Raw genomic sequence first — 1,153,433 nt, 5'->3', positions numbered from 1 at the left:
TAACCTATATGCTATATGTGTGTGAGAATGAAGAAGATGGTTTAACAGTTCATATGAGCAATAAGAGAGCGTCCCAGGGCATGTTCTTCTTATCCAAGCCTGCACAGAACACTCAGTTCGCCTGCAGCCTTTGCGTGTGTGTGGGAGCCACGTATATGGACAGGCTGTTCCGGGGTCAGTAGGAATTTGCCTTGCAGCACTTGTGTGTAGGTTTGACTGTGCTGCGTATGCAGATGGGTCTGATTGGAGGTCAGCGGTTTCAGTCCTGGGTGAAGCGCATGGCAGGGATCAGGCAGACGGCTGTCCTCCCTGACACGCAGAGCAGAGCTGGTAATGCGCACTGGCAGCCTCTGTCAGATCAGCCTACACACCTCGCACAAATTAGGAGCTATTTATCTAAAGCACTCTGCACTCAATGGAAATGATTACCAAGACGGTCAAAACCCATTTAGCCCCGCTGAATGGCACGTCTTCATTAAAGCAGAAAAAAATGAAATGACATATTCTATTTCAAGGGCTGTATCAAAACACTGAGGCAGAAAGAACGCGTGCAACACTCGCACTTCTTCAGCCGTTTGTGTTATTTGTATCATAAAGTGTTATCCCCACACACACATTCAGTAAACATAACGCATAAAATGCCTTTCAAGACACGTACACAGAAATTGTGTTTCTATCAATATCAGTAGCTAAAGTCATAGCTAAAGAGTCCCGCTAACTTCACAGTAAGTAGTGAAGGGAAAAGAAAAGAAAAGAACACATTGTTATTGAACAAACTTCAAGGGTTTCTTGAAAGGATTCTTTTTTAAATTCTTTCTTCAAATGAGATCAAAGGGAGAGAAGAAACCATTTTAAACAATATTGGATCTGAAAAAAAAGGGGAAAAATCGTAATGAAATGAACAGATAAAGCAACAAACAAATAAATAATTAAATAAATAAGAGTACAGACGCAAGGAAGACTCAATGATCGTAGGAAACTTTCCCCTTGAGTTTTTTTCCCCTCTTTGCATTTCCTTTTCCTCTGCCTTTTAACTCAACAGGGCAGATTCAATTAAAGAGTTCTCAGCAGAAGCTGTTTCTCTCTAGCTCTGCTCTTCTGTTGGGTTTGGGTTTGGGGGGAGGGGCCTAATTAGCTGAGAGGGATGAATAATCATCTTATTTCAATTGCCCAGGCCGACGTGTGTTATGAGAGGCCTCCGTTTGCACTTAATCCCAGGAAGCCGAGCGCTTTTGTTTTCCTTCGCTGCGCCCTCAGCCCGTACATCACACACACACACACACACACACTGTAATGAAGCATGGAGGGCAGAGCTAGCCACCTGCTCTCTTCATTTCAGGGCTCCACTGACCCAAACACAACCAACATACACTTACTATACACTGTGCTGGGTTTCTGCACGTACATGAGTATCCAGAAGCATGTGTTAAATGTCTGGAACTACAAAAGAAGATAAGCACAAATCTCGAAGGTCTTGTCGTATCTACTTATACAAAGTGCTACATTTGAAAGACAGCGATCTGTGCAAGCCTTTTTAATGAAGTACTAAATCAATCTGCAACCTTCAGTAGACAAAAACACAAGAAGATGCTTCAGTTGATTGATACCTGTATATTTACATGAAAGAATTTTAAGACTGTGTTTCTGAGAAATGCTGTGCCCTGTACTGAAAGCTCAACTGCAGAGGCTAAGACAACTCAACCTTTCTCTCAGTGCTCTTTACTCTCTCTTTGTGCATCCCACATTTAGCAGAGCTCACCGAGATCCAAGGTAAAATTATACTCTCCTCAGGTGAAAAGATCCGTTATTCAAAACAGCCTCTGCATTCTTTTAATGAGCGAGAAACGGTTGAAGACAAATAATTAAAAAAAAAAAAATCTTAATCTCAAGAGAGGGAAGACAGGGTAGAGAGAGTGAGAGTGAGAGGGGAAAGAAAGGGAGGAAAAAAAATCAATGTTGGAGACTCGTCTTTCTTACATTCAGTTCGAGGGTTTGTGGCGAGCAAAGAGAGAGCACATTGAAGCCGAGGACATCTCAGGTCAATAAGAAATCAATAGTGGTGGGTGAATCTACACAGAGGAGATGAAAGGCTGTGGAGAGGGCCTTGGCCTGGGCCATTGTTTGCAGGCTCTCAATGCAGAGGAAGAGGGATGCTCAGGTTATTCTGTAACACTTCATGGCAAACTGTACATCATTTAACCCTTTCTTGCATGAATTATTGACGCAAAACCCAGAATAGTTTAGGATATTCCCCACCCCGTTTTAGACAATGCTGCTAACACATCTGAGCTTTAGCTTTGAATTAGATTCTGTTTGCATCCAAATGTACTATTTTTGCATAATTATGTTCATGATAATATAAGCACAAAGCTTTTCTGCCACATAGCCGGCTCCTTTTACAAGGACTAAACACTTTAGATAAAACAAGGAGACAAAAGCATCTATAACACTCTACATGAAGGTTTCATAGCACTTTCCTGAATGCTGCAGATCCTTTCTAAGTGCCTTCATTAACATGTGATATAACTACTGAACTTCACTGCTAGTCACCAGACAAAGGATGTCAAAGTAAAAGTCCCCTTTCAAAACTACAATAACAAGCTCTGTTTGCAGCAATAGATATACTAATACATATGGTCTCTGTCAGAATGAAACCTTATATCGCCAAAAAAGTAGCTTTTACAGGAAAAGCCTGTAAAAACATATAAGATTTTATTCAATTCGCCATAACATTTTGACATTGTGAAATCGGCAGTTGGGATTTTCAATTAATTAAAAAGAAAAAAGAACATATGACATTTACACAAATAAAGATGCTCTGTACTTTCACCACCTGTGGAGCTAATTTCCCAGAGGTAAAAATGTCTTTCTTAAAACTGTCTCAAAGAAATAAAGCAGATCTCAATATTGTACTAATGATCACTGATTTCTGAATTCTTTCTCCTAAACCCCCCTTAGGAGAGAAAAAGAGATTATCATCAGCATTTCATTGTGAGAAGTTCTGGTGAAGAAGGAGAAAAGCATGAGTTCTATTTACTGCACTGAGGGACTGCTGAAAGAGTTCTGTTCTACAGATTAGAGCTCTATAAGGAAGCAATGAGATCTTACATTTTTCTTAGGGAAATCTTATTGCACTAAGACTGGGCTGAGATGAGTCAGACACACAAGAGTTAAGCCATATGTGTGACAACATTTTGATCAAGGTGAGAAAATCTGAGGGTTATTTCTCAGGAGCCAAATTTCAGAAACAGGAGAAAATGGTTTAAGTCTCACTCTGATTTCAAACTGGACTTAACCATGTCTGAGAAACGTACCTGAGATCTCATGTAGAATATTTCTTTCCTCTGGCTTATGCTCTCTGTAGTCTGACCTTTAACCTCTTAGACTACTGAAGTCCATTATTCATGTTTTCATTTAATCAGTCTTTGAAAGTCAATCCAATCAGGGAAGATGACAATGATGATAATGTATTTAGTTTGAATAAATTTGTTGCCTTTCTTCAGGGGGTAAAACTGTTTGAGTCTTTCTGTTCATATTCTGTTAACATTCTTTACCAGACATATTATTAACCAGTAATAAAGCCTTCTGTCTAGGCTGTTAGAATTAAGACATTTAAAATATACCTGTTATTATGGTGACTTTTATTCGTATTTTATTTTACTCTTTTAGTTATTTTATTAAATGTTTTATGTGGACACTTACAAAGAATTCGTGGCCTTCAGGAAAGTGTTAAGTCTTCACAGAAAATGCTTTGGATTCTCCTGAAGTTTTACTATAAGTACTGTGTATTTATTACAATACCCCTCTCATTCATTCATTCATAAATAAATAAATAAATACAGCCTGTTTTGTCAATAAAACTGGCCATGGTATTAACTGTATTAATTAATGTTTATTTTTATTTGAAAATATATATATATATATATATATATATATATATATATATATATATATATATATAATTTTATTATATATAATAAAAATATTATATATATATATATATATATATATATATATATATAATTCTAATAATGTTATTGTTCTTTTTTGCAGTATCACTGATCTCCAAATCATATACTGCATGTTTTACCAGTGTGAAAAAGAAAGAACATTTCTTTTGTGACTGTATAGTTGATGTACATAAAAGCTCCATCTTTTTTTCAGTTCAGCTCAACCTACATCAGTAACTGTCCCATGTTTTGCATTTTGCAAGTGCCAAGTGCCATCTTCACTTCCCATATTAAAGTGAAATCACATTTGTATTTGCCACCCAATCACGTGCTCGGGGATTCCCCAAACCCTGGGTGTTCTCAGTCTCTTTATCGGCTATTCATAATGGGCTGCTATCGATCGGACCCTCTCCTATCTGCTGTAATTGCTTTGCTGATTGGTTTAATTTCACAGTCAGTCTGAAACTGAGTTGAAGAGAATGTATTTATTATCTTTTTCAATCTGTGCGAAAATAACCCTGCGAATACAGAACTGAGAGAACAGTTCTGTCAAAGTGCCATTGCAGAACTGTAGTGTATATGATAGTTCTTCACTCACAGACGCAGACATTCCTTTCATGAAGAAACAGAAAGGAAAAGAATTAAATTGAACAATTAAGCAAATAGGGATATCAATTAGACGTTGTAATTGAGATTTCTGATGTATTAAAAGCATGTCCCAGGGTGTATGTATAATGAGTTTGAGCATGAGTTATGGGGGTTTGAGCTCAGATTCATGCAGACCCCCAAGTGGGGCTCTGTACTGAACACTGAGGAGCGTCACTCACTTTCAACATGCCTGGCAATGGATGAGCTCAAACGACAGCATAGAACCTTATGACAAACTGACAGTTACTGTTGACAAGGTATACTTTTACCTGAAGCTACACGCCTCCATACATCACATCTATTATAAAAGATATGCCATGGAAACAGCAAAGCTCTTCAGTTGTTTGCTAATGCTAAAATGCAGGATTGTGGTGAGACCTGATAACACAGTTATAAACATATGACCAAAACAGAGCAACCGCTGATACAAACCCTGCTGTCTCTGCTTTCTCTTACTGGACAAACTTCATGAAAACAGGATGAGCACCGACCAATCAAAACAATAAGAGGAGCAGAACTGGCTGTGTCACGCTCATACTCAAGATATACTTGCATATTTAGTTAGGCGGTTGGGTGGGTGGTTGGGTGGATGGGTAGGTAGGAAGGTCACTTTATTAATCGCAGAGTGGAAAGTCATCTATTACAGCAGCACAAAGTACAGTAAAGAGCAAAAGTATTGTTGTACGCTATTAGAAATAGAAGAGCTAAAGATATACAATAAAAGATATTAAAAGAACTATAAAATATAATGTGCAGTACAAGAATAAGTAAAATCGCATAAATATTATTCAGGTGACAATGCAGTGGTGCATGTCACGTCCAGTGGATGAACCGAGTGACTATATACTGTAAATGATCAAATATTTTAATAGTTGTGAAGTATGTATGGGTGTATAAACTAGTGGCAGCGCAATATACAATATTTATGGATGTATAAACAAAGTGGCAGTGCAGTATGCCAAATATATAGCCAAACACTTGTTTGTGTTGTCGTGATACGCCCTCAAAGAGGCCAGAAGGTGAGGGAAGCGATTCACCTCACTATAAAGCATTAACCTAAACAGTGCATGGCTATTGCAGATTTTGAGCGTACATAAATGCAACAAAATAAAATTACAAACTCTCTGCTACGCTCAAAATATTTTAAAGCTCTGTTCTTTTATTATTTTTTCTGTTATTATTTTTAGCAGCTGCTGTTAAACAATCCTGATATCTGGGAATGCTGTGGCCCCCTCAGCACCCCTACTTCCCTCATCCCTGGCAACAACAGTTCAATCCAGTTTGGTAGTGTAGCGCTTTAAACTGGAAACTCAATGTTATGTAGAAAATCCAAACTCCAGCCTAAATTCATTAGGTTGAATAGTATTTTTACAGTGTTCTGTAAAGCCTGTCTAACCTCTCAAACAAAGCTAAGAAAGAACACATTTGTAGGAGAAGCATAGATAGAGCCATGTGTTATTTCATGGTTTTGATATCTTCACTATTATTTCCTAATATGCTAAATCATAACAAAAGAAAGACCAGACCAGGAAAGCATTTTTCCTACCATGTTATAATAGAACAGTAGCTAAACTTTCACAGGTAAAGGTGTCGCAGACACATTGAGGCTTGTGTTTTCACCATGTGTTGCTAGAGTGCAGATTGTGGAGCGTGTTTTGCCAGAGCACACCTGTGTGCTGGGCTGGGGGTGAGAGGGCACGGCGGGGGAGGTGGGCGTTATGGAGGCTCGCACGGCTTCAGCGGGGTGCCAACAGCTAACGTGGCTGACACCACCATGCAACAGCTCACTCTCGCACTCTCTCGCTCTCAATTATGTGTTATCTTTAGAAGCATTGTTTCATACGTGTGCTTAGTTAATGATGTCCTCTCATGTATTTCTCTTCACGGTAATTAAGCAGGCTGTTTGTGCAAAACCATGGCCTCATGTACACGTGTCATAACCTCACTCCCACACGCATGAACTGCTGCTCTCTCACACACATGTACACACACAGCATTTATTCCATAATGTGATATATGGAGCTGGTCATTGTGGAGGGTGGAAGAATAGCAGTAGGAGTGCGTAAAGACATGGCTCTGAACAGAAGCTCTAGGCCAGGCTGTAAATAAAACAACATTTTGACTTTAGGAACACACACAGGACCAAATGAGCTAAACATCATAACCTTCTGCTCTCTGTACACCCTCAGAGGCCAGCTGGAGAACTCTTCATATACGCTATTTATAGAAATGCTGTAGAATAATGCACATACACATTGTACAGTATGTACAAATACTGATACATAGTGCATAGCGATAATGGCCTGCATTGCTGTATTTGCCTGCAATATAGTGTCAACAAAGAAGGCCTGAAGGAAATGAAAGAAATGCATGTCTTTAGTCTTTAGTTAGTTTTCAGTTCAATTTGATCTAACAGATTTAATGGAGTGAATGATTTACAATGGACCAATTTTGTGAGAAAAAACACTCTAGGCTTTCTGGAAATCCAAGTTATGTCACTGACTTGAGTACAAGCGGTAGCCTGGCCAAGTTTTTTGTTAGCGATGGAAAACAGAAGCAGCAGTTCCTTAGTGAAAGAATCAATGTAAAACTGACACATACAAGGCAAAATAAGTGTTAATGTCTATTGCAAGCTTCAAATAAAATATATGGAATGTCTTTTACAAGCTTCAAATGTCCTTATTCAGTCTAGAATGGGCAAGAAAAAGTTGTGTACTAGCACTAGCTTAGTGCCAACATACCATTAGAAATCGCATGGTGCAAGCAGAAATTAGCAATATTATTATCGCTACGTGTTTATTTACGTTTTTTGACCAAGTTTTGAAATGTGCCTTGGAAAAGATCATTTTTTGTGTGTGAAAAGAATTTTAAAAAATATTTGTAAACACTCAGAAACACATTTAAAACCACTTCCCCAATACTGGTATATATATATATATATATGTGTGTGTGTGTATATATATATACACACACTGCAAATCAATAATACTCAAATAGACTGTGATGTTCAAGTGATGACCACTTGATATTAATAGACCCAAAGTGTGCCAAGAAAACATTCCCCACACCATTACACCACATCTTCCAGCCTGGACTGTTGACACAAGACAGGTTGGGCTGTTGGCGCTGAATTCTTACCCTTTCACCTGTGTGCCTCAGCAGAATTCGAAATTCATCAGACCATGTTATGTTTTTCCAGAGTTTTGGTGAGTGTTGGTGAGCTGTTTTACTTTCTATTCAACTGTTGCAGCCCATTCACCTCAAGGTTCCACATGTTGTGCATTTTGAGATGCTTTTCTGCTCACCACAACTGTACAGAGTGGTTATGTGAGTTACTGCAGCCTTTCTGTTAGGTCAAACCAGTCTGGCCATTCTCCACTGACCTCTCTTCAACAAGGCATTTCTGTCTGCAGAAGTGCTGCTCACTGGATGTTTACTCTTTATTACACCATTCTGAGTAAACTATTGATTTTCGCACATGAAAATCCCAGGAGATCAACAGTACTAGAAATGTTCAGATTACAATTTTTGCTCATTTTGATGGATGATGTGAACGTTACCTGAAGCTGCTGACCCACAGCTACATGATTTTATGCACTGCAATGCTGCCACACATTTGACTGATTAGATAATTGCATTAACGAGTTGGTGTATAGGTGTCTCTAATAAAGTGCCTAATAAATTATTTTATATAAGTCCTAATATTTTTTTTAATCTGTTGAAATTTTACCCCAATGAAATATTTTTAAGTACAGTGAGGCTTTATTAAGAAAAGTGGACACAGTATACTTCATACAAATTTAATTAACAAGTTTATGTAACTGGAACAAGAGAAAATTAAAACAAAAACCTCAGTTGTGAAGGAGTTTTATTCACTCACCAGTAAGCATGACTGCTGCTGTGAGCTCCAACTCTTTACCAAGTTTTGCCCTCTGTTTCAAACTGCTTGTGTATCCTGGTGGTGATGGTGGCTGTCGAGGGCAACTCATAAGTCTTTGGACATGATCTGAATTATGTTGTACCTTTGTCCTTGACTATGTAAATTGGCCTTTATGCTGTGACTATCTGTTTAGCAATTACTACCGTTAATTTGTTGACGTGTTCAGCGCTGTTTTTTGCTGAACACAGTTGAAGGGGGTCTGTTGCATATAAACAGGTCTGACTCTGTTGGTGTTATATGTGTGCTTGGCTTGCATGTGATATCGTAGGTGGGATGTACTCAGATGATAACTAAACTCAACCTGACAGTGACTACACACAGCCTTAGTTTTGTCAAACAAGTCGTCTGGCAAAGTTTTGAAATAGAACTTCCCATTCAAGGGGCCTTTCTTCATTCACTTATTCAGAGAGTGTAGAACGACTTCTAATACAATCCCATTCACTTAAAGGTGAGAGTGGCATGCATCCAATTTGCAGCTTGAACTACAGGTGACTCATAGGGTCAAAAAGAACCAGCGTTAACAGCACAATATTTTTTTAAGCGTGTTAAAATGAGATTGCGCTAATTCGTTATTATTGCATTAACTTCGACAACTCTTATATATACATATATATCCTGTGTGTGTGTGTGTGTGTGTGTGTGTGATAAAACTTTGCTTGCATTTCTTCTTTCATTTCTTTATTTTCTTAGCAATAGACAGTGAGAGAGAGCCAAAACAGTGAGCTGGAGAGAGAGAGGAAGAGAGAGCAGTAGGCGGGTGAACTCTGCTGCGTTTTAGGTCAGTGCCTCATATGACAAGCAGGAGAGTTTGTCAGCTAATGTACTGAGCTGGTGGACAGCGCTGTGACTCCAGAGGAAGCCCTCACATTCATAAACGTGTCACGCTTGGGACTGGACCCGAAGCCACTGAGCAGTGCCTAAAACACCCTCAGTTTCTGAACGCATGCACTCGGTACGCACTGCTGTCCTCTGTTATGAGGGATGGCTACGATAATGTTATTGGTACCAATAGCAATAAAAGCTATTCCATCCAGACACACAGAACATAAATCAGTCAAACTCACTCTAACGTAATTTACTGCATCCCCAACCTGGAGGGAAAATGTGCTGAAAGGCCAGCTAGTGGAGCAGTGGTTCCCAACCCTGGTCCTGGAGTAGCCCTGTCCTGAATATTTTTGTGTTTTAGATTAACTTTATTATCCACCACAGTGCACATAACCTTTTTTCACTGCTCTAACACACCTGACTCAACTAATCAGCTCATTAACAAGTGCTTCCTGGGTTGAAGTGGGTGTGTTATTGTGCAGGGCAGAGGTACTCCTGCACCAAGGGTGAAAAGAGTTCTGAAAATCCCTGCTTAAGAAAGCTGTAGCGCTGCTACTGTAGTGAATTTACTTAATTCAAGTAGAAGTATTGTAGCATTGGCAGCGAAAGAAATACAGGGGTAGCCATAATTCTGCTGCAATAGGTGCTCTTTATTGACAACACTGGCAGAAAGGGCCACATACATAAAAACAAACTCGAGGGGGTCACCCCTAGCTACCGGCTTCACCCTGACAGTGACCCCCCCTCACACACAAAACCCCAACTAAACCCACACCCCGACACATAATTACACAATAAACACATACACACAACCTAAACTAACAGCAAACAATATTAAACAACAACATTTAGTCCCTTTGTTGGAGGCCGCGCACTACCATGAGCCTTTGCTTGTGGCCATCTACCTAGCCACACCTCCAGAGTCTCAGGTGCCAGCGCCAGCCAGCCGTAGAACACTACAGTATTAATAAGAAAATTAGGAAATAATTAAGTAATAGGAAAAAAAACTTTATTAAAAACTTCTTGAGTAATTATTTTGTTCAAGTGACTTTAAGTTAATAGGTTAAGTTAATACTCAAGGTTTCACTGGGTTTAGTGACTAGCTAAACTAATTAGCTTATCTTAAACGTTAGCTTACATTTGCTAAACTAGCTAATAGAAAATAAAAAGCAACAGCTTTAGGTTTAATGAAGAGATGTTATGCTTGTTCTTAAAACAACATGCAGCCAAAATAACTCAAGAGGTGCATGGCTTAGCCAATCACCTGACTTTATTGTATTGAAAATGTATGGAAATACAGAAGAGGGACAGAAGAACCAACAGAGGGACCCTTGTAACCTCAGATTGAAGATGGTTTGGCAAGAGGAATGAGCAAAAATTGAACCACAATGCTGCTAAAAGCTAATTACTTCTTACCGAATGTTAGCTTACATTCACTAAACTAGCTAGTAGAAAATAATGAAGAGATGTTATGCTTGTTCTTAAAACAACATAATAAAAAGAAAATAAAAGAACACAGTATGTATTTGCTAAGTTTAGCTAAGCCAGCTAATTGCTTCTTTGAGTCGGACATTGAAAATTCATTTTTTAAGACTCTTTAGCTTTTTTAAGTACTTAATAGCTAATAAGGTAAATACTTTACTAGAAATTAAAGTAAAATGAAAGTAAAATTAAAATTAGTTTTAGTGTATTGGTGCACAAATTGGTATAAATCTGAAAGCAGGAGTTTGAGTGTATTCTGGAATGCTAAAATCATTTAAAATCAACTATAATAATATTGAATTTAATAAAATTACATTTTTAAAAATAAAAATTTTAGGTTGAAATGTGCTGAGAATGTAAAGCTTGGTGTATTGTTTTTATTGTCTGTATTTTACTACTGTATTTTACTAATAGCCCATCTAGCAACATTTGTGTGTTCTGTGTATTTTTTATTTAATTAAATTGCAGTTTCATGATGCACTAAATCAGTTATTTTAAAGCTGAAATCGATTGGAATTGAGAGACCTCTATTACAGTGATTTATTTATGCTTTAAAAAAGTACTGCTAAAGGCAAACGTGTACTCAGGTACTACAGCCAGAGTAGTTATAATTCATATTTTACACCTCTGTACAGGATCAGGATTAGGAGCCAGCAATGTAGTGCAATGGCCAATGGTGTGTAGTAGCCATTACAGGCTAGCGGAACGGCTGTGCTGTGTTGTAAAGTGCTGTGCCTGGGCCAGCGCAGCAGGAGAGCAGCCTGAGCCCTGATCCAGGCCTGTTCCATCAGCACTGCTCAATGCTCAGGCCCAGCAAAGGCTCAGCGTCTCCGCTGACAGTCGTCCAGACTTCACCCCGCCAATTAACATTTGGAAAGGATTAATCAGCTCCCGTTTGGAGCCCAGTTTTAATGAGACTGAGTGTGCTTTCAGCCAGATGTCCTCCTCTATAGGTATCTATGAGAGCCTGTTGGTTTAATTAATTATTGATGTCTTAATGCCTCCTGCTTTTGTGCGTCTCAGTCACTGGTGAGCCACGTGGCTCCAACCTGAGCTAAAGCACCAGCAACCAGTGTGCTGGTGGGAAGGGGAGGGCTACTGGCACTCTGACCTGCCTTGACTCCCTTTCATTCCTGCTTCAATCCAAATACACACACACACTCACACACACACACTCACACACACACACTCACACACGCGTGTGGCACTTAGCCTGACCTCCGCTCATGCACTTTAATTTGAACTGATTGCATGTCCACTTACATAAATTATACACTGCTCTGCTTGCATTATTTATATAGTGGAATTAAAAAGACATGCTATTTTTGCAAACTGAAGTCACAATATCAAAAACAGAACAACAAATTCTTTCTTTTTTCTCTCTTAAATCAGTCACTGTATGTCCTGGGATGTCATTATGTTATATATATATATATATATATATATATGCAAAGGGTCAAAACCTCGTATCTCCATTTTGTAGTTTTTCAGTTTTTGACAATTTTTTTTACATTGTGTGTAAATTTCATGATAAATGGACCACTGGTTCCACTGACTTTTCCATTGACCATTAAAAGTGAAGAAAGTGTATATAATGCATATATAGGGACTTCAGTGGAGCTAGGTTATAGAGGTGTGTGATAATACTTTGGGCCCGCTGGTGTGGCTTGTTAAGGGGTTAAAAATACACACATGTAAATCAAGGATGGGGAACCGTGGGCCAGAGTTTAGCACAATATGTAGTACTGCTACTGTAGTGAGTTCTGCATATTATTGCTGTAAAAATAGAAATAAAAAAGGTTCTTGTGCAAATTGCACTTGTTGTCATTATAAAAGTTATTGCTATTGTTTGAGAGGATTTCATGCAACAAATAGCAAATATGGTGAAAGTAAAGAAGCTTCCTAAAGTTCTCAGGGACAACATCATTAAACAACGCTCAAATGGAAAAAGCTACACATATAAAGACTGTAAGTAAAATTTACTCGATAATATGCAGTAGAAATTTCATTCAACCAAAACTAATCATCCCTGGATAAGAGCAAGATTTCTCTCAGACTAATGATAAGGAAGATAAGAGAGAAGCCAGCAGTCACTCAAGGAGATTGTAGGACGAGCTGAAAGCAACAGGAACAACAGTTAAAAAGAGACCAAGAAGCAATGAACTGCACCACAGTCATCTCAGTCATCTCCATTCCTACAGCACAAATCTCCTCTGCTAAAAAAGAAGCACAGAGATGCATGTCTACAGCATACATGTCTACATGAGCATTTAGACAAATTGGCACTATTTTGGGACAGCATACTCTGGTTAGATAAAAGAAAAATAGAAGTCTTTGGCAATAAGTCAGCTCATCAACTCTGGAGAAAGAAGGGTTGTGTGTATGTCCCTAGAACACCATGCTCACAGAGAAGTACGGAGGTGGGAGCATCAGGATATGGGGCTGTTTCTCTGCAAACGGTACAGGAATATCATCAAAGGATTCAATCTCAGGGGAGAATATGGACATTGTCAAGACGACAACCCCAACATACAGCCAAAGTAACTCAAGACTGGTTTCAGAAAAAGGTGAAGGTACATGCATGGCTTAGTCAATCACCTGACTTCTATTCTACTGAAAATGTATGGAGAATTATGAAATTATGAGAGGGACAGAGGGACCCTCGTAACCTCAAATTGAGGACGGTTTGCCAGGGGAATAAGCGAAAATTGAACCACAGTGCAAAAACTGTAATTCTCAATAACAACTTTGCATAAACTAATTTCTAATTAAAATGTTTTTGTTTATGCTTATGAATACATACTTTTTTGTTAATATTTAAGTACAAAGATAGTCAAAAGATAGTAAGTATGCAAATTTGAAGTAGATATATGCCCTGGAAGTAAAACAATAATCAAAACAATGTGTCTGAACATGTGTATATGCTATATAGTAATACTATATGCTGCATTACTGCAACAGTAATTTAGGTATCACATCGTTTTGTGGTTCATACCTTCCCTCTTGCACATATCTACTTCTTTCCTCTAGGGTTTCTCCTCTCTCTTCTACTCTCAGGTCAATCCAGTACCACTTAAGTCATGTTTAGTGCACACACACTTTGTGTGAGTGCATGCGTGAGTGTGCGCGTGTGTGTGAGCACACGTGTAAGTTTGTAGAGGTTGGGGATGAAAAACGACGGCACGCACCAGAAGCGTTTCCGTGTTGCGCAGGTTTCTGTGCATGTGTTTAATCACACTTAATAATGTATCTACAGCTTGGGCTCCCACTCAGATAAATGGGAACACATGCTGAGGTGCAGGAGATATTTATCAGTACGAGAGGAAAACGCAAACTCAAGCACTTCCCTCTCCCCCTGCCCCGCTATTTGGGAAGAATAAAACTCTAAGCAGCAGGTCAAATGGTCAGCTGGAGGTACTAAATGATTGAGTTGTGTTGCCATAAAGCAGGCCCCACGCCTTCCCTCATCCTTTTTGCAGAAGCCTTCCAGTTAATCCCTACTGAACATTCTGCATTTTTCATTAGAAGAGATGGAAGTTGACTTCAGGCCAGAAACAGTGGGGATATACTGGAACAATATTTTGACAAGCCAGAGTCATAGAATTGAAGAGAGAGAGAGAGAGAGAGAGAGAGAGAGAGAGAGAGAGAGAGAGTCAAAATAAGTGATGGAATGAATAGGTGTGTGTGTGTGTGTGGGTGTGTGTGTGTGTGTGTGTGTGTGTGTGAGAAGGGAAAGAGAGAGACAGAGAAAGAAATGGGAGGGAGGAAGAGAGACAGAAGGAGAGGAAGAGAGGGAGGAAGACAGAGAGACAGAGAGAGATAGGGAAGGCGGAAGAGAGACAGAGAGAAAGAGAAAGACAGATTGAAAGAAAAAGTCAAAATAAGTGTAAGTGATGGAATAAATAGATGGATGGATAGAGAGGAGGGAAGTGAAACAGAGAAAGAAAGACATAGATTGAGAGGGAGGAAAAGAGAAAGACAGGGAGGAAGAGAGAGAAAGAGAAAGATATAGAGGAACAATGGGACAGAGAGATGGAGGAAGAGAGAAAGCGATAGAAAGGGAGAAAGAGAGACAGAGAGAGAAGAAGGGAGGATGAGAGAGAGAAAGACAGTGGAAAAGAGACAGAAAGCAAGACAGAGAAGGCCGTAGAGAGACTCAGAGAAAGATAGAGAGATATAGAGGGAAGAAGAGAGAGACAGACACAAAGAAATAGAGAGGTAGGGAGATAGACAGAAAGACAGATAGGGAAGACAAGAGGAAGAGAGAGAAGGAGGAAGAAAAAGAAATACAGAGAGAGATAGAGAGGGAGGAAGAGGGGAGGAGAGACAGAGAAAGAGAAGGAAAAAGAGAGAAAGATAAAAAGGGAGGAAGAAAGAAAGAAATACAGAGAGAGATAGAGAGGGAGGAAGAGAGGGAGGACCGGCAGAGAAAGAGAAGGAAGAAGAGTGAGAGATAAAAAGGGAGGAAGAAAGACAGAAATACAGAGAAAGGTAGAGAAGAAGAGAGACAGAGAAAGAAGGAAGAAGAGAGAGATAAAGAGGGAGGAAGAAAGACAGAAATACAGAGAGATAGAGAGGGATGAAGAAATAAAGAGAGAAGAAGAGAGAGAGAGAGTGAGTGGTATTCTTCATGTTTTATCTGCTGTAACTGTCACTCTGACTCAGGCGCACGGTTAGCAGTTGAAAACTCACCACGGTCTGTTGTTTTTTGCTGCGCGTCAGCTATAAAGCTGAAAGCAACATGCAAAGTGTCACAGCGTGATATTCTTGCAGGATCCATCCACGGCCCTGCACAAGTTTTGGCCACAGCAGATGGTCAGAGTGCCAAGATCCAGAGAGGGAAAATGAATGTTTCCCCGGCCGCCTGTGTCTGAGGGCTCACACAGTCGACTTAACTCCTAAATATAGAGTGTGAGCTCCATTCATGTAGTGTTATTGCAACGCTAATGCGCACAAGCGTGGATTTGGTGTGGGAAGCCATATAGCCGCCCGGCTCCTGAATATGTATGCTCTGGAAAAAGAAAAGAGCATCAGCTGAGACACTGAGGATTTGATGTTCAATAAAAGAGTAAGCCTTTGACATGAAATATGAGAGGAGCTAGCCTCAATATAAAAGAACCAGGGAGGGAATTAGGAATATGGAGAATTCTCTCAGATGTTCAATGTAGAGGGAATTATGAGCGGGAGGGTGTTGTTATGAGTGCGTGTGTGTGTGTGTGTGTGTGTGTGTGTGTGTGCATGTGAGAGAGGGAGAGACATTCATAATAATGCATCTTATTTCTATAACTTTACAGAGGAGGAGTAAGATACAGAGAAGAATAAAAAATCATGAATGTGATGTATGAGCTCTTGCATATTTCCTGTGCATCATATCTTCTCAGTCTAAACTAACTGTTCCACAATATTTCCACACGAGCACTGAACACTACATGTAACACTGAAGGAAAAGATAAGTAACTTGGAAAAGTCAAGTAAAACTTTTTGTTCCACACTTTGAGCTCACTGTGCCTTACAAATTAAGCACCCAATAACAATACAGTGGCTACCAATTAGTTTAAATTACAGAGCACTAAGTGATACAGTGAAGTCCTTTGCAGCCTAAACTCAAGTAATTTTAAATAGACCTGCCTATGTAGTCTCTTATTATCTTTGACACATTGCTTCCTATGAAAAATGGACAATAGTATGGACAAAATTAAAATGGCTGATGACATACTGTTGCTCATTTTTATTGGCAACAGTGTATCATACAGTGTCAGAACCACATCAGTAATCAGATTACAGATACATTATAAAAAACATGTAATTACTAGCAGGATTACATTATAACCACCCTGAAACACCAGTCACAATTGTTCAGATTGTGAAAATGTAACTGTATTTTATTGGCCCCCTGTTCTAATTTAGTAAACTTTTAGCAAGCATAGCAATATCCCACATTACCTGATGGCTGTCCCAGTAACTTGTAACAAACATCAAAAGATTTACCACTTATTGGACATTTCCAAAATCAGCTCAAACTGGGTTTTGGGAACCCAGGCTACATACAAAAGCATTGAAAGTTTCAGTTCCTGAACTAGGGGTATTTCTAAATTTAAGGTAGTCCACCCAATGGTTCCCTTTTTTGTGAGGAGCAAATGATGTCTTCGTTACTTGAAGACATTTTGCTGTTTGTTAGTTTTTTTTTGTTTGTTTGTTTTTTTTTTATGGCTCAAAAAGCAAATGCAATCAATCAATCAATCAATCAGCAGTTGGCAGGTGATTGGCAATTAGTACCTGTAATGTATAATTTTCTTTGATAAAACAGTGAGGTTTTCTTGTTTGCCATGTTTAAAAGTTGATTTTCTAAGTGAAAATAAATTAACCCATCCTCTACAGGGAACCTAAATATGGCATTTTTCTATGTACTTTAGTGCACAATTTCTATTTATTTGGTGAGTTTAACATTTTGGAAAAAAATACAACATAAAAAAAATAAAAAAGTGCCATAAATTTCACACAGGCCACATTTTATTTTTTCCTAATATGTTAAATTCAGCAAATAAACACAGATTGTGCATTACATGTGCAGAGGTGTGTTTACTGTACAGGATGTGCAATTTTTTTTCATTTCATGACAGACATTTCTGTCAAAGTAAACCTCCCAGCCCTGTCTGTTTGAAATTAATTAACTCTGTATGGAGCACATTATCAGATTAGAAAATCAACGTCAAAATCAAAATTCTACTACTTCCACAAAACGGTTGAGTCTGCCCAGAGAATACATCAGGATTCTGCCTGTAAGAGATCCATGGACTGAGGAATAGACACAGAGACTGCACATTGCCTCACCCTGAGTCAGTGCATCCTCTGCTTCAGTTTAGTGGAGAGAGGGAAGCGTTAAAGACGAGCTGGATGGAGGCGGATTGAGTTCAACTCCAGCCCCCTGATGCTCCTCCGGCCTGCAGGAAGCATGAGGCTCTCTGCATGCTTTGGTTGGGGGCAAGTCCCATATTAAGTATGTTTTCCATTGCAATTAAGGTTTGGGCCTGATCCCTCCTGACACTGTAATTGTTATTTCAAATGTGAATTAATAAATCATGCTCAGTCTAGTTAAGAATTAAAATAGGTCTCCACCAAACCATGCTCGAGACCTCTGATGCTCCAGCACAAGGAGGGTATTTGCACAAACAGATTTCTGAAGATGCCTCTTCAGCGCTTGTTTGCTCCGGGGCCTTGAGACCATAAAGACAGTGAGGATGGTAAAGAACGTCTACATAAAATGTGAGGTTCAAGAGCCAGGTCACGGAGAGAGAGGCTTTTTGATTCTTTCTAAAGCCTTGATTAATACAGTATGCAAATGGTTTACCCTCATCTTACATGATTCGACTAAAGGGCTGCGCTGAATACAACATTTATGCTGAATAATGTGAACTGGCCACATCCTGGCCTCTGCCGGATCCTCCAGGGCCCGCTCTCTCCCGCGGCCTGTGCCGAGCACTTTAGCTATCACAGTGAATTAGTGTAAGACCTGTAATGCACCTTTAAGTATGTGAGCCCTTTTAAGCCACTTCGAGGTCACCTCCTTGGCTAAATATAAAGTACAACCTTTTGAACATTTATTTTCACTTGCCAGGCCAGTGGCTCAGATAGCACGCAACGGATGGCGTGCACTTTCCAGACCCTCTCCCTCTAATGGCCCTGGCTGGAGATGGAGCGAGAAGGAGGGAGAGAGGAAAAAAAAAACCCTGACCAAAAGAAATAAATGGATCAGAGTGATGCTGGTGACCACCACTGTACTGAAAGGCATTGTAACCTTTGTCATCGAACAATACCTGCTGAGGTCATAAAAATAATGCAACGGTCACAATTCCAAAGCTGACACAGGGCTAGAAAGAGATTTTTGACAGGGAGCATGGCGTTGTCCTTAAACTAAAGCAAGTGCATGAAAAGAACAGAGTGGATAGTTTGTGCAGGTGTATATGTGTGCCTGTATGTGTGTAAATGTCTCTTGCCAACTACAGGCAGGGGATGAATGGCCACTAATCTACTGTGCCTCTCCACCACTGGGCTCTTAACCTGGAAATGGACAGAAGAAAGAAGAGGAGAGGCCTCTGAGAAGAAAGGAAGGGGGGCACCTGTGACCTCACAGAGCAGCTGGGGAAAAAGAGCAGAATAGGGGGAAATGGAGAGAGAGGTATGTATGTTGGAGGGGGAGGGGGCAAAGTGGAAGGTGGAGAGAAATGCTGAGATAGCAAAACAAGTCTAAAAAATAGTACAGGGCAGAAAAGTAGAGAGAAACTGTTATGTGTATGTGAGTGCACGTTTGGGGGTAGAGAAAAGAGCCTCCTGCTAAAATGCCCATGTACCTCCACTGTGCCCAATGGAGCAGAGCATGGAAAAGGTCCACTGCATGATGGCCAGCTTTTACTGCACCTACAAGCCCACACTCCCCAAGCATAGCGGATATCATCAAACCTGATTTCACTTGTGCTGCGCAGATAAAGTGCGTTTGCAGAAATGAAGGAGTACATACAGAATGTAAAATAGAGTAAAATGCGCTAAACAGACCCTGGGTAGACCTGCACTAAGGCAAGTGAAGGAGTACATAGAGTGTAGAAGAGAGTATTAATCTCTAAACTGATCCAGGAAAGATTGTGCTTTGTAGGGAATGAGGGAGTACGTACAGAGTGTAGAAAAGAATAAAAAGTGCTAAACAGAGCCAGGAGAAAACTGCACTTTGGAGAAGTACATGTCTAGAAAGAGTATTGAAGAGAATATAAAGCGCTAAACTGTCATGGGATAGGCCTGTGCTTTGGGGAAATGAAGGAATACATACATACAGACTACTGAATTGAGTATAAAGTGCTAAACAGACCCAGTAGAAAGACTGCGCTTTGGAGAAATGAAGGAATAAATGCAGAATATTGTGATGTCCCACCACTGGCCACACTGCTGTAGGAGTGCGTGACATGTGGCCATGCAAAGGGGGCCATGTGAAGGGGCTCTCGGGAGGCACCGCGCTCATGGTAGGAGAGACTTTATTGTTCGTTGTTTATGTTGTTGATGCTTCTTTAGAATGTGTTAACATGTTGTTTGTGCTATTTTGTGCTAGGTTGTGGAGCAGTTAGGTGGGTTAAGGGTCTACCCTGAAGGAGTGTGATTCTCGGATGTGTCAGCTAGCGCTGACCAGAGGTTTTCCCTTGCTGCCTGTTCAATAAAAGAGCATTCGCCTTTTAAGAGCAATGTTTTATGCATTTTCTTCTTCTGTAGAAAGGTTTAATTCCCCCAGACTGCACTTTGAAGAAATGAGGGAGTACATGTTTAAAAAAGAGCATAAAGCAACAAACAGACCGAAGAAAGGACTGCGCTTTGGAGAAAGCAAGGAATATATGCAGAGTACAGGGGAGAGTATAAAGCACTAAACTGACAAAGAATAGGCCTGGACTTTGGAGAAATGAAGAAACACACTGTACATACAATATATAGAAAAGAGTCTATACTAAACAAACCCTAGAAACTACTACTCTCTTCTATACTGCACTTTTTGGCAAATAAAGGAGTACATGCCAAGCATAAAATTAGGAGGGATTAAGGAGGTACATTAAGAGTATAGAAGGGCGCATAAAGCCCTAAACAGACCCATGGTAGGCCTGCATTTGGGGAAGTGAAGGAATACATACAGAGTACAGAAGAGAATGTAAATCTCTAGACCCAAGAAAGGACTGAAGGAAGGAATACAAGCAGAATATAGAAGAGAGCATAAATCGCTAAAAAGACCCAGGAAAAGGACTGAACTTTAAAGACATGAAGAAGTGCATAAAGAGTATAGGAGATAGTGTAAAGCTCTAAACAGACCCAGGAAAACTGCACTTTAGAGATATGAAGGACTACATACAGAATATAAGAGAGAGTATATGTCGCTAAACAGACCTGGGAAAGGCCTCTATAGAGAATAGAGTATTAATTTCTACACTGATCCAGGAAAGGACTAAATGAGTACATACAGAGTATAGAAGAGAGTTACAGACCCAGGAAAGGACAGTACTTTGGAGAAATGCAGGAGTGCACAGAGAGTATAAAATTGGGTATTAAGCCCTGAACTTATCCAGGGAAGGACTGCACTGTAGAAAAAAATAAATGTGCATGCAGAGAATAGAAGAGGGTATAAAGTCCTAAAGAAACACAGAACAGACCTGCACTTTAGAGAAATCCAAGAGTACATGCAGAGTATAGAACTGAGTAAGGAGACTCATTTACATTTATTCATTTAGCAGATACATTGAGATTGATTTACAATGGCAGTTTAACCCAAGAGTATCCAGAGAATCTGCTAGGGTGTATGGCCTAAAATGCTAAAACCATATCTCAGCCTTTTGTAGTTAAATCAACACAAATGCAGGACAAATAATATGTGCAGCTTTTTTAAATAAGCAAAGCAATAAACAAAAATGTTTAAATGCATAGAATTCTTATGCTTAAAAAAAGTGTTACCCCAGGTATTGTCTTTAGAGGTAGGTCCTCAGACCATGGAGCAGAAGGTGGAAGAACAGTAGGACAGAGAGAAAAGCTGGAGTGGGAGCAAACAGCGTGGGCACGGAAAACCGAGCAGATGTGAGGAGGGGGGCTAAGGGCGGTGGGCAGGTTGGAGGGTCCATCCTGGTGGTCTCTGTGCTGAGAGCTCACCGCTGCCCTAGACAATGGCCACTAATTGGCCTGCCTGTTGGTGGTCCAGCTGGAGCTGCTGCCGCACCGTTGGATAGCTCCCCTTTGGACACAGTGTTCTCCCGCTGCGAGGCTAGCCAGAGGAGGAATAGCAGAGGTTCACTGAATTTTAGCAAGCATTTAGCTGCTACATAATGTTAGATCTCTGATGTTGGGGCACTAATGCAAAGTCTGCTTTAGTGCAGCCTGTTTTGCAAAGCTGTCAGTTAAATAGTTTTTCCACAATGTACAGCGTATTCTTAAAAGGAAGCCATACTAAGATGATGCTTGTGTTAATCAGTGTGGCCATTTACACTGACTGTGTGGCAAGCAGTGCAGCAGAGTATGCAGTCATGCTCAGAGTGTATTTTAGCATCATGTGTTTAATATCATATGTTCTGTGTTATGCATCAGATATACACTGTGCAGCCTAATGAGAAATAATGAAAGTTTTTTTTTTCATTATTTATTTCATACTTTAGATTTATACTGTAATGTGCAAAAGCTAGAGACCACCCTTTCCCATTCATTTCATTTCCAGTCAAAATGACCATCAATTTAGTCATTTTTAGGAGAAATTTCTGAGGAGATCTGATTCACTAATCCAGAAAGATTAAAAGCTATAGAGATAATGGGACTCCTAACAACTGTGCAAGATCTGGTAGACCACCAAAACTGTTGCCATCAGATAATCAGTACTTTCATTTCAGTTGATAAACAGCTTTAATTTCAGAACAACAAACTTGCCACCTCAGGGCCCAGACTTCGACATCATTGAATGTGTTTGGGATTACTTGGATTGTGAAAAGCAGAAAATGCAACTTCTAGGATTGAACTTTAGATGCAAAAATGTCCCTGCAGATTTCATTGAAAAACTGAAAAAAGTCTTGTGAAAAGAATGGAAGCCACAGTTATTCTCAGTATAGCATTTATGTTGTCATATCCAGAAGACAGTGATTCACAGCAACTTATACAAATATGGCTGTGCCCACAGATGGCTTGTTGTGTTATTTACAGCTTTAAAAAGTTATTTTAAAACACTTTAGATTTCCAATTTCCAGTAAATACAGAAATTATGAATTGTCACTATGCAAAAAAGGGCTAAGCGAAAAAAACAAAACAAAAAAAAGACCACAAGATTCCTGGTCTGATACGGTGTGCATGTAGCCTACTGATTCCCCATATTGTCTTGCAGATGATGTGTATCCTATGATCCATTACAATCATGTTCTGAAACTCACTGTGCCAGTACTGTTAGAAAAACATACACAACTTACTTGCAAAAGTGACAAGACAGTTTTTGCATTTGAATAGTATTGGAGACTTTGGAAAGGTTTTGCTGTTCATTTGTGGATCAGTAGCACCACTCTACAGGATTTTAGGTCTGTGGGTCAGTCAGGCAGAAGGCCTGAGCATGGGCTCCTAAAGCAAATGCAGGGTGTGGCTAGCATTGTACACAGCCAGGCCTCAAGCCCAGTAGAGCAACCCACTCTGGTGATGCATACACACGCATGCACTCACTAGCATGGCAACCCCACAGGGGAGACATCTGTGTGTTTGCTGGAGCAGTTGCAGGGAGTGTTAATTATGTATCAATGAGCCAAATGTACACCAGGACTGAGTGCAAGCAGCATCACACGACCACTTTCATGCGTCAATATGGAGATTAAGGAAGTGTTTAATGTACAAGGCAGTTAATCAGTCACATGGCAATAAAAAAGGCCATCACTCTGGACAAGGAGACAAAGGTAGAAAATGAAAGAGTACTGGGTTTAAGATCATGAGTCGACCTTAAACAATGCATAGGTCAGCTGAACTATGAAATATGACTTTGACTGCATACCTCTGAATCAATACAGACACAGGAGGCAGAGGCTTTAGCGCTATTCGAGCTGGATTAGTTACAAGGGGAGGTTCTGTAATGTAATTTGTAATGGATTTGTCTGGTCTATTCGTACGAGATAAAGTATCTGTGTAATTTCCCCAAATCCCACATGTAAACATCCAGTGGTGAAACATGACTAATAGAGCTAGGCCTTCGGTTCGAGCCGTAAATGTCAAAAAATGAGAAAGAAACACTTTGATGATGCTCATTTCTGATAGCGTCCCTATGGGATTTCTAATTGTATGTTGGAACAGATGCACATTGTGGCCATTCTATAGAAACCAGACATTTGGAGCTTGAAAAAGACAGTGACATACACTGCAGCCTTGTATGTCACGGCTGTAAGGTGACTCTTTCAGTAAAGAGCCAGGCATAGAGCTGCTGTTTTCCATTTCTAACAACTGACTAAAACCTGGTCGTATTCACATTCATTGACATATTTGCTATATGGCCAAAAGTATGGGGACACGCAATTATGGAATTCAGGTATTTCAGCCACATCAATTGAGTCTGTGTATCGCACCAATATCAAGTGTATAAAAACAAGCACATGGCCATGCAATCTCCATGTTCAAACATTGATGGTAGAATGGGTCATGCTGAAGAGCTTGGTGACTTTAAATGTGCCACTGTTATAGGATGTAATCTTTGCCACAAGTCGGTTTGTGAAATTTCTGCCCTGATAGATCTGCCTTGGTCAATTGTAAGTGCTACTATTGTGAACAGGAAGTGTCCATGAGCAACAACAGCTCAGCCACAAAGTGGTAGACAATGCAAACTCGTAAAGTGAGGCTGTGAAGTGCTGAACCGTGTAACACGTAAAAGAGCTCTAAACTGGAAATCTGGAAGTAACATCAGCACAAGAACTGTCCCATGAAATGGATTTCCATAGCCGAGCAGCTGCACACAAGCGTAAGATCTCTATGCGCAATGCCAAGCGTCAGCTAGAGTGGTGTAAAACACGCCGGCACTGGCCTCTGGAGCAGTAGAATCATGTTCTCTGGAGTGATGGATCACAATTAATTATCTGGCAGTCTGATGGATGAGTCTAGGCCAGGAGAACGCTGCCTACATGAATGCATAGTGTTAACAGTAAAGTTTGGTCTGGGACTGTCTTTCAGGGTTGAACGGTAAAGTTAATGCTACTGCATACAAAGACATTTTGGACATTTATATTGTGCCAATTTTTTAGCAACAGTTTGGGGAAGGGCCTTTCCTTTTCCAGCATGACTGTGCCCCTGTGCACAGAACAAGGTCCATATAGATATGGTTTGTTAAGTTTGGTGTTGAGGAACACAGCCACACTGCACACCTTTGAGATGAACTGAAACATCGATTGTATGTCAGGCCTTCTCATCCAACTTCAGGACCTGACATCATGCTATTTTGACTGAATGGGCACAAATTCCAAATTTTCAAACCAAAACTAATAATAAAAGAAAAGTACAACTTAAGCATTTAAAAATAATTCATCAAAACAACAAATTGTGATTCTATTAAATAAAAATGAACTAAAAATTACAGACAATTAGTTGACAGAAATGATTAGCTCTTTTCTAAAGGCCTAGAAAGACCTAAAGGTTACCCACTGTAAACATCATAGCCACATTAAGCAACAGATGCCACACTCAATGACAATAACAACACGGTGCATGGCCATGTCTGTAAGCAGGTTTTGTTATTACATTTTCTTAAGGTTGATTCAAATAAGACTACTTTTACTTTTGTCAGATTCACTCCTGAATTATTACTTTCAGACTTGTTAAAACTACAGGCACTTCAAATTCATATAGGATAAAAATCACAGATCTTGTTGATGATCATGTAAATTACAGTACCTTCCAGGTAAAACTAATCCAGCTCAAATAGAGCTTTTGTCTCTGTACCATGTATTATGTCTTGTGAAGTCAAAAGAACAGTAGCGTGCATTCTGTTGCTTACGGTACACATTTCTCTAGTTGAAAAACTTGCAGAGGTCACATTAAAACAGCTCTGGCCCAGCATAAGGCACACCAAAAATACATTTGTGATGATACAGAGGTGCTGCCTATCCAGGTAGATAAATAAGATAATCTTTTGGAAAATGTAGTTCACAGGATGAAATATTACAGTTGCTATTGTCACAGGGGCGCAGCTGACAGCGCCAGCGGCCACAGCTGAGAATGCCATGCTTCTGGGACCAGAGTGGAGAGGAAAGAGTCCCAATTAGCCAGCACAGGCAGGTCAGCTGGGCTCCTAACTCTCGCACCACTGTCTGAGATCAGCATATGCTGCATGTCTTAAAATAAAGCACCTAGCACACAGAGAAAGAGAGAGAGAGAGAGAGAGAGAGAGAGAGAGAGGTAATAAAGTGTCTTACACCTATGACATTACACAGGAGGAAGTAGAGCCAAAAAAGAAATCTGGACAGAAAAGCTAATCATGAGAGAGAGAGAGAGCGAGCAAGCAAGAATTATACATAACGCTGCACAATTACAAGTCCATTTCCTTAAATACTAACTGTCACAACAGACTAGTTTCAACATGCCCTTAAATCGGGCTAGTGCATTAGCGGGTCACGCAATAGCCAGAGACCTCTAGAGGAGGGGAAAGAGGGAAAGAAGACAGAAAAGAGGACAGGACCGGATGAGAGGAGAGTCTGAAGGAAAAAAAGTCTGAATTATTACAGGATAGTACAGTGCTGGTCAGAGAGAGTGGGATTTATATGCATTCATCCACAGGGGATACAGAAAGCATGTGGAGGGTATTATGCTTCTCAACCTCGTAGAGTTTTGTAGTTTTTGTAATACCAAATTCTGCCACCCTGCATTCTGCAGTATATAGTATAGCAATGCCATAGCTATAGTTAGCTCACTTCCCATTTACCAGTGCTTCAGTAGACTCCTGAATATCTGCACTGAAAACACAGGAGAAGCATCACAGAATCTGTTGAGAGAACACTGCCTCTAGTGGCCGTAGAGGAAACCCTTCATTCAGTGTCCACTGAAAGGGTGTCCATTCTGTCCCAAGTAAATATAATATATTTAAACCCACTGAATCACTGTCCCACAATAGCAAATACTACCACAGAGTGTGTACATACAAAGCCAGGCTCTTTTTTGTATCTCTCAAAGCTGGATTTTGGTCAAACTTAAACATTTTAACTTGTTCTAAAACAGTATGCAAAACCCTGAGATGTGGTTGTGCTGTGCTAAAGCTGCCACTCCAGATGTAGCAGCCTGCCAGACACAACAAAGGCCACCCTGACCTTTTGGCCTGACCCACATTTAAGAGTGACCGGTAAAGATCAGGTTCCGGACATTAATAGCTGGTCCTCCCCCATCACCTCCGCTCTAACCCCTCGCTACCTTTAATTTCTGGGCCCTGGACAGATGTGGTTCCAGCATGTCCATTTCACCTGGTAGGACAGCTGAGTGTGTGGTGAATGCTGTCAGTCAATTAGGTACATCAACGAAGTCCAGCTCAGTACCTTAGCACATTTTAGAGGAATTTAATATGTTATTTCTTGTGATATGCAGTATTCCTTCAGGTTGCCACCTGTCGAGGATTTCCAGATGTTTGGTTGTCTCTCCAGGAAAAAAAATCCCTTCCTGGACACAAAATGTCCAGAAATCCAAGCATTTTAATATGTCAGTATTTCTTATAGCACTGTCTAAATTTAAACCACTTCTTTTTGTCCAGTTAGACCACTTGTATACAAAGAATAAGTTTGATTGGTTCAGATTATTGCAGGCAATACGCAGCACTACAATGTGATAACTGAGACGATTAGGTTCTGTAACTGAACTGACATCTAATTACCTTAGATTGAATTGCCAGCTGTCCAAAAAATTAAAAAAAAACATCAAGCCACCGGTCCAGTGCCCAGGAATTTTATCGTAGGAATAAGAACATTCATCGGTTTGAGAGAACCCATTTTATCTTTGCTAATCAATGTTCTCTCACTTTAACAGCCAGCTTATATTACACAAATACATCTTTCAGTCATTAGGAATCCCTGTGATGTCAACCAACTGTGACTGCTGGCCAGGTCAGCCTAATCTGAAGGCCAATAAATAGAAAGGTTAGGTGTAACTCTGCTGTTGTGAAAGAAAACCATGAAGAAAGCAGTGATTCTGTCTTTATTCAGCACAAAATGATACTAGTGGCAAACTTTTACCCTTTCACACAGAGAAAATAAGCCAAACTTAGGTACATTTTTTAGATAGCCAAGATGCTATGTCGTCACCATCTGACAAGTCATTTCTGTTGTTTGAGCAATCCATTCTTTCCTTTGTAATAAAGATTTGAAGACAGTAACTACAGGTATACGGCATAGGTATACGATACGTTATCAGAAAGAGGTTTGCCTAGACTTTAAACCTGAAAATCTCACTAAAAAGACTGCTGTAGGATGCAAGAAAGCGTGTTTACAACAGATATAGTGCTGGTTACAAATGTCATTTAGGCCTGAGTGTCCCTTCAAAATGTATCATCTTTACTCAAAGATAGTTATTCCTTTAGTTGAATGGGAAATTTGCCAGCATTTTGTAGAGCTTGTCCACCTCGCAAATGTAGCTACAAAAGAATACATTTGTGGGTGGAGCATGAATAGATCAGTGAAGCTTTTCACCTCTCATTAACCTGCTTATTCACTCCTCTGTTTTTGTTTTCACTGTTTTATACTGTTTTATCTCTCTCTCTTACCCTCGTTCTCTCTTTCTGTTTTTTGGCTTTCCTGTGAGAGCCTCATTACTAGGCCTTGTTGCTCCTCTCAAGCAGAAACTCTGCTCTGATTGACTTTGTGTGATTATTCAGAAAGTCATGCTAGGGTCAAGGCAGTCTGGGAGAGAAACAGAAGAGCTATTTCATATAATATTTCCTTTTAGTCTCTTCTTTCTCCATCCTCCACCTGTGTCTCCTCTCTTGCTCTTCTACGCACTCTTCAGTTCTGAAAGAGTGGCTAAATAAAATTGTCTTGTCATGCTGCACTTGGTGTTATAGTGGTGTACAGCCTTCTCACATTGTGCATGAATCTAAAGATAAAAGCTGCTCTCCAAGTTACTATAGAGGCAGTGCAGTGGAACTTCAGCATACTTGTCCTTCAGGTTGAATGGCAGTGCTCTCTCCTTCTGTTCTCTGGAGCCGTGATACATCAATTAGCACACACCCGCACACATACAGCTCACACACACACACACATACGCACATGCACACACACACACACACACACACTCATACACACACTTCCTCTCAGCCACCCTTTCCCACAGGCCTGCATGATGAAAGCCAGTGCTGTATTTGATATGTACACCAGTGCCCCGCTCTCACTCATGACCTCTGAACCTGGCCATGACCTGGGTGGCCGGTGCCGGGTCAGGGTCAGCCATGTCTCCTTCCTCTTTCAAGTGCATCTGCTTAATTAGAGAACAAGAGGGGGTAGGGGTGGGAGGCAGAATGAAACGGTCTTGGTCTTTCCCTGTTTCTGTATGTATCACTCCTACTCTGTCTCTCTTACTATGTCACTCTTACACTCTCTCTCTCTGTATGTCTCACTCCGGCACTTTTAGTATATATCTCACGCTCACACTTTCTATCTTTATGTATCTCACTCTCACATTCTCTCTGTACATATCACTTTTGCTCTCTCTCTGTATATCTCACTCTCTGTCCACATGGGTATACACCAGGCCTCTCTCTGTCTGTCTCACTTGCTCTTGATCTCTCTCTTTCTGTGTATCACAACCTCTCTCTATATATCATTCTCACTCTTTCTGAGTATCTCTTTTTATCTCTACATATCTTTATCTCACTCGTTTACATCTCACTCTTGCTCTGTCTCTTTGTATATATATATCAGTTTCATACTCTATATATCTCACTCTGCTCTATCTGTATATATCATTCACACTCTCTTCTTTATATCTTTTTCTCTCTTTCTGTATATATCACTCCCACACTGTGTACATCTTACTCTTGCACTCTCTCTCCTTCTGTATATAACTTTCGATCCCTCCCTTTCTCTATATCTCACTTTCTCTCTTTTGGTTTATCTCACACTCTCTCTCTCTCTGTTTCTGTGTATCTCACTCTTGTGTCCTCTCTTTCTGTATATATCACCCTCACTCTCTCTCTCTCTGTTTCTGTATATATCACTCTTGTTTCGTCTCTTTCTGTATGTATCACTCACACTCTCTCTGTTTCTGTATATATCACTCTAACTCTCTATCTTTAAGAATATATCACTCTTGCTTTCTTTCTTTTTCCATATAGGCTATATCACTCTTACACCCTCTCTTTCTGCATACATCACTCTTGATCTCTTGCTCTTTCTGTATATATCACTCTCTCTCTGTTTCTGTATATATCACTCCTGTTTCCTCTCTTTCTGTATGTATCCTTCACACTCTCTCTGTTTCTGTATATATCACTCTCTCTCTCTGTTTGTGTATATATCACTCTTAATCTCTCTTGCTTTCTTTCTTTTTCCATATAGGCTATCACTCTCACACCCTCTCTTTCTGCATACATCTCTCTTGATCTCTTGTTCTGTATATCTCACTCTCACACTCTCTCTGTTTCTATATATATCACTCTTGCTTCTTCTCTTTCTGTATACATCACACTTGATCTCTCGTTTCTGTATATCTTACTCTCACACTCTCTCTTTCTGATGTCTTAGTGCTCTTAAACACAAGTCACTTGTTATTCCTTCTACAGAAGTGAAATACAGTATACAACTTCAGCCATTTGTTTCCTTGCTCTCTCTCTCCTCTCTCCTCTCTCTCTCTCTCTGTCCCTTTCTCTCTCCAACCCTTGCTGTCTCTCTCTTGTGATCTCTTTCTAGCTTACTTGCTGTTTCTCTCTCTTTTACTGTCTTCATCTCTCTCTCTCTTTCTGATGTAAAGCTCTCAAGCTTAGGTCACTTGTTATTCCTTCTACTGCAGTGAAGTACAGTATACTACTTATGCAGCCATTTGTTGTCTTATCTTTGCTCTCTCTTTCTGTCTCTCTTGCTTTTGCCATCTCTCTCTCGCTCACTTTCTCTCACTCTTGCCGTCTTTTTCATGCTGTTTCTCACTCTATCTTACTCCCTGTCTTTCTCTCTCTCTCTCTCTCTCTCTCTCTCTCTCTCTCTCTCTCTCTCTCTCTCTCCTTCTGATGTTGAATAGCCTTTGCTATTTCTCCTACATCGGTAAAGTAAAGCAGAACACCACACTGAAAAGTCATACAAATTCATACAAAGCAGGTCTTCACAAAAGCTTTGGACTTCATCCGTGCCCTCAGCTACCTAACCTTATCCATTTACAAGTCTTCATACAAAGAGGCTCCTCATTCTCATTCATATGAATCTGCATTTATGTGATTTTACTGGCCTCGCACTGTGCACTGGCATGTACACAGTAGCTTGATCTTCAGACTTCATGAAGAAGCTCATCATTTCAAGGTCCTCGTAACACATCTCAGGATAATTAAAAATGAGGCGCATGCTGTGTCGTCACTGTCACACCTGGGGGCTTCCACAGCATTTCTAACAAATCTATTTGAGGAATATTCATGTGAAAATCCACCAGAGTAATCCAGGTTAAATGGATCTCTCGGCGGTACGGCTGGAAGTGGTCCACCAGGGACTGCAGGCTTGAAGCCTGGGCTTCTTCTCCATTCTTGGTGTTTGATTTAGTGGCACACCAGACGGTGCCAGTCAGGAACTGTTCTGAGGAGATGGGTCCTCTGGAATGTGGGAGGACATTCTAGATCAGAGTGGATAGGGGAGAACATTTCAGGTATCTCAGCAGTCACACTCAGGTTTGGCACACCAACCAAACGTTTGGGTTTGTTGGTGTTTTGTTGGCTCAGTGTGCCTTTAGAGGCCATTACGACAACACTGAAAGGAAATCCTGGACCAAAAAAAAAGCAAGCATCTCTACATCTATTGTAAACATGAGGAGGACAACAAGCTAACAAGTTAGCAAGGTAGTTGGCTATTTAGATACCATACCTCAGTTTGGCTCTGTTTCTCTGGTTGAAAGGGTTAAACTCTGTGGTGTCCATTTTTTGCTAAACAAAGGTAAAACCAATAGCCACATTTACATGCAGCCTAATAATTCATTAATAATCCAACTAATAGCTCAATTGGAATAGAAAACGTCCATGTATACACCTTAATTGGAACAGACTAGTGCAATTGAGGCCATTCGGAATACAATTTCTATCCGATTGAATGAGGTAGGTTATCCTGTAAATATTGTGTTAAATAGACGAACAATAGCCATCTAAACGCCTGTATCTGATTACTTTCCCAATCGGAAAGTTTAAGACCATTCTGTGCGTCTGTGTGAGCATTGTGTTTGCGTCATGGCGAAAGTTTATAATGTTCAACATGGCGGGAGCCAGAAACTGGAGACTGGTGTCCAGCTTATGTGTCTCAGACCATGACGTCTTCTTCTCGCTCTTCTTTAATAAGTGCATGTGAAGTACATTCTCCTGAGTCTGCCATAATTTTAAAACTATCAAAAACACAAGTCCTGCTTAATGCTGCTTGTCTCACTCTGACTGAACTCACGTGATGCTCGTTGTCATGGTAACATCTACACTAAGTGGTACTCTACGCATGCCCATAACTTTGGATCGGAATTCTGAGATTTTTCCATCAGATTGTTGAGTAGAGTGAGCATAACATCTCAGTCTGAATCTATAATCGGAATGTATTCAATCGGGTTGGCAAAAATCTTTGCATGTAGGTAAGGTAAGAGTGACAGAAATGCTATAAATGGTTGTATTTATTACCCTATAGCTCAGCTAGTAGGAGATTAGTTGACACCACAGGGATGCAGTGGTTGTATGCCATAATTGCGTAATGCATGCTGGGTACTGCAGTGAGAGAACATTAATAAACAAAAACATGAAAATGATATCAAACCTGGATTCTGTCAAACTGTCGAGGCTCAGGTATATAATGCTGTGCTAGAGAATAGTGCAGAATTTGACTACATATTAAACTTTTGAGGTTGGAATGCTCCTTTGACTTTCAGTTCATTTAAATTCAGAGCATTATCAATATTCACCACCACACCAAAATTCTGAAATTTGGCATTTCTCACTGTTAATTTTCAGTAAAGGATCCTGCACAAAATTTACTAATAAAAAACTTATATAGTAATACTTTTCAATGCTTAGCTTTATGTTGATCAAACTGTCATCTGAAAGGTTTGAGTGCTGAGGTGCTGACAGCATGACAAGGGACAAAATGCATGGCAGGTAGTGCAGTCACAGGTATTTACACATGATATTGTTTTTCCTCAAAATAAGCAATAGACTACTATGTGGTATAGCATGTACATGAGACAAGACACAAGACAGCATCATTCAACCACAAATGAAGATGCAATAACAGAAGGTAGTAGAAAGACCACATCTGTACTCCTATAGAAAGGTAGTAGAAAAACTCCACATCTGTACCAATATCAAACTATATATGTACACACTGATCATTTCTTTTCTTTCACTCACACCAACTACCTGCCTGCCTCTTTGTTTTCTGTTTATTTTTAGGCCTCAAGGTTGTTTTTGCCATCAGGCTTCCTCTTCCTCTTTTGTTATTTCAATTTACTCTGTCAAATCTATTTCATTTCAGCCACAAAATGCTAGATAAACAATAAAGCTACTGCACAACAATGAACAGTACATAGCAAAGAATACTGAATCTGGAAATTGTATGATTGGTTAAAATTGGTATGTAGTATTTGGATATTGTATTCGTTCCATAGCAGGAGGTGGCCTGTGTGACCGGAGCTCAATAGCACTGTGATTTATGGAGAGTGGCCATATTTCAGTCAGTCCACTGTTGCTGCCACTGAGAACTGTGTGTGTCAGAGTGTGCGTATGTGTGTGTGAGAAAGCTCTAAATCACTCTTAAAGAAATGATATGAGGACAGGATATGGGGCCAGTGCTCTCTCAGTGGGTCAGAGGCCTAGGAAACGCCTGTTAGCACATTTTAGCACATTATCAACAACCTCTTTAACACCTGACTAAACTTCCTGCATGGAAAGGAAGTGAAAGTGACCACAAGGACCACAGTTAACAGTCAGCTAAGAGAGAGAGAGAGAGAGAGAAGAGAGAGAGAGAGAGAGAGAGAGAGAAAGGTTTATCTGCTATTTGACATCAGAAGATGTGCCCATTGCTCTATACGTTCAATATCACATTAGTCAGGTTATGTAATGTTTCTCGAGACGAGCCGGGAACAGACACACATACGTTCAGATGCAGGCACATACACACACACACACACACGCACATACATACACACACTTTTATTATAGGACATAATGCTAATGCCTTGCTTAAAATATTTCAGGGTTGAGTAAAGTCATGTATGAAATGCAAATTACAAATCTGGTGTAGGAAAAAAAAGAAGGAGAAAAAAAGGAAGACGAGCAGAAGCACGCACTCCTGAAGTGTTTAAACCACTAAGATCCCATGAATATTAATGTGCTGAAAAATGACAATAGCTGCACAAAGCTGTTTACAGCAGAGAGCAGCATGTTTTTGGGCCCTGAATCTGCTGTTTAGCATGCACCAATACCAACCCATATCAAATACAGCAGACTTTAAGACAACAGCGCCTGACTTGCTGCTCTGACACCGTGCCTCGCGACCCACTGGAGGAGAGAAGAAAAAACTCAGCAGGAGAGAGAGAGAGAGAGAGAGAGAGAGAGAGAGAGAGAGAGAGAGAGAGAGAGAGAGAGTCTGAGAGTCAGTGAAGAGAAAGAGAGAAAAAGAGAGAAAAAAATTGTCAGAGAGTCAGTGAAGGAGCTTGCAGAGAGAGAGAGAGGGAAGGAGGAGGGAGAAAGAGAGAGCTAAGCTTGCTTAGCTCAGTCAGGGAGAGAGAGAGAGAGAGAGAGAGAGAGAGAGCGACAGAGAGAGAGAGCTAAGCTTTCTTGGAGAGAGGGGGAAAGAGACAGAGAACTAAGCTCTTGCTTGAAAGAAAGAAAGAAACAGAGAGATAAAGAAGAGAGAGACAGAGAGAGACAAAGAGCTAAGCTTTCTTGGAGAGATGGAGCAACAGATAGAGAGCTAAGCATCCTCAGAGAGAGAGAGGAGAAGTAGAACGCTAAACTTTCTTGAAGAGATGGAATGAGAGAGAGAGCTAAGCTTCCTTAGAAAGAGAGAGAGGGAGACTTAAGTTTGCTTGGAGAGAGAGGGATGGACAGAGAAAGAGCTAAGGTCTAAGCTTGCTTCTAGAGGTTGAGTGAGTGAGTGAGTGAGAGAGACAGAGAGCTAAGCCCTTGCTTGTAAAGAGAGAGCTATGCTTGCTTAGAGAGAAAACAGTATCTAAAGAGAGAGAGAGCATGAGAGAGTGAGAGTGCGGTGCTTGCTTGAAAAGATGGAGAGAGAGAGCTAAGCTTGCTTGGAGAGAGGAAGAGAGCTAAGCCCTTGCTTGTAGAGAGAGAGATATGCTTGCTTGGAGAAAGAACTAAGCTTCCAGACAGGGAGAGAAAGAAAGAGAGAGTGTGCATACGTGAGAAAGAGAGAGACGCTGCTATGTTTTCTTAAAGAGAGGAGAGAGAGTGCTAAGCTTGCTTGGAGAGGGGGAGAGACAGAGAGGGAGAGAGAGTGCTATGTACTTGCGTGGAGAGAGGGACAGAGTGAGTGAGAGAATGGCTGCCTGTGTTGAGACTCTATACTAGCTTGGTGTCGAATCGCTGACCTCTTGCCTGTCACTGCGCTATGTTAGCCTGTTAGCGTGTCTCTGATGCTGCATGAGTGCTCAGGCATGCTACACGTTAGCAGTCACAGCTAGTCTGGCACACACAAACGATGACGATGAAATGATGGCAACACAGCATCTCTGCCTAACCCAGCCAAGTGGGCCCAGAGCACATTACACATTACTGCCTAACCCATCCATTTAACTTTACATTATCATTAGCGAGCGCTGTTGAGTTTAGCTCATAAATATCAGTGGGAGATACTGCTATACCAGAGTTATTACTTCCACAGCCGCCTGTTATAATTGCATCCACAGAAATTGGATATTCACAAGCTAATACGTATCATAGCATTTAATGACTTGCTGCGATGGTAACATCCAAATGAAAGTATTTATCGAGACACTTTTCAGAAGTTTACGACTTTGATAACTGAGGTGGGTTTTTTTACACCTCAAAAGCCAAACTCAGGTTTATTTGAGTGTTTTGCGAACTGTAAGAGTTTACTTTGGAGACCATCTGGCATCCCTGGGGAGCATGTTCCTTTGATTAAGAGAAGAAGTGCCACAGCACCGTCTGCAGCTAGATGACTTCCACTCACGAGCACTTTGTAGTTCCTCTCTGCTGGGCGGAGGAGACGAGGCTAACGTTTCCCTTCCTCCCTGCCTCCCTCTCTCTCTCCCTCTCTCTCTCTCCCTCTCTCTCTCTGTCTATCACTTGGTCTTTCAAGTATCTTACCTGCATCTTTCCTGCTTTTTCACACTTGCACACACAAATATACACACCACAATACATGCATCTTTCTGAAGACCAATAGTTTTTTTTTTCCTCATTTACTAACCGTACACAATCCACAGATAATAAGCACGGCCTAAAAAATGAGGCTGTCTATTGTTTAAGAAAAGTAAGGAGACATTTAGTTCTGAATGGTTTCTGCCGGCAGAACGGTGGTCATAGCTTTATTGGTTTGATAGTTAAGAAAGTAGGCCAGCATAAGCAGGACACAATAATAATTCCTTGAGTGGCTGGGCTGTGGCCTCGGAGAGCGTGGCGATGATGAATCTGTGTGCCACGGTACATTATAGCGGGATAAAAGAACAGAGGGGTGAAGGACAGTGCCTGCTCTGAACCTTAATCAGATGCAGATCAGACTAAAAGCATCAGAGCAGCAAATCCCCTGCTCCAGAGCACACAAGAGCTCCGCTCCGCTCCGGCCACCCTCGCCTCGCACACCCCCCTCTCTCTTTCTTCCATTTCAACCTTTTTTTCTCCTCTTTCTTTCTTTTTTTTTCTTTACGCACTCCCTCTCTCCCTGAGCCCTTCAGAAAAGGTTGGTAGATAGATTCAAGTCTTTATTGAAAGATCATATGGGATGACTGCAAAATCCCATTACTTGTTGATTAAGTATTGATCCCACCCCGAAGTATTAACAAGTAAGCTAATATGGAGTGACCCGTGAGACCAGTGGCTGAGGAGCAGAGAGATCAGGAGAGAGAGAGAGAGAGAGAGGGAGAGAGAGAGGGAGAGAGGGGACAAAACAAAAAAGAAGGGCATGGCATGGAGTCCATAGAAAAAGCTAGAAGAGATAGATGTTCTGAAGAGACAGAGAGAGAGAAAGAGAGAGAGAGTGAAATGTGCTGCATTAGACATGTGAGTGAGCTCCTGGCTCTTGGCTCTGGTTAAAATGTCACACTTCACAGTGTGGATCAATGGGTACTTTATTTCTCTGACGCTCGCTTATTACCATTATCAGACGACTCCCCTCTCCTACCTCCTAATGACCCCAATGAACCACACGCCTTGTTCACAGTGAGGGCTTAAAAAGAGTCCTCTACACCCCTTCACTCTAATACTAACCCCACATGTAGCCATGCCTGTATTGTCTCTCATGTGACATCACTATGTGACCTTCCTGAGGGCTTCTATGTGCTGTACAGTTTGATGCAACAACAGCCACAAATGAAAAACAATTAAGGTTTTGCCATATTTGTATGTAAGCTAACTGAAACAGTAATGTTTCTTTTTTTTCTGGATTTTTCCCCAATTTTCTTCCCAATTTAGTCATATCCAATTCAACCCACTAGTTAGGACTCCCCCCATCACATAATACCAACAGCGCTAGGAGGGCGAAGGCTAGCACAGCCTCCGAGTCGTATAGAGTCAGCCACTGCATCTTTTTGAACTGCCATTCACACAACGTCATTGGACAGCCAAATGTGCTTGGAGGAAAGCACCAAACGCCACATTTGTTTTGCCAGCTAACAGATGCCTGCGCTGACTAGCATTGCACTGAGTGATGGTGGGAGAGGAGGCCAACCTACCCACCCAGAGAGTGAGGCCAGTTGTGCTCTCTTGGACTCTCAGCCACGGATGGCAGTAGAATCACCAGGGACCGAACTTGCGATTTCCTGATGATAGGGCCGTTTCATTATTTCATGTACCATGCAAAACAAATGATGAACACTATTAATGCACATCCATAAAGTTCACTGGCTAACCTACCAAACATTAGCAAACTAGCACAACACCGATTTTTATGTTACCTACAGATAACATCACATACTCCCTCTGCTGCTCCCTTCTGCACATACAGCTTTGTTCTGGCTTGTCTTGTCACTCTTACCCATCCAGCACTGTAGCAGCAGGCAGGAGACTGTATACTACATACACAAATCTGTCTGTAAACACTGCATTAACTCATTTAGCAGACAGTCTTACACACAGAGATTTACAGAGGCAAGCAAGTCTAGCATGAGTTGTGCTCACCTTACAGCAGTGGTGTTCCGGGCCTGAAGAGGGAAACAGATCCCTCTCTCCTGTGTGTTGTGTGCTGTGTTGTCCTCTATGCTGATGAAGATTTAAGTAACTGGCTAAGAATTAAAAACAATAGTTTTGTTTTATATCAGATGTGACTGAAATAGACAAATACACCAGAACAGTCACTCATGACCTTTAAAGGCTGTGGCACACTGACACAACACTCCTCTTTCTATTGCCTGCAGTTAACTAATGAATCTGTATGAATGGGACAGAATCCCAGATAGCAAGCATATATCGGTACACTGTCGGCACCCCCACACCGAACATTCTAGAACAGTGTGGTTGGGGAGAACATTCTAGAACATGTGAATGGGGAGAACATTCTAGAAAAATGCGATTTTGGAGAACATTCTAGAAGAGTGTGAATGGGGGAACATTCTAGAACATTGTGATTGGGGAAAACATTCTAGAAGAATGCGAATAGGAGAACACTCTAGAACTACGTGATTTAGGAGAACATTCTGGAAGAGTGTGAATAGGGGGAACTTTCTAGAACAGTCTGAATGGGGGGACTAATGTGAATGGGGAGAACGTTCTATAACAATGTGAATGAACATTCCAGAATAGTATGAATAGAGAGAGAACATTCCGGTGTCTCCCAACAATTACACAAGTACAAGTATAACACACCGAGCACAGAGCACTCCTTAATTTAGTCATGTCAATGTCCCACCCATTAGTTATGTTCCCCCTATCACACAAAGCTATCAAGCTGGGAGGGTGAAGGCCATCGCCACCAGCCATCGCATCTTTTGGAGTTGCCACTAATGCAACGTCATTGGACAGCTCAGCACGCTTGGAAGAGAATGCTAACTGCCAGTTATGTCAACTAATAGACACTTGTGTTACCTTAGCTACAAATATGCCTGTATATGTCCAGAACCATCCCTGGACGTCCATCCATGGACAGCGGCAACATCACTGGGGATTAAATTTACAATCTCTCGACAATAGGACAAACAACAGAGCCAAACATTTCATATGTTTGGCGTTTCTGTGCACTCTGGCCTAAATTCTTCTAAGCCCATCCTGTAGAGACAAAGTAATTCCCACTTCTACCACCCATTCAACACACATGCTGGACATCACACACACTTTCAGAGGGTAACATTCAGTGTGGGAAGGGCTCAGCCACATGGTTTAGTGCAAATAAGTTTCTCCCATGGGATGGAGGTATCTCAGACCATGTAGATGAACTGGCAGTCACAATGCTGCAGTTCAGCAAAAACATGCTCAGAGCTACAGTATGTTAGTCCCATGAGACTGTCTAGCCAGATATGGATGGGTTCTCTCTGCTTCCTACACTTCCTGTTGGTTTGTACAGAGGAGGTACCGGTCTGACTTTTTTTATTCTGATACCAATTCTGATATCTAAACTATCAGCTCATAATGAGTCTAGTGCTTTATTAAGGCACACGTTTCCTAGTAGCAAAGTACATAAACAGGTTAGTGTATCAAAGTGTACTCTTCTTAGGACTGTGAATTTATAAAATTGTATAGCACTAGAAAGTTTGTAAAAATTGCACTACAACAATTTTATGATTAAACGCGGATCAATCATGTTTGATTAATATCCAATTAATTCATTATTTTTAGTATCCATGCTGTTACCAACCCAGTATATGAGGTTGTTGCATCATTAGTTTCCTCAGTAAATTAGTACTTCTGCTATTAACTACTGATAATAATGACTAAAAAATAAGAATAATAATAAATTATTCCCACCCATTCTGTTCAGCTGTTTTGATTAAACAGTGCTTTCACTTTCCTCATGTCTTTTGAGATGCTAACCTACGTGCTTTAGCAGTGCGCTCATCCTGGTTAACTTTTAAGCCTTTTCAAGCCTGGCTTGAAGTGAACAAATTACTGAGCAAACACTGATAAGATACCCATTCACCATTAGCACGTCTTAAGCAAAACAACCCTGTGTCTGTCTGTCAGTGATGTAAAAACAGAATGAGCGAGGACAGCATAAACTGGCCTCCTCTATTCAAACTGTGGTAACTGTTAAGCCCACCCACCTGTGCCCACCTTTAAAAATTCATATTTCATTTAAAACTCATCAGCATGGAAATCCCCCTCCAGATAAAGCAGATGAGGAGGAGCTGGAGGCCGGACAATAAGCAGATTGGATGTCTTAATGTAATTGTCATCTGATGCTTTGGTTTTTATGTAAAGAGCAAGAAGGAAAATGATATGACAAGGGGAAGAAGCAAAGCATGACATTATGGGAATTTTCATATTTAAATAGGAGAGAGAGGAAAAAAAGAAGACGGGATCTGTTATTCCGCCGCACCGTTCGGCCAGTCGATACATCCACAGATTATTCAGATTAGTGAGAGGTTTAACTCCGCTCATTGACTTGATGAAGGTTTTGTCCGGTTAAAAAGCTGACACAGTCCATTACAACTAACATTCCGATATTGATTAAACCATTTCAGGGGCTGGCCTTCTCCGGAGAGCAACTTCAGTAGGCTTTTTCCCCTCTCTCGCGCTCTCTCTCTCTCTCTCATTATCATTCACACTCTCTCTGTCTTGCTCTTTTTGTCATCTTAGCTCTCTGAATAATGTGCAAGCCTTTAAGAGACCTTTAAGACTCCATGGCTGTTGTTGTCACCAAAGGTATTCGAGTAAACCCACCATCAATAACATGTTTACTCATCACTGTAACGTACACAATGACGGAGGCTGAGCTTTCTGTTCTGGGTGAGTGGATTCTGTTGGACTTCTGCAATTCACCACAGCTTGGACACACGACTCTGGATCAAAGTTGTCTGCCTCTCTCTGTCTAGCCGCTCTCTCAGAACACGTGCCATGCTGGAAGGACTGTCTCTAGCTGAGGTCTCCTAAAAGAAACATCGCTTGATTGCCTGGGCGCCTCTCGCCTGATTGCATTCTGAGTGAGAAATTACTGGTCTTTTGCCAGCTTGCTGCTCACTGGCTCGCTGATTACCTTTACGTACCTCATTGTTTGTATTAGAATGTAAATTCAAAGAAGCAAGGCCAAAGTTTTTTTTTCTTTCTTTAAAAAAATAAAAAAATACGCAGTCTATCGAGCAATCGCTAAGACATTCTCTGCTTGTCTTTGCCTCTACAGTGAAGTCCATGTTTATTGGCTAGCCCAGTTAATTTCCCTCTTTTTCTGTTTATTAGTGATTCAAAGTTCTAATAAGCATGGAGGCCAAAGTGGATGAGGCGCGATATTCTTCAGCCTAATGGCCAATTAAGCCAAGCTAAATGAGAAGGTAGGAGATTACTATCTACTCTAGCCTCCCCCGAGACAGGGGAAAAAATTGATTCAACCCTCAACCTTTTGCTCTGTTACTGGAAAGAACATCTCCTTCTAGGAGCTCCAGTGATGGAGTGAAAATAATTTGCTGGACAACATCTAAGAGGCTTCAGTGGTATATTTCATATTAGTTAGATCTTACTCTAGATTTCTATCCTTAAATGTCACTAAATAGGTTATTTTGTCTTTTGCTTAGTCATAGTTTCTGTATTCTTTTGTGGCGGTGGGCGATATGGCAAAAATATCATATCACATATCACATCTTGCAATATTCTGAAGGACACAAGGCACTAATAGTGCCGTATTTAAAAACATCCATTAAAAACTATGAATACAATGATTTTTACGAATGTTTTACAAACGGCACAGCACTTATTCTAGTTAATTGTGTTTGTTTTTTAATGCAGTGTGCAGTTGGCCAGTGTTCTTCACGCTCAGAATTAAATGTACAAAACTGTCACTGGGGCAGTACCCCTTTTGTCACTGCGGTGGTACCCTCATGGGTACATCTCAGTACCTTTAGTCAGGGAACAAAATTGTACCATAATCCATTGAAATGATATTTTCTAAGTTGTATTGACTCCACACACCCCGTCTCGTCTCCAGGCTTTTATTTTATTGTTCTGTTTTAAAACATTAGGTTATGAAAAGATACAAATACATACTTTTCACCTGCTTCAAAAGCGTATTTAGGGTACTTAATTTGACCTTAAAACCACTGTCATACTTTGAGGGTCCATTTACATTGTTTGTACCTTGATGAACGAAAAATGTACCTGCATGGGACCTTAATTTCTAACAGTGTTTAAGTACTGACGATGCTCGCAAAAGCATATTATCACGATGACAAACTTTATCACCATAACAATGCCAATAATATAACGTCATAATGCCCAGCTCTGCACTGTAGACAAGTATAGTGAAAGTCGCAAAATTAGAATAAAAAACAGTAGCCAAACAGTTGAGACAGAGAGAAAGAGATGGAGGGGGGGTGCAGCTTTGTACTCCATACTGTATCAATTTTACTCAGTCTAAATGACCTAAATAAAGAATTCAATACAGGGACCCAATAGGAGGCTTAGTCCACATATTTATTGAATCCAGGCCCTTTGTCTGCTGCCAAAATATTCTGTGGTTTTGTGAAGTTTAGACTACAGTCCTGTGATCCATGATGGATTGTAAATCGGATCCCCTCCTATAATAAGCAAGACTGGAGCGTGGTGGCATTCCACAGCCAGGGAATAGAGGCTCTAAAGGACCAGAGCACACTGGGTCACACAATGGGTTGATTGACTGCGTCAGATGTACGGGATGGGCCTGCAGAAATCAAAGCAGGCTCATTTAAACACACATCAGGAAGGAACGGACATGTCCGTGCTGGACTTCTAAAGAAGCAGTCATTCTCATTAGTCAGTATGGCCTACTCAAGGCCAGCGATAGGACGAACCTGAATAGGACAGAGAATATTCACACAATATTCATAACTACTCCGGATGGAGGGGCAGAGAGAGAGAGTGAGAGAGAGTGGAGGTATTGTTTGAGGGAAGACAGTGGGTACCGTCCCTCTCTCTTTATTATTCCCACGTGGTGAAAATTGCAGTGTCCCCTCCCCCCACCATGTTTAGAAGTGGAGGACATCAACATGCACAGCGTGTAATGATGTCAAAGAGCTATTTCATGGTGAATGTTTGGTTTGAATTAGAGGCCAGCGGGAGAGCGCACTCTCACACACTCTCAACCACCCTCGCAGGGTCCCTTTGTTCCTCCCTACTCTGTGCTGCAGATGGGACCTCCGCCTCTCTCTCTCCTGCTTTGACACACTGTCCCTTTTCCTCTCTCATTCCACCATTATGTATATGCTCTCTGCTGCAGTTCTCTGACTCCTTACAATCTGAGAGGGGGCACCTGCACAGACACATACACAGAAACACACACACAGAGGATTGTTTTTACACAGTGTCAGGGCCTGGGGTCATGCGCATGTCCCTTACGTGTTATATTGAGTCTGGCAAATCAAAACTCTAAACCTTAAAAGTCTATTTTTCAGATGTTTTTATCATTTGAAAGACACCAACTGACCTTTACATTGTGAACTTTTACATTGTGAAATTGTGAACATTTTATGACAAATGGACCAACAGAAGTGGACTATTACTTGGAATAAGGTATTGTTAGTTTTAAATGGGATTCTGCTGATTTATAATTAAAAGATGTAATTCAGGGTGGTTTAATAGTGCTTCAGGGGTTTCTTAGTAAAGAAAATGGTTCTATCTGGTACCCAAAAGGGTTCTTCTATTGTTACGATGTCAAGCTTGATCTACAGCACATTCATGGAAATTTTCCATCAGTCTGAGGAATCATTTTCCTTACTAAAGAACCCTTGAAGAACCATCTTTTTTAAAGAGTGTAGAGAAACTTACAGAGGCACAATTGTTCACAGTGGGAACCAGATGTCTGAAGTGGTTGATGCCCCTAAGAAGTTTCTCACAGAAATGATTACTAACAAGTTGTCTGTTGCTTGAGACATTGTTTTACAATAGTTTTGAGATAAAGTTTTTGCTTAAAATGTATTTTTCAAATTTCATTCAAGGAGGGGTACATGTCGGGCATTAAGAGTCAAAATAGCCCCGAAAGAAAACTTTTTTTCAGATTTAGAACTATTTTACCATCATAATATTACATATATAAACTCAGAAGATGTGTAGGTTCACTGCACCTTGCAATCCCTGGTTCTTTATCACCACCACTGTAAAGAAATCCAAGTAAGTTTTTCTAGAATAAACCATTTGACATCAAACCACTCTGAATGACTTTGTTTACATCTCAACAATTAGCAGTAAATAATCGTTTTCAGTACATTTCAGAGTTTTTGTTCTGACAGCGAAGATATATATATATATATACAATACCACTAAAAAGTTTGGAATTACTTGCCACCTGAAACTGAGGTTATTTTGTTAAAGAATAAGCATGTACAGTGTAGTTTGAAAAAATATGAGCTACAAACCAAGAGACATTTCAACCTTTTATTCAATATTTCAAGTCTTTGGAGAGCATCAAGAAGTAATTAAAAGATAAATAATATACTGTAATATATCTATTCACAGTATTATTAGAGTCTCAGTCTCATATGCCCCACCATGGAGTGTGTGATATCTATAATAAGCTAAGCTGGACACAACAACTGTCTGGATTTTGCCAGTTGCATTCACTGCTATCTGCACGTCTGTGTGTACACTTTCGTGCAGTGGGTGTTATCAGTCTGACGAGAAACATATTTTTGCATGTAACTGCCAACTCTTTGCACAGTTACAAAGCCCTTTGCAGAAGATAGTCGCTGGATAGAAAAAAAGTTTGTGAAGTTTACAGCATTTTTAAAAGTCATGGTCAGGTGCTTGACTACATGTCTTAACTCCATTTTTTCATGACTCATTTTGAAAATCAACTGCCTCCACATGTCATGCTAAAACAATGGTCTGTGATTGGTTATTTTGCATATCAGTCAAATGACCCATTCCTCTCAGAGTAGGCGGTTCTTGGCCACAGTAAGGGATAAAATGCACCAAACTATTCGACTGTAGGCAAAGGTCTGGCCTGCGAGACTTACTTCATTCTAAATGTAAACCAGCTTTCCGAGTCATTAAGGAATTGTCTACAGCTGTTTATCTAAAATTTCTTTATTTTTTACAGATTCCTACAAACATAACAAAACAAACAAACACACAAACAAAGTACTCACACACATGCCTGATTTAATGGATGTGTGAAAAACTTGTTCATCTTCTCATTAGAAATTGTACCACATATTTAAACTCCAGGTAACCCAATGCTGCGCTTCCGTGTACGTTGGTTCCTTACTCAGGATCAGAAAAAAACAGCTTTAAAAGTTCCTGTCATTTTTTTATTTCATCCAGAGGAAGGGAAGGAATGAAGGATTGTCTGTGAGCTGAATGTGGATGGCGCGGAGCTGACATGGCTGAATGAATAAATGTGGAAGTTAGAGAGAGGGAAAGGACAGGAGCGCCTAGCCCGGCCGTCTATGACCTTTTTAAGATCCCAGTCAAACGGATAAATAAGATCCCGAGGTGACTGTCATTTACAGGTCGGCTATTGATGTGGAGCTGGCCAGTCCTGAGAGAGCAGGCCACTCCGCCTGAGAGTGAGGAAACGGTACACATACTACCAACACCACAGCACACACACACACACACACACTGTCAGATGATACACCATAAATACAGGTGGAGAAGCATGGTGTTGTCAGAAAGCATAGAACAATTTTTATGGATACACTGTGCTTTCTATTTGAAACCACTCTTCACATGTTCTTCACATGTTCTCTAGAGTGAGATTTTCTTAAAGACTCCCTTCTGATTATGTATCTTGAAGGTGGGAGCAGATAGCTAGCCTTACTGCTAGGAAGCTGAATATCTCATTGCAGCCGTATAACTGTTTTCAAATGATTACAATGGAGAAGAAGGATTACTCAGATGACAGAAATGATTAATCAGATCAGGAGGACAACAAGTTAACAAAGTAACATGGCTATCTGGATACCTTACATTTAGTTAGGCTCCTTCTCTCTGGCTGGAAAGGTAAAAAATTTGCCTCTGATTGGCTGATTAAAGATAGAATCGTTGACTGAGGTAAGACTTACACTAATGCTAGCTTGGTTGTGTTTACTGGCCTACAGATCAATGGCTAGGCACCAGAGGGATTCCCAGTGGTTGTATGATATATTTTTGTAATTCACACTGGGTATTGTAGTGAGAGAACATTGATAAACAAAAACATGAAAACAACATAAAATCTGATTCTGTCAAACCAGTGAGACTGATGGAAACACTACTGAGCTACAGAATATTGCATAATATGGCAAATAAAATAGCTCAGAATAAAGTTACCATTTTTCAGATACAAGATTTTGTTCTAAAAGCCACAATATATTTAAAACTCTTTTTTTTGTTCTCCTAGAATGTTACCTTTTTGGAGATAGAAAGATCAGTTATCACAGCAACGATGTATATGATTTACATTGACACACATATATATGGTGTGCATTTTGTTTTCTCACACCTTCCTCTCCCGTTACTTGGCTCAGGGCAGAAACATAGCTCGTCCCTTCAAAACAATGGATAGTTCTGCTGTCATTTCTCTGTTTCTGGCCTCTTTCTGAGCCACAGCTAATAACGTAGCACGCTTTCTTAACTTATGGTCAAGGATGCCTCACTTTAACTTATCACATGGAGAAATGGCAGTGACAGGACTGCTGCAGGCTGATGTTCTGGGGAAAACTAGCATAAGCTCCTTATCGTAAAACATTAAGTTTACGCCCAAAGGTGAATGCTTGTGTCAGTTTCTGAGGCCTTCTGGAAATCCCTGCATCGATGTGACAGGTCAGTGCACAAAACTAGCCCGCAGCCGAAGGACGCCTCATACGCATGTGCGCGCACACACACACACACACACACACACACACAAGTACTGTACACTTTAATTGCTGTAATTTCTATTTCAGTAAGGCAGCTGTCAGAAAAAAGAAAGGAAAAAAAACGTGACAATGAGGCTTATTCAAACCCAAAAATAGACAGATTCCAAAACCTAGCATTTCTCGTTAATTCTAAGAAAGTCCCATGGCAGACATTTATTTCAGCATTTGAAAAAAAACCTTATTTCAGTCAAACCACTTATTGACTATAGATCTAGTTTGTTTGTTTACTTAGCACAAAGAATAATTTCCATGTTTGTTTGCTTGTTAGTTTAGACTCAGTGTTTTAAGAAAATCACATGCTTTCATCACTGCTATTCATTAAATTAAACCGTGCACAATTTATTCATGGTCAAAAGAAGGAAAACAACACCAAGGTGCGCTGTATATCTCTAACTCTGGAGAGTTAATTTGATAAGGCAGGTGTCTGGTCTTTTGTTCTTTTATTTATTTAAACGTGCTGCTTAACATCAAAAAACAGCCCATTTTTGCAAGGTTGAGCAGAACTTTTTAAAGTGAAACTGGATAATTCAGAGTTGCTGCATGTAAAGCACTGGACTGTTTAATGCAGACCACCCTGTTAAATCATTTAGGCGCTAAAATGTATATATGCACCGGGTTCCTGGATCGATTAAAAGGGTCTTCAAGGGGTCGTGGTGGATGCCTGGAGGAGAGCAGGAGTCAGGCGTAATGCTGGGTGTCAGACTGTTGACATTTCAGATGTACAGAAATGTTCTCTATTCAAAGACTAGGTGCTAGAGGCGGTGAGTGCGTGTGCATGTGAGTGTATGCATTGACTGTACTGGCATGGGTCCAAGAAAATATCGTCACTGTCATAACAAAACTTTTGATCTCTGAAATAGACAAAACCCATATCCTGCATATTTTATTGCATTTTATTATTTTCTCCCCTTATGATGTTCTAAAAGGACTCATAACCTCTCTTTACCCCTTAAAATTAAACAGGCTGTTTTTTGTTGCAGTGGTTGTAAGATGTATGTAAATGAGCTCTGCTCTGATTGGCTGCCCTATATTGTGTCTCATTCAAAAAGCAGTCCAGTGCTGAAACACTTCTTATAACTCCTATGTGAATGAGCAGGGCTAAACTGCTGTAGACTGAATAGGCAGATATATGTAAAGGAGTTGGTTTTTTGTGACATCACAAAAACAATGACTTTCAAACAGTTTCCATATACTATTTTCCAGTGGATTGGATAGTAAACAGTACATTTTGAACCTTTTAGAGTGTTTACTTGCAACATCAAAAAAAAAATGATGAAGAATTCTGGATGTTTCTATGGGTCTATTTGTCATGAAATGAAGTATATAATATTTTGGCAGTGATATCCAGTTTAACTGGCAATAATAACCAATAATGTCTTTTGGTGTATTATATATTTTTACCTCTGAAACATCAGGGTACTGCAAGCCATTTCAGACTTCAATATCTCACTCTCATAACACAAGAACCTATGTATTTGTTTCAGTAGTTTTAATCCTTAAGATTGATAACTGAAAAAAAGCCTGGAAAAAAGGCTGCAGTTTAAGGGGGTAATTTTAACAGTACTGGAGAAAAGTATTGCTTTAGCTGAATTTAAACATGAGCACAGACTTTCATCCCTACTGCCAAAACACATATAGGCTCAGCTAGAGGCTTCACCATATCAGCACTGTTATAGCTACTCATATCTCTAAAACTATAACAACTCTGAAATTTAATGTACAATACATATCAAAATTTTATTCCAGGTAGTTTGGGAATATTTCCATAGGTCTATTCAGCGTGAAAGGTTCACACATTGCAAAGAGCAGGTGGCACTGATGATTAAAAAAAGGATTTAGGAGTTTTGATATGGCCTACGTCATAGTTATTGCACTCCTAATAATGGATCGACTTTAAAGCAAGTGCACACACACTTGCACACATGCTTTAAAAGAACTAGATTAATCCTATTCTGACACACCAACAAAAACGGCCCGTGATTAGAAAGAGAGGGAATAGTAGGACTGGAGTGGCCCCTAATGTAATGTGGCCCACATTGTGTGGATGGAGTGACCCATATGTGCGGTGCGGTAGTGGGTCGGTGCCGGTCCCCACTGCTCTTCTCCTGCCTGCCCACCCTGGCTCCCACTTCTGGGCTTGGCCAGGCCCCTGACGAGGCCATCTTAAAAATGCTCTAAGATCCTCTGTCCTTTACTGTCTCATTCAAAGAGCTCCATCTTTAATATTCAGTGCCGCAAGATGGTGGGAGCATTTGTTCCCTTCGCCACATTAAAATAGCCCAGAATCATACTCCAAGCTTGAACTTGAGTATCCAAAGTGGGGCTGTAAATTTGCCGTGTCAAGGTCATGCTGTTTTTTTCTGCTCTTATGGAGAAGCGCAAGCAAACGGGAGGAATTTATGCATGTTGGGATTTACAGTAATTGATAGTGTAATGCTGTCAGTCTTACTCTTGAAGGTCAGTCTCATTCACAGCCCATGTACTTCTGTATAAACTCGCTACAAGCAGATTGGCGAGCACACATACTCATACACACCCACGGAATAAGGTGATGATGAGGTGCAGGTCTTGTCTGGAGAGACAGAGTGGCTGAATGGCCTCGGGCCTGCTGATCTCTGTCTAAATGATGGCCACACTCTGGGCTCCTCTGACACACTCTTCTGTGTGTTGGGGTGTGTGTGCGAGTGTATTCGCCCTGTGCATACTGCTATATGGATCCTGTTTCAAGAAACAGCTAAAAGGGGCAATTAAAGAATAACCTTGAAAAATAAAATACCCAAGGCCAGAAAACACTGTTTTTCAGAGCAGTACAAAGTCTTCTACCAATTAACATCATGTGCCAGGTGTAGCATTAAACATTCTTATTAATCTGCTTGAGAAAAGTGTGAACTTCTCAAGCTATTATTATTATTATTATTATTATTATTATCATTATTACTATTATTATTATTATCATCTAGGTGTGAAGCTCTTGAAGACGTCCCTCATTAAGTGAAAATATTGCAGGAAACGACTGATAAAAAGTGGGGGGGGGGGAAATGCTTGAGAATAACGATCTGTGTTTTCAAGATAAAAAGACCTTTGAATGGCTGCTTCTTTGAAACCCTCCTTCTTTTACTATTTTTACTTCATACTCAAGCTTAACCACCAGCAGTACAGCATAATCATGTTGTTACACCATATATATATATATATATATATATATATATATATATATATATATATATATCGCTGCTGTCAGAAGAAAACCTTATATCTCCATTTTTGTCGTTTTTCAGTTTTTGACATAATTTGAAAGTACCTATTGCCCTTTGTATTGTGTGTAAAATTCATCAAGAAACAGTCCAAAAAAAATTTGGAAAAAAGTCTGGTTCCTTTGACTTACATTAAAAGTAAAGTAGGTTTTTTCATTCTCCTGTAAAGTTACCATTTTGGAGATATAAGGTTTTCTTCCTTCACTTTCTAGTTCCACAATTACAGACTGTACTCCAACTGTTGCCCCCTTTCTCCTTGTTCTTCAGTAATCAGGACCCCCCACAGGACCTCCACAGAGCAGGTATTATTTGGGTGGTGGATCATTCTCAGCACTGCAGTGACACTGAAGTGTTAGTGTGTGTTGTGCTGGTACAAGTGGATCATACACAGCAGCGCTGTGACACACCTAACTTGTAGATGTAAAGTCAGAGACAGTAGCTCATCCTCTAGTCCTTCATCAGTGGTCACAGGCTGCTGACCACAGGATGCTGTTGGCTGGATGTTTTTGGTTGGTGGACTATTCTCAGTCCAGCAGTGACACTGAGGTGTTAAAAACTCCTGCTATGTCTGATCCACTCGTACATAAAATACAAGAAACATAAAATATGGGCCCTTTAAGTCTCTTCCTTAAGACTTTCAACAAGAATAAGAGGAGGACTAGGGTATGGGGTAAACAGCAGATCATATCCAGGCTCCCTGAAAGCCAAAACATGTTTAGAGTCCTGCATAGATTTAGGCCTTTCAAATCTCATCCCTTCTTTTTATCCCCATAACTCTTTTCTCTGTGTCCAGTTTCACTCCTTGATTTATTGAGTTTGCATGGCAGGTGGGGACTGAGACTTTTTTTCGCTTTTTTTCTAAGACTGCAGCAGCTGAAGTCAGTTTCATGGCCACTGCATAGTTATTGACAGTGAGTGCTTTTTTGACTAATTCTAAATTAAATCTTCAAGAAAGGCAGGCCTCAATACATTTCTCCTTGCTGATTCACCATACAGATTTCTCACACTGAGTTATCAGTGCATTCATTGTTGTGTAAGGCTTCACTTCCACTACAGTGGATGAGGGCAGAGAGCATACAGTGGATTTATTTTGAGGAAGGAGCTAGCTTACAATAGTAACATATTGTGGCAATGGATGAAAAAAAGACTACAGTTCTACTGAGATTGCAAAGAGTTCTGTGAAATAAGAGGAGGAAGTCTTCATCCATGAAGAGGACATTAAATAATGAACCTGGCACTGCTGACCAGCCCATTAAGCTGAGCCTTTATGGGCCATTATGCACTGGGTCAATGAACACACAAGTGCAAGCTCTCCATGGCTGGGTGGCAGCATACCCCAGACTGGCACACTGCTTTCTGGATTTTGTTTATGTGAGAGTGTGTGTGAGAGTGTGTGCGTGTGCATGTGTGTGTGTGGACAGGCACTCAGTAGGACATTTCATGATGTGGAGCTGCACCTGAACGTGGCTTTGGAGGAGTTACTACTGTGCTACTGTGATTTGGGGGAATAGGGGTTGAACAATGTGCTAATATGATCATATTACAACACATTACATCACGATAAGGTTTTCTGAGCAGATCCAAGTGAGTATCCTCAGTACTTAAAGAACACAACGCCATGTGTCATTACAAAGAGATTTAAACAGGGCTCTGAAGTGGTGTAGCTGTTGGGGGTCGGGCGCCGTCAGGCTGTCGATGAGTGTTGGTGGTCGACCGTCGCCCATAGTTTGTGTGGTCTGTCCCGCACTGTTGGCTCTAGTCGGCTCTCATCAGCGCTGAGCACTTTTGGCCGATTGAGCATGTTGAATTGGCGTCAGCAGTCGGCAATGTGAAAGCTGTGAATCAGTGCACAAGGAGAGAAATGAAAGATGGGAAAAAATGAATTTTGTTTTGAAGGGGCATGGACACGAGATCTCTGATGGACTCTGATAACATTAACATAAAGCATGGGACGCTCAGTCATTTCATTTCATGTTTAATGTACAAACATTCACAAAAATTCACATTACAAAATTAGCCTTTTTTATCCACCCACAGTAGTGGTTTCCTTTCACTTTCACACTCTAGGTTTAGCTTAAACACAATAAATAATATACTCTTACTTTATGTTACAGGTTTACAGGCTACTGTCAGCTCCTGTTATAGATACATATATCACACACATATCTAGATAGTAGATAGATAGATAGATAGATAGATATGAAATAAAACAAACAAACAAATGAATAAATAACACACCATACTCAGTTTTTGATAGCATTATTTAACATGGCACTACAGTTTTGATAGCGCATTGTGCTTGTCAAATTATCAAACCCCAAAAAACAAAATATCATGGTGTGATGTTATGAAGTATCATGATGTTATTATGGTTGCCATATCGCCCACCCCTGTTGTTAATCCTACGTCTTTACATCAGTGTTGTACTGTCTGTGTAATATCTAAGTCATGATTACAGCCGTGCTCCTGGGAGCGAGACTATGCAAGGGTATAACCCACTCTTACAAAGCAACCAGTGACTCTCCGCTCATAGGGTTACCAGTAAATAAAACACAGCTTTCAGGATAGCAAGGGAAGTGTGTGTTTTTGTAAGTGTGTATGTGTGTGTGTGTGTGCGCACTGTGGGGGGCGGCTGGGGTGCAGGGTGAGCCATGCAGCTCCATTCTCCTCCTCGCTGTCAGGAAATATAATTTGCGCCTTCAGTGATTCACCTGGTTCATATGCAGCATGCAAATTTATTTCCCTAATAATCAGAGCAGGAGATTGCCCAGGAGGATTAATGGCATCATTCCTTATGCACCCGCAGCCTCCTGGACCGCTAGGATATTACCCACCTCTGACATGGAAAAATTGTGTTAGTTCTACAGAGAAAACGCCTGGATATTTGTCCTGCTCGACAATATAATAGGCTGGTGCATCATCAGATTGCAATGTCATTTCAAAAACCTTGAATACAAATAATGTACAGTGGGAGAATAGATGGTGCATTCCTTAATACAGTGGGCTAGTTATCCTTCATGCAGGTATAAAGGAGGCTGTTTGACGCCAGCCCTTATTTAAATGAAGCTCACCGCATCCAACAGCTCTGGGCTCTATCCTAGGACAGATCCTTCTTGCCCCTCTTTTAATTAATCTTTCTCTCTCTCCCCCTTTTTTCCTCTTTCCTCTCCTCTCAGAAAATCTCTTTTCTCCCCTCCTTTGCCATTTTAAAGCAAACAGCATGAAATATGTATGGAACGGACATATTAATTATCCCGCTATGTGGGGAAAACAATGCGGCGGTGGCATGGCGGGTACGGGAGCTGATCTGTCACCGGGGCACGGGGGGGTGGGGGGTGGTGGGGGAGTGCCTGAGAAAGGAAAAACCTAATTAACAAGATAAGTGACCAACAGAAACCCTCTGTCAGGAGTCACACCCACCCCGGAGCTTAGCCAGCATGGCCGCCGCCGGGGCTGCAGCGTTATCACACTGCCGCCTGGGCCGCCATCTTGATGAAGCTGTCCCGTTTCTGCTGTGATCTAATGCTGCTCAGTGCTCTCCTCCCCACGAACACTTACTCCAACAAGACCCCAGATCTCTGAAAGCAGAGCGTTTGGCAGCAGCGCAATAAACCATGCAAGTCACGTTTTTAGACACAATATCAGCAAAAGGCTCACTGAGGCAGCTGAAATATACAGTAACTTCAGCCATCATGGTGTGAGGTACGGAAGGAAGCAGATTAGCTTGTAACGATTAGAGAAATAGAGAGCAAAAAAAAATATATATGAATCAATATTTCATCATAGGGAGGAATCCATAACTGCCCTTTGTTTAATTTATGCTTGACACGGTGGATCGCGTTTCCTTGGAGGTTGGTCATGGGGTTTCCGGAGGGCTGTGGAGCGCTCTTCATCAGTCCAAAGCAGACTAATCCTGTCTAACATCTGCTTAATACATCCAGCCCGGGCCACACGGCCCAGCACAAAGTGAACATCAGGGTGAATGGCTAAGAGGAGACCAGGCCAGGAACGGAAACGCTCTTCATGAAGTACTGTCCCTTCATTCTTTTTATTTTCTCTCTCTCTCCCTTTGTTCTTCCCTGAAACCATAGGGTGGCCTGAGGTGAGGCACAGTATTTTCTCCCTCTGTCACCCACTCATTATGGCCTTGACATCCCCGCTTTGGCTCTCCATCACCAAATTATAGGAAAGAATTCTTCTCAGTGAAAAACGACAGTGTTCTCACCCCACCATTGTCCAGTGGCTGGAGCCAAGAGCAACAATGTGGAGGACCAAGTCCTCAGAGTTCACAGACACTATGCAAACACTGCATCAAGCTATTACCCAGCACATCCAGCTGAGATAAAAGGCCACTCACTTTCTGGGCACACGCTATATATCAGCAAGATCATGAAGTCCCCCCCAAGTTTGGCCTTTTGCAATACAAAAATCCCAAGTTCTTCTTCTCTAAGCCTGTTTACCAAAGATTCCCTGCATACAAATAAAAAGGTCAGGGCTGAGGTCAAGGACAAGCCTCCCTGAGGAGAAAAAAATGGCCATCCATCCCTTTTTTTTTTTTTTGGAAATCCCACCAATCACCACAGATTCATAAGGGGGCATTGCATCCATGGTCATCAACTTTAGAGAAGAAGATACAGAGCCCACCAGTGACCAATTATAAGAAGGTTAGGCTGAGGAACAGTGTGAAAAATGCATCTGATTGGCCAGTTGGGTCTGTGTGGCCAGGACCTGCTATGATGCTCCAAAGCACAGAAGCCATGCACAAAGCCATCTTTACGGGCATTATTTTCACAGGTCTGCGTCTCTCTGGAGTTTAAGCAGTCCAAACACATTACAAAGCCTGCATCCACCTTAAAAGAGCCACTCACCTGGCAAATTTATGACTACAACCGAGACACTGGAGAGAGAGAGAGCACTGCCCTTGACGAGGCGAGTATGGGATGTAATCAAATGCCTACAGAGCTTTGCACAAGTGTTTGATGAATAATGGAACCTCTTATTTTTGCTTATCCATAATGTCTAAGCCATGAGTGATACAGGGACATGGAGAATGACATATGCATTACAGCTTAACAAGCAGAGTGCAAACAAGCAAAATAAGAATCTCAGGCACATGTAGAGTGAACATAGCAGAGATGAAGGTGCAAACCAAGAAATATACACTACCGATCAAATGTTTGGAATCACTTGTCAAATTAATAATAATACGTGAAGCTTATACACAAACTAGACCCCAGAAGACCTATTTTTTAGGTGTTTTGTTTAACATCTCAAGTATTATGCCAACAGGATGATGTTACTGAATTGTATTTTGGAACTTTCAATTAATGATCATGGATTGTGTTAATGGATCATGCATTGTTTTATATATACTGCAAAATGCAGATTGGTGTTATATGATTGAAACAGTGATTCCAGATATTAGTGAACTAATAGATTATTCACACCCTTTACAGATGTCAGTCGCTCTTCAGACATGCTGTGTCACAGGCTTCAAAACCTCCAAGCCACGTTGCTTATATGAGATGAGGTGGAATTGCTTTGAAATGACCTGTCGCTATCCAGCGTGGCTAATGATTAAGATGTGCGCACGTTTAGTGAAAGTTATTAACGACTCTTTTCATCTGAAATGGGATTTATTAAAATGAACGCATAATTAAATTTAGCGATGAGCCACGCTGAACAATGTCAGATAGCGGCTACTTTGATTTTGTTTTAAAGTAATTATGCAGAATTGACATGAGTGAGTGTGGTGCTGTGGCCCCTTTAATGAATTAAATAAGAAAAATAGCCCAAGTTTCAGAGTCTGGCAGGAGTTAATTGCACTGATATGATGGTTACTCCAAATGCTGTCATTTCATTTTTGTTCTCCACTTCTTCCACTATGTTTTTTTCCCTTCTTCTTGCGGTTTTATTTTCATTTCTTTTAATTACCAGGGATTTTCATACTTACTGTCATATATGAAAGAACAGATTAACCCCTTGTGATTAATTCGCATTGTTTGTCTCATTAAAAACACGATTTTCAAACAAGTCACACAGACAAAGGTATTTATAGTTCTGTTTATTACCTCTACGGCAGACATGTCATCTAGCCATGATGTATTTTTCTAGATAATAGAGATGTCAGGCTGATTCTTCACTTTATGACGAGCTTGATTAGGCTTTATTGCTGTTTAGAATTACAAGAGCTGAATGTGTTCTGTGTTAAAAACAGGTCTAACATTAAGGACATGACGTAGTACAGGAGCTGATGTATGGTTTAGGTTTTTTGGACCTGCCTCCATCCATTGTTCTGAAAAATGAATCTTACCTGGTTTAAAATGCAAAGCTAAGGACCACAAGAAACTCGCTTTTGTGTAAGCAGGGCTTTGTTAAAATGTAAATATTTCATTTACAGTTTCCCTTTTGCAATTTATTAACTTACATCTGGCAAATCGTGCTCAAACCTATTTTGTTTTACCCAGGTTGAATGTGTTTTTCAACCCAATTTGCAAATAAACCACTATATAAAAACAAAACAATACTGTAAATTAAAAAGATTGATATTTGGACTTTTTTCACAAGATGTGTTTAAATAAATAAATGAATAAAATATGTAAGATGCCAGACAGAGAAAACAGTCTGAATGTGTCGTGCAGGCACCACAGCGTTCTGACAGATGTCAGTCTAACATGTGTGTATATATATATATATATATATATATATATAGAGAGAGAGAGAGAGAGAGAGAGAGAGAGAGAGAGACAGAGAGAGACAGAGACAGAAAAAGGGACTCCCTGCAAGACCTAGTAGGCCACTAAAACTGTCGCCTTCAAAAAAGCTTTAAATTTTGAGAGAGAGGAGAAAATCAAGCTCAACTCTTGCTTCAGGTCTGAAAAAATCCACAGATCTTTCTGTCCATCTTTCCACTGTGAGAAGACAACTCAATGCTATGAGTCTGAAAGGATGTGTAGCTGTCAAGAAGCCCTTCAAAAAAAAAAAAAGGGGGAAAATTTGCAAATTGAACTAAGAAGCTGCTGTTGTCCTCACAAAAATGAACTGTCCACCCCAGATAAGCTCCACCTCCAAAATCAATGAATGTGATTGGGATTACTTGGGTTGTGAGAAACAGAAAATGCAACCAACTTCTAAGACTGAACTTTGAAGGTGTGGAAAAAATATCCCTGCAGATTTCTTTGAAAAACTGAAAAGTCTTGAAAAAAATGAAGTCTTTTGAAAAGAATGGAAGCTGTAATAAAGGCAAAGAGGGGACACAATAAATACTAAAAAATATATTTTACATTAATTTCTTTTGAATTCTGTGTAATTTTCTGTTAAATATATAATTCTTGCTTTTTCCCCTGACGCTGAAAAAATGAATAACTTGTATTCAATGGCTGATTTGACTGGAGATGACAAAAGTGAAGTGTGTTCTCTGATTTTTGCACAATTCTGTGTGTTATTAAAATGAGAAACCAGTGTAATTATTAAAACATATTACAAGCCAACTACATATACATGTTACCATAGAGTCTCTGTACGTGTGTGCATGTGTAGTGTGTCATGTGTGCGGCAAATAAACCGTTCGCTATTTGCACATTCTCCAGAACTGGAAAAGTGCTGATGATGCAACGGCTGCTCACCTCTCTTATGCTGTCAAAAACAGGGGAAAAAGGGGCTGTGTTTGCATTTCAAAACTGGACACTCCCTCTCCGTTCTTCACACAGCGGTCCACATGTCTTTTTTTTGCTCAAGTGTTTGCTGACTGGCCTACAGGGGAGGCTTTGAGGGACCTTTAGCTCTGAAACCTTCAGCCAGTTCAGCCTCCAAAACAACACAGCACACAAACACACAGAGAAGTCTAAGGGAAGACAAGTAAAGCTCAAGTGCTCTCCTGCAACAAACACGGCCTTCACACTCACAGACCCCCGAGTTTACCAAAACATCGCCATGGCGACAGATCGCACAAAAGCCTTAATTTGGCCCCTTGGCCACAAGAAGACGCAGGCTGAAACGAACTTTATCACTACTCCCGCGTGAATATAATAAACTCTCCCGCACCAAACAAGCAGTGAAAATAAGCCCTGGGTCTAGGTGCCCCGCGCATGGCACAGAGCTGCACTATAAACATAGGTGCAGCCGCAAATAGTGCTTTTCATATGAGGTGAGGAGAGGTTATCAACATCATAGCCCTGCATGCAGCTGGCCACGTATTAATTATCACACTCAGTATTCACGCCTGTTTCTCCGAGCCGAGGTGATATTTGGCTGGGGATGTGAGGTCTCATTATTACAGGGTCCACTCGCCGAGTCCTCTGCTCCTCCTGTCCGCCAAATAAATAAATAAATAAATAAAAAATAAAGAGCCACTCGCTGTCCTCTGGCTCCCTGTGGAAATCGACGAGCCCATCTCAGTGCTTAGCAACCAGCCCTGGGGCCTGTTTTGCACAGCTTAATTCAGATGTGAGTTAGCGGCAGTTGATTGGCTGTGCTGCCCACTCCTCCCTCTCTCTCTCTCTCTTTCCTTACTCTCTCTCTCTCTCACTCTCACTGAGAGAAATAGATGCAGAGGCTGCTGCGTGTGACAGTAATGAAGGATGGCTAGGACAAGAGGGGGGCTGCACTGGGACTATATTCGCAGGAGATAATGGTCAGTATGCTCTGTAAGAGCTGTGAACACCATTTAAAAAAAAAAAAAAAAGTTTAGCTCCTCCATATGAATCAGCCAACATTTCAGCATTTTAAGCAAGTTTGACTCTTTTCAGCTCTACATTTTCTACATGCTAGTATGTCTATGGGTCATTGGCAAGAGAAATCTAATAAAAGAAACAGCAATAATTATGTTTATAACAGTGAGAATCTTAGCGCCGTAAACTCGACAAGTAGTCTGTCAAAGCATCTAATCTCAATTAATATGAGTTAATATGAAAGTGATGAATAAAGATTCTAATGCTAAAGAAGAGAGAGACAACCTCGGCTAAACACCACAGACTCCATTATCATTCAGGCAAACTTTACATTTTATTCTGAAAGATTTAAAGACTGTTTCTACTGATTTAAAGACTAGTCTAGTTTCTCAGTTTTCAAACAGCATAAAAATTAATCAATTTAATCAAGAATAACTGGCTGTGTTTAGAGAAAAGGCAGGGATAGTGTCTAGTATGGAGCAGTATGGCAAAAAAAAAATGACAGTGCCATTAAAAATTCAGACGGTGTTGGTATATATCACATTATATATTTTTCAAATAAAACCATTTTACTTGCCTGTTTTTGTAGGTTAACAATGGCTTCTGCACCATTTAAGGTGGAATGGGAAATTCAAATGAGAAGCCATATTTAGCTTTGTCAAATTGGAATTTGGAATTTATTACAGTCATTCAATCTTAGGTAGCAGTTGCTCAATGGCTTGCTTTACACACAAGGCCCTGAGACCTCGGCCTGGTCTGATGCAGTTGACCAAGTCAGGCAGCTCCTTAGACAGTACAAACGGCTAGTTAGGCTAAGGCTAATCCTAGTCTGCTGCCTTGAAACAAAGTGGACTAAGTAGACAAAGTGGCCCAGACAGCGGGAGGTGACAGAGACCTTTCGTTTTCATTTGAAACACCAAAACAGGCCAAATGGACTAACGTTAGCAAGGTGTGTACTGCTTGTGTTCTGCTTTACCTGTGCTTATACTAGTGTTCCAGTTATGAGAAAACTTATACCTGAAGATGAATTTCAATAAGTATACCAGTGTACAGCGTTGGGCATATCATCAGGAGATCATGAGTTTGATACCCAGTGATGCTACAGCCATCCGCAGGCAGGAGTCCAAGAGAGCACAACTGGCCTCACTCTCTTTGGGTGAGTAGGATGGCCTTCCTCTCCCCGCATCACTCAGTGAGACGCTAGGCTGCACAGCTGTCTGTCTGCTGATGTAACAGAATTGGCAGTTAGTTTTCTCCTCCAAGTGCGTTTAAGCTATTAGATTACGTTGTGATGGCGGCAGTTCGAAAAGATGCGCTGGCTGGCTTCACATGACTCGGAGGGAGCTTGCATTTGCCTTCGCCCCCCTAGCATTAGTGGTATCATGTGATTAGGGGAGTCCTAACTAGTGAATGGAACTGAATACGACTAAATTGGAGAGAAAATTGAAAAAAAAATCCTAAAAAAGGGCTATTTCTTTCTAAATAAAGTTGTAATAGTGAAAAGGTGATGCTGGTGTGTAATGTTTTTTTCCAGACAACGTAGAAGTAATGAGTAATGAGATTACTTCTCCATCTCATTACAATTTGTGAGAAGTAATAAGCAATTTGTAAAGAATTACTCTGTTTTGAGTAACTACCCCAAAACTGTTAATCATCACTAAAAACACAGTAATTATACTAAACAGACAAAGCTCAAGACAGGAACATTTAGACGTCCTTCAGCTTGTCCAAACAGAAATCTATGGGAAGCCTTTCATAGAGGTTATGTAACCATGAAGAAATAATCCTTTGTGATACCAAAGGGTTCTTTAAACCATTACATAAATTTGAATGACAGTCTTTATTTTAACAACTACTGAATAATATGCCAATGAATACTGAAGATGAGGTGATATGGTATGTTGCAGCAATGAAACTGTCCAAAAAGAAACAAAAACAGGTTTTATATTTGGAACTTTTTTGAAAAAGACTGAATACATAGCTTGCTGACATTCTCCTTATTCCTCATTATTCTACTTTATAAAAACAGCAGTGTGCTAAATGCTCTAAATTCTTTCAGGTAAGGTGTTGATGTAAAATTGTGCATACCAGTACAATTTCACTAGAATAAACATCCACATTTTCAATTATATTATTGTTAATGTAGCATATAAGCAAGTAGGCTTATGTGGAGACTCTTAGCTGCCATCACTGAAGACAAAAAAGACATTACTTTCCACATAATTTGAATTACAGTGGTATTATATTGGTGTACACAGTACACGAATGGATGTAATAACTCCACTGCCTCCCACTGCTGCTGAGAGCTGAAGTTGCTAGTCACAAGCAATGAGAGAGAGAGAGAGAGAGAGAGAGAGAGAGAGAGAGAGAGAGAGAGGGAAAGTGGAATGAAATGAGCTCAACATGGACTCACACCACTGAGGCACAGTTTAACATCTTCACTGATAGCGGGTCAATTACCTGTGTGTAATTGCAATAATTCCAATAACGCTGCAGTCATGCTTGACAGTTTCCAGACCAGGTCCAGTAATTGCGGGGTGATGTATATGACTGGAATCAAAGGAGCGCCACTGGATCTAGGCTTTGCCTTGCGCAGTGGAACCGACAATACTTAATGCAATAAAACCTGGGCTTATTAGCACTGCTCTAAATGGCAAATTGGTGTGAATACCAAATTGTTCAGGTTATGATTGAGGGGAGAAAAGTTGAAGAGGAGAGACTCAAGTGAGAAAAAGAGTGATATTTTAGCAAAGGCCTTGCAGAACTCTGGAATTAACTTAATTTGCCAAACTTAATGCTGGCTGAACAGAAATTGTTTTGTCAGTAGAGCCGTTCACCTTGAAGTAATTAAAGTGTGTTGGGAGCTTATGTTTAACCTGGTAAACATACATGCTACTGTGATAATGACACCCTTTACATCTAACACATTCTTCCTTATCTGTATGCTGTAAAGGATACTCCTCAGTAGCTGCCATTTACTAGTGTAATGATCTACTGTACTCAGCATCTCTGTAAATAAGAGTCTGCCTTGACATCATTTCACCAGAAAAAGAAGTACTTGCACACGCTCGGGCACACAGTAACATGGAGCAACAAGAGGGTAATGTGACCAGCACGCGTTTACTGAAGTAATTAAACCCCAAAGCAGAGAGGAGATGGTGGAGAGAACTGCAGGAACAGAGAAATATTGCCCAATAGTGGGGCCATTCTGTTAATAGGCCCTGCATGATGATGGATCTCGCGAAGTGGCCTCTCCACATTAGCAGGAAGGCATTAATAAACAGGAATGGGTTAATAGTGCAGAAAAAGCCAGCAGTCAGACCGTGGGGGTGTGGAATATTCCTTTCTTAAGTCAGCTGTAAGTAATTACACCATGGTGCGCTTCTGACGATTACCATAACAGAGCAATTGGACGTGAAAAATGGATAATAGTATGGACATGGAAGTGTGTTTAGAGAGCATCTGGGAGACTTGGTTAATACTATGCATTCTGCTCCTCTCCCAGGAAACGTGAGGGGGGCACGCTGGCCATTTCAGCACGTGGGGCTCCACGCCGCTCTTTAGGGTGACCCTCTGAAACTTTTCAGATTTATACATTGTGACAAGGCCTCTCCCTCTGTTAACCTCGAGTTTTCTCCTCCGTATTTGGCAGCTGTCCATTCCATACATACACACCGCAAGACATTTCGCAGCCGCACCACACGCAAATGAAAGACGAGAACCTTGAAAGCCTATATGGTCTTGGCTTTGGACCATTAGATTGCAGCGTGTCGTGGAGAAACATGAAACGTTCCTGCTTGTGTTTAATGTTCATGTCTTGGCATTAGGCTGCTCAAATTATTCTCCCTTCATATAGATCCCTGAATAGCCTTTAATCAAACCTACAACTCAAGCAGAAAAAGTAGCTCTCCTATTGGCAGGTTAGTTGCTCCTTAATCTCGCATTAATAACGTTCATATGGAGTAATGAAAATATAATAAGAGCGGACCTCCATCACGAGCAGATGGCCGAGATATGCATTACACATTCCTGAGCTCCATCATATACTTGCACTGGAGTTGCGCTTTTCTCCCTGGACCGGGCCTATGTCTGAGTCCATCAAAGGCACGATAGCCAGCTCTGACATTAAAATGACTCTGACACACACACAGACACAGACGCACACATCAAGAGGAGTTCACAATGTGGACATTCAGATCTCAGCTGTGACACCCAGGACAGGGGCTGACTTTGTTCTTGACTGTAAAGGATGGAATAAGAAGGAGGCTGGAGACTAAAGCTCAGACATCTCAATCCAAACAATCCCAGTAGCCTCCAGTTGACGGGTCCCACAGCTGGGCTAACACTCCGCTCTGGACCATGGGGCTCCAGGGTCAGGGGTCATTCAGCTCGGCGGGACTTCCTTTGGGAGTCTCAAAACATTCTTTTGGTAACAAAGCCGTTCTCACTCACAGGTGTATAAGTATGTGAAGTTGAGAGGGAAAGAGAACGAGAGAGAGCGGGAGAGAGACCATCCAAAAGAAAAACAGAGTGACCTTGAACACGCAAGATATAAGACTGCAGCGTTAAAGGGCCAATATGCTACATTTTTCTTGTAGTTTATTGTCTTTTCCTGATGTCCACTTGTGATGTTTGCCTTCAAAACTGATAAATGTAAATGAGCTCTGCTCTGATACGCTGCCCTGCATTGTGCCTCATTCAGAAAGCAGCCCAGACTAAAACACTCCTTATAACCTCAATTCGAATGGATGGGGCTACACTGCTGTAGGCGCAATAGGCAGATATTAGTTGACACACAAAAAAATGAATTCAAAACAGACTGTTTTTGCTGATTTGTTCCCACTTATAGACTGTATGGACTTGAAGTGAATTGTATGTTTTGAAACTTTAACCACATGAACCTGGCAGGCCTGGTACCAGGCCCCCCAAAAAGAGCTGCTTGTTTAAATCTGCCACCACAGGAGTTACGCCATATGCACATCCCCACTGACAACAGTGATTTTCAATGATTTAATTATTTCAGTATGTAAAGCCAGCACTTTCGATGCTGCTGTGTTTTCTATTACTAAAGAAAGCCCATGTATCAAATTATTTTAATTTTCTATTAAAATTAGCTTGTTTCACAATGCGCTGCACTACAAATCCCAGCATGCACTGCAGCATAGTGCGCACTGCAACCCTCCTCCCCAAGCAATGTATGGGAGAGGGGGTACACCACAAAAAGATGTAGTTCAAACGAGTAGGCGAGCAGGATAGCTTAGATTTTGCTCTTGCAGTTTTTGGACATTTTGAATAAACAGTTGCTAGTTAGGGTCACGGCAAAATGTAGTTGTTCTCTGGCTCACAGATTTGTTGAGATTTTTTTAATATGGCCCTTTTAGTGGTTGAGTTTGACACCCTGATAAACACAACAAAGAATAGATAAAATTGACACTTTTTTAGTCAATTTTTGTATTTTCATGGTATTGGCTCTTTAAGGCACCAAAGTTTGAACACATTTTCACTTTCTCTAAAGCCACAGTGCTTTTCCAAGCTTTGAGAGATTTACAGATAGTTAGGATACACACACAGGGCAGGTCTTCATCTAGTTCTGAAACAAAGGTGTAGAAAAAAAAGACCAAGATACTAATCTTTTCATCATCCTGCTAGGTGCTGTTACAGAAGCTTCCTCTGACTGACTCCTCCAAAAAACAGAGCCAGAAACAATAGCTCATGTGCAGTGGAAAAGAGCGTACTCTGGCAAAAGTTTACCCACCCCATCCAAAGAGGCCAAAGCAGGAGCCACGTTCGCTTGGCCTCCATCCAGTGCATTTGCTCAGATATATTTATGTGCATTGCATTAAGAGTGAGAGCTGCATGCACTTGGATGGAGCCACGAGCTGACGGCTCAATCTGTTGTGTGACACGCGGCCGGCTGTCTGGTTCCTGCATGTGTGTGTGTGTGCGTGCGCGCATGTCTGGCCCCGGTTCTTGCTCTGCTCTAGCAGAGACGGACCTCTCTACAGGCCCGCCACCTCATACCAGCCTCCGCTCACACTGCTACACTTAAAAGATTTACAGCAGACAGGGACATTTTTCAATACAGCGTGTGCATGTGTGTCCGTGTTTGTATGCCGGGCTGATGCAGTCAGTTAGGAAGGCCTGAGCAAGGTCAGAACCTAGCAGGCTGTCTCTCCCTACCAATCTTTCCACACAGACCCCAGAAAGTTCCACTTTAAAAGCTCAGGATAAATATTTGTTGACAGTGTGCCATGCGACTTGCTGTGCCCAGCCATACTGGGTCTAAAATAAGACACTCAGCTCTGCTTAGGGTCCTTCCAAGGTTCCTCACAGAAAAACAAGGCTGGATTTCTCTTGGAAAGCATACATAAATGAGTCAGTGGCCATTGCCTCCCACACAGGACTACTGCAGAGGAACACACACACATACACTGACTGGAGCAGGTGGCACACAGCTCCAACTATAGGGCATATCTGTAACGGAAAAAATAATATACATCTCAGAAATAAAGTCTATCTGTGAATGTGTGCCTTTTGTATGCATTCAAATATCGCTCTATTACTCAGGGTTGCTGCACAGTTTCAAGGGTGCAGAATTGGTCTTGGGAGTGTTTCAGTGTGTTTGACTTTTTCAGTTCTGCAGTGGTCACTTCAGCAAGGCCAGTTTCTGACTACTGGATCACTGTTGGCTGGATATGTATGGTTGGGGTGGTCTATTCTAGATATGTTTGATATGTCCAATCTTTTCAACCTCATCTTTAGGCAAATCTTTTAGCCTTCCATTTTTTAAAACAACTTTTGTAAACAATGGCTGCTCTTTACATTGTGGTAAAACTTCATGGTGAAGAAACCAAGAGAAATGCTCAAAACTTCCTTGAAAAAAAGGTTTTTACATACCTTTTTCCCTCATCCTTAAAAGTTATGATTTTAGAAATACAAGGTTTTGTTCTGACAACAATATGTATGTGCCTCACCAAAACTAAAACCAAAAAAAAATCACACAAAACTAACTCTACAACATTTCCGCCAAACCAGCATATTTCACCGCTGACCACTTATTTGCTTGTCTGCTGTCCAGGGCAGAGAAAGAGAGTCAAATAGGATTTAAACACAGTCTTGAGTGTTAGCGGTCAGCGTAAAGACCTGATGCTGAAGACGCTGTTCTGGGGAGTCAGCGGTCTTATGCAGAATTCTATATGCCTATGTGATGTCATGAGCCTCTCAAGCAAAGCCTAAGATGTATATGGTTAACCACCTATTAAAATACACACCACAAACTGGCCACAAACAGCACTCCACTGTGAACAGTTAACACTAGAAATGCCAATCCAAAACTGAGCAATGGTATAGGCCCTGCTGTGTACTAGCAGAAAATGGTGGACCACTTTCTGTAACAAATCTAGCCTGAAATATCACAGAAATGCTTGCAGTACATTACGCAAAGCAAACTAGGTTGCATGATAACAAAAGCAGCCACAACATATAGCCTAATGTTAACAAAGGATGTTACACTTACTTTATTTCAAACAGTGTAATTTTAGTAAATATAGTTATATATTTATACGCACACGGACATAGTTAACATGGTCAATGTCACAAATGTACAAATTTCCTTATATTTAAATAGTGACCTAGAAATAGTGTAGAATCCTGAATTCTGATAAGTTTTCTTGTTGTACTTTTTTTGAAATTTTCTGGTGTTAATTTCCAGATTCAGTTGAAAAAAATCCCAGATTCTCAATGTTGTCTTAGCCTTTTGGACCCCACTGTGTGTGTGTGTGCACACGCTTGTGTGTGTGTGAATGTATAATATAAAATTATTACTCCATGTGGTAACAAACAATTAAACTAATTTTATTCCACACAAATAAATAATGAATGAAATGCAAAGCAAAATTTCATATAAAAGGCAGTTTTTTGCATTAGTACCTCAAAAACAGTTAAAATCAACTAATTATATATATATTTATTATATACAAGTCATATTGTTGGCTTTGCATTTCTTTCTTCTTCTGTACTGCTTCCTGTAGAGTGTGTGTTTGAGCAGTGTGAGCATGGTACTTTTAAGTGGCCATTATAAATAAAGTATTCCATTGTATTCCAAGTATTCCAAGTGCAGAGATCGGTACCAGTCAATACTACAGGTTTCAGTGTCAGTATCAGTCGAAGAAAAACAAACGCAGTATCGTGCCATCTCTACTCCAAAGTTATTCTTCAGTACAACAGCGCATGATGTAAAGTTGTGTTCTCTGTTGAGAGAGAGAGAGAGAGTTTGGGCCAGAGAGGCCTCCCCACTGGCAGTGTGTCCAGGGCGTGTGTATGTGTGTGTGTGGTTGCCTGGGTAGAGAGGGGCCGGGTGTCAGAGCCTGGGGCCCCCCAGCCTCCAAAAGCCTGGCAGGAGGCATGCAGTCCCTCACCCACGGAGCCTGGCCAGAGATGGCCGACGGGGACGGGCCCGGTCCTACAGGACAAGCGGGCAGATGGTGCCTCCACCGCTCTGAGGAGAGGACACACACACACACACACACACACAAACATGCATGCCTGGCATTTGTCCCAGCCTTTGCTTGTGTTAATGCTATCTCTAACTCTAAACTCTAAATCTACAGAGGCTGAAGATGAGCTCCAGTCAGCCAGTCCTCTTCATCCAGTCAATTACCCCCAGCCACACACACACAGCGCTGCTGGGTCCGAGCCTTGCCAGCAACAGGCAACTTCACACACCAGCACGCTGTCTCTCGGCCCCTCCATCAGAGCAGGCCGGCACTGGCACTGCGGCACAACACACCACCGAGGACAGTGTTAAAAGTAGAAAAGAGTGAGAGTTTGTAATTAAACAGATGTGGGAGACCCAGCGGTCCCTTCGCTCTGTGTGTGAGAGGCTCTGTGTGCGTGTGTGTGTGGTGAACTGGGCTGCTGCTTATGTTACCTGGGGCTGGTGTGCAGATGTCCTGGGCTGATCCTTTCTCTATATGCCTGCAGCCAAGAAACAGGACAGGGAAGATCTCTCGTTTTCTCTCTTCCTCTCTCCTTCTCCCTCTCTCTCTCAGACACACAGAGCTAGCTGATTCTAAAATTTACTCTCCATCACTGACATACCCACACACAGACAAACTCGCTTGCTCCCAACTGAAGCAGTGCAAAATGACCTCTCACAAAGTAGAAAAAAGACTGCATTGCATATTGAATATCTCAAGCAAATAAGTGTCTGCTGACTTGTGCTTTTAAAACGATATTTTGGCAAAAATATAAAATAAAATAGAGAATAATAAAAAGCTTTTTAACCTTTGCACTGGAGCTACAAGGCTAAAGTAGTTCATAAATAACGGACACTTATACCTCCAACTGACCCTTAGCAAAGTAATGCCTGACTGGCGTGTCAGTCAATCACAATTGTCTCTAAATGGTACTTCCTCCGTCAAGCGAAGGGAAATCTAAGACAAAACTCCATAGAACAAACCCGCAATGACAATGTGGCAGTAAATAAGTCAGAATTATTAGTTGACACAGTGAAGAAATGGTGAGAAAGTGTTATGCTATCCTGATCATCTGAAGAGTGATGTGATATTTATTTTAACAGGCTCAAAGTGTTAACAGGTTCAAAGGTAGGCTAGATTTTGTCAAGGTAAGTGTATTTGTTAATACTCATTTTTAATATGATGTGATAATGTTAAGATCAGTTAGCTAGCTAAGATAGCTTACATCAACTTGATAGATTAAACAGGACTGTACAGTGCTCAAATCTGCAGTTCAAACATTCTGTATAAAGATAAATATGATAAAATGATAAAAATATTCTTGCACTTGTGCAGTCATTACTGTTGCTTCATTAAAGTCTGATAACAGACCTAGTGTGCGAGATAATGAGTCCTCCTCAGTATCAACTACCTCTAATGTAAACTTTAGTGCTAGATAATCTAAAGGGCTCCTTTACTCAAACCTCCTCTTTATTAGGCATGTAAACCTCTGTGCGATGTCCAGTGACTAAACGATTTCCTGGGTTTGATTAATGTAATACACTCTCCAGAATCCTTTTTGTTTTGTTGGTCCTACATTCATATTTTGTTCTCAAACATGTCGCTGCTGTCGGAATCTTGTATCTCCACGTTTGTCATTTTTCAGTTTTTGACATAATTTGAAAATGTTGCTCTTTACGTTGTGTTTAAATTTCATGATGAGTGGATGAAAACAAATAGCTCAGAATTACTTGGAAAGAAATCTGGTTCCATTGACTTACAATAAAGTAAAATATGTTTTTTCCTTCTCCTGTAAAGTTGTCATTTTGCAATATAAGCAAGTCTGTTTGACATTAACAAAGTTTGAGGCTAGTGTGTGATGGATCAGGTATGCAGTCTGCATGACTATGATTGGTGGGTATAAGCTTCTATTAGTTGTTACCTACATTAACCTTGTAACACTGCGAAATAGAAGATGCAAATACTGGACACCAAGCATGTCATGGCTTGACTACGTTGAGGAAAGCAGAAAATTGTGTAAACTTGAACTATCACTTTAAATTTCCCAATGTACATATCAGTTCTATGTTCTGTGATCCCACAGTGAGGTCTGCCAGCTTCCATCCCTGCATACCAGTGTGGGAAACCCAGCGGCCCCTTCTTTTGGCTATGTGTTTGGGCATGTGTGCGTGTATATGTGCCTCTGCCCCTGCACACCCACCACTGCCAAGCCTGGTTCATCCAGTGGGTTTAAATGGGCGCGTGCCCAGGGGCCCAAGCCACCAGGGGGCCCCTGCGAGCAATTATGAGAAAATCTTAACAGTTGTTTTGACTCACTGTGGGAACTTTAGTAGCAGCACAGTGTAAAAAATGAACTAATGTGTCATTGTATTACCGCAGAACATAATCCTGATCCTCTCCACGTCTTTCCTAAACATCCTAAATTTTCTCCTCCAGTCACTGCTTAGCAACTGTTACACTATCCGCCATTACTTTGGTCAAGCTTTCAGGTTTTTTAGCAGTGAGCTAACGTTAGTTCCTTTGAATGTACTTTGAATTTGAAGCTTCAGAAATTCAAAAGATGTGCCTGGGGGATCTGTAAAAATGAGACTTGATACTTCGACAGAGTAGAGGAAGCCCATTTCCAAGGCCACATTATATGTGCATATAGTGGTGACATGCTCAGCACAGCGGCTAGTGTGCTGCCATCATGATGTGGCATGGGCCTTGTAACCTGCTGTGACATCAAAAAAATTCAGTGAGCACCCAAAAAAGGTAGCCAGGTAGGGGCCCACCAAATAATTGTGCCCAGAAGCTGATAACTTGATGATCCCACGGACACAGTCCTGACACGAGCCCACTCACTGCCCTGCATCTTCACACCAAGCCTGCACAAGAACGTACCCTATCTCTCAGCAGAGGAGAGCAGATTGGGAGGTGGGGGCTCTTCTTCAGCAAGGACTGGAGATAAAAAGCAGAGGGAGGGGAACAAAAAAGAAAAAAAAAAAAAGGAGTAGTGCTGTGGATTTCGAGTCCGACTATCAGTCGCCACAACCACTTGCTTAAGACAACATGACAGGTGTAAGTTTCACCAACTTAAATGTCCGGATTAGCCACTAGTGGTTCTCTTCATATGCATTCCTTATGGGAATTAATTCCATTTGAAATGCAAGGCCAAAGGCAAGATTACAGAGGCAGAGCCCCATGGCGAGGTGTATGCTGCAACTAAAAGCCAGGATTTGAATAATTGTACAGGCTTAGACCCAGAATCAGCACAGAACAGAACGAATGGATTATTACAGGGAACTTTGTACATTTTTGACTGCTTCGCTCACTGAAATACCTTTTGCTGTGAGAGTGTGCGCGCGGGTGTGCGTGATACTACTTGAAAGACAAAAAAATGTGTTTATTTCAGGCTATTTGCATTTGCATGCATGTGTGAGTGAGGAAGACTAAAGACAGACAGAACGGAATGAGAGAGAGCGAGTCTGTGAGAGAGAGAGAAAGACAGCGAGAGAGCGAGAGAGAGAGAGTGGCAGCCTGAGGAAGAGAGAGGTAAAGGGCAAGGAAGGGAGAAAGAAAAGCAAAGAAACAGAGAAAGCAGGAAGAGAGAGAAAGAGAGAGAGAGGCATACTCAGCAAGAGAGGGAACGAGCAAGAAAGGCTGAGAGAGAGAGATCGAGAAAGTGAGTAAGAGAATGGGTAAAAAGAGATTAACACTGAGAGAAAGTAAGACGGGGTGCCAATACAGTATAGTGTGTGTGTGTGTGTGTGTGTGTGTGTGTGTGTGTGTGAGTGTGTGTGTGTGTACACACACATACACACATATTTGGCCAAAAAGTGCACATGTCAGTAATAGCGGTGGTGGAGACTTCACAGTGGCGCTGTAGTCAGAGCAGAGGAAGGGTAGAGAGCTGTTAAAAGGAGGTGAGGAGAGAAAAGGAATAGCTAATGAGGAGGGGGATAAGGAGCGTGTCCTGACTGATTCGTCAGAGGAATCGCTCAAGAGCCCAGTTCAACGGATTGAGCCTGAGTAAAGCGCAGCACAGGGAGAGAGTCTTTAGCATGAAAGGCCGGCCTCACCCTCAGGAGACAGACGGGGGGGTGGGGGGACCGGGGAGGAGGTGGATGCGCTCACAGCCTGCCGAATTATCACTCGGTTACCCGCCAACCTCTCAGGTACGGCGCCCCCGCTGACGCCATGTTTATTTCATGTGGCCAATCACTGTAATCTGATCATTAGCCTCCTGCTCCATGCCTGAGCAGGGCTCCAGACGGCCCAAGCCAAGTGGCTCTACACACTCACACTTTAATCACTACCTGCTCCCGTTCGTCCTGTACACAAAGCACGTTTAAGCGCCGCTGCTCACACATGCCGATGAAGTGGGGAGGAAAAGCATTGGTTGAGGTGAGCCTACTTGCATTGATGTGGGCTAGAGTTCATTTGCGCTAGGCCACCATTGTTTGTTGCCCTTGCATTAGCATACGAGGTGATAATTACAAGAAGCATTAATATTAAAGCTTCAATAAAGGGTTCAGCAAAACATCTCAGGAGTTTACTAACAGAGAATGGCAAATGTGTATCGTTGCTGTTGTAAGAAAACAGCAACTTTACAGGTGAAGAAAAAACATTCTTAATTTTAAAGAACAAAGGTGTTCAAAAGTTTGGAATCACTTGCTATATTAACAGTTTTAGTTATTTTCCACACAATAACTTGTATAATATGGATTTAAATATTGAGCAGAAGGTATTTTTACATGTTTTGTTCAGTATTTAAAAAAATCTGTAAACAGGGTTATTTGGAGTTTGATTCTGGGTGTTAATTTTAACATAATTCCTGACATTAAGCCACTTTCTCAGTCATTTAAGAACCTTCTAGAGCTCTGTTCATCATTGTGGATGCATCTTAAATCTAAAAAGTACTAATTCTTTGAAACCTGCACAGGGCCAGTATATAAGACTCATTTTATGCACCTGTTTGCAACCAGATTGGTTTAATATTAAGGATTCCAAATATTTGACCAGTAGTGTAGATTAATGTAACAAGGTTTTATTCCAAGCCATTTTGGAATCCTTTCTAGGTGCATTTGTGGTAATGCGGCATACAACTTAGCCTGTCTTTTGCATCTATTGCTGTCTGAGACATGTAAAAGCCACATTCAGTAAAGTCTGAAAACCTTCACACTATGCACAAATAAAATCCAAACAAGGCTGAGCTGTAATGTATCGCAACCAACTGGTTCAGATGGGTCAACAGCTTCCTCAACTTTGAATGGGTTTTATGGAGAATATATCAGTTCAGTTCATTTTAAATATGCAAGCGTTTTTCAGCAAGTGTCATCATAAAGCCACTCCACAACAATGGGTACAGTCTGGAAACTTCTGTACTGTTGGACAAAGTCAGGCTAGTGAAGCTTGGATCAGACTGCTATTTCTTTTTATGTAAGCGTGTAAAGGCACTTGACACTTTGACACCAACCGATTGTAAAACCAAAAAACTGCGTTTAATGATCTACAGACAGACTGTTGAGACATATATAGCAGCAAATATTCACACAGGGCCTGCACTAAAACAGAGCGTTCTAGTGACTATACTCTCAAATAAAAAGACATGAAACTGTCTCTGGGGCAGTACCCTTCTTGTCATTGGGGTGGTACCCTCATGGGTACATCTCAGTACCTTTAGTCAGGGAACATAATTGTACTATAATCCATTGAAATTATATTTTCTAAGTGGGATTGACTCCACACACCCCGTCCCATCTCCAGGCTTTTTATTATATTGTTCTGTTTTAAAACATTAGGTTATAAAAAAGATACAAATATGTACTTGTCACCTGGAAAAACTTATTTAAGGGACACAACTGGACCCTAAAACCACTGATTTACATTGTTTGTACCTTATTTGTACCTACACTTTTACAGGAGAAAGCAAAAACTTACTTAACTTTAGATATAAGTTAATGCAACAAAGTTTTATTTGAAGTAATTTTGGACCATTTCTAGCTGTCTGTTCATCATGAACTGTTCACAGATTTTAAAAGGCAGTTAGGCTCAAATTATGTAGAAAAATAAAAATGGACATGATTTTAATGACCACAATATTCTGATGTTCATCTGTTTGCAAGCCACAATCTGAATTATAGATCAAACATGATTATTGATGTTGTCATTTTAAGAGGATATTTCTGAACATATATAGAGGAAGTTTAGCTACATGCTAGCTTAATAGCATATCCATCAATAAAAATGAGACCAAACAATGGCTTATACTGTAACCCATTTACATAGTCCAACCCAAGTAGGAGCCTAATTCAAAAGAAGAAAATGATTCAGGCTTATAAAATGATGCCTTAACATGCCTTCAGAATGAAAGTCTAAATGGGAAAAAGCTATTTCTTGGCATTCCTCTGTGTGTTTTTGTTGCACTGAGCATGAGTGAAAATGATAAAACGGAGGATATGATATAGTAGATAGCAGAGAGAGAGAGAATGACAGAAAGAGAGCGAGAAGAGACAGAGGCAGAGAGGAGGGAGAACTCCAAAGGTAATTTCAGAAGTGTCAATGACCAAATCTCACACAGATCGGGCTACATCAGAGACTAAGCATAGCATATGCAAAGCAGAGGTCAGAGTCATCACTCTGTAAATGGTGTGACCAACACTTCAGTTCAGCGCAGTAAAAACAGCTGATGAGAAGAGGGACACGAGAGGCCATCACATAACAGAGTAACACACAAACATACACACACACACACACACACACACACACATTCATGCTCATGCACAGACACATACATGGAAGCAGAGCTGGGCATAACCTGGTACAAAGTAACATGTTCCTATAATGAAGTAGTGTAACACATTACAGTTTAAATACTTATACCCACATTACAGTCAATGTACATACATTTCCTCTATATAGATTATCCATGCCTGTCCTTGTACATAACGTGCACATGTGCTACCTGCAACAACTGACTGTGTGACTTTGTGACTGTGTGACTTTTATGATCAGTGCATTGCTAGTGCGGTAAGCTTTATAAACTCAGAGAGCAATCTGCAGAAGCATCTGATCACACTGATATCAAACTGATGGATAAAAATGCCTGTATTGAAGAAGAGAAAGACGCAAAGTCACCTAACCAGCGCAGACTCAATTTTCATTCAGAAACAGCTCTGTAAACTTTACGTTTTTACAACTTTACAAACATATCAACGCAGCTTTTTTTTTTACTTTTGCAGGTGTTTCTACTGTCTAGTTACTCAGTTTTCAAAGAGCATTTGCTGTTCATAATTTTAATCAAGCATAACTGCCACATCTTATTCAAAGGCAGTGACACTGACTCGATATTTAAATGATGTTTATTGCAAACTTCTATTTCTTTCTAAATAAATTACTGAAAGGACTACTGAGTTTGCCCTTGTACTTTCCAGTGGGTAAAAATTTATGTGGGTTTTAGAGAGCAACACAACAGTAAAGCAATGAGTAGTGAGATTACTTTTTGTAGGAAATCATAAGTAAAGTGATCTTGTTACAGTTTAAGAGAAGCTATTAATGATTTGTAATGGATTTCTTCTTAACACTTGGCAGAAAGGCCTTTACAGTGCATTTTTGATTTACACAATGCATTTGTGAAAACACACCCATAATGCATTTGTGCATATATATACACATGAAGATCTGTAAGGCCGCTGCACATTAGACGTTGGAAACCAAAATTGGGAACCATTGTTTTTAATGAAGGTGCACAGCGCTAATATTTGACATCGGCACACTGCTCTGTTTTTACAGCTCCACTCTGCATTTTGCCATCACTGCATCTAATTAAAACCAGAATGAGACTGCAAAACAGACATATACTAATCGTCTTGTTACCTCAGGTAACATTAGAAGCCTGGTTGTGTCATTTTTCATGTAGTATCTTATAGCTTGAAAACAGCAAGCTTTTGAAGAGGTAGCTTTTCTAATACTAAGTGTGATAAATTCACTAGAACTAGAACACTACATTATGTCAAAAGTTTTATTCTATTAAATCTATATGAGTGTAAAACCATGACCTACACTGTATATGGGGATACGTACATATGTGCACACACATGCACTATATGGTCACCCCTCCTATTTTGACACCCCTACTAATTATTGAGTTTGGTGTTGCAGCCACATCCATTGTTAACAGGTGTATAGAATAAAGCATATAGCCATGTGATCTCCATAGACATACAATGGCAGCAAAGCCTAACATCACTATGTACAATGCCAAGTGTTGGCTGTGTGTAAAGCACTCCGCCACTGGACTCTTTGGACATATTCCAAAATCTCATGGAAATCCTTACAGGTAAGAAGAGGCTGCTACAGGCATAAAATGGGGCCTAATTCCATTTTAATGCCCATGGTTTTGGAATAGTCCTACAAGGTCATATAGGTGAGACGGTCAGGTGTCCACATACTTTTGGCCATATAGTGTACACATACACAGTGAATATGTGTACATAAAGATGTTTACAATGCCCGTACACACCCACAACTACATGCATTCAACGTGGTACAGCTCTGTTGTTTTGACAATTCATCTTTAAGTGACAACCCACAAGGTGACAAGAGCCCTTCAGATGTGGCACAGGACAAGAGCAGGGACCATTCATCTGACGGATGAGCTTCAGCCATGTGTCAATCACACACTAACACTCGAGCAGAGAGCAGCAGGCCCGTTTTCCCTGTCTGCTGCCAGAGAGGACACGCAAGCTAGGCTCCAGTGTCCTGCTCAGCCATGCCCCATCCAAGCCCCCTCCGCTCCAGCCTCATCGTTAAGAAATTATGCTGATTAAATCTTTATGAGGCCGTGCCAGTGAGTTTGGCCATATTTGAGTCTTTTCTAAATGTGTAAATAATTTAATCTTTTGGATAAGTTGAGTGGATTTATCCAGCGGCCGGGCATAATACCCTGCGTGCACGTCACTGAGGTCTGACGTGACTGAGCTTGGTGGCTTAACCCTTTCCCCCCTGCACCTCTGGATCCTCTGAGGAGAGAGAGAGATCAGTCAACACACAATCAAGCAGACTTCTATATGAGTCTGCACTTTGGCCGACTACATGCTGTTCTCAGACGAAGCACTAACATCATTGTTTCATCTAGTATTAAACACTGTGTGGTTACAAAAATCAAAAATTTAATTCAAGCCCCTTAAATTAGGCCATTTGCCTTATCCAGACTCTAGGCCTGAGCTCAGATCCTCTGCAGTATGCAAAAGCTGAACATTGCAGCTGACACTACATACACCAAGAGGTCGTATGTTTGAGATTGAGGCAATTGTAAGCCTACTGCAAAGCTCTTTTGCGCACATACATGCCCACAGAGGCAGAATGAGAGACATGGGAAAAAAGCGAGGGAGAAAAAGAGAGAAAAAGAGAGAGATTAAAGGAGAAAGACGCAAAAAAGGAGTGCTGTGTCTCTCGGTTCTCCTCAGTATGGTGCCCTGGCGGAATGCTGCCTAGATTAATGTCACCTCTCCCCATCAGTTGGTGATACATCTATTTCTTTTTTTTTTCCTGGTTTTTCAGCAATCACCAGTTACATTTAAATATATCAAGTCATCTGAAAGTGACAAGTCATGGTGGAGCGATAATGACTTAGGCTGAAGCAGCTCTGCAGGCCAGCTGGGCAGCATTTGGGAATAGGGAAAGTAATACAGGCAGATAAAAGATTCCTCTCTCTATTTAAAAGTGGGAGGGCGCAGGCCCCCCCCCCAGCGCTAGCTCCAGCTGAAGATTGCGATGGCAGGACCCCAATCTCATCCCTCTGCCAGGCCTGTTGGAGCAGCCAGTCCCGGCTGAAATACCTGGCCCTCCCGCACCTCCCAGGCCTCCAGCTCCACGCCACCACTAATCAAATAAATAAATCAAATGAAGAGACGTGCGAATTACTTTTCGGTACCATCCTGTTCTTCGGTGGGACCTGCGGAGAGGGGCTCAGTCGGGAGCCTGGCAGGGAGTCTGGGGGGCTTTTTTAACACAGGTACAGAACAGTGTGTGGCTAAGAGACAGTGCCTAGCATAGGCAAGCCTAGGCATACCTCTCTCTCTCTCTCTCACACACACACACACAGATACATGCATGGGCACCAAGCTGCAGCCAGACAAGGTCACTCACTCACACGATCAGCCTGTGTCCTCCTACCACAGTCCAGTGTAGCCAAAACAGATAATGCATAATAGACAGAGGAGGTGCACTACTGAAGCCATGGAAGGAAGAGTCTCTCATACACATTGATTTCCACCATATTTTTAAAAGACATTCATGGAAGAGAGGTACATGCAAGGTGTTGTAAGGCAAAATAGTCTCCAAAGACAACTTATATTTTTGGATTCATTAATTTTTACCCATCATCGACATTGACATATAAACACTCAAAATCACATGTAGGTTCACTGGTCGTTGTGGACAGTAGATAAAATACTTGTGTTGTAGACATTGCGACTTCTGGTTGGTAAGTGTTTCTTTAATGAAGTATTTCACATCAAAACACTCTGTATACTTTGCTTGCATCTCAACCACTTAACCACCAAAAAGAAAAAAAATTGGTGAAATTTCCCTTCAACACATCATCTACAGGGACGAAACTTAAATAAGGCATTTTTTCTGCAAATTTTAGTGTACATTTGAATATATCATATTGAAAAAATAAAACAATTTTACTGCCATCCGTGACTGGGGGTCCAAAAAGGCACAATTGGCCTCACTCTCTCTGTGTGGGTAGGATGGCCCTCTCTCTCCCCCATCACCCAGCTCGATGCTAGCCAGCACTGCTGTCTGTTAGCTGGAGTAACAGAATTGGCGGTTAGTGTTCTCCTCCAAACGTGTTCAGCTAGCCAATTTTGTTGCTTTAGTGGAAGTTCAAAAAGATGTGGTGACTGGCTTCATATGTCTCAGATGAAGCTTGTGTTTGCCTTCACCCTCTTAGGGCTGGTGGTAGCACTGGTCAAATCAAAAGATTTTGTCCCCCCCCCAAATATGTCTGCATTGTGTCCATAGTCCATCATTCAAATCAATGCGGAGCCCATGTGTCCTCAAATTGCTATGTATAAAATAATGTTACCAGCTATTCAGTTCACTAATTTATATACCTATAAGCCCCAAAACATACTATGTATATCTCCTGGTCTTCGCTTTAGCTTGTGTGATGCTGCAAGTGTGATATCATCAGCCCCACCAAAAATCAACTTGAGTAAGTGCTTGCTTTTCTGTTATCTTTTTCTCTTTTCCTTTTTTGTTTTGTTTGTTTTGAAACTAATTCCATCGCCTGCTCTTGAAAGCCAATAGAGGAAAAAAGGATAAACATAGGCCAAACAATAGCTGTTCAAATCCAGAGACAATCCAGAGACAAACGCTTTCATAGTAAGAGGTTGTACTACAGTGTGTGGTGATGTGAGGAATTCTTCGACAACACCAGCCAATCTAGACAGACCAGCGGTGCCTCTCCTATTGCACTGCTCTTAAGAGCCTATACGGTGTAGTGACTGCAACCCACTGCTCTGATTGAAAGCACTTCAAAAAATAAGCTAGAATCCCCAGCTTCAAAGGAGAAGAGAGAGAGAGGCTATTAATGCAAGGGGGAAAAAATATGTGAATACATTTCACTCATTAACTGACCTGAAACCAGGTTACATGGCTATTTCCATTCGAAGGCAGGACTTTTATTCAGTGTCAACGCACACACCCACTGGCTGGTGAACAAAGGCAGCGCTGACAGTCCCTTGGAGACAGAAGACTTTGCTTATCATTTCAAAGGGACAACTCCTGACAAAAAAAAAAGGGGGGGAATATATCCTGGACATGGTTTCAGCACTTGCAAAACAAACAACAACAGCAAAAAAAAGTTTCCCCGACACTGCAAATACCAACACTGTAAACAGGATTTTATTTCCAGTGGATGTGTAGGTGTGTGTGTTTGGGTTGGAGGTAGTGGCAGAAGTATTGTGTATTAGAGTTTATGATCTTGTCCTGACCTTCTGCCTCATCCATAATGCATCATCAGTATAAACCTTTATGAAAGTTTAATAAAGAAAAACTATCTTCCTTGTCTCCAGCCACAGCGTTATGACAGTGTAATCTTTAATCAGTGGGATTGGGCTGGGACGAGATGTCAGCACACAGCACCTTCTCGCCTCTCCAAACACTGCTGTGATCTCCCCAAAACGCCTACCTGGACACCTCTCACAACTCACACCCCCCTCTTTTTCTCTCTGTCGCTCTCTCTCTCTCCACCCTCTCCCTTTCCCTGTCAGATCTGCACGGATTCAAAAGAAGATGTGGAACAATGCTTTCTTCTCTCCCTCAGAAACGTTGTTCTATCTTTCTGCCATCGCTGCAGAAAGTCCCACACTACTGCCCTCCATTCACTCTCCGGAGCAACACGTACATAAAGCAAACAGGAAAAAGGGATTTGGGCGCAGCGGCACATCCACAAGAGAGATAGCTAAAGAACTGGGCTTCATCCATTTCCCCTTTTCCCTTTCCTCACGCTCTTTATTTTAAAGGAGGGGTGGGGGGCGGGTGGGCATTGCTGCAAGTTTAAGAATGTTAGATGCACCTCAGCGGCCAAGCCTGCGCTTTCTGAACACTTAATCCCTGTCTTTGTTTGATGGGATTTGGGCTTGAATCTACAATAAGACACATCCCATGCAGTTTCATCCAGGAGATATGAGCTTCCAAACTTGCCTGATGATAGTCTGGAGGCTGCCGTTCCCTGCTGAATACAGATGCTCTCACCTTTAGATGTCACATAGATCTGCTTCCTGACACAGGGGTGGAGAGGTGTGCCTCCAACTCCTGCATTATAATTCAGAATTAGAATTCACATGTGACCGGGGTGGAATATTCACCTCCAACTTTTTAGACAATAGTTATGCATGCATTTCGTCCCCCCCTTTTCTCTCAGCCCATAATTCAGTTTCGTCTCCACACTACAGCCACAGCCAGCACACAGTATGACTGTTTTTTGCTGCCATGACCAAATTACTAATACTGGAGCAGTATGGAGCAAAATAAATCACATAGTAAGATAGTCAGCCCAGTTTATTTCTGTCATTCCTACATCTTTGGGAAGACAGTTCACTTAATATGTAGCTCAGAACGTCATGTAAAACTTGCTTAAAAACATCAGTTAATAACTTAGCTCAATACTAAGAACAGTTACAGTGTAGAGGAATGCAGGATACAATCATAAAACAAAGGCTCAGGTATCAGGCAGCAATATTTCTAATTAAACAGTCATCAGTCTTTAAACTTTTCTTTTTACCACTGTTACCAACTCTGACTTTGAATGTCTGAAAGGGTCTTAAGCATATAATTGTGTAGAAATTTTGAAATATGGGTGGCATTCCCCTTTAAGCTGCTTAAAGTAAACAGATCAGTCAATATTTGCTATTAAAAGTTTGTTTTTGAAATATTTTATTCACACATTCATCAAAAGTGTAAATCTATGTAATGCTGTAATGCTATCATGCATATATATATATATATATATATATATATATATATATATATATATATATATATATATATATATATTACTTTGCCAGTGTTTGGCATGGGTTCTTTCACTAATCATATTTATGTGATGCATGTACAAGCATATAGGAAATTTAATAACTAGCCCTAAGTGTTTATTATATAATATCAATTAATTATAATAGCTTTTAAAGGTGCTTGAATCATTCTTATTACACAAAAATATTTTGGAATTGCATCAAAAACACTGAATCATGGAACAAATCAATTCACTGTCAGCTCAAAGATTCACCCCTCTAACAAATATTGTTAACATTATTTAGCAAGAAACAAGTGTTAAGATGTGTCCTGCTCTCCCTGACAAATCAGTCAGGAAAAGCAAAACCTACTAGAAAGTTCAACAGACAAAAAAGCAAACAGTCCACATTACAGTTAAAAAATGTCTTACACAGGATTCCCTTTTTTCACTTTTTCTACTCTCAGTATTTTCTTTCCCCCGCTGTTCTAAATGTTTATTCTTCTTTTGGAGCTTCCAATTCACATCAGGAGAAATTACAGTTGTCTGGCTTTATGTCTGTACATGTCACTTTTGCTTTTGCCACTCCACCTCGGTCCAATGTTTTGGTTAATGTTGATTGAAATATGGGCACTGTCTTTCTGGAAAACCACTTTGTGTCAGCATGTCAATACGGCAGAGGGAGAAAGAAGTCAAATGACCAGATTGTCAAATCATATGCTACGTGGAGCCAAGCAGTGTGGATATGCCGGCTAGGCCGGAATCAGCAAGGTTTTGACAAGGATTTCATGCTACATGTCTTATGTTTCGGAATTAATCCTACTGCAAAATTATGGGTTCTTTTCATCCTAAACTGCCATTGCCATGGTTACAATGTTTAAGCCTAAGAGATGAGCAGAAGAATGAGGCGTAAAAGAGAAAGGAGAGAGTGCGGAGCTGTGATTCTCTTACCGTTTCAACTGCCATGAAACAGCAGAATCTAATCTTAACAAAGAGCAAATTACATTTTACCAGGGCTTATTGTTCTATGAAAGGGAGGAGGGAGAAAAGCAAAGTGACAAAGCGGGTGCATGCCTGCTGCTTAATTAAGGCACAACTTAACTCCTTCTAATTAAATGTGTTTCTGCGGGGTGAGGAGGAGCCGGGGCTGTTAGGGTAAACAGTATGGAAGGATGCTATCGGCAGGAGCAGAGCCTTTGCGGGGGTCTGAAGTGAAGAGTGCTAAGGGGTGAGGGCACAAAGGAAAAAGTTCACTTTCAATACAATTAGCCTTCGTTGTTCTGAATATGCAGATGTAATTACAGCAGCGCATGGATATACTATACATGCTGGAAATGTGTGTATTACACTGCTGTTCAAAACAGTGATGCGCAATGATATCAGAATTATAAAAGTATCAGCATATCATTTTTTTAAATCATCAGCATTGGACAGATATTGAGATACTGATATTTTCTGACACATTTATTGTATTCTGGAGGAGCAGACAAACAAGCTAACCCAGGTGGATTTAGTCCCAATTTCTACATTGTATAAATGCATATACATGCATTAACAGATATGTATGTAAAAATATCAGCCCAGCATCAGGTCAGAATTACTATATGGGTGCATCTTAATTCAAAATGTCATCTGCGTTTGCAATAATTATTTTTAATATTACTGGTCACAGATAAATGTAGAAAATGATTCTAATAAGAGGGTCTGGTGAAACTTTGCAGCTTTCAGATAATTAATAGGAAGGTGATTTTATAATTTTAAAATGACTGAAAATGCCATATAATGTATAATGAATGGAGCTATAATAAAATGAATATCGAGAATGCCTCATATTTCAAAAGCGATGATCAAATCTCAAGGCAGATGCCCTGAGAAAACATCACTGTAACTAGATCATTTCAATGTATTGTTTTGCATTTAATATTTATAAATCATTATTTCATCATTCACTGTTTAATCGCTCATTAAATCATTTATTATTTAATTTCTTGTTATTCAACAGATGCTTGAAATATTAAATAGAACATCCTAAAATATATTTTGCTTTATATGTACATCTACGTTGTATGAGATCTAAAATAAAAACGAATAAAAAAGACTTAGTTTACTGTATGTCAATGTTGGAAGAGAACTTTAGATTAGTGGAGCTTGACCTCTTCACTGACCCCTGCCTGCATGGGTGATGTGAACACCAGGCCAGCGGTGGCACATAAGTGCTGGGCTCGGGTCAGGGAGCAGCACCTGACCTGGGATTCACCCCACAGGCTTAGGGGCCCTCAGGATTGACCACCACTACAGCGCCCCACTGTCTATGTGGGTTAAATCATCCGTCTAAGCAAAACAGCATGAAAGTCCTCTGCCAATGCCTGTGTACCCTTACTGTGGAGAATCTGTATGAGCTTACAACCAAGCCACGAATATCCTGCTTTTTCCAGTTCCTGCAGTACCTTAATGACTAACAACAGTGATGGCTGCAGTTGGATGGAAACTTTAGCCTCCAGGGATTAGCCTTGTGAAAAATTCAACATTCAATTTGATAAACACTGTAAAAAGTGATTAGTCAGACATGAAACGTATATTTCTTCTGAGTGCACTGTTAAAAGAGAAAAAACTGAATGCTGTTCAAAGTATATTGTCTTTGACAGACACCTTGGTCATTGCAAGCCATGCTGGGCTGCATCTACATCTAAAACAAACCTTTGTGGTTACTGCTCTGCTTCTAGCTTTCCAAACTCGTTTTATGGACAGTGTTAGTCAATGTTAGTGATAAACAGACAGTCATACTGTTTACAAACACATTTACTGTTCAGGTTTAGAACTGTTTTTGAGTATTTCAGTGCACTCTATAAAGTGATACTGGACTTTTAAAAATGATGGTTCCTAAATGGTTCTTAGCTGGTCTTATGGTTCTGGGAAAATCTTTTTAATTGACTTAGTTTGATTTGAGAACTTTTACACCAGTGGTTCTCAAACTCATTATCAGGGACCTCCAGCTACAAAATGGGCCATTTTTGCTCGATTCCTATGTGTTGGGAATTAGGTTGGAGCAAAAATGTGGACCATCTGGGGTCCCTGAAGACCAGTTTGAGAACCTCTGCTTTACACTGTGGGTTTTTTTTTAACTTTAAAATAAATCCATTTGAATCCATCCATTGAAAGGTTTTTAGGGGAACGAAAAAAAGGTTCTTTTGGCAAGGGTCATCAACTGGCAGCCCTAGCAAGTATTTCAGCAGACCAAACTGAGCACTTGAAATCAATTCTGTAGCAATGCCAATTAACGTATATAAAAATGGCCATGTTTCAGTAACATACATGAACGTGAACCAGCTTCTGCAGCGGTCCTGTGTTGCAGTATATCCAGCCGCATGCATTTATGTAACTTATGCATTAATGTTAACCAAAGACTAAAAATTTTGTGATTCTATTCAGCATCATTTTTAGGTGCAAAGCACAAGCAACTGGCTTGAGACTTACTCATACTCACATTTTGTAGCCTAAAACATCTCCACAAGGGGGCAGCATTAGCAATCAAAAACCAAATGATGTTTCATAAGAGCGGCGCTTCTCTGTAGGGGTGAAAAAATAAAAAAGACCTGCTGCTCATCGTACAGAAAACCACTGAATGGTAAATGTTTGTTACTGCAACCATTGACCAAGAATTAAATGTGTAGCTTAGTCATGTTTTGTACGTTTTTTACAAATGTCTACAACTACAAATAAGAAACAAAATTCAGCTTCATTTCAGCAAATAACGTTGGTTTGTTTATGTGACTTGTGAATACTGACGCAGGTTGATCACGAGAAAGTGTCCAAATTCATTTACTGATGAATGAGTTTTTTCCACTGTTTAATAATCAAAATAGTTGTTCCTCTATATAATGCAATACTTATGAGAGCGTAGGGATCCAATTCAGTCACAGCCATTGTGTTATTGTTACAAGCATACTAAGACAAAAAAACTGCATTAGATATTGTCAAGTCAGCAAACTCCAGGCCTGCTCCAAAAGATACCACCATACTAAATTTACACATGGGGAACTAATATAAACTAATATTAGTAAAGTAACAACATGGACAGCTGACAATGACACTGGCAGAGAACTTTGTTTACACATAAACAATGTGACAATCATATTAAGTTTACTGTTCTGTTTACTCACACAGCAAGAGCTGGCTTTGAAAAGCATACTGTTTCTGTACAAAATAAAAGCCTAATGAGACTACAGGTACATTCTGAGTGTGTAAATGCTGTCTCAGACAGACAGTGAGGGGTCTGTGTGGGTTTGCTCAGGAGCAGGCAGTATGATCTGAGCGCAGTGTGTGAGATATCAGCGTGTGTTTCACACCAGCCCAGACCAAGGCTTAACACTTAGCTTCCAGCATGACACCTTCCCCTTGGAAAACTTCACACTCAGCAATCGATGAATGTGGAAGCGGCCTCTCTGTCTCTCTTTCTCTCTCGTTCCCTTTCTCTCTCTCCCACACACATATACACACAAGGCTAGACGAAACACAGCGAGTAAACACGCGCTCGGAGTGTGTCCTGCAGGGAGCAGGACAGCGCCTCAGCGGTTTCGTGGCCTTCCTCACTGACCCATGGCTATCTCAGCAGACATTCTGCAGACATTCACTCTCACACACATAAGCACACACACACACAGTAAGCCAGAGCAATCTCTTCACCAGCACAAAAGTCTGTACTTAATCTCTGTCACATTCAAATAACACAAGAAACCTTTCTATACACTAGAATTGTCTGAATAATACATAATCTGTGAGGGGAGCTCATATGTCTTCAACTCATGGTAGAAGACACAGAAGCCTAGACAGAAGAGGGTTTACTTTAGTTTGTCAAGAAAGCAAGCTTACATCTCAGTATGTTTGTCACGGATAACACAGTAAATTCCCAGGCCTGTTTCCACTGAGGCCCTTGGTAGTGTTACATGTAACAGTAAAGTTAAATATTACATATTAGAGAGCATGAAACATATCATTAAACACATATACAAACATCAAAAAAACTTCAGAATATACTCTTAAAAATAAGGTTTCTAAAGGGTTCGTGACTTGAACATAATGTTCTTCGAAAAGCCTATAAGAGTCTTAAAGAACCTTTACATCACTAGTTCTCAAAATCGTCCTCTGGGACCCCTAAACGCTTTACATTTTTACTTGAACTCACCTCACAACACAAAGAAAAAATATGAACCATCTAGTGGGCCCTGAGGACTGGCTTGAGAACTGCTGCTTTATATTATTTGGAAGGTTCTTTATACTTTAAGAAGGCTCCTCACAAGTACACGTCCCATAAAAAATGGTACTTCAAAGAACTATCCATTGAACTGTTAGGACAGTACTTCTTAAACTGGTCAACAGGGACCCTCAGGATGGTCTACATGTTTGTGCCAACCCAATTAGTAATACATAAATAATAAGTAAACATGTGGACCATCTGGGGGTCGAGTCTGAGAACCTCCGCTTTAGGAAACCAAAAATCGTTCTTCTATGGCATGGTTTTAAATGGTTCCATTTAGCACCACTTACTGTAAGGTCACATTATCATCAGAGGTGAGTAGTAACTAGTTGCATTTACTCAGTTACACATACATTTGTGATGGATTTATGCCTCTCTGAGTATTTTCAATTTATAATTTTTTTACTTCAAGTATTCGAGGAATCTACTTTTTACTCGGTATCACTTTAGCCTTTCACATTTAGTTACTTCAGCTGATTCCACCTTTTATCAACATTAGTTGGTGACAGCATCTGTACTGTGATTGTGATTGGCCACACCTCTGACTTCAGAGGTTTGTCATTTTCATAGACCAAAGGATCCCAAAAAGAGAGGAACTACACCTAACAAACTTTAGTTCCTCTGCTGATAGAAGCTGGATGTACTAAGACGTTCCAGGAACACTTTATTTGAACCCTGCTATGTAATGCTTACATAACCATGTAGAGCTGGGCGATATGGCCAAAAATGTTATCACGATAAACAAAATTCATATCGTTCGATATCGATACATACTGCGATAAATGTCAAATCATTATTTCTTTCAAGTTTGAAGGCTGATTTTTGGTCCTGGGGGGTTAATTGCTGTAAGCTGGAAAAGCATGGCTGTTTTGTAATAGTCATAATTTAAGAAAGAAAACAGATTATTTTTAGCTGGTGACGAGCGCTCGGCTACCCCGTTACAAATGACATCACAGTATTCAGACACCAGCTAGCGACGACTGGATTCCTCTATACTATCGTAGTAGTTTAAGTGGTGAACTGCAAAATATCAACACCAGTCAAACAGAGTCCTCCTTTTAGGTACGTTTAAACTGAAAGCGTGCTTTTGTGTCATGTTTGATCTACAGTATCATCAATTCTCCGTGTTGTGGAGTGACGGAGCGCTGCTTTAAGTTAGCCAGCTGCTAAAAACAGCTAGCCTGGAAAAGCTAGCGCTCTCCCGCTCTCCAATGCCTCACAGCTTCCTCAGTTTACTTTCGTTTAAATAAGGGCTGTAATTTACATGAACCCACTTCTTTATTTCACTTTCGTTGCTTGGAAATGCACTAATACTTAAATATGACTGTCCGAGCGCTGTAACAGCGCTTTAGTTGTGAGGATTGTGATTGTGATTTAACGCTGCTAAAGCTGGTTAGGACATTAGGAAAGAGGTGAGTTCGCTGTAGGACAGTACAGTTACACCACTGACCTCATCACTCACACTTGGTCACAGGAGAGCAGATCGCCGGTTGCTCCACTCAGACAGGGAATGTATAACTCCGCGTTTCAGCCGTTGCTAAAGACTCATCTTACTCGTGGCCCCCTCCCTCTCTAATCATGTAGAAAAACTCGGAAGTGCGCCCTCTCCTGGCAACAGCGGAGTAGTGTTGCTTTCCTTGCAGTAGAAAACGCCACCAAGGCTTCGCTGAATGTGGAAGTGTGAGAATGGTCTGTTATATCGAACATTTATCAAACATGTCGTATCGCTCTATCGAGGAAAAGTTATATCGCGATAATTATCATTATCGTTTTATCACCCAGCCCTATAACCCTGCTATAAACATGTCATGACATATGTCATATGCTGTCATAATAGATTTTGTTCAGTAATATAAGTGTTACATTACCATTACTATTAATTGTCATGGCAGATGTCATAAAGTTTGATGTCATGTCAGCTTCTGTCATGTGCTATTTCTTTGCTAAGTGTACTGTAGGTGGCCATTATGGCATCAAATGTTATGACATTTGTCATGACAATTTCTAGTAAGATTAATATGATACTGTCATATAACTGGACATAATCTGTCATGACAACTCGTGACAACATATAACACTTGCCTTGACGGTTTAGGGCATGGTCAGTGTTGTCAGTGTTGTGTAGCAGGGTAAAAGTAAAGTGTTCCCAAAGCAAGCACTAAGTTACTCTGCACCCAGTGATGTTTTTTTATCTTGTTTTTCCATTGTTTTTTTGAAGGTTCTTCTACTTTTGCTTGAGTCACTATTGCACCAAAGTAATACCAGCTTTACTTGAGCATGGGTTTCGGCCTCAACGGGCCCACTAGTACATTCCCATCCTCCTGAATATCTAAATGACCTCTTAGCATCCATCATACTGAGTTGACAAAATTCAGCTATGCTTTATCTTGTTGTAATTGTGTCTCTCACTTACACAGGATAGTTTCCCAGGTGTAAAAAGAAAGAAAAAAGTGTCAGTATGTGACACTGGCTAGACCCTTGCAGCCAGAAGTGCTAGAAGAGTGTCCTAGCAAAAAGCTCTGGTGAGCCGAGACACACTGCAATGTCCTCCTTTTTCCTTTCTTTCTCCTTTTTTCAGCCCTGGCCTTTGCTAGCCCCCTGAAAGGCTAAGCCCTCAAAGGCTTAGTTCAAACAGGCTGAGCTCTGGAGGCCTAAGCCGCGGAAGACTTCCCTCTGAGGGCCTGGAACTCCAAAAGACGGATTTTTCAGAGAGAGGGCGGCTTCTGGAGAGATGATGTCTTAAGGCCAGTAAAGTTGCAGGTGTTCAGGCCACAGAGAGGTGTTAGATTAGTGTGTGGACTGGAGACAGATGGAGTCAGTGTGTCTGTGTGAATTGCGAGCGCTGGGGTCAGCGGAGGTCAGTGCTGAGTGTTGCAGGTTTGTCGTGGACGAGGCCACGGCTTCGGCGTGCCACCACGATGATGATCCACATGACCACACGTCCCCGGAGGCCTCTGACAGCAGGGGCTACTGCTGAATTTATGGGGCCTCCTCAATCATCCTGCTGCCAAGGCTATATAACAGAGCTAACCAGTTGACTTTGGCCAGTGTAGCCTGAGATTCATGGCTTTTTATCCGGGCACGGCTGAGAGCAGAAGATGCACTCCCCGCCACTCCGACTTGGACAGCGTCACATCCAGAGAGATGAGCAAATAAATCAAAATCGTCCATTTTCCCTCCAGAAACTCAGGAACGAAGTCAGAATGTTCCACAACCAGAAGGAGGACTGCATGTCTAATGGAAAATCTGACCATTGAGGGTGAAATTCAATGGAAACAATGGCACATTCCTGCGTTCATCTGTGTCAGTGTGTTTGTTGTTGTCATTAACTTACCAAAGCTATCGGACTGCTGAGTGTCCATCGACACTGCACAGCACCCTGGACTGCTGCAGAAATGCCTTTACCAGACCAACAGAAAGATGTGTCTAATTTGTTATCCATCTGGATCTGTTCTTACTTATATCAGAAGTACCCCTCTCACAATTTCCTCATGCTTGACTTTTGCTAATTCACGTTTATGAAAAAGTCTCGAAAGACTCTTCATATTGAAGTTTGAAGTCATGTTGGTTTTGTTTAATATCCAAGTAAGCAGTCTACTGATAAACTGAAGAGGGCCTCGAGTTACAGCATTGTGGTGAGCTACACTTACTCATAGTTTTGCAAGTGTGCTAAAAAAGTGCTAATTGATCTTTTTGAAAACTGCATCTTTTAAGCTGCTGCAGACTAGACTATGTTCTGAAATCGATGCCACCTTAGAATGTGACAAGAAGATTTTTGGAAACAATTTAAAAGATATTTCACTAACATGATCCCTCTAAAAGCTATCATCACTGAAGGTGTTTAGGTAAAGGAGGATCCTGCTGCAACTAAAATAATGTGAATTAATTGGCACTGGATTGAACTGAAGTCATTAATTATTACATTATTATTATTATTAGATTATCATGGTGAAATATTTGTGAAATAAATCTGAACATGTTGAAATTAGTAGATTTATTTTTACTTCCTAAAGTGGTCTTAATGTCAGCTCTATAAATAGTAGCACGCTTGGTAAAGATGGGTAAAAAGGGTCAAGAAAAAATGTCTTTGTGGTTAATTAGCTAAATATTATGCTGACAAAATGAAAAAAAAAGTCTAAAAAAAATCATGTGCCACAATGCATTTAATAATTTTTGAAATCTTCCTTTAAAGCAATGAGTTCTCATATAATGCTTGATGAGATTGGAGAACACAGAGCAAACAATCTGAGATGACTCCTCAATACAGAATCTTCCCATATCCTCCAAGGTCCTGGATTCTCTCTTCTGGACTGTTCTCTTCAGATCACCACAGGTTTTCAATGGGGTTTAGATCAGGGGACTGGCATTGCCATATAAACAGCTTGAGTCTGTAGTCACTGAACCATTTTTGTGTGGATTTGAACATAGGTTTTGTATAATTGTCCTGTTAGAAGATCCAACCACAGCCCAGTTTTAGTTTTTTTTGACAAAGTCAGACGGATTTTCATTTGAAATCACCTGGTACTTCATGGAGTCAATAATGCCATGTGGCCTAATAAGGTTCCCAGGAAGTACAGGAAGGCCTGGAAGTACCAGCCTCTTTTTAAAACAAACTCACTTTGAATCTTTCTTGCCAAAAAGCTTCATTTTTGACCAATCTGAGTTGAAGATTCAGTTGCTTCTAGTGAACTCCAGGTGCTTAGACGAAAGTCCCATTTAAGACAACGTTTGCGAAAAAAAAATACTTTCTTCTGGCAAGCCTTCCAAATCGTTCGTTGGAGTGGAGGTGAAGTTTAACTATAATTTTAGAGACCTCAAAATGCTACTATCTTCTGCAATTCTCCAACCTTGATCCTCAGAGAATTCTTTGCCTCTCTGACCATCCTCTGTGTCACTTCATATTTATAACCCAGTGAAACAGGAAATGAAGGATGACTGTTTAAGAGTTCCTAAACACTCAGTTGAGCTTAGAAAAGTGAAATATAAATAGAGACATATTTGTTACCTTTTATCATTTTGTTCTTAAGAATTTCTAGGGGTGCTAATAACGTGGTTTTGTTAAAAAATGTTTTTGATAAGGGTTTTGGCTTTCTTTTTCTAAACTGTCTTCAATTAAAGATTATTTATCTCTCATATTTTAGTGTGGGATTGAGCTAATTAACCACAAAGACATTTTTCCTGACCTTTTTTCCCTCAATTATCAAGGGTGTCAGTTTATAGTTTTTTTTTACATTGTGTTTTTCCAGCCTCTCTTTATTCCTTATTAAAGAGGCCAGTTTTTGTTACTGTGCCTTTAAGACTGATATATGTAAATAACCTCTGTTCTAGCTGGCCAACCCTTTCACAACTGCTCTTTTTTGTTCAAAATGCACAGGGCTGCAGTGTACAAAGCAAATTGTTAAGTTTAGAATGAATCCTCAGAGATGTCAGAAAAAAAATAAACTTCAGCTACTCCTGGATGTCTGAATTCTTTGGAAGACTGCAATAATACATTTGTTTCAGCCAGGAAAAGCATGTTTAATCGATCTGTTCCCTCCAATAACTATATAGACTCTCTACAGTAACAACACTCCTTATTACTTCAATGTGAACAGTCAATGTAAATGTTTTCATCATAAAAACAATAAATGCAAATGAGCTGGTGTTTTTGCAGCTTAGTTTCCATACTTGGCTGTCCGTTTTACGCCTATATTATTATTTGATATTTATATATTTATTTAGTTTTAACTGTTCTTTCAAAACAATCTGAAAGTAACTTGCAAATTACGAACACTGCAGTTAACTAGTTTTTTCTAGCAATACTTCAAAAACTGAAAATAAATATCTTGTATCACATGATATCAATTACACTGATAAATAATGCATTGTCCAGGACTAATGAATAAAAGTGATTAAGTCTGATCTTAAATAAATAGAGGTAAATATCTCTAGCACACATATGAAGCGTTTGTGTGTTTTCTGGTCTAAGTGTAGAAGTGCTGTGTTGTGAAGGAGAGAGGGTGTTTGTCACTGCCCCCCTCCGTGCCCTGCCCCCTTCCATATACACCAACATGCATATGCAAATGAACCTTAACCCCTCCTCCCAGCACTCTCCACCCCACCATTCTTCTACAGTCACCCCTTCATGGAAATGTGTGCTGCATGGAGCTAAAATGTTCCATCATACCATTTGATGTGCAAGCTAGGGGACCTTAATTGATGTATTTAGTATTTCCCTATTTCTAATACAATGTCTGTCTGCATGAGTGTCTGTTTGTCTGTCTGTTTCTCCCTCTCTCTGTGTACTGTCCAGCTGTAGTGGACTGAGGCTGACTCTTAATATGCTTGGCCCATTGTGGCCGTGCTTTGTTGTCCCGCGCAGCCGCTATCATCCTTTCGTGGTGCAGACAATGGGCAGCGTTGACGCTGGACACGGCGGTCATGTTCCATTTGCCGATGTGCATTATCTCCCAATCCTGTCCTTTCGCTGGCCGTGATCTCCGAGTGTCCCTGCTTTGAATAGAGTCTAAAGCCATTATTGGGGGAGAGGGGAGGGAAAAAAAGCACGGTGAGCGAAAGGGGGCTCGGACTGTTATAGGCTACATTTGGGCTCGGCTACATGCATACTAATAACATCATTACAGCGCTGCGCTTCTGGAGAGCATGTTTACTTTGTTATGGTTTCCATCACCTTCCCCCCTCTCTACTGAATCACTAATGTCCACCTATTTTTCTCCTTGCCTCCCTCCCTCAGTACCCCCCCCACCACCCCACCCCCCTTCCCTTACTCTTTTTTGAATGTAAATAGCACACAGGGCTAATTTTCTTGTATTTGCCCAAAAAATTAGGCTACATAGTTCACGTAATTCTCCCTCCGCTGGGTGCACAGTGTGTGGGTGGCGCTCCTCGCAGCGAACACTTCTTTTCCATGGCATTGAACTTGACCATGAATGACCTCTCTATAATGAGTGAATTGAAAACATCTCCCTTTGGAATGCGGCTTGTAGATACTGGCTACGCCTGTTTTTTTCTCACCTCCCTCCCACTCCACCCCTCTGCATTTGATGAATTAAAGGCCCAGTGTCCACATTCCTCTCACCTGCACACTAAAGCATGCCTCTCAAAGGAGGCAAGGTCACTAACACTGCCTTTATTTTTTGAACAATTTTTACCGCTTTTTTTCCCCCTAAACACAATGATCGTGCTAGGTATTACAGTGAGTCTCTCAAATCAGAGACTGCATTAGTCCACGCTCTGATAGTTTTGGCACTTGCTCCTTGTAACCCAACGGAAGAGTGTAATCTTGCATGAACAGCTACAATAAATAGGTTGGAAATCTGTGTGTTTATAAATGGTGGACCCGGCTGTAAATAGAAAAAAGGTGGGTGGACCGTGAGATGACGCCCAGACACAGTTGCAACATTTGACCAGAATCTATTGATATCCAAGCTCTCTAAAAACATATAAGCATGTACCAGCTGTCCCGGTATTGCCCGTGAGGCTGAATGTGTAGATAGTTACATATACATACAAATTTCAAGAAGGGAGGTATAGCTTCGTTATTACATTTAGCTCACACTCTTATACAGAGCAACTTACAAAAGTGCAGGCTGTCCACTGGCTAGTAAAACAGGTGAGACCCTTGAGCTAAGATACTGCCTGAAGCAGAATCAGTGCTGATAACTATATCCAAAGATACACAATAAAAGGTAAGACATTTCATAAGTACACTTACAATGCAGTTTTATATTTTTAAACACAATTAGTGTTTAATGTTCTTTAGTGTTTAGGGTTCTTTAAAATGCTTTTCGGAGGGATGGTCTTCAATCTACCAGGGGAAGTTTGCTCCACCACCTGGGCTTCAGGACAGAGAAGAGTCTTGATGCTTGTCTTCTATGCATCTTGAAGGATGAGGGACTTAACCACAGCATACTTGAAGTTTGAAGGGCTCAAGGACCATTTTGACCATCACGCAAGAATGGGCTGGTCCATTTTTGGCTTTGTAGGCAAGCATTAGGGTTTTAAATCTCATATGAGTAGCTACAGGAATTAATCTGTTGAATAATATGTGAATAAGATGGTGAACGTGGTTTCTGTCTGTGTATGTCCCAAGCTGAAGGACACTACAGCCAACTTTTCATCTGCTATCATAATGAAATAGTAAATGTTTATGTACTACCAGCCTATCCTCAGAGAGAGCTTAGTTAAGGGAAGCAGAGGAATATTGCAAGCATATATCACAGTTAAAAACAAACTGAATAAATAAGAATATTTACAAGAGAACAAAGATGCCATGGAAAGAGTGCAAACCAATTTCATTATACCATCCAGTGTATGAATACAGCATGTGTACAGCAAATAACCTTCTTTAATAGTTCTTTAATAACCAACAGAAACAGCAACAATGCAGGATTATGTGCTATGAGACATGATGAGGTGAACACAGGCAGTTTTGCATGGAGTGTAGGGGAGTGTTTCACAGAGCAGGATTTCTCCTTTAGCCTGCCAACTTAAAAAAACAAACATGTCCAACAAAAAAAGAGCTAAGAAACATTCGTATTGGACAATCCACAACTTTTGGCTTAAGCAATCCATTTTACTGAGAAATCCTGCTTGGTGAAATATCCCCCAGGTCTGCGCTTTTAAAATGAAAAGGTACCATAGAGTTTTTTTTTAAGCGATGCCACAGAAGAACCACTTTTGCTTCCCTAAAGAACCATGTTTGGTAAAGAGATTTGTGAGTGTGAAGAACCTTTTAAAGGTTTAAAGAACCAACACATAATGTAAAGATTCTACAGACGTATAGGTTCTTCTTATTATGTGGAGGTTCTTTAACTTTGAAAAGGTTCTTCAGACTCACACGCTTCATTAAGAATAACGGTTCTCCAAAGAACCATTCACTGCAAGGCAAATAAAAACCTGACAAAGAATTTTGAAACTGTGGAAGCCTTTTTGGAAGAGGCTTATGAATTGAGAACGTCATGAAAGAATATTAATTCTAATGATTGCTGTTCTTCCATACACAGAGGAGAAGATGACATGAAATTACCTTCTCCTGAAACATCCTGACTCAGTTCATTTTTACATGTACAAAAAGTTGATATTAACACCTAGATATTTGAATATTTTTGGTGAAGGTGATAGGAAGCCTTTTCTGTTTCACTTATTCAATGCATAGGCATAGATTTACACCCCAAAAAAAAATAAATGAAAATATTTTTAATTAATATTAAACATATTTTCATTTATTTGTTTGATGAATAGCTGTGCCAGTTCTTCTAAGGCCAAAATAAACCATAGTGTGGGCCAGAAGGGATATTATAGTGGCTGGACATTCATGTTAAACAATATGGCCAATATGTTCATTATGTTTGCAAAAAACTTGAGACAAATTCACAGATCCTAAGACAATACCCACATACAACTCTCATACATTTTGAATTGTTTTGCACACATTTTAGAAGTTTCATATAGAAATGCTCCTATAAATATGGCGTGCAAAAGTAAAATAAGTTTTATTTTTTTCCAATATGTTAAACTCAGCAAATACATAATTATTACATACATAATTATTATTACATCCTTACATAATTATTATGTCCAAACTTTTGCATAAGATTGTATAAAGACTGCAACTAAAGCATCAACTGTGTTTTCTGTACTGTGAGGAGGCGGCTTGTTCACTGTTTTGTCTGCTCCAGCTAATTGATTCATGAGCTTCATTGAAAGCACAGAAAGTTTGGTCATCTGCTCCAGGATCTCTGCCACACTTTCCTAGATGTGCTTCTAGACGGTGTCTTAAATTGCTCCAAGTGTTTCCGTCAGTGATTTTCATCTTTGTTTCTTGAACACTTGTTTTTGAAATTGATAGCAGTCTTATTTTCAGTTGGATAAAAATCGGACTACAAACTCAGTGAGACAAAGCAACAGGTGTCATCTTAGTTTGGCCTCGCATCAGAAGCCCATATTGCCATTAGGAAGCCAAATCTGCCAGTGAGAGAGAAAGAGAAAGAAATGTCTTTTCACACTGCTGCCTGCCCTTCAGGCTCTCAGGAAGCAGGGAGCAATAGCTGCACTTCTATTTACAGCATAAACAGAGCTGGAGAGAAGTGTGGTATTTGTACAGAGTGAATGAAGGCTCAATTCTCAATAACAACAGAGTGCATGTACAAACATGAAGACAGATACATCTGAAAAGCTGGGGTCTAACTAGTGAAATCCAAAGCTCAAGTGAGTGCGGATCTTTAAAAGAAAAAAAAAAAAGAAGAAGAAAAAAAAGCTTTTCACTGATGGACTTAGTACTGGGATCAAAGTCCATTGGTGCAATACAATTTTTTAAGCATGAGGTCAGTTTAGAGGGGAGTAATCCAGCCACTAATGCATGCATACTGGCATTTAACTGTTTTTGAAAACATTCTTTCAGCTATGTGGGGACAGAGACAGTGCATATTCAGCAACCCAGGTCAGCATATATACACCACGGAGCATTCATATTTAGCAGGAAGCGAAGAGGGGCGGAGTTAGCGAGATAGAATCGGCTTTGCTCGCAGAATCTCAGTCGAGTTGCCTAGGTCACATGAGATTGCCAGGGACTGCGGGCCTGAGATTAATGTTTTTGTGATGATACTGATGCTGCAGCAAATAAAAGCCGCTGTGTGGTCTTTTACAGTGTGTGTATGCTTGTGTGTGTGTTGGGTGCTCCGAGGTGTGGTGTAGAGCTGTATTTGATCTTAATCATGATATATTCTCCGTCACTGCTGTCACGATCCATCACTTAGCGCGGCCCTGGCGCGGCCGCCCAGCCAAGGTGTGGCTTATTACACCACCCCAAAAGCTCATGAATAATAAACAGGGTTGAAGAGCCATCCAGGCTGCGGCCCGCCGAAGCAATATCCCCGCGGCAACGTCACCTTACCCCCCCCCGGCCACCGCCACCACTACCACCTCCACCATCTCCCTCTGCCACCCCCCTGGACCCCATGTTTATGCATGACGCCTGTTTCATATGTATCAGCCACATCATTTCTGCTGTTGTCCCGGGGACTGATGACACGCTCTGCATTAAGAGTGATGACCCGCACACAAGGGCCCGCCACTTTCCCCCACTTTACTGCCATTGTCAAAACAGCAGTGCATTTTCCATACGCGCACAACACTAGGAGCTGTTGTTTCTCCTACCTTGGCGTCGTCAGGAAAGACGAAGAGGCAAACAAGAGAAAGAGAGCAGGAGTGAGCGTTTGCGTATTACAATGCGTGTGTATATTTTCACAGCTCTGGCTCTACTTGTGTCTTATTATCAGCAACATGAAACAGACAAGAGGAGAGAAAAAATCAAACAAAACAAAAGGAAAGGTGCTCTCCACCGCTCCGTGTCTCATAATTAAGTTTGCCTTCCTTTTGGTGTCAGAGAAGGAGATGGGATTTGATCCTACCTTTTTATGTTGTTTTTTTTTCACCCTTCCTTCCCTCATTCTCTTCTTTTTCAAAGATCTGAGTGGGAGAAGAAGAATACATAATGCATATGATGGACAAGTAATACATAGGACCTCATGAATATTTAATGACCGTGAACGCACATGCCTTAGTACTGTACATTTCCACTTCAAAATAAATATCATATTTAGTTCAGTGCTCATTTTTCAATTATATCCGTACACATGGTTACCAATTTGCACTATGATGTGTATCGTTTTCATTGTGCACCAGCAGCACTGGAAGTAAATTTCTTAAAGCAAGTTTGTGTGCATGTGTTTTATGACAGTTTTATCATACCTGCTAGATTCCTTCCATCTATCTGCTCCAGGGAGTTGGGATCCATCAGGATTAAGCCAGCCTTTCATGCAAAAAGAAAGAGAGGCAGAAAAATAAACAGGTGACGTGACTGAGCATGCTTAACTTATGCAGCATTTTTTCTCCCACTGCCATCCACTCCTCCGATTACAGGAAGAATTTAGGGTCAAGATGTGATTTTACTTTCAAATCAGGAGCATGAGATGCTTCAAAATAATTATGTCTGTCTCTTCTTTTTCTTTTACTTCACTGTCATCCTAAATGTTGAGTTACACCAGTGAGAAAGTGCTCTACTTGTGTAGAACTGCTTCTGTCGTTCTTCCCTTTTCAACTTTGACCTCCCTTTTTCTACTTTAAAGGGCCCACATCACAGGAAAAACACATTTCTTCACATTGTTAAAGCTTCAAAACATAGCACACCTGCAAAAACAACCCATTCTGAACACAATGTTTTAGTGATGTCACATATATCAACCTATTCAGCCTACAGCAGTTTAGCCCCGCCCATTCATGGTGAAGTTATAAGTATTGTTTCAGCTTGGACTGTTATTTGACTAAGGCATGATGCAGTGCAGCCAATCAGAACAGATGTCATTCACATATAACCAATCTACATATATCATACATATACCATAAAGGCACAATCACAAAACAGCCTATTTAATTCTAAGAGCTAAATAGAGGTTGGAATGACTTTTTGGCGCATTAAATCAGACAGATGTCACATGCGGACCTACCTAATACAACAAAAATGAAAGACATGGCACATTAATATATCCATTCTCTATCTCTACCTCACAATGAGCGTTTCACAAACGGCCTTCCTCTCTTACTCTCACTTTTTCTACCTTCCTCCTTGCAGTAGCTTTGTCCTCGAACATTCCTTTACAACCTCCCCTCTGTTTAAAATCTGCATGCCCCTCCACCAAACCCAACCCCCCAACCCCTACCTCCACCGGAGCCTTTGCTGGCCCTTTGCCCGTACACACATTTGTGTCTGCTTTTGAGTGTTTTCAGAGGCCCATTAAACAGCGCCTTGGCAGGACCAGGCGCACTCACCTCACCTCTAAGACCTGCAGAAAGAGGGAAGGTTATCATATTCCCTCATCTATGCCAGACACACACACACACACACACACACACACACAGAAAACACATGCACACACACAAAGACAAACAGAAGGCTGAAGGTAACCCATCCACATGAAGGAAGTCATGCTTCCTGTGACAAACTCAAATATTAGAACCTGTAAACATGCCACATTATACTGAATTTCTCCCAGAAGTCTTTAGGCAGCAGACAGTGGGTTGGTACTGGAAGCTCAGTGTCTTTTCACTTGTGCACTGGACGTAAGTGCTGTAAAGCTGAAGACAAGGCATACTAAAGGGGGGTTGGGGGGGTTGGCTGGGACCAGGGCACAGGGGTGCATTGCTTAATTCTGGGTATGCTGCAACTGTGCCTTCTGCTGGCCAGTGGGAGAAAATGTGCAAATGTGCAGGGACATGAGCTGCTTCTGGTGTAACTCAACACCCACTATCAAGTGCAAAGCCACGCACTTCCAAACATTGAAATATTTAGCATGCTATTAGTCAACAACATCAACATTTGCTTACACAGTGGCTTCGACGACTGAAGGGATTATACGAAGATAGACCTCCATGTCCTGAAGGTAATCAAAGACATAGTAAAAACCACAAGTAAGGAACTGTTACAAGTAAAGAATCATGTCTCTATGAAAGGTGTAGCACCTTTAACATGATACTCCAAGTTCCTTAACCCGTTATGTAGCCGAATACCAATGCACCGGTGCACTGAAATAATCTGTCTGAGTCCTTTTTTTTCTTTTTTGGTCGTATCAGGTGCAAGACACAAAATAATACTAATTACCATGGAAAGAAGGCTGAAGTGTAGATATAAGACTGGTGCTGCAGTAGCAAGATGCTTCGGTCATCAAGGACATAGCATGTAAGGTGTAGCACCTTTAAGTCTCTATTATGTCTCTATGTAAGGTGTAGCACCGTTATGTCTCTATTATGTCTCTATGTAAGGTGTAGCACCATTATGTCTCTATAATGTCTTTATGTAAGGTATAGCACCTTTAAGTCTCTATTATGTCCCTACGTAAGGTGTAGCACCGTTCTATCTCTATTATGTCTCTACGTAAGGTGTAGTACCATTATGTCTCTATTATGTCTCTATGTAAGGTGTAGCACCATTATGTCTCTATAGTGTCCCTATGTAAGGTGTAGCACCGTTATGTCTCTATTATGTCTGTACGTAAGGTGTAGAACCGTTATGTCTCTATAATGTCTCTATGTAAGGTGTAGCACCATCATATCTCTATAATGTCTTTATGTAAGGTGTAGTACCATTATGTCTCTATAATGTCTTTATGTAAGGTATAGCACCTTTAAGTCTCTATTATGTCTCTATGTAAGGTGTAGCACCGTTATGTCTCTATTATGTCTGTACGTAAGGTGTAGAACCGTTATGTCTCTATGTAAGGTGTAGCACCATAATGTCTCTATAATGTCTCTATGTAAGGTGTAGTACCATTGTCTCTGTAATGTCTTTATGTAAGGTCTAGCACCTTTAAGTCTCTATTATGTCTCCAAGTAAGGTGTAGCACCTTTATGTCTCTATGTAAGGTGTAGCACCATTATGTCTCTATGATGTCTCTATGTAAGGTGTAGTACCATTGTCTCTATAATGTCTTTATGTAAGGTATAGCACCTTTAAGTCTCTATTATGCCTCGATGTAAGGTGTAGCACCATTATGTCTCTATGATGTCTCTATGTAAGGTGTACTACCATTATGTCTCTATAATGTCTTTATGTAAGGTCTAGCACCTTTAAGTCTCTATTATGTCGCTATGTAGGGTGTAGCACCATTATGTCTCTATAATGTCTCCAAGTAAGGTGTAGCACCTTTATGTCTCTATGTAAGGTGTAGCACCTTTCACATTATATCCAAAGTTCTCTGGCCCATAATGTCATTCAATACTTTCTCTGGAAAATGATAAACCAATACATCAGTGCACTGAAATAATCCAGAGAAGTTACTGACAGAGTTTGTTGCTTTTGTCTTGGGTGCCAGAGATGAAATAATGCTAATTACCATAAAAAGAAGGCTGATGGGTAAATATAGAAGACTGGTGCTGCAGTAGCAGCCGTTTCATCAGACAATACTGAGATATGTCAGAGTTAATTATCATATTCTCTCACACCTGCAAACATCACGCCTGAACTCCAGGAAGAAAGTGAGAGAGAGAGAGAGGGAGAGAGAGAGAGAGAGAGAGAGAGACAGAGAGAGAGAGACAGACAGAGAGAGCTAGGCTGAAAGGAGACTTGATATTTTGACTTGTGAGCTTGATGACTGCCTCCCTCTGCCACCTGTGAAGGTCTCTGCTCCATCAAAGCACATTAGAGATATTAGGCCCATGCTTACTTATGAAGCAGATAAAAAGCTGTGGGGCCTCTGGCTTCTCAAGCTGTGACTGGAATAGCTATGCAATTTGCCAGCAGAAAAAAAAGAAAAAAAAACAGCATTTTGATCTTAATGAATATAAAATGGCTGCCATTAAAAGTAAAACAGATTATTTTGGGCTTTTCAGGGTGTGCGGCTCTCTTGACAGTCTTGGAGGGCCACTATGATCTTTCATTAAAACCTCACAGCAGGGTCCCCTCCACGGCCAGCCGGGCCTCAGTCCTCAAAGAGATTGGCTGCGTTTAAAAGTCATTTTCATAAATCTACACAGATTTCTGAAATTCGGTAATGAAAGCCATGAGAGAGGGGCCGGCACTGGGACGAGTTTTTTTTTTGCAGCTCTGCCATGCTGCCGGTCACGTTGGTTAGGCAGAGGGAGAGAGGGGCACAGGCCCATCAGCATCACCCCCATGGCAGCATGCCACGTGAGCCTCTGCCTAATCTGTGTTTGTTAATGACTAGCATGTGCTAATTACTGTCAGCATCCAGGCTCTGGCTCTCTCCCCGCGCCGCAGCACCACCGCCCAGGCTACCTGCCCAATCAAAGGCCTGGACGCCGCACACTTTTAATTGCATTAAACTTTGCCTGGTGATTTGTTGCTCTGGGAGCGAGGGGAGGAAAGCAGCGGCAAGGAGACGGACTGACAGCTGGCCAGCTCCACTAATGGACCTTCAGAAGTCAGGCAAGAAGGGAATTTATTGGTCTGCTTGTTTTTATTCATCTGTGTGATCTTGACACAGCATCAAGACATTTAAAAACATCTCTCTCACAGCTTTTTGGACTGGACTTTGCCAAAGACACAAGTGAATGAATAAACCGGTCATTTATTGGGCACGAGAGAAGGTGAAAGGAGGGCTACTGGAACTGATGTCTTTGTTAGAGAGTAGTCCTAAACATTATGGCTAATTTCTTCACTGAAACTCCAAAAACTGTTGGTTTCAATGAGACTTGCAAGGCAAAAATCTTGTCAAAAGAAAAGCTCATAAAAATAAGAACCATGAAATGAGTAAACAGTACAAGAGGCAGCTGGTGTTTTCAGATGGTGTAAAGAAATAAATCTGAAAAAACTGAGGGTTTCATTCAACAATGACACAATATCTGTAAGAATGTGACTTTTGTTAAAAAAAAAATGCAATTTTTCAGTCATATACTAGATACTCTTCGCACTCTTTCAGCGCAAAATGTCGAGAAGGTCAGGGGCACTATTTCTCCTTCTTTTTCTGCAGCAAAATTAACATGGATGGAGGGTGAACAATGAGCTGCACATACCCCGATGTATGCGGCGATCTGCGGCCTTCTGGGCCAGCCTTAAGGCCTTTCAAGCAAAACTGATTTTCTACACTCTTTCATCCTCAGAGTGCCACCACTTAGATCTCTCATGGACACGTTTGATAGCATCTCTACAAACAGAAAATGTAAGTAACATGTCATATCTGTAGGCAAACAAACAAGTAAATACATGAATAATAGATAAAGAAATAAACGAAGACTGTACAGGGGCATCTGAATGCATACATGTAATGATGTTCAAACAGAAGATACAGACAGCAGGGAGACACGGACGGCGTGGCTGAATTCCCCCACTGTGAGGGGGCTGAGGGACAAGCACAGATACACATCCGCACACACACCCCGAGACAGGCACTCCAACATCATGGTCTAAGATCCAAGGGGAAATTAGTGGGCACTTAGATCCACACATGTCGAGTGTTTCTGCTGGGATTCAGGCCACAAGATCCAAGCAGCAGCACATGAAAGAGACGCTGCTGCCCTACAGCCGCCAGCACCCCTCCACTGCACCGCAAACACCTCAAACACCAACGTTTGCTTTCACACATAGATTTCCTATCAGTGTCTGAAGTGTAAGTGTTCCAAAAAAATAGAAAAAAATCTAAGAGACAAACAGCTCACACTGTATATATCGATACTTACTCTGTGATGCTTCTATGCCTCAGCAAATGTGATTTGTGTTTATTTCCGTTTAACCCTTAAATGCCTACCATGGGTTGCTAGCGACAATTCAGTATCATATTTTTTTTTTCTAAATATATCACAATATCACTGTGTTTGATGATATTTAAGTTTGCATTAAATCAAGTTAATGAACCCATGCCTCCTGATCACTCCCCTATAAATCTGACATACATTTTGTTAGGTTTGATAAAGGGTTTGTTCTGTTGTCCTCTCTTGAAATTATACCTGCTAAAGTCAGAGGCCATCCTTCATTCATTTAACTTACGGTCAAAACAGCCATTAAGTACAAGCTATTCACTTTTCAGGAGATTAGACATTAGATTTGCATGAGGAAGGGAAAGTCAAAGTAAAACAAGTGAAAAGCATGATGTAAAACAAACTTGTAAAGAAAGCGGGACTGGGCAGACCACCAAAACAGTCACCATCAGATAAACAGCACTTAAAGCTTTCATCTTTGAGAGAGGAGAAAGTCAAGCTCCACTCTTGCTTCAGATCTGAAGAAATCCACGTTTCTGTCCATCCTTCCTCTGACAGAAAAGACAACTTAATGCAATGAGTCTGAAATGATGTGTAGCTGTCAAGAAGCCGTCACTGAGAAAAACAGACACAAGCAAGAACCAAACAAGTTGCTGGTGTTCTTAGAACAATGGACTGACCACTCCAGACAGCAGACCTCAACATCACTGAATCTGTTTGGGATCCCATGGATCATGAGAAGAAAATGTAACCAACTTTTAAGACTGAACTTTTGAGGTGTGGAAAGTATCACTGGATTTCTTTGAAAAATAGAAAAAAAGCAAGTCTTCTGAAAAGAACAGAAGCTATAATAATAAAGGCAAAGAGTGGAGTCAACCTGAAGCATTCAGCAAATTATATATTGTAGTACTGTAGTAACTGTTTTTAACCACTAAAACTAAATATCATTATTACTGTGTAAGACCTATCAGTATGAACTCTTTGTTCATTTATTTTTAGAACAAACTATCTAAAATAAAAAAAACGTATTTTATTATTTTGTTTTGTCAGTAAAATCTCTTTTAGATATACATGCTAGTTTGCTAATGTCCCAAGGTATGTACCAAATTGTTGGCAGAACACCTATGCATTTAAGGGCGAAATGCTACATTATAGGTGTTAATTCAATGCCATGATTGGAATTCATACATACATTGTGACACACTGCTTCCTAATGAGAACTCAGACACCTCCACATTTAAGAACAGCATGACGTTACACCACAACTGAAAATACCTCAAAACACCTTGGTAGGAATAATGAAGGTGTGTGAATTTCTTCAAGATTCTGCAAAATGCAGAGAATTCCAAAAGAAGGTTAGAACATAATAATGGCCAATAATGGCAAGATGAAAGCATTACTTGCTGCTGATGAGTAACCGTGCAGCCAAAAATGTTGACAGTGTCGGTACAAAACCCCAGCCAGACGTAATTTGAAATCCACTGCCATTCTCCTGGTTTAAGTGGCTGTGGAGTGTATGGAGCGGGGAGTGTTATTTGAGATGCATGCTGCACACTGTTCCAGGCCTGCCACAGGGCTCAGTGGGGCTTGGGGGCTGCCCTGAATGTTCCACGCATCTCTGCAGACCTCCGCACTGTTTAGCGCCCACCGCCCAGTAGTAATTCTGTGTTTATCAACTCTTTATTATGGGCGCATCATCATTTACAATGGTACCATCTGCTCATTACCTTCCCTGAGTATGGGGCAAATTGCTTTCACAGGGAGTTAACCAGGAGAGGGAAATTGTCAGCAATAGAGAGAGAATCAAGAAACCTGCTCTTGCCTATTTGCAGAGGCTGTTACCCACACAAGAGATTCAGAAAAACGTTTATTTTTTAAGGGGATCAAATAATTAGCCAGCTCTGGTTGTGCGAAGAGAAGCGGCGAGATTGGTAAATTAAAACGAGGGGCCTCGGTCGAAATCAAATAAATTTCAGAGCGTTTTATGGGTACCTGCAGCTGTGTAGCAAAAACAAATATCGCATATGACCACATGACTCTAATTTATCTGCTTCTCTCCTAAATTAACAGCCTGGGCCAGGCAATGGGAAAAACAGTAGGAAGCAGAAAATAGGAGAATTCCTATCTCCACTCTCGCATTTATTCCATTAACTCCTCTAACAACACGGGATGAGAAGAAGCACTCGCTCACAAAAAGCGCCCATCAGGGGAAAAAACAAACGCCTAACACCTAAACCTTTACTCAATATGGAGAATTAGACTGCCTCTCTCTTCCAACTGTGAATATCAATACTGCAGGCGGCACCATTTTCTCCCACGTACGCAGCGGAAGAGGAGAGGGGGAAGCAGGACCATCTGTTTCATCTCACTCTACAAATGATGTATGTAGAAGCAAACCAATGAATTAATCCACATTAAAACACAAAAAAGCTAAAATGGAAAAAAAGAAAGAAAGAAAAAAAAAACGACATTGTACATTAGCAGCCTACTAATAAAAAAATATGGAAGAAATGTTGCAAAAGGGCAGTCACTTTCAAACTGTACTTTGGATGTATTGACTACTGACATGTTGACGGATCGTTTCTGATTAATTTTCTTTACTGGTTTAGCAGTTTGACCTCACTAAAGTAACATTTTAACCCAAAAAGACTAAAAACATGCGCTTGTTCAGCATACGAACTCAATGCATGTTCCACAGGGCAGGTATGGAGAAAAACTATTTTATGATTATATTGCTACATATTACAACTGCAATCTGTCTTGTAATGTATGAACCTATTAAGCTATAAAGGCCTGTATGTGAAGCCACACTTCACCTCCTCACTCTCAGAACTACTCTCATAACTACAGGCTATACCTAGGAGCCCCTCCCCAAAGCATGATGGCGGCAACTCAGGTATCTTGGAGCCCATTTCAACAAAATATGATTTCCATTTCGTTCCATTTGAACAAATTCCAAAGAGTAAATATTTGATATTTTTATGAATAAAAAATGACACACAGCGGCACTAATGAAAATGACCTAAACCTTCACTTTAACCAAGTCCATGAGGTGCTTTTGCTCTAAAAACAAAAACAAACAAAAAAATGCCTTATTTGAATAAATAATAAATAAGTAAACAAATGAAGGGTTCAGATATCTATATCTTCAAATAACCCCCACATCCCCCCTACGGTGCTCCCCCTGGTTTGTTTCACTCCTGATTCATATATTAGTTTCGTAGCATCATATCCCATCATAGCAGTTGCCGAATAATATATAGTGCTTATTATAGTGATTAATTCTTAAGAACTAAATAATAAGCCTAAAATTTAGGCTGTTAAAAATTTAAGGTGTTAAATTTAAGGTGGTAAAAACACAATTAAGAACTCTTTTACACTTTACTTACAAAAGTTTACACTTGCTGGATCAAATGAATATCTTGACACATCAAAACACCCACAGAAACTTATTAAGGAAAAACTGATGCTTACAGCACAGAGTAAAAATTTTGATTGGTCACAGACTAATTTGCCTATCTCAGCCCTTCATGATATCAGTATTGCAAAAGACAATACTACAGTAATGATTAACAAACAATATATTGTGCAGCCAGACTGCACAAAGATTGAAACAAGTAAGACCTTAGTGTTCCCTTAACAAGTTGGACACTTGAGTGAATAGAAAAAGGTATGAATTAAATAGAGAACAAACCACAGAGATATTAACGTCACCAGGCAGAATGTGACAATACAGTATCAATGACAGAGCCCATGCCTGCTGTTTCCCTAGATAAGATTTATATAACACGTCATGTGGTGCCCTGTCTCTGATAGATTTGGAACTGTCAGAACGAATCGTGACACGTTTGGATATTTTTCAATGTGAAGGCTGACATTATTCATGATATTTCAGCGGGGATAGAGGCTAAAAGATCTTTGACATTCAAGCATGGTGACCTGCAGCTACGTTAAAGCGCGGGTGGGCACAGTGAGGGCAGATCCCATCATCTGCCCTCAATCAGTGGTCATCACCACTGTGCTATCAGAGTGGCAGGGCTGCAGGGCCCACACACACACACACACACACACACACACACACACACACACAAAACACACCCTATGACCTCATCTTACCAACATGTATCTGAGTGACTCACTCGCGCACACACACACACACACACACACACGCTAAGCCCCTAACTCTATAACCTTCTATATACACACACATATACAGCCTTTATAATGATTGATCTGCTCGTATAGCTAATCCAGACATATTCACCTCATATTTATCGCATCCTCACCACCTCAAACAACATTATTTTAGTCTCATGATACCACTTCTGATGAGGAAGCAGAAGCAAATAAAAACAAAGCTTCTGAAAAGGCATAAAAGATGGGGAACAAGGAGCCGTCTCGGAGTGCATTATATGCTCCACGTCGCAATATTCTCATATCTTTTGAGACTGATTTACAATCCTCCTTCAAAGGCGGCACGCCGCACTGGTAGAGATTTATGTAGTGAGGGTCATGTCTCACCTAGCTGCAGCCATATGCACGTCTCATTTCCATATGCTGTATTAGTGTCATGTCAGATAGTGCGCTGAGACTGGGGCCTTATTAGGCACGGGGGTCCCTGCTGTAGTACAAATCAACACCACCGGGACCTCTGTTCATTCTCTGTCACACCGACTCCGCCAAACGCATCTCCATATGCGCGGTCTCTGTTGGTGGCTGGCCGGTCCCGCTCGGCCATCGCCCGCTCCCTGTGCAAAAATCCCCCAGTGGCGGGAGCGGGGGGCCGCAGCCGTCACAAGCGTCTGGGGAGAGGAAAGCACAAAACCATGGAGAGCAATGGGGGGATGGGTTTGGGGGTGGGGGGGTTGAGTTTGGGGGTGCCGTAAAGTTGGCAGCACGCGATTGCGACAGCTTTGATTCCCAAGAAGAGAGTAAATAAACAAGATCCCCTGTGGTTCCTGCAGAAATGGAGTAGAAGCAGCGCAAGATGGAGGGACGAAGGAGGAGGAGGACTGATGGGGGAACACACAAAGAGTAGTATTATCAGTTCTCACACTGGCTCATGTGAAGCAAAAAAGAGTAGTCAGATGAGTGACTGGGGCAGAAGAATACAACAAATTCAAATGAACACAAGCCACCCTCATTTGAGCAATCTATTCAATCTGCCTCTATTTCCTACAGCATGTTTCAGAACCAAGTCACTGTGTTTCTTTCAACGAAGGAAGTATCTACAGAGGTGGACTGGAAAATACACTCCTACATTGATCTTCTCCAATATCTGGTTGTTTGTAAAATGCATACATATATACAGTTGTATGTACAAGTTTGGGCGCCGCTGGTTCAATGACATATTATACACATTCTCTACAGACAACACACTTCTCTATGTTTTAATGCACATGTAATTTAACACATTGGGGAAAAAAAATAATTTGTGGCACATTTTGTCACTTTGGATTTTATGTTTTTCAATATGTTTTGTATCTTTTGGCCCATTCATCATGAAATGTGAACACAATGTAAAGGGCAAAAAGCATTTCCAAATTATGTCAGAAACTAAAAAATGGCAAAAATGGAGATTATATATATATATATATATAATATGTATACCAATCAGGCATTATGACCACCTCCTTGTTTCTACGCTCATTGTCCATTTTATCAGCTCCACTTACTACATAGGTGTACTTTGTACTTCTACAATTACAGACTGTAGTCCATCTGTTTCTCTGCGTACTTAGCCCCCTTTTACCCTGTTCTTCAGTGGTCAGGACCCCCATGGACCCTCACAGAGCAGGTACTATTTGGGTGGTGGATCATTCTCAGCACTATAGTAAGTGGAGCTGATAAAATGGACAATGAGCATAGAAACAAGGAGGTATATATCGGTATATATAAGTGTAGGTATATATATTAGGGGTGCGGGAAAAAATCGATTCTTAGATGCATCGCGATGCGGACGTGCACGATTCTGAATCGATTCATTCAACGTAAAAAATCGATTTTCTAAATATTTAATTTCTAACGTAATGTTGACGGAACGCAAAGAGCGGAACTTGTAAGTGTGGAAGTGCAGCGCCCGGACAGTCTGTCATAGCACATAACAAAAACACAACTGGATGAGCGAGAAATCCGACCGGCTCCCTCTGCATTAAAAGCCAGGTTAGGTCAGGAGTCACAACACAAATGTTAAGAAGAGACATTTTGTCCTTTCAACAAAAATCAAACCACCTTGGGAGCCACAACATTTAATGTCCTAGTATAGACTAAACAATATAAACGAAAACGCGGACTCACTCTACTCTGCTTTAAGATTTAGCTATAGCCACTTTTCTTCCATCTCCGCCAGAAAACTTTTCCTCAAAAGTTGAATAGTTTCTTGTAAAATGTCTTTCAGCTTTCGGCTGTTTTACAAGGCTAAACTCGCTTCTCATTCGCCAGCATCTTGCTGAACTTTCCCGTTCCACCTTAAATTCTGACTGAGGCACCAAAGGTAAATGCGGCACCATTTAAGGTGGAACGGGAGAATTAGAAAGAGAAGCGACTTCATCTTCGCAACTTTTTAGTGTTTGACAGTCTCTCGTTGCAGATTTAACGTATCATGAAACCAACTACGTTGCTTATAAATGCTAATAAGTCCGTTCGTCTCCAAATGTTCGTCTGTCTTTCTCTTTCCCTTTTTCGTTTGCTACTAGCCAGGCGAAACCTCGTTGCTAGGTGACCTGCAGTCTGCACGCCAATTCTCAGTCGTTGAGAAACAGGGCTTTTGCGCTATGTTGCACACGCCCCCGTCTTGAAGGTTTACTGACACAGCGACCACAGCGACCATGTATATATATATATATATATATATATATATATATATATATATATATATACATGCAGCACAAGGTTTTAAAGCAGAAATGGACAATGTATTCCTTGTTAATCATTTAAATACTGGCAGTATTGCTATATTACAAGGCCACAAGGATTCACTGCTTTCAGTCAAGTGATATCCACTCCACTTGGTTCCACGGTGTGTAAAGTGTGCTGGATGCAGGCGTGTGTGCAGTTTGAGATGACCGGAGTATATTCTGCGCTACAGGGATTTACTAAAGGTTCTGGATACTGCAGCCATCTGCTTTGTGTAACCTGCTCCAGAGAGAAGGGCTGGAGAGAAAGAGAAAGAGAGAGAGAGAGAGAGAGAGAGAGAGAGAGAGAGAGAAAGAGAGAGAGAGAGAGAGAGAGAGAGAGAGAGAGAGAGAGACACTGCACATTTGACCCTTATGCTTTATTACCCGTGTCCTCCCTACTTATCTTCTCCTTGGAACATCCTCAACCATCCTCAAGGAGAGAGAAAGAGAGAGAGAGAGAGAGAGAGAAAGAGAGAGAGAGAGAGAGAAAGAGAGAAAGAGAGAAAGAGAGAGAGAGCGAGAGAGAGAGAGAGAGAGATTTTGCTGATGTTATGCACTAGGATAATGTTCATGTTATTTATTACAGTCAGCAGCAAAGCTCGTACTGTAAAATGACAAAAATGAGCTCGGAGAGGACGCTGCTTGCTGCGTTTTAACTCTTTAAATTGACCCAGATTAAATCAAATTTAGATTCACAAGCTCATCAGAAATTTGGCACTCTGAAAAGCAGCTAAAATGAGAGATCCATCTCAGCATTTGCATGATAAAAGGGAAATGGTGGAACAAGGAGGAGGAGAAAATGTTAGCCTCAGATGTAAATTAGGATGACTGGCCAAGTGAGAATAAACCCAGGATGAAGAGACCTACACAGAGCAAGCTGCCTGGTTAGTCACATGCACAAGGGTCATATTCTTCCTCACTTCTTTTGACCTTTTCACTCTGTCATCCAGCATTCAGGTCTCTTACAATGATGGGTTGGCCAAAAATCAAAGGTACACAATTTTCCACTCATCCTAATGTAGACAATCAGCCAAGACATGTTTGGTGTCAGAAGTTTACTTCTTTAAGTTCTGTACTGGAGCTACGAGGCTAATACAGCTAACAAGTAACGGAAGCTTATACTTATTAACATCATGCAAACTGTGTACCTAAATCATCACACAACTGCTTCAGACCATTCCAAGCTGTTAAGCAATCTCAAATAGACTTGTGTAATTTCTGACATTGTATGACATTCATTTTTACAAAAATGGACAAAAGTATGATCAAAGTGCAAGCTTCAATTTCTGTTTTTAGCAATGCATCATACTTTTATCCATTGCTATAGCTAACAGTGTATCATACAATGCCAGAAAACACATAAGCAACTTAACAAATAAATAAAGAAAGAAACAAACAAAGTGGCTTTAGGAAAGTGTGTGATTACTTAGCAATGCAGGTTGCACAGTGCTAAAGGCTGGATACAACCTCCCATTACATGTTAGCCTTGCAGTTTCAATGCAAACCTAAAGAAGTCAACTCGGACTCCCAACATGTCTTGGCTGATGGACTATATTTGGGGTGAGGGGAAAGTTGTGTAAATCTGATTTTTCACTTTGATGCTATGATGATCACTTAGGTCCAATAACCCATTCTTGTCCAATCACAAACATGGGCTGAACAACCTCTTTCATGTATGGACGTTCTTCTTCTTTACTAAGATAATGCTAATATAAAACAAATTCCTGCCCCTCCTCCACTTCTCTTTTCCTCTCACCCTCTCTCTCGTTCACTCTCTCTTTGAGACTTTTTCTTTCTCAGAGGCACTTGACTTTTGTCCAAAGCTCGGTGAAAAGTGGCCCTGTTATTTCTGAAGAGGCTGATACATGGACGCGACACAAATCCTCTTAGCCCCAACTGCAAACGGCTTTCGGGTGGCGGCTTAAAGGAGCCATTGTGGTGCTCCTGGTTTTAAAACTTCCTCTGATGCCTTTCTTCCAGGCTCTAATGTAAATAAATGAGTGGCCCCAGACGAGAGCACAGGAAGGGGCTGGGGAGGGGGAGAGGGGATAAAAGCCCAGGTCTCACATCAACACACAGTCATCCTGAGACAGCCTAATCTCCCTATCAGAGAGCGAGAGGAAGAGAGGGATGAGGACAAAAAGAAGGAGAGTGAGAAAGGTTAAAAAAAAAAGCCAGAGTGAGGAAGAAAGCAAAACACAGAGCAAAGGAACGAGAGAAATGTGAGGAAAATGTCACCGAAAAAAAAGAGAAAAGAAAAACGCACACTGAAACAAGAACAGATCTCAGCCTTTCTCTCTGGGATGCCAATTCCTGCTATGACCAGTCCTTTATCTATTCAATTTCCATGTGTGTAATTGGCTGCATGTAGTGTTAGTGATCTCGGTAATCCAGAGCAGAGCAGAAACCTGGGCTAAAGAGGCCCAGGCAGAGCAGGGCTGCATCATTAGGGGGGAGAGGCCGCACTGGGCCCAAGAGCGACCACAGGCCGACAACGGACGTACAGCAGTGTGGAACCACAGCGACAGAGCCTTCGGGAGCCAAGAGATTATTCATTATGGAAATCAGCATAACCCTCCATACGAGCCCATAAAGATTTAACACTGATCTCTTTGTGGCTGCGTGTCAAGTTTGGTTTTTATTGCTTTGGGAGCTTTTATTTAATTGTCCTTAAGCTTAACAATTGCTTATATTCTGCTTACATTACACAAAAAATATAGACACAATAACGTGCAGTGAGTAGATACCACATATTATTGTATCATCCATTATTCAATTAAATATTTTGACTGAAGCTGAAATGGAGCCCAGATTAAAAACGCTATTGCTTCTGCGCATTTGATTTGCTTAAATGCGGACCCGCTTATTAAGAACGTATAAAAAGACTCAAACAAAGGCTTAAGTTGATTTCCCCATAATTATGTCTCTACATTTCCTGGGTAACTGAAACTAATATTTCAACCCGGGACTTAGACAAATGTAAAGTGATATCAAAACAACAGAGCATTTTGAAATTGTCTGAAGAAGGAAAAAAAAAAAGAAATAAAAGATGCATTAGACTTGTTTTTGACTAAACTGATTATACTTACTTCTCTCCCTATTTTTAGACCTCTATTATGGACTAAAAGAGCTACAACAAAATCAGAAAGAAAAGAAGTCACCACTCAAAGTTTAAAGAAAAAAAGTTAAAAGGCAGACATTTATTTATCTATTTATTAGCCTGATAATAAAGAACTGAGAGCTACACCTAAATGACAGGAAGACACCATCAACCCATTTCTTCAAAGACCTCCTTGTCAATGGAGAAAACAAACGACTGTGAAGAAGAGCAGAGGCATTGATGTCTTGCCCTAATCTTCATAAAGGTAAACACGCATGCCAGCCTCTCCTTGGTGACGAGCTCATGCAATGAAATATATATGCAGTTTTTTTCGAAGCCTCTTCTCTAAGTGCACGCTGAAGAGATGCTCTGCTCTTTTAACTGCTTTCTAAATTGCTCCACATCAAAACGTTCCTCACTGATTCAAAGACGTGCAGTAAGAACTTCCAGAGGACAGAATAACAAATCTTTAAAGAAGATCTAGGCCAGGACACAAATGTCAACAAAACAGGAATGATGTAGAATGAATTGGACTGTACTGGTAAACTCTTCCCTCAGCGAGAGTCTGCCATATGACCATAAGGGTGTGTGGTCAGAACTAAACGCTCTAGCATGCGAGATCCATATCATAGCCATATTACAGCCATACTGTCCATGAGTGATGAAGAGCCTGAAGGCATGATCATAAAGGGGGCATGGATTTATAGAAGATGGCACCAAACCACTTCCAGATGGCTCGTCAGATTGGGCTGAGATTCCATAGCTTCCCAGAGAACGCACAGCCAGCGAGCTCAGACCATGTCATCTGCTGCACGGCCACATCAGCCTGGAACCACTGCAATCAGACACTCCTCTGAGCTCGGCCCTGTCTGCCCGGCCAAAGCCTCTCTAAAACAGCTGTCACATCTGAGCTTGCTGATGGTCTACATCAGAGTTTCCAAATACTACAGCTCCACACGGACTTACCAAACCATTTACGACTGCTATTGGCTTACAGATCCATGCGGGTCAGTGGACTTAGCAAAACAACCAACTCATGGGCCACATCCAGCCCATAAGACAGCTTCATACCATCCACATGTATTTTTTTTTTTCTATGGCTAAATATTTACATCTGATGACTAGATTTGCTTTATATCCAGGCACTGTAGGTGGTTACCCACCATAAGCTATAAAAAACATTAGGCCAATACTCAGAAACTTCAAAGCAAAATGAGTGCTATGTGCAAGAGGAACTATCTGAATGAACTACTAACACATCCTGAGCACTGCACATTGAGTATGCAGAGTTGTAATTTAGCTATGACTAACTTAGCTATTATTCTAATTTAGACCCGACAGTTAAATCTGCCTTCATGGATTCATGCATGAGACTACAGCATGTATATGTCGCAATAACTTCACTTGCGTTCAGCAGGAACACCAATGCTATCACAATAATAGTCACATGTAATTGTATAGTTAAATGTGGTGACCAAACCATTGCTAATAAATGTTTATTAAGATGCACTTTAATGTTATGTAGTTTAAATTTACATTTTTTAAAACTAGTTCATTTTAGTGAAGACTAACTGGCTTGTGGCTCCCAGATAATTTGAGCTTGAGACCCCTGCTCTACATCCACACACTGCAGGCCAGCGGACTAACCAAACCCTACACGCTTGCTGTTAGTGTCTACATTCAAACACTGCACATCAGTGGACTAAACAAACCCCACACGCTTTCTGTTAGCCTCTATGTCCAAATGCTGCACGTCAGTGGACTTACCAAACCCCACACATCTGCTGTTGGTCTCCAGATCCGCACACAGAAGGTCAGATGACTTACAGCCCCCTCAATCATACCTTTTATCAGCTAAAGTTATTATTGTGCTGTGAGGCATGAGGAAATAGAAACATAATTAAATGTTTAAGTGCAAATATTGGATTTCTCCTGCTTCCATAGTCAAACCAATGGCAAGATAAAATGCTTAAATGCAAAAAATATTTCATCTATATGAAACAAAATGACATGCAAAGTAACTGGCCAAATGATAAAGCCGAACATGGAAATTCACCTGGACTAGTATTTAAAACAGACAAAAATCCAACTCTTATTATCACCGCCACAGTGAGCATTCTCTTCACTGTCATTTCTCTCTCCCGTCATCATCCTTCCATCTTTTCTCAGTCTGCCAATGTCTGCAGCCTCAAATAGAGCTTGTTAGAGAGGTTCACACTCCGACTCTCTAACTCACAGATAATTATTCATTTAGCTGCTTTAGAGAGTCCTGAGAGTGATAAGCTCTCTATTCATTTACTCAGGGACAAACCATCACACGTCCCTTTCCTTCCTCTCTGCGTTTTTCTATTAGCTATTACACCGGACGGGAATATTTATTTTAACCTGATTGCTTGTTAATTAGAAATCATGGGGCCTCTTGTTAAATGATAGCTCCTCTACCCTTACACCTCACTGACATAAATCCAGGTAATGCTTGATTATGTTCTCTGTTCCCAGAGATCTTGACATGCCAAATGAGGTAATAAAATAAGACATGGTAAGGGTGATTACTAACACACAACAGTACAGTAGTTAATGTGTTTACTCTGGCTGTAATGGCTGTGCTGTAGGATGCACAGAGATGAATGATTAAATGAGTCTGACCCTCATGCCACGCCATGATTTTTCATGGGAGAAAATCAAGTGCAGGGTGGGAATATTTATTTTTTATTTACTTAACCTTGCTAGCCAGGGTAGCCAAAAAGAGATTTTTGTGTGGTTATGCAGGAAAAAAAAATTCATCCAGTCAAAACTTATTTTCTTCTCTTTTGTAACTGCGACCTCTAGTAGAAATAATAATAGTAATAGCGGACAGCAGAGCACAATAAGTATTTCAGGAAGATTATATTATTTCTTTTTATAAAAGCAACCTACATATCTCTGCTACCAAAACAGACTTTATTTCCAGCACCTACTGTTTATGAACAATTCAGCTAAATGTGCAAATGTTACTACATACCCCATACATATGTAACATTTGCTTTAAAGACTGAGGGGCCAGTTGTAACAGTCAGTCTGTTAAATCAATGCAAATAATGAATCCATTACAGTGCTATGTTGTTTGAACCAGGCAAGCATTCCAATCTAAATACATAAAAAACACTGATTAAAACAATTCTTAGTAAGAACAGTGTGTGTCAAATGCAAATTTATTTGCACCACAAAGCAGAAATATCAGCACTATAAACTTGAAATATATTTAATTTAAATGACATTTATGGTAGGTTTTTGATTCCACCGTAAAAACACTCACACACACACACACATACATTTCTAAGCTGCTTATCCTCCTGGGTCACAAGAGGTACTAGAGCCTATCCCAGCGATCACTGGGCGGAAGGCTGAACCATATTAAAAAAAAAAATTGTATATATGACTGTATATGGAGATACGGGTTCTCATTTTTTAGTTTGGAGGTTCTACTTGTAACAGCATTTTAAAACTAATCCCGCTGTGTGGGGCCAGGCTGGCTCTCACTGTAAGTTGTTTATATGCTTCAAAATGATGCTATAAGACAGCCACGAAGAAAGGAATGAAATTATATACAAGTGAATTCTGTGACATACACACATCTCAGTAATAAAAAAAAAGATGAAAAAAATGTATTTTATTGTACAAAAACTGAGTGTATCTAGAGCAGAGGTGTCAAACTCAACCACTAAAAGGGCCATTTTAAAAGATCTCAACAAATCCGAGGGCCAGAGAACATTTATATTTTAATGCACCAAAACGTCAACAGCAAAATATAGGCAATTGTAGGTAACCTACCTCAAATGTTACACGTGATTACTTGACATAATGGCTACATTAGCTCCACATAACTGTTAAATCTCCCCAGAAAAATGTCCCCAGAATGTAGGTCTTATAAACCTACCTGTGTGCTTGATAAACAGACCCGACATCTTTTCTTTGCCGCAAGTTCATTAATTTTTGGGATCAGTTTCTGAGCTTTATAGCGTTTATAATGTTAATAGTGCTTATGTCGGTTGAACTGCAGCTGAAATGTGTACAATTGGGTAAAAAATTGTTCCCATAGAGTGTTGTTGTGGCGGGGGGGGGAGTCAACGCAAATTACGTTGCATGTTGGTGATTGTAGTGCAACTTGTTGTAAAATGAGCTAATATTAATAGAAAATCAAAATAATTTCGAGGGCCGGACTGCATTTTGCCACCTGCCTGATCTGGCCCGCGGGCCTTGTGTTTGACACATGGGATCTAGAGAAATGTATTTTGCTGTGAAAATTCGCAAATGAAGTTGCTATAGAAATATGAAAACATGACTAAAAGCTTGTTCTACTTGTGACTACATAAAATATCCATGTTACATTTTTTGGATCTATGATCACTTTATGTACTACTAGTTATAATGCGCCTGAAGTGTGTGATTTTTTAAGTATCCAAAATTCCAAAATTCTACATTTACATCCCAGTTTATGATCAAAGCTATGTTTAACTAGTGCAACTGGCTACAAGCTACAAGCATTTAAAAAAAGAAATAACAGCTGTATTTCAGTTAACTTAATATGTATCACTCCTAATGACCAGTCAGGACCGTTCAGATATTAAATCTAGTTTCTTTCTGCATCAGTACTGATGGTATTGTAGTATTTAAATATGCACTTGTCCAATCTGGCCTCCAGTGAACTTTCATATGAAAAACAGTCTTTTTCTGCCCTAATTTCAGATAATATAAAAATTACCAGAAGATCTGGAAATAAAATAAAAAGCCTTCACTGCCAGTGGCAGGTTTATGCACAAAGCTGGCGTTTCATTTGTTGAGAGAAATGCTACACCCATTTGGCCCTGTGCTTTGCATCACCTCGTTTCAGAAGGAACGGCTACGTTACGTCTCAAAGCAGACGTGGCGTTTACCCAAATTGGGCAGGTCAGCGGAGGGCACTTCAGTAATGTGGCAAAGCACTTCAAAACCCACTTTCTTTCTTTCTCGCGCCTCTTTTCCCCCTTCTTCATCTCTCGTTTTATTTCTGAGGAATCTCTTTCAACTAGAGAGGGCTTAGGACAACTGCGGAGTTTGACATAATTATGTCTGGGCTAGCTTTAATCACTCTGGGCCCTCACTCCTCGAAGCACATTATCTGACTCCAAACATGTCAGATCCATGCCTGAAATAGGCCAATTTACCCTCCAAAGTCTGCGCTGAAACCAAGCTCTAAGTGAAAGCCACAGATACGTAACTGTCTTCCTTGTTTTTCATCCCTTTTTTGAACACTGCTAGTCTTCCAGGGGAAAAAAAGTTCAAATTTGTTACTTTACTGCACTTTTAATAGGATAGAAATGTGCCTGAATGGAGGTTAACAAGGCACTGATGCTGAGAGAACACCACTGTGCTGAGAAGAGATTTGATGTCAGATGCAGACAGACAGTGTATCTGCACATCCAAAGCCATTTAGTGTTAATTACAGACAGCTAATGTAGGTAAAATGAATACGGCTTTAAAGTAATCAAAAGCTCTTAGTAAGGACTATTCAAAATAGCTGTTCTACTTTAGAATGCATAGTCCTAATTTACATTGGGGTGTGTCCACAGTAAAACACACAATTCTTGAGAAAGCTATAGGCCTACACCATTCTAAAATCCTTTCACGTGCAGCTTTACCATGGTGAGCAGTGCAGTGCTCTTGTGGTGAGCCTACTCTGAGCTCAGAGGGCCATGGAGACACCCAGATCAGTTGCTGTTTGGTCAGCCCCATTTCGCAGGCACACCACGTGCCCACCAAGACTCAAATGGGTCAGAGAACAAAGCCACATCAAAGGCACACAGCCGGATCATGCACATACACACTAATGTGCTCCCAAGATGCAGCCATTCAACCTAAATCCTAGACCTTTGATGATGCGAGTCTGATGGACCATTGTTATAAAGAAGTCATCAGCAAATACGAGCAAATCTACTCTCAAATAATGCAGGCCGGAACTACACACACCCTCACACAAACACCATGTTCGGACCAGAGCTCAGCAGGACAGACATGGATCATGAAAAAAAATATAGTATATGTGCTAATGTAGATCATTGTAACAAAACCTTAAATGTCTAAAATGTACCACTGGCTCCAACAGCTTTTTACAGGCTTTGAATACTTGCTGATATTTCAAATGCATACTTATTCCCAAAATCACCCTTAAATATTATCACAATAATATCTGAAGTGTTTTCAGTTATTCTTCAAACAATACGCCTTAATTTTACAGTTTTGTACAACAAAAACACGTTTTCTTAAATCAGTTCTCATTTTTCCAAAACCTTAAACACAAATTCCAAAAATCTAACTAAATTCACCAAAGTATATCTCTTTCTGTTAAAAACAAACAATTGAGTCAAATATCATAACATGCTATACTATATCTACCCTGGCGGGACAGTGTGGGAGCAAGTCTGCAGTGAGTTTTTCCTGATCTCGAGAATAATAAAGATGATCTACTACCCTTAAAAGAGAATATGTGTGGCTTCTACAAAATGTTCAAATATTCTATTCCCACCTTCAAGCCTGCCATGCAGTGACATACTGGAATATACAAGAACAAAAAAGACAGGATTACAGTGATGTGAATTACCTGTTCAACTCTCTGATCATCCTGCTTATCAAAGCTGTTCAGATTTGACTGACTCTTTGTACAGATCCATGAACATCCATGAACAGATCCGTACATAAACAAGAACACAGCTGATGACTGCTGAACATATTCCATCTGTAATATGTGTCTTGACTGTGATAATCATCTTTTTTCCTTTTCTGGACCACCCCTTTAACTTGCTAACATCTTCTGATTCTTCTGATCTTTGCTTTCCATTTCACAAAAAAAAAAAAAACTGAAAAGTCACGTTTTCAAACAGCACTACCATGTTTTCATTTTTTGACTGCAACTTAGAAATATGTATTACCAGTTAAGCAATCAATCATTGTTTTGGTTCACATGGCTGTGCTAGACATGTGTCTTCTCTCTGTGAAAAAAACAGAGGCCCTTCCAAGCTGTTTTTTTTTTTTAACTTGCAGGCAATCTAATTGCAACCTCCAGTCAAACCACACAATTCCACTTTCTGTGGCACTCTAAACTATATTTAAAAGAATGGTTTAAGTTTTTGAAGTGGTTTAATTAGTAAAGAAATTGAGAAAAAGAGAACTAATAAAGCAGTTACGTGACAGAGCTGAGTTGGAGGCAGTGTAGACTGGACACATGGAGGTACCTGGATTATTACCTATAAGTATCACTATATTTAGTGATGATCCAGTTCTACACAGCGATCATCCGAGTCCATCCTCACATCATCCACAACCATCTGGTTTGCTTCCTCCACCTCACAAGAATGAGCCAAACTCCAGTGCATAGTCAGAACACTGGAGAGGATCACTGAATGGATTTTTTAGGACATCTACAACAGCAGGGTGAAGTACGCTGGCTAAATCATGGTATTATTATGCCACTTCTAGCCACTCCCCTCAGGTAGATGTTTCAAGGCCATCAAAGCCAGCACAACCACACATGCTAACCGCTTTTACCCCTGAGCTGTAGTGCACATTAACAACAATGGACACCTTGCACTTTAAGTTATAATATAATATATAAAAACCGCTCTTATTGTAGTACAGTATAATACAGTGTAATATTCTCTACATAATAGTTACATATACAATATTATATGTCTACTCAGACCTGCATATGTATTGATGTTCATATCTGTAAATGTAAAGATTTCGGCTCTTTGTTATTCTTTCTTATTCTGTATTCTACTTTTATTTCATCTCTTAATTAAATATTTGTCAATAGTCTGTGTGCTTGTCTGGTTTGTTGAGTATATATCAAGTCAAACATGTGTGCACACACCAAGACAAACTCCTTGAATGTATAACATGCTTAGGGAACTAAAGTGATTCTGATTCTGAAATGTTTGAGACAACCGTTCAAACTTATTATGCCTCTATGGTATACTAGCCTCTTCTTCCATTTTTTTCAGCAAGTGTTTTTTCTTATTTTCTGATAATTTAAAATGCTTCCACACACTATTTCTTTCTGAATCACAATTTTTGATAAACTTACATGCATGAAAAACATATGAGTACTAGTTTTAAATGCCTGCAGAACAACTTTGAATGTTTAGCGTGTAGCATTTGTCTGTAAGTTTTCTTTGTTCAATGCTAGGCTCACCACCCCCTCCTCCCTCCCATTTTAGGCCTCTGACTGAAGCCAGACACAATGGAGCAAGTGAGAATAGAGAGAGAGGGAGAGAAATAGAGATATGGCTGGACAGCACATATGAACCTCAGTAGAGCATTTAGCTGCTGCAGTGGGCTTCAGTTTGAGGGGGTCAGAGAGGGCTGAGCTGGCTGCTTCTCGCATGGCCTGAGCGCCACACAGAGCCACCAGCCAACTGTCCCAGTGGAAGAAGCCCACTCTCCACACACTTCATTCCTCTACGCAGAGCCAGGCTGAGAGCAGCTCTGCCCTGCTCTCCAGAGGCACTTCTGCTGAACCCCAGCCCACTGCAACTGTCAGCCAGAGAGAGCACAGCGCACATACATGACACTGTCTGAACAGTGGTCAAATGTGAACAGCACTGGGACCCATTTGTCCACCAGCGTAGAGAAGAGAAGAGATAAGAAGAGAAGAGAAGAGATGAGAAGAGAAAAGAAGAGACGAGACAAGCGAGAAGAGAAGAGAAGAGAAGAGAAGAGAAGAGAAGAGAAGAGAAGAATGTTTACAAGGCAAAATTCTCTTGTACACCCTTAGGGAAGTCGATACACTATGGGCTGGATTTGTGGACCTTGATTGAGCCTAGTCTTGGTCTAATCTGCAATGTCAAAGGTGTTTCACCATTAAAAGCTAGATTTAGTCTAGGCTTAGGCTTAATCTGGGTCTGGGAAACCAGCCTTACATGTACAAGCTTTTGAAGACATCCCTTCTAATTAAATATTTCAGCTACTTTAAGGTGCACCTATTGCAGACGCAGGAGTTCAAGTGCGCACAGCTTTTATAATCTCCTTAGAAAGGCACTGGCAGTAGAATGGGATGCTCAGGAGCAGCTCCACAAAAGTCTAAGGTCACCGTGCCCAATGCCAAGCGTTGGCTAGAGTGGTATAAAGCCCCCCCAGCACTGGGCTGTGGAGTGGAACTGTGTTCTCTGGAGTGATGGAGCACTATCCAATATATTTGGGATAAGTTGGAGTGGTGTTTGTAAGTCAGAACTAATAATCCAACATCCAGACCTGACCCCACTAAAGCTCTTGTGGCTGAATGCAATAAAATCCTCTAGTGTAAAGCCTTCCCTTAAGTGCAGAGGCTGTTACTGCAGCAAAGGGGGCGCAAACTTTTGATTTCAAGACAAGTTAGATAAGCAAGTATCCACAAAAGTTTGGACATTGTAGCATGTCTCATAACTTCAGTGGGAATGGGCTAAGCTAAACTGCTGTGTGTGGATACATGTAAATGCATTGTTTTTTTTGACATCAGAAAAACAATGAATTCAAAAAGGGACTGTAGGGACTGGGGAGTGAATATTATGTTTTGGAATTTTGACAGTGCTTACATATTAAATTAAAAAAAAAAAAAAAATTCCATGATATGGGCCCTTTAAGGAGTAATCAGTTTTGTACACTATTTGTATTTGTACATAACTGATATGGAGAGTTTGCAGCCCAATGCAGCTAATCATCTAAGAGGACCTACATCAGTGTGTGCATGTGTGTCTGTATATGTGCCATAACTACGGGAGACTGAACTGAACTAACCAGAAGCCATGAAGGTCTGCAACATTGCTATTATTGCTCTGTGGAAAGCTTGGAGAGCCTGATAAATTCTAATTCTCCATGTAATTGTCCCTCGCATCAGAATGCAAATCTCCAGTGCTTATGATTCATCATATTTGCTTCTTTTTTTTTCTTTTTTTATTTCCTCCAGCTACATCTTTTATTAGTTGTGCACTCAGCATCAGGGTTTAATTTCTGCAGGAAAGAACAACAGAGGCAGTTGATTATTATTATTGAGAATGTGATACTACAGCGGCTGAAATAAAATCTATAATGCATTAAAGTGACAGATTAGGGTAGGGGGGGTGTTCATTTACAAGTGTTAAGACATCATACTGTATCGCCCTGGCAACAGCAAATGAAAATCCAGTGTTTTGCGTGTTTGTGCGATGCAGAAGAGGCCTTAAAGGGAAAGCAGGGAAGGGCAATGTGTATGTGTGTTTTCTGTAAGGGTCAGAGGATTGGCACACACCCTGGATCTGTGTGCTCCCATTTGGTAAAGACACTCTTTCTGTTCCCAAGAGAAAATTATATATCCAATAGCAAACATCTTCATCCAGTGCAAAACAACAGTTATGATTATTAAACTGAAAAGACAGTTATGATTAATCCATCATAAGGATGTGGATGGTGTAAAATTATCTACAATATCAAAGAGAAAGATCCAGCAATTGATGTGAAGGCACTGCAAGCAAAACGACAGCGTAAAAGCTTGTAGAGGAAAAAGGCCTTGGCTAAAAACAAGGCCTTCCTCTCGCCTCTGCCTCAACCATGCTGAATTAATGATAACAGACAGTTATGAATCATTCAAATGCCCATCTTCTGAAATGAAAGACTAACAATGGAAACACAAGTATAAAAGATGAAATTAGCCATAATGATATAATGGCACATCACTCTGAAGCTGACATTATGACTCATTTTCCAACCAGGCTCATTGCATTGATTTTCATTAAGCCAGAAACTTGATCCTTTCTGTAGCCTTTTAACCCACTTATTTTCTACAATGCCCCCAGATATGTGCGTCTACTGTCTGATTTCAAAGTGGGTTGAGTTAATCAGAAACAGGGTCTGGCCAATCACTATTCATAAAGTCGCAGATACACAGAATGCCTGTGTGTGTGTAACTTTGACAGTTACAGTGGCTGTGATAACTGCGGTATGAATAAATGAAGCCAGGAAGTGAAGGCAGGTATTCTTGCTATTTGAACGGTTTGAACACTGAACATTTGGGCTAAAAAATAACTGAATAATGTTCATCAAAGAGCTCAATCTGATCCTAAATGCTTACCACGTGCAAAGTCTGTTCTTCACAACCACACTTTATCCAGACTAGCGTCAAGCCCTGTCCTGTAGGGCCACATGTTCGTGGTGCTCTAGCACACTTAATGTGACTGATAAAAGACTTGATAATTAGCTGATGAGAAGAAGCAGTGAAACACAGTTGTGAAGTGCCGGCGCCTCCAGCAATGTAGTCTGACACCCTTTCTGCAGGTTAAATCAGAAATCTATAAGAAAACATATAAACACGAAGACAGATTACACTTCTTATTTCAGAGGCTGAGGAATTCTACCTTGCCTTCCTTTGGTCTACTCTTTGCGTGTCAGCATCCAGGGGTTATTTTGACCAGTGTCCTATGAAGAGGAGTGGATAAAGTGGGCAGTTAGGTCCTCATTGTCCTCAACTTCTGTCTCTTCAACATCAAATCAAAGGATTCTGCAGGCAGATTCCACTGCTCCTGGGGAAAAAGGACAGCAATAAATAACATGAATTGCTGTTTTAAAATACTGCACAAAAGAGAAATGGTCACTATGGTGACTAATCTCTATGCTTTAGTTTGTTCCTTATGCAATTTACAATAGGGCTGCGCAATATATCGTTTGTTAATCACTAATGGGATACTGAGTTTAGCAATAATGATATCACAGAAGGCTGCAACATGTAAACATGGCCTCAAATGGATGTTTTGATAAAATGACGTATTCATGTAATCCAACAAAAATAAGTTATTTTGGTTAAAATAATGCAGGCTAAATTTAGCAGTGTTAATTCACTGATTCCCTATCTGGGCACTTACATTACCAATATTTAAAACAATATTATTATAATAAATATAAATAATTAATATACTAGGCAGTGATATTATGTAAGTCAATGTGTTCGTTTAACCATCTGCAAACCTCTCCAGAGGAAGCGCACTATATTTGTAGTTATTGTCCAATGCCTGGTTTGGCTAAGCAATAGCTCTTCATGGTAAATCAAGCATGCTGGTGATGGAATCTAACAAATACATGTGAAGGCTGAGGGTGTTGGGGAGATGTCAGATCAAACTTTGCTCTAGCTCAAAAAAACAAACTACTTTTTTTGAAAAAAAACATTTTTAATATATTTATATTCATTTGCATATATTCCAATCATATATGGTGTTTAATACATTAAGGTGATAATGATTAACATCAATACAATTTTTTAACATAAATGTTTTCATTCATTTTCCTAGTTTGACCCGTTGAACCATCCGCTCATGTGCTGTATGTTGCTATGATGGTCACGATCATAGTCTTCTTGTTCTAAAACAGTTTTTAAAAGGCAAGTTGAATTATTGGCTCTCTTGATACATTCAAGGTTACTTCCAGCTACTGCAATGCCATGAATCTGTTTATCACCGAAGTACACCAAGTGTACCCTAGTAAAACCTGTGATTATAAGAAAATCATGCTGCTGAATTATCTAAAGTTATAAATACATTGTGATAAAATGTATTTTGGTATTCACTCATATAGCTATAACAAAATGCACTGTTTTGAATGCAAAAAAATCTCTTTGAGATGCTCAAATTTGAACACATAAAAGAAATATGATTAATCACAGTAAACTACACAAAACAATGCACACACAGAATATACATGCACACACACTATAAAAACCTGACTTTGGGGGAGATATTCTGCAGATAAGAAGTCTTACAAAACTTATATAATTCTATACTTTTCTTCATTTGATTTCACACCAAGTGAAGTCACGTGTATCTATGGTCAACGACATTATACTTTCTTCAATGATCTAGAACATAATTGCGCAATCTGAGCTTATTTTTTCCTCAAGAGCATTCAGCTAGGACTCCACTGAACTGCACCATCCTGATCCAAATCACATCTTGGGGTCAGGCTGGCCTCAGGAGCACTTCTTAGATAAAGTCTTGTTCCACAAATCTGCTCCATATATTAGAGTTGATTCAGTTGGACAGTGTATAAGATATGATACATTAATCTCCTCTATTTCAATTTCTGAGGCTGAGAGTGTAAAATTGGTATGCTGCATATCTAATTTTCTTTCTTTTCTTTTTTTTTTTCTTCCTGAATAGCTGATATATGCCTCCCTCAGAAGCTGGAGTGTAGTCGCCATTGTGGACCCTATGGTGCATTTACAACCAGCAACATCAGCTCTCAAATCTTATCTTGTTAAATCAGCCAAACGCGAGTAGCTGCGAGGGAGGGAATTAATGGGCAGGATGCTGGAGGGGGAGAACAGGGCGTTTTAATCCAGCAAACAAGGGTGTGTGTATGTGCGTGCGCGTGTCTGGAGAGAGGATGCGACTGAGTGAAGATGCGTATCTGCTGTGAAGGTTGCACTGCGTTGTTTGCTCCTCAGGTTCGTTTTCCTCCCCTTTCCCCAGCCTGATCCTGCAGCCGAAAACTTATCTACTTTGTTTGGGAGACAGGCTGGTATGCGATATAGAGAAGAGAGAAAGAGAGCATCCTAAACCCCTCACTCTGAAACATCTCACAGAGAGAGAGAGAGAGAGAGACCAGACAGAAAGAGAGTGCTGTGAAGTTCTGGCTTCTCCATGATCTGGTTTCAGAATTTGAAGGGACTACACACTTAGCAAAAAAGGTTCTATGTAGTACTGAAAACGACCGATGACTTGTAACAATAGCAAATCCCTTTTTGATGTTATAAAGAACCATTTTCATAAGGTTGTTTAAAGAACTATAATACTGTGCAAAAGTCAGAGACCACCCTTCATTTATTTAATTTCCAGTCAAAACAGCTATTAAGTACAAGTTATCCATATTTCAGTGCCAAGAAAAAAAAAAGAGAAAACATGTCTAACAGAAAATTACACAGAAGCCTGAGCAACTAAATATACTATCAAAATCTTCAGTATTTAATGTGTTCAGCCTTTGCCTGTATATCAGCATCTATTCTTCTGGGTAGACTCGCTTTCAGTTCATCAAATAACTCAATATGCAGGGATATTTGTCCATACCTCCAAGGTTCAGTCTCAGAAGTTGGTTTGCATTTTCCACTTCTTATGATTCAAGTAGTCCCAAACACATTCAGTGACGTGGTCTGGACAGTCCATTGTTCTCAGAATACCAGCAGCTTCTTCGTTTGATTTGCAAATTTTCTTTTTTTCTTGTCAAAACAAGAATCTGTGATTTGTTAATTCTCTTGAATCTTTATTTAACTGACAAAGATACAAAGACTTTTGTTTCAACTGACCAACTTGATTGTATTTTGTAAATATAAACAAATTTTGAATTTGTTAATAAAACAGTTGTGAGTGAGATGGGGCAAAATAAGAGTGTAAAGTTTATATAATATTCAAGTTACACTGTTTCAAAACATTCCAAAATAAGCAGGTGATATGTTAACAGGTGAGGATATCAGGATTGGGTATAAAAGGAACAGCCACCAAAGGCTCAGTCTTTGCAAATTATGGCTCACCACTCAGTGCCAAACCTCATGAAAGAATTGTCAAACAGTTCAAAAGAACACAAGATTCCAAGGAATTTAGGTCTTTCACATCTACCATACATAATATTGTGAAAAGATTCAGGGAATCTAGAGAAATCTGTGTAAGGCAAGGCCAGAAACCACTGTTGAATGTGCGTGACTTTCAAGCCTTCTGTCGACCTACTGTGTTAAATATAGCTACATGGGCTCAAGAGTGCTTCAGAAAACCACTGTCACTGTCCGCCACTGCATCAAGAACTTCAAACTGCATGACGATGAAAATACAACTTGAAACTCTCAATCAATTCTGTGCAAAAACACCACTGAGTTCTCTGGGCCCGAGCTCATCTCAGATTGTCCAAAAGACAGTGAAAATTGTGCTATAGTCATATAAGTCCATGTTTCAGCTTGTTTCTATAAAAAAATGGACAGTGAGTTCTCTGTGCCCACGCTGATAGGGACCATCCACACTTTTATCAGCAAAAGATGCAAAAACCAACATCTGTCAAGGTACAGAGGTGAATAAGATCCCACAGCATGGGTGGCTTGCATACATGTGAAGGTACCATTAAAGCAGGGGTGCATATTGGGATTTTAGAGAGACATATGCTGGCATCAAGATGACATCTTCCCAAGATGTCCCTGCAAGACAATTCCAGGCCTCACTCTGCATGTGCTACAACAGCGTGAATTCACAGGCAGAGAATGGCTTTGCTTGGTTGGCCTGTCTGCAGTCCAGATCTCTTATGGAAAATATGTAATTTGTTTATATTAAAAAAATACAATTACGTTGGTCAGCGAAAACATTGGAAATCTTTTCTTTGTACTTTTATCAGTTACATAAAGGTTCAAGAGAATGAACAAATCACAGATTCTCGTTTTTATTGCATTTTATAAAATGTCCCAACTTTTCCAGAAAGGGGTTTGTAGATATATAACCATTTCCTTCTCTGAAGAACCATAAAAGAGCCCTCTTCCTAAAGGTGTACTGGTTATGGAATAACACTACTGATTATTAAAAATCACAGCCCTGTGGACGGCATATGAATAAATAAAAGTATTAATCTGAAATCTGGATATGAGCAGGAGACTCCCATTAAGCTGCCACACTACACACTCTTTTGTGTCATTGCTATTCTGTCACAAGAAAGCCATCTAACCACTGAGGTCACAAAGCTGAGCCCTCATTGGAGGGGCTAATTTGATTGTGGCAGAACAATGGCACTGTAGCCTTCCTCCACTGAAGAGCATACTAATTACACAGCCTGCCCTTGATCCTGACCTTGGTGGGTCACTTAGCAGTTGTGATCTGTCTCTGACTCCTAATAAAGTCCCGCTCACCCGGGTGAGCCAGAGTGGCAGCCCCTCTCTCTCTCTTGCTCTCTCTTGCACTCTCGTTCTGTCTGATCTGTCTATCTCTCTCTCTCTCTCTCTCTCTCTAATTACTGCCATGCAAAACTGGCAGAGACATAATGACTGGGGCCATCACTCTTACAGTTTCACAAAACCAATTGCAGAACCATTCATTTCAAATGAGCTGCAACACTCACTTGGGGTAGCAAAAGTAAAAATATAAAAGCATGTGTTGGTTATTGTTTTCTTTTTCTTTCTCTTTTTTTTTGACTAAATTCTTTCCTTACCCTAGTATTTTCCATAGTAACCATCTAATGTCATTATTATTCAAAAACATAAGTAAGTATATATCTTTGACAGATTTACTCAACCTGGCAAACCTGGTATTATTGGTAATACAGCCCTTTTGTTGAAACTGTGCTAATATTAGCATGGTTTAGGCAATTGACCATAACAGTCTGCACATCAAATGGACTGAACAGTCTCTGAATGTGCACCACGGTGCTGGACTTTGCCAAATGTCCACTACTGGCTTGCCAGCTCAAGGGTGTCTTGCTAAAAGCTGAAATGTGAATAGAAAAATAATTCTGTGGTTGCTTTCATTAAAATTTGTGGAAAACTATTATTATTATTATTATTATTATTATTATTATTGTATGGGGTATGTTCAGGTAAAATGAGACAATTTTAAATAGTAACATGGGACAGGTCAAAGGCCCTGATATGCAAAGGAAAAGGGTTTCCATGTATTTTTCGAAATATGTGTCAAGTTTTTAATATGTTTGATATATATATATATATATATATATGTATATATATATGTTATACGTGATTAAAAATTACCTTGCAAAAAAACTTTTTCCACTAATTTCAAGTTAAGAACATTTTCTCCTTCTCCTGTAAAGTTTGATTTTGGAGATACAAGGTTTTTTCTGACAGCGACAATATATGTTATGTTACAATATGGTAATAATAAATGACAAATCTGTAAGTAATATATCGCTGCTGTCGGAAGAAAACCTCGTATCTCCATTTTTGTCGTTTTTCAGTTTTTGCCATAATTTGAAAATGTGTGTTGGCCTTTACATTGTGTGTACATTTCATGATGAACGGCCCAAAACAAATGGCCCAAAATTTACTTGGAAAAAAGTCTGGTTCCATTGACTTACATTAAAAGTAAACTATGTTTTTCCTTCTCCTGTGAAGTTACCATTTTGGAGATATGAGGTTTTCTTCCGACAACAGCGATACGTACAAATCATCATATGCACCACTGCTGTGTTGTGGTGGCTGTTTTTGCAAAATCCATGCAGCATTCGCTAGACGTCCTCACAGCAGCCTCCATAACTCCACTGCCCCTCATCTTCTTTGAAACTCCTCCCTTTTGATTTACAGCACATCTTCACTAATGGGAACAAGCCAACCTAAACTGCTGAATTTGTCACGGTGCCCAATCCTGTGGAACACTGTGATTAATCAACAAATCTGCAATGCTTTTCAACTTCAAGAAGTATCCACGGGCCACTTTAAGCTTTCAAAAGGCGTCCGGGTCTGATACTGAGTCATTTCCATACTGGAGTAGTTGTATACATTGCAAACAACATGATACAAAAATATATTTTGAAGATTCACATCAATTCTGTGAAGAAGATAACCATAAATGAATAGCAGTGTTTTTCTCTTTAATGTGCTGCAGTCTGTTTTCCTCTGTTTTGCATAAAGCATCATGTATTATTGCTAGTGTTTCATCTAGCAGCATGCACACATTATGATGCATCCGAGAGAGAAAGCCAGGAGCTGCTGGAAAGAGAGCGGCAGTCCAGGTTTAAAATGCAACCCCAGGAGGCCAAACAATAAGGCAGTGACAGGGAGGGGGGAGAAGTCGAGACAGTCAAGAATAATGGCTGCATCTTTCAAGTTGGATCAGGTCCTTCTGTAATGAAGAGAAGAGTTTTTTTCCTCTTGTGTGGCAGGGACAATGAGAGAGAGAGACAGGGAGAGAGAGTGAGAGAGAGAGAGAGAGACAGGCTGCTTGTGTAGAATCTGTAGAAAGCAAAGGCAGTGGGGAGGCAGGGATAATTACTAAGAGTTTGTGCATATCCAGGAGTATGTGAGAGTGGTTGAATGTTGGTGCGATGGTGGAAAAGCACTTTTAATGATTTTTTTTCTTCTTCTTTGAGCTGAGAGGGAAAGATCTGACACCCCTCCACCCCTTCTCTTTTTTCCCAGACTCGGGCCAGGGCCAGAGGTGCACCGTTGCTGTCAAAAATAACCATTATTTGCTCGCCTTCTTTCCCCCTATTTACTGTTTTCGCAGGGCCCATTGTCCCGCCACAATCTCTTTGTGTTGGCATTAATTGCACAGGAGAATGCAGGGCTGTGTTTATATTTTTTGCCGGTTTTAGACTTGTCGGCTCTCCGGCTCCTTGCTTTCTCTCTCTCTCCCTCTCTCCCTCTCTCTCTCTCTCTCTTTCTGTCTCTCTCTCCTCCCTGGAGCTGAAGTGTGTTCACACTCAACACGCGACAGCTAGAGAACAAGCTGTGATTTTCAGCAGTAATCTACGCAGCAGCTCACTATGGCCCCTTTTAGAACACACACGCACACAGACACAAGCACATCTACACACACACACACCACACACACACACACACACACACACACACACACACACAATAGAAAGACAGAAAAAGAAATGCTTGCTACTCCTGGCTAATAAAGAGTGACTGAGGAGGTTGGTACTACACTGAATATACTGTAGAAAGCACTACCTCTGTGCCAGTAACAGAATCCTCTTCTTTTGCTGATTTTAACTAACACTGAAGCTGACACGGAAGCAAACACAGTGATAACATGTAAAAGAACATATTAAAGTGCTGTAAAAAGCTGTAATTGGCCGTGATTGGACTGTAGCATCATCTTCAGTAAAAATCACATCTATTGTCTTTACAATAAATGCAGTATTAATCCAGGATATCCACTCAGCATGTTTACAAGTTGAGATACCTTCAGGTATAAATCAATAAATGAACTTTTAGCCTTGCAGTAAAGGAGTTTTTATTGTCACTAGGGGTTTTTACCATGGTTAAAGGATAATTCTACCAATTTTTCTACATTTCTGTATAACTAAGTCAATCGAATGTAAACACTGCAGAGAAACTTATTGTTGTGGTGACAGAAACCACAGCTTGCAATGACTAAAATACAGATCTATCCATTTTATTTACTAACCAAAATGACCAGCAAATCTACACAGTGAAAATTTAAAAGCTGGGTCAACTTAAAATTTTTAGGCAGCTTAGTTTTGAGTTTTTTAATTAACTCAGCTTCAGGGCACCGGTGAACTCTTATTGCCTTTAGTTGAGTAACTGAGTTAAATGTTATATATGTGAAAGTTCTTCCAAACCTTTATCACATAATACATTTATTACATATTACAAATACAACACTTCATTAATAAGTGTGTGCTGTAGCTTTTAGAGGTGCTAATCTCTCAGTACGTCAGGATCCCTTCACCACAGTTGTGAGTTTCTCTTAGAATCAAGAACAGTGCGTTTGTCATCAAACCACTCTGAATTACGTTGTTTATATCTTCATCATTTAATTACACAGAAATTTTACAGTTCCATGTTGTACATATGTGTGTGTAATAGTGTTGTCCTCTGTGCTGTCTGTCCTATAGTGGCTGGATTCAGACCCCTGAAGCTCCACCTCTTTCTGACGAAGCAAGGCACTTTCTTGCAGAGTCACAGAGACCTCACACACACACACACGTATGCACTGCTACATTCAGAGAAACAGCTACTTAGAGAGGTGCACAGCACACTCTGATGCTGTTAAATGAATATGGAACATGACTTGGGCTCAATCTTTCAGCCTCCAGTAAACTCAATGCAATGAGTCATAATGAAGAGTTCCTTCATCCTCATATCATCGGGGTCCTCTCACAGTGAATACCGTGCTCAACGCATCATCTATCAACTCTGGCAGCCTTACCTTTACACATGCTTGCTCCTGCTTGTGTGTGTGTGCTCTCTGTGAGGCTACTGTGGGCTATAATGAGGCCCTTTGGTGGCTGTAAAGATTGGAGAGCAGAGGAGCAAGGAGTGCTGCACATATAGCTCTATTTGTCTTACAAATATCACACTAACTACCAATTACAGCACTATAAACCTCCTGGCTGCTGCCTACCTCCCTTGCCGTAACGCCGGACACACCAGACGCACTGCGCTAGGCCCTCTCCCTCTCTTTCTGCGCTATGGAGTGTGCGAGTGAGGAGCTGTGGTCGTTGATGCGGGGAGCATAGTCAATGAGGCCGGTAATGAGGTCTTTCTTAAAGAGTGGTGGGGCTGCTGGATTAATGTTGGCACAGAGAGAGAGAGAGAGAGGAGGGCACTGCTGGCATCGTTACTCCGCGCTTTACTGCTGCCCCCTGGCCAAGGGTGAAACTGCCATCAGCAGAAGGACAGAACATCACTCTAGAGTGTGCACACATACACACACACACACATAGACAGACTCCCCAAAACAGCTGTTCCTTTAAACTCTCCTTCATTTATCCTGAACATTCAGTGGTGTGTGTGTAGTTGGTGTCTGCAATATGATAGAGTGATCAGTAAATTTCACTGTGGTTAAAAGGCCCATATTTGATGTGGTGTGTATACATTGTTCAAGTTTAAAAATGTGCCATTCACTCCCCAGTTTCCCACAGAAACCAATGCAATGCAATTACATTTATCTACCCATTATGCCAATGGCAGTTTAGCTTCGCTCACTCACGTTGAAGTTATAAAGCATTTTTCAGTCTGGACTGCTTTTTGAATAAGGGTAGCCGAGGTCATTTACATACAGTGCAAAATTCAGATACCACCCTTCCATTTCTTTAATTTCCAGTGAAAACAGCCACTATGCGCAAGTTATTTATTTTTCAAGTCAGAAAAAAAGCAGAAAAAATGTATTTTAACAGATCATTATACCAAAACCTCAAGGACTAAATATAATATTTTTTCAGTACTGCCTTTATTACAGCTTCCTTTCTTTTCAGCAGACTTTCGGTTGTTCAAAGAAGTCTGCAGCAATATTTTTCACACCTCCAAAGCTCAGCCTTAGAAGTTGATCCAAGTAATCCCATTTATAAATTAAGACTCATCTGTCCACAAACCTTAATCCACATGTCAATGTCCAGTCTCTGTGTTTTAATGCAAATTGTCTGCCTTTTTGTCCTTTACTCAGTGAAAATGTCTTGACAGCTACACATCCTTTCAGACCCATAGAGTTGAGCTGTCATCTCACAAAGGAAACCACCTGTGGATTTTCTTCAGATCTGAAGCAAGAGTGGAGATTGATTTTTTCCTCAAAGTTCTCTCAAAGTTGAAGGCTCTACGTACTGTTTCTCTGATGATGGTCTACCAGGTCTGGCATGGCTGTTATGAATCTTTATATAGTTTTTGAACTTCAACTTCAGTTTTGGGAACTCAGCTTTGAAAATTATTTTCCTTTAACTTTCCCCTCCATTATGCAAGTAGATTATGTCATATAGAATCTCCTTAGAAATGTCTCTGTTACCATTTTAGATGCACATGCAATGCAGCTAAGGTGTGTTTTGGCAGTTGAATGTTAGCATCTTTTTGAAGGTGGACATGATGTCAGTGACACTTTTGGAAACAGCTTTTGTTGTGACACAGCTGTAACTCATATATTTGAAGATGAGGACGGAAGATTAAGGTGGCAGTAGGGTACACAAAAGTAAAGAGTGGATTAATTAAATACTGATAGATTTGATATTATACTTTGTGTTGCAGAATATATGTTTTGTGCTTTTTTCTGACACTGAACAATGAATAACTTGTAGTTGATGGCTGTTTAGACCAGGAAAAAAAGGCTGGGGGGGTATCTGACTTTTGCACAGTATTGTCTATCAGATATAAAGGCACAGTAACAAAAACAGCCTGTTTTATTTTAAGAGATAAAGAGAGGTTAGAAAATGGAGGTCCTGTAAAAATTAATTACAACTTCCATTGGTACATACACCTACAAAAACATGAAAAGTGAATATTAGGGAGAAAAACCCTTGAAAATGTAAGATATGGATCTTTTGGCTACTACTACTACTACTACTATTACTACTACTACTACTACTAATAATAATAATGATAATAATTCAAACAATTCACAGTGCCACAACTGTACTCTGGCACAGCTCTTGTGTACGCACGATTTCTTGACTATAATTTTGCCTTAAGCTTTGTCCATTTAAGAAGCCACACTTAGTGCTTCATAATATTGTGGGATGTTCAGCCTGAAAATGGGCTGGCTCGAAATGTTCTAATACCATACGAGGACATAATCATACTGATACATATTTCCATTTCTGCTGAAAATAGAGTGCTGATAGACTGGGTTTGCCAATAAACATGAGCTTATTATTAGCCAGCAAGAGAGTCATCAGTGAATTTAACAGCTTTCCACCACTCATCTGCTGGAGGTGTGGAGGGCAGCCCACTCTCTGAGCCCAGGCCAAAGCCTCCCGCTCTGGGGCCACATATCCAGCCGGCCAGCCGGCCTCTCCAGCACGGCCTCCAGCCCCGGCATTAATGGCTCAGCCTCAGCTGCTGGAAATGTTATTCTAATTAACAGGGGATTAAGTCATCATCTTCTCGTGTAATACAGTCTGGATGGGAATTTCAATATGGAACTGCAAAAAAAAAAAAAAAGAAAAAAAAGAAAAAAAGCATTTAGCGTTTCAGTAAATTACTCTTGACCCCCAGGACGGCAGTCTATCGGCGCGTCAATTGCCTGCCAATTAAAACAGCCCACCCTTGCCAAAACTTTATTGGGACGGACTGGGTTTTCAGCCGTGGTACACATTTCATGGGGGTGGAGAAGGGAGTGAGTGCCTGGCTGGCTGTTGACACTAGTCTGGTGGGAATTTTGTCAAGTTTGGAAAATGAGCATATGAAACGCTTTTCTCGAGCTATCGCGGGCCATAGCTGAGCTGACTGCCTCACAAACAGTTTCTCTGAAGTGCAGATCTTTGATAAGTGACCATATGTGGAGCATCATGGGCATGGGGCGCTGAAACACAAACAATAACCCCAGAGCAGACTTCTGAAAAGCTGGACTTAGAGCTCCAGCACTAACAAGCACAACAGGCCGAGCCTTTCATTGTTTTGATGTGTGCTCCCTTTTAAAAATGCATCAGTCATGTCTTGACATTTGACTAAGATTTATGGACTTAAAGCACATTGAGAGCAGAGAGTGTTTGGAGTGTGCAGACAGGGTCAGTGTATTCTCCTCGACAGTACACTGCTGAAAAAGGGGCAGAGAGAGCCATCTTCTAAAAGGATTTGGACCGACCCAAAAGGAACAGGCATGGCTCTTAGCATGGCCAACCCTGATGCAACCTGACGCAATTTACGTCCACATAAACAGAAAAACACTCACAAATCATCTCCACGTCAGCTGAGCTGCAGTGAAAACACTGCACTGAGATTCGAATGCCTTAATCAGCCTGGTTATTAATGACCTTTCTGAATAATATATTTTTCAGATCCATCTGGAGTACATGAATTATGTCATTATGGCAGTGTGCTACCAGCAAGCTTAATTAAACGAGGCAACACTCGATCCACAAAAGAACCGGTTTCACCAAACTGACCAGGGCCTTTCTTCTGTTCAAAACTCAGAATGTTTAATGACTTTTCTGCATTCACTGTTGCTAACTCAACTACTAGAAGAGAAGAATAGAAAAGAGAAGATAAGATAACAACAGAAAAAAGATTAACACAGAAGGAAAGAGAAGAATAAAAAAAGAATAAGAAAAGAAGAGAACAATAGAGAAGAGAAGAGAAGAGAAGAGAAGAGAAGAGAAGAGAAAATACAGAAGTATATAGATGAGGAGAGGAAAAGAGAAGACAAGAGAAGAAAACAGATGAAAAGAGAAGTGAGAAACAGACAAAAGGAGATGGGAGAAAAGGAAAATATGGAAAACAATACAGAACGGAAGAGAGGAATAGAAATGATAACAGCCACCACACCCCAAACCCACTGACCTGCTACCGAACATCTCACTGTGTACAATATATATTGCTTATTATTATTTATTATTAAATATGTTGTCTTATTTATTTATTTATTGTCTGTCTGTTTATTTTATTTCTTTCTTTATTATTTCACTATGATTATTCTCATTATTACCATTATTAATTCTGCATTTGCTTTTAATTCTACAAAGTATGTTCAGCTTTGACATTTATATGCATTGGCAAAATTATTCTTAAGCCAGTCATGCCAATAAAGCTTCTTTGAATTGAAACTGAGAAGAGAAGAGAAGAGAAGAGAAGAGAAGAGAAGAGAAGAGAGGAAAAATGACAGGTCATCTAGAGGCCTCTGTGCTAAAGCATTGTTTTCTACTCAACTAAGCAGCATTGAATTGATATGTTCACAATGAAGCACAATGACAATTAAATTGTAACTGACCTGCATGTAACCATCATTATGTTCTCTATCTTTACTGCCATCCCTATTATTTAATCTCACAGCATGTGGTCTTTTTTTTTTTCTCAGGCAGTAACGCTGAAGACTACGTCCGCCTGACTATAAACACTTGACTGGGATATCTATCAGTTCTCCCAGGAAACAGAAAACCTCCACTTTAAACAGAACATTTCCGACACTTTTTTTTCAGAGGGAACTACTACAGCTATAGGTAGTGATCTAACAGATCTGATACACATTCAGCTGGAATACTAAACAGCAAAAGAATACGTATACACAGTTTCCATTCTTGGTACCATCAGGCCTGCCAGAAATTATGGTTTTAATAATCGGGGTTTTTGACACTTAGATGCTAAACCAAAGCTTTCCTCCAATTCATATTAGGATATACATGCATAGGAGCACTGCATATGGCTCATATCTATTGAAGGAGGTGAAAAGAAAAGCCTCTGGAAAATTAATCAGGTCCTGCTTTGTGTTTTCTCTCTCACTCTCTCTCTGAATCATAAACACATGCGCGCGCACACACATACAAACACACACTCAAACACACACACAGAGTACACACATACACTAACAAACATCACAACCTTTCCGGACTGACCGCCGCATATTAATTTGCATAACAATTTCCACTTGTTTTTCTGGTTAGATGGAATTCACAGCATGGTGCCTGCATCGTGAGTGCCGGGTCATTGCTATGTATATGTGACAGAGAGGAAAAAAAGGGAAACCTCTCACTCTCTCCTGTCTCTTCTGACATACAGTAGGTACAATACCTCTCCCACACACAGAGAACAATGGTTTCTAACAGTTTATCAGCACTGTCAAAATATTAATTCAGAAGAAATGTTTGTGATTATTAGTGGTCCAAGCACCCCATGCTAGAACCATATTGTTCTTGTTGTTGTTGTTGATGATTATTGAATTCCCTCTGTCTATCTATCTATTCTATCTGTCTATCTGTCTTTGACAACTTACTACATGATTAGAACTATGCATTGTCCTTGCTTAAAAGCACAAATAATATGACAAGTGTATCAACTAAGAAGAGAGGAGATGAGAGAGATGAGAAAACCCTCTCTGTCTATAAAATTTTCATACAAACACAAACACTTTTAGGCATGTTACAGGCCGACTGATACATCTGTTGGCTGATAATATCGGTCAGTAATGCTCCACTGATTAGCAACATCAGCAGCATCATGGCATTATCCATAATCGATAACAGAGCTAAACCTTAGGTGGATGAACCACTGAAGAACCAATTTTTAAACATTCTCTAATATGTTTGAACTGGTTGCGTTTTTTTTTTTTAACAGTATGTCACCAGGCTGCCTTCAAGTCTTGAGTTAGAAATAGAATCTATGTCGTTTTTTGTTGATTTACTATTTCAAGTTCAATAAACTCAAAGTTAAGGCAGCCCAGTAACTAACTTTTTTGAGTTGAAACAGCTATTTATGCATTTTTAACAGTTTGGTTACAATAATAAAAACATGTTACATAAATGTACCATAACCTAAACTTTAGGTTAGGTTAAACATGTTATAATGCAAAATAGAGATAATGTTAAGAGGTAATAAACACAGAATGTATACTATTTATACTACAAATCACAATATTTATATAATTTAAGAATGTGAGTTTCTGTCTGTTTCAGATTTAAAAAAATTTGACCACTGAGAATTGACAATCATATTCCAAAATTTGTTTGTTCTATCTGGGTCTTGACATATCCTAAAGTAATATTCCACAAAGAGGTAGTGCTTTACTGTTATTTTCCCAAAACAAGAAGCAGAGGTGAATTACTGTAACACACAACTTTGAGCGTTTTACTGCATCTATACAACTTGGCACATTAATATATAATACAAGTGATGAGTGAGTTCCCTTATGTGTATGTGGTGTGTTTTATAGCAGCTTTGAATGCATCTCAGTCACATTTTAAAAGCATTTCGTAATTACCGATTCATAAAGAGACGATAAATTAAAACAGCGTCAGGAATGTGTCTGTTGCAGGTAACAAAGCAGGTATATAAAGCGAAGACTATAGTTCATTCTGTTTTTTTGTCTATATAGACTTTGTTACGCCAAATGAACTGCTCCGGGGGTCTTGGCCCACTTATTTGGTGTGCACCAGGGTTCAAATGGCAGCATTGTCACTTGTTCTAATGAACCACACTAATAGAACAAAGGCACCAAATCAAACCAAATCTGCCAATTGTGAAAATGCCCTAAAATTTAAGATATAAATGTAAAATTATATTTGCCTATATTAATAGTGACCATAATTTTTAAAAACAGGTATATGTATCATCCACACAATTTTCATGACAGTCAGGCCTAATGCACAAACAGGAAAATGCCTCCCTATACACACATTCTCAGAGAGAAGCAAAAAGAAAAAAAAAAGAAGAAGAAAAACACTCGGATTTGTGTGAAATCCAGAGAGTAAAAGCACAGCTTGTTTATGGGATATTATTTGGACCAAATAATTCACTGAAGCACTCAATCAGCACTCTGGGCAGCAGCACTGGGGCTGAGCTGAGGAGGTCATAAGTCAGAAGCGGTGAGTCTGGGGGAGTAGAGATCCTCCACTGTGGCTGTGCAAACGTCTGCAACACATTGTGCAAGAAAAGGTGAACTCACATCCAGCCAGTTAAACCTCACAACTGTATGATGTGTAGCTCCGCACAGAAGATCCTAACATCCCTATAACCACGCCTGGGAGGTCAGAATTCCAGTGGGCGAACAGATGTAGCGGACTTACCCAAAGTCAAAGTCACTGAAGAACGTTTCAGCAAATGATTTGGTGCAAAAAATATCCCATAAGGATCACATCACTGTCATAAGAAAACCTCATATCTCCCATACTTTACAGGAGAAGGAAGAACGTTCTTTCTATGGAAGAGGTTTTGTAGATGTCGAAACTACCAGAGAAAAACCAAGGTGCAAAAGTAGAACAATGAACCGTAAAAATGGCTGAAGCAATGTTTGCAACAATAGCCATTTAAGGGCTTTTGAGAGTGATTTCCATGCTACACCTGCATATCATCACTGTCACAACAAAACTTTGTATCTCTAAAATGGTAAGGAAAAAACTTTCTAAACTTTGAGCAAGTAATTATGGAACATTTCTATTGATTCATTCATGCACACTGTAAAAGGCAGCTGGTATTTTCAAACATCAATAAAATTCTGGAGAAAAAAAGAATACGTTTTTTTGCAACTAACATCAAAATGGTCGAAATGCAAAATGTGCAAGGAATTATGGACTTAAAAAAATAATAATTAATCATTCAATTCATGTTAAGGCTATGAGTAAATTCAGTAATCACAGTTTTTTCAGAACCTCACTCATATATAATCCAATCAAATATCTCTCTCATTCTGTACGATTACTACCAATTCTTTATGAGAACAGGTGGAACATACAATATGCAAGTCAAAATGGAAAATATAGAAACTTTACTTGGAGCTCAAAGGCATCTAGGAATCTGGAGCTTGAGTTTAAAACAAAGTCATACAAACAATTCACTCATTTCTAGGCTTATTGATGCACTGATGAGGCTCAAAAACAAGACAAAGGAACAGAAGCTGGTCTGAAGCAGCTAAGCCTTTTATGGTAGAGACCTTTCTGCTCAGTCAGCCACTGTTTCTTTAAGGTTTGACTCAAACAAACTCCAGCAAAATACCAAATTCTTGCAAATACCAAATTCTGCCTTCTGCCATTGAAAAAGCCCCCAGTGACTGAAGAACCTGTCTATTCCCCTTCCTTTCACTCTTATTTTTCTCATTTGTTCTCTTTCTGTGTCTGTCTTATCGTAGGTACCTATCTGTCAAATGTTCAAAGAGAAATCTGAATCAGTTTGGAAATTTAGACTGAATTTGACATTTTTCTTCTTTTTATTCACTGTAAAAAGTAATTCACACAGTAGTTGGATCTGCGAATGCATATTGGAAAACCACTGAACAATGCTAGAACTTAAATGCAAGAAAACAAAGAAATTATAAAATAAAAATAAAAGTTTATTAACATACTTTTTACTAGATGTTTATGTATTAATACGACTGTGCATCTGGTAAAAAAAGCGTCTTGTTAACAGAAAAACAAAACCAACAAAGACCTCTCAGAATGCAGAGTGCGGTTTCTCAAAAAAAGCAGGAATTGCATATTTTTGGCACATATGCGCACCCCAGGAGACATTCTGCCGAAAAAGTAGGTGACATAACAAAATATGTCTTGCTTCATAGTGTCCACAAACATTCTGTTAAAACAGAAGTTAAGGCACCTCTGGGGTTGCCTTAAAGTTAGGAGAGAATTTAGGAAATTTTGTCTGGTTAGGATGTTTCTGTAATACTGTTTTCTAATCTGGAGTTAGGATAAGATTATGAACATAAGAACTGTTGTTCTGTAATAGCTTCTGTCCTAAATTCAGTCCTAACTTAAGTTATCATAGTGAACAGATAAGAGAAGATTTCAGGGTTTAGGTGTTTCTGTAATACAGCCACAGCACCAAAGTTTGAACAAAGATAATCATGAGAAGTTGAATACAGATGATTGATAGGGGTGGGGAAAAGAACCAGTACAGCTTGCTGTACCAGAGGAAGTACTATAAAATAACACTGAACATCAAAAATAAAATCATGAAATCATGAAAAATACTGGTTGACGTTTACTCAGAAAGCTCTGACGTTATCAGTTGTCACACTGAACTATACTATAGATTAGTCAAGACTTGACTTAACCATATAACAGCCATAAAGAGAGAATTCAGAACACAGCAAATTTGCATTACAATGGCTGAACTGTATTATGTTAACAAAAATCCACTAAATATAAAATACAGAGCCTGTCAAAAGTTTCCTAGTCATCTAGCTTTCAAAGTATTTTTGACATTTTAGCATATTTTCTTTGTTGGTCTGCAATAAATAATATAATAACATATCTAATATAAAGCTGTTTAGATCTTGTACATTTTTTTTCCTGAGCAAATCTGCCAAACAAGTGAAAAAAAAAAATACTACCTTAGAAACAATATCATACCCCATGCAATTTATCTCCTTATTTTGATGGTGGCATTCTTCAGCACACAAACCTTTCTGGTGTTTAAATCACCTCTGGGCCCAAAAAATTTCAATATGTGCCTTTACTGCATTTAAATTTATTACATGCTTTATACTTTAAAAATATACATGAAGCATTAGTGAAGAGCTGTTTTACGTTAACAAACAAACAATTTTTAAAATAAGGCAAAGTGTCCTCAAGCTTTTGCTTGGCAGTGTAAATTCAAGACATTTTGATCCTTGGATAACACATTGTTTCATCAAAATATTTGTCCTGGGGGCCACAGCAACATCCCAACTCAGAATCTTTGGTGAAGCTGAGCAAAAATTGTTGCTGTTGTTGATATGCTTGACCTTACACTGAACATATGAGATACATTTTCACTCAGGCACAGATAAAATTATCCAAAGGAAAGAAAAATTATGAAAATTTAAAGAGAAGTGGTTTTGGAACTTCTTTTAAGGGCGTGAGAGGGGGCACTCTTGTTGAGAGGGGCACTCTTGAAATACTGCCATTCTCCTGCTCCACAGGTAGTCAAAGGCTGTGGCCTCCTACATTCTTATGCTTCTACATGACTTGTTCCTTAACACATTTTACATGGCTTTTTGCAAATAAAACATGTTATTTCCAAAAAGAGTTAACTTTTATTATTAATATCCCCCCCCCTTTTTTAGATGTAGGAACATAGACCTCTTAACTGTGAGATGACTGAAGCACACTGGCATCTTTCATAGAAAAAAAAGTGTCATTTTTTCCCTCTCTATTTACAATAGAATCTGAATGGATCCCATAAGGACTTCTAGAGCTATTGTAGGGAGAAAGCTAAAAGTCATCTACAGTTTAAAAAGTTCCTAGAAGCAATTATCCATTCACAAAGCATGCTGTGGAAATAAAGAACTGTGATTGGTCCCCTTCACGCATGGCAGCAGCAGAACAATGGACTGGTAAGGTTCTACACACTGAGGACTACGGCTGATTCTCTGCACATCCTGGCGGGCTGACTGACACACACACACACACACACACACACACACACACACACGCACACACACAAACACAGGCACACTTAGAAAACAGAGAGAACCGCCACTTGAGACCACTGTAATGACAAAAACTATAAGCCCATACTTGCACAGCAATGCCTCAAAATGAGCTCCCAACTCGCATTCTCCAAGCAAGACATTTCGTTCTCTTTTTCTTGCTCTCTTGTTCTTCTCTCCCTCTGTAATCCTGGACGGGGAGCTTGTTATATATCTATAGATCCATAATAAGCAGGGAAGAGACTACCTCCCGTGTGTTTTAATTTGACTTTAAAAGCATCCTCAGTGCTGCCAGGGCTTTTAATAGTTATTCACTTACAAATGATTGCAGGTCATTACACAGTCATTGGGAGGGCAGTAATGAGATGGGCTTAATGGCTCTTGTAGAACATTGCTGTAAACGATAGGGAAAAGTTCCCCTCAGTAAGTTTTTATGATTATTCCATATGAACTGCGTTTGTTTAAACCCCTATTAGTGTAAAGAAGGGTAGCAATCTTCTTAATCAAATCTGATTTATTATGACATCGGTTCACTCTCCTCTCTCCGAAGCAATCGTCACATCACACGGAAGGAGGGAGGGAGATAGAGAGAGGGGGAGAGAGAGAGAGAAAGAGAGAGAGAAATCTCATCGTCCTTCTAGACAAATATTGTGTTAATCTTTGGTCATGTTAATTCTGCTCTCAGCCCCTCTTTTCATCATAATTTAACTGTGGCCAGTGACAGCAGGCATAATCAGTTGAAGATGTGAACGAGCTGCTATTTATTAGGACCCTGCGCGGACGCTAGCGGAGACAGCTAAGTACCCACCCATCCTTATCCCTATTGATGTACAAGGCTGACAAGTAAATTAAATTTACCTTTGGAAATGGTTCTATTAGTATTTTTATTAGGTTAATTAAGCAAGCTCTGGGGACTCATTGAATTGGCGAGATTGGAGATTAATTCACTGTTCTCCTTGTGCTGGAGGACTGGGACGGTAATCCCCCGTACAGCCATCCTCCTCCAGAGTCGCACATCACCAGCGAGCCGCATTACTTCATTAGCACGCACTGTAAAGTCGCTCCGCAAACCGCACTGCTGCAATGCCAATTACCCCCGAGTCTCATACACCAGCCTTAGAGCTCATCAGATACTGGTGGGGGATCGCAAGTCATGGCTGTACGGACAGCGGCCTTAATGTAATAAGGGAAATGCATCTATTAAAGAATTAATGCAAATAGCACAGCATCTACAGCTGTAAAGCGTGCTAGCAATGGTTATACATTCTATATTGATTTAGCCTTAATTTCAAGATTTAATCAATAATAACACCACCTATTCTTGAGTGAAGTCGTAGCAAGCATGAGAGTGCTCTCCGCTCTGTGCTGTGTGCCATTCCAGCAGATGAACCGGTAACCACTCCACCTCCGAGTGCCTGAGCTAAATGCTATCAGTGCCGAGGGTCTGGTGGCCAGGCTCCCCCCAGCTGGGCAGCCATTAGCCTGTCCTGCATGTGGTCCCTGCCCAAGGGGGAAGCAGATACAGTGGTCCGGGGCAGCAGCAGCCTGGCCTACCCTGATGAAGGCACTATTGATTGAGAAAAAGGCCTTTTGATAAAGAAGATTGCTCATCGGAGTGGAACGTCATGCGCCTCTGATGCAACGCCTCTCAATCAGCCGGCAGCTGATCGACCAGGCTAGCTAAAGCCGCCGGTACCGGTCAGGAACGTCCTCGCCTCTCATCCACTCTGATCACACTTACGGCAGGCCCATCGATCGCCCACTCTAGCCTTTCTCCTCCTCTTCCTCTCTCAAAGGTAAAGGACGCCGTAGAGCGCAGCGACTGAACTCCACGCCTGGCTCTTGTGATCACACCTGGCTCCAGCAGTGAGACTCGTGCTTCATCAGGGACAGCTCTCATTTGGCTACAGTCAAAAAACAAATCACGGCTCATCCCTTGCTGCGCCTGCCTGCTTTTGGGCCTGGAGGAAATCAAATTTGTACTTTTAGATGGATGAAAACAAATCACCTTGAACAACTGAACTTGTTTGGCATCACCGATAAACTCCAAAGAGCTGCAGGATTGGAAAGCATGTGTTTGGTTTTCATTTGGCCCCACGTAGCGTGAATAGCCATGCGCGCCAATGCTATTTGTTCATTGAGTGTAATTGCATGCGTGTGGAGAGCACGGAGCAGAGGACAAAGTGAGGAGAGAGTTGCAGATGATAGTTGTTGAATTGTTTTGCCACTACGATGGGCCTCTTCATGTTTGTGCTAATGAGAGGAAGGACCGCTGGGTGCAAAAACACCCTGCCTCAAAATGGACAGCAGGACCCAGTGTCTCTCTCTCTCTCCCTCTCTCTCTCTCTCTAAGCTGTGCCGAGTTTGTAATTTTAATTAAATCATTTAAATGTACTCACTGAAGTGCTTTAGTAAAACTAGAAAACAATTTATCCTTTGGGCTTATGAAGTGTCGGTGCTTAATCTGATTGCTTTAGAAGCTTTGGAGTGAAGAATATACTGAGACATAATCAGATATAGAAATGTAATATCCACTATTCTGGTTAAAAACTTTCTGGATCTCTTGGGGTTTTTCTTCGTTTTGCTCCACAGATTTCGTCTGGCATTAACTCAATTGGGAGCCATTTCTCTGGGCATTTTTAGGTTGACCAATAAGTGTGTCCTAATGAGATGGGGGCAGTTTAGCTGATGATGACATCTAAATGTGCAAATACAGAGTGAAGAAATCAGAGAAGAAGCCATAACAAGGAAGCTCTTGAGATTAATGTTGATCCTATAATGGTTTGATGGTCGACTATTGGGGGAATTCCAGGCTAAATACAGCAGAACAAAGTGGAAAAGCACAGGAACTTGACACTTAAGAGTTATCATATCATTTCTGTCCAAAAAAACAAACAAACAAACAAAAAAACACAATAACAGCTTTACAGGAGCGGGCAAAAACATTCCTTAAAGTAAAGATATGTTATTCCAAGCAATTTGGGACCATTTTTATTGGTCCCTTCATCATGAAATTTTCACACAATGTAAAGGGAAGCTGTTGTGCTCAAACAACATAGAATAATAAAAACATATAAAATGGACTTTTTTTTTTGGACAGTGATGATATGAAGGTAAGCATTGCCAGACTTTCACAGTACTGTATATCTGAACCCAGTTCTCTTAGTACATTAACTTTGTTCAGCCAAAAAGTTCGCAGCAAACAGAAGCTACCTTCTAAATAAAAAAGAGAACATGAGGCAATGGGATATACTGCTATTTTGACTCTTTCTGTACTGAGAGAAATGTTTTCCTCAAAGTTTTCTCAGGATTAGCAATGCTATCTTGATCAAGATAAAGGGTAATGACATAAATAATGCTGGACCTCTATCTCAGTTTTGCCAAGTCTCCTCCAAGCTGCTCCTTGCCTCTGCCCCCACCAGATATACACAACTCTTAATAATTGATTATAATTGATTTTAACGCAGCCCTGACCTGGGCAAAGAGGCTCAGCCAATAGCATCCATGCATCAGGGAAATGGGAAAAACAGGACAGCACACATCTTTAAAAGCTCCAGACGTGTAGTACAGATAAAATATTTAGGCTGGAGAAGCCTTGACCTCCCCATCCTAGCCAGCTCCCAACTCGAATTGATTTCTGACAAGGCAACTGGGACATGATTACAACAAAATGCACTAAAGCTGACCAGCTGTATCTACCCAGCGTTTGTGCCAGCTCAACCCCTTCAGAGCGGCTGGAGACCCATGCAGGGCCAAGGTCTGGGTGAATGAAGCCCAGCCTGGGCCCAGTGCCATGGGCAGGCTCTCCAGAGTGAAGGGTATGCAAGCTATGAAGCTCCCTACACTTACATTTCATCAGATTCACTCAAAAGCCACTGACCAACACTCACCAGCCAAGAAACTGCGGTCACAGCGGGCAGAAACACTGTGGAAACAGAGCTTTTTTTTTTGCTTCTTCTCATGTTTCAAGGTAATCAGTGGAGGTTTCCTGACCTCTCATGACACTTAAGGCAGATCTGATGATGTTGAATACTGTTGTTTCCTCACGACTTGCCTCTGAGACTTAGGATAAGAAGGGTCTCCTTGGACAAAGGTTTGAGAAGACAGAAGCATAGCATGCATTGTCATTTCTCATCAACACTTTTGGGAATAGCGTGCAGTGCTGTTGGACAGTCCACTAGAGATGACCTGATAATGAAGGTTGGCTCCGTGCTTATGTAAGCCATAGAGACGTAACAAAGCAGCCTGCACACAGCTTCAACATGACAGAATCAGCAAAAAATCTAGATGGTACTCTGTCCAGTGATTAAAAATGCATAACTATTCTCTTCAGTGAAAAGCTGGAGGACTTTGTTGAAGGATATATCTAATGATGAAAAAACAGAAGAACTGAGGGCTGATGTACTAAGCCTTTAGGTGCAAATTGGACGCATTCTACCCATGTGTTATGTAGGACACCGCCATATGAGCCTAAACACTGTTTTTATGAGCCATGCGCATGGTAAAATGGAAAATGTGCTTCTCTTGCTCATGCATATTCTTTGGAGGGAAGGGCGCACAAAACATCTGAAGATTGTGCAAGAAGTAGGTGGAGATATTACAAATGCAATTCCAGAAAAGCAGGGACAGAAGGTAAGATGCACATAAAAACAGAAAGTCTAATTTGTAAACTGTATTTACAAGTATTTAATGGAAAACAGCTCAAATAACAGACATTTAATGTTTTCTCTTATCAAGTTTATTGATCTTTGTAAGTATTTGCAAAATTTCACTTTACAAAAAAGCTGGGACAGGGGAAATATAAGACTTGGAAGTTTGTGGAATGATCAAAAACACCTGTTTTGGAACTTTCCATAGGTAAACACGTGAACAGATAACAGGTGATGCTATCAGGATCGGGTATTAAAGAAGCATTCACGAAAGGTTCACTTTCAAAACACTGTGCGAGTGAACAGTCCAACCGCTTAAGAGCGATTTTCAGTGCACGATTGCAAGGAATTTGACCATCTACAGTCCATAACGTTATTTAAAGATTTGGAGAATCCATAGAAATACCTGTGTGTAAAAAGCAACACTAAAAACCAATATTAAATGCCTGTGACCTACGACACTCAGAAGACACAGTTTCAGTAATGAATGTAACCACAGTATGTGAATACTTTGGAAAACCCACGTCAGTATACACAGTTTGTCACTGCATCTACAAATGTAAGACTCTACTACACAAAGAAGAAGCCATATGTCAACAACATCCAGAAAAATCTCAGACACACTGACACAAAAAAGAAAAGTGTGTCGTGATCTGATGAGTCAACCTTTCAAATTGTTTTTGGAAATAATGGACTTCTTTGGGCCAAAGATGAAAAGGACTGTCCTGATTCTACAAACGCAAAGTTCAAAAGCCAGTGTCTGTCATGGTACAGAGGTGTTAGTGGCATAGGTATAGGTAACTTGCACATCTGTGAAGGCACCACTTCAGCTGAAGGGTACATACTCATGTTGAAGCAACATACGCTGCCATCTAGATGACGTCTTTTTCAGAAACTTGAGCAAGACAATGCCAAGCCTCATTCTGCACGTGTTACAACTGCATGGCTTCGTAGTAAGAGAGTGCAGGTGCTATACTGGCCTGCCTTCAGTCCAGACCTGTCTCTCACTGAAAATGTGTGGCACATTATGAACCGCAATATACAACAACGAAAACCCCGGACTGTTGAGCAGCTGAAGTGCCATATCAAACAATAATTGCAACAGCAATTGATGTCCTCAGATGTCCTTTCCAAATGATTACTGAACGTTGTTAAAAGGAAAGGTGATGTAACACAGTGGTAAATATGCTCCTGCCCCAACTTTTTCAGAACATGTTGCAGGAATCAAATTTAGAATAAGTGTATGTATACAAAACAATTAAGTTAATTCTTATTGGATATATTGCCTTTGTACTGTTTTCAATTGAATAGTTGATTTGCTAAAGTTTGAACAACTCGCTGAAGCCTGTTTTGGGTTGATTTTCTTTCACCTTCAATTCAGGTGCTAGAATCTCTGTTGTTTAGAGACTTCCTTTAACAAGAGTCTCCAACATGTGAAAACACTGTTAAAATCTTAGGACCTAAATGTGTATATAATAAAAGATGCAAAACAAAATGCAACTGCAATGTGCATGCACAGCCCACGTTACTGTTTCTGTTTTCTTATTACATTCTTGTAGAATGATTTGGTGGAAAAGAATCTCATTCATTAACAATACTATCTCTAACTGAACTTTTGTTTTCTACTTTGTCTCAAGCTTACAGCTCCATTATTTTGCCTCTTTTAAACCTGCACCTCATGAGTGAGCAGTGGGCGGGGCTACGCACCGTTTACATGATAAGTTGCAGTCTTGCTAGATTGAATGTTAAAATCAGGTGTATTGTGGTGCATGTTGTGGTCACATCAGGCACATTTTGCAATGTACCTGCTCTTGTACTTACATCTGGCATTAAAACTCAAAATATGATCTTTTCAATGATAGCACTTCTAAAGTGTAGGTCTTTATGCATATGCGTTATGTATTTTTGCCACATTATAAACATTATAGTGTTTTTATAATTTTTTAACAAACTTTTTCTAAAGGCCTCCTAGTTTATCTTTCCTAGTTAAGTATTTGTTTGAAAGGGTATGTATCATTTGCTACCGATCAATTAAGTCTATTTTTATTACCAAATCATTGGTAGATTACTTGATTTCTAATGTAATAAACAGTTTCAGGCACAATACATTTAGCAGGCCATTCTATGGAAAATGCAATAGACAGACAGATAGACAGAGGTGGCACATGGTAGTTTGTGATGTAACTGTGATGTAGTGTCTGTTGGCTTCACTATGTGCAGGTGACAGAGTGATGACAGGAGTACAGTGTGTTCTCTCCACACAGACTAAATAACAATAAGAGCATGATAATCCTCATGAAAAGCTGGCCTGTGCTGGCCCTTTATGATGAGGCCACCGGGTTTAACCTAACTTCATTCTGGTCAGTGTCCTGAGAAGCATGTGATGTGCTGCTTACAACACACCCACACACACCCACACACACACACACACACACACACACACACACAGACACAGACACACATACAAACATATGCGAACATAGACTCACACATTCAGAGCTCATTTGTTTATTGACTAGTGAACAGACAAGCTCACTCTTTAGGGAAATCAATCCACTTCAGATGGATATCTTACCCTTTTTCTCATGCTGTCCACACACACACACTCACACACACACACACACACACACACAACACACACACACAAACACACACACACACACACACACACACACACACACTGGGGTCGACACTACATACTGCCCAGTGTCCCTGGCCACAATATTTCACATTTTGGCCAGTAAAAATGAAAAGTTTGTGCCCAAAGAGGTCACTTTGCTTGGAACTTTTTTCCTTTTCACATATTTTTTGTAGCATGCCACGATGATGGGGCTGTTTAAATATGGAAGTGCTGATAATCAAAAGAAGATAATGTTAAAGACTATATCAAGAAATATCAAAAAATCCACAAAGTTTTGTGGAAGAGACAATTCATGAAACTGGAGTATTTGAAATGGATGTGATGTTCTGTTGAGCATGTCATCAGTTTTCACTAAACAGGAGTTAAACAGACACCAGAAGTTTATTCTTTACCAGGAGTAACTCATTCAGAAAACACATATACAAACACTGACTATATTGTGAAAAACAAGGAAATAGTAAGGGTGCTGAGGGGTTGAAGCACCCCCAGATTTGAGGACTGTTTAACTGCAACTGTTAAAACTACAAAAGAAAAATAACACAACAACAGAATTTTCAAATACTTTGAGCATAGTAAAGACCCATGTGTGTTTTCTGTAGAATAAAGTTTGTAATTTTATTTTGTTTTATTTATGTTACAAACCTGCAGTGGCCATGAACTGTTTAACTTAAAGCTGCATTTTAAAGCGAACAGGATCCCTGACCACCTGTTGGCATGTTGCTAAAACACAAGCAGGAGTTGTAGGCTAGTTCTGTGCCTTGTGTGGCCTAATATTTTTGAACACAATATTCTCACTACAATCAAACATGTAATGATGCCTTACATTTCTTATAAATTATCCAAACAATTAAAATGGAGAAAAATAAACAAAACACATAGTATTTAGCATTGTGGTATAGTGTACATCACCTACACACTGTACACACTGCAAAAAAAATCAGCACACCCAGCTCAAAACTCCTACCCTGGTTTGGCTGGTATAGTGTAAAAAAAATGGGGAGAAAAAAAGGGGGAAAAAGGAAAAAAATAGACATGGGGGCCTAACTGGTTATTGTTGCGGAAACATGCTTGTTTATTGTAAATACAATGTATATATGTTATGATGTTTCCGGCCACTAAATTTTATATATGTAGTTTGTTTTGTTTAACTATGTTTATTATAATTTTCATGTATTTTGTGGAAATAAATCTCTACATAGACATTTAAATACAAAAATACACACAGTTACTCCAGAGCAGTAGGGGCAGCATAAGCAGCTAGACCACTGTAGTGGTCCATGTATATGTGTTTGCACCGTGCGTGTGTGTGTGTGTGTGTGTGTGTCATGCAGCATGCCAGACGCAGCAAAACCAGGCCATTAATCACAGGCCCACGATGGAAGCTGTGTGTGTGGCGGGGCCGGGTCAAACTGGGGCTATTAAAGGAAGCCACGGGACCAGGGCCTCTGTTGTGTTAACCCCCGCGTCCCCGAGGGCCGTGGCTGGGCTGGGGCCACAGCTGTCCCCTTCCCGCCTGATCCCAGCTGGAGGAGGAGAGAGTCGGGCAGAGGCATCGCTCGCAGCTCACCGCTCCTCCAGCTTATGCCTAAATCTAAGCACAATAACATTCAGAATCTGCAGCCTCATGCCATAACGTAACTGCTCTAACTACATAGCCAGACTTGGGCCTCAGCCCACAGAGACTTCACACACACATCTCCAGTGCTTCAGTCATGCTGACACACAGCCCCACACACACACATACGCACATGCTCGAGACCACAAGCCATCGTCCTGCTGGCACAGTCACGAGTCTGGCCTTCCCTCTGAGGTTTTTGAATGCTTTACTCTTTTGACATTTTACGGTCGGTCAGCTCCAGCTCAGAAAATATCCATCTAAACTGTAATTTACAGTATGCAATCATATTATTCATTACCACATGAATGCTATGGGCTAACCAATAATTACAATTCAACTTACATAAATGCATGCATGAGTAGGTTACTGGTCGGTGGACATGACGTTATGCTCAGTGGTCAGTGGCATTGCTTTAAAGGGGAATTCCACCGATTTTTCTACATTTCTGCATAACTGAATTGTTGAGATATAAACAAAATCAGGTCAGCAGACTTTCAGCATCTTAGAATTACACGTTCATCAGCTGATTTTATTATTGGCTAAAGAAACTTTAATTAACACAAAGAAAAGTAATAATTACTCATTACAATGAATCCATAAGTGAATTAATTAGAGTATTAAAAGGAAATATTACTGATTTTTCAAAAAAATTGGCATAATTCACTCTGGGTCTGTTTACATCTTGCATTAACATGTAAAGACACGTAAGGCAATCTGTGATCAAATTACTATTGGAACACTCAAAACACATTCAAAGGTGGTCAGTGATGGATACTGAAAAAATGTATGTGCTGATATGTTTTTTATGCAAAAAAAGTACAGGTGGACCTCATCTGGCCCAGCTGGGTACACATTTTAGTGAAAAGTGTAAATGTAATCCAGCCAAAGTATAACAAGATACAATCTGGACACAAAACACATGTTAACGGAAGGTGTAAATAGGCTCTCTGATAATGTGAAATGCACCATTCTAGAGAAACTAAATGACTCACAACAGTGATAGGAACCAGATGCCCAAAGCATTTACTGCCTCTAAAAGCTACCTCACAGAGACGTATTGCATGAAATGGCAACAAATACACTGCCTGCTGCCCGAGACATTGTCTGTATCTCAGACAGCTCCCTACTCCCTAAATAGTGCACTATGTAGGTTTTAAAATAATGGGTTCTGCACCCAAACAGTGTTTAATATGCATTTGGGATTCAGCCACATGCACAATTACCTACTAGACATACAGTGCACTGTTTGGATGTAGAAGGCAAGATTTTATATTTCTCATAATGCACAATGTTAGGGAGCAGGGAGACATCTGAGATTCAGCCATTGTTTTCATGATCTAAAACTTTTTTTTTTAAGTCAATGCAGGTTGGAAGGGTAAAGGAATAATAGTACCTGTATTTACCACTGTTTTCAGCATGATCAAGATTACGTATAAAAACTCAGAAGACACGTGTCGGTTCAATGGTGGTTTTGGATAGTAAAACAAATGGTTATATTTGTTTTGCAAACATTGCAACCCCTGGTTCACATCACCACCACTGAAAAGAAATCTGAGTCAGCAAGTTTCTACAATGCACCACTGCACATCAAACCACTCAGAATGACTTTGTTTACTCTAAAATTGAATTATGCAGACACTTTGAAAAATTGGAAAAATTCCCCTTCAACTTCATTGTGATGGGATTTCTTTTCATTCTCTTGGTGTAAATACTTCTTTTTTTCCTTTCTTTCCCTCACCTCTCTCTCTATCTCTCTCTCTCTCTCTCTCTCTCTCTCTCTCTCTCTCTCGCTCTCTCCGCTCTCTCTCCTCCCTGCCATCACTCCCTCAACTAATCTCAAATGGTTCAATGTTGTTCAATTAGATTCCAGTTGACATGCATTCGGAGCAGGCGCTACTATCAGTAATTCAGCCCTCTTTATAGCCAATCTATTTTTTAATATAGGGTCTGAAGAAAACATTAAAGTATTGATCTTTATTTATTGATCTGTCAGAAAGCATAGTTAAGGCCAACACAAATCAATCAAAATAAATTTAAAATGATGATAGCGTATAGGAGGACCTGAGGTTGCACTCCAGGCTTAATTAGTGAAATGGTGAAGAGGGAACCCAAAGCAATATCAGACAGTAATACATTGCCTCGGCTGTGTTAGCGGGCCAGATTAAGCATTTGTATTGTATTAAAGCGAGCATTCTGGAGCCAAGGTTAATGAAAAGGGCAGCGTACTTTAGGCCAGTTTAATCCACAGAAAACCTCTCGGCACATCAAATGCTAATGCAGCCGGCTCCAAATGTGCTCGTATACATACAGAGAATACTGGCTCATACATGACCAGAGTCTGACCAGCTTCCACTCACACATAACAAATTAAAATTACCTTAATGCACAGAGAGAGAGCGAGAGAGAGTGAGAGAGAGCGAGAGAGAGAGAGAGAGTGAGAGTCTGACTATTACAACTGTTATTTTAATCAGAAATGTGAGCAGGTACTACTGGCCTTAATCCCCCCACAGTGCTCAGGCCAGTGCAATCCCCATGTTAAACACACACCGGAGTCCACATCCTCTCATTTACTCAGATGCCAGGACATGGACAGATGACAGCTTGTGTACCAGGTCGTGGCTTAAAAGATGCCACCATTACTCAAAACAAAATCAGCGAACAACTTCTGACCTGTGATTGTTATTACTGTAATCTTTTCACTGCCATCATATAATAATCTGTGGAGCATCTATTCAAGCTTGCTCCACCTCATGAGGGCAAACGTATTATATTCATTTAGAATTTTTTATGCTGTGAATGATTTGTCATTTTTAAACAACAAGGGAGCATTTCTGGGAAAATAAAAGTGTTTCAGTCATACAGCATGAGAGGAGAATGTATGTGTTGAAAATAATTTAAAGTTTACACAAATATTAATAACCAACTTTTAAGGCCAACAAAAGAAAAAAGCTATTTCTATCGTTTGTTAAATATTCTCAGTCAAAAACACTACGTCTCAACAGTGTTGTTGCATCTAAGAAAGAGGAACATTTGTCCTAGCCAATATTTTTGATCAAGCAAACTCATGGATGGTGATATAATTCACCTTTTATTGTTATTCTAATCAAACATATCAATAATAAGTGCTTAGAAGGGATACAGAATTTGGCCAATATAAGCCAATATGTGTAAAATCAAGGACATGAACTATCAAAATCTGAATTATAAAACAGAAACTTAGATCTGAAAGCTGATTGGCTGAGCTATTTAAAGCCATTATTTGATACTTAATGGACTCACACATATGAGCATGCATATAAACTGAATTCTGCATTAATGCACTGAGACATAAAAAACTGTGCCTTGTTTAGACTGAGGAAAGTAGAACTTGTATATGAAGTAAATGTTCCGAAACAGTAATAAACCTGCCCTTCATAAGAACCTGGTTTTGTTTGAACTGAGGGGCCGACAACTATGATTATATGACCAAAAACTAAAGTTATTGAACTGACAGGAATATTTAATGATGGGCTACAGAAAATTCTATATCCTAAAGTTATAAATTTATATATATCACCAAAGTTAAAACGTACATAAATGCCACGACTGAAGCTAGCTTTGGCTTAACCCACTACAGCAGCTCTCGAAAGCTGTTGCTGTTGACCTCGTCCTTTTCTATAATTGTGCACACTCATGTGATCCCCTCATTCTGCTGTGCATCACACTTTCTCTCAGTCTGTCTTATTGCTTGTGGATATTTGCTTTCGATATGGTACATCACTGTAGCTGCTATCGTCCACTCGAAATGTGGTCGTGAACACCAATGTGATCAATGGGCGCTTCATTGTTTTAATAGGCCTGTCTAGTGGATTGCCTATTGTGTCGTCATGTGTGCAATTCAAGAACATTTCTTTAACCTGAATGATAAACTCGCTTATTCTAATAAAAGACTCACTTAGAACCGATCACAGTGCATAAAGGCAGCACTGTGTTTCTGGCGACAGAAAACAAGGTCACACACAGAAAGCTCTAGTTCTACCTGTTGATTCACTGTCCAACATGCACATGCTTGGGGTCTGACTGCTCTAAGGGCAGATTTTACTCAGTTAAAATGAACTTTTACAGTAATCTTTTCAGTAAAAACATAAAAAATCTGTGGAACATTTATTTTAAAAGCCCATATTATGGTAAAGCATATTTTCCTAGCTCTTTTCATATAAAAGAGTTTGAAGTAATATGTAAATATGGTTAAAGCTTCAACATGTACCATTCATTACCCAGCACATACATGGAAACTTTGATGTAAAAACAGCTCATTTTAAATTCATTTTTGTGATGTCACAAGAACCAACTCATTTAAATATATCCTCTATCCAGCTTACAGCAGTTTAGCTTCCCCCATTCACAATGAAGTTGTAAGAAGTGTTTCAGCTTTGACTGCTTTTTAAATAAGACACAATTCAGAGCAGCCAATGAAAATAGAGCTCAATTAGCTTAGCTTAGTCTTAAAGGCACAGTAACAACTCTAAGGGATAAAGAGAAGTTGGAAAATGGCACATGTACAAATGAATGGTGACCATGTTTGGTACTTTAAACCACATGTTTTAAGTGGACCTCAAGGGGAAAAAAGAAATACAAGAAAAATGTAGGGCCCTTTAAAGTCAACCTTAACCCAAAATAGACTTTTTTGAACTTTAATTTAATTTTTTTTCAACGTCAATGATTTAAGCTGTGAATTTTTCACCTTTTAAAGGATAGGCGAACGCTTCCCGGAAAATGAAAGTATGTCAGTCATACAGCAGTGCGAGGGGAATGTACGTGTTGAAATGTGAAGCATTTTAAACTCACACAAATATTAATGAGCTTACAAGGACCTTCTCATTATAATTATGTAGAGCAACGGCAGCATCTTAGTGGGCCAGCGATCCCTGTGGGATACATAAATCTACCAGAGCAGCAAAACTCGCCTACTTTTGACAAAACACTTTACATGCAGATACAAATAATGCCAAGCATCCTTCATTATTAACAGCCAATGGCTTAGTGTGCCATCTGTAGTTTAACCTGAAACTCTGTACACAACTTCCAAACATAGCTAAGTGCCTAAGTTTCACACCAACACTGAAAAAACCTGCTAAGGATACACTCCCAAGACATTCTGAAGATCCATGCCTCTTAAACTAGGTAGAAAGTCACATTCAGCTAAAGACTCGTAACAGCGAGCGAGAGCGTCGCAAAACAAACAACTTTCTTAATTCAATGCTTAATTAAGAGAAGTTGAGTTCTAAGGGCAGTTTACAACCAAGATGCTAATGATTTTTTCAGAAGAAGCATGTCTGACAACCTCTGGATGAAAACATGACACGCTGTAAGTGTGTAAATGCTGTCCCAGCCCGAAGTTTTGCCCATTGCAGATGAGGATACGGGCCAGGAGGGGCTCTACTATCCCTCCTCTTCTCTGCTTTGGAAGAATAATTACAGGAAGGCCTGTTGTAATTAGCCAACCTCTCACTGCGTTTGAGTCTGTTTGCGATGCTGTAAGGATGAGGAAGGGGAAAAAAAAGAAAAAAAAAAAACAAAAAAAAACCACCACAACCTGGAATGTGACAAAGCCTCTCTCCACCTCGCCATATGGGAGCGGCTGGTGAGTGTGTCACACGCCGCGCGGGGTTACATGGAACTTAGTCAAACTTATGAGCTTAACAACAGGGAGCTCGAAAACAAAGACAACCTGCCCGATAATGCCACTCGCAAAAACAAAACCGCTGCTCTAAATGCAGCCTCTCTTCTGCTTCCGCAAGCTTTTAAGCACTTCTGTCTTGGTGAGAAGTAGCTTGCTTCTGCCCTGCTGACAAAAAAAAGCTGGCAAGATCAACATAAAAAAGCTGATCTGAGGTTTGAGAGTAATCGTTTTTAAAGAGCTTGTGGAGTGTTCGAGAGAGAAGAGGAAGATAGCTCGCTTTCTGTAGCGAGACAACCAAAAGTCATAAAAAAAAAGATTCAGAAAAGGGCAGCAGTACACATATGCTGCAAACTTTAGACAGCATAAAGGTTACACAGTAGAGGTGCTTTGTTGAAGTGAAAGATTATAGCAACTAGCTGTTCAGTGTGTGTGTGGAAGTGTGTGTGTGTGTGTGTGTGTCTCTGTTGGCTAAGCAGCAGGGTGACTGCTCCCCCTGTCTTCCCACCATCTGCCCATGAGGGAGGCTCTCCAGCACAGCCCCTCTGTTCCCCCTTGCTATCCCTCCTCTCCGCTCAGCACTCTCCCTCTCTCTGGAACTGTGAAGAAGAGGAGGGAAATCCAGCTAACTCTGCAGGAGCACAGCACGCCTCACCCACAGCCTGGTCTACACATCAGAGGCGGAATGTAACAAATTAAAACTACTCTCATTACACTACCTGTTAAATGTATACAGTACTGGGCCAAAGTCAAAGACCACTCTTCATTTCTTTAATTTAAAGTCAAAATGACAAGTATGATCACTCATTTTTCAGTATATATTATACAGATGCCTCATCAATTAAATACAATCCAATGTTTTTTTTCAGTATGTAACGCCCCAATCCTTTTCAAGAGACATTCTTTCAGTTTTCTAAAGAAATCTATAGGGATTTTTTTTTCTTTTTGTCTGTTTTCACTGTGTCAGATCTGAAGTGAAGGTGGAGCTTGATGTTCAGTAAAAGTACTGTTTATCTGATGGTGACAGTTTTGGTGGACTACCAGGTCTTCCATTCTCTCTGTAGTTTTTTCAATAATTATTTGAACTACAGATTTGGTAACTCTTGTTATATCTTATATATGATCTTCTCAGAAATATCCCCTGAAAAACTAATAACCTGTAAGTGGTGTAATTTAGCTGATGATGAACGTAAAGTTGTAGGTAGACTAATGGTTTAGCTTGGGTAGCCAATTAACCCAGTAAAACCTTGAGCACTGGAACTTCTCGGTATATCTGATTATATCTAGCAAGTTATTACACACTCACAAACCAAATGTAGTGTTGTAAATTATTATTACTATTAGCATTCTTAGTATGTTTGCTTATGAGTATATATTTTCTCTTTATAGGATATAGGACAGTTTCAGGCATTTGTTAAATATGTACTACCACTAATAAAAAAATAAACATATATATATCCTAATAACTAGCTTTTGGTAGTAACAACTGCAATCAAATGATTTGCGATAACTTGTGATGAGTCTTTCGCACTGTGGTGGAGCAATTTTGGCCCACTCTTCTTTGAAGAATTGTTTTGATTCGGCTACATTGGAGGGTTTTCGAACATGAACTGCCCGTCTTGCCACAGCATTAAGTCAGACCATCACACTACCGCCACCATTGACCTTAACTGAGTCAAGTAAGGGCTGCAGTTCTTTAGATGTTCATCTGGATTCTGAGTCATCTATTTTGAAATTTTGGTAGGCTGGCCACTCCTGGGAAGATTCACCACTCTACACTAGCAGGATGCATTCTTAAATAACGATTTTCAGTATTCTTTCCACCTCTACACACTCCACATTTAAAACCAGATTCCAGCTTCAGCTCAGATAAGGGAAGTGCTTCTCCATTCAAAGATAAATGGATGCAGTATGCGAAGCAACTTTCACTGAAATGATGGTCCTTGCTATGTCCATTCACAGTGGTCTTGCTAACATATCATTTGGACCTCCATTCGCCAATTCCAGGAAGACTCAACCCCTATCTGTGCTCTGGAAGACTAATATAAGCCGTGGGCTTGTTTGGAAAGACTTACCCTTTTCAGAGCTCAGAGCTCCATTAGACAAAGAGGAGAAGGGCAGGCTAATTAAAGAGTGACCGTTTGGCCAGTCTAGAGCAAAGACTCATTTACACTGGCCCCGCACTCTCTCTCTCTATCCCCTCTCCTCTCTTCTCCTCTCCTCTCTCCGCTAATAGAAAAATAAGCTACTTCACTCGGCATCACTCGCAGTGACACCTACGGTGGAGGGGGTAATGGTGTTTAATGGCCTTTTAAATTTTTATTCAGCCAGAGAATCATAAAAGAGGAGGCAGGCAGCCACTGGATCTCTTAATAACCCCAATGCTATGGCAACCAGAGGCTAGCTCAGCCCTCGGACTTCAGGTGGCTCCGCGACGCATGCTGTGGAGATGGAGGAAAAGAGGGACTAGGGATAGACTGAAGGATAGAGACAGCAGTTAGCGAAGCGGTTCAGTTTAACATTCCTGCAAGGTCAACACTGGCCAGTGCAATGTTTTCATGTTTTTTTTTTTCTTTCAAACTTAATAATAGATGTTTTAAAGTTTAAGTGCTGCCTGAGGGCCTTGTGCACATTCATTAGAAATCATGGCCTGCCCGCACCAACACAGAGACGAATAGCATTTACATATGGTAGAGAGGATAAATAAGACAGTAGAGGGGAAGAGACGGGAGAGGGAGAGAGAGAGAGAGAGAGAGAGAGAGAGAGGATGAATGCTGAGGCCGTGTTTAGTGTTCTCTCATGGGATACACAAATCCAGACCTGCCTGAAACAGAGCTGTATCTCCAACATGGTGATCTGAGAACAAGTGAACGTACCACAGAAACATACTGAAACTGAGAGAGAAAACATGGGAGTATTTTGCAAACATGTAAGTGGTGTTGTCAAAACATTCATATACTGATACATATCAATTCTGAAAATTTGAAAAACGATACCCATAATCATATTCCACACTATCCATTCTATCTATATCACATTATTTCAAAGAATTAAAAGATTTCTGCCTTAAACATATAGAGTACCGTGAGATCACCCTTCATTCATTTAATCTTTTGTTAAAATGGTCATTAAGGACAAGCTATTCATTTTCCAAAAGGTATTTTTGAGGACATTAAATATAAGATATTGCACTTGCATAAGGGAGGGGAACATCAAATGAAAATAAGTGAAAAAAAAGGAGTTTCCAAAACTAGACTGAGAGAAAGTGGGACTCCTAACAACCATGCAAGAACTGGTAGACCAAAACTGTCACCATAAGATAAACAGCACTTACAGCTTTCATCTTTGAGAGGAAAAACAAGCTCCACTCTTGCTTCAGATCTCAAAAATAAATCATGTTTCATGATCCTTTCACTGTGAGAAGACAACATTATGAGTCTGAAAATTTCCTTCAGGATCAATAAAGTATCTATCTTTCTGAAATGATTTGTCAAGAAGTAATTACTGAGAAAAGCAAACAGACAGAAAAGAACATTTGCAAATCAAACAAAGAAGCTGCTGGTGTTCTTAGAACAGTGGACTGTCCACTCCAAAGTTCAGACATTATTAAATGTTTGGGATTACTTGAATTTTGAGAAGCAGAAAATGCAACCAACTTCTAAGCCTGAACTTTGGAGAAGCGAAAAAACATTCCTGCAGATTTCTCTGAAAAACTGAAAGCAAGTCTGCCTAAAAGGATGAAAGCTGTAATAAAAGCAAAGGGAAAAGACACTGAATTTATACTCAAACTTGAGCCCATTTGATTGGAAATTATATGAAGGGTGTCCTTCAACTTTTGCGCAGTATTTATGTTCACTGCATTTTAAGTCCAATTTCCATTATAGAGACAAAAGGTCAGATATTGTAAAATAAAAAAAAGAAATCTATTCACAATTCAGTGAAGACACGCTAAAGACATGCTAAGGACCTACAGTTAATACTACTAATAATAACCAAATCAACTACTGCTACGCAATGACAGAACGCAATCACAATTCAAATTCTAAAAATGAATGAAAAATAATTACCCTGAATAAAGTGACTGAATAAAAGAAGAAAAGATGCACAAGAACACAGAAACTGTGTAGATGTAAGAGTTTTTTGGACTAAAGAGTCTAAATGTGAATTTGGGATAATATGGATCATGGGAAAAAACACTGCAGTTTTCTTTGAAAAACTGAAAGTAAGTCTACCAAACTGAAAAGAATGGAATCTGTTATAAAGGTAAGTGGGCGGACACATTACATACTAAACATTTTAGGTGTAATTTCCTGTTAGTTTATGTTTTTTTTTGTTTTTTTTGTTTTTTTTTTGTTTACAGACATCGAAAATGGAATGAACAAGAAACTTGTACTTCGCTGTTGTGACTGGATTTTAAATAAATGCAATGTGGTCGCTGCCTTTTGCACAGTACTGTACTTTGCACATGTTTATAACTTTATGATTGTCTCATTCTAAACAAAATTAAAAAGTTCATGCTGATGAGTCAACCGGCGTAGACCAAGCTAACCTGAACTTTAATTCACTTCTGAAACATCAGTCTATGTTTGGCTTCAAATAATTGCGTTTGGTATGGTCAGTCTTTTATTTATTTATTTATTTTTACCCCATATGACTCGCAATTGCGTGAAATCCCTCCTTCCCATGGTATTGAAAAGGCTATCAAATACTGATGCTTTCCAAAGTGATGAATTAAAGTTGAAAACTTCAGTATCTTGACAACACTGCATGGAAAAATGGCTGGTCTTAACCATGTTACCAACATTTTCCTATGTAATACTCACATTGCATAAGTGTGCAATTTGGAAATGAGCCTCTAATCAATCCGAAAATGTTTTATTGTATGCTTTTGATCATCCCAATCAATTGCATCAAGGGTTAACTAATGTGCTTTCAATATATTGGAAGGTATATCTCCATTGCATGTGTAGCAAAGTTCCTGCAACATGCAATATTTTGTGCATATCATGCAGCCCTAAACAGAACACTGAACTACTGCCTTGATTGCCCATTTAAATGCACCCTTTCCATTGCTACAGTGACAATTAGCCCCATTTGGGAATTGTTTATAGGCAATTTTTTTCCAAATGTCGCAAACTTCATTGCAGAAACTTAAAATGTTGCAGTGTGACTTTTCCCCCAATATTGCCCAGCCCTGCACAGAAGAAGGTGTAGCAAACATCCACAAGCATAACTGCCACATGCATTCCAATATGTTTTCCACTGTTGAGAGTGGCTGCACTATTGCTTTACTTAAAAAGCATCATTTCCTCTGAGCTCAGAATGGACTAGTCCATCTACACCTTATACGAGCTGCCGTCATTTTGAGCCGACAGCAATCACAGTTAAGGATGTAGAATGAAAGTTTTGTGGGAGAAGACAACACTTGACGGCTGAAGACGGACTCGGCGTCCGGCAGTCAAACGTGCGATTGGCCTTCGTCTTCACCCTGCGCTGTGTAAATGCAGTGTAGTGCTGTTTTAATGTCAGTGATGGACATCAAACCCTGTTCTTCCCAAACGCCCATCTGCTTCCTGCAGATGTCTCAATCAAGCCAGCAGCTGCCTGGTGTCTGGGCTGTCAGAGCGGGCCAGGACTACGCTTATACATGCTTCTGTTTAGGCACGCAAAACATGGACACATTCGCCACATGCTACCTGACCCAGCATTCTGCAGCCTGTCAGTCATCCTTCATCAGCCCGCCCCACTTTCTACACACACACACACACACACACACCCTATGAACACATCCACAGTACAGACACACACACCACCCACATACAGTACACATTCAACAGTCACAACAATATACCCTATTCACTAAGAAAGCGAAGCCTCCCTTGCTTTATCCTATATGTCCACAGGCAAGGCCAGAGGCAAAAGCCAATGCACCATAATCAATAAAATATAGGTAGCATTTAGGAAGAAAATGCAGGGCTTGTAGGAGCATGTTATGGTAGTCGATCTCCTGCTGCTTACTGGTTTGCTGAAAAGGAATGATAAAAGCACAAGACAAATTTTGGGATTTTCACTTAACTTTCAATATGAATTTCTATTTAGCATGAATACGTAATCAAGATGGAATGGTTCCTTATGACAAAAATCTTTGAACACAAATCTCAGAACACTTGGTAACACTTTACTATGGCAGGGCGGTGCCACACATTATGTATGTCACTGTGATGTACACTGAGCTACAAAGTCAATGTCATTTCACCCCAGGAAGTGTCATGACACAACCTAATATCAGAAAAAGTTCATCTTGTATAGTGATTAACTGCCCATATACAACAGTATAGTAAGGGTCTAACATGACCTGACTCAGCCCATGATTTGATTCTGTTCATGATACTGGGTTCTATTATTTTGAACGGAATTCAAATGAAGAAAAACGATGACCATCATCATGTTGCTGCACAGCTTACTAAAAACACGACTAAAGCTGGGAGACAGGAACGAGCTGTTGATTGGTGCTGACTGTTTGCAATGTTCACACAACAAAACAAAGGGTGTACAACCCATGCAGTTTTATTAGATGGGATAATTAACAATCTGCTCATTCTCCACAATGCATATCACAGTTTTGTATTGTGATATCACCATGTCAAGATGCATTGTTTCACCCCTACAACAAAGTATTATTTGTTGTAATTACACAGTCATTACAATTTTTTCAAACACGAAGCACATCCTTAGTATTTGCACACTTTTCTTTGCTCGTTATTTCTTGGTTTGAAGAACTCATGGCACATACAAGTAGGCCTGTCACAATTATTACATTATCACCAAATCGCAATCATTTGAGACATTCACAATTATTTAAGCAGAATGTTACAATTTTACCCGGTCGTTAGATTACACAGTCAGATTATGCTGCACCAAACAAAATGTGAACTGCGAGAGCTGGGCTGAGGCAAATTAATGCAAACAAAAGAAAGCAGTAAATGCAGTAAGGGCAGCGCTGAGTAATGATTGTTTATTTGTTAGCTGTGTAGCTAATTCTAACATTTTAGCACATATGCTGACAGAACAAGTGTTCTTTCCATATATTTACTAAGCTTTGCTTAAATCTACATATAATTCTCTGTAACTGGACATTTGTGTGAGTGTACTGATTCAACAGTACAACCAGTGTCAGCTACTAAGTAAACACAGCTAACAAGTCGGTGCCTAATCAGCCAATTTGGCCACTTTAGGCTCATTTTAATATTTTAATTGTTGCAAACAATGAACATGAAAAGACAATTTAATCATTAATTGCGGTTATTTATTGACAACATACCGTCAGCTAAAATTTCATTTCATCGTTTATTTTCTGAATTTATATTCATATTGAAAAGACTCTAAAAATAAAATGTGCTATAACTTTTGCACAGACCACATTTTGTTTTATCTTTGTCCATTAAGTTAAATCCTGCAAATACACAGCAATAGTGCATTAACATATACAGAAGTGTGTTCTGTGTAGAGGATGAACACACCCAAACTTTCGTATACGACTGTAGATGGAATTCAAATAACAATAATAGTCCTTTTGTGGTGTCACATAATGATTCTATTACAGTTACATCAAGATTTACCACATTAACCCAAAGAGGATGAAAAACTGAGATGATTTTTTGTCATTTTTGACTGTGGGAATAAAAACATCACCTTACATCTCTCCTCAAACTGAGCCTACAGCCTTATATCTGACATCCTATAATCTAGTGCTGTTTCCTCTGTTTCTTTGTTCTGAATATGAACATGAGTATGAAAAACAGAGAGAGAGAGAAAGAGAGCGAGAGAGAGCTCCTTGACCTCTGAGTGGCACTATTCCTCAGTCTCCTGGGGGAGGCTGGACACTGGCTGCTTCCACGGCTACACAGCAGGAGGGCTAAACAGCTTCTGCTGCAGCTCAGAGAGGCAGGAAGACACACACACACACAGAGACACACACATACTGCACAGCCACATAAGATGGGCAACACTATTAAAGCAAATGCAGACAGTACACAAATATAATGTAGTTGCACACATAAAAAAGCTAATCCATTTTTAACATGAGCAATGCCCTCATAAAGGATATGGAACCAGGCATGCATAATAAAGAAAATAGTACAGTGTGCCTTCAAAAAAGTAGATCAAATGCACCACACACACACACACACACACACACACACATATTTGCATCATTACTGCTATGAAGGTTTCTCATTGAACAATTTATTACAGTAGCTTAACCTTAAACTCAGCAACCAAAAAGAAATCTTTTAGTTTTGTTTGTTTTTTTTTTTGTTTTTCTTTTTTTCTCAAATAAAAACAAAACATCACCACAAAATGTTCTGCTATCATTCGGAGTACAAAAATGTCCCCTGAAATGCACACCAACAGATTAAAATGAAGCATACAAACACCCACTCAAAGCCCCACACCCACTCACACCCTGACATACTCATCTGTGTCACTTGTTGGTACTCTCTCTCTCTCTCTCTCTCTGACAGGTATCTGCTGGGCTGTGTTTTGTAGAGCTTATGGGCTTTTCTGTGATTGATTAAAGATCCTGTGTTGATTTCTTCCCGCGTCATGCTTAAAAGCCTATTTAAAGCAGCTCTGCAACCTCATTAAACGCGCCACACGACACACACATTAAAGGTAATGTCTCTCCCACTTTATCTCTCATTGTTTTATTTTGCTCTCCCGATCTAATGAAGGCAGCAGAATTATGTCGTTTTAAAACCGTCTGCTTTATTATTCTATTTGTTTATCTATTTCTTATTTCCGCGTCTCTCTCGCGCACTCTCGTCCGTCATTCTCTGGCGCTTTAATTTTATTGGGCGCTCGACAGCGGGACTGTTGATCGCTGCCCATTTTCAGATTAGGAGATTAAGTTATTCATCACTCAAGAAGCTCCCTGCTGCGACAACGCTATCAGCACACGGGCAAATCAAAACATCTCTGCCAGCCATTCCAAAATAATTGAATGCACAATAATTTCCCTATTAATACATTTCTCATATTACAGATTATGCATGAAACGTCCACATTATCTGTAGCAATTTTTTTTTTCCCCAGTTAATGTCTTGCTCCTCACCAGTAAATTTAATAGACAGAGTTGAATAGCCCATACAAAGATGAAGGGACAGGAAGGGATGGGTTACCGATAGCCTGTCCTTCTTTTTCTTCTCTCTCTCTCTCTTTCTCTCTCTCTCTCTCATGGAGGATGCAGCAGAAAATTAAAGAAAATCGATCATTGTACAGCAGGGTGGCAATGACTGGCTCTGACGGTTGCTAGGCCAACAGTAACTCAGCTGCTCACTGCTGTCTCTTTGAGAAGTTGTTTTGTCATTTTTCTCTGATAAGCCTCAGATTTATTTTATTTTCACCTGCTTATTTTATCGGAGTTAATTATACTGATCTGAATTCCTGCGACATTTGTTTTTTTCCTACTGATATTTACCCCGGTAGTGGAAGATGTGTCACATGTCCGCACGCACATGCGCGCTGCATCAGATGCAAGCCAAATTTGTCATGGGGTGTGCAATGCATTTTTCTGCTGAGCACATTTACATAACTGTGCATAGGCGATATTATACACATAGGTATATTTGCATGTATGTGTACACATGCACACAGGGAAAAGGAGCATTTCAACCCCCCCCCACAATCCTGCCAACCAAAGCTCTTCTGAATGCGATTAGCTGATGCGTCATCGTTGCCTTCCATGTTAGCGGTGCTGTGTGCTGTACTAAGAATAGTACACTCATCTGTAGCAGGGCAGGAAGGAACTCGCACTGATACTGCTACTGTAGCTGAAACTACCGTAGCAGCTACAGCACCAGTACAGAGCCCACTCAGCCCCTGCAGCTAATATTAAGGCCACGTTAAGTACGTTTAAAAGCAACGGCACAGTAAAGGCTCTGATTGTAGCCACTGACGCTCCAGGCCGAGTCCCTGGCAGGTGGAAACGCTGTGAAGGCCACAGCCTGCCTTAATGCCATACAGCGCACGAAAGAGGTAGAAATCAATAGAGAGAGCATGTCTCATGGTTATGAAGCTCCACACAGGCTAATTATCCACCGCTCAGGAGCGCCTTTCTGAAGAGAGATAAGTTTGACACCGGAACAAAGTGAACACACTCTCCAATAAAGTGAGGGGAATATGAATGTGGGTGACAATCACACAGACATGGAGCGCCCCTACACTCTCCCTTCACTGCACAGAGCACATCATTTAATGGTACATGAAACCTGGGATGAGGTTCTGGAATTTTATCTTTCCCTTCTTTTCTCTGTTGAATAAATGAGGTTTCATTAATACATAAAAAACATTTGTCTGTTAACCAGGTTTTTAATTTTTTGGTTTATTCAACAAACCATAATGGTCTTTTGCTCTAAGCAAATAAAAGTATACCAAATTATATCCAGCTGAGATAAGCTTTTTTAGAAAGCAAGTAAGCAGAAAAAACAAATAAAAAAATGTTAACCCCTTAAATGGCCAGTGCCCGCTGGCAGGCCCAAAGTTTTATTATACACTTCTATAAACCTAAGAATAGCTCAGCTAATTTGCATTGAAGTCCCTGTAGTTACTTAATAATTAACCTAAACGTGTAATAAGCCTGGGATTTTAAGGGGTTAAATAAAATCTGGTTATGATACATTGTATGCAAAAGTTTGGGCAAATTACGTTTTATAGATTTTGTAATCAACAAAAATAAGTATACATACTCTATAGAGCACACAGTCGCATTTTAATTAATTAATTAATGCATAATTACTGTTTATTTGCTGAGTTTAACATATTTGAGGGAAAATTAAAACAAAATGCGGCCTGTCTGTTCAAAAGTTATAGAACATTTTATATAGTCGTTTTTCAGATATGTTAAATTCAGCAAATAGCCTAAATAAAAATTGTGCATTAAAACATGCTGAAAAAATTTGCATATTTAAGGTCCCTGTAGAGGACAGGTTAACTTATTTTCACTTAGAAAATCAACAAATCCATTGATTGTTCAAACTTTTGCATACGTCTGTATATCTACAATGCTACAGTTTTGAACATGTTTAGAGGCTGTCTGGCAATTACTGACTCTGAATTTCTCAGTGGGCAGGGCACTGTGTATGCAGTGTATGAATGGCAGTGCCTACCATGTTCTCTGCTAAAAGGAACATGCGCTCTCCCTGCTCAGATGACACTCCAAATGCATTTTAAGCATTAATGAAAAAGTTAATGGGCCATTTTCTTACATATCAATTTACATTTTACAATTTGGGTAGACAAATGATGTCTGCTATTGTAGGCCCATAATGTTTTGCTCAAGGAAACAGTTCTAATGTGTTTTATGGACATCAAATGTTGTGAATAATGATGCGTCCATAGCATGCAAATCAGATGACAGTGGGCTGATCAGCAGCGCCTGCATAAAAAAGAGCTTTCAGATACTGTTGCACTGTATCCAGCTGCAGAACAACACTGCTGCACTGCTGCTGGACCACATGAGGGGCTACAGTGGGAATACAACAGAAACACATATACACAACAAAAACAAATAATTTGAAGTAGGGGTGGGCAACTGATGAAATCTGAAATACACTTTTCTGAGTATATCAGGCACTCTTAGTACTTCTTAGTACTTCTAGAACACTGAACGACCGCATGTAATATAAAAAGGACAAATTTAGACCAATTATAGACAGTCTGTAAACAACAAGTATAAAGTAACCGCATAAACTACACAGTAACTACACAGTAAGCAGTTGATAGGTCCAGCCTATTAAGTCATTATCTTATTTTATGATTTTTTCATAAAAAAAAATGAGTTTTTACTTAAAGGTCCCAAATCATGGAAAACTGAATTTTTCTCACTTTTTAAAAATAAAAGTACTGTTTAATCCACAAATTACTTGATTTTGTGATGTCATGAAAATCAGTGCATTTACATAAATATGTTCAGAACTTATATTCTAATCTATTTAAAATTCAACAGTTCATTCATACTGAAGTTATAAGGAGTGTTTCAGCCTGTTCTGCTCTCTGAACAAGGCACAGTACAGGGCAGCTAGTCAGAATAAAAGTCACGTACATATATCAGTCTTAAAGGCACAGTAACAGAAACATACTGTTTAATGCTAAACGATAAATGAGAGATTGGAAAATGGTCATGTAAATATGAATTATGACTGTTTTTGATACATAAATCCACATAAATATCATGAAAGATCCTGGCGGGGGGATACATTAGGAAAAAAAAAGCTAAGGGGCCTTAAAGTAATCTGGCAGCCTTAAATGTTTTAGTTCACTGAAGCTCTTATTGTAAGGTAACAAAACAATAATTCATGTGATTGCAAGTGATTATTTAAAGCTCAGTAAAATCAACATTTAAGTTAAAACAAATTATTATTATTATTATTATTATTATTATTATTAGTAGTAGTAGTAGTAGTAGTAGAAGTAGAATTGTTTTTTTATAGTATAGCTTTTAAACTGTTTTGCTGATGTGTTTTTGTTAGTTTCAGCTTATTTGCAAACCTCAGAAAAACTATGACACAAACGATCATGATTGTGATATGTGTTGTGTATTGTGATGATTGCGATTTTTTGCCTCACCCTTAATTTGAACTGGCCAATTAAGGTAGTATACCTTACAGTCAGCCTTATCTATATTGCTTCTCAAAAAGAATCTTTCGATTGTTTTCGGCACCACAGCTTATGGCAGAAAAACAGCATTAGGAGTCCCACTTGTACTCAGAAGTTCCCATTATCAAAGCTTGTAGACAGTTCATGTCAAATGTATACTCTGCTCCAACCCCAGGCAGTGCTGGAATAAGTTTGGAAAGCGTGTGGAAGCAGACTGCTCTGTGATTAGCGTGCGATGTCTTGTACATGTGTTAGTGCGCAGTCATTAAATGCAGCGTGGCAGTATGGGGACCTACAGCTCCCCGAGCGCCGGAGCTAGCCGCTAACCTGCCTGCTAGCCGCTAACCTGCCTGCGTCTCACCGCATTTCAGCACACTGGCTCTCCTCTCAACTTCATAGAAAATAATCATTTTCACCATGGGGCGTCTTTCTCCACGCGCGTCTCCTGCTCGCTGCCGGCGGCGTATCCGCGAGGACACAGCTGTCTCTGGAGCCCCTTTTTTTTTCCAAAAGCAGGGGGTTATGGGTGTGAATGTATGTTTCAGTGCCATCTGCATGTGAGGTGAGAACTCTTGGAGCACGGAGCCAATCACACACCCACGCACACCTGAGGAAGGCGTCGCCATCGCAGCCTATTGTTTCAGAACACACTTCTGTACGTGTGAGGCGCATGGGAATGAGCTCACACCTCAGAAACTTTTACACACGTATATGCACACATACAAACCGAGAGGGGGTACTTTAATGCTATGTATAAAGCTGTGCAATGAGAGGCTTCATGGGTCAGATAAAAAAAAAGCTTGCATGATCTGTCCTGCATATTGCATGCATATATATATTTATGTGTAGGGGTGTCTGTGTGTGTGTGTGCAAAATACTTGATATTCTTGCATGAAGATTGCGCTCAATTCCATCTCTAACTATTGCTATGATATTCTCCAGTGTAAGAGAGCGTCTGACCACAAGCACACATATATTCAGTATTTTATGTACACAAGTGCAAATGAAAAGTCACCCACAGTTTCACTCTCTCTCGCCTCCTCTCTCTCTCCTCTCTCATTATTCCACTCCCTCTCCCCATCTCTTCTCATCTCTCGCGCTCTAACAGCGGCAGTCCAAAGCAATGGCCAATAACGCAGCACGCTGTAACAGATACCTGCAATGCTAATATCATTAATCAATACCAATGGAATTGTGTGGAGGGACGTGGCAAAATGAAGGTCCCAGCGGTACCAATCTTGCTCCCTTTAAACCTCATTTGCAAGCCCAAGATGGCCGCTCTAATGACTGGCAGCAAAGTTTTTCCAACAAATTTCATGGGGCATGATCCAAAGATAATAGGTTTTCAGCCCAATGACAATCCAATTACAATGCCAATCAAAGCTGACTCCATGCAGGCTAATTATCAGCTTCAGCCGCAAGTTCAGATTCAAGCACACCACTTTTTTTTTTCTTTTTTGTTTGAATAAGAACTTGGTTTGGAAACAAGGCAGGTTTGCGTTCCCTGATCTGCTTCTGGGAAGGACTTGGCTAAAGCTCCATAGCTGGTTCTCTGGCATTGGTGGCTGAAATAAGATCAGATAAATGTCTTCAATCTCCACTGAATCCAATCAAACATGCACATACTGCACTGCTGTCGTTATTGTACTGTGTGTAAAATTCAGTATAATTCTATCACACTGTATACTTCAGGATATTTCTCCCATTGATTGCATGCTGTTGCTTGTCACTTTTTTCCAATTATTACATCCGGAAAGGTGCTGCTATAAAAATTTCAGAGTGAGGAATGTTTCTTCCTATTCTGGACTCATGACGACTGATACTAATGCACACATTTAAGCGAATGGGTGATCAAAATAAACAGCCTTGCTGTGAAAATAAGCATTGCATTAGGTTCGCTCTGCATTTCACTTGACTAGTGGTTTAAAAAAAATGCCACAAGTATAGCCACAAGCAATTGCACTCATCCGGAACATGAGCTTATTAATGAATCATCAAATCGCTTCTAAATATCGGTTAAATCCAAACATCAAACCGTTACCAATACGGTGGATTGCGGCAATTATTGGCTGAAAGAGCCATGGTGACGCTGATAACTCGACCTATATTAAGTCAGTAATCACAACAATGAGCCTCTGCACAAAGCTGGGATGGGGCAACATGACACACACAAACAAAATGTTTAAAGTTTCCTGATATTTCAGATAAACTTTCTGTATTTATATCATAATTTCCGCTTTGTTTAGCATTTCTCATTTCTACAGTTAAAATGCTTTACTCATATATTGATAAAACTGATCCAGAACATTGACATATAATTTCTGATTTACACTTACCAGTGTAAACACGCACACACACATACACATTTTCTAAACTGCTTATCCTTCTGGGTCTTGGTGGGGTGCTGGAGCCTATCCCAGTGCTCACGGGGCGGAAGGCAGGATACACCCTGGACAGGTCACCAGTCCATTGCAGGGCAGAGAGACAGACATATACATGCATACACACACACACACACTCCCAGTGTAAAAACTGCATTTAAAACAGATAAAATGGGGAATGTTCCAGAATCTGTTGCTTACGACATTCAACATTCATCTTAGCAATATTTCCCTTCACCACTACAAAGCTGAATAATGCCAATACAGACATCTACCAGTATTGAGAAAACTTTTCAAAGAGTTTACATTGTGTTAAACTGGTCCAAACTAATTTGAAAAAATCTTTTCACACAAATCAAGTCATTCAGAGTGGTTTGATCTGAAATGCTCCAGTAAAAGTCAGAATTGTTAAATGTAGTGGTGATGGGAACCAGACGTCCAGAGAATTTAATGGCTCTAAAAGCTTCCTCACAGAAAACTACTACATGTAACAGTTATGAATATGCTACCTGAGACATTGTTTTATGACATTCTGAATGACTCTGTTGTACATTGTTATATGACACTCTGAATGACTCTGTTTACATCTCAATAATTTAATTATGCAGCAATTTTTAAAAATCCGTAGAACTGTCCTTTAAGTTCCATTTTAAGTTAACAATGTTTTTGCTTCTTCAGTAATTTTATTAGTTTGAAGATACAAGGTTTTATTCTGACAGTAAAGATATAATGCTAATCTTGCTTTTGAGGGTACAAGGTCAACTCAAACAGCTTTGTAATGATAGTTTGTAAGTGTAAAATTCCTTACTACAGTACATATAACTAAAATACAAATCTGACAGAAACTACAATAAGCATTAAATGAAATAAGCAGAGATTTGACTCACACATGAAAAGTCTGTATCTTCAGATGTGCTGGTCGTTGTCATATAAATCATATTTTTTCATTTTTTAGGTACAGCAGTTCTGCATGTGCATCACACAGGGTGAAAATAAATTCAATGAATTCACAAAAGTGAATTCATATTGTTATGAACTGATTAAGTGTTTACTGTGAGTGTGACATATACCTCTACAGGGATGCAGAGATACAAACGCAATGGTTCACCGATATTAATCCTTGCCACTTTTATCTCCTTCAGAACAAAACCTGCAAACCACACAAACACACACACACACACACACACACACACACACACACATTCAAACAAACAAAAAACTGCATCAATAACACAAATGATTAAACATTCATGGCCTTTTGTAGAGAACATCTGCTCTATATAAGAGTGTAGCCTCGGGGATTGGGTGAAAGGAATCAGGAGGATTTCTCCCACAGAACCTCAAGAAAGCAATAAGATGGCACTGAAACTGTGGAAGACTTACACACGGGAGAAAATGCACGCATACACACTCTACAAAACAGGAATCTCATACGCTTGGCTCTCGTCCAAACAGACAATATGTGCCTGTAGGTTAGCACCTGTGCAACGTCCGTTTCATTCAGCTGTAGAACGATTCTCAAAGAGAACAAAAAAAAATATAAAAATATGTTATACTGTGATCAAGAATTTTTATTGCACAAAAAAATATATGTTATACTTTAGACAATGAAGTGCAGTCATATTTTTGCCAACAGCATGGCGAGCCAAAATATTAAAAGAACAGGACATTTTTATCATGAATATCTGGCAAAACACTCATAAAGTCACTGCTTTAGCATCCTTTAAAGCTTCCATTTGCTCCACTTTTAACCATAGTTTGCATAAGCATGTCCCATTGATTATTCCTACTGACTGTAGTGCCAGGGCCGGCTGAGAAATGATTATCTTTGATTATCTCGGAGTTTGCGGTTCGATAAATTCGTAGAGATGCGAGGCGAGTGGGGCTGGAGTGAGCGCCTCTCTGCCTCTCTTCAGACTCCGTTATCGCTGTGCTTTCTACACAAACTCCACACATCTGAAGAGATTAATGATACATTTTCCATGGAGATAACATCTGTCTCAACTGCTCCTGGAATATTAAGCTTAATAAATATATTTATGAGCCCCGCTCTCTATAGCTCTAATGCAATCAGCCGTGCCGCTCACGCTGGCCCAAGACACTGGAAACACACTGACTTATTTTGTAGCGAATTAGTCCGACCCCTAATCGCTGAACCCCGCTGCAGTTTTTGAATTATGACTCTATGACACCCATCCTCCGCACTGCAACAGTGATATGAATAAAATCAATTCATAAAACTACTGGTGTCTGGATTTCATTAACACCACATAAAACAGCGTTTAGTGTTTATTATTACACCGACATAATCTATAAATAACCTGTATAAGCATGCATTGATGCTGGGCATTGTCTCACAATGATAAAGGGATACATCATTAAAACCAACAATAGATCATAATAACGCCTGGTCAATTGCCACAATTTGCAGATATGTAGTCTCAGACAGCGTGTGAATGGAGAACAAATCCATTCAATACACCCCTCCCATACCTTATATACCTCCATACCAATGTGCCCTTTCATAACCTGATACAGAAACACATAGAGTGGTGTTCTTTGAATATAGGGCAGACAACTTCCTAACTCCGCCTTCTCTACCACCCACACATTCACACAGGTTTGTATATATAGCGTGACAGGGCACTGGGTCATACATGTCTCATATGTATTATATATATATATAAGTACCTACAGTACTGTGCAAAAGCCATGAGCCACACTTCATTTATTTAATTTCCAGTTATAAAGGTCATTAAGTATGAGTTATTCCTTTTTTTAGAAGATATTTTTGAGAAGATTCAATATAAGATAATCCACTCATATAAAGGAGGGGAAAGTCAAATTATGTAAGAGAAAAACACCAGCGTTTCCAAAACTGGAGTTTAAATAACTACTATAAATTATAAAGAAAACTCAACTGTGCAAGACTGGGCAGACCACTAAAACTGTCAGCATCAGATAAATAGTACTTAAGGCTTTCATCTTTGAGAGAGAGAGGAAAAAAATCAAGCTCCACTCTTGCTTCAGATCTAAAAAACTCCATAGGTGTTTCTGCCTATCCTTCCACTGTGAGAGGACAACTCAGTGCTATGGATCTGAAAGGACGTGTAGCTGTCAAGAAGCCATTACTGAGAAAAGGACAAAAAAGGTGAAAATCTGCATTAGAACACCGAAACTGGACGCTGAAATCTGAGAGGAAATCCGTGAAGTTAGGTTTTATATTGACTGAAGTCTAAATTTGTATTTGATAACTTGGATCGTCAGTATCAGAAATTGCAACCAACTTCTCAGACTGAACTTTGGAGGTGTTTACAGGAGGCATAGTCACTGCATGACTGAAAGCAAGTCTTCTGGAAAGAATTGAAGCTGCACACTAAACACTGAAAAATTGTCTAGTTTATGAGGTTTGTGTGTAATGTTCTGTTAAATATAAGCTTTCTCCTTTTTTTCTTTTTTCCTCAAAATTAGTAACTAGTAATCACTTAATTTTTCAGTATTTAGAGGCAGGAAATGAAATAAAGGAACAACGGTCTCTAACTTTTGCCCAGTATTGTATACGTAATAATAATGTGCCCATTACATGTTACAGGCCCCATATGTATTCTATATGTAAGTATCTATATGTAATAGGAAATGTTCCTAGCTTAACCCTAAAAATCTAACCCTAAGCTTAACCTCATTAGCAAAAAGAAACAGTTTTATCCTTTCAGTTAATCTAAAAAAGCTTTTCAAACTCAGGACTATTTTGTTGGTCCTGAAAAGGCTGATTAAAAAGATTTAAAAGGGTGAGGGTTAAAGTCAGGACATTTTTGTCCTGAAAATGTAGAAAAACACACACACACACACAAACACACACACACACACACCACTGCCAACACCGACCCAAACAATGCAGTAGCCAGGGGCCATGGAAAGCACAGGACACTACAAAAGGACAAATCATCACCCACAAGGACATGATGTGGAAGATGTGATCACCTCTGTATCAGCAAGCCTTTATTGCAGAAAGTACAGCACTGCAATGTGATCAGACAGCGTACTCCACACACTCTGTTTTCAAAATATTAGTCTAATCTGAAATCTGTGGTGTGGCTGCTGGTGGGGGGGAGTGGAGAGCTAGATAAGCCAGGGGGCTAAGCTAACAGAAATTAATAACCCTGATGGAGATCTGTCTTTTTAGCATAATTTCACAGGGAAACGTAGCCTGACCCTCCAATGATGCTCTTTATCTTGATTATTTTGAACAATGTGAAATAACGATTTTGTTTACTACTTAACCTTTAGCAGGCAGCTGCAGCGCCAGGCCTGCCACTGCACTCAGCTGTGTGTAAGTACCCAGGGTGCATGGTGCTAGTGGATTATTCTACACGTGGCCTCTCTCTCTGTGTCTCTGTGTGTCTCTCTCTCGCACCCTCTGTCTGCCATACACACAGCAGCACTGCTTATTTCACAGCTTCTTATTCTCCTAACATAAAATGGTCATGTGTAATGATTAAATCCATAACAATCATTCTGGGAGAAGGCATTCACACATTTTGATTTCTACATTCTATTTATTTTGTAATTTATTTATTTATTTATTTATTTATTTATGAAATCATTGCTACATTGCTTAATGCGATTATTTTTGAAATTCCATGTGACAATTATGTATCACAAATCCAAATAAATCCAGAAGGATTATTCACAAGGACAGAAATACAAGTATATAAATATACTCCATATATTACAGTCTTCACCTTAACCTTTTATTAATTATTATTATTATTATTATTATTATTATTTTGTTGTTATTACACTACATCAAAACCATAATTTTATGATGTTTAGAATATACAAAACAATAGATCAGAACGACCCTGAAACATGATGAATGCAGACAGAAAAGGTTTATACACACACACACACACACACACACACACACACACACACACGCAAAGCTGTAAAATGCTTCATCAGAGGCATTTGCACCTCGCTACTGGGCAAGTGAGACAGGCGAGGAATGCAGGGATGTTAACTGCTATGGTAACCAACCCCTGGGGACTCCGCATTCTGATCAGCTCACCTCGCAACATCTGCCTCTTAAATGTTCAAGCGCAAAAAGATGAATAAATAAAGAAAGAAATTAAAACAAGAGAGCTAATGATGCCTGCAGATTTCTACCCCTCTCCATCAGCGCAGTGCAGAGAGCAGACTCATACATGCACACATGCAAACACATATGCTCTCCCCACTAACAAACCTGCCTATATGAAAACTAGCTGAATCCTGATTGCTGATTAAGTGGCCTTTCTTTCAGCTGAATTCAGTGCCACTTCCTTCCTGCTCTGGCACACTGGGCTCAAATTGGCAGTAGGGGTGGCAGTGCAAGGGAGAGCTAGAGGTCGAGAAGAGGCCATTATCTGAAAGTTAATGACCACCATAAATAGGAGGGCATTACCTTTGCAGATTTCCACATTGAAAATAATGGCCCCCTTTTCCACGAACTACACTTAGCTTTGCATTTTATGCCGGGGCCATCATTATTGACTTTTAAGGTGCAATAGTCCCGGGTCCATTATGAATGTAGTGGATCCAGCCTCTTTATCCAACAGCTCTGTGGGCTAGAAACAGACTGAGCGGACTGCATCGCCTCAAGTTTAAAGTATTTAAAGTCTTGATGTATTATTTTTGTTGTAAAATAACTGTAGGAAGTTTTACACAAATTCCCCTAAACAATTACAGAACTATTTTATTTCATATCATATTTTAAATTTAACTAAAATATGTAAAGCTTTAAAAAGGAGGAAGAAAAACAAGACCAGTTAGTGATCGTCCCTGATCCCTCCACCCCAGCCCATGTTCACTTTGATTAAAGGCCTTTCTTTACTGTTGAGAAGAAGAGTAATATTCATATTGTATAGTTTATCCACTTAGCCTTGGTGATGGATGACGGCTCAAAGAAACTGTTGAATACCAACTCAAACAATTCTTAGTAAGCTTTTCAGCTTTTCAGAACTACTTCCAAAGCTTTGTCACATGACCTTCACATCATCCACTGCAGGATCCACTTTCATCCCGGACTGCGTTGCTTTATTTTCCAGCTCTCATCAGTGGTCTTATGTTTATCATTTACAAACTATACTTTAAGAGCTCTTGCTTTCCAAATTGACTCTAATTAACTGAGTGATAGTATGTTCATAAATTAGACCTTAATTAGCAAAACAACCCATTTTTTTTTCCACTGAAAGACACTTCTCTCTGATTAAGCGATCTCCTTTAGTAATTTAGATCAACTTCTGCATGGCAATCAACACCTCCTTCCCTCACATACTGAGCATCTAAATGTAACCATAAGACATCATTGTAAAATCATCACAATTTCAGTATTTGAAATTCAAATGCTATGCATTTCAAAAGAACCCGTAATATTGTGATGCAATTTTTATGTTTTTTTTTTTTTTTGACACTGAAAAGTCAGTCAGTCTTGTTAAGAACGATATCTTGACACACTGAGTAAAAAGAAAGGAAAAAAAAAACTTTCTTTACTGAAAGTTGGGGCAGAGCGCAGTGTACTTAAGTATGACCCAAGCTATTGTCTATTGTCCAGTAAAAACAATGCACATTCATCTGGAGTCTAAATGAGGCCAGCTTTTGCTGAGGAGAGCAGATGAACTAAGGAGGGAGGCATTCAGGTGGAAATGACCCAAAATGTCAATTAGCAAATTATCATTGCCTTTAAAGAGAATGGGATCTTTTCTTTTCTCTCTTTTTTTCTTCATTTTTTTTTTTGCTAAACTGTCTGACAGCTCTCTCCCCAAAGACCATTACAGAGTGATTTTTGAGGTATTATATTCATGTGGGGTTTCAGTAATTGGATTAAATTGGTTCCAGAATGTAGCAATTTATATTATAATATCCCATTACTTCTAATACTGTTCTTAATTAATTAGGCCTCTTTTTGCCTGATGTGTAAGTTAGCGGCCACAAGAAGCCTGGTTCAGTTTGTGCTGCTCTTTGTCTCTGTCCTGTCATTCTCTTACAGACCTCTCTCTCTCACTCTCTCTCTCTCTCTCTCTCTCTCTTGTCTATGTTTCAATGGAAGCTAACTTATTAAAGACACAATGAGCAGTGCATACAAATGTCCACTGGGATGTCCAGTAAAGCTGAAAAACTAGTGGCCCAATCACAAAACTAGTGACCCAATCACAAAACAGTAACGGCACCTGACATACCGCTAACCCGACACCCAAACAAAGTAACTAAGAACTAAGTGCCACTGGTGAAAGGGTCAAATGGATCAACGATCAGGCTCATCAGCTGCCCTGCTTTCTTTTCACTTTATTTCCTTATTTGGTTTTAATATATGAAAGTCATTCTCCTTTGCCTATCACAAATTAATACAATTTTCAGACAATTTCCATATGCAAATATGTTTTAATTAAGTAAATTAAATAATTTCTATTCTCCTTTGCAAAGCCTGCAGGCTGTGTGGGCGGCAAAAGTGAGGAACATGTGTGTCGGCAGACACACACACACGCACACACGCTACTTGATTAAAACGGGGTATGATGAGGTGATACAGAGTGAGGTGAAGAGTAAAGGGATGCTGATAGAGAGATACATTACAAGGATAAGGATGAATAGCAGTAGAAGTAGTAGAACAAGTAATGAAAAATGTAGAATACATGCCTCCACAAAAGTGAAAGAGAGAGGTCAAATGCCTATAGGTACTCATATAAAGAGACAGCACTAAAAACATATTCAAAGACTCATACATACGATGTTCTTTACTGCATTGGAAAAAAATTTCAAACATTTTCAGAGACTTATATACGCACAAGGCTAAATAATGTAGATAAATAATAAAAAAAAATTATAATAAATTGTCCAGGAAAAGGTGTGTAATTATGCCCCCTTCTTTCACGCATAATTACCCACTTTCGCTCACCTTCCAGCTATCTAACAAGTTGTCACTTCAAACACATGCTCTCAGTATTTCATAAGCATAAGTGTTCTGAAGTAAAGTTATTACTATATTAATATAAATGTTAAAATGACACATGAACATAGACATGCACAATAGTCCTCATATGCAACACATGTACAAATAAAAGTATGCTAATGTAGTGATTGACAAGAAACAGCCACTTAGTGTCTCAATATTAAAAGTACAAATAAATGTATTTGAGCCAAGAAAACATTCTAGTCTCTCATTAAGACTGTTATACGAGACTGCACAATATGTTGTACAATTATAATGTTTGCGCCTGCTATAATTTTCCATAACTTCTATATAGATAATATAACACAGTGTTAAACTATACAAAGATTAATGAAAATTGATCTCAAGCAGTGATTATATTATGGATATTGTGTGTCAGGGACTCAATCTTGTTACAATGATCAGTTTAATATACTGATTAGGAGCACAGTTGAGCTGGTGAGTATGTCATTATATTATATTATACATATTATATGAGAAACGCTGCTCACAAAAGGCAGAAAGGCTGAGGATGAGTTTTCTGGCGTGTGTGCATGTGTGTAAAAGGGGGTTGGCTGGGTCTGGGTTTCTGTTACCACAAGGTGGCATCTTCCTTCCTGCAGGAAGCTTCTGTTTCACCATCTAAGGATACCCATCTTACAGACTACAGAGCACTGTGTGTGTGTGCTTTGTGCATGTTGCATTGAGCTTTGTATACGTAAATTGGAAGCTCTCTCAACTACATACTTTCTTCATGCCCATACTAGAATTAAAGGCTACAGAGGACAGTGACCATCAACTTACTATTCAGATATGCAGGATTACGTATATATGGGTTAGTGAGTGAGTGAAGTACAGAAATGTGATGATGCATGTTGGCATCTGTGTTTAAATGTTTAAACATGTAGATGTTTCTGAGAGATGGATTAAAGGCAAAAATTCAAGTAATAAATAAATAAATAAGGTAGCACCTGAAGCAACATGAGGAAGTGTTGCCCATCTGAGGTCTGCCTGCATGACTAATTTCTACCTGGTTGTTTTGCATCCACATCTGATGGATATTGTGTTCGCTCTTCTGCTATTTCAAGTGCTGACAGCTACAGGGTGCATGACAACCACTGGAGAGAGCGAGAGAGAGAGAGAGAGAAAGAGAGAGAGAAACAGAGAGAGAGAGGGAGAGAGAAAGAGAGGGGGAGAGAGAGACAGACAGAGAGAGAGAGAGAGAGAGAGAGAGAGAGAGAGAGAGAGAGAGAGAGAAAGAGATAGATGAGGGCAAGAAAGAGTGAAACACAGAAAGAGACACAGAGGCACAGAGAGAGAAAGCAAGAGAGAGTGAAAGAGAGAGACATACAGAAAGAGAGTCACATACAGAGAGGCACAGAGAGACTGAGAGAGAGAGAGAGAGAGAGAGAGAGAAAACAGATATATAGCAAGAGAATGAGAGACATAGAGAGACATACAGAGTGAGAGAGACAGAAATGGAGAAAGTGTTATAGAGAGTGAAAAACAGACAGAGGCAGAGAGTGAGAAAAAGACAGTGATGAGAGATATAGAGTAAAAGACACAGTAAGATAGTGAGAGACAGAGAAGAAGAGACAGAGATCTACAGACAGAGAGCAAGAAAGAGTGAGAAAAATAGAGAAAGCAATATAGATTGTAAGACGGAGAGAAAGACAGAGATATTGAGAGTGAAACAAAGACAGTGACATACAGAGTGAGAGAAAGACTCTGAGAGAGAGATACAGAGAGTGAAAGACACAAAGGGAAGACCTACAGAGAGGGGGGGGGGTTAGTATTTGTTTTAGTTCTTGTTATTTTCTTGTTATTACTACTGTTATAATACTTTGTTAATACTGTATTTCACACAGTCATGCTAATAAAGCTACTCTGAACTGAGAGGGAAAGTGAGGAAGAGAGAGAGAAGGGAAGTGAGAGAGAGAGGGGAAGTGAGAGGTAGAGAGAGAGAGATACAGAGTGTTAGAGAGAGAGAGAGAGAGAGAGAGAGAGAGAGAGAGAGAGGGGGAGAGAGAGAGAGAGAGAGAGATACAGGAAAAGGCCCCGCTAGCATCTCTTGCTGAAGTCCATTCTCCTCACCTCTTGCTCTCTCTCCTCACCTGTTCATTTCTTCCTGCCATTTGCCATATGGACGAGCGCTGCGCTCTGAGCAAACACTTTCATTTCCATCGGCGGCGGCTCATTATGAGACGTGTTCATTCTCCTATTCACAGGCTAGCTTTAGCAGCTGTAGCCTCGCTAATTTCTATAGGTGCAATTAAACATCTGCTTTCTGGAACTGATTAATATAACCAGAGCTCAGAGTAATACGGATGAAAAACAAGACAGCATCTACCTGTCTTCTCCTGTGGCACAGCAGAACAGAAATACAATGACAAGATTACGGAATTTCATCAACAATGAAAAAACAAATTAAATTTTCAGTCAGTCTAGTTAGCTTGTGCAATGCAAGGTAGATGATAACTGCACTAGTGTTTGCCATTATGACAAGGGTATTTCACTGCCCTCTGAACTGCTTTACTTACTCAATATAAATCACACTTTAACTTAAGGGTGCTTGCATTTAAGATTAAAGTTCGCTATGTAAGATTTTTTGTTAAAATCAGAGTCATAAAAAAACATGCAAAACATGCTAAAATATGGCATGCATGTGCTGCTGTGAGTCACCCTGTCACCCTGACCTCCCCCATGAAATCTGTGTGTTATGTGTCTTTCTACTTGTGTGTTGAATAAAGAGCACCTCTCGCAGCAGATTATGGCTGCCCCTGTGTCTTACTCTCTGCTGACATGACATTTTTATGCAGTTACTGTACACTGGTTGTAGATGTTTACAGGCTCTCCATTTATCCAACTTATCACTTGCAAAATTCTGAATTCTATCCTGCAAAAGCAATTTAAAGGTGCAGTGTGTACGATTTAGTGGCATCTAGCAGTGAGGTTGCAGATTACAACCAACTGAATATCCCCCCTCACCCCTCCCTTTCCAAGCATGTAACAGAACCTATGATGGCCATCAGATTTTTGCATCTTTGAGGATGAGAATTCACCTTTCTCTGCTTTTTTCTTGTGCTAAATTAAAAGTATCCTTCATTTGTCAGGATTTAAGTTCTTAAACTTCTCACAACACAAAAATGGTTAGCCAGCATCGGCAGCAAACACTGACTCTTCTTCTTTCTACATCTTCCCACTGGTGCTATAGTGCTACCAAATTCAAGCTGCTGCTTCAACATAAAAAATTCTCTAGAGCCAGTGTTTGGTTTGTCCATTCTAGGCTACCGTAGAAACATGGCAGCGCAACATGGCGGTCTCTGTTCAAAGAGGACTCTGTAGATATGAAGGGCTCATTCTAAGCTAACGAAGACACAACAATTTGTAGTCATAAGTGATTATACACTAATAAAAACATGGTTTTGAATTCTATATTCCTTTTCTGCTAATAGAAATCTTACACATTGCATCTTTAAAAGTCAGAGGTGTTGATCAGATTTTGTAGGAGTTCTTCAGACCGCATAAATCATCTTTACATATTGACATCACACACATATTCTCAAAAAAAGGGTGTGGCTCAATGTTTAGGTCTCAAAAATCAACATTATACTGATGAAGATATGATGAAACAGTAGATAATTCACTTACATTCTTGGAAGACATCCTTCAGCAAGTTTTGACGTAGTTCTCTTTGAATACACTTTCAACATGCTTGAAATTGACAAAATGTAGACCAACCAAGGAGGTCTTTTACATGGCGTTTTTCAGTAAACATTAATAAAACAATATCAAGAATGGCACGTGTACAAGTGTGTGTGTATATATATATATATATATATATATATATATATATATATATATATATACAAAAAATGTTTTAATCACAAATGAGATCTCTGCAGCCTTATTTAATCTGACTAATTTTCAAGCTAACTGTCTACAGTTAAGAAAAGCCACAAAGTCCAGACCCAGGGCCAAATGCTTATGCCATTTAATCTGCTCTGTTGCATTTATTTGAAATGTAAAGAACACGATCAAGCAAAACTTAAAATTGACAGATTTTTATTTAGTTTGTCTCACAAATTACATTTTTGAACAAGTAAACACTTGAATAGGAATATACTTAATTCATTAGTCATGTTTTGTTGTTACTCTAAACGAAAAGTAATTTGTTATAAGCGCTTACCGATCCAAATTGCTCTGAATGAGCAATCCAACAATACAAGAAAGACATCTTTTATACAGTGATAGGAAACACAGCAGCTCACAGAAAACTCTGACCATACACCTGCTGTTCATCTGGCAGCAGATTTGTATACGTTTAAGGGGTCATCGCCGAATTCTCTGAATGGATTACCAGCTAGAGGCGCAGTTCGACTGGCTGTTTCACATGATTGTAATTTTCATATTTTGAAAAAAACTTTATATTTTGAATCATTTGTGAATAATAATTCATTCCTCGGTTATTTTGACATGGTCCGATCTGGCCCTCTTTGAAAAAAAGTCTTGACAGCCCTGCCTTAGAGCCAGGATAAGTCTGTTAACAGTTTTGACACTAAGCTGTGAGTGTAGTCTTCCACAGAGTTTAACGCAGAACTTTTTCAGCTTGAAAGGAATGAAATAAAAAGAGCTACATCACCCAGATGATCAGGACGACGTGTGTCAAGCATGATACAATTCTAAGCAACACTTTTCCACCATTTGTTAGCCTAGTAATACTGAGTAATTTACTCTTAGAGCCGTTCTCAGTACAAGCTTGTTTTATGAGCTCTAAGTTTTTCTTTGCTTGACAGCGGAAAGTGGATTTACAGATGTTTAGAGTCTTCTTTATAATTCATTCATTTTTTTCGGTGTGCAAGTAGTACTGCTGATTCCCATGTCCTACTCAGAAAAGTTGTGATATAATACATCATGGTAACAATAACCTATCATCATAATGCTCACCTTTAGTACCACAAAATATGTAACCAGAAACAAATGAACATGAATTTATACAGACCCAAAACCACAGATTTTGCCAAAATGTCATACAGCAATTCACAAAAATGACATTTTGTTCATCTTTAAGTCACCTTGAAAATGAACACTAATATCACATTAAACCTCTTGGAGGAAAAAATGCCATATAATTAATGATTGATAAGTATTTGCTCCACCTATTGAGCTAATTTCTAACTTTTTCTACTACAGAAGTGTACAAAACATGCTCTGTGAGCCACATGCAATGGGCTTTGCTGTTTTCATTCCTTCCTCCCTCAAAACATCAATCATCTACATTTGAAATGCGAGAAATAAATGTACCAGAAAGAAAGAGATACATCTCTTGTAAAAGAATACTCATTACAAATACATTTACATGTAGTTTGTATTCCGCTTTCTGTCGCTCTCATTCGCTCACATTTGGAGAGAGAGAGTGATATCGCATTCGTTTTCCTACCGTGAATAAGGCGAAAAAGCTGTCCTGCCTTGGTCAAATGGTCAACAACAAAATTATTCATTGTCATGGTGCAGAGTTTAATTTCAGTCTACCCTTGATTATGACCATTATTCATCTATCACCAAATACACAATAAACCAGTGTGAAATGATGCATGCTGGAGGTAAATACATTTTTCTCAGACGCAAAAAAAAACTCAACTCTACCACACTCTCTCACTCCCCCTCTCTCTGGCTGTCTCTCTTGTTTTTTATAAAGTCGAGGAAACAGTGAGGTAGCTTGATTATCAGATTCAATCTGGAGGCGATCATGTAAATAGGTCCACATCTCGGCAAGTTGATATGCAAAGCAGCCCTGTCCCGTGTGTCAGGATCTGTGGAACAAGGAGATTAATGGAATCCTAAAAGTGTAAATTATAGCCTTTACCCACCACGGTGTGGAGAGGAAGGCCGCCTGCCCCCAGGGAGGCTCCCCACAAAGCAATTCCAGCAGCTCCACACATGCAGATCTCTCAGACACAGGGGTGAAGGGCAATTTCCCCCAGCCTCACTTCTTTATTTATTTCCACAGATAGAGTGGCTGGACACATCTACATATCCATGCGAGGGTGGCTGCGCGTGCTGCTGTGCGCAGGTAGTAATGTATGGAGGGGGGGAGGGGAGATGAGGCGCAAGGGGCAACAACACATTCTGCAATATACACCACATTTAAGATTGCTGAATACGCACTACACAAGAAAAACAAAAACAACTCAATTGGCATTAAGAATTATATCAGTCAGTAAGACACTATCAGTATATATATATATATATATATATAAAACAGAAAATCAGCACAATGTAGTAACAACTCAAGCTACTATCTAAGTAACAGCATGAGTAACACTGAAAACAGTCACAAAGCTGTTGGAAAAATGGTGTAATGAGGCCTAAAATAGTAGCCAACGCAAAGTTTTTTGGTATTTTACAGATTTTAGACATGTAGAATAAACTATAATGCATGTAAAGCCTCTGCATCCTTGCCTTGTGGTAAAAAAGGAAAGAAAAAGAAAAGAAAAGCTCCTGCAACACACCCAGCCTATGTGAACTGTGAATAGGAGCTGACAGGGGAACACCTCCGGACAGAACGCCATAATTACGAGCACTGTGTAATGCATGTATTTTAATGGAATGATGCATGTCCTCGGTATTAAAACACCACTTCAAATCTGTCTTTTTTCCCCTCTCTCCTCTCCTCACTCCCTCTGTCTCTTTCTTTTCGCTTTCAGGTTCTGGCAACAGTGATGTCCTCCCCCCCACCCCACCTCTCCCTTTTTACTATTCATTGAGATACAATCGGTGGTTGGCACTTCTCCAGTGTTAGATGCATTTGAATAATACATGACATGCCCTTTCGCTGACATCACAGTGCCAGAGCTCCAACAAGGTATGAATCTTATTCTATATACACTTCCAATGTTCAGCTGTTCACAATCTATACTGTCAACAATTTATCAAGGGGATGCAGAGTGTCTCTGCCAAGTTATCAGAGTGGTCGGCGGGCGCGTATGATCTAGTCGGAGCATCTGGCTCTTCAGTGCTCCTGACATTAGCACAGACAAGAGAATCAGTGGACTATTGAATGCAATTACAGTAAGCGAGACAGACAATAAAGATTGATAGCGCTTTCTCATTTTATCACACGACAAACACAGCGGAGGTTAAGGCGCTGCCTTCAGCTGCCTCGATCTAATAATGATTGAAAATATGCCATGGTGTGGGCATGGGGAGAGGGGACAGGATGAAAAAAAAAACAGGAAAATGACACGGTCCATGCATATTTTCCATGTACATGCGTTACGCATAGTATATCGTTGCTGTTCGTGCAAAAACCTTGCATCTCTGTTTTTGTCATTTTTTACATATTTTTACATAATGTGAAAACTGTTGTTATCTTTTACACTGTGTTAAAATTTCATGATCATAACTTAAAAAAAATCATATTAACTTCCATTACAAGTCTGTCTTCTCCTGAAAGTTACTATTTTGGAGATAAGAGTTTTGTTCTGAGTATCTGCGATGGCCAAAAAACGTACAAAAAGGACAAATGTAAAGGTAGGGCTGGGACTGGAGGCTTACTCTTTCATGTCAAAGGACTAGGATTAAGGGGCCCAAAAAATATTAATAGCACAAAAATTTTGCAGAAAGCAGAATACATTTGAAAACGTCTTTTTATTTCAAAAACAGCTAAGGGAACGGAAGCTGCCTCTTCAGATGTGAGCTAAAACTACACCTAGTAGGCGCAGGTCAGCTGAAAAGGTGTTGAGAAGATGTTTTTTCTCTGACATCAGCTGAAGGTCGAAATGTGTTACGTCTTTTTCGTGATCTATGCAACGTCCTCATGATAGCTGTTCACCAAGATAATTTCAGCTTATCTTAACGTCATTTTTATGTCATGTTAACAATGGTGTCTTTGCTAATAGGCATAATATGATGTGAAACACATTAAAGTATCATCTTCTTTGAGTTTGACACCTCATTACTTACCTGTTATATTACTAACTGTGAAACAATGGTTTTCACAAGATGCAATAGTAACAGTTAAAGCTATATATATCCAGTGATAACTGACAAATAAATTCAGAATTTAAAACACTGTCAATTTAGGCAACAATCTCACAGAAATACATGCAAAGCAATACTTTTTTTTTTCTTTAATACACTGTTAAAATAGCTATTTTAAAATAGATTTATTCAAAGGATGAAGAGAAGGGTCCAAGGACAAACAGTTTACCTCGAGTTGCGAGATTTGAAAAGCATCGACTCCAGTTCATTATTGGTGAGCATCGCCGTGCAAATTTGGTGATCAATTTTCCCAAGTAGTGATCGGTGTGCATGTTTTACAGATCATGTGATATGCCTCTCTAAGTAATTTAATCACTCCTCCCTTTCAAAAAAAAAAAAAACAGCACAGACCGTTATGTTTTCCATGCATATCAGCATACAAAACACAACATATACTCACTTTGCCAGTGATCAGCTGATGACCTGCACACCAGCATCCAAAACAACATATCACTGCTGTCGGAAGAAAACCTCATATCTCAATTTTTTTTGTTTTTTTAGTTTTTGACATGAAAATGTCTGTTGCCCTTTACATTGTGTGTAAATGTCATGAACAATGGACCAAAAGAAATGGCACCAAAAAAAACTTGGTTCCAATTTCACTGGTGATCAGTGTTATAACTTCCACTAACTCTACATTGATGTTTTGTGCCCGCTGGGCAGCTAACTGGTACAACACTGGATGATGATGAAGACTCGATGATGTACACAAGGTATTACAAGCAATATAGCAACATTTACAGTCCAGTTAATACATAAAAGTGGCACTCGATTGAATTGTTTATCTGTATATTTTTTTCATCTTCCTGTACTGAAATTGAATGTGTACCCAAATAGCGATTTTAGTATTGTAAATACTGGCACCTCGAATGAATAACCAAGCACTTATGTACCTGTGCACATCCCTAAAATATACCCTCACTATATTACACGTATTTAGATTCACACACATACACAAAGAACCCACAACACACAAATATATGCAGACATTCACATAAACACACATATGCCCTCACAATCACACACTGAGCCAAATAATCATATTCTGCAGATTCTAAAAGGACGAAACAGCCTTGCATTCAGTGTTAATGATGAATATTTACACTACATCGATCACATTTTTTTTGCAAGCAATCTGAATGATTAAGAGGGGAGAAAGTCACCATGCATATTTAAACAATGCAAGAGATAATAAATGGATCCCTTCAGTACAATCAACAACCTCGGGCAAAGCAGAGGAGAAACATCAGAGGGAAACAACTTCACTGTTGACCACACTGAAAGGCCAAAAAAAAAAGAAGAAAAAAAATCCCCTACATCCAAGCAAGGATACATATTCATATTCCAGATGCATTTAAACAAAGCAAGCTTGGAACAGTGGGTGTTTATGGAGAAACAAAGCTGACAAGTCACAGTGAAATGACCTGACAAGATTTTGACTACCTGGCCAAAAAAGCATTATGGGATGCAATTTTAACTGGGCTTACTTGCAAACATGACAAATGTTTAATTCCTTGGAAGAGTGTGAAAGAAAAACCATTTTCTGGGAGACATGGAGGAGATGACATGTCACCGTGAGGCTTTTCCATTATTTGGTTGAGTAATCATAACAATACAACATACTTCCCCCCAAGAGTTAATTGCGCTATGGCGGTATAAGCCAACGCCGGCACTGCAGTGTTTGCATGCACATGTTGGTGCTTTTTTTCTTCTTTTTTGTGAAAAGAATATGGTTTGATTTCACATTTCTGTATCATTGTATTTTGTAGATACCACAAGAAAGGATGCTATTAAGGAGTCTGTGTCACCAAGTCAAAAAGATTACACACACACCCATGCACACACCAATCACAACTGTTATTGAATTGTCTGGCCAATACTGTTAGGCGATATATATTGTCTGTACCGGTATACTGGTGCCACATAAAAATACTGAAGATAATAATGTAGCGAACTGTAATGTATGTCATTTGCTGGTGCCTTAGATGTTTCATACTGTGTTGAAAAAACAGTTAAGAATATATGAAAAGTAAATAAATAATAAGTTTCTGTTTTAGAAATGCCCTGTGATGGACTGGCGACCTGTCCAAGGTGTTTCCTGCCTTCTGCCCAATGACTGCTGGGATAGGCGTCAGCACCCCTCCCCCACCGCAACCCAGAAGGATAAGAAATTTAGAAAATGTGTGTGTGTTTTGGGCGGCACAGTGGCGCAGTGGGTAGCGCTGTTGCCTTACAGCAAGAAGGGCCTGGGTTCGATTCCCGGCCAGGTGACCAGGGTCCTTTCTGTGTGGAGTCTGCCTGTTCTCCCTGTGTCTGCGTGGGTTTCCTCCCACAGTCCAAAAACATGCAGTCAGGCCAATTGGACATGCTAAAATTGCCCCTAGGTGTGAGTGTGTATGTCTGTCTGTCTGCCCTGCGATGGACTGGCGACCTGTCCAGGGTGTATCCTGCCTTCTGCCCAATGACAGCTGGGATAGGCTCCAGCACCCCACCGCGACCCAGAAGGATAAGTGGTTTAGATGATGTTTTAGAAATATGGTACCTGCCTGGTTAACCTTTCAAATACTGTCTAATGTTAACTTTGGTGCAATTTTAAAGGTGAAATCCATTGATTTCTTTTAAAAATTTCTGCATAATTTATAATAATTAATAATAAAAAATGAAGCCATTCAGAGTGGTTTGATCCGAACCATTGCACCATTCTAGGGAAACTTACTGTGTAAAAACTGTTCATAATAGTAGTGATGTGTGTGTGTATGTGTGTGTGTAGCTAGAGTGGATATCTTCACATTGTGAACACTGCAACACCTGGGCCTACATTTACAAAGCTTCTCAGAGTAGGAGTGCTGATCTGGGATAAGATTTCTTATTTACTGCCACCTTATTGACAGGTACAGGTCCTAGATCAGATACTTTGAGAAGCTTTGTGAACAGGTGACCAGGTTCTTATCACCACAGCTGTAAAGAAATCTGCGTTGGTAAGCTGATTTACAATTAACCATTTCACATCAAACCATGACAACTGTTTACATCCCCTTTTAAGTGAAGCAAAACAGAACAAAACAGTCCAATCAAACCAAAAGATTTGCATTCTTTTAGCAAAGAGCAACAGTACTTAGGAATCATGGGCTCATTATTAATGCAAACTTAAAACCATCTTATATTGTTTTACCATGATATATTTGGAAAATATTGTGATGCTGAATTTTATCAGTACTGCCCAGCACTAGCACTTTCTCCTGTATTATAAAAGCCAAAAACTGCAGCATTCGATTCATGAGCACCAAATCACTGCAAAGCAAGCTCCTCAGCCAAAGTTTGGCTTCCATTTCCCTGCTCCAGACAGGAAGCTCTGGATGGAGGGGTGGGGGGTGCAGGGGTGCTGACAGCCGAGGATATTTGCATGCACACACGGTCGCATACGCAGTCACAGGCGGTCACACGCGCAAGGTGCTGGGGACTTATCAGCCAAGATAAGGCCTGGCTGGCCTTTTACCTGGGGAATCCAGGTCTAATCTGAAAAAGCCTGTCACTAACAAAGAGAGATCCCTTCCTCAAGGATAGCAAGGCTAAAGTGAAACCCAACTTTGCTCCATCGCTTCCTCGCCTTTTATCTCCTCCTTCATTTAGGTTCACACTCATTGTTCTCATAATGCAATGCTTTTACCCTTGTGCAATGACTCCATTACCAGTGGATATTGTCCCTCTTGTCCTCACTGTCTGATAGGTGCAAATAAATGAGAATATAAATATTGACAAAATGCTTTCTTTTTCCACAGCTTTGACTTTGTCCTGCACTTTGGTTGGCTAGCTTGTGCTAATACCGAGAGGGGAAAAAAGCCTTCCTGTCCCTTACGTGCTCATCCGCTTTCATCAATGATAAAAGGTTGGGCTTAATCCAAGGATAATTTGCCCATCCTGTTTATTCACTGGTGAAAAGAGCACAAACAGTTTGTGACAGATAAATAATCTATCAAGCGAAGCAGCGTTCCTTCATGAACCTATTGGTCAGTGTGCTGTTTACTCACCAAACAAAGCATTTGCATATAAAGCAGTGTCCTCAACACTGAACATCAGTGTAGAGAGGACCCTATTAACAACAGTTACCTTGAGGTATGAGCAACACACGTGTGAACATTGTTGGGTACAGTAGTGTAGAGCAAACTGCTGATAGTCTGAAACAGCGCTGATATTCTAAAAAGGTAAACAGTCCCGTTAACAGCATCTCATTATTTGACAAACGCTGTCTCACAGTTGCGGGGCCTCTGTTAAGATGCTTATCGTAAAATGTCAAAAAGAATTACAAAGATAACTGTCTTTTCCAAATGGGCACAAGGCACTCTGACATATTGCTCATAGATGGGGTAGATAAGCTAGCCCTGAGACTCCTGTTCCTCAGTCAGCGGCCACTGGATTTTCCTCAACATCCAAAGAGTCTAATTCCCCACTCATATGAATATGCCATTTTCATCCCGCCAGCATGATGAATCCCTGAACTGCACGTCACTTTTTGCCAGCTCCACCAAAAATGCCATATTAATGTCAAAAGAGATATAATGATTTAGATTCGTCAGATTGCCTGATGTCAGAACACATCCGTCCGCGGAGCTGGTTGATTAGAGATTTCCCATCAGAGACAGAGGAGCACCGAAGATAAGGCTGCTCTTTGTGTTCCGCAGCTCCACAGGAAACGCAGGGCCACAAGTTTTAACAACTTTACTATCCCTCAACCTTCAGCACACCACAACTCAGTGGCTCAGGTTATTTCATCATATAGGATTAGGATGTTACAAAAAGCAGAACAGAGCAACACAGTCCAACAAAAAAGCAATGTCAGGTCTGTAAGACATTAATTTTTAGCATGTCAGTACTCAGGAAGCATGGGGTCCATGGTTGTTTGAACAACGGGGGCGATCAGGCATTTGAGTCACTACTCTTCAAAGTACTCACCACTGTCAGGTTGCTTATTAAGATAAATAAATAAGCACTCTCACTAACTGTATGGACCACAAACAGTCAAACTTAGTGGCAGAACCAATTTCCATATCAGCTGGGGGTGGAACATTTCCTAAACAGTAACACTTGTGTGTGTTTTGTGAGAAAACTAACCTGGTAAATGTTTTAATAGTAACAAACAACCAATGCACTTGGTTATAAATGCAATATTGTTGCAACATTACTTAATACTGCATTGCTAAGCTAGAATTTGATGTTCCTGAAAGATGCTAGCAGCAAAGTTAGCTATCTAAGCATTAGCCCAGTGAACACTGCAGGCACAAAACACACAAGACTGACACTGTCCAGGGAAACATTTATTGGGACATGATATTAAGTGGTATTAAGTTATATTATTATAAGTTAGTCAGTCAGTGGCCCTGCTCTTCCACTAGCGCATTTTCTTTTGCCATACCACTTTTTCCAACACTCCTCCTTTAAACATTAACTTAATTAACTTCCTAACTTAAGTATCATCTCATATTGTCGCACCATGATCTATTTGTAAAGTTTCATAGAAGTATGGGGTACATGACTGTCGGCATAAAGTGGTGAGCAGGCATTTGACCCACAACTTTTCAACTCCATAACCCTAAGGACCACTGACCTATAGGCACAAACAGACAGACAGTCAAACTTAGTGTCAGAACAAAACTCCAGCCTTCAGCTTGGTGGTGAACCATGCCCAAAAAGCATTTTGCGAGACCACTAACCTGGTAAATGATTTAATGGTGATGCACACACCAATGCATTTTGATCATACAGTCTATGTTACCACACTATGTGAAAGTGTCATTTACAATATTTCTTACTGCTGCCTTGCACGTTATTATAATTTAAGCCATGACATTGATTATATGTAGTGCTGAAAGTTCAGTCAGTCAGTCAGTGGCCCGGTTGTCCTTTGCCAGTCAGCACTAGCACATGTTTTTGCTTGTATGTATTTTATTTTTTTTTTGCCCCACCACTTCTGAAGTCATTAACTTCAATAATCCAAACTTACATTTCATCTGATACCATAACACAATGACTTCTTGTTAAATAGTGTGATCTAGAATGTTTCTAATATTGCCCAGAACAGCACAGGAAAAAAAAATATTAAAAAGATACAAATACAGAACGAAACATATCTACACTTATGTTTCACAAGTGTGTGTTCCCTTTTTGTCCCTTGAGCGTGTTGTACTGCATCCGTGTTTAATGAAATAACTTGTGGAGGTCAGAAAGACACGAGGGCACCAGCTGTCCAGCCCTGCGACTGCCGCGAACGCTGCCTCCATTTTAAGGGTCATTAATTACGCAGAGTGGAATTATTCTGCATAGCTTCCTCTCTCCCTTCCTCATCCCTGTCACTGCTTAACAGGTTCAAGCTCCAATGCATCAAATTCAAGATAAAATCTCCAATAACAATTAAGCCGGAAACACGCAATTTGCTGAAGAAAAAAATGGTCAATACCTATTATTGCCTCTGCATACTAAATGAACGAGTCTCCTCTGGACTTTCTGCAACACAAATCACAGCCCCTTTGAACCTGAGAAAAGACTCTGCAGCCTAGCAGGTCGGTGTAAACCAACATGGGATTTGGGAGAAAAGCACCAAGCTGCACAAAGCCTTACTGTTTAAAGGGCCCATATACTACATTTTGCTTGTATTTACTTGGGTTTATGTAGAAATAGCCATAGTGAACTTTTACATTATCATTTTCCAACCTCTCTTTATCCCTTAAATAAGTTGTTTTTGTACGTAAATGCAAAAACAGCCTCTGTTCTGATTAGCTGCCCTGTTTTGTGCCTCATTCGAAAAGCAGTCTGGGTTGAAACACTCCTTATAACTTCATTATGATGAATGTACGGAGCTAAACTGCTGCAGGCTGAATAGGTGGTACTGTGTATTGTGATGACAAGGGCTCTAAATAGTTCAAGGAACAAAAATGGAAACCAGAAATGAGCTGTATTTTGCCTGGAACAAAAATGCAGCCTAAAATATCGCCATCCTTAACTGCTCCAGGAACATTCATTCAAAATCTCTGTTATTGATTAATAATGTAGTTTTTTGTTTCATGTAGGCCTCTGGCTTCGTATTTATTTTAAATATTTTTGGATTAACATCACATCTTCAACATATTATTTTACCTGATGTATATGTCATGTATGTGGTTTTTTTGTGCTTAGGCTGTACATTCATTTGGTAATCATGACCTATAAGTAGACAACAGCTCTGAATGTCCTCTGTGCTTTTTCTATATTCTCATGTAGCCAGTTAACATGTCTATGTGTTTTTGAAAAGGTAGTTTGCTAAGTGTATTGACAATGTGCAACACTGCATTTGAACTTATTTAAATCACAACATACGCCAGTAAATTAGTATGGGCTGTTTCAGAAACTGTTTGTTGGAGAAATTTACTGCAGTAAAATTCCATAGCCTGTGTGTAGAGATGTACTTGTCAATACAAACACAACTGTCCAGTCTAACAGCCTTCCAAGCTTAGTATTTTATTAAATCAGGTCAACATACAGCCTCTGTAAAATAAACCGTATTAACCGTTTTTTTACATTTGTTCTAATGGTTTAGGAACATTACATGTTTGGATTGGTATGCAAGAACGGAAACGTTTATTGCTCGGAGCAAATCGATTGATTTTTAATTCTTTTTCTGAGCCCTGGTGATGACATTGTACTTACTCCCTCCACATTGTTCTTCTGCATGAATCACAGCCAACCTAGCATGCTCCTCTCTATTTTACAGCAAATAAAATGCCAATTACCCTACCTTAATGCATTTTTTCTGAATTTATTATTTAAGAGTGAGTGTGTATTTAGGCAGGCGGGTGAGTACGTGTGTACTTTTATTTTCCTCCACTTGTATTGTTAATAGTAAATGTCCATGGTCATCCTGGTTGAAGATCACCATGGTGATTGATCCATTGGGTCACTGCCCAGGCTTTCATGTTGTTTCATAAACACCTTTCCCTCTACGACCACAAACACACACACACACACACACACACACACACACACACACACACACACACACACACACACACAACAGCACAGGAGGGCACCACAGCCATGTTCCATTATTCATTCCCCCTCTCAAGCAGCTGACACTTTTCAGTGAGTGTACTGCCGATTTCAAAAAGAGAAGCTGCCTGTCCACTTGCATACAGCATGGAGTACGCATATGCATAACACACAATACACACATGCAACAGGTAGATTTATACCAAGAACCACACCACGTCAAGGGTTATTCAATGTCATGAAGTGAGGGATGTGTTGGTTCATGGCTTTATTTTAGTGCTGTCACTATCGATTATATTAGTAATTTAGTAATCTACTGTTTGTTTTGAATAACTGAATGATTAACTTTTTGGGAAAAAAAAACCAAATAATAAAAATGGACTTAACTGACAATGAAAAACATGCACAGCCTATCAAGGATTACAAAATACTTAACTGAAAAAAGACCCACTAGGAAGAATTAAAAAGTTCAACTTAAAAAAAATAAATAATAAAATAAAATAAAAATGATTGTTTCACTTTTTCTATGTAAATTAACAAACTGATTTAAAGGTAATTCTACAAAAAGATTTTAAGTTACGTAAACTCTCCATTCGAATATAAAGTAGTACATAAATTCTGACTATCATGATCAAAAGTTAATATTTCTAATTGATGTCTGGCAGAAATTTGTGCATTTTTGTTTAACACTGTTGAGACATCTCCTGAGTTTGATCACTTGATCCAGCTGTAGATCCATCCTGAAGCCAACCATGATGTTTTTTTTTCCCTTTCACTCTATGGTGGTGATTCTGCAGCAGTATTCCTCTTTTTCAAACACATCATTTAAATTGCAAGCTTCATTGTTGCCTCTCTTGAAAAAAACAAAAGTATTTCCAGCTACTGCCATTTATTGAATTTGTTTATCACTGAAGTACACAGAGTCTGAATTATCATTTACAAGCAAAACAGACCACTGATGTGGCAAAATGACTAATTCAGCAAACTACGCTGGACAGTGCTTGCAGGACAGAAGCTAGCAAAGGCAATAGCAAAGTGGTAAAGTTACAGTTCTCCTAAAAAACAGACATAACGTAGCGTTATAAGAGCAAGAAGCTACAAGCGTGGAGGCTCTGGAACATGCAGCCACTGTTGCTCTCACTGGACGTCAGTTCACCCTGGTGTGATTTTATGTTCAGGATCATGAAAATAATTTTATTGAATTACTAAAAGTAAAAAATACATGCTGAAGCTTATTTTGTCCGGTCATATAGCTGTAACAAAATCTGCTGCTTTTTAAATGTGAAACATTTTCTTTAGGGTCAAATATGAGCAAATAAAATGTGATTAATCATGATTAATTATTTTAATTGCTTGACAGGCCTAAAAGTTACATTTCTTTTCTGAAAACTTATTTGAATAAAATACTTTTTTAACAAATTAAGTGAACTTTGTTAAAACAAGTGAAGTATCTTTGAAATTGTAGGACAATTTAAAGCAGGCGTTGTCATCATGCTAATCTCAAAGTAATCATTGCCGATTCATCAAAAAGGCAAAATATATATTTTTTAAAGTTCGGTGGAGTAATTGTGTTAGCCCTACTTTATATTATTCTTTTACTTGATATGAGTATGTGTGTGTGGGATGAGTGAGAGAGAGAAAGAAAGAGAGACAGAGAACATAATTCTGTCATTACAGCATTTCTAGCATTTACTGCTAATGCTGTCACAAAATCTCAGTAAACACTGCTTTGAAAAATGCAAAACTGAAACTTCTGCAGCTAATCAGTCTTTGATTTCAAGTTCAACTTGACCGCTAATAAACTTCAACGTACAACTCATACAAAAAACAGAATAATTGTACACAGTAATGAAGTCCAAACAATTTCCTGTGGAAAAAAGGAGGAATGACGAACAAGGCTTGAAACCCATTCTTATCTGGATGTAACTGTTACATCTTAATTAAAAATGTAAATACCACCCTACTTCATAAAATGTCGACTGACCTACATTAGATTTAATGATGTCACTGGATAGTGCGCAGGGCCGCACGTCGGAGGATTCCCAATGAAAGAGAATTAGAAAGGAGCTGACCCAAATACAATCTCACCAACAGAGGAATCATGTTACGCTAAGTAGGCCATAAAGGTACTTAAAGATTATGCAAAAATTCTCTTTTAATGGATGACATGAAGGAATGAAAGACAGGCAAATCTCCCAGCGCGGGTGAGGTTTCCGCCCATTTCATCTGTGTGTGTGTGTGTGTGTGTGTGTGTGTGTGTATGTATAGAGCCACAGGGCAAGAGACAAGCTCTATCCAGGCGCATGCAGGGAGCTGTGAAAATGCAGAGTTTTGTTCTGAATCTTAAAGCAATGTATTTGTGTGGTGAGATCACGAAACATTCCCAATGAGAGACCCAAACATAAACATGGGCCATTGTCCCAGTTTAAAATTTGAATCACCCCAAAGGCATATTCTCTCTCTCTTTATCACACACACATACGCACACACACACAGTCATGCAATCACACACAGAAACAAACATACACAGGATACACCCCACAAAGAAAATGTGACAAAAATATTACACAGTGATTACAGAAGTGTCACTTTCTTGTTTTTCCTGCATGTGTGAATTTTCTGCTCATTTTTGAACAGCACAATCATTCCTCAGAAATCTGTGACCTCTTTCAGTTCCCCCTCCTCCTTTAACTCCTCTGTCTTAACTAGAGCAGTCACAATGAATTGACTAAACTTGATTATTTGATTTAAAAAAAGTGACTTTGACCATCTCGATGAACCTGCATTAATTAGTCTGCAGTTTGAATCTTTTAAATGATCTGGTCTCTGTTATAGTAAGAATGCATTCAGATGCATTTTTTGCCACACAAGTTTTCGTTATTTTATTATTCTCATTATGTTTTTAATTAAGCATTTTTAAAGACTTTTTTTCAATAAATTACTTTTGAATCTTTGATGAATTCATTTTTATTGTTTTATTTTATTGTTACAAAAACAATTTATTAAAATAATCAGAATATGACTATATATACATATATATATATATATATATATATACATATATATATATATATATATATATATATATATATATATATATATGGTATCACTAATATGATCGAAAGTGACGGTCCTAACCCTTATCCAAACCTGGTGGCATGCCTAACTCACTGCCTCTCTCTCTCTCACACACACACACACACACACACACACACACACACAAACACACACACACACACTCGTGGCTAGGCACTCAGCCAAGGGGGCAGCGGTGAGGCCCTGGTGGAAGCCATGCACCGTGAGCTCTGACTTTTATGACTTCATTATTTTCCTTCCCTGCGACGCTCGCTTTCATTTGTGCAAGCCTCTACGTTGGCATAATGACTCCACTATAAAAACGTTGCTTTAAAAGGGTTTGCATACTATCCCATTTTCTGTTGAACCCTTCAGCAAGCATATGGCAGGTAATCAGGTTGGCAATCACAGGGCCCATAATACGTGCAGCATGATTTCAGCATTGTGCTATTACCCATCTGGTTCTGCACACAGAGACATGAACCTGTGAGGGAGAGGTCAGAGCTTTCATAGCACTCGCACTTCCTCAAAGCCCTCTCGCACTCATCCCACCACACATCACTCCTGATCTCCTTCTCTGGACCCCCGGCCAAAATGCACCCCCCTCTCCCTCCCCCATATCTCCTCTTTCTCTCATATCTCTGCTTCCCTCTCTCTTTTTCTCTCCCACCCATCTCCCTCATTCCTCTCCATATTCTCTCTCTCACTTTTTGTCTCTCTTGTTTATCCTCTTGCCTATGCCCTCTGTTTCTCTCTCTTGCATATCCTCTCCCTCTCACCCATATCTCCTGTGTTTCTCTCTTGCTTACCTTCTTTCTCTCTCTCACTCTCTCCATATCTTCTCTTTCTCTCTCTCTCTCACTCTTTCTCTGTCTCACTCATATCTCCTGTTTCTCTCTCTATCTTGCCTATCCTCTCTCTCACTCTCTGTCTCACTCATATCTCCTGTTTCTCTCTTTCTCTTGTCTATTTTCTGTCTTTCTCTCTCATATCTCCTCTCTTTTCTCTTCCTTGCCTATCCTATCTAACTTTCTCTCTCCATCTCCTCCATTTCTCTCACTCATATCTCCTGTTTCTCTCTTTCTCTTGTCTATTTTCTGTCTTCCTCTCTCATATCTCCTCTCTTTTCTCTTCCTTGCCTATCCTATCTAACTTTCTCTCTCCATCTCCTCCATTTCTCTCACTCATATGTCCTGTTTGTCTCTCTTGCTCATGCTCTCTTTCTCTCAGCCTCAGTCTCATCTCCTGTTTCTCTCTCATATCTCCTGTTTCTCTCTTGTCTATCCTCTCTGTCTCTCTCCCATATCTCCTCTCTGTTTCTCAATCTCTCTATCTCTCTCGTCTATCCTCTCTGTCTTTCTCTCATATCTCCTCTTTTCTCTTTTTTGCCTACCCTATCTGTCTCTCTATCTCATCTCCTGTCTCTCTCTCTCTCAAAATATCTGTTTGTCTCTCTTGCCCATCCTCTTTCTCTCACTCTCTCCATCTCGCTTACATCTCCTGTTTGTCTCTCATATCTCCTTTCTGTTTCTCTCTCTTGTCTATCTTCTCTCTGTGTCTCTCATATTTCTTGTGCTTCTCTCTCTTGCCTATCCTCTCTCTCTCTCTCTCTCTCTCTCTCTCAGCTTAGTCAAGTGTGTCTGGTGAGCGAGCACCCTGATCCTGGTTTGACATTCACATTACACACTTAAAAATTGCTCATGGTTTAAATGTATTAAACGTGCGCTAAGGTCCAGTGAATTCTTTGTGAAGGCTTTAAAAATAAGTAATCATCTCATCCGTGGAAGAAAAAAAGAGGAAGCCACTATGGAACATCCAATATGATTTCAGGGAATTTACTTCTTTCTGAGCATGTGCAAAGGGATTGTAATAATGATGTTAATAAGCATTCATTGTAAGAAGCAAGCATTTAATAAGCTCTGTGCCTGTTTGTCATTCACTGGACCATGTTCTCTGTTAGTGTAGTTATGCTAGTTGGAATAAACATTCATAAATAGATGAAAGACAGCTAAAAATAAAGCTAATAATGCCATGTTAGAAAACTCCTTTTTAAAGCATCACTATGCAGGATTTTGGCCAGTAGAAGCAACAGAGTGGGCTATGTTTTAAAGATAACACACTATCTGAGGTAAATCAAGCAATATATTTGCTATATCTGGTATCATTAGATAAATTGAACTGGCAAGCTAAACCTTTTTATACTGTTTTTTGGGTCACAGTTTTAAGTTTTTAATTGCAAATCCAATATCTCTGACAACAGTAAATAAGAACATACTGATTGCACATAAATCAGTTGGAACATTGAAGGATACAGTGTCTAATCCAGATTAACAGCATAACATGGTGACAGCAGTGGCATACTAGCTAACCTTCAACCTGGCAAACAAATAATGTACTTGCATGCAAAAAAAACCCACATTTTAACAAAGATTACTCATTTAAGTACAATTATTTAACATAGCTAACTAGCTACGTATGTCTGGACTACCAAATTTCTGTTAAAAAGTAAGCCTGTAATGTGTATGAATCTCTGGTGTTAGTCTTCTTATTGGTCGTTTGTTATTAGAGCCCATCCCTTACATATAGGTTTGTCTTTATTAACGAACAATTGGTAATTGATGTTTTACCAGTTTAGCAACTCTTCAGTCTTTTGTTCACATCACCAGGATTCAGCCTTCAATCTCCTGACTGCGGGGCAAACCTCTTTGTATGAAGATGAAGCTGATGAAAAATAAGAAAAATAAGAGGTAAATGACCTAAACCAAAAACACAAAGAATTCTGGGAGCTCCACACTATGTCTTACAATGTTTATAAGACTTTGAATTTCTGCTGTTTATAAGTTTAATATATCTGACCATTGAGATTTTATAATCATATTTAACAATTCACAGTTGACACAGATAATCATATCAACCAGTAAAGCACTGTTCAACTAAAACTACTGGAGTTTGAAACTAGTGGTCTCACTTTATTTGGATAGTCCACTATAGACCCTTATAGATTATCTACAGATGTTCAAATTGTTAACAAACACATCTGTTGAAACTCTGTTCTAAACAGTGGTGGGGTTAGGGCTAGAATTTGGACCAGGGTCAGGGCTAGGACCAGGGTGAGGGTTGGGTTTAGGTTTTGGGTTGAGGTTAAGGTTCGGGTTAGGTTTAGAGTTAAAGAAAACTATGATTAACTTAGTAGTTATTTAGTTGAATGTAACTTGAAAGTAAATTAAGTACCTACAAAGCATCTAAAATGGATTATACAAATAAGGTGTTACCAGATTTATAATACAAATATAAAACTCTTTTGGCCAAAATTAATGGATATCAGAATTTTAACCACAAAAAAACAGTATCAGCCACAAAATTTCCAGTCAAGTCATATATTTGACATACCACTCAGTTCAGCTAAAAGATCTTTACACCCTCTTTTGTTATTGTTGGACTGATGTAGCACCTACAGACTAAAGGTCCTCAATACCAGCAGGTTTACACTGACTGGAGAATGACTCATGAACTTGCAATACCCGTGTTAATTAATTCTGTTCAGGGATCATGTAGCTAATACACTTGTCAAGCCTGTAAATATGCTAATGAGAATGCATATATTAGTACTGGTAATAAGGGAAGCATTTTCATACCAATGACTCCTTTACCTTAATCTCCAATTAAGCAGATGGAACTCTGCTCCACAGAGTAACTTATAGCTTTCTCACTGCTAAGAGTTTGCTTAGTGTTGTTTTTTATTTTTATTAAGTTTGATATATAAATTACAATAATTTAACAACACTTAGAATAATTCAGTATGACATTTCAGTCGTACACTGAGAACATTCTACAATAAGTATCACCCAAGAACTACTGTAAAACAGCAACAAACATTAAGACATATTAACACTCAAGATTCATCAATAGGTCTTCACAGATTGTACAAACACTGAAAGGTTATTAGGATGCACACAAATAGAATGACCACTATGGAAGCAAGGTTGGATCACCCAACACTGCTTAAATAGCAACAACCTTAGAATAGCCACTTTAAACATCTGTAGACTACTGGACATGTTTTGTATGATATATCTTACCTTACCATGCTTTACTAACTGATACAGTAAGTGCACCCTCAGTACAGCACTATAATAGAATAAACCTCAGCTGCTGCCTGTTCGAGTTATACAGACAGATCTTTTTAAGCAGAATGACAAGTGGAGTAGCATCCTCCATTTGAATGACTTTATTGGGTTGTAAAATTACAGCAGAGGTGAGAGGGTCAAGACGGAGAGCTTACGGGAGAACTGGGAAAATCAGTTTTCCTGGCAAAGAACAACAGACTCTCTGTCAATGCCAGAAACATGAATTGAACACAAAAGACGTTCCAAGTCAGCATAAAATACAGTGGGCTCTTTGGGCCAAGACAAAAGCGAGTGAAAGATAAAGGCTTCATTGACAAGCAGAGCACTGAAGACAACTTAACCCTGGATCTGGCAGCATGCATGGAAGCAATTACCTCCAGCTCTTCGTCTGCTTAGAACTAGCCCCTCTACTTACACATTTTTTGCGGTACAGTTCTTCATTCCGTACTCCCACACCTCCCTCATCTGCCGAGATTTCTGTGTGTGTGTGTGTGTGTGTGTGTGTGTGTGTGTGTGTGTGTGTGTGTGTGTGAGGGAGGGAGGGAGGGAGGGAGGGAGGGAGGGAGATTTTTTGACTTACAGTTAGGAAGGGAAAGGGTAAGTGTGGGAGTATGAGAGAGAAGAATACATTATCTGCTGTGTACTAGCCTATGCTTTCATGGCATGTGCCTGTGTGGCGAAACATACAGACACACACCCCCCCAAGCCCCAACACACACACTTGCTCTTATATAATGTCAGAACATGGGGTCATACATAAGTCCCGAAAGGTAAAGTAAAATAAAAGTAAGTAATACACAGAGTACTGTGCAAGAGTCTTAGCCGCTAACTCAACTAGCAGTAAGTGTGTTTTTGGCAGTAAAACTCTATGTCTACTATGTATAATATTACTATGTAATATTAATTAGATGTTTTACTAATATCTATGTTTGTACATACATATATGTACCGCTTAATAAAAAGAAAACGACCAAAAAAGAATTAAAACATCCACTGAGAATTGTAATATTTTCTCTCTTTTTCTGTATTTGATGGACCAAAATAATATGGTTTTCTCAACACAGCGCACTCCACTATTAAAACAGATAACTGCATTGAGCACATTGGCACCTGCTCAACCCCTTTTCTCAGTAGCCATTCAACATGTTCTCAGAGGTCCTTCTCTTCATTCATCTTTAAAAAATATTAAATAAATGTAAACATTTAAAAATATTTTACTTTCATTTTAATTATTTTTTGAATAAAAAAATATATTTGATTATGTGAATTAAAATATACTATGTGTCAATTTCCATTCTGCTGGCAGAATGGCCACTAGGAGGCCAGCAGAAAGGGGTTAAACGGAGTAGATGGATCAAGTCGGTTGTGTAATTTACTTCTGGTAATACATTTGAAGCCTTTGATTGAACAGTTGACACCTTAGACTCCTCTTTTTAAGTGCTGCTGAACAACGTCAAGCTAACTGACATTTGCAAAATAATCAGTGACACTATCAATCAATCACTTCTTACCAACTGTTTCTGATCTCTACTTTCTCCTTCGAGATGTTAGCTTTCAAAGGTTAGCTTGATAAATTAGTAAGACTAAACTACATAATATAGTTATAATATAACTATAATTGGTAAGGATAACTGAGGTCTGCCGAAAAAGACAGCTTGCTTTTAAAACATGTCTTTAGCATAATGCTGCACCCAACAGATCTGGCATTAGCTTTGTTAACTCATTTCAAACAGCAGTCTCCATCATGCAAAGCCTCCATATCCAACTCAAAAACCTGCAATGTTAATGTCCAGCTAAAAGATATACCTTGTTTAGTTCATGTTAACATGAATTCTACAATTCTTTTTGCATTAAACTGGCTTGCATTCATGTTTCTTGACTAAAAATTTGGGAAGTCCAGTTTGTTTTTGAATACTAATAAAATGTTTTAAATTGTACTACTGTTTGTGCTACCACAAATTGCGTATTTTCCTGCTATAATACTTAATACCCAAACTTGACCACCAGCCGCCACTGCTTCCAACTTGGAAGCGGAAGTGACTGACTCAAGACAACTCAAATGAGCCTGTGTAGTACAGTGAATAACGGCAGGTTGGCAGAAGCAGCTGTAAACAGATAAACAGCATGAGTAATGAAAGGACTGACGTTACAAAGCAGTCACGAACCATTAGCAGCTCTGAGATGAAACTTAAAAAAACTGCTACGTATCACAGTCACTGGACTACTCATTCACTGTGACCTCAACAGCTGTGAAAAACTGCTCATTTTTACATAGTCAAAGACCAGTCATATGAAATCCATGGCCAAACATGTTTAGCAAGCTTTCCAGAGATGGTCTTCATACAGAAGACACTGTACTGTAATTTTCTTTTTGCACAGGAGTGCACTGTTAGGTATAAGGCTACACATATAAACACACATATAATCAATCAAACAAACAAAAAAATGAATTTCTTCAATTTAAGAAAAGGATAAGAGTCACATCCAAATTGAGTAAGTTCACACCAGATGTAGTGACATCTGCCCTTTCTCTTCTCACCACGCTCACACCGTGAGCATCCCTGAGTATGCGCAAAGAGTGCACAACGTTAAATCTTTATTTGAGAGTGGATCTCTGATTATCCATCCTCCAGAGTGCATATGATGGGAAGTGCATTAGAATGCACTAAGAGCCGTCTTCCCTCTCTTTCTCTTTTCTCTCCTCTATCTCTCCCCATGCTGAAGGCCTTGTTTGTACAGCTCTCAGCCCAAATCCATTATTACTTCCTAAACTGACAAATCATTTCAACAAATGCAATCTTCCCCCTCCTCGTGCTGGCTGATAAGATAAATAGCGAAGTGGAGAGAGGACAGACACGGAGGTAGTGGTTCATATTTCAATTTGCAAAAGCACCTCTCTGTGAATTTTAATTTAAGAACTATGCAAAGAAAACAAACAAAAAAAACGCAGGGCATTAACATCTCTGTAGTAACAGTCACTCAAACACTACTATTGTGGAATCTAGTCAAACTTAGTAAAACAACATCCAGCAACTTGCAGCCATTGACAGAGTAACTATGGTCACTAAGATCATGTAGAGGCCCTGCTTTTAGCTTTATGTTGCATCTTAATGGCATCTGTATGCCTGAGTTGAGTCACTTGAGGAAGGAAATTTCACTTAAGTGTGCAACACCGGCTGCTGAATATAATTGAGACATCACACTATTTTATGAATAATGATGCTCTTTATGATATTATGTCAATGGAGGTTGTTGCAGTAAAACCAGAAATAAGCCAGGAGAGCATAAAGGGCAGAATCGCAGTGGCGTCCTCCAGTACACTGCAAAGCTCTGCCTCTCTTCCCATGCTCCTGGGCCAGCTTTAATTGTGGCCAATAAGAAAGGTCATAATTAATACCCCAATACAGGCACTAATAAACAATTCCAAATTGCCACCATAATCAAATGATGCAAACATCTACGAGTTACAAAAGTTCACAGCCACAACTGACAATTTCTTAATTGTATTCAGTCATTCATGGAAATTTTATTAACATGGAGCTGATGTATCCTGCCCTTCCTCTGTCACAACACCAGGGATCTAATTTCATTATTTTCCACAAGATTTGCTTGACTACTGCCATGATTCTAATGCTGCGCCAGTCCAGATGTTTATGCTATTTAAATTAGGAGGCAAGGCCTGTTGGGTAAACATAATTAAAGAAAGTTAAGGATTTTTTTTTTCCTCCCTTGCCCTCTCTTTGTCTCCCAGCCCCCCCGCCCTCGTCTTCCCTCGTCTTCACAAGTTTACTTCATTAGACAACTTTCAATTAACACGAGATGCCACATGGTCCACCCATAAAGCGCAGGCCTCCACAGATCCGTACGTGGCTCAGGGTGCCGTGAAGGAGCCTTACCCATGTCAGTGCACACCAAACACGGGCGCAGCAGGAGGCGGGTGATGGGGGTGAAGGTTACACGAAGGCCAAGTATTAGTTTCAATAGAAAGTACATGAGGCATAGTGCACTGTTTACATGTTTGCAGGCAAACAATGACACTGAAAATCGGTCATGAAAGGTACTGTCAGACTGTTCAAACTAAATGCAAAATAAAAACAAAGGCACGGTGTACTAGACAACCTCTAAGATTCCCACTGCTGATCTGAAGTTGTATAATTACTTGTTAAGTATGGCCTGTCGAAAACTAGCATAAGAGCCATTATTTAGGTATCTTGACACATGGGGAAGTAATGAATGGACACTGCATTGATGCAGTTCATAAGGAAGTAATTCTCAATCTTTATTCAATCTTTATTCTCAGGAGTGCGCACACACGACACACAGTATTCTGCATTCTGCTGTAGCAGCAGCCCGAGCACAGTAGATGAATTCTAACAGCGATGACTTGTGAACCCATGCCGTGCATGTGTTTAAAAGTATCATCAAGGTCCAGGCCAGTGATGAGAGCATTAATTCTACTGTTTGGTGAATACTAAACAGCTGTCCAAATGCTGGGCGTATGTGTGTGCGCATAAAAACAGAGAGGGAAATTATATCACTCATGTCAGAGTGCTAATAGGCCCGGCCTCACTCCAAATTTAATTTCGTAAGCCACTGTTCTTGATTTTTTTTTTCTTTTTAGATCAGCAGCTAACAATCTATTAAAGGCAATATCACAGACAGTGTAATACAAGAGGTCATTACAAGATTATGTAAACTCCAGACTTGCATTACCATTCTGCCTCCATTTACGTGGCCATTATTATGGCAGAAATTAGACTGTGATTAGAAAGCACAGTAGCCCTTGCTCTCCACATGCTGATCTGGGCACCCGGCGGAGGGAAACTGGCCATTTGCGGCAGGGATTTATAGAAGCATGCCATCATTTGTTTTTGTCGATGTGATTGCAGCAACGCCTCGCTCATAAAAACCGGTCATTCTGTTCTCTTTCTCTCACTGTGGCCCAAAGCATTAATTCCACATATTTGATATAAACAGCCACCTTTTTTCCCTAAAAATCGCAGAGCTCAGGCAATGAAAGAATGGAAAAGTGGCCCGGATAATATTATGCCAGGACCATACGTCCGTTTTATAAGTATGCAGCGCATGAAGCATTCGCTATACTTTAATGCACATGAGCTGAGTAGCTGTCAAAATTACAACAGGCATCTCAAGTAATTATGTAGATTTATGCAAAACATTAACAAGAAGAATTAAATGCACAAATGAGGTGGCTACACTTGAATTGTTAAGATTATGAATAATTACCATGAATCTTTTTTGCTCTTAATATAACTTGTTTTTGATAAACAAAGCCTTAATTATCAGAATACTTCTGAGAATATCGGTGACCTTCATTAATCTTACAAAACAAGTCTCTGGTGAGCAGCAGTGGAGGAGGCCTGCTCTCTGAGAACACAAACAACAGGAGATGCGTATGCTAACTAGCCACTTCAGAGAGCCGAGCGTGTGGCCAGGTATATCTTACAGCTAAGCCACAGATGCACAATCATGCCAAGCAACGCAGCCTTTCCATCTGGGACTCCCCATTCCAGCTACTCATTAATTACAATCAGATTTTTCATCCCCTTCTCCCTTTCTCTTCTCCATATGAGAGATCGCCTTTCTTCACCTAATTCCAGACAATGGTTGAGAATAATTGTTTTGCCGCTGAGGTGTCCATGCTACGGCCCAACCGATACATCAGGCTGATTGGCCAATACTGATGTCTAATATTAAAGTTTATGGATAAATCCCACCAACAAAATGGCTTGTTTTATATTGCAACAAACAGACACCTCTGATAAGAGGAAAACTGTTTACTTCTGAGAAATGAATGGTTTCACATGTGTACGACAGTCTACAGAACGTTAGGCTGACAGTCACCACCTGCTCACTTCTATCACAGCAATACAGGCTGCACTGGTAAAACATGTAAAATGCATCCAAATCTAACAAAACATGGGTATAACACATAAAATCTATAAAGACTTAAAATATGAAAGTAACAAGAGTTAATAAGAGTAGAAGTATTATTAGTAATGAGAATTAAAAGTAATGAGAGTAAATATAAGAGCAATATTAAAATGCACAATAATTATCTTTTATCACAATGTCAGAATATTTTACATTCACATTTATGCCACAATCGGACGTTCTTATCTAGACCAACTTGCAAAAGAATGACTTAACATATCATCATGATACTGCATTAAGAAAAAAAACACTATATCAGAAGCAACCAAACACCACATGCCATATGACATTACAACCACCACTAACTGGCAGTCTGGAACACCAAGTTCAGTGTTTAAGCCTCAAGCTTGCTGATATGCTGATATGAAGATGTGCTGATCTTCTTAGCCAAATGGGAAAAAAGGCCTGATTTTAGAGAAATATAATTGCAGTTTAATATTGGTATTAAAAAACTGCAATTAGATATTTTGCCCAAATCATTCTGCGCTATTTCAAAGTGTCCACAAGAACAATATCGTGTTTGTTGAATACTGCGGTGCATCGGCACGTCTAACTATAATGCTTATATTATTTAAGACTGAGTTTCTGCTGTTTTATTTGACCCTATTTATTTGACAGTCCACAGCACAACTGAAAACTGTGTAAGTCAGTAAGGCATGGTTTAACCAAAACTACTGGAGTCTTTTTCATTTACAACATATTAATTAAATTGGATGATTTTATTGGCTATCTGAATTTTTAGCTTCTTAATATCGATCGGGCCCTAGTTCATGTCAGAGCTTTTCTTCTTGAAGTGTTGTTTGACTACTGTTCATTGGAATCTGTCTTTGAAGGCCTGGCTAGAACCTTCGTCCTCTCTCCATGCACTGCCCCCTGGTATCAATTGTCACGCTGCCCTGTCAATCAACACAAACCCCCACGCTTCTCTTCCTCCTACACAGTCTCACAGTACAGACTGAGGGTCCATCAATCCAACCTCTAGCACTCCACTCATCCCCTGCACATTCCTCCTCTCTCCACCCCTCCATCTGTCCCTCATGTACAGTGTTCCTGCCGGCCAGGCACAGGGAAAGGAACAGACTAGCACAGGAACAGGCTCCAGATTTGACGAGAGGTTCCTTGTAAAATTGTGATGTCCATTAAGCTGAGCCTGTTGTTCATACTTCACTTAGCCCATTCTTCTTTCTCTCTCACCATCTCTGGTTCTCTTGGGTGGTTATGCAGCCTTTAATATTTCTGCTCCTGTCCCTAAGCCAGTCTCAGAGGAGTAGTTGGGCCAGATTTTTGGTTATTGTCGTTCTCCCTCTCTTTTTCTCTCACTCCTTGGAATGCAGATGCGCTCAGCCAGGTTGCGATGCCTTCAGTACTTTTGAAGATCAGAATTAAGACGGAGGTTGAGGGGAGGGGGTAGCTTGAGATGCTAATGCTAATGCTAATATCGCACCATGCAGTAGGTTTGGTGTCCACACTTCATAGCTGAGGAGAAGGTGAGCGGAACAAAGCCCACTCATTCTTTTTGTTATGATAATGCAGCCAGCGCACCCAGTATGCACTCTGGGAAGGAGAGAGAGAGAGAGAGAGAGAGAGCTGTGAGAGGTTGTTTAGCATGCTGAGGTGGGCGACACATACTTCTGCTGCTGTGCTCCCTAACCCTCACATCTACGTATTACACCACTGAGGCGCTGCTGGCTTTCTGTTCAGAGGCACGCACCTCATCGATGACACGCAATAGCTATAATGCGCTAGGATCACAACAAACTGAGGCAGGAAGAAGCAGAGCAAAACACCAATACGATACCTCCACAAGTGCTGCCATTATTGCTCGAGCGATATTATTCAGCACTTCCTCTGAGATTACAAATACTAGTGGCACTACAATTACCATTTATTATGAGATAATAATAAGGATTATTGCCTTTGTGTATTGATCTATAAAAACACTATAATTCACCCTGTAAGGCACAGGCAGAAGCAGCCAATTGCCTCGGTTTGGTTTACTGCTCCTCTTCACAACATCAATGCGGGAATATTGGATGACTTTACGTAAAAAAGATGGTTGCTGTTAACCTGTTAGGCAGTGCCAGATTTACTGAGTCTATTTCTACATTTTCCCTTTCAAATCGATAGGGGACTGAGGCCTCTTCCACGGCAAAAGCTGCTCATTTTCTCCACATCAATACAACGGCCCCATAGTTCATTCCTTTTCATCCCCGTGCTCAGTATTAGGGAAGTTTTAATAGGACTAGGCTTCGCTTTGGAGCCAATTCCCACAAGGCGCGCTGCTTTAAAGTTATTTTAGGCTGTGGGGTTGGAGTATGGAGGTGTGATCTGTGGGAAGGGCCACCTCACAGACCAAAGCGCGCCCCAACCCAGCTAACCCATGCGCCCCACGGGTCACGCCACGCCAGTTACACAGGCAGAAAACTTGGCACCATTTCTCCATGTGTGATCCAAGGTGCACACAGGAAAAACTTGCCCAGGGAGATAACATACTAGTATGTGTGTGCGTTTCTTATTCTGGGCTTACTTGAAAACTATGCACACAGTGCTATTGTTTTCTCTCCGTTATCTACGTACTGTATGGATGGAGAACATTTCCAGAGCGCTGACGTGCTCTTATGAGGCTGCATGGTGGTCTATCACCATTTGATGAGAACGCGTTTGTGGATGGGCAATAAAGCAGGGCTCAGGCTGAGCCCATTATTATTCCACTAATGAAGTTGAGATAGTTGTTTAATTTGCTGTGTTTCTGTGTGCGAGTGGGCCCTGCTGTGTTCTGCTTCAGCATGGTGCGCAGAGGAAAGCCTCCATTCTGCCCAAACTCCCTGCTACCCCAGGGCCTCAGTGCCTGACCCTCAGGCTCCCGGGCAAACAGATGTCCCCTCAGCCCAAGCAGGCACGACTGGCCCCCATAAGAGCTCTTTAATTATCCCTCTCTCTCTCTCTCCTTCCTAATAAAACATTAAGCCAGCTAATCGAATCTGATGCAGCTGACTGATACTTCCAACCCACTCCTCTCTCCACATGAGGACATGTCGAAACACACAACGCACACACGCACACACACTTGCCCATTGTCCAAATAGCCCTACCACGTCAGTCATCAGATGAATTAGGGGCAACAATCAACAAACACCTCATTTTCAGACATGAGCGGAGACTAGATTAAAACCATCCGTCACTTTAAATATAAACCATCTGGCTCTGCTCAATGGGCTTTTTATGGCCTCTGCCTCTATCAGTCATTACACAAATACTCCAAACCCAAATCTCAGACTTATCAGAGTTCTCTCATAAGAATAAAATAGTTATTTTACAAGCACAAAATAGCTTTTCTTTTGTTTTGCTTTTCTTGTATTAAAACCTAATTGTGAGAAGGAAAATGTTGAGTTTCACATTCTTATATATTATTCATTAAGGGTGTAGCAATTTAAATACATCTTAAAAAGAAGTGTCCAATCTGAAAACTGGCCTGATATACCCTTCTTTATCTTCTGAGGGTCTCTGATTTGCTGTCTTTTATGGAAATCACAGTTAATAAACAAAACTATGCATGTAGCGTCCTATCAGAGTGAAGTGGGTGGCCCAAGGGAGGAGCATATAGTATGCCGCACCCATGCTCAAATGACAGCTTTTTTTTGAAGCAAATCATAAATTCTAAGGGTTACAGTCTGGGGGTTTATTTTAGAAAAAAAGTTCTATTTGAGAATTTTTCCTTATCCTGGGCAAACCAGATAAAAATAAAAAACGAATACGAAAAATATCGGAAATTGAATTAAATCTTGACCCTGAAAATCGCACCAAACCTGATAATATGAGTATCGTTAAACCTCTATTACACATGCATGTGCAGTACTGTGGCCATGAGTGCCACTACGACAGGTGCATTCGGTGTTCACTGCTGATGTAGCACGGTCGGTGCAAGGGTAAAGCAAGCACAGTGGAGCCTGCTAGACTGACCTGCTAAATGTATTCTGCTCTCAATAACCGCTCTGAGTTGAAATTCATGTAAAACGCCAGGAACTCCTGATGCTTTTAAAAGCCACATCTGATAGTAGATAATGACAGAGATTTCAGGGCCATTATGGAAGGCTATCAAATATTCCATTCCTTTTTTTTCACATTCAGATTTGTAAAACATCCACAGAGAGGCTGCCACTGCTCAGTATCTGCACAACATAGCAGAAGATAAGACAGCCTGGAACCAACTGAGGCTGCAATGAAGAAATAAGAAAATGCTTATCAAAATGAAACACGCAAAATGTATGACTTACCATGACAGAGACTTCGAGTTTTGTGCCAAGCTAAAGGTCAGCATATTAAATACACAAATACCAAAACAACGTGTCGTGTCTAGCATGTACAATGAAAAGCAGATAGGAAGAGAGGGAAGTAATAAGGAAATCCTGCAGCAGCAGCTTGGCTGTGAGTGTCTTATCCAGCCTATGTGTCCTATACATGCAAAAAGCCACATATATTTAAAATACATATATTTCCATAAAAATGTAAGGTAGCATCTAACGTCACAATATGGTTCAGGATATTTACTTTTATTCAGCCGGTTCAGCTGTGCTGCAAGATTGTGTTTGTGTGTGTGTGTGTGTGTGTGTGTGTGTGTGTGTGTGTGTGTGTGTGTGTGTGTGTGTAATAGCAGTCCAGTCTGAACTACTTGACTCACACATAAGATGTATTTTTCTTTTGCATTTTGTCATGCAGTTCACAGTGGGCCGAGTGTCTGCCTCTGAACCTATTAGTTTTATGTTGATAAAACCGAAAGATAGATGTAAAAAAAATCCTCTCTGACCAATGAACAACAAGGAGGAGAGCAGAGAAAGAAGAGAAAATGAGAGGTTCAACAGACACACATCAAAAACTTCTCCGTAATGGGCAGGCATTCACCCATTGGACCAACATCTTTCAATTTATTAGCATGACAAAGGACACAATCATTTTGGATATGCCTGAATGCAATTTTCATTAACTTTGCAATGATTTATTAACAAAAGTGTCAGGAATGTAATAAAAGCAGCAGGACTTTGCAAAACGCTAAAATAAAAAATAGAAAGAATTAAACCAAAATAAAATAAATAAAGAAATGCAATCTAAATCAAGGAGAAAAAGAAATAAAGAGGGGCACGAGAGAGAGAGAGAGAGAGAGAGAGAGAGAGAGAGAGAGAGAGAAATGCCTTGCAGCATCAGGTCAATAAGGTTTCCTGATTCCATCACTGACATCATAGTGACTGAACTGTGCAATTAACACAGAAAGCAAAGAACATGCTAATGTCTCACTCCAGTGTAATTACGCTGAGCTGAAAGCGCACACAGACAGAGCAGCCAACGCTCGTGTCAACCAGGCCTGTACAAGCCATGCCATACACACATGCACACTGACATACACTAGTCTATTTCAACGTATGAGCACATTCCTTCAGAGAGAAATCATGAGACCGTACGGCTGCTGACACTTACTTCCACTTATCTCACTTAGAGCTGGGAGATATGTACTATATACCAGCGTCCCAGACTGATGCCACACAACTATACAGATTTTTAGGTTTAGCAGTGCTGAAGGATAACAAAAACTTAGTTTACTTAAGAGTCAAAATACTTAAAAACGAAATGAATGACAGGCCTTGATTTGCAACATTCATACCGGAGGTGTCAACCTCAGACAGTAACCCTCTACCCTCATTATTACCAGCTTCCAACCTGTATAAATTCACTGTTGCCCTTATGGAACATTTCTAATGTTAAAATCATTACCTGCACTAGCACATTCCTTTGGATTTCATGTATTTCAGCCTTATAGCAGTTTTGATTTCTTTATTGCAATATATTTCTCTGGTATACTAATACTAATTACTTCATACAGAATCAGAATTGTATTTTATTGTATTTGACAGGTAAGCAGCTGAACAGTTCTCACACAGTTAAATACACAAACAAACACAAAGACAGTCAGAAAGAGAGAGAGTAGAGTCAGGCTGTTCTGTGATGAACTGAGAACAAAAAGTCTCTAATGATGTAATATCATCATCCGCAAGGTGAGATCAAGGAGCAAATTTTTACATTTTCATAGACGTTACACTGCAGATGTGGCAACTGTATTACGGCACAACACTTTTTTTCAATTAATTCTGGTGAATGACACTCTGATGTTTAGGCTCACTTCTCATTTGAGGCCCTTTCACACCTATCTTGTTTGGTACAGACCTATTTTTCTTTTGTTCATTCCCTTTTGACAGATGTAAACACCCCACCCATTCTCCGGTGCAAAACAAACAAATGAACCATGGTCCACCAAAATTTTTTGTGATGGTCCGCATCAAATGAGGGAATTCGACATCAGAGCAGGCTTTTTGTCAGTGCTGTACTTCCCCTGTCATCTGCCCGTTTTATCATCTGACTCTTGATAGACGCACGTTTCGTTCTCGCAGCACGAGCTGCTGCTAATAATGGCAGATGGGCAATTATTATTATTGCTTTGTGATACACATAGATGTTACGCATCTCTATTTTCATGTGAACTAGGAGTTTTTTGGCTTAAATGGTGTCAAATGTGAGAGTAACAGAGTGTTTGAATCCCTACAAAATTTCTGACCATTAAACAAACACATACATCTAGTATTTGGTGAACTTCAGCCGTTGCAGTGGGAAACCAACCAAACCAAATAAAAAGATATAATGTCAGAAAAACCTAAACTCTGGTTCAGACTAGGCAAATGAACTGGGTGTGAAAACGGCCTATATCTGTTCATATACAGCATGCATGTGACAATGGAAAAATTCCACATAATTCATGCTCATATCCCACCACCCGCAGTGAGATTTCATTTTAGGCTACCATGCCCAAAAAAAAAACATGGCAGAGTTAGTATTATGCCAGAGTTTATGGGGAACCTGTACTAGACTAGATTTCCTGTATTTCAGCCTTATACAGCCATAGACCTCCAAAAGTACTACATAACCATATTTCATACAGGTAAATCGTATGTGTTGACACCTTTGTTATATCAATTGCAATCTTCTGTAAAGTTCCCTTTGGCATAATTTTAAGAGAATAAACAGAAGCAAAACAGGCCAATCAAAAGAAGCTCAGGTCTGTAAGACATTCTTTGAGTGCAGAGTAGCTCTCAGGAAGAGTGTTTTTAAAGTTTTTAACTTTATTAATACACACTAGAGATACAAGATATGGCAGTATGATACCTTCAAGACGCACAATATGTATCCTGATATTTAATTTTTCAAGGGGTTAATAAGTTGAAATGGACACTATGCAGCAGTATCATCACAAACAAATGAAAAACTGTTATCAAAAAAAAAGTGCAATGTTTTTGTTTAACATTTCACATACTGAGCTGCACAAAATCCAACTGCAGTTTCAGCTTCATTAGTACTGATACCAACAAAATTCTCATAAAAGTATGCTGTCATGTTATTCATCACAATAACAATAAAACAGCTTCTTACTGCCCTAATACAAACTCCAATATCATCTGATACCGTGATATGATGATATATTCAGGAAATATTGTGATAACCACTGCATTTCTCTGCTGTTCAATCTTTTTTCTGTTCAGTTCTTTTTTTCCCTCAAAGCAGCAAAAGCACAACAGCACAGTTCTTCAAGAATATGCAGAAGCCAAACTGAAAGTCATCATCTCTGCATTACTCCCCTCTTCAGTTACTGGAGATTGCCCATGCTCAATGAGATTTTCATCATTTACAACTTATTAAACTTCTCGGCCAAATATTTGCAAAGCCGATTTCTCCACAAGGGCAGAAATTACTGAGGAAACTTGAAGGAGAGCTTTTATTTCAGAGAGGCCAAAAAAATAGAGTAAAAGAAAACAATGCAGCAGATAAAATGAAAAAGTTATGAGGAGTTCAGTCCAGATTCGCATATGCACAGCTAATAAACTCACACAGAGAAAGACTGCTGTAATAAGTGAATCTTCAGAAGAACAGAAAACAAGTTGCAGCAAAAATGAGTCTCCTTGTGATGATGCGTTACCTCAGACATCAACACACACACACACACACACAAGCGTATGCAAAGGGCCCTCAGCAGTGCACTCTCCACCCCCTACAGCGCCTCCATATCATTAAGATTTTATCAATTAATAATTTGGCTTCCATAATAAATAATAAACAGCAGAGAAAGTAATCTTCAAAAGATGCACAGCCCCTCCCAGGTGAGGAGGCTTTTTTAGGGAATTATAGAAGCCACTTCATTACTGACTGCTCAGAGTTGGATATGATTAATAATGGAGGGCCTGGCAACCTCAAAGTGACCAAGCTACACTGTAACCACTCAAGTTCTTCTCTATTCTCAACTGCCTTGCTGGTCTAGTGATACTCTGCTAACCAATGGCCAGACAGACGGTGCTACACAGATACAGAGCACCTCAGAGGCGGTCTTACTGGACATAGCAAGACATTCCATAATGGAGTCACTTGTTAGCAGTGCGTTCGGACAGTGTCCACCTTTGAGTCTAATGACATACTTTCCAAGGATGAAACAGTATGAAAGTGTTCTATCATGATACCAGTGAGCAAAATTATCATAGTGTTTTGATACATCATCACAGTATTGGTAAAACATATTGAAAATGTTTTAAAGTAATAGACATTAAACTAATTTCACTACAGGTATTATATCAAATTAAAAAAATAAATCGCTCTGTTGCTGGTTTTAATCAGCTTTCTCTAGTTGATATAAGATGATACTTAACACATGCATGTAAGTCAGTGAAACTGAATTAGTTGTATTGTTTCAATGAAATTAAGCAAGTTATCAGACTTACTTTGTAAGTGTTTGATCAATGTAGTTTCGCTGAGACACTCAATATCTTTCCCACTGGCTCCTGCCATCATCTATTTGTATACTGTTGTACCTGTTTTACCCTCTTTCCATCTGTCCTACCTTACATTGTGTGTGCATCTTTTTTATACTCCATGGTTAACCACCCAGCCACACTGTTGTTGGCTGTATGTGCAAGTTACCATGTAACCTGCTGCTGAGTGTATTACTGTGACACAGAATTAGCACAGTAACAATGAAATGATCCGAATTTAACTTAAACCTTTTAACTTTATATTCTTCCCCTACTTTAGTAAAACATAACCACAGTAAGTTGAAAGTTGGAGTTACACATAAAAATGATTAGTCCAGTTAATTAGAACTCACTTGTGTCTGATCTGTTTGAATACATATTGAGCATCTTAAAAGCTACTTAACACAGCTGCATGAAATTACTTGACACAACAATTTTCAGTTAATCCAACAACTCATTTTTGAGTGCAGTATCTGGCGTCACTAGTACCAAATCTCATTCTTATTTGTGAGCCTGGCCTATATTTTCAAGTGAGGTAAGATAAGACCCCTGAAAATACAAACATGTGGTCAACTCTGCTAAGTCCAGATGTCAGAAATGAAACTTATCCTGCCACGTCTTAGCCCAGCAGTCGTAATCCGTAACTCAGCTTCCAAAAGTTAATTTATGCAAATAATCGCTGCCGAAACAACAGCAACATCCATATGATTAGCTGAACATAAAACTAATTTATGTTCCAGAGATAAATATTTACCTGCCTTCCCCAAGGACAAATGTCTGGGTGGTTTAGAACAGCTTGGAGGGAGGAGAGAAGGGGGAAAAAAAGCATGTAGTTCTTATATATAGTCAACTTTTAGAGAAGCTTATTCTGGCAAAGGTGCCTGATGAATGAGGTTCCTTTCTCAAGCCCTTTCAGGGAAAGAAAATAAGCTCAACATTGCAATTTACCAAGCTGTATAAATCAGCTCATGACCACAAATAATTCTGCGAGGAGAGAATTTATATGTTTAATTACACCGTGCAGGTGCCAGGCTTGTCTTCCTCATTACTCTAAGATATATGAAACACGCTTAATAACATGTACAACAGCAGGACAAAAGGAAGACAAAGCAATTAGCTGGGTGTTATTTAATAAGCTACTTCCATGCGACGCTCCAGTTTGGCCTAGTATTTCATAACCTACATCTCATTTCACAATGAGAGTCTTCCAGATTACCTTAGAATGGTTGGCTGTGTTAATTGTTATTTACATTCATCATGACGATAGTAATTAAGAGGTGGAGGTGGATTCTTCCATTAAAGCGCTCACGTTATTTTTCTTGGTGTACAGTAGGCTACAGCAAGGAAGCGGAGATTGTGGCCAAACACTGGAGACCCTCGGAGAGGAGGTGAACTTGTGTGCTGTCTACATAGGTCCACATTCACGGCCCATGCATTTATGAAAGAGCAACCGCTCTACATACACCTGAACATCACATTTAAAAAGATGGTTCTACAAGGGTTCTTAAGTAAAGAAAATGGTTCTATACAAAACCATCAAAAAATCCTTTGCATGATTAAAGGGTTATTCGCTTCAGACTGATGGAGAATGTGCTGTAGATAGTTCTATACAGAGATGTTTTGAAAAGGTTTCCATGTAGCACCAAAAAGGGTTCCTTTATTGTTACAAGCTGCTTGACATCATAATAATAGAAGAACCCTTTTTGGTGCTGTATATACAGCTTTTATACAGAACCATCTACAGCACATTCTCCATCAATCTGAAGGACCTTTCATGATGCAAAGAACCTTTTAATCATACAAAGGGTTCTTCAAGTGTTCATGGTTCTATGTAGAACCATTTTCTTTCCTAAAGAACCTTTGAAGAACTATCTTTTTAAGAGTGTACCTAAAGCCAGGGATATATTACCCAAATTCTACCCCAAATTTAGCATCAATTCACAATTGGCCTGAGTTTGTGCTGGTCAGCCATAGTCTGTGTATTTTGGAGCAGTCAGAGATGACCTGTAGTGCAGAAAATCATATGTGAGAGGCAGAGGTCCAGCGTCTGGGTATGCAAGGTATGCACCGCACTTTGAGGCCCAGTGAATCGCCTCTGCTTCTTATGTTATCAATGCATAATCGCTTGTTTTTCTTAGCCCTCTAATCAGTGCTTAGCTGTTATTTTCTACCATTATCTTTCAGCTCTTTAGCAACACCAGCGAATTTCTCTTAATATATAATGAATTTGAAGCCACACAATTTTAAAGGAGAACTGTAAAAGACAGCCGACACCCTGACAGAGCAGAGAATGTTGTTTTCTATATACTTCCAAATACAAAAAAGTTTATAAGCATTAAATATTTCCGAAGTAAACCATCAGCTGAAAACGCACACACACATACATATACACACACTCACACACACCTTAAAGCAATTACACCTATGTTTGTTTAAAGATGTGTCATTTCAGGTTTGAGTAATATTTCAATGAATCTTTGAATGAGGTTTCGGCTTTGTCAGTACATGTTAAAAGCCTGCTCCTTTGCATTTTGCAGACAGGTTTTTGGTATAATAATGGAGTGACCAAATCTCACTGAATCACCAGAGGAGATGATGATAAAGTTGACCTGACTTGTGAATGCATCATTGAAAAAGGAGTATGATTAACTGAAATAAACAGTTAAAAAAAAAAACTGATCAGGAACTGAATTGATTTTTCTTGTTACTGTTTCAACTACTATGAGCATCTCCTAGTAACACGAGAGCACACATTTTCAAATTTAACTCAATCAGAAGCAGGTTACAAGCTGGGTAGTGCATAATTAGACCCTAGTCACTTATTTGTCATTACCACTTCAGTCATGACAAAAACCTACAAAAAGCAGACAGAAAGTGAGATACTAATTTTTACATCATCTGTTAGGATTTCAAACATCAAACTAAATACAGCACACTTTGGACAATGAACATGGTTTGGCCAAGAGAAAACATTTTGGGGTGAGGGAAAATTGTGTAAATTTAACACTGGACCTAACTATCATTTTCAGTGACATGGGCACCAACAAGCTGCCCGCTGCCATTCCACCCATGGGCCTGGAAGCAAATCAAAGCGGAGCAGCATGCCAGTATGGGTGGCAGGGGATTCAAACCACAGGGTCAAAGGAGTTCACCAGAACAGAGAACGACCTCCTCAGGAGAGAGAAAGCTAGTGAGAGAGAGATAGAGAGAGAGAGAGAGCAGAGTATAGAGAGAGAGTGGTGATGTGAAAGCCACATGTGTGCTGGGCCTCTTCTCTCATTCACCACAGTCCAGCTGCCCTCCTAACACCCTTTCAGCCTGGGGATATTTAACCATCCAGTCCAGCCAGGGCCAGCTCCTGTGTGTTTTCTCTCTCTCTCTCTCTCTCTCTCTCTCACCTGGGGCTGAGTCAAGCCAGGTCCACAAAGTAACCCCCACCCCTCGGCAGTGGACCTCACATGAGGCCTGACCTCCTCGCCACACTGGGCAGTTTCTCCATGGCTGCTTGTGGTAATGCAGGCCCACTCTGCCTCACACACACATGCTTGTGTTGGACTTGGCCCGAGCTGGCCTGGCATGGCTTGATGAGCGGGCAGCAAGCGGGCTGCGGGAACAGCTTGGCGAGGCTGGCCGTGTGTCCGCAGGGCCGCTTGGACACGCTGAGCGTTTTTAACAGGATGACATGGGCTACCTGGCCTGCTCAATCTGTTAGAGTCAGTCTCAACGGACCCGTCTGGGCATCGGGCCGGACACAAGCCATTTACTAAAATACCATATTTACTCTAATAATACCATAGCAATTATGGCTCTGCTACCCCACAGGTGGCCAGAGCTGTGAAAAACCAAAGGTTCAGTCAGACAGAAAAACACATGAACGCATAAAGAAGTCTACATACAGCGTCTATACTCCTCTGAAGATGTTTATACAGGTCTACTATTTCAGCTATTTCAGTGGCAAAGCAACCTGGGCATAAAGGCTGTTATAAGAACATATTGCCCCCTTTCTGAAGAGGGAAGAATGGCTAATTCTGCCTTTTCATTAATTCTTCTTTTTTTAAAAGAAAAGAAACTTATCCAACCAACTCAAAAATTCATAGATGTTTGTTATGTACTACCATATTGAACAAGCAAATGAATGCACAGGAAAATAATTCAACCAATTCCACCAATTTCTCAAAATTTCTGTATAATTTAATCACTGAGATGTAAACAAAGTCATTGTGAGTGGTTTAATGTGAAGTGGTTCATTGTATAGACATAGCAACTCAGATTTCTTTACAGTAGTGGTGATAGGAACTAGGTGTTACAACATCTACAACACATAGATGATTTGGTTACTATCCAAAACCACCAATGAACCTATATGTGTCATCACACACACACACACACATATACATATACACATATATATATATATATATATATATATATATATATATATATATATATTTACACCCCATTAAAACATAAATTAACTGTGGTTTATCACATCTTTGGAAAGCTGAGTTCAATTTCCCTAGCCCACACCCAGGCCTGATTACTGCCACACCTGTTCTCAATCAAGAAATCACTTAAATAGGACCTGCCTGACAAGTTGAGGAGGACAAAAGATCCTCAAAAGCCAGACATCATGCTGCGATCCAAAGAAATTCAGGAACAAATGAGAAACGAAGTAAGTGAGATCTATCAGTCTGGAAAAGGTTCTAAAGCCATTTCTAAAGCTTTGGGGCTCCAGCGAACCACACTGAGAGCCATTATCCACAAATGGTGAAAACATGGAACAGTGGTGAACCTTCTCAGGAGTGGCCAGCCGACCAAAATTAGCCCAAGAGCACAGCGACGACTCATCCAAGAGGTCACAAAAGACCCCACAACAACATCCAAAGAACTGCAGGCCTCACTTGCATCAGTTAAGGTCAGTGTTCATGACTCCACTATAGGAAAGAGACTGGGCAAAAATGGCCTGCATGGCAGAGTTCCAAGACGAAAACCACTGCTGAACAAAAAGAACATAAAGGCTCATCTCAGTTTTGCCAGAAAACATCTTGATGATCCCCAAGACTTTTGGGAGAATGCTCTGTGGACTGATGAGACAAAAGTTGAACTTTTTGGAAGGTGTATGTCCCATTACATCTGGCGTAGAAGTAACACAGCATTTCAGAAAAGGAACATCATACCAACAGTAAAATATGGTGGTGGTAGTGTGATGGTCTGGGGCTGTTTTGCTGCTTCAGGACCTGGACGACTTGCTGTGGTAAATGGAACCATGAATTCTGTTGTCTACCAAAAATTCCTGAAGGAGAATGTCTGGCCATCTGTTCGTGACCTCAAGCTGAAGCGCACTTGAGTTCTGCAGCAGCACAATGATCCAAAACACACCAGCAAGTCCACCTCTGAATGGCTTAAGAAAAACAAAATTAAGACTTTGGAGTGGCCTAGTCAAAGTCCTGACCTGAATCCGATTGAGATGCTGCGGCATGACCTTAAAAAGGCGGTTCAGGCTCAGAAACCCTCCAATGTGGCTGAATTACAACAATTCTGCAAAGATGAGTGGGCCAAAATTCCTCCACAGCGCTGTAAAAGACACATTGCCAGTTATCGCAAACACTTGATTGCAGTTGTTGCTGCTAAGGGTGGCCCAACCAGTTATCAGGTTTAGGGGGCAATCACTTTTTAACACAGGGCCCTGTAGGTTTGGATTTCTTTTTCCCTTAATAATAAAGATCTTCATTTATGAACTGCATTTTGTGTTTACTTGTGTTATCTTTGTCTAATATTTAAATTTGTTTGGTGATCTGAAACATTTAAGTGTGACAAACACGCAAAAGAATAAGAAATCAGGAAGGGGGCAAACACTTTTTCACACCACTGTGTGTGTGTGTGTGTGTGTGTGTGTGTGTATAAATATATATATATATATATATATATATATATATATATATATATATGTATGTAATGTTGACAATAGTAAAACAGTTGAAAATCTGAAAAAGATACGTTTTCTTTGGTTTTCTTGGTCTATTTTGCCTTATAACACCCTGCATGTAGCCTCTCAGCCAAGAAAATATTTTTAAAAATACATTTTGGGAAATACAGGTATTTGCCTTGTCAGGCATCAGGTAGCATATTCGTAAATGTTTTGTGTAACAATTTTGTGAAAAACTTGTGCAATAACATTCTATGAGGGAGCTTTTAGAGGCATTAAACTCTTCAGACTTCTGGTTCCTATCACCACCACTGTGAACAGTGAACAGTGCACTGCTTGCAGAAATTTGAAAAAATGGATGGAATTCCCCTCTAATGTCACTCTGAACAAAGGTTTCCTATAAGTTGAGGGAGCTGAGCTGAGGCAGTACTGTAGAGATGCATCTCTAGCAGTTGTATCACTGCTTCTTTTTCAAAATAGGGCATGTAGTTAATACTTGTAAACTATAGACCCCGGCGTCTACTCCAGAAGCCACATTTAAAAAATTCACTTTGTAATGAGGAAATAAGAAACTAGCCACTCTCATCTACTAATCCAGATGTAGCACTGACCAAGACTTCGACTGAAGGTGACACAGACACACTAGGGCCTTAAATGTGGAAAAGAAAACTAATATAATATTGAAACCAAAATTATATTAAGAATTCATTATTGCACTACACTTCGGTAACTAGCTGGATAAAATTTCATGGACAAGGAGAGAGAAACGGAGCATACCACTGAAGAACATTTATGCTTTCTTGGGCATTGGTGTGACCGCTCTCCTTCCACCAGTAACCATGCTGTCCTCCCTTCACCCAACCAGCTGTACCTTGAATGCCACTTTTCCATCAGAGTAATTAGTTTCTATGTGGCGAAGCCTGCTTCGCAGAGGCCAAATCAAATTTGCTCAATTTGGACTAGGAAGAGAAAGAGCTCTAATAGGAGCTAACAGGCAGTAGATGTCAGCAGGCAGGATGGATGGGGCGGGATGGGCTTGGCACAGCTCCTACCTGTCTGAGTCCTGCTGGATCCCGTCCAACCAGTTAACTCTCCATCAGCCGGCTGCGCAGCGCCGTCCCAGTGACCGGCTGGCCACTGCTGCTGCTGCTATGGACACACAAAGTGAAAAAAAAACAAGGTGAGCTGGGTAAGTAGAGCTGTTCAACTGCTAATCTCTTAAAAATAAGTGTCAAAAAGGGTTCACTGGAATGATACTACAGAAGATTCACATCTGGTTCCCTAAGGAACCTTTCAACAGATGGTTCTTTAAAGAAGTATGTTTGTAAGTGTGAGAAACCTCTTTAAAGCCTAAAGAACTTAAACAAAATATAAAGCTTTTACACCAATTAAAAGTTTTTCCCAGAACCATATGTCCATGACAACCTTTATTTTTTAAGTATTTTTCAACTCTGCTCTTTCTGAAAGGGGATTGAAGCTTTGAGGGTATTCAAGCCCTCTGATAAGCAATACCGGCCCAAGAGAACAGGGCTATGCGAGCAGAAGCAAATTATATTTTAAGCAGCTTTCTTTTTGTTTCTTGTTTTGTTGCTTTCTGGAAGGAATTTGATTCCTCTCCCCCGCAACATGGCAGAAGAGGCTCCTGTCGCACCTGTTTTCTGGCAGGGAGAGAAGGCTTGGGCAGGGCTGCACTGGGCGAGGGTTATTTTATAATGAGCGGAGGCAACACTCACAGGCACTGTCAGATGTACTGTATCCCACCAGTGAGATCAGCCCGGAGAGAGAGAGAGAGAGAGAGAGAGGGGGAAGAGGAGAGAGGAGGGAAAAGCAGGGAGGAGAGTGATGAGAGACAGAGGGAAGAGAGAGGAAAGCGGCGGATGAGGAAAGACAGGAGGGAAGGATGACAGTGCCAGGAGCCAGCTGCTACACAGCGTGCACTCTCACAGAGTGGTGCATGATGGGACATGAGCTGACACAGGCCATGAGGTCACTGTGAGATGGCGGAGTTGGATTGATTTAATAGTAGCCCTCTCTGCACTACCTTGCTCCGCACAGTCAAAAACAAGCATGCAAAACAAAGTTGCGGAGGAGAAACTCACACATTACTAAATACAGACGAATAAAAATGATAAACAGAGCAGAGGTACCGCCATTTGGATGGTGTCTGATACAATCACCTTGTAAAGTAGATTTTATAGCCCCTCGGTTATGAGCAATTATGAGGGCAGGTGTATGAATAAGAGACTCGGAGCCTCGTTTTAAAAACATCAAGTTGCGATGTTGAGAACAACGATGCTTAACATCCACCTGCAATAGTTTGGTGAAAAATCTAATTTACATAATTTTCCCCTTACAGCAAACATAGTTGGTCAGCCAAGGCATGCTTAGTGTTCAAAGTGTGAATCTTTTACAAAAGTTTATACCATACCAATTAGCATTAAGCAAACTGTATGGCTGAACTAGGTGTGGCTTATATAGCAAAAAATATCATATCATGATATTTTCACAGTACACAATACGTGTCACAATATTTTGACACACACAGGATGCACTAGTGATGCCACATTTAAAAACAGACGTCAAACTTTGGGTTCAATTATTTTTATTTAAAAACTGTACTGTGCACTGTACTAAATCAAATCAAACAGGATAATTTTGCTCTCTTTATAATGAAACATGCAGCTGTTCTTTAAAAACTGACGACATCTACGATATACTCAGAAAACAATAGTTTGTCATGATAACAATATCTATCATAAATTACGATAAAATATAGTCATATTGCCCAGCTCTAGCCTAAACCATCACACTCTTATGTAAACTCAAATAGACTTGCTTGTGTGCTTTTTGACACAGGATGACAGCCCATAAAAACTTACAAACGTCACAAAGCTAAAAAGTAACAGACGCCTTCTTGAAGTCTAATAATTTCTGTAATTTTGTTCAGTATGTCTTATGGTAGGAACTACATAAGCAAGAATATTTGAGATTACTTAAAAATGTGATGTGGTTTGAGGCAAGTGTGTAGTGAGTTGGGTAAGCAGTTTACAAGATGCTAATTGGTGGGGTTTACGTGTCTATTATTTGATAGCTACATTAGCTTTATATCTCCATTGCAAAACTAAAGAAGCACATCATTTTGTCCCTTTTGTCTTGGCTGATCAACTACTTTGTGGGTAAGGTGCAATGTATGTAAATGTTTTAATATGTTCTTTCTTCGTTAATATTTGAGCTGTGCAAGAGCATAGAACAGCGGTTTGCACAAGCATATTGGGCACAACGTTAACCTCATCTGGCAGGCAAAGGGCTTTATCATTAAATAATATAGTCTTCTACAGCCTATAATCTATTCTCCAACATCAAATTTTAAAGGGCCCATCATGAGAAACTGCGTTTTCCTCGCTTCTTCTTTAAAGAAATAAAAAGTGGAGTATGTAAACATTGCTAAGGTTTTGAAACTTACCATTCACTCTCTAGTCCATGTATAGAAATTTGTTCAAATTTGAATGAATTGTTTTTGTGGTGTCACAACAATAATAAAAACAATACATTTCTGAGAAAATTGTGTAAGCATTTGGTGCAGGCATCAAATTTCACGTGTGCACATGCTTGAAGACCACTGGTGTAGAGGAGTGGCATGTGTATGTGAATCTGCATGAATGCATGTGTGCTGTCTTGCAAGGTTTCACTCTTTGGGTTAAAGGTTATTACAGTTTGTGGTATGGCAGCCTGGTCATTATAGGGCAGATGACGGGTCACTCTGGGTCTCCACCCCTAATCTGGCTCTACATCTAGCTCCCCATGCTTGAGTCTCAGAATCCTGCAGCCTATCTCCTGCCTCCTGCACAGGGCCCACCACTCAGCCGACCCACTTACACATCTGGGTCAGCTTCTGAACTTCAATCCTGCACCACACACACACAAGCACACACACAGCCTATTATACAGTTCTGTTGTAAATAACGAGTGGTATACTGCTTGCTAGCTCTTCAGTCACTGAAGATGTTCGCCTGCCTGAGCGTTTATTTTTTGCATGTTGTTTTTTTATAGCCCCTCTGAGGTCTTCATTTGTCCAAGAGGGCTTTAAATGGTATCAAAGAAGAGATTAGAAGAACATCATAGGAAAGTGCAAAAAAACAAAAGATGCTGGGCTGTGGAGTCCGTTCAGATCCATAATGCTAGAGCTCTAGACTTCAGCTCAGCCCTCAGCACTCCGACAAGGCTTAGCAGGGCACAGGGGAAATGATTAAAAAAACCTTCAGTGTTTTAGCCGCTTCCAAAAATAAGTTACCTTTGATGTGTGTTTGTGTTAAAGGCAAGCCCGGCATTCTGTTCTTTCCTGGGTGGGACAGGAGTTAACAGGTAAATGACACTGCTGTCCTATGCTCCTCTGCCCAGGGCCCCTGTATGTTCAATTTTCTACACAATGACCCCTCACAGAGAGAGACAGAAAGAGAGAAAGAGAGAGAGACACAGAGAGAGAGAGTAAGCGTGCAAGGGAGGGAGTAAAGAAGTGAAAGAGAGAGACTGAGATTGTGTATGTGTGTTCATGAAGCCCAGTTAGAGCCCATTTCTGTGAGGGCCCCTGGCTAGAGTGTTCAAACAGCCGTGATATTGAAATAAAAAGTGTGCAGAAGCATCAGGGTTTGGAGCGATCCATAGCAAGGTATTGATCAAGGTTAGCGCTCTGCAAAAGAGCGCATCATCCTGACCGTGCCGCTGGCTGGATGGCATCACACACACACACTCTCTCGCACACACACACACCAAAAGTAGGTGTCTGCTCTGAAAAAAAAAGGGATTCCACATCTGAGCTAACAAGGAAATCTCCTGGGCTCTGCAAGGCTCCGAGGAAGAGAGAGTGCAGCGTTTTGTAGCGTTTTTCAAAAACTAACTCCGCTCAAACAGCAAAAGAATACAAGTGAACAACTCAGCACATGCACAACACCATCCCTGAACCAGTATTCTCAACCCAAGCACAAATTACAAACACCTTCCGGCACGTAGGAGAATTCTTATTTTCTCGCTCAAAAGCTGCTGCTTTATGCAGGCATGCTAGCTGTGATAACCATTCCATTAAAACATCTCAGCGGCAAAACCTGCGCCGCTAAAGAAGTGAAGTAAGAAGAGAACTCTTAAGTCAGTGTGATGTTTAAAAGGAGACAGGGAGGATTTACACACTCTTTCACTGACGACGTGGGACTACTCGAGTTTTCATGCGCTGCGCTTTAAAAAGCACAACCTGCCAAACACGTCTGCTGTTCCACTCAGCATGGGCAGGCCTCAGTGCTTGTAGCACTCGTATGAGGAAACCACACCTGCCCCTATAGGGCTCTCTCCCCGATGAAAGGGCTGAGAGAAGTTCTTTTTTTATTTATTTTTTTAGGCAAAAAGCCAACTTGAAATAATGACATACATGGTATTTATACAACCTCATTAAAAAACGTTTCTTGGTTTTGATGTGGTTTCTGCACATGACAAGACTGAATTGTAGTTAGCCCACTGTATTGCACATGTGGCTGCCTGAACCTGCTCATGGCACCAAGAGCAACAAATTCCAGGACCTGAGCATATTTATTGTCTGCCAATAAAATTGGCTGATATTAGGATTTACAGTTTCATCTGCATTAATGGAAATCTCACCAGTAAAGCACCGAAGCTGTCTTTGGCCCAGTACACACCTGGCATTAACATGCATCACAAGTGGACAGCAGGTGTCAACGGGTCTCCAGATCCGATCACTGAAACCACCTTTGAAGGTGGTCAGAGATTCTTATGACTACATAACATCTGTAGTGTGAACATGCCCCTGATGGAATCAAATGACCAACTGATTCAACTGTCAATCATTACTTACCAGAGAGAAAAGTTACAATGCACGAACACAAACTGAAAACAAATGCAGCAAGAGATTATTACAGTAAACATGTATAGCATCGTTCCTCTAGTCACGAAATCTGATCATGAGTGGTCACTGGAGACACTTTCGAGATCCATGGAAATTCCAGGTGTAAACCACTCATAATCTCCACTTGTGATTAAACCACTCGAGACGGATGTTAATATAAGGTATGAAGAGGGCCTTGAAATGCTATAGAAGAAAACCACATTCAACAACATCCAAATAATGTTTTGAACAATAGTGAGAGTTCAACAATGTTCACATTATTAAACTGTTCAAAGATTAAGTTATGGTTTCACTTTATTTACATAGCCCCAAGCTTTATTTACACAGCTCCGATTATCTCTAACACAATTACATTTACATTAATGGCATTTGGCACATGCTCTTTTCCAGCACAACTTACAATTTGATCATTTTTACAGAGGTAAGCGAAGGTATAGTGCTTGCCGGGGCGGGCATCAAACCCCAGTATGCAGCGTAGCAGGCAGAGGTGTTTCTTACTGCACTATACCAACTGCATATGCATCCTTGAGAAGTGCAACGACAGAGCAGATCAAATTCCCCTCATACATGCAGTGCCAAAGAGATGTCATATCATATCATTATTAAGGCTAGTGTTAGCATTAGGTTGTGGGTTGAGGTTAAGGCTATGATTAGAATTAGGGCCAGGGCAAGGTTTAGGACTGAGATTAGAGTTAGGATTAGGCTGTGGGTTGAGATTAAAATTAGGGTTATGATTAGGACCAGGGGTGAGGTCAATGAAAATTAAGTTGTATTTAATAGATAATTTGTTGAATGTTAGTTAAATGCAAGGTGTGCATCTCCAAAGCATCTATAATGAGCTATCAAAAAAAGTGTTATAGGGATGTGTAATGATGTCTGAATCATTACAATACGGGCAGATAACTGATTTTAAAAAGATATCAGATGGAGGTTTAGATTTGACCGATATTATAGGTGATGCTGAGCTACTATGCTAAATTATCAGCTCCTTCGTTATCATTTTAATCCATTTGTAACCCCACAGATAGATCTGACATTCCTGTCTAATCCAGGTAGATGTAGTCCCAGTTTCTACATTTTATAAATGTTTATATATCAGCATTGGTATCGACTTCAGCAGATATGTATTGGACAAATATTGCATTGTGTCATTGGCCCACAGTTCCAATACTGGAGCATCCCTAGTTATAAAGTTATTTGCAAGTGGCTTGTTTTACATTATTATTTTAAAACTTTGTGCGTGTATGCTGTTTGAGTTTTCGATGATTGACAACTATTTAATATGACAATCATATCTGTCAGCATTGCACTATTTAACTATACATACTAAGGTCTGTTTCGTTTTTAACCATGTGGGCCAATTCAGATTATCAGAACTGTCTGCTCCTTAAAATCAGTATCGGTGACACATATCCACATCGCCAGCCAGCAGCACAAGCAATGGGCAGAGCCTGCCTGAGAGAATGATCAAATGTGGCAAAAGCCATCTGAAGGTTGTCCCCTCTATTCAAAACCTCAGCCACAGTGCAACATTAGACACAGGCAAACGTCGACGACAAGGAGAAGTGATTCTATATTGTTTCTCTCTCTCTCTCTCTCTCTGTGGCTTCTCATCTCCTTGTCAGGGAGCAGTCTGGTCACTCTAAATGGATGGAGAAATTCCCTGCTTACTCATGCATACCACTGGCAAATTGTCCCCCTCAGATCCCGGCCCCAGCGTGTGATTTGCGCGAGACAGCGTGACACGAAGAGTCTCTGCCTCATTGGAAAAGGGCACCACAGAAATAGACAAACTAGTCCGAGAGGTGCATTTGAAGAAAATTATATCTTTCGGAGCTAGGCAGCACGCCGGAGCAGGGGGAGAAGAACGCTGGGAGAGGAGTGAGACGCCTTTTAGTGCCGACCTTGGCAGGGGAGTGGGCGGCCGGCAGCATTTGGAAAGGTCTCGCTGAGGCTGTCGTGCATGTTATTGTCATCATACTACGAATTAGGAGGTGAGAGCTGGGGAAAAAAAATGGCTGGAGAGAAAAAGACGGAACAAAATATCAAACAACCTTCACCGTGGTGGCAAATAACTCTGTTGAGAGACTTGATAAGAGGCTTCAGAGAGAGCTCCAAAGCCTGCGTGTGTCGTTCTAGCAGCCATAGAGAAGAGCTTTGCGACTTGCAGGTTTGTAACTGGATATCATTCCCAAATACAGAAGGACACAGTATATGAGGTGCTGAATACCTACCAGCTCAGTCTCTCCATCGCTCTCCCTCTCTCATCCCAGCGTAGCGAGTGGAGAAGCTGCATGATAAAGCAGTAATGGGACGCCCACCCACAGCCTCTCATTTAGGCTAGGTGAGTGACTGTGTGCAGAACAATCATCTTTAATATTAATAATGGCTTCATGCGCCCCCTATGGACCGTGTGATTTCCTTCCCCTGCGCGCTCACCCATGCCGGGGCGCCGCGCAACGAGCGCGGATTATTAATGCTTTTACCAACTTTGCCTTCAAGATCATCTGTAATAACAGAGAACATCCGTTAGCACTGAATTAGATCAATTAGACGGCACTCTTAAAAGAGGTTACGGAGCAATTCATAAATGGAGCTATGAGGGAAGGGGAGAGGGAGGAAGAAGAAGAAGAAGAAAAAAAAACACTCAGCCATGTTATAGCCCATGAATAACAATGAGAAGGTATTAGACAGCATAATAGCACGGGATCATGCGGAGACCTGTTGAGAGCTCCAGCTACAATAGTGCTAAGATAAACTTCTGTCTTGTTAGCGATGAGAGCAATGCGACCCACAGGTACACACAATAGTGTATCTGCGCACACACACACACACACACACACACACACAGTTTAGATGTGCTCACACAAGAGGCTTTGCATAGTCTCTTGCAAAATCTGCTTTTTATCTCTCTCTATCTCTCTCTTTCTCTCCCTATCTATCCATCTATCTCTCCCTTTCTTTCACAAAGATACCGAGCACACTGAAGCCTTCATAAGCTAGTCTGATTTAAGGCAAGATGCAAGCCATTAAAACAGAATAAAAGAGAAATAAGGAATAAAAGAAAAGTCAAGGGGAGGAATTCGCGCTAATTCAGAACACTAGGTGGGGAAAGTTAGCTCCCTTTTTTTTAAGGAGGACGCTGCAGCTTTCCAGCCATAAAGATCAGGCAGGGAGGTCTGTTAAAGGCAACCCACATTAAACATCCTTACTTAGAGAGGAATTCTGGCATATGGTTGCTAAGCTCTTTTTTCCCCTCTTCTCTCCCCTCCTCCTGATCTTTAATCTCTGGGCCAATGTCTGCTATACAGATTATGGCAGCAGCTACTGACAAGTCCACTAAATCTTAGCTCACTGTCAAATTTGGCAATAGAAATAGTTGAGAATTACTCAGGAAAGGCAAAATATTTTAGCAATGGGCACTTGCTGTGAAGAAAACAAACCTCAACAAACCGCTTGGCCTGATGGCCACTGGCTTCTTTCATGATGACCGACCAGGATCAACCTGGAGTATGCAGCCAAGCCGCTGTACGGCTACAGTGTAGAGGCCTGAAGCTTATTTAATGTGTGCGTATGACTGAAAGAAACCAGCTGAAAATGTTCCTATCCAGAACAGTTAGATGGGGGATGTGGACATGAATGCTGTGTGATCCCAGCAGATGACAGGCTAATAGCAGCGCTGATTTTACAGTAGCGCAGAGATACTACAGTTTTACCGCTAAGGGCTTACACTAACCCCCGCTGAAACCTTCCACTCACACTGAGAGACGGGCCATTTTACAGCCATTTCGCACGCTAGAGCTGTTGAGTGTGAAACGGAAACTTTCCCGGTTATCAGCAAACCAAGCCTATTCACAGATCCTCTACTAGCATCTGCTGCGTATAAACACACTGAGTCTTGACATTGAATTCTGATTTAGTCTTAGTTCAGTGACTCTCAACTAATCAGCTAATTAGCAAGACTTGCTTGAATTGAAATAAAATTGATAAACTGTGCATGACAGGGGTACTACAAGACCAGGGGTCAGCTGCACCAGTTATCCTTGAAACACAGACTATTTATAAATACAAACTAATACAAACTGAATTAAAATGGGTTGCACAACAGAATCATTTTTACACCGAGTTTAGCAGCTACAAAATATTTACACTTCTGCAGCATTTTGACTAATTGGTTAGAAATTTGTTGTGTTACAGCAAAAGTGTTTAGCTTTAGGTTTGGTAGCAGTGCAGCATTAGTAAAAGCTACACTATGCAAGTTTTTTTTGCCCAATTGACAGAAGTAGGATTACTCAGTCAGGAGACAGAAAAGTAAAAAAACTGTGTAGGTGCGCTGCTGTGATTCAACCTGTAAAGCCTGAAACAACAATTCAAAGGTCAGAGGTTGGATTTCACTTGAGATGTTCAGACCACATCATATATCTTAATGTATTAATGTGACATGCACAGGCTGAAAGAAAGTCTGGCTCAATGTTTTGGTTTACAAAATCAACATTACACTGATGCAGATATGACAACCACAGTAGATAATTCACTCAGACAGTACACTAAGTTTTGACTCTTTTTGGATACTTTTTCAACACAATCGCTACCACCCCAGTAGGGTGGGGTCAGATAGGGGGGTTGTGAAGCACAGTCGATGTTACAAAATTATCTGCCAAATCCCTTATACAAATCCCTTATACAGTGTAGCCTTAAAATCAGTATTTTGAATTTAAATCAAAAAATTTTACACAACCAGATTTGGTTAAATTATCACTCTGCTTTTACAGTGACAAATGTAAGTGAGTTGAGGCTGAATGACTAGTTTTGAATTCGTCACCACCATGTTACAGCAAAAGTGTTAAGCTTTAATAGCAGTGTTTTGCTTTGATAGCAGTGTTTAGCTTTGATAGTGGTGTCTACCTTTGATAGCAGCGGCATTAGTTGAAGATTTTACTTTGCAACACTTTATTTACAAATTTATGAAAGAGAAGGCAGTCTCTAGTTTCACTATTTTACTATTACTATTAATAACTTTTATAATAGAAGCACTTCACTTAAGATGAGCGTCTAAAAGTAGGCTATCATGCTCAAACTACAGAAATGCACATATATCATGACATGTGAGTGGGTGGTATTTGAGGCTAGATTTATTACAAGATTGGATCACATTCATCCTTTTTATCCAGATATCTGATCCAGGATTTTCTACTGATACTGATCCACTACTGATACCTGGTATCAGATCTGTACCAACTGGCGGTGCAACTGAATTTAGTACAACAATTTGAAACCAGGCATTAGTTAAGGACCTTATGTACAAACTTAATCACAAATTGATGCATAACTGCTGTGAGCCAGGCCAGTTTTGGAAGTACTGTCTTAGTTCATCACTCAGTTTCAATGGCAACAAATTAATGTGACTACCAGGCTACTGTAAGGTGAAGCTAGCTTTATCAGTACTGTCCAAACAATCAGACTGGACTGTATAACTAGTGCTAGTGCTATGAATAGCTGTCCGTGGCCAGCGGCAAGACTGGCAAAGCTGGGTTTATCATGCCTGAAGAGCAGGCGAAATGCAGACAAACAGGGAGCATGGTGCCCCCTCTGCCACTCTGCTGGCTGCTCAGTCCACTTAACGCACACTGCAGGCTGACTAATTACCATGGGGCTCTCTCTGTGCTCCCCCCCACAATACACCCCAGCACTCCACCACCCCCCGCCCAAGCTCAGCACACCCCCACATCCCCTGCGGGCATGGGACACGCTGACAGTAATCTCCCTGTGACAGCGCTTGGACGTGCCGTCATTAAGCCGTCCATGTTATTGAGATGATAGCCCTGAGAATGTGGCCACCGTGCCAAAGAGAGTGAGCTGTGAGCTCTTCCTCTGCGGCTGAAAGACAATGAGACAGAGTGACAGCGCACCCCTTTCCCTGCAAGCCATACCATACTCAAACTGCTCTAATCCATGCCTTTAAATGCACCATTGCCAAGGGATATTCTACCGTCTGCACGTTGGATTTAATTAAATATAAAACTGAGTTAAAAATATCTCTTTTCTGGAAGAATGCATTAAAAAAAAAGCTTTTTTTGAGCTCACACCAAGACACGGAATGGGTTTGGACAAGCCAGCGTGATTTAGGCACACAGGAAAGCTTGCCTGTGTCCAAGCTCCACATAAATTAAAAAAAAATAAAAAATCCACGTCCTCCCTGCGCGAAAAAGAGGAATAGTATGATCAGAAGCAAAAAAGAGAGAGGCAGAGAAAAAAAAAATAGTGGAGAAAAAGTTTCCTCCCGCCCCCCCTCTCCTCTCCGTCTAGGAGTGGCCTGACAGGGGAACAGATGGCAATTTAAGCGGAGAATTTATGAGCGCCACAATCTTAATGTTGCATAAAGAAAAGAAAAAGACTCGCATCAAACCCACTGACAAATGTACTTGCTAATATTAATGCACTCCTCATTCATCCAATATGCTTCCTAATTGCTTTCCTGTACACAGTAATATGGCACCTGCTGCTCAGCCCTTGCTCCGGCGTTGGGGAACGAGGCACGGGCGGCCGGCGCCACCGGCCCTCTCTCTCTGTGATGGATGCGGGGCTGTGCATCACACACCGCGCCTGTCAGCCAGCGTAATTAAAATTTTAGACTTACAGCGAGAGAGAGAGAAATAGAAAGAAAGAGAGAGAGAGAGTGGGGGAGAGTGAGGGGGGGCAAATAGCAGTAAACAATCAGCACACAAACACGGCCCTGCTCAGAGCCATCTTTACAATTAGACCACTCGCCCTGTACGCCTCTAGAGCAAACACAAACACAAACACACACACACACACACACACACACACACACACACACACACAAGCACACATATAAACACATATAAACACATGTATATACACATTCACAAAGTGCTGATTTGTGGAAAAGAAAGTTAAAAAATCAAATCAAATAAATGACTCTGTTATTGAAAATATGTGGTATTTCAAATATCCAAACCAGAGAAACCAAATACACACTAAAAGTGCACATACAAGAAAAAAAGTGGTTTCTGGTATAGTACGTAAAAACATGGCAAATATGCTCTTAATGTACTGGTAATAGTGAGGCATTCTACAGATCAGTAAACACTCGTAGCTCTACTTGCTCTCCCCAGTTTATGACCTATAGCTGGACAATATGGCAATATTTATCATAATTATTATAAAGTACCTCAGACAGTCACAGTACACATACCGTGTATATCATCAGTACTTCAAGAACACTGACCAACTGCATGTTTCATTACAATGTGACATTGTAAAATAGTGCATTCATAGCTTTTCTCTCCTAAATATGGTACTACTGGTTCTTTTTTGTCTGTACCAACTAATCAAACCTCAGAAAAACAAAATATCATGATGCATATGGTTTATCAAAACAAATGTCCTGAAGTATCATGATATTACATTTGTGCCACATCACCCACCCCATTCTAACTTATTCAGTTCAAGGAAACACTCATTTAACACAAGAGACCATTAATACTGATGACCAGAATTAAGATTAGCCATCAAGTAGAAAAATAAAAGGCTAGATTTTTTCCTCCCCTCTTGTATGACTTTTACGGCAGAAATTGATTCCTTTGACATTTCTTGAATTAGGCCTCATAGTTAATATGTGGAATTACACCTTGTGCAGAGTCATTTGGGATCATGTGAGCGACTCCCTATAGCTCCTGTCATTAACTCTATAACAGCTGGTGTTAAATGCACTAAATTGTAATATAATGAGCATGTGAATTGCAGGCAATTACAGAGTTAAATTGAATAAATCCTTAGAGCAATAAATTGTCCTTTCTTTTTACATCAGGCCTAATTGATGTACATTCTTATGTAGTCCTGTGCATGCCGTTATCAGGGAAAAATATATATTATCGGTTTTATTTTAACCGCGTGGTAAAGATATTTATTGTCTCCACTAAGTGTATAAATATCAGTATTCTAAGTAATGCTATCCCAAAAGCATGTCTGAACAACCTTGGCGCTTGTAATATTGATTACAATACATTTGCATTATCGTTTATACCATTTAAGTGTATTAAGGGCAGACCTTGATCCTGAATATTGCCTTTGACATGCTGATAATACTTCTTAAATGTTAATAATTATATGCTGCATTTGGAAGGTGAGTTTAAAAAGATACTTGTTGTGTTTACGAGTTTTCACAGCTATAGCCATATGCAAAAGTTTGGGTGCCCCTGATCAAATGACATGTTTTGTTTATTTTGTAAGTGAAAGTAAGTACACATCCGGTACAGAGAACACACTTCTAGGCATTTTAAAGCATAATTACTGTTTATTTGCTGAATTTAACATCTTGGAAAAAAATTTAAATATTTGGAACATTTGGAACATTTTATCTTTTGTGTTTTTCCTTTTTCTAATATGTTAAACTCAGCAAATAAACAGAAAAATGGCATATTTAAGTTCTCTGTAGAGTACTAACTTATTTTCGCCTAGAAAATCAACAAAACGTAATTTGACTGGAGATATTCAAACCTTTGCATATGACTGCACTGATGAATGTGTGTACTAAATGTAAATGAGAAAAAAAAATCTACTTCTATTTCAGTGTGTTTAACTAATAAAGATAGCGTAGAAAAATGTTACATTTATTACTAATTTTAACAATTTTTCTACACTTTCTATATTTGACATTAAATTTCATATCGTTATTTAGCATTAAATTTCATATCACAAAATGTGAAGCGCGTCTTACTTTCACCACTTATTTCTCAATGTCTCTCACAGAGCAAGAGAGAGAGGGAGAGAGAGAGAGAGGGAGAGACTTGAGACTTGTAGACTGTTCTCTGGCTCTGGCTGGTTGTAAGGGAGTAACTCTGTTATGCGTGTAATGGGGGGTGTTGTGCACCTGAAGGCACATGTCAACACGGGATCCCAAGAGCTGGCAGCAGCCAAGGGCCTCAGCTCTACACATCTGCTCTGCCCATTTCCAGTGGGCAACCTGCGCATGCGCACACCCAAACATGCTCACATACACCCGCGCTAACATAAATGCACACATGCCCCATCTGTTTCACAAATAGCACTTGCTAATGGTTTTCTCATTAACTACATGTCAGACAAAAGTCGAAAGTTGAACATATTTCACATCAATGTACGTGCAACACAGTTTGTGAGCTCAGGAGATGTTCAGTGATTTGTTAAAGTTCCCTGTTAATGCGAATGTAGTGAGCGTTCGCTTGGTTGCGGTTCTTAAATTTTCCTCACCACCTGAAAAGCCCAGCCCACAGCAGTTAAGCACGTGAAGAGTCAGGGAAGCTCGTGTGCGCCGCGTTCACACCGCCGTACAGACAGTATTTAACGCAGCATGGGTACTCGCGTGCGAGCCCCAACACCTTCCATTACTGCACTCATCCGCGCGATCAGCGTCGCGAGACAGCTGCAAATTCCTCCCAGAGATCCCCCCCCATTTTTTTTATTTTTCTTTTTTTTTTAGCTCGTCACAGGCAGCACTCGCGCTCAATGTCACCACAATTCTACAACACGCGCGGGCCGGCCCCGGGCCTCCTGGAGCCAGGTAATAATTGGGCTGTACTTTATGGTTTGTGTATTTTAAGATTGTGAGAAATGGCTCCACTGAATAAATCATTCATACATTTAGAGTGATTACCGGAGCGGGAAGTGGGAAAGCTGGATCACCCAAGATAGATTACCCATAATGCATTTCAAGAAGGCAACTAATTAGCAGAAGAAAGGTCAAGTAAAACCAGAAAGTGATTAGAGAGAGGAGACAGAAAGAGGGGAGAGAGAGGGAAAGAGAGAGAGATAGAGAAAGAAGAGAAAGAGTGAGAGAGACACAAAAGGGAGGAGAGAGCGAGGGAGAGAGAAAGAAGAGAAAGAGCAAGAGAGAAACAAGAGAGAGGAGAGAGTGAGGGAGAGAGAAAAAGAGCTCTCACACACTCCCATACATTTAGTCACTTTTGGAATGTTGCCAAATGCCTTTTTTTCCCCGCCACTGTAACTGAAAGCGGTTGCTTCAATATTTAATGAAATGCTTATGTTGCGGCACCTGGACACATCCGCAGTTACGCTGAACTGTTGCCTCCCAAGTGGGTCATTACTGTAGCCATTTGCAAAGGGCGCAGGCCTCTCTCTGCCCGCAATGATGCCAGTCTTCAGGAATCTGCTGCAAAACAGCAGGGGACAGTGGGGGCTGTGCGGCTGCTCATCTACTGGGAGGACAGAGTAGAGGGTGAAAAACAAGCTGCAGAGGGGGGAAAAAAAAAAAACCTACAGCACAACACCGCACCCGGGGCAAAGCTACTCCCTCAGAGCCCCGCTACAGCAAAGCCTGCAGCCAGTCTTCTGCTACCAGCAACACCCGACACAGTCAAGCTGGACGTTTTCTCGTGCACAGCGCTAAAGATGCAGGTTTACATTTGCATCTTAGCCCCCTTTCCCCCCCTCCCCTTAATGATCCAATGCATCAATACCATCAGCCATCAACGGGGAGCAGATGTCCTACGTTAGTGCATTCTTCTCAGGGGCTGGGAGCGGCGCTTTAAAAAGCATTAGTCTGTGCAGTCCTGGCTGGCTGGCTCACCGTGGCCTGCCATGCGCTTCCACAGGCAGGTGATCCCAGGGCCTAATGGAATTTAATTACTCCAGCCACATTAATCATGCCTACAGTGGAGCACCCACTATTTTATCACCACTCTTAGGGGTTATTAGTACAAATACACTGTCAAACTGCATTATGTGAGCAGCGTTTTAGGTGCCATCCCTCGCACATTTATTAAAATCTATATCAATATCTATCAACGGACACTTTCCTCAAACGCGCACTAAGGGCCTTCTGATAAAGTTTCCTGCCAGCAGGTGACTGCGGCCTGTAAAAGTTTCAGTTCATTAATTTTGTCCTGCCACGTCTGCCCATCGCTGGGCGGCCGATGGGATGAGACTGGCAAGGACAGCCGTGGTAGAGCTTAAAGACAACACTCTGAAATGCATTACCACAGAGGAGCACAGAGCATTAGTCAGTTCATGCCATTAGAGACCGTCTAAAGGTGAAGATCTTTTTCCTGTTGCCTTTTAACTTCCCAGTATCATACAATAGGTAGTGTGTCATAGGTAATGTTTAAGAGCCACATGCTGACTGGCAAAAACCACAGCAGTGTTCCTATACAGACAGCAATAGCTCATCTGCCATTGTGCATGTGAAATAATCCAGACTAAAAACATGCAGGTTGCTGTCTCTTATGAACCACTTATTTATGACCTTTAGGATTTTTTTTTCTTTCACCACTTGGGCACAAGTGCAAATTACAGGGTCATATAAGACAGAAAAATAGCATGTGACAAGTCATTAAGCCGCTAAATGTTTCAGATTACCTCCCCATATAAATTCAACTTGAGAGGCATCATATTCACACGTCTGCATAGCCCTTCCAATATGAACTGCTGTAAATTAGCATACGTAACGTATGCCCATTCCAAAGGAGCAACTTAGATCAAACGTAAAACTTACAACTTTATTTATACTCAAACTCGTTCACCCATAGACCGGGTACTGGTTTCTTCTGTTTTAATTATTATTTCTAGCCATGAAATAAAAATCAATAAGTGGATTCCCTGGTCCCTCGTTATCCTGTTGCACGTATTTTATAGTAAAATAAAACGGCACAATAATAAAGTGCGGAATTTGAGCCCCGCTGCTCTGGATACTCAAAGGTCAGGGAAATTAATTTTACTGACTGTAGAGGGGGGGACTGAGGGAAAGGAAAAAAAAGAAAGGAGTGAAACCACAATAAAACTCATGTAATATGAAACATTTCAGCAGCAGGTATTTCACCATTCATTTCTGTCTCATTTAATCTTCAGCTTCTGCCCTTTGTACAGCCCAGTTTGACCATTCGCCAAACAGACATTCTTATACACGAACACCACTCATTGCGGTAACATCTGAACTAATCCAAGGGCTTTTACTTGGACTTTTGTATGCCAAATGTATTGCAAAAGGTTCATGCTGTGAATCTTTTTTCTCCTTTTTTATTTCTGTAACACAAGCTTCTTTTTAAGACTGCTTTAACTTTGAAATCTCAGACAAGTGTTTAGCTGTTCTGTAATTCTTAAATATCACTGGAGTCAATTTACCGTAGAAGATTCTCCAAAGACATCAATGAGGATTTAAATCAATCTTTTGGTTTTTGGGCAAGTTCGTTTTTCTACATTTAAAATGGCCAATGCTGTCGTGCACGACCAAAGCACAAAGCATTATTGAGCCTGACATAAAATATATCTGCATTCAAAACAGCATATACACAAAAAAGACTGTGAACATCAATGCAAGGGCCTTCAGCTCTACTTTGATCTGGATGCACCTATCAATGAAAACAAATAAATGTGATCTGGATCTCAAACGTAGTTAGCCATCTCGCAATCAGTAAACTGTGCTAGGCTTAGCCCATGGCAGGAACGAGATGGGTGCTTTTGATGAAAGTGGATGAAGAGAAAGACATGAAGACTCAAGCTGAGGGCTATACGGTTGGGATTATTGGTGCATGTGTGACTGAGAGAGTGTGTGTTGGGTGGGTGGAGGCTGGTGGTGGCGACACACACACACACACACACACACACACACACACACACACACACACACACACACACTCACACACACACACATACACAAACATACACATACACACACACACACACACACAGTAGAGGATTTTGAGTGGTGGAACCCTCTGGATCTCTGCCACTCATCTGGCCACCTTCCTAACCAGGGCAGAAAATCAAACAAGTAGGAAAGAATTAAATAAAAGCGAGGAAGAAAAATGATTTCTTATAAATAGCAGAGTTCGCCAGAAGGCATAGGAAATGAGAGCAGCGAGGCGCGGGAGAGGAGCCTGAGCTTGACACGGGTCTTAAAATTGAGAGGGGGCGGAATCAGGGACCTACTGCGCAAAATGGCTCCAACCAAAGCAAGGATTAGTGTTCCTGCCTCCACGGCCAAGATTCTCCAGAACAACTAATCACCTTCAAGTTCTCTCCTCTTTTTTTTCCTCCCTTCTCCCTTTCTCTCTCTCTCTCGCTCTCTCTTCCTCTCTCTCTCAGTGCTTCTTGCCCTGACACCCCCCCCCACTCCCCTTTAAAGTATCATTTCACCCCTCTCAGTCATTATGGCTAAAATTAAGCAGAGAATGTTCTGCCAGCGTCGATTAGACCCATCCCTGGCTCGGAGCTCAGCGGAGGGTGTTGTGTCAGTTTCAACGCCGAGCAAAACCGCACTCCTCCACTAGCAGCATCGTCCACACAGGCAGGCTGGGGAGAAAAAAAAAAGGGCGAGCACATCTGTGCCATGCCATCTCACCGTCTCACTCTTCTCTTCCCTTCCCTTCCGCTCTCTACCAACGCCATGCAAAAGCTTGTAGCGAGAAAACATTTTGATGCGGCGGAGAACAAATAACCAGCAGCCATTAGAAACAGCAAATGAGTCACCACGCAAAAAAGCTCCCAGACTGCTTTGTGCGAACGTGGGAACAGATGCCTAGCACTTTTTTTTCCCCCTGACTGAACAAGTGTAACACACGTCGAGCTATAAATAACAATTGACAATTTAGGTGCAAGTAAACATAAGACAATTAGAAACACCCAGCGATACCATCTACTTGTTTTCACAACCATATAAATGTTCTACAAATAAAAAATATTTTGCTGCATATCATCCTTTGCATGCAGTAATCAATTAGCTTAGTGAAACATAAGAAACAAGCACTTCTTTGTTGTTGCTATTTAGAACAACATGAAATGTCCACATCAGCAAATCTCAGCAACAAATTTTCACTCTGTAACCCAGTTACTGCAAAAGACGCAGAAGAAAGAAAAACAGAATCGTAATTAGCTATTCCAGGGAAGCGTTAAAGTAGAGTGGATTGCTTTCAGAAGTAGATCGGAGGATCCACCTGCGTAATGCAACATTCAGCTGAATAATATCAGCATGCGCTAAAAATCAGAACCCACACACCAGATAAAAATCATCATCTAATCATAGCTAATCAAAATTTAACATATTCAGAACTGGGTTTGGAAATTCTAGATGGATATAAACAAGATAACACAGAGTGAGTCACTGGTATAAACTACGTTTTTTTAATATGTTTTGATATTTTTGCTCAAAAAGCACATAAAACTAAAGCATATCCACGTCACCCTCTCTCCAGCTCTTGTCTGTGAACTAAGAGTCGAATGAATCAGACCACACTCGCAAATGACTGGCAAATATGCAAGTAATTTACCGTTAAATTCTGTAACAGGAAAGCCTAATTGTACAGCATGTCCAGCCTAATTGAATTGTGCTACATGTGCATTGCTGTTATGGAAATAAAAGTGACAGGAGTGATGGGAGATTGAGAGCACAGAGAGTGTGAGAGAGAGAGAGAAGAAAACAGCACAAGAATGCCAATCCGAAGGAAAAAAAAAAGAAATAATGAGGCAAAAAAATAAATAAATAAAATAAAAAAATACATGATAAAGAGCCCCTGCTGTAGAAGGTAAAAGACATAAGCTTACAAATACTGTTATTGTTAATCACCATTACAGTGACAACAAAATTCTGAAAAGTATTGAAAAATGTACAATTCAGTAGTGTTTTTTAACCTGCACTTCAAAACATATTCTTCCTTGTAATATGTAATTTATGCAAATAAAATACTTAAATTATAACAATATTATCCAATGAAAATAGATTCTTCAATTAATACATACTTCTTCTTCAAAAAAAAACCTTCCTTTCATATAAGACTCATAAAAATTGCCCTTGTTCCTGTCCAGTACACTATATCTTCCTTAAGAGACCTCCCTCTGCTGGTCAGAAGAGGAAACGCAACTGACCCTGTCACTGCTTGCAGTGGCCTCTGCCCGGAACAAAGGCTGTACGCTGTGCTAAGTCAGCCAGTGTTTTTGGGCATAATTTTTGTGGGAATCTGGGGCGAGCTTACCACACACACACACACACACACACACACACACACACACGCACACACACACGCACACGCACACACGCACACATAAAATAAACATTCTCTCCAGTTTGTCCCTACTACCTGTACATACTTTTCATAGATATCTATTACATTCCACATGCTATAATATAAGCAATACAGAAATGTGAAAACACTATAACAAATATATTCTTTTTTGCTGCGGACGTGCTTCTTACTTTTCAACTTGAGCAGAGAGACGGGTAAAAAAAAAAAACATTACGCCCCTGTATTCCGTTTTAATTAACACAATATCTGTGGGATTTCTAATAAATGCTAAATCTACATTTTTTGTGGCACTCGCCAAAGAAATTCAAATTCAATTAAGTCCCTCTAAAACAAGAAGTGTCTAAATGTAAAAGAATCTTATCCTAGTGATCTTTGGCAGTAGCGCAGCAAGTGGAGGCGTTTGTTTCTCGGGAGACGGGCACATTTAATGTCTCCTTTGTTTTTATTCCGCTGCCACCATGGCAAGGTCCTTTCATGAAGACACCATGACTGCAGAGAACTTCATTCCAGTGTGGAAAATCTCACAGATGTGACAACACCCTCCTTTGTTGCCAAGTGTGTGGACCTGCTTTGAACTGCTGACTGACGGCGCAGGGAAGCCGTTCCGAGCGCAAATGTAAATTATTGTTACTTACACGTTTAACCCGCCATCCACAATAGCATTCGGGCTAAGCTGAGGAATTCTGAAATCATGTTGCCCTCTTTTGGCTGGTATGTGTGACTGCAGTGTGTTTAGTGGGCGATCATTTGTTGGGCAGTAATTATAAAGGCTTAAAAGATGTGGTATAAGGTGTAATAATTTCCCATGACACAAATGTACAACATATAAGACTGCTCTCTTTAAAAATACACCACAAACTGTGCATATTTGGTGCAGCGTCTAATCTTGTAAAGAAAACCCACTAGAAGTAAGTAATGGCGTATTCTTCATGTCCTAAAAATTAAGTCAAGCACATCAATCAATAGAAATTAATCAGAATCTGGGCACCTCTGATATGCACACATGAGGAGAAGGAGAAATAGCACTGGCATAAGCCCACGTTAATGACGGAAAACAACACTTTAGCAAAAGCAGCACAATTAAAAGGGGGTTACGGAAGTGACCTGAACCCACTAATAGCCTCCCAGCTGCCCAGCTGGCCTCAGCTCTGCAATCACATTCTGCTGGATATGTCCCTCTCCCTCGCACTCTGTACCCACTCTTTCCCTTTGTTATTCCCCCACTCGTTTCATACTCACTCTCTCTCCCTCTCCCTCGCTCTGTCTCTCGCTCCTCCTCAGACCTGCGGGTCACTCCAGCAGGAACAGGAAGTAGCCGTCCTCCATTGCGGCGCTCCTCACCTCTCCGTCAGCTTTTTTTTCCCCCTGCCGCTCCCGCTAGCCCTCCGAGCTTTGATTTTCCCCCTCTTCTGCAAAGATAAGACACAAAACCCTGGCAAATGTAACTCGCACTGTACATCCCTTTCAGCCTCCACACCTATCTGCTTTGCTTTCTCTTTTTTCATCCCTCTTTCTCCTCTCTGAGCTCGGCGAAGAGAAGAGGTGGGTAGTTTATTCAGTAATCTCCAGAATGGCTGTTCTAAATAAAGATGCTCTTCAAATTCCATTATATGTCTAATGGTCTATCACTGAGGGAGCACTACAGATCTGATTTAAGCTCGGAACAATGCAGAAAGGAAAGGAGGGGAGGAAAAAAAAAAGGAAGCTTGTTGGGTGACAGGTTTCACTGGTGAGAATTTTACTGCCTCATATTTCAAGTTGCTGGAAAAAGACACCCTTAAAAGGCCTACACTATTTAACGTACAACAATACAGTACAGCAAATAACATCCCCTAATAAAGCACAATCAGTCATAAGCGGCACTCCTCTGAGCTGAATCAATAGCGCCCATGCAGCATGTTACTACTCTCTGAAGTCTAATAATTACTTGTGTTATTAATCTCATCTTAATATGGCAGTAAAGTGATAGTTAATTCGGCTGAGATGAAATAAGTGAAAATAAGATAATCACAAACACATCTCTCAGGGAAATCAATTTAAAAAGGGAGGGGAGGGAAGGGGATCCCAATATCATGTACAAATATTCGAAGCTCTAATTCTAAATCATGCATATCATCCAATATTTCTTGACGTTCATCTGACCAACATATAAATATATAAATGACATTTCACACTCTTTTTTTCAACAAAGCAATATGGATTTTTATTTCCATGCAAACAATTTTAATAAAAAGCTATTGATGGGCTATTGATTGGGCAGCCCACGGGCACAGCTCATGGACCCAGTGCACTGCGATCATTATGTCCTGAACTCTCGGGTTCATTTTCACAGATTTGGTCAATACGCTCCTGGCCCTTTTACTGCATCAGTGGACCATTTTTTGTTTGTTTGTTGTTTGTTTTTCTCCATCCCTAAATCAAACTCCACCATGAAAAAAAGTGTACACTGCTCAATCAGCATCCTTGTACTACAGTTACACTTTGCTGACACTAAACTTAAGGTCAGATCAAATACGTGTGAAGGAGAATGTAGCAGAGGCACAGTTCTGCTTTCTTACCTACAGTAAAACCAATTCAGCTTCAATATCCAGGACAAAAAAGCCACTACATCAAAGACCAAAACAGTTCCAACAAACAGACAGACAAACGGAACGCTCAACTAACAGCAGCAGTCGACCAAGATAACAAATCTTAACGGTCACAGCTTTTGGAAAATTGTGCCGTCTCTGCAGTCTGAGTGCTCCGCTGACTTCTCTCCAGCACATCTACCTCACCGAAAATGTGAGCACTGTACTTTATAAGGTTATTTATCTCTCTGTCACTTTGTAAAATCTTTATTCTTGTGAACATATCTTTTAAATGTGAGCGCCACTGGAGTAATGGCAATAAAAGGTTGGAGGGAGATCAATGCAGAACGCATTACGCTGCACCACAGAGACTTGGCTTTAATAATCAAAAAATTGATCCATTAAGGTGAACCTAATTCCTTGGCAAAATGACAGAGGTGCTGTGTTTCTACATGTGGTTATGTGGAGAATCGCAATATTTCACACGGACCCTCATATAATGATGAAATGACCTCATTAAATCAACAAAGATTTTGTTTTACTTATCTTTACTTTATGCTCTGTATGCTCTGTGTTGGAGGTGTGTTCCACACTAACTACAGAGGTGTCCTCAAACGGATCACAATATTTATATTATTTCAATTTGTACATGGTCAACTTAAGGTCCAACTATGTACATGAAAGCCCTTTGTGTGTATGTGCATACATATAATAACCTGTTGAAACAATGCAAAGGCAATAGATACATTAAACTGTCATAAATATATGTAGGGCTTTTTGCTCAATGGCAAAGAAACAAACAAGCTGCTAATTACTCCTTGAAACCCTCTATATTTCCCAATTTCTGAAACTGAATAAAAGAAATGAAGGTGTGATTTTGTCTGTAATTAAAGCAGAGCTTATAGAGCTGTCACCATGAAAGCCTTTGTGACTTATATGCTGACCGTGCTAATCACTTTGTCTTGTATGCACCCACACACAAACACAATGCACAACGTACACACTGGCAGACATAAACACAGACAAACACACACACACACACACACACACACACCTAGAGACCAGGTTGCAAACACACAGACACACAGCCAAAAAATCCTAATCAAAAGGATGATAACATACAAGAACTCTTCACAATATAATTACATCAAGTACACTTTGTGGCTGCCCTGCGCAATCTTTAATCAGCTCTCCTTCTCATTTATGGCTAACATATTAATTAGAGAATATGCGTAATATAATTGATAAAATCAACACAATTGATCTTTGTTTCTGACACATACTAAGGTACTTGCAAAACAGCAGCAGGCAGCTGCACTACAATTTGGCTAAGATCACATGTGATATGCAGTATGTAAATTTATGCACGTTACCGTAACACCTTTTAGCTGTAATGCGGCAGCAGAGTAGAATTTAGCTGTATGGAAAAGACTACTGCAGAGTTGCAACACTTTCAAAAAGTTGTTCTAACAATGACAAAGATTTCCTCACGTCCACCTCTGTGTACGCACAGCTTATACTGATGACTATGGCCATCATTACTTGATTGAACAGGGCAGATGCTATTAAAGATGGCATAACTGTAATTGATTTATATCCATGTCAGCCAATACCATCAGAAAATGCTGGCTCAGATTTCGGAGGGAAAAAAAGGACGAATCTGATTCAATCCTGTAACAAATCTAGCCTGAAATAGCACACATTGACATTGTGTAATGTGATGTTAGCTGTGGATTTCTTCCTGTGGGGTAATAAAGTGTGTCAATAGTTTGAGTATGATAGACTGCTCTTAGATGACAATCTAAATTAAGTGCTTCAATTAAAAATAGCTAGTAGTTAGTGGTCATTAGTAGTCAAGTAACCTCAACTGAGTAACCTGGGTGTTTTAAAATGGGCTTATCTGAATAGTAATATTCTGTAAGATATTCTAAGAAAATTTGCATTTATTTTCCCAGAAAAATACTAATATCATAATAAATACAAATAACAATACCTAGTTTAACTATGCTTTACTTTGTGTTGTTAAATCAGGTGTGCTAGTGATGAAATTTGACAAATCTAAATTACAGCTCTTTTTTTTGAGGAGACATATGAAACAAAGCTTTGTTCTTCAAACTAGCTATACTAGGTATACTGTATTCATGTTCATTTGCACCTATTCTAATGATGGTAATTTTATAAGAAAAAGCACTTATTGTCAACATAAATTGGTTTTAAATAATTTGCTTAGGAGCCTAAAACTTTTGCACAGTATATGTGACAAAAAAATGACTATGAGTTTGTAAATCAGGATCTGTTTCTTAAAGTGAGAGACAGAAAAATGGAAGAATTTAAAATATGCTTTATCAGGGTACCTGTGGCTATCAGCAAATACTATTTAATGTTTTGTAAGTCCGTTTAATCATTTTTGATGGCACTTTTAAGAAACAATGAGAAATCTTTAAAAAAAACTCTCACTGCAACGCATGTCATTATATAAGCAGGAAGTTCGGAAGTTTCATCTTATAAATACTCAAGAGTACCACCGCTAAGATAATGCTAATTTCCACTCGTGCTTTTACGGGAATTTCAATGTTTTGTTAGTACCAGGTTAGCAGTGGTGTACATTCACTTCCCACCCAGGGTTTAATACTATTTAAGTCTACTTAAAACACAAGTGTTTAAAGCTTGTAACATATGAAAGCACATTAGTATCAATTGATCAATGTGATTATGCAATAATCATGTCAAAATGAGAATTAAAATGTAATTTATCTTACATGCATTTTCACTTTCTAATAATGACACTTAAACTGAATTATCAAAAAGAAAAACCCAGCTAGAAAGATGTCAAAATTCTAATGTTAATGGGAAACAGCACCTCTCATCTTTGCAACTACATATTCTTGCCTTCTGCACTCATTCTGTGGCAAAATGCTTTTAAAAATGCACTTGACCCAACTGCATTTTCATTTTCATGGACTTCCCAACCTGTCAATCATCCCATCAGGGCGGGGCCAACAGCAGAGCCAACCATAAGCTATAGATGCAGCAGACAGAAATGAATTCCGCATTAGTGGCTATTTTTTAACTTACATAGTGAGCACCAGACGTGGATATAATACTTTGTTTGACTATCTGTTGCCAAAAATGCACTCATAAAAAGATTTAGTTGCAATTGTACTGGTACACATAGACATGTGTACAACACAGTGGCTCACTTGGCCACTGCTGTTGTACCATGTCGGTCCCGTGTCATATTTCAACCGAATTCAGCTCGGTTGAGAATTTGTCTTTAATGTCCTGCTTTCCTTTCCTAACGTCCAGACTTACTTTCAGCCACCATTCTCGGTATATGACACAAGACTGAAGTTAGCTTCTTTTCTGAATTTTTCATTCCACCTTAAACGATGCTGCTGTAACATCTGGGCGCACTGAGGCACCAGAATACAACTGCTGCACTGTTTGAGGTGGACTGAAAAATTCTAAAAAGAAACTGGCAAGAAGGAAGCCAAGTTCAGCCTCGTTTTTATAAACCAGATTGATAAACTAGAAAACTTCAATTAAACACTTTCTCACGGGGTCATGTATAAAAATTAAGAATCATAAGTGGCTATATTTCTCTTTTTCACCTCATCTGCTAATTTCATAGTAGCAATAAACTGTTAACCCACCATGTTTTTTGATAAAGCCTTTTCCGCTGGGCGTGCCTTCGTGTACTTTGTTGGTGACAGCTCTACCAGTGACATCATAGACAACATTATGGGAGACATTGTAGAGCTCATATGCTAGCCTCTTTTGACACAAGGTTGACAAAATGAGAAGAAACTGAATCTATGTAACTCTGATGAGTGAGCATGCATTGTTACTCTATTCAGCAGACATAAAAGAGCCAATCTCCAGAGCAGGACAGAAGGGAGATTAAAAGGGAAAACTACAAAAGGGGAAAACAGAAAAAATATGACAAGTCCAGTACGAGAGCAGTTAGAATCTGTTTAGCATAGCCACACAAATGCACACACATGCACATAGTGTTGAACAATATACTGAAAGTTCAATGCTTTTTCAATACTACAACATGCTAAACAAGCAGATACTTCAACTTTCAGCACTTACAATTCTTTATTTCAGCAGGCCAACTCAATTGTACTCTGCCTATAAGCAAATTACACAGTGCATGCTAAAGTGACAGCATAAACAGAAACAATATAGTCACTTTTTTTTACAGAATTTTACGATGCTAGTTTCCATTTACATTCTGTCAAAATTTCATGACAAACAGACCAATTAAAATCCAAACTTACTTAGAAATGAATCTTGTTGCATTACCTTTACATTGAAGGTTAAGAATGTTTTTACTTGTCCTGTAACATTACTTTTTTGTAGATACAATAGTAGCAATATATGAAACATACAGGTGTAAATATAGTTTAATTCTACAACATATGAGATCTCACACTTGTAAAGACAACCAACAGCTATTTGCTTTAAACATTGTGATGGTTGCTCTATTTTGCATTTCCTCATCTCAACTTTTTAACTTCCGAATGATCTGAACTGGGATTGGTTTAAATTATTTACTTATTTGGTTTACTGGTTTGACATTTAAGAGTTTTGTACTGATAAACAGACTGAAAATTAAAATCAAATATGTTAATTAAAAACTGTAAAAACACTGCTTTTTTTTTTTTTTACTTTTTTAAGAAACATTTTTTTCTGTCATAGTATCATTATGGTATCCAGCATTAGGGCTGCAACAACAAATTAATTAAGTCAGTAAGCTTACATTTTTGCTTACTGTCTGATGTTACATCACTTAATTAAAAGAAAATACAGCTAACAGAGGCTGCAGTGCAGGGTCACGCACAATCTAAAACGTAAAAAATGTGGAAACGCGTCACTTTAAGATCATCTAAAAAAGAAGGTTTCCTGTAAACTGTGTAAAACTGAGCTCATGTTGGACAGCAGCATGACTGTCATGAGTGAGCAGAAAACACTGATGTATAAGCATGGTGAATAACTAAGACAATGTTAATAAAACTGTAGTCGGAAGCCAAATAGCACATCATTGTTTGCTTTTCAGCTTGCTCTGTTAGATTTACTAAACCGACTGAATGGATGAACTGCATTTTTGAAATTGTGTAAACTGTACAATTAAACTGTCTTATTCAGTTATTGTGATCACATTTCCAAAATGTAGTTTTCCTCTGGATTTTGACATCCTGTCCAGACAAAAAAATAAATAAATAAATAAACAGAAAACGCTCTCCAAAGTGGAGAGTTTTCAACTTTTGTGTGAACAGATAAAATGTAATTTATCCTTCTGAAAGTGCTGGCCTCATGCGCAGGCTCACTGCTGTTCTGAGCTTCAGGACTCACATGTCTAACATGGCTGATATTTGGGCTGATTCTGTGATATCAGGTTTGTTTATGGTGTTGCTACCACAGAATTTTATGACGGTGTTTTAGGGCCACTGTTAATAAGAATAAAGTCGTAATATTTTGAGAAAAAAAGTCATAGAATTATGACATTAAAGTGGCATTAATACCAGGAAAGGTCGCAATACTGTGGCCAAAGGCTTTGCAAAGGGAAGGCAGCACCTCCTCGTGTTGAAATGAGGGGTGCTGAGGAGTTGGTGGAGTTATACTTTCATATCGATTTCACCCATGCAGAAATACTCAGTCTCCCTGTCTCTCCGGACACATCAGCACCAGCCTGTTATTAGTATAAGAAACGGCTGTGCAAGAAACTGTGTTTATTTAGAATAAAGAACCAGATGGACTCAGAGGAAACCGTCTGTTTTGTTAAAGGAGAATCGCAGGCAGGGTCGTCTACGCGGCTATCAGTGGCTACATCTCCGTGCCATTCAAAGAGGGCATGAAGTTTCACAGACAATGAGAATGATAATCAAAATGATTGATTCACAAGGACACAGGAGTGTGTGGAACTCCAACGTGCCAGTACAGCAACTGAGACCTCAACGCGTTATGGCAGCCCCCTACAGTTAGCCCAATTTTATCCTCGAAATATTATGCCTTATATTCTGACTTTTTTCTCGAAATATTACGCTTTTTTTCTCAAAACATTACGACTTTTTTCTCGAAATATTACGACTTTTTTCTCTAAATATTACGCCGTTTTCTCGAAATATTACGACTTTTTTCTCGAAATAGTACGAGTTTATTCTCGAAATAGTGCGACTTTTTTCTCAAAATATTACGACTTTTTTCAGTACGTCTACTGTTTTTATTTTTTATTAACAGTGCCCCTAAAACGCTGATGTAGAATTTAGCTTTGTTTTATCAATAGGAAAAATAATTTATTCCTTTATTGGTTTTGCCTTTCACACTCATTACAACAGCACTTTTAAGAGCAATGCAGATCTATGGCCACACTTTTAATGCTCTTTAACGAAAGAGCACTGTGCAAAAATACAACACTTGAAAATAAGACTTTAACTGTATAAAATAAAACATTGTTTGCAATGTTGCATATATAATGTAATTATTGACAAACTAATAACCTTAATTTTTCTCAATTAATTATTTAATGAATTATGGAAATAATCATTAGCTGCACCTCTAACTGTGATACTATACTGGGTATAAGTAGTGAAAGTATGATGTGGTATTATGATAAACCTATATACACAACATATTGTTTGAATGATAATATCAGCCGATTTTGAAGTCCAGTGGTTTATTGGTGTCAGCAAAAATGCAACTGATAAAGCATCAGTATTTACTGGCTTGTTTTATATTGCAATAAACAGACCCATATTAAAGAGGAATTCCACTGTTTTTTTTTTTTTTAATTCTTCATAATTAAATTTGTTACAATTACTCACAACTGTAGTGATATGAGCCAGACATCTAAAGTGTTTTTAAATATATTTATAATACATGCATGGTGTTGCAAGGCAAAACTGTCAACAAGGATAATGCATGTTTTGGATATATCAATTTTTTACCATCATCACATAAAAACTCAGAAGACGTGTAGGTTCATTGGTTGTTTTTGGATAGGAAATAAAATGGACGTCACATTCCCTGGTTCCAATCACCACCATTGTAAAGAAATTCACTCAGACCACTCCTAATGACCTTGTTTACATCTCCATGACTGATGCAGACTTTCTGGATAAAAACAAGAAGTGAAATTCCCCTTTAAAAGAACCCTTAACTTTACAGAGACTGCTAAACTGTCACCACCTGTTTATGTCTATTAAGCCGATTTTACACCAAGAGTGATGCAGCACACACAGACAGCCTGAACGAACTGCTCCGTGACGCTTACCGTATCACACCAGAAAACTCAATCTCACAGTAAAAATGCCAAAAATCTGTAAAAATGCATCTTAACCTAGGCTTTAGCATGAGAATAACATATACATTTTATTAAAAGAACTGATTAATATAATAAAAATAAAAATAATTAAAGAGACCATAGCCTATTTCTTTCATATTCATGTTCAGCTTGATACACTCCATGTAACTTATAACTATAGCATGAATGGGCACGGCTAAACTCCTGCAGGCATGTCAAAACATTGTTTTTTGTGACATCACAAAAACTGTGAATTCAAAATGGTCAAACTGTGAATTCAAAAGTCGGTTGTGCTGCTGACTTTCCATACATAGACTGTATGGACTTAATAGTGAACACTACATTTTGAAACTTTAACAATGTTTATTTACTACAAAAATGAATTTTTTCACAAAATAGTAAGGAATTGTTTTATTTTCCATGATATGGGCTCTTTAACACAATCCAACAAAACCACTAAGAATATAATATTTGTATTTTTATTAATGTGAGTTTCTGCTCTTTATTTAAGTTTAAGTTTAAGAAATGTGACCATTGAGAAGTGTCAAAAATATTTGAAAATTCATAGTTCAGACACACACACACACACACACACCCACAAACATACACACAGCTTCTTTGCACTGTATCCTTGAGCTGCAGCTACAACTCAACAGCACAGTATTGATCGGATTCCTAAGCCTTCACCAACTGATCAAACCTCGGCCCTTTCTGATATTTACTCTGCAAGGTATTCCCCTTTGCCAGCAGACCCTGCCCACAAGACATGGAGGGAAAAAAGTCAATTATATACAACTTGCTTGGTTTCCCCTCAGGGATGGAATCCACCCTTTCTAATCCGATCAATTCATGTCGGACAGGAGGCTGGATTCAGCGCTATCTCTGAAGTCCTGTAATCCAGGCTAAGTCTTCACACTGTCTGCCTCACTTGCAGGAGGAAAGGGTTTGGTCCAGCGCATGACACAGCAAATTAGCCATGTTGCTCATTCAGACACACTGGTGTGAATGGGTGCCAGTGCGGTAACAGCTGAGGATAACAGGATCAAAGGCAGCTACTCGTCTCCTACGACACACAGTCCTACTATGATTCTACTATTCTTCACAAGCATGGACAAATACCCGCCCTGCGAAGTACGCCTGACTGTTTCTGGTCAGAATTCCACACTTTGGCTATCTGTACCCAAACGGGTATTTAACACTGAAGTGTTTGGCTGCTGATGAAATACTGCACAGTGTCCTGTCACACACATGGCACAGGCTGCTGGCCAGCGGTGTCACTGCACACACCGTAAATGAGGGGGAACCAGGAGAGTGGGCCGGGACACTTTAACTTCCTCTGACATATTGTGCCTCATGTACAGTCTGAATGGCTCCATAAAGAGAGCCTAATGACAGTCCAGGACACCGGCCAAATAGCTGACACGCATGGCGTCCCTGGTCAGCCCCACACCAGGGTTTGATCCGTCTCATTACACTAGTCATTCAAATAATGGGCAGCAAAGGGAGCTCTGCTAAAGCTGGAAATAATACACATGCCAGAGTCCACACAGCATAACTCAATATGGATCACACAAGAGTCAGAGAAAAATGATAAATAGACTAAATGCAGCAAATAATGCAACATTATGGAACATGTATAATATAATATAATACAATATAATAGTTCTGCTAGCTATTATATATTCTTTCTAGATGATACCTCTACTGAACCACTGTGCTCAACAGAACCTGAAGAAACATAAAGGAAGATTCAAGCCCCCTCCATGAAAACATCAAATTCACATTTGCAATAATGATCTGTCTTCAGAATTTCTTAACTGGCTTTATACATTCGGTCCGCTCCTTACAGTGACATCCTTTCAGAACAATAGCTCCCTATTCTCATTCAGATGCATGCATGGTGAGGAGAGAGGGAGAGCGAAAAAGAGAGGCGCGATAAACCGGGCACCCCTGCTCTTGTCTCGCTTCAAAGGAATCTGTTAGAGAGAGAGGGAGAGAGAAAAAAAAAGCAGGGAGCAAGACCCACACGATGTAGTTCCAGCCAATTGCATTCTAGAGAACTGACCACGGCTGGCGATAAACAAGGCACAATAGATCACTCTGCTCAAAAGGTATAAAAGAACGCTAGACGTCGGAACAGACGAACAGTAGGGAGAAAAGAAATAGTCGACACATTTGTTCTGCTATTCAAAAAGCATAATTGCATAAATCTTTAACTCCAAAATGCCATTAGACTTCTGCAGTGCATGGCTGTAGCAATCTGCATGCGAGGGTGAGAAAGCTTCGCAGGGCTGCCAGGCTTACCCTCTCAAAACCAAAGCCAGAGCCAAAATCGCCTTAAATTGTCCCTCGCTGTAGCAAACAAAAAAGGCATTTAACACTCACCCGTTGTGCAGGGACTGAAATCTTTCAACCATTCTGGCACCACATCAGCACAAGCCCATATATCCCTCCACTGATATGTAAACAGCCCACTAAGATTTCTTTGTTTGGATTTTGAAGCTGGGTAGGTTTGCCTTTGCTGCGGCTGGTTTTACAGCTTTGAAGCAGGTGGATGACAAAACATCAATCTCTCTAGGCACAATGTGTAGCATGCACGGTTGACACACTCCTCACAAGCAATCGCCTATATAATAATACACTTGAAGGCTGCACTCTAGGCTGGTAATATGAGCAATTTCTTTAAGGCAATTAAACAAAGATGAATATTTGAGTATTTCTGCACAAAGACAATAGCAAATATAATGAGATTCAATGTTACTGCTGCGGCAATTGTAAATAAAGAACAAAGGATTTTGCGTTTACAAAACACCTGGAAAAATGAAAACTGTTACAGAAATGGGAGTCCCATTGTAAAGTACATAAGAACTGAATACGTATTCATTGTCAAGCTACCTAATGCAAATGTAGTCAAGTACAGTGTGCAGTGTACACTATAGCATATCTCTGTAAAAAAACTGTAACATGAAGGTTGTAGCTTTTGTGTAACTGTATATACAGGCCTATAAAGTCTAAAAAAATACAGTTACTGTAAACCAATAATACATTATGCATTAGTCATGTTAGTATAAAATAATAAAAAAAATGGTTGACAATTAACTGGAGTCAGATTAGAAGTTAAGATAGGCTAGAAAAGGGCTGCCCATAGTGTGGCCCTCAGGCCAAAGTTGGCCAACAGAATGTTCGATTTGGCCCACTAGAAAGCTCTTTAAGTGCTGATGTATTCAGATGATTCCCCAACTAAATATATGGAAGATGGATGTTCATTTGTTGTATAAGTCTCTGAAATGTGTGAAAAAAACAAGAAAGCTTAATAACTTTTTGACTGACATAAACCTTCATTAAGCCACCTTGTATTTTATTGTATTTTTTTATTTGGATTTTTTCCCTGTTAATTGTTGTTTTACTGTTCAACATGGTGTTTTTTTTATGCTGTTTGTAATGTATGCCTTGTGTATTTGTAGACTGACCGACAAATTATATAATCAAAAAAAAAGAAAGTTAAAACTCCATCACCTAACAAGAAAACAAACATATTTTAATACTAACTTACATGCAACTTAAATTATTTTTCCTTTTAAAACTGTGATTAGTGATGTGTAACAAAATCCATTTTTAAAAACACTGCATATTAGCCCCCAAGACAAACAGTTTTGGCACCACTGGGCTAAACCTAAAACTAAATGTTAGTTAGCTAAATTTTGTGCGCTAACGTTAGCAATTTGTAATCTTCCTGTGGAAAAACAGCGAGCTAAACCACTTAGCTATACTATATATTTACAGTAGCAACTGTTGGTTTTGATATGTTAATTCGAAGCCTTGTCCTAAAATATGTTCTATTTATTTACGTAAATATTTTTGTCTAATTTTGTTATTAGCTAACTCCCACACTCACCTTGAAGGTGCCCACTAACGGCTCCCTCAGCCACTGGAACCCTTCACATAAAGTTTCCTCATTGAAACTTTGATGACGTAGCTGTGATTTGATTCCGTTGCGGGAAACCGGACAAAGTTAGCTGAGGACTAACTTATGATTTAACATGGACTAGCAGAAGAAACTCTCAGCTACCGTTATTAGCATACTGTAAATGAATACTCTTTAATATTTTTTCGGTCTACACCCAGCATGTACAAGAGAGTAGTAAGTGTAAATGTCGTAAGGTTGTCCAGTGTTTTGGAAGTGATTGAGTTGGCTAACGTTAGCTAGCCAGGCAGCTAACTGAATACAAACATAGCTGGATAGGCAGCTAGCGGCTTAGCTCGCTTTATCTTACCAGTTTATAAGTAAGAGAGCCATATTATTTTATTTTTGGGGGTTCTTTTTTCACAATGACTGATAGTTTGCTTAAAGAGAGTCCTTTATTAGTTGCACTCGATAAGGAGAGAACTGTTTACGACGGATTCATCTCAGTGCAGGTGGGTACACTAACGTTAGTTACTGCTAAAAACAAACTTTTGAAGCATAGAGCACGTTCATTAATGTCACTTTATCAGGGTAACCGGTGAGTTGTCCTTTCATGCCAGCAACGTAGGTTAAGTTTATAGTGGATCAGTTTTACCGAAAAGTACATGCATGCATAGTCAACGTTGTATACAGCAAGGATTGGGAATGTAACTACTTTCTTAGAAGTAGGAACTTGTACCTCTGTTGACAGGAAAAAGACTTCAGACTCAGAATATCTCTGCCCCCAGACCATCAGCTGAAGCAGGCAAAGTATGAGATTATTTAATTTACTCATTTATAAAGCAGTTGACAGTGGAAATCTTGCATGTTGCTTTATGATTTTTGTGTCTATGCTGTGTAGGTGTAACTCGGGCTGCTACTGCTTTTGCCTGATTTTTCAGGACTTTTTTGTTTGCAGGTTGCACTGTTGTTGGAAACTGAAACAGTTACTGAAAAATTATCAGGATATCGTAAAACAGGTAATATTGCATTAAATAAAAATGTTTGACATTAGAATTTTGTGTCTGCCTTCCTTAGTTAGATTGGTCCATTGTTTAATTAACAGCAAGTTTTCAGTATTGTTATTCGTGTGCCTTCAGGGCTTCAAGGATTACATTCAAGCTTATTTTACTTTGGGCAGCAAAGTTCATTACTTTCATAAGCATTAAATTATTATTAACCCTGATGACCAACCCCATTAATCAAACGACAGGAATACATTTAAAAAAGTGTTGGTTTAGGCTAATAATAATGATCTTTTTTTTTTCTCACACAGAGGTTACATCATTCTTCAGATTTGGTCAGTTTTATTTTGGAGCTGAGGACAATATTGGTAATTTTGTTATTTGTATCCTTTTCCTCTGTATTTGTCATGTTTCTCCTCACTTTATATTATGAGTTTTCTTTGCATATTTTGTGGTGTATAGGACATCATATGGTATATTTACCACATTTTATCATGCACTGATTTACTTTACTGTCTTTGCATTACCTCTGGTCAGGAAGTGGCATTGAAGAGCCAGCCAGGATGGCTGTCCATTCCACCACCTCAGTACTATTCACAGCTCATCACAGAGATAGAGGATCTAGGATGGGATAAGTATGTTATGTCCTGCTCCAAAAGCTATTTTTATTTTAAAGGCACAAACAAATCAAAGACTGTTCAGCTGGAGCTTCTTCTCCAGACTTGTCCAGGCTGATTTGAAAATCTTCACTTTCTGGTTTAGAAAACATAATGTCCACAACCAGAAAATTTATTTACTGAGTGACCTTATTGGTGGTCTACAGCCAGGGATTTGCATTGCCTGTTGCCTCAACATATCACATTTTAGCCAGAAAAACATAGTGCTAGTGACCCAAGTGGCCAGTTGCCTTGCAGTTGTTTTTTTCTTTTAGCAAATATTCGCAGGTATTCACCTTTTAATAACAAAACCACCACTTAATACCCTCCCATGCAAGATCCAGAGCCTGTTTGCTCAGACATGAAACTAACTACGTCAAATAAAATTTTGTAGGAATTCAAGAACCCTAACTGCCACAATCAGTAACATGATGACAATCTTCTTGTTAATGTGAAGGTTTTAATATTTCCTTTCTCAAAGCAATGTGACTAGTTTTTGATACTGAAGCATGTTAGTTAATTTTGCAAATTATACATGACAAACGTGTCTATCCTTCTGGCCACAAAGTCTTTAATTTTGGCCACAAGATTTATTGACATGGTGGCCTTGAATGGCAGGTGCAAATAGTTATATTTGTCTACTAGGGGGAGCAATATGATGATATTTTATCAATATCGTGACAGATGTTGTTATATGCTTTTCTATCTTGGATCTTTGATATTATTTGGAACTTAACACTAAACAACTGCATGTTTAATTTAAAAAAGCATAATTGGTCCAGTTTAATTGGATTCAGTGATGTACAATGTGTGGAACATTTGAATTAAAATCATTGTGCCTGAAATTTTGATGGCTGTTTTGAAATTTGGCACTACTTGTGTGTCTGTGTGGCAAAATATTGCGGTTCGTATTGTGCATCGTGAAAACATCTTTAAGTATTGTGATAAGATATTTTTGCCATATCACCCTCCCCTCCTGCCTCCTTCTGTTTACAGCAGATGAACTGGTCTCTGATGGTTTACCTGATATAGGCCTACATCATGCATTAGTTCCGAATGTAGTCATACCAGACATATACAAATATTAATCAGTTCAGTCTTTGTTTCTAACAGAAAGGTTTAATGTGGTTTATAAGCCATGTATGTGATCATGCTTTGATTTTGGTCGGCTTCACACTTTCCTCTTTCTATTAACGGTCAGAGATATAATTATGATATTAGCAAAAGCAAATTGTTCTAATTGGGAGCCCACTCTCAAGTTTAATGGGGAAATGTCGAAGTTATACGAGAGAGACGAGACAAGGTGCACATTTCAGCCCTGAATTGCGGTCAGAAGTATTATACACCAGCTCTATCTGTAAATGCACTTGAGATTAATTAAGATCCTTAATTTGTATCAGTGGTAATAGCCTGAAGTCTGACATAGTTATGGACTCTGATTGGTTTAGGCAAGGGGGAAGTGCTGCAGAACCTGGTCATTTTAATGAGTTTTAGTTGCCTTGAAGAAGGCACGTTTAGTGTTAATTACTGTAAAGATGGGGTCAATTCTTCACTCCTCTCTTATCCTCAATATAGCTCAAAAGTGTTTGGCATTAAGAAAAATTACAGACCATCATACTATGACCAGTCACTTAGAATCCTGTAAGTATTCAGTATAGAATATGTCGTAGTTTTGCACAAATCAAACCTAAATTAAGAGAAAAACAAGACAATGTGCATACATTTTCAGTTTTGGGGTGATTTTACCTTTGCTCTTATATGCATATCTAAAACTGTTCTGCTTTTTCTGACAGTCGTTGCACCAGGGCCATGGTGGGAGGTTGTCACAGCCTGCACATATATGAGGGATAGAAACCGAGGCTTTCGCTGTAGTCTTTTAACACCCCACCAGGATAATGACACCTGAAAATGTTTCCTATTGGCTGTCCCTCTCGCCATCTCAGTCTAGCTAGCACTTATATTTTAAAACACATGATCTCTGGTGGCACCTGTGAGAATGGAATAACATTTACTATTTTCAGCAGCTGGCTCTCGAAAGCCTCGGTGCGGAATCGTCGAAAGCGGCCTTGACAATATCACAGCTTATATTTTTGAATTACTCTTTCAGACAAATTTTATACTGTTGTATCTTCATCCGTGGCCTGTTTGTATGCACACACGCCAAATGTTCCCTCCAACGTTTATGAGCGCTGCTGATTTTGTAGTTGCAAATGTAATGCTCTCATCAATCCTCACAGCAAGACATCAAGCTGTCAAGCTGTTTCAATCATCTGAACTGAATGCCAGTAAGGCCTGATACTTCGGTTGGTGATCTCTGTAGAATGCAGAGTAGCAGAATGGCATTCTGGTTTGGAAAACGGATTTCTCTTTGGTGGAAATGAATGAATAGTGCGGTTCTGAGGCGTAGGTTCATGTAACTGAATGCGATATTCATCCCATTGCTTTATGGAGTGTAAAAGCGAGGGCCTAAGCATGAGAAAAAAAGTCTATTCAGAAAGTGAAGGAATGCTGAATGCGTACTGGGAGATAGTAAGAAAGATGAGAACGTTGGTGGGTATGTTAATTATACTTTCAGTTAGTGAGCGAGGTAATGAGAAAGATACCGATTCTGGCATAGAATACAAGAGTGGGAGAACGGTGAAAGAATTACTGCTACTGCACCATGCGATGAGGGGATCATTTGATAGTGTGAGATGGGAGAGAAAATGGCTTATGGGAAGAAAGGGAGTATATTCTAGTAGTAAACAGAACAGGGGAGTGAGGTGCAGGGCGGTATGGATTGTACGGTCTTGCTTGTCTCTGAGTGTTTTATGTGGAGCTAAGTGCTGTGTGACAGAAGGTGAATGTGTGTGTTCTTGGTCTTTGCTGATGGGAATGCCCAGGACAGTATGTGTGTGTGTGTCAGGCAGTCACAAGTTAGATCTTGACATGGCTCGTAAATAAGCAGTGGAAATAGGACCGTGTCAGGTGGAACAGTGGGGCATTAGCCAGCATAAATTTGCAATGAACTGGTACAGTCAGAGCGGCACTGTGGAAATGGAGACCACCTGGTAAAACCTTACTTCCAAAGAGGAGTGGCTGATATGGCGAAAATGTAATATCACAATACTTGAAAACATTTTCACCATACATGATATGTATCATATGTCATTTTTCTGAGGAAGTTGGAACAGAAAAAAGGCTGAAGGGTTATGTTCTTACTTCTGATAATGCTCAGAAAGTGTTTCCATTCACAGTAAACCTGTACTGTTCACTAATGTGTGCAATTGATTTGCTTGGTAGGCTGCTCTTCATCGATACGGACTTCCATACTCTTCAGCTGAGTGCAGAGGACTCCTCTGGCCGCCAACATGCCATTACGGTCAAGCTTAAGGCCCAAGGTGATGTGCCACTCTTCTCTCATAAACATTACATCTTTTGGCATTCTTTTTCTTCCCTGCTGTTCTCTCATAAAGGTATACCAGAATCCAGAATGGTGTTTTTCCAACCTAGTAACTATCTACCACATCTTTATTGTACATTCAGTTACCACAGATTGTTTCATTTCCCTGTGAAGAAAAACAGATCTAAGTATTCTCTTATTGTATGAATAATGCATTTGGTCAGTGTTCTTTAAGTACTGACCATATCTATGATATGCTCAGAAAAGCGAGATATTAGAGAGAATATTTTAAGGGTGAAATATAGTCACATTGCCCAACCACAGTGATTAGGTTGAAAATGAGTTTATCTTCAAGTCTTGGTTTACCTGAATTCTTTGTTTGAAGATTGCAATCTAAACTAGTCAGAAGACAGGTCACTCACTGTATTCATACTATAGACTTAATAATAATAATAATAATAATAATAATAATAATAAACTCTGCGTTTAAATAAGTTGAGTTTAGGTAACTTTAGGTGAGTGGTGCTAATGTGCTGTGACTGGAAAATTGTTTACAGAGATTTAGAGGTAAGATTGTAACTTCCCCTAAAGCAGAGAGGAGAGAAGGTGAGATGTGCAGAGGAAGAGATAAGAGCATGAGTGATCTCCATAAAGTGATTACAGGGTCCACAGCAGAAGCAGAAAATTGTGATGTGCGAGAGGTGCAGTAGCCCCTGTACTTGGTGTGCGTGCGTGTGAGAGAGGGAGTGCAAGGCCAAGGCGACTCCAGGTTTGGAGGGGTGGTGGGGTAGAGCTGCCAGCGGCAGGTTGCTGGCACTGCACTGGGTCCTGATGAGATTCAGCAGGGCGTGAGGAACCCTCTGTGCCCACCTGCCCGCTAAGGGGTAAAAATAGCAGTGATCCCCCTGCCTCACATCTGCTCATCCTTGCAGAGCAGGGCATCTCTCTCAGGACCTTCAGCTGCCAGCACCTCCCCAGTTCAGCCATGCTGGGTAGGTGTGGAAGCTGGTGTAGGCCATAGATACAGATAGATAACCTCGCATTTGGTATTTGTAATGGATAGAACTAGAAATTGTGTTAAAGAAGTACTATAGTTTGAAATTGTTTCTTTTTAATAACACTTGAAACACAATTCTAGGTGCTAGTGGTTGAGAATAAAGACCTGATCTTCTGCAGTAAAGCACACTATTTTTTAAAACATGCTATTTCTCTCATCATTCTTGTAGTATGACTGCTTACTACCACAGAAGACTGAAATATTGAGACAAACAAAAGAAAGAAACTATTAATTGTCAGTTATCTATCCTTTGACCAATCCAATACATCCCTCTCTAGAGATCTTTATTTCCTCTTTCATAACTAAACTCTGGGTACAGTTTACTGTCCACAAGTTGCTATAAAGAAGAAAGAGAATGAACAGTATTTTTATTGCCCCGTTTTCTGCTCTTCTCAGTACCCAGCTGAAGCTCCAGAATGCTCTGCAGACCTCCCTGTCCCATTGGCCATTACATGGACCCCACAGGTATGCTGCCTTAACCTGTTTATGCACAGCATTCTTAAAATGCTTTGGCTTTTATTGTATTGTTCTAATTGGCCTCCTTTTACTCAACAATACGAGCTCAGTGGTGTTAATTACTTGAAGGTTGGCATTTGAAGGCATGTTTGTGTCTATGATGAAAGGTGTTCTGTACAGCAGAATTGCTTTGATGTTGCATTCCTTAAAATAATTTACAGTTCTCAGAGGCTTAAAGCGTGCCAGATGAACTGAGAGGACAATGAGGAGATTGGAAGAGGTGTGAAAGAAACTCACTAACTGGAGAGGCCTGTATCCCACTAAATAAAACTAAAGAACAGAATGAAGAATTGTTCTCCTCAGTCATATATCAGAGTACACCATAGTGTTTAACAGGGTTGCTTCAATACCAGAATTTTGACTGTTACGAAAATAGAGTGTAGTATGACAGTACTACTATGTAATACTTATGGAAATAAACAGAAAAATCTTACGTTTTTTACAGCTAATTATAATCTCTGATCATCTAACTTTTGGTATATTGTGCAACACTAGTGTTGAAGGTGAGAGAGGTTTTGCTGGCCTGGTTGTACTGTTGCGTGTGTAACGTGGCATCTGTACATGGCTCTCTGACAGGGAAGACCAGCTCAGCACAGAGCAGCCTTCTGCTGGCTGTGGCCCTGCTGGGCAACTGATGTCTTGATGCATCTCCTTTGTTCTGAGAAAAGAAAAATCTGTCCGCCTGCCTCTCAAGAAGATTTAAATGAATAATTATACAGGTTGGCACTGCAAGGCCGTAGAGCGTTTGTGTGTGCTATGGAGAAGTATACAGTGGCGATCAGAGGTTTTTGCTAGTTAAGCTCTTTGTACGGTGGCAGACGCAGCAGTGCAGGTGTGACTCCACAGGAACGCAGCTCAGTCAGCCTCACAGCCAGCGTCCTGGGGCCTCGTTCATCATACTTGAATGCACACAGAATGTGCCTTAATCATGCATATGCCAGTTCTGGTAATAATGGCAGATATTAAAAATGAACCTTGCCATATTCTCCAAAATCTTTGGACATTCAAACACACTAGTTGTGTGGAACTGATTCATCTACTAAACTTTGTGCTTATTTACACAAATTTGGCAACCATGTGTATATCATAGTCATTATATCCATTATTAAAGAGCAGATATAACAGTAAATGCTTTGGTCTGCGTAAAAAGTGTGACTGTAGGTGAAGGTTTCCAGTTTTAAATGGAGGTGTCAAACATGGCATTTAATCTTTATAGGTTAAATTTTCGGGGGCAATATAACAACTTTAGTTGTATTAGGTCCTCAACACAAGTGAGAGGCACCTGGCTTTTTAGCACGATCAGCCATTTATATTTATGCTACAACATTTTGGAATAGGTATAGCAGCAACACTCAAATACAGCACAAGTGCATTATCTGACTCAAATTGGCCAAAATAAAAAAAAAATCAGTTGCTGATTAATGATCGCATGTTTGGAGTAAAAATCTCCTGATTTCCATCTTGACCGATTCTGATTGTGTATTCCTAGTTGGCAAGTCATTAATTTTCTTTGCTTAACGTGTGTTTTCAGAATTATTTTTTTTATATTTCCGGGGGTCAGTAAACTGTCATACTGGGGTATCTAATCATATCCTCAATAAATCTCAATTCTAGAAAAGTTGGGAAAGTGAAGACAAGATAGGTCAACATAATTGCTTTTTTTATATAATTATACACTCAGTTGATGTTTGAAACATGTTCCAAAAAGTTGTAATGGGGCAGTTTAAGACTAGGAATGTTGTGAAATGTTCAACAGAGCAGGTGATGCAATCATGTTTGAGTATAAAAGGAGCATCCAGGACAAACTTTGTCCTTTATGCGCAAGAATGGGTCAGTGCTTGCCACTTTCCTAAATGCATCAGCGAATAATCCAACAGTTTAAGAACAATGTTACTCAATAAGCCGTAGCGAGGATTTCTACAGTGCATAGTATCAAAAGAAATCTGTGTGTAAAGACCAAGGCTGAAAACAACAACTGAATGCTTGTGACCTTCAGATAGAACTATTAAAGACTGGCATGCCACATGGGCCTGGGAATACCTTGACAAACTGTTGATAATAAACACCATTGGTCACTGCATAGCCACAAGTCATATGCCAGCAACGCCCAGAAAAGCCGCCTTCTCTGGCCCATCTGAAGCTCATCTGAAATAGACTGATGCACAATGGAAACATGTATTGTGGTCTGACAAGTCAACGTTTCAGATTGTCCATTGAAGTAATGTATGCCGTGTTCTCTGGGCCTAAGTAGAGAAAGATCATCCAGGCTGTTACCAGCATAAAGTTAAAAAGCCTGGATCTATCATGGTATAGTGGTGTATTAGTGCCTGTGGCATGGGTAACTTGCACATCTGTAAAGGCTGCATTAACAATGAAAGATATAAATATACACTATATAAACAAATGTATTAGGACACCCCTCTAATTATTGAGTTCAGGTGTTACTATCAGGTATTGCTAACAGGTGGCTAAAATTAAGCACATAGCGTTGCAGACTCGATAGACAAACACTGGCATGTGAATGGGTTGTACTGATGACTTTAAACATGGCACTGTCATAGGATGCCGCATCTGCATTAAGCATTATGAAGCACAAAATGCAACAACGAAGGCCCTGTGTGGTTGTGCAATAGCCTGACAACAGCCTAATAACAGAAGAATGAAAGAAAATTCTGCTTTAAAAACTGGATTCATCAGTGTCTTCAATTGCAAAACGATCATTGTAATTAAAAAGAAAGGTGATGTGATACAGTGGTGGACATGCTCCTCTGACAACTTTTCTTGGAATGTGTTACAAGCATTAAATTTGAAATAATAATAATAATAATAATAATAATAATAATAATTTTATTTATATAGCACTTTTCATGCCGGTGGCAGCTCAAAGTGCTTTACAGACAGGTGATAAAACATAGTTATAGAAGAGATCATTAGTACTTAATTAGAATCAGAAGAAAATGAAGATTAAATTACAAGATAAAAACCACGAGACATTCAGTTTTAGTTAAATGCTAATTTGAAGAGATATGTTTTTAGGTGCTTCTTAAAAGTGAGCACTGAGCCTGACTGTCTAATAAAAGGTGGAATTGAGTTCCACAGTTTAGAAGCATAATAACTGAAAGAGGCCTCTCCATGTTTTCTGTATTTTACAGAGGGTATCTGTAGAAGGCCACTATCTGCAGATCTTAGATTACGTGCCGGAACATAAACAGACAGACACTCTGTGATGTAAGCAGGTGCTAGGTTGTTTTGAGCTTTAAAGACTAGTAGCAGAACCTTGAAATCTATCCTGAATGATACAGGCAGCCAGTGTAGTTCTTTCAAAACGGGAGTGATGTGATCTCTCTTTTTTTGTTTTTGTTAGGATGTGCGCTCCTGCATTTTGTACAAGTTGTAAGGGATGTGTAGTTTTCTTAGGAAGTCCAGCAAGAAGAGCATTACAGTAGTCACGTCTGCCTTTAACAAATGCATGAACAAGTTTCTCTGCGTCGCTCTGAGATAGAAAAGGCCGAACTTTAGCGATATTTCTTAAATGATAAAAAGCTACTTTAGTGACCGTGTTTACATGTGGGGTAAAACAGAGCTCAGAGTCTAAGATCACACCCAGGTTTCGTACTTCAGGTTTGGTAGATGAAGCTAAAGAACCAAGTTTCTCAAAAATCATTTTTCTAGGAGTTTCTGTACCAACAATCAGTAATTCAGTTTTTTCACGAATTAATAGTAGAAAATTATGCGACATCCTCTGAGAAATATCTGACACACAGCTGGAAAAGAATGTACATTTATGAAAAAATGAAGTTCATAGAGTAAAACAAGTGTTTTGTGTTTCTGTACTGTTTACAGATTAATACAGATAATTTACTGATCACTTAGCGTTTCACATACTGTCCCACCTTTTTTTGAAATTGAGGTTTGTATGTCTAATTCATTTATATTGAAAGCAATCCTATCTGGCTCATATAACAAGCTGGCAAATGTCAGTAATTTGTGGCATGCAGAAACTTCCATGTCATTTCCATGTTTTTTTGCACCATTGTTTTTGAAGTGTTCTCCTAGTTGAAATATTGTGTAAAACGTTTGGTTGTTTTGCATTTTGCTAGCTAATGAAGAACACACATGCGTTGGACAAGCATATTATTCTTAACATTATTAAAAAAGCAGAACTAATCACAATGCAGACATTTAAGCATCCCTGTGGTTCAAAGCAGTTAAACAGATGCTCTGTTGTAATGCTCCCTGGATACTTGGATTTCCTGCTTGTTAGAATGGTATGACAAGTTCACTTTTAATTTTCTGTAAAAGTCATGAATACTGTTTTATGCTTTGTTCTGCTCTTTGGCTGATGTACACCTGCCATGTCCTAGAAGAGGAGGAAATAGAGTGTGACATTACGAATTGATTACTAATAACTTTATTGAACTATTTATGTGCATTGGCTATGGTACAAGATGAGTACTAGCCATTATACATAGTGACTCAGGAGCTTTTAAGTACTTTTGTGTCAGGTTATATACTCGTGTTTTCGATAAGGAAGACTTATTCAGTGTTCACAGTTCAAAGTCATCAGTCACCAGTTGTTTACATAGCAAATGTATTTGTCCTATCATACACAACTGTCCAATAATAAACATATCGCTGTTGTCGGAAGAAAACCTCATATCTCCATTTCTGTCATTTTTCAGTTTTTAACATAATTTGAAAATGTCTGTTGTTCTTTACATTGTGTGTAAATTTCATGATGAATGCACCAAAAGAAATGGTCCAGAATGACTTGCAAAGACATCTGGTTCCATTGACTTACATTGAAAGTAAAGTATGTTATTTCCTTCTCCTGTAAAGTTACCATTTTGGAGATACAAGGTTTTCTTCCGATAACAGCGATATACAGAAGTGTCCAGGTTTCCATTTAAGATCAGAAATGAATATTTTTAAGAGACTCAGTCATGTTATGACTTTTTTGTGTATGAATTTTAAGCTCGCAGTGAAGTCACACACTAAAATTGTATTCTTCCACCTCTGTGAGATTGCTTGCCGTTATCCTCTGTTTAAATTGAAAGATGCTGAAGCACTAGTCCATGCCTTCATTACTTCATGTCTCGACAACTGCAATTCCCTTTTCATCGGTCACTCCTTAGAAACCCTGAACAGATTTCACTTTATGCAGAACTCATATGAAAATGGTCCTCACTCACACTAAGCAATCAGCACATATCAGCCCTATTCTCTATCAATTACCCTGCCTACAGCTCTGCTTGATTCAGTACCAACGTCTGCTGACTGCTCCCAGCCAATCTAGTTTCTTCAGCGCTCTTTGTACATCTTCTGGCACTGGTGTGCTAATGCTCCCTCAGACCACACTCAACTGCTGCTATTATTATTATTATTTATTTTAAAAATTTGTCATTTGTTTACATCTCTGTGTTTGTAATGTGTTGTTAATGATGATTTGTAAAGGCACTGTGCCATTATTATGAATTAGAATATGGCAGTTAACTTTTTTGGTGAATTAAAATTTGACTTGATTTTAAGAATTCAGAATTCATAATTCTAAGGAATGTATTAAGAATGATATTAAGGAAGACCCTTGAAATTTGTCAGTGAATTGATTTGAGGATCGTAGATACAAATCACAACTGCTAATTAAAAACATTGGACTAAAGGAAAAGAAATTAACACAGTTACTTAGTGTTATTTTTAGGGGTGTAACAATTCTCAAAATTCATAGTTTGATTCATCGCAATACAGTAGAGTCTATTTGGTAAGTTTTTTGCTACAGAAAAAATAAGCAGTGGTTAAAACTGTGCTGTATAGTAATGCATCCATTTTCAGTTAATTAGAACACTCAGCATTGTAAAAGTATCTGAAACAAAAGCTGCTTCATAGTGTACAGATCTAGTACTCTAGCCACAAGCTAGCATGCTAGTCACGATACAGTACGATACATTGCGATATGATATGATATGCTGTATTGTTACAGCTTTAGACATTTGTAATAATTGGACATTTATCGTTGTATTGGTATGTAAAAGATTACTTAATTTACTTAAGGTAATGACTTGATTGTTATTGTAGCCTATCATTTTTTGATAAGTGTTTGAGTTAAGCATCTGAACAGGGCTAATCAGTAGCCTTAAGGCTACATTTGCAACATCATACAGTAGACTTTTGTGAAGTATTTGAGGGAATCACCACTTAAATATCCACCAGCTCTTGGATATGTATTTGGTGACATTGATAAATGCTGACCTTGCTACAAAACTGTTCAGAACAATTAAAAGAAAGCACTGTTGCTTGTTTTTTCTGGTTTTTGTCTGGAGAAACCTGAAAATGTCTGTGACAGTTTGAAAGGACCAGAATAAAAAACATCTTCATAAAATATTGGCTGCACTTTTAACATTATTTAGTTTAACCTTGCCTTTTGCATCATGCATTATACCTTTCTCATTAACCAGGGCTTTTCAGAAGACCCATTAAGGGAGTTTTAAGAATAGTCCTCATTTCATTCCTGACTTTTATTGATTTATTTACATCATACTCATTCTCTGAGTGACTCTATGAATATGCATTGTTGACCATTATGAAGAGAGACTTAATTGGAATAGTTAACAGTGTGGTGAACAGACTGTCACCTCACTAAACATGAATCCATTGTGCCAGTCCGCATTTTAGCCTCCTTTCCAGTAGGAATTCAATTACAAGGACATTTTACTTGGACCATATATTCACATAAAAGCATAACCATAATCACACAACTGGCATTAATTGGAAAGTAATTGCAGAGTTTTTGCACCTGTGCAATGCTAAATTGTGTGCACTGTACTGGCACAGTGACCCATCATTTTTGGTTCATTTTCCCCCTCTTGTGTCAGGATGCCTTTCGTTTTTCTTGGGTGGCTGTTATGTTGAGGTAGCTCACTCACATTAATGTGTTCTGCCTTTGTCTCTTTTCTTTACCTGAGCACACACCAGGGGGTTTTCTTTTCTGTTAGACTGCATGGTCTCAGTATTGTTCTCTCTGTCTTATTTAATGTCCTTATTTATATATTATATAATCTTTTCTCTTGTGGTCTATGAGGGGTGGGAGGCTTTTAATCTGTCTTACTAAACATGAAGTAAGTGAGCTTTGAAAAAATGGAAGCCTTTGGATTTGTTTTGTTGTGGTCAATTACAAGCCTCAGGGCTGTATTCAGTTCTCCTCCCTCCAATTTAACATGTATGGAAATGTATCAAAGAATCAAGGACATAATCAACGGCAGCATCTCAAATTACGGGACAAAAGAGAAATGCATGAAATTACATCCCTAAATATGCCCATACTTCTCCCTGTAAATCTTCCTAGATTGGCTGCATTATGTGGTCAGAGGTATTACAATGGAGCGAAATGAGGCTACTGATGACGAGGGTGATTTAACATTTACCCTTCCACTTAGCTTTACACTTAAGTCAATATGCTTTTGTCCTGGGTGATAAAATGATGTTTGTTCATGAAAGAGGTAGTGGATATTTCATTGTAAGAAATTTGCCTTAAACATTGTCACTGCTACCCTAGAAAGAAATTGACATCCAGTGGCAGTGTGCTTAGTTTTTAGCTAACTTTAAGAACTAAGTGTTTAGTATTTATCATTTAACTACCCAAATGATAAAAAATATAATAAAGGATATGTAATCCATAATGGAATGGCATGGAAACACTTTCACAATGTGAACAGTAAGTGAAAGTTTTCTCTGAAAGTCCACATTTACATCTCTGTTCCCCTTTTTTCCTCATTTTAGAAAAGGCCATACTCCATTTGAGAAGCTCTAAAAATAAACCAGTGGTCTTAAACTTGAATGGAGAGGATCTGGTGTCCAGACCAAACCTCTTTGTGGGCTGAGATTAAAGACGGGGGGGGTGGGGAGGGCTGGGAGCGTGGGTCTCGGAGCAGATCGTCATGGTCAACCTGCACCCGCTCACTCTGACAGCACAGAGTGAAGCAGGGCCAGCCACCATCACCTGTCAATCAGCAACCATGATTTATGAGCTGCCATACTTAAACCATTAGCTCTGCCTCACAGCTGAGCAAGCTCCACAGGAAGGAGAGCCCCTGGTGTGTTTGTGTATGTTAGAATTATAGGAAGCTATAATGCACAGCCATAAATGAGCTGTCTGTGGTGTGCAGTGATCAAAAGCTACTGCTCAGATTCACTTGTTTTCTGATGTATGGGATATGTTCTTCCCTTTTTCAATCAGAATTATTATTAGTAGGGCTCTCATTACAAGTTCTAATCAGTGGTTTGATGACAGACTGATGGGAAGTTGGAGAGACTTCAGAGAAATGTAGGATCTTTTTGTTTTGTTCTCCCTTTTAAAGTTGATAGCTGTTCTTGACATCAGTGTTTCTAGAAAGCTTTTACATAAAGACAGACCTTTGGATTATTTATGTACTAACTACAATGTGCCTGAAATGTCAGTAGTTCTAATATACATGTCCTATCAAAAGATGATAGGTGGTACAAATTTAGTGCAAGAGGCCTCACTATTACAACTATTATCACATTCAGATCCTCTTCAAAGCCTAACACCAAAACCACCAGTGCTATACATGTTAACCAGCGTTACTACTAAATCAGATGTATGGCTTCTGTCTGTGAACCAGTGACATACTTCAGTTCCATGATGTTTAATGAATTTGTCATCTTGCATCTTGGCAATGCAAAGTGGTTCAGTTGTAAAGTACTCCTCATACTATTTTTTCAAAGAGCAATTGTAATAGCTTTCAAATAAAAATGGTGAAATTAGGATTAGTCTATCAATCAGACTGCAGTTTGAATGAAATGAGCAGGTGCTCAATAAATACGATGGATTAACCAAAATCATCCTTTTAGCATATAGAAATGCAGCTGGAGACAGATGGACAGAACTCATCCCATTCCTCTAGTCTCTCTTACTGTATCTGCTGGCATTCGTGTAAGGGACAAGCACTTACTTTTCTGGCATGTAAAATTTTGATTACCATTTATCTGTGCTTGGATGATCTGGAGAAACAGTACCCAAAACCACTGGGCCTGTTTATACCTTTAGTTTGTTGGTTGAATTGTTCTCTCAGTGATCACGTAAAGTGTTTCAGCAAAGCTTTTCTAACACTTGTCTGTCTGCTTCAGATTTCATGTTTAACACTTCAGCACACTTAATCTGAAGTACTAGGCGTATAAGAGTAAACGTCAATATGTTTCCATTATACTAATGGGAATTTAATGTTTTTCTAAACATAAAGGTTAAGTACGCACAGAAAGCACAGCCAGTAAATAGCTACAGGTCTCTGATCTTGGATTCCTGATTCATTGCTGTGTGGCTGGTGTTATTGAATGGATTAATATTTCATCACTGACCGCAGCAATACTTAGGTAGGAGACCTCCAGGAATGACATTTTTCTCTAGCTAGCTTTGATGGTAAACATTTCATGCTAACTGTGATTAGCAAGATAGCTTTTAAGCTAACAGAGGCAGCTAGGAAACATCTTTTTGTGGTCTGGGTATACAGGCTTGCATAGTCTTGTTTTGTAATGCATCTAAGCTTGAGTATTAACTGAACACATGCTCTAACTGGTGTGCTTATGTAATAAAGTTGAAAATTCTGTCTCTTAGAGTACTCTGGCTCACATCCACAGCCAGTTCTTGCTGATTGTGGAGGCCTTGGCAGAGTTCTGGGCAGTGCTGGATGAGATAGATGAGCACACTTGGGTGCTGGAACCTGAAAAACCCACCAGAGCAGACTGCATGAGGAGGATCGCCATTGGTAAACTCTGACATCTTCACTGTCTGTGGTTTCCTACTTCTGTACTATAATACAGCCGCTGCGCTCTGGCTCTGTGTCCCTAGGAAACAGTGTCTCCATAAAGCTCGAGATTGACCCCAGACACCCCAAGATGTTGCCGGAGTGCTGCCTGCTTGGAGCTGAGCATGGTGAGTATTTTCATATCTGCAAATTTACCTCACCTGAATGTGTGTCCATGGTTTACATTACCTGTTCGTTATACTGCATTTCACATATGAAAAATCCATATGTCACCTGCATTTATCCCCTTGTTTTTCAATTACCTCGCTTTATAAGTGTACAACCCATAAAGATTTTATTACATTTAACACAGGATTGCTACAATAGGATTGGCCGTGCTGACAAGCTACAATATGTTTGCAGTATAATGTCCTTCTAGATTCAGAAAGAGATTTTGCTGGAATTGAGGTCAGTTGGCACTATTTAAGCCTCTGTGATTGTTTCTTTAAATCCAAGGTCATGCTTGGCTAACAATGGCACACAGAACATATTGTTGGTTGCCTAGCAATGTTATTCATTGATATTAAATCCACACTTCAATAGTCAAGACAGTGGCAGACGTGGACCCTCCAAGCGAGGGGTCAGACAGAAATATTGCTTTTTGCATTTACAAATGACAAACAGAGGAAGCGGCTATCACATTCCTCCCAGATTGATCTCTCAGGGTGGAACAGCCATGATGAGCACGTTTTATGTGAATTATTTGAATATTTCCCTCTCCATCAGACTGTTTGTCACAGTAGGAAATTCCCGGCTCTGCTGTTGCTCTGCTGTGGCATTTCTAAGCGCGAGTAAAGATTAGTGGTAAGAAATGACATGGCTGTGCATTGTCTGTCAGTGCACTACAATCAGGTGACGGGCACTGAATGAGAGATGAGGTGCAGTTAATTGAAACTGCTTTGGTACATTAGGAGGCGAGCACAGGTCTTGCCTTCTTATAGAACACTCCCTCAGGCTTGTTTTGCTAGCTCTCTGTTTGATTGATGTGATTTGTTTTGCTTGTTTGTAGTTAATATTATGATACACAACTAAATATATTTGCTGTTACAAAACAATTTGAAATATTAGTAGTATCTTGTGGTGAACAATCCACAGTGCGGTTATTGTTATTTTGCTTGTGCCTTGCAGTGGTCACCCCCCTGAGGAATAAGCTGAACGCTAACATGCATTTATGGTAAGGAGACTGTAATTACTGCCATCTTTGTCCTGATTGCAGCATGCATCACAAAGAGAGGACAAAATCTACCAAAAAAAAAAATTCTTAGCATTCAGCGAATACCTAGACACGCAAACATATTTCTATGTATGGATGTCTGTAATACAATGTAAAATTAATCATATGCTATAAACCATGCCTTGACCATAACATTGGTTTGCACAATGACGTGGGCCTTTTTTTTGGGTGATAATCATTGAATTGAATCGATTACCACATCGTTGTTTGCATGAGTTTAATTGGTGCATCTAGGTCTGATTTCTCCTCTTCTTTCAGGAACCCTGACTGCAGTGTTCTACAGAATATGAAGGATGTTATGGAGATAGAATTCCCGTCGCCTGCCACCCACGAAAAATCTGTACGTTGCATATTTTCATGTCACACACCGCACTTATAATTAGTTGCACAGTGCAATCACATTTGAGGTTTGGAAGATTTTTTTCCCCTTTCTTTTTTTTTTTTATCATCGGTAGAGGTGGATACAGATTTCCTTTAATTGGGTTGTTTACAGATAAGATCATTACAATAACAAAGGTGGCAGAATCCTCAGCACTATCAAGAGCTGTTTAATCATAGATCCACAATTTATCTTTTTTCTGTGTGTGCGCGTGTGACGGCTGGCGGGTTGAAAGGGCGCCGTGTTTATTTGCAGTCTGCACCACTGATTAATGCTTGGCCGTCATTAACATTCTGAAGAGCGAAAAGTTTACTTGACCAGATGTTTAAATTTTACCTGCCATCCTTTTAATGGATTGCTTGAAAAAAAAGCCTCTAATTATCTGAAAAGCAATATGCAAACAGAGCATGGAGTGGAGGGGAGTAGAGTAGAGAAGAGGAGAGCAGAAAAAGGGGGTATGGGGGAAGATGTATGAAGGCTCTCCAGTCTCGGTTTGGCATCTTGCTAAGGAGGAGGAGGATTCTGTGAAGTGGGGGTCAAGTACACACAGGGTTGATAAGCCCACCTGATTCTTCTCGCCCTGTGGAAACAAATATGAACCCCCATGCATTACAGCCCTCAGATAGCAGGAAAAGAGGGATGAGAGACTGGGGGAAAGGGCGACAAGTAGATGCAGATTTCAGATAGAAGGGCTTTTTTGGATTATTGTCAGAGCCTCAACAGTTTTGAGAAACCAGGCAGTTCAGTTAAACGTCAAAATATGAGGTGGGAAAAAATGAGATCATTTTCTGTTGAGTGGTGCAGCTGCCTATTACCATCTTACAAATGTGATGTCTGGTTTTGTATCAGAGCTTCAGTGTGGAGTGTGGCATCTGCTATGCTTATCGGCTGGATTCGGCCATCCCAGACCAGGTCTGCAATGACCCACGCTGTGGGCAGCCATTTCATCAGGCCTGTCTCTATGAGGTGAATACACAGTGATTTATAACAATTCTAACCTGAATGCTGTTTACATACAAAGATTTGGCTGGATAATCACTACAGTAATCATCACAACTGGTTACAATTTGGTTGTGTCATTTCATATCATAAACTGAGCTCACCCTTTTGTAATCACAGTGGCTGAGAGGTCTGCCCACGAGTCGCCAGAGCTTTAACGTTGTGTTTGGAGAATGTCCCTACTGCAACAAGGTAATGACCCTTCTCAACTCTATTACTCAGCAGCCAGTCTTTGAAACAAATTCATTTATTTCAAATGCTTGTCTTAAAAATAGTCTTGTGCATGTATCTGCAATGAAAATAAACAATACTTTTTTTTTTTATTTCTTTCAGCCTATCACAGTGAAAATGGCCATTCAGAAACCCTGACATGCAACAGTGCTTTCTTTTCTGTGCAAATGCTTCAGTTGTGTTTTTTTTTAAACCAGAATCATAAGAAATAATTAATGGTCCTGGAATATCAACAGTAAGCTCCATTTTTAAAAGACAGTTATGACAACCAGCGTAAGGAAGAGTGCAACAACAACAACACCTGCATACATTTCAAGGCTCCAGCGTGTACGATGAACGTTTGCTAAATTATTGCCGTTATTGTGACTGTACTGGTCGTCTGTGTACTCATAAGCACATCCAGTCCACTGATGCCCATTCCAGTTCACATCCTCTTCACTGGGGCTTGTGCAGTAGTCTTCCCATACGTTGCAGTTTCTTCCCCAGTGGTCACTAACATCAGGGATGAACCCGGGTTGAAGCTCATGACGTTGTTTTCTTGTGGGCAGCCAGGCTTCATCTGTTCTCATGACTCCAGATACCAGGGCTGACTTCTTCACCAAAATAAAGATGTATTGGGTGTAATGTACTTTCCATCTTAGAGTTAGCAATTAATGCATAAGAACAGCATGTAAAACAAAATTATATGTTTCCTTTAATTTTCCTCAGCTGGCCTTGTAGGCCATACAGATGTTGTCACACATTATTTACATATTATTAAAACTTTCAGATGTTGTGAGTGGCATGCATTACTTGTCTGTGTCTTTTCTTTGTGCCTTCTTGTATTTTGCTGTGGACTTCATGATGCCAAAGGTCATCTTCATCATTGGCCACAGGCCTAGATTTGGCAGGTTCCTCAGCTTTAGATATAGCTTTCCATGGTTCCTGTGGTAGAAATAAAAAAGGTAAGAATTACAATGAGTGTGGTGCATATCACCAGTCATTACATCTTCAGAAGTAAATGAATAAACTTTATTTTATCCATCACCTGCTCAATGGTCTTTGACTCCCCTTGGATTCTGTAGCGAACTTTGGGCGGTATGGACTTCGCCGTAGCCCAGTTTCCATCTTCATCCTCAGTCGCTGGCTTTAGTTTGCTTGATTTCTCTGAACTTGAGTTCTTTTAGGGAAAATGGCAATGAAAACATGATTTAGAGTATTCCAGGTGAAGCTAAGCAACTTCAGAGAACTGGGTGTAAACGGCAACCCTGATAACACCACATGAGCAAGAGCCCTTGCTCTTGTGTGTAAGCTCTCTCCTCTGTGCTCTCACCCTGACCTGGATCCTGAGAGTAGAGGACCTCTCCTGATTAATGATACTCAGTTCTCTCCCTGAGGTGGCAACACTCCAAACTAAATTTGGCCACAGATCACTGCTGAGGTCAGGTGTAGGCAAAATAAACTCCATGAGCGTTGGAGTGGCGTTAGAAGCTGCATACCTCTCTCGGCCTGACGCTGTTGCAGGAGAGCTGAGACACGAGGGTGACATTGATGGTGTTGTTTTAAATTTTATTCAAAGGAACTGGAGCTTGACCCTCCAGAAGGAGATGAACAGAAACCACTGAGAAAATATTACTACAAAGAAAAGGAGGGATTCAAATCTTAATGCCCGTAGTGTTGACACTGATCTTTTCCATCTGTGCATGAGGTTTGGCCAAGGTCAGAAAGAGACAGAACCTCATTCACTGGCTCCCTACATACCTCTGTGAGGATTCTCCGTGTGTAGTGTATGTGTACAATATAGTGCTTTTAAGAATTTATCTGAAATCTTTCAATTGCAGAAAGAATTTAATTTCCAAATGAAGGACAAAAATGTGGGCATCAGGACTGGATCTGAAATTCAGCGTTCTGCTGAAGAGTTACAATTGCTTTAACAGTACCAGTCTTTCGCTCATTCCCACCCTCTCCAAGCCTACCATACTTATCATGGTTTTAAATAACATGCTCATATAACATGGAAAATTGACCTGTTATTGAAATCATTATTTGTATCATGCATTTTTCATATTCAAAGCACTTGATAATACAAATGTCAGTCCAAAAATCAAGTGGCAAGACCTGTGCTATAAGTGGCTGTGATATCGGGACACAACGAGCCAATAATTTTCTAAATTCTTTACCTTTTCACTAATCCTTCTGAAACTTTAACACTGATACCCCTCTTTTTAACCATGGATCAAACTACTGGACAGTTCCACATGGAAATGAGAGGCAAAGAAAAAAATCCACTGTAATTCTAACTGGTGATCTCTTGGCCTCAGTAAAATGTGTGTATTCAATAGCTTCAAATTGGTCTGCTTGTGCTTTCATAGAGTTCAGTGGTTCAAGTTAGCTGTGATCGGTGGTAAAGTGATTCATACAGAATGAAGGCCTCCACTCCAGACCTCTTGACAGGCAATGAGCCCTTCGGCAGGGTCAGCAGAGGTTAACCTATGACACTCGGTCAAGATTCACCGCCTCATTTACCCGTACAGAGGGGAAAAAAAAAAAAGCACCATCCTCGCTTCTTCCCACCATAATTCTGTATTTCAAAGAGTTGGGTAGAGTATAGCAATTTGGATATGTTTTGAGCCGTTCAATGTGCAATGCACATACATCTGTTGAAATACAATCTCCAACATGTATATGATTACTATAAATAAGGGGGCTTTAATTAAATAGCTCTCTTACGTTCTTGACGCTGCCTTGAGCTGTAGCTCCAGCCTGGAGGCTTTAGACAGCTCTGAGACTGTCACCACTCTGTAAATCTCCATTCCACTATACCTCCGTGGCAGCTAGCAGGCCTGCGCTGCCTGCTGGATTCTCTGCTGCTCAGTGCAGGAGTGGGAGTTAGCATGCATGGGAAGAGGTCAGTGGAGGGTTCTCAAACCTGAGCATCTCTCCTGCCTTCTCCCAGACAGATAAATCTGCCGCAGCCCACAGACTGCTCTACATGCTCCAGCCCTTGCTCATATGGTCCCTATTAAGGCAGGAGCACTTGCAGGCCAAAGCATTTCACACTCACCCTGTTCATGGCTGGCCAGGCTGTCTCCACTGTTCTCGGCCTGGAGAGGTCCAGGGGGCCCCAAGGCCCAGCCCCTAACAGGACCTTCCTCAGGGCCTGGTAGTCTGGCTTCTCACTGTATCCAAGGGCTTTCACACCAAGCAGAAAACTGGCTACCTCTGTTGAGGAAGCATTCAAAAGAGGAAACAAGGAAGCTGGAGAGGATGTTATGAATTTCAAGCTTCCGCTTACTTCTCTGAATCTTTTACTCAGCAATAAGCACAAATGTAGTAAAAGCAACTGTATATGTTTAGCTAATAGACCAAGACTGTTTGTGAATATCCTATGCAAATTTACATGATTGACAGCATATGACATAATGCAGATCACCATGCAGTAAAACGGAGCTTGCTGAAGACACAGTATAAACCCTTGCTCCCTAACACAACAAAGCTGGAGTCAAGCGTCACCTGTGCATCAGTAGAATACAGTGAGCACCGTACCAACACACAGACCCTGACAAGAACATAACAGCGAATGAGCCTCACTATTCAAACAAGCACACAAATGTGCATCTAATATGGCCGCTTTCCATTCTTTACTGTAATAAATAAGCTGCCTGCAGCACTAGGCCAATATGCAGCATCTTTGTGGCAGTCTAACTGAATGTATATCACATGCACGGCATTGATGCATGTTGGAAGCCTTATCTCTCTGGTCCAGCTGCAGCCAGCCTCTCAAGGCTGGGGGGAATAGGACCTCATCATAATCATAGATCACAAAGCCTCTTTTCAGGAGACATGCGTGCCCTCTCGCTCTGTGCGAGGGGTAAAGATAATGCAGGGCTGCTATGGTCTGCTGATGGAAGAGAGACACGACGGCTCAGTCTCTCAGCCACCCCTTGTTGATCATAGTAAGTGGTCTGCATACGCACACACACACACTTGTTCACTCTCTCTTACCTGTAGTGAAGCCAGAGGTAGACATTTGGATGACTGAGTCCGGCAGGTCAGCAATTAGCCTAAGGTCAACAGAGAAGAGTGAGAGGTTGGCCAATAATTTAGCTTATAAAAGTTTTGCTCTTTTCTCTGCAGAACTTTTGATAAAAGTGTCAAACTCAAGCTATAAGACCACATGGGACAATGCTGATCAGTCCTTTTTCCCTAACTTCTAGCTCAGACTAAACTGCACTGTCACTAAGACTTCTCTATTGCAGAATAAGTCTAGCCTAGAAGTGGAAATTCAACCCTCTATCTTTTTGCTCTATTTGCTCAAATACAATGTGTCTCTCAGAAGTTATGTCTCAAAAGGCACTGCCATTTTCCAGGCAATAAAGTCCTCCGCATCGTTTGCCAACTACACCTTTGATACTTTAGCGAAGCAGTTCAGGGAATACTTTGGGCTGAATAACCACAGACAGCTGTAAGCCTCTGATCAGCAGCCATTACACACAGTGGAGTGCTGTTTCTGGGCCTATGGTGGGCTGGAGGAGGGGGAAGGGAAAGGTTGCGTACTTGGCCTTGGCCTCCTGGACCTGCACTGGATTCCTGAGCACTGAGAGCCAGGGCAGAGTTCCGCACTGCCAATGGAGCAGGCAGTAGCCTAGCACCTCCAGGTCCCCTCGTCTGGACGGGGCTGCAGGGGGATAGAGTGGGGAGGAGCAAGGAGAGAGAGGGTAAGGAGATAAATAAAACAGAAGAGGGGGAGTTGGTGGAATAAGAAGAATAAGAGAGAGATGAATACCTGGCAAGGAAGAGAGTAAAAAAAGAATCTTTTGATTAAATGACCTGTCCATTGGCCACTGAAATATGCCCTTATGAAAAAGACAGAGAGGGGAATACTGATGGAGAGGAGTGTTTTGTTTTTTCAGCTGGTGCTCTGGCCTGTCTCATAGACAAACAGGGCCCTTCTGAGAGAGGCTGCCATTTTAAAGAGGGGGTCAGTTTCCTCCCCCTCCGCCCACCTACCCCACACACACCTCTAACGCCTCTCTCTCCCCCTCACACACCCCCACCCCCCTCTCCGATTCGTCTGGCCTGGTGGTTCGTCCCAGGAACCCGATACTCACGGCCTCTGACATGATCCAGACAGCCCATGGCCCGGCCCGACACTTTCTCCGCCAGAGAGCCAGGCAGTAAAACAAAGAAATAAATGTCTGAGGCCAAATTGTTCCCACATGTTACTGGATTCCGTGGGGTCTGTGCTGGCCTTAAGAGGAGACCCAGAGATCAGCGTGTATGTGTGTGTGTACGCGCACAGGACCCCAACTTCAGCTGCAGCACATTACACAACTGCCATCTAGTGTAAACACACTTCTTCACACACATGCACAAAAAAAGCATTTTACCAGCCATTTCTCTCCCACTTCCAGTCCCAAAAGAGAGGAAGTGGGGAAGACGCTGCCTCTTCATCTTTCAGCAGCTTCTCTTTTATTTAATCTCCCAGATCAGGCGATCAGCAACTGCCTTTAGCCCGAGTGTGTTTTATTCACTTGACCATGCTAAGTTACTTGCAGGATCAATGCAATTCCTCTCGTCTTTGAGAAGAGAAGAAGGAAAAAGAAATGAGACGAGATGAGATGATGACTAGTGAAGTTGAGTCTACTGTTTAAACCCAAAAGATCATCAAAAGACCAAAGACCATGGTTTCCCAGAAACAGATCACACATTTTCACTGCCATAAGAGAATCCATTCACAGCTTCAGTGGAAACAATAGCGCGGTGACCTTCAATGCCCTAAGCAAAACTAAACTGTTACCATGCAGGCAGCCATGTTACATGGTCTTCAAACTTAGTTTAACCTGTACGATTTCTAATGGCAAAAACAAATATTTTGGTTTAAACAATATTTGAAAGTACTTTATGTGCACATTTTAATACATAATTACTGTTTATTTGCTGAATTTAAAATTTGAAGAAAAAAAATAAAACATAAATGGGGCCTGTGCAAAAGTTATGGCACATTTTATCCCCCCATATGTTAATATTTACATTTGTTACCTGTAGCGGATGTATTAACTTCTTTTATTTAGAAAATCAACAAAACATGTAATTTGACCAGGGGTATTCAAACGCTTGCAAACTGCACACACCTAGAATTATCCAAGATATCCAACATTTGTAAATTATTGTTCTTTATTCTTACTGCAAAACTTGACTATTTCACCTGTCTTGGTCAAATCTGAGTTAACAACACATTAAGCAGGTCCTTTCATGAAAAACTCTAGCCTGATTTCATCAATAAGGGTAAATTAAAGCACATCGTCTGTTCGTGCCTGGAGAGTTTATCAACTCAATACTGTAACTGCAGTCCATCTCCTGAGAAATTACCTATTGACTGCATTCATCAAAGGGGAAAATCTCAGCCTAAATCCATGGCTGCCATTGATCTCGCCATGCCCATTAGGTGCTCCTGCCCGTTAGCCAATCTCACAGCCAGGCCCAACAGGCCACACATTTATAGTTCTCTCCCTTATAACACTGTAATTTAACAAACACAAAATTAGTTTTACCTCAAAAGTCTTGATACAAAGCGATGACCTTGGACAAGAAACATTATTAGTAACAAATATAGTGGGTCTTCTTTTCTGAACCACGTGGGCCTTCGCGCCAAGATATTGGCCTTAAGTGCATAAAATACAGCACTTACGCTATTAGCACTTCATATGCCTTCGTGAGAGGGGAAGGGGGCTGGCTGGGCAGGTCTGACACCGATTCGGTTTTAAAATGAGGATTCACGAGAATGGCGCATTCCAGGCCAGACACAACACCTTCCATCAATGCGAGGCTGTTGTTCATAATTATGGCCCATTGTTATTCAAATTACCTAAAGTGCTGTGTCAAACTCTTGAACCTCTCCTTCTGAATTTCAGCCATTTCTCTTCAACCCTACAGGTGATAATTAGGCCTTTAGCACAAAGTTCAGCGGGAAGCAGAGTGCCTGTCTCCGCGCTCCTCACCATGGTAACACATCAACATCTACACGGGGTGCCAGGGGCCACAAGGAAAGGAACACTCCACAATCTGCATTCATCTACGGGGGCGACTCGATGCTAACGACCTACACAACAGCTGTCAGCTTCCACAGCCCAGACGAGTAGACGTCCACTATTGTGGCACCGGCTCTGCTCGCAGATAGCCACGACAGTGGCAAAACAAGATTTGTCACTCCTATATGACTTTGAGATGAGGTTAGCAAGTGAACTTGTGTCAGTGCGTAGGCATTCTTCTCCCGCTCTCATTACTTAATACATGCTCTTGCGTTATCATGACCCAGGACTGTAACACACAGCCTCTTGCAGTAAGATTTATGCACCATGGCTGCCTATACATCTAAGGAGCAGGGAGATGGAATGAGGACCATATGTAAAACCCTGCACATGAGTAAGCTAACAAACAGCAGTAAGAACATGAGGACAGACCTTTGACTGAACCCCAATGTGATTTACTTTAATACTTATCAGACGTCATGTATTTTGAGTCAGCACCATAACTACAAGGGATCAAGAATGTCTTGTTTCTGAACCAAAACACTTTGTACCCATTATTTCATGTAAGCCATGTTCCAGTTTATACCACCTCCATGACAATGTATATATACTACATTTTACATCATCCAGGAACTGAGATGTAAATGTTTTAAAGAATGAAAACTATTCAGTATATATACTCTAAATACTATATGTCGTTTTAACTCATCATCATGTCTCCATCCATTAGATATATTAAAATTGACATTCATTTATTGCTGACTAAGCATCCTACTTTGCTGTTCATATACTGAGAAAACTGACAGCAACAGAAGCATGGCTATTAGCAAGATTTAGCCTGGCATAGATTTAATATTGAACCTCTGTAATGCCTGCACTATTTTGCAGACAGAGATATTGGCTTTGAGTCCCAGTCTAACAAAACATCAAAGCTTTAATTAATGGTTAATGCATACAAGATGCAGGTTATGACTTCAACTATTTAGGGAATTGTTGAATTAAGTCTGGCCAGGTAGACATGGACAAAGCGATCAATATCCAATAAAAAGACTGTATGCAATTTACAAGTTAATGTGTTTCCAATATCTTGACCTAGAGTTAAGAGCATGATATGCTAGGTGGAATCTATACACACTGGCCTTGCTATAGGGAGAACTGCAAACATCACAAATTCATATAAGTATTAAAGCAGAAGAAAAGAACACAAATCTTAGTCTTCTTTTAATGGACATCCTCTTTCGGAAAAGCCAAGTTATTTGAAGCAGTTAAAGACATTTACAGATAATTTTCAGTAATTCACATCCGGCGCTCTCAATGCAGCCTCTGCATGAATGAATGAAAGCATGAATTCAGTTTTACCTACGCCTTTGTGTGCATCAATGCTTGTATACTCAATAGTGCCATTGTGTCCTTTCTTTGGGTTCTCTTTGTACTCTTTATGCTCTCCGTTAGGGCAGTACCTGTACGACAGGCCGTAGTCAGCCAAGTATACCTGTAGGAGTATAAAATAATGATAGGTCATCTCACAAGCCAAGCTCTTCTGAAGCACGTCTTCTACATGGTAAGTTACATATTGACACTTAGCATAACCTGGAAATTGGTGACTTTTGACAAAGAAGTGCAAAAAATGTTAAGAAATGTTTGACGCTTGAACATCCTATTACATCCTAGGTCAAATATATACTTTGGAACTACAAGCAATACATAAATCACAAAAATAAACATATGGTGCTTGGTACTGTGGTGCTAAAAGTGTGTCATATGTAGGACTATCACTTTTATGCGATCCATGTTGATTTCTGGACAAGCTAATATAAACAAGAATGAACTAACCTTGCCTGGGTCTCTGTGGCCCAGTAAGAGATTGGCAGCCTTAATGTCAGCGTGGACGTATTCGTTGTCATGAATATATTCCAGCACGTCCAGCTGTTGAGGGCAAAGTGACAGAGGCTAAGGTTAACAGATGAATAATTTAACCAGCTCATAACGACCCTCCATAATGACTGCTGACAGAATGCAGGTATGCTAACAGTGTTTAGGGTGGACTCAAGGGCTATTCAAAAGGTTATCTTCAAGATTTTATGTTCTAATGAAAATGTTAATAGTATCAAGCTCAAATGGCCGGAAGTTTAATAGAGTAATAGAATAATAATGTACTTTTAGAGAGATTTTAGAGAGATTTTGTGACTGTGTGTAGGTGCTAAGTTCATGCTGATTATAGTGATTTCACATTTTGCTAGTGCTGTAGTAGCTCAAAGAGGAATGAGGAATTTTGCATGTCAACAAAAACTGAGCAATAAGAGAGGCAATGATACAACAAAAACAAAGCCACTTCTAATAAGTAGAAATAATGAAGAAACCATACTTTCAAACCACAGTGGCCAAGTGATGCCTAAACAGGGCATACTAAATACAAACTAAGCTCTGGATGTGCATGTAACATTTCTATTCTCTTGCATCCAGCCCCGATGAATCCTTATACTGAAGATGACTCACCATGAGGCAACCCAACTGCAACACTGTCTGCTTCCTCAGTTGTCCACCATTTTTCACAATCACCTTCTGCAGGTCAGTACCCAGCCGGTCCATTACCATGAACCTGTAGCTATTCCCAGACACAGTAAAAGTTTAAAAAGCAAATATGAGTAGTTACAGGCAAGCGGCACTGACATTATCAAAGTGTAATGAAATAAACTGAATCATACCTTGTTCCATTATATTCAGTGAGTCCGGAGCCCCAGTAGGTTGGAATACCCAAAAAATCAAGCCTTTTGTTTCTCTTCCATTTTTTGACTAAAATATTGAGATGAAAGATCAATAAGTATGAACAGATTTGATATAGTGTGAAATAATTCTGTTTCACTGAGACAGCCTCACACACACACAAACACCTATGTAGCCAGGAGGGAAATCTGTCCTGACTGGCGGTGTACCAGATTGACAGGTGGCCAGGGGCCCTTTGGAGAAAGCAGCATCTTTATCTGCAATTTGGTCACTCTTTCTGAATTAGAGCTAAAACAAGCTGGGATTGCACTAACGACCACAGAGGTGCATGTTTGCTTTGGCTTATTAATTCATCCAGCCAGGCTAATTTACATCCACAGCCTCTTCATCAGTGACATGTACTCCAAGTGTGAGAACTCTCAGATGAAGATAAGTGGTCTGCAGCACTTTCATTTAACACCACTCCCAAGTGGGGATTTCTTCCTTCCTTCACTTCACTACAGGAAGAATATATGGCTTTGCATGGGACTCTCTATAATACAACTGTCTTAAGTTATTTAAAAGATGACAGTGGAATGACAGTGTAACCCAATGCTCAACAGAATCACAGATGTACGGTTACTTACTATTATCCAGTTTTGCTGCTCTTTGATAAAACTTTAGCTCTGAGAAAAGAGGTCCATTTTCACGAAATTCCTGAAGATAAAGACATTATTATTAGCAAATTAATTAAAGTAACATACTGTAAATTCAAAGAAAAAGTCAGTGATCCAGATAGAGACACAGGGTGCAGTAGAATCTCAGCCGCTGTGAAAAACATGTTTAGGCTAGCACAGGGTACATGACACATTTTGGGGAAAAGAGTAGAAAAAAGAAGAATCAAAGACAGCAGTGTGTGTGAGTGAGGGATGAAGTAGAAAGATACAGTTGTGGGTCACTGGTTGCTAATGTTTACCAAATGACTCTTAGAATGTAACTACAGCAGATCCTAATGCCATATGGCTTGTTAGTACAATTTCTCAGGAAAGACCACAAGGCTTAATACTTACAACTTTAATCACATAATTAGTATCTTCTGGTACAGGTGCATCCACACAATCTGAAGCTGTGGCACAGGGATAAAGAGAGAATGAGGAACCTAGCAGCAGCTTCAGGGTTAACGTGTCGCTGGCATCAAACTAGGAAATTATGAAGACTGTGCAATGTTTCTCCAGAACCTGCACCACAAAGAATCAGGGGCCAGATTCATCAAAGCTTTCTAAGGAGAAAATAAATAAATAAATAAATAAAAAACCTTATGAAGGTTCTTAAGACAGACACTGAGAAGTTCATAAGAATTTTCTTAAATGCAATTCTCAAAAAAAAATAAACTTATCAAATATTCTCTTAAGAAAATCTTTATTTCCTTAAGATATTCTTAAGCAAATCTTCATTGTTCTGAAGGCTTTGTTGCATTTTACAGCTTACCATGAACGATGCGAGATACATTTTAAATTTGTATTAACTATTATTTCCATTATTTAACTTAATTTAATCCACTCAGAGGACAGCACAATGAAAAACTAGAGGTGACGGTGGAAGAAATAGCCAAAGGGAAAAAAATTCTTCTTAGAAAATACAATAATTGTGGTGTGATGGCGGAAAGCAAGAGATGAGGATGGGCAGGAGTAGCGGAGACAGTGTCTGTGTTTGAAAGATTTAGATGTTTACCTCTTCAACTCTTACAGACTAAGGTAAGTGTGAGACTATCATAAGGACAGAAGTGTTCTTAAGAAAAAAAAGTTACGAAAAAAATGAGTGAATCCTTAAGAAGCTATTTGAATAACAGTTTTTCATATCTTTTTTTCTTAAGAATGAAGTTAAGAAAAAAACACACATTTGAGAAGATTATTTTCCTCGAGATACTTTGGTGAATCTGGCCCCTGGAAGCCTAGTATAGTATGGGCTGGGCTACCAGTTACCTAAAGGGCTAAAGGGGAAATTCAGTAGCCTTGCACCAGTCCCATCCCCTTGATTTCTCGTGATTCATGTGGAGACACGTTCAAAATTCAGAAACAAAAAACAAAATACAAAACCTCGTTAATATTAAAGTTAGAGACATTACCCAAATAAATCACTCCGAATCCGCCTTCACCAATGATTTTGCCAAGGCGCCACTTCCTCTTTTCTGTATCTCTCAAAATCCAGTCGTTGGGCAGCGGAGAAGGCAGCGGCTTTTTCCTAGGAGCCATCGCACTTAGCTAAGTAATACTTAATGAAACAACTAAGCTAGCTAGGTTAGGTTAGCTCTGCTGGGCAGTATTACACGCTGGAATGTCTACAATATATATTTGTTAAGTCCCTCACGCGACATACAGATCAAAGCTAACCGACAAGTCAAGAGCAAAACCGAAACAACATTTGTTAGGGGGCAGCTAACTACAGCTAGCCAGGATAGCCAGCTAAGTTTGCTAACGATATGCAGTTCTAGCAGAATGCTAAACTCCTCTGAATTAACCATCAGTGTTAGACAACCTGAACTTGCGAGTGTATGAGAACATCAAGTTTCCCAAGCAGCTCCTCATATGTAAGGGAGTAGATGAGGTCCTAAAAATCATCAGTTTCTCCGTGTGTCAAGCAGCTAAAAATACCCGTGGATGTTGAACTTGAACAAAGTTAGGCACTCCCGCTGAGCGATTTGTAAATAAACTACAACCAACTGCGAGCGAGGAGAGGCGGTCGTTTCTTCTCAACTGCCAATCATCGCAGTCTAGAGGCGGCCGTTAACTGTAACACTGGAAACACCATAGGCTGAATGGATGTCAATCACATTGATTTAAACCAATTAGATAAGCAGTTTAGATTTCGCTGTACGAAGCTCGTCCTGAAGTGTTGACTTTCGTTTTCACGGAAGCGCCAGATTTATCTTGAACTTTCCGCGTATTTTTACAGGAAATTATGTCGGAATTTTCATGAGCGTCGTGTCTGTTCAGTGGAAGCGAAACTCTTGCAGTCGATGAGGTTTGTGCATGTCAGACATTTTCATTGGGCGAAATATAAGGAGAGAATGACCAGACCCCAAAACATATGTGTGAGGTCATGAAAATCAAAAATGTATGATGGACTGCACGCACTTATAGGCGGTTTTCCCCCTGTCCTGAAATAAATCTTAGCGGGGAAATTTGAAGTGTATACACTGATCAGCCATTACATTAAAACCGCCTCCTTGTTTTTGCACTCAGTGTCCGTTTTATCAGCTCCACTTATCATATAGGTGCACTTTGTAGTTCTACAGTTACAGACTGTAGTCCATCTGTTTCTCTGCATACTTGGCTACCCCCTTTACCCGGTTCTTCAATGATCTGGACCAGTGTGTTAGTGTGTGTTGTACTGGTACGAGTGGATCAGACACAGCAGTGCTGCTGGAGTTTTTAAACACTGTGTCCACTCACTGTCCACTCTATTAGACACACCTACCTTGTTGGTCCACCTTGTGAATGTAATGTCAGAGACAGTAGTTCATCTGTTGCTGGCCAGTTGGTCATCCTCTAGTCCTTCATCAGTGGTCACAGGATGCTGTTGGCTGGATGTTTTTGGTTGGTGGACTATTCTCAGTCCAGCAGTAACACTGAGGTGTTTAAAAACTCCAGTTTTTAACTCCCAACTCTGATCCACTCGTACCAGTACAACACACATTAACACAACACCGCTGCGTCAGGGTCACTGCAGTGCTGAAAATGATCCACCAAGCAAATAATACCTGCTCTGTGGTGGTCCTGTCAGGGTCCTGACTATTAAAGAACAGGGTAAAAGGGGACTAACAAAGTATGCAGACACATATGGACTACAGTCTGTAACTGTAGAACTACAAAGTGCACCTATATGGTAAGCGGAGCTCATAAATTGGACAGTGAGTGTAGAAACAAGGAGGTGGTTATAATATTATGGCTGACCAGTGTATGTACCACAACCTTATTCTTAGAAAAGATTTCCATGCATGTCGTGTACCAGAGCAACACTATATCCGGACTTGATTACCTAAACCATTTTAGCAAATTTAGAAGAACTTGAAAAATGATGAAACTCCTCCAGATGATCTGTGAGGTTTGCGATTCAGGAGTACCATGGTTATAATAAAAATATTCTGTAATACAGGCTTAAAAACATTTACAACAAGTTATGTTTCTACTATACTAGGGCAAATAGGGTAAACCTCTGGTGCTAGTTGCATATTAGGGTGGGAATCTTTAGGCACCTCACGATTCGATTCGATTCCGATTCAGAGGGCTGCGATGCGATTATAAAACAATTATCGATGCATCTCGATGCATCTTTTTTCTCTATACAGGATTTCTATCTTCCTACTGTCTGAGGACTTGGTAGTTTTAAAGCAAAGTACTTGTAATGATCCATAATGTAAATGCATTACGGATCATTACACATACTTTGCTTTAATTATCTAAAATATCTTTTATTAATAAATCAAATGGAAGTGATGTGGCAAGTGAACTAGAAGGCTCTCATTCAGAGACGCTGCTGCCACTCATCTGCGCTAAAATGCGCTCTTGCCCTGAAATAAGATCCAGTGGCAATGGGTGTCCACGCAGTACGTTACAGCCACCCTTTTGGTCTCGTTGCAGAGCGAAGTAAATCTGCGCTCTCGTTTATATTTTTAGGCCATACTAGGACATTATCCCATACTGAGACATACTGGGCATTAAATGTTGTGGCTCCCAAGGTGGTTTGACTTCGTTGAAAGGCAAAATGGCTCTTCTTATCATTTGTGTTGTGACTCCTGACCTAACCTGACTTTTAATGCAGAGGGAGCCGGTCGGATTTCTCGCTCCTCCAGTAATGTTTTTGTTATGTGCCGCCACAGACTGTCCGGGCGCTGCACTTTCCCACTTCCAGTTCAGCCTTTTGCGTTCTGTCAACATTACGTTATAAATTAAATATTTAGAAAATCGATTTTTGACGTTGAATGAATCGATTCAGAATCGTTCCGCATCGCGATGCATCTAAGAATCGAGTTTTTCCCGCACCCCTATTGCATATGCATGGAATACCTGAAAAATGAACACATTTGGGCTTTGTATGGGTTATAGGGCACATCTCTCTGACTCTCCGGTAGTCCAGAGAGCAATGACACCAATCTTGAGGGGCCATGCCACCATTTTCCATAAATGCCCCTTGTGATGGAGATGGCATAATTGTCATAATTAGGGAGAACAGCTCAGGGTGGCATTCCAGTGACCCACCCCAGCCCAGGTCCATATGGTCTGAAATAGATAATGAGTCTGTTAATGTGCTATGTCCATCAGTAATACATACTCAATATGGATTGCAAGCAGGCAGGCTGTTATTTTCACCACGGCCATCTAGAGTTGACAGATGAGGTCTGGTACAACCGTCTTGACAGCTCAGTATGCACTCTCTACCCCATAGCCTTCTCTCTCTCTCTGTTTCTCTCCATCTCTCTCTCTCTCTTTCGCTCGATCACTCTCTGTCACATGCTCATGCATACAACCTCAAAAATATGCATGAGTCATGTATTTTAGACACATTTGACTGTACTTTTTCATGTCATAAAGTAAACTGCATTTGCTTAAATAAGGCAATCGGCCAGTCAACGGTAAGGTAATTTTGGAGAGCTTGGAGCATTTATAATGCAGTTTTTTTCCAGTATTGGCTAGCTACAAAGTAAGGATGCTGAATGTTTCAAGGGTCTCCTTGCATCAAATCCATTCACACAAATGTTGCTTCCCTGCACTAAAACATTTGCTGGAACTGTTTGGCTAATATTGCCTGTAATGCACATGGATTTATCACATTCTCACCCTAAGGCATTGCCCGTAAAACTGTACATTGTTCAGTCTCGAAATGCACTTTAAAAGCAAGATTATTCCAGTCTGCATATTTTCTTACTGATTATATAAGTTATTATCCAAAAGAAGCACATTAGTGCTCCATATGAGCATATTCCGGCCTCTGCACCATGTTCCAATTACAAACCATTTTGCTCAGAGTATTTTTCTGTCTTCACTACATTATTGAGGCTTCACACCAGTTATTGTTATAAGATGTATGACTATTCCAAATACACGTAATGTGAATCTAATGACTTGTAATGAGTGACTGTTTTGCCTTTATATAGAGGGCAGAGAGATGCTAATAAAGCTGGGGTCTGCTCCAGGGAGCAGGCGCTGACCAGGATTTACATTAGTGCCTTAATGTCTCTAAAGCCTGAAGGTAAATTGAAATTTAGAGCCCCAAACTAAACGTCATTTAGGGTTATAGTGTATCTCCTCAAGAAGCAGGCCTGCACAGATTGCTACCAGTATTTTCAGAATGATTAAGCAATGTGCTCTGGCTTGGGTGCAAACTGTGGTTTTTATTTCATCATCTTTATTCTTGATAAGTTATGATTTGAGTTCTCAGGTATGGTATGATTGTCTGTGGGTAATATTTGATGTTTAAGGTGCTTTTGTTAAGTGTTCTTTTTAAAGAAAGGTTCTTTATAGATGACATGTTACCCTATCATGACCAATATAGCCTATAATCACTGTTCTAATAAAACCTTAGATCTCTGAAATGGTAACTTTACAAGTGAAAGAACATATGTTCTCAACTTTAATCTATGTTAATATAAAAATATTTTATTCCAGGTATTGCCCATTCATCATGTAATGTTCACACAATGAGGATTTATATGTAGAGCATCTGCTGTTTTCAAATGGTGAAACAACAGTAACAAACAGTAGTTTTTATTTATAATTTTAAAGTTGCAAAACTTGTTTCAGCAGGTCAGTTATCACATGACCTTCTGAAATTGAGATAGGCACTAAATGTACGTTAACCTGAGGCCTAGCTTTTGATTTTGATTTTGGGATGCTGTTATACACAACAGACTAAGAAACTTTAAGTAGCTCCTCAAAGAACAGCTTTTTTTATATCTGTTACAGCAATTTACTGATTCTCAAACAGTGAAACTCCAAAGCCTGTCTGTGTGTGGACATGTCCTTATCAGTACAAAACAACAGGTTAGATGCCTTTCCAAACCTACAATTTGATTATATTAGGTCTACATACAGCCTGTATAAAATTAATGGAATTAACCTTTTTTGTTGGTAGTGAATGGAAATGTTTAAATAATTGTTCTGTCTGAAATGACCCTTTTGATTTTTATTCAGGTTCTGAGCCCTGGTCTAAAGTGAGGTGATGAAAATGAAAACCCGCATCACTGAGTTTGAGGTGGTGCTTGCCCTCTACACGGTGATTCATCAAAAATGTCCATGTTACTCACATACTTCAGAAAAGCTAATTCTCACTGTACTCAGACAAAGATTCTGCTGTCAGAATCTTTGTCTCTTTTTAATGTGATAGTGAGGCATCATATTAAGTAGTACAGGTGGGGAAAAAAGCCCTGTAATGGGTACAGTGGGATTTCCAAAGCAAGAACTCTTGAAAAAGCAGCACAGTTGCCAAGGTAACAATGGGCAGCATGGTAAACACGTGTGTTTTATGTTGAAGTGGATGTATAGTGGAGGGTATTGAACCTCAAACACCTGCGTTTAATAGTTATTCACCTACTCGTGAAATATCCAGTTTCACAAAGTCAATGTACAATAATCTAACATCATAGGACATGTATAAATGATATTACTGAAATCCTCATCGAAACTGCTGCTATCAGATATAATCCCTAAACTTTAGTTCAGCTGGCTAAATAGCAGTTGTCTAAAGCAGCACTACCGCTGCAGAGTGGAGTAGAAATCAAAGCCATTTCTTTTTCCTGACTTTCCTGTGTTGTATGGGTCCTCAAATACTAAAATTATTCTTTAAAAGCACTAGTCCTGTTTCAGAGGCAAAGCATTGTTTTAATAGTCGTCCAGCTGTTTCATTATGAAGACCTGGGGGTAGCAGAGGCCTAGTATTAAATATGGATGTCTCTTGAGCAGGCTTTGTTTTTTGATCTTTAGCTTTTTTTGTTGGGTTAATAAGCAAGAGCATCAACTTGTCCTCCATTGCCTCTTCTTCTGATGTGGCATTTCACAAGAGGCCCACTGAGGAGAGAGGAGTCAGAGTAGGGAGGAGAGAGGGAAAAAAGAGGAAAGAGATGTGAATTAACACTTGGCAACCAGCTCTGTGCCAACTCTTCCTCCCCCAGCACACATGCAGTGAGGCCCCTGCTCTGACCTGGAGTCACTGCACTGGGCAGATGTAGCGCTGGGTTAATTAAGCTGTCTGGTGCTGAGAGCCTGGAAGCGTATGGAGGAAGAGAGAGAGAGAGAGAGCGTCCTCGGCCCTTCAGCCCAGTAACAGTCGTGCTGTCCACATAGCCAGCCTCTTGCTCTGTTAGATTCATCGATCTGAGGGTCAGGCAGACTGAGAAAGAGAGGGAGGACAGCTGCAGACACAGGGGAGTTCCTCCAGAAACTCTTTATGTGTGTGTGTGTGTCTCTCTGTGAAGCTTTGACATGGCCTCCCTAGACGAGTGCACCCCACCTGGCCCTGCAGGACAGCCAATTAGAACCACACGCTGCATGATGTGAGAGTAGTGGCAATTGCCCAGCTAACACCCTTCATGATGTTGTTTACTTTGTCATATATATATATATATATATATATATATATAGATATATATACATATATATATATATATATATGACAATAACTTTCTTGCTTGTAAAAATTAAAAGCTTAGTTAAATAGCTTTTTAGTTATATTTTCTGATACACACACACACTCACAAATATACACATATATAAGCTTTTATTTACTTATTTGCATATTTACTAATGTAAGTAAAAAAGCACCAATATTACTGTATATACAACATTGCTATATATATATACTTCATTTATCAAACTAGCTCATGAGATATTTTGAAAACAATTAATTCTTAACACTTACATAGTACTATATAAACACTATATATACACATTCACAGTGGTGAAGATGCTTATATTTAACATTCTTTTTCAATTTAGTACAAAGTTTTTCATTACAAAATATATTATCAGCATAACACATTTAATAGAAAGGAGAATTTTACATCAATTTTACCTCTTTTGCTTTAATGACAGTGTACACTCTGCTGATGAGCACATCACATCCACCTGTGAGTCATCTGAACACAAGCTTCAATGGAAGGAATAAGACTAAAAAAATCTAAATTTGTACAAAGGCCTTAACACAATCAGTTTCACAAATTTGCTTACGTTTGAATGGTGACCTAGAAATAGTGCAGAATCGTGAATATTTCTTTTTCGTTTTACTTGTCATAACTTTTCCATGATTATAACTTTCCGTTCTTTCTGTTGCTGTCTCATACTTTTGGACACCTCTGTGTGTGTGTGTTATGTATATGTGTATGTGTGTGTGTGTGTGTTTGTGTGTGTGTGTGTGTTGAATATCATTTAACTTCACAGCTTGTTATATTCACATTCACGTTCAACTTACAATCGAAATACAAAAACTTTTCATCACATTCAAATCATTATCCTTACAAAATACTTCCAAAAACAAAATACACACTTTGGATTGAATTTGTTTTATGAGTTACGTGTAAGAAATACTTCGTAACATATCACACCATGCTTTTGTTATCCTTTTTTGTTATATGACTTCTGAGGATTAATACTCGTTCGATATGAAAGTCTCTGATGATTTTTTGTGGGCTTGTCAGTGCTCACTGAGACGCAGCGGACCCCAGAGTGTGGTGATGTCGGTTGATTACTTGATCAGACCTTTGTATGTCTTGAAGGTCTGAGGTTGCTCCTCTCTTTTCAAATCAGCTCCTTTCCTTTCAGACTGTTTGACCAAGACCACAAGTGTCACCTTGTAACCTCTTCAGAGAAAGCCTCTCACAATTAAGCTCTGTCAACAACTTCCAAGCCTACAGATCCGTGACCTTTGCATTTTATGTGGCATTCTGCAAACCAGCAGGGCTGCATGATCTACTGTGAAATAGAATGGCCTTGCTGTGGTCCTATAGGTGCGGGAGCTCTAATGCTGCACCATTACCACAGTAGATGTCGGGTTTTCAGCATGAGTTACAAGCTGTGTGGGAGAGGAGAACATGGCAAGCATAAAGTTGGTGAGATGAGAACTAAAAAAAGACACAGAACTTGATTTCAAAGCTTCCAGTAGATTTGTTTCTTGTTTACCTGGAGTTGTCTTCACAGAAACCTAAACCTGATCTTGGATCTGAGAGGAATTGGCAAAGGAGATGCACACTCTCCCTCACTGCTTTCATCAGGCAACCTAACAAGCTTTGAGAATTGCACCGAAATACAATGTATGTCAATTACGATAATATTATTTGCTCAGGATTACCTTTCCCTTTTATGTTCTGCCTTAATAACAATGAGTATTTAGTCCCTGAGGTGTTAGCTCAGGTTCTGTTAATTACAGGAGCTATTATCATCTGCACATCTGCCCCCGACTCATCCACTTCCACTGCATTCTGTCCACGCCCACACAGGCTCAAGGATAAACAAACACGCACTCACACACACACATACACTCGCTCAAATGCCGAATATTGCTTATCGATTATGTTAGTGTGAAGGTAAAGTGTTGTTGAGATGGCATGAGGTGGTCTCTGGTTACATTTACGATTTCCAGACAGATTATGCAGATTAGTTATGACATGGGAAATGCTTTCTGAAAAGAAATCTGAAATTTCGGATGGACAGACATCGTTAAGGTAAATCGACGGATGAGTCCGAGCTCCTGTGCTGTGCATTAATCCTGCCCTCTCAACTGCTTCTCAGTACTAAGTCTATTTTAGCCCCGTCACTTCATAAAAAGCCATTAGATACCATTACACGTCGAGTGTGGTGCAGTTGTGCACCTCATAAGTTAACAGTCGCTTTTAATTCACTCTCCAGTGGCTTATTAAGAGCAGGAAATGACTAAGAGAAAGAGAAGCTTGTGGGCTACGACATCCCCCCCACCCCTTCTCTCTCTCTCTCAGTATTTATCTCCCTTCTGTCCACTCCTAGTATTTTACCTTGCTGAATGTTGATAATGAAAAAAAAAGAATTAGTAATATTCAGATTTAGCACTAGTTTATGCAGGTTTACCTCCATTGCAACAGTTATATTTTTTTTCATTTGGTGCAACTGTCTACCTGCATGATAAAAATCAGTTTTGTATTCATGACAGTTCCTCAGCAGCAAAAAATCAATCTCAATCAAAGCGGCTAAGTTTATCATAAATTATCATGAAAAGGGTTTCCACTGAGTAGATGCTTAATTACAACCTCATTTGAATAATTTTGCATATTAATGAGCGCAGAATGAAAATCATTTTTGGAGTTCTAACTTGAGCTCAGGAACCCACAGAGATAATGGCAGCCCTTTCAAACGTATGTGATCTTATTACCAAAGGAAGCGGTGCCATCTCTGCCTGTACACAGTTGCGTTATAACTTGATTAATGGACTTGTGTCTCTGACATTAATAAACTATAACCAAATTAAAGACTTCATTAGTCTCAACTTGGACCACATGTTTAGCTGCATCATGAATAAAACTCTGTGTGATATCAGCACCTCAGGAGTTGGTGATGATCATCGGTATGCAGGCTAAGTTGTCTGGCTTAGAACTTACGATTTGCATTAGCAGGAATAGAGAATAGAGGGACTGTGAAATTTGATCTGTAATGCTTGACATAGGAACATGCATGTAGGATAAATAGGCTTGTATTTCTCTATGCATATATATATATATATACATATATATATATATATATATATATATATATAAACATTTTGTCTTTTTTCATCTAGCAAAATATGCAGATGTATGTATTACCTAAGAACTCAATAAGAGTCAATCAGTAATCAGTCCCACCTCCATTGACATGACTCATGTTACTTTTATTGATATTCACGCACAGCAAGGCCTTATGTTTAATAATAGGCATGAACAGTGAAGGAGAGATGGTTGTGCTCACTTATCCTCGCAGTCTTTTGTCAACTCTAGTGTCTGAACGCAATACATTGGAGAGAGGGCTTAAGGTGTACAGCAGCAGTCAGGATTGCAGTGTTCCTCCGCCATCTGTGTGGTTGAATCTGAGATATTGAGGCTGTGCTGGGAAAAGTGAGGCAACAGCAGAGACTAGTGGTGAGAACAGAGCTGTGTGGAGAGCTCGTTCGTCCTTTTCTCCAGCTCACCTCTGTTCTCCTATTATAGCCTTGACCTTTCCCACTGTTTGCTCAATTATTAAAGATACAATTATACCAGATTAAGCGGTGAGGGGGAACTCTTTAGGGAGAGACTTCTGCAGTATGCATAGAAAGAAAACTTTTCTACATTAATGAAATACTGCTGGATCCAAATCCCTGTATTAAAGTTCTTTAATGGACTATATTGACTTGTCATCCCATGAAGAGCTATAATTAGCATTTTAATATTAAGGCTAAACCTTTATACATTTATTAAGTGTGAATTAATTAACATGTATACCCCTACAGATATTCTCGGTTTCCTGCAGCTTTAGTGTACTGAAGGTTAATGTTTATTATTAAAAATATATTCATTGATATTTCTCAAGGATGCAGCTATAAGCAAGATTTCAGTGAGAGCAGACCACTGACAGTAGTTAAGCATGCTGCATAAGGGAGAACCATGTCTAATAGAACACTGATGAGTCTTTACATGTCTTTTCACAAGCAAAGTAGCCTCAAACTTGGACCAACATTTAGGTCAGTCAAGCTAGTTGTGATTTTGAGTGATTTTGCATTGAATTTATCCATGGTTTGTTCAAGGGGGCCATACCTGACCCACCAAACCAATTCACAAGGAGCTGAACTTTACTTTCTGCTGTGAAGAAAATTTCTGTATGTGCTGTATAATACTTCAGTAATCATCTGTAATATTTTCACCTCTGTATAATGTTCATTTCTTATAGTATATCATCTTATAGACTCTGAAAGTCTAGTAGTCTTATGGTCTATAATACTTGTGTAGTATCCTATAGTAATTTAGAGTAATTGTCCAAAATTACTATAGGATTCTTATTGCAATCCTTTAGAAATTCCTGAAGTATTACTATGAATCTTTTTCACAAGGGATTCTTTCCCCAATGAAGATGAAAAAGAATATATTGCAATTGGGTTTCCACCAAACTTTTATTATATTTTCTCAAACTTGGCTTAATAGAATCTCTCTCTCTCTCTCTCTCTCTCTCTCTCTCTCTCTCTCTCTCCCCCTCTTGCTCTCTCTTAAGCAAACACAGGAGATAAAGTAAGGCTTTAATTAGAGTTGTGTCATTAAAATATCCTCTTTTTTGCAGAGAGGGGTGGGGTGGGGGGATGCTTGTGGATGGTTGGCTGGGTATTAACAAGTTCATGGATCTTATTACTTCCCCCCTCCATCGCATGCTGTCAGCTCCTAGGGATATGATATCCGATGGCTGAGCTCACATTTACAACAAGTTCATTACGGTGCGGCGGCGGCTCTGGCTGCTTGGGCCCAGCTGGTTGGAGGGGTCTATGTTTTAATTAGTGCTGAGGGTGTGCATATTAATTACAACATGAATGATATTTACTGTACCTAAGGAACACGGGACGGGCTAAAGACACTGGCAGCCTTAGCTAATAAAGCCAGCCATGCTAATGAGCGAGAGAAGCCGTAAAAATAGACGCCGGCAAAAATAATTCATAAAGTTTATTGATCTCCGAGTAAAGACGTTAAGCTCCGATTAAGGCCACAAAAGGAAAGGCATCACACTTTATCAAATAAATAAGCCGTGTGGAGAAATGTGAGCTCAGAGACAGATTGTCATTAAGTAGGTCACGTGACTGCTCCCCTCCAGAGAGCGGGCACATACGTTCACGCACTGAAAGAATAAAGAGAGGGAGGGCCGGAGGAAATGAAAGAGAGAGCACTTTTCTCATCAATGCACTTTTTTTTACCTGCATGCATTCCATACACTTTAACTCTACAATGTCTGTAACATCATACTACGTCATAAGTTGTAGATGTTCTCCTTAAGAAGTAACCCAAAGCAGGTGATGCCTTTTGCCACCATGCTGTCCATGTGATTGACTTCATTCTAGAGAAACTTAGTCAGAATTGTTCACAGTGGTGGTGATAGGAACCAGACGTCTAAAGAGTTTAATGATCTAAAAGCTTTTGGCCTAAATCCCTTTTTTTTTAAATCCGTTCATGGGAAGGAGGTGCGTGCAGGCTGTATCATTATCAACATTTCATATAAAAACTTAGAAAACATAAGTTCACTGATGGATTTGAATACTAAATAAAATGGCTATATTTGTATGGTAGACACTGCAACTCCCTAACCAATGTAAAGAAAAAAGTCAGTAAGTTTTGTCTACGGTGAACTATTTCATTGCAGACCTCTCTAAATGACTTTGTTTCATCTCAATGACTGAATTATGCTGATATTTAAAAAAAATGGAATTCCCCTTTAAGGGGACTTTCATGTACCTTCTGAGCCAGGTTCCTGTCCATGTAGCTGAAATATCCAAGTTCTTCATGCATGCTTGCATGTCTGCATATACAATAAATGATATATGATACCATAGATGATACACATTTGGTTCGTGCAACAAACTTTCACTGGATGGTTCCTTAAAAAACATTTTGTAAAGGAGATGTGAGTCTGAGAGACCATTTAAAAGTTCAAAGAACCTCCATATAATAGAAATCATAGGTGGTCAATCTTCTTCCAGCACAGTTTGATTATTTTCCTGCTCCGACACAATAACAAGGTGTTAAATATGCTAGCATTACAACAACAGGCTATCACTGCAATAATACAGTGCGAAATACAGGGGGTCCTGGAGGGTCCAGCACCCCCTAATTAACTCCCTGGACCCCCTGAATGTCTCAAAATCAAAATTGTGTTGAGTCCGTGAAAATAAACCTATTATGATGTTATGCTGTCTGTTAGGGACAAATAGACACTCAAATACAAATTCAGGTGAAGGTCTTTGTTCAGCCTGCTTCAACCATGCACAGGAACTCTGCTCAATATTCTTAACTAACTAGAGAAGCAGCACTGGTGTGCCTCAGGGTGGCGCTGTAGCATGTTGGTTCACTCAGTTGGTCCTTCGTAGCCTAGAATCTATGCACGGGATACCTCTGAAAAACTTTACAAAATCCCACAGCATATTTGAAAATCTGGAAACTTGCCCAAGAGGCTGGTGGAAAGAGTGAATTGTTGCGCGTTTCCCAAACCGAAGACAAAAGAGATGTGTAAGATCTAAAATAAAGTGAGGACATCTGCATAATGAAACTAGAAAAGAGCATTTTCAAAAGAAGAATTGTTGAACCAAACATTTTGTTGCCATTAAAGCTAGCATCAGTGCTGCTATGGTGAGTGAGTTAGCAGCTAGCCAACGCTGTGGTAACTAGCCAACATGGGGCCAAATAACAGGGAGTATTTTGCACACTGGAGGGGGGGACCATGGTCACCACAACAGCAATGTCCAAATTAGTGTTGAGGTTTTTAATAAATAATTCTTTTTCAAAGCAACAGCCTGACTAGCTTTTGCTACTGAAACATGCTTGTTGATTGTAAATATAGTGTATACTATAAACATGGTTCTGTAACTCTGGCCACAAATTCTTAATTTGGTCCACAACATTCATTGGCTCACTGGCCCGTGTGGCCAGAGCAAAATTTTGATATATGTCTACCCCTAAATTAAAGTTTTATTCTAGAACCATATGTTCATGCTTGGAAACATTTAGGAGCCTTTGTTTTTAAGAGGGAACAAAAAAGCCTTTTCTGCCATGTTTGGTGTTTTTGTCTTTTTCTTTTCTTGGTTTGTTGACAAAATGTACCATTTAGGGACGTGACATTGACTTTAAAATGGTCAGCACTGTAGTCGTTTCTCTACGGTGTTGAATTCCGCTCTTCACCCATGTCACACTTTTAGAGGCTAGTTTGCTTGCAGGGAAAACCTGATTTTACGGGTTGACAAAAAGCAGCTGAAACAGATGCCATGTTAAATGGGGAGTGTGTGTGAGTGCACACTTATGTAGTTTGTGTGAGTGGGATTGCACTGGCAGCTCTCCAAATGAAGACTGTATTGCACACACCAGGGAGAGAGAGAAGGAGCGAGAGTGTGCTAGATGCTTCATCTTGAGTCATGTCTGGTATTAAGGCAGCACACTTAAAACAGCAATTTGTTTCCCTTGCATCCAATAAACAGCTCATTCCTTTTCCAATCAATCACCTCAAGCAGAAAGATTAAAAGTAGAGGGATAGAGTCTCTGGGCTTCAGGTTAGTCTGTAAAAGCAACGGTGGGTCCTGAAGACAATCCGCACCACCCTGCCGTAGAACAATAACAGAGCTGGAATTTACTCATTTTGAGAGTGCCTTCTTTATTACTGCAGCTGAAATGAAGAGCAATGATAAGAAAATAGATGTCTATTGAAAAGCCAGTAATTGAAGAAGTCCTCTGAATTATACATGTGAAAATGTATGGAACTATGAGGTCTTGAAGCAGTGCTTTGTTTTTTGTCCCTGAAGTACTGATGTGAGCAATATTTCGAAGATATTGCTTATTATGGAAGGATTATTCACCCTATGGGGTTGTGTTAATTAATAACCTTTAGCTTGCACAAGACAAATATTTGACACCTTTTTAGAGTGCAGAGTGTCAGTAACCTTGGTCCTTTTCACTGATTAAATTCCTGGAGCGTTTGCTAAAGTTGAATGTTTCACAACTCATCAAATGATATGGTTTGGGGGAGAGCAAGAAGGATAATCCAAAAAAATACACACGTTTGGCTAGTTTTAGTGAGCCGAATGCTCTTCAACATAAAGTTCCCTAAACAGATCTTACTTCCAAAAGTGGTACTTCAAAGAATCTTTTATTTGAAAGAGTGAAGTTTAATGCAGCTCAAACTCATGTCAGGACTCCCTTTAGCCAGCTCTAGATCCTCCTCACTCCATGAAATGGATCAAACAGATAAAGTGGCCATTCAGATGTTTATTAGTGCTTGATAGGAGTTCTTCTGCTTTAAGGTTCTGCTTGTTGTAGCTCAGGTGTGCTTGTGTGAACAACACACTGGTAGAAGTACAGTTCATCATTGCAGAGCCTACGGCGGGGGTCCAGGTTTAACTCTGAGCTGTACCACCTGCTCTGTATGCTGGGAGGTCTTGAAGAATAGAGAAGGCTATTTGCCACATCGTCACTGAATAACACAGATAGATACATGTTTGTGAAATGTCAGTCATGAAGGTATTTGGATGGTGCACTGTAGATGTTTTACAGATGCTTAATCTTCATTATATGACAATGAACTAAATATCTATTAAATTCAGATGACATTTCCTCTTATTCTAAATGTAACACTAAATTTAACATTAAATTGAAACTCAATCTAGAATGTAATCTTGATCCTAATCTAAACCTGGCTATATCCCTAACTTTAACTGTAACAAAAAGAATTGTTAGGTTTGCTGATAATTTGGGCGTCTGTAGATCTGTTGAAAACTATAGAGAACTATCCAAAAATAGTGGGGGCATGTTGAGAGATGTTGAAAAGGTGGTGGTAAGCTTTATGCTGGTGATGCTGCCATGGTAAGGGAGAGGCCTACTGGGAACAGTTGGGTAGATTACATAAGAAATGTAATCCGGTACTGATTATAAATTAGATTAAAATAATGTAATGTAATCATTCAAATTGCTTAAAAGTTCAAATCAATCTAATTACTTTGGAATTACTTTTGAACTATTTCTGATTTTTCTGCCTTATTTGGTTTCATAATTGACCATTTGCCAAATAATGAATGACACATCTCAGCCAATCACAATTGTCTCAAAATGCTGCCATCAAGCAAATGACTGTTTGACAAAACTCCTCAGATCAAACCTGCAGTGACCGCAGCACTGACCATTTATGTTGCATTAAATGGTAGAGTGCTCACATTTGTGTTTGTATTGTGTGTGAAGACAAATTGTTAATACACAAGCCATGCTTGTATTGTTCATTAGATGATGACGAGTCATCCTCAGCATCTAGTATTGCTCTGACTAGAGCTAACTAGTCTTAACTAGCTCTGACTAGAACTGACTTCCATGGCTTAAACCTCTTCCTTATTAGACATGAAACCTTCAATGCATTATTATCAGGTGTCTGGTTTGATCAATGTAAACATGGTTTCGAGAATCCATTTTCTGTTCGCTTCAAAGTGGCATACATTCATTTTGTCATTTCTCAAACACATATGTCTGCACTGAACATCTTGTAAAGACAGTTTCTTTTTGAATGAAAAATGTTTCAGATGTACTTCTCTGTGTGCTTCTAATTTACCCCTTTGTGTTACTGAATATTAAGTCTGTTATGGATGCCATCAGGTAGCCTGAAATTAAAGTTTGATGGACGTAGCAGATTAATTAAGGAAGGCAGGACTAAAGTTTTGCAAAAAGTCAGTCTGTAAACTTCATATCCCCTCCTCCTTCCTCTTTCTTCAAAAACTATACATAAACAGTAGTTGTCAATCAGAGTGGTACAGCTGTTACACAGTCTATGGGCACACTCAGGAAATAAATTGTGAATTAATAGAAATAAAAGTGTAGCATCAGCACAAAGTAAGACATATTGGAGGCCATGATTCCATCTCAGAAGCACTTTTTATTAAATACCAGTCAGAAAGGCTCAACAAAGTAGTGAACCCATGGGGGAGGTCACCAATAGCCATACACTTCACCCTCATGGTGACCACCAACCCACACCAAATAAACCCACTTTTCAACACGGAATAACACAATAAGCACATACCACATACCTTTAACTGACGAAGAGCAACATAATTAACACAAATAGTCCCTTTTCCAGAGGGTGCGCACCTCCCATGATCCTCCTCACAAGTGTCCAGAGGCCAGTGCCTGATTTATTTATTTTTTAGATTGATTTATTGATTTACCTTATCCAAAAATGTAATCCTGAAAAATAATATTGCATAAAAAGTTTAAAAACTTTAAATACATCTCTCTTTTTTTTAAAATCATATCTGATTAAAAGTACTTGGTTTTCATAATCAGATTATATAAACAAGATGGCATGTAGTCTGTTGTTACTACTACTGAGAACAAGTAACATTCAAACTGGGAACGAAAATAAACTATACACATATATTTCCTTTATGCTGTCAATTGAGGAAGCAAAAATGTTTCAAGTACAGGTCAGTCATTTCCTTTTTCCTCTGAGCCTTGATGCACATAATCGCTCTGCTGAATTCCATATGGAGGCATTTCACTGATTTTCCTCGCTGTTTGGTCAATGGCTTTCAACCTCAGACCTGAGGGTTTCCTGCTCCAACACATGTGATTCAACTTATCAGGTAATTATCAAGTCCTGCTGAGTCGAGTGTGTCAGAGCAGAGAAAACACAAAAAATGTGCTGTGCATGTGGTCTCCAAGTGTAAGGTGAAGAATTGTTGGTCTAACTAAATCCACTGGGTAGAAACTCTATGGTAACACTATGCACTCTCAATCAACCAGTGTGTGTTTGAAGATACGTTATAATTACATGACGTCTGCCTGAAATATGTTGTGTTCCTGAATGTTGCTAACACAAAAATGAGTATTGTGATCATTTTTGAAAGGTAGAAGTGGATTGTAACCTAATATTAATATTGTCAGTATTCTACTCTACAGTATTATCAGTATTGTGTAAAAAGGCACTGATCATTTTTGGGCACATGCTTTCAATATGCATGTATCAGCTGGAGCTCTTTTGTTGGAATTCCAAAGAAAAATCTTTCCCCGTATTTTTTCCTCACACTTTCTCACTCTTCTTATCACTCCATCTCTCCCTCCTCTTTCTCTCTGGCCCAACCTCTCTGCCTACTTATAGAGATAGGGATATTTCCAGGCCTGGTGTTGACAGGGCAATTAGTCTGAGCACCAGGTCTCTTAACTCAACGCCAACCACTCTAGCCTTCTGTGCATAGCCATGCATACTTCACCATGCAAGACTCATCAATTCATCAGCTGAGTAAGCCATAAAACACGGCAACGATGACACTGTGCTTTAACCCCTTAAACTCCACAGACCCACTGGCAGGTGCATGATTTAATTCCTCACTCCCTTAACTACATACCTTACATGTTAGTTTCATGGCAGTTACTCACTGTAGGTATAATAAAGCTTAAGATTAATAGCTGAAAAATAAGCCTGCTGTTTAAGGGGTGCTACAAAGGCCTATATGTGGGACCACACTTCAATTCATCCCTTTCATAATCAAATAACATAGTTTAGTAGTAACTGAACAATTCATAGTAGTAATATTACATCTTAAAGAGCCCATATGCTACAATTTTCTTGTATGCTGTTTTTTCCTTGACATCCACTTTTGTGTGATTTTATATACCAAGAATGTTAATGCTTCTTTTTTACATGACCATTTTTCACCCTCCCTTTCTGATTTAGAATTAAACAGACTGTTTTTGCATAACAAGCTCTGCTCTGAATCTGTATTGAGTCTAATTCAGCAAGAGTTGAAACACTTTTTAGACTCCTTGAACTGCTATAGGCTGGATAGGTTGATATATGTATTTTATATATATGTATTATATATTTTTGAGAGATATTCTGTTTTCCATGATATTGACCCTCTAAGATTAATCACCACATAATAAGCCTATGGTTTAAGAGGTTAATAATGGCCAGAGAGGTCTTGAGCCATGTTGTGCATGCTTGTGCTGGCGAGGGGGCAGCCTAAATGGAGACGGCCTCCGTGCTGTATGATGTTAGCCCCTTCCTGGAGGCCTGTGGAGGGGGCTGTGGAGCTGTAAGTCTGTGAGTGGACCTCTCTCTGCTGAAGGGTACAGAGCTTTGGCATGGAGGCGTGAGGGCTGTTGTCCTTGTCAGAACACCTGCTGTCTCCTCTGCAGGCCTTTTCCCTGCCTCCTCCCCCTCCTCCCCTCGACACCTCATCAATCCAGCCCATCACGGCTCTCGGCTGGCACAAGGCGCACTCCACCACAGAGAGATATGACCACAGCGCAGAGCAGGAGACATCACGCATGGAGACCATCACACATTCAGGCTTGTACTATGCCCACACATGAGTTGTTTGAGTTGTATCTACACACACAGACCTATGTAATGGTCTCCTCCAATAAAAGATTGGGTTTTGCTACAGAACCGGCCTAATTATGGATGGGCTCATTTTTCTGTACTGGCTTTCTTCCTCCCCCCCACTTGATTTCACTGTTGTTTTGTCTTGTCTGTCTTTCCATCTCTCTTTCAAAAACTCGCTTATTTACCCGCCCCCTTGCTTTCTTTGTTTTGTCTAATTTCGCATCTCCCTTGACATATCTCTCCTTTTTTTTCTGACTTAAAATCCCTTTCGTACCTCTCTACCTCTCTTGTTTCATTGGTCTACCTCTCCCTCTCTCTTTTTCTCTTCTTCTTTCTCTCCATCCCTTTCCCCCCTCTCCACCTCCTCCTCCCCTCTCTCAGTGGTCCGACCGTTCATTATCCTAATTAAATCCAGCAGCTGAACATCCTCTTATCTGTAGGGGAGGAGAGAGGGGCCATGATGCAATAGGGCTGATTTGCATATCCAAAGTTAATTAGTGTGGAGGAGCAGGTGTACAGTAATAATAATTATCACACATGACAGTCACCTGTGCCCGCTTCGCTCTGCCCTTCCGAGACGTGGCCCCTCCCTCCCGTATCCCCCTATCCCCTGATTATTGCTCCCCACCGCTGATGGAATTCACTTTCTTCCTCTCTTGATCTCTCTCTCTCTCTTTTTCTTTTTCCCTTTTTCTGATTTTCCCTCCTCATTTTTTCCAAAACAACAAATTTATTTATTTCTTTTTGGTCCTGCTTATTCCACTCTCATTACCCCTTACTCTTACTGATTTGTTTTTGTTGTTGTATATGTGTTAGTGCTTCATTTTTAGCTTTTTTCCTCTTCCCATCATCCCAGTGCATCTGTTTAGTCTTTGATGGCTTCTTCACTGAGCCCTCACCCTCCATTTTCTCTTCAGAATATCTGCTGCTTTTAGCCTCCCCGAGTTCATGAAGCTCGGAGAGAAAAAAAAAGAAAATAAACAAGGCCAAGACAATCCTGACTTCTGCCATTACATTTCAGCATCCAGCACACTGACGCACGCACGGACACACACTCACACACTCACACACACACACACACACACACACACACACACTTTCCTCTGAAGTGTCATTTTTACCGGGGCTCGGTTCTTTGAGGTTCAGCTTGTCTCTGTTCATCCTTGTGTTGAAATGCCTCTAATTGCTGTTGCTAATTCTGTATGGACATTTCACAGTGTTTCTGCTTTTCAGGCCTGCATGGCAGATCACACCTCCAGGTGTCCAGGATGGTTGTGACGTGCCACAGGGTGGTGTGTGTGTGTGTATGTGTGTGTGTTTGAGGTGCGTTTCACTGGGCATATTTAACACTGTCACCGTCAGCACTGTCACAAAGCCACACACTGATGTGGTTACCTAGATACCGCTCCCTTGGGATGCAAATTAGATTCTCGGAGGAGTTGTTTTGTTATGGACATTTTCCTCATAAACACCAGCCCAAGTTTCTTTTGATTATTTTTTGTGTTAAAGAGATGACAGAAATGCTTCAGGCCTTCACTTTAATTAACACAAAAAAATCATGTAAGTATTCTTTTGGCAACCTCGCCATCACTACTTCAGCCTTTCAATTTAGATACTTTCAGTGTCCAGCCTTAGTTTTTTAAAGCCTGGACATAGTGGCTGTTTTTGCAGGTAAAATCTACATAACCCCCCTCTGCCCTCTCTCTCTCTCTCTCTCTCTCTGTCTCTCTTTATCTATCTATAGTACACTCTCAGAAAAAAAGGTATTCCTCTTGTCACTGGGGTGGTACCTTCAAGGGTACATCTCAGTAGCTTTAGTCAGGGAACATAATTGTACCATAATCCAATGAAATTATTGTTGTATTGACTCCACGCACCCCGTCTCGTCTCTAGGCTTTTATTCTATTGTTCTGTTTTAAAACATTAGGTTATGAAAAGGTACAAATATATACTTTTTCACAGGAAACAACTGATTTAAGGTACACACTTGGACCTTAAAACCACTGTTGTACCTTTTAGGGTACATTTACATTGTTTGTACCTTGATGAATGAAAAATGTACCGGCTAAGTACCTTAGTTTCTGACAGTGTAGGGTCCAAACATCTGAGACCAGTGGTGAAAAAGATTCTATTTTGACTTTCTTTCTAATTTAATACAAAGTGTTTCATTACAAATGATGTTATCAGCATAGCAGTTTGAGTGAATAGTACAGTCTTTGAATGTTTACATGAATTAAAGAGAATAAACAAGGCCACTTTTACTTCAGTGATAGTGTGCACTCAAGCTGGCATGGGCTCCATAAGTTTGTGCAGAAGCCTCTGATTAAAAGATGTAACCCACCTGAGAGTTGTTTGAACATGAGCTTTAGTGGAAGGAAGAAGATTTTTTTTAAATAAAAAAAAATAAATAAATAAAAAAATTAAAAACAAACTTGCTTCAATTTGAATAGAGAAATATTTTCCTTTCTAAAACTTTCTGCTGTTTATTATACCAGATAATACCAGATTTACAATGTGGTCTCAGACTTTTGGTTGAACTGTATATATTTAGGGGCTGTTTCATGCCGGATAAGGGGGAAGAGAGGTTGGCAAAGGGTGAAGGCGGAGTCAGTGACAGAGAGCATGATGGGAGCTGGGGGACAGGTGACAGGGTGATGTGGCTGTGCCGTTTGTTCCTGAGGATGTCGTCCCACAAAAGGAAGTGCAAGAGTGACGCCAAGAGTGCACCTTCACTTTAATTACTGTAAAAAATAATGCTAATATTTTTGGGCAATGTCTTTGTTTCTACTTTCAGTTTGGAGATTTTGAAGCTCTAGCCTTAATTTTTTGAAGCCAGGACAGAGTGGCTGTGCAGATATAACCTGCATAACTTCTCTATATATAAACCTCTACGTATTGCAATAATCCAGCCCCATGCAGAAAAAAAGATGAATGCATCCTCTGTGCTATTGTCTGTTATGTTTGCCTATCAGTCACAGAGGTGGAATAATTCGTCTGTGAGGAATCGCACTCGCTACCAAAATAAGCAAGGCCTGTCTCCTGTAATACATTATTTATCATTACAGTGAGTCCTGTAGCCCACATATCCTCTCATGTGCCTTTGTGGATTATTTATGCTGTGTCAGTCACTTGCATCATTTGCATGTTTTATATATTTAGAGGGCTCTTTCATGCCGGCTGAGGGGTAGAGAGGTTGGCAGGAGGTAGAGGCGGAGTCAGGGTGACAGAGAGCACGATGGGAGCTGGGGGGGCAGGTGACAGGGTGACGTGGCCGCGCCGTTTGTTCCTGAGGGTGCCGTCCCGCAGAGGAAGTGCTAGGGCGATGCCGAGAGTGCACCTCAAGGGCAGGTAGTGATGCCTCTGAGTGTGTTCTGTCCCTTTATCCTCCTCGGCAGCATGCTGTTTGTTGTTGCAGAGTGGACACATGCACATATTTTCTTGGGGAAAAAACAAAGATGCACAAACACACACACACACACACACGCACACACACACGCACACACACACACACGTGCAACAGAAGAAGGATGCGTGTTTTCTTGATGAACTTTACCTCCGTCATGCTCAGAGAGGCACAATGCCCTTAGGTCTGCTGTACGTTTCTTTATGATTAATTATTGTTATGTAATTGGCAAGGCATTTTGCATCATGTCGCATGGCACCCACATTTGTCATCACACGCAATTTCTGCCGCATACCCTTCCTACATGCAACACAGCCTGCCGATTAATCAAGTGTCTGTGAGCCATCATGTTGTGTGTGTGTGTGTAAGTGTGTGTACATTTCTCCTCCCTTTTATGGTTTGCTTTTTCTTTGTCTTCATCCCTCAAGCAACATTTGAATGATAATTCAGGTGGAGCCATTGTCTTTCATGGTGTTTTGTGGTGTCCTGATGCTGATGGAGATAGATGGAGAGACACTTGTTCTCCATGTCCTTGGGTTTATTAACACTTCTCCCCTGTGTGCTCTCGGCTTCATCTGCTCCTTCTGCTGGCGCGAGGTGGGCTTCCGGAGGAGGTGGTGGAGGAGCTGGTATTTTTAGGATGAAGGATCTCGATCCATCCTAGAGGTTTTAGAAGAAGCGGCGAAGGGCTTTGGTATCATTAGCTCTGTGTTGACTGTGTGAGCTGCTAAGTGGCTAGTGGCCCAGCCAAAGCAGGAATTAAAGCTATTTACACAGCTGTTAAAGTAATGCTACCTCATACAGAACCTCCCCGTGGCTTGGGCCTGAATCTGGATGCTGCTAATTCTGCTCTTTTCCAGAGGGGAAGCCCTCAAGTGAGAGAGAGAGCGCCAGGAATCGTTTTCCGCCACACCACAACCCTGCCTATCGAACGGGTATGTAATGGGGGGTCTTTATCTCTTCATAGTCCATAATAGATACATCACAGTACAACTTCTTTTTTTGTGATACTAAGACCGATTCTGGATCCTTGAGGGTCTGATAATAGCAATCTGATCATTTTTTCTTTACTTGCACAAATAAATCTGGAAAATGTGTAGAACATGATAAAGGTGATATGGTTCTAGTACTATGAGGGAAAAACATGCTTCCAAAAAACTAATGATATGAAACATACTAAAACAAAAATCTACGTTGGAAGTTTTAAGAGATGGAATTATTACATGCGAAGGGGATGAAGTTGGATGCATATTTTGCAATGTTCCTCCTGGAAAGGTATGTGAACAACATAATACATATATAGAGTTGAACTGTCTGAATGGCTGACTTTACCTAACAATCAGGGTCTTTCTTACTCAGAGAGCCTGCGAAAGTAATGCTTTTGATGAACCACCTTCACAGAGATCTATGTAATACTAGTCTATCGCATCAAACTAGTCAACTGCAAGTAATGAAGCTAACAAGATGAAGCTAAAGTTGACATTTCATTCCACCTTAAATGCTGCTGTAGAGACAATATTTGCCTCTTTACAGGACAGCAAAGACACTCTTGATTCTTCTTGAGCAGCAAATTGGTATTAACTGAATTGCAAATGTTTATAGGCTTGTAAATTTGCATTCCCCCGGACAAAAGGGATTTTGATGTCTGCTCTGGCCAAACGCCACTGCTATGCAATGAAGTATTTGGAGAGTACTTGGATAGCATTCGAAAAAAAGTCTCAGAATAAGTCTAATGTAATGGTAAGTAGTCATCTTAATGTACCAAACAGAATAAATAAAAAACTTTGCCATGGGAAGAGCAGTTTTGTAGTCCTTTCTTGATCTTTTATCTTTTAGCTAGGTTCCTGAAAGCAAGCAGACCACCCAGAAATGAATTAGCAGATAGCCATGATATTCTCTGTTGTCAACATCTTGTGAGATAGATGTTAGGGATCACTTAGCATGCTTTACTGAGGTGTAGGCTATATTGTATGTTTTGATCTTTTCTTAAGTAATGTTAGCATTAATAATGTACTTTTATCATCTATATTTAAATAACAAAGAAAAAAAATACCTTAATAAACAGCCTAAGTCATCGCTAGTAAGTGAAGTCATGACAATGCTTACTAATGCTGGCAAACACTAATTGAACTCCGCTAGCCACCATTGATTCTACAGGCTTACTTGTGTTGATGGACAGGAATGGGAGATGGATCCAAGGATTAAAACATAAATCGTTGACCTCTTTAACCACAAGCGTTTTTGTATCTTTTGGCTCATGCACCTTTAAAACCTACACAGCTTTAAAATGAGCCTTAATTGACCTATTCATGCACCACCCACAAATAAAAGTGTCATTTCATAGCAGCTACTGCTAGGTTTTTTGTCATAATATGTAAATTTAGACTGTGTTAATAATTTCAAATGAAGTTTATGTTCTATCACACTGTTAGGATAGGTGGAATGGAGTTTTTAGTCCTTTGCTGTTAGTAAGCTAGCTAATGTTAGCACAGTGGCAGATTTGTTGTTGTTTCCAATCTGCCTCATTTTGATTACTTGCAGTAACATAGTAGAGCATAAACTGGAAACTCACTGCTTTTTATTCTCTAAAGCTTGGTAAACCTGGCACGAGTTGCTATGTACAAACTCATTTGTGGGTGGCGCATGGTGGTTCAATTGAAGCATCTTATGTAAGATTGCCTTCTAAAAATATCATGCTCAAACTGTCAAAGGAAGAAATATATATATGTATATTTCTTCCTTTGACAGTTTGAGCATGATACATATATACATATATATATATATATATATATATATATATCATGCCATATACATATCATGGCTTATATAGCAACCACGCACGTATTTTGCTGAATAGATAGCTACTTGTTTGTAATTGTAAGCTACATGTAGACAGTGTTGCTATCACATGACCTACTCTCCTACACTTAATGTTTTGTTGTGCTAGAAGCAAATCTGTCATATTTCATGATTGATTTCTTAGAGAATCAAATCTGATTCATTTGTTTTTCCTTTCAGTATCCAATCCAGCATGCCGGTACTGATCAGATACTGCTACTGAGTATCTAATCAGTGCCATCTCTTGTCAATATCATTCCAAAACGTCTTTGACTTCATATTTCATCTCCAGTTTTGTTTCTTTTTATGTGATGTGAAAAGTCTACTCTCAAGTTTCGAGTATGCAAGTGCACACACTCTTTAGACATTTGCTCTTTTGTCATTCTGTTTTGTTTTATTTTGTATAAACAATGCAGACACAAGCTGGAAACTGTGAGGGTGACTTCCAGTGTACCTCAAGTAGCATCACAGCTTGGCATGGCTGTGAGAGGCTGTGTTTCAGTCCAGCATGCCCGAGAGTCTCATTCAGCAAGACTGGCACTGTCACACAGCGAAGATGAGTAGCTCTCTCTGTTTAACGCGAATCAAGAGATGACAGGAAGAGCGATTGACAAGACCAAACAACAGCAAAAACAAACGACAACAACAGACCGTGTCTAATTCCTTCTGTTACTTCCTTTTACGGCGGAATAAACAGGGCCATCTCGTAAATTCTTCCTGAAAAGTATTATTGCTGACAGGTCTGACCTCGGCAAGCCTGCAATGTTTACCCATAACTCACAATTAACAGAGACATTAGAGGGTCCTCCCGAGGATTGCCAGCTTTATTTCCCTCTAACTGGGCATCACTAAATCTGGAAAAGATCCCAGTTCTGCCATTTACCATCGGAGGGGCGGCTCTGTGCGCCGGAAAGAAGTGGCTCCACAGACTGAACACACTTTGGAGGTTTGGGGCTGTTATGGATATGGCGGCAGTAATTATTCAGGCCTTGTTATTGCCCAGAACACCACACCTGCGTCCAGCTCACCGCCTGTTATTAGAATATCAAAAAGGCCACCGAGAAAAAATGTCTTGCACAAACTGAGCTAAATGTGGATTAGGACTGTGCTGTGATATTACCCTAAAGCCAAATTTATTTATTTATTTACTTTTTAGATGGTTTATTTCTAGCTGTTTGAAATAAGCATTTTAGATTTTATTGAATGTGTACTTAATTCTGTTTTTATTTTAATTTATTTTTATTTTAATGCGGACATTGAAATGGGCAATGAGTCACTTTATGCACTTAGGAGATAAATGTGCACCTGTTCACAGACGTGTCAAATCCAATCATATGGCTGCTAAACCTACCCTGAACCCAGTAATAGACTTTTACCATGGCTTTGTGGCTAATTTCCAATTCAGGACTGCCAGCTCATGTCATGCACAGAGTGATTCACGTATTTATTTATTTTATATTTCATGATTTTATTTGATCGGTAACTATTCAGGTATTTCAGAGGCGAACGGCACACAGAGATCCCAAGGTCTGAATTAAATTAGTGTAGTTTTTATCGACTAATAATCACTTTTACCTCTGCTGCAGCATTGAATTTAAATGGCACAGAGCAGTTGGCTGCTTTTAATGGACTAATATTTTCTGTTTTGACATGGTTTATCCTAAATAATATCCGAGCAGTGTTGGCACTAAGAATATCTACTTGTCAAAACACTGTCGTGCCATGGCCTGAAGAAAGTAAGGCTTCAGAGTAATTAAACATAAGCGTCTGACAGAGACATGGCCTTAGTGCACTTCTGAAGAAACAGGATTCCTCATCAACGTCTGAGCAGAACCAAGCGTCATCTGCCACTTTAAGTTCGATTTACGCTCCAGAACAAACGTAAAGTCCCGAACGCTGAAAGATGCATAAAGCCAAGCAAACGTTTATGGATATTCGCACGTTGCTTGTCACATTCAATCAACATCAGATGGTAAGCTCTTACCAAACCCCTTTAAATGCCACACTAATGGAATGTTGTCATGTACTATAGCTGTTGTTGTCTTTGTCTCAGGGAGATAGCTGAATGATTTGTACCTGGCTCTCTAATGGTCAATTACAAGCACAATCCAGCGTTGATGGTGTTTGGGTCCCACCAGAGAGAGGATAAAGGGGGCCTAGATGAGCTCAGAGGCCCCCATCAGGAGTGGGTCATTGCATATAAACTGGTGAGCCAAATTTTGGATCTCTTCCCAGCTTTTCCCTGCTCGACTGCTACAGATGAGTTTTGGCTTTCGGTGCTTTTATTTATTTATTTATTTCCTGTCGATGAGATACCCTTATTGTGTGCCTCCCTCGATTGGAGACCACACGTTAATTTAACAAACCTCATATCTGGAGATCACAGGAGGCCTTTCCCTGCACTCTCTCTGCTTCACTGTGTGTTTTGTTTCTATATTTAGTTTGTCCGTGTTTGGCTTGGAATAATTGAGGTTTAATGTGGTGAACTTAATTTTTTTTCCCTCTAAACTTCCATGTTTCGAGACCACATGATTGCAGAGTTTGTTTTGTGCTCTCTATGTCTCAACACATAGTAAACATGCACTAAAAACCAAAAAAATTGAGCTAGAAATGCAGGAATGCAGGATTCCACAACATGATTCTGTGTGTGTGTATGTGTGTGTCTGTGTGTGTGTGTAGTGGTGCAGCTGCCCTTGCCACCTCCCCATCCGTAACAGAGCTGTCACCCTGCTTTTAAATAGATCTGAGTGAATTAACATGGCACTGTGGGTCGGGTCTGCTGGGGCGCTGGTGACAGTAGCGGTGCCCTCCACTAACTCTGTTGGAAGAGGCTTTGGCAGGCTGGCATGGCTGGCAGGGCCTGCCCAAAGTGACTCTGCAGGGGCTGGCCGCCAGCCAGTCAGCTGAAGCCCGGCCAACAGGCTCGGACTGGACCGGAGCGACGCACGGCGCGGCCACAGGAGAGCGGAAGCCAGCTTTTTCATTTAGCCACCCAACTGTTTCCCCCTCTCCTCTTAATTGACAGAATAAATGCACCTGCCATTGTGTAATATTGGGCAGATTAGTTTTGGCTGTGATGGAGAGGCTGATGTCAGAGCAGGCCAGCGTTGAGAGGACCTGCCCGGCAAGCAAGGCTGCTGGGAGCTGTCACTGGCTTTGAAAGACATTCATGCCTTTTTTGGGGGGATAGTGTGGGGGTGCTTCTTACTGTAAGTCATCTTTTGGATGAGATAGTGAAGATGAATTGCAATTACAAACCTAGAACATCAGGAGTTGTATAATTCAAGCAGTGTCAGTGCTGATCTGAGCTCCAGTGTATATCACACTTGCTGAGATGCACAAAAAATCTACAGAAATTTCACTTGTAAATGAACACATGTGGTTCTTAAACACTTCACGTGTTGCATAAAACTTCATATGTCCAAAAACTTTCATGAACAGTTAATGAAATGAGATTTTATTCTGATTCCAATTCGGGACCATTTCTATCGGTCCATTTATCATGAAAATCTACCACTTTTATTGGTCCATTAATCACACAATGTAAAAGCCAGTCAGTGTCTTCAAGTAAGAAAAAATTTAAATGATAAAAGTGTTTTTGTTATGATTTATATTCCTAAACATTCATAATACATGATATATATAACATTTATTATCTCTTCCCACATATGTTTTTTAATCCTTTTAAACAGTTACACTTTCTACATGGCCCTGTGACATCTCATTCTGACAAGGAATTTTTCTGCAGCTTAATTTAAATTTAATTGGACCATACCCAACTGGCTCAGGTCAATACGAAGAGAAAATCAGGAACATTAATCAAGATAAAATTATCAGCTGATTAATCAGTGTTCTAATTATGGCACAGTGCTTCAGTCTCTTTGTTCTGTTTTAATTACTGTACTTCATTGTCTTTTCCATATGGCCAGCATGTTTCTGCATAATGCCAGTGTCTCACAGCACTGGGAGCCATTAGTACCCTGCCTGATGCCTCTGTCCCCATCCCCTCTCCTCCACTCACTCTCCCCCGCCCCCTCCACTCAGCCCTCACTTTATATCTTCCCATCACATGCTCCCTCGCTCACTCAACAGTCTCCTCTTTCCCTCTTTCTTTCGTTCTTAATCCGTTCGTAAGCACCAGCTACGCCTATCACTTATTGCTGTTCTTCTGTTTTAATGTCACTTATCCACAATGTTCATTTTGGGAGATGTGCTGAGGAATATACTGCAAAATAGAACGTCCGCACATGCTTACAAAGAAGCCCAACAGTCAGAAGAACTTTAAAAGTTCCCACATATGTATATTTTATATGGCCAGTGTTTTGAAGGGGTGTTCCATGGAAACACAATTTTCCTTGCATTTCCGAAAAGTTTGATGTAGTATGTAAAGACTGTTATATGGTATATTTTGAAAGTTTCAAAATATGCTATCCACTCACCAGTCCATACGATCCATATATGGAACATTAGCTGGAAAAGCTTGTTTGAATTCTTTGTTTTTGTGTTGTCACCAAAACCAATGCATTTGCACGTACCTGCCTCTTCATCCTACAACATTTTAATTTTGAGGGATAAAAAGTTGCTGGAAAACTGCCATGATAAAATAAATTGTGACTGATGTTGATGCATAGACGAACACACAACAATATGTATGAAAGAAAATGCAAGAAAATGTATGATGTAGCCTTTTTAAGACCCAGACTTCTATGAAGTTTTGCAAAATGTGTCTGGAAATATATACCATACGACAAAACTATTATTTCATAATTCCTGTGCATTCGCTTATTGAAATGACTGTATAGCTGTATACTTTAAATGTGATATTGGGAACCATACTGAATCTATAGTTTAACACTGTGCAAATAGTCTACCTGTGTTTTCTTTTTTCAGCCACTATATTACAAATGCACCCCCCCCCCAAAAGAAACCCAAATATAACTTTACCCCCTCCCCCTTACCTTAGTCTGTTCTTTGTATGGTCTTCCCTCCAACAACACTTCAACACTTTGATAGTCCCCCTCGCAACCCCCCCCTCCCCCTTTAGAATATGTCCTAGGTGTGTACATCTTCTGGTAGAGGCAGAGACAGAGAGCCTGGATAGTTGTGGAATTAATTTATGACAGAAATTCCACTGCTATGTACAGACTTTTTGAACATATTTGCTAGGGTGTAAAAAGGCCAGTGCTTATGTAGTGTCTGTGCAATATATGATGTTATGGGGGGCGTCAGGACTAGTCTGCTGTTGTCTGCTTGATATTTTTGTAGGATCTGATTATTTTCTGTGTTTTGGCTAAAGTAATGTCCTTACAGTTTTGAACCTAATTTTTTTATCTGCTTCTTATTTGTAGCATCTGGTCAGTTACCATGGACAATAATTTTGACATGTCTCGCTATACTTAGTAAATAACATCAGAAACTGGATGACTTATAATAGAAGCCAATGGGCAGCTGCTGAAACAATTTCCCATTGTTCCCTTCTATAAGTGTGTTTTCTCTTCTATATGTTTTGATTTATTTAGTAGTAATAGTAATTTTCTTCTTTAAATAAAATTACTCTTCATGGTAAATGATCATATGATATAGATGCAGGAGATATATACTAGGTTGAAAATGTTACTCCTTTCATATAATTTATTGGTGCAAATCTGGACGATTCCCTTTATTATTATTATTATTATTATTAATATTATTATTATTATTATTATTATTATTATTATTATTATTATTATTTCCATGAAACACGTTTTATTAGGTCTGGGGAACAGCAGAAGTCATGGACATCACACAAGGCCAAGTATTGGAGCTGAATTATTCCTATAAATCTGAAGTTTGGTGAGTCATTTAGAATAAATTTACAGTATATTGTCACAGTTCAAAAAGTTTTTTTAATTTTTTAATTTTTATGTTTGTACATCATTTGAACGCAGCCGCTGTCCTTTACATTGTGTGAAACTTTTGATAATGAATGGACCAATAGAAATGCTCCAATATTGCTTGAAATAATCTCTTTTAACTTACATTAAACTTACATTACAAGCTAACAATATTTTTCCTTCTTCTGTAAAGTTAGCATTTTGCAGATTCTTTTAGGACAGTGATGGTGTGGATTTGGGGGATCTGGGCCGGGCCTGGTGTGGGCATTGCGCTTTACTGGTGATCTTTGGCAGTTTTGACAGAGTGAACGGGGAATGGTGTGGACCCTCTACACCACTGCTCTTAGTGTTAAGTGCCAGGATAGATAGGGATCTAATAAATTGTTGAATAAAACATGCTTTGTTACCATGGGGGCTCAAAATTAGCAGGGCAAAGTGGTGATTAACCATCCTATCATACTTGCCATTGCAATTCCCTTCTTCCTCTCCCCCCTCTCCGTTTCTCTCTATCTCTCTGTATCTCTCTGCACTCTCTCTCCACTTATCCAGCCCTTCTCTCCCCCTGCATGTCACTTAAGATCAGAGACACTAATACTTCCCATGGAGATGCTCATTATCACATCTTAAGCTAATATTGTCATTTTCAATTCTCTGTGTTGTTGAAGTATTGCCCCTACGGTTGTGCTGTGGCTGCGTTTGTGTTGGACATTTTTATTTGATTGCTGGATATTTGAGCCGATGAGAGATGTATGCTCTTTAAAGCTTCATCCCATGTCCAGTTTAGCACTGCTACACTTAAGAAAGATGGGCTTGATTGCTGCATTTAGAAAAGTACTGTTGCAGTTGGTTGGGGTCAGTGCTGGCCAATGTTTTACACATTTTGCGGGTGTTTTATCTTAAAAAGCGACCACTGTTTTAAAATGGACCTCTACCTCCTCTTTATCCTTCGCCGCTTCCTGTGCTCTTTAAAAATCTCTTTATTCTTTCATAGAGAGTGTTTTTCTCTCTTGTATCTGCATGCTGTGTGGTGTGTTGGAATTAGACATCACTTAAGAATACTTTTGCCAGCGCCTCCCAAGCTCATGAAACCTTTTTTCAATATGTAATTACTGGAACGGTACAAGTGTCTCATGCATATTCATGTGGTTTTTAATTAAGCCCATCTCTTCACAGTTTGCGCCTGTGCCTCCTGAAAAGTTGCTTCCTTGCAGTCTGCAGGTTTCACATATGCAAAACTGCTCAGAGCTGTGTCTGCAGACCTGCACACAAAAGCACTGTAATGGTTTAAAAAATAAAGCAGTTGTATTGATTTTTGGTCATCATTCGTTGGCTTTTAAATATGTACTGAACATAGTGTGGATTGAAGAATATCTGGAATACTGGTTTTAAGGGTCTGAGAAGTAGTGCAGGCCAGTATATCTAGCAAAGGTTTAATTCTGAACAAATGTTAATAACTATACATGGAGTAGATATTACTAAATTTAACGTCTGTCAAATGCAGGAGTCCAGTCACTGTCCACCATTATGCATCATTCTTGCTGGACAAACTGGAATGGATTTCTAATAAGTTTTCTGCAACAGCAGGTCATGAAATTTCCTAAATGGTCTACCATCTATCATGCATTATTATTTCTCTATTATTTTCTTACTGCTTCTCCCCAGCCCTACTCCTCCACTCCTGTTTGTACGAGGGTGTACGTTTGCGCATCTCTCCGAGTGTTTATAGCATCCCTGTTGGCTCAGCGAGAGGCAGTGTTTTTTGGCATATACTCGCAGACAGATCTCAGACAGTAGGAGACACCACTGGCTGGATTGTCAACAATGAATATATTCACAAATTATGCAAGCCCATTCTTATCCTTAAAAGACGTTCTGCACAATAACAGTGATTGTGGGTGTGCATATTTAGAGCAGAAATGTCTATGAACTCCTCTGCACTTATTTAAAAAAATAGAAGAGAGAGAGAGAAAAAAAAGATTTGTAACACAAAAAATGTAAATTAGAGATATCTATGTTTGTTCAGACTCCTGTGATTTTTAGCTACAACCACACTTGTATGTTGTGATAGTTTTGGCAACCGAAAGTCTATAAACACTTGAAGAACTCCCACACTTGTTTTGTGATGAATACGCACACACTCTCTGACGATTAGGACAGGAGGGAGAGAATATGCTGCCATGGACCCGCTTGGCATCCAGATCTGAAAGTGATTCAAAATGCTTCACGGAAAAGACAACAGTGCCATCTACTGAGAGAAAGAGAGCAGGAGAGACAGACAAAGAGGGAGAGAGAGCAAGAGAGAGAGAGAGAGAGAGAGAGAGGAAGGGAGAGAGACTTGGACAAACACCAACTCAGTAGGAACTCTCAGATAATAATCAGTTTCTCTGGGCTTGTGAAACTGGCTCATTAAGCCTCCTTTTTAACTGGAAATATAGGGAGCGATTAAGGCGGCATTACTGAGTGGGCACAAAATGGCTAACCTCCGGCCACCCACCGCTCATAGGTGTCTGGCGCTGGCTTCTGCACGCGCCGTAATGTCTTCACTCGGATAGCAGCAAATCCATCACCTGCTTGTTTATCTGCTTTGCTCTAGCAGCCCTATCAATCAGTGTTAAACTGTCATGCCGGCATATTTTTCTTTTAAATAACATTAAAAGCTGTGAGCCAGGCCTGTCGGCGGCCATGCTGCATCCTCACAGGCGCAGCTGGCCTAGCGGGTCACGCAGGCGCCCTCCCTTCACTTTACACTTCCAGGACAGTGTATAATCCTTTTTTGGGGGCCAAAGCAGAGCATTTTTTCATCTGTAGTGCTTGCATTATAATAAATTCATTTCTTCTCTTGTAGCACAGGCAGGCTTGGTGATGTCACTGATGTGGGGTATTAGCATGTATAATTAAAGCTGGTGAAAGGGGATGTTGAGCTGGGCAGAGCTGGTGTCATTGGACATAATTGCTTCAGGAGGACATAATTGGGCGGCTGGTTGATTTTCAAAGGCTCATCTCTCCGTTGTCGTGGACACAGTCTGTGGACTTTGGCCTCCCGCCAACAAGCTCTCTCTCAAGCTAGAAAACACTCTTACTTGCTTTGGTCTCTCTCTCTCGCTTTCTCTCTCTCTCTCTCTCTCTCGCTATTTTGTCTCGTCTGCTCTCTCTCTCGGTTCCCACTTTTGCACTTTTTCTATCTCATTTTAACTCTCTTGTCCTGCTTTTCACCTTTTCTGAGTGTAAGGACAGAATAGAATAAATGGCAAGAACAAAATTGTTCCTTGTTTTACATTCAGCAAAGGGACTATGCAACTGTAGGGTAATTTGCAAATGGTTTTAACTTCTGCATCCAGTCTTAGTACCTGACCTCACTCTTGTGGCTCAGTGCAATCAAATCTTCACAGCAATGTTCTAACATATAGTGTAAAACCTTCTTAGAAGTGTAGATGCTGTTACTGAAGCAAAAGGGGCACAAACTCTCTATGAATACGCTTGATGTCAGAAGAAACACTGGATGGACAGGGATCAAGCCTAGTCCTGGCCTACTTTTCCTTTCAGTGGAGAATCCCCATTCAGAAAGCTGTGTTGTCTGAGGCTGCGTTTAAAACTGCATAACACCATACTACACATACTACATGGCTAAATTGGTGATGTATTATTTTAAAGTACTATTTAGTATAGTGGTATGCGGTTTTGGACTAGACTTAATCCCTGTCTGGAAAACTGACCCTGATAAACAGTACTGTGCAAAAGTCTTTTAACATGTACAGTAATTTTACCGGTAGAAACACCATGTGTCATAAGAATAGATGGAAATAAGCAAAAAATACAGGGAAAAATAACGTAGTATGTAAAAGAATGTAGTATTTAGTTGATATCTTGTAAACTAGTTTGAAGAACAAAGTTTATAAAGGATAAACAGCTTTTTAATTCTAACTTCTCAGGTTAAATCCTTTGCAAAGTACTATTTATATATATCAGGAGCTTCATGAAATGGGTTTCCATGGCCGAGCAGCTACACACAAGCCTAAGATCAGTGGAAATGTATTCTGTGGACTGATGAATCATGCTTCTCTATTTGGCAGTCTGATGGACGAGTCTGGGTTTGGGGAATGCCAGGAGAACATTGCCTGCCTGACTGCATTTTGCCAAGTGTAAAGTTTGGTGGAGGAGGGATAATGCTATGGGTTTGTTTTTCAGGGGTTGGCCGACGACTCCTAACTATTACTACTACTACTACTACTATTAATATTAGTAGTATAATAATTTTGTAGGTAGTTTGACCAGAGGAGGATGGGTCCCCCCATGTGAGCCTTGGTTCCTCCCAAGGTTTCTTCCTCAGCTCTGAGGGAGTTTTTCCTTGCCACTGTCACCACTGGCTTGCTCACTTGGAGGATTTACATTTCATGTTAAAACTTTGTCCTTAATGGATTTCTGTGAAGCTGCTTTGTGACAACATCAGTTGTAAAAAGCGCTATACAAATAAATTTGACTTGACTTGACCTTAGTTCCCGTGAAGGGAAATCTTAATGTTTCAGCATACTAAGACATTTTGGACAATTGTATGCTTCCAATTGTGTGGGAAGAGTTTGGGGAAGGCTCTTTTCTGTTCCAGCATGACTCTTCTGGATGAATGGGCAAAAATTCCCACAGACTCACTCCAACATCTTGTAGAAAGCTTCACAGAAGAGTAGAAACTGTTGTAACTGCAAAGGGGGACCAACTTCTTATTATTGCCTATGGATTTAAAATGGGATGTCATAAAAGCATATATTTTATATATATTTATATTATATATATATATATATATATATATATATATATATATATAAAGAAAGAGAAACATATATGTTTGAAAATCATCTATAAACTACTATGAACTAAACGAAGATAAAAGTTTATGCCTAGGGTTCTGGTTCTAATATACGGATTGTCATGTAATAAATGTATCTGTGTGTGAGTGTGTATGTGTTACAACAGCGATCCCATCAGTGCATATAAAAGATGCACCAGAGGGCCAGGCTGTGACACCCAGGGGTTATTTTAGACAGTGTGGGATTAGAAAAATGACAGGATCACTTCCTGGTGAGGTCAGACTATATGATCGAGTGATTGAAAAGGCTTATGTATGTGTGTGTGTGTTGGCGGCAGGTCCAGCTTTGGCTCGCAGGTTTCCAGGCAGGCCTTCCGGCTGGCGACCTGGTCCAAACATCATGCACTGACATTTTTATCATCCGTCAGTGCGGGGCGAGATAAATCTGGCCTCGCGGCGGCCCTGGCAGCCTCCTGCTATCTTGTCACATTCCAGACAGTCGGGGTCGGTGGGCTGAGCCAAGCCCAGGCCGGGCTGGGAGAGGAAGCATGGCCAGGTAATCCATTACCGTCCGGGGGCACGTCTCCGCGCATACGGATTTAATATCAGCCTTCCAAGAGTTATGAGCTCTCCCCATCTTCAGCCACATGCCTGACTTATGCAAAACAACATATCTTTAGCAGCTGGGGAATGCAACACCACTGTTTTATCTTCTGTGTCTTTGTGGGGGTTTTTTTTGTTTATTTATTTATTTTTTTTTTTTTTTGCTTTTTTTAATGGTGCTCCACACCATTCCTCTCAAAACTATTACTTATGAGCTCTCTACATCTCCAGCCACATGACCTGTGCAAAATGACACATGTATATCTGGCGGAGTCCAGCACAACTGTCTTTTTTTGCTGCATTCCTTTACTTTTCTCTCTTTTTTATTATTGGTGCCCCTCTAAGAAAAAAGAAACCTCCTCCAAAAACTGTTATTTATGAGCTCTCCCCATCCTTATCCCCCTGACTAACTTATGCAAAATGACAGCTGTTCTGATTTTTGTTGTTATTGTTGTTTTTTCTTTGTTTGTTCTGGCTTTCTTCTGGGGATTCACATCACCCTTCTCAAAACTGTTACCTTTGAGCTCCCCCCATCTTCAGCTACACTGAAATAAATAAGGCAAGTGAAATTATCTTAAATCTATTTGATATAGCTAATATTTCTCATTATGTCAAATTATAATACTTTTCTAAAAATATTAGGTTAGAAATGTATTCAACTTACTTTTATACATTCAATCTAAATGATCTGCCAATAGAATAAAACAATTTCACAACATAAAATGCTAAAAACAATTTTAAAAATCTGGAAAAAGTTATAATAATCTTATAATATTCCAAAAACAATGTCATAATAAGGAATATTAGGTATATTGACTAGATTTAAGTCAAAAATGACACCTGTGTAACTGGAGAATTCAGCACCACTGTCTTTTGTTTTATTTCCTTTTTTGTCTTGTTTTCCTGTGGTGCTCCAGGCCACTGCTCTCTCTCTCCCCTGTGCTTGTGCTCTCCTCTCGGTGTCCTCTAGCTGCAGAGGCTGCTGGACGCTGTTCAGGAGCAGTACAGATGGGCCTCAGAGACACTCCCCATCCTGACCCATTTCTGAGGGAACTGCAAGGTGACACGACCACAGAGCTGCACCGGTGCTGGCGAAGGGCTTGTTTCAGTGTGTGTGTGTGAGTGTGAGAGAGGGAGTGCATCTGTGTGTCTAGGCAGGGTGATGGAGTTGAGACTCAAGGGCCATGTGGCAGATGGACACAGCATGTTTAGAATGAACTTTGACCCCAAAACGGACTCCTTACTATAATGTCCCTCGGAGGAGGAGAGCAGAGACTTAGATATACTGTGGCCACACAGACACACACACACACAGGCTTTTGAAAGAGCCCCAGGTCATCGTGATTAAGGATGAGAGTGCCCCAGTTCCAAGCCCTGTAATGGGGGTACAGTCCATGTGCCAAAAGAGGGCCAGGAGACACCGTTTCAGGTGGGACATTCAAGTTCCAAAGCCCAGCACATTACAGATACAGTGCTGTGCAGAAGTCAGAGAGAACCCTTAATTTATTTGATTTCCAGTCAAAATGGGCATTCATGATGAATGAATAACGAATGAATGGTTATTCAGTTTTAGGAGATATTTTTGCGGAGAATAGATATAAGATAATACATTTGCATAAGGAAGGAGAAAGTCGAAAGAAAATAAATGGAAAAACAGGAGTTTCCAAAACTGGATTTCAAAAAATGAATAAAAGATACAGAGAAAATGGGATTCCTTAACAACCATGCAAGACCTGGCAGACCACCAGGGAGGAGAGGAGAAAATCAAGCTCCACCCTTCTGAGAAAATCCATGTTTCTGTTCATCCATCCACTGTGAGAAGACAATGGTATGAGTCTGAAAGGATGTGTAGCTGCCAAGAAGCCAATACTGAAAAAAGGAAATAGACAAAAAAGAAAAAAGAGTGAAAACTTGGGATTACTTAGATCGTGAGAAGCAGTAGAAGCAGTAAATGTAACTGAACTTTGGAGGTGTGGAAAAACATCTTTTAAAATCTGAAAGCAAATCTATTGAAAAGAATGGAAGCTGTTATATTTTACTGATATATTTTTGTTGTTGAGATTTCTGCATCATTTTCTGTTAAATGTCTGTTTTCTGCTTTTTTCCTGATGCAGAAAAATGAATAGCGTTTATTTAATTGCCATTTTGACTGGAATTTAAATAAATAAAGGGTGGCCTCTAACTTTTGCACAGTCCTGTATGTGTGTGTATTTGTTTTTGCACATTTTCAAGACAAAACCATCTTGGGTATGTATAAAACCCACAGGTAAATATGGGTAACCTACAATGTCATATCCAACAAAATGATCCTGATTTTGTAAAGTGCTTTACAGGTTTACATGTTTCATTTAAAAAACAAACAAAATGCAAAGGCTTTGACTGCCAAGAAAAATCTTTGCAGTTTTTTGCCAGTTAAAACGCTATAGCAGAATATATACAAATAAATATAAATAGAACATAAAACATTATTGTAATGTTTGTGGTTTTTTTTTAAATATTTGATAAATAAAAAATAGCTTCTATATTGATTTCCCACAAATCCGACAATACTGGAGCAAAAGCTTGTAACTCAAAAACAGTATGTTTTCAGGAAAAGGAAAAAAACATTCCTAAACTTTAAAGGAAAATAATGAACAATTTCTGTTAATCACTTCATCATGAAATGTTCACACAATGAAAAGGCAAGCTGATGATTTCAAATTAAGTTCAAAAATGAGAGATAAAAAGTGTATAAACTTGTATGCAAAAGTTTGAAAATTGAACATTTTCACATTGACATTTTTCTGCCAATCTTAATGCACGATTTCTAGTTTATATTGATTAAGAAAATAAAAAAATGTATATATGAAAGAGAACAAAAGTCTTGGGACCAATTTTAACACTCTTGGGGCCTAAACTGCTATGATAAATCACCTTACTGTGTAACAAAGCCAGTTTGTCATCTGTCATTAGTAAGCAAACCATCCCTCTATTCTTCCCTCTCTCTCTCACTCTCTCTGTCTCTCTCTCTCAGGTTACGGTTCTAGGGCTTGACTGTAGTCACTGCACTTTGATCTACACAGGCAGGAGATTTTTTTATAGATTTCAGCCAAATGTCACAATTAATGCCAACGCTTGACCCCACAAAAGGCCACTGAATGCCAAGGGACAGAAAGAGACGGAGAAGGAAAAAAATAATTTTCCTTCATAAATAGAGTAATTGCTGCTTTGAAAGTGCACCATTAACAAAGTGAAGGAACATTAAATAAAACGATTGCCTCTGCTTTATGGAAGACAGTTGTTCTCTTATTAGTCCGTTTTACCTGTTCTACCTGTTTCTACTTCATTCATGCTGCCCATAAATGCTCATCTGTAGAGACAGTAAGCAGGTTAATGGGAATTAGATGATTAGATGCATAAAGCTTAACAAATAGAAATAAAGCAGACTAGTAAATATATCAGTGCAGGTTAAAAGCTGCCTTTATTTTCTCTCTTTCTTCACTGTGTGTGTGTCTCTCTCTGTGTTTAGCCGCTGGAGTATATGGAACATAAAGGTTAGTCTTGGACTGTTTGTCACGGGCCTCCAGGGCTGTCTCTTCCCATACTCTCATAACTTTTTCTCTAAGACTGCCAGTAAAAAGGAGAAGAAAGGAGTGAAAAAGCCTGACTAAGCTGAGCCTGCTGGGAAAAGGTGGCTGGTACATCAATCCTGCGCTCGAGCCTGGAGCTGCTACCTCGTTAGCTAATTGAATAAATGAAAAACGGCGGTGCTAACTTTTGGACTGACTCTTCCCTGGCCCTGGTCTCTTCTTACCTGTGTTTTATTAACCCTGCGTTGTGATAATATCATAAATAACAGCAGCAATAAAAAGAGTTATGAATGCGGTAATGTAAAGACCAGCGGGTTGATGTCATCTCTGTGGGACAGGACCAGATGTGTGAGCACCACTGATTCAGAAACTGAATCTCTCTCTCTCTCATTCCTCTCTCTGTCTTTTCTTTCCTTACCTCACCTCCCCTTTTTCTTGTCTACCCCATCTATCTCTCTTTTCCCTCTCTCTCTTTCCCTGTGCGTTACTCCTTATCTGTGGCTAGCCTTTGTTTTCTCTCTCTCTCTCTCTCTCTCTCTCTGCTGTCTAACTTCCCACTTTTCTTTCTTCACCCCCTCCCCTCCCTCCCTTCTTCTCTCTCTCTCTTTTTGCTGTCTAGCTTCTCACTTTTCTTTCTTAACCCCATCTCCTCTCTCAGTCTCTCTCTCTTTCTTCCTCTCTCTGCTGACTGTCTAACTTCCCACTTTTCCTTCTTCACCCCTTCCCCTTCCTCCCTCCCTCCCCGCTCTCTCTCTCTCTCTCTCTCTGTCTCCCTCTCCCTCTCTCTGTCTCTCTCTCTCTCAGTGGCTCTGTTGGATCATTAAGAGGCTGTATTTCGGCCGTTTCGGTGGCTGTCCCACGCTGCCGTGTGGTGCATGCAGGTATGCTTAAATAATGAATGTGGAGGGCTGCTGTCACGCAGACTTTTGCCTGCCGTTAAACGCTGCGTTGACGGCTGGCAGAGCAAGTTGTTACAGCGTTAGCCCTGCACCTCCGCCACAAATTTATGAGGGGTCCCCCAGAAAGTTCCACAGCGTTCAGAGCTCTCACATTCTCCCTCTTTTTCATTTCTTCCCCATGTCCCCAAGTCTCACTCGCTCCAGATATCCCCTCGCTTCTTTCTCTTTCTTTCATCTCTCTCTCAGTCATTACCCAGGCTTTGCATGGTAGAAGCAGAAGTAAGGAATAGCCCAAAAATAAGGCTAGTGGAAGGTCTCTCTAACTACTACCTCTAACTTCTCACACCCCTGACGGTTCTCTTTCTTTCCTACTTACTTGTCTGGATGTGAGGAGACATTGTGAAAAAGTAGCACGTGAAGAAATGATTAGTTCTTTTCTGCTCATTAAGCTGCTGATACGTTTCTTTCACACCTTTCTGGACATCTTGTACTGCTGAATGAGTGCCAGGCCTTTCTGATGTATGGCAGTATGTGTTTTGGCTCTGCTCTTGTCTCAGGACATCTCGTACTTTTGCTTGTCAGTGTGCTGGACCCTGATCAGGAACAAAGCTCGAGGACTTGAAGCGGGGCTGTGTTAGCACATGCTGGCATGCGGACCCTGGAAAGTGCATAGGGCGCATGGACAGAGTGTCAGTCAGGGAGGAAGAGGAGCGGAGAGAGGAAGAGGAGGCTGTTAGTGTGCCCTTGTCTGCCTGAGACCCCCTCTCCTGGAGAAATAAGGGTCAGGAGACAGGCAGAGCGGAGCAGCTAATAGAAGATTTATGACTCACTGAATATGCAGATATGCACACTGTGATTGACCAGGATCCACACACTGCCCTTGGGTACATCTTTGCATTTAGAGAGAGGAAGAATGAGAGAACGGGGCGGTGGTAGGATGACTGGTGGGGGGTGGAGGAGTGGAGCGAGTGCAGCCAGAAGAAAGGGAGAAGACTGCAAGAGGGGAGCACAATGGAGAGAAAAATGCACTGGCAAATTAGGCACCCTCTCCTTTTGAATAGTCCGACAAGATTGCACGGGTTTCTGCAGAAATAGCTATTAGTCATTTTCTCCGAAAGAAATTCTCCCATTTTTTTCCCTTTTTTTTTCTTCACTTCCCTCACTTCTTCCCCTCATTTCAGGCAATTTGAACTCCATTTGCCAGAGTGTGGCGCCTGCTCAAATAGCAGGTGTGTTTTATTTTATTTGAAATATACATACTGGCATAATGAGGCTGAACAATGTGCCGGGCTCAGGGATCATATAGTGCTGGCAGTTGCGGGGCCTGATGAATGTGTAGGTAAGGACCAGCGCAAGGTGTCCATTTACGCTGTGTGAGCGGAGAGCAGCGAGATGGAGAAATTATAGAGCCGGGCCTGGCCCACCAAATGAATAGTCATGCTGACAAATTGAATTGAGTTGCTTCAGAAGGCTTCAATTTAATCTCTTAAGTCTTTTTAGCCCATTAAAAGAGTCGTTTGCTAGCCATCACTGCTGCAAATCCTGACACCCTCTCTCTGCTCTTCATACTCAGGTTACCTATTTCCACCACTGAATTCATCGCAGAGTGGGAGCATGAGCTGTGTGGGTGGGTGGGGTGATTACTATTTGGACTAAAAGAATGATTTAATATAACATTAAAGTGTTAGTTGTGTGGGAGCGTCATGTCTTTACTGGTGTAGAAGGTTTTAATTCTGACATTATAAAGAATCTGTCAAAGCCACTGGTTTGCTATTACAATTACAATGATGAGCTGCAAACAGGAATAAAACACCACTCTCCGTGCAATCCTATACATGATAATAGCTAGTAGTAACAGTTTAAGAGGCAGTGAGGCAATGCAGTAGTGAAAATGATGAACCATATCATACAGCTATATGATGGATGATGCTAATTCATTACTTACAGTCTCTTAAGATTCACCTGCTCTGTGCTCACACCTAGCTGGGATGTGTGTTTGTGTGGTGAAACCTGCAAGGGAGGATTGTTTACCTGTCTGTTAAGAAGCATGATGCTTTAGTGCCCCCTACTGGTCAGATTTTGAAGCACGTCAAAATTCATCCATTGTTATGCTGAGACTTGCCTCATGTGGGCTAGCATAGCCTAGCAAATGATTAGCATCACATTATTAAAACCAAAAAAAGGTAAATGGACACACGTATCTGTTTAAGTCATCTATTATCTGCATTTGTACTTGTGTAGGTGGGGGGCATCATGGTGGGAGGTGATTCTGAGTGACTTGTTAAAGGAGAAGCAATGTCATAGTGCAGGATCACAAATTCATTTAAGTGAAAGTGTTGACTCAACGGTCACCTTCTTAATAGTAATAAAAGTTACATTTAAAAGTGATAAATGACCTTCTAAGTGACAAACCCCCCTCTTTGATGTGACACCTTCTTAGTGACTCCCCCTCCCTAACACCCCCTGCAACATGCACCCCACCACACATGCACCCCAGTGTTCCACACCCCATTTCCCTGGTCAATCTTTTATAAAAGTGCCCCAGCCCTCCACACTCTCTCTCTTTAGATAGAGATGATATGAACTGGCTAGACATTTATCTCACACCTGCAGCACCCCTGATTCTTAAAAGCAGTAAAAGTCTACCAGGTAAAGTTTATATGGACGTCTTAAGTGTATTGCAAAGCATCTTTAGAAATTACATTAGTGAGTCATGGCTCTCCCTGTGTGTTTTACAAACTATCATGCGACTCAACAAATGGCTCAAACGATGCCTGGGCTCTTTATGTCAGCTCTGTGTGCAACCCAGACAGTTTCATTTTATGTGAGTAGGTACAATAAAGTATGATAAGTTATGAAGACAGAAGCTGTGAGGAAACTGTGTGGAATCACCTCAATATTGCATTGCTTCTTTAGGCTTGATGCATTTGATATCGAGACTTATATACAAAGGCAAAGCAGGAAAACATTCAATGACGCAGTAATTAAAACCAACTTCACTAATTTTTAATAAGTAAAACTGTCTTCAGGAAAAAAAATACAAAAAAAAATATTTTCACAGGTTTCAGGGAAGCGTTTTGTGCTATACTGTAGATACTGATTTTCTGTAAGGGAGATTAACAAAATTACTGTTGTGTGTTTGTGTTTGTGTGCTGTTATTGACTCTGTGTATTTGCTATTGAAACATATGGCATTGCTGTGTAAAAGTGCAAGGATATTGTTTTGTTGTTTTGTCTTGGCAGTAAGTGTGTATTTTTTGCCAGTAAAACACTATATAACTTTAGAATAAAAACAAATGAACATAAATATAGTTCAATCTAAAAAGATTTTTTTTGTTTTTAAAGAGTTATTAATACAGCGGTTAGATGAATACAGTTAAAAGAACTCTAGATCATTATAGGAAAGTTTGGTCCCTGAGGTATTGGTACACTCCAGTGATTACATGGTTTTGTTAAATTCTATCAGCAGCACACATTCAATTTAATGAAGGATTGATTATCTGAAGCATGTATTGATAGTAACTGTAATGCTGGAGTAGAGCTTTGGAAATGGTTAAACTAACATGCCCACACTCATCAAACCAGAATATATTACATATTTGTTTTTATTTTAATGTTAGTGTGTTGAACAAATAAATACTTACTGTCCAGACAAATTGCTTTGTACAGTACTGTGCAAAAATCAAAGACCCTTTATTTAATTAATTTCTAGTCAAAACCTCATTAAGTCCAAATTACTCAATTTTAGTCCATATTTCAGAGACGATTAGATATAAAATAATCGACTTGCTTGAGGAAGGAAAAGACAAATTAAACAAAAAAACAAAACAAAATAAAACTAGAGTTCAAAGTTTAAAGAAATTATTAAAAGATGCAGAGAAAATGAGACTCCTAACCACTGTGCAAGACTAGACCACAAAACTCACTATCAGACAAACAGTGCTTAAAGAAAGGAGGGAAAATCAAGCTCTATTCCTGCTCCAGATCAGAAAAATCCACACTGTGAGAAGACAACTGAAAGGATGTGAAGCTGTCAAGAAGCCTCACTGAGAAAAGGAAAAAGTGAAGAAAGGAATAGAAAAAAGATTTGCAAATCAAGCAAAGAAGCTGCTGGTGTTCTTAGAACAATAAACTGGCCACCCCAGAGTCCAACATAATTTATTCTTGGATCGTGAGAAGCGGAAAATGTAACCAAATTCTAAGACTGAACTTTGGAGGTGTGGAAAAATATCCCTTCAGATTTCTTTTAAAAAACAGAAAGCAAGTCTTCCTAAAATGGAAGCTAAAAAATGCTATACACAAAACATACTGAAAAAAAGTTATATTTCTGTTAAAAAATATGGTTTTTGCTTTTTTCCTGCCACTGGAAAATGGATAACTTGTACTTAATGTAGGTTTTGATTGGAAATTAAATAAATGGTGGGATTTAAAAAAAAATTATCAGATGTCTTTTGCACAGTACTGTATATCATGACAAAACAAGAAAACGTTCAGTAATGAAAGCTACCAAATCCTCAGCTATCTTTTCATCTCTTTCTTTAGAAAAAAATCATTCTGTTACTATGAGGCCGTCCATGCATAAATAGTAATGTGCACTGTGTTGTAAGATTAAACAGCTGATAAAACCAAACTGTCACTGCGTGGTATCCCTCTTGTCACAGGGGTGGTACCCTCAAGGGTAGTTAGGGATCATAATTGTACCATAATCCATTGAAATTATATTTTCTAACTTGTACTAGCTCCAAACACTCGTCTCGTCTCCAGGCTTTTATTTTATTGTTCTGTTTTAAAACATTAGTTTATGAAAAGGTACAAATATGAAAAGGTTCCTTTCCTCTGGGAAAAGCGTATTTAAGGTACACAGTTGGATCTTTAAACCATTGCTGTACATTTGATGGTACATTTACATTGTTTGGACCTTGAGGAACGAAAAATGTACCTGCACAGAACCATTATTTATAACAGTGCACTCATTTTGAGTGTCGGAAGCGGAATTTAATAAAACTCCTCCAGTGTGTTTGTGTGCGTCCTCTATTTGAGAAATACCTTACCTACTGATCTGTAGTGCACACTTTGTGATCTGTACCTTTGTGTGATATTGTCTTTTCACCACTGTGCCCCTTTAAAACGTGTGTGCCTCCTATAGGAGCCGCAATGGGAGGGCCGCAAAGCCTGCTTTGATAGTGTGTCAGAGCAAATTAGCTTCTGTGTGGTGGCGCCTTGGCACACAAAGCCGCTTCCTCTCCTACTGTCACCCTGCATATGTGCACAAGATTATAATTAATAAGCGGGCCCGTCAATCACACTTTAATAATAATAATTTAGCATTTAGGGGGCAGTGCGAGGTTATTGGCATCTGTGCTTTTGATGTGAATTATGGGCTGGCTAATAAGAAGTCAGTGAGGCAGGGAGAGAGAGAGAGAGGCAGAGAGAGGGAGGTATACACACAGAGCGCATTTTCATCTCAATCAGCAGCTGGACAGGGCCCTCGATGAGGGCATACCAACATTAAAGCCTGGTGGGAGGACACACCTGCAGCAGTGATCAAAGTTTATAGCATTTATTTCAGATTCTGAAACAGAGATTAAAGGGGAATTTTCCACAGAAAAATGAATTTACCTCACTTTTCAAAAAAATAAATAAACTTTAACATTTTTCAAACATACTATTCACCTCCGAGTCCATGCGCTTCATATATGGAAACTAAACTGCAAAACAGCTTGTGTTGAATTGATTGGTTTTGTGATGTCACAAAAATCAAAATGAAATAAAAGTGAAATAAAAGCCAAAAATGTTAAAAAAAAGTTTTTGTTCCAACCGTGATGATATATCCGCCTTTTCAACCTAAAGGGGTTTAGTAGTGATTCATTTTACAGTTCTTTCAAACTGTTCATTTCAATAAACTGTATGTCTGGTTCTCTGTGCACAGAAGGCCTAATCAATCAAAGTCAATATACAAAACTACACATAGAAACAGAGTTTATATGCAAAAGTAAACAAAAAACAGATCTCTTTATCTGGTCTTTATTTTTTGTCTCTTTATCTCTGGAACTATATTTTGCCCTAGCTAACATACTAACAGACAGGATTAAAATTCAAATATTTAATATGGGACTCATTGTAAAGCCTAACATACAACATAAGAAACAGTACTTGAATGTCGGTTTGAAGTTACAAATATCTGTCTTCCAGCCAGAGCTAATGCTAATGCTAACAAGTAAGATTGGTGCTAACATAACATGCAGCAGGATGAACAAAGTTAATAAAATGACAGTGTCATTCTTTTTTATTTCATATATCTATTTTATTTCATGATCACATATTTCTGTTATCAGCCTGAGTGCCTTCATAGGGTTGCAGTGCTCTATGCGCTTGTCTCTTTTGAGTTTTTGTCTCATTTCGCCTCAAACTAGCACATTTAACAGGTTCACCTAAGTGAGTTATTTACGTTGAGTTGAATGTGTTAGAACCCAGGAGGTTTTTAGTTTCTTTTAGTTTAAAATGTGTTTATGCGTTATTTGTGCGATATTGTTTCAGGCTGTGGGTTTAGTAAGTGGGGTTAAGTGTCCATTACAGATTAGAAGTAGATGGCTAGTAGTGACCTTCCATGCTAACAGGATGTACAGGTGTTAAATACAAGAGCATTTCTCATGGCAAAATCATGGCCTCCCATATGTCTTACTATACACTGATGCCACAGTGGTATCAGATATGGAGTAGCACCTGTTAGCGGTCTGAAGTGGAACGGCGCTTCAGATAGAGGTGAGGAAAGACCATGACGGTGGGGACAGCACTGCAAGGCTCCATGGGGAAGATGGCACTGTGAGGCTCAATGGCAGAACCGGCGCTGGAAGGCCAGATGATGAAGCCGATATGGCGAGGCACAAAAGTGATACTGGCAAGAAGGAAGCTGACAAAAGCAAAACCGTTGAAGGATTTAGCATAGAAGCACCGCGGTGAGCAGCAGAGTGGTTGGTGAGTTGGTGTTGCAGAGGACACCACACTGGCTGCAAGCTGTGGGATCGAGTACAGCATGGACAGCAGACAACTCATCGCACTCACCGTCATGGACTCACTGGTATACCTACTGCGACCAGGCATGCTCAAGCACACTAACACAGGCACAGCAAATGGCTGGAAGGAGACCATCCAGTTCAGGTCAGTCACCAGCAGAGGGTGCGTGCTTAAGCGGCCCTCACACCAGTGTCAACGGTGTGGTGGGTGGCGGAGAAAGCAAAAAGGGACTTATTTTATTGTTTATTTTGTTGTTCTTTAGTTTAAGATGTGTTTATGTCTCATTTGTGTGATATTGTGTTGTGGTGTGGGTTTAGTTAGTGGGGTTAAGTGTCCACCATGAAGTGGAAGTGGATGGCTAGAGGTGACCTTACCTACTCACGGAATGTGTTTCACGTGCCTTTTCATGTTCTTGTGCTTTCTCCTTGGATGTAGTCTTGTGAAAGTGTATACAGTAGCAGCGTAATGTTAAGTGTTCTTATGTTGATCTCTCTCTCGCTCTCTTTGTCTCTCTCTGTGTCTGTCTGTCTCTCTCTCTCTCTCTCTCTCTCTCTCTCTCTCTCCCTCTCCCCTCTCCTATCTATCTCTCTGTCATTGTGAGATGGCCATATTGCCATGGCCCTGTTCCACCATCCTTTATTACTCAGACACATCCGCTAATTGCAATCAAAATAACAAAACAACATATGTCAACACCCCAGAGACCACAGCACGGATGTCCTGCAGTCACTCAAATGAAGAGTGATGGTTGACAAATGAGCGCTTGATTGGTTACATAAATTACTTTCTGTAGACAGAGCGTCTCGCCAGGCACTCCAGCAAAAACCTATCATTAAAGGGGGAAGCAGCGCGAGGGAAAAGAAGGGACATGGCTAGATGGATATTTGCATCTTGTAAGCTGAAAAGTGATGGGGATTTTTTAGATGGCTGGGTGTAGCCATTTCGTCAGTGATACTTGACTGACTTGTGTTTATTGAAAACACAGAGAGCAGATGAGTTGAGTCGTCTGTAAAATGTCTGAACCAATGAGCTTTCTATATCTATCTAAAGCACATTTTTAACATCTATGTCTGGGCAATTCAAGTGACATCTTTTCATTATTAGCAAGTATGGGGAGCAATCCATTGCACACACATGTGTTTGGCTGTTGAAAAGACATATAGTATCCATACACACAGACAGAGAGTATATATATAGACAAATATACATACATACAGACATACACCGATCAGACATAACATTATGACCACCTCCTTGTTTCTATGCTCATTGTCCATTTTATCAGATCCACTTACTATATAGGAGCACTTTGTGGTTCTACAGTTACAGACTGTAGTGCATCTGTTTCTCTGAATACTTTGTTAGACCCCTTTTACCCTATTCTTCAGTGGTCAGGACACTGACATGGTGGTGGTATGTTAGTGTGTGTTGTGCTGGTCTGAGTGGATCAGACAGAGCAATGCTGCTGGAATTTTTAAACACCTCAGTGTCACTGCTGGACTGAGAATAGTCCACCAACCAAAAATATCCAGCCAACAGCGTCCTGTGGGCAGTGTCCTGTGACCACTGATGAAGGACTAGAGGATGACCAACACAAACTGATGAACTATCGTCTCTGACTTTACATCTACAAGGTGGACTGACAAGGTAGGAGTGTCTAATAGAGTGGACAGTGAGTGGACACAATGTTTATGATTCTGAAAATCATATTTACAATACAGCTGTAGACATTTGGATTACAATAAGAGCAGATTTGAGTGATGGAAGTTGCCCCTTCAGGTGAGCTATCACTGCAGCAAAAGCTAAAGCTAACTCAGTTAGCTAACTGATCTTAATGTGGTTCTGTAACATTATTTATAATTAGACATATTAAAATGCTTAATGCAGTAACCCAAATGCAGTATACATACAGTTGAGCTTATCTTAGAGCCAGCGTCAGTCTGACTGTTAGTAGTGTAATGTGGGACAGTTGAAGTTCTGGTCCATATCTCTGCTTTACTGGAATTACTCAGGAAAAGCATACAAAAAATGAAATGGGAAAACAGTGTAGTGCTAGCTAATGGCTATACTGACAGCTGGCAAGGCTCTCTGACTTACCTCCAGTAACCACCGCTATCAGAACCTACACCCACCCTTCAAAATAAAAGTCTCTGCAAACAAACTGAGCCAAACAAATGCTAACATTTAATTTTTGCAAAACTAAATAGAACACAGATGTGCTCTGATGCCTCAGTAGTTTTGATTGAGCTGAGAGTGTGGACTTCCACAGAGCTTAATTCAAACCTTTTTCAGCTTCAGGAATGAAATAAAAAGCACTCTTCACATGATCAGGATAGCATCCTGAATTATACGTTCATTAGTAACACTTTTCATGTTTCTTAACCTATTAATTCAGACTGATTTACTGTCACCATCTTCTTACTGCAGGTTTGTTCTGAGGAGATTTGTTGGAGATTTTCTTTGCTTAGTGCTTAGAGATGGTTGTGATTAGCTGTGAAGTCTGTCAATGATTATTTAGTAAACTATCAATTGTCATCATTATAAGTATCATTGCTCAAGAAACAGGCAGGAGAAATGATTAAAGGTGAGTCTATTATCACAAATCATAAACCAGGCAACCAGAAACACCTAGAAACTTTGAGCACAATGAACCCAAGAAACTACACTTCAGAAAGATCAAGTTGTGCCAACTTAGTGTCAACATTCTCCTTTTGTAATTATACCAGTGTCACCTTCTGTGTTAAGTGAATGTTTAATGGTAAGTAGCAGACTTATGCTTAGTAATGGTGCAGCTGAAAGAAAGGCTCTCTGCTCGTTACTGTTGTGTGCTAAGCTTTCCTAGGTTTGAAGGTATCTTCTTGACCACTGTAAAATGATATTTTGGCAAGTGAAAGTATCTGAAATCTAGTCAATATATCTAATATTTAACATTTTGAGATTGTTGTAAGCTCATTGTAAAAATGTTTCACTTATTTCTAGACATTGTTTACTTGTTATAGGTGATTTTCTTAAGTTAATTTATGTCACTATATTGGCAGAAAATCTGTCTGTTTCAAGCATATTTCTTAAAACAAGCAAAATCATCTGCCAATATCATGAGATAATTTCACTTACTAAAATCCTTTAAAGGATCTACATATGACATTTTTAACATTGAAATAGCAGCAAATGTCTGTTTTTTTATGTAAAGACATAATGGAGTAATGCCTTCCTGAGCAGAGAATGAGGTCATAGCCCCTTTGTGTGTGTTGTAATCCAAGCACCTCTGTTTTTATTTTCATACCGGGTCCAGCTGTGTGTGCATGTTATTCCTGCCCTCTGAAAACGCTGGCCCTGCCCATGTTTTGTTTTACCCTCCCCAAGAGACACAGAAAGTGACCACCCGCACAGCATTATGAATGCAAGATAGCAGAGTGCTGTAGGAAATGTTCAGGTGAAACCAACCTTCCAGATATTCCTAGAAGTTCCTAGAGTCTAAATATGGCTTCCTATTTGTATTTTCTTGTTCTACCTTAAATCATATAGTAGTTCCATTCTGCGCCTGAGGCTGCACCCTTTATGGAAGAATGAGAAAATTCATACAAAAAGCTGGTCAAAAAGAAGCCGACTTCAGCTTCATTGAGAGAGTTGAAAGGAATGAAAACAGATGAGGAGGTTGCTCTGTTTCTGCTTGACATATAAGTAACATTAACTTATTTTTGCTGTTTCACAGAACTAATAGGATAGTGTTGTTTTGTCCCATTTCCTAATGTTTGTGATAGCAACTGGTTAGCTTCACAGTAGCAACTGTAGCACCAGTTTGCTAACCTACAACCTAGCTATTGTTAGTTACATTACTTGCTGTGTTCACTCTAATGTTATATCATGGTATTTGTCTGTAAAATGTTTGGGAAGGGTGTTATGGCCACAAGATCTAAAAAACAAGTTTGGTAGCTCAGTGTGACTCGCCTCAGCAAAGCACATCTCTGAATTTGGGTGTGCATAGTTTCTGAAGGAGCACTGAATGGAGAGGTGTATTTGTTTTGCTGTTTAAAGAGTTCAAATATTAAAAACTCTTTCTCTAGAATTGCTGTGGAGACTGCAGTGGTGGTGGAGCTGCAGTTAGTGCACCTAAATTCACATAAATTCATGTTACTCAAAAAGCAGAGCCACACCTGAGCCCTAGAAGTCCACACCAAAGAAGGGATCCAAGAAAGCCATGATAAGGGAAGCCAGAAGCACAGAGGAGAAGCACCAGCATCTCCTCCAAAGTGATGGGTATCATGCAGTGGTAGCTCAGTGGTTTGAACTCTGGGTAATTGCTCATAGGGTTGTGGGTTCAATACCCAGGCCTGCTAAGTTGCCACTGTTGGACCCTTGAGCGAGGCACTTAGCCCTCTCTGCTCCAGGTGACATGTGTCATGGCTTACCCTGTGCTTTAACCCGAGCTTTCTTGGCTGGGATCTGCAAAGAAACAAATTTTGTTGTATTGTGCGAGTATAATGACAATAAATGTCTTAATAAATGTTGCTGGTTTGAATCTGAAGGGTCTCAGCAATACTCTTAAAAAAGATGGTTCTTCAAGGGTTCTTTAGTAAAGACAATGGTTATATATAGAACCATGAACACTCAAAGAACCATTTGTGTGGTGAAATTGTTCTTCAGATCGATGGAGAAGGTGTTGTATATGGTTCTATATGGAATCTTTTTGAAAAGTGTTATAAATAGCACCAATTGTTACAGGCTTGACATAATAACAATAGCAAAACTTTTTTCGGTGCTATATAGAACGCTTTACAAAAAGGTTCTTTATAAAACCATATACAACACGTTCTCCATCAATCTGAAGAACCATTTCACCATGCAAAGAATCATTTATGCATGCAAGTAGTTCTTTGAGTGTTCATCATTGTAAACAGAACCATTGTTTTTACTAAAGAACCCTTTAATAACCATCTTTTTTAAGAATAAAGATTTCTGCAACAATCATAAAAATAAGGGTTCAAAGGAGTTAAAAGTTTTTTAGAGTGTACAACACAATTGTCTGTCTGTTATGGGCTTTTCAAATGAAGGCTGTAGTGAAAGAAGAATAGAAAGTATATTAATTGTGATGGCTGTTTTTTTTTAAGAAACATCTAGCAACAACTAACACTAAGTGCACAAGATTAAACTCCCTGAGTTGTCCTAGCTCCAGATTTGAAATATATAAGATGCAGATTTTATGCAGAACTCTTTTTATTAAGTTGGAACAACTCCACCTTTTTTACTGTGTAGAAACATATTGCATACAACACATGCAAGAGTTCACAAGCAACTGAAACCAATTGAAGAGTACACATGTAAGTCCTAATGAGTGCATAAACAAGAGGTGCAGGTGCAGGTGATGATGAGTAGGAGGTGCAAGAGCAGAGCCGGAGCAGAAGAGGACCAAAGAGACACAGAAGTGCAGATCTGGAGTGTCCCGAGGGGAGACCCTGTAATCCCTTTCCGGGGCAATTTGCAATGTAAATAGACACAGACAAACTCACATACATACATAACAATCAGAAAAGGTCATCAAATAAATGCATTATGATGCCCTATGGAATTATCTGCACATTTGATAAAGAGGAGCAAAAAAAAAGCTTAGAAAAGAGTATTTGCTGTTTATGGACTTCACATAAAACTAAACAGATTTTAAGATACAAACCAAAAATTCATTTTTCTTCAAAAAAATATTTTTCTTCAGAACACATAAAATTGTGTTACAATTATTGGCACCCCAAGGATTTCATATAATTCAGATTATACAGACATCTAAGCCCATTCAAGAGTTTATCTCTTTTTATGCACACCTGAATCTTAAATGGTCAGGTGGGACAAAGGGTGAAGTGAGGCATTTAAGCTTGATGCTCTACATCTTCTCATGCTTATACTTCGGTGATCTAAAATCGTTACTCAGTTCATCCTGTGAAAATAAGGGGTTAAACTGTCAGGGTTCTATGTTTGTGATGTCTCTTCTGAGGGAGTATCATAGTCCGTTTTAAGACCACAATCACATAGCAGTATGAGACAAATCGTGTAATAGTTATAAAGAAGTAAAGATGTAGAATTTGTAAATGTTACATATATGGAATCAGCTGCATTAAAATACATCAGAAAATCTCAAAATTAATCTCTTTTTTTTTAATGTTTTTATTGTTAGTAATGTCGCCTCTGTCCCACTTAACTAATAACAAATTGGTGCAGTGGGACTGGGTGTTTCTGGTAAACTAGGGCAGCCACTTGGGAGGTTTATGAGTGAATACTGTTTTCTTGTGTTTATTGTTTAATTACATGTCAACAATAATGATTACAATTATTAATAGTGCTGGCCAATAGAGGTTCTCCAGCCCATCAGAAGGAGATTCAGAGGCTTGTATATGATTTTTCTGAAACTAATATAATAACCTGCTTTGATTTTGCAAAAACCATAAAGCAAACTGGGCAGTTTTAGTTTGAAAATGTTTTCCACAGACATGCAGATATCAGCAATAAACATAATTTTCATGCATATTACAAGCAAATAAATAATTAAGGCATGCTCATTAAACTGTTGCTGTGTTTTTAGAAAAAAGAAAATAAGTGTCACACTTTGACAGTAAAGGTGTCTGACTGTATTACATGAAACATTTCAGTCAGTAGAGGAGTAGAGTCAACCTGCCCATAGGAAAGAAAAAAGAGGTGCATCATTGTTTAATATCTCCTTATTATCTCTGTGGTTTTTCCTAGACAACAAGAACTCAACCATTTTTCATCCAAGCCTAAGATCATTCTGTTTTTATGCTGTAAATAACTGCTATATTTTTCTATTTGAGCCAGAAATACCTCATGTCTCTTTTTTCTAAAATGAATCACCATTAAGTCTCCTGGGCCATCAAGAAGCATCAGCAATACAGTTTTCCTCTGCATGGTTCCTGCAGGGTTCCTTTTGAATAATGTAAGGGAGATCTTAGGCTTTTAATAAAGGTATCATGTTAGTTATATGGCATTGAGATCATGTTAAAAAGTGATGAAGACAGTAATATTTCTGAAAGTATCCTGCTTTAGCAATATTCACTCTGCTTCCTGTTCCACTGGACTATAAATATGAGATCACACACAGGCAAACTCTCCATCAACATGGAGATGATCAGAGATGACACAAATGAGACAAAAGGTTATTGACCTTTATACATTAGACAGTGGCTATCAAAAATAGTTTCCTCTATTAGAGCAATTTGTAAAAAGTTTCAGACTCCTGCAGCTGTGATGAACCTGACTGAAAGTAGGCCCTGATTTTTTGCTGAAGTGGGTCATTTCTCATTTGCAACAGCAGAGGGCAGTAGTGCAGCTCTGTGCTCCTGCTGAGTCACAGCTGAGGTTTCTTGAAAGAAATGAATTCTGCAGACCTGATCAAGTGTCCATGTGCACACCATGTTCACTAAAGCTAAAACATGCTTCCTGTTAGTACATTCTTTCATGTATTAATGCTGTATTGATGTGACAGTGCGGAAAACAGCTACGGAGCTGTTCAATGTCCTGATCCTGCTGCAGAAATGCATTACGAATAATCACATGCAGTGAGAGACTAAGTTTTTTGTTTATACTTTTATCTGTTGTTCACAGAAACAATAGAAACCCTCATTATGTAGTCAGTTCCATTCCTATGACACAAACATCCGATCTTCAGTTCTAACTCTCTGAACAATATTAATTCATCAGGATCTTTGTGACTGTATCTAGCTGCAGTGACTAATGCATGTGTGTTGGGGGGTGGGTGGTATTTAATAAGTGGCTTTTTTCTTTTTGAAATGCCTTGGATATGGCTTTATTGCAGATTCTGATGTGTTGATAAAAGCAGAATGACTGTCAGCGTCAGGCTTATTGGACTTTAATAAATATTGATTGGCGGAGAATAATGAAAGCCTGGGGAGAAGACAGGCTGTCTGGCGTCGCAGACTGGACAAAGCCACAGACCTGTCAGGGAGAAGAGCCAGAAAAAGAGAGGGGAAGATGATAGGAGGTGTTGTTGAAAAAGGAAATTAAGTGTTTGGGTGGTGTTTAGGTGGTCTCCTGAAGGCGAATAACTTCAGAAACATTCAGAAAAGCAGGCAAAAACAGCATTACAGAAGTGCATATCATTTAAAGGAAACATGTGAGTGTAGGAGCTGAAAGGGATGGAATAATGGTTTATGGATATAATGCAGAAAAGGTGGAAAGAGGGGTCTAGATGGTGGCTGAAATAGAAATAGAGCAGGGTTAAGGGGCCGTGTTGGGTGAAATACACAAACACTTGCACACACACACATACACACATACTACTTGCACACACCTGTGAAACTCTCACACATACACTACTTGCACAAAAACATACTTGCACATGTACACAAACTACCTCGCACATCCATACTCACACACTACTTCCACATAGACACACTCACACATACACACACACTACTTACACACCTATGAAGCACGTACAGGTATGTGTGAATGACTGTATAAAGGCTGCAGTCACTGGTATGTGCACAACAGTTTTAAATGCACCCAAAAGTCATTTCACTGTAACAGAAAGACAGAATTTTATAAAATAAGAGCATGCTCAGCAGTACCACGGAAAAGCGTTTCTGGAAAAACTCCTTTCGACCTCTTTTAAGGATTAACAAACAAGTGCAGCTATTATTTTAATCAGCCTTTCAGTATTGCTGGTGACAGTAAGGATATTTTTAATATTTATCTACCGCATCCTGCGCTGTGTAGAATCTATACAAGATGACCCACTAGACAGGCTCTTCACTGAACTGGAGAACCATACAAGAACCATTCATTCCATCATAACTGTAGTTTGGTGTGGAGTCTTTATATCAGCAGCGTATTCTAATTTTGCAAAAGTTTGAAGGCCAAAGACGCCAACGAAGCAACATTTTCATAATTTCAACACCTGGTGTTCTGATGAATTATCATACCTTCTTGTTCTACCACAGCACTTATTTATAGGTTGCGATCTTCATAATAATATAGCTAGGATATTTTGATAGCCAAATCACTTTATCAGAGCATAATGAGTCTGTATAATATACTTGAAGTGAGGTTCTCCTGTACTTCACAATAGCTGTGTTCTCTCTTTCTTCTCTTTGTTCCTCATACCTCCGTGGACTGTGCGCTTTGTCCTCGTTAGTTCATCCTGATGTATTCTGCTTTCTTCTGTAACCTCAATCTCTCTCTTAACTCTATCATAACAGTTCTCTCCTGTGGCTCAGCCCATTCTTTGACAGCATTTGTAATGGGATGTTGGCACAGCATTGCACTGTATAGAAGGATTCCCTGTGGCTTATAGAATGACAGGAGAACTCCCTCACACAAGGGGATAGGATTACTAAAGCCTCTAATAGTCCCAAAGGCAGGAGGCTGGTAATTGCTCACCCCTGTAATGCTTTTCCTGTTGCCTGGCACTCGTGCTAAATGGATTAGCTTTGCCCATTGAAGTGTGTGCTATGGAGTTCAGTAGCTCTGACCTATTTCCGGTGGGCACTCTGGAGTGTTTGATATATCCATCCACGCAGGAGCCTCCTGGGCCAACACTTTACACCACAGCTGCACCATCAAGCTCCTTCAGAAACTAATAGCATCCGGTGGCGTCTGAACACAAAGCTTCCTTTCTAAACCAGGACAGAAAAACTTCCTCCCTCTCTCTCTCTCTCTCTCTCTCTCTCTCTCTCTCTCTCTCTCTCTCTTTCTTTCACTTCCTCTCTCTCTCTCTTGCTTCCTCTCTCTCTATTTCTCTCTGTACTCCATATGTCCCATGACTCCCTCATTCAGAACACTGCTCTGTTTACTGTTGTTCTCTTTACAGACCACCTACTGCTGCTGTTTTATTATGTATTCTCTTTCATAGTTTTAAAGTTATATTAGTTTACAGCAACAACTGTAGATGTGTGAAGTGGAAAAATGCCTTGCTATCATTAAGTCATTAAGTCATTTTTATGCCTTAAATGTAAAGCAATTAAAATTTCCAGGACTTCTTATGATTTCCACATTTACATTTCATTAAGTGATAAAAATCAGCTGGTGAAATTAATGAGAGTCATTAATGACTTGGCACTGTTTTCCTTTTACTGTGTCTGTAGGGACTTTTTAAATGTCACCACGAAAGCTCAGTCTTGTATTTCTACAAATATCATGGCTTGCTGACGAAAATTAATAAAGACTGACTGAGCTATCTCTAAAAGGATTAATGTATACTATCAAAAATGATAGACTCATAGGGAAATCTGGATAAAAACTGACGAGAGGCAAAGACATGATGCCAGGCTCTTTCATTCTGTCATTCCTCACCCAGTCTAATTCATCTTCATCCAATTATGAGGTACATTACTGTCCTTTCTGCTTAACAGCTAGAACCTGCTAGGCATTTTAGTGTAATTTACTTAGACTGCCTTGGAGCTTAACATCATATTACCTAAAATAATCACTAAGTACTTTGGATTTTGGCCCTCACACTTACCTGGTTAATATGCTAGTAATAATAATAATAATAATAATAATAATAATAATAATAATAATATTTTATTTGTATAGCGTCTTTCCAAAGCTCAAGCTCGCTTTTGGAGAGCATCAAACATAGGACGACAATGAAGCACAAGAATATCACAAGAAAACAAAAATATAGGGAAATTTCTAAGGCAAAATATAAAAATATGTGCAGTGTTAAAAAAATACATAAGTAAGTAAGTAAATAAATAAATACATAAATAAATAAATAGATAGAATGGGTATTTCCTACAAAGTAGATCATGGAGGAAATGCGCAGAAAGACCGTGCAAAGTCAAGCAAGACACAAACCAAAAGACGTAAGATGCACAGGATAGAAATGGGTCTACAACATAAAACAAGAGCTATGAGGTTGAGGCAGATGAGAAGTACTGGGTGAAGAGATAAGTTTCAGTTCAGTTTTGAAGGAGGAAATTATTAAGAATTCACAAATGTGATGTAAAAAGGCAGTGATGTGAAATCTTAAAAGCAAAGGGCCGGTTTGTGGATTGAACACCCTCATTTTAAGAGTTAAGGACCTGCCGCCCCAGCAAGAGTCTACGGAACAACTAATAGCCCTGTAAAATACACAATGTGCCTGGAATACACAAACCCAATTCCACAAATGCTGGGACTGTAGGTAAAATGCACACAAAACAGAAAACAGGTATTTAACTGAAACCAGCACAAAGCAGAGACATTTAATATTTTACCGCATCAACTTTGTTGACTTTTGTAAATATATGGTAATTCCAATCTTGATGTTTACACCTTCCAAAAAATTGAGACAGGAGCAATATAAGACTGGGAAGTTTATGGAATGATCAAAACCACCTGTTTTTGAACTTTGTACAGGTAAACAGGTGAATAGGTAGCAGGTGATTCTATCATGACTGGGTATAAAAGAAGCATTCATGAAAGGCTTAGTTTCCACTTTTGCAATAAACTGCATGAGTCAATAATTCAGCATTATGAAAATAACATTTCTCAACACACGATTGCAAGGAGTTTAGTGATTTTACCATCTACAATCCGTAACATTATAGTTCACTTTATAGTTCTGCAGTTACAGACTGTCGTCCATCTGTTCCTCTGCATACTTTGTTTGCCCTCTTTCAACCTTTTCCTAAATGGTCAGGACCACTACAGGGCAGGCACTATTTGGGTAGTGGATCATTCTCAGGACTGTGGTGACACTGACGTGGTGGTGGTGTGTTAGTGTGGTATGAGTGGATCAGACACAGCAGTGCTGATGGAGTTTTTAAACAGCTCAGTGTTACTGCTGGACTGAAAATACTCCACCAACCAAAAACATCCAGCCAATAGTGTCCTGTGGGCAGCATCCTGTGACCACTGATGAAGGTCTAGAGGATGACCAACACAAACTGTTACATCTACATGGTGGACCAACAAGTTAGGTGTGTCTAATAGAGTGGACAGTGAGCAGACAGAATGATTAAAATCTCCAGCAGCACTGCTGTGTCTGATCCACTCATACCAGCACAACACACACTAACACACCAACACCACCTCAGTGTCACTGCAGTGCTGAGAATGACAATAACACATGCTCTGTGGTGGTCCTGTGGGGGTCCTAACCCTTGACAAAAGAAAGGCTAGGAGGCTAACAAAGTATGCAGAGAAACAGATGGACTACAGTCTGTAATTGTAGAACTACAAAGTGCACCTATATAGTAAGTGGAGCTGATAAAATGGACAATGAGCGTAGAAACAAGGAGGTATATATCGGTATATGTAAGTGTATACATACATACATATAATATATATATATATATATATATTAGGGGTGCGGGAAAAAATCGATTCTTAGATGCATCGCGATGCGGACGTGCACAATTCTGAATCGATTCATTCAACGTCAAAAATCGATTTTCTAAATATTTAATTTATAACGTAATGTTGACGGAACGCAAAGGGCGGAACTTGGAAGTGCGGAAGTGCAGCGCCCGGACAGTCTGTGGCGGCACATAACAAAAACACAAGTAGAACAGCGAGAAATCCGACCGGCTCCCTCTGTATTAAAGCCAGGTTAGGTCAGGAGTCACAACCCAAATGTTAAGAAGAGCCATTTTGTCCTTTCAACAAAAATCAAACCACCTTGGGAGCCACAACATTTAATGTCCAGTATGTCTAAGTATGTGTTAATGTCCTAGTATAGACTAAACAATATAAACGAAAACTCTGCTTTAAGATTTAGCTATAGCCACTTTTCTTCCATCTCCGCCAGAAAACTTTTCCTCAAAAGCTGAATAGTTTCTTGTAAAATGTCTTTCAGCTTTCGGCTGTTTTACGAGGCTGAAGTCGCTTCTCATTCGCCAGCATCTTGCTGAACTTTCCCGTTCCACCTTAAATTCTGAGGCGCCAAATGTAAATGCGGCACCATTTAAGGTTGAACGGGAAAATTAGAAAGAGAAGCGACTTCATCTTCGCAACTTTTTAGTGTTTGACAGTCTCTCATTGCAGATTTAACGCATCAGGAAACCAACTATATATAGCTTTTTTCCTGAGTAAGACATGCCCCAGTTATTTCTGTCGGTGGATGCTGTATACTATATGTGCACCTCTGTGTTTGCACTTTAGTCAAGAAAGGAGGTGATATTCTAAGAATGCCTCATTTCTGTCTCTGTGTGTGTGTGTGTGTGTCGGTGTTGCAGGGATAATTGGAGCGTTGGAGGGAAAGGGCATGGTGATGGACAGCACTTTAACAAGACACAGATTGAACAAGATGGGATTTCACACAGCAGTGAAAATCCATAGCCAGAGGAGTAAAGATAGAGCTGGTTATGGGCTGCCAGCGAGCACTGGGCACCCTGCCCATCTCCTCTATTAGAGACAGGGTGGCACTGAGCCACATACGGAGGGGATGTGTTACCACTCACTTCCAGAGAGAGGCTCTGAGAGCACTGAGATTGCCTTATACACAATCAGGTTTAGCAGAGCTGGGTAAACGCTTACTTTTGTCTTTAAGGGCCTTTATTTCTGCTTGGCTCTCTCTTCAGCTTTATACTCCTAGATGAGATTGACCACTATTAGGCTTTAGCACTTTCAGCACCTTGAGGTCGATTCACAATCAGCAAAGCCATGTCTTTATATCCACGGCCTTCAACTAAAACCCTTTGCTGCATACTGTCACTACCATATTAAAAACTCAGAACTCTGTCTTTCTATTTTTCATTTTTTAAACCATTTGGACACAACAGCTACCATTCAAATGTGTGAGCATGTCATGGTAAAAAAAACAATAGACATGGTTTAAAATCTTGTTGAGTTATTGTAAATTAAAGTTAACAATGTTTTTCTTTCTCCTGTAGGATAGAAGGGCTTCTTAAGACATTGGCAATATGAGTCTGTTCTGGCCATTAGTGCACTGACTGTACACTGTGTGTTACTGGGTGACTCATTAGCTACTGTATATCTGCGAGGAGACAGAGCATGATATAGACTAGATGAGATGAGAGTGGGAAGTGGAAGCCGCGGTGTAGCCACTGAGAGGAGTGAAAAATATCCTAGCAAACACATTCAGCAAGCTTTTATCATCTATTCTGAGGCAACAATTTTGCATGTACATGTTGTATATCCAAACTCAGTTAGCCCCTCATTTAGTGAGAACACAACTACTCTTTGCAAGTAAGTCATTTTTGGTGGTAAATCAAATAATCGCTAAATCACATGAACCTCAGAGTAACTTGAGTTTGTCTTTTCCCATCCATTTTTAAGTTTTATAGTAATTGAATGGTTTTGTTTGGTTGAGTCATTCTCAAACCAGTCCTCAAAGCCCCACAGATGGTCCACATTTTTGCTGAATCCCAACTCCCAATATATAGGGATAGAGCAGAAGTGTGGACTGTCTGGGGGGCCTGAGGACTGGTTTGAGAACCACTCGTTAAGTTGAGGCTCAAATTCAGATATTCATCTTTAGAAGAAGGAGGATGTAGCTGTCAGTGCTGCCATTTTTAGCATTTACGATGAATGTTCCAGACATCTTAGCAAGAATCAACTACACAGAAAAACATTAGGGCTCAGTTAACCCATCATAGTCTTTTAAAGCAATAGACCAGTGAAAAATCTAATTTATGTAATTTTCCCCTTAACCAAAATGGAATCAACATATGTCTGGTGTACAACGTTTGCTTCTTTGGTTTTGCAGTGAAGCTACAAAGGTAACGTAACTCACAAGCAGTGTTGGGGAGTAACAGGATACATGTAATGGCGTTACATATTTCAGAATACAACATATGAGTTACAGTTACAATTTAAATAGGTGATAATTGGAATACAGTTACATTCTTAAAATTAACAGGTGACTTAAAGGGATTTTTTTCAGGATACTTTTTAAGTCTGTGTTAACTTGGTCTGAAATTTAAAAGGTGTGTCTAATTTCTCATAAGCCCCTGATTTAAAACAAACCACAAAAACGTATTTGCAACATAGTAGGCTATGCATGCAGTGTAGACTAGCTGCCCACACACAACGTAAGAGGATGGAGTTGACACACAGCTAAGGCAGGAATGCACTTCTGTCCTGGAAATTCAATTTCACATTCACAGAGAACAAAGGAGACCATGGTGTTATTGTACAATGCAACTTCTGCTTGTCAGGAAAAAAGCTGCTTTCCAAATCCAAAGTCTCCACTTCTAACTTGAAGGAACACTTTGAGTTAGTGTCCGGTTAAAGGTGAACAATTGCTGGTCATACAGCTACCTACTTAGCTGAATTGCTAGCCAACAGCAGATCAGTCTGCTAGCATTGTCAGCATAGTAGCTAGCTTGCTAAGCAGGTCTAACTTAGCTAACAAACCACTGAGTGAAACCAGCCAATTTACAACATGCATGATGTGTACTATGTTCTCATCAACTTGTTTCTATCCAATAATGTATGTACCTGCCTTAATGTCTGGAGACTTTTAAACAACTGTGTTTGAGAAGTATAATCTTTTGGCTCTGTGCAGCATGGCAGTCATACATATACATACATAGATGCCACGTTGTCTGTTGTTCTCTATCTGAGGTGATACATCTGCACATCCACCATGTCAAGATCCACTTGTAAACAAATACACTTGTACTGAGAAATGATGAATTCTCATGATTAAACTGGCCATAACTTAATTATTACCCATTTGTTAAAGAATGGGTCGTTCTAAAGAGCTCGCATTCGAGCATGGTACTGCAATAGGATGCCACCTCGGCAACTGGTCAGTTCACAAAATTTCTACCCTCGTAGATATTCCACAATCAACTGTGGATTTTCTTATTGAATGTGGAAGCGTTCAGGAACCACAGCAAGTCAGCCACAAAGTAGCAGAACACGTAAAGTTACAGAGTGGGGTTGCCGAGCGCTGAGGCACATCGTGCAAAAAAGTCACCAACGCTCTGCTGACTCAATAACCACAGAGTTCCAAACCTCCTCTGGCATTAACATCAGCACAAAAACTGTGTCCCAGGAGCTTCCTGGCATGGGTGTCCATGCAGCTGCATGCAAGCTTTACATCACCAAGCACAATTCCAAGTGGATGGAGTGGAGTAGTGGAAACATATTCTGTGGAATGATGAATCATGCTTCTCTATCTGTCAGTCTGATGGACGAGTCTGGGTTTGGCCACTGCCAGGAGAACATTACCTGCCTGACTGCATTGTGCCAATGGTAATGTTTGGTGGAGGAGGGACAATGCTATGCTTAATGCTTCAGCATACCAAGACATGTATACATGTATACATATATGTATACAAGACAATTGTATGCTTCCAACTTTGTGTGAACAGTTTGGGGAAGGACCTTCTCTGTTCCAGCATGACTGAGCCCCAGTGCACAAAACAAGCTCCATAAAGGCATGGCTGGGTGAGTTTGGTGTGGAAGAACTTGACTGGCCCTCACAAAGCCCTGACCTCAACCCCATCCAACACCTTTGTCTTGAACTAGAATGGAGATTCCGAGCCAGGCCCTCTTGTCTGACCTCACAAATGCGTTTCTGGATGAATTACTGTTATTTATGTTATATCTTTTTCACCCATTTCATGCTGTGGGAAAACAGAAAAGGTACAAACTGCCTTTTCCAGTACCAGTTGCAAGGCAGTGAAATGCACTTCAGAAACTAAGAGATAAAAAAATGTTATACTATGAAACTGTAAATTCACAGTTTTATTTTCATCTTTGTTTACTAGTTTTTACTCTAACTTGCTGCTGTGGAAAATGAAAGGTCAAGGAAAAATTAGCTTCCTCCTTTTTGCCAGACAAAACATCACACTACTTTTATGTTTACATATACTTTTAGCTTGCATCTCTACAGCAAGTGTTATCAGAGTGACTCCTGGGTTCAGTCAACTTTTAATAGCTGTAATGATACTAATAATGATGCTCCACCAACTTCCCATTTTTGCTAAGATGGTTCTGAGAATCTCATCCCAATCACCTTGAATGCTTAAGGGAGTCTTCATTCTGAGGTTGTATCATTTGGTTTTTCCAGAAATATGACGCGTCACAAATTTGGCAGCTGTTTTTACAATGTCATTAGTACTGAAAAGTGTGTTGTATTTGAATGGTATTTCCATTTAAACCTGAAAAATTCTAAACACCTTCATGATTAATGCTCAGTCTCTGGTGTGTGTTTCTAAGTTAGAACAGTAGATGGCAGCATGGCATCTTCATCCATGTGCTGTGATCCAGCATCCGCCTCAGACCACAGTCCCAACGGCTAAAAGCTATGATGTCATCTTTATTTCCTATGAGCAAGCCACAGTTATCCAATCATGGAAGAATCCAACATAGATTAAACCTCAGGCCAACAGGTACACTAAAACAGCATTAAAGCTGAAGAGTCATTCTTGCAATAAAGGGCGATGTATATTTGTTTCTGTATGTTTCTGAAATACTAGGGAGTTTTGGATCAAGGTTTCCTTTTCAGTCTGACCCAGTCTTACAAGACTGCCCAAAAAATGAATGAAAAACAGATCAAAGTGATTAAATGCATTCCAGTGCGTTATGCATTCCAGTGATAAATGACAGGTTGGCATAACCGACTTTATATCCTGCTAGGGGAATTAGGTACAGCTTTGTGTGACATCACTCAACTTTTAGTCATCGTAAATAATGCTATGCCATTTCTTTTAGGCTTTTAACATGATTGATTTCATCCACTGTTGCATTTATCAGTTCAGAGTAATACATTAAGCAGTACCCAGGAAAACATTCAGCAAGCAATAACTCTACTGCTCAGCATTTATTAATGGCAAAATATAAATGTAAGAACAGATTAGACCTAATCTGATTTACCCAGTGAACGCTGTGTCCCTCTCCATAAATGAAAGTTGGAGATGTGACGTGGGTGCTAGCTTCTATTTGCTTTGATGAATGGCTTTTTTTCTATTGAAGAGGAGCAGAGGCAAAAACATTTTGGGGGAACTACAGACTTCTCAGCTTCTGCACTGGCAAAAATGGCTAGCCATGTTTGTGTGGTGTTCCAGACTCAAAACAGGGAAATGAGGTGGAGATTTAGAAGGAAACATTCCATACTTAGGTCACAGCAACATGACCAGCAGAGTCAGAAAGCACATTAATAATCACTGCCAGGCTAAAATATGAAGGTGAGAATAAAGGACTGCAAATGTTTGTAACACTTTATTTGGATGGTCAACTGTAGATGCATTCAGATGCAGCACTTGCTATTAAATCATATTCAACTAGATATCTATCAATATCACCTTGATTTTACCCTTACCGAAAACCAGACAAGTCACTCTAAACCTAACCTTAAAGCAGCATGTCGGTGCGCATGTGCTGCTAAAACTCAGAAGTGTCAGAATGGATTTTGCATGAGTTTTTCATACCACATCATATCTTTAAATATTAATGTCACACACACGGACTCAAAAAGGATGTCCGACCCGATGCTTAGGTCTTAAATACAAAATCAGCATTATAACAATGAAGATATGATGACAATATGATACAAGATTATTCACTTACATCGTCAGGAGACTAAGCTCTCTTTGAATACTCTTTGAGTTCACACACAATCATCAGATTAAGCCACTTGTGGGGGTCTGAAGCACAATTGATGATACAAAATTATCCTACACACATTGTGTACAGTTACACCAGAGAGGTCTCCAAATCCTCAAATGCTTCATGGTGCTGCTTTAACTTCAACCTAAAAGCTAACCCTAACCCTAAGAGCTGGGTTTCACCAAAATAATGTTAATAATAATGTTAATAATTTGACCATCTCTAGATCATCTACACTGACTTGGATGCATGGTTCTAAGAAGGATCACCAATTGGTATAGAACTATTAGAGCATGTTAATTTTCTTTGTCCCTTCAAATGGCCAGGCTTATTACATACTAATGCTTATTATGTATTAGTTATATGAAAACCTGTCTGTTATTTGTGTTATAGGTGTGAGGAATAAAACTCTGGATCTGCTGAGTCCTGCTGGGGCTTCAAGAGGTAAACTTCATACTTGCACATACAAAAATTATTCTTCAATTGGCATTGATTGAAAGATTCTTTATGACTGTATGGCAACATTTTGAAGCACTTTTTTTGGGTTTATTTTTCATGTTTATCACTTTTATCTCTATATTTATTCATAGCCAACTCTCACCCCCTTGCTAGGGCTCCCCTATTACATGATGCTACCAAGCTAAGAGGATAAAGGATGGACATATAAAACTAGTCATTGCATCTTTTTGAACTGCACAATTAAAAAATATGGTTCTTCAAGGGGTCTATAGTAAAGACAATGGTTCTATTTAAAACCATGAGTTCTATGTAGAACCATTTGCATGTTTAAATGCTTCTTCACATGGTGAAATGGTTCTTCAGATTGATGGAGAATGTGCTGTATAAGGTTCTATATACCACCTTTTTGAAAATGGTTTTAGCTTGACCTAGTAAAAACAACAGAACCCTTTTTGGTGCCATATAGAATCCTTTTCAAAAAGTTTGAAGGTGTGTGTCACTAACACATCATTGGACAGCGCTACACACTTAGAGGACAACACTAATTGCCAATTTTTTTTTACGTCAGCTATTAGATGACCAGATAGCATCATGCTGAGGAGAGGGAGGACCATCCTGCCCAGCCATAGAGAGTGAGGACAGGTATCTTCTCATGAACCCCCAGCCACTGATGGCTATAACATTACTGGATATCGAACTCATGATGTTTAAATAGTTGTGCCCCACCTTTTCTTTATTTTTAAGAGTGTGTAGAGAATTAGCCAGATAAAAAGGGACCCAAAAATCTATTGACACAGCAAAACAGCAAGTGACAAGCATATTCTTTATTGGTCTTGTTTATGTGGCCCACTCCTTGTCATCCTTATTGCTCAATTCCTCCTCTCAGCCCGTATATAGTGGTGGTGGTGTGAGTCAGTGTGTGAGAATCAGGAGCAGCAGGCTGAGACACAGTGATGGATGGAATCCCTCTGAGACATGGCAGGCCTAAGGAACAGCACTGCACTTTACATGGGATTACAGGATGGGGGCTTTCTGAAGGTGAACCACCAATGCCAAGGCCTTCACATGCTGTGAGACGTTCTGTAGAAGATACATCTGTGACATTACGGCATCATGAGCTGTTTATTTATATAATACAGAGGCCTCAATGTTATGGTGAGAAAGAATAGCACCAAATTTCTCCTTCATGCCCCAGATGGCCTGTTTTCATTCTGTCACTCACTTGTTATGTATAGTAGATCCTATGAGGCAGAATTTGATAGTAGGGCATGCTTGTCTTAAAAGACTCATGTTTCTGTCTAGTGCCTCGGAGTATCACCTGGTCTCTTATAGTGGAAATCATTACCAGCGTACTGATTTCTTATAAACCTCGGTGTAATGAGAGAGATCAATCCTGTTCGTCATTGCCCTCTTTCATATCGGCGTGTGCATGTGAGTCCTTGTGCTTGTGTGTGTAAGACTGTGCAAAAGTCAGAGACCACACTTCAGTTAATACATTTTTTGGTCAAAATGTCCAATATGTAGAAGTTGTTAGTAAGTTTTCAGTATATTTTTGAAAAGGTTAGATGAAAGTGAACATGAAACATAAAAGCCAAAGGAAAATAACTAATAAATAAATAAAGCAAAAGTGGGACTCCTAACAACTGTGCAAGACCTGGTAGACCACCAAATCTAACACTATCAGATAAACAGCACTTAAAGCTTTCATCTTTGAGAGAGAGAGGAGAAAATCAAGCTCCACCTTTGCTTCTGATCTGAAAACATCCACAGGTGTTTCTGTCCCTTCGTTCCACTGTGAGAAGACAACTCAACACTATGAGCCTGAAAGAATGTATAGCTGCCAAAAAGCTGCTGCTGAGAAAAGAAAATAAACAAAAAAAGATTGTTTTGCAGAAGCTAAAAAATGGAAGTATTGAAACTCTTAAAGTGTGAATTCAATATGATGCTTCTTAATAAAAATAATGGTAGTACTTTACAGTAGGGCAGTGTTCACAAGGCTACATGACAATCGCATAAACTTCATGATGAACCTTTATTTAACCAGGAAAGAAACTATCAGAGATTAAAAATCTCTCTTTTTCGTGAGTGTGCTGGCCAAATAGATAGATAGGTATATATATATATGATAGGCAGCAAAACATATCAAAATGTTCCCACAAAGCAAAATACACATTACAGAAAGCAGAAAAATCAGTAATCATAAACCTACATGAACATTTATAAAGGCTTATTCTTACAAGTGGCACTTGTCATAAAGGCTGCTATTGTCAGCTTCAGTATGCCCATGGCTTGTTAAGGGGTTAATCCAGACAAAATGTCTAACCCAAGTCATTCCCAAAGAGGACACAATGGCCTGACATCAGGGTGGTTTTTAAGTAAGAATTGAGAGAAACAGAGGAAGGAAAGACCTGCTTCTATGCAGTGTTTTGAGTGCCAGAATGTTCGGCAAAAAAGAAAACAATTGCACAAATTGCTAAGTTTACTCAAAAACCAAATAAAATAAAATACACATAACTCATTTCAGTGTTTTGGCACTGCCATTAAAATTCACAACATCTCATGAAGTGTAAAATGAAACTCACTTTAATGGTCAGAGTAAACATTACAGTGTCATGGCTTCAGGAAAATCTTATAAGCTTAAATATGAAACTCAACTTACTTGAGGGGCAAAGAAAACATACATAACTCTGTCATTACAGAGTATCAGTATCAAAACCATCACACTATAACTACAACACAGTAGATTTTCATTTTAGCGTGACCACAAAGTGTCAACGCATCATTTTAAAGGTTCTGACCTTCGTTTAACTTTGCAAACAGCCTCACTTGTCATGTTACAAGTTATGTAACATGATGGATGTTTGACATACCAATGTCTGACATACACTGAGCTATAAAGTCAACTGTCGTTACGTGCTATATCATTTCATCCCAGAAAGTGTTATGACACAACCTAATATAAGCAAAAACCTGTGACACTTGACATAGATGTTATGTCAACTTGACACTAAAGTTAACAAAAGCAGCCTTTATGACAAATGCCGTTTATTGGAATAAGCCTTTGTAAATGTTTATATAAGTTTGTATCAGGTGTCATGAAAGGCTTATGTAATTGTCATGCAGCCTTATTAACTCAACCTACAGTAAAGTGTTAGCCAAAATAATTTTACCCAAATATGTTTTCTGACATCGTAAAAAGAAATAACTTGTACCTAATGGCTCTTTTAAGCAGAAATTAAATAAATACAGAGTGGTCTCTGACTTTTGCAGAGTACTGTATGTGTGATTAAGTGTATATATGGATATGTATGAACTCTGCAGCCAGCAAAAGAATATCTTCTCTCTTTCTGCCTCCTCAGCATTGCCTCTCTTTTCAGCTCTTCATGGTAACTGGGTGTAAATAGGATGACGCCTCTGTACTCTGTAGAGACAGGGCCTCAGAGATCTCTATGTGTGCCTATAGGGATGAGGAGATGCGATGTGAAAACTCAGTGTTGCTTGCTGAGAATCTAGAAGCTGGATATCTAAGAATTAGATAACTTGAATTTGGGTGATGAGGTGTTGTTAAAAGTACTGCTACTGTGAACTCCGAAATATATATATATATATTGCTGCTGTCGGAACAAAACCTTGCATCTCTGAAATGGTAACTTTACAGGAGAAGGAAAATACATACTTTACTTTTAATGCCAGTCAATGGAACCAGCCATTTTTACCAAGTAGTTTTGGACTGTTTCTTTTGGTTCCTTCATCATGAAATTTACACATAATGTAAAGGGCAACAGGCATTTTCACATTATGTCAAAAACTGGAATATGACAAAAATGGCGATACAAGGTTTTGTTCTGACGGCAGTGGTATATAAAAATGTTGGATTTAATATGTATATATTTATGTTACATAAACCAAGAGAGGGAAAAAAACCTTCTTGACTTGTAATTTAATGGAATCGGACCATCATGAAGCACTCACACAATTTAAAGAGCAGCTGGTGCTTTCAAACTGCATCATTTTTGAGATAACACTGACAATGTATTTGTTGTGATATCATTTGTTTTCCCCAAGTTTCTACAGAGCTGTCAGTACTCACAGTGTTTCAGCACAGCTGCTCAGTACAAGCTGCTGAGTTATGAGGTTTTATATGACAGCTCGTGATGCATCAAAACCATTTTTTTCAGACAGATTACTTAGAATTAAATAGTTGTTAGTGTAAATGAGCACAATGTTTATTTTAAATAACATGTATTAGCTAGCTATGTTACATTATTCACCTTGAATCGAGTAGCATTGCAGCAGAGAAGACTGGGATTGGGATTTGTACCACAGCAGAAAAGAGCTTCTGTTCAGCTTTAAGTGAAGTATGTTTCATAGTTTTGATCCTCATCTGTCTCTGACTTGAGGAGTTTTATGTCTTGTTGAAGTATTTTGTTTTGAGCTGTAACTGAATGTCCTCTAAAGCCAGCCGTACACTGCGCATTTTAGTAATCTTATTCTTTGGTGACACACATTTGAATAGACCATCGTGTGGAGAAAGCTTACAATTTATATATTCACACTGTACAAAAATGCTCCATCTATGCTGCGTGAAACCACAGTCCTTTATAACATCTCTGGTGAAATGCAGCCGCTGCAGACAGCTGCGTCTATGGACAATTTCAAATGAAGCTGCTGTGCACCGTGTGCTGAGCAAACAGGTTGAGAAACTGAGCAGCTTTGCTAAAACTGTACACTGAAACTAAAATCAGGCATGGATGTGCACGGTAGGACAATATGGTCTGGCTATAGCTTTTTTTTTACAATCATTGTATTAACGTTTTTAATTCTTTTCAGTCAAACAGAGCAAAGTCAGCATATACACACTTCAGTAGCAAATGTCGATATTTTTCCTCTGTTTTTTTAGCCTATGTGTCTCCAGCTGTTTTGGGGAAGTGGTTGTGATTGTATTTATGTGTGTTTAAATCAGGCTAAAATCACACAGAGCATGTCTAGTTGGAATCTGCCAAGGCAGAATGTTTAAAGTGACGTACGACTTCGTGTCTGACTGCCAAGGTGTTGAAAACCCTCTTCCTTGAGAGCAGACCATCATTCACTGCCAGCTTAAGTTGTTTGTTCATTAGCAGCATACAGTTGGCTTATCACTCGGCTTAGCAAATGATATCAGCGGTTGATATCAGATGTTGATTTTGGTGAATTTTTATGAATACAAGTATGAGAAAATGAGCACGGTTGGCTCGATACCCGATACCAGTGTCTCTATCAATGCATCCCTAATGACAGCAATGATATGCATATGTACATGAATATATTATAGTTATAACTCATTTTTATTTATATTCTGTCTGTATTTGCTTCAAACATTATCATGAACAAATATACTGTATGCCCTACATTAAAACACTGTATATTTTCAGAAAGGGTGAGAGCTGTGCATGACTTTATATAGGCTATCTAGAGCATGAGTATAATAGTGTTAATGTGTATCTCTGTTCCTCCGTGTATTATTGCTCAGCTGTGCCCCCAGTATAATTTGTTTTAGAACAAGCGCACGCGGTGGGCTCTTCCATACCCTGCAGTTTCTTCCATCCTCAGGCACTCAAGTTTTCAAGCGGATTAGAGAATTCTCTAACTGTTGCTCAGTGAAGCACGGCTCTCACTCTCTCTGGGACTGTACAAAAGACCCTGCTATGTGCACAGGCGAATGCTCATGCCACCAAGCCTGAAAGAGAAAAATAATCGCTGCAGAATATAACCTCAAACGATGAAGCAGAATCCACCTCAAAGTCTGAAGTATCACAGCTAGATAGTCTGAAATTATGAAGAAACCCAACTGTGCCCTCTGTGAACTGGATCCTGTATCTTCAAAAAGAAAACACTCTGTTTACAGCAGCCATCTGTGCTCATAGCTTAACTTGTCACAATTTACTACTGAACTTGATTCTACTCCATAAGTGGATTTACAAACATGCTTCAAATAAAGCACAGATGGTTAATTCGAGTAAGTGAAAATTAAATACAACCCTATTTCCAAAAAAGTTGGGACGCTGTACAGAATGTAAATAAAAATAGAAAACAATGATATGCAAATCATGTAAACCATATTTTGAAAGGAAAATACTACAAAGACAACATATTATATGTTGAAACTGAGAAATTTTATTGTTTTTTGAAAAATATATGCCCATTTTAAATTTGATGCCAACAACACATTCCAGAAAAGTTGGGACGGGGGCATGTTTACCACTGTGTTTCATCACCTCTTCTTTTTAACAACACTGTAAGCATTTGGGAACTGAGGGGACCGACTGCTGTAGTTTTGAAAGTGAAATGTTTTCCCATTTTTGTTTGATATAGGATTTTAGCTGCTCAACAGTTCGGGGTCTCCTTTGTTATATTTTTAATTTCATAATGCACCAAATGTTATCAGTGGTGAGAGGTCTGGACTGCAGACCTTTTACTATGGAGCAATGCTGTTGTAATACATGCAGGATGTGGTTTGGCATTGTCTTGCTGAAATAAGCAAGGCCTTCCCTGTAAAAGCTGTCATCTAGATGGCAGCATATGTTGCCAAAACATATCTATATATCCAAATCTATATATTGTTCAGTATTAATGGTGCCTTCACAGATGCGCACATCACCCATGCCATGTGCACTAATGTACTCATATACCATCATGAATACTGGCTTTTGAACTGTGCACTGATAACAAGCTGACTGATCTTTAGCCTGGAGGACTCAGTGTCCAAAAAGAATTTCAAATGTTGATTTGTTGGACCACAGAACACTTTTCTACTTCGCCTCAGTCCATTTTAAATGAGCTCAGGCCCAGAGAAGGTGGCAGCATTTCCAAATCCTGTTTATGTACAGTTTCTTCTTTGCGTTTTAGAGTTTTTGTGGATGCAGCGATAAACTGTTTTCACAGTGGCTTTCAGAAGTATTCCTGAACCCATGCAGTGATTTCCACTATAGAATCATGTCTGTTTTTAATGCAGTGCACCTGGGGGCCCAATGATCATGGTCAGCGGATACTGGTTTTTGGCCTTGCATAAAGAGATTTCTCCAGATTCTCTGAGTCTTTTAATGTTATTATGTACCGTAGATGATGAAAAACAAAAATTCTTTGCTATTTTAAGAAATGTTATTCTTGAATTGTTGCACTATGTGCCCCTGCAGTCTTTCGAAGAGTGGTGAACCCCTCCCCATCTCTACTTCTGAAAGACTCAGCCCCTCTGAGATACCTTTTTTTACCCAATCATGTTACTAACCTGTTGTCAATCAACCACCAGGTGTTTTTTAGCATTACTCAACTTTACCAGCTTTTTGTTCCCGTCCCAACTTTTTTGGTATACTTATTTGGTATATTTTTTGGGCTTATATTTTTTACTATTCTCATGCAAAAAATTGCATATAATCAATAGAATTGCTTTTTAAATTCCTATTTAAGTCAAATCCTCCGTTAGTATTTGTTTGTGGTACTAATACTCTGCATCATCATCCATCCATCCACCCATCCATCATCTAAACCGCTTATTACTCTGCATCAAATACATTCAAATTTATGGTTATATTGACAGTTCTATCTGTTAAACACTTGTGATGTCATAAAAGAAATGTTTCTTTGTAGTTGGTATTTTTGAAAACAAATCATATAATATTCACCCAGCTTTACAGACGGTTCTACTACAAAACCTAACAGGAACAACTACGGTAAAGTGGGCAGGCAGGCAAGCAGCTGGAAGCAGAAAACTAGGCAGCGAGGGTCTTTATGCCAAATTAGCCATAATTTCCATGAGCAGAGCAAGGAAATGGAGACTGATTACTTCGCTAAGCCTGGTGCTTTACCAAAATAGACTGTACAGCCTGTATACGGGAACAAAACGGAACAGTGACTTCTGTCTATTCCAGTTAGCAATCAACGACTGCACCATCTGAACACAGCAGTCAAGTGCTAATCGAAGTATGGAAGCTAAAAAGAGGAATGTTTTTTGACCTTAAGGCCCCATTGTGGCAAGATATGTTCCATCTCTAAACCGTTAACTGAAAATCTATTGATATTTTATTGCTGCCATTGAAAGAATTTGTTTCTCTAAATGGTAACTTTACCACGAGAAGGAAAAACATGCAACTAGCAATGTGCGTTAATGTAATGAGACATTATTCCCAGCGAATTTGGAGCAAATATATTTGTCTATTTGTCATGAAAGAGGGTTTGGAGTTTTTAAATGGTCTAAAAAATACAAAACATACTGAGTGCTTTGATTTTGATTAAAAATCTGGGAGTTTTTATGTGTGTATGTATGGTGCAATAGGTATTTCCCATAAGCAATTTGTAAAGACTCTATATTATAATACATTTTATAATATATTTGGCAAGCTTGTCAAGCTGTTTATGTAACCGTTACATTTGACACAATATTGTTGAATATACTCTGGGTTTAGTCAGTGTGTGTGTTGATTTGGAGCATCTCCCCAGTGTAATTAGAGTTGCTGATTAATAATCTATCATTCTGTCAAAGCTTTCTCTGCCTTATAGCAGACATGAGAATTGCCAAGAGAGGCTCCATCATCCAAATATCACAGCCCCAGAGTGTGTTGGAGAGTGCCTGTGTAATGCTGTATTTGTGGTTGTGTTGTATTCATAGAGTGACAGAGTCAGTACATATATAAATTTAAGAGCATTTGTTAAGAGCCCAGCGGTATGTATTATTAAATCTAGACCAAGAAAAAAAACAAAACAAAACAAAACAAGGGCAGCATAATTCAAAATAGAGTTATCTGTTATAACAGAACATGCTGAGCATCTAAAAGATGCTGTTGATGTTGATGGCTCTGCAGAAACCAGGAAAAATGAAGAATGCCACAACCAATATAGTGTTGCTGTTTGCCTGTTTTAGAACATTTATTTATTTAATTTCTAGTGAAAATGGTAATTAAGTACTAGTTATTCATTGTTCAGTGTCAAAAAAGATGAAAACCGTCATCTTACAGTAAATTACACAGAAGCCATACAACTAAATATAAGATCATATTAGTCAGTATTTAATGTGTTGAACCTTTGCATTTATTACAGCTTTCATTCTTTTCGGAATACCTGCTTTCAGTTTTTACAAGAAATCTGCAGGGATATTTTTCCACTCCTCAAAAGTTCAGACCAACTTAAGGTTTGGAAAGTCTTATTTTTCACTCATGTTCCTTTGACTTTCTCCTTCTCTATGCAAGTGGATTATCTTATATTTAATCTCCTCAAAAATATCTCCTGAAAAATAAAAGCTTGTATGAAATGGTCATTCTGACTGGAAATTCAATAAACAAAGGGATTCTGGCTTTTAAAATTGTCACATTCATTATTCGTTTTTCTTTCTTTATAAAGTTACCATTTCTGAGATACAGTTTCCTCCATCAGAAGCTAATAGTCATTGCCAGTACTGATGTAAAGAATGTCACTTCAATATCTAAATATCTTACCTAGCAGATGTAGTTTTTTCTAGGTTTGGCCTTTGGTGTGTATGCATGCAGCCCACTGTCTCTGTGTGTCATCAGAGTAAGTGCCACAGCATCCCTGCATACGCCACAGCAAAAACACACAAACACATACACAAGCTTACATAAGCATGCATGCAGTATTGCTGCAGATACCTATAGGATCTCTTTCTCTGTCTCTGCCTCTCTCTCTCTCTTTGTCTCTCTCTCTCTCTGTCTCTCTCTCTCTCAGTCTCTCTCTCTTTCTCTCTTTCTCTGTCCACACACACTTAATTTAGTGGCCCCTCTCAGTCTTTCCTATCATCCTGTCCTCTCACTAGCTCTACACACCATAAAGTACAAAATAATGGCCTGAGAAGAGGGAATTCCATCCCTGGCTTGGAACGAAGCATGTGTATTGATCTTAGGGTCTCTTGCATATGTGTAGGTTTGGTCAGGACATCAGAGGTGTGCGCAGAACTCTCTCTCTGTTCCTGCTTTAATGCGTTCAGCTATCCACTGATGTTGCATTAGCAGCAGTTTGAAAAGATGCAGTGGCTATTAGCATAACTTGGAGAAAGCATGTGCTAGCCTTCGTCCTGATAGCATCATGTAACTTGGGAAGACCACTGTATTATTATTATAGTGGGTAGAACTGGACTTCAGAAAATTGTGTGTGTGTGGGGGGGGGGGTTATTTAGTTTGGGGCAGACCCCCAGCTTTTGCCCTGCAAAGCATGTCAGAGAACGTAAGCTGCTTAGACACGAGAGGACCATTTGAGAGAAGCTCTCCATTTACTTGCATTCATTTCAATAATATAAAGGCGTACTTGAGCCGTTTCAGCTCACCCCATGTCCATGTTCTCTGCCAGAGATACTGGACTGTCTGTCATTTGAGCCACAGGCTTGATCATCACTTTATAGCTTCCAAATAAATGTTTCAATTGCGCACACAGAAAGCTACAGCTATGCTAATAGCACCCATTTGAGTGATACTGATTTTTTCTATCCAATTTAACGGTTAAAATGCCAAAATGCACTGCTTTTGTGATTAACACTTATTATCATATACTTTTTTATCTCAGTGTTACAATATTTTAATTTGTCTGATAACACTTTTTTTGTGATTTTTGTGATTAATTTTTTTTAATCTTACATTTAAAGAAGCCAAACAAAACACCCCTTTTCCATCCCCAACCCACACCCACATTGGGCATATCAGCAGAAACTGATTATACATGTAGCACATTACACTTTAGAATTGGTTTACACCTTTCAGAACCATAAACACATTTTGCAGTTATGCAAGGAAAAGGCACTTCACTTTGGTTATTCCATCTTTCCATGTATGAAGAATTCCAGGATACCTTGTTAATTACTACACTTGCACCATTTCTAGCACCAGTGTTGAAAAAAACTAGGCTACTACCCTTACTCCAAATGTAGCTGGTCAGCCGAGACCTGTTTGGTGCCGAGTGTCTGCTTCATTAGTTTTGCACTACAGCTTAAGACTAATGTAGCTAACCAAAAACGGAAATGTTTACCCCAATAATTCGCATTATATAAACTACATAACTTAATCATCACACAGTTGTGTCAAACCATGTCAAGCTGCATAGGTAAAAAACAGCAGTAGCTTGTTTGTGCTTTTGATTTGTATGCATTACAGAAGATTCAGTTTGTCCTATAGTGACAGAAACCACAAAAGCAAGTAAACAGCCTGTATTAAAATTTCAAGTCCATTGAACATCGAACAGTAAGTTAAGAGAGTGTGTGTTACATTCTGTGTACTTATGATTGAAGTGGAATTTAAGAAATTTAAGTTGATGGCCAGGTTAACTTACTTTTTAGGTTAAAGTTACAAATCTTGTTCATAGTGTAACAGTTTTATGTGGTGTGTGGAAATTGTATGACAATTTAAATGGCAATGGCAAATTTTTCCAACAGTCTTTTTAACCCTCTATTGTATGTTGTTGCATCAGGACAACAAACTAATTTTCCTCACTTTACAATAACATTATACATATTTAAAGGCAATAATAGGGTTAACATCTTCCAAGGGAAGAGTTTGAGTAAGTCAATAAAAAGCATGTACTTGGTCATACTCTCTTAATGGGCACATTTAAACCTCTTTTTTAACATTCAGTATAATTTTTTTTGCTATGAGAATTTACAGAAATATGTTTGCTGCCTAGAAGCAACATTGTGCAACAGTGGAATGGATTTAGCCAGTCACAAGCCAGGTCTCACCACTTCAGGGAACATGGCTGTATGTAATTTCTTCCCATTGTCTCACAATGTTGCCTCAAGGCAACACACTCCAAAGGGACCCCTGCTCAATTTTTTAAAAATGTTTTTGAATTGAATAATTGGGACAGATTATTACTAATCATTATATATATAATTTTATAATGCAAGAAAGTGAAGTTTTTAAATTGCTATCATAATGCATGCAGTAGAGGGTCAAGGATGTATACACAGAATTATGTCAATCTAGAAAGGTAAAGGAAGAAGGAAAGCATAGGCCTGTGTAGTGCCTACATCCATCGATCCTTTCGGCCTATGTTCATTAGTGCTTTCTCAGTGCTCTAAAGCAGCTTGGGGAGATTACAACACAGAGGCAGCTGCACAGAAATAAATTAAAATCAGAGAGCAAATTATTCTCAGTGTTGCATACAAGCAGATCTTGTGTGTTGAACTTGACCAGTGCAGAGTCCATGATCTGCCCTAGAGTCTGTTTGTGGGCAATGACCTGTCCTAGAATTGCTGAACACACGTTTGGCTAATGTGGCACATTTTCTTTTCTTTCTCTCTCTCTCTCTCTCTCTCTCTCTCTCTCTCTCTCATTTGCTTGACTGCCTGCCTTTTCCTGGGTATAATGACATCATCTAATGAGGTGACTCATAGTGACCTCTAAGCTAGCATGTCATTGGGCCCCCTCGGCCCTGCAGCCAGTCACACATTTCAAAGCAGACATATGGCCGTGCTGTGCACCACCAAATGCTCAGGGAGGTTTAGGCCCTGCTCCAAGAGTCCTGGCCAATCATTCCCGCCACCTGACCCCAAACCCAGCTCTGTGGATTACACCGATGGTTAGACGGTCGAACAGACGGACGGGTCACCGGAAGGACCACGCAGTGCAGAGCTCTGGCCTGTTTACTGTGATTCACCCATTACACAAGTGCAGTTTAGACTCACAGCAGGACAGAGGGATAGCCTGTAGTAAATGGAGAGAGAGAGAGAGAGACAGAGTGAGAGAGAGATTCACTAAGCAAGTGGATAAGGCCTTAGAAGCCTTGGGGGCTTTTCAAAGATGAAAAGAAGAAACAGCGAGTTCTCAGATGGAAGCTTAAGTGGGTTTGGTCATTTCAAATGTAGCTCAATGAGCATTTGTTGAGTCATCACATTACAAAGAGCTGTGAGTGCATGTGTTTGCGTTTGTTTTCATGCGGGTTTTAAAACAAAAATTTCCAGACTATCATTGTTTCAAGTAAAAGGGCAAAACCATTCCTTTTTGGACACTGAGGTGAACATTACAGTCAGGTTTGGGGTTAGAAAATTGCTAATAAATGGTAATTATTCCATATATGGACTATTCCACTGAATTAAAACAGTGGTCACACAAAAAACTTAAAAAAACAATGAAGTATACTGACCTTAGATATTTACAAGGATGATGTTATGATCTATTGAAACCCAAGACATAAATCAGGACAGTGATATGGTAAATATATACAAAATCATCAGTTATTGGGAGGTGTCTGTCCCGAACACGAGTTTAATTTTTAAATTGAAAAAAAAAATAATTCTGTACTATGTTTTCATGTCACTACTGAAACACAATGAGTTTTAGTCTGTAGTCACAGCCTAATTTTAGCCATACCCCTGTATTTCACAACAGGTAGTGAGACTGCATCCCTGTCTCTCATGGCCACATGGTGAGCAGTTACATCCCATAGTTTTGAAGTAAATGTGTCCCAAAGTCTGAAAATCAGAAGAATTATCGCTACTGAAACAAATATCTTAAAATAAACAAGTAACTAACTTTTTTGTTTTTTAATGAAAAATATTTAAAGCTGTGTTTGCTGGTCATGTACTGGCTAGTATTTAGTTATGCTCATAATTTGCTAAAATTGTCAGTACTGAAACATTTGAAAAAGTTTCTTTAGTGTTAGGAATGAAAAATGGAAAGATCAATCATTTATTTTAATAAAATAAACATAATTAAGCTATAGTGTCATTCAAATCAAAAGGATTTTAGTCTAAAATGCAAGCCAGTTAAAGGTCTGAAATGGGTTTTAAACTCTGTCTTTGAACCAATTTGGTAGAATGATCCATATAAAATGTATATGTGGCTGCCTGTGTGTGCGTTTCACTGCTGACCCACCCTATTATAAAAATTCCCCCATTTTCCTCTGAAAGTACTCATCATTTTCAGAAACTGGATAAAGTCCTGCCTCAGTGCAGTGCAGTTATAATGAAGTGCAGCACAAAGGCAACACCTCTGTGCTGGGCATTTAAGAGCTGTTCCCATTATACTGTACCAGATCAGAGACCAGGCCTTTATTCAGTGTTTAAGTGATTTTTCACACAGGCCCCTTGTGCTCAGTGAGCACAATAGCACTAAACTAAATAGATTTAGTTAATCGTGTTGCGGTTTGTGAAGGTGAAACATGCTTTCAGTGCTTTCATTTAAAGGCACAGCCACTGTGAAGCATGTGATCATTCTGCTGCTAATGTACTGGAAAATGTTTAACATTATTTCAGTATATTTAATTAGCCCTTACCTGTCAAAGCATGAGGTGTAGATGCGATACATGAAAATAGAATAAAAAAATATATTATAATTAGGGATGCATCAATACCGATACAGCCTGATACCATGCTTATTTACTCACACTCAAAAAAATGCACCGATACCAACATCTGATACCACCTAATACTATGTCACGTAAGCCAATTGTATGCAACTGCACAATGAACTAATGACTCAAGCTGGCAGTAAATAAGGGTCTGCTCACACAGGGAATTGTTACTGAACTGTGGCAGTCAAACACAAGGTTATTGGTCACTTTAAACATTCAATCTTGGCAGATTCCTGCCAGGAATACACTGTGGCCCACTTTAAACACACAATCACAACCACTTCCCAATATGAGTGGAGACATGCAGGCTAACAAAACGGAAGCCAAAATGTCTACATTTGTGGATCTAAGTCCATCTATACTGACTTTACTCTGTTTGACTGAATAGAACTGTAAGGTTTGCATGTAAATACACTGATTTTCTAAATTGTCTTCATGAAATAGGCTGCAGAGAGATTGTTTTATCCTATCCATATACATTGCTGCCTCCCTTTAGTTTCAGTTCACAGAGTAGCACATTTTAACAAATCTGCTGTAGCTCAGTTTCTCAGCATTTCTGCTCAGTACTTGGACGTGCAGTGTGTTAGATTAAATGAAACAGCGTAATTGGAAATTGTTCATAGACAGAGCTGTCTGCAGAGGCTGTGTTTCACGTAGCATGAACCGAGCATGTATGTTTTGTACTGTGCGCAAATCTATATTGTAGATTTTGTCTATACACAATGGTCTATTCAAACGTGCAGTGTGAGCAAACAAAGAAGAAGATTTCTAAAATCACGCAGTGTATGTCTGGCTTTAGAGAACATTCAACTACAGCTCAACCAGCCAATCAAAAGACAAGACATAAAACTTGAAAAGTAAACTCCTTGGAATAGCCTCAGATGTGATATCTGCATCAGTATTGGCAAGTACTAAAAATGCTTATGCTCATTCTGAAAAAAGGTACCAGTGCATCCCAACATTATAATAAAAAACATGAATTGGCTTCAAGGGAGGACCATGAACACTGTCTGCTGTAAAGCTTCAAACTAGCAATTTATTGCAGCAATGAAGAAATCAGCCAACTAAGATATTCTCAGCTCAGCACAGCGCCAGTGTGGAACATTATAGGGACTTCAGATAAAGTGGCACACTTAGCGAATATAACTTTCAGGCCTTGATAAATGATTTATCTGTAATCTTAGATCTTGACACGGTGCTGTTCTACAAAGCTCTGAGTTCTGACAGTAATCAGAAAAAAATGTTAAAAATGAGTGAATAAGTGGGACAATTATGTGAAGCTATGAAAAAAATGATGTTAAGAAAGTGAAACATTTGAAGTGGAATATTTTTTATTTTATAGTTTGCAATCTGTTTCAATGCTAATTAGCTAATTATAGTCTTGGAGAATGTGTCAGTTTAGGGGAATGACAACTTCTTTATTTATTTCATTTCAGTGATTTATTCAATTTCATTTAATTTATTTTGTTTTGCTTTATTTGAATTGCAAAAGAGGTCCCCTCTTGAACAGTCACTGGATCCAACAAATGATTCAGTGATTAATTGGATCCAAGTTTAATGGAAAAGGTCTGTGAAAAATCTTCTAACATCTATGTTTGGCAGTTTGTTTCACCCACGCGTAGAGAGGTTTTTTCCATTGCAAAGATACATTTGTAATGCTGGTAATGTTGGACTATATTTTGCACTGGGTGTCTAAACAGCACTTTGTGGAACCAGGCGTCCTGTTCTGCGAACAAAAATATCTGTCAAATTCAAGCCAGTCATTTTCTTTTGGTGAATCTAATAACTATGAAAATGTGATGGGACAACACTGTCTGCCAGTCATTGTTTGGCTCACCTCATTTCCTCAGTGAAACTGTACGAAACACAGTCACTGCAGAACTGATGAGAGCTGGGACTTTTCAACACTGAGGAAGACCAGAACTCTGTGTTCTTAAATGAGAACTTATTACCATATTGTGAATCTGTTCATTAGTAAATATTTGCTTTCCTTGCTTAGAGAGGTGGATGACTAACATACAGTATGGAAAACTAAAAGTGTCATAAATAACTCTGTCTTGGTGCGAAAACGATTTTATCCACTTACTACATATGTAGTTCTTGCACTCGCCAGCTCTTGAGGAAAAGCAGTGGAAAACTTCTGAGTTTTATTTGCCTAAGAGTCTATGATAGTCTTTAAAACATGCAGATGTTGAGATTTGTCACTGCCAAGACTGATGCTGTAACCACAGTCATCTTAGGCTGTAGGAGTAGGCCCATTCAATACGGAACACTCAGTTAAATAGTCTGTCTCCATTTAATTTGAGTTCATATTATCCTTGTATGTCCAGGAGGCATCCATTTCAAAACCAAGGTAAATGGAGTGAAGAAATGAAAATTGAGTCAAGCTCATATAAAACTTCACTCATTCATGAATGATTCACTCTACCACTCTTTGGTGGAAAATAGCTTCATTCATTAACACTGCTATCCCTTCCTCACAGAACTTGCATTTTCTCTTTTGTCCCAAGCTTGTTGGCTCTTTCACTGCACTTCATGAGCAACACAGTTAGTAGGCAGGTCTATGCAGTCTGCATGATTAGCTATGGCCTTAGTAAATCTAACATAAATCTAACAGGCAACCAAGCACATTTTGCACTGTGCCTGCACTCTTACATCTGGCCCTCAGTGAGTACTGTCATGTCAATAACATGATGCAAAGTGTCATGGACGCTGTCATGTATTCAGGCTTCGAGTTTTATGTTATTTTGCTATTATTTTGTAGTGAATTAGAAGAGTTTCATGCCAAACATCCGCAAAAGCTTCTGGGTGACTTTAAGGTTTCTTGCCTCAGCTAAAACTGAAACTATTGCAAGCATCCTCACATTTCATCCTTATGTCCCCATTGCAGAGTTAAAAGAAGTGATCTAGAAAAGTGTCATGTGACATACCAGTGTTCCATTCATACAGATGCATTGTGGGTCACTAACATGACATATATAGCCCTATGTCTCCTGAGAGCTGAGGAGAACAGACGTGGTGCATTCTGGGTCCCAGGTTGCATGTGAGTAGGGGACAGTGTGCCCCAGTTCCATCAGGGCTCCTGCTGGGTTTAGGGTTCAGGGCCAAACAACATGCATCTCCAGACTGCTGCTATTTTCAGACACCCAATCTAAAGGTCACTGCTTATTTGATTGTTCAGAAAAGTTAAAACCTGACTTTAGAGTGGCCTTTAGCGGACCAATTGTTATCAAGAAACATTTCAAATGCCTTGTCAGAAAATAGACAGATGATGGGATGTTGGATGACTTTTAAGCAAATACGAATGACCTTAGAAGTTGCCGGTAAAACAAATATAACTCTGTGCTCTACTGTGCTTCTGAAAATAAAAGCAAGATATTTCTGTGATTTTGGTATCTAAAACCCAAATGCTTCTAATTAAGAAATACCCCCCAACGCTCTATCAGCTCTCATTACCCACACTGCTTATCACAGGGTCAAAGCCTGAGGCACACACACACACGCACACACACACACACACACACACACACACACACACACACTCTCTCTCTCTCTCTCTCTTAAGGGAAATGGTCTCTAGGATACTTCTTTTGAAATAAAAAAATACCATGCAAACAGCATGTATAATAATAAAAAAAAAATCTTAAAATCTACCTTTCCACCCTACTGAAATCATGCTCTGAAGGCCTAGTAGGCCCTGAGGGTTCCCTATGGTCAGATTGGTTGCATAGCATTTTAAATCCTTAAAAGGCCAGGGCCCACCGGCAGGCCCAAAGTTTTATTACACATTTCTATAAAGAATAGCTCAGCCAGTTTTACATTAAAGTCACTGTAGTTACTGAATAATAAGCCCCAGAATGTATTAAGCCTGGGATTAAGAGATTTAAGGAGTTTCAAAATTCAAAATTCAAAGTTCTATAGTAACTCTAAAAAAGAAGTGTACCAGTCTGATGTGAATAGTTTACACATTTTGACAGTTGTGTGCCACGATTTCTTATTAGGTTGGATACATTTTTTAGCAACATTCTTTAAAGATTTCAACAGTGTCTACAAAAGAACTCTTTTGTGAGTGCAGCATGTGTAGGTCAATTGTGCTTGATTTAGAAGAGAAGAAAAGACTGTGACTGTGATTCTTATTACCAAATGAGACCTATTATTCCCTGGATGTAGAGAAACTGGTGAGTTTGAGAACTGACCACAGACATTGCTCTATGAAACTGAAAGGTTCTACAAACACAGCTGTTAGATAGATAATTCATTGATAATATGATTGGCACTTTGCCCATCTGTCAAGATGCCAACTGTGAAGCCATGTTGTGTGTGTATGTGTGTGTGTGTGTGTGTGTGTGTGTGTGTGTGTGTGCCCAGGAGTTGAATTTGGCACCCGTTCACTGCATGCTGTATAATTGCTGCCTCATGCTCAATTGGCTGTGAATTATACCCACAAACACATACGCACACAAGCCACATGTGGTTCAAACAACAAATCCTGGACCATCAACTAAATATACTGTGCATATATATAAACAACATTATTTCATCAGCCTCAGACTGCAGTTATTCTAACAACAATAACTTTCAAGCTTCCATGTTATGGTTGAAGTTTACTAGGCTAAGTACATCAACAGCTCTTTCTGTGTGCAAACTTGTGGCTGAATAACGTTGTGAACAGATGCTGTGAGTAGGCTACACAGTGAGTGGCCAGACGGGTTGATGTCTGAGTTTACTCTGCTCTGTTGTTTATGTGTGTATTTCAAAGGAGCAAGATGTTGGTCCACTGAAACACAGAGACATTGGGAGTAATCATGATTGACAACGTCATTAGACCAGAGTTTAAAAAAGGAGGTTTTGCTTTGGGATGAGCACTAGGGAGGACACACAGAATAGACATCTCTGCTCTGTAATGTGTCCCCCACTGCTTCATTAAATGAGTCCAAAAAAAAGACATAATTTAGTATTCATAGTGGGCAGAGATCAGTGATGCTTACTGTTATTTAGCGTAATTGCCTTTTAATAAAATATATGAGAGTACGCTCTTCCAAAAACCCAAGAGAGGGCACAAGTGGGCTGTATACTCTTGTATTTCTGAGGTATGACTTTGCATAGTCCTCACATCGTATTTGATTCAAGACTAGAATCTCAATTCTGCTCTGATTGATTGCTAGCATTTCAGACACTTGTGATATGTTATGCTAATCACTGACCTGAGAATATCATATGCTGTTTAATTCCATGTGACCTTTTCAGTGCTTGAGTCTTAATTGAATGGCATATAAGTGTCAGATATTTTTTTCAGTCCAGTAGGTCATACACTACTGTAATAAAGACAAACATACACATAGAATTAACCTATCATGAAATATGAATTTAAATGTCCATATACACACCAGGGGTATTGATGGGGTCGGGATGGGCTATATGAAAACCAGCCCTCCCTCCTGATGCCATTGAAAATGTTACAAAATGTAATTTTCCTCCCACCTATAATACAGGATGAAACCAGAGTTGCTGAGGTCTTGCATCCTCATGCTATTTCCACATTAAATAAGTAAAAGAGACTGGCAAAGCTCTCCTTAGTTCATTACCAGTTTTTGGCAAACACTATCCCTATAGCAAGGTTTACATGGCTGCATGATGCCATTGGTCACATGCCATCACTGTTTTGCACTATGCAATAAGGCACAGAATTGTGCTTTTTCAATGCTAATGCATGAACTCAACATTACACCTTGTCTTGACAGCCAGTGATGCAAGCCAGTGAGAATGACGTAACCAAAACCCTTCCTTTATAATCAGTGAAGCTGTCTACACCAGCTGCAAGTATCTGAATGCGATGTGGTGTGATGCGACATGGCGTTTTTGACGGATGCCTGGTTTCTGTTTTTAATACATCATGTCACTCTATCATTCCACCTCAAAATGGTTGAGGGATATCTATGACCCTACCACTAAACAGTATGAAGATGTTAAGAGAAAGGAAACAATTTGGAAAGAAAGTGCTAAACACTGGAAGTATATGAATGCTGTTTATTTAGTGTTACTAATTAATAAAGACACATAGCGAAATTATTAAGTAGCAGGTACAGTTACAACTGAGCTGCCCAATACCAGGGCAGTATATTAACTATATTATTTCAACTACTGATGTTAAATGTGGGAATAAAACATAACCCTTTCTACACACTACTCAGTTGTATCCCCCAAACCACAGCTGGACAGCTTTGTCAGGAAAGCTGCAAGGTCCATAGTTTGTTTACAATTGTAATGGACACATGCACTTGACATTTCCAGTATAGACATCCTGAAGAAAAAAAATATGTGAATACATTTATGAAATACCATATGCTATAATCTTTTATTTACATATTACTCACATCCTTATGATGCTGAAGGATTTACAAAAGCAGACAGGCTTGGCACAGGCTCTGCCTCAGTGTAATGTGGGCTGTATTTTAAGAGACAGATGGAGGGTCATATAGCTCCGTAAAGAGTAAGGGATCATATCAGAGAAATGAGGCTCAGGAGGGCTGTATTCTCTTACTAAATGACCCAGCCTTCACCCATTTTTATATTAGAACAAAGGCCATGATGATGCAGCCTCGACTCTTCTGCAGAGAAACTGTTTCTTATGGCTGACATACAGTGTATGATACTCAGAATTTCCATTCAAATGCACTCTTCAGTGTGCATATTGCAAATAATACATCAGGCACACCTCTGTAATGCAGTTGGCCTTCAGGAAAAGTCATCACGAGTGGATCATCTGTGCTTTCAATGCATAGGTGAGACCACATTCAATTCACTGCCCTGAGGGTCCTTGATAATTCAGTTTAACACACTTTCATTCTGTAGAAGTGTCCTTATTTTCATTAACACTGACTAACACACCAGGCAAATTGGTGCATGGTTGTAAACCATATTCATTCCCATCTTGTTCATATTTTGAACCTCTTGGCGTCAGTATGTACACATTGAATGTACTCGACTGTGTCAGATGGTGCCATGCACTTTCAGGTAAGTCTTTCTGCCTCCAAATGTCAATGCAGATGGTGATGGTTATGTCTTATGGCAGATAGCTTACATTGTTGAATGAATTTAAGGAAAATGATTTTTTGTACAATTGAACATGTAAGACCAAAATAAACCAATTTAACCTTGATTAGACAGGCTAGTATAATTTTGATTACAGGCCTTCCAAATAGCACAGGATCTTCCCAAGTTATATATATATTGGGAAGTTTTACATATATATATATATATATATATATATATATATATATATATATATATATATATATATATATATATAGATAGATAGATAGATAGATAGATATAGATATATATAGATATGATATATTTGTATATCTGATATGATATATCTGTAATTTTTAGTTCATGTTTATTTAATATAATCAGCATGCTTGTTGTATTTGACTAGTACTACAACAAATACTGTAGTACTACTCTCATTTTATTGTTAAATTTTGGTTGGAATTAAAAGGGTTACTTGTCCAAATAGGTTTTTTCTCTGTGGTATCTAGTTAGACACAGCCAAGCTAGCTCTCCCATTGGTTAGGATTTGAGGAGGCCATAAGCAAAGCATTCTTTTGTGTATCTCATCCTTTTAATTTTAAAGGAGCTGTTGTTGTTTCCATCCTGCTGCCCGTTGTTTAAATTAAATTGAACCTTGTCATTGTATAATATAGTATATATTTCAGGTCTTCATGAATCATAAAATGATGTTAAATCTTGCTGCTGAATAGGGTGGTATACAATGCAACCTGGCCACATGATGCTTAGCATGTCAGATTAACCAATAACATAAATAGAAACTGACAGAGGAATCAATCAATGATGTTTCGATTGGTAGGAATGTTTTTGAAGGGGAAAGGATATCAGTTTAGGCCTTCTGAAACACCTAGATACTGTGAATAACAGTGGCAGTCTGACCAGTGCATTTCAGTCAGAGGTTATAAATAATAATAAAAAAAAACAGCATCTCTGTGCTCTTTACTGTAGTGTCTTATATGAACTTCAAATATCTGTGCTTAATCTAGAATGGCCAAAAATGAATTGCCATTAGTTTAGCACTAAAATGCTACTAGAATTACAGGAGCTAGCAGAGATTATCATAGAGATATTTATTTTTCCCCCATTTTTGACCAAATTTTGACATGACCCAAACTGAAGGCTAAGACTAAGAGTAAGAGTAAGGGTTTGCAATCGCAATATGATTTACCTTAAAGTGCATGGCTAGTGGGTTGAAAAAGATGTATTAGAAGCCAGATTAAGTGTGTAGCCCTCACTGTTTCATGATGATGTTACTGTCCTATAATGGAGCGAGACCTACCCCGTTGACTGCTATTATATTGAGGTGAAAGAAACAAAGCTGAACTCACGATAGATGGTGCTTTATTTACTTTAGCTTGCATCACATTATTTTCTACAGCAGATAGAACTGTATTATTACTGACACCTGAACCTCAGCTTGCCTCTCCTGCCCTTCAGTCCGAACGGAGCCGTGTTTGTGAACAAGAGGAGAAGGAGAGGTGATTATGAGGCTAGTCCTTGCTCAGGCAGTCCACAGAGGCAGAAGAGACAGACGAGGTGAGGATCAATTACGGGCCGGCACCAGTTACGGAGACCGGACATGACAGTGGCTGTCACGTCTGTGGCGGCACGCCAGTGACCCGTTCCCAGAGAGCGCAATGGATGAAATGTCACGTCATCCTCTTATCCTGCTCTACCTCGAACACCTCCTACTGCTGTCCTGTGGGGGAAAGTCCAGACTGAGGTGTGTTGTCTCAGTAGAGAGGGAAAGAGACAGTGCTGGAAGAGCCCAGCAGAGCCTGGGGTACACACAATCGTGTTACCACAGGTACAGAGGTCAAGTCATCCACTTTAAAGATGGTGAACTTGTTTTGGCATTTTAAGGACAGCGTGTATCTCAAAGAAAATTCATATTTAAGAGCTCTTTCTTTATAATACTTTGTTTCAGACAACATTCTTGAGCAGTAGTGGGCCATGCTAGATCTTGATTTTGGGCTATATATGCGAAAAGCTGGTCAAAAACAATAATGCTAATTTCTGCTAGAGCCCCTATGGGATTCTAGTAGTATATTATCGCTAAACTAGACATTTTTGGCAATCTTCTAGATTAAAAATAGACATTAGAAGCTTATAAAAGACATTCCATATGTTTTATTCAAAGCTCATAACAATGATTAACATATATCTTACCTTGATGTAGCAATATTTGCACAATTTGCTCTTTCAGTGAAGAGCCCTAGTGTAGAGCTGTTGCTACTGTTTTCCATTTCTAACAACCAACTGAAATCAGTTGTCAATGATTTATAGGACATAAAAGCCTGGAGTGATTTTTTTTATCACAACATTGGTCTCATGGAAAAATAATGATGATTAGTTGACTTCACTGCCAATTCAACGTTGGTGGTTAATCTGGCATGTTAGGATTTTAATTAAATTGAAAATGATCTAAAAAATACAGACATACACTGTTTTTTTATTACACAGAAAATGTTAGGACCTCTCTAAATGCCTAGAATTCCCTGAGGGTTCCCCAGTGTTTATTTATACAGGTGTGTAAGGTTTCATTTACAGTGGGGGCCTGTAAGACATACAATACAATACATACAATTTCACTATACAGTAAGCAAAAACAAAAGAACATTTTTATTACATTACCATTAAGAACAAGTTTAAAACAACAAAAATATATAAAATATTAGGGGTGCGGGAAAAACTTGATTCTTAGATACATCGCGATGCGGACGTGAATGATTCTGAATCGATTCATAAACGTCAAAAATCGATTTTCTAAATATTTATTTATAACGTAATGTTGACGGAACGCAAAAGGCGGAACTTGGAAGTGAGTAAGTGCGGCGCCTGGACAGTCTGTGACGGCACATAACAAAAACACAACTGGATGAGTGAGAAATCCAACCGGCTCCCTCTGCATTAAAGCCAGGTTAGGTCAGGAGTCACAACCCAAATGATAAGAAGAGCCATTTTGTCCTTTCAACAAAAATCAAACCATCTTGGCAGCCACAACATTTAATGTCCAGTATGTCTCAGGGTGTGCTAATGTTCTTTTATAGGCTAAGAAATATGAATGAAAATGCAGACTCACTTTGCTCTGCTTTAAGCTTTAGCTTTAGCCGCTTTTCCTCCCATCTCCGCCCGAAAACCTTTCCTCAAAAGCAGATCGGCTTATTGTAAAATGTCTCTCAATGTTCGACTGTTTTACGAGATTCAGATTTGATCAAGTTCATATTTGACTACAAATCTGTCTAACAATGCATGGACCTGAACAATGTTTGACCCTGATGACTCCAATTGTTTCAGCCAACCAAAAATAAGCCTTTAGCTTGCAACTGACACCAAAGAGCAATTAGCCAAAATCGTGTTTTGCTCTATTACATCATTAGTCATGCTCTGATAATCCTTTCATTTTTATGCTTTGATTTAAAGTAGTGTTAAGTCATAACACTCCATTACGGTGACCCAGTAAGAATTTTCTGACACTTTAAGCAGTTAAAGATGGTGGAACAGTGGAGAAGCTGCAGGATGTGTTTTTCTATGATGGGGCTGAATATGTGGTGCAGTCTCTGGACAGGGAAAGTGCTGACTGTGCCTGAGAGCTATAAAGGCCTGGAGCCCCACTGTTCATTTTTATTTAAGGAGTCTCTTCAAATCCTTACCGAAAAATAGGTTTCAAACAGAGCTGAATGGAGATAATGTTAATGCTACTTTCATCTGCTCCAGACAAACGTCCACGACTCTGAAATTGGAAGGTTTATCACCTTAATGTGTAATCAGGTAGTTTGTTGGATAAAATCCATAAAACACATGCATAAACCAATCCATACTTATATCAATGACTCATCAAACGTTATGTTTGCTCTTTGAATTTGATCAGAAAGCCACCTGATTTGAAGTGATCTACTTCAGTGGGTTACAGTAAAAGTGGGTTATATTTAGACATCATTTTCTTTGTTTCTGTATGCAGTGTAAATGAGAGATGTGTGTGAAAATGGAGAGAGGTGTTAAGAGAACAGACGAGTGTGAAAACGGGTGTTGAGGATCACTCTTTTTGCAGTCTTTACCCATGGCAAAAAGTCGGCCCACACTTCATGGGGAAATTCCAGCTCTGAATCTCTTCTGTAAAAAATGAAAAAAAAACACCTTTAACTTTCATTTACCTTAATTTAACCCTTGTTTTAATTTGAGCCTGAAAACATGCATAAAATCTTAATTTCTGTCTTGTTTTCTTTTATTTAACTAACAAACAACGTTGTCCAATGACTCAGTGCTTGCAGTTTGTACTGTTATTATGCAAACCTTGACCTGAATAGCTGATCCAATTCATGTGAACAGGGATTCATAAAAGGTGAAAAAGAAAACACTGAACAAAATGAAAGAATGATGAACACAATGCATTCATATTTCAGGGCCAGGCTACATTTGGGTTTTGTTATCCTTTATTCTGAGTTTCTGTCTTCCGAAGATGGCACTGCAGGTTGTGAAGGTCAGGAGTGACGGTTGCTTTCTTGTGTTCATTCGTGCCCCAACTCTTTAATGTGTCATTACCATTTACTGTAGATCAGTGTGAATGTATTTATTTATTTATTTATTATGTATGTATGTATGTATGTATTCGCATGCAATATAATAGTCATATAGTCCAGTGGTGAGAGAGACTTTTGGATACCACACTGTACATAAATGGGCAGCCATTTTGGATTCATTAGGGATGTGCATTCTGGACAAATTTTGGTATGTTTCATAAGTATTTGGACAGTGGCACAGTTTTTGTCATTTTGTCTCTGTACACCACCATAGTGGATTTGAAATGAAGCAGTCAAGATGTGACAGACATTCAGCTTTAATTCAAGGGGTTTAACAAAAATATTGTATTAACCGTTTAGGAATTATAGTCATTTTTTACATAGTCCCTCCATTTTCAAAAACAATTGGACAAACTAACATAATTATAATTACCAGAATTATTTTTAATACGTTGATGTAAATCCTTTGCAGTCAATGATGATGAAGTCTGGAACCCATGGACATCACCAAACGCTGAGTTTCCTCCCTTGAGATGCTTTGCCAGGCCTTTACTGCTGCCGCCTTTAGTCGCAGCTTTTTTGTGGGTTTTTCTGCCTTCAGTGTTGTCTTCAGTAAGTGATGTCAGTTTGGTTGAGGCCAGACAACTGACTTGGTCATTTAATAATATTCCATTTTTTTGCCTAGAGAAGCTCTTGAGTTGCGGTATGTTTTGGGTCATTATCCATCTGTACTGTGAAGTGCTGTCTTATCAGTTTTGCTGCATTTGACTGAATCTGAGCAGAATGTATAGCTCTATATACTTAAATTATTTTGCGTTAGTAACATCACTGACACCAACAGTTTGACGCATGTGAAACTGTCAGTATTTGCCAAATTTATCAAAAATTCAACAGAAATTTGCTAATCATACACATCTTATAGTCCATTATTAATCCATACAAAACTGACAAAAATCTATATTTATATTTTACAAATGATTCCACATGGGACAGATCAAAAATGTAATAATTTAATGTGTACATATCATATGAATGTATCCATAAATCATCACTGTGTTCTTAGATCTCCTTCATCACCTAGCACTGGTTGTGTGATAGTTCTGGTGCAGGCTCTGAAATTCTAACTGTGCATGTGGTGTTGGAGTGCTGAGTCTATATCTTTTAAGTGCAGTGATTCCAAGTCAAAAGTCTCTAGGGACACTTGGCCCACATCAGAGTGAGCTTGGAGCATTCTCACACAACGGTATAGCTATACAGCAGTTTGTCAATGTATCTTCATTGCACATCCCTTTAGCTGTTATGTACACTGTAATGGTCAAAATTATTAAAGCATCCATCGTCTCACAGCAGTTACCAGACCCTAGAGGTCCACAAACATCTAAAAAACTGGACTAACCTGTGTCTGAACTAGCTTGTTTAGTGTGCTCCACATTTGCCCAGTCTAAAGCATATGTTTCAGAGAGTGTGCAGTGTTTCTGACATGGCAAGGGTGAACCACTAATGAATCGATGTGCTGATTTGTGTATTAATAGGGAACATGTTAATTACAAGTAATTGGGTACAGACTGGACCTCTGCTAGTGGCTAAATGGAGTTAGTGTGCTGCAGGATACATATTAGAGAGAGAGAGAGAGAGAGAGAGAAAGAGAGAGAGAGAGAGAGAGAGAGAGAGAGAGAGAGACAGAGAGAGAGATGGGTGGGTACAGGACTGTGAAAAGGTCACAAACACAAGTACTGAGTGATCCTGTATGTCATTTCACTCTGTAGCCACTGTAGCTGCTGTGACATTTGCAAGCTGAGGACAAACACATGGAGTAATATCCAACTGGTAATGAAACCCTGTACTGTCTTCATCACAGCTTTTGTGCTCTGACTCAGTTATGCTGAATCTGCAAGCTTAACAGATATATGTTTCATTGGATGTAGTACAGTACAGTGTGTGAAATGTTAAAAAATATGTAAAGGTCTGCTAGTGTGTTTTGTCTACACGTCAAAATATGATGACATGTATCACATATTGTGTGTCTCAGTATTGTGATATATTTTTGCCTTTTTGCCCACCCCTACATAATGGCATACCAAAATACAAATACCATACTATAACACAATTTAAGCTGCTACAAATTGCAATTCGAAGATATAACCAGTAAACTTTACAATACTATATATGGTTATGTAATTACTAGTTAAGTACTTATTAACTGAACTTATTATTATATTAACTTATTAACAGAATTAATTAAGAACTATATACCAGTGCTCTGAAATGAGGAACAAAAATGAAAACTGGAAACCAGAAATTAGAGGTAATTTGCTAGGGACAAAAAAACAACCAAAAACATGACCATCCTTTACTGTTTTGGAACAGAAATGTTAATTCAAAATCGCTGTTACTCATTAATAATATAATTTTTTTCATTACATGTAGCCCACTAGTCTATCGTTTATGTCTTACCTCCAAATTCTCAACATCGTCATCAGTCTGACATTTTATAAGATTTATAAGGCACGTTATGTAGTATTTTTGAGCTTAGGCTACACATTCATTCAGTAATCCAGATCTATAAGTAGACAGCAGCTCTGGATGTCCTCTGGGCTTTTCCAGATACTCTCACACGGTTTTGTTTGTATCATGTGCCGTGATGTTAGAAACCTTTTAGCCAGCTAGAATGCCTATGTACTGTTAGAAAGGGAATTTGCTAAGTGTCCTGATAACATGTAACTTTGCATTTGGTTTTACACTAGAAGCCCAAAAGTTTGCAGACACCTGTTCATCCAACATTTCTTTTGGAATCAAGGGTATTAATAGGGAGTTTACCCCCCCTTTGCTGCTGTAACAGCCTTTAGTCTTCTGGAAAGGCTTTACAGCAGATGTTGGAACATTGTTGTGAGGATTTGATTGCATTCAGCCACAAGAGCATCAGTCAGGTGAGATACTGGTGCTTAATGATTAGTTCTGGATCACAAACTCTAACTCATCTCATAGGTATCTGATGGTGCTCCTTCACTCCAGAGAATGCAGCTCCACTGCTCCACAGTCATTGCCGGGGGGCTCATGTGCAGCTGCTCCAGAGCATCTAATTCTATTAGCAGTGCATTTCTATCTATTATACAAGCTGTGCATGTGCAATTGAACACTTGTGTCAGCAGTGGATGCACCTTAAAGTAGATGAATTCACTAATTAAATGTGGATGGGGTCTAGAAACCTTTGGACATATAGTGTATTTTAATCATAACAACCTCCAGGATATTTCATGGCTAAATATGGATGCAACATTTACATTTTTGTCCTGTTTTAAGCTCTGCTGTCTGCTCCAGGGGCAAAGTGAATTCAGGTCATACATATTAAGGCATCTGCTACATATACAATTAGTAATAGCGTCATGTATTAAGCATCACATAAAATCATTGCTTTAAAAATATTTTGTGTATATAATGTGGATGTTTTCCCTGCTCAGCTCAGTGTAAGAGATAGGGTCTTAACCCTGTATTGGACTACAGCAGGGCCTGCACATTACCCTCTTCCCTCCAGCTTCTGCGGACTGAATTCCTGTGAAGCTTCTGCATGAAGCTCTAGGCTTTTTCCACAGCACTACCTCAACTTTCCTGCCCATTCCACATTCAGCATGCTAGACACAGACTGCAGCCTTTAATGTGCTAGATTATTTGTGCATCTGCTGCATGCTGTAAAATGCGGTTTTAAATCCGTTACTGACAACCACTTTGACACCCCTCCCCCATTCACACTATTACCACGGCAACAGCAGCAGCTGCTATCCCAGAGTCACAGAGTTGATTCTCCACTCTTCGGTCTAAAGATCGCATGAAAGTGTTCATTTTACATATAGATCATGCTGACGAGTATTACTATACAACAAGGGGAAATCAGACTATTTTACAATGAGCTTTGCCGTGCATAGTAAAGCTGAATACTGGATGATAAACTTTGAGATAACACAAAACAAACAGATGAAACCTCAGGGAGACTTAAAATAGTATATTTTTGATACATAGTTGTGGACAAGCAAGAGGTTAAGGGTTTGTTTACAGTGTTTTCATTGTGCTCTTAGCTAGAGATGTGTGTTCATCCTCAGCTCTTGTTTGATTCTTACCAACAGATCAGTGTGAAAAACCAAACTCAATGAAGGTCAAACAAGCCCATCAGCACCAGCTATTTAGCCTCAACCTTTAGTCCTGCATAGGATACTGTGTGCCTGGAAAGGATCTATTTTTCTCTGTGACCTATACTATCATACACTGTACTAGCATCTCCGTTGCTCTGTTCTTTTTCTGTACTTCCTATGTTCAATTTCTTGAGACTATATGTACAAGATGCTGCTCCTCACAACATTGGACAAGTACTTTTTATTATTTAGCAATATTTTACTGTTTCATAGGAATTAAAATCTGTGCTTACTTTTTTGCTCTTTTTGTCTATTTTGTTTGTGGCAAAAATATTTCCCTAAGGGCAATATCTGCCTGAATGGCAAAAACAATTCTTTGTGGCTGCTGATGTTGAGGTTATAGTTAGATTTATGGTTAGGGTTAGAAAATTTTCTTATTTTATAATCTTATTTTTATAGTTATCTACATACACACACACTGGCCACTTTACAGTGTATCTACATTGAATCACTGTCCATTTTATCAGATCCCAGATAGCAAGAGGATAGCGGGCCACTGTTGGCCCACTGACGGCAAAGCTGACAGCCCACTGGCTTTTTGTTCAGCGCTTTCCAGGCGGACCACTGGTTATTAAGCGGAATATTAGACAAAATGCCACTTTTCATCACTCATTTTCCACTCACTGTCCAATTTATTTATTTTTCCTTCATTTCTTTCTTTCATTATCCTCTGTAAAATTGTTTACTAAATAATTTTAATCTAGCACAGTATCAGCAACATTTTAGATGGAATCATGTTATATTAGGCCTAGTCATCAATTTTGTTCTCTCAATTATATTTGTCTTTGTTTTTTTTTTTTCAAAATAAAAGTCTGGGTGCATTTAAAATATGATTGAGGAGATTAAAATAGTTAGATCTTTATGTAGGACAATAATCTGGGTGGTCTAAGGGGGGGCCAGCAGTGGCATTCAGTCAGTGGGGTGCTGACCTTATCGAGCCAGTAGACCAATATATGCTTGCATATATTGCATCTTACCATGTAGCAACACTTTGTACATCTTCAATCACAGATTGTAGTCCATCTGTTTCACTGCACAGTTTGTTAGGCCTCATTTGCCCAGTTTACCAGTGATCAGGACCACCAGGTATTCTTTTAATGGTGATCATTTTCAGCACTGTGGTGACACTGACATGGTAGTGACATGTTAATGTCTGTTGGTAGTTTTAGTCAATATGTAAGGGTGGATCACAAATGTGTAATGTCTGTGGGGGGAGCCTGGGGAGTGGTTTCAGAACAACTTTATTATAAAAACATACCTTTTTGGTGTAGCTCATCTGTTGTTGCATAGTTCGTGTTTGTCTTCCTCTTGTCTTTTATCGGTGGTCAGTTTCTGACCATAGGATGCTGCTGGCTCGATATTTTTGACACTAGATTACCCTAATATCTGTATTTGATCCAGTTCTATGTGCAGCACACTCACTCTCACTAACACACCACTACCACATCAATGTCACTTCAGGACTGAGAATGATCGACCATCCAAATAATACCTCTTCAGTAGTGGTCCTGTGGGGGTCCTGACCATTGATCAGGGGTGAGTAACTCTGGCCCTGGAGGGCTGTTCCTGCACAGTTTGGTGATTTTCCTGCTCAAACACACCTGATTCAACACATCAGTTAATTGCCAGGTTTAGTTGGAGTGTTAGAGCAAGGAAAACATCCAAATGTACTGAACTCCGACCCTCAGTTCCCCACCCCTGCCATTCATGAATGAGTTAAAAGTGAGGATAACAAAAAAGAGAAGAATTGTAATGTGTAATCATAGAACTACACCTATAGTGCGCCTATAGAATAAAATGGACTGTGAATGTACATAGAATGTAGGTGTATGTACGTAGGTGGCCAGTATATAATTGTATGAGACATATACAGTACTGTGCAAAAGTCAGTTACCACCCTTTAACTTCCAGTCAAAATGGCCATTAAATACAAATTATTCATTTTTCAGCATTACGAAAAAAAAACAAAAAAAACATATAATTAACAGAAAACTGACACAGAAGCCTCAACAACTAAACATATACATTTTTCAGCATTCATTGTGTTCACGTTTTGCCTTTATCACAGCTTCCATTCTTCTCAGGAGACTTGCTTTCAGTTCTTACTTTCAGTTCATACCTCCAAAGTTCAGTCTTAGAAGTTGGTTGGCATTTTCTGCTTCATTTCTACATTAAGTGGTGTTGAGGTCTGGGTCTTGGGTGGCAAGTACATTTTTGGAGAACACCAGCAGCTTTTTTGTTTGATTTGCAATTTTTTTTTGTTTATTTTCTTTTCTCAGTAACAGCTTCTTGACAGATACACATCCTTTCAGACTTTATAATCTTTGAAGTCCTTTTTTTTGGAAACCTCTGCTTATGCAAGTATCTTATCTTACATTTAATATCCTTAGAAATATCTCCTGAAAAATTAATAACTTGTACTTAATAGCCATTTTGACTTGAAATTAATGGAGTCAAGGGTGGTCCCTGACTTTTGCCCACTTTCATATATCCCACAACCTATTGTAAAATAAAAAGTGTGTTTGTGTGTGTGTGTGTGTGTGTGTGTATGTGATTTATAATTACTCACAATATAGCAGAGCACATGGATTGTAATTTCTCGGTGTAGTGTGTTGTATGGACCTCCCTGAGAAGGCCTATATGATCTGGTCACCAAAACACTCCTCACTCATAGTCACGTGGGTGTGTCCCCGAGCAGACCAGAAGCCCATGGGACCAGACCATAGAGAGAGGTGACTTTTTGTAAGTAAGCACTGCTAAGTTAGATGGATTGCTTTGATATTAGCACTTCAAAGCGTCTGTTATAAGTGTGTTCATGCTCTGTGCCATGGGAGTACTGTAACACAGGTCGCCTATGCTGTCAGAGTAAATATTTTCCTCACTGACCTGTTGACTAGCAATCTCACTTTCATATATTTCCCTTGAGGGCTGCACATTCTATAGAGTAGAACTATGCAGCTTTCACATGTACTCATAGAACTGAATACTACTAGTGATTTCAAATATGTTGTTGAGAGGCTAATGTGGCCTTCCGTTTTTAGGTCTCTCCACATTCAAATAGATGGGAGTCTGATCTGGTATGTCTGGAAATAACTGCCCAGCGGCATTGCTAAGATGACCACTGAGTGAACAGGCTTTCTTATAAGGAACCACCATAGACACTCTGTCTTCTGAAGATCTCAGTGCTGTTTTTGAATGACAGGTGCAGCTCTTCTTTATGGCTCTACTTGAATCCCCTCCATTCCCTAAGAACAGATGCTTTCCATGAGTAGGTACAATAAAGCAGTGCGATCCCCACATTAAAATGTCTCACACTCCCTTTTATGTGAACAATATTGTGGTAGTAGCAGGTGTTTGGGTTGCAACTCAATGACTCAGTGCAGCTTGAGAGCAGCACAATGAGCAGTTGAGAAAGGGCTGTGTGTTGTGACTACAGTGTACAGGGATCTGTAGTTACACTCCAGTGCCCTTGCTCAGTGTGTTTCCTCCCATTAGGGACAGAGATTAAACACTGTGATTTATGACTATTCTAATGAGACAGATTGGGAGAGACAGTCCTCTAAGACTTAAAAAGGGTGCCGAGTGTAAAGGACTTCAGTAGAGCAGGAACTGCTGTGAATTCATGCAGTGCGATGTTAGGATTTCCCATGTCAATTGTATTCCTTTAAGTGTTATTGAAAAATTGCCAAGTTATTTTTGCTTCTGCAATTTATCTTCGTTTAGACAGATGTGAAGATTCAGGCAGAGTTTTAATGTACTCTATTTCACATAATAGCTCTCTCTTTCTCTTATCTCTCTCTCTCTGTCACGGTGTGATGCCCACAATCCTGATTGTCCAGCCCCCTCTCCTGTTTTCCATCATCTAGTGATCCCTTTATTTAAATGTCCCATCTAGTTTTAGTCTTATTATGAATCTTTGTTTGTGTTTTTGTCTACCAGGCCTAGCTAAGCTTACCTTACCTTATGTCTAAATATAATAAAACACTTTGTCACTCATATAGATACAGCCAAAAAAGTGCTCCTGCATAAGGTGATAAGCCAGCAGGGCCAGGTCTTGTTGTGAGCAGTAAGAACAGGTGAAGTGTTCAACAAGTGTTTTAGAAGTTGAGCTACTGCGTAGATTCTGCTATTTACATGTTGTGAACATTTCATAATGAATGGGCAACAGAAATGGCCCAAAAGTACTTGGAATAGAATCTCATTACATTAAATTATATACATTAAAAGTTAAGAATGTTTTTGCCTTATTCTGAAAATACCATATTGGAGATACATTTTGCTTTTGTTTTGTTTTTTTGGACAGTGATCATCTTGGACATCTGTAAAGTGGCAGTGGTACCCACAGTGAGCCCACTCAGAGTTGTACAGTGAATCCTCAGAGAGAAGGTCTGATTTCCTTTTGGAGCTGTGGCAGATAGTTGTTTGACTTAAAGGTTGCCAAGGTGGCCTTCACCCTCTCACTCCTCACTGACCAAGCCTTGGTGTCCACAACTGCAGGACAAGAAAATCTGCTCCCTTCCCGATCCACTGCACTCTTCAAGACCATAATGTTCAAGGGAGCAACTGCTGTGACTGATGGGAGCTTCAGATTAAGCCTTAAACTTCTTGACCCTCACCACATGTGGTTGATGGAGTGATGCTCTTCTGACTTTGTATCAATGAGAAAGTACAAGGATTCCTTAAAGGAAGACTACTTATCACCTTGTCCTTGAAGCTCCTTGAAACAGTGGACAGAACACCAAAAACAATGGAGATAAAATGTTGACGTGAAAAAAAGCAAGTGTTCCAACTGATGGACCGTCTTGAGGTGTAAATCTAGCTGTCTCAAAGCCAAAAATCCTAAAACTGTGATAAGATCATTGTGGTCTGGGTATGCAAACTGTCCACTTCCTCCAGCATCCATTGGGTTTGTCAAGAAAAAGGAAGGGGGTCTGAGTGAGGTAATGGTCAAGAACTTTCACATATATTTTATCTCATCTCACTCTAACTTTAAAGCATTGCCTCTGTCATTTGGCCAGCAGACCTAACCAAATAATCTTTCTTTAGTGGATATTCATAGTCCCGTTACTTGTTTCATGTTTTGCATTCTGCATAATCAAATGAAATACTTCAAGCATTTATCCAAGTCATCCCTTAGTCTCTCTCTCTCTCTCTCTCTCTCTCTCTCTCTCTCTCTGTTACACACACACACACACAAACACACAGACAGACACATGCACAAGTAATAACAAACCTTTTTTCATTAAGACCCTACATCTGTAAGTGTACACACATAAATATGAAATTGGACACATAGCTTTTATATTAAATCCTATCAATGTTTTCTTTGTCTTTTATGAGAGAAGTGCATGTACAGATCTGCTGCAGTGCACAGCTTGCCTCATAGGGCTGTTATAAAACATACATAATTGATCATAAGTTATGATTATGGCTGCTTCATGGCTGGGACTACAATGATGGTTGATTGGATGTGTAATATAGAGCGCAGTCTCCAGTGGGGACTGTGTTTACTACCCGGCAAGATTAGGCACTTGGGCCACCATGCTTACTGCTTAACCGCTCCAATTACAAATGAAAACTTAATAACAGCAATATCTCAGGGCAGGCACAAGCACAAGCCACTGAACACATTAACATCATAAAAATCTCCATAAGGGTTGCTGGGAGTATAACACTTTACACAGTATGGCATGCCTATAAATACGCCATCTCTGTGTGCTACCTCAGAATGGACGCTCTTTAAGTGCGTTTACATGCCTTTAATAATCCAATAACAGCCGAAAATCAGGTTTACATGCACTTGGTTCGTCACATAATGGGAAAACTCCGGGTCACATGAATCAGGTAGTAATCAGGATTCTGCCTTGCAATGGGCCAGTAAAGTCACAGAAGAAGACATGATATAAACGAAATGTGAAACTTTTCTTTTAAAACATCAAGCCACTTTACCTAAAATTATGAGCATATACAACATTTAGAAGATGAAGAATATTTATGTCTTTCATTTTGTCAAGGATGTAGTTGGTTTCAGCATCGCTCCAAAAGTGCTTTGTTGCTATTTCGCGGTTGCTTTGCTAAATGCTGGTCATGGTCTGTTTTTGCACATACACAGGCTGAAAAATCCGAAAGAAATCCGAGTAAGAGCATACATGCACTGAGAACTCTTATTAAGGAGCTAAAGTCCAGTCAGGTTTCTTAGTCAGATTTCTAGAACTTACTCCAATCTAAGAAATCAAGAAAAACTCTTTGTTTTCTGCTCTTTCTTAAAAACAGGTGCTATGTTCAATGGAGCCTGTCTGGAGAACCAAGAAGAGACAAATGATTTTATGTCCAGATTTGAAAGCATTTTTTATGGCTCTCGTATTTCTATTGTGGTGTATAAGCATATGAGCAGTAAGGTGTGAAGGCTGCATCTTTGCTGACTGTGTAAATAGGATCTAAACAGTTACCAAAGTCAATTTCTCAAGGGTGGTCGCACATTTGGATCACTTACATTTCATTCCATCTGTAATTCCTTCTCCCCTGGGTAACTAACACATTCACTGTGCCCTGCTCAAAACCAAAAGCCTCTATGAGATTTTAACCTTCAGATCTGCTGCATAAGCCATTTCCCTTGGCAACTGTTTCCCTTCTCTACCCTTTTCAGAAGTCCACAAAGCTCGCGTATTTCAAATCTGCCTCAAGGTTGGTACTATCAACTCTAAGCTATTAGCAGCCAGAGTGTGGGTTTGGTGCTAAATTATTTAAGCTTACTTTACTAGATCCTTGCTTATTGATTGGTCTCAATGACCGGTCTTAAAGAGAGGGTTCAATTTAAATAATAACAGGTGGATAAGTGGTTGTTTGGATTGTTATTGGCCCATGCAATTAAATGAACAAAAAAGTGTGCTTTTTTTGTGCAGTACCTGTGGGATATGTTGTTGATGAAGGACTTTGCTAATATTTTGCTGATCATCATTAAAGTGAAGTTCACCAAAGCTTCTTAAAATTATTATGTGTTGTGTTAGTTAATAAAATTAATAAATAACTTTAATTATATTTACCCTAAAGATGCTCCTGTTCTTATCCCCTTTCTTGATGTAAGAATGCTATATCTCAAATAACAGTTGTGTTTAGGGACACAGTCCTGAGCGTTGCCTGACTTGGTCTCCAAAGCCATTTAATAGCAGTGACTCTGAATTATCCAAAGTTATTAACAATTTGACCTCTACCCACATTTTCCCAGATTTAATTAGTTTTTCGTTTATCTTTTTGCACACTTGTGGGTGTGAGCGTTAGAAACAAAGGCACTACAGATTGTGTATTAGCGGCTTTTGTATTAGAGTTTATGCATTGTTTTGCAGCTTGTGTACCAGAGTTTATGTTAAACTAAGTATAATTTAGAAGGAAATTGTTTTACTTATTTAATTAGAGGAGCCATCAAATAGAACACTTAAGTGTTCTCCAATACACTAAAAACATGATTTCAATTGTACTGATGATTCAGAGCTACAGTATGTGTCAATGTTGAGTAACTATTGATATTGTCTTCATCAAATGAAACTCAAACACAGTTGCAGCTCTGTGCAAAAGTCAGAGATGACCATTCTTTTGATTTCATTTCTAGTCAGAGTGGCCATTAAGTTCAAGGTATTGATATTTTATGGAGACCTTTCTGAGAAGATTAGATATAAGATTAGATCCACTTGCGTGATGAAGATGGGAAAGTCAAAAGAAAATATGGGAAAAAAAAGAGTTTTTGAAGCTGGAGATCAAAAAATGAAAAGATATAGGAACAATCCAACTCCTAACAAGTGTGCAAGACCTGGTGGACCACCACAGTTTTCATCTTTGAGAGATACACTCTTGCCTTATGCTTGTCCTTCATGGACATTTTGACTGGAAATTAAATAAATTAAGAGTTGAAGGGTTGTTATAATATTCACTCTCTAATATGCACTTTGCCTTGTCTTTGACTCATTTAACTGCAAGTACCTTGATTCCATCCCACTTACTATGCCTACACATCAAAAGCCTTTTGATGAACGGAGGCACTAGTATTCATCATCTGATTGGATAGCATGCCTGTGAACTTCAGAGGCTCTTATATATGGAATAATGGTTCTGTGACAAGCTGGCAAAAACCCCTTAACCTTTTGCTGGAGGAGTTAACTCTTTAATTTACAATCACGGTTGTTCTAGCATGTAGCAAGAGTATGTTGAGTAGGTTGTCTGCCATGGCACTTGTGAATAAGAATGTAAGGTATCTTACCTTCTGCAGTACATAATATCACCAAAAGATTCAGATAATCAGGAGAAAACTTTGTGTGTAAAAGGACAAAGCTGAAAACCACTGAATGCCCATAACCTTCAATCCTTCAGTAAGCACTGCATTTAAACTGCCATCCTTCTATATTGAATAAAACCACATTGGCTCAAGAATACATTTGACAAACCATTGTTAATAAACACCATCTATCTCTGCATTGCTCTGTAATAAAAGATTAAGTTATTCAGTAACTACAGGGATTTCATTGCAAACTGGTTAAGCTATTATTTGGGCCCACCAACAGGCCCTGGCCATGTAAAGGGTTAAATAAGACATAAGAAAAGTTCCTCCAAGATATTCCCTAACAGTGTTCTAATCATACCGATCAGTTGCATCTGATTTCAATTTGACATGTTTGAAGTAGTGATATATGTAGGAGAGTACTTACTTTTCCACATTGGAAAATCACATTACTGTTTATTTTAATTATATAAATGATGACAAATATATTCATTCAAGTGTCACTTGTTAAATTATATCACCTTTATCTATCACACACTTTAAATGAAGACTTGATATTTGTATCTCCAAATATCTTTAAAAAGTCTAAACTTTTCAAGGGGTGTACTTACATCTTCATGATTGTATGTTATGTTCTAGATGATGTCTTTGTCAAGGATGTCCATGTTTACTTCAAACTGACAACAGCAAGCCTCATTCTGTGTGTTTTACAATAGCATGGCTACATAATCAGATAGAGCACGTGCTAAATTGGTCTGCCTGCACTCTAGAACTCTCTCTCATTGAAAACGTGTAGCGCTTTATTTAGGTCTAAATATGAAGGCCCTGTAGTTTCCTTTAAAGACTTACAACAGTCTGTATAACAGAAGAATGGAAAATATTCCACTTTTTAAAAACTGGATCAGTTTGTGTCATCAATCGTCAAATGATTGTTAAGTTCTGTTAAAAGGAAAAGTGGTGTAACACAGTTGTAAACATGCTCCTGTCCCAACTTTTTTGGAATGTATTGTTGGCATCAAACTTGGAATGAACATATATTTACAAAAAACAATGAAGTTCATAAGGTAAAACATCAAATGTGTGTTTTTGTTCTTTTATCAATTTATTACAGGCCAACCAGAATTTAGCAGTCACTGCTTTGTGTGTTTATTAGCATTTCACATACTAAACCTTGGATTTGACAATTAAAAAATGACAAATTCCATTCCATCAGTAACTCTGGTCTACTTAGTGTCTGTCTATCTGTTTCATTTTGTCATTTCATCTTTATATGTTTTAAGATCACATTTTGAACTCCATTTCAAGGCTACTAGCTCAGTTTCTATGTGTGTAGTGATGTAATCCAGTGCAATGTAACTAATTATTTAGTAGCCACTTCAGTAGTGAAGTTATTCTGTCTTATTTATGACCTTTTCTGCTCCAAATATTTTCTTTTTTTTCTCAGTATAGTAGTGCAGTGCGGTAGATTAGGATGCATACATTTTCCATGGTGAAAAAAAAAGATACATAATAGGATCAAAATGTGAAGAGTCTGGCTGCACCAATACAAAAGCCAAGGCAAGTTTCCTTTGCTTTGAAAATATCATGGTTGTTTAAAACTAAACGTCTTATTATTTGGCCAGTGGGTCAGCAGTATAAGCAGCTTACTGTGTTGTTGAGACTTCTGTGCAATTTTATGGTAAACATTTATTTTCTACTTTTTTTCCCGATGCTGAGAAATGGCTAATCAATACATCATTGGGTTAAATCAAGAGTGCTGGTGATGAAATTCAAAAGTATGCAATGGCTGAGGGTGTTGAGGAGAAATCCATAACTAAGCTTTGTTGTTCATACTAGCTCACAAGATATCAACTACTTCTTTGAACTCAAGAATTCGTTGTTACTATTTACTGTATTTATGTTTATTTGCACTTATTTCAATGATATATGGTGCTTCTACAAACACAAACATGCTTATTGCCAAGATAAGGAGGTTTAAAATAGTATGCTTTGAGGGCCTAAGCACACAGTACCTTTGCAAAGTATTGTATTTGATATAGATTATAATTTCCTTGTAGGTAAAATACTGGAACACACATTGTTGATTGCATACGCCTTGTATTGTAACTTGGATGCAGGTGTGGTATTACATACACAATCTGTCTGCTGGGTTATTCAGTCTTTACTGTTTTTATGAACCTGAATCAAGCTTTATAAAAGCTGCTATATACCAAGATTATTCTTTTATTAGAAAGAGCAAAATCCTCCAGTAAAAGTGCTGATGATTCTTCCACTTCTCTATTCTCTTCTTCAAGCTCTCTGCATTAGATTGCTCTCTATTTCACACTATGTGAACTGGATCATATCTTGCACATTGTAATGTTAGGATATGTGCTTTTTTAAATGAGTGAGTAACATAAAAATGGTGCTTTCAATGCTGTTTCTCACCTTTGTTCTTCTGATATGACAATCTTGTGAAATCAACTGTAAACTCTTCTCATGGCAATTGAGCTTGAATGTGAAAGTGTATCTTACTAGAAAAAGCAATGATCTTTTCCTTTAAAAGCATAAAGCCTTGATGGATAGAGAGAGGGAGTCACAAAGGAGAGCACACAGAACACTGAGTAATTAAAGATGTTCTTGTGAGAGCTGTGACTGTGCCACTGAGGTCCAGTGTCTTTCACAGCTAAATCTCCAGAACAAATTGTTTGCTTAGTTATTTTTTGAGATATCTATGACATTCAGCAGAGGATCTTTTTCCTCTTGAATTTTATTTTGCATGTGGCTCTTCTTCCTTTCGATCATAAAGTTGTAAAAAATATCACACTCGGTTGCTTGACTCAGATAAACGTGGATGAGAAGTGAGACGATGTTGAAGAGTTCAGTATATTCCACCAGGCATATACCCTGGTGGCATATATATTAAAACCCTTCTGTCCTTCTCTAATTCAGTTGTAAACAAGGTGCGAAATACAGGGGGTCCTGGGGGGTCTTGGAGGAAAAAGTGAATTGTTACTCATTTCTCAAACAGAAGACCAAAGAAGATCTCAGTTAATGACTGCATGAACAAACTAGAAGATAGCATCTCCAAAAGAATTGTTAAATTGTTAATTGCCGTTAAAGCTAGTATCAGCGCCACTATGGCAAGTGAGTTAGCAGCCAGTAGATGCTGGAGTAGACAGCCAAAATGGGACCCCCTAAATACCAGGGGTTATTTCATACACTGGTGGTAAACTTTCCTTACTTTTTTAAATTCCAAATTCAGTTTGCTTAGTAAAGAGATATTCAATGATACAAAAAATAGTGTTGAAATGTTCCATACACAAAAAAAAGAAAAAATCGGTAAGGACCCCTCAGGGCCTTCTAGGCCAAAGGAGAACTAAAACAATTAATGTCAATTTTTTTGTTCATTTTTATTTAACCCTCCTATCATGTTCCGGATCAAAATTGACCCCTTTAGGTTTCAAAGTCTCTAAAATTCCATTACACTTTATAATTTTTTTTTCATGAAACTTGTGATATCAACAGTGATGATATGAATGATGATATGAAAATTAAAAATAAATAATTTGATGTTTTTATAAAGTCTCTACCCCGTTTGGGTACAAAGATACTGTTCAGGATCAAATTTGACCCTGTAGTTCAGAATGTCAATCAAGAGCGTAACAGATTTACGGTGCAGATAAAGGTCAATACAATTTGTAAGGCTTTACACAGACACACACACAGGAAATTATAATCCATGTCTATTGAGGGAGGGGTGAAACTGGTATAAGGGTCCTGCGCAGGACAGAGCCCACATTTCTCACTATGTTTTAATCTGCTGCTACCATAAAAGGATAACCTCCTAAAAAACCTCCTAAAAGTAGTTTCACAGTCTATAAAGTCCATAAAATCATTGATCAAGAAGATCGCCATGGTTTACAAGACGCTGAGAGTGAAATAGAAGAAGAGGCATCTGAAACAGAAAACAATGTTGAAATCATTTCAGAACTTGAGGAATTATCCTGTAATGAGGAAAATGCTGAAAGAGAAGCATTTATGTTAAAATTGCCCAAACAGCATCTTCATATCCTTCTGAAACTTGGAGTACAGTTGCACCTCAAAATAAAACCATATTGACCCCAGTGCCCTCAAGATCTTCAGGAAAAATTAATAAACTCTTTTGGTCTCATTTGTAACATAAGGGCCAATTTTGACCCAAAAAATAAAATTTATTCATAATCTGATGTCATCAACACAAATAAAATATATGTGAAGTATATACATCCTACAAAAAGATAATCCAGTGGAATATTTGGCTTCTTCATCCAAAACAGCAATTTAATGCTCTAAATTGTATGTTCTAAAATGTATGTTGAAAACAAATGTCTTATTTTCAGTAAATAAGGTAATTCTGAAAAGTAAAATACAATAAAATAAATTAATCTATGAGTTGTTGATGAGTGAGCAGTTGGCAAGTGGGGTAAAATGAAACTGGAATAACATGTTCTAGGACTGTTTTCAAGTGATTTAGCCATAAAGGGTCAAATTTGCCCCACAAATGTCAATTATGTACCCAATTTGCAAATATAATAGGAGGGTTAATACGCCTGTTTTTTATCAGTGCACATATTGTAGTAATACTTGATTTTATTTTCATTTCTAGTTTTGGTTAGAAACAAAAAAGTCAAAATCTTGACTTTTCAAATCAAATCTTTTTTTTTCCAATCAGCATTTATTTATGTGGTATCTTGGTAGACACAGCCCCAGTTTAAGATGCAGATGCTGGCCCACATTTTCATGTCACGACCAAAACAGTCACTACTGGAACTTTAGGTCAATTTTCAGAGGTGCTATTATTGTATTGGTAGTGACAATCATTTATTTTAATAAAATAAACATAATTAAGGCATAAACTCATTCAAAGCAAATGGATTTTTAAGCCTGACTTTGAACTGATTCGGTAGAATGATCCATATATGAGTCGAGCGTCACTCTATGTGTTAAAACGTTTACATGATACTGTAGATACATGTCAACACTATCACTGGCTCTTATGAACTTTCATGCTGATTTGTGTGCAGAGCTAATCAGACACTGGTTATCAGAGTGTCCTGAGCCTGAGCCAGCAGCTCTGCATTAGGATTAGGCAGAAGAAGTCGACGCTGTCACAGCCGCAGTGTCACAAACCTATGCATGCAGAATGGAGAGCAGTCTACTGCAAATGGTAAATTGTTCCTGTGGGATGCTGACATGTTCAACAGCCGAACACAGTGTCCAGCTTTCCAAATGAGATCAATCTTGATGAAAAAGCACTGGAGAGAGATTCCTCATTCCTGTCAAAATAAATAAGTATTAAGTTTAATGAATGAGCAATCTGTTGGCTCCTGTGTTTCCTATTTTTATTTCTCAAGGGTTCAGATTCTCCAGTTCTGATGATATCTTGATTGCAGAGCTTGCCTATGAACTGTTACAAAGAGAACTCGACTAGTCACAGTGATGCATTTTAATGATATTGTATCCAATAGAACAAATGTCTCAAAACAGCACTGTAACTCCTGTAATTCATCTAAAAAAATGTAGAAGCAGCAAAATGCAAACACAATATTTGAAAAATGAGGAAAAGGGCAGAGTCTCTGTTGTTTCAAGCCAATTTATTGTTGTTTTGTACTTTGTTGTACATCTGAAAAGAACTGACAGACTTTCCAAATCAGATTGTCCCATTGTTTTTTATTTCCTGTGTTATTTGTTTTTATTTTTAATCAGACCTCTTTTTCAGAGTACATGTTAGCAGATACTAACTCTCTTATGAGTACATGGTCTAGATAGACAGTAACTCTTATCATTTTTATGTCAAGACTGTTCCATTACAGGTAGAACTATATCTTTACTTCTAAATCTAGAAAAATATGATTAATGAGGCACGAAATGATGCTCTATTTTAAATTAAAATCATGCTAAATGAAAAATCTGATAGCTGAAGTTTAGAGAGGAAGATGCTGATATTCTAGTGAGCACTGAGTTTAGTGCGTGCTTGTTTCCGTAAAGTAATAGGTGGAACACAGCATTGACTTTTTAATGCGGATAATAATTTTACAGCAAATTAGCAACGTTATGCAAAGCACCTGTGCTGAGGACTGCAGTTGTGGAAAGGATATGGCAGCTGATGACAGAGTTTCAGTGTCTCCAAAGACGCTTTAGCCATCTATGCTAATGTCTTCATTACCGTGGAGCTCATGGAACCGTAGATCAGTGCAGATCTGCTTTTGGTGACAAGCGAATGAGAGAGCACCCTGACCATTAAATAAACATGACCCTCCTCCTCCTCATGCCTCATTAACTCTGGGCATCAATCAGGTGTTGTGGAGCAGCTCCTCTGGGGGATGCAATCCCAGCAGCCCCTTCCCCAGAGACAGACCTCTACTGCCAAAGGTCACTTGAGATGCTGCAGTGTCACTGCATGATACAGTACGCTTGACCACTAGTAGGCAGATGGACTGCTCATTTGATAGATGAGGATGGTTTAACTCGAACCATTTATTCCCAGCTCTTAAATGTTTGCATTTGCTTTGATGATATTGACATTACAATATTATTCTACAGTAGGGGTCTCAAACTCAAATTACCTGGGGGGTAATGGTGGTTCTCCAAGGGGGCTGGTCGAAAAAACGTAGGGAAAAGTGTCATATATTTTTTCCAAGTATGAATTTTAAGTACATATATGCGCTCATTTAAAGACTTTTTAGTCAATGCTTGTTAGCGATTCTTCTGTCTCCACAAACCACTACAACAAATTACTACTACTACTACTAACATTAATAATGATGTTTATGGTAACACTTTTTGGATGGTCCACTGTAGATGCTTTGCAGATACTCAGTCTATCTTTAACTAACATTCAACTAAACATCTATTAAGTGCAATTGAACTTGAAGTTGCACGTGAAAGATTGAATTGAATCTATTGAATCTGTCCCTAACCCTACCCCTAACCCTAACCTCAAGGCAAAATCTACACCTACCCCTAAACCTATCCTTAACCTAAATGATGTTGATAACTGAGTGTCACCAGACAATTTGTTAATAATACAAGTATCTGTAGATCATCTATAGGGAACCATCCAAATAAAGTGTGACCATATATATTAATGTTTAATAAAGTTAACTTACATTACAAAATTATAATATTACAATAATAATAATGTGTATTATTAACTTAAATTTAACCGTAGAATTGTATGGGACTCTTATTATGACAGCATTGTGGTTTCTGCTGTTTGAATGCAAGTGAAGTTTTTTGCAAGTGAAGTGCACGAAATACATTCTTAGTGGATCATTTGATAATTCTATTCATTTCTTCATTCTGACTAGCTTTATCTACCCCTGTGTCAATAATGAATCAGGCACATTGCACATTTAACCAACTATCCGCCTAAATTAGAGCTCAATGTGAAGTGTTCATGCTGCGTCAGGTTTTCGTTTGAATGGTTCTTCTCGTAGTAACATAATCTAAGCTTATTTTATATAACTTATATTTGGTGAAGCAAATTTAGCTATAAAAAGTAAATATTTAGCTGCAAAAAGGCGCATGGAGGTGTCATAGGCTGGTAGTTATTTATGAGTAATTTTATTTTGTTTCTATAGCTTGTTTTCAATGCATATTTTATTAATGTTTTGTAATGAAAATTGGTAAACATTTATGCATATTCACTCAAATATCGTTGAAGCCATTACAAAAATATGTAAGGTAAATGTTGCCCCATTTACAGTTTTGATTGTTTTGAAATGTTTGTCATTAGGCACATTTTCTCTTTGTATATTCGTCATTTGGTCAACACATATAGGGAGCGAAAGCATTGCATTTGCATTTCAGGATGGACTTGTTGCTGTGTAGGAGTATATAGCTGCCCAGCACATTTTGGAACATTTGTATTTTGAGCACGAGTCACTCTCCTTTGGCTGTAAAGGGCCACAGAGGTTTATTTATACCCACTTGCCTCGACCCCTGGATACTGCAGGGAGAGAAAGGTTAAGGTGTCATCATAAGTCACGACAATCAGAGGCAATCACAGAGCAGCCTGGGGGTGTCAGGAGTACCCCCGCTTTGCCCAGCTCTGATCAAGTGCACTGCACTCACCCCTGAACACATTACATCTCTCTGCAACTCTACACTAACAAGCTTCACAGCTTGATTCTGGAATTAGTTAAAACTAGTATAAATGTCTGATTTCTAGGCCTGTGGTTTGGGCTAGGTTTGTAAAGCAGAAAGAAATAGCAACTCTTATAGACCTCCTTGATGTCCACCTGATCTGACGACTTAATGACTCCTTATGACTGCTTTTATTCCAACATTGACCACTAATGGCTCTCTTTGTGGCAATGTCACTAAGCTGAGCCTGGTACATAGGTTTTGCTAGAACGCTGCAGATTGAGCTATTGTGTCCAGGCAGTCTATCAGATATAATTCAGCCTCTACAGCTCAAGGGGGCAGTTCTGCATGAAGCTATTTTCAGCATAGTTCATAAGTGCTCTTTCATCACCTATACTAGCTCTCTGCTACTGCTCTCTCTCTGTTAAGAACAGATTTTTTTTTTTCTGAGTCCTTGATCTGTTATGCCATCAAACTCCCTGAAGAGATTTTGTAATTTTGTACTCACTTAGAGGGAGATAAGAAATGTTTTACTGTCAAAATTTGTATTGAATTTGTTTTGAATACAGTCAGTTCGCCAGTTTTGATGAAACAATCATGTCTCCCAGTGCTGTCAGTTGAATTTCCTTTTAAAAATCTTAAATATCCCTTGGTGGGCTTTCAGATAATAACCTGAGCATCAGGTTTAAAAAACTGAGCATCAAGTTTAAGAACCTGAACGATAAGACCGGCATTAGAATCAGTGTCAGTAGGTGCTAGAATGGATTATGGACCATATTGGTGCCGAAGGGTCTGACCTTAGGGGCAATCTATTGGAAACGTAAAATGTAAAAATGTAAAATATCCTGTAGATAGACAAGTAGGACTCATAAAAGTCGGTAGGCACAATGTTAAATAAATGAAGAACTGTATCTGTCCTAAGGCCCTTTAGCCCACACATTGGCCTCTGACCACATATCATTTAATCCATACAGTTCCTTTTGAATACTGTTTTTTTATATGGTGTACAAGTGATGATGTGTTTGCTATCTACAGGTGTTTTTTATTAGATGACACAAGCATTTTACAGTGTTACTGTGTCCATGCATGTGTCTATCCAGGGTGTCCTCCAATAGGAACCTCAAAGGACCATGATCTGTCACTGAGTGGATGGGGTAATATATATGGCACGCTTGGCCTGCAACTCCATTTATAGTCAGTAACAAATGGATGAATCTGGGCTTTGAAGCCAGGCTAGGTTGCTGATTGAGTTGTGATCACCAGACAGATTGAAGCTGCCAGGCTCCATGTGTTAGCTCATACCCTGAAAGATGGTGGTATTAATCAGTGATGGCCTTCGCTGAGGCACGTGTCTTAAATCTAAAGATGTAAACAGAGTGAGGGGCCTGAGACAGCAGGCTGGACACCATGGAGGTCCAGCTTAATGAGAGCTGATACTTTACAACCTTTCAGCCATCAGCTACCAGAGGCCTTCAACCTTGATGCAGCCAGAGCTCCACTGTCAGATTGCTTGTCATCTGCAATACCTGATACTGAAGCTCCACTCCAGATTTACTTCTACCAAAGCTGCTCTATGTTTTTGTGGATGTATATTGCTTTGTTTAAAATCAATAAAATCACACCATTTAAGAGTTTTGCTCACATAGTCACTATATATATATAATGCACACAACTATGTAGAAGACACATATGCCAAAGATTAATGGTCTAGTTGCGTAAGTTAATTAAACTGCTAATTAACACACTGACCTAATTTACATTATCGGATGGAAGGTCATGTGTGTTGCTCTGGTTAAGGAAAATTAAGTTTTCAGATGTGAGAGCACAACCTCAACATAATGTAAAGGCTCCATACTCATGAAAAGCTATGTTCTGAAACCCATGTGTCCAAGCCAGGAACCACTTAGGAACCTTTTTTTTGAGATGGTGGTAGTAGTAGTAGTTGTAGTAGTAGTGTTGGTTATTGAAATTCAGATTAGCTGTTACTGATTAGATGAAATGACCCAAATAATACAAAAGACAAAGGAGACTTTTGCTGGTAACGCTTCACAATAAGACTACATCTAATAACGGTACTTAAAAGAATAAAAAGCATTACTGAACTAATGTCACAACCAATCATTAACTAATGATAGAAACAGGAACTAATATTATTTTAGATTTTAAGAGGTTTATAGTTATTGCTAAATGGTTATGTAATATCTCAATGAATCATTAAATAATGATAGTAATCATAACTAGCAAATTGTTTGATTTTAGAGTAGAAGTAGTTTATTAATATGTTAATTTATGTGACTCAACAATTGGGACAGTAATAAGAACTAAGCACTAATGAACAATTCAACAAGTAGATGATAATATCAATAATATGCTAATATGTTAATAATAATATATTAATAAGATGTTAATAATAATAGCAAGTGCATGATAACAAATAAAACCTTATAACTAAATTATTTGCAAAAAATATTAGGACAAACATTAGAATTAAAGTGTCACATAACTATTAACTAAAATCTCATGTGAAAATGTAGTAATTGTTTAAATGTTAATTATGGTAACAACTGTAAGATAAGACTTCTTGGTAAATGCTAAGATTAGTGGACAGGCTCTACAGTCTTCATGTAGATGCTTGCTTTTTCTGTTCTCTTCAAGAAGTGAATATGAGCACATTTCTTTACATCAAACATATTAGTTTTAATATAGTTAATATACTTCTTTTTGGGTGCATTACTTAGGAATTACTAATAATTATTACATGTTCTTTGTGACCATAATTGTAAAGTTGTCTGTTTAATAAATAGTACATACACAATATAATTTACTTACGAATTAGATATGTATTTGATATACTTGATGTACACACACACACACACACATATTAGTGCTTAGTTCTTGCTATTCAAATTGTTGTGCTAGTGTGCCAGTTATCATTACCATCATTAGTTATTGATAAATTGATGCAAAAACCATTTAGCAATGCTTACAACTCTCTTAACCCCTTAAAATCTCAGGCTTATTACATACTAAGGCTCATTGTTCAGTAGCTACAGGGACTTCAATGCAAACTAGTGAAGCTATTCTTATGTTGTGGAAGTGTGTAATAAAACTTTGAGCCCTGGCCATGTAAGGGGTTCAGTACTGTTTACAGATGTACTATCATTGTAAAGTGCACACTTTTGTTTACGTCTCCTGAGCAAAGGAGCCCAGTTAAGTAACCCGGTAAAGAACCTGTGTCTCATCTTAAATTTTAGAAGAGATCTTAATAGAGACACACATTGTGCTCAGATTTGCCCAATAACATACATGTTTATCTGCACCTGAACTCTCATCTGTCCTTGATCTCAGTTGCATCTCAAAGCACCTTTTTGTCTAATGCTACTCTAAAGGAATTTCAGCTGAATCAATAATACTACACTACTGCACTGTTACTACTATGGTAAACGATTCTGTAACTACCATAAATTATTCTGTAATTACTATAAATCATTTTGTAACTACTATTAATGATTCAATAACTACTATAAATGATTTGGTAATTACTTTAAATAGTTCAATAAGTACTATAAATGATACAGTAGCTACTGTAAATGACTCAGATGCAACTATGAAACTTATGTAGAAATAATGTAGTTATGAGAGATAATTGAAATGTAGGCCCATTATAGTCCTTTGTAGTAAGAGTTAACTGACGAATGCATCACTCTACTGAGACATGAAGTTGTGGTAGACATTTTTTTTGGACACTATCTTGTCTGCATTTGTTTACAGTGTCTTGACAAAAAGTATGCTTTGGCTTGGCTTTTAGGACCACAGAAATCTTAGTCTTGACTTGCTGACAGTTTGAAATTGTAGTGTGCTGAATGCAATATTCTCTTCCACATTAACTTTTTAATCAGTGAAGGGAAAAACAAAACTGTGCACACATGCTTATTGGTTCAAAACAGAGTTTATAGGGAGGTAACATAATAAGCATCACTTGGCATAATTAAACATGTTTATTGTATTCCTTAGTAGTTTTCTTGTTTTCCCTTGGATGTATTTATAGCTACAGCATTTTAAGTGTGCAGCTTTGCCTCAAAGCGTATTTAGCTACTCAAATGATATATGTACTGTAATATAGCAAAATCTCATCACACAAGTTCATCTAGAACAAATAATACTGTTCAGAATATTCCCAACACATTTCACAACCTTATTTAATACTCCTTTCTACATAAAACAATCACTCACAAGTTCCTGTTCTTGCACATAAACTTATGGTTAATTTTTAAAGTGAGTTGGAGTTGAAATGAAGTAATAAAAATAAATGGCGAGTATTAGGAAACTGTCCAAATAAAGTGTTAGAAAGATGGATTAATCTGCATAGTATAAATTAATACATTCATTCTTGCAAGGACCAGAAAATCCTACATGCTAATCATGATTTAATGCCATAAAATAAGCTGTGATACAGTATAAGCTATTCTGAGATGCCAGATATTGGACACAACTGTGAAATTCTGCTGTATCTTATTTAAACTTGAATAAGCCAGTGAAGCTTTATCACTACACTGATGTGCTGTGGATGTATTGAAAAATTGTAAAAATTGTATAATCATTTGCCACATAATGAGCTGCTATGACCCTATTGTAGTTAAACTGCAAGCATACATATTAGCAGGGCAAATGTGTGATGCTTCTTAGCTGAATGCAATATGTTTAAATACAGAAGATAGAATTTCATCATAAAACACTTTCCTGCAGGTTACACTGGGTATGTTGAACAGATGGCATGATAGTTGTAAACGTGTAATATGCTAGGCGGGCAGCACATAGATGCAGCTGTGGCAGGAGAGAGGGCTGCTTTACTTACGACCAGTGTATTCACTGTCCACAGTCCATGGGACATAATTAAAAATAAACAAATAAATAAATTCTTTGACATTTAGTAACACCATGCATGTCGTTTCACTCACAGGATTTTGTCACGTTTGCAACTTCTGAGCTTCACAGTAAATGAGTCTTTGGTCTCAACAGTGCTTTTGTCTGCTAAAATAAAGGTGAAATGACAGTTATTTAGTTGGTCAAAACAATCACACTACTCTTAAATTAAATCTGAAAAAGTGCATGAAATTATGGTTACTAGGCAGTCGTCTGAGGGAAATTATTTTAATTTTTTAAGTTGGTAAAGGCACATTATTCAATTAGCTTGAGTAAAACTAAGTGCTAATTATGCAATTATGTACAGTTTTGCAAGGTACGTTACATGATTAAATAAGAGGGTGTAATCAGTATTAGCTGAGCAGCAAACTTTACAATGTTTTGTGATTTGAGAAACAGACAGACAGACAGAGAGTTTTCCATTTTGAATGGAAAAGAGCTTGTAATGTCCAGAGCCTCTTCTTTGGAAGTGCCAGACAGGGGACAGAATGAGACTGAGGATGAAGGACAGAATCTGAAACAGGACAAAGTGCTGATAATATATCAGTGTGCAGAATGAATCCACAAAAGGGATAATCCTCTCTGTGAGCTGAGAGATAATGGACACTTGAAAGGAAAAAAGAACATTCCTGCATTTATGAGAAAAACCTTTACGATAAAGGGCAGTGAACAAATGTGTTAGCCCTAGCTTCATGTTTAGTGTTTAATGGAATCATTTATATGTTGATTACTTCATGTAATGGCTTAGTGTTTTAACGATCAGCTGGTAAATTGATAAAGGTTCCTATTCCTGCACACTGTGGCCCATTTACACCTGCTTTAAAAACACTAAAAATCCATAGCTGAACAGTTATGCTTGGATAGTGTTTAGATCCATCTTGTACACACATACAGCAGGCACTGAAAGACAGACAACCTAATCTACAGACAACCTAGTCTATTCTTTACCTCTTCTCATTTGTGATTTCAGGAGTTCAGTGTAATTATACACTGTATATTATAAAAAAGTATCTGGACACCAGACCATCACACCTATTGGTCATCCCATTCCAAAACAAAGGGCATTATTGTGTTGTTCCTTCTCACTGTAGCATTAACTTTACCCTGAACTGGAACTAAGGGGCCTTGACCAAACCCTGACAAACAGCCTCAGACCATTATCCTTCTGCCATTGTTCTCCTGGCATCCACCAAACCCAGATTCATCCTTGAGGCTGCCAGACAGTGAAGTGCGATTCACTCCAGAGAACACTTTTCCACTCCTCCAGAGTTCAATGGCAGCATGCTTTATACCACTCCAGCTAACGCTCAGCATTGCACATAGTAATCTTAGGCTATTGTGCAGCTGCTTGGCTCACCCATTTCATGAAGCTCCCAACATACAGTTTTTGTGCTGAAGTTACTTCCAGAGGCAGTTTGGAACTCTGAAGCAAGTGATGCAACCTTTTACCTGCAATGGGCTTTAGCATTCTGCTGCCCCACTCTGTAAGTTTGCATGGCCTACCGCTGTGTAGCTGAGCTGTTGTTGTTCCTACACACTTACATTTCACAACATAGCACTTACAGTTGGCTGGGGCAGACCTAGCAGGGCAGAAATTTCACAAACTGACTTGTGGCAAAGTTGGCATCCTATGACCCACTGAGCTCTTCAGTTTTACCAATTTTACTGCCAATGTTTGTCTACTGAGATTGCGTGTTATTGACTTTATACACCTATTAGCAATGGGTGTGGCTGAAACACCAATTCAATAATAAAAAAGGTACACATACATTTAGCCATATAGTTCCCTAAAATTCCCTACATATACTTCCCTAAAAGACCACAGAATTCTTGTACGATGTTTTAAGCAAAAGTTTTTAAAAAATTCTATGAACGTTCTTTATGCTCTCTAGATTTCTTGAGCTAGAACAGGAAGCACCTTCTGTGTCCTCAGTGGAAGGATGTTTTGTGTCAGGATGGTAGATTAATGTGTAATTTAAAAGGACAGTGTATCCTCCTTCGCCTGATTCGTCCTGCGGTGACTGCCCTAGTCTTAATTACCTCCAGTGACTAGGACAACATAACCAAGAACAGCTCTACAACCTTCATACCTTGTCAATTTCTCAGGGCTGCTACCCTGAATGCAGCCTCAGGCATTATACGCATAAAATCAATACTGCTCTGAATCTTTCACACAGCAGCATCTGGATAAGCTTTTCACCTTTAGAGGTTGTGGCCTGCTCTTATAACTTGATATTCTCTTGAGTCTCTTCCATATATGGCAGGTTGATCTTCTTACTTGCATGTTTGAGGTGCTGAACTACAATACAAAGTACATGTAAAATGCAAACACAGCCTGACCCAAACTCCTCCTCGTAGCTACATATGACATGGGACCTTGGATCTTGGCCAAGGTACTGTGATGTGATTGCTTGAGGTGTGTAATTTTTTTTTCCTGCTAAAAACAAGCCCTTTCCAACCAGGCCTTGAAATGAACTACAGTGAAATTTAGAAATATTGACACTTCTTAAAACTACACTATGTAAATTTTGGGGATTTGGAGACCTCTCTGGTGGAAATGTGTAATTGCAATCAACATCTTGTAACATTGGTTGATTGTGAGCATGTTAAAAGAGTACTTGTTACTTTAAAGAGTACTTCTAACTTTAGGCTTTACAGGGTGACTGGCAGCAGCACATAGACACCATATTTTAGCATATTTTCTTCTGACTCATTAAAGCTACTTTAATTTAAATTTTAACCAAAAATGTTATAAAGAGCAGCTTTAGATCAAAAAAGAAAAAAAAAAGAAAAAGGGAAAAAGCTTTCTTTCAATGTCCCCTCCCCTCTGCCCCACCATATCCAAAAAGAAAAAGAAACACTATTGACACTTCCACTTTTGTTCTTGCTGAAACCTCCCACAAGTGATGGGACTACATCTTTCTGGAAATGTTGACTTTGGTGAACACGTTACTCATTTTAGAACTGTTCCCAATACTTGTGGTTCATACATTGACTATGTATGGATGTCCTGCTACAGCTTATATAGTTTCAATGGGGTTTAAGTCAGGTAACTAATATAGCCAGGGTGAAATACTGTTGATTTTAAATTGTGTTTTGGATCATTGTCCTATTGAAAGATTCATAGTTAGCCAAGCCTCCTGGCAGAGTAAACCAGGTTTTTTGGCCAGAACATCCGGATACTTTTGAGAATTCATGATGCAATTGATTTTTGCAAGTCCCCAGAGACCACTCGCAGCAAAACAGCTTCCACCCACTTGTGATGATGGCCAGAACATTTTGGTCTCATCTGGCCACAGCGTCCATTCCAAAATGTCAATAGTGTTTGGCAAACTGTGATTCTTTAATTTGTTATTCTGCAACAGTGCAGGCATTTTTCTGGCAACTTTCTACACAGTTGCATCCCATACTTGTATTTTTCTCTTTAAACCTTGGATTTTAGATTAGATCTTGATCATCCTGCTGACTGTGTAAATTAACCAGTGCTTCAGTGGTGTTGATGTTTCTTTTTTTTTAATTGCTGTGCTCATATTGGTATTTCATATTGGTATTTGTTACTAGTCTTCAAGAACAGTTTGCCTCATTTCCACTGTGAGTTGTTTGATCCTCATGAATTTTCTGGATGTGTTTTGTCACTTTTACATCCTTCAGAGAAACAGGAAAACAATACACTACAAATTTAGTTCCCTTGGAAAATTAAACTAAAACAAATACAAAATCTCAGATGTACTTATATTTTTAGGGTGTTTGAAGGTTTATTTTGGTAGCTACATCTTTTAGTTAAATTAACATTACTTGTTTGCAATAAAGCTTTAAAATGAAAGAGTTTAACAAAAAGGAAATGCATTCCACAACATGAATATTGAACATCTAGCATGATCACTGTGCTTTATTTTATGCTTTATTTTATATGACCTTTTTCATATTTATAATGGAGTGCCAATGCCTCCAGGATACACTATACATTATGTAGTTAAATATGTATTTGGCATCTTTGCAAGGGCACTTCATTATGGAACAGATTGTATGTGTAGCTAACTTGAGTTGGCTATCAGTGCAGGTATTTTCACATAACTCAGTACTACTCAGTACTAATTTGTGAACTAATTTGTATTGCCTTGAAGTAGGAAGGTTCAGCAGTAGGAGTTGTGTGAGAGCTGTGGGAATATTGCAGTAGACATGCTCGTCTGAAGACACAGGGAGCAGGTGACACTTAAGTACTCTGTCTCCGATTGAATCACTAGGATGTGAAGAGGTGATGAAAGACTGGCAGAGACCAGCCCAGTGGTCCTAAAATGCCAGAGATGGGAAACTCTGCCCTCTGTGACTGGCATTCATTTAAGTAAGAAAAAGTAAGACCTGCAGAAGCTGCTAGAAGTGGCTGTGAGGTCTTTCTTCTTCAGCTACATTGATTATAGGTTGAAAAAAAGGGAAAAAGAAGGATCTTCGAGGATCTATGGGAATGTAACAGAAATGATAGATTTCTAGTAAGCAAACCATTTGTCTTACGTGGTATCATCAGTTCAGCCTCACAGTGGTCTTTTCAGAATACCTCCAACAGTACTATCTCTCTGGAAAGATTTTTTATTCAAATTTGTTTTTTGTTTATCCACTGTTCACTGAATTATTAGAAAAAAATGATTAAGTAGGTGATTTTATTTCTTCCTTACACTCCAGACTCCCCTCAAAAAAGGATAAAATTTAATGTACATCAAATAAAAAAACCCTCACAATTTTCAAGGAAACTCAAAGTGAGTAAAGCTTTTAGATTAGCTTTTATTACTATGTCATTTCTGTTGGTATTAAAACTACATCATGAGATCTAGTTAACTTACTGTAAATAGCAAAAAATGTCATTGTCTACCTTTAGAAAAGCTGAATGTAGAAGTGGGCGACATACCGGTTCCTCCCATATGCTGGTTGAGTTTTGTCATTACAGTACAGCACAAACATGCTAAGTCTCTCAGCTTCCATGTAGTGAGTAACAGTCTGCAGTAAGACATCAGAATGTAATGAGTTAAAGAGGGAAAAAGAGTGGAAAGAAAAATCAGTTTCTTGAGTTTAGCTGTTAGCCTTTAGCCTAGCATGGAGACTCACTGGCTTTTCACATGCACTGCTTACAGCATTTCTCGCTCTCTCATCCTGATTCTCATTATAAGGAGAGACTCCACAGCTGTTCATCTCATACTAATAGTGTGCAGCATTTATCAAATTCCACCTGTTTTTTGACGTTCATGGATAAAAGCTTGAGTGTAAGAGACGCATGTATGACACAAATAACTTGAGAAATTTAGATGTAAAAATTTTAACCTTTATCTCATTAGGGTTAGAAAGCAATTTTGACATCTGTCTATATTTTGTTCTTGGGAGGGGTTCACCACTCTGTGAAAGACTGCATCAAATAGTGCAACAATTCAAGAATAACGTTTCTCAACATAAAATAGCAAAGACCTTTTGCTTTTCATCATCTACAGTATGTAATAACGTTAAAAGATTCAGAGAATCTGGAGAAATCTCTGTATGCAAGGGACAAGGCCAAAAACCAGCATTTGCTGGCCGTGATCTTTGGGCCCTCAGGCAGCACTGCATTAAAAACAGACATGATTCTGTAGTGGAAATCACTGCATGGGCTCAGGAACACTTCTGAAAACCACTGTCTCTGAAAACAGTTCGTCGCTGCATCCACAAATGCTAATTAAAACTCTAAAACACAAAGAAGAAACCACATATTAACAGGATCCATGAATGCTGCCACCTTCTCTGGGCCTGAGCTCATTTAAAATGGACTGAGGGGAAAAGTGGAAAAGTGTCCTGTGGTCCAACGAATCAACATTTGAAATTTCTTTTGGAAATCATAGACACTGAGTCCTCTGGGCTAAAGACCACTCAGCTTGTTATCAGCACACAGATCAAAAGCCAGTATTCATGATGGTATATGAGTACATTAGTGCACATGGCATGGGTGATGTGCACATCTGTGAAGGCACCATTAATGCTGAATGACATATACATGTTTTGGCAACATATGCTGCCATCCAGACAATGTCTTTTTAGGGAAAGGCCTTGATTATTTCAGCAAGACAATGCCAAACAACATCCTGCATGTATTACAACAGCATTTCTCCGTATTAAAAGAGTCCGGGTGCTAAACTGACCTGCCTTCAGTCCAGACCTCTCACCACATTTGGTGCATAATGAAATGAAAAATACAACAAAGGACATCCCAAACTGTTGAACAGCTGAAATCCTATATCAAACAAGAATGGGAAAATATTACTTTCAAAACAGCAGTGTCTCCTCAGTTCCCAAACACTTACAGAGTGTTGTTAAAAGAAGAGGTGATGAAACACAGTGGTAAACATGCCCCTGTCCCAGCTTTTTTGAAACGTGTTGTTGGCATCAAATTCAAAACGGGCATATATTTTTCAAAAAACAATAAAATTTCTCAGTTTCAACATGTGACATGTTGTCTTTGTAGTATTTTCCTTTAAAAACATAATTTACATGATTTGCATATCATTACATTCTATTTTTATTTACATTCTGCTCAGCGTCCCAACTTTTTTGGAAATGGCGTTATAATTCAGGTGTTAAGTATAGTTTTCATTAAATGCGAAGGAACACTTCCATCTAATATGCCATTGTTAATGTCCATAAATGGTTTTAGTTAAAAATAAAATACATAAATACACTATACTGTGATATATACTGAAACCAAATTTATTATACTATGTTATAAATTTTTACTCAATCTGCCCACAACTACTTGAACACATAATCTATTAGACAAATTAGTCAGAACTCAAATTTACATTAATAGCAAAAAATGCTAGCAAATACTCTGAAATTATTCTTTCATACAAATGAGTGGGTGGTCAGACTTTTAGACTGCTACTTCCACCAACCCCCCACTCCCCGAGTCTACTGCACTGGCACCTCTGCCTAGATACAACAGAAAAATATCCTTATCCCAGATTGATCTGACTGTGTCACATTTGCTTATGCTCAAGCACAAAGCGCACTGGTGGAACTTCACAACAAGGTGATCCATTGGAAATGTAACTGCACAATGGAGAAAACACCATAAAGAAATATCTTGCTTTAATCTGTTAGACTGGCAGCAAACAGGTGTGGATAGTCAGTTGCTTTTCTAACGCTCTATTGAATTTTTCAGCAATGGTTAACCTGGGGTAAGCTTACTGACAGAACATCAATGACAGTTTGTGAGTGGATGCTTTCACAAGTGCATCATATAGGAGTCAAACAAGCCTGTACCAATCTGCTGCAGTCGATTGGTACTGTTTCCACGCAATCGCCCTCCCCCCAGAACACACAGTCTTACAGAGGCAGGGTGATGAATGACTAGGACAGGGCTAGACCAGGTCACAGTGCTACTGTTGTTGGTTTTGGCTGCTTGTGACAGGCAGAATGAATTCAGCAGTCTCATTTGTCAGGTTTGTAAGCGAGGCTTAGCTTCGCACAATCCTCATTCTTTTTTTGGAGTTGTTTCTGTTCTTTTATTTAGAGATAATCTTAACGTTTTTGTGCTTTTGGAGACCTGACACCGTGATGAAACTCTGCCCCTTCCTTGCATTTTTCTAGTTTTCTCATTGCACATATTAATCAGTATGTTTTCATTGGTTTGACCTATTTGATGCCTAGCTCATTAAATAGCATTTTAAAAGGAGAAACTCTTGCAACTAGCTCAGTAGGTAAGTGCTTCAGATGAACTCTTTCAGGCTTTTCAGCAATTTAAAATGTTTTTCTTGCTGAATGCGTCAGCGGGAAAAAAAAACAATTATGTTCCTTCATGCCTGTTCCCAGTTATAGAAGACCAACACTTAATCTACCAAACAGAGTATTTAAACAGAGTAACAATGCACCAATATGGTGATTGTGGGTCAGTGCCGATATCCAGTATTTTTTTACATAACTACTGATGCATGATGCCAATGCTGATGATGATACATTTATGAAATTATTTGGGACTAAGTCTACTTGAAATATCATTACAGAGAAATATAACATTTATTTATAACATTTCTAACATTTACATACTACTACAGCAAGTACAAATTCACTGTTATGAAAAAAATGAGCCTTTAAAATCACAGGCTTATTGCTACCACAATTATTAAGGTGGAAGTGGATTGAAAGTAGCAGTGAAGTTAAGGTAGAAGGAAATTTAAGGTGGCAGTGGACTTACCATAGCAACCACCAACTTAGCAACACCATAGCAACAACCTAGCAGGAAGTGGGAGCTATTTGAGCTTTGCAACCATTCTGCGTTTCCTTCAGGAAATGCGCATCTTTAATTATATACTGAGGCTTATTACTCAGTAACTACAGGGGTTGAACTGGTTGAGCTATTTCGAAGTTGGAGAAGTGTGTAATAAAACTTTAGGCCCTCAGCAGGGCACTGGCCATTTAAGGGGTTAAAGATTGCAAAAGTGAAACTAAAATTTGATACATTTTTGACAAAAACATACAAATTTTGCATCTATATCACTGCATGTCTTTGACGATGAAAACTTGTGCCCTTCCTTTATTCAACGGCAAAAAATTCATCATGGTAATAACGATTCTACATCAGTTAGAGTTGATATATCAAGACAAGAGCCATATAGGAACTGGAAGCAGGCAAGGGAATGTTAAAGATAGCTCAGCAGTGCTAAGACATCATGCCATTGATTACTTAGCATCTCTAAGACTTCGTAAACACAAGCCCAGGACAAATCAGATGCCTTATGTCAGCCAGTGCAAATCACGATAAGGTAGTAATAGATTGAAAGAGAGGAAGATAGAGGTGGGGTCTGTGACTGGCACTGCCTATAGAGGCCAACATTGACTCAGGATGTAGGCCACGCCTGTCCTGGGCCTCAGCGAGACAGATTCATTTTCCCTGGGTTAGGCTCAGTTCTATTAGGGACTGACAGTGGCTCTGTCACTGCTGGGGAATGGTGCAGAAGAACAAAGGCTACTACACACACTGCACTGTTGCACTGTCACCAGTACACAGACTCTGACAGCTAGCAGATGTGCTAACAGAGCTCTATTCAGTGCTATCTCTTGCCATCAGCAGTTTATCTCTCTTCTGATCCTTCCTGGATTTCAGCTTAGCTCTGGCTTGCAGTGCGGTATGAAAGGCTCCTGAGAAAAAGTCATTATCACAGAAATACGGACAATTAAGTTTAGCTTTGTGTGAATAAAGCATTGTTATTAAAAATGGTTTTTATTGTTATTATGAGTCTTTTTCTGTCTTGATTTTGCAAGGCACTATGATGCTGTGACCTGATTACAACCAAGGTGACATCAGCCAATAAAGTGTTTGCATTTTACAGCCAAAGATTGTGTCCTGACTACAAAGTCAGACAAGATAACACACAAAGTGCTCAGAAACTTTCAAATGATATGCACTGTTGCAAGGATCTCAACCTTCTGCATTGTCTGCAAGTGATGGTGTTAGAGAAGAATGTTCTACAAGGAAGTGTTATCTTTGGAGATGATCCTACAGGTGGACGGACTTCAGTGGACACTAGCTCCCAGATGTCTTGCAGCTCCATGGCCAACTGTTGGTACTTGCATTTTTTTTTAGCAACTGACTGGACAACGTCTCTTGTCAAGGTATACCAAATCTGGGCGATTGGCTTTGACATGGTCCGTGGTGATGGCCAAGTTCCACTACAGCTTGTCCCAACTATTTTCCATTGCCAGGTCAGGCTTGTAGTATGTATGTATGTATGTATGTATGTATATGTATGTACAGGGTGTCCCAAAAAATTTGACATCATTTCGTAGTCTGATAACATAGCCAGTTCTCCATCAAATGATCTCAAATTTTAACAAAATGTGTAAAAACTAACTAAAGTTTCATTTTCAATGTTTTTTTTTTCAGGTTGAAGAATGGCGTTCACTAGAAATGAAAAGGCATTTTGTGTGTTAGAATATGCTCAAACACAGTCAAACAAGAGTGTGCAGCGTGCATTTTCAAGAAAATTCAATAAAAATGCACCAACTGGAAAGCAGATTTGGACATGGCACAAAAAATTCAAAGAGGAAGGCTGTCTGTGCAGGGCACAGGGATCTGGATGACCAACAGTATCAGAAGATATTAAATTTGTGAAGCTTTGTGAAATTGGTTATAAAATCTACATCCCTCTGAATTTCTTGTCCGAATTTTGATAAATAAATCTTGTATTGTTCACCATGAAGCCTATTTAATTTTGTTTGCCTAGGACATGTAGTTACTCAGATATTCACATCTCAATGTCAATTTTTGTCAATTTTTTGGGACACCCTGTATTATTATTATTATTGTTATTATTATTATTATTATTATTATTATTATGCCACTGTTTTTGAAGTATTCTTGTGCTTCAATCATCTTAACATGTGCTCATGATGCTGTGTATACTGGCTCATTTGTTTGCTTATCTCAGTTGAGCACTTGATTATAATTAGGCTAACTAGGGCAAGATAGCAGTTGTCACAAAAGGAATAATTATCCAGAGCAACATAGTCTTCAACAGGAGCACTATGCCAGGATGTGTTTGCTTTTATAGGTCTTTGTTTGCTCTTACTAAACATCCCCTGTAAACACTTAAAACACTTCATTATCATCAAATACGAACACACTCACGTACCAGGTATATACATGTACATATCAGCAGCCCTCAACCAAGAGAGTGGACAAGAGCTGCACAGTGCATTAAGATGCAGATTCTAACCACAGAAAGTAAATTCACACCTACAGTTCTTCCAAATATATTTTACATGCACACAACTTTCATTTAGCATGACTACATAAATACAGTATAACCATATAGTATAAATTAAAAGTTTTAGTCGATACCCCCCTCCCCCCAACGCACATAATCTGTTTTGCTATTCATGAAACAAGTAGATTCCATTTGGAGAAGCAAAACAGATGAAGGTTTTTCTGAAAAAGAAACATGCCCTTGGAGAGGCCGTGTGGAGAAAATGGAGGGTGTGTTTTGTAGATGCATTTGCCTTCCACTTGTCAGTCAATCCCGTGTCTGTATAGTGCCCAGGCACATCAGCCATGTCAACTCCTATTGCAGCAAATGCCCAGGGAACACCAAGGCAGGCCCTGACAGAAAGAGTGAGCATATGTAAAGGCAAACAGAGTCAAAACACTAAGAGAATACGCTCACTCTGATAGTGGTGTTCTGTTTTAAACTGAAGGCAAGGAAAGATCTCTTTTCACTGGGTTCATCCTTTATTATAAGAACATTTTCACTGGTATCAGAGCTTCCAAGTGAGAACCGAACCATCCTCTATGCAGTTTATGTTCAAGTGGGCCTTATGACAACATGTAACATACAAATCCAGTCACAAAAGTGATAGAGCACCATCCAATACCTTTGCAATGAGCTGGAATCGGCATTTGTGATTCTCACTAAAACTCTTGTGGCTAAATGCAATCAAATCCTCACAGCAATGTTCCAACATCTAGTATAAAGCTTTCTCAAAAGAGTGGAGGCTGTTACTGCAGCTAGGAGCAGGCAAAATCCCTATTAATACCTTTGATTTTAGAAGAAACGTAGGATGAGCAGGTGTCTACACCCCCATCTACATCTCAAAGAAAAAACTGTACCATATAAAATTCCAAAATATTTATGAATATAAACATTGAGGAACAAATTTCTGTAACATGTGTACATTGTTCATTCTGCATATAAAACAAGGCCCTGTGTGTATGTGTGAGTCTGTTTTTGTGAGTCTAGCTGATACTGTATGGTAGATACATTAACACCCATACTGTCTTTTTTTCTTTTACAACAAATAAATACAGACAGCAAGATTTAAAAGATACAAAGATCTAACTACTTTGAAGCAGCCATCTGTGAAGTTCTGGCTTGGAAAATTCGAAAGCTTCAAAGAATGAGCTGTAGAATGAATACAGTTGATTGATAGTTCAGATTTGTGCTGGGATCTGCCTGTAGATATGGATATCTGTAAAGCTGAGTGTGAGCTGGTCTGAGCTGATCCAGATTAGAGTAGGAAAGTGGCATATTGAACCATAGCTACAGCTGAGACATGAGTGCATCCATCATCTATCACACTGCCTACAGCTACAGCACCAGGGCCCTGATTACTGGGGTTTACTGGGTCAGGGAGAGGGAGGAGCTCTGTAACAACAAGAAAACCTAGTTTCTTGTAGGTTTTTGCTATGATACTCTGTTAGTTTTGTACGTTTGTTAAGTGTCTGCACTCCTAAAAATAAAAGAGCCTAAAAGAGTCCTAAGAGAGATGTCATAGAAGACACACGTTTTTTTCTATGGTGATTGAAGAGCTTCAATTCAGTTTTAAAGTACTATCACACTGAAAGGTTCTCCAAGGACCCAAAAGTGGTTCTTCTATGGCATCACTCCAAAGAACCTTTTCATTTTAAGAGTGTACTTTCTCTGGCTGCCAACCAATGATGTCGCAAATCACTTCATGTGAGTTGTTCTAGTCCGAATCGAGTCTTTAGTGAATAATTTACTTTAAATTTGATTATTAACTGCAAATATTGCTTTGTACAAAAACCTGTCAGGTTTGGCACGGCTTCAAATCCGTTTTTCAACATAGAAAACCTTCAGCCTGAAGGACAGACATGAAGGAAGCAGGAAGGCGGTGCCCGAACCCTGTAGACTGATCAGGGCCATGACGACAGCCGGCGTCCTCATGCTGTCTATCGTGCCTGTTGTTGTCTTCTGTCGCCTCTCACGGCTGTTGTCATTCTCCCATCACCTCTTGCAGCTGTCGTCATCCTCCCACCATCTCTCATGGCTGTTGTTCTCCTCCCACCACCTTGTCGGGCTTCAGGCGCCACCTTTCCAATGCCTCTCACGGCTGTCAGGCGCCTGGCATGTTCACATAGCTGATGCAGTTGAAAGTTTAAAGAAATGTGTTAATAAAATCTTTAATTAGATAATCTGACAATTTCAGCTAAATTAGCTCTTGTACTAGCCAGCATACTTGCTATCCATACTATATGCTAGCCACCCATTTCAAATTGCTTTGCCTCTTTTCTTTAAACACCACATTTACTGCTTGTGTTGCTCCTGTCTATTAGACTGAAGGTGTTTCTATAATGAAAAGCTCAATATTTGAAGCCATGTGAGATCAAACGTAGCAAAACGGACAAGAAAAGTCACACATAAAGTTCTTAACCTTATTCATTAACTGTACAAATGGAAGTCCTCATTTAATCAGGTTCGTTTCTGTTTTTTGTTTTCTGAAATTTTACCAATCTTCAGTCCGAGTAGAGTTTCGAGTCAGCTTGCGACTAGAGTGTGATCTCTGCTGCTAACACTTTTTACAGCTCTTTAAAAGGATGGTTTAGAATTTATATGCACAAGATTTGGGTGTGAATAACCTATTTAAAGTTCTACTGGTTTTACTTGAACCATATGTCCAAGCAAAGAACCCTATAGGAAATTGTATTTGTAAGCATGTTCTTCAAAGGCTGTGTTTAGACTGCAGGCAAATCGGATTTGTTTCTCAAATCAGATCTTTTGAGTTGACAGTCTGCACTGCTATTTACATGTACACTCAGTGATCAGATTGGATTTGTGTCCAGACATCAACAACCTATTTGCGTGGGTTGCTGTGATAACAACGTAGGAGTCAGTCTGTCAACTTTGTAGCTACACTGCTGATGCAGATTTTAAACACAGATGCAGGAGAGATGGAGGTGCATTATCCCGCCCTCCAAACTCTTCATAAGCTCCTAATGAGCATGAATCTCTTCCTGAATCCCAGCACATCTGCCACTCTGGATTTGACATCGTTGCTGTTTGTTGCATTGCGAGTAACACACAAGACACTTTGAAATCTGATTTGAGAGGCCAGAATGTCCAAACTGAGATGCTTCTGTAAAAATCCACATTTTACACCACCTCAAAATGTGGTTTGGATACGATTTGCAGTCTTTCATTAAAGTTTCTTAAAGTTTTTTTTCCTATCTTTCTTCTTTTTTCTATATAACATGTAATCCCTACTGTCCTCTTTGTACTTTATGCCTGTCTTCTCTGAGATTAATCAAAGACAAGAGCTGGTGCTGGGTGGGAATCCCCTCTACGTGTCTCCTGTCCTGTCAGTAGAACACCAACACTCTGTCTACTTATGGCTCTATAAAATAAATCTAACAAATGGTATGACACATAGTTCACTCACATCACAGTCACAGTGAGCATTACATGACCTTATTATTTTAATAACAAATGAAGTAATAGACACTAAAAATAGTACCTTACTTTATCTAGCAAAAAGTCACAGAGATGGTAAATGTTTACACTACCTGACCTGCATCATTTGGTCACATTCTCATCCACATCACTACCAATGTCCTCTATAACTTATACACCTACAAATAAGCACTTGCTTGCACACTGTGCTGCTCCCATAATGCCCAAACAAAACAACTGATGGTCATAGATGGTCAACACTAGGGCTGAACTTCAGGTGAGATGGGAATCAGTTGTGATTAACCTGTTTACATACAATCAGCAGTTTGTCTCTATAACCATTATATTTTTTCAGCTTTGATTGCTGTCTGATATAGTATTTGTGATTCAGCAAACTAATATGCGGTTTATTTTCATGCTAGGTTCTGGAGAACTGTGTAACAATTTTGTAGCAGTGCACACAAGCATTTGAAAACTGAGCTACAGAAATACATCATTTAAAGCTGAGACTGAGTGAGAAGGGATTTAAAGAACTTTGGAAATTGTGTTCATTCCATGCATTTTATATTCAAGGAAGGAAAAACACATTCATGGTTTGATCTGAACAGAATGTTGTTGGAATAGCTGTATGAAGAGGTTTGAAATAGAACACTCAATACTGAAAATGCTTGTTAGCAGTTGTAAAACAAAAATGTGAGAATAAACTGAACTTTGGTCAAAGGAATATTTAAAAGCGGCAGTTATTGCTGGCAACAAAATCAGGTCCCCATTTAATATGAATTGCTCTGTAGTTGTAGCTCATTAAAACAAGCAGAGGAGATGATAGAGATAATTATTAGATCATTTTGTAGTTTGTAATGCATATTTTTTTGCATTGTCTTGTCAATTTTAGGCATTAAAAATAGAGAAAAAATTTGGAATGCTGAAACTTGGAATAACTAACTTACATAAGTAATTATACAGGTATAATTATGTAATTAAATATTAAATAAAGTTAAATGATACCTACAACCCTAAATTTCTTAGGGTCAAATGGAAGTAAAACACTGCCATGTTTTCATAGAAGATACACTAAGGGTGGCTGACTCACACAAGCTATGAATGGGTGACTCACTGAAGCTGTGAATATGGATAAGTTTTTTATGTGTATGTGTTCGACAGCCGTCATGCGGACACATAAGAAAGCAAAGAGAAGACTCCGTTAAAATAAGTTGTTTCACCAGCAACTCATTAGGCCCTCATTTTCAGCACACTGCAGCCTTTGATTAAAAAAATCAATAATGTTGAAACGGCAAGATTGTGTCTGTTGCTTATTTTCGCCTGGTGCCTGCTTAGCGCTCCTGAGCAATATTTTCCTAACAAGAGACGCTTCGCAAAGCCTTACGAATAAACAAAGCGTCAGTTCTGTTTGAGCTGAAGACTGATGGCAAGCAACCAGCGCACAGTTTTCTCCAAGCTATCGCTCGCTCATTAATTTCCCTATCAGAATTTCATCTTTCTCTCTTTCTTTCTCTCTCTCTCGCCATCTCTCACTCTCTCTCTTTCTCTCAGACTGTAGTACAGTTTCTGCCTGAGTGGACAGCCTGGATCCTGCTGCTCAGCGGTGAGCAGCCAGCTTGTTACAGATCCGTCAGAACAGCATCAGCACACACCCGCATGCACACACACAAACACACTGCACCTGAATCTGCCCACTCAAACCCAAGCCTCTTTCAGAGCAGAGGCCACACTGCTCTAGCTGTTCTTTCTTCACTGCATGAGCTTTTTTTAACACTCATACTGCATTTTTTTTATGTGTGTTATCTACATGGAAAAAAAACTAAAGGAGCTTAATGAGTGATTTCACTAGTAATGATCTCTAGCTCTTGACATCAGGCTATCTGTTAATGGTATGCCACATGGGAAATCCAAAGCTTAGCACACTGATTAATCTTTCGACTGAGGTGTGTTAAAGGGGTTATTAATAGGACAGCCATTTGAACTGTCCTTGCAAAGTGTAAATCATCTCATGTCTTATGACAGCACTTGTTTCTAAAGCTGTTGGGGATTTTAGTACACAAATAATGAAAAACGTATCCACGACATTACCTTATGTTCCTTCTCTCTCATGCACTGTGTCACACTGATGAGAGATACTTTGTTGCGCTTTGTTTTGCATTAAAAGAAAGCTGACAAAGTTACAACATTTTCATAAAGAATTACTGGACACAAGGGCACTCTATAGGTTAGAAGTGGTCCTTTTTTCATATTAACCCTGAAATACATACGTGCTTCAACAACTATTCATACATATAGCAACCCAGCAACTATTCATAATACAAACTGATCTACAAACTGCAATGATGATATAAAACTGCCAAAACACTTTATTGACAATGAAAAAGCAGTTGATGATAATGGTAGACAAGCAATAGAGAAGCATTTGTCACATGTACAGTGAAACATTTTGACAGGCTGGTCCAGATCTGACTGATTGAAGCCTGGGATATTAAGAGTTTTCATTAATATAAAATAGTAGAGATCAAATAAAGTTTGTTTTTATTACACACTGTTAGAAATAAAGGTTCTGTGCAGGTACATTTTTCGTTCATGAAGATACAAACAGTGTAAATGTACCCTCAAAGGTACAACAGTGGTTTTAAGGTCCAATTGTGTACCTTAAAAAAGTTTTTCCCAGGTGAAAAGTACGTATTTGTACTTTTTCATAACCTAATGTTTTAAAACAGAGCAATAGAATAAAAAGGCTGGAGACGAGACAGGGTGTGTGGAGTCAGTACAACTTAGAAAATATCATTTCAATGGATTTAAGTACAGTTATGTTCCCTGACTGAAGGTGCTGAGATGTTCCCTTGAGGGTACCACCCCAGTGACAAGAGGGGTACTGCCCCAGTGATGGTTTCATGCCTTTATTTCTGAGAGTGTACATGTAGACATTGAGTGTCCTTTTTTTTTTAACAAAATGGAGGCAAATGTGAAAGTACCAGGAAGCTCACATCCCTGTCAAATTACTGACCAATCAAAGAACACAAAAAACACTCTTTGGCAAATACAGTGTGAAACCAACCAAACCAAATGAAAAAGGTACAGGGTCACAAAAACGCTGACTGTCTGGGTGGGTAGGATGGACCTCTGTCTCTCCCAGTCACCCAGTGTGACGCTCATTAATGCAGGTGTCTGTTAGCTGAATAGGTAACATTCTCCTACAAGCACATTGTGCTGTCCAATGACATTGTGCCTGCAGGAGTTTGAAAAAAATGAGGAGGCTGGCTTAATATGACCTGGAGGAACAATAAGCACTGTGTGATAGGAGATCTAACTAGCAGGTGAAACTGACATGACAAAATTTGGTGGGTAAAAAAATTGTTTGTATATATTCTTACCCAGCCTTTTAAAGATGATTGCTTTGCTTGGAAAGCGTACAGTTTCCCTGCATACACTCTGTAAATTGAATTTTTGCATGACTTGGTCAGGTTTGAGGTAAATTAGATGAGAACACTACATCAAAAAGAGATGTTGAACTGGGTGTGATAGAAGAGTAAACCAGTGGTGGCTGTAGCTCTGTATTCTCTGTGATCAGGACATAACCCCCACTGCGCTTCTGTCTTGCCTCCCCTCCTGTAGCGCCCTTGTGCCACTCTGCATGATGTCACTTGTTGGTGCTGTGCTGCTAACAGAAGATCAGTGGGGGGGGCAGGGGTAAAGGCAGAATGTGTGTTTTAAAGCTAGCGCTCCTTATACTGTTAAAACTCCCTGCTACTCAGTTTGCACATACATAGCTTAATTACTGCTATGCAAATCATCAAATTATGCGTTTTCTCTATTGCTTTTGTAACAAAGAGGCAGTGGGAGTATGTGATACTGCATTTAAGTCGATTTTGGAAGTATGACTGGGAAATGTGCAATGGAATGTAGTTTACCAGCATTAGCTAAAACAGCACAGTCACAGTCAAAACAGCAGCATGCAGAGTGAAGCGTATATATATATATATATATATATATATATATATATATATATACAACAGGACACCAACAGGAAAATAAACTGGGAAATATCCAACTTTTGAGTACAACACAACAAAAGACTTTGCAAAGACAAAAACCGATCCAAGGACTAAAAACCAACTAAACAAGACACAAATGAGAGTCATCAAGGTAAGACTTTGACTTTGCAAGTCCTCAGAATTTCTCTTCTGAAACTAAACGAATGAAAACAAATTTTTCATTATTATTATCAATTACACATTAAGATTTCTCTTTTAACAGAGACCCTGTCCCTGGCCCTCTATGCACTTCAGAAAAGGATCACATCATGTGCAGCCCTGAAGCCCCATCCACACCTTCTCCTGACCTCTGGAGCCTGCTGACACACGACTGACAGCTTCATACACTGCTGGGTGCCATGCAATGAATCCATCATGTGCTGAGTAGCCCCCCTGTGGCTCAGTCAATCAGAGTAAAGTCATAAAATGCCCCCTGAGAGCAGTGTCCCAGTCTGCTAGGCTCATGTATAGCAGCCTTCTGTTAAAATGGACAAAAGTACATAAAGAAATTTAGGCTTCAACATGTGTGCTATTACTGTTTTTAGCTATATGACATCATACAGTGTCAGAACCCATATAAGCAAGTCTATTTGAGATTATATTTCATGGTTATCAGCTTGCCTCAGAGCTACTTTAGTCTCGTAGCTCCAACAAAATGGCACTTTAAAGGCAATATATTTTTCTGTTTTTTTTTTTTAGTCTGTCATCACCAACACTAAAAGAAATCATTGTATGGACAATCAGTAAACCAGCACTGCTCCCAGTAGAACCCCCCCCCACCCCCTGTTAGAACTTACCGACCTACTGAAAGTAAACTGTGAATTCGTCACCATACCCATGTGCAATATAATCAGTACTTCATATGCAACACTCCGTGTGCAACACATGTAAAATGTCCTTATAGTGTAAAGACTTTTACCTTTTTTATTTATGTTAATATTGTTAATTTTGTGAAGGATAAGGTTTAGATTTTAAGCTTTAGTATAGAACTTACAAACTGTAACTTATCAAAAATAGTTGAAAATATATTTCCAACATTATTTCTAGTATAATTTCAGCTATCAAAAACCTCAAGAAAAAAACGTATGGAAAGAAAAATTATGGTCTAAAACTTAGCATGTTGCACCACCTTTGACCAGCAGGGGACGGCTGTTTTTTAACCCCTTACCCTTCAGGGAACAAGTGAAAAAAATTACTTTCATTAGCATGCTAATTGCTAGTCAGTTAGCTCCCAAGTATTATTTTTTGGTTCATGAAGGGTAAAGAGAAAAAAATCAGCCACTTCCTTGTGGTCAAAGCTGAAACAGCATGCTAACTGTTAGCCACTTAGTTCCCTACTCATTCTTTTCACCTAGTTCATGCAGGGTAGGATGAAAATAATCAGCCACTCCCTTGTGGTTGAAGCTCATATAGCATGCTATTTGGTAATTGTTTTTACATTTTTTTTACATTTTATGATGCTAGAAATATAAATGTTTTTGTTATGCTGTACAGGCAGAAATAATAAATCAAGTGGAACTCAGACTGGAATGCAGTTTTTTTTTACCTAATTTTTTATTGTTTTTTTTAGCAATTACAAGCCAATCATGAGCAGTGAGAATGTGGTATCATAAGAACACATATAACCCCCCATCCCAACCAAAACAAGGCCATCCTCATAAAAAAGAACACTTTAAAGAGATGCAGAAAAACAAAATTCCAAATTCATCACAATTTACTAAAACAGGGCGTTGCTGATACCATTCAATGCACTTCACTTCTCTAGGTTCCCATGTGCATTACCTGCCATGTGGTCTAAGGAACGATTTCCATTCTAAAGAGTACTGACCTTTTAAGATAGAATCTATGAGTTCAGGAGGCAGGTGCTCTATGGATGGTCTCCAAATTTTCATAAATAACAAGTCGTTGCCCTTGAGTACTAAAGCTAATCTTTCATGAGGAAGTACCCTAAATATTTCCCTATACTACTGCGTAACAGTAGGTGCAGTCTCACTTAGCCAATTATTAAGAATGCATTTCCTAGCTAAGAGTAACAGTTTATCAAGCAGTTTATGACAGAGAGGGGATAGTGAAACTGTTTTAGAGGGGAGGCCTAATAAAACCAAACCTGGATCTCTTTTTAGTTTTGTGTTAAGAATTCTGCCAATTACCTGATTTTACATTTCCAGAATCTCGAAATCAGTTCACAAACCCAAAAGTAATGAAAGTATGTCCCCAAGCATGAATGGCACTTCGTACAGAGAGGTGAAATATTATGATCAATGTTATTCAGTATCACTGGTGTCATATGTAATCTGTATAATATCTTGTATTGTGTTTCCTTTAATCAGTTGCAGAGAAAAGTACTTCTCACAGACTCTATGGCCTCTTCATCATCTATATATTTGTTATCCAAGTCCCTCTCCCATTTACAAATTACACTATCTAAGCTTTGACGTTGTGAACGTTGAGCAAGTATAAATGAATAAAATTTTGATATAAAATGAGCTGCATTCTTTGAAATGTCAATTTTTTGCTGCAGCTGCTGGAATGATATTACAGTATTGTCTTGAAAAAGGTCCCCTATCACACATATTCCCTTAGACTGCTATTCACTGAAAAGTGAAGAGGTTATACCAGCGGAAAATTCTGGAGTTCTATATATTGGAGTCAGCAAGAATAAATCCCCATTCCTTTTAAGATATCTTGTAATCTGACGCCACACTGTAATAGAATTGTAAAGTATAGGGTTCTCTCTAATAATTGGATTAATATATTTGTTGTCACACATAATAAGACTCCACAGCGAAAATGGAGGACAGGCCCAGGAGTCCACAGAAATCCGTAGGTCAGAATAATCGCGAAACCACTCCCAAATTAACCTAGCATGGCAGGACCAGTTACAGAACGTAATCTTTGGCACAGCAAGACCACCCCTATCAGATGATGTCTGCAAAGTCTTAAATTTCTGTCTAGGTTTTGTTGCCATGTCATATAAACCTTGATAGAGTTCGGTCTATGTCTGCAGCTGTTCGTTTAGGGATCCACAAAGGTTGCGTCTGAAGAGGGTATAATAGCCGGGGAAGGATATTCATCTTAATCAAACTTATTCTACCCAAAAATGAGAGGGGGAGGTTGTGCCACTGACCTAGGTCCCTTTTCATAATGTCTATTAAGATTTTCCTTAAGATTTGTTGAAATTTTCACCCCTAGATAGATAAACCCACCTTTAGACCATTTAAAGGGAAAATTTGTTAATGATCCCATGTCAAAGTTGCCTAATGGCATTGCTTCAGATTTACCAAAATTGATTTTATAGCCTGAAAATAAGCCAAATTCATCTATTATTGACTGTATGGTAGGCACTGATATTTTAGGGGATGACAAGAATAAAACATCATCTGCATACAATGTTATTTTATGCATGGTCTTCCCAACCAAAATACCCTTAACATTTTCTTGCTGTCTTATCAACTCTGCCAGCGTTTTGAGAGCTAATGAGAATAACATAGAGCTGAGGGGACAGCCTTGTCTCATACCCCTAGCAAGAGGAAAGGGATCAGATCACAAACCATTGGTTATAACACACGCTGAAGGTGAATGATAAATAATGCCAGTCATTTTAACCTTTTGGGCTTCCGTAGAGTAGAATCAGCAAATATGCATTTTTTTACCCGCACAAAATTCAATTGCAACTAATATCAATGTATGCCTAATATCAATGTAAGTCAAATTGGAGAGAAGAGGCCAGCTCAACGTTAAGTACACTTTATTTGAACACATGGCTGCAACGATATTCAGTGATAACGATATAGTCGTTGTGAGTAAAGGGAACCAAAAACCAGCATCAATGTGGAGAGCCTAAAACTCCCAGCACTGAGACCCTTTGATCCCTGAGTGAAATGGGTTAAGGCTATTACTCATCTTAGCGGTCATTTTTCACAGCACGGACATAGTCAGCTAAAAGTAGTTTGTGATTAGGTTTGCACATCACACTGAATCAATCTTACAGTACCACATGTTCAAATCTACACAAAGGAGATCAATCTAATGTAATACCAGTTTTACTCTGGTCACAAGAGCACTTAATCTTGCAGTTCCAGCACTGAGACTAGAGTCAATGAAATCTGTGCACACTGTACATTACTGTACAATAAACCATTTTCACAGTATACACTGAGCAATATGACCCACACTCCTTGCTTCTTCTGTCACAGGTGCCCTGTCTAGGTCCCATGGATGGACACTTTTTGACCCTCTGATATACTGTGAAAAATGTTTTTAAATCTGTATTAATCTACTGTATTCATTAAATACAGCAGATTACTGCAAAAAACTGTGTATTCTGGGTCTTGTTGAAGAAGTTAAAATGTTATATTTTGTCATACACTAGAACTTGTGTAGTACACCAGAATTTTGGGAAACAAACTTTATATTGGGAAAGTGAAAGCTTGAGATTTACATTCATTGCCATAAGACTGCAACAAAGGCAAAAAATGTGAGTCTCACAGGTAAACCTTCAGACTTGACAGTTAAGCTTGTCCCTTACCCCTGTTAGAATTGTTTTGGGAATAGCATTAGCCATTAGAAAGGCTAATATACAGGTGGTTTTAATGCATTTTTGTGATTGTAGTCATGGCATCAGCTAAGTAGTTGAACCATCAATGTAATTTTGATTTAGCATAGCAGGTAATACTGTTTTCTTCCATGTAGCAAACTGGGGGTTGAATTCCCCACCAGGGCAAGCACACAATGCTACACCAAGTCCTTGGGCAAGACCCCTAATGGTACATTTGCCTACCCACTGAACATAACACAGCTCAATTGTGAGGCGCTCTGGATAATGTAAATTTGTGCTTGCATGCAGCTCGTAACAACTTTGGTTTTGGTTTATCTCTGTTTCTTTTTAAAAAAACAAGTTCTGCTGATTGATACGGCATCATCTGATTTACGCTGACTGTCCTCCATTTCAGACGACTGTTGTCAGAGCAAATTTCATTTTACAGGTCTATCGATTTCTGCATGCATTCAGTCTGAAACTGCTCTTTTAAAAGTTATTTTGTGCTGATGTCAAAAAATCAGTGATGGTATACCAAATAAATTAAACAATGATTCGATTCTAGAGTGTGTTTCACAACATGCACTTGGCTGTGTGTGTGTGGCCATGTGGATGTGTGTGTGTGTGTGTGTGTGTGTGTGAAAGCAGTCAGACTGGAGTCAGCTACATTATGTTCGCTTTCTGCAGCACCTTGGGAAGGGAATCAAATCTTGAGAGATATTAATAATGCCAGGGGATTCAGCGATGGAGCCAGGTGAGTATTTCAAAGTTATTCCAGGACTGAGCTGCTCCCTAATCTCAGGTCAGGAACACAAACCTGACCCTCCGGGGCCAGAAATATCAGCCCTGCCCTGCAGCCACCGTTGCCCTGTATGTCATTCCACCAACTAGATTACCCCTCTGTGAGCCACATACATTATTCAGGTGATATGAACGCCAGTGGTCATTTGCACCCCATAAAGTGACAAATAGTTATTTGGATAGCTGGCCCATGAATACATTTACTTCTTCTCTCTGCAGTCTCAGCATGGGTGCATTGCTAATAAATAAGCAGAGGATGATTCAGCTGTTAAATACAGTGCGTTCACCTTGTAACTGTTAAAAAAAGACTCCGCTGAGCTGTGATATCATAGTTCGTTATCCTTTGTTTCCTTTGGTCAATAAAGGGACAGGTCACTAAAAGAGCGGGGCATGTGTCCTGAATTACAGATGAGCGCCTGACCTTCTACTGTTCCGGTGATTTTATGGCTGAAAGGAGAGCCCTGCTTTTGGTCCTTTCTTAGATGTTTAGGTCGTCTGTTTTGAGGGTAAATTGGATGAAGCATTAGCCTTTATAAAGACCTGAGTGGACAATAGCAATGTTATGCTCTAATGTCTAGGCTACTACAAATGTACAGCATGGATTGTGTGTGCATTATGGGTAAGAACTACACTGTAAAAACATTGGTAAAATAACAGCAATAACATATCAATCAACAAAAAAATTGATTACAAGTATTCATAGCAAACAAAAGTACACTGCAAGTGCAGCTTTGATCCCTTGAGCTCTTCTGTTATTTTACGAAGGCCATGTAGACATCAAGGTATAGACTATTTCCACAATATATTACAATGATGAAAAAGGTTATTTATTATGTCATTCTTAGATTTACCAGATGACAGCTAGTCCATTAAAGACAAATGTGTTAATGGCAAAAGTGTTAATATTGCTGTTATGTGTTCAAATGTTTCTGTGCATTCACTGGATAAATAGCATGGAAGCACAGTTAGCAGTGAACTACCATCACAGGGATATTTTGAAATCTCTCTGAAATGGCAAATTTACCAGAACTTTTTACATTTTTAAGTTGTAATATATGTGAATATAATCAGATTTAAATTCATGGTATTTGTATTGGTCCATTTTATGTAATGTAAAGGGCAGCTAGCATTTCAAGTGTGCTCAAAAAATGAACCAATGCAGTTGCTTGACTTACAAACTGAAAATATGACAACATTAAATAAATTAATTTGGATGATTTTAAGTTACTGTTTATATAAAATGGACAAAAATTAATGAAAGTACATTTCAGTGAATTAAACCTGTTCATTTTCATCCAAAAAGAACGTTCCAATGAAACCCAAAAAGTGCACAGCAATATTTCCATTTTGTTCCATCAACAATTGAACTTTAGCAAAGTCTGTGTTCATTAAGTATATTTAATTGAATGTAAATGTGTGACATAATTTAATTAAGTTCATTCAATGATTTGTTTGATTGTGGTGTTTAAAAATAAACAGTGTTACAAAGTCATGCTACAACATGAATAAGTCCACTACCCAAACCTTACATCTTCATGGAGACAATGTTCACCCTAAACCCTCAGCGCTTTAGCTAAACATTTGCTTATTAAAGACTTTGCCATGTCTTCATTATGTTTGTTCTTTTCACTCCACAGGATCTCCATTAATGAAGCTAAGGTCACCTCACCCATGGTTTGCCCCTACATTACACAGCACCTCATCACAAGTTCACCCTCTCTTTTCTAATGAACACAGCATGTGTTCAAAGATTACGCTCCCCTGCCTTTGCCCCAATTAAGTTTCCATTTGATTTATAACCCTGTCACCATAACAGTGAGACACGCTGACGTACAGCTAATGCGACAATATAGTCCCAATTAACCACCGTCACCATTTACAGCCCAATGCCCATCCTCATTTAGTCCATTTCCTTTCCTCTTACCCTTGATGAAGTCTACGGCAGATAAACACACACAAAATTAAAATCCTGTCCCTCAGTGATCTCAGTCAAGGCCTTCATAATGTGCTGTTTGATAATGTCATCTAAAACAAACACCATTTAATCTAGCTTCTTTTTCCATCCCACAGCACCTGAATTGTTCTCTGACCATTTATCCTCCTCTTTGTACCACATCATTCATGTGCTTTTGTAGTAACAGCTATTAATAGCTGGCATGGATAAATGCATCTGTGTTGGTCTCTAGACTGCAGTAAATATATAAACGCTTCCATTGTTTGAGTTGCTGAGTTCAGAGGAGTGGAAGAATCGAGAGAAGACGCTTCACTGCTCAGCCCACAATGAGCACACATCCTGCCAGACACGCTTCCACACTGATGTAGGCACACACAATTTCTAAGCCACTGCTGTGTCCCCATACTTTGTTCTTTTTGATAGCTTATCACGACACACAAACACGCACATGTGCACAAAGAACCATTTTGTTGCCAGTGTCTCTTTTATCATGACTTTGTATGTGTATGATGTGTATTCACATGTCATTCCTCATATAAAGATTTGTTCAGGCCCAGATCAAGTTATCGGCCCCTGGGCATAAATGGTTGGTGGGCCCCTATCTAACTATCTTTACTCTGTGGTTAGTGAATTTTTAATATCACAGCAGGTTACACAGGGCCTATGCAGCACCACAACTGCAGCATACTAACCACACTTTTGGCCACGTCACAGCTATAAGTGCATATTTTTTACCAGTTAAGACAAAACAATAGCAAGATTAGCATTAAACCCAACAACCAATGCAACACTTCCCTACAAAGCATACATCCACTCTTCACAAGCAACACATTTACCTCAATGAAGACAACATAAAATCACACAGCTAAAATGCACACAAAGACAGAGAATAGCAGCAGACTTAAAAACTCAAGAATCCAAGCTAAAGCATACTGCCACAGCAGGCATGGTCATTTTTTTTGTTTGTTTCATTTATATCTTACCTCTGATGAGAGTTTGCTGCCAACAAGGATGTTTACTCAGTCTGACTTTTTATATCTGGCTTTGGAAATAAGCATCCTCTACTCTGCCAGTGCATCAGGTCTTGCTTTTACAGATTCCCCCCCTAGTCACATCTTTTGAATATCCAGAGCTTCAAATTCAAAGTACATTCAAATGGAACATTAGCACACTGTTAAAAAACCTAAAAGCTTGACCAAGATAATGGTGGATATTGTAATGCCAAGCAATGATTGAAGGAGAAGATGAAGCTGACATTGAGGAATGACATGGAGAGCATCAGGATTATGACTGGCCATAACACAATAACATATTAGGTCTTTTTTTTCACTGTTCTGTTAGTTCTGCTCTTCCTACTGGCTCAGGTCTCTGGGCACACATCCATAAACTCACTGGTCAGGGAGTGGATTTAGTGTGCAGTACATGATTTTTGTTTTGTTTGAGTAAAGTTTCCTTCCAGAGATTTTCAGTAACATGGTTATAGTTCAGAAATAAGAAAGCAAATTTGCACCACCTCCATTTTAGCCCAGTCAGTTAAGACATGGTTAGGACCTAAAATGGCAGTGTATTTGCATGTTTGCATTTAAATTTCCCACTTAAGTAAGCAGTGTTCAGCTCAAAATGAAAATTCAAATTTAACACTGAAATTTTTATTTGCCATTTGGTATACTATTATTGACATTTCATTACACAGAGATTTAGATGCTTTATGGGTAGCTTTATTTAAATTAAAATGTATTTCCAAAACAGCATATTTATGTGTCATATATATATGCTAGCGATTTCTGTAATATTAATTTTTAAAAAGGAAAGCAGAATATTACAGACCCCCTAACTGAATTTGGTTGAAATATGACAGTACTGACGGTACAGCGGCTGATGCCAACTGTGTTGTACACACGTACCAGTACAATTACAGCTAAATAGTTTTATAAGTAAAATTTTGGAAACAGATAAAGTGGAACACAGCAAATTACCAACATCTGATATGTAAGAAAGAAAATAGTGAAGTTTGTATAATGCTAATTGATGGGGTATAAGATTCTGTTACTTGTTAGCTACATTAGCCTCACAGCTCCAGTGCAATCATCTGAGGTAAGAAAACTGTGTAAATTAGATTTTTTCCCTGAACTCCCCTGAACTATAGACCTGTTTACATTGTTTCTGTTGTTTCTTTGCCTTCAAGTGCACCCCACATCCACTGCTGGGGTTCATCAGGAGTCTGAGCAAAGACGCCACTCTGAGTGGGAGATCCATCACACAGAGAGAGGAGAAGGGAAACAGCGGGTGGAGATTTTTCTGTTTACTGTTGCAAAAATAAAGGCCTTCTTCCTCTTTAACACTCCAGCTATTATTCAGTGACTGTCACAATGCTCCATCACCCAGCCATGTGTGACAGGACACACACACAAACATATACACACATGCGTCCCTTTCTTGTCACACTGTTTTTTCTAATGCCGCTCAAGGATGTACCAGGCATACAGTAGTGATTTGTTCATGCCGTAACAGCAGAACCTTACTGTAACCTCTAAATCTTCAATTGTTTGGGGGATTTTCTCTCAACTACAGGATCAGAGGACTTGGCAGTAGAGATCAGAGCTCTGTAAACATTACTCCACTGAATATGTTGGGTAGGCCTGGGGTGTTCCTTGAAATCTCTTATTACTATATGATGGCTACAAGGCACGTTTTCTTCCTGCTTCCTGGAGGAGCCACTCCTATTTTGTCACACAATTACTGTGCAGAGCAGATTAACAACACAATAAGGTTGATAATACTATACATATTGCAATATGTGTAGTTATATTCTGAAAACATATTGCAGGTGTATTAGGATAGCCTCATCAACTCATAAAGTCAGAAAATTGTCACCTCACTCAATCATAGCAACCAATTTCTTTTGTCTGAATGAAAATCAATAACTGGGACAGGACAGTTGGACATCGCTCATTGAAAAAAACAAATATTTGATATTTATTTGTAACTGATAGGACCTGTCTATTAACTATTCACATGATTTACATGCATTGTGATACCGAGGTGTCATTGATAAATTTAAATTTACTCAGAAGGCCACGGTGTTTGACAGCTTGATCTGCTGACTTCTTTGTTATAGCTTCCATTCTTTTTGGGATACTTGATTTCAGTTTTTTAAAGAAAACCTTACTTCACATCTCAGATGTCCAGTTTCGGTGTTCTATTTCAGTTTTTCTTTTTTCTTTTTCTTTTTTCAGTTTATTTTCTTTTCTGAAAAACGGCTTCTTGACAGCTACACATCCTTTCAGACTCATAGTGTTGAGCTGTCTTCTTACAGTGGAAGGTTGGATAGAAACACCAGTGGATTTTTTCACATCTGAAGCAAGAGTGGAGTGGAGTGTGATTTTTTCATAAAAATAATTTTGGTGGTTTACCAGGACTTGCATAGTTGTTAGGAGTCCCATAACTCCAGTTTTGCAAACTCGTTTGACTTTCTCCTTCCCTATGAAAGTTGATTATCTTTAATCTCCTTCTCAGAAATATCTCTTTTAGCCATTTAGATGCACATGAAAAAAAATTTGCAAGGCAGCGAAGGTGAGTTTGGGTAGATATTAAATTTCTGTATTCTGAATATGTATTATAAATACTTGAATTCTGCTTCATCCCAACCCTGTTGCTACCTCTGGTTGGTAGTTTGATTTGACGTCACCTGCGCCTAATTCAGTTCCACCCAGCTCAATTAAAAAATTTTCCAAAATCTCCACAAACCAACAGCATTGTTTCTCTGCCAGTTTGTTTTAAAAATCTTACAAAAACTATAGACAATGGTTAGAGGTAAATCATGAAAAAGAGTAGACCACAGCTTTAAGAATTGATCATCCGTTTGAGTTCAACTTTCTTGGTAAACTCTTGAAATCTGAAGTCTTCTAGGAGTGTCCGAATACACCATTGATTTCTGTCATGCATTCCACTTCTTCCACACCCACTTGTGGCCCCTCTTGCTCATCATCACCTGTGTTTTATCAATGCTGTGATCTGTTCTAGTTAGGTGGTTCTGTGTATAGAGCATACGTTTAGTTTTTGCTTTGTAGAGCTGTGCTTGAGTTCACATTTGAGGCCATTTTGAGGTTGTTTTGGGTTTATCTAGTATCTGTTACTTTTCTTTTTGTCAGCCTGAAATTTCCTCAGACAGGATGGATCTGTGAATGGTATTTCAATAAGAAAACATCTTGCCAGCTGTTAAGCAGGAGGGTGGATTTATTATGTATGTACAGAAAATGTGGATACAGAGGGAAGAAAAGATTCTACTAAATATCAACAAATCCTGGTGGCTAATGTCCCACAGTCAGTGAAGAAACTGGAGATGAAAAAGGTTGAATAGTACAACAAGACAATGATCTTAAACATATACCTAAATCAACTATGAACAACTTAAATGAATATAAAAAATAAGGTGTTGAAATGGCCTTCACTGTACACAGACTTGAATATTGGAGAAAATCTATGATTAGATCTCAAATATGATATACATGCAAGTTCTGTAATGAAGAGTGAAAACTGTTGGCTGGCTACAAGAAAGGGTGCAATTTCAGCCAAATCTTAGTACTGAAAGGGTTATGCACATACACAAACTTATGCACATACCACATTGTATGTGCTTCCAATATGTTAACTTCAGCAAATAATAACTGTGCATTGAAATATATCACATTTACGTTTTTTCCATGCTGAGTGTGTGTGGTGGTGGTGGTGGGGGCTTGTGGGTGTGAGAGAGTGAGTGATTATGTTACAGAGAACCAGCTTGTTGAATGAGAATATAAAGTGAGGACACATGGCCTCTGCTTTGCACATGAAACAGCAGCTAATATAGAGACATCAAAGTAAGCCTTTCAGTCCAGTGCACTCTGCATTGTACCATGTTCCTCCCTTAACTAAAGCTGACACTCTCCTCTATTCATCACCCTTACAGCAGTTGCAGACTGCAAAGGAAAGCTTACAAGTAGAAGTCCAAGGTTTATATATTAAATTATTACTTTATTATTTGCTTCTTACCTTTTTGAAGAATAGGCCTACTTTTATTCAATTGCTTCTATATATTTCACCCAGTTTTGTATCTAATAGCTGTCTAAAGGGGCACACATTTCATGAAGCCTTCCACAACATTATTTTCAACAACCAACCACATTAGTACATAGCACAGAATTTATGCTGTTAAGCATTTACCCTTGACACACCCACAGTGTATGTAACCTTGGGGAAAGTAGAAATAGTACTACCACTTTGTTACTTTGATGTTTGTTTCTCTATTAGTATTTGAAAGCTTTGTTCTTTTTTAAGTCAAAAATTATAGTCTAAAATAAATTTCATCAGCAAAAGCCTTTAAATAAAACAACTACTGTCAATTTATGGAAACTGTTACCATAAATAAAACCAGCAAAATGCATTTGTGCACAGAAAATGCAGTGATTGCACAGCTTAAGTTGCTGAGATGTTGCTAGGTGGTTGCTATGGTATCTTATTGTATGCTATGGTTGCTAGGGCGTTTGCAACACAGTTGCTGTGGTATTGTAGGTGGTTACTAGGGTGTTGCTAGGTGGTTGCTATGCAATCCCAAATGGTTGCTAGGGGTTGTCTGTGGTTGCTATTATAAACTACATGGCTAATAATGTGTTACTAATGAGCTGTCCTGCAATGGACTGGCAACATGTCCAGGGTGTTTCCTGCCTTCCGCCCGATGACCGCCGGGGTAGGCTCTAGAAACCCCCGTGACCCAGAAGGATAAGCGACTTAGATAATGTGTGTGTGTGTGTGTGTGTGTGTGTGTGTGTGTGTGTGTGTAATGAACTTCCATCATCGTAATGTAAGCTGGGTGCACAGGAATTAATTCCTATGGGGAAAATAGTGTCATTTAACAATGACTGTACAAAAATTATACACTGGATCAAAAAACTGTGTACATACACATCATTCTTAATCAGACCATACATTCCAGAGTTGGAACAGTGTTGATATCCTGAAAAAACTGCAGAACCAGTTAGGGGACAAAAAAATTAAGAAGACACTGAAGAAAATGCAGCGGTTAAAAATTAACTGGACTGTATGGGAGGTACGAGGGATGAAGAAATGACACAGAGAAGAGTGTGGGTCACTACTGCTGTGGATTAGAGATTGGGTACCTGTCCTGAGTGAATGAACCCCAGAGTACAGTAGCCTCCTCACAGTGTTACAGCATGAGAGCTGTGGCGCAAAAGAACACACCAACAAGATTATCACATTTAAGTAAATTCTTATTTTAATGATACAGAAAAGTGTGTGTGTGATTGGATTGGATCTCTATGGAGAAGTGGGGAAAGTGGAAAAAAAACAGGTTTGTGTTTGACGGTGCAAGATGCACATCTAGCACAGCTGGTGTGGACTGAAACTTTTTATTTAAATGGAAGCATATCTGTTCCATCTGACAGATGGCTGAAAAAACACCTCAAATAAGGTTTTTAAGCTTGATTTTGAGGATGAGTATTCAAGTACTAATCCGTAAATATTGAATATTCAACTTTAAAGTGCTGTCCAGGCTAGCTCTAGCCCTGTCAGAATGGAAACTGTCATAGTGCTGATTTAAAGTGTCATGAGTTCTGCACTGACATGGATTTAATACAGTTAGACACTGTGTTTTTTGATCATGTTTTAAGTCTAGAAAACCTGTGACATATGTTGTCAGTTTGGGACTTCATCATAGGCTTTGTCCTGATAGCAGGAAAGAGGTGGAATTGCCCGTATCAAATGCTTTTGGCATAAGTGGGCCAGCAAAGTACAAAGAGAGAGAACATTTTTCTCTTCAGGGTGTCTGAGGTGATAACAGTTTTCATTTCAAGCCTGATTTTATCAGCTGGTCTTCTGTAGTGATCCATGTAGTGATCCATGGCAGGGGATTAGTCTCAGAGGAGAGCTGTATAATGCTGCCAGATATCCAGCCCTGTAACACACATACACACATGTGCACACACTCCATTAATCTCCCCATAAAACACTCTCGCTCACACTTTCACTAATTCTTCCCCAGCAATTATCCTGGATCTCTTCCCCTTTACAACCTGCCCTCCCTCCCCCCATCCCTCCCTATAAACATCTCCAGAAAGTGCAGCTTGGTCAGTTTTAAACAGGAACATTTCAACTGGCCTTGCTGCAGTGACTCAGGTTATTTGTTGCTATTGTTTATTGTTGCATCTCACTGCTCATCTATTGATGAAAGCAGCCACAGCAGGCTGGACTATTAACAGTAAAACTGAAGACAGCTACAGTTCATCCCACTTATTCCTTTCAAAGACTGCTGGCACACAACATAACAGTTTGACAAGACCACAGTTGAAATCAGGGCACTTCAATTGCATGAGCTTTATAAAAATCTCTGTCTGATCTTGCCTCACCATGAGACTTTCTGTTAAAGTTCTAAAAGTCATTGTGTATTATGTATTTTGTGCAGCTACCTAGTTAGCTAATAAATGACTGCAGCCACAGAAGCTCGGTGCAAGGGCATATGCAATCGCACTCCGTCTGTTCACTGTGCATCTATCAGTTTAAGGACTAAATGATATGTTGTAAATGTGAAAATAAATTCCCACTTATGCAAATGAAGACGTTGGCAGTAGAAACCATATGGTGAAATCCATAGCACAGCACAGATTTCCACTAATATGCCTGCTCCACTGTTACATCACTTATACCGACGCTCTTTTTCTACCATAAAGTACGTTGTGATGTCATGAACCAAATTTATTGGTAACCTTAAAGATAATACCGTCATGCACATAATATGCGTAATCGCATTATTCTTGCCATTGCACCTCCTACTCTGGAATGCTAAAGCCTTTATCTGATTCCCTGTCCTGCTGCACTGTGCGTCATGAGCTCTGCTGTGTGCAGGTGGGAGTTTGCCTTGCCTTTTATGCAAAGTGAAGAGCAGTGGTGGTGAATTCAGCTGGGGGAACCTATAGAACCTAGAATCTGCATTCATATATTTTTCCCTCAGCTTCTCTGACTGTGCAAACAGCAAGTGCTACCTGTCCACCCACGTCAGGTTTGGGCTTCAGAAGCTTAGTCATCCTGGGACGGAACAAGCAATGTGACACATGAGAGAGATAATAAGGGGAAAATTACTTTTCCTAAAGATATGGTGGCTGCGGTAGGACATGGTGCTGACAGAAGGAACTGAGTGTTTACTGCAAAACTTTGAACAGAAGTTAGTCTGTCACACTGTACAGGCTGAGCTCTTCTGCTTTAAACCATCTTTCTCCTCGGTTGTTGCAACTTTTAAAGTACATCTTACTTTTATAAAAGTCCATGGTGCGAGTCTTACTGAGAGTTTTACTCAGAAAAAAGAAATCTACACAGCAGTGCTATGTGGTCTCTTTTTCCATGAATCCTCTAGGCCTAAAGTGTAGTCTAAACCCGTACTGAAGTAAAATACCGTCACTTCAATAAAATAAATAACTAGAAATAAATGTAAGTAGAATAGAAAAAAACTGAAAAGAAATAATAGCACATGGATTCAGAAAGTACACGAGGGCTGAATTCCCAATAAAAATGCAAAAATGCAGAGGAACTTCTTAGTATATCCAGCATCATTCAGCATGTGAACTGAAGTTAGATGGTTTTCTATTTAATGGCAGAAACAAGCTGACCACTCCCTTTCAGGAGCCACTAAATCTTTCTATATCTCTCCGTCACTCTCTCTTTCTCTCTTCACTCATACTCAACTGCACTGTGCCTTAAATCATTTGTCACCACTAAAATCTCATTACCTGTTTGTCTTGCTATGCAAATGAACGCTTATTTGTTTACTGTGGACTTCCAATCAGTCTGGCTCACGGGGTCCAACACTGGCCCAAATTGAAATTTTACCCAAACATTTGTCTTCCGTTCACTGTCTGCTCTGCATGCCCAAATGGAAAATCTCCTTCTTGAAGAAATAATGGAACAAATATCAAGATTTATTTGTCCTTTGCTATCTAGAATATTTTTTACACTACTCTGTTTACATTGCAACTAGATCTGTCATTAAAAGAGTCTTTATTATATGTTTACTTACATCAGAGTATCATTCCATGTTCATACAATTATTAAATGACTTTTTTTGTAGTAGTGTTACTATAGCTATTTTTGCTTAGCAAACTCATAGAGAATATGGCTTTGACTGAGCAGTCTATGGCTTTGATTCTAGCTGATGGATACAAGGGACCCACTGAGCAAAGTACTTAGGCCCAATCCCATTTCTCATTTTTACCTCTACCCCTTGTTTTCAAATGTCAGCTTGACCCTTGGAACTGAGTTACAACAGGTAGTGGTTGAAATCTTCCCCTACGAAATGGGACCCTCAAATAAAAAAGAACATTACGTCATTTACAGGCTACTAGCAGTGCTCTGTAGGGGACCCTGTCAGTCTACAGTGATAGCAGAGGAGGGTAAAGTTCAGCAACCTCGCTGCTGGGCTTTAGTTAAATTAAGGGTATCATATGCTTTCAAAGAGGGGGATACGATAATAATTGAATATTGCCCACCCCTAATTCTTTGGTGATATAAAGCTGAAGCCAGTTATTCACCAGCTTCTTGTTTGAATGTTCCTGTTCCACTTTAAATGGATCTGCAGTTACATTGTGGCAGATGAGATTGGGCTTTAAGCCAGAGGTGCTTCACTGAGGCTGTTCCTGCTGTTGGTTCATCAACCCAATAGTCTGGTGGAACCTAAATGTGGTATACTATTGGTTCCACCAGATTTAAGTTTATTCTTGGTTACTTAAAGATCAAAGTTGCGCCTGCTCTTCTTCTGTCCAGCAAACTGTCTTGCCACTCCAGTACAGTCAGACCAGTATAAATGACAGGGGTCAAATCTGAAGTCTCATCAACTGCAGAAAGATGTGGAAGCCCTTGAGGTCTCCTATGAGATCCTATTCCTGCATCCACTCCACTTCGCCTCAGCACAGAGAGCGTCTTTCAGTCAGCCAGCTGCATGTCTATTGATATCCCGTCGTTTCACCCCAAAACGTGAGGGAGGAGTGTCAGGCTTTTAAATGTTTAAACCCAGTTAAATAGGCTTCACGTTAATTATGCACCACAGCTGCAGACTGGAGATTTAAGGGGCTGGAGCCTAGACATGTGAAATATTCAGAAGCTCACTGTATTATGTTGCTTTCATCTCTGCGTGGCATCGTGCTCCCTCTTTACGAAAATGCACAAACTGATTAAAGATGTAGACATCCTGTCAAAACACTGTCAAAATATAATAATTACATATGCCTTCAGATTCATGACCATGTATAGGCGCCCATGTGGATTCCTCAATTCAGACCAAACAATGTGAGCCTTTGAATGTATCAGTAATGTGCAGTGATGAGATCTGACACCTGTGGTGATGGGGGTAATGTTTGTGGGCATGATCAAGGAAGCTGAACACACAGTACACTTGCAGTACACTTCAATCTGATTTTCTATTCCCTTCTGAGCCGAATGCAAGAACACCGTCTTCACACCATTGAGGCCCATAAGCTCTTGGCTGGCATCATGAGAGTAGAACTATCCATCATAATCTTAATGGCATTATTTTGGTTGATCTTATTTTATCTGTACGGCTCTCTCGGCTTTGCTGGAGACTCAGTGTTCTTTATTGCAAACTTTTCCCCCCGCCCACCTCTCTCTCTCTCTCTCTCTCTCTCTCTCTCTCTCTCTCTCTCTCTCTCTCTCTCACTCTTTCTCTCTTTTCTGTCTGTCTATGTGGGAGACAAATGAGATTATCTTGTGCTGGGTGGTAGCACTGCTAGCACTGAGGGATGAGAAAGCAATAAAGCCCTGGTGCTGTCTTCTCTTCTGCGGGCCAAGCTACCGAGCTGAGACTTGTTCAGGCAAGAATCCATTTACCTGATGTCATGGCATGGATCTGAACAGGGAATACTTTCAGGACATCCATGATAGAATATGCTAAAGAGAACAACATCCATCCTATTGTCTCACATCAGGCAGAGTGATGTAATGCTGCTGCTGTTTCCCATGGTTACCTACTGGGGCTCAAGCATTCCATCACTTGTATGGCGCATGAATGTGCATGTGCTGTACACGTGAGCAAATGTACAGAGAGAAGGAGGAGAGAAAGACAAAGCAAGTGTATGAGACACAGTGAGCATGTGCCTATTTGGGGCACATGTGTCACTAGCGTGCGCTCTGTTGTGGTATACAGTACCTGAGGGAATAGAGATGATGATGAAGACTCTGGTGTTGCTCAGGGGTAATATGGGAGGACTCCAGCTCACTCTAATGTGTTTAATCCAGCTGCACTTCTGAAGGGCCAACAGATGGTGAAAGCAGGCAGATTATTTTTGCTATTCTACAGACACAAAGCCAGCCTTTTGTGTGCTGGAGTTTTGGCTAGAGTTTGTGTGTTTCTGCTGTCGCTATGTTGACCGTACAGTGCAAAACTGGATCCAATGAGCCACAGGTGAAAGCTGATCTGAAATATTTTAGCCTAGGGTTAAATGGTCTGTACGTGGGCCTGAAGTGCAATTCCTCACTCTCATAACTGCATAACATGCATAGTTTCATAGTAGACACTGAATACAGTATTGAAGTGATAATAAGTCTTAAGATTAATAACTGAATACTAGGCCTGCATTTTTAAGTTGAGGTGGGCGGAATAGCCTAAACTCATTCCCGAGTTAAAGTATTATTAACCCTTTAGACCCAGAATTCTAGAACACGTTTGTGGATTCCTGACCATTCTCAGAGTAAGAGGCCTGTTAATCATTGCTCTGAACAAAAAAGACATTTAATAATAAAAAAAATGGTAAAAAGGGCAACAACAAACTTTCATTTTAAAGGTAAATCCCACCTCTTTAATATGAAAACAAAACCAAAGAATAGAAATCAACACAGAGCTGTAAGTTCAGCACTGAAGGGGAAGTGAACACTCACATTGCAGTAGGCATTGTAAGTGTAGTATTGAAAATACATCATAAAATTTAGAATACAGAGAGATAAAGATCTGGGATATGAGATGAGGTGACTACAACAACTCAGACAGGAAGAGGATGTTATGCCACTGCTGGCCAGCTGAAGGCAAAGCTGGCAGACCACTGGCTTTTTTGCTCTGAGTTTTCCAGGCAGCCCACTTGTTGTTGAGTATTAGACAAAATGACACTTTTAATCTCTCATTTTCCTCTCACAGTCCAATTGACTTATTTTTCCTTCTTTTCTTAGCCCTTATAAATTAGTTTAGTGAATAATTTTAATCTAGCACAGTGTCAGCAACAAAATTTTCAAATAAATTATTTTATTTTTGGTCTAGTCAACTTTTTTCTCTCAGCTGTTTGTAATTTTTGTCTTAGTTTATTTCCCAATATTTCCAAAATATTTTCCAAAAGGTTATGTGCATTTAAAATCTGTTTGAGGACATTAAAATCTAGTTAGACCTTGTACACAGGACAATAATCTGGGTGGTTGAGAGTGGACCAGCAGTGGCATATAGTCAGCGTGGTGCTGACCTTATCAAGCCAGCAGACCGATACATGCTTGCTACCTGGGAACTGATGAAGCTCTTCAACATTGTTTCCAAGTGTAGAATGTTATAAAAAATCACCATGTCATTCTGATACAGCTAAAGGTGGCATAATTAGTTCAAAAACTCCCAAAAAGCAGTCCCGTTTCTATGAACTGAATTGAACTGACAACGGAAGTAAAACAGGAAAATAATTAAACATGCATTCATTTGTTTGGCTGTACTTGTGACTGCAGAACTACACTCACCATGAGGAAGCTGAATGTGCTCTCACTCACTTGTTTGTAGCTGAGAGACTGAGACTTGCTAGAAAGTGGCAAACACAGAGTGTTTAGACCTGCAGTGGAGCTTCTTGGATTTAGCATCTATCAGCATAGGAAGTAAAGCAGACAAGGCCAGGTGGCTAATATGAAACTGAGTAAAAAAGTAGATTACTTCCCTCACAGATATACACTCTAAAGAAAATGATGGTGTCAACAGGGTCTTTGGTTTGGTGATACAGATAAATTTTCACTGGATGGTTATTTAAAGAATCATTTTTCTAAGACAGTGTGATGAGGTTTTTTAAAGTTTAAAGAACCTCCATAAATGCAAAGATTCTACAATGATAAAAGAGTGTTCCCAAAACCATGTACCCAAGCCAAGAACCATTTAGGAACCTAGGAGTATGTAGTGCAAATAGTAGTATAAGCAGCGTGCAATTCCATCAGCTCGTACCTGTACAGTTTTACTTGTGTACATGTAACTGAGCAAATGTAACTAGTTACACCAGTTTAATGGGTCAACACGTCATTTGGCCAGTGACTGACAAATTGAATTGTCGTTGTAAATCTTGTCTTAATTGCCGTCCTCTTTCTGTCTCTTTAACTGTGTTCAACTCTTTCACCTCTGGATCTTGTGGTAATTCACCAGGACTGCTTGCAGTAAAAGCTCTCCACATGCTTTTGGCAGCAGCTCTAGCATGTGAGCCAGTGATGACGCATGCTTTCACCTTCCTCATACCCACACCAAGGCCAACTCTTTGACTTGCTCTCTGTTCCAGTCAGAAGCCAGCCTTTCCATGTGCAGGAGATGATGTCATAATATGATTGACAGCAAGGATGAGTAGTGTTTTGTTGACTTCCTCATTTGGGTTCAGCTTCTCTGTATCCTCTTGGCTTGCAGCCCAGCCCTGTCCACTGGCGCGCACTGCCCCAGCTGGGTGCACTCTGCTCTGGGCACCGGATGGGGAGAGACAAGGCCCCAGGTGCTCCAGACTGCAGCACTTCTGTCCCAGAGAGAGTCCTCTACACACACAAGTCCCTAGTGCGCATGCCTGCACGCACACACACATACACGCACATGCACACCCCTGGAGTTTAGCCATATTCAAAATGAGCTCAGCTGGCTGGTGGTTGGGGGTATGAGCTGCTGTGTTATTATTTGTGTGCATGTGCGTGTGTGTATGTGTGCCCTCCCTCACTAGGCTGACTGATTCACATGCCGCAGGCTCCGTGGGAAAGTTTTTCGCCATTCAGTTTAGATTTCACATTAAGCTTCTTTAATGTGATTTACCAAATCAGATTTGAGGTCATTATTCAGGGTTCAGGCTTAAGAAGTGCGGAATTATTTGAAATAAGAACTGTAGTATGCTTTCCTCTTGGTGGACACTCTTAGCAAAAAGGGCTCTATACAGTACTGAAAAGAGTTCAGACTCACCACAATGGTGGAACCCTTTTTGGTGTGATATCAAATCATTTTTAAAAGGGTTCCTTAAAGAATCACACACAACTAGATTTCCGTTATAGAGAAGAATCATTTGACCATGCAAAGAAACACTGATGCATTCAAATGGTTCTTAGAATGCTCATGGTTCTGTATAGAACCATTGCCTTTACTGAAGAACCCTTGAAGAATCATTTTTTATGAGTGTAGAGCATTAGCAAACCTTGAATATTAGAGCTTGGCCTTCAGTGTGGGCAACAAATGTCAAAACTCAGACCAGTACTGGGAAAAACATCCCTACACTTTCAGAAAAAAAGGTACTAAACTGTCACTGGGGTAATATTCCTTACATCACTGGAGTGGAACCCTCAAGGGTATGTCTTCAGTTCCTTTAAGTAGAGAACATAACTCTACCATTTTCTGTTGCAATTATATTTTTAAATCACATTAGCTCTACACATCATGTCTTAACTCCAGGCTTTTTATCTTATTTTCTATTTTAAAATGTTACGTAATGGAAAGGTATAAATGTGCACCTTTCCCTGGGAAAGTGAGTGTAGCATATGTTTAAAACTTATTTAAGGTACATGATTACCTTTCAGGGTACATTTAAATTTTTTGTATATAGATAATCAAAAATGTACCAAAACAGCACCCTTTTTCCTGACAGCGTATGATGTAAATTTCTGCTAGCACCCCTATGGGATTCTGGTAGTATGTTAGTACTAAGTGATTCACATGAACATTTTTTTGGTTGTTCTAGATTAAAACAGACATTTAAAGCTTGTAAGAGACATACTAACATATATTTTACCTTGTAGCTGTTTTACTATGCATACACACAGCTGGTAATAAAATTGCTCAGCGTACTCCAGCCAAGCTGAAATGCTTTCTAGTCTCAGAAAATATTTAAAAGCAAATTCTGCGTGTCTTTCCTCATCCATTGAACAAAATAATGATAGTTATGGCCTTTAATGTTAGCTCAGTTTACAACGAGACTATGCTAAGTTATCACTTCACTAAAGTTTCATTGTTATGTTTGTTACAAAATCAGCAGATACTTTCTTCTACCACACATCATTCTTTATTTAGATCCCAGTATATAAACACTCCATACAGCACAGTAAACTCACACCACTGCAATCCACTTACCCTAAATTTTTAAGTAAATGCAGTGGACAAATCTTCAGTGGAGACCAAGGTCAGCATAGCGTTTTCCCAGAGGAAGTGAGAACATCTTTTCTGATTGGTTATTGCCACCCAGCATCACTGCTCATATGCATAAAGTTGAGCTGCGTTGCTGCCAATGTGAAATGAGAGTTAGTGACTCTTTTAGTAAAAAGCCCTGGTCTAGAGCTGATGCTAATTTTCCGTTTCTAGCATGTGACTTAAATTAATATTCACAGTTAGTGATGTATTTAGGACTTCCAAAAGGCCTAGAGTGACATTTTTCTCGCAAAGTTTGTCCCACCCATTGGAAATCAAAACATAATTGGTTGATTTCATTGTCAGTTCTTAAGTGTGTTAGTGGTTAAACTGACACTTCAGGCCTTTCCTTCAGCTCCTGAAGTCCCAACCAATGAAAATGTGTTAGTGGTTAATCTGACACTTCAGGCCTTTTCCTGAACTCCTGAAGTCCTAACCAATGAAAGAGCTAGCTTGGCTGTATCTATCTAGATTCCACAAAGAAAAAAACTTTTTTTGAATAATGTTCCATGCAAACAATGCTCACAGAGTTTAAATACAACATGCATGATAATTCTATGAAACAAAAATAAGCTAAACATTACAGACATGTTAATAGAAATCTTTGCGCCTTTTCTGAAGTCCTAGAATGCCCTGAAAGTTCTCCACTGGTGTAAAGGGTCTTCAAGTGGGCTCACATCTTTACGCCAATATGACTAGATTTCATTATGTTCTATCAGTGGTTATTCTGTAATGCATCACAGCCAGTCACTTACACAAAGAGCTGAACTATATGTGAGAGTGATGCTTGACTTGTGGAACTGAGCAGAGCAGAGCTGAGAGACATGATATTACTTGGTGCCATTATCTCCATGCCACGGTAATTGCAGTACAGTACATGCTGATGGCTTTATTGCAGAGCAAGAGTAATCTGTAAATGAGGAGTTAATAAGGAGCGTGACTCAGATGCTTTATTTCTGTCAAGTTAATTTTGGGGGGCATGCAATACTGTGTCAAACACTTAAAAAAATACCCATGTAATATTGTAGCAAACTGAGATGAGGGAGGAGAGTGGAAAGGCAACATTTAGATTTACAGGGCAAATAGAGTTGGGTAAAAGGAGCTGAGAAAGAGTAAGCAGAGTAATATTGTCAGCATTTCTCTTAATATGAGAGCTAAATATAATGTGACACATGGGACGGTACTGCAGGAGCTGTGAGACTGAATGACAAGGATGGGTGTTAAGAAAGGAAATCAATAGCAAGAGCAGCTGCCTCCAGAAAATCGTCCCAATCTCAGACACAAAGTCCCTCCCAGTGCTGCCGGCGCATCCTCAACACATTCACATATGAAAAGATAATTAGTTTTATACTAGAGATGTGGTGCAGCATAAATGCTTTGTCTGCTGAATCAGACACAACTGGCTGCTCAAGAGGAGTTTCCATTTAAAAGTGTGTGAAATTCCTGGGCTATTTTCTCCCTTGTGGTTTTGCAACACTTTGTCATGTGTCAAAGCTTAGCATCAAAAAGAAATAACTTCTTAAAGAAAGCACCACTGTGGCTGTGCTTTTCTAATCTTGTAAATGAGATTACAGGATCAACTAAGTTTCAGCACTTTATGTAAAAGCAAACAGAAAGGTACTACCCGCTCTATTTTTAACTGAGCTTCTGTAATAAGCCATTTTTTGAGCTTAAGTGCATGTAAATACATGGCAGTGTATAGCAGATTAATAACTTATATTGATCAAATGAACACAGGTGCTGAACAGAGTTTTTGGGAGCGATACCACAGAAAAGCCACTTTGTTCAATGAAAGGATATTTAGAGAATCAAAAGTGGTTCTTCTGAGGCATCACTCCATGGAACCCTCTTTAGCACCTGAATTTTTTAAGAGCATAGCATACTAACATGTAGGCCTGTTACAATTATTACATACTCACCCAATCACAATTATTAAAAGCTGCGCCATCTGAATGAAATGAAATGAACCTTTTTAGCCAACTGTGTCTGAACACATCGGAATTAGACCTCCACATTTAACCCATCCGTGCAGTGAAACACCACATACACACTAGTGAACACACACACACTAGGGGGCAGTGAGCACACTTGCCCGGAGCGGTGGGCAGCCCTATCCACGGCGCCCGGGGAGCAGTTGGGTGTTAGGTGCCTTGCTCAAGGGCACTTCAGTCACATACTGTCAGCTATCATGATGGCTATCATGATGACTGTCAGCTGTCAGCCATCTATGAAAACTAGGCATTTTTTGTTAAAAGTAGTAAAAAACCCACACCATTTTGGTGTTCATGCACTGCTATGAGTCACTCTGTAAAGCCTGAAATAATAATTTAAAAGTCAGGTATATCTTTACGTATTCACCTCACATGCACAGACTCAATAAGAATGTCTGGCTTGATATTTAGGTCTGAAATGCAAAATCAGTGATTACAACAGTAGATAATTCACTTACACATCTTTCACCAAGTTTTGACTGAGTTCATTCTGTATGCTCAAAAACACACTCGCAATTATCAGTTTTATCTGCTCGGGGAAGGGATCCTGATGCACCATCGGCATTACAAATATTCTTTCACACGTTGCATGCAATTACATAGTTCCACCAGAGAGGTCTCCAAATCCCCGAAACATACACAGTGTAGCTTTAAGTTGACTGCAATTACAATTGGTAGCTTCCACAATCCTGTGTTTACATCGTAACAAACAAAACGTGAGTTGGGTGAAAACACATTTATTGATGCGCTTCATGTGTCTTCTGAAAATAACAAATGTTCTAACGTCTGACTTTGTGCTAACACATTTAGGGGACAGCAGTGAGTACTGTTTGTTTACTTGAGTTTGGGCCTGTTCTGTTGTCATTTGGGAGCTACTAGGTAATGACAGCTACAAAACAAGATAATCAAGCTAACCAGCCAATTTGGACACTTCAGGTTTGTAATTTAATAGTTGCATACAATGGACAGAAATGATTGACAAAAAATGATCATTGCAATTATTTATATAGCAATTAATTGTCAGCTAAAATATAATGATCATGACAATCGTAACATGCAACACAGATTCAAAAGAAATATGCCTTTGTTTGCTAAGGAAGTTGGAGTGGTTAAGAGTTCTACAGCGGGTATGGAGTGAGTAGTGATGGAGTGATGGAGTGATGGGTGGGGGTTAAGAGCAGAAGTGAAAGTCTGCATGTGTCACCATGGAGACGAGTCTCCAAGAGGCAGTGCCAGTGTCCTCTCACATGAGCCCCTCTTGCTGTCACACACACTGGAGCTGTCGCGATCCATAAAGCTAAGCGACAGTCTGTGCCACACACACACACACACACACACAGATACACACTCTCACTCTTCTACCTATCCGAGGGGGATGGGTGCTCCATTGCTTTAACATCATGGCTGGGATTCCCAGTGGCATCCAATCATCAAATCAGCCATCAGATAATGACAGAGAGAGGAAGAGTGGAGTAGAAGAGATGAAGCAGATGCATTATTGATGCAGAGGTGTAATGCGCTGGAAAACCACGAGTCGTAAATTCCCCACATGACCAGTCAGTCACTATATTGAGCAGCACAATGCTACCTTGCTCGAGGTAGCATAGCCTCTGGCTCTCATTAACTCCCAGACTGCTTCCTGGTAAAGGTCAGAGGAGGTATAAGGGGCACAAACATCACTCAGTCCATAGGGACGGTTACATGCTTTTACACACCATAGTCTGGCAACCAGAGAGGATCTAATGCCACCTTCTCTTCAGCTAGGTGCTCAAATCTCTTGATGCGGCTGTAATTGCTTTCATCCTGAAGCCGAGAATGGTGTCGCTGAACCTTTAGAACAAAAGGGTGACTTTCATGTAGGTTCCATCCCTCTCAATTTCTTTCACACACAAAACAATACCTGCTCATAAGACCTTTCGATCCCCCTCAGATACCTGCTATGATGTTGGTATTTGTTGTTCTATGTTAATGTCAGTCTTCAGATTAGGAATGAGGAGACAGGCCTCAAACACTAAGCAGGACTTATTAAACGATAGCATGTGAAGAGATGAGCTAAAACAAAAAAAAACAGGCTTATTATTAAGCGATATCATGTGTAGAGATGATTTTAAGTACAAATTCAGGCTTTTTAATGATAGCAAGTGAAGACATGAGCTCAAACCTGAGACTATAGTCTTATTTAACAATATAATGTGAAGAGACGAGTGCACCATCTATACCCATTTTAATGTCCTCGTCAACTTCACCATTTGCCCTTGGGGAATCACTGATGCCATCTTACAGGCAATTCCATTACTTTTAAGCTCAATTGAAGTTTATTAGATGGACTCCTGATGGGACGAGGGACAGATTGAGTACAAGAATTTGTCCAGAAATTACTGAGGCCTGATGCAATTCCTTTTCCAAACTCCCAAAACCTGGCAGACAAAGCATAGGCAATAGAAATAGTAAACTTTAAAATACATAATATTTCAAAGCTACAACATTGATTTCCTATGTTCATGTACTACTCCATCTGTTATACATGACTGCTAATGCTACATTATTATTTTACAAAGCTTCCTAGTTAGCAATGGCTACAAAGTGTTTATGTAGGTTGTAGTCACTGCATGGCCAGCTAATTAGCTCACTGAGTCTAACCTTGCCGAGGGCAGGTTTGGAGGCATGTTAAAGAAAAGTATTGAAATGGCACAAATCACAAAGCCAAGCTTATTAAATGATTGCATGTACATCGATGGTAACTGTATCTCAAAGCCAAGGATGCAGTCATTTCTCTTCCGTTACGTCATTGAAGGCTGTCCTATTTTGTAGGATCTTTCAAATGCAGCTGAGAAATGTGTCCTTCATTTTAGAGAAATCGCAGGATTCAAGTGGTGGTGGTTTGAGTCATCCACAGTTCTTCAAGGGCAGCGCAAAAACATTTGAAAAACGGCTGAGAAAAATTGCGAAAACAGCCATTAATGCTGAGATACTGTGGTACCACACTTTGTAATAAAATGTAAAATTAAGTTTAATGTTTCAGTAAGCTGTAATACGTCAGTACAGTCTGTTTACTCCATCTCAAATGTGCATGAGTGAACACTAAAGGGGAGCCTTTATATACCAGTGCTACCAAGGTCTCCTATGTCTTCGGCAGCCTTCACTTTGAGACAAGCCTGATTTTGATCACTTAGCCTGTGAAGTAGCTCAAACACAGAACCAGGCTTATTAAACGATAGCATGTGAAGTGATGAGCACAAACCCAAAACCAGGCTTTTTAAATGAGAATGTGTGAAGTGATGAGCTCAAATACAGACTATCGTTTAATAAGCCTGTTTTTGTGAGGTCATGGGCTCAAACAGAAAACCATGGTTATTTAATGGTAGCTTGTGAAGTACTGCACTCAAACCAAAGCTTCCCTTTTTTGGATAATGGCAAACTGCTAAAATTCAGTCTAGTCAGGGATCTTACTGAGAAAGGGCATATTCTTTTACAGTCATGTCCATACCTCTGTCTTGATAAGATTCCAAGATATTAACTGTGCATTGACTTAGGTATCAGCATAAATCAAAGCCACCATAAAATAATTATGTTGTATTCTCATATAAATAACCGTGAGATAATGACTTTTTTTGCTTTATTCCATGGCGAATGCCTCTTGCAGCACTGGCACACATCCCAGCAGAATGCAAACACAGTATACTGTATTCCTCCAGCTCAGCATTTCCTATTTATTTGTCTTTGAACAACGCTGCATTTTTAAGACTTTATTTCTTTCCCTGCATGCAGTCACTCTGCTTCTCAGCCCCCCTCAATCCACGCCCTAAACACTGGGTTATATCTACATCCACTATGAAACATTATCCCATTGATTGGTGCAGATCTGGAGGTGCAGTCTGAAATGAGAGAGAGAGAGAGAGAGAGAGAGAGAGAGAGAGAGAGAGAGAGAAGAGAGAGAGAGAGAGAGAGAGAGAGATATTTATAGGCCTCCAGGTTCCCCTTGGTCTGATGGTTGTTTTGATGGATTGGATGTTTTTGGTCAGGCTGGCACACAGGCCAGCTCACAGTAGGACTTCAGTGTGTGCTGCATTGCAGTGGAAACTAAATATATAAAGACATTAGAACACTGTGTGTGTGTGTGTGTGTGTGTGTGTGTGTGTGTGTGTGTGTGTAGGTGTATGTGCGCATGAATAGTTGAATACTTACTTGTTTGCAAGTGCGTGGTGTGTGTGGTCAGGCCTCTTAAAAATCATGCATCTTAATCAGAGCACGCATGCTGCTACACTTCGGCCCTTACCTTCTGGCTGATATACTTACCTACCTACTGTAGCAGAACAGGGCATACACTTGAGCACATTTATAGTCCCTACACACACACACATACACACATCCTTCAACCCCTCCGGATAAACACATGCTCCGTAGTCTACAAGCATGCCAGCCCTTGACACTCTTTATTTCAGTGCAGCATTCACACAATTGAAGGTGGCTGTTGTAAGAATCATGCTTCAACCTATTGGGCCTATTTGAACAACTACACTCTGAGTTAATACATAATATACAGGCTCATTCTTGGGCAGTTGGCCAGAATGTGATCAATATGTTTCCACTCTTAATATCATACATAACAGGGTGGCTGCTACGGTGGGAAATTGATTGCTACCTTGTGGATGTATTAAGAGACTGCACTGTCCCCAAGTCAATAAGTGAAGAGCACCTACTGGTTCCTACTTCCTGTTCAGGACACACACTTGATCAACATGCGAGTAAATGCAGTACAGCAGAATGTAGAGGCATGTTGTATGTTTTACTAATCATGACTGACAGAATAAAACTTTGTACCTCCAATTTTGTCGTTTTTCGTTTTGTCACTTTCTGAAAACACCAATTGCCTTGACGTGTGTCAAGATTTCACGATGAACAGGCCAACAAATCATACAAAATGACTTAGAATAAGATCTTGTTACATTAACTTCCATTGAAAGTCAAGGATGTTTTTTCCTTCTCCTGGTAAGCTAATCAAGGGCTAGAAGATGGTCAACAAATATTGTGTATTGCAAAATATGGGCTATAGTCATTCATTGCACAAAAGACTGTGTTTTTTATTGCATTCACTATGCTCACTATGCTTCCCAGGCCTGCTAGTATATACACATACACATCACTGTGCAAAAGTTTTAGGCACCATTAGGCACCAAAACATTTACCATTTGTCTATCCAATAGTACTGTACGAAAGTCTTACTGTCCAAAGTTTATATGTGTATAAAATGTGTTATATGTGTTCTTGAATCATAACACCACCACCCATTAGAAGCCCTGTGATTAAGAATGTGTGCATTAAGTCCAGTATTGTGGCCATTCTTAGTGTCTTATTTATTGTTTTTTTTTGGGTTTTTTTTTGTTTTTTTGTAGAGATAAGATCATATTGCTGACCCTTATATACACAAACCACTGTAAAACCTCTAACTAATGTATAGGTGTATTACGTCTAACACATGTTTAGAAAACATGCATCTGATGATTGTATTCTTTATATTCCACCACACAGACAATCATATGTAGCACCTTTCCTCTAGAATGGCACAATAATAAGAGTCACCCCAGTAAAAGTGTTTTACATAAAGAAGACACTCTTTATTATACATACAGATCTCTCAGTATAATAATCATATATATTCATATATATAATACCAGTACGTCAAAAATAATAATTATAGTTATCATATTTAAAAAACTAAGCAGATAAACTACTCTTTACTTTTTAAAAACATAAAAGTTTCATATATTAATATGGTTCTGTCTCATATAATCTGTCAACAAAAATAAAAAAAAGATCACAGGTTAAAGAGGTTACAAAGTAGCTTTTACTGTATGTAATACTGAATTATACAGGAGGATCAATGGTTGGCGCACAGGATTTGTGATCTAGGCCTAATAAATAAAGGGCTACCAAAAATGTCTGTGTCACGCAAGTGCATGAATGTATGCTATCCAGTTCTCAAATGAAGCTAAATGTAGCATGTGTGCATGTCTTTGTTTGTCTGTATATGTGTGTGTGTACTTGTTCTGTTGTCATTGTCTATAAGGGAGGGATTCACAGAAACACCTGGGTCGAAGCAAGGCATGATGGTCTTTGAAGTGTGGACAAATTGGGAGCTTGTGGTTTTTCAGAGAATGTTAGTAAGTCTTTCATATTTGCCCCTCTGGAATGGTCCATTAACACAGACTAAGAGGGTACAGGGTGCATTTAAGGCTGGCTTTGTGCTTCCAAAAAGCATCAGATCAGACAGCACTTCATTTACCACATGGTTAATAAGCAGCCGTTATTCAATGACAGAAAGGAGCAATTTGGATGTACCATCTCCTCTCCTAATGATAATTGGTCAGCACAGACTGCTCAACGTACAAATATTTGTAGCTTATATTATGGTCATAATTAATTGATGGTCACCACAAAGCTCTTAATGGAAGCAAGGCAGTGATTGCTATGACAATACTTCTCTTTTTTTAATTTCCTGTGATGCACAGAATCTCCAATTAAACTTTATTAGTGGATCCAACTGGAAAACGTTCACTCTTATTAGTGCTTGCTCATATGTGGTTGTGTATGGCATCTGTAAACAAAAGGGGTGATAGCCTCTGAATCCCATTTCATACTTTCATGTTAAGTTTCATCTGCTTTCTTTTAAAGGAGGTAGGTCTATTTTGTTGGCAACATAGAGAGCATCTTTCATCTCCCATTACTGAATTCCATTTGGGTGGGGTTTCCAGTCTTCTCCCTCCTAAAGAATCCCTCTTGGATGTGCTGGGCTCTAACAGGGGACACAGGAGAGCTGAAACCAGCATGGGGTGGAGAAGACACAAGACACTGGCTGCTGCACAATTTCCTTCTCCTTTTTCTTCACCGTCTCCCTCTGTTCCACTCCTTTTCTCTCTCCCAGTGCATTAGACACCAGAGAACTGGGCTCCTCTCTCAAGGCCAGGAACCCACCACTGGATCCAATCAAGGCAAGGGTCAGGAGGCGTCAAAGCTGCAGAGTAAAAAGAGTTGGCTGATAAGCATTTGGCATGGCACAAACCCCTCTCTGGTCCAGTGGACAATTGTCACTGTAATATCAAAACTTCAGAATATTTCATAACAAATGGACAAATAAAAATGATCAGAAACTACCTGGAATAAAATCTTGTATTATTAACATACAAAAAAGGTTAAAAACTTTATTTTCCCCACTATAAAGCTAACATTTCAGAAATGCATGGTTTTGTTTTGACAGCAACAACCTTTTGATGAATTGCACATATTCTGTGGATGTGCAGGCACACACCCATGTGTATGGGTGTATATTTATGTACTAAGAGATGCAACTTTTTGGGCCTGCTAAAAAATTAATGCATGGGGCCCTTGCCTCACCTCATTTCTTACATCATAACCTATCAAATCACTAACTGTGGTGCATAAATGCATAAAACGTGACAAAATTCTCATAACTCTGCTTTTTATTTATAGCTCCATAATTTCAACTTTTATTTTGCATGCAGAAAGCTGTGAATATAAAAATAAGCAACATGACTGTATATCAATATACTTTATGCAGCTAGACAAAACTGTAATGTGTGCTGCTTCTCAAAAGCATTGCACCTTCAACATTTCACACATTGTGCTGCACTAAATTCAATTAAACAGGACTAATTATGGTCTCTTGGTAATCAAACATGCAATTGGTAAGTTGTTTTGCAGTACCAACAATACCCACAACATGCTCGTAAAAGCATATTGTGACATATTGTGATGTAATTTATCATGATAATAACAAATGTCATATTGTCCAGCTTTTTGTGTGAGTGTGAATATATGTGAGCATTAATATTATCTCCCAGGACTATTGGGTCATTTCACTCCTGCCCCTTCTGTTAAATGCACTCCCAGTAGGAGAGGCCATGTGAAGAGATGTTAATATTTAATGATGAAGCAAATTTAATAGCAGAATAATTCAACCCACAAGGAAGCATTAGAGAGGTTTGCTTTCTTGATTTTGCTGAGCTCACATTCATAATCTCCATACCCATTTATTACAGTTCTAGCTAAATATCTGAGGCTATAGGACTAGCCATCTGATATTTGTAAGTGAGCTTAATTTAAACTTTTGAACTGAACATATATGCAACCACATGTTGAGACTGATCTTAGTCTAATCCCTATAATCTCTATATTTTTATATTTGTGTCATTTTATGTGCTTGCCAGAATCTTTTCTAATAAAACTGCAGAACTTTGATGTCATTTGTCGTTCAGTTTCTTTTTCATATTCAGCATTAGTACACAATATTAGAGATATTCATCTTCTGACACTGAATTGCACCATTGCACCGTCTTACCTTTCCCAAAGCTTGACACTTCTACAGGACGTAGTGCAGCAGCCAGCAGATACCAGAGCTGTGGATGAAAACAGTAGTCAATAGTACAATATTGACTACTAGCAGAATAGTCACATTGTGAAGAAAATAGTGAGATGAGTATAGATATTTTTAGTTAATAGAGTAGTTTCTCTCACTATTAGCTGGGATGATCCTGATCTAGACTTAATGCTAACTATTCATGAACTAGGTATGCACATGACATTCACATTCATGCAGTAGAATGTGAATGAAAGAATTTGACTTGATGATACGTACATTATAAAGTATCTGTGCAATGTCCCCAGATTAGCACAGATATCCTGAATAGAAAAGCCATAACCTGGTACACATAACACAGCCGTTTCTATTAGCAGGTTTTGTTATTACATTACCACAAGGTCAGTTAGAAACGGACTAACATCACTACTACTGAGTGATCTCCAGGTTCAGCAAACTGCAGAGGCAAATTTGCTCCTGATTTATTACAAGACTTAGAATTATTGAAAACTGCAGATTCAAGCTAGATTAAATCACAGCTCTCGCCGGTAATAACTTATATAGCGTTTCCCCTGAAGTAAAACAAGTCCAGCTTAATTCGCGCTTTACACTATACTGGCTGATTTTCATGTTATTCATCAACTTAGTATTGTGCACCGAAGTGTTTGACCCAGAATAAAGAGGGTGGCATATGGCCTAACCTGGCAACAAGTTCAATAGGGATAGTACTGCCACTCTGCTTCTGCACTCATCTCACTCATTCACAACACACTAGACCCCAGGAGGACCCTCTCTCTCTTTCTCTCTCTTTCTAAAGATACCACACAGATCTTCCCCATGTAGAGGTGGAGGTTTAATGAAATAACTTGCTGTCTAGCTTTCTCACATTCTTCACACTTCACACTGCTGTGTATACACACACACACTCAGCAACTCACTTTAATCTTCATTCCACACATACAGTGTGGCTCCACTAGCTGGAGGTGTGACCCTGAGTGTGTGGTGATGAAAAGTGCCTTCTGTTTGGCTCAAGTGTCACTTCTGCACCCACTCTATGATGATAAGACTCTCTGTCTCTCTCTCTCTCTCTCTCTCTCTCTTCCCTTCTACCTCTTTCTCACTCTCTCTCTTATAAGCATACACACATATACACTACAATACATATTCAGAAAGCATCTTTTCTTAATCATAATCTAGTTTACAGCCTAAGAGCCACTTCTCATGAGCCAAATCAAGAAACTGTTTGTTCTTTTATAGATTCAGTTACTTTGCATAAAAGAGTTATTAATGATTCATGAGTGTCTCTGTAGCAAGAGCTTCCAAGAACTGGCATTCAAAAAGACACCACCTCTGTCTGCACAAGGGCAGCCACACATCACTCCTGCAGGCTAGCTCATAGTCTGGTCCCTTATGCAAAGACTAATTAAATATTCCATACTATATGAATGTGTATAAATAAATATATAAATACTATTTTATATTTGTAATGTATTTGTAAATTAGGAAATAGAACAAATAAAATAGCAATTTCAGCATTGCGGCATATGAAGTTTGGACACCATATATGTATTAGCCACATCCACTGCTAACAGGTGTACAATATCAAGCACATAGCAATGCAATCTCCATAGACAAACAATGGCAGTAGAATGGTTCGTACTGAAGAGCTCAGTCACTTTAAACGTGCCACTGTCCTAGAATGCCACCTCTGCCACAAGTCAGTTTGTGAAATTTCTGCCCTGCTAGATCTGCCCCAGTCAACTGTAAGTAAGCACTATTATTGTGAAATGAAAGTGTCTAGGTGCAACAACAGCCATGAAGCAGGAGACCAAGTCAACTCACAGAGTGGAGCTGCTGAGTGCTGAAGTATGTAGCGCATAAAATTCGCCTACCCTCAGCTGCATCACTCACAGCTCAGTTCCAAGCTGCCGCTGGAAGCAACATCAGCACAAGGACAGCATGTTGGGAACTTCATGAAATGGGTTTCCATGGCCGAGCAGCTGCACACAAGCCTAAGATCACTATGCACAATGCCAAACATTGGCTGGAATCAAGGGTGCAGTAGTGAGTTTCACAGTGGGGGGACACATTTGCTACTATAAATCTGCCACTGAGGTCACAGAGCTGAATAGCTGCTTAAAAACAATTCTGAAGAGGCATATTGTTTTATTTTTCTTTACTGATCTATGAAAAAAAAATTGAACAGTATGGAGACACTTGAAGAAGCGCTTACTTGTGTTCTCTGATGACGATGAAACCAGCTTCTTGTTTGCTGGCTTCCTGTTTGTATTTTCTAGTTCCAACTTAAATGGTGTGGCAGATATTAGTGCCACAATGTAACTGCTGCACATTTAAGGTGGAACAGGCATTCGAACAAGAAGCTGGCGAATATGAAGCCTTCAGCTTCATTGTTCTCTGTGGCTAAAATCAGGCTGACATATTACATTACTGTCCTGTCTCATGTACACAACAGAACAGAACAAGAACAGAACAAGTAAAAATTCCAAAAAAGTTTGATTTTTATGCAATGGAGTTGACTGTTCTTGGGACTGAATTCCTAAGCTAATGGCAAGGCTAAGGACGAACTGCATTTAAGATACAGGGTAAAAGGTAAACAAAATAATGGCAAAATTTAATGTTTTAAACCAGGGGTGTGCAGTCCTGCTCCCAGAGATCCTGGAGAGTTCAGATCCAACATACCTGGCTCTGATATTCAGATGCTCCTGAAGGCCTTCATTACCTGGATCAGGTGTGTTAGATTAGTGTTGGAGCTAAACTCGGCAGGGTGGTAGATCTCTGGGAGCAGGATTCAGCAGAAGTTACACACAAGCTGTTTTCATAGCTGTAATTAGCCGTCGTTGCTATTAGTTGTGCTCTCATTACTGACCTCAAGTTCAAAGCTGGTGAAAGCTAACCTCATTGCCAGCCAGATGCTCCAACTAGGCAAAAGCTGAGGCCAGTGAAGCTGGTGATTGGAGGATATTCAAACACAGCATGATTTTTTTTTTTGAGCAAAAGCTCTTTATTTTTGAACAGGCACCTCAACATAAACCTTAACAAACACTAAAGAAGGCCCAGCGCCACCCAACACACAACACAGCATGAAATGGGAAGGTTGTCTGATTTGCTGGCAAAACACGTTACCCTCATTGTCGCGCTTTCAAATTTTTTATTTTTTTCCCCTCGGTACAATTTTTGTGTGGGACAAATGCACTGTTTCCAATTCGTACGCCAATGGCTGGAATGATGTAAAGCATGCTGCCACTGGACTCTGGAGCAGTGGAAATCTGTTCTCCAGAGTGATGAATCATGCTTCACTATCTGGCAGTCTGATGGACGAATCTGGATTTGGTGGATGCCAGGAGAATGCTACATAACAGCTTGCATAGTGCCAATGGTAAAGTTTTATGGTGGAGAAATAATGGTCTGGTTTGGGCTTGACCCCTTAGTTCCAGTGAAGGGTAATGTTAATGCTACATCATACTTAGACTTTTTAGACAATTATCTGCTTCCAACTTTGTTGAAACAGTTTGGGGAAGGCCCTTTCCTGTTCCAGCATGACTCCTCCCCTGTGCACAAAGTGAGATCCATAAAGACGTGATTTGACGAGTTTAGTGTGGAGGAACTACAGTGGTGTGCAAAGAGCTCTGACCTCAACCCAAACACCTTTGGGATGGACTGGAATGTCGATTGCAAGCCTGGCCTTCCTGTCCAACATCAGTGTCTGAGCTCACAAATGCTCTTTTGACTGAATGGGCACAAATTCCCACAGACACACTTTAAAATCTAGTGGAAAGGCTTCCCACATATCTATTTGTGTATATCTATCAAACACTAACACTTACTCTAGAGTTCTTATTGCCATTTTGCCATAGATTGATTTACACTGATTTACACATTTAATTAAATATGGAATAAAATATATGTAAATGGAATTTGACAGTTACATAATTAATTACTAATAGTTATTAATTATTGATAATGTAATAGTTGTTTGCATAATGAACTACATTTACATGCTGTCTTGACAGATTTGAGTCTGTATATTAGACTTTTTTCTTTATTTTTTGTTTTTCATCACTGGCATTACTGCAAAATCTTCGGGTAAAATCGACTTTCAGTATTGATACTATTCCTCCAAGCTTGGACAGCTGACACTGATTCCGCATTAAAAAAAAAAATTCTCTGTCCAGTGGTAGATAACTATAAAGCAACTGAAGCATCCAGGGACTCATGATGGCAATGGGCTTTCACAGAGCAATATTCCCAGTGCTCCTCTTAGTGTGTACCTGTCTGATCTAAGGCTGAGCTAGGAGAGCATGTGTGCACTCTCTGTCTTTATTAGTTGTCTCTGTTTCTGTTTCTGACTGGGCAAAACATATCAGAATTCATCTTCACATGTCCTTATTTGTCCTTGAATAATGTATGTGTAAAAGGTTAAAATGGTAATACAGTCATTTAAAACCATGTCTAAAACAGAACATGTCTTAATAAGTGTAATATTTTTAACCACAGGCAGTCAAAATGTAGGTAAAAAATAAGTGTTCTTTCTTCTGTAGTAAATGAACAGTTTCTGTCTGCCAGTTATGCAGACTCATGCTAGTCTAATTTGTATTGCTTTGCAGGGCAGACACATTCATAATCACTAATTTGCTTAACAGGGCCTTTACAGTGGAAATCAATTTCATATAATCATATACAGAAGCTAAACTCCTATATAATATGGAAATTGAATGGTTCAATTCAATAAAAACATTACAGAGGAGGCCTCTGCATAGTATTTGCTTTCAAAGACACCAGCATTTCCTATTCTTGACCCCACTGCTATCAATTTTACACAAAAGTGGAAAATTAGAATGTCGATTCAACTAAAACTAGCAAAAGCACATCACTTAAAAGTGATAATTCAGTGGCAACAAGTGTACAATAATAATGGGTGTGGACATAAGTGGCAAGTGTTTTAGTGCTGGGTCTGGCTGCCATAGGTGCTACATGTATCAGTAGCTCTAATGAAACACCCCAGAACTCACACTGGCTTTTCCTCTTAGCCATCTTACTTCTGAAAACTTCACACACACCCACCCACATGGAAGGGTACAGACTTATGAATCAGCATGTCCTCTGGTGTTTGATGGTCATCTTACAGTCCTAAACAATGCTACAAAAGTCTCCTTTAGTATGTGAGACTGGAAGTGAACATGAGAGATTGGACGAGAACATGGACACTGGACACTAATATTCTAAATCAATCAAATAGTTGTATCTGTATGTACAGTACAGTTTATTCAACTTCTAGTCAAAAAGGTCATTAAGCACAATTATTCATTTTTCAGCATCAAGAACAAAGAACTAAACAAATAGACCAAGAATTAAACTACACAGAAATTACAGAGAAGCCTTAAAACCTAATATTAAAAAAAATCAGCATTTATTCTGTCCACACTTTGACTTTATTACAGCTTTCATTCTTTTTGGGACACTTGGTTTCAGTTCTTTAAGAAAATTTGTAGGGGATATTTTTCCAAACCTCCAAACTTCAGTGTTAGAACTTTGTTATATTTTCTGCTTCTAAAGATCCAAGCAATCACACTTTCAGTGATGCTGAGGTTTGGACTCTGGGGTGGTTAGTTCATTGAACCTCATTAACCAACCGTTCTTAAGCAGAAATTTCTTCTTAAAACCCATTTAGTAGTAGCGTTCACAAGAGTTCACAAGATTCTGACATTCACCAATGTTTTCTTATTTGGTATTCGTTCTTAAGTAAGAACAGAATCTATGCACACTTAAGAGCATAAATTTTGCAGTTTAAGAACATATCATGAATCTGACATTGATGTTTTCTAAGAACCTTTCGCCAGAGCAAATTTAAGAAAAAACATATTGGTGAATGAGGCCCATTGTTCTGAGAACACCAGCAGCTTCTTTGTTTGATTTGCAGACTTCTTGTGTGTTTATTTCTTTTCTTCAGTAACAGTTTGACAGCTACACATCCCTTCAGACCCATAGCATTAACTTACCTTCTCACAGTGCAAGGACGGACAGAACCACCTGTGGATTTTTTCAGATGTGAAGCAAGAAAAGAGCTTAATTATCTCCTGTTTATTAAAGGTGAAAGCTTTGGGTACTGTTTGAACTCAGTTTTTGAACAGTTTTGGAAACTCCATATTTTCCTTTGACTTTCCCCTTTTTAATGCAGGTAGATTATGTTATATCTAATCTCTTCAGAAACATCTCCTGAAAATGAATAACATGTTCTTAATGGCTGTTTTGACTGGAAATTGAAGAAATTAAAGGTTGTCTCTGACTTGTATACTACTGTATGTCCATGTAGTGGGACTATTGTTGGACTATTAGAGCAGTAGAGGCCAAATCTCACTCTTTTCCTATTTTGCTGTCCTTATCCTCCACACTTTCTCCCTCTCTCTCTCTCTTTCTGTCTCCAGATGCACCAGACTGCTCCTGCCCTGCTCTCATCAGAGAGTGTACAGGGCCTCCCTGCTGACCTTCACAAGGGCATCCACTGTGCCACTCATTAAACAAACCCATAAGCTCCTCTCCGCTGTGCTGAGCTGCTGGGTGGCCTTCACACAGGGAAACGGGGGAGTGGAAAAATAATGAATATACTTGTGGGAAGCAAAGTAGCTGAGCATAAACACAAATCAATATTTTTCATTCCCTTGGAGAGTGGAATGCTGCATACCCGTCCAAATCCGACATGGGTCAGATTTTCTCTTCTTTTAGCACATTATGCTACAGCTAATGCTTGCTCTTTATTTCAAGGTGAAATCTAAAATGAATCCAGAAACCTATACAAGAAAACTAGCATTCCTGGTATGAGTATAGGAAAAGGAACACTTGTCATTTACCAAAGCTTATCCAACACCTTCAAGTCCTCCAGTGAGCTAAGACACATCTCTGAGCTCTTGGCTTAATGTATAGTGTTTGAGTGGAGTGATAAAAAAAGGGAGAACAGAGAAGAGCAAAGGCAGACACTCTTTGAATGACAACACAATATGCCTAGTACATCAAAGACCAACACACACACAGACATGCTTATAATCAGAAATACACCACAGATGTCATTATACGACATGGAAAGGCCTGTTCGGTAGAGATCACAGGGCAGTTTGAGGTACAGAACAAAGGGAGGGTAACTACACTGTGTTATCTCACGCACACTGCTCCTACATCTCTCCTATTCAAGTTAAATGCCTTTATGAGAAAAGACAGAAATAATTACATGAAACCACCCCAGGGTGTAGCTCCACGCATGATATGTTTATTAAAATATATGAATCTTGTGATGTTTTCATTGTTTCGTTGTTTTTCATTAACAAGCACAGGGGGGCTTTCTTATGCCAGAAGCAATGAAAGCGGTCAGGAGTGCAACAGCAGGTTAGACACGTGCATACATATTAATGTGTTAAATATCTTTACCAAAACAATAAAGGGGGGGGGGCTTGGCTTCAAAGTGAAATGCTAATGAGGGGAGGAGAGGCAGCTGTTGGCCTACTTTGGAGGCTGGCCCTGGAAGAAAAGCCCGATTGCTATCTGTGGAGCACTTTGCACTTTGCCATTAGAGGAGATAACTGAAGGACAGCAAAGCCTCTGGCCTAAGCCCTCGCCTCAACCTGTCTCTGCCATGGTCCTTCCAGGCCAACTTCTGCTATCCCATAATGAGTTTCCTTCTGTATATGAGCTTCCTTCAAGCAATGAGCATAAAATAGCATTTACATACTTTCTCTATCCACCCTTTTCTTTACTTTTGTTCTGCTTTTTTGCCTGTAGTAGTGTAGAATCCACAATGGAAGCACATCAGGGAAATCAGTACAGTCAAGAGACTAAACTGCCATTTGGAAAACAGGATGATAAAATACCTCACACAGAGTATTTTCCCTAGGGCTAAATTAAGTCTAATCATTGTTCACTGTTAAGACACTGAGTCTGAGCTCCATCGCTGAATCTTCTCCACAGAGAGCCTTCACTCCCACAAAAGGAGTAGTTTGGTGATATATTTCCACCTGAAATAGCCCAGCGGTAAGGACTGGAATAAATGGTGCATGTTTTAGGATGTGGTGAAGGTGTTATTGGTCACAGCTGGTTCTAAACACCGAAATAAGAAACATATGGATGGAGGGGGCCACATGCGCCCCACTGACCCAGCTTCCAGAACCAGCAGCAGTCTTTCTCTATGCAAACAGAGAAACGTCTCAGCCAAACTAAAGTTTACCTGAAACAGCCTACCACATTGGGCCATCGGCAGGATTTCATGATAGACAAGGCTATTAACAAAGTAAACGACAGACCCTCTATCTCCCCCAGCATGGAGGACACAAAGCAAACAGAAACCAGCCACACAAACAATGAGCCTTCCAGTAAAGTCATTTTCAGTTACTGCTCAAATGACACGGCTACTCTAACTGAAGTGGAGGCCATTTTACAACAGCGGCTGAGGGCTCTCGTGAACAGAAAATTGACTCTCGAGGACTCTCAGCTCATCTGACCTGCTGAGAAAAGCTTTGTGACGAATGTGTTCATCAATATGGAATGGTCCTACACTCTAAAGATGATTGTGAAGCCCATGTGTGTGTGGTGGTGTGGGCTTGGAGGAGATCTGAGTCTGAGTGAGTAACAGAGAGGAAAAGAGGAAGAGAAACATGTGAATCAGCTCATGTTACTCACCACGAGTGGTCTGACATGCTTACTCCACAGTGTTGGACTGACACATTGCACACTCTGTATGGCTAATAGCCAGAGGTGGGTAGAAAGTACAGGGAGATTCACTCGAAAGAGGCCCTGAATATTCTGTTGTAACTCCTGTTAGGATGAAGCAATCTGAACCAAAAAAATACGCTACATACCTTGACGTATGTGTAACTGATTGTATTACATGCCGTGCTGGAAGTCATCACTGTTTTCTGCCAGACACGTGAAGGGGTACGGCGGTATGCACCCAGAAGTTGCAAACGGAGGTTAAAGGTTGCAATGGCTGTGTACCTCATATATGCCTCGAATATATATATATATATATATATATATATATATATATATATATATATATATATAGCATTTTACAAATAAGAGCAATTTTCATCTCTTGTACTCTGGCTGCCGAGTTCTAAAAAGAGCTGCATTATGGGCACAGATTTCGAGTCATCTCCGCTCTGTGTACCCACCACGCTACAATACCTTTCATTTTACTTCTTACTTTTGTCAGAACAAAACCTTGTATCTCCAAAATGTTAACTTTACAGGAGAAACAAAGAACTGGACAGCTCAACACACTTGGAGGAGAACGCCAATTCTATTAAATCGGCGAACAGATGCCCACTTTGGCATCAGACAAAGTGATGGTGGGAGAAGAAGGATCATCGAGAGATAGTTAGACTTATGCTCACTTGGACAACAAGCAACAACAGGTATCAGATGTTACGTCACCAAGGAGCCCAGTTAAGTAATTTTTTTTGACATGATACTTTTGTACCTCTAGTTGTTTTATGGAAAGGTCCTTTTACCATTATTTTGCTAAAGTAACAATATTTTTCTTGAGCATGGGTTTGGGCTATACAACTCAACTCTGCTAATATCACACTCTTTTCATTAGGTCAGTATGTTTGCAAGAAAATCTAGAAAAGTCTAGATAACCAACAAAACTCACTACAAACACAGTAAAGTAGTGAAAGACACACTGTACACTGGTATACTCATTCCCTCTCATTGGTCTGTGGAGGGTGGTTGGGTTCATCTAACACTCTAATGTTCTGGTACTACTAAACTAATCTACATATCTATATCTATCGGTAAGACTACCGATTTTTATTTTTGATATTGATAGACAATACTGGTTCCTAAACTGCAACGTATGCCATTTGCTGGGTTCAAAATATAAAAACTATAAAATGATATGCTTCCTTTCTGGAAATCTGATAACTGTCTAGTTAACTTGCTTACTGTATGAGGTTTCCTAGTGTACAATTTTAAAAGAAGCAGTCCAATAAAAACAAGCTATATCAGGTTAATAAGGCATTCTACAGAGTCCTAAGAAAGCTTACAATTATTAAGTTTATTAAAGCAAACTGATACCGTGCTATGTTTGAAAATTTTTATTGTATCAATACTGTTCAGCATTATCTGCAACTACACTTGTAACTGCTGCATTTGTCTAATGAATTTAAGTATTTATATACATTCAGCAGTTCAGTCAGGGTATTGCTAATGGAAAAAATGTTTGTCAGTTCATCCACTCAGATGATGATATAGGGTGCAATACAATTGTTTATGCTGAAGGGAATTCATAAAGAAATGTCGATAAGCTCTTGTATATTTCCTCCTCCCATACTGACAACTGCTCCATCTTGAGCTCATTCTCTCTGTCTAAGGCCGTGCTCATCTGCATACAAATTTCATTCATTTTAATGGCCTTAGCAATTACCCAGCTCTGTTCCCCAATCTCCTTCAGCCAACTCCCTCCTACCTCATCTAAGTGTGTGGAGAGAGGGAGGTACTGACTCCTCCACCCAGCTGATCTGTGCACTGTAGCTCAGGAGCACTGGGCCTTGGGGCGTACTCCGCTGGAACTTCACACAAAACACCTGACCTTAATAAGAATGTTTGTTGTGCTGTCTGCATCCACAGATATGCTTTGCTGGTGAATTATAAAAGAATCTCTGTCTGTTTTCAGAAAATTCAGGACAAAATAAATTACTAGCACAATGCTATATATCTACTGCATGTAGAAGTGAGAAACATGTTATTGTACCAGTTTTCCCATACATAAGGCACTGTGAATGGTTTTGTGTGGGTGAGTTTGGGCAGTAAATAAAGAAATGAAAAACCTTCGGCTTCTGCGTTCACCGCAGAGACACCATGCTTGCATCATGCTTTAATGTACCAAAAGACATCACAAAATTCTATAGAATACACATGCTTTCCTACATGCAGCAGAAGTTCAATAATAACCTTACCTCTAATAGTAGTAAATGTCTTACAACATTAGCCTAAGATAGTCCAGTCAATTTGCCACATTAGCTAAATGTGTTCATGCCATTCTCCTACATTAGCTAAAGGCATTCTAGGTACTTGCTCCATTAACCGAAGATCTTCTAGCTATTTTGCCACTCTGGTATGTGATATAGGTGTCTGTGGTACATTAACCTGTGGCAATAAAGATTTTGTCCTAGATGTAGTAATGTCAGGCAAAATGTAATGTATGATACTGATGAATGTTAAAACAGCTTGGAGGATAACATAATGCTTCTGTTATTCTGAATACTTAACTATTTCATTAAAGCAATAAATGCCAAGCACCTCCCCAACCATTACCCTTTTCCATCATTCAAGAGTTTGAAATCACTTCAGAAATTATATAAATATAAATATGTTGAAGATGCATGTATGAAATGATTATATTAAGATGACAATACTATATGTCAACTGTTTTAACTAATATAATAATTTAGATATGTCCAGAATGATGAAGAGAGCTGTAGATTGTTCTATAATGATAGACAAAGCTGTTTAACCCCAGGCTTATTACATACTAAGGCTTATTATTCAGTAACTACAGGGACTTCAGTGCAAAGTGTGTAATAAAACTTCGGGCCTACTGGTGAACACTGGCTTTTTAAGTGGATAACATGGAGAATGATGTTAAAGTAAAATTTACATCCAGACATTTGAAACATGTTGATTAAATCTCAAGATAAAGGTCTTTAAATACATTATTACAGTATATCATTTATCATTTAATAACTTCTCAAAGGTCTCCAAAGATGTGAAATATTGAATAAATATCTAAAAATACTTTCTGTCTTAAAATATTTCAAATTACACTGTATAAGTTATTTTTTAATAAAATAACAGCAAGTATAGACACAAGTGATTCCAAATTTCACACACACACAAACACACACACACACACACTCGCGCGCACACACACACACACATACACATATATATGATATATATGCATGTGTGTATTTGTGGATGTGTGTTAGCACTGTCACAGTTACTACTGTGGCAACAATACCCTCCCCGTTTCTCAAGGTACCGTGACCAAAAAGATGTCCAAACAGATGAATGTTGCTGGGAAATTGTGTTCATATATAGTTAAAAATGTATGCCACTTTAATAGCCTAATCTGACATAGTGACCATCATGAAAGACAAAAATGTTGTGTAGTCTGATATTGGCATTAGATGTGTGCTTGGCTTACATGTGATATCGTAGGTGGGATGTACTCTGGTGACAACTAAACTCAGCCTGACAGTGACTACACACAGCCTTAATTTTGTCAAGCTTTCTAGCAAAAATTTTTTAAATGGAACTTCCCATTCAAGAGGCCTTTCTCCTTCATTGATTCAAAGAGTACATAACTATGTCTAATAAAATCCAATTCACCTGAAGGTGAGAATGGCATGCATTCGTTTTGCAGGGCTTCCCCAAATTGTTCCTACAAGGTTGGAAGCATATAATTGTCCAAAATGTTTTGGTATGCTGAAACATTAAGATTTCCCTTCACTTGAACAAAGGGGCCTGAAAAACAACCCTATAGCAATATCCCTCCTCCACCAAGCTGTACACTTGGTACACTGCATTCAGGGAGGTAACGTTCTCCTGGCATTCGCCAAACCCAGACTTGTCCATCAGACTGCCAGATATAGAAGCGTGATTCGTCACTTCACAAAATATGTTTCAAGTGCTCGCATTCCTTGCAGTCCTAATATATATGTCCAAAAGTTTGTGGACAGCCTTTCTTATTAGTGAATTCGGCTGCATTAGGTGCACTCACTGCTGACACAGGAGCTCAAATGGACACACAGCTTGTATAGTCTCCATAGAAAAGCGTTGGCAACAGAACAGGAGCCTGCTGCACATGAGCCTAAGATCACCAAACCTAGGCTTGAGAGGTATGAAGCCCCCAGCATTGGGTTGTGGAGCAGTGCAACTGCGTTCTCTGGAGTGATGGAGCACCACCTACCTTTGGGATGAGTTGGTGTCATTTGTCATCCAGAACTAATCATCCAACATCAATACTTGATCTCACTAGTGCTCCTGCTGCTAAATGCAATCAAATCCTCTTAGCAATGTTTGAACATTTAGTGTAAAGCCTTCCTTGGCTCTTTCTTGTTATCCCTGACTGTTTCTGTGGTGTGATGTTATGGCATAACTCCTTTTTAAGGTGTGAGTAATGGTATGTGTATAATGGTATATTAAACACGAAATGGTTTAATACATCCAATCAATCAATCAATCAATCAAAGCATTGCATGCCTTCAGGTGAAGTACAGTCCCTCTTTCAGTGCACGTAGCATTAGCAGTAGCACGCCCACTGCATTCAGACTAAGCCCAAAAGCCCCACACAGAGCTTTCAGCCTGATACATGAGCAGCCTTCTGCCTTTTCTGCCTATGCTCAGAAATGTGAGCCTGGCTGTCTGAACCAAGAGCAAAAAGTGCAGCACTTTCACTGTGGAAAAAACAGGCATCTCATCTCTTTCTCTGTCCTTCTATATCTCTCTATTCTTTACATTTTTCCAATTTTACTCTTTTTTAAGGTACTACAAGAGCTATTTGCTGCTGTTTACATCACACGTCATGCTATAATCTAGTAAAAATAAACAACAATAACTTTTAAAACAGCAATGACTTAACTACTTTGCTGGCAGAAAGGTAACAATATTTACATTTCTCTGCATAATAACAACACTGAGAGTTATGAAGACAATAGAGTTTAAAGGCATTCATATCTACAGCGTCCCTTCAAAGCATGATAAAAAACAGTACTGTGAGCAGTTACAAATGTGCACACATATAGAATGGCAATACATACAGTGCCCATGGCAAGGCCGAAAACACTAATGGGCAACTGATGATTCATCAGTGAAGCAGTCATCGTATGTAATGCTGGTTTAAATTGACAAGGACATGTACCAGTGTGAATATACTCTCTATTTATAGCTCATGTTTAAATGGATCATTTCAATGCCCCCTGTGCAGTGGAGGACCCCCAGAGCTGCCAGTATTCATGTCACACCTGATGGCGTTCTCTACTGAGCTGCTCCATCATTTTTCCAGGAGAGGAGCCATCTATCTGTCCACTCATGCATCTGTTCAAGTTATTTCTTGAATTTCTGTGGTCAGTGATACTATATCTGAAGAAGGGTAGTTAACCCTTAGAAGTCAGGAGTTACTTTATTATAATTGCATAATTACATATGTAATTAAACAGGTATGCAATGAATTACAACTACATTCAATTTACTTTGTATATTGATAGCTTTGTGTTTGCATGGTCAACTATTTCTGTTTGTTTTGAGGTCAAAAAATGGTAGAAATGAGGCAAAAATGTAAAGGATGCTTTTTCTTTGTGCAAAACAGGCCAGCAGGAAAATAACTTTACACCAAATTTCAATTACAATACAAAATCTCTGTATATCGCATATCTGTGTATCTTCTACTTACAAGCACAAATGTGGTATCCAATGCTGAATCCATACTTTCAACAGAGTTGTTCTGCTTGTCAGGTCATTTTATGAATTTCTAGAATCTGCGCTTTTGCTATGATAAGTGTGGTCAGGGTACAGTATATCTGAGGTGTTTTTAAAGCTAGTGATGGTCAGTGGATGACTTCTCTGCCGCAGCAGTGACTCAGTGTCTCAGGATTCTGCAAGATTGCCCTCCTTCCACACGGCCGCAATAGCCACTCCTACACTGTACTGTGTAACATCAGCTACCTCATAAATTCCCCTGTCAATGGAAAAGGTCAGCAATGTAGGACTGATAGAGACGTATGAGGGTGATATAATGAGACAGATTGCCTACAAAGACAGGTTCATATAGAATAGGTGCTGCTAGTAGATGACTACATGTACATGTTAAGTAGTGGGTGATGCTGTCTATACCATTGTTGCATTACACAACAATATCGATTTTTAGCAATATTAGTATTAATAGAAATGCAGCATTGATTAAAATGCAGTTAACAACAATGCATGTGTTTTGCTGGGTGCTTCAAAATAAATAAAAACTAAACAAATGATCCCTTTCTGGAACAGTGGTATCTGACTGTTTAGTATTGTGTAAAGTTTGCTTTAATGTAATTTTGAGAGAAGAAACTACAACAAAACAGTCAAATAGTCAGAACAGCTATGGCATTCTTTTTGAACAGACTACCAGAAGCAATATTAGATAGCGATATTAATGCAAACTTTAATATCAAACTCAAATTAACATTCACACTGTGATATATTTGGAAAGAATTGTGATCTTGAATTTTATTAATACCGGCCAGCACTAGTACTGGAGATTATCACTTATTCCTATGTGTTAGCATGCCTTTTTCAGCAGGGTATTATCAAATAACCGGTAGATAATTTCCCAGCCCTTTTTGAACACTGTGAGCAATCAGGCTCTGATTCTGCCACCCTCTACGTTTTTGTGGGTTAAGACTCATATAGTGGATGATTTAATCTAGCTCCTGTGGTTTGCGCTAGACTGAGAGGATGTAACAGCAGATTAGGTAAGAGTCCTGCAGCTGTCTGACTGCTGCCCGCCCCCTTGCTGCCTCTCTCCAGGGGGATGATCAATGACTGCCCCTTTACACCCTCAGCCAGCAGGTAGCGAGGGCTTCTGGGTAAAGATCTGACCCTTCATCTCCCCTGCTCATCCATAGACCCTGCCAGTGGCCCTCTCAACATGAGATCTCTATATGTTTCATAAGGACCGTATGAGTCTATAAGCAGTGAAAAGGGCAGATTCTAGACTGGTCATGACTAAGGGTGTTAACTTCCAAACTTGCAAGCCTGACTTTGATTAGATTCCAATGAGTCCAGTATTGATTCCATTTCTTTAAGAAACTATTCAACTGCCCTCTCTATGCAAGGTTGGACAGGTTTAACAGAATGTTGGTAAAAATCTCACATAACCTACAATGATTTTCAGCACAAACAAAACACCTCAAGTTACAGTGATATTCATGTGAAATGATGTTTATTTGGTATGTTAAAGGTCCCACTGTTAGGATTGATGTAGTTTTATTTGCACAGTGGCAAATTTGTTGTTGTCATACCCCACCTGCGTAGTTTCACTACAACAATACAGTCCAGCTTGGTAGCATAGCATTTTAAACTGGAAGCTCACCATTATGTAGCAACTCTAAACATAATGCTACAACTTCCCATTAGGTTGACTGGAGTTTTTACTAAGCTTGGATGATAACCTCAATGTAGACAAATATTAATCGTCTCCAAAACTATTGCAATGAATGATATCATCGCTTGAAGCCTATAATTAAGTGCAGTCTTTTCTGTTGTATACAGGGTGGTCCAAAGGTCTGAGAGCACTAGTGAATAAAAAGTAGAATCTTTTAAATTTTAACATGAATTTCAGAATTCCTTAGTATTTCATGTGTCCTTATTTTGCTTTTATGACAGCTTGACTGCATGCTGGCATGGTCTCCACAAGTTTGTGCAAAAGCCTTTGATGCACGGCAGAACAAATCCTCCTGAGGGTCGTCTGACCACAAGCGTCAATGGAAGAGATAAGACTAAAAAAAGATCTTGTCGTACAAAGGCCTTAACCTTGTCAGTCCCACAAATTTGCTTAAATTTGAATAGTGACTTAGAAACAGTGCAGAATCTTGAATATTTCTTCTCTATTTTACTTGTCATACCTTTTCATTGTTTAAAGATCAAACAAATTCAAAATTCTAAAATGTTCTATTGTTTTATTTCCAGGTTTAAATGAAAAATTTCAGATTTTCAATGTGGTCTCAGACTTTTGGGCCATAATTTAGAATGATTCCATAAAAGGAATGGTTAAGGCAAAAAGGCAAGGCAAAAAAAAATCACAAGACACATGAAACAGAACAAAAGAACAATTTGGCACTACAATTTTATTTCAGCTGAAAAATGAGCCCCTACTTTTTTGAATACTAGTATATAATTGATTGCAATTGTTACAATTGCTCTAATGTTCCAAAATCAATGCAGACGACTTACCACCTTGGTTCGATCACAATGCATTGCTACACTTTTACACCCCTAGTCCCACCTATATGTAGAGCACAAGCCTTTCACTGACACACTGGGATGTCTTCCAGGGAACGTGAATGATGTATCCTAAGGCCAGTAACTGAAATGGATAATGTGGATCATTTTCACTGTGTTTAACTAGACAATTAAGAGATTAGCTGGAAAGGTGGAGAGTAAGAATTGACAATATATGCTGTTCAACAAGACGGCAGGCCTGTGTCGGGAGCTGATAATGTTAACTACACATTTCAGAAAATGATGGTGACTAGATAATGTATGTGGCGCCAATACTGATGGCTTGAGCACAGTGAAGCAGAATTGAAAGCATTATGTAAAAGGCTATGATACATTTTTATTTTAGCAGATTTATCTGTCTTGCTTCTATCTGGGAAGCCATTAGAGAAATATATCTTTTTTCTTCCCTTTTCTGTATTATATGAAAAAAGAACAATGCACTTGTAAGGGTGAGTGCGTACACCAGGGAACTAGAAAAAGCAATAGCTAGAGTTGCATCGGCAGCAAGCGTGAAGGGCACTGTAAAGGCCTAATAGCACCTGAATATTATCCTCCACCAGCATGTAGTAGTGTTAACATGACTTGGTCTTGTGATGAGGTAAGAAAGGCCTGAATCAATTGCTTATTGCTGAGCTAATGAAGGATCAATGAGACACTGTAGCCTTCTACTTTGCACAATGCATTCATCCATTCTTCCTTTTCTACACTGCATGCAAGCACAGATGCAGACATTTCACATACTACAGTCAGCATGAATATTTATAGCTCACGGCATTAGCGACAACAAACAGGGATCACTTGGGGAATACATGGCTGTCTATTTGGGCAACAGCTTAGCTGCATTTGAATTTCCATTTAACTGTGAAAGAAGCAAACAGCCGTTAATTATGCCGATACATTCAAGCTCGGTCAATGGGCTGGGCCACAAAGAGATGAGTAGATTTAATTTAGTACTGGAGAGCGACGCTTCTGAGAAATGCTCCATAACAGTTACACAACCTCACAGCACCCAGCATGGCCTTCTTCTCAGAAGTGGATTTCAGCGTTAGAGTCAAAGGGAGCAAAAAGGGCGGCCTGACGCGCATTCTCCACCAGCCGCTGGATCTCATGAGAAATGAAAGGGAGAAATTAAATTAAATTCTTGTTAAATGTTAAAGCAAGCACGCAGAAACCAATCCTCCCTCTTCAATTCAGCAAGAGGCTTAGCTTCCGAATGAAATTACTGCAAATCACCAAAACAGTACACTGTCACATCAGCCTTGAACTACGCCGAATGCCCACGAAGCATGAAGCGTAAACAGTGAGCAGGGCTTGTTCTCTGTCACATTACCAATGCAAATGCAGCCCATCTTTGGCATTATTCATTATTTACATGAGGCATTGACAGGCCATCTGATTGACAGACAGTTTGAGCTTCCTCACAGAAGGCCCTGGGGAACAAACATACACACACAGAGACCCCTCGGAAACAGACCAACAGGACAGCCCTGGGAAGTAGAGCTATATTTAGGGTGAAGCTGGTCAAGGTCACAGGCAGTGTCCTTTGTGAGAGAGGCAGATATCCAGCTGGGCTGCTGGCTCTCCCTGGGGCTCCGAGAGCAGTATGGATGGGATTGAGTGTGGAGATAGCAAACCTGGCTCTCCTGGCTCACTCTGGCTAAGAAGGGAGTTATGATAATGCAACACTGATAGGCTGGTGGAAGGAGGGGTGAGATGTTCTATTACATATCTTTGCAGGAGGGCAACATTTCAAAAGGCAAATCTGAACTTGAATTGAACCTAAAACTGAGTGTAGTATGATTATAACATTATGGCCAAACTAAATCCCCCTAAAATAGGGCCAAAATATCCAAAAAGGCTCAATGCCACAGTATATTTACTAAGATTAAGCATACATTCATGATCATCATAAAATCCTCAATAAATAATAAGTAAGCTATGTTTGACCGCTTTTTTTTGGCCTCCACTCTCCAGCCGTATATTAACTAGTAGTAGAATAAAGCGAGATCCCAGCACTGGAAATGGTCCGTCAAACAGGTACATATTTTCATATGTTTCATCAAAAAGTTACTGTCCCTAGATTATTATCCATTGGGCTGTTTATAATTTAATGTGTGCTGAATATGATCTATTAATTACAGCCAAACGGAGCTTGATGCTGCAAACCAAGAGGGCAGCTAAAAGCAGCCATGCCCCAGAGATAGAGGGGAAAAATAAAAAGAAATCTGTCTGTCCAAACCCTCTTATGGGATAATCCAGCCTGGCTGGCCACGGGTAACATGGACACACTGTAATTCCCTGCTTGGATTGTTGGCACAGGATTTTAGCAAATGGCAGAAATGCATGTGAAAGGGGTGGGAGGGAGGTGGCTGGGGTCGCTCTAGTTTGATGAAACTCTGTTAGGCCAAAAATGGACCAAAAAATGGCTGGTGTAGACTGCTATTGTCAGAGGTATAGCCAAGTCAGAAACTATTCAGTGACTGTAGATCCTGGGGGGCATGAGTTTCTGGAAATGAACTTCTGAAGGAGCTTAAGACTAAAGAAGTGAGAGAGTGCCGAGTTGGAATGGTGGCTCAAATACGCTAAAGTGTCTTTGTGAAACAGTTTAATAGGATCTGCAAATTTGTGAAACAGACTTTTGGAAATTGAGATAAGACAGAGAACGAGGGCAAGATAGAGACAGAGTAGAGAGAGACAGAGAGAGAGAGAAAGTGAGGGAGAGAGAGAGTCAGAAAATGCGAACAGCTCTTCTCTGCTTACACTCTCCCCTCGTTAGCTGGTGGTGTCAGAGATGTGAACGAACAGCAATCAGAAGGATTTATCTCAGTAAAGACCATCTGCAGCAAAGCTTTCCACTCTGTACAAAGTGTACTGTCTGCTTAGAAACACACTACACAGCACAGAACCTCCAGTCAGCTCCACCACTGTGCCCTGCCACCTCCACTGCTACGTCCACCAGGTCAAATGTTACCAGCATGTATGTTAAGATTCCATACGTTGACTGTCAAAACCATCTTCCACCAGCGTGACAACTGCCTCTAGTCAGAGACATCAGTCGCTACAGAGCATCTGGATGTGTCTTCCAGTGCAGTGAACTCAGGTGTTAATTAGTTGCCGCTATCTGCCTCTTAAACGCAGCGTAAGGTAAACAGCACTGCTTCAGGAAGTGTCCCGTGGCCTTGGCTAGCTCCACAAGTCAGCACTTTCCCCCTTCAGGAAATCATTAGCAGCCTGCTGCTGGAGAGAATGCCTGCCACACACCAACAGCAGTGCCTGATATTTTTTCTTCTTTGTTCTGCACACACTCATTATCCCATTTACAAAGAGACAAAAGCAAATCGAGATAGAGACAGAGACTCTATATCACTGGAATGGCAACATCCATTATACCTTAATGTAATTTTGTCAGTGATGTGAATATAGCCTCATTTGTTCCATCACACACAGACATTAACAATTAACCTGTCACCTTGTAAGCTACATGTAGGACTAAACCTTAATTGCCTAGGTGATCAAGTGATTTTGTTGAATTCCACAAGTATGAAGCAGGGCTGTCACAATTACTCAAAGTTGACTCGATTCGATTAAAATGTACTTTCTTGATTAATCGGCCTGGTACTGTTTGAATGTCACTGCCAAATGAACGGCTTGGTGTCATTTGAAGGTCATTATAAAGATGTGTTCAGCAATCTGAACAAACTCCACAAGTTAGTGCTACTTCTTTTAGTCACTTTTCTTCTTCTAGAAAAAGAGGAAACCACCAGCAGCAGGATCTCATTAATGCACATATGTTTGTGCTTCCAAATTGCATTAAGAATATGAATTAAGATTAAATGTTTGCTGTTACATATTTCATGTACATGAACTAAAAGGTTTTGCTAGGTCTTGCTGAACAGCTCAGCAGACAGTCAAAAGGTTAACAGAGTACTCCAATAATATTCAGTTAAGCTTTACTGAGCCATTGACTGTAAAATTGCATTATGCAAAGTAAAGAAATTGACACCTGAATGTCTGTTAGAAGCTTTAAAAGCTTCAAATGTCCATGTTTAAGTAGACCTGGCTTAAGTAGTATTAAATCCTGTGTCAAATTCTGATATTAAAATGACTTTAAAAGCATTAAACAGAATTTGCTGATGCCTGCACATACTCTGATAATGTATATTTTAAATTCTACTGCTGAAGGACATACTTCTATGGCACAATTTTTTTATTATGTATTCTCCAAGGCTTCCTTTTTATCCTTTTTAATAAAGTATTTAGGAATCTTTAAAAGGCATGGCAGAGTATTTTATTAGTCAGTTAAGCCTATTTTTAAAAAGACTTGATAAACTGCCAAAACAGTAGGTAGATTGCATGATTACTAAAATAAATGATAGCAGCAGCTTTAGTATAAAGTTTTGATCATATCACCCACAACTATGTATGTGTGCATTGGGCTATATGGAAATTTTAGTAATTATTCAGTTATGACTTGAATGTAGTGGGCTGGAACAACTAGATTTGATGTTAAGATAACACCAAAACTAGTGGAGGCTTCTCTTCAGCAAGGTGTAAAACTGAATGACAGGGGGCAAGTTTGTGTGAATGGATGGACAACTTACAAAGCAAACTTTGTAGGAGCAAAATGCTGTGTGTTTGTGCATGTGCAAGTGGCCATGCATAACAACATGTGTATGCAGTACTTTAGTGTAGTGTACATGTACTGCAGTGCTTGGCTTCCCACACTTCACATTCGGTTTACGGAATTCATTATGAACTACAGCTATTCCCATAAGGGGACTTCAAAATCTCTGAGGTACTAATGAAAGGGGAGGGTGTCATGAAAATAAAGCAAAAGAGAGCGGGAGAAGAGAGCAGAGCGATGACCCTGTTTCTCTTTACTGCAACTGCTGCAGTGCTATTGCTGCTGCAGTTTTCAGTTTGCCACTCCACTCACCTGGAAGAACATGGCAAAAACAGTGGTGTCCACTCCTGGTCCTGCTGGGTAGCACTGTCTTCTGGCCTTTTGTTGGGCATCTGAACTTTATGCTTTGTGAATGGTTACAGTTCCCTCAGTTGGGCTCCAGTGCGTAAATGGATTCCGAGGCATAAAAGCACAGGCTGATTGACAGGTAGCAGCTAAAGCCTGCCGAAATCATGGCCCTTGAGAACCAAGACTGGACACCACCGACCTTTACCAGAGATCAGGCATTCTGGTAGAAACTAACGGCCTGTTCTACCTCCTCAAGGCCCCGGCTGAGCTGCGCAAAGGAAAACTTAACTAAATGTAGATCATGGCTTACTGAATGGGATGGTTTACTGCCTGACTATAGGGTGTTTTTTTTTGTTTTTTGTTTATTGATGCCCTCCATGATGATTGATGACCATCCCTTTGCATGTAGTGTACTGAAATGGCCCTCAGTGTGGGGTGCTACAGCAGGCTCCAGTCGGACCCACCATTCATACCGCTGTAGATGCTCCGGTGATGCGGGGACATCTCATCTCCTCCTGACCTCCTCTGGGCCACTTCCCGGCCTGGACTTCCGAACTTGCCATGCTCCGGGCTCGCACTGTACCCGTGCCTCAGCATCTCAGGACTCCCTGAAATCACACGACCCTTTTGCAGGTGCTCAGGCGTCCCTGACAGAATCTGTTTGGGCTCAGGACTTCCACATGCACTCCCGATGCTCCCCCTGTGCTTCTGAAAGAGGTCAGGGCTTCCAGGAGGCTGAGAGGACACCAGCAAGTGCTTGGAGAACTGCTCTGGGCTGCCTCTAGACAGGCCTTTGATGAGCTTTTCTGGGCTGAGACCTCGCAGACCCTTGTGGTCGGGGCTAGAGAAGGAGCCGCAGCGAGGCCGGCATACTTGAGGAAAGGTGTGAGCAGCATATTCCGGACTGGTGCTCCGTCTGCGACCAGAGTGCTCCGGGCCTGGGCCCTCCTCCCCTGAGCCTGACCGGGGCTTGTGGAGGAGCTCTGGGCTGCCCCCCGCCGAACCGGCCAGCAACTGCTGCTTGTGTGTGAGGTGATCGGGGCTATCTGTGCTGCCTGCACTGGAGGTGCTGCTCCCATCCCCAACGTCCCTCAGCAGCCCTGGCCCAGGCACACTGGCATGGGACAGGCTGCTCTGGCTATCGATCGAGTTCCGACAACCTGCTGGTGCTCCGGTGCCCACTGATCCTCCTGTGCTTGTGCCCTTCTCCTCATCTAGCATGAGACACAGCTCCCTCAGTTCTAAGTTCTCCTTCAGCACTTCCTCCTGCCTCTGCTCCAGCTCCTTCAGCTTCTGTAGGTAAAGCGTCACCTCCTTGCGCATGATCCCAGCGCTGTAGCGGCCAAGGCGCTGCCACTCCCTCGAGACCTTCTTCCCCTTCTGTCGGTCATCATCCAAGAAGCAGCAAAGGTCCCGCAGCTCCTGGTTGTCCTCCTGCAGCTTCTGATTCACCTCCTGCAAAGGCAAGGAAAGGAACGACTCAACAGCAATGTCAAAGGAAGGACAATTCAGTGCAACACTACAGCTATTAAGAAGTTCTTAACAATACTGCAGCAAAGGAGAGGCGATACATACACAGCATACAGAACAGAGACATTAATGTGCTGTTCTCCACACACATTTCTCTGTGTCTTTAAAACACCAGCCAGGAATTGGCAAAACAACTTTATGGCTGCCCCTGGTTTAGCTCTTTACCAGCAAAAGTATGTAGATATTCCACATGTTAGTGTGTGTGTTCTTATTTAAATATTCCTCTTGTTGCAGTACCAAAACTAACCTGCCAATTGGAGAAATTCCAAATGGACGCTTTAAAACAGTCAGAATTAGTATTGCAAGAAGAGTCACATAAATTTATAATTTTATTTTCTGTTCAAAATTTCATACACACACATAAACATTTTAAGGTTTCATATATGCATATACACATCCACAAATATGTGTGCATACAATGAAATGCATTGCACAGAATTCTAAAAAGCCTATTGTCATGTCTGATGTTCCAGTGGACCTGAGAAGGATTCATGCCTTGAACATACACAGAATACATATAATATAAATGTGCAGTTGTGTATAAGGTTACATTGTAAAATTTTACTGTAGGGCAGTGTTCATAAGGCTGAATGACACCTAAAAAGCCTTTCATGACAACTACATAAACATTTATAAACACTAATAGGTGTTATTTGTCATAAAGGTTTATATTAAGCTGACATAACATCTACGTCAGGTGACTGATATTTTCATGACATTAGGTTGTGTCATGACACTTTCTGGATTAAAATGACATTGACTTTGTAGTTCAGAGTATGTCACAGTGATATAATGCTAATAATACGACATAGCTTGCCATATAAGGCTGGCTGAAGAAAAATGAGCATTAGGGAAAGTGAGTTTCAACTGCCGTTTGTAAGATTTAAGCTATGTCACATCAGTCAGTTGTTATAATACATTATGTTGTTTCACCCAGAAGGCTATCATGACACAACCCCAGGTGAGAAAAAAAAGGTATTATGTTAACTTGGCATCAGAGATGACAAAAACAGCCTTTATGACAGATGGCCCATGTTGGAATAAGCCTTTATCAATGCTTATGTAGGTTTAAATAAATTGTCAGGATGAGCTTATGTAGGTGTCATGCAGCCTTATTAACACTGCCCTACAGTAAAGTGTTACTGGTTACACATTAATGGGGCTATTCATTAACTTAAGGCTGCTTAGTCAACTGTGTGGTGTTCATTTATTCTTTTGTTATGCAAGGAACTGTTAATCTTTATTTTTTCTCAGCAGTTCTATTTGCTCCTCTCCATGGCCACAGCCCAGAGGTGGGTGTAAAGGACACAAGCTGTAATGCAATATCCCTACAATAGCTTTGGGCATAAGCACCTTGCTCCAGGGTACAATGGCAGAGAAAGGACACTTGACCTCCAGTTTTAGGTCAACTACCATGAAACCTCCAGCTCCTCCACATTCTGATCTCTGGCATGAGGCCTCAACCCACTGAGTCATTGCTGCCCTTCAGAACATCTATGACTGAAAACTGCCTCACACACCTTCAGAATACTAAACAAGCTGGGATACTGGCTTTGACTCATCTGGCTCTGTATCACTCACGTCCCCCAAACTTCCCTGCATTCATAATCCAGCTCATGAAAGAGAACAAGCAGAGCATCTTAGCCAACATCCCTTTATGATCTAAGCACTCGTAAGCACCTGTGCCCATGCATCTATCCTAAAGTTTCATACAGACATAATTTCATAGAACTCACGGTTTTTCGTCATAAACTGAAGTGTTAAGCATTGGACATCATCAGGGCTGATACAGTCATCTTGGTTGTTTTAGCATGTTCCTCCTAACCCAAAAACCCCTCCATATATTAGCAGTGCCTATAGATGTAGTGGTGCTATTCTATGCAGCCACGCACTGGCATCGTCATCCACCTTAGCCCAGTGATACCTTCAGTCCCCGGATCTCGTTCAGGTGCTGCTGAAGCCTGCGGTTCACTTCTCTGATGAGGTTGCTGTGGTCCATGATGACGCTCATCTTCTCCGATTCGGCTTTGCGCAGCCTCCGCACCAGCTCCTCCTTACTCCACTTGAGGAGCTCCTCGTCCGTGAGTTTAGACAGGTCTTCGGCACCACTTTCAGCCTTTTTGGACATGGCTGACTGCGGCTGAGCTTGGCTGGGCTTCTCCATCCTTCTTTAACCGACTTTAGCCGGCGCGCAGGAAGCTCCAGCAGGCTGAGCTGTGGCTGAAAGACAGGAGCAACCCGGCGCCCTGGCCGACACTTTCCAGAAATTTCCTTCCTCAGAAGAACCAGCCGGAATTACGAGACGCTCGTGCGGACCCTCTCGGTGCTATCCATACTGAAACTGCAGCGCTCAAAGCCCCCAGTGCCGGCTGGCCGCTTCTTCTCCTTCTTCTCCTGTTGTGGGAAAAAGCCCCGTGTCTCTACGGAAGAGCCCCTCTCCTCTCCCGTCTGCCGCCGCTTATCGTGCCTCCCTCTCCCGCCATGGAGCTACGTGTAGGACCGGGCTTTCTGACCGCTAAAGCACCATCGCTCCGGGGGCACGGTGCGGGACTGCAGCGCACGCGCCCTAACGCACACACACACTCTCTCTCTCTCTCTCTCTCTCTCTCTCTGTCTCTCTCATCCACATATGCCTCACGCCCCCTTTACCCTTATGGAGATGGCTTTTTAGTGATCTAGCTCCATCTGGCGTTTGTATTGTGTTTGGGTTCAAGATCTTTGGAATGTTAAACATCTGAAACACATATTCATCTGATTAAACATAGATATATAAACATACAGAGCTTTATTGTTATTAGTGCTGTTGTTATTGTTGTTCTCGTCAGTGTTATTAATAATATCTCAATAAATATGTTAATAAAAGGACAGTACACTCTTAGCATAGAGGGTTGCATAGCACCAAAAAAGGTTCTTGTAAAGGTGACTTGTAAGTATCAGAACCCCTTTTGGTACTATATAGAACCATTTTAAAAGGCTCTCTAACCCCTTAAACTGCAGGTTATGTCAGTTATTCATTTTAATGCGTATTGTCCAGCAACTTGTATTACCTGGTATTTTCTGTATTATCTTGTATTATATTATCCAACGTATATTATTCACATATAGACATATACATTTAAATATATGACATATATTTCAGCCATATATCACCATGTACCACGAACTTATGATAGAAAACACTATTCGTATATGGATGGTATATATTACTTATATATGCCTAATTCATGTTATGTAAGGTTTCTTATGCATGTTTTTTGTTTCTCCACATACTTCTTAATAAAGTAAAAAAAAATATAAAAGCATACATAATTAAACTTGAAAAACATGCATATTGTACGCTATACAATAAAGCATTAAAACGTGAAATAAATAAAAATATTGCTCACTGATTCATTTAAATGGTTTAATATTTAAAAGCAAAAAGATAACATAGCAACAATTATAAGTATACTGAAAGGTAGGCTATTCAATCATGTAGCACATGCATATGTTTGATTCATATGCATATATATATATATATATATATATATATATATATATATATATATATATATATACACACACAAAGGTTTAAAAAAGTATACATATATGCATGGACCCTTTATGACATATGTGTATATATGGCCATACATCAGGGAAGGGTAAAAAACCATATAGGCATACAACAGGTTTCCATCACAGAGAAGAACTCAGCCACCACTTATGTATTCAAATAGCACTTTCAGCTGTTACAGTTCTGTATACTATTACCTTTCCTCAAGAACCTGTAAAGGATCAATTTCTGTGTATATCTACCCTTTCCCTCAGTGATCAGCAGGGGCATTGCAAGATTTTGTAAGCCATGTTTAATGCTGCTGCGTACACTGTAACTGTCCTCATGAGTCTATCTTGAACTGATGGCCTTCGAACTGAATGGGCAGGAGAGCACGCATCCTTGTTTATTGTGAATATAGTGTATAGTCGTGTAGTGAAAGAGCACACAATAGAGCACACACAGGGGCTGCTGGGAAATGTGGTGGTTTGAATAGGGTGTTGTTTAAGATATAGGTCAGCAGGCTCACTGTCATTTACTCCAAAGGCTCTGGTGAGGTGAGGATGATGGTTCTTGTTCGTTGATCTGACCTGCTGTTGAAAAATGTATGAATCATTACCGCTATAAGAAGACAGATGGAGCTCTGGCACCATGCTGTTTTTTTTAGGTTCTTAAATAAGCAGTAGGAGCAGAACAATGAGAAACACTTAATACCAGGAACAAGGTAATACATTTCAAAAATGCTTTGGCAAGACTTTGTAAGGAGAGAAGCAAACAAGTGGTGTGTAGGTCTGTAATTAGTACAAACAAGAGACAGGTGATCTCGAGTGGGCCGGGCCTAAGTGGGGAGGACCAATCAGGAACGGAGGAACTAATGACTAATGCAGGTCTCTGTGGGGTGAGTCTCCCTGACAGTTTTCTATTTTTGACCTGCAGATGAATCTTCATTTATTTATTTATTTTTTTACTCATAATTAAGTCCAAAGTGAAAAGCCCCATTATTTAATCCATGTTTGCCCTTCTGTTGCCAGTATCCTGTACTGTAAGATCTATAGACCTGTAACTGAGATGAGTGTTAATTGCTTGGGGGATTAACCTGTAAAACCAGTCGTGCTAACAAACTCTCCACCTTTCCCTCAAGACAACAATCAGCATTGGTTCCTTCAGCAACCAGGTGCTGTAGCAGACACAGGTACAATAGGTAACTATACCATTTCTACTCTTATCTTATTCTTATTCTTATTCTGTACAATGCCTAATAGTCAGAACATGCACTATATTATTTATAAAAACTGCTAAATCTTATTGTAGAGTATGTAATAAAATGTGATGACATTCTTAGCCCATAGCAGCATTTTCAGAAAGTGGGCCTGTTTATTTTGGTTTTCAGGTTTCCTCTAAGCAACCATGCAAAGCATTTAGCCAAATTTGATATTAAAACTGAGCATGAATAATGTTTGTGTCGAAGTTCGAGGGTGTATCCTCAATAATCTGCCTGTTTGTCCACCTTGAGGTTTTATCCAGAAATACTGTGTTGCCCGAAGAGCCACTGTGGAGTGATGAAGACCACCCTGCCTGTTGCTCTTTGCCTTCTGTCTGTGGTTCTTCTCCCTCTTGGAGAGTGTTGGGAAGCACCTTTGTTTTGCCATGGATATGAATGTCCAGAGTTCACTGTGGTAAACACGTATGAGGTATGCCTTCAGATGATCTTTCTTTCTGATATAAATTTGTCTACACAGTCAATACTATAAGTGTAAATATAGTAATGGCCTTTGGTTCTTCATCCTGGTCTCTGATGTTTGAACAGTCTTTTGAGGAGCGCGTCTATACCTCCAGTCGGTGGATTACAACAGACATCGCAAGCATCAGTAACAGCGACGTAGCAGCTGGACTTTGGAAACTCTATGAATACACGCAAGGAGAGAATACTGAGAGTAAGTTCAGATACAAGATGTGTTTAAATCCTGTGAGACAGCACCTTTAAAAAGCTTGCTGTGTTTCACTCTTTAGAAAGGGTGCTTCCCACAACTAGACCTGGGCTTGTGTCAGTGAATGAGGCCGGTGAGAATGGGCAACGTCAAGTGTCGGTCTCTTTCTATGTCGCCCCAGACACTGTCCTCCCTCAGCCGAATGATGGTACCATTAAGGAAATAACCAGACCTGGTGGCACAATCTATGTCAGGTAAGCCGACCTGTGCACAGTGTAATCTGAATAGCTTCAGAAGAGCTTCGAAAGACCAGAACTGACAAGAAGTGTTATATTGACTGAAGTTAATTTACTTAAAAATACACTTTAAGGATTAGGCCATTGAATTCTTTTCAAAACCAAATAGTTACATTTTGTATTTGCTTTTTTATTAACATGCCTAAACCTATTTTCTAGGGGTGTAATAATTTTGAAACTGAAAAAAATGAGTTTTGTTACTTTAGTAATGTAGTGAGAGCTCAACAACTGGTTGGGGTTGGGGGGGGGTGAGTGTCGCAGTCCCATTTCCCAAAACCATGACACGAGACAGAGGACGTTTTTATTGTGCTTTCGGAAGAAGGGTACTGCAATACTCACCCCCCCCCCAATCCCCAACCAGCTGCCACCACTGCCGGTGCAGCCCGTTGAGCTCTCACTCCGTTACTAATGTAACAAAACTCATTCTTCATTTTACAATTAACACTTAAAATTATTATTTATTTAAAGTTAGGGTAGGCTATATGTTTTGTTCTTTAGTGGTCTTCTCTTGAATGTTCCAAATTGTTGGTGATTTAATAAAACCCAGAAATATTATGAGATTTTTGGATTGAATCAAACAATGTATTAGGAGAATCAACCTCTACTACTTTGCATTGACTACCTCATATAATCTTAAACAATGTTTACTTCAGGATAAAGAAAATCATACTTCTGGATTTACAGCAAGCTATATTTTGAGGATTGAAAGGGCATATTTAGTATTTACTAAGATTTGATGTAGTGTCAGGCTTCCTTTTAGTTACATTTAAAACCAAATATAGATTTGATGTCCTTCAAAATAATCTTTTGTAGATCCAACAACTGCCATAACGCTCCAAAACGCTAGAACTCTTAGAAACTTGCTTTGATTCATATGTTCTCTCAGCTTGCCTGGGCACAAATCTGTTTTTTTTTTTCTTTTTTAATTGATCAAAGAATTTGGCTAAAATGCAAAAAAGTTTTAGCACCTAATATTTCATATTAAATCTAATCTTTTGTGCACATGGGGCTTTTTTGATCATAAAACAAAAGAAATTCAAATTTTGTTTGGGAATAAAACAAAACAAAAATTAAAACATTAAGATGGGTACAGTTAGATGTTCATACACGACCATAGAATTTTTTTTTACTCAATTTTCTTCTGACTTGAACTCTTTTCCACACAAATGGTGCTTTCCACTGCATGGTACAGCTCAACTCAACCCGACTCTATTTTGGTACCAATTACTTTATTTTCCACTGCAGATATAGTACCCCTCAATGTAGCTAATCATCATAGCGACACCACATGAAACTTCTAGGACATGAAGGAGACAAATTTTGTTCATAAGCTACTTATGGCAGCAAGAAAAAAGACTGCTGAAAAAAAAGCAGAAAAGTTTGGGAAATACTACATCAGACGACGGACGATTCTAGTTGCTCAAAGGTGACGCAAGAGGGTATGAGAACCAGGTAGCTAACGTTAGCATATGTGTTAAGGACGATAGTGATGATTCTTTCCGACCAGTAGCCACGTCACCTTTGGTAGTGTCTCAGCTTACTTGGAGCATCAGTGGAGGTGATACCAAAAATAGTTTGCCTAACAGTAAACCAAAAAAGGCAAGTAGAGTCTGTATCATGTGGTGGAAAAGCAGCAATAATCCTCTTTTTAGATATTTAATTATGGAGGGCTATGGCATTGCTGGGGTTCAAACTCAGAATCTCCTGTTGGGGTGATGGTTTAGTCCATTGCGCCACTCAGGAGCCCCTGAAGCTGCTCAGATTTTGTGTCCATAATTGTTTAATACACTGTAGAAAGTATTTGTTGTTTTAACTTTGAAAAGTAGCATAGTCACATGCGGTGCATCTGTCCATCATTCATCAGAGGAGAATGATGTGTGATGCCTGATGAGATGTGTGACAGAAAGAGTCCTAGCTAATGGAGAAACAGAGTAAAAGACAAATTCAGTATTGTTTACCTCACTGAGATGCAGAGCTAGATAAGAGAGGAGAACTGATCGACTAAACTAAGCAGTTTGAGCTGGGGGAACTCTAGTGTCCTTAAGTTGAGTTAATTCAAAAAAGCAATGTAATAAGTTAACCTTATAATTTTAAGTTGGGCCGACTTCTCATTAGTTACAGTGCAAAATCAAATTATACCGTGTGGCATTTTTCCTTATCGTACTAGATTTAGTTGGACATTAATAGGTAAATAGTTTACTTATCAAACTGCAAATCAGTTTTCAAGGTAGAGGCGCTCTGTTATAATGTATATACATAAACTGTGTCCACTCCTGTTGATTCAGTCATGCACTCTTTCTCCAACACACTTTTTTTCATGATGTCCATCAGGGTATTTTCTGGTGTCGCCTCAGAGTCTGATGCCATAGAGAACAAGAACAAGCTGAAGGAGGACCTGCAGACTGCAGGAAAGCTGTTTGATGAGAACATGTTTGATGGGGCTGGATATGAATCTATGTTGATCTTAATCGACAGACACAATGAAGTGTGGATCCATGCCGCCTGATAGCTGACGCATCTAAACACTATGGATCATAAATGTTATATCACTGACAACTGCATTATCTCTCTTATTTCATGTGTACTATTATATATTCTTCCTGTGCAATAACTTTTATGTGCACCTCACTGCTTCCTTAAGGATTCCTTAAAATTCAAGCATGGGCTTCTTCAGTCTTTCAACAGAGCGAATTACCATACACAGTGTGCAGTACAGATTTAAAAGGTGTTGAACTGTTCTAACCATTTTATTCTAGAACTTCTATATTTATGCGGTCGTATGATATTCTCATCTGATGTTCGGTGCTTCATACTATTAACAGTGACAGGGTTACTCAAATCCTGTATATTTCATCTTTCTCCAAGGCAGGGTCACCACCCCGTCTCCTGTAGATCTACTTTTCTGCAAAGTTTAGTTCTAACCTGCGTCTAACATGCTGCCCCCACCTGACCTAACACTAAAGCATCTGATCCAACCAGTCAAGAAGTTCTGAAGAAGTTCCTGGAGCAGGTGTGGTTAGAACTAGACTCTGCAGGTAGATCTCCAGGACCAGGTTTGGTGACCGCTGGTCTAAGGCGAGAGTTTTTTTGGAATTCTGTCGTGCCAGAGGACCCCTTGAGGGTTCCTTTTAGAACCTGTATGAAGTGGTTTTACATTACAGCAAAAAAAGCTCTCCCTTCAGGGTCAAATCAGAGAAACCTGAATGATTTTATAGACTTTAGAAGAGTAGACTATTAAAGTTTATTTTATGTTGTTTTACCTAACAAGTAATGCATGTTGTGTGACAGGTTCGAGAACAGGTTTTAGGACTATGCCATAACACCCAGATCTTAAATAAGATTTGGAATTTATCCTGCCCTCTTTTTAATATGTTCTTAGTCAACTTAATGTTTATCTAGATGTTGCAATAAAAACTGGCATACAATCAGAATTAATTCGTGTTTTAATGTGTTTTGATTAAAAAAAATGCCTACCTCAATCAATGATGAACTCTGACTTTTATCCCCTTAAACCCTAAGGGCCTGCATGTGGAATCTCATTTTATGCCCTTGCTCTCATAACTACATACTAGTTACTGAATAATAAGAGTCTTAAGATTTATAACTGAATAATAAGCCCAGGGTTAACTCCTCAGTTGAAAAGAACATATAAAGGAAACGAAAGTGTTACAGTAGCTATTCACTTATCTTTCAGCACTGCTACCACGGAAGCAGTTCTGCTGCTTAGAGGACGTCTTCCTTGACAAGTCGTTTGACCTGAAAGCGAAGGTGTTTGGGAATGATGGGTATGAGGACAATGTAGATACACTGCATCAGGCGTCTTCTGAACTGTAGTTTCTGCATATAAGCTGAACTGTCTTTCAGAAATCCTTCACCCTATGCACTTTTATTATCTAGGAATTATATCATTAAAGATTTAATGCCCCACTACACTGAAAGTGTTGGCCCTTCAGGCAAAAGTATTGTTCTTCTGAAAGGAATAAAAAGCCAAAGTTGTTGACATTCCACACCATCAGGCTAGATTTATTTTAATTTATTCTGTGCATTTAATTATATTAACAGCAGAAACTTTTCTGTACGCTGACCTTTATATTTATTGAAAACAAAGATGGAAGATTTGCGAATGTATGTGGCCATGTTTTGAGCTCTTTGTGGGGACCAAAATTCCTATGACGATGGAAATTATGAAAACACGTGAAGTTGTGGGCACACAGACCAGCTTCTTGTATCAAAAATCAACTGCTGTTTGAAAAAAATGAAACAGTGATCAGAATTTGGATTCTGAGGTTAAGATTAAGGTTAGGGTGACTGGTGGCTACCTGTTTAGCTCTTCGTGTTGTGTGTGTGTGTCTGTGTGTGTGTGTGTGTGCGTGTGCACGCATGTGCGTGTGAATAGCCGTGCATTTAGTTCCTCATGATGATGCTGTTGTGGGAGGATTTGGCTGGACCCCATGAAGAAAAACTTTTCTAAAAAATTGAAAAGTAAAACAATTTTTTTTGTTTCTTGAGATTAAAGGGGAATTCTACTGATTTTTCTCCATAATTTAGTCACTCAGACGTAAAAATAGTCATTCAGAATGGTTTGATTCAAATGGTGCATTGTAGAGAAACTTATACTAACCATGCACGTTCAGCACACACACACCAACACACACCCACTGGCAAACACACCCTCACGCTGCCATTGCTGTCTTTGCGCACCCTTTTCACTGACGTCATTATAACTGGGCCTAACTGCTGTTAAACCTACACACATCCCTAACCTTAAATGAAATTTCAACAATTTTTTAAAATTTCTGGATAATTAAATAACTAAAATATAAGCAAAGTTGCTCAGAGCAGTTTGATGTGAAATGGTGCATTAAAAAGAATTCGACTTCAATGTCTTTACAGTGGTGGTGATAGGAACCAGGGGTCACAATGTTTACAACAAAATATAGCCATTTAATTTACCATCCGAAATGACCAGCAAACCTAGATGTCTTCAGAGTTGTATATCACTGCTGCCGGAGCAACACCTTGAAAAAAATCATAACTTTACAGGAGAAGGAAAAACATACTTTACTTTTAATGTATGTCACTGGAACCAGACTTCTTTCCAAGTGTATTTTGGCCATTTCTGTTGGTCCATTCTTCATGAAATTTACAATGTAGAGGCCAATAGGTATTTTCAAATTATGTCAAAACTGAAAAAGAGAGGAGATACGAGGTTTTGTTCCAACAGCAGTGATATGTAATGTTGATGGTGGTAAAATAGTGGTAAATCTGAAAAAAATAAGATGACCATTTTGCAGCTCCCTACATGTGCCTACCCACCATGAATGGATTTCAAAAAATATACTTTTGCCCAAAAACCTTTGCCTCATTTCTCAGCCATCAGGCAGCATATCTGTTACCATTCATGTAGTAACTTTCTAAGGAAGCTTTTAGAAGCTTCAGATGTCCAATCACCACTGCTGTGAAGAATTCTGACTCAGTACATTTCTCTAGAATGGCACATTTTACGTCAATCCATGGAAAATCCATGGAATTCCATTTTGAATGTATAACTTAACATTTATGCCCTGTAATAATTCAGTCAGTGCAAACAGGCCAGAAAGACAGCAATACCAGCTGGTGTAGAGGGCTGGGCGAGTGTGCTGAACCTGTGTGATTGAGTAGGAGGAGTTTTGCATGGCAGCATGAGAATGCAGTTCAGAGTGACTGTGTGTGCGTGGGTGGGTGTGCATGTGTTTGTATGTGTATAGCAGGGTTTCCCCCCTGCTTGCATGTGTATTCCTTGTTGAGGGGGAAAGTGGGTCAGGGCTCCAGAGAGTGAGTGTCACTGTGACTGATCTGCAGTCAGCCTAATTAGTCCCCACTCCTCTCCCTCCAGCAGAGCAGGAGAATGTGATGAGCCTGCATTTTCCCACCTCTGCAGCTCCGCACTGTAATTCATCTGCACACGTCTTTCCACTCTCCGAGCTGCAAAATGGGACACTGGCTCATCTGGAGAGAAAGTTCTAGGGCTGTTCTTTGTTTGTTTGTTTATTCATTTATTTATTTTTGGCTGTGAGCATTGTTGCAGAGCAGGTGAGCTTATCTTAAATCAGTTCAGCTGTGCAGGTGATCTTTCTTAGGACGTGCACTCTGTCAGCTGATTTGACAGATAAAATTTTTCAACTTCCAAGCTACAGCTTGTAAAACAAGTTACTGCACATTATCAGACACAACTAGATTATCAGACACAACTAGATCATGCTCTTAAAGAAATATGGTAGGTGCAGCCCTCTTTATCATTCTGACATAAAAGCAATAGAACATTCAGTCCATTTAATCAAATCCTAAATTCTCTATTTACATGCACAAATCTGCAGAAATCTGCAGTGATATGTTGTGTTGTACTTATCTGAGCACTAGGTGGCAATATTAGCTCTCTCTGTGTTCTTCGACCACAACATGAAGAGCTGAATGTTGTTGAGAACATGTTTTAGTTTCACCCATTTAGGTACACATACCTTATTCTCTTGTCAAATTTAGAATCAGTAGCTCTTTTTGTAAATACAATGTCGAAACTTTGCAACTCGAGTCAGTCGTTTTAAATTCCTAACATAAAACCAGACAAGGCTGTGGTGGGTTCCTTTTGGCCATGTTTGACAAGTAGGGCACATTGACTGACACATGTGTGGGCAGTAGCCCACTTTACCAAAATATAGCCCCTACCCAACACGCCTCAGTCCCTCTCCTCACAATGGGAAACTGGCCACTCAGTGGCCTCCTCACTTACTGACTCAGTTTCCATGGTTACATTTCTATAGCAAGAAGCCAGCCATGTTCGTCAGAAACATAATTACACTTTTATGAACACGTATCTGTAATAGCCCTAAAATGTGTTTTTATGAGTCATACAGAACTTGCGGTGTCATTCACATCACACAGTATCAGTACTTTCCACCGAGGTCGTGCTTATGAGTTATATTTCTGGACCGTTTGGAAAGAAAGAAAGCCTTTTGTTACCTGGCTGCAGACCTGAGCTCTTTTCCTTTTAAGCAAAGATGCAGAAGTTAGAACAGGAAAGCTGTGTATCTGCTATCTTTTTATGGTACACTTGTTTATTTCATTATAAGTGTATTCAGAAATGCTGGAAGTTTTGGTGAGTTGCAAGAGAGTCTTCCTCTTTGGATGGTGTGGCTAGTGCGTGCTTTCAGGCTTGAGAATTTTAATCTGGCCTTTTTTGGATGGTGCACACTGTTGTGAAGCCTGAGCCAAGAGTTGTTTGGTAGAGCCCATGGGAATTAATCTTATCAGGGACAGGCCAGTTTCCTGGGAAATGTACTGGTACTCCATTCTGACTGATAAGGTGGAGTGAGAGCTCAACAGCAGAGCTGTGAATGCCAGTGGATGCAGTCGGCGCTCTGCTAACTGTGTTTAGTCTCTGTGCTCAAAACCTCTATTTCCATGTTTCTTATCTCTCTGACTGCCTTTCTCTTCCTTTCTGCTCTCTCTTTCGCTCTCTCTCTCTCTCTCTCTCTCTCTCTCTCGTTCTCGTTTGCTCCCTTTCTATCCCTTTACTTCCCTTTTTCTCTGTTTGTTGCTCTCTCTTTTTTTTTCTCACCCTCTTTTGCTCTCTCTCTCTCTCTCTCTCTCTCTCTCAGTCCCTCTCACTCTGTACATTTTTCCTCTCTTTGCTCTCTCACTTTCTCTCTATCACTCTCTCTCTATCTCTTTCTTTCTTTTTCTCCCTCTCTCTACCACTTTCTCACTTTCCCTCTCTTCCTCTCTCTTTCTCTCTCTCCCTCTCCCTCTCTTGCTCCCTTTCTATTCCTTTATTGTCCCTGCTTCTCTTTTTGTTGCTCTCTCATTTTCTCTCTATCCCACTCTATTGCTCTCCCTCTCTCTTTCTCTTGATCCCTCTCACTCCGTATATTTTCCTCTCTCTTGCTCTCCTTTCTCACTTTTTCTCTAACACTAGTGCTTTCTCTTTCTTTCTTTCTTTTTTCTCCCTCTCTCTATTGCTCTTTCACTGTCCCTCTCTTCCTCTCTGTCTCTTTTTCCCTCTCTCACTGTCTCTCTCTTTCATTTTCTCTCTTTCTCTCTCTCTCTATTCCTCTCTCACTGTCCCTCTGTTCCTATCTCTCTCTTTCTCCCTCTTTCTGTCTCTCTCTCACTGTCCCTCACTTCCTCTCTTTCTGTACTTCTCCATCTCCCTATTTCTCTCTCACTGTCCATCTCTTCCTCTTTCTCCATCTCTCTCCCTCTCTTGCTGTCCCTCTCTTCCTCTTTCTCTCTCTTTCTCCCTCTCTCTCTTTCTCTTTCTCTCTTTCTCCCTCTCTCTATTCCTCTCTTACTGTCCCTCTGTTCCCATCTCTCTCTTTCTCCCTCTTTCTGTCTGTCTCTCGCTGTCCCTCTCTTCCTCTCTTTCTGTACTTCTCCATCTCTCTATTTCTCTCTCACTGTCCCTCTCTTCCTCTCTCTCTCTTTCTCCCTTTCTTTCTCTTTCAACCTCTCTATCCCTCTCTCACTGTCCCTCTCTTCCTCTCTGTCTCTTTCTCCCTTTTTTTCTCTATCTACCTCTCTATCCCTCTCTCACTGTCCCTCTCTTCCTCTCTCTCTTTCTCCCTTTCTACCTCTCTATCCCTCTCTCACTGTCCCTCTCTTCCTCTTTCTCTCTTTCTCTCTCTCTCTATACCTCTCTCATTGTCCCTCTCCTCCTCTCGCGTTATCTCTTTTTCCCTCTTTCGCCACCACCCCCTCTGTTTGCTGTTTTTCTTCTCTTTCAGTTTTTTCTCTTTCTCTCTCCCTTTGTCTTTCTCTCTCTTATTCTCTTTCACTGTCTGTCTGCCTGTCTGTTTTTCTGTTTTTCTGTCTCTCTCTCTCTCTCTCTCTCTCTCTCTCTTTCTCTTTACTCTCACTAGCTTTCTTTGTGTTTCTCTTTTCAACTTCTGTATTTTATTTGTACTCCCCCCGTCATGCTATTTCTCTCTCTCTCTCCTCCTTTACATTTTTCTCACTATTTGCTATCTATCTATCTATTTATCTATCTATCTATCTATCTATCTATCTATCTATCTATCTATCTATCTATCTATCTATCTATCTATCTGTTTGTGCCTATCAGTCTTTGTTGTATGTTCACTCTTGCTAACTTTCTTTGTGTCTCTGTTTCTCTTTTCCTTCTGTTTATTCCCTTTCATTCCTCTCTCTCTCTCTCTCTCTCTCTCTCTCTCGCTCTCTCTCTCTCTCTCTCTCTCTCTCTCTCTCTCTCTCTCTAGCTACATTCCCTAAAGGACCCAACTCCTTGTCAACTCAGTATCCCGTCCTGGTCTCATGGCAACATCCTGCTCTTTGTTGTGTTGAGGAGATTGTGGCATCTCTGTACCTAACTGAAGATGACTCACACAAACCACACATGCTAAAGTAGGGCAGAGCTTTGCAGAGTACAAAGTTACTGCAGACATTTGAACCTATAACAGGATTTCACGTTGAGAAACAGTCTCCCGTGAATACCTTTCTCTGTTTATTATTGATGAGGTTGCTAGTTATTTATAACCGGTTGAGGACACAGCACCAGAAGTTCTTCATGAAAAAGATTTGAGAATAAATGAAACACGTGGCTTCACTGATAGAGTAAAATGCTGAGAACAGCTAAAACAAGTTCGGTCTTTGAGAGCTGCAGATCTTTAAGAACTGTTGTTAGCAAACTGCAATCAGCTCAGTGTTCCCTACATGGGAGTTTCAGTATTTAACAAGTAATAACCTTAGAGCAATGTGTATGTATCATTCATGGTCACAGTGCTTGCCTGAAACTGTTTTTAGGCAGGTAGTATTACCTCTACTCTTCCTTCAGACTCACCCTCTTAGTTTTGCTTCATCTGCATATGTTTAATGGATGACATCTGGTAGGTCAGGGGAACTCATGGTAACCCCTGGGTACCTTCAGTAGGGCCTTTCTGTGCAAGTGTTCGTAGATTAGTTTTTTCCTTTTTTTCGAACCTTAGAATTCAGGCTGATGAATTATGTTTTTTGTTTGTTTTTTTTTTTTAGAAAGCTGGGGATTTTATTCATGGCAGTTTATGTCATGAATTCCTTGGTACTCATTAAACTTGCAGGATTTTTTTTCCAAACTTTTTGCATGTTTACAAGCACTAATGAGTACAAGATCATGTTCAGGTGAAACTAGCTGTTATTACATCATGTAATAACATGCAACATTTAGCCATTCAACTAGTCCTCTGGTCGCTGGATGTTTCTCTAATTCAGCAGGGAGTATGTGTTTAATTCACTTCAATTCAATTCCACTTTATTGGTATAGTATTTTTACACCTGACACTGCAACAAAGCGGTTCTACGGAAATCCAGACCTTTAATGCCCAAAGATAAACATGACAGGAAAAACTCTCTAAGAGCACTGAGAGGAACCAAGACTTTAACATGGAACACATCATCTTCTGGGTAGCACTGGATGGAGCTATGATACAAATGCACTCTTAAAAACATGTTTCTTCAAGAGTTCTTTAGTAAGCAGAATGGTTGAGTTCCACATAGAATCTGGTGCACCTATAAAAGGTTCTTTGCATGGTGAAAAGGTTCTTTAGAATGATGGAGAATGTGTTGTATATAGTTCTATATAGAACCTTTTTGAAAAATGTTTTACATTTTCTTCTATTATTACAAGCTTGACGTTCAGAAGAACCCTTTTCAAAAAGGTTCTGTATAGAACCAAATACAACACATTCTATGCAAAGGACTCCTTATGTGTACAAATGCATCTTTGAGTGTTGATGGTTCTATATGCAACCATTGTCTTTACTAAAGAGCCCTTGAAGAACCATTTATTAAAGAGTATAATATAAACTTAAGACTAACTTAAAATAGAGGTCTGATCAACAGCTAATAACCTAAAATACCTCTCTAGTAGTTAATGAGCAAGTCATTAAAATGATGTGCACAGATGTTTTTTATACACGCCTAAAACATGTTTCTTCAAGGGATCTTTAGTAAAGGCAATGTTTCTATTTAGAACTGTGACTTCTATACAGAACCATTTAATACTTCTGTGCATGGTGAAAAGGTTCTTCAGACCGATAGAGAATGTGTTTGTCACGGATTCTCCCTTTGTCCCTCTCAGTGTGTCTTTCGCCCCCTCTATGGTAGCCATGTGTCTTTTGTTTTCTTGTGACATGTGCTTTTTGTTGTTGTTGTGTGTCTCCTCCCTGGTCCTGCCCCTTGTTATCTGTTCCACCTGCCTGTAGCTCCACCTCTCATTAGTCACAGGTGTTTCTTGTTTCCCCTCTGTGTATTTATACCCCTGTGTTTGTTCTGTCTCTGTCTTGCATTGTGGTTGTAATCTTGTCTCTTGTTTGCTTGTCGCGCTTGTAGTTTGGTTTTGGTTTGTTTTGTTTTGTTTTTGTCATGGACTCTAATTTCAATAAAATAACTTGCATTTGCATCCCGCCTCCATGCCTCAACCGTTACAGAATGCAAGACCACACAGGGAAGCAGCGAGTGTGCAGGAACTTATTAAGGAGAATGAGGTCAGACTTCAGGAGAGTTACCATCTGCTGTGTCGGCTTCAGTTGTTGTTCCCTGTTAAAGAGAGAGAAGCTTCCTTGCTCTCAGCTCAGCCAGCAGCCATGGACATCACAGCAGGCCCGTCTGCCTCCGTGGACATCGCAGCAGGCCCTCCTGCCTCTGTGGACGTCGCAGCAGGGCCGCCTGCAGCCGAGGACGTCGCAGCAGGGCCGCCTGCAGCCGAGGACGTCCCTGCTGAATTCCTTGACATGCCAATAGCCTCCTTATCTCCAGACCTGCCCGTGGCCTCAGGGTCTCCAGTCCCTATGTCCCAAGTTCCTACTCCCTGGGCCATTCTTGCGCCTGCCCCCCTGGCCACCCCAGTTCCTACTCCTGGACCCCGAGCCACTCCTTTTCTCATTTCCTGTCCTACTTCGGTGCCAACCTTTCAGCATCCTGTGACAGCCTCTCATTGTCCTGCTCCAGTGCCGGTCTTCCAGTGTCCAGTGACTGGCTCCCAGCATCCTGTTCACGTGCCAGCCTTCCAGCATCCTGCTCCTGCAATGTTTCCCCAGCTCCCTGCTCAGTCAGCCACCCACTTCCTTCGCCTGCATGAACTTCTTAATTCTGTGTTTTCCTCCAAGTCTGTCCAGTCTCTAGTCCATAGTTTTGTTTTTGTCCCTGTAACCATGTATATATCTGTACCCGTCTCAGTGTTCCTGTTTCTGTGTTTGGTCTTATTGTACCCGTTCCTGTCCATGTCTCTGTCCCTGTCCCAGTAACCATGTCTGTTCCTGTCCCGCATGTCAATGTCAACTCCATCTCCTGTTCTGCCATTCATCTAGCCTCCTATGCAGTCTTTTGTCCAGCCCACTGTCCAGTCCTCTGTCTGTTCCACTGTCCAGACTTCCCTCTTGAGCTGCGTGTTAGGAGGGGGGTTCTGTCACGGATTGTCCCTTTGTCCCTTTCAGTGTGTCTTTCGCCCCCTCTATGGTAGCCATATGTCTTTTTGTTTTCTTGTGACTTGTTGTTGTTGTTGTTGTTGTTGTTGTTGTTGTGTGTCTCCTCCCTGGTCCTGCCCCTTGTTATCTGTTCCACCTGCCTGTAGCTCCGCCTCTCATTAGTCGCAGGTGTTTCTTGTTTCCCCTCTGTGTATTTATACCCCTGTGTTTGTTCTGTCTCTGTCTTGCATTGTGGATGTAATCTTGTCTCTTGTTTGCTTGTCGCGCTTGTAGTTTGGTTTTGTTTTTGTCATGGACTCTAATTTCAATAAAAATAACTCGCATTCGCATCCCGCCTCCATGCCTCAACCATTAGTGTTGCCTATGGTTCTGTGTAGAACCTTTTTGAAAATGGTTCTATATGGCACCAAAACTGTTATTCTATTCTTACAAGCTTGAAATCATTTTGCTACTATTTAGAACCATTTTCAAAAAAGTTTTATATAGAACCATATATAACACCTTCTACATCAGTCTGAAGAACCATATCACCATGCACAGAACTGTTTAAGAATGAAATGGTTCTATATAGAACTCATAGTTCTAAATAGAACAATTGCCTTCATTAAAGAATCCTTCAAGAACCATCTTTTTAAGTGTGTACAAGCAACCAACACACCTCTGCTACAAATGAAAACAAACGTTGTTTCCAGCACCTACCGTTTATGAACAGTTCGGCCGAATGCAGCATGAGTGCAAATGTTACTACATACTTCATGGGTGGACAGAGAGGAGTTTGTTGTAACAGCCAGTAAAAAGTCTGGTAAATCGATGCAAACACAAATACAACAAACACAGCACAATTCTAATTAATTCTGCTTGAACCACACAAATTTACCAAACTAAATACAGAAGAATACTTTCTATTTATTGTCAGCGGTATCAACCATATGATAAAGATGCAGCATATGAGGATGAATTATTGGAGTATTCCTGGATGGCGCAGTGGGTAGTGCTGCCGCCTCACAGCATGAAGGGTTCGATTCCCCGGCTGAGTGACCAGCGTCCTTTATGTGTGGAGACTGCGTGTTCACTCTATGTCTGTGTGTGTTTCTACCCACAGTCTACAGACATGCAGTCAGGCCAATTGGACATGCTAAATTGCCCCCAGGTGCATGTGTGTGTGTAAGATCATATATGTCTGTGTGTCTGCCCTGTGATGGACTGGCGACCTGTCCATGCTACCTTTCACCCAGGGACTGCTCGGATAGGCTCCAACACTATCCAGCTTAGACTGTGTGTGTGTGGAATATTCCTTTAAGTAAGTTGAAAGCATATGGTACAAATTAAGGGCATATTTGGTACCTACACATTATATTTGCATGGAACTACTACCAAGCTGCATGTTGGAGCATGTTGCATCATATGTCTCAATGCAGCTCACTCGATATCTTCAGAGACAACTCACCATGACCCAGAATCTCCAAAGCCCTGAGTAAACCCTCAGTGCCTCTAGCAGATTATTGAACAAACAGCTAGCACCTTTATTAATGATGCCCTCTGACTGTCAGTTAATCCACTGGTCTAAAGTTCACTGTGCTTCCTCTATTTTTGCTCTTTTCTTCTTGAGATATAAGCTTGTGCTATGCTTGCTTTGCGGCAAGAAGGAAAATGTTAGGTTTCATGGCACTTAAAAGCTGCCATGATAATATTTTTGTATGTAAATTAACTGCCGTTTCCATCTGCAGTCTGCCACACGCAAATTGGATGTCAAATTCAGCTCCTGGAATGAATAATGGGTATATGAATAATGGGCATTCTAAATCTGTTCGCAGCAAAAAGACTTATAACAATTACATTTTTATGCAGTCTGCTATAACGGATGTGAAATGTGTTGCAACCCACTCATTCCTGAAAAGACCCTTAACCCAAAGCATGCTGCTTTTAGGTCTCAAGCTTATAGGCATTGTTTGAGTTCTTCTGTCTTCAAGACTGCCCCCCCACCCCCCACCCCCACCCCTGTTCCTGCAGTCATGCTGGTTAAGAATCAGTGCATGTGTCAGGGAGACATGATGTGGAGTGATGGGGTTGAGTCCTGTCTCTCAGAACTCTCTCCACAAAGGCGCTCTGCAAAAAATCTGAAGAATCTTTGTTTGGCTCGGCGGGCCTTGTTCAAGCCTAGGTTCTTCCCACAAATATTTGTGGATGTGCTCTGGCTCAAAACACTGTACATGCCACGAACAGTCTGCAAATGAGGGAGAAAGCCAGTGCAACCTCATTACTATTCTTCATAGTTTAGGAGACACGATACCTGGGGAATTTCAGAGGTTTAAAGGAAGTAGTAATTATCCAGCAAGCTCAGACCCTAAGTAAGCACTTTGATAATTAATTTCAAGGAACTCAGTGCCTTTAGAGTTAAAGTTCATGGAACCTTTTTTTTCTCCCCAAGACTCCTGACAGGACTCAGCATTATTGAGCTAATGATGCTTCTTCTATCAGTACTACTGTATGCTACCTAGAACAAAAAAAAAGTTTTTACCCGACGCCCTGGCATTGCCCACAACCATAAACAGCCTCTGTGCTGCACCACTCACTTTCTCTCTTTCCCTTTCTCCTCAATGTGACGGCAGGGTGCAGTGATTTCCTCAGAGGACAGGGCACTGTCCAAACACATAAAAAGTCATCGTGTGCCTGCAGGGCCTCCACTCCTCCAGTGCAGTTTGGTGTGCGGATAAAGTGCAGGCGAATCTCAGGAACAGAGGTGTTCTCAGGACTTCTCAGCACTCCGCTGCCTTCACTTCCTGACTGCTTTGACGTTAACTGGGCCTCCAACTGAGGGTGAAAAAACCGCAATGGGTTTAGGGTGAATTTATTCAATAGGAAAATTATATTTTATTATATTGTCATGTGCTTTGGCCACATCTAGTTGAGCTTGAGTTTGCAAGCGAGCTTGTTTTGAACTTTCAATTGCGCAGATTTGCATGAGAGAGAGAGAAAGAGAGAGAGAGAGAAGAGAGAGAGAGAGAGAGAGAGAGAGAGAGAGAGAGGTTTCATAAGCTGTCTGCTTTTGTAAGCTTTCTCTCCTGGATCCTGGACTGAAGTAGTAGCAGTAGCAGTAGTAGTAGTAGTAGTAGCAGCAGCAGTAGTAGTAGTAGTAACAGTAGCAGTAGCAGTAGTAGTAGTAGTAGTAGTAGCAGTAGCAGTAGCAGCAGTAGTAGTAGTAGCAGTAGTAGTAGCAGTAGAAGTAGCAGTAGCAGTAGTAGTAATAGTAGTAGTAGTAGCAGCAGTAGTAGTAGTAGCAGTAATACAGTAGTAGTAGTAGCAGTAATTGTAGTAGTAGCAGTAGTACCAGTAGTAGTACCAGTAGTAGTAGTAGCAGTAGCAGTAGTAGCAGTAGTAGTAGTAGCAGCAGTAGTAGTAGTAGCAGTAGTACAGTAGTAGTAGTAGCAGTAGAAGTAGCAGTAGCAGTAGTAGCAGTAGTAGTAGTAGTACAGTAGTAGTAGTAGTAGCAGTAGTACAGTAGTAGTAGTAGTAGCAGTAATAGTAGTAGTAGCAGTAGTACAGTAGTAGTAGTAGCAGTAGTAGTAGTAACAGCAGTAGTAGTAGTAGTAGCAGTAGTACCAGTAGTAGCAGCAGTAGTAGTAATAATAGTGGTGTCATCATCATTTTCTGAAATATTCTAGATTAAAAGTATATAATAATATTATAATAAAGGAAAAAATCATTTGGACTGAGCAAAACTAAGAAAGCATGGTTCTTCACAGAACCTAAAGGTTCTAGAGAGAACTTGTTGTATATATGTAGTTCTTTAACCCCTTAAAAGGCAGCCACAATGTTTTATTATGCACTTCTATAACCTAAGAATAGCTCAACCAGTTTGCACTCGAGTCCTTGTAGTTACTAAATATTAAGCCTTAGTAAAGAAATAAATCTGGGATTTTAAGGGGTTAAAGAACCTTTCACTATTGGTTCTATATAGTACCAAAATGGGTATTGTGATATGTTACAAGTCATACATTTTTTTTCGTTTTTTGGCATCATTTATTGGTAGCCCTGTGTCAAAAAGAATATCTCCTACAAAAAATGTAGCGTTTTCAACATTTCCTCTGTACGTCAGTGTGGTGAAGGCGCGGTGGGTTCTGCAGTGTGGTGGATATTCTCGGCTGTGGGGATTAAGTGATGAGTTTGCCCACAGTATGACTTGGTTGAGGATTAGTGAGACTTAGAGACAGATGTTTAAAAGCTGCAAGCTCTCTTCGCCCTCCACCCCCACCTGCCTCCCTCATCTGTCACAATCATACAACACCTCACATTAACTCACACACACAGCAACTTTCTGAAGACGTTATTTGGGGTTAGTTAACCCCTTAAATGGACAAAAGCCACTAGACGGTCCAATCCTTCATTCCTCTCTGCTTAAAAATAACTACAATTGGTTTTCATGAAATTATTAAATAACTTTAAATTCATATAATTATTACATCTATAGTAAGCCTCAGGATGTATTAACCCCGGGAACCTAAGTGGTTCACAAGACAGCAGGGTGTGATTGGTTAACATGGGCACTAGTTGTCTACAAAATGAATACAAGAAAACTGTTTAATATTCATATCACTTAATAATACTCGCTCACAAGCACCTTATTAGGAACACATGTACACCTACTCATTCATGCAAAAGATTGAAGTACTATAACCTAGAAATCAAGGGATTTTAAGATGTTTTATTTAATATTTAATATAACAGTTTAGTATAAAGTTTTAAGGAACAGCAAGAACTTCTTAAATCATCAATAATATACTTTATTAATATATAATTATTTACAGTAATTCCTTGAAAGGTTATCTGCCTTGAGATTTGATCAAAACTTCAAATACAAAGCATTCTGGATGATAATCATATATATATATATATATATATATATATATATATATAATATATATATATATATATATATATATTTGTGGGGACAGTTGAGAATGAAACATTGAGAATGAAGTTATATAATATACATACATAAGTAAGTTAGAATTGGCAAGGATGACCCAAATTTCTCTTTGGTCAAGAAATGTGTGCCAGTGTGATGTGGTTGCCAACAGCAAAAATCAATGATGATGGGTTGTAGGTCCATGTAATGCACTGAAGGACTGGAGGCTACATGAATCCCCCATATCCATCATCTTATTCCAACCATTTTATCACAACAGAACATTTGAGAGAATTCTACTCTTTCTGTGAGGTAAAATTATTCAAAGGAAAAGCAAATGCATATAAAATAACTGTTTTTACTTTCTTCTCAAAGACATGTCACAATTCTTGACATTCCTGCATGAGCACCATCTCCAGAGCCATTCCCTCATATTTTTAGAGGAATATCAAGCTGTCAGAGAGCACACACCTCCTCATAGCTTTTTACTCATCATTAGTAAAGGGTGCCAACAATTCTGGAAAGCACTCCATCCTCTTTATCTTTTCCAGTTCAAACTTGAGCCATGCCAAACTAGTTTAATTGTATTAATTAAATGTTAATTATTAACGCTTGTTGTGTAGATAGTTTATTCTCTGAGCTGTAATAGCTTCATGCCGTTATATAGTAGGTCACTGCTCGGGCAAAGCACTGAAAGCAGGTCACCTCTTTCATCTCTGGGAGATGACATCATTTGCAATAGATCTTTCTGTACACCTCTATTTGCATCTGTCTATCCTCTTTGTCCTTCCTCCAGGTAACATTCCTAAATGGGATCCATGGCAGGGCTGTGGGCCCAGTGCCCCTCCTTCTCCTCCTCAGTCTGTCCCGGCTAGTCCTCTACCTCTCGACTGCCCTTGGCCTGACTTTGGTCATGGGCTAATGTATCCTTGCCTAATATAGAGTAACAAAAGACAATAAGGGACTCTTAGAATAGTTCTGCCATTCTGGAGTCTCCATGGAAAAGACCAGGCACTTGTGGTGTGGTGAAGAAACGGCAAGGTGCTTCGGTGACAGCAGCAGTATTACCTTCCACTAAATCAATACTATCTCCCTGTTTCTGCCTCTTTCACTAGGACTGAAATGCGATGCACTATGTAGTGTTGTTGTCAAGACCATCTGAGGCGATACTAAGTCATGACCGAGACCTGGACAAATCACATCCGAGTCAAGACCAAGACTTTGCAGTATTAAAGTGTCAAGACTGAGTGCGGGGGTGGGTGCGACCAAGTCAAGACCACAGTGTTTAGTGCCTCTAAAAACTCCCTCACAGAAAGTTATTACATGAAATGGTAATGAATATGTTACCTGATGCCAACAGTTCTTAGGTTTTGGCCTAAAAAGGTCTTTATAAACTACATCCATGCTGGGAAGTTGCCTTCAGGGCTTTGTAAGGGAAAATAGTACCCAAAGAAAACTTACAGTACCACTATTTTACCATCATCAAAATTATTGTTACTATTACATTATCAATTATCAATATAAAAGCTCACTAATAGTTGAATAGTAAATGAAATGTTTTCACTATAGATATTGTAACCCCTGGTTCCTATCACCACCACTGTAAAGAGATCTTTTCGTTTCACACCAAACCACTCTGAATGACTTTGTTTACATCTCAACTGAATTTTGCAAAAAGTTTGAAAAATCACTGTAGTTTCACTTTAAGAATTAAAAGATAACATATTAAAAATGCTCACATCGTGGCTATCAGAAGAAACCTTCATATCCCCAAAAAAGTAATTTAACAGTAGAATAAAAAAACCTTCTTAGCTTTCGTTGCAAGATCATGAAAGATTTATCCTATGTCATTTTAGACAACTTCAACCGGTCAGTTTGCCATGAAATTTTGCCACTGCACAAACGTCACCCGGCATTTTCAAATTATATAAAAACATTTTAAAAAATTACAATAGTGGAGATACACTATATGAACAAAAGTATTGGGAAACCTACACATTAAACCTACAAGAGCTATTTATGACATCTCTTTCTAAATCCATAGGCATTAATATGGAGTTGGTCCCCCATTTGCAGCTATAACAGCTTCCCCACTTCTGGGAAGTTTTCTACAAGATTTTGGAGTGTGTTTGTGGAAATTTTGCCCGTTCATCCAGAAGATCAATTGTGAGGTCAGACACTGATGTTAGATGAGAGGGCCTGGCTCGGAATCTCTGTTCTAGTTCATGCCAAAGGTGTTTCGGCGGGGTTGAGGTCAGGGCTAGTCAAGTTCTTCCACACCAAACTCACCCAGCCCTGCCTTTATGGACCTTGCTTTGTACACTGGGGCTCAGTCATGCTGGAACAGAGAAGGGCCTTCCCCAAACTGTTCCCACAAAGTTGGAAGCATACAATTCTCCAAAATGTCTTGGTAGGCTAAGCATGAAGATTTCCCTTCACTGGAACGAAGGGGCCTAGCGTGCTTCACACCACTCCATCCGACACTTGGCACTGTGCTTGGTCAAATAGTGCTTGCATGCAGCTGCTTGGCCATGCTATGAAGCTCCCAGGGCACAGTTTTTGTGCTGATGATAATGCCAGAGGAGGTTTGGAACTCTGCAGTTATTGAGTCAGCAGAGCACTGGTGACTTTTATGCACTATGGCCTCAGCACTCTTGACTCTGCTCTGTAACTTTATGTGGTCTGACACTTCGTGGCTGAGTTGCTGTGGTTCCTAAACACTTCCACTTTTCAATAATACCACTCACAGTTGATTGTGGAATATCTAGGAGGGAAGAAATTTCGCAAACTGATTGTTTGCAACAGTGGCATCCTATTACAGTATCACGCTCAAACTCATTGAGCTCTTCAGAACAATCCATTCTTTCACAAATGTTTGTAAAGGCAGACTGCATGGCTACATGCTTGATTTTATACATCTGTGGCAATCCATTTGTGTTTTTAAATGAAAACAATATTAACGCTCTGATCTGAATGAGGGAATTCAAACATCAATGAACACACAACACACAATGAAACAAGCAATGTAGTATTTACAGTCAAAACGTTAGGCTATTAAAAATAAAGGCTGTTCATTGACTGGATACTGGATGAGAAAAGAATTGACCAGACAGAGATATCCATTTGAGATTTGACGTTAAAGTGCAAAAAGACCTGTTTGTCTCTAGATCGGTGCAAAAAGCACTCTCAAAAAGTGGGGCAATAAGAAGAGAAGAAAATGAACAGAAGGAGAAGAAGGAATGGTTTTCATGTTACTTCTTGCTCTTACCACTGGTGCTATTGCCTTATGGGTTGTGTTGTAATCTTGTAAAGCTCTGGTTTGTCATAGAGAAGTCTCTTCTCAATTCACTCCTCCGGATGAGATCGTCTGGCAGACATACTGAGGGGAACCCCTACTGCCCACTCTCTTTCCATCTTTCGCTTTCTTTCTATCCTTCCCTTTCTCCTTCTATCTCTCTCAATCTCTCTGGGTCTCCTCTCCTCGGAGGCTCAGTAGTAATAGGGCTCTCTCTGGCAGGGCTTGGCATCAATATTGACAGTATGAGTGTGTGTGTTCAGCGCTGAGAGAGAGGTGTGGGTGTTTCTCGTCCCCTGTGAGGGAGACAGGCAGAGTTAATAACCACGGTTCTTTTAAAATGATGAGGAATAGGAAAGCTTTACTCAGGAGATGGAGGAGTTGGTACAAAAAAAGCAGAGGAATTCTTTCATGGACTCAGACTACTTTAAAACTCTATTTTAAAACTTTGCTGAAGAACTCTGAACCCAGTTTTGACCCTTGTGCCTTGGGTTAATAAGATTTTAGTAAGTGGCAAGAGAGCTTAGATTAGAGTGACTGGATGTGCAAGGTTTGGAGGAGAAGTCTGTCATTGGGAGCATGTTAAATGGGAGCAAGGGTTATTTTACATGGCATTAAACAGAACAGAAAATGGTACAAAACACATTTTAGTGGACTAGCAGTTGCTGCAATATAAAAAAAATATTCAATGTTTTAATTTGAAGTTAATTGAATTTCTAATGTTAAGTTAAAAGAACAATAATGCGTGTGTGACATTAAACATATATATATATATATAGATTCCCACCCCTATATATACATATATATATATATAGGGGTGGGAATCTCTAGGCACCTCACGATTCGATTACGATTCAGAGGGCTGCGAAAACGATTATCGATGCATCTCGATGCATCTTTTTTTTCTATATAGCATTTAAATTTTCTCACTGTGTGAGCTCAAGTTTCGAGTTCAAGTTTCAAGTTTATTTGTCACTTGCACAACATGTCAGGACATTTATGCATTGAAATGCTTGTGGTGAGGCTCAGCTAATCACTCTACAGAAAGTAAATAAGTAAAAATAAACATACAAGAAAAACCAACTGAAATGTACACAAAATATACACAAAATATATACAGAATGTAGAGACAATATACATTTTAAAGTGACTAAGTGACTCGGTGTTGTTATTTAAAGTGACTTGGTACTTTTAAAGCAAAGTATTTGTAATGATCCATAATGAATTTCCTTCCAATATCTTTTTTAATAAATCAAATGGAAGTGATGTGGCAAGTGAACTAGAAGGCTCTCATTCAGTGCTCTTGTTTGGAGCACGAGAAACTGCTGCTACTCTTCTGTGATAAAATGCGCAGTCACGGTGAAACAAGATCCTGTGGTGATGGATGTCCATACAGCACATGTAACAGCTATTCTACCCGTTTTCTTTAGTGATTTTATAACTTCGGTTTTGGTCTCGTTGTAGAGACGGGGGGATCGCTGTGACAGTGAAGCATCTTTGAGACGGACGTGTGAATCATAGCGCGAAAGCCCTGTTTCACAACGACTGAGAACCGGCGTGCAGACTGCAGGTCACAAAGCAACGATGCGTTATTCGCATTTATAAGCAGCGCAGTTGGTTTCCTGGAACGTTAAATCTGCAACGAGAGACTGTCAAACAGTAAAAAGTGGCAAAGCTGAAGTCGCTTCTCTTTCGAATTCTCCCGTTCCACCTTAAATGGTGCCGCATTTACATTCGGCGCCTCAGTTAGAATTTAAGGTGGAACGGGTAAATTCGAACAAGAAGCTGGAGAATAAGAAGCGACTTCAGCCTCGTAAAACAGTCGTTGAGACACATTTTACAAGAAACTGATCTACTTCTGAAGAAGTTTTCGGGCGGAGATGGGAGGAAAGCGGCTATAGCTGAAGCTTAAAGCAGAGCAAAGTAAATCTGCGTTTTGGTTTATATTGTTTAGCCTATACTAGGACATTAACACATACTGAGACATACTGGACATTAAATGTTGCGGCTCCCAAGGTGGTTTGATTTCTGTTGAAAGGATAAAATGTTAACATTTGGGTTGTGACTCCGGACCTAACCTGGCTTTTAATGCAGAGGGAGCCGGTCGGATTTCTCGCTCATCCAGTTGTGTTTTTGTTATGTGCCGCCACAGACTGTCCGGGCGCTGCACTTACCCACTTCCAAGTTCCGACTTTGGCGTTCCGTCAAGATTACATTATAAATTAAATATTTAGAAAATCATTTTTTGACATTTGTGAATCGATTCAAAATCGTTCACGTCCGCATTGCAATGCATCTAAGAATCGATTTTTTCCCGCACCCCGTATATATATATATATATATATATATGTGTGTGTGTGTGTGTATCACAGTTTATAGTTTTCAGTTGTCCCCTTTAATTTTGCACTGGTGCTAATGTGAAGTGTGAAGTTAGCATAATGGCATAATGCAAACTCCATGCTTACTGTAATTTGATGGAAATGTAAGTCATTTCCAATGCAGTCTATGTGAGATCTGTTTAACTATCTGATGTGACAAACTCCTCTTACAGAAAAACCTTTCTGCAGTTTTTCAACCAACACCCTGAAGTCTGTATTTGCCACTAGTGGTGGTGTTAGATGGCATACCTCATATCATTCTACCAATTTTCGTAATCATGTAAGTACATACTGAATCATTCCTGCTGTTTCTCAATATTTTAACTTAAAATATAACACCTAAACAAAATGCCTAACTACATCAGTTTCTAAATTATGCGTCAACCTTTAAGCAGCCTAGATTATTTGCCATTATAAGTAATTTCAAATCATTTTATGCCATATGTCAAGACTGAGGGTGTTAAATCAAACAATTGTTCATACAGTGGGCCAGGTTCATAGGTTTTTACAAAAGTTGACAGCATTTGCACTCTATCAAATGAACAGAGTTAAATCAGTTTGTGGTGTTAGGTAGGAAATCTGGGGTTTTCGATAGCTTGAGAAGGATGTATACATTTGGTCAGAAGGCATTGAACTATTGGCAATAATGCAGGGGTGGGGAGCTCTGGTCCTGGAGGACCAGATTCCTGCATGGTTTGGTGATTTTCCTGCTCAGGCACACCTGATTCAACTCATCAGCTAATTATCAGGTTTAATCAGTGTGCTAGAGCAGGGAGAGCACCTAACTGTGCTGGACTCACCCCTGTAGTGGTGTTGCACAGTGGTGAACCATTTCACAAGCTTTATGGATAAATTATATTGTCTCTACCACCAGTCTCTCAAAAAGGAGGCAGCTGCTTCTAAACACTTAAGATCAGTTAAGTCAGATAAGTGGCATTAATGTTTGAAACAGTTCATTTTGTTAGTTTAAAGACTTTAGTATGGCTTTTATCTTAGTAAGAAATTGTGATATAATTTTGATGCCAAAAATGACAAGTGCTACCAAAAAGAGTGAAGTAAATGAACTGGCTTAATAAAGCCAATAAGACAGAAACAGAAAGGCAGTTTTTATTGTATCACTGTTGATATAACCCCAGATAATTATTTTCATGTTGTGGACAGCTGTGGAAAAAGGGCTCCTCTACCTCCAAAGTCCCAGTTTAATCTCAGATCACACATATGGCTCAAACTGTGTTGAACTGTAAACTAATCTCAAATAGGCTTGTGGTTCTGAAACTGTATAGCATACTGTTGTCAACAAAAGTACTTGACTAAGACATCGCTAAAAACAGTAGAGTTAATTGTCTTGAAGCCCAAATTTGTACTGTTATTGTCCATTTTTACAGACAAAGCATGTCATACAGTGACTGAAACTACATAAGCAAGTCTATTTGAGGATATTTGACGACAACTGTACACAGTTTAAGTCAGGCATGTCAAACTGGGGACCTTCAGGGCCAGAGTGCTGCGGAGATTAACACTTACCCTCATCTAACACTCTGATTTCAGTTCGTGAAGGCCTTGCTAATTAGCTCAGTCAGGTGTGTTTAATGAGGCAGCATGCTAAAGTTTGTAGTGTTGTGGCCCATGAGGACTGGAGCTTGACACATGTGGTATAAGGTAAACGGTTTAGGTGAAATGCTAACTGGTTATAACCTTCCATTATTTGTTAGCTATATTAGCCTAGCAGCTTTGGCACAAGTAAATGTGATTTTTTTTCCTTTTCTATCTACTTGCCTGTACATTATAACTTATTTGGCCTGTTGCAGGTTTCTGGGGGATTGTGGTAACACTGATAAGTAACAGGAGAGTAAGGTTTATTCTCTTTGCATAGAATGAATCTCCTGAGGCAAGAGGAGGAAGAAACAGTATGTTATAGGCACAGACAGTACTGAAAAATGAGAAAGTAATCCCTCAAAGCAGAGGAGGATTAAGTGCCCAGACAGCATCACATTATATTGCACAGAGATATTTCACCCATGAGCTGCTTTAACTTTGCTCATTCACTGATAGTGTATAATGACAAAATTACAAACAGTTTTGCTGTTGTGTTACACATAAGGATGATGAATCCTATCAGGTTGCAACAGACAGTAGAGAAAGCATGAGGCTCAAGAGTGCACACCAGGGAGGAAGAGTGCATGGCAAGATGGAGAGCATCTAGAGTACATAGCCTGAGCATGTGATATTATGTAACAGCCTGCTTCTAGTTCACTTCCCACTGGAATAGATGCTTTTACAGTCACTAACCCCTTACATAGCCTGAACAAATGCCTAAAGCAATGCTCTTTGATCCAGTCAGATTCAGAACACCTGCTCTGGAATGAACTAAACTGAACTTCAAGGTCAAACTCAAAGGCTGTCTTAAGTATGATGGATTTGTGTTTTTTGTTCTTTGGAACTCCAGGACACCCTGAAATGTAGCCTGGTGAGATAGGAAGGCCACTCGTGTTAAAACTGATCTCTGTGAGTGTATGTTCCATAGATGTCATTGTCCTTTTGTAGAATTAGGATGGAAACATTGCTGGTGTAGCATCAGAAGCTGAAATGGTTGAAATGCTCAGTTCCACTGAATCATGTTTCGGATTCATAGATCAACATCTTTTGGATTTTATCAGTGGCAAACAGTGACTGTTAGTGCTAGGCCTTTGTTTCAGGCCATACCACCTCTACAATTTCTCCCTTTTCCCCTATGGGATTCTAGTAGTATGTTAACACTAGGCTTATGGCAATTCATATGAGCATTTTTGGCCCTTCTAGATTAATCATGTACATTTAAAGCTTGTAAGAGACATTCTATGTTTTATTTGAAGCTTTTAACAGACATATTAACAAAAATTTTACATTGTATGTTCACCCTTTGCCTTGGATAGAGCTGTCAGCGCTGTTTTCCATTTCTAACAACTGACTGAAACCTGGTAAGAACACTGCTTATATTAGCAGTCAGTGACGTATCTAGGACTTTCAGAAGGCCCAGAAAGACATTTTTGCCACATGAAATTGGCCATATGCATTGGAAATCAAAGCATGATGGGTTGATTTCACTCTCCTTTTCTAATTATGTTGATATTTAATCTGGTATGTCAGACCTTCAGACCAGTTATCGAAGCCTAACCAGTGGGAGAGCTCAGCTGAGTGTATAGATACCACATTAAAAAAGTCCTGATTGGATCATTTTCTGTTGGGTGGTTCAAGAGTTTTGTTTCAAACCAAAACTCAACAATTAAATAAAACTGTTACAACACTTTTAGATTTAAATGCAAAAAGCAGATTGTTTAATTAAAAAATTAAATTTTTAAAAATGTTTTTTCTTCATGTCACAGAATTTTTTAGGCCTTGTGAGGTTTCCCACAGGATTTTATGTGTGTGTGTGTGTGTGTGTGTGTGTGTGTGTGTGTGTGTGTGTGTGTGTGTACTTGTGTTTTTATTACATGTTAGCACATTCACATTGTGGGGACCAAACTGCCAGCCACCACCATGTTTTTCATCAAATTTCATTAGAAGAGGTTTCTAAGTAGAGGTAAGGCTGATATGGTAGCGCTTTTTTTAGGTTTGATTTGAAAAGCTGGACTTTACTGTGTGTGTGTGTGTGTGTGTGAGAGAGAGTGTGTGTGTGTGTGTGTGTGTGTGTGTGTGTGTGTTTACTGCCCACTCTACCATGTTCAAAAGGATTAATGACTATGAATATCCCAGTACCACAATACCACAAATGGATGAACATTTTACAATGTGATCAGCTCTTATAGATGCTGTTATCATTCATGTGCTTCATAAAAGAGGGCAGAAACATTATTAACCACATCAATAGCTCTAATATTCAGCTTAACTGATGACTACCAATAATGATAATAAATAACAATGATCTTTATATATACAGCATGTTTCATACAAGAGAGCAGTTCAAAGTGGCTTGCAGAGTATTAAAAAGTGAAATTCAGATTAATGAGAAAAGAAACAAGTAAAACAGAAAAAAAAAAAAAAATTCTGTACCAACAGGCTAATATCACACACACAGACACACACAGAGCTGTCCTCTGAATAGTTGGGCAAAAAATCTATGTCAGTCACATTCTGCTGGGGGTTTGGCACACCTGTTGTCTAAAGTAGTTGCCCACAGTGTTCGGCTACACAGTGAAGTTTTGTTCCTTTTTATAGCTAACAGTAAGTCATATTGAGTCCTAAACCACACTGACAAGTCTGCACGTCCCTGAAGACCTGGATGTAGTGTGAGCAGGTGGAGGGAATTAAAACTGTTTTAAAACATTCGGTTATGAAAAGGTACAAATATGTACTTTTCCACTGGGAAAAACATATATAAGGTACACAATTTGACTTTAAAACCACTGTTGTACCTTTGAGGGTACATTTACATTGTTTTTACCTTGATGAACGAAAATGTACCCGGACATGACCTTTCTAACAGTGTAGTGTGCTGTGAGTGGGGAGTGGAGGGAGAAAAAGGGTGAGAAAAAGAGAGAGATGTAAAAGACAACAGGAGTGCAGGTGTGTGTAAGTAGGCCGTTCAGATCCAGCCTTCACAGTGTGTCCTAGATTACCCCAGCCTGCTCTGCCCCTCAGCCAACTCTTCTCACTCGAGCACACAGCCAGGGGAGCACCACACTGGGATGGTTTGAGGTTTGAAGCTCTGTGGTTGGGCTACTACTAAGTAGCAGCTTTTCCTGACAAAATAAATATTCATTTTTTACTTAAAAAGGTTTAAAGATGGTGAAGTTGTTGTGACACTTATCTCTTAGTCCAGTGATTTCCCTGCTCAAACATGCATGTCCTGATTTTGATTATTTCTTCCACAAAAATGAATGGTTACAAAGGGATATATGTAGCTTTCTGCTATTTTAAATAAACAAACGTCATGGATGTTAGCAAAGGTTAGCTAGCTGACTAGATTGGTGGTTAGCTTGTCCGACCATGAAAGTTAGAATATGTTGGCTGCCTGAGTCCATCATCATCATATGTATTGTCCTGAGTCCATCATCATCATGTGAAAAGGGCATTTGCCAAAACAGATATCTCCATTTTAATGAATTTTCATAAATCATGTTTTTTTATTATGCATTCCAGATTTTCGATGCAGTAGCCATTATTTTAAGACCTACATATTGCACTTTGTAGGGAGAAGGGAGCCGTTTGAGATTCTGCTTAAAACAGTTTGCGGCAGTGTTGCGTCACCCGAGGCGAATGCTGCGCACTGATTTGCTGAACAAATGTATTGAGCTTTGCTTGAGAATAGCACTGGCGTTTGACTGTTTCTGCTGTAAAACATGAACTTGCAATGCTTTGACAATGGACAATAATGGCTTCTGTGACAAAATGTATTTAGGGTTTAGATTGTGCTATGTGTTAAGAATGTCTCACGACTGTCAACTTATTTTTAAAGGATGGTGTTTATCGTTTTTTGCAAATGAACTCTTCACATTTCCATCATTATCATGTGTGCTGTCCTGAGTCCATCACCATCACGTGTGTTGTCCTGAGCCCATCATTAGCATATGTTTTGTCCTTAGTCTGTCATCATCAGCATGTGTGTTGTCCTGAGTCAATCATCATTATGATGCATGTTGTGCTGAGCCCATCAACATCATGTATGTTTTCCTGAGTCCATCATCATGCATGTTGTCCTGAGTGTTTCACTGTAAAGTATGTTGTCCTGAGTCCATCGACATCATGTGTCTTGTACTGAGTCCATCATTATTATGTATGTTGTCCTGAATATATCATCATGCATGTCATTGGTACCACACTACCCCACCTCATAGACATTTCCACTGGCCGACTCCAACAGAAAGCCAGCATTATTTCAAAGGACACCACTCACCCTGCAAATAACCTGTTTCCCCCTGCCCTCGGGAAAGAGATTCAGATTAATCAGAGCAAAAACTAACAGATTAAAAAAGTTTCTTCCCACAGGCAGTCAGATGTATAAGTTCCTCCTGTCCTCCCTCTCCTTCCTGAGACTAAGACTGAGACTAAGACTGAGATATTTTTCATCTTGCACTATATATCATTTAATTGTGCACTTGTCTGTCTGAATATGTATAATATCTCACTGTATTTATCTTTATGTATTTGGCCTTATTTATCTCTATTTTCTTTTTCTATTTATGTCCTTGTTGTCAATTCTAGAGCTGCTAAATGTTTTCATTGTTTTTAACAATGACAATAAGCATCTATCTATCTATCTATCTATCTATCTATCTATCTATCTATCTATCTATTTATGTTGTCGTGTGTCCATCATATACGTTCATTTATGTTGCCCCAAGTCCATCATTATCATGTGTGTTGTTCTGAGTCCATCATCATTAAGTGTCTTGTCCTGACTATAGCATCATCATATATGTTGTCCTGAGTCTATCACAACTGTTTGTGTTTTCCAGAGTTCATTACCATTGTGTTTTGTCCTGAATCTCCATCATGTGTGTTGCTCCTGAGCCATCATCACTGTGTGTGTTGTCCTGAGTTCATCATTTGTGTTGTCCTTAGTCTATTGTCATCATGCGTTTTCCTGAGTCCATCATTATCATGTGTGCTATCCTGAGTCCATCACCTTCATATGCATTATCATGAGTCCATCATTACCATGCTTGATGTCCTGAGTCTGTCATGTGTGTTTTCCTGAACCTATCATCATGTGTTGCCCTGAGTTCTTTGTCATCATGTGTGTTGCCTTGCATCATCACCTTAATGTGTGTTTCGAGTAAACATCATCATGTGTGTCGTTCAGAGTTCATTATCATCTTTCTTGTTTATATTATTATCTTCATGTGTCTTGTCCTGAGTCCCTCATCATTGTCTTTGTTGTCCTTAGTTCATTATCATTATGTGTGTTGTCTTGAGTCTACTGTCATCATGTTTGTTATCCTGGGCCATCAATATACATCATCATGTATATTGTCTTGAGTTTGTCCTCATCATCATCAGGCGCTTACATTGCTTAGATGAAAGAAAATGCTTTTTTTATGCCCTTAAAATGTTTTAGGAGTATACCACTGTCTTCTGCAATTCTCCAATCATTATCCTTGTCAATTGTTTTTTCTCGTCTGATCATCCTTAAAGTGTGTGGGGGCAAAATACACTTGCATCCTCTTCCATAGTTTTAAACTTCCTCATTGATGCCCTGAGAGTGGAGGTGTGCATTTTCAGGCATGTGGCTATTTTTCTTGCCATTGCCTGATTTATAAAGGCTAGAACACTTTGGTCTCATTTCATTTTTTCTCAAATCTTCCCCATGTTGATGTATCACTCAGAGAATCTGGCCTTTGTATTAATAACCTGGTGAAACAGGAATTCATGGTTGACCTCATGCTTCAAACACATTTTGTTCATGAGAATTTTCAGGCCAATAATTCTTAAAAAAATTGAAATAGGCTAGGATCTTTACTAAATTTACTTCAATTATTGTTTTTTTGTATTTCACTGTGAGATTGAGCTAATTAACCACAAAGACATTTTTAATTGACCTTTTAAAATCTGTCTTTACCAAGTCAATAAGTATGGAGCTGACTGTGTATGATGAGTGCATCAGAGGAGGTTAAAACCCCAGTGTGTTGTTCTGGGAATGCTGAATTAATTTCTTTTTATAAATCATACCATAAAGCCTTGTGTTTTTTAGTGTTTGAAAAAAAACAGCTGACCTTTCAATTGTGTGAACATTTCATGATGAAGGGACCAAAAAAGTTCAAAACTATTTGTAATAAAATCTTGTTACATTGATGTGCATTAGAATTCAGGCCATTTTTCATTTTAAATAAAGTTGCCATTTCAATTATACAAGTTACAACAGCAATAATATGTTTCTGTTGACTTTTCAAAAGCCCTTCAAAAGACCACGGAAAGCCTCTGACATATCTATGGAACAGGGCAGGTAGGCTTTTTCAGCCACTGTCCTTATTTTCAGCCTCAAACTCCTTTTCTTGGCACTTGCATTGTCAGACTGACTGCAGCCGCCACGGCCCTCTTGTTCAGTCCAGCGAATGCATGCTAATTACCTTCTGTGTAGCTGAATGGTAAGGTGACATCTAAAGCAGACAGTGGAGTAAATATTCATGACATTGTCAAATTTATGGTAAACTGACCTCACAGTGAGTCGTAGTTATGTGTGGTGAGGACAAAAGTAATCCAGTCGCACAGAACATGCATCAGTACTGTTTCATGTTTCATGCACTAACCTAAATATAGCACAGCAAGTGAGTGATTATAGAGGAAAATGGTATGTGTGCAAGAGAGAGAGAGAGCATGAGAACTCTCTCTCCTTGGTCCTCTCGGCCCTGTTAACGCAGTCCTTCTGTTCTGCTCCTTTGTGACATTCCTGTAAACGCTGCTCCACTGTGGGCAGATTACACTTTTATTTTGGTCTATGTTAAACAGCCATCAATATTTATGATGTAAACACACATATTCCCCACTCAGGAGAATAACGCAGACATGCTTTAAGTGGCCACATGTCTGCTGTACACAAGGGATGTGCATGCATGTGTGTGTGTGTGTGTGTGTGTGTGTCCATGCATTTGTGTGTGTAAGTACATATGAGTGCCCTTTGTCTCTAATCTATCCCCTTGAGGTTCTGCTGTGTGAGGTAGCAGGGAAGCTAGCATAATAAAGGCCACATAAGCTTCTGACCTGCTCTGCAGTTCAGCAAAAAAAAAACAGTGATATGGTCTAAACCCAAGAGAAACATGACCCAAATAGAGCCACTACTACATACTGTATACACCTATAAAGAGGAAGCACAACACCACAAGCTGAAGTACATACAAGTAGGAGTATTACTTAAAGTAGGAGTATTATTTAAAGCTGTACTATGTGCAGTTTTTTTTTTTTTAATTGTAAGAAGTAGCATTACTGAGTCAGTGCTGAAGCGAGACCCCCTTTAAAGCCTGAAATAATAATCTAAAAGCCAGAGGCGTGGGGTTGGATTTTGCAGGAGTTTTTCTTCACATTACACACACACAGGTTCAAAAAGCTCAATGTTTAGTTCTCAAATGCAAAATAGAGGTCTGCCCTCCTATGGAGTTCCTGCTGGACCTGCGAGAACCACCACAATATCTTGCGACGTGAGACCTATTTTAAGTGTTGCGCATGTGAACAGGCAGGTAAACAGCCCACTGCATGGGAGCGGGATGAAGCATGCATGAAGAGAAATCCCACAAATTAATGAATGGCCTAAATAGAGTAGAACAAGCACTAAATAAGTCAAGTCAGGCTTTATTGTCATATCAGCTATATACAAGTACACAGTGAAATGAAACAACATTCCTCCAGGACCATGGTGCAACACAGGAACAGAAGTGCAAGACAATAATATATGTATGTATATGTATATTATATGTAATACTATATATATATATATATATATATATATATGCTAACAGTAAAACAACTAAAATGAATGAAGTGAAGTCATTCTAAAGAAGTTGCCACTAGGCAAAAATGGCTTCCATGGGACAGCTGCAAGGCGCAAACCACTGCTGACCAAAAAGAACACAAAGGCACATCTCATATTTGCCAAAAAAACATCTAGATGACCCCTAAGACTTTTGTGATAATATTCTGTGGACTGATGAATCAAAGGTGAAACTTTTTGGAAGATATGGGTCCTGTTACAGCTAGCATAAAGCTAACACCGCATTCCACCTGTAGAAGATTGTCACGCAATGGATCATTGCCAACTCATAGAGAAGATAAATTTTAAAGATTTTTCTTTATCAAGTTTAATGTGTAACCATAACAACCCTAGTGTATAGTTTATTGTCTGTGTTGATTGTGGTTATTGATTTTTGTACTGTTGTCACTTGTCCTCTTTTCTGGTACTGTTGCATCTTAAGTGTAGTAGTGTTCTGGAGAGGAACTATATTTCATTCCTCTTTCAGCACATGACTGCGATGAGAAAGGATGTCAACAATGTTTAACTCGATATGCCATTACTTGATATTCAGGGTAACTTAAATATTTGCTGTATGTTATTAATAACTCTGCAAATGTGTTATACTTATGTCATAATTTTAAAGCTCCAGTGAATCAATTACGTTGCAAAACTTCATATTCACATTAGCTTGTCTTTCTCTCGCACATTCCCTCCTACTTCTTCGCCCTTCTCTCCTGAGAGACTGAGCCTAATGAGGGTTAAAGGGGAAACCTAGTTGCCTAGAGCCTAACCACTTTTTCCATTCATGCTGGAAATTTTCCAGAGCTATTTATATGAAGACTTACAAGGCTAGTAATTGACTTTCTGTTTCCAGAGTGGAGTAGGTTAGACTCAGACAGAATACAACTCATAGAATGAAACCTACGCAAAACCTGGTTTAGTTCAGTAGAACTCTAATCTCACTTACGCCTCTGGATGCAAGTTCACATTTTTTCTCCTGCTGGACTAAGCAGAATCTTCCAGACACCTCTATATTAGAGACACACTAAATCATTCACTACTTGTAGTAAGCAATGACGCTTTGAATGTCATTTATCTCTTATGGAAATACACCTTAAGCATCCATTCTAATAATACATTTCATTATCCACACATAATATTTACAAAGCCAGCCAAAATCAAAACCCTTTAAAATCCAGTGTTCAATAGAGCTTTCAGCTTGATCAAAGGACAGCAGAAAAAATAAAAACACAACATTTTATTGGCTCACTCTCACAATTGTGACACAGATGGACTTGTAAGATATGGACAATGCAGCTCTAATAGCACATCAAAAGACAGACTGAATTACACAGTGAGAGAGGAGAGAGAGAGAGAGAGAGAGAGAGAGAGAGAGAGACAGAGTACAGATCACAAGCTGCAGATGAAAGGTGTGGGGGTGAAAAAAAGAGAGAACGTTGTGGCATAGAACTGGCCCCTATAGTCATACGGTGTTTCCTGATGCCCCTTCACACACTGCAGTGTCCTCAGCACACTTCACACTATAGTACCTCAACTCAAACAGAAACTCTGTGTTTTTGATCCTGACCTCTTCTATTATGTTGACGCACTGTACATGAAGAATATTCTACAAAAGTACTGCAAAAGCCCCTAAAGTCTGTCCTGATAATCCAAATGATTTCATTTTTCATGGTGAATCTAGTATCCTCTAAAGGCTGACGCTCTAGACTGAGATTACAATCAATCTGTCCGTACGGGCCCGCAGCACTGTAGTCTGCTTAATCTGATGAGCTCATTCACTCACTCCTCTCTTTCCCTCCAGCAAAAGTGCATTATTGTCCCCGTGCGGCCCATGCTCCTGGAGAGACATTAAGCACCTTAACCACTGGAACAATGTGAGCAGAGCAAGGGGCTGACGCAGCTTTCGCTGAGCGGGGTCAGGAAAGAAAAGAACACAGCCGGCCTAACTCTGCCCCAGCCTGCACTCTTACCATATGAAGGATATAAAAGGATGTGTTTTCTTACCACATAACACACATGCTTGTAAGTGACTGCAACTTAGGGACAGTGCAACTTTCTGCCATTTGCAGCATTGTAGGTACAAACTTCTGCCTGGGTCACTCCTGGTTCACAGTGAGAGAGCTCTACCCTGCTAGCCCAGCAAACTGAAACTTGAATTGCTCTCTCTCCCTCTTTATTTATTTAACTGTCTCTGGATGTATGTCTTTGTGTCTGTTTGACAATGTATGTAACATGAATGGGTGTCTGGACTGCACAACTGAAATATTTTCAATTGTAAGCTGCTGTGTACTCTTAGTTACTGTGTAACCAAAGACAAATTCTTTGTTCATGCAAACATGTTTCGACAATATAGCCCAATTCTGATCCTATCTAGGTGACTGCTTATCTACTTATCCATTTAAATATTCATACTTACTGTTGGTGGTAGACTGGGTTTGGTTTGGGGGGAGGGGTGTTGCCATTTTCCCCGAGTCAGACAAAAGACAAAAACCCCCTTGTAAAACTGCCACCACCCCCTCTTTCTATCTCCTTTGGACTAATGTCATTACATCACATATTTTAACACCTAGTTGCCTTTGAAGAAATCCACAAAATCAAAAAAACAAAACAAAAAAAAAAAACAAACAAAAAAAGACACACACACACACAAGTCACTGTAAGGCTGTCACAAGTACATCTACAGCCCATGACCACTACCCCACCATATCCATACAGTTTAATCACTGCCAGTAGATAAAAGTTTTAGCAAATGTTTTAATGTTATTCCTTAATATCCATTTGTTTATGTACATTCACATCTTTTAATTTCGTTTTTTGTTTCTGGCAGCAGAATGTCAAATTATTGACCTGTGAATTATTTTGAAATAATGACATTTTCTTGAAATTACTTAATATCCCAAAGCTAATGATTATCCCCAAAAGAATTGCTTACTTTATGAAATGTAATAGTAATTATGTCCAGATATTAAAAAAATATTTAAAAATAAGTAATTTCATCAAAATTTTAACATCCTGCTGACAGAAACTGCGAAGGAGAAGAAAAGACCACAGGTGAATTTGCTCCTCTAAAAGGGGGGCTTAACATATAACATCACTAGAAACATGGACGAGTCAAAGATCTTGTCCATAACTTAGCTTTATTAATTTTTTGGAAAACACAGTTCTCTGGTTGGCTCACGGTTCTTACTTCTAGCTGCTCGTGTGCTACAGCAACCCACAGCCCTAGCAGTTCCTAGCCCCGCCCTTCACAGTAAAAGTCCATGCAAAAGAACTGTATATAAGAATTGCTAGCGAACTAAAATTAGCATGCTCCATCATTTTCTGAACAGGCTACCCTGTTAGCCTTAAACAAAGCAGGACACAGTCGTGCTCTGCCGCCGTACCGAGACTTTGATAATACTTTCATACCAATGAGCACATTGTAAGCGCGGACATCTAATTGCTGTGCTATAACTCGGTAATAACAAGACCAAAAAAAAGGCTTTGCTGCTCAGAGACAGGCCGACCGACAGGGGGCCTCAGTGAGCCCAGAGCAGGAACAAGCCGTACTCACTGCCCCCGCCTCTCCGTGCGAACTTCGGGGGCTGGATATTTCACCAGCTGCGCTTCTTCTACACTCTCTCTTTCTATTTCTCTCTCTCTTTTTCTCCCTCACTCCCCTCCCCCTTGTTCTCCTCCCCCGCTAGCTCCCTCGCGCTCTCTCTTCCTCTCCATCCTCCTCTCGCGCTCAGTCTCTCAGCAGTCCGCGTGCCTGTGAGAGGAGCCACCGCAGGGGCCGCATCCATGGAGCGCCTCTTCCGCCCGCAGCCTCTTCACTTCGTCCCGTTACAGGCTGCGATGATATAGGAGAGAAAAAGAAGCCGATAGCGAAACACGCCGCGGTGTTCCAGTTCGGGCCTTTCGACACCTCGTCTGAAACTTTTCTCCGTTTCTCGGTTCCCGTCAGTGCTGGCGATGCTCAGCCCGAGGAAGGTGAACGCGAAGAGGAGGAGGAGGAGGAGAAAGGAGCTGCTGGCGGGGCAGCTGTGCCTCATGGGGCTCCTGCTCGCCATGCTCTCGGGACTGGCAACTTTGACCCAAAACTCCGGTGAGTGTCGCGTTTGTCACTTTGCTGCAACGGCGGAAACGTTTGCGACTCGAGGCGAGGCGAGTCGAGTCGAGGGGGGTGATGGAAAGTTGACCAGTGTTTTGCTGGCTTTGCTGGTTTGGGCAGGAAAAATAAAGGGGCTGCCCGCACTTTCAAGTCTGATTCCACGCGGTGTAGCAGCTGTGCTGCAGGCTGTACGCCGTGTTTATTTGAGTGAGGAGTTTGAGCGGTGGAAGCGGGAGGGAGTGAACACGCTGCTTAAAACAATAGGCCAAATGTGAAAAGGTGCAGAGCGATACAACCGCACATGTGGGTTTAATAAGAGCTCGGGTTGTCGCAGCGCTCATTCTGGGCTCGGAGAGTTGGGTGGTTTGAGTCAACTACAATTATATCCATGTTTTAGAACAAGATACGACATTGTGAAGTGAATGGAAAGTCAATAATAGATACAGTAACACTGCAGGAGGTTCTTGTACGAATCTTAGAGTAAAATTAGCACATTTGCTATAGTTTGATACATGACATTAGACCGTTTTTATACATTATTCTGCAGGAATATTACAGATATGAAAATATTTTAGGTCATTATAAATGTATACAACCTTATAGTGTATTATAATGTTACCATAAGGGTGAATGATGATTGTCGACCACAGTTACAGTAATACTGTTGTTGATAGTGGCATAGAAGGTTCAAAGGTTCAGTCTACATACTGTGGAGAGGACTTGAAATACAACCTGTGTAGTGGAAACACTCCTCACTCATTTCAGTGACAAGTGATCATGCAGATGAGACGCATGTTGATGTTGGAATCATGTCAGTATCAGCAGATAATTGGCAATAAAATAATAATAAAAAAAAATCTGACCAGTCTTTAGACTTGACATATTTCACATATTTGACATATTTGATATTTCAAACCGATACTTATTGACGTATTTATTGTACTCTGAAAGAGCAGAATGTTTAGGTGGTGCTGGGCTGCTGTACTGAAATGACTGAGGCATTGGCAGATGTGTACATGTAAAGTGTTGGGCATCAGCACATAATTCTGATATCGGTGCATCCCTAACAAAAAAAAAAACATAAGCAGTGCTGGGCTATTATTGAGCCCTGTAACGCATTTTTATATGCTATTGGAAGCACCCTGTCATTAATTTGAAAGGCATATCTTTCCGACATCTTTTTAAATGATGGATTCTTGTGAAGTAGGCTGTAAAATCATAAATTGCATCCCGGCATTATTGTTGCAGTATGTGTGATGTTACATGTATTGCATCAGTCCCAAAGCTCACTTCATTATTGCTAAGTTATTTGCTTCTATGAAAATTCTGTATACGTTATTTAGCTTAATGGTAATAGGCAACATGGCTTCTATGCATGCCTTTCCGTCTCCTCCTGTTTTTCCCCATTCAGTTCTTTACAATAAGGCTTTAGGATAATCACAGTTCTGAATGTTATTTTCATCTGGAAACATGCCTTTGAAAGCCATCATCATCTCCTGTCTCTAATGTCAGCAAGCCACTCTCTTTACTCATATGTCGCTGTATTTGTCGGCCCTGAAGCTGACAAGAGCATGATATTATCAAAGACAAAACACATGTTGCCATGTAATTTTGTGCCTGTCCACTAATGGGCACTTCATGGAATGTAGAAGATTAACTGGTTATGTAAGCTAATGTGTCATTGACATTTGATGTTGTGGTAAGGTTGCTGGGTGAAAATGTACAGAGTATTTGCATTTGAATGTATGGTGTAGTAGACTAGTCCCTGTTTGCAGTGTTGGAGAGAGAGAGAGTGCTTGTGCGATGGGCTGGGAGAGCGCTGTTGTGGACAGCCTAGCAGGCGGCAGAGAGACGGATGCGAAGTGACTGGGCCGTCAGTTGCTGCTTGGCGCTCACGGAGACGCTCCCTAATTCAGCGCTGCATCTGGGCCAGCTAGTCCCTGCAAAGGCAGCCTTGGGGCCAGCCTCAGAGAACAGTCTCCCCCTGAGAGCAGTGCACAAGCCAGGGACGGCTTTTGTCCTCTGTTTAATTCAGTGGAACTGCGACTGTGTCCGCATTGCATTTTTCTTTGGCTGTTTTGTTGTGGAGAGCAGTTTTTCTGAGTTTTGGGCTTTGACAGTTTATACACCTTTGTGTTGTTTTTGCCATTCCTCCCTTCCTCCCCCCCATTTCTTTCTTTCGCTCCCGTTAGCGCTCTCCCTCAGACGTGGGTAATGCCGCCGCGGAGCGCAGCTGCACTCAGGTGCTTCCTTCTCACACACCAATGCACCCATCAGCGAAGTGGACGCAGAGAGAGAACGAGAGAAAGAGAGAGCGAGCGAGAGAGGGAGTACAGTCCGCCTGTCTGCTGTGATTTTTCACATTAAATCCTTTTGGTGTGGCAAATTTGGTTAGTCCGTGCTGGATAACAGTGTGAAGGATGAGGGAAGCAGGTGTAAGAGCAGTCTCAGAGATATTCTGTAGAAGTGGCTGAGGTATATTAGAGTAAAGAATGCTTTTACCTTGCTAAAAAAACAGGATATTGGCATGTCATTTGCGGGTGAGGAATTTGGAACGTCTTTTCTGTACATTTTATGATATAACAGGGTGATTCACTCGTTCATTATCCATTCAAACAGAATATACTTTGGAAATCTAAAAAAAAGCACTGAAATAGGAGAAAACTGTATTATGCTTTCAGTGGTCTGGTCTCCTGAGAATAAGATTAAAGTAAGGCCTCCGTCTTTATGTAGTTAAAAGCGGAGACAAGACTCTTTTGAGAAATGTGGCTTTTGTCCCTTGAGAGGGGCCGGCAAGCCTGACAGATATTTGGTCGGTTACCTGTTCTTTTTCTCTCTCTCTTTCACTTTGTTCTCATCGCCTCATTCATCATCTGCACTGGCCGACTGCTGGCCATCTCCACTTTATTATTTTAGCTAGTTTTACACCATGCTGGGCCACTAGCATGACAGCCAGCCAGTCTTAGATGAATGACTTCAGATGGCATTCAGTCCTGATGGCACTTTTGAGCCACACGCTGAAATGGAATGCTTGGAGTAAGTCATCACTGCTGGGAGAAAAAAACCTTGAAAAAATCTATTTCTGTTTTTGCGTGAAAGAAACACTACCTTACCAAGCACATACCTCTGAAATACTGCCGATTTAAAGAATAATTCTGACAGTATAAATGTGTGAAGGCATGTTTGGTGTCTAAATTTGGATTCTTTAATCTAGCGCTAGAGCTATAATGCTAACGTTGCTAACAAAAACAAGAAGTCAATCGTCACCCAGATATTTTCCGTAAATACATCCCCAACACTTCCCTCAAATCACATCCATGTCGCACAGACTTATCGTTGTGGAAGGGCACATTTTGACTTTCTGAGAAGTATAAAAATGAAGAGAACGGGCTCCGGAGTGGCGCGACCATCTAAGCGTTCGCCTGATGAATAGGAGATCCCGGGTTTGATCCCCAGTGATGCTACTGCCATCCGTGGCGACGAGTCCAAGAGAGCACAGTTGGCCACGCTCTGGGTGGGTAGGATGGCACCCCACTCTCCCCCACTCACTCAGCACGATGCTAGCCAGAGCAGGCGCCTGTTAGCTGATGTAAGAGATTGGCGGTTGGCACTTTCCTCCGAGTGCGTTCATCTGTCCAATGACGTTGTGTTAGCGGCAGTTTGAAAAGATGGGGTGGCTGGCTTTACAGGTCTTGGAGGAAGGGCTAGGAGGCCTGCGCTAGCCTTCGCCCTCCTAGCGCTGGTGGTATCGTGTTATTGGGGGAGTCCTAACTAGTCGGTGGAATTGGATACGACTAAATTGGGGGAAAAAAATGAAGGAAACCGTGTAGCTGAATGCTTCAGACAGCCACTTTAGACAACGAGTGTTGTATCGAATGTTGTATGGTGACTGTGCAGGAAGAGCAACAGTCCCGATGAACATCTCTAACTTTCTAACGTTCTGAACTGTACAGGTTTCATGCCTACCTGTATGGCTACCGCTGTGTGTAGAGCCAATTCCGTCAGCCCAAAAACTGTTGACTCAGTGTTTCCAGCCATCGCTTTCGCTGTTTGAATGGAGCCAGTGGTCCTTTTGTCTATAGAAAGCCGTCCACTAAAGCAGCCACCCTGCTCGTGCACCAAAATGATCCTCCTCTGTGCGCCTCAGATGTCTAATCATCAATGATTCTCTTTGAAATTTTGCTCTGTCAAATACTGCATTCAAACCAAGAGCCAGCACTAAATTCTCACTGTGTAGGCTGTGTGCTGATGAGCCACATTACCCTGCACACTCTGAAATGTGTTCACGGTGATTGAAGGCAATCATGTTATTTGATTCATGGATGAAGTGCAAATAATGATTCTTCTGTCAGAACGTTGGCAACTATGTACCTCATCCAAATGCAGATTACAAAAATCAGCTGCATTATTTTTGCACAAGCAAAACTCAGCAAAGGAAGACTGCTGGCATAGAAACTGCGGGAGTTTAGTTGTCGTATGGATTGATGGTGCAGACTTTATATGTGACTAGTTTAGTCCCATTACAAACATTGCACTCTTGTGCATGAGCTCTGTTGGTTAGTCCAGTTCAGAGCTTCCATATTTCTGCACTGATGTACTGCTCATCAGATGCTGTAAATGCCATGTAATTTTAATCAGTACCATTATGCACAGTTTTGGTTTTAAGGTCTATAGCTTTGGCTTTAGCTGCAGAACAGTCTATCTCAGCAAGTTCCTTCAAAAGTTAGTAGTGAAAGTAACATATATTTAATGTCAGTTTTTCATTGGTCTTATTTAAGAGTGTATCTGAAGTAAGAGATCTGTGTTCTGTATATACTCGTATGGGATTCCCATAATGTGGCCTGTTTTTAGAGTCATTTGTTTTGAGCGCTGCAGCCTGCCAACACCCCCTACTACTACTTGTGCTACTACTGGTAGTACTACTAGGTTTCGGTTGTATTAAGAGTGCATCAATATTGTTAGTTTTGTTTTTATTTTAGAAAAATGAATAGTTTTAGTTTAGTTTTTATTTAGTTTCAGTTTTAGTTTTAGTTTTTAGACTATTTTTAGATTCCAGATTAAGATAAGCTCAGTGATACTAGGTATTGGATAAGGGCAGAATAAAATGAACACAGCAGTAGGCTGAGCTCGGCTCAGCTCCAGCTTTACTTTAAAACAGCCAAACGCAGAAGAGTTATACTTCTGAACTGAAAAAAAGTGAAAACTAAAGTTTTTTTCTCAGTAATTCTATTTTGTTTTAGTTAGTTTTTCAAATGATGTTATAGTCTTGATTTAGTTTATTTAGTTTCCATGTTTTTGAAAACTGTCATTTTTATTATTATTATTACAGTTAAGGAATTAAGGAGTTAGGTTTTTTTAGTGCTAGTTTTCATTTTAGTAATAGTTTTAGTTAACTATGCACTTGAGTGTATTACTACTACTGCTACTGCTACTTCTACTACAACTATTACTTCTTCCACAACTACCACCACAATATTATTTCTACCACTACTACTGCTATTTCTACTACTACTACTATTACTATTGCTGCTGCTAATACAACCCCAATTCCAAAAAAGTACATGTTCCACACATATTATATGTTGAAAGTGAGACATTTTACCATTTCATGAAAAAAATTTACTCATTTAGAACTTGATGGCAGCAATGCATCTCAAAAATGTTGGGACAGGGGCAGCAAAAGGCTGGAAAAGTAAGTGGTACTAATAAAAAACAGCTGGAGGAGCAATTTGCATCTAAATCACATGACTGTGTATAAAAAGAGCATTTTAGAGAGGCAGAGTCTCTCAGAAGCAAAGTTGGGCAGAGGTTCACCAATCTGTGAAAAACTGCGTCTAAAAATTGCAGAACAATTTAAAAAAAAAATGTTCCTCAACATAAAATTGCGAAGTATTTGGATATCCCACCATGTAGAGTACATAATATCATCAAAAGATTCAGAGAATCTGGAGAAATCCCTGTTCACAAGGGACAGGGCCAACGGTCAATATTGGATGCTCTTGATCTTCGGACTGCATGGAAAACAGGCATGATTTTGTACTGGAAATCACTGCATGGGCTTGGGAAAACTTCCAGAAATAACTGTCTGTGAACACAGTTCGCAGTGCAATCCACAGATGCAAGTTAAAGCTGTATCATGCAAAGAAGAAGCCATATGTCAACATGATACAGAAACGCTGCCATGTTCTCTGGGCCAAGACTCATTTAAAGTGGACTGAGGCAAAATGGAAAACTGTTCTGTGGTCAGATGAATCAAATTTTGAAATCCTTTTTGGAAACCACGGACAGCATGTCCGGCAGACTTAAGAGAAGAGGGACCATCCAGCTCGTTATCAGTGCACCGTTTAAAAGCCTGCATCTCTGATGGTTTGAGGGTTGCATTAGTGCCTATGGTGTGGGCAGCTTACACATCTAAAAGGCAATCAATGCTGAACAGTGTGTAGAGGTTTTAGAACAACATACGCTCCCATTTAGACAACGTCTCTTTCAGGGAAGCCCTTGTGTATTTCAGCAAGACAATACTAAACCATATACTGCATCCATCACAACAGCATGGCTTCGTAGAAGAAGAGTCCGGGTGCTGAACTGGCCTGCCTGCCTTCCGGACCTTTCACCAATAGAAAACATTTGGCGCATCATGAAATAAAAAATCTGGCAAAGAAGACCCAGGACTGTTGAGCAGCTAGAATCCTACATCAGACAAGAATGGGACAACATCCTCTCCCAAAACCCCAGCAATTTGTCTCCTCACTTCCTAGACATTTACAGACTGTTGGTAAAAGAAGAGGGGATGGTACACAGTGGTAGACATGGCCCTGTCCCAACTTTTTTTTAAATGTGTTGCTGCCATCAATTTCTAAATGACTTAAATGTTTTTCATGAAATGGTAAAACGTGTCACTTTTAACATCTGATATGTGTTCTATGTTTTATTGAGAATAAAATATGAATCTATGAGATTTTCAGATCATTGCATTCAGGTTTTATTTACATTTATTTTACACAGAGTCCTGACCTTTTTGGAATTGGGGTTGTACCACCACTATTGCTGTTACTACTACCACTAGTACAACTATTAGTTCTACTACTTCTACTCAGTATACCCTGAGCATATGCTGCTGCTTCTACTTCTACTGCTACTTCTACCAGAACTATTACTTTTACCACTACTGTGTTATTTGTACCATTACCACTACTACAGCTGCTAATACTATGCTGCTACTGCTACTATTACTACTACTGTTACCACTGCTGCTGCTTACTACCACTACCCTGCTATTAATGAAACCATTATCACTGAAAACATACAGTCATTGAAACATCACAAGTTGAAAAGTAAAGCTTGTAATGAAAGCATCAGGAGGGTTAAAAAAGCACTTATTCTACTGATGTATGACAAGTAAGTGTAGGTAGCACATTTGAAGCTAGAATAGACAAGGAAATTTAATGAGAGGTCATTTGGTCAATATGTGAGTAGGAAAGGTAATTAAACATAAATTTTTCATGGTTCCTCTTAATAGGATGGACCTATTTAGTGCTGTCTTAATTTAGCCGCGTCTTATTTTGGAATTCACAAGATGCTTTAGTGGAGAGTTTCTGTGGCGAGAGCGTGTGATCAGGTGAGAATGAGGCAGAGTGAAAGAAAGAGAGACAGAAGAGAGGGGTTTTCTATCTGAAGGCCTTGCAGGACTCCTGCATGTGTCTCTCCCTTAGTGGCTCTCACTAGCTGCACAGCTTGTTAATTCAGGAGAGAGGGGGGCGTCCTATATACCTTTCCTACCCTCTATATATAGTGCACCCTAAATGTCCTCATTAGAGACATGATTTATGATGCCCCTGCATCCCGCCCACTTTATGTTCGGGCATAGACAAGAGCGGACTTGGCTCAGCACTGCATCTGTTTATGAAGTTTTTAAGAGCCAGCAGCTGTGGCTTACACTCCAGAGAGAAAAACAAATGCCTCAAATCAAACCTGGACCTTTGGCTATAAAGTTCTGAGTTTTGCCGAAAGTAGAACTTTTTGGTATTGATTGGCGCAGCCAGTTGAGAAGATGAATTATGTGTGTGTGTTTTGAGAACAACTGATAAACAGAAAAAAATCACATTGTTTTAATTCTGCTGATGAGGCCTTATCTGTGTGAGGGTCTGTGAGGTTTAAAATGCAGCTCACTCGCTGTCTCTGTTGATGTTCTGCTTTACTCAGGCTGAAGCTTCTTCAGCTGTTAATCTGTAATTTTCTATTCATTAACATGTAGAAGTCGCAGTTATTGCCAGTGATAACAAAAGTGTACGGTAATTTTAATTTAACCTTTTTTGTACACATAGTTGACAGAAACAAGTGGAGAAATTCTGTTGAAACTGAGAAGTAGAAAAGGAGATATTGTATTATGATTTGAATTTGATGAGAAGTTATCTGTACAATTAACTGGCCGCCCCAGAATTCAGACGTCAGCATCACTGAATGTGTTTGGGATTATTTGGATTGTGAGAAGCAGAAAATGCAACCAACTTCTAAGACTGAACTTTGGAGGTGTGGGAAAATATCCCTGCTTCTTAGGAAAAAAAAGAAAGTAAGTCTTCTGAAAGGAATGGAAGCTGTAATAAAGGCAAAGCTTGACACATTAAGTACTGAACATTTTCTGTAATTCTTTTAAATATATGTGTTCTGCTCTTTCCTGATGCTGAAAAATGGCTTGTTTTGCCTTGAAATTAAAAAGTCTCTGACTTTTGCACAGCACTGCATATATAATGAGTTACGTAACTATGGAACTGCCTTTAAATAGTAAATCAAAGTGACAGTAAAAACAGTAATAGACGTCTAATATATTTTTCAGTATAAACTCTATACTGAATGTACTGATCATGGTGACACCTGAAGCAAGACTAACAGAGAGACAGGAGAAAGTGTAAAGTGTATGGTGGTGATGGGAAAAGCCATCTTGTTATCAGACATGTGAGTTGTAATAGAACACTTCATCCAGAGAGCTCTGCTGAGTAATTAGCCTGGCACCTTTACTCACATTAACAAAGCTAACACAATAGAAAAGCATTTCACCTACAATAAGTGGGGCACAGGAACTGATTAGCCTTTTAATTGCTTAGTTGAGATTAATTGTGAGTTGGCTGTGGGGTGGAATGGAAATTGCCAGCAAGGGTGTGAGAGTACAGCTCATTACTTTTCAAAGAAGAAGCGCTGAGAAGAAATGATCAAATATAATTTATTCAGACGTGTTGGTATTTCTCTGCTGCGAAAAGACAAATATGCTTTGGATATTATAATCCACAAACAAAGCATAATGAGTTTTAGACCTTTAATCTACAGACGGCTTTGAATTTATATAAGCCACTGTTTGATTTTCCATCTGATTACATAAAGCTACCGTCAGAAAAATAAATAAATAAAAATTTGATGTTGAAATAGTGTTTTGTAACATAACCTGCCTAAGGTAGGAGAGCAGATCTGTGCTTGATGCTACTGGCTCAGGGTCTACACTTTATGTTTTTCTTTATTGCTCAAAAAAGTCCTACCCAGGTTGGGGGTTTGAATAATGCTCTCAGGATTTGAAAGGTAGTTTAAAAGTTATGAACCATATGCAAATACAGAATGAAGGACATTTAATAGCATATTAATTTGTGATCGTGGTGACTCCTTTTCAAGCTTTGTCAACATTTGTGTTCAGTACTTTTTGTGCTATCCTGACTAATAATGCATAACAGTGATAGAGATCTTTACCAACCAACATACAGACTGAAATAAGAGAAGAATATCAGTATTCTCCCACCCTTTATGTTCAACATCTTTATGTAAAAGGAGATTTATACTGTACAATATTTTTCCTATACTATACTTTTTGAGTCACATAAGACTTTTAGTAAATTTTATGAATTTTCAGCTGAATCATTCCTTTAAAAATAGTGTGTCTTGAAGGAAGTGAAGGAAGTTCATGTCTAGTAACTTGACGAGTCATACTTTCCAGACATTCTATCATACAAAGTTCAACATGCAGCGCTGGGTTCAAAAACAGGCAAGTGACAGAGCAAAAACAAGAATAAACACAGACAAGACAACATTGTACTGTGGTTAAACATTACATAGCAACAGTGACATATGAATGGAAATGTGGCTGAAGTTTAAAGGGGAATTCCATCAAATGTTTCATAATTTCTTTGTAATTCAATCATAGATATATAAACAGAATCATTTAGAGTGCTTTGAAGTAAAAGAGCTTGTGATAGGCACCAGGGGTCGCGATGTCTACAACGCAAATGCAGTCATTTCATTTACTATCCAAAACGATCAGTGAACCTACACAAGTTTTTATATGTAATGTTGATAATGTTAAAATAGTGGTAAGTCTGAAAAAATAAGTTTTTTTTGGACCTCTTTTGCCTTAGAATGCCCTGCACGTATGTGTCTGCCGTGAATGGATTTGAAAAATACATTTTTTAAGCCAAAATCTGATACACCGTTTCATGTACAGGCTTTCTTTTATGTAGCTTTTAGAGGTATTAAACGCTATAAATGTTTATATATTCAACTGCATTGCTCACATTATATAGAAGAATAGAGAAGGACAGTTTGAGAAAACACAATGTACAAGTTGTGCATTGAAAGGCTTGTTGAATTGTTAATTATAAATGGGAAAATTAGGAGCAGATATGGGAGATAAAGCAAAAAATGTATGTCTCCATACTTCAATACACAGTATGCCATTAACAAAGGTGGAACAAGCAAAAAAGAATGAGTAGTGCCAGAAAACTATCAGAAACTATCAATACAGTGATTTTTATTCATTATTTCTTATCCTGTGCTTCACTATTTCGAATTCAACAGGACTAATGATGCTCTCCTTGTAATGAAACATGCAGTTCATCTGTGTTCTTGAAGTATTGATGTACACAGTATGCTCAGAAAAGTATATTATGACATATCGTGACATAATTTATCACAATAATGATAAACATTGTCATATTGCCCAGGTCTAATTAATAATATCTTTTTTGTCAGATGTTTTTTTTTAAATCACAAAAAATTATCCAGTTTTTACATTATACAGGACATGGCTCTGCAGCATCTGTCTATCTCCCATTCTCTCATATAGACTGCATGCATTCATCAGCCGCTGCCTTTGATACATTCTTCAGTGAACAAATACAGGACTGATAGCTAGACCAAAATAAGTATGACGCACATAACAAAAGCAACAAAGCACCTTTACAGCAGACACTGATCTGCAACGCATAAAGCAGAAGAACAAACATAAAAAGTATAGAGAACCTGATGCTAACAAAACAAGAAAAACAGTTTAAGAACAGAATTTACTTTGTTTGAAAAGTGAAGCATGTTTCATCCTTAAGACGTTTTCTGTTGCAGCAGATGTGTCGGATTCAGTTCTGTCATTGACGTATTGAGGAAGGTTTTAGTCAGTCTCTGTGAAGCCTCCAGCCATGCAGGCAGAGCGATCTATAATTCAGGAGATCAGAGTGTATCAGAGTGTTTACAGTGGTGGAGAAACCGTCATTATTCTTCTCACTGAACGTGCTGATGAAGCCCGCTCTGAGTTCCTTGTATGTTATGGAGTTCTGCACGTTAAGTGGAAACTACAGTTGGTGCAGGGGTGGTTGTTGGGGGGTGGGGGGTGGGGGGGATTGGCGCTCCACAGAGTGATGTCCCAGAAAGGGCCACTCCTGCTGGGTAACTCTCAACCTCAAAGCCCCTTGCTTGGCCCTTGAGCCTTTTGAAGGAGTGGCAGAGATGAAGCTGTCCTCCAGCTCGGCTGCCTGACAGCAGACACGCACAGCAGGAGGATCACCGCCTCCAGCCTCTAATGAGCCTGTTAATGGCCTGTCACATCCTTAGACAACCCATCACTGATACTCAATCACTGATGATAAATATAACCTCTATTGATTTTCCCTTTCTGACATTATGTTTAGTTATTAACATGTATAAGTGAGAGTTATCACTAGTGATAACAAAAGCATGGTGTAATTTCATATCAGTATTTACATACTGGTAGCTCATTGTGGAGAAATAATGATGCAGGTGTGGATTTTAAATCATAATAAAGTGAATAAAACATATTTAATTTTGCCCTGTTTTTGTCTTTACATGAAAACAAATGAAAGAAACAGTCCACATACAAGCTAGAACCTATCGATAACGACAAAAAAGCAAAGGCTGGAACCTGTCGTTAAAGAACGTGAATTGAATGTAAATGTAATTCATTATGTGACTTTGTAAGTAGTTATGTAATTACATTTAAGTAGCAAAATGATAGTAATAACTCAACACTTCTAAGGAGAACTAAACACTGTTATTATGAGCCACATAAATGATGGCTGAGCCAGGCTGTTCATAGAGAGAAGTTGTTTCTTCTGGTTTATATGTAAGTGTCATTATTGATGGGCAGGATGTAATAGCATCTCCTGTAGAGCTGTAGACATGCCAAGCTGATCCTGCAGAGAGCACAGCTACTTTATGCTTCTCTACAGGTCTGCTCAACAACTTTTCCTAGTTCCAGCTAGTTCTGTCCCACATCCAGGGCCTCACCTGCATAGCTAATGAAGATAAACTAGGTAATTAAAGTTTGGCAGGGTGGACGGATGTGGGGCTAAATTTATCTCTGCACTGACAGTATGGGGTCGGATGTGCAGGGCCTGCTGAATGTATAGCGCAGAGTTCTTCCCAGCAGCTGTTTTTGGGGCAGCCTTTTTGTTCAGGTCATGTACTCAACATGTTATTTTATTACGGTACATGGTCAAATCATCCCCCCTCCTCTCTGGACAAAATCTTTCACACAATCAGTAATAACTCTTAGAAATCTACTGTTTGTCATTTGTTAATACATGTACCTTGCATAATTATTTCAATACATAATGAAGTATCTAATGATGAATTGGATTTAGACTCTGCATCAACAGATTCTGACTTTTTTCTATTTATTTCGATGACCAACAATGTCACAAACATGATAAAAATGGTTTTTAGTTCACAAAACAAGACTGTACACACAACAAAAATGTTTCAGCGAATGCAAACAATAAAAAATCACCTCTTCCGTTATACAAAAATATGCTATTGATTGAATGTTTCAAGTCCACACTTTTGGCAGAGTTTATCTACTTGTTTGTTTCAGCTACATTAAATAATTTTGAGAAAAAATTAATATAAATTTAATATAAAATTACTACATGCAGCATTTTATCACTGCATATAACTGAGACTCCTAAGGCTGGTTTTACACAACTGGTAGCGTGAAGCATAATTTCCATGCTACTTGGCTGAACAAGAAGCTGGAGAATAAGAAGCGACTTCAGTCTCGTAAAACAGTCGAACATTGAGAAACATTTTACAAGAAACTGATCTACTTTCAAGGAAAAGTTTTCGGGCGGAGATGGGAGGAAAAGCGGCTAAAGCTAAAGCTTAAAGCAGAGCAAAGTGAGTCCACGTTTTCGTTCGAAAAATCGATTTTTGACGTTTATGAATCGATTCAGAATCGTTCACGTCCGCATCGCGATGCATCTAAGAATCGAGTTTTTCCTGCACCCCTACTCAGTGCCCAGCCTCCGTCTGGCTGACAAGAAGGATGTTCTGTTTTCAGAGTGATAGTGAATGAAAAGACGATAGTGATAATGAAAAGTGATAATGATCAAAAAGATCTATTAAATTGAATAAATCAGGGTTGCCGCCTCAAACACACCTGATTCAACTAACTTCTAAATTGCCAGGTTTAGTGGGTGTGTTTGAGCTGTTAAATCACTAAACTGTGCTGGACACCGGCCCTCCAGGACCAGAGTTGTGCACCCCTGGTTTAAATTAAAACAAAGGAGAAGCAAGCAATACAGATTAGTGATCAGTCCTTGACAACACTGTTTGCACATGTGCAGCTTATTCATGTCTATGTCAGCTGAATATGCTGCTCCGCCTCTCTGCCTCTCAAGAATAGACAGAGAAAGAGGTGTGCCTCTTGCTAGCTGGGCAGTACTGGCAACTCCCTTTTGGTTTTGTTTGTGCAAAAAGTCACTAGATTTGTCGCTAGGTGCTCTTTTTAATAAAAGTCACTAAAGGGGTCTGAAAAAGTTGCTAAATCTAGCGACAGAGTCAGTAAATTGGCAACATTAGTTCAGCCTCAAAAGTACTTCATTCTCCAAGTGGGAATTGAAGTACTAATATAAGTGTCCAGTAGCTACAGAAATACACAGCTAGCTAAAAAAATTTTTTGTCAAAAAAAACAACGATCTTTAAAAAAACTGAAATGACATCAACTTTACAAGGTCTCAGTTATAAGAGTGATAAAATGTTGAAATTATTTTTTTTTTAACGAAGTTAAAAAAGCGCAGAATAGTTGCAGTGAAAACATCCCACTGCACAGTTGATGTTGAGGGACCTCGTAATCTGCTCCCTTGTGCACTAGTATTCTTCCATAGAACAGTATTTTGTAAAGACAGTTTAGACAAAGCATCTGTGAACTGCCTCCCTGCAAATAGACCTGCTGTTGTGCGAATGGTGCAAAGTTACATAACCTGTCTTAGTCATGTCTGTCCTTTGCAAAAGTATTTGAATATGGGGTGAACACCTCAGGCTTTTCTCTGGAGCTGGCTTTTAGTCTGCTACATCTCACTCGTCTTTCTGTATGATCTTTTATGCTGTTTGATAGTTTCCCTCCCGAGTATTTGTGTAGTGGTTAGGCCGAGGGTCATACCATTCTGAAAGGGTTAGTGTGTGCCTCTTTGTTTTATGATGCACACCATGTGCTGACTTTGTAAACATCTCAGAGGACGGGAAAGTAAACCTTGTTATGTAATTATATTATATTTTACATAACATTGTGTATGTGTCTGTGTGGGGGGGCACTGCTAGTGCTCTGTCTTTTTTTTTCCAGTGAGAGAGAAATATGGTAAATATCTGTAAGAGCTAAAGTCAAGCAGGGGTGTCACAGAGCTTTCTAATTCACTGGTAATGAGTAACCAAAACATACCACCTAAAAGAAACAAAAAACTAAACTGAACCATATGCCGGTAAGGCCGCTGCAGTAAGTACGTTTACATTACAGACGGCACGTGTTTTGGGCTCTGTGGCTATAAATGTATTGCTTACATTCATTTTTTTTAGGCAGAAGTGGCTAAATGTTTGTTCTATCCTCTGTTTGGAGTCTCATTGTTTTTTTTCTGACTGCATGTGAGCTGTTGTGTGTGCAGTGTGTGTGAGTGTGTGTGCAGTGTGCCTGCAAGTGTGTGCTTTGTTCATCTTAGTGTTATGTCATCACTGCCTCCCTCTGGTCTCTGCGGTTACGTCACATCTCCATAGTAACTTCCTTCATCCCCCTCGCGTGTGTGTGTTCTGAGTGCATTCTGGCTCATTGCACAGGTAATGGCATTTCTACACAACGTGTCAGAAAGCAACACAACGGCCCCGGCCGTGCTCGTGTTCCAGCGGAGCTGGCATGGTAAGGCCGGGCTGCTTCACTCTAATGGATCGCCTCCTGCTTTCCCTCTAACATGATTTTTCACATGGCAGCCGTGCTGCATGGCTAATTAGACACGTGTGCTTTAACCAGGCAGAGGCTTCGGTGTAGAGCCCGACTGATATGAACATTTTGTCTCTGATATTGAATTTAAGGAGCTAAAACCTCAGATAACTGATAATATCAGCTGATATAGTTGTATGTGGTCACAAATGAAATTACTTCTGCTTTACTGCATTACATGCTTCCAGTTGTACATCCAGTTGTCATATGACAATATGATCTATCTGTGCTTTGCCTATAAATGCATTGTGAGGTTGGATAAACCCTACAGAGCATTTAACCTAATGAGAAAAATCATTCAATCTAGGCAGAAATTGTGGCACTTAATTGAATGCATTATAAACCATAAAACCCTTAATCACCTCGCACTGTCTAATCTGTTGCATCTGAAGTAGTCCGCTTTGTTTTTGAGGCAGTGAACATAAAGGAATGGCCAGTCTTTTGGAGTTAACCTTAGCCTGTTACAGACACCAGACAGATTGCCACACTTCCTCTTGTACCACCTGAGAAGCTGCCTGAGTGGTCAACTGCGCTCAAGAAACCGCGGATACTGGAACTAATCGTGTGAATGACTATCCCTCTAAATTATCTTTTCCAAATTCCAGCAGTGTCTGACGATCGGAGGCACGAGTGGATGGAACACACATATGAGACAAATGAGAAATTTAATGATGCTGAAGTCTCCTTCTTTTTTGAAAATTCCCGTTCCACCTTAAACGGTGCTGCAGTTACATTCAGACGCTTTCTAACAAAAAGCTGATTTACTTGTTATTAAAAATGTTTCTTATTAACTGTGAAGGGACATCCTGGAATAATAAAGCACAGATAACTTACACATCTTTAAACATCTAAAATGGTTTTATTTGAAAAAATCTTGATACATACCAAAACAGTCAAAAATTTTATTAAATTTTAATTAAAATATTAAAGTTTTGATAACAAAAACACACCTGATCTATCGTAACAGTGTGATCTTTAATAATATATTATAAAATTATAAATAAATATAAGTAAAAACTATTTACACACTCTTACTTTAGGTTATTTAAAAAAAAAAAAAAAACCTGCGTTCTTCAGTTTCTCATTATCTTGAATGGGATTTTTAACAGGCTTCTGTAAAGCTTTTCCTACCTCACAACAATCGCTAGAAAAGAATGCATATGTGGGCGAAGCATGGATAGTAAAGATGGCACAATACCATTTTTTCTTTTCTGATACCGACATTGAAACCTCATCGGCCAACAACGATCTGATATTGGGCCCTTTGCCAGTGTGCCATGGCAAGCGAAAGAGAGACGGAGAGAAAGATGGTATAGAAAGAAAGGAGGAAAAAAAAGGGATCTTGTGGGGTTCTCTCAGGCCGATTGGCTCTCCTCTCAGCTAAACTTCACTGGACTTCTCCCCGTGGAAAGATCACTGCTGTCTCCTTGCAGCCTGGATGAGAGAAGCACATCATATTTGCAGTGCATGTCACAACTATCCTTACTTTACATGATTACTTTACTCTTGACATCGGTGTACCTGAGGGTGCCATGAATTATTGAACAACCTCTCCTGGGACTGCCTGAGCCTGTCCGCATTGCAACAAAAGGCTGTTTGTGAAAGCAGCACTCAAATCCACTGTCAATAGATGTGTGTATGTGCGTGTGATAGGAGAGGATAAAAAGGCACTCGCTAATACCTGACCTTACAATCAAAGCTGCGAGCAAAACGAAATAATATCAATAACATCAATCACGACAGGGCTTTCAGGGCGTGCATGACGCCATTGCTCACGTCACATTGTGAAGCTCCGTTCAGTGTCAGCGCTCCCCACACTAAGCGCTGTTTATCTACAGCCCTGCGCTATAGAGCTTTTATTTTTAGCCAGAGGAGCTGTAAGTCAGAGCAGTTCCGTGTGCTCTGGAGTGAAGAGGAAATGAGCAGAGGTTCTTGAGGACGCTGTAACCCAGATGACAGCGCTGACAGAATAATACGAACCCCCCACCACCACCACCCCAGTCAAGCCGTGCCGGAGCCTAGGCCTCCCTGTGATGTCACATTTATTGCGCCTTATCCCCGAACAGACGGGCTTCATGAATATTCCACAGCGCTGCGCTGGCTGTGAAGATGTCGCGCTCTGCTCCCCCCGAATAATGCCGCATTCGTTGAGCTTTCGAGCCTGTGATATTGTGACACTGCGTAACACTTTGCAGCTCACAGTGTCCCTGTGAAGGCTTTGGAAATGGGAGCGTTCTGGCCGTCTGGTCCAGTCAGGGCCTGTCCGGGACACGTTTTGAGACATTGCTGTTCAGAGGGTCATTTTGAGATATCGCTATGTGAAGGGTCATGGTTCTGAAATGCACCACGCAGTGTGCTGTGCTGTGACTTTGCACATTTTACTTGTCTAGGTGACACATGGGATGCCAGATGGATTATCAGAATCTGTGAAAAGAATGTTCCAGTCCACGCTGATTTCACACTCTTTGCTAGACTTAACGATACCTTGCCTGAGCAGACTGAATATTGGTTCATTGCTTCTCAGAGTAAGCCACCACTTCAGGTGCACTGGGGGATTTGGGGAGGTAACTACTAGCTACAGATGCACCAATATGGAATTTTTTGGGCGACTGCAAAAGCTGGTATTTAACACCTTGTTGTGGCCCGCGTCAGTGTCAGTAACCAGATTTACTTCTTTACATTTTAAAACAAGTTCACACTACAGAACACAGTATAGTTAATACATGAAGGTTAAAATTTAAAAGATGCTAGTTGCCTCTTGGTTACCAGCAATTTGGACGCACAACTAAGAAGCCAAATGATAGCTATGGTGATCAACCCCCAAAAAACCCTTAAAATCATAAAAAGACCACAGTAGGTGAAGAGGAGCCTTCCCATCAGTATATCAGTGATAAGTCATAATGTCAATGGTTCAAACTAATTTGCCTTCATCAGGGCAAAAATCAGAAGCAACATCAGATGATCTTCATAGGGTTATACAAAGTTATGATGGTTACACTCAGTCTTAATCATATTCTTTAAGCCAGTGGTCACCAACACTGCTCCTGAAGATTTGCCTTCCTGCAGACTTTAGCACCAACCCTAATTGACCCATCTGATCCACCTGTTTATTGCCTTCAGAAGTCTTTGTTTTGATGGATCAGGTGTGTTAGATTTGGGCTGGAAGTGAAACTGTAACTTTTCAGTACATTAAATATTTCAACAGTTCCCAAAAACCCTCTGATTTCCAATTGCCACTTTGCTGCAGCCTGATCTGACGACTGTGTTGTCTCTGCATTTCACAGGCTATGTCTCCTCCGAGGTCAGTGACAAGTGGGAGAGTCGTAGGCTCCTGCAGTACTTCGACAATGACACAGAGGGGCATTCCTACAGGAACTGTACTCCGCCAGGTAAGAAGCCGTACCCGGTACCACCAAACATGCGTAGTCATTGGTGCCATTTTGCAGGTATCTCAGCACCAGTAGACAGTTAATACAGCTGATGTACTGTGTTAATGTTTAGATAGGTCACATGCAGAAGCAGAAGTGTGACCCCTCTGAAACTGATTAAGTAAGAAGTCTGTTTGGGTTTTAGTTCTACAATTGTGTTTTGCATAGCTAAGCATTTATGCTAGTTTTCCACAGGGAAGTGCCTTTCAGGGCTGAGCTATGCTGAGAATCATGTTGTGAAAAGAGACCTTTGTGTCAAATTAGACTGCATGTGCAATATTACTGTCATACAAGCACTCATGTTTACAGTTCTGCTTTGTAAAGGTCACTGTGTTGTGCAGTTTTGGGGATGCTGTTTGTCACTTTGGTCTGGGTTAGGCCTACAGAGGGGTAGTTTCTGACTGACTTGATGAGTTGGTCACTGGTTCCTTTGTTACCCTCTGAGTGAGTAATTCTGCTGACACAGACGACACTATTGTTGCTCCGGAGGCTCTCTGCAGGCTGGGGGAGGTGGGGGGGCATGCAATGTACAAGCCTTTGCGAACAGAGGACTAATTATGAGTAGGGGTCATGGGTTAGAAAAGAGAGCCATCCCACTTACAAGTGAAAGCAATTGGAAGTAAATATCAGCAGTGATAACATTTAGCCTGCTAAACATATGACGACAACGTTTAACATGCCAAAATCTGTCAGAAATCAGAAAAAAGCTGTGGAAAAAACCATTGTCAATCACTATGCATCAAGCTTTTTGCTGACTTTGAAACAAGAGAAAAGCCTATTTACAGCTGTGCAGTCTTTTTCTGCACAATGAGTGGTAAACACTGCATAGGCTACATTTTACAGTAGTAGATTGACTTTAACAGAATAGTTGAAAGAATAATTGTATGTACATCATTTACTTCTTACCTCAATTGTACTTGATCAGCCAAGACATATGTGATGTCCAAAGTTTAGTTATTTGGTTTTGCACAGGAGCTACAAGGCTGGCTTCCATTACTTGGTAGCTATTTTGGTCTTATACTGAAGGTTTAAATTCATCTCTCAGCATTACATTCAACCCAGAATAACACCACAAAAAGACATAGTAGATCACACATGGCTTGGCTTGAATTTACACCAAGAAAGACTGTAAAGCCTTCTAAATGAACAGATAGCAGATAACAGATGTTAGTGCTGTGCCTTAGCCAACATTACAACCCAGTCACCTGGTATCTTTCAGCTTGGCAACAGCTAGTTTGTGAAGTTAGTTAGCTGATAGAAGATGTGATCAATTCACAAATTATGTTTTATTCCATTCAATTTATGTGAAGAGAATGTAAAATGAACTTGAACTTGCCGTTTATTGGTGCCCCCACTGTGGTGCATTCTGTTTGATATAGATGCACTTTTTGCTGTATCTGCTACACTGTGCACAGCGCATGATGTGTGGTGGTCATGTAGAAGCTGACAAAAAGACATGGCAAGTAGGTTTAATAGCCTACTTTGTCTAAGTTAATTAACTACAATATATATTACTTACGTAGAAAACAAATATTTAGTCATCAGCAGGCAGATGAATCCCATAAGAAGTTAAACAAAATTATGGTTCAGTTTGCCAGATGAATGGATAAATTTTTTGTCATAGTTTGGTTGTTGCACTAAAACACATGTAGGATAGTGTGAATGTTACCTATCACAATTCAAGGAAGACCCCCCAGCCCTCCCTCAATTCAAACCCTACGTATAGTTCCTTTGCCTAAGATGTCTTGGCTGATCAGCTACATTTGGGGTATGGTCAAATTCGATTTTTTGCTGAACTATCTTAGTGATTTCCCAGTGAAACAATACATTCTAACATGTTTACAACTTATCATTGCTAGCTTTTGCTGCTAGGTAGCACTTTTGTTGTTCATTAAATTGGCTAATTCTCCTGTGTTTTTTTTTTTTGCTGCATAGAGCAAGGAGGCTGCCTTGCACAGAGCTTCACACTCTAAGCCAATGTGAAGTGGCTAATTAGAGCAAGACTTAGAGGAGAAGGTATCGTTGCTGAACAAAGGAGTCATCGATACTCTAGGCCAATTGATTAGCTGACTCCTCCTCCTACCCCAGAGCAGTCCCTTCAGCCACTGCAGTGCTTTTGTTAAAGAGTAGCTCTACTACAGCACTGTGTTAGTATAACTGTATTCCTGAGGGCTTTATTTGAACTGTTAAATCTGTAGACAATAGCTTCTCCTATCCAAGAGCTAAACCAAATATTTAATTTTATGGGAAGCACTGTTGTCTGACAGTGTTTTAATATTTCCTCTAAATTTTTCCTCTGAATTCGAGTATGCTTAGGGAACAGTCTGCACCGAAACAGGAAGATAAACAAACCAGAGCAGATAATGTATTATCTCACAACGACTAAAACACTAGCGGTAAAGGCTTGTTTTTCATGGAGGATTAGCTGCGGCTCATAGGCTCTGTGTGTTGCTACTCTTTGCTGATTGCTGTGTTGTTGAAAGAGCAGCTCGCTGTCCGCAGTGCTGCCGGGCCAGCTCGTGTTTGTTAGTGTTTTTCCGCGGGCGGATTCGGTGAACGTTTCCAAGTGGGGTCTTGGTGTTTCAGGAGGCTCTGGTCCTTGCCAAGCAGATCCTTGATCTCACCATTAAAGCCCAAGTGCTGGGAATCCAGATACACCCTCCCCTTCACCCCCAAACAGCCTGCCGCCTTGGCACAGGTTTAGGGTTTCCTTACTACCATGAGTCCCCCATTGCTTCGGCATTAAACAGATTGTGTTAAAGTATTTGTCTTGTTTTGTCCAGCTCATGATGTTTCATTATCCAATCATGCTCCCGCTAAACAATCTATATTTAGATAAAGAATCCTAATGGCTTGTTTCTCCTTAATTAGTCTTGACTCTGGAAATGCTGTAATTATTTTAATTGTGATTATTCTTGCTTTTCTGAACAGCGTTTTTTTTTTTCTCTGTTTTTTCCTTCTCTGTCTTTATCTGTCTCCCACTTACACACACACACACCCCTCACAGTTCTCTAGGGAAGTGCTTCAGAGAGAATCCCCCCCTTTCTCAGATCTCTGTATTATATTTCCCACAAATTGACACTGCAGCAGTTTGGCCTACCCGAAGTATTCAGACATTCATCATTACACACAGGCAGTGCAGTGATTAGCTTGATTACTAATGCTAATGTGCTGTAAATTAATTCTTCATCCATCAAGTCACATTGTCTGCCACGCTGTTTGAGGCAGCTGAAGACAGTCTGGGGGCTAGGCTGATGAGTTTATTTGATTGTTAACCCTCCAGGAGCCTGGCTGCTGCTGGAACTTTTAGATTCTATGCTGACATACAGTGTAGAGAAAATAGCTTAACTGTAATTTCATTACATTTATACCAATATTCAGATTCTTGACTATTATACAAGTGTTTAACTTACCAATATTATACATTTCAGAGCTGGAATCAATTGCACACCTTTCTTTATATTAATTATGTTCATATGAATTAATACAAATTTTGAATTAATAAATTATTTTTAGAAAAAATAGAACATATACCCAGACGGTATATGCATATGACTAACAAATGCATGAATACTGATATAGTAATTAGTTTTAGGTTTTTCTTCTCTTTACATTGCACACACATGGCAACAGAAAGACACAGGCTCCTCTTAATATTATAGTCCTCTTAATATTGTAATACATTGTGATAATACCAATATACTAGCTAACCAATGCCAACACATTCTGGGCTCGATGTCTCCTGTGTGTTCATTAGCTTTGGATGGAATTCATCACCCATCTTTGCTATCTTTCAGGTATGACTACTGAGGTCACTGCCCCTTTTGCTGAACAGGTTATGGGTCAATGGACACTGCTCACCAATTCATCAGCCTCCATACATGCTGCCAACCAGTGTCAGAGATCAGAATATCCATTGCAATTTTGTGCTCATTTAAGTTTCCAGAAAATGAACCTGGGAGGTCAGTTATAGGTCAGGGACCTCATACTTCAGTCTTCATGAAGAGGCGTGTCACTGCTGGAGCTTTTCACAGAGGTTGCATTGTAGAGTAGCATGAACTGGCTAGGTTACTAGCTATGCAGAACCACTGGTATCTTCCAGGACCTGGCCAAAATAAAAAACTGACACCAGTACTGAGTTTGAATTCTGATAATTAATAATTATTAACGGTTAAAAAAATCATCAAAAAATATCATGTTTCACTGGATTAGGTACATTATGAGTACTTTTCATTTTTTAAATGCAAATAAACAGCATAAACTCAAAGTGTTAAAAATATAAAGATTATTTAAAAAACACCTTACCTACTTACTTAATCTTAAAACAGGTGAATAATAGGGGTAGGATTAAAAAAATGTATTTTTATTTAATTAATAATATTTTTATGTATATTAATCCCATTGTTACAGGATTACCAAAATGCATGAGATGGTGCCATTTCTTTCTGGTGAGATCAGGGCTTAGGACTGTTTAGACAGCATAATGAATAACATGTTCGCAGTCACACACAGAAGAATGGGGTTTGATCCCGTTTTCAGGCAGGAATCAGAAATGCAATAATACACCAGTAAGGCAAGACTTCTCATGCTACATTGACGTGTCATTGTAAATTGCTTTTAAGAAGAACCTTGGTTAAATAAGGAAAGATAAAGTCTGTTTTAAATGTTGTTTATCTACTTCATAAATTGAAGAATGATCTAAACATGTAAGAATGTTGTTTTGTCTACTTAGTCTTCAGTTTTGTTTTGCTTCCATAAAATGAAGTGAAAACTTTATTTAATAAATCTCGATATATTTGATAATTCAATGTTATATCACAGTACTTATATTATAGGTTTGCTTTAATAAAATTTTAAGAGACTTCGGTTCATTATTGGGATTTCTGCTGAAACACTTGTTTGTCCAGTCAGTTGGACGAGGTGCAGTCCTGTTACTGTTGCTCTTTTATGTGTCCAGTTGAACTGCCGGCCAGCAAGGCAGACGAGTTGAGTCATGAGGCATGTGACCTTTGAGAGGCGTGCTGGCTGTGCGCTCGCAGCAGAGGGAGAGTGTGATTCCTGGTGGAAATAAGACTGCACACAGGCGCAAGAGTGTCTCTCGTCACTGCCGTCCCGCTGTCGCCGCTGGTTGAGCGCGCCTCTCTGCAACGCTAATTTCATACGAAATTACTGCTCAGCACTCCCACATTGCAATTCATACAGCGGGGCGTGCTCCGCAGTCAGTCTAATCATTTTAATCACTTCTCTGAAATCTTTATTTCTGTTTTTAAGAAAACCAAATGAGTGCTAGTGAGAACGGCAGCCCGGCCTGCAGAAGCAGCAGGTGAGAAGCTAGATGCGGGGCGTTTGTGAGTAAAATGGAGTGATTACACAGTAGGACGCCCATGGTTGCTGGAATATGTAGGTGGTGTGGGGGTTGCTGCCTGTCAAGCCTTGCACAGAGAAACACATGTACATGCACACTCAAATAAATGATAAAACCATTAAAACTTTAGTCGAGCTAGAGATTAATTGGCTACATACTCAATATGAAACCACCTCGTTAGCTAGTAAAATACAATTCAGAATTGTTTTTGGGTTGTCAAATGCAAAAAAAAAAAGTCTCCCAATACATATCTCACTTAAATCTTGGAGTTACAGTTCAGTCCATGTGACTAGGCTACCTATTCTATCATCAGAGACTCTGGTAGGTTGTTTGCTCAGTGTGGTCAAGAACTACTTGCTTTCACTGGTATTTGAATGGTAAGAATGTCAAGCTACGTTTCTTTTATTACATTAATGTAAAAATAAGTAATAAGTAATATAAGTAAATTTCACACACATGTAGGTCTGCAATAATTAGTCAAAAAGTTGAATACATCAAGTATAAATAATTGAAGGTTTTGTTCCAAAACACATTTTACACCACTTTCAAGAATTTTAATTTTTTCATGATATACATTGTTTGTTGGAGTGGGCTTCTCACATCCAAGAAATATCAGTGCTATAATAAGATTAATACCACCTTTATTAGAGGAATAAAAATGTGTTTTCTGCATCAATGCTGTTACTGGTATTGTATATCGGGCCAATACCATGCTCATTTACTCGTAAAAATTCACTGATACCCATACAATATTCCCATACCAGCTGATGACGTAAGCCAAGTATACAGTGCCATGCTAATGAGCAAATGACTCAAACTGGCAGTAAAGGAGGCTCTTCTTACACAGAGAAGTGTTACTGACTCCATGGATGTCGGACACAAAGCTGTGGGACCTGCACTGTGCGATTTTAGACTGTTTTAAACACATAATATCAACCCCTTCCCCAACACAGATGGAGACACGAAGGCCAGTGAAACGGAGGCAAATAGTCGACATTTGCTAAAAATCCGCCTGTGCCAACTTTACTGTGTTTGACTGAATAGAACAGCGAGGTATGAATGTTAACACAGATTTGTTTTGTGAAACAGACTGTGGAGAGACCTTACTGTCCTACCGTGTACACCACCACCTGGCTTTCAGCTTCAGTGCAGTGCAGAGTTAGCTGCTCTTCTCTTTGTTCAGTACTCGGTGCGCAGAACATAGTTCTGAATGAAACAGCTTTATCTGAAATTGTTCATGGACTGAGCTGTCTGTAGAGGACGGAGTGTTTTCATACAGTGTGAGTATGTATATCGTAGGTTTTGTTTGTACATGATGGTCTATTCAGATGTACAAGGCGAGTCACCAAACAACAAGATTTCTAAAATCACACAATGGATGTCTTTACAGGACATTTAGCGACTTCTGTTGTTTTGTTACATCATAAGAAGATATCTTTTGTGACACAGAGTGAATTTTAAACACAAAGCAGGACCCACAGAAGTCGCAGTGCATTACAACAAACGATATGTAATAGCAGAGATAACATTTCACAGCAACACAACAACAATGATGCACAAACGAAAAATGAGACAAAACCAAACCACCAGAGTTCCAACAACTGATTGTGGGTAGATGCTGTAAGTAACTAGCCAAGTGATTAATAGCCTAGTACAGGTAATGTTAGACTACATGTTACAAAACAAAATGTTTTGTGGAAGAAGGAGGAACATTTCAGTGATGTTAAGTACTGTGCTAAATGAAGAAGTGATACAAGTTTTTTTGGGATTGTGTTCCACTCATGCTTCGCAACTGCAAACATGATTGACCTGTTTTTGCTCACGTATCCCATTATTTTCTCTCTGGAGTCATAGAGAATCATTTACCAAACCTGGTTCCCTTAATTCACCATGAAAATCAGTATCTCAGTCGATGGCTATTGTTTACACGTTTACCCCTTTTAATGCCAGGCCGCTCACACTGTGTCTCACTAGTATGACTGTCCAATTCGAGTGTTGAGAAGATTCAAGATGTATTTAATGATTTAATGATTGCCAGAATAAAAAAAGTTAGCAAATAACAAATTCTAAAGGCCATATCTGCACTGATTATGTTGATTCTGTTTTGAATTATTTCCCTTTTAAAGATTATATATGAGATAAAAATGTGCCATCGTATTTGCTTCCTTTAAAACCCTTTAAAATAGAAATTGTTGAATCAAAAGTCTTTTATAGTTTAACTGAATTAGAATATATTTAGCTAAGCTGCACATGGTACCTATTGTTTTCCCAAACTGTTTTCATTTTTCATTTCATTATTACTGTTTAACAGATAATCTTGATAAATCTCTCTCTCTCTCTCTCTCTCTCTCTCTCTCTCTCTCATTGTCTCTCTCTTTCTCATTGTCTCTGAAGGCTGCAGCTGGGATCCTCAGGTGTTTCTAATCCCAATTACTTTCCACCGCAGGAGGCTCAGGCCATTAGAGGGGATTTCAGTACAGGGCCCTGATGACCTATAATTCACCTCTTCAGTTTAGGGCTGCTACTCTTTCATCCCACTTTATGCCTTGCCAAATTAATCGCTTTTTGCTTGAGGCTGGGATGAGACAGCACCAAAAAGATTTGTCAAATCAGTTGAGTAGAACATTAGATCATCTCCCCAAAGAGATCTATAGGGGTTTTGTCACTTCTTACCAACAACATATTGTTGTTGTGATAGCAAAAGCTTGTACGTCCAAAATTGTAACTTTATGGAAGAAGCATAAAGACATTCTTAATTGTAATGTATATTTATATTGTATTTATATTGATATAAAGAGATTTTATTGTAAGCCATTTTGGATTTCAGTCCATCATGAAATTATAAGGTAAGGGTAGCTAGTATGTTCAAATTTTTTAAAAACGGACTTAGTGGTGCTGGGCGATATATCATCTATCCCAGTTTATCTGTATTGGTGTCAGACAAGTTAGTGGTATTGATAGATAATAAAAATGTATCTGCAGTTAACTGCAGTGTGTGTCATTGGCTGGGGGCTTCAGATTGGTTTGAAAGAACAGTTCAGCATACAAAACTAAACAGTGAGTTTCCTTCGTTAGGTTAACATTTAAAATACTGTCTTTGCAGAACAGAACAAAACAGCCCAATCAAAACAAGCTGCGACAGCATATTAGGACCTTCTTTTAGTACAAAGTACCAGTACTCATATTATTATAAATGCAAACTTAAATATGATCTATATGTTATATAATCATGTTATTACAATGATTATGACACCACGATACATGTTGTGGTGGATTGTTTAATTTTATCAGTACCTCTGCACTAGCTACAAGGTTTTCATACAGTGACAATGACAGCGACAAAATATAGCACAAAGGAACAGTGAAGCTCAGAAATCTGGCCTTCCGCCAGGAGATGAAAGGGTAACTAACTTCCTGCTTCTGTCTCTGTCTTGTTCCTGACTCTCTTTTCTGTCTCTTTTCTAGCAACCACCAGAAATAAATAAAGCAGAAATAGCAAAAACAGTGTTGGTGAGAGTAAACAGAGGCAGTAGGCATTCCTTGTGCAGTCCTGCTCAGTGGGTGCTGGCTGTCCTCTTCCCCATGACTAAGCAGGTTTTCCCAGTGGCTCCTATCCTTTTGAGGAGAGATTTGTGGAAAAAGCTGAGGTAGAAATCTGGGGCTTGAAGAGAGAAACACTTAAACAGCCCTCTCTGGAATGCTATATGTCTGACTAACAGGATAAAGAAACCTGGTGTGGGGGGGTGAATGCTGTCATTGTCATCTTCCTGTCTCAACGACAATGCCTTTGATTTATGTCTGTGTCTCTGTGTGTAACTGAAAGTGAAAGTTTGAGCTATATGTGTAACATCGTTCCTTCTGAAGCTTTGTTATTCGTCATAAGTGCTTTCAAGTGCACTAAGCTGAATTTCCACATCAGCGTCACGTTACTGTTATTATCTGCAGGTCTTGACAGTACTGCTGGTTGTGGCATTTGAATGGGAGGTGTCTATGTTTGTCACCCAGACTGTAGCTTTAACCTTTAGATGTCTAGAATTATTATTTTAATATTATTTAATGTTTAATTTGTATTACATTACTTTTAATGTGTAAGTACATAATTTCATAATGAATTACATAATGAATAATTGCATAATAATTACATTTGATTTGCATTCTGTATCTATAATTTTGAGTCTGTATTTCCATCTCTTTCACATATAATTGTCAGCAAATGACAAAAACATGACAAAATTTGAGAATTTGTTTTATTGCTACAAAACAAGACTGTACCCACAACAATCCATTTATCAAATTCAAATAGTAATAATTCTCTTCTGTTTATTAATGCGAACGTGATATCGATTAAATGTGTAGAGTTAGCACTTTTGACCAAATTAAACAAAATATGCGATGAGGCATTATAAGGCTAACATGCCATGGGAGACTTAATAGGATTAATACAGGTAGGCTCTTTACTTTTATTGGTACATTTGACATGCACTGTATGTCCAAAAGTTTGTTGACATCTGTTCATCCACCATTTTTTCAGAAATCATAATATTAATAGGGAGTTTGTCTGCCTTGTCTGTTTTTTAACTCTTCCGGAAAGGCTTTCCACAATATGTTAGAACATTGCTGTGGAGATTTGATTGCATTCAACCACAGGAGCATTAGTGAGGTAAGGTACTGAGGGTGGATGATTAGTTCTGAATCACAAATGGCACTCTAGCTCATCCCAAAAGTTTTTGGATTGAGCTCCACAACTCCAGAGAATGCAATATCACTGCTCTGCAGCCCAATGCTGAGGAGCTTTATACCCCTCTAGCTGACACTTGGCATTGGGCTTGGTGCAATTGCAGCTCGCATTCTGTTGGCAGTGCCTTTCTTCTGAGATTGCACAAACTGTGCAAATGAACACCTGTGTCAGCAATGGGTGCAACTGAATTCACTAATTAGAAGGGGTGTCTACAAACTTTTGGACATACAGTGTGCATGACACAGTGTTTATAGCCCAGCATTTCTCCGTATCTCAGGGTTCGCTGTTGCATCAGATTTTCATGGGTGAGAAAATAGACTAACTTTTGTGTGTGTGTCACGAAGGACACCTCTAATGCCCTCAAACACAGCGTCCGCTCTGCCGCATCTGAGAATAGGCCTGTCCTTCCCCTGCTGTTCTTTCTTCACTTAATGGGCCAGATGTATATTTCTGCGTAGGATGAGTGTGTATATATAGTGTCAGATTGGTTATGGCAGTGCAGCTTTGAGGTGACTCTAAATAGAGAATGGCCTGCAGTTACTGAGAGGACAATTAGAATAGCGTGCTGCGATGGTTTTGGGAGGAAAAAAATCCCTACAGGCTTGAGAAGTGTATTCTCACGTGTGCAGGAGAAGGTCACAGAGTGCAAGGTGCAGCATGTGAGAGAGAGAGAGGCAGAGAAAGAGAGAGAGAGAGAGAGAAAGAGAGAATGTGTCCATTTGTAAGGAACATGGACAAGATGAATGAGAGATAAGTCAGGATCTTCGTGTGTGTGTGTGTGTGTGTGTGTGTGTGGTAGGAGACCATAATCAGATTTTGAGGTTTGACCGCTGTTTTCTACCAGTACATCTGTGCCTCAGGCTTAGATCTGTGCCTCCAGCATCCTTAACATGTCACACCATATCCCATCAGATACACACATACACACACTCAATAATCCCACGTAGGTGATACAAAGATGTGTTGTAGCTGTATGTGATTATAGAGTGCTGACAGGTTGCGTTTGGAGCTGAGGAGCCTAACTTGTTAGTAGGACTGGACAAAATACCAGTACTGCAGTTATGTTGCTCCATATTGTGATTGTGATACATCTTGAAATATTTTAAAGCACATTGGTGAATCACTGTGACATGGTTAAACAGTAATTCCACAATTTAAAAAATGTGCATAATTTGTTACATTGTAAAAAAGGTAGTTCAGAGTGGTTTGATGTGAAATGTCCCATTTGGTGGTGATAGGAGCCAGACATACTTTAAGAGCTATATAAAGCCTTTGAAATCTACATCACATAAAGCTGTGGTTATAAATACGGTGCCTCATACCAGAGACATTGTTTACGATAGTCCTAGATTAGGTTTTGGCATAAAAAAGTATTTTTTACACACATTCATGGCTGAGATGTACATTCAGGGCATTCAAGGCAAAATAGTTCCAGAGGAAAACATTTTAGAATAGCACTATTTATCATCATGTACATTACATATTACAGCTCAGAAGACACGTGTAGGTTTGCTGGTCATTTTGCATAATAAATAAAATGACTCTGTATTGTAGATATTGCGCACTGGTTCCTGTCACCACCACTGAAAAGAATCCAAGTCTGTAAATTTCTCTGCAGTGCACCATTTTAAACCACGTCAAGCCACTCTGAACGACTTTGTTTGCATCTTAATGATCGAACTATACAGAAATTTTGAAAAATCAGTGGAATTCCCTTTTAAAAACTGGTATTAATTTAACCGGAATAATTTACTTTTATTAATTTACTTTTACTGGATAACATCTGGAACAAGGAAACATCTGATGACATATCTTTAAGGTGAAAGGATCTTTTAAAATATAAATCTGTTTTGGGATGCAGGCAACATGTTTCCGATTATTACAATAACAATGACAGAAACATGGCATGTTTTTCTTTACATGTGAGGTCAGACGAGGAAGACAGCAAGCTAAAAGCTAAAGCTGGCAAGGTTTGGCTCATTTCCTCTGGCAGAAAGGGCAACAACAAATCTCTGGTGTCCATTCCGTGCTGAATAAAGATAGAATCACTGTTTTTTTCACTAGCTACTTTGTTGGATATGCTTATTTTTAATGAAAAACGTTATCTTGTTCAATGACTGAGTATGAGGTATGTATTCCACTATAGCTTGTATCACTATAGCTCAGTGTCCAAGTGAGCAGTGAGAACTGGTTTGATCACTGCAGGGATTCCCAATATGTGTATGATGTATTTGTGTAATGCATGCAAATCTTTGATTTGTGTATAAAGTCAGCTGTATGTCTGGTTTCACCGACCCAGCTATTAGAAAAGCAGTGGCAGACCTACTTCTCGTGGGGCTAATCAGCTCACACACACTTTCTGTGTATTGTTCAGACAGCATGGACCCAGGCGCATGACAAAGTATAGCATAACACAGACATAGTACAGCATTTGGTCCACCAAGCTAAACCGTTGTGCTCAGGGATTTCTTTAGTCACAGCCTATTTTTCTGGTCTGCATAAGAGTGATATCTCCCATATTCCAGATGTTTTTTTTTTAATTGTCTCACTATTGGCCTAATTTGGGTCATTTGTCTCCTTTGAGCGTGTTTTGTGTACTTTGTGCTGAAAAAGATGCACAGACTCTCCATGGAAAAGCCATGAGTTTTATTCTGAGATTTAGAGCTCTATGATCCTTCTGCATGTTAGTAGTCTGCATGTGCATGTTTCTATAATATCATGACAAAACAGATTCACCACATATTGTGCAGATGAGTTAAGACACAGTCTGGGGGGATGGGAGAGAATCATGAGAGAGAGAGAGAGGAGATGTGGGGGGGGGCTAAATGTCACATTACTCAGCACAGTGATGAGGAAGCTCACTACACGCGATGTGACTCCCTGCATCAGCATCTCTCTCCCTCTACATGTGCGTGGGCCCGCCTGTTCATGTGCGAACACTTTTGCTAGTCCTGCACTGGTGCTTTTACATAATGTTACGACTTTTCCACATCGCAAGGACATCACAGGTGCTCTAGCGTGAAGAGCAGCCTCACAGAAGCAGGAGGCGCAGAGCTCCTGTGTGTGAAGTTAGACTGGATGTGTATACGTTGCAGTGTACTGTAGTTTTAATGATATCCTGTGACGTAAAAGCCCATGATAATTATACTGTTTCAGATTTTACACACAGTGGGAGTAAATAAGCTACTGCTACAATACACACTAAGACGTGTTTGCATAGTTGTAATCTGAATAGTAAACAGTAGTGCTAATAATAATTTTGTAGTTATTTAAAATTCAGTTGTTTTTTTCCTGTTATAAATAAACACATTTCAGAAGACTAAGGCATGATGGCTAAGTGGGATATAATTGGTTACTGCACATTTCCATGCATCATGTTGTCCTTTTTTATTCATTTTTGAAAATAATAAAAAAAAAGCATAATTTCAAAACAAAAACATTTAAAAATGTTTAAAAGTTTTAATGATGATAAATGTAAAGAGGTTTTATTCCAAGTCATTTTGGACCATTTCATCATGAAATTCTTGCACAACATAAAGAATATCTGCTGTGTTCAAATTAGGAAGAAAATAAAAAAATGAAAAAAGGAGATAAAACGATGACATTAGATGCTTTTTAAACAATGTCAGTATGTTTTAACAGTAAGGTGATAAATATCACAGATACCATGCTAAGAAATTTTCAATTTCAATTCAATCACCAAGCATGAACTTTTATGGGTGATTCTGATTTCTTTTACTGTCAAATTAGCTAATGGCCGATTTTTGTGGCTTTTTTTTTTTTTACTTTGTGAGCTGAATAAACACATGAAACACTGTAGCACTTTTCAAGTAGTTTTTGGAATCCAAAGTCACAGTCACAACATAACATTATTTGCTCTTATTATTTGGTATTTTACATTTGTAAATGATAAAATCAATTGCTTGTTTAATCAAATGAATCAAAGTGCTGCATTGAAAGTAGTGACTGGCTGTTTAGCACAATGAGTCTTACATAATTGTGCTATGACGTTTTGGTATAGATGTAGTTGTGGCATCCAAATACACCATGAGTATACTTACCAGGCTCACATTATTTATGTCATAAAATTGCAAAACAGTTCGGCCAAAATGAAAATCATATTTGTTTGGAGTGAAAAATCTGCAAATTCTGATTTTGACCGATTCTGATTGTGCATTTAGTTAATTTTACATAATAACATAATTAGTTATACAGCTAAGAAACAAACTACTACATTCATTTTACATTCTGTTTTGACAGGTTCAAGTCTACACTTCCAACATGTTTCCATTTATTACAATAACAAACAGTGATGGAAACATGGCAAAAATGTAAAGCATGTTTTTCGTACTCAAAATAAGACTGTATGCACGACAAGAACTCCTCAATTTCAAATCATAATAATATGTCTTCAGTTCTTCCACTGATGTTTTGAATTCACACTTTTAAACAGAATTTCTCCACTTCTTTCGATGAGCAATGAGTGAGAAATAATTAATATCAAATTATACCACGTTTTTGTTTTCGCCGCTGATGACTGAGGCTTCTAGAGATTATTAGCCGAGGTGTGCTGATGTCACGCAACGCTATGCGGGAGTGCTGCGAGTGGGAGAGTGACTGTGTGAGAGCTACAGTGAGTGTGAGTCAGTGTCAGGTTGGACTCTGGGAGTTCTGCTCATGCCTGCTGGTTCTGACGCAGAGTGCCAGTGTGTGTTGATAGGAGTGAGGTAAGTGCTTGTACAGCGTGCCGTTGTTACACTCAGCCAGCAGAGATGCAGCCAGGTCGTCCAGAGAAGACAAGTGTGAAAGCATCGCTTTGGTGTTCAGATGAGAATGCCTGTCATGACTCCTGACAGGGTGTGCTAGGCCATGACTCCTGTGTTAGAAAGGAGCGCACACACACGCCTACACACACATCATAATAGCTGTGGGCACTGAGAATAGTCATGTGGACTGAAGTCTTCTCTCTGAGAATGGGCAGGTCTCTAATGCTTCTCTCACCATGTGACGGCCTGTGTTTAGACTCAGAGCTGCATCTAAATGTTTAACAGGTCAATTTCAGATGGTTTAGAGGAGGAGTATATGATTCTGGACAACGCTTGTTGATTTGAACTCAACAGCAAAACAAATACACCCCTCCTTCAGATGCACCGCCCTCAAATTCATGGATGCACGTTGCCGAGGCGAACAATGCTTTTTTAGATCTTTGTGGCCATAAAACCCTTCGAAAATGTTGTACAGACAACGTTAGAGTGAACAATGATACAGCAAGTAATGTAACTAATGTTAGCTAGGTAGTGGGTTAGCAAACTCATGCTGCAGTTGCTGCTGCAAAGCTAACCAGTTGCAATCATAAACATTTGCAAACAGGACAAAACAATGCTGACCTATTGATTCTGTGAAACAGCAAACATGAATTAATATTACCCATCTGTCCAGCAGGAGCAACCTCCTCATCCTCTTTCTGTGCATTTCAACTCTCAATGAAGCTAAAGTCAGCTTCTTTTTCACCAGCTTCTTGTTCAAATTTTTCCATTCCACCTTAAAAGGTGCAGCAGCTAGACTACATTCAGGTGCCTCAGCTTCTTTTTCGAATTTTCCAGTTCTACCTTAAAAGGTGCAGCAGCTAAACTACATTCAGGTGCCTCAGCTTTTTTTTCGAATTTTCCAGTTCTACCTTAAAAGGTGCAGCAGCTAGACAGGGTTGGTATAGCTACTGAAAAATTAGTAGTTGGTTACATTGTAGTTACTTTCTCAAAATTTGTAGCTAGCTACAAATTAGTTACTTTTCCGGGAAAAGTAGTGGCTGCTTTTTGAAAAGTAGTGCACTTCTTTTTAGCTACTTTCAAAGCGCGATTGTCAGAATGTTTGTGAATCTCCACCTGATACACCAAACAAGCCCAACTGAAAGTGTGAACAAGACACTGCATTTAATCATGTGCCAGAAAGAAACATACAGTTGAAAGCTGCAAATATACAAAAAGACAAAAACTAAAATTTAGACTAAGGCAAACACACTAAGGCAAAGTCATAAGTTTAATTGGTATGCATGGTGCTATTTACATGGTGTTTAGAGGAAGCTGAACTCACTCTAGGATACACTTGCACTGAGATTTTTTTTTTTAGACATCACTAATGACAGCACTTCCTCTACGTCTCGGAACTACTTCATTGTTTTCTTAGAAACCCTTAGATCTCAGCAGCCAAATGGGATTTCCCTGAATGATTTACTATTAGACTAAGGCAATAAATCAAACCTAACTGTGACATTGCCTCCCACCGCATCTCATTAACGCACATTTTCAGCAATAATGAAGATCAGCATTAGTTGGATATGGACATATTCAAGCTGTCTCTCTGGGAGGGGATATGGAAGATAGATAGCTGAGCACAGGGGCTCATGGGAGCCACTTATTCAGGGAAATTGAATTCACCTTCAGGTCACCCAGAAAAGCATTGTAACAGTGAACCTATTGAATTTTGTGAACTTTGAAATCTCTTTTTATACAAGGTATTTAAATCACCCAACAGCAGCTACGCTTTTTCCTTAGCGGTTAAACCCTCTGTGACCTTTTTCTTTTTTAAAGCATGTCCCTCATAACTTACAGCAGTAGTAAAGTTTGGCAGAGAGAAGAATAGTTCAGGCCAATTAAAAGCATGCAGGTGTGGAGGTGCAGCAGTGGACGTGGTGTTTTCTGCGCTGCCCAGTGCTCAGCGCGAAGACTTCATCCCACTGTGTATAATTATGTAGGGTGCAGAACTGCAGTGTGTGTGTGTGTGTGTGTGTGTGTTTGAGAGTAGAATCCTCTCGTTCTTTCCTTTGATAGGCCTCCTGACCGTGCTGCTGAAGCCCACATTCAGCAGTGCCAGAGCAGAAAGAAGCAGACGGAGAACATTCCCCCCTTGGAGGAAGCCCACCTGTAGTTCAGCCAGACCTACTTTTTACTCAAGCTTTTAGGCTTTCGCATGATCCTCTGACATTGCTCTGCTTTTTCTGGAAAATGTCTAGGGCACAATTCTGCACTAGACTGATTGATTTCTCAAGGTACTGTAGTGTCTTTCAAGTCAGCAGAAAAGCACTAGAGTCCAGTAGCTGCCCCTCTTTAACTCTTCTGCAGAAATGGCAGTAGTAGTGTAACATGTGATTTCTAAACTTTCAGTTGATGCCATGTTTGTCTTTATAAGTGTAATAGAAGATATTGTATTATGATATGAACTTAATGAAATGTTCTTGTTGTTTATACGGCCTTGTTTAGCAGAAAGGGAAAAATTATATGTTTTTGCCATGTTTCGGTTATATTTTGATATAGTCAGAGGTGCAGATTCTGTTCATACAGAATGTAAATTGAATATAAATGTAATTAGTTTAATAACTCATTTATGTAATATATGCATTTACATTATTGTATTTGAATTTAAATACATCTGAAATCGAGTATTGCAAAACGATAAGGATTCTAGGGATTAATTTGGCATGAATTATTTCTAGGGGTATACCACATTGTATAGTTACATTGTGATGTTGGTGCAAAAATGTGACAGTGTGCATTGTTGAGGAAGGACATTCTATTACCATATAATGCAACTACACTACACTACTAAACACCAAAGTTCACAAACAACCAGCACCAGTATACAACCCTCCAGCATATTCATTATGACTAGGTGTCAATATTAATAACGATTGATACCGATACTGACTGATACCTTAATTTCAGTACCAATTCTTGCCCCTTGCTTATTTTGATACTTTCTTTGTAATCACAAACCAAACAAAGATGTGGATCAGACCAGAAGTGAGTTTGAGATGCCAGAAATGGGTACATTTACTGACCGAAGCAGGCGAATAACTTTAATAACATACATACAGGATTTAATTTAGACAGCCAATCAGCAGTCTGGATTTTGAATTGAGCAGGTCTGTTTGATCACGGATGTTTGACCAACAATTAGGTACTGAAGTTTTGTATTATATAAGGCATAATTTTTCGGTACTCAATAGTACAGAAGTAATTCTTAACAGTCATATCTTGTACCACAACCCTCTCGCTTTGCTGCCGTAGTGCCTTAGATACAGTCCTCATTTTTTCACTTTTTTTTACTACTGTGAGAATATCAGATCGTGAACCCAGTATCATAAATCAAGCCTCAGGGTGAGTCTGTTGGTACACACCCTGATTATTTCTCACTGGTTCATTGAAATAAGCAGAGAATTTTTGTTGAGAGTGTATATTCTTAACCCTTAAATCAATACCATGTTTATGTATAGAAAATGAGATATTTTATCGTGATTTGAAGTTATGCTGATAATAATGAAGATTATTGTTATGCGTACTGTTAGATTGCAGTTTCTCGGGAACTTTGCAGTAAACACAGACAGCTCATGCATTGATGGAAAATGTGGTCTATGCGATGTGGTATGTGGTATGCAAATACAGATGGCCAGTGGAGAGGAACCGTCCGACCCTGATGCTGCAGAACAGAAGGTCCTTTGCTGATCTAGCATGAAGCACAGTCTTTATACAGATACATATCTAACAAAGGTGTTGTGGACAGGTGTGAAGACAAGCCAGAGACTGTATAGGTGATTGAACAGTGAATGTGGATTTGTGGGGTTGTGATGTTAAGACAAATTGTAGACTTCCAAATGATTTTGGACTTCCCAATACTGTATATAGCAGACTTCATGAGACCTGTCTAAAAATTCTAAATCTAAATTAAACACCTGTCTGAATAATGCAGAATCTAAGAGTTCAGTCAACACAGACAGAAAAGTGCAGACTCAAACTGTGTTTGCAATTTTTGGACTGTAGAGTAAAACAACAGTATTAACAGTAGACTTCTGAGGGTTAACTGGGTGATCTGTGTTGACCCGTGTCTCCCACCATGGGCAGCTCTCCAGGTAACTGCCTCCATTCTCCTGCAGATTTAGTACATCTGCAGAATTCCACAAGCCTTATTCAGCACAGCCATGTTTCCATACGCTGGCTTTCGTGCATACCGTGCTTCAGACGTCCAAAGACAGCCAGTCAAGTCCCCCGTGTTCTAATGAAGTAAATCAGTAATGGCCTGAAGGAGAGCTCTCGCTCATAACTAACGCAGCGCTTGATGGAGAGGCTGTCTTTGCAACTGCTTTATTCTTCTGCCTTGTTTGCTGTGTTTATTTTTAGCTGCCCTGTTGGGTTTTTACGCTCCGCTGCCGCGCTGATGCACATGTGCCCAGTTTAGTTTTCCCCCTCTCTCCCTTTCTTCTCTCTTCTCTCTCTCTCTCGCTGCTGCGTGATGGGCAGCGAGACTTGGCTCGGTGCGTGATGTCATCATCAGTGCTTCTGGGACACTTGAGTTAACTGAGATTATGTAACACTCTCAGCTGGGAGAAAGCCATGACATCACTCAGGCTCCGGAAAAACCTGAGCCGGGGCCGCTAAATCCAGCGGCGAGAGAAAAGATCACTTTAGTGCTTAATGTATGCTGATTAGTGGTGTTCCTGCATCTGTTTGTTTATTTTCTGATCTGTTCATCTGGTCTGACTGTATAGGACAGATCTGGCGGGCCCTGGAAAGACCCTGCTTGAGCGTATGTGGAGTGTGTGTAGTTGAGTGTAGATTAGAGATGGCATGTTATCACTTGTCCTTTTCCAATAACGATATTGAAACCATCAGTATCGGCTTATACTAATACCATTCCTGTATTTTTCCTTTAAAAACTACCGAGCTTTAAATTGAGCTATTTTTAATTGAAGCACTTAAGATGATCATGTAAAAGTAGTCATCATGCTCAAATCACTCAAGCACTCTACTAAAAGACACAGGAGCTCTGACAAAGCGTTTCAGACTGAGGGTGAACAGAGGTGTACAGAATAGAAATTATTGTGTTTTTGGAACACTGAAGCATGTAGATCTGTTCTAGTAGACCCCAAAAATAAAATTATGAACATTCAAAATGGGCATAATAGGACCCATTGAGCAATTTTAGATGAGCAATTTTCGCGCCTTTTTTAGACAGTCTGAGTTCCTTCCTCCAACAAGTGAAGGAAAAACTAAAAACTCCTTACAACAAACCTGCAGTGAGTGTGGTAGCAGTAAGCTAGTCCGAATGATTAGACTAAGAAATAGTGGAAAGGTGTTACTGAGGAGCTTATAATGCCTCACCCATGATATCCTCATCTGGAGGATGGTGCTGTTTTTATTTAATTCCTGAGACTGAAAAAGTTATGAATTGAACTCTGTGGAAGACCACTGGCTCTAAGGTAAATTAAACCTTCTATGGGTATCTATTTGCTAAAAATTATTTTAATGTGATGTCTAACAATAAAAAATGAGGAGCAGTTAAATGACTAGTTAGCATTTCTTAATTTAGCTGCGGATAGTTAGCTTGAAAAAGCAGTCAGATTAAACAGAACCCTACAGTGCTCAAATTTTATGATTAAAACATTCTAAAGATAAATATTAAAAGATATTATAAAGATAAATATTAATGCACACACATGCTATTTGTATTGCCTCATTAAAGTTTAAAAAACCCTGGTAGAAGATGAGAAGTCCTCCTCAGCACTGACTAGCTCCACTGTAAATTTTAAACTTAGCTAATCTTAAGGTATAGATTGCTTTACTTACACCTCCACCTTATTAGGCCTTCCGCTTTAGCGTTAAGTGACTAAACGATTTCCATTTTTTTGTTTGCTATATAAGTATTTCAGTTGTCAAACATGTATGTCTGCACTGAGCATCTCATAAAACCCTACTGATCAGCATCATGCAAACTGCCTAAATTAGAGCAAACTTGCAAAGTGGGTTGAGTGGTTGAGTAATCTGAAAAAGACTTGCTTATGTGGTTTTTGAGGCTGTATGGCATACTGGTAATAAAATATGGACAAAAAATGAACATAGCACAGTAAAATTAGTAGGTTTAACCATCTTGAAGCCTGAATTTTGCCTGAAGTTTTATAGAAATGTGTAGGGGTGGGTGATATGGCAAAAAATAATATAACGATACTTCAAGACATTTTCACGACACACTATTAGTATCACAATGTTTAGTTTTTCTGAAGTTTGGTAAGATGGATCAGACAAAAAAGAACCAGTAAAAAAATCCAAAATACCAGTAAAAATACTATCAAAAACTATAAATACCGTGATTTTTATTTACTTTCATTTCATTACATAATGTACTGCACTACACCCAGTTAAACATGACTAATTATGCTCTCTTGGCAATGAAACATCCAGTTAGTCGGTGCTGTTTAAGTTCTGACAATATCTACAGTATGTTCAAAAAGTTTAATGTGAGATTAGTCATATATTGTGTACTGATAATATTACTTATTATCACAGTAATGGTGAAATGTCACCATACTGCCTCTATTAAAAAAGTAACGTTCAGACACCAAACTTGGCTGATCCACTTCATTTTGGTAAAGGGAAGATATAGGCATAAGCATAAGCTGATTTTTTGTTGAAGTTAAGAATACAGCTAAACCGTATGCTGTTGCTGGTCTAGCTCTGGTCACAGAGCAGCTCTAGCAGTGCTGTAACAGAGCTGTAGCTTAAACAGAATCAGAAGGCATGCAGTAATGCCGTCTCTGGCTGAGTCCTGCAGAGAGCCGGAGCGCAGTGCTGCGCTCCGTGCCGTACAGAGTGTGGTTTAGAGGCGGCTGTGGAGCATCATAATCTCTTTATCTCTCGGTTTGGGGCCTCAGATTGAGCTGGCAGAAACGTAGCAGCAAGTTTGACTGTAGATACATGATTTGAAATGAGTACACTGCTTAATTATTAACAGTCTCTGAATAATGCAGGGGGGCCTGTGAATGTCTTTGGCTGCTTTTACACTGGTAGTGGTTTCTGTCATGGAGCCATTAGCGTGTATACGCGAGTGTGTGCGTGCATGTCTCCTCCTTGCTCATGCTGTTCCTGTCATTACACGGTTGTGTGTCCCATGAGGGCCTCTCATTTTCCCTTTATAGCTTATGCGGTGCTTTCACCTCACATGGCTCGCAAATAAACTGCACGCTGTTAATAATCCATGACGCTTAATGGCTTTAAGTGCCTGAAAAATACAAAAACCTCATTTTTGATAGATTACTGTTTGACCATAAACAGCAAATTGAATATTAACATGTCAGTAGAATAACTGATTTCTACTTCTACTTGCTTTGTTCATTATGGTAAAGAGGGCATGCAAATTAGAGCAAGATAAATGTTCCTGAACGTAGCTCGCTCTAACAGACACAGCTGCCAAAATAACCTGCTCTCAACTAAATGTAGGTGCATCAGTGCAGCGCTCGTCAAAAGGAAAGAGACGATTTATTCTGGGACTTTTGTCAGGAGGAAAAAATGCATCTCATCTAGAGATTGATGCTGGCACTGGAAATCTCAGTTGATTTATGAGAAATCCTTTTCTCCTTTTCTTTTTTTAGACTAGGAGATGGAAGATCACTTTGCTCTGTAACAGCAGACGGAGAAAGTGAGTGAGTGAGTGAGTGAGTGAGTGAATGAGCAAATAAGTGAGTGAGCAAGTGATACGTAGCTTATTGAAGCATCAGAGATTGCAGATGGATGAGCTCTGCTCTGGGGTCCCTGTGGAAAATTTGCTTTACATCTGATTGTTTCCTTTTTCATCAAGCTTAAAAATGAATGATCAGCTTTAATGATGTTTGTAAGGTGCCAAAAATGGAATTCACACCAATCCAGCCTGATTTACAATAATAAAAATAGTATCTCTAGAGTTGTAACTATTGGTTATATTTGTCATTGAGAAATCTACTGATTATTTTGATGCCTAATTGTTTTTTAAAGGTCAAACAATAAAAAGCGGATGAATCAGTAACAAACCATACAAAGTCTTCCAGAGATTCCAAAAAAGAACAAGGAAGGACTTTTAAAGACTCAAATAAATAAATTAGTTTGTCCATCGGATTCTATTTCTTACGGTAAAGCGACTTGATTTATAGCCTGATTTTACCCACAGTTTCCCCTTCTGACAAATTTGACAATCAGAAGCAGATTTCCAGTCAGAAGTGATTGATGGCACCATTTGATCTGGTATTTTGAGAGGGGAGACGAGTCAATCTAGCTTTCTGATCTATCTCTGGAGGGATCGGAGGAGTTCCAATATGTTCAAGCATGCTTGGTTTTTACGACGAGTGCTGGAGTGTGAGATGGTCAGAGACGTAACATGCCCTTATGACATAACAATATCAAAAGAGAGCTAGGAGAGAGAGAAAAAAAACAAGGTGAGGTGGACCCCAGAAATGGAGGAGCTGCTTATTGAACTTTGGCAAATGTGCCAGTGCCTTTTTAATGTTTAGAATGAATGGAGTAGACTTTCAAGGCAGTGCCTTTGCAATTTAAAGACAGGTTAGTGGTTTGTAGTAAAACGCTTCTCACTGCAAAAAGTATGATATCTGCATTTCCCAGCCTCATGTTCATTCACAGTTTGCATTGTTGCTATGCTTCTTGTGTGCATAAGGTCACAAAAAAGTTTGGACCAGTTTCAACGTTGTTTGTGTCATGTGACAACGGCAAGATCTGATTGCTTAGTTATAGCACTCGTAACAATGTGTAGTATGTGTGTCCTCATGACAAAAGCTAAAAGCTTAATTCTGGGATGCTCAGTGTTTTAGAAATGAAGTTTTTATAAGATTTTGTTGACATTTTTTATAATGTTTTATATGAATTATCATCATGCAAACAGATAACCAGTCACTGCTGGTCAGTGGAGAACGGCAATTTTAATCAATCTTACAGCCCTAAGAGTCTCAGAGCCTTACTTAGTCCAGACTGTGTGGAAGGTGGCACGTTGATTGCTGATAGCGTTATGAAGGACACAAACGTCATACTGAGCTCATAGTGGGGGACATCCTGTACCAACTTCTGGGCTGAAATTCTTAAAAATAAAGGTGCCAAACAGTGTTTTTTGGCCACAAACAAATTTTTGGTTCCTTTGAGAACTTTTCAGTGATGGATCTTTAAGGAGCCATTGTTGTAAATGAGATATGTGAGTGTAAAGCACCTCTGCATAATGTATAACTTCTGTACCATTTATTCAGCCAAGCTCAAAAGCTTTTAGGAGCCTTTAAATAAGAGTGTATTTTGAGAAGAGGAATTACACCAATTGTTCAAAATTGCTGCATAATGAAATGGTTAAGATGTAAGCGAAGTCATTCAGAAACGTTTGATGTGTAGTGCTCCGTTCTAGATAAACTTTACTAGTCAGAATTGTTCACAGCATTGATGATAGGAACAGGACTGTCTGAAGAGTTTGATGTCTCTTAAAGCTCCCTCACAGAGAAAGATTGCATGAAATGGGTATGAATGTGTGGCCTGATGTCTGAGATATTGTTTTATGATATTTTTAAAATCCATTCATAGCAGAGGGGTACATGCAGGGTGCTGTAAGGCAAAATAGTCCCCAGAGAAAACATATTTTTTCAGATTTACCAGTATTTTACCATCATCAACATTATATATAAAAACTCAGAAGACACATGTAGCTTCACGGGTGGTTTTGAATAGCAAATAAAATGCCTGTATTTGTGCTGTAGACATTGTGATCCCTGGTTTCTATCACCCCCACTGTAAAGAAATCTGAGTCAGTTTCTCTCCAATTAACCACTTCACATCAAACCACTCTGAATGACTTTGTTTATATCTCAGCCATCAAATTATGCAGAAATTCTGTAAAATTGGTGGAATTCATGGTTTAAACAACCATGTTTGTCTTTTATGATGCATTTCATTACAGGTGTATATTTCAGAGTTGTAGAAAGTTCAGTCACCCACGCACTCAACTCATACCCACGTCCGCTCACTGATTCCCTCTCCCTCATTGACCTCTCTGTGTTTGGTTTCTGCTTTCCTCTCGTGAGTCCCTGAGGTATAAACAGCTTGAAAAGTCAATAAAACACCTCTGGTGAGTCACAGGGAACACAAAACGTACACAGAGAACGAGAGAGAGAGAGAGAGAGAGAGAGAGAGAGCCCTGTATCTCATTTGACAGATCTGTTGTGTTTCTTTTATTTATGCTGTGTTCTCTGTGGAGTGTGTCTTTTGCTCTGATGCACTCGCTCATGTCAGATCAGATCCGTCAGCGTCTTTCCAGCCTGGTCACGTATCAAAACAACACCTCCGCCACACACAACAGCCTGTTTTCCTGTTCCCTTCCTTAATTCGCTCTCTTTTGTGTGCTGGCACAAAACCTTTTTTCTTTACAAGCATTCCATCTCAATAAATGTGTTTGCAATTAAAAGTGCAGGGGTGGTCACGTGACTGGGCCCAAGCTCACTATATAGAGCAGGCAGGAGTGGACAAGGTGTAGCAGTAATGCAGTAAGACCAGTCGCCTGTCCCAGAGTGTGTGACATCAGGGGGCAGGGATATACAGCAGAGCCTTAATTGAACTTGAAATTTTGTTCTGAGAACATCTGGCTTTTGGAATTTGCAATCTGATCTGACCCGAAAGTACCAAAGTTTGAATCCAAACCCGACCATAGCCTGACAAAATCTCTGAACCCAGTGTGAGCCTAACTACCACCGGCTAAACTCAAGATTTATGTTGATAGTGCTTGCTAATGCAGTTGTTTGGGCAAAAATCAAATTCACCCCGAATATGGTTGAACATGGTTCATTGGTATCTTGAGGTCTGCTTCTTTAAATATATGGCATACTGTAATCTGTAAAACATGGCAAGACAGAATGCAGGCTTCAAGATGGTTGTTGCAGAGTGTAACAATTTCAGTACATTAAAACTGTATGGCCAGTATGCCCCTCAGGTTCCTCCGAGGGTCTCTCACTTGCTGTATTCCATGGAAACCACTGTCAGTGATCACAACTAAGCTTCCTATCAGAGTAAAGAGGTGGGGAGGGAGTGGGGCTTATGCTATGGATACATTGCAATCTTCGGGGCTTATTTTGTTAGAGAGCAGCACAGCAGGTGCTAAAAAAAGGGTTGGAAAACTTCTGTTTATCTAAGCCAAAACGATTTGTGTAGCATTTAGTCAAAAGCCTGTAAAATTTTAGCCCATAAAATAGTAGAAATCAAACTGAATCCTGACCTCAGAATCAAAAATCCTGTTAGTTGTTTTAAAATAACACTTACTGCTATTTTTTAGCAAAAGTTGGGTGCCCCTGGTCAAATTTTTTGGTTTGCTAAGTAAAAGAAAGTAAAAGAAAGTCCTCTACAGAGAACACACTTCTGAACATTTTAATTACTGTTTATTTGACCCATGCGAGAGTTATGGCACATTTTACATTTTAATATTTTAGTATGTTAAACTCAAGCAAAAAAAAAAAAGAAATTGTGGACTAAAATTTGCAGAAAATATTTAAGCTTGTTTACTGTAGGTCATGTGTTACTTATTTTCACTTCATCAACAAAACATAATTTGACTGGGTCTATTCAAACTTTTGCATACACATGTAAGTGACAAAAGTTTCTGTGTTGGAAATGTGCACAGGTAGCTGTTAGCCTCATGTAGGTATTAGATATTAGATACATTATCCTCAGATTGCCAGTGCAAAATGAAAGAAACCTCAGGCACCAAAAATATCTTGGATCTTGGCTGATCAACTGTATTTTAGGTAAGAGTAAAATTGTGGATGTTTGAATTTTGCAGAAGCATCACTTTAAGTTGTAGCATTGGCTTCGGGAACAGCATTCCAGATTTAAAAAGGTTTGGGTGATAAAGGCAGGGAGGAAGAATAAAACAAAAGAATTTTAAAGGAGTAAATTCAGACCAAGTTTCATTAAACATGGAGAAACGTGAAATTTAAAACCCAAACAGAACTGGCAGATGTGTGAGCAAGGATGTCCAAATGTGACCAAATCCAGCTGAACTGTCTGGTCCCATCGGCCTTTGACAGATATTTCAAGCTGTAACTTGTGGCTCTGTGCAGGCTTTAGCTTAGCAAAGGGCCTTCAGTCAGGGGTGAAGCCAATGAATTATTCAGATGTCCACATTTAGAATTCCTCTAATCCTTGTGTTTGTGTGTACATTTGTGTGTGTGTGTGTGTGTGTGAGGATATCAGGACTGCTGTTAAATGTACCCACACTGTGTAACACAGATGTGGTTGTGGGGAATGGGAAAAGAGGGGGTAGAAAGACGGAAAGTAAAGAGGCACATGGCTCCCACTATGAGGCTGCTTGTATTTGTGTACTGCCAGTCTCAGGACTTACCTGTGATCTTAATCACAGCAGACACAACCTCCAGCACAAGCTCTCAAGGTTGCAGAGGACTCAGCGCGTTAGATGTAACGTTGGAAGACGACAGCTTCATTAATGTATTTTAATGAGTGTAGGAGTGCATGTATACCGTCTCCAGCTCAAAGCAATGCAAGAGTTTAACCTAAGAGGCTCATTTTGCTCGCTGGATCAAAAGGACTGTATAATGAAGGAATGATTATAAAGCTCTCTCTCTCTCTCTCTCTCGCTCTCTCTCTCTCTCTCTCTCTCTCTCTCGCTCTCTCTCTCTCTCTCTCTCTCTCTCTCTCTCTCTCGCCAGCCCCAAGAATCTGGCTTCTGGAGGCCGAGGTCGTTTCTCTTTCTCGCCACGTTCAGCAGCATCCTGATTAAATGCCAGTATTACCATGTGCCCTTTCTGCAGTCCCGCTGGCCTGTTGTAGCCTTTAACATGACAGTCCTGTCCCTCTAACCCCTCTTCTTTCCTTCGCTCTCTCTCTCTTTCTCACTCTCTTGCTCTCTCTCTCCATCTGGACCTGACCTGGTCTCTTCACTGCATGATTTATGATTCACTGGCGCGTACGCTGGCGGAAATAGCCATGTTTCCAGGAATATGACGTCTCCAGAGAGCGCGGCTCACTCCTCGGAGACCCACAGACGTGCTTCCGACACGCATTGTGTTTTATTCCACGCTTGAGAGTAGATACGCTCAGTGCTTGTAGGTGTGAGCAGAGTTCATATGACCGCCGATTGATGCTCATTGATCAGCCCAGGAGCTCAGACTGAGTTCAGATGTAGACATCAATGGCAGTACTGCGAGCCAGACGTCTCACTGAAAGAGAGCGAGAGAGGGAGATGAGGGATACACACTGGCTACACCGGATTAAGACACTGACTTGTCTAATTTAAAGCACCTTTAATTAATGTGTTCCCTGTGGATGACAATTCATTCTGGCTGAGTGTGCCAGGTTGAGAGTAAGTGCTGTTGCTGACTGGTGACATTTTGCTCATATAAAAACACAGAGAAAGTGTTTTTTTTAAGTGTTATTTTTTTATTGAGGCTTCTGTTAGTTGAGATAATTCCTGCGTGAAATAAAAGGATTGACATTCGCCCACAAATGTAATGTCGGGAAGATTTAATTAAGTGTTTTACTCCCACATGAAGAGCTCTCATTTTCCTGCCACTGCATCTCACACTGACTGAACAATGTCTCTCTAATGATGTGGAGCTGTTTGCTGACACACACACACAGAAACACGCAGCCGCCGCAGCACACACACATACGCCCTTACACTCATCTGGATTTTAGGGGTGGGAGAAAAAAGTATGTACAACCTAGTATCATAATTTTTTTGTGGGGGGCAAATTGTTTTGCTACAGAGAGGCTTAAGTAGTAATGTTTTATAATTTAGTAATGTTTTTTATTATTAAGAATTTAGTTTTATGTTGAACAAAGGTTCTTAACCTTTTTCAAGTGAGACCTTTTTGTGGTTAAAAATATTTCGCTCTCTTTAAGAATTTCAGGAACACAGATCAACCTAAAAATTTAGGATAACTGATTTCCTGGCTTTGAGTTAGCTCAACTTCGTTTTGCAAAAACTCACATTTTAGTTCTGTGTCAACGACTCAATTTAAATCGAGCTTACTCCAAAAACATACCTCATTTTAAGGTAAAATTGCAGCTTGAAATTGGCAATGAACTGTTTGAGGGTGTTTTCAGCTATAATGAGGCAGCATATTCACTACCTTTTTTAAAGTAAGCTCATGTTAAAGCTACACATTGTAGAATTTTTTTGTTAAATTTGAAAACCATATAAAATACATTAAAATATGGTTTGCATGCGCTGCTGCAAGTCACACTGTAAAGTTTGAAATAATAACTGAAAAGTCAAAGGTGTCAGATTTTGCATGAGTTTTTCAGAGCATTGTCTTCATGTATTAGCGTCACACACACAGGCTTAAAAAGAAGGATGTGTAGGTCTCAATTCAAAATCAATTTTGTACTGTTGAAAATAGGATGACAATAGTAAATAGTTCACTTACATGCTCTGATATGCCATTCGTCAAGTTTTGACTGAGTTCTTTTTGAATACGCCTTCAACACACTAATCAGATTCGTCTGAAAGCACAGAATGTCACAAAATGTTCTTTCCACCAGAGAGGTCTCCAAATCCCCAAATCTTACATAGCGTAGCTTTTAGTTGTGTTGCTGACCTAACTAAGATACAGTACTAAAATTGTGAGTTAGGACAGCCAAACTAAACTAAGTTTAAACTAATTTAAAGCTGCAAAGTCAGTTACTTATACTTGATGTTACTCCACAGACACACACACACCATGTGAAATAGCAAGAAACACCTCATACCCAATAAAGCATTGTTTTAAGTTTCAAAGTTTCCTTCTGAAATACTGACATTCCATTGTACCACATTTAATTCACCCTCTATTATAATATCTGGATAAGAGTGTTTATTAAATGTGTGAATGTAGTGTGATACTGTTTGAATGTTATTATTCTCACCTTCTCTTTAACTAACATTCAACTAAATATCTATTAAAGTGAATACTCAGTGCTAAGTTGAATGTAGTAGATTCTGGTAGATCTAACTTAAGTCAAAACGTAATCTTAACTTAAACCCAAAGCTTAAACTTAACCCTAATCCTGATATTTTAGATAATTAGCAGTTTCATCTGAAACTTTAACAAGTTGAGCATCAGTAGATCATCTGTAGAGGACAGAATCAAATGTGACCTGCAAAAAAAAAGCTTTTTTTACAACGTTTGTGTACTTGCTGTCAGTTTTTATTATGTTTAACTATTTACAGCTAAATATAATGAACTGCATTATATCACACATTTTTAAACGTTGCAATAGAATTGTATCATGACTCAAGTATCGTGGTAATGTTGTATGATGTTGTTAGATTCCCACCTCTGTTGGACATACAGAACACCATGTTGCTGCTAATATCTGCTTGGGAATATGTTGTAAAACAGGAGCTGAGCAGCCTGTGTGGTCTGTTCTTTCTCACTGTACCTCTGTTTTTTCTACTCTTTTTTTTTTTGTTCATTTGACCTTTTTTTGTTTCCTCTTCCTCCTTATCGCTCTCTGTACAGTACCTTGCCCCGTCTTTTCCTCACTGTCTGGCCTTCTTCTTGAGGGCTGCTCTGTGGAGTGGGACGACTTGGCCACGGTTTTGAGTGTGTGTTAGGGTCCCGCTGGCATCTGTTGAACTCACTGCCCCAGGTTTCAGCGGTCACTGAGAATCATTCCCCACACACATACACACCCTCCCTAAAGTGCAGTAATCTAGGACACTTCTTTGTTGTTCTCCTCCACTCCATCAATTCAGACAGTGTGGTGTGTCTATATTGTAGAAGAACCAGTTGGGGATTTTTGTGCTTTATAGGATAAAACAGAATTTGACTTTATCCTCTAACTCAGCAAGCATTTGCCATGGTTGAACACTTTACAGCTGCACACTATAAAGACTGCAGACTTATTTTTTATTCATAACTATTAGGATTGTGTCTCAAGTTTATTCATCCAACTTACAGTCTCCGTCTATTCCTTCAGTCCCCTTCTCTACCATCAGACATGTTTGATGCATTAGGTAATGTGCCACCCAGTTGTTTTTAAACACTTGTGGCAAAAAACCTAAATGCAACCATATGTGGTTGTTTGTAAGTGTTTTCAGGAGCAGGGAAAGGTGGAGATTTAAAGGGCCGGGACAGCACTCCTCCGTCTCCTTAAATGGCCCAGCAAGCATATTTCGGGGAAGAAAATCTGATTGCTTTTGTTTGGAACAAACAGGCGTATGCAGCGATCCGATAAATGAGAATGACACTCGCTGTTCCACTCTAGTGCATGCATGCACACGAGGGCCCGCCTGTATGAAAATTTTGTGGCTAGTGCTGATTTCAGGGGGCTAAAAATTCTGATAACCGATAATCTCGGCTGATATACAGTAGAGTCCAGAGTGCATTTTTTCATTTAAACCTGGAAATAAATAACATAAGGTTTTAGAATCTTGAAAAATGTAATTCAGAGAAAAGTTCTGACAATGAAAATGAAGAAGAAATAATGAAAATTCTGCACTATTTCTAGGTCACTGTTCAAACTGAAGCAAATTTGTGAAGTTGACTATGTTGAGGCCTTTACACAGAAAGATCAGATTTTTTTTGGTCTTATTCCTTCTATTGAAGCTCATGTTGAGATGACTCTCAGGTGGATTTGATCAACTCATCAGAAGCTTTTGCGCAAACGTATGGCAGCCTTGCCAGCTCGAGTGCACACAGTCATTAAAACAAAAGAGGGACATAAGAAATAATAAGAAATTTGAAATTCCTGTAAACATTAAAAGATGCTCCTTTTCATTCAATTATTAAGCTGATATTGTCATTTGTAATGAAAAAACTTTGTATTAAATTATAAAGAAATGCAAAAAAGAAGCATTTTCACCGGTGGTCTCAGTAATTTTATACACTAGTAGTTTCAGTTCTTAAACTAATAAACAGCCAAAAACTTGCAATTTTTAATAATATATTGAAGCCCTGGGGCAGAGATACCCAACATTCTTTGCACTTTTGGTTTCTGTTTGTCACCTGTCTTTGTTTTCCCATTAGTTCTCTTCATGAAAAAGTTTTTCCTATGCTAAAGGTGAGGTTTGGATGCAGTTTGTATGTTTTTGTAATACTTACCATGACAACATGTTGGCCCTAATCATCAGCATGCTATTGGATGATACTGATAATACTGCATGTAGCTATTGTTAACAATTTTACTGGCCAACCGTTGCACACTCATTGCATGTACAGTTTGGTATTATCGTACATGTTTGGCATTTGGATCACTGTCCAGTCCACAAACACTGCCCTACTTTCACGTGTGAGGAAATCATGCTGCTCATGTCATCCAGCATATTAAGGCAGGATTGGTGAGCTGAGTTGGAAACGTCATTGCCGGAGACCCTGTGGAAAGTCATAGAGCAAACGAGGGTAAAGATTTCATGCCCATTAGACTGCTGTACATCTAAACAGCCTGATTGTCCCTAGTGATAGACCCTAATGCATTATACACATGCTTAAGTGTCCGTAGATGGCATGTGGCCCTTCACCCGCCCCATATAGGCAGCTGGCATGTCATCTATGGAAGGATTAGAGAAGAAGCTACTCTGTAGTGTAAGCTCAGGTCATCTTTATCTCCCAGCTGTCCTAACTGTCTGTTACTGAAATGCCCATCAGTGGACGAACCTATTCATTCAGAGCGTGTAGAATGTATGTAGTTGCTGTTGCGTGTGTAGTAGATAATACATATTATTGTATGTATAATATATACTGTCACCATTGTAAGAAACCTTTGTATCTGTGAAACATTAACTTTACTGATTAACTGAACCATTAACTGACTAATTATTCTTAGCTTTTATGAATGTAATTATTTTTATTCCAAGTAATTGTGTTATAAGTTACTAATGATATACATAATACTCTCACATACAACGTCACATTCAGGAGCGAGTGTTGGCCAGTAGTCTTAGGCTGAGTGATGGTGTACCTGAACTGTGCAGACTATATTTCAAATCAAATTCAATGGAAAACAAACAAGAGAACATTTTACACCCCCTTTTAACCCACAGGTTTACATGTGATGTTCAGCACCTCCCAGCCACACTTGTAATGAAGCAAAGGCTGCAGGTTTGTATGAATCAGGGTTAAAACATTTGATCTGTTCAGCAGGATTTGGTACTTTAAGCCTTTAAACTTCAAGGACCAGTCGGTACACATAGTAGTTACATATAAATTACTGAGTAATTCATACTAATTATGGGATATTATACTATACGATTGATAACTGAATAATATGAATAATATGTCTAGAGTTTAAGACGTTTTCTATTAAAAATGTTGCTTTAGATTATCTAATTGCATGTAAACATCTTGTTCTAGCTGTTCAAACTGTCATCAAAATGCATTGATGTGCTGTTTTTGTGACCAGAGTTTACAGTGCAAGCATGACCATGCTCAATCTTTCACTCCCATTGTACAGTTTCATCAGGGCCAGTGGCAGACTTAGGAAGCCAAAGCCCTCTTTTAATCTTACAGCTTGCCATTTTAAAGTCCACCCCCTCCATTCCAGCTGCACACTTTCTTTTTTTAAGGTTTACAGGAAAAAGGAAAAAAAAAAAACTAAACTGGCATCTGTTCGCCATACAGTGACATGTAGATTAGAGCAGTTGTGTTGGGCATTGTTCTTAAAAAGCCTTATCTCCTGAGATCTGTTTAATGATGTGCAGGATTAGGATGAATTATTTATTAAAATAAAAAGTCTGAATTATATAATGTTTGGGCTCTTATGTAATGCAGCATGGACTGGCATCTCTGTTGTTTCTCAGAGTTGTGGTCCCAGCAGCAGCAGCAGTGCAGGAAAATCCAGCTTGATCCAGCATAGATTTAAAAGTCAGGGATTTGAAGAGGGCTGTGTGTGTCATCAAATATTCTTATCCCTCCTACTGTGTGTGTGTGTGTGTGTGTGTGTGTGTGTGTGTGTGTGTGTGTGTTTCATAAGCAACACAATTTGACCGTGAAAATTATTGTAACGTAAGTTACTCAGCAGAGTCATTTCTTATTTGACCTTCTGCTTCTTGACCCCGACCAAGAGGCTAAGAACCTCAGGCAGAAGGGCTAACTCTTTCTGCTCCTCCAGACAAGCTGTGTTGTTTTATACTTAGCGGTAAATTGTGAATTTATATTATTAGAAACTTGTTTTGCTCTGAAATGCATGGTCTAGCTTTTATAACGTGATTTGCAAATCAGTTGCAGCTTGGAGAAGCCAGCTACGGGGCTGAGCTGAAGCATGTACGCTCTGATGTGACTAATGCAGTCAGGGATGTGTGAATAAGCATTAATTGAATCCAGGCCTAATTGGGCACAGTGTCTGAGCAGGAGTTAAGGAGACAGATTGCAGGGAAGAGTTGCGTTGTGAGCGTACGAATCATGTCATTAATTAGCGGTCTTTACTGTACCCTCTCGGCTGCTATACCACGGCCACTTGAGTGTAAAGCACATGTTTACACTCGACACCCCAGTCTGCCATGCCCTGTCGGCAGCTCCCAGGAGGAGAGATGCAGAGAATTGGAGAGATCATTTTGAGTCATGTCTTTTACCTGATGCGACTGAAATATTGTTAATATCTATAGTGAAATGCGATATTAACACCTACTAACAGCACTGATGAAGTTATAAAGGCTTCTGATATAATCAATTTCTGTAAATTAGATTCCAGAGGCTTCCTCTTTTGACTCATAATAGTCACTGGTTTGTGTCATATTGTGTCACTACATTGAAGTGTAGTGTTACAATTTTACATTACTGTTTAAATGTAACTGACTTTCATTCATTTATCAGGCTGGGCAGTATGACAGTATTTAATATAGTTGTGATAAATTACATCACAGTATGTCACAGTGTGTCACAGTATCCTCTTCTGAGCATATCTTGGATATCATCAGTAGTCTAGAACACTGACCAACTGCATATTTCAATCCAAAGAGAGCATCATTTACTCATTTATAATTGGATTTGGTGCAACACAGGATGGGAAACGTTAATAAAAATCATTTGTACTCAAAGTTTTTGACAGTATTTTTCAAATGTGGCACTCTTTTCTCTTTTTTGCCTTTTCCAGCATTTCAGATGGGAGAAAATATGAATATAGTGACATATTGTGTATCGTGAAAATTTCTTGAAGTATTGTGATGTTATATTTTCACCATATCGCCAAGCTCTAGGCTTTACATAGGCAAGAAATATTGTTGATGTATTATGATTAATACTACCATTATTAGAGACAGACAGATGTTTTTTTATCAAGTGTGTTATACATCAGCTATTACTCTTTTTAAAGAATTGTTACAATTTTTACACTTTTTCAGTTTATTTCAGTGTGAAACAATGAAAATAAAAAGCATGGCTACAATGTAAATGATGGCTTTTCTGCAAAAGGAATGTAGGCGCAATAATAGCTTCAAATCATAATAAAACCTTCTACTTACAGATACAAATGTAATGTCTATTAAAAGTTGAAGATTCTCACTTTTGAAGGAATAATTCATAGGGAATTACATTTACAGTCTACAGCTGTATTACAGCAAAGAATGTGAATACAAAGCACTAGTTTACAATAATGATGAAGACAATCATTTTTGTACTTATTTGGTTTCTTCAGGTAGTGACTAACTAAGTATGCTGTATGTGTCTCCTCATATGGATAAGAATTAACTGACACAAGACAAGAATTCTAATTTCCAGAACAGGAACTGAGAGCAAGGAGGATGTTGCAATTGTCATTATTATTTTATGTATTTATTTATTTTTCTTTTCAGTACAATGGCAGAAGAACACTTGATTGCAGTCTGTATGACTATGACAGTGACAAGAAACCACTTAAGATTAGTCAGTACGAGGTCTGCGCTGTCAGTGAAAAAGTTTGTACTGACATTGATTTTCAAAAACGTTGATACTGCACTCTCAAAAACTCATCACTATGTATGACATTCTCACTTACGTAGTCATCAAATTTAGCCTAACAGGACCATTTTATTTAAAGCCGTCCTCAGAATGCACTCAGGAAGTGAAAACAGAGTAGAACAGATACCACAGCTAAGATCAATCGATCTTTAGTGTCCACATTCCTTTCAGGTTTAATTAAATGTGTTTGCACCCTATCCACACTTCTGTACTTCATTTGAAAGAGAAGGAATAGATTTAGGTCTTTAAACAGTCCTTCAGTAGTCTGCTTTGATGCATATCAAATAACTTTGAACTGTTTTCATTTATCTAAAACTCACGCTAATCTAAACTAACATCTTATCTCTGTAGCTCTTTTTAATGGATTTGATTAAGTTAGTATTGTTCTTTTGTCATGCATGTGGTTTACATTTCATGGTTATTTAATGTAATTATATAATTATTGCATAGTTAGTTATATAGTAATTACATGTACTTTTTAGTGTTGGAATATCAAATAATAAAAAGAAGAAATCAACAATGGAAATGACATTTTTTTCTTACTGCAAATGTAAAAAGTGATAAAATCATGATCAGAAGACATTTAATCAAATCAGAAATATCTCCTTTGCTACTTAAGAACACAAATGTGGTGTTAAATGTTTAGAATCTGCATTTTCCACAGTATTCCTCTGCTTGCTTCAGTGACCTGCAATTGAGAAATAATTAGTATAACAACTTGCTTGTTAATTGCAGGTGATAACTAAGTTCTAAGGGTTAAATTGCCACTTTAAGTACCAGTAAAAGGGTTGAAATAAGAGGGAACAGAGGGTGCTTTTCACATAATCTGCTCATATCTCCTACTCGTGCATGACTGTGTCCTGCCGGCAGATATGTATTTTGTCCTGCCACTGCCTCGCTTTTCTGACCCTGCTCCTTCCCCATTTAGAGAATAACTCTTACAGTGTGCTCTGATGCTCTAAACGAATAATTCAAGCACATCTCCACGCTGTGTCTGAGAGTGTACGAGCACGTTGTGTGAGCATGTGGGCATTACTGTAGCCATCCCAGAAGCCTCTGCATTATGTCAGTGAGTAGAAAAGCACAGAGAGCAATTCTCCAGCTTTTACTAAGACCGTGTTCATGTCCTTTATATCACTTAAGCTAGCATTTTCTAAGCGACGTCTGCCTGATTCCATAGCTGAGAATAATAGCTGTTTTGCATGTGCCTGTCTGCACCAGGCCGTGGATGATGCATCTCCAATCTTAAAGTGCACAAAAAGCATGTTCTCAAAAAGATGCAGAGGAAATTGAGTCATCTGTAGAAAACAGGATTCATGATGTTGACAAAGCAGTATTTCAGTATTTTTTGAGGACAAAGTCTTAAAGCTATTATACTAGTAACCACTTTTCCCAGAACCATTTGGGGCTTAACCCACGTCACTGCCAAGGTCAGGAAAGTGACATCGTCAGAGTAACAACAGCCGTCATTTTGTCTTTGACTTATCGCGAAGGGATTAAATGAGAAGAAAAGGAAGAATTAGGAGATTTCCTAATTTGTGCACTCTTTTATATCAGCATTATTTTGAATGTAATGCTTACAAATTAAGTGTGGTACAACAGCACTTCAGTATGTGCTTCAGTTTGCTTGTTAGATATGTATTGTAGTGAAAAGCTGTTATTTTCACGCCGTTAATTACCCTTCAGATAAATACTCCAAAGAGTCCAAAGGTGACAAGGAATTCACTCTGCCTGCGCACACAATAGAACTTTAATTGTACATCAAGTAAGTGTTTATTCTGTGTACTCAAGGATGTGACATGGATGAGTCAGTACAGATCTTACTTCTTGGAATAAGTGACTGTCATTGTTTGTTGTTATCTTCTAGTGCTCCATATTATGACTCAGAGGTTGGCCTCACATATCGCTAATTCTCATGGGAAATTTGTTTATGAAGCACATAGGAATTATATCACAGCAGATGACACATGAATTACCAAAGGGATGCTCAGCATTAATTACAAAGCATGAAGAGAATAAGGCAATAAGTGAGACACTGCTAGTTGTTTTCTCTGATATGGGCAGTTAGACATTCTTTTGGTTTACACTTCAGCCCAATTAACTGTGATAGTCCCTCATTTAACTGAACTATTTCTAGACATCACATCACTTTAGTGTGTACATTATACATGATGTGTTATAGAGCTACAGAGAATATATGTAACTGTGAGTATACCTTTGGCTAAGCTGATACATTTCTCTCTTTCTCTCTGTGACTTTCTATCTCTTTTCTCTTTCTAGCTCTCCTCTGTTTTGGGAAGTAAAATTGTGTATTTAGGGCTTTGCTAATAGAGACACATAGATATATATATGCATGGTTCCTTGCCGTCCAGCTTACCGTGGGCAAAAGAGAATGATTTTAGGGGTTTAAACACTAGAAAGGCTGAACATCTATCCAAATATTATAATGGCCATAGAGATCATGACTGTTTGAATTTTATGTACTACAACAAGAATGGGTGTAAAAACAAATATTTTTGTATTGACAAATTAAAAAAAAAAGCAATATTTGACACCAGTTCCTACCTCAAAAGCTCTTCAAATCAGCCTCTCCCCTGTTGCATTTTTACAGTGTAGAAGAAAAGATATTTAAGTAGAATTTTAACTTGAGTTTTTATTAAACTCACTTTATTTATCTTAATGAAGTTTTAATAAGCCAAACCAGCTATTTGATGATAAGTACAAGTAATACAGGGCTGCAATGAGGAGAGGTTGGAAAGGGTTGAATTGACATATGTAAACTCACTACTTATTGCTTAAATCTTTTTTGTATTTATTTATTATTAGTATTTTGAGCAAACAAGTGTTTACCAACCATGTTTACTGTTTTTATAATCTTATTTTCTCAGATGCCTAAAACTTTTGTACAGTGAGCAATTTAAAATATATCAAAATGGCAGTGATAACTTTACTGACTGAAGGCACTGAAGTGATGATTCTTGTGTTTGTTTTTGTGTGCATCAACTATTCTTGTCAGTATGTTTTCAGGAAATGTGAATGACATTTTTATCACAGAATCAGGGACAGAAAGATAACAGTATACAAGACTATCAGCTTTGACTGCTCTACTTAGAATGAGGCTTGAACTACCACGCATGAAACAAAGCTATATACCTCCATATTGTCTTACGGAGAGGAGGAAAAAGTAGCTCACCTTGACAACAGAAACACGCTAATTGCATCATTGAAGCTTAATTGACAACAGATGTTACCCTCCCCTCAGTTTATGTTACAGAGGCCTGGCCTTCAGTGCGCCTCTCAGGTCTGACAGTAACTGTATGACTGATAGGTACTTTACATCTTCAGCATTAGATATATGAACACACTGTTCTGATGTATGACTCTTTGAACTCTGATTATTCTGTTTGTTTACTGCTTGGGAAAGACACGAGGAGTCCATGTGTTGAATATGGCGGCTGTATGTGAATCTGCCCTCGAAGAGGGAAGTTACTGCACGGATGAGGGGGAGCTATGTGTAGCGGAGCTTGAGGTTGGTGCTGACAGCACTTAATTTATGTGGACAGTCCTCATGCCCTTCCTGTCGGCCATTAGTCTCCTGTAGCCCTGCGAGAAGAGAGGTTGGAACACAGCCTTCATCCGCAAGCTCTCCTCTTATCCTCTCCTGTCTGCTCTGCGGACTGTGGGCCAATGTCAGGAAGCCTGTTCTCAACAATCCAGAATGGCCACGTGTAGAGGCAGTAAAACGGGCTTGGCGGCTTTTATCAGGCCTTTAGGTTTTATCTGGATATGACCTACCCATGCTCTGCCCACAGACTCATTCTTTCATAGCAGTTGTGGTGAGATTTAGCAAACTTTACAGAACATTGGCAAAAATACCATTAAAACTAATGAGAATTTGTCATGGACAACTACAAATACACTGATCACACTGTTAGTACAGATCGGGTGTAGTTTTATCAAGCCAACATTAGCATGGTGGTAAAACAGTTGTCATTTCTGAACTACCTAGTTTTAATTAGCTACAACATCAAAGTCCAGTTGGTAGAGTAGCATTTTAAACCAGTAACTTTAATCTCAGTTGAAAAGGTTAATTTGGGTTTTTACCAATGTTCTGTAAAGCTTGGGCAACATCACATTGGTTGCTAGGAAAGACCCAGCCACATTTGTCATCTCAGCATGGATAGATCAATTGGGTACACAGTCCTGTTTGACAGTGTCTTGTCATTATTGTATTTTTAAGCCCACTGTAATTACAGCAAAAGCAAGACTTCTGTTTCTTTTCTGCAGTGTTGCCAAATTCAGGCCGCTGTTAAGCTGTACTGAAATCTTTTAATTGGTGCAGCCTCAGTAATTGAAGTTTGTTGTACTGCGATTGAAATAAGGTTAATCACGGGCTCTTGTGAATACACTGTTTAGAACCATGCTCCAGTGCGCTGCACTCTGCGAGGGGACCCAGTCTCAGTGTTTGAGCTTCTTTAATGAGGACCACAGTCATCACTGAGCCCCACACCAACCACAAGCACCAAAACAGGCCTGTGGCTGTCGGACGAAAAATAGACAGATGACTCTCGCTTTCAATTTGTGCACTTTTCATCAGTCTTTTGTAGTCAGTTGAGTGATGTTTTCCCCTTGCTGTGAAGGGCTTTTGTGAAATGAATGGTAGGATTGAATGGAGGTGGACACATGGCCACAGTCCTGGGGAACAGGGTTAGTGTCAATGCGTAAAATGATGGACAATCAGTGAAACCAACAGCTATGATAATAATAATAATAATTATTATTATTATAATGATAATAATAATACTTTTATTCACCATGCTTAAAATGTAACTTGTGTAGCGCCCAGATAAAAAATGAGGTAAAGACAAAATAATAAAAATAAGATTATGAATAAATAATTAAAAAAAACTTTAATAAATAAGGGGAGCACCACAAACTTTATAAAACAAGGAAAAGTAAAATAGTATGTATCAATCAAAACAAAACAATCATGGAATCATAAAACTGAAGATAATAAAATCAAAAGAAAAGCCAAATTAACCCCAAAAGACACACATATGGATGCACACTCAAATTCCTCACTGTCACATCTACATATATTACATATTACTTTAATAGTTCCTGAAATAATTTACAAAAAATACTGAAAGAAAAACATCAAGATTGATAGCTGAATAATAAGCCTGGGGTTCAGGAAGTTATAAGAGCATCTTTAGCTGTGCAAAAGACAGGGACCACTGTGCATTTATTTAATTTCCAGTCAAAATGGCAATAATTCATTTAAAGGTTATATTTCTGGTGAGGTTAGATGTAAGGTGATCCACTTTCTTAAGGAAGGAGTCAAAGGAAAATTAGTGAAAAAACAGGACTTTCCACAACTGGAGTTCAATTAATTGTTAAAAGATACAGAGAATAGGGGACTCATAACAACCATGAAACACCTGGCAGACCACCAAATCCATCACCATCAGATAAGCAGTACTTAAAGCTTTCATCTTTAAAAGAGAGGAGAAAATCTAGCTCCACTCTTGCTTTAGATCTGAGGAAATCCACGTGTTTCTGTCCATCCTTCCACTGTGAGAAGACAACTCAACATTATGACTCTGAAAGAATATGTAGCTGTCAAGAAGCTGTGACTGACTGAAGGAAACTGACAAAAAAGATGAAAATTTGCAAAACAAACAAAGAAGCTTCTGGTGTTATCGGAACAATGGGCTGACCAACCCAGAGTCCTGACCTCAACATTATTGAACATGTTTGGGATTGCTTAGATCATGAGCAGCAGAAAATGCAACCAACTTTCTTTGGTTTCTTCTTTGAAAAACTGAAAGCAAGCCTCCCGAAAAGAATAGATGCTGTAACAAAGCCTAAGGGGCAACACACTAAACATTATTAATGTTAAGTAATTGATGTATGTTGTTACTGAGGCTTCTGTGTGACTGTCTGGTAAATTTAAAAGGATCATCTCTGCCTTTTGCACAGTGATGTAAACAGACAGGAAGAATCGGGTGAGACTGTAAGCCTGAAAATTACACTACATCAATGTACTACAGCAGCTTCCCTCCCAGCAGGATAGATATCACTTTTCTATCCCTCTCTCTCTCACTACCCCTCATGTGTAGTAGTGGAGTGTGGTGGTGTGTGAGTTGCTATTGGCTCAGTGCTGACAGGGCAGACAGGGCAGTGTGTAGCCTGCTCACGCACTCAGCCTGTCGGCTGTTCGCTGATAGAATGTCACTGTGTGCCGTGCAGCTGTAGACACACACCACCAGGCCCACACACTCAGCTTTCTGTGCTAATGGCCTTATCATCTCTAAACCAATATATGAGATTTATCCTTTTCACAGTGTTTTGGCTTCCGTCTCACATTCTGATGTTTGTATACTTGCCAAAGCATTGCAGTTATCCTTTAGTTCTAGTAATTAACAGCAGCCTTAATTGAGGCATGATAATGTTGTTCTTTTGGTCCTCGAGGAAGAGCCTTGTCAATTTTTATATAAATAAAAAAAGAAATAGCGCTGCTGTCTGTCTTTGAAATAAAGAATAGTGAGTGGGATAAGATGCTTCTCTTTCAATTAAGAGGGATTTAGTCTTTTTCTGTAGCAACAAAAAGCACAGAGCCGTAAACACAGCCACACTCAGAGAACTCGTGCTTAAGCCACGTATTGGCAATCAGCTTTTCTTCTTGTACAAACAGCAGCCTGTCTTTGGAGTCTGAGCTTTTCAGTGGTAGCCCTGTAGTTGACGTCATGGCAGCAAGCAGGCAGTAGAGGAATGAGCACAATTTTAGCGCTTCAGGGAGTTCGCAACTGGCTGTGCTCTTCCTACCGTCTCTCGGCTGGCTGAAGTCAGGGCAGCCTAATAGGAGTCTTGCAGCAAGCACCGGGTCCAATCTGTGGGCCAGAGCTTATCAATGGAGCTATCCAGGTGGCATGCTGCGTTTGTGAATAGCTTGTTAACGGAGCAGCTACGCTTAGAGGGCTGAGATAACAGCTTCGTAACTGCAGGAAAATCAGCAGCTGAAAATCGCACACGGCCCAATCTGATTGTTATCGTGTCTGCATGACCTTAGTGGAGGAGCCTCGCTTCAGGTTAAGACATTAACACTGGAGCAGCTCAGTATGTTGTAACCATGAATGTGTGGGTGTTTTACCCAATCATTGACGCATATTTAGGGTTATTAGTGACATGACGCGTGACACTATCAAACACAAATTGATATACAACCTGCTGTGACAGTACAAATCTGTCTTAACATTTTATTGACAATAACAAAATGAATAAATATATATTAGAAAATAGATAGTTCTGTTTTGAAACTGTAAAGATTTTTTCTTAAAAAAAACTGCCCTCATTTTTTTACTTCAATTATGTTGAAATAGTTAACAGAACAGTAATCGATGTATTATATCTTTAACCGTTGTGTTGCTTGGCACTCATAACCTACTGCTAACAAACTATATTGCTTGAAGCAAGAATTGTTCATTGTGATGATTATTATTTCTGCATTAAATCATTTATTGAAAAGTCATATATTATGATAATATTTTTGTCATTATTTTATAAAAGCAATAAAACATAATAAAAGGCTGTTCATTACAGTGATTTATACCATGGTTAAGCTGTTGTTAGGCATGACGCATGGCGGATTATAGGCACTTCTATTTTGCCTTTTCTAATTAAAACAGGTTTTTATTACAAATTACGTTATCAGCTTCAAAATTTTAGTGAACTGTAAAATCTTTGAAATTTTAACATAAATTTCTGAATTTCCTTATTTTGCTTTAATGACTGCATGCACTCAAGCTGGACTCCACAAATTAGTGAAAAGGCCTCTGATGAGTAGAAAGTCATCTAAACACGTGCTTATATATCAGAGACGTAAATTTGCTTATTTTTGTCTGTCATAACTTTATTTTAATGTTTTCTACAACATGTTGTTGTTTATTTCCAGGTTTAAATGAAAAAAGCAGATTTTCGATGTGGTTTAGACTCGACACTGTATATGTCTAACACAAATGGATCTATAAATTGCTCTGATTCCGAAAAACATTTTTTACATACCTGAATAAAATCTGACATGGAGGGGTGAGGGATGAGCAACTTGAGGTGTTAAGTGTTGTGTTTCACTAAAGCAGCATCATAATATTTTCTGTGGAGTTTCAGATGAAATGTGTAATTGAAAGTCCGGATAGCAGGATGAGTTGATGTATGGTTTCTACCACTGCAGTTCTTTAACTAGGTGATTTATAATAAATGAGACACTACTGTACTGCTGTGTATTTGAATACTGATGCATGTGTTTGTTTTTTCCTCAGGTATACACGAGTTTCCTGATGACATTTTCACCAACCAGGAGCGAATGGAGGGGGCTGTGGCCCTGCACGTTTTGGGTGTAAGTGTCTCTGCAGCTATCTGTGTATGTGTCTGTGCATATGTGAGTGGATAATAATGGAAGTTTTCCCTGATTTCACACGCTTGATTGATTGCGCTACATCAGCTGCCGTCTTTTCTCATATGAACCTGTATGTGTATATAACTAAAACAACAAAACATATTTTGGTTACTCTTTCTTTTTTAGTATTGGTTCATGCTAATTGTGTGCTCATCTGTTGTGTGCTCCAGAATGTTTTTTGAAGGTTAGGAATTTTTAGCTTGGCTTGATTCTCCAAATGAGGCTCTACAATAGAGTTGCATAACATTAATCACAATAATATAGTAAGAGGTACGATTATTTGTCTTAACTCTTTAAGATTGAACATGTAACTGACATGTGAAACGTTGTGTTTAAACTTAAACAATGCTACAGGCCTTTAAGATATCAGCAAACTTTGAATTCACAATAAACTAGAGAATTTGAGCTTTCCAACAGCATGGCATATGTAGTCATATGCCTAATCTACACTACATATGCAGAATCAGCTGCATTGTCTACCCATTAGATTACAGTGTACACAGATCAATGTTCAGCTATTTTTTAGCATTTTTTTATGTTGTTGCTTGTCATCAGATGATAACTGTGACATCCAGCAGATCCAATCAAAGCAGAGATTCAACTTTAGAGACTCTCCCACACTGCTGTGGTTTTATTTTGAAAATGCGAATCTCATATAGTGGTAGCAGGTCCAAATGCGACTAGCCAATTCCAGGGCGATTTTTGAAAAATTTCAAAACATTTGACATCAGGCTTTAGAAAAATATGATTTTCTTCCAGATGTGTGCTGAAATACTACAAATGCTTTATTAGAGCAGTAATAACAAGGCCGGAGACTCTTAAGGAACGTCAAGAGTGTGATATAGTCCCATAAACTAAAAACATCTATTTACAAAGCTGAGAAAACGGTCACAGACATGTACACATAGACAATACAGATTTCCAGTGACTTTTATAAGTGATCGAAGTGGGTTGATTGTTCAGATTATTCTAGGGTTTGGTAATATGACAGTATGTAACGTTATTGTGGTAAATTATGCCACAGTACAATACAGTATGCTTTATTGAACATATCATGCATATCATTGGTACTTGTAGAGCACTGACCAACTACATGTTTTATCATAAAGTCCCATTTAACTGCATTTTGTGCAACACAGAATGCCAAATATTGCATAAAAAACATTGTATTTGCAGTTTCTGATAGTATTTTTTAATGGAGCACTATTGGTTCTTTTTACTCAGTTCCTGCTGATCAGATGTTGAAAAAATAAATATTGTGACATATCATGTGTCATGAAAATTTCACGATACAGTATCGCGATATTCATTCAAATTGTTTTGTTCTGTATATATTTGTATTTTTTTAGGAAAAATGTGGACAATTTAATTTCTATTTTTTTGTTTTTAATGCATTTGCATATTATTTTTGTCTTAAACATTGACGAATTATGTTAACAACTTGTATTGCTGAAAAGCTAAGTTTGTGCTGAAGCAGAGCATATAGATCACTGATAACAGTGTACTACATCACCAAGTTACAGTCAAAATTATAAACCTGCCCAGCCAGCCACTTTTAGGCTTAAGTTGTAAAATGTTAAAGTAACACTCATTCGTTGGACAATTCACAGAGTAGTTTGGAGTAGCTCAGTGATAAAGGATTTATTTCTTAAAGAATGTTGTAGCACACTAATCACATAAGTGAAACTATCGGTCATTACACACTATCTACCAAGTCTGACCACCAAGTCAAAAAACTATATACGTACTGAATAAGTGATAGAACTGCTGTGATACTTTTCAGTCCAGCATCCAGCAGCTATCAGCATAAAGCCTGAAGTTTGTTAGGCTCTATTATTCTCTTTTTGGGAACATTGAGGTGTAAAATAAATGATAAACTTCAACAGTCAGATGTGTGACAAATCACAAAGGGGTACAGATGATGTCATTAACAGAACAAAATAAAATCTAATACAAAAATGAATTTGTCAGTAAATGTTATTGAATAAACACAGATTTTTCTCCTCACAGATATACTGAAGTCGAATTAATGGTATTATCATTTGCAAATATGCAGGAAAAGAAGAAATTATTTTATGCTAAAAAGGAGAATATCTTGCTTGTCTTAAAATTTTGAAATTATTGTTTCAGTGCTGGGTAGAAATAAACACTGTAGTTATTCATATAACACTGGGGCTTTTGCTTTGTAGCCAGGACAGGTTTTTTCCCCACCAACTACCAGAATTTAATGGAAAACAAAGAGATTCAGGGAGAAGAAAAGGGGGGGGTGGCACCAATGTGGTTTCCGGCCCGCCAGTTTTTAAGAAATTGCCTTTACACATGAAGACATGCCAGTAACTGCTTTATTCCAGTGCAGTAGAGTGTAGGAGGGCTCTGTTAACTAAGAAACTCTATTATTTTATTGGGCTGGAAAAAGCGTAGCGCAGTGAGGCCTCTGCATGGTCACTCTAAATATAGCATATATATGAACACAAGTGGAAAAGTAAAGTTTGAAAACAGCAGCCCTGGATTGTGTGTCCATTCTATGACTAAGTACTTCAGTGAAAAGGCCTGAGTTAGCATCTCGGTGGTCCTCATGTGCCCTCCCACTGCCCTCTGATGTGCTTCATTTGAGATGTGGCTGCTGATTGTGGCTCTCTGCATTTTCATGGTTTTATCTCAATTGGCTTGTCCTTAAGCTCTTACCAGAAATACTATTTACAACAGTGCATGCGAGGCCCATCAGAAAGAGGCTTAATTTAGCAGTTAGAGTGTGTCCATGTGTGTGTGTGTGTGTGTGTGTGTGTGTGTACTTGTGGACATTTAGCCAAACCCCCTGGAGCCTCAGGACTGATGACACACAACTCACATTCGTTTACAGAATACGCAATCGCCTCATTTCTCCAGTGGCTGGCCACACTGCTTGTATTGTTTGATTTGGTTTCACTGTTTTTGTCACTTCAAAAGATGGATTTGCAGAGCAGACAGAAAGTTTTGCAGAACAGAGTGAATTTGGTGTGATTAATCGTGAGTTGCTCTGTGGAGCTTTCAGTGGTTTACATGGATAACATCACTCCTCTCCCTCTCTTTCCATCTGTCACTCTGTCTTTTTTGACACTCACACAGTCACAGAGTTGGCACTTCAGAATTGTTAACAAATGGCTCTCAAACTCAAGCATGCCGGGGGTGCAGGATGGCGACTGGGCTTTGGAGAGATGAGAACAGGGTGAATGAAGCGGCAGTCAGTGAGAGTGTAGGTGATGGTGTTTACTGCTTCTTTCACTCTTAGCTTGTACCTATAAATGTAGCACGTCAAAAAATACTTATGCTATACCAATACATGGTTTGGGGCATCATGTATTTTTGTAGCTCAGATGCTAAATCAACATTATACTGATGAATATATGATGACAGTAGTAGATAATTCATCTTCAGAAGACACGTCCTCCACCAAGTTTTGACTGAGTGCTCTTTGAATACTCTTTCAATATACTTGCAATCCTCTTATTATCCTCTTGGGGAAGGGGTCCAAAGCACAACCAACGCCACAAAGAGGTCTCCAAATATGTAGCGTAGCTTAAAGTATTTGTGCAGTAGCTCTCTTTCTGTTTTAATGTTCCACTGGTCTAAAATAAAATAATACATCTCAGAAGTTAGCAGTGTGACCAATCACAGAGCAGGTCAGATGCTCACAAATGTAACATAAAGAAATTAAACACTAAAAGAAATTGTTTACTAAATATTAATTATCGAAATAAAAGTAAAAAGTAGATTACTTTCCTTATAAATATACATTAGCTATATACATTAAACACATACTTTTGAGAATACTCAGCGGCTGCCCTTTACATTGTGTGAAAATTTAGTGATGAATAGACTTACAGAAATGCTGCAAAATTTCTTGAAATAAAATCTATTTTAACTGACATTTGAATGTAAAGAGTAGTGCCTCCTGTAAAATTATCATTTTGGAGATTCATGATTTTTTTTTTGGACAGAGACAAAATTCATAATAATTGCTTGTGTACATGTAACTGAGAAAATATAGCTCATTACTACACCCCTCTGCCTACAATATTCAGCATAAAGCAAATGTTTAGTAACACCTACTCCATGATTTTTTTTAGAAAAATAGTGAAGCCATCAAAACAGTGAAATAACACATAAGGATTTATGCAGTGGCCAAAAAATTGTTAAATAAATCATATATTTCAGATAATTAGAAAATTATTCAAAGTAGCTGGTTAGGATTCTCTCAAGCAGAAAAAATGCTAACCATAAAGAACCACCTGGGATGCTTTTGTGGCGGTCTTTGGGGAAGAGTGATTTCATATTTTAGTTTATAGTTTATATTTATATTTTTTAGCGATAGATGTTCAGTCTCATACCACTTTTCACACGGTTCTCATGTGCACCGGAAGGTGTGCTCCTCCACTGTGAGTTTTGTCGAAACTGTCTGTGGTATTTGGTATTTTCATGATTCAGGAAACTGTCACCACCTAAGCTGAAGGTGCTGAATGACTTGACATCTTTTTCTAGAGTCTTTCTACTCAAACTGTACATAAACCACTCTAGTTTCTGTGAGCTGCCGTGCGTGAGTGCTCAGTTGAAAGAGCTGAAGTAGAGGCGGGACTATATGTTCTGCTGTTCTCCTGCAATCCTCTGTGGGCTTGATGTGACACCGCTGTTGCATTGTGCTGTTTAATTAGTTGCTTGTGTAAGCAGAGAGAGGCTAGTGAGAGATTTAGTGTGAGTACTCTGCGACTCCCTTCGGCTAGTTTTCCATACTTTATTTCTCTACAGGAGTGTGTACTGCCTCAGCGCTGTCCTGTCAGGTCGGGAGTGGAGAGGAGGGTTACGTAACAGGCGCATTGTGTTGTGTGTGTGCGTGTGCATGACTGGATCAGTGATTGGTAATTTCTTGGCGGGAAGTGGTTGTTGGACAGATCTCAGGGGCCACTGTGGGCTTGGTTTAACAAATACCGTGTGTCATTACCCGTGTGAATGTTTGGGTGAATGTGTAGCTCTCATGTGTTTTCCGGTAGATGTCCAAGTGTGTCCTATGTGTCAAATGTGCAAAAGCACGGTGTGCAAGACCACACTAAATGCACCCTTTCCTGACTATTTGCTGTCAATTAAATTTTAACTTACAGAGTGTAGAGTGAAATACTATACACACTAGACACCAGGAAAGATGTTGAGATGTTGTATTCAATGTTTAATTTTTTTTGGGAAGACCAAAAAATTATTCAACTATATTGTATTTATTTATTGCATTAATTCATTTATTTACATTAGCGATCTGCCTGAGCTTTGATCACCACATTTTAGAGTTTGAATCATTCTGGATGTTAATTTTCTCATTAAGGAATCATCTACACTTCTGTTCATAGTCCTGGTCACATCTAACATTAACATATTTAACATTCTTAATTTTTTTATTGATTACTACTAATTTGTTGAAATTCGTGATGTAGGAGAACAGTGACATCACTGTAAACATCTTCTTTTTTAATTGTATTGAAAACAGTGATCACAAATTTTTTAATTGGGATTCCAAACTTTTGACCACTACTGTATATTCCACAATTCATTGCATTGCTGACATTCTAACACACTATTTCTGAAATGCCAGAGAAGAAAGAACATGAACAATGTCAGCAATTTTCCCACATAGTTATGATACATATCCATACACTTGTGATCATAACAAGTTCAACATATTAGTTTGCACTTAAGCAAAACCACAAACTGCACATGGCTTTGCAGTGAAGAGTGAAGCATCTAGGTCATCTGACCACACTGTTTGTGTTAGTGGTGACTTACAGGTAGTCTTTGGATGGATGGTTTATGTGTGTGTGTGTGTGTGTGTGTGTGTGTGTGTGTGTGAGCATGAGGCCATATTGCATTAGTTACTCAATTGATAGTTATACAAAATCCCTGCCTTGCCCAAGTATAGTGGATCAGTTGAGGCATATTTGTACACTCACATGTAATGGAAACTTACACCCTACTAAGCAGTATCATACACACATCACTAAACACACATCTGCCTCAAACTGTATAAAGTTGTTGAATAATCTCCAGTAGACTCACTTATTTGGTTTCTGACCCTGAATCTTACATCAGTTTTTGCGTAGAAATGTGCACAGCAGCCACATACAACAGTAACAAGCCATGGTTCACAGCCAAACTAAGACAGCTTCGTCAGACCAAGGCAGATGCCTACAGAAGTGGAGATATGGCCCTGTACAAACAGGCCAGAAACTCTGACACTGACAAAGGAGATCAGAGTGGCTAGAAGAAACTTCACTGAAAAGCTGACAAACAGGCGTCAGTGTGGCAAGGCCTTGCAGATATTACAAACCACAGAAGACCACCTCCCTCTGTCGAAGCAAACAACGACATGGCTGACAGCCTGAATGCCTTCAGCTGCAAGTTTTAGAGAGACAAATTCACACCCCTCAGTCACTAAAGCTCAACAGCATCAGCCTCCATCACACCTTTGGCAACCCCTATCCCTCCAAGATGCTCTACCTACACTTTGTGAAGTGGATGTGAGCTGGCTCTTCCAGAGACAGAACACCAGAAAAGCATCAGGTCCACCGGGTTCCCCCCTCTTGTCTGTGCTGACCAACTGGCTCTAGTCTTCACACAGATCTTCAACAGATCCCTGGAGCTGTGTGAAGTCCCCTCCTGCTTTAACCATTCCACCATCGTGCCGGTCCCCAAGAAACCCTCCGTCACAGGACCGAATGACTACAGGCCTGTCGCTCTGACGTCTGTGGTCAAGTCCTTTAAATGACTAGTGTGGGCCTACAGATGTCACTGGACACTTGCTGGTACCTCTGCAGTTGGAGCAAACAGGTCAGTGGATGATGCGGTCAATATGGGATTGCAATATGGTGCAACACCATGAGTGCCTAGTGACAGGCAAGGATCCTGTTTGTGGACTTCAGCTTGGCGCTCAGCTCACTGTCTCCCCAGCCAACTATTAGTGGATCACCAGCTTCCTAAAAGACAGGAAACAGCAGGTACAGCTGGGGAAGGTTACCTCTGGTATACGGACAGTCAGCACTGGTACTCCTCAAGGATGTGTAATCTCCCCCCTGCTCTTCTCTTTCTATGACTGCACCTCTAAGGACCCATCTATTAAACTCCTGAAGTTTGCAAAGTTACACTACGGTCATCGGACACATCCAGGATGGCAACCTGTCTACATGTCGGCGGGAGTACAGATTCCTCACACCCTGGACAAAACCTTTCTCAACTTCTCCCCTCCGGCAGGTGCTACAGAACCCTATATACAAAGTCTGCCAGCCACAGGAGCACCTCATGCCATCACCCTCACAAATAGATGACCAGTAATATCATCTGCTGGGCCATGGCTACTGCTGTTTTTTCTCCAGAAAGTTCAGACTCGTACCACTATGCACCACAATTTCTTTCTCATACATGATACAGATTACTGTTGTTTGCACTACCACACACACTTATGTATATTGCTTGCCACACATAATCTGATGTGGCTTGTATGTTGTGTATTGTCTGTAAATAATATGTACGTTGTTTGGATGTTATGTGTCCAGATATAATCTGCATATTGCTTGTATACTGTGTATATTGTATATTGTGTATGTCTGTAAAGTCTATTAAACCTGGACTTAATTTGTAAATGATAAGAGGAGTATGTTAAAAAGGTGCATGAGACACACAGCTCACTGTAAGGTATCCTCATAATGTTGTATCTTATGACTAACAAGGCTCTTAAGCATTGAAGGTTCTCTCTACATGGGTTTCCCAAAACTAAGAAGTTAGTTTAGTACTGGGGTCGGCAACATGCAGCTCTTAGTTGTAGTAGTAATAGTAGCAGTTGTGGTAGTTTTAACCATAACAATAACTGGAGTTAATGAATAACTGCTAATTCACCCTTTAACCATGAAGGTTGGTGCACAGACTGTTGGTCACCATAGCCACAACAACAGTCTGGCCGAGCTATTAGCTAACGAAAAGGCAAAGAGAGATTTAGGATGAACATTGATAATTTGGAGAAAAATGGACTTATTTGCGTTTATAAACACTCCAGCTGGTTTCCTGATATGTTTAATCTGCAACGAGAAAAAGTCGAACACTAAAAAGTCGCAAGGCTGAAGTCAGCTTCTCGTTCGCCGGCTTCTTGTTTGAATTTTCCCGTTCCACGTTAAATAGTTCCACCTTAAATGGTGCCTGAGATGCCAGAACTGTTGCACTATTTAACAGGAAAATTCAAACAAGAAGTCGGCAAACGAGAAGCTGACTTCAGCCTCGGAAAAAGTCGAACGTTGAGAGACATTTTACAAGAAACTTGTCTACTTTCACAAAAACATTTTCTGCTGGAGATGCGAGAAAAGCAGCTATAGCTGAGCTAAAGGTTAAAGCAGAGCAAAGTGAGTGTGCATTTTCATTTATATTATATTTTTAGCCTATGCTAGTACTACTGAGACATATTTACAGCCAAGATGGTAAAATGGACATAAAATGTTGTGGTTCCTAAGGCGGTTTAATTTTTCTTGAAAGGACAGAATGGCTCTTCCTGACATTTGGGTTGCCGACCCCTGGATTAGTAATTAACAAATGTTTGTCACAAGACAATGGTTCTCCTCAACATTACTATGCTCTTTTGAAGGATGAACAATCGCAGCAGCAGTGGGCGCATTTGCAAGTGATAAACAGTGGCACTGTATGACACAGCATGCTACTTTTAAGTTAATTTTTCCACATTAAGTTGTATATTGAATTGTTTGTTGAAAATATTCAGATTTTTCAGTATCCCAGAATTACTAATAGATGTCGGATCTAATCTGGGAGGTACTGGATTCGAATCTGGCCTTTTCTGACATAAATTAGACATATCAAACAGAGCATCTCGCACTGAGAATTTTGCAGAGGCCCCTTAAGCTTGTTACATCTGCTGTCAGAGGAATTATGCCTCATGCATGTCCATGTTGACCAGAGTGAAACATATGACTGTGTAGAATCAGCTCTTTCTGTGTGCTACCATGTGTTTATCACTTCCTTTACTGTTGGATGCACTGTGATGTTTTCCGATCTCATTCAGCGCGCAAATCCAGACAAGTGCATATTGTCTTTTTTAATTAAAGTAATGATAAAACATGACTGATGTGTTAATACATCTATTCATGCGTTTTCTTGTTAAAAATTGTATTTTGTTGAGACTTACGAAATAATAACAGCAGTTGGTGTAGTGTAGTGGGTAATATCACTGTTTTCCATGCAGCGGACTGGGGTTCAGTTCCGTGTCTGGACAACTATGTGATACTGTTCCAGTAGGAGTCCTTGGGCAAGACTCTTAATGTTACATTTGCCTGCGCTTGTAACACGATTAAAACTGTAAGTCAATGTAAAAATCTCTGAATTTTCTACTTTGTTCCTTATATGTTAAATAAATCAACAACAACATTGAGAAGTCACATGATTCATGATGAAGAGCAGATTAAATGGCAGAAAAGGGTTAAGCCCTGCTTGTAACTCTAGTGCAAAACTAAAGAAGCAAAGACATCAAATAGTGAGTGACTGTCTTTGGGGTAAGGGGAAAATTGTGTATATTTGATTTTCTGCTGAACCAGCACTTTAATACCAATGTTAGAGAAGGGGTATGTGCAGAAAAGTGTGCTGTGAAATGTATGGAGAACCCCTTGCGTGTGATTATGTGTATACTTCTGTTACGATGTATAGAAAGAAAAACAGCCAAACAGAAAAATTCACACCCTACTGACCACACTGTGTGTTACAACAAGCAGATGTTGGGCTAAATAATCCCCTCCACATTTGTACACACACACATACAGCGAGCACAGGCTGCCACAGTGCCTATGATATAAGGGCACTTTCTCAGAAACGGCTGAAGCAACCTCGACAGGAGTGAGGGCCAATAGAGGAGAGCTGAGGCCGGACACTCTCAGTCTGAGCTATCTGACCTAGCGTTTACATGGGTTGTAGAGATGAGACCATTCATTAACCTCAAAATAACATGCTTTGAAAGAATTCACAACGTCGCTCTTATAAGAGATGCAGAGACTGTCTTTGCTTCTTATGTAATATTTCCATGAATTGAGGAGAATCTAATCAGGAGCAGCAGTCTGTTGCTGAATGTGCTTGGCACACATCCGTGTGTCATCAAGCTGCTTTTCCACGTTGGGTAACATTCTGTTTGGAGGCTTCTCCTCACAGACCCTGCTGCAAACTGTAAATATGGCCCATAGTGGCGTATCAAAATGCTGATCTCAGCAGTTACAGATACTTCAATTATGAGCTCTTTCTAACATTTGGCCAGCTATTGGTCAGTACTACTGAGGTTTGGTCAGAAATGCTGATGGCGCACATTACAGGGCAGTCTTATCGAAAACACACTTAACATTGCCAAGGATTTGTACTGGGGCAATTGTCTCAACATGGCATTCACAAAATATTTTTTACTATTTATTTTTAATTTATTTAACATTTTTTCAATGATTTCTTGTTGCTAATTTATTGTACAATATTGAACAGTAAAAACTTTGGTAACTGTTTGACTATAGAATTATCTACCTTGGAAAGTTCTGGTAATAGCTTTGCTGTAAGTGTTTAAGTAATTCAGCTGTATGAAGCAGGTAAAGTGAGTTTAGCATGTATATGGGTTGTGTGGGCAGCTTACAGCGGTTAACTTACAAGTTACAAGAAAGTAAGGCTGACCTATAATAAGGTACCACCGAAATGTTCTCACAATGCCAGAATGAGAAAGGTGGAAATCCCCTTTAGCATGAGATTTGCGATTTAATAATGTTTTGTGCTATATGTTCAGTTTACATTACATAATTATATGTAATTACATTATTACATAATTAGTTATGCAATAGTTACAGTCATTGTACATTGAGTATTGACAGCTTTGAGTCTGCACTTCTAATTTCTTTCTGTTTTGATGACACAAAATGACAAAACATGTAAAAAGTGTAAAGGACAATAAGTTTGTGTTTTTTATATACATGCCAGTGTGTTTGCTTAACCATTTCCAAACCTCTCCTCGAGGACGCCCAGCATTATTTGTCGTTATCATTCAATACCTAAGTTGGCAATTCAGTGCTTAATTAAATAAAATTAGGGGTGCTGGTGATGAATTTAAACACATTTCTTCTGACAAGTTCATAAGATATCAATTGCTCTTTTTGGTGTTGTGACCTTTTACTGTATTTATGTTTATTTGTATTTATTCTAATGTTATAAAGGGATTTTATAGGCAACAACAGACTTACTGCTGAGATAGATGATAAGGTGCCTAAGATTTTGCATGTCATCTGATACATCATCACTGTTGTTGCACAAAAAATATATATATATATTTTAAAATTATGTAAAAAAAAACAACAAAAAAACAAAAAACAAAAATAGAGATACAAGGTATGCTCTGGCAGAAGAATTAGATGTGTTTAAGGGGCCATCACAAATTTCTCTGAATATATATATATGCTGTAGTTTGAATGATCTAAATGTATTCTCTCTATTCACGTAGGCCATGTACATGTTCTATGCCCTGGCCGTAGTGTGTGATGACTACTTCGTGCCCTCCTTGGAGAAGATTTGTGAGGTAAACTGTTCATCAAATCTAGGTCGTGTTAGCCTCATGCTAAACATTTTAGTGCATGCTTAAGGCTGCTGTAAACATTTTATTCTCTCCCTCTGCCTCCCTCTCTCTCACTGTGCTGTGTGTATGTGTTTTAGCGTCTGCACCTCAGTGAAGATGTCGCTGGAGCAACGTTCATGGCAGCTGGCAGCTCAGCCCCTGAACTCTTCACCTCTGTCATAGGTAAAGTCTGCTGCTGTCCTGCTTACACAGTGTCATTCACAAGCATCTGCTTAGTAGCAGCAAGACAGGAGGCACCTTGTGACTTTTACTGTGCTGTAACCTCTCCTCTGTAGGAGTGTTCATCACCAAAGGAGATGTGGGAGTAGGAACAATTGTGGGTTCTGCTGTTTTCAACATCCTCTGCATCATTGGAGTGTGTGGGATCTTTGCGGGACAAGTACGTACCTGTCTGTTTCGCCACAATGTATGCCATAGCTTAAGATTCACCATACTTAAAGATTGACCATTTGCATTGCTTGTCCACATTTCAAGATGTTTTAACCTACTGGCATGTCCAGGCTTCTGTTCCTCACTACGATAACTGAAGTCTCCAAATAGATTTAGAGTCAACTGGATGAGGGTGTTTTTACTTACAACCCAGGTGTTCAAAGTTCAGTCTTAGAAGTTGGTTGCATTTTCTGCTTCTCATGATCCATGTAACCACAAAGATATTCAATGATGTTGTGGACTGGACTTTAGGTGGTCAGCCCAACGGCTTCTTTGTTTGAATTTCAAAGTTTCTTCATTTTTTGTCTATTTGCTTTTCTCAGTAAGGGCTTCTTGACAGCTACACATCCTTTCAGAGCCATAGTGCTGAGTTGTCTTCTCACAGTGGAAGGATGGACACAAACATTGGCTCCATCGCAGAAACACTAATGGATTTTTTTAGATCTGAAGCAAGAGTAGAGCTTGATTTTCTCCTGTGTCTCAAAGATGAAAGCTTTAAGTATCATTTATCAGATGGTGACAGTTTTGTTAGTCTACCAGGTCTTGCATGGTTGTTAGGAGACACATTTTCTTTGAATCTTTTTTTTTTTTGAACTCCAGTTTTTTTAACTTGTTTTTTTCACACATCTTCTTTTGGGTTTCTATTTGCTTATGCAAGGGAATTCGTTTATATCTACTCAGAAATATGTCCTAAAAAATGAATTACTTAATGCTTAATGGACATTTAATGGACAGTTTGACTCAAATCAGTATGAACTTTTAACAACACTCTGGAAAAGAAAACTGTCAAATCATTATTTAGGCAAAACTACTGTTCATATCAAGGAAAACACTTCAGTTAACATGTACACCCAAATACTGGGAAATAGCTGTTTTATGTTTAAAGAAACCTTTGAAGGTATTAAGGTAACTGAGAAGTAACAGTAAAACTCAAACGTAGTTCAGAAAAAAAAAAAAATACAAAAAAGTTCCCTCATGACAGTTCCGGCTCTGAAAGCTTTTCTCGATCTCTTTCTGTTGTGTAGGCAGTATAGGCTACAGTATGAAAACATACATTGTTTGACAGTGATCACCATATAGACAGCTTCCAGGAGCCAGATCATGTACAGCACCAGCTGTGCACGTTATGGCTCTGTAGGTAGTGCAATGCACTGTATATAGTGGGATGTACTTTCATCTGCTCTGCCTTCTTCATCATGCTCCACACTCACCGTCCTGCTAGTCATAAACCCTGTACAGGTGCTCTCTCTTGCAGGTATGAAAGATGCAGGATGTTGAGAAATTGTCTCATGATCTTGAAGTACAGAGGCCTGAGTTTTGAGGCCCTTACTCATCCCTGCGCTCCATCTTTTTCTTTCACACGAGCACACGCACATAAATAAAGCTCCACACCACCCCATGCTTATACACACGAGGACTGACCTCAAAGAGCTCGGATAGAGAGGAGCAAGGCTACAGGATGTGCAGAGTAGGTGTGCTGTCAGCGTAGAGTTAAAAGCACCTCAACAGCCTGGGGTCGCCATGGCAACGGCGAAAGCGAAGAGAGGTACCTGCGGTGGCGGCGCGCCATTTCCGCCAAGCTAATGCCGGCGGATGCTTTTTATAGCCGGCACACACTTTTCACGTCAGCATGACACACTTCCAACACGGGCTCCTTTTCCTTCAATCACTGACCGGATCTGCACAGGAAGTTTGGCTTTACATGGTAACGTCTACTCATTCCCCATGTCTCCTCGCTGCCCACAATCAACGGCCTTCCGATTGCATTTGTACCCCTGCGGGTTTGCATGCAAAGGCCTGTGGATAAGCCAAGCGAAAAATCCCCAAAACAGTCAGTGAATCTAGATTACACATTATGTAAGGTATAACGGCGTGGCTAGCCACATATTCAAATCCTTTAATACAATCAGGTTTGAGTGGAGTTTGTTTAGGTTGGGCAGTGAGCGCTGACCTTATCACTGAGATGTGTTGAACTGAACATCGTGGATTGTGACGTGTTTACACTTTGTGCACACACACACACTCCTACGCTCATAGGGTGACTCAAGGCTTAAGAAGGATCTAGATTAAAATGATTATAGGAGTACACAGGTACTATATTTCTGCTGTACAGTGTAATAAACAATAAAATATGAGATTGACCAAGGCAGATAAATGAGAGAATAAAAAAAGCCTTTGCTGGACCTCGTATTGAAAAGGAGCTTCACTGAGATGTGTGATGCTTATTGCTGACTGTAGTGAAAAACTGAACTCCATTTTGGAGCTCTGTCATGCAGTGCTGGACCTGTTCTACAAAGCAAAGTATAAGAAGAAGGCATTTACAGTACATTTTAAGTACGTAAGGGGTTGAAAGTGTTGACAGAGGATATGTAGTGCTGTGCAAAAGTCAGTGACCACCCTTTAATTCACTTAATCCAGTCAAAATACCCATTAAAAGGAAATACATACACACACACATATATATATATATATATATATATATATATATATATATATATATATATATATATATATATATATATATATGTACATACAATATTTAGTGTGTCCATTCTACAGCCAGTTACTGGCTTTCAGACCCATAGCGTGGAGCTTTTCTTCTCACAGTGGAAGGATGGACAAAAATACCAGATCTGAAGCAAGCGTGGAGCTTGATTTTCTCATCTCTCTCAAAGATGAAACCTTCTGTGTCCTGTTGACAGAAGTCCCATTTTTTTCTATTTCCTCTATTAATTTTTTTAGTTTAACTTTTGGAAACTCCTGCCTTTTTACCTATGTTTCTTTAACTTTTCCCTTTCTTATGCAAATGGGTTTTCTTTTACCTAATCTGGGTGGTTGCTTGTGTGAATGTTAATGTCTGTTTGAAAGAGAACAATAACGTCAGTGACACTTTTGGGAACATATTTTGTTGGGAGGACCACTGTAATTTATTGGTTTTGGATAGGAAGGATGAGAGTTAAAGTGGCAGTAAGGGCACAAAAGTAAGGAGTGGACAAAAAAAATATGCTGTAGAGGCATCTGTGTAATTTTTTGTAAATATGTTTCTTGCTTTTTTTTGTAAATATGTCTTGCTTTCTTGGACGTTTTTGACTGGAAATTAAATAAACGAAAGGGTGGTATCTGACTTTTGCACGGCACTTTATATGACAAAGTATACAAAGAACGAGGCATTTAAAGTCAAACTGAGGTGTAGAAGGAGTTGAAGGGGTTTATGGAGAACTTAAAAACAGAAATCAGATCACTTATTTTGCCGCTGTGCTCCACATTCATGGTACTACAGTTGCTATCACTTCATGGCCCTCTCTGGTTCTTTCTACCTCTTTGCTCTTCTCCTCTGTGCAGGCAGTGCGACTCTCCTGTTGGACTCTAATGAGAGACTCCACATACTACACCATCTCAGTGACCACTCTCATTGTGGTGAGTAGAGGCTCTAAGTGCTTTCTGCTGCTCCTATGATGCCTGTTGGTCTTCTCACATAGCTGGAAAGGAGAAGCCAGTGACTTTCTCAGGGGGCCTGTAGCCGGCACTGCACATCTCTTTATTTACACACTAGGCATGTGTCTCTAAGGCAAAGCAATGGAAACATATACATGTAAACTACACAGCAAACAATAATAACCTTATACGAAGAAGACGTTTACTAGGTATTTAGTTTATTTTTACTATTCTGGTGTGTTATATAGCGTATGGTTAGCATTGCAAATTGGCTGAATACATATAAAATCTCATAGCCTTTGGGACACTATGTATATGTGTGTCTATGCATGATGCAAGCAATGCTAAAGGTTTAATAAAGAATAACTTTGTAAATAAATTGAATAAGCTTCAGTGTTTCTATCCATGATTGGCTTTAACATAATAAAAAGAACAAGATATGGAAAAAGTGACCTGCCTGCCAGTGACATGGATGCAATCTGTTAGCTCATTGCTTCAGTCTTAGTGCAATTGGTCAAAGTCATTCAGACACTCAGAAAGCAGCAGTCATCATCCAGTTCTTGTTAGAAGGCCCAAGGTTGTATTTTATTGCCCTCTGGTGGTAGGTTTAGCTCAGTGCATTTCTTGCAGTTTTTCCAGTCCATTGTTTTTCTTACTGCACTGCATATTTGACCAGTTATCCTGCTGTAACATACCCATTTTGCACTGCCGGCCTTTTTTGATGAGCTAATAGGTTTAGTTAGGTGTTTTAGGCGCTAGGAGAACATTGAAATATTCGTGTGGAGATGCACTCCATCCAGGATTGAGAGACACTACTTTAGTCTATCTACTGTTAAAGACCTTTTTCTCTCTCTTCTTTTCCAGTTTATCTATGATGAGAAGGTGACGTGGTGAGTATTTTAAGTTGTTATGTTATAGGAGAGCATACCTTTTTGCACATTAGACTGCAGCAGATTAAGATCGGCTTTTCTGTGCTAGATGTTTCCTGACATTGTTATGGTGATGGTTCATTTTTCAGTAATTGCATAAAGTAACATGTATGTGTTTTAATTAATGAATATGTATTATGTATTTTAAGGTACGAATCGCTTGTCCTGATCCTGATGTACCTTGTTTACATTTTAATAATGAAGTAAGTAATGGATCTTTTTTGAAATCTAAATTAGCTGAATTGTATAGCATAGTAATAGCATACTATTACTATCATATCAAAACCATGTAACTCCATTACTTTCTGAATTTACAATACTTGCATTAACTTGCATTATTTTTTTCTGTTTCTGTTTATGAAATTAGCTGCAAAACATAGTGATAGCATTTTTCACCTGCACCTGTTTTTATTCACTGGTCAGGTGTAACTCGCGTGTGGTGCATTTTATTGAGCGGAGGAAGAGGAAGAAGAACTCTACTAACCTGGGTAACGGCACAGCCAGCAACACTGACCTGGATGATGGCTGTGATGCTACAGCTGTGCTCCTCAAAAAAGGTAATGAGTACAGCAGACGTCAAGATCTCTCTAGTTCCTATGGTCAGTAATTATTACTGGTATTATTCAGATGAAGTTTAATGGTGGCCTGTTTGTGTAAGTGTGATGGAGAGGTTTTGTGTATAACATGATTCTCTCCTGGATTCTTCCCATGTGTAGCTAACTTTCACAGAAAGCCCTCTGTGCTGATGGTGGATGAACTGCTGTCTGCGTATCCACACCAACTCTCTTTCTCCGAGGCTGGAATGAGGATCATGATCACTAGCCACTTCTCTCCACGCACACGCCTCACCATGGCTTCCCGGATGCTCATCACAGAGGTCAGGACACGCACATGCATACATGTGCAGTACTGTGCAGAAGTCAGAGACCACCGTTCTTTCATTTAATTTCCAGTCAAAATAGCCATTAAGTAACAAGTTATTCATTTTTCAGATTTAGGAAAAAAGGAGAATCACAAATGCAACCGACAGTAGGCTCTTTTTACATTTCTGCATTTTTTCTGCTGGAAGTACTCAGGGTCACACTGCTTCTGCCAAAACGACAATAACACTGATGGCTGAGTAGAGCCTGTACGGTGTACCCAAGTGTTCAAGTTCAAAGCAAATACAGATTTACGTCAGAGGATATAAAGGGTCAGCGTTTCACAGCTGCTGACTAATGTTACACTGAAGGCAGTTCAGACTTTAAAGTTGGTGCTGTTCCAAGCCGCTTTCAGTGGAACAGTTTCTCCTATAAAGCTGTTGGCATGTGAGAGAGCAAGTGCTCGGGTGAGGGGGGTAGTGCGGGGGCAGGGGGGAGTAAATGGTTCTGAAAAACATCTACGGTGGTGCTATGGACCATGACTGTGAGGCACGCAGCCCCCCCCTGCTGGTATACATGCGTGTTTATCTGTCAAATAGTTTCTTGTTAGCAAGCTGTTTCAACATCTCCAACTAACATGGCTAATCTGGCTTTTTGCTGATAGTTATTTTCACCTCTCCATCATTTTATCACCATGTAGACATTAGCTGACATTACTGTACTCTGATAGTTGTGAAGGAATTCTTCCATGAAGAATGTATATATTTTATTCAGCTTGGACACTGTTGTGTGTTTGGTGATCACCAGCAATTCTGGACACATCCTCGAATTTCAATCTCAGCAACTGTGACAGATGTAAAGTTGCCTGGTATGCTGCAGTGATACGAATGCCAGTGTTTTTGAGGTAGTTTATAAAGTGCTTACCTACCTCCGTTTCTTGTGAAAAGGGCCTATTACACAGAAGCCTCAACAACCACATATGTAATTTGCTTCTGTTCTGTTTGGGAGACTTGCTTTCAGTTTTTTTTTAATTCTGCAGCCCAGTTTAAACTGGACTAGCTTCACGTGGGGAGGTGCTGTAATTTGAGTAATTACAAGTGAGATCTGTGATTTTAATCCAGTATAAATCTGCCGTGTCCATAATTTTTACAAGTAATAATTCCAAAGCAAATTACCTTCTATAATTCACCAAACTCACAGCTCCTTCATCAGTAGCAGTCCTGTTTAAATCAACCTCACAGCAAAAAGGGAGAAAAGGAGACGAAAGGGAGACAAGGCTAACCAAGCCTAACTAAAATGAAGTGTAGTTCCGTTATGCTCAAGTTCAAAACAACATTTTTGATGATGGCCTGCTTAGAAGAAGAATAAAATAACTGAAGATACCTCTCACTAGTCTGTTCTGTTCAGCGGTGTTTGTTAAGTTAAATGAGCCCAATTTACTAGCCTAATGCTATTCTGTGTAGTATTAACTGGTAGTTTGCTTTGGTGCTTGTTTGTTTGGATCTGTTTAATTCTAATTTTACTGCTTAAATGAGCAATCAGGCTATAACGTATTGATCCAGGCTGTCTTAGATAATTAGGGGAAGTTACACAGACACTTTATCCTGTATGAATAAGCCAGTCGAATCCCTTACAAATTACATTACAGCACCCCCACTGGTAAACTAATCCAGCTCGAATAGTGGTTTAGAAGCTGGTTGCATTTTCTGCTTTTCACATTCCAAGAAATCCTAAACACATTAAATGATATTGAGGGCTGGTCTCTGGGGTGGCAAGTCCATTGTTTTGAGAACACCAGTAGTATATCAGATTTGTATTGTTTTATCTATGTTTGCTTGCAGAGGCAGCGTCTGATAAACAGTCGTTTCAGTAACGGGGACTCAGAGGTGACGGTAAAAATTCCAGGCAGGCGAGGGGTGGAGAATGGTCTGGTGAGCGTTGAACGAGGTCTGAACGGCCGCAGAGGTGGTCACCATGATGATGACAGGGGTGGGGCAGATGCTGGTACGGACACAGAGAATGAGAACGAGGATAATGAGAACAATGAAAATGACGGGGAAGAGGAAGAGGAAGATGACAATGAAGGGCCCTATGTCCCCTTCCGCTGCCCAGGTAGACTTAATGACATACTTGCTGGATATGCACTCAAGAGTTCAATAAAATCTGTTTGTTAGGATGTAGGAATGGGCAGTGTGACAGTATGTTATTGTGATTGTCATAAAATATCCTGGGAATTGTCAATACTTCTAAAACACTGAACTGCTTTTTGAATGAGGCACAATTAGAGCTGGGCGATATGGCCAAAAACGTTATCACAATAAACAAAATTCATATCGTTCGATATACATATCGCGATAAATGTCAAATCATGATTTCTTTCACGTTTGAAGGCTGATTTTGCTCCTGGGTGGTTAACTGTGGTTTTAAACTATCACTTATGGTCCGATCATGACAAACACTCGGCAAACAGTGGAACATTTCACTAATCTGCCATGGATGAGTGGGAGAAGGTTTCTGAGCTGTTTTTATCAGCTTGAAATGCACAGCTGCAATTTTTGTAATAGTCATGATTTAAGAAAGAAAACATTATTTTTAGCTGTCTGGTGACGAGCGCTCGGCTACCCCGTTACAAATGCTAAACAAGTGGCCAACAACAGCGCTAAACTCTTTAGTTTCTCAACAACGTCAGCTCGGTTCGGTAGGTCACTGCTGTCACTCCTACCACATCCATGTCAGAGCATATCACAGTATTCAGACACCAGCTAGCGACGACTGGGTTTCTCTATACTATCGTAGTAGTTTAAGGGGTGAACCGCAGTATGTCTGACGCTCGCTGTGTAAAAGCATTATCTGCAGTGTGAATCTCTCACACCAGACAAACGGAGTCCTCCTTTTAGGCATGTTTAAACTGAAAGCGGTGATTTTGTGTCTTGTTTGATCTGCCGTATCATCAATTCTCCGTGTTTTGCCGGAGCGCTGCTTCAAGTTAGCCAGCAGCTAAAAACAGCTAGCCTGGAAAGACAGCGCGCTCCCGCTCTCCAATGCCTCACAGCTTCCTCAGTTTACTTTCGAACATGAACCCACTTCTTTCTTTCACTTTCGTTGCTCGAGAATGCACTAATACTAAAATATGACGGTTTGGCGCTGTAACACGGCGCTGTAGACGTGATTTAACACCACTAAAGTTAGGATGTACAGAAAGAGGTGAGTTCGCTGTAGGTCAGTACAGTTACACCACTGACCTCGTCACTCACACTCGGTCACAGGAGAACAGATCGCCGATAACATCCACTCAGACAGGGAACGCATAACTCCGCGTTTCAGCCGTTGCTAAAGTTTATTTGGCGACCCTTTTTTTACTCGTGGCCCCCTCCCTCTCAAATCAAGTCGAAAAAATCGGAAGTGCGCCCTCTCCTGGCGACAGCAGAGTAGTGTCGCTTTCCTTGCAGTAGAAAGCGCCACCAGGGCTTTCGCTAAAACGTGGAAGTGTGAGAATGATGTATTATATCGAAAATCTATCGAACCTGTCTTATCGCTCCATCGAGGAAAAGTTATATCGCGATACTTATCGTTATCATTTTATCGCCCAGCCCTAGGCACAATACAGGGCACCCAGTCAGTACAGAGGACATTCACATAGATCAGTCTTAAAGACACTGAATTGAAAAAAATCACTGTGCTCATAGTTTATTGTAGCCTTTTGTAAACACAGCACTACTGTTTTGCTGCTTTTTTGTCCATTCTAACTTCTCAAATCCCAGAGAAATCTCAGAAAAAAGATTTTTGCATATTGCCCATACTTATGAAAAGGATCTTGTAATAACATAATAATAACATACAAATCATAATATGTTCTAACTTAAATTTTTTAGACCCTTCTTTTATGCCAGCCTGACGGCCTGTGTGTGTGTGTGTCTGTGTGTGTGTGCAGCGGGGACATGCAATAAGCTGAAGTGGCTAATGGCGTGGCCGATGAGTCTGCTGCTGTTTTTCACTGTGCCCAACTGCGCCACGCCCCGCTGGGAGCGCTGGTTCATGGTCACTTTCATCAGCTCCACGCTCTGGATTGCCGGCCTCTCCTACATTATGGTGTGGATGGTGAGAGCATCTGTTTCCTCCTTCAGTGAATGGCACTTGTTCAACGCAGTAATTTCTTTTGTTCCGCCAAAGCAACTGACGTCCCCCCTTCTCCCCCCAGGTCACAGTTATTGGGTTCACTCTGGGCATTCCAGATGTCATCATGGGCATTACGTTCTTGGCTGCAGGCACCAGCGTCCCTGACTGCATGGCAAGCCTTATAGTGGCAAGGCAAGGTGAGCACAGCCGATAACTGCCTGAAAAAACAAAAGCAGTGAATAATTGGTAGAAATTGAATATAGCGGAGAGAAGAGGACAGAACAAAAGCTGGTGGCAGAATAAAGAGAGGAAGGCAAAAGGTATATTAAGAGGAGCCCCACTTGATCTCCCTAAATCCAACCTTCAATCTGAATTATTTCAAAATGTTTATAATAGCTTAATAATAATCTAGGGAAAATTAAACTTTTTAAATTGTTTGCAGTGACCCAAATTCCTGTACTTGCAGCTCTCCTCTGGTGATGTTTTATTTACATCAAACTTCTCTCTCTTTCTGTTCTGTTTGCAAGGCCTGGGTGACATGGCAGTGTCTAATTCCATTGGCAGTAATGTGTTTGATATCCTGGTTGGGCTGGGTCTGCCCTGGGCCCTCCAGACTCTGGCTATAGACTATGGTTCAACAGTAAGTAGCTAATATCACTGTTTGTGATAATTTACTCTTATTTATTTTATTATTTTAATAATCTTGTGTGGAATCCTGTATAGGATTCTCCCCAAAGGTTTATATGCTGTTTCATGTGAATATCTGTCATATATTCAGTGAAATCTGGCCCAGTGTAGTTCTATTTACATGTATAGCATTTAGCAGACACTCCTACCCAGAACCTGTTACAGAAGTATTTTGTCAGTGCTGATACATAAACATACAGATACAGACGGAATACAGAAAGTGGAGTATCTTCCCTGTCATTACCCATAATTCCGACAGCTTCTTTCTTTTTTAACAATGCACATAGGAACTGAGAACCTTCATTTTAGGCTATAGCAACCCCCTCCAGCTTTCCACTAGCAGCAAGCACATTTTCCTTTGCTGTGTTCAGCAGCGAAAGAGAGAGAGAGAGCGAGCAGAAGAAAACAGAAAAAATGGAAGAAATGGAGCATATCCAAGAGAAACATAGCTTTGTGTGCACCTGCTGGACAGCTTTGAGTTCCCATCTGACCCAGATTGAACACACATGTTGAGAACATTTCACTGCCCCACTAAGACAAATATAGGATTACAGAGGGGTTTTGCTGTCAGTCTGTTTTGGAGAGGACTACAATTCTCCCTATAAATGCTTAGTTCTTTTGGAAGTAACTTAACATTTTGCTGTCAGCTGCTTAATGTCTCATCCACTTGAATCATCATTAAAGTACCATTATTTCTGTTGAGCATTTGCTTTTTCATTGTTACATTTAAGTGTATCTTAGTTACATTTTGTAATTTAAATGTTACTTAGGGTCACAAACATTTTTAATAATAGATGCCATGTTTTCATGGATTTTATTTTTTGACCTCTAGAGGGCAGTAGTATTTGCACTGCCTTCGGGTCACATCGCAGGCTTTTCATGTGAGCTCTTCTAAAGGCCAGAAATTAATGTTATTAGAATTGTACTGGGCAGATATGCATGTGTGACCTATAGCTTAGTCATAACCACAACACATCTGTTATGTTATATAGTGGTATAAAAATGCATCTGTAATTCAACTCCATCGATTTTGAAATGTTAGGAATTATTATAAAAATATTAATATTTAATATATATTACACTCAAAATAGTCTTATTTTTAACACAATAAAACTCTCAGACTATTTTCAAGTGTTAAAAAAGGTTATTGTATGCTTTTATTTGCTATGTACCACTACTGTGTAAGTATTTTTGTGTATGTATTTTTAAAAATAACTCAGAATCATGCATGGAATCATTAACAAAATTATCCAAATTAAATTGCTGTGAGGAAACCTCTAATGTTGTAATATTTTTTTTAATAATTAGATCCATCTGAACAGCAGAGGTCTAATTTTTTCTGTTGGACTTCTCTTGGCATCTGTGTTTCTCACGGTAAGCCTCAAACAGATCATAATCTTTTTATAGTCTTATAGTTGTATACAACAGTTTTGGCCCTGGTCAGATGACATGTTTTGTTCATGGACTGTTATTTTGTAAGTGAAAATAAGTTACCACATCCTCTACAGAGAACATCATAACATGTGGCCTGTATAAAAGTTATGGTACTTTTTATATTATGTCTTATTTTTATATTATCTTGTTTTTTTCCAATATATTACACTCAGCAAATAAATTGTGCACTAAAATATTTAAATGTATTCCCTGTAGAGGATGTGTTAATGTATTTTTACTAAATCAACAAAATATGTCATTTAACCTGTTCATGCTTAATGACTGTATGTACTTGTGCTATATGTGAAAGTCTTATACCCATTTTCTGCAATTGCATTTCTCTAAGAAGGACAATGAAGTCATTACACTGCAGTAATGTCCCCCTCCCCCACCCTCTCTTTTAGGTTCTGGGTGTGCATCTGAACAAGTGGACCCTGGACAAACGTCTGGGCTTCACGTGTCTCCTGATGTATGCCGTTTTCCTGTGTTTCTCCATCCTCATTGAATTCAACGTCTTTATTTTCGTCAATCTGCCCACTTGCCATTGACACCACTCCTCTCCATTACTACCCTCTCTTTGTCTCTCGGTCGGTCCTGTGAGGACTCAGGCGCTGGTCCTCCGTCTGAGGAAGATCTGATCTGTCCTTCGTGAAAACTTAATTTATCGATCCTGTAATTCCTCTCTTTTTTGCGATGCCGATGGAGCCCTGGGTCAGTGGCTTTGGCCTGTAGAGAGGGGAAAGGAGCGAAGCATGGATCTGTTCAAGGATGCAGACTTCTCAGTCAGGACAGGAAGGTGAACCAAGATGACTACTGCCTGGTTTGATGTGAAAATAAGGGGTTTTTGAATATTTTCTATGGATATGAAAATACTGAATTATTATTGTAATATGATGAAAATCTCTATTATCTTTTATGATTACATTTGTTTACTAGCTGCTAAACTGGCTGAGAAAAGGCTGGACTGAAGATTTGCCACGATGTACTGAGTACTTCTTAAGATGATAATCATCTAAAATATGGTTATAAATATTGATATAATAATGCGTTCATGATTTTGAAAGATTTCTTAAGCGATTACTTTGGGATTAGCCAAAAAAAAGGTACTGGTGACCTGTTGTATATACTTATGGACAGTACTGATGTGGTTACCCAGGTGACTGGAGATTCCTCTCTTATCATGGGCATTATCCTTGACACCTAGTTCAGTCCTCCCTCCCCAGCTGTGTCTGGATGCCAGGGATTGTTTGGAGGGAAAACTTTTGAATATGTTAAATCAGAACATGTTTACTTTCTAGAGTAGGAAGGAAATATCGAAAGGTTGCTGTACACAGTGGTGAAATGGTCCATATCAGATAATTATGTTTCCAATTAACAAGCTCTGGACTGATATTTTTTTTTTCTTGAGGGTCTTGGGGGACTTTTTGAGTAGCAGTGGTACGGGCCTAGATGCAAATAAATTGGGTCAGAGCCGTAGTTCGCTTGCCAACGGTATTGTATTTATGTTTAAAGTGAGAATATGCTGACCCTGGAATAAGGGACGTGTAAAAATATGTTTACGAATTATTTGTTTTGTCTCTATTACTCTGTATATATTGACGCAGAGATTCTTCTATTTAATAATTTATTGAACTATTTATGCACATTAATTTCCTCTTGCGGTCCTAAAAGAAAACAAAAAAAAAAACAAAAAAACACAGCTGTCCCAAAGAAGAGACCATTTTGGAGTTTCAGCCAAGCTATGTCACTTTATCTTTCAAAGCTTTGTGTCACCTTTTTTTAAGTAGAACTGTTTCGGCACATCAGAGTGGTTTGGTCACTGATAGGAGTGACCACAGTGTGTGTGTTTATCCCAGTGTTTCTGCTTTTTAATAAAAAATAATGTTCACAGGAATGGTGAAAGGACAAAGTGAATTGCAAACCCAAATAGCTGATTAGCGGGAACATATCCTGATAAAATGAAGCTAACCTCTTCTGATGGTTGGATTTTTAGAGAAACCTATTGGAACAGTCCATCCAAAGCGGATCCATTGATTTTATGCAGATATTCCACTCTGGTCTTGGAGCTTTCTGCGATTACTAGACTTGAAGTTATGAATGGGTTTTAGATAGCGCAGCTGAATAACTCTGTAAGTCATGGAGCCTCATCTGTTCGGACTGTTTTCACAGAGCCTAACTGGCTACCTTCATCATATCCGGAGACGCCACCGGGATTTATTTCAGCATCTCAGATGAATTTCACTACCATGCATTCTGAGAACTCTGAACTGTGGTACAACATTGATCACATACACTTTTGAGCTTTGACTTGCGGTACTTTATCTCGTCTGAAGTCTTTAGAAAGCTGCCGTGGTTTGGATTTTGTGGTTCTCAAAGCCCAGGTAGCACACAGAACATCACACAAGTCTCCATGTCAGAAGGCACATTACATGAACATATGTGTTTTATGCACTGACCAATTCACTCGGTCTTACTGTTCATATCTTACCGGTAGAGTTTAGCTACTATCAACTTATATGTAAAACTCAGCAAAGTATTTTTATCACAAAAAAAAAACTGTTTGTACTTTGTAATGCAAGATGTTTCGAACTGTTCTCTGCTTTAAAATTTAGGATGTGCGTCAAAAAAATCGATATGTACATACTTTAGCTCATAAAGCTAATTTCCAATTTGTCGGCTCACTGTTGATTTTTAATAGGTTTTCTTTTTGTATATTTAGTCACAGTTTCTGTAGAACCTTACTTTTGCTACTAGGATAGAGAGTCAAAATGTATTTTTAGCTCCACTAAAATCACTTTGCCATGATGATAAATATGTTGGTACCTTTATCACTCTGGAAATATACACAAGGAGACATATTAAACATAATTCCCAAAAATGCAACAGCAGTATTAGTAATAGGATGTGCCACTTCTACTTAATGTAAAACTTGGTTTATTCAAGATAGAATGTATAATATGGAACTGTTATTCTTGGATAATAAGGGTTGCTTAATATTAGTTAGTTGCTTCATTTTGTTGTTTTGTAGAAGGTTATATATTTAGAAGATTATTTAAATAATTGAGGGAAAACAGGGTTCCTGATAGAAGTCCACTTGATTTGTAATGCAATAATAATCATTATTAATGTGTACATATTATCTCTTGTTAGTCCTGGAAAAGACACCATACACCTTACAGAACAAAATAGCTTACATACATAATTCCGTCAGTAATGGAGTTGATTTTAGTGAAATTTGTTCACTCTTTGCTTTACATTATATTTAGATGAGAGCAGCAGCTTTGACATTCAAAAGCAACACATTTGGCTCCTACTGAAGCACTGCAATGACACAGCCTTCAAAATGCCCCAGTAAAACTGCTTGATTTCCTGGAAAAAGCAATGGCTATATTCAGATTTGTGGTTGAATCACTTCATTAAGGACAGATGTTTTGTCTTTAATGGTACACTAATACTGTTGTCTTGATCAGTGCTTAATGGCCAGTTTCAGTCAAAGAAACAGTGTTCAGCTATGTTCTGTGCTGCTGTTCCTTTGTACGCACAACCATGACACCAATTATGAGCAAGGGCAAGCACAAGTGATTAGCCCACACTTATGGGTGGAACATTTTTCCACATATTCCCCACTCAGATGCTCATATCTGCTGGTGTTCTTTAATGGATGAGAGCAATTTAAAACACAAATGTGATATTTACAGGGTGATGCATCGCTGATGTACATATATACATATGTGTAAATGTATTTATATTTTTTGTCTTAACCTGTATATCTGTTGACTATATTTTCATAGATACTGTACGATGTTTGGGTCCTCATTTCTGTTGTGTTTTGATTAAAACGCCCTTTGGTTCGCTAATTCGCATGAGGATATTTTAATATAAGAACCTACTTATGTTTATTATTATATAATTGGTGGACACTGATGAGACAGCTGTGAAATTAGACCTCTTAGATCATTGCATGTTTTATTTTTTTCAGGGGAATACTGCTGGATCTTTGATTCTTCAATGATGGAAACAGTAAATGTTTAAGTCAGCATTAATGGTTTACTACACATTTCAGAGAACACGAGAAAGAACTGTTGGCTTTATGTACTGAAATATTTTGTTCAGGTGTTTCAAGTGTATATCAGAGTACATTTTTGCTACTCAAGCATAAATAAAATGATCTTTGCTAAGGCCAAAGACCTGCTGTTCTCCTTTTACCCATGATTGGGTCACATCCTACTGTGTGTGTGTGTGTGTGTGTGTGTGATTTCAACTAAAGGCCTTTTTTAACTTACATTTCAGTATTCTACAGAGAACAAGAGAATATGGCATATGGCATTTTCCTGCACATTTTAGTAAAAAAATTCTATTTGCAGAGTTTAACATTTAAAACATAAAATATAAAATGTGCCATAACTTTTGCACAGGCCATGTTCTTTCCCTAATGTGTTAAATTAAGCAAATATAAAGCAAAGTAAAAAGTAGTTGTGCATTAAAGTGTGCAAGTGTGTTCTCTGTAGAGGATGTGTTCACTAGAAAATCAACAAAATCTACTGCTATTAGAATTACCTTTGTTATTTAAAGGAGCACTTTGTAAAACTTCCTGAGACATCCTGACAAGTAAAGGAATGAAGCTTAATGCGGAACTCGCAACATTTCTTGTAGACTGTTAAGTAAACGGGAAGGTGTGAAGAAGGAGGAGGACGGACTGTGTGCTGGATGAATTCGACTGGTTGCGTCATCTTACATATTGCTACTTTAAAAAATAAATGAAAAAGAAAGAATTAATGAATGAATGAATTCATTAATGAATTATATACAAGTCTGCTACAATCGTATTTCAAAACATTTAAAAACTAAGACAGAGCCATGTTTTCCTATTGGTTCACTGTTACCTCATTGTGTTTATAGCAATAGTAGTTGACTGTTCAGTATGTTTGCCCAAGTGCAAGAAAATGTGACATCCACAGACGGCGAGTGGTTTTTGGCCTTTGCGTCATGACAATTCATGAAAACAGCCTTAATAAATAATAGTTTTTATTTCTGCTATTTACTCAAAAACATTAGAAATAAGTCCATGTATATTTAGAAAAATATAGTATTTCAGTGTGCAACAGACTGCCTATCTTCCCTCCAGACAGATAAATCACCTTGAAAACAGGGCATAGCCTATAATAAAAGCCGTTTCAAAGCAAGAGAGAAACAGATCTAAAGCAGAATAAAATATGCCCCGTCCACCTTTCACATTCTAGAAATACTCTAGCAGGAAATTCGACCGTACAAATCTAATTAATTGCGCTCCTGCAGCTGCTCCCAATGCTTGTGGGAATTGTAGTTCATGGAGAACTCCCAATGTTCTGCCAACATTGCCGTGACGTTGCGGTAACGTGATAACGCCTGCTGGATGGAGACAGTTTGATAACCACTTCCGCCTATTTTCCTCGCAAGTCTTTCTTGTGTTTATATGCAAGAATAGTTTCCAGGATTCGGGTTTCTCATAAACTAGCTTACAGTTTGCAAGCTCGCTAGCTTGCGTAACCCATGGAAGCAAACAACGGAAACGGTTCAAACTGGGCAATACAGCGACGAGTGGAGGGGCTGGTGAACAAACACATGGCAGACATGGCACTGGAGACACTTCAGCAGAGGCTTTCAGCTGTCTCCGAAGAAATGAACCATTTGGCAGATGACGTCTCTAGACGGGAAGGTGTTCCTAAACGCCTAGAAGACGCACCTCGGCGGACCGATGTAAACTTCAATGTAGAACCGCTGTCGGAGTCTTACAGCACAGCGATAGTAGGAGAAAAGTTGATGCCAGACGCACCATCATCATCATCATCATCGTCATCATCAGGTAGGCTGTGACTGTGACAAGTTGATCATTGTGGTGCTAAAGTTTACTGCGAGCTTCACACGGCTGTTTGTCTATTTTTCTACTTTGTTAAGTATATACTTTGTTAAATTACAGCCTGAGTGCTATTTTGAATGTTCCAGTTGACATCTAAAGAAAGCATTGTGCTTTGTTTTGATGTCCAAAAGGCTGCTCGTGTTGTCATAACAACGATGCATAACCAATAATACTGGCCAAAACAAGACAATCCCACATAACCTGATTGTTTACAATAATACCAAAACGTCTGTACTGTCTATGGGCAAACTAATAATAATAAGATTGAGGTCTAACATAGATACATAATGTATAAAATGTTTTCATCATAGTAAAAAGAAAAATCATAACTTTGGTTTGCAAATATTTCTTCATGTCTTTGCAAACATTTAAAGTAAAAGGAAATTTAGTGAATTTTGGTTATTGGTTTATAAATAAGGGAAGCATTTCATAAGGGTGCGGACTGACTTTCACTGAATTTGAAATTGGCCAGTGACATCCAGTCATTTCCTGCTTTCTGGAATCTTAAGGGAACCAATGTGTGGTTTCATAGAGCTGTGCATATCTTTCTAAGAACCTAATATGTTATTAATCAAATGTGTTTTCAAACATTCTCCATTCTACACCATCAGAAACTGCTGCACAAAGGAAAATTATATCACTCCTACTTGAGATCAAGGAAGAGCAACGGAGACAGTGGGTTGTGCTGAAAGACCTGCAGGCCAGGGTTCAAGGACAGACATGGGAAGAGGAGGTTGAAGCTCTTGATATAGATCTACCAATACGGACGATGGAACAACTTGATGAAACAGAGCGGCATTTGGAAGACGCGGAAGCACAAAAGAGAATGGTAATATCTTATAAATGAATAATAGTTAAAGGGTCATTGTGATAATGCAGATGATATGCCATAAACAAACTAAGACTGCAAGATAACATAACAGTCAGTGTACACTGTATGGACAAAAGTATGCGGACACTTGACCATCACACCTAAATGAGCTTGTTGAATATCCCATTCCAAAACCATGAGCATTAATATAGAGTTGGCGCCCTTTGTGGCTTTAACAGCCTCCACACTTCTGGGAAGTCTTTCCACAAGATTTTGGAGTGTGTCTGTGGGACATGTTGCCATGCAGTCAAAAGAGCATCTGTGAGGTTGGACGAGAACGCCTAGCTTGAAATTAATGTTTCATTTCATCTCAGAGGTGTTCAGTGGGGTTGAGTTCAGGGTTCTGTGCAGGCCACTCTGAGTTCCTCCTCACCAAACTTGTCAAACCATGTCTGCTTGTTTTGTATACAGGGGCACAGTCTTGCTGGAACAGGAAATGGCCTTCCCCAAACTGCTGCTGTAAAGTTGGAAGCATATAGTTGCCTAAAATGTCTTTGCATGCTGTAGCATTAATATCACCCTTCACTGGAACTAAAGGGCCCAGCCCATACCCTGAAAAACAAAGCTATGCTATGCAATAGACCCCATGTGTCAAACAGAAGGCCTGTGGGCCAGATCAGGCCCGCCACACAAGCCGGCAGAAGTATTTTAATTTTCTATTATTATTAGCCCATTTCACAATGTGCTGCACTACAGGCTCCAGCATGCCCTGCAACATATTGTGCTCTGACTCTCCTACCCCAACAACCGTCTATGGGATAGCGGTTACACCTCAGTTCTACACAATTCTGCACAATTCTTCCACACCAGTCATGTCACCAAATACACTAGCTGCATTTCAGCTGCCGTTCAACCAATATAAACACTTAACGTCAGCTCAGCAGAAATTGAGAAAGAAATTGAGCCCAAGTATTAATGAACTTGCCAGGTGTCTAGTTCAAGCAAATAGGTAGGTTTGAAAGACCAAGCACCTTGGGACATTTAAATTTTGAATATTTCAAGTGTCCATGTAACATTTTAAGGTCTACTACAAGTGCGTATATTTTACTGCTGAAGTTTTTGCACAACATTATTTAAAAAAGGGAAATTATTATGAATTATAAAAAGGGACTATTATTTCTGTGCGCTTTAGCACCCGACCCTTGATGACCTCTCTGTGAGTTTGCAGGGTTTACTGCTTTGTAGTTGAGCATTCATTGCTCCTGGATGCTTCTATCTCACAATAGCTCTTACAGTTGACCAGGGCAGATGTAGCAAGACAGAAATTTCACAAACAGCTCTTCAGTATGGCCCATTATACTGACAGTGCTTGTCTATGGAGATTGCATGGTTGTGTGATTGATTTAATACACCTGTTAGTAAAGAGTGTGACTGAAACACCTGAACTCAATAATTAGGAGGGGTATCCACATACTTTTGACCATATTTTGATCACATGACAAAAGTGTTTTGTGCTATCAAAAGAAAATATGTTCAAAAAATGGATTATTCTATCCAGTGTCTTGCCATTTTGAAATATCTTTCCATCTTTACCAACCTCTGGAAGGTTTTCAACAGGTTTTGCCTAAGACAAAGTTTATTCTTTGGTAAAAAACCTTTGATCAGTAGCTATTTTGTCATTTAAATTTCTTGAAGGATTTTGTATTTCTTCTTCACAGTTTGATCGCTATGTTTTACCTCTTTTTCTTTTCTAAGCACTAACCCGTATTCCAAAACTACAGGTGTCCCATCTCTCCCGAATGGGCGGTGCAACAGTGGATGATGCTGTCAGGCGGCTGTTGCAGGCAGTTTTATCTTTTGCCGTAGGTTCAGAGTTAAACTGGATTGGCAGAGGACAAAAAAGGAGCTTCAAAAACACTAGACTGCAAGGAGTTTTGTTTCGTGAGTGATTTTCGAGCAGTTGTTGAATTAAACATCCCCTTTGAGAATCCTTAAGATAATAACACAGTCATAAATGTTCATGTGCTATTGGTATTCTCTCAGACACATTCGGGAAACTGTGTTACCCAAGATCCTAATATTAAGCAAAGAGTAATAGCTTTATTTTCCACAGGCGCATTAAAGAGGACCCCTGTAGGAAAGGAGGCCACGCACCATCAGTTTGCAGATGTAGTAAAGAGATGGCTACGATTTGCACCATTCAGACAAGGTGGCAGCGGTCGGAGACAGCATTACAAACCTCCGGTTGAATTCATGTGCCCCAAGTATCCTGATACAGAGGGGTGATCACATCATAAAATGGTTCACAATCTCATATTTCAACACAGTTACATCTAAAAGCATTAAAAACAGTCCATTCTGCTTGTGCATTTCAAAATGCTATTTTAAGTTAAAGCTTTGTCTGATCTTTTGGATAAATGTTTCTTGCTATGACTGTAATGAACCATAAATGTCCTGAGGTATAGTTCAGTATAGATGCAAGTTCATGAATGGCATTACAGTGCCATTTAGAATTATTGGCACCCTTGGTAAGCAGAAAAGGCAATAAAAAAATTGTCTTTGTTGTTTATCAGTTGATGTTATATTGAAAAAAAAGAGAAATCTTTCATTGGGGTACAATTATTTAAAGAAAAAATAAATCTTTATCTAATAAACATTTTTCTCAAAAACATATGAGTCATAATTATTGGCTGATGTGGTTTCAGTAGTGGCTCCTCTAGATACAGGCTAAAACCAGTCAGAGTGGATGTTAACAGCTGCTTTACCAAAATGGCAGAGAAGTACACTACCATCCAAAATCTGGAATCCCTTGCAAAAATGAACAGATTTTGTTATTTTTGTTGGGTACTGAGCATGCATAGCCAGTGCCTCACACAAGTCTGCCCCAAATGCATCTAGCACTCTTGAGCCCTCAAGGTCTCTCGCACTTGTTGACTTCGCTGTTCCTAGGAGGACAGCTGCAGAATTAAATGGTTAAGATGTAAACATGTAGAAGTCATTCAGAGCCATTTAATATGATAATATGTTCGAGATAAACTTTCCAAGGCAGAATTGTTCACAGCAGTGCTACCTCTAAAATCTCACAAACAGTTATTTTTTAAAATCCCATTCATGGCAGAGAGGAACATGTAGGACGCTGTAAGAAAAAAAGTTCCCAAGGTAATTGTATGTTTTTCCATTATTTTCCATTTATTTTACTTGTAACAATTCAGAAGACGTGTAGGTTCACTGGTCATTTTGGATTTAAAATATACTGGGTATATTTGCATTGTAGACATAATGACCCCTGGTTCCTATCACCACTGAAAAGAAATTTATAGGTGGCACAAGAAGTTTATGCCAAGTTTCTCTACTGATCCAGTTCACATAAAAACACACTGAATGACTTTGTTTGCATCTCATTTTTTTTTTTTTTTAAATAAGTGGAGTTCCCCTTTAAGGCACTTTTTGATGCAGGCCTTTAGTTATCCATCAACATGGGGAAGAGTTATTAATATAATTTTAGAAATCAGAAAGTATGGCCTTAAAAAAACCTTTTCAGACATGTCTACTGTGAAGGCAATAATTAGGAAGTTTCAAACAACTGGAACCACAACACGAGTGTCCCGACACACAGTGAGGAAGAAGTTTGAGAAGCAAAACCTTCTTCAGTGGTTACATTTGGACAGTTGTAGTGGTTGGTAGCATCCAAGTCTTTAAAACTACAGTTGTCTATTTACATGCCAGCAAAGTGCTCAGAAGGCTTGTTGAAGAAAGCTTTTCCTCACATCAGATCACAAACATAAGTGCCTGGAGTTCAGCTGGAAGTAGCTGACTGCTTTAACTGTCAGAACAGTGCTGCGGTATTATTATACACTCCCCTTCGCGTCGTCTCAGTGAATGCTGAGCTGTTTTGAATCAGGACAGTGTCTGTTATTCTCCACCGCAGTCACAAACAGCGCTGAGGCACGTCACGTGGTCACACAGGGCAGTCGCTAGGCGTCTTTTCGTATCTTAGCAACGCTACATAACTTCCGGTAGAGTCAAGTCAAGTCAAATTTATTTGTATAGCGCTTTTTACAACTGATGTTGTCACAAAGCAGCTTCACAGAAATCCATTAAAGACAAAGTTTTAACATGAAATGTAAATCCTCCAAGTGAGCAAGCTAGTGGTGACAGTGGCAAGGAAAAACTCCCTCAGTGGGAGGAACCAAGGCTCACATGGGGGGACCCATCCTCCTCTGGTCAGACTACCTACAAAATTATTATACTACTAATATTAATAGTAGTAGTAGTTAGGAGTCCATGAAAACTTCAGTGTAGAGTGGGAGTGGGCAGCTAGTCCAAGTCAAGTGGCGGTAGCTGGGCAAGTGGCGGCGACTGGGGCGTGGGCAATTGGTCTGAAGCGGATAGCAGGAGAGCTCCGCAGACAATCATCCATCAGTGTCCGTCCGGCAGGTGGGCAGTCGTTTGCTCGGAAAAAGGTAGGGAGATGGAATTAGTTTTGTTCTGTATGAGTGTATGTGAAACATAGAATGTGAACATTTCCAGAGTGTGGCTAATGACCCCGGTAAATCTGACTATAACAGCTTAACTAAAAGGAGAGAACCAAAAGGACACACAGACACGGGAGCACCCTGAAACAATCTGGCATCCCTCCGCTCCACCGTCCACAAACCTGAGTGATCGCGTGCGAGCGGCGGGACAACAGCACCAGCGTCTCAGTTTACTATAATTGCCTGTGTCCATGGACCCCTGGATCTGCTGCCTTTATCTAAGGGGGAACATTAACTACCAAAAGCTAAACTAAACAAGTGAGTTTTCAGCCTAGATTTGAAGATTGCGACTGAGTCTGAGTCCCGAACATTTTCTGCAAGATCATTCCAGAGTTTGGGGGCTTTATAAGAAAAGGCTCTTCCCCCAGCTGAAACCTTCTGAATTTTGGGAACTATTAAAAAGCCAGCACTCTGTGATCTGAGTAATCGTGGTGGCTCATAATGGGAAATAAGGTCTTGCAGGTACTCAGGAGCGAGCCCATGTCGGGCTTTATACGTCAATAAAAGAATTGTGTAATCGATACGGAATTTAACAGGCAGCCAATGGAGTGATGATAGAACTGGACTGATATGATCAAATTTTCTAGTTTTAGTGAGAACCCTGGCTGCAGCATTTTGAACTAGTTGAAGTTTATTTAAATTCCTGCTGGTGCATCCTGATAGTAGTGCATTACAATAGTCTAGCCTTGAAGTAATAAAGGCATGTACTAATGTTTCTGCATCGTGCAGCGATAAGGCATTTCTTATTTTGGCGATGTTGCGAAGATGTAAAAAAGCTGTCCTAGTGATACTGCCTATGTGTTGATCAAATGATAAATCTGGATCAATTATGATGCCAAGATTTTTTGCTGCTGAGTCAACAGGATTTAAGTCAGCAAGATTTAAAATTAAATCTGGTAATTTATTTCTTGCCACTTTTGGACCCAGAAGGAGAACCTCTGTTTTGTTACTGTTTAGAAGGAGGAAGTTACGTAACATCCAGCCTTTCACATCTTTTACACAGTCCTCTATTTTCTTTAACCTGTATTTGTCATCAGGCTTGGCTGATATGTACAATTGCGTATCGTCTGCGTAACAGTGAAAGTTAATGCCATGGCTACTTATAACTGTGCCTAACGGTGGCATGTATAATGTAAATAAGAATGGTCCTAAAATAGAGCCTTGCGGAATTCCAAATCTTACTTGTGAATAATTGGAAGATGAATCATTTACCTTTACAAACTGATAACGTTCCGTTAAGTAAGATTTGAACCACGATAGGGCTGTCCCTGTAATTCCAGCCATGTATTCTAACCTTTCTAGGAGAATATTGTGGTCTATCGTATTGAAAGCTGCGCTGAGGTCAAGTAGTACCAACAGGGATACGTAGCCTTGATCAGAGGCAAGAAGAAGATCATTTGTTATCTTAAATAGAGCTGTCTCAGTGCTGTGATGTGGCCTGAATCCAGATTGGAATTTTTCATATATGTGGTTCTTATGTAGATATGAACTAAGTTGTTGGGCTACAGCTTTTTCTAAGATCTTAGATATAAATGGTAGGTTAGAAATAGGCCTGTAATTAGACAATACGCTAGCATCTAGGTTTGGTTTCTTGATCAGAGGCTTAATAACTGCTAGTTTAAAGGCTCTGGGTACATGGCCCAGGCTAAGGGACGAGTTTACTATAGTTAAAGGAGGATTAATGATAATTGGTAGTAGCAGCAGCTTTTTGACCTCTCTGTCCTACTGCAGATGAAGGCCTCATCCCATTTCTTCTTTTTACCCCTACCGCTTGTTTTCGAGTGTCACCCTAACCCCGTGGAACTGAGTTACAAGGGGTAGTGGTTGAAATTTTGCCCTACGAAATGGGACAACCCTCAAATTACATTGCTTCATTAACAGGACACCAGCGGTGCTCTGTAGGCGACCCGGCCCATCTTCAGTGATAACAGAGAAGCGAAAAGTTCAGCAACCTCGCTGCGGGGCTTTAGTTACATTTAGGGCATCATATGCTTTCAAAGAGGGGTATAAGACAATTATTTATTATCGCCCACCTCTAATTTTTTGGTGATACGAAGCTGAAGTCAGTTATTCACCAGCTTCTTGTTCGAATTTTCCCGTTCCACCTTAAATGGTGCAGCAGTTACATTCTGGCGCTTCAGGCGTCAATACTGCTGGACTATTTAAGGTGGAACTGGAAAGTTAGCTAGCTTAGTTAGCTACAGAGACATTGGCATGCTATTAGCTAGCGCTTTTTTATGCTTGTTATGAAGAAAACGACCATAATACATTGAAACGACATTTAACTAAGATATCGTGTTTGTTAACGGAGAAAATACATTTGTGGGTTTCTTTGGTCGCTCGCGCAGCCATCTTGCGGGTTTTCTTTTTTCCTTATAACACTCCATTTGGAGCGTGCCTCTGAAAAACCTCCGTTTGGAGGGCCATGTATCCCTGACCCTTCGCCCTACCCCTTTATCTCAACAAAAATTGGGACACCCTAACCCTAGACGTGATCGCGCGAAACAGACGGCTAAGGGCCAAGTGGTAGGGGCAAGGGGTGAAATGGGATTGGGCCAAAGTATTTCCTCATGGACATTCATCTGTCCTTAAATAAACTAGAAATTAGTTGAATAACTATTATTAGTTGAATATGAATTCAATTAAACAAACATTAAAATAGTCCATCAAAAACGCTCACCTGCAACTCAGTTAAATTAGTGCTTATCTACATTTCTGTGCAGCAATTTGTTTTCCTACCGAGTTCCTACGTAACGTACATGATGGTTTTATTGTAGTTACCTAATAATTGATAGTAGCCTCTAAATAATACATCTGTGATTAATAACTGAATAATAAGTCTGCAGTTTAAGGGATTAAAGAGGATATGACCTCTCTTGTCTCTTACTGTTTCAGCTCTAGTTGAACTTTTGGGACAATGCTTCCACATTTAAAATGTATTATTAATAGCCTGTTATCAAAACTTTGTAGAACATTACACAAATATTGGTATTATATTAAATCACTGTTGATCCATTCTAATCACTAGGCCCTACGTACTCTTAAAATCAAATAAATAAAAGTTGATAATATAACGGACTAACTTTTTTTCAGCACAAATGCTGCAACATATAAGTATTATTTGTTCATTCAGAAACACAGAAACATGAAATTAACATTTGTTCACATTAAACACTCATACAGCAAACAACCCCCAAGCACCAACCCCACCAACACACACACCAATACCTTTAAATTGAACCAAAATGCCTTAATGTCGAATAAACGTCTTGCTATCAACATTGTGAGCATTTATGATTATGGGCTTATGGAGGACTTTGCTCACAAAGACAGTATAAATAATGCACGTGCACACAGTTGCTGAGTAACTGTCAGGGTTGGGATTCAATAAATATAAGTATTGGGAATACATGTTCAAAATACAGAAATTAAGTATCAGTATTCTGTATTCAGTCTTAGTTACATTTTATAGAGGCAGTATTCTGAATATAGTTATTTTTAACTATATGCTCATTAGACAAACTCTAAAGAGGGCCTCAAGTTACAGCTTCTTTACAAACTCAAGTTCCTGCTAAAGCCTGAGTAGACTGATCAACCAATATGATGATCAGTTATTAATCTCAGCATTACTGAGCTCTTTTGAGGGAAGGTCAAACAAAAATGTTCCTTATTAGTGGACATATTTGATAAGTTTAGCAACGAGTAATACATTTAGCAACTCCTGCTCAGGGAATTGTGGGAGCAGCAGTGGACTTAAGCTGTTGATGAGAGTGAAAAAAGTGGATTTTTCATAAAACGTATTTCAAGAAACAATAATTACATGAAGAAAACTGACAACCAGTAACAGCAATGAACAGTGTTAATAAAAAAAAAGATCCCTGCTGAAAAAAAACATAGATGCCATTAAGTGTGTTGGTTTCGAATGCTTTTGTAATGTGTTTTGCCATTTTTAATGGGTTGATATCACAATGTAAAGGGTCCTAATGGTTTAACAGGTGACCAATGGCTGATTCTAAATGTATCTGATGGCTTCCTAATAGGATGGGATATGTGACTGAATACATTTAGGACGGTGTATTCAGTGTTCAGCCATCACTACTTTCGCCGAACTCTGGTAACTGCACATGTAACGTTAATCACAAATACGAAGCAAGAGAAGCAAATTCAACCATCTTCTTTAGCTCTGAAACAAAATGACCGGGTCAGCAGGGTGGTCGTTCGGAACCCGCAGTGTGTGCTTTTAACCTAAATTGGTTTGTCCGACTAACAAAGGCCATTCCCGTCCAAGACATTCCAGCAGAAACACGTGACTTGAAACTGAAGGCAGATTTACTTTTGTTCTCCTGAGTTTGTTTTTGCCGGGAGAGGTCGCATGCGCCGTCGAGCTGAGAGAGAGAGAGAGAGAGAGAGAAAGAGAGAGAGAGAGAGAGTTTACAGCAAACTGTGAAACAACACTTTGCATGCGGTGTAGAAGAGGAGCTCATCCCTCAGTAATGGGACAAACTCAAAGAGTAGCACAAACTAGCAACTGTTTCCAATGGACAGCTGTGTTGTGACCGTGTAATAGCTTCGTAAGAAACCGGAGCTCAAGTCTTGCGCCGAGCCGCCGTCCCGTCGTCGAGGTGAGCAACAAACCTTTAAAATGTTCCAGGAACGCTAAATGTTCGCGTTTAAAGGTTTTATGAAGCTAACACCGCTAAAGATTGGTTAAGAACACCTTTGTGTGCACCCTTCTACCCCCAGAGTACATATTTGCGATATAAAACAAGTCTCCTGTGTGTGTTTTTGTTGGGTACAGTTGGTATAGGATGTCGGTTTTGGCTCCCTAAGTTACGCTGACAAAAACACCCACGCACTCGATAATAACGTGAGTTTGTACGCCTGTTATGAACTGTATGTTAAGTGAGTTAGCTATAACAAAAAGGCTTAAACTTATTTCTTCCTTTGCTTCAGTCCCGAACCAGCACCTGTTGTTCCTCCAAGCTTTCCAAAACTCTCACGACTGATTAAGCTAATTGTCAAGCGGTGAGCTTCCTAACACAAATGAGCAGTGTTAGTGTGGCTGAAAATATGGGAAGGTGTGCAAACTGAATTGTAATTTCAGTTCTTGAAATCATGTTGTTGTTTGTAATCAGTTAGCAGACGCATCTTTAAACTATAGGCTTTCACTTTGCTTAGTAATAAAAGTGTATTACTCGCTATAAATATATCATACGTTATAATACTGGAGTGAGTTTTTCCTCTGTATGATGTTTAGAAACTGGAATTGAGAATTTCCTTCTTCTCATGTTACAAATGACCACTTAGTGAACTCTGCTCTAAATGATGGTATTGTATTTTTTCTGAAAAGAGGGAGTCAGGGTGGAGTTAAAATCAGCACAGGTTAGGATGACTCAGACTCGGGGTATTGTTTTCGTAATGTTCACTGGAGCATTGGTGTGCATTTTGATTTTATTTGATTGTTTTCTGAGGTTTTTAACCACAGATTTCCTTATTTACTTTCTATGTTTCATACTCCAATTCTAACCAAGTGAGTCTGACACAGTGTCTCCAAAGAGAGACATGCTACTATTAGAAACAGTGAGTCAGTTTTGTCTTGCCCACCACTTTTCCACCTGTGTTTCTGAACTCTGTTAAGAAGATTATTCTCTGGCAGGAGCAGCGTAACTGAGATTTTATGCAAAACTTGCATAAGAATTCGGGGGTGTAAAATGATTGACAGGATTACTTTATTAAGGCCATGTTTTCATTAGTTTCAGTGTTTTAGACCCGTATGGACTCCACAGTCAAATGTTCCACATACACATAGCTCTCCGACATCCTTTCTCCATTAATCGCAGCTGGTTGGCCGTGTTGTGTAAGTATTCTGTCATAGTAATATGTTGAGGAAGCAGAAATGTGATTGTGTCTGCGATGCCTAAGGTGTCATTACAGTTTGTCATGCTTAAATTTAGAGTGCTGAAACTCACTGTGTCTGACAAACTGGTCTGAAGTGATTGCACATTATACTGCACATGAAGATATAGATGCCTAACTGGACAACATGCCTTTGTTTGGTATGTTCTGTTCAGGGTGTTGGATTAACTGTGTTATTAATCCTATTTGCTTTCTATTTTCCAGTTGTTTATTTAAGCAATAGAACATGAGAGGCAGTGTGTTATCGTAAAATAGCATCACGGCTGTGATGTTATTCGCAATAACAAACAACCTTGAGTGTTCTATTGCTTACATAAACTGTCACAGTATCAAGTTTAGCTCACTTTTGTTAATTTTTGCTAGATCAATATTAATGTTGTTTTGTTCCAGCCAATCTATAAAGGCAAATGGTATTCGGGTTTGCTTTGGCGAATGGTATTCGGTTCATGTCTGGCTACTTCCAAGGTGTTTAAGTGTTCTTCTGTCACAGCTGCAGACTGAAAAGCTTGCTCAGTGGTGATGACAGTTTCGGAATTTAGTGTAGTCTCATCTTCAGAGTCTGACCAAATCGGCAATAGGTCAAATGTAATCTTAAAAGTATCCATTTTCTGTTTGTGCACAAAGTAAAAAGTAAAAATGTTTTACTTTTTGGTTTGAGCGTCTCCTACAGCTGTTGAAGTCATTGCTTAGCAATGGCGTCTCAGCTGAGTGATACAGTGTTTGTGAAAAAAACGTGCTGTTATGGCAAAATAACAGCACGGTTAGAAACGCTTCTCAACCAATCAGCTTGCATGCCTGGAACTAACTGTTGTATAATTTCTGATTGAAGATATCACAAAAGAGCACTGATTTATGTTGAGAAAGAAATTCCAAAGCTGTTTATGAGTCCTGGAGAGCTGCCATGCAGAATGATTAAGCCCTGTGTCAGCATAGTGTCCCATCAGATCTGGCCAAACCGCAGCTTTTTGGTACTAAGCTACACACTAACACAGGATAAATGATTTGCTTATTTGTCACTGTGTTATACAATAGTCAATTTGTGCATTCATTGACCAGTTATTTATGAACGTTCATGTTGGTGTAAGTGGACATAACACAGTGGTTCAGTTATTAAAATGGACTGAATGATGGAGATATTAGTAGAGTTAGTAGAGTTAGGTGGAGTTTGGTTAGCATCCACAATACAGCTAAAAGTCCTTTTGCTTGTTCAAGTATGTTTTAAAGTCATCACTGCTGACCTGTACTGACATTATGTGGGTGTTGCTTGAGGTTTAAACTCAGTGTGAACTGAGATGCTTAGAGAGATTTAGGTATCCAAATTAAGCAGAAAGTACTGTGCTAGGACCACGTTGAACTAGTGCTGGGCTGCACTGATAAAACTGAAAACTGAAAATTATTTCCAAATATAGTACCTTACAAAAGTCTTAGACATCTAAAAAAAGGATGCACATAACTATTTGTCTGGACTTGCACAGTGGATGCACTGGATATCACAGTATCTCTCAGAATGAAAATCTTTATTTGCCAAGAGCCAGATGTACAAGGAATTTCTCTAGGTGCAAGTAGCATCAAGAAATTAAATCCAATAAAATAAATATAGAAAGATAAATATATATATATATATATATATATATATATATGTACCAAAGTACATAAATATAGATGTATATATGTATGTATGTATATCTGCACTAAGTCAGTACTTCATCAGATGATATAGTAAGTTACTAAGTTAATGAAATAGCGTTTTTGATGGGAATGATAACAAAGTTTTTGTAATCCATCAATATTGCTAAAACTTAAAATCAGTATTGTGTGTAAAACCATAACTGAATGCTGGTTACACAGTTGGATGGGCAGCAGCACTGTGTTGTACTCATATTGGCTCTGCTTTTGAGCCCTTTTTCCACTGTTTAGTTTTTAGCAGTGCTGAGATCTGCCTCATTCCTCAGCTGATTGAAATATTCCTGCAAAGTGTGAACTTGGGGTTCTCATTTTACCAAACAGTGTGACTAACAATGTTACTATGAGATTTCAGCTGCCAGATTACTTTGCTAGATAACAAAATACAGGGATAATTGTAATGGTTTTGAAATGCCAGAAATGTTCACCCGTTTTTTTCAGACTGCACTCTTTGCACTGTCTGCCTTTTGGCTTTGTTTTGAATGATTTCTGACAGTGCAGAGAGCTTTTGTCATTTCCTTCCATCCCAGAGAGAATCATTGCAGGGAGGGAGAGCTACAGCGCTCCACAGAGAGACACATTAATACAGAGGAAACCACAGAGATTAGGTGAGGGGGAGCCAGCTTCCTCAGTGCTTTAAGAATGATTCATTCTAGTGATTTAACAGAGGTCTAATCTGTTATCTCCACTGGTAGCGAGGTTATGCATTCTTATTAAGTAAAATGTCATTGGTGAGTCCTTCATTTTGTAAGGTCTTGACTTTGAGTTTGTTTATGACCGTGGACTTCAGATACAGTGATACAGTTGAAACAGCCTGGCAGTGTGTGTTGTTGGCCAGACATTGTCTTCAACCATATGTCTGTGCCCCCTTCCACCCACTCCCTCACTCACAAACACTGTCCAACTCACACTGTTGCACAACCCGCTTAAAGTTATAACAACTTCTTTCTCTGGACTGTCTACAACATCCTCTCATGCACAATGCTATGCTGCTGTTACAGCTTATGTATAATTTGGACAGGGCTGTAATCTTTGCATGGCTGACGCTCTTATACGTCTCATGTTGTCTTGTTTTGCATATTTATAGTGTTGTGTTGTATTTATTGTTGGGCCTAGAGCCATGTTGTTCACTGATGTGTATGATTGTATTGTAGTTGGTACTGTACCGCACTGTCTTGTTTATTTGAACTATATGTAATCTGGGTCTTTCTGACTTGTACTCAGTGGTTCTGTAAACACAGGCCATGTGTGCATGTTGCAATGAGGACCTGGACAAACATTGTTGTGTTTCACTCTCTACTTGTGTACAGTTGGATTTCAAGGTAGCCCAGTAACTTTTGAAGTTAAAACCCCATTATTTTGCAATATAGGAGAGTAATATTCATTAATTAGATGCACTAAGCAATCTTACTTAGTCATCATTATTGCAATCATTAGCACCATCATTTTTACAAAAAAATGCTCCCAGATACTTCCCATATGACTTAATTATTATATTTAGTTCATAATAGACAGTTTTGTCTGATTAAATAAATCATGACATGTTTGAGTAACTATGTTGAGGAAACCAAAGTGCATGCAAATTTTGTGTTTTATATCATGATGTTATCATGGTTGGCTTCTGGAAAGTTGCCACTGGTGTGGCATGCCACGTGCAGACTTTTGCTGAAGGACTGTATGATGCACGATCATAATTAGTAGTGAGATATACTGAACCGGTATATTGGATGAAATTCTTTCTCACTGTGCTACAAATAAGCACAGATAAGGTGATATACAAGCACTGCAACAATGATAACATTAGGTGTTTTAGTCCTGTTTCAAATAAAAATGGAAATGCAGCAGCAATCCCTCAGTCACCTCCTGCTGTCTAGTTCATTGCACTTACAGCAGTCCACTTTGTTTTTTAGCCAGCAGGCATAAAGAAATGGACAGTCTTTTTTTGTGGTTGGCCTTCACCTGACGTGGACACAAGATTTCCTCTCTTACCTTTCAAGGAACTGAATATTTTCCAAACTCCAGCAGTGTCTGACGATTGGAGGCACAAAAGTATGGGATGCACGTATAAGACAAATGACTTGAGAAATTTGATGGCACTGAAGCTTTTTTATAGAAATTTCCTGTTCCATCGTAAATAGTGCAGCAGTTACTTTTAGGCACATGCACAGGTGCCAGAATGTAACTCCAAACTGTGGAATAGGAACCCAACTTCAGTCTTACAGAAATTAAGCTGTAAAACAACATTTAGCTTCAGGTTTTACCAGCCCCACAGTAATAGAAAGCAATACTTTGCACAATAATAATATTATACATTTTCTTTGGTTGTTACAAATGGTTATTATTAAAAAGTAAAGGGATATCCCAGAAAAATAACCCACTGTTCACTTACAAAAGTATCGACAGATTTTTGCCTCAAAGCAGTTGACCAATTTATTACTTTTATTTTGACCAATTTATGTTGCAGTTGTATGAAATAATATTACTTATTATCTAAATTGCCAGTTGCCTCTTAATTTTGATTTGATAGAGCTCTTTTTTTATTCCTGTTATATAAACAGGCAACTGATTTTTCATTTATGAATTTTAAAATGAATTAAATTATGATCAGGGTACATGTAAATCTTACTATATATTGTTAGCTGTAACAAAACCATGCATCTCCAAAGAGGTAGCTTTACAAAAGAAGGAAAAATCATCTTTAACTTTGAGTGGAAGTTAATGGTACATGGTCTCATTCTAAGTCATTTTAGACAATTTCTATTGGTCCATTAATCAGGACACAATGTGAAGGGCAACTGGCCCGAATGGTAAAAATGGATATACAAGGTTTTTTTTCCAACAGTGACAATATGTAACAGTCACACTTGCGTGAAGTGTTTTGCACAGAATCATCTCATTGTTTTTCCAGTAGAGTGTTAGTGAGAGATCTGTTTGTGCTGATGTTTGTGCTATTTGAACGCTGTCAGGTGTGTAATAGAGAAAAACAGGACAAAGGAGTTAAACAACAACACTGATATTCTAGCAAACACAACGTCTCACTGCTGCTGGAGGTTACCATATGAATCTGGAATTTGCCAATGCATGTACTATGTGAATTGTTGCCTGACCTGGATTTTGATTGGTTGGATCTGTGCCTGGGAAAGTCTGGATGGGGTGGAGTTGCCCACATCCTGTGAAGTGTTGGCCTAGACCCCTTTCTGCTGGTCTCTCTCTCTCTCTCTCTCTCCTTTCTCTTTCTCTCTCTCTCTCTCTCTCTCTTCTACACACAGACACTCACACACACTTTCAGGCTGTGGATGCATGTGCTTATGGCCTTGTCGTCATAAGTCAAAGACATGGTGGTGAATGGGGATCTGCGTGACACAGTTTAAAGAGGGATGTGTTTGCATGGGTGGAAAGACCTAAATGTAGACTAACATTGCAACACGTTTCAATCTATGCAAACTGATTTGAGACACTCTGTCCTTAAGTATTTAGAAGGTTTGGTGGTCAGGATGGCTGCAGCAGACTGTGGGCAGTAGAAGCTATTTTCAGCTTGTTTTCTCGCCACTTTTGCTGCCTTGTCTGTTAATGTCATTTAGCTCTCTTTTCACTCTCCTTCCTCAGAAGGAGCAGAGACCAAGCGAAAGCCGCAGTAACGCAGACATAACTAATTGGTTGGACAAATGTTTTTTACTTGATGTGTGTGAAATTCTAGGTGTCAAAAGAGCAACATTTACTAACTGCCGGCCTACAGTTTAATTGATGATGTGTATTCTTGTGTGATTTGTTTGGCAGGCCGCTGCTGGTGCTAACTACCCCTCTGGCCTCTTCTTATTTCAGCTGCTCCAGGCTGCCACCCCCTGCTGTCTCTCTACATCTCAAGCTAGTTTTATGGGGTGACTGTGAGATGGAAGACTGTATAACAGCAGGATCCTAATGAGAGGACGCACACAGTGCCAGATTTCATTAGCCAAAAACAGTGTCTCATAGCCACTTTCCTTCCCCACTGTGCCTCGCCCTCATTATTAGCCCAAAGCCCTGGCCAGAGTCTGGGTGAACAGTGTATTTACACAAGGACTCACTTCCTCAATATGTTCTCTCTCTCTCTCTCTCTTGCTCTCTCTCTTGCTCTCTGTTTTCTCTTTTTTTCTACTATGTGTCCTATATTTTTGCTGTATGTCTGCCAATCTGTATAGATCTGTACATGTTCAGGCGTGTAATTGGCTCCTTTGAGTTTTGGTGTTACTCAATAATGAAAACTCTCAAGAATGTTCACGCATCATGCTCTTGTCTGGTTTCATATGTAGGTGCTTCGCTAATGGCTTCCTGCAGGGGTTCCCTATATGGTTCAGTTCAGTTTAGTGTATTAAATGACTCAGTTTACTGTGATTATGTGATTATGTACGTGCTCTTCATGACATATGTACTTAAATTGTGCAATATGGAATCTCCCCAATTTATGCAGTAGATGTTTTCAGGTTAGTTTTGCAGGTTTATTCTCTTACTTCCTACTTATGACCTAGCAGCACTAACTCTACTGGAAGAACTAGAGGCTGGTTGCATTCCCATCATTAAATACCGGTTCTTTCCTTATGTTCCTCATTGAATTCATCTTGAAGTGTACCTCATTAGAAAAGGTGAAAAGTGCTTTAGGCTGGAAAGTACATGCTATCAGTTTCCTCAGTAAAGTACTGGCACTTAAATGCAGTATGGGTATTGGTGATGAGGAAAGCGATACATATGACCGATACCAGAGCCAGTTTATGAGGAGGCTGGCCTCTTTCTATTTCCCCTGTTGTATCAAAAACATGACTGCAATACGCCAAAGGTGTGAGTCTTCAATGACTGGGAGTAAATGGAGCAAAATGGCTAAAAATGAAAGGTTAAAATAGTTTCTGATCACTTGTCCAGAACTTTCCTTTAATTTTAGAAAGTAGAATGATGTATTTTACTAAAAAAGCAAAAAACCTACCTGAACATTTCCGTTTTTCTACAGCAAATGGGTTTTGGGCCGCAGGACGCTAACATTACTGTCACTGCGTGCTGATTGGTTGGCAAGCATAGCAGCTCGTTGGCTGTTTGTGCTTATTGAGGTCATGAACATACATGAGGTGCCATTTTAAACTTCTATAACTCGAGTTCAAAAATGCTTAAAAATACAACAGTGGTGTTAAAATGTTTTATACTGTTCTGTGTTCAGGAAATAAATGTATTCTTTTACATAAAATTCTTAAGCATTTATAAACTATGATTTTGCTCAAATGCTCCATCTTAATCTTTTAATTTTTGACTCACTCGGGAGCGCCCTCTAGCGTTTGAGAAACCGGGAAGACATTACAGAGTGGTAATTCTCCTCACTACAAGTTCTCTGCCAATACCACAAAGCAGTTTCTGATGTGTGCGTGCGCACAAGTAGACAGAACTTAACAACACGTCAGTGGTGTGGGACCACAAGCAGTAGTAAAAATGCTCATGGCAAAATCTGTAACGGCAGCATCTGGTGAGAAAAACACGCTAACGGAGCTGATTACCTGAACGCCTGAGTTGTCTTCTTCAGTAATCGCTCATCTGCCACTGTGTGCATTTACAGGCTTAGTCAAAGTTATTGAGAGACTGGAAGGAACCATCGGACTCTCAACGTCATGATAGCAAATGATGATAGCTCTCGATTTAAACTTTAGCATAGAAGCCCGCGACCAGGCCTGTGCATCCACTAGCCTCGTCTGCGGTGCGCCTCCGTCGGTCAGCTGTATCTGTATATCTATACTCTCAACGTGAATGACAGTGATATTGCAGCACGAGTGAACAAGATGCACGAATGAGAGAAATGATGAGAAATTTGGAAGTGAAACAACATTCAGCTCTGTTTTAGAGCCAGAGAAGCTACTGTGTGCTCATGTGTAAACACCACATGTTTATTTGTATACTGTTCAGTTATATAACTGTTTTGCAAAATAAAGATATTTTATGCTTATGTAAGTAGTTAAACATGGTTCCTATTACTAATTATGTAACAGTAAATACTATATATATTGTAAATAAATAAAAATGTTTTCTAATCTAATAAATATATTCCAACAAGTATATGCCATCTAGCAAAGCTGAGTGTGTTTTATTTGTGATGCAGAACATGGATTTTACCAAAATATTTTTAAAATGTAATTGTATAAATATCAGAAATATTAATATTGGCTGATTCTAAAGGATCAGGTATCGGCATCAGAAGAGAAAAAGTGGTATCGGTGTACCTCTAGCAAAGAAAGATCTGAAGTTATTACAGCAGTTTGACTGGTATAGTGTTGAGTAGAGAGTAAAGTTTGATATCATAAAATGCAGACCTGTGCTTTGAGTCAACAGTTAAGGAGTATTGAAATAAGTGGGATTCTACTGGACAATGGAGGATGAAAGCAAGAATAGCAGGTTTAATGCTGTGCTGTTAATGTGAAGTGCAGTTATTTGCTTTGTGTTGTATACTGAATTTTTATATATGATTTGATGATTATAGCTGATGTTACAAGCAGCTTCAAAGTTAGTTTGTTTATATTGAGAGGGATGAAGAGATTGAGGAGAAAACTGACATTTGACATTATCATGATACATTTTATTAATTCGCTTTTCTAAGCATATTGTGGATAGCGTCAGTACTTACAGAACACTGACCAACTGCACGTTTCATTAATAAGAGAACATAATTAGTCTTGTTTAATTGGATTTAGTGCAGTACAGTATGTAAAAGGTTGAAAAAAAATCATTCTGCCAGGAGTTTTTCATGGCTGTTTTTGAATGTGGTGTTGTGTCCGTGTCAAAATACCGTTATGCGTATCATGTATCGTGCAAATGTCTTTGTTATTGTGATTTGATATTTTTACCGTATTGCCCATCCCTACCCACACCAGAGAATGCTATTACATCCAATGTAGATATGTCAGAGAATGATCACTTGCAAATAATACTGCACAGTCTCACGCCTAAAGGCAGGATTTGAGGATTTTGTGATCATAGCTTTAGGCTATAGCATGTGGTTAACTGCTTTGTTTGTTTCTTAGTCACTTTACTAGAAGCTACAGGGAAATAAGCAACCACCAGACATGTCATCAGCCTTAATGAAGGTAAAGTACTGAACGGGAAGTGGTGGAGACCTTATAGTATTCTGAAAATGATTTTACTCTTCAGCTGAAGCTATTGGAGCTTGAGCGTGTATTTAACATATTGACTATGGTATTCGGCAGCACAAATGTTTTGTCCCCACTTAGAACATCCTTTTTAGGTTATTGTTGGAACATCTGGTAATAGTGAAAAATACACTGTTATTCAGGAAAATATTGTTTTCCCAGCAGTTAGCGATATAATATACAGTGGACAAATATAATATGAAAGAATTATCCAGTATGCCCTAGGGTGATTCTGTCTTTGTCAGAGGCTGAGATGAACATCATTTGTTTGGACTTCTAGTTAAATTCAGTGTGAAATATCAAAACAAACAAAAGTAAATTTAAAATGGGAAGTAATGGGAAAAAAATGTTATTCTACAAAAAAAGACATTCCTGTTTTTGCAGGTTCTGAATGAAATCTTCTTTGGCAGAGATGTTCATCTGTGTTCAGCTGGTGAAGGTGCCAGTGATGCCAAACCCACAGGAGGAAAAAAATCCCCAGAAAATTCCCCAGCCTTCTTAATCTGGACATTATGCCTCATTTTGGTTCAGTGGTGCAGAATTTGGGTTTCTGTTTTGTCTGACTGCCACAGCATAGCATACAAATGAACAGCAGGAAATCAAATAGAATTAGGTACTATTTTTCAGCAGTGTACGTATAACTGCTGTGACTGAAGCGTGATTAAGTAGGTGAAACATGAGGAACATGGTCGTGCATGTCGTTTAGACTAGTTTCAGTTTCTGATCTGCCCATGCTTTACTGAGAACCTTTTTCACCAACACCTTTCACATCCTAATCAATGAGGTCACTTATCTATCAGGCTGGGGAGTAGCACAACACACATGTTTTATTTGGTATCAGGAGCATTCGTGCCAGCAGTGGGGAATATTTTCTCTGGCTTACTGCATACCAATTCAGCCAGCTTTGAATTGCCTTCCAGCTCTCAACTACCCTTTCAGAAGAGTGAAAACGGTAATGACAAACAGCAATCTTTTCTAAACCGTGCATTTTTTAGTACTGATGTGTCATTCTTCAGAAACACTGCAGCTGCAGAAACATGCACACAAGGGCACGCACACGAATACCTTACACACACAACTGTGTAGTTGTGTTCAAAATTATTAACTATTTAAAATGCATGAGTGTGCATTTCTGCTATATTAATGTGTTTTTTCCACACAAGCCAAGAACAATGTCCCTGACTGACTGACTGAATCCCTGTTGTTGTTTATGAATGTGTGAGAATTTCAAAGATCCAGCAGTTTAGGATGTCAATTTTGGGAGCCAGGAATATCCACAATTCTGATTATTTGCTGTTGCAAAAGCGGGCTTGCATTTCAACACTTACCGTATTGGGCAATAATAAACGACACACTCCTTCAAAAAGGGGCCACCATTCTCCCACTAAGTACTGTTTCAGCAACAGTTGATTACTGGGTTGTTAATGATCCAGTATTTAGCATATATGTAACATAAATTGACTACAAACTGCCAGATAATTTTACTGTAAAAACTGTTTACAGTAACAAGAGTCATAAAACACACTGCCAGATTTATTGTGATGTTAAGAGCAAATAGCTTGACAGTAATACTTTTAAATTCACCACTTGTAATGTGAGGCATTGTCACATTTATCCTTCATTTACATGTGATAGTAGGCCTCACAATGCAACACAGTCCCACAAAGACTAACAACGGAACCACTCTGTGTTTGGAAAGTAGGTTTAGCTTGTAATCCAAATGAGTGAATGACATGTTCAGCTTCTAATGATGGTATTCTAATTACAGTTTGATTTTATTGTAAATAATTTTAGCTTTTAATCCTGTTTTCAGTTTACAAAGGAAAGAAAATTTACTGAATTTTTGCTAGTTGAAATTTAATACTGTAATTTCATTTTCACATGTGCAAATTCAATTCATGAGATCAGCGAAAAATAGGAAATGAAAGCTAAAACAAATAGTAAATTGTCAGTTTAAAAAATGAATGAAAAAAACACATTTATTATTTACAAACTGATATATGTTAGTAAAATTTGTTATATATACCTGTTATATAGTTGGTATGTATAGTATTATATAATGAAGTGGAAAATGGTTTGAATTCTTACCGATCTTGCATGCAAAAAAAAAAAAAACTGCAAAGTTGTATTTTAAGATATTATAACATGACAAAAATGATCTCATAAACCTCTCTGTTTAATTTTTCTTCACTTTTACCAAATGATTTACTATTATTTGCCAGCACATCATCCCTTAAAATTCATTGGTTTTTTTTTTTGACGCATCGTATCCATTTGGGCAGCCAAACAGAGCCTCACTTGGCTTTGTTCTGTAATATGTATGACCTCAGCTGTATGTCGATTTTGACTGGCCCTTAACTTCGACACCGATGAAAATACTGCAGCATTAATAACACATTGGTGCACTTATCACTGCCACGGTGACTTTATGAATGGCTCTTGTTTACCATGATGCTCATTATGCATGATATAGTGCTGTTACCGTCTAGTTTTATGAATCTAGTCCAATGTGTTTTATTTTGATATTTCACTTATCTTAACCATGGGTTATGTGGGGGTGAGTGACATCACAGGTTGCTAGCAGTTTGCTGATGTATGCATTTAAGGGTTAATCCTGGTTAGCAAGTACAGCTGCACGATATAAACAAAATGCTAAATTGTGGTTCATTTGCTACGTGTTGCACTCTTAATATGCTTTGCAGTACGCGCTGACCCCCTGTAGCATTTTACAGACTTCAAATACTTGTTCATATTTCCAAAAGAGTGCTCAAATATACGTTCCCCTTATTATCCATAATAGTTGAAGGGTTTTTTAGTTGTCCATCAACAGAACAAATACACTTCCATTTTAATCAGTGTTTCGGTCCATGCCAGCTGTGCTATACATGTCTTACATCCATCAAAACATGGACCTTTTCACACTTGTACACTAGTGGAACTCAATAGAGATCCAGTCAAACCACAGGAGTGCTACACTAAGCCTTCTCTTCTCTTATGCAGTAAAAACTTATTGTTGTGATATGGTTGAAAACAAGTAGATCTGCTTGTACTTGGATAAGGATCACCTGACTTACATATTACATATTTGTTTTGTATTCATGGTACACTAAACTTTTATTGCAATTTTTTTACTAAACATTTTTCTTATCATACGATAAAAGCATTGAGCAAATACTTGAGTATACAAATTATTCTGGTCAGCTGTACTTGCAGTAACATTGAAGTGCATTGGCACACCCTTAATGTGACATGATTAAACACTGGCATGCATTATTTTAACCAAAATTATCTACATTTGTTGGAGTTGTTTGATGATGTGAACACTCAGCTGAGGTTGGTCAAAAATGCTGTAAAAAGTGTGATTCAAATAAGGCCAACATCCTGATAATGAGTTACACATTATACTCTGTGTAGCCCTAGCAGCTAGTCACATCAAAGAATGAGGATCTTCTCTAAGGTTACCTATCTATCAGACAATGTTCCCCAGAAGCTGCGTTTGGGGTCAGGCTAAACCAGGCTTGCCTGGTCTTGCTTTCTGCTGTACTAGTCACGGATAAGATGGGGTCATGTCTGTCTTGCTTTGTTGCTGTGCTGATTTATAATCTGTCCTCCAGCTAATTGTCAGCTCTTCCACTTCCCTTTCAAACCTTGCCAGTGCTCCCAGTCAGAGACTGCAGTGGCCCTCAGCGGTTCCTCTGCACCTGCCGTGTATGAGAGAGAGAGAGAGAGAGAGAGAGAGAGAGACAGAAAGAGAAAGAGAGAGCGAGAGAGAAACAGAGTGAGGGAAACCAGTGTTTCTAAACAGAGGCGCTCTGTGAATCTCAGCTCAGATGTGTCTTTGTGTGGTTCTGAACAGAGCTATCCCTTCACATGCATTCACACACGTTTACACCATCAGACACTGCAGAGCATTGCATGCAATCTTTAGAGATAGCCCTGTACAGTGGTACACTACAGTAGTGTAACATGGTCCAGGGCATCACAGGAACAGCAAAGGCCTTTTTAACATGTCTGTTGTCTGTAAATACATTGAAGTGCTTTTTATACAGACATTCTTAGTAAGAATTTTCAGCGGGCACTGGATTTAGAAAGAATGTCTCTGGATTTGGAGAAATGTCATAATGCTTTGCTCTGTGTTTACATTCAGATAACTGATGGAAAAGAACTCTGGAAGGTTCTGTGTCTCACTTTGGTCCCGAAAAGGCCACTTAATGACTTTCTCAGTTAATGACTTTCTCTGTTTATTCTGCCCGGCAATTGCAATGACTTTCCTGTTTACACACACACCTCTGTGCTGTGTAAACAGGAAAGTCATTGCAATTGCCATGTGTGCGTGTTTATCTTTATAAATTTTCGTTCATTTTCACAACAAAAACATGTAACAGTTTATTTGGATAGCACATTTTAGATGCTTTGTAAACATTGAACTTAAACATCTATCGAATATACTTGGCCTTAACTTAAACAGTCTCAAGGGGCTGGAGTGCACTGTCCACGAGGCCTGGACGCTATCCAAAAATAATTATCATAACATTTTTAAGGTAAATAATTCTGATTATCGATTACATGGAGCAGAGATAGTGGGGAATTCACTCTACCGTAACTTAACAGCTTTTAAATGCCCATAATAACCCAAAATATTATGTGTACATATCAAATTTTATGTTTTACCTTTTTCTGATACTGTTTCCCAGCCATAGATAGAGCCAGCTGCTCTAGGCTGAAACCCAGTCACTTTAGCTTGGTTGATTTACTGCAGCGAGTCAACTAAAGCAATCTGAAGTTACAAAGCTTGTCAGCGTTTTATTTTTGGCTTCACGCACTCAAGCTAAACTTAAAGTAAAATAAAGTATGGGGGGAGAGCCGCGGGGTAAAAGCTAGCATTACAGTGCGTAGCTTAGAGAACTAACAAGTAGCTTCTTAACAAACAAAAGCTTCTCTTTCTCACGCTCTCTCTCTCGTAATCAGGAAAAAACTGACTATTGCTGCACACTTCTTAATGGAACGTGAGCCCCAGTATAAGCTATTTAAAGCTAAGCTAGTCGTCTGTCAGGTTCCCCAACATGGCTACTGCTGCCTTTTAGGTATCATCGTCATCAGGTTATTTGTAAGTTAATGACAATATCCTTTTACATCGCCCCATCGCCCAGGCCTACTATCCACGTAAAGTGCAACCTAAAAATGTCCTGACGCTGTAGTAAAACCAGAGAAAAGCAGGGCTACCTGTCACGGCCAATAAAATGTTCTGACTTTTAAAGTGCTTTTGTAAAAAATGTTTAGGGCAAAATCATTTTTTTGGTTACTGAGGTTAAGGTTAGCGTTAGATTTCAGGTTAAGCTTAGAAAACTCTTACTACATACAGGTACTTACAATACAGATAGGACATATGTATGATCCTTATAAAAACAAACCTTTGTCTATGCCAGAGGGAGAAAGTGGATCTAGGAACAATGTTAAATTGGTGTAGAATCAGTACGTTATGTGAAGGTAATATTTTTCACATTCACGCATCTTATTTATAAATCCGGTTCTTAAAGAACGTTCCATTGAAAGTTTTTTAGAGAACCAACAGTGGTTCTTCTATGGCGTCATGCCAAAGAACACTTTTTGGTCTAATTGGGCACGTTCAGTTTTGAGAGCGAGGTTGCAGTTTCTAGGGGTAAAGATGGATGTACATGCTGATGCCTTATTACACCAGAAACATGGGGTGAGGACCTGTTTAGTGAGAAATAGATTAGCATGTCAAGCCCAATCTGTATCTGACAGCAGAGGGTCAGTGCTTTGCAGGAAATATCCCCAGCACAGGCAAACCTCTCTGCCCCTCCTCTGCTCCACAGTCATTTCCTGAGACATGCACCAAAACATTGAAAAGTTAGCCTTTGTTTTGTTTTTGCTGGCATTTGTAGAGCAAACTGGAAGTCAAGCAGCAGTGCAGCTTTGATTGACTCAGATTTCCTACTAGATTGTTCTCTATCAGGAGAGAGGGGTAGGGCATTGGGAGAGGAAGATATGAGAGTTTGAGAATAAATATAGGAGGAGATGTTCATCAGAAGATAGTAAGAACAGTTTATAGAGGAGAGCCTGGGCCTATTTAAAGCTTCTAGCGGTCACATCAAAGGCACTGTGAACTTATCATTCATTGTGAGTGCCACACATCCCCCTACACTGGTAAAAATATTGTGCTTGATCTACTTAAAATAAATAAGGCAACCTTTTGCATCAGGTTATTATGTAGATCAACCAAGACTAGTCTTTGTATACGCTGCTTAATTTTGTGTTTATAAAAAAATAGCAAGTAAAGTCAGCTTAATTTTTTAAGTAAGTAAACTTTTTTTTATGTATTACTCAAAAATGAAATATTAGATTTACTTAACCCCTCAAATGGCCAGAGACCACCAGCAGGCCCAAAGTTTTATTACACACTTTTATAACCTAAGATTCCAGCTAAACCCCGCCTTAGTCTGGTTTAAATCTTCTATTACACTCTATTATCTCCAAATATTACTAGAAAAACAAACCACCAAGAAACCACCGAAGAAACAGCACAGAGGCCTCGAAGCTCCTAATTTTCAACGATATCTCTTCACTAATCAGCTACAGTACATTATCAAATGGATTAAGCCCAGTCAGTCAGACAAACCTTGGAGAGAAATAGAAGAAACCCTAACCAGTGAAATCCAAATTTCAGACTTACTCAGCCCAGTGCTCAAACAAAACCCTTGTTTTACAAATCCAGTGATCGCTGCCAGTCTGACAGCTTGGTGGAAACTACACACAAGCACAAATGGCTAAATAAATATATACCCATATGGCATAACCCTGACTTCCCACTTACCAAAAAAAAATCCCAAACTTCTACAAAAGGAAAGAAAAGGGTAGAACACATTTTAAGCACATCTTTCAGAATAACAATTTTATACAATTCTCACATTTAACCCAGACATATGGCATTGGGAGTAACTAGTACCTTGAATATCCACAACTTAAATTGATTATAAGCTCAAAAATCAAGAAAAAAGATCAAACATATGAACTTACCTACCCCAATTCCAAAATTCTTAAATATCTCCTCTACAAACAAATCCTTGTCCAAACTTTTTAAGTTAGTTTCCAATTCAGCCTCAACATTATACACACCACTAAGGAAATAGGAAGAATAACTCTTACAATAACTCTCAATGCTGATTTCTGGTCACAGGTCCTTAAAAACATATTTAACACAACTAATAGTACTAATCTACTCCTCTTACGATACAATATTATTCGCAGAGTATACTACATTATACTAAAATGCAATTTATAGACTCCAAAATCTGCTCACTCTGCTCACTAATCACCCCTGATAACTACACTCATGCTCTGTGGTACTGTACGCCCATTAAATACTTTTGGCAACAAATTATTGATCAATCAAATGATTAAATCAGCCCCTCCCACTGTCATTACTCTGTCTATAAGGAGACATATCAACAGTAAGAATTCTTCTCATAGCACTAACCATCACCAAAAAAACAGTCCTGCTAAATTGGAAATCAAGGAGGACTGCCAGCATCACTCACTGGAAAAACTTATTCATAGATTATGTATCAATGGAACATTTTTTAGCCTCAATCAAAAACAAATCCACTGAATTCAGCTCAGCCTGGTCAACAGTCATTAACGTCCTACAATAGTAACCTCCTGAACCCAAATTATTAAACTTGTTCCATTCAAGAACAATAAACCCCCTAACAGCTACCAATACTTACGCTAGACTCAGTTCTCTTAGTTATTCAAACATACACAACCACTCCACATAATCGCTAGCCTGCCCACGAACACCCCCCGCTACCCGGTCCCCTGCCCATACACACACGCGCACACACACACACACACACACACAGACATCAAAGAATGGTATTGTAAATAGTTATCTTCTGTACATTTTGTAATGCTGGTATGAATGTCAAATATGTATACACATTTTTTTCATGTTTGTTTGTTAGGTCTTCTTTAATTTTTTTGTTTTTTGTTTTTGTTGCTGTTGTTGCTGTTATTGTTTGTTTTCCCTTTTCTATGTCCTCATTCTTGGGAGAAGATCTCATAGATTCATGAATTATGTGCTATTAATAACAAAGTACTATAGGTTCTCCAAAGAGAGGCGGTGGTAAAAAAAAAACAAAAAAAAAAACAGCAGTGCTAACTCAGCACACAACACCCACCGGTTAAAGGAACACAGGAAAACAAGATTTTTCAGTTTCATTTGTTGGCAGTAACACTCAAAGCACAATGCTCTCTGGAGCTGAGGAAGGCAGGAGGTTGTTGTGCATTTCTAAGACAGCTGTGCTGGATCAAAAACTTCTGGGTGTCGGGATTTGGAACATCTGGAAGTGGGTCAGAACTGGCTCTCTCTCCAGCTGATGGGGATCATATTCAGGGGGCGAGCGAGTCCCATTCATCATGAACAAAGCTGCCCACAAAGGGAATGGAGGATGTGCTGAGGAGTTGTTGCTAGACTTAGTTACTTTTGTCATTTATAATGATGCTAAATAAAATTAATGTTTAATGATGTTTTCCTAATTGTTTTCTGATACGGCTCACTTCAGTGCAGCAAGAACTCCAGCAATTTCAACCTTAAATTGATAATTTGGCAAAAACATAAAATTTACACAATTTAAATTACCTTAAATAGTAGTCGCTCAACCAGTACACGTTTTATGCCCAAAGTTTGCTTCTTTATTATAACTACCAAGTAACGGAGAGTTTATATCCCACAAATTAGCCTAAAGACCCAAACAGAAGAGAGAGCATTCTGGAGAAACACTATCCATGTGGTCGCCTGGAGTTGGGACTGACATGACAGCGCTTAATAATAATATAATTAGCATAGTGTAAACTGCATGTCTAAATCACACACTTAACTCAGACTCTGGAGAGTTGTGAAGTAATAAAAATAAATAGACTTTAATATATGGTTTCTGACATTCTATTGTCTATAACAATGAACAAAAACTATTTAAGTGTCAAACTGTCGAGTGAACTATTGCTTTAAATTATTATCAAACTGTTACTTTAATTTGGATATATAGATATTTGTTTTTTTCTTTATGCCAGTAACATGTTGTGTATATTAGTGTATGCCAGGTTGCCAAATGAAGTATTGCAGATTTGCATTCATGGGTTGCTCACTCTTACGATTCATTGGCCAGTTACTTTCCTAGTCATGAATGATGAAGTGCTTTTGAGTGCTCCTCTATTTGCCACTCTTCACCACAATTCACTTTATTTACATGCTGTGACCTCTACCCTCTGCACCTGGTCATAAACCCAGCTGACACCCAAAATCTCCTTGTGCCTAAGACAGTTTTAAAACACTGTGCAAATTAGGGATTATAGGAAAAGAGCAATACATAATATCACAATATTTTGGGTGAAAATGGTACAAATACATGGAGACCCTAGTAGGATACAAAAATACATTGTTTTGTGTTCTTTTAGTCCACAGGTGGCGTTGAAATGTTTTTTTTCATCAAGGTTACTATCAGTGGTGGTTAGATAGTGTAGTGGATAACACTGTTGCCCTGTATACAGAAGGCCAGGGTTCAATTCTCTGTCCAGTCAAGAATACCTTTGCTATATCAATGTCCATCCATGGCTGGTACATTGTCCTGTTGTAAGCTGCTCTGATTTCTCTGCTAAATACATAAGTTTAAGGGAATGGTGATTCGACTACTTTATAATTCTGTTTCTGTTGGCTTTAATTAAATTAATTAAAGGAGGTGTGAACTTTTATAAAATAGAAAGTTTTCTTTTGGAGTTAAAAGTAATAAATTATGTCACAGGATGTAATATTGCAATACCTAGTAAACAGTAAATCTGTTACAATCACAACAGAAATGCATTGTGGCTTTGGTGTTGTGACAGTGTGGTATTACAAACTAAAGAGGAGCACAAAGTCAGATGGAACCTCAGTTTGCTTCGCTGCTCCTAGTCTGCTTTATGTCCACTGATGAACACAAACTGCTGGTGAGAGATGAGTCATGATGCATAACAATAGACACCAAGTGCTCAGGCAGGATTTAGTTGAAGCATGGACCTTGAGTGAAGAGAGGATTTTTGTTCTATGTGTAGGGTGGGGTTGTTTGGGTGTACATTCCATGTGGCAGGAAATGAAGGGTAAGCATAGAGGGGCTCTATTGAAGGTGTTTTTATTTAGGAGAAAGTGAACGGCTCAGTCTGAGGCTGATGTCCTGCTAGAGCTGTGCCTGATCTTCATTTATCTGACTTGTTCTTTTCTCTACCAGGGCCTCAGATAAGCTGTGTTTTTTTCTGTGCAGAGCCCTGGCAGCACCAGCTGCATGCAGCAGAGCAGCAGGGACACCAAGATGGCCGCTGACACACTGGTGCAGCCCTGCCAAATGGACCGCAGTGGCAGCTTCTTTAAGGTACAGCCTGAGTGCCACTGCAATTATTTATGTCTACACTGTCTGTCTGATGGTCTGTTTCTCAGCATGTCTCATTGTATATTTTGGTTTCCCATTCAAAACTGTAACATACTGAAAATATATTCAAATCTGTTCTGTTCATATTTTGGCAAATACTGACAACATGTTACAGTATGCTCCATTTTTTATGGGTTTCTTGTTTGCAACAAAATACTTGTGTTTAAGAAGGTTTTAAAGGGCTCATATCATGCAAAACTAAATGTTCTCCCTTTTTTATTAGAACAATTTGATGTAGTTTGTAAACATTATTACAGTTTTACTGTTCACTCCCCAGCACAAACAGTTCATATGTGGAAAATAAGGTGCAAAAATAAGCTATTGAATTCACTGGTTTTGTGATGTCACAAAAAAACAACACCTTTACATATATCCACGTGTTTGGCCTACAGCAGTTTACCCCAGCTTATTCATGCTGAAGTTAAAAGAGGTGTTTCAGCTTGGACTGCTTTTTGAATCAGGCACCACACAGGGCAACCAATCAGAACAGAGCTTGTTTACATGTATCCATCTTAAAGCCACAGTAAGGATAAAGAGAGATTTGAAATGGTCATGGGAAAATTAAGTATGACATAAAACCACACAATTGTCAAAAGTCAGAAAAACTAAACAAAAATTGGATGAGGTAGGTCTTTTTAAATTAGTGTATATTATCTTTGTCAACGTTTTGGTACTTTACCTTTACAAAATTTGGCTAGAAACAGGTTAATCAGCATATAGACAGTGCCTTTAATAGTTATGCAACATAAAAAAAGCTGGTTCTGAAAGACAGCTTCCTGATGAGAAGCAGTCTGTTTTGTCTGCTGTCGTTAGTGTGCCTCCATGCTGGGACTTCAGCCAGTGAGAATACTCAGACTCTGAGCAGCAGAAGCTTCAAAGCCTGCTCTGTGAGTTCCAACACCATACATAAATATGCGTGTGTGTATTTGAGCTCTGATCTGTAATGAGCTTTGCTAAATTACATAATCATTTGTTATGGGGAGCTGTCGACAGCAGACTTCATTTAAATTCTTCGGGTTGCTTCATGATTAATAGCTTTTCCCCTAATGAACTGTGCTTAATAAACAAGAGTGCTCCACTTCACAACATGTTGGGTATGTTTACAGAAGATTCTTTTTAGGCCTTGAAACAAAGCCACTTCCTTCTGAGAGCCTCTGAAATGCTGCTCCTTCTGCAGATATCTCCAGCATTTGATAGATGTCAGAGATACAGTTGTTCACAACACCTCTTAGCCGATGACGAACAGAAATCTGATATATGTAATTTACATAAAGACTGTCTCTGTGGATCCTTAAAGATTCCAAGGCCAGATTTACTGAAGGCCTCAGTGCATACCGTTTGTTATTTTGTTTCAAACTGGTGACGTAATCTCTGGTTTATGATGGAAGAGGTAATTTTACTCACAGGCTTAAGTTGCTGGCTGTGCCTCAGTTAAACATTCAGCTGCTGCCAGAGTCTTGAATAAATCAGCCCTGTACACTTGCAGATTTTTCCACGATTACTGTGGATTACTGCTAGGATTATGAGCATGAATGAACAACAACTTTTTATTACCTCTTGTTTCCTGATGTCAATTACCGGACGCTGAGCTGTAGTCCTCTGCTTTTAGCTCAGAGTGATTGCTGATGCATTCAGCAGTAGCTTCTTTTGTGGAGGATTTCCATGATTATCGCAGTTACACTCTTAAAAATAAAAGTTCCTAAATAGAGGTGAGTGATATGGCAAAAATACAGTATTGCAATAGTTTAAAAAAATTTCTTAATGCACAATGTGTCACTTTTTTTTTCTGATCAGTTGGAACAGAGAAAAAAAAGAACAGCTTAAAAATACTACCAACAATTGTGAATACAGTGATTTTTATTCATTACTTGGCATAACGTGTTGCACTAAATTCAGTTAAATGAGACTAATTTTGCTCTTTTTACAATGAAACGTGGTTGGTCAGTGTTCTACAAGTCCTGACGATATACACAATATGTTCAGAAAAGCATATTGTATTGTTTTGTGACATATTATACCACAGTTAGTTCCGGTCATGCAAGCTGATTGGTTGAGAAGCGTTCTAACCGTGCTGTTATTTCACCATAACATCACGTTTTTTTCACAAATACTGTATCACTCCGCTGACTTTGACAGCTGTAGTAGACGCTCAAGCCATTTGAATGTTTTTACGTCTTACTTTGTGCACAAGCAGAAATGGATACTTTTAAGATTACATTTGACCTACTGCCAATTTGGTCAGTCTCTGAAGATGAGACTACACTAAATTCCAAAACTGTCATCATCACTGAGCAAGCTTTTCAGTAGCAGCTGTGACAGACGAACACCTACACAACCTGGAATTAGCCAGAAATAAGCCGAATACCATTCACCAAACAAAATGGGCTGTGAGATGCTTTACAGACTGGCTGGAACAAAACAACATTAATATTGAACTAGCAAAAAAATGACAAAACTGAGCTAAACTTGATATTGCAGCAGTTTTATGGCTCAGTCCGATTTGGTCAGGCTCTGAAGCGAATGGTATTCGGTTCATTTCTGGCTGATTCCAGGTTTTATAACTGTTCTTCTGTCACAGCTGCCGACTGAAAAGCTTGCTCAGTGGTAATGACAGATTCAGAATTTAGTGTAAGGAGCTGCTGGGTGTGCAGCGAGTGAGCGGAGCTCGTTACTCTGACGTAGCAACAAGCTGCTTGTTAAGGAAATGTAATTTGGCGGAAGGAATTGCTAACATTAAACCATGTTAAATTCCATGTTTACGGCCCAGTTTATTTATTTCTTACTTTATTTATTTAACTGTTGTATAAAATCAGTAGAACACTCGAGGTTGTGCGTTATCGCAAATAACATCACGGCTACAAATATCATCATCGCCTTCGGCTCATGCCTGCGACCAAATCACAGCCGTGATGTTATTTCGTGATAACACACTCCCTATTGTGTTCTATTGCTTAAATCTATCATGATAACAATCTATACTGTCACATTACCCAGCCCTATTTCTTAACAGTTCTTGTCTTGGACATACGGTTCTTTAATTGGTAGGTTTTTTAAAATTTAAAAAGACTGTTCACACTCATGTTTAGTGCAGTTGTTCTATGAAATCACTCAAAAGAGCCTTTCTAAGTGCTTTTATTTCATAGTGTAGTGTAGTGTTGATTTCTCTCATGCGTCTGCTCAGTGTTAGTTGTATGTCTGGCTGCAGTTGGCTCAGCTAGCGCTGAGCTGAAATACATAGTTTCCTAGTGTCTAGCCTGTGTTTTGGTGTCCACACAGTGAATGACTTAACCATGGAGCTCATTAGAGTGAGCTATGAGCTACTGAGTGCTGTCTGGAAGAGCACTCTGACCTTTTGAGAGGGCTGCAGTGGAAGTCACTAGCCAGCCAACCTCACAGGCATCAGACTTTCCTTAGAAATCTCAGAGCAGGCAGAAATGCTCTCACTTTCTTTTCTGCCTTGCCAACCTTTTTTCCCCAAAAATTGAAATGCTGAAGTATGGACTATGCCCAAGGGAATATATCAGCACCATTTCAACATCAATGTTTTATTCATTAAACATTCTTCATCTTCTCTCTCTCTCTCTCTCTCTCTCTCTCTCTCTCTCTCTGTCTCTGTCTGTCTCTCTCTGTCTCTGTCTCTCTCTCTGTCTCTCTGTCTCTGTCTCTCTCTGTCTCTCTCTGTCTCTCTCTCTCTCAGTCTCTCCCTATAGTCTATTTGTTTTATAACTTGTGAATGACTGCCTGCACTACGCACTTCTCCTTAGGGCTTTAATTCATGTTCACCCAGAGGAACGTTTTCATGTTTAATCTGTCAGGCAGACGTAACACTTTCTCAGTTTCCTGTAATAGTCTTTGCGTTACTCATGAATTATACCGTTTTCTTAGGGAACAGCTGATATTCAGGAAGTCTATGCTTTGCCAGGAACTCTGTTGCAAAACCTCTCCTTCTGTTACATCATCAAAGGAACAGTTCAGCCATATATGCTAACATGGCTTAAGCCCGTGAAGCTCTGGAATGTGTTGTTTGTAATAGCCCATTACTTTGTAAATACAAAATTGGACCAATGTCAGTATCTGTTGAGATTCAAGGTTTTAATATTGGCTTCAGTATCAGAAAAAAAGTGGTATTGTGCCTAGAGCTGGGCAAAAAATGTAATATCACAATACTTCAAGAAGTTTTTTAGGTTACACAGTGCGCCACAATATTTATTATTTGGAACAGACAAAGTAGTGCTAACACTACGATTTGTCTTTAACATTTCGCATACTGCACTAATTTTAATTGAACAGATTTTTACTCTGTGCAAAAAGAGTGTTTTTCTCTTGCTTTTTCTTATTTTTCTTTACAAAAAAGGTTTATAGTGAAAATATAAGAGTCACGTTAAGTCAAGTCAAATTTATTTGTATAGCGCTTTTTACAACTGATGTTGTCACAAAGCAGCTTCACAGAAATCCATTAAAGACAAAGTTTTAACATGAAATGTAAATCCTCCAAGCCAGGGGCGACAGTGGCAAGGAAAAACTCCCTCAGAGCTGGGGAAGAAACCTTGGGAGGAACCAAGGCTCACAAGGGGGGACCCATCCTCCTCTGGTCAAACTACCTACAATATCATTATACTACTAATATTAATAGTAGTAGTAGTAGTAGTAATAGTAGTAGTAGTAATAGTTAGGAGTCCATCAAAACGAAACTAGAAGGCTTCTATTATGCTGTATAATACTTCTATTACAATCTATAGTATAGTTTTCCTGTTGGGCTGTGTCATAGTAATCTCTAATACTGTCATTATTACAGAGAACTGTAGTAATTGTCTGAGGTTACTGTAAGATTCTTATAAGAATTCTGTAGAAATTCATGTAATATGGCTATAGATTTTTTGTAGGTGAGGCCTTGTGAGGACTGTATAAAGCCTGTGTTTTGTCATGCATTGAGCTGGGGGGAGCTTTTCTTGGCTGTGAGCTGCATTTTGAGAGAGAGAGAGACACTGGTGTATAATTGTGGTTTGCTGACTACGTCTGAGTTTGGGTTAGCATAACTGAAGGTTGCTGGCTCAGGAAAACTGAAACGCAGGAGAAAGAGTGGCTGGCTGGCGTTTCAGAGATTTGACAAATGGTTGAAAATTCAGTTTTGAAATATTTGGAAGTTTGAAAGGTATGTCTTTGTTTTTACTGAGCTGAACATGTGTATTAATACAATCCATTCAGAGCTGAACACAGAAATAATGCAGGAACGCTCCCCTCTGCTGGTAATCAGCAGAAGCACTTTTTTAAACTTTTAACTGTGTAAGTGATGTTTGTTTCAGGTTAAATAACGCAATAATTTCTAATGACCAAATGAGTGATATCTTGTCTTTAATTTCCTGTCCAATTGAGAAGTAACTAAATAATCAAAAGGGTGGACTGCACAATGAGAAGTGTACTTCAAAGCTGAGGTCAGCAATCTTTTAGTGGAAAAATACAAATATTATGGAGTATAATGTGTTCTATAAATGTATTAATGTATTCTGGGATTCACCCACACTTAGTATCATTTTTGAGGCTAACAAACTCAGGATGTGCCATGGTCAGAGTGTTCTTACTTAATTGTGGTTTGTGTTTACATGCAGACGGCATGTGTTCAGATTAATTGCTGTTGATATGACTCTGTTTATTGTTGTGGAGATACAGCGTAAGCACAAGTTCGGTGTTTGTCTGTGCTTGTTTGGGGGACATGTTATTTGCCGTATGTTCGAAGCACATGTGTTTAAAATGTGTTTTTGAGTGTGAGGAGGATGTCTGTGTATGGTTGTTTTGAGTGTTTGGAGGACGCCTGTGTTTCGCTCCTGTTCTTTCATTTCTTTCATCACTTCTGATGATTTAGAAGCTTCATTCTGAAATCACTCATCTTTTTACAGTCACTGTTACCACTGGAAGCTTAAGGGGAGTTTGTACGCATGACATAAGTTTTAAGGCTTTTTAGATAGTCCTGGATGTTTTGAGTGTCCCTTTGGTTTTGTTTTCCTGCAAGTCTGGCAGTCAGCATGCATAAAAGGGAAGCAGCTCCTAACTTGGGTTCAGACGGGTGGTGACTAATGCTTGAATGTGCATAAATGTTTTTTTTTTTTTACACGCACACTGAACAAATGAACTGCAACATGCTATAGCTTATCCACTATGTGTCTCCGTGTTTCTGTCTGTATAGCTAATAGACACATTCTCCACTGAGATCTCAGAACTAAAGCAGGAGATGGTTCAAACAGCCAGAGAGCCTGACACAAAGCTCCTACAAGGGTGAGTTCATCCTCTCTTTTTTTCTTTCTCTCACCTCTTAACTAGCTATATTTTGTAGATGACATTTACCAGAAGTCTAAGTTACTTAATTACCATTGAGTTTTTATATACTTAATCAGCAGCCTAGCATACTTACTACAATATCTGAATGATCTCATTTGACCCTTTGTTCACTGACAGAGGGTCACAGTGGTATGTTTTGCTATGGAACAAAAATACCTATTAAAATTAGCTTTATCTCCAGGTTGTGATTTCTGTAGGTATGTATTGCAAATATGAGTAATAAATGTAATTTTTGTCATTTCAGTTCTATTGTTTATTCTATATGGAGCACAAGGTATAAAACCTGATTGTCATCAAAAAAGAGTTTCTTTTTTTCCCTGTGGTAATGCCTTCTGTTGTCCAGTAGGAGGAGCATATCCTTCTTTATGTGTAACATGTTTAGAATCGTACATATTATACATTTTATGCTCCAGTTAAAAAGAAAGAAAATACATTAGTGCTTATAGTGGTTGCCTTCATTCTTTTGTTTAGTTAATCACAGTGGTTCTGTGATTAGATTTAAAATAGAATTCAAGTTTAATAGCAAAATGCATGTGCCCAGTTCATTCAGGGACAGACTGCATCATTTATTCTGTTGACCAGCTTTGCTTGGTCATAGACCCCCAATGCATGGCAACCCCTGCATTGCACGTTGCATTGTTGTTTTGCTTTCTCTCAACATGCAGCATTCAGTTTATCAGTTAATTAAAGCTTTCTCAAAATTTAAAATGGGTGTATTAGAACAGAGAAAGCATATAAATGTGCATTGCAGGGGGGTTTAATTAAGTTTAGTTAAATACTTTAACTACTTAATTAGTAGTTTTGCTGCCTAACCATGTCCAGCAGCACCTCTTGGGAAACTTTGGGGATAAGTGCACAGCTTGGTCCAGGGACCTGATTACATAATCTTACTTCTGGCTCAATGGCATGAACAGTGCGCATGTATTGCTTGTTATCACAGTATTGGCCTTTGCAGTACTGTAATCACAGAAGGCTGCAATATGCATTTTCTAAAACTGTGTTTCCCAACCCGGTCCTCAAGGCTCCACTGATGGTCCACATTTTTCCTTCATCCCTGTTTTGTGAGTTAAGTTGGAGCAAAAATGTGGACCATCTGAGGGGCCCAGAAGTCCAGGTTGGGAAACACAGATCTAGGAAATCCCATTCTTATTATGCGCTCTGAGTATATTGACCAATCTCAACAAATATTCCAGACTCTGTGGGTCTTTTGATTAGTTAATGCACTTAATTGTCCAAAAAACGTTTTAATTATGTCAAGCATCCACTAATGTATTTCAAAGGGCCCAAATCCTACAGTTATTTCTTGCATATGATTTATTTCTCTAATGCCCACTTATAACCTTGTTGTATGTACAAAAACAGTCATAATTCATTTTTACATGACCCACCTCTCTCATTGCTTAGAATTTAACTGTTTTTGTTACTGTACCTTCGAGACTGATATATGTAAATGAGCTCTGTTCTAATTGGCTACCTCGTATTGCGCCTCATTCAAAAAGCAGTTCGGACTGAAGGAGTTTAGCTGAAACAGCCCATTCAACATGAATACGAGGAACTAAACTGCTCTAAGTTGAATAGGTAGATATCGTAGTTTTTCAAGACATCACAAAAGCATTACAAACGAGTTGTTTTCGGAGACTTGGGAGTGAATGGTAATTTTGGAAACATTACATATGTTTACATAGTACATTAAACTCTTTAATTTAAGAAAAGTGAGAAAAATTGTGGGGTGAGGATGCTGTCTGCACTGCATACTACAACTTACTGCAGATCATATTAAATGCTCTAGTAATAGTCAAATATCATTTCTGACTTTTGATTTGAGTTTTGAACAACTTGTTTAGCACAAGTTATTCCAAGACTGCTGATGTTGAACAGCATGTTCTCAGCGTGTGTCATCAGTGCTGATGTTGTAATGCTCAGCCTGACCGCAGTGACTTCTCAGTGCATAAAATACTTCAATTGAATAATGTTCTTCAATGTTGTGTTTCTGTTATTCCCACCTCTACATTTATATTATGTAGACTTTCCTGGTGCGAAGGTCTTCTAAGTGTATCTAAATAAAATTGTGTTTTCAATAAAATAGGCCCCTTAATATATAATGAGGCATATTATTATATTTACAATATGCAATAATGCAAACACAATTTTGTGTATATAATGCAGTCCCAGTTAGTCTCCTCACATATACAAAACAAAAATTATTTGTGCAGCTTTTTTCCTTTGAAAGTTGGTTAGCATTGAAGGAGAGAGAGCAAAAAAGCAGCACTGACATCCTATGTATACTACATATTGAGTACACCTATGTTCTCCTCCCTATGTCTGCAGGCTGGAGGGTGAGGTGAGTGGCCTGTTCTTGCAGTCTTCCATCTGCACTGGTGCTGTAGGGGTTCGCGACTCCGGCTATGACTCTTTGCGCCGGCGCATGAGCGTGCTGGATAGACTGACACACACACATTCTGTCTGGCTGCTGCTGTCGCTAAGCGATGAAGACGCCAAACGCATTCTGCAGCCGCAACCACCAGGGGTGAGGATGCTGTCTACACTGCATACTACAACTTACTGCAGATCATATTAAATGCTCTAGGAATAGTCAAATATCATTTCTGACCTTTGATTTGAGTTTTGAACAACTTGTTTAGCACAAGTTATTCCAAGACTGCTGATGTTGAACAGCATGTTCTCAGCGTGTGTCATCAGTGCTGATGTTGTAATGCTCAGCCTGACCTCAGTGACTTCTTAGTGCATAAAATACTTCAATTGAATAATGTTCTTCAATGTTGTGTTTCTGTTATTCCCACCTCTACATATGTATTATGTAGACTTTCCTGGTGCGAAGGTCATCTAAGCTACAGAAGAAGGTTATTTCCCTGCGTATGGATGACAGCACCCCAGTGACCATGCGGGACTTCCCAGTCAAAGAGAGTCAATACAGTACGTGTCACCTAATACCAGAGTACTATAGACATCTCTTTTCTGCTTTTTTACTTCCCTCTGCCTGGCACTTTTTTAGACTGGCCCTGTTTAACTAGTCTGTTTCCTGAACTTGTATTCGCTATTGACCCACTGTCTTTGTTCAAGTGCAACAAGAGCTACAGTGACTCAGTGAGGGAGCTAAATTTGGCTGTATGGCTCAGTGTCTTCAGACTCTGTTGGGTTTCTGTGATACTACAACCTCATCTGCCTTCTCTTTTGTTTGGGCTTTCATTTTTTTGTAAGTCAAAACATCTGTGTGCTATATTAGCCAGGCTGGCACATGTAAAAAATAAAAAATAAAAAAAGTGAACAAAACAAACTCAACTGTGCTTACAAGGAAGTTCTTAGTGCTTGCCACACTGTGCAGATTGGTGGTTATTTGAAGCTGTTTGACAGTAATATATAGCAACCACTATTGACAAGTTTTGGTTATTTATTATTATTATTATTAAAAATATATATAATTAAATATAATTACAAATTATTTTTTTTTAAGAGATATTTCGCTTTGGTTGATATGGTAAACAGAAAAGTGATTTGGATTGCTGCTTCACTGAACAGAAAGGTCTACACATTATGAGAATGTATAATATGGTGTAAAGTACAGATTACTTGCATTAATTAGTTATACAAGTGAAGATGCATGCAATTCAATTTAAATTTTGAGTTTTTATTTTATTTTATAATTTAGGGATGCGCTGATATGGGACTTTTGGGCCGATGCAAAGAATCAATATTTTTCATGTACATATCTGCCGATACAGATACTTAAACATTTATAAAATGTAGAAATTACTGCATCTCTATGATTAGCATTATAGAGATATAGAATTTTTTTCTATAGGAATACAAATGCAGTAAAATGAATAAAATGCAGATATTTTAGCGCAGCACCCCAGTGTCACCTAAATGCTCTGTTGTTCTGAAATACAAAAAATACATCATCAAATATCACTCTGAAATATCAGTCAAATACAAACTGCCCAATGCTGATGTTTTTAATAATAAAGTATAAATCAGTAGCCATTGTCACAGAGCATTACAGAGACAGGTACAGACCCCTGCAGAAGTATTAATGAAAAAATCCCAGAGAATGGATGAGGAAGAAACCTTGAAAATAACACAAAGGTTTTCCTGCATTTCCTGATAGTTCTGCAGACCAGCTGTTAAGGATTTTAGGACTGCACTTCTTGCCAGGCACATGTGTGTATTCCAGCAAACCTCATCTCATCATCCAATGTGAAATTTTATTTCATATTTGTCAATTGCTGTATTTCTTTACAAAACGGCAGAGAAGGATGATGGTAGTAATATCATTTCCAAATGCATCTGTTTCGCATTAGCCCATTTTAACTAGCGCTCTCTCTCTCTCGCTCTCTCTCTCTCTCTCTCTCTCTTTCTCCCCCTCTCCCCCTCTCTCTCTCTTTCTCCCTCTCTCTCTCTCTCGTTTTATTTGGGTCATATCCCTCGAACAGTGGGAGGGACCTCCCTACAAGGAAAGTCTGAATGTATATGCCTGACGCTGTATACGTGGACTTCCACTGTGAATTTCTGTGTCACTACTGCATGTGGTGTTTACGGATGTGTGTTTGTGTGTGTTTCAGCCTTCTCCCTGGAGGGCTCGGGGATCAGCTTTGCGGACCTCTTTCGCCTTGTGGCCTTCTGTTGCATCAGCAGGTAAGAAGATCTCTTTCTCTAAAAAGCAGAACAGCCTGAGCGCTGGTTCCAATAGAGTGAGAAAGAGAGCAATACGTAAAGGATAGTTTTGGAAGAGGAGTATACTGAACATTTTAATGCATGATGTCTAATATGAAACATTAGCAGGCATCTCATGCACACTTTACTTATTAATCATGTGTTGTTGCTGTGCTTCTCCCTTTATGCTAATGCCTTGGTTGTGCTATTAGGGTTTGCTAACAAGAGAGACCCACTATAGATGAGTAATAGTAAGGTGGGCAATGTATCTAAAATATCACATTGTGATGCTTAAAGGCATTTTTACTATGCAATATAGTATCATGATATTCCCAACAAGTTGGAATGAACAAAAAGCACCAACAGTAGTAGCACTGTGGACCATTAATTAATTTTTTTATTAGGTGCTTGCAATAAAGCGTGGAACAACAGGATGAAAACTGGTAAAAATAAATGAATAAAGTAAGATAATGAAAGTAAGATAATGACATAATGGCACAACATCCAATAAACTGGTGTTGTAGAAGTACTGAAAATATCCATGAGATACCATTATGAGACCGTTTTTTCATGATAGCGATACCATTTCTTCATAATTCCCACTCTTATTGGGTAAAAACAGAGACATTGATTCACTGATCATCAACTGTGCCAACTACGCAAAACTACAAATCAGAAAACAAGTAAAAACACAGGAGAGTAGGGAGTGAGTAACTGGAAACATGGCTCTGCTGCCATTGAAAACAAAGAGGGATAAAAATGCCTGTCTGTCTGATGCTGTGCTATTCTTTTTGAGCATTATCGTGAGTGTAGCATGCTATGAAGGCTGTTTTTTACCCACTTGCGCTGCTGCCAGATCTCCTCGTTCTTGCCAAGACTGTGTCTTTGTCAGCACCACGTAATGAAGTCTGTGGATAAACACAACCCTCTGTCTGCCTGCCTCACCCACATGAGCAATTTACAATTTACAGCTAGAGTACTAGACACACTCTCTCTACTTCTTTGTTTCTCGTTTTATTTCTCTCCCTTTTAATGGATTTGCAGGGTTAGTGACCGGTTCTTAGCGCTGTTACTCTAGTACTTTAATGCTCTTATCCCATTTTGATTGTTCCTCTTTTCTGTAGGGATGTTCTTCCTTTCACATTGAAGCTTCCTGAGGCAATCTCTGTTGCAAAGACCCCCTCTGATCTAGAGGAAGTGGCCAAGTTAGGAATAGGTAAGTAGGCTGTGTTACTCAGCTTTCACTGCATGTTTATTGTTCAAGCAGAAATTATTCAGTCTTCCTCTGGAGGCCATTGACCTATGCAAAACATTGTAGTTCTCTGATTATGATTGTTCAGGGGTAGTCTTAGTTCGGTTTTGGATGTATCTGGCATCACAGCAATAGAGACCTTACACTGAGTCACTGGTGGTTTCATGTCTTAAACAAAATGAGTACCTGTAACTAGCATAACTCTTAATGGCTCCGAGCCAATATGATTCACTTGTGGTGGTGATCTTATGTATTTGAAACTACAGCTGTTACACTCTAACAGTACAGGTGATGAAATGGTAGAATGTCTTACCAAAGCCTTTCTCTTTGTAGTTTTTAAATTTTTAATCACTGAAGCAACACAGTAAAAAATAGTCACTTTTGCTTTGCTTAAGGTTTTGTGGTAGATTTTATGGTGCCATGTGCGATCATCCAGGAACTTTCCAACTATAAAACTTATTCCTATCTTTGAAAGAAAAAAATATACACATTTACAGCTTAATTTACAATTATCTGACTGAAGAATTAATGGAAGGGCTTTACTGAATATATATATATATATATATATATAATATAATATATATTATATATTACATACATATATATAATATAATATATATATATATACATATATATATATATATATATATATATATATATATATATATATATCACATAAGTGTTTACTGTGGATGCAAATTTTAGCAAATTCATTTAACCAAGAATCAACCTTCAGTAGTCAGCAATAAATTATTAACTGGCAAGGCTCAAATCTGTGATGTGGCCCATCAAAGTAGTAGTTCAAACTGTAGGTCTGATTTTAATATCTGACTGGCAGAGCCATGATTGAAGCCATCGTATACTTGTGAGCACATACATCAACTGAAGTCTGAATTAATGACATCACAACATAAAAAGTGTTCATTGTATGAACTATGGAACATATTACTGATGTGTAGGGCCAGCTGTAAGTGTGTATATGTAGTAAATGACCTGAAGCCATATTAAAAGCATGTTAATAAAAAGACTTGAAATATATAATGATGGGCCATTGAAAGTTCTATGTTCTAAACTTCTTCTGTATAATTCTGCAACAGTAATGATTTGTTATATTTTACACCTCTGTGCATCACTCTTTCTCACATTTTCTATTATTTTAATAAACACAGGGAAACACATTGAAGTTATTGTTGTCAGTAATCGACCGTGTGGAGTATTGTTGTCAGTAATTGACCGGTAATCGACTTCAAATGCTGCAGATAGAGATTAGGTTGAAAAGCGCTGGAGAATTTCTTTAGGAATACAGGAATCCTCTGCAGTCAAGTCTTAGACTGTGCTGGCTGCCTTCGACAGTGTTGATGTACATGCATGCTGAGGATCATGCTTATTATCTTTATTGAACAACTTCCTTTTTGCATTGTGGTTCCTAAACCTCTCCAGTTGTATTAGCCAGATCGTCTGTTCTGAAGGCAGAGTCAGATGGAGAGTGTGATCTGAGACAGAGGTATGATGTCTGTGTCAGCTGCTCACGTCTGCTGACATAGAGCATCAAATACACCATTTATATGGGTGGCACATGCTGATGATGTCAATTGGTGAAACGTGTCTTGGACATATTTGTTACTGATGGCTCTGGGCTATCAGGCAGGATGCATTCACTGTAGCTCCTGTTAGAAAGAGACTGATGCGTAATATGACAGTCTGAGCTGTAAAATAACTCTTGACTTGACGTGTGTGTGGTTTATGTGTCGTCTGACTAATGGCAAAACGGGGGGTTAGAAAGAAACGGTGTTTATCGAGCACCTGTGATTGTGCTTGTGCAAATGCTGGAATCTTTTAAGAAAAGAAAGGCGTATTCTGTGTTTTGGATCTGAAACCTGAGGAAGACTCTTGCCACCTGCAATAGGATACAGGATATATGAGACTATCAGAGACACAGCAGAGTGAGGAGTAGGGTTTCAGACCCTTGCATTGTTTTCACATGGGGAAAAATAAATGACCTGCTTCATTGCATTTGAAATAAATCCATTTTTTACATTAATAATAGATCAATTCCACGTCCACCCTTTCATTTATTCTAGAAATGAATGGAAAACGTCTGTGTGTCCTGCAAACTATATTTTAGCCATCATCTTGAAATTAATAAATGTAGAATAATTCTGCCCCTGCCCTTTGTTTATTCTAGTAAATATTAATGGAGTACTTCATAACCAGGTACTGCCAATGATTTTTGCTTCTTCCCCTGGTTATGCGAGTATTAAATGTCATGCTTATGTTCATTAGTTTTGTTTTTCTTTTTTTAATGGATGTAGATTAATTATCGCCTTCCCCCTTTGTGGTATGTGTTCTCCTGATAAATGGCATACATGACTTCATTGTTTATTAAAACATATATAAAGAAATATGGAATAACTCTGCCCCGATCCCAACCCCCATCACCACAAAACCTTACATCACCCAAAATCAAGTTCTAAGTTTTTTCCTAGGGAAAACCGTGAAGTAGTATGGTCTCCAGTGATTGCAGACATCTGTCATGTAACGGAAGCCTGCAGAATTCAGGATTCAGGCCAGTAGAGCACAGCTCACGGCAGGGCAGGGCCTTGAAATTCCACACCAGGACCACTTCCAAAATCAGCCCCACCTAGAGGCTGCGATGAACTTCAGGCTTTGGGCCCTGGAGGTCTTATTTCAGCCTGGCTGACTGCTCTGGTTGGGACAAACCAGGGTGAACCGAGGACACTGAGAGAAAAGCTGAGAAAGGGAGAGAATAATTCCAAGGGAATGAGAAAAAAAGGTTCAGGAACAGACACAGAGGTTGAGATAGAGGGAGGTTTATTATGCTGTTCCTTTTTTATTGCTTTCATTTTATTATTACCGTTAACAATGTGTGTTGACATAAGGAACAGAAGAAGATGATTAAAACCATTTCACTGTGTATTCAGGTGTGTAATACACCCACGCATCTTTCTCAGGTATTTCACTTTTCCAGAACTGACATGACCGAGCCTGTCTGCCCCATTGCTTCAGTGCAATTACTGGAAAATAGACTGTTGGCATTAACAAAAAACAGCATCTCAGAACTGTGATGTCTACTTTCAGTGACTTGGTATAAGTATGTACCCTCTTGAAAAGTATCTACTAAATATATTGCTGTGTTTAGCTGTTGTTTTGCTGTGGATAAAACTTGACCCCAAAATTAGTTGAACATATTAAAAGGAAAAAGTGGTATGCATATGGAGTGAGTGGAAAGTACTTGAAGGGGCAGCCTTCAAAATGAATATCTGAGCGAGAAAAAGAAGGAACAGAAAGCTACAGCGGCTCTGCTCCTCCCACCCACTTATTAGCATGCATGACTCACGCCATTCAGCAAGCTAGTGTGTGAATGTTTGTCACTGTCACCACACGACAGTCCACAGAGCTGGGAGTTTGAGCAATACACGTCTAAGGTGTTCTCAGTCAGCTTTCTGAAAAGAAAATAGTCAAGAAGAGGTTCACTGTATTCTTGTAAGTGTGGGTTATAGTCCTTACTTCTCCTTCTCTGTTGACTGATGTTTGTTTTTTCTTTCTTAATTACTGCCTTGGTTGATCCTCTGGTTCAGCTCTTTCTGCTGTACTGCTTTAAAGCTTTCCTAAGTCTTATGTTTGTGTTCATTTGATGCATTGTCTGACTCATGGTTGCTTGGTTTTGTCTTCATAATTTTTCTAAGACAGCATTGCGTAATTAAACGGTTTTTGTTATGAAGCATTTAAAAGTGTTTTTGTGCCCCAGATTTACTGTATGTAGGTTATTTTACATTATTCTACATCTTTACAGTTTATTTTTCACTTGTGCCTATATATGTAGTTTTATCTTAGCTCAAATAAATTTTAATTAAATTATTTTTATTTTGGCTGTCTTTTTTGCCTTACGTTATCTTAGGTTTAACTCTGTCCATGTTCCATAGGCTTCTGGGAATCTGATTTTTGCTACAAGAGGAAGAGCTCTGTGTCTGCTAGAACTGCTCAAGACGATACACAACAGAAACTGAAGCGAAAGTCACAGGAGACATCCCCCAAAGAGGAGGTACCCCCCATCTTGCGCACTCGCAGTCCGTCCCAGCTGGAGTTCAGCCAGTCTAACGGGGCTCTGTGCTTCATTAACCCACTCTTTTTACAGACGCACCGCTCTGACACAGCTCAAACATCAGTGACCCCTGACGATAAGACTCCTCTTCCCGACAGCATCAGCCCCTTTCCACAGGGCACAAGCAGCACAAGCCCTCAAAACGGCGACAGCATCCTTCGCCGCAACAGTAGCACGAAATATACGACCAACAGCAGAGCAAAGAGCGTGTCCCGTTCCCCTCCACCCCGTCCCCCTCCACCCCGCACAGTCCCGCACAGGCCAGTGCCCCCACGCAAGCAGAACAGCATGCCCAGTGCGGCCGTGAGCTGGATCAAAGCACCCCAGGAAAAGAGCGGCCTGCTGGGACGCCTCGGCTCCTCCTTCAGTTCTTTTTCACCCCCATCCTCCCCGCCAAAGAAGATCAGCTCGCCCATCCCCACTCCCTCATCCTGCCCAAAGAGAACCCCAAGCCAGCCTGACACTGAGGTCCACCGCTGCCACCTGGCACTGGAGGACCAGACCATTGAGGAGGCTGTATCGCTCAGCCTGGCCAAACTGTCCCTGAGGAACACGGCGTTAGAGGACGGCAGTGGCAGCCCCGCAGGACGGGAGCGCCTCAGTGATATCAGCATTTCCTCTACCTCCTCTGACTCCCTGGACTTTACCCAAAGCTTCTTGCTCCCAGCAGCTGGCACAAGTCCGTCCAGAACCGGTCGGGCAGTGGGCGACAGCAGCCCGGAGGAGGAGGAAGAGGAAGAGGACGAAGACTATGGTGTAAGCGTGGAGAGTGACCAGGAGATCAGCATGGAGCCACCATTCAAGTCCAAGAAGCGGCACAGCGCGGGCGCCTTCGTGCTGCGGTGGGCGTTAAAGGGTCACCTGCGCAAGGTCAGCGGCGTCTTCAATTCACTCATGACCCCCGAGAAGAGGGCCATCCGGAGGATCTCGGAGCATTCGCGGGACAAAAACACATACTTTGGCTGCCTGGTGCAGGACTATGTGAGCTTCCTGCAGGAGAACCGCGGCTGCCACACCTCGGGCCTGGACCTACTGCAGACTCTCAGGCAGTTCATGACGCAGATGAAGTCCTACCTGCTACAAAGCTCAGAGCTCGACCCCCCCATAGAGTCCCTCATCCCTGAGGACCAAATCGGTAAGAGCACTTTATTTTTATACTTCAGATGCTCACCGTGTAAAAGCAAAACACTATGCTCACTAATAACTCACTAATGAACAAAACTTTAACTGCAGCTTGTCTGAAACTTGTTTATAAGCTCGTTCAGACAATCTGTAATTGAGGTTTTGTTCATTTGACATTAATGAGTATAAGTTTTTACCCTTAAGTATTGTGTTTCAGTATCTCCAGTTACCTATAAATTCACTATTCTATCAGTTATAGTGTTAAAACTGTTTCCTCCGGCTTTTTCGAGATGCTCATCCTTACAAGAAAATTCAAATGCAAATTAAAACAATTGCAAAGCAGGTTGAATTGACTGCTCAACTGAGAAATGAAAAATATGCTAAATGGTTTCACACTAATAAGTGTTTCCTTGTGGTAATCTCTTATTTACTCCTAATAATAGTACACCTTACTGCTTAGTACTATGAGTTTGTCTCCCCATTCTCCTGTTTTTAGTATAAATTGTGTTAAATGTATTTAGTGAATGCAAACAGGCAATTTGTCTAAACACTTGGTCTAATCTGTGTTTAGTGCATAAAATCAAATGTGTTAGTAGAGTAATTACTACTATGGTCTCTTTCATGCAGTGGCATCTTGTGCCTACCTGATATAGCTTGCTACCATCATAATGAAGAAGCTGAAGTGACTTTTTTGTTATGGAAAAAATAAACTAATTGTATTTATACTGTTACTACCACCACAACAACCGGATGCAGCAGCTGGGAAATATTCATCTGTTTGGAATGTCTCTGCAAACTGGTGTCAGATTACTCATCTTCCAGGCAGTATTTGTGTTCCTGAAGCAGAATCGCTAGAAAATAACATTATTTTTTGAAACGTGAGATTTGGTGCTCCATCAGTGTGATTGGACATACACAAGCAGTAAAGGCATAGAGCCAAAAGACAAGCAGGTACACAATGCAGGCAGATAACGTTTGGATTTTCTTTTGTATGACCCGCTGCACCCTCTAGTATCAATGTGTGCAAACAGATGCTGTAAACAATACCACAGTCTAATAAGGAGAGCTGTGTGTTCGAATGCCTGTGTGGGTAAGGTAGGTTAAGAGTTCTTGGAAAACTTTTACAGTTCTGGGATTGTTTTCGATTAAGCTTGTTTTGGTTCTTCAGGAACTCTGCATAATCCAGTCCTCCTTTCTCTCAGCATGTAAACACTGCTCAGTGGTCTGCTCTGATGAATGGATTTCACTCCAGATGTTCCTCAGCTGTCCTCCAGCCAAGTGGCCTCAAATCTCAGCCAGGGCTTTTGAGGCAGCCCCTTTTGCTTGTTGACGCCAAACAGTGAGTGAGTGGGTGGAAGTAAGCAGAGAATGTAGCAAAAGGGGAAAAACAGACCCTTGTTTTCTGTTTTGCCCCGTTACGCTTTGTATCAGAGATGTCAACAGTTGTGAGCTGTTGACACCTCTGATAGAGTGCTCGCCCTTTGAGGTCTATTTTTAAGTTGTCAGACATTCTTGCTAGATTAACTCACTTCTTGCTGATTACAGAGTGAATATATTTCTTGCTCTCAACATGGAAAACCTTGTTTCGAGAGCCTGGTACTTTCTGAAAATGTAGAACTAGAAATGAGAATAGAGTTAGTGGCAAATAAACTAGGGTTCTAAATGGGTTTGTGAGGTTTCTCTTAGAACTGAAGAAGTGAAAATACAATCTAGGGGATTTTTTTCACTCTTTGTCTGTGTGTTGGAGAGTGACGCAATTTGTGGCATATCTCAATACGATGGTATGCTGTAAGTTGAAGCGAGCTTGCTGTGTGGGAGGCATCAGTGGATTCACTTCTGTTCTCTATAAGCCTGTGGCTTGTTTTCCTGATGTGGACTGTGGAGCTAGGTGGGAGGGAGAGTTGTTGTTGTGGGGAAAGGGATGTTTGCATGCAGTTGAAGACGGCCTCCCAGGATGAGCCTGGCCTTGGCTGATAGCTTCTCCTGATCTGTGTTCTTTTCTGATGAGCCCTGGCTCCTCTTTGTCTCCAGGCTATCATTCACTGTCCTACTGCGACAAGAGTCCACTCACCAACACCATACTCAAGGGGGCTTTTTAATGGTGAATTTAGATATCCTTTTAAATTTCTTTATACTTCCTTATATAGTTTGAAGCCAACAAAACAGTTGTGTTCAGTGCAGTTGATTGTCTGGTTTCTTAGATGTTTTGACATGTTCGTAAACACAAAGATGTAGACTTTACCTGCCTGAGGAGCTTGTTAAGGCCATGGTATGTGAGGCAGATAGGCCTCATTAAATACATATGGAGTACCTCCCCTGCAGCTTGCCACTCAAGCCTTGGGCCTCACAAATGTGCAGCATTCCAGCAAATAACTTGCAAAGTTAAGCAAAGCCTTAGCCCACCTCTTTGTAGCTGAGCTCTGTGCATTAACCCAACAGAGAGCGCATTCACAGTACAAGCCAAGCAGGCAGCATGAAGCCACACAAAAACATTCCTAGCTCTCTAGAGCAGCATAAAGTTACTGTAATATTTTCATTATGTTGGAGTTCAGGTCAGCCTTGTAGATTTCTGTGATGTTTAGGTCTCTGATCAGTGTGATCAATGCTGAACAATTACAACATGTATCAGATTGATCAGAGACCCAAATATACATAAATGTAGGAAGTATGAGTGACTCTAAATGGTATTGAAAATTACTGTCTGGTCTCCTTGAAAGATCATGTGTTTATCGTTTGCCTACCACTGTGGAGTGCAGACATTTTTCAGTTATATCCTTAGGCAAACTGGAATTAATTTCGAAAGATGTTCACTAGACTGCGTTCACTGCTTATCTAGAACCAGTCCAACATGTTCGTTTCGGAAAGCTTTACACTGTATTTGGGTAATGCTGTCTTCTTACAGGAATTACTTTGGAAAAAATCTAGTGTGTTTTTACAGATATTGCCCCACCTAAGCATTCTGTAGCAGAGTGTACCTCATTTATTCCATTGACAGTACAGTTACTTTCTTTATTTTAGTGTATTTATCTACCTTTATGGAAAAACCTGGCTCTATCAGACCAGTTGAACCAAGGTTATAGTAGTTTTATGGTTTGAGAAATCTTTATTTTTAAAAAATATATTTATTTATTTTTTTTGTGAACTAGTTTTAGTTTGTCAGAGTTTCAGTTTTAGTTTTAGTAATTAGACTACAGTACCTAGAAATGTAGGTGGTGATATACCATCTTCAGGCAACCCATTTACTGCTTATTCATTACAAAACTTTTCCATTTACTGTTTCACTTTGTGTTAATAGTTCTTCAGTTCTTCTTGTAATTGAGGTTGGAAAAATGCTTTTCTTTAAAATGTATAGTGTTTGGTTTACTGCAATAGTTTGACATTGACCAGTTGCTGTTGGCCTGTTTTGGAAAGACATTCACATCATAAAGATTACATCAGCTGGTTTTGCACACAGTGAGAAAGAAGACGGTGAGAGGGAAGCCAAAGAGAAGGAGACAGAGTGCAAAGCTTTGTGCAAATGGAGCTCACGTGTCTGTTGACAGGCAGCTTAAGGAGAAAGCATCACTTCCCTTAGTCGTTTCTTATGCTGACAAGAGCACATTTTGCTTCACAGTCAGCATTCTTAACCACCCGAGTGGACAGAGTTAAACATTAAGTTCTGACCATATGATTTTTATTTCCAGTATGTAGGCACTCCCTCCATTTTGTGCATGATGTTGCAGTTTAGTCATGAGCTTTGAACCAGGTTTGTATAATCAGTGTTACAAGGTAAAACCTGTTTACTGGGGTCATTTCAGTGAATACCTGGTCTGAGATTTTTATGCATTGCTAATCTGTGCATACTTAGTGTTTTGGAGAATCAACTGTGGAAATATTAAGAGCAGGTATTCCCCTTTTTGAAGAGGAAATGGAAATATTACCTCTGTGGGAGATCTTAGACTGTTTAATCACAGTCAAAGTCATTTCTGTCTGTATCTCTTCTAAATACAGCTTGGAGTCATATCAACATTGTGAAAAAAAAAAAGTTGTTTTGATTTATTCAGTTCATTTACATTAAATACATAGAACATCATTCCACTGACTAATTCTGCTCTTTTCATATGCGTGGGAAAATCTGAATGATTTCGTTACGCAGCTCTGCACAGCTTTAGTTAGTGTTGAAACATTTGAGTTTTGGCCAACTCTCACTACTTTCTTAACTCCTTCCTCAGATCAGGTACTGGAAAAGGCCATGCATAAGTGTATACTGAAGCCTCTGAAGCCTGTGGTGGAAGCAGCCCTGCACGACTTCCAGATGAGCAGCGGTGCTTGGCAGCAGCTGAAGGAGAACCTGGCACTGGCTAAAACCAAGCAGCCGGCAGAGATGGGTGTGGACGGAGCCATGCCTCCAGACCCTGTGGCCATAGAGAAGATCCGCCACAAGTTCCACAACATGAGCAAGATGTACTCACCTGAGAAGAAAGTGTCACTCCTACTGCGCGTCTGCAAGCTCATTTACACTATCATGGAAGATAATTCAGGTATGAAAAGGTGCTTGTAAATTGTTCAGACCCATCCTCTTAAAAATAAAGGTGCCAAAAAGGGTTCAAGAACCTCCACATTATATAAAGCTTTTTAAGTTTTTCTATATGTCCAAGGCAGTAACCATTTAGGAGCCTTAATCTATAAGATTGTGTAGTATGAGTGATTTTTACTTAGGAGAAATTTTCATAGGATAAATTAAACTTGCCACACTATGATTTATATTCAGTTGGGCAAATAATCATTATATCTTCTGACCTGTTTGTCTCTGTCTGTGTTATTATAGGGAGAATGTATGGGGCAGATGACTTCTTACCCATGCTGACCTACGTGTTGGCCCAGTGTGACATGCCTCAGCTGGACACAGAGATTCAGTACATGATGGAGTTACTAGACCCCTCACTGCTGCATGGAGAAGGTATCTTTATATTTAACACCCTCCAGTTACACACTCTTTTGACTGATATGCAAGGTGCTACATCAAAAAGAGTACCACATAGATAGCCTAGCTAAGCTAGAGGTTTAACAGTTTGTTGACATTTTGAATCAATGGTGCTCAAACCACTCTCCTCCTGTCTTTGTTTGTAGGTGGATACTACTTGACCAGTGCATATGGAGCCATGTCTCTCATTAAGAACTTCCAGGAGGAGCAGGCTGCACGGGTGCTGAGCTCAGAAACCCGTAACACACTTCACCAGTGGCACCGCAGACGCACAGCCCAGCGCACCGTGCCATCTGTGGATGACTTCCAGGTGAGATTCCTTCCACATACCATCGCTCTGCTGCTCACGCTACACAACATTTATTACTTGCAGTCTATTAACTTGTCAACGTAGTGGTGCACACACTAGATGTTCTAGCACAGATGAGGCCCACACATTTTCACAATATTTGACCTATTAAAGTGCCTGATTCATAACTATCATCTTGTGATAATAAACACAAGAAGTGTTTAGAACTGTCTATCACTATTTCTGTTGTATTAGTTTCTGCACTCATCTGGCGAAGTCCTTCCATATCTTCTCTTTTTCATTTTTAGACTTCACACCAAGATTGCCTTTGCCAGAGCTCTAGTAGCCTCCCCTCCATTTCCTGTTTCCACACAGAACACAGAGTGGCCTTCGCTCTGGTTGTTGTTGTTCTGTTTGTTCCCTGAGAGTTTCCTCTCACATTCAGCTCTCATTGGCTACTGCTCCTGGTTGTTTTTAGGCTTTGTCATACTTTGCTCACACTACACAATTTTGTGCCATGATAATTTTAAACCCTGGAAAACGTTGTGCCATCTTGAACAGCATACAGACTGGGCAGATTGTGTCGTTGAACTGTTTATGAACTCTGAACTGTGGTTTTTATGGGCACAATCAAATATTTGTCTCCCTTCTTTGGAAAGATGTCACAAATTCAAACAGTTGGTCTTTTAGGGCTAAAATCCTGTAGGCGGAGAGAATTACCAGCACAAACTGATTCAAACTGTTTAACTTTTCTGTGATAAGCTGTATCTGGACATAGAAAACTGAATTAAGTTTCCAAATAGTGACACATAGAGGAACATTTTAGTGTTGCTCTTTGATGGCTTAGGAGACTTAATGAAGAGTCTCCTGAAAGTCCTTACACTCTAAAAAATAATTGAGATTTTAACTTAGGTTAGTTACTGGGCTGCCTTAAGATCTAGAGTTAACTGAACTTCAAATAGTAAATGAACAAAACAAGAATGTGTTTTATGTCCTGTGAACTTATTATTACTTGTATGTAAATTCAAAAGAACAAATCTCCAAATTTTAGTCAGCCTTGTAACTAACCGATTTAAGTTTAAACCCCATTTTTTACATTGTTGGAGAAATAGCATTAAACAAAAAAGTGACGTAAGGTGCAGAAGAGATAAAGGAGAGATAAACATGAGTGTTATTATGTTGGCAAATTCGAGCACAATGTGTGACTTTATTGAGATTTCTACTAAAAGTCGAGGAGACATGAGATTACTGGGCTCTTTTACTCAGGAGAAATATCTGAGCAGCAGGAGATTTGAGCAAACATCTGCTCCTTCCTTTCCATCTGATTTAATTAGTGTCTACAGAGAAACTATAGCGATATTATGGAGATATCTTTTTTTTATTTTTCTTACCTATGAGTTACTGTTAAAACTATAAGAGAGGGTCGTCCAAGTATTACATAGTACAACATCTAACATTGCAGTTATGCTATGATATTTATGGAAAACCAGGCCCTAATGTATTTTTCTCATTGTGTGTGCAGAACTACCTAAGAGTGGCACTGCAGGAACCTCGCAGCGGCTGCACAGCCAAAACCCTCCAGGTGCGGCCGTACGCAACCACAGAGGAGGTTTGTCAGATATGTGCTGAAAAGTTTAAAGTCTCTGACCCGGACAGCCATGCCCTGTTCCTGCTGACGGAGGAGACCACGCAGCAGCTGGCCCCAGACACACACCCACAGAAGATCAAAGCAGAGTTGCACAGTCGCCCTCAGGTGCAGCCTTTTTACTTTGTCTATCGCCGCATCCAAAACCTCAACCTGACTGTCCCCACAGATGAACTCAATGGCAACTCGGTGCCTAATTGTGCCTGAAGCCTCTGGAGCCTTCAGGTCATCCACTGCCCCTCCTACTCTATTACTGCCTGTCTTTCCACAGCAGGACACTGTTGCTGTGCTGTTTTTGAAACGTTTATGTCTGAAGGAAACGGAAAATGTTGCTGGGCTGGGAAGAAAGAGGGAAGGAAGGATGTGTCTGACAGATGCAGCATTTTCTTCTCTGCTTTGTCTTGGCTATTTCTGAATCTTTTTAGGAAGTGGCACGCGACCATGACATGTGAGGGTAGCCATGTTTGTGTACGCTACATTAAAGTCTTCAAGGTGTTTACTGGTGAGGTACAGTATGTTCATGGTCATTTCAGGCCTATTTAATATCTTCTTGTCAGGATGTTTTTTTTTTTTCTTTTCTGGGCATTGCACTTTCCATACTGCAACATGCTTCTCTCACACTCAGTATTGCCTTTCTGAGAAATAATACTGTGTTTCATACGACTGCTCTGTCATAAAGAGCAAGACATACTGTGCATGTGTAATGGCTTGGATTGACTTGAGGATGCTGTTTACCTCACCATCTGGGCATGTTCACTAATGTAAGCAGCTCCTTTACCATGGATGTACATGGACGGATATCCATATCAACACTCCAACCTAATATTTTTTATATAGTGAAAATGTAATTCATAGCATTGTTTTTCTTCATGCAGTTGCTGGTAAACTGCTTTCTTTTTTTATATATATGAAGTTAGTATAATATTGCATGTTTTTATTTGTTGGTGAGAAAAGATCAATTAAAAACCAGGTATTGTTGCCAGTGATATTTTATCCTCTTTTATAAATGAAATCAGTCAGCTCTGGTAGTCGATCATTAGTACACAAATCATTGTTTATGCTCCTCTCCCTGTTTATTTATAATACGTTTTAGGATAAAGATGGAATAAAATCATGAGACCAAGTTCTACAAAATACTGTACTACTGACAAGCTGAAGGCTTGTGTGTGAATATGTCTCCTCTGCATTTCTGTTGTTTGTTGTCTTCTGTGGCAAGTTTCTGTAAGTGTGCAATGAGATATGCGAAGGTTTTCTGCAAGTAGGCAGGTTTACAGGAATAGGATATACTGTGTGAAGAGGAGAAGTAGAAAAAGACAAGGTGAAGAGAAGAAAAAGAGTGAAATTACCTTAGTTATAAGAGGAACATCATGAGTCTTTTTTTCTCACTGTAAAGTATGATCAGGGAATCATAGGCTTAATGGAGGCTTTTTTTGTTTTTCATAACTGTATGCATACCTACAAATATTAAGAGTTACCAAGTGTGAAATTTTCTACTAAAGTGCTGTGGGTTTGTTCTGACTTTAACTCAGGACACTGAGACTGTTTTTGTTAAAGAGACATAGGTGGGTTTTCTGTCAAATGATTGGATCAATGAAATGCTCTAACCCCTAGTATTGATAGAAATACTTGTCATGTCTGGAAATACACCTTAGCAGTGATGTTAAAACGTGTCCTTTTTTAGGTTTGTAATGTAAATGTAATTTTAACAAGATATTTTAATTATGTTAAGTATGTATTTATATGTGATCTGTGCAGGGATTATCACAGATTTTCTGAAAAAAAAAAAGAAAAACCTCAATTGTATTAAAGTGTATTCTTTTGCAAATCCTCCACTATCAGCACTCCATTAAGAGTCAGTTTGTCATGTGGCATTTATTCTTGAACAATACTCTTTTGCACACAATAAATCGTGAATATGCATTTTGTCTGATGTTTCCTGCATCTGTTATTTCTTACATATTATGAATTAACTAACTTTTATCAGAGTCTATGCTTTACTCTGTGCCATGACATTTTTTTTCAAAGCTGCAGTGAATAGAAAACCACTCACACAAGCACATCATTTGAAAGGACCTATTAGCCCTGCTGTTATGTTTAACTGTGAGGAACTATAATAATGTTCAGAATGTGTCAAATTGACCCGATACACATTTAACCATCCAAAAATAGTTTACAAATATATTTTTCTCCATAAACATTATTTGTAGCTCAATTACTGTCAGTTTAATCAATATTTGGTTTATTCAGGTTTTTCTGTTCTGGGTCAAACTGACCCTTCCAATTCAAATCACACTAAATGAGCCATAAATCCAGCAGAGAAGTTTTCATGCTCCAAAAATGATTATAAATATTTTCCTGTATTTGCCTGTTATGTTGTGGGTAAATCTGACCCGCAACTTAAAAGGAGGGTTAAGTTTGTTTAGGCGTTTCTGATTTTATGAAAATATTTATAAATGACAAAAGCAAATGACTCATGCCAAAAAAGCACCGTGTCTGGCAAATAAAGAGAAACTTTATTCCTCAGGTGTGAAATTGTTCATTTTTTTTTCTTTTGTTGGGGGTTGTGGAGTGGGGGGCATTTTGGTGTGTGAATCATTTGGCTACCTTTGCCATGTATAATTATTGGTTTGACCTATGCAAGTCTAAAAGTCTTCAGTGCACTCTGTATTTAAGATTAAGATCCTCGTTTATATTTCATATGTGATATATATCTGACAGCTGTATATATGTGTATGTGTATATATATATATATATATATATATATATATATATATATATATATATAATCAATGACACTCACACAGCTGTCAGAATAGCTGTGATAGAGCTGCAGGACTGAAGAAGCTGAAGTTGAAGAAATACTTGATAGCATGAAGCAGAAGCAAAGACAGTATGCAGTGTGTTTGGAGGGGGACACAAAAAGGGAAGAAAAGGGAGTGGCGTGAGTTTTTTATTTATTTATTTTTTCCTTGTCCTTTGAGAGCACATTTCTTCTTATGTCATTGGCCACTGACTCTAGGGGGAAACAAGCCAACAGCACCCCCCAGAACAGCGGTGGGCTGGATTTCGTTGACTAGGAAAGGAAGAAAAGGTTTTTGTTCGCTTTTTTATGTTTTTCCATTGTTTTTGTATGTGAAGGCAAGTAAATGGAAAATCAAATCCTTAGAAATACTGACTAAACCACACACCTTTATTTCACATAAACACATCAACTTCTTTTCTTCGTTTCTTTTCAAACTCATCCTCCAGGGAAGGCACTTCCCGTGAAATTATGAGGGTGATTTATTGGTTAATGGTTTGCTGGAGAGATGTGGCTCCATCTAGTGGTATTTGTAGTGCCTGAAATGTCAACGCAAGGGAAAATCAGCTGTTTTTATTTCATAGCGTAAAAGGCCAGTGCTGTGCTAATAAGTACATAAATACATAAATGAATGAATGAATAAATAAATAAATAAATAAATTAATTAATTAATTTTATTGATAGGTTAGATAATTCCTCTGAATACCCAGATTTTGGCGTTCAGGTGTGATATAGCCAACGAAGAGGGAAATGTCTAATGCAGACGTTTCCTCATCCCTTGAGATTTATTAAATTTTGATTTTAAGCTTGTTGTTGTGTTACACTTTGGTTCGGCAAATAATAATTCCGATTTCAAAACCTTCTGAACACAAACCCGTGCTGCCCATATGACTTTTATTTTGAAAGTGCCGGGAGCGGCAGTGAGACGCCGATGTGCGGCTGAACAGTGGAGAGTAAACAGTTGTCTCAGCAGGCTGCAGATGCACCATGAAGCAGTCAGCATCGGATTCAGAAACCGATGATTATGAGCAGCCTCTGCTCCATCGAAAACAGGACGATGACATAAAAAGAGGTGAATATTATGTTTGAATGTGTTCTTTAACATGGGAACTCATTTTAGTAGCTGGTTAGCGGAATAGGTAACGTTAACGTCAGCGCACAGCAAAACAATAGGCGGTTTAACTAGATTAGGTGTCCAGTCTAGACAGTTTTTCACATTTTATTTCTGCTTTTCCATTTCTGTGTATATTTTTGTCCTCTGTCAGTGTCACTGACAACATATAATTCTACTATCTGTTCCGTCGATTTATTCCCACTGTGGAGGAACTAGCTAGCTAGCTGGATAACGTTAGCTAGCTAAATTAGCGTTAAGTAGTTGTATATAAGTCGTTTGTGTAATATTGACTTTCAGACCAAACTGTACAGCACGTCACACACTTTTCGTATACGACCTGCAAAATCGTAACCGTTACGTATTTAATCAATTCAGAATGTGGCCAAAATATTTCCAAACCTAGGGAGTCTTAAATATTTTCACTGCAAGATTAGTTCGTCGCTGTACACTAGGCTGTCAGCTGACCTAGTCATGATGTTTCTTTAATAGAGATCGTCCCTCGAATCAGTGTTTGACTACAGCTTTCCAACGACACTCAGCTCGATGTCACGGGACAGGAAGCTGCACTGCAGACCTTTACAGTTTCTCTGGTCAGGCGGTTCATGTTAATCCCGCACTGCAGCTTCAGCACGAGAGGAATTAAACTATCGTTAAGTCATATTTCTGTGCGTGTGTTTGTTCAGCATGCAAGCCTTTAACAACTGCTTACATGTTGTGTATTACTAATTATGTTAATTTAGGCATGAAAACAGCAGTGAGGACTGAGAAGGGTGTGAACACATCCGCATTGTACACAGTACAGTTATTACCTGTACTGTTATCCTTTAACATGCACACAGTAGAACACTTGTAGGCAGGTTAAATCATAGTACAATTAACTACTCTTTGAATTACTAATGTTTGAATATTATCTAACGACGTTTCATTGATTTCTTTTTTCAATTCCTCGTGAAGATTGTTAATTATAAACGTATACCGGTGTTCTAAGAATGTCCTACCTATCGAGTGGTCCTACTGAGCATGCGCATATCATTACTATAGCGTACTAACCTAATGTTTTAAACGTTTTATTGTGTTTTTTAATGTTAATTCAGTACAGACTCAGCTTAATATTATTATAGCCCCTGATAAGGTGATTTTAGATGAGCAAAAAATTCTAATTATTATTTTAATGCTCATAACGTTTTCTGATAAAGAAATTTAGGCTATCAAATTGTTGTACTTATAGAATTCAGTGCTGGTAGCATTTTCTGATTGGGTCATATAGGCCATCAAAATATCCTAGCTACAGTTTTATGTAGAGAGCTGCCTAAAAATATGCAGTACAGTAGGACATTTCAACAAGGTAGCACAATTCGTCAGAACCCTGGCCGCTTTAGCTTCCCATTTAAGAGAACTCTTTAGGGACTCTGAGAATATTGCTAGCCTTACTTTGGCAACCACAAACATGAAAAGTAGAAAAGTAACTGTTAGTGCTAAAAATAAAAAAGAATAAATTTAAATTGAAGAAAAAGGCTCGTCAGTATTAAATGAAGACTGATCTGATCAAATGTTTTGTTACTAATCATAGCCATATTTGTCCTCTAACTTACATAGCCTAGCAGACTGGGAAGAGCTTGTTGCTAACAGCCAGTGAGCTGTAGAAGAAGCACACAGCTGTGGCCTAAACTACCTTTAATGTACTTCTGAACAACACAGTCACATGATTTTCAACAAGGCTCACTCGTGTTTATAGGAGCGTGATGGTTATGTTATTCCTTTATCATGAGAGAAGAGGAGTGTCAGTAACGAGGAGTCTGTGTTCTTTTCTTACTGAATTCTGGGAAGTAGGTAAAGTGATGTCAGCCTCCTCCTATCATTAAATCATTTGTTTTTTAGAAAAATGTTAGGTGGTTTATGTCTGTGTAAACCTACCCAAGTTAGCTTATTTATAAGATGGGCCAAGATATAGTTATCGTACAAGACCTGAGGACCTGGGAAGATGTCAGTCCACCATGGTGTGCTGGTGGTCCTTCGCTGCTGAACTGGTCTGGTCTGGTGTCATTTGATCTAGATTTGGTCATTAGGCACTGTTTAGCTACTGCTTTGCTTTGTCCAAATGATCCCCCAGTGTCAAACTACCATCAGCTGCCTAGCATTTTATAAAGAGCAGCACTTTGCCAAGGAAAAACCCTTCCTTAGTAATGATTAAAACATGTGTTGAATAATATCCATCTGTGAAATTTAGTGTGAGCTGCACAGGTCACCATATGGGTGGCCAGAATAGGAACAACCTATAAACCTACATAACAAAAAAGGACCCTATGTGAAATGCAAATAAAACAAAAAGAAATGATTTGTAACTTCACTTTGACCTTTATTTATATGATAACAGTACAATGACAAGATAGTCTTTTACCGTATCAGCTTCATTACTTTTGTAAATATATGCTCATTTTGAAACGACTAATGCCTGCAGCGCATTCCCAAAACAAGTTAAACAGGTGCTGCAACCATGCTTGGGTATAAAGGGATCATTCAGGGCAGACCTAGTTCTTTATGATCAAAGATGGACAGAGTCTCACAACTTTGTATCCATAAGTGCAAATTAAGATTGTACTATGCACAGTGGAAGCAATGTTAAGAAACACTGCCAGTTTCTCTGGTCTCAAGCACATCTGAAATGGACTGATGCACAGAGGAAACGTGTATTGTGGCCTAAAGAGTCTACTGAGTCTACTGTTTATAGAAATTATGGACATCATATTCTCCAGGCCATCCAGATTGTTACCAACGTAAAGTTCAATAGCCAGGGTCAACAGGGCTTATACTGGTTCTTACATAAATTGTTGCATAACCTATCTACAGTTAAAATAATGTCACTAGACACTGTTGCAGCTGTCCTTGTTGAGGATGAATTGACACTTTCAGAAAGTGTTAGGTTCAGTAAGTATTTCAGTTTTACTGTTCTTTGCCAGGGTTCGCCATTGTTTCCTGTTTGGTGTTTGTTATGATAGGAGACAACTGAGCTCTCGCTGGAGCTTTCAGGCACCAATAACAGCATACAGATTATGTGCTGCTTATGAATGGAATGGAAACCGCACCCAACGTGGCACAACTGGCGCATGTGCTGGGTGGATACAGGAGCGCACCCTTATTTAAGAAACTTAAGACGGTAATTCTATTATTCAGTAGTAGTATCAATACATGCCTCATTTAGGGTGCTAAATCAGTAAACAATTTGAGTGAAAAGAAATTTGAATTTCTTAGTATTTGGTATGTAACCCTTTTGCTTTAATGACAGCATGCACTCGAGCTGGCATGGTCTCTACAAGTTTGTGCAAAAGCTTCTGACGAGCAGATCAGATCCTCCTGAGAGCCGTCCAAACATGGGCTTCAATGGAAGAGATTAAACTTTTCAAATATCTGATCTTATTGTACAAAGGCCTTAAGATGGCCAGTGTCACAAATGTGCCTACGTTTAAATAGTGACTTAAAAATAGTGCATAGACTTTTGGATGCCACTGTATAAAGGGAATAGTGACAATTGTCAGTGTTGTGCTGTTAACGTATTGCTATTCATATTGTTATACATATTACATGTGTATAGTACAAAATTACAATATTGAATAAAATATATATATTGTTATATGAATTGTTGAACAGAAAAAAAGAATGACAGATGCACTGATCATGAATTTTTATAGCCAATTCTGATTTCTTTGCAGCAGAATTGGGTGATGGCTGTTTTTTTTTGTTTGTTTTTTTTTTGTTGTTGTTTTTTCCAAACCTGAAGCTCACGCAGTGTGGGCTAAAGGAACATATGAAACACACTAACATATTTCTAGTACTTTTGCAACATAATTATTTATGGTGTTTTCTATTTAAATAACTTGAATCAAATCAAGTGCTTTCAAATTAATATAATTAATATATTAATTAAAATTAAATACTATTAATATAAAATCCACCTGGTATTTTAGCACATTGCATCATGCATAATTATACTTTCACATTTTGGTACAAGTGTAGCAGCGTTCAGATAGTGTGAGTGCACCTGACTCACATTACTTACTTCACTAACCAAGTTCACAAGAGTGCTCATTTACTGTACATTACAGCTCACAAGTCATACAAAGATGATATTTTTGGTCAAATATACTTAGGAACAACAATTTTAGCTATGCATTTCCTGTTGCTAATGTCTTAATGTTTTGTTTAATTTCACATATAAAGCTCAAAATTTTGTACAATCATATCTAAACCGTAAATTTTGATTGTCTCATGTAAACCTGCCATTAAATTAACCTCCACACAGTGACATACAATGGGTGTCTCATTTGTTTTAACTATGTAAGTGTTTAAATCCTTCAACGTTTCAGTTTTCGTCTCTTCAGTTTCCGAGAATCTTCAAGACACCGCTTGTTTGAACTGTGTATCTACACCAATGGGATTAGTTTGCATTGCAAAATGTAGTCTACACTGCAATAATGTTCTAAGAATGAGTTGGCAGTCAGTTAGCGAAGGCGTGTCTGTGGTCTCTGCTACAGTCATGCAGTTAGTGTACACAACACAGGGGCACTGATGTTCAAAGGTAGCAGTATGTATCAGTCTGCATATTTCTATGCACTACACAACATTCATCGCAAGCTTATGCTTTATACGTGTTCCTTTGTTCCCACAGCTCCGGTGCTCTGCTCTTCACGCTATGGCCTTGCCATACTGTCCTGTTATGGGTTCTTTGTGGCATATGCACTGAGGGTGAATCTTAGTGTGGCAATGGTGGACATGCTAAACAGTAGCAGCAGCAGCAGTGGTGCCAATGACTCCGTCTGCCCAAGGCACAGCAGTCCTGCACGCCCCAAACACAACCACACAGTAAGAACTGTTTTTTACTAAAACATTTTCTTAAAAAGTCAATTATACTAGTCTTAAAAAGAGTTTAGAAATATGCTGTGGTATCCAAATTCACCTTGATTTTATTTTAGTTTGCAGTCATAGATGTCAGTATGTGATGACACTCTTTAAAAAGTGTGAAGTACACAATGATATGTTCACCCTCCTCAGGCCAGCGTGTATGACTGGGACTCGGAGACTCAGGGCTGGATCCTGGGCTCCTTCTTTTATGGCTACATAATCACTCAGATACCAGGTGGCTACCTGGCACGCAAGTATGGTGCTAAGTGGCTGCTGGGCTTTGGTATCCTGGGAACTGTGATCTTCACTCTGCTCACTCCTGTGGCTGCAGACTTGGGTGCTGGCTACCTCATCGCAGTCAGGGTGTTGGAGGGCATAGGGGAGGTAACGTTCCTTCTTTTGAATTGAGAGTGTGTGTGTTTGTGTACAGACATTAGCTTGTTTGGCCCAGACTGTGCTATGCTCTGTAAGTATATACAGTGCCCTCCACAAATATTGACACTCCTGGTCAACATAAGAACAATAGGACTATAAAAAACATTCAGTATTGGTTTTTCTTTCCATCTTTCATTCAAAATATTAGCAAAAATCTAACCTTTATTTAAAGTACAATGGTTGAAAGAAATAAACCTATATCTTATTTAAATCCAATCTTCTGAGTGAAATCTAATTGAAATATAATCTCATTCATATTTATGTATTTATAATGATATATGATATAGATATTATGATATAAATATGAGATGACACAGGCCAAATGCCCTGAGTCATCCATCACTATGAGAAAGACAAGAGAATACAGCAATGATGTGCAACCAAATGTTGTTGAACTGCTCAATCCAGGAAATGGCTAAAAGAAAAAAAGTTAAATAATTGAAAATTCCCATTTCCACAGGGCAATAGTTAAGAATTTTAAAGCAACTGGAGATGTTAAGAATCTGCTGGGAAGAGGACGTATGTCTATAGTGACCCCCATGCACACTGAGGAGGATGGTTTGAGTGGCCAAAAAATCTCCAAGGATCATAGCTGGTGAATTGCAGACCCTAGTTAGGCCTTGGAGTCAGAATGTCTCCCAAACTACGATCAAACGCCACCTATAAAACCTCAAGTTGTTTGGGACGGTTGCCAGAAGAAAGCCTCTGCTTTCAAGGACCAACAAACAATTTGCCAGAAGTAATTGGAACTTTCAGTGGGACCATGTTTGTAAGTTGAGACCAAAATAGAGCTTTTTGGCAACAAACACCAGAGGTGGGTTTGGCCTAGACACAAAGATAGCCATATAGAAAAGTACCTCAGTATGGTGGTGTATCTGTGATGTTTTGGGTCTGTTTTTCTTCTAAAAGCCCTGGACAGTTTATTCACATACATTGTGTCACAGACTCCATCAAGTACCAGCAGATATTAAAACAAAACCCCAGCCAGCAAACTTAAATATTAAAAATCTTTGAATATATTATATAAAAATATTTTCATGATGAGATTTTTTTTCTGTCAGTAATTGTGCAAATAAAAAAATCAAATAACGCTTAGATTTTTGTTGGTATTTTGAATCAAAGATCAAAAGAAAAAAAAGTTTTTTTTGTTCTTTTGATCTGGTAAACATGAGCAAAATGGGCTGTAAAAACATTATTTTGTATTCTTAATTAATAAAAAAAAATATTATTTTGAATGAAAGATCAAAATATTACAAAAAAGAATGTTTTTTACAGCCCATTTCACTCATGTTTACCAGGAATGTCAATAATTTGGAGAGCACTGTATATAAACATTCAAGTAGAGAGAAAAAATATTAATTCTAATTCTGTGCATTCTGTGGATGATCAGGGAGTGACATTTCCTGCTATGCATGCTATGTGGGCATCTTGGGCCCCACCACTGGAAAGAAGTCGACTGCTCACCATCTCTTACGCAGGTACAACATGACCTGTAACAATTAATGTCTTTAAGGTGCTTAACAGTTTGTCTAAAAGAAGTTAAATTGTCTTTTAGGTGCCCAGCTTGGCACTGTGGTAGCCCTCCCCTTGTCTGGCCAGATATGTTTTTACTTGGACTGGACATATGTTTTCTACATTTTTGGTAAGGCTTGTTTTGTGTTTTGGAAACATATATATACACAGTGTCTCCAAGTAGTATTCAACCCCCTGCAGATTTTGCAAATTCAACAAGTTGCAAATAAGTTAGAGCCTTCAAACTTTGAACAAAAGTAGCACTTATTAACAAATGCCTAAATATTAAAAACAGGATCAATTATTATTCAACCCCTAGGTTTAATATTTTGTGGAATAACCCTTGTTTGCAATTACAGCTATTAATCGTTTTTTATAAGACCTAATCAGGCCGGCACAGGTCTCTGGAGTAATCTTGGCCCACTCCTCCATGCAGATCTTCTCCAAGTTGTCTAGGTTCTTTCGGCATCTCTTGTGGAGCTCCTTCCACAAGTTTTCTATTGGGTTAAGGTCAGGAGACTGACTAGGCCACTGCAACACCTTGATCTTTTCCTTCTTAAACCAGGCCTTGGTTTTCTTGGCCGTGTGCTTGGGGTCATTGTCCTGTTGGAAGATGAAATGACGACCCATCTTAAGATCCTTGATGGAGGAGCGGAGGTTTTTGGCCAAAATCTCCAGGTAGGCGGTGCTATCCATCTTTCCGTGGATGCGGACCAGATGGCCAGGCCCCTTGGCTGAGAAGCAGCCCCACAGCATGATGCTGCCACCAGTCATGCTTGACTGTAGGGATGGTATTCTTGGGGTCGTATGCAGTGCCATCCTCTCGCCAAACGCCCCGGGTGTGGTTGGCACCAAAGACCTCGATCTTGGTCTCATCAGACCAGAGAACCTTGAACCAGTCTGCCTCAGAGTCCTCCAAGTGATCATGAGCAAACTTTAGACGGGCCTTGACATGACACTTTGAAAGTAAAGGTACCTTACGGGCTTGCCTGGAAAGGAGACCATTGCGGTGGAGTATGTTACTTATGGTATTTATTGAAACCAATGTCCCCACCACCATGAGATCTTCCCGGAGCTCCCTCCTTGTTGTCCTTGGGTCAGCCTTGACCGTTCGGACAAGCCTGGCCTCGGCACGGGAGGAATCTTAGAAAGGCTGTCCAGGCCATGGAAGGTTAACAGTAGTTCCATAAACCTTCCACTTCCGGATGATGCTCCCAATGGTGGAGACAGGTAGGCCCAACTCCTTGGAAAGGGTTTTGTACCCCTTGCCAGCCTTGTGACCCTCCATGATTTTGTCTCTGATGGCCTTGGAACGCTCCTTAGTCTTTCCCATGTTGACTATGTATGAGTGCTGTTCACTTGATTGGGGAGGGGCTTTTATAGTCAGAAAAGGTGGGAAAAACCAGATAATTAATCCAAGCATGTGAAGCTCAATGTTCTTAATGCCTCAATTACTTCTTAATACTTGAGGGAACCAAACAGAATTCTGGTGGTTTGAGGGGTTGAATAACAATTGCCCCTCTGATAAACTTTGCGAAATTTTAAAAAATTAATAAACAGAGGAATAACATTCTTTTTTGCCCATCTACAGTCCAAATTTCACAATGCTAAGTTAACTCCAAATGTGTAGACCTGCAAAATCTGCAGGGGGTTGAATACTACTTGGAGGCACTGTGTGTGTGTGTATATATATATATATATATATATATATAGCTACTGCAACAAATCATTGCATCTCCATTTATTTATTTTTAAACACACACACACCTTACTGCAGTCTGAACAAAACCTTGTATCTCTATTTTTGCCATTTTTCAGCCTGTTACCTTTTACATTGTGTGTAAATTTCATTAGGAATAAACCAAAAGAAATGGCCCAAAATAGAGCTGTTGTCAGAACAAAACTTTGTGTATCTATATTTATATACAATGTGAACACAAAATGGACATATAGAAGTTCAGGATAACTTCACATTACAATTCAACAACTTCCATTCAAAGTTAAGAATGTTTTTTCCTCCTCCTGTAAAGCATTTTGGAGATTTCATTCTGACTATATGCAAAACGCAAGATCATACATTTATTTCATTAATTCAGTGTGTATTCTGGTTGCATTGTATTATTTTTCCATCTGATTCATTTCTGTTTTTGCAGGAGCTGTTGGTCTTCTGTGGTTTATCCTGTGGGCTTTTCTGGTCAGCAACAGTCCTAGTTCACACAGGAGAATATCTGAGACGGAGAGGACCTACATAACAGCCTCTTTAAAAAATGAGGTAGTCATTTTTTCTGTCAGACATATTTTTTAATCCCTGTTCTGAATGGATGGAACTCGTTAGTTAATGCAACAGTTGATATACTATGTATGCACATTGTAACCATTCATTTGTCTTTCTGCTGCAGCTTTCTCCAACCTCAGACTACATACCATGGACATCCATCCTCACATCTGTGCCATTATGGGCCATAGTTGTTGCGCATTTCTCTTACAACTGGACATTCTACACATTACTCACTCTCTTGCCCACCTACATGAATGACATACTGGGCTTCAGCATTAAGCAGGTTGGTGTAAAATACTTAAGACTCCTCCATGCTTATGGGATGATAATATGTAATTCATAAAGGATGCTGCCCATTTCAGTTTGAATGGCTGCACATGGGTGCTTATGAGCTGTGCACAGTGAGCTGTGCAAACAGTGGATACATCTCACTGTCAAAGCCCAAAGGTCAATTTATAAATTGAACTGTCATCCTTTAAAATGTTTTAACTTGGTTTGTGTTATTTTAGAATGGGATGCTCTCTGCTCTGCCTTACTTGGGCTGCTGGTTATTGTCAATGGGAGGAGGCCAGTTGGCAGACTACCTGAGGGAGACCTGCCTCTTTCGCACTGTTATTGTACGCAAGGCCTTTACTATCATAGGTGAGCAATTTATAATCCCCCACAGAGCTGTTTGTTTGTGAGAGTGAGTGGTGCTGTGAAGAAGAGCATGATGCCATCGCAGGAAGATTAGGGAAATTCCAGATGTTGAGATGTTGTCTTTCACTTTTATTGTTGGAACGTTAATGAGAATATGACCCTTGACATTTAGGTTTATTACTGTTATTATACTGGCGTGTGTGTGTGTGTGTGTGTGTGTGTGTGTGTGTGTGTGTGTGTGTATATATATATATATACACACACACACACACACACACGCAAGTAAATATATAGAAATAAAATAATTCGATTTATATTCTGTATTGACATGCTTAAGTTTCCTGTTTCTTTCAATGACAAAAACATGGCAAAACAATAGTACATGCACAACAATACCTTTTCATCAAATTCAAGTTATAAATGATGTCCTCTTCTACATAGAAATACAAAATGTGGCATTGATTGAAAGTTTGCATTGTTATTGCATGCAAAAATGCAGTTTCAGTGTGTGAGTTTAGAAGCCACCATTTCAAGTGAATATCTTATGTTAACATGTTTCTGTAATTATCTTTTTATTGCAGTAAAGTCGTCTGTCATATGACATGATCTTTGTTACAAACTATTATGCATCATCAGGTAGATCTTGGTTACAAACCTCTGCATTCTCTGTTTCAGGCATGATGGGGCCCGCTGTGTTCCTGGTAGCAGCAGGGTACACTAACTGTAATTACATCATGGCTGTTATTTTCCTCACCGTCTCTTCATCTCTGGGTGGCTTCTCAGCATCCGGCTTTAACATCAACCATCTAGACATTGCGCCATCGTAAGGCTGTATTTGCAAAATTCTTTTTTAGAAGCAACAATGAAGTTGTTTAAAGGTATGTAATATATTTTCAGTACTGTTAACATTCTCTCCTCAGATATGCTGGAATTTTACTTGGAATCACAAACTCCTTTGCAACTATACCAGGCATGGTGGGTCCTGTGATAGCAAGATCACTGACCAAATCTGTAAGTCTTTTTTTTTTTCCCTCTGTACTTCCTGTATCATTATGGTCAAATTTCCTCAAGAGATTACACTGCAGAAGGGATATGCATAGAAGGGATGTACAGTCAGAATCAGCAGAGTTTTGCTCCAAACAAGCAATTAGCCTATGCACCCATGTTTTCATTTAGCCTGCATAGTGTTTGCTCTGAGTTAAATAAAATATGAAAATAACAATTGGCCTAAAAAGAAATCAGAATAGGACACATCCCTGTACAGTATAGTGTGTATAGTGATGTCAAATGGCTAGTGTGTTTTAAGATATAGGATTTAGGCAACAGGCCTAAACTTAGCAGTGTTCAAAAAACGCAGAATGCAAAACTTCAACAAATCATGCAGCATGCAGTTTTAGCAGTAATATCAGTCTGTACTGGTGGTGCTGAGCCCCAGTGATCTAACATAATAGCCAAACATGATCTTGTCCAGTTGTGTTGACCTTTCCTATTAACTGATGTGAAGTGCTCCCTGCCAAGAACCTTTCTTGTGTGTCCTTAAGTGCTCAGATCAAAGTAATAATTATATTTATCTCATGCAACAAAGTCTTTACAGCATTGTCACTGGAATCTATGTTTAGGTTATGTATTTATTTTATTTTTAGAACACCATTTTAGAGTGGCGAACAGTTTTCTTCATCTCAGCTGGGATAAATCTGTTTGGAGCTCTCTTTTACACACTGTTTGGTAAAGGTACAGTACAGCCCTGGGCAGTCCACAGAGTGCATATACAGTGAAAGAAGACTTCTTTTAGGTACTAAGTGGGAAAATGTTTAAGACTTCAGTGGACTTAATTCAGATGATTCCATTTGAAATCTTCAGCACAACTGATTTAATGTTAATTTTTTTTTCAGTAAACTTCTCTAGTGAAGTTTACCTCTAAAATGGGCTTCCAGCAACACCAATTTAATGCCATGTCCTTTTTTGTTCAGTTCATTTGGCTGTTAAGCAAACCTGTTCTAGGTAAAATGATGCTCTTATAAGTCATGTTGTCTGTTATTTCACTTGTAAGTAGCCACAATGATAACCAACTAACAAGCTTATCCATGTTAATAATACACCTCTGATTACATATTCAAGGAGGACATTCAAATGCCCATTCTTCATTTGCACTTTCAATAACAAAGTGCAGTAGTAATGTTTTACATGTAAATGACTGTAATGGACATTATCTACAGAAAACTTGCAGGTGTTGCTTTTTTTCCACCGTAGTAACACTCCACAGTCCTTTTATCAACTGACTGATAAGTTAGACACATCATTCTATTTCTATTTAGAATTATTAAGTGCCAGCTGTAAGCATTGTGAAGATGGTGGGAATATGGTCCTTTAACACACCTTCATTCCATTGACTTCAATATGTACATAGCCAGATCTGTTAAGATAGTGAATTCTTAATGTTACAGACTGTAATCTTTTGAAGCATCTTGGGAATCAATTTGAATGAGTTTTCCTCTTCTGTGTTTTTAAAAGTACAACATAGGCTTCTCATAAAACACAATTGCTATCTTTCATGTGTCACTCTATAAGCTATGATGGATTTAAGGGCCTTATTTTCTTCTTCCTGTTGTGCCTTATGTTCATCAGAAATCCCTTTTCATTAGTCTCAACATTTCTTATGGTCAGGCTTCCACAGTAGAAACAGTTAGTACATTATAAAACAGTCGCACATGCTTTCTGAGATTTTTCTATTGTTTCACATTCTAATTGTTATATTGTTATTTGATGCCATAAAAAGGGAATTGGAGTATTTTGTTTACTTGTTTTTTATTACTTTTGTTTACTTAAAACATTAATTCAGATTTCTCAGGAATAAATTCTGTGTAAGAATGAATTATGAGAAAATAATCCTTCAAGGAAAATAAATAATTCCTCCCAATGCAGGTATAAATGTTTTGATGCAGTGTATATATATAAGCCATCTGTCGGGATTGAGGAGGAAATTCTTGCATCTGTATTATTGCTTTTTGGCCAGAAAAGCTGTTCAAAGAAAATAAAGGACATTTATTGATGATGCCTGGTTTGGACTCATTTGTTCATGTAGTGTTGGTCATTAATAAAAAAAATGATGAATTGCTCCTAATTCAAGAGCTTTTAGTATTTGTTCATGTAATAGAATGTAATGTCCTCTACAAGCTTATATAACACATTCTTTGGACAAAACAGTTTTTAGTATCAGTCCACCGTCCTCAGTGTTCTTAGTCTGCCATCATGTACGTGGCTGTTGCGCATATGCCATCAAACTGACTCATGCTGTATACCTGCATTTGTTTAGAGTAATCTTAAACAATAGTCAGTGTCGTTTTTTTTTTTTCTAACAGCAAAGCTAAGGAGAGCAGAAGGTAACCTAGTGTCTATGCTTGGTGTTAGTGATGTGGCTGCGCCTGTGCTGTAGCTACTGCGCAGTCGCTCTGGTGCGCAATAAAAGCGGTGCGCAGACGCGCGTCCGTCTCTCCAGCAGCAGCGCGGCTCTGCACCAGCACAGGTACAGTACTGCTCCCCCGTCTGTGCGCACACCAACAGGGACGAATGGACGCCGTGTAATGCTTTTTAGGCAGTGCTGTAGCTGTGGCTTTGAATTAGTCCATACTGTGCGAAATAACATGCTGATGCTCGGATTCGACACTGTATTAGATCCAGTCAGGGATGAGAGAGAGTAAGACAGAGAATATGGCGGCAGCTGCAGATGAAGGGATTGTGCCGTTAATTCCCCGCCAGACGTCTGAGTGGTCTCTGTGCGTTGCACACGGTAGCTAATGTGGTAGAACGTTCCAGAACCGAAGACATTAATGAAAACGAATAAAGCGGTCAGTGAGTGAGGCGTTTGAAGCGCATCCCGTCGCGAGCGGCGTCATTTCGTAACCTTTTTAGACGATTGTTAGGTAAGTAACCTCGGCAAGAATAGCCCTTCTGTTAACCCCTGAAGTTAAGCTGGGAATTAGGCTACTAGCACTATCAGCATTACGCATTTACTCCTAAAGCAAGCAGCAAGAAAGCGTCATGTGAAATTCTGTATCGACCCTTAACGCGGCGAATTCCTAATCAGTGAATATTAAGCTGTATGATAAATTATGAATGAAATGATGCTGTATGACGAAATGTTACAATTCATTCTGCATTTTGTCTTATATCTCGGAACCAAGAGCAGATAGTGAGCCGTTACATCTGGTACATCCCTTTTTATCTCAAATGGCTGCTGTAGTCTTTTAACTAGGAATAGTCCTTACAAAATGGAGGTCAGCACGACTAGTGATTTCTCTAGTATTGAAGAAAGCATGCTCATCCAGTTACATCAGCCCGGTGTAGCCCGAGCTGTGTGACTAAGCCAGCAGATGTCAAGCATTTGCAAGACGGCAGGAGCAGAGGAGGGTGTGGGACAGCATAATGAGCAGAGAGACTCGAGAAAGAAGGGCTTTTGTGCTTCATGCCGCCTGGTGTCACCTATCATGCTCACGAGTAACACGACAAAAGAAATGTTAAAGAAAACATGCTTTTAGTCTTATGTTTGCTGTGTTCCACATTACCCCAATTCAAGATGGACCCATGCTGAAACAGACTGCAAAAGAGCAGCGTGCATGTGTGTGCTCTGGTTTCTGCCCTTGTCCATGGTGCTGTAGACACTGGATATTCTCTTGTTGAGGGCTCCTTGAGCATACTGCAATCAGTACAGCACATTTGTCCATCTATTCTGAGAAATTCTTCTTCAACCACAACTGCACTTGCTTAGCTTGAACCAACGTGATACAATGGTTTGTTACATTTGTAGTATCAAATAGTTCACTTGCGTTCCTTTTTCTGCAGCAGGCTTTGTAGTGTCATCGGCAAGCTCAATATAACCCACCATGGGAAAGGAGAAGCTCCACATCAACATTGTGGTCATTGGCCATGTCGACTCTGGCAAGTCCACCACGACTGGCCACCTCATCTACAAGTGTGGTGGGATCGACAAGAGAACCATTGAGAAGTTTGAGAAAGAGGCTGCTGAGGTAAAACCGTTAAATAGAATTCTAAACTGTCAAATTTTTAGAATAAACATTTTTCTTTAATAATTCCTGCTTTAACATAATGCAAGATGCTTGTTTTCCCATATAACACACTGGATTGAATCCTGGCATTCTTACGTTATCTTCCAAAATGTTTTAGATGGGCAAGGGGTCTTTTAAGTATGCCTGGGTGTTGGATAAGCTGAAGGCAGAGCGAGAACGTGGTATCACTATTGACATCTCCCTCTGGAAATTTGAGACCAGCAAGTACTACGTCACTATCATTGATGCTCCTGGTCACAGGGACTTCATCAAGAACATGATTACTGGCACCTCCCAGGTAAGTCTTTTGCGATAATCAATGCATGTTGTTTCTTCCTTTTTTTTTAAATTAACACCAAATATGGAAATACACATTTTGTCAGTAATTTCTTTTTAAAATATTAATTCCTCATACATTAATAAGATAACTGCTATAAGTCTCACTAAAATAACCATGTTTCTGATATTTTTCCTCCCTCTGTCCTCCAGGCAGACTGTGCTGTACTGATTGTGGCAGCTGGTGTTGGCGAGTTTGAAGCTGGTATCTCAAAGAACGGCCAAACCAGAGAGCACGCTCTTCTAGCCTACACACTGGGCGTCAAGCAGCTCATTGTAGGCATCAACAAGATGGACTCCACAGAGCCCAACTACAGCCAGAAGCGCTATGAGGAAATTGTGAAGGAAGTCAGCACCTACATCAAGAAGATTGGCTACAACCCAGAAACTGTGGCATTTGTTCCAATTTCAGGCTGGAATGGTGATAACATGTTGGAGGCCAGCCCCAATGTGCGTGGGATTAGGGAACTAACAGCTCTTTTCCATAAACAAACTATATCATGAGTGAATCATCAGATCAATCCACCGTTTTGTCTTGTGCCTGAACAACATTCCTGAACATTTGTTATTAACATAAGACCATTACTGATAAAATGTGTCATTTCTATAGATGACCTGGTTCAAAGGTTGGAAGATTACTCGTAAGGAGGGGAGTGTATCTGGAACTACTCTCCTGGAAGCTCTGGATGCCATTCAGCCCCCGACCCGTCCCACTGACAAGCCACTCCGCTTGCCCCTGCAGGATGTCTACAAGATTGGAGGTGATGCATTCTGCATGAATTTCATTTATTATTGAATCAGTTGGTAGAGCAAAATATATCCTGCATTGCCATCATGATACTGAAGTTGAAATGTTAACCCACATAGGGTGAAAGTGACTGAACTTTATATATTATTAGGTATTGGAACTGTCCCTGTGGGCCGTGTGGAGACTGGCATTCTGAAGCCTGGCATGGTGGTGACCTTTGCCCCTGTTAATGTGACCACCGAAGTTAAGTCTGTAGAGATGCATCATGAAGCTCTGTCTGAGGCCTTGCCTGGAGACAATGTGGGCTTCAATGTCAAAAACGTTTCAGTGAAAGACATTCGTCGTGGAAACGTTGCTGGGGACAGCAAGAATGACCCACCCCAAGAGGCAGCTACCTTCACTGCTCAAGTGAGTTGCTTCTTTATAAAGGCTATGAGAAACCCCCAGCATTAATGCCATTTCAAAAGGTAGTTTAAACATCTGTTATAGCAGGTGTTAATAATGCCATTTGATGGGTGACCAAACTTGATGAAGTCAGCATTTTCCCATCAGGTGATCATCCTGAACCACCCAGGGCAGATCAGTGCTGGTTATGCCCCAGTGCTAGATTGCCATACTGCACATATTGCCTGCAAGTTTGCTGAGCTGAAGGAGAAGATTGACCGTCGTTCTGGGAAGAAACTAGAGGATAATCCCAAGAACCTGAAGTCTGGAGATGCTGCTATTGTCGACATGGTCCCTGGAAAGCCTATGTGTGTGGAAAGCTTCTCTGAGTATCCTCCTCTTGGTGAGTGTATGGTCACTTGCTCTCTTCTCCTGACATAGCAGTAAAATAATCAAGCCTTTACTAAAGGATGAAATAAATGTTCGTATGCACAGTGCATATGTATTTTTTATAATACACAGTCAGCCAGTGGAGGAATAAGAGGAATTTTGGTCAGTTCAGTGACTTTGTGAAGCCAAAAATTAGCAATTAGATAGAACGACTGACTCTTCTGTGTGGTTCGCAGGGCGCTTTGCTGTGCGTGACATGCGTCAGACTGTGGCCGTTGGTGTGATCAAGGGAGTTGAGAAGAAGGCTCCGACCGGTGGCAAGGTCACCAAGTCTGCTCAGAAAGCTCAGAAGGCCAAATGAATATTGTGTTTGACTGCCAACTCCAGAGTCACATATGGCAGAACAGAGGTCACCCAGCTCCATCCCATTGGCTGCTTAAACTCCATTGTCAGAGACTGGTTAATTGTTCCAATGCATCGTAAAAGTATCAGAAGGAATTAACAAAGCAGTACTCAAGACAACTTGTTTGAGTTTTAAATCCATACTATGAAACTTGTTTGTAATATTAGCTTGTTACTATTCAGAATGTGATTTTTTCACTCGGGTTATGACCATTAACACCATGTGTGATATTAAGAATTATTGAGAGGAAAAGTTACCCTGCCCTCTCCAACTCTGGAGTGCAGTTTTTAGTCTGGTTCTCACACTGTTGTCTTGCTTTTAGTGTTTGTTCGCAGTTCACTGTGTTTAGAAGTTCCGCTGCTGTTAATAACTTAAATGACTTTATGTTGTAGTCTTTTAGACTACTTTAGCTTTAAAGAAACTAAGCGGAAAATAAGAATTAATCTTTCCAATCGTCCATATCGGGCGCATGCAAATCTTTGGAGCACTGACTGAACCTCCAAGCACTTTGATTGGCGTAAAGCTGGTCCTGCACAGGCACTTGTTTTTAATTGGCTTTAGCTTCTGCACCTTACTGTTCAAAGTATTAAAATATTTCATGTCATATTAAAGATGTTCTAACCGTAACAAATGTCTGAACTTGTTTTCCCTCAAAATTAATTTTGCTTAATGCTTTTTCCTAATAATCAAGAAAAACAGACACTGAAAACATTTTACAATACAGTTCTTCAGCAACACTGACAGTTTTAAACATTAAAGTACACTCGCCTATGGTTAATCCACAATTTGCCAGAAGAGGTCACCAGAGGCCCTTCAATGTAAGCCTCAAACAAATCCTAACGTTTGATACTGCCTTAGTCAAGGGTGCTCAATCCTGCCTTGGAAAGCTACATCCTGGAGTGTCCAGCCGCCCACAATGTTTTTTTTTTTTACCTGCATACGGTAGGTTTCAGCTAAATTACGCAGGGATGTAAATCTCCAGGCGCAAGACTGGGCACCCCTGGTCTAGGTAAATGAATGTAAACAAATGCACATACATGTATTTACAAATGCATGCAAGTAAAATTCTAAAGGAAACTACATCCACTGTCCGTCGCTGCATTCAACAAACCACAGACCCAACCTCTAATTTAACGTTGGAGGCCAAATGAGGTGACACTGAACATACTTATTTCCACTCTCGTATCACAATCTATGATCCTGTAAACTGATAGGTGGGGGTTTGGAGGAATATTCACGGTTCTACTTTAGTGAAGGAGGGAGTAATAATAATAATAATAAATAATAATAATAATAATGAAAACTTAAAGGAGTTACGGTGGAACGATACTTTCGTTTCGTATCAGGAAGAAGTGAAAATTAAAAAAGCGAAGATGCGGAACGGGGAGAGCCCAGGCTGGGTTTTGCCTCCTCTGACGTCAAGACGGTTTATAAGCGCTCAGAATGAGTAAAGAGCTCCTTTTTTACACACGATGAGCGGCAGAGGAAAGAAAGTCGATGAGGCGCCAGGTGAGAGACCAGGGGCTAAAGCTCCGGGGTCCGGCAGGAGAAAAAGCTTAGCAAAGGCTGAGGAGCAGAGCAGGGGAAGCGCAGACGTGGAAGCACCCGCGGAGGCGAAGAAAAAGCCGGAGCAAAAGAAAAAGGCAGAGGAAAAGAAAAATGCAGACAACAAAGCGAGACGCGGTGCGCAGCCCCGGGACACACGACCGCCCGCTTCCAGCGAACCTCTCTGCGCATTTAACGACCAGCCATGTACTGCAAAGAGTGCAGAGGGGAAAAAAGTTCCCAGAAGTCCGCCGAAGAAAGGTAACAGCATGGACGACGATCCAGCCAGAATTCTCCAGGACACCCTTGAAAAGTTAAAGATCAGGAAAAATCAGAAAAGCGAGGCGACGAAATGCGTGAATGACATCCAGGACGCTATAAATAAACATGTGAAAGCGAGTCTGGGCTGGTGTAAAAGAATCCAGGTGCTCAAGACAGGAAGCCATTACGAAAACGTTAAAGTAAGTCATCTTGAAGATTCTTAGCTAACAGTGCTTGTCTTTTTACTGACTTGATCTTTGTTCTCAACTCTAACGTTTAACTAATTTCCAGATTTGTGAGTGTGATGAATTCGACGTGATGCTGGCCGTCTCCGTGGAGAGAGTGGACATCCAGCCTTTCGGAGAGGACGGCGCCTTCTACAGCGTGGCAATGAAGCGCCATCAGAAACATCCTTTAGACAGATTTCTCAACGAAGACAAAACCATCAGGGCCAGTGAAATGCTCAAAGAATTCAGGGATAAAGTGAAGGAAGCCGCAGCCAAGCTGCCGTGTAAGTTGTTATGAGTTAGTGGAGATGTACGCATGCGTAACTGAGCTCCTTGTGCAGCCTGTCTCCTGTTTTTGTGGTTTTAATGTTGCGGTTTTCGTTTTTTTCAGATGTTACCGTCGACAGGAAGAAGCAGGGCTGCCCAGCTGTGACCCTGCAGGTGAAGAAGGATGACTTGCTCATCTCTCTGGACTTTGTCCTGGGGCTGGAGGTGCACAGCTCAAGCTGGCCCCCTTTCACAGTGGACGGATTCAAAATCGACAACTGGCTTAGCAAAAAAGTGAAAACGGATCTTAAGCGCAAACCCTATTATTTGGTGTCCAAATACGAGGGCAGAGGCACAAGAGAACAAAACGGGGTCATCGCCAAGGGTAAGAGTCTGTAAATAATGCTATCAGATACGTAAATAAATACATTTATGGTAGATGACACTTTCTTGTTTCAAAGAGTTTAGGTATTATTAGAAGTTCTGGTTGTGAAAGAAAATGAAAAATTAAAAATCTAAAATGTGTCTCCTGGACAGACGCATGGCGCATCTCCTTTTCACATGTAGAGAAGGAAATATTGAAAAACCACGGCCATTCCAAGACCTGCTGCGAGACCCGACCATGCTGCAGGTAACCGTTACAATCCAGAGTCTGAAAGTACCTTTACTCATTCTGGCCTTATTTTCAAGGCAGTTTAATGGATGCATCACTGACTAACAAAGAGAGTTATGCAACTTTCTTTATGAACCGTTACCTTGTACATCACTACCATACAATATTAATCACAAGATTCACATGTATAAAACCTTCAGAGTGAAATACAGGAATACTGTGAGAACAGTCATCAGTGGTTGATGTTTTCTTTCAGGAAGCAGTGTCTGAAGCTGCTGAAGTACCTGGTGCAAAGACTGAAGGAGAAGTACCCAAAGGAGGCAGCTAAGCTGTGCTCGTACCATGCCAAGACCACCCTGCTCCATGCATGTGCAAACCGTGTGGAAGACAGCGAATGGGCTGCTGACCAACTCAGCCACTGCTTCCAGCTGCTCCTCCACGACTTCGAAGAGCACTTGAGGAAACAACAGCTGCCCAACTTCTTCGTCCCCTCGCACAACCTACTGAAGTCGGCCGGCATAGACAAAAAAAGCTGCAACTTACTGGCCGACTACATAGAGTACGAGCGCAACAACAGTTTTCCTCTGTTCCGCTGAGTCAAGCTCACTTCAGATGTGTGTACTTCATAAATGTATACAACTTCAGTACTTAGTGTAGTAATAGTGTAATTGTCCATCTATTATTTTATTTTACTTAAGATTATTTTTGTGTCTTTCATATAGTGGAAAATAAAGTTTTTTTTAGATTCACATATTTGTCTCTGCTTACAAAAAAAACCTACACCCACTACAGGTATATTTAGAAAATAAGCTGGTGTTGTGTGTTATAGGACAGGACAAAGAACAGTTCTTTAGAGATGTTTATTTCAATATAACTTAACCAAAACATTGTATAGCTACATCACTTTCCTCGTCTTAGAGTTGTGTACATTAACAACAATGTAATCAAACTGAATAACATGCACCCCTTAAAGAAGAATATATTTTTGCTTTTTGGAAAAAACACCAATGGAAACCCAACGCTGGTGCTAGATGAATGTGATCGGCCTCTTCTTTCTAAAACAAAAGGTTGAACATTTTAATATAGTGTTTACACAACGTTAAAGTGCTGATGTCCAATTTGTATTCTTACATCTGAGTCTATGGATGAAGATTACATCTTGATCTACTTGCTATGTGGAGTGTGCTTCATTTAGTAGCTGGTCTAGAAATGGTCTCCAAACCTTTTTTGCAAATGTATGGTACATTGGAAGATATTTCTTTCAAAGGTTTGTCTTTTCAGTATAGGAAATAGTGATAACATTTCTAAGTATCCTATTCAGTCTTATTCAATCAATCAATAAATAAATTTTCATTTTAAATACTATTCTAAAAATAATAAGCAACGTTGTTGGTTGTACTGGAAACACTGTGTGGTTGTAATACTAAAATCCTATCCTGGCCTGCAAACTGCAGCTAGTCCAGATTAGAGATTTAAGATCGACTGACATGTTTCTTTAGAACAATTTAGTCACTTCAGTCATAAACGCTTTTTAAATAAAACAAAAAGCAAAAGACGTGACTTTGTTTCTTTGGTGATCATTGAATTGCAATGAAGTAACGTCACCAACCTTTAGGAACCCACAGTACCAACCTAGATTTAACTAGTGTTCAGGTAATTCAATGTGTACCCTTAATTTGCTTATTTGGAGCTTAACATACTTCTCCAGATCAACATTTTATAGATCCTTTATAGGAAATTAGAAGGAGGTAAAAATTACATTTGGTTGATCTGCAAGTTGTAACGCTTCTTGAATCTAGGCTACTTGGAAATGAAGTAGCTATAAGAAAAGAAAACTTTGAATTGTGTTTCTGTTCTTAATTTTTATTTGCCGTCAAGCTTGTTTAATCTCTCTTGAGTTACACTTGAATTAAATACAAAATACTAACTTCATATCAAGAATATGGTACGCTTCTTACTGTGGGTTTTGAAGTTAATAAAACAAGCTTTACCTTTCTAAGATTACAAGTGCCAATCCAACTCTCCTCTGAACCCGTTTCTTCCTTTACTTCTGCCCCCACCTCTGCCTCCACCACCATTTATCTCACTTCCTCGGCCTCCACCTCCTCCTCCACTACCACCTCTCCCTCCTCTGGGTTTGGCGGTGAACATCTCTTTCTCCCTCTGGTGTTTGTCAAAGCGTTCTGCCATCAGTACCAGCTCTTCTGGTACCTCCTACAACACAGTGGAACCAAAGAGTGAGACACTGTTCATGTGCAGTGTTAACACAGTGTTGGAAAGAGGGGGTTTACCTTACAGGGGCACATGGATTGGCATGTACCAGTGGTTCACATTACTGGTCCTGAGGCCTATCATACAAAGCAGACATTTTTACTAAGCTAGCTAACTTGAAGCTTAGTTCGATCTAACCCAATCTAACTTTTTACCAGGCTACATCACCATGATAACCAATGCTGCATGCCTAACCTGCTCCAGGACAAGTTAAGCTTGGGATTTCAGATCATAGATAGCCCTTAGATCAATCCGGGCCACACATCTGACCAATCAGGGACAGACTTCAGACAGAGGTGAAACCATTATTTGAGTTCCTCACATGAAATGTACTGCTTTTCACTGGAGTAAACACAGATGTCAAGAATATGAAACAATTACTACTCCAGTAAGCACCAAGGTTGCTTTTTACTGACTGTTTGTCAAACTTTCATGTGCACGTGTCTGAGAATTAATCATAGCATGAGTATATAATCCAGGATGAACAGAGGAAGTTAACTGGTGTCATGAGTCAGCTGATGCTGCATTTGTTAGGTTTTGTTAAGCTGCAACTTGTTGAACGTGCTTCATGAGCACCATTGCCAGACATGCTCATTCATACTTGCTTTAATATACTCCCTTCAACTTAATTAGTGCATCAGGTGTCTTGGAAGCAAGGGAACCAAATTTGCACATGCCTGTGGTACTCCACGACCAGGATAAAAACACAGACACTATATTAAAATCTGAGGAGGATGTATGTGTGTGATACCTGGCTCGCTCTCTCCAGAATGTGAATAAGCTCAGCTGCCATCTTCCAGTCTCCTCTTGTAACCAGAGTTACAGAAGTCCCAGATCGCCTGAAAAATCATGGCAGGTTAGTGCACTTAAAAACATGCAATGTAACTATCTAAATCTCACTCACAGGGCGTTTTTCCACTACACATTCTGGTCATGTAATAGTGCTTGGTGACTTGACCTGTTGTTGAAAAGCAAAGAATTTGGTAGACTGTCAGTGGCTTCAGCCAGAGGAGAACACCATCGAGTGCCATTAGGTCCTGTTCGTAACAATCTTGAGCATGTATCAAAAGCCATAAAACTGAAGCCTTAGGTACTGAACTGATGACCAATGGAGAAAAACATTTTTTTTTTTTTAAATTTAAACCAAAATTTAACTGTGCAGTGGAAAAATGACCATACATACGCAGTAGAATCTACTCACCCTGCACGGCCTGTCCGTCCAACTCTGTGAACATACTCCTCAATGTTTCGTGGGAAATCATAATTGAAGACATGCGTGATGTCATGTACATCTAGTCCTCTAGAGGCCAGGTCTGTGGCCACTAGAATACGTACACGCCCTGCATAGAGCCAGTGCAAACACACTAAACAATACATTCCACTCAATATCTTCTTAACAATGCCATAAGGGGTAAAAACAGGTGGATAATCTACAAATAATAGTTTATGCAAATACATTGCAGTATATAGTGCTAATATATTGCCAGTTCATTATGCCTGGTAATGTGTTAAAAACAAACTTAGAGACTTGTTTGCATATTGCCAAAATATTCTGTGATATTATGGTTCTGCATCCTATTCACTTCAGCAAAGCGCTTTGCTGCATCGCGCTGTGCATGATAGGTTGTAGTGTGGCGAAATTTGCCTCGCAGATTTAAACTTTATGCAAATAAGTGTGGTTGCTGCATTACGTTTAGTGTGCAAGAGTAGGCCTGTCTTTATCATAAACGGTTGTTGCACCTCTCTACTTTCAGAGAAAGGCAACAGTGGCTCTCTTACTCTTCTTTGAATTCATTACAGTTTTACATAATAATGATATCTGGCTTTATATACAACTTTTGACAGTGAAGATTTGAAGGGAAGATGTTCATTTGCATGTAGTTTACACGGTTCATGCAGGAAGGCAAAAATTTAAATTATAAGAAGCTCCAAGGTTACATGCTGAGGTAGCTCGCTTGCTAGTGAGACTGAGCGAGCTAACTTTCTAGAATCTGTGGATGACTGATGCATTCTGAAAATTACACAAGCACAAGTCTCTATTTCAGTCTCATTGTAAGTATATATGGAACAGCAAACAGCGTATCAGTTTACTGCCCCAGATATGTTCAATATATTTCTTCATTTCTATAACCCAGAAACGCCCACCAGCTGTGAGCAGAGGGATCTGGAATGGTGGAATACAGCAACAAAAGGTCCAAGCAGGCACTTAGCACCAGTATTGCAAAGATCAGTATCACAATTACAATTAGCAAATTATGAGTTGTGCAGCCCAAATATTAACTAGTTCCCAGTAGCTTGCATGCATTTTCCATCATACCATCTTTAAAGTCCTGCAAGGCCTCTTCACGGTCACTCTGCTCTCTGTCCCCATGCAAGGACTGAACTGCTATCCCTCGCAGACAAAGATCACTGGACAGGTCATCTGCCCTGAGTGCCACATAAACAGAAGTAGGACAATCAGAATATACATAACTGGTAAGGGAGGGACAAAAAAGTCACTTAAAAATGTATTTATTCATATGATGTTATTTAGGCTCCTTGTCACAGTTAAGACATTCTATGTAATGTAGCATTAATGTAGACGTACCGACAAGTGACACTTTCTGAATTACTTTTTATTTATTAGGATCCATTGCTTACTCTTGTAATGTTGAAGATGAGCACCTCCATGTTACTGATTTTCATTATTTTTCACCTCTCATTCGACTCTTGAAATGTGTGCATAATAAATAATAGAAATAACAATAATAGAAAACAAATATTATCATCTTTTTTTCTAATTCAGGGGTGCTCAGTCCCAGTCCTGGAGATCTACCACTCTAAAAATTTCAGAGAACACGCCTGGCTCTAATGCTCCGATGCCCCTGAAGACCTCATTACCTTACTACTTCATTACCTGGAACAGGTGCATTAGATTAGGATTGGAGCTAAGCTTAGCAAAGTGGTAGATCTCCATGAGCAGGACTGAGCACCCCTATTCTAATTTATCTGTTCTTAGATGTATCATTCAATGTTTAATTATTGCTGATGGCCTTGTCTGACTGCACTTGTCTGACTGAGGTGTAATATTTGACCACTGAGAAGGCTAGAACAAATATACAAATTAAACTGTTTAAATGCAAATGACTCGTGGCAATATAACTGATAACGGTTGATGAAGGTTGAATATGTTGGAAACATGGCATTCTGTATTTTAATATTTATTTCTAGTACAAGTAAGAGCAAAATGAGACATGTATGGCATGAAAGCCATCCCTGCTCACCTGGAATGTTGTCAGACTCTAAGCGCTACAATGCAACTGGTGAGCATATAATGTAGGCTCGCCAGTTTCTGAAGCCCCACCCAGAAATAACCAAAAGTTTCATTTTCCAATGAAATTAAGCCATTTCTCCTAAACGCTTCTGCTACACGGTTCATGCTTAACAGTGTGCTTGGGCAAACGGATGCAGAGCAGCGGGAGGGAACTTATTTCAAATCAACAGAAATGCCGCAAGTTGTAATTATTGGTTAAAAAAGGCGGGTAGTTGACTTCACATGATGTAATAAGAGCATGCTGAGTCTGCTCTACTATAATGCAAAGCTGTGTGCTCTCACTTCCCTTTCAACTGGAGGCAATGAATTTCAGCTAATGGAATTACCAAACAAAGGTTTGGCTGGATAAACAGTTAAATTTAGCTAGAAACTCACACAATCTTCTTCCCAACGAATATCAACACCTTGTCCTGAGGTTCCATTTTGTGGATGAAGTCAAAGACATAAGCTTTCTTTTCCTCTTCCTGCACAAACAGAACCGTTTGCCGCACTGTGTCCACAGCCTAAAGATAGAACGAGAGAGAGTGAGAGTGTGTAAGTGAGATAATTATGGGGAATTCACTGGGGATCTTCTAAACTTATCTAGTAAAATGTTTTGAAAAACAAATAATCTATACATGATCTGATATGAATGTCCTTACATGCTCATCACCATCAGTTTGACTAGTAGCTTTAAAAGATTGAGTTAGTAAGTGTATATTCAGCACCACACTGCATGTTTAACTTATAATCAAACAGATTCTGTTGAGGTTTGATTACATGTCTGTAGTGAACACCTACTGATTCCTCAGACTCTACACCTATGGCTACACCTTTTTATCCTGTAGAGCTCAAAGAGCTTAAACACTGCATTCATTCCCTCTTTCTATTTAAGTATGGAAAAACAAGCGTGCTCCCCCACAAACACTTCTTTCAGCTGACTTCTGAGACCATACTCTACCAACGTAGGATGTCTGGTGTAAGCCAAAGCCTGAGGCATGGTTAAGTTACAACTGTAACCAACTAAAACTCCAGCCTAATTCCAGCAGGTGACTAGAATCTCAGAGGGGCATTTGAATTACGGAATAAACATAAGAGTCCAGAATCTGGTCCTTTTTGGTCAACTTCCCACAGCTTCAAAAGCAGCAGTACTGAGAGCCATCCAAGTGACGATGGAAACGATTTCAGACTCTGAGAATGTGAGGTCGTTAAGGACCTGTACCGGAACAAGTTAGTGTCAAGGAATGTCAAAATAAAGATCAGAATCCAGACCAAATTTGCATAACTAGGACTTCACAACTGACAGATTTTATTATTTTACACAGCTTTCTTTGGTCAAAATAACATTAAAAACTTATATGAAAATTCCTCAAATGACACTTAGGAGAAAAAGTATGAACAAGCAGCTCTCACTTATGGTACTTAACTAGTACTGCAATATACTGTCTCATTTTTATTTTCTAAATAAGATCATAGTAATCATTAAACGTTAGAGTGCGTTCAGACTTGGCAGGTTTGGATTGATTAAAATGACCCCCCCCCAATTGCTCTGTTAGTGCCACTCAAGACTGTGTTACAAGAAATTTACCCTGCTTTGTGTTGTGCAAAACCACACTAACACATGGAGTCTCCTGGCCTATTTCTCTAAAATCACCAGGCAGATAAAACAAGACAAACAAAACCTATGAGCCCAGACAGAACAGAGAATGACTTGTTTCAAAAAGTTCAGCAGACATTATCCCAGTTATTGCATATCATAAAATCTGCCCAATCTGTTACTCCTATGACTTTTGTTTAAATCTTGTGTATGCAACAATGTATCATTTTCTGCTCTGGTCCAGACTAATGGAATTGAACTACAAGTATAAATTCTTAGAGATCAGTACGTGTATTATGCAAGGATCTATCTGCCAATAGTGGTAATACAGGCTAATTAACCTTATTGCCTCTTTAACCATAGCCACAGTCATGACATACCTAAATTTACCTTTAAAATTATACCATATGTGTGAAGTATCAGAATAACACAGGCAGACAGTGAAGGAATAAGAAAAGGTGTGCCAAACTCCAGATTAATTCATAGAGCAAGTGCCAACTTACTGCTAGATCTAAGGTGCCAACATACACCATCATGGGATCTTTCAGGTAGGACCTGGCCAAACGTCTCACACCTGCTGGCCAAGTGGCACTAGATTTACAGACAGGAGAGTTACAGAAAAAGTGAAGGAATAGTGCTAAATGCAGCTACAATGTTAGAAATGATATTTAGGGATTAAACACACAACTGATTGTGATTTATGTTCTTAATAGGAATAATTAAGATTATAGGATCAAATGAATACAACATCTACAGATGTATATAGATTAAGAATTTAAAATGGTTATTTATAAAAATTTTTAAATAAATAAATAAATAAATAAATGGGAAAAAAATAACTACAAGCCATCATTTTTCTCAGGACATCCTTATAGATCTGCTATGCTAATACTAGAAAAAGCTCAGTGAGTCTCTAACCTGGTCATAACTGTTTGTCTGTCAGGCCTAATATCCAGAATGATCTTCATGATTTGAGGTTCAAAGCCCATATCCAACATTCGGTCTGCCTCATCCAATACCTGTCATCGTCAAATGAATGAATGAACAAAAACAATGAATGGAGGGAAAAAAAACAACCATTACACAAAGGCTTTTGCAATCCAAACCTGTTTTCTAAGTTCTAACTGGTTTCATTCCAGCACTACATACTATGCCAATCACTCAACCTGTACATACCAGGTAGGTAATGGAGCGCAGGTTGATGAGCTCGTTCATCTGCAAATCGTTTAGTCGCCCTGGTGTGGCAATCACTATGTCAACACCACTGGTCACCATCTTTATCTGTGCCCGTCTGTCACCTCCTCCATAAACACAGATACTGTACATAGGCCAGACAAATAATAAACATGAGGGTACCTGTTCATCCAAAACAAACAAACAAAAAAAAAAACAAAAAGAACAAAACAACAGGCAAAGACACATATGTACCTTTTGAAGCCTTTGTAGCTGTACTTGCTGCACTCTGCTTCAATCTGTAGGGCCAGCTCTCTAGTGGGAGTCAAGACCAGCATTCCAGGACCACCACGCTTGTCCTTGGGTCTATACAAAGACATAAATTAAAAGGGCTTAGAATCTGAAAGGCATTCACCAGCATGCACAAGTCAATGGCATCTGGGATCAAACAGAAACTGAAGGAGCACACGACATCTCTGTCCTTTTAACTTCACTCAGATTAAATAAACAACTGATTTGTAACCACCCGTAGAGCCAACAAACCTTACAAGAACATTTTATTTTCAGACTAAAGACAAAACAGTGCCCTTACACAGGCTGCTGGTCCATGTGGATGAAGCCAGGTAGTAAATAGGACAAGGTCTTCCCAGTGCCAGTCTGAGCAATTCCAATCAGGTCTAGGCCTCTCAGAACTACAGGCCATGCCTGGGACTGCAGCAGGAGACAAAACACAGACTGCTGATATGTATTATGTCCTTGGGTTTTTCACTCCTTTGGCTCTCCATTAAAAAGCAGCTAACAAGTGGAAAGACAGTGGCAGGTTTCCAAAATGCACAGGAAGCAAAGACTTATAATCCATTTATTTTGTGGAACACAACACATTCGCAAGTACAATATTGATGTGAGTAGTTCAGGGTGTGTGAAAACCTGTCCTACAACTAATAAGATGGCTAGGATTCTCTTGTAGATGTTCTTTGTAAATCAAAACACATCATTTACAAACCATCCACAAACACGCATTGTAAAAAAATTCACTGGTCCATACTATACACTCATAATCTTAAAAACCTCCTGAGCACAGGACCGATACAAAGCATTTCAAATGAACTCAGCGCAGACAAGATTTCAGTCACTACTGTCCTCTATACTCTCTTGTTTACAGGCTTCCACATTTTTAATTTACCTTGCTGCTTATTAAGTAACACAGCCCTACATAAATAGAAACTTGTGACATGAATATTTACAATTTTTCATTCAATTATGACCATTAAGCCATCTCAGATCTCAGGTTTCCTCACAATTCAATTACTTGGTACAATTCTGAACTGTTTTTGAAAATGTAAAGAATAAACAAGTGTGACTGGGGGAATAATGAACATTGTAGTACAACAAAATACACAACCCCTTCCCCAATAAACTGTTCGAAATGTACAAACTTTACTGAACACTAAATGCATCAAAATGCATTTTTCCATCTCTAAAGCAGAAAGCATATTAGAGATACCACTGTGCTTGCAACCTGTGTACCAATATCATTATCAGGGGATGGGGAAGAAGACAAAAAACTAGGCACAAACACTACTGGGTACTTTAAAAACTTAATGATCAAGTCTCACTTTAAGAGAACTGCTATGCCTCTAACTCTGGCTCAGATGCTGAATCTGTTGCTACATGGTAGCTGATTGAGAAGTGCACCAGGGGCTATATTACAGAAACGTCCTACATTTAGTCTTAAGTTAAAATCTGACATGTTCAAGATATGATTTATAGCAAAGCTGTATTACAGAAGCAAATCTTCATTTAAGAATTTTAGCTTATATCAGGTTAGGAAATCCTAATCCACTCAGGTCAATAATCAATTGTCATGTCTGTTACCTAGACAGTTACGAAAACTGTGACTGCTGCTGCTGTTTTATAGGGTGTTGCTGCTCCCCAGTTTCAGTTTCTATTTACCAATTCTTCAGCCAGCTACGCAGTTATTCTTCCAAATAAACAGCTACACATTCAACTCTGTCCTCCTGATTAGTCATCTCCTTCGCTGTAATTTTTTTTGGTTACTTCTGACATTAACACATACAGTGAACTGAATAAAATCTGTCTCAGACTCTTTGTATAGCAGAGTTAGAAAATTACTCCCAAGAGAAATCTTTTTTTTTGGATATTATGAATAAATGTAATGGCAAATGCTGGTTACTGCAAATGACCTTGTTATGCTGCCCGTCACAGTTTCCTAAAAGTGGGAACATTCTATTTTCAAAAAAGGGTTAACTGTAGAAATCGAAGGTTAAAACACAAATTAGAATGCTGCTGTGGTTATCTTTATGTTAGAACTGTATTTAGGACATTTTGGCAAGTTAGGATGCTTCTTTAATACTATTTTCTTCTCTGGAGTTAGGATAAGATTATGGACTTGGGAAATGTTCTTCTGTAGTAGCTGTTGTCCTAAATTCGGTCCTAACTGAAGCTGTCATGGTCACTAAACAGAAAGATTTCAGAATTAGGTTATTTCTGCAATACATCCCCATATTACAAACTTAATTTACTGTTACTGAGTAATTTCAGGATTTCTACATTAGAGCTTTTGAAATTTAAATGAACGAAGTGAATTACTTACTTTTCTTTTTTACCCTAGTGCTACTTAATTAGTTACAGCACCAAAAAACTGCTGATCTTTTTTCTTTAGTCACCACAACACTGTACCACAGTTAGAAAGCCTGAATCACCATACATAACTGCTTTCACATGCTAGGCCAACAAAACATTTGGCAAGATTTAGCATAAGTATTGTGAAACGTCTTTAGTTTTTTAAAAAGAACTACTGTCAATAAACACTTGCAAATAAAATCATCAAAATGCATGCCCCCAATATCCACACAGGCACTGTTTACACTCATGAACGGGGCTTCCCCTAAACCCGTTTTTCTCCCCCAAACCGCAGAACTCATTGGAAGTCCCCTCTTCAATTTATCTTGTTGTTGTCTTTTGAAATGCTGGATTCAAACTTAAGCGCCACCTAAACATGATGACGACATGACACAGGACTATCAAAGTGAGGAGGTCCTAAAAATCTAAAACTACTGCATGTAAGTACTTAGATCTTTTCCAGCAAATTAAATAAAAATACAACTTTGATGCCTTTTTTGCAAATTAAATTAAAAAATAAGTTGTTTTGTGTGTTTAATTTCACAGTACCTGAATGGGAGTCGGCTTTTGAAACCCCACTCTGTGTATGTTCTCCATTATTCCAGGATAGGGTGCAAAAGCCTCTTCGAAAGTGTACACTGGATTAGGGATCATTCTTTTCTCTCCTTCTTTCAGATCATCCACAAAGATATTGTTATTCTCTTTTCTGTTTGGGAGAAATACAGCGTTTTAATGCGGGACATACACATGGATGACATTCAAACCACAGGTGTTTACCCTCTGTAACAAACAAAATTTATATTTGAATAAGGAAATTGACTATGGTTCCGGTTAAAACACATGCAAATGCAAAGAACAAACAGATGCAAAGAACAAACATCTTTCTCTCCCCATTCCCTATGCCTCCAAAGTGGCTCCCTGCTCTTCCGGAATCAGAAAAGCTAGTGATACCTGCTGCATGAATTAAAAAAAAAATAAAATAAAAAGCAACATGTTTATTGTGACAGTCCTAGCAAGGAATACCACAGACTGTAGATCACCTGAGCTGCCATGAGAAAAGGATAATCCATATTAATAAACAAACATCAACAACATAAACATCAACAGCCCACTTGTATTTCTGGTTCCATTTTCCTACTCTATATGACTCATTTTGCACATAAAGATCTCTATGCTTACATATGGTTAAACAGAGCCCTCTGCTGGATGGTCTGCAACATCACAACATACACACATCAAAGAAATAACTGTAGTTGGAACACTTTTTCTGCTCTTACTAGAGCTGGGCGGTATGACGGTAATAATTTGTACCATGCTATTTAAAAAGTATGTCAGTATTTAAAAATGATGACAGTATTTAAAAATCATGATGTGTCCATTTTATTCCATGTCTGAACAGCCAAACAAACACGTTCCATTCATTTATATTTCAGAGGGCTCACTGACTGGTGGTGTAGGCAGAAAGAGGGCAAAAATAAAATCTAAGAAAAACCTCAGAAAAACTAAAGGCTACCATAGAGTCACGTTTCAGAACACTACTATACAATGCATGCAGTAAGTGCGCAGATAAACATTAGGTTTCTGTTCATTTTTACATTATCCTTATATGAAATGAATAAAATAAAGCTTTCCCCATTATTAATCTTGCTTACTTGTTTTCAAGCTGAAAGACAGGCAAAGGCTATACTGTAACGTTAGTAGAGGTAACAGACCATTGGCATTTCTATGTTTATCTAAAAGACTGACTGCCTTTCTCCGTGCAAACTTTAAGCCACACTATGGCTTTCTGTGGTCTTGATATGGCTGGCAGAACGATGAGTGACACGCCGAGAAACCAAACAGTGCTCCGAGTCACTGAGCGCTGGCGCACGTCAATGTAGAATGTCAGCACAGTGTGTGCAGCTTCATTAAAACCAAAGGTTTCCAATATTTGGAAGCTGTGGGGCTGATGTGCGGAGGTCTCAGGTGTGACAGCTGCTCTGCAACAGCCACACACACACACAGACACACACACCACAGAACACAATCTATTTCGGCTTTCACTCAGTCACTAGACTTTGTGCTCTCATCCTCTAAACAGGTGTATTTTCAGCAATGGTTAGGAGGAACCAAGCCTGTGCTCTGTGACATGTTCATCCAGAATGCTACAGTCCCAATCACCACAGAACAGGTTCAAAGTCAGCTTTCTGTCACTCACTTGACTTTTTCTCTCTCAGATGTTAAGTTTTATCATCTAAACTTGTGTCAGCAGAGCACAAGTTAGTCAGAATCAAGGCTTTACTATGGTGTGTCGCACTGTTTGATCCTGTTTGATCCTTTACTATGGTGTGTCGCACTGTTTGATCCTGTAGTCTGCTCACTAATCTAACATTAAATTAGCCAATCAAGCCACAGATCCAAACACCAGGGAACAGGTTTAATTTCACCTTTCTGTCCCTTCAGCGCCAGCTGAATGATGATGCTTTGCACTGTGTTCACCTATTTGGTGACCACATAAAAGAACTACTCTTCTAAATGTTTTTGATTCTGAAATAACGCAGAAAGACAGGGCAAAAAAAAAAAAAACAACACATCAAAAAGGCTTAGACGTCAATTACGACCCATCCACTGGTAATACCGTATACTATATTATATATATATATATATATATATATATATATATATATATATATATATATATATATATATATATATATATATATAGTGATATCTGAAGTCCATCTGAACATATCAAAAAGGAGATACCACCCCATAGCTCTTACAACACACAGTATTAACACAGTTTATTCAGTTCCCCTTCTGTGACTAGCAGGAGAAAAAATGCTGATCTTTCCTTCAAATCTTAAAGTTCTTAAAATCTTAAAGTTAAAAAAGTCTGTTTTTTTACTATGTGCACTTTTTGGGGCAAGAGCCATATTCACAATACATTTGCTCAATAAACTATCAGAGACAAACACTTGATGTTAGTCTTTAAACGAGACTGCTCTACGTAATACTTTCTCTACTGCAGTGATTCCCAACCCTGGTACTGGAGCCCCTCTACCTTGCACATTTTCATGCTTTCTTTACTCTAAACACACCTCATTCAATGAATTAGCGCATTACCAACATTGCCAATCCCTTACTGAGCTGAAGTGGGAGTGTTAGAGCAGAAAACACTAAAACTACAGCACACTGTACTGCAGGACAAGGATTGGGAAACTCAGGTCTATTGTATACAGGGTTTAAGGGAGACCTCTGCTGGAAGGTCAGAAGCAACACAGATCATACACACTTGCCTCCATGCTCTGACTTCCTCTGCACTGCGCCTGGCCACTGACTCAGATTCAATGTAGAAATTCTTCTTTATAGGTGGGAGATCTGAACAAACCAAGAGTCTTCTTTTATTAAGTACCCTATTACAGAGTATATACGTCAGCAAAAAAAAAAGTCACTGTAGCAACGTCATACATAATTACATTCTTTATTAACCACAGATTCAGTCTATAAAAAATTCAATTAAACACTGTGAGACTGGATGTAAAGTTATAATATGTATGTTTGGAGACCTCTCTGGTGTAAAATGCATGCAATAGTTGGAAGATTATTTTGTAACGTCAGTCATGCTTCAGACTCCTTCCCCAAGCGGATGAATCTGTTGATTGCGAGCGTGTTGAGAGTATTCAAAGAGCACAAGTCAAAACTGACATGTCTCCCAATAATGCAAGTGAAATATCTACAAGTAGTATATCTTCTTATTAGGTTGATTTTGCATTTGAGACCCAAACATTGAGCCGGAGCTTTTTTGAGCCTGTGCGAGGGACTTTAATATGCAGACATAAGACATGATTCGAGAAACTCATAAAATCGGACTTGACGCCTCAGACTTTTAAGTTACTATTTGACGCACAGCAGCACGCACACACTCTATTTTAGCTTGTTCTTTTTTTCTCCTGACTCAGTTAAGCTACTTCTTTCAATTTTAACAAAAACATCTTATATAGTGTACCTTGACAATGATATCATAAAAGCTAAATTAATACATATAAATAGAAAATCATTCAGTAAAATTTCATAAGCTTATATGATAGCGCTGCCAAGATTATTACATCACTTCCCCCATAGGGGGCACTGCTGGAGCATGTGCATGAGATGTGTATAGAAGATGGCATAAAGCTAAAAGATTTTGCTATCTTGCATGCCACAGTGCTATTCTGCATATTGGATATATCCTTCAATGTTTTATAATCAATGATGGGAATTCTTAAAACTGTTACTTTTACTTTCTTAAGAAAAACAGGTGGTGATTTTCTTAAGAAGGTAAATGACTCACAGCTGTTGCCTTCTGTATTAGCCTGTACAATCCTTACTTCTGCACTTACCGTACCACCATGTCAAGGTTGGCCTACTCCAGATCTAATATTATCCTTAAATTTTTGTCTCTTCACAGTTGATGTTAGTGATGAACCTTTTTCAAGGTTACAGAGACCATGCGGTAGTTCAACAACTGTTAACAGTAATACATCTGTATATAATTCAACGTATTTCTTTTCCTTTGCAAACACTTTACCAAACATCAAGATGTAAGCACAGGACAGACTAAACTTACTTTTAAATAATGTTATATAATTAAAACACACACAACATCATACAAGATGCTGCAGGGTCCTATTAAACTCACCTTGCCATTTTATAGCCTCATATTTCTGCCTGTTCTCTCTTATGGCGGTCCAGTCTATGGGTGCTGGGGCGGGAGCAGTTGAAGCCTGAAGGGCAGACGCTGGCCAGCACGACTCGCTCTTTACTCCTGAACCCTCACTGCCTGCTGAGACATAAACAAACCTCAAGACTGTCCTTAACAAACTGTAGGGGTCCACTTTGTCCTTTATTACTGCTGCAGCCACAGCAAACAAACAGTGTTGTTGATACTGCTCATCCCCAAAATGTCACCTCCCACACATTTCAACAATGGGGAGCCCATGACTCAGTCAGTCATTTAGAGACATGGTTTATTCTTGGACAGAGTTTGTTAGATGGGTGTACTAATAAGTACTTCTTTCTACAAAAGAAAGGTCATTTATTACTGACTGTAAACCTGGGTATAGAATTACAGACCAAAAAAAGATAAGACAAAAGGTGGCATGGCGCATGTGAAGGTCTGGGATATATTACACTGTAAACAAACAGTCTGTTCTCACAGTCGACATGTCGGATGCAGGAGAAACAGGCAGGTGTGAAGACATGAGCGACTTCGACAAGGACCAAAATTTTCTGGCCAGACAACTGGGTCGGAGCATCTCCGAAGCAGCAAGGCTTGTGGGGTGCTCCCGGTCAGCAGTGGTGGGACATACGGACAGTGGCTCAATGAAGGACAGAACACAAACAGGTGTTGGGCACCCAAGGCACATCAAAGCGGGGGGTAACAAAGGCTATTCTGTCTGGTCTGAACTGACAGAAGGGCTACTGGAGCACAAGTCACAGAAATTTTTAATGATTGTTATGGGAAGAATAAGTCACAACACACAGTGCATCACACCCTGCTGCGTATGAGGCTGCGTAGTCGCAGACGAGTCAGTGTGCCCATGCTAGCGCCCTTTACATCATGTGGTTTGCCACACGTGTGTTTTCATGGGGATTCCATCAGGATGCACTTCCCACAGTGGAAGGGAGGAAAGGGAGTGGGGAGTGGAGAGTGGAGTGAGCCTGATGCTTAGCATTGACTGCTTGTGACCATTCATCTTCCTCTTGATTACATTCCAGAAGTTTTGAATGGGGTTCCGGTCTGGAGATTGGAATGGCCATGACAGGGTCTTAATCTGGTTGTTCTCTATTGACACCTTGATTGACCTAGCTGCGTGGCATGGAGTACTGTCTTGTTGGAAAAAACAATCCTCAGAGTTGGGGAACATTGTCAGAGCAGAAAAAAAGCAAGATTATCCTGGAAGAAAACGTGTACATGGCTTGATTCGCAAAGGTCTAATCCTTATGATCTTTTGCAAAGTTCAACCTGGTTCTTCTTAGCTTCTCCTTGATGAAGGGCCCCAGCTACCATTTGCTATTCTTTTTGTAGGTCGCTTGATGTCCTCTGCTGACCTGTTGCTTTGCTGTCCCCAATGTCTGCTGCTTGACTTTGTTCCTATGAACCACCATCTTTGAAATTTTAAGGATGGAAGCAACCTGATGTTCATTATATCCCTCTGCCAGTAGATCTAGAACTGAACTCTTCTTTTCTTCACTTAAAACTTCTCTTTCCACTCTTTTCACATGGTCAATATTTTTTCCCCAAATACTTTTGAGATACTACTAGCATTGTTTTTGCCATCCGGGTAGTCCTATTGCTAAAGGACAATGATGACCACAGCTGTGGCTTTTATAATTTTCCTTGGTAAATAAGATTTGGTTCATGTGATGACCTAATCAGTCTGTAGAATAAGTAGAATGAGGTGTGCCCCTATCTTGCAATTGACAGTAGAACTGAATAGCTGCCAAATATGTAGAGATGCTGATTTAAGAAAAATCTGGAGTGGTCTCTTAATTTGTGCCAGAGGCCAGAGCTCTCTCTCGGTAGGTATATATATATATATATATATATATACACACACACACACACACACACACACACACACACACACACACACACACACTATACTGCCAAAAGTATTCGCTCATCTGCCTTCAAACACATATGAACTTGAGTGACATCCCATTCTTAATCCATAGGGTTTAATATGATGTAGGCCCACCCTTTGCAGCTATAACAGCTTCAACTCCTCTGGGAAGGCTTTCCACAAGGTTTAGGAGTGTGTTTATGGGAATTTTTGACCATTCTTCCAGAAGCGCATTTGTGAGGCCAGACACTGATGTTGGATGAGAAGGCCTGTTGGATGAGAAGGCCTCGAAGGTGTTCTATCGGGTTGAGGTCAGGCCAGTCAAGCTCTTCCACACCAAACTTGCTCATCCATGTCTTTATGGACCCCTTCCTGTTCCAGCCGCAAACTGTTCCCACACAGTTGGGAGCATGAAATTGTCCAAATTCTCTTGGTATGCTGAAGCATTCCTTTCACTGGAACTAAGGGGCCGAGCCCAACTCCTGAAAAATAACCCCACACCATAATCCCCCCTCCACCAAACTTTACACTTGGTACGATGCAGTCAGACAAGTACCATTCTCCTGGCAACCGCCAAACCCAGGCTCGTCCAATCGGATTGCCAGACAGAGAAGCATCATTCGTCATTCCAGAGAACACGTCTCCACTGCTCTAGAGTCCAGTGGTGGCCACTGAAGGCCACATGAAGTTTGGAGGTCTGTAGCAATTGACTCTGCAGAAAGTTGGCGACCTCTGCGCACTATGCGCCTCAGCATCCGCTGACCCCGCTCTGTCATTTACTTGGCCTACCACTTCGTGGCTGAGTTGCTGTCGTTCCCAATCGCTTCCATTTTGTTATAATACAACTGACAGTTGACTGTGGAATATTTAGTAGCGAGGAAATTTCAAGACTGGACTTGTTGCACAGGTGGCATCCTATCACGGTACCATGCTGGAATTCACTGAACTCCTGAGAGCGACCCATTCTTTCACAAATGTTTGTAGAAGCAGTGTGCATGCCTAGGTGCTTAGTTTTATATATATACCTCCTCAATACTCACAATGTTTTAAATGAATTGCTTAACTGCAAAGTAGGGGCTACTTGCTAAGTGTTTTGACCCTGATGGCCATCACTTGTGCGTATATTTTCTACTATATACTATGGGCCTATTTTATCATATCCCATGGATTCCTATTATGTTCTTTTAAGAAGACACAGGAATGAAGAAAATTAACAGCCCATTTGCAGTGAACACATAACTTCACTGACTATAGAGCCACATATTTTGAAAGAACAACAGACAACAAGGCAGCATTAAGGTCTTTCAAATGGTTTGGATCTACGTGGTCCATAATACTCATTTTCCTACCATTGTGGAGCCAAGCCCCATTGGCTGCACTCCCTGATATCAGCTCCTCAATCATTTCCTTGGCTTTCTTCTGAACATCACTGCTTCCAAAGATCAGCACCTTTCCCTCATAATCGCCACGGTTAATCTATCCAAACCATAATCAGATATCAGGCATGGATTATTCATAATAGAAACACACAGTAATAGTACAAGGGTTTATACTAAGTAGATCTCTTTTTAGTATACGTACAAAAGCTTCTATCACATTGAAAGACTGGAGCCAGTATCAAATTGTTGGATAAGTTAACTTACTGAAGTTTTTAGGAGTTCAACTACTCCTCTAAAACCACCCATAGGCTTCCACAGGTCATGTGATTACATCTGGATTTAGATTCAAGATGATCTTGAACAACCACACATAATATCCTTAGATTATCATATGAATCATGAATGGGCATTTTTATGAATTTGTCAAAAAAAAGAAAATCGTTATTTATTTGTTTGTTTGTAAGCCACTATTTTGTCTGTTACCAGTGTTCATAGGCTGGAAAGGGAGTAAAGCGGAAACCAATGACAAAGATACCCAACACTACCCATGAGAGTGAGCATGGAGGGACAAAACAGTCCCAGACAAGATATAAGACTATGCGGCCTGTGCTTTGACAGGTATTACAATAAAATGGAAATAACAGCCTGACTGAGAAAACAGCATTTCTATATTAGTTCCTAAAAAAATTCTAAACGCAATTTTGTCGTCTCACTCTTCGCACCATGGAAGTCTATGTGAGGTATTTTATGGGCAACATCTTTATTCAGATGTATGCACCAAACCCTTCCCCCAAGATGTATCTTAGTTTAAAAAATGGACACAATATCTACGTAATAGATTTTACATAATACCTAAAACACTGACAGTAGCTTTCTTGAAGGCTTAATAGTGTATGTTCTTTTGTCCATTTTTATACATAACCGTATAAAAGTGTTAGAAACCACATAAGTAATCTTAAAAATTATTAACAACTCAAAGTAGCTACACTGGCCTCTCAGCTCCAGCAAAAAACTACAAAAACAAGCTCCAGTCACTGAATACGTCATGACTGACTGACTACCTTTGGTATAAGGAGAAAACTGTTATTCAAGTGATTTGTTCGCCAATCTATTTCTCTAAGCGGGAAATAAACTCAGAACTAGGCTAGTTCATTTCCTAAAGCTGTGTACCGCCAATCTTACTTCATCCCAGTGAGTTAGCTAACCTACTTAAGTGAAAACTAATCCACTTCAGAAGACAAACGCAGTTTTGATTGTTTTGATTTGAAGGCCAAGACACTTTGGTAAAATCGCTCATTTTTAGCAAATGATAACTAGTCAGTTTCTTGTTTTTTTTTACAGACATTAGGTTATACATTAGCTCACTTATTAGCGGATGAACTTGCCTTTATTTTTGCTCCACTAGACTCCTCCAGTTCACGTATTTTCACACCGCCTCGACCTGTTCCCATGTAGCAGAAGACATAACTGTGGTTTAACTCACGGATGGTAACGGTAAATAATCCAAGCTAATATTAGGCTAGCTAGCGTGCTAAGAAAAACTAGCTTACCTATGACCCTCCCGATCATAGCGTTTTCTAAGGAAAGAGACACAGGTCGCGTTGAACCTGCTCTATCATCACGCCTTCCTCTTCCACTGTCGGAGTCACTACAAACTAGCTGTCCAGTCGTGTTAGAGTCTCCATGCTGGTCTCTGAAGTTTCTCCATAGTGAATCTTTTGGTTGCTCTTTCCCGCCGCGCTTTCCACCGAAGCTAACACCCCCTTTACTATGGTTACCAAACGAGGGAAACCTCCACTCAGCACGCTGGGCTGGAATAACAGGTGAAGGCTTCGAAATGGCTGTTCCATCCTCATCGTATTCGTCTTCCCAATCCGACATTATAAACGTGAGAAGTGTCCTGGAGTTTTTGTGACACTAACGTCAAACCCGCGGGTTCTTACTGCGGTGCCTTTAGATAACGAGCGCGTCCGTCAACATCCGCTGACGTAACGGTCACCTTCGTAAGAGCGACTGACTGCTGGTTTTACAGAAGAGCTGCCCTTTTCTCAGATATCTGGAGCTTTTCAACATATTTTGATTCCCCCAATGTCTGGTTATCATTTTTTTTTAAATAATTTTATTTAGCTTTTTTGTTTGTTTGGTTGAATTGCGTTTTATTTTAGATTAGATTATTTTATATTATTATTATATTTTATATTATTATTTTGCTGCTAAATTCCAATTTAGTGTGGTAGTGATGTATGTTGTAGTGACATGTTGTAATTGTTATGAATAATTGCACCATAAAACGAAAAACAAAGTTCACAGAAAAAAAGCACTGCTGATTTTACAGATCATGTAAGTATGTATGTGTATATATATATATATATATATATATATATATATATATATATATGATCTTCTAAAGGTTAAGGAGCTGTGAAGTCCTGTATTTAAACACATTTAAACACTGACTAATTACACAAACACAACACAGTTCATGAGTTCAAGTCTTTTGTTTATTTAAGTATGATAAAATTTCATTTTGCATTTTTCAATCCCAGAGCATCAACTCTGTTATGTGCACATAGTTGAAATAAATTAATCTGCATGACAGAACTCTAACATTATCAAGCATGTATATTAAGGCCAGTTTTGTGTAATAAATTACTAAATTAGTGGCAAAACAAAAATAAACGTTGCTTTCAACAAAAAGAAATGAGCTACGTTCACAGCCAAGCAAATTGTTGAATTATTTCAACCTTAACTCTTAACAGTTTCCATTAGAGGTCAAAATAAGAGTACTGTACTGGCATGAAGAGAACTGGGGCAGCTAAAATCATAGTTAAATGCAAAAGGGCATCATGAAGCATTTAGTTTTTAAAAAAGTGTTAAGAAGATTATTATTAATATTAGTCTACAGCATTATTCTGCAAATCAGACATACTCCATAGAGAATCCATGAACAATGGCAACGTAAATCAACGCTCAGGATGTTACGTACCATTCTTTCTATGCTTCTGGATTACAAATAACAACATGATTATGTAAAATAACATTCATCACATTTGCAGGTTTCTCTTCAAACTCTGAACAATTGTGCTTCCAACTGTTGTAAGCTACAGTGCCAGGATCACCCTCAATGTGTACCCCAGAGGTGTTGCACAGTTTCAGAAAAGCTTAAAACACAGCTAAGCATGACTTGCAACATACAATTAGATACTGACATTCTGATATACACATTACATTATAAGTTATATTAATAACCAGTCTAGCAAAAACACTTCTGATCCACTCAGAATAGAGACTGATTAGAAAATTAAGAGAAGAAAGGAGGCTGAAAAGCACAATTTTGGGTTTAAGACTCTTGTGGACTGCAGAATTAAAAATCTGGAAAAGAATACAAATGTGTGCTAAATTATGTAAGATTATGTAACATAAAAAAAACAGCAAACCTTTTATCTGTTGTTGATTATACTGGTACATCTTATCTAGCATTAAAGAAAAAAACAAAAATAACCTGAACTTGTTAATTTGTTGAAATATTAATGATCTAATATGTCTAAAAACTCTACATCCAAATGTTTGTAGACACCTGCTCATCCATTTCTTCTAAATATTATTTGGGTGTTTATCCCCCTCTGCTGCAGTAACAGCCTCTTCTCGTCTGGGAAGGCTTTTCAGTAGATGTTGTAAAATTAAGCTTCATTCACCAATATCTTCCTTTTTTTTTCTTAAATTTATCCTTTGGAAAGGTCCTGAAGTCTACATCAGATTCATGATGTGTTCTTAAACCACAGAACGGTTTGCACCTTTTTTGCTCTTGAGTGCATATCAGCTCTGTTCTTACCTAAGAACAAATCCCAAAGTAAGAAAACACTGGTGGATGTCAGAATCTTTGTGAAAACTGCGTAGGTAGGTTTTAAGAAGAAATTCCTTCCTAAGAATGGTTGGTAAATGAGGCTCATTGTGAGGATTTGATTGCATTTAGCCACAAGAGCACCATAAATACCACTCCAGCTCATCCCAAAGGTATTCAATGATGCTCCATCATTACAGAAAACACAATACACCTCTATGACTATGGGCATGATGACATCACACTCATTTGCGACTGCTCCAGGAAGTCCCATTCTATTGGTTATGCTTTTCTATGGAGATTAAGCATGCACAATTGAGTATCAATGACAGAGATGGGTGCACCTTAAAATAACTGAATTCAGTATTCAGAAAGGGTGTCTACATACATATAGTGTATCAATTTCCAACTTGTGTTCCTTTTCTTTCCCAAAGCAGCCTAAGGCATGTCTTTCTGTATCTAAGAACATGAGACCCCAAACATGTGGGAAGTTCAGGAACGTGCTCTAAGATGCATGTGAGCAATACAAAATATTCTAATAAAACTATTTATAGAGACAGCCACAGAGATCTATGGTATGGCATTAATGCAGTCACTTACTGGCGTTCTCTGACTGGTGAAACACTTGACTTGGCAGCTAAGTAAGACAATCCATATCTGAGAAAAAACAGTATAAAGAAGAGACTGAATTATGAACTCTAAGACTGAGTGGGGGGGTGGGGGGGTTAGCAACCATAAATGCATCCAATCCAATGTGCTTTTGCGTTTTAAACATGCAATGCCCATGCAAGACTGAGAGTAGAGCTCAGTCAGTACCACAATCCTTCATTTGGTCTTTTAATGCTTATTACCTTTTCCTTACTAAATTCCCCTTTCTGACACATCGTCCGTGCAAATGATATGTATGTATGTATGAACATAAAGTTATGTGGAACACATTGTCTTTTCACCAACTGACAATGGAAATTAGACAAAGGTGTGGAGTGAAGCTGGCAACCCCTTTCCTTTGGAAAAACAAAAGCGCATATGGAACCAGAAGCTAGTCTCCACAGAGAGGCTGCTGTGTGCTGGGGTCACTTTAGACGGACATGAGGCAGGCTCAGGGACTCTGAGTTGCCTGTGGGTCCAGCTTGGCTGTGAGCTGATCCAGGGGTTCCTGTTTGTACGAGCTCAGAGGAGAAGCAGGCGTCCGTGCTTTGCTGTGGAAGGAAGTTGAAGTTCCCCTCGTTGGTCGCCAGCTCTTTGTCGCTGATGAAGAGTTCTGTGTCGCCCCAGTCTGGCAGGGTCTCTCGATCGTTGGACTCATTGTTGCTGCTGCCGCTGCTCCGAGCAGACAGATTAGGGTGGCAGTCCCCACCAGAGGGCAGCATGAGGTTTTGAGCAGAGAAAGACTTCCCCAGTCCCCGGTCTGAATGCAGTGGGTTGTTTGCTCCTGAAGACATTAGGCCTAGTGGATTAATTTCAAGACTCAAGTGTCTCCTCCAGGAACCTTCCTCTTTGGGGCTCCTCTCTGGTCTGCTCCTTAGCTGCACCCTGCTTTGAGAACATTTTACCTCTGAAACAGCTTCAGTCTGGGTGTTAAGCAGGCAGCCATTAGGGCTCTCTGCCCTGCTCTCCTGCAATGTCTCTGAGATCAGACTGGAAGGCGTGCCTGGAGACATGGTGGGCAGCTGCAGAGTGTTTGTGTTGGGGTTGGTGGTAGGGAGAGGTCTAGTCAGCTCAGAGAAGTTGGGATGACCTCTGGAAAGGTTGTTAGGGGTGAGGATAGGGGGAGGCGAGGCTGGGTAAACACTTTCTGGGCTAGAGGGTTGATTATGAAGCAGTGGGGAGGGAGAGAAAGAGGAGGCAGAAGTTGGGTAGCTAGTGCCCAGGTTGAGTTCACTGGGGGCCAGAACGAGTTGTAGGCCGCAGGGCAGGTTAGCACTGCCAGACCGAGAAACCCCATTGCCTGTGAGCTGTGTGGAGGAGGACAGATCCTTGCTCTGGATGGAGCTGTGGTAGTCAGATGTCTGCTCCAACTCAAACAGAGGAAGAGCTGAGAGACCCATCACTGAGGACGAGCCTTTCTGGAGAACTTGCCGGTAGATGTCCAACAATGAGTCCAGCTTTGACTCAATGGACTGCACCTGCATCACATGAAACAAAATGAATTAGACAATTTAGCGTGTACTACATGTTTTCTATCTTTCTCTACATGTTGAACTTCAGACTCAAAGTATAGTTTTTTTATCATGCACACTCTCAGAAATAAACATTGCTTGGACATGGTTCTAGGAAAACTATTCTTTAAAGAACCTATTGATCTATTGAAAGGTTCTTTAGAGAGCCAAAAGTGGTGGTTCTATGGAATCGCTCCAAAGAATACTATATGGCACCTTTATTTTTATGAGTACAATAATAAACATAGCTTATCTACAGCCATCCAATATGCCACTTGTTACATAAACTACCATTTTCATTTGTCATACACTTCTAAAATAAAGACAAACTTTTTTTTTTTCATTATTTAGATGTGTTTCAAACTTTAAAAAAAGTTTTTTTACACCTGCACTTCTCATTTTCAAAACTGGCTCTTTAAAGAACTAACCATTAATAGGCTCTTTAGGAAACCAAAAGTGGTTCTTAATCACTCCAAAGAAACTATAACGCCAACTTTATTTTTAAGAGTGTAGTGGTATTCTGTTTATACTCTGTATTGCAAGACAATCAGAACAACATGCTCATGTAGGCCTCTGGCAGAAACCTGTCTGTTACCAGACAGCGCTGAACGTTTTATTCTTTTTGTCACCCGAGAGAACAAATTAGACGACTCAGTTAGTCTTTAGTTTGAATGACAGGAATGTGTGGTTACATGGTACTTAGGATGTGTCCACAGACGGGTCGGCATTGCCTACTGCCCAATGCCTCTGGTGACAACATATCACAACTTGGCCATGAAAAGTGCAGAACTTGTGTATTTTCACACATTCACAATCATCCACCATTACCAATAAAACAATGGAGTAAATGTGGGAGAGATGTAGCTAAAAGCAAGGGTACTGAAGCAAGCTTCTTAATTACAAATATAGTGCATAAATAAAGTGCATACAATAGACAATGTTTCTATATTTGGACTGGCCACAAATTCTTAGTTATGGTCACAGGATTTACTGCGAATTCAGTGCAAATGTGTGTATCTGTCTCCCCATGTGTCCATATGTGACTTACCTGTCTTTCTACCTTACACACACGCCCCAACATGCTCATGTCATGCTCCAAAGACTCCCCTTCTGGAAGGATCCTGTCCCTCATCTTCCTATCCATGGGTATCTGGCCCTTCCCCAAGATCTGATCCACTCTGTGACCAAAAAAACTGGTTAAACAAATACAGAAGAAAAGAAGAGATAACACAAAATGCTGGATCTCCTCTAACCAGAGCACGGCACAGCACAGAGGGACAGAACCTGATTCCAGTTAAAGAATAAGAAAAGTTGTTAAGAGTTTGACCACCACCTTGAATTACATTATTCAGAGAGTAATTGGGAACAGAAACGTTGTATTGCAAAATGCAGATATTGCCTGACTTTCAGAGGATTCAAGTTTTTTTTTAGCTCTTTTTACTGGCATGTGGCTTAAATTAAGACATATTACATTAACACAAGTTATGAATAATGCTAAAGCTTATTTACGATACTAATTTTGTAATGTATTAGTAAGATGTTAGATTTAATTTTACAGTTTTCCATTTGTGTCATCATGCAAAGTAATGGAAAACGCATCAATCTGAATTAAGCTAGTAACAACCACAAATCTACACCAATAAGACTTGAGAAAACCAAGTGTTAGAGATTTAATGTTTTCCTTTAGTTGGGAAACTTTGATAACAAGTATCAATCACTTTGGAGTCCAATGCTGATGCTTAGATAATGCCCTCAAATACACACCTTCAGTTGTGTTTTATATTTTACTTACAAACAGATTTTCTAGAACCCATCTGATAATCAGTGATTAAGTGAATGTATGCAGCATAAATTGCACAAAAAGCAGCCTTTAAACCTTAAGTAAGTGCACTAGCCCAGCATCAGCTCTGAACCCTCGAGAGACAGTGTGGGTTAATTCAGGTAAGCATTTGCCCAAGCCCAGCACTCCAGTATAGGAAACAGCGGCTAGGCATGAGTCTAACCCTGAGCTGGTGTGTTTCTTCCTGCTTTGGCTGTAATACAAGTGCAGTGAAGAAGAGGACAGGTTCCTGGCTTTGGTGTTTAGGGTCTGCTGTGGACCTGAGCCTGCAGCAAGTCTGTGTGTGAGAGAGAGGTGTATTTTTAATCTTTCATTATGAGACAAGGAGAGAAGAGGAAAGACTCTAGAGGAGCTACTCCAAGCAACATTAGCACAAGCACTACTCCAGATGGATCACATGGATAGATAACATGCACTAAAAGCAGTATTCAGTCAACTACAAACTTCAATTCCAAAAAGCTGGGACAGTGTGTGAAATGCAAATGTAAACAGAAAGCTGTAATTTGTAATTTGGAAAGCAGTATGTCAACAACGTCCAGCAATGTTGCCGACTTCTCCAGGCTCAATCTGAAATGTACTGATGCACACTGGAAATGTGTACTGTGGTCTGACGAGTCAACCTTTCACACTGTTTATGGAATCCATTCAGATTGCTACCAGTGTATAGTTCAAAAGTCAGGTCCTGTCATCACATGGGTAACTTAAATCTGTGCAGGCACCATTAACGCTGAAGGATATATACCCATTTTAGAGCAACATATGCTGCCTTCTTGACAACACCTAATGCAAGGGCGCCTATGCTTATTTCAACATGACAATGCCAAGCCACATTCTGCATGTGTTAAATAGCATGGCTGCGTAATCAGAGAGTATGAGTGCCAGACTGGCCTGCTTGCAGTCCAAACTTGCTTCCCACTGAAAACGTGGTGCATTACGAAGCGCAAAATATGACAAAGCCGGCCTCATATACACACACATACACACACAGCTGAAGACTTGTTTATAGGAAGGATGTCAGAAAATTCCACTTTCAAAACTTAACCAGTTGGTGTTTTCAGTGCTTAGACAAAACCACAAGTTGATGAACTTTTGAACAAGGAACCATCAAATTTGTAATGAGCATATGTTCAATAAAAAAAAGTTCATAAATATTGTGAACTTTATAAAACACAATATAAATATTGTGTCTTTTGTACTGTTTTCAATTTAATGTAAGTCACACTAAGTTTACTAATCACTGCTTTCTGTTTTTCTTAATGTTTCACATACTGTCCCAACCTTTTTAGAACTGAGGTAAATGGCTTAGCTTCAGGTTTTTTGAAAGACATAAAAGTGTGCAAAATATCATAAGCATTCTGGAATGAATACTAAGTTTACAGAAGTTCATCGCAAGACATTTACTACACCTATCTAGCAGGTGGGAAACATACCACTTTATAGTCTGCACACCTCGCTCTGGCACAGCCTTAGACTCCATAATCCTCTGATATATCAGCAGTAAAATACAGAATGCTGATAAATCATCCAGTGATTAGACATCTAAAAGCAATACTATGTTTCAAATTCGTTAATCACAAAGGAAAGAAGACACTATCCTGAGGTAGTCCCACATTCAAAAGAACAGCATGCAAGATGTCATATTAGGCATACAATTACTGGCTCTCATTTTCAAACAAAGAGAAAGTAACACAGCAAAAGCAAGGAGAAATAGGCTAGACAGAGTCTATAGCTTAAGCCTTTGTGTCTGTGAATGACATATAATGTGCAACAAAATGAGCTTGACTGCTCAGAAATGCAGAGAAGGTTTGCACCACTGCAAAATATTTGATATGTAATACCATCGCGAATCATCACTGTCATATCAAAGCCTTATGGATTTTTTCAGTTTTGATTTTTACATCATTTGAAAACGACTGTTGCCTTCTGTGAACACTGGCACGATGACTAGGCCAACAGAAAAAAAAGACTTAGAATAAAATGTTGTTATATTAATATATATTGAAGTATGTTTTTTTTTTTGTTTTTTTTTTGCATCTCCTGTAAGGTTTTATTACGACTGTGACGATATTGTCATAGATAAACCAGACACATAGCCTAAGCATGGAACTCATGTCCACACTTTCTATGTTAAGTAATGTTGTTGGGGGACTGTGGGTCAGCTGACCCTGGGGCTGAGTGTTTCCTCTTAGCTTGGCTGTAATACAAGTGCAGGGAAGGAGAGGAATAAGTCTTGGCTTTGCTGCTCAGAGTCTGTGGAGGACCCACTATTGTGTCCAACCTGAACAGGAGAGTGCAAACAAGGCAAGACAATCAGGGGATCAGAAGTAGTCACAAATAAACACATAATGGTTTATGTGGCCATTTATTTCTGTGAGTGCATACAGTTGGTGTAATAACAAAACCTTATATCTCCAACACTGTAACTTTATAGGAATAGCCAAAAAGCATTCTTAATGTTATTGTAATAATGAGAAATTTTGCAACATTTCAATCAGTTCATTCATTCATATAGCAATCATATTATATTTTAAGACATGAGCAGCTGTAAGCAGCAAAGAAGACACTAAATATAATTAAAAGAGTATTTTTCATTATTCTGAGTGATTGTCTTGTTTAGAATTATGTAAGGGTCAATCTGCTCTAACCTAGTCTGGAGGCTCTTGATGCGACACAGCATGTCCAAGTGTCCAGCCGAGTATTGCTCAATCACATCTTTCACGTCATACGGCCGGAGAGTCTCCTTAAACTTCTTCTTGGCCACGTGGAACTTCATTATCCTGGTGAGAATCAAAGACATGACTCACATCCTGACTCTGTCTTAACACCTTGACAGCAGGCACGTCATTTAAAAAAGGTGTAATTGTATCTAAGCTGAAACACGAAGATATAATATCTTTTTTTTACCTGACAACCTTGATAATTTAAGCCAAAGCACAAACATACATTTTCATACAATGGCCAGACACATTCTTAAAAGCTTAGCTTTGTTGTTTGTTAAATTAAAAAAAAATAATAAGAAGAAGAACTTGATGGGGTCTTTGGAGAACTTTTTATATGCCATTTCAAAGAGTTCACTAAACAGGACAGCCTGAACAGAAAATCAAGGATTTCTGTGAAATTAATTTTCCTCATCCTTCCTCATGGCTTGTCCCGCAAGTAAAATGATCATGTTAAGTGAACCTTAACATGATGCACTGCTGCCACACTGACACTAGAGGGCGATGGCAAACCATGTGTGCAACACTGTTTCTTAACCATAAAGCCCATTCAAAAAAACATAGATTAAAACGCAGCTTGAAACATTGATCCACACAAATCTCCAGAGGTGGAGGACATTAGAAAGGTGAGTAGAGTAAGGTCAGTTCTTCACAGCATCATTCTACAGGGAGAGAATGAAAGATATAGATGGAAGTAAAATATTGACATAATAGTGAATGGATCTCAGTAACACAGTCCTAAATCCTGCTTCCAGCGCCTGTCAACTATGCTCAGATACACGTGTCAGATGAGCCAGTGTGTAAGCAGAGGCAGCTGTGAGTGTGTCCATCTGACACCCTGGGAAAGCACAAGGAGAAATCTCATCCACTTTGCCCTCAGATGACCTTTTGACTGTGCACAGTGAGATGGGTCTCCTGGAGTAACAACAAGAGGCCTTCTCAGCATGAATGAGAAACCTGGAGTGTAATGTAATTGTCCTTATTTGCACAGGATGGTCAGATTATGAGAGCCAATGGTAATATCCCACTGTACATTCTTTTCAGACACGTGTTTATTTGAATATACAGATATCAATGTAGTGCTAATTCACTTAAGTAGGTATACTAATAGGGCATGTATATTTTGGAATAAAGAAATAAAACAAATTGAGAATTATCTTAGAACTTTTGAAAATGTTTTGCTGATATTGCATCTCACATTAAGCAAAATGTCAACATCTAAGCAGAACTGTATACATAAACATTTCAAGCAAAAGACGGCAAACTGTTTACAGTGCAAGTTGTGCAACTCCAAGTTCTCGCTCTATTTAACTGAATAGAATTGAACTGAAAATTATCGCAGTCCAAAACAAACAAAAGAGGTGTTTTTTTTTAGTAATTTTGAAGCATTTCTATTTCGGACAGGGATGATATACTTTATGTAATTTGGTCAATGGGTAGCTTGTTTAACTACATATGTATACAATACAAAGATATATCATTAAATCAACCCAACAATCAAATCAACTGTTAAGCTAGCTGCACACAACAAATGAATATTTAACCTTACATTTGTAAAAATAAATGTTTTTTAAAACAGTTTTCAGGATTTTTTGGAACATTATTCATTTAAAATAAGTTGCAAGAGTAAAAGTGGCTAAAAATACCCATGCGCAATGTAAATCTCATGCAGGAATTTCATCAGACTCCATTTACCCTCAAGGCACAAGAAAAGGGTAGACCCCTGTTGTCTTGAATGAGGGTGAGGCTCGTCAGTGTAGTCATTCCCTCACCTGACAGCTCGGATGACTGTCTTCAGAGGAGCAGACAAATCTTCCACAGAGACATCGCAGTGACAGCCCTTCTCATCGAAATAGTCGTCTCCTCCCAGACTGTCAGCTGCGGATGGAGGGTGATGGTGTAGATAAAGTGGGCAGATATGGAGGATGAGACACAACAGTAGAAAATGGGCAGAGAAAAGACCTAATGAATAGAGTGCATGTGAACTATAAGGTGAATGGAACAATATTTTCAATGATATAAAATCAAAATTGTTACAGATATACATTTAAATTTCAGTATGTTGATAGTGAGCTGACTTTACAGTTTCATAGGCTGAAAGGAAGCTGTAAAATAGAAACTGTAGATATGTCTAGAATGATGAAAGGAGCTGTAGATGATTCTGAGATCAGACTGAGAAAGCTGTACAGAGTTAAGAGTCAAACACAAAAGTGTACCATTCCTGAAATTGAAAGGGCCACTGGGGCTGAGCCAGGGCCTGGAAGAAGGCACAGGACAATCGATACAGCAATGAATCAGAAGAAAGCTCTCCCACATGCCTCTTCAACCTGACGGCTGGTGTTTAGCCTGTCTTTGTAGCAACACAATCAGCGCACTTGCAGTAGTTCAACACTGAATTGATTAGTAACATAACTTTTTACTGGTTAAGTAAAGAATCATGACCTGGCAAAGAATCCTGTCAGAGATCAAAGGTCAATGTTTTTCGGAAAACTCTTCGGAGAACAGACTGAATTCCTCCCTAACCACATGGGCTTGCCTGGCCCCTATGTTGAAAATATATGGTAGCGGTGGATGATTTGAGTGGGGTTTCCCTAACTAGATTTACTGTAGTGTAATGAGACAGCTATGTTGTAAAGCACAGAAAAACGGCTGTGGTAGAGAGATTGCCAAAGAAATGCAAAGTCCAGCACTTCTCCTCTATCAGTAGAGGCTTATATATGACTCTGGGAAGGATATAAGGCCTTTAGCGCTATTCAGCTAGATCTGAGGGCCATCAATCTGCGCTGATGGGCCTTCTGCGGAGTGATGGCTACAGGGCATCACTGTCTCTAAGATGCTTCTGAAGGTAATATACAAATATGAGATCATGTTAAACAAATGCTCAACATATGTATCACTGCTAACAGGACAAAATCTTGTATATATAAAATGATAACTTTGCAGAACAAAGGAAAAACGTCCTTATCGAAGTGGTTTTGGACCACTTCAACTGAAATTTTAATACATTGTAAAAGGCAGGTGGTATTTTCAACCTTGGTACTATATATATATATATATATATATATATATATATATATATATATATATATATATATATATATATATATATATATATATATATATATATATATATGTATGTATAAAAAAAACAACAAAAACGGAGAGGGAAGATTTCGTCCCGACAGCATGTAGTTAGAAAGGAGACATTTGTTGGGCTGTTCAGGCCTGTGTACGAGGACCTTTGGGTGTTCAGCGTCTGCATCTGCGTAGCTCTGTGTGAAAGACATATAAAACGCTTCCCTGGAGTCACTGTGGGTTTTTGCTGAATCAGCCAGAGCAATGATATAGCCACAGAGGTGATTAACCCTCAGCCCATGTTCCTGATCCTAGAACATGGCCTGCGTCATCCCTCACCCTGCAGCTGCCTACAGGGACGTCAGCTCCAATTCAGAACCCTGCTGAACATCCCCACCACGCACAGTTCTCTCACTAGTCCACACAGTGCTTCACATGTACACTACTGCTGAAAAGTGTAGAAGCAATGTTTTCAGTAACTATGTTTACATGCACAACAATGTTTTGATATAAAACAACCTAATTTTAGCTCAATTAAAACGTGGTTCAAACCAACACTGGATTATTTGAGACAGATGCAAATTTGTAAACTCTCTGATTGCTCCACTGACTTTAAAGCACTTTCCATGACATTTTGCTGGACTTAATAATAACACACAAGTGCTGAGTTTTAAGACACCAAAACAAACATGTAAGTCAGACTATGTTTGTGTCCATGTAAATGGGACTATAAATGACTTGTTTTTTTTTATAATTGGCATGTAAATGTCTTTATTAGGTTTCTTTCACTAAGAACTTTTTGGTTGGACTATTGTATGAATATAAATGTAACTATTCATCTCACTTCTTACGCTCTCTCTTTTTTTCTGTCTTATCCCTTTGAGGACACTCTGGGGACAGAAATGAAGCAGGACAGCAGGCAGCGCTTGTGTTAGATCTTCCTCAAATGGAACAAACCCAACTAGATGTCCATTAAAAAAAAAACAAGAATGCTTAGGGTCAGAGAAAGGGTGACCTACAAATCATTTAGCTTTTAGAACCTGTGACTGGGTGCCAAAAACAGCAAACAGCACTATAAACACAGTTTTCAAGTCTTTAACTGTTAGTTTTAACTGGAAAGAAGGGTGGAAAATACAAAAAAAAAATTACTACAAATTATTTTGAAAGATTTGCACCTACTCAATACCTTTCCAAGAAAAACAACTTTTTACTCCTTACATATTTATCTAGCTTTTCAAAGTCCTTGTTACAAATCTCAAAGGCCAGGAGATTTTTGTCCTTCCAACAGAACAGTTCCTCCACAATCTAATTCAATTCTTTTAAATTTAAACATTCAATTAATATCAATGAAAAATGAAATTGCCTATAACTGTGCTAATTTATCTTTGTGTGAAGACCAGCAGCCCCTACTAGTCACAACACCATACACAACCTGCTATCAAAATATATTCACAATAACTGTTTTCTTAGCAAACTAGCTAGTCATGCAGGGTTGGATATGATGAGCTCATGGACAGCACTGCTGAGGAAGACCTGGAGAGCATTGCTGAGAAAGATAAGTAGCAAAACTGCTGACAAACATGAGGAGTTGAGGTTGCAGAACAGAGGTTGGGTCAGGAATAATGCTGTACATGTAATGGTTATGGCAAAGTTTATCCTTATGACAGGTGTTTTAAGTCTACATTAATAAGCATGTAAAAGATATGGTACATTTACTTCGGTCCATATGTACTCAGAGCTTGCCTGAGCACAAATCTGAAGAAGCTTTTTCAAACAGATTAAATCATAGGGCTAAAAAATGAGTTTTTCTTATCATACTAAATTTTAGTCTTTGATCATGCATGTGTGTACAAAATTTACAAACATCTCTTGACTTTATTCATTTCAGATTTTCTACTCTCTCTCTCGTGTAGCAGCCTCTTGTGACAAAAGACTAAATTTAGTATGATGAGAAAACGTCTGTATCTCAAAAACTAAATGGTGTATTACCAAATTAAGGTTAACGATTAACTTAGAAAAAGTCAAACACATACACATATATGCTCACTGTCCCACTAAAGGGCAATTCCTCCATTTTAAAAATGTTCGGCATAATTAAATGATTAAGATGTAAACAAAGTAATTCAAAGTGGTTTGATGTAAAATGCTCCATTCTAGTCTGTCTCAGTACATTTTGGACTTGTTCACAGTGGTGGTGACAGGAACCAGACAGCTGAAGCATTTAATGCCCCTTAAAGCTACCTCATAGAAAGCTGTGCCTAAAATATATCTATTTTAAAAGCCTTTCATAGCGGAGAGGTGCTTGCAGGGTACATCTGGGTACTAACTCAAAGTAGTACCCAAATAAAACTTTTTTTCCCCAGATTTTCCACAATTTACCATTATCAACACTACACATAAAAACTCAGACACACATAGATTCAGTAAAGATGTTTCTCCATAGTGTTCCATTTTACACCAAAACACTCTGAATGACTGTTTAAATCTGAAGTACTGCATTACACAGAAATTTTGACAAACCAGTGAAACTGTTACATAATAAACACATTTTTGTTTTTTTTTTAATTTACCAAAAAAATCCATATTTGAGAACGAAAGTATGAAAAATTCTTAAATTCAAATGGATACTGTCAGATGTTTATAGAAGGTAAGACCCATTAATTTGACATTTTCACAGTGTTTTGTACAGAAGAGCATGCTGTATGTGGAATGCAGAGCTCTGACCTTCAGGCACAGTCCGTGACTGGCTTTTGAGTCTGAGGGAGGGGCGGAAGCGTGTTCGGTCATTAAAGCTCCAGCTTTTCTGCACCTTGGCCGGGCTACTCCCCTCCGCTGCTACGTCTGTGCCGGGAGAGCGGCGGTCATTCAGCGATGTCTGCCTGCTTTTAATGCTCTGTCCACGAGGACTGGCCATGCGTACCCGCTCCTTAAAACTTAGCTTCTGACTGCAGGATGATGGTCAGGCGAGAAAGCATATATATGCAAGGAGAGAAGTGAAAAGAAAATGAAGGGGAAGGAACAGAAAGAGAGAGAGAGAGAGAGAGAGAGAGAGAGAGAGAGAGAGAGAGAGAGAGAGAGAGAGAGAGAGGTAACATAAGACAGATACACCATATCTGTTATTACATTTACGCTAATGGTTGGCTTAGTGAAATATTCTAGCTCACTAAATTTATAACAGAAACATGTTTATTTTAATGTTCATTAAGAAATAAAGAATTTTATGGCCTGACCTAACAATTCTAACACAAAGACTTGACATTTATTCTAACACAACTGAAAAGTATGCTTAAACACGGTCCTGTACTCATAGCCAAAATGACCAAGAGACTGGCATGCAATGCAGGGGGCATTCTATCAATCAGCAGGCAATATTTTCAGGCCGCCTAGTTGTGATTCTGAGCCTACAGAGAGCTCGAGAGTTATGGGCCAGAATGAAAGACTGAGGGGAAAAAAGAATAATTGAAGTAAATGTTTCTTCTAAACCATCAAACTTCAAAGGGTCCTTAAACTGACAGGTGCATGAGTCACACTGACTTATATGAGAGGTACCAATGTGTGTGAAATGATGGTTAAGGGAGTATTAGAGGCTAGAGCCTGGCTGGAAAATGAGTTAGTGCTTAGTGCTCAAAGATGGTATAATGTGAAAGACTTTAAGCAGAGGTCATATACATGCACATGCAACATACAGATGTATGCTTTGATGCACTTCAAATCCACTTTACTTTATGACATCATTTAAAACCAATATATAAAAAGAGAAAGACTGCCTGTGAAATCTAATATAACACACGACTGCCTTCATTAGGTCTGTAATTAAGACTGTAGTGGTGCATTTGCTTCAGGTACTTTTTAGGAAATGGATCAAACCTTGCAAGACATGACCAGTCATTCAAAAGTCCAAAGTTGTAATGCAATACAAATATTTATCACTTATTCAGTAGAGTCATTTACAATGAGTTTCCAGTTTATCAGGCACACCTATTTACTGGTGTGTTAGCCTCCTTTAGCCTCCTGTGGTCAGAACAGCATGAGTTCTCCCAGTCATGGATTGTACAAGATGCTGGAGGCTTTGTGCAGGGGAGCAGTACTATGTGGAAATGATTGTGTTGTGGCAAATTGGATGGCTGCACAGTCATGTTATGAACAGCCCTTCCCACCTCATCCCAAAAATGCTTGATAGGGCTGAGATCAGGGACTGTACAGGCCACAGAAGCAATGAAAACTCCCTGGTATCATTTCGTAATGGAAGTGTTCCAACTGTAGATCATTTGTAGCCATTAAGGGATGAACTTGGTCAATAACATTGTTCAAATGTTCTTCAGTGGGTATCAGGGGCCTTCATGTGCGCCAGGAAGACATTCCTCATAGTATCATGTTGCCACCGTCAGCCTGTACTACTGACAGAATGCCTTCTTTGGCATCTCTAAAAGAAACCTGAATTGGTCTGACTAGGTAGCTTGTTTCCACTTCTCAATTGTCCATTAATGACATGGTTTTCAGTTGTTGTAGCCCTTCCAAAATAAAGTCGGATAAGTGGTACCTTCTCACTTTCTCCAAACCCGTTATGAATTTGAATGTGACTTGGCTGGTTGTGGCCAGTCTGTTCCTTGCACAATTAGCGCCATTCTCCTTTGACCCCTGTTCCACATGTTTTCATCCACATAATTGGCCATTACTAGTTATTTGTATTTTGCACCAATCTCAGTAAATAGTTGTGGATGAAAAGTCCAAGACGACATCCATTTGGGTGATGCTAGAACTGGCATGCGGCAAATATCATGCCATGTTCAAGTCACTAAGGTTATTAATCTTGTGCATTTCAACTGAAAACAAACTGATGCTAAAAAACAGTCATGACATATGACTTACTGCAATGTACAATTTGTGTGAAAATGGAGGGCCTAATAAACTGTCAACTCAGTGTCCACCTTTTCCAAACACAAGACATGCAGAAAGAGTCTGGTCTGCTCTCATATTTGCGCTAGTCTAACTCTTCAGGCAACAGGCAGGAGGAAGCCCTTTATTAATACCCCATGGCAGGGTCACAAAGAGGAGAGAAAAGGGATGTTTTAGAGTGTCCGTCATTGTCCATGCACCTGTGGTTAGTCAGCATTCTCATCAGTTATGTGGCCAGAGAAAAGGGGGATGCTGGGTACCTATATCGCCGTGTGGTATACCTCCTGAAGAGCTTCTGTCTATTACTATGACCCTTACTAGGGAACGTGAGAGACAGATGGGTTTGGATTAGTTACACTGTGAGGAGAAAGTTGATTTCCTTTAGTGGAACAAACACACGGGTGGTTTGGAAAATCAGACACATGCTTGGTTTGAACAGTAAAAGGCCAAATATTTCAGAATTTGTTATTCTCTGCACTTTAGAGAGATGGTAAAGGCACTGTGAGTGGGACAAGTGCAGATACAGTAACTATACACATACACACTTGGACAAACTAAGCCCACCCAAATACCAGAGAACATAAAAGGTACTCTGACAGGCTTATGTCATTTTGTTAGCCAATTACAGTAAGATTTTGGTTCTAGAACATTACATCCTGTCACGCTGGCCTGTAAAACACGGCAAAGACGCTGAGTTATTTGTTTTAACACTTCTTCACATACAGAATCCTACAAGCAGTGCCAGGGCATTTATAGCTTAGCTTTTAGTTTTGTGCCTCTGAGGTTGAGAGGACTATTTGCAGACACGTATTATGACATATTTGCCACCCACCAAGGGACCTTTAGAACTGTAAATTGCTTCGCCAAAGCCCTAAGTGTCGAGCTCTGCTGTTCTTGCTGTAGATATGAACCACACGCCCCAAATCCAATTACACCGCTAATTAAAAGCAGTGTATGTTGAAAATCAGAAAAAAGGGCTTTGGGTGTTACAATTACTTACAAAGCAGCAGTAATGAGCCTAGCTGAAATTACTGGGAAATTAAAAGAGCAAAGCAACTGCACAGCAGCAAAATGTGGCCAGTGCTGAATATTTACCTAAGCAGTGACAAAGTCCCTGGCATGGTTAAACAAGGCCTCTTATTCTGTATGTACTTCCAAAGCCCTAGCATGCTCATGTCTGATTCAGAATCTGTGATACTACCATTAATACTGAAAGGCACACAAAAAAGAAATGAAAGTGTAGAGGACAAAGATAGACTGGGCAAAGAGACACGCTGGCCTGTTGCCATCCTCTAACTTTCCTACCTTAAGTAGCGCCTCTCTCACTCTATCTTTGCCTGCTTTTCTCTTTCTCCCTTCTTCTTTCTCTCTCTCTCTCCCTTACTCTCTCTCTCCCCCCGCCTCTCTTTAAATAATGTCTGGTGAGTGCGTTGGCTGGAGTGATATTTAATCACTAACATAAATAATCTCTGAATGGAAAAAGCGCATCATGGCGCTATCTGCAGTCCATAGAAACGGACAAGTGGTACTGTGCTCTCCATACTCCACAACAGCCAAAAGAACGCTACAACAGTGTGTACAAAGACATACACTCTCTCTTTATCTATATTGTTCTTTTTCCCTCTCTCGTACACAAAAAACACACCTAGTATTACAAACCTAGGCATACAGTTTCACATACAAACACCCTCAAGGCTATTTAAACTCTCTTAACAGTTTGTCTCAGCAGTGAAGCTAACTTAAGGATAAGCATCGCATGATATGATATTATCTAACCTAACAAGCACCACTATGTGATTCTAAGGCATGACACACTTTTCATTATTTAATGGGTACGTTCAGATTTACATTTAAAATGTCAATCTGGTCTACACAGGTAAAAATACATTTCAGTGGACATAAACGCATGGAACACATACAGTGTAAGAATAACAAACCTGGTGGTGGATTCGCCCTGGTCTTTCCTTCAGGTGTTAGTTAGCAACAGAGAGGAGAAAAGGGTCAGAAGATTAATTCTCTACACAAAAAACAGCAACAAAAAAGGAGTCCAACAGACAAGACACATGGTTCTGAAATATACTGATTCTTTCATATAGTCAATGAACAGCGCTGGGGTAGTTACTCAAAAATAGTAATCCATTACAAATGACTGATTACGTTTTCAAATTGTAATGGAATTATGTTACTTATTCCTTTCTGGAAAAAGTAATCTTACTTATTACTTTACTTCTATGTTACACTCTAAAACCCATCCAAATTTAGACCAACTAGGAAAACCTACTAGTCATTTTCAGTTAGAAATAGTCAGCCATGCTGAACAACATTTAAAAGGCCTGTAGCTATCCCTGACTTTGAACAAGATACAGCCAGTTATGCTTATTAAAATTATGAACGGCTGATGTTTGAAAGCCGAGAAACTGGTCAGTAGAAAGAGTTCAGAAAGAGCTGCCTCCAAATTCTCAATTAAATTATGAATAAAATGTAAATATTACAGAGCAGTTTCTGAATGAAAATCGAGTCTAGCCTGTGTGAGACTGGGTCTCTCTCTTCTTCAGCCCAGGGATCTTTATCCATCAGTTTCATATTTGCTCAGATTAGATGCTTTGATAGGTTGTTTGATGAGCACTTCTCTGGCACTTCCCTGCTCAGGCACAGATAATCTACAATCTAGAAGAAATGTATGTTTTCAATGCATTGTGCATAATTAATTTTGCTCTGTTGTAGGCATATGAGTAAAGCAAGTAACAAAAGTTAGTCACCATAATGTGATTACAAAAATTTAAATTCTGCTTTACTGTACATTACTGTAATGTGTTACCCCAACACTATCAATGAATCATCAATATATTTCTCTCTGTTAAACACAATACAGTTCACTGCAAGTTGAGGGAGAAGGAAAACATACATACTCACAACCACACACACACACACGCACACAAACATACATGCACACAAAGAATCTGAACACAAATCACACCATGAAAAACTGGAAAACTGAGACTAGAAGATGGCATAAACAGGCATCAAACACCAAGTAGACATGCAAGTAGCAGGCATTGCACAATCAAGCTGTCTAGCAAAGCTCCAGCAAAGGCAATTTACTTTTAAAATGGATAGGAATTCAGTCAGTGATTACTGAAAAAGAAAAATAATGCATCCCTCTGTCTGAACATATTTGTGTGTATGTGTATGTGTATGCTTCTGCAGGTAGTATTTTGAGGCTCTTTAAGAACAATCTACTCTTACAGTCTACATCTTGTCTTTCACTTTGGCCTGCATAACTACGTGAGTCTCCACACACACCGTAGCTTCAGGAGAAAGCTGCTGAGAGTCTATGGTGCTTATCTTAACTGCTGTTTCGATTTGAATACAACCCATATTCCATTTTAGCCTATGTTTGGTGACTACAGGCTTTGGCCTAAAAAGAGTGAATACAGTGAGAGGGAATGTGAAGAACAGGTGATTATGTTTGGAAGCACAGCCGTTTTTGCGAAGAGAAAAGGGGGAAGACGAAGGCCACAGGAGCACAGACACCAAATACAACACCAGCTGCCAGAGTTGTACCTACTTTGTAGGGCTGCAGGTATGCAACGCCTTCAAATGAGGCTTCCAGGTAGCAATGGAAACCGAGTTCTCATCAGCCGCATAACTACGCCAAACACACTACGTGCAGAGTATACAAAAGGAAAACAGGGAGGAAAAAATGGAGACCAAAAGAAAAGTACACAAGGCCAGGAGAGAGCGGGGGGTTGGAAAAAAAACAAACAAACAAACAAAAGAAAACAAAACAAAACAAAAAAGCAGATTAGTGAAAACCAGTTCAGGTCAGAGTTTTCTCATCAGTTCACTGCATGGATACATGCCTTTGAGGAGGGAGAACACTTTTATAGTACCGCCATGTGCCACTCAGGTACGTTCTGGAGCGGTCTGTGGAGTAGAGTCGCCACGCAGCCTGGGGCAGGACACACACACACGCATGGACAAGGGTGTAGAGAGACATCAGCATGGTGAGGGCAAAGCCAGGAAAACAGAGCACCTTTCAGGAGCTTAAGACATGTTTTCAGTGAATGGTTAAATCACTCTAAATGAAAATGGCTAAGAATTAGGAACAGGTATTTTCTTTGCATTAGGTTTGAATCATAATTGGAGCAAAATACAAGCAGCACTGAAAAGATGTCTTATTGGCCAGTGAGGCACACACACATTTAAAATAGCCAGAAGAGGAAAATATAAGTTGGAAGAAATGTGGTAAAGCTAACAATGATAGATATGTAAAATAAAATATAATGTGATATAATAATAAATAATAATTCAGTTAACACTCACACACACACACACAAAATTGTATGCAAGAGTTTGAATACCACTGTTCTTTACATATTGCACTTTTCTGCAAATTGTAATTGTCACGCCTTGGGCGGATTCAGACTATATTTCCCAGAATGCGTTGGGAAATCACGTGGATGAGCAACTTCCCTTGGACTCCATTGTCCACAATCCCTCAGGAGATCTTATGACTTTGGACAATCGTTCACGCACCTATGAGCACTCACAGTCCCCAGAGTATTAACAATGAGCACCTGTGTTCATAGTCATATGACTCATTTAGAATAGTATAATAGCCGGGGCTTTAGTTATAGTCAGTGCGAGGTATTGCTTCTCTTTGAACATACTGAGCGTTTTTCTGATCTGTCTGTGTTTGCCTGTTATGACCCACTTTTGTTGAGCTGACCTTGATTTTTGCCTGATCCTTTTGCACCTTTGCTGATTGTTTTTTGGATCTGTGTTCTGACCTTTTGCCTGCCTTTTGACGACGATTTCGGCTCACTCCCTTGATTTTTGTCTGCCCAGTGTTATGATCAGTGATATTTTGCTGCCTTTTGATTACGACCCACGCTTGTTTTTTGACCACGCCTTTGTCACACGTTAGTAAAACTCTGTTTGTATTTTTTATCTGCGAGCGTCTGAATTCTGTCGCATTGTCACATTAGTACACATTTTTTTTGTTGTTGATTAAAACGTACAGGTAAAACCAAAATATAAAATATGAAATGTGCCATAACTTTTGTATGTACTTATTTTTGCTTAAAAAAGCAGCAAAACAGAAGCCCAAACGTTTGCATACAACCACACAGTGGGGTCCAAAAGTCAGAGACCACATTAGAAATCTGTAATTTTTCTTTCATTTAAATCTTGAATAAACAAGAGAAAATTTTTGAAAAATGTTGAAAAATGGAAAACAAAGCAACAGAGAAAGGTTATGACAGATAAAACAAAGACGAAATATTTAAGCACTATTTCTAAATCACCATTCAAATTTAAGCAAATTTGTGATATTGACCATGTTAAAGTCTTTGTACAAAAAGGTCATATTTTTTCTGTCTTATCTCTTCCAGTGAAGCACGTGTTCAAACGATTTTATCTACTCATCAGAGGCTTTTGTACATTAAATCAAAAGGACATAATACAAAAAAAATACTAAGAAATTCTGAAATTCATATAAAAATTCATATAAAGATTCTAATATCATCTAATATCTCATAATATTAAGCATTTTCAGACTTTGGACCCCCAGTATAAATAAAAAAATAACATCCTAAAGACCAACTGAATGTGCTATACAGGAGAAATGAAGACAACAATGTGTGAAAGTAAAAGTCATAACACATACACGCCCACTACTGTTCAAACGTTTTTCAGTAACTGTACAACAATTTTGTCAGTGTTGTGTTTTATATAATCTTAACACCCAGAATGCCTTGTGTTTAAACAGTGGTGTTCAATTCTCTAGGCAGATAACGACACAAAATGATTATAAATAGATAATTAATAATTTGATCATATAATTTAATAATAAATAACAATTGTATAACTTCTGATTGTTCTCAAAAAGCTTGAAACAACAATATAATAATAAAATATTTTAAAATATCTTTTGGTGTCTGGTTTATAAAACGTCAATTTCCACCATATAAGTTCAAGAATATAACATTGATGAACAGTAGTGTATACACACACACACACACACACACACACACACACACACCACAATACACACAGCAAAGGAAACAGAGTGGAACGTGTGTGCTAAAGACAGAGCGGAGGGAAACAATGTTCATTTCCAGCACTTGTCCAATGTAAAAACCCACTGAAAGAAAGCCACCAAAGATAACAGGAGAGAGGCCAAAAGCAAAAAGACTCAAACTCCACAGATCATAACTCAGTTGTTCCTTTTTTGAAGAAAAAGCAGATGAGTAGGAAAGAATGGGGGGAAAAGCTGTGAGGAAAGTGACAAAATTATGTGACATTATTCTTGAAATTATATCACTGAAACAACAAAACATTTGTTACAACAATACGCTGCAGGACAGATTCTCCAAGTGCAGTTAAATCATAGAACACAACCTAGACAATGAAAGAGTGGTTAGTTCTGATCCTTTATCTTTTTGTAAGAAACAACAAAAAACATAAACAAAAAATTCTCTTTCAATCTTTCTACAGTGCATTACCACAATTTGTATGTGTGTGTATGTATGTGAGTGTACACACACATACACACACACACACACACACTCCTGGGGCAAATTGGTTTCTGTTTTTCTAGAGCAAGATGGTTGTGTCCATTATGAAGAACTATTATCCTTGGGGAAACCCTCACGCAGAATTCCTTCCGTGGAAACACATAATAAATATCTGCGAGTGTTTCTTTTGGATCTAATAGACGATAACGGGCTTTAGTGAAATCAGTGTGTGTGTGTTATTGTTCATTTTCTCCTCTCTTAGACAAAATGTACAGGAGACTGCTGATTTTTATATGCTCAAAAATAGATGGGAATAAAATGGATGAGGCACACAGTAAAACCCACACTTCACCCTGTGTGGCTACTCTCTCATACCTCCAAACCTCATCACTAATCATGGTGAAGCCAGAGATCAGGAAAGGGGAACAGAAGTCGTTTTGTCAGAAGCCAGTGTGATCACGTTTTCATTCAGAGATACAAACAGAAACTAGTGGCTAACATTCAATTTGTGAGATTATTATATATTCTATATAAATGTATTATGCATAATATTGTAATATTATATTCAATACACACTGTAATGTTTTATTATTATTATTATTATTATTATTATCATGTCAGACCTGTTTCAGTTTGCTGAAACTCAAAATAATTGAGTGTGGTTTGATGTAAACTGTGCATTGTAGAGAATCTTAATGACTATTTACAGTGGCGGTGATAGGAACCAGAGGTTGTGATGTCTTCAATGCAAATATAGCCATTTTATATACTATCCAAAACCACCAGTGAACCTACACATCTTCTGAGGTTTTATAAGATGATGATAAAGGTAACAGAGGTAAATCTGACAATATGTATTTTTCTGAGTGGACTATCTTGCCTATTACTATTTTGGAATTAAACTCTTTAGACATCTGGTTCCTATCGCCAGTACCTTAAACAATTCTGATTCTGTGTTTCTATAGAATGGAGCATTGTAGATCAAACCACTCTGAATGACGCTGCTTACATCTTAGCCATTTTATTGGGCAGAAAATTAAAAAGTTGGAATTCCCCTTTTAGAGATCCCAAGATAATGGGGGGTGGGGGGTATGGTGGGGTCGTTTGTCATCTTTTTAAAAGGGGGTGACATTCTTAATGCTTAAATTGTGTGCTATAGGATTTTAATAGAGTTTATTAGAATTATTTAAGTTGTTCAAATTCAATTTGTCATGGGAATGGGGCTATCACAGTATCACCAAGGAAAAATGCATATCATGGAACAACATTACACAGATAATCATTTTATACTAGTATAATTCTTACCCCTATCTTCAGTCTATGGCTGAAGAATAAGAACTGATGTGAGACTGTAAAAGGGGACTATAAACACTCTGTGAACTTGGGCTCGAGTTCTAGGTGGTCTCTGTTTTACACTGGTCACTGTAAGGGACTATTATCAAGAAAGGTCATGAAGCCTTTTTGGATACAAGATGTTAGAGTCCTTTACTGCAAACCAATGGGACACTTTAGAAAACTACATTTGGTTAAGCTAAGTGACACATTATAAGCGCCCATATCTCACATTTTTCTTGTATTGTATTTTTTCCCCTGAAGTCCATTAATAACATATGTGTGGGATTATAGGAAAGGGACTATCAAAAAAGCAGTCATAATTTGTAGAATTTTACCATTTTCCAACCTCTTTTTATAATTAAACAGGCCGTTTTAGTTACTGTGCTTTTAAGACTGACATATGTTAATGATGTCAGCTGACTGGCTGCCCTGTATTGTGTCTGATTTAACAAGCAGTACAGGCTGAAACAATTCTTATAACTTCAACATGAATGGGTGGGGCTAAACCTTTGTACGTTGAACAGGCAGATATAAGGTTTTCACGACATCACAAAAACAGTGAATTAAAAAAGATCAGTTTCTACAGCTTAGTTTTACATATATGGACTGCAGAGTTTATCATTTCTTTATCATTTCCTCATCCGTGAAACAGTCCTGAATGCAGGCAGTTCAGTGATTTTACCTGTATAAGACTGGCAGCAGGGTTTCTTCTCTTTTCAAAGTGCTTCTGTCTGTGCTGTTCTTGAACCTTCAGAGCAAACCCTGAGCCTAGAATCCCCTGCGCGCACACACACACACACACACACACACACACACACAGAATTGATTTTTTTTTTATTCTTTGGTAACATGGCAAAGAATTTGATGCTCATTGAACCCCTCTAACTGTCCTCTGCACATCACTTCGAATGGTCAGTCAGTTCAAGGCTTTAAAGAGTCTTAAAGTGTGCTAGACCCACCACAGCTAAGCAATCTTCAGTCAGACAGGGAAAGACAGACAGTGAATTCAGAAAAGACAACTGCCTTGGGACTCTGTAGCGTACACTCAGACACATGAATACACTTCATATGAAAGTCACCACAACAAAGAAAGCCTTTCAGAACTCACAAAAACAGTTTATATGAGTGATTGGAAGTGATCTTGGACAGCACATGACATATGACTGACATTAATCTTCAGTTGTGAGCACACTGAGAGAGAAACACAGTGCTTCTGATAGAGCTCTAGCCACACAGAGCTGGCAGATGTTCCTGTGCTGGAAGGATGTGTTTATGGATCTGAACACTGTGATCTGAGGCACCTTGGATTAATATCACTGCGTGACCTACCGCACGCACAGATGCCTTAGCAATAAGGCCAAAACAAACGAGTACAAAAACAGGGAGTATAACTTCTTAGAACAAATTTGTCTCCTGTTTTCAGATTTTATTCACAGCTAGATGAGCCAGGAAATAACGATAATAGCATAACCTTTTTTGGATATATTATACAACTGTATGTGGGAAGCCATGCTAACATTGCAAAAACAGATATACATATCCATGGACTTACAGTATACAGAATTACAGTATAACTTAATTAACTGATTCTTGATTTGCTTTGCTCCTGGTGTCTGTCCTGCAGAGTTTTATTTTATTGAGTAATCATATCCACCTGATTTTCACATTCAGATGCTGAAGACTTCACTAAATCAAGTGCGTTAAATTAGGAGTTTGGTCAAAGTATACTGTAATAAAGGCACTAGCCTTGAGGGTACCGCCCCAGTGACAAGACGGGTACTGCTCCAGTGACAGTTTCATATATTTTTTCCTGAGAGAGTAAGGGACTGTTATCAACAAAAAAGCATGATAGCTTTTCACATATAATTGTTATAGTAAGGGTATGTTACTGCAAACCCACGTACATTTTGAAAAAACTAGTCTGATTAAACTATTGGAAAAACTACTTTGGTTAAACTAGATGTCAATAAATACGCTGCGCTGTGTTGGTTTTTGGGAAACTGAAACTACTGTTTGATTCCACATTTTCATCCTATAGTGTATCTGCTAAACAATAGTACTGCACACTTAAAGTTACACTATGTATGTTTTGGAGATTTGGGGACCTCTCTGGTGAAAATGTGTAATTTTGAGAACATTATGTAGTGTTGGCTGTGCTTCAGACCCCTCCCTGAGCGAATAAATCTCATATTTGCAAGCATGTTAAAAAAAGTAGTGGACAGACACCATATTTTTTTATGGTTCAATATTAATTTTTTTAGTATATTTTTTATACATTTTTGTAAGTAATGCTAATTTTTTTCAATTTTAACAAAAATAGGCTAACTCATTTATTCAAGACACAGCAGCAGACGGGATTCCAAGGATTGCCAGTGGATTAAAGACATGTTACTAGTTTTTGCTGTTCTCCTCTGAGCATTCACGCTAAGTTGTGCTTGCACACTGCCTGTGGCTGGTCTGGCCTGTGCTTTACTCACCGCAGGCAGGGCGAAGAAGGAGATGCCCAGCAAAGCAAAGCCAGCTGACAGCAGTCGGCCTGGCCACGTCTGCGGTGTCTTATCCCCATAGCCAATGGTAGTGAGAGTGATCTGGGGATACACAAAAATATGGTCAAGGGTCAAAGTTTGAAAAGGCACGTGCACGGCAGCTCCAAAATCTGAAGCGCACCAGCTCCTCGCAGGCAGACGGAGTTAGATTACCCTACTGATTACAAGTCCAGAGCAAATGGCAGTGCCCAGATGCCACCTTCAATCAGCCGTGGAAGACAGGGAAGAGCCCGCACACGTTCTGGTTTTCTCCACACAATGACCGTGTGCGGGGTATTGGATGGAAACCTGGCCGCGGTGTAGTGCATAGTCCCACACTGTCTGTACTGATCATGTTCCTACGAAAGGCCGCCTTGCAGTGCTGGACGCATGGCTCGACTTACAACAACCCCTGTCCAATCTGCCATATTAAACGGCCATGAATATCTAAATCCAAACAGAGGCCTACTCTAGAGTTACAGCCACACAGCCATTTGTGTTGCCTCTGTCCCCTCTGTAAGAGTAATAAATCGGTAGCTTGCATTAAAAAAAAGCATTAGTCTAACAGCTCCTGCTCCTTTTCCACACCAGTAAGTGAAAGCTTCAGATTCTTGCAGGCAGGGGATACTTAAACACAGCCCAGGCCAAAGCAAATTCAACACATCCAGTAAAAGTGAGCGATCTGTCAAACGCTGAGTGTGCTGTGGCCTTTCAGTGAGGACTAGGAGTGCACATATACACACACACTGAGCCAGATTCCTGCTCTACTGCTTTTCTCTTTTACACTGCAGTCATCCTGGCAGCTCCGCACATAAGCCTGGGCTGAACCTAGCGTTAATACTTTGTGGCAGCATCCGAGTCCAGTACTGGTCAGCTGGCGTGTCCAACCCTCTAAAAGTAAGATTCAGTGCCTTGACACCGCCACAAACTGACCTTATGTCATCTACATTTAAACAGTTGATGGCTTTTCCTTGGTTGATGGGAATAGAAAATTACATTTATTGATTTCCTAATTCCACTGGCAAGGAACTGTGACAATGGCCATGGTAAGTGCATTGCAGCATGGGACACATGTACAGAGCAGGGTATATATATATATATATATATATATATGTGTGTGTGTGTGTGTGTGTGGTGTGTGTGTGTGTGTGTGTGTGTGTGTGTGTGGACCAAAACCTTGTATCTCCAAAATGGTAACTTTACAAGAGAAGGAAAAAACATACTTTACTTTTAATGTAAGTCAAAGGAACCAGATGTTTTTCCAAGTAATTCTGGGCCACTTCTTTTGGTCCATTCATCAAGAAATTTACACACAATATAAAGGACAGTAGTTTTTTTTTTATTATGTCAAAAAACTGAAACACAACAAAAAATGAGATATAAGGTGTTATATATTCATACACACTGACACATACATATAGCACATATGACTTGAAAGGATCATTCTCAGCACTACAGTGACACAGTGGTGGTGTCATTGTGGTGGTGTGCTGTGCTGCACTGCTCCAGCACATCAACGCACCGCGACATATCCCAATTGTTTTCAATGGGAAGCGGTGGTTCTGACGTGTTTGTGTGATTTGTATCTGTAGCTCAAGGTATGAAACATTAGTTCCGGTTTTTACATATTCCCATGCGAAAAGAAAGAGCAGCCGTGAAAGCTGATATATTTAAGCACAATTATTATTTACCTCCAAACTTTAATCAAAGCACGAAAACAATTGGCTGGTTGACAATAAACCAAAATGACTGAAGTTGACTGCAAGTGGTAATCAATGACATAAATAGTAATCTTTAAACGTTGAAGTAAGTTTAGCCTTATTAACATACTGCACAATATTATGTTAATGATGCATACTGTTATGTTTCTGATTAATCAAAAAAATAGAAGCATTACTTACACAAATATTGACATAGCAAGACTACATTTCAATTGATGTTTGCAAAGAACTCCCATATGCCAGGAATTAATTTTGCTGTCACTGGTTTAGGGACGTTATGTTTTGGTTGGAACACAATAACAAACATTACAATATTGGTTGTGCTTGGAGTAAATCGATTTGTTTTTAATTCACTTTCTGAGCACTGTCTGAATCTGAGAAGAAAAGTGAGAAGCAGAAAAACTTTTAGGCAGACTCACCGTTCCCCACCAAAGAGCATCAGCATAAGTGGCAAACTGCTTGTTAAACTCTTTCTCCACCAAGTAAACCAGGAAGGAGGAAAATATCAGTACCAGAAATCCAATGTACCAGGCAGTCACTAGCTCCTGTAGACACAGAACAGCATACAGCTTTATAGCATGCCAAAACATTAGTCTAACTGGCAGTGACAAGACACCACCACAAACCGACATCATGTCATCTACACTCAAACAGATGATGGTTTTTCATGGTTGATGGGAATAGAAAAGTACATTCATTTATTTGTCAAATGTGCTGGTCACGGTGTGTGCACTGCTGGTGAAGTGTGATGGGACAGGAAGATCAGAAACTTAAGCCAGGAAGAGATAGAGGAGTAAAGCGGCTGTTTCGTAGACCACAGTGTTCAGTGGGGAGCTGAAGCCCATAATCTGTCCACTAAATGGTGGGTTTCTGAGGGTTGAGGAAGTCTGTGGTTTGGCCGTGGCTTGTGGCAGGAGCTACAGCCCAGACAGGGCTGCAGAGAAACAGACTGAAAGCAGGGTCACAAGCCTAGTCGACAGGAACACTCACACACTCAAGACCATGACCTGGCAGGCCTTTACCTCACTCATATTCATCATCTGTCCACGCTTTTGGATCTCATCCTGGCCTTGGACTGTTGAATTTGATTGTAGACTACAGACAATATGTCACCAGTGCTATTTCACCAGTTTATTTGCATTCTCAGAAATGATTTGTTTAGTACTCTAGGTTACTGTGTGTACTATAAAAGTGCAGCATATGGTATCTTCTTTAACTTCTTTTATGTTTACACACACACACACACACACACACACACACACACACACACACTAAAAAAAACCTGCATGTTTCACTCTGGGTTCTTTCCCTGGCCTGCCAAATTGCATTAGTTTGAAAGTGCAGTCGCAGGTGGAAATTATTGTGCCTCAGGGTGTGTGTGTGTGTGTGTGTGTGTGTGTGTGTGTGCATGTGTGTGTGTGTGGTTTTGGGGGGATGCTGAGGGGAGGCACTTTTAATAAACACAATATAATTCTGAAATTGTACGATATCAAATGTGAAATAAATAATTAATATTTCAAATATATTCACCCATGATTTCTGCTCTTATGTCCACGCCCCTCCCCCAAATTAAACGTCTGTTGTTGGATTAGGAAATAGGTTTAAAAAACTTTTTTTTCTTGACCCTCAATATTCACCCTAAGTTGGCACTTATGCAAATATCCCCACATACCTTGCTGTGAGCATAGACAACAGATCCAAGCAGTTTCCAGGTGCCCCCTCTTCTGTCCATGCGTACCATCCGCAGGATCTGCAAGAAGCGGAGACTGCGCAGAGCAGACGTGGCGAAAATGTTGCCCTGGCTTCCGGCTGACACCACAGCAATGGACGCGATGAGCACGATGATATCTATGACATGGAGAAAGAGACTGTTTCAGCACCATATCCATTTACACATCACAGGCATAAAGCCTGTTTGTTTGCTGTTGACTTGGCCATGGGCATGAGAGCTGAATCACCTGAAATTAGTACTAGTCATTACAGTACAGCCTTATATGATGGACAAAATGCAACTCTAGCTGTATCTTTTGTCAATCAGGAAAGGTTTTTATGGCTCTTCCAGTATGGCTATGACATTTTATATTGTCATACTTGTCTCAATCTTTTCAACAAGGCCCAAAATCAAACCAAGAGCACCAAGCAGCACCTATGAAAGACCTACGGGTTTCTTCAAAATGCTTTCTGGGACTACTTTGGAAAACAGGCGCAGTGCGACGGGAAATTTGATGGCAATTTCACATGTCTGTCATCTCACTCCCTCACACACACACACATCAGAGGTAGAAAAGGGGCCTTTAGGGGCCAGCGAAGCCACATCCTCTCCGAACAGCAAATCAAATTCTCATCTCCAGCCCACGGCCGCCTGACCTGGGATAATATTGTTCTTTGCTCAAATCACACAAATCGTATTTTCTTCCAGAACTTCACACATGAAGCTGAACACAAGACAGTTAAAAACATGTAAAAAAGAATAAAGTCAAAGGGTGCCTTTCATTTTCTCTGGTATTCAGTGCTGAAAGCTTCATGATGTTAAAACATAGTGACAGAAAGACCTTACTAGAGCACTTCTTTGTCCAAATTTGAAAAAAAGATGCTATTAAAATTGGAATTCCTGAGCATGCATTACAGTGAAAAAGTATCATTACGCTTAGTTGTGGTTGCAAAAACCGTAGGGATGCAACTAATGATTTGACTAATCTATCGACTATGATTTGATTGATTGACTAATTTGAAACCATCATTAACATTCCATCAATTTTTATGAAACAAGAGAAGCCACATTGACCCCATGGCTTCCTGTAGTGTACTGCAGTCTGTCAGAGTGACAGCATCTATAACATGAGAAATATGGATTATAGAGTACTTTTGTTATTAAAAAAAACAATATACTGACTTTTCCCATAGTCAGCATCATTTACAAGCAGACTTTGTAGATTTTCATTGTAGCCTTAACACAGTCAGATATAAACAGAACAGTATGAAGACTGTACAGGGCTTGGGCAGGTATTATCCCTGTATATATTTACTCTGAAAAAAAACACTGCCTGCCTCTGCTATGACCTTCAATATTGAACAACTAACTTATGCCAATCTAAGTTGATCTTCGAGAAATTGAGTTTAGGATGTTTCTTCTCCTACACAGTCATCTTTTATTCATTCAGTCAATTAACAGCAACAAATGTAATGTCAGTCACTGCTGCCCACCACAAAAGAGCAAGAACAAAAAATAAACACAAGCAAAGAGGTCATGAACTTACGGAGTCAGGATAACAAATGTGGAGAGGAGAGTATTTTGACACAATGATCACAGTGTTAAATGTGTTTACACAACTCTGCAGCCTGGATGAACAAGAAAAGGAGGCTGTTAATTAGTGTGTAAGGGTCACTGCGCTTGGATAAAGGCCTGAGGCCACGCGCTGTGTGCAGGTGCGTGCGCCTAACGATCTTTAAATGAATACGCTGAATAAAGAGCTCGGCCTTCATTTAGCAAAGGTCGTTCTTCTTTGTGTCCTTAAAATACTCTCACTAAGGGGAAATTGGACCTCGTGTCTTGTTAGTCACATGTCACAACCACCTCACTGATGAACAAGTGCCAATTTAAAGAGCCAGCTAGAGAGTCACAGGTTGTGATGGGCTAATCTAAGCAATATCTACCACATACTACAAGCCCTTAATAAAACTATGCTAAAGAAAACATATTTAGGAAGGCTGTTAACAGCATTTTATGTTTGGTCTTAATGTCTGCTGCCAACTTAAACTCAAATGTATCCTAAAAACTCATTCTTCTTTCGCTTCCAGCTCCTGAAGAAAAATATAAACTGGAGTGTCAAGATCATTCATCAGTGTGTGTTTCTGTGCTTTTTCACAATTGATAACAGGTACATGTCTTTATTAGGCATCAGACCAGCATAAACACGCACTGACAGTCATAAATGATTAAATAAAGGTTATGTAGACAATACTACAGCATGGCTCTTGATAACTGTTTAACCATGAAAATGTGAGCAAACTTGCAGTGACTTTTAATAGCCTATCCCAGCTGTTTTAAACAATTATAAATGACATTATGTCCTCAAGCATATACCTACATTCCTGATAAAATACAACCCACAGTCATGGATGCATTGGTGGTAAATGACAAGGAGATTAAGCTAAATTAAACCACACAGCAGCTTTGTTTAAGCTAAATGGCTCTGTGCGCAGGCCAACAGTGGACAGCTGAAGTTGAAATACAGAACTTGAAAAGCGGCAGTGACTGAACTGTGGAGCAGTTAAATGATGGCACTATTTTGCTACATCCTCAAACCTCAGAGTCAGGTTTCAGACATCAGACAAAATGGCATCTCTTCCCCCTATGCAGAACAGCAGGGGGGCGCATCGCCCAGGATTTTAAATACTTAACTTTTACCAAGCATTGTGTCTGGCAAGAATTTAATTTACAAGTCTTGCAGAGTTTTTAACCAGTATTTACTGTCTAATGGAACACTTCCTCAGAGCAACGTTACAACATGCAAGCAAAGAGGGGAACAAACTCCCTATTAATTAATTAAAGTACACAAATGAAGCAGAAAGGCAGAAATTGCCCAAAGCTCTGGGTTTTCTTTTTCTCACTTCTACCTCACATATAAGAAAAACTCACTTCATATTATTTATATTGATATTTACTTTAGATCTTGAACATAAAGACAAGATACCACACAGTTCACTTCATAAATTCTATAATTCATGGCAGTTATGTAACAAAAACTACTTAAACATTTTGTGCTACACAGGCATTTTCCAGTAGATATAGGCTGGAAATGATTGCTCAATCACAACACAGAAAACTGTGAAGAGTTAACAAATGCGGGTGCTTTTAACACAATCTACTTTGCCATTCGCACAGAAAAATCGACGACATGAGATTATTTGTATTATGCCTGTAGAACTTCGTTGCGATCAGTGGGAATTTCAAGTACAGGTCGCTGTGGCATTCTATAGTGCAACTGCTGAGTGTATGAAAGGCTGTAGCAGTCACGCTGCCGCATCACTCATGTCACGCAGAGGTAGTATGTGTGAAAAAGGACTTAGGCCTAAGGAATCAGAGAAATAGAAAACACCAACACTGCGACTTTCTAAAAAGCCACTCCTCACTCCAGGCAAACAGTGCCACTCACCAAACAACACGACTCACAAACTCTGCTATTAACACCTTTGATTTTGGAAGAAATGCTGAATGGGCCGATATGTGCAATCTAAATATCTTCCACTAATATACCTCTAAAATTATATGTACATAAATATATATATTATATATATTTATGATATGACAGTAACAATATATATAGTCATATATTACATATATAGTCACACAGATGAGTTTAACACCCTAGTCAAGTTGTATGTTTCGTTGATTTTTTTAGGTGAAAATAACACATTCTCTACAGGGAACAAACGTAAATATAACACTTTTCGGCAATTTGTAGTACAATTTATTTGCTGAGTTTAACATAGTGGGGGAAAAACAATAAAAAATAACTTTTTTTCACAATTTTATTTTTCACAGTTATTTTTTTTTTTCCAATATGTTAAATTCAGCAAATAAACAGTTACATGTAAACAAGTTTGTTCTCTATAGAGGATGTGTTAACTTATTTTTACCTAGAAAATCAACAAAACATGTAATCTGACCTGGGCCGCCCAAACTTTTGTATGTAACTGTACCCCCCAACACACCTCATAGATAAAACTACTGTGCCACTGTATAGAATCTTACATTTTTAAACCAGCACTATGTAAGAATTTTTTTTTTTAATTGAAAAAAGCAGGAGAAAAAACACACTAAAATATGTTGTCTGTGCTGCTGTGAGTCACTATTTTTTAAAGAGTGAAATGATAATTTAGAAATTTACACATTAACCTCATATGCAAAGTCCTCAAAAAGAAGGTCCAGCTTAATGTTTAGATCTCAGATCCAAATCCAACATTATACGGATGAAGATATGATGACAATAGTAGATAATTCACCTACGTCCTCAGCAGACATGTCCTTCACCAAATTTTGGTGAGTTATCTTTGAATACTCTTTCAGTGTGCTCAAAATCATCAGATTCATTAAAGCACAGTCAACAAATGTTACACTTTTCCACCAAAAAGGTCCCCAAATACCCAAAACTTACATAGTGTAACTTCAACACAATTTCATACTATAGTAGTCACAACGAAAAGGATTTTGCAAAAGTGTTCATGGAAAACTGGCATGTCATATCCAAAGCTATGGCTTAAAGTGAGGCTGCACAGAGCTCATCAGGCCCTTCCTTTTTACTCTGTGTGTGTGTGTGTGTGTGTGTGTTTGTGTGAAGCTTAGTCACTGATCCAGTCCCTGGGAGTCCTGCTATCATTACCCCATCCACTATAGCTTTCCAGCAACATCCATCAGCATCAGCATCCACTCAGAGACAGATAGCACCTCCACAGCCCCCTTACGAACACATACACACACACACACCAAGAGTGTTTCTATGGAATCATTATGTAATTATGCAAAAAAGGTGTCAAATGATCATTAAAATGTAATTGAACTCTGAATATGCATTTTCACTCTATAATGATGTTTTTGAAATTGTGTTATCAAAGTGAACACTAAGTTAGAAAGATGTCAAAATTCAAATCTAAATGGGAAACAGTGCCTCTCCTCTTTGCAATTACATATCCTCACATACCGCACTCATACTGTGATAAATGCCTTTTTCAGTCTTCCCAACCTCTTAGTCATCCCATCAGGGTGAGGCCAACAGCCCACACAACAGAATAGGCTTTATGTGGACCATGGCACCAATCTTAAAGTAGAAGATGGAGTGAAACAGAGCAATATATCCACTTGTGCCAGTTACTATGTTTTATACATGATCCATCAATAATCTAACGGAACGTGTTGCAGATTTTTCTGATCTGATAAGTGGCCATGGGTTGAAATTATTGTCTCTGTTAGCCGACCACAGGCTACAGACAGAGAGTAATTCAGCATCGGGGTCTATCTTCTAATGTACACAGTGAGATTTGGGTATGTGGCTATGTTTCACTTTATCTGTTACCTAAAATGTACTCCTAAAATGATTTAGTTGTAACTGTACTGGTACACACAGACATGTGTAAATCACACAACTGCCTTGTCATAGTGGCTAAGTTGACAATAGCCACTGTACCGTGACATATTTCAGCCAAAACCAGCTAGGGAGTCTCTAATGTCCTGCTTTTCAAAAAAATGTATATTACAAAAATTGCTGGTATATGTGTCTAACACAGCAGATGGGGGCTTTGCTTGGAAATGTAGTGTCAGCTAACATTAGCAATGGCTTTTAGCTACCTTAATTTTCTATCCTTCACAATTCATGTAGCGTATTAGCAGGTGAGGTGATGACAGATCAATATATCCACCTCTGGTGCTCACTTTGTAGAAAACATCCCTGCATGGCATCAACTGGAAACTCTATGTCCAGCCTCACTGGCAGCAACCATTCTCAGTTTAAGAAACAAGGCTGAAGCTCGATTCTTTTCCAAATTCCAGTCCACCTTAATCGGTGCTGCTGTAACATTCGGGCACACTGAAGCACTGCTGCACTGTTTAAGGTGGACCAGAAAATTTGAAAAAGAAGCGAAGAAACGAAGGTTCAGCATCATTTTTATCAACCAGATTGATACCACACATTGGACACGCATTCGATTAAACAATTTCTCATGGGGTCATGTATAAAGACATTAAGCACATTTTTCACCTCATCTGCTAACGTAAGAGTAGCTTTTCTGCTGAGTGTACTGTTGGCCCCGCCCTGACTGAATGATTGACAGGTTGGGAAGATCATGAAAATGAAAATGCAATTTCAGTACTCGTGCACCAAATGGCAAATGTAAATGGAATTACAGAATTCAAATTGAGTGGAAATTTTAAATTCGAATTTAGGATTACATTGTCATTTTGCATATTACATTTTTTATATGCTTCTATATGTCTCACTTTCTCTCACCTATGACACAGAAGGGCTTCCTGGCGAAGCGTAGTCGGCCTTGCCATCCTCTGTAGCGACAGCAGCATCCAGCAGACCAGATGCGAATGATGTACTCCAGACCAAACACAACGATCATCACAAACTCCTGCAGTATGCAACACACACAGACACAGTGTATCACCTCATTAACCACACTGCACTCTGACACACAGTGATTAGTCAGTTTTTATGGCATTTTATGAACGTACAATATATTGTAAGGTAGCAAAAACTTCAAATATTTCGAGGCCTGTTCTGTTGGTGCAGCAAATTTAAAAGTGGCCAAGTAACCTTTACTTTTTTTTCACCTACTTCAGCAAATACTGCATCCATTAAGCTATAATAACCAATAAGCTAACACATAAAAAGATACCTCAGTGATGAAATGCTTACAGTTCATTACATTCTTTAAAATAAGGCATTGTATAAGTGTTATCACAGTGGCATACCAATAAACCTAAAGCAGTTATATTTATATTATTTGACAATTACTTATGACTATTGCTGGTCCTTCTTCTTACTTCTTCAAAATTTGCCTACATTACAGATTCTCTTGTTCATATACATAGATATTACTTTCCATCAAATGTTCCAAGGTTGCATGCATGGATTTGGAGACCATGTGCAGGGTTTTTCAAACTGTATGTAGTATTTTGGACTGAAGATAATGTACAAAACAATGAGAAGACAATTGTCAGCATCATGTTCACAACACTGCATAATGAGCTTTGTCTGCTATCATGTACAGTGAGCAGTAGCTCAGTAAAAAAGCCTGAGTGTGCAGTTTGAGCTGGAACTCCCATGCGCTGTGCACTGCAGGAGCCAGTAATAGTATCTAGTTAGCGTAATTACCCCTGGAGCTCATTCATCAGTGCCAGCGGCCGGCCCTGCTAATTGCACTGTTTGATAAATCCGGCAGGATTCAATGGGTCTCTCAGCAGATTAAAACATCTGTCAGTACTGCACATTACAGCAAAGCTGACAGTGCTGCAGTACGCTAGCTGCTCCTTTCTCCAGCACTCAGCACTCCTCCTGCACCCAGCACACAGCTCACACATGCACCACCTGGGGAATCCTTTGAAATGTGGTTTTCTCTACTAGTAAGTGAACCAGACAATTCAATGCAGTGATCTGTGCCAGTAAGAGTTTAGTTTAGTATATATATATATATATATATATATATATATATATATATATACACATAAAGAATGAGCGTCACTCAGAGCATCACTTTAGCAATGTCTTCTTTAACCCATTAATATCTGACACCAAAGTATTATGCTCCATGTAAAATGTGAGCTTTTTGTGTGTTTACTGTCACTACATACGAGAAGCACAATGCTGCTGCTTTTATTGTTAGATGCACTGTGATAGTTTCTCAGTGAATATGTGCACACACCCCTAAGGGCTTATTATTGATTTGTTTAATCAGAATAACAATAAAAAAGCGACTGAAATGTCAAGTATCTTCTTATTTATGTGTGACACCAAGCAAAACCTACAAATGTTTGGCTTTGCTAGGTCATGTTCCTTATAGGCCTGAACAATTAAGGTTCAGTGCCCAACTGCATCAAGTATCAAGTGCTCAAATTTAAATATTGCAAGTGTCAAAACTGAAGCGCTGAAACTTTCATAACCATGTATTCTTGTTTTGTTTTAGACGTAAACATTTCCCTGAAGAGATTTTATGCAGCTCATTTAAATATTAGGCCAATTTTCATTGAAAATGTTTTGTGCAAGTGACCACAGGCCTATTTTTGTGTCTAAGAACATCAACATATCAGTTTTCTCTGGTTCATGAACAGGAAGTTCACAAACTCTGTATTACTGGGTTAAATTGTCCCACTTAAAACTTGCATCTTTCAGTACCTAGTTTTTCACATATCAAAGTAAATATCATTAGCTTCAGATCACTTTTGAACAAAAACTAATAAAATACAGTGCACCCACATCAACACATAATATTACTGTCAGTGTACATACAGTGCATGTATTTTAATGTGTATTTTACATATAACATTAAAGTATATATGGTTACTAGACAGTTTTCCTTCAATTTAACAAGTTCTTGGTTGACATATGTATGTGGCCACTGAGTGTCATTATTCTAAAACTTTGTACAGTTCATGTTTTGTATGACCCAGCAGCTCTTCTCTGTGAGATCTCTGCAGTGCTTAAGCTCAGGGTACAGACTTGTTTGGCATTTTATGACACTTGAGTATGATTTCCATGCACTGTCACAACACAGTGTGCTTTCTCAGAGCTCTGTCTGATGCCTTAGGCACCGAAGACTCAGTGTTTTCCCATCAGTGGGAGAGGAGCCACCTTTGACCCTTTCTTAGGTAAGATATGAGCCCTCCCAGTGTGACACTTCAGCTGATACACAAACCCAACAAAGACACCACGGACACCACATGGACCCCGTGGAGCTGCTCCTCATCACCTGAGAGGATTGCACTCACCAATAAAACAACAGAGAGTGGAAATCTAGCTCAAAAAACGTAACAAAACATGTATCAAATTGCAAGAACTAAAGTAGCTCTTGGAAACATTAGATCAAAAAACAGCCTGATGGACATCTGAGACACTGCGCCAGCAATGGGTGCACTTTAAATGATCTTTTCATTAATTAATTAGAACATTTGTCTGTATACATTTGAACATGTAGTGTACATCGACACAAATATTTACCAAAAATGTATTATCTAAAACACAATTGTTGATGTAGATCTTATTCATGTGGAAATTATGTTCACAATTTAATCAAGTCAATTCACTTCATCACTGTTTTCAGAGTACTGTTCAATTTTCACCTTTTCTCTGGTGGTTGTATTCTGTGTGATAATGCGCTGCATGTGCTGAGGTGTGGAATTCTCACCAGTATGAGCAGGCAGTGGTTGGACAGTTCCACATAACCCGGGATGGTGGAGAACACAGACAGGACCAGACAGCCAAACACCAGGATGAAGCTGTCAGGAATCAACACAAAAACAAAACACTTTTTATTCCTCAGTAATCGTCTCTGATTGCGAGGTTCATTTCTAAGTAACTTTAAACCCCCACAAATAAGCACTGATCTGTATCAACTGAGCTAAACAGAAGATTGACACCGTTAAGGGCATCCACACTGGACTTTAGTCACACTCCACTTCGCTCAGGGCACTGAGCGAGCCCAGCCATCTATCAAAGCAACTGAGTTGTGGGTACAGTGTGAGACAGGCAGTGAAGCAGTGACTGAATCTGCACTCACATCACTATCAGAGAAAGTGTTTTCCCTTTTTAATCAACCACACCAGCAACTGGCCAGCAAAGATAAGAGCAGGGTAACACTCATCCCATGTTCAAACATCGCTGCAGATGCACACTTACACATGCCAGGCATAAGTGACTTGGCTCCTAAAGCAGTGATGAACAGCATAAAACTTATGTCGTACTGCTCATCGCTGGTGTCCATCAAATAAATGCTCAGATCATCCTTCTTTTCTTTAATAAAATCTGTCTGCCATTTTGCTACACCCTTTACCTCCCTCACCCAAAACAGCAGGCCATTAGCAGCAGTGGCCTGAGGTAAGGAAGGAAAGAAATGAGACTCTTTACTTTCCGAAACAGGCAATACAGAGCAATGGTATTGCTCTAAATGCTTCTGCGTGCAAATGTGTCTGAGCAGCAGAAAATAGGCTAAAAACACGGTGCCTCCCAGGCACCACTGTTCTTCCTGCTACTGTTTCTGCATCTAAGGTTTTGGTTTTTATATTCAACTCTATTTTGTAATCTTCTCCCCCTTCCCTCTCTGTCTATCTCTTTCTCAGCTTTTGGAATGCTAACATGCAACTAGAGAAAATGAAACTGTGTGTGTGTGTTTCTGTCTATCAGTGGTGAAGTGTGTTAACAGCTGTCACGGCCACGCTGACACCGCTCACCTGTTCAACTGATCTCTCTTTCTCTGTCTGCCAGCGAGGCGTAGCCTGTCTGCCCTGCGACTCACCCCCCGAGAGGCACACACACACACACACACACACACACACACACACATAGTCCCAACACACGTAACTTCACTACAGTGACTGTTGTGATGGATTCTTCCTCCCCCTCTTTCTCTCATCCAGCTCCACACTAGAACTGCAGGTACAGAGTGGATCAGAGGCAGTTTTATGAGTCACTGCCAAGCTGTGCTGTTTAACTGCTTTTTATATTGTGTGAATATTTCATAACAAACAGAACAATGAAAACGTTGCAAAGAAAAACCTTTTTGTTTTGTTACATTAACATATGTTAAAATATGTTTTTCCCCCATCTTCTATAAAGTTACCACTCTGGAGATTCAAGGTTTTCTGACAGTGAGGATATGTAGAAACTAGGGATGTCTCCCTCTTTCCATGTTCTTTAAAAAATCAGCAAAGCATATGGTATTGGGGTGGCCAGAATAGGAATGAGTAGGAGGAGGACAGAAAGTGGTTATAATATCTATATTATATCTATAAATATCATAATATTAGATTACATGAAAAAACTTGGCCTGTCAATGTTAATGTCATCTTAACCCAATAAATTATTAATGCTACAATTTTTTAAAAGCTGTCACTGTATTTTCCTAGTTGCATCTTTCAAACCATCTATAGTAGTTTCAGGCATGACCCAGCTGTGTGTGCACTGTATTTTGCTATGACAGAATCCAGGACTGTAGCCCTCTCTTTCAAATGCTATTTTAAATGGCTTTTAAAGCAAGGTCTTGACAGTGGACAAGTTCTTTGAGTGTCTTGCAGTGCTTGCAAGAGACCTATGGAAAAATGAATGAGCAGCAAACTAACAAAGGCATCAGCAAAGTGGAAAGCTACAGTTCCCCTCAAGAGCCTCCACTGTAATAACAAGCTATATGAACATGAATAAGAGCAAGAGGCTATGATCATGGAGGAGTTGTAAGAATTGAATGCAGATGATAAGTATGATATCTACACTCACTGGATGGAGCATGCAACATGAATCTAATGTTAATGAATTACTGAAAGTAGTAAATAAATACATTAAGTTTGTTTCGTCCATACAGCTATAACAAAATGCACTGTTTTTTGAATGAAAAAATCTTGCATTAGGGTCAAATCTGTGCAACAACCATGATTACTTGTGATTACCCTCACAAAAAAACGCGATTAATCATGATTAATTATTTTACTTATTTGACTGCTCTATTAGAAACACAACTCATCTTGGTTTCTGCTAAGGTCGTTACTACTATATTTTTACAGTAGGTATGCAGAAACACAAACAAGTCCACTTTGCCTACACAAACAGCCCCCCCCCTCCGCCCCCCACCCCTGGACACACACACACACACACACACACACACACACACACACACACGGAGACACAAACAAACACACAGAAACTGGAGTGATGTCAGGGATCTCTCTTTGCGCTCAATGCCAAAGGTGTGGGCACTGTGTGCTGGTCTAGAGAAAACACTGTAGGAGGAAGAAACAGGTACTCTGTGTGTGTGTGTGTGTGTTCAGTCAGGCGGTGTGTGTCTTTCATCCAGCCCACAGTGTCAGACTTCTGCTGACCCACACACCACAACCTCCACAGTCTGCACCCTGGAGAGCGAGACAAAACACGCTGTCGATCTCCATCATTTCACCTCTGTGAGGGTATGAGCTTGTCTGTGTATGTCTGGATAGTGAAGACACTATTCTACAGAAAGCCGTTATACACAATAAACATAAGAAACTGCACAGGCCTTGAAGATCATGAAGATCATATAAGCAGAAAACACTCTGAACTGAGTGTGTGTGTTGTGTATGTATGTGTGTGTGTGTGTGTGTATGTATGTGCGTGTGTGTATGTGTTGTATACACAAACGTGTCTGAAACGTGTGACAATCCTTAAGATCAGCACTAATGACTCTCTAGATTAAACTCAGCATGACCAAATATGATACACTAGAGGGCAGTGTTGCAGTCTAACACACACATACACACACACTCACCCACACACACAAATACACATAAGCTATATGTAAATGAGTCACATATAATATTTCACGTATAATATCAAGAGTAAGCAGTTTGTAAGCAAGTGGAATGTGAGAGCAGAAGAGAAGAGAAAAAAACAAAGAGAAGAAATGAAAAGAGAACAGAAAAGGAGAAGAGAAGATACAAAAGAGATCAGCAGAGAAGAGACTAAAAGAGAAGATATCAGAAAGTAGAGAACAGAACAGAAGAGGTGAAAAAAGAACAGATGCAAAAGAACAGATAAAAAAGAAAAGATCAAATGTAAGAGAAGTGAAAATAAAATAAGAATACAGAAGAGAAGAGAAGAGAAGAGAAGTCTGTTCATCTCAGACTCTTTCTAAGCCCAGAGGTCAGTCCTAGCCTTCTTGACAAGACAAATAAGATAATTCATTTTCCATTGGATTAATGTGAAATATTAAGTGAATAAACCACCGTCCAAAACACAATATCACCTGAGTTATAACGGCTGCTGCGTGAGTTATTGAATGCTGTGTACAAATAGCCTGCAGACATCTGGCTCTGATTTGGCCTGAGCTCCTAATAGCCCTCTTCTGTTCTGTCTGAGCGGAAAGGTCTGGACACTCACTCCTGTTTTCACTGCAGCTGCAGCCGCTTGCTCAACACACTGCCTCTGGCTCTACTCACACCAGTTCAGTGAGAAATTGGTAACAAGTGATAATCTGGTCTCAATATGTCTTGCCACGTACCAGTATGGTGGTAAGACGTGAGACTGGTGATGGTGGTGGTACGCTCTCCCAAAGTTCTGGTGATGAGCAACAATGTGTGGTATTTATTTATACATATATTTAGAGTATTCTGTAATGTGCTTAAACTTGCAGATGTCCATCAATGATCACCCATGGTGAAGAAGAGCTGACCTCTCCAGATCCTGCACAGGCGTAGTGATGCAATAGCCTGACTCATGTAAAACTTTTGTCTGGTGCAAACAAGCTAAAGAATGTCATTAGATAAGGTGTCAAACTACTCACTCTTAAAAATGAGTCTGAAGAATCTTTGGTGCCACTCCAGGGTGTTTTAGTGCTATTATGTGATCTTAGGAATGGGGGAATGGCCCATACTGATAAACTGATTTTATATAGCTACCATGTTATCGTTGCAACATAGTGATAATGTATGATTAGTGTATCAACACTGATGCTGTATATATGGCACAAAGAGCAGCAGAAAAAAAGCTGTAGCTTATTCTGCCTTGCATTTAAGCTTGATTCAAGGTGGACTAGTTTTGCCTGAGGAGGTGCTGTAATTTTAATGATTACCTATGAGATCTGTGATTTTAATCCAAGACATATCTGCAATGTTTGTACATTTTACAAGACTACTAAGTTATAATATGAGTGAATTACCTTCACTAATTTAATGAACCCAGAGCTCCCTCAGTAACAGTAGTCTTGTTTGAATTGGCCTCATGGTAATATAATAATAAAAACAGTTACAGACAATGGCGAACAGAAGACAACCAGATACTGTACCAGAACTGTAATATGCAACATTTCCTTTGTTGGCATAATTTGAAGGTGTAGGAAAATGAAATGTGTTAAACGAATGTCTCACAGGGCAGTAAGATTTATATCCCATTTGGGCAACAAGTTAAATAGACCTACTTTACTAGCCTAATGCTATTCAGTCTGACATTAACTGTAAGTTACATCTGGTTGTTTGTAAATTTAAAGATGATGTGAACATCTGGGCTATGACGTTTTGATCTGGGCTATCCTGGGTCATTTGAAGAAATTACACCGATACTTCATTGAGTATGAATCGTCCAGTCAACTCCCTTACAAATCTCATTGCAGCACCTCCCAGGTAAAACTATTCCAGCTCAAATAGGATTAAACACATCTACATACAAAGTCAGAAAGTAGGATCACATGTGTGTATATGTATTATATTGCTGCTGTCATATCAAAACCTTGGTTCCTTTTTTTCCAATTTTAACATCACTTGAAAACACCAGCTGCCTTTCACGTCATGTAAACATTTCATGCCAAAAGGACCAATAGAAAAGGTGAAAAAATGATTTGGAATAGAAATCTCAATTACTTGAAATAAATTCTCACTAACAGCAGCGTACCTGAAGAAGTACCCAACACACTGCAGCTTCAGGAATGCTCCAGCTTTCAGTTTGAAACGATCTCCAACCAGATCGGCAGTCTACAATAACCAACACTTGGTCAATCACAAAGAGAGTTTTACTCAGTTCGGCCCAACCTGACCTAGGAGTTGGCAGTCAAGGGGCAGTGACGAATTCATCTCCCTACAGTCAGAGAACAGAGGCTTTAAAAACACTACTCATTTTCATTCTGATAGAATACAATTTTGTTTGGATATGGTATAAAAGAGAAACTTTATGGATTCCGTAGTTATGTGGAAGTGAGTATGTGTGCAGCTGTGTGTGAGTGTGTCTACCAGGTGGGAGGCTTTTCTGAGTCTACAAAACTTAAAGAGTGTGTGCAGGGTCAGCTACGTGAGAGGTCAGTGTTTTCCACACCCTGCAGCCCGGTGTCTTTATCAGCTTTCTACTTACTTTTATGGGCAGGTCATGAACTCTTTCTTGATCACATACATGCACACACACCACACATGTACAAACACATACACACACACACACACCCACACAAACACACACGCACACACACACACACAAACACACACACACACACACACATATATATATATATATATATATATATATATACACAAAATTTGATTAAACCATCCAATGCCCCCTCCCTTATTCTTCTTACAACTTACATTTACAATTCTCACTAATAGCTCTTTAAAACAAGCAAACAAATTCTGTGGAATGTGCCAGTTTTATTTTTTTGAAATGTTACCAGATGTTTTAGTATTTTAATTCTATTAAACATTTTTTTTTAAATGACATATTTTTTTGCCATTTCACATACAAGAGTACCTGTCCTGTGCTGTCACTGACTGACTGAGTGACTGATTGATACCCACTGTTGAAATGCACACATGTTGCCTAAAACAGAAAAACAAAAGGTGGAGGTATACATCTAACTGAATGAAACTATGTTGTCGCCCACATATTCATACCACAAATCTAGGACTAATGAGATCAGCGAAAAAAAGCAGAATACACATTTACTGAAACGTTTCATAGGCTTTCTTAATAATGGGTGTAGTACCACAGTCGTGAGTACTGAGTGTTAATCTGCGCTCAGGCTGTGTTTGACTTCAGTCAGAAATTCTCACCTTGCAGTATATCGCTGTTGACGGAACAAAACTTCGTATCTCCGAAAAGGTAACTTTACAGGAGAAGGAAAAACATACTTTACTTTTAATGTAAGTCAATGGCACCAGACTTTTTTCTAAGTAATTTTGTTCTATTTATTTTGGTCCATTCATCATGAAATTTACATATAATGTAAAGGGCAACACACATTTTCACATTATGTCAAAAAATTAAAAACAAAAATGATGATACAAGGTTTTGTTGTTTAATTTTTTCACTCTTCACTTTTTCACTAGTGCAGTCACAAAGCACTACTACATGACCACTAAGTTTACCAGAGTGTCAACTTGAGTAGAATTTGGATGCGTGCTATTTTCAGAATTATTATAATTCTAAAATGTAATGTTAGCTTACCAGACACGGTGGGCAGGTGAACTAAAATGTTAATTTGCCAACCTGCAAGGGTTTGTCATATCCTGTACCATAGACACTTGATTGAAACACGTCTAGTCGTGTTTCACAATGAATGTAATAGGTCTGAGGGGTGCAGACTCAAATCTGTCAATACAGAATGTAGGCTAAAGTCGTTATGTAACTATATAAAGTTATACTTAAACTAAATATGTAAATGTAATGTATAACAAAACCACAGTTGCAGCTGAAGACTTGTATATAATAAAAGATACAGGCAGAGAATAAACAAACATAAGTGTGTGAAGACACAACATATGAAGGGGGGATTTTTAAAAAGAGGCTAGGTACCAGTGTGTAGTGTAACTGACTTTGACTGGTGTGTGCTTGGCACTAGCCTGGTGTGTATGTGCCTGTGTGTGTTGTTAATAATGAGGGCAATAGTCTGAGAGGATGCTGGGCTGATGTGGGTGCAGTGTAAGGCGGTGCAATGCAGGTGAGAGCGCTTTCCACTGGGAACATCACCAGCTCCGCAGCACTCTGTCCTCCAGCCCAACAGCAGCTGCTTCTGTTTATAAACAACAGCCTCTGCTTATACACAACCGCACGGCAACTTAACCGCTTCGCTTGTACAAACAAACTCTCACACACCACACAGCTGAAAAGCATATTCGATTACACAAACTTAGACGATTCCAGACAAAACTCATCATTGTGTCATCATTCTTGTCTAAGAGATTGTCTCTGGCTGTTTCTAAACTTTCCCCTGAAAACAATCAGCAAATAGTTCAAGTCTGTCCAATTTTCACTGTAACAAACAAGTGGTTCAACAGTAAACTCTGAGGCCACGAGCATCTGGTTTTGTTGGGTGAAAATGTGTTTGGGCGGAAAAGGCGTTATTTGCGGACTCTGCCAGAATCCGACGTGTCAAACAATAACTAACATTCTGATACAAATGTATTTTAGCCACCAGAATAGCCTTAGTAAAAGGAAATAAAGTAATCCTACAGCTATTTTAGGCACGGTTGAGTGGATGTAATAAAACAGCCAGTAGACACCCAAGAGGGCAATCTTATCATGGCTGCATGGAGTGTGTGTACACAGTGCAGAATGAGGGCTACGAACACAGAATACTCAAACATGCAGCCTACACACTCAACTTAAACACTCAAATACACACTAGTCAACAGCTGTGGGAAGAAACGGTTTGATCTTTATCCACTCACTGTATCCACTGGCAACTGCAGAGTCTGTCTGAGAACGAGCAGCGCTGAAGAAAGCGCTTTTATAGATCTGGCAATATGCTTGGCGGTACATGTTTGCCATTCTGGTGTCTCTTCACTCTTCAGATTTACTCTTCAATAAAACTGTGTACAGTGAAAATAAAATTATACAAAGGGACACATTGTATTTACTTGATTGTGTACATCATTTCCAACAAATAGAACACACTTTTGTCTAGTGATGATACAGAAATTGCAAAGTATTAGAAAGAAAAAAAAGCGACCTTAAAAACTTTTTGTAGACTCTTTGTAAATTCTACATGGTCGCCCCCTCGCTCACTGACAAGAAGTGACGAAATAGCTGTTTTCAGTTTTTAAAGATTCTGGAAATATAGTAGAAAAATACTGAAGTTTTTTTCCTAATACTGAACATGTCATCCCGTTTTAAAAGGAAAAACTAAACAGAAATATCATAAAACACTCCTCAAAAAACAAAATAATTAACCCATCAGACGTACCTGAGAACGGTCTGTACGTGGTCAATATTCCACTGAACATGCGTGACTGACAGTCCTCTAACACTGACTACTCGTGGAAATAAAAAAAAAAATGCCACAAACTCAATGTATTTTGTTTACAATCCCAATTCCAAAAAATTTGGGACGCTGTGTAAAATGTAAATAAATGTAAATAAAAACAGAATGTGATGATTTGCAAATCTCATAGACCCATATTTTATTCACAATAGAACATAGAACACATATCAGATGTTGAAAGTGAGACATTTTACCATTTCATGAAAATATTAACTCATTTAGAACTTGATGGCAGCAACGCATCTCAAAGAAGTTGGGACAGGGCCATGTCTACCATTGTGTAGCATCCCCTCTTCTTTTACCAACAGTCTGTAAAAGTCTGGGAAGTGAGGAGACCAATTGCTGGGGTTTTGGGAGAGGAATCTTGTCCCATTCTTGTCTGATGTAGGATTCTAGCTGCTCAACAGTCCTGGGTCTTCTTTGATGGATTTTTTGTTTCATGATGCACCAAATGTTTTCTATTGGTGAAAGGTCTGGAAGGCAGGCAGGTCTGTTCAGCACCCGGACTCTTCTTCTGCAAAGCCATGCTGTTGTGGTGGATGCTAGTGTAGTTTAGCATTGTCTTGCTGAAATATGCAAGGCCTTCTTTGAAAAAGACACTGTCTGGATGGCAGCATATTTTGGCAAAAACCTGTTTATTTCATTCAGCATTAATGGTGCCTTCACAGATGTGCAAGTTACCCTTGCCATGTGCACTAATGCTCCACCATACCATCATGGATGCTGGCTTTTGAACTGTGCGCTGATAACAAGCTGGGAGGTCTTTAGCGTGGAGGATGCAGTGTCCATAATTTCCAAAAAGAATTTCAAATTTTGATTAATTGGACCACAGGACACTTATTCACTTTGCCTCAGTCCATGTTAAATGAGCTTGGGCCCAGAGAAGTTGGCAGCATTTCTGGATCATGCTGACATATGGCTTCTTCTTTGCATGATACAGCTTTAACTTGCGTTTGTGGATTGCACGGTGAACTGTTTTTACAGACAATGAGTTGTGGAAGTGTTCCTGAGCCCATGCAGTGATTTCCAGTACAGAATCATGCCTGTTTTGAATGTAGTGCCATCTGAGGGCCCGATGATCACAAGCATCCAATATTGACCATCGGTCTTGTCCCTTGTGCACAGGGATTTCTCCAGATTCTCTGAATCTTTGATGATATTATGTACTGTACATGGTGGGATGTCCAAAGTTTTTGCAATTTTACATTGAGGAACATTTTTCCGAAATTGTTTCATAATTGTTAGAGGCAGTTTTTCACAGATTGGTGAACCTCTGCCCATCTTTGCTTCTGAGAGACTCTGTCTCTCTAAAATGCTCTTTTTATACCCAGTCATGTGAGTTAGTTGCAAATTACTCCTTCAGCTGTTTTTTTTATCAGTACCACTTACTTTTCCAGCCTTTTGTTGCCCTTGTCCCAACTTTTTTGAGATGCGTTGTCACCATCAAGTTCTAAATGAGTTAATGTTTTTCATGAAATGGTAAAATGTCTCACTTTCAACATCTGATATGTGTTCCATGTTCTATTGTGAATAAAATATGGGTCCACGAGATTTGCAAATCATCACATTCTGTTTTTATTTACGTTTATTTACATTTTACACAGCGTCAAACTTTTTTGGAATTGGGGTTGTATATTACAGCATAAAATATAGCGTTTTGGATGTTTTTACAACATAAAAACATTTGTGGATGCATTTAAATTTAAATGTACAAAAATGTACAAAAATGAGCAAAAGTACAAAAACAGCAGGCTGATCACATATTACTTTCACTGCTCATATACAATGTTTTTGGTCACAGCAACACACACAGCCCTGAAATAGAGAAGTTGCATTTTCTAGTGTTTTACTTTGAATTGCGATTTTGGATTTATCCAGTCACAGATCTTTAGGGTTATTGAGATAGCTTTGATATTTGCAATCAAGTTTCCAGCACATATACATATCTTGAACATAATGTGCGCAAGCAGGGAGAATCTGCAACATACAACTGTGCATGTATAAGGAGTTTGTAAATAATTCAGAAGTTCCAGCACCAGATAACTTATGTTCATGTGTAGTGAGGGAATGGTAGGTTACTTCCTTAGGTTAATTCTATTTTCCAATAGGATTAAAACGATAGTGATAAATACACATGGCTAGCTTTGTGTAGTGTCAAACAAGGACTCCAAAACCAAAAATCCTGTAGTTGACGTTAGTGTAGCCTAATCTTACCATTCATGGTGCTCCAGTCTTGGCATCACCCAGGACGCAATGTTTTGTGAGACTACATGATCTATAAAAATGTTTCTATGTGACAATACCTTAAGAAAAGTAAGGCTTTTATCCACTTTACTGCTGGATCCAGGGAACACACTCAATGCTGGCATAGCTGGTTGAACCTCATACGCATCACACAGACAGATAGACAAGTTGCTCAGACTCGAAGAGAGCTTTTGTTAAAGCTGTGGGGGGTGGGCGAGCCATGTGATTGGTTAGGGAAAGCTTACGGAAGCATTACCCACTATTAGGACCACCCATTTTACAAAGAAATTGGAGAAATAGTGGTGAAATACAGCAGACATTTATTAGACTTTGAGAAGGTATTCATAAAACACTGTGGTCCCAGAGGAACCAGATTAACTTGATTAGAAAGGAAACACAGATTTAGGTTCCCTGGGGTTTTACGATATTGTAGTTATAAAGACACTGTTTCCTCTGCTCCCCCTCACTACTCATCACTGACTTATTTAAACAGTCTCAGCAGCCTGTTTAGCGTAGCCAGATTGGATAGAATGCTATGGTTCAGCTTTTTATGCCACTTGCTTTCACAGTTAGTTTATCAGCAACGTTCTTCCATTACTTCATAAGATTTTAAGTATGATTAAAAAAGCAAACCCGAAAACAAACACACAGATTTCAGCAATATTACAAAAATAAAATGAATAATAGTAATAATAATAATAATAATAATAAGAGTAAAAAGAATTTAAAATCAAGTCAAACACACATCTTGAGCTTTTCTAGCTGTTAGATAATATTTGATAGAATATAAAAAAATGTAAATATTATATAGTATTATAATAATATAGTCATTTGTAGCCCTATATATTTTATTCATGTGAAAATTAAGTAGACGTTCGAATCAAGTAAATTCAATGCATTATTTTTTTCAGCGTAGTGGCATGTTAGTAGTAAACAATAAAATCAAATACGTTGTAAGCAAGTTTTGCTTTCCGACCAAAGCTCAGCCATTTGAGACACTTGCGTCAGGTAAAAAAGTAATTCCTGCATTTTTAGCATGAAAGCATGGTGTTGTCCAATCAGAAGCAGTGCTGTCCATGGTCCTGAAACTAATCACATCATGCCACATGTCAAATATCATTCCCTATGTCATCATGGTCTGGTCATACCAGACGCAACATCCTTAATGCAAATCATTAATCTAAAATTAAGTTTATTAGTGGACAAAGGAACTGGAGGAGTTGAAGTTGATAACAACATCAGAATATACTGCTACATACAGAGTTGTAAGACCTATCATGAAGAGTTAGGCCATATTTCACATGACTGAACAAGTGGAGCTCTGTGGGCCTCGTCATAACTCCTCCACCGCAGCACTGTCCTGAGACATATTACACACTTGACATTAGAGGAGTGTCATTCCCCTGCAATCCCCAAAACACTTTTACAGAGGGAGGCCGCTTCAAGCCTTAAACTTACAGCCAAATAAAACACTAAGTAAGCCCATAAAGCTCACCCAGCCCTGTGCTAACTGCAGCCTTATTGGACCGTTCCATCCACGCAGACTCCAAATCCGTTTGCCTTTGCTCTTCTCCATGCTCCACTCAGGCTGGCTGATGTAACAGTGCAATGAGCTATTGTATGCTGGTCTGGGTCTCGCAGTCTGTCTTGGGGAGGACAGGCAGAAGGCACAGACAGGATGTCCCCCTGCCAAGAGTCTATTAACTAATCCCCTGTTTATAAAGTCTACTTCAGTATCTTACAAGACTGATCGGCTAGATAAAACACAGGGTTTTATTTCTAAGCAACTACTTAACAAAACACGGTGCGGCCAAGGCCTCCTCAGCCCTGAGAATTCTTCCGGGCAAGAGTTCACTGGAGTGAATGCAAACACCTATTAAGCCTGTTAATATCAATAATCATTCGTTATAATTATTAGGATCATTAGTCACAAAGCTCACCTAATAATGCCTACACATTGTTTACTTCTGCTGCATACATGATTGTGACATTTATATTGTTTATCACTGTATCTTTTGGTACATTTTAAAAATACTGAAGCAACAGCGCATGGCTTTCCTTCAGTCATCACAGGGACTGCATTCATGTCATCTGGCTCTCTGTACAATGCAGTTCTAAAGCTGTGGATGAAGTTCTGCCATGTCTCTTATTTGTAGTAACAAGGGGAAATTTGACAAGGTTTAAGGCTTAAACCATCATTATTATGACTTGTGTTTTCATGGAAATGTTTGGTGTTTGAGGTAACAGCCATTTTTCTCTACAAATACTAGCATGGTACCTCCTAGACAAAACAACTGCTATCATAAAAAAAAACAAAAACATCTTGGGTTATTCAAGTGGCAAAGAAGCGAATCAAATGATCTGCTTAATTGTTAGGAGAGAAAGAAAGAACGATGGATAGAAATGGACTAAACAGCGGGTGAAAGAGTTAGAGCCATAATGATTCTTAAAAGCAGTCGACATCACCCGCACGTCTGAGGAACAGGGCCAAATTTCCATGATGCAGCTGTTTGCTTGGCTTTGAAGGTGTGGGCCAGGAAAGGCTCTCTCTTTCCCCTTCTCTCTCTCTCTCTTTCTCTCTCTAGCCCTAGCCCTCCCTTTCTCTCTTTTCCCTTTTGGGTACCATTAAGGCGAGTGGGAGGAAAAGGCCCAAGCTCTTTTCCATGTGATGAGCACAAATCCTGTTCTAACAGGATCCAGACGTGGGGAAGCTGGTGAGCTCCAGCAGCTGACAGGCTCCATAAACGCTGCTGGCATACCGAGAGACGGCAGCAGGTTCTCATCAAACACCAAACGCTCGCTCCCTCACTCTCTCTTTCCTTCCACCTCGCTCTCTCATTCTCTCGCTCCCTCCCCACAACCACTCCATGCTAACCAGATGTCAGTGTATGTCTGCTCTGCAGTGGGTGTGCAGCCACCAAGAGAGGAGAGGAAGAAAGGCAAACACAGAAGGAGACGGACAGGGAGAAGGAGGGGAGAGGCCGGTGGAGAGACAGGTAGGAGGACAGAAAGATAGAGAAACAGGAAGGAAAATAAAGGACAGAGCCAGCAACACTCCATGATCCATTTGGGCCTTGTGCTGTCTATACAGAGATTAAAATCAAGGCAAGTAAGTTTATAAGCATATGTATAACTCAATAAAAAAGAACAGATGTCTAAGTGGATGGGCTGAAAATGACTTTTCAGCCCTTCTTCTTGGGCTGGGTTTGGGGTCGAGGGTAAACACGTAGAAGCACTCTCCTCAGTATAGTAGCCGCAGTAGTCTCTCAAGCTAAATTTCTGCCTATCATCAGTGTACTAAACTTTGTACACATGATGAAAAACTCTTTGGTAAGTTTATTGTTAAAGAAAGAAATTCTTGTTAAGAGAGAAATTTGCCAACTGGCTATTTCTACACACATGCTCCTAGTCCTGCCACAACAGGCAACAACTTTGTGGCAACTCCTCAGTCAATACAACACGGTCGTAAATACTGCCTACTCACTACATGAGAGTACTCTTATAAGTCCGGTCTCTCCACCTGTCTATTCATTGTTCCAGATCTAGTCTGGGTCGGCCCATCACTGTGTGATAGTTGGTACCCATTTTGGGGCAGAAGGTTAATTCTCTGAATTTAGTAAGGTGCCCGGTGCCTGGTTAGGGACATTATTTGTGGTAAGCATGGGAGTAGATGTAGCAATCACTTCTGGAGATCCTGAGGGCACAGCCTGAAAGTGATGACAGCTGTGTTTGAGTGTAACTTCTTGTTTTGTCTTGATGATGTAGGACCTCAGTGTAATACTTTCATTGGTCACTACTGCAGGTGTTGACCAGAACTTCTGACCATCTAGCCTTTTAAGGACATTGTCGCCTGGTCGGCAAACATCTTGCTCTATGGTGTTTCCTGTGGTATTGGTTTTCACTTTTCTGTAGCATCCCTGGCCTCTATGCGCTTTCAAATTGGTCACTTGGATAGCATGTTGCTGTCAAGGGTAGGCAGGGTGGTACGGATCTTATGGCCCATTAATAGTTCAGCTGGACTAGTGCCTGTACTGCTGCATGGTGTAGCTCGGAAGCATATCAGCACTTGAAGAGGATCTTTTTGTTTCAATTTCCCCTTTGCAATCTGAACAGCTCTTTCTGCATGTCAGTTTCCTTGTGGATTGTGTGGCCTGGAGGTAATATGTGAGAAGTTGAGCTCTCAAGTTAGTTCTTTTTAACTCTGTGTTCATATATTGAGGCCCATTGTCACTGATCACCTCTTTTGCCATGCCATGTCGACAGCTTTCATCTGTGCTGCCACTTGAGCACTAGTTGTTTGCATCTACCGTAATTCTATATATACCTGGAGTAATAATCTGATACCACAAGGCAGTTTTTGTGTTTGCACAAGTCAATGCCAGTTCTCTTCCATGGTCTGCCTGGATGTGTTGTGGAGGGCAGCGGTTCCCTGGATTGAGCTCATCTTGGCTCACTGCATGATTGGCAAGATAAAACCTTGTCTTTGATTTGGGACAATATACCAGGCCATCAAACTGAGGTGATTGCTCTGTCCCTGCACTTAGACAAGCTATGATGGCCAATGTGAATATGATCTACCATCTCAGCTCTCAGTGCCTCTGGTTTGACTATTTCCGCTGGTTACCATCCCATTGTGCACAGACAGTTTGCAGCTTACAAGAAAAAACTCTCACACTGATATGCATTTTCTCAATGTGCTCTGGCCACCCTGACTATATACCTGCTCAGAACCTGTTGTCTACTACTGTGGCAGCTCAGATTTTCTGTTTTGCAGCGAGCATGCCATTGATGACGGATGCAACGTAGCTCTCCACAGCCGTATGTGTTGCTTTCGTTCTGCGCGTCTCTGGGGGGTCAGCGTCCCTGACAGTGCACTGGCTATGACCAGGGTCTTGCCGCTGTAGGGTTAAACCTCATCAGCCTTAACAATAACCTTTGACATCGAATTGGTACGTTGTCCAGGTTTTTGGAGTTGATCAAAGGGACCAGAGGTTTGTGGTTTGTAATCAATTTGAATCCCCCTAGGTCATACAGGTATTTTCCAAATCTCTCACAGGCTCAAGCACTTGCCAAGCACTTCTTCTCTAACTGGGCATACCTGGTTTTGGCCTCGCTCAGACGTCTGGAGCAGTATGCCACTGTTCTCTAGTCTTGTCCATGGAGCTGCATCAGCATGCCACCAATCTTATAACTGCTTGGATTGGCAGAAACTGCTGCAGGCTTGCTGAAATCATATGTGAGAGTGGGTGATGTGAGTAGCTCTTTATTTTGCCAAAATGGTGACTCCTTTGCAGAATGCCATGTCTATACTGACTTGGATTTCAGCAGCTTTGACCAACAGTGGAAAAGTTGCACAATTATGTATATTATTATGTAAATTACATATTGCCAAACCTTGTGTTTCTACCATCTTCCTCTTGAAGATTTCGGGGGCACTGCTGATGCCAAAAGGAAGATGCTTGAAACAGTATCTGGCAAACGATATGATAGCCTCTGGCTATCTTTGTCGAGTGGAATTTGGCAAAACCCTGCCACTGCAAATGATGAGAACACTGTGGACCCACTCAGCAATGATTTCCTCCGCCGTTGCCAGTATAAACCTCTCTCTTTTAACAGCAGTATACTGAGATCTGCAAAAATACACAGCTTTACTGATTTCTCTGGGGCTGGTACCATGGGTGCGGACCACTTTGTGGGTTCAGTCACCTTTTCTATGATTCCATTAGCCTCCATTCTGTCTAGTTCCTCCTTTACAGGTTTGGACTGTGTAGGGCTGGGCATTCTCCTGGAACATGATTTTCACTGGCTGTACCTTGAGCAGACCAATCTCTCCTCTGGCAATGCTGACCTGAAAAACTTGACTAGTCCCATTGTCTGGACCCCCGTGCCACTCAGCGCAGCCTTAGCATCAAGCAGCTTTTTCTCTGGAATTACCATTGTGAAAGTGTCTTCACTCATAATACATGCCAGTCCCATTATCTATTTTAAATATTACTGGTGTGCTACCTGTATTAAGCTGTACTATCCATTCATCATCATGGGAGGCTGTGCTGTTGAGCCTAGAAAGTAAGATGCTTGCTTCTCCCTCTCTGTGATTTCACTCAACAGTTTGCTTCTGCACATCTTTCCCATTGCCATATTTTTCTGCACCTGTTGCACATGGACTTGAATGTTGGACATTTATCTAGTTTCTTGTATGGCACTTTGCCACAATTACCACATTTTTTAGTGTGGTCTTCATCTTTAGGGTCTCTCTCCTTATCCTTTTCACTGTTTAGCTTTGGCCATTTTGTGTTTTCGCTGCCACTGCGTTACCTCTTGTATGGCACATGCAGCCTCGCCCTGCTGGCAAACTTGAGCTCTCACCTTCTCTGATTGATGGGCTTCCTGTACTGTCATCTCCAAGGTGAGGTTTGGTTTTAGCTGCAATTTTCGTGGCAGTTCTTTATCCCAGATTCCCACCACGATTTAATCTCTCATGTGTTCCTCGCGAGTATCCTCAAAATCACAGCATTCAGAGAGTTCATACAAAGTGCGGATAATTGTCTTTATTTCCTGTCCCGCATGCACTTACACATGCACGCAGTTACAAGAAAAACGTAGGCATCAAACTTAGCCATGACCACATTATAGTCTGTATCTTCTCCTTCAGCAAAAGTGAATGAGCTAAAAATCTTTTCTGTCTCCCTGCCTTCGAGATGAAAGTGCACATCGCCCTCCTCTTTATCCAGCTTAGTTACCATCCAGCAGTGCGTAAAGCAGTAGTGTTCCTCCACTCAGCCCACTCTGCCAGTTTCTCGAAGAAAAAGCTCTCCGGGGGGTCAAACTTTACCATTTTTGACTGGAAGTCAGTTGACCAGCTTCTGACACCATATAATAAACTTTGGACACACAACAAAAGACTAATGTGGCCAAGAACCACCCACTTTAGTAGGAAGGGACATTCTGAGTGTCACCTTAAGTGAAATGCTTCAATTACATCGGCATCGGCCAATACTCAAGGTTTCAGTATTGGTATTGGTATCGGAAAAGAAAAAGCGTCATCATTCCATCTTTATTAGACTGATGCGCAAACAACCAACCACACACTTTTTTGTTTGACGTGTATGGCCAAGTGACAGTAAAAACGTTGCTATGACGAAAACAGACCAGTGCAAAAAAAAAAGAGGTATGCACTGGCAAATGTGCATTTACTAGCCACTACAAGCTTCAAAGAAAACTGTTGTAAACAAAAGTGCAGTAAACTTCATAAAAATTATCCATCTAATTTATCCTGCCTTCAAAAAAATTTTCCGGACAGCCAAAGAGAGTGCAACTGATAAAAATTCTGCTAGTTGTGGCCATCTTAATGAAGAATATCTAAAACTGACTGTCCTGTGGACAGAGCAGTTGAGGCTGAAACTATAGCAGCAGTAACCGTAGTACTGTTATTCCCCTCTCCATCTAACACTAGTGTTTCTAGCGCTGGATGGAGTACTGTGGCTACTGCAGCTACTGTGCTGTGGAAAAGTGTTTCTGCACACTGTCACCTGTACTGCCTCAGCAGTCAGGGCCCAGAGAAGGGCTTTAGCAGCCACTCAAAGCTGCAGATGGAGAGTAGAGGCAGAGAGAATGAACAGCAGCTCAAATTCTCCCTTCTCAGCAGCTCAGGCGAAGCAAAGGGCCACACAGCCCAGACAGGGCACAGACGAAACACGAGCGGCCGGACGCTACCCCTCCCTAACCACCGCCAACTGACCCGTCGGAGAAAGAGTGATACTTCTGGTAGTGAGATTTAGGGAATGCGTGTGTGCATGTGTGTGTGTGTGTGATTTGCAGGAAAATTAGAAAAAATAGGGGTAAGCTACCTTGTCAGGACCAGCAAAATGGTCCTAAAAAGGTAACAAAAGTTACATTTTTTGAAAGTGAGGCAAGACCATTTATTTTTTGTTACTAAGGTAAAAAAATAATGTTGAGTTTAGGGTTAACCTTAAAAAATTCTTATTACATAAAAATAGTTACAAATATAGTACCAGTCAAAGGTTTGGACATCCTTACTCTTTTTTTTATTGTGACTGTTTTCCATGTTACTATTGCTGTCATAAGAAAATCTCATATCTCTGAATTGGTAACTGTATAGGAGAGGGAAGAAGCATTGTTAACTGTAACATACGTGAATATAGTGGAATTTTACACTATTTCTATTAATCCCTTCATCATGAAGTCGTCATACAATGTAAAAAGCGGGTAGCATTCTCAAAAATGGACAAAAAAACAGCAGTGACATTATAGGAACCACTTTTTTTGTTAGTGAGGGTAAACTTAGTTCTATTTGTCCCTAAGTTAAGCTTAGAAAATTCCTATTACCTATAGGTATAGCTATGGGAACCATGGGACTAAGCAAGCATTTGGTCCACCACATTTCAGACGCTTATATCAAAAACAAAAAAAATCTCCAGACTCTTTAAACTACATGGCTCGTTGACTTAAACACACAAATAGACAGAAAGTCAGACTCAGCGGCAGAACCTAGGGGGGGGGAGTTTGTGCTTGATGAAATCCACTAACTGTCAGATTCAAGTCTTCTTACTGCTACCTTGCTAAACTAACATTTGATGTCCTTCAGAGATGTTAGCCAGTGGAGTTTGCTATCTGAGCAGAAACAGAGACATTAAAAGGGAGAGAAGTTCTTTCCACTCATGCTACACCAGGTTTCTATCTCTCTGAATGGGGAGAGACCTATAAACCTTGAAACTGAAAGCCAAACAAATGTTTCCAAAACATATTTTACATTACTGTTATAATCTGACAAAATCGCATAAATCGCTTGTAGCATGTAACTCAAGGCACAAAAACACATTTTTTGTTTTTCTTTTTCCTTTGGGTTGATCTAGCTACTGTGTGGATCTCTACAACAGGAGGGTCCTGCTTGCAGCTTTACCAAGAAGGTGAGCGGCTTTTCTTAGTGGAGGGCCATTGTAAACAGATGCCAAGATGAGTGTTACAAGCTCTCTCATTCACTTTTCATCTAGTGAACTAGTCTATTTCTGCTTTATAATGTCAGGACTTTGGTGGGTCCCAGCGAACCTACAGGTCAGAGCAATCTGTCATTTGTAGTCAGTTGCAGATCTGGTAGTCCAGTTTGGTGTGTTTTCTTTTTAAGATCAGTGAGTTTTCCTTCTAAATCAGGCCCCACACCTGCATACAGGTGGTTGCATATATATGTAACACATACATGATATGTATGACCCCCTTGTCCTAATGAAATATGAAAACGTGTGTGTGTATGTGTGTGTGTGTGTGTGTGTGAAAGACACAAGCACAACAAAAGGACATTCCTTCAGCATCTTTTGTTGGCTAAGTCAGTAAGAGTGCTGGTGTGAGGAGCATGCTGCAGGCCTAAGGGAGGTGTCGGGTTCCTCTGAGACAGCGCAAGCTTTGCACTTCTCCACACCACACCGGGCCTTAAGCATCACTTTAAACACTCTTATCACATGGCTCCATTACCTGCATCTCCATACCACACTTCCTGCTGAAGTCGTCTCAAGCCCTTTTCTCTCTCTCTGTCACACAAACATGTAGCGCTGCTTTTTTTCCCTCAAAGTAGACTCTGCTCACTCTGGTGGTTGTTGAGCCTGATTGCCTTAGCTGGGGTAGATATATAAAACCGTTTTACTGGGGTAAAGGCAGTGAATAAAGAGTCATTTTGTAGTGCTGTAAAACCTTACCCTGTCTGAGGTCCACACACAGTGCCAAACAGCTACACAGAACCAGACAGCACTAAAGACATGCGAGCAGAGAGACGACACATACACACACACTGCTGTCTGCTGAGGTCAGGAAAGGGGGACAAAGGAGTCTCTTAGCAGAGAAGCCATTCAGTTCATCAATATCTTCACCTCTCATCCTGCTAATGCACTGTTAGCTTACCCTTCACGCGCCACTACTATCCACCTCAATATTCTACAGGGCAGAGAAAGGTCTCTTCTGTCTCTGAAGCTTCTATGGGTATAGTGCCTTGTGACATGGATCAGTACAAAAAGCGTTTTGCAAAAGATACAGCAAGACATTAGCGCGCTCATTACTGACAGAAAGTAGTGCCGTCTACTTCAGCTTTAAATGTAAGAGCAATGAAAGCTAGCAATCATGGTTAGTGCCTCATGAGAGTGAACTAGCCTGAATGGCTAGTAGCCAGATGCAGTTAATGCATTCGTTATGCAATTATTAATAATAATAATAATAATAATAATAATAATAACCTATATTGTATAACTTTTGTCATGAAAATACAGAGTAAACCCTATATCTAGTTTAAATAGTGCAACCTTGTGGATCTGCACTGAAATTAAGTGTTTGCAGATAAGCCATGTCAGGCGGCTAAAGTTATTTATAAAACAGATAAAAATCTAAATGTAGTTTAAACAGCACAGCTGGAGAGGACCTTTCACATTTGCACAGCGCAGCTAAACTGTTCCACACTGCTGGAAGTAATGAATGAGTCCAAAGCAAAATTATGCAATGGGGAACAACACTAGCCCATAATGTAGGATAGATATGAGAAAGGAATGAGTGAAGGAGTAGTGGAGAGGAAGTGTGTTATGAGGTCCGCTCGCTGCCAAAGACATCTAAAATACGAGACGGAGCTTAAATTCCTTCATTCTTTCAAACAACTTCATTTTTTTTAGTTAGTCATTTTCATAAATTAGTTAATAAAACCTGATCAGCTGTGGAGGCCGGCCTGAATGAAATGTGGCTGGTGTATTAAAAAAGAAAAAGTCTCTCTTTCTTCCAGACAGATGTAAATTTTCTCCTTTATGAAGGCGGTAAACTCGCTCACCCCAGAGTGTAACGCTACGACAGCCACACCAGGCAATACCTAACTCGCTTTTCCTGGCAATGATGCAGTCTGCTCGGCTCAGCATGTGTGCACGCACACACACACACACTCATTCACTCACACCCACACTAAGCTAAGGCGAGTGTTCCAGTGGAGTGACACCGTCACGGCTGACTGTGCTGGGTCAGACTGCTCTCTCTCTCGCTGGCACAGGTAGAGACGCAGAGACAGACAAGAGGTGACCCAGAGAGAGAGAGCATATTGTCAGCCAGCCAAATCTGTCTCAGAGAGAGAGAGAGAGAGAGAGAGAGAGAGAGAGAGAGAGAAATGCACAAACAGAAATATAGAAGAGACAGAGAAAGCAAAAAAACAGAGATACACAAAGACAAAATTATTAAAGAGAGACAGAGAGAAAGAGAGAGAGAGGGGGCTAGAAGAGAGATAGAGAAAGGGAGGGAGAGAGGCAGAGACAGAGGGTGAGAGAAAATATACAGAGAGATAAAGATAGAAAGAAATATACAGAAATGAAGAGAGAGAGCAAGAGATAAAGAGAAAAATATACAAATATGCAGAATGATGGACACAGACAGAGAAAAAGGCAAAGAGAAATAGACAGAAAGGAAGAGAGAGAGAGAGAGAGAGAGAGAGAGAGAGAGAGAGAGAGAGAGAGATGGATAATATTTGTCCAAACCTAGTGAGACCTGACTATTCATTCAGGTCCAGCCAAAATCTTTCAAATATTTCTCTTGGTTTAAATTTCTCTGATAGCCCATCTCTCAACCTCAATAGATTTTGGTCTGTCTTTCCACAAGCTTTGTTTTTTCTTCCTGCTTCATTCACCCTTCCTACCTTTATTACCTTAAGCATTGCTATAGGGTGCCAGGCACTACTATTAAGAATGTGCAGTTTTATTAACTCTCTGGTTGGTGGTGGTTGAGTCTGGAAAGAATTTTGTCAGACTACAGCTGGGTTTGGACTTGGGCAGAATATTATCAGGCTATATTCAGGTTCTAATCAAAATTTCAGGCAAAATGAAAGCTCCACTCACTTGCGCTCTCTCCCAGTAAGAGATGGGCCTTCCTGACCCAGGCCTTGAGGCTTTCAGGATAAACTGTGGAACAATTTTCATAATGCTCTCTTCTGCATGTTCCCTCATCTTCTGTTTATAATCAGTGTTGTAGATTACAGCTCATTTACACTCTGTGGTCCTCCCATAAGCCTGCAACAAAGTGGGATTTTCATAGCCATAATAGGCTAACCATGAACGTCATAGTACAACACGTAAAGTTGGGTGGGCAAGCCACAGAAGCTAAAATGTATTAACATACAAATGTGTTAACATGTGGTAAAATTATGACCGAATTCCCTGAAATTGATGCTGGTGATGCGGTTTTTCCATGCTGCCTTTGTAGTAATAATGTTTCCAGTAGAGACGTAGGGTGACGGTGAAAACACACACACACACACACACAAGCACACAGGCACACTCACACATATACTTACATCTATACAAACACTTGTATCATCCCTTAGACCACTGGCTTGTTATGACATTAATGATAATTTGAAGAAAAGCAGATGGACCTAATGTGTCATCCTTGTATTGATGCTGTCCATGTAAGGTTACAGTAGTCAGCAGACTGTTCTTCTGTGAGCATGCACTGGCACACACGCACATTCACACACACACAGTGACAAAATCTTCCACTCGAAAAATGATTGCGTTTGTGAAAATTTACAACCTGACCTCCTCTGTTCTGGATGCAGCACTTTCCCTGTAAACGTGTATATATGTGTGTGCGTCTCTGTGTGTGAGTGTGAGTGCGGTCGAAAGCTCACGAGCATGCATAGTGAGCAGCATGTGTTGTGGAGAAAATTGAGTCTACTAATGGAGCCCCAATATGGTGCAGTACTGCATGTTATTACATGTGCAATTAGGACATGTGCACAGTAAATCTCCTTTTGCCTTCACACCACTTCACATAAAGGTTTACCCAACGAGAGCCCATTAAGTGGCTGTTAAAACCACTCCAGCACGCTTTGTTTTCCATGATAAATCAGCCCTGAGCAGCTGTTTACCGGCTGAGTTACTTCAGTCCCAAACTGCTGGGACTGCACCAAAAGGGTCGAGACACACTCCAGCGCGGTCGTGCTAGTGAGCATGTAAGCATAGTAAAGCAAAGTGCAGGACACAGGTAATGACTTTCAGTTTATCAATAACAGCAGTGATATTGATAGGTAAGATTTATCTTTTTCCCATGCATTAACCTTCTGTGTTCTGATCCATTATCTGAAAATCCACTCCTGGATTCTACTCAGTTGACACAAAACACTGAGCTGCACTGCAAGCCATGGAAAACGCCATAGCTAGAACAATGCTGTCATGTAAATGTGGCAATATTTTTCTTTCTTAATTTTAGTATTTAGTTGAGGTGATTAAGGGTTTGTCGTCCCTTCTGGCACAAATGTAACGTCGCAGACATTAGGATTGTGAGACTCATCCCACAGCCATTGCTGATGGCCGATAGTTACATGAAGGTACATGGTGGCAGTTAAGCAAGGTCCACTTTCCACACAATTTTTGCCTGACAAGTTACACCACTCCAACACTATGTGAGCTCACCCTGGAGAGCAAAAGGAAAGGGAAACACAGGCCTGTACAGTGAGTGTGTACAGTAGCTCAGTGGGTAATGCTATTAGTCCACGGTAGCGCTGCACGATAAATCATATTTTTATCGTGATAAGCACATCATTAGAGTAGCAATGACAGAACAGATCTAATTACCTTATACACGCAGTGCCAGAGAGACATCATTATATTACCGGCACAAACCATTACAAGCCTGCTTCTCTGCGCTGGGACTGAACCCTGCTCTCCCACATGGGAGATGACTAACTTAACCATGCGGCCAAACAGCCAACTACAAAACACACACTCGGAGACCTTAAAGTGTCGGCCCATAATTCAGCTTTAAAGGAAACCCAACTCAAAACAGTGCGCAGCAAAGGGGAAAACACATCACACAGGATACCTCAGGCTCTACTGTTTTCCTGCTAGCCAGCTGGGCTACTGAAGTTTGCTACCTTACGCCACCCCAGAGCCCTTCAAAATAAGAATCCCAGACCAACTTAGAACAAGGTGCATAAATACACTCAACCAAAAGCAAGAACAACATTATTTTTAAACTAAATACAACCCGGCATATCTGACGCCACAATATTTAATAACTAACCAAAAAAATAAAATAAAACAAAAATTATATGATAAAGATTCTCTGATGACAGATCTACAATGCAAAAAGATGACAACATTCCATTGCAGTTACAGAAGTTGAGTGTCATCCCATGCCATTTGTGGCTTCTCAGATGTGCGTTATAACAATGGTCACCTTCTGAGATTTGGATCCAAAATTGTCAGAACTTTGTTATAGGCTGTCTTTGGTCACACTTAAGGCACTAATTTTGGCACTGATGAGTATGTCACATTAAGCGTTCTAAGACTACTAGTTTTGCCCCACCACCAATTAATTCACACATTTGTATCAAGTAAGTTTTTTCAGTGCATTAACTGCAATAGCTGCCCTCACTACAGGTTACTCATGAATCTAATGATTCAACACGTCAGACAGCAAATTATAACATTATAAGCAAACAATCTTTGGCTAGATGGCAAGCCAATTAGCGCGATTTGTATCAGATGGAATTCAGCTTACAACTCACACATGCAAAGCTGTAATTATATAAGATGGCAAATGATTACAATTGACTAATTTTGGATAGTTAACACATCTTGTCATACCATTATTCATTTAATGTAGCTGACAGAGCAGCACTGCTGAAGGAACACAACGTGCAATGGAGTCTACTGGGCAAATGGTTGATGTGGTCATAATTCTATGTAGATTGACAAAAATATTACTAATTAGTTAACCATATTTTTAAACACAGTTTTTACTCTGGAAGAACAGAAAATGATTTTATTCCCGTTTTTTATACTCGCAACATTCCAATAACAAAATATTGCAAATCTGACTAAAAAGAAGCTAGCCATGAGCTTTTCAGTTAATCACTTATGCACTTATGCACACTTTGTGATCTTTGGAAGTAGCTATAGTATTTGCGCACACCCTGTGAAGCAAACACAGTTTTTTATGTGTTCTGTGGCACCTTCAGAACCTCATAATTTACTAATTAAGCACTGCTTACCATGGAGCGTTGCAAACATGAGTGTATATCTGCCATGAACATGAGGCCTACATTAGAGCTGTGGAGCCCAGATGATAAATGAAAAGGGTGAAAAGGAGGTTAATGTTAATATAATAAGAAGAGCAACAGGGGGCTGAATACTCAGTTATTTTCTGCCTCCTACTGGTATAACTGAGAGGTAAAAATGCTGACAGCATGCTGATTCCTCAGTATGGGCCAGTTCACAAGCAGAGAATTCCAGTGAGTTGTGGTCTTAGCCCCACACATCCATCACTCCATCTGTCCCCTGTCTTACTCTCCCTTTCTCACATGCATATATGAACACGTAAGCAGTTTCTGCTCCACTCCAGGTATGTTGGTGAAGCGCTAGGGGCCTTGAAGTAAATTAGACTAGCCCAGAAGGGGATGACTTACATCAACATATGATCCTTTTTGTTCTCCCATCCATGCTTTTATTTCCCATCAGGAAACAGCAATGTGTTCATATGGGGTCCGCTGCAGGTGTCACCAAGCACAGAGAGATTTGTGTTGGGTGGGACTAAATTTGGCGAGCATGACGTGAGATCTGCCAATCAGAGTATTGTACAGAGTATGTGTATATCAGCTACTCGTGTTGCTCTTCTTACATAAAGTGACTGCTATCTGCTGCTCAGAGTCCCAGACAAAACTCAGAGCAAGTAAATTAAGTTTAAGTTTTTTGAAATGTGTCAACAGTACTGGTTGTTTGTAACGTAGCTGGACGCCACTTCCTACTTATGTTAGCCACCTGCTGCAGGATCCTACTGTAAGTGATTGACTTCAGTAGTGAGAGCACAATAGCTAGCAGTCCACCTTAACTGTAAGAATAAAATGAAACATTAACTAAGTATTATGTTTGCTCATCATGCAGATGAGTGGTCTATGAGTGGTCAAGTGGTCTGTTTTCTGCAGGGGTGCTCAAACATACAGGGCTGGACCACACCGACTGGCTCACCACTGTCACTGGAGCTGGCGTGTTTGCGTTGCCTGGGAGACGCCACTGTCAATCATTTTACATTCTGACACACCTGAACAGTTATGAGCAGGCAACAGCTTTGAATTTTTTTGAGCATTCATCTACTATTAAATTGTATTAATTGATATATATTTCTTGCATATAACACTGGTAAACGCTAACTCCGAGCAAAAATTTACAAACTTGAAACCATGTTTAGAGGGGCTTTAAGTACAAGTTACTAATTTTTCAGAAAGCATATTTATAAAGAAATTGCACAGACGCCTCAACAAATAATATTTTAGATTTTTCAGGATTTAGTGTGTCCACTTCTATTACAGTTTCTATTCTTTTCATAAGACTTTTTTTTAAGAAACCAGCAGGGATATTTTCCACACTTCCAAAGTTCTGTCTTAGACGTTGCTTGCATTTTCTGCTTCTCATGATCCAAGTAATTCCAAACACATCCACTGATGTTGAGGTCTGGACTCTGGGGTGGCCAGTTCACTGTTCTGAGAACACAACATATTCTTTGTTTGATTTGCAAATTTGCTTTTCTCAGTAATGGCTTCTTGAGAGCTACACATCCTTTCAGACCCATCCTTTCAAATCCTTTCAGAGCCCCAATTTTTTCTTATGCTTTAATCATTTCTTGAACTCTAGGTTCAGAAATTTATTTGCACTTATTCTCCTTTGACTTTTCCCCTTTGGATGATTTTACATCTAATCCCCTCAATTAGATCTTATCCTCCTGAAAAATGAATAACTTGTACGTAATGACCATTGTGACTGGAATATAAATAAATGGAAGATGGTATTTTAAATTTTGCACAGTACTGTATGCAGTGGAGGAAAGATCACACACAGTGAAGGAGGATTACACAAAAAATGTGGGGATATATTGAAAGCGTGGATGATTACATATTCCATACAATTCAATGACTTAAGTTTGGGCAGCTAGAGGCAGCCAGTTTCTGCATTTTCTCTTTTGTCTTAAGCTTGTTGACAGTTCCACTATTTCATTGTGCCTTTTAAAACCTGTACCGCAGAGTACTACAGTGCAATTAGTAGGCAGTCCATTGTACAGTTTGCACAATTAGCTACAGGCTTAGTAAAATGAATGTTAATTTCAAACATATTGTGAGTGCATTTTATGTGCTGTGCCTTCTCACGTATGTTCGCCTGGCCTTCAGTGCTGGTCTCTCCTCTCTAAAAGCCTGGCTATTTGAGTCACTCATTGCTACACACTGGATTTCTCTTATCTGAGCTCTTTGCTGGCATGAGTGGTTTGCCTAGGAGATGAAAAAGGACAGGAAGGAACAAGCACATTCATTATGCTTCAGAGATGAACACAAAATCACACAAACACACAGACACACGCATACACACACCTGCATCCTCTGGGATGGTGTTATCCAGTGTTCGTTCTGACGTAGATTGATTTATGTCATTTCCTGAGTGAGGCAGCCATTGATCCACTCCTGACCTGCTAACAGTGGTGTGTTCTTTCATTAGCACTGTGCTCAGGGGCCAGGGGAGCTATGCACCTCTGAACACGATCATCTATCACCCCTGTTTAGCCTGCCCAGTAAACACTAGCTGATCAATATGGCAACTATGACACTCAAGGCAAGTCGGACACCAGCACTCTTAAAGACACGGCTTAAGACAGACTTCTGAAGCCTCAAGGTGACGGCAGCACAGCTCCACATATCAGGGAATCTTCAAATATTTACAGTATTCTGTGGCCTGCTATCCCATAAATTCTCTGGCCTGCTTGCTGAACGAAGATCAAACAGAATATTAAAGCCTTTATAAATGCCTGCATTTGATGTGTTTTGCCCATATAGATGAAGAGTCAATTATCATTTGCTGTTAATCTGTGATGTTTGTTTTCATTGACTGCAGGTAGTGATTTTAATGATGTAGACAAAGTGATAAAAGTGTTCTAGCTGCATCATTATTCTACATGCTCATACCTTCACTGTAATTGAGAGAAAGACAGATGGAGGGAGAGAGGGAAGGGAGAGAGGAGGGATAGAGAGGGAGAGAGGGACCACAGTTCATCATCAGTAAGGGTAGACAGTACCGTTAACACCGAACAGAAAACCTGTTATGCAACTGCTCCGTCTCGCCTTGAGGACTGAGTCAGAAAATGCATAATGTTATGCAATGTTTGTTCACAGCAGTAGCTAGGCATGGAGATGCCCTGAGGAAAGCAGTGGATCTGCATATAGCGAACTGAGAGGAGCTGAGGAGGATGAGGACAAATGGAGAATAATACAAAAGTGAGAGGTGGAGAGAAACAGCATCATGGGATTGAAGAGAGAGGCTGGAGTGACGGATGGAGGACATTACAGCTGGAGAAAAAAAGAGAGATGGGAGGCATATTAAAAAAACAGCAACAACAATAACAGGGATGCACAATGATATCAGGGAGGCGAGGGGGGTTGCTATTGGGTAGGATCAAATTGGGGAGAAAATTGGGGAAAAAAAATTTACTGATATTTCTATATTTGATGACGGTTTTATTGTCCTCCAGGGAAGCAGAATGTTTATGTGAAGATGAACTACTAAGCTAAAATATCTACATTTTATTCATTTAATTTGTAGGCCCCTATAAATATATGTTACATTTCTCTGTAATGCTAATCCATGTAGATCTCTTCCCAGTTTCTACAAATGTTTATATTTCGGCATTGGCGGATGCACATAAAAAATATTGGATATTGGCCTCGGCTCACAATTCATACTGGTAGATACCTTAATAATTATAATAATAAGAAGAAGAACACGTAAGAATGAGAATGTTACAAAGAAAAAGAAGAGAAAAAACTTTTTAGTATAATAAAGGCTGTATGGGCAACTATGAAATAGGGCATTTCCTGCCTACTGGGCACAGAAATGGACAGGAAATGCAGAGTGCTCTCTCTCTCTCTCTCTCTCTCTCTCTCTCTCTCTCTCTCTCTCTCTCTCTTTCCCACTCTCTCCCTCTCTCTATCTTTCTCAGCACTAATATTACTATATTACTGTACATCAGTGTTGCTTCTGGGCTGAAAGCCAAGCCTTTGTTTCTGACCTGTTCAGAAAAGTCTATCTAAGAGAAATCCACAGCAAACTCCACATGGCCCAGTGAGCAGACCACCACATACACACGCTTCTGAGCGGGCCACAGAAAGGGTATACATTAACACTGAGTATTGAATGTAAATCTATAGTATTCATTTGGTTCAAATTGGACACTGCTTCGTTTCAAACTAACCTGCCTGGCAAGTCACGTCATTGATTCTTCATTCAAAAAAACAACCAACAACAAAACCATTCAAATTCCTTCTTTGCCAGGTAGTTCTTCTGTTATGAATGTTTGCCACAGTGGGTTCTACATCACCAAGACCGAGCTGAAATATTAACTAGGTATAAACATAGTGCTAAATCAATTCCCTTCAACTTTAATAAATTTCCACAATATCTTAGTGTGAACTCTGTTATCTATTAAATGCAATCTTTCAGTCAGTCTTCAACCTACATTTTGCAAAAAGAATATTTTGGAAAGATTAATTTCAGCAAAACCAAAAAAAGTGTTTGGTAGCAAAAAGCAGGACGCACATTTACGGCTGTACTGCTGGGTGATGCAATCAGCAAAGGAGCTAGTATCTGCATTGAGGGGCGAGAGGTGGAGTGGGGGGTGGGGGTGGACGCTAGTGTGGATTCTTTAGGATGCTGACTCAAGAGTAGCTCCCTCCATTACCAGAGAAGAAGGAAATAAAACATAAGTGGGGGTGGAGGGAAAATATAGCATCTCTTTTCTTTCGCTTGCAAGGCAGTAGGGTCTCTCCATATTTCTGTGAGTTTTATTGGTGGGACTGTAAAACAATATGTCCCAGTTGTGCTGACTGGATCTTTTATTCGCTGATCTCCACACAGGCTATCCCCCCGCAGTCCCCAAAATAGCAGCACAGCCATTCATCATCCTAGAACAGAGGGACTCCATCTCCATTTCCATCTCCGTCACCTCTTACAGACTATATTTAGAAAGAGAAGTATAAATGGGGAGGAAGCTTCTGGTCTATGCAGAAGAGCAAAGCATGCAGAGATGCTGTTCTATGAGATACATTCATGTGGTCATCAAAATGCAAAAAAATGAACTTTACAATATACAATATGCAATGAGAAAAACTGACTCTTTTTATAAAAAGCTCAAGTTCTTATTGGAATTGGCTGATGTTCACGTCTATAATGTGACCGGAAATCAAGTTGTTTTATTGGAATAATGTAAATAATGTGTCAGCCACCTACTGAACGCTGCATGTATACGTTCATACATTTGTTAGGCCTGTTTACTATCCTGCATGTTTCAAATCAGCATGTTCATTTAACCCGCAAAGAGCTTTGGATAAAGAGCAAAGAAACTATTTTATTGTTTTTGTTTCCTGTTACCTAAAAACAGAAAGAAAGAAAGAAAGAAAGAAAGAAAGAAAGAAAGAAAGAAAGAAAGAAAGGCAAGCAAAACTCAGAGACCCCCCTTTACTTATTTAATTTGCCATCAAAATGACCAATAAGTACAATGTCCACTTTTTAATATTTTTGAGGAGATTAGATATAAAATGATCCACTTGCATATAAAGACGAAAAAAAAAAGTGAAAGAACAGGTGTTTCCAAAACCAGAGTTCAAAAAATTATTCAAAGGTATAGAGAAAATAGGACCCCCAGAAAAATGCAAGTTCTGGAACATCCCAAAGCTGTCACTATCAGATAAACAGCACCTGAAGCTTTCATCTTTAATGGAGAGGAACACTGAAATCAAGCTCCACTCTTGCTTCAGACTTGAAAAAATCCACAGGTGTTTCTGTCCATTCTTCCACTATGAGATGACAACTCAACACTATGAGTCTGAAAGGATGTGTAGCTGCCGAGAAGCTGTTACTAAGAAAATGAAATAAATACAAAAGAAACAGTATCTACTCTGTTCTCAGAACACTGAAATGGCCACCCAAGAGTCCATACCTTAATATCACTGAATGTGTTTGAGGTCTTGGATCGTGAGAAACACAAAATGCAACAAACTTCTACGAGTGAACTTTGGAGGTGTGGAAAAATATCCCTTAAGATTTCTTTGACAAACTTAAAACAAGACTCCTGAAAAGAATGGACGCTGTGATATAGGCAAGGGGTGGACACGCAAAATGCTGATTGGTTTGACATTATGTTTAGCTGTTGAGGCTTCTGTGTAATTTTCTGTTAATTATATGTTTTTTTGAAAATCAAAAATGAATAACTATGACTTCAAGAAATTAAAAGTGTTCTCTGAATTATCAACAGCAAGATAATGCCTAGCTCTTGACAAATCAAACTCCGTAAGATATCAACTCTAAGCTCTTGACAAATGTGAATGATGTCATGTGAATGCTTTCAATGACAGAACCCTCAGCTGTAGGTTATAAAGATGAAAACAAAGTACTCACAACTGTGAGCCTTGTGTGCCAAGAGATCAAAAAAGCTGTAATGCAGTGTGGCTATATACCAAATGTAGGAGGATAACACACAAGAGAAATCTATGCTGGTGCTTCTCAAAGAGGTGTGTATGCAAGCACTGTCTCTGTCAAGGTCTTATGCCTCACATTCCACAGCACGAAAAGGACCATCACACAGAGGTAGGTCAAAGGCTCTAGACATGCGAAAGAGGAAAAAAATAAATATGAATGTTTGCTGAAGCAAAGCTTTTTATCTGAGTAGAACATGTTCATGGCTGGGAATGAATAGGATTCATTATTTGTGACCATAAACTGAAAATGTGTGCTGTTTTGAACTGATAGAAGTGTAGTTTGGTGCTGAGTGGAAGCAAGCTGTGTGAGAAACTTGTGATGGACGTTTTATTGGCATGCCTGGAGGTCCGGTGAACAAAAAGAGAAGGGAAAATGGGCCAGTATCCTGAATACTGCAATGTGATTGGCTCTAACAGCTGCAAGGTGAAGAACAGAGAGGGTCTCAGGTGGCCTATCGACTGGCCAATATCCAGATATGGTATGGGAGCTTTTAAAAGTACAAAGAGGCCATGAAGAGCGCTAGTGATGAAAATAGGAAGGCTTTCACTCACAGTTATGACTTCAGCTAAATAGATGCTCACCTCACAAACAGACTACATGATGAACACATTGATCAGTCACCTCTACTTCTGTTTTTAACCCTTAGAAGTCAGAGTTATTACTTGCAATAACAAAAGCATGTTGTAATTGGAAATTAATTATTTCGCACTCATGGCTCATTGAAATAAGCAAAGAAATTTATTCTAAAGTGCAAATTCTCATCTTTTAATCAATTCCACATCTTATTTTGCAGAAAGAAAAAAAAACACAAAAAAGCAGAGCTGAATGTGCAGAGTTGAACCCGTTGATATATAATGCAAACTGAATTTAAATGTAATTACTCACTGAGTAATAACACACATAATTATGTAAATACATTTTGATAGTCCAGTATTACAAAAATGATAACTGGGTGAAACTTATTTGCAACTTTCACTGCTTGAAACCTACATGAAACTATATTCACTTGAGTTGCATAATGTATAGCCTTCTGCAAATCATTTGAAACTCAGCCACAACACATGCAATCTTCTCAATTTTGTGGAATAAGTTTCATGAAACAACCAATCAAAACCCCTTCAAAGCATAATGTGATCATATCAAACAAAATAAATTTAAATGAGTCATTTCACTGCATTAAAGTGCAAGAAAATAAAACCTTATATAAGTTTGGTAGTTTTTAATTTTATTTCCTGAACTATGCCAAGAAACAAATAAATTTCTTGGAGCTAGTGTTTCAGTATCCAGCTACATTACCTAGCCAGCAAACAGCTGTTTATATATAGATATACAAATATAGAAAAAGAGAACTGCATTGACAGTTGGTAAAAATACATGAAGATCTCAAAAATGCAGCAAATGCATAAATTACACTTCACATGTGATTTTACAGGGAGAATAATACAGTGTATCATAAAATACAAGCTGCAAATTTGTCTAAGTAGAGGAGTAATCAAATGTGATGTGACATCTTTGTGCTTTGTGTAAGTTGCACAGAATTTATTGCTCACAATATGCAACTAGTTGCATGAAAGTTTCACCATGTAAAGCCAAACTAAGGGTTAACTTGTTACTGCCTGCTAAATCAAGTCCCCTCTGTATATCACTGTAGTCCTCTACTTTTTCTGGTGTTCTTTTTGGACAGTTCAAAGCCAGTAACAGTGTTGAGTAGAAAAAAAAACACTCTGGCAGCTGCTCAACCAAAAACATGAGAATGTGAAGAATCTACAGATCAGAGAGTCAATGGGAGAGGCATTCTGAAAAAAAGAAGAAAAAAAGAGAAATGACAACCACTTGTCATGCCAGTTTAAAAGTAAATCAAATTAAATAGCTTCAAGGAAATAAACCCTTTAAATGCTTTCCAGCAACTTCATCTCTGCACGACACAAAAACAGATGAGAGTCGTTGGCAAACGCAGCTCTGAGCCATCTGATTGCTGAACGTGGGGGGCGTCAGTGAGGGAACTGTGGGGGATATTTGGATATGACCATGCGTATGCCCCTCAGAGAGAGCAGGATGGTGGGCGCGTGGGTGTGGAATGGGGAGCAGGGAGTTGATCGCAGGGTCTTGATCAAACACATTTTTTCGCTTGAGAGAGTCTCCTTTGAAGCCGAACACTCTGATAAACACACATAGCATTATCGGAGGGAAAACATTATTCTAGCTGATTAAGGCCTGATTTTAGCCAATATTAGCCATGCTGCGGCAATTACCAGCCCTGTGGGTCACCGAAACAAGAATGCTTTCAATGTTTACATTAACGTCACAGTACGGTTGACTCTCCTGGCTGGAAGACAACACAAGAACATTCTGTTTTACATCATTATTCTCTTCTACTTGGCTACAATAGCTATCACATACACGTATCTATTAAGCATACACAATATATATCATTCCTTAACCATCAGCCTTCATAATGCAGACATCCCAGAAGTGTTCAAAATACAAATAAGCCCTCTAACCAATCACTGAGTATTTCACTGCATGCTGGGAGCACTCTGACCTATCACAGGGTGCAGGGATGAAATAACACATTGGACGTACTACATTATTCACACTATACATTTCCAACATAGATTGACCAAAATTTTAAAAAATGTTGTGTGCCAGTTTAGTATTCCAGAATAGATTTTACCATTTTTGTTATTTGAATATCTGAATTTTCCAACAAGAAACCATTTAATGTGCAATTTATGTAAATATACGCACCACACTTCCATATATAAACTTCAGCCTGCATCCTGCCTGCTCAAGTCCAGCCAAACCTAGCTGAACGCCCAACTTGAAAGAAGCACAGACATTACAATGTAACCCACAGGCTAGGTTTGTTTCCTATTGCTTAATTTTTATGTGGCATGCGCTCTTTGGCCAAAGTAAATGTCTCAATCTATCAAATGTAAATGCGCATTAAATTCAGGTCCACTGTGGATCCAGCAGTGTGATATAACAGTATGTGGCAGAAGCCAGTCAGGGAGGGCCAGATGAGATCTTGTAATGAAAACATCTGGGGACAACCTTTAGAAATTTTAGGTTAAATATGAGAAACATAGACTTATTAGGGTGGAAACAAACTGAATACAAATTTAAAAACATCATAAAATGTCTAATCCCTCATGAAGGGGGTGCTCAAAGTAGAGGGTGTGACCCACAGCAAGCCTATTGTTTGCCCATAATGTTAGATAAAGTTAAATTAGCATGGCGGCAAAGTCCCTCAAAACCTCCAATTAAGCATGTAAACATTACATCTGATAAAAATAAACATTACTGCTTGCAGGGCTAAAATAGTCCTGTTAAACTAGACTATACTTAAGGTTTAGGAGATACCAGTGGTCTGGTTAACTCTCTAAATATATGCTTTTCATCTGATAATTAGCAACAGTTTTTTATATATATCACAAAAACATACAACCTCATTTCCAAAAATAAAAACAAAATTAAATGATGTGCATATCATTTAAACCCTATATTTCATTGAAAATAGTACAAAGACAACAAATCAAATGTTGAAACTGAGAAATTCTATTGTTTTTCAAAAAATATATGCCCATGTTGAATTTGATTCCAACAACACATTCCAAAAAAGTTGGGACGGGGGCATGTTTACCACTGTGTTTCATCGCCTCTTCTTTTAACAAAACTTTTAACACTCTGTAAGCATTTGGGAACTGAGGAGTTCCCAAACGCTTTTTGAAAGTGAAATGTTTTCCCATTTTTGCTTAACACAGGATTTTAGCTGCTGAACAGTTTGGGGTCTCCTTTGTCATAGTGTTTTTCAGAAGTGTTCCTGAACCCATGCAGTGATTTCCACTACAGAATCATGTCCGTTTTTAATGCAGTGCTGTCTGACGGCCCAAAGATCTCGGCCAGCAAAAACTGTTTTTTGGCCTTGTCCCTTGCTTACAGAGATTTCTCATGATTCTCTGAATCTTTTAATGATATTATGTACCGTAGATGATGAAAAGCAAAAGTTCTTTGCTATTTTATGTTGAGAAACATTATTCTTGAATTGTTGCACTATTTGATCACGCAGACTTTCACAGAGTGGTGAACCCCTCCCCATCCCTACTTCTGAAAGACTCAGCCTCTCTGGGACGCTCTTTTTATACCCAATCATGTTACTGACCTGTTGCCAATTAACCACCAGGCGTTTTTTTAAGCATTACACAACTTTACCAGCCTTTTTGTTGCCCCAGTCCCAACTTTTTTGGAACGTGTTGCTGGCATCAAATTCAAAATGGGCATATATTTTTCAAAAAAACTAAATTTCTCAGTTTCAACATTTGATACGCTGTCTTTTTCATTTTTCAATGAAATATAGGGTTTTAATGATTTGCACATCATTGCATTTTGTTTTTATTTACATTTTGCAGGAAATGTTATGTGTAAAATAAACATAACAAAAACATAGAATGACATAAGCCATCAATAACATGAGACATCAACAACATAAGACGATCATGTAACATGCTGTCTGACTAATACTTTTAAACACAACAAAAAAAAAAAAGAAAGAAAGAAAGAAAGAATCCCAAATAGCTACAAGGCGATGATGAAGCTTGTCTTTTGTACACTAATAATGTCATGTGTATCTATGTATGAAAATGTTGGGTAGATCTGGGGAGGCTGAAAAGATTCAAAACTCTAGAGTGTGTTCACAGTGCCCCTCTGGGGGAGCTATGCACCATGGCAACTCAACACATCAACTCTGAGAAGCTTGATGGGAGCACTGGAGCTCTGACTGGCAACACAGCTCAAATGTCTTAAAGAGAAAAGAGTGGATGCTTTAAAAACTCCATCCAATATAAAGATGCGTTTAAAACAGAGAGAAAAAAGTAACAGAGGTTTATGGGCTATTTTTTCTTTTTCCCTCAGCACAACTGCTAATCAAGTTTAATAAATACAGTCTTATCTCTCATTCATATAGTTCTACACCAATTGATTAAACTGCTCAGAAAAATACCTCCTACATAAAGGAAGAGGTTTATTTGTGGTTAATTATTGAGAACTTTCCTTTTATGTGTGTTTCATCAGATTTCATATCTGCATAATTGCATCTGATGCTCCCAAGTAATAAAAGTAATTCAGCATATGACAAATCTGGTTTTATAAGATGAGTAATACTTTGCCATTTTCACGCAGAGTTGTGGCAAAAAAACAGCCTGGGCTTGTGAACATGCTGACATCAGCTGGTGCACAGAGGGAAAGAAATGGAAAACCTTTAGAAAATTCAAACCCAGAGGGGGTATAACACACTAAAAAATGCATGTAATTTATTATTCACACCATAATATTATCATCAATGCTTTCTCACACCCACAAATAAGCAATACAAGAGCCTTACTATAGGCCTGCTCAAAGAGTGCACCTAAACTCTGTAGCAGAAAGAAATGAGGTGGAGAAGAGAAGAGAAGAGAAGAGAAGACAGAACAGAACAGAACAGAACAGAACATACATCAAGCAACCCAGTCATGGTAGAATATTAAATTGGAAGCTTTTAGAAGTCTGAATTTGAAATTGCCACGCCTCCTCTGTCTGACTGTCCTCATAGCAACAGGTGCTTTTAATGTTTGGGCTCCATTTGTGATCAGCTAAATGCAGCCTTATCCTGAAGGGAGGGGAGTGAGGTTGGCTTTTATTTGGGACTGTACAGCATACAGACATGATGAAACAGAGAGTGAGTAGACAAATACTTTCTCCACCCACAGCATCTCCACCCTAATGCTATTCGGCACTGAAGCAAAAGCGAGGATTTCTCCAAGCCTTTCACTATTAAAATCTCACGGTGCATCTCTCTAAGGGCACTTTCTCACCTATTAGTCTGTTTGCCAAGTCCTAGTGAAATGTAGAGTTTTGTTTCCAGTGCATTTCACACTGCAAGCATACCTGAAGAGACTAAATAAAATAAAAAAGACATTTTGTGAGGGGTGTGTTAGAAAGCGCAGGGCTGTTAATGTACTTCCAAAGTCTTTCATTCATTGGTGTCTGGTTCATTTCTTACAGCTGGGTCAATTCATGACTCACACCAGTTCAGGTCCACACTGAAGTGCAAATGCTAAGTAAGAGTGGGCAATGTGAAGATATTTATTGCTATAATCATAAATTACATTACAGTATGTTTTCCTGAGTATATTGTGGATTGTCAGTACTTATAGAAAACAGACCAACTGTTTCTTTACAAAGAGATTGGTCCTTTTAAATTAGATTTAGTACAGTACAGTATGTGAAACATTTAATAAATATCTTTGCACTCACAGTTTATGATAATATTTTTAGGGCTGGTCCAAATAATTTGAATACTCGAGCCCAAAGAAATAGCCTAACATGAATGTCATTAGCACAGACCTTTTGATAGAACAGTGATTGTTAATATATAGAAATTGTTAAAAAGAAATGATTTATTGTTGGTTGAATGCATCATAAATTCGTGCCAGCCATCCGTGTACCGCAATGCACCCAATGCCTCCTTTTTTTCTCCTTTTCTTTTTGAATTTCTCAATTTCTTACATATACATTTCTTAAATGTAATGTAATGGGGAAAAGCATGTTTAACACTTGTCACTGTACTTTTTTTACCACCGTATCAGAGAAGATTAGCCTCCATGCACCGTTAGAACTGTGCAGGAGATGCTCGGCAAATACGACGCTAACAAGATCATCACACTTAAGTAAATATAGTTTAGAATGCTATAGAGAGTGCGAGATTTGACTCATTCAGAAATATCAACAAGTAGTTGATTTAAATGGACTGAACATGTTATATGTGAAAGTGCCCAGACTGACTGCTGGTTGATGAGCATGTGGTTCATGCTTCCAGCAAAATGAGCTGAACTTAAGGGAGTGAGATTGAGATTCCACTAGGCTTTTAAAGCTTCACAGTCCATTCAGTGGAGACTCAGTGGAGCTGAACACAAGAGCCTGGCCTAAAGAGATTACTGCCAGTCTTCTCAGTGACAAGACTTGCTTTGCTTTCCCTGATTCAGGCCTTTCAGTAGGCAGCTGCAAAGCCAATTAGCCATAATGGCAGTGACTCCCTCTCGAGTGGTGCCCTGTAGAAGAGCGCTGAGCAGTGCCAGCTCCAGTAGCTTAGCCCAGAATGAGTGCTGCTTGGGAGCCTATTTCATCACAGCCGAGCCCTGGGCATCATTAGATGAAATCCTGGGTCTTCACATTTACACACAGCTCAGAAAAGCCCGACTTCTGACGATTTTTAATTCATGTCTAGATCTATAAATAGTCAGATGGTGAACCATAGGCTTTCCACCTGAAGAAGCAAGGTACAAACTGCTGAGAGCACACCTTTTCCTGTTCATCTCACATAGCAACTAGCTCTATTTTCATAATGTTCTGTATCTATCCCTTCCGTCCTATGCTCAAAAAACAAACTGCTGCATGAACTTAATTATGACACAAATTTCCACCCAGTCACATAAAGCAGAATCAGCATATACCAACTTTTTTGCTTCAACAAAAATAGCAAAAATGCTATATCAATCAACAAACCCCTTGATTCATTTTAAGTGTCCCTTCTACCAATTAACATATGGCTACTCATCACATTCACTCATCCTCATTACACTGGAGGTTTTCATTCACCACTGAATGAACAAAACTGCATTGCGACTGACATAGCAATAGCTTATTATTCATTGAAATGCACATGACAAGGAAAAGGCTAATGAATTAAGTCAGCCAAACCATTTTTATCCTCATCTCTTTCTCGTTCTTCAGAGTATGTGAGTGGTGATTAAATTAAAGCAACAGTATTCACAAGCTTGATTACATTTGAAAGAGCTAATGTGAACATCCGTACTTTTTGCCTAGCTGCTCCTGGTGAAAAAATGAATTCTCACATCAGTTAAAACAACACTTAGTTGGAGCTAAAGTAGGCTTAAAGCATACTGTAGCTGTCTTTTGAGCACTGACAGCAGCCAAAGAAAGCAAGTGGAAAAAGAGGCCAGTGCTGGAACTTCTGAGAGCTTTAAGTGTGCAGAGTGTGCAGATATATTTTCCATCCATTAGTTGAGTGTTGGGTCCTGACACACACACATACACACATGGACAGTGACACACATGTGGTCACTGTCATATCACATTTTTCAATTTATTTATTCAGTTCATAACAAAAAAAAACAAACAACTGTACCAACAGAAACTACTTTGAATAAATGTCCACTTCTTTAACGTGGATTAAAATTTAAGAACATTTTTCCATCTTTTGTAACATTACCCTTTCAGAGATGTCATGACAGCAACAACATACAACACTCTCAATGCCAGAACACTTGCTTTCCTTTTCCACATTTTCATTTAATTAACTAACTGTACCTTAATCAGAATCAGTGTGATCGTTCTTGATCTCCAGATGGATCAGCCACAAAAAAAGAGCAGAGCTTGGCAAAAGAGCACAAAACCCACCGCAGCCCAGCAACATGCACTCTATATCACTAATGCAGCCCAAGAAAAGAGAATTACTCATCCAGCCACAGCATATCATCACCATGTGGCAAAAATAGCACCCCTATCTATAACATAGGACATAATTTAAGTTTAACATTATATATATGAATATATGAATATATGAACAGAATTCATAGACTGTCACTAAATTGGTGCATGAGATCAAAACAAACAGATAATTTTACTTACCTGTAGGTGAGTCAGTGGAGAGAAGGCAGATCAAAGCCAGGACCGAGAAAAGAGAACACAGAGAACAAAAAGAGAAAAATAATTTAATTTTGCACTGTTCATATGCAAACCAGTCTGATTTAATTAAAATAATCCAAAGATTATCACCATTATACTAGGGATGTAAATGATAAAAACTATTAACCAAGAAATAAACAATTGTCTACTGGTTAAAAAGTGTTAATTTAATTTTATTTCATTTCCAATGAACAACAACTGCTGAGGAACATTTTTGAACTGTACGTTTGAGGGTGCAATAGGCAATTGGTTCCACTAAACTGGACTACTAAAAAATGAAGTACACACTAAAAATATTGATGTTTTCAACAGGACAACAGCACAGCTACAACAATGTACTGTATCGAAAGCAAACATCGGCAAGCGATATTAAAGACAGTTATTCCTTTCATGTTCTCTGAGAGAAAGTGTGACGCACAGCAGTTTGAAGAAATCACACATGGGTGTGCAAAATTTTTCAGAAGGCACATGGACAATGGTAACGGCTTTTGAAAGCTACTGGGTTGCACTGAGCCAAAGATTATAGTGTTTAGGTCAACCTGAACTCTGGCTAGTAATGGGTGGTAAATATATCATTAGAACTTTAGAATACAGATATTTCTGTTGCCTATCTTTACATATTCCAGTCATTTCTTCAACTTTTTGTTTTTGTTCATGTAATCATTAATATATAGTTTTAGTCCTTCGGTTTAAATAGTTCTTATTATCGACTTTATTATTTTTACTTCATATTAAACACTCCTGGCCACACCTATCAGTACTATGTTCCAGAGTCTATCTAAAGAAAACCTTTTAATATCTCAGCGCATTAATACAGAATTCAGTTGATGTGCGCATCATAAGGGTGCATATATTAAGTTTTTACACAGGCTTTGAACTGGCTTAGCCAATCAGATTTTAGAATCTGAACTGTATCTGTTTTATAATTGATTCTTTGATGAATCACGACCTTGATTCTAGGCTTGCCAGTTAATGATTAATTGCCAACTAATGATGGTCAGTTATAGTTTAAAAGAATTCCTTACTTTATACTTTTTTAAAATATACAACCATAAACCTTGTCTGCATAAATAACACACATACTGTAACTGAGGTAAGCTGGAAAAAGTTATTTGAATTTACTTGATTCAAATCTTTAAAAAATTGCTTAACTATTTTAGATTTAGTCCATGGCATGTAGCAAACATGCTTGTTAGACGAATTCTAAAGAGGACCTCAGTTAACGGCTTCTTTACAAACACTGAAGTTCCTGCCAAAGCCTGAGTAGACGGATGAATCAATGTGATGAGTCAGTTATTAATCTCAGTGTTACTGAGCTCTTTAGAGAGATGATCAACTAAGAACTAATAATCTCTGCAGTAGTGGACATGTTTGTGAGTGATAAACTTGCTCTTGCTCAGGGATTGAGGGAGTAGCAGTGGACTGAAGCGGGCAGTAAGAGAGGAAAAAAAAAGTTAAGAATATTCACAACTTCATTTAAATAATACGCAAATGTACTGTAACCGAATATGTGACTGAATACATTTAAAACTGGGTATTCAAGATCCAGCCATCACATTTTCAAAGTATTTTGCCCAAACCTGTGTGTAATGTACTCTTCACATGCAGCTTTTGGTCCACATTTACAGTAAGGTGGCACTGAGAGGACAGACGGAGGCAGCGGTCAGATGGCGAGGTGGTGTGTATATACACAAGGCTGAGAGAGCTCAGGTTTGTTTGAGTGTGTGAAGGCTACAGGCTGTTGTTGTGCTGAGAGACACATGAACTACGTAATGGAATCTCTGCAGTCTCGTGTCTGGCTCACACAAAGCTGTCCCATCCATCCTCAGACAAGCGTCTGGACGTCTGGACACAATCACACTCCTCCACAACTCTTAGCTTCCCCACACTGACACAGGAGCTGAGATGACACACAGCCCACATGTATGGGTTGAGAGCGCACACACATACACACACACTGTTTTTTATGCATTTTCAGGACATCAGATCATACATATGCCCCATTTGTATATGTACATAACTGCTTATATGTAAGATTTTTCTAAGCCCAAGCCTCAGCTTAACCTCAGTAACCAAAACAAAATATTTGCCCAAAAATTTAAACATCTGTAAAAAGCATTTTACCAAGTAAGGAGTTTTTGTTGGTCCCGACACTGTAGCTTAGCCTCATGTTTCTTTAATTCTCCAACATAGTCAATATATTTTTGTCCTGGAAATGTACAAAAACGCATACTTAAAAAAAGGTATGTGATGATCCAGTGATGAGGTACACATCCTCATAAACTCATACTCTTTTTGCAGGGGCAGGTCAGACACAGCAGATGATAAGTGCCTTCATACACACTTAAGCTGGTGAGAAACACACTGATAGTTCAAGGAAGACCACTGGAAGAACTCCAAACCCCAAAAGGAAAGGAGTTAGCCTCCTCAAACATTCTTATCCTTCACTGTCACACAAGTGATACCCCATAAGGAGAGAAAACCAGGCAGTTTCCAAACAAGAGCAGTATAGTGACATGACAGCATAGTGCTACTACAGCAGAGTCCACTACAACAAGACAATTCTTACAGTCAACAACTACAGTGAGGCAGTCAGGGCTTATGTAATTAATCAATAAGACTTGCATTGTACTGATGAATGAATAGCGAAGTTGTAAATGAAAGCTATTGACTGCGAAGCTTCCAGTAAGTTATAGTTACTGCTGGTGATAACAAAAACATGTTGTAATTTGATATTATTATTCTCAGTCACAGTTAATTGAAACAAACCAAAAAATTAACTTTAATAACTTTAAATTGCTATCATATTTGGGCTTTTAAGTAGAAGAGAAAAACCAAAAAAATTGTCCAAAGTGTAGGCTCGAGTCTGTAAATATAGATTGTAAGCTTAAAAGTAAATGTACATAATTGTATAGCTCATCATGTTATTAAATATGTCATTACATAATAAGATTAGTTGTAGTACAGCCAAACAAAAGCAATAACTCGACTTCTAAGGGTTAATAAATTCAAGACAGCAAGATTCTGCCATCTTTGAGTGGCTTTACTATAAAAGCTCATGTCAAAGTCACATCATAGCCAAGCACCACCAGCCTGCCCATACAATCCATTGTCATATAAAAGAAACACTGGCAGGCTGTTTACACCAGTTCATTAATCACATTGGGTTTTTGGCCCATTGTTTCCATAGAAAGCCCTGGGCAAATTAGATTCACTTATGGTTGCTAGATTGATGAAGAAAGTCAGGTTGTTTATTGCAAACCCCTCCTCCCTCCCCCATTAGCTGAGCTCCGGTGCTTCTCCTACATGCTCAGAAGCATTCCCTCTTCAGAGTAACAATCTATCAGTATATGCACAGAGAAAAATAACCCACTGAAATTGAGACATGCAGTGATAGGCGAGAAACAGAAAGACAGAGAGAGAGAAAGAGAACCCCAAATACCAAAGCTAATATCCTAATACTGATTTCTTGTGTTATATATATAAGCATTATATATATAAGCATTTCCCTGTGCATGCACAACACTATCTACACGATCTACTCATCTCTACTACCAAGGTGTAAAAGGAACAAATAATGCCACTCTTTTTATGTAAAAACAGATGTAAAAAATTAGAAATGCACATAGAAAAGAAAGTTCCTTAATGGAACACTGGCAACACAAAGCAAAGATCATTAAAGCCCTGAAGTCTATACTAATATACTAATACTACTAATATGAACTACATACTACACCCTTAAAAATGGTTCTTCAAGGGTTCTTTTGTAAAGACAATGGCTACATAACGAAGTGTTACAACTCATAGAATCAAATGAAAGTGTAAATGGTTCGTTGCATGGTTAAATATTTCTTCTCTTTGATGCAAAACCTGTTGTATGTGGTTTTAAAAAATGCCTTTGTCTAGCATCAAAAAAGCCTCCTCTATTGTTACTAGTCATAGAACCTCTTTGGTTTTACTATATAAAACCCTTTTTGCTAAGAGCATAGCATTCAGCTACAAGCACAGGTTCACTGAAGGTGCAATGTCACCACAATAATCCTAATATAAAAAGGCTTGTTTTCATAATGCAGTGATAAAGGAAACACTACAATGGTGAAAGTGCTGACAATGAATCACCTGGCCAGAGCATCTAAAAGCTGGACATGCTGGGAGAACGGAGCCGTAAAGCTGTGTAATGTCTGTCAGGTAGGTATAACGCAGGCCTGTGCATTGATCCTGCACTCGTTTGATACTTCTTTACCTTTACCCAATGGATGGACTGGGAGCTCTTATGTGGCTATAATGGCAAGTGTATACTGTACGTGTGGTACTGTTTATGTGGACTGTAAGTCTATAACCTAACAGTTTCTCCACTTCAGCATAGGACTCCAGCGAACACCATGTAATGCGATGATATTATTATTAAAACTAACAAATAACCATCCATGAAAATTGCAGTAGGTTCTAACTACATTCCCCACTGCTTGCTCACTCCCTTTCTCTCGACTATCAGACAAGAGCACATAGAGAGCCTATATCGTCCCTGATCCCTTTTCCTCTCAGTTAAGAAAGCGCTGAGTTGTGGCAGTTTGATTAGTTTGATGAGTTGTGATTAGCCTAAACACTACTTACTCCAGCAGCCTTTCTTAGATAATTGACCTTCCAATTGATCCATCAGCAGTTTCGTTCAGCCTGTGCTGTATTTCTGCAGCCTCTGGACTTCCCTCGGGCCTCCGGGTTCACAAACAGATCCATGCACTTTTACACGTTTTATGTTTGAAAATGAGAATGGTAAGAATTTTATTTTGGCCAAAAAAATAAGAACTTACCATAAAATATTATAATCTTCAAACATAATCGATTCTAACATTCCAAAATCAGTGCAGTTAAATCACTGCATTCAGATGCATTTTTGCTGTCTTTTACTAAAAAGCACAGCAACACTGTTCTGTTCTGTATCACTTGGAAAACATGAATGGGGAAGAAATCAATACCTCAATACATTTTTTTTTTTTTCCCTTCAAGGCAGACATCTGACCCAAAGTCCTGACCCATGTCTTGCTACCGGATCTGACCCTCTCTGGCGGTACTGTTTATTAGTGCTGGGCCCCAGGTAGGCGAACCGGTAGAACTTCTGACCTTCCTGCAGCCATCGCCTCCCTCTCTCAGCCCACACGGCTTGCCTAAAGCCTTCCCACACCTGCTGCATCTGGAAAGGATTCCGCCGCCCTGCTGCTATTCTATTACCCAAGCCAGCAGCAGCGGACACACACGCACTTTGACAGGGCAGCTCTCTCCCACCCAGAGCTCTTGTTAAGCAACAAGCGGCCCACTTTATGTGCCCGTTTACCAGGCTACTGGGGCCGTGAAATGGGCGATAAAACATCCATCAGAAACCTGAGTGCGGTGAGCCGAGAGGCCAACAGGGGTGAGCAGTGGGTCAGCCAGCTTCAGTCCAGGTGTGTGGAGCTGGAGGTGAAAGGTACAGGGCAGGATAAGCAGCAGATTTTCTCAAAAACACAGCATGGCATGGCCTTATTTCACGTTATTACAGTCACAGAAAAATAAAGCTATAGGATACTGCAGTAATGCTCCTTTATGGAGGCATATAAACAATTTAGTGCAAGGTAATAAAGAGAATGTCAGTGTTTTGGTGAATAAACACTAGTAAGTGTGTTTACTTACAGTTTATAGTAATCTCAAAAGACCAATTACTCAAGCTTTCGTATTACGCTGTACCATTACGCACATTAGGAGTTTTACTCTCTGCTGCCATGACAGGTTTGCAGAAGGCCTTGTAGAGACAGTGGTTCAGTGAGAAGGAACGAAAGGCAATATTTGGCTGGGGCAGAGTGTGCTCACATAACGCAGGCAGAGTTTGTTCCAGCTGTGGGACAAAGAAAGCCAGCCTGGGCCTGGGAGAGAGACTGCACATCACAGCCAGCAAAAGGAATGACTCTCGGCCAACTGGAGCAGGGCAGGCCATGGTGAGGGCAAGGAGCAGAGCTGAGAGACTCTGTCCCAAAACAGACATGCAGAGCAAGGCAGAAGCACTACTTCATGTACAAAATCAGAAAATACAGGTGCAGAACTTAAACATCCTATATTTTTCTTTTGGGTTATTTTCTTCTGATGAAGCCCACTTACGAGATTTCTGTTTTGGGTTTTTTTTACAACTGCTGCTGCTACTACTAATGACAATAATAGTTTACATAATTTTCTGTTTTTTTAAGTACATCAAGTTACCTTATTTAAACAGTACAAATACGTGGAACTCTTATTATGATAGCAGTGGCTTTCGAGGCACTATGCAACACGTTCATAGTGATGTACGACTCCAGGTTTTATGGAGACTCTGCAACTCCACTAAAGGGATACAGAGGAAATTAAACTTCACAGGCTGTGGCGCTGTTGCAGCAACCTGCAGATTTTTAATTAAGCAAACTAATGCTATTAAAACTCAAACTCTTTTCTGTAGTACACATGCATCCATCGAAATGTCGCCAATCATGGAAAAAAACGCACAAAAAAAAAACACCATTTAAAGAGATGACTCCAGGCATTTTGACTTTCTGCGTTGTTGGCCAAGAGTGAACCAGCCCTGTCTGAGCTTTAATACTGCTTATAACCTGAACATAAACAGGCAGAGTTCAACTACTGTAGGTCAAAATATGTAAATGAGTTGGTTTTTGTGACATCACAAAAACAAAGATTTAAGTATGAAAATTTGCCCTGGTGCTCATACAAAGATAATAAAGACATAACATGATAATAAATAAATGAATAAATAAAAACATACACAGACAAAATCTAACAATGTGCATTGCTGTACAGGTTCAAATGGAATAGAAAACAGGAGATGGCTTAAGCGACAACTGCACTGTAAAATATGTGCATAACATTGAAAAAGTAAAATATATGTCTGCAATTAGTTATACACTGCAGATCCCTGCAGTCTATCTAAAATATACATACAGTTCAGAGTTCGGTATGATTGATAAGAGACACTGCTTGAGGTAATAACAATGCTTTTGCGCACGGTTCTAACTGCCCTGAATCATTTCCTAGAAGGGAGGGAAATTAATCACTTTTTCTTTGATGCTGCTTCAGTTCTTGTGCTCATGGAGTTTTAAATTAATTCATTAAAATGACCCACACTCACAACTCAAACAAATATCACACTAACCAGGATCTTACCAGGGTATACATATATATACGACATATACTGTCTGCACAAACACTGCAGCTGATGCTGTAGAATTTACATGAAAAGCAACAAACTTTTTTTGTTTTTTGGGTTGTCTTTGAGCATTTATTGAAAACAAATGTTTAACAAGGGTCCACCTAGCTTTATCACTTTCTACTTAATGTCTACACTCTTCTGTTTAGAGCCTCTACACTTTAAATAACCCTCAGCTACACTTGGAAGAGATAAATGGCTTAGGTTTGTCACCTCACTGCAGCTATTTGTTTTGTCTGTTGCTGTATGTTTGACTCATTAAAGTTTCACAAGCTGAGTGAGGAAAGAGGGAGGCAATTTGTGTTGTTACAGCCTCCCGCATGTTCCTTCCTGCTAGGAACATGGTTAGAAGGAGTGTGTGCCCCTGTTTGGCACATCTGTCATAAAGGTAGCTGTATGTATACTGTGGATGTAATTAGCTGGAAAAAAAGTTAGCCAATCTAGAAAAAACACAAGCTTTAGTCTGATCCTGAGCCGAGGTGTGGAAGTAAATCCCTGTGAAATGCTACGGCTGGGTGCTGCAGTCACGGAGACATCTGCTCTGCATTTTTCCTCTCTCCCTCAGCACAAGGTCCCCTGTCCTCACGCTTATTTATGTCTTTTTCCATTTTGTCTTCCACTCTCTCTGCATATCTCCTTCTTTCACTCCCTAAACTTAATCTCCTTTCATCTTCCATTGTTTTGGCCCCACCCTCTCTTTTCTCTCACATCCAACTATCACAATTTACCTTGAACCACTTTTATCTAGACATCTTTCACAATTTTAAAAACGATTTTAAAAAAAGTCCATGTCTGTGAAACTCTATGCCTATGAAACCACATGCCTACGAAATTAAACCTTTATATGAGAAGGGAAAAAAAAAGAATATTTAGTGTAAATTAACGAAATTAGAGTTTATTCCAAGTCATTTTGGACCATTTATATTTGTCCATTCATCACTAACTGTTCACATAATGTAAAGGGTAGTTCTGAGATTTTGATATAACAGCAACATTACAGTATTTAAACTCATTTTTAAATAAGGCATGCACCGATAGGAGAATTGTGGGATATATGATATTTTTAATGCCCATTTCTGCCAAAGCCAATACTGATGTCGATACATAAACACTGATAAAGTGTAAAAATTGAGATCACATCTGGGTTAACATTACACAGAAATAGAACATTTATTTTTTGTTACAAATGCATTAAAATTGATAAAGTGCAGATATTTTAGCACAGTAGCCCAGCATTGCCTAAGCATTCTGTTGTTCCACAGTACAATAAATGTGTCATCAAATATCAGTTTGAAATATGAGTCAAATCTAAACATCTGTCCAGTGCCAATATTGTTTTCAAGCAAATATCTGCTGATGCTGATATGATACTGATATCTCTGTGCATTCCTAATTTAAAACTGTTGTTGAGATAATAAAAGAAAAAAAACATTCAAGGCCCCAAAACTTGACTGTGGTTGAATGTTTGAATGTATTGCAAACGTAATCCCTCATGCACCAATCTGTCAGAATAAATAATACGTTGATTGTCGCTTGAAGGTCCTGATTGCTTGAGCACAGAAAGATTTGCCTGTGTTTGTGTCCTGGTCACATCTTTCGTGACTGTTTAATCCCCTCTCAGTCCTGCAGGTGAAGAGCTTTTCCTGCATGTTGCTCATTTTATCCATCACTCTCTTCATTAAGAGATAAGCAGAGGAAGCAGGGCAGTGTTAAGGGTCAGCACTGAAGTTGCAGAGGACACAGCAGGGTCTCAGTAAGCTGCGCCCAAAAGAAACAGTCCACCATCAAATTGCCTACTAGCTACACAGCTCTATTTAAACCAAACATCTCCAGGACATTATTCAGTGCTGATGCTAATACCTGAAACAGCCATAACATTTCGGAGATCTGTTTAGTGCACAACTCAGGGGAATGCAGGAGTTTTGCCAGAAGTAAATGATACTGATATCTGCATATTTAGTATCACATAAAACTTCTAAAGTAACACTTTAGCACAGGATGGAGTCAGGAGGCCTAGTTCCAAAGTCAGTGGCTTGAAGCAAAACTAAAAAAACAATAAGTAAAATATAATTAGGGCCAGAGAATGTTAAAGAGGGATTAGAATTTATAGCACAGTATTGTCTCCTCTATTTCAGTTCCTGGGACTGGCATGCTAGCCATGCATAACTTTCTACTTTCTGACTGTGACAAACTGTTCAGTCTCCCAGCTGCTCTCAGGGCTCATACACCGACATCACAAGGCCTCAAAAAGCAATAATGCCAGACATACCAGTACACACACACACTTTTCCTAAGGAGTCTATGCTTAACAGGAAGTAGATGCCATACAAGATAATTATTAATTCTAACAAATACTATATGCTCTTATAAAACAGCACAAATACTTTCAATTTGTTCATTAACTTCGTTAAAACTCTGGGCTTATTACACATTAAGGCTTATTATTCAGTAACTACAGGAACTTCCATGCAAACTGGTTGAGCCATTCTTAGGTAATAAAAGTGTGTAATAAAACTTTGGGCTCCCTGGTGGGCCCTGTCTATTTAGGGGTTAAAACATAAACTGACCACTGAATGGAAAATACACAATGTTCTGGCATATATTCATTCCCAATGGATGCTGACTTAGTGGAGGCGTCAGCAGGTACAGAACCAAAATCTAAAAAGCCTTCTTGAGAACCTGCCTTTAATTTCCAGTCAAAACATCCAATAAATACAAGCTCAACAGCGTCAGGAAAAAAATTTAAAAACATCAATTTAACAGCAAAGTATACAAAAGACTCACAAACTAAAAATAATACCAAAATGTTCAGTATTTCCTGTGTCCACTCCTTGCCTTTATTACAGTGTCTGTTCTTTTCGGGAAACTTGCTTTCAGTTCCTCAAAGAAATCTGCAGGGATATTTTTCCACACCTGCAAAGTTTAGTCCTAGAAGTTGGTTGCATTTTCTGCTTCTCACGATTCCAGTAATCCCATATGCATTCAATGATGTTGAGGTCTGGACTCTGGGGTGGCCAGTCCATTAGAGAACACCAGCAGCTTCTTTGTTTGATTTTCAAATTTCTCCTTTTCTTAGTAACAGCTTCTTGACAGCTACACATTCTCTCAGACCCACTGTATTGAGTTGTCTTCTCCTAGTGGAAGGACAGACAGAAAATCTTTCAAATTTGAAGTAAGAGTGGAGCTTGATTTTCTCCTCTCTGTTAAAGATGAAAGCTTTAAGTCCTGCTTATCTGACAGTTGTGGTGGTCTACTAGTCTACTAGTTTTGAAAACTCTACTTTTCACCTGTTTGTTCTTTGACTTTCCCTTCTTTATGCATAAAGGGAAAGTCATATCTAATCTCCTCAGAAACAACTCCTGAAAAAATGAACAACTTAACAACTGTTTTGACTGAAAATTCAATAACTGGAAGGTGGTCTCTGACTTTTGCAGAAACACCCAGACTGCTGCATACATGCTCACACATGATTATCTACACTGAGTGTGGACAAAAGAGGTCAACTACTTGTATAGTCTGGGGCAGTGAGAGCAATGTCTAATCATTATTGGCAGGTGCAGTGTACATGGAAAGATCCTGACTGCTTATTCATTACTTAAACAGCTTTTACATAAAACATCCCCCCCATCCGCACACGCACACACACACATCCTACACAAGCCATAGGCAGTAAATCAGTCAGGATGATGATATAAAAAACTGTGAATAATATACAGTTGACTCAACAGTTTTTTGGGGGTTTTTTTGATGAAGAGAAAAAAGGAGGGAAAAGGATGAAAAAAAATGAGAGCACCAGTCGGGAGTGGCTCAGCCTGCAGCTGCCTCGTCTCCTCACACTCATTAATCACAGTGTTAATTAGCTAATTAATCACCCACTACAGTAACCTTTCCTCTGGGTGCTCCCTGCTCTAATCTCTGCACACAGGGAACACCCCAAATGCTATTTATATGAAGACTTGAGAGACAGGGACATACACACACACAAACTCTGATTCTCCAGCTGGCAGAGGAGTCTCTGAGTGTGCTGTTGTGTATACGTTTGAAACTGTATGTGTGTGCCCATATGTGTTTGAGTGTATGTCTCAGTGTGTGTTTGAGTGTATGTGTCCTGCCAGGATAGATGGGGTGAGTTTGTGAAGTGGTGACAGATTCTCCGGCGGTACAGCTCATCACACAGCTCCGATTACACTCACTCACTCACACACACACACACACACACACACACACACACACAGAAATACAACCACAGCCTCTGCCAGCGACAACACATCACTTATAGTCATAACACCAAAACCATGGCAACCAAACACAGTTTGATCCGTCTTAAGGTCACTGGGAAGAGCATAAAAAAGCATGTATAATCCACCTGGATAAGAATATCACATCACAATACTATTCAGAAAGGATCTGTGGATTGATAATAATAACACTGTAATTATACTGTAACATATTTGGCAAAACTAATTTATATTCAGAGACAAATGTAGCTAGACCTGGGCAAGAAATATTTTAGCAAAATACTTTGATAATGGTAAACGTGACATTAATTAAGAGGAAAAAAGTAAGCACTTCTTAAGGCCGACACAAAAACATGACTATTTGCTCTTCTTTGCTTTTCAGAGCTGTTGTTGCATTTTTTTTTGATAGGTATAAAAATTATCTAACAAAGCTTAAGCTTTTTATTTATTATTTATTTTATTTCATTTGTGTCATACATTTTTGAACAAGAAAGCACATGAATACAAACATAAGTCACACATTAGTTGCAATCACTGATAAACAAAACAAAAAAAAGTGCTCAGTGATCCTAATTGTGCTATGAATGACCTCATGCTCACTTTAAAAATATTCACAGTACATCTGACAACAAAGGAATCCTTTTCACTCTGACGTTTCACTCTGGCCAACGTGCACATGCTATGTAATTCCTCTTGAGGAGGATTTAAACAGGTTAAAGGAGCCACTGCCAAATTCTCAGAATGGATCCCCAGCTCAATATTTAGATTTTATTGAAATTCACATAATTGACAAAATGTAACCAATTATTGCTCTGTTAACTTACTATTTGAAGTTCAACTATTTGAAGTTCAACGAACTTCAATTTTAAGTTACAACAATTTATAACAATTTATAGGTGAAAACAACAAATCTTTCTTGCAGGTCATTATCCACTGTAGAACAGAGAGAAAGAGAAACTCTATCTTATCTGTGTTAAATCATTTGCTGTTTGCAATCTTTCCAAAGAAGAGTTGGAAATGCTACAGCAGGAATAAACACAGTTTCTTGATAATTTCGATACATAAAATGTTATTAGTTTAAAAATTGCACAATGACCAGCTGTAAATGTAGGTAATTATCTTTCAAACTGCCTAATGACCCATTTTATTATTTAATTGTTAACAGCTCCAATACAGGCTTGAGAGCCTTGATCCATTGCTGTTTCTCAGGACTTGCACAGAAGGTATGTCGGGCGGTACGTGACGTACTTTATGCTGCCCAAAAGCAGCACTAAACAGGATTAGACTAGCGAGCACAAGAGCAACAGCAGCCAGGCAAGGTCCGAAGCCTATAACTCCAGTTATTCTGCAGCTATAATCCTGTATGTGACACACTGAGCTGCTCAGATCCCTCTGGATATAGACACATTATACGGGTCTGTTCCCCCGAATCCTCCTGGTCAAAACATTGAAGTCCAAGGCTAAAGCCAGGCCAGGTGTGGGGACAAAGTCGATGACAGGACCTACACCTCACTGACCACTCAATAACACACTGATTCAGAGGAGTGTGCTTACCGTCACTGGACAGAGGCTATAGTTTTTGACCCTGTTCTGTGTTTTTGACCATTTCCCTTCTCAGTCATGTAGGTTTTCTGTTCTGTTCATATCTCTTCTCACACTCTGTTCTTCTCTTCTCCACCCAAGAGAGCTCTCCTGGAAACGACGATCTGAGCACATTTTGTATGGTTTAAAGAATGAATTCTTAACCTCTCAGTTAGAACACTGTAATGCCCGGTGGTGGAATTTTCCAAAAGTTATGGTATGTCCAAAATTATGCTGCAAAGGTATAATGAAAGTTGTAGATCAGTGGTCTCCAGCCCTGGTCCTGAAAAGCTACCTTACTGCAGAGCCTAGTTCCAACCACAATTTGCCACACCTGCCCCAGCTAATCAGCTTCTTCCTAGGTCCCTGATTGGCTGGATTAAATGCATTAGAGATAATTAAGGGGTGGGGCAGCTTGTTGGATGCAAGTTGGAACTAAACCAGGGTTGGAGACCACTGTTGTAGATATAAGGTGTACATATTTATCCAGTTTTACCATCTCTGCTCTGGATTCCTGTAAAAAAGGAGACTTCATTTTAAGACCATTCTCACTGTATACAAATTTATGATTGCTACAGCTCTGGTATATTTGCAGGATCTTCTCACCCCCTCAGAAAGGAACCTTGCACTCACTCAGATTGATTTACTGGCCCTTCCCGACATTCTACAAATATCTACTAAGAACTTGCATGCAAATGAACACAGGCACAACTTTGTGATAAACAAGTACAACATAACCACACGTTTGATGCTTTTTGTATGGACGCCAGTTTCCGCCAGGTAAGAGTAAAAGGCTGAGTCCGAAACCACATATTACAACACTAATCTAGACTAGTCTATCAAAAACACCATTTTATATACATTCCTCAAGATTTTGACTTATATCAGTTAAAATAGTGACTAATAACTTAAGGGCAAGTTATTACTTTTTGAAAGAGTGCATTATTACTTTGATAAACTACATCATTACTTGGAGAAAATAAGATAATATTTCAACATAAAAATTAAGACAATTATTTTTGAGTTTCTATTTTAAAAAGTGTTTGTTTCATGCTGAGTGTATTTAGTAGTTATGTGATCCTGTAAAACCCCTTAAATTAATTTCACATAGCACATCCTACTCAATGGGGAACAAATTTCTATTTACTTATTTATTTTTGTTGAAAATGAAGTTGAAAATGAATAAATGAGTCTGACAAACTTTCTTTTCTCTCTCTCAGGAAAAACAGTGGCAGCCAAAAATATGACATGCTTTTCACAGGCATTAAATAACACAGTCAGTATTTACTATTAGTCTTGACGAATTGGAGAAGGTGCTTCATTATAATATTCTCCTTCCAGTATTCTGCGCTTTAAGAAGGAAACACCTATTAATTCATATGCAATTAGGCAAAAGCACAACATACCAGCGACGCCCCTTTCATCTTATTACAGTAATACCAACCAAAACAAGGTTTGTAACAGCACTTCTTCTATTTCATATTACTTTATTATTTCCTAATTGTAAATTTAATTCATTTTATTTTCAGGATTGCAGTTTATTTATGTAATTTACTTATGGCCGTGGAGCACCTAGACACGATGCTGTCAAGCAATTATGTTCATAAATAAACATATAATATCTATTATTATTTTTGGAGTGAAATAGCTTGAGGTAAGCTTGAGAGTAACAGGCCCATTCAACTATTCATGTGATACTTCTCAAAAGTAGACTAAAGGCAAAGTTTATACACACTTGGCACTATCCATTAGGGCTCTTTCAGAAAGTCACACAACTTCACTATTTTTATATTACGTCTTTCAGGCGGTGATACCACAGCCAATACGCTAGTGATTTCAGTGCAGACAAAGCTGACCAGGCTATTTACGTCATTTAAACAAATTTAGCATCTCCACAGGCTACAGCACATAATGGAGCTAAGTCGGGCTGCACAGACACCCAGTGTGAAAGAATAATATGGGTTTGATTCACAGCGTCAGACTGTGTGAATGTGTGATTTTGTGCTTAAATGCCTGAGCTTCTGTAAATGTTTACTAAGCCTACGTGTTAGTGCGTGCGTAAGCGTGAGAGAGAGAAACAGAGTGTGTGTGGTACAGATATGCATGTCTTTGCGTATTGATTCCCTGTCATGCAGTGTGATCACCGTCAAATAATGACACCAGTAAAAGGATTAGGGAGTCATTAAAGATGAGTATCAGATGCACAGGCAAACAGGCCATGAAAATGGCCTGGTATTGTGAGCTTAAACCCTGATTAAACAATCTCTCATCCAGACACTTATAGTGGCCCTGTAGCCTTTACTGCCCACTCTGCATCACTTCCAACAACCTGACTGAGCCTCACAGCCATCAACCTGTCTGTCAAGTGCTACATTAGGACTGTGATGCAACAAAAAGATTTAGCAATACATGCAATGAGAGGAAATTAAAATGAAGAAAGCCTGTTTCTGGACACAGGATGGTGTGTTTTTGGCTGGAAGTGTTCTGATTTCTGATTTCTACCTGTTTTCACTCTGTAGGACCGAATGAAGAGAAAGCAGCTGGAAACATCTTAGGAAAAGGGGAATAAGAACAGAGTAGAAGAAATAAAAAAGTGAAGGGGAGAGGATAGAAAAGTGGAGAGAAAGGGAGAGAGAAAGAGAGACAGAGAGAAAGAGAGAGAGAGAGAGAGAGAGAGAGAGAGAGAGAGAGAGAGGAGGGAACAAGGAAGACAGGAGAAAACAAGGACAGAAGAGAAAACAACTAAAGAGATGAGAGACAGGGATGTGAAGACAGTAGACGAGAGTGAAAAAAGGAGGAAAGGAAGAGCAGAGGAGAGGATAGAAGAGAGGAGAGGAGAAATGAGGAGTAAAAAAAACAACTGCGGAGAAGAGAGGCAAAGTGAGAAGAGTGTGAAGAAAGAAGAGGAGAGGAAGAAAAAAGAAAATAATTGCAAAGAAGAGAAGAGAAGAGAAGAGAAGAGAAGAGAGAGAAGGTATTCTATCCATAGGTTGATATAATACATTTGCATGGTGAGCACACAATGTGCAGAGAGCAAGAAAGGAAGCCCAGGAATTTCCCTCCTTGCACACACACATACACACAAGACTGTCAGTGGTAGCATTAGCTTTTTACACTCTTCCCTGCATATGTCAGTCAAATGTTGCCACCTTTCAGCCCAGCATCCTATCAGAGTATGTTTAGTGAGTTTAAATGAATAATGTATAATTTAGAATGGGAAAGCATTTCATAGGGATATGCTCCTTACACTGCAAACACAAACTCTGCACACAAACATTACACAAACATTACACAACAACACTTTACAGGACTGTTACTTCATTAAAATAATGACTCAAATGAAAACAGCCTAGCTAAAAACAACCTGCATAGAAGTTAAAAAGGTCCAAAAAACTCTAGGAGCACTGTATTATAGAACTGCAGCAGAACGTCTCAGTACTCCCAGCACCTGTTAGCATAGGAAATTTTTAGGTGCTATTCTTTTCTCTTTGAAAAAACTTTCAGTCTAAAAAAAACACTCATTCTAGAAAATGAGAGGTGTGAGCAAAAACAAAGCAGACCAGATGCAGAACCAACAGAACTAAATGAAATGAACCCCATAAAAGGAAAGGGGAACTCTATGAATGGCTAAAGTGGAACTGAGTAAAAATTATAACAGATATTTGCCTTAAATAAAAAATCAGACAGATGTTTAGATTTGACCAGTATGTCAAACTGATATTTAATGATGTATTTATTGTATTCAGGAAGAGCAAAACATTTAGGCGTTGCTAGGCTACTGAGCTGAAAAATATCCATTTTATTATTCCACTGCAAATATAACCCTATAGAAATAAAAGTTATATTTCTCTTCAATGCTAATTAATTAGAATTTCTACATTTTATAAATGTGTTTATACAGTCTTGTGCACAGGTTTGGTGCTCCTGGTCAAATTACATGTTTTGTTGATTTTCTAAGTGAAAAAAGTACACAATTTAATGCATAATTACTGTTTTTTGTGGGGGGGGAGAGGGGACTATGACACATGTTTCCAATATGTTAAACTCAGCAAATAAACTGAAATTATGAACTGGCATAAGCAGAAATTATATAGCCATATAATTAAGTGGAAGAAAGGAGTGAGGAGGAAAAGTTAACTTATTTTATTTAGAAAATCAACAAAACATAATTTCACCAGGGGCATTCAAACTTTTGCATATGACTGTATCAGCATCTGTAGATACATATACAACAAAAAAGGCCCCAGCTCCCATATTGGTGCATTCCTAGTAAAAAGCAGATTACTTTTCTCACAATAGAAGCAAAAATGTCATCATCAATAAAAAATACTAATTAATCACCAAAGTACAAATTAATCACATTTTTTTCATTTTGAATAAATTAAATTCATTGCTACCAACCTCTGGTAGTGCTTCCCTACTAAACTGCACCCTGCAGTCCTGTGTTTTCTCACTCTACTTCATTCAGCTCAAGAAAAATTTGATCATTAGTTCCCGATATAACTAAAGTGAAAGAAAGACACAAAACTGAGCTGTGCAGGTGGAGGAGGGAAACACAAAGAAAACATATAACTATTCCACACTTTATCACAGAAGTGCACAACTGGAGGTTCTCTGTAACATCTTGGTGCTCTCTCTCTCTCTCTCTCTCTCTCTTACACACATGCGCATACACACACAGAAATAAGGAGATATTTCCTCAGCAGACCCAGCAGAGCTATGGAAAGCGCTGGAGTGGAGAGTTCAGGTGGTGATTGATTCTGGCTGAAATCAGCCAAGCTGAAAAGTGCCTGCATCTTACCTCTCTGGAGGCTGGTTATGTAGCAAGATATGTCACACTGACCTAACCAAACATACACAAAAACACACTAACCCAAATACATACACACACATTCAAACTTTCTGCTCACACTTACACATTCATAAAAACATCTCACCGCTTTCTTAGCTACACCCGCAGCCCAAACCTTGCTACTGAAGCTCTTGCGGACAAATTACCAATAAGCTTTCTTTAAGCCATTCAATGCATTTTTAATATCAAATTCAGGATCCCGTGCAAACGCATCCATCTCGTTGTAATGGGAATGAATATTTCACTTTGGCACTGAGCATACAGGGAGGGTGCCTCTGTCTCTGGGGGGAAATAGGCCTTGATTTATGCTGCCGGGGCCAAAGCCACATCATCAGTGAGGAATCCGCAGCTGAGCACGGCTCCGCGCAGAAAATCATCATTAGGTTATCATCACTGTCTGCTTTCTCCTCCCCACGGTCACTACGTCACCATCCCACGCTGCCCGCGCCCGGCTAGGGCCCCTTCACTAACTCATCATGACCAATTTACTTTCTCATACAACTGGGTGTGATTTCACCACTAAGCACACTGCAGATATTACCATCATAACATCTTACAAAACATCAAGCCTTCCACAGTTCTGAGGAAGAAGCACCAGAGGAGGAACTGATCCACTACACTAAGTAATGTGATTCTACACCTGCTACATAATGCTGTATTATTTCTACCAAACAGAAAAAAAAATACAAGTAAACAAGAACTTCACTTCAAATTTAACTCTTAATTTCTTCCAAGATTAAGATTTTAAGTCTAAGGTATTCTTAGTGATAAGAAAGTCTGCTCTAATGTATAATTTATTTCTCACTCATATCTCATTGAAACAAGCAGATAAACTGGCTAAAGTACAGACAATTTGAAAACAAATGATAACTCTAGACCCATATAGGTTCAAATAATTAGAATAAAGATTGTTATGTCACAAAATCACAAAGCTGCTTCCAACAACAAGATCAGCTTTTATTTGTGACCCACAGGGAAGGGCATACTGGTAAACCAAAGGCCTGAAGCTGGCAGGAGAAAGACCATTCGTTCTGTGAGAGTAAATCGAGGAAAGCATCTGGGCGGCCATGTTGAGGGGAGTGAAGGATAATTGCAGAAGCCTGTGCTGTCATAAGAGCTAAATGTAGAAGAGAGCTATTCTACCAGCTAATATTTCCATTAATGAGTAACCATTACAGCGGCTGAAAATAACTCTAGTTGAAAGGTTAGACCCAACTCTCTCATGCTTTTTCTGATGCTTATGTAAAGCAAATGAACCCCATATATATATATATATATATATATATATATATATATATATATATATATATATGGTGAATAAAAAAGATATGTGCTGGCCCGAAAACATTTTAGGGGGTGAAATCGCTGATTTAGCTGGTACCACAGAGACCTGAGCCATGTGAATATTTGGCTTAGCACAGAACATTTTTGCACTACAACTAACTTAGGAGTGTAAAAAGGCAAAAATAAAAATAATTCACTAAAAAGTTAAATACGGTGTTCCCCAAACCCAAACTAGAAAAACTGTCGCTGTGCTCTTTGGCCAACAGATAGGGTAAACATGTATTAGTGAGAGACATATTATTGCTGTTCTTCAGTCAAACAAAGCCAGTGTGGTCCAATAAGCCATGAGAGTGAAACGAGGTGATAATGAGTGTTTATGGAGGACTGGTTCCTTCTACAGAGAACAGTGCCAGCTTCACTGGGCCTGTTCTGCAGCCAGTAAAGAAGTCTTTGCTGTGTCGTGACGGCGAATGAGCCCTAAACTTCAGCTCGGAATCCTCACAAACACCTTAAAAATAGATAGAAACTATACTAATCCCAAAGGAAACTGCAGAAACAGCTTTTCTCAACAAGTATGAAATGACAACTCTTAACTATTGGGCAGTATCAGGATGAGCTTAAAACCTTGCTGACAGTGAAATTTTAAACCACATATGCAGAATACAGCAAAATAGCAGCCTACTGCCTTAACTAAATTAGCAGACTGCCCATCTGCTCATCTTGGACTTATACCTCAAGACATTTTCTTGATACACAATGTGTACCATGATATTTTGTTTTTCTGTGGTTTGAAACATTGGAAAAGAAAAAAGTATTGCTGCATTTTAAAAATACTACCAAAAACTGAATGAATACAATGATTTTTATTTAACATTTCACATACTGGACAGAATCATTTAGGCTCTCTTTGTGATGAAACATGCAGTTGGTCAAGGTTCTTCTGTACTGACAATATCCATGATATGATGAGAAACAAATACTGTAATGTAATTATAACCATGGTAAATGGTTCAACTGGGACTTTGTGGCAAAGGGGAATGTCTTTCATTGTTTTTCCTTTTATTTTTTTGTTTTCACAATGTGTTTACACGTTTGCTTCGATCATTTTGCAGTACTTCCTAACACTGAAGCAGACACGGAACCAAAACAAAAAAATTCCATGTCAGTTTAACCTTAATCCTTGTCAACTAAAAGAAAATAATAAAGCACAGTTCATTAAACTTGTGCATGTAGTATATTGCAGCTCTTTAATCTGGCTATGAAACTGTAATTAATATAGTAAGAAAGAGCAGAATAACAATTGTCACACAAACCTGACAGTGTCTAACCTTATCTCCCCTTTAACCTGATACTTTTTATCCGAGGCTGTTTCACATGATGTCAAATTGTATGAAAGCTGAGATATGTCCAGTGTTGTTCCCATAACCCAAAGCAGTTTTGTCTGATGTCTGAAAGCTCACATTGTAGTCTGAGAATGTCCTAAAATGTACACCATAACATAGGCTTTTTGTACAGGCGTGATGTCTGCCTGTCAAAACAGCAAACAAACGTGTAGCCACGGTTTTTAACACTGATCTATGCTAGGTACAATAAATGTGGTATTAATTAAAATAACACATCAACTGAAACATTGAAAAGTTCAGTTATTTGAAACATTTTTTTCAAGCTGACAGTAAATGCATTCTTACCGTCACTGGGGGCTGTTATGGCAGTAGCTCAGTTAACTGTTACATAACTGGGGATATGTAATATGACATCATTTTTTATGATAACGATAAATATCATCATACTGCCCACACCTGCTTGGACCGTTCAAGGGAGCAAGCTAGACTAAGCATACTCTACCAGTATAGACTCAAAAACACTGGTAAACACAAGCTTTATATCACGTGGAATAATCAAATTACTCATGATAGTACTCCTCCTGGTGACAGGGTTTATCAGAGCTATCTCACTAAATGCTAGGCTTTTGACTCTTTGTTTTTTATCATCAAACAAAAATGCACCTCACATATCATGATGGGTATTCTCTCTACTGATCTCACTGCAAGGGTAATCTCCCACACACCCAATAGCTTTGAGTTGCCTCAGGCGCCACTGAAGCAGCACCCTTTTACTTCCTTTGCAGTCCTCCAATGCTCCTTGAACATCCTGAATCACCATAGCAACACCACAGTAACAGCCCAGACTACACCTTAGAGCTAAGCCCTTTCAGTATCATCAACTCCCCTGTGAACAAACTCAACACAAAACACTCAAACCATTCAACTTGTAACTATAAAATGAAACACCACTCTGACGTCTACATTTGCATTCAGTTCTCTATACAGTGTCCTGATTTCCTCTGTCTGACTGCCAGGTCTTTTAAATAATAAAAAAAGCAATGCTGCTGGGCTTGATACACCCATAACAGAGAAACACTCACTAACAAGCAATGACCATGCTGGTATCACTGCTGTGCTGAGAATGGTCCACCACTCAAATAATATCTCGTCAGTGGTGGTCCTAAAGTGTTGGCTTTCCTTTAATGGACATGGTTCAGGAAGGCTGATAAATTGTGCAGCAACAGATGGGCAATAATCAGTAATAGGAAACCCACAAAGTGCATCTATATAGTAGGTGCAGCTAATAAAATGGCTAATACGAGTAGATTAAAGGTAGCTGTCCCTAATAAACTGGCAACTCAGTGTCTACAACAAATTTACACTGAAAAGGCAACTGACTGTACTTTAAAGATGGTGAATTAGTGCACATGCGTGTGTTCTGTTATCATGCTGCCTGGGATTTTGATGTGTGCTGGCCAAAAAACTGGTGTGTACAAAAACAGCAACACACGATCCTAAGGTTTCTCTCAGAGCTTAGTCTGGCAATCAATAAAGTTCTATCTCTCTCTCTCTTTCTCTCTCTCTCTCTCTCTCTCTCCTCGTCTTTCACACACATACACGCACACTCTCACATGCACACATTAAAAGATGTCTTCTTGCTCAGAAGTTTCTATTTTTGACCGAAATATCAATCACCCCGACACTAAAATATTAAAGCTAAATGACGATAAAGAAGCTGATATGAAATATGTAGAGACTCATTAGAAAAGACCTACATAGGATTGTTCATTTAATTAGAGAGGAAGAGAGCAGATGGTCAGACTTTGACATGGGTTTGAGAAAAGGAAGAGGGGGTTACTCTGAACTTGTGACTTGCTGATTCTGCTAATGGAGGCCCCTCCAGGAGGAATGATACTAAAGGCTTTAGTGCAGGGCAATAAAGCAATTCCGCTTTGTATCACAATGAGGTTTTCCTTCATTTTGATGAAAATCTATGTTTATTATATTTTATTGTGGTGATATAGTGAAATTCCTGGCTGAAACTGAAAATCAAAACACACCTGGCCAAAAAACAAAGAAAGAAAGCTTTATTATTTTTTATTTATTTTTGAATAAATGTACTAAACATAAAAAAGAGACTTTCTCGCCTTCGGTTTATTTGCTATATTCTGCATATCAAGCAGGATGTCATGTTTCAATGTGGTATCAAACCTGTAACGGAGTAGTTCTTGAGCATTATGCCCTCTCCTGATACTTGCGATGGACAGTCTTTATAAAACACTTGTCTAATATCCCTTGTAGATACTGTGGAATAGTAGTGGCCAAATATTTTTCCACTGTTGATCTGCTACCACTCAAACTGTTGAGGGATTTGTGCTGACTGGTGCAGGACCGCGAAGGAGAAAAAAAACAGCGCTTTTAATCACCATTTCCTGTTTTCATAATCATCCAAATGTTTGTTAAGTGTTAGATTTTGACAGTTTGACCTTTGCAGGCCTATTTAATCTTCTGTTCTTTCTCTTTCATTCGTAAAATGAAAGCTCAAAAAGTATTAATGTCAAATGAGAAAAGAAGCTTTGCACCAAAGTTAGCTAACTAGCTAATTTCCATCTGCTGTCCCTTTGGGTTATGAATGTTGAAAAGTTCGTCTTGCTTTTTTTCATCCAATTTACAGGGTAAACATACAGCCAGCGGAACGGCCACAAAGGTGTTGCCTGTTAAGTGTTGAATGTAAAGGCCCAGTAAAGGTGCAATGTTACAATTTATTTATATTGTTTTACTATTTTTTTATATTTACACTAACTTATGTTGTGCTTTGATGAATAGTTTTGTATATTTTGCCAGAATAAATCTTTTGTTCAGGGAAGAAAACAGTATTCAGACTTAAAAGTTGAGTATTACAAAATGCATGCAGTAATAAGCAATAATTATTATTATGAACAAAACTGTGATATGATTTTTGGCCAGGTAGATAGGCACGCTAAGCACTAAGGGTACCAATATATTCAATATTTTCCATACTTCAGAATCCCCTTTCTGACTGACTTGTAACTGAGATTCCACCCCCTCTCATTTCAACTGATCCTTCTGCAATCTCGATCCACAGCCCTGCAGGCCCTACTTGGGTCAGACAGTACCTGGCCTTCACCCTGTTCACCCACCACAGAGAGGATCAGAGTGAATAAAACAGGAAAAAAGAGGAGTTGAGAAAAGAAGAGTGACTTTTATTGGGCCCGGCAGTGTGGAGGAAGGCTCTCTGGCAGCTTAGCGTTTCCATATGTGTCTGTGGCCCCGCGAGTGCGGCTGCTGTGCTGTCTGTCTACATTACAATGGAGCAGAACTCCTAAAGATCATTCAGAGCATCCATCAAGAGCTGCCATCAGCTCAGCTGCCACCACTGTACTATTCCTGGAAAAGGAGTTGACATCATTGATTTTTCCTACTGGCCAGGCACGGCGAGTGAGTGTTTCATTTCGGTAGGTGTCCCAGCACTGTGCCTACACGTTTCAAAATGACAGTAATCACAGCCAGGGAACAAAAATGGTACACTGCTGAGCAAAGAATTCCAGAGGTTCAGCAAAATCTACCCTCGAGAACAATGAGAATGTGAGTCTCTGATCACTGAAAAAATGGTGATTGCAACTTATATTGCAACATATGATGTCCTTTAGATGACAAGCATCTCCCAAAATCATTAAGAGGCATCAAAAAACATGTGTAGCCACATTGGGTAATTTTGCTTTTAGTAAAAATCTCAGACAGCATCCAATTCCATAAAACAAAATTATGCCATTTTTATCAATCAGAACTATTTGAAAAATCTTAAGTCCCTTTCAGCAGTAGTTATAAACCACAGAATCATAGCAAGAAAAGAAAAAAAAATCACTCTCTCTCTCTAATGAGCAAACCATTTGTGGGCCAAGAGTGAGAGCGAGTTCTATGGGGCAAGCATGTGTTTCCCCACACAGCACTGAGATATTTAGCCACCAGTTTGACCACAATTCTAATTAGTCCTCAGACAAACACCAGCAGCAGCATTTTCTGGGCTGTGGAGGAATGGCCAGCGAAAAGTGAGAGCAGATTTAATTGTGTGGGAAGACAGCAGGAAAGCTGGCTGAGAACTACATCCAGAGTGTCTGTATATGTGTATGAGAGATGCCTCAGCTGGGTGCCTGAGAGTGACTGACTGACTCCAGAAAGGTCATTTATGGGACACCAGATTAAATTATTAGAGAGTCTTGTATCAGTCAGCAGATAATAAATAGATCATCGACAGTAGTGCATCGACAGCATAAAGGATATTAAATGTAACTAAATGTAACAATGATTTTAAAGAAATAGTTAAGCAAAAAAATAATAATTTCACTTCAACAAACATGTCACAGAAGAGACATGTTTGTTGACTTTTATTTTTTTAAGGTTTTGCACCCAAGCTGAACTAAATACTAATGTCACGGTTTCCTCCTTGTTCCAGAGCGTGTCTGTTCCTTCCCCTCAGTTGTAGCCATGTACCTTTTGTTTTCTTGTGCCATGTGCTTTTGTTGTTGTTTTGTTCTGTGTCTCCTCCCTGGTCCTGCGCCCTCATTATCTGGTCCACCTGCATGTAGCTCCGCCCCCCATTAGTGCCAGGTGTTTCTTGTTTTCCCTCTGTGTATTTATACCCCCTGTGTTTGTTCAGTCTCCTTTTCTTGCATTGTGGATGTTAACCTGTCACTTGTTTTCTTTGATCTTGTTGTATGGTTATGGTTCAGGTTCATTATGGACATGTCTGTTCTTCAAACCTCTGCTACTCAGTTTCTGGACTCTGTTAACTCTAACTTGAATAAAAGCAACTCGCACTTGCATCCCACATCCTTGCCTCTTACGTTACAACTAAGGCTAAAACTAAGGGACTGTGTGACATACTATTTTCTATAAAAAAGGACAAAAGTACATACAAATTGTAAAAAAAAAAAAAAACAGTTTTTTTCTTTTATTTTTTGCAGATAACAGTGTCAAACAGTGTCAGAAACCACATAAACAAGCTTATTAACAAGATTATTTCAGGGTTCAACATTAACCTTTTCTCAAACTGAAAGTCTAATGTCCCAGGTAGAGTTTATACTGTCCTGGACAAATTTATACTTTTACAAACAAGACAGAGAAAGAATAAGATGACATGTATGTGTGTGTGTGTCTTCTATACTATTAATTAGAACTACAGTTGTAGACAATTGTCGTATATACATGTCGTATATACGTGTTCAGCGGTTTCTTTACGAAAAAAAATAGCTTCTTTACAAACACTGAAGTTCTTGCTAAAGCCTAAGTAAACTGATCAGTCTCTGTGATGAGCCAGGTATTAATCTCAGTATTACTAAACTATGCTAAGGCCTGAGTAGACTGATAAATCAATGTGACAAACCAGTTATTAATGTCAGCGTTGCTAAACTCTCTTGAGGGATGACTGAATTGAACAGTCTGCTCAGTAGTGAACATGAGTTCATGAGTGATAAGTTTAGCATCAGTGTTGTACTGGACTCGTTCAGGAGATTTGTGGCAAGTCACACACATCATTAACTGAAAACTAAACAAATATCCACTTTATAGTCACATTTGCAAGATTTTGCTATTGGGATATGGTACATTATTTGCTTCATCCATAAGATTGACTGAATATATTAAAATTTTTAAGTGATGGTATACATTACTAAATTCATTTAGGACAGACAACACAGTTGGCTGGATTTAACTTCTCATACAACTGGATTACAGCACTTTCAGTAGTGAAGTGTGTTTGCATCAATAAACAACACAGTTGGCTGGATTTAACTTCTCATACAACTGGATTACACCACTTTTTAGTAGTGAAGTGTGTTTGCACAAAAGCGTATGAAGGCATTGTTTACGGTCAAAAGTACCATATGGCCGAACGTCAACTTGTCCTACTAGGCAATTTATTTTCCATGCTACTATACAGAATAATAATATACCTGCCCCACACAATTGGGCAGTCATTAATGTTGAACCCTGTCACTTGACTAGCTTGCACTACTGTAATTGGTGGGGTATAAGCTTCCATTACTTGTTAGCTACATTAGCCTCACGGCTATATTAGTAAAACTAAAGAAGCAAACTTTGAACAATAAACATTTCTTGGCTGGTCAACTACATTAGGGCTAAGAGCAAAGTGCTGTAAAAGTAAACTTGCAGCAAACTATTGCATTAAATCACTAGCGGTTTCAGAAGACAGAATGAGAGTGAAGCTTCTTATTTACAAACCCTAACACACATGCATAACAGCTGTAAACAACACATACAAACACAGATATGAATGATCTAAGTGTGTACTGTATAAATGACACTAAATGACTGCACAGTTCCAGTTACAATATTTTCACATTCTGGTCTGATCCCTTGTTTGACATTTGACATTCTGTTTCAATGTAAACAAGTTATACTGAGGAATGACAATAAAGACCACTTGACTTAAGAAGTACTTAGATACAGTGTGTGATCATATGAGCTAAGGGATTAAGACATCATCACACATTCACACAAATACAAAAACAATCACAACTTCAAATGAGCCTCATTCACTAAGGGACACAGCACTCTAATTTGTTTTGTTTTCTTAAATTTAGTTTAATCAGTGAGAACGGTCAGTCTGACAATTTAGCACACACATAATAACCCAGGAAGAAAATATTCTACCTGCAAAGCTGATGCTATGAAATGGAGAAACGTTGCCGCACTTCTTCATTAGTCATTTTCTGTGATAGCTTTGGCCTGACTTGCTGTAAGTTATTAGCAGGAGCATGCACAGTTGTTTGGATGTAAAACGATAAATGATAAACACTTAACTCTCCATTTATTCAGTCTTTGAACTGGTTTAACACTTTAACTCTTTCTCGAGCCAAAAAAGCCCAGTAATTTCTGTCTTTCTACTGTTCTCTCTTAACAATCTGAAAAATCAAAGATTTTTATTTTGTTTGGGTCACAAACTACAATTTTGAATAAGACAACATGAATAGGAGTACACTTCACACTTCAGTCTTTTACCATAATTCTGATTAAACGAATCAATAATAAGCATTTATTGAATTAAACTGTCCACAGGTTTGCCAAAAAACTGTAACCAACAATAAAGACATCACTATGCATCTTTTACATATTGATGGAAATCACTGTAACATGCACACAGCTCCAATTCCACTTTATAATACACTGTACTATGTCTAACATGAACATACATGCATTGCACATATTCTAGTGGTAGATTTGAACAAGATTAAAGGGTAACTGTCAAAGTCTCTGAAAGTATTGCTGATGACATGCTACGGTTAAACAGTTCTGCCCTGAATGAGATTTTTGGCACCACAGTTGAGGTGGTAGTATATTTAAGACCATGTGAAAATGACTTTGAATACATGAAAAAAGAATTTATTCACGTGCCTACTCAATATTTCTCAATATGTCTCAACCAAAAAGCACTAATGGAGGTTACTGGTTGAAGTATATAATTAGGTTATTGTAACTTCACATGAGTTATGCATGGGCGTAAAATTGTGTAAGAAGTGATAAAAGGGGTCCATTAAAGATGTCCACCAAGTCACTATGGGGCTCCCTGCACTATGGACCCCAAAGCTTTTGCCGTACCTGTAATAGTAGTAGATACACCACCGAGCTGGTGAATAGCTTCACAGTCACTTGTCTATATCTCTAAAGAGCTGTAGAATAGTGTCTATGAAAAGACCAAGTAGACCTGCCTGACATCATAAAACAGTGCCATATGCAAGTAAACGTAAACATAACACTCACTGTCGTACACACTATATCAGTTTGTGCTTCCAGCCTAAAATAGTTTAGCACAGTGACAGATGTAGTATTAACATTTCAGAGGTACTCTTGAAGGCTCCCAGTGAGAATGGCATTCGTCATTGTGCCGCAACGCAGGCACATGCTGGCACGTCCATCCAGCACATGCCTCATATTTATTCAATTACACACAAGAGTGTCCAAGAAGAGTGACATCAAAGCACAGCAAGAGAGCAAGAGAACAGGGGGATTCTAAGAAAGGAGAAATATGACAGAAAAAGAGAAAATAATTGTTTTTTCATGAGACCCACAGGACAGTTTCATTTAGCATTCTGATGTCTTTGAATTCCCCAGTGCAGAAGTGATGTTTTCAGCCCAGGGTGAGATTACCAGTACCAGTTCACCCCCACATACCAGCACACACTGCCTCCACCCCGCTTAATACTATACATCAGCCCAGGCCTGCTCAGACCCTCTCTCTCTCTTTCTCTCTCTCTCTCTCTCTCTCTCTCTCTCTCTCTCTCTCTCTCTCTCTCTCTTTCCTCAGATGGATCTGTCTCTGGCTGTTTGACTCATTTTCTCTCTCACACTCTTAAAGGTCAAGCTCCGCTGGGGGCCGAGGGGCAGTATGCGGGCATGTCAAATCTCTGTCAGTTGCTCGCTAAAATGTATAGCGTAATATGCTGGGCAATAGGGTCTTGTTATAGTCGACAGTATAATTAGAAACTAGAAGCATTCAGATTCAGTTTCTCCCTCACTTTTCCTCTCCCCCTTTTTTTCAAATGGCTAATATTTAATGAGTGCCTCAGCCTACAAGAACGCAGATCAATTATCCAGAACTTAAGAGCAGAACATAATCCCAGACTACAAAAATACACATAGGTGGTGTGTGATGCACTGACCAAATGAGTGGTAATGGTCTCTACCCAAAGACGAATCAGTATAGTTGCGGGCAGTTTCGTTTTACGCAGATGTGAATTTGATTTGGTGTTTTAATTAAAAAACAATAAATTAGAAATTGAAAGTGAAATGATTGGCAGAGGAAAACAAAAGAAAAATCCCATGGCTTTGAGGTTTGTAACAAGTAATTTGAAGGGCTAAATGAAAAAGAAATTTTCTTGCAAATATACTTCAGCAAAACTGCAGTAAAGTATTACATTTCAATAATACTTGAGTGAAATACAAATCTTACAAAATAATATTTAGCAAAGTTCAATTACATAAATATGTTGCACCCCTCCACATGCACTAACATATACACATTCACACATAACCAACGGCATGCAATATCTTGTAATTAGTTCATATAAAAACTTCAACTAAATGTACTTTTAAAGGATGAAATAGCCAACATGATGAGTCACAAACTCACATTCATTGGAGTTCACATTCAATGTGAGTTGTTTTAGCCATAGAAAGCTGTTTTTTTGCTTTTTGACAGCACATTCGACTACAATTTTTTAACTAATTATGTCAAGCACATGGGAATATTTCCATGAGAAAATTGCTGGGCGTGTTGCGGACATACCCGCTATCTTCAGTGACCTGGCTTCAAGAAAACAGACATAATTTGATGTCCTCTGTGTAAGCTATTTATGACTTGCTGATTATAAGTCTGTCTTTATATCTCTTTCTTTGGTAGAGCTGGCTGACATGCAAAGTTATTTGAAGATGAGTCCATCACTTAAAAAAAAGGAAACATTTGCCTGAATGCTGTAAAACAGTCTGTGTATTTTTGTCCTCAGTCTCTAGCGGCTGCTCTAGAGGCCCCTGTAATAGGCATTAATAACTTCCCTTAGTTAAATGCTAATCACAAGCAGTTTTCTCGTTTCAAATGCTCACTCTTTTAAAGTGTCATTTTAAAGTTGGTGAGCTGAAGTGTGCTCGGCTCTGTCCGAGGATCCAAATCTCAATGAAGCTAACTACCACTGCAATTTATTCACTTAAAAACAGATAGTCAGGCTCATGCTATTACATAATCTCATTTAAAAAAGGACCCTTAAATGCAAAGAAAAAGTTTTAAATCTGGAGTGCTCTTCTGTCTCAGAAAGTCCTTAAACGGATCTCTCTCTCTCTCTCTCTCTCTCTTTGAGAGCCCATTAGTTCTCAGGTCCTGCTGACTCACAGTACAGGTGCCCACTTGGTGCTCTCTGTAATTATGAAGAATGCAGTCATGCTCTAGCAGAGATGGAGAGAGGATACTGGGCACAAGAACTGGAGATTAAAGTGCTAAAGAACTTCCCACAATTCTCTCAACAGGACCTGAAGGATATTGTTTACATCATACAGCACCACATGCATGACTCTGATATGCAGTTTTCAGGTATTCACATGGAAAAGAGCAAACAGAAAGTCGCAACAGAACAGAATGTAACTCAATAAATTGCTGTTAATCAAAACTGAAAGACACAAACTGGATTGTATATTTTAGCAGCAAAGTTCAAAAATGGACATTAGTAGAAATGTCCAGATTCAACCCAATGGATGAGGATCGGACCGGATCCAGGTATAGTTTGCATATATGTATACTCCAATATCACCTGTGCACCAAATCTAAGAGATATACAGAACCCTACTATATAGAGAGACTACTGTATATAGAAACTGTTACTGTTAATATCATGCTGGGTACAGAACATAAAGCTTTCATTCAAAGCTCAGCAATTGGAATGTTCAAGAAGACAAGTCAATTAATAATTCTGTACAGTATTCAGAGGCTTAGAGATCAGAGGCTATGGTTTTACCTGACTAGCTATTTGTCATCTCCCCACAAGGAGTAAGTGCACTCATTAGAGCTTCAGAGCAGAGGAGACTGTTTACAACTGTGTAATATGGGCATTAAGGATCAAAGAGCATGAAATTAGAGCAAGAGAAAGAGAGGAGGGAAGAGAGAGAGAGAGAGAGAGAGAGAGAGAGAGAGAGAGAGAGAGAGAGAGAGTGAGAGAGAGAGAGAGAGAGAGAGAGAAAGGGAGAGAGAGAGAATATGTGCATGTTTCACAGTGTGGCTGGTTATGGTGGGCACAGGAAAAATAAAGGCAGCTAAGGCAGGGGTATTCAGTTCTGGTCTTGGAGAACCACTGTCCAGAAAGTTTGTTGGTCGTACTCCTCAAACACACTTACTTCAATTAACCTGTTAATTATCAGGTTTAGTAGGTGTGTTTAGAAGGGAAATCCCCCAATCACCAATCCCAGCCCTCCAGGAGTCCAACTGAATACACTTAAACTAAAGCAACTAACCATCTTGTCTCCCACTGAGGCACAACTACACACAAATCTTGGCAACACTTTAAAATACTGTTTCATAGTTCATAAATAACTATTTAGGAGCTAAGCAGGGAGTAGTGCTACATTCATAAGTAAGTAACTACTATTAACTATGAGGGACTACTAGTTCATTACTCAATAGATAATAGTGAACTAATGATTAGCCTTTTAAGGTTGCTGATCAAAACAAGCACATAAGGAACACCAGTCAGTACAGCGTGGTGTGATGGCCCCACCTTCTCTAAAGATACCTGTTTCTGTGAATAACAACGGAGGATGTAATACTTAATATTGTAGAAACTGCACACTGTGTAGTGTATTTCAATACTTTTAGAGGTGCTGGAATACACTACATCAGTAAGTTGATCACCAAGATTTAGCTATTGAGCAATCAATGTGAAATTGATCAGTAGTTTATGAGTAGTTATTCTAAGAAACCATAGTTACTAAGTAATTCTATATGAGACTCAGTACTGATTGTTTAGTTAAAAGTGAACTACCCTAACCATTAGTTCACTATTAACTACTGAGCAATTAACTATTAGTCCTTCATAGTTAATAGTAGTTACTTAAGTGTTAATGCAGCACTACTCATTCGTCCCTGCTTAGTTCCTGATTAGTCACTTATTAATTCCAAAGCAGTATTGTAAAGTGTTACCCAAAACCCAGTGTTTGCATGCTATATTTATTTTGCATTTAAAAGACATACGCTGTATACAGTACTGCACATGTGCACTGCCTGCCAACAGTCTACGATAAAGTTGTGCAATAACTTTACTAATTAGATCTGATTAGTCTTTAATATGTTCAGTAATTAAAACCCAACAAAAGATGCTTCTTTGTATTAAAAAGTAACAGGTAAAGCTAGGTGTCCCCAAAATTTTGATACACAATGTATGTCTCTCTATCCACAATGCGGGGGATTTCTAAATGACCAGTCTAGACTATCTTATCTGAGAGACAGTCAGTGTCTGTTGGGCATTCCTGTGGAATTCCACAATCAGGAAAAGGAAATCCCAGACTGAGAGGCCCCGTGATCACTCCTCACAGCATTCCAACACCAGCCTCCACTCTTCAAATCTTAGAGGTGCAGACTCTCCCCCATGCCAATTCAAAATGTGTGAATGTGTTCATTCCATCTAGGGCTAGGATTATATTAGTAATTGAGTAATTTACCAATTATATTGAAAATTAATGAACAGAGTTTTTTGTTGTCGTTGTTGTTGTCATCCAAACAATACAAATAGACTTGACTGTACAATGACAAACCATACAAGGAGTACAAAATACTTTGGTATAAAAATATAAACTAGATTGCATATAAAATTATATGGCAAAAAAACCATGAGCATGTCCTTTAGGTTCTGTTTCGTAAGAGAGAACAGTCGAAGAATGTAAAATATACATTGTCATCATGCAAACTGCCAACTTGTCATTGCAGATAAATCAAATATGTAAATTTTAAGCCATTTTTATTAGTTTTTAATCGAGTAATCAAGTCCCCAGTGGTGGGTTTAATGGATGGGTTTAACACTGTAATAATTTACTCAGCCCTGGTGATATCACTCTGTATAAACCTCTTTCCTCATTCAGCTCTTGTTTGAGATAATGCAGGATGTTCAGTGCTGTTATGACACTCATGTAGCTCTACACACCTACACATGATTTTCTTTTGATTCTGTAAAAATTCTTATCTATCTGTGTAATGCACACACACACACACATAAGATTCTGTAATTAAAACATATTCTTTACAGTTTTAGGTTTTCAGGAATAGCAGCTGTTGTAAATGGACCACTGGTAAAAGGACAGAAAGTATGTGTGTATGTATGTGTCAGAACCACTGGGTCTTCATCTTATAACCTGCAAACAGCCTACTGAACAACTGAAACTTGATTTAAGCTTGATTCAGAGAAAGAAAAGCAAACAGAACAACATACTCTGACCTCTAAAGTCAAGAAAATCTCATGGCGCACCCCATCCTGGCAGCATCCTTTTGAAAACATATGCACACACCTCATGCAACAAGCTGCCACTTTTAACTTTGAGAGTCTTGCTGGCATTGGATCTTTTAAATAGGCCTAAACAACACTGACTTACAGCCTAATCCAAGAAACTAGAGCCGTTTCATTTGCGAGAGCAATTCTGTGCATAACAATGTTCATCAGAAGCCCCGAATGAAGCTACAGTAGTGTATAATGCAGGATTTTGCTGCAGAAGACAAGATTTAAAGGTCAGCACTGCTTTTTTGCTGCCATACGACAGCAAATGACCTGCTTCAGCAATAGCAATACAAAAGTATATGCAAAAGTGAAATGTAATTTCTGCTGCTGCTAGGGATTGAGTCATTTGCTATATGGCCTATGGTGGCCTCAGTGTTCTCAATAGACTGCATTTAATGATCCAAATACAGGGCCTTGTGCTTTGTATTTAGTTTGTACTGTATATTGAACATTACAGTTTATCATTCAAGACTGTACCCACATTGATTGCACTTGCTGAGTGCTGTTCTTTGCAAGTGTTCAACCTGTTTCAGACAATCTGACAGTCACAAAGCAGATGACCAGATTGTTTCTGTGTGGTTGTTAATGTAGGGCTTGATGCGTGTTTATTTACTTTACTTTGTCATTACACCACCAATCTACACTTATGAATCCCTCTTGTGTTAGTCATTAATCTTTAAACACTTTTAGACATAGCCACTGTGTTGTTTTGTTAGCAACATGCAGTTTAAATTTTATGACATGATCGCCTCCTTCTAGGTTAGCATTGTCATGTGAGTGTTTTCAAACTGTTTTTTGTTCTTGTGTTCTTGAATAGTAGGATTTTATAAACACTTGATGGTGTTGACAGATTTTTTTTAAAACAGGGAAAAATAAATATTTATGTTGCATCTAAGTGTGTACAAGGACTCAGATGCAATATGTGTGCAACAGGCACAGAAGAACACAGAACATTTTATATACAAAATAAATGCATCTAATCACACTAAGGTCTGAGTCTAGGTCTGATCTCTCCATTGTCCTGAGCATTCCCATAGACCTGTGGCGCTGTGCCACGTGTGTGAATGACATGTTAATAGTTGTAGCAGGTGCTGCTGATGTGACTCGTGGGAGAAGTAATAAAAGGCAGGACACACATTCATACAGTTGCAATAAAAGCTCTTCCATTATGTGCTTGCACACACACACACACACACACACACACACACACACACACACACACACACACACACAGACAAAGCTCTCCATAAACGATTTGCCCCTTTGGACGAGTGAGCCTGGTGGAAAGCATTTACACTGTCATATGCACTCAATCAAATAGAAAACACTATCATAAGCACAGAAAAGTCTATCACAGAACTAGATCACATGAAGTGATGGCATTGTGTACTATGGTGGTTATATTAGCATACATTTTCATATTAAAGCCTGAGAAAGAAAAACATGCAGAAATGCTTTCAGCTCAACCCAGCAGAGAAAGGACTGAGAATTCACAACAAAATAAAGATGACTCAAAACAAACACCATGAACATGACAGTAACACATTCCTTTTCATATAGATCAAGTTTTTGGGTTTTTTTATGACTTGTTTTTGTGAGGTTTCACCCTAAATGAAGGACAACAGCGTATTTAAGTTGGCTGTACTAACTGTAACTATTCTGACACTACACATGTAGTAACCAATCAATGTGAAAGCTATCCATCTAACTCCCTAGGCCTGGTAAGAGGAGTCAGAAGCACTTTGTGACAGAAAGTAGCTTAACCTGTGTCAATATTCAAATTAGAGTTGCTGCATCTTTTATGCTGCAGGTCAGCAGCATAAAAGTCCTTTTGTAAACCTGTGTTTTTCACTAGATATTTGGAGTGCTTAATAAAATAATATCCTATGTAAGTATCCTTGATTCTGGAAATTTGCATTTGTTTACTGATGCGCAGGCTGAAATTTTTAAACGCTTCCCAAAGTTATTTGACAAAACATTCTTTTTGTCTAAACTATAAGCACAAAACACTATTATTTCAGTGCTTCAAATGTGTGCAGTGCTCCCCAAATGTCTGTAGGTCCATTATGCTGAAAGAGCGCTGCGCTGAAATGAGACATCAGGGTTCAAACCTGCTCAGAGCAACACTGCATTGAATGAAATGTGTACAATAACTGCTTAAAAAAAAAAAAACTTTATATTTAAGTGGAAATATGTCAAAGTTGGCCACATGAACAGTGAAAAAGAAAACACTTCATAATAAGTAAAATTACTGTAAAAAAGGACTGTTTTTGCAAATATGTTCATAACAAATAGGAGCCTCTGGGCTACGTTTTGAGAATGTAATGAAATTCAAACTGGACATTCAGGCGACATTTAAAAGAAATTAACTGTTCAGCAACTCTCTTGTAATGTAGGCCTACTGCTTTATTAATTCAAATGAGCCCCCTCTAACGTCCCTCAATAAGTGTTGTTTTAAAGACTTTATCAACCGAAAGGTATTCCCAGGGAGTAACTTTGAGATGCACTGATTTCAGGGAAACATTGTCTTTAAAGTGCAACTCGAATAACTGAAATAACTGATTCAGATAATATTTCAGCAGGGTTTCATAAACATTACATCCATCCTGTTAAATGCAACTTCACTAGCTTAGACTCAAGGAAATTACATTTCTCACATAGACCTACGTAATAAAAGCATATGAATCATCTGACAATCTGCCACACAGCCAGTTGCTAATGCCAGAGCAAAGCAACGTTCCTGGGGCATAGAGCCACTTGAGGCATCCTCATATAAAACAACAATAATAACTGGTACTCCCAAAAAAAGGGGTGTGCCTGAGTAACACAGCCTCTATGCAGGTTTTGCCTGTGGTACTAGATAAGCTTATAAGTATTACTGATATAGGTATTTTTTTACAATGTTTTACATGGTTTTATACTTCTCTAACCCAAAAGTACTAACAGCTAAGACCTTAAAGGGGTGAAGAAGAAATGATTAAACATTGTGCAGTTCCTTTTGTTTGGAAACAAATGTAAAATTCAATAGCCTTCTAAAGAATCTAGACATCCAAAAGGAGAGGCTGATGTTTAATTTTTCTGACATCCCTGAGGATTTAAGTCTGAGCTTAATGGTCTTTTCTGTATTTCAGTTTGCACTGCTTTTTGAATGGGGCATAATACAGGGCAGTCAAACAGAAATATCATTTACTTATGTCGGTCTTTAAAAACAGTACCAAAAATAGACTGCTAAATTCTAAAGGCTAAAGAAAGGTTTGAATGCTCATGTAAACAAATGAATAGTACCTGGTTTTGATAAAACTATTCACATAAATGTTAATAAATGTTATAAAGAAAATGCAGAATATGGCCCGTTTGACATGCTGGCAAAGATAAAGACAGCTTTAATGCAACATTCAACCCAATTCAGGCAGACCGATCTTTTTTTTTTAATATCAGTATTCTCTGACCAAGGACTCAGAACGTAATTCACAGACATGAAAGACAAATACATCTGCTGTTGAGATGCATGCAAGCTCTGCTTTTAAGCAAAAAATCAGAAGGCACCGAGTTCAGGGAAAGCACTTAAAACACCAACGCACAAACACAGCACTTCACAGTTCTCTACAATACAATATAGCAATAGAGTGACATTCACAGCAGCAAGATAAGCAAGGCTGCTTCCTGCTGCGCTGGCCACAATTTTAAAAATCCCATCCCACTCCACACACCAAATCTATTCACACAATGCCTATTTTTAGCTATGAAAAATATCAAATGAGGCAATTCAAATAATGTGCATAAAACAAACAAGAGTGATTACTCCTTAAAACATCCATTGCCAAAACACTGCTTTCTCATCTGGACCAATTAGATAATGTATTATTGTTTTATACAGCTGAAGATCATGGAAAACACTCTGGGTGGAGGAGAGTTTCTAGGGATGCACACACACACACACACACACACACACACTCACACACACTCACACCCATGCACCAAAACCCTCCAACTTTCGATTACAGCCAATAGATTAACCACACACCACGGATCAGCATATTTCCACTACGAAATCATCATGAGGGTGAAGTGATTTCATTTCTAATTGCTTTTATTGACTTTGCTGTAGAGCTGTGCTGGACCCAGTCATCCGCTTACAAAGCAGACATAAAACTAAAGGGAGAAATTAAAATCTAACTGCCTTTCATCATTGTATTTATGTACAAGGCTGGAAGACATAATATACTCATAGCTTTTGCGAAGTTAGCCTGTGTTATTCAGTTAAGAATTTGCCTCATTAGGAAAAGGGAGGGAGAGACCCATACAGAAGGAAGAATACATATCGCAGTTGTCGGAAGAAAACCTCATATCTCCAAAATGATAACTTTACAGGAGAAGGAAAAAACCTACTTCATTTTTAATGTAAGTCAACAGAACCAGAATTTTTTCCAAGTCATTTTGGGCTGTTTCTTTTGGTCCATTGTTCATGAAATGTACACACAACGTAAAGGGCGACAGGCATTTACAAATTATGTCAAAAACTGAAAACGACAAAAATGGAGATACAAAGTTTTCTTTCGTATTTTCTAACTTCCTAATCTCCACTGGCCTGTGGAGCATTAGAACTGTGTTTTCTGGAGCAAGTTGGATCTTTGGGATGAGTTGTAGTGGTCCAGATCTAGTCATCCAACATCAGTACCTGTCCTTACTAATGCTCTTTTGACTGAATGCAATCAGATCCTCATAGCAATGTTCCAACATCCAAACGCTTCTGAGAAGAGGAGAGGCTGTTACTGCAGCAAAGAGGGGGAAACATCCTATTAATACCCTTAATTCCAGAAGTAACGTTGGATGAGCAGGTGCCACAAACTTTTGGACATATTTTGGAGTACTTCATGTCTTGGCAAATATCCAAATATTCCATAACAAAGAAAAATGTGCAATATTATATCCTAAATATATGTGCAATATATGCCAATATATGTGATATCTTAGCACATCTGTATACTCCAGAAACCAAGATTGGTCAGACTTACCTCTTCCCCCAACTCTGCTCTGAAACACATTAAATCAACGTGAATTATTGATAGCTGGATGATGGTAAGCAATTTTGACACAGGTGATTATGGTGCAACCCTGAGCGGTGAGGGATGAGTGTGAGTGGGAGAGAAAGGGAGGCAGCACTCACTATAGAAAGAGATGATGAGTGACCTCATTTCTGCAACAAGAAATCGGTGAAAAACAGGGAAATAGTGGTCCACCCACCAAAATCAAATGCCATTCCTGATATGGACCTAAGAGTGCACATCAACTATGCATAAATGACAAGTGATTGGACCACCAGTCAAAATCTTTCAGGGAGATATGAAATTATTTGAGCAAAAATGTAGATTACCATCTTGGGACTCTTCTAATTTTGCAGATCAAATACTCTCTCAAGCTAAAAAAATTGCAAAAGATCAAAAAATGTCAATAAAAAGTAAAACATCATTTAAAAATGACATCAATAAAATCACCTTTTAAAAAGGTTCCTAAGTGGGAATAAAAAAAAAAATATGTTTTTTTCTATGGCATCAAACTAAAGAGCCCTTTCTGGCACCTTAATTTTTAAAAGTGTATATGGAAAACCCTGATGAGGAAAGTTCTTCTACTGGTTCAACTTGTTAATCCACCATCGAACCTTGTGCAGCACTAAGAAGCACCCATTTCAGATGAACCTACGAGTGATGGGCTCTCAGCAGAAACAGCAGGTATGGCATTGGGATTGGGGGACAAAGTGGAGTGTGCTAGCTGGGCAGCGCACACTGCTGTATTTCTAGAGCTGGCTTTTTAAAATCAAAGGCTGCTTGAATGTTTCATTTTTCTGAACAAACAATGATCCAAGCAAGTGTGCACTGACGCCTTGTTGTTTTTCCTGAATTAACCTGAAACATAATAGTTTCCACAGGTATATACAACAACTACAAGAGCCTGTCCTTAGTTGAGTTCACCTCCTAATATCGAGTATATGAGAGCTTCGCAGCATGTGGTTATGCTTAAAAGGCCACTGCATAATAAGCCAGCCTACAGCCTACAAAATCCTGTTTCCAAGACAACCATGAGACTAAAAGCTGGTCAAAAACATAGATATCTATACAAGAAACTGACCATGGGGCATTCCAGTTCTCAGAAGGCATAAGTCTGTGATACAGTGAAGGTCTTGAACGCAGATGCTAAAATACAGGGTAATGCTAACACAAGCACAAGCTCATCAGCAACTTTCTGTTCCTCATTTCAGGGTATGTCTCTAATTAGTGCAACCGGGAGGGTGTTCTACTGCAAACAATAAGAAGAAAGAAATGAGGCAAAGGGAAGGAGAGCTGAGAAATGACTGTGTGAGAGGACAAATGAATCGTTAAGGGAAAGCTGTGCACAGTGTGTTAAATGAGTGATGTAGCCTTTAGTTGCCATGGATCACTGTTGAAGTGTTGATGAAACAGGACAGAGAAAAGATGAGAGTTGATTGAGAGCATGGATGGCTAATAGACCAAAAATAAATATATAAATAGAAAATGATTACGAATACTTATGTCACAGAGAGGAATGACACACTCCAACCTATTTGAAATCAAAGCAGGCGGGCGGAGATGGCACCACGCTACAGACAGCAGGCACTGTTAGCACATGAACAGGGCGGCACGCTAACACCAGGCCTGCGGCTTTGCGTCACTGTTCAGACCGTGTGAAGGGCAAAGCTAATAATGATGAGACAAACTACAGAGAGTGCTCTTTAGAATTGAGAGGTTTTGATCTTTTCCTGTAATATCATTTCGGTTAGAGAGCGGATTAGGAGCCATCTGCACTAAAGGCAACATGGCGCGTTCTGTTTACTTTGTACTATTAGCCCGAGTCCTTTTCTTAATTATGAAATAAAAAAGTGATTTATAATGGAAAAAAGAATGAAAACATGACACAGGGATAAAAGGGGGAGCGAGAGAGGATAAAAGCATTGCAAGTTTACGGCCTGGCCACCACACACTAACTCCAGCAATTACTTCAAGACGAGAAAAAAAAACCCTTGACTTCATTTCTTTTAATGCTGACAAACATACATTTGTCTTTGTTTGAGTCTCACGAGACACGCAGAGAATGATAAAACCTTTTATGAAGACAAAGATACCACAAAAAAGAGACAGCAAATTTGTGCTCTGCCATGTAACACAGCACCAAGCATATATCTAAAAATGGAAAACAGAATAAAAATCCAGTAAACATTTATTTTATTCCTCAATCTCAAATGGCCTATCAAAAAAGACATGTAACAAGCAATGCAAATTAAAACAGTACTTTTACCACCCTCACCCCATACTAAAACTCTAACCAATTACACCAACAAAAGCTGACTTCTCTAAGTGAAACTGTTTACTTTATCAGTGTTGTTTAGACATGTCGAACTCTATATGCTCCTACAGTGAAACTGTGTCAGCAATGCATCCACCACCAGACTTGCTTCAGTAGAACTCCACATTAATGCTGAGATTACAATAAACGACAGGCATCAGCTTGTTGGCTGCAAAACAACAAAGAATATTGTTATGGCGTCCTGCCTGAATCTCAAACAAGCTTATTTAGACTGCACACAAGATCCCCTCAGAATGAGAAATGCATAGCACTCAAGGAGACGAGAGAACATCATCTTCACAAAACACAAATAACAAAGCACATTGATATTCAAAAACCTGCCCAAGTGGACTGACAACTGATTAATAGCTAATGACTAATTGTGAGAGCTTATTAGTAAGATACTGAAGAGATGAGTGTGTGTACATAAAAGGTTTGACGGGACAAGCATACTTATTCTGATACAGATGGCCACGTAATGTATGCTGGCTAGAGCACAGCACATATGGACCATAGACGCCATCCAACGAGAGAGGAAATAACGGCAATGTGGTGAAGTGTGCATTTAAAACAGAACTGTTACACCAATCTTTATCATAATAGCATCACTTTTAATATCAGCAAAACATTAGAGAATATGCCTAACTGACATCTGAGTCAGAATCCTAAAAGGAGGCACCTTAGCTGTGAACATGAACCAGGTGACAGATTTTTATATTGGTTACATATTGAAGTATAGGTTAGAGGTCAAATAGCCTCCCCCTGGGTGGGATGGGTTGCTGTTATGGCTCATACTCTGTTTACAGATGCGATAAGCCTCTGATGCTGGTTTTGATTTGGAAGTGTGAATCACCAATCTGAGTGAAAACCCTGTTAGTCATCCAAAGCAACAAATGACAACAAAAGAAACTTTGAAATTATTATGTGAATAACCTCATTTGTGAACAAAATTTTACGCTTTTGACTGAGAAGCAGTTTCCTTAATAGGAGCTACTTTCACACTACAGTTTTCTTCATTTTCACGTAATGGTCATGGTAAGGGTACAACATTGAGTAACCTGGGTAAAGTCTTTCCTCCTTTGCTAAGTTTGCCCCAGTTTTCCGTCTTGTTATTATCCTTAAAAGTCAGACACCACCATTCATTTATCAACCACCAAAACATATGCCCACTTTTTAGCAGATAATCATGATAATACAGCTTTACCTCGTGATTTTTGTTTCCGTGGTATCAGTTTCTCAGATTGCAAAGCCATGAATTTTATGAATCTTTCACATTCTCTTGACTATCTACAGTATATCACTGGGCTTAGATTTAACCATCTCAGGTGGTTTCAGTGTTAATGTAACTCGTGGTGTGGATAGCGCAATCTCAAATCATTAAAGCATATATCTATTTTTTTTAAGTTTTTGCTTATGCAAACACATACAGCCAATAAACATAGTCTGTGAAGATGGAACACATTACTGTATCAACTGCTAGTGAATTCATAAATCGTTTAGAAAGAACTTTAAATTCCCTTGTATTTTCACTCTTACATGTCAAAGTTAATCATTATAGTAGTGCACAACCTTAAAGAAAATAGAGAAATGAAACCAACTTTGACTTCAACTAACCTAAATGTTTCAAGATGTGGACTGATATCTACAAAGAAGGCTGCCCGTACCAAGATGCAAAGCTATTTTTCTAAGATTAAAAATAACTTAAAGCAATTAGATTATTATTTTCTACCACTGGCTGAATTTTAATTCCCTAAACAAGGACTGTGTCATGTCTCCCCCTCTTGGGAGACTCTACTTGGACTCTCCCTGGGTCTGCCCACTTGCAAACTTGCAAGTGATCCTTGATTCATTATCTGCCTTTTATAAACCCCTTTGTTTGGTGTTGCATTTATGAAGTCTCTGTTTTTTCAAGCCTGAGTACCAAGCTGTGGTTTTGCTTTGTATTGTTTTCCTGTTTTGACCCTTGCTTTGTCTCCTGGTTTTGTTAATATGGATCTGCTTTTGCTATTGCCTGCTAGTGTTTTGACCCCTACCCGTTGTATGAACTCTAAGTGTTGGACTGCCCCTAATAAAGCCTCTTTGCATTTGCAACCTGCTTCAGGGCCTACGTTATAGACTGGCATTTCTCCATCACTGTGTAAGGATTTTAAACTATTTGTAATGAGAAAATTACTTATATTTTATTGGACACAACACAGCCAGTAGGTACTCTAAGTTGGGTCCCACAGTTGTTTGTCATCAAAACAAAATTACCTTGCTGAGCAGTAGAAATCTGAACTCACGTTGTAATAAACTTCTTCAACATGCACTGTTCCAACAAACTGGTATTTTTCCAGACTTTTAAAAGCACTGTTATTAAACCGCCTCTCAAAAAGACATAATCTTGATCCCTCGATAATGCCTACCTTGAGACCAGTTTCCATTTTTTCAGAAAAAGTGCCTTTAGAACAATAGAGTTTGACAGTTAAATGCAGTATTTCTTTAGCACTAGATAATGTTAGTCCTGCAACTTAGCTGGTGGTCTGTGTTTTAATAATAATAACTTTCTAAAATTAAATAAAGGCAAGACACAAATTCTCCTCACTGTACCGATGGAATAAAAGTATTGGAAAAATAAAGCATTGAGTGGACTTGGCAAATTGGCTCTACCTGGTTAATTTCATTATCTTTAACGTTTTATTTAATTTATTTTCCAATTCAAAACTCTACTCTCAAAGTTTCAGGTATTTAGTAGTCAATCAATTACAGCTGTTGCACAGTGAAGCCTGGGCTACTTTCAATTTCACTATGGAATTAAGTGGAGAGCAACTGGACAGGATTTGGCCCAGAACTTCTGTTTACTACACACCTGAACCCTAAAGCAATAGCATAGTTTCATACAATAGAAGAGGTATGTGTGAAGATTGTCACTAAGTCAAAGAGGTTAGAGGCTAATATGTATGATGCTCTAAATCACATGAAGCCTGTTACCACATTTTTGCAAACTGAGAGTAGTTTTGTTGAGCAGCACAGACACCCACTGCTTCTGAGCCCTATGAACCAGTGACAGTTCAGTTACATATAGCTTTATCTGGTAGGTTTGTCAGATTATTCTTTCTGGGAAAAAAAAACAAAAAACAAAAAACCTCAGCACCCCAGATAGGCATGTGAGCTCGAGCACTATATCATATACACCAAACAGTGACACTTTGATATATATGACTGTGATGCGGGGTAAAAACAAGGCCATACAACACAATGTAAAACAATAAATATCATAACCAACTCTGATTCATAAAGAAAGTAGGACAATGATGGATTCTAAAGCTCAAGCTTTGGCTTCCACAGTGTAGCTGTCGTCATGTTTCATTATTAAAAAGCTTCATATCCACTTGGCACAGCCCCCTCCAGGGGCCTGTACTCAGAGGCACACTAGCAAAAGCCAGATATACCCATTTGGTTTGCAAATGGCCCCATGACTGATCCTCAGTCACTGAAAGAGAGAGAGAGAGAGAGAGAGAGAGAGAGAGAGGCAGAGAGAAAGAGGAAGTGATAGACAACATTCTAGAGCCTTCTGTCATAGTTTGACATATGATTATAAAATATCAAAGGTAATCATAAATTTCACAGAAAACACAAATAAAACAAATCAAAAGTTGCAACTGTAAACCACAGACGCACCTGGAATGCGTAAGTTGAATGAGCGTGTGCTGGAAATGGCAGGTGTCTAATAAAACAAACCCACCTGCTGCTCCACAACTACATAACCAAACAAGCACTCAGCTGTTTATTCTAGTGAGAGCCATAAAACTGCTCACAAAAGCTACCTACTCTGTTTACGCTAAATTTCGTCTTCCACGCATTATTGAAATGCTCTGTGGGACACTAAAAATAATTACAGAAATAAAAACTACATCCTTGTGAAGTGGTGTGTCAGAATAAGAAAATGCAGTAATAAAAAACTGTTGGCAAAACAGTATCTCACGCAGAGATAATATGCCACTGAAAGCATGGTCTCTGATGTGTTACCATGAGAACAGGAGCGAAGCTGGAACATCAGCAGATGTCCCAATGAGAAAAGAGCAGCGTTGCTACACATAACAATTCAGTTTACAATGTTAGACGGTGCAGGTGAGAACAATGTCACAGTGAGACGTCATTCTTCCACATGAGAAAGGCTGAGAAGACGCAGAGAACAATCAAAATCACAGGTAGATTTGACTCGGCAGCAACAGATACTTTTTTACCACTGGAACCAAAGCTGATGTTGGGAGGCATTCATAAATAATTTGTATACACAGTTAGTTCAGTGACATTGCTAAGGGCTATGCCACACCATGTTGTTTATGTTGGCCACAGAAGCTTCTTTCACTGGATGTGAGTGTGGAGTTCAGAGGTCAGGCATGGAGGGAGCGTGTCTTAATCGGCCTCTGATACACTGCCACAGTGTGGCTCACCCATCTGCCCTCCTGGCATCACACCCAGCACCACAAAGCAGGTGGCCCAACCAGCCCACACACACTCAAGAAAACAGGCATCTGTAATTTATTACTATTATATTAAAGAGCTCTGCAGTGCCTGTTGAGCACTTCTCTAGCTACACTGAAGCACAAGAACAAAAAATAATCATCCAAAGATGCAAATGATGGATCCAAAAAGAAGTGAGTCAAATATCTTACACAAAAACACTACTCATATTTCTGTACCTCAGCATCATCCTCACAAACTGCTTAAGATAGAGAGGGAGAGAGGGTAAAAAGGACAAGAAAGACAGAGTAAGTGTGGGCAAAATTACGAAAAATTAAATATGATAATATTTGAATACAAAATCCACAGTATGTGTGATCATATTTGGCTTCAGAAGTCTGTGAACAAGTAAGAACAGACAAAATGCACCAGTGAAACAGTAGTGCCAAGGGCTACAAAACTATAAGTACAACGGTTTTTAAAACAATGTTGGCAAAAATAAACTTTTTTCAGAAGAAACAGGAGGCAAAAAATAATTTATCATAAAAGATAAAGTCTAAAATTCAATTACCTACTTTTTTTTCTAAGTGATTTATGCATTTACAATATACTGGTAGCTCACAGGCTTTAAATCTGTCTTTTCTGATTCATGGAGTTGTTCAGTACTCTGGAACTACAGACAATACCCAGAATATACTCAGGAAATTGTATTGTGATGTCATTTGTCAGGACAGTGAAAACATATTGTCACCTACCCCTGAAGGCTTATTTACACTTCATGTAAATATATCTGTGTTGAAATGAAGAGAAGGGGTTTATAAGTAAACAGAGCTCGCAGATGCCACAACATGCACAACTCCAAAATCTCAACTACACGTTGAGCTGTGCATCAATCGAATGCTAGTTAATTGGCTCTCTGGGGCCAGACTAAAATACTTGACCAAAACCAGAACTACTGCAAAATCAAATGGAGCAGTTCAAGGTTAAGTAAAGAGGTGCAAATTTACTAACATTTATACAACTCTTCTTCAAAAAATTACTAAAACAATGAAGTGAGTATTCGTTCTTGGAGAGAGAGGGTAAAAAATGCAAAAATTCCTTCTTTGTCTACTGTTCATTCTGGTCTGGACACTGCCCCTGAACAAATGTCTGCACACAACTCCAACACATGCTCTCAGATACACAGAGGCAGAGGTATAAATCCACCTTTAGGAGGAATGATGAAAAAGGAAAACCAAAATTAGTAAATAAGATAACGTTTAGAGTAGCTGGCACTGGCTAAAGAAGCGATTAAATTAATAAAATTAATGTAAAAAAAATCACCAACAACAAACTCCTGCCTAAGGATATTTTTTTCTTCACTGAGCTTAACCTCTGATTTGGCAAGATGAAGTGTGTGTGTGGTGTCCCACTCTCTTTTACTCCACTATCCCTGTCACCATTTCTCCTGTGTTCCTCATAGAGCCTAAACATGTGGCCAAAGCCATCAGCAGCTGGAAATTGTCTTTGGGCCTGCAGGGGCACTGCCTGGGTCACTGATGGTGTCCTGCGACTGCTCACTGCCAGGCAGCCCCCATTCAGGCCCACACACCCCCTCCTCTTCCATTCGCTCTGGCTTTTATCTGATCTCAGGTGCCTCCATTAATGGCTTAATGTTTCCTCTGTCCTTTTAAGCACTATGTTTTTCCTTTTCTCTTTAACGTGTGATTCCCACACGCTTAAGTATACAGTGCCCTTTCAGAGGCAAAGTTGCGCATCTGATCTTGGCGAAGCGTCGCTTCCTTTACTTTACAAGGACAGTGGCAGCGGGACGGAATGTGCCATTGTGCTTGTCACAGGCACTTCATGAAGACAAAGACAATTTGTCACTCTATGAGTGTTTAAACTGGACAGTAGTCATTAGTCCGGCTGTTCTGGTGGATTGAAGCCAGGATTCCACAATCTGACCATTTCCAATGGGACCAATGCTACGTTTTATGGTGGGATTGAAGTTAGAACTGGAGTTGAGATTGAAATTGGGGTTGGAACTGGGTATTAGGGTTAGGGCAGGGTTGGGGTTGAGGTTGGGGCTGGGGTTTAGCCTGGGATTGGGCTGGGATTTGGTGATGGGATTTGGGCTGTTATTGGTGGTGAGAAGGGGACTAGGATTAGGGGTAGGGTTGGAGTTGAGAGTTGAGGCCTCATCTGAAATCACGTTTTGTGGACTGGGTGGTCCATTTGTCGTACGGGGAAGCACAAATAAGCGCAAGCTCCTCTCAGATCCTTGAGCAGTGGCCCAACACAAACAGGAGCTGGAATGTGGAACTCTAGCAGTCTAATACTGAGTGCCCAGCCAGCTCGAGATGCAGAAAGCAGATATGAAGTGCCTCATACTTCAGGGATTATGAGTAAATAAAAGCTATATATAAATCTCTCATAAAAAAATTTAATTCACCAATAAAATCTATTATGACGCTTGGTTTTCCATCTTCCATAAACTGCCAAGAACAATAATTCTATTTCACAATCCTCACCAGAGCCCAAACAAACATAAATTATTTCAACAAATCCAAAATGTAATTTTGTCTGGATCCAAATCTGTGTGGATAAGCGAGTGTGTTTAAGAACCAGAATCTAAGCAAACTAGACTGTAAACTGGAAGCACCACTAAAATATGATCTGTAAGCATTAAAGGCACAACCCATGAATGAATGGGACAGGAGTATGTCAGCTGTCATGTTTTGTCAAACCAACCTGTCCTCTGGCTACTTTCCTGGGATGCAGCTTACTTTGAAAATTCATTCAGTGTTCATTTATCTATCACTAAACTTTCAATGACTATGCCATTAAACTGGAGTGAGGCTCAAATTAACAGATTAAGTTTGTCTTGAAATATCAGGTTTGAACACTTATGCAAATTGAGGTAAAAATGAAGTCTTAGACAGCACCAAACACTGAATGCATTATAAAGGCTGCTGTAAATATCAAACCATTGACAGCTGATCTAAGTGGCTGGTGAAAATCTATTATTTCAAAGGTTCCTGAACTCAGAGCTACAGTACTGAAAGAGAAACTTGGCAATATGTAAGTTTCGGGCTGTTGGGGTCAAGCGTTCGCTAAAAGCAGTGACGCAGACAGGGTCTATGAACAGAGTCCAGGGAAGCTGCAGGACAGACGAGGGAGTTCTGCTGTCCAGGCTTTAGAGGTTGCAGCTTATCGGTTGAGGAATTTAGCGGCGTTCACTGTCCACGTTTGCAGAAGACAAATATGAACTGATTTTGTTTGGCTGGTGTAGTATGAGATTATCAGCTCCCACAATGCCTGGTGTTTCTCAGAGTCAGGACTTGGAGCAGCAGAGCTGTTAGCATGCTGGCGTGGGAGTTCTGGTGCAGACCTACAGTTCAGAGCAACTGATCTGAACCCTGTTCAATGTTGTTAATGTTTGTGAGATGCAGTTTATTTTGATCTGAATATGGTAACACTGTAGTTCTGCAAATTTTCTGATTTGCTGGAAGCAATTAAAGAAGGGTAAATGTGTAACACTGTGGCTTAATAACTGATGACAAGACCTGTGGACACTCACAGTGCAATAGTTCTTCTTTTCGTATGCCGTTCTAATTACTAATTCTGGGAATCAATCCCAAAAAGAATCAACTTCTCAATTCCATGGAACCAAAAGTAAATTCCAAAGCTTCTGACTTGGTTCCACACAGTGTTGTCAATGTTTGCCCACACCTGTTTGCACATTGTAGGCAAGCTACCTCTAAACACTAAACAGCTCGCCAGAAATAAACATACTTCCACAGTTCACACATCGATTGTCCAGTTACATTTTCCTTTAGATAAAGTGGAAAACAAAGTAAAATGTAGTGCCAAGAATTTGGCTTACAATAAAAATAGTACCAAACAGTGCCAAAACATCTACCAACGTGAAGGAGTTTACAAAGGAGATTCAGGCACTGTTTAGCCCTGTTAATCCCTGTTAATCAGCTAAATACATTTAACTAGTGTTAGTTCTCCATATTTTCTTGCAATGATCAAAAATAATTAATATTGTACTTTCTTTTCCAGATATCCTTCTCTATGTCTTGGTTTTTGGAACGGAAATTATTGTGTGGAATTGACTCTGAATCGGAGTTGACACTAAAATAATTACCCTACTATTAACGCTACAGTTGCTTCCACAAGATTATGATGGTCAGCTATTCAGGGAGAATTAAGTACAGTACTTCAATATTTGAGTAAAAGTACTCATGTAAAATAATTATTTTACTTGAATGAATCTACAGAGGTACTTGTGCTTGTGAATGTACCCAAGTATCAAAAGTAAAAGTACTTTGAGTTATTATAGACATTGTATTATAGACATGCTACACTCTTAGCAAAGTAGAGCACTATATAATTCCAAAAACATAATAATAATAATAATAATAATAATCATAGATTGATGCAATAGATAATATAATAGTTGCAAAGGTGGTTAAAGTACAATACTTCTATACTTTAGTAAAAAAGAAATACTCTTGGCAAAATGTTACTTAAGTAAAAGCACCATATCTATATTCCCACTTAAACAGAACTACAAAAAGTATTTAAGTATCAAAAATATAAATATTATAAATCTTTTATAACATTTTTGATAAATACTTTAAGTAGACCTGTGTGAGTGCAGACATGAAGAACTATTAGCTGTTTGTGTCTGCAGCCACCCAGGTCTACTTACCAGTACATTTTACTAAGAGTATTTCTACTTTGTGTTGGATATTACATAAGCACTGAGGCATTTAATCTCAACCTTCCTCTGTGAGCCAGATATAGTGTCTATACACTTTAGAGTGATTCAGACTATTTAAAGGTAAATGTAGCCTGTTCACCAGCCTGGTAGCCTTGATTTCCAGACAGCAATATTACCAACAGAGCCACAAATATGGAATCAGCCCTCCCATGTGGGGACTGAAGGCAGAGTTTAAAATGTAAGCTAGTCTTTTTGCATTAGAGAGTTAATTAAACCGTGAGATTAAAAAGACGGTTCTTCAAGGGTTCTTTACTAAAGACAATGATTCTATATAGAACCATGAGCCAAAAAGGGTTCTGCTATTGTTACAAGCTCGTATTGTAACAATAAAAGAACACTTTTTGGTGCTATATGGAACCCTTTTTAATAAAAGGTTTTATATAGAACCATCTATAGCACATTCTCCATCAATCTGAAGAAGTCTTTCAAGATGCAAAGAACCTTTTCATCATGCAAAGCATTCTTTGAGTGTTTATGGCTCTATATAGAACCATTTTCTTTAGTAAAGAACACTTAAAGAACCATCTTTTTTAAGTGTGCGGCATTTACTGCTTTTTTCCTTCTTCCTGCATGGTCAGTATTTAGAGCGCTTCAATTCTAGTGAAACTGTGCTGAATCCAAACATAATTCGGGAACTCATGTCAGCTGGGACTTGTCGAGACAATCAGTTTGGGTAAATCTGACAATTACTGAAGCTGTGTCTCTGTTCTGTAAAGTGAAGTAGAGTGCAATCCACCACACAGCCAACATTTTTAGACCATGTGAATCTAAAAGTGAAAGCTGCATCTGTTGGGGGGTAGAAGCCATTGTCATAATTGACAGAAATCATACTGTATTATGGATGTTTTGTATTGTGTATTATGAAATTAACTTATGAAACTTCAAAAAATATATATGCTGATTTCATACCATAGATTTGAGGTTCTTTATTAGGACTAGTGCGTCCTAATGAAAGTGAGTGAGTAAGTGAATGAGTGACTGAATGAATGAAAGAATGAATGAATGAGAGAATCATGACGGCACAACGGAGATTGCAGCAAAAGGCATATCTCTTTGGCTCAGTTGTCATTTAGAGGGGAAGTACACTGTGCAAACACAGAACACCTACTTCAATCTCCTGCAGAGTTTGAACAAGGAGTCATCAAGGTGAAGAAAGAATATAGGAGAATGACTCATCTGATGGCCTTCTCTGTCCTTGACAGAAACTCATTATCTGAAATGTATCTTTGTAAAAACTCTAAAAGATAATGTCCTCACTTTAAAAACCAAATAGTTAATAATAAGGACAAGAGATTAGCTTTTCAAAAAGATACAGCAACAACATCCATGGAGAACATGAATACAGGCTTTTCTCTCCAAGACTGAAGAGCAATGCAGTAAGGGGAAATGCCTACAAACATAGGATATGTGCAATAATTAAAATAACAGCTAAACTACTCCATAACAGGAAGCAAAAGAAGTGTGTAATACACACGCACAAGTTTGTGTGGTATATGCAACTCGATTATATCAGTAACACATTTTGAGATATATTGCCCAATACTTGTGGCAGTTGCTTCAAATGTTCTTACTCTTCATTAGGCATCACATAAAATGGAACACAAAGAACAAATCAGCCTGTATAAGCTGATCCTGATGTTCCTGAAGACAAATGGAAAAGTTAGGGGGGTTAAATATATTTCATTAGCAGCCGACACATGTGCAAAGATTCCTTCGTCGCAGCACATCAAAGGATGTACATGCAAAATCACCACAACAAAAGCAGCAAGTTGAAAAGCCAATAAAAAACCTTCATTCAAGACACTATGGATCTTTTTATTCCTCCCAGCTTGCTAAAGAGAATAAAGGTTGGGAGACTACTTAAGCTTTAAATTTGAACTATGGCCAAAGTGAATCAGTCAGAAAATATGCTACATGTATATTTCTTTGGATAGCAAACAATAGATAATAAAGTCATAGAAGCAGACAGAAGCTCTGAGGAGATCATCTGTGAGTAAGTCTGTCCATGGACTTCTCGTCACTCTAAAAAATAAAGGTAACAAAAGGTTTTTTTTTGGAGTGATGCCACAATGAATTTCTCATTTGGTGGTGTTCTAGTAAATGAGATGTGTGAGTATAAACAACCTTTCCAAAGTGTAATGAACTTCTACATGATGTAAAGGCTCTATGCTAATTAAACACTTTTCTTGTAGTGCTGCATGTCCAAGCGAAAGGCCATTTAGGAATCTTTATTTTTAAGAGTGTTAGTCTGATCTTGTGGACAGTGGACACTAGAGCAAAGAACATATTATCAACAATAGAAACAATCACAAAAATGACATAGCACGGGAAATGTCTGGGGGGGGGAAAGCAAAGAACATGAGCTAAAAATCATAGAGAGAGGTAGAGGGAGAGTGAGTGAGAGTGAGCTCATTTCTAAGATGAATCATCACTTTAAACTGCTAGCCAGTGACCAAACTTTTAGCTCTATAACGAAGTGGTGAACAATATAAAATATGCATTTTATGCATAGTATGGGAGTTTGAATCCACTAAGACTGCGCTCAAGGTTTACAGTCATCCTCAAAAAACAAGGTGAAAGCAGAATCCACATGGGATCTTCTATGCTAATCTGTGTGGGAGGCAAAATTGTGATGAATCAGAAATACTGTGAATGAGAAATCTACATGACTAATTGTAACAACATGAGCATGCAGCATGCAGCATGTTAGAAATATGTCGATGTGAAACCAGCACAAGGTGCACACAACCATCTGTAGCACAGAAAAAAAACGCATTAAGGGAACTCCTTGCTGACAAAGAAGGCCAGAGAAAGAAAGGACATCATAGAGAATGAAAGGGCATCCCTCTGGCTGTGACAAACAAGGTGATTATTCCTCCTGTCTGCCCACTGTTTGGCTGCTGCTGGGCAAGGAAATTCTTTGCTATGCCTCAGCTGCAAAATCTGTGTCTTGACATGATCTACTGAGCGAGAAATTGTATCTCCATGAATCAGATTCCACTCAATGAGAGAGACTTTCTCCATGACTAGCACTGATAAAACATCTAGGCTACTTCCTGCTCCTTGACTACTCAGCATCCAGTCAGCATGATTAAATCAGTCCTTATGCTAGCACTGGAAGATGAGATTCTAACTGATGTACCACTCAAATGACTAAAAGAGAGAGAATCGAACATTAGTGCTGTGTGTAATTGTTGTTGGCTAATAATCTTCCTGTTATTAAACCTTGTGTCAATACTAATCTGAATGAATCGTCTACCTTTAGCTAGCTCTTGGGACACACTAAGATAACCCATCAATATAAGCACTAGTCTTTATCTAATGAGACCTCTTTATGAACAGAAACAACATCACCTATGTCAAGTTATTAGTATATTTTTTATTTTTAATGCAGTGAGTCTATGGGAATTACACAATACTGCAATCACAGTATATAGCATATCATAGTATATTATAACTGTAAAAACAACACCTCACTCTCGGAAATGGTAACTTTACAAAAAAAGGGGGAAAAGGTTCTTAACTTTTAATGTAAGTTAACAAGAGCTTATTACACATAGCACACATACACATAATTACAACACACAATAATAAAAAAAATAATAAAAATGGAAAAAGTAGAGTTCCAGGTTTTGATTTGACAGTGATGATGTGCATCACTGACAGAAGAGGGAATAGATGGTTTTGCTCTGAAACTTTGTATTCCATGCTGCTTATTCGCTCTTGGGGGCTGGCAGAAAACAGTGCTGCCCTGCCCAGGGGCTTTCAGCTCTGTCTAGTGTCAGGTGGCACTGAGGTGATCAAACAGCATCCATTTCAAAAGCATTTCCTTCCGCCATTCATACTCCCCCAGGAGCGCAGGCATGACATCCTGTTTATCGCCTTCTCTTTGCACTTTTTCACGATCTGTAATTTGTTTGAGTTTGTCTCAGACCTTTTCTTTCCATTGAGACAGAGCCAATGTCAGGTTTCCATACACCTTTTAAGCATGAGCAATAACAGCTTGTGTTTTATTTCGTGAGACATGTTTTGACTAAGATAGTGGTGGGAACCATCAAGAAGGAAAGAAACTGGACTGGTTAAAGTCAAAGTAATCATCACATCAAAGTGCCCAACGTGTTCATGGGCCTCACCATCAAATGCAGGTACATTAATAATCAGAAAAAGCGGGGCTTTGTTCAGCTCTTATCCCCAACCACACTCAGCCAGGAGACTGGGTAAGAGACCACCATTGTACGTCTGCCAGAGAAGACAAAACGTCATGGCTAAATGACTGCCATAGAGTGGTAGTTATGAAGTGCTTGGAAAGCCTGGTGACATTTCATTTCAACAACACTGTTCCTGAATCCACAGACCCCTTTTCCCTTGTGGTTTACATAATTATACTGTACGAGCCAATCTTTATAAAATGTCATCTTAAACTTGAACACTTACATTTTTGTTTTATGCTAGGATGCTGTTTCTTTCTTCAATATATTTACTCCATAGAAACATGGAATTTGGTATGTCCAGCTGACTTAACTAGGACCTAACATACAGACTGACAGATCTACACACCCTGCTTCACTATCATAAGCAAACAAAATACATTTCATGTTACTCATCTCCTTCTATCATACTGTGTCTACGCTATATTGCTCATTTGCCATTACACAAATTGCCCACAGATTTTGCTTTGGGAATTGTCCATATCCAAAACCAACATTAGTTCCAACAACACATATTTGGCAAAACAAACAAACTCTAATCTTTACTTTTCTTTGGAAAAGTCAGACAGTTCAATGATTTAGCTGTGTGGCCTTCATTCGTTACCTTGTACAATTCCACTGGAATTTAGTGTTATTTTTTTTAACTGTTTAGCCATATAGACTTTGTAAGTTAAACGTTAAAAGTCTTTTTAAGTAGTTGGATCAACCACTACTTTTAATTTAAATTTCAGTATCTAGCATTCATACGAATGAAATTTTAAAATTTTTATAATGTAACTGCTTCAAAAACCACATTAAGCTATTTTTTGACAGTACTCTCCATTTGTGAATTACTTATTATAATTGTTATTATTATTTTTATTATTATCATCAAATATTCTTGTCTATAGCACTGACTCAACTCACTGAACAAAACAATGTTGTCACTGATTCAAAAAAGAAACACTGTTTATCTGGCTTTTAATATCAGAGCCGACACCACAACAGACAAAAATACCTACAATTCACAAACATCTACAATTCATTTGTTGGTCCCTGAGTGGAACATGTCCTACCTAGCCGCTTACCTTAGCGGTAACTGGAGCATTTCGCTGAATGCACTGAGAACAAGAGACCCTTTCTTTCTCACTGTGTAGCAACTGTGGCAGAAGACCATTACAGGTGGAAACCCAGAATATTCGGTTACAATATAAAAGCCACCGGTGCAGGACACAGCACAAATCACTCTTAGAAACTCACCAAACCTCAGCCAAAGCCATCTAAAAAGGATATCCAGTTTTCCTTTCCACAAAAATGGAGCACAGATAAGCACACATTGAAGGGGCAACTCAATGAACTTTTACTTCAGTTTCAATGAATGCAACCACAACCAACAAAAACAGATCACAATGTCATCATCCTCTGTAACTGTGCTTTCTTCTGATCCTTAATGAGAGCATATTATTGATTTTAGCGAGAGAGCTGCTCTCTCACCTCCTCTTGTTCCCATGATTGGGGGTTTATTAAAAAGGAGAGGTCTGTTTAAAACAGGTGCGATGGCTGAAACCCCACAAACACATTCAACCCTAGTCTTTAATAACATCTACCATATAACTAGGGAAATAATGATACAGAAATTTTAATGATACAACAAGTATTGTGCTTTTTGTAGAGCTGGCACTGATACAATACAAGGTACCAGCAGAAAAATTGAGATCAGATATCAGAGGGAAAAAGAATAAGAGACTCTGAAATACTGTAACAGATCTATCCTCACACTTACATTGTCTTGCCATGTAGTTAGCTGTGTATTTCTTTCTGTGGAGAAGTGGAGTGTTTGAAGTTTATAGTTTAAGCAAGATACTCGGTAGTATCCACAGCAGTTTCTAAAGAAGAAGACTCAGATCAGAACATGTTATGGTCAGTACTCAAGGTTTCAATATTGCTATCAGTATTACAAAAGAAAAAGTGGTATTGTACTAGCTCTAGACTTTGCACCACAATATGATATACTTTCAACACCCAAGTCAAGAAGAGCATTTCTACATTAAGGCCAACAAGGTCAACAATATTAACACAAACAAGCAATTTTCTTAGACGACACATACATTTAAATACACACAAGCACAAATAGTTTGAGTGGCAGGGAGTATTTTTGTCTCATATAGAAATAGAAATATAGAAATATCACAGCATGAAAACTACGCATTTTATGTCAGTTTGTCTAAAAAAAGTATCAGATAAAGTTTACAGCATAAAAAGAAACTCGATTTAATTCACAGAACATATTGTCTCCCAATTCCTGTTTTAAAAAAGAATATTAATGTGTATCATAACAGCCCCATTTATAACACTGGTCTGAATGAAATCTCACACTGTTGGTTCAGCACAGCGTGATGGTTAGCCTCAGTTGGTGAAAGTGGTTGTAAAAGTTTGTGTTGATGAAGTGACATTTAATTCTAATTAGAAAAATTCTTGTGCACATCAAAACCAAATTAGTGGAATATTCCCCTGTGTTTGTGTGTAAGTCAGGTGTAGTTAATGGGCTAAAGGATGGGAAAAGCACATGGCTTTAACCTTGGGAAAATGTGCTCAGCTGTGGTAGTGCAGGAACAAAGAGATGAATGGGTGTGCTTTGATGAACTGTAAAGACATTTGCTGGGGCCAGCGCACCAAAGTGAATTATATTAATGACAAAGAACAAGTCTTTCAATATAAGGGGCAAATGATGGCTAATAGATTTTTCTCACTATCATGTTGACCCAGGTTCACCCTGGTCTGGCTAGTTTCTGTTCCCTAGTACAGTTCACTCTTCTATCAGACAGTTATTCCATTCAGGCAACTGCTGGAGAGATATACTACATTTTAAGTGATGTTATGTTAGGTTTTCAAAGACACGCACAATCCTTAAATTCTTGAAGTAGCTTTTCAGCAACATGAAAAGACAACCAATAGCAGAACAACAGCACAATAGCGTATGAACCATGAAAGACATTTCAACACAAGAGAGGGATACAGTGTACATACAAGCAGAGGGCAACAGTACAAAGAATAAAAGTAGAATCTTACATAAGCACACATTAGGCAAGTTGCCAAGTGTACAGTATCCAGCATAATATACAGCAATGCACTGAAAATCACGAAGGCTGCTCATAATTTATATCATAACTTTTTTAAGGCTTTCTCATCAAATCAATACTGCAATCCTTTCTTATTAGTACTTTCTGCATGCCAAGCTTTGTAAGCACATATGTCAGTAGGCATTCCCACTGTGAAGCTGTCTAAATAGAACTTCTTCTTGAACAAATTCTTAGTTTATGTTTTCAAAATAACTAACAATCAAAAATTTTGATGGCACATTATGTAGTCATTGTATTTAAAAAATAAAAATTACAAAGTAATTACTATGGCTAAAAGGCTCAAATTCAAACTATGTATTAGATATACAAATTACATATATGCTGAACTTGTGACGCCTTTAGGAAATGAGCCACAGAGCACAAGACTTTTTTCTTTTATTTTTTTATTTTTCCTACTGTGCCAATGAAAACAAAGCATGTATTTTAAATTATTTTTACTTTAAATTGTTATTTTATTTTTAAAAAATACTATTTTAAATCAGTTTCTCAGCACACACTTGTACAAATACATCATGCTTACCACTGCATATACTTACTTTGTCTTTTATGGGGTGTTTTACACAACAGTCTTAAATGAAAAAGGGTGCTTAATGTAAATGTAATGTATAAATGTATAAGTTTCAGTTCTATCATTTTATTTAGGCTACTCTTTTATCTGGGCCACTAAAAAACAGATAAGCAAATTTTTATGGCCTCCACAAAATCACATCACCTACTATTTAGTCCTATTTAGCTAATATCTGACTAACCTGAGACTAAACCCACTTCCAATAAAGATATACAAATTCACAGTAAATCAAATACTGCTAAAAGAGGCTCTGAATCACAGATATGCAAGAGAAAAATAGGAGTATCAGTTGCTCTTTGGCTTTTTATTGGTTTCTCATACTACGTGCATCATCCAGACTAATCCAAGTAGCTGCATCAAAGTCTTACAAGATGAATCTTTAACATGATGAACGATTCTTAGCAATGCTATTAAAATGAAACCATGACAAGAATTAATCTTTTTCAAGAATATTTCAGTACTTTGCTTAAGTCATCAAGCATAAAACACTCCAAATGCAATTTCAGGTTTGACACCAAACAGCTGATTTGACTTCAATCCACATACAATCACTCTAATTTTGTAATACTGTTACTTCTGTACTATGAAATCAGTATTTCTTTGTTGATTGGCTGCTTAAATGTGTGGTAAAAGTGGGATGTTCTTAGAGTTTCTATCTGGTGTGGGATACTGTGCTCTGTGCAGATGTAACAACTTAACCCCTGTGACCTCAGCTGTGCCGTCTGCACAAATAAAACAACAACATCCTGCCTTGCAACCCCTCTCAGCGCCCCAATCGTACCATCCGAGCGACCGATCCCCTCCCTCCCTCCCAGCAGTATGAAGAAAACTCTTAAAGGAAGAAAATCAAAACTCTTTCTTCTAGAAGAAAAGCAGAAAAAGAATGCTTTCTTTCACGTCACAACAAAAGCTGCTGTACTGAATGCACTCTTGCGGCTTTTATTTGTAGAAAATATATATGTATGTATATATATATATACATATATCCAGGTGGAATTAGATTGCAAATGATAATTCAACCCTATAAGAGTAAACTGAACACTGGGGATTTTGCTGTATGTGGACTAGATAAGTATGGGAATGCAAATGAAGCATCGTCACACACATCTCCGTAATATAATTTGAGAGCTCTAGATGCTTGCACATTTTAAATGCTTTAATACAGACAAGACTGTAAGGTTATAAAAAGCTACAGAATGGAACACAATGTTTAAGATGGTTAAGGTTAGACAATGATGATTTGATGCGTTATTATAAATGCATCCCTTTAAAACGCCTTACATATTTACTAATATAAAAAAAATGTAAAATCATGTACATAGATCCTTCAAAAGTGTCAACATTATTTGAGAGGTCACATGGAAATGTAAAACAATTCCTCCCACAAACATAAGTAATATTTTTGCATTTGGACTCTCCGTTCTATGATTTATCTTTGATGAGTCTAGAAAAAGCAGACTGCACTCTCTGTCACAGCCGCCGGCTGTTGGAGTGAGGCAATCCAGCATGTGCAATTATTATTATGAAGGCCAAACTCTCTCTTTCTCTCTCTTTCTTTATCCCTCTCTCTCTCCCACACACACACACATTCACAAAGGCCAGAAAAGAATCACCGCTAGCACAGGAAGCTTCAACTGGGTATTGTTAGGGTGCAGTGTGAGGGATAAGAAAATCTAATAGAATACAGCATAATATACACATTGCAACATAAACATGAAAAAAATTAACAATTTCTCAGTGCTAATGTAATTAGCAGCGTGAAATAACACAGGAGCTTTCCCCAGACTGGAATTAACACCTACAGTGTTCATTTGTGCGCAGCTGGATTTAAAGCAACACAGTGGCTGTTAATTCCAGTTCAAGAATTGTGCTGTGAATTTGCCAGCCTTAACAAGACTTAACATGGAATAATAAAGATTACTGTGATAGTATATACATCCTAACATAAATCATAAGATTAGTCTGTGCATGAAACAACATAGCAAAACCCCCGGTGCTGAATGAACAGTGTTGAATGGTCTCCTACAGCGTTCATTTGTAATAGTTTAATCAGTGATGTGTTGAAGGTGACTGTGAATGGCCATTTAGGTCACTAAATTGTTTTAGTATTTGTGTGTCAAACCAACTGGACTTGAACCACAAGTCCAGCCACCTTGATGTTCTACTACTAAAGCAATAGGTTTAAATTCAACACTATTCATTCATTCTGCACTCTAATGATTGCTGTGCGCTGCACTTATTCCTGCAAAACTGCAGGTGCAAATTCACTACTGTATGTGTTTGATCTGCTCTGTGGATTTTGTTGTGAACTTTTCTTGCTGGCCTCAATAGGCACTGAGATGAGTGTAAGTGAAAGAATGAATGAATGAATGAATGAATGAATGAATGCGCCTCCTGGGCATCCGTGTAAGTGACTGAAATGAGGTTCCACTCACACGAACGCGTGGTACACAAAGGCCCAGCCTCGCGGCCTCTCCAGCACGTTGTACAGGTAGTTCTGCAGTTTCCTGTAACGCGCGTTCCGGCGACCGCTCTGCGCGCTGTAAGCCAGCGGTTTGCCCAGCAGGCTGAGGCGCGCACCCTGCGCTCTGCTCCTCAGCTCCTCCGCGCCGTCCGCCGGCCGGGCCGACCTGTTCATGGCCCCGCGCGCGGCTTCCACATCCTTCAGGCGCAGGTTCTCCACTCGGCGCCCCGGGGACGCTTTCATCCAGAGGCCGGAGGCGCCGTCGTCTGCGCCGTGCCCGCGGGGCATGGCATCACCACCAGCAGCGGCGGTGGGACACGTGCGTTGGGCGCCGAAAGTGCACGCATATACTACAGAAGTTGCGATGCGATGCAAGCGTTCTCTGATTCTTTATCTACTATTTCTTCAGTCCGGATGTGTCTTTTGTCAAAATGTGTTTGCCTTCAGTCCCAAACTCTTTTATCGTTTTTTCTGCCTTTATTTTTAGATCACAACACTACAGGATCCTCCTGTGCTCCGTTTCACGTGCTGACCCAAGCGCGAGAGGAAATACGCTGGGAGCGGAAAATAAGGAGCAGGCGATGCGCGCGAGCCGCCTCCGAGCCGGAGTTGTGAAGAAGTGACACCATCTCAGGGGTAGAAATCGGGTGAGGGGAAGAAGGAGGAGGAGAAGGGGAGAGAGGGAGGGGGGCATCATCACCCCACATTAACGCAAGTCTATCTTTCCCTCCCTCTGTCCGCGAACATGAAGGAGAAAAAACACGGGAGAAACAGAGACAGAGAGAGAGAGAGAGAGAGAGAGAGCTGACGGAAAGCTGTTGCTTCTCTGCGCTGCAGCTGCTGCTCCTGACCAGCGCGAGACGGAACGGAGCGGAGCGCGCGCCAACCGAGTCCAGCCCGTCGGGAACACACACGGTGACCCTCCGTCAACAGCTTTTGATGATTTACAAGAGAAACCGATTAAGTTCACAGAGGTTCACCGATACTTAAAAACAGTAAAGTCACAGCGCGAAGTGCCTGGACATCATGAATCCGCTCCTTCAGAGGATGCCCATTTATGTCAGCTTCACAGGAGAGAAAGAGTGAAAGTGAGAGAGAGAGCGACAGAGCGGAGAACTGAGAGCTCACTCTCCCACTCCCTCCATTTAAGTTACTGACCTGATTAAACGTCTGGGAGCAGCTAGTCGACGAACTTTAAGTCGAGAACAGAGCGACACAGACGAGGGAAAAGTAGCTAAAGTGTGTCTTCTCACTGACACTCAGCCCAGCCGGCTGTCACAGCAGCGAGCTACTCCGTCACGATAACACTCCCCATAAGAAACAACGCAAGGCGACCGCTCGCCTCAGATCCATCTTCACGTCAGTTAAGGACTAACTCGTTACTCACAGTAGAAGCAGCACAGTTTTCTCACAGTGGGTGGGCTACTTTCTCGACAAGCACACATTAGCGACACTCGTCCGCAGTCAGAGGAAAGCAGCGGCACACATGTCTCTAACATTTGTTGTCTCTTAATAAAGTGCTGTTAAGTTGTGTTAATGAGGCTCCAGCTCCGCCATAACCCGCCTGCTCTCCCGCTGCTGCTCATTCCGCGAGCTCGCGCTCAAACCACGTGATGCCGAGAGACAGAAACAGACACAGGAGAGAGTGAGAGAGAGAGAGAGAGAGAGAGAGAGAGAGAGAGAGAGAGAGAGGGCGCAAACACTGGACTTAATTCATTTACACCGAATGTATTATATTCCCACAACGCCAAAACTGTAAGTTAGCTGTTCAGTTCAGTAGTTACACTGGAATATTAACGTGGTATATAGTTAAATGCATGACATTTAGTAGTTTAAAAAAGTTAAAATGCATTAAAAATTAAGAAATGAATGAAAAAGGAAAACAAGGCTGGTGGCCTATAAAAGAAACGCTACGCTCTAAATAGTGATGTGTTAAATAACAACACATTAACTTGTGTTACCCATTTTAACACTTTTGACTATTGTTTTCTGATTTAACACTTTCTGTATTAAAAGTAACCCAAAATGTGTTCTCCATAACTGGATGTAGAAATATTTCAACACATTTTGTGTTAAAAGTAATACAAAATGTGTTGTCTCCAACTGAACACTCTGATGTGTCTAGTTACAGACAGAATGTGTTGTTTTTTAACACACCTGTTTTAAGAGTGTAGATGCAGCTGTTCTAGCTGCAGTACTTCAGGACAATGTCACACCAACAATTTTTATAAAATATGAGCATACAAAATAATTCACAATCACATTGCCATGGGCTACAAAAGCCACTTATTTAAAGTTGTTACTTATTTGAAGTTGATGGCTCAAGTGGAAGGGAATTATTAATAATTAACTGATTATTTTGAAAACATATGATCATACATATGTTATACATAACAAAATAACAGTGGACACAGGCTCTGCTTTTGAAATGACTAAATCTCATTAACCGTGATCTTCACGTTTCGCGTAAAGGTCCATGTTCAATCAGTTTAATGTCTACTAAGGCACTTTGGAATCAACAAAATTAAGAGGAGACATCAAATGGATTTTAAAAGAGGCTGAATGTAGTTGGTACCAGAATTACCGTTGCCCAAACAGAGGGAGATAAACAACATATTAAATCATGGTTTTCGCCAAATAATTAAAAAAAGGTGTTCAATGGAACAAGGGTCAGAAATCAAACCTTTGTTTGGGATAAATTTGCATTTATTAACATCACATGGCGTTTAACAGGAGAGGTGCTAAAAACACCAACAACCACCTAAAATATGACCACCAAATTGAATCTATTCCTTTATGAACCCGTTACAGTGAAAGCAGTTTTAGGCACCCTTTCCCAAAGTGCTCAGTAGTTTTTAATGACTTGTTCAGGTTGTATTGTGTCATTTTACACTCTCATGAAAACTGGTGATAAAAATTTCTCACCAAATTTAAACTGTTCTGTCTGTTTGTCCAGTTGTGGACAGCATTTTGAAGTCTTAAAAGATCATAGTTAGACGTTTAAATAAAGGTGGATCTGCTTTTGGAAATGATGCTTGTTTCCTCTGTCTTAACAAAGGATAAAGAATGTTATTTGAAAATTATGACTGATAAATATGCCCACCTTTCAGCATCTAAAATGAACCAAATATAACCCAAAAACACAGAAAAATAAATAAATAAAAACGTGTAAAAAATCTTTCCTTCTTTTTCCATTCTTAATGTTGTAAGAGTACGTACAGATTAAGAGACTGCTTGTTTTGATGTGCTTGTCCTACAGATGCTCATTTTGAAGTTCCTACCGTCGTATAGAACAGCATAAAGGCTACCTTAATATAGACTCAGTATAGACTTATCAAACAAGACAGCCCTGCGCAGAAAGTGTTTGAGGTTTGTTCACTTTCTTCAAACTTCCTGTTAAAGTTAATTATTCTCTTTCCAGAACTAAGAACTCCATTTAGATTTGCATGGTTTGCTAATTTCTTAATACAGTTAATTACATCCTTTAGACTACACCACACTTTCATCTCTCAGACTTGTGAAGCTCCCACTTTGGTGAAAACTGCAAGTGAGCAAACGAAACACATCTACCTACGGCACATCTACAAGCAAATATGCTCTCTGACTTTCAGCATGCACTGAAGACAACCATGAGATCAGAGAGACACACTGCTCCAACGTTTTGAATTAGTTTAGTGTTCTTCAAAAGGCATAAAAAATCTGATGTCATGACTGTGTTTCCAGGTAAGCCTTGGAGTGCTGTACAGAGCCTCATCAAGAGAACAAGGAGAATCATTCAAGATGACTAGAACTGCAGACTGTCACTGTGTTCAAGGACTGAAAGTTGTGCACACAGCTAACAGGAACACACACTCTAGTGGCATGAGTTTGTCATTACAGCACTGGAATGCATGATCTCTGATTGAATGTGAAAGGTGCTTCTGCTGCTGCTGTTTTGCAAATGCTGGTGGCTTCCCTGGTGGCAATTACGCTTTTGTCATCAACAGCTATGTTGTATTAAATGCGTGTTTTGGGGCAAACATATGGAGCACCTTTTAATTCTTAAAAATAGGGTTGTAAGAAGGGGTTCTCTGAAGCAATGCTATACAACAGTGGCCAATAACCCTGTTCTTGGAGATCTACCTTCCTAAGCAGTCTAGTTCCAACCAAAATCTGCCATGCCTGCTCCACCTAATTCATTTCTTTGGAAGATCTTGATTGGCTGCATCAACTGTATTCGTGTTAGCTAAGCTCTTAGCAAAAAAGTTTTAGGTGCTATATCGAACCATATATAATCAAACAGGAGAACAATTTAACCATGCAAAGAACCATTACACTGTAAAAAATGGTAATTTCTCAACAAACCCTTGATGAACCATTCTTAGGTGCGTAAGAGGAGGCAGCATGCTACATGCAGGTTGGAACTGAACTCTGCTAAAGTAGCTCTCCAGCAGTAGGGTTGGTGACCACTGCTATAGAAGAACCACTTTCAGTTGAGTTGAAAGGTTCTTTGTCGAATGAAATGCGGTTCTTCTATGGTATCACCCCAAAGAACCCTTTTTAGCACCTTCATCTTAAGACTGTGAAAGACAGAGGTAGGTAGGTAAGACAGAGTAGGTCATACAGGTATATTCAGCCTCCTGAGATACAAGGTGTGCTGATTTATAGTACTGTAAAAAGATAAGTCCAAAGCAAAAGCCAGCAGAAGCTCCAGCTCAGGCTGAGCTCCATCAGAGCAGCACTCACGAGAGACAACAGACTCTGTGCGTCAGAGAAGGAGAGTTTAGTTTAGCCTCTAAATGTTTGGGCCTCATCCTCAGAATCCATCAACCTGAAACACATTTGTGCAGAATGTGCGTATGGCATGGTGCTGAGGGATGGTGAGAGCCCAGACGAGTTCTCCAATAACCCCAGTCATAAAAATACTGTGAGGATTATATGGCCATCGGGATCAAGGCAGAGAAGAATGAGTAACGAGTCTTAAAATATTAGCAATAGATTCATTTGAGGAATGGAGCTCTGGAGCTGTGGTATGCTTTTTTACATATTTGCACGACTCGACATAAATCACCCCCTCTTTAAAAATGTTAGAAATCTTTTCACGGCCCTGCTTTCATTTCCCAAGCAGCCTGAAACCAGACAGGAGCGCACAGCGCTGTCCCAGCATGCTCTACACCTGGGGTTTGGGTTCATTCAGCATCACTGCACCACTAGATCTGTTTACAACACATACGTGTTCTGTTGTACTGACCACAAAAATCGATACAGAAGCAAAAACAAGCTTTACAGAAACGTAACGCTCAACAACACAAACATCAGGATAGGTGTTCAGTATCATAGGTTTAAAATAAAAATATTTCACAGATTTTTTTTCTAAAAGTAGTATGAGCTTCTGTGCAGAAGAGCACTTTACAGTTGTAACATTAAGTTTAAGTCAAGTTTCTACATGGAAGAGTCGGGAGTTTAGTGCCCTCCTCAATGATGTGTAAGAGGTTTGACGTTCTCCTACACTGGGTATTGTTCGAGATTGACCGAAATCAAGAAAATCAGAGGGACATCATATTAAACATGCTATGCATTTGTACATGTATCTATTCATGCACATATTTATAAATGAGACTAATACAACATTTAATAAAATATCCAACCATGAAAAAGGAGATTCTGTGATACTGAAAAAGTGGTATTGATGTAAACATCCTCAGCCTCGCAGCAGTCTTAGCCCTTAAATAAGCATCATGTTGATATTCTATGATAGTATAGAGCTTTAAAAAGTGTTACTATTAAATAAAGGTGCATATAGCCTATCAAAGTCTTTCTGAGACGTCTTGGCTTAAACTCTCACATCTGAAGGATTGGATCACTGCTTGCAGCTCACACTCTCCATAAAACACTCGTCTCAGAGCCGAACCTTGTAAATTTTAAAATGATACAACATTGCAGTTGAGATTTATCCATGAGCCCTCAATTGGGGGTGAATATGTTTTAATTTAAATTGTATAGACTGGTAAAATACCAGACGATGGATTGAGATATTTTCCTAAGTATATATTTTCCATAAAGTTTGCTTAATATTTCCAATAGATAGAAAATAACTGATGAATAGATGAATAAATACATAATGTTCCACAATTAATTAAAGTGGACATGTAGTACTCAGTGTCTCCACAGGGTGGAGGGTCTGGATTATGAGTCAACTAATAACGCATACAGAGAGTTCGTTTAGCAGATCAGTTCTCTATAGTTAATTACATTGTTGATTACTTTATTAATCCCAGAGGGAAATTTACAAATCACAGCAGCAGCAAACGAAGAGTATTGCAAGTAAAGGTAGTAGTAATAAATAAACATTATTAAATAATTGTAAGTAGTCCTATTATAAAGAGTAATGAAAACTAGTGGAAATAACAGTAAAATAAGTAAAAATTCTGAACATGTCCTCTGAATAAATGTAAACAGAAATGAGATGCAGATAAGCAGCAAAGTAAAAATGATCAACAGTGTCCAGTATTTGTATCCAACTACTTGGAACATAATTTCATTCAAACCTCAAAAATCTCTTTGACAGTATTTCAACCTAAGACAACTGAAGGCAGGAGCCCACTGTGGACATGTACATGTACAAGAATACCCCAAGTTTGACATTTCTTGCACTCACAGGCACAGTCCTTAATCAATAACTCCTTAGGTCAATTAAATATCAATTATGCACGTTAAATCCTGTAAGACACTACTTCAATAAAAAAAGGAGATATTTCTGAGGACATTAGATACAAGATAATCAACTTGCAAAAAAGGGAAAAAAAACAGAGTTTATTACTATTTAATATTATTAATATTTAATATTTAGTAATTATTAAACAGTTTAGAGATAATAAGACTCCTAACAACTGAGTGAGAATTGGCAGATCACAAAAACTGTGACCATCAGTACACAGTACTTAAAGCTTTCATCTTTGACACAGAGGAGAAAATCAAGCTCCACTTTTTCCTCAGATCCAAAAAAATGCACGTTTATGTCCATCCTTTGTGAGAAGACAACGCTAAAGGTCTGAAAGGATGTTTAGCTGTCAAGAAGCTATTACTGAGAAATGGAAATAAATGAAAAAGCCAAACAAAAATTTGCAGTAGAATACTGAAACTGAACATCTGAAATGTGGAGTAAGCTTTTATGGACTGATGAGTCTAAACAGGGGCACCACTAGACGTTTATGGATGGGGGTCCTAGGCATGTACGACTCTGTAAAAAATGATTCAGTGCTTTAACTTAAAAATATATAACCTGGTTGCCTTAAAAGTTTGAGTTCACTGAACTTCAACTTATTTTGAACTTGAAATAATAGCAGAATGTAAAACACATTATTGTTTTGTTAGCTTACTATTAGAAGTTCAATGAACTCAAAATTTTAAGGCATCAACCTCTTTGTAGTTGAGCTAGTATGCCTTAAATACTACATCTATCCACTTACAACAGGCATAGATCATGCAAAGCCCCTTAAGTCAAGCAATGCTATTTCCCCCTTTTTAGATAAGCCACAAGATCCTAAATATATTATTTATTTTATTAATATTATATTATTGATATTATAATAGTCTCAGAACGAGTGTGATTCTGCACAATATGCATGTTTAATAAGCTATGTGACAGAACTTCATGGTCATAGTGACAAACATTTTCTATGCTAAATTAAACTAAATGTAGTTTTAATTTTAATCGAAAGCGTAAAGAACTCTCCTTCGCTTTCTTCTAGATTACTAACCTCCATCAGATCTGCTCCTTCAGTCCTGTCAGTCTCCTTCAGCTTCTTTCTCTGTCTCTCTTCCTGTGTTTAGTAATACATTATTTTTGAAACTCAGATTTACAAGAACTCAAAGAAACAATGAGAGCTCAATCAATTATTTTTAAAACCTTCTCATTTGACAGACTTTAGACGGAGCTGCCGCCTCTTAAATTCCTTTTCACTGGCATTAACTTACTGTCACCAACACTATATAACAAATATTTGTGTTAGTGTTTACAGACACTGAAGAAAAATATAAAAACAAAGAATACAAAGAGCTGCCAATTACGTTATTTCTATTTCTGTCTCTCGTTCACACTCTCAGTGCAGTGAGGTCAAAATAGTTGGCTTGTCAGCTAACCTAGCTAGCTAATGTTATTGTTAGCCTAACTGGAAACCGAGTAAAACTGGATAGCCAGCTATACTGACCATAATTTGCCACAAATCCATATTGTAGGTGGGTAGTCACTCTGTAAATACTTATTGTTTCATATTGTATATTATAAAAATTAAATTATTTTGAATAAGACCTAATGTTCATTTTTGTGAGCTTTCAGCCAAAATCTTGCGTTCAGCTTCAGCGGTTGCGGACTGACGTTACTTTGCAGAGCGATTAAAACCAGAGACCCTCCCCCAGGTCTGATATGATTGGCTTAAGGACGTGCGAGGTCTGATATGATTGGCGTAAAATTTGTGAGGTCTGATATGATTGGCAGAGTCGGGGGATCCACTTTTCATGTCATCTCTGGTAGCACTGAACATAGATATACATACAGAAGCATTACATAATACACGTTCATATATATATATATATATATATATATATATATATATATATATATAAATATTCATGAACATGTATTACATTTACATACACATTAGAGCAGCAACAGCGCCTCCCCCAGGTCGCGCCCTGTTATCACAGCATATAGTGAAGTTAGAGGATGGCAGGTTGAATAATGAAGAAAGAATGGGAATACGCTATTAATGATTTCAACTAATAATGTACAATTATGTGTGTGTATGGGGTGGGGGGTGGTGGTATTTATTAGGGGATAAAGCAAATGCAAACAAGTTCCAAGATTGAACTTCGTAGGTATTTGGTTATATTTGGTTTCTATACATGCTTTTTTCCGCTGATGCTGAAAAATGATTAACTTCCTCTTAAGGGCAGCTTTCACTGTAAATTAAATAGAAAACGACAAAAGGTTCCAGTTCTACTGCTCATTAAATGCAGAGAAGCTGCCCTCAGTCAAAGAAATCAATTAATGGTTGCCTTCATGCCTCTATGATGCAAACACATACAATATACGTGTGTGTATGACTGTAATACTCCACTGCTTTTCCCATATTACTTTCATCAATATCTTGTCCCAAACAGAAAGCCAAACAGCTGTGAACCAACACTGCACCAGAAACTGCACTCCCCACTGTAAACCCAGTGTGACACCAATCTGCTAGTGTTGTAGTTCAAGAGGTCAGTCACATCACAGCATAGTCCAGTTGGAAATGGGAAAATCTTTTCTTTTTTCAAAGAAAAGGGGAACAAACTTAGATAAAGATTAGAAATTTCAAAATATAGTAATATTGGTTTCAACTTTTTTTTTTTTTTTACAAATGATACAGACAGCCTGCTAAACAGTTTATGACAAACAATTAGAGGACATAAAGTGTGCTTAACGCTAATAAACAATCTCAAAGACATAGTTGAAAAAAAAGTTTTCTGCATCTAAATATTTGAAACAGTCTGGGGATAAAGTAATAGCAAGTAATAGTAAAGCATGCTAAAAATGAGTTACAATACACACACTGTATAAATATTCACATAAACGATCCAGAGCCGCTGTTCTTCTTCCACACAGTCTTTTATTTGTAAATAATAAAAATGAACTCTTGAATATAAAACATACACATCATTTGAGCCACATCTGTTGTACAAACAAGAAATGTTGCAGTGAATACTTTCTATTCTGTTTCAGTGGGACACATGAATTGTAAACAATCAGTATCCTTGAATAATACTGACAAAGTAAAGGAAAGAAGTCTGCCGTAACGGACATGAAAAGTAAACTTGTTATCAAAACATGATCTCATGGGCTTTGTTCTAATGCAGTAACAGGTAGGCAGAGGTCCCAATTCTAGTGGTTATTTTGGCCATAAATGTCTGAAAGAATCAGAAACTCTGGAGGTGTCCCTTCTCAGCCTTTGTTCCGTTCAACGGAGCCAGGAGACAGAGCATTAATCCATTTACACGGGGCCACTTTGTAAATATAAGTAAACCTCATAGCAGACTCATATTTACAATATGTGCATGTATGTTTCTGTAGGCGACGTTTACTTGGATACACTTTGTTTTTTTTGTTTTTTTGTTTTTTTATATATGTATATATATCTATGCTGTTCTCATTTTTGTATAATCATAATCATTTTTCATATATAGATAGCTCTGGTTTTATACACATTATCTAGCTCGATTCTAGCCCCACAGTAGTAGACTACAGTGAACACCAACATCTTCAGTAAAAACAGGGGCCTCATGTTTGCTCAGTACTACAGTACAGCACTTATTTATCCATAGGGTAAAAAAGAAAACAATTCAAAAACTCCTCATAGACATTCAGCCCCAAAAAATGAGGCCTGTGTGCATGGCTGAACTTGGCCAAATGCCCACACATGGAATGAATGGCTTCATTTTATTGGTTAATCTATTAATATCAAGTACGAGCAAACTGTACAAGTACATGCAACATACAAGCTGGCCTACAGTATGTGGAACTAACACACATTTATTTTAGTCTCTTTTTTCTCATCTGTCTTGTTTTACAAAATGTGCATGCAGCTTGGAACGGTTCCAGAGTCATGCTGTTGCCCGTGTTGAGGGGAAAAGGTGGCGAGTTTTGGGAGGTCACCACCTCAGGCCGTCTCCTGAACCACCTCTCACATACTGTCACATTCGTTCAGATGCTCGGGGGAAATTTTAGGACTTTTTTCTAACTAACTTAAACCACAACAAAATTAAAAAAGGCAAAAATAGGAAGCTAATGATAATTTGGCCTTTTTTTCGTCTTCTTGTAAAGTTCGTTAAAAAAATCAAGCGTTTGTGCTTGCGTTAAAATAATGTAAACTCTAGTTGGATAGAAATTCAATTATGTGCAGGTCCCCAAAAATGGTCTAAATGTACTAAAAGAAATAAAGTATGATTGGCTATTGCCTAAGTGCACTGGGCTTGTCCATAGTCACCGGATCTCAATGTACTGGCTAGAGCTCAAAGTACATTTGATGGTCAGCGTCCTGGGCGGTCAAATACATTAGTGTTTATTAGTATTAATGTCAGAGATAATCATTTCTGTAATCTCCTGGCAAGGCTGAATTTAAGCTAAATTATAATCGTAGCTTCAGAAAGTCCCAGTGTTCTAATGCATGTGGTTGTTTTGTGTCTTCCTTGAAGCTTATACAACAAAAATGTCAGAAAACATGGAACATGTCTTCACATTCTACAAGGTGTGCAATGTATCAAATCAACGAGAAAGTAAAAAAGGCAAAGCAGTCAGTGGCGACTGCTGTAAACAGACAAAGGTTTTCAGGCTGGCCTCCCCTCTCTAACATGCTTGATCTGAGCCAGTGCCACACTGGCATGAGGAGCAGCCCTAGACTCAGCACCCATGAGGAGGAGGGGAGACTTTGAGAAGACTAACCCTTGCCCTTTGACCCCTGACCTCTGGGCTCCCCCAGCAGAGCGGCTTCCTGTACATGCAAGGTGGGGGAGGGGCAGTGTTGTCCTCACTCTCACTGATCCACCATCACACCGCTGCCTCGCACACTCACACACTCCTTATATGGTTAGAAAGCAACTCCTAAATGTTACTGATTGGCAAGAACCACTCAGGCTACCAGCACCACGGTCGGCTCCTCTCTTTGTCAGCCGAAGCAGATTGCTTTCAGCTGCTTGTCATTCCCTTTTTTTTGGAAAAAAAGTTTGAGCTAACTCATCATCTCAGCAACATAGCTTAAAACAAACAGAACATGCAGTAAGGAGCGGAGTGGATCAAAGGAAAATCTCTACAATCCAAAGACCAAAAATGAAAAGAGAGGAGAAGTGATTGTCAGGCTCCGGCAAAGCTTTGAAAGTGAAACTGTCCGTCTGTCTGGCTGCCCCTCTAACGCTGATTGTTGCCACGGGTCCTTGGTCCATTCGATTGCATTTTTCTCTCCTTCGTTCCTCTCCCGTTCACTAGGACCTGACGCCTGGCGGCCCTGAATCGAGTGATGACTGGGAAGCACGTCGAGTGAGAGGAGCTAACGTTGGGTCCACCAATGAAGATGGGGGAAACAGTTTGTACCAGCCAATCACTGTGCTAGAAAGGTCCAGCTCCTCTAATAGAATCTGTGCAACTCCCATGAAACATTTGTGGTCCATGCGGCCATAATCGCCCCACACTATTACCTGTTGGACAAAAAAACATTTTACACTTTGAAATGACACAAAAACAATTACTTTTGAAGATAAGCCAGATAAAAATGTAACCCTCCACCCCTGTTTTTTACCTGGAGAACTTTACCCTGCGGACTCTCCTCGAACAGCAGTGATTGCTGATACAATGGGTCAAGCGTTTTTCGTGCAATCTTGGTTTTCTTTTTGGCTTTACATGCTCCATTATCCAGCAAGTAAACCTTGACATAGGGAGCTGTGGACAGCAAGCATGATTCCCATTAAAAAGGGACCAGTTCAGCACCCAGTTTCCCAAAAACATCTTTGTGTCAAAAACATCTTAACAGGTACTGAGAATGCTCAGTGTTACGTTTGCTCTACCATTTAAGAAATAATATTTGTGCTAAGATGCTTTAGGGAGACCTAGCCCTGAGCAGTAAATAAGCATGCATGAGTAAACTTTTACCTGGCAGCGATTTGGATCCTGGTTTGGGGGTAAGGCCACGTGCCCTGATCACCTCCACCTCAAGCTGCCCCTTCTTATCCATTAAACCAATCTGAACATCTCCTGGACATCAAAAAACAGACAATAGGAATGTTATGAATGTGAAACTGAATGTGTTAGTTTCAGTCACTAAAGGCCTGGTAAAAAATCTGATTGAAAAAGTACAATTGCGCCTCACCCATAGAGGGTGTTGCTAGGGTCTGTCTCCCTACAAGCTGGGCAGGACCGAGGCCATCCAGGAAGTCACTGAATTGGCTGTCAGCCCCCAGCCTCATCCCTGAGAAGATCAGACTACCACACACACACACACACAAAAACATACACAAAACATCTTGTTTCATATGTGGCAGGTGTTCTGTGTGATTTTTTTTCACAGACATCTTTTTGGTGAGTTCAAATCAGCATGATTCCTTATTTGTTTATAATGGCAGGGATTGGTTTAAGCTTTTAAGCTTGAAAAAAAAAAAGCATTTCAAGTCCTGCCTCTTGCACTGCTTTTCATCAGCAAAATGTTTTGTTCTTTCTTCGGTTAATTGCAGTTTCATGTCAATAGCACTGTACATGAGAAACATGAAAGAGCTTCTCATTGTTGCTCAAATCTAAGAAAACGGGAAAAAGGTTCAGAAAAAAAATTCCAAAACCAAGATTTAAAACTAAACCATCAAAATAAATGTTTGGGGAACAGCAGGCTAAGTAAAGAAATCATTACCATCAGTATAATAACATAACACTGTGCAAAAGTCAGAAACCACCCTTCATTTATTTAATTTTCAGTCAAAGAAAGTTTATTTTTAGATGACATTTCTAAGGTGATTAGATATAAAATAATCCACTTGCATAAGGAAAGAGAAAGTCAATATATAAAAATAAGTGAAAAACATCATTTAATGTGTTTGGGAATGCATGGATCATGAGCAGCAGAAAATGCAACCAACTTCTAAGACTGAACTTTGGAGGTGTGGAAATGTATCCCTGCAGATTGCTTTAAAAAATTGAAAGCAAGTCTCCTGAAAATATTATATTTAGCTGTTAAGGCCTTTGTGTAATTTTCTATTATAAATATGTTTTTGCTGTTTCCTGATGCTGGAAAAATTAATGACTTGTTTGTGTTGACTGGAAATTAATTAAATGAAGTGTGATCTCTGGCTTTTTAACAATCCTGTACATACAAAACTCACACACACACATTAGGCAATATTACACTGAGGTGACAGGCTGAATGAGTTAATTTACCAAAACCAATAACCACCAATTATGACCTGTACAAAAGAAAAGACAGAGAGCTACACTCTGTCCATCTTCTGAATAGCAGACGTGTATTAAGCGTGGTATGTAAACCACGTCCTGTGCTGCGGCCCCTCAAACACAGGCGATATTTCCTTTGAGACCAGCACAGTTTCCATGAGCTAACTACAACAGGAATGTCTGAGAGCAGTGCCAGCCGGTGTCATGCTACCATATGAGAGGCCTCATAGATCTTTAACCTCCTTTTAATACACATTAATGTACAATTAGCTTTACATCACACCGTCATGCGTATTTCTCAATGTCATGCTCTGGGCTGGATCAGCGAGAGTCGCCGTGACTGGCCACAGCACTGTCAGCTCCTCGGTGAACGATAGCTGTTCTATTTGTGCTCAGCCCAGGACCCTGCCGAGGCCTCTCTGCACAGATGATGGATATTTTAATTATCAGAGGGGAGGAAGGCTCACCATCTGGCTCCAAAAATGGAGCTACAGAAACAATGGACATATTAACTGTGCAAATCAGTGCTTGAAGAGCCTACCTTAACCTCTGTTTTCCATTAGCTTATCTTTTCCACAATACATCTCTCTGGCTTTTCCAAAAGATTTATGCAACTTGTTAGACGCACCATATTCACAGAAGGTCAAAAAGTCATTAGTGTATAAGTACGGTTTGACGGGTTTAACAAAAACAACAGACATTTGATCAGGAAACACTTCAAATGAAGAAGTGTGAGTTTGAATGGTGAATTTGTGGGATTTGTGTGGGTCTTGAGATACTGACTTCCCCTCAGAGCTGTAGCTGTTCATACTGCCATCGGTGGACTCTCGGCTGGCCTGACGAGCCATTGCATTCCGAGGATACTCCACTGCCATCCCTGTCTCTTGACTCCGCTGGATCTGACTCGAGCCTTTTGTCTTCTTATTTGCTGCTTCTACAGAGATATAAAGGAAAAGAAAGCAGTCATAGGACCAAACTATTCAATTAGACTGCAGGGTATTGTTACACTAATGTCTTAAATAGGAGAAACTTTTATGGCTTTAGTTGATAGCATACTCTTACTTTGACCAGTTTTTAATTGTTAACAAACTCCTAATTTAACACACTTGATTCAGTCAATCAAGGCTTCAGGAGCACCCACATAATCCACATAAAGTGGAAAAGTGTTGTTATTTCAGTGAAATAATGACTCAAGCAGAAGTGAAAAATACCTTTCCAAAAATAATGTGAGTAGAAGTACAAAATGCACAAGAACAAAAATTAGCAATCCCTACAGAACTGCAGTGGAACCTCTTAGTACATCCAGCATAAGAACTGATGAAGTTTGTCAGACTCTATTTTTCTCTTTTTGATGAGCTTTTAGTCTAAAATAAAAGGTCACAGGGGGGAACCAATTGCAAAATCTTTCAAATTACACCTACACGTACCTTTTCTTTAACAATGTGTTAAATATTTATAGACACAAAGATCTGAGTGATTTCAGGGAGCTCTGAAACGGTTCAACTATTTAAGCATTCACCCCAACATCAGGAGACTAAGTTTGAACCCTAACGATATCCACAGTCATCCATAACTGGGAGCCCAAGAGGAGGAAAGGTGTTGTGGGACTGTGTGAAACTAAAAAATGTGAGTTAGGTTAACTTCTGACTAAACTAAGTTGGCTGAACTCTAGTATCCTCAAGTTAACTCACGAAAATCTGCGTAATGAGCTGATTTTCACATTATTAACAGTGTAAAATATAAGTGCTGCTTGGCCGGTAGCATGCATTAAATGAATAAGGGCACTAACAGGGGTATCAGCAGGACACCAACCAATTAGTCCATGGAAGAAAAAAAAGACACAAACTGGAATTCTGAGGGTGCAGTATAAAAATCACATCAGATCCTTTCAGAATTTCCACTTGTGTGTACTGTTCATAAGTGTGTGTGCCCCAAAAAGTGTGCTTTTCCACTGTTGCTTTTCTTTACTGAGGAGGAAATACGGCTGTCTGAGACAAGGTGCTTTGGCCGTGCTGAGTATAACCATCTCCTGCTGGATGGCATGGAGCGCCTTCCCCACTATTTATGGCCTTTTGATGGATTGCAGATGCTTTGAAAATGCCATCCACTAAATTTGAACACTGAGCGCCAGTTGTTTGTTTGATTGGATTGAGGTATGTCACACATTGCACAGAATATCCCCTTGTGCCTTTTACCATACATCAAACTGCCATCAGCTGCTAGCTCTGATGAAATGGCAGAAAGAGATTCTCAAAGGCCTCTGTTTGCTGTTCAGGGTACTGGAGTTAGCAGGTAAAACCTTTCAGTGGTCAAGAGAAAGAAAAGGCTGACCAGTCCTGAGCTGCAGAAACAATTGTGCTTTCATGTCAAGGTACGTTTTTCTGAGCTGCATTTGCCAAAATTACTTTCAAAACTTAATGAGAGTTCACTGCAGTAACTTCATGTTTAACCAGTTCCAGGAGGTTAGATGATCAGGCAATGCAGTAAGATAACTTGTCTGCCAATCATTATTAAATCATTATTTGGACAAAATTACACACATGCTAATTCCTTACATTGGAATCCTAAAAGAAATGTATGGGGGTTTGTGCAAAGATCCTCCTCTGTTCTTCAGCTAGCTACACACAGAGGTAGGCTGCGGAGAGCAGAGCAGCTGCTGCAGGCCAGAGCTCTTTAAAATACTGATTTATAGAAGCTCTGCTACTCTGTCTGATTTATCATCTGATGGGCCTTTTAAGATATTGTCCAGGGGCTTGGCGGCCAAACACGCCAAGAACTTTTTTTCTACCATCCTTTTTGAATTTGTTTCTTTTTTTCTGAAATCCATTTATTAAACCATAAATAGACAGTGCTTAAAATATGGGATTTTAAAGGATATCAGATCCAACTTCAAAGGCATTTGTCTGCATTATATCTGATTAGAGTCCAGGGTTGATCTCTAGCTGACAGAGTAAACTCCTGCCAATGCTAACAGGAGAATGCTGCCACTCTCAGCTGCTTCAGCTCTCACAGGCTTACAGGTCACCCTATCCACTCTGCTGACATCCTATCTACTCTAATAATGACTGAAGGCACATGCCACTCTAAATGGAGAAGGGGAAAAGAAAAAGAGATATCAGTACGGTTCTCATCACTACAAATTGTGCTGTCTTTGCTTTTGTTACTGTTCATACACTAATTAGCAAATTTCTGTTTAAGGCTCATAAACACTGGCAAAAGCACTTAACAGAACTCAAATAATTCCTGAAAAAATACACAGAACTGCACTCACAGGTGTCCTGGTGGCAAGGAGGAAATAAAACGGTTTGGTCTCTCTTGTGTGAATTTATTAAACAGTAAGTTTGTTCTGGCACAAACAGCCAGCTTGTGGCCCATATTTTGGCACGTATGGGTTTTATACACATAGAGCAGAGTATAAAACACTGCTTATGAAGAATTTCACGTGACCAGTGCAGTAGTAGTAGGGAAGGAGAGTTTCACCTGTTTGGCTAAGCTGAGAGGTGCTCCTACTGCGTCTGGAGGGAATGCCCACAATGGCCACCACGCGGGCACTGAGGCTAGATCGCCGTTTCTTCCCTCCAGCCCCCAGAGTTCCCAGAGCTGTGTCTGACTGGCTGCCATCCGTACGCTCCAGAGAGAAGATCTCACCACTCACGCTCGTGCTTTTCAACATGCTCCGGCTGGACGGGTGAATATGACGGCTAATACACAGAGGGAGAAATTAGAAAAGACTTTCATTAACGCTATATAGTTGCTAATAAGACAATTAATTCTATAATATTTAAACCAAGTTAGAACAACAGGCCTTTTTATAAAGAGACTTCCCATTCTAAGAGATCTCAAAGAGGCATGCCAGCCTAAAACTAGCATTTAATATATCTGACAAAATTCACTATTTTATATCATTATCATTCTATCTTTCATCAATGTCCTCTTACAACAATATCCAGAATGAATACATTACACAAATGCATCATATAACCAATCCTGACTGCTAGCCTAGCCACTGAGCTATAGGCTAATAAACACAACCAAGCTAGCATCAGTGTAATTTGTAGAGGACAACATTTCAAAGAAAATAGCAATTTTATCTTTATTCAGTACGAAATGGACTCCAGAGGCACTTTTTTCACACAGAGTAAAGCAGCAAAACCCAAGTAAGAGATCAAGATAGCTTTTAGCTTGATCGCTCAGGTAAGAGATCAAGAATGTAGCTTTTAGCATGCTGTCCTCCACATCTGGCGAGTCATTTCTGTTGTTTGAGCAATCCATTCTCTCCATTGCAATGATGAACAACAACAGTTATATGGTTGAAATAAGATGTATGATGTCTTAAAAGTAACATTAGCTTAAATTAGTAACATGCCCTCCTATAATAATCTCCCCAAAGCTGTTTTTCAAAAGTTCCTCCTGCTTTCAAGATAAATCATTAACCCGTTAAAATCTGAGGCTTATTACATACTGAGGCCTATTATTCTGTAACTACAGGGACTTCAATGCAAACTGGCAGAGATATTCTCAGGTTATAGAAGTGTGTAATAAAACTTTGGCCATTTAAGGCATTTAAAGGGGTGGTTCTCCTACTCCTTAAACCAGAAAATCTCACTCTGGAGACTACTGCAGCCAGATGCCAGTAGGCATGTTTACAATAGATGTACTTATAGTTAAATGACTCATTTTGTCTTTTTAAAAAGCCCTAATTGGACAGTTACAAAAAAACTGTTCTGCTGTCCAGCTACTTCAGACAAGACTGCATGTTTTAATTGTCTTTCACATTAAGTTGAATTTTGTGTCCCTGGTGAAGCTGTTTTGACAGGTCAATTAAAGATTCATGTCAAGAGAGATAGATGGGGTATGGACAGGTCAGTGTTTGGATCTGTCGAATCCAGATCCAAACACTGAAAGGCTCAGCATAAGTTGGTGTCTTTTAAGGATTTAAGGTCAAAAAGCATGATGTTTGACCTTTACATCCAGTCCCCTTGATCAGAGTATTATGTTTTCAGATTCTGCCACTCACTTTTATTCATCTCCCATGCCCTCCTGCTGTCCTTCCTTTCGTCCCCATCACAACTCTTTAATGTCTTTAATCTGGGTGTTGTGAGTACCCGAAACTACACAGCATGCCACAAGCCATCAGAATCTATTAATATGTGTCTATTTTTTCTCAGTGTTCTCTGGCTGAGCATATAAAAGATAAGAGTAACTACAACAGAAAAGCAGACAACAGTGAGAGTGACTATTCGAGAAAATTATAAAAAGACATCACGCATTGGTGTCCAGTGTTTCTGACTGTGATTTAATAATATAATGGTAGGAAGCAACACTGAACAGAAAGCTAAGGTTTTCTGGGCCTTGGATCTCTCACCTGAAGCGGCCCCTGGGCCGCTCTGATTGGATGGACATGTAGCTGGTGCTACTGATCCGTGAGGCACTGCTGGCACGAGAGATGGCTGACACGTCACTGACATCACTGTCCGAGGACTTATGGGATACATTATCACAGCTCCGTCGCTGCTCTTTATAAAGCTGTAGCGGAGAAGGAGATGAAGCATGTACTCCTCTGTAGTAGAGGCAGGAGGTTTTATCAAGTGTGAATTGTGAACTCATCTAACAATCAATCAAAAGTTATCAAGAACCCTCAGCATATGGAGCACAAACAAAATCACAGCAAGATTGCCCTGAAAGTAGGATGAGCAGAAACAGGAGAGTTTACCTCTCGTTTGTTCTTGAGCGCCCTCTCCAGGTCCTGGCTGGTACTGGAGGGAGCTGGTGTTCTGTAGGTATGCACCTTCATCTGCCTTGTCCGCTCCTCAGAGGCAAGGGCTGCAATAAGCACAAGCATTTGACCATACTATATTCTACATTGTACACAATATGCACACATTTTGATGAATTTATATTAATTGTTTATGAACAAAAGCCTTATATTTACCCCTTATGTGGTTTCAAAGACACTCATTTTTGCCACTTAAACCCCAAGGCACCACAATGTGTATCCACACTTTAATTCCTTATTCTTGTAAATGCATAACAAACTATTAGTTTCATAGTACTTACCAAATAATTCATATTAGTTGTTGAATAATTAATTAAAGTGATTAATTACTGATTAATAATAATAAGCTTTATGGGCTTTAAGGCATAAACACATAAAATAAGGAAAGTTACTGTGCAGTACCTTGTTCTACACTGCTGCTTTTGGCAGGGACTTGGGGCAACTGTCTGCCCCTACGTGCCGATGAAGGAGTCCCTGTCGAAGAGTAAGCAGTGGTGGCATGCGGATGGCCCCTAAGAGGAAGGGAAGAGAAAACAAGCAAAAGAGAAACAAAAACTGTAAAAATATAAGCAACTGATAGGACATAAAACAAATCACTGTATTATCATACTGTATTATTCAGGACACAATCAGCTGTGAATCAAGCTCAGCATTATGGGCAGAACATTGTTTTTACATCAAAACATCACTTAATTTCAATGTCTGTTTAATCCTTAACAAAAGTGTTAAAATGTAGTTTGGTCTTTAATATTGTCAGTCAAAAAAGAAAAGAGTTGAGATCAAGTAAGAAACAAGAAATATAGAAAACACAAGAAATAGGGGTGACAGAGACAAGCCTATAAACATTCAGAAACAAGCCAAGGTCTGTGGGAATGTGCGGAAAAGCTACAGCTTCCAGTGAAGGAGCAGTAACTGTACAGCAAAATGAGACAACAAAGAGAGAAAAGTTTTCAGAAGAAAGTAATATTTGCATGTGGTGTGTGGGGGTGGGGTGTATTTTAGGAGTCAGAGGTTAGAAAGAGGTCTCTCAGCCTAGAGCAGGGTCAGCACCTGTCCAGTTGGGGTATGTCTGGGCTAGACCCCCCTTGGGTCACCTTACCCAGTGGAGGCAGGGATACCCCCTTTTCTCTGGAGCCCCTTAGAATAGAGGTAGGCTGTAATCTGCAAGCCGGTGAGGAAAGAAACATGCAAGAAAAGAAAATAAACACAAAACAAAACAACCACAAATTAAATAGCAGCACATGGACAAAGCAAATGAAGCTGATTAACAAAGACTTGAAGAAGAAGAAGAAGAAGAAGAAGGAAAAAAGTATAAAGTGAGGATGTGCGATTTACGAAAAACAGAGGGAAAGTGGATGAGCCCATGAGGCACAACAGTACTACTCCCGTGGAAATGTAACACTGGAAAAGAACCTGTGCCAACGTGAACATATACTAAAACATTTTGAAATTACTCTGATTACTGAAGCAAAATTATTAACCGCTGTTCACAGATAATGCACATTAATGTTCAATAACAGGTGCACACAGACACATAATAGAAGTGGATAGCAGCGAGTCATGGAACAGTTATGTGTGCATTATTTTTATCAGATGGTTATATGGATGTGATATTAAATGATATGGAATGTGTAACTCCTTACCGCTCACTGTCAGATATTTTCTTGCCCGTTTTCTGACAGTTAGGCTTGTCCAAAGTTCTTGACTGCCTATAATATGTAAATGTTTAAAGCAAAACAGAAATAAAAGAATGAGCGGAAATCACTGTGTAGTTAATGAAGATTAAAGGAAATGGGAATGAAAATGCTGGTTATGTATGTTTGAATTCACATTCTCCTTTCAAGTAGGCTCTGTGTGCACAGTGTACCTCTGTGCCACTGGCCTTGCACTGAGGTGGTTTACTGTCTCCTGAGTAGGAAAAATAGGCTCCGAAATCCAGCTGATGCATGCCATCAGGTCAGAGACACGTGGGTGACGGTGAAGGGAGGGGACAAAGACATAGACCGACACATGTGATTACAGAACGGATGAAAGACAAGTTTCAGCAAGACATTTCTCTTGTTACATTTTACAAAACAAACAATGCACGATGGAATGTGAGTGATGAGCAAAAAACATTAAAGACAACAAATAAGGCCATACAATGTTATGCTTGTGTAACAGATTTCGTTTGACTACATCTCTTGAGAAAAGATTGTCTGTTTGGCAACTTATAAACCACTTCAGCCTCTCAGGAAATCTGTGCAGCACTGCAATGCGCACCTGCCATGTAAGCACTCAGTTTTACCTATCACTGCATGGGCACCCCTGATTTCAGTCCCCCATTATTCTTTTAATTCGTTAGACAAACTTGCATGGCCTATTTGCTCAACATTATGATCAAACACATATTGTCTTTTTCACCGGGTAGTGTGGTAGAGTTGAGCACCCATGTTGAATTTGGTTACTCTTGGGTTGCCAGGCCTGAATGAATGGGTGGCAAGCAATGGTGCAAATCACTGACTGGTCAACGCAACCATTACTTAATTATCATGTGGTGTCATGTGGGCCCCCTCGTTGTGGAGATATTAGCTTGTACTATAACCAGAACAGGCTGAAAAATTGGGCTTTTTGGTGTGCTATTTGAGCCAAATGGTTCAAACTGTTTGTGCTGTTTTTGTCAGGTTTTACTAGTGATTTTAAATATATTTCTGAAACATTACTGTCAATTTTAGTTTGAGGTTTATGGTTTCTCCTCATTCAAAGAGGTCTAGAACTTACTGGTTTAGTAAAAGTGGAAATAACTGCCCAGGGGCATTGCTAAGACTTTCATATAAGCACTTTACCACATTGCCCAGTGGAAAACGACATTAGTGAGTAGATGTGACTCTTATGTAGCCATCAGTACATTCATGAGTCATTGAGGATAATTCATTCCTCATTCTGAAATTGATAATGCACTGTAAACATGTAAACAACATCCTGAATCTTCTTCAGTAGTGAGAACCCAGAAAAAACAATCAGAACACAGCAAGAAAGGAAACAAGAATAAAAATCAGTAGAAAATTAATACATATTGTGAAGCATTTAGTCAACATCCAGTGAATTTGTATCATACTGACCTGTAGAACTAAAAAAAAAATCACATCACTTAAAAACATCTGGGACAAAATCTATACTAGGCCAAGGCTCTGAACTACACAGAAAGCAGCAAAGACCATAGGAATATCAAGGAAAAGGAGACGATATAGACAGGAAGTTTCAAGAGATCTACAACGACAGCAACAAATCAGGTTTTTGCCGTGGGGTGGAGGGGGGTGCTAAAGAGAAGAAGAATTCTACAAAACAGTTCACACTAATAATCTACAGCACTCACGCACGCACAGGACAGCCAGCTTGGGGGTTGGGAGTCAGAGTGAATCAAAAATGAAGCCACAGGTTAGACGGAAACCAGAATACATCTAGTACACAAACTTCATTAAAGATTAAAGCATGGGCTTAGCTAAAGGGCACATGAAGTAGCGGCCTAGCTGAGGCAGGCAGTTAGGACAGGAGAGGAGAGTTTTCAGCGTTAGCAGAGGCGCTCGGGGGGGGGGACAGGGGGGTACCTGTCGTCCTCAGGGGAGGCGTGTTGGATTAGAATCCTGGGGCTGGTGGGTCGGGTGCAGGGGGGAGACTGGGTGCTCCTGAGAGAGTGTGTGTCCAACGCACCCCAAGAGGTTGAGGTGGGAATGGGAAAGAAACAGGGCAAGTCAGGACAGAGACAGGGACTGTGTTTATCTCACATTTATGATGTGCTATGCAGAAGCTCAGGGGACAGTCTTATCTGAACCTACCCAACACGGTACACCCAGCACGGTACACCCAACACAGCACAACACAACCTCTAACTCTCTACCATGCAGCAGGGGAGAAGTACAAGTATGAGTCATAAGAGTCTCTGAAAATAAACTCTTTATTGTGAAAAGACACTAAACTGACGTGTATTAATTGTATGCCCATGTTGAACAAGTTCCATAAGTGACAATATGCAAAGAGTGCATGTTCCCTGTGATTTATAAAGTAAAGGTGAAAAAAAGAAACAATAATAATAATAATACACCTACAAAGTTAGGTTAAAGAATGGTAAAGCGATGAATGCATTCTTACGTAAAGCATACAAGTCTGTGAATGATGGAAATGATCAATAAAAACAGCAAAACAACTCAAACTAGGCGATAAAGAAAGAGGTCTGGTGAGTACCTTTCTTGTTCTGGTGAATTGGAATTTGAACCTGGTCTCAGACAGTTGGTACTAGCACTTCTAACCCTGTCAAGAGGGGGCTGCAGATCACTAGGATCACAACATGCCATCCGATGGAGAGACGGAAAGGAGGACAAAAAAGACAAAAAGATGAAGAATAACAAGCAAATAATATTAGATACAAAAAAAGAACAGGCTTTTCTCATCATGGCAAAGGAGACTGGAAAGCATGCAATGAAACCTGCTGATAATGACATAAGACATATCATCCTTACGTTTTTACAGGCCAGTGTGCTTACACTTCTTTATATATACTGGGATGATTTTGTGTCCGTCTTGAGAGATCTATGGGTATGATCTAACTCTTACCTAATGGTGCTGTCATCAGTGAACCTGAGCACACGCTGTGCGACAGTTCGGCGTGTGGCAGAGACCACTGAAGGCTGGGGCTGAGTCTTAAGGCATGCAGGAAGGGTAGAACTTAACACACAACCATGCATGGCATACACACAAAAACACAAATACACAAAAATACTATCTGAGTAAAATTCAATGAGTAACACTGGAAAAAGCTAAATTACAATAATATAACAAGGAATTGTATTAAAATTGCCTAAAAATTATGAGAAACGTATAATAAAATGACCATAACGTTGCTGACTTTTAGTGGTTTATTAGAAGCCAAAATATGCATAACTTGAATAAGTAGCGTTAATTAACACATCATTTGTATAATCAAATTTAGAGTGCACTGTTGTTTTGCATCCACAGAAAAGCTGAAAGGTAGAAGAAAAGAGAGGGACAGAGTTCCCCCACACACCTCAGGGCCTTAAACCATGGTTATTTGGGGGAAAAAAAACATACATTTGAACTGCTTGGATTAAATGCTTGGATTTGCATGTATTAACATACATACATCTAATTCAGCATTCAGGTACATTATTAGATTTGAGTGACAGACACAGTATAAGCAGTTTCCTCGTAAAAACACAATTAATTTAACATTAATTGTTTGTCTTGCCAAATATGAAAAGCCTCTTGTGTGTTTTAATAAACTGATTTGCTTGCTTGATGGATATAATGCATGGCATGGCACTCATACAGCACTGTGCAAAAGTCTTAAGCATTTAAGCACTCTATTTAAAACCATTTATTTTGGCAATATGTGTGTGTTTGCTGGTAAAATCATCCTATATCATTGGGATAAATGCAAATAAACATGAATACAACAAAAAGAAATCAACAATTTAATTTGTTTATAAAGTAGTTAGTATCTTCTTAGTTTGAAGAACAAAGTTTCGTTCCAGATTTCTCCTCCAGCCATCACATACATGTATTAAATTCCATCACCAGCACACCTGACTTCACTTAATGAAGCACCAATTATCCAAACCAGGTACTGGATGCTAATTACTATTAATTAAGTTACTCTTATTAGTCCCATAACAGGGAAATTTCACCTCTGCATTTTAACCCATCCATGCAGTGAAACACCCACATATACACTAGTGAATGGACACACACTAGGGGGCAGTGAGTACACTTGCCCAGAATGGTGGGCAGCCCTATCCACAGCATACAGGGAGCAGTTGGGTTGCTTGCTCAAGGGCACTTCAGTCACATACTATCAGCTCAGGGGATCGAACTAATGACCTTCCAGTCACAAGGCTGGTTCCCTAGCCTCCAGCCCATGAATGATGTGCTGCCAGAGGTTAGAAATCGTTAAACAAACATATTGATATATGTCAAAAAAAGCCTACTTATTGTACTAATATTATTGGTCTGTAATGTAAGTGTTCTTCTGGGCTCTTTAATTGTAATTTTCTCAGGTGCTGAAAACTTTTGCACAGGACTACACATGCTTAACACAATACGTAAAACAGAAAGAGATCTATGTTTACTTAAAGCCCCAAACAGGAAACACTGCAGCTTCCAAGCTAATTTTATTACCATAACAACAGAGGAACCACAAAACACATACTAACAAATAAAAACCATATTGCTGTTGTCGGAAGAAAACCTCATATCTCCAGAATGGTAACTTCACAGGAAAAGGAAAAAACCTACTTTACTTTTAATGTAAGTCAGTGGAGCCAGACTTTTTTTCCAAGTCATTTTGGGCTGTTTCTTTTGGTCCATTCTTCATGAAATTTACACACAATGTAAAAGGCAACAAGCATTTTTCAAATTCACAAACTGAAAAACAACAAAAATGGAGATACGAGGTTTTGTTCCAACAGCAGCAATATATACATTTGCTACATTCTCTGCAAATGAGCTTAAAGCCAGTCCCGGGTTCATTATTGTGTTATTTTAGCAAGTCTGGGGCTTTAAGGGCAAAAATATTTTTTGCCTCCTTACCTATAGATGTCTTTATGAATGCCATTGACTAAGAGGGGCATCTTAGGAGGGAGTGTGCTATACCTTCTGACGTTAGAACAACGTGCAAGCATGCAAGAAGTGGATAATAAAACAAAGTAAAACAACAGCAAACGTAATCCAAAAAGCAGAAAAAAAAGGCTGTGCATTACTTAAGAACCAGCTCCTGCCGGGAAGTTGGCCTCTCTATGACAGGTTCTCTGATTTGTACACTGATGCCGTGATTAAAATAAATGTCATAGTAACACTCGAATAAAGTATGATGGTTATTCTGAGGTTAACTAAACTGTTGCCTTGTAGAGATTGCTGGTTTTGTCTTTAGGCAGTGTGCCATTAAAGAGTGGAAAGTTCCACTGGTAATGGTTCTTGTCAGTGAGCTACTGTGCTGCATAATACTGAACGAAGACCAAGACAGTTTAAATAGAAACACTCGAGAGAGAATACGGAAAGAACATGATAGCATCTACGCCGCACACATACACTCAATCAAACTGAATAGAAGGGCCAAACAAACTAGAAAAAAGGTAAGGTGATGATAATAAAGCAACATTCTAACTCCTAGTAAAGATCCAGTTGGGACCCAGTGTTTTACCTTTTGGTGTGCAGGCACTCTGCGCTCCTACCCCGCATTGATCTGTGTATCAAGATGACCTCACTGCAATTACCATGAACATGGGTGACACATGAGGGAACAAACAAACAAACAAAACAATAAACAAGCAAACATAAATAAAGAGCATGGGTATAATAGGACTCGGAGCAGAGCGTAAATATCTTTATAACAACAGAAGTTGAGCATGATAAGGAGCATATGCTTTAATGAGCAATACATTAAATTACAGAGCTTATTATTTGATTCCCAACCATAGAAATAGTTTGGAAGAATTTAACCAACATTCCTCTGGACAAAATGAACCATCAGTAAATTCAGAATCATGTGAAATGGTGATGTGAAAATAAAAAAAACATGATGGGGAATATTGGATAAATTCATTCAAACTGACTTCAAAGAAAGCAGTTACAAATTACGTATCCTGCATGGAATGCTCTTTTCGGAGGTACAGGCCTACCCTTATGAATGCTCTATATCTCACAGGCCAACTTTAATAATGTCAAACTCTGAAGAAGAAAGTGGTTTGCTCCTGGTTTTCCCTTTTTGAAAAACATGATATTACATTAATGCGTACAAAGCATTATAATGCAATATCATTTCTGTTAGCCAGTCTTTTTCCACAGTGAGCTCTGAGACTCACTGTATCTGCAGGACCTCTTCAACATCAGTATCAAGTAGAGACAAAATATATGCTATAAGGCACATGGAAGCAACAGAAGACGATGTTATATTTCAGTCATACACAAGCACTGACTCTTCTTTACCTGTCATCCACATACTCTCTCTCCTGTACACGGCCACGGTCATGGTAACGGGTGGGGGAACGAGACCGCCGGCTATGCTGAACCTCATCTAAACTCCTGCGGAGGGTGGGAGAGGGAGAGAGAGAGAGAGAGAGAGAGTGAGAGAGAGAGAGAGAGAGAGAGTGAGAGAGAGAGCGGAAGAGAGCGTGAAAGAGAAAGAGAGAGAGAGAAAGAGTGAGAGAGAAGGAGTAAAAAGGTGGAAGAAAGAAAGGGGGAAGAGAGACAAAGAGAGAGAGGAAGAAAGAGGAAGAGAGGGAGAGATAGAGAAGGGGAAGAAGGAGAAAGAGAGAAGGAGAGAGAGTGAAAAGGTGGGAGAAAGAGAACAGGAAGGAAAGTTAGAGAGAGAGAGAGAAGGGGAAGAGGGAGAAATAGAGAGAGAGAAAAGGTGGGTGGGAGAGAGGGAGAGAGAGAGAGAGAGAGGGAGAGAGAGAGGGAGAGACAGACAGAGAGAAGAAGATTTTACCATTTGTTAAAAGGCCCATATCTTGAAAAAACAACTTTTCCACACATTTTTAAATAGTTTGACGTGGTATATAACGACTGTTAAAGTTTCAAAAAGTACCACTCATTCCGTCGTCAAATATCCATATAGTCCATATATGAAAAATAAGCTGCAAAAACAGTCAGTTTTGAACTCACTCTTTTTGTGATGTCACAGAAAAACTATTTAAAAGTATCAGCCTATTCAGCCTACAGCAACTTAGCTCTGCTCATTCCCTCTGAAGTTATAAGAAGTGTTTCAGTCCAGAATGCTTTTTGAATGAGGCACAATACAGGGCAATCAATCACAAAAACATTTTAAGTGGGCTTTGAGAAAAAAGATAAAACACACGAAAAATGTAGGATGAGGACACTTTAATGTAACTTAAAAAAATGAAAGTTTTGCTTTTCAACATTTCTATTTGTTTATTCCTCATGAAGTATCCACACAGGGTAATGGGTAGCTGCGTTTTCATAAAGAGAAAAAAGTAAGCCCACCCCCTCCGCTGTTCTTTACCTCTGCATGGGGATGTTAGCAGGCCGTGATCTGGCCCGGCTCTCCTCGTCTCTGTGAGGGGATACAGAGCGAGAGCGATGATGCGTCGACCTCTGCTGCTCAGGAACCTCTAACGTGGTCCGATCTCTGTCTCTCTCCCTCTCCCTCTCTCTGTCCCGCTCTCTCTCCCTCTCCCTTTCCCTTGGCCGACTCTCTGCAGCTATAAATAGACAAACACACACACATGCACAGACACACACACATCCAAAAAGCAATATTTCAAAAATAAATACTACTTCAAAAAATGCTAAAAGAGGAAAGAGTTGTTTAGCTCATTTTAAAATATGCATGCAAAAAAAAGCACCAAAATGATACCCGTTTCATTCAAGTGTCTACTTTTCCAAAACAGCAGCCACATCTGTTCACTGTGATGACATTTGAGCCCAAAAACTGGATGGAAGTAAACTTACTACTTGCTGTTTACTTAGGAAAAATAGTTTACATTCCTATTTACCTAAAACTTTTGTCCAGATCTTGTTCTATTAGCCAGCTACAGAGCCCTCTGAGCTACCAGCAATTACAAACTAAACATCCTTAGCTAAAGAAATGAGACTATAAAAATGCACTTTACATTTGGACTGTCTTCCAAACGACTACTTTAATTTATTGCTTGAAGAAGTTTACTGAGCAGAGAGGCTGTAGAGAAAGTAACAGTCATGCTATGAGCTGAAGACCTGCATGGATTAATGTCGTTCTACAGAGCACCTCCTTTAGGTGCAGCAAAGCCACAACAGAACTCACAGTCATATAAGACGTGCTGCTTTTGGAGAATGAAAGCAAGGTATCGAGGGTAATCTACCACAATCACTTTATCATATCATGTTCTACTCTCTACCATGCAGAGAGAAAAGAGAACGTAACTCCGAGGAGAGGACACATCAGCCTTGTTTTGTGTGTACTCTTTTGGCTTTTCTCTTTCTCTGGTATCATGCACACCTTGTACTGTGTAGTGTGGTCAAGGTCTACTGTGCGGAGAAAAGCACTGGAGACAGGACACTACCCATGGAGGCTCAACTCTCAGTCTCTAACACAACAAATGCTCTATGCTCTAGTTTTATACAGTAGACTGAGTTGCCAGTTTATTAGGCACAACCCACCTTCACACAAATTGTACATTCTGTCAGTTATAAGTCATATAACTGAGGTTCAGAGGGGAATCATAAGGGCCTTCTAGGGTTTCAGACAAATAAAAAGATTCTGGGAAATAAAAAAATTGTGTCTGTAATTTTTATTTTAGTTTTATTTAATAGAATCATCATGCTTTTTGTTTTTTTAAACTCTGCAAGTATTGTAGTACTGCTTGAAGTTTTGGTTAAAAACAAGTTCTTGAAACGCAGAACGTAAATTTGTCCAATCATGATTTTTTTTCCTGTGGTATCCAGTTAGATAGGGCCAAGCAGGCTCTCCCATTGGTTAGGACTTTAGGAACTGGTCTGAAGGCCTAATACGTCAGATTAACCACTAACATATTTAGGAAATGAAAGTGGAATCAACCAATCACCTTTTGATTTCCAGTGGGTGGAACAAGCTTTGTAAGAAAAAATATCACTCTACGCTTTCTGGAAGTTCTAGATATGTCACTGACTGTTAATACAAGCCAAAGTCTAACCAGCTTTCAGTCGTTAGAAATGAAATACAGTGGCGGCAGCTCTATGCCAGGACTGTTTACTGAAGGAGTCACTGTAAGATTGCTATATATGGTGAATATATGTTAATTTTTTTTTCAAACTGCAAATAAAACATGGAGTATCTTTTATGGGTTTCAAATGTTTGTTTTTAATCTAGAACGGCAAAAAATGTTTATACGAATTGATGTTTTTTCCTCGTTTTGCCACTCCTGCAGTTTGTATTACAATCAGGCAGATTAGCGTTTTTAGCTTCAGGTAGTGTTCAGTTGTGCACTGGACGAGATTTACCATTCATGTGAAAAGCAAAAATGTACCAGTGGACGAATACAACTTGTTAATCAGAGGGGTCAAGGACAATGGCGAGAACCGTGTAACCAAATAGACAGGCCACAAACAAGTCACATCTGATGTGAAGAATAAAAAGAGTATAATTTCAGAATGCACCACTCATCTGACTTTATCTCAAAAGGTCTATAACAGCCGAAGACCATGTTGTCGGCAAACAAAAACTGATGAGGAGTGGAAACAAGTTGTCTGGTCTGATGAATGCAGGTTCTTTTCGTGTAATGTAGATGGAAGGTTCAGAATTTAGGACATGCAACAGGAGTCCATGGAGCTGTCCTGTTTGGTATCAACAGTACAGGCCAGTGGTAGCAGCACGCTGCTGTAGGGAATACTTTCCTGGCATACAATAGGGACCCTGATATCCACAGAAAAAAAAAGTATGAACAGCACAGTACCTTTGAACGTTATTTCAAGTTCACCCCTTCATGTCTACAGTTTTTACACATTTGGATGGCCATGTCTTGAGACATAAACTGTCACCAAATTCCATTGCTTCAGTGGCCTGCACAGTCCATGGTTTTTAATAATATGGGGCATCTTTGGCATTGGGTGAAAATGGCTGTTCATGGTGAGACTGTGTAGCCGTCCAATCTGTGGAAACACAGTCATTTCTGCATGGAAACATATTCCTATGCAATGCGTACAGTATCTTGTAAAATCCTTGAATATTTTTGACTTAATGCTGTTCTGAAGATCAAAAGAGGTGCATAGATAATAAACCTAATAAACTGGCAAATTCTGTGAGGTGTGGTGTGTATCTGCAGCAATTTAGCATGTGAAGATAACACAGCACATGCTAAACACATTTTATGGCTTGCTGCATTGTCTCATTGGTGCGTTGTCTCCAGGACTACAGCAGAGGCTTTCAGTAGCACTGAAAGCCAGCTGCTGGCTTCTCTCTTTCTGTATTGAATTGCACAAACCACAGTTTTAGGGTAAGTTACTGGCACCATGCCCCCCCACCCACCTGTAGCCACTACGCCAATACCATCATCATAATCTGTTTCTGTGATACGCTGAGAGCCTGCACAGACACACACAAACACATATGCAGACAAACAGACAAACAGACAGACAAATTGATAGATGAACAAAACAAGCAAAAGACATTCATACATACGTGAAGACATGAGATTCTTACATGTTAGAAAAGGCCACATATAAATGTATGTACATATATAACCAGTCATTCACATACACTCACACACACATGGCACAAAAGAAATTTATGAATGTATAAACTCCATAACAGTCAGAAAGCATTAATGAGATCATGTTTGTTCAATAAATAAACTTTTAAAGTGAGGTGTTTGAATAATTATAGTCCTTTCAATTGTGCATTTTTTCCACACTTCTTTGCTAAAGAGTTTGTATAGTTAATATACAGCTGTGTGCAAAAGTTTAAACATCTCCAGTTAAATTATGTTTTGCTAATTTTCTTATTGTAAATATGGCATTTTTTGCAGATTTTAGTGGACAGATTCTATTTATTTGCTAAGTTTAAAACATCAATGTGCCATAACATTTGCACAGGCCGCATTTTATGTTCTATTTTTTTCCAATAAGTTACATTCAGCAAATAAACATTAAAATGTGCAGTAGCGTGTTCTCTGTAGAGGACTGTGGACTGGACACCCAAACTTTGGCACAGGACTGTAAGCTGTGTAAATAGCTTCCTTTTTGCCCATTCCACACCCTATTTTTACACATTCAAATATGACACTGTCCTCTCCATTCACTCACGCTGCAGCTTCTTGGCTGGCGTGTCTGTGTGGGTGTGTCTGCGGGGCAGGTACGGTGAGGGGTGGGGCAGCGGGATGGAAGAGAGGTCATGGGTCTGCAGCTTGTACCAGTGAGGCTTATCATCCAGCAGGGCAGTCTCCAGCTCAATCAGGATCTACAGTGGAGTGAAAAATGAAGAGAGGTTAATGGAGAAAGCTACAAGTATAATAAAGCACTACTCAAGCTGAATTAGTTTTACCAGGGGACGTTTTGTAAAATAATCCGATACATAGGGGATAAACTATCTGCTCTTGGCCAGGGAAATGATCTTAAATCTAGTTAGTATATGTAATGACTCATTTTATGACATTGTTGAGTATGTTTAAGGATTATTTAACCTATCTCTAAACATTTTTACTTGACAGTTTCACTAGTAAAGGTATGTACTCCCAATGAAACTATTGGATATAATGTGCTTTCACTTGTCAATATATTATTTTTGCTGTAATTTCCTCAAATTCCTACTGAATGCCTGTATTGAAATGTCATAGGCTGAATTGTTTATGCCTGCGTTATGATAAAGGAGCCACACTGGAAGACAATAATATGTTCTGTTACTATGTTAGTTTGAGGTTCATTCAAAACCAGGACTAGTACTACTGAAGGAATTCAACAAGAGAGTTGTCCATTCCTGAATTATTATTTATCAGACAGGAAAAACAACATTGTAGATTCACAATAGACGTAATCACTTAAAAACAGTATCTACCCAGACAAAAGTAATCCATCTCTAACAGGACTTCATGCTTAATTGCACTATGTAAGACTGTTTTGTTAAAGTTGAAAGAAGTAGCATTACTGAATCAGGAGCTAAAAACACATGAAAATGTGGTGCACATGCACTGCGGCAAGTCACCCTCTAAACCTGACATAGTCATTTTAAATGTCAGAGGTGTCGCATCAGATTTTGATGTAGGTTTTTAAACCACATCACGTCTTTATGTATTAATGCCTCAAGCACCTGCTTAAAGGTCCAGCTCCAGGTCTCAAATGCAAAATCAACAGTATACTGATGAAGATGTGTTGACAACAGTAGATACTTCATTCATAGAAGACATGTTGTTCTCTTTGAACAGTCTTTCAACATGTTTGCAATCTTCCAATTCATCTTACATAATGTAGCTTTAAATGTGATACACAAACAAATGTCTTTCCCATACCTCTCCCAGGAAGTCGCTTTCCTCGTCTTGCACTCTGGGCTGGTCCCACACTGTGATCTCCAGCATGTGCTCCCTGAAATCCCGCCGGTGCACATGGGAGTACACAAACGTCTGGTTCCACTTGGGCTCCAAACTCTTCTTGACCGTCTTCGTTCTCCGCTTGCTTTTATCACTGGCAAAGACACAGAGAATGGACATATATGACCACAAAATCAAAACAAAACGTGGCCATAACCAAAGATCAGACTGAAGTGCAGTTTCCATTCCTGAAGATCAGTATTCGTTCTGTTGAAGTCTGAGCACCTTCTATCAGGAAGAAAGTACATTTTGACGTAAGGGTTTCGGGGTCGTCCATCAAGTCTTGGGGGTAGCTCTTTGGCCTGCAGCACGTTTACTATCAACTGATGGCCCACCTTATCATACCACATTTTCACCTGCAAGACACACAAGCAGAGGTTTCGTACACAGAGAAACGTGAAACCGCATAAAAGCGTGAGAGATGTTAACATGCTGAGTAGTATTGTATCCACCGAGAGCTGTCCAGGCAGGAGCTGGGGTGCGTCTCTCAGACCACTGGGGCTGGAAGGGGACAGGACAGATATAGATGGCCGCTCCATCTTCTGAGACTCGAAGGAGCTTGAACCTGCTGTAGAGGCATAGAGACAACAAAGGCACCACTAAAATCACAACTGACACCATGCTGACCTGAGGGCTAAGCAAACAGCAATTACTCCAAGAGATGGTACTTGAGATAGTACTCACTAGATTCTAATGGAGGGTGTGATGTTTCGGGTATTCTTGGTATATCACTGGAAAGAAAAAATGAATGTATATAAATTCCATTTAAATTCTAACACACACACAGATACACACACATACAGAGCCAGGACGATCTGAACCAAACATTGCAGGGTCGGCTGATAAACACAAGGAGTAACAGTCGGGAGGTAGACGCAGAATAGTGTGCGGCTTCTGTCTTTGAGGGCTGCGCTTTCCATGGGGAAATCGACAGAGGCAAATGGGGAGAGAGTTGGGGGGATGAAAATCATCTCATGGAGTTTGTTTTACTTACTGGTAAGATTTATACACCCTTCGCAAGTGTTTGGAGAGAAATCAATGAATACATCTTTTTAAAGAGGTAGGAGGACAGTGCAAAGGAGAATATAATGGCTAACAGTGAAAACTAAACACAATAGAAACATAAATTACAGCAGAACTCCGCAATGCTGAAGTAGGCTAGACTGAGCAAACACTTGTGCCTTGAGTGCAGACTTCCTCTTGAATAGACTATGACAAATCTCTGTGCTTAAGAGATCCTGCAGGTCATTTGCCACTGAAATAACACTAGCTGCGGTTAAAAGGAACCGATCTGATTAAGAATGGTAGGAAGGTAATGGAAGACTTACCCAATGGGCCTTGAAACAACTAATTCAACTTGGGGTTCCGTCTGGGAATCCAAAATGATATTGTAAACTTCCTTCTTAGTTAATCCAGGTAATGATTTACCATTCCACTGTAGCACCTCATCTCCTAGAGAGAAAAGGAAAGTATATGGAAGGTATGCACCATGTGGGAATTCTGGGCCCATGCCAATATCCGCTATTTGTCATATCTGATGATCCCAATGCTAATACAAATCCACCTGGTTTAGCATTACATAGAAATGTGACATTCAGTTGTAGACTTTTACAAAGCCAGCAAAATGAATAAAATGTAGATATTTTGTTACAGTAGCCCAGGTTCACTTAAACACTGCTGTTCTGGAGATCAATAAAAACATCATAAAATACTGATTTGAAATATTGGAAAAATCTAAACATCTGTTCAATGCCAATATATTTTTAAGCAAATATCTGCCAAAACCAATATGATTGCGATATATTCATGAATTCCTAGTATATAGTAAAATTAAAGAACAAATAGACACATTCCTCCTCTTCAGAGTAAGATACAGCCATGAAACATTATGGGAATCTCTGTGAAAAAGCAATGCACTGAAATAAGGACATTGCTCTAGATATTTTCATTTACCGTTTATTCAATTGTGTGGTTATGTTGCAGATAATCTGACACAAAAGTGACAAAAGTGAAGCAGAACTGAGCTGACCTGCCCGTAAATGGCCCACCACATCCGCCAGGCTTCCCTTTTTAACTTTGGTGATGAAGGCCCCGAGTCTGCCTGTTTCTGTGATCTTTCCCCCTACCACCTACACACACAGCACAAAAAATAATACAGTAAACATAGGGAAAAGACTATAGAGAAAGCTTACAGGAAGAAAGAATAAATTATGTGATTAAAAATGCCAATTTCAAAAATGTTTTAACAAATAAAAACATATTTCCTTCTCCTATAAAGTTTCCATTTCTGAGATACAAGGTTTTCCCACGACGGCTTTGATATGCAGTCGGGCAATATTAAATCATTCTGTTTGTGACAGTACACGGAGAGGACCTGTGTGTGTAAGCATGTGTAACAGTGTGTAATTGGTGTCGGAGCTGTGTGTGTCAACTAACCTTTAGCCCCAGCAGTGCTCCAGCCTCTTTGGGCATGGCCGTGCGCTTGCTCAGAGTGATTCGGCCGATTAAATGATCACCTTCCTTGGAGGGCTGCCATGTAACCGGATGCTGGAGAGAACAAGGCAGTGATTTAATCCCATCAGAGGGGAAACTGTCTCATTACATCTAACTCTCACCTTACATGTGCACACACATCCAGAAAAAAACATTCTTAAACTACACTACCTCTCAAAAGTCTGGAACATCGTATTTTGGTTTATTTATTTTCTATACAATACTAACATTTACAATTTAGATTGAAACTTTCAACAAAAACAGAATTTTTATTATTTAAGATAAGCTAACATTTTATTAATCCCCAAAGTGAAAATAGGGTGTTCCAACACACAGGTACAAATAATAAAATAGAATAAGAAAATGTATACCATGAAATACTATACAACATAAATTATATATATACATATATATAACACATATGTTGTGTGTGTGTGTGTGTGTGTGTGTGTGTGTGTGTGTGTGTGTCTGTTTGTGTGTACGTGTCTGTTTGTGTGTACATACATATATACATAGGCCTACATACTATAGCTATACATACAATCACAGCTGTATAAACTGAATTCAAAGTATTTAAAGTATTTTGGGAGCAATAACAAGTTACTAAATAATTAATTAATAATATACAGCTTACTGGTTCAGACAGTGCCTTCAACGTATGGTGTTAATGAATGAGAAGAAGCTGTAGGAAGGGAGGAAACTTGCCTCTGGTTCTTAGTGGCTTCTGCTTTAAGCTAGAAAACTTGACCTGCACCCCCCCATGTGTTGAACAGAGGTGGGAAAGACAGGACTGATTCAAATGGTGTAGGGTGGTGAGGTGCTATGTCACGGGAAGCAGAAGGTAGAGATGGGAAATTTATGGAAGTAGGCGGAGTTTCAGATAGTTATTTCACAACATCATTGATTATCTATTTACATTCTTCTGTTATTCTGGATGGTAATTTTATTGTAACGTCACTGATGTTATACAGCCTTCTCAATTATTTTCGAATCTTCTCACAGCTCTGTTCATCATTCTGGTCACATCTAAATATTTGAAACCTGTGACATTGTGCAGGATTAACAGTAGAATCATTGAAATTGTACTGTATCCCATTCCTGTACTGTTGTGGTTCTACATTAAAGTTATTTGTTAAAACAGCAATAAAATCTACACCTCCTGACAGTTAATCTAACGTGCAGGAAATACATACATGCCATACAGTGGGGTCCAGAGGATAGCACTCCCAGTCCCCTGAAAAACAGAGGAAGAGAAGCAGAGTGAGCTCAAGTGAGGCTTCAGAGTGTTCAGAGCAGCACAAACATGCAGCCTCCCTGCCTGACGTGCTGCTGCTTTATGCTAGCCAGAACACACACTCTCCAAACCTGCTGTTTACACTCACAGCACTCCGTTTAATGAACATTTGGGCTCCGGAGGGGCACAGTCTGCCAAGCTGTCACCCTAAAGCACGGCCCACTCATTTCGCCCTACAGGACGAGGGCGCGAATGGGGATTAATGGGGCTTCTGTGCTGCTGAACTTGTGTTTGCACAGCTCTTAAGAGCTTCATTTAGTCTCTTGACAGAGGAAGCTTGATGACATACAATGGCACACACTCACACACACAGTGGCAGTGTCAGAGCTTTCCATGACGTTGGCCTCATATTTACTCTTGGCATGTTTTATGGAGGGGCACCATGTGCGCATGTGTGCCCCTCGACTGACCGTTTTCTGCTTTTTTCTGAGCACATGGGACATCTCAAGTGCCAAAGGCGATCAGGAGAGATGGGTATGACGCACAGTAGTGGAGCGATGAGCTCATGATTTAGTCTCTCTCTGGAACCTTGTTTACAAACTCTCTGAATCATTCAGAAATGACTAATGACAAATTTAAGAGTTAATCACTATCAAATGACAAAAAGACAGGAGTTCTGATACAGACACATATCACTCATTGTACAACCATGCACGCTGACATACTCAGCAACTGTTAATGGTAAGGTCCATCTGTATAGATTTCATTCATATTTTCTTAAGCTCCTCTAAGGCCATTATGTAGTTGATGCTGACACAGGTCTCATGCAGAGCTAAAAAAGGAACGTGTGCATAGATGACTCTGGCTTGTTTGAAACAAGCTTTGATTAACCACTCACCACTCTTATTCCCTTTTTCTTCCAGCACGACTACGTAACTCAGTTTGAATTACTGACTGGCCGAGGAGTTTAGCTGATGTGTAGTGAAACACATCAGTGAAAAAAAAGAAGAAAAGCTCTAGAGGGAGGTAAGACCTATGTGGGTTATGATGTGGGTTACAAACAAGAAGCTTAAAACTATACTGAATGCAATGCATCTCTCCTTAAAGAGACTGTTCTTCACTATGTAACCCAGTTTTGTTCCTAAAAGTGTTGCCCTAAAAAAGTTTCTATAAAATTAAACACACATATACACACACACACACACACACACACACACACACACACACACACACAAAGGCCATTTGTAGATTATCCTTACACCAACAGACAACCCACAACAGAAAAGTGGTCAATCATGATGTCATCGGTGTGAGACCGCTATAATGCAGATAAACATGTTGTTTCTCAGAAAAACATGTCTTAAAAATTAGCAACTGTAGCAGCACATCAAAGTTTATTATCACAGCTGTTTTGTGTCATACTCTCATGACCCTGATGACCTTTCAATCTACACATCTGCCAGAAGGCATCACAAGGTGAAGATTTACAACCAATACTTTGATATCAAAAGTATTGAATGCACAGCTGTCCAAGAAGTGTTTGCATGCTTCAAAAATGCACCTACTATGTGCAAACATATAAAAATCCACATTTTACTTTAAAACAATGAAAATACACTGAAAAAAATCGTTCAAAATCATTCTTCCGTTTTTTTTTTATACTACTGATACTATCAGTTTAACTTTATACAGTACTTTGAGTCACAATAAACTGCTCAAAATATTAATGCCAAAAACGAATATGTAATAACTAATATAAACTGATACGTTATTGGCCGAAAGGAATCAGTACATATATTTTATATCAATGTAAAACAAGGCCAAGCCAAATCAATTCACAAGCTAATGAAAGCCTCTAGCATCAGTGGTACACTGCTCATATCCTGTGTGTGGAGCTATCAGGCCTCTTACCTGCAGTGTAAATGAAAGCTCTCAGTCTGATTAAGTCCTGCTACAAGGATAAGAATGAGTTGGTGCACTGCTCATTCTCTTTTCTCTCTCTCTCTCTCTCTCTCTCCTCTCTCTCTCTCTCTCTCTCTCTCTCTCTCTCTGCTGTTTACATTTCATCTCCAGCTTGTGTTAATACACTGACCTTTTAAGTCTGTGTTCAACCACTTTGTCCGCCAAACAGCATGCAACCATGAGCACAACGTCTCCTACCCTACACCCGTTATTGGTTTAGCTCACTGGTCCAAACACACACACACACATACACACACACACACACACACGATTCACTACACACCATTTTTTCGATCAAAAATATATGTCTTTGTCAGAAATCATTAATAAGTACAATCTTATATACATTCTTCCGAGCCTCAAAGAACCTAATTTGTCACTGAGGCATATCTAAAAAGAATCCTCAATCAATCACCAGCTGAAACAGTTCAGTTGACTGTTTGCAAAATCTTGACTGATACACCTCTCAACCAATTACAATAGTCCTTAAATATTACTCCTTCCATCAAGCAAAGGAACACCTCAGACAGAACAAACCTGCAGTGAGAACGGCACTGGCAGCAAAATGGTGGAAAGGTGTTACTGAGGAATGCATATATATGATAATGATATATGGGGAAAATCACACTTACAGCTCAGTGTCAACTATCAACAGACAGATTTATGCTGCTCTAAACTTTACCCAGATGGGTAACTTTATCTGTTTTTGATAAAAATCATTTAATTTGATATCTAAAGATATATAATGTTGCAGAACAATGTTAAGATCTTTTCTTAGCTGGTGACAGTTTTTTAGTCTGTTAGTACAAGTGCTATGAATGCTGCTAGACAGCCTGAGCTAATAGCTTGAAAGATATAGGAACAAAAAGTAAAGGACTGTCAGGACTTTGCAAATGGGCAATTTTACCTTCATAGAACTCCTTTTCTAGGTCAGGACTATGTTCCAGATAAGCCAGTCTATGTTCATGCATTCTAATTGACTCACAGAAACCCTTAAAATCAAAAATTATAATTCATTTATAAATATTAAGGTTTGTTATCCTGTAGCTACGATGAATTATTCAGTAGACACTATAAAGGTAATCTGTATGTAGTTATGAGTACTACACATGTATTGGGAAATGCTCAGTGTGTCCCACCTCTTTCGCTCACGCTCTCAATATCCACGTCTTCGCAGCTGGTGTACTCGGGCGTGGAGCCACCCTCCTCTTCTGAGCTGCTGACAGACATTTGCCTCTTGTTACTGCCGCGCTTGGTCTTGTAAGGGCGGGGCGGAGGCGGTCGCAAGGACTCGGACTGGTCGGAGCTGAGCGAGTCATTGCGTAGCATGCTTTCAGCCTTTTCCCGCTTGGTCTTGCGCAGCATGGCGGCCGAGCCGGGCTCCAGGTGGCTCGGCTGCAGCTTCCTGCCCCATTCTGGAGGCTCCCTGAGCTCAGGGGGGCCGGCGGGCACAGCAGGGCCCACTCGGAACCCTGGTGCCGGCGGCTGGGGTGATGGGGTGTGGTTCGTTTTAGAAGGAAGAGGTTGCATGGCAGGTCCTCCCTGCCCCCCAGTGCCCCCCACGGTCCTCTCCCCAGAATAAGGTTGCTGCTGGCCCTCCAGAGAGGCCTGCCGCTCCTCTGACCACCTGCGGCCCACTCTACCCTCCTTTCCAACCTCTCCAGCGTCCCTGTCAGCTATGCCCCCCTCAGGATGTCTGATTCGGGGTGCCTTCGGGTGTGGATGGCCCTCTTGCTCCCCAGACTGGGGCTTGGCCTGGTGTCGTGTGGAGCCAGGCTCACCTCGGTACTCCTCTAAAGGTGGCCTGTGCCCACCCTCTGTCCTTCTGGGTTCCCCTAAACCTCCCCTCTCCAGCTCAGCATCGCTTCGCTCCTGGGATCGAGTCTTGAGCAGCCGTCGGCTCTCCCTGCGACTGTCTCCCACTTCCCGCTCCTCTGAAGCCTGGGACTGGAGTTTGGGTAGCCCCCGACGCCTCTCACCTCTCTGCCCGGCCTTGCCATTCTGATCTGAGGTTGACGACTGCTTTTTCCTGAAAATGACGAAAGCAAGGATCAGAGGACCCTAGATGGATTGCTATTTAAGGTCAAAAGGATTTATCACATTCTCATTTTAAATAAATTGTTTAATCTATGTTGCTGCTGTCGAACAACAAAACATTGTGTCTCTAAAATGGTAAATTTCCAGGAGATGGAAAAAATATTGAATGGAAGTTAATGGAACAGACAACGTCACACAATGTTAAAGGCAGCTGGTCTCTAGAAATGGAGATACAAGGTTTTGTTCTGATAGCAACGATATGTAAAATTTAGAACTACATACAGCAAGGTATTGCTTAACACAAGCATGTCTGCACATGGGAAAAGGCAATAAATAAACTGTAATAAGTAAACTGTGCCATGGAATCATATTTCTTATAATTACCAATAACATAATTGACTACATCCACTGTATGACTATTTTCCTGCATAGAAGCAAGACACCTGTTCCACCTGTTCCAGTAGACTTCACTCACTCATTAAGCTAAGCTAAACTAAGCGTCTTCACATTGCATACAAAATTCTCTGTCTAATAGCAAGAACAAAAAAGAGTTTAATTGAAAAGATGAACATTTCTTTTAAGTGTCAAGTAAGAAGTTTGTAAGAAAAGTCTATTTGCTGAAATTACAAAAAAATATTATTGATGTACAGTGATATAGAAATTATATTGGTATTGACAGATATTTGTTTTAAAAATCAACAGTTGTTTAAATTTGACAGATATTGCAAACTAATAATTGACAATATATTTATTGTTCTCTACAAGAGCAGAATATTTATTTTATTTATTCATTTTTATGCATTTGTAACGCTAAGGAAATCAGTGTTATATTTCTCTGTTATGCTAATGCAGGTGGATTTAGTCTGAATTTCTACATTTCATAAATGTTTATGTATTAGCATGGACAAATATGTACACATAAAATATCAGATATCAGCATTGGCCCACAGTTCCCGTATCTGTGCCTCCCTCAATAGATATGGTAAAAAATAACCATAAACCATGTACAAAAATTGATTTACAATAGAATTCTTAAAAAACACAAACAAACAACGTGAAGTGGCTTTCTTAATTAAGGCACTACAATAGGGAGGGAGGATGAGTACCTGTCTCGTGGTGGTTCACTGCGGGAACGGGATGAAGGCAAGTCGGCCTGTCCAGCAACAGGGCCTTTGCTGGGGTTAGTGGAGGCAGGCAGCTGGCTGTCATGGGCAGTAGAGGCAGAGGAATCGAGGTGGATCTGAGACTTAGGGCGCACTTTCTTTTCTACTGTGGGGTCTGCACACATGGCTGGGTCACTTACTGCCGTTCCAAGCCCTGGCTTCGGCTTTGGCCCCTGTCCCGGAAACCATTCCCCTGATTTAGTGAGGATGTCCTGCTGCTTACGGCACTGGTTACATACCCACATTACCTGCAAAATGGAGAGCGCTTTAAGGATGGTGAGCTTAGAATACATTCCACCTTACCTTGATTTAGGGGTGACAGCATTGCCTAGACATACAGCACCACCATTATGGAGTAGCCCACCCATTTTTGTGACGAGTGACTGTGTTTCAAACACAAATAAATCATTTTCTTCTAATGCAAATTAGAACAGAAATGTGATGAGATGGGATTTACAGCTGACAGGAAGACCCCATTCTGTCACACATGATTTGCGCAACCAATTAAACACTGCTCAGTTCAAAAGTGCGTTTGCACCACACCTCGACATCTGCACTGTAAACATCTGTAAATAAAAAGTAAATATGTGCAGTTCCCGCAAACCTAAACATGAAACCATGTTAAATAGCAATACATATCCTGAGTATGTATAGATAGTATTCGCTTGACATCACACTTGTCGCCACCGCCATATTGTTGACATACAACCGGTGATGACAGTGGCGACAGCAGCACTCGTAAAGCCACCATTTGTACACCGTTAGCTAGTTAATAAAGCATCCTGACAGATGAAATATAGCCATGGTGTTCTGCATGGTTCATAGCTGTACTAACAGCAGCAAAAAATGGTGTAAGCTTTTATAGCATCCCAGCTGCCTGACGTCATGAGGGAATAGAGGCTGAAGGAGAAATCTTTGGCAATGGCGGTTCACTTGAATGCAAATATAGGCAGTGTCTGGGACTGGGCCTGTGTCTGTGCCTATTCATACAGCATTCTGAGGCAGGAGGGCGGACAGTCATGTCCGAACCTAATGTTTCTATAAAACGCTGCCTGCTGTGGTCCCTATTTTCGGACGTTTTTGAAGGTAGTGTAGACGTATCCTTTGCCACATTATATATCCCATAATCCTGGTTGTCCACACCGATGCGGTAAAAAAAAATTGCAGAAAACACCAGAACTGATACAGTGAACAATGCTGCCTGCTAAGGCACAGGCAGCAAAGCATTGAGACAGCTGCCTTTAGTTTCGGACAGAGCCAAAGTCACCAGCAATCCGTGTGTGCTGTACATCAGTGGGGGCGGGACTAGTTTCCATAGCAACAGGGAACCAATGAGGGCGGTGCGATGCGCAAAGTGGACACAACTCTCTTGTGTGTCAGAGAGCAGAGAAAACCACTAAACACATGACAAACTAACCAGAACTGGAAAGTGAAAAGGTAATTAACAAACTTGGTCAGTAAACTAAACAAAATCAATAACTAATGCAATGTTAATAAACACATATTATGCTGCTAAATTAACGCAGTTCTGTCTTACTTATGAGCTAAATGGTAGGCTAAAAACAGCCTATCCTACCTATTGTTGCTTCGGTGTAGAATAAGACACACAAAACATTGCGCTTTAAAGGAGAATGCTCTTTTATTGAACAGGCAGCAAAAAAGAACCGCTGCTCAGCGCTAGCAGACATAGCCCAGCAGGTAGGTCTCTTCTAACCACACAACTCTTCTTCATGATACAAACTTATCCACAACCCAGCACGGAATAACACATGCATCACACAGACACTTCACTGAGTTAACAACAGCACCTTATTTACAAAGAAAGTCTCTTCTACTGCAGGCACAGTGCCTCCCAAGAGCCTCTGCGTGTGGATGCTCTGCATGGCCACACCTCCCGTGCTCCCAACGCATGCCAGTAGCGGGATGCTACAATAATTTCATTGTGCCTATCAAGAGCAGCCAGGTGAAGAATTTGACAGTGCTACACCTGGAAGCAGTGCCAGGGCCGCTGTTTTGGGTGGGCACGACAAATTTGAGGGTGGGCCAAATGCTCTTGTGGACAAACCTTCACTGTCTCTCGTGCAGCTTCACCCTTGCAGACAAACGTTCACCATCTTCTCACCGGATTCAGTCTCTCTCGCACAAGGACCCTCAGCTTCTTTCGCAAATTAAACGTTCATTCCCTCTCGCGTTTCCCTGCATGTCGTTTGTCATATTAGGTACTCCATAGATTAGTGTTTGCTAAGCATCATTCAAACACGACAGTGTTTGTTTATCTCTTTTTAACTGGTCTATATTCGATATTCTCTGTAACTGGACTGTATTTTGCCCTTTTTAGAGTGGGCTGACCAGTTCAGTAGAGAGCTAACAACAAGTGATCAATCCTGAAAAAAGCTTTCAGTCTGTGCTCCTGTAAGATTAAATGGCTATGTTAAGCAAAAATCAAATTGTAGTTGTATGAAATATTGAATTTGAATTGAATTGAAATAAATTATGTATTCAAATATTTTAAATGATTGGTTCTACATTAAATGAATGTAGTGTTGATGTGGAAACAGATCTAAGATACAACTGTTTTTAGTAATATTTGAGATGGAATTTCTGTGGCTGTGCATGTAGATATTTAAAAATAGCTATATTTATAAAAAGAATCAAATGATGTGGACCAACCCCCGCCCCCAACCCAATACCATCCAACCCATGACAGCTACCCCCAACTCCCAAGGCCTCTGACCTCCAATGCTGTAGATAACTTACATGACTAAATTAGGATGGCAGCAAACATTATACAGTTGCCACAATATTATTAACATATATCACAGTGGTGAAAAAGTAGCTAGGTACCTTCTCACAAAAATGATGTGTTTTTTTTTCTTTCTTTTTTTTTTTTAATGCTGCTGTTAACCTCAGCATTAATTAATACATATTTGGAAATGCAGGGAAATTACTGATGTACAGAATAAAAAAAACAAGAAATTCTGTTTGAATATGTGAAGATAAACTATAAATAGACATATGTTATCCAGCATCCAGACACCCCTTCTAATTAGTGAATTCAGCTATTTTAAGGTGCACACATTACTGACATAATCATTGTATTCATCCTGGATTTTTCTGGATTGTCCTGGATTTTGGTTGTCTATCCAGTCAATTTCATATCTTAGTATTTTTATGAAGTTTAAACTATTCCTTTTTAACCAATGAAACCATTTGTATAAAACCAATGGGTTTGACTGGTTCAGAATACCCTCGATGATTCTGTTTCAGAAAGGTGCACTGCTGGTGGCATGTTTATGTACTAGACAGCACTGCAGCGTGATATCTGAGAAGATTAGGCAGGGGAACTGACATCTCTCTACATTAGATTGTCCAGGAATTTTACAAGGCTGAGGTGGCAACCCTAATTGCTAAATGTGGCACTCTGTAGCAGCTGCATGAGGCTAAGGTCCCCATCCTAAAGCCAAGTGTTGGCGCAAGGGGTGTAAGCCCCCCACCATTGGGCTGTTGCAGCAGCAGTGTTCTCTGGAGTGACTGAACACCAGTTGGATTGGCAGAACTAACCATCCAAAATCAGTACCTGACCTCACTAATGCTCTTGTGGCTGAACAGAATCAAACCCTCACAGCAGTGTTTCCAAAATCTACTGTTAAACCTTCCCAGAAGAGTAAAGGCTGTCACTGCAGATTTCAGATGAATTGTTGTATGAGCAGGTGTGCAGGTGTCTATGAACCTTTGAACACAGAGTGTACTACATCTATGGGAGAAATACTATTGTAACCGTTTAAGTTTGTTAACTGAACATTTTGTAGAGAAATACATTTACAACAATATGAAGAAAAATCTAAGAAATTAAAGTTACTGGATTTAATGTGGGTAACGTTCAAGAAGACATACAGAGTCATCAGGCCTGTGGGACGGAATCATATGGCCGTAAAACGTAAGCATTGACCATGTCCTCTGTGGGGATATCTGCAGGAGCCATGAAGAGAGTCATGGCAGGCCAGCTCCTGTTTTCATAGGCATTAGTAGTGCTATCCATCACCCTCCCCCATATCCTCACTCAGTCCCTGCTGATTCCTTCAGGAGGAGACTGATGGAAAGAGAACACAAAAAGACCTTGGCAGATTCCATATTTTCCCTCTTTTTTTTCCACTCTTCTCCTCCTCCAGATTGCTTTTGATTAAAGTGTTGGCGAGGGGGGGTGAGGGGGGCATAAACACGGCTATATTTATCCAGGCATCCACCCAGCCAGCACCATCAGGAAGCCGCAAACAATTCCCCAGCTCACCGCATAGCTTTGGTGGGTAAAGACGTCCTTTGGCCTCATGATTACAATGCCAAAGCAACACACACACATACTCAGAGGGACACACATTTCCACATACATAAACACACCGGCCTTCTGCTGCTCATGTCTGTGCCAGCCAAACACACTCTGTGGTTCTAGCAGGATAACAGAGTGTTCACATATGCCACCTGCTACCAAAACTCTTGTCCTAGTTTTTCCTATACCACCCACCGTCTGACATCACAACTTAACAATCCATCCGTCTCCTACAGCATAGGCTGCACAACTGTCAGTGTAGTTTAACATTAGATCAAATAAAGAATTAGTAATAAGAGGAAGTATTATAATAATGCTAAAATAGATTATAGACCTCCACGATTTAGTCATTGCCAGTTCCCACCCACAGGCTAAGACTCTCCCGTCACACAGCATCCTCGGGAGGCGGGGCTGAGGGCTCCCTCCACTCTGACCATGGAGTTATAGAATTAATGATGTATCATTTTTTTTAATTCGTGTAGTTAATTTTTATGCTATATATATATATATATATATATATATATATATATATATATATATATATACACACACACACATGTAACAGGAAACAGTGCTCTTTGCTCTGAGTTAATTGACCTTTCCATGCTTTTTGGACACAGAAATTTAAGCAACTTTGTGGCTCCTGAGTGGTGCAACAGTCAAACCGCCACAGAGGAGAAACCCTCACCAACCCCAGGCTGAGGACACTATGTGATTGGGTGGGATTAGCAGTGACTAAACTGGGAGGAGGGAGAAAGTAAAATCAAGCAAAATCATTAAGCAGTTTAATTTAGTAAAGCAATGGTTCTATGTAGAAGCACGAAACACTCAAAGAACCACTTGCATGTTTAAAGGGTCCTTTGCGTGGTAAAATCTTCAGAATTCTTTAGATTGAAAGAGAAAGGGTTGTGTATGGTTCTATGCAGCACCTTTTTGAAAAGGGTTCTTCTATTATGATGATGGCAAGCTTGTAATAATAGAAGAACCATTTTTGGTGCTATATAGAACCATTTTCAAAAAAGTTCTATATATGCAAACGGTTCTTCGAGTGTTCATGGTTCTATATAGACCCATTGTCCTTACTAAAGAACCTTTGAAGAAACAATATTTTTTATTTTTTTTTCTAAAAAAAGTTTTTTTTAAAGGAAAATCTCTGACTATACTAAGTTGAGAAAATTAAACACAGCTAAGCAAAAGGTTAACTAGAATTTCAAGGTGACTTTTATTTATTTACTGATTTTTTTTATGGTGTAGATAATATATGTATTAGAAGCTAAAGATTCTATGCCAGAGATGACCACTGTATGAAACTGACAGCCTTGTGGAAGTTTGTGCCTAACCTGATTGCAAGCTCATCCACAATCTTTGATAAGCAATGATGAGAGTAAAAATGACTTAGTAAGGCGTGGGAACAAGATAGTTAGGTCGTGGCCACCACTTAGTAAGGCGTGGGAACGAGATCCTAATGCATGGCCATGACTTAGTAAGGCACGATTGTTCCCATGCCTTACTAAGTGGTGGCCACGACCTAATTATCTCATTCCCACACCTTACTAAGTCATGGCCACACATTAGGATCTCATCCCAAGCATTAATAAGGAGTGGCCATGCATTATTTTTATTTATATGGGATGTCACTAGCAGGGCTCTTGCAAAAACATGAAAAATGAGTGCAAATGTATAATCAAGATTTAAGTTCAAATAAGGTGATTTATTTATTGGCAGTCATTTTGATCTACCTGGCTTTCAAGTGCATTTTGTGAAGCACCAGATTTCCTGGAAGAGTCTTGTATTTTGTCTTATTTTTGTCTTGTTCTCAAACATTGTTTAGCATGTACACAACCAGTATAATCACAAATCAGCCGGAAGCAACTGGCTGGACAAAATCTGGCCAATCATATGCATAAGACCACAAGTGTCTGAGACACAATGCTAGACATCGAAGCTTGTTAGCATTTCTTTATGAAATGTAGGAAGAAATCATAACCCAATGACTGAAAGATATTTTATGTTCATTTAAAATGGACCTTCAGAAGAGTTTTCTCTTTCTGTTAATACGTCTGAGCAGTAGCCAATAGGGTCAGCATGTGACCATGTCTAAAAAGAAAAAAGTGTTCAGAATATCTCCACTATATAAAATAAAGTTATCAATGGTATCATACAAAAGAATGTTATATTAATTATTGTAATGTTGAGTTAGACTACCTTCATGCTCTCAACCCCATACTGGGGAATATCTTCCTTTGAAACTAAGGGGCCAGTAAAGTTGTTCTTTGGAGTGATGCCATAGAAGAACCACTTTAGATTCTCGAAGGAACCTTTCAGTGGATAGTTCTTTAAAGAACCATTTTTTAGACATGTGAGCATGAAGAACCATACAGTTTAAAAAGCTTCCATGTAATGTAAAGCTTTGATATCAATTAAAGGGTCTTCCTAGAACCATACATCCAAGGCAAGTACCATTAAGAAACTGTTATTTTTTTAGTGATCACCTTAACTTAAAAGGATTTGCATAATAGAATCATTAAGACATGTGTATCCCAAACAGGAGAGAGACAGTGCATATTCTGAGGATGTAGTGTGGTAGAGGACTGGAGGTAGAAGATTGGACTGAAGCGGTGTAGGGCAGGAGGTGCAGGTCATGGCCATGGACAGTGAAAAAGCATTATGTCCTGATTGAACAGGCCTGGCAGTGCTCCAAAATAATCTAAAGTAAATCAGCGGTAGAATCCCCCAGCTGTCAGGTATGGGCCCGGACCCTCCTTACATGGATTAGGTCAGTACTCTATTGCCACTAACACACTGCATACCCCTACGCAGCTATGTGTGTGTTTATCAGTGTGGGTGTATGGCATAACATCACAAAAAAATCTGATTTGATCAGATATGAATAGATATGAACATTAGTTATGAATAGATATTAAGTATTGCATTTGATGACAATATGATGCTTGTTAGAATATATTAATAAAGAGATTTATTAATATACTTTATGCTTACTTGTTAATGTGGTATCTACAAATCTGGTTAAATAATATGCTGTTAACTTGCCACTGAGATCTTGATATTGTAGAGTTTAGCAGTGAAGCAGTCCAGGTGTGATATGAGGCAGGAGAATGCTGTCGTTTTCTCATTTGGCACAGTAATGTGGATATCACTTCAAAGCTCTTTAACTAACCTCTAGAGGCAATTTGTTATATGCTTTAAAGCCATCTCAAGGGAGCAAAAACAGCACCATTAGCCATTTCTGGATGCAAAAACTAGGACACAATCTACAGTGTGTACGAATGTGTGAGTGTGTGGTCATGCGTGTGTGTGTGTTGGGGGGTGGTCTGAGATAAAATATTCATTAATCTTCTGCTTTTTTGGCTCCCAGGTCATAACTTGGCAGCAGCGTAATTTCAAATGTATGGTATTGCATGTATAAAGTGGACAAAATCTGACCCGAAACCTCTGACATTTAAATGATTATTTCAGGCTTTACAGGGTGACTCACAGCAGCGCACGCTCACCATATTTTAGCATGTTTTTTTCTCCTGACTCAGTAACACTACATTCAATTTAAAATAAAACTTACACAGAACATCTTTAACTTACATTAAAAGTCTCTCCTATAGCCAGAAAACTGATGGATACGCACATTATGTGCAGTTTTTGCCACATTGTGCTCTTTGAAAGGCTATGCGTGATTTGTTATTGTTCAGTTCACACACATCATCTAAACCACTTATCCTTCTGGGTCGCGGTGGGGCGCTGGAGCCTATCCTAGCTGTCACTGGGCGGAAGGCAGGACACACCCCGGACAGGTCGCCAGTCCATCGCAGGGCAGACAGACAGACATACACAAACAATCACACACACATTCACACCTTGGGGCAATTTAGCATGTCCAATTGTCCTGGCTGCATGTCTTTGGACTGTGGGAGGAAACCGACGCAGACACGGGGAGAACACGCAAACTCCATACAGAAAGGACCCTGGTTACCCAGCCGGGAATCTAACCCAGGCCCTTCTTGCCGCCCTTATTCAGTTCATTCGTACATATTTTTTAAACATTCATAACTTGATTTATCATCAAAATAATCGGTAGAATACTCGATTACTAATATAATTGGTAGTAATAGCCGAAGTAAAATCTAATAATAATAACTATCTGTTTATGAAAGCAGCAATTTGTAAATTGGGTATGATGCTACAGTAATTAGTTAGCATACTGTGCATTAATTCAGCAGGAATAACTGTTTCATGATGGAGAAGGCAAAAGCAAGCGAGGGAGAAAGAGAAAGAGGAGGGCCAGCTTCAGCCCTGCAGGGTACATGTCAAGAGCCAGTGATGGTCTAATTATCAGACTAATTATCATAAAAGCTGCTGGTGATCAGTAAGGTGCTGCTGCCTGTGAGCATGTGGACAGACACATGGTGTCCAGGAGCAAGCACGGCTCACTGTCCATTCAGCCTCTGCTGCCTAAGCCAACACATCAGACAATAATTAGCACAACATCACTCACAGTAGCTTAAAACAGACTGAGCAAGACAAGGAAACAAGCTAAATTAGTTCTTTTTACAAATGGCAGCATGTATGTGTCAGATATAGGTCAGCTGGGATAAACCTACTTCTGATTAAACATATGAAAACCTGTTCAGTGCATACACATTTGAATTTCTTTTTTGCTCTCCATTTCATTAAATAAATATAAAAATAGAAATTAAGAAAATGTCTCTTCCTAATATCATTAACGCAATATCAAAACCTCTTGACTGTATTTTTTTTCTTATTTTTATTATTAGAAAATGCCACATTAGATAATGCCTAAAAAAGATAAAATGATGATAAAATGATTTTAATACTTAAAATTAAAACACATGTTTACAGAAAACTTAAATATGACATTTCTCTGCAAATTTTAGTGCACAATCTATATTTGCAGACTGTAACATCGGAAAAAACCATAACATATAAAATTTATTCCTTTTCCTCAATATGTTAAATTGAGCAAATACACAGTAATGCATTTTTGTGCATTTAACTTTGCTTTACCCTTTTTTTCAATTAGCAGGACCCTCAAAAGACCACCAGAGAGCAGGTATCATTTGGGTGGCAGTTCACTCTCAGCACTGCAGCGACGCTGACGTGGTCGTTTCGTGTTAGTGTGTGTTGTGCTGGTACGGGTGGGTCAGACACAGCAGTGCTGCTGGAGATTTTATACACCTCCGTTGCTGGACTGAGAACAGACCACTGACAAAAAACATCCAGCAAACAGCATCCTTTGGGCTGTGTCCTGTGATCACTGATGAAGAACCAGAGGATGACTAACGCAAACTGTGCAGCAAAAGATTACCCTGAAGACTGAAGAACCAGATAAAAGGAGGTTAACACAGTATGCAGAGAAACAGATGGACTATAGTCTGTAATAGTGGAACTACAAAGTGCTCCTGTATAGTTAGTGGAGCTGATAAAATGGAGAATGAATGTAGATATAGGAAGGTATACTTAATGAAGTGTTAAGCCAAAGTGCTATTTAGATATAGATATAGCTGATTTAAATGTACAATATTAAACATTTCCTTGATTACTTAAACAAATTGGGCCCGATTTACAAGACAAAAACACTACAACTAAAGCATGCTCAAGTTTTATCAGCAGATCAGCTAATAATAACTGTATGTGTGTGTGTACGTATTTGTATGTGTATTATCTGCTACAGGCATATCCTGGATTACATGGAAGCACTTGTCTCTCCCCGCCCTCCTTCAATTCAGCAAAAGATTAAGAGGAAATAATACAGAAGATGTATTTAGACATCCCCCTTTCTAGTCACGTCCTCTGAGGGTAAGCTATTTTTACACTCGTGCTCAAAAGATCAATCTCTGTCTATGCTTTGGTGATGCAACAAAGTGTATACAATTACACACCGTTTGTGTCTGTAGAAGCAGATGTGCAGATGTGAATGGCTACATTACAGGACAACAGAGAATAAAAAAAATCAATCTTACTCCAGGCTTTAGCAACACAGCTTGGAGTATACAGTTACTCAAAGTTTGCGTCTCAGAAACAAGACGATAAAAGATCACTGTGTGTGTGTAATTTAAGGCTGTTAATGTGGACTGAGCTTGAGCTCTCAAAATTAGCCAGAGGAGGGTTCTGGGTCCTAGCGTCTCTGCCTTTCCCACTGCTGTCATGCCCTAGAGCTGCTGCAACATGCCACCTCTATCATCACACTTCTGCATCCGTCAGGAAGTGGAAATGAGAATATGTTCTCAGTGCACCACGCCTCGCTAAAAAAAGACTAAAACCCCTGAACACGTGTCAGTGGGCAGGGCTATATGCAATGCTTTTACTGAGGTCTCGTCCAAAAATGCTTTTATACTGAATTGACTTATCAGTGCTCTGCTCTCAAATGCGCTCTTACGTGGCAACGGTTGGGCAAATATTACAGAATGTTGGCAAAAATCCCAACCAATCTAATGAACAAAGCTCAGTTTTAGTCAAAATACAGAAATTTAGAGTGCATTATTAATTTTACTTTAAAAAATGAAAGATCACACTTTTCTTTTTTTTTACTGTGTAATCAAGCTTACATCAGCACAGGAATCGTGGCACGTGTACTATCATTTCGTTTTGATTAGCTAGCTACAATAACGTAGTTATTTTATACTTAATTGATTCCACAAGGGAAATTTGTCATCTTGCTGCCTAACTATGTCCAGTCTGAGAGCAGCACAGCAACACCAGCAGATTAACCAGAAATCTCAGTCAGGCCTGGGATTTAAACCACAGATTCTAAGTTGCTGGCTCACCTCTCCCACCCCTGGCTACCAGCCAACCAGCTCAGTAGTGTAGCATTTTAAACTGGAAACTCAGTGTTATCCAACCTAAATTCATTAAAGGGGAATTTTGCAAAATTCTGCATGATTCTATATTTGAAATGTAAACAAAGTCATTACGAGTGATTTAATTTGTAATAGTGCATTGAACAGAAACCAGCCAACTCAGCTGGTTGGTACAATAGCAGTGATAGGGACCAGGGGTCACAATATCTACAAAGCAAATACAGCCAGTTTATTTGCTGTATCCAAAATGACCAGTGAACCTATATATATATATATATATAGATCTTCTGAGTTTTATATGTGATGTTGATGATAGTAAAATAGTGGTAAACCTGAAAAATGCATGTATCCCTCCGCCACAAATGGAGAGTATAATATATGTTTTAGTCTAAAAACTATTGTAAAAAAAATGTCTCAGGCAAGAGGCGGCATATTGGTAGACATTTCACGTAGTAACTTTCTGCGAGGAAGCTTTTAGAGGCAATAAGAGCTTCAGATATTTGGTTCCTATTATCACCACTGTGCTAGAACAGATCGTTAAACATCAAATACGGATAACTTTGTTTACTTGTTAATAATTTAATTATGCAGAACTTTTGAAAATGAGTGGAGTTCCCCTTTAAGCTGATCATAAAGTTCTGTACAGCTTGCCCAACAGCTGCTATGGAAGGACGCTTTGTGAGTAGGGATAGGTCAGTTGTACTGGGAAGGAGGTCTCAAACCATTGGCTCTGTTGCCACTTCATAGTATAAAAGCATTACTGTAAATTTATCTTTGTTACTGAAGTTAGATAAAGTTACAGCATATCAAACAACTACTTACAGCATATTAACCTCAAATTTCTAAGGGCTTATATATCAGTCCACGCTTCATTACTACTACACAACCTACTCACACTACTAAACACCCTCAGTAGCCACCCCTACTCTTTATACACTGGTCTGTATTTGACTTTTCTGGCCTCCGTGAGTGATGGAGCAAAGGCTGTAAGTTTGTCATGTATCAGCACGAGCCCTGCCCCTCTCTCAGCTCTTTAATATCATCTCATTTCCATTGCTTGTTGAGACAGGGCCAGGCGGAGTTGGGGTCCGCCACTGGCAGTGTCAGTTACAGCCAAACAGGTGAGATAAATGGAGTGGCAGAGGAGTGTGGAGCGGAGGAAGAGGCTGGACGGGGGTTCATGTGCCCCACCTCTGACAGCTTGACGTATGGGGGCGGCGGCGGGCAGAGCTGGCCCCATAATTCAGCATGTTATAAATCCTGGATAAGGATGAAAGACTGCCACAAAAGAGATTACTGTCCATTTGGTCTAATGAGCCAGTATATCAGCGCCTGGAGACACTCGCCCCCTGACCGCCTTCACAAACACTCACTCACTTGCCCCTCATACACTGGGCATTTCAATTGTTAAATACCGGATCAATAACGTAAATAATTTATTATGAGTCCCTGCTGATGTTACAAAACTCCCAAGTCTCGCTGTTTTCTCACCGAGACATACATCTCGCACTTGACAAGGCATCTGCGGATCAATACCGTGATAAGTTTAGCCCAGCTCCTTTTCCAAACATTGGATTTTCTCTGAATTAAGCGGATCGATGGAACCTATGAATAAAGCAGGTGCATGACTACCAGGCTTCCTCAATCAGCCATGCATGAGTGTGTATTTGCATCTCATTGTGTTGTCACACTTCCCTGTGGACCTGAGTTAACAACAAAAGCAATGAGTTCACCTGCTCAAACAAGGCCAGTACCTGCAGTTCCCACTATGTCCACTAGTCTGCACTGTGTCACATGCCACTTTTTGCTTTTCATGTTCCAAACTCGCAGTACGTGCATCCTCTGTAAGAGAGCACAGGTACCATGAAAATGCAGATGCAGAAACACACAGCGTCCCAAGTCCCAGTCAATGAAACATCCACGAACCAGATGCAAACGCAGGAGGAAATCAATATTAATCATTTCATGGTGTTGCTCTCGGGGTGGAAATGACACATCGTTCTGTGTTTTCCCGTGCCATCAATATTCCAGCATGAAAAAATGCACAGCGCAAGCCCAGCCCAGCTGACCACAATGTAAAATGGATCCTTGGAAGAAGAGGAATAATAGCGAGAGAATGAAGAAAGGAGGCAAGTGCACCCTAGAGAGGGAAATCAGACTTCAAAAACACGGCAACATGTGAACAGAAACGCTTATCTGCAGAAGAAAACAGATATTACCAAGAGGCCTGATAATCACTGGGATAATGAGTGCCAGATTGTATTTACAGGGTTTTATCCGCAGCACTGAAGTGCATGGCAGAGTTCTGATTAACTAATGCAGTTCCCAAGAGGGACTATGATGCACATACATTATGGGCCTTATGGCAAGGCTTTGTTACAGGACAAGCGAAGACCAAGCAGGACAGAAACAAGCCATGTACTGCAGCAAAGTTCCTTTGACAAGGGTGTGATAGTACTTAAATAAATACTACATATCAACAGAGGCTTTTTAGCCTTTAGTTTGGATAAGCAGAACTTCAGAAAGGTTGCTAGTGTGGAAGCCCAAAGCAATTTGAAGCAACAGCTCATAGCAGCTCTCTGATCTGATGCCTGTAGCTGGTAAAGGCTTTTAATGAAACTTGCGTGCATTTCATTTCATCCATGCAGTGATCATTAAGTGTGTCTTACCCTGTCTTTCAGTATGAGACTCTACATAGAGTGAGACAGACAAAGGGACAGGGACAGACAGGTTAGCAACCACATAAAACACTGTGGACTATGGGTGGATTTTCAACATAACAGTAAGTGCAGCTTAGTGAAATAATGAGATCTCAGCTTGTTAATGAGTGAACTCACTGGGATATAACGCATTATGAGAACAAAGATAAAGGATGCTAACCACTTTGTCTTCCTTCTTCTCCAGCATCACAGCAGCAGCACATAAGAGGGAGAGAAAATAAGGGAGGATGGGGGAAAGGTGGAAAGAAGAACAAGAGCAGGAAAGTGGGGGAACAGAAAGCAGATCAAAGAGAAACAAATCAGTTACATGAACAATGGACACTGGTGGACAAATAAGCATTAGAAAACAACCTTGGCAGGAGAAAACTGGATATGGTTCTAGCAAATCATTTAAATTATGAACCATAACATTAACATTTTTCACTGTCTGAAAATAATTGACAACTGAAAAGTAAATGGCTTTTTGAAAACTCACTGTAAGAGCTGAACAGAGATTTAAATTTGCAGGTATGTTGCCACCCACAGGGCACTGCGAGAAGGTGCAGTTTTGCAACCGAGAATTTCACAATGAAATTTACTATGAATAATTCCCTGTGGAAGTAAAAGACAGTTCATGGGTCGATGAAAATAAGAATATTAGATTCTACTTAGTAAATCTTGTTTCATATCCTCGGAGATAGAGACCAAAGAATGTGCACACATAGTGAAATGCAAATAGCACTGCATGGCAGTGCACATCTGCATTCTTTTTCTCGTTCTCTCTTTATATCTCTCTCTTTCTCTCTATACACATGCACACACTGACTGTGATTTTTCCTTTCAACTCATATTTTGAGTCTCTAAGTGTCTGTTTGTGTCTTCTAGCTCCAGGCCTACTGTTCATAGCAACCCACAGCAATAGAGCTATTAAGTGCATTTCATTGCTGTTAGCTACTGTGTCCTACTATACAGTCCATCACACTGAGTAGGTGTAGCTCTCTATGTTTAACCTTCAGGCACCAAGTGACTCCATTATCAAGCCAGCCACTCTCATTAATAGCACATGCCACGGGGCTGTGAGAAGCGTTGTATGCTCATTTCAGCTAAGCTAACCTCTAGGCTGCTTCCATCCATAAGCGGCACACAGCCTCTCGTCCCACATCACATTAGAGGCTACTGACTTTAAATCACCCATAGATGAGGGCGGCCGCACACTTTTAGTCTGACTCTGTTGTGCTAAGCCGTTCTCACTGTCTGAATTATCACAGCTGTTTACACCTGGTTGTTTCATATCAGGATTATATTCAGATAATTATTACATTATCTACACTATCTACATTATCTGCAGTTGTAAATGCACTCAGGACACATTTGAAACAGATTTAAATCTGATCTCTCAAAGTACTTCAGGAGGTGGTTCATTTCAGATGTTACGTGTTTATACATTACACACACACACACACACACACACATATATATATATATATATGTGTATATATATATATATATATATATATATATACATACATATATATATATATATATATATATATATATATACACACATATCTGTAAAATGCTACACCCAGCATTAAATAAATACAATAAACAAATAAAAAAATTCAAGTACATAAATATTGTAAATTACTGTACTTTTAATTACTTCTTAAAGTATTGAATAAAACAGCTAAAAATATATTTTGGCAAATAGTTTTTAATATTTAAATCCACATTGTAGATATTACAAGTTATTACTGAAATGTGTAATTGTAAATATGGTAAATAATTCCAAACTTTTGAATGATAGTGTACATCTCTCGCTCTCTCAAGTCACATTTAACAACCAAAACCCCTCCAATATATTACATCATAGTGCACATGGTCCATTAATTCAATTAATAAAGTCTTCTTCTAAGCACTGACTCTCAAAATTGGCACCTTACTCTAAGTTTAAGGAAATGAACAACGCTGTGCATAATCACCACTGTTAAGGCAGCAACCATCTTTACAATAACTTGATTTAAATCTAAATAACCTGAGATGCATTTGACTAACATGTGCATGTTGTTATCTTATCAGGAGACAATCCAGATATAAGTTGCATGAATTGACCAGGTGTAAGGAGGGCCTTTTCTTCTTTCAGTAGATTTAAACTTTCCTTCCTCACTCTCTCAACTTCATACCTTGCATATTGCTTCATAGTAGTTACTGAATAATTCAAAGTAGTGACTGCATACTTAAGACTTAAAATGAATAACTGTAGCCTAGAGGTTAAAGGGTTAATTACATCTAACTCTTCTTTCTCTCACAACTCACCTATCTTTAATGTATATCCTGCATTAGTGAGCTAATCCTCAGTTCAAAGCTGTCTCGTTCTGTTAACTTCCAACACTGGACTCATTACAGTAGAGCACTAATTAGCGCTGTGGATTTAGGTGCAGAAGCCTTATGGAAAAAGGAGGTGAAAGAAGGTAAATATCACACACAGGGAGGGAGCCACCATTTCTGGGGCTTCCCTGTGAGCGGCACCGCTGCCCCTGTAGGGAAGACGCTCCAGCCTGGGCCTCCCAGTGAGGGCGTGCAGTGACCCCCCGCTGACCAGGACAGTCATCTTCTCTGACTAATGCCTAATTAACCTTTCTGCCTGGCCTGCGCTCCTCTACTCTCCTGTGCTTAAATGTCCTCACATCAGTGGGTCGGACACACAGATAAACAGGTGTACACGGAAACAAGCAAACAAGAAGAGCGCAGTCTGTGAAGACGTGCATTTAAAAGAGCAGAATATGACAGATGTTCATTATGGGGGATTAGACAAATACAAAACAGACAGGATATACCGATACAGAGGTTTAACCCCTTTGTGCAGACAGTGAAAGAACTACCAAAATACCAACAGGACATAATGGTGCACCAGTGTGGCACAGAACTGTGATACAATGTAGTACACCGACAACACACAGGCATTGTTATATGAATTGATCTATTATGATTATTTTCAAAAACTTCTGATAATAATAATTATGTTGCAACAAGGAACGTGAATTGTTTTCATCAGTTGTCTAGGGTTAGGGTTTTGACGATTGCGATTTGTAAATTATGACTTTGCAAAGAGCTCGCTTTAGAGGTCACTAAAGTGATGATCACTATTTTTTAGAATGATCACTTTGAAAACAGTACTATCACTAAGGCCACTCCATTTGTCTCTGTAGCAGGTGGAAAATAAACTAGATCTAGAACCCTAGGTTTGGTTGGTTTTCAATTAGGAAGGTCACCTGCTAGGATTTTCTTGGATTGTTATGGTTTGTGGTTGTGCATCCAGGAAAAAATAAATTGCTTTCCTGGATACAGAATGTTCATATGTTAGCACTGCTTACAACGTTTAAACTGCTTCTTTAAATTCAATCAAATGACTTGTATACAATAATGGGCTTGATGTGTTCAGATTACGCTCAATCTACTGACAATTTTTAAAAAACAAGTGCACTGTGCATTGACGTTTAGACACTCCTAAACACAACCCGATAACTGAGAAGATCAGGGGCTGGATTCACAAAAGCTTTCTTGAGTAAAAACTTGTGAAGGTTCTTAAGACAAACACTAAGAAGTTCATCAGAATGTTCTTAAATACAAATCAATACAATACAAAAAAAAGAAGATTTTCTTTCTTAAGACACTTTTGAGAATCTGGCCCCAGGTTCTGTAGCTGAAGGTCTAGCTACATTAAATTGCACCATAAGCAAGTCAGTGATTAAGCAAGTCAGTGATTAAGTGTCCAGGAATTCCATGAAGCTGATATGGCAAGCCTAGTCTGTTTGTGTGTTTGAAAGTGCAGTAGAAAAGCAGCCTCAGTGTTTCAGTTGTATCAAAGCACAATCCTGTCACACTCTTAAACACGTTATGTCATGATCAAATTTAAACTAGTAAAAGCTTGACTGCAATAAGTGAAAACCACTGTTAAAGAACATTTCAGGTATATTCACATGGTGTATTTGTGTTGCAGTTGAGTTTTCCCCAATTTGTTCTCAAACAAGGCACAAGCTCAACTAAATACTGAACCTAAACATCTGGATTTACAGTTAATGTGTTTAGTGTTTAGAACTTGGATATGCACATTTGGATAGTGGTGTCATTTTACTGTTAGACATTTTTAATGCAATAACTTGATTAGTTGTGGATGGCACAGCCTCCACCACTAGAGGGCCTGCATGAAGGGGTTAAACGTCTACTCGCGAAGGGGCAAGGAAAAAGACCACCGTGGCCATCCTGTGGAAGGACCATAAATGCAGGGTGTTCTCACTCACATTGTTGGAGCGCAGAGAGACCCTTCCTCCACATCGGGCGCAGAACTTGGTCTGGCAGTAGGAGCAGAGGTTTCCACAGCCATCCGCAAACTTGGTCTTGTGGCAGATGCCACAGGTGGGCGCATCATCCTTATGCTGGCCCTGCTGCCTCTGCTGAGGCTCCTGTGCTATCCGCCGCACCTGCTCCTTATAGCTGGCAAACTGCTGGTGCATGCTGAGAAGAGAAGAGAAGAGAAGAGAAGAGAAGAGGAAAAAAGACTGTATTTTACTGTGTTTTTGGTGCTAATTTTATAAACTTAATCCACTCAACTTTAGTCCTATTGCAGTTTCAGCAACATTGCCTTCTATTAACTAACTATGTGTTTACTCAGGGGACCCTGTTTAATTCAACAAACAAGCAATCATTAATCACACAGCGAGTTAAACTGAGCAAGTTAGAATTCATTTTGTTGCAAAGAATCAAGAAGTGGGGAAAAAAATGGACATATATTTTTTACATTTGAAATACATTTCAAATACATTGCAATCCATGCCAAAATACATTCCAAACACTAAAATGTATTTCAGAATATATTGCCATATTAACCAAATATATTTTGAAATACATTAATTTTAAAATGTATGGGGAAATATTACACATAGAAATACACCATACCAAAATAAATGGATGTAACTATATTTATCTGATGTATTTGAAAATGTATGAAAATAGCCAAAATACTTGTCTAATGTTATTTACTGTTTGGAAAACCTTATGAAATGAATTTGTGCCAGTATCTTAATTTTAAATATTAGCAAATGAACCTTTAACATGGCAAAAGCAAGTTTTGCCGGTATTGTTTCACTGTGAAAATGCAGTTTGATGATTTGATAGCTTGTTTATTTGAAAGACATTCTGTGTGAACGCTGTCTTACAGCATACACACAATGATTAACGCAAAACAAAAAAGTCAGTACCATTCACTCCATTCATGTATATTTAGTTATATCTGGAAACTTTGTTAAAACTACATACAACTGAAAATATACAATAATACATACAAACAAATGCATTTCAAAAATATATTTAACAAATACATTGTTCGGCCATTTTTATACATTGCAAAAACATATCTGATAAATACATTTGGAATGTATGTTTTTTTCCACATGTGACAGCAAAGCTCTTACTGAAGTCATTAAGAGAAAATCAGAATTAAATCTGTTTTTGTCAGATGTGAAGAGGTTCTAAAGTTGACTAAAACACAAAGCTACTAAAACCCCATTAATGCTGATGGAGCTGATGCCCTGCCAGTTTTGTCCTAAGACTGAAGGAAGCATGAGATTTCAGAGAACAGGATGGATACAAAAATCTCCACTGAAAAATCAATAGAATATACTGGCTCCACTGGACCATGTTCTTCACACTGTAGGCTACAGTAAAACCTCTCTCATGCCCTCACTTCCCTCCTCCTCTCTTCCCCATGCAAGGCCACTCCTTTCCTCCACTGTCTCTCTGCCTTTCACACAACAAGCTAAGTGCTCTCTAGGTCCCAAGCAATTTTATGACCTATACCAATTGTAATTGATATGATTTCAATTTGATATGTCAATGTGAAACTGTCAGATATGATTGACAGTTCTTTTCTTTGACTCAAAAACCTCAGAAGCTTACAATATGTTTAATAAAATACAGTTGTATGCAAAAGTTTCAGTACCACTGGTCAAAAGATTGGATGAGATATGTTAGGACGTTGTTTTTAAGATTTTCTAGGTGAAAATAAAACATTCTGTGCATAAAATATAAAATGTGCCATAACTTTTGCATGGGCCACACTTTATTTTTGTTATTTTTCTTTTTTTTCCCTTTCAATATTCAGAAAATGACAGTAACAGTGCTTTTAAAATGTGCAGAAGTGTGTTCTCTGTAGAGGATGTGTCCTTTTTTTTACTTCAAAATCAACAAAACATGTAATTTGACCAAACTTTTGTATATGACTAAACAATATAAATAATGTAAACATTATAGCCTCTTGTTTGTTTCATTTCACTATGTTAATGCTAAAATTGGTGTTTTGTGTTCAAACGTATCAGTTTAGCATGTACTGCAGTAATGAAAGTGAGCAGCTGGTGAACATCAGCTTAGCAGCTTACACAAAGCCTGACATATGAGCAGCAACATTTTTGCCTATACTGATAAATCCCACAGGACTTCAATATCGGCCGATATTATCGAGCAAATGATATATTGGTTGGGCCCATATATGCATGCTAAAATCTCAAGGTCCAGATGCTGTGAAGAACTACACACCAGGGTCAGAGCAATTGCAAACATTCACAATGTTCACCTTTTCCTTATTAAAGCTTCTTATTTAAACTCCAGAATAAACAGGTATAACATATCAATTTAGCAAGAATAATAGTCACAAACAAAACTTGCTCTGGATGATTTGCTCAACACTGCCAATACTAACAACCAATACTAACAACCAATACTACAACGTTTATCAGCAACACTGTGCATCAACGTCAAGCTTTACTTACGTTGTGGCCGTCCTCACCACAGATTCCTCTGTCATATCTTAAATGCATTACACTAAATGACTCATAAAGACAGTTAAAAAAAGAGAATGCAGTATCCACAGTATGTGATGAATGTTTGCCAAGCCATGCAGCACTGTCCCAGAGAGAGAGAGAGAGAGAGAGAGAATCATCCTCATCCCTGCCTCAGCCCCCCACCCCCACACTCCCCCTGTGCACCCCTCACCGCTCTTCCTTTCCCCACTAAGCCCCCAGCCAGCACTTCCTGCAGGTCAAAGGTCACAGAAAGGGCACCAAGCACCGAGGTGACGTGCTGGCTGCCACGTGATGCTCAGTTACTGAGCTCCACACTCAGGACCACTTGAAAGTTGAAAGAAGGTCCACATAATCTATAAGTTATTTGCAAATTAAAGGGTTCACATCCTACATTTTTTCCTGTCCATTCAGAAACAGTCATGCTTCATATCTACATGACCATTTTCCAACCTCAACCTCGCTTTATCTCTGAGAATTAAACAGAACGTTTTTGATACTATGCCTTTAGGACTGATATAGGTAAATCTGATTGGCTGCAAGGTATTGTTCCTCATTTAAAAGCAGCCCAGGCTGCAATACTCATATCACCAATGTGAATAAGCAGAGCTAAACTGTTATAGGCTGAATAGATAGTTTTATGTAAATATATGTTGGTTTTTGTGAGGGGATGTTTTTGCGACTTCATGTCCAAATGTGGACTATATGGACTGGGGACTGAATGGTACATTTAAGAAAATGCCTAATGTTTACATCATAACTTCTCAAAAATTTGATTTTTGATTTGATTTTTTGTTCTACACCATTTGAGCACAGCAGCTGCTCTTTATGTAGTGGTAAAAGTTGTGACCAAGGGATCAATAGAAATCTCTTTACATTAACTTACATTAAAGATAAAGAACATTTTTGCCTTCTACTGTAAAGTTGCCATTTTGGAGACAGTGAAGATATAGTGCATGAAATAAAGCAGGAAAATTGAAGAAAACTTTCTTAGAACACTATATCCAAGCCGATAACAATTTAGTAACCTTTGTTTTTAAGAGGGTACAGTTTATAATAGAGAGGTGTGCTAGTTGACATTGAAAGTTGTTGACTATGTTACGCATTAATTAGTTAAAAAATGCTAAACAAACTAAATGCTTGGATAAAGCTTTGCAGCTAGCTTTTAAGCCTTTCAGCGACTGCAAACCAGAAGAAGAAGAAAGAGATAAGCATCGAGTCTGGCACCGTAAAAGGACAAATGAAGGCACTCTGTACTCTCTGCAGGAAATGATATTCAGGAAAGGAAGCCAGACACACCACAATTAAGACAGCACATAAAACACTGGCTTTCATAAATGAAACACAAGGTTATACGAAAGTGAACAACTGTTTTACTTCACTGGCACAACCCCCTCCTTTCCCCATTACACAGGACTCTCTCTCTCTTTCTCTCGCTCTCTCTCTCTCTCGCTCCCACACCCTTCATTCTCTCTCTCTCTCTGCCTCTTTCTCCCTCTCACTCACTCTCTTTTAACCAAGAATAAAAATAAACCTTTTGTGAAATGCAAATCAGGCACAGTGTCTACAAGACACGGCAAGCAATTCACACAGGAATGCTGCATTAGCATAGAACTTGGCGTAATTAAGGTATGCAGAAGGCCTAATTAGTGTGGTAAAGTGTGGGAAAACGTGGAGGAGAGTCGGTCCGGAGACGATCGAGATGAGACGGCCGAGATGAGACGAGCTCGCCCCCGCTCGACGACAGCTGGTCTCCGCGGTGACGGCGGACCCGGGGAGGGGACCTCGCCTACCTGTCCATCTCACAAAAGAAAACGTCCGTGATTAACCAGCTGTCAGCTAGCATTCATGCTAACGCATACGGAGGCAGGGCCAGAAGCCGTAACTCGCGCTCCATACACAGCGATCTCAGAAGAGAAGGCTTTGGTTGAGCCTTCCCATGCTGGCCCATACATCAGCCTGGTCTGTTCACAACCCAGCTGTAAATCCACCCTGTCTGTGCCAGGACATCCCAGGAGAATACAGGGACAGGGGCTAAATCAGGTGAAGGAACCTCCAAGGTTGATTCAGTACAAATCCAACATGATTTACTTCTGATGTTCAGGCACGGATGATAATGATGGACCGTGCACTGCTTTGTAGGTTACGCTGGAACCATTACTCTAGCACACCAGCCCGTCCTAACATATCTCATCCAGACACATAGAGAGCAGCAGCCCATTTCGCAAAGCCACTTTCAACTGAGTGATTTCCACTTCACTCCATGCCTTACCGGACTACCAACGGCACCAAAAAGAAAGATCAAATCTTGCCCTGCTTACAGGAGTTTGACCTAAATAACTGAGTGCTCCTTTGGGGTAAATACTTCATCTGTTCAGGGAGTCGCAACCAGTTCGAGCTCCGAACCACAGCAAGTCTAGGCTCATCCCAGACTCAGACTGTCTAACAAATCCACTGAGTCAGAATAATCTCGCTACAGGCAGTTGCACTCAAGAGCCCTTCACTTTCCACACTGTTAAAGCTTTATTGAGATAATGAGTAGACAGGATTTCCCTGATAATTTTATCAGTAATGGCAAAAATGGGCAGTCCTGTGTACATTCAAATTCAAGCTTCTTCTTCAATCATTACTCCTAATGATAACTGGGATCGCTCTTTATTCTCTATGAACCCACAGGCCAGTTTAGACACAGAAGGCATGTTAAACCTAATTTTAAAAATAAGAATTCTTAACGCATACGTAGATGAGATTTGTTCCTAAATGCAGTCAGGAAGACTGTAAAATGGAAGGGTATAATTGCTTGACACACCCTGCAATTTGGTAATCAATGTTTATAAACAAGTGGAAATTCATGAAATAACAAGGTGAAAAGTGTAAAGAACACACAGAGAACATTTCTCTCAAGTAATTTAGAAATTAAGTGTTTCTCTAAGAGTGGTGGTTAAACACACTGATCTCCGTAACACCAAGCAGACTGATCTCTATAAGCAGAAGTCTTACAATATGAACTGCTTTTTTTCTTTGCCTTGTTTTGCTATTTACCACATTAAAAGTTTTACATGCTGCCAAACTGAAAATGTGTCCCTTGGGATCCCTTGATAAGGGCCTAAAAAAGCAAGAGAGCATCTCTTGCAGTGGAAAGAAGGGAGGGGGAGAGAGAAGCATCAAACGCATTCTCCCTCTCCGTCTGTGGAGAGTGGCCTCACAGCCCTGCTATTCCTACGCAAGCAACAGAACATGGAACAGAGATACAGTAACAGAGGATTAAATTATGTTTTCTTTTAGCCAGAATTCCGTAATGTTTGGATGGTTTTTATAACAGTGGAGTGCCAATAACAGACAGAAATGACAATGGTCCCGTCAATCATTTTTAAAATGTTATGATACATTTTCTGTAACATGTCTTTTCTTAAACTGTAAATCACATAAATACATTTGATATAAATTTATTTATTTATTTATTTAGTAATTTAGTCAATTCACCTGCATTTAACTGGACTTTCCAAAAGTGAGCCACCTTTTAGAAGGTTTAGCTCCACTCACACAGTGTAATGCAGTTCTGAGGCCCATTCTTAAAACCATTTTGTTTTTTTTTAAAAAATATCGGCTTGTCTCTACCTTCAGAAACAACAATACTGGCTTTTATGAGACCTATATTCATAGAATATTGTACATTAATTCTTATGTATTATAATAATATATACATGTATATTATAATAAGATTTATAATTCTCCATATTCTTGATATGCTGAAGAAGATTAAAAAAGGATTTCCTAATATATTACTCATAGCTGGATTTATGCTGGATTATGTACTACAACACGACATGAAAAACATTTAGTAAATAACAGTGCATAAAGGAATGAGATTTCAATCATCAGTTCTGTAAAATCCTTTAGCTGTGTGTGTCTTCAAAATGCAAAAGAAATTTAATCCTAAAGGGTAGATTTTGCAGTCATATTCATATATAGTAGATAACGTCTCATTTAAACATCTATTTTTTTTTCTAAAGGTCCAATGCCAAACATATTTGTGAAAATATTAGCACAATCAACTGGCAAAATCTAAATGTCTTAAACGAACTAGGAATAGTACAGACAAGATATAAAATATTGAAACAAAAATGGAACACATACATTACTATTCGGAATATGTAGGATTACTGAATGGATGGATATTAATAAATGTCCATACAAAACACAAATTCCAGAAATGCATTTCCATTTTGGAGAGAAGCAGGCTTTCAGAGTGAAGAGGTAACCCCTGCCAACCTTTCCCTTGGTTCTCCCTCACTGTTTCAATATCCTGCTCGGGACCCATGATACTGGCTTGTGTTTCTCTTGCCTGTCTGTGGTTCACTGTGCCAGTGTATTATTTCTGCTCACTCAGACCAGGCAGCCAGGCATGAGGGTGAGTGGACGCACCGTGTGGCTCCATATGGCACCAGCAGCACATGGCTGAACTGGCATGGCTGTGGCTCAGTTCCACCGGAACTCCCCCACTGTGGGGAACATGCACCACTCTGCCACCACTGACCCTGCTGACCAGCCATGTTCTAGTATTATGGTGGATTTCAATCTCTTTATCTTTACTGTTATCTTAATTATTATTTGTAAAGTATTTTCTGTTCTGTTCAATAGAAAAGGCACTGTGCCTGTTCTTTTCATTGCAGTATATCTGTGTCTAAGGTCCACGGGTTTTGGGAAAGATAAAATTAGGTTTTTTCACACATAAAAAGTACTTTCCGAATTTATTCTCTATTACTGGATCTGTCCCTGCCATTCAACATTTGGAGTCACTGTTTCTCAAAGATACATGTTTAACGGTTCTATTATGGTGCTAGTACTCTTCATAAACTTTATAGGTTTCAAATCATTTGCAAATGATAAACAGAACAGAGAATGAAATGATAAAAATTAACATTAAGAAAGCGAAGAAAGCGTTGAATTTGAAATTTGGAGGCAGATAATTTATCAAGAAATTACCATAAATTGATTATAGCTTCCTGATATATATATTTTATATATATGTGTGTGTGTGTGGGTGTGTGTGCGTGTGTTCATAAGTTGCTACCTAAACAATAGTGCGGGCCATGTATGCATTTACTTACGATATTATTTTTTAAATGCCCCCTCAAATAAAGTGCTTTTCAGCAGCCAACAAAGTCTCTGTACATGTACAACTTTTTCATGTCTGCTGAAAAAGCATCCCAAGTGGATCCTCATGAAGTTGCCTGAAAGAATTCCAAGAGTGTGTAATACTGATATCAAGTCAAAAATAAGCCTTTATTTTTATTTTATTTTATTAATTAATTTATTTTGTTTCGAGTCACTGCATAATACCATTTGGATTATTTCATAGTTTGTTGTCTTTACTTTTATTCTAAAATAAGTAAAATAGAGGGGTAAAAATAAGGAAAGCTCTTTCTTTGAGTATGTTTCTGAACATCTGACAGATAATATATACACTTGTATAGTAATTAATATACTACTTGTCACACAAAAACCTTTTTACTCTTTTGCATTAATTTGAAAACTCCAGTTATACTTTATATTGTGTTAAAATTTCATGATGAACAGAGCAATAGAAATTCCAAAATTACTTGGAAAAAATACTTTAACATTAACTTCCATTGCAAGTTAATAATGTTAGCAATGTTCCTTTTCCTGCAAATTGTATATTTAGCACAAATCCAATGTTAAAAGATCAATGCAATCCAATAACATCACATATCACACCTACATACAGTAGAATTCTGCACCATGTGGTCTAGTTATCTGCAATATATCACAGTTAACATTTCCAGATTTTAATCACATTTTTAACTGCAGTCATGAAAATAAAGCAATAGCAACGAGATTTAATTGAATGCAAATCACACATATAGTGCTGCACAGGAGAACAAAGAATAAAACTGGGAAGGCCACAGTATGCAGATTTTACTCTTCAAAGCAAGAGGATAGCTCTTCCACATCAAAGGCCGGGCACTGCCTTGTGAGGATAGCAGAATATAGAGCACTGCCTGCATCATGTCAGCAGTGGAAATATTCGACAATATAGAGTGCTGGGGAGGTCATATGATCAGCATGGAGGGCAGAGAATGCGGAATGTTGTACGTGTCACATGACCAGGGGAGGCATCCCACAGGACAGGTAGGGAGGAGCGAGCGTGCAGCAGTGCCCTCATTATGCCAAACTGGAGGAGCCGTGCAGAGCCAGGGGACTACAACTACTTCCTCACTTCACCCAGGGAGGGCCTCTCTTAAAGCTACAGCAACATCGTCCAACACATGCAGACATACAGTCCTCCCCAGCAGCTAGCTGCCAGAGGCTTTCTCACTTCAGGATCTCCTCATCTCACTGTCTTTCACTTGTTCATGCCTCAGTCTCTCCTACACAGACTGAAGAACATAACTGGATCTTGGACCATGCCCTTGTAGTCACCACAAGTAGAAGCAGAAGATTTGAAGTTACAGCTACCTCCTCAACACAGCTGTCTAATCTACTACACATCCCAGCAGCTTAATCTAGTAAGCTATAATCTAGTACAAGTGTGCCCAAACTTCTGTCTTCTGGGGCCAAAGTGTAATGTTTGGGGTGGGGTCGGGTGGGAGCCATGTAAGCTTTCATAATATTGATGGATGTTGTACTCTATAAATAGTGCAATGTTGTCCTTACATATAAAGAACACTATTTTGTTTTTAATTTACCTGAAAATGTATTCTTCACTCCAGTGGTCCTTAAATCTCCTGTTGTCTGCCACTGCCTGTTAGGACTGTTATCTATTTCTCTCATTAGCTCATAACTGGCAGCTACATATGTGCTGTTTTCTGTGTGTAGCATTGACAACGGTGTCGTGTTAAGGGTCATTTTATAATGTTAGACCATAAGATTTCTTATGAAAGTAGGTTATTTGAAAAAAAAAGCACAATCCTGAAATAAAAACAAGACATTATATAAAAATGTTTATTCTTTTGTTGCGTGGGGGGGTGGGGAAAGTTAGGCAACCTTCTGGTTGGTCAAATCCAACGTCCTTACAGGCCAACTTTGGGCAGCCCTGATCTAATATTACTAGCATACAGGATTTTTTTATGAAGTTTTTTATGAATTTAATGGTGGCAACTGGTGGGCCATTCCTGCAATAGCAGCTTAGGGAAGGGTATATTATGCCAATCTCCTCAAAGACATGCCCATTTAGATTTTCCAAAGTCTTTGACTTTGACAAGGTAAATCTTGGGAGCTAATTTTTTTAACGTAGATATTGAACCTGAAGCTTTGCCTGTTTGGCTACTGCATTTGTGGCCCTTATCACGAACAATTCAAAAACTCACCAGGACATTTTTTTATTAAATCTGACAGGAGAAGAATTTATAATCACTGTGTATTTCCTCAGCTTCGACTTTGAACATATATGCCTGTGAACTTTGAACTTTGAACTTATATGCCTACTTAAAATGCCTGTTCTCAATTTTCAAAGAATATTACGTGAAATAAACAACATATTTCTAGAGTGAAATATTCAGGAAAAATACGTCAAATAAAGTGCTCTCAAATTTATTATGGTAGAACATCAAGTAGCACTGATGCTCTGAAATAAGGCAATATTTAAAAATAATTAGTAACATAATCAAATATAATCAATCAATTATTGTTTATACCCCCCCATGACCCCGTGGCTAAACCAAACAAACGGCCTGTGCAGCACATGCACTTTTATTAATCTAATTCTAAAAGCACTTTTACAGGTTTAGTGCTGAAATAGTGTGGTGTTTGGACAAAATTCGCAAAAAGTGAGATAATAAATCACAATAATAGGCACTGCTTTTAGGATCCTTTACAGTATCGTTCCCCTCTAAGAACAATAGCCAAATGTCTGGCAGTGCTCTGGAGGCCCTATCATCTACGGCTGAGCTGAGGAGGAGAGCTGTAGAGCAGCACCAGGACAATAACATTTCCCAGAACCCCCTGGTGACGGCAGCAACTCTGTGCCGATTAGACAGCGGTCCTTTAATAATGAATGGAGCTGGGCTTTAAATCTGAGAGAGAGAGAGAGAGAGAGAGAGAGAGAGAGAATAAGGCAGGAGTAAATGTTTGGGGTTTGTTCCCAACCAGCCACTGATATCATTATCAAGAGCGAAAGAGTGAGTGCAAGAGAAAGAACAAGAGATTGTGATGAGAAGAAAATGAAAGAGTGTGAGCCAGAACAACAGGAGTGTAGCATTTACAGAAGCATTTGCTGGAGTGGCCACTCGGCTCTGTCGATAGCACAACTCATTAGATATCCCTTTAAACAACGTCAATGACACTCGCATTAGCTTCGGCCAGCCAGGGCTTCACTTAACAAATCCAATGAAAACAGTGAGCGTAATAAACCTGCCTGCCTTTACACCACCCAGCAGAAGACGCACAGTGCGTTCATTAGGGATATATAGATGACGGTGTCTATTTTTACACATGAATTAGCCATTTACAAATAGATCTGAGTGCGAGAGGGTGGGGGAGTGAGCGAGAGAAGGATGGAGGGAGAGAGAGAGAGGGGTGGAAAGAGACAGATGGAGTGTGTGAGCAGTGGCGGCAGCAGCAGAGCTACAGTAAGTGGGTACTGGACTCCCTAGACAAAGCTGTCCATATGGCCTGGCAGAGCATCTACAGACTTTAACCATCACAAAGCATCAGAGCCCAGCAGAGGCCCCGTCCTGAAGCTCAGGCATAAAACACACTCTACTACCCAGCATGGCGCTAACCAAACACACATACACTCAGACACATATACACTGTACCACTCCATAAGGCTTATGCAGTGAGACAACAAACAAGCCAGCATACACTGTACCCAAACGTGCATATAATAACACCTATCAAAGACATATTTCATACTGCAAGACACTTCTGTCTCAGTATAATGACCATAGCATCGATTAGACAAAACTAAACCAGCCCAACATGCTCACTACTATACTACCAGTGGAAAAACAGCAAATATAAAGAGTTTCATTCCAAAGTGCTTTATTCAATTGTAACAAGTTTGGATATACGTTTTTGAAAAGAATAACAGCTGATATATAATAGAAAACATAAGTATATTATCATATATTATCATACAGCATATATTTTTATCTGTTGCACAAAAGACCACTTACTGTGAAAGTTACTTGACTATAACACACTACTTTAAAGCAACAGTTCACAATATTTTTTGCCTATAAACACAGCAGTACTTCACATATCCAAAAACAGCCATTTGTCTAGTTTTGTCCATTGCTCTGGATAAAACATCATTTTATTTAAGATTACTGCACAGCTTAAGGCAATTGGGTACTGATTTAGTCATACAGGTTGCGCAATGCTAATTGGTGATCAGAAGCTTTTATTACTTCTTAACATGATCCCAGGGGGACAGAGAAAATAAGTGCAAGCGCTGCTGAATGGCTCCACAGAGTATAGGCTATTGTTGATTATGAATTACCACTGGGTGAGGGAAGGTCTTTACTGACCACTAAACTTTTTCAGCATCAGGCTAAAGATTTGTGTTTGCAGGCCCAGTAAATGAGTAGATTCAGTATTTGATTGTTCTTCTGTAGTCTTCTGTAAATTGTCTAACGTGTCCATTTGTGTATGAGGTGGGCAGTGGCAGGGGTGGGAGGTGGTGGAAAGAGGGGGTCATGAAATATTTTTAACCCCAAAACAGGGTGGCACTGTGACAAGGTTAAGATCCCCCCACTGTTGAGGATATGCTTACTTATTTTCACTTAGAAAATCAACAAAACATGGAATTTGACAAAGTTATGGAATCTAATCTAGATGAAGTGGTCATTTACACATCTCTGGGATGCAGAATAACACACTTTAAATAATATAAATGAATAAACACAAAAATGGAAGTAGGTGTTTAATATATTTCTTGAAATATGAACACCTAAAAGAGTGAGATATCTTAAAACACAACTTGTATAAGTGCCAACAGGTCTTATGAAACTAAGGAAAAGAAAAAACTGGAGCATATACATGCTTTTTACATGTATCAATATGGTCTTCATAGGCACTTTTCATATGGGGCTATAGGAGGCACTAGAAGCTTTAGGCCTCATTCACCAACTGTCCTTAAGAAGATATTTCTCAAAACTCACTTATGACGTTTTCAAGAAGATTCTGATATTCACCAATGTTTTCTTATTCTTAGGTAAGAACAGAATCTACACACTCAGGGGCACAAAGGTGTGAACAGTTCTGCAGTTTGAGATCACATCATGAATCTGACATAGACTCTTTCTTAGCTTTCTCAAGAACAAATGTAAGAACAAACTTAGGAAGGTATTGGTGAATGAGGCCCAGTGTTCTTCGCTCTGCACTCTGCTGCGGGATATACTGCATGATTAGGCAATTTGAAAATGAGGACATACTGGTTTGACATTCCCCCTGGCTACCGCAACCAAAGTTATGACAGTGAAGTGAAATACCAAATTTCTTTAGCTTGTGCATGTAAATTCTCAACAAACAGCAAACCAATGAAAATGTAAGTGATTTTAATGAGCCTATGTAGCTTAGTTTTGCCAAGACCACTGAAATTTAGCCACAAGTTGTAGGGAATGTATTCAGCTCTCATTTTTTCCGCTGAAGTCTCAAGAATATAACATATTTTGCCAAATCTTTGTGACAACTAATCAACTTTAGGCAATCATTTTAATAGAAAGTGAACAGTGCCCCTACGCTGGGATCTCCATGGAGTTTCAAGGGTTAAAGAACCATTTTTTGTAAATGAAATGTGTGAGTGTGTGAAAAAGTCTAAGGAACCTCAGTGTCATGTAAAAGGTACTAAATTAATTAGGTTCTTCTCATAACCATACGTCCAAGCCAAGAACTATTTAGCAACCTTTATTTTTTCAGAGTGTAGATTAAAAAGGGATCTTTATTGCTGTTGTAACAGTCAAATTACAAACGAGGAAAGCATCACACTACGTTCTGAGACTCTTGCACAACTACATGTAATCAAGGGCGGGGTACAACATGTTCTCTCAGAGTACAACCCAAACAAACTGACATCAAGCCCAAACACTACTAGACTGTAAAGTGTATAGCAGCAGTGCTCTATATAGCCACCAAGAGCAGTTCAGCTCAGCCTTCCCCTCTCTCACTCTCACTCTGATCGAGGCACACATAGCTGCAGCAAAAGTGAGGCTATGAACCAAAGAAGACTAAACACATCCAGCTAGCTCTATAAATACCCTGCAAGAGAGCAGCGTTTGTAGGAGGAGAGCGAATAAAGCCGATGAATTCAGCTCTGAGCTGGGCTGGGCTGCTGAGTGTGGCTCTGCTGGCCTCCACTCTGTCCGTGTATGTGTGTGTGCATGCGACTAGTCTGTGTTCTGCTGTGTTTATTTTGTGCTGTCTTTCTCTGAGCTATTAGCTTTATAGTTCCTGGTTTGTGTAGCAGCCTGTTTAATTTTTATTTGTTGTTCATTATCAGCATGCTGTTCCAGTACTAATTATCAAAACATCTCCCTGTTGCCAAATATTACTTGGTTTGTTTGCACTGTTAAACCAAACTCTAAAAGTTTTTTTAACACCAAGCTGTACTTTTTAAAAGGCCCATGTCCTACATTTTTCTTGTGTATTATTTTCCCCTGATATCCACATATAGCACATATATGGGTTTATGTACCAAAAACAGTTTGAATAAATTTTACATGGTTATTTCCATCTTAGAATCAAACAGGCTTTTTTAGTTACTGTGTCTTTAAGAGCGATACATGTGAATTACATCTGTTCTGATTGGCTGCCCTGTATTGCACAGCATTCAGAAAGCAGTCCAGGCTGAAACACTCATCACTCCTTGTAAGTTCAACGTAAATGGATGAGCTAAACTGCTGTAGCTTGAACAGGCAGATTTAATGTATCTAAATGTATGGGTTTTTGTGACAGCACAAAAATTCAAAAGAGGCAGTTGTTTTAGTTTAGTTTCCATATATGGACTGTATGCAAGTGAACTATCATTTATACATACTATGTCAAACTATTTTTTTTTTTTTAAAAGGGCCCCTTAACATCCTCATATGGGCCTTTTAACATCCCTGTGTACATTTCAGTAAGGTCTGGAATGTCTTTAGCCTACATGATAACCACCATGCCCTCCCAGAGGCCCTGTAGTGATAATTTACCCCCAAAGAAAGAAAGTATGGAAGTTGAGAGGAGAAACAAAAGCCACTGAGCCAAAGAAACAGAAAGTACAGAAAGGCACTGCCGTTGGGAAGCGCATTCTGGGCCTTGTACGCCATGGATACAGCCCTTAGGCATACTGTGCTTCCCATCTTCTCCTACCAGCATCTGGTTGTCACCCAAACCTTCCCTTGAGTCCTGGCTCCAGCCCACAGGAGCAGAGAGGGGTGATTACAAAGAGAGAGCCAGGCGGAGATGCACTCAGGGCAGGCTGAGAAACCGTGGAGGGTGCACAGCTGACTGATAGATCCTTTGATATGGCAGCAAGTAGTGTAATTTTATAATTTTCTTACTCTGTAGGTTACATATTAGCTAGTGTGATAATCTGCTCTCCTCATAAAAGAACATTATTTATAGTTTTTGGTGTGCATGCAGGGCATACTTTACTGTTATGATTCTTTGAACATTGTTTCCTTTAAAATGGTCAGCTACACTGTCCAGGATTTCCCCATCCAGTCCAATAAAGTACATTCAGTTCAATTCACTTCAGTTTCACTTCAATTTTCCTGATGCTTGTGTAGAATAAGGAGAGAATAGGCATTTCCTGTCTCATTTCCGCACGTTTGGGTGCAATAATGTGACCCTAGAAGCTATTTCTCACATAGAAACACATAAAGTAGAGTTTCATTGCTCTTTCCACATGAAAGATTCCACAATGCAGAATGTCTATGTAATCTGTGACTGCGGTGAAACAGCAATGGAGTTGAGCTGAAGTGTGTGAGAGAGAGGAGGCACGTCAGGCCAACAAAGTCGAGCCTTCCCCGAGTCTTCCTTCACAAAGAAAAGCCCTAGGAAGCCTGTGCGGAATGCCTGATCATTAAACATTCATACAGTTAGGCTCTGGGAGCACCTCTACACATGCTTCTCTCTCTCATTCTGCTTCTATGTATCTCTCTCTACCTCATTCACTGTTCCTGTGACTGTCTCTCTATCCCTTCCTTGCACTTTTCCCTGTCTCACAGTCATCACCTCAACCATCCCTTCATTCCTATGCTGTTTCTAACATCAGCTTAGCTATAGAATGCACTAATGGCATCACAAAGGCCAATCTACTACTGTACTAACTTAATCCACTGGATAACAGCAGAGCCCAGATTGTGATCTGACACAGTTCCCTGTTCAATCATAGAAAATGGTGAACAAAGCTTTTAATAATCCAAAGCAATAGCAAGCAATATTTAATAAAATTATTGAAACCTATAACATTTAATTCACTACACTCAGCTAGGCTAGCAAATAACTCCATCTATTATACATACATTTTCTTTCCTTTATTAGCTTAACAGGCTAAATGATACACAGCGTATTCCTGAAGCTTAAGCCAGACAACACAGTTATTCACAAAGTTAATGCATGTTACACTTAAATTGTTTGACTGGCATTAAAGTTTGCCGCTAATTAGCTCACTATGGCTAGCCTAGCCAAGGACAAGCATTTTTCTGGTGACTCGGACTCATGTCATGTCGAGTTGCGAGTCGTTCAATCTGCACTCGGGTGTGACACGAGTCTGAGTTGCTGCCTTAGTGAGCTAATGCTAATCTTATTTTGAGCAGTTGGAATATAATGTGCAAAACCTTTGTGAATAAGTGCATTGTCTAGCCCTGCTGAAAAAAAAACAACACAACCCATGCTGGTCTAAGCTGGTTTATGCTGGTTCATGCTGGTCTAAGCTAATTTAAGCTAGTTCATGCTGGTGTAGTGCCGGTCTGGTGCTGGTTTACCTGGTCACCCAGCATAGTCATGCTAGTTGACCAGCATACCAGCACCAAAACACTGTTTTTTTCTGGTTTTCTCCCACAGTTTGCAGCAGTATTAGATTTGATGGACAGAACACACTGGTATATGTGATGGTTAAAGGGAAAAGAAAAAATCACTTAAAACAGTTGGGTAGCTTGGATAGCAACTCTGCAAGAAAAACCAACATAGACCAGCATGGCTGGTCATGAACAAAACCAGCATATGCTGTGTTTGATGCTGGCATGCTGGTCCACTAGCATGACCATGCTGGGGTGACCAGCTAAACTGGAACCAGACCAGCCCTAGACCAGCATTCAGCATAGTCTGCTCTGTTTTTAAAGCAGGGAAGTACCATAGCTAGTGCTATTTTAGCTGACATTTCTGCTAATCTTGTTGAAGTTTTAGTAAGTTACAGATCACACTCCTCTAATACTTACTATAACTTAAGATGGATTAGCTATTATACTAGCTAGCTAGCATAGCTGCTATACAAACTACACACTAACCAACTGTTTCAAGCTCTTTTGCCACTTTCATTTGTGTGTAATGCATCAGTTGTGTGTATTTTTTTCTGCAACAAAGGGCTCCTGATTTAAAGCTGCATCAGACCCAAGTATTTAAAATTTAGCTGGGGCTTACTCTTGTAAAATGCAATGCCTGCAGCTAATAATGAAACTTAATTAAATTCTCCACAAAAGACTCTAGACTTGAATTGCTCTTGAATCCCAAGACTTAAATTAGACTCACATTAAGTATCTAGTGAACATCTCTATTTAACATCTATCTATAACGTCCTTCCCTTGTTGTGAAAGTGGCCACTTGTATAATGAAGGTGCTACACACGTCAGTGTAAGATGAGGATGGCAAGGGCCTGCTAAAAATAATATTAAAACTGAAGGCATAAGTTGCCTCCTCCTTTCACTCCAACATCTTTGATGATTAAATTTGGGCTCATGTTTGTGTTTGATTATGTATGTGTTTACACCCCCCCTATCCACACTTCCTCTATCTGTCCCTCCCTCATCTGTCCTTGGGCTGGTGCAGAACACTTCTCAAGCAGGTGAGTGTGGACAGCCCTAGAGTTGAAGCTATCACCAGCAATGTAACTACTGAATCTACTTTGAGGAGAGGACAGCTGATTTGATTACGGATTTAATGACACTATGCAACAAGTTTAAAACTGCATCAATGTACAGAGTGCCGCCCAGCGTCCGTTACGTGAGGATAGGAGTGGACACTCGTCAATACTAGAGTAGCTCCGACTGCCTGTGAATCTCAGTTCATCTGACGCAATCCCCTTCCTCCACGAAGAATATTCCCAGAGATGGAGAGAACTCGTGGGAATGAGGGAAATACATAAAAGAAAAATGAAGAAGTGGGAAGCACATCTATCATGAAGAACACACTGAAGCCAAGCAGTTTGGACATGCTGTAAATGTGTGTTTATCACACTTAGCACTGTGCACAGCACAAAACATCCATAAATAGACATGACAGAGCTGAGGTCCCTCCATCTCTCTTTCACACATAAGTCCTCGCTAAACTCATTGTCCTGTACAATCGATAACGTCTACAGAACCTGAAGCCAAACGATGCCTTGCTGCTTCTGGGGCACCGTCATACTACAACCAATCACTCTCTCTGTCTCGACTGCATTTGTTTATTTGTTTAGGTTATTTTTTATATATGGTAGGGCTGTGCAGCTCTTATCTTATTCTGTTCGATTACAGTTTTTAGGAGTGATTCAATTTATCATGAAATTTAAAATTTCAGTTGTTTCTGTTCAATATTAGTTCAAAAAATTCAATCACAAAGAATCTATGCATTTTTATACCCAAAGTACATGCACTTGCCTACAAACATGCACACAAACAGTAAAGCACATAGACACATTCACCTGGCTTGTCTGAAAAAGCTTCCATATAAAACAGACTGTTTACCTTTGGAAATAATGAGGACTAGCATTGAGAGACAGCTTTTCCAGGATTTCTGTAATTAAAAAATCATCAGCGCAAAAGGAGTTCTAAGCCCAGAATGTGCAGCGATTTGGCCAGCTCAGGAGCCGCACCAGTGATGCTCAAGCAAAGTGACACCCTGCTGAGAGAAAAGAGAGGACACAGAGAGAACACTACCTACTGAACAATCTTAAACACACTTTAACTCTCTCTCTTTCTCACACTCACACTGGTTTGCTTTTATACAGTGTCAGGATTTGGGGTAATACGTAGAGTCCAAATTGTATTAAATATACGAGTAAGTAGGTACATTTTATAATAATATGTCCCATATGTACTGTATACATGTAAGCACTTGAAGACAATTATGCGACCAATATGTATTCTATATATCATCACTGTGAAAATTTCACAAAGAATGACAAAATGAAATGATTCAGAATGACTAAGAGACAAAATCTTTTTACTTTATCTTCCATTTTATATTTAAGAATTATATGTTAAGAATGTTTTTTCCTTCTTCTAAAAACGTAACATTTTGGAGATACCAGGTTTTGTCTAGAATCAACACTATGTAAGTATCTATGCGTAACAAGAATGTTTTAGGCCTAACCCTAATCCTAACCCTAATTTAAACCTCAGTTACCAGAAGAAATGGTTTTGTCCTTTCAGTTTAAACTTTACAAAATCAGTACCAATTTGTTGGCCCCAAAACTGTAGTTTAGCCCTGTTTAACTCTGGTGTTCCTACAAGCTCTGGACATTTTTGTCCTGAAAATATACAAAAACAAACACAGATAAATACACACATAGTCATTCCACCATGGGAGTGCTGTGTGTGTGTAACAGCAGGTGCTGGTGCCACACCTCACTGGCTGACTGTGTGACTGACTGAAGGCTTGGCTAATTAAAACCACGGAACTGGTAGGGGAAGCAGACGGAAGGATCAGCCAAGAATCATGACAATACCAAATTGGCAGATTTGTGTTGTGTAACTTGCATCTTCCATTTAAAAAAAGTGATATTTGAAAATGTCATATTACTGCAACATACTGACAATATATGGCAATGCACTGCACTTTCACAGGGGTACCGTTTATTATGTCTATCTTTACATAACTCCACATGATTATTCAGTTCATGTTTGCTTCCTGCATTCAGAATCCTACAGTAATAATTGTCTCATTATAGAGGAATAGCCTCAGTACTCTGTGTGTATGAGGAAAAACAGGAAGGAGAGAGAGAGCAAGAGAATGATAAAGAGTGACAGTGATCTACATCTCAGAGTTCAGTCAGGCAGGCTAACAAGCCCTTAGCTCTGCTTCAACTCAGGCCTGGCCACTTCTCCTGCTTCGCTCAGCTCAGGGACCAAACAGCCCTGGCGGCACCCCAGCTCCACTTTACAGTCTAACGTAAAGGATCACACTGCTGGAAGCATTAGCAAGCAGTGCTATTAGGACAATTACAGAGGACAGTCATAGGTAAACAATGAGTGGAAAATTCTCTCAATGTTAATTAACAATGAACATTTTGTTTTATCACTATTTCAGCGCATTTTGTGTCAGGCCACATGAACAAGAATTCTTTCAGCACATCTTCCAAGCCTGTTACTTCATCTAGCTGCTTTGGCTACTGCCACTGTTAAAAGAAATCTCCCAACAATACTATGCTATGGCTAATTCACACCTTCTTTAGGAGCAGGGTTACCAGGAATCCAGTTTTAGACTGGTCTGGTTTTTAAACTCCATTGTCTAGTCGGTAATGTCAACTGAGCGTTAAATTGTCCAGTGGAGTCTCACTTTAAATGCATTCATTTTTAAAAGTAGATAAAGTGCCTTCTCGCTGTGCTTCTCTCTTTCTGTCATACACACACAAGCATGGCACGGCTCGGCTCACACAGTGATCACCCCACGAGGGGACTGTGTCTCACACAGCATTTATACTGCACTAAATATCACATTTAGTATAAATCTATATAAATGTATTTATATATGAACTTGACTTGTACAGAACTGTATAATTTTACCTACAATGTTATAGAAAATATAAAGACAAATGTAAACACAAACAAAACAAACTGGACAATTATGTGTTTTCAACACACACAAAAACAAGCCAGAAAAGCCATAATAGGGTTGCATATTGATGTGATAAAAAGTTCTCATTATATACAGCTCCAAATTGCCCATGATAAAAGAGTCTTACAGACTGCACATGTTGCCCAGCACAAACACATTTTACCATGGCTAAAATCTGGCAACCCTATGTAGGAGACAGAGAAAGTTCCATGCAAACCTGGCAGCTACTAGTTGCTCAAACTTTTGTAAATCTGTTGCCATTCCAAAATATCCACCCAATTCTTGAGTAATCTTTTCTTGTGTGTTTTTGTTTTGTGTGATCCTTCCTCAAATGCATGTGTACAGTATGATAAGGAGGAATGCATTCTGCAGTTTTCACATGCTGCATAAACTGCATGTTTAGGCTCATACACCAGTTGTACATAACCTGCATTCTTTTGTCCTATTTGCAGCTGAAATCTGATGCAAAAGGTTTAGTACATCTGACTCTATATGTGGTTTCTAACACATCTGTTTTAGGGGGAGAGGCAAGTGGATACAGAGAGGCCACAAACCCGACTCCACTTGGTCCACAAACACTCAGGCAAAGAGCAGACATTGTTTGTAAACGTTGTTAGTGTTATAATTCACTCCAACTGTCCATTGGCCCATCCCAAGGCATGCATAGCATAACCCTAGGCACACATAAAGCACCCTGTCACAACCGTACTCCTCTTTTCTGTGGTCTCAATGAGAGGCATCTGATGGCCCAGCTGGGTCCAGTGGGCCAGCCCAAGCCACCCGCGGCATATGCTGCACGCCACCAGCAGAGTGGCAGGAGGGCTCTGCAGTGTGGCAGGAGGGCTCTGGGTGGTGTTATATAGCCTGAGTCCGAGCGGAGTCCTGTCTGACCCTGCCCCGCTGCTGCGGGGAAATCCTGCTGGCCTGCATGTGTAAACAGTGCAGGACACACTCTCCAGCAGCACAGCGACAGATGCTGGCTGTAATTTCCCTTTACTGTGCTGTAGGTTGCAATGTTAAAAGCTCTTAGCCTCAGCCCTTCATACGCAGCGGCATTATCCCCTATAACCCCTGCGCTCATATTATCAGCCTGCAGTTCAGGCTAGTCCACACAGATCTCACTGCATCACCACTGCTGGTGTGTGTATTCAAGCGCATTTAACATTTTCATGTCTCTAACTCTGAAAATGTATGTGAACATGTTAGTGTCAACTTGGCTATACATACAAGTGAATGAGTTAGGAAAGTGTGCATGTGTGATTGTGTGGTGAGTGCGTGTGTGCTACAAAATCTAACCAACTGGAGGAACAGATGGACTCTCACTCTTCTTGCTGTGAAGAAACGCAGGACTTACGCACAAAAAACACACACACATACACATACACACCTCTTCACGCAGCACACAACTCTAAATAAGGGAGCCGTTGGCATGTTTATGCATCTATACACTCGGTAAACAGTCTTTAGCAGCCGCTGTATAAAAATGGTGTGCAATGATCGCTTAATAGTACACTGATTCTAACATCTATACAGAGATGCAAGAAATTGTTTTAAGTTGAGAGTGCCTTAATTTGAAGCAGCATATATGTGACATATGCTGTCACCTCATGCAGCAATTTTATGGCAAATTTTTTCTTCATTTGAATTTTTAGACAATTTACATCAAATAGAACTCGTTACATGTTACGCTGATGCTCACTCTGCTCACTCTCTCTTTCATTCTGGAAAATCGTTATGCCAATGAGCTGAGCGGCGACCAATCACATTGTTGATATGTGTTGCGGTAACTGACTGTGTCATGCCTGCAGTCAAGTTACACCAATACACACTGAGAGTAAACTTTTGAACGCACACTGATTGTGAGATATAATGCTTGAAAAAAACTCACAACATGAGACATTATAAGATTTGCGACAATTGCAGATTTTGAAAATATATAAATAAAACATGAAAATACAAACTTTAAAGTTCAGTTGTTCAAAAAATGCAGTTGCATTTAAAAAATCATGAAATCTTGGGATATTGCAACCTTCTCAGCACCCCCACATCTTGCATCCATGAATCTTTGTACTGGTTCTAAACACTGTGATGTAATTCCACACATCCAATGTACATAAATCAATCCACAGCATGAAATTACACAGCAAATTAAAATGTTATATGTTTAAAAATGATAATGGTCACCTTTACAGTGATAGTGAACCAGAGCTTCATAAATATTTACCATCCCTCTGACTTTGGTGGAGTGTACTGTGAACTGATATGTAAAAAGTGTTTTCTAGACATATCAATCACCTTGATTATACATCACTGAGAAAATAATACTCACTTGATTTGTTTGTAATTGGTTCAGTTTAAATAGCTTAATTTTCTTGTTGGTAAAACGAATTCTCAATTTAGCCAGCAAGAAGAACTGCTCTCACCTGACTTCTACTGCCCATGTTAGTAGTGTTATGTCATACATTTTGTTACTCAGTGTCTCTGCACTTACAAGATATCAAAATAAAATGTCTCGCTGCCAATAGTTCCTATTCACTCATTCAATCTCCCAACATTAAAGATTTTTATGAAGCCAGCTCCCACTCTTTGTAAGACTCCTCTCTTATCACATAGCAATACTGCATAACAAATAAATCCTTGAGATAAAAGTAATGTCTCATGGGTTTTCATGGTCATGCAGTGGTTAAAGCAGCCATGAACCAAAACAAAACATGGATGGTTTGAGTCTGGAGAGATACCACTGTCTGCCTGCTGACAGTGGTGGGCCTTCATTTGAAGACTGTGAACCAAATATTGCAAGAAAAGGAGAGAGGATGTGAACTGTGCAGGGTCATGTTTGAAAATTAACATTAAAATTAGATATCCAAATTCATTATTCCAAATGAATCCTTTTTTATCATTATTTGAACAACTTCATATTTTTCAGTGTTTGCACACTTTCTTTAATCAATATGAAGTCTGTCACCACTCTTTTGAAAATCTATCCCAAGTCAAAAAGAATGTGCGTTCCTCAAAGATTCTCAGCTACAGACAACATAGAACACAGAAGATTCTTACTGTCCAGTCTTTACATGCAGTGCTTGTTTTGAATCCACATGAAAGATCGTTTACTTTGGTAAAATAATGATTCTTATGTTCTAAAATAAAAGTTCCAAGGTCAGAGCCGTAACCAATCACAAAGCAGTACAGATGTTGTCACAAACAAAGCATAATGAAATTCAACACACACACACACACACACACACACACACACGCACAAAAGGAATTACTAACTAAATATGATTGGCTAAAATGTAACTGAATAAAATGACTTGTTTGCGTACTAATACACGAGTTGTAAAGGTATTATGATTTGACTTCATCAATATTTTACTTATATAATACGTATACTTATATATACGTACTTGAGTAAATGTAACTAGTTACTATGCACCTCTGCTAGTAACATTTGCTCAGTTATAAGTACTCAAGTAAACGTTTCATGGTTTTATGCTTTCCTGAGTATATAATAATAATACTTTTACTTCTACTGATGTATATTTTTTAGGAATCACTTTTCACTCATATCCACCTTAAACATTCATACCAAGTTATTTAATTTTGTTTTTGTACTGAGTTCATTCTGTATAGCATCTGTACAGCTTTGTGAATGGTCACACCTCACACTTTTATACGAGAAGAAAGAGCTCAAAAGAAAACAGTGCCTAGCAAAATTCAGTCCCTATGCTGATTGATGCTGAACATAGCTCCACTGCAGCTGCTCACTAATTAACCATTTTTTGACATGCTACTTACTCAGTTTGCCTTTTCTCTAGACTACTTTTACTTTCACTTAAGCCATTATTTCTGTAAAGTAGCAGCATTTTCACTTGAGTCTCCTCTACCCATCTCTGTGTAAGTTGGTTTAAGGGTTGAACTGCATCATACAGTGTAAGCTGACTTTTTATCTGCCCCAGTTACAGCCTTTCAGATGCGCCAGGGAGAGCCAGCAGGCTGAAGCCCACTCCAGCCCTCATTCTGAAACCTGATGTGCTGGGTAATGCAGCCAGGCCATCAGTGAGCCAGAGAGAGTGAGGCTGTGCAGCTGGAGCATTAGCAGCCTGGCTCTAGCACATGCCAACCTGTGAGCTCACACTCAGTGCTCTAGGCCTTGCCGCTGGTGGGTGGGACCAAATGGCTTCAGGAGGCTCATCCTCCAGTGGGTGCTAATGTATGGACTGCGGAGCTATTAAAAGCCCCTACTGCATGATGCGCTTGTTGCTTTATCTCTTTCTCTATTCATGTATTCCTCCTTTTTTTAAAGGATTTGTGTCAGCGCTGCTCTGTGGGCCAGAGGCACATGCCGGAAGAGGAGTGAGGATCTAAAACGAAGATTATAATGAGTGTGGCTCTTTGGCCTGATCTTCATCAGAAAGCCTGAGTCACTGGTGTTCTAAATACCAAATAGTGGAGTCTCTACACCTACGACCAAAACAAACGCTTGATCGTCTGTTAAATCCATATTTAGTAGGGGTGTCCCAGTTCACTTTGAAAGATTGGAATCAAAGCTGATCCAAGCTCCCTCAACAAAGAGGTACATTGAATTTCTTTGAGTCATATGTGTGCATTACTTCTACATGAATAATATATTCATGTGACCAATTTGTGTTGATGTGAAATATTTTAATCATGTAAAAATGATGTATTGGCTATATTAAGTCTGATGAAGTCTGATTAAGTTTTTTTTTTTATCTCAGTGTCATAGAGGTGACATAAACAGACATTATCCACAGGTTGTGGCAATAAGGCACAAGCAAGTTAGGCAAGACCACTTTCAAAAACTAATGATGGCTGAATACTGAATACAACATCCTAAATGTATTCAGTAAGACAATACGTAAAAAAGAATGTACTCAGAGTTCGAATATATTTACAACACATATTGATAAGGCATATGGAAAAACCTTGTTGTTGTAATTTGTATTAATACACATGGTGACTTGCTGTTACTGGATTTCCTTTGTTAACTCCTCTGTTAATATGTTTCATGAAAAAAAATTATATAAAGGTGCAAAATTCTCAATACTATTTTGGCTCTTATGGCCTGCTTCAGTCCACTGCTGCTCTCATAATCCCACTGCAAACAGTTTACCATATACCAATAACACAATCTTGCAATTTTGACTATAAAGTGGGTAGCTGTGATTTTAAGTCAACGGCATGTATGTAACAAAATGCACAGAAGATTGCTAGGATGCTAAGCTTATCACTCATGAACATATTCACTACTGGGGAGAATCTTTAGTTCAATCATCCCTCAAAAGAGCTCAGTCATGCTGAGATTAATGACCGACTCATCACACTGATTTGTCAGTCTACTCAGGCTTTAATGGGACCTTCAGAAGCATTATAAGGATTTGAACATGAAAGTGTTTTAACTCTTTTCTGAAGGCCCCTAGTTAACTTTCTGCAGATATGTTGAATTAATATGATCTAATGAAATGTTTTCTCAATACCTCTGTTATTCAATTAACTTGGACACTGTTGGCTCTCTGTGTGTGAAATGGTGTGACTTCGTTTTTAGCTGCTAGTACGGCTGCATCATATGACTAATTTGATATTCGAATAATCTATCGATTACTGAAACGAATAATCGATTATTCGGATTATGAATCACTACATTACCAAATAACTTTCATGTAGTTTTTAGCTTTTAAAATTTGCTTGAGATTGTTTTATATATTTGCTAACTAACAGTGAAGACAATTAAGACGAATAACATTCAAGAATTCACTGTTTTAATGAACTTTCCTGCTAATACAGAAAAAAAAACTCCAATGTATTTTTCCTGTCAAAATTTATAACGAAGGATGTGCAAAGTAGCAGCAATAAAATATAACAAAACTAAATCAGTTTTTCTTTAATCAAATAAATAAACAAAAAATCTAAATTTAAATGTTAAATATAAACGGTGCAGTCTGTGATCTGTGCTCTGCTGTCTGTCTTCACTCTGCTGCAACTACATTCTACAATCACATGCAGTGTTTAAAACTGTAAACGTTATCTGGAAAGTGAACAGCGTCGCTGTGAATAATAGTTACTTGCTCCTCTGTTCCAACTCCGTTAACAATTCCAGAGAAAATGCATTTCGAAATAGAAAATATTACAGCTCCATTCACAGCATGAAGTAGGACGGCTTTTAGCAATAACATTAGCTAACTAGCTCGCTAGCACAACTATGTCCCAAACCACACAGTACCTATACTTCACACACTACACTAATAAGTGCACTTCTAATGGTATATGCGCTATTCTTACACACTATTTAGTGTGCCAGTATGCGGTTTGGGACGCGGCATATCTTACCGAGCTATCTTCTTCATCCAGTGAGCCGACAAGTTTCCTCTCCAAATGCTACAGTATGGAGGATGTGCTCCCATAGCCAGCTATGGTCGGCTTACAAAAAGCACAACTGATAACCTTCTTTTCTGAGTTTAGCTCCACACTTTTTGAGGATTTTGTTCTTGAGGCAGCCATCGCGCTGTTGTTAACTCTCCAGTGAGCGGCAATGTCAAAACTCTCCTAGTGAGCGCGAGAAAGACGCGTAATGACGTCACCAACTAATGAAACTACTAAATTAGTTGCCAACTAATTTGGTCGTCGATTTTAGTCGACTAAGTCGAATAATCGTTGCACCCCTAGCTGCTAGTGAGCAATGATGGGGTGGATGAGGAGGGGTAAGAACTCCCTCCTGTGAAAATAATGTCCGTTTTGTAAATCAAATATATTTTCTAATTTTTTTATCTAAATATATTAAATATACTCCTTCAACATTATTGAAGAAAAAATGCATGGTGCAAAAACCATGGAGCGAGCTCCAAAACAGGTGGAAATTGCATTTAATAGCTAGTGTGCAAAAAGGTTAAAGTGGAAAATGAAAACAGTTCAAAAAACATTTTTAACAGCTACAATAGCTGCATTTAATAGCTTACACTCTTAGCCAAATAGTTTCTTTGTAGTACTAAAAAATTGTTTGACTTGTAACAATAAAGGACCAGTTTAAGGTGCTATAAAGAACCATTTTGTAAAAGTTTCCTTAAAGAACCAGATACAAGAGGTTCTCCATTATGGAAAAGAACCACTTAACAAGGCAAATAATCATTCATGCTTCAAAACACAATCATTGCCTTTACGAAAGATCCTTTATAAAAGATGTACTGTTTGAACTGGCTGACTTTACTGTAGCATTTTAAGTAAGCAAACTGCCAAATATTACTGAATTGATTTACTTCATTGTAATGTACACTATATTATTTATGCACTGTATTATCCATGACACTATAAACAACAGATCAGACTCTCTGTTGGCAGATATTCAATATTAAGTGACTCGAAACAGGACTAAGGGCAAAAAAGCTTGATTGGGGCATCTCTAATATTCAGATAATATTCAGATAAATAAGGCTGAATTGGATAAGCAGACACATGCTCTGTGATGAGTTACACAGCACAGATCTGTATCCATTCCATCTGTATTGACAGCACTGCTTTCATAATCCTGTGTACTGTCGTAATACAAGGCTAAGCCTGGTGGTGACAAGTTTAAGTGGTCACTGACATAAGCGCCCACTGATGTGGTTGTAGAGTTCAGTTCTAACAGTTTGATGACATCACAACTGACCACATCACGGGACTCCATGTGGATGCAGAAGTGGTCAGGCCAACTTGCCTTCTAATCCTAAACCCTGTCAATCCTCTGGCTTTACCACAGTACACACACACACCCACACACACAGAGAGAGAGAGAGAGAGAGAGAGAGAGAGAGAGGGACAGAGAGAGATCTCTTTATCTGCACTGTGCTGCAGCTCTCATGCTCCTCGTTGAGCAAAGAACCAGGGCGACGCTGGCACACATAAATATTTTAATGTGGCATAAATATTACTCTCCTGGCCTATCAAAGCACAACCACAGGAGCCTGTATTTGTTTTCTGTGTTTGCAGGACAGACAGATGTGAAGTTGATAATGTTCTGATATTTAGCACAGCGCCCCGCTCAGCCAGCTTGGAGTAGGCCAGAGGAGACATAAACCATTAAAACAGATGGAGAAGATGGAAAAGCACACAAACTAAACACTCATTTTGAGTGTTCAGAACAAGCCACTAAGTACTAGGTGACATAAATCTAACCAAGATAGCGCCAAGGCAGTGTCGTGACAACACCTTCCAAACAGCCTGAACGTTATCTTTGTTGCTTACATTTTCATGCTAAATGCCGTTGCACAATATACACTGAGTTGTCCTTTTATTTGATTCTCCTAACTTGTATCTGCACTAATTGGTCATTTTAACAGGTACACCTGCTACATATGTGCACTTTGTAGCCATACATTTACTGATTGTAGCTATTTTTTACAATGCACAATTTATCAGTCTCCCTATCCCATCCATCAATGAGAAGAGACCACTATAAGACCACCACCGGCTATTATTTGGGTGAATGACCACTCTCAGCTCAGCAGTGATGCCAACACAGTAGTGGCATGTTAGTGGGTGTGGTGCTGGTAAAATGTACAATATATATACAGTACAGTGCAAAGCACATTATTTAAAACCATTTATCTTGCCAATAAGCATGTTTATGCGATGCAAATAAATATGAATACAATAAAAGGTAACAAGAATTTCCTTTTTTCAAAAAAAGTAGTTGATATTTTCTGAGCTGGTTAGAAGAGCAATGTTTGGTTCCACATTTCTCCCGGAAGCCCCCAGACAGTGCACAAATTTGTTATATTATATAACAAGCACACCTGATTTAACTTAATGAAGTATTGATTAGTTAAACCAGATATTGAAAAATAGCCACAAATTATACTGGGAAGAAGAAGAGAGGTTTGTACATGATTAAATGAATGCATTTACATACACAAAACTGCTACTTACTGTTTTAATACTGTTTGTATTTATTGTAATATTAGTGTTTTTTTCTGCTTGCTGTGCAGATACATAGATTTTAACATTTAACATCAGTTTTGCAGGTGCAAAAAATTTTGCACAGTACCGTATATGTAATAAACTAGCAGCTCAGTGTAAGATGTATGTATTCAGCTATCCCATACAAGAAACACAATTACACAGATCTTTTGGCTCAGAGTAAACCACTGAAAGTAAGCACAAATGCATCCTCTGCACTTAGCAGGATAACCACCAGAAACAAGCCATTTACTGAGCTTCTTGCAGTGAACATCAACTTGAAACTAAAACCAAAACATCCACTGCAGTGCAGAGCTTCAACAAGCGCCTTCATCATCTATGAACAGAACTAAAACACAGAGAAACATGCTAGCAGAACCACAGTCCCGCATGACTGAGGAACATGACCTACTTTTCCAAAGTCCGTCAAACACCTCCAGACTAGAAGAAGCTTTATTTGTTAACACCAGATAAGGCTGAATGAAAGTCATGTTTACCTGATGTCATTCTGCTGTGGGGGTTTCTTGTTCCCAACCAGGTTTACTGTTTTCGCTTGTATGGGCTGCTCCTCTCTGTAAGACAGGAAACGTCATTCAGACAATGACAATAAAGCTTTCAATGACAAAAGTCATGGGTTTTTGATTATGTTCAGATGTTAGCCCAAAGAATAATAATCCTTTGCATTATTATTGACCAGTGTTATACACTGCTAAACAACTTTTTCAAAGTCTACACCCACCTAAAAATGCCAAAGTTCTGTCATATAAAATGTAACACTCCAGTACTTTCTCTGTAGTAACCTTTTAAAAATAATACAGCGCTGCTGTCATATTAAAACTTTTTTTCAGGTTTTACTTTTCAACTCATTCAAAAACACCAGCTGAGCTTTACTGGTCTTAACTTTGATGTACATTAACACACATTAAAGTTAAGAATGCTTTTTTCCCTCTACTGTAAAGTTATTAGAGATACAAAGGTTTGTTCCGACAGTGACGAAGTGTTTGTTAAACTAAAACAATATCAAAGAATAATACTCTACTCCAACAAACCCATTTGCCCATCAGAAGTGTACAGCATGCAGCCAGCACTTGTGATGTGCACCGGGCCTCCAGTTTGGGTTACAGGCTATAAATTCCCTTTGAGAAAGAAACACTGTTCATGAACAGGAACTTGTCTCTCGCTGCTTGTATTGCCGTATAAGAAAGAAAAGACACAACAAAGACAACGCAGACGCTGTCCATCAATACACTTCTCCTGCCGTATCAGCCTTTTGTTTTTAGAATGAAAGAACTATTTTTGTGCACTGATCCTTTGATCACTGAGATCAGAGCATTCTGTCTAATACAAAGAAGTAATAAAAGATTAGGTGGTACTCATAAATACAGTGAATGTGCTGCAATATGCAGTATAGCAGACTGTGTGGTGTAAAGTGACCATTTCAAAAGACAGAAAACTATGCAGTACCAAAACTGTGAGGGCAATTAAAGCATGTTGGTACTGAAACAACTGTAGTAGAAACTTATGTTTTCCTTAACAACTTAAAGGACGATGCCCCTGAATGTGTAGGTCTGTATGCAGTAAGAATATATGATCAGAGTAAGGGAGATTCATATAAAAATCAGATTAAAAGAGCACTCAAACTGAGGAATGACAAAGATAACGATCAATATTTTCTTGGACAACATCAGTAATAGCTACCAGTTCCACAGTTTGTGCTTAAGTCATTGTGTAATTAATTATCAGTGGTGCCCAGGGGACAAGAATATACTTATGTCAATGGCAATTTTGTTTAAATGTAGTTAGGCCTACTTGTAGGTAGGCCTACTTTTACTCCCAGAAAAAAACTAAGCTGCTGAGCTGCAGCTGGGTGGTACCTTTCCACCGCATCTTCAGTACTTTTAGGAGCGTAACTGTACTATATTGCATTGTAGGTATATATTTAAGGTGCAGTGACTCCATATACCCTGTCTTAACTCTAGGCTTTTTATTTTATTTTTCTCTTTTAAAACACTAGGTAATGGTAAAAACATTAGGTACATAGTTGGCCCTTTGAGGGTGCATTTACGCTGTTTGTACCTTGATGAACCAAAATATATCTGAATAGTAAGTGTAACACTGAATTTACTCATCCCTCTGAGATAACAAGATGTTCTATGGTTTAAGAAATTCCATCAGATATTGTTTGAAAGTCTAATGTCAATGTGAATGCAGCAAATATTATAATTACATACACTTTGTAACATGTCATTTCATGGTGTGAGTATCAGAAATCTGACCTCGGCCAAGTTTCAGCAGTCGGACGTGTCCTGGATGCAGTGGGTTTTGGAACATGGACATGAACGGCTCAGCAGAAAGCACAGCCTATTTTAAACCTCTTCTTCTCTCATGTGACATCGTTAACCCAGAGGAGCCCCTGACTTGCACTGATAAATATACACTCTCAGAAAAAAGGGCATGAATCTGTCACTGGGGAAGTGTCCCTCTTGTCACTGCGGTGGTACCCTCAAGGGTACATCTCAGCACCTTTAGTCAGGAAACATAATTGTACCATAATCCATTGAAATTATATTTTCTAAGTTGTATTGACTCCACACACCCTGTCTCGTCTCCAGGCTTTTAATTTTATTGTTCGGTTTTAAAACATTAGGTTATGAAAAGGTACAAATACATACTTTTTCACTGGGAAAAACATATTTAAGGTGAACAAATGGACCTTAAAAAGCACTGCTGTACCTTTGAGGGACCATTTACATTGTTTGTTTCTTGATGAACGAAAATGTACCTGGAGAGCACCTTTATTTCTAACAGTGTTCCAACTCACTGTCTTTCACGCCAGCTTGCTTTTGAGTAAGGATGCTTAACACACTTGTGTAAACTGGCTCAAAGCTACATCAGTCTACAAAACATCACAGATCCAGCACTGCCTGGTCAGTGTCACTCTAAATGCTTCACACACTGCTGTAGAAAATAGCCATTCGCTGAAGGGGTTAAGACGAATCCGAGCGTCACGATGACGAGGCACGGCAATTTGGTCGTGACAAAGCAGGGAGACGTGATTCCTTCACACCGTGTCGATTTGAACGGGATGATTTGTGATTAATAAGAAAAAAGAGCAGCCATTCCCCCCATTCATCAGCCGGGTTTAACCCAGCGCCTCTTCATTCATGCTTCTGTGTGGATCATAACACACTAAAGTGCTCACTGCCATGAGGCTGTCCTGCTGTGCAGGATCTACACCCCTGATTACTCCATTCATATCTAAGGATTAAGCAGCGTCTGCGTGTGTTTACACCAGCGTACGAGTAAAACGCGAGCTGCAGTCAGTGCATCCTCTCTCCACTGAGGAGCTCGAGCTGAGGGTGCGGTAACAGCAGGTTAGCGGTGTGTGAATCGAGACACGGAATCCTCACAAAAGCGTGATCATGCAGGGACTCAGTGCTCTATATTTTCCCACACATCGACACACCCCTTCTCTCAGAAGTGAGCGAGCTACACCTGGAGCCGCACTTCTACAGCCATCGCCCCCCTCAGTGTTCCCCTCGCTGTCCCGTCTGAATCGGGACAGGATGGTGGAGACCACTGAATATCTGCTCCACCATGTGAACTGGCAGGAGAGCAGAGCTAGCTCGAACTGAGCCTGCTTTCTTCTGGCAACACTGGGGCTTCCATGCAAATCTACATTGCATGGAAACATTGGCTTCCATAACGGACAGGGGGGCTAAGCCTATATGCCTATATAGAAAGACGGACAGACAGACAGAAGCACTCACAGGCACACACACACACACACACACACTCACGTGCCTTGATTCTGGGACCCAACTAAAACATGCTAAGGCAGTCTGTCCCTCTGAGCACTAAACCATGAGAGCTGCCGCAGGTCCACCACTCCCCCCTCCCCACCCCTCATCCTCCGAACGCCTGAGAACGAGCGATCGTGTCTTCCAGTTTTACCTCAGCATGGCCTGCTCCTTCGCCTCCTCCTCCTTCTGCCGAACCATCACAGCCATAATGATCTGCCTCTCCTCCTCGGTGAGGTGGCTGAGGTCCGGCAGCTCGGGCATGGAGGGCGGCGCTGTGGGTGGGCGAGGGCCGCCGCGGGGCCCCACCGAGGCCGACATGTTTTAGCCCTCCTTGGCAGCTCGTAGCTCTCTCTGATGTCAAATCCCCAGCGCTGAAGAGCCGCCCCGATCACGACATGGTCCGTTCCGTGGGCTTAGCGGGCGCTGCTCGTGCTCGCCAGCGCTGGCGGACCGTCCATGGTTGCGGGCGCCCACTGTTGTGCTTTCTACCTCCTCCTCCTCCTCCTCCTCCTCCTATACGGCTTTTTTTCCTCCTCTCGATCTGCCCCCCCACCCCCACCCCCCGCCCGCCCGCCCGCCCGCCTGCCTGCCTCTCCCCTCCAGGTTCCAGTTATTGGGAGCCCATCTCTGCTCCTGGAGGAGGTGGCGCGCGGTGAGGAGCTCTGTCTCGAGCCTTTTGTTCTTCGTTCTCCGCCGATAGAGACGCGCGCGTCGTGGACTGAGGGCAAGGCGGAATCTCTCTCCCTCTCTCTCTCACTCCCTCTGTGTGTGTGTATGTGTGTGTGTGTATTCTCAGAGCCGCCGCTGCGCGAGCCTGCCGCTGTCAGGGAGACCGAACAGTCAATGGGACCGCAGCCCCTCGAGCGCGCGCATCCTCCGCACGGAGACGCGCGCACACTCGTTTGAGAATGGATGGGGGGCTCGCCGTGCGCGCACGCGACCTCTCTTCGTCCCCCCCTCTCCTCCTCCTCCAATCACAGCGCACTAGTGACGCGCCTCCCAGCCTCATCAACCCCCTCCCCTCCCTCTCTCCCTCTCTGCCTCCTCAGCTTGAGTCCCCGGCTCGTGCACGAGCGCAGCCCGCCGCGGCGTACGAAACTACAGACATCATCTTCACTATTATTATTAGCATCATCCGTGGACTTAAAGCACATGGAGTGGACACTGACACAGCGATCATGACGCAAAGAAAGAGAGCTCTAGCATCATTGAGCACTGCGGTGCACTGCACATCTCACCGTCACTGTGAACGAGGTCACCTGTAGATGCGGTCGAGGGAAAGACGCCAGCAAGTTTTCTGACAAAGTAGTAACTGAACATGCGCATAGGTTTATAGATGGTAAACAGACGTACACGCTGTGAGCAGAAGTTTCATATAGGCAGAGAGTTTCAGGACCTTGGCCAGCGGCGGCGGATCCTCTCCTGTCTTAAGTCGAGAGGTGAATAATGTCAAAAAGGGGAAACGAGCGTGAGAACTACCGTTTAGCCCAATATAGGTGGTTCTAAAAACACATATATCAGTGTAACTCACTTTGTAGGGGATGAAACTGTTAAAACAATTAACGTGTTTATTGGTCAGATCATACTACTTTAATGCTCTTTTTTACTTAAAACAAAATTCAAAGGAGCATTAGCGTGTCTATATATAGACACACACACATAATACACAATGTCATGATATACATTTTCTGACATCTGATAAGTAAGAGCAGACAAAGTAGTGCCAAATTTTAAAATTACTAAGAAAACTATGAATTCAATTATTTGTTTATCATTTTATATACTGAGCTGCATTGAATCCAGTGAAATGGGACAAATTATGACCTCTTTATGAACCAAACATGCATCTGGTCAGTGCTCTGTAAGTACTGATGATGTCCACTGCATGTGCAGAAAAGCATGCGGTGAGATACTTTATCAAGATAACGATAAATATATATTACACTTCTTATTATGTAGGGTGTAAACATATACAAGAACTGACTATTGAGTTGCATCATATGATTATGTAATTATTGAATTAATAAGAGCTCCGCGCTAAATCACGGTACTTTTAATTTGACATCGCCTGGTGCTCTGACGCAGCCTGGCTGCTGTGAGTCAGTTTTTCCTCAGCCCTACTCAGCCTGTAAGTTCAACTGATTTCTTATTTCATTAACCAACACTGGTAAGAAAATTTGTATTGTTTAAATATTGTTCCCCAGTATTGTGTATATTTAACATATGACATTGTTGATGTTTTGACAGTGGCATGCAATATTCAGCAACGTAAACACCTGATCTGTAATCACATTACCGTTTTCAGTGCGTGTGTTTGCTCCGAGTGCGACTTGGTGCTTTTCGCTTCATTGTGTCCACTGAGTGGGGCAGTGAAGTCTGAGCACTCAGGATTTGGGTTGACAAAGATTTAATAACACGATAGTTTATCAAAGTAAACTTAACAGCCCGAGGATGACAGCACAGTTTTACCATGTCCCGTGATTTTTTTTATTAGTCTTTATTGTAGTGTCAGTGTCTGTATTGTAGCTCAAAGCTCCGTCTCCCAGTAATTTGTGGCTGCCGAGCCGCAGAACCGGTCTCACCCAGTAGATTCACTCCAGCGGGTTCAAGCCAGTTGCATTCAGCGCATGCGCCGACCTTTGTGGTTTTTCATATCAAACTTTAGTGTAATAAACATTACAGTCGTTTTGGGTGAGTTTCCAATAAATTTACGTTGGCTAACGTTATATTTTAGGCTTTTAGACAAACTTTGGTTTGAAAGCATGTAGAGATTCACGGGGTAAATATTGCACGTACTACAGCTGATGTGGCCTGGATAAACTAATGAGTTATGTAGACATATAGACTGGAATAAAACTTATAGAAAAATGTGAAGTTAAATGTTTACGTGCTGAGGACCGACTTTCTTACGGATAAATATTTCCTGAGGGAGTTTGGCAGAGCTCCTCAGGCGGACTCGGGTTAAAGAAAGAAATGCTGACTGGGCGCTTAATTGTTTACCCAGGCTCATCTGTAGTCTCGTGGTCCATGACTTCTGTTTGCAGAACTGAAACTCTTCAGTTCATGTTTTTGACAATTTCTATATAAACCGGTCTGTAAACTTGCATATTGAAGCACACAAAATAGGTCCTAACTTTGGCTACAGTCTTTGACCCAGCTGCAGTCAACAGAAGTCAGTGCAGGATGTCAGAAGTGCCAAACATATGCTGTTTCATAAAGACTAAAATAGTCTTGACCTGTCCCAGCTGCCATGAGATCCAGAATGTGGCCTTTATACAGTTTAATCAGGGCTGGACAACCAATTCAACACAAAACGTGTTTGGAGCCATGTGCACCTGCACAGCCTTTCTTCCAATTAATCATTTTCTTATCAAACATCCAGACAAAATCAAACCAAACACATTGTTCAGCTAGCCTAGTGGTCTCTGGCGCTCCCTTTTATCATCCTTTTGCTGTTGTCATAGACTTTTAAACTGGACCACATTAATAGTCATTTGAATTTTATTTGATGAATCAGCTGTAATGGGCAAACAGTGCTCAAAGATCCTACTGGCTACTCAAAAAAGTAAGTCATCAAGATTGGACAAATGAGCCTAGTAGAGTGCCATCCAATATCAAGTCACAAGATGCTTCAAAGCTTAATGGACACTAGCATATTCCGTTGGAAATGCATGGCAGTGATTCTGAATGCTGTGATCGCTACTTATTACAATGTATATACATGGGTTTGTCTATCAGGCTGTGTTTCTTACTGTAAGTGGAATTAAATATGCATTATATTACAAATTGCTAACTGATCAGTTCATCAAGAGGGAAAATCTTAATCATTTTTATTTAATAATTGAGTTTAATTTAAGGTAGTCAGGACGGCCCTAATGACACCTGTAGTCAACCCCTGGGCGTTGAGGGGCCCTAAAAACTGTTTACAGTTTGCAGTGCTGACCTGTCACCTGGTGTAAACTAGAGTTAAGTGCCTTGCTCAATAGTATTGGTTTGTTAAAGTAACAGGGTCAGTCAGAGGATAGACATTAGAAGCTACAGTTTTCTGGGACAAAGTCAACGTGTCTGATCAATACCCCCGTTCCAAATAAAGTACACAAATTAACCTTAAAATTGCTTTAAAGTAATAACCCAATACACTGCTCAGTATGTTCTGCTGTACATTGTTGTGATGGGGAAATGTTAAAAAATTGTTCATAGTAGCATAGTGTGAGTATTGCTTTGTTACTGTGTATGACCTATGTCTACCTCTGACATTTGTCCAGGAATTTAGTCACATCAGTATCCATGTTGCCTGTTGTGGTAGTCCATGGAGGTGCGGGGTTTATTCCCAGGGACCGTGCTGAGATCTCCTGTGCTGGGGTACGGGAGGCAGCAAGAGGGAGTTATGCTGTTCTGAAGTCTGGAGGTAGTGCCGTGGATGCTGTGGTAGAGGCTGTCACCATGTTGGAGAACAACCCAGCATATAATGCAGGTAGCATTAGGGAGGAGCGTAGTCCTATCCAATATTTTGCCAACATATAATAGCCTACTGTCCAAATAACTGTTCATATTATATCTATTGTATGTATCTTTTTACTTTTTAAAGTTCATCAGGTGCCTAAAACCTTGTATGTATGTGTGTGTGTGTGTGTGGTCAGGTAAAGGGTCGGTGTTGAATGTGAAAGGGGGAGTGGAGATGGATGCTTTGGTGATGGATGGACGTACTCTAGACAGTGGTGCTGTGTCTGCAGTTAGGGGAGTGGCTAACCCAACCCAGCTCGCCAGGATGGTCATGGAGAAGGTACCATTGTAAAACAATAAATACATTCCTTTCTACTGTTTCACTTCATTTAAACTATTGTGCTTAAACAAAATGTGTATTTTCATTCTAATACAAATAAAAAAGATGTTTTGTTGGACTTTTAGAAAATGTATTTAAGTATGAAACATCTTATCACTTACTGCTTTTCATGCTGAACTCAAGAAATGTAAAAGTTAACTTTGCAAGAAGAGTGCCAAATACGTCTTCCCTGTGGGCAGCTGGTGAGGAAGTCAGAAAAAACCCCAGGGGTAAGAAGTGGGCAACCACAATGTTTGGTTGGGTTGTGTGGTCACATCAGCATAAGGAGGAATTTAGGGAAGTTGCCAAAGCTCTTATTGGCAATGACAAACACATTGAAGCATCCAGAGGTTCATGCCTTTGAGATTTTAATGGGAAGGTAGTGAAGTCAGTTTTATTCCTATCTGGGTCCAGACCCCTAACGAGAAAACCAAGCACAGAAGTAGCAGGGAAAAGTGAACAAAAAAGCATTAGGAAAAAGGTTGAGAGGATTCAAGACTCAAAAAGGAAAACTATCCTCCTTTGCACATTACAGCAGATTTTGGGGTATGTGGGGCAGAAGCAATTTTTAAAAAAATCAATACGTTTGGACCAATTTTTATGTGGCACTCACTTGTGCTGTGGATCTCAGAGTAATTCAGTACTGTGTGTGTTAGTTAAGTAAAACCATGACTGCAGTTGTGCATTTAGATAATGAATTGGTACACAATATGTTTATGAATGCAATAACAAAAGGAAAAAATACGTACTGATTTCATCTGTTATCAATTACTACTGATAAATCATTTTGAAGTTTAATATGAGAACATGGCAGATGTAGACAATCAAAAAACAGGTTAGACATTTATGCAGGGGTTTGCAGTTTATGAGGCTGCTTAGGAATCTGAAGCGTTCAAGATGGCTTTAATGGTAGACTGTACATTAAAATACTATGTGAAACACAAGACCAAAACTGAACTATTTTGTCAGCTAAGACTAGTGGCATTAGAAATATTTTGCACTGACTGCCTCATTATATGGATTTTAACCCAGTGAAGAACGTGTGGTGTGAATTTAAAGAGAGCTGCCCATAAGGGTAGGCCTAAGGGTGTGAAAGACAGGAAAGGTCTTGAATGGAAGAATGGTGAAGAACTCCTGCTGTTTTGTTCCCCAGCCTCATTAAACATTTAAGGAAAACGTTTAGTGTGGTTTCCCTTGAAAGGGATGGTTACACCAAGTACGAAGGAGTGTGACATGTAACTCATTAGCTGAGCTATTTATTTATTTATTTATTTATTTATTTATTCGGCTTATTTTGTTTGTCTTTATCCAGGCTAGGATTAATTGAGGAGCTAACTGCATTATGCAGCAGAATGCTGGGACATGCCTCATCTTGTCTAATCACAGAGATGATAAAAAAAAAAATACATTTCCATATCAAGCACAATAAAGCAATCATCAGCACTTTAAAGACTAGTCAAAAAGGGGCAACTTAAAACAGACCAAACTGAGCTAATTCACAGTGCAGTGTTCTGAGGCAGAGGCATGTAGCTGCACAAAAGTACAGTCACTTAGCTGAACAAGCTTTGCCTTGAAACATGATCTCATCAGTGTGGTTTTATGGTTCTGTTTTTGGAAATATCTGAAGATTTGGTTTACATGTTTGGTTTTATCTTAACATTAAGTTAAAATTCAACTGCCTTACATTAGTAACTGTCATTTTTGATACTGTTTCAGTTAATGCATCAATATGAAATAAGTTCACTAGTTCAGTGTAACATATTATTACATTTACCTTTGCTATGCAGACTAGTCACTTATGTTTGACGGCTGAGGGGGCCTTAAACTTTGCCAGGGCCATGGGTGTCCCTGAAGTGCCTGAAGAGTCACTGATAACAGACTATGCCAGGATGCGCTGGAAGAAGAACCTGGAGCCAGGCGCTAACCCTGTGGAGTCTCAGATGTAAGAGCTTGTTTTACCATAGACATATTACATATCTCATGCACTTGATATACCATTGTTTAAGTGTTGTTTAAAGTAATTGCTTGTGTTCTGACGTTGTAATCTTAAGGACAGTGTTTCAGGGCGTTGTTATAAGTGCGTGTGTGTTGCAGGGGAAAGATGGGCACAGTTGGGGCAGTAGCTGTTGATGTGGAGGGAAATCTGGCTTGTGCTACCTCCACAGGAGGCATAATAAACAAAATGGAGGGTCGTGTTGGAGACACACCGTGTATTGGTGAGTTAGAAACACCTGAGCCTAGTCTAGCCTCACCATTGTCTTGATTTTAAATTCTACATTTCAGAAGTGTTAATATGTTTGTGAGTAGAACAAATGTAATTGTAAGAGCTTTCTGCACTTCTGTACTCTGCAGAAGATTGCTGCAGTGGTTGTGATGACAGTTGATCTTTTACCTTTGGACGTGCAAGAATGTCTGTAATGTTCAGCTGCTCAGTAGCCTGTTGAGTTAATACTTAACTTTCTATGTTCAACCCTACAGTCAACATAGCAATAAGACATACATTATTCACACTCTCAGAACTCAGTTTTGTGGATTATACATTTTGGGTAATAGGAAATTTTTAGTTGTTAGTCAGAAAACAACAAACATTTCTTAATTTTACAATTGTTAAATGCCTATTAAAATATATATATTTTTCCATCAACATAAAATTCACTTCTGTTTTACGATATCAATATGTGCAAATTCTCTGCATCTGTCTACTCTAAAAAGTGTGATGATGCCATCAAGTGGTCAAAAAAATAAAGACAGTCCCTAAACATATTCTCTGCAAGATTTTCTTAGTCCTTAGTCTACATTCCAGGTTTGTAGGTTTCCTAAGTGTTGTTTTCTTTTTTATCCAACTGCTCTGAGTTCAAGGCAGTTTTACTGTAGAATCTAATTGTAAGGTGATCTCTGTCATTGTACAGCACTGTCCAAAAATCACTCACAATATTAAGGTTTTACCTCATGTTTAACCCAACTTAATTGTTATTAGAGATGCTACAATACCACACCATCATATCAATATTGAAATTTTGAGTATACCGATAGTGCTGTTTTAAATGAGCTGTCTTTAATTGAAGCACTTCACTTCAGATGAGTATCTAAAAGTCTATAATGCTCAAACTACTCAAACACTCTACTACCCCCCAGGAAGAAATACACAGCTAACAACATCATATTACACAATGGGAGTGTGTGCTATTTCAGGCAAGATTTATTAAAGGACTGGATCAAATTCATTCTTTTTTTCCCTATACCATTCAGCATTTTCTTCTGATATTGACCCGATACTGATACCTGGTATTAGATCAGTGCCATTTCAATCAATTTACACAATTTTTGGCCAAAAATGTTCATTCTGGCAAAATGGATATTTGATGGTATGATTTATGTCATGTGGAGGTGATCATCATGAATTGAAATTTTCTGAAATGAAATGAAGAGAAAACAGGCAATATTCTCATCGGGCCTAGGAACTAGGAACTAGTAGTTAAAGGAACTAGGAGTTCTGGCAATTCACATGAAGCATATAGTGTTGGAGACTTAAAATATCATTTTTCCACCTGAGAAATATCGCCAAAGTAAGGCTATTTTGTTAATCCCAGAAACTTGCAGTCCATGCATTTGTGACATGCAGACTTGACTATTGGAATGCACTCATCTCTGGACTCCCTAAGAAATCTATCCACCCCCTACAACTTGTGCAGAATGACACCGCCTGTGTTTTTAGTATAACTAGAAAGAGTGCTGCCATCATGCCTATACTGAAGGTCCTGTCCTGGTTATCTGTGTCATGCAGGACTTTTTTTACTTTAAAAGTTTTAATGGCTTAGCACCAGACTGCTTATCTGACTGTTTAGGTGTATACAGTGCCCTCCACAAATATTGGTACCCCTGGTAAACATGAATAAAACAGGCTTTATTCTTTTGATCTTTCATTCAAAGTATTAACACAAATCTGACCTTTTTTGAAGTACAATGATTGAAGAAAAAAAACCTAAATCTAATCAGGAAATAAATATTTTTCTCAAATCTGTGTGTGCCACAATTGTTGGCACCCCTTCATTTAATACTTTGTGCAAAGATAACAGCTCTGAGTCTTGTCCTATAATGCTTTAATGAGACTGGAGAACACATGGCAAAGGATTTGAGACCATTCCTCCATACTGAGCCTCTTCAGATCCTTCAGATTCTGAGGTCCACACTGTGGACTCTCCTCTTCAGCTCATCTCACAGGTTTTCTGTGGGGTTTAGGTCAGGAGTCTGGGATGACCATGGCAAAACCTTAATTCTGTGGTCAGTGAACCATTTTATGTTGATTTTGAGGCGTACTTAGGATCATTGTCCTGCTGGAAGATCCAAACTATGGCCTAGTTCAAGCTTCCTGGCTGAGGCAGTCAGGTTTTCATTTTATTTTTGCTGGTACTTGATGGAGTCTGTGATAGCGTGTATCTGAATAAATTGTCCAGGGCCTTTGGAAGAAAAATAGCTCCACAACATTGCAGATCTACCACCATGCTTCACAGTGGGGATGAGGTGCTTTTCTACATGGCTATCTTTGTGTCTATGCCAAACTCACCTCTGGTCACTGTTGCCAAGAACCTCTCTGTTGGTCTCATCTGATCATAGAACACAGTCCCACTGAAAGTTCCAGGAACGTCTGGCAAACTGTAGGCACTTGAGTTTATTGGTTCTTGACAGCAGAGCATTCCTTCTGGCAACCCACCCCCCAAACAACTCATGGTTATATAAGTGATGTTTGATTGTAGTTTGGGAGATGTTCTGATCCCAAGACCTAACTCATCTGTGATCTTTGGAGATTCTTTGTCCACTCGAACCACCCTCCTCAGTGTGTGTGGGGTCAGTATAGACAAACGTCTTCTTTCCAGCCGATTCTTAACATCTCCAGTTGTTTTAAACTTATAAATTATTGACTTGATGGTGAAAATGCACATTATCAAATGTTTAACTGTTTTCTTGTAGCCGTTTCCTGATTTGTTCAACTTTTTGTCGCACATCATTGCTGTATTCTCTGATCTTTCTCATAGCAATAGAATAGAATTTGGTCTGTTTTTCATCTCTTATATATTCCCCAGTAAAACAGAAAATCATGTCTGACCAGTTCCTAATCACTCAAGTGAACTTTAAAACATAAAATATAAAGGGAAATATACTTCAGTCAGATTTTCTAGGGGTGCCAATAACAGTGTCACACATAGACTTAAAAAAGAATTATTTCATGACAAGGTTTAGTTTTTTTTTTTTCATCATTAGAATTTTTGCTAACATTTTGAATGAAAGATCAAAATGTTAAGTAATTAAGACAGTTTTTACTGTTATTCATTTTGCTCAGAATTATGAGGGGTGCCAATATTTGTGGAGGGCACTGTTTGCTCTGAACTGTCCTCTAGGTCCCTAGAGTTAAATATTATTATCTAACTGGTTCTTCTTTTCCTGTGTGTCAGGATGTGGAGGCTATGCAGATAACCAGATTGGTGCTGTCTCACCCACTGGTCATGGAGAAGCCATCATGAAAGTCACTCTGTCCAGACTTGTTCTCTTCCACATGGAGCAAGGTAGTATATCTCCAGAACAATAATGTGTAAAATATGAAAACTCTGCTGGTCACAAAATGATTTGATTTCACAGTGACTACTCTAAACGCTTCTATATGAGGGACACTAATTATTTTTTACGTACATTTAGCAAATTTCTGTTGAGCGCTGATATGACAGCTAAGCTCTGATGCTGAGTAAATCATGTCTGTATATGAATATAATGTAACAAAATGAGTGCACTGCATTAGACTTTGGAGGTGGAGCAGCTTATAGTGACCTGCCTTTGACACAGTACAAACAAGCACTCTATACATTAGAATCTTACCTTATAATCCATAAAGCCAGGGATTAATGAAACAGCTAATGCCTCAGCAAAGAACTCTGCCGGTGCTGGCTAAAGTAAATAGAGTGAAGCAGTGTGCATATACTATTGTTACTGGTTTGTTAAAGGAAGGGAGTTCTGTGATACTTTAAATGTGTGTATATCATCTCTGTCATATCAAAACCTCACATCTTTTACATTTTTTAATTTATTTTTACACTGTTTTAAAATGCCAGCTAACAGTTACATTGTGTAAATGCTTCATGATGAATAGAGCAATAGAAATGGCCCAAAATGGAATTAAATAAAAATGCTGTTACATTAGTGTACATTATCGCACAGTTAATTACGACTGCGCATCTGATTGGCTGAGAAGTCTAGGCGTGCTGTTGTTTATAATAACAGCATTTCACTGTATCATAACTATATCATTCCGCTGAGCATTGGTTGCTATGTAACGTCTCGCTCTACACAGCAGCTAACCATTATTACCATTCTACTTTACCTCTACTTTACTCTTCTTTTTACATACAAATAAACAAAACATGGATACATTAAATGACTTCTGTAAGACGGTATTTGATCTGCAGCCCGTTCAGATTGGTCAGATTCTAAAGAAGAGCGTGATTTCAGCACTACATCAAATTCCATTGTTGTCCCTAAATAAATTGTAATTAGCCAGTAATAAGTATAAAATTCAGCAAGCAATATAGGCTGTGAAATGCTTTACATTCTGGCTGGAACAAAACAACATTCAGGTGAATCTGGCAAGTATTGAAATATTGAAAATGCTGAGCTGAACTTCATATTGAGACAGTTATATGGCTCTGTCTGTAATGCAGAAGGATACTTTTTTTTGGAGAAAGGAATTGCCAATATTACAGCACTTTTGATACAATATTTGTGAATCCTTTGCTACACTTTTTTCTTTATTTTGCACAACTGTTGTATAACTGTGATGATCTGTGGTACTTGCCTTCACCTCAAGCCTGCAACTGAATCACCGCTTTGATGTTATTTGCGATAACACACTCCCTCTATTCCTTAATTAAAGTTAAGAACCCCTTTTCCTTCTCCTGTAATGTCACCATTTCAGAGTTAGGAGGTTCTGTTATGACAGCTATGATAGGTAAGTAAGCCACCACAAGACTGCATATGCACCAGAAGTCAGTACAGTTCTATTCTTGAGGGAGTGCAGTTGATGTGTAATTATATGATGACAATTATGGTAAAAACAAGACAACTGTTCTCCAGGAAAAAGCCCAAAGGAGGCGAGTGACTTAGCCCTGGACTACATGAAGGAGCGTGTGAAGGGTTTGGGTGGTGTGGTGGTCGTGGACCCAAAAGGGACCTGGACAGCTCGTTTCAGCAGTCTGCAGATGGCTTGGGCTGCAGCACAGCAAGAGCAGCTCCATTATGGCCTGTACCATGGAGAGGACTTCACTGAGCCTATATAGTGGTCCTCATAATCGCCACACTCACATATAAAGCACAGGTTTGTGTTGATTACATGTGCAAATATCCATAAGGTAATCATCTTGTATTGCTACATTCCATTCTGTTACTACAGATAATGCTATCTGTTGGACATAATGGCTTATTTTACTGTACGTCAAAACTGAATTTCATGCAAATCAGTATTATGAAGTTAAAAAATAATACAAGTGTTTGTGCACAAAACCAAATCAGTGTTGTGAAACTGTTTTCAAAAGAAGAATAATAATTGTAAAACAATAATTCAGTACATGAACTTCAGTGATAATCATTTTTATTATTACTTTTATGCTTCAGTCATAAAAGTCTACAGCACCTTTTTGAGTAAGTCTACTACTGTTTAGTGCACACTCCTTCAACACTCCAACACTCCTTCAAAACTCCAACACTCCTACTCATAACAAAACCTTATCGCCTGGATTTGTGTCATAGCATTGCTAGTTCTAACTGTCCTCCACTAGATGGAGATAAAAGGCATCTGCGGTCAAGACCAGATTTATATGTTATGTTCTTACTTCCTATTTACTGTGTAAACTGGACTTACAGTTGTAAGTTGTAAAGTTGTCAAGTTATAAAAAAACATTTCTAAAATAAATTCTATTTGCAAAATGTGTAATGTTCTCTTTTGTACACAATTACCATAATGCATGATCTCAATACCCTAATTTGTACTGTAATTAGTGTTTTTCTAAAACACACTCGTGTGTAAGGTACTTAAGTCATTTTATACCAAAGGTCAGACTACTTGTCCATATTGAATGTGCAGTTGACTCAGTATCGCCTTTTTTAACTTATGTTCACATTTCTTTGGTCATGTAATTTCTGATATGAAATCTTAGACTGAACTGAATATAAAAAGAAAGCAGACGGTCCTTTACTCCTTTTACCATGACACATCAATAAAAACCAACAAATCAACTAAAAAACAATAAACAGAACAAGAAAAAAATTGGTTGAACTTATTTAATTATGAGAGGAATTAATTAATAAGTTTTAAAACAAAAAGACGTAACACTTTTAAAGCCAGGAAAGTATTGTGACCAGGCTAAATGAGTAATCATTGTACTGACAATGTAATGAATGTATTTGTTTGAAAGAAAGAGAAAAAACCTACCTACCTTCAAAATTAGATAAAGCAGACAAATAAAGCTACTTCACCTGAATTATATCAGTTTTCTTGTAATTGTGATGCACTGTTGTGGGCTTCTGTAAGTTAATGGTGACTGACCTGCCCTCCATGGGAGTGCAGTAATACAGGCCTGTATTTGTTGTGTCAACAGAACAACCAGCTTGCTTGGTGCTTTCAGCTGTGATATGAGAAACAGCTAAGACCCCAAAAACCAGTCTCTCTACCCCCTGCCCTCTCTTTCAGTTTGTGTTCAAAATATTACACTGGTTTATGAGGGCAGGTAAAACAGACTTTAGCCTTGTTCTTCACCAAAGCACAAGACTCATTTCTAAGGTCACGACTCGTTTTCATTGACATGCTCTTTTAAAAAGCGGCCTTGACTCGAACGCCCAAGGGCAACTTACAGTTTTCAGGAAATTAGTACAAATACTCTGCTACTAAATAAATAAATAAGCATTCAATGCTTCCCCATCTTCACAACTATTAGGTTAGTGTCATATATAAGTACCCTGCTGTAAAAAAGGGGGAAAGAGGGGGAGAGGTTACACCACTGCGGTGTAATTCCAAAAATTATAATCAATTTCTATAATTACACTACAATTTCTATAATCTCATCAAAAGCACCTAATACTCTAAGTCTCCTAAAAAAATAATCTAACTTAATGGAAAAGTCGTTGAACAGGGCTGCAGGTAGGTCACGGGGTCGTGGAGTGCAGCAGCCTGAAGCTCGTGCAGCGATGAGGGCGCTGTGTCCGCTCATTGGTCAGTCCTCACATGCCGCGGTAGAAAAGGGGCCGGCCGAAGTCGCACAAGCTCCATAGAAAAAGTCGGGAGTGACAGAAAGGCCAGAGCCGCTGACAGCTTCAGCGCACTCGGACGAGGAAGGAGTCGAGAAGCCCCCACCCTTCCAGTTGCCATCTTAAAGCGCGCTGTACTTTCTCAGCTGTACGTCATTCACCGTTTTCGGCTCGTGCTGGATTTTGCTCTCGTCTCAAAACTCGAAACGAGACTCGACCGAGCGGCGCCTCAGAGTGCCCGGGCAAAGTTGGAGACTTTCTGACAAAAAAAACAGTGAAGAAGACAAAGAACATGGCGAGGGTCAGTCGAACAGAGAACGGCATCTTTTTTCGCCACTCCAGACAACCAGACAAGACCCGGAGTCGGTGTGGTAACGACGCCGTGTCCTCGTACAGACAGACTGCAGAGGAAGCGGCTGTAGCGGCGACTGAGGGAAAGTTAGCATAAAGTTCAGACCGCGATGTGCCGAGGAATGCTGCCCTGCTCCGGCGACCTGGTGAGTTTGAGAGCCGACTCAGGCTGAAGTGTTTTGGGAAGAGCCTGACAGTTTTCCTTTTTTTCTAAAAGGAAAAGCGACTGTACGTCTGCTCAGTGTTGTCCAGGAAATGACCCCGTTATAACGACCGAACTGCTGTACGTTTCACGTATCATTTACCACACAAATTACTTAATGTTTATTATTGTTCTGAAGTATTTTTCACTAGAAATTTAATAAAAAGTCATCCGATTTGTATGAGCCCGTAGTAGTCGGCTCACACTGGCTCAGTGAAGTTGAAATCAGAAGCTGAGTTAACACATCGCTGAGGGTTTTGAGTTCTGTTTTGTGGGTTGTGCTCTTACTTCGCCTTTGAACGTAAACGGAAGTCAGAAATGTGTGGGCCTACAGATGCTCTGCAGTTGCAAGACAAGCTTCATCTCTCAGCCAGGCAATGTATGTGCACCTCTTCTCACCACAACTTTGTTTCTTTTTTAGCCCTGTTTCAGCTGACGTATAGATTCCACACACCTCTCATGAGAAAAAAAGATCTATAGTGATACTATAGCAATGATACAGTAATGCTATTTGTACAGGGTTTCTGTACAAATCTCACAGCAAATTAAGACAATTATTAAAGTTTACTACAGGATACTACACACGTTTTATAGAGCACTATAAGCCAGTACTACAGGAATAATTATACAATGTACAGTACTATAGGTCTTTTTGTTAGAGGTGAGATGAAACAATTAACTTTTGAGATATTCCAACATTAAGTCTCTATAGCTACTCATTTTCAGTAATCTACATCTTGACGATCGAAATCCAAAATCTGACTCTGTTGGGCATCTTTTTATTGCATAGAGTCAACAGAAAAATTGTCTGAGTATCATTATACTGGAAGTCCAGTAGCAACCACAGCCTGTGTTTGGAAGATTGGCTCCTTGCGAGTGTTCCTATGGAGATAGACACACTTCCTGTCTCGGGTCAGGAATTAAGGAGTCTAGCTTTTCAGAATTGCATACTCAAACTCTTTTCTGTTTAATTATGTTCTTTGAGCTTAGTTATGGGACAGAGATTTGCATTCCCCAGTCAGCAATTGCTGGACGTATATTTTGGTCATTTTCGAAGTGCTGTAAATGAAGCCTTACGTAGTTGATATACTAGAACCTGAACTACCACTTTAAGCAGGAGATTAAAATTAACAATTTAATTAAACATTTTTCCTCAGTCCTCATTTATGTCTTTATGTGTACTATGTCTTATGTCTTTATGTGACTACAACAGCGTCTTCCACTTCACCTCTAAGAGTTAGCTAGTTCTGTTAATCAGTGTACTGGTGACACAGATGATTTGTTCTGTTACTGTGCATTTCGTGACTGGAATCAGGCCTGTGTGTTTAAATGCGGAGACTAAAAGCACAAGAGTGTGACCTCTCACAAGGTCAGACGGCCTCCGCTCATCTGATCTCTGCTTCGGGCGTCTGTGGGTTCTTGGGGGGTGGAAATGGGTGAATGTAAATGTGAGTGTGTGCATGTGTGTACAAGTGTATGAAAGACAAAGAGGAAAAGAAAGATAGGAAAAGACCAGTTTTCATTTGTGCTTGTTATCCATTCACTTGTTAAGTGGTTATTGAGTACTCAGACATAGCTGCAGATTAAACTGAAATAACTGGCACAAAACAGTCAAATATATAACCAACATCCTGTGTCCTTTTATAGGTGAAAGCAGAATGAGCAAACTTTTCAATAGATTACAGGTAACAGTGAATAAATGGCAATGATGTGAACATTTTCTTGATGTCTTTTTCCACCCCCTAAAAAGTTGGCCTCCTTGGGCATCTGCCGAAATGTGGCTCAAGTCCGAAAGTCTGATTTAAGAAAGAATGCTTTGATGAGTGGGCCCTTGATCTGGGCAAGAATCAAAGTGGCACACAAGTTGATGATATTTTTTCAATCTGAGTAAGCGCTCAAAGATCACAGGCCCAGCCATCAAGACTCGTGAACTCAACGCTATTTATGAGCTTTCACTTTTACATCATACTCTCAGCCCCCTGTGATTTGTGCATCTGTTTGATATTGGTAAAGTTAGAGGGATAGAAAGAAATATGGACAAGAGGAATAAGATAAAGAGATTCAGGCCAGAGGCTGTTGAACCTTTGCACAGCTAGAACTGGATCTCATTGACCTTGTTGTGACTTTGTTGTGGTTGAGCCATACAGTGTATGTAGAGCTTTCACTTTTAACCTAGAAGGTCAAACCTTCTTTTAGTTGATGGGCACAACTTTCCCAGGACATTTGTCATATGAAGAAATCTGTTATACTGAATTCCCTGCAAGGTTCCTCTTTAGTGCCACTTTTTAATCTCCCTTACAGTTGACGCCACTGACATCAGTATCAGTTGACTGTGGGGACTTAAATGCGGCCAATCATAGGTTGACTGGATGAGGCAGTGGGTCTCTGGACTCAGACCCCCCCTCTCTCTCCTTCCACCCCTCCCCCTCTGCCTTACTGTGTGCTATACGGTTGCCAAGTGCTAAGAATCTGTGGAATGCGGGATTGCAGTGTTCTGATAAAGTTTGCTTTGTTCCCCCCATGACCTGAACGCTGGGAGGGATATGGGACCCTGAGAGTTTCACTGAAGCACGGCACCACAGTGTGTGTGCACACTGTAACATGCACAGACGCACATACATGTTCCTGCTGTATACTACAGCCAACAAGCCACAACTCCTGTATTACTTGTTCAGTTGCTTTGCTGAACTGCACACAAAAAGATCTCAGATGGTTAAAATTCAGTCAGTTGTGCTGTATATAATGCACAACAAAACAGTAAAGCAGTGGTCTTAGGCACAAGGACTTGGAAGAAGTAGCAGTGAAGTGTAGTTCAGTGGTATGGTATTGTCACAGTCTTATCAAAGCCTCACATTTCTTCAGTTTTATTTACACCACTAGAAAGGACCAGTTGCTCTTTACATTATGTAAATGTTTCATGACTAATTAGCCAATAGAAATGGCCTAGAATTACTAAAATCTCGTCACATTAACACATAATAACCTTTTGCTTTGCCTAGAAAATCACAGTTTTGGAAATACAAACTTTTTTTACAACAGTGATGATATGACTTGAGCCAACCTGTTCAATAACATATTGCCTTGCCAAAATAATTATTATGGTAGTTATCATGCCTTTATTTTACTGTGTAGTCGTCCTAGTACCTAGAATTTGTAGATGCAAGTGAAGGATCTACCCCATTGAACCAATCACAGTGTGACTGTGTTATCTGTGACTGTTTCCTCCTTCACAGGAATTTGAATCTTTTTTTTCCAAAAGCAAATGGTTTTCCAAAAACAAGTGGTCAAAGAAAACACTGGAAGAACATGAGACACAACCTCACACCGCCTCTGTGTCTCACATTACTATGCTAAAATACACACACAGTTCCCTGCCAGGCACATACAGCTTCAGTGCGAGGGCTGCTGCGTAGAGAAAGTGAGAGAGAAAACAAAATGGAGGCCAGAGATGGCATAGGTATGGGCTTAGTGTCCGGCCCGTCCTCTCTTATGACCTTATAGAAGTCACACAGTCACATTAGCTTCGCCAGGCTGACTCCAGCAGAGCGGGTGTAGGGAGGACACAAGCAGAGCTCAAAAAACGCAAGCTAAGCCTTCTGAGCACAAGGGCCATAACAGTCCAGTTTCGAGGGTAAACAAGAAGATGGATTCTTTGTGATTACAACTCAGAAACGCAGGGAGTTGGTTGTGTGTGTGTGTGTGTGTGTGTGTGTGAAGGAGACGTTTCTGGTCTGCAGGGACACTTTGCGTGTGAAGCTTCATCAGATTTGCCCTCTGTGGGAGTGTCATGGCAAAACAAACGGCTTCCACTGACTCTCCTCTGGTGTTTTCAGTGTAAATATGGCATTTCTGCATCCCATGGCAACTAGCCCTCATAGTGTGTGACGGAAAAACAGCATTAGATATGCAGGTGGGATAAATCGAGCCGAGACTGTCCAGCACTCCCTCATATACTCTTAAAAGTGAAGCTACCAAAAATGTCATTAAAAACTCTTTTGGTTCTCTAAAGAACCTTTTTAGTTTATTTGAGATTACTTTCAATTTGACATAGTTTGGGGCAAGTATGTGATAATTTAGGCGTGTAGTTAGCACATTGAAAATCTGTGTCGGGGCCACCAGTGTTATCCACAAAGGGCTAGTCTGGCTGCAGGTTTTCATTCCATTCAAGCAAAATTGCCCTTGATTCCATTTTATCTCATTAGTTGGTCTCAGTCTTCAAATAAATTATTAGTTATATGAGGTGTGCTCTTGCTTGGTTGTAATGAAAGCCTGCAGCCATAGTGACCCTTTGTGGATAGGATTAGTGACCCCTGGTCTACGGGGTATAAGCTTCTATTACTTGGTAGCTACTTTGGACGCATAGCTCAAGTACAAAAACCACCGAGCACGTCTTGGCCAATTGACTACTTTTAGAGTAAGGGGAAAATTGTATACAAATGATTTTTTATGAACTACCGCATTAAGTTCTAAGTATTTACAGTATAGTCTTGCTTTATAACTGGTTACACAAACAAGAACTCTGGTAAGCAGGGATGTAGTTACTTCATTCTGTCACCACAATTATACAGGATCACTCAGTTTTACACAGATTTTACTGATTCCTTATGTCACTGCTGAACTGATAATGGCTTGAATTTGTTGAGACTAGCAGCACTATGAACTGCAATAGATGACAATGGGATCTTTACTGCTATTGTAAAAGCCAAAGTAGACATTGCTACTTTAAACTACATGTCATCCTTAACTTGTACACAACCTTCTGCCAGAGCGAGAGAAACTATGTGATCTGTGTTAACCTCTTAAATGGCTGGAACCCACCTGCAGGCCCAAAGTTTTAGAACTTTAGAAGAGTAGCTCAGCCAGTTTACATTGAAGTCCCTGTATTTACTGAATAAAAAGCCTTAGTATGTAATAAGCCTGGAATTTTAGGGGGTTAAAGTATTTGAACCTGCATTCTTAAAAAATAAAGGGCTCAGGAAGGGATGTGATGGAAGGAACACTTTTGGTTACCTAAACTAGCTTTTAGTGTATTGAGTGTTACAGTATGTGTCAGGTTTTGCTCTGGGGGGCTCAGGTGGCAGTGTCGTCTGGGCTGCACGACGATGGCAGTGGAGTGACCGTGAGCTGCTGGCAGTAGGGGCTACTGTAAACATCCTTGACTGGAAGCTGGTGCTTAAAATGGAGCTTTCAGTCGGATGTTTGCAGCAGCCAACTGCCATTACCCCTGCTCAAAACATTCAATGAAGAGTGGAGCGAGAATGGCACACAACATGCTAAGGTAGTTAAAGGCTAATTAACTGTTTTAGAATGTTTATGTTCTAATTTTCTTCAACATGTTTTGGGAGTGTTGAATATTGAACCTAGTAGAATCATGAACTGCGTGTAACGTTACACCACTAGAAATATCACATTTACATTTGTAGTATAAAAAGTGTGAAGTAGTGAACTAGAGTTACAGCTGACTTTCAGAGCGACACGGCTTTAGATCAGGAGCTTGGTGGGTTTAGCTGAGCCTTTTGGTGGCAGGCCAGTTGAAATGGATATCTCTAGGGTCTTACTGGGCTGGAGAAGACTAATTGAATAGAAGCATAGGGGCACTCTGCTGACTCCAGAGGCTGAATGTCAACCTTGGGGCCGAGGCCTGCCATTTGTGTCAGATTAACACCTCCAATCATGTAAAACACATTCCACCCTGGCACCTGTGGAGAGCTAAGACCCAGATTATTGCTGCTGCCTCTGTGCTCCTTCTACAGGCCTTCTCACTGTTTCAGAGGCCTGTAGCACGCAGCTCAGTACCATGGCCTCCTCACTTTCCCGCCTCCTGCATGAAGTCTCCCACAGGGAGCACAATGAAACCCACAGAAACATGATCCTGGAGCACAGCCTGTGCTCTGTAATGGGACACTTGCCAGCCTTGTTCACAGAGGGAATGGTTACATGGGGAGGAAGATTTCAGCCCCTTTTTATACTCTTTTGTCATTTTCATTTGACTGTTTTTTTTTGGTTAGGTTTAAACTTACTTAATAACTATGTAAATTACTTATTACGTTACTGATAAAGATGGAAAAATAAAAGTTTTGCCCTAGTTGAATTTTAATAGAGTAGGTGACAGAGGTACGTGACAGACACCTGTTAGTCAATTCTTTTTTTGATACCAAGTTAGAAAATGTAAGAAAAAGCTATGTACTGATTAATGTATAGCTTGTTAGCACAATGGTATGATTGGTGCTTTGAATTTATAATTTGTTGATTTTTTTTTTTTTGCTTGGTTAGTTATATAACCCTATCATACTCTATTGGCTATAGTTAAATCCAAATGATTAATATTTATTTTAGGAGCACCCAGTTTCAGCACTCTGGACAGCTCTCTCAGGATATGACATTATAGTCACCCAGTCCCAGGGGTGAGAGAAGGTCCTTAGGGATCTTAGGGGACTAATAGTTATCACTCCCCAATTCTTTTTCTCCTTGCAGCAGGGAGCCATTTTACTGCTTTGTTCGTTTCTCTTATGCATTCCACCAATTCGCCCACAAAGTCTTAACTGTGACTCGACAAAAGTTTACAAAATGATAAGAAGGAAAGGTACCAATGGGAGAACTCATGGAACGTTTGTACAGTTCTGCAAACATTGTTAAAAGCAGACTAATGATAAGCATGGATGTATTGCTGAATAGGCCGTAATTGAATGTTTTAATATTAGTTCGTGTTTAGAATGGAAATGCTGGGCAGGGTTTTAAGAAGGTCAGGAGAGCATTTTGAAGTTACTAATTATTAATAAAAGCTGGACAGATATGAAATAAAATTGTTTCCCTATTAAATTAATGCACATTTAGTCACCAGTATTTTGCTGCTGTGTTTGGAATGGTCACTCCCTAATTCACTATTTACTGCATAGCCTTTGCTATACAGTGACTTGACTGGGGAACAACCATGGAACAGCTGAAAGAGTATTGTTACAGATTCAGACAGCACTACAGAATGACTGACACACTGTTTCTCTAATAGCAGGCGAATCCGAATGTGGTCTTATCTCACACAGACAACCCTTCATTCCATAAACAAGATGATGCTCACTTGAGAATAATAATAACAACAGACATGTTTCTGTTATTCGTCATTGTTGCACATTACTTGTCATTGCATTCCTTCTCTAGTGTTCGCCATCTCTTTGCTTCAGTTAATGGTACATTCTTAACTTTATTGTAGCCACACCACAGTTTATTTTTCAACATTCACTTTCCCTTTATCATTACACACTCTCTCTGACTTCCCTTCCCTCTCTGTGCCCATAGGCTGACTCCATGTCTGATGACTTTTCCCACAAGAATCACTGAAGACAGAAACAGGGGACAGAATGTGTGCGAGAGAGAGAGCTCTTGTCCAGTAAGAGGAAACAAGCCTAAAGAATGTGAAAAGCTCCCATTCAGGCGGGTTCACAGGGTCTGGGAGTGGCCACATCCTCAAGGGAGGAGGGGGCTCCTGGACCTGTGCCAGGAGAGCTGTGCAGACCAATCAGATGACTTAGGTCTGTGTGAGCACCCAAAGCCTCTGCCCTCCCCCCATCCCTTAAGACCTCCAAGCAGCTACAGTGTCCTTCCCCTTTATTTACCCAAACAAATAAAGCCTGTGTACTGTTTGCAGCCTGTGCCTCTCTCAGTCTCCCAAGAACACAGTTCAGTCAGCCTGTAGACAGCATGGTCAGGAATGCGGCTCTATTAATAGACGGTGCCCATTATCTCAGAGACTAATGACCAGCATGAGCAGATTCCTGAAGGGCACGGAAGTGACGCACTTTCACCCACTTCACTTCCACTTCCTGCTTGATTTACCGTTAGTTTTCTGCCAAAAACCTCGGAGATGCTTCATCTTTCATCTTCAGTGTAATTAAGATGTCTGAAGAGATGACTTGTGTTGAGGATTTGCAGTGCCAATTTTAGAGCTCAGTTTGTTCCAAGCTTTGGGCACTGTTGTATTGTATCACTGTCATGTCAATGTTACTCTTAAGGACTACATTTCTCTACTTCATAGCTTATTTGGTCTGACTAAAAGTTAGAGGTTGCTTGTTCTTAGAGATAGCACAAGTTTGATGCCCAGTATCAGTATCGTGCTGATACCAGCAGGAAATACAAGATTGGATATCGGAGGAAAATAAAAATGAATCTGATCTGATTCTGTAACAAATCTAGCTTGAAATATCACAGAATTATTGGTAGCACAATGCAACGTAAAGGGAAATAAATTAGATCATGTATTAACAACGCTAGCCATGTGAAGCCTAACATTAACATTTGAATAAATAGCTAGCTTTTTCCGAAGCCTATGTGGGAGTTGCTCTGTTGGCTGAGTGGAAATGCCTAACACATCTTAAGTAAAGTGCTTCAATTAAACATAGCTAATTTAAAAATAAATAAATAAATCAGCTGATACTTATGTTTTTTTTTAGTATTGTTACTGATACTGGAAAATAAAGAGTGGTATTGTGCTGTCTCTACCTGTTCCCTAAAGGTCTCTCTGGTTAAGCACTTGTCCAAACCATGTCATCTCAGCCTGACCCAGCAGCCATACTGTGCCTCAGGGAGTGTAAACATCCTACACTCTCAGCTGGAGCCGAGACGGAGGCCGGGAGTGGGGTGTTTGCGCTCTCTGGCTCAGAGACGCCATGGCAGTACCAAGGAAGCTTGGGCAGCACCATAGAGGAAGCCATCTCTGCGTCACTTCTGCCCTCTCTCTTCTCTTTATGCGCAGAGACCAGTGTGCTGTTACAGAGTTGAATATGGGTGGTTTGTAGGACACAGAGGAAATTGAGCTCCATTGTGAAGAGTGACGCAGGGTCTAGAGGTGAGGCTGCAGGGTCTCTTTGAAGCTCTCTGACCCGGCAGGGCGGGACGGCTCCAAAATGCCTCCAAGCACTCCCACCCAGGCTAAGCTGTTGTCACGGCGACGGAGTGGCCCAAGAGGAAATGGCTATTTATACCCTCCAGAGCACAGAGAGAGGCACCCTTCCGATGGGCGGCTCTCCGCTCGCTTCCTTCTGCGAGCTGGGTTTGGGCCTTTTCAGGAACCCACTTTCTCAAACAAGCAGCACTGTTTAAAGTGGTGGTTCGGGCAGAGATTAAATTTACAGTTTTCCCCTTACCCCAAACATATCTCATCAACCAAGACATATTCGATGTCCAAAGTTTGCCTTGTTAGTTTTTCTCTGGTGCTATGATGCTATTGTAACTAACGTGCTGGGAGCTTATAGACCAATAGTTAGCATTGATCCTAAATCAGGCCACTTGCCTTAAGCATGCTGAGCTGTTACATACTTAAATAGACTTTATATGGCTTCTGATACTGTACAACATGCTTCCATGTATAAAAACTATAAAAAAGATTATTAACACAGATTGTGGCAAGTGTGGGATAAACTGAGGCGTGCACTTGGTACAATGCTAGCAGGCAGCTATAAGCTTACATTACTTGTTAACTACATTTGCCTTGTAGCTCCCGTGCAAAATAGAGTGAACTTAAACACTAAACATGTCTTGGCTGATGGGCTATATTTAGTAGTAAGGGGAAAAATTGTTTAAATTTTAAAACCATTGCTTTCAAACATTTTGAATATTACACAGCTTAAAGGTACTTCTCCTGTCATCTTGCAGTGGTCTTTGTGCTGCGGCTTTGGATACCATGTTCTGGTTGCACACAGACCGATACCAACAACTAAGTGAACTCTGATCTCTGAGATTGTATCAAGCTCACTGTCCATCTCCACTGGCTTGTTGGTTGCTGTGAGCGCTGTTGATTTGTTTCCTCTCCTGGTCTCTCCCCCTGTGGCAGTCAGGATGCATGTCTTGCTATTTTCTGGTTCCCACCCTCTCCCACTGCAATTATCTTGGTCCACTTTTGTTCAGTGATGTCATTACTCCAGCTGCTCTGTTATGCTCCACTAGGTGGCAGACTGTATGTAATTAAAGCCTTGTAACTGTATTTATAGCATCAGCAGTCTCAGATGAAACATTTTTATCAGTTAAATACCTCCATAATTAATAAGAAAAGAATATAAAATACATAAAGTGAGGCTATGAATTTCACTCAAAAATTGCTTAGTCTAATTGAACACATCAACAGTATGTGTTTGCTTGCTATTCTGCTTCAGCTGAATTTGTTTAACATGCAGTGATGTATTTTAAAAGTTATGCAAATCACAGCCGTTTGCTTTGGATTAACACCTAGAAGATGGTTTAGACTGTATGGAAGTTCTTCACAACCTGAAGAGAAATCTGCTCAAGCTCACAAGAGGGCAGCAGAGTTCTGTTAAATGATAGACCAAATAGACAGGACAGTCTTACAGCATAATTAATAGCCTAGAATATGAATCAACATGCATTTCGCCTAAGTAATAAGAATAAAAAGTAAACTTAGCTGTACTTCCAGGGTAGTTATGCAGTAATGCTGTGTGCTTTTCTTTGCAGTGATGTATTTCCTCTGCAAGCAAATGGTGGCAAGAGGAACTGGAGGGAGGTTTGTACTGTGGACAGAAGAGAGGAAAGCATGGCGGCGTAAGGTACAGCTAAGGGCCGTCAGTACTGTTATTGAATTTTCAATGTTAGAACAATTTTATACAGTAGCAACCCAGAATTTAGCTAAAACCATTTTATCAGTTTCAGTTTGTAAATTCCTGTAAAACAGCAGACATTGGCATTCCCAGTGTAATTTCCAACATTGTTTCCTGCTGAATAGTGTACATGTAATTTGTATTGGAAAAAAAAGAATCAAGAGTGAAGTTAAATCCTGGCAACTCAGATACATCAAGGCAGCCTTAAACTATTTGAGTAAAGCCAACATCAACCAAAATGTTCAGTATGTTTATACCATGTTTAGTGTAGAATGTCTGTGATTACATTTACATTATCTCCTACAGTATAGACCAGATCTATGTATTCGTAATACAGGAATGTACAGGTTTAAATCTTTTAAGTAAAGAAAATACTGGGGGCTTACAGTGGGCAAATTAGTACTTTGTATATAATGCCAAAGTTTGGGATTTTTAGCATTAATAGCACAATAACCAGGAGACTATATACCATGAAAGTGGGATACTTGTAGCGTACAATATGTGTGATAAATGTTATGTTTTTGATGTGATGTAAAGATCTTTATTTGCTTAATAAACTCTTTATTAATATTTCAACACTCTGCTAGTGTCTTGTGTGGTAATTATACCATTCCTGATGATCAATCACAGTGTAATAAACAAGAAGTGTGACAAAACTCAGCTACTGTAAAAGCTGTGCTGAGTTGAGTTTCGGGGGATGTCCACACTCTCAACCAAAATTGAGGAACCGAAACCGCGTCGCCTGCTTGCAGAAAGATGTTTGTTTACCTTGAACTGCAGCTGCAGTGTGGAGCATGCTCAAAAACAAGACCTGGCTAAGCTTAGTTTAGCCAGACTATGAATGCAGCCTGTATGGAACATTGTATGATAGCTAGTCAACTTCTCATTCTTGGACGCACTGCATCCGATCCAATTAGTGATCTATGATTGAAGGAATATGTGAGCATTTTTTTAAACTAAATCTGCCACAGTCGATTATCATGGATAATTTTCATGTACAGAAAATAATTTGCCTCGAAACACTAAGTACACTATGACTGAGTGCTGGTAAATGTGTTGAAATGATTTTTCATGGTAATCAGCTGTGTGCTATTTCTTATTGAGGGAACTATGATCCCTCTGTATGGGAGCAAGTCATTTATTACAGTGGTTAATGTTGAAATCAGTCCATTTTTGTCCTTTTGAGGTTGTTGCAGCCATAGCAGACAATGTTGCTGGTCCCTAAAATGGAACCTCCCACATGGTTTGACCCTAGAAACTCTTACACATGCGCATTTCAGCAGTGGAATCGGTTGGTGAGGGACTATTCTTGGTTGGCCCACTCAGATGTCCAGTAAACAGAGGTGCTTTCTAATGGGCTAAAGCATATCTAACCCTGCTGTAACTTGTTGCTGACAGGTCATGGGCCCCTCTTAGGGCACACGGCTGCACTATTATTTCTGTGAACACTATTACTTCTGTTGCCCTGATTCAGTCTCTTATACTCATTTACTTAGCCTATAAATAGTGGTGTCAACATCAAGGGCATGCTTGCTTTCACACTTACTGCAGAAAATGTACACAGCCTTCATCGTGATAAGGCATAACAAGTACATGCGTGTCATTTCCTCTGGCAGGAGAGGCTACAATCAGCCCTATAGCCTGCAAAGAACACAACACATTGTCATCCATTCACATTTTACCCAGATTCATTTTCAGTGGTAGATCTTTATCCTCAAGCCCCTTAGTAAATAAATCATCAACCTTGAAGTGTGATTAGCAAATGAGTTTTTCCAGACTGTTTTCTGTCTATCTCTGTCACGCTGCACATGAAATACACACAAACACACCTACCACACAAGCCATGCAGTGGAGCAGCTGTGTAATGGCTGGACTACACAGTTCCTGCCTGGTGAAGGCAGAAATGTTCTTTGTCATGGCAGGGCTGAAAAAAGGTCGACTTTGTCCAGAGCGCTCTAGGGGGAAACAATGTGGCTGGGTAATTCTTAATAACCTTTCAGTTATATGGTTATTTCTGAACTTCCCTTTTTGCATGGCCATACTGTATTTAAAAGAATGCTCTCTATGGAAAGCACAGTCATTATAGGTCATTATATACAGCTCAAACCAGAGCTGAGTTTACAGTAAATGCTGACATGACACCAATTCTCTAAAGGTTATTTATCAATTCAGCTTAATTTAATGCAGAGAGATTTTCCATTTTCCACTTAATAATATTAAAATGGTTTGGCAGCTAGTCTTAAATGTTTATGTCAAAGGTAAAAACTTGTCAAATCTTTGTATCGCCAAACTAGTAACTTTTAAACTTTTTCAAAGAAATTTGCAGGGGTATTTTCCACATCTCCAAAGTTCTGTCTTAGCAGTTGGTTGTATTGATCCTAGTAAACCCACATTCACACATTCAGTGATGTTAAGGTGTGGGCTCCAGAGAGCCAGTCTGTTGTTTTCAGAACACTAGCATCTTCTTTGTTTGATTTGCGAATCCTTTTTTTTTTCCTCAGTAACGGCTTCTTGACAGCTACACATCCTTTCAGACCCATAGTGTGGAGTTGTCTTCTGACTGTATAAGAATGGACAGAAACACGTGGATTTTTTTTATTTCAGAGCTGAAGCAAGAGTGGAGCATGTTTGGAGTGGTGAGTGGAGATTTCTGTTTCTCAAAGATGAAAGTACTGTTTATCTGATGGTGACAGTTTGATGGTCTACCAGGTCCTGCACAGTTAGTTGGAGTCCCAGTTCCTCTGTAACTTTGGATTCATATTTTAACTCTATTTAACCTATTTTTCACTTATTTTCCTTTGACTTTCCTTTTGTTATACAAGTGGATTAGCTTTCCTGATTTCCTAAAAAATGAATAAAGTTTACTTAATGGATGTTTAGACTGAAAGTTAAATCAATAAAAGGTAGTCTCTGACTTTTTCACAGTATTGTATTATATAAGAAAATATGAATTTTCTATTCTATTGAACATTCTATACAAGAATAAAAAAGTCTTTTAAATATTAGATGTCCCATTCAAATATACTTGCCATGTGTTTCCTGGAGCAATCACCAAAATCGTCCCTCAATCCAGCACATAAACACACATTAATCTCTCTAATTCCTCCCTTGAGTTTGGTAAATGCCTTAGTCTAAATGCCTCCTCCACCACTGAAAAACAAACAGTACCTTTTCCCTTATCAAGCAGCAGGGTTGTGTGCGGTGGAAATTAAGCTCCCTTTCTCTATCTTCTCCAAACACACACACTCTCCCTCTCTGGAACATTCCTCTCTTGCCCTGTGACTGGCACACCATAACAGTGTGCTAAAAGACAGCTTGAGTGTTTGAATGGCTTCTCTCAGAGCAGAGGTTGAGTGTGTCAGAGAGAAACACATGAAAGAAAGTGAGAAAAGAGAGAGATCGCTTCCATCTCTTCTGGAAAGATGGGAATAATTGTCAATAGAGTTTCTTATGACTGATAGGCCCTAGGGGCGGCCCTGTGGACTCCCTGCACCTGCACTGGCCTTCTGTTGCTGCTTTCAGTCAGACTGCAAGTTCCAGTCATTTCATGTAATACCTTAATGTGAGGGAGCTTTTAGAAGTATTGAACTTTTTAGATGTCTTGAAGATGCTGATCACCATCACTGTGAACAATTCTGACTTGTTAAGTTTCTCTAGAATGGAGTATTTCACATCAGAACGTTCTTAAAAACTTTAGCCACTTAAAATCCTAGGCGTATTACATACTAAGACTTATTACTACTAACTACAAGGGACTTCAATGCAAACTGTCTGGGTTATTCTTAGGTTATAGAAGCGTGTAATAAAACTTTTGGCCCATCGGCAGGCCCATGGCCTTTTAAGGGTTTAAACTGTAACCAGTCGTAATTCCCCTTTGAGGCATGCAGTTTGTATGATGATGAACTGGTTGCTAAAATGCCCATTAATTGTCAGCTACATTAGCATTATAGTTCCAGCACAAAACTAAAGAAGCACAAAAATGATGTCTTGGATGTTCAACTACATTTTTTTCTGAACTGTTACTTCAATCATTGATTTAAAACTGTTTGTCATGTTCATGTGTGCTGTCTGCTGTCCTGCCACATCTGCTTCAATATAAACAGATACTGTATATTTTTGGGTAGTAGAGTACATGGTGTTAACCGTTCGCTGCGCTCTCTGAGGCGGCTAATTGAAAGAGACTATGGTATAGTGGGATGCATAAACACACACACATACACACTCACATACCCACACACAAACACTCATGCACAGTGGCTCAGTGAGTCACAGGGAGTCGGAGTATCCGCTCCACATCCAGAGACAGTTAGTACACAAGGCCGCCGCCTCATTCTGTCACTCTCGATCAGCACAGCCGTCCTGCCTTCCCCTCAGCACGCTTTACTGCTTAACACACCCCAGCACACACGCCACACAGCTGGAGCGCTGGATTTTACCTAGCACACTTAAACCAGTGCTTCACTGACTGTACTTAGTGTAGCAAACTGTACTTCCTCAAATTTAACGAACACACGCAGTAGTAAGGTCACATTCATATGAAAGGCTGTATTAACAAGCTGTCCACAATCATGCAGGCACTATGCGCTGTGTTCTTACACTACCAGTGGTGTAACAGCTGGATGGGCAGGGAAGTGCAGGAAGGTTCACCGTGATCTGTCCTCCTAAAAACTTTTTTGGGCCCCTCATATTGATACTGACTCAATTGTATACTTATTATTCACAAAACTATCCAGATTCTTAACAAAATACCTCACTAGTTAGCTTCCATCATTACTACACAGACAGATCTGATGTCTATTTAGCCCATTTTTTACTGCACTGGGGCCCATAAGACCCTACACTATTGTTCTTTACTATCTAGTGCCTGGATTTTTGTAGGATACTATCAACTCAAATTAAACAGTATAGAATAGCGAACTATTTTTGGTACTTCACAACATTACATCATGCCAGATGCAAACAACCACTGTCCTGAACTTTTTATTACTAATTTACATGCGAATTTAAATCTCTTCTGCTACATATGTTAGCTTGTGACCACTTGTAAATACTTCCTGTGTCTCAAATCAAGTAGTTCAGTAGTGAACAAACTATTGTAGTGTAGGAATGCTGCACACTGTTAGCACTCATCAGCAACAGGCTGAGATGCATAGCAGAGTGGGATGAGTCAGTTGAGGCCACTCATTTCTTTCCTTTTCCTTAAAATATTATACATATATATTATATGTTTGTAATTTTTGTGCAACTTTATTCATGTTACATCACTGCAATATGCAGCTAAGGATTTCAAAATGTTAGAATTGTAACTGGGCATTATGTTATGGCTAACTTTAGCTTGCTAACATTACTTAATTGAATTAGCCAACACAATTCAATAACATGAAGCACTTTGCAGTAGTTAATCGTCTCTGTTTTCTGCAAAGTGTTAGTGTTTGATTTTAAACAATACTATCTGACAAAGTCCAGGCTCTGGATAGTGAAGTACAGAGTACAGAGGAAGTCATTAACAGCACATCACATCTTGCATTAGCAGTATGCTACGTCTCATTGCATTTCCATGTCTGAACATATTGCACTAAAAGTAGTTTCTACAGTACAGACGCAAGCTACTCAGTTTGAGGTGCAGCTGTACATGGCCTGCAGTAGTGCATGGAGCATTGCATCAGCTCAGTAGTGAAGACCTCATGGAGGTTTTGAGGAGCGAACCACAGGAGAGCTGAGCCAGGTGTGTTTCTGACAGCAGTCTCCAGCTGCCTCTCTGACAGGTGAACCAGCACACACGTACACAGGTGCGAGGATGACAGGTGATGGAGGAGAACCAATCATACACTGACAGGTTGACAGGCATTGATAATGCTCCCACTGATACCAACCCACTCTTACCCACAGCAGATACGACTACCTGGAGGCACCATATGGACACCCATCCTCAAACTATTTCTATCAACATAGAACATACATTTTTCATACTCTATAATCCTCAGAGCTCTGATGGTATAATGTACTCTAAAGACACAACACAGCATGGTGGTGGTACAGACTCTGAGCTGGGGGAATCATTTCTTTTTAATTAGGAGATCTTTTTAGATCTGTAGGCAGCACATGTTTCTGTATCATCTCCATCTTAACAAAACCTTGTGTCTCTAAAATGTAACTTTTCAGGGGAAGCAGTAAACATTCTTCACTTTTAAAAAGGCCCATATTCTACATTTTTCCTGTAGTTTTATCTCTGAGGTCCATTTATGTTTGTGTAGTTTTATGAACCAAAAACATTCATAATTCTTAACCATTTTCAAACCTTTCTTTATTCCTTAAAATAAACAGACTGTTTTTTGTTACTGTGCTTTCAGAACTAATACATGTATATTACACCTATTTTCATTGTCTGTCCTGTATTGTGCCTCATTCAAAACACAGTCAAGGCTGAAACACTCCTTTTAACTTCAGTGCAAATGGGCATGGCAGTGTGAATGAGTTTTTTATGACATCACAAAAACAATGAATTCTAAACAGGCTGTAGCTTTTGCAGCTTAGCTTCCAATTCTGGTCTGTATGGACTGGAGCATGAACGGTACATTTTAACACTTATAATAATAATGCATATTAAAACAAACTCTTTTATTTTAGAAAAAAGCAATGAAACATTGCTTTTACATGATACAGGCTCTATTTCATACTTTAGCAAAAAGATTTTATTTGTGTAATTCTGGATCATTTCTAGTGGCCCATTTGTCATGAACTATTCTATGCAATGTACAGGGAAGCTAGTATTTTTAAATAGAGAAGAAACGAAAAAGGAGTTGTGAGCAGTGTTAGTGTACACACTTCTTATTCTGGAACTCATATGACTGGTCTGTGTGTGCTGACCTTACAGTGAACAAGTTCTACTGTAAATGTCACATAATATGTAAAATAATATCAGTAACTGACTAATAAACAAGCACATCATAGCTCCTAATACAAGGACGCACATAATATTAACACATATAAACACACACATAAACATCCTACACACTGTGTCAATTTCCTGAAATAGCTGCCCTTTATTACAGCAGGAGACCATAAAAAGATCCCCTCAGCCCCAAAAAATCTCACATTATTATATACAAAACTTTATAAAACATCAAACATACCACACAAATAAGTGACATGAAAGAGTAAGAAAGAGACAAAGTGAGAAACACTGTGTTGAGAAGCGTTCAGCCCACTAATGCAATCGTTCTTTAGAACCTCAAGCAGCACAGAGGGAGGCAGGAAACAGATGGCTATGCTCTCCCTATGAACTGCGCAAGAGGACACAGTATTCAATATGTACCTGTACCAAGCAGACAAGAAAAAATGCTGCTTTGAGTTTACTTGATTCAAATATATACAATGTTTCCACATGAATGAAATATATTACATCAACACAATTACTGTTGTTCATTTTACGTACTTTTGGCAAGAATTGTGTTATATGTATTTCCTTCATGTGGAACAAATGAGTACATTTGAATTAAGTACATTCAATTCATCAGTTTTACAGTGCTTCTATCAGCAGATATGCTTCCTCTTTGTGCTGATCTGTCTTAGAAAGGTAGGCTAGATATTCAAACATGCATACACATACACTATGCAGTACCACTTAAAAGTTTGGAAACAACTGCTATTTTATCCAATAACAGTGCATGCAGCAAAGGTTTGAATTATATATACCACATACCAAATGGGATTTTATATATTTTATTCAGTATTTCAAGTATTTGGGAAACAATAAGGACCTATTAATTGATTAATTATTTAACTGTCTATTTTGATCATTTTGCACATATGAGGCTGGATATTTATTTTATTATAACATATTTCATAAATGTATACAGCCATTATATACATTATGCAGTCATTTTCAAGTCATTATTCTGGACATGCTTCACTATTCTGGACAGTAAAGTTACCTTTTTGCACTTTACTCCACTTTGCATAGGGCTAGCATCATATTATAATCAATATACATCACAAAAGTGGATTATATATATTTTTGGATAACACTGATTCCAAACTTTTGAGCAATAAGGTACACACAGGTTATAATATACTCAGCATGCTGAGCATACAGTGGGGTACACTGGAACAAAAAAAAACAAAAAAAAACAGAATTCATCTATTCAACATCTCACATATCAGTGGAACACATTTATTCGCTCTCTTGGAGGTTGGCAGCCTGATTTTTATACTCGGATCAGGTGATAATCTCCTGAATGTCCTTATTTAACAGCGCTGAAAAAGGCCAAACCAGCAAGAGCCAGCGCATACACTGAGGCACTTAATATTGCAAGACACAAACTGTGGATTAAAAAAGGTGGTTTGTGTCCCACTCTGAGAAACACGCACTTTTACATCCAAATATGAAAGCACTGACATTTGCAAATACTTACATTAACACATACTCCTCAAATAAGTGATATGTTTCTACAAGGAGCTAAAAATGCAGAGTGATCTCACACAGTTCTATCTGAGAATTAGAATCAAAAGTCTCAGTCAAATTTCCCATCTCAATTATTATTTTAACATGCCCTCGGCCGCTTCGACTAGCTACACAAGGGGTCACTGCTTTTCAATGTTAAACTTATTTTGAGCGGTTTGAGCGTAACGCACATAACATTTGTGAGTAAAGTGATCAAGTTGTATGAGCAGTCATGTAAGACATATGAAGCAGTTTGTAACCTAAAGCCCAGAAAATTGAATGTTACGGTTTTGAAATGTTAAGCATTTTAAAGTAGTTTACCGCTATGGCTTATAAACAGCCTTATCTGCCATTATTTTTTGGTATGAAAAGGGAAAAGCATTAGTTTGCAATGATGGGCCAGATCTGCTGCCGAAGTTGACACTCGATCCCTCGCCTCTCCGAGAACACATCTAACTCCCTTCACTTGAGCTAATAATGTAATAGAATGGCCCTCAAGGTGGCCTTGGATACCCCCGAGGGGAAATGATGAGGCCAAGTGGACGAGGTCTTGTTAAAGTACCATTAAAATGGGTGGAAAGTCTGACCTCCAAGCACACTCACAAATAGAAGTGGGAGAAACAATCGATGGTATAGTGATACTTTGCTTGAAAAGATAATATTAAAATTAAAGTGAGCCTGAAGTGAGATGAACAAAGTGTAAATTAGGTGAAACAGAAAAGTTTTCTTTTTGGAGACATAATTTTCACACTGTTAATATTGCCATGATTTCACAATATTTAAGACAAAATTTTCACAGTAAAAACTGTAACCATTATTTAATTGTAAAATCAACCTAAGATATTTTTTTAGTTTAAGATTTACTTTATTCAAAGATCAAAAAGATTGGTTTAGTAAAATTAAAGATATATTTTTCACATGTATATATATACTGTAAATTACTGGTTACTGAGTTGCATTATTTTTACAGCTGTTATGTAAAAATACAGGACAAATAGCTGCATCACAGTAATATAAAGTTGTTATTTTACTGTTATGTACTGTTAACCTGGTACAGTACATTAGTGTGCCAATAACAAAAAAAGCAAATAAAAACTTTAAGCAGTGATTTATTAAAATGCATTAACCTATATTTGAATAAAAAGTACACAAAGACAAGATATTTAATGTTGATCAACTTCATTGTTTTTTATAAATACATACTTGTTCTGAAATTAATGCCTGCTACACATTCCAAAAAAGTTTGGACAGGGTCAATTTAAGACTAGGAATGTTCAAAAAACCTCTAAAACAGGAGATACAATCGTGCCTGGGTATAAAAGGAAAGGCTGAGTCCTTTATGAGCATCACCTTCTACAGTGCATAATAATATGAAAAATCCAGGGAATCTGGAGAAATCTTAAAGGATAAGGCCAAAAACCACAACTGAATGCCTATAAATCCTTGCGCTCAGACAGCACTACATTAAAGAACAACACGCTTCTTTGATGGAGATGTACAAATGGGCTCGGGAATACTTTGACAAACCACTGTGAATAAACACCGTTCATCGCTGCATCCACAAATGCAAATGAAGTCTGTATTATGCACAGTGGAACTCATATGTCAATAACATCTAGAAATGCTGCCAACATCTCTGGGCTTAGTCTCATATGAATTGGATTGATGCACAGTGGAAACATGCATTGTGGTCTGATAAGCCAAACTTTCAGACTGTTTATGGAAATAATGGACGTTGTGTTCTGCAAAGAAGAAAAAGACCTTCCAGACTGTTACCAGTGTAAAGGTCAAAAGCCAGGGTCAGTCATGGTATGGGAGGGCATTAGTGGATAATCTGCACATCTGTGAAGGTATCATTAATGCGAACACGTTTTGGAGTAACACATTCTGCCTTCCAGATGACATCTTTTTCAGGGACGTCCATGCTTATTTCCACATTAAATATATGGCTGTGTAATCAGAGAGTGTGGGGGATATACTGGCGTCCCTGCGGTCCAGACCTGTCCACCTTTGAAAATGTGTGCAAAATACAACAATGAAGGAGCCGTACAGTTGTGCAGGCTTATATAGCAAAAGACTGGCAAAACATTCTGCTTTCAAAACTGGATCAATGGGTGTCATTCAACTGCTTATTAAGTGATGTTAAAAGGAAAGGTGATGTAACACAGTGGTAAACATGCTCCTGCCCCAACTTTTTTGGACTATGATGCAGGCATCAAATTTGGAATGAGCATATATTTGCAAAAAACTGTAATGTTCACAAGGTAAAACATAACATTTTGTTTTTCATTGAACCTATTCACTGCTTTCTGATTTTATTAGCATTTCGTATAATGCCCAAACATTTTTGTAATTGGATTTATGACTAGTAGCCAGTAATTTACTGTAATATTAAAGTAAAATGTTTTACAGTGTCAAAAATAATTCACTATATACCGCAACATCTCATATCAAAATAATCACAATCGCATCATGGCTCAAGTATCGTGATAATATCACATAGTGCTTCCCACCTCTAGTTACAATATCTCACAGAGGAAGACTGGATAGGCAAAGATTCAAAACATACCAACACTCACACAGGCAATTTAGGCAACAGACACATATCTACATATTAATCTCAGTGTGTGCTACGATTCGTCTAATATGTCAGGCAAGACTAACAAAACAGCAGAAAAATCAGCTAATCATCAGCTAATACTGTGCTAGTCATCAGCTAATACTGTGAACCTTAAAGTAAACAAAATGAAAGTTATTGATTCCTCACAGATTTTACAAAAAGCCAAAGAGTCATAAATCTCTTACAGCTAGTCACTGAAAATCAAGGCAGGGAATAATATTGCTTTGGGCCAAGCCCATTCCTAGTCCCCAAAATAAGCCTGATCCTAATATTCTAAGGCTCTTTCCCTGAATCCCCTTATTCCACTGTTTTATAGAGGGACAGTTTCAATGTATTCCTCTGTGTCTACCCTTGCACGGCCCTCCAGAATGCTTCTGGGCAACTTTGCTGTCTTCCACTCCCCTCCTTCCCTCCCTTCCAGCTCCCCCTTCTCCGCCCTGGGGCTGTTTGGACTTCCCTGCTTAGAAGACCTAGCTTTGCTTGTACTCCAGTCCACTGCAGGCTCTGTTTTGCTCCCCCTGCCCCCTGGTAGACGTCTCCTTCTGGGGGGCCCCCAGATGAAGTTCTCAGGGGGCTGGTAGTGGTGCTGGGCGAAGCGGAGCAGAGCGCGTCTCTGGCTAGGAGCTCGCACCGTGTACACAAAGTACTCCAGCGCGCTGTGGCGCATGTTGGGCAGCGTACCCTCAACCAGAGCTTCCTGCAGAAGCAGCTGAACCAAATGGGGCTTAAAGCTCTCGAAGCCCAGCTCACCCAGGCTCTTCAGAATCCGCGTAATCCGCAAGTAGTTGTGCTGAGATCTGCACAGGAAAAGCAATCATTTATAATTTATCTTATCATATATACATACATACATTTATACACAAAATATTTTTCAGACAGCGTACTGGCAGAAACAGGAGAAAGGAAGGCTGCACAATATGAAAGACTGCAATGCTTTTGTATTGCCAGTTGAATGCAAAAGTTTGGGCACCCCTGGTAAATTACGTTTTGCTAATTTTCTCATTGAAATCCTCTATTTTTGCAAATTATAGTGCACAATTACTGTTTATTTGCTGAATTTAACAAATTAAAAAACATAAAACATGGTCTGAGAAGTCTGTTCTCTGTAGAGGATGTGTTAAGTTTCACTTCTTTGCCATATGGTGAACTCTGATTGCAATATGCCTAAAGACATTAGTGAGCCCTTGATGTGACATGGTTAATAACTGCGCAGCATTATTTTGACCAAAATACATTTTATTTGATCACGTAAAAGCTTTAATTAATTCCTAGAAAACCTCCTCTGAAACATGGTCAGGATGCTCACAGCACACAGCATTAAAACACTGTGATTGGTTAGAGGCATCATTTGTGTAATGCAACCTTCTGCAATATCATTACTGCAAAGACTGACATTGCAATATTAACTTAACTCTAAAGATCCACTGGCAAGTCAATACTCCAAGTACTCACTCTCATAACTACATATCTTACATGTTATTTTTCCAGTAGTCACTGAATAGCTAATAGTAGGTATGGGATCATAAGTCTTATTAATAATATAAAATTAATATAGTAAGTCAAGAGCTAGAGGAGCTAGTTAAGAGGTTCAACTTTAGGACATGGCTTTTTCCTATTTTATCTGATCTTTATCTTTTATCTAAACTAATGAAGGATAGCCTCTGAATGGCAGTGCTTCCTAAAAGCCAGCGCAGACATGATAACAGACTGCACATCTCTGAGATGTCTGTAATGGCCATTATGGGTGTGTGTCCTCTATGGTCCCAGTCCTGGGGCAATAACACACAGACAAACAGACGCACACACAAAGTCACCCTGCACAGCAGATTCTCTCTCTTTGAACGTCTTGTCTGTCCATCTGTTGGTCTATGTCTTCCACCTCACTTCAGTCTGTCTTATTTGAGTACTCTCACTAGCAACCAATCTCTACATCAACTGCTTTCTGAAGTAGCCTGGGTTAGGGACTACTCTCCGTGTGTTTGACCCACTTCTCTGCCCACTGAGTGTGACAGTAATGTGATGCTACAGTAAGGAATCATTGACACCAACGCTGAGAAACAGGAAGCTGCCAATCCTCTGTAATGCTGGGCTGCATGCAGGGGTGGATTTAGTGATTCTGGGGCTCTAAGTAAAAGACAGAGCCCCCTGGAGGCACATGTTTAAATTAGTTGAGGCTCTGGGCTCCCTAGTGATGCAACCATCAACACTGCAAAAATATTGTACGATTATTTCACTTATTTCTAGACATTTTTTCTTATGTATTTTATTAAGTGAAATTATCTTTCTATTTTGGCAGATAATTTTGCTAGCTTTTGAGAAATCATGCTTAAAACAAGCAAAATAATCTGCAAATATAGAGAGATAATTTGGTACACAGTAATGTAAAAGTAAAGTACTGAGTAATGAGATTTCAGGAAACAGTAAGTAGCATAAGCTTTACATTTTGAGAGTAGTAGTAACTTGGAATGAAAATCATACCAAAGAGCCGCCTCTCCAAAATGTAGATTATCGCTTAATTGCATTATTCATCCCAGTCAGTCTTTATGCAGTTGTGTCATCAAGCAACCATATGGAACAGTCCAATATAACCATGATCAGGTGGTGGCGCTGCGTTAAAATGCACTGAAAAGAAGTGCTGCAATCGCAACTAACAGCTACTTTTTAAAATGTACACATATTTCGGAATAGGTGATTGAACATCAACACATACAGTATCTCTGATTTGTATTTTCACAGGGCCCTTGGCTCATGGGGGTCCTAGGCATCTGCCTACTTTTACCTAGAACACCCCTGGCTGCATGAGCACATATAAACGTAGTCAAAGCAAAGCAAGGTATAAAGACTGCATAACCAGAGGAAAGAGGTAGAATGATGTGGAACAGAGCATTTTCAATTAGGATAAGCAACAGTAGTGATGTCTGGACATACTCTTTTTATTTACCCTGAGAGTTATTACTGCTGTTTGACTACACATGTGTGAATAAATTAATGAACGAACAGTTTAAAGTTTAAAAACACACTTTGAACACAATATCTCAGAGTGAGAAATAACTAAAAATTATAGGCAGAAACGTTTCAACGGTTATACAAAATGGGGGACCTGGGACTACAACGCAAATTACTCCTCAGATCTGACACCAAACAGAGTGAATGCACAGAGGGGGGTTCCAGCTCTTACTCGTTCAGGTGCTGGAAACGGTCCTGCCAGTTCGGAGCACGGGATACATTTCCATTCTTATCTAAGAGCTTGATTCCAAAGAAGTCCAACATGATGGTGTATGCCTGCAAGAAGCGTCGCTTGGCCTCTCGAGTGTTCTGGAATTCCTGTTGACATGATTTCAAAGAATCAAGATACCAGTTAATTCGTAAAATACCACCAAATAGAGTAAATAACAAACATGACAATAAAGAAAACATCTCTTTTGTTTAAAATGTCTTTACCTTGATCTCATCCTGAGTGAGTTCCTGGGCATAGAAATTGAGGCCTTGTTCCCTGAGTGGGAAAAGCCTGAAGGGGAGGGAAGAGAATAAAAGAGAAGAGAAGAAAGAGAAGAGATTTATCATTGCTGTCATTTCAAATCTTTGTCTCTAAAATGGAAACTTTATAGTAAAGGGAAAAAACATTAACTTTAATGTACGTTAACATAACAAAATGTTATTCCAAGTCATTTTGGACCATATCTATTGGTCCATTCGTTATGAAGTATTCAGATAAGGTATCAAATGGTGTAAAACGTAAAAACAGTAAAAATAGTATAAGGTTTTGATATGACAGCAACGATATCCAAACATGTATAAACTCTCGCTCATAAAAATCCTTCTGATCGGTAAATGCAGTGCATGTATGCTTCACTTCTGCTCTTCCACACACAGGCACACGCTCAGCCGCTCAGCTGCAGCGTGACTTATGGCTTCCTCTGTTCGCAGGCGATGAAAGCATTGATGAGCCAGCTCTCCCCGATAATAAATCCTGCTGGAATGGGCATGAGCGACTTTCACCAGGACAAAGAAGGAGGGAGGAGAGAGGGATGCAGCAGAAAGAGAGGACATAATAAAGGGCAAACTTCCTCCCTGTCAGCTGTTTGATCCCTTCTACTGCTAGCTGTTAAACAACTCGCAAAGGACAAGCCTGCAACCCAGACTGTTTTCCTCTCTCTCAGTCTTTTTCTCTCTGCTTTCTCTCTAACAGGCCAAGCAGTTCTGGCTGGTTGCCTGCTGCACTGGGCAAGCCTCCACTGCCATCTCTTATTAATTCAGTTAACAAAGGCAACGCTAGCAATTCGTCTGCACACGCTCACTTGTGTTTTGAAACTTGCTAATTGATATTATGCAAACAGTCCTCAGCTTTGTCAGCAGTGAGAGTGAGAAGAGTGGCATATGTGCCAAGCCCGGTTTTGTTCTGCTGATTTGTGCAGGGCTGGCGCCTCAGGACTCAAAGCCAAACACAAGGTCTCTCACCTTTACTCCTCACTCAGCTGGCCGGGCCTAAGCCTACACTGCCAGTTTCTCTCCTTAAGTACAGGTGATAATGTCACACAGCAATACATGCAGGGATGAAACCTAACCCTTTGAAGTGCACAGTTATTACTGTCGTTTAGCTATGCTATATAAATGTAATAATGTAATTACATTTATATTTGCCCTACATTCTGTAAAGAGGCAGCTCTTCCAGCTGTATTACTGTTAGTTTTCATATAAAAAAAATCCAAAAATGGGAAAAAAATAAAATAAAATTAATAAAATTCAAATGATAATAAAACCTCTCCTTTTCTACTTACAATTACTTACAATTAGTTTTGATTGAAAGTTTTCAACAGATTTTCTGGCCTTTTGGTGAGTGAGAAACAATCAATACCAAAGTAAAATAACATGAGACGCAAAATATTCTTATGAATCCCTCTCTGTGATCGCCTGCATATTCATCTCTTGTCTGGATATCAAGGAAAATAATATTGGGTGACTTACCACTGAATATAGGTGTGATTGTGCTCAAGCTTGTCATAGTCTCCCTTCCATTTGGTGAGGATCTCTTCAACATATATTCCTGCAGAGAAAGACATGGACATCTGTGTCAAGGAAAATATAACATGAACAGTGTTGGAAAGTGTCTATCAGATATGAATTTAGGACTGAAATCAAATGACGTAAATAAGGAACGACAACACAAAATGACAAGAAAACATTTATGTAAGAAATCAATATCAATTCATACAGGATAAAATGTCTGTGTAATTTGCCTATGAGGTCATAGCCTGGACGTTCACATCAGCACTATACAATAACACACTAAATAAAAATAGAAACATGGCACATTGATGTGTCTTATGCCAGGTTTTGTAATAACTTTATTGTGAGGTTGGTTAAAACAGGACGAATGTGTTTCCATGTTCAGCCAGAAGGTAATTCACTCCTTAAGTTTCACCGCCAGACTTGTAAAAGCTACATGATTAAAATCACAGACTTCATCAACAATCACTTAAATTATAAAACAAACCCAAGTAAAGTAACCCAACATGAACAGGGCTGAAAACATAAGTTAAAGGTGTTCCTGATACTACAGAATTATCAGAGGTCAAGGTTATTTGAGGTTTGGACACATGGGGCTCTCACAAGAGACCCAGTCCACAGCTGTGTCTTAGTGTGTGTGTGTGTGTGTGTGTCTTAGTGAGCATTTCTGTGTGGATGTGCCCTTGCGCCCCAGCTGCTGAGAGGCAGTCGTTATGTGGTCCGGTGTTTACACTACAAATCACTCCTTAATCCAACTAATTCCACTACAAACCAATCAATGGCTCCTCCTCTATGAAACACGACGAAGAGATACCTGCCTGAAGAAAAAGTCTGCAGGCCTGCTTCAGCTGTTTTATTCACGCATTCTAATAATATTCAGCAGATCTTGTTCTATGCACTGTTCTATGTTAAAAGAAAATGGATATCCCATGATATGGATGAGAGGGTGTGAAGACATTTTTGTGGAAGTATGACTACACTTTGTGACAGAGCTTATTTTGCAGTTTGAAGAGCAGATGTTGCCAGTTGAAGAGCTGTGCAGGCTGCCTTTGAAACATCAAGGAGAATTTGTTCTCATGATATACAGTACATCAGCACTGAATCAAAAGCACTGGCATATTTTTACAAAAATACACTCAAAAGTGCAGGTAAAGGGTTGGAGTAATGCCAGAAAAGTCAGAGATTCAGCTGTTGCTAGAGATGAGGACAGCAGGTTAAGCACTGCCCTTGCAGCAAAACATATTGATCCACCTCTTAAAACCTTCCCTATATGCACCAAATATGACAACAAACATAAACGATAAAACAGACCAGCATAACCTCACATTACAGCTTTAACCCCTTAAACTCTCATGGACCTGTATGCGAGTCAACTCATAGCTACATAACTTACATATTAGTCTTGTAATAGTTACCAAAAAAATTAAAGTAATTAAAGTAATAAATAATGAATCTTAAGATTATTAAGTGTGTAACAAGCCAAGACATCAGAGGTTAAACTATTCTGCACATTAAGATACAACTTCAGACAGTGGTAACTATTCTAAGACATTGACAGATGATACTACAATACAATAAAGAGCAAAGCTACTAAGAAAAATGAATGAAAATGCTCTATTTAGGCACAGGGGGTTGTGAGAAAGAGTGTGGTAACATACACACACATGCATCCTCTTACCGTCTGGTACCAGAGGAATCTTATTCAGGTAGAACCTCAGATTGCGATACTCGTTTAGCTGTCGAGGCTCTTTGTAATTCTGTAAGGAGAGAAGAATAGGAAGAGGTGGAGAGTGTCCATCAGTCCTGAATCTACAGCAGACTCAGTATGAACTTGTGAGAGTGTCACTGAGGGCAAAACATCTGTCATCTGGAGACCAAAGTCATTTCATGTACCGCAAACTGATATAAACAACCTTCAGTGCACAGATCTGAGGATACATTATTAACAGTTCTGACTAACACTCCATTTTTCACTGCTGTAATTAGTGATTGCATATCAGTGTTGATGGGTGTCAGTATTGGGCTGCCATCAGCAAAAACTAGATATTGGAGGGAGTCATGTAATAAATCTAGCCTAAAAAAGACTATCAGTATTGGCCGATACTCAAGGTGTCAATATCGGCAATGGCATCTGAAAAGAAAAAGTGTTATTGTGTCATCTCTAGCTATAATTAATCATACAGGCTCTAGGTAGGGCTGCCATGATCACTTGATCAAACTCAATCAATCACTCAATTAAAAAAAAGATTACAGTTTTTGTTTTTTTTGTATGACAGAAACTTTATGTATATGTATATATAAGTCCATTTGCACTGTCTGGCATTTTTTAAATGCTCTAATTACTCAATTCCTTGTCAAAATAATCAGTAAATTACTAATATAATCAATAGTGACGGTCTTAGCTATATGAAAACCATACGGCCCACTTCCTAATGCTTAAGAAAGCATCAGTTCTAGTGCTGTGCTGTAGGTACGGGCTGGAGAAGTGCTGGGGAGAGAGTGGGTGGATAACTATGGCAGATAACTACAGTAAATAAGACTTTACCGGATAACTATGGCGGTACTTGTACAGGTCCTTGGCAGCATAAAGGCTTCTTTTCATCTTAGTGGACAACTCAACTGTGTCACCAAACTGAAAAAGTAAATGAGAGAGAGAGAGAGAGAGCAGAGAGAGAGGAGAGAGAGAGGAGAGAGAGAGAGAGAGAGAGAGAGAGAGAAGTGAATAGTAGGCAGAAAAGAATGCATGAATGAGCCCACTCACAAGCATCAGTGCTGAGCTACACAGTCAGTGCGTGTCCCCAAAGAGATGCAGAGTTTGCAGCAATTGGACAGTGAGGAACTCCATTTTGCTGAAGCTCCTTGTAGGCATTTTTTACTAATTCATGCTCAATCTTAGCCCCTGGCCCATAGTGATGTTCAGTCACTCTACGTCTCCACGCCTGAATGAAAATACACTGGCCCAGCACTACACTCCAGCACGGGCTGTGTCTCATCTGTGGTCAACAGCACAAAAAGCATGCTTTGTTTTGCAGAACATTTGTCCACATGGGACAACCATAAATTTAAATCATTTAATGTTTTTGAAGATCTGATAAAGACCTGTATGAGGATGCTCCAGGATGAAAGCAAGCATGAAGGACTTTTTCCTCAGATATAAAATATTCCCTTAAACCTGTTGTAAATATTGGAGATTTAACTCAAAGGAAAGGTCAGATTTAACAACTCCCAATCTTGGTGACCTCAACGCCTAACTGGTGGTGTAAAACTATCGTTTAAGCATCACAGTGACAAAACCCTGCTAGGAAAACCAGTATAGACCAGCATATGTTGTGTTTCAGATGCTGGTATGCTGGTCAGCAGCAAGGGACGTTAATATGTCATTCACCAACAAAACCAGCAGTAATGGAAGCTGATTGGCTGATCACCACCAAAACCAGCATATGTTGTGTTTTGGATGCTGGTCAACAAGCATGACCATGCTGGGTGACCAGCTAAACCAGCACCACACCATCACCAGACCAGCTTAGACCAGCACAAACCAGCTAAGACCAGCACGGAATTCATGCTGGTCTGTACTGTTTTTTTCACCAGGGAAAGGCGTAAATGAACTGAATGACAGTGAAAGGGGTCAAAACGAACAACGTTGGAGTGAACGATTATAAGTCAGCCTGCTATAAATAACCAGGGCTGCTTTAAACCACGGCAGCACATAGAAGAAGGACAGATGTTCTGAGTCGTAGTTATCATTAAAGAAAACGGAACATTTTCTAACCTAGGTAGTACTGCCCTCCCAGCTATCCTTTTTTGTAAATAGCTTGACATTGCCCACGCTTTGGCAACAACTACAATCTTAGCCATAGGCTGTTTGTAGAACAGCATCAGTCCAGTAATGGAGCGTGTTTTTCTCCTGATCATTCACGTCGTATTGAAAAGAACAAGCGTGCCAAATCTGAAATTAGGCTACCAAATAAGCTTTCTAATTTTAGCAGCACTTGCCCTCGCGACCCATTTCCCTTCGCTGTGTCGCTGAGCTGAAGCAGATCCCTCCTTTGTTGTCTCCTTTCAGTGGAGGTTCCTGAGCAGTAGCGGTGAGAGTACCTGCTGAAAGCTGTCCATCTGCTCGGCGCACTTGGCCGTTTCGCTCGGGCTCATGCTGTCCGAAATGCCGCTGTCCTCCTCTGCTCCCTGCGGCTGCTCCTCGCTCTCTGAGTCCGTTTCCCATGTCGAGTCGCACTCCTCCACGGTGCTTGGCTCCTTGTACCTCAGCCCGCCCATCAGATTGCCCATTTAAACCCGCTGTACTCCGCTTTCCCCCCGCAGCCTACATGCTGCCGTGCAGCGCAGCCGTGTGCTCCAGCAGCCACCCGCGACGCACCGCTTTTTATCCGGTGGGGGACTTCCAGCGGGGGCGCGCCGCACGTGTGCACACCCCTTCGCGTCACACGGCCAAAGCGGGAGCGCGCCTCGCCAGCACCAAAGCGGAACGGGCGCCGTCAGCCGTCAGCAAGAAGAGAAGAGTGGAGAGGAGCAGAGCTCACACACAGCCTTTCAGCGCCTCATTAAACTTACACTGAACCCTCTTTAACACCACACCGTTTGCACTTTAGAGATGACTGGGCAGAACAGCTTTGGAAGGGGAGGGGAGGGGGTGAGGTGGTTTGATGGGTATGAGGTATGCCCACTGAAAGTTGGCGAAAATTCCAGCGAATTTTTAAGCTCCTGATAAGGTTTGCCTGTTTAAAATGTAAGTGCGGTAGAGAAAGTTTCAGGCAGAAGTCAAGCAATTGTTTCTAAAGGTGAAATAACTGGTTCTCTAGAATCTAGAAACTTTCTGTACTGTACCAGAGCTTTCCCAACCTATATTATAGGTTAATGGTTAACGGTATATTACAGAGGATAGGCTACCCTTTGGAAAAACACTAATATTACAAATGATACGTATAACATAAATTCAGCAAGTACTGATTTTATCTATGTGAAAATGTTACTTTAACCATTTTCCAAGCCCAGTATAATTTGTAGCGATCATTCAATATACACACATACTACACACACACACACACACACACACACACACACACACACACACACACACACACACACACACATATGGTGTAGCTATGATCTGTTATGAGCTGACAAAATATCTAGAGTTTTATAAAAGGTACAGATCAAGAGAGTGATATAAAAGAGTATCAAAAGCACTGATAGCACCATAGAGCACTGTGAAGACTCTCATCAAAAGGTGGAAAAAATGTGGCACCACATTGCCAAGGTCAGGAAATTCCTCAAAATCAGATGACAGGACAAGAAGGAAACTTTTCAGGGAGGCTAGTAAGAGACCTTTAGCAACATTAAAAAAGGTGGAGGAACTTCCTGCTCATACTAACTTCTCTTTTCTTGCATTGACAACAGTCTTCTGTATTCTGCATGTGTCTGATTTACGGAGTAGAACAAAAAAACAAGAAGCCATTTTTCACAGTAAAGAACAGCCATTTTGCAAAAACACATTTAACCACCAAAATCATTTAACGAGACAAAGGTGAAGTTTTGGCCTGAATTCGAAAATATGTGACAACAAAGCTCATTTTTAAAGACCTACTCCAGTAAAAAATCAAGTTTTTAAATTTGTTACCAGGTCCATTTATATGCTATAAGACATCATGAGCGAAATAATGCCTTGGCTGAGTATTTCTACTTTGAAACTGCAGTGCACAAGGGACAGTCTCAAAAAGGCACCAGAAAGACAGCCAAGATTCATATGTCACAAACCTAAGGAACCAATCCTGTACACTGGCAAGGAGGGGCTTTCGTTATTGCATAATAATAAGGTGGAACAAGGTGTTTTAGAATAAGAAGCTGACTCCTAACAAATCTGCAACATGCTAGATAATGTTAGACAGTATTTGACTTACAAGGTAGACTACATCAGGATTCATGTCAAACGCTGACAGGACACTATACGGCTTTGGGATGTTGATGAAGAAAGTTACGATGTTTCTGACTAAAAAAATGATTTTGAAAAAACTAAAAGTGTGTCATGATAAAGGTCATCCTCATGAGCTGCTAGTATAGCATTAGCAAGATAAGGCTAGTCAATTCAAGTACATGTGGAATGTGCAGAAGAGCTGATTTCTGGCAAAAAGCCCTGAAGGTAGACTTCTATTTGCATATTCATAGATGCGCGCATTTTTTGTCTTTTAAAAAAAACTCCAAAATATGTAATTTTGATGAACAGAGATTAGTTTTAAGGGGTTTCATCAATGTCTGGAGAGGATCTTTCAGAACATCATACCGACTGTGAAGCCTGGCGATGGCATGCTTCTCTTCACTTGGAACAGGGGCTCTAGGCACAATAAATAGGATAATGATTAGCAACAAATATTGAAAAATTTTGCCACAAAACCTGTCAAAAAATATTGAGAAGATAGAGAGGAGCCTCACCTTCCCTGATAGTGATCCAAACCCCACATCTAAGTTAACTAAGAAATGGTTTAAAAAAAAGGAACATCTCTGCATTAGAATAATCTAGTCAGAGCCCAAACCTCATAAAAAGTCCCATAGAAAACCTGTGAAAGAGGGCTGTGCACAGGGGATCACCTGGCAATTTGAAGGCTTTTGAAATTTTTGCAAGGAATAGTGGGATACAGAGAACACATTTCTCTACATTTTAATGTACAGTTACTGTTTATTTGTTTAATTTAACTTTTTGAAAAATAAAACTTACAATAAGGCCTGTGCAAAAGTTATAGAACATTTAAATCATTTTATTTAGGTGTAATTTTGTTCCCAAAATGTTTTACTCAGCAAGTAAATGCAAATTGTGTGCTACAATTAGCAGAAAATGCTTTATTTAATTGTATTACCTGTAGAGGATATTAATTAGTTTTTGTGTATGGAGCTCTTAGGTTTAGCTGCTTTTAATTAATATCCTTGTTAGCACCAGAGGCTAACATTAGCTTAGCAAGAAGGCTAAGCTACCAGCAATTTTGATTCACTGATGCTTCAGTGAGGCAGGAGGATAAAGACTCAAAACTGATTAAGTGGAATCAAGTGCTGGAGTGCCAGAAAGACAGAAACTGTGATTATTAAAGTCACAGTGGGAGCTTAGTTTCTGCTCTGCCTCAGCTCGTCTGCTCAGTCTGTAACATACATAGAGATAGTATGTGGGGAAAAGGGTGGGGTTTAGAAATGGGGCATTAAGAGAGTGTTTTCAATTTGCATAATTGTGCATATTCATATTTCTGTGCATTCTAAATGGATGTTAAGGTTTAGGGTTGATCCTATGCCATTTTCAGGTGTTTCTTGGGAATAACAATAATACATTAAGATATGTAACGAATTAATATTTAACAAGGAATTTTTATGTGTTTAAATTATGTCTTTTGGGGGTACTCTGTGACAATTAATTGTACTACATAAGAGTTTTTAAAAATTTAAATGATATCTTTGATCTTCAGTATCTCAAACCTGCTCTGAATGTAGATAGAGGCATATAATTCTGAGCTGCAGGACAGAGGGATTGTGGTCACATTTGGGGCAAGGCTGGGTCAGTGCTCTGTGCTCCAGGCTGCTCATGCTGGCCAGCACAGATGGCCACTTCCAAAGGATGCAGAATGAAATCCAGACAGCTAGCATGGCCTGGAACTGTGCAGGGCTCAGGCCTTCATCTGTGAAGATGCTGGAAAGAACGGCGGCAGTGGCCCGGGCCAAGCCGATCGTTCTGGCTAGGAGAGAGGGCTTATCATTGAGGCCATGCTGGCTAAAGCTGAGATCCTGAAGAGTTTCTGTGGCTTCTGGTGTCACCCTCTCACTCTGGCTGGTTAGAGTGAAGGTTGAATTGGACCTGAGCTTGGAACCAGAGCCCAGTTTAGTCTTGACCTGCAAATGACACTTCACATGGATCAGGAGCAGCGGCAGAAGTAGCTGATCAGGAACACTAGTTACTGAGGAAAATATGAGAAGAGCAAGCTGAGAAATCAAAAAACTGTACTGGACTCTGGTCCTCCAGGATCAGAATTGATTATCCCTATTCTAAGTCATTTTACCTTGGAAACAGATCCCCTCACATCCATAAACATGCTCCCTGACTTGCACCCTAAGGAGCAGACCTTCTTCAATCCATAAAAGTTAAGCATATGAAGCTCTTCATAACTGTGTTATCAAAGGTTTTTAACTTTCCCTGTCTGCTAAGAATTTCAGTCATAAAAAGCTCATTGTCAGTGATCCCCCACCGGTCCCATCCTATGGATGTGCATATCTCATTCTCCATGATGTGCCATGGAGAACGCCATTAGTGCGGGCCCTCTTGATCATGTACATCTGAGGAATTGTGTGAAAAGAGTTCCTCAGTAGCTTTGGTGGCCATGCCATCAGCTTTCCTTTTCATTACCTCAGTCATTGTGTAGCATAAATCACCAACCTTTCCTTGAAAGTGTTTAATCAGGAATTAACGTCTAGTCTGAGGTGTTGAGTTAATGGTCTAGCTCTCTTCTACACATGTCATAGAAGCTTATTCTGTGGAAGTTCACTGTATCATAATAAGTGTTAATGTCTAGTAAAAAAACATCTGAAAGTGTGGAAAGAACATTGTTTTTATTTAATTTAAATGTGATTAAATGGCCAAAGTGTTTCTGCTCAGTAGGCTAGTGCATATGCTTAATGCACATCTCTAAAATGGTTTAGCAGTAGTCTAGTAGAGGAAGTTAATAAAGCAGTTGCATTTGTAGAGCTAAATCATCCATCAAGTACTAAATAAATGGAAGCAGAATTACTGGTTATGTCCCCCCTAACAGCTTTAATTCTATTTCAGTCTGATATACTTTTCATGATTACCACTGCTATAGTAACAGTAATGTCCTCTAGTGCCTCTGTAGCATACAATACACAGAGAGAAGGAGCAAGAGAGGAACTAGCATAAGGATAGGAGTGATAACAGGAGAACAGGGTCAGTGTGCAGTGCCCTCCACAAATATTGGCACCCCTGGTAAATCAAATGACCAAAACAGGCTGAAAAAAACATTCTATGCTGATTCTTTTGATCTTTAATTCAAAATATTAATAAAAATCAAACCCTTTTAAGTACAATGATTGAAAAGAAACCTAAATCTTATAAGAAATATATATATATTTTTTTCAAATCTCTGTGTGCTACAATTATTGGCACCCCTTCATTTAATACTTTGTGCAGCCTCCTTTTGCAAAGATAACAGCTCTGAGTCGTCTCCTATAATGCAGTTTAAGCTTCCTGGCTTAGGCAGTCAGGTTTTGATTGTATTTTTGCTGGTACTTAAATGAGTCAACGATACCATGTATCTGAATAAATTGTCCAGGGCCTTTGGAAGAAAAAAAGCCCCACAGAATCACAGATCTACCACCATGCTTCATAGTGGGGATGGGATATTTTTCTGTATATCCTTGTCTCCACGCCAAACTCACCTCTGGTGTTTGTTGCCAGAAATCTCTATTTTGGTCTCCTCTGACCAGAGAACACGACCCCACTGAAAGTTCTAATGATGTTTGGCAAATTGTAGGAGCTTGAGTTTATTGGTCCTTGACAGCAGAGGTTTGGGAGATGTTCTGACCCCAAGATCTAGTTCATTTCTGCAGTTCCTAATCTGTGATATTTGGAGATTCTTTGTCAAACCACCCTCCTCAGTGTGTGTGTGGGGTCAATATAGACATATGTCCTCTTCCCAACAGATTCTTAAGATCTGCATTTGTTTTAAGCATCTTAATTTTTGCCCGGATGGTGGAAATGCACATTTTCAACTTAGCTACTTTCTTGTAGACGTTTTCTGAGTCGTTATGCTCAAAAGTCTTTTGGCACCCAACGGCTCATTTCGCACATAATTACCAAGGTTGCCGATATTTATGGACGGCACTGCACTTCTAAAAGTAAAAAGTGGGGGTATAAGTAGATCTTCTGTACATTTTAATATACTACCTAGCTAGATACTTGTTCTTATGTTATGATGGTCTATACGTGGCTACAGCTGTTGGATAATGAATGTCTTTAGCTGTGGAGGACACATGCATGGATTCCAGCTGATGTGCTGTCAGCTGATGTTAGATATGGTACTGGTAGACCACCATTTTTTGTTGGTTTTGTGATAAACACTTCTGACTAGCAATTATAACTAATCATCAAGCAAAAGAGAGGCCTAAGGAGAGGAAAAAAAGGGGAAGCAGACGCTCAGGGTAACACATCGGGGTAGCTGCAGGGCATTTGGTCCAAAAGCGGCTAGAAACAGACTGTCTAATTTAACACTTAAACTTAACAATTTCCCAGTTGCATCAAGCTCATCTGTAAAAAGCCTTGGTGTCATTATAGACCCTGATCTGTCCTTCGACGCACATATAACTAATATTACTAGAACAGCCTTCCTGCATCTCCGCAATATTGCTAATTTGAGAAATGCATTATCTCTACAGGATGCAGAAAAGTTAGTTCATGCATTTATTACTTCAAGGCTTGACTACTGTAATGCCCTGCTGTCTGGATGTCCCAGCAAAAGCCTTAACAAGCTTCAGCTAGTCCAGAACGCTGCAGCCAGAGTTCTTACTAGAACCCGAAAGTTTGACCATATCAGCCCAGTTTTATCAACCTTACACTGGTTACCAGTTAAATCTCGCATTGATTATAAAATTATCTCACTGACTTACAAAGCTCTACACAGACTTGCCCCTCAGTACCTGAGTGAACTTCTCTCTCACTATGAACCATCCCGCCTACTTAGATCACAAGGTGCTGGCTTACGATTAGTACCTAGAATTAATAAAGTTACGTCAGGGGGGAGAGCCTTCTCATACAAAGCCCCCCAGCTTTGGAATAATCTTCCTGTTAATGTTCGGGACTCAGACACAGCCTCAGTCTTTAAGTCTAGGCTAAAAACCTACTTGTATAGTCAAGCCTTTGGTAATTAGTTTTCCCTGTCAGTTCTATACCTGCCAGAGTCTCTGCTGCTCTGCTAACACTTTAATCTGTGATCAGTCACCCATTACAGAACTGACTCTCTGTGTGTTTTTCCTTTCCTTTCTTTCTTTCCTTTGCCAAGGTGAACAGCTGCCCATCCTGTGCATTCTCTGCCTTGATTGGGTGCCACTGCTTGCCAGCCCTCTGGACTGGCTTGACCACCATTGAGCTTCTTGCTGTACAACACCGTGCAAACCTCACCCTCACAATCCCGACCCCGCTGATGCTGCTGTTGCATAAACTAAACTAATCAAATTAATCACTTGAACTAATCAATCATTTAAACTAATCAAATTAATCAATCACCCATTACAGAACTGACTCTGTGTGTTTTTCCTTTCTTTCTTTCCTTTGCCGAGTTGAACAGCTGCCCATCCTGTGCGTCTAAAGCTGCTGCCTCTTCTGCCTTGATTGGGTGCCACTGCTCGCCAGCCCTCTGGAACGGCTTGACCACCATCAAGCTCCATGCTGTACTACGCCATGTAAACCTCACCCTCACAACTTGACCCCACTGATGCTGATGCTACTGCCGCTGCTGCTGCATGAACTAAACTAATCTAATTAATCATTGCTCCACCTGTTTTCCCTGTTTTTGTACTAACAATGTTTACTATCTGGTGTCGACCAGAGGAGGATGGGTTCCCCTTCTGAGTCTTGGTTCCTCTCAAGGTTTCTTCCTGTCTCTTAGGGAGTTTTTCCTTGCCACTGTCGCCACTGGCTTGCTCATGGGGGCTTGGACCCGGATTTCTTTCTGTAATGCTGATTTCCTTGTAAAGCTGCTTTGTGACAACACCTGTTGTAAAAAGCGATATATAAATAAACTTTACTTACTTACATTTTCACGTTGTGCAAATCACTGTGGTCATGCGAGCTGGAGTGGTGAAGTCCCTGCCTGTTATCCACTTGGCACTGTCACATCTCATTGAAGACCTGATTCAGCATGTCAGATATAAAGAGCATTGACAAGACCAAGTACACAATTTAGTGTGGGGCCGTTGCTCTCAACCTCCTAGCGCTTTGTGTTTCTTACAGACAGCACCACTTTGACCGATTTGGTTCTATCTGTATTATATCATGACCTCTATAGCTTTTTATTCACCAGCATTTTTAGTTTATCTGTCTTGTCGTCTCTCTAAATGTACTGAATAGATTATTTCAACATTTTCCAGATGAAGAAGAAGCCTTTTACAGTTTGTCTGCGCCTTTTCTTCCCAAAAATTCTCCAGCTCTCTTTCACTGCCTCTTGCTGACTCAATATCTCATCTCTGTAGGTCTACAGTGTGTGTGTATGAGAAAAAGAGAGCGAGAGAATTGTGCAGTGTGGATTGGTTTCCTGGTGGTTGTAGGGTAATTGTCTTTTATCACTAGCCACGCTTTGCTGCTCGCTGATAGAGGGAGAAACCCTGTGGCAGCAAGTCTTCAGCTCAGCTTTTCCTGAGCCCAGTGCTCAACTAGCCCAGCGCTCTATACACAGTGAGAAGTGTAGACATTGAGGGGAAAAAGCGGTAAAAGGGGTAAAAACATCTGTATGGTAACTGCTACTTTCACACATATTTAAAATGTTTTATTTAGCTTCACATACATACATTTCAACAGTAAAGGAAGGGATCTGATGGTTGAAACAGAACAATCTGCAAGCTGTAGGTCAGATACTGCAAGCTTCTGGGCATGTCCAAAAGCGTCAAAATCAGGAGAATAAACTTGCTTTTTGCACTCCACATTAGTAAAGCCAGTAGTCAGTGACTCATGCTTGAGAGATTTAGAGGAGCATGCTTTCTTTGTGTATAGATAAACAGAGCGTTTACATCTATGTTACCAGGACATCCTTTAGTAGCAAATATATTCATTTCTATCTGTGAACAATCCTTTGATGGAACGACACTCATTTTACACACATATATGCTCTTTCTTCTCTCTCTCTAACAAAGCAGACATTCATACACATCCAAGTAACTTACATTATGCATTCGTTTTATCTAGGCTAATGTCAATTCTGTACAAAAACATCCTGATTTTTCTGTCACAGATAATATTTCAAGCCAGTGGATGATTCTGGGGAATTGTCTGGCTGTTTAGTAAAGCCAAGGACAGATGATTAAGTGTACAGAAATCTGAAAAGCAATTCTGAACAATTGTGTAAAGCAGGTTTATTTTTTATTTTTTTAGTTAGCAAATATGACTTCTGGGTACATTCATTTTTTGCATGAAGTGCACTATGCACAGTCAGCAAGTCCAATTTGTGCAATTAAAGCTACACTATGTAAGTTTTGAGGATTTTGAAATGTGTAATGGCATGCAAAAGAACATTTTGCAATATCAGTTGTGCTTTGGATGAAACAGACATTTGCGAGTGAGTTGAAAGAGGATTCAAAGAGACCTTGGTGAAGGATTTGTCTTGCAAGGATGTAAGTGAATTATCTGTTGTCATCATATGTACTTGCTGATAGATCTAAACATCAAGCTGGACCTTCTTTTATTATAAGCTTATGACATTTATGCGTAAGAGTATAAGGATATATTTATCACCATATTTTAGAATGTTTTTCTTAAAGTAATGTTGCTTCTTTCAGTTCTAACAAAACATTTTACATAGTACTGCTTTATGTAACACAATCCTGATTACTATGTTATTACTATGATTCTTCCATCAGCTGAATGTACAGTGTGGCATTCTGACCCTTACAAAACACTGCACCCCTCATGTTCAGACTTAAGTCAGATGACTCACATAAGTTGTGAGCTCTCAGCAGTGAGATCTTTCCAATCTGAGTACTTGACAGCGCAATCAACAGCGTCTCTTGAATTAGGAGGAAAATTAAGCAACGTTACTAAGCAACCTGATAGCTGCGGATAGCTAACTGCTCGTTAGATCCTTCTGGGAGCAATGGAGTACGTAATGTTCAAATAGGGAGAAGTGGAGGATGCATTAAAACTGAGAGGAAGGAGAAACAATAAAAGTAAAAAAGAGAAAGTAGAGGCGAAGAAACAAAAAAATGAGATAGGAGGGATGGCAAAATGCAGATGAGCTGCTCCTTCCACATCACTGTCTCAGAGCCCAATGACCACAGAGCCACCTCCAGCCAGTGGCAGAACACTCGGAAGCCTTGGTGGGTATCCAGAGCTCATTTAAACCAGGCCTGATGGCATGTGGCATCTCCATGGCAGCCTGCCTGGCTGCCTGCAGGCTTCAGCTGATGGAATTTACTATATAGAGTGGATCTGCCAGTGTGGGAGATACCACGACTCTGTCACAAAGCCCACCATAGAGTTTTAGATGGTGTCCATGCACTGATTTATGTTTGATCAAAAGAAGAAACTGATGTTGAAGGATCGTCTGAAACATTGGCATAACTAGAGCTTATGTGCCCCTCTGGGAAAAAATATAAAAGAAAAATATAAAAGAAAAATTTATGAAAAGTATGAAAATGATATTTTGGAAATATTTGGAGACATTTCTGTTTGCTTATTTATTATCTATATAATAAATTAACAATGTTTGTTCTATGATGGTTGAAGTATTTTATGTCGTTGTAGCTACCTTTGAGTAAATGTTGCGAAATTGCATAAGCAGTGGTTTTGGGTGTCCAGTTAACACGTTAGGGTGCCTGGTAACTTCACCCCTACTCAATGCTAAGGGCCCCAGCACAATAGCTTTGTCTTAATCAAGGAAGAGGAAATATTTTGTTTTCATTAATACTATATTCTTACTATTGCAGGGGCGGCTAGTGTAAACGGGCTAGTAGGGCAATGTGAGCCCTCCCTTTCTTTCAAAGAAAAACAGACATCAAAATAAGCTTTTGAACAGGTCTGGTTCTGAAATCTAATTCTGAAATCTGAGACATGCTTGAAGTTGTTGTAAAATAGTTGTGCACTGAGAGTCACCCTGCTAGAAAAAACAGCGTAGACCAGCACAGCTGGTCTGGATTCTGGTATGCTGGTCGGCAGCAATGGAAGTTAATATGCTGACAACAAAACCAGCACATCATCACTATCCAAAACACAAGCATCTCCATATTTCTTGATTTTGAGCATTATGCATAATTTGAGCTCAGATGTCCTTTACATTTTGTGAAAAGGTCATGATGATTGGACCAGTAGAAATGCTACAAAATTGCTTTGAATAAAATCTCTTTACTTAACTTTTTTTTTTTTATGAATGTGTTTGCCTTCACCTGTAAAATGACCATTTTGGAGATACATGTTTTTCTTTGGACAGTGACAATATGCTATATTTTGGATGCTGGTGTGCTGGTCAACCCACAAGGTCATGCGGGTTGACCAGCATACCAGCATCCAAAACATAACATTTGCTGGTCAGAATACTAGCTTCCATTGCTGCTGAGCAACATACAGTCATTCAAAAGTCAACATGCTGGTTTTGCTGATGCTGGTTTTTCTAGCAGGGTTTAGCATTAGATAATAATGCACATCAATATTTAAGCATTTACGTGTGACCTGTAGTTAGCTGGACAGCTCAGTTCATTGATTTATTGCTATAGCTGGGAAGGAACTCTCAAATGTGATGCTACAGTGTGTGAGCTATTGATGGGTATTGCTGTGTTATTGTCAAATAATGTATTTTTGCTTTTCAGTGCATGCATTCTATTAAGATCAGTTGGCACTACTGACCAGTACAGTCTTACTTTTCAAGATTTTAACATGAGTAGGAAATGTTTTGCCCTTGAATAAGGCACCTACCAGATTTGTCATTCCACCAATCACAGCTGCCGTGAACAAAAAAGCAAGTAATTTCTCTGTAGTGGCACTGAATAAAGGTCAAATCAGCATCACAACTAATGAATAATCACTCAGTGAGCTGATGAATATTCCTGTCTAATTAGGCCTGTAATTGACAAGCCTTCCAACCCGACTAATTAATCAGAAGAAAATTTGGAATCGGTCCTATTCTAATTACATACATACCTTTTTTTCGTTTTTTATACAGTTCCTTCACAATGTTTAGCAAAGATGAAATTAAGCTGAAATTAAATCACAGCACTCTTGCTCTAAGGCATAGTTTCAGTAAATCTTCGGGATGTCATGAACAATGGCCATAGAGGATTCATTTTTCTTGACTAACTTTACCATGGTACTCTCACTACAGTCTATCTTCACCTACACTGTTTAATGATGATAACGGGAATGTTTAAATGGTTTATAGATTAAATCCATCAGTGTACAGCATGTGAGTGCAGTGTGACGCTGAAAATCACCTCCAGAGGGCAGCAGTTCTCCTCTTTAAACTCAGAGGTCCCTCAATGCTGTCAACACCCACTTCCTTCTTATGCATCAGGCTGTTTGGTTCCATGCGGCGTTTGAAACACAACTTTTAATGTGCCGAATATGAATCAGGCAGCAGCAGATGGGCTATTATAACTGAGTGTGTACAGCAGGCACGGAGAGCCAGGCCAGAGGAAGAGATGACGCGCCATTACTCAAAGAAAACACTCCCACCCTTATGTATCCCAGCTTCCCTCTCATAAACAAGCACACGCATACCTCAAAATTCAACAACAAAAGCACCCAAATCACACTTGAGCTTTTTACTTTCTCTTCACGTATACTGCCTTTTTCCACTCTCTCCATTTCTAAAACGACTCACAGCTATTCTGTTCAATACACAAACACGCGCTCTTGTACTTTGGGAGTCCATTACAGTGGCTTTAGTGGTGAAGCGAAGGTCCAGTGGCCCCTGGTTCATTAATAACACATCTCTCCAAATAACTCCAGTCTGCCTGCTCTAATGCTCTGTGTGTATGTGTATAAACTGCGGAGAGAAAACCCTCAGCCTGCAGCTCAGCCCACTTCAGCTCTCCTCACCCACACACAGCCGTGTCACTCACCTCCCAGCCTCCTCACCCTGAGATGAATGTGTCTGTATCCAGTACCTTCTAATGAGCTCTTCACTGCTCCGCAGAATAAAGATGTTACCTACCTGCTCACACATACACACTGCAAAGATTATAGGTTGGGAAGAGAAATCGTCTTAAATCTGGTCTATATATACAATATAAATGCCCAATGCTGTTGTTAAAATATTATTATTCAACATATTACTAGACACTTTTACTTGCTTTAAGTGATTTTATCTAGTGAAATGGTCTTATTCTATTGGCAAATTATTTACATTTTTCATATTAGATATACTGACTATATTTAAGATGATTTAACTTGCCAAGAAATAATTTTTTGCAGTGCAGCAGAGATAAATCTGTACCTACCAGACAAAACCTCAGAAAATGGTATATATCAGCTAAGGCAGCAGTATACAGTCCTGTGCAAAAGCCGGAGACCACCCTTGCGTTCATTTCCAGTCAAAACAGCCATTAAGCTATTCGTTTTTCATTGTCAGGAAAAAGAGTGTAATCAATATGTTATTTGTCCCCTCTTTTCTTTTGTGCCCTTACTGCCACTTTAACTCCTCCGTCCTTCAAATCTTACAACCAATGTTCAAAGAGATATTAACATTCACACAAGCAACTACCCAAACACACCTTAGCTGCCTTGCTAATCCAAAAAAATGATGGGAAGAAATTCAAAAATGATTAAAAGGTACAGCAGAAAAAATGGGACTACTACCAGCCATGCAAGACCTGGTAGGCCACCAAAACTGTCACCATCAGATAAAGAGTACTTAGATCTTTCATATTTGAGATACAATTAGGGTTGCTTAGACTGTGAAGAAAATTGCAACCAAATTCTAAGACTGAACTTTGGAAGTCTGCCACCTAGATCTCTGCAGATTTGTTTGAAAAACTGAAACTCCCAAAAAGAATGGAAGCTATAATAAAGGCAAAGGGTGGACTCACTACATGAAAAATGATGTGGCATTTAATTGTTGAGTCTTCTGTGTAACTTTTTGTTAAATATGTTTCCTAAATTTTTTCCCTGGGGCTGAAAAATTAATTTGTACCTGTTAACTAGTAACTTGAAATTAAATAAATGAAAGCATCATTTATGACTTGCACAGTATTGTGTATTAGGTGTGTATATATATATATATATATATATATATATATATATATATATATGAATGAATATGAATATGACTGCACCTACAAATTTCAAGAACTTGAAATAAACATGATAATTAAGGTCATCCAGTCAGTCCACTATGCTGGGCGCTGGGCACACACTGCATGCGTTGTATAAAGCAGATAAGATTTGTCTGTGCAATCGATCTGTTTTCTAACTTAAATTAGATATGATATCGAGCATAACCCTCCAGCCAAGTATAAGTCTATGCATACCAATCTTGCAGACACAAACTAATCTCATGCCCTGAGTGTACAAGAAAAATAATTACATGTAGAACAAATTAATATGTATCATGAACACAGTTCTATAGTGCAGTGAGGTGGTACAGAGCCAGCTACTGATAAGAGTCATGTTGAAATGGACAACATTGCTATCCTCCTAGAATGGTACTGGAATATGAATTCTATCCTTAGCTATGCTGGATCTTTATTATTCTACCTGTATTCCCTTCCACATCCAGTTATCACTTTAACTTGCCAAGTGTGTGTGTGCAGACACATACACACACACACACACACACACACACACACACACACACACACATCTATCTGCACCCTGACATCCCTCTTCAGTGTGAGTCTGGCTGCTGGGGCTGTGTAACACACAGGCTGTTGCATGGCCATGGCTTTAATTATGTTCTTATCTGAGCTCTGTGTGTGTGTACCCACACAGCCCCAGGGACCCCCAGGGCTGCACTCCCACCAGACACAACCACAGCCCATCCACTGTCCCTCTGCATCTCCGTCAGCTGTCTGCATTGGTCCATTCCACTCTGGTCAGCATGGTGCTCACTCACAGGAACAGGGACACTCGCGATAACGACCCCCCCCAGTCATCAACCATTGGTTTAAAACCAACCTACGTGTGTGGATTTAGGAAAAGGGGGCTAAAAAGCAAACCCAGCATAATGCTGAAAATACTTTAAATGTGCTGAAGCTAAACTCACGCACACACACACACTGTTCTCTCTCTCTCTCACACACACACAACACATGTCACGGACAGCTGCCTGAAAGAAAAGGTAAAAGATGGGGACAGGCGCTCTTGTAGATGAAGTGTTTCTCCGTATAGCCATATGCTATTATAGATGGTCCCATAAGGGTGGGGTGCCATTTCCCCCCGCTGCACTGACAGCAATGTTTTATGATAAGCACACAGGCGGTGCAAGCAACATCTGTGCACATAAGAGCAGCAAAGGCTACAAAAACCGACCATTCATATTTTATTGCCCATTTTGCTGGCCATCCATAATTCAGCAAGGAGCTTACTTAACAGCTCCACTCTGGAGGGAATGGGCCAATTATGCAGTGCCTATGAGGGAGGACTGATTTGGGCTCGGCTATGGTGTTTATGTGTGTATCTGTGTGTGTGTGTGTGTGTGTGGTCTGCACCCATTTATTGGAGTTATAAATGAATGCGGGCTGCCGGGCAGTGCAGAGCGTTAAGAACTGGACACTTGCATTAACTTTACCTCAATTACCAACACTAAGCTAGATAACACCTCCATCAGCAGAGACTGCAAATATTCTCCTCCCTCAGAGAAGAAGTGAAGATTAGAAATGCTGAAGAAAAACATGAGAAATGACTGAAATTGAAATGGATAATGACGCTGCATTCCAGTGCCTGCGCATTCTGGTATTTGTTAAAGGCTTTTGAGTCATTAAATGCAAGCAATTTTCTTACACAATGAGAGAGGAGCTATTTGTGGAATGAGAATGTACACTACCTTCAGAGACCAATCACATGCAATTTGAGAGGGCTTTTTGAGCAGACGGTAGAAGACAGCCCTTCTGCGAAGAATCCCTAATCTGTACACCCTCAAAACAAATGTGTTAAAAACAGCACAGTGTATTTTTTTTCACGTCCTACTAAGAACACCATATTTGATGTTACTTTTACCATGTATTTAATACAATGACACAACATATGTTAGTAGATGACATAAAATGGACAGATAATAGATAAACATAAACACAGAGAGAGAGAGAGAGAGAGAGAGAGAGATTGGAAAGGGGGGAAGAGAGAAGGGTTTGAAGTCACGTCCTGCCTTGCACTGATGAGAGGGAGAGCCTAATGAGTGTCCTTTTCCCAAGGCGAGCAGCCGAGCCAAGGGCACAGCTATTCATCAGCACAGGGACAGAGAGTCGTGAGGCTGCGTGAGCAGACGGACAGCGGAGTTCAGCCGGGAACAGCATGGAAACGGAGCCTGGAGCCTGCAGCGTCAGAGCTTGCTGCCCTGGAGCACGCTGCACCCACACTGCCACCTAGATCCCTCTGAGCCCGCACTAGCCCACGCTGGAGAGAAAGAATGTCCCTGAACAGCAGCGCACGGGGCACAAAGATGAGCCTAATTGATCACCCTGTCGCTGCTCTTTATTGTTAACCACTCTGTGTCATGGTAACAAATTAGATTGTTGCAGGATGAGTCCAATTAATGGTGACGTGCAAGTGGCACGCCGAGCTGCCTGTGCCAGATGCAATTGAGAACAGGTTGTGTGGATTTGCTAGGGCAGTGCATTGAAATGCCAGTCCCAATTTACCATCCCTCATGATCCAGAGGATGGGGTCAGAAGGCAAATCTAGCACCTTAACAAACTGCAGAAATATTGTTAAATTACATCCCTGTTTCCAAAATGTTGGGAAACTGTGCAAAATGTAAATAAAAACAGAATGCAATGATATGTAAATCTTTTAAACCTGATATTTAATGGAAAATAGTACAAAGACAAAACACTTAATGTTGAAACTGAGAAATTTTATTGTTTTTTGAAAAATATATGTCCATTTTGAATTTGATATCAGCAACATATTTCAAAAAAAGTTGGGACGGGGGCATGTTTACCACTGTGTTGCATCACCTCGTCTTTTAACAACACATTATAAGCAATTGAGAGCTGAGGAGACCAATTTCTGTAGCTTTGAAAATGTTTTACATTGTTGTTTGATATAGGATTTCAGCTGCTCAACAGTCTGGGGTCTCCTTTGTTGTATTTTTCATTTCATAATGCGCTTAACGTTTTCAGTGGGTGACAGATCTGGACTGCAGGCAGGCCAGTTTAGCACCCAGACCTATTTACTATGGAGCCATGTTGTTGTTATGCATGCAGAATGTGGTTTGGCATCGTCTTGCTAAAATAAGCGAGCTGTTCCAAAACTTGCAGCCCTATGCCATCATGGATGCTGGCTTTTGCACTAATAACAAGCTGGATGGTCCCTCTCCTCTTTAGCCTGGAGGCATCCATGATTTCCAAAAAAAACTATAAATTTTCGATTTATCGGAACAAAAGACACTTTTCCACTTCGCCTCAGTCCACCTTAAATGAGCTCAGGCCCAGAGAAAGCAGCAATGTTTCTGGATCCTGTTTGTAAATGGTTTCTTCTTTGCATTGTAGAGTTTTAACTTGCATTTGTGGATGCAGAGACAAACTGTGTTCACAGAATTGGCAACTCACCTGTTGTTAATTAATCGAACACCTAACAGGTGTTTTTTGAGCATTACATAATTTTACCAGTCTTATGTTGCCCCATCCCAACATGTTGTTTTTGAAGTGTGTTGCTAGCATCAAATTCAAAATGGACATAAATTTTTCAAAAAACAATACAATTTGTTGTCCTTTCAATATAGAGTTTAAATGATTTGCACATCACTGCATTCTTATATTTACATCTTGCCAGTGGAAACAAGGTTGTATTATATATATATATATATATATATATATATATATATATATATTATTTTATCCTTAACCCTTTAAAGGGTCTATATCATACTTTTTTTGGATTTTGTTTTATGATGTTTATGCACCAAAAAGTATAGTTTTTGATACTGTGCCTTTAAAACTAATATGGAAATGATCCCCAATCTGATTAGCTGCCATGTATTGTGCTTCCTTCAAAAAGCAGTCCAGACTCTATATCCTTGACTGTGAATAGACAGATACATGTAAATTGTGTTGGTTTTTGTGACATCACAGAAACACGTAATTAAAAACGAGCTGTTTTTACAGTTTAGCTCCCATATATGGACCATATTGTGCAATCGGAACAAACCTTATATCTCCAAAAATGACATTACAGAAGAAAAAACATTTCTTAAATTTCAATGTATGTTAATGCAACAAGATTTTATTCAGTCATTTTGGACCTTTCCTATTGGTCCATTTGTCATAAAATTTTGACAGTGTAAACAGTAGCTGGTAATTATGTAAAACACACCGACAACAAATGGAGACACAAGGTTTCCAACAGCGACAATATGGACTGGGGAATGAATGGCTCATTTTTAATGCAGGCTTATTACTCAGTTATTAATCTTACACTTTATTATTCAGTAGCTGCTGCAATTTATTTGGTAGCTAGCATGAAACTAGGTTGGTAAGCATGTGAGGAATGAAGTGTGGGCTGACATATGGACTTTTCATTTATTCAAGAGATATTTTACCCTTACAATGCTGTGAAGCTATGAAACACAACCAGTAGCAAAGCCACCATATAAACCAACCAACCAAACTCATTTTTGCAATAAGAACAAGCGCCCGAGAATTAGTCAAACTTAGCCCAACACTCCAAGGACAAAGATATCGCATTGCATTTCTAAAGGCAGACCTCATTAACAATGCATATTCAGTCTTGCGCTCTGTCTCTGCCTTCTCTCTTGTGTCCCTGTGGCAGACTAATATAATCTCCCTACAAATTAATTAAGAATGGAACTGGTCTTCTACAGCAAGCGTGGCCCACTGCCAAAAGCATGATAAAGCGCTGTGTTTTATCGCGAACGTTTACAGCCACACACATCCCAGCCCAAAGTCTCCCAACACATGTATCATTACATCATGTGCGCCGCTTCACTGGCACCGAAAAGAAAATTACTATGCTGCATGCGCCTCGGAGGATCCAGCAGGTAATTGGTCAAATCAAGCCCAGAGTGAGAGTGTAAGCAGGCATCACAGGTGCTAATACACGTTTATCTGGACTTTGCTTATCTCGAGGGTAGGCAGGGATTTTAGAAACATCATTATACAGAATCACTGCATTCTTAAGGTGAATCAGTTTTCATGTCGCATCCCTCCTCCACTGTTTACCAGAGATGCTGCTGTGAGAGACACTTGCTTTTGTTACGCAAATCAATCCCCATAGCAGGTGTCTTGCCAGAGATTCAAGGTTATTTCAACATAAATTGATCTTGGAGGTGGGCTGGAAATCCATGTAATTCCATCCAGTGCTTCCTCTGTGGTTGAAGGCGTTACACCATCACACAAGATGTATAACCTGTGTAAGAAAAAAATATGGCACTTATTACAGCAGGGTCTCAGAGTGAGTGGTTTTGATTACTTTGTGTGTGGAGCATTGGCTTTGGAGTAAATGAGTTTACAAAGCTACGTCAGTAATTAAAAAGAAGCTCAATCTTGTTGCTAGCATATAATTGACTTCAATCAGGGTATCCTCTGATCCTGAAATGAGAAGTGCTACCCATTCCCTGAACAAATTGCTCTGGTGTTGGATTTAGAAGGAAGTAAAACCAACAAAGAACCCCAAAGTCACTCGACATATTTGTTTTATGGCTTAAAAACCTTTTTTTCCTTTACAGTTGTTATTGTGGTAGGGTTTGGAAGCTCATTGCTATTACACAAATCAGGTTGGAACACAATGTGCTTTTCTCTTGAAATTAAATTAGATTGGGAACAAAGATAGAAACAAATTGCAAGCGTCGATTTTTAGTTGAGTGCAAGTTTAGTAGCAATGTCTTTCCATGGACTGCAAGACAGAAACCCAATCTTGTAAACTGCAAACCAATTGATTCAATTGAGTTACGGTGTGAAAATGTATTAGCCCAACTGAAGTTCACACAATAAGGGGAAGAGATGAAAAGCCATTTCTATGCAAATGGTGTTGACATGCACAGTCTATATTTCCCATTCATTATGAGGATCTAAATTGCTTTGCCTCGCACTTATTGAATTGAGATCTAAATTATCGCTTAATCTACTTGAGCTGTGATCTATTTTCATGGGGCAGTGCTTTAATTTGTTGTTATTGCACATTGGAAGCTTCTCTTGCAGGCTCGGGTATTGGACGGATATTTCTCTGTCAATAAACAGCTTTCTCCAGTCCCCTCCCTCTCCATCCCTCCCTTCCTCCATCTTTCAGAAACATCACACACTCCGGTCCCTGCTCTGCTGCATGGCATTGTCGACATGGGGGGGGGCATGCAGAACACACTGTTTGCTCTTTTTGCTCACTGGCGAATTGTCATTCAGATAAGGCAATGAGGCACACATCCCGCTTATTCCGTCAGCAGCTTCCATCCTACTTCACATCAGTCAATCAGTGTGGCGCTCATTTCATGCCATAGGACATTCATTCCCTAAAGGAATGCTTTTTTGCTTCCGAAAGCTTCCCTGAATAAATAAGTCTCTTCATCCACTTGTGTTCTTTGGTACCATTTTGCTTTCATTTCTTTCCAGGTGAAATGCGCAGCTGTCACATTTTCATTGCCTAAAACGTAAGAATCCCCACAATGAGACAGTGGTCTGGAACAGCAGCCGCCACCCCCTCTGTGACTGACATTTTGTGAGCTGTCAGGGGCTGATGTACCAAGGGAAAGGAGGACAAGACTAGATGTCACAATAGGTAGCTGTCACGGTGCTCAAAAAGCAGAGACAAGACAGAGTCAAACAGACAGAGCCGAGCTGACATGAACAACATATTGCCCTGGGGTAAATGCACCAGCCATTTTGTCAGCTATGTAAAATATTACAAATAACTCAATTACTATGTTTCTTCTCCCTTGACATTAGTCATACATCAAGAGACACTGTGCTTGGAGTTTATCTAGCAAACAAAAACTGGGACATGCTTTTACCTAACGAAGCTCAATGGACAGAGCTTTCAGAGTCTGAACAAGACTGGCCAAGATACAGACAGAAGAGTCAGTCAGTCGCACTGCTGATGTGAAAGCAGGACTTTAAGAGGATTTTCTTGTTCAGGCCATGTTACAGTGGTGTCTTAAGGCCAAAGGTAATAGATGCATTCTTTGGTTCAGTGTTTCCTGGATTCCCCCTGCTCTGCACATTTCAGTGTTTTCCTTGCTTTAACACACCTGATCCAACTATTCAGCTCATTAATAAGCTAAGGTATGTTAAATCAGGGGAAATTGTAAAAGTACAGGGCAGAGGGAATTCCAGGACCACTGGGATCCTATGCTTTGAGGTAGAAATTTAGCATTATTGCCACGATCTCTAAGGAAGGCAAGTGGAGTCTAAGAAATGAGACCTTGCGGTTATGAGATTTAGATGTCCATTAAAGATGTGAGTCATTATTTTTTTGCTGTTAAGTTTCACTAAAAGGTAGATTAGTTTTATTGGTAACCCTGCTACATGACTTCAATCATGCCATAAACATGTCATGGTAGATCATATGCTGTCATGAGTTGTCATGACAGATTACATCCAGTAAGATAACAGTGTTACATTATCATAACCTCTAATTGTCATGACAGAAGCCATAATGTTTGCTGTCTTGACAGATAAGTGTGTGGAAGGCTAAGTCTCAAGGTACCAATACTTTTCCTGCCAGCGGGTTAAAGCCTACATTACTAAGTGATGCTCCTTGGCATGCTTATCCAATAGAGTTCATTAAGAGCTGTTTAATACTGGTTTATTTCCATTAGCACGTATAGTTCTGCTCTCTCGCTCTCTCGCTCTCTCTCTCTCTCTCTCTCTCTCTCTCTCTCTCTCAGCGGTCAGCGCATGAAGAGAGCAAAAGCTCGAGCTCCAGTGGACAGCAACGTATCAGTGAGGCTGCATAAGCACTACAGCTCTGCTCAGCTCTCCACGCACACACACATATACACAACCGCGCGCGCCCGCACAGGGCTCCTCGCGGGGCTCAGTCAGTCCCTCCAGTCTGCAGGTCGGATGCAGTGAGCGCACCTGTTGTTACTGCTGCCGTCTGATCAGTGGAGGGGAGGCTCTCTGCCGTAGCTGAGGAAGAGAGAAGAGCACCGCGAGCCTCGGAGGGACGGAGCACGAGGGACAAGTTAAGAGTGGTCATGGACTGCGAGGACGGCGAGAAGAGCTCAAAAAGGCGAGACGCTGTTGTTTAGGATTTAAAGATGTGCGCGCGGAGCCTGCGTTGTTAAAGATGCGCGTGCGGAGTGTGCGTTTTCGCTTCTCTTAAAGCGCGGGCGACGGGGAGATTTTAGTTTTCTTCAGAAGCGCTCGAGCTCTGAGATGGATTGGTAAGGGCGCGCGCGCACACCATGAAGTCCATCTTCTACAGCCGCTTCTTCATCCTGCTGCCGTGGGTCCTCATCGTCATCATCGTGATGGACATCGACACGAAGCGCTCGTCTGTCCGCAGCACGGCCGGCTCGTACCTGGCGCGCCTCGGGGACACGCAGCGGCGCGAGCGTCCGGCGCACGCGGCTCCCGCCGGCGCGAACCGCACGGCGCTGCAGCCGCTCATCTACGCCGTCACGCCCACGTACAGCAGGGCGGTGCAGAAAGCCGAGCTCACGCGCCTCGCAAACACCTTCCGCCAGGTGCACCGCTTCCACTGGGTCGTGGTGGAGGACGCGGGCGCGCGCACCGAGCTGGTGGCGCGCTTCCTCGCGCGCTGCGGCGTGCCCTACACGCATCTGCACGCGCTCACGCCGCGCCGCTTCAAGCGCAGCGGCATGCCGCGCGCCACCGAGCAGAGGAACGCGGCGCTGGGCTGGCTGCGCACGCACCGAGCCACGCGCGAGCCCGGAGTGGTGTTCTTCGCCGACGACGACAACACGTACAGCCTCGAGCTGTTCGAAGAGGTAACACGGGTTTGTGCCAAAGGCGAAGGCAGCGGGGAGAGACGGGAAAGGGTGCAGGTGTGAGTTAGAACGGGCTCAGGGATTATGGGACGTCAGATATTATGGAATAATGTTTAAGGCCCTATGGAACATAATAGAAGAGTGTGTTAGGTGTTATGGACCATCAGCTACTACAGGACAGTGTTTTAGGTCAGCCGGGACAGTGTGACAAATAGGCTATTATGAGGCGTTATGGAACAGTGTGTGGTGTGTAAGGTAGAATGGAAAAGTGTGTTAGGTCATATGGGGCTGTGTTTGATATTAAGGGACATTAAATACCCAAAGCCACTGGTCTATCATGTCCCATAATACCTTATAATACCTATAAATAAACACCCAAAGCCACTGGTCTATATTTATAGGTATTGTAAGGTATTATGGGACATTATTTTAGGAATTATAGGACAAGTTACCATGGGACACATATGCCTTAGGCTCCAGGAAGAGAACGAGACCTCTAGTAAGCATGATCTGAAATGAGAGCAAATTGGAGTTCCTTCAAGTGCCCCCATGTCCCTAATACCTGAATCCAGTCTATAACCATGCTTCAGTAAAGGGTTTAAATGCAGTAAGCCATAGTAAGTCTGCATTTTACTGCCTCGCTTATTTTCTAATATATTAGGCTGTAGGGTTTCAGAGGCAAAACAGAATTTGCACTCCATGCTTATTTGATATCTGACTGGGAAATGGTGCAGTCTGTGACTGTGTGAGCTGGGCAGTAACATCATGCTTTAACGGTGGTGAGCCTCAGACCAGGGAAGACCAGCCTAATAATCAATAAACCACAATGTATTTACATGCTATTTAGAACCCAAAGCTTTTGCTGTAAGACAGAGCCTGATCATTCACACGGACCCATGAGGAGCAGAAGCTGTGCCTAACCTCACACTATAGCCACTAAGAAGTACATGCACTGCTGTGCTTTTAATCTTGTGGCACAGTCAGTGTCCAAAGTGCAGTATTTCGTCAAGCAGTTGGATACAGAGAGCATGAAAGTAAAGGTTTTCTTAAAAATCAGTGCTTTTCTATTAGTCTTAGAAATAGGTATGCAGATGTTTTTTTTTTAAAGAAGCATATGAGTACAAATGAGTATATAAGAAAACACCAACCAAATATGTGTTTAAGGGACGTCCCTGTGGTCAGAGCAGCAGCTCAAAAGCCGGCCGTCTCCTAGTGCAGCGCAGGCAGAATGAATTACCCATTTCAGGTCACATACATAGCCTGGCAGCCAGGGAACTAATATTTGACCGACTTTCTTAAATAATGGGAAAAAAAAGAACAAAAAAAAACACAGAAAAGCATCGGAAAGATTAACCATAAACTGACCTACATTAAATGTCTACAGAACCTAATAATAATAATAATAATAATGATAATAATGATAATAATAATAATAATAATAATAATAATAATAATAATGTGAATTAAATGAATTAGAACACATACTGCAACCTATTCTCAAGTCTAAGCTTTTCTGATTCAGAAGACATATTTATTAATTCTATTAATTAAGGGCAGGAGGTGAAGTGGTTAATGTTGGCGACGCTGTGCCAGGGGGCTAACCTATCAATAACCATCAACACCAACTGAGAAAGATGCTATATAATCTTGTGCAGCTTCACCGTGTCCTCTCCTGGATAACTGCAGAGCATGAAATGACTAAAATGAAAAGGCTTTTGCTGAGAGAGAAAATTGCTAAACAGCTAATGGAATTGGAGTGTCAGAAAATTGTGTGGGGTGAAGAAGCGTTGGGCTGTGTGGGTACTTCTCAACATTATTCTCATAATGCTTCATCTTTTCAGCATGCATCCCTCATTCTCATTCTGTCTCCTGCTTTCTCATGATTCCAATCACAACTTTCCTCCTCATCTACTGTTTACATTTGAGTCTGTTGTTCAACCTTGGTTCCTTCTAATCCCAAACTTCTTTAATCTGTAGTGATGCCACTTTAGATTCTGTAAGGTTTTTCGATTCTTCAAAAAACTAAATTGAAACGACTCAACTGAAAGTTTTCCAAGGACACCTTTTTGGCTCCTGTATTTTTAAGGATGTATTGTTTTATCCAGTATCTCCTATCTGTCCCATCACCCATGCTTCACTGTTATACCCCTGCATTCCCTGAACATCTTTTCTTTCTCTTTTTTCAGCCTCTCCTCCGCTCAGCACAGAGACATGCCCTTCTCCCTTCACTCTCTTCCATATCAATCGTCTTCACTCCACCAGGCCTTATGAGAGCGAGACAGTCTCCCTGCTCCTTCAATGCTGGCTTTGTCCTCACACTCCCTCCCTCTTTCTTTCACTCCATTCTCCCAGAACACAGCTGGACACGGAGCTGAGCACATGGAAAAGGGCCTGAAGGGCAGAGCACAGCGTCAGCGTGCTGACGACTCCAGCTCCCCTCAGTACAAACACATCACACATTCTGGCTTCATTTTCAAGCACTCCATTCTCTAACTGCCTTATTGCCACTACTTGAGTCAGTCACATTAATACTCCACCAATGTTTTCAAGCTAACTTCTATCTGACGCATATGTATTGTACAAGTCAATTACCACAGACAATTTGATCAGATGACCCTGTACTTAGAAAACCCTGAAAACCCTTTGGCTCAATGCACACTTACAATAGAAGCCACTGGGCAGCTGTTGAATTCTGTAAATAAGACATTAGAGATTATCTTGGTGGTTGGTATAGCCAGTGGCCAAAATTCACAAGGGATAGTGGGTTCAACTGAACTTCAGGGGTGGGTGAGTGGGCCTGGGGCGGGGTCTTCTTACATCTTGATTAGGCTGCCATTTGGTATTTCTTTATATAGACCGAGTATGTTCTATAACCACAGACTCTAATTTTTGCCACTTTTATATCTCTTTTGAATCAAACCACTTTCATTAGCTTTGCTGCCATCAGTCGTATCCCCTTTCAGAGAGATTTTGTGGGTTCTGGCAAAATGCACAGCTCTCTAATGTAGCCATCTTCCATCCTCAAGAAAACTATAAGACACGAGCTACTCCGTACTGCTCAAAATATGGAAAAATAGATCATTTTTTCATGTTTGTTCTTTAATTAGCATTTTATTCCACTTAACACAACACTCTACAGTAATTACCAGCAACAGTGCAATTCTCATTCTGGAGATGGAGTTTGCAGTGCCAGTGTTTTATATAATCATTACCTTTTATTTAAATAAATATTAGGATAATTCCCAAAGACAACAAGCTCCACTTTTCAGTTTCATTAACTTCAAACATCTCTCACTGGCTAACAATGTCTATCATGCCTGTTTTTTATTTTAAAGGTCCACAGATCTTGCTGTGTTTTTAGCATTCCCTACAGTGGGTAGGGTTGCCAGGTCCAGCAAACATTTCCAAGTCCATTTTGCATTAAGTCTGCCCATTAAAAGCTGAAGCGGTATCATTTTCTCTTGAGACTACATTTTTCAAACTAGCCCAGTTTGACAGAAAAACCATGCTGTACCAAACACTCCACAGCATTACCAATGAAAAGCAAAAGCATGTAATGCTACACAACCACCGCTTCTGTTGGGAGAAGCTCTGCCCTGATCAGAACTCCCATGGTGTGCAAATCTCACTTTTGGATGGAAAGAAAATACTGATATCTCTTAAAAGACATCTTAAGAGATCCAAAGGGAACAAAAATGGGAAATGGCTTTGCCTCACATCCCAACCTCAACTACAGCCCTGGACTAGAGCTCAGCTGGAGCATAGTGGGTAACATAAATGCCTTCTATGCAGCAGATTGGGGTGTGACTCCATGCCTGAGCAAGACCCCCACATGATGCCAATATGAGGGATTTGGCAAGACTCCTAATGCTACATTTGCCTACCTCTTCATGATTAAATTGTAATTTGACCTGGAGCATATGTAAAAATGCTGTATACCTTTGACAACCAAGTAATGTCTCACCATACAGCATTAGAGTATTAAAAGAGAAGCAGTCCATTTTGGCCTGGGAAGCATGATTTCTTCATAAATGCAACTACACACTGCATTAGATATTGTAAACTTCAATTGAACAGCTGTTTTTTATTTTGTTTTTTAAAAGCATTTTTCGCCTCAAGATATACGACTTCTCAACCAGGCTGATGTGTTTTTTATGTTCCTGGAGCAGGGTTATGTTTTCTTAAACCAAACTCTCTGTAAAGGCTACGCGGGTCAAAAACAGTGAATACAGACGGTGCTTTTCCGATGCTTTCATTAACAGAATGGCCCTGCTCATGTGAGTGCTACTCAAAGCACGGTGAATATGACTGCATTTGATGCCTGTGCCTGTTGCTGTAGCTGATGACAAGGAGGGATGATTGTGCACCTGCAGACGCTGACATCCTCCGCCGCACTGGAGAGTTCTCTGGCTCTCTGGCTTTGATTCAGGCACCATTTTTAGAGCTCCATTATGGAGGAGAAGCTTTTGAAAAGTCCCTCGGAGCAGAGAGGGGAAAGGGTGGGGGGCTGCTGTGGGCATTAGAGTGGAGCTGCAGAGATGCAGCAACACTCCCAGCCAGCGCTTCAAAGCCTCAGCCAGCAGCCATAGGCACCAGCCTCTGACATTTCACCCTGCCATGTACCGCACTCATATGAATAGCACATCCATTAAATATTCAAAGGCTACTCTGACTGTTTGAGTGAAATAAAATCATACCGGGTTATTCACACGCTCCTTCGGTTCCACGCTCCATAGTTTTTTTTTTTCTTCCTCCGCCAATGAAAAGAAGAAAAACTATCATACAGCTTTAGGCTCTTTTAATTTGCACACACAGAAAGCTATCATTCTTAAAGAAAAAAGAAAAAGAACTACAATTTAACAGTCTGCTGCATCGGGTGAGAGTGATCTTTGTGTTTATCTCAGCCTCACATTGGCTGCAGGTGGACTGGTTTATTCAATCTGAAAATGAGCCAGTGCTTTGTAATACGATCTCAGAGAAATCCTCGCTCTCATCCACTGAATTCAATAAAAATAGATGGTCTCACAACAAAGCACCGGTCGATCACACAAACAGTATCCCGCCATTTTATCATATCTAAAAATAGATTTGACATTCCCTAGAGGAAAAACAGTGAAGTGTATGCTCACTACAGCTTTTCATTAAACATAAATTTGGTCACAATCATAGCCTACACACTGCCTCTAAATTCTTCTTTTTCCTTTCTCAGATGCGGTCAACCAGGGGGGTGTCTGTGTGGCCGGTGGGGCTGGTAGGAGGCCGCAGGTACGAGCGTCCTATTGTAGAAAATGGCAAAGTGGTGGGCTGGTACACTGGCTGGAGGGCTGACAGACCTTTTGCTATTGACATGGCAGGTAAGCTCTTTCCCACACTACATTTATGTATTTAAAACCTTGCAGAAATTTAAAAACTTTTTACACCGTAGCAATTTGTGCTGTCTCAGAGGATCTATTTTCAATCCAAGTTTCTGATTTATTGATGAAATGTTTGAATACACCTGCCTGAATGAACACATGAATATGTAAATACACAAACAAGTTTGCCTGGCGCTGCATCAGCTGCAAGCAGGGCTGCTCTAGCCATTTGGGGGCCCTAAGCAGGATTTGGGGAGCGGGGCTAATCTTGCTATCTGATGTAGTCCTGATGAAAATTTGGAGGTTAAATAGTAATGATATATCTAAATTAAATAAATTCATAACTGGCTAATTTGTGTACTGCTGATGAGCAGAGCTTGTTTGGGGTTCTCATACGTTACAATATAAAACACAGATAACCTTCTCAGCATTGTCGATCCAGAAGTCTGTCCATTGACGCAGTATTTCTTACATAGCTACCTTAAGCATAGTTAGATATAACCTTGCTGGTAGTGACAACAGCACTGCCTTTCTACTGTTATAAATACTTTACTCTGTACATATTTAGGTAGTATAATTTCTTCTTCCTTCTTTGGCAACTCCTCCTCATGTTTTATGTGACTGGCTGTTGGCAATAAACATCATGCTTTCATGTGCACATCCGCAAGGATTAATCACAGCCTGAGTATTTAAATCTGGATTAACAGAGAAAGTTGTCAACCACTGTTGTAAAATGAGTTAACCACGTCTGTGGTTATTAGGTTTTGTGAAGCTGAAACTTAATCACAAGTTCTAAGTTGAATCTGTTTTGTTAAACAGACCCCAGATCCACTACTTTTTGTTGTACAACTACAAGCTAAAACAAATGGCACAAAACAACAAAACATACCTTTATCTTTAAGCTTTTTCTCTTCATCTTTTCTTTTTCTTCTCTGTTTTTGGTTCCAAAAGTGCATTTTCTTTTCTGAGACATGAATGCTCTTTTTCACTCACTCAGGCATCTTAGACAACATAATGTTACTCTAACAACCCAGAAGTTTTTTGAGTTGAGTGGCTGTGGGGCCCTAAGCAGCTGCTTACGTCGTTTATTAGGTACAGCAGACACTGGCTGCAAGTGTAACATCCCTAATGAAAGCAGCGTTTCTCACTCTCTTTCAGAGTCCTGAGGTGTTATGGAGGAATTTAACACCTAAGCAATCCAAGCTCCATCATCCATTCTCTCTTGAGTTTGGGGTAAAATCTTGCCGTGCAGTGGCGAATCGCTGTCCAGCTGGTGACTGCTTTCTGCAACAGCTTGCGTGCTGGGAACCCAGATGGGTTTTCTTTACAGAGCCACCCCTGCAGAGGCTGCTTGGAACGAAGTTTACTGAAGTCTTTTCAAAAGACATAAGGCAGTTAAAACTGGCCAACGTAGCACTGCTGAGAGCATGCGGTGGAGAACATAGTCAAAGAACGTGGGAAAAAGAAAGAGAATCTTCTAAAGCAGTTCTTAAAGATGTTCTGGTTAGATGATGGGCTGCACACAGGTGTCTGGAGTTTTAGGCTCGTGTTCTTCACGCTGTATGGCTGTTTTTTGTTGCACAAGCGCAGTTCAACTAAATACATTAAAGACCTAAGTAGGTCAGGATGTTTACGACACAAGTGCTGTTTTTGTACGTTGTTTTTGAGTCAACAACTTCTATGCTGGTCTCCTAGCGTGAATTACAACACTCCAGCTCAGTTCGTTTTCCTGGGTGCAGTTTGTCAGCTATGGCTCTGACAGTGGCGTGGAATTCTCTAAATAACTATTTACTAAGCCTCAAAGGACATATTATTCTCCAAAGGCATTTTTTAAATGAATGGCTCTCGAATATAGATCAATCATTGCTAGCAGGTTGCTGACTCTGTGAGAACTGGGGATGTCCTTAATAAGGGAATGACTTTCCCTCAAAATAACAAATCAAGCAATAACAGTAATGATGTCCTATCCTTAATTGCAGCGCTCTAACACGCATGAGCCACCCTGCTACAGGTCAATTCGTTTTGCTGAAACTGAACTCAGCAAATTACTTATTTCTTTCACCCCCTCATAGCAGCAGTGTGCTCTAAGGCAGTGCATTAAAGGAGGTGTGGTGGGAAGGTGCTGACAGCTCTGAAACGTCCTAATGGACAGCAGTAGAGCTCTCATACTGCAGACTGAAGGAGATGACCACAGAATGGCAGGGCTCCAACTGTACAGTACAGCTTTGGAGACAGTGCAGAGCGAAGCAGAAAGCAAAACGCAGCACCCAACTCTCCAGGCTCATTCGCTGCCTCTGGATGTTGTGCTGTTAATTAAAGCCTGATAACAGGAGACTGCATCATCCTATCCTTCCCTATCTCCTCCAGTCTCTCTCGCTCCCCTCCCTTCTTCACTCCATCACTGTTCTGCTACTTTTCCTCCACCCCCCCCCACCCTCGTCTGGCTCCTGTTCTTATCTCTGGCTCACCCACCCGTAGCATCAGTGTCAGGGATCACGCAGCCAGTACCAAAAGCATACCAAATGTGCTAGTGCTAAAATGCCATCCACGGTGCTAACAAAAAGGAAAAGGAAAGCTGTAGGAGCTGTTTAAGCTTCATGAGCACCGATCTATTATGCTCGCCTCAGAACAAAAGCAGAGAACAATGAGATTATTTAGTATTCGCGCTATACGGCTGCTGCCTAGAGCAAACACAATAGCAGGAGGAAAAAAAGAGGTCCTGGCCCAACCTCTCACTGCTTTCAATTGCAGCTCTCACCTGAAGAGGAGCTCAAGTGTTTGTCTTAACAGTGAAGCCTCCAATACACGACAACTCTGGTCTATGCACAAGCCTCAAAAGAGGATTAAAAAGGCCGAGTATGGAAGCAAAGTGCAACTAAATAAGGTTTTGTTTGTGTGACTCACATCGACCTGTCTCCTTCTAAGGAGAAGGAGTGGCCTGCATAAAGTGGGTTAGGAGGCAGAATTGTGACTCTTTGAGTGCTCTGTGCTCAAGAAAAGGGCATACCACCACTTCTGCCGAACCCTTACCATCACATTAACATGGCCCTTGAGCACTGCTGACGCACAAGGCCAGCCAATAGCCTAAAGAAAACAAAATAAAATCCTCTCCTTTGAGCTTTAACAAAGTGACATCTATGTCACAGACCGTGTGCACTCACACAACAACCCTATCAGACGAAAATGTGCTTTTAAAAAGGTAGGATCAGAGGAAAATTGACTGACCCCTCATCTATTAATAAACCATAGCAGGGCACAAAAGTATCAGGAGGACAGAAGCTTTCTCACCGCTCAGCTTATGAAGGAGGGACACAGATAGCTGGGATGAATCTCTGCCTCGCTGCAGCAGCGTGGTGAGTTTGTCTCGTCTCTGTGGGGTTGACAGAAACCCAGGTGGTTTTCGCTAAAGCACAGGCGTCCTAGAAAACAGTCTGTACCCAGGATAAAAAGCACACAACTAAGGGCCATATTCCCTCTCCGTAACTTCTTTTTGAGTGTGACTGTGTCACATGAAGTATGGAAAACTGCTTGGGAGAAAAAAGCCTCCCATTTTGGCTGTATATACACCAGAAAAGCATCCCAATGTGCTTATGGGTAAATGGTCAAGAGGTTTGCTGATGCGTGCTACTGCATGTTAGTATAATTTAATTGAGTCTGTCAATGACGGGCCGAAATCAGCTACATCAAATGGAAGTCAAGATGCTATCAGAGCATGACCGTTGTAATGGACTCTTCTTTTCTTTTCCCATTGCTAGGCTTTGCAGTGAACTTGCAGGTGATCCTGGCTAACCCACGAGCCCTGTTCAAGAGGAGAGGAGCCAAGCCAGGCATGCAGGAGTCTGATTTCCTTAAACAGATCACCAGGGTGGAGGACCTGGAGCCAAAAGCTAAAAACTGCACCCAGGTTAGTATAACATCCATCATATAAACCCTTCTCCAGCAGTGTCCAACACTCACCCCAAAGATGGGCATGTGGTGGCTCCCCATTTTTCTAGGCCAGTCCTTCACCAACCGAAGGTTTTTCTCACTAGCTCCACAGATACAAGCCAAGAACAATTTAGGAATCTGGTGTTTCTAGTCTTCTTGGCATCATAACATGATGTGAGCTGACTTCAAGAACTGTCAGGTAGAGCACACTGCACTTTTGCCATTTCATCTCCAACAGCATTTCTGTTAAAAGCCTGTTTTTGCATTAGTAAAAACAAGCCTTCTAGGTGCAGCGATTCCCTTGGCCTTTGTATTCTGACAAGGAATATCGCTGTAATTTCAGAAATGCCTTCTCATATCTAGTGTCATACCAGAAATGACAATAAAAGTAGGGTGAGCGGGCTGGAAAATTGGACATAAAGACATTTAAAAGTATGTATTTGACCCAAGGCTGTCATACTCCTACATCTGAAATTAGTTTTATCTCTTTACCTCAACTATAGATCTCACTGTAGTCCTAGCTCTCCTCACCTTGTGTCAGAATATACTTCTCTTCCGCAGCCCTGTATGTCACAGCTAGTGCCATCATCATTATCACCCAATTATCCTAATGGCAGCAGCACTAAGGTTATTAATAGTGACTATTAGCAGGGCTGACATTACCACTAATCACCAACTCTAGCCAGAGGAGGACGCATGTCTTTACAGCAGGCCTTACAGCAGCGTGTTTCCGCTGCAATCATTATCAGCCATAGAACAAAGCCTCCATATCGAACACATTACAGTCAGACTTAAAAGCATAATTGTATATTATACAGCAGGAGTCCTATAATGTGCTTAGATGGTATTCGGTTGAACGACTCAAAGGACAGTGCAAGCGACAGTTTATGGAAAACGGATGCTGTTTTGGATGAAGATGGAAGGAACAGAATGCTTTTTTTTTAATAAATGTTCAGAAGTTCAGATAAGCATTCCACAGGGAGATGAATGAGAGGAGCTTTGAGTTCTTTTCTTTCTTTTTTAACATGACAGTGACATGAGTGTGTATCCAAGCAGATCCTTGCTACAATGTGTCTTAAGGAAAGGTCAAAGTTCTAGATGTGATATAAAGGCTCCCCTGGGGAATGAACATGCTGTACCAATGACAGGACAACATGGGCAGCCCCCTCTATGCACATCAGCAAGAAGAGTCGTGATGCTGGCTTGCCTGGTCTGGTTCAGGGGCTCAGCTATTTGCAGAGCTGAGCAATCAAGAGATGCTGGGTCTGGGTGGGTGGGACAGGGAGAAAGGAAGAAAGGAAGAGGCACAGGCAGTGACAGTGAAATTGAATTGGCAAATGAAGGACAGAGTGACAGATGTGCAAAGATGGAGGTCGAGGGGAGGGCAGGGATCTAGACAGTGAGCGAGCTTGTGCAGAGAGAGGGAGAGAGAGAGAAAGAAAGAGAGAGAGAAGCCATTCATAGGCTTATTTAGAATCCCAGTGCAGGGGCTTCTCCTGCTTATTAACGTCAATCTGCGTCTCGCTCTCAGCCCAGAGCCTGCCAGACTCGTGTCTGGCAAAGTGTGCCAAAGCGTGTCTCTCACTGCCTGAGAGCTCAGCCCATAACACAATCCCTCAAACGATGCTCCCTCTCTCAAACGCACGCCCTCAGTCGCTGCAGCCCACTCAGCATTAAGCCTTGAAGCCAACAGACCTCAGCTCCTTTCATAACAATAGAACTAATCAGATTAGGTCATTCACACATAAACTTTTGTTAACACTTCTCCTTACCTAAATAAATTCAATTTGGTATTCAGCACATACACAAAAGCTCAAAACCATGAAGCACTAAAAACCTCCAGAATTTTTGTCTACTGTTTAAATCACTGGTTGATAGGTTCACACTATGAAATCGTTTAGCTCTCTATGATGTGTACAACAATCTATGAGTCAGATCATCAATGCCAAATGCCTCATTTTCAGTTTCAACACATAACATAAGCCAATCAGAAGTTGTTTTAAAAGGCTGTGCATGCTTTTGGTTAAAATCCCATTGAACATAATGAGAAATTGTAGGACACAAGCTGATTTTGTCAACATAACTACATTTAAAGTGATGCATGTCGCAAGTCACACTGTTAGACAAACAGTAGCAATTTCTATGTTTTTTTCCAACATGAGCAGTTTTAATTAGCTTCAACAACATAGTGGTGCTTCATAAATAGGAAACTAAATATTGTGTAGCAGTTCTAAACACAGTAGTAGTCCAGTTAATATAACACAATAATTTATATGTTGTGCAGTTGTATGCTACAGTTTCGCCTTAGACCAGAGCACACCAACCGAACATCAACAAACACAAACAAAAACAAATGTTTGTTTGGTGATCCATACCTCTGAGTAACTGTTGGGAGACTCTGATGTTCTCTATTTACTTTGGGATGTTTCTTGCCATAAGCCATATAAACAGTTGCTTAGGGCTCCTGAGCCACCTCAGGGCCCCATTAATATGCTGTGTTTTTTGAAGCATTGCTTTTTTTCCTCATCAAAATGACTTACGGTATTCATTTGTTTTTCATTCTTGCATATAAAATAATAATTAGAAAGTATGCCCCCCCCACCCCCTCCAAAGTAGGATGCCACTTAAGGCTCCCAAAAGTTCAAAACAGCCATGTTGGTTCATTTGGCTTGCCAGTTCTTTTACTTGAGACAACCGCAAATCATTAGAATGCTGTTTGTTGCAGAACGCCTGCTTAGTGGGCTCTGGCCTTTTAGGTTAATGAGATTTTTGCCAACGTTCTGTAAAGTCTGCTGAATTTCACAACAGTTCCAAAGAATGAACACATTTGTGGAAGGAGCATAGACAGGTCAATTAATGCTGTTCAGTTTCAGTTTGTCATGACCCTAACATTGTGCAACCTTTACCAACATGTCAGCCCCATTCTTCTCACCTCTCTAAACTGGCATACACTCACTGCTGTTTGAAGCTAGATTGGGGCATATCTTGTTTTGCAATTCACCAGAGGTGATGAGAGGCGTGGGCCAACTATGACATGTGCTTAGATAAGCATTGTCTCCCATTATTACAAGCTCCTCATCAACCCCTCAAGGTGTTGCTTCAGTGGCTGCTGAATTAGTCTTGTTAGATATGCAAAACAAGCCAATTAGCTGTACCATGTGTCTGGAAGCAGTGCTCACACTGAACTCTCATTTATATTTAAGAGAAGGCGTTGCAATAGGCCATGGAACCCGCATGCTCGACAGGTTCGACCTTGAGCGTAAAGAGCATAAACAGCATAAAACAGCACCACTGAGGGGTAACCGCCGTCAAAACTCTTTCTGATTCTGACCTCGTTTTTCCTCTTACGTCTTTTCCTCCCAAGTAACTCGCGCTTTTCCCTGGCTCCAACAGAGAAACACTGTCATGACAACACACCCTGTACTTTACAGAGAGGTTCTGTCATGCTGAACATGTTTGTCTTGTTTTCAGGTCCTGGTGTGGCACACCCGCACAGAGAAGGTCAACCTGGGCAATGAACCCAAGCGGCATCAAGACTCGCTAATGATCGAGGTCTAGTAGACAGGACTGCGGCGGGGACAGCTCAGACCATCAGTGGCTTGGACTGAATACCCATCATTCCTGGCACCCTATTAGTGTCCATCTCTGAACTGATTGCCTACTGATAAATGCTGGAAGCCCAGTGTGAAGTCAAGGATGGCTCAGTCATCCAATCATATACACTGGATTCATCTCTAATCACTGCATTCACTGAGTCTGTTTCTGGCTGCATAAATGGACAGTGCACCATTTCATTGATAAAAATATCGCATCTCAATGAGGCAGGACACTGGGGTGTTTGTAAAGAACTTGGTGGTCCAGCTCTAAACCCACATCAATGGACATGGCTGTCTTCAGTGGCAGCCAGGAGACTTCGGTGGAAACGCTCACCAGATTGACAGTTGGTTGTTTGTGATATCTGGACAGTCATTAAGGAATTTGATTAACGATTCATTGAAAAAGAAGAAGATTCAGCTGGTAGAATTCAATGAGATCTGCTGAGGAACAGCTTGTCCATGGAGCAGGGACAGTCTGCAGAAGGACTTGTCGTACAGGTTCTTCCAGGACATCAAGCAGCCAACAGACGAAGCAGTATACGAAAAAGACTTTCTTGCTAAGACTTACGTTGCTACTAGTGTATATGTGACAAAACCACAGATAACAAAATAGAGCCAGAGCAACAGTAGCAACTTGTGTCTATGGCACACAGGACCCAGCACTACAGGAACAAACCTTTGGATTACTGTCTTTATTCCAAACGACCCTCTTTTAAAAGCAAAATAGGGAAGAATAAACAACAAAAAACAAAACAAAAAAAGAAAAACAATATAAAATGAGAACTTTACAATAAATGAAGCATTAGACAAAAATGATCACACAATAGTTCATGGCTATTCACTGTTTAATGCACGGAAATAACATTTTTTCCTCTGTACTAGGCACCAGAAAAATGTAAACACATTATAGAAATAAACCTGGATGACGAGGTGTGGATGCTCACATTATTGCACAGCAGAGGGACCCTGTCTGAGTGGATTGAAGCTCTGCCACAGTCGCGGGACTAGCATGTTCATCTGTGCACTTTTGTTCGATCCTGACTTTCTTCAACCTATTTATCCTATTTATATCTAACTGTTTCCTGTGGACATCTCCCACTCTTGTTCTGGATACCCATCCCCCACCCCCAAACCCTTCCTCCCATTGCCCGTTATGCTGCCGTTGAGTCGTCCAGGTTTATTTGCCTGTTGCTAACTGTGCTTTTTTGTAATGCACACATTAAAACGTCACAGTAAAGATGGAGGGGGCGGTCAGTGGAGCTGATGGAGTCATGGGTGAGAGGCGAGAGGGGGAGGATTGACGGCTTCTCTATCTTATGCTTACAAACAGTACATCGGTTCATACGATAGCTGCTACAGGGCTCTGGGAAACAGGGGCGTATACAGTGGTCAGGGAAAAAAAGGGGGGGGGGGTCACAAACATGATAGCCATATCTCTGCCATTTAAATACTATTACTCACTATCGATTTGGTAATGATATATTAGACGCTTGTATAATTGGTCCAGCAGCTTTCTTTGCTGATATGTATTTTTTTTTTCTTTTTGAACTCAAAAAATATATAGAAGAAAAGGAAGGGAAAAAAACCTGCAAATAAGACGGACAAAGCTGCCAGTCTCTTCTCCACACTCAGTCGATACACAGGGGGGCAGGTTGAGCTGACACTCTCCAGTAACAGAGTAGTAATGGTTGGAAAGTAGAGGTGAAAAAAAAGATCAGTACATGGATAAAACTTAGTGTGCTCTGGCGACCGATCAAGGGAGGGGAGACGGAGGGATGGAGGGATGCTGCACCCCTTGCTGTCCTCCACCCTCCCTCGCTCTCTCACTTCCAGAGCTGGGTACTGAGGGTCTGACCGGAAGGGGGTCCCACCCAGCCTCCCATAGTGGCCCCTGGCTGCCCGAAGGCCATTGGAGCTCCAGCACCGTTCAGGTTCATTCCAGACATCTGCTGGTTCATCTGATGGAGAAAGAGAGAAAAGAGGAGAGGTGAAACTTCAGCCATACACAGTTATAAAAAGAAGAAGACCGGTAGCACAGACCTGATGATCCAGAACAAGCTCTGCTACTGAGATAGAGATGCATGTTTCGCTGTTAGCAAATAGACTCCTTGATGTCCTGGATTATGCCCTTACAATCTGCCTCTTCATCCATCGCTCTACCAATCTCTCCTCACTCTCCTATAAGATTACATTTTCAGTTCTTCTATGCTTAATTCCTAGCCCACCTCTTCATCTTTCTACTCTGTCCTCTGTCTTCTAAGCAACCATAGTCTAGTTTCCACTACTGAGTGTATGTGGGAGGCCTGGTGTGGCTGCAAGGCAATTCTCACTGGGTGACACTCAAAAAAACTGGGTGTCTGATAAAATAACAGCCAGTTAGAAACCTTTTTGTACCTAAATGGAAACTAAGAGAAGCAGTGCTTATCACAAGGGATGCTTGTGTGTATGATTTTTCTGATCTCTACAAAAGTCTTCTACAATACGGCCATAAATGTACTCCAAACCCACCACATACAAAAAAAAATATATACTCTGCAGTTTCTTTCAGCTGTCTCTATCTCTTGGACACACAGACACAAAGAGATGCTGGAGTGAGGGGCTTTAATTAAGGCTGTGTGTGTGTGGGACAGGCCTTCTGGATTGATTTATGATATGTAATTAACCTCCTAGAGGCTGGGCCCTCTAACTCTCCGCTCTCAGTCTCAGAGGCAGGGGCTCGAAGGGGGGAAAGCAGGGCAAGGGGCTGCTCAGGGTTGGGGCCACCAGATGATAAGAGCTGAGAGGTTCATATCACAAGCCCCTGATTTATAATGAGCCACATTAAAACAGAAAGTGACTGAATAGAGAGATAGGGAGATAAAAATATATAGAAAGAGAGAGAGAGAGAGAGAGAGAGAGAGAGAGAGAGAGAGAGCGCTTAGAAAAGGGGAAGAGATAGGTCTGAAGCCATGAACCATCCTCAGACCTTCAGATGGAAGTTTTATTTGTCACTATAGTGTTATGTGTCACTCACTATATATCACCATCAGGTTTTTAACTAAATTATTTGCAGCCTTTACATAAAGATGTATTTCATCTTTGCATGGATTTTTGCACAAGTGCTTGCCAGTATAGGACGTACAAATGGGGTTTTTAAGACAGTTCCCAATTCTGTACAAATTAATTTCTGTTAATTTAACATCTGTTTTTTGAGAAAGCGCTATATAAACAATTATTGGATTGATTAGCTGCCCCTCAAATGCTAGCTGGCAATTATATGGATATGCTGATATGGCTATCCACTTCCTTACAATGGCATCAGCAAAACAGTGTTTCACAGCAGTAATCCTAGCATAATATAGTCATGCCTTATTAATCTGTATCATATCTTGACGATTTGGCCTGTTGTCGACAACTTTTTTTTTTTAATGATGAACCATAACATATTAAGTGAACACTGAAAAGTGGTATAAACCACCAAATTTGACCCATTTTGGTGTTGAATAAATAAAATAAATATTATTTATGTTTTTATATCTAATTCACTACTTAGTCATATCCATTTTTACATAATATAACAGATGATCAGCTTAATGCAGTAAATATAGTATAAAGGATGTGTCATGAGTAACACATGCATCAGAAAGGAAGGGATTTTTACCTGTCCCATGCTCCATTGGGTCTGCTGGCCGGGCTGCATGGCATACATGTTCTGTGGAGGCACTACACCTGCTGGCATAGCTCCGGCTTGTGCTCCCATCATGCCCGGCGGCAGGCCCATCACTCCTGCCTGGGCATTTCCCATAAAACCATTGGGCATCGTCATGCCAACCATCATACCGGTGTTCTGGCCCATCATAGCCCCACCCTGGCCCATGACCGCACCCATCATGGTAGTGGGAGGCATGGCCCCACCCATCCCTGGGAAGGCCTGGAAGTTAGCTTGAGGCTGTGCGGGAAACTGCATTTGAGATGCACCAATGAACATAGCAGCTGGAGAGAAAGAGAACAGATAGTATATGTTTAAGAGGAGGGAAGAAACTAGCAATCTTAGTAGGCTTACACAAATAAGACCAAACAAATAACAGGAAGTACAGGCTCACACTGACAACATGAAGGAGAAAGCGGCACACAAACCCACACAAAAAACACACAGTAAGCCCTAAAAGGAAGTAGAGCCAATGTCTGGACTAATGTGCAGTCCCAGGCTAGTTCCTGAGCAAGTGATCTTTGAGCTGAAGGAGGAAGAAGGAGGTGCACTGTATAAAAGGGCTTATTAAGAGGCAACCTGACGGCAGAGAAATGGCAGAGCCTTCATTTGGAGACTGAACTTTTAGGGGGAATGTCCTCTTTGAAGAGCGTTACTGAGAGGCTGAGCTAGGCAGGGGCTTTAAACTGCGTTCAGCAGTATCAGAGCGCTGAACCATGCACTGCCTGAATTATTGATACCCCCCTTAAAACACAGCCATACCTCACCGTGCACACACACACACACACACACACACACACACACACACACACACACATATGCATGGTGCATTTGTTGTTATAGGTACATGAGGACAAAATAAGGACCATGTTAGTTACTTTGAATAACTCAATAACTTTATTTCTGTCATGTGAATGCAGGGATCACATGAATCTGAACATGAAAATCATGTGATTTCCACAGGGTCAACACAGTTTCCAATTTTCATCACTGACGTCCAGTGAGAGCAACAGTGGCTACAAGCTCCAATCAATGAGTGTATATATATCATGTACATCATGTATGCAGTCAATGGTTCCAACTCCTCTGTGATTGTAGCCTCTCACTCTCACACTGCTGCATTATATCTCATGGATTTATCCATAGGTCTCTCGTGAATACTGTCCTGAGGGCATCCTTCAGTGCTAACTTTACTGATATTTCTGGTATAATCAGCAACAATGCTGTGTTTTGCTTACTTTTGACTCTTTCAGTGATGAACAAATTCACTACAGCAGAAGCTAGAATCAACTTTTTTTAGCTTTTATTAACTTGCCGTTTAAAATCTGTATTTGAATGAGAGGGCTACAGTCGCAGCATCATAGCAACAGGGTCAAAACGCATTAACAATGTTAAAACAAAAAATAGTGCTGGTTAATAATTTATTGTGATATTAACCATTAGTAATGATACACTCAATTACTCTTCCATGCACACAGACAATATACCAACAACACTAAAAACCTAACAAAAAATAAAAAAAATCATCTCCTTATAGATGCAATTTGTATACTATTTTTGAGTGAAAATCAGGAAGGAAAAAGACTGTGTGGCACATACCTTGTGCAGGTTGCTGAGGGACAGTGCTGGACCCATAGAGAGAGAGAATGGAGTCCTTGGAGAGGGGTTTCTTGGTAGAGTCTTCTGCTTTGTTGTTGCTGCTGCTGTTGTTCTCACTGAATAGGTCCAGGTCTGGCTGGCTTGCGGGAGCAGCTCCTGCAGTCCCCGGGGTCCCTGTGGCTGCTCCAACGCTGGAGCCTGTTGCTGAGCTCCCAGTCGCCTTACTGGAACTGGCCTACACAGAGCAGTGGACAAGGTCGGTTCAGCGTTACCACTCTTCAAGCATCTGTGAGTACACATGCTATTAAACCACTGTGCACATTAAAACACTCATCAACATGCACAAACAAGCACATGGATTCCATCTGCGAGTCTTAAAGAACTGGGACATCAGCCATAAAGCACACCTGTCAGTCTCACTGGACCTACTCTCTAAATGGGAAGAAATCTGATTTCACTGAAGCGTGAACACACACCTGCACAAAGACGTACACATACACACGCACACGAGTAAAAATATTCACTCAAAGATGGTTAACTGAGCTCAGTATGACAGGAAATCTAATGAGGAGGAAGTCTGCCGAGCACAGTGTGCAGAGTCAAAGGACCAAAGCATGGAAGTAGGTAAAGATAATAAATTAACTGTATAAAAAGAGAAGAGAAACAACAGCCCCATACATAAACAGAAGAGCTTAGTCATCTTCAAGTGGAAAAAGGACATTAATTGGGGTGCAGCTGTGATGAATGAACAGGATGTAAAAATGTACAGGATGTAAATCACTGTACATTTTACACCGTGCACGTCCATGAGTAGGTACACACAAAAAAGCAAGTGTCTGAGGATGAAGCACAAAATCAGAGTGATAGAGTGTGTGTGCACTCAAGGCACCTGAATCCATTTATTCAGTTACAGAGATATAACTGCAGGCCAGCACCCACAAATCTGCAAACCAACAAAACAAGCCGCTGCGATCACATAATGTAACCAATTCAGAACTTTAACTGTAAAATTCCAAGGGAGATCCATTCATTCTGATTTAAATTACATCTTAAAGCAAGAGTTCCTGGTAAGTAATAGTCAAATTCCTGTCAAAGGTGGTGCAAGATTCATATATACACATACATACATACATACATCCATCATCTAAACCGCTTATCCTTCTGGGTCGCAGTGGGTTGCTGGAGCCTATCCCAGCTGTCATTGGGCGGAATGCAGGATACACCCTGGACAGGTCGCCAGTCCATCGCAGGGCAGCTATGTGTATTGTGTATATATATATATTTTGACTTTGATTTTGACTATGAATATGTGGCAAACAATCCGCCAAAGCAAGTAATCAGGCTAATATAAAGCGATGATGGAAGAACACCCCTATGCTGAAGAAAAGGGAGACCAAACCTCACCTAAACATGCTCTGTAAGCTTTACCTTTTATTCAAAAAGATGTTATTTGGAAGCAGCTGAACTGTTTCTATTGGCTAGTCTGTCGGTTTTCAAACAGCATCAGCCATTTGTGATTTTAATCAGCATAACTGACTGCCTTGTTCAAAATTTGGATAATAGTGGGATGGTGACAGGTCTTTAAAATTTTTGTTTTTATTGTGACAATTTCTTTTTAAATGAATTTACTGAAAAGGACCATTGGGTTTCTCTTATACAGTTGCTACAAGTAGAATTTACAGAGTGACCTTCAAGTAATAAATAATCTCATTAACTTTCAATAAGTAATTAGTAATTTGTAATGGATTCCTTTTTTTAAGTAACTTAATAAGATAGAGGACTGTGTAAAAGACATTTAAGAATGGATGTAAAATAACTTCCTCTTACTAAATTCGGACAAAACAGTTGTTCTTCTTCTTGGTCCAAAAGCTGCTAGGGATAATCAGCCTACGTTTTCTCTTAATCTCGATAATTTCTCAATTGCACCAGGCACATCTGTAAAAAGCCTTGGTGTCACGATTGATCCCAGTCTGGCCTTCGATGAGCATATTACCAATATTACCAGAATAGCTTTCCTCCACCTGCGTAACATCGCTAAATTAAGAAATGCACTGTCGCTACAGGATGCAGAAACGTTAGTTCACGCCTTTATCACGTCCAGGTTAGATTACTGTATTGCTCTGCTTTCTGGTTGTTCCAGCCAAAACCTTAACAAGCTTCAGTTAGTCCAGAACGCTGCAGCCAGAGTTCTCACCAAAACCAGGAAATTTGACCACATTAGCCCAATTTTGTGTATCTTACATTGGTTGCCAGTTAAATTCCGCATTGAGTGCAAAATTCTTCTACTGACGTATAAAGCTTTGAATGGCCTGCTCCTCAGTACCTCAGTGACCTTATTTCCTATTATCAACCGACACGCCCACTTAAATCACAAGGTGCGGGCTCATTATTAGTACCCAGAATAAATAAAGTTACGTCAGGGGGAAGAGCCTTTTCATACAAAGCCCCGCCAGCTTTGGAATAGCCTACCAGTCTGTGTTCGGGACTCAGACACAGCCTCCATCTTTAAGTCTAGGCTAAAAACTTACCTGTTTAGTCGAGCCTTTGGTTAATTTGTTTTCCTAACTATGTCCCTCTTCTCAAAAATGTCCGTGTTCATTACAAGCCAACACTGTATTTATGTATTTATTTTATCCTTGCTGACAAGTGTCCTTTGATAAATCAACAAAATGCAGCCAAGTACCCTCCTTAAGTCACGTTAGGCCATATTTAGGCATCAAACGAGAGACGTTGTCTAGCCGCATTCATACAAGTCTTCAAATAACTGCTTAGCTTCTTTGGCTCTCTCAACAAAACTGCTAGAATCTAAAAAGCATAGCATGAGTCTTGACAACACATATACACAAGACTCCTTGTTCATATATTCACAGCCTATAGTTTCAGCTTCATCTCTGTTCAGTTATTTATGCTGAATGAACACATTTTTCCATAAGAGGAGGTGTAAAGGCATGCCAGTACCTGACAATAGTTGTGCTGTGGCTTGAAGGCTGTGCTAGGCAGCTAATTATTACACCGTTCACCCTCTACCAGTTTCTCCACTAGATCATCACTCAGAGGCATGAAACCGAGTGTGATGAGGAAGAGAGTGCGACGGGGAGGCAGAGGAGAGGAAAGAGGGAAGGTACATAACATCATTTCGATGCAAATGAACAGAGCAAAAACAAAGAGCAACACTGCTCTGCTCCACTCCATTGCTAGAGGCCCGAGACGAGGCCGAGCCGATGAGCAGAAGTCAGCTCAAGGTGGAGAAAAATGGAAGGAGTGAAAAGGTAGGGACATGCACCAGTTCAAACAGCTCGCAGCACTCTGTCACACCTCAGCTCCTCCGCTGTCTATCTGTCAGTGTGTTGCTGCTGCAGGGCCAGATGGGCAGGGTGGCGTTCAAGAGGCTGGAGAAGCAGCTCTGTCCCTGGGGAGAGGATGTGAAGGGCTGGGGCACTGCCCTTTTATACTGTCTACACCGATATATACGTACTATACAGTGTGCTTTAGATTATTTTGAAAGAACAGTTTACAATACATAAAAACTGTTTTCTGCAGAAAGTTTTCTTTCTAAAAACATGGTTTGTCTAAATTTACAGTGCTGTGTAGGGCTGGCTTTGGTGTCATTTTTTAAGAAAACAGAAAAAAACAGTCCAATCAAAACAAGCTACACAAGCTAAGACACTCTTTTACTTTAGAGTGTTAGTACGCAGGAAGCATGTTAAGTTTCATTAACTTTATTAATGTGAATATAAATATCATCTGATACTGTATGATACAGTAGTCCCAAAATGTATTTGGACATTTGTGCCATACTTAAAATGTATTAAGTTCACTTTGTTGGGAGATAAAAAGTCAAATCAAGTGGCATTTATTTAAACAGATCATTGCAATGATCATTATTGTGTAGTCTATAAAGAAACTGAATTTGTAGACTGCACGTTTGCATCCAAAACGCCTCTGTAGACTTCTATGTTCATGATCCCAACAATGAACACAAGCTCACTGACATTTCTATAAGAAAAACAGCCCCAGAATTTAATGTTTCCACTTCTGTGCTTTACAATATTCTTAGTGCAGTCTATCAATGATGTTGTGCTAAAAGTGTTTTTCTATGAAACAAATATATAATTTTTATATACATTTTAAGAAAAAACCTAAAGAATTTTATACCAATTTACCAATAGTTAAAGGCAGAGCTTACACTGGGACTTTGGACATGAGGGAACCTTATTTTTTTCCATGGCCCTCTGCATCGTGGGAATAATAATCACGAAAATGTGATTAAAAATACCAGTTTTTCTGTTTCTCTCTCAATTAATTTACATAGTTTGCTGTTTTTAGTATTCCTTTAGTTTTTTCATTTTGACATCAAAGCTGTATAAAAAATGATCTGGTTATTCTTTTTGACAAACATAGAAGTCACACTAAAGCCTTTAAACTAGGAAAATGAACAGTTCCTTACAATAATGCCACCCATCTGACATGGGGAACCTTTTATGTTCTTTTGAACTGTGCTTAGATCAGCTGCCTTCTGTTTAAGTGGCTGGTGGTAGAAGCAACACAGTTTATGCTGTGCTATCCAATCAGACTTGGAAATATCCTTCTCTTTTTTTGGGGGGGGTATATAAAAACTTTTGAAAGACTTTTCTGTGAGTGGTTTATCACACTGGGTGAATAAATGGATTTCACAAAGACTGTACAGAAAATGATTTACAATTCCGTCAAATTACAGTACTGCAGTTGAGAGCCATTTTCCAAGAGATCTTTGCTCTGGCCTAATTTAAGCCCTGGTTAAATGGTAAAAGTGTCCAATTAATTTTTGGGGCCACTGTCTATTTGGAAAAATATCATGATATTCAGTTTTGTCAATACTGCCTAGTACTGGGCTGGGAGGAGGGGGAGTGATTGGAATTCGAGGGAGACATGGCTGCTTTCGTCCTGTTTAGAGGAGGCTGCGATATGCGGCGCTGTGTTTAGGCATGCGAGGGCTCACCTCTTGCTGTTGCTGCTGCAGCCTCTGCTGCATCTGATAAGTGCAGAACAGTGCTGAGGAACAGCAGCGTGTGATAAAGCCCAACACTGCTTCACAAAGCCCAGCTAAAATGGCCTCTGCTGATTAGCCTGAGTGCGCTAACATGCAAGCATATGTATACACACACACACACACACAGCTCAGAGAATATGCATCATGAGAGGAGACTTTGACAAGCTGTGCAAAAGAATGCAAATGAGAGACAAAGGTGAATACACAAACACACACTCTTCTGTGTGTTAGTATTCAGACCACTGCGACACGAGGCTTGTTACTACAGAAAATGAGTTGGTCTATCACCTGATCACAATTATTGGTACTGATTGCAATTATTTTAGCAGACTGTAATTATTCACCACAATTGTTAGCTTTGCAAGCACGTCACAATAAACAGAATACAAATCTCGTTTTCGTTTGTTGAGACAAACGCATGTAAATACAAAAGGGGAAAATGCATTTATTGAGGCACGTCAAGAATCACGTGAAAACAAAAGTCCCAACTTCTGACTTGGTGCTATAACATTTTCAAAGCGGCATTTGTTTATTTAAGTTTGAACAATGGCTTTCTTCTGTTGTGAGCTACCAAGAATCGGCAACTAGAAAGCAAGACGGCTAATCAGTGTAACCAGTTTAGGTTTGTACTTTAATAGTTGCATTCACTGGGGAAAATTTCAGCCAATGAAAGAGAAACGGGTAAAGGACTGAGGGGGAAAAAACATGAATTATTTCACAGATTTTACAAGTGACATTAGACAAGCAATTTGTTAGCTCATTGTTCCTGTGGAGTTAAGAGGGAACACAAATTCTCCACTCCAGGTTTGCTTTTACTTGAAAATGAAATGAAACATCCCAATCAATAGAATACAACAAAAAAGAAGCAGAAAAAAGTCCTTGCTAGCAGTCCCACAACATCTGTAACCTTGCTTTATGAAAATCACAAAGATAGCCAAAGTACAAATGACAACCTTAAAAAATAATGGAATTCATCTCCTTGGTTGTAGGGCTGAAAGATGAATTGTTTTCATATTAAAATTGCAATTTAAGAGAGCGCAATTTTCAAATCACAAGAGCTCATATTTTTTATTTATAGTGTATATTATCAACCACATTGTCTTAAGTTTTAAGTGGGGAAATTTAACCTAAGAACTCAGAGCTTGTGCACTGCCTGTAGATGAGGTAGACCAATCAGAGGCAAACAAATCTCCACGTGTTATGACATCACAACCACATCTTAGTGGCAGACTAACACACTACATTCAAATGTTCAACCCTAAAGCCAGAAAAAAGTGGATACTCTGGTCTTCTTGGCCCAAAAACAGGCCGAAAATGTTATAATTCATAGAACATGTTCACAATTTAAATCAGTCATAATACTAGTCAGAAAAATTGCAATTAGATATTTTCCCCAACCCATTCAGCCCTACTTGGATGAACAACCAATCTCTGTTGTCGAGGATGTTGGATTGCATACTGAAGTGGACATACTGTGATCATTTTAGTAAGTCTATTTCATTTAAATTTTTTTATTTATTGTCAGATGTTTTTTTCAGTTTTTGGCCCAGTATGTCATGAATTTCATTTTGGTACATTACTGAAAAAGAAAAAAAGACAATTAAATTGTTAACCATAACTATTTATATGGCAATTTTCAGCTAACATTTTATGATCTTAACAGGCCTAAGTATGGCACTTTTGCATTTATAAATGATAACATACTACACAAGCCCTTCCCCCTACGCACCATGTGACATTTCAAGGAATCAATCCAAGAGGTTCACAGTGGGATGGGACAAAAGCTATTAGAATTAATAATGGATGAGGATGGAAGCCTAAGACCACTGCAGTATAATTCAGAGAAAGGACAATTTTCCGCTCTCTGGCATGTGTCTCTATGACTGTGTGTACGTGTGGGTTGTTTTTTCCTATACGTACACACAATACTGAAGATGCTCTAAAGATGCTTGATTACAGATGGCGCATCTCAGAGGGTTATAAATATTCCAGCAATCCTACCGCTGTTCAACTAAATAACACACACCAATGAATATTCTAGAACTCCTACTCCCACATGAACAGTTACACACACACGCACACACACGCACGCACACGCACGCACGCACGCACACGCACACACACGCACGCACACTGACACCACACAGCAGTGCATAGTATTTCCCTGACATTCAGAGAAGGCCATAAATATTCCAGCTCTAACCACCCCCAACCATACAACCAAATTAAATCTCTCTCTCTCTCTTTCTCTCACTCAGACACAGAGTGGCTTCCTGTGAAACAGAGCAGGCTTTGTGTGATTAGCAGCACCACACAGATAATTAGCACTCTGGTGGTGCAGGGGCTGGGTTGGGCTAATCAAGTTCCACTCTGCAGCCTCACTTTGCCTGGGAAACCAGAGAAAGACCCACTGAGAATGAGGAGAGTCAAAGAAAAGAGAGAACAAAAGTGCTCTCAGATGACAAATGTGTTTGTTTGGAGTTGGTGAAGACGGTGGTTCGCACCAGCGGGCACACCAACCCAGCGCCAGAAGGGAAGCTGAGACAGTGGGCTCCAACGCCAGTCCACCGGAGTCCACCGCTGCTCAGAGACTGAGGAGTACAGTCAGCAAAGCTGACTCAAAACAAAAAGGACAATAAAAAAAAGCCCTGAAGAAAGGGAATGATCCAGCATCACACTGGGCGAGTTTAGGACTGGGTGTTATATGTGACCAACAACCAGTTGCCTACGGCCACTCAGTGGCAATCCTGGGAATGCCTCTAGGACTTTTTTCCAGTTTTAATACGACCAGTCTTGTATATACTTCATTATACTTTAAAGTTCTTGTGTAGGCACAAGAATATCTGGGGATACACCAACATGAGAATTGTAGGCCAATGCAGATGTCCAATATTTTTCATGTAAATATCTGCTGATGTTGATTCCAATTCCTATACAAAAACTAATAAAAACTGTTGAAATTTGTATTAAATCTACCTGAATTATCAACATTACAGAGAAATACAGCATTCGTTTCATGGTTACAAATGCAGCAAAATAAATTAAATGCAAATATTTTATTGAAGTAGTCCAATGTCGCCTAAACGTCCAGCGCTTCCGTGGTTAAGGCGATACCGGTATGATTCCAATATCACTGTGCAAGAATATGATAAGCCTGTCTTTTTCCACCAATAATGGATTTCCAAACAATGCTATGGGCTCTTTTTTGAAACTGATTAATTCTCATAATATAATTGTACTGATGAGTATTACCAGCCATCCCATGCAGATCTCCGCTTGCAAATTATCTAGGGTGGATGCAAACTGTCTCAAAACTCCCACATGAACAGTGACACACACACACACACACACACATAGTGACACCACACAGCAGTGCATAGTACATACACAAACACACACACACGTACACACACACACACACACACACACACAGCAGAAACAGTCTAGGTCTAGAGTTGTACACGGCTTAGTTCCCAACAATGCCATTACTACATAAATATAAGGAAGCATAACAAAGCAGTTTACCAAATGTCAAAAAGCGATTCATTCTTTTAAGAATTTTTCTTGTTTTTCATAAACTGTTTCCAAACGCTGTATTAAATTACTCTATGCACAAATAAACCTGAGAGCACAATGTGACACTTCCTCAACTGTGCAGTAGCCTGAACTGCTCTAAAACTAACCCAGTGCACTAAGCTCAATTTAAACAACTACATGTTGCTCACAAAGTCAAGGACACTCTACCTCAAGCAGCTTTCTCCTGTGAAAATGAGCTGACCTGAACCACACACACACACACACACACACACACACACACACACACACACACACTCAAAGCGAAAACCACAGGAGCAATTAAGGCCAGCTCACCCAGACTAGGGAGGAGACGAATTAAGAGGCTTTTGGAGCTGCTGTCCCTGAGTCTTAAAATATGTATAAATGCGCTTTAAATATCTCAGCAATTTGCATGTGGTCAAAAACGTCAACGTCACCTCAGAGACATGTGTAGTGTTTCATTAGTTCATTGGCTATCTATTTTAAAACTTTATAGGGTCCAGAGCAGGCAGAGCAAGTGAATCTCTGCAGGGTAGAGGGATGAAGGATGAAATAAATTAAGCCTCCATAGCAGTTTCACAGAGGAAGTGTAGCTTAGACCCGCTTCTCACAGGGCACTGCACTTCACCACACACAGACAACTGAGAGGATGACCACGGACAGCTGAGATGATTGTGTTTTTGTGCGTGTGTGCATCCCAGAATTACAGTGACCGTGGATTCCTTGCATGGAGCGTGTGTTTTAACAGCTTAATGGCACGAGGAGTGTAGTGGAGAACAGCGAAGAACAGCCTGTATGAACTCTGCACACAGACCTGCTCTCTAATTCAGATGAAGCACATGGCCTAGCTTAAACAAATTAAAACACTCACATACACACATGCATACACACGCACAAACACCACCACTCAGCAGCAGTAGTGGCCCTGAGATCAGATGATCTGGTGAGTCACATTTCAGACAACAGATATTACAAGAGAGGCATTAAAACACAGCACTGCGAAGAGAAACATGATACAAACACTAAAATAAGACAGAAGAATAAAAAGCCAACAATAAAACTACAGCAACAAACAGAAAAGCAGGGTCATTATAAATGAATTGATAAATAAAACAGTGTTGTTACGCTGCAGTACTGTCAAGTGCATAAATACAGTGCAGCAACAAAGCCCGGGATGCAGCAAAACAGTGAGCGATGCTGACAGGCTCTCTCCACAATGCCAGCTTCCATATGAGCTGCACTGTAGTGTAAAGAAAGCAAAACAGCTCTGCTTTCATTAGGCATTAGTCCTACTGAGAGACCATCTGTGCTGAGAGGGGGGAAAAAAACAAAATCACCAAGAAAATGGCTAGCCCTAAACCCACTAGAGCCTGTGTATGACTGCACATGCATATGACATGCACATAAATTTATGGCCATTTATTCCAGTCCCAAGTGTGTTGAGCAGTCCCAGTGAACGCGCATGTTTGTATGTGTAACGTGTATGTGTTTAAAGTATATGTCCTCCCAAACATACATGGTTTAATGACTATGTTGAGTTTAAGGTGTAGTGGTGAACACACTGCCTAAGAGACAGCTACACCATATGCTGTGTGCTTGCAGATACGCGCATTCAATATGCTTTTATATCATCTCCAGCTGTGCTGAATGTTGTTCCATTGCCTAATTTGTACACACACAGTTGAATACATGGCATACCTACTGAGCCATGTTGTGTGTGGGGGCATACAGAGCTCAACATAACATGGGACTCTAAAGAGTCGATCAATAACCGTGCTCTTAAAGAGACCACACCATTGCACTGATGAGTGCAGAATGCAGTAAATGCTATCCCAGCAGCAGGGAGCTGAATCGCAACATTAAAAAGAGTCAGCACCTCATATATCCTGTCTGTTGGCCTAAGCTTCCAGCTGTAACTAATGAGGAGGAACAGTGGGGTGAGGGTGCTAAGCCTAAATTACTGACAAGGATTTTACTGTTTGTACCAGACCATCTTCACCACAATACATCCACAGTGCATGGGGAGGAATTTATAACTCAGTAATGTGTCTTAATTACCACTGAAACATAAGCAGCTAGATGATTGACAGCAGTGTTTATCAGTACTGGCTCTGGAAAAGCCCTGATTTGTACATTTTAGTGCTTTCTCTGCTCCCAGCACACTTGATTCAACCCATCAGCAAATTAAGAAGCCTTTCCTGAGTTGAGTATGTTAGAGCAGAGTGAAATACTAAACTTTCCAAAGTATTGCTAATCCACACACTTAAAGATGATTCTTTAGGAAATGGCTGTGTTTAGAACCATGGGTTTTCAAGCTTAAATGGTTCTTTGCATGATGAAATGGTTCTTCAGACTGTGTTGTATATGATTCTATTTTCTAAAAATGGTTCCATATAGCACCAAAAAGGGTTCTGTTATTTTATGATGTCAAGATTGTAACAATAGAAGAACCATTTTAGTGCTATATAGCACCATTTTCAAAAAGGGGTAGGTCAAATGTAACAAAGTGGAAAAAACAGAGTTTCCAAAACTGGAGTTCAAAAACTATTAAGAGAGACAGAGACAAACTGGACTCCTAAAAACTGTGCAACACCTGATAGACCCCCAATCTTTGAGACTTAAGAGAAAATCAAGCCACTCTTGCATCACATCAGAAAACAACCAGAAGTGTCTGTCCAACCTTCCACTGTGAGAAGACAACTCAATGTTATGGGTCTGAAAGGATGTGTGGCTGTAACCAAGCCGTTACTGAGAAAAGAAAGTAAACAAAGAAGAAACACATTTGCAAATCAAACAAAGAAGCTGTTAGTGTTCTAAGAACAATGGCCTGACCGCCCTCGAGTCCAAACCTCAACATCACTGAATGTGTTGGACTACTTGGATCATAAGAAGCAGAAAATACAACTTGAAGTGTGGAAAAATATCCCAGCAGATTTCTTTGACAAACTGAAAAAAGAATACTGAAAGCAGTAATAAAGGCAAAGGGTGGACAGACCAAATATTGAAAAATATGATACTCTATTTAGTTGCTGAGGCTTCTGTGCAATTTTTCTGTTTATTTCCTCTGATGCTGAAAAGTGAATAACTTGCACTTTATGGCCATTTTGAGTGGAAGGGTGGTGATTTTTGCAAAGCACAGTATGCTGAAAGATAATCAAATAAAATGAAGGGTCCTTAAATTTCAGTGCCATTCATAGAAAAAAAAACTATGTGTATGTTACTTTTACATAGACAGACTCAGAATACAGGACAAATAATTTGAAAAAATGTCAGTCACTTGACAGCTGAGGACAGACAGTTTGGTTTGGATGCCAATATGAAGGGAGAAATCTGTGCTACTTCAACATAATGAAGCAAAAACAGTGCAATCATGCAGAGAGCTCTGGAAAGGAAAATGCAGGATAGATGGTGTGTGTGTGTGTGTGTGTGCGCGTGTGTGTGTGTGTGTGTGTGCGCGCATGTGTGTCTTCTGGGAGTGCTGTGAGAAATAGGAGCTGGAGGCAGATGAGATGTGAAAGAAGGCAAGTGAGAGAAACTGGATTAACATGCAGAGGCTATAGCCACACTGAGGGAACACAGAACCGACACCCTGGTGGTCTCTCATCAGGGCTGGAAAAGAAGGCAATGAGTGCACCTCCCCCCATTTCCCTCTTTGTGGTTTGAGGTGGCACAGAAGAGCAGTGATTCAAACGACCAGCCAGCCAATCACAGTTATCCAGCATGTTCATCAATTTCTGCATGCAACTGCTTACTCCCTAGGAACAAGTGCAGTTCAGTGAACGGGGCGGGGCTTGGTTGGGGGCTCATTCTTTCACTCCTTTTCCTCTCTCTCCCTTGTGTTCCTCTTCTTTTCTTACACTCTTTGCACATTCACCGAAGCTAGGGATAACACAAATCCTCACTCATGCACAACTGTAATCGCATCTGTGCAACTGGTATGTCTTATGATGTGCAAAACGTCTCCAAATCTGTTATAATAGCTTGTGTGAAGTCATGTCGCTGACGTGGCCTGCACACAAGCCTTCCAAAAAAAAAGAAAAAATTAATAAATAAAATGCCAAACAAGGTGAGAAAGAACAAACCCGCCTCCTCCTGAGAGCAGGCGCCCACTGCCGCTCAGCATGCTGCAAAATAATAACCCAGGGAGGAGTGCGAGATGACAGCACACTGTTTCAACTCGAAGCTCTGCGCACGCTCTATATGCAGAGCATTAGCATACTACAAAGGTTTAAACAGATATTGACGAGAGTTCTATCTTTAGCTCTCCAGTCACAATGTGCATTTTAGACTTCACTGTCTACTCTTGAGTATTTAGAGATACTAGGTTGAGTTGTACACTCTACATAGTGTACATATATACACACACACACACACACACACACACACACACACACACACCATAAATGCACACCATAAATGTCCAGTGGTACACCACAGCAAGAGATGGTTCAGGAGGAACATCAATTATTGCAGTGGATGATGCTTTCTTTCCGGTTTCTGAACCAGCCCGGCCAGCTTCTCACACCTCTCAATAAAACATTGATTTAGGTAGGAGAGGCTTTTGTTGGAGCTGTTGGCCTGCTTTCCGCCGCCTCCGTCACAGCTCCAGCGCTGAAGGGCTGTGAGACCACGAGGCCGCTCTTTCTCCCCCCCCCAGGTGGGGGTAGGAGCAGGGGGTTTGGAGCGAGGGTAGGTGGGAGGGGGTCCCAGTGGCACAGCAGTGCTCCCAGATCAAAGACAAATTGCTCTTCATGCTAGGATCCTCCTGTGTCCTGGCTAAGTGTAAGTGTGTAAAGGGAAATCATCCTTTGTTCTTCTACAGGCCTACAGCTTGGGAGATGCACTCTGGTCAGCCAAGGACGTATAGAGCAGCAGAGCTGCCTACAGGGTCTAAAGAGCCTGGCACCACTCCAGGGCAGCCAAGTTTAATGCACAACCAAGTGCACCTCTTTTGGTTAGAAAGTGCAGTCAATAGCAAATAGCCTTCCTTCATTACTCCAGCATCACTCTCTCTTTATCCCACCCCCTCCCCCCACCTTCCTCTCCATCTTCTCCCCCAGCGAAAGAGCAGGCTAAATGTTAATTCTCTGATATTATTCGTAGCGCATCTTTTGGTCCAGCAGTTACAAATCCATCATGTCAGCTACAACCAAAAGTAAATACAATCATTTTGTTTGTGGAGGAAATTAAAACAAGTGAGTCTGACCTTTTCCTTGTAACTCTTAGATAGTGGCTTTAAGATGGGGGTGGAGGGAGGGGCAGTGGAGGAATATCACGCTACAAAAGATAGAGGGACTACTTTCTATGCCGCAGAAGTGGCCACTATAAACTGCAGTACTCAGTGTATTCACTGCTGGAGTAAGCAACTGGGAAAAAGGTAGAGAGCTCTACAGAAATCAGTGAGTGATCGACGGTACTGAGGTCTGTCTCTAATGAAGATTCTTTGCACTGGCACATTTTGCTTTAGGTTGCTTTAACCAGCAATTAAGCAAATTAATGGGGCAGGACTGGGTGAGTATGAAAGGCATCTAGAAAAATACTAAGAGCCACAGAAATCATGATATACCTGGTTTGTGTTGGTGTTCGACGGCAGAGGATTGGATACCATCGGTCCAAAGATGTCTAAGTCATCATTTAGAGGAGCTGCACTTCCAGATCCTGCACCACTGCTGGTTGTGCTGACTGCAGGAGCATCTGAAAGAGATAAGAAGCATAATAAGAGTAAATTTTCAGCCAACTATTGTTCTCTCCAGAGACAGAAAAAGAGAGAGAAAAAGAGAGAAAGAGAGAGAGAGAGAGAGAGAGAGAGAGAGACACACACACACTGAGTGAGGAAAAGAGGGAATATTCTGCTGAAGTGGAGAGTTCCAGAGAGGGCACAGTGACAGGTCCAGGTTGACTGACTTAAAGGTTAGTGGGCTCAGGCTGCCTGGTCCATGACTCCCCCATGTGCCCCTATCCTGACTCACACAATCACTGTGAATGTCACAAAGGCCCAGCTTCACATTTCTGCCTCAAGGGCCACGTGTGCACAAGCACTAGTGTGGGCCACAGTACACAGAGCGATACATTTTCCTATTGCACATTTCAAAGTAACAGCTTGAAGCAACTAGAATGATTTGGTTATGCACATTAAACGAATACTTTTTTTTCCAATTTAATCTCTATACACTGCATGAATGATAAATTCAGCCTATTTCCCTGTATTTGGAAAAAAAAAAAAAGAACCAAAAAATTTATTAACTTGAAACCCACTTAGACAATAAGACAATCCATTGTGCATCTGCTGAAGTTTATCAGTCAACCTTTCAGCAAAACACAAACTAGCAGTCAAAAGTTTTTATTACTAATTACTAAATACTAATTTGGTTGAAGGTAAATACATGAAATGATTCTAATTCAGCAAGTCCTATGCAGCTTCACACCATTCAAAAACTAGGAGGAATCTGTAAATAAAAAAAAAAAAACTAAGAAATTTCAGATGTGTCCAGAATGATGAACGCAGTTGTAGATAATTCTGAGAATGCTATATAACCTTGGCATTAAAGTTATAATAAGATTAACCCCAGAAGCCACCACATTTTAAAAGTGGAAATCAAATCTCAAGGCAGATTATTATACAAAAAATTGTAAGTACATAATTATATTAGTTTATTTATCATTTAATAACTTCTTGGTCACAGCATTCTTGAAAAACAACAAAAAATACAATTTTGGTGAACAGTAGAACAGCATAATAGTTAAATCAACTTCATGTAAGTTATTGTTGTGTTTAAAATAACAAAAAACGGTTAAAGTGGCGTGCAGACTTCTAAACAGTTGTGATTTTTTATCCCAAATTTCTGATTTTTTAGTTAAAGTAATCTGTAAATTGTGCTGTAAATCTGTATAACTCATGCTTTCAGATATGAGCCTAGTTCCTCAAAAGGGGAAGAATTTGTTACCAACATTTCGAATATAGTGCTGTGGGAGGAGTTTTTATCGGTCTTTGTCTGGATACCAGAAAAAAGTGTGATTCTTACAGTTTCTTTCAGAGAAACTTACTGAAGTCCTTGCCTGTGGTAACTGAATGCATGATGCAAATGTGGTAGAAATGGAGTAGGTTTTTAAAAAAAAAATAAATAAAATGGAGTATTCCTTTAAAGTAGCTTTGAGGGTGTAGGCACGGTTGTTACATGATTGAAATATCATGTAACAGTAATGGTGACCGATGACCAAACCAGCAGCTTGGACTTTCACTTTGCAGATAAAGGAAGGAAAAAAGCTTGCACTGCTTTCTGTGCCTGCCTGTCCTACTGCCTACTGACTGCATCCAAATAGCAGGGAATCTAATCACACATAACAAACGCCTGTGGCAGTGGGGGAGAAATGTGCCTGCTAGCCATGGATGCTAGTGGGATGCTCAAACACACTTTCTCTTTCCATTAAACTCTGACGTGCCATCTAAGCTCTTTGTGTTCTTCACAGAGCAGCCTCTGTAAAGACGCATCTTTGTCTTTGTTTTACTTTTTACCCCCTTAAAGCTGATAAAATTCATGAAAATACAAGGTTTTTTTTTCTTATGAGAGCACCCAAATAGGCTTGGGGAGGTGTGGGAATAAGCGTGTATTGAAATAGAACAGAGAGAGCGACAGGGCGGGAAGGTGGTGGGTGATGTAAACGTTTTCTCTGTGTTTATAGTGGGACAAGCTGCTTCACGCTGCTGAGGGAGAGAGCTGAGCGTGTGAGGAAATGCACAAAAGCAAGATACATGATTCTATTTGAACACAATCATCACACCTCTCATCATGAGCTCCCTCAGCACACCATAAATTCTCACACACAAACACACACATTGTGCCCCCTGTGCCATGGGCACACAGTCTAAACAATCCATCTTTTCTTTCCCCATTCCCCTTACTTCTCCCTCCTGACCATCCATCAGCTAGCACAACCGAGAGAGAGGGAGAGAGAGAAAGAGAAGGAGAGAGGGAGAAGTGGTGGTGGTGGTGGTGGAGGAGGGAGATAACAAAAGGGGAAAAAAAAAGAAAAAAAAAGACACTCTAGTCCAATATAGCCTTAGGGTTCTAAACGGTTTTCATTTTCAAGAAAATAATAGAGAATCTGTTGGGTTTGGTCATCTCAATGGCCTATACAGCCCTGCCGATCAATGCTGGGATGATTCGATCAGCTGAGCTCTCTCTGTGTCATCTAAGCAGACAGAAAGCAGCCACTGTATCCAGCAAGACAGAGCTCACCAAAAGCTACCAAAAGAGGTGCAGATCCTAACTCCTTAATCGGCTTCACCCTCAGTGTCACATTCTGGTTGTACTGCTACTACAGCATGACTATCTATTGGCTGGCAATAGATCAGTAGCTGGCAACAGATCAGATATCAGGCAATAGTGACTTTGCCTTGATATCATTAAAAACCCTGCCGATAAAGTACTAATAATTAGTTGTTGTAAAAGAAGGAACAAACCCTTAAAGCAATACAGGCTGAACTGGTAAATCTGAACATAAACCACAATCATAGTTAAAATGTGAAATATATCTGAATAAAGCAAATATAAAATATATTTAAATGAAGAAAATGAAAAATATATCTAAAGGAATAAAATAAGAGCTAAGAGAAGCAAAAAAAAGGCTAAAAATTCTGTTGAGCTGCACGCTAGAATATGAATATAATATCAAAAACCATGAGCACAATGAGATTTATTGAATATTTCACATACCGTACTGAATAAAATACAGTTAAACAGACCTAATAACGGTCTTTTTAACAAGAAATGCAGTGTTCGTTAATTACTAATTATATCCATGATGTGCTCAGGAAACCTTATTGTGACAATTTATCACAATAATGCTAAATATATCTGAGCATCATACAGCCCCCTTTTACAATAATACATTTTAGGCAAAAGCCTCTGATGAGCAGACCTGTCTGAGCATGTGCTTCAACAGAAATGATAAAACTAAACTAAAATAACAAACAAAACAAAACAAAAAAAACAAACCAAAAAAAAACACAATCTGACCTTTATGTACAAAGATCTTCACATGGTCACAAACACATTTGAATAGTGACTGGCATAGGCTCCAGCACGCCCCGCGACACAAGAGGATAAGCGGCTTAGATAATGTGTGTGTGTTGACCTAGAAATAGTGGAGGATCTTAAATATTTACTCATATTTTTCCCCCACACATGCATACACAGACACACCTCCACAAATATTGGCACCCCTGGTAAACATGAGCAAAACAGCCGGCAAAAACATTTTTTATAGCCTACGTCATCCAAAGTTTCTTTGCATAACATGACATTTATGAAACGTTTGAACACCCCAGCCAAACTGTTGGCACCCCTAGAAATTATTTTGAATGAAATCTAAAAGCAGTATCTTCCTATTTATATTTTATGTTTTGAAGTTAACCTCAGTCACTAGGAACACTTAAATGGTCAAGCATGACCATATGAGTGTTCCTGTTTCACTGGGGTATAAATATGAGGTGACACTCAGGCCAAATTCTGTTAGTAATCCATCATTATGAAAAAGACCAGATAATACAGCACTGATGTGTGACGAAAGGATATTGAGCTGCACAAATCAGGAAATGCCTACAAAAAATAGCTAAACAGTTGAAAATGCCCATTTCCACTCTCAGTGCAATAATTAACAACTTTAAAGCAACTAAAGAATCTGCCGGGAAGGGGGTGTATGTCTATAGTGATCCCACGCACAGTGAGGAGAGTGGTTTGAATGGCCAAAGAATCCCCAAGGATCACAGCAGGGGAATTTCAAACATTAGTTAGGTCTTGGGTTCAGAAAGTTTCCCAATCTACGATCAGACATCACCTATATAACCACAAGTTGTTTGGGAGGGTTGCCAGAAGAAAGCCTCTGCTGTCAAGGACCAACAAACTCAAGCTCTTACAGTTTGCCAGACATTACTGGAACTTTCAGTGGGACCGTGTTCTCTGGTCAGATAAGACCAAAACAGTGCTTTTAGAAACAAACACCAAACACCAGGAGGGGGCTTGGCATAGACACAAATATAGCCATGCAAAAAAGTGAAGTATGGTGGTGGATATGTAATGTTGTGGGGCTGTTTTTCCTCCAAAGGCCCTGGATAACTTGTTCGGATATATAATGTCATGGACTTCATCATGTTCCAGCAGATATTAACTCAAAACCTGATCATTTCAGTCTGGAAACTTAAACTAGGCTGGTTGGATCATTCAAGTAGGACAATGACCCAAAGCATACCTCAACATCAACACAAAAATGGCTCACTGACCATAAAATCAAGATTTTCCCCTAGCCATACCTGTCCCCTGACCTAAAACCTGTGGAATGTCCACAAGAGAAAACCTCAGAATCTCAATGATCTGGAGAGATTCTATAAGGAGGAATGGTCTCAGATCTCTTGCCGTGTGTTCTCTAGTCTCATTAAGCATTATAGAAGACTCAGCTGTTATCTTTGCAAAGGGAGGCTGCACAAAGTGTTAAATGAAGGGATGCCAAAAGAAAGTATTTATTTCATGATGAGATTTATTTTTCTTTTAATTCATTTAAAATAAGTATTTAAAATAAATGTTTGATTTTTGTAAATATTTTGAATGAAGGATCGAAAGGATAAGCAAGATAACTTTTTACAGCTCTGGGATGGTTTTTAGCGGTGTTACTAGGGCTAGGTTTCTTTTCATTTTTTGAACAGACAGTAGCACAAGCTACAGTTTGTCCCACTAGTGTTGTATAGTCCCCCCAAGGTAACTGGTACAGCCTGTAGTGTGTCATTTGCATTCGACAGGGAAAGTCACTAACGTTAAATAGTTTGTGCAGTGATAGTTCATTTGTGATTTTGAAGTAAGAAGCAGAGAAAAAAGAAAAATTTATAAGGCTTTGTGCTGAATCTCTTCACAAGCACATAAATACTGCAGGCTGTGGATAGGGATAAATCTTGTTTCATTTGTTTAATTTCAGCTTGTGTTTTTTTTTTTTAAATCCTCTCTCTTTTTATTTACCTCGATAGCTGCCTTCCCTAACTCACGCTTACTGTTCAAACACCTAAAACTCAGCCCCACAGCTGATTGGGGGATCAGGAGTTTTGACGCTGCTGCAGTTATCAACCCTCAATAGACAGGACCATTAGGTGCTAGCTGCAGATAAAGGCTCCTCCGCAGACTGCTGCTGTTAACTTGCAAATGGCGTACAGCTTAAGGTTTCTGGGTGGATATTTGGTTCTGCATTACATTCATCAATCTTCGCACATACTACGTATTCTCCATATGACTGCATACAGCAAACCGTACCGTCTGTGACGTTTTTTATCTATATCTGTTGTTATGCTATGTATGTACTTATCTATACTTGTCATGTATGCACTTATGCCATCCATAGTGAAGCTGCAGCCCTCTTTTTATTATGTATGTTTCTTCGTGTTGTGTTAATGACAATAAATTGATTTGAACTGAATTGAATACACCTACCGTCAGACCCCAATATATCACTGATGTCCCCAACATATAATTTTTGTCATTTTTAATTTTTTGCCAGAATTTGAAAAAGGAAGTTGCCCTTTACGTTGTGTCAAAATTTCATGATAAATGGAGCAACAGAAATTGTCCACAATTACTTGGAAAAATATTTCTTCATTTACTTCCGTTAAAAGTTTTCTAAGAATGTTCTTCTTTGTTCTGTAAAGTTACTTTCCTGTTTAAATAAAGATTAAATAAAAAAAAATATATATGTACACTAAGAACCGTTAGTCTTCTCTGAGAACTGACAACCATATCAGAGGCATTAAAGTACTGAAAAACAAACAATTGGCATCTCACTGAATTTTATTTATGTCAACTAATAAACCAGTTATCAGAATAAAATGGCTCCTGCATTACTTAAAATCAGTATTGGTAATAAAATGTTCATATTTTCATATGAGTCAGGCCCTAACTCCTACTGCCATAACCAAATCAGCAAAAGCAGTGATGTCACTTAGAGCTTCAGAGATTCACATAATCCACTCAGATGTGTAGCTGGATGAGATATCTCATGTCTTACCCAGACCCAGCAGGTCGATGGCAGGCTCTGCACTTTTCTTAGGACTGGCTCTTGAGTCTATCTGAATGTCCTCCCTCTTCTGGGATGGAGAGAGAGAGGGAAAGAGAGAGAGAGGGGAGAAAAAGAGAAAAGAGATGACAGTTAAAAAGACTCATCAATCCATGGGGGCTAGCATCACTAAATTTAACCATCTCTTCTGAGAACCAGACAACAGACATTTTGTCCACAAAAGCTATTTTAGGGTTGTCTAGTTACAGCTTGGTATTGCAGTGTGCAGTAAATTACACAATTGTGGTTAATTTATTGAGTCTCTCGCTCAATAGGCAACAATTTCAAAAGAGTCCTGGCTGGAGACATACTGTGCCAGTACGCAACCACTCTTAGTGACATCGTCTTCTGTCTGGTCTCATAAATGCTTATAGCTAAGACACTCTACTGCTCAAAGGCACTTTTTACACCTCTCCGGTTTGTGACTGGCCATAGGGGCCACTAGTGATCTGTGATTGGCTGTAAGAGCTGTTTCTGGCTGAGAAGCCAAACTGTAATCCAGGCTGAACTGCTGATCGATACGTGCTGTGGCAGAGGATGGATCAAAGCCTGAGAAAGGCCTTTAAAAGCTATTCCACAAACACACACACACACACACACACAATCAAGAGCAGACCAGCAGTTTCCAGTTGTACTTTTTCTGCATGGAAGAAAAAAGGAAAATAACAACAGAGAATAAACATGTTTCCACCAGCTTGCGCTGTCACGTCTGATTCAAAGCTCCAGTACTTGGCATTTGCCTTATTAGCACAATAAAAGAGAATAATAAATATGATTTTGTATGGCTGTGTCAGTCAACTTCATCATCCACCCACTGCTCTTAACGGGGTGGGGTAAGAGAGGCAGAGTGATGGAACGACAGGACAAATGGAAGAGAGTCCTCTAAAGAGTAGCATGTGGTACCAAGGTGCCAAAGCTTTTAACCAAGTGCATTATGGGTAAAGTTTTACATGTAAAGATATATTTTACTCGTAAAGATATGTTATTCCTAAAACTAAACAACACAACAAAACAACTTAAACACAGGCCTACTTCCTTTAAAGGGGAATTCTGCCAATTTTTACAAAAAACATATGCATGATTAAATGGTTAAGATGTAAACAAACTTATTCAGTGAGAGTTCAGAGTGGTTTGATGTGAACTGCTTGCATGAATATGCTGCCTGATGCAGGAGGCAATTTTTTACAATAGTTTTGCAAACTACGGCCTAAAACTTTATATATTAAATACACTCATGAAGGAGAGGTACATGCGGGGTATTGTAAGGCAAAAAAAATCCCAAGAAATCTCAGATTTACCAGTATATTGCATTATCAACATTACATATAAAAACGCACTAGAGGCATGGATAGCAACTAAAATGCCTGTATTTGCATTTGCAACCCATCACAACATCATGGTTCCTTTCACCACCACTGTATTTAGAATAGGTACATTTTTCTACAAGGAACTATTTTACATCAATGACTATGTTTACATCTCAACCATCAAACTATGCAGAAAATCTGAAAAAAAAGTGGATTTCCCCTTTACAATTTTATGAGACATTTTCTCTGAATTCATAGGTTCTTTATTTAACACTGAACAACATTTTGGAGCCGCATTACATAAAGAATGCAACTGTAAGGGTTCAGTTAGCTTCAGTCAGACTCTTAAAAAGTCATTTTAAATGCAATTCGTACATTTTTAAGTTGTTGTTCAGGCTACTAAATAAAGCTGCATTGTATTTGTCATTTAGAGTGATTTATCTTTTCCATCATTCCCTCTTGTAACTCCACATGATGCTAAATTAACTTCAAAGCATATCACTATTAGCCTGCCTCTGCTGCCACTTCATTAAAGAAATAAAAACACTTGTTATAGGGTCTACATTTCCCTCGGTAGAGCCAGCTGTACCTGTAGACTTTCATTAATTATGCTAAGCAATTCTGAAACTAAGCTCAAATTGCACACAGACAGAATTCATCTGACTCTGGATAAGTAGAAAAAGGGATTAATTGCCAAAATGTTGAACTACCCCTTTAATCTCACTGTGGCACAGAAAAGCTTCTGCAGACTAGCATGTCTGCTTTTGTGCATTAAGCCTATTGTAAGCAGAGCCTTTGACTCATGTGACCTTTTCATAAGGAGGCGCAGAGCAATGTAAAGATTGGAATGTGAGGTACAAGTGCCCTTCATAACCAGAGGAAAACCCTCATTCACTGCCATGATTGAAATCTGTAATATCAAAATGGTTAGCTTTGCTTGAATTATGTATGACTTCAGGAGCTCGGGTTCTTTTCTACTTTGTGGCGACATGATAGACTCTCAGACACACAGCTAAAACCCACTAATACCCTTAGACAGAGCATTCACCTGGAACATAATTGTGTGGTTTAGATAAGGGAGAAGAGTTGGGCCTGGATAGAGAAACATGAACGCATCTGCCAAAACAGACAGACACACACAAACACCACAGACATCATAAATTACTAGTGCTGCACTTTCATCTCTGTTCATCAAATGTTTCAATCTAACATCCCCACATTCCTCTATGCCTCTCTATCTCTCTCATTCCCCCTCTCCAGCTCTCTCCACACCACTTTCTGAAACTGTCGAGTGAATGGGTGTGAAATTGCTTGAACTCTATGCTGTGTCTCATGGGCCTTTCATATCAAGGTCATCCCTAATTCATGAATACTTCCCTTTGATGGAAGAGTAATTCCATTTGGGTCACATTCACTCAGACCCGCCATGGCCTCGCTATGCAAACAGGATCAGAGAGAGAGATGCTCACTTTCGCTCAGACACCATACTGAGGGCCACTTGTATCGCTTCACACCCGAATGAGGCCAACCTCAAAACACTTGCTAGGGCACTCAACACATATTTCGTTTCCTCTTATCTGGCTAACAAAGCCATCTCAGTCAGCTCAATTTGTGTGTGACTAAGAGTTGATACAGTAGTAGTCTCATCTGTAACAGGCATATTTTTTTTTATCCTAACAGATCAAGTGTTAACCAAGCATGGAATTGGCAGTATGGGACAGAAAAATACAAACGATGATGTACATTTGCACACACACACCATGCCAAACGGAGACTGAACACCATAAATATTAAGAGCCTCACAAATGCAGAGCACAACGTACAAAGAAACAATACAAACACTAAACGCTATAGCACCACAGCATACGAAATGCCTACATAACAAATTTTCATCTGTAGAAAGGGAAAAAAGAAGAATAGTCGTGCTAAGACGACGGCAAATGACTAGCGATTACAAAATATTAAAGAAAGAAAAAGAGGCACCAGAGTGTGTAATAGGTCGGTTTGTAGAATATGGACCCAGATTGCAAACAAGGATTGTGCTTTTACTCAAGAATTACTCTTCTGTCACTAAGTGTTTATTTCCACAACCAAGTGAATTTAAACTGAACAAACAGGAAAATGTGAGTTTGGCCTATAAGCGGTATGTCCCAGCATCTCTTTTGGTGTACTTAGGTATGAGTATTTATCAAAATCTTACTCACTTATAAGTGAAAGTTTAGAGCTATAAAAAAAATCTGCTTTCTACATACAGACCCAGTTAGAGGTAATATGCCTTATATAGGGAAAAGGAGCAGGCTACTGACTAAAGATAAATCATTCACACAGCCTCTGTTGGCTAATGAACCGGGAACAGAAATTATCTTAATGCTTGCCAGGTCAGCTGCTGCTAGGATGTTTTAATAAGAATAAGATTAGGCATATAACAGACAGGACAAAGCAGAAGCAAAAACAGCCATGAAGTACTGCTTATGCCAACAAAAGACTGAAGAGAGTAATGAGTTAACAATGTTAGCACAAAAAAAATGAAGATGGCAAGTCTTGTGGTAGTGCTAGATGGCACAGTGCCAACTGGGTCCTGAGATTATACCTTGTAACTCATCAGCCAGGAGAGAAGATAGGATCAAAGCATTAATGTCAGTTTGTGCTCGCAGTTATAAAAGCACATCTCAGGTACTAAGAATTGTTACGGCATTATTACAAACAAAAATATGATCAATTAAATACTTTGCTACTATTTCCCAGGCTACACATAACATAGCCAACATTTAATTAATCTCTGGCAACTATTTTCTCTACACACAGAAAAAATGTAGAATGTTGACATGGAGTTGTGGTCATGGAGGGGGAGAGCGCAGTGTGCAGTTATCAGTGAACACACTTATCATTAATTACACTTCATCAGGCAGCTTATCTGTGATCTAAACCAGGGCCAGGCCAAGAAGTCTGAAGCCCCTCGTCATCCTAGGCACTTACATCACTGCTTCTTTCAGCCTGGTGCTATTTTAATGAACTCTTAATTCCAGCTATTGCTGCAGTTGCTCAGCCTCCACACAGCCAGGCTTCACGCACAGCCGGTGTATATGCAGGGCTCAGTGCACTAGCACAGTCAGTACCCTCACCAGTTAGCACAGGCAGAACCAGAACAGATTGATGGGAAAAAGACAAAGTCAAAGTCTGAGGATCATTAAAGGCTAAATCTAACCAAACTCAATGAATGCTGAATGGTTCTATAATAAAGCACTACTATTCTAAGGAAATAGGTTGTCACTTATGGAAAGAGTACCATAAGTGACAACCTTCATTTGTATTCTCACAATGCTCTACAACTCCAGCACTCAAAAAATCTCTTGAACCCATTTAAATCCATGTTTCTGAAAACATTACTGCAAAAGTTGTTTTTTCCATATGGAAAAAAAAACATTTTAGAGTTTATTACTGAGTGGCTTAGAATTAGATAAATGCAGGATCATACCAGAGACAGTTCTCTGACATGCTGTATGTTCTCACAAATAAAGTGAAATATAATTCAAACTCAATTACAAACTATGGCCATTTTATTGGTAGTAGGGTGTACAGCTTTAAACTGTGTGTGCTCTCAGTTTGGTAACTGGTGTGGGGAAGATTCTAGGGCAAAACTGTCACAAATGTGACAAAGCGCATCAGTCCACAAAAACACACACTACCGCTCTAACTTGCACACAATTTTTAGCCCTAGCCAGAGCGCAAAAAAGGGGGGGTTTTGTAACACAAACTTTTAAGATTCAAAATCCTTAGCTGCCAGACTCCATCGTTTTTCACAGCGACCATACTTAATTCTTTTGACAGTCACAGAAAAGCATGAGAGAGAGAGAGAGAGGGAGAGGGATTCAGCAGAAGGAAGTCAACTGAGGTCTTGAACGCTCTGGTACATAAACACATCTGATCTGCTCAGTCCTACAGCTGGAGAAGCTCAATCTAAGAGGTCGTACTTGCCCTCATCACAACCGAGTGAGATCACAGGTGTGCGTTCTTGTAATAAACATCTCTATATAACTCTTTGTCATTTCAAGAGAAGCTTTGGGAATTCCAGTGCTGGCCAGGTATCTGAGAACTATGCAGCTTCTGGACAAATGGCAAAAAATGTAGTTAGATGGGTATTGACTATGACTGTGGACTACTCAATGACACCAAGTAAAAACAATTAATTATTAACAGGGAGAAATAGAAAGTGGCCAGCCTCCATATGAACCAGCTCTGGTACAGCTTTTTTTTTTGGGATAAGAAAAAACAAAAACAAAACAAACACCCCCCACCCCCCCCCCAAAAAAAAACAAAAAAAAACATTGTTCTTAACCAACCGATTGGTGTTGTCAGAACAATCATACAATGGCTATTTTTAAACAGCTACAACTGAACTATGTTCAAAACCTTTTCATCAGTATACAGTTCAATATTCATTTATGACAAGCATTTTGAAAGACTTTCATCATAAAGCAAAGCGCAGCACCAAATATGTCCACTTTACCAAACTGTATCCAGCTAGCCTCCTCTATCCATTTCAGAACCATTTTCTCAGCTAACCTCTATCTAGCCATCTGCCTCACAGTCCTCCTCTTGCACTGCTTCATCATCGGTGTCAACTGCAGAGTCCCAAGCTGCACAATCCGATTACAACAGAGCGGAATCTAAATAGATTCAGCATGTCTGCACGGAACTAATCAGACGTAGACAGCTTTAACTCCCATCTCTTGTCTAGCACCATCCTGTAATGTCTGTTCATTGATTTTGGGTCACGCCTGTGCAGTTATGTGATTTGCTATAAAAGTACTTGTATTTGAAAAGTCCCCTCTTCCACTGCGGTGCTACTGACTGCAGGCAATATAATGGCCTGGAAATCGGGGCTATTTTATGGAAATCTCTTTGCTAATATCCTATCTTGTTCCAACTCATTTCACATCTCTCCAAATTACTCACGATTGTCTAATTCAATTTCCTTTGTCACTTCTGTCCCCTTCCACCTCTGCTTGACAAACTGTTTGCAGGCTAGTCTCTCTCTGTATGTGTGAGAGCCTGATATGGACGTGGTACATGGTAGACGGACAAAGACAAGGCTAATGATGGTGCTCTGCATGCAGTCCACAAGGTCCACAAGGCTCAGAACTAGCAGAAGAAAGGCTTATTTATACACTTTTGAAGTTATGGTGAAACTGCAGCCATGACTCAATCTCACAAAGACACACACGTTCTTTCTCCATTCATCTGCTTCTCTAACACACATGCACAAAGACACCAGCATGCAGGTGGGAGTCGTGCCTTCTCCATGCCAGAGCTCTAACCATGCAGTCATTTTCATGCTTCCCCCGGCTCCTTTCTAAATTGTTTTCGCTAAAGGTCAAACGCAATGTTCAGCTACCGATGGCCTGCCACTCTGAATGAGTTGGGGGAACATGACTGAGGCAAGACAAAACCAAAACCTTTCACCAGAGAATGGTGGAGCACAGTGTGTCAAGCCTTCCGGGGGAAAAAAAAATATAAGTCTATTAACATTGAAAAAATTTGTCTCTGCAATAAATTACATTTCATCACGAAATTAATCTATAGCCCTTTCATGCAGCCTGAAAGAGAAAAGACATTACATTTCTAGATGTTATCAGAATAAACTGAGGCCTGGTGCGAGTCCAACAGTCTATAATACCTATAAGGTGCAGAAAACTCTCAAAAGTCATTCTCCTATCAGGGCAAGAGGCAGATGGAGAGCAGATTTCATCATCTCGAGAGCGAGTCCTCCAAAATGGCCATCCAACGAAACAAACTGCTGTGCTAAATCAATGCATGCACACGGCAAAGATCAATGCAAAACAAATTTGGAAACTGTGACAGTGTTTAAAAAGATTGCTTTCTTTGAAGAATGGGATAATGGTAGACTGGAAAAGGAGAGTGAGAGAGCAGGCAAAAAGAGAGTGCGAGAAAGAGAGAGAGCGTGAGAGAGCGAGAGAGAGAGAACGAGAATAAGAGAAAATGAGGGAGAGTGAGAAAAAGTAAGAGAGAAAGTGAGAGAGAGAGACAGTACATGGCAGAGGGATGGTGATGAGGGGGAGGCTGCCCAGTCTTTGAAGTGGCTTGTTGGTTTTTGTGGTTTTGGGTTTTGTGTCTGCTTGCACGCACTCCGTTTGCCTCCCCAGCAGGTCGCCACCATCGGGGCTGCATCAGCTCATTTGCTTTTCCCACATCAAAGCAAGATACCATTTGTTCACAATGCACTGTTAATAGCAGCAAAAGTAAGTCTTGTTTTGTTCTTATTAAAAGCACAACAGCAGCCACTTTGCATAAAGTAATTAGATTTATTGCTGCTAATGCCATGCTTTTTTGCGAGGGACCTGTCCAGCCTACCAGAAGAAGGGCCTCTTTAGACATTGCCACATCACCAAAAATCAAAGCCACTTTGGTGCGTGTGCATTTTTAATAACAGGCAAGGAACTGCGTGACCTCGCAGGCAGGTTTTTTGATGTTATCTAGCTGCTCCCCGTCTTTCTGGGACGTGCCCATTATGGTACAAAAGCTAACCCCATGACTCCTCAGTTCCTGCTTGCCAACCACTGATAAACTTTTAATTAAGACTTTTCATAGACCCTTATCTTCATCATAAAGGACTTCAGTAAAGCAGAGGAATTTCAGCTCTCGCTTATTTATCTGAAGACTAAGAACCAATGTTGATCTCATTATGATTCTTAAGCAGAGTCATTGCAATCAAAATGCACAGCCATCACTCCCTGCTGCACCTAACGATGGACATGAGCAGTCCGATGGATTTGGTACTGGGGCTTCAAACAGGCTAGGACAAAATGTTCTTTGCAACAAGAGCACCTCAGGCTTGCGTCATACAACTTAAGAGGAAACTCAGTATGTATGTGGACAATTAGAAGAGGATGACTTTAAAGCTTGAAAGGGCAAATGCAGTAATGATACAAATGGTCCACACAAACATCTAGTCCCTTAAAAGCTCCTTTAAGCAGAGAGGGTGTGCACACACGCACACAGAAACACACATATGTGGAGGGCTGTGTGTTCTCCTGAGGCTGCTTGGGAAACAGGCACAACTAAATCTCTGCTCCCTTGCTGCTCTAAATCCAGCCAATATTGATCAGGCTCTCCACGGCAACATTATTGATCGACTGTTTGCAGGGGTGTGTGTGTGTGTGTGTGTGTGTGTGACATGTGTGTGATGGTAAGCTAAGCTAAGCCCCAACTGTGTGGGGGAGAGGCTGGGGCGTGGGAGGCAGCTAACAGGGCGTCTACGAGTGTTGGTCAGAGGACAGTGTTCATTTGGGTTACAACACACTCTCACACCCACCCAAACACTGATCGACAGGCATGGCAGGCATCAGGGAGAGGATGGAGACAGGTACATTTATTCACTGGTGAAAGGTTTTGATTGCACTTCATAAGAGCCAACAAGGATGGATCAGTCATACTACAACAAACACAGCTGCTAGTGGGTGCAGATATCTTGATGCAGGTGACCACTACAAAATGCATCATATAATTCGTTCTGCAGTAAACTTTGTTTTTTTTTTTGTTTATCCGTTTCTTTTGTTGTTTATTGTTCATATTCATATTCAAACAATATCATAGTCTAAGTGAAATAGCACAATAGCAAAAAAACAAGCAATATAAGAAAAAAAGAGACCTAATATACTAGGGATATACTAGTCAAAACCAAGTTTAAGTTTGGATTTAACTTGCCAATCCAATCTTGCATTCCTAATACAGATGCACTGAAATTTTGGCCACTGAAACATTACCACTGAAAATGGTCAAAAGTGGCACTCTCTGCCAAGATAGAAAAAAGTGGTTAAAAAATTCTGGCCGAAAAAAAGTCAATAAGCACACAATGAAGTGTCAACATCCATCTATCAAAATCTATCTTTTATCAATTGTAATAAATGCAATGGCAATGAAACTGATTAAAAACGCAGTTTGTTTTCATTTGAGCTGCGCTGTAGTGTGAGCAGCAGCACATAAATAGTGGAGAAAAAAAAAGCTGGCCTTGTGAAACTATTTCAGAATTTCTATTAGGGATATTTGATAAGAGATTTATAAATATCACTGTTCGTGCTGAGTATCAAGAGAAGGTATGACACTCACCACTATAGGTTTAATATCACGTGAAAACACAACATCTTGCTCGATACACAGAACACAGAAGTCTGCATGGGAAAAAAAAAACAGAAGCAGAAAGAAGTCCCTGCACCACACAGACACCATCTGTAGCCAAAGTTTTGGAAGCGATGTAGGGGAAAATCAAACATTACTGCCAAAGTGCAAATCTAAAAATAAAGTAATTCACTGCCCTGAATGACCATCCATTCTCTGTGGTCGAGGACGTATAAGCACTGTAGTCCACACGCTATATTTATTTTAGTCAGCTAATCTTAGGTAAACTGTTTTTATTAATCCTCACCTCAGTTTTGTGATATAGAAAGCAGATTTGATCAGTAATAAAAGTGTATCTGTGTTTCTTTATTATCTTCTATTTTTTATGTTTAGTACATTAATTAAAAAGCAAAAACAAAACAGCAAATTCAAAATATTAATGTCTTTAACCTCCATTTCAGCCAGGAATCTAGGAATATTCATTTTAGTGCACTACGAATCCCTAACAGAGATGGCTCGATACCACTCTTTCCTTTACTGACAGCAAAGCTGATACTGATACCTTGAGTATCAGCCGATACCAATACAATATTTCCTCTTTAAAAGCTACTAAGCTTTAAAATGAGCTATTTTTAACAGAAGCACTTCACTACCCCACAGGAAGAAGTACACAGCTAACAACATTCACACAATGTGAGCTAGCTTTGTTTCAGAATTAAATCTGATAAATTTTTTGTTCCATCAATATACAATTCAGCATTGTCTACTGATATCAACCCAGTACCGATACCTATGTACAATCTCTAATACCTAATATTCTCCGTTCAAGCTAAATAGAGAGAAGATCTAGAGGTGGTCCGGGAGGGCTATACCACTCAAGAGAAAGAAACCCAATTATAAAGCTAAATCTAGAACAAAAGCCATAAAGGTACTTATGTAAAATTATACCCATTTCTCCTGCACTTCCTCACTCTGTATGTGTATAGGTGTATGTGTAAAGGCTCTGTGATTCCGTCTCTTAGATTTATTCTACAGAAGTATGCAGGCTGCATGCAGGTACTGATCCGCATATTTACTGGCTAGCTGTTGCCTAACAGGAATTTCATGTTGTCTGATATCATATGCTCCTCTTGACTTTACACTGACGATTCAGCCTCAGGGAAACAACCCCTTCAACACACATGCACATACAAACAAGATGAGGCGAGCTGCATGACACACACACTCTCATTCTGTCATCCCATGGGAGTCATTGTTCTCTGTGATGCTCCAACACATTCTAACACTCCCACACTCAACCAAACACATTCTGAAAAGTAGGACCTCTCTATAAACCACTCTATAAAGTTATCTAGTGATAGTCTGGCAATTCAGACTTACACTATTTTTCCCTTACCTTAAATGTAGTCAGACATGTTTGGTGTTTGAAGTTCGCTTCTTACTTTTGCAGTGGCGCTACGAGGCCACTGTAGCCAAAATGTAATGGAAGATTATAAGCATAACTGAATAATATGAATTGTGATGCTGCATAGACACAATTTTTTTAACACACCATTTTATTTTAATGCTGTTAACTAAGGTGGTTAATATGACCACATATTATTGATATTGTAATGAATTACATCAGAATACACATTTCTGAGCATGTTGTGGACATCGTCTGTGCTTAAAAGAACACTGACCAACTGCATGTTTCATTACAAAGTGAGCATAACTAGTTATGTTTAAGTGGTTTTAGTGCAGTGCAGGGTGTGAAACATTGAATAAAAATCATATTTATTGTTTTTGAAGGTATTTTTTTCCACTACTAGGCCTTATTACTGTTTTAACTCATCAAACCTCAGAAAAGCTAAATATCATGATGTATATCTCAAATACTTCAAATACTGTGATATATTATTTTTGCCATATCGCCCACCCATACCACAATGCAATTTCTGTGTGACTCTTTAAACCATCTGTAGCTCCATCCTGAAGCCCAGATGCTTTTGTGCTATGTGCTTGTATGCTTCTATGACTGCAGCCCGCTGGTTCAAACCAGCTTTCAGAGGGCAAAAATGAATTAATTGAAGGACGGTGAGTCTTAAGTAAGCAAAACATGGCGGAGACACTGGAAAAGTGCCCCACTTTTAAGCGGAAACAATCCTTCTTTAGGGTTAAATTTGAGAAAGTAAGACAAATGTGATGAATGGCTCCACAAAATAATGTGATTAATTGTCATTAGTTATTGTAAATCATTTGGCAGCCCCAACAAGAACATACATATAAAATGAACAAAAGTACAAACTTTCAAAAACTGCTTTTAGCTTGGAAATGTACTTTTGTCCATTTTTATAGATAACAGCATGTTATATTGTATCAAAGCAAGGCATTTTGAGATTATCTGCCACAGTTGTAGGCGTGTGATGTGCAGTTTGAATGGTGCTAATTGATGGAACATTAACTTCCAAAAGTTGTAAGCCACATTAGCCTTGTAGTGCAAAAAAACAAACAAAAAACTAATTTTGGACCAAATTGTGTGTGGATAAAATAGGTTTTTCACCAAAATATTGTTTTAAGAATATGAACAGACTTCAGGAACACATGCCTGACTACGGTGATCATGAGTATGTGAGAGATCATGAGAGTTCATAGTCCAAATGATTTTCTGAGCATATGCTGACTAACCCACAGGAGCTCTGCTAAAACAACACCTTCCCATGTGGGAAACAGCCAGAGGAACTCCATTACAGTGCTTTTCATCTTTGCATTTCTCTTCATCACTATCTTTCCCTCTCTGAGCAATACACTCTAACTCGCTCAACTACGTCAGCCTCCTCGCCTAGCTCTTTCCTCAGGTCTATAACTCTCCATCAGCACCACTCTTTTCTCTTTATTCACAGTCCAAATCTTACACATTTTTACAAGTCCTGTCAGTTATTTCACTTTTCTCCATTAGATGCCTGCTGGGAATCTAGGGCTTCAATAAAACACACACATTGTTATCACTGCGAAGACACTGAGGGAAGCTGCGCCTGCCTCTCAAATATTCCTCTGATTAGCAGAAGAGACCTGGTGCCTACACACATGCGCGCACACGCAGACTTACCATGTCCTTAAATCATATCTTTCACACAAAAGATTCGCAGGCCTGCAGAAGAACTAACACTTCCACAGAAGCAACTTTTAAACTCAGTAAGGGCCTGAAAGGGAACAGGTGAGATGTTTTGAGGCTCAGCACGGGAGAATAAAGCTCCATCATGGGAGGATCTGAGACCAGGCCAGGCCTATAAATATCTAAACACAAAAGAGTTGAGAAGCACACAGACTTGCTCCCAGCTGAGGGGTAGAGCAGGAGACACTCTGGCTCTGAGTAAGCCTGGAACACTATGTGCTGTACATACAAATCTCAGTTAAAATGCCACCGTCGAAGCAGATACATTTAGTCATTGTGGTTTCAAGTCTGGGTCAGTCTACAGGCTTCTGAAAGTCTGTAGTTCCAGCAGAACCTGACCAATGTGAAAATCTTATTGCTGATATAATTTTATAGGATCAAAAGATGAACAGACTCCAATAGATATAGTTAAACAGTGCTTTACTCACTGATATGACTGTTGGTTATCAACTGTGAACTGTCATATATGATGGTCATACTCAACACTGATAATTTGTTATTCCCTTGATCCTTGACAGGATTACCACTTCCACTATGTCTCACAAACTATTTAGAGTTATTATTATTATTATTATTATTATTATTATTATTATTATTATCATCATCACTATTACTATTATTTTAATATTCACAGAAAGTCATGTAATTTACTGTTGAAAAACTAATGTTAGATGGTCTAACCTTGATTACAGAAAGTAGCTACCAGTGAAGCGTGAAATATTCTACCCCATCACATTTCCAATGCGTCACAAGTTCATTGTGATGGGATTATATGCCTCAGTGCAAAAAAATCAGACTAAATATCTGAAAATCTATTTTTTGGTGACAGCGATATGTAAACAAAATTATGGAGGACATAAACTGATTTCTGAAAGAATTCATGGAATGACTAATATAGGTTTCTCGCTATCAGAAGTGTGCAGAATGATGCAGAATGGACCTTGGAGATATTATAAAAGTGATGTGCAGACATCACTGATGTGGTTAAAAATGAGTTCACGGACAAAAATAATGTCTAGACTCTTGACATAATTTGTCTTTATAGACAAGGACTCTAAATAAACAAGTATATGCTTTCTCTGAGTCTCATTTCCAATAACCAGAATTTTGTCTTATCTGTACTTAGTTGTAGGAATTTGAGACATCCACTCAATTATACTGTCCAAGCAGTCGAACTTCAATAGCTGTAGATAAACAGTGCTTTACTCACTGAAATGACTAAGTTACCCACTACGAATTGTCATATATGATGGTCATATTCAACACTGATAATCTGTTTTCTACATCCTTGACAGGATCTGCCAAGCTTATAATTTCCATCCTGTCACAAAGTTTTTAGTATTTAGTATTTTTTTTAATTAACAGAAAAGCCATGTCATTTACTGTTGAAAAACTGATGTTCGATAATCTAATCTTGATAATGGAATGTGGCAGCCCCTTAATTATGAAATATTCCATCCTATCACATTCCCAATATGTCACAAGTTGAGATCATATTCCTAATGTATCACATTACAGACAAAAAGTCTAAATGAACAAGTATACCTTTATCTGAGTCTTATTTACATACTGGATCATACTAAGGTCTAAGCAGTCAAGCAATGTGCCAACAAATTTGCAGGCATCAGGTGCTAAGAACAGATTTAGCTGTGTGTTGTCAGTACACTAACAATAGCCAATGTTATTTGTTAAATACATCAGCAAGAAGCACAGGTAGTTATTTCACTGAATGGAAACTACCTCCTCAATTATTTTGCTAAGAAATGGCATGTTGAAGATTGGTCTGTAATTACTAAGCAGTAAGGAGTCAAGATTGCTTCTCTTTAAGAAATGCCAGACAACGGCTATTTTGAGACACTGTGGAAAATTCCATACTGTAGTGAATGACTGGAAAATTTCAGAACGTCAATGGCCTATGAGTTGAGAACCTGCATAAGAAAGTGATGACGAGATTAGCAAACAGTAGCAGAAGTAGAGATTGTGTTACTTTTTCTCCCCTGTAAGAAGAAAGAACAACCAATCCAAGGGATGAATGCTCAATATGTTTTGGCTTATGGCAATAACATTCAGCAGACAAAGAGGAAAAGAGGAACAGGAAGAAGAAGAATCTTTGGTTGTGTCTGTGATTGTCAAACAGGATTAAGAAGTAACAATTCCTGGCAAGTTTAATTTTCTTATTAAGCATTTTCAGTTGTTTTTGTTAAGTAGGATAGTGAATCCACTCTCTTTCAAAACACCTACTACACCAGTTAATTATCAGATTAATCAAATCACGAATTGGCAGAATCACCCAACTGTGCTGGACTCTGGCCCCCCGAGACTAGAGTTGAATAACCCTGCTCTAAGGGGCTTTCGTTTCACTTGGAAAATGCTTTGTGTTTAATGGGGCAACAACATTAATACATTTAGCAAGTCTGGAATTAAAGTTCTTGACTGCATTGCAGGAGAAATGTGTGAGAGGGGGAATGGAGGGAATAAAATCCCTAAAGGTCACAGCTCAGTTGGCAGTACAATAACACAAAAAAAGATACAATAATGGTAAGGTACAGCAATGTCTAGAGTATGAAGGACTAAATTTCGAGCATGACCATGTTTATGACACATGCTGAATAATATGCTGGCTGACATAAGGGCATTAAACCATTAGGTTCCTCAAAAATTATTGACACTCCTTGTATTCGATGTATTAGTGCAATATAATATAAAAACAATCAACTTAAATAAATATTGGTGCTCCAGTGGAATTTTTGCTAATATCAATATATCCACGGAATCTTAATACGGACTGTTTTTGTTGGCAAACCAAAACATCAGTCAGGACCCAGTGGCCCAAATAAACAAAAATTTATATAATAACATTTGGATATCAACACTTACTTGAAAATAACAATGTGATACCAATGTGAGGTTTGTTCTGACAAACTATGTAATTTAAGTTCACATTTAATTTGTCTTTGGCTGGAGATGTTTCTGGTGTAGCATTTTTTCTCTCCAAACCAGCTTTGGCCAATTCTCACCTGCAAGAATGACACTACCAAACTAGGAAAGAGACAGACGTCACCATGGGTATGCATTTAGATGGTTGTAAACCTCAGCAGTCCCTGGGTTACACACACACACACACACACGCACGCACGCACGCGCCCGCACATGCATGTGCACGCACACACACAAAATGGTGCTTTCAGGTCTTGAGGGTGAGTGCACAGTGAACCTTAAAAGCCCATTCTCTGCATGAGCCGCCCAGTGGAAGCTCCACCATCACCCTGTAGCAGCATCTTACACCACACAGGCACCAGCCTCTGTCTCTGCTCCACAGTATTGTTTTTCTCTCCTTCATTTTTACTACCTTCCATCCCCCAGTGCACTCTATCCTGTACCTCATCACTTCCTCCTCTGTGCCCATTCCTCCTCTCCATCCCCTTCTCCTATAACCCCCGCTTCCCTCCCATCACTTTTTCTCGCCAGTCATTTCCCTCTCATTTGCTTGCTTCCCTGTCCCCATCTCCCAGCCCTCTTATCTGTCTCCTTCCATTCCAGTCTCCTCACCTCCTCCATTTTCTCCATCTGCCTCATCACCTTTTCCCTTAACAATCATCTGTTCTGCTAGCCTCTATCTAAATCCCACTCCCTCCCTACCTCTGATCCCTGATCTCCTCCCTATGTGTGCAAGTGTGTGTGTGTGTGTGTGTGTGTGTGTGTGTGTGTGTGTGTTATAGATAGAGCCCCAAGGTCACTGTTAGCCTATATTAGGTGAAGAGTAAAAGGAAGAGCGGTCATTATCATGTGACTGAACTCCTTATTAACTAATGTCCTGAGGCTGGAGAGTGAATCACTGTTCACCATTAAAACACAGAGAGCGAAGGGACAGAGACAGAGAGACTTGTTTCCATTCCATCAATCTACTTAGACTAATGTGCTAAATTTGTATTAAATTGACACAGAAGGAAACTAATATTTTTTTCTGAAGGAGTGCTTTACTGTACTGAATACTGATTCCAACAGCTGTTTTCACACCTACCTTGTTTGCTGAAGGCAGCACTAGAGTTTGCGTCTTTTTGTGACATAGTGTCTTTTTCTATTGGTTTTGGTTGGCTTCACCATTGCAGCAGCTGAAGTGCACTAAATTATACATGTGGGTTTGTTTTTATTGGCCAGGATTTTTTTCTTTTTTTTGGGGGGGGTGGGGGTGGGGGTGGGGGTGGGGGGGTTCAGGGTAGGGAGCATACAGGTGCTCTTTTACTTTCATGTTTAGTGCCAAAAAATAACATTTTGAATAGTTTATCACATTATAAAATCTAGATCTATCCTTCAAAAACATTCAGGATAAACTGTATAATCCTACCTATTAGGATGCATGCAGGTCTCTGATGCCTGGCCCAACCTATCCAAAATATGATCTGTGGTCCATGTGACAAAATAAAATTTTGCTATTGTTGTGTTGCTTATTTGCCATTATTATCAGCAGCTCATGCTTCAAGAACAATATGAGCATCTGTTAAGAGTCAGCATTTAAAACAGGAAGATCATGCAGATAGTAGAGCACTGACAAGCTGCTAGAAGACAAGGAAAGCATATGCTGATTGAATTCCTGGTTGAATTAATACATTTTTTTCTGCAAGTGTCATTAATAAGCTGTGTTACCTTAGCTGAATTTCAATGTAGCCTACAGGCATTTGTTAAATCCACAGGCCTGTTTCAGCAATTCAACTGATTGTTTATTTTATTTATAGATTTTATTACTTTTTTTGTGTCACATGTTGTATAGCAGTGGTCTCCAACCCTGGTCCCAGAGAGCTACCTCCCTGCAGAGTTAAGTTCCAACTTTCATCCAATAAGCTGCCCCGCCCCTTACTTAACTCTTAACTCTAGTGAATCTGATCTAGCCACACAGGGACTTTGGAAAAGGCTGGCTAGCTGGAGCAGGTGTAGCAAATGGTGGTTGGAAATAGGCTCTGCAGGAAGGTCTAGGCTAGGAGCAGGGATGGAGACCAATGTTGTATACAGTATAGCTCAATGCTGAATACTGGCGCAACATTTCATTTAAAATAACAAGCCAAAAAAAATAAAAAAAAAGAAGGCTCAGAAAAAGAGTTCAGAACCCCCACCATAGAACACTGCAAGATAACACACTAAAACATGCCCAAACAACACAGAACAGTAGGATATCCTAGTAATTTGAAGTTAATTTAAAATGAATTGAATTCAATTAAAATTATAGTTTTTTGTTGTCATAATCGTTAAACAGTGCATATAGCAATGTTTAATTTGGAAATCTCCACTTTGTAAGAAGCCTTTTCACCCAAATAACACTGTTATGCTATTGCTAACTTTTGATAATGCTTTAATGAGGTTTTTTAATATTATATAGAGCCTACATTAAATCTGATTATGATTTCTAAATCAATTTAGAATCTTTCAAGAGAGAAACACACCAGGAACACACAAGATCAGCTGTTTAATCAGATAGTCTCAGTCTTAAACAGGTGGAATCAAATGCGCTCCCACTCGTTTGGAATGAAAACCTGCAGCCACACCAGCCCTTTGTGTAAAAGATAAGACACCCCTGGGATAAAGTGCAGGGGTAATTTTATCAAATTACCCCAAAAAGTCTAAATCAAAACATCATTGCGCGAACATTAACGTCAGTGTTATGGGACGGACTCCACACTTATGAAGTTATGCATGTTGTGCAGCTAAATTACAAATGCGGCACAATAAAAACCCAAAACGCAACACTGGATAATCTCATTTCAGTGTGGGGTGATGCCAGTTATCAATGGCAAGTCAAGATGATGGTGCAGAATCATAGCATATGGGAGGGAATGTACACCGAATTGGTGTGGATTTCAGTAGTCTTGTCAAGAAATTGATGATTAAGGAATTGGATCAAATCAAGCTCCATTTTAGCTATTAGCCCATTTCCTAATTTTGTTATTACATTACTGTGATGTTGATTTGAATAGGACTTCTATCACTGAACAAGCTCCAAGGTCAGTAATTTATAGAAGGTAATTCCATCCAGAATTTTTACATAGCAGACTTGTAAAAAACTACAGATTCATACTGGATTAAAATCACAGATCTTGCTGGTAATCACTCACATTACAGCACCTCCCCAGGTAGAAGTAATCCCGTTTGAACAGGACTTAAGAATTGATTATTTTTGCCAAATCGTAATTGCTATATAGTTCTTTCTAGGTTTCTTTGTTACATAGAAACCTAGAAAGAGAGGGTGAGTGCCAGTGAGTGAGTCTCTGTGTGACTCTGGATTTTGCCAAGGCTTGAGTCTAGAATATCTCATCAGCTTTAATTATGCATTTCACCTCGTCAAGACTTCAAAGGGGAAACATCACCTGGCAGCACGACATACACATTATCCCCAACCCAAGCAGAGCACGCTCCCACACACACCTATACACATGTCTATAAGGCTGTGTGCATACAGTTAGAGTGTGGGTGTGTCCTCAAAAACCACAGCTGTGGGCACTGTAGCACATTTCTAACAATGTCTCTGCTGCATTTATTCATTAGATTACAACAAAACGCACATGGCGCACACAATGTGAGCACCAGGCCTGAGGACATTAGCATTTGAATGCCACCACTTATGTGCTAGGCTGCTACAGTCTTTGAAAAGCCTACTTTCTCTTGCAAAGCTCTCAGCTGACATTTGATTTGGAATGTAATTTAGGCCAGTACCCTGAGAGCTGTTCTTAAGGAGGCTGCACAATATACAGTAAAGTCTAACTGTACTGTAAGAGAGACGGTGGATTTGTTCATAGCTCAAGAGTTTCTACAAATGAAGGTGTTTTCTACATAGTGAATGTGATTCCCCAGTTCCTTAGAGCACTTGTGAGAACCTCAAACATTGTTTTCATGAAATATTCACGGATAAAAAGATTTGGAATTATGTCAACAATTGATGATTTATCATTTATGTCAATGCGTGTTAATTTTGAAAGGAATATTCCAAACTTCTTAAAGTTAAACATAAATATGGATGGTACAAGAGTGAATATAGCCTATAAACAATCAAACAAACAAACAAAGAATCAGAGCACAGCCAGCAATTAAGCAATTATCTGCTAATACCAATGAAATACCAGAATTACTGTTCATCCTTAGCTTTCACCAGTCTGTGAATACTACACAAAATATTCCAAATTATGCTAGTTAACTCACTTACAGGTGATTCACTCTGCATCAGGATCTTTTAGCAGGTAACAAGATTCCCTAACTTTTTTTATTAATTTACTTTTACTAACTAGATCACAAATGTTGAAAAATGCATTAAATCAACCATGCTAAGCTGTATATTAGGCTGGTACAGAGAAATATGAAGAGATGTTTACAGTGCTCTCCCAACAGACTGCACCTCCGCAGAGACTTACACCTACAGCTAGCTGCACACAAACCATCTGGACTCTGCTACCATCAGCTCACACCACCAAACAACTCTGTGTCTGTTTATGTGTGTGTCACCAGAAACTCTTACTGTCCTCTGAACAAAGTCCCTAGACAGCTTGCTGTCACAAGCACAGCAGCCTGACAGACAGATCTGAGCAAGGGCAGCACTCGTACATAAGCTCACACACAAACACACACACGCGCACACTCACACATACGACAAACGCAAAATGTCATCAACAACTAGAGCAGTCCTACTCTAGATATAAATCCTCCTCCACACACACACATACACACAAACACAAAAACAAGGACAGCACCATTTCCAATGCGGAGAACATCACTTGTTCTCCTTTGATAATTTATTCATGGCCTGAGAAAAAAAATACAGAAACATAAGCTTTCTTTCCAAAGGGAAAAGACTGGATGATGAGAAAGGAATGAGAGAGAGAGAGAGAGAGAGGGGGGGGAGAGGGGTGAGAGAAAGAGAAAGAGAGAGACAGAGACAGACAGAGAGAGAGAGACAGAGAGAGAGAGAGAGAGAGAGAGAGAGCGGGAAAGAGAGCGAGAGCAAGCAGAGAGAGAGAGCGAGAGGGGAGAGAGTGAGAGAAAGAGAAAGAGAGAGAGAGGGGGAGAGAGAGAGAGAGAGAGAGAGAGAGATATTGTGTGTGTGTGTGTGTGTGTGTGTGTGTGTGAGCGGGAAAGAGAGAGAGAGAGGAGAGAGCGAGAGAAAGAGAGAATGACAAAAGGAAAGTAAATGTGTGTAAGAGAGAAGAGAGCGAGAGAGAGAGACTCCTGAATGGCAGCACATCACTACAATAAAAAAATAAATAAATAAATAAAAAAAGTGCAATATGCAGAGAAATAGACTTAAGTTGTGTCGTCATTCTGTCTTCAGCGTCATGTCCATATTAGGAACTCTGGGACTAAGTAGTTTTCTCTATGAGAAAGATAAATGTCATTTTCAAAAATCTCTGTTGTGGTAAACTAAAATGTTCCAAAGCTCCTGTGTGTCGTGGTATGTACATTTTCCTGCCATATCATGAGGTCATGAAGAAGTCGAAATATGAATGTTGCAAGCGAACACTACTGACACCATAACGCTGGCAACGTCACCTAAACACCCCACACATATCAGCCAAATCAAACTTCCTCACGGCCAATTTTGGCCTGCAGGCTACAAGTAACCACCACACAATGAGCTGCTCTGCCACTGTGTGGTGGTTAGTTATGGCCTGCGGGCCAAAGTTGGCCCGTAAGGATGTTTGATTTGGCCAACCAAAAAGATACCCTAACCCCACCCCTGCAACCAATAAAACAACAAACATATTTTTATACTATGTATAACATTCAACTCTTATTCTCCTTTTAAAAATGACTTCTAAATATTTTATACCGAAAATATAATACAAGTTATAAAACATAGAATCCCACCTTTACTCATATTTTGTTTAGTCTTTTCATCCCTTGGCCCACCATACACATTGCACTTCAGCCATCTAAGACAAAAAGACTGGGCACCTTTGCTCTAGAGCCACACGATGAGAGTCATTCAACAACACACACGCACGCATGCACGCTATACTTTGACTAAACAGAAACACAACAGGCAGAGGACAAATGAAAGAGAAAAAGCAAAGAGTTTTTGATGCATCAAAGACCAACGCCCACCAAGAGATGGATGCTGTATAACAAGCAGTTTTCTGTACAGAACCAAAAATACATGTAGTAACCCAAAGGCAGATACTCCTTCTGCCTGGTGCTGGCCTTCTGAAAGCCCTGACCAGGGGGTGGGGTTGGAGTGAGAGAGGTGGCAGGGGCAGTGTCAGGATTACTGATTGCATTCAAGGAGACTCACAGCAAATGAAAACAATTGCACTGCAGCAGCCTTCATTAATGAGGAGAGGGTTTTTAATGCTAATTCCACTTAATGCCTAATAAGCATCTCATGGTGTGCTAATGAGAGACAGAGGGCATGGCTGGCTGCTATGGGGGAGAGCAAGTAAACAAAGAATAAGAATAACAAAATTCAAAAAAGGACAGTGGAAGGATGGCCTCCAGTAATCCTGTAATGATATTAAAAAGAAAAACAAACGAAGTAACCAAGTAACCTTGACGTTTGAGTAAAACAAAAAAATCCACTCTTGTTGAAGGGCTTTAATTAAGGCTGATTCTTTTTGTGGTCACTGCTTCATTTGGTAAGCAAATTCAGCAAGTTTAGCAGCTGCTCCTAACAGAGACATGAGCCTTCATTCACACTGTTCTAGAATAATGCCCTCCATTCACACTGTTCTAGAACACTGCCTCTCAATCACACTGTTCTGGAATAAAGCTCTCCATTCACACTGTTCTAGAATACTGGCCCTCAATTACACTGTTCTAGAATGATGCCCTCCATTCACACTGTTCTAGAATACTGGCCCTATTACACTGTTCTAGAATGATGCCCTCCATTCACACTGTTCTAGAATAATGGCCCTCATTCACACTGTTCTAGAACGATGCCCTCCATTCACACTATTCTAGAATACTGTCTCTTATTCACAATGTTCTAGAATAATGCCCTCCATTCACAATGTTCTAGAATGATACCCTCCATTCACACTGTTCTACTAATACTGGACTTAATTCACAATGTCCTAGAATGTTGCCCCTGTTCACACAGCTACATTGTAAATTAGGGGCTCCCTCAATGTACTCAGAGTTTAAATAAAGGTTGGTTGATTGATGCTGTCCCCATTCATACTGTTCAAGAAAGTTCTCAGCTATTCACAAAGTTTTAGAATGCTGTCCTCCATTCACACTCATAAAGAATGCTATCCTCCATTACGACTGGTTCACTTGAATTATCAGATCTTTTTCTAATTTTCTAACAATTCTAAAGATAATTGGCAACATTAGAATGTTAGTGTTTATTGGAAACATTGTGTCAACCTACCATGGCCTTTATTGCAAAATTGTCCTCTCTCCTCCTCTGACCACATCTCAAAAACATTCCACTAATCTTCAAATGGATGATGGCAGTCAGGAGGGGACAGAGAGTGTAAAAGGAGGAGTAAGAAGGGAGAGATGGAGTGAGAGACACAGGGTCTGTAGGCACAGGGGTCCTGAGGCTGCCTGCCATTCACACAGAGTAATCTCAGTAAAAGCCAGGCAAGTCAGGTGCTGTCCAACAGGACTGCATGAGACTGAGGATGAGTCTGAACAGGGAGAGAAATAAGTAAGCCCTCCGTAATTCCTCTTTTCCCAAGACATGCGCGCACACACACGCGCTGCTCCTTTGCAGCATTAGAACACCAACTGTCAGCACATTTCCCTGCATATTAGCCATCTTTCCACAGAGCCCAGCTAAAGATGCTGCATGCTTGAGAGCCTAGTCAGGTGCATGTACCACACACAGACATAGAATTTGGTATGCGGCTGCACAGATCAAATTACTTTATGGCCAAACTGTACTTCAGATATGGCTTATGAAAATAAAATATGCTTTTTTTTGTCCACATTCACACATAAAAAGAAGAAAAAATAAAACATGTATGCATACATTTATGCTCTCACACGCAGCTGAAATCATTCCTCCTTGGCATTCAGGCAATGCAGGAAACAGTGGAGGGGTAATAAGAGAAAGTGGCTGATGATAAACATGTTGTCATGACTGCACAGCCATAAGTGTGTAGTCAGCACATCTCCAGCTCCTTCAGGAGCTCATCCACCAGCAGCTGAGCATATGCCATCTAGAAGCTGCACAGCAGACCAAGTGCATGAGACTGCCTGGCACGCACAGATCAAGGTCACCACACCATTAAACAGAATCCTGCATGAGTGCTTCTGCAGGTCGAAGAGCAGTAGAAGCTGCTTCTGTGGAAAAGGTTCAGGCAATACTAGAGAACTCCACATGAGGCTGATGAGGGCTGAAGGTCAGAGGTCTCATTTATTAAACATACTTGAATTTCACACTAAATATGTCCTGAAGAGAAGTTCTCAACATTTTGCATGAACATTTTTTAAAGATGAGTGCACGCTTTAATACATGCATACACATGAAGCTTTTCAACGCCGCCCTTCATTTAACTGATTTGCATATAAATGCTTCCAGCAATAAACGCTCAACAAGAAAAAAATGGCAAGGTATAGTAGGTTTACTAATTTATCTTTTTTTATATGTAACACAAAATACAAATACACAAAGCATACATATCATTTACAATGGAAGTGATCTGGTTCACTCATCATTATGTACTAAGAATTAAGCCTGGTGCATTCTTTTTTTTGGGGGGAGAGGGCTTTTTATGGCTGGTTAATGAGTCATTCATAAATAAATAATCAAACAAATAAAAAGAAAGAAACAAACAAATGAATAAATTATTCGCCATGCTGTCTATTTGCAGTAGAACAACCTCAATATTTGCCTGTACATTTTTGCAAGAAAACAGAACAAAAAAGTGTAAATCAACTTTTATTTAAATGACACTGACTATGATTTTTATTTGTAAAATGTTGTTTTGGCAATGAAAGGATTACTCTTATGACATCTATAATAAAATCAGTACTTTCTTGCAGACATGCATTCACAAATTTTACACTAGTTTCTGCAGCATACTCATAGCACTACTGTGAAAAGCTTTTAAGTCCAGTTTAAAATCCTGCACTGACTACATTTTCAAGTCAAATTCATGTTTTATAAATCATTACTTTTACATCAATTTCATGTACAATTACTTCATATTGTCTTATAAATGAGGCCCCAGAAGTCTATGGGAAATTTCTATGGGAATGAGAGACAGAGCTCTACTCTATGGCAGCGTTTCTCAGTCCAGCCCTCCAGGGCTCAAAAGACAGTCCACAGTGTTTCTAAGGTACGATTGCTCTGTTACAGATCACAATCAGCTGATTTCCACTGGAAACTTGTTCAGAGATCAGTCAATGCTCATTCTACTGCTTGATAAATGATGCAAAATTAGATCCAAATTTTGTCATAAGAAGTGGAAATGTCATCACTGTGGCAGTTTATTTTAAATATTTGATCCAGATAAAGTAAATGCTATTTGCAATAAATCTCATAAAGAAAGCAAAACAAATAATTTTAAGGCAACTAACCAGGTTCAACACTTAAGAATACATCACTGAACTGAGTACAGCGAGTATCAGAAAACAGTACACCTGACAAAGATGGAACCCAGCCATCAGTGCAGGTGACATTTGAGAGATAGTAAATGTTTGGCTGCAACAGCCAAAAATCAAAAGAAAACACAACCAGAGTAACAAAATTTACTGCAGTCAGTAAGGTTTTTTTCCCCCCAGACGTTAAGAATTAAGGATTCTGGAGCATGCCATTCCTAGCCAGAAACACCTCTTAGATGTTGCTCCAGATCATTAATTAAATAAATCCCAACAACACATGCCGACTATTGTGCTTTTACGTATGCATAGTGCTCCCTCCCAACTCTCCTGATCAGACTGGCATTGGCCAGTCTCACATGCAAAACATTGACTGCTTTGTCCCAGCCCCCAACACCCCAGTCATAAAATACCTGGTACAGGTATACTTCGAACTAGGTTAGAGCAAAAATGTGGACACTTTTCTGCAGGTGACTGGTATCACCCAGCACTCAGCAAATAAAGGGATCATTCACTGCAGCAAACTAAACTTACTCAGGTTCAGTGTTGACTGGGCCTGACACAAAAATGTGTCCATGCTTGCTTATGCTGTAAATGTACATACAAATGTGGCAAGGACACAAATTTGAAGCTTCAGCTTCTGTCCCAGGCAGTGTGTTCTTGTATTATGATCAATGATCATAATGCAGTGAAAAGGGACAGATTACTGAATATGTTTAGAAAAACGTGAATAAAGGCTGCACATGGTGATGTATTTGTAAATGCAGTAATAAACACTAATCACTTTGCATTGCTAGTTCTTGTGGCATGAACGTTTTTGCTGTCTAGACTTTGGCTATACACCATCATACTCTTTAGCATGATTTACGTACAGGAAAAAATAAGTTGGTAGTACTTGTTTCCCATGTTAATAAGACTTTGTCACAACGTTTGCAGGTTATCTATTGTTGTTTGTCTTATAATCCAAAGCGGCTCCAAATTACGGACACAACATCCTTTTTCAGATACAAAAAAAAAGAGCCTTTCTCTGGTGCTCTTGTTAGCAGAGAGAAAGCAAAACACACACACACACACACACACACACACACACACGTCTATCCAAGTTAAACCATTTGCATTTTGCACACCTTTCAAATAGGAGTTAACAACACAAGTGCAGTAAAACTGTCAAACGCTGTATCTTCAACAGGTATTTCAGTATAATGAACGATCAATCTCCATGAAAAATTTGTTTTGTGTCCACCTCTAATGTAACTTATTCAACACACATGCTTGAGATCTTCGACCGTTTCGCAGGTTACTGTGAAATGTTACTTTGTCACTTTTCTGTGTACTGTGTTCATTTGGTCTTGTAAAATTAAAAAATAAATAAATAAAAAATTACTACACTACCACTCTCTCTCTCTCTCATTCTATTCACTGCTGTCACTCAACCAGTACATCTTACACCACACACAAAGCCAGAGTGTCATTTTAATCAATCTATACACTGACCTAGGTCAGTACAACACACACACTGCCCTCTCAGAACACTCAGCACACAATCTGAGGTCAGGTGGGGGCATGACTACAATCACACAAACATTCACACACACATACAAAGAGTCAAAGGGGTGACTATAAGTGCTATGAATATCATTGCAAGGGTCTGCACATGGCTGCTTCGAACACGGTACCACACAGCACTGAAATATGTATGGGGATTAAATCCCTCTGACAGGCAATTGAAGGTGGTTGAAGGAAAAAGAATGCATCAAAAACACCCAGCATAAACATTCATTACTGGACAAGTACCTTATCCTACACCATTTCTATTCCTGGCTGACACTGCATTGCACCATACTGCAATTCCATGACTGTTAGTTATGCATAACACATACACAGGTGTAATCAGAGCGTCACAGACAAGGAAATTTGTGTACAGTAACTTGCGCAGATTCATATGCATGTGCAAATAACTGCTTGCTGTGCATATTGATCTAAGCATGTAGTCACTCCCAATATGGGAACAACTGAGGAGGCAGAAACAGAGAAACAAGTTATGCTCTAAGAATCTACCATGACTGCCATTTAGACAAGCGATCACTTCATGCGGCTTGTATGTAAATTGAGGAAATTGGGTCTTTTTTTTTATCAGTCACACATGCAAAGAAATCTCAACCCAACCGATCTATGAGCTCAGAACAAACATGCATTATGACCATTTTTTGTTATTTCTTCATGATAGCATCTGGTTGGATCATATTATAGCCTACTGAAAAGAGATTGGATGCATGTGCTCCTCTTTTTATGTCACTAAGCACGGCTAGAGCATGTGACTTTAGAGAGATAGAGTGCCAGGGTTCTCTCACACTGCAAGACTGCTCTGATAGCGTTCCATCCTACAAGCAAAACACATGCCAAGTTTCTCAGCTTAGATCGGGGTGGGGAACTGAAGGCCAGGGAACTAAACCTGGTAATTAGTTGATGAGTTGAATCAGGTGTGCTTAAGTAAGAAAATTACCAAACTGTGCAGGAATCTGGCCCTCCAGGACTGGAGTTTCTTACCTCTGACTTAGATACAGACACACTCGAGACTGAACTCCTAATTGGTTTTACTTCGTCTCGTCGTCATCTGCCACCAATAGCATTGGGGAAATTATTCAAAAAAGTAATCCACTGCAAATTACTTACTACTTTTCCCAAACTGTACTGGGACTACTTTACTTATTGCTTCTTGGGGAAAAAGCAATCTCACTGCTCATTACATTACATCTTTGCTATTTTCTAAAACCAACACAACTCTGACAAAGTGGAAAATACAGGGAAGACTCAACAGTCCTTTCATTTTATTTAAAAAGGAACAGCCAATCCTAATGAGCATTATTAAAAAGACACATCACCATTCCTACCCATTCTCTGAACATACACACGGCCAGTTAGGCTTGCTTTAAATCAAACTGCATCAAAAATACTTTTTTGTTCCAACCCAGCTCACACGACACCTGTATTGGGCATTTAGTGCTCCTAATGGATTGGTTCAGGTGTGTCTGGTGGAGCCAGGTGGAGCAAAAACATGGGCTGGCTGGGGGTCCTTGAGAACTAGTTTGAGAACCATGGATCTACACCCTACTAACTATAAGCTGTGGTTCAAATTAAGTGTTTTAAGCAATATAACAACAGACATGCACTTGTACGCGCAAAATTTAAAATCTCAGTCCAGTAAACTTCCCTACTACTGTCTGCATTTTGTCAGTGAAAAGTGGTGGCTCACAATAAGCAAACACACCTAAAGAACACATCTAAGGACCACATCTCAGTTGACAAACTGTGATAGCAAATGTACTCTGCCAATAAATAGGATGCTATAATGGATTAAGTGTTTTGGAAGAAAAACAGCATAGAAAACATTCAATCTTGAATATGAATTAACAAAACATCTAGGCATAAGGGTAAAAGACAGAATGAAATATTGAAAGAAAAATAAATTAAAAAAGAAATGACTACTTTTGTGACTTATACTGTTGGAAAATACATAACTTGTATTCCATCTTTATTCTTTGGTCGTTGGACTAGAGAGAGGTCTCCTGGCTGTCAGTCAGCTACCACCACACTGCACTCTGACAGCCAAATCAAATGCATCCCTGCTGGACATCTTGTTGTGTATGTGTGTTTGTGAGAGGTGAGAGTGAGAAGAGCCTGGAGGGAAAAGTGGCAGGTTTTACTATTCTAACATGTGGCTGCTTTCACTGAACACACTTCAATAATAAAAATTTTTGCGGCTAGGGATATTTCAGTCCACTGACAGACAAACCAAGAGAATCGTTGGAGGACACTGTTTCATGATGGCACTTCAGCACAGTAAAGACTGCAACATTTTCAGCATAAACTTTTCCTTAATAGCAAACCTATTCCATGTGCTATGCCTACTCCTTCACAAATGTAAGGTGCTTTGCATTCTCATCTTACTGAAATTTACAGAACTCTCATACAGTGTCAGCCTAACCATGAGAAAATCAGTGAGGAAATACAACACTGGAAAACCTCCACCAACAACGCATTCCCATTTTCTTATCATAAATACCATTGCTGCTCCATGTTATCACAATTCACAGGAACTGGCAAGCTTGTTATACTGCTCAACAGTTTTGAAAAGAAAAAGAATCAGCTTGACCCATCTTACATTAGCCTTGTGCTCCTAATGTCATTTAAGCAACAAAGGCATGTGACAGAATCTTAGTGGCAACAATGCATGCTGGATTACCTTGTCAAAAGATGTGGGCTTGTTCCCTTTATCTGTCTCCTTTTCTCTCTTCTTCTCTTCCTTCTTCTTCTCTCTCTCCTTCTGTGAGAATGATTGAGGAGAAAATAGAGGATGTTAGAGTTAGCTGCTCTTAGGCCTTTATCATAATCACACCCACTCTCACACACACACACACACACACACACACACACACACACACAGGCTTAAAGATAGCAGGTTAAAAATGCTGTAGTTTTCACAGGTGTCTGTAGGGGATAAAAGACTGACTCAGATAAAATCCAAGCTAATCTCAGACTAAATTAAACTTGCCTAAGCTTCGACAGCTTGAGTGTAGGAGTTTTCCACACTTTTAAAGATATTCAGAGTTTCTTCAGATGGTCATTAAACTCTGCTTCTCTAATGGGAGTTGAACAGCCACATAAGCAGGGCTGTCCAGCAGAGGGAGAGCAATTATGACTAACAAAAAGCTTATAAAAGGGCCCAATATCACTATTGAGCTCCAGACCTCCCCACTGCCTCCCACACTCTCTCTCTCGCTGTAGCAATCGATGCCATACACAAAAAGCCGAACACTGAAACGCTGAGTAAGTGACCAGCTCAGGTGTGAAAGTGAGCACTGGCAGGTTGTTTTTCTGAAAAGAAAAGGGATGCTGTGATTATGAGAAAGAGAGGGAAGGGAGCAGGAACGGGGCACAGCGGGAGAAGTGGGTATTGGCCGCTTGGAGCTTTTTACCAGCACATCGATTACTCCATTTCCCCTCTGCATGCTGACAGAGCTGCACTATTGATTTCCTCGCAGACCAGCACACAAGTCCCAACCTTCCTTTTTCACAAACGCGCTAAGACACAGCTATGCTGGGTAATGACCCTACCACTTCTGACCTCTACATTTAAGGCATGTGTATGACCTCCCACTGACCTGCTCAACCTATCTTTCATAGGAACCCTTAGATTCATTCTCTCTCTCCCTCATTTAGTCTCTCTTTCGAGCTGCAGCAGCATCACTTTCCGGTCAGAGGCAGTGAGTGGCTCTGGCAAAGACTTTATTTAGCAGAAGTATTTCAGTCAGTGAAATTTTAATAGACCACTCTTATAACACCTGTCCATGAAGATTTTAGACAGGGTCTGGTCTTGCCTGCCTCAAGACAGTATTTCCTAGAGAGGGAAAACTCTAAACACACTCCTGTTTGGGAGAGAGATTGGTCATGAATCTGACACTGAGTAATGACTCACTCTGTCCCTCTGCATGTCGATGAAGAGGGAATATGGGGATCTAGTTTATTTTTTTTAACAATAATAAAGGGCAGACTTGTCAAATTGGGTTCTATTTTTTCCATCTGACTGCCAGAGGTATTGTGAAGTGCAGTGGATACTCTTCATGCATCTGCAGGTCAAGACCTTACACCAACAAAGCCAAGCAGTAAATACTCTGCTGACACCAAATATGTCCTCTTCTCAGAGGAATGCAAGTCAACAGCTTGCATTGTTCTCATACAGCCCAGAGATACTGTCAGAGCTTGGTGATGTCACTAATTTGGGTTTTTTCCTCTGGTACCCCAGATCAACATTTTTGATCAGAGCAGCTTCCCTACAACTTCACCAAAACCAGAGATGGCACAATACCACTTTTTATTTACTAATACCAACACTGAAACCTTAAGTATCGGTTGGAACTGACATTTTTTTTAACCTTTAAAATTAGTTGTAATAAGAAACTGAAGCACTTGACCTTGGGTAGCTGTCCAAAAGAACCATGCTCAAATATTCAACATTCTACTACCCTTTAGCAAGCCAACAACATGTTTTTCTCAACTGATTCTATAAGGCGAATTATGAGTGGCTAGCTCCTTAGCCATACAGGTACCTACAGCAGCTAGCTACACCTAACAGAACTAAGATTGGCTTCTCATGCCATGTTTAACTCAACAGTAACTGTGCAGGTGCAATGGGGAGTCTGATTCAGTTTACCATTTCTATGAATACAGCACCCGGTTCACTGTCTTCACATTTTAAACAGAGGGTTGAGGGGTTACTTTAGAAATAAGAACAGAGAAATACTGTTGTGTTGGCTACAATTTAAACCTACTGCTAAAGTCTAATTGCTTATACCTACTGCACAACTACCTTAACTCTGACAATCACCACAGCGAAAAACAGATAATTGAAATAAGACTTTTCATTAAAATAAAAAATCCATTATTTGCATTGAGCTGTTGCATTCTTGCCTCATGCTGCATAGACGCTGCCTCAGCCCTGCCCTCAGCTATTCCTGTTGCAGTGGCTACCTAGTGCACTATTAAAGTGGCCTCTACATCTTCCTCTAACCATTGTGATTAGTGTGTTTTTCTAGCAGGCTCCAGCGAGCCCTGAGCTGCCAGTCTGCAAGGATTACAGAAGGAGTTCAATGGTGCCTGTAAGTTCTTTTTCTTATGCATGCAGCTCATGTGCTGCTACCTGGGGCTGCCTCAGCTTCAGTCTAGGTGAGTCCCTTTCCTCGTGATTTTGTTAGAATTCATCATCCACTGTGCTTCATGTCACCTCTGGCGGCCAGTAGGAACAAAACAGAACTCTAGTTGTTTATGTAACTGTAGTTATGAGTTCCATATCACTGCCAGGGTTGTCAAACAAACAGAATCGGTAAGGACATCCTGGATTCCTGGAGGTCATCTTCCTTGTAAGCAGGGTATTTGTATTCCTGGCAGGGGCACATTGCAGGAGTCATTGCAGGACTTTGTTAGTAGAAGATCTCCTGAGTACAGACGGGTAAGGAATATCTACTAATGCTATTTTTTAACTGCCTCTGGGGGTCATTTGGAACTCACAGGACTGGGGCTGGGTATCGTTAAAAAAGTGTTTCAAAATACTGTTCGAAACACCTTGCCCTCAATACTATTTTCTGTATTTGAATTAACATACACAAACATTAAAGTCACCAAACATACATATACAAACACAGAGTGATTTCTCTATATTCACAATAAAAAGTTAAAAAGAAATAACCCTTTTTGCAGAAATCCTAAATTCTTTTTTAGCAGTCCTTCTCTTATTTTAAGCTTTTTTAAGCTTTTTTGTACCTTTTTGTACCTCCAATGTGTCCAGTTACTTAATCAAACCCAGCTGTTTAAGATTCTGAAGCCTGCAGCATGCTATTTGTATTTTGACGTTTTTCTTCGAAAGATTGCAGATTTTGATAACATGCTTATAGCATGGAATTTGAATGGAAAATCACCAGTCTAGATGTGTGGAACAAGCATGCTTATTGAATCACTGATATAAGACTGCTTAGGTACTGAAATTTGGTATGGAAAGACAAGTTGCTTTGATACTCTGTGGTACTGAAATCATTTGGTCAATACCATAAAAGAATTTATTTTCAATACCCAGCCCAAATAGGACCACAGCTACATAAACTTAACATAATAAAATATCTACATATATCAGAAACACAAACAACACAGAACATAAAATGAGGACAGCACACAGAATGCACACAACACTCCACACAGTACCTCCAGTTTGTTTTTCTCAGCTGCTTGTGAAGAGGGAGAGGATGCCGAGGGCAAAGCAGCATCAGAAGACTTCTGCAGAGAGCCAAGAAGGAGACAGAGCGAGACAAAGAGAGAGGAGGTGGCAGGGGCACGGGGGGCAAAGAAAACGTGTGGGAGATAAGTGGAAAAGGAGATGCAACAGAGAGAAAGAAGAAAGAAAAAGAGATGAGGAGAGAGAGAGAGAGCAGGAAGCAAAAGCAGCAGAAGAGAAATCAGATTTAATGTGTAGCAGGGACAAAGCTTTCACACGCACAGAACGTCTAATTTCTCAACCTGTACAAAGAAGCACACTCCAACACTCCAAACTACCAAAATATCTACTTCAGCAGTTAAAGCAAAATGAACCTTTAGCATCTAAGGAAACTGACTTTTAAGTCAACACATGACTAAAGAATAAAGAAAGTAGCTATTTTTCTCTATAAAGAGCCTTTGCTCTTACAGCACAAGAACAAAGAGGGGCAAAATTCAGTTTTGCTGTTACGGCAGAAACCATTACACAAATCATGAGCTTAGAATTTTAAGGTTATCTCTCCATTCAGTGCAGTTATGAGATACGTAGGATCAAAGATTTCCTTTTGAAAATAGCAAAACTTTTATGTAAATAACTTTCATATGTTAAAGTCATTGTCCTGAGATACTTTTGACTGCTGAACATTAAAATCCAGATCATATACACTGTGATTATATACACTGTGATATAACAGATCAAACACACTGTGTTCACAATTATAAAGGTTCTACCTGCAAATAAACTCATATCGGAGTGAATTTGAATTCTAGGGTTCAACCTTTAAATAAACCCAAACTAGAATAGAAAATTCACCAGACTGCTTCAGATACAACTCTTGTAATAAACACCCAAAATACATCAAACATAGGCAAATACAAAGTCAGCTGCTTCAGTGTAGTACACTGTTTTACATTAATTTTACTGTTAAATGTCTGCAAAGGTGTAAATAACCTTTGTTCATTTTCTTTTAGGAATGAAATGTTCAATATGCAACTTTATGTGCACTGTTTTTAAATTAGTTTTATTTGATTATCCAAGTTGGACTAGCATCATGGCACATCACAGAATTATGAACAACTAGGCAAACAATCCTGAAAATCAGTGATTGATTCCATAATGCAATATTAGATGGCTTAGTTAGTTAGTAATTAGTGAGATCATTGCAGTTGCAGACTGACATAATTTTATCTAGCTAGCTAATTTATCTTGCTTTTTTGCTTTGCAGCAGATACGTTAGGTAATCAAGCTGGACATCAGTTAAACAGCTAGATGAACAAGGTGGCTAACTTTCAACCTTCTCATTCGAACGAGCTGTACAATTTTCAAGAATGAACATTTTACTTTTTAAAAATACAGAAACTACAAAGGTTCCAAAAAAAAATAAAAAATCCAGCAACAATATCCAGCATTTAATGATTAACTACACAAACCCAATTCATTCTTCAACAAGAAACGTAGAATTCTAAGCCGACAAAATGTTGTCTGGTATGGACTTACTCTTAAAAACAAAGATTTCTAAATAGTTGGATATGAAAAACCTTGAACACGTTCAGAACATTTAGGGCATTTTTCAGTTGCATACTTTAAAACAAGAACTGACCCAACATTAGCCAACAGAACTGTGTCAGCTTAACATTGCTGAACTCATCATAATAACTGTGATTAACTGTCTTTTTGATCATTTTATGCTACATAAATTGTGTAATAATTTTTGGCATCTTTATTTTTAAGAACATAAGAGCTGCTATGGACACTAATCACCTTGCACCTATCTCTCCTCCTTTATTTTTCTCTCTCACTGGAGAGAATGACTGTGTCTCTTTCATTCTCGGGTGGCTGTTTGTTTGGGGTGTCTTCCTGCAGTGTTCTGGGGCCAGATAGATGGCTTGCGCCTTTCACAGAGCCCCACAAAGGGCCTTTCTCTAGGGTGCGAGGGAACAGAGGAGCAGGGGAAGGACTGGGGCAAAACTGGAGGAGAGCCAAGCATCTCCCTACACCTCCATACGGTCACCCAGGTGACAGAGCAGTCCCACAGCAAAGGGATTTGAAAAGAGCAGAGAAGAGAAAGCAGACAGAGTCCAGGAAGACGACAAATCAGGAGAGAAAGGAAAGATAGCCAGTCAGAGCAAAACGGATACAGTGAAAGACACTGGGAGAAAATGGTAGAGTCAAAGAAAGCCAAGACAGGGGGAGGGAGCAGAGAAAAGGGAGGAGAATGAGAGAAGAAAGAGCTCTGCAGGGAAAGGGAGGGACAGAAAGAAAGATGACCCTTTCTTCTTTGTCTCAATAGCGAAGTGCCGCTGTCAGCAGCATGGGTCCACAGAGACGGAGTAAAACAAGCAGGTCCATTATAGCCCAGGTTAGTGCGGAGCTGTCCAGACTGAGCCATTACCTGCTGATGGATCCCCTTCATAATCCTCCTATATTGGGTTAGCATCAGTGCTACACTATGCAGCCACGCAGGTACAGATTCATTAAAGAGCCGATAACCAATATTCTGCACGACTCCTGGCTTTCCCCAACTCTACACCTTTAATAAGCCCTGCGTCCAGGGAAATAAGCAGGAAATGGCAGACTCGAAAAGATGGAGGCTGCCAGTCAATATGCAGGGACAGCTATCATCAGAGAGTGCGGAGGGGGAAGCATATCTCCGTCTTCATCTTAATGCAATCCGCAAAGCAGCAAAAGGCATCAGGTAATTGGGCTCGCATCTTCTGAGAAGAGCTAAGCGCGGACCAGAGGGGTCTGCATTTCTGTTAGGGGAGTAACAGAGAGTGTACACATCAACATTTAATAATGCAGCACAGTCAATGCACTGCAAGACTGAATAAGTGACTGATGATGACAGTGGGGTTAGGAGAAATTGGTCAGTCCATCAATAAGAAAAGCAAATCAGAATAACATTTATTCACTATACACGTCAGAATGTTTCAGGAATTTGTCTTGGTGTCTGGTCACAATACGCTACATTCAACATTAATTACATACACAGGGCTGTATGGTGTGACAACATTGTAATACGTGCTAGGAGAAACTGATTATGTGTGGGGGGGAAAAAAAAAGAACTGTGTATGTGTGTGTGGTATCTAAATATTCTGTCAAGTCCAACACTTTGCAGTGGATCTTTTCTCACTACTTGGCACGTGCAATAATAAACAAAATTTTCCAAGCACTCTCAACAAGTGCAGCAATGTGAACTATGAAGCAGGTTAAGGTATAGTGATTATGGTAGCTGTAGACTATCAAGTAGTTCGAACAAATTTAAAGATCAAAGGCTCTCAGGCAGAGGTAGGTGATGTGATATTTTATTGTTATCATGATAAGTTTTGGTATCATGATCAACAATAAACCTTTCTGAGCATATCGTGGATAGCATCTGTACTTCTCTGACTAACTGTATGCATTACATAGAGAGCACGATTGGGCTTGTTTAATTGGATTAAGGATAGTGTGGTGAGTTAAACACTGAATAAAAATCATTATATTCATCATTTTTGACAGTAGTTTTTAAATGTGGCACAACTGAAGGAACCCGACTCTCAAAATATTGCAATATGTATTGTGTATTGTAAAAAAGTCTTTGAGGATCGTGACATGTAAACATACTGTAAATATACTGCAAATAATAAATAAATGCAGAATCACAATGCACGTAGAAGGTCACATTTATGTTGTAGTTTCCAGCAAACACAGTTATGTTATGACAACATTGTGAGAACCTATTGTTTTGGTGCCCACAATGTTGTCACAGCGTTGAAATGTAATTCCTCAGAAAGTTGTGACAACGTTATCTGACAACATTGTGACAACGTAGTGGTGACATTGTCCGTACGTTGTCACAACCTCCTAGAATCTGCAAAAGTTCCATTATGTTTGCATGAAACTCCACGGAATTTTGCTGTGTTGCCAACAAGTAGTTGACTATCGTCTGACAACGGTGCTGAATAACGAGGTTGTGACAACCTTGATCAGAGGACAGAAGCACCACCTTATGACAACGTTGCAGCAACGTTGTAAGAAAGTAAACAACGGTGTGACAATGTTGTGTGTTTGATGGCTTGCTTGTGCTCAGATCTCACACTAAAATTTGTGTGCACACACACACACAGACACATAAAATTTCTGTGCAGTTTTTAGTCTGGTTATAAGAATCACTTTTCATCAATTTAACACCAACTGAAAAAAATGGCATAAAACACAAAAGCAGAGGAAAAATGTTTTGAAAACATCAAAACAAAACAAGGAAGTGAGGTCTGACTGTTAATATCCTGGGACATTTATTTTCCGAGGCTGTGCTTTGCTACATGCTTCACACACAATCATTCAAATGGCAGCAGACCAGCAGGGAGAGAACATGACATCACTGCAGTGACTTATGATAAGGCTTTTAATATAAGACACCATTTAGACAACATTTATTCCCTATTGCACCGCACACACAACTCTATTCACGCTGATGGTTGGAGAGGGGTTGAATGAAGGTGAGAGAGAGAGAGAGAGAGTAATGGGTGGGTGGGGGGCTGGAAGAGAAATGCAGTAGCACCTGGCAGCGCTGCATGGCTGCTCTCTATCTCGTGCAGACGCAGGCGTGCACCACACCAGGCTTTGCTTTTGTTATTCCAGTCCAAAGGACAGAGGCTTCCTCTCACGAGGCTCCATTTCATGCTTGGTGTTCAGGCCCTAATCACATCAGCACTGTGACATGATGGCGAGAGTCAGTGGAGAGCCTCCGGGGCAAACAGTGCCAACAGCTAACAAACCAAACCATTTTGGGCAGCGAGTACACAATCAGAATTGGTCAAGATTGGCATCAGTCAAGACTGGAATCAGACCATTTTTGCTCCAATTATGCAATCAGTAATTGTCAAATGTATTATTTTTATTTTGGCCAAACTGCACTGCAGTTTTGATATGAATAACATGAATCATGTGAAACAGGTAAGTGCAGTAGTGCTGTATTTGAATGTTACTACTACATCTGTACCAAAATTTCCTAGAATAATGCTTAACTTTCAAATTTACACTTTATTTGATTTTTTTTAAAGTCTGTGTAAAGTCAAATCAGAAGTTTATTTCTAAGGACTTTATACATGTTAAAAAGAAACTGCTGAAAGCATGTGAAAATACTATAAACTACGTAGTACTGAATTGTGGAGTTACTGTTGTACAGGTCCAATAAAGCTGCAAGACGGAGCGAATTGTGTGTATTTGTTTCAGCTGAAGCGCTGCTAGTGACTTCATCTCAAGGCTTTGCTGCCCAACCTAGTCAGCTGATGGATATACTAATATTAGCACGAAACTGCTTCCTACTCGCCAGCTTCTTGTTTGAATCTTCCTATAACACCCTAAATAGTGCAGCAATTACATTCTGGCGAATATAAAGCTGAAGAGAGGCTGCACCTTTCCCATGATTAGGTGTGATTTCAGCACCTTCAGTGGACACACCCCAAGCGTTTTAGAGCAGGGAATACTGCTTATTTTTTCTCCATTTTATTTTTTCCACTTAGTGACTTTTTTTAAAATCATTCAAATTTGGCTGGGTGGTTAATTACATTTTTCAGGGGTGTGACAAATTCAGAACACATTTATTTATGCTTTACACACACTTTAAGCAGGCAACTAAGTTTTTGTTGAAATAAGAATGCCAGTTTGATCTGCAAATAAAGTTATTTTGTTGTTATTTATGTTGCAACTTTGGCTAATAAAAAGTATTGATGTTTCCTGTGTTCACTTAGCCCGTAAAGCTGAGCTACAGAGGTCTCTCTGAAATTCAACACGGACAGGATTTCTGACTTAGTTTCAGCTTCGCAAAACTAACAAACGGAATGGCGGTTAACTACCTTACTCTGTTAATCCAGGTTTAGATACTCGAGCTACGTACACATGAATGTGTAACATTTATGACGAACAGCCAAACATACTAAACATGAGGAGTCAAGCAGCTTGTTTTTTCAAAGAGGAAAAGGAAATCTACGTAAATGTGTAAAGAGGTAAGTATTTATAACAGTAAAAAGCATCATTGTTAGTACTTAATTGCTATATATTATTAATATCTATGTACTATCTATGAAATTAAAAAAATGAATAAATAAAAAATTAAAAAAGGTGTTAATGCACCTCTCATTATGACCTTGACTATTTCTGAAGTCTGACCAGAATGAGGGATTCAACTCAGATCCCACTACCAAGGCTTGGCCACTTTTATTGTTGTTATTTTATTTTAAATTGATTCATTATTTTACCAACATTTCTTTTAATTATTATAATTATTTATTTATTTATGTATTTTTTGTTAGAGTTTTTCTTATTATTATTCTTTTTCTCCAATAAAACAAAATCACTCAGACCAAACCGTAAGTCCTAGAGACATGAAACTTGGTCAATAGGTAGTAGTTCCTCCCGCTACTTAGGCACACGACATGAGCCCAATCGGCCTAAAGGTGGCGCTATTACGCCATTGGCTATTGGCCCTTTAACTCCTTCCCCAGATTTTTGACAGACAAGGCACATTTTTTTTCCTGATTCCTTGGTTCCAACAAAACAACTTTGTAATTTTGGCCCCTTAAGCTCCGCCCACTTAGATTTTGAGCTAATTTGCATAATATGCAAAAACTACTTTTGTGAACTAGTACTACAGTTTTCATCCGATCCTCATGTTTTTGGTGTCAAAAAATTCAGCATAGCCTGAACATCAGTAATTATCCAGCAGATTTTTAATTTTGTAAACAATATGGCGGCCATATGCAAATTAATCCTTCTGGAAAAATCAAAATAATTCTTATTTAATTTAAAAATCTGTAACTCGAGAATCCTTCACTCAAAAAATTTGAAACTTGACAGACTTATTCCTAATGAGACTCTGAGGATGCTTATTATTTTTTGTGTGCGTAGGTCATTAGGGGACATGTGAATGTAGCTGTTTCTCAGCTTCCGTACATGCAATCGAGTTGAAACTTTGCAAGTACCATCTATTATAAGACTATAAGTGAATCTTTCAGGGCACTCTGAAATATTTAAATTTATGGCCGCTATCGGCCAATAAGCTTTCAGCAGACATTTGACAGGCTTACCATCTCTATCTCACCATCTTCTAACATCCTGTGAAGTTTCAAAACATATGACCACTGGGGGGAGCTATTAATGAAAATCAAGTATATCTTGTACAGATTTTCATTTTTGGTCAAATACCTTAGACGACCTCATGCAGTACAGTGTTCCAAAAACTTTTGTCATTATAAGTCTATTAAAAAGTGCATAGTTTTTTTTAATCGTTAACTGTTTGAAAATAGCACTTTTCGAACTAGTCTGTGGAATTTTAAGCTACCTTCTCAAAACTGGTCTAGAAATACTCTGTAGCCTCTGTAGGTAAATAATTATCCAGCACATTTTCCATTTTTTGCTCATTGTGGTCTCCCTCCTGGACTTAATCATTGCGGCCATAGCATTGCTAGCTTTAATTGCTATAGCTCATCAATCATTGGTCTGATCATCTCAAAATTGTGCAGGTATCTATAAATTGAGACTCTGATGTGGTTTGCAAACTTCAATCCTGATTGGCTAATAGGGGGTACCATTAATCATGTATTTCTTCAAACCTTTGTAGATCAGTAAATTGAAATGTAAACATATATTAGGTTTAAAGCCCCCTGCATTGTTCATGACAAATGAAGACCTTTTGATTAACTCAGACTTCTTTTCAGCCTCTCTGCCTTGACGGCCCAAACTGCATTAGGCCTGATTGGGCCTGTTTGGCTCAAAGTGCATGAGAGCTTCTTGGGCTTATGTGTGCTTGGACCCGCTCATTGCCGCTTGCGGCTATATTTAATATTATTATTATTATTATTATTATTATTACTACTACTACTACTACTACTGCTGCTTTTGTTGGAGGAGAGGTTAATTATCAAGTCAATAAATAACAGATTCATGACAAGTAATGAATATCTTTAAGACCTGTGAACAAGATGATAATGAAAATCTGTAATAAACATTCAAAATATTACTTGATTGTTCCAAACATTTGAACGTTTCAAATGAGAGAACACACACAGCTGTTTAGCATGAATTATCATCTGTTTCTGACAGATGCAGCTCCTTCACAACTCACGCTCTGTTCTATCCAGTTCTCCCTCTCTCACACCTCCCCCATCCACAACAGTGTAAAATGCCTTAAACTGATAACGAGTTGTTTTAAATAATTGATTTGCATATAAAAGGCGCTGGCAGCGTAGGCAGACAAGGCAGACCTGGAATCACAGCCTGACTGTAGGCAGCACTTCAGTCCCAAAGACGAACACACACAAACACATATAGAAACACAATCACTTCCACTCTGTTCAGCTCCTTTACTCCTTAACACTTTAGGGCAGCCAATGTTTGTTCCTGCCACGTTGTGTAGCTAAGCCAAGTGTAGCAGGCCAAGGGTATAAGAACCATTGAGTGAATGCACATGGAGCCAACCTGCTCACAGTTTTCTACTCTCTGCATGCCAAATCAGTGAGTTTCAAGGGCACTTGACTGTGAATAAAATGACAACACATCTGCTAATAAGCATCCACTATGTGCCAAAAGAAATAAATCCACCAAAGGGAAAACGTACTTTGAAAATGATGTCAACAGTCTTAGGATGTGACAGAACCACCATAAAAGTGCTTTAGAAATGCTTATATCTATGGAAATTTTGACTTGGGCATACACACAGCCATTAGCTCCTTGTAAATTACAACTTTTTACTGTAAATTAACAGACTGTCTATTGTATCTAGGCTTTGTACTGAAACTGTAATCCCAGCAAGTAGTATTCCACTTTTTTGTTACTTTCAGTTGTTTTTTCATGTTTTACAAGCTTTGAATACTCATTGGTGTTTCCAACTGTGTACTTACATAATCAATCAATATATACATATAATAATATATAATGTTAACTATATTTACATTTTATAATTAACCTTACTTTAAATGTCTATTCATTTTTTATATAGTTTATTTTTAATTGACACATTTGATAAAAATTCTATTTTGTAAAAAAAATAGTTTTACACATTTACATATTCTATTTTATGATGGACGTCTCAAAGATGCCGTAACTGCCACCTGATTTTATTTATTTATTGACTTTTATTTATTTATTTACCGTCTGTTTGTCTTCCTGAAGATAAAACAAATAAAGAACAAACATCAAAAAAAAAAAAGAAATACTTACATTTCCTAATATCCAATGCATAAAAAGGTGGAGACAATACAAGTATTGTATTAGAAATACTCAAATGAACAAATATCTATTGGAGCCCACCTCTGTTTGGACGTTCAGAGCTAGTTTCTTTAATAAATTCTGCGAGTACAAGCCAGGCCCCTTGGTATAAACCCTGTCCATCTTCCTGCCTGTCACCTCAGTGACCTTACATGCAGCTCAACGAGAGCAACAGCTGCAGCCCTCCAGATGTATGATGTGTGGTTGAGGGATCACTGAACTGTAAACTGGGCACACGTTAGTTACTTCTGTTTTTACGTTTACCAGACATCTCACTGACACCCTTGTCTGAGAGTGGACATTAAACCAGCAAAGTTATTAGGCAAATGGGAACCAGGTCTAACTGGGAGAGATGAATAGGCCCGACATCAACAAATCTTACAATTCCTCTCCATAAGGCTTCAATCGACATGCCAGAACAGAAAATAAAAATGTACTACATCACCAGAAACCCAAACCACAAACACATGCACACAACTTCATGAGGGTCTAAAGGAACTCTGTGCATTATGTATTAAAATGTTGTATTTCTGTCAGCTTAAAACACTTCACTGACAAAGAAATTCTGCAGCTTTTAAAACATATAATCCATAAATGAATGTTTAGTACTTACAACAGAGTCATTGACTGCATTTTTGTCATAGTACTTCTTCTTCTCGTACTTGTCCCTGATGAAGAACTCCACAGCTCTGAGTAGCGGTTAAGGAAGATGACTTTGGAGAAAAACCTGACCTGAAACGCACTCAAAGACACACAGTGTGTGCACAGGCACGCGCACACACACACACACACACACACACACACACACACACACACACACACACACACACACACACACGGTGCACATAAAAGTTTCATCATTATTTTGAGTTGAAGACTATGACAGAAAGCCAGACTGCTGAAGTATATTTTCAGAGACATGGCTGGCCTGCCGAAGCAGTCAGTTATCACACCATCATCCAATCACAGCTCGCTCACTCACTCACTCTCAAAACAATAGCAAAAAAAGTTAGCACTCAGTTCAAAGCCCCCCGTGTTTCAAAGCTGATCAAAAACTCAGTTTGAAACCCCACTTTGGTTTTCGGACGGTATTCTTGCTGTGGCTAGCAAGCTTTAATTGGCACCTTGCACTTGTTAGTGTGTAAACCCCTGCAGGTCTGGCCTGTCCTCTCTGCGAGGCTTTGTTCTCTATTCTCATCATTAGCTGCACCAAAGCCCAGAATTTTATCCTTGCACTATACCTGCTACTGGCCCTGAAGAAAGACAAGAAAGAAAGAAGGAAAAAAAAAACAGAGGGGGGAAAAGAGGTAAAGTTAGGAAAGAGAGAATGGACAAAAATAATTGCTGATAGTGAGAGATACTTTGAGAGAAAGAGGGATACAGAGAGAAAGATGAAAGTAGTATAGAGGCACAGATGACTCCAGCTCTCTGATCCCTCACTCACCCTCCTACACCAGTGCATCAGCCACACAGAGCTTATGCACACAGACAGATCATACAAGCAAACACACAAATCAGTCAGGCAGGTTACCCAAACACACACACACACACACACACACACACACACACACACACGCAGCCAAAACTAAGGCATTGTTGGATTCACACATTCAACAATCTTTCATCAGAGCACAACTGCACATCTGATTGAAGACGGCAAAGAAGTGGACGTCTGATCCCAAGCCATGCTTCCGTCCAAATATCAAATGAAACATTTTCACAAAACAGAAAACACAAATAAATAAATAATTCCATATAGTCTGTTTTTGTAAGCACACACGTCACATTCCATATCATACAAGTCTGCATTAAACAGGAAGCATGGAAAGAGCACATGGACAAGTCAACAATGTTAGGCAATTTCTCTGGTTTTCAACTGCTGCTTGACTTGTGCTGAAATGGCCATTCATTAAAAAAAGTAATTCGTCATAGATCTTGTTTCTTGTGTGTGTGAGAGTGTGTGTAGCTGTTGAGTCTTCTGTCCAAGCACCAATGAGGTGAAGAGAGGTGTGTGGGAACAGGTGAATGGGTGAAAGTGGAAAGACCTTGGGCAGAAGGGGGGCGTACAACAGGGAAAATCTAACACACTAAACATTCCTGAGAAAGACAGGCAGAAAATTATTACACTAGGTGCTGGAGGGAGAAGACAAAAGACGCTTACCCTCTACACTGCAGAGAGGCAGAGAGAGAGAGAGAGAGAGAGAGAGAGAGAGAGAGGAAACACAAAGTCATGAAATAGTATCAAGCCCCTCACTGCAACTACACTTATTAAAAATCAGTTCTCCAGGCAATGTCAGTCTTGTAGTGAATGAACTGAGTGAAAAAGCATTCAGAGTCTTCTATGTCATTATATTTTCATGTAAAATTAAAATGGCTGAACATATTCAAATCTGTAAGTGAATACATTTGCCTTTATGACCGTGTGTCACTTACATATCAAGAATTTGGCTAAGAGGAGAAACATCCAACAAGCAAAGGTCAACAGAAACACAGTCCTGGTGATAAAGTTCCAAACGCCGTAAATGTCCCCTCCTTATACTGTATCATCATAGTCCAGCAACACAAAAAACTGTAGAGAAAATTCACTAACACCCATCAACTCCTCTTAGGCTCAGGACAAGAGCTAAACTTCAGCCGTAACTAGAATAAATCAAAACACAATACAAATATGCCACTGATTTGGAAGCTCAAGTAGACACAAAGTAAACAACAAATCTTATACAAGGTAAGCAGTTTTCTAGTTTGTTTATTTATTTATTTGCATTTTATTTTATTCGTTAATGAACATTAGATGTCACACTAACACTGGGTAAAAGATATCGAGCGAGAGCGAGAGAGAGAGACCAAGAAAGAAAAAGACAGACTGTTTGAGTGGTGTTCATTAGAGCCTTCTGCATTCTTCAGCAAGCACATCTTTATTTATGCTGCAATTTAAATGAAGAGTCAAAGGCCAAGAATTGCACAAAAAGAGAGCACTGCATAACGAATGAGAGGACGAGTGAGAGAAACCAGCAAGACATGAATTTAAAGAACACTATTAAAGAAAGAAAGAGGGTAGAGAGGAGAGAGCAAACAAAGCAAAGGAAAAAAACAGTGAGATATGAATGAGAGAATAACAGAGTTAGAACCAAAGAGAGAAAGCTGAAGAGTGTGCCAAATTAGAGTGACACTGACATACACAGTGCGAGCAAATTCATTTTTTAGCCGCTGAAAGATTGCTTTTCACCAAATTTCTTCTCTTTGCTCTTCCTCGCAACGCTCACATTAACGTGGCCAATCCTTCCATTAATGGGATCATTAAAAGCAGGAGATGGGGAGCAGAGGCACAGAGCGTGACAGAGGCGCAGAGAGAGAGAGAGAGAGAGAGAGAGAGAGAGAGAGAGAGAGAGAGAGAGAGAGAGAGAGAGAGAGAGAGAGAGAGAGAAAGAGAGAGAGAGAGAGAGAGAGACTCAAAGACACACCGGATATGCATTTCTGTCTGGAAAAACTACACCTCTGATAAAGCAAATTCCATCAAAGGTTTCTTGAGGAAGCTCACCTTCGCTATCCGGATTAATCCATTTTGACAGTTAAGAATATTGTACTGCATCGGTCAGCATACAAATGAAGCCATTTCCACACCTACACCAAACACAAGAGCGCAGATAAGAGGGGCGCTTGCCAAGGAAATTCAATTAGAGTGTGCAAAGGCCCCAAAGAGGAGAATATGGAATTAGCCAGACCACCACACACTGCCAATTAGGCCAGTAGTGTGTGACAAGCTGGAGGAGGAGATGTATGGCTTGAGAAAGACAAAAAGAGACAAACAAAGTGGGGAGGGGCGTTGCTATTCCAGCCATGTTTGTGAGTCATCCCCGTTCACAGCAGGCAGGTGAGTCCTGTTCAAACACTAACCAAGGTGAGAGGGTCGGCCAGGACAGCTGCGAGTCATCCTGAATTAGATGTAAAATCCTGAATAAAGCACTTCTATCTGAGCACTGCATCTAAGTGAGGGGTGTGGAGTCGCGAGAGGCACTACAGGCTCTAGCTTGCCTAAGGGCACTGAGGCGCTCTCCTTTACATAGTAAAGAAGAAAGAGATCAGGGCAGAGGGTGGAGTCTCATAAGGAACTCTGCCGGCAAGACTGCCAGCATGACTGGAATTGATTGATTCTAATCAACGTAGTGAGCTAAATATTTACAGCTACACAGATTCAAACAGCGTGTGACAGGTGGGAGGAAATCATGATTGAATTGATCTGGTCTCTGCATCGGTAAAGTTCAACAAGCATATCTATTTATTAGCATTATTATACAGAAACATTTTCAAATTAATTCCCTTCTGTACCTTCTCTCTCTCTGTGCCTCCATCTGCCTGTCAGTCCCCAAAAAGGAATAGTGCTCTCCTTCAACTTAATGCAAACTCCCTCCAAACCCTTCTCTACCACGCAAGTGTCAAATGAATAATGCTATGTCACATATCAAGTAAGAGAATACATTTACGACACACCAGTAAAAGTCTGTAAATCCCAAGCCTTCAAGGTTTAATCACACACTGAGATCCCCATCATAATCAAGAGCAATCAGAGTGTCACACTTGTAAAGTAATAATAAACATCTGAGTAATGCACATCAGTAGCAACACTTAGTCAACACTGTAACAACCTCATAATTTATTTCCCTCCAGAAATCGGTCCAGAGACAGAAATCAGATGAGAGAAAACATAAGCTCCAACACCCAACAGGGTCAGTGCTATCTAAAGAAAGTTCTGTCCAGCCAATTCTATTTCCTTAGCCCATCTGTGGGTAGCAGGCTTATTCACAGGACCACTTTTTCAGGCTAGGGCTAGCAGGCCCTGCTGGGAGCACTGAATAGGCCCTACACCATTAAATCTTACAACACATCTCAACTAGCCTTTATACAACATACCAGGATATAAAAGAACGCAGCACAAGCAACGCAGAACACAAACACACCCCCACACACATACACAAAAATACAAGCAATAAAGGATACTGGTCAGTCTGTGGCCGTCTGAAGTTGTCTGGGAGATGGGCTTCATACAGCTGTCGGGCCTTAGTGTTGCCCATGCTCTGCACACTCTGAAGAGACAGAGAAGAGAGATGAGAGGAGAGATGGAAACAAGATTGACAGCTAAAAGGGTCTCATGCTAACCCACATAAGACACATGCACTTACACAGTCGGTTCTGTCAGAAACAAATTACCATGAGTTTTGATCGAAGGATGAGCAAGGAGGGAAAAAAAAAACAAAAAAACTGTCAAGTAATTACCCATTAAGAATTAACCACCCATTAAAGCGTCAGTTAGCATTCAGAGAGAAAATGCCCTCTTTATGCTTCTCAGTACTACAAAAGGAGAATAAATCTATCCACAAGCTGCTTTTAGCACTACCATTAGAACAACCACAGCAACAGAAATCACTATTCACTTTTGGATAAAGCTGCTCCAGGCATGAACCTTCAAATCTTGTGTCATGACCTTCTGGCAGGTAAAGAAAATTCTGCAGGTTTATTTTGCTCAAAATCATTTTACTCATTTACAGTCATATGCGAAGGTTTGTGCACCCCTGCCAAATTACATGTTCATTTTCTAAGTGAAAATGAGTCAATGTCCTCTACAGAGAACACACTTCTAAACATTTTAATGCATAAATACTATTTATTTGATGAATTTAACATCCCAGATGTAGTCTATGCATTAGTTACAGCACATTATATATTTCACTTTTTTGAGTATGTTAAACTTTTAAATTTATAAACGTAAATAAACAGAAATTGTGCACTAAAAGTTGCAGAAAATGTCATATTTAAGTTTGTTCTATGTAGAGCATGTGTTAACACATTTGTACTTAGAAAACCAACAAAAAATGTAATTTGAGTGAATGAATAAAAGGCAAAAAAATGTATCTACGGAAGACATTAGTAAAGAAATTACAGATTTGCATCATTGTCTTAAACCCTGTCCTGACAAAACACCTAGCACTGACACTAAGAAAACTTCAGCTGGACCTACTGGCTTATTGAAGTGGATCTCACTGGATAAGTGTGTGAGTTAGACACTGGTTTAAACCAGCTGTTCGCTCCTGTTGCTTATCAAAACCTGGAAAGCAGGATTATTCATTGGGAAAAAAAGGCCAGCTACTTTGTGGACTGATCTAAGGATTCATTTTGAACGCTCATTTTTTTCTTATGTAAATTCCAAATTCTAAGCAATTTAAAGCAAAAAATGCCAGAGCAACATTTGAATCACTCACTCTAGCAGTGTTTCTTAACAGCTACAATAATGACATGCTGATGCTTTTAAAGGAAACCTATAGTACTCTTTTTTTCTCAGTTTAATATACTTTGTTGTGTTCTTTGAAAGACTTCTTTGATGACTTGGGGGGGATGCTTTAATTGAGATTTTATAGAGTGTGTTCACCTAAATTTTCTCATCTGTGAAGAACGTCTTGTTTTCTGGGCACTGATTCTATATTAAACTGAGAAGACTCATTGGCTGAGAAGAACACGTTCAGGGGTGTTGTCATCATTGCAATGCTGTGTACAGTAAAATGGCTACAGTAGATCACAGCACTGTGAGACCATACAGTGCCAGGTAGCAGAGCGGTGCTTTAGAACGCATATAAACATGTTCATGTTAATGTTTACACTCTACATGCTTGGAATCAATTTACTAGCTCTTCACAAACTTGCTGTTTTTGAGCTGAAAGATATGAGGAGAAAAAAAAGACTCGACGAGTAACATTAGCGGAAGTAACAGGCCATTAGCAGTTAGTTTATCTAAAAGACTGACTGTCCTTCTCTGTGTAAATTTCAAGGTACATGTGATCTACTGCGGCTTTCTATGGTCTCAATATGACTTTTATTTCAAGCAGTAATGGCACAATATGACTGAACCTGAGTCAGACAGAGAAAATGAGGAGACTGCTGTGGAGGCCCACCACAGACCAGGATGCAGCAAGGTGTTTCCGAATGCTAAGGGTTTACATTCACGTTCATAGACGACTCTCTGAAAACCTGGCACATTTATTCTTAAAAAAAACAAACAAAAAAAAACAAACAAAAGAAAACAAACAAAAAAAAGAACAGTACCTGAATTTGCTCGGGGGTCCATTGGTCCAGGTTCACTGATTTGACGCGGGATATGTGCACTCCTAGGTTCCGGTGAATTCCAGCACACCTGATACAGATGAAGACACCAAGGTTCCAGGAGGCCCATCGGGGTCCTGCAGAAAGAGAAAGACTACTTTTTAATCTCAGTTCTGTTATTATCCATTTCTGATCTTTCCCTCCACTGTTAAAGTCTACATATCAACTTTCCTTCCACCATGTCATGTGCTTTGTTTGGTGCAATGACAAGAACATATACAGTTAAAACCATCAGAATCAGTCATTCAGTTCTGCACAAAGCTACTGCATATTGTAGTCTAGATTTCTCACATTCTCAATGAACCAAAAGGGCAGTGAGCTTTAACCAAATGTTCATGAATGATGATGATTACTAAAAGCATGTCTAGTCAGTTTTAGAACTGAGCTTCATATAAATTAAAGAAAAGCACAGAGTGAACACTTTTTATAAAGAACTCTGCTCAAAAAGTGACATTTTTATGTAGTGCTGCATCTATTTGTGACAGGCAAAGTCAAGTTCCAGTGAATCAAGAAATTAATTTCATAACTGATACAAAGCCTAAGCCTGTGCAGTATCCTCTACAGAAACATTGTGTATAACCAGTGACTAGACAGTCACTACTAACTCCGGAGGAAACTGAGCTTGTGTAACTTTTGATTTGGTTTAAAGACTATAGAAAGAGGATGAGAGCAGCAAGAGGTCGATACTATCACTGGGCTGAGAGTGTAAGGGGGGGCCGGGTTGCAGGACAAGGAAGTTGTCCTGACAGCTCTCAGCCGGTTGGTTGACGTTGGCAGGAGCGCCAAGGCTGACGGGCTATAAATCACAGGGCTTGCTGGGAAATGGATTTCTGCGGCTCACCCGCCCTCTCTGGCTTTATCTACAGCCGTCAGCCATTTTTGGACACATTCAATTCAGAAAGCTCCCACTCTCTCACACAAAAGCCGTATCCATCGCATTTGTGTGTGCATTGGTGTGTGTTTGATTGCGGGGTGTCTGTATTCTTCCTTTAGGGTGCTTGGCACTGACTTTCATGCCCACCAGGCAACAGAAGAGAAGGAAAAAAGACACCCATGACCCTGGCACTGGCTCCCACTCGGCCTCCTCGCGCACACACACACACACGACAAGCCATTAGCATAACAAACAGCGCAGTGAGGGTTCTTCATTTTTTAAGCTCATAACTCATGCACGGCACTGCACGATTACTCAGGATATTAATGGCTATCTCGCCGCTGTTCTCCACCCAGTGAACAAAAGAGGAGGACACGGAGCGAACAGGCCGATAAGGCTCCCGATGCCGCGTAAACTCCAACAGAGACACAGTAATGAGAGAACGGTTCTGCAAGTCTCTTATCTCTCCCCTACCCTAACTATTATCCAGTCGGCTGCATGCGTTCTCACCACCACCCACCCACATTTATTAGTCCTATAAAAGACTGGAAGATTGTGTCTCATCCCAGCGCAGCAGGGGCTGCAGAACTCACCCACCATTAAAGGGGTTTCATTAGTCACAGGGAATAGTCTGGTGCAGGGAGAGTGCACGACCCTTCAGGAACTGCTGGGATACCAGCCAGCAGACACCACCACACCGCTATGGGCTACTTTGCACTAGGCCTGCAGTGAGTAGTCGATGAGGTGAATTGCGAAAAAAAATGTTACTAATTACACTGTCATCACAAATTACATTATAATAGGTTTTTTGGTGGGTATCAACCACACCGACCAAATGTTTCATTAAAAAAGGGAGATCACAAGTTCAAATTCTGACAGCGCTGGGAATCCAAGGGGGTACTGTTTAACTGAATGTAAAACTAAACTCTCATGATGCTAATCATGTAGCCATGAAAATGTCTTCATGTATAGCGAGACTAAATATCTGCCATACTGTCCACTGCTACTGGGAAAAAAAGGGCTCACACTAATGCTCTACATTGTTCATAGGAAACACATTGTCATTCTAACAGATCGCATTACACTTCAGTCCTTTGCATCATAAAAGAAATGAGCTTGTCGCACAGACAGTGACAGAACAAAGCAAATGAAGAGAAACCAAATATGGCATGATGTTGAGATTAGTTGATTAAAAAAATGTTTACAGCCGGTTTTAAAAATTTACTGTATTATTTCATGCAAACCATAGCAAGACACTATTAGCCCCACAAGCGAACATAACTGAACCTTAAAACATGTTGGGTGATGCGATAACACACTTCTTGTACCTAACATAGACTGTTCTAAAAGGCTGTGGCTGCGCTGGCTAAACACACTCAGCGACGCACGCAGATATCATGCCGCCTATGTTATCGCGTGCATTTCAGGACCCCTTCACACCACAGCGTTAGGTTTCCAACATCAGTAAAAACGTCTTCAGGTCTGACTATAATAATGTCCCAGCTCTCGTACATCAGGTAAAACAGGCCATGTCAAACAGAGAAATGGATTCACATCAGGGTACCTTTTTTTGGCACACAATTATCTGAATAAGTGGACCCTTTTACAGCACAGGCCTAGTTGATAAGTTAATCGATTACAAAACTTATTGTTGGATGCACCACTCCTATTCACAAAACCAGGCTGCCTGACTGCTTTCCTTGTGTAGGTTGTAGCATTTTAGTGGAGGAGAGCGGGGGCTCAAAGCCAAGACGAGCCTAACCAAGCCTGTCCTATTTCTGCTTGCCTCTCTGCTTGGCTGCGTGGACGAAAGACAGCCTCTGGTGTCAGGCAAGGAGAATGGCGCTTGCAGACAAGACGAGCACATTCTCTGTCTCTTCTGTTCTCTCTCGCTCCCTCTGCACAGCTGGCTGCAGCAGATGCAGAGACGCAGGTCAATGCTGCAGTCGCACTGCACTAGCAAGATCTGGTTAACTACCCAGCAATTAATTACACATGAGCACTCTGAATACTGACACTGCATCTCTGGAGCCTGGGCTAGGACAAAACCACACCCTTTAACCAAGAGAGAGAGAGAGAGAGAGAGGAGAGAGAGAGAGAGAGAGAGAGAGAAAAAGAGAGAGACAATGAAAGTGAAGAGAGGGAGTTGTGTGAAATCAATTCTGAATAGCTGAGGCTTGCTATCTTCAAGCCTTAAAACACACAAGGCCATAGTCAGCAGCTGGAGAAGGAGATAACATTATGACATTTGGGACAGTGTGTAATACCTGGAATATACCGGCTGTCTGGGAGCTGGGTGGCACCACTTTTAAAAACTCAATTAAAAGGCAGCCTAAATAAATTATTCAGTGTCTTTAAATTCAGCCTGACAGGACTAGCCTGGGCCTGAGGCTGTGTAAATGTGTGCAGGAGAGAGTGTGTGTTTGTGCGCGTGTGTGCGTGCGTGTGTGCGTGTGTGCGTGCGTGCGTACGCGCACGCATTTTCAGCTGTTCTAGCACACTTGATCCATAGACCTGGACCTACTCCGCCTGTACAGTTACACAGACTGATTCCTTAGGCACCTTAAAGGGAAATTCCACTGAATTTTTAATCTTCCTGTAAAATTCAGTGGTTGAGATGTAAACAAATTTATGATTATGATTTTTTTTTTTTAACATGCTTAATGGTGCACTGGCTCTCCAAAACAGTATTCTAAAAGAGCACGGAGGACCACACTCAACAATTAAATAAGCAAGAGGTGATAAATGCTTAAATTATAATTTGATTTAATGGCAGACATGTTTCAGCATTAATGTTGTCTTCAACAGCATTCAAAATTAGTGGATACAGGTTTAGCGTAAAATACTCAGTGTCACAAGACTCTCATATGATCATCAAAACTGCCACATATATCACATATACCGAAGTAAACAACTCAAAACAACAGATACAATCTATATACATATATACAGATCTTCAAAAAAATAATATCACAAAAAGGGGAGAGAATCATTTGCAATCAACTAATTCAAACACCATGCAAGATTAAATTCATCCTTCATCTCTGCTGGTGCCATGGTACTTAAAGTTCGAACCCAAAATGCTTCCTGTTTTAAAATATTGTTACTGATATCCTCACTTCTCCTAACAAGTGCACCTGCAAACAAAGTCATTCTGATTGGTTGATTGAGGAATAAATATTCCAAAATTTAAAAGGCCACAAAAGATTAAAGGAAAATCAAATAGTAACTTCGGATGCACGAATATACGCAAGTTAGTTTTTCTAGTGTTACTCGCCTGTTAATCCCCTAAATTGGTAGAAAGCAACAAATACCATATATATATTTTTTTTATTTTTTCAGTTTTCGGTCAGTGATGGATATATATATATATATATATATATATATATATATATATATATATATATATATATATATATATATATATATATAAAACAGAAAAAAATAAAATGACCAGTGATGGAGTTGTTGTGGAGTTTGATGGAGTATATGTAATGCTGATAATGGCAGTAGTAGCAAATATGAAAAAAATACATGTTTTAGGGGGACTTATTTTATTACTTATTTTATTTAATATATATCAAACAAGAGAAAGACAACAAAGACAGAGCAGGGCAAAGACTTTACTAAAACTGAGCTGTCCGCAGTAATGCCAGGGCGATGATGATAGCCTTTTTGATTTAACTGAGCTGCTCAAGGCGAACTGGACAGCCGCCAGAAATCGGTCCGCACTGCCTGACATATTAAAAACTGATTAGAAGCTAAATTCTGCAGCGACTGCACAGCTAAGGCAATGCAGCACATGCCTGGCAGCACCGGTATTGGTCACAAATGGTCAACACCTCTCCACTCTGTTTCCTCCATCAGCACAGGTAAATGTAAAACAAGCTCAGTACATTAATACTTTATCGAGGCTGTGTTTAAACTGATTACACTAAGCATAATCATACACAATAATGAAACCAGGGGAAAATAAATAAGTAAACAAAGACAAAAAACTCTAGCAACAAAGGGAGAGAAATAAGAGGTCACTAAAGATGCAATTTATGCCCACAAGGTGTTCTTGAAAGCAGAGGTTTACGGAAAGAGGGTTAGATTCTTAGATGCATCACGATGCAGACGTGAACGATTCTGAATCGATTCACAAATGTCAAAAATCAATTTTCTAAATATTTATTTATAACGTAATGTTGACGGAACGCAAAAGGCGGAACTTGGAAGTGCGGAAGTGCAGCGCCCGGACAGTCTGTGGCGGCACATAACAAAAACACAAGTGGAAGAGCGAGAAATCCGACCGGCACCGTCTGCATTAAAAGCCAGGTTAGGTCAGGAGTCACAACCCAAATGTTAAGAAGAGCCATTTTGTCCTTTGAACAAAAATCAAACCACCTTGGGAGCCGCAACATTTAATGTCCAGTATGTCTCAGTATGTGATAATGTCCTAGTATAGACTAAACAATATAAACGAGAGTGCAGATTTACTTCGCTCTGCTTTAAGCTTCGCCTACAGCCGCTTTCCTCCCATCTCCGCCAGAAAACTTCTCCTCAGAAGTAGATCAGTTAAATGTCTCTCAACGTTCGACTGTTTCACGAGGCTGAAGTCGCTTCTTATTCTCCAGCTTCTTGTTCGAATTTACCCGTTCCACCTTAAATTCTAACTGAGGCACTAATGGTAAATGCGGCACCATTTAAGGTGGAACGGGAGAATTCGAAAGAGAAGCTGACTTCAGCTTCGCCACTTTTTAGTGTTTGACAGTCTCTCGTTGCAGATTTAACGTACAAGGAAACCAACTGCAGTGCTTATAAATGCGAATGACGCATTGTTGTTTTGTGACCTGCAGTCCGCACGCCGGTTCTCAGTCGTTGCAAAACTGGGCTTTCGCGCTATGATTCACACGTCCCGTCTCAAAGATACTTCACTGACACAGCGATACCCCCCGTCACTACAACGAGACCAAAACCGAAGTTATAAAAGCACTAAAGAAAACGGGTAGAATAGCTGTTACATGTGCTGCATGGACATCCATTACCACAGGATCTTATTTCACCATAACTGCGCATTTTATCACAGATGAGTAGCAGCAGCTTCTCATGCTCCAAACAAGAGCACTGAATGAGAGCCTTCTAGTTCACTTGCCACATCACTTCCATTTGTTTTATTAGAAAAGATGTTGGAAGTAAATTTATTATGGATCATTACAAATACTTTGCTTTAAAAGTACCAAGTCACTTTAAATAACAATAACACCGAGTCACTTAGTCACTTTAAAATGTATATTGTCTCTGTATTCTGTGTATATTTTGAGTATATTTTGTGTATATTTAATATATTTCAGTTGGTTTTTCTTGTATTTTTATTTTTACTTATTTATTTTCTGTAGAGTGATTATCTGAGCATCACCACAAGCATTTCAATGCATAAATGTCCTGACATGTTGTGCAAATGACAAATAAACTTGAAACTTGAACTCGAAACTTGAGCTCACACAGTGAGAAAATATAAATGCTATATAGATGCATCGAGATGCATCGATAATCATGTTATAATCGAATCGCAGCCCTCTGAATCGTAATCGAATCGAATCGTGAGGTGCCTAGAGATTCCCACCCCTAGTTAGAGTTATGAATTATGGGAGTGTATGAGGCTTAAAGGACATAAAGGGCATCAATCTGCACTGCATTGTAAGATCTAAATATGACATGAGGGTACACATCGTGTCCACACTGGAGAGAGCTTTAATAGAACTCCATCTTCACCATGTCTTCTTAATGTCCATAAAATAAAGAAAAAAAAGAAACTGAGCAGAAGATACATAACCAGGACGTGCAGATAGTAGAGTGCAATGAAAAAGTCTGAAAATAAACATCAGGCTTTGTCCAATCTGCAGTGACTCAGGTAAACAATTCATCACTTGGTAATTTACAACTGAGATAAAAATGGCATGAACTGGACAAATATGATTACACATTTCTGAGATCACAACAATCTCCAATATGTCAGCAAATCCGAAGTAATCACTTTCACAGCAGCCTGGAAATCTGACTTGTTCATTTTCATTCATCGAACAGTTCTAACAAGACCTGAACTAAATAAACTACACAGAATGCAATCAATGCAACTTTTAGCAATATTATGATAATGATTTACATGCAATATAATACACAGTGCTTCTGTGCTTTCCATTCTGCAATCATAAGCATTTCCATGACCCAGTACATGACTGTGAAATAAATAATAACACTAAATATCAGTCTTTTACCACAGGTCATCAAGTGTCTGTTAAAGAGGGAGGCAGAGATGAAGAGTGAGAGAGTGTGCGTGTGTGTGGTTGTGCGAGTTAGTGAGTACATCATGCCTCAGTGAATCTAAGCCATGCTTAGATCTACAGTGCATTTGAGTGCACTTCAGTACAGGTCACTGGGCAAAGCACACTCAACTTGGAATAGTAATGTGGCAATAAACAGGAAGTGAGGCAGCAGGAGCTTTCTCCTGTGGCACTAACCCCCCACAGTCAAAACAGCCAACGGAAGTGATACTCTCTGGGACACATGTGCTCACTCACAAATGCACACACACACACACACACACACACACACACACACTCACATACAATCAGGTCACCCACTGAGCTCTCTGTAAGTGCTGCAGCCATTTTCTTAAAAGCTTCTACTTTCTCTTCCGATTAAAAAGGTGAGGGAGATGAGAAAAAAAAAATCATCACATATCACAGTCAGTGAAAATAGCACATTCATCTCAATCTGCACCTTTTCAAACCAAAAAACTGCTCTGCTCTGTTCCTGGCCAAGTCAGACACTGGCACCATCAAAGCTGCTCCTTTTGACTGTTTTTCCCTTTGTTTTAACACACAGCTTGTTCCGGATCTTAGTGGGGGGGTTGGCAGTACACTCCTCCAAGACATTACCGTTTTAGCATTCCACTGTTGCTATGGCATCCATGAAAGACAGTGATATGAGTGCAACTCAACACTTTTTTCACCTCTGTTCCCTCAGCCCTCAGCCTCATTTATTAGAGCACCTCAGCTGCAAAAGTGGGTTTGCTTGCTGGGGCATTAATAATATACAGTTGGCAGTAAACAGTGAATATACAGTTACTCAACGGGCTTGATACTTCTGTCACACCTGACTGTCACAAATGTGCATGTGTGCATGCGTTAGTGAATTTCATGGTTTACATATTTTAAGGTTCAACATGATTTTTATAACTCAAATACATTTTTGATATTTTGTGGTGATTATGCACTACAGAGATAAAAATAAAGAGAAAAATAAAAATGATAAAAACAAAACTATTTCAATATCTAACGAACCAACCCCAGCAAAACAAGATTTTAATTACAACTTGTAAAATTTAAAAGTGACTTATGTAAAGCATAAAGCATTAAGTATAAATTGTACAGCATAAGAGTTCACTGTGCACTGGCTCATCTACCTAATGTTAAATAAGAAAGGTGCCACCATTTTATTTCTTTGATTAATTGCAAATGTGTCCCACCAATTACCTAGACTCTGGTGGCCCACCATAGTCTAATTAGTCCTGCCACAGTTTCATAATGAACCGAAAATATCTTTACACTTGCCCCACAATTTTACCATTATCAGTGTAAGACAGCAAACAGACAATAACGTCAATGCAGAAGCTGTCATTCTAGAGCTGGGCGATATGGCCAAAAACGTTATCACGATAAACAAAATTCATATCGTTCGATATACATATCGCGATAAATGTCAAATCATGATTTCTTTCACGTTTGAAGGCTGATTTTGCTCCTGGGTGGTTAACTGTGGTTTTAAACTATCACTTATGGTCCGATCATGACAAACACTCGGCAAACAGTGGAACATTTCACTAATCTGCCATGGAAGAGTGGGAGAAAGTTTCTGAGCTGTTTTTATCAGCTTGAAAAGCACACCTGCAATTTTTGTAATAGTCATGATTTAAGAAAGAAAACATTATTTTTAGCTGTCTGGTGACGAGCGCTCGGCTACCCCGTTACAAATGCTAAACAAGTGGCCAACAACAGCGCTAAACTCTTTAGTTTCTCAACAACGTCAGCTCGGTTCGGTAGGTCACTGCTGTCACTCCTACCACATCCATGTCAGAGCATATCACAGTATTCAGACAGCAGCTAGCGACGACTGGGTTTCTCTATACTATCGTAGTAGTTTAAAGGGTGAACCGCAGTATATCTGACGCTCGCTGTGTAAAAGCATTATCTGCAGTGTGAATCTCTCGCACCAGTCACAGAGTCCTCCTTTTAGGTATGTTTAAACTGAAAGCGGTGATTTTGTGTCTTGTTTGATCTGCCGCATCATCAATTCACCGTGTTTTGCCGGAGCGCTGCTTCAAGTTAGCCAGCAGCTAAAAACAGCTAGCCTGGAAAGACAGCGCTCTCCCGCTCTCCAATGCCTCACAGCTTCCTCAGTTTACTTTCGAACATGAACCCACTTCTTTCTTTCACTTTCGTTGCTCGAGAATGCACTAATACTAAAATATGACGGTTTGGCGCTGTAACACGGCGCTGCAGACGTGATTTAACACTGCTAAAGTTGTTAGGATGCATGGAAAGAGGTGAGTTCGCTGTAGGACAGTACAGTTACACCACTGACCTCGTCACTCACACTCGGTCACAGGAGAACAGATCGCCGATAACATCCACTCAGACAGGGAACGCATAACTCCGCGTTTCAGCCGTTGCTAAAGTATATTTGGCGACCCTTTTTTTTTACTCGTGGCCCCCTCCCTCTCTAATCAAGTCGAAAAAATCGGAAGTGCGCCCTCTCCTGGCGACAGCAGAGTAGTGTCGCTTTCCTTGCAGTAGAAAGCGCCACCAGGGCTTTCGCTAAAACGTGGAAGTGTGAGAATGGTGTATTATATCGAAAATTTATCGAACCTGTCTTTTCCTCGATGGAGCGATAAGTTATATCGCGATACTTATCGTTATCGTTTTATCGCCCAGCCCTATGTCATTCATAATTTTTAACATTAACGTTAACATCAGTGTATCCAACACTCGTCTCCTAGCTTTAAAACAGCGCGCTGCTGAATTTGCGGAGTTTTACCTTGTTTCTGAGTTGTAAAAGTTGTCTTCAATGCTGCTAACACATCCGGTAGTGTATTTTCGTCCTTCAAAATATGAGTGCATGCTCTAAACAAAGTTACTGTGATATTTCAACAAGTTATAAGATGTGATTTTTTGTCAAGGTCTTTCCTTCAGCCAGCATGGTGGCAAACATACAAGATTATGTCATGCACATGCTCTGTGGCTATTTTCAGCCTGTGAAGAGCAAGTTGGCTCTTCATGTAATGTTAAACGTAAAGTAGCAGTGCCTTATCAAGTTGAAGTTACTGCTACTATTTTATTTTGTGCTATGCATGCTATGTATGCTCCAGTCATTTTTTTGTTTGTTTTCTTAATTTTGCTCTCAAAGTGCAGCAGACTGATGCATTTAACTTTATACAAGCTTTTCTTCTTGCGGAGCATGCCCCCGACCCCTATTGAGACTCTGAGTGAGGTCTACCTACCATAGTCTGAGAAAATCCTGTGGGGAAACTCTGCATTGGTAACAGCACATCCTGTCTCCTGATCCCAGATCACTTTTACCTTCCTTGACTCTGTGCTGCCTCAACAGGGGTCAGTAGCCTACTTTTAATGTAGACATTTTTGAAGCTTGCTTCTCTAAAAGCAGAAACTGCTCCACCAAAAGAATGACTTGGTAGATACCTTAACAAGGATGTAAAAATGTACAAGGCCTCTACATTCTCATTCGCAAATGCTGGAAGTATGAAACGGATCTGTTTGAGTACTTATTCAGAAACATCAGTAAGTATTCAAGTATATTTTTCTGTAAATTGCTGTTCAGGCCAAACTCTGATGTGTATGTTTGACAGACATAAGGAGTGCATCCTCCTGGCATGTCTCACAAAGGCCACAAAGGCCACAAGGCTGAACTATAGGCATGTGTCATCCTGAAGCTAAATAGGCCGTCCTTCAGGCAGGGCTTAATGTGCAGAAAGTGTGAAAGCACCCAACACATTAATGCAGCTAATTGCTGTTGGTAGGGGTCTAATGTACTGGAACGCTATGATTCGGCTCTGCTGTGCCTGTCAACCATTTTTTAGATACTCACCAGCCTCCTGTCTCTCTCACACACACAGACACAGACACACACACACACACAGACAGACAGACACACACACACAGACAGACAGAGACACACACACACACACACACACAAATATATCTGCAAACGAAGCATGAGAAGGAGAGAGCTACAAACACATCTGTATCGCCTGTTACTAAGCGTGACACAGACTGAGATGTGAAGTACAGTGGATTTATCTGAAAAATAACTGTGAGAAGAGAGATACTAACACTGAATACATATTGCCTTTTCACTGGCTGAGAGTGAGAGAGCATGAAAGGTAGTTTGAGAGAGAATTACTGTATCTGCCACTGCAACACAGCAAACTAACCAAATAAGAATCTGTCAGCTATTACAGCATGATTTAGAAGATTTCATAATTGACTGGCATATTACAAAACAAATTTGAATCAGTCTTTTCTCAGAAAATCTAAATGAAATTGTTCGCTTGCTATGAAAACTGCATACCAAGCATGAAAATATATATGACAGTCACATCTCCTTTACATGATCTTCATAATATTTTCGAAACAAATGAATCAGGGCTATAAGAGCTAGTACAACCAAAGAGTGCATCAGTGTTGGTATGAATGGGGTTTGCAAGGGAGGGGTGATGAAACTACTATTGGATCAACTACTGTCGCATAACAATTAATATACAACATGGCACTGTTTAACACAAAAACCTTTGCTATATAAGACTACGATTGACTCTTGGGAACATACAAAGAACAGTGTGTGATCCAAAAAACATTCAAATGGCTTTAGAAGGTGCTCAGGTAAAGGAAGGATGACAGCTGGTTATTAGCTAAAGATATAAAGGCAGTCGCGCATTTGCCAGTGTTCAGTATGCACCGGCTATTGCCTGAATTACTGAATTACTCGTTTACATTTCTGAAAATGGACTGATTTCCCCTCACGCACTACCAGATCATCCGTGCAGTCAATCAATTATGATGGTAAAAATTTGATTTCTCTCCCTCATACCCTCACAATTCTAAATCTGACTTGTTAAAGGTGAATTCCATTAATTTTTCAAAAATTTTGCACAATTTATTTGGTGAGACATCAATAAAGTTATCCAGAGTGGTTTGATGTGAAATGCTTATTGTAAAGAAATTTGCTGGCTTCTTTACAGTGGTGGTAACAGGAACCAGGGGTCACAATGTCTACAACACAAATATAGCCATTTTTATTTATTACCTAAAACAACCAGTAAACCTACATGTGTTTTTAGTTTTTACATGCAATGCTGATGATTTAAAAAAAACAAAACAAAAAAAAACCAAAAACACAATAACATTTTAGGCCAAAACTACCGTAAAACGTGTGAGGCATCAGGTAGCGTCTCTGTCACCATGTCATATAATAACTTTCTCCGAGCTAGCTTTTAGAAGCATTAAACTCTTCAGATGTCTGGTTCCTATCACCACAACTGCTCAATTCCGACTTGGAAGATTCTCTAGAACGGAGAAACATCAAACCATTCTGAATAACTTCAATGAATAATAAATTTAACAAATTTTTTATGCAGAAATTTTGAGAAATCGTCCGAATTCCACTTTAAGTATCTCTACTACAGATGCAAAAGATGGAGGGAAGTCTCCATGTTCTCTTAGAGTACAGTCATGAATCACTCTCCCTGGGGCACCCATCTGTCTCCTTCTGCTGCAGCCCACTCAGAGGACTTGTTTTAAGCAGATTCTGTCAGTGCTTATTGATTGGCTGTGCTCACGAGAGACCATAGCACAGAGCCAATAAAAGCAGCTGATGCTACAGGCCGCCCACTGCACAGCATGCTGGGGGATATGAGTCACAGTTAAGCAGACGACAGCACGGACCCTGGAGTGTCTCAGCAATGAGGCCAGCATTACTGAAGACTGCCTCTAAGCACTGAATCCAGACCAGTGTGACTATAAAATACCCAGCTCAGTAGTACAGTGACTCAGTAGTAGACAGGCAAGTACTAAACAATTTTGTTATTTCAGACAAGCAATGACCATTTTATGTTTCTACTGGCCATACTGGCCAGTCACAGCATTACGACTAACATAAGTTTATGATGATTCTTGATTATGTACTTTTCAATAAATTAAATATTTGCATACATTTTTAAGTCGATAGATTCCTTTAAATGATCAAATAGTCCACAACTGACTACTGTCAGTACCTCCATGTCTCCCCTACAGTCAACATTAGAAAGATTCTGCAATACTGAAAATAAGCACTAGGGCCAAAGAGTGGGTCAAACATTGGAGATGTAGAAGAATCTAAACTTTTATGCAAACTTTTCATGCACGGTCAGCAAAACGGTTTGGAATAGCAATGACAAACATAGATGAATATATTAACTTGACAGCCAACTAATAAAATAAGCACTCAATTTTACATTTAAATGAATGCAGCAACCTGACAAACTTGTTCATAGTTTGTCTTGTGATAGATTTATGAACAGACTTCAACTTCAAGAGATGCCTGCTGATCTTTAACTGTCACTCTTGGGTTCTTGTCAGTCTTTGTTCCTTGAAAAAGTATAATAGTATGCCCAGTTAGGAGCAGCAATTTTTCCCATTTCCTTGACTGAGAACTGATAGACGCCCCACGTTTTCAGAAATCATTTGCAATCTATTCAAGTCTTAGAGTTTTTACCAGCTGTTCTTATGGGGTCCTCTGAAATCTCCTTTGGCCGTGCTATACTGCAGCTGAACATAATTCTGGGCAGGTCAAATCCACACCTGAATTGATTGGAACACCTGACTCCAATTACCCTCTTCCCAAGATGTCATTACCTCAGCTGTTCTCATGCTTTTCCCATCAATGACCTCAATTTAAACCATTTGTTCAATACAGATATAGCAATGTAAAATACTGCATGCACTTTTTTGTAAAATAAGACTTTATTTATCATTACGACTTGGATGAAGAACACATTTAATTTTAGAATTTAGCTTTTCATGTAGTAATAAAGCTAATTCCAAGCAGTGCATAAAATGTTTCTTACAACTGTACATTTACTTGTTTAACAAAAAGGTTTTCAAAACAATGTTCAGAGCCTGAGATTTAAATCCTGTCAGTTTTCAAGTGTTTCCTGTTTATCAACATTGTTTGGTGCACACGAAGCCAGGGGGCAACACCGCTTTGGTAAGCCGGTCACAAGTCTATAATGTTAGTCAACTGCTGTAATCAAAATAGATTTCGCATTATTTGTAAATTCTTGTTGACTCAATAATAAACTAACATCTTTGAGTTGAATGTGTCTTTCATTTGAATATTAATATAACATTATGTAAAATGTTAGCTAACAATAGTTGACTATGAACGCCCCACTAAGTTTGCTATTCAATAAACATTTAGATAATAGGAACCATCCAAATAATAATAAAAAAAAACCTTTATAGCTTGCTGAATAGCTTGCTGATATGTCCTATGAATTTCACCCAACTTACCTGGGTTAGCTGTTTGTTGAACCTGTCTATCCTGCCTTATCTTTTAATATCAGGAGCACAGTGATACCGTTAGTGTCACTGTGCTAAGTAAACAGACAATTATTTGGCCAGTTAGTCAGGCTATGATCTACTGAACAAAACCAATATTATTTAATTTAGCTATAACTGATATGAATCACACACAGTGCTAACATACTAATTACCTAACTAGCTAATGTTAGCAAACCTAATGTTAGATGCTCTGACAAACTGTGTGACCTTGTCAAAATGTCCTACTGTAGGGCATATTTATAGGTAGAGCTCTTCATAAAAGTAGTTTGTAAGTAGGATATTTTCATAGCCTAAATCACACAAACCTGAAGACAGCTTCTTGTTCAAATTTTCCCGTTCCACCTTAAATGGTCCAGCAGTTACCTTCTGGTGCCTCAGGCACCATTTAAGGTGGAACGAAAAAATACGAACAAGAAGCTGGCTTAAGCCTCGTCTAAATCACCATGTCAGAAAATGCAGCCAGTGTTAAAACTACAGTTATATGTGCTGATAGTCAATCACCCTATCAAACAACCACTACATTCGGATATGAAGTGGGCACTGCACAGACTTTCCCCATCTTTGGGACCATTGAGACCCCAATCCACCCTTTTGTTGGCCTGGATCTATAATCTTCTGCAGCATATGGCAAAGTGACGTGATCCCCTCTGGATAATGAAGCAGTAAGTTGCAGGAGGCTGTGCGATTTTATCACAAGTAAGGGTGTTCTTAAAAACTCCCTTCCTCATGATAAAATCGCAGTAATGCATGAACTCAAGTGGCTTATTGCTTTTTATGAACTTTATCTTTTTGTCGTATAACAATTAACATATAACAGCACTGTTTAATGCAAAAACCTTCGCTATATAAGTAATTTTGGTCACCAAATTACCACCAATCCAATGGCGCCCCTCTTCACCAAACTGGGGCTGAATCTCAAATGGCTCCTGCTCCATACATAATGCACTATGTAGAGAATTTAACACAGCTATAGCCTGTTAGCTAGCTGACCAGCCTAGTTCTAGTTAGGGAAAACAAGCTGTGAGCCCAACAGTTAAAACACACACATTCTTGTTTCATCAATATACTTGGTGGCCCATGCAAGCAGCATTATAGTCAAAGATTATTCCATTATCAGTGCAAGGTTTTTTCGTCAGCACTGCTGTGTCCGATCCACTCATACCAGCACAACACACACTAACACACCACCACGTCAGTGTTACTGCAGTGCCGAGAATGATCCACCACCCAAATAGTACCTGCTCTGTGAGGGTCCATGGGGATCCTGACCACTGAAGAACAGGGTAAAAGGGGGCTAACAAAGTATGCAGAGAAACAGATGGACTACAGTCTGTAATTGTAGAACTACAAAGTGCACCAATATAGTAAGTGGAGCCGATAAAATGGACAATAAGCGTAGAAACAAGGAGGTGGTCATAATGTTATGCCTGATCGGTGTATACAGTGTATTTCACAGCAGCTTTGAACACTGGAACTATCCATTTTATAAAAAACAAACAAACAAACAAACAAACCAACCATTCTCCAACCACCTTCTCTACAGTTGGTGCAGTTTACTGCACAACAGCTCCACTGTTGTTTTCTGCCGTAAATAGTGCCGCTTTATGTTGCTTTCTGCCCCTAGTTGCGCGCTGATGATGCTCCACAGAAACCTGTTAATATACCATAAGATATTTATGGTATCACAAACCATTTTTTCCAGCCACAGAGATATTTTCTCAGGTTTGTTGGCATTGGGTATTTATAAGGCATGCCAAGCCTATTTATTCAGATCCCTGATTAATCACTGACATGCTGTATAGTAATGAGAAAAGCACCTGCTGAAAGGTGGCTAACACATAATGCAACTGAATACCTCCTCTTCAGATTCTCTCTCCTTCATCACCATTTTGTTAACAAAAGCATTTTGTTTCATTGTTTAGCAAATGCCACTTCCTCCTCCTGCAAATGCACATCTTCTCTTTTTATAATTGGATAGCACTGCATCATATCACATGAAAACAGGACATAAACATATTGGTTTCAGATGGAGAAGCACACCAACTATGAACTATTACAGAGCCTGTAGTGAAAGCAATCTACATTGATCAAACCACACTAAAACAAGTATTTCCAACTTATACTGTCGGAATGCAGTACCAAATGAAATCATCCATGGCTAACTATATTTCGGGGGTGGCGCATTCAGCTTTCTGTCAAACACTGTAGGCACTGGCTTCATATTTTCTAAACATAAGGAGATTACTGCCCTGTGTCCCCAACAAATACTAAATAAGTCAATAAAAATCCAAACTGTTCCAGGGGGAATAAATAAAAATAAATCATTTCCACGAGCTCTAAATCTCCTCATAATCCGGCTTCAGACATATGACACCACATACTACAAAGCCACCAAATAAATTAAAACTTCAATTAAAGATAAAAACCATTCAAAATGATTCAGAGAGAATTAATTGACACAAAGTGGGGGAAAAAAACACTGTTGACAAAGCTTCACTCCTCTCATGAGGCGTTCGAACACACACACACACACACACACACACACACACACACAGTCAAAGAGTCAAAAAGATGGCAGTGGAGTCCAAGTGAGTGACAGCAGTGTTCAGCCTCACAGAGAGAAGACTACCAGAGCATGAAATTAGAGCCTGCTATTCCAACCAGAGAGAGAGAGAGAGAGAGAGAGAGAGAGAGAGAGAGAGAGAGAGAGAGAGAGAAAGAAAGAAGGAAGAGATGCACTGGACTGTCCTCATCTCATTGGTCCTTCCTGTGTCACTGAGTGCTGCCACCTTGTGGATTACATTAAACAGTGTTTCATTATATGAGACTTGCACTGCCGTGCTCATGTTTTGATAAATGTTTACAAAACAAAGCATTAATATTGGATAAAAGTGGAAAAGTTAATGTTGTTTGTTTAAATGTTCCAGTGCCTAATTTAATGCTTTGATTTCTAATTCAAGAGGCAAATGTAAAACAGTGAAATGCTATCAAATTTTAAACAGGAACACATTTTGCCCGATAACAACGATGAAAGAAAAGCATAACCGCAAAAGATAAAGACTGAGGGGGAAAAAAACTGCCAGACAGTTTGCAATCACCATAGAACTCTTCAACAAAACAATATGTAGGCTTATTTCAATGGTGTTTGCAGACAGATTTGTGAATATCAATTCTAAAAACCTTTAAAACAAATGAAATGTAACTACTTGGCTACGCCAAGAAGAAATAAGACATATTCTTTATACCGCAAAGTGCATTAGTACTTCAAACTCATTAGGGTGATGAAACCATTCATTTACAGGCTATTCATTTTTTAACCAACAATTAAATAATGGCAACCTAAAAACAGGTGACATGTAACATTATTTTATATTTAAATGACACTCAAGACAAACCGTTTCTGGCCTTTGCCTCACAGAGATCTGGCAAATACAAGTGTGGTACGTACGAACAGTAAATGTAATATTTATGAGAAAGAAATGTATCTATGACCAAAATTCACTTTACCTTGTCGAGGTATATTGATCAGTGGAGAATTTAAGATGCATTAACAGACTCTGTAATGCAGTTAACTCCCATTCAAACAGACTGGAGGGTGGTCTTGCTTATCTCTGTCGCTGGAGTAGCACAGCTTCCCAAAACGACTACAGCCTGTGACAGGTGAGATGGGAGGCACTGAGAGAGAGGAAGCGGTGTTAAAGGTCTCAGCACAGGGACTGCTCACTCGGCCAGACAGGCAGGCCAATAAAAGGCAAACTCTGGTGCTGAGCAATGTGCTTTTGACCCTCAAACGAAAAACAACCTTAAACTCCCCCGCTGCACACACAGACGAGGGAAGAAAAGGGCAGGAGTGAAGGGCTTAGGGAAAAAACGCTTAGTGATTGAATCTCTTCGAAGAAACTGCAGCAGTACTCTGCTGCCTCCTAGCGGCCACTTCTGCAGCCCACTACCGCACAACTCTGTCACAAATTATCCAGCCACATTTGATCACGTTTCAGGTTTTGAAGATAGATTCTCAAATAAAAGTCTGGATTAACGCCTTCAGCAAGACCTTCCGCACTAATGTAGTGTTTCTCTCACATCTGAACAACATCTGAAGCCCCGAAATTGAACACAGAGCAAACTTCTAAACACATTCCATTGTATTAGTCACCAGAACCTCAACAAAGACAGAAGGCGCTGCACTTCCAAGAGCCAAATTGCTTAAAGTCACAATCCATTCTCAGAAGAAGGAGGAGGAACTGACAGCTGCCTAGCAGGCCCCACAAACCTGCTGAGGCAAGAAGAAGACATTAGAAAAGCCTTTTATTCTCTTTAACAGTGTGCTCAACGAGAAATAACCTGTGTTCAGCACTCTGTTCTGGAAGCCTGGGCAGAGGCTATTCTCACATCCATTTTCTGTTCTCCCCAGGGAGAATATACAGCATTTCAAAGAGCGAACACAATGGCTGCTTATACCGTCTTTCCTACACCGGTCTACTAGGCTGTGGATGAAGCTGCAGAATGGAGGGAGAGCAATTCACTGCCCTATGCAGACATACATTAGAATTCATACTTACATTAAATGCTGGGACACATACAGTGTGACAATACAACAGAGACCACATTGAACCAACGCTTAGCACACAAAAAACAATACACAAACAGACTGTATTGCAATTGTGAAAATATGCAAAGAGGCCAAGCAATTTCAGGAATGCATAAAGCAGTCTGGCAGACCGTGCCAGGCCTGCCTGATATGGACAAAACACTGCAATTAGAATAGTACATATTATGATACATAATATATCATGATATATTAAAAACTGCTGAATCTTTCATGCAACATGGTTGGACAATCCTGCATTATCTGAATAAAAATCATGTGTTTATTGAAAGATATGAATGCCTTCATTTATTAAAACATATATAGCACTAATCTGAGATTAGACAGGATGCTTAGAGCAGCGCAGAGTTTGAAAAATTGTGATTGCAATACTGATATCGCAGAAAGCTGCAATATGCAAATGAGCCTCCCAAAGGTCAATATTGACATAACGGTTAACAAATTAAAAACAACACTTGTGTGTTCAGGGTGTTTGGAATCTTAAATAATGGATTTAGCTTTATTACAACAGCACATTGTGTGAATCTACCTGACGGAAGGTAGGTCACATCCTATAATCCTCTCTGCCACTTTCACAATCTTCTGAAGGGCAGATGTGTCAGGTACTGTAGGATAGACACAGCTATACCACACTGTGAATCCACTAATGAGGACACCTTCTGTGGTGCTGTGCTATGAGTTTTGAGGAGTTGTTTCTCCAGGCCACATTACTTTAAGTACTGCAGAAAGTGACTTGCACCTGTGACTTTTTGAGAACAGCTACAGTGAAGCAGCTGTCTAGATCCACTGCTGTGGTCATTTGTGCTAATTGGGCTGTGGCTAATTCTGGGTCTTCTGAAATTCACAACAGCTACATTTCCATCCAAAGGATTTTTTGCTTTAATAATTTGAAAAGTTTCTCTATGTAGGCTATGGAAACGGAAACTGTCAGTAATATTGTTTGAATGCTGACAAAGCTTTTTTCCACTCAACTTAGCGGAAAAATGTCTGTCAATATCTGATACGGCAATACCCGAAATGTCAAAGCTATACAAGTTCCAACCTGAAGTAAAGATGGAAACATCAGATACAATTTTTTAAAATCAATAAACCAAGACTTCTGCAACAACAGTTTTCTGCAGGAAATGATGTCATTATGTAAAGTATTTTAAAAGTGAGTTTGACAACTGCTGAGCAAAAAAATAAAAATAAAAAATATCATGATAAATTACAATACAATACACTTTTCTTAGCATCAGTACTTTGAGGACATTAAACTATGAAAACACAAAAAAAGGACTAGGGCTGGCCCAAATAAACTCAATACTCCAGTAATCATTTTTTATATTGGTATTCTTGTCTTTATTAAACCATGTAGGTTGTAGCCTAAATAAGAGTTTATCAGCATAGGCCTTTAGACAGAACAATTATCGTTAATATACAGAAAATGTCAAATGCAAATACAATAACAACTGCTTCAGTTGAATATATCATAAATTAATTCCAGACATCAATATCACCCCACCTCAGAGCACAGCCAACTGCACTACTTCCCACGTGGCTATTTAAGTTAAAAGAGCAGAAATGCCTCAAAAAGAAATCACTTGTGGGAGCAACAGATCAGACAACAGAGTAGATCAGCAACAGATCATACAATGAGAAAAATACTTAAGCAATAGAGAAAACTGCGATAAGCAGCTGGTATACCATAAATGCATGACAAATTTGATGAATCATCTCAAATATGTCAGTATAGTAATATTTTTTTGCGTACCACCGTGTGACCAACCTACACTGCTTCCGACTCAGCTCAGTCACGCAACCACTCTTTTTCTCTGTTCATTTCTAATTAAACAGTTTGATTGAGGGTTAAAAAACAGCACAAACAGCAGATTCAACAAATCTGCAAACTGCAGCAAAACCACAAGCTTTTACCACTGTATTAGAGAAGAGAAGCCTTCACACACCATTGGTACAGCACAGGAGCTGCTCTGAAACTGCAACACCAAAGACAGCACATTTAGGTAATTTCTTATTTTAAATATTTTTGTACAGTTTTGATGGATCTAGCACAGCTGATTAAATAAATGATCTGTTCAGTCAGATGGATGACTACAAAATATTTCAAATATTATTGTTTTTAAGAGTGAACAAGTATTTGAGCATGTTTGAAAATATCACCAAGTATTCAAAGCCTGTAAATGCTCTTTGTGCCAGCTTAGCACAGATTTACAACAATTATAAAGACACTGTAAACATCAAATGTGCAGTACCTGCCTGGTAAAAAGTAGTTGCCGGGATATCAGAAATCACTATTATGGCATTACTTTGTTTTTAATTGACTGATTTTTTTTATTATTTCTTCTTACAGCATATTTCTGCAAATATAAAATAAAAAATACTGTATTCATAGTTTATCACAGCCATTTGTATGTGTTGCACTATTGTTCACTAGTGCATTTTGTGTTTCCAACAAGCTGGAACACAAAAATTAAATATCATGATACATATACTATATAATAATTATAATTATTGTATAAATATAATAATAATTATTTCCATATTGCAAAAAAGTAATAGCAAACAATGACTGCTATGGATTAGTCCAAAAACAGCGGTCTCGTCATCTGAAAACTAATAATGTGGTTGGTGCTATAGATGGTCGTACAAGCATGAGGCAACAAGGAGAACAACACAGAACTGAGATGGCAACCACCTGAAGTCTGCTGTCAGTGAAACCCAAATTGTCAGCATGCCCACCTGCCAGAAAAAGGATGGAGGAGAGGGCACAGCATCTTTCAGCTTCCCTCTTTGCCAACTCCAGAGGTGCCAGCAATATGACACTGTGGCACTCATTCTGTGGCCAGTGTCCACTTCATCAGGCGGTCACAAGCTCTACAGCTCGACCAAAGATCGGTCAGGCTGTTCAACAGCACACAATAATGAATCTAGAGCATATTAGGGAAAAAAAAATAACTTGAGTGGCTATTTTTTTTCTTTTTTGTCCTAATGTTGATGCCAAATGTCACTTATATTGATGTCAAACGTTTTCATATACAGGACTTTGTGAAGACTGATTCTGGCACAGTCACATTTTTGTTATAGCCTCCACTGTTTGCTTTGGCTGCTATACTGTGATATTCTGGCACACAATAAAAGCTGTGCAATCTAAAACATGTATGTGATATTGGTATGTCATTATTTCTTTATACCAAAAAATGAAGCTCAGTATTATCAACATGTTTTGCTCTGAGCAGAATGTTTCAGTGATGTTGGCTATATCCCAAAATGTCTGCATATCACTCATTTTATTGCACTTGTAATCCTACACAAATAAATGTGAAATTCCTCTGTATTGTTATTCTAGGCAGATCTCGTTCCAGTTTTTATATAAATGTGTCTATCTGCATTGACAGATATGCACATTGAATACATCTCATATCAGGGCATACATACAAATATAATTATCATCCCCTAAGTGCATCAGAATTTACATCCTACTGTATTTTATCTGATTGTGAAACCTAACGTGTGATTACATGTGCAGTGCAAGCCAATACTCCCCATCAGATGTGCGCAGCTCGCAGTGTTCACTATGTGCCCACATTCCAGTACTAGCATATGACATCATCTCTTTCACAAGAGTTTCACACAGCTGTTAACATGTTTAGACACAGACCGAACAAAATGATTTATACTCTCTGTAAGCAACAGAAAATAAACAGAAACGGACATTACAAACTTTCTAAAATATAACATGAGAGGAGAAATTTAATTTGTCAATCATTAGTGCATAATTAGCCTCTAGAATGATTCTGCAAACAGGCACAATTTAGTGCAGTCAGCAAATATGCTTTCTAACAAACCACAAAAACTCTGTTGTGTGCTATGCTGACAATGGTGAGAACGCTGACAAATCTCTAATGATCCAGGTTAAGCTGGTTTTCAACAATACAAGGGAGGTGCCAACAAGGTACCACGTTACTTCCTTGGCAAAATAATATCCCAATTGGTTTTTGTAGCTGAAACAGTGGGTGAGTGTACTATGCAGTGTCTTGATGCCAAACAGCTTACAGTAGGATGGGATAAAGGAAATTGGAGGGGAAATATGGTTTTAATGACAAAAGGAGCTGTGTAATTTGCAAGACATTAAAATGAAAACACTCACAGGGGACAGTATATAAGCCTACTTCTTCAAAACAGCAGAGCAAAATTTCTCCCAAGGACTAGAGAGGGGAAGAAACAAAATAAAAAAAAAAAATAAAAATAAAAAAAAACAGCAGTCCATTCTGCAAGACACACTAGAAATAAGCTATGAGGGATCAAAATTCTCAGACCTGCTGTGGTCTGGAGATAATACCCTGAGGGCTATATTATAAAAAGAAGGGCTTTAAAAGAAATATAAGGAGCTAAAGCTACAGAACGTTCATGCATTCCTTTCAGAGCAGTTTTTAAATACAAAAGGACCACATCTGAAATTGGGATTTCCAATAAAAGAACAGAGAGGAGAGGAGAGGGGAGGAGAGGAGAGATTATTTTCAAAAAGCTGAGGCTTGCCATATTCTGTCATGAAGAAACATGGCCATGATATTGCGGTCAGGGGTTATTAAACAGTGAGGGCAGCAACAACCAGTAACACAGAAGATCAACAAGAAATGCAGTTTACTCAATGCCACTGACTTTATACAAGGTCAGCAGTTTATTACACTGCAAATGGTCACAGCAAAAAAAGCCATTACAGTTAGAGACCAAAGGTGTCTGTAATTACACATTTTTAAATCACCTGTTGAAATTCCAAGAAAAAATACACATGGTTAACTTAATTTATTAAAAATCAAGCAGCTTAATACAGAAACAAAACATTCACCAAAAAAATCATGATAAATTGCTTCATTAACCCGAAAATAAGAATCCATATTCATCATTAATTATAGAATACATTTCTGTAGGCCAGTTTTGCCGACTCAAAGAATACCAACTACTGGTAGTTCCTCATATTTTGTTTTTCGTCAGAAACATAGCAGCCTACTTCTATGCAGCAGAAACAAAGTACTTATTAGCCTTCCCACAGGTATAACACTAACTAGAACAATACTGGTAGCTCTTAAGTGATTTGCCAAAGAGATTGTACTCATATGATATTATAAGCGTATGTGATATCTGAAGATAACAATACTATAATACTTTTGTTGTACGAGCAAATGTATCAGAGTTTTAAAACAAAGCAGATAAAGCAAACATTATAAGGTTTGCATTTTTCATCCTTTGTTTTTCCTCTAGGCAGAACAAACATCCAGTGTTTTAAGGACACTGAGAGGTAGTTCAGCAGTCAGTAATGGTAGTGATGATATGATCATTTAAATGTCACTGATATGAATATGAACATGAACAACACCACATTACCACAGCAAACACAAACCTTTAAAGGAATACACTAAAATTCTTTAACCTAACCAGCTGCATCTACAGCATATTGTTGATTATCATGGACAACAATATTAACACACCTAGAAAAGAAAGGAAAACCCACGGACTCAAAAGATACTCAAAAGAAAAGGAATTTCCTCAAAGGAATTTGTTGCTGAAGCATCTGCCCATGGATGTCTATTGTAAGTGTCTTTTGAATCAATTGGTTTTCTGTTTCTTTACTAAGCACTGGAAAGTAATTTTATTGTCCATGGTAATCAACCACATGCTACAGAGATTAGATTCAAAAACACTGGAGCCTTCAGAGAGGCCACCTTCCCTTTCAGGTTGACAATTTGGATAAAGACACATACAGTTGATCAACAAAATGAATAATTAGCAAAGAAAAGCCACACACAGTGTAGTGACTGAACTGAATGAAGCATTAAACACATTCTATATAAAAATGTAGTGTTTACCACCTTTTTTCAATGATTACCCCACTTCTTAGCCTCTAAAAGAAAGCTTCAGCTTCTTCAGTAAAATTAATCAGCATATTTAGACTGGTTGTGCAGGGAAGCTAGTGTTTCCCTGAATGCATGACCTTATTAAAATCATTTAGTGACCTCCTGCACTACCACAACTGTCCTGCAGTGATATGGGGCTTATACTAATTGCTAGGTAACAGGCATGTGACAGGAGTAGTGTGAGCCTAAGGCAGGGACCACCTGTGATCTAACCTGTGAGTCACACATGCAGGGACATCCATTAGAGGACAAGGCAAAACCAAGAGCCTACAAGTGAGTGTGGGTATGCATAGAAAATGTGTGTCTGTATATGTACATGCTATATGTCCAAAAGTATATGCATACCTATATGAGCTTGTTGGACATCCCATTTCAAAACGATGGTCACTAATATGGAGTTGGCCCCCCCTTTGTGCCTATATCAGTTTCCACTGTTCTGGGAAGCTTTCTACAAGATTTTGGAGAATGTGGGAATTTGTGCCCCTTCAGTCAAAAAAACATTTGCCAGGTCAGACAGTGATGCTTGATGAGAAGGTCTTGCTCACACTTGACACTGCATTTCATCTCAGTGGTGTTCAGTGGGGTTGAGTTCAGGGCTCTGTGCAGGCCACTGGAGTTCCTCCATACCAAACTTGTCAAACCATGTCCTTTATGGACCTCGCTTTGAGCACAGGGGCACAGTCATGCTAGAACAGGAAAGGTGCCTTTCCGAAACTTTCACCACATAGTTCGAAGCATATAATAGAGAAAATGTCTTCGTATGCTGTAGCATTTACATTACCCTTCACTGGGACTAAAGGGCCTCAGGCCAAACCCTGAAAAACAGCCCCTGACCACTATCCCTGCACCAAACTTTATGTTTATTACTATGCATTCCAGTGGATAGTGTTCTCTGGCATCACGCGTTACATGCTTTAGCACTCAGCGGCCTCACTTTGCGTGTTTGCGTGGTCAACCACTTCATTCACAATAATAGCACTTACAGTTGACGAGGGCAGATCTAGCAGGGCAGAAATGTCACAAACTGACTCGTGGCAGCTGTGGCATCCTAGGACAGTGTCACATTTAAAAGTAATTGAGCTCTACACTAAGACTCATTCTACTGCCAATGTTTGTCTGTGAAGACTGCATTGCTAACAGGTTAATAAAATCAAGCACACAGAAATGCAATCTCCACATACTGACTTATGACTGAGGTGGCATCCTAGGACAATGCCAAATTTAAAGTCAATGAACTCTTCATTATGACCCATTCTACTGCCAATGTTTGTCTGTGAAGATTGCATGGCTGTGTGCTTGATTTTATTAACCTTTTAGCAAATGGATGTGACTGAAAGACCTGAATTCAATAATTAATAGATGTTTCCACATACTTTTGGCCATACAGTATATGTGTATGTACCTGACTGTTTGGCTGTAGATCAGTGTGTAAGCAGTCTTGTAAAGAAAGATTAAAACCCTCTGGAGCCACTGTGCTCACTCATGTTTGGCTGATTACTGCGTCAGATCTCATCACATCCATGAAATACAACACGCCCAACTCCCCTAATGCCATACGCCCCTCTTGGTTTATCTGGCAGACAGCAGTGCATGTCTGTCTGTCTTTCCTACTATATGCCAGTAATCAGTCCATAACACACGCAGCTCTGTCTCAACAAACAGCCAGCATCAGCAGCTGTTTACACACAATATGCTAACCAGTCAGACCAGAGGGAATACAGCCTACCTGGCCGCAGACGTAACTGAAGACTCTCGCTATGTCTATAAAGGGGCAGGGGACTTAATGTCTCTAGCCTATCACTCAGACATAGCGCGCATGGCACACCAAGCCAATTCAGATTTTGCACATACACAGCGGCTATCAGAGGATAAGAAACAACAATGCAAACAAAGCCATGACTAAACTACAGAAACCAAGGAGGTTGTTTCCTCTTTCTGGATAAAAACTGTGTAAAACAGAAACCAGAGGTGGAAAGTGGCAAGAAGGTCTGTATCTAACACAGCAGATGAGCTGAAAGAGCCAGTGATTTCTACTCATACCTCATACTCACCCAACGATAAAACTCACCAAATTACAGTGACACTTCTTTATGGAGCAAATGGCAAAATGATTCTTGAACTCATCACAGAACTGGGGTAGCTTACTACCTTTCTCTTTCTCTTTCTCAGATACTACAGTCAGGAGAGACTCTGTCTATAATACAGTTCCAATCATGTTGGTGAAGAGCTAAATGGAATAAAACAGGCTTCAGAATAACTAAACTGAATTTACAGCCAAGAATTCCAAGAGCAGGACAACAACACAGTTTTAAGGCCTGTGACACTGTAACTATAACGAACTAGGGGAAAAAACATAAAAAAAAGAGAGATTCCTATCAAAAAGCCGCAAGCTTCCATGTAGGGACCTGCTAAAAACACCCAAACTTCAGCAGTCCAACACTGTTCTGCTTGTCAACAAATGATGTTCTATGAAAATGAAGGAAGCGAACGAATAGGAAGCATTACCACGTAAGCAAGTAAGGAAATGAGAATGCAACCTTTCATTCTCTGAGTGCTAACATCTCACTCACATTTACAAAACGATTGAGACAACATTTTAAGATTTCAACAACTCAGAACACAGAGGCACAAAGAATCAACAGGGCATGCCAACCACAACAGCCATACACTCTACTTTTACACCCAACACACATTTACTTGAACACAACCATGTGAACTTGGTAATGTCTTGAAGTCTTTGCTTATCTGAGCCAGCATAAAGCAACTTGTCTATACACACAGCACTGCAGATGTAACTTATATTGTTTCTTGACAACCCCAAACTAAACCAGAACCAAATACAAAACAAAACTACAGGATGAATCCCGCTAGCTTACAGTCTATACGCTTTCTGTTCCTTAATTTGCAAACCCTTCTCCCACAAAAACAAAACAAATCTGCTCTTTCAGGACCGAAGTTCCACAATGAAATATTCATGAAATCTCATGTCACCTAAGATCCCTCAACCACAGATAACTCAGAGCCTACATGCACCTGAGAAGTTAGGAGCATCACAGATGAGTCATCTAACGCTCCCTTTAAATAAACTAGCACTACTGAGAGGCTGCCCAGTACTGATAGTAGCACTGCTAAACTGCGATCTGGAATAAAAGCTTCTGTGATGGAGTAGATCTGGTTTCACAAATCGATTATCAGGCTAGTGAAAGCTGGGTTAAGTGCATAACGTTGCCAGTATTTGCCAACTGCAACCACTGATTGAAATTTACACGTGAATTTTGCGTAAACAGTATGTATATTCTTAATGCTAAATTTTCCGTTATCATGTCATTAGTGACAGAGTAGTACTGAAACGATACTGTAAAACGTGGTTTACAGGTTAACACGTTACCATCACTTATTGTCAGTGAGGAGGGTTTCACTTTAAATGAACACCCAACAAAACTGCATAGGAACAATCTAATTATCGGTTCCAGACACGTTTTCCATTCATGCATAAATTATAACTCATCGTTCAAGGGCACTCCACTCCACAGACTGACTGACAGGCTGCACTCCTCTCTCTCTCTCCCTCTCTCCCTCCCCATTAACACACCGATGGCTCGCTAGCCGCCTTTAGCACTGCTAGCCTGCTGAGACACGGCTGTTAGCTGGCTGGCTAGCCGACTAGTGCTAAACGAGAGAATCAATGGCTCCGCTAATGCGGCACGGAAACGCCACCTGACATTGAGACGTTACTAACTCCCACAGTGGGGACATACACAGCTGGCTCCCCGGCAGCAGCGCTTACCTTTCGCCTCGCAGTCGGCGCAGTATTTGTTGTCCTCCTCCCGGAGCATTTTGGACAGGATGGCCTGATGCTGCTCATTCAGTTTCTGAGCCTTCTCCCTCTCCGAACGCGTCGTCATCTCTGCCTTTCTGTCTGTAACGTTTCCTCACACAATCACCAGCCTTTCCCTGTGTCTCTCTGTCTAATTTATCGGTGTTAAATGGAAGACCATCCCCCGGGAAAAAAAACGGACAACGTACAGGTCTGCGCCGCGGAAGCCCCGGCTGCGAGAAATCGACGGAATATGGCAGATTGAAGCGACTACCCGGAAACGGAAGCGATCGTAGTATGAATGAAACGCTGTTTTCCAAAGTGCCATATATGTTTACCAGTAAGTCAGAAAGTTATTTCATGCTGTTTTGTTGATATTAAAAATACTTCACATAAATTGAACGCTGTGAATTAAATAAAGTTAAGGTAATTTTACGTCATCGTACAGAAGCGTCGTCTGTGGTTCTCAGTGATTGGTCCGTTGTTCTGACGTAAAAACAAAACAGGTTTAGAATGACAATGACGTGCTTGTGCCCATTCACTGACACTTCACAGACCTGCCCAGCATCACGCCTACGAGCAACTGGTCTGGTCACTGTCTAGTAGCAGTAAGTCAAGGAAACTGGATACGTGGTATAAATGTGTAGACTTTCCGGTACTTACCCAATGGGCTTTGTCGGTTTTATAACCTTGATGAATCATAAAATCGGTAGGTGTGCTCATGTCGATTTGACATTCACGTGGACAGACACACCAACCTGTATCATGACTGTACCAACAACGTATAGAAGCCTCTCTGACCTGCACTTTAGTTTAAAAAAGTTTATATATGTATATGTATATATATATATATATATATATATATATATATATATTTCTATGAAGGGTAATCGAAGGTGGTCCTCTATTCTGTTCAGCACCAGTGCTTCATGCAACAAAATACACTCCATGTTCAAAAGTTTGTAGACACCTGCATGTCCAACGTTTCTTCCGACATTAAATGTATTAACAGGGACTTTCCCCTCCTTTGCTCTACTCTTCTGGGAAGGCTTTACACCAGATGTTGGAGCAATGCGAGGATTTGGTTGCATTTAGCCACACTTAGTGAAGTCAGATACTGATGTTGAATGATTATTTCTGGATCACAAAATGGCACTCATACCAGAATTATTCAGTTGTGGTCCATCACTTCAGACCAATGTTGCGAGATTTAAAAGCTTCAAAGCATCCTATTCTATTGGCAATGCCTTTTTCTGGACATTATGAAAGCTGTTTGTGTGGAATTGAACTAAATCAGCAATAGGCGCACCTTCAAGGAGTGCCTGATATTTTTGGACATATAGTGCATGTTAGAGTATGACATGGTCAAGTTATGAAATTCTGATTCTGAAGGCAAAACTATTACAAGAAGTCCCGAACTCTCTCAATAACTCAAGAGTGCAAATTGTACTGTGGCTGGCTTTTATTACCCCACAGGTGTAAAAAGCATGAAGAATAAACATAAAACATAATTTCATATTAAGCTAGCAAATTTCAGTTATTTGGTAACTCCATAATGGGTACAAAAGAAATAGACAACAGTAATCATTACAGCAAGGATATGAATTAACTGGTGAATGTATAATGGCATTAAATAAATGACCGATTTTTTCCATAGAAACCATAACCGTACAAAGAATATATATATATATATATATATATATATATATATATATATATATATACAGAAAAAAAACACTTTTTTTCATACTGACACATATTTTAGTAACGGAAAGGTACACAAAGTGCATTTTTTTTACAAAAATATTTATTTTAGCAAGAATTAAATTATACAAGTAAGGGAAGCATCTATTCAGTGTGCACTATTAATCAAGTTGGGTCACTTCTCAAAAACCCTAACAACCATCTAAAGAGATGAACAGTGCCTGGTTGGGATGCACATCTCAAATACATAACAGTATTCAAAAAAACTCATAATATTCTTTGTGAAGAAAACCTAAAAGTCAATACAGCGTCCCTTTCTCTCCCAGTCTCCATACCGTGTTGGCTCTGGGCCTCTGGGGCCCCCTTTCTCTTTTGTGTGTGGATTCACATCATCTGGAAACTCTGTTTAGAGGAGAAGGTAAGTAACAAAACAAGTAAATAAACATAATAATAATAACAACAACAACAACAACAACAATTACATGCATACTGTGACTACTATGCTGGGACTGTCATCGGTATCATTTTGAACTCTACTACCTCTGCCCTTTAGCACACTACACTCAGATATTTTCACATTTATTATATGTCTATCTACAAAAAGGTGACAAATTAAAGAACAAATCTCAATGAGTGGAGAAACATAAGTACAGGTGCTTCCAGACAGGTGTACTACATGATATACAGTTCACACAATTAATATTCTGCTCTGTTGCATATATTGAAGTACTGAGCAGATACTTTTGACCTTGATTTTGGATCAAGATGGCAAGAGGAAGGAGATCTACATGACTTTAAAAAGAGGGTTTACTATTGAGGCATGGATGGGGGGTCTGGGGTGGGGCCAGAGTCCAGCATCAGCTAAACTTGGTAATTAACAGATGAGCTGAATTAGGTGTGCGTGAAGAGGAAAATCACCAAACAGTGTGGGAATTCAGCCCTCCAGGACTGGCGTTTCCTACACCTGCCTTAAAGGGAAGGGTCACTGCAAATTATCACGAAGTTATTAGGACTAATGACCTTTATCCTATTATAAAACAATCTATCCTGATGGGAGCCCCAATCCATAAGGCACAAGGGGCAGCTGAATGGTTTGAGGAGTCTGAAAATTTTAAATCATATGCTACAGCCTTCACAGTCACCAGATTGCAACCCAACTAAACACCTATGGCAGATTTTAGACCAACATGTTGGACAGCACTCTCTACCACCACCATCATCATCAAAACACCAATTGTGGTAATATCTTTGGAAAAATGGTGTTCCATAATTCTAGTACAGTTCCAGAGATTTGGAGAATTTATGCCAAGGCATATTAAAGTTGTTTTGGTGGCTCGTGGTGGCCCAAAACTTTACTAAGACATTGTATGTTGGTTTTTCCTTTAATATGCAACCCATCTGTGCATATCAATATTGTTTAACATGCTGTACAAAACCTTTCGCACATAATGTTCTGTAAGCTACCTGGATTGTCCAGTGTGCAATATGTGTACTGTCTTGCACAGTTTTTAATGTAGTGTACTTTTGTATTACGTTTACAGTGATCTGTCTTATACCTTTGTTGTACATACTTTGTTGTACAAACTGGTGCAACATGTGTGATATATAGTATTTTATATACCACACATGTTGCATCAGTTTGCTTTGCATTACCCTGTCCTGCCCTGCTGAAAAAAAACAAAAAAACACAGAAACCACTAAAAGTTTTTGTTGGTTCCTGGTGGCGTCCAATAGTCATTAATGGAATTTTGTGTTTTCCACATGGGTTAATATCACAGTGTAAAGGACTTTAATGGTTTGACAGGTGTGCTGGGATTTGATAGCTTACTAATGGGATCTAAACATGTCCTATAGGAAGCTATTGGTTTCTAAACGTAACTATTAATCCAATTTTCATTTGAAAGCCAAACCAAAAGGTTTTCATCCTAATGGTCATACATGTCTTTTTTTCAGCAGAGTAGTTTTATGTCTACAGTAAAGAGGAGTAAGTGAACTGATATTGGGGTTTACAAGATTTACTACACACGCTGCAACCGTAATGTTAGACAGGGAATTATAATTAGGGACCAATGACACTAACGACCTACTTTCAAGGACGTCTTTAGTTTCTGAGTCTTTGTCGTCCACGTCGAACCTTCCCTGCGGTGTTTTTGCTTTGCGGAGCGGCTCTTTATCCTTCACCACTCCTCCGGCCGAATACCCGGCCCTCCTGGAGCATCCTGCAATACACCAACCACAATGGTCTAACTAGTCATTGTTAACACTGCGCAATTAACCATGTCTATCAGCATCACATTACATCATCACGGTTAGCTGGCTGAGCTTGAGAGATAACTAACGTTAGTTAGCTCTCGCTCTTCACTGGTACGAGCTTAAAGAATTGAATTCCTGTAATACATTCAGGATGAAACCGCTTAATGAACCAGTTACCTGTTACTGACTCTAGTAACAATCCATTCTTTACTAAACATCTGGTGTTAAAAGACCAAAGGCGTAAAAAGGACATTCTGGCCGAGCACAACTCCGCTACACAGCAGCTTACACAACTGCCCGCTGTTCGGACAACTGAAAATGACGTAGGCTGCGCGTCATCATCTAAGGGACGCAATCCATTCAGGAGCTGCACAGCAGCGCAATGTGTGCGCATTAACAGGCCTGGTTGAGTTCAATTTACAGACGGATCAATTGTTTCTAATGTGTAACACGGAACACTTATGATGGATAAAGCCATTAGCCTTTTATGCCTTCTTGGAAAATTTCACATTCATAAATGTACAACGGGCTGTAGCCCAAATTTGAATTTATTTTATTATATTTCAGTGCGCTCCACGTATATCAGAAGATTCTGCATTCAAGAAAAAAATAAATAAATAAATAAAAATAAAATAAAAAAATAATAAAATGAGAAAGAAAAAAGACATCTCTCGTCTTAGACACAATGTCTAAGATTATTTGACATAATGTTATTTATTTTTGATGTTCCATTTTTATTTCTCATATTTACATTTAATTTATTTACTTATCTGGTATTCTAAGTTTTATGATATTGTTTTGAATACTGTTATTTCTATTAGTTATTTGCCACTGATGTTGATGATGATGATGATGATGATGGCAGTGGTGGTGATGGTAATGACAATGATCAAAATAATTTATTTGGGATTATTTTTATTATCCTTGTTATGTCCATTTATGTATTCTTCTCCTGTATCATTGTTCTATCTCCTTCTTTATTTTCGCGTCCATTCATTAATGTAAAGTTGTGAAGTGCAAAATGTATTCTAAATTTAACCATCTCAGAAAAAGTTCATCAATTTAAGGGGAATGTAGCTTCTCGGGAAAAATGAAATAAAATAAAATAAAATATACCTCAGCCTGTATGGCTACCTAAGCATTACACTTAGCAATTTAAGACTTCCTAGATATGTTTTTTCTACTTTTTTAGCTTACTGTCATACTGGTATGAGATCCCTGTCCTGGAAACCAACCCTCAGTGTTTAGCTTTAACACTTCAGTATGTAGTGTAATATCAAGCTAACAAACACTTCCTCCACACTAACTCTGAGCACAGGTGTTCTTCAAGGATGTGTATTTAGACCCCTCCTGTATTTCCTGTTCATGCACAACTGCATTTCTGAGTACAGCTACAGTGTCAACCTGATCCTCAAGATGAGACAGCAAACAGTGGAGATCAGTGCTCTGTCTGCGGTGCAATGATAACAATCTCTGGCAAGACAAAGGAGATAATTGTTGGCCCCATTTATATCAGCAGAGTTGTGGAAAGAATCAGCAGCTTCAAGTTTCTTGGCATGTGCATAACTGATCACTTCACCTGGTTCCTCCATATCAACATGATTGCGAGGCTTGTCCATCAGTAACTACACTTCTTGTGGAGCCTCAGGATGTTTGGCTGCATCCATGTAGCTGAATAAAGCCTCATTTCTTATCTGCTTTCCTTGATTTTGCCTCATCTGGCAGCCTTTGAAAGCAGAGATTTCATCCAAATATTCAGATGTAGGCTACAATATTTCACCCACCTCTATAAATGCACCATAGAGAGCATCCTTTTTGGTTTGGCAGTGGCTCCCTATGTGACTATAAGGCTGCCCAGGGAGTGGTGATAACAGCAGAGGCCATTAAAGGCAATAAATTGTACAGGTAATCCACTTACACAAAGAGACCAAGCACACAGTGTGTCCTCCTTCAGGTATCAGCCATCAGGTAAGTGGTACTGGAGCATCCAGTCAAAGACTTGAAGACTACTTAACAGTCTCTAGTTCACTCTCTCAATATTATTGTCACTAAGTAACTTTACAACTAAAGCTACAGCTACAGTCTTGTGTCTAATTGTATATTGACTGTCACTGAACAACTTTATACATAATGCTGTTTCAGTTTTAGTCAATGCTGCTGATGGGTTTGTTTTCTTTTCCTTGCACTACTGATGCATTTAGTACTTTAAATTTTATATTGCACATACAATTATTCATATTTTATAATTTATTTGTAATCATAGAATACATTTTCCATGCACCCTAACAAGATTGTCAGCAGCCCCACATCACTGACTCACCACCACACTTCACAGTGGGGATTAGCTTTTTTCTGTGTGACATTGGTTCTATTTCTGCCAAATCCACCACAGGTATCTGTTGCTCCACTGAGCCTTATCTGACCACAGAACCTGGTTCCAAAGTTTTTGTGATGTTTAGTGAATGCCAGGCGTCTACATTTATGATTTGTTGACAGCAGAGGCTTTCTTCTGGCAAGCCTTTTAAATAGTTTGTGGTCATGCCATGGCATCTTGGAGTTCTTGGAGACTTGGTAACCTCAGGAAGTAACTAAGCCCTGAAGTTGTTCACTGTCATCCATGGAGAATGTTTTGCCTCTCAAATGATCCTCCTCACTTCGCCTGGCGGCAAAATACACTTGTGTCTTCCTCTTTCAGACAGTTTTATCAGCTCTAGCTCTTTGTAGCTCTTAATTAGTGCCTATAGTGAAGCTTTCATTTATTTAGCAATTGCATGTTTAATGAAGATCAATAATCTTTTGACTCAGTTCATTTAAGTACTCTATGATCTTCCTCATGTTGATGGATAAATAAGAGCTTTTGGCTGGCGTTACCGTAACTTCAGTGAAACTTCAGCAAAAATAGCATGCTCACTTTTCTTGATTCAAATATATATATCCATTTCACAAGAACAAAACATCACATCAACGCAATGTTTTTCTTTCAGTTTGGCAAAAATTTATGTAATTTATTTTATTTATTTGGAAGTGATGTACAGATTTGAATCAAGTAAAGTTAGCACCCTATTTTTTCTGTGTGGAAGATCATTTGAAAATTCCTAAAGACTCTAGTGTGCTAAAAAAAAACATAAATCTACAAAACATAAACCTTTCCAGGAGTACCAATATGTTAATATTTTAGACACCTTCTTTGAATAATTGCCTCAGTGAAGGCTAGAATTCTCTTATTTTCAGCATAGAATCATCAACAACAACAACAAAGCTGTTTATGATTCTTCATATCTGTCTCTTTCTCTCTGTCTAATATACAGGTCCTATATTCCAGTATTACATATTGAAAGCACTTTAGGACCTTATAGAAAATACATAATCATTAGCAAACAATCATTATATTTATTAATTGTGAACATTTTAACATGATCTTTTCAAACATTTCGTAAAATTAAATGACAAGGAATAATTACTTGAAGTATAACTAAACAAAAACAATATAGCTGACACAGGCTGCATGCTGGGCACTATGAAGATGTATAAATGCAAAATAGTGATGATATGCCTTCATGAGTACATATATCACAGAATTTTAATGAATTCCATCTTGTCTTATTCTTATTTATATTTTATTATGTTTAGTCCTAATTCTGGGTACTGAACGATTAGCAACACCTCTCATAGCAACAGTACGATCTCTTATTTACACCTGTTCTGACAAAAGGCAACATTTGTCAAGCAAGGGGGGAACAAAACATCAAAATGCTTTTGTCACCAAACTAAAATACTATTTGCATATGGTGAAATGTGTTTAAATAGTGTGCTCTGGTTTTCATGACAGTTATGTACATGTATTTATGCAAAACAGTCATCAACTCTGATATTACAAAGTAACAAATACAAACGCTGTGCAGTAGGTGTATATTTGTCCCATTCTCTAATGGTCACTTGGTAAGTAGGATATCAAAGTGCTGCAAAAAGCAGAAATGTGGCTATAAAAACAATATTCATGTCCTGTACTTCTGCACTATCCTCTTGTGGGAAAAAAGAACCAGACATTTGTTGTTACGAAGACATTTGCAATTGAGTATTCTGTCAGCATGTTGTGATGGTTCATGAAGAAAGTGGGTCTCATCACAAAGGTCTATAAAAGCTTTCAAAGCAGGCTTAGTTCCTTTATGGAAATCTTGTTTTATCTTGTTTTCCCCTCCGGTATAAGAGCCTTTGAAAATGCCAGAATGCTCCCCATCTCTTACAATTCTGGAAATTTTAAATGGACACTTGTGTAATGCAATATCATATTTGGAAAGTGCTGATGAAACTTAACCCTACATTCCTGTAGTGCAGTAATGGAAAGAGCTCCTGGTTAGTTTCAGACACACTCTCACATCTGCACATAGTTAATATCACAACCACACTGTTGCACTCCCCATACAATGAGGAGGACATACATTTATCATGCAACCGAAGCAGTCATTCACTCTGAGAGGAAATCCATCACATATCTGCCTGCTATCCATCTCATTTGACTACAGCATGTTACCATAGCTCCTCTGCAACATAAACCATCAACCTCATTCAGTGATAAGAGCACTAAAGAGAGAGTGGAAGACTGGGCAGTTACAGAGAATAGGTGATTACTGAGGGAAGATGATGCAATCTCACTTATATAACATCAGAGATATCATCAAATAACTGTTTAGTCTCGATTGTAAAACAGGTGAAGAAAAATATATCTTTAGGTTGAGGAATTAAGGCCCATATAAGCTTAAACTGATCCTAAACTGTGGTACATGTCTATGGTTAGATTAAAATGTTCTTTAAAAATGAGTTGAATTTAACATAAATTACACATTTCATAAAAGAAATAGAGCACCAGACTCTTAAAAAGATGGTTCTTCAAGGGTTCTTTGGTAAGAGGAATAGTTCCATTTAGAGCCATGAGTTCTATATGGAACCATTTCATACTTAAATGGTTCTTTGCATGGCGAAATAATTCTTTAGATTGATGGAGAATGTGTTGTGTATGGTTCTATTAAGGGTGAATGATATGGCAAAAATATTTTATCATGATACTTTAAGACATCTTTACAGTACACAATATGCATCATGATTTTTAGTTTTTCCTAGACTTAATAAGTAGAAACAGACAAAATAGAACATGTAGTGTCACATATAATAGTAATGATAATGATGATAATAATAATAATAATAATAATAATAATAAAAAGAAGAAGAAGAAGAAAACTTACAACACAGTGATTTTTTTCAGTGTTTCAAACTGCTCTGCACTGAATCCATTTAAACAGGCCTAATTATACTTACTTTGTAATGAAGCATGTAGTCAGAGTTATTTAGGTACTGACAATGTTCACGATATGATCAGAAAAGCATATTGTGACAATGTTTTAAGATAACGATAAAATATCATCATGTCGTCATACTGAACACATACTGAACATATCGAATATACTGAATATATATATATATATATATATACATACATATATATATATATATATATATATATATATATGTATATATATATATATATATACGTGTGTGTGTAGAGAGAGAGATACATCCATCAATCTGAAGAACCATTTCACCATGCAAAGAACCATTTAGAACCATTCCCTTTGCAGGACCAACTTTTTCAAGCGCCTTCATTATTTTTTTGTGGGGAGGTGTTAGGTGACCTAGCCTACTTGCATAATAAGTGCTTGAAACCAGGCTAAGCAGGCCTACCTTCCGCTTAGCCTGCAAATCCATACTGAGACGTTCCAATGAAAATTCCGTGACAGCCAGAAAAAACGTGCAAAAATGTGCCGTTAAACGTAGCTTAGTGCATGTGTGGATACACTAATACAGTCCTTATTAGATCACAGCAGTTGGTGAGCGTTACTTCGTGTGTTTCTCCAGTTACAGTCATATATTCGGGCCACCGTGTTCATTTACCGTGGAGGCCTGACTGAGTGCGGGGCCGACAACAGAACTGAGCCGTGAAGAAATAAATATGTTACCACAATAACAGGGCTGTGTGGTGAGCATGTGAGGCAAAGCGCCTATTATTAAATAACAACCTACAAACCGGCGCTGAATAAACCCGTGCAGTGCTGATTTGAGTCCAGCCGGCCTAAGTAAGCGAACACTGCAGATGTGGATTCAGCGCTGGGGATTTAGCTCTGGATCTATAAAAGAGTCCCTGCTAGTCGCAGGTGGAGACGCTGCTGATCTTGCCGGTGTTCTCAGTCCATGGCTGCAGGTTGTGCAGGGCGAACAGGGAGCTGTTGTGCAGGCAGATGGGGTCCGGACTCACGGGCTGGTTCAGAGTCTTTTGAAAGGCCTCTTGCTGGAGCTGTATCAGGAGGCGGTTGGCTTGCTGTCGCTCGGCCTCTCTCTCTTCAGCTGTCTGTCTTCTGAACAAACGCCATAAAAAGAAGTCAAATTCGACTCTTTATCATCACACACGACACATATCCTCTGCAGCAAAGATTTAAAGGCCTCGGATTCTTAAAGGAATGGTTCACCAAAAAGAAAACGAAACAGTTTGGAGTTTAATTTTGATAAATGAGTATTCTGAAATGTTAATCAATTGATTTTAGCAGAAAATAAATGAGTGAATGAATGAATGGTGCAGTCAAACATGCACACCTTTTACGTTCAGAACGGAATTCAAATGTCAGTATAATTCGTTGATATGTAAACAAAGTCATTCAGATGGTTTGATGTTGTAGTCAAACTTAGGCTGCCGCGGATTTTCTAAACAGTGGTGGTGAACCAGGGGTCATGATATTTAGTCAAACCAGGGGTCATGATATTTAGGCAAATATAGCCTTTTATTTACTACCCAAAACCACCAGTAAACCAACACATATTATGAGTTTTATATGTAATCTTTACAATGGTAAAACGGCGTTAAACAGAAAAAAAAGTTTTCTTTGGGGACTATTTTGCCTTACAGCACCCTGCATGTACCTCTCCGCCGTGAATGCGTTTAAAAATATATATTTAAGGCCGAAACATCGAAAACTTTCATAAAGCAATGTAACTCTTAAGAAGTTACTTTGTTTTATGAAAGTTATAAAATAACTTTGTGATGTCGATTTTAGACACATTAAACGCATTAGATGTCTGATTCCTATCACCACCAGTGAGAGCAATTCTGACTCGTTTCCCTAGAACGGCATTTCACATGAAACCACTCTGAATAACTTTTTATGTATATCTTAACGATTAAATCATGCAGAAATTGAGAAAAATCGATGGAATTCCCCTTTTAGAAAATTCTAGCTAAAAAGAACCACATTTATGATAAAAAATAATAATAAAAAATTAAATAAGCCTTTAAAGACTGGCTATTCTTAACGCATTAAGAAAGAAAATTTGGAATGTCAGGCCAGGCATGCCATTCACCACATATAAAAGCCAGAATTATATACATTAAAAAAATATATCGTTTATTCACTTAAAAAACAAATATCATTTATATAATTCATTAACATTAAACTCACTGCAGTAACACATTTGTCTCCTGATAAGATTATCTGCCAAACTATTCAGTTTAGATGTAAACGTGATCTAATTACTATGAAGAAATAATTGTATCCTAAATATAATAATAATGGTATTATTATTATTATTATTATTATTATTATTAATAATAATAATAATAATAATAATAATAATAATAATAATACCAAACAAAAACTGTTTTGTATTAACACCCCCCCCATTTTCCCCCAAAACATATTAATGCAATTAATGCAACCATAAAATGTGAAGGAATATTTTTTAAAGTATTTGCATTCACACGACGCTTCTCTGCGTTTCTTATTCTCCTTTAGCTTCAAAAGAACTGAATCTTAACAGCTCTGTCTGCTGGTGAGATCTCCTTTACAGAGGCAGATTAGAGCAGAACAGCTCACCTCCATTTTGTTCTTCTGTTCTGGAACCATGTTTTGACTTGAGCATCAGTCATTTTAAGTGCCTTCGCCAGAGCTGCTCTCTCTGCTGAGGCCAGATACTTCTGGCGGTGAAAGCGCTTCTCCAACTCGCAGATCTGCAGGCGCGTGAACGACGTCCTGGGCTTCTTCTTCTTCGGGGGTGTGCGGTTCTGGTAAGGGTGACCTATACGGCGTGTTACAGTGAAGGGTGAGAGGGCCACTGGATCGGGAAACAGGGCGAAAGCAAGCGGGAGAGAATCAGCAACGACACAGAGCAGCAGAGCGCAGCAGTGAAGAGAAACAGTAGCGCACAGTTAAGCTCCTGACCAGAGAGCCGTTCATTAGCACTAAAACTGAGACACGTGTGCGAAGCATCCTAAACAAAAACATCAACAAAGCAAGCACAGCGCAGGAAAGATGCGTAAAGGAGCTGAATAAAGGGGTTCTCGCTCGTGTGCTCTAATTTAGGACAGGCTTGCTCCTAAATTAGGCTCGAGAGTATTAAATGAATTGCGTGTCAGTTTAATTAGGCTGGCTGGTGACCTGATAACTGAGGCCAGATTAATCTCATCTGAACAGAACTGAATATTACTCACATCACACCAACAGTAGGCCTATCACAATAATATTATCCACAGTGATGTAACCAGAATCAGCAGAATATGAGGTAATATTACGCTCGGCACAAAACTGTATATTTTATAATGAAATCAGAAAATGGTTCATAATGTTTACAGCCATGTTGGAAAAAGAAAGATATAATCAGCCTCAACATTTTACATATTATTTTACGAAAATGTATTACGTAGTGTATATATATAAACAACTGGGAAAACTGGCAAACGATCGAAATAAAAATAAATAAATAAATAAAGCAGCTATGTTTAAATGGATTCGAAAGTACTGTTCTTATTCATCTGTTTATTATACTGAAGACCAAAATGTGAATTTTAGAGCCCATTCATGTGCATGAATACAACTTTGACTTTTAAACGATTTAGTTAAAGTTAAAGATAAAGATCCACAATATATTTTAAAAGCTGATCAGTATTTAAAAAACAAATTAAACATTTTGTTAAACCAACTAAACTAAACGACATATATCTAAATAACGAAACACAACTCTACATTAACTATAGTGTTATTATAATGTTATTACATAGCATTGTAGTGTTAGTATATTTGGGTCAGAATAGTAAAACATTAGATTGGTCGTGTATGAGGGCAGTTAGTTTCTGTCCTGTGTTACCTGTGAACCTGTCTTTGGTGTATCTTCTGTTGCTCTCCATCCACGGAAACGTTAATCCTGTGAGGTTGTTCATGGAGCTCATGCTGCTGGGCGCTGTAACTCCGTTGGTCTGGATGCTCGCGTGCACGCCGTTCAGGGGCCGGTGCGCCGGCACGCGGATCACCCCGGACGCGGTAAGGCCGCTAACGTTCCCGTTAACGTTCATGCCCGCGTTCATGGCGTACGAGCCGCCGCACGCGCCGCCGCCACCGTATCCGCCATTGCTGGAGCCGTACTGGCCGGTCACCGTGTTGTAGGCGGTGCTGACGATGCCCCCCAGCCCGCAGTCCAGGTCCTGCATTCGGGGGTTAGAAATCATGCAGCTGCTCGGGTCCGCATTGCTCAGAATGTGGTCGATCCCGAAACTGATGGCGTCCACGTGCGTGTGCTGCAGATGCGCTCCTATATTCTCCATGGTCCGGAGAGGCGCGCGCTCCCGGAGACCCGTCGGTTCCTCCGTGCCGCCGCGCGTGATCAGCCACTGAAGCCCGGCTCGGTCTCCGATCGGCCCGACCTGAAAGCAGGGACTGCGTGTGTGTGTGCGAGCGAGGAAGAAAGAGAAAGGCTGAACTTCAGTCGTTTCTCTTTTTTTTCTGCCTCCTCTTTGGCTCACACACACACACAGCCCGGCGGACAGAGGAGCCGCGGGAACATCAATCAAAATGCCAAACAGGCCGGAGGAGATTAAGCCCGCACTTTTAGGCTTCACGATCCAATTGGTTGGAGAAATAACGACGAGCTCATTCTCTACAATCCGGGACGAAGACAAGAAAACCCCTCAATTAGAGAGACCACTGCACTGTTAATATTCATCACATGAAGTGTTTAACATAGAAACTTGATAAGACACCAAATCAATCAGTATCACCTGCTCGGTTAGCG

General features: G+C 39.6%; 19 protein-coding genes and 1 long non-coding RNA gene across 31 annotated transcripts; 11 read left to right on the top strand and 9 right to left on the bottom strand.

Moving 5' to 3' along the window:
- The first annotated feature begins 259,917 nt into the window (after nucleotides 1-259,917).
- fancl (FA complementation group L) lies at nucleotides 259,918-279,323 on the top strand. Its single transcript, XM_036574301.1, has 14 exons — nucleotides 259,918-260,345; nucleotides 260,585-260,643; nucleotides 260,792-260,852; nucleotides 261,149-261,205; nucleotides 261,375-261,472; nucleotides 264,776-264,878; nucleotides 266,329-266,397; nucleotides 276,074-276,224; nucleotides 276,308-276,391; nucleotides 277,392-277,437; nucleotides 277,756-277,837; nucleotides 278,726-278,842; nucleotides 278,996-279,067; nucleotides 279,209-279,323. The coding sequence occupies exons 1-14, from the start codon at nucleotides 260,259-260,261 to the stop codon at nucleotides 279,242-279,244; spliced, it is 1,122 nt and encodes a 373-aa protein (XP_036430194.1). The 5' UTR covers nucleotides 259,918-260,258; the 3' UTR covers nucleotides 279,245-279,323.
- vrk2 (VRK serine/threonine kinase 2) lies at nucleotides 279,102-291,507 on the bottom strand. The gene is made up of 14 exons (XM_036574299.1): nucleotides 291,200-291,507; nucleotides 290,945-291,162; nucleotides 289,890-289,945; nucleotides 289,467-289,536; nucleotides 288,822-288,909; nucleotides 288,613-288,721; nucleotides 287,950-288,042; nucleotides 287,476-287,608; nucleotides 283,643-283,763; nucleotides 283,091-283,149; nucleotides 282,150-282,307; nucleotides 280,134-280,265; nucleotides 279,899-280,030; nucleotides 279,102-279,699 (listed from the first exon to the last, which is right to left on the bottom strand). Exons 2-14 carry the CDS (start codon nucleotides 291,069-291,071, stop codon nucleotides 279,355-279,357), a joined length of 1,623 nt encoding a protein of 540 aa, XP_036430192.1. The 5' UTR covers nucleotides 291,072-291,162; nucleotides 291,200-291,507; the 3' UTR covers nucleotides 279,102-279,354.
- Nucleotides 291,508-458,258: 166,751 nt separating this feature from the next.
- ccdc85a (coiled-coil domain containing 85A) lies at nucleotides 458,259-486,732 on the bottom strand. 2 transcript variants are annotated; one of them, XM_036574297.1, is made up of 4 exons: nucleotides 486,072-486,732; nucleotides 483,082-484,072; nucleotides 460,582-460,639; nucleotides 458,259-459,237 (listed from the first exon to the last, which is right to left on the bottom strand). In XM_036574297.1, the coding sequence occupies exons 1-4, from the start codon at nucleotides 486,309-486,311 to the stop codon at nucleotides 459,222-459,224; spliced, it is 1,305 nt and encodes a 434-aa protein (XP_036430190.1). In that variant the 5' UTR covers nucleotides 486,312-486,732; the 3' UTR covers nucleotides 458,259-459,221. The 2 variants fall into 2 exon arrangements, with proteins under 2 accessions (XP_036430190.1, XP_036430191.1); XM_036574298.1 differs by having other exon boundaries at nucleotides 483,091-484,072.
- Nucleotides 486,733-488,230: 1,498 nt separating this feature from the next.
- soul2 (heme-binding protein soul2) lies at nucleotides 488,231-493,382 on the top strand. Its single transcript, XM_036573456.1, has 6 exons — nucleotides 488,231-488,577; nucleotides 488,821-488,880; nucleotides 489,193-489,370; nucleotides 489,487-489,613; nucleotides 489,690-489,861; nucleotides 492,235-493,382. The coding sequence occupies exons 1-6, from the start codon at nucleotides 488,561-488,563 to the stop codon at nucleotides 492,407-492,409; spliced, it is 729 nt and encodes a 242-aa protein (XP_036429349.1). The 5' UTR covers nucleotides 488,231-488,560; the 3' UTR covers nucleotides 492,410-493,382.
- Nucleotides 493,383-526,021: 32,639 nt separating this feature from the next.
- On the top strand, nucleotides 526,022-617,425 carry slc24a3 (solute carrier family 24 member 3). Its single transcript, XM_036574295.1, has 17 exons — nucleotides 526,022-526,463; nucleotides 545,283-545,387; nucleotides 589,553-589,629; nucleotides 601,217-601,291; nucleotides 601,426-601,510; nucleotides 601,624-601,727; nucleotides 605,120-605,194; nucleotides 606,077-606,102; nucleotides 606,291-606,344; nucleotides 606,565-606,698; nucleotides 606,858-607,018; nucleotides 608,843-609,113; nucleotides 610,933-611,099; nucleotides 611,200-611,314; nucleotides 611,645-611,757; nucleotides 613,113-613,178; nucleotides 613,643-617,425. Exons 1-17 carry the CDS (start codon nucleotides 526,331-526,333, stop codon nucleotides 613,784-613,786), a joined length of 1,905 nt encoding a protein of 634 aa, XP_036430188.1. The 5' UTR covers nucleotides 526,022-526,330; the 3' UTR covers nucleotides 613,787-617,425.
- Nucleotides 617,426-618,620: 1,195 nt separating this feature from the next.
- si:dkey-187a12.4 lies at nucleotides 618,621-622,574 on the top strand. Its single transcript, XM_036574296.1, has 4 exons — nucleotides 618,621-619,080; nucleotides 619,746-619,963; nucleotides 621,727-621,886; nucleotides 622,059-622,574. The coding sequence occupies exons 1-4, from the start codon at nucleotides 618,768-618,770 to the stop codon at nucleotides 622,229-622,231; spliced, it is 864 nt and encodes a 287-aa protein (XP_036430189.1). The 5' UTR covers nucleotides 618,621-618,767; the 3' UTR covers nucleotides 622,232-622,574.
- Nucleotides 622,575-628,844: 6,270 nt separating this feature from the next.
- On the top strand, nucleotides 628,845-675,100 carry rin2 (Ras and Rab interactor 2). 3 transcript variants are annotated; one of them, XM_036574293.1, is made up of 13 exons: nucleotides 628,845-629,102; nucleotides 649,550-649,657; nucleotides 655,896-655,984; nucleotides 658,376-658,574; nucleotides 658,870-658,981; nucleotides 660,628-660,700; nucleotides 661,843-661,934; nucleotides 665,915-666,033; nucleotides 666,127-667,228; nucleotides 671,427-671,735; nucleotides 672,023-672,154; nucleotides 672,325-672,488; nucleotides 673,990-675,100. In XM_036574293.1, exons 2-13 carry the CDS (start codon nucleotides 649,571-649,573, stop codon nucleotides 674,317-674,319), a joined length of 2,808 nt encoding a protein of 935 aa, XP_036430186.1. In that variant the 5' UTR covers nucleotides 628,845-629,102; nucleotides 649,550-649,570; the 3' UTR covers nucleotides 674,320-675,100. The 3 variants fall into 3 exon arrangements, with proteins under 3 accessions (XP_036430186.1, XP_036430185.1, XP_036430187.1); XM_036574292.1 differs by having other exon boundaries at nucleotides 665,915-667,228; XM_036574294.1 differs by lacking the exons at nucleotides 628,845-629,102; nucleotides 649,550-649,657 and adding an exon at nucleotides 654,348-654,866 and having other exon boundaries at nucleotides 665,915-667,228.
- Nucleotides 675,101-677,839: 2,739 nt separating this feature from the next.
- slc17a5 (solute carrier family 17 member 5) lies at nucleotides 677,840-690,838 on the top strand. Its single transcript, XM_036574289.1, has 11 exons — nucleotides 677,840-677,984; nucleotides 682,690-682,883; nucleotides 683,073-683,306; nucleotides 684,748-684,835; nucleotides 684,913-684,999; nucleotides 687,023-687,141; nucleotides 687,269-687,430; nucleotides 687,657-687,789; nucleotides 688,462-688,609; nucleotides 688,707-688,797; nucleotides 689,430-690,838. The coding sequence occupies exons 1-11, from the start codon at nucleotides 677,900-677,902 to the stop codon at nucleotides 689,559-689,561; spliced, it is 1,473 nt and encodes a 490-aa protein (XP_036430182.1). The 5' UTR covers nucleotides 677,840-677,899; the 3' UTR covers nucleotides 689,562-690,838.
- Nucleotides 690,839-691,225: 387 nt separating this feature from the next.
- eef1a1a (eukaryotic translation elongation factor 1 alpha 1a) lies at nucleotides 691,226-695,737 on the top strand. Of its 2 annotated transcripts, none has more exons than XM_036574287.1 (8): nucleotides 691,226-691,309; nucleotides 692,626-692,810; nucleotides 692,968-693,147; nucleotides 693,339-693,635; nucleotides 693,796-693,946; nucleotides 694,085-694,341; nucleotides 694,486-694,720; nucleotides 694,944-695,737. In XM_036574287.1, exons 2-8 carry the CDS (start codon nucleotides 692,667-692,669, stop codon nucleotides 695,066-695,068), a joined length of 1,389 nt encoding a protein of 462 aa, XP_036430180.1. In that variant the 5' UTR covers nucleotides 691,226-691,309; nucleotides 692,626-692,666; the 3' UTR covers nucleotides 695,069-695,737. The 2 variants fall into 2 exon arrangements, with proteins under 2 accessions (XP_036430180.1, XP_036430181.1); XM_036574288.1 differs by having other exon boundaries at nucleotides 691,265-691,309; nucleotides 692,629-692,810.
- Nucleotides 695,738-696,412: 675 nt separating this feature from the next.
- Nucleotides 696,413-698,772, top strand: cgas (cyclic GMP-AMP synthase). The gene is made up of 5 exons (XM_036573455.1): nucleotides 696,413-697,116; nucleotides 697,208-697,427; nucleotides 697,535-697,795; nucleotides 697,948-698,041; nucleotides 698,280-698,772. Exons 1-5 carry the CDS (start codon nucleotides 696,583-696,585, stop codon nucleotides 698,617-698,619), a joined length of 1,449 nt encoding a protein of 482 aa, XP_036429348.1. The 5' UTR covers nucleotides 696,413-696,582; the 3' UTR covers nucleotides 698,620-698,772.
- A 90-nt stretch (nucleotides 698,773-698,862) lies between these two features.
- ddx43 (DEAD (Asp-Glu-Ala-Asp) box polypeptide 43) lies at nucleotides 698,863-718,846 on the bottom strand. Of its 2 annotated transcripts, XM_036573454.1 has the most exons (17): nucleotides 718,516-718,846; nucleotides 718,351-718,406; nucleotides 716,936-717,062; nucleotides 713,660-713,800; nucleotides 712,278-712,359; nucleotides 709,549-709,705; nucleotides 706,949-707,067; nucleotides 706,612-706,722; nucleotides 706,360-706,501; nucleotides 706,102-706,202; nucleotides 705,687-705,774; nucleotides 703,983-704,110; nucleotides 702,612-702,721; nucleotides 701,496-701,634; nucleotides 701,046-701,133; nucleotides 700,015-700,237; nucleotides 698,863-699,078 (listed from the first exon to the last, which is right to left on the bottom strand). In XM_036573454.1, exons 1-16 carry the CDS (start codon nucleotides 718,844-718,846, stop codon nucleotides 700,025-700,027), a joined length of 2,133 nt encoding a protein of 710 aa, XP_036429347.1. In that variant the 3' UTR covers nucleotides 698,863-699,078; nucleotides 700,015-700,024. The 2 variants fall into 2 exon arrangements, with proteins under 2 accessions (XP_036429347.1, XP_036429346.1); XM_036573453.1 differs by lacking the exon at nucleotides 698,863-699,078 and having other exon boundaries at nucleotides 699,893-700,237.
- A 602-nt stretch (nucleotides 718,847-719,448) lies between these two features.
- Nucleotides 719,449-860,391, bottom strand: kcnq5a (potassium voltage-gated channel, KQT-like subfamily, member 5a). Of its 3 annotated transcripts, XM_036574284.1 has the most exons (16): nucleotides 860,072-860,388; nucleotides 758,498-758,588; nucleotides 755,599-755,725; nucleotides 749,268-749,443; nucleotides 748,015-748,140; nucleotides 745,827-745,937; nucleotides 744,032-744,127; nucleotides 739,062-739,156; nucleotides 737,431-737,457; nucleotides 733,322-733,542; nucleotides 729,295-729,400; nucleotides 727,451-727,582; nucleotides 726,970-727,083; nucleotides 724,969-725,082; nucleotides 724,014-724,143; nucleotides 719,449-722,932 (listed from the first exon to the last, which is right to left on the bottom strand). In XM_036574284.1, exons 1-16 carry the CDS (start codon nucleotides 860,386-860,388, stop codon nucleotides 721,880-721,882), a joined length of 3,036 nt encoding a protein of 1,011 aa, XP_036430177.1. In that variant the 3' UTR covers nucleotides 719,449-721,879. The 3 variants fall into 3 exon arrangements, with proteins under 3 accessions (XP_036430177.1, XP_036430179.1, XP_036430178.1); XM_036574286.1 differs by lacking the exons at nucleotides 724,969-725,082; nucleotides 726,970-727,083 and having other exon boundaries at nucleotides 860,072-860,391; XM_036574285.1 differs by lacking the exons at nucleotides 724,969-725,082; nucleotides 726,970-727,083; nucleotides 737,431-737,457.
- Nucleotides 860,392-869,706: 9,315 nt separating this feature from the next.
- On the bottom strand, nucleotides 869,707-954,508 carry LOC118810484 (regulating synaptic membrane exocytosis protein 1-like). Of its 2 annotated transcripts, XM_036574281.1 has the most exons (34): nucleotides 954,342-954,508; nucleotides 950,885-950,959; nucleotides 920,904-921,117; nucleotides 916,784-916,798; nucleotides 902,693-902,997; nucleotides 900,689-901,578; nucleotides 897,547-897,587; nucleotides 896,297-896,407; nucleotides 895,890-895,989; nucleotides 895,189-895,312; nucleotides 894,545-894,591; nucleotides 894,313-894,428; nucleotides 894,086-894,216; nucleotides 893,783-893,954; nucleotides 892,584-892,737; nucleotides 891,808-891,864; nucleotides 888,829-889,027; nucleotides 887,793-887,888; nucleotides 887,008-887,070; nucleotides 884,406-884,516; nucleotides 884,037-884,126; nucleotides 883,403-883,480; nucleotides 881,683-881,754; nucleotides 881,459-881,524; nucleotides 880,866-880,976; nucleotides 880,218-880,327; nucleotides 879,753-879,862; nucleotides 879,405-879,565; nucleotides 877,520-877,740; nucleotides 874,823-874,973; nucleotides 872,973-873,085; nucleotides 872,756-872,857; nucleotides 872,406-872,545; nucleotides 869,707-872,304 (listed from the first exon to the last, which is right to left on the bottom strand). In XM_036574281.1, the coding sequence occupies exons 1-34, from the start codon at nucleotides 954,506-954,508 to the stop codon at nucleotides 872,092-872,094; spliced, it is 4,926 nt and encodes a 1,641-aa protein (XP_036430174.1). In that variant the 3' UTR covers nucleotides 869,707-872,091. The 2 variants fall into 2 exon arrangements, with proteins under 2 accessions (XP_036430174.1, XP_036430173.1); XM_036574280.1 differs by lacking the exons at nucleotides 880,866-880,976; nucleotides 884,406-884,516; nucleotides 900,689-901,578; ... (3 more) ...; nucleotides 950,885-950,959; nucleotides 954,342-954,508 and adding an exon at nucleotides 899,499-899,533 and having other exon boundaries at nucleotides 894,086-894,425.
- Nucleotides 954,509-956,249: 1,741 nt separating this feature from the next.
- On the top strand, nucleotides 956,250-966,982 carry asrgl1 (asparaginase and isoaspartyl peptidase 1). Of its 2 annotated transcripts, none has more exons than XM_036574283.1 (7): nucleotides 956,250-956,318; nucleotides 958,456-958,664; nucleotides 958,831-958,973; nucleotides 960,800-960,954; nucleotides 961,107-961,228; nucleotides 964,463-964,573; nucleotides 966,132-966,982. In XM_036574283.1, the coding sequence occupies exons 2-7, from the start codon at nucleotides 958,478-958,480 to the stop codon at nucleotides 966,332-966,334; spliced, it is 921 nt and encodes a 306-aa protein (XP_036430176.1). In that variant the 5' UTR covers nucleotides 956,250-956,318; nucleotides 958,456-958,477; the 3' UTR covers nucleotides 966,335-966,982. The 2 variants fall into 2 exon arrangements, with proteins under 2 accessions (XP_036430176.1, XP_036430175.1); XM_036574282.1 differs by having other exon boundaries at nucleotides 956,274-956,357.
- Nucleotides 966,983-968,003: 1,021 nt separating this feature from the next.
- Nucleotides 968,004-980,029, top strand: LOC118810483. Its single transcript, XR_005007425.1, has 2 exons — nucleotides 968,004-968,794; nucleotides 979,309-980,029. It is a non-coding gene; the product is annotated as an uncharacterized LOC118810483 (long non-coding RNA).
- Nucleotides 980,030-989,104: 9,075 nt separating this feature from the next.
- Nucleotides 989,105-999,869, bottom strand: ogfrl1 (opioid growth factor receptor-like 1). Of its 2 annotated transcripts, XM_036574277.1 has the most exons (7): nucleotides 999,620-999,869; nucleotides 998,067-998,153; nucleotides 997,200-997,278; nucleotides 995,480-995,558; nucleotides 993,956-994,022; nucleotides 993,693-993,838; nucleotides 989,105-991,311 (listed from the first exon to the last, which is right to left on the bottom strand). In XM_036574277.1, exons 1-7 carry the CDS (start codon nucleotides 999,806-999,808, stop codon nucleotides 990,825-990,827), a joined length of 1,134 nt encoding a protein of 377 aa, XP_036430170.1. In that variant the 5' UTR covers nucleotides 999,809-999,869; the 3' UTR covers nucleotides 989,105-990,824. The 2 variants fall into 2 exon arrangements, with proteins under 2 accessions (XP_036430170.1, XP_036430172.1); XM_036574279.1 differs by lacking the exon at nucleotides 998,067-998,153.
- Nucleotides 999,870-1,021,331: 21,462 nt separating this feature from the next.
- Nucleotides 1,021,332-1,036,148, top strand: b3gat2 (beta-1,3-glucuronyltransferase 2 (glucuronosyltransferase S)). Its single transcript, XM_036574276.1, has 4 exons — nucleotides 1,021,332-1,022,340; nucleotides 1,027,550-1,027,694; nucleotides 1,031,450-1,031,598; nucleotides 1,035,093-1,036,148. Exons 1-4 carry the CDS (start codon nucleotides 1,021,795-1,021,797, stop codon nucleotides 1,035,177-1,035,179), a joined length of 927 nt encoding a protein of 308 aa, XP_036430169.1. The 5' UTR covers nucleotides 1,021,332-1,021,794; the 3' UTR covers nucleotides 1,035,180-1,036,148.
- On the bottom strand, nucleotides 1,036,045-1,139,653 carry smap1 (small ArfGAP 1). Of its 2 annotated transcripts, XM_036574274.1 has the most exons (11): nucleotides 1,139,343-1,139,653; nucleotides 1,110,446-1,110,579; nucleotides 1,108,349-1,108,434; nucleotides 1,103,967-1,104,042; nucleotides 1,094,056-1,094,127; nucleotides 1,090,547-1,090,627; nucleotides 1,061,131-1,061,209; nucleotides 1,054,655-1,054,782; nucleotides 1,040,505-1,040,739; nucleotides 1,038,858-1,039,189; nucleotides 1,036,045-1,037,175 (listed from the first exon to the last, which is right to left on the bottom strand). In XM_036574274.1, exons 1-11 carry the CDS (start codon nucleotides 1,139,458-1,139,460, stop codon nucleotides 1,037,041-1,037,043), a joined length of 1,476 nt encoding a protein of 491 aa, XP_036430167.1. In that variant the 5' UTR covers nucleotides 1,139,461-1,139,653; the 3' UTR covers nucleotides 1,036,045-1,037,040. The 2 variants fall into 2 exon arrangements, with proteins under 2 accessions (XP_036430167.1, XP_036430168.1); XM_036574275.1 differs by lacking the exon at nucleotides 1,094,056-1,094,127 and having other exon boundaries at nucleotides 1,036,720-1,037,175; nucleotides 1,139,343-1,139,651.
- Nucleotides 1,139,654-1,141,109: 1,456 nt separating this feature from the next.
- Nucleotides 1,141,110-1,143,642, bottom strand: sdhaf4 (succinate dehydrogenase complex assembly factor 4). The gene is made up of 3 exons (XM_036573452.1): nucleotides 1,143,507-1,143,642; nucleotides 1,143,164-1,143,295; nucleotides 1,141,110-1,141,478 (listed from the first exon to the last, which is right to left on the bottom strand). Exons 1-3 carry the CDS (start codon nucleotides 1,143,580-1,143,582, stop codon nucleotides 1,141,369-1,141,371), a joined length of 318 nt encoding a protein of 105 aa, XP_036429345.1. The 5' UTR covers nucleotides 1,143,583-1,143,642; the 3' UTR covers nucleotides 1,141,110-1,141,368.
- A 5,845-nt stretch (nucleotides 1,143,643-1,149,487) lies between these two features.
- On the bottom strand, nucleotides 1,149,488-1,153,049 carry tlx1 (T cell leukemia homeobox 1). Its single transcript, XM_036573451.1, has 3 exons — nucleotides 1,152,513-1,153,049; nucleotides 1,151,246-1,151,483; nucleotides 1,149,488-1,149,736 (listed from the first exon to the last, which is right to left on the bottom strand). Exons 1-3 carry the CDS (start codon nucleotides 1,152,964-1,152,966, stop codon nucleotides 1,149,526-1,149,528), a joined length of 903 nt encoding a protein of 300 aa, XP_036429344.1. The 5' UTR covers nucleotides 1,152,967-1,153,049; the 3' UTR covers nucleotides 1,149,488-1,149,525.
- Nucleotides 1,153,050-1,153,433: the final 384 nt, after the last annotated feature.

Source organism: Colossoma macropomum, unplaced genomic scaffold (genome assembly GCF_904425465.1).
Source record: "Colossoma macropomum unplaced genomic scaffold, Colossoma_macropomum, whole genome shotgun sequence".
In the NCBI taxonomy this organism is placed as follows: Eukaryota; Metazoa; Chordata; class Actinopteri; order Characiformes; family Serrasalmidae; genus Colossoma; species Colossoma macropomum.
The sequence above is the reverse complement of the archived record's forward strand: the minus strand, read 5'-3'. Positions and strand labels throughout refer to the sequence as shown.

Coding starts and splice junctions, on each gene's coding strand:
- fancl (XM_036574301.1), top strand. CDS start 260,259: ATGACTGATAGTTTGCTTAAAGAGAGTCCTTTATTAGTTGCACTCGAT. Junction 260,644..260,791: donor CATCAGCTGAAGCAGGCAAA/GTATGAGATTAT, acceptor TTTTGTTTGCAG/GTTGCACTGTTGTTGGAAAC. Junction 276,392..277,391: donor CCTGCTTGGAGCTGAGCATG/GTGAGTATTTTC, acceptor TGTGCCTTGCAG/TGGTCACCCCCCTGAGGAAT.
- vrk2 (XM_036574299.1), bottom strand. CDS start 291,071: ATGGCTCCTAGGAAAAAGCCGCTGCCTTCTCCGCTGCCCAACGACTGG. Junction 289,946..290,944: donor ATTCGGAGTGATTTATTTGG/GTAATGTCTCTA, acceptor CCTGTGCCACAG/CTTCAGATTGTGTGGATGCA. Junction 289,537..289,889: donor CTAATTATGTGATTAAAGTT/GTAAGTATTAAG, acceptor CTTTATCTTCAG/GAATTTCGTGAAAATGGACC.
- ccdc85a (XM_036574297.1), bottom strand. CDS start 486,311: ATGGAGAAGCCCAGCCAAGCTCAGCCGCAGTCAGCCATGTCCAAAAAG. Junction 484,073..486,071: donor ACGAGATCCGGGGACTGAAG/GTATCACTGGGC, acceptor TTGCCTTTGCAG/GAGGTGAATCAGAAGCTGCA. Junction 460,640..483,081: donor CATCTACAGCGGTATGAATG/GTGGGTCCGACT, acceptor TTTCATCCACAG/CTCTGGTATCTGCTGGCTGC.
- soul2 (XM_036573456.1), top strand. Junction 489,371..489,486: donor CTGTGGTAAACACGTATGAG/GTATGCCTTCAG, acceptor ATGTTTGAACAG/TCTTTTGAGGAGCGCGTCTA. Junction 489,862..492,234: donor GGTGGCACAATCTATGTCAG/GTAAGCCGACCT, acceptor GATGTCCATCAG/GGTATTTTCTGGTGTCGCCT.
- slc24a3 (XM_036574295.1), top strand. CDS start 526,331: ATGCTCAGCCCGAGGAAGGTGAACGCGAAGAGGAGGAGGAGGAGGAGA. Junction 589,630..601,216: donor TGGCCCTGCACGTTTTGGGT/GTAAGTGTCTCT, acceptor CTATTCACGTAG/GCCATGTACATGTTCTATGC. Junction 613,179..613,642: donor TGGCATCTGTGTTTCTCACG/GTAAGCCTCAAA, acceptor CCTCTCTTTTAG/GTTCTGGGTGTGCATCTGAA.
- si:dkey-187a12.4 (XM_036574296.1), top strand. CDS start 618,768: ATGGAAGCAAACAACGGAAACGGTTCAAACTGGGCAATACAGCGACGA. Junction 619,964..621,726: donor CGGAAGCACAAAAGAGAATG/GTAATATCTTAT, acceptor CCAAAACTACAG/GTGTCCCATCTCTCCCGAAT. Junction 621,887..622,058: donor ACTGCAAGGAGTTTTGTTTC/GTGAGTGATTTT, acceptor TATTTTCCACAG/GCGCATTAAAGAGGACCCCT.
- rin2 (XM_036574292.1), top strand. CDS start 649,571: ATGCAGCAGAGCAGCAGGGACACCAAGATGGCCGCTGACACACTGGTG. Junction 671,736..672,022: donor TATCATGGAAGATAATTCAG/GTATGAAAAGGT, acceptor GTGTTATTATAG/GGAGAATGTATGGGGCAGAT. Junction 672,155..672,324: donor CTCACTGCTGCATGGAGAAG/GTATCTTTATAT, acceptor CTTTGTTTGTAG/GTGGATACTACTTGACCAGT.
- slc17a5 (XM_036574289.1), top strand. CDS start 677,900: ATGAAGCAGTCAGCATCGGATTCAGAAACCGATGATTATGAGCAGCCT. Junction 683,307..684,747: donor TGTTGGAGGGCATAGGGGAG/GTAACGTTCCTT, acceptor GTGGATGATCAG/GGAGTGACATTTCCTGCTAT. Junction 685,000..687,022: donor ATATGTTTTCTACATTTTTG/GTAAGGCTTGTT, acceptor CTGTTTTTGCAG/GAGCTGTTGGTCTTCTGTGG.
- eef1a1a (XM_036574287.1), top strand. CDS start 692,667: ATGGGAAAGGAGAAGCTCCACATCAACATTGTGGTCATTGGCCATGTC. Junction 692,811..692,967: donor TTGAGAAAGAGGCTGCTGAG/GTAAAACCGTTA, acceptor AAAATGTTTTAG/ATGGGCAAGGGGTCTTTTAA. Junction 694,342..694,485: donor CAGCTACCTTCACTGCTCAA/GTGAGTTGCTTC, acceptor TTTTCCCATCAG/GTGATCATCCTGAACCACCC.
- cgas (XM_036573455.1), top strand. CDS start 696,583: ATGAGCGGCAGAGGAAAGAAAGTCGATGAGGCGCCAGGTGAGAGACCA. Junction 697,796..697,947: donor AAACGGGGTCATCGCCAAGG/GTAAGAGTCTGT, acceptor TCTCCTGGACAG/ACGCATGGCGCATCTCCTTT. Junction 698,042..698,279: donor GAGACCCGACCATGCTGCAG/GTAACCGTTACA, acceptor GTTTTCTTTCAG/GAAGCAGTGTCTGAAGCTGC.
- ddx43 (XM_036573454.1), bottom strand. CDS start 718,846: ATGTCGGATTGGGAAGACGAATACGATGAGGATGGAACAGCCATTTCG. Junction 706,203..706,359: donor TGCGCTCCATTACCTACCTG/GTATGTACAGGT, acceptor TGACGATGACAG/GTATTGGATGAGGCAGACCG. Junction 702,722..703,982: donor TTCGTTGGGAAGAAGATTGT/GTGAGTTTCTAG, acceptor TGTGGCACTCAG/GGCAGATGACCTGTCCAGTG.
- kcnq5a (XM_036574284.1), bottom strand. CDS start 860,388: ATGCCCCGCGGGCACGGCGCAGACGACGGCGCCTCCGGCCTCTGGATG. Junction 755,726..758,497: donor ACCACTGCCTGCTCATACTG/GTGAGAATTCCA, acceptor TGCATACTGCAG/GAGTTTGTGATGATCGTTGT. Junction 724,144..724,968: donor AAGAAACACACCAGCTCAGG/GTTAGACTCATG, acceptor TTTTGGTCACAG/AGTGGATCAGATCTTGGGGA.
- LOC118810484 (XM_036574281.1), bottom strand. CDS start 954,508: ATGTCGGCCTCGGTGGGGCCCCGCGGCGGCCCTCGCCCACCCACAGCG. Junction 884,127..884,405: donor ACTGATGACAGCACCATTAG/GTAAGAGTTAGA, acceptor TTGTGATCCTAG/TGATCTGCAGCCCCCTCTTG. Junction 883,481..884,036: donor AATTCACCAGAACAAGAAAG/GTACTCACCAGA, acceptor ACACTCTCTCAG/GAGCACCCAGTCTCCCCCCT.
- asrgl1 (XM_036574283.1), top strand. CDS start 958,478: ATGTTGCCTGTTGTGGTAGTCCATGGAGGTGCGGGGTTTATTCCCAGG. Junction 960,955..961,106: donor AACCCTGTGGAGTCTCAGAT/GTAAGAGCTTGT, acceptor TGTGTGTTGCAG/GGGAAAGATGGGCACAGTTG. Junction 961,229..964,462: donor TGGAGACACACCGTGTATTG/GTGAGTTAGAAA, acceptor CCTGTGTGTCAG/GATGTGGAGGCTATGCAGAT.
- ogfrl1 (XM_036574277.1), bottom strand. CDS start 999,808: ATGGGCAATCTGATGGGCGGGCTGAGGTACAAGGAGCCAAGCACCGTG. Junction 998,154..999,619: donor AGATGGACAGCTTTCAGCAG/GTACTCTCACCG, acceptor TTACTTTTTCAG/TTTGGTGACACAGTTGAGTT. Junction 994,023..995,479: donor AATCACACCTATATTCAGTG/GTAAGTCACCCA, acceptor CCTCCCCTTCAG/GCTTTTCCCACTCAGGGAAC.
- b3gat2 (XM_036574276.1), top strand. CDS start 1,021,795: ATGAAGTCCATCTTCTACAGCCGCTTCTTCATCCTGCTGCCGTGGGTC. Junction 1,022,341..1,027,549: donor GCCTCGAGCTGTTCGAAGAG/GTAACACGGGTT, acceptor TTCCTTTCTCAG/ATGCGGTCAACCAGGGGGGT. Junction 1,031,599..1,035,092: donor AAGCTAAAAACTGCACCCAG/GTTAGTATAACA, acceptor TCTTGTTTTCAG/GTCCTGGTGTGGCACACCCG.
- smap1 (XM_036574274.1), bottom strand. CDS start 1,139,460: ATGACGACGCGTTCGGAGAGGGAGAAGGCTCAGAAACTGAATGAGCAG. Junction 1,061,210..1,090,546: donor AGCCCACATCTTTTGACAAG/GTAATCCAGCAT, acceptor TCTCCATCCCAG/AAGAGGGAGGACATTCAGAT. Junction 1,037,176..1,038,857: donor CCCAATGGAGCATGGGACAG/GTAAAAATCCCT, acceptor TTTCTCCATCAG/ATGAACCAGCAGATGTCTGG.
- sdhaf4 (XM_036573452.1), bottom strand. CDS start 1,143,582: ATGTCCTTTTTACGCCTTTGGTCTTTTAACACCAGATGTTTAGTAAAG. Junction 1,143,296..1,143,506: donor GTTACTAGAGTCAGTAACAG/GTAACTGGTTCA, acceptor GGTGTATTGCAG/GATGCTCCAGGAGGGCCGGG. Junction 1,141,479..1,143,163: donor AACTAAAGACGTCCTTGAAA/GTAGGTCGTTAG, acceptor TCCTCTAAACAG/AGTTTCCAGATGATGTGAAT.
- tlx1 (XM_036573451.1), bottom strand. CDS start 1,152,966: ATGGAGAATATAGGAGCGCATCTGCAGCACACGCACGTGGACGCCATC. Junction 1,151,484..1,152,512: donor CACCAAAGACAGGTTCACAG/GTAACACAGGAC, acceptor TTCCCGATCCAG/TGGCCCTCTCACCCTTCACT. Junction 1,149,737..1,151,245: donor AACAGAAGAACAAAATGGAG/GTGAGCTGTTCT, acceptor GCGTTTGTTCAG/AAGACAGACAGCTGAAGAGA.